General features: G+C 41.3%; 5 protein-coding genes across 28 annotated transcripts; 4 read left to right on the forward strand and 1 right to left on the reverse strand.

The window, feature by feature from the left end:
* Positions 55,586 to 476,635, forward strand: CACNB2 (calcium voltage-gated channel auxiliary subunit beta 2). Of its 7 annotated transcripts, none has more exons than XM_018057157.1 (14): positions 55,586 to 55,926; positions 68,952 to 69,044; positions 341,447 to 341,566; positions 425,466 to 425,588; positions 427,971 to 428,107; positions 431,087 to 431,163; positions 437,515 to 437,648; positions 441,348 to 441,428; positions 441,890 to 441,948; positions 451,437 to 451,546; positions 469,110 to 469,261; positions 471,016 to 471,111; positions 472,137 to 472,322; positions 473,245 to 476,635. In XM_018057157.1, exons 1-14 carry the CDS (start codon positions 55,807 to 55,809, stop codon positions 473,728 to 473,730), a joined length of 1,974 nt encoding a protein of 657 aa, XP_017912646.1. In that variant the 5' UTR covers positions 55,586 to 55,806; the 3' UTR covers positions 473,731 to 476,635. The 7 variants fall into 7 exon arrangements, with proteins under 7 accessions (XP_017912646.1, XP_017912648.1, XP_017912647.1 ...); XM_018057159.1 differs by lacking the exon at positions 437,515 to 437,648 and adding an exon at positions 437,794 to 437,813; XM_018057158.1 differs by having other exon boundaries at positions 55,833 to 56,330.
* NSUN6 (NOP2/Sun RNA methyltransferase family member 6) lies at positions 478,170 to 556,168 on the reverse strand. Of its 4 annotated transcripts, none has more exons than XM_005687985.3 (11): positions 555,685 to 556,168; positions 552,511 to 552,666; positions 547,132 to 547,211; positions 533,146 to 533,255; positions 532,114 to 532,267; positions 513,327 to 513,408; positions 507,906 to 508,025; positions 503,734 to 503,878; positions 487,909 to 488,057; positions 481,373 to 481,498; positions 478,170 to 479,593 (listed from the first exon to the last, which is right to left on the reverse strand). In XM_005687985.3, the coding sequence occupies exons 1-11, from the start codon at positions 555,757 to 555,759 to the stop codon at positions 479,378 to 479,380; spliced, it is 1,413 nt and encodes a 470-aa protein (XP_005688042.1). In that variant the 5' UTR covers positions 555,760 to 556,168; the 3' UTR covers positions 478,170 to 479,377. The 4 variants fall into 4 exon arrangements, with proteins under 4 accessions (XP_005688042.1, XP_017912650.1, XP_013823912.1 ...); XM_018057161.1 differs by having other exon boundaries at positions 479,161 to 479,593; positions 547,132 to 547,208; XM_013968458.2 differs by lacking the exon at positions 547,132 to 547,211 and having other exon boundaries at positions 479,161 to 479,593.
* EPC1 (enhancer of polycomb homolog 1) lies at positions 607,844 to 704,720 on the forward strand. 7 transcript variants are annotated; one of them, XM_018057165.1, is made up of 15 exons: positions 607,844 to 608,182; positions 677,221 to 677,380; positions 685,662 to 685,885; positions 686,298 to 686,504; positions 686,861 to 687,009; positions 688,131 to 688,290; positions 689,265 to 689,441; positions 689,522 to 689,611; positions 689,698 to 689,846; positions 691,746 to 692,098; positions 699,481 to 699,599; positions 699,679 to 699,765; positions 700,745 to 700,886; positions 700,992 to 701,355; positions 703,323 to 704,720. In XM_018057165.1, exons 1-15 carry the CDS (start codon positions 608,180 to 608,182, stop codon positions 703,393 to 703,395), a joined length of 2,457 nt encoding a protein of 818 aa, XP_017912654.1. In that variant the 5' UTR covers positions 607,844 to 608,179; the 3' UTR covers positions 703,396 to 704,720. The 7 variants fall into 7 exon arrangements, with proteins under 7 accessions (XP_017912654.1, XP_017912656.1, XP_017912658.1 ...); XM_018057167.1 differs by having other exon boundaries at positions 607,846 to 608,182; positions 685,740 to 685,885; XM_005687991.3 differs by lacking the exon at positions 607,844 to 608,182 and adding an exon at positions 637,554 to 638,008 and having other exon boundaries at positions 685,740 to 685,885.
* Positions 805,863 to 853,122, forward strand: KIF5B (kinesin family member 5B). Of its 3 annotated transcripts, none has more exons than XM_005687994.3 (26): positions 805,863 to 806,436; positions 813,441 to 813,528; positions 820,889 to 820,962; positions 821,954 to 822,058; positions 822,539 to 822,587; positions 823,094 to 823,149; positions 823,235 to 823,322; positions 823,462 to 823,586; positions 824,894 to 824,998; positions 825,243 to 825,388; positions 826,022 to 826,170; positions 826,591 to 826,784; positions 827,634 to 827,702; positions 831,607 to 831,813; positions 833,681 to 833,824; positions 840,571 to 840,759; positions 841,419 to 841,536; positions 842,260 to 842,321; positions 842,418 to 842,527; positions 843,547 to 843,648; positions 844,411 to 844,471; positions 844,581 to 844,652; positions 845,013 to 845,117; positions 846,179 to 846,395; positions 846,905 to 847,031; positions 850,636 to 853,122. In XM_005687994.3, the coding sequence occupies exons 1-26, from the start codon at positions 806,311 to 806,313 to the stop codon at positions 850,640 to 850,642; spliced, it is 2,895 nt and encodes a 964-aa protein (XP_005688051.1). In that variant the 5' UTR covers positions 805,863 to 806,310; the 3' UTR covers positions 850,643 to 853,122. The 3 variants fall into 3 exon arrangements, with proteins under 3 accessions (XP_005688051.1, XP_017912660.1, XP_017912659.1); XM_018057171.1 differs by having other exon boundaries at positions 840,574 to 840,759; XM_018057170.1 differs by having other exon boundaries at positions 805,885 to 806,436; positions 846,905 to 847,055.
* On the forward strand, positions 907,142 to 1,024,591 carry ARHGAP12 (Rho GTPase activating protein 12). 7 transcript variants are annotated; one of them, XM_018057173.1, is made up of 18 exons: positions 907,142 to 907,306; positions 925,616 to 926,387; positions 966,701 to 966,964; positions 973,963 to 974,103; positions 975,282 to 975,362; positions 983,550 to 983,675; positions 986,590 to 986,664; positions 994,471 to 994,532; positions 1,003,490 to 1,003,571; positions 1,009,172 to 1,009,273; positions 1,011,830 to 1,011,928; positions 1,014,892 to 1,014,994; positions 1,016,428 to 1,016,544; positions 1,018,597 to 1,018,695; positions 1,020,777 to 1,020,854; positions 1,020,957 to 1,021,091; positions 1,021,334 to 1,021,436; positions 1,022,200 to 1,024,591. In XM_018057173.1, exons 2-18 carry the CDS (start codon positions 925,701 to 925,703, stop codon positions 1,022,372 to 1,022,374), a joined length of 2,529 nt encoding a protein of 842 aa, XP_017912662.1. In that variant the 5' UTR covers positions 907,142 to 907,306; positions 925,616 to 925,700; the 3' UTR covers positions 1,022,375 to 1,024,591. The 7 variants fall into 7 exon arrangements, with proteins under 7 accessions (XP_017912662.1, XP_017912661.1, XP_017912664.1 ...); XM_018057172.1 differs by having other exon boundaries at positions 907,142 to 907,301; XM_018057175.1 differs by lacking the exon at positions 1,018,597 to 1,018,695 and having other exon boundaries at positions 907,142 to 907,301.

Raw genomic sequence — 1,153,433 nt, forward strand, 5'->3', positions numbered from 1 at the left:
TCCTGCTCTTAGTAGAAATATTTATTTATAAATGTGCTAAAATGAAAGAATGCATATACTAGTTCATATGCTTCTACTGATGAATAAGGAAATTGAGTCTAGATTATTATCCAGGTTTATCTAGTGACAAACCAAGTTTCATATCCCCAATACCTTATTTAGCCAATTGATAGAAGCATAGATATTCAAATAAAATATATAACATGATTTGTACTTAGTTTGGGTGCTTTTGAGATATACATTCTTGGAGTAGCTAAAGAGTAACATCTTGCATGGATACAATGAGCTGATTCAGGATTTAATAAAGTTAAAGCAATTCCTCCCAAGTTCTTAAAGAAAGACGGTCATCAATACATCAGCCAGAACCTCTTGAAGTCCATGTCAGAGCAGGACGCTCATGCCCCTGCTCAAAACCCTCCAATGCTTCCTGTCTCACTCAGAATAAACACCCATACCCTGACTGTCACATCCAGGGCTCTTCAAGGTCAGACCTTCCTTCTCCAACCCGATCTCTGCACTGTCCATCTGTCTGAAGACGCCAGGCTTGTTCTCTCCAGGAATGATAAACAGTTGGGCAGATGAACTTATGAATATAAGTTTACCCTATTTCCACAATGACCGACACAAAGCAGGGCTTAGTTGGAGATGAACATTGAGTTGCTTTAATAAAACCTGACTTGCCTATAAAGCTCATCCCCCAGGCAACCATGTGGCATACTCCTTCAATCTGCTTTCCTCCAAAGTAACCTTCTCAATGAAATTTACAAAGCTCCAGATCAGTCACTGGAACTTAAAGAATAATTTCTCTGCTTACAGAAAGCTATTGGGAGGCCATCTTCCTGGGGTGTTAAGAGAGAAGATAGTGGCCACCAGGGATAGGAAGATACCAAGGAAGACAGGCTTTGCCTTGAAAGAGCTCCACCTCCCTTTTCTGTCTCCTCATGCCTTGACTCTCCTTCTAGAAGCTGCTTGTGAGAAAGAATGTACCGGTTCCATTGCACCAGCCAGAGGCTCAGGGGTCAGCCCCCTCCGAGACATTATGTCAAGAGTCCTTCCCGTCATCACTTCCTTTTCCTCAGGGTAACTGAATTTGCTGGGTGTGTTAGCTCTGTAGACATTAGATGTGAAAACTCTGCTGTGTTTATTCCCCCCACATGTTGTTTGCAGCTTAAAAGATTAGCTTATTGATCTAAACAAACATGGAGTCAGTAGAGGGTCCAGGGAAGCTATTTTTGACTCAGGAAAATCTCTTGGGTAGCCTGGCCTCCCTTGGGACAAAATAAAAGCAGAAAGTAGATGCTTACCTTTTTTTTAATAAAATGTATTTACTGAGGTCTAGTTGCTTTACAACATTGTGCTAGTTTTTGCTGTATAGCAAAGCAGATCAGCCAGATGCATACACATACCCCTCTCTCCTGATTTCCCTCCTGGTTAGGCCGCCACAGAGCAGTGAGCACAGTTCCCTGTGCTGAACAGCGGCTCTCGCTAGCTGCCCGTCCCATGCATAGCAGTGTATACAGGTCGTTCCCAGTCTCCCAATCCACCCCATCCCCGCACATCCCCCTCGGTGTCTGCATGTCCATTCTTGGTCTATGTCTCCGTCTCTGCTTTGCAAATAGATTCATCTGCACCATTTTTCTAGATTCCACATATACATATTAATATATGACATTTGCTTTTCTCTTCTGACTTACTTCACTCGGTAGGACCCTCTCTAGGTCTATCCACATCTCTGCAAATGGCACATTTTGTTCCTTTTATGGCTGAGTGACATTCCATTGTGTGTTTGTAACACATCTTCTTTATCCATTTATCTGTCTATGGATATTTAGGGTGTTTCCATGCCCTGGCTGTTGTAAATAGTGCTGCAGCCATACCTTATTTTTGCAAGTTGGTCAAATCCTAACATGTGAGGAATTGTTAAAAAAAAAAAAAAAAGTGCCATGAAAGGCAAGTCGTGATAGATTAAGATTTTAATAGCAATATGTTTCAAATAGTATTATTCAGTTTCACATTGTATATTTTAAAAATTGTATTGACATATAGTTGACTTACATTGTGTTTAATTTCCCCTTAGAGGAAAGTGATTGACTTGTATGTATATACATACACATTCTTTTTCATATTTTCTATTATGGTTTATCATAGTATATTGAATATAGTTCCCTGTATTATATAGCAGGACTTGTTGTTTATTCTTTTTAGAACAATTGTTATTGATATATTTTTTTCAAGTGTCAGTTTTCATCAAGCCAGTACCAGGAGTGGGGGCCCTAGTCCCACCTTATTTTGGTGGGATAAGCTTTGTTTATTAGTTTCAGAGGGTAGCATTTGCTGATCATGGCCTGAAGGATACGTTCTGTTTTTAAAGGAAATGTTTCACCAAAGAGCAGGACAACTTATCACAGGCACTTAATTTAATGTGGAAACCCAGCTGTTACTTTCTCTGGAACTTTCAGTAACTATAAAGGAAGGTAGAGTGCCAGCCTTGGAACCTGAGCTCTGATTCGTGGGCCAAAACTTTTCTCAGAAAAAAGACTTCCAATTGGCTAGAAAGAGAGCTCAACTCACAATGGACAACCCAGGACTCAGAGCCAGGATTCACAGAGCACTTCAAACAAACACAGCCCAACCTCATCCTTGAGCTGTCGCTCGCTGGCCCAAGGCCGAGGAAGATATTTGGAACTCCTGGGAAGCGTGCCCAAGGCAAGAGTTCAAAGCTCCCTTTTTGAGCAGATTGCAAGAACCAGGAGATAAAGAGCCATCATTACAGAAAAAACTGGGGATGCTTTGTTTAGTGGCCTGATCCCCAAATGTTTGGGAAGATGCTGGTCTCCGTGTCTCTTTCCTTTAATCAACAGCTGTACCCAGCCTGTATTTTGGGAGTGGGCTTAGAAAAATATAATATAGCTTCAGAAATTATGGAGTCACCAAAACAAAGGTTTTAGGTAGAAAGGAGCAGTTGTATATAAACTTTCATAATGGAATTTTCCCCTAAATGATAGGATTGTAACTTGGCATGTGTGCAGATTTCAGAGTGGATGACTGGTTGGAAAATGTATGAAGTTGGGAGAAGAGCAAAGAAAAATGTATTCATTTGAATTTAACTTGATACTTTGAGAGATTTCCCCTAACTTGTCCTTAAACCTTCCTTTAGAAGTGCATAAAATATAATCATTACCTACTATAGCTCAGTGGTTTTTTTTTTAATATATACTTTATTTTACTTTACAATACTGTATTGGTTTTGCCATACATTGACATGAATCCACCACGGGTGTACATGCGTTCCCAAACATGAACCCCCCTCCCACCTCCCTCCCCACAACATCCCTCTGGGTCATCCCCATGCACCAGCCCCAAGCATGCTGTATCCTGCATCGGACATAGATTGGCAATTCGATTCTTACATGATAGTATACATGTTTCAATGCCATTCTCCCAAATCATCCCACCCTCTCCCTCTCCCTCTGAGTCCAAAAGTCCGCTATACGCATCTGTGTCTTTTTTGCTGTCTCGCATACAGGGTCATCATTGCCATCTTTCTAAATTCCATATATATGTGTTAGTATACTGTATTGGTGTTTTTCTTTCTGGCTTACTTCACTCTGTATAATCGGCTCCAGTTTCATCCATCTCATCAGAACTGATTCAAATGTATTCTTTTTAATGGCTGAGTAATACTCCATTGTGTATATGTACCACAGCTTTCTTATCCATTCATCTGCTGATGGACATCTAGGTTGTTTCCATGTCCTGGCTATTATAAACAGTGCTGCGATGAACATTGGGGTACATGTGTCTCTTTCAATTCTGGTTTCCTCGGTGTGTATGCCCAGCAGTGGGATTGCTGGGTCATATGGCAGTTCTATTTCCAGTTTTTTAAGGAATCTCCACACTGATCTCCATAGTGGTTGTACTAGTTTGCATTCCCACCAACAGTGTAGGAGGGTTCCCTTTTCTCCACACCCTCTCCAGCATTTATTGCTTGCAGATTTTTGGATCGCAGACATTCTGACTGGTGTGAAGTGGTACCTCATTGAGCAATATTAGAGTAATGTGTGAGGGAATCAGAGCAATTCTTTGTGTATCAATGAGGAATCAGAAATACAGGAAGACAGTTGAGAGCTTTGTCCTCCAATAGGTATTATGGAAGCTGTTTGAGGGAAATGACTTTGTGTTAATAAACACTTTTCCCAGCATCTAGCACAGAACCTGACAGGCTGTAAGTGCTCAGTATGTGTTTGTTGAATTAATGAATGAACAAAAAAATTTTTATTGATATATTTTTTCAAGTGTCAGTTTTCATCAAGCCCATGGGGGGTTGCCCTAGGGATTCACAGAGGGGATTCACATTTTAGAAGGCACAATCTTTTGGGGTCTGTAAGAGGAAATCCTTAGGCTATTTTCAGACAGTATTGGAAAGACTGTATATTTGGAAAGTTCAGTATGTCATGGAGAAATTGTCTGGTTATTCTGTGAGCAGTCACAACTGGTTGTGGGTTGAGGAGAGACAGGATGGAGAGCAAAAAATAGTTTGAGTCGAAGCCCATTAAGGCCAGAAACAGGAAGTTGGATGGTCTGGGAGGGTCACGTGGCATCTTCTGCAAGTTGGGGCAATACTGAGAGCTTCTAAGTAAAGATAAGAGGAACTAGGTGACTATAATTTCATGGACTGCCCCCTGGCAAATATGCAGAAGAATGCACATTACAGGTCAGGTCACCATCTCTCTGAGTTCAAGGCCCGACTCCGGGTTTGACCAGAATCCCTGCAAGAAGACCTTGCCCTGCCCCCTGTCCTGTTTCCACCATGCATTCTCATCTACTCTTTTCTTACCGTGACTATTTGAACTGGCAACACCAACTTGTTGGAGCTGTTCTGAGAAGACCTCCATCCGGGCAGCCTGGCGTGGGCCTCCATTCAGCTGATGCTCAGGCTAGGTGTTCCCTAAATATCCCATCTGCCATTTTGGGTGAGTCTCCTCATGGAGCCAATGAGGAACAAGTTAAGGTCAGCTCAATTCATGTATCACCATTGTTGACCACCTTGTGACTGTCTCATCTCTACCACCAGCCAGGCTTAGTGAGTTGGTGATTCTTGAGAGTCACCTCATACTTGTTAGACCTGAGCTCCATACTTCCAAGGAGGACATGGACCTGAAAAGTCGTGCCTGGCCAAGACCAACTAATGGCAGAGGGAATGTGGGCAGGGGACTGGGAGGGTACAAAGTAACTCTGAAGAGCCTCTGACTATATGTTTTGAGTTTTGAGAAGTCTTATAAAGAGAAATTGATGAGCATGTTTTGTCCTGATAGCCATAAGATGACAATCAGTGGTCCCCAAATCATTTTCATATATTGCTGCATTCAACCAACTTTAGGGACATCTTTTAAATGTCCATTTCTGTTTCTTCCCATTGATGCATAATGCGTTTTTCACTTTTCAAAAACACTTTTCAAAATATTTATTTATTTACTTGGCTGCATCTGGTCTTAGTTACAGCACATGGAATCTTTGTCGTGCCATGCAGGATCTTTTGTTGTGGTGTCTGGAATCTCTAGTTGTGGCACAGGGACTCTGGAGTGCATGGACTTCAGAAATTGTGTCACGCAGGCTTAGTTGCTCCATGGCAAGTGGGATCTTCGTTTCTCAATGAGGGATCGAACCTGAGTCCCCTTCATCACAAGTGGATTCTTAACCACTGGACCACCAGGCAAGTTCCTCAAAAACATTTTATCCTTGGATAACATTCAAACTTCCTTCGATGACTCCATCAGCATGTACTGATCACTTTCTCTGAGCTCAGCACAGGGCTGGATACCATACAGAACAGACCACAGCACATGCCAACTCATGAGACTCAGTCCCTTCAAAGAGATCATCGTCTAACTAGGGAAAAGAACCCAAGGTACTTGAAGAAATTCAGAGAAGAGGAGTGTCTGAGAGGGATGGGCCAGTCTAGGAAGGCTTCATGTGGAGCTGAAGCCTGGGCATGGAAGGATGAGAAGGCACTGGAGTGAGGCTGAAGCTGGTGCCTTGGGAGAGCAGCCCAGTAATCTGAGTCTGGTGGTGTGTGTTGGTGGGACAAGAAGGGTTGGCCTGGGTTGAGTCTCAGAGTCCAGGGAGAAGTTACTTTAGCAATTCAGGCATCTGGTGAGCAGGGCCTGGGCTAGGATGACAATGGGAGTAGGGATTTAGGTCAGGTCATTGAAATGTGTGAAAGGAAACTAAATAGAAGACCCTTTTCATTGACTGGATTTAAGAATCATGAATGATGACACCACCCTACGTTGTTATGGTCTACAGACCCTAAAACATAAGGTCTTTAGACCCTGTAATGTAATGTTTTCTGAATTTCTGAGCACTTTTCAGATTCTATCTTTTTAGATCTAAAGGTCATTGAAATGTGTGAAAGGAAACTAAATAGAAGACCCTTTTCATTGACTGGATTTAAGAATCATGAATGATGACACCACCCTACATTGTGATGGTCTACAGACTCTATAACATAAGGTCTTTAGACCCTGTAATGTAATGTTTTCTGAATTTCTGAGCACTTTTCAGATTCTGTCTTTTTAGATCTATCTACCAGAAGCAGCGTATTATAGAAAATAAAATGTAAATATATGGTTTAGAGTCATAGGAATCTGTATTCCAGAACCTGGGACCTTTGTAGAGTGATTTTGGGCAAACCCGTTAACTTTTTTGATTTAACTTTCTATTATCTGCAAATTTAAGATAAGAATGCTCCCTGAGATAATTGTGAGGATCAAATATAAGTAGGATTCCTAGACTTTCAGGCCTCTTAACCTTTTCTTCCTTCAAGAAGGTCATGAAACCCTGCAGAATCCCTGGCATGTTTAGTCCCATGTCATAGACCATGTCGACAGTTGCCAAGTAGGAGCCATTTTAAGGAGGCATTTGGCTTTCAAAATTACAATGCCTTGGGACTTCCCTGTCATTCCAATGGTTGGCCCTTGGCACTTCCACTGCGGGGGGCACCAGTTCCATCCCTGGTCAAGGAACTAAGATCTCACATGCTGTACCATGCAGCCAAGAAAAAATTACAATACCTTCATCCCAGGACTTATACCATCTGTAAAAATACATTTCCCCAGTCCCCCTTTACACACTTAATTTTCTGTCTGCCTTTCTCACCCCTAGATATTATAGTTTGTCACACACACAGAAAACTAAAAAAAGAAGAAAAAGAAGGTACGCACCTCTGTATCCTGACTCTCAGCGCCTCTTCTTATCAGACCTTCATTTGGCCACCTTATCAAGGATGTCTCTGTATTTGCTGCAGTTATCTTATAAGAAAACTCATCTTTTCCTAAGTGGGATTTTTCTTTCTTTACAAAAATAGAAAGCCTAGCTTCTGCAATAACAAGATTGAGTGTTTCTCATGTCACGTTCTGGAAAGAATCCAAAAGCAGTTTGATTGAAAAAATAAGACACGCTGTATTTGAGTTATTTCTTACTCTTCTGATTGTCTTTATTTCAAATTACCAGCCAGGTTTCCTGTCTAAACCTTACCCACCTGCAGGCTAGGAGAGGAAGGCGGACTCTTGAAAGGGTACTTGAGTTGGAGAAGAGGTTGTTTCCACATCCACTGAGAGTAAAGTTCTCCTCAGTGTGAACAGTGCATCCTCAGACTTAGAAAGGGCTGTGAACAAGATCAGATCTTGATGTGGGAAGCCAAGGGCCTAGGTTATAAGGAAGGATGTTTTCTGTGTTCAAATTGAACTTCTTTGATTTTGTTTACTGAAGTTATGAAATAACAGGATCTTACCGATGACTTATGTTTGCAAAGTGTTGGAAATTTCAAAAATATTCTCAAAGAGCTTAAATGTTGGAGTGAGCAGAGGGAAAATCTTCTTATTGTCAAAGCTGACAGACTTCTGGACAAACTGCCTTGGAGGGACGGAATATTGCTTTTGTAGAAAAATGGTCTTTATATGGGAAAGCACCTAACAGACGTTTAGATGCTATGAGCAAGTTTCAGAGCCAGTCTGGATGAAGGAGGAAGAGGGATGAGCTTCCCAGAAGAAAAAGGAGGCATAATGTCTCGATGGAGAGAAGAGTTGAGATTGGTGAGGAGAGTCTTTCTCTGAGGAAGGAGATGGCCATTGAGAAATCTCTTTGCTACAGACGACTTGGGATTCAAAGTCAGGTGATCCGCAGTATTCAATTCCTGGTTCTCTCCTGCTTAATTTTTCCCTGCATTGGCAGGTGTGGGTTCTTTAGCACTCAGCCACCAGGGAAGCCCATTGTCTCAATTTTCAATATTCCTCAATTCAACTCAAATTCAATTTTGTCGCTCAGTCATGTCCGACTCTCTGCGACCCCATGAACTGCAGCATGCCAGGCCTCCCTGTCCATCACCAACTCCTGGAGTTCACTCAGACTTACGTCCATCGAGTCCGTGATGCCATCCAGCCACCTCATCCTCTGTCGTCCCCTTCTCCTCCTGCCCCCAACCCCTCCCAGCATCAGAGTCTTTTCCAATGAGTCAACTCTTCACATGAGGTGGCCAAAGTACTGGAGTTTCAGCTTTAGTGTCATTCCCTCCAAAGAAATCCCAGGGCTGATCTCCTTCAGAATGGACTGGTTGGATCTCCTTGCAGTCCAAGGGACCCTCAGGAGTCTTCTCCAACACCACAGTTCAAAAGCATCAATTCTTTGATGCTCAGCCTTCTTCACAGTCCAACTCTCACATCCATACATGATCACAGGAAAAACCATAGCCTTGACTAGACGGACCTTAGTCGGCAAAGTAATGTCTCTGCTTTTGAATATACTATCTAGGTTGGTCATAACTTTCCTTCCAAGAAGTAAGCGTCTTTTAATTTCATGGCTGCAATCACCATCTGCAGTGATTTTGGAGCCCAGAAAAATAAAGTCTGACACTGTTTCCCCATCTATTTCCCATGAAGTGATGGGACCGGATGCCATGATCTTCATTTTCTGAATGTTGAGCTTTAAGCCAACTTTTTCACTCTCATCGTTCACTTTCATCAAGAGGCTTTTCAGTTCCTCTTCACTTTCTGCCATAAGGGTGGTGTCGTCTGCATATCTGAGGTTATTGATATTTCTCCGGGCAATCTTGTTTCCAGCTTGTGTTTCTTCCAGTCCAGCGTTTCTCATGATGTACTCTGCATATAAGTTAAATAAGCAGGGTGATAGTATACAGCTTTGACGTACTCCTTTTCCTATTTGGAAGCAGTCTGTTGTTCCATGTCCAGTTCTAACTGTTGCTTCCTGACCTGCATACAGATTTCTCAAGAGGCAGATCAGGTGGTCTGGTATTCCCATCTCTTGAAGAATTTTCCACAGTTTATTGTGATCCACACAGTCAAAGGCTTTGGCATAGTCAATAAAGCAGAAATAGATGTTTTTTCTGGAACTCTCTTGCTTTTTCCATGATCCAGCGGATGTTGGCAATTTGATCTCTGGTTCCTCTGCCTTTTCTAAAACCAGCTTGAACATCAGGAAGTTCACGGTTCACGTATTACTGAAGCCTGGCTTGGAGAATTTTGACTATTACTTTACTAGCATGTGAGACGAGTGCAATTGTGCGGTAGTTTGAGCACTCTTTGGCATTGCCTTTCTTTGGGATTGGAATGAAAACTGACCTTTTCCAGTCCTGTGGCCACTGCTGAGTTTTCCAAATTTGCTGGCATATTGACTGCAGCACTTTCACAGCACCATCTTTCAGGATTTGAAACAGCTCAACTGGAATTCCATCACCTCCACTAGCTTTGTTCGTAGTGATGCTTTCTAAGGCCCACTTGACTTCACATTCCAGGATGTCTGGCTCTAGATGAGTGATCACACCATCGTGATTATCTGGGTCGTGAAGATCTTTTTCGTACAGTTCTTCTGTGTATTCTTGCCACCTCTTCTTAATTGCTTCTGTTGGGTCCATACCATTTCTGTCCTTTATCGAGCCCATCTTTGCATGAAATGTTCCCTTGGTATCTCTAATTTTCTTGAAGAGATCTCTAGTCTTTCCCATTCTGTTCTTTTCCTCTATTTCTTTGCATTGATCACTGAAGAAGGCTTTCTTATCTCTTCTTGCTATTCTCTGGAACTCTGCATTCAGATGCTTATATCTTTTCTTTTCTCCTTTGCTTTTCGCTTCTCTTCTTGTCACAGCTATTTGTAAGGCCTCCCCAGACAGCCATTTTGCTTTTTTGCATTTCTTTTCCATAGGGCTGGTCTTGATCCCTATCTCCTGTACATTGCCACGAACCTCATTCCATAGTTCATCAGGCACTCTATCTGTCAGATTTAGGCCCTTAAATCTATTTCTCACTTCCACTGTATAATCATAAGGGATTTGATTTAGGTCATACCTGAATGGTCTAGCGGTTTTCCCTACTTTCTTCAATTTGAGTCTGAATTTGGTAATAAGGTGTTCATATCTGAGCCACAGTCAGCTCCTGGTCTTGTTTTTGTTGACTGTGTAGAGCTTCTCCATCTTTGGCTGCAAAGAATATAATCAATCTGATCTTGGTGTTGACCATCTGATGATGTCCATGTATAGAGCCGTCTCTTGTGTTGTTGGAAGAGGGTGTTTGCTATGACCAGTGCATTCTCTTGGCAAAACTCTATTAGTCTTTGCCCTGCTTCATTCCGCATTCCCAGGCCAAATTTGCAACTTCAATAAAATATAGTAGAGATAACAACTTCCTTTAGAGAATGAAGAAGGAAGAGATATCCTTCAAAATGAAAGGATAACTATAAAATGAAAAATTTTGTGGTGGGAGAAAAGATGACTGTTTCCCGAGCATCATCTCCGTCATCACCAGCTTCCGTTGTCTTAGAGCAATTTGACAACCCTGCCAGGTAGATGGTGGCAGCAATGCAAATGATTCTTATTCACAAACGTGCAAATTGTGGGAAGATACAGTTGATTATTGCCATGTGGTACTGACCATTTTTGCTTTGATCTGTTAAAAAAAAATTAGCATATATCCATGTACTTTCAAAAATGCTTAGTTAAAGCAGTGATACCAGCTTATGGGTTCCCTCAACAATTAATAAGTAAAATCTTTGGCAGACGTTCATTTTATGGTTATATGACCATCACAGTTTAAGTTTTTAAAATTACCCATACACAAAGGAGAAGGAAGAGGAGGAGTAGCAACATGGGAAGATGGGGCCCGTTTCCCCACTTTGTAATCTCTGTGTAGACTGTGAGCTAAAAAAGGTAAGTAGTGAGAATAGATCAGGAATTAGACTTGATAAGAAGAGATGGCCATGAAGACAATCACCCTTCACTTGGATTCCCCACAGAATGCTTGGGAGTATGTGCTCAAGCTTTCACAAAGAGATTGTCTTAGATATTTTACTTGAGGGCTTCCCCAGTGGCTCAGTGGTAAAGAATCCGCCTACCAATGCAGGAGATGTGAGTTCCATCCCTGGGTCTGGAAGATCCCCTGGAGAAGGACATGGCAACCCTCTCCAGTATGCTGGCCTGGGAAATTGCTGGACAGAGGATCCTGGTGAGCTACAGTCCAGGGGGTTGCAAAAGAGTCAGCCACAACTTAGTGACTAAACAACAACAATTTTACTTGAATGTTAAAAGAAAGAGTAATCCCAGAAAAGGGAGGATCTGGGTACTAACAGGTAACACAGGTTAACAGATAACTATAACACGGTGTGATAATAGTCAGATTGGAGATCTTTACAAGTTTGATGAAGTCATAGGAAGGACCCCCTAAATCTGCTGATTATATCAGCCAAGTTTTAATTTAAATTTGCATTAGCATTTGAAAGTTAAATCAAGTTCTCAGGACTTACAAACTTACAGAATGACCTTATAGTTCCTAGAGGAAAGAATGTGGGGAAGGGATAGTTAGGTAGTCTGGGATGGACATGTACACACCACTATATTTCAAATGGATAACCAACAAGGACCTACTGTATAGCAGGGAACTCTGCTCAATGTTATATGGCAGCCCAGGTGGGAGGGAGCTTGGGGGAGAATGGATACACACATATGTATGGCTGAGTCCCTTTGCTGTCCACCTGAAACTATCACAGCGTTGTTAATCAGGTATGCCCCACTACAAAATAAAAAAGCAAGTTCTCAGGATTAGCATATAAATATTTATATCCATCTACATCCATAGTTATTTATCTGACATATTCATCCATCTACCCACCCAACATTCTATCTGATATATTCATATATCTATCAATCATCTATTTACCTGTCATCTACCAACCTACCTACCTGCCTGCCTGCCTATCTACCTATCTACCTGCCTTCCTATCCAGCCATCTATCCACCTATCTATTATCTGTCTACCTATCATCTATTACCTATCTGTCTATCATCTATCTATTAGAACTTTTCTCCTCAGAATAAATCCTTCCATAGACTGATGGACAAGACCATTAATTGCTTTACAGGCACAGTCCAACAGTATTAGAGTAACGGAGAATTCTTTACTTGCCCAATATAAAAATACTCTTTTTGAAATAAAATAACAGTATCATTTCTATAATGTAGAAAAGATGCCCCCCCCAATCTCCAGGTTGACTGAAGTGACATTTGTGAAAATAGAGACAAAGATGATTTGATTCATCAAGGGGTCTCAGTGAGGGTGATGGTCGAGGAGCAGGGGTCAGCGTATTGCACAGGAAAATCTTTCTTCAAACTCTGAGAAAAGACTCTGTCCTTTCCTTTGTGCAAACTTCATTCAGTCCTCACTGAGAATTACCTCCCCAAATTGGCTTCACCCTACAGGCAAATTTATGGAACGCCTTACCAGAAAGATACCACCCATAGTTCCCAAAGTCAGACATGCACTTCTGGTCAGGCGAAAATGACAAGAAATGTCAGGTCAAACAGATGTGTCTTTTCATCCCAGCTCATGTTTACTGACCATTCAAAATATGGTCAATTCTTAAGTTCCCTAGTGATATCTTATACATGAGCTAAGTATAAGACAGATACATGGAGATGGCATGAGTTAGCATGCTAAACTTGGAGGCTGGTAAATAAGTAAGTAGGTAGGTAGGTAGGTAGGTAGGTAGGTAGATAGAGAAAAAGATAGATGAGAGAGAGAGAAAGAAAGATAATTCACAGAACTTGGCAGATGGTGGATGCTCAGTGTGACTTCCACTGCCCCCTCTAATGGCCAACTCAAGATCAAGAACTAGAGATCAGAGCCTACAGATGAATTTTAGAAAAAAGAAATCTACAATTTTCAAACAGTAGCTTTTTTTTAGGGGCAGAACAAAAAAAGAAAGGATATGGGGCTTGGGCTCTCCCATCTTTCTGTAATTAGGTTTGTATCTTTCCAGGGAAAGATGTGTGGTCCCCAGTAGCCATGGACTTGGTTTCCTCTTTTCAAACCTCCTTTGACACAGTTCCATAAAATCATCCTGACTGATCCACAGTCTGCGCCCACTGGTCTCTGACCACCCCTCTGGAGTGGGAGTTCTAAATTTTGAGCATCTGTGTCGAAGAATCAGAAGGAAGAATGGTCAGTGCTATCCTCTGTACTCACGCTTCAAAGCCAACACATTCTGAATTTGTTGGTGGCAGGTAGACTCAGCCTCAAGCCTCTGTCACCCCCACGAGTAGTCACAGATTTGACCCCTACCCACAAAACTGCCTTTTGCTGAGAATACATGCCTCCCCCTGCATCAGCACAGATAACTCAGGGTGAGTTTTCTGTTCCGATTATTTTCCTGGGACGTTGACTTACATAGCATAATGCCACTGCCCCTCTCACAGGCCTTTTCTCTTCCTGGGACTCTCTGTAAACATTGCTATTTCAGGGAGTGGCATCAAAGCCAAGACTAGGAAAAGAATTTCCAGAATGTCCGTGAGAAGGTCACGTTTTAAAAGCATTTTCAAGCACAACCAAGAGCACTCTATTTCAGTATCATTCATCCATCACGTCAACACTTCTCTCAAGACCACTAAGCCCCCATTACTTCAGAGAGGTCAGAAGAGGCTTAGCTGACGATGCTGTGGGGTCACCTGTTTGTATGAGGTTTTAAATATCCTAAAATAGCAGTATGATTTGACTTTGTTTTCTCTTCCTTCATCTGTTAGAAAACTGAGTGATCTGTGATCATGGGAAGATGCTGAATGGGATTGTTTGAAAAGAAGAAAAAGGAAAGGAAAGTGAGATTTCTGTGAGAATAGGTCTTTCACAAACAAGGTGAGGCCGAACCCTAGACTGGATGCTTCCTTGCACTGAAAGAAAGGCCACAAAAGTTGCCCTGACCTTGTTTAAAGATGTGACCATCCCTTGCTTGAGCTGGTGAATATTTTCAGTCACTGAGATTTGAATAGTTGCTATAGGCAACATATTTCTCAAACTGTTCAACTCAGGAGGGAGGTAAAGATTGCTCTTCTTTGCAAAATAGGAGTCTTGTCTTCATATTTGTCTTGCAGGAATCTTAAAAGCTTTTTCCCCCCTCTAAAATATTTTGAGTTCTTCAGAGAGGGAAGCTTGGGAAATACCAGGAGATTTGTTTTTTTTTTTTTAACATATTAGTAGAAAACTCTTGTCCCAGTAAAGCATATTTGTACATGTAGATTTTCTCACGTTTCAAGAGCTTATTCTCCTGCTTCTGACTATTTCCTTTAAGTGACTTTTCAGGCTTATGGTAGTTTGTGAAAATCAAGGACAGCAAAAAAGGCTGCTTTTTCACTTCTGCTAACAGATTGAAATAGGAATGGTAACTGTGTCCACTAGAAAATACCCCCCCTGAGCTCATGGGAGTCACCTGCATTTCTTGCATGTTTATCAACTTAGAATTTCTTGAGAACCACCGGCACCTTTCTCTGTTATAAATCAAAGTGAATGCTCAGGATGCAAAACAAATATGAGCACATTCAGTTGCATAGTGTATTATTTTGTAAGCAGGATTTCCACTTCAAAGTACTCAAGATCCTCTAGAGAAGAGGGCGAACATGATCTCATATTTCACTGATGCATCGGAAGTGTTACAATTAACCCTTGTCTTTCAGAGACAACTCAACTTTTTACCTTCATCCTGGAGTACTTAGAGTTGATAGGAATATTTCCTTTGCCAGATATGGATTCTTTATTGTATTTTTCTCAGTGCTAATTGTTAAAACTTATAGGTTAGTGTGATAAATTGTTATAGTAATTACAATAATATCCTAGACTCCACTACACATCCACTCAGTCATGTCTCACTCTTGCAACCCCATAGACTATAGCCTGTCAGGCTCCTCTGTCCATGGGATTCTCCAGGCAAAAATACTGAAGTAGGTTGCCATTTCCTTCTCCAGGTGACCTTCCCGACCCAGGAATCAAACCTGGGTCTCCTACACTGCAGGCAGATTCTTTACTGACTGAGCTACGAGGCATCACAATTACAGTAATAGTCATCATTTATTGAGAACTCAACAGGGCAATGGAAAACATCTTACCATATTATCTCATTTAACCCTGATGATTACCTGGGAAGCAACTATTACCCCCATTTTATGGATGAGGAAACAAAGACTTAGAGAAAGTAGCTTGCCTTGGACACATTTCAAGAAAGTGGCAGGGACTTCTCTGGCGGTCCAAAGGTTAAGACTCTGTGCGTCTAGTACAGGGGCGTGGGTTCCATCCCTGTAGGGGAACCAAGATCCTACACACCACTTGGCATGGCCAAAAACAAACAGTGAGAGAAATGGAGAGTATTTATACAAATTATTAGGTGTTGGTTTTTTTTTTTAATTTTACATAAAAAGAACAGAGTAAAATGTCTGTACATTTTCTGCCTATGGGAATCTGTTTCTGATCAGCTATAGAACCACCAATCAAGTCAAAAACATTGACAAGCATTTGTGTCTGAGCTATTCCTTTGCCCTATTGATGCATTAAGATCTAGTTGACCTGGTGACAGTCTGATTAGTTCATTCATTTACAGCTGTTTCTTGTCTGAGTCTTTGATTTTATTTATCCTTAAGCCCCTGCTCAATTTCACTTCCTCCACAAGGTTTCCTCCATATATGTTTATCTGCTTTTCTTTACATCCCCTTGTTATTTCTTTATTCCTAGGGTGTGATATGTGGTAACACATTAAATCTGTGACTCATACATATTATTGCTTATGCCAAGTCGTGTCTGACTCTTTGCAACCCCATGGACTGTAGACTACCAGGCTTCTCTGTCCATGGGATTTTCCAGGCAAGAATACTGAAGTGGGTTGCCATTTCCTTCTCCAGGGGATTGTCCCAACTCAGGGATCGAACCTGGGTCTCCCATATTGCAGGCATGACACTTTACCACTTATGCCAAAGCTAAATTCATTTGTCAATTAAAAATACTAAATAAGAGACAGTAGAGGATATGGTAACTAACTCCAGGAGACAGTGAAGGACAGGGAAGCCTGGCATGCTGCAGTCCACGGGGTCACCAAGAGTCAGACACGACTTAGTAACTGAACAACGTGAACAGCAAAGAAGTGAAAATATGATATGTGACTTCCTAAGTTAAGGAGAGGTTGGGGAATGCCATATCCAGTGACACACTTATTACGTTTTATAATGTTGTCTAATTGTTACTATGTGTAAGTTTTATTTTGTAGACATCATTGTCATCATTAACACTTACTGAATATTTAGCACATGTCCATTTGTATACTAAACACATAGATACATGGTCTCAATTCTTTCTCATAACAGCTGCGCTGCTGCTGCTGCCGCTAACTCTCTTCAGTCGTGTCCGACTCTGTGCGACCCCATAGATGGCAGCCCACCAGGCTCCCCCGTCCCTTGGATTCTCCAGGCAAGAGCACTGGAGTGGGTTGCAATTTCCTTCTCCAATGTGTGAAAGTGAAAAGTGAAAGTGAAGTTGCTCAGTCGTGTCTGACTCATAGCCACCCCATGGACTGCAGCCTACCAGGCTCCTCCATCCATGGAATTTTCTAGGCCAGAGTGCTGGAGTGGCTTGCCATTGTCTTGAGGTAGGTACTATAATATACCCACTTTCTGCAAGAGGAAACCGAAGGTTAGGTTAGGCAGCCTACTCAAGTGTACACAGTTAGACAGTAGACTCAGGATTAAAATCCAAGTCTGTCTAATACCAGACTCATCAATACTTACACCTCCTCCTTCACATACAGATTATTCCTCAAGATTAGAGATTGTTGGCAGGTAATATGATGTTCAAAATTATTGCTGGGGTATCTTGGCCTTTCAATAAAGAAAGCTAGAACTTCTCAGAAACCAGGATGAATTTTGTAAAAAGAAAAATATTTTTCTCTTTTAGAACATAAAATATTATCGAGAACGAGGAGAATATTACAGTCTTTCCAGTAAGAAGCTGAGTATGTGGAAATATTCTTTGTATATTCAGTTATTATTTAGACACTACTGATTGGATGAAAAACAACCTTCCAACTCTCTCTGTCTCTCTCACTCACTTACACACACACACATACCATCAGTCTTTCGTTTAGCGGTTAAGACAAAATTCTGTTTCAGACAAGCTGATCTGGGAGCCTGTTTTTGAGTGTGTGCTGTGCTGTGCTTAGTTGCTCAGTCGTGTCCAACTCTTTGTGACCCCTATTGTCTTTGGGGGACATAGACAATCTGGGGAACATTAGCTGATTTTGTGAACTGCCAACTTTTTCATTTCATTCCTCGAACTATCAATCCTCTGTACACTAAACAAATAGATAAGAACATCAATCTATTAAAATCTGTGTGGGTTCAAAAACCAAAATGGAATAAACCTCACAAAGCCAGATTGACTTCATTTTAAATGCTTTTAGTTTTCAGTAGAGGAAAATCTCCTTAATCTTTTATTGATGAATTCTGGAGATTGATTTGGGTTTTTGGTACATGGTATTCTTAATTATTAAAGTAGATTCATTATGGTGATTATGGGAAGAAAACGCCATCCTATTTGCCCCAAGTCATTGCCTTTCTCAATTTCAATATGAAACAAGAATTCTGAATTTCTCTTAGATAGGCAGTGAAGAACCTAATTACTCCAGTTTGGGCCTTAGTATATGTATTAGTCAATGTTCACCAAAGAAATAGAACCAGTAAAATGGATGCTTACAGCTGACACTCAAACTACTCATGTTGTTAAGCTTAGAAGTGCTACCCTCTGCACAGTTGAAAACCCATATATAAGTTATTGTTGACCCTGTGAATCTGCAGTACCATATAAATTCAGCCAGCTGTGGATGGTGTAATGCTATAGTACTTAGGTATTGGAAAAATTTGCTTATTAAGTAGACCCACACAGTTCAAGTCTGCATTGCCCAAAGGTCAAATCTATATAGGTGTATGTGTGTATATATATATATATATATATACACACATACACTTTTATGCATTGGAGAAGGAAATGGCAACCCACTTCAGTGTTCTTGCCTGGAGAATCCCAGGGACGGAGGAGCCTGGAGGGCTGCCGTCTCTGGGGTCACACAGAGTCGGACACGACTGAAGTGACTTAGCAGCAGCAACACACATACACACACATAGAGAGAAGCGAAAGAGGTGGATAAATCTGGAGACCCCAGAGAAGCAGTGGTATGATGCTAGTCCAAAGGCTGACAGACTTAAGACTCACAAAGAGCCAATATTTCTATTTGAGTCTGAAGGCAAGAAACAAAAACAAACAAACAAAAAAACCCAATGTCCCTTCTCAAAGGCAGGAGTTCCCTCTTCTTCATGGAATGGTCCACCCTTTTCTTCTAGTCAAGCCTTAGATAAGGCCCACCCACATTAGAGAGGGCAATCTGCTTTGCTCAGTCTACTGATTCCATCTCATCCAAAAACAACCTTACAGACACACCCAAAATGATGTTTGATAAAATAGCTGGGTACCCTGTGGCCTAGTCAAATTGACATACAAAATTAACCATCACAGTATAATCTCCAAGTTGCAGTGAGGCAAATATAGACTCCATTATCTGCTAATTCTTTGCCCCCATTTGCAGAATTTCTCTAAGGCTGAATAAGTCCTAAAGTCCTTTTATGCCCTTCTCAGTAGTAAGAAACCAATAAACATTGCAGAAATTAATTTTATTAATTTTATTTCATTACTTTTGTCATCCCTGTCTAGTTCCTGGGACAATAATGGACTCCATCAGCTAAACTTCTATTTTTTAATACACTCATTCTAGGTGTTAAGAAATAAGACAGAGTACCTCAAAGACAGGAATAAATGAAACTAGCAGAGTGTGTAACACATTGTAGGTAAGAAATAAATGTTTATTGTGTTGATGGTACTAAGGAATGCTCTAAAAGGTACGTTGCCTTCAACATGTCAGATTTTTAAACATTTCCATAATTATTAAAATGAGGTGGTAAAAAAATTTTAAAGTCTAACCGGTAGAAGTTATTAGAAATTAATAATAATACTGTCAGGTATATATTTGCTTTCAGAATGACCTTTGGTACTTTGTCCCAAAAAGGATGACCAAAATGCTTCACAATGTTCTAGAAAATGAATGGTCACATAGTGTTTTGAGAATGAACTCCAGCAATGATTTGCATTTTCTTCCCCATTGCCAAAATTAATGTTAATACCTTCTGGGGTTCATGGCAGGGAGAATAAATGCCCTCTATCTTTCCCCTTGTCAGAAACACACTAAATCATTCAGGAGTGTTTGAAGTAACTTCTTCTATTTTTGGTCCTGTTTTTATGACCATGGAATCTCTCTTTGGAACCTGGGGAGTGCTTTCAATTAAAGACGCATACTCCAATATGGTAATTTGTAATATTCATTCGTATCTGCCTCCCATGACCCTAAAGGGCCCAACTCACTTTGGGAAAGTGATGTCTTCCCCTTGAATTGACATTCAGCCAGAAACAGGGGGTCCCCTCTCTTGAACATCCTACTGAATATACAAAAGCACACTGGTACCATGATTTTTAAGGAAAAAGATTGAACACTATGGATTCTGCAATAGACAAATGACAACAACCTGGAGTCTCATATACCAGCAAACTCTTGCTAGCCTTGTGTCCTTTATGAAAGTCCTCCAAGAAATGTTCTGTAATCTGTCATACTGCCCTCTGCTGGCCTGGCCCATACTTGCTGATAGAAAAAAATGAAAAATTCCTGAAGATGTTATGAAGGGAAATTTTAGATTCCTCCTCTGGATTTGACCATCGATTACAGCTCTCCCAGTGGAATCCACAAGTAAATGCACAAAACACCATTCATTCAACACTGTTGGAGCATTTACTCTGCTAGGCAATGCAATCACTAAGAATGTAACAGTGAACAAATCACTGCTCCAGAGAAGTTTCCAGTCTAGCAAGGAGGATGGGCTAGTAAACTAGTGACTAAAGAAGAGATGAAAATGTGCACTGGTTTTCTTTTTTTTTTTTTTTTTTTTTGGCTGTGCTGGGTCTTCACTGTGGTGCACAGGCTTCTCTACTTGTGATGCTTGGGCTTAGTTGCCCTGCAGTATGTGGGATCTTAGATCCCCAGCCAGGGATGGAACCTCTATTGGAAGGTGGATTCTTTACCACTAGACTGCCAAGAAGTGAAAAGTGAAAGTGTTAGTTGCTCAGTCGTGTCCAACTGTTTGCAACCCCATTGACTATAGCCCTCCAGACTCCTCTCTCCATGGCATTCTCCAGGCAAGAACACTGGAGTGGGTAGCCATTCCTTTCTCCAGGGGATATTCCTGACTCAGGGATTGGACCCAGGTCCCTTGCACTTCAGGCAGATTCTTTACTGTCTGAGCCACCAGGGAAGCCAGAAAGTCCCTAAAAATCCCGCATTTGAGCAACAACAGTGCTGGTGGTCTTCCTGATTGTGACTGTGGGTCCTATTCTTTTTCTTGCTAAAAGACCCTATCCTGGCACTGATGCACTTAGTCCAAGTATTTGCCATCGTAGAAGTGTGACGCTCCACATTTCCTTTGAGCATGGGCCTGTCCCGTTGTTTGTCTAGAAGATGACCGCTTAAAGATGCCTGTTCCTCAAGCTGGGCACGTAGATAAAATGCGGTGAATGGTTAGCTAGTGTTTTAACATGTGGTTATTGAGACATTCTCAATCATTAAGATGTGTCTAGAACAGCGATCCAGTTTCTAATACACTTGATATTTGTACCTTCTCACCAAGATTCCTTGCCTGAACAAACCATGTTGGCAATATAATTTGGTGCGTTAAAACGTAAAGAATAACAGGTTAATCATTTGCATCAAAAGTATGGCCAAAATTTAACCCAAATGTCCCAGGTAAATCTAGGAATGCATGTGGACGAAGGTCAGAGTAAAGATTGAGACCAACAAGGTAAGCTAAGGTCTGAGACGGTAGATGAGACTGGAACTCTTATTTTGAACTCTACATGGCAGACTTGCAGCTGCAACATCAGAATCCCAGGAGGGGCTGTTGTTTCCTCCTGATTATTTTGGTTTTTTTATGTTAGAGCAATTGCCTTTCAGGAGATCTTGGCCCAAAGGCCTTGGTTTACTGAATCAAGGAATTTCAGTTTTCCAACTGACTGTGTTTGTTCTATCATAACAGGATTCAATTTTTTTTTAATTCATTTAAGAAACCATAATATATTTATAAAATTTAGCAAGACTAAAGGAATATGGTTGCTTAGGTATCTTTTCTCACTAATAACATGTATTAATAATTGCTTAGTTCAACCTGGTTTTTTCTCTTATACTGAGTGGAATATATGTTTCTGACTCACTGATTTTTTTTTTGTTTTCCTTGTGTTTTTGTGTTTTGTTTCCTTTTAACATGTCCGTGACTACAAGTTATGTATAGCTATTCTTCAAAAAAGAAGTTCACTTTGAAATTTTCCCCTTCATTCTGGATTTTTTTCTTTTTCTCTGCTATTTAAAAAATTTATGTATGTATTTATTATTGAAGTATAATTGATTTACAATATTATATTACATTCAGGTGTATATCATAGTGATTTGCTATTTTTATAGACTGTGCTTCATTTAAAGCTATTATAAAATAATGGCTATATTTTTCCTGTGCTGAACAATATTCTTGTTGCTTATTTGTTTTATACACAGTAGTTTGTATCTCTTAATCCTCTACCCCTACCTTGCCCCTCCCCTCTCCCTCTCTCCGCTGGTAACTACTAGTCCGTTCTCTATGTATGTGAGTCTGTTTCTTTTTTGTTATATTCACTAGTTTGTTGTACTTTTTAGATTTTATATATTAGTGATAACAGAGTATTTGTCTTTCTCTGCTGACACATTTTACTAAGCATAATACCCTCTTGGTCCATCCATATTGTTACAAATGACAGAATTTTATTCTTTTCTTATGACTAATACTCCATTGTGTATATATACCACATAGTCTTAGTTCATTTGTCTATTGATGGACACTGGTTGCTTCTGTATCTTGGCAATAGTAAATAATGCTCCTGTTAACACTGGGGTGCATGTATCTTTTTGAATTAGTGTTTTTGTTTTCTTCAGATATACACCCAGGAGTGGAATTGCTGGATATGACAGTAGTCCTATTTTGAGCTGTTTGAGGAAGCTCCATGTTGTTTTCCATAGTGGCTGCACAAATTACTTTCCCACTAATAGCATGCAAGGGTTCCCGTTTATCCACATTCTTGCCAACACTTGTTATTTTTAGACATTTTGATGATAGCCATTCTGACAGGTGTGAGGTTTTACCTTGTTGTGGCTTTGATTGGAATTTTTCTGATGATTAGTGATGATGAACATCTTTTTATGTGCCTGGTGGCATCTCTCTTTCTTGTTTGAAAAAAAATGTCTCTTCAGGTCTTGTGCCCATTTTTAATCACCTTGTTTATTTTTTTGATAATTGAGTTGTATGAGTTGTTCATGTACTTTGGATATTAACCTCTTATTGGTCATATCATTTACAAATATTTACTCCCGTTCAGCAGATTGTCTTTTCATTGTGTTGATGGTTTCCCTCTCTGTACAAAAGCTTTTAAGTTTGATGAGGTCCCATCTGTTTATTTCTGCTTTTGTTTCTTTCACCTTAAGAGTCAATCCCCCAAAAATATTGCTATGATTTATGTCAAAGACTGTCCTGCCTGGTTCTGGATTTATCATAAGTAAAAAACTCAATAACTTCCAGTTTAACAAGAGAATTTATAACAAGTGCCTGCTTAAGTCTTAATTAGTTCTCTGAGTTCTAAACTGTTCTTTTTCTTATGACATGCATTTTTGTCTTCCTTACTGTAATGAGTAAATAAAAGTATGAAGAAAAGACAAACTTTGAAAAAATACGCTCACCTTAATTTTTAAATATTTGCAACTGAATTTTTGTGAGTTTTTTTTCACGTGGACTATTTTTAAAGTCTTAATTGAATTTGTTACAATATTGTTTCCATTTTGTGTTTTGGTTTTTTGGCCATGAGGCATGTAGGATCTCATTTCCCCAAGCAGGGATTAAACCAGGACCCACTGTATTGGAAGGTGAGGTCTTAACCTCTAGACTGGCAGGAAAGTCTTCATTTGATCATTTACTTTTATTATTAAAGAAAGGTTTATACTGGGACATACTAATACCCCACTGGCTATGTCTCACCAATAGAGCTTGGATATCTGCCATTTAGACAGAAATAAGACAATGGAGAAGTCATGCTTGGATATAGACCTACCAACCACCAACCAAAGCTTATCACCAACTTCTAGCAGATAGTTAGTATACAGCAGGTGATGAAATGTTTGTTGAATGAATAGTTGAAGGGATGAGTAAATCTGTTTCAGCACCTTGTATAACCAATGGCTATTACTTGACCAGAGTCACACAATTACTTATGGAACAATTCCAGAAATGAAGCCCAGTTTCTTCGCTTCCAGCAAATGTGCCCCCTCTGTTCTACCACCTCATTGGACCAGAACCAAATGTCACTCAGCCTCTTCTTATCTGCTCTTACAGTCAGATTTGAGTGACAGAGTGCAAGGCCGAATAACTGGCATCTTTTGTTTCTATTTTGGGGATGGATTTTTGTTTGTTTTTATTTTAATCGGAGGCTAATTACTTTACAATATTGCATTGGTTTTGCCATACATCAACATGAATCTGCCACGGGTATACACGTGTTCCCCATCCTGAACCCCCCTCCCACGTCCCTCCCCATACCATCCCTCTTTTTAAAGTGAGTTTTATCTGTTATGGTTTAGTTAGAAAGTGGGAAAGGTGGAAATTAAGAAAGTGATGTGAGGTGTGAGAGTTGAGCCATAAAGAAGGCTAAGCACCAAAGAATTGATTCTTTTGAATTGTGGTCCTGGAGAAGACTTGAGAGTCCCTTGTACAGCAAGGAGATCAAACCAATCAATCCTGACCGAAATTAATCCTAAATATTCATTGGAAGGACTGATGCTGAAGCTGAAGCTCTAATAATTTGGCCACCTGATGCAAAGAGCCAACTCATTGGAAAAGACCCTGATGCCAGGAAAGATTGAAGGCAAAAGGAGAAGGGGTGGCAGAGGATGAGGTGGTTAGACAGCAACACGGACTCAATGAACATAGATCTGAGCAAACTCCGGGCAATAGTGAAGAACGAGGTCACCTGGCATGCTGCAGTCCATGGGATCACAAAGAGCTGGGCTTGACTTAGCGACTGGACAACAACAACAAGAGTAAAGGATTTAAAAATTAGATAAACTCTATAAATCTATTTCTTAGATGGGTTTATATTTGACAGGCATTGCAATATAGCTTACCCTATTTTCTACACCATAAAAAGTAGTTATTTTTAGACATCTTGTGATCCAGAAAATGGAGGGTTCTATAATGACTGGTCTTCCCACCAGTTTGTTTCACCCTGTTAAAGGGATGATGTGGTGTGTGCTGTGTTAAGTCACTTCAGTCAAGTCCTATTCAGTAACAAATTTAGTATATTTAAGATTGCCTATAAACCCACAACTCAATTTAGTCTTGAGAGGCAAAATCTTATAAATAGAGTGCAGTTTGAGTCCTGGAAAAAAAAAATCTCTGAATCTTTAATAACAGATGAAGTTAAATTGCTCTTAATTTATTTAAACTGAAAAATGTCCTTCTAAAAACAGACTTGGATCATGAGACCAGTCGAGAACATATCTGAAGATTCCACTATCAGAAATAGCCAGCATAACACAGGAAATGTGATCCTTTTTTGGAAATGTAGCAAGGGCTTAAGTGCAGGTACTTGGACGTTCTCTGATAAAGTGAAAAACTCTAAACATTTATCTGCATTAGGAGTTTAACAAGGGAAGAGAAAAAGTGGTGGTTAGAAATGATCTGCAGGATAGGAATGAAGACCAGCTTTCTGTTTTGAGTGCTTTGCAAATGTGTATTTCTGTGTGTCTAATACAATAAATAAATACTCTCCAGCACTTCAGATTATTTATATTACTCTGGCCTTTCCATAATCTACTTGTGTTTTAAAATCTCTTTTATCACATTCAGGTTTATTGATTACCAGCATTGCCTTCTATCACTGTGAATTTTAAATTTTTTTTAGATCTTCCAACTTTCTTACCACAAAAATATATATTAAGATTCTTAATCTGCCTTATCAGGAAACAAGAAACACAGTATATTGTGGTAACATCTTGTGGTAGAAGGCAAAGCAAGGACCAACGAACTGTTTAGATTTAAATCCCAGCTTGGCCACTGCCTCAGATCTTTGACCACTGATATCAAAGTGTTTGAGCCTAATTTTTTTGAATATTCAATAGAAATTGTAAAACTCACATAGAGTTGTTATGAGTTTGAGATGAGATAACCTGTGTAAAATCTTAGCTCAATAACTGGCCCTTACTGAAGGTCAGTTCTTATTGTTATTATTATCACCTCATCTTGATTAGAATCTGTCACTCTAAGGAACTTCCCTGGTCGTGTCCAGTGGTTAAGACTTTGCCTTCCAACACAGGGGGTGCAAGTTCCATCTCTGGTCAGGGAGTTAAGATCCACATGCCTCGAGGTCAAAAAACCAAAGCATAAAACAGAAGCAATGTTGTAACAGACTCAACAGAGACTTGTAAAAATGGTCCACATCAAAAACAAACAAAAACAAAACTTAAAACAATCTGGCACTCTGGAGTTAGCTAAAATGTTAAGGTCCTGGCTGAATAGGCAAAGTGGGGAATGTTGTCTTACAGTCTTTAGTGCTTGAACTCTGGACCTCATTTGATCATAAAAGGAGGAGAGAGAGAGTGTGTGTGTGTGTGTGTATGAGAGAGAGAGAGAGAGAGAGAGAGAGAGAGACCAAGTCAGAGACACCCATCATTGCAGACTTGATGCAGCCTCTGGGTATCTTTTAGTCTTTACCCTCCTCTCTTCCTTCCCGCTGGCACACCTCTTCAACTTGTCCTTCATCCCTTGTCTCCTTCTCCACACTGCCCCTAGATCACCTCCATTCATGTCCATGATTTCAACACCCACATATCTGCTGATGGCACCAAAATCTCTAATTAATATTTACAGCTCTCCTGAGCTTCAGATTTGTACCCCAGTGGATCTTTGGGCGTCTTCCTCAAGTGTCCCTTAGTCTTTTCAAACTCAGCATTTAAAAATCTGGGCACATTATGTTTAAGCCCCTCTCTTAGCTGCTAACCTGATTCTCTTGATTTCCTCTCATTGGCTGGTAAGGTCACCATCTACCCAAAACCGTTGGTTAATAATCTCAGAGTCATTCTGAACCCGATCTAAGTTAACTCACCTGTCAACACTACTTCTAAATCAACTCTCATTTCTTTGCCACCAGTAAGTTACAAGGAAATCCCAAAGGTTGTCCCAGAAGTCAAGTGAGGTGATTGACTATGTAAAAGACAGAGGAGTGGAGCCCAGGAGCAGCTTCTGTAGCAGCTGGTTCAGGGAAAGACCTGATGAAAATGGTCTCCAGAGACCAGGAGAGGAGAGGAACTGATAACTCTGAGTATCAGCAGAGCTTTTAAGGAAGTTTGCTAAAATGTGCAGAGAAATTGGTTGGAAACTGGCATCGGAGGAAGTGGGTTGAGGGGAATTTGTTGGTTTGTCTGTTTCCTTGTTTAAGCTTTTGTGCTGGTGGTGATAGTCCAGAAGAAGGGGTGGAGATAGATAAAGTAGGAGAGAGGTGGGGACATTTGGGGTTCCATATATTTGAGAAGGTGAGAAGATGTCAGCTCTAACTCTTGAGCCCTGGCTTTATTGGTTCGTCTTGACTGTCTTTGTTTTTCCGAATGAGCGCAACCCTTTGTTCATGGTCAGTGTTCAGTGAATCTGTATGTAATTGTTCTTTTGTTAATGTAGAAAAGAAAAAAGAATGCATACTCTTTTAGAAAAAAATTTAATTGCACTGGGTCTTCATTGTGGCTCATGGACTTCTCTAGTTTTGGCGCACAGGCTGCAGGGTGCAGGGGCTTAGAAGCTGCGGCATGCTGGCTTAGTTGCCCCACAGCTTGCAGGATCTTAGATCCCTGACCAGGGGTCGAACCTGAGTCCCCTGCATTGAAAGGTGGATTCTTAACCCCTGGACTACCAGAGAAGTTCAAAAATGCACACTCTTTAACTTTTCTTCTTCCCTCTCCCATATTGTACCATGTTGTTCTCTACTTCATTCCCTTAGTTCACTCAACGTTATTTTCATAAGGAGGAGAGAGAGAAGGCAGTAGTCGGGGAGAGAGAGACAAAGAGAGAGGTGGGAGGGGAATCTATGAAACTTCATGGAAGTTTATTGTTCAGTTTTGGAACAAATAAAAGCCTGGCAGTGATGGAAATGCTGTTTTATCTGTCCCTGCCTCACGTGGAGAGCCCCCATCATCTTCAGGGTACTCTAGCTGTCAATCAACCAAAGTCCTTCGTCACTGGGGCTTTGTTGCCGATGGACAGAGGGGCTGTTCTCCCACCCACTTTCCCTCCCCCTCTTCTGATGCCACAGTGTTTTCCTCTCTGGCTCCATCCCTGTGTTCCCAACTGTCTCCCCACCCACACACGCACAGGGACTGATTTCCTCTGTGGGGCAAACTTTTTATTTTCCTTGTAAAACTTGAGTGTATTTTGTGTGGCTGAGTTCTCTTTCTGTTCTGTGTCTAGAGAGCCTGTTCGAAACCCTGGTGAGGACTGTATAGAGACATTCTAATCTTCTCTTTCTCACATTTTCTAGCAATTAAATATCTTTGTTATCAAAAAAAAGTTTGGTCTGAATCTTTAATGATGAAGCAAATCAGACCACCACTGAAGTACCTTAAAGATAATTGAGTAGTCATGGATACGTCTCACCTGTTATCCATGTGTTTGGTTTTGGATGACTCTGGGCCCGGGAATGAATGGCACACCCTGCAAATTTTCCTGCTCTGGGGAAAACTATCATCTCCCTGATCCTTCCAGGTCAGAATCGCAGGGAGAGCCATGGATTCCACAGAAGAGCTGATGTGGGGCTATTTTAAGATTTCCCTAATTCAGGGATTTGGAGACCAGCAATTGGCTCAGGCAATACAAACTGAGGCCAAACTTCTGTGGATTTGAAGCTTTCTCTTACATACGTAAATGCTGCAGATTCTCACCGCATCCTTACCTAATTCATGCAGTCAGCCTTGCACAGCCTGTATTTCAGTCTCTCAACTTTCACACCAAAGCTAAGATTCCCTGTTGCCTCAGCTTCTGATGCCCTATGTGTGTGCGTGTGTGTGTGTGTGTGTGTGTGTGTGTGTGTGTGTGTGTGCCCCTATGGAAGAAGAAGGCAGTAGGACCTTCCTGTGTTTAGACTAGAAGCCTGACACAGGCCAATTGTTTCTTAGGTTGATTGGTGATTTGTGATGGGGTCCAGTACAAAAGGAGAATCTGGACCAATCCCTGTCCTTCTCTTGTGTTGTAACTAGGCAATATGGAAATAATTAGGTACTTACTAATGAGAGAGAATCTAAAGTTGCAAAGAAAACAAGCGTGGCCAGGGAAGCCATCATGGGCTTGAGTGCTGAGTTCCTGATGAAGGTGATCGTAAGATACCAACTGATGGAAAGAAGACCTTCACCCACATAAGAGAAGCTTCACCCACTAGGAAATGAGGTTAATTGGTATTTGAGGCCTAAAAGTTACACAATTCTAAAGGTCCTGTATAAGAAAAAGAATATAAAATGACAAATATAAAGTCACTAGAGTCTCACCCAGATTCTTGGTAAAGACCCAAGCCAGTCATAGACCTTAAAGTTTAAACTTTGTTGAGTTCACACAAAATTCTGCTAATCACTACAGGGGCTTGATTTTTAATGATGTTCAGAGCTTTCTTCAAGTTAGTAAGCATCCTAAAAATAAACCCCACTTAATTTGTGTGAGAATTATTGTGTAATTTGCTACAATTTTCATTGTAGCAAAAGCCTGATTAAAGTATGACGTGTACATCAAATATATTGACAGCAGGCTAGCAAATTAGTAGATATATTTGTTTATCTGATCACATTGGCAACAGGAAAAGCATTGAGTCCACCAATAAAGAAAACTACCTAGATTTCTAGGGTTTCTTTTTCATTAGCAAGGTATAAAAAGTCTCCACTATTGTAATGCCCTGCCTTCCAGGCTATTGGGGTTACATTCTGAAGTTATAAGCTGCTTCTTATACTTGCTCTTTTTCTTCAAACCTAAGCCTCTTATAGTATTTGAAAGGGTCCTGGAGAGAAAAATACAGGAAAAAGAATTTCAGTAAGTATATAGTTTCTTTAAACCTGATGCCTATATAAGACTCAATATGATAATTTAATGTATCTCAGATTTATCAATTTTTCCTTTATGATTAATGTATGGTAATCCTTTTCAAAGGGATCTTTTTCTAAATCTTGGCCTGTCTCAAAGTCACAAAGATATTCTATGTTTCTTCTAAAAGTTTCATTGTTTTACCTTTCATATTTATACCTATAGTTCATTTAAGATTGATTTTTACGTTATGGTGTGAGGGAGGGATCAAGATTCAGTTTTTCCCGCCATATTATCAGTGAAGTACAAATGAAAACCCTAATGTACTTATACTATTATTGAGAGATTATTCTCCATGGGCCTCTTGTATGTATGTCTTTTTTTGGGGGGGCGGGGCGGGTGGGTTGGGAAATGCCACACAGCATGCAGGGTCTTAGTTTCCAAACCAGGGACTGAACCCATGACCCCTGAAGCCCAGAGTCCTAACCACGGGACTGCCAGGGAAGTCCCTGTTCAAGTCCGCTTTGAGAGCTTGCCTTGTCCCTAATTACCTTTTCAGAGATGTTTGTAAAGTTTACAGCCTCGGAAGATAAAGATAGTATCTCCTTCTGGAGTTAGGCAGGCCCGCTCACTGTCCACTTTAAATGAGTCAGTTCCCCTAAGCACAGGATTGCTCTCCTGTGATGCGCCTCACTGCTCACACATGTGCCATCTGGCTTAACTTGCATTACTCTGTGTGAACTGTGGGGCTTCCCAGGTGGCACAGTGGTAAAGAATCTGTGTGCCAGTGCGGCAGGTGCAAGAGATGTGGGTTGGACCCCTGGGTTGGGAAGATGTCCTGGAATAGGAAATGGCAACCCAATCCAATATTCTTGCCTGGAGAAATCCCATGGAAAGAGGAGACTAGTGGGCTACAATCCATGAAACCACAAAAAGTTGGACATGACTGAGCGCGCACACACACGCACAGAGGAACTGAGGCTTAGTGTATACGTCCAGACTAGTTAATAGTCTAGTTACTGTAATTGATGTGAAGTAATTAAATGTCCTTCTTCTCTGACCCAGGAATATTGAATCTTCTTCTAAGGCTCATGACACTGGAGTAAGGAACTAACTTGAGTATAGAATAAAATCCTAGTCCTTTATAGCTCTTGATACTTTGCATCCTCTAGAAGCACTGTAAATAAAAAGATGATTGATACAAATTATTGGAAATGACTGAAGCAGAACTCTCCCTATTGGGAATGTAAGTTGTGACATCCATTTTGGGGAACTGTTTGATAGTATCTACTAATGCTAAACAATTTATGCCATGACTCAGTAAGTTCCTTTCCTGGGTTTCTATAGAACCCAATACATTTCTATTCCTGATAGAAATGTATCTATGTGTTTACCAAAAGCCATGCACAAGAATGACCCTAGACACACTCTTTAGAATTGCCTCCAATAGAAAACAACCCAAATGTCCATCAGCAGTAGAATGGACAGATACATTGCTGTAGACAGATTTCATTGCTTCATACCATGAAATACTACAAAGAAATGAGCATAAAAAAAAACTACAGTTACAGCAATGTGGAGGAGCTTTGCAACATAACATTGAGTGGAAAAGCAACATACAAATCAGTACGTATACCAGTGGTATATTCCAGAACACGAAAGCTAATACATAGTGTTAAACATCATGATGATAGTTTTCTTTGTTGGTGGTTAGTGAAAGGCATAGGGCACTGAGGGATTCTCCAATGGTGCTAATTATGTTCTCTTTCTTAAACTGAATATTGGCTATGCAAGTGTGTGTCTGTTATGTGAAAGTGCATTAAGTTGTAAACACATGACTTGTGGACTTTCCTATATGTATACTATGTTCCACTAAAAAGACAGAAATAACAACTCTGAGGCCTTTTACTTAGCAGACTAAGTTAGCTCAAATAATAATTCTGTCTAATGTTACCTCATTCAAGATTAAGCAGAGCATAATTTTGAGCTCCATTGGGCTTGGAGGGCAGAGTTCAGAAACTCCATAAAGAAAACAATAGTCATAGTGCTAAAATTGCTTTAAAAATGAAGTTATTTAATATTTATATGTCTTCATGCATACTCGGTAATTTTTCTTATTTTTTGAAAAGTTGAAATATGTTACAGGGTGAATCATACAAATTCAGAGTGTATTTGTTAAGATAAAAATTAAGAAATTTACTTAATTCAAGATTGTCTTTGTAAACTGGTACAGCTACTGTGGAGAACAGTATGGAGGTGCCTCTAAAAACTAAAAATAGAGCTATATGATCCAGCAATCCCACTCCTGGGCATATATCCAGAGAAAACTGTAATTTGAAAAGATACATGCATCCCAGTGTTCATTTCAACACTATTTACAATAACTAGGACATGGAAGCAAACTAAATATCCATCCACAGAGGAGTGGATAAAGAAGAGGTGGTATACATACACAGTGGAATATTACTCAGCTGGGGAAGGGCATGGCAAACCACTCCAGTGTTCTTGCCTGGAGAATCCCATGGACAGAGGAACCTGGTGGGCTGCAGTCCGTGGGCTCACAAAGAGTCAGACACGACTGAGCAACGAAGCATAGCACATTACTCAACTAAAAAAATAAAGAATGAAATAATGCCTTTCAGAGCAATATGAATGGACCTAGAGATTGTCACACTAGTGAAATAAGTCAGGCAGAAAAAGACAAATATACGATATTGCTTATATGTGGAATCTTAAAAAATGATAAAAATGAACTTATTTGCAAAACAGAAACAGAGTCACAGATGTAGAAAACAATCTTATGGTGTGAACTGTGGGGCTTCCCAGGTGGCACAGTGGTAAAGAATCCGTGTGCCAGTGCGGCAGATGCAAGAGGTGTGGGTTGGACCCCTGGCTCACGAAGATGCCCTGGAGTAGGAAATGGCAACCCAATTCAGTATTCTTGCCTGGAGAAATCCCATGGAAAGAGGAGATTAGTGGGCTACAATCCATGAAACCACAAAAGGCTGGACATGACTGAGTGCGTGCACACACACACACATAGGAACTGAGGCTTAGTGTATACGTCCAGGCTAGTTAATAGTCTCCTTACTGTAATTGAGGTGAAGTAATTAAATGTTCTTCTTCTCTGACCCAGGAATATTGAACCTTCTTCTAAGGCTCATGACACTGGAGTAAATAACTAACTTGAGTATAGAATAAAATCCATGCAGGATTTTCACAAGAGGGTGACGGTATTGATAAGTTGGAAGATTGGGATTGATATAGACACGCTACTATATATAAGATGTTCAAAGCAATCTTAGTCATTGATGAGTATGATTCCATTTAATCTACTCACAAGCCGTTGAACTCTACACAACCCCAAACTCACCATCATATTGGACTAGTTCATGACTTTGCTTTTGGCTGCCTTGGGCCTTTGCGGCATGTGAGGATCTTTCACTGTGGCACCCGGACTCCCTAGCTGTGGCGTGGGCCTCGGAGTTGCAGTGCCTAGCCTCTCTAGCTTGGCACATGGGCTTAGCTGCTCCACACTGGCATGTGGGACCTTAGTTCTCCTGCCAGGAATTGAACCCCCATCCCCTGCATTGCAGGGCAGATTCTTCACCGCTGGATCACCAGGGAAGCCCCAGTTCATGACTTTAAAGAGTGTTACAGTTTACGTTACCATTCTTATAGTGACATAGACCTAGTGAATATAATTTGTGAAATGACAGCTCGTAACAGGAAGAATCTGAAGAATAATTTTAAAGTGAGCAGTGAATGGAAATAACCACCGTTCCCTCAAAACCTGCTCTGCAAAACTTAAGAAATGATGAATTACTCATAACACTTGCTCATTTGTGTTCTGACTCATTCGCCTTTTAACATTATGTTAAAGGAAGTTAACAACACAGAAAGTTAACCCAAGCTTATCAGAGTGTGCAGGACAGAATTATCTGTAACAAATTTTAAAGAAGCTTATGTTAATTGGCTCTATTTAAAAATCCTTTTTTTTTTCTGTTGAGGCTAGAATTTATTATTACAGCAGAATACCAAAGAAACAGGAATAATTATGTTTCCTATAACACTGTTTTTGGTGTGCTAATTGAAAGCTCTCTGCTTTGGGTCTTTAGTGGGGGCAGGACAGGAGAGATTCTTCATATAAAGTTCTAATTCTTCTGAAAAAGGCTTAGGAACCACTTCTGAGAAGATATTACAATGTAAATGAAAGAATTTTGACCATTTAAATGTGCGAATGATCATGTAAAAACAGTAGTCTTGAGAGAATTTTTTTACTAAGTTGCATGTTAAGTCAAGAGGCGTACAATCCACCTGCAGTGGTAAAATCTATTTTTTATAGTTTGCTTTGGAACTGGTATGAGACACCAAAAATAAACCTATCCAGGATTAACTAACCTTTAAAAATTGCCCTTGGAAAATCAGTGTTCCATATGCTATAGTAATGCAAGCATTACCTGTTAAAGGCTTCAACAATTAACCAAACATCCCATGGCAGGAACAAGACAGATTTTTTAAATTGTTTGAGATCCCATCAAACATCTGCCATAAGATTCTATTCTTTTTTTGAAAAAGTTTTGGTTCCCTTGTTTATTTTGGTTTCACTGTCACAAAGATTCATGAATAATAATGAATACTTCTAAAGTTCTATACAAATTATATGCATCTGTATTTATAAGCTGTCTCTTGATTTCCTTTAAAAGAGAACATGGCTTGTTAAGGCAATAAAATAGTGTACTAGCCAAAACATAAGTAAGTTGTTCTATTATTGTCTCCCAGATTCACATTTATGAAGTTAAAGCAAAGACACATGGACCTGTGAGGTAACCACATGTGAAATCTGCTTTGAGAAAAAGTTCGAAGACTTCTTCTCTATTTGCATGGTCTGAGGGATGCACCAGTTCACTCATTGACAAACTAAGGTATGTATATATGCGGACTGCATTGTAGACACAACATGAGAAATAAAGCAGCGGGGAGAGGGGCGGTGGGAGTAAAGATTTCAAGACTCAAGGACAGAAGAATCTGGGGGAAAAGAGTGAGGATGGGAAAGACCAGCAGAGGCTGACACAGCTGTGAAGACCCCAGCAGAAATAACCTGATAGAACGTGTTAGAACTACCATACGACCCTGCAATCCCATTCCTGGGCATATACCCATCAGTTCAGTTCAGTTCAATTGCTCATTCATGTCCAACTCTTTGCAACCCCATGAATTGCAGCACACCAGGCCTCCCTGTCCATCACCAACTCCCGGAGTTCACCCAAACTCATGTGCATCAAGTTGGTGATGCCATCCAGCCATCTCATCCTCTGTCGTCTCCTTCTCCTCCTGCTTCCAATCCCTCCCAGCATCAAAGTCTTTTCCAATGAGTCAACTCTTCTCATGAGGTGGCCAAAGTATTAGAGTTTCAGCCTCAGCATCAGTCCTTCCAGTGAATACCCAGGACTAATCTCCTTCAGAATAGACTGGTTGGATCTCCCTGCAGTCCAAGGGACTCGCAACAGTCTTCTCCAACACCACAGTTCAAAAGCATCAATTCTTCGGTGCTCAGCTTTCTTCACAGTCCAACTCTCACATCCATACATGACTACTGGAAAACCATAGCCTTGACTAGACGGACCTTTGTTGACAAAGTAGTATCTCTGCTTTTGAATATGCTGTCTAGGTTGGTCATAACTTTCCTTCCAAGGAGTAAGCATCTTTTTTAATTTCATGGCTGCAGTCACCATCTGCAGTGATTTTGGACCCCCCAAAAATAAAATCTGACACCGTTTCCACTGTTTCCTCATCTATTTCCCATGAAGTGATGGCACCCATAGAAAACCATAATTACAAAGTATACATGCACCCCAGTGTTCATTGCAGCACTATTTACAGTAGCCAAGATATGGAAGCAACCTAAATGTCCATTAACAAAGGACCAGATAAAGAAGATGTGGTACCTATATACAATGGAATATTACTCAGCCACGAAAAAGAACAAAATTGTGCCATTTGCAGATATATTAGTGGACCCAGAGATTGTCATACTGATTGAAGTAAGTCAGAAAGCGAAAAATATCATATATTAATGCAGATATGTGGAATCTAGAAAAATGGAACAGTTGAACCTATTTGCAAAATAGAAATAAAGACACAGACCTAGAGGACAAACATATGGACACCTAAAGGGGGAAGCAGAGGAGGGATGAACTGAGACATTGGGATTTACACATATACACCACTATGTATAAAATAGGTAAATATTGAGAACCTACTGTATAACACAGGGAACTCCATTCAGTGCTCTGTGATGACCTAAATGGGGACGAAATCCAAAAGAAGGAGAGTATATGTATGTGTATAGCTGATTTACTTTGCTGTATACCTGAAACTAACACAACACTGTAAAGCAAATAAACTCCAATTTAAAATAAATCAGTTGTGAAACACTTAAGAAAAAAATAAATGAACAAGAATTACAGCTTATTAAATTTTTTTTTTTAAAGAAGGACTTGGTGCCAGCAGTATTTTGTTTTCTTTGTTAGGTGCGTCTGTCGGCAGTGCTCAGATGTGAATGGTGAGGGGGAGGGGCCTGTGGATCAGCCCTCTGTGGTTTCCAAATTGAAAGCGAGACATCCTGATTCAGTACTGTTGACTGATGACAGTGAGAAGAAGGAGACAATTACTGTGAAAGCTGTTTGTTAAGGAAGAATTAATGTCATTTCCTATCTGATCAGATGGAGAGATGGAAGAGAAGAAAGGTAATGTGTAGAGTTCTGGCTGAGGCAGTTAGACTAATATCTCCACTGTGGAAAAGGAAATCTAAAGACTTGATAACAAGCTTTTATTTTAGATATAGTCAGATTTCTTGGTTTTACTTTATTTATTTTTTTTAATCAAAGTATAGCTGCTGTATAATATGTAAGCTGTTGTTCAGTCTCTAAGTCGTGTTTAACTCTTTGCAACCCCATGGACTCCAGCACGCCAGGCTCCTCTGTCCTCCACTGTCTCCCAAACTTTGTTCCAGTTCATGTCCATTGAGTCTGTGATGCTATCTAACCATCTCATCCTCTGCCACCTGCTTCTCCTTTTACCTTCAGTCTTTCCCAGCATCAGGGTCTTTTTCAAAAAGTCTGCTCTTCGCATCAAGTGGACAAAATATTGGAGCTTCAGCTTAAGAAACAGTCCTTCTAATGAATATCCAGGCCATTTCCTTCTCCAGGGGATCTTCCCAGGTCAGAGATGGAACCCGCATCTCCTGCATTGGCAGGCAGATTCTTGGCCACTGAGCCACCACCAAGAAAGCCCCATTATATAAGTGACGGTGTACACTGTAGTGATTCACAGTTTTAAAGGTTATACTCCACCTGTAGTTATTATAAAATAGTGACTCTATTCCCGTGTTGTCCAGTATATCCTTGTAGTTTACTTGATCCCAAACAGTTTATACCTCTTATTCCCCTACCCCTACAATACCCCTCCTCCACTTCCCTCTCCCACTGGTAATCATTAATTTGTTCTCTATACTTGTGAGTCTGCTTCTTTTTTGTTATATTCACTAGTTTGTTGTATTTTTTTAGATTTCATGTAAGTGATATAATTCAGTATTTTTCTTTCTCTGACTTATTTCACTTAGCATAATACCCTCCAAGTCCATCCATGTTGCTACAAATGGCATTATTTATTCTTTTTTATGGCTGAGTCATATTCCATTGTACATATGTGCTACATCTTCTTTTTTACTCTTTTTTAAAAATTAATTTTGACTGGAGTATAGTTGCTTTATAATGTTTTGTTTCTGCTGTACGGCAAAGTGAATCCCTAACATTTATCCTCATTTATCTTTTGAAACAATATTTACTTATTTATCAATTTGGGTCTTAGTTACAGTGTCCAGTATCTTTTGTCATGGCACATGGACTCTCTAGTGGCGCTCTGGGTCCATAGTTATGGCATGTGAACATAGTTACTCTGTAGAATGTGGGATCTTATTTCCCCAAACAAGGATTGAACCAAAGTCACCTACCTTGCATGGTGAATTCTTAACCACTGGATCACCAGAGAAGTCCCTATCCCCTTTTTTAGACTTCCTTCCCATTTAGGTCACTACAGATCATTGAGTAGAATTCCTTGTGCTATACAGTAGATTCTCATTCATTATCTATTTTACGCATAGTCATGTATATATGTCAGTCCCTATCTCCCAGTTCATCCCACCACCCCCTTCTGCCCTTGGGAACTGTAAGTTTGTTCTGTACATCTGTTACTCTATTTCTGCTTTGCAAATATGTTAACCTGATATCCCACCTCTTCTTTATCCATTCATCTGTTGCTGGACACGTGGGTTGCTTCCATATCTTGACAACTGTAAACAATGCTACTGTGAACATTGAGGTGCATTTATCTTTTTGACTGTGTTCATTTTTTGGATATATGCCCAGCAGTGGGATTACTCGATCATATGGTAACTCTATTTTTAGGTTTTTGAGAAACCTCCACACTATTTTTCACCATAGCTGCACCAATTTACATTCTCATTAGAGTTCAATTTGTTTATCAGCAGAGAAGATGAAGATATGATATTTTGTGTTCTGAATCTAGAGCTCCAGTGATAATGTATTTTAATTAAAATGAATGTTATCTCTTTACAATTACTTGGTGTCTGGCTTAGTGTTACAGTTTCAGAGTGGGAGAGACATTAATGTATCAATTCTCTACTTTTTTAAAAACTGGGACATGGGCTTTTTTTACAATGTTGTGTTCGTTTCTGCTGTGAATCAGCTATGTGTATACATATATCCCCTCCCTCTTGGGCCTTGGTCCCAACCCCACATCCCCTATCTCTATCAGCATGGTCAGCTCTCTACTTTTTATGAATGTCTTTGTTTCCTCTTGTTTCTTCTGGAGAGAGAGAGACAAGGAAAGAGAGAGAAAGAGAGAGAGAAGGAAAGAGAGAGAAAGAGAGAGAGAGAGTATGTGTGTGTGTGTGTGGGTAATAGAGATATTTGGGCAACCATATTCGTCACTGGTCACAAAGAGGCAGTGATCATAACCTGCAAACAATTGGCAAATAAAACTCAGAATCACTGCATAAAGGACTCAGCATTTGAAGGAGTCACAAGCTGCCAGCTAATGCTTTCAGAAAAGACATTGAAGGAACTAATCATAACAGAATTACTAATAAGAGCTTTCAGCTAAGAATTTCTTTCATACCTACTGCCCCTCTACTGTGGAGAAGGCAATGGCACCCCACTCCAGTACTCTTGCCTGGAAAATTCCATGGAATGAGGAGCCTGGTAGGCTGCAGTCCATGGGGTTGCTAAGAGTCGGACACAACTGAGCGACTTCACTTTCACTTTTCACTTGCATGCATTGGAGAAGGAAATGGCAACCCACTCCAGTGTTCTTGCCTGGAGAATCCCAGAGACGGGGGAGCCTGGTGGGCTGCTGTCTATGGGGTCGCACAGAGTTGGACACGACTGAAGCAGCAGCAGCACCTTTACTGTTGCTGTGCATAAGTGAAAGTTAATCAAGCCTTGGGGAATTCCACTCATTCTCTCTCAGCCAATAGGAAAGCATAAGAGAAGAAGGATTACTATTTATGAACTGGTTATCATGTGTTAAATTCTATGCTTATTAGTACATTGAGTCCCCACAACTTCAGGAAGCAGAGATTATTTTTCACTAATTTCTGGCAAGAAGCTTAATCTGCAGAGAGAGCAAAGGGTTTCTCCAAGGCCACTCAGAGCAGAATGGTATTTGTGGGTATTCAAACCAGGGCCAGTGTAGTGCTTCAGCCAGTGTCCTAAAGCATTAAGCATTTTGAAAATTATAGAGATTGATTCAGAGCAGAGAACTTGGACTACGTGGCCTGTTTAGAGCCAGACTTATTTCATAGTGAAGTCTGTTAAATAACTGTCTTACTCCAATAAGATTTCAGCAGAGCATTCTCCCTGTCCTCCTCCTTTCTTTCCTTCCTTCCTTGTGAATCATTGCCTTTGTTTCACAGGTTAATATATATGTACCCTGCTGGATGGTGGCAAAATTTCACCATGAATTACTATTTGTTTATCCATTTTACAATTAGACGATTCCAAGACAAATCTCTAATACCAATAGTAGAAATGATTATATTCTGACCAGTATGCATACATACATACACATATAGGCATACTATACACACACACACACACACACACACACACACACACACACACGCACACGTATATTGCTTCAGACAGTAAAGAATCTGCCTGCAATGTGGAGACCTGGGTTCTATCCCTGGGTCGGGAAGATCCCCTGGAGAAGGAAATGGAAACTCACTCCAGTATTCTTGCCTGGAGAATTCCATGAACAGAGGAGCCTGTCGGGCTACAGTCCATGGGGTCCCAAAGAGTCAGACATGACTGAGTGATTAACACTTTCACTTTTCATATATACATAGTGTATATATATATATACATACACACACATATATATATATACACGGAGAGAGAGAGAGAGGGAGGGAGGGAGGAGAGAGAGAGTCCTTATTTGCCACCATTATCTTCTTAGCCTTGGGTGAGATTTTTCATCTTCCTAAAAGTTTCTTCTTCTTTATAAAATGGAACACACCTCATAGAATTGTTGCATAGACTTGTTGTAAGGACTTCATTAAATAATGTGTGAAGCTTTTGCATGGTTGCTGGTACATAGTAAGCTCGTTTTAGTCGCTAAGTAGTATCCAACTCTTTGTGACCCCATGGACTGTAGCCTGCCAGGCTCCTCTGTCCATGGGATTTCCCAGGCAAGAACACTGGAGTGGGTTGCTGTTACTTTCTCCAGGGAATCTTCTCAAAACAGGGATCTAACCTGTGTCTCCTGCATTAATAGATGGATTCTTTACCACTGAGCCACCAGGGTAGCCCAGTAAGCTTGTAGTATAATGAAAAAGTTCAAGTTGTGCATACGTTTCATTGAAATGTTGTATATCTGTTGCTTAGGATTTAACTTGCCTACTTCCCTTTGTACAAGATTATCTCCTAGTAATCTACACCTAGCCTGCCCTTCCTGTTGATGGGGTACCTATGACTGGAGTCAAGTCGACAATGCTTTCTGAATTGTTATCCAGGATTAATGTGTGTAATCAAAGGCACACTCTGTCCTCTCTACATAGGGCTGTACTTAAGCCTATTCATTTACATTTATGAAGCCCTTTGAGATCCTTTAGAATGAAATAATGTCATTTTCTATATTATTGCCATGTGGCATTCTGTGTCTGTTTCATGTCAATGATTTATGTGATGAAAGTATGTCATTCCTCTGCAAATCCTTTATATGCAAAATCATTCATCCCCAAATCCTTAATATGTAACTTCTTGGCCAAAATAGTTTCAGGCTACAATTATTTATAAAGTTCTTTGGAGGTCTTGGATGTAGTGTACTATCTCGGTTTTAAAATGATATTATTAGTACTCTAATTTTAAAGCCCTTTTAGGTGTTTCTTCAAGTATGAGTGAGATATTTTCCTTAAATATGTGATTCAGAGAGCTTCTTGTTAAATTACAAATGTGGGCCATAAAAACAAAGGCCACATACATTTGGTATCTTAGATAAGATACCCAAAGCGTAAGCAACTAACCTAAAATAGATAATTTGGACTTGACCAAAATGAACAACATTTGTGTATTAGAGGACATTATCAAGAAAATGGAAAAACCTACTGAATGGGAGAAAATATTTAGTATCCAAAATATGTAAAGGACTCTTACAGATCATCAACAAAAAAAAGACAACTTAATTATAAGTGACCAGAGAGAACCAGCTAGACAGTTCTCCAATGAGGATAAATGGTCAGATAGATGCAAGAAAAATGTTAGACATCACTAGCCATGAGGGAAATGGACATGAAAATCACAGTGAGTGTATACCACACAGAACTCCATTTAATACTTTGTAATGACCTATGTTGACAAAAGAGTCCAAATGACCTATATGACAAGAGAGTCCAAAATGCAGTACTTGGATGCAATCTCAAAAAGGACAGAATGATCTCTGTTCATTTCCAAGACAAACCATTCAATATCACGGTAACCCAAGTCTATGCCCTGACCAGTAATGCTGAAGAAGCTAAAGTTAAACGGTTCTACGAAGACCTACAAGATCTTTTAGAACTAACACCCCCAAAAGATGTCCCTTTCATTATAGGGGACTGGAATGCAAAAGTAGGAAGTCAAGAAACACCTGGAGTAACAGGCAAATTTGGCCCTGGAGTACAGAATGAAGCAGGGCAAAGGCTCATAGTGTTTTGCCAAGAGAATGCACTGGTCATAGCAAATACCCTCTTCCAACAACGCAAGAGAAGTCTACACATGGATATCACCAGATGGCTGACACTGAAGTCAAATTGATTATATTCTTTGCAGCCAAAGATGGAAAAGCTCTATACAGTCAGCAAGGACAAGATCGGGAGCTGACTGTGGCTCAGCTTATGAACTCCTTATTGCCAAATTCAGACTTCAATTGAAGAAAGTAGGGAAAACCACTAGATCCTTCAGGTATGACCTAAATCAGTATCCTTATGATTATACAGTGGAAGTGAGAAATAGATTTAAGGGACTAGATCTGATAGACAGAGTGCCTGATGAACTATGGACAGAGGTTCATGACATTGTACAGGAGACATGGATCAAGACCATCCCCAAGAAAAAGAAGGGCAAAAAAGCAAAATGGCTGTCTGAGGAGGCCTTACAAATAGCTGAGAAAGAAGAGAAGTGAAAAGCAAAGGGGAAAAGGAAAGCCATACCCATTTGAATGCAGAGTTCCAAAGAATAGCAAGGAGAGATAAGAAAGCCATCCTCAGTAATCATTGCAAAGAAACAGAGGAAAACAACAGAATTAGGGGACTGGAATGCAAAAGTAGGAAGTCAAGAAACAGCTGGAGTAACAGGCAAATTTGGCCTTGGAGTACAGAATGAAGCAGAGCACAGGCTCATAGGGAAAGACTAGAGATCTCTTCAAGTAAATTAGAGATACCAAGGGAACATTTCATGCAAAGATGCGCTGGATAAAGGACAGAAATGGTATGGACCTAACAGAAGCAGAAGATATTAAGAAGAAGTGGCAAGAATACACAGAAGAACTGTACAAAAAAATCTTCACAACCCAGATAATCATGATGGTGTGATCACTCACCTAGAGCCAGACATCCTGGAATTTGAAGTCAAATGGGCCTTAGGAAGTATCACTAAGAAAAAAGCTAGTGGAGGTGATGGAATTCCAGTTGAGCTATTTCAAAGATGCTGTGAAAGTGCTGCACTCAATATGCCAGCAAATTTGGAAAACTCAGCAGTGGCCATAGGACTGGAAAAGGTCCATTTTCATTCCAATCCCAAAGAAAGGCAGTGCCAAAGAATGCGCAAATTACCGCACAATTGCACTTATCTCACACGCTAGTAAAGTAATGCTCAAAATTCTCCAAGCCAGGCTTTAGCAATACATGAATCGTGAACTTCCAGATGTTCAAGCTGGTGTTAGAAAAGGCAGAGGAACCAGAGATCAAATTGCCAACATCCACTGGATCATGGAAAAAGCAAGAGAGTTCCAGAAAAACATCTATTTCTGCTTTATTGACTATGCCAAAGCCTTTGACTGTGTGGATCACAATCAACTATGGAAAATTCTGAAAGAGATGGGAATACCAGACGACTTGACCTGACTCTTGAGAAACCTGTATGCAGGTCAGGAAGCAACAGTTAGAACTGGACATGGAACAACAGACTGATTCCAAATAGGAAAAAGAGTACATCAAAGCTGTATATTGTCACCCTGCTTATTTAACTTATATACAGAATACATCATGAGAAACGCTGGGCTGGATGAAGCACAAGATGGAATCTGGATTGCCAGGAGAAATATCAATAACCTCAGATATGCAGATGACACCACCCTAACAGCAGAAAGCAAAGAAGAACTAAAGAACCTCTTGATAAAAGTGAAAGATGAGAGTAAAAAAGTTGGCTTAAAGCTCAACATTCAGAAAACGAAGATCATGGCATCTGGTCCCATCACTTCATGGCAAATAGATGGGAAAACAGTGGAAACAGTGGCTGACTTTATTTTTTTGGGCTCCAGAATCACTGCAGATGGTGACTGCAGCCAGGAAATTAAAAGACGCTTACTCCTTGGAAGGAAAGTTATAACCAACCTGGACCACATATTATAAAGCAGAAACATTACTTTGCCAACAAAGGTCTATCTCGTCAAGGCTATGGTTTTTCCAGTAGTCATGTATGGATGTGAGAATTGGGTAATAAGGAAAGCTGAGCACCGAAGAATTGATGCTTTTTAACTATGGTGTTGGAGAAGATTCTTGAGAGTCCCTTGGACTGTAAGGAGTTCCAGCCAGTCCATCCTAAAGGAGGTCAGTCCTGAGTGTTCATTGGAAAGACTGATGTTGAAGCTGAAACTTCAATACGTTGGCCACCTGATGCGAAGAGCTGACACATTTGAAAAGACCTTGATGCTGGGAGGGATTGAAGGCAGGAGGAGAAGGGGATGGCAGAGGATGAGATGGTTGGATGGCATCACTGACTCAATGGACATGAGTTTAAGTAAACTCCAGGAGTTGGTGATGGGCAGGGAGGCCTGGCGTGCTGCGGTCCATGGGGTCACAAAGACCGGACATAACTGAGTGACTGAGCTGAATGACCTAGATGGGAAAAGAATCTACAAAAACGTGGACACATGTATAACTGATTCAGTTTGCTGTGTACATCTGAAACTAACACAACATTATAAATCAACTAGACTCCAACAAATTAAAAGAAATCAGAAAAATGGAAAATAGCAAATGTTGGTGAGAAAGTGGAGAAATTTGAACGCTTGTATGTTGCTGTTTGAAATATAAAACAGTACAGCAACTGTAATAAAGATTTTGTGGTACCTCAAAATGTTAAACCTAGAATCACCATTTGACTCAAAAACCCACTCCAAAGTATGTACCCAAAAGAACTGAAAAGAGGTAGCTCAGATGGTAAAGAATTTGCTTGCGATGTGAGAGACCTGGGTTCAATCCCTGGCTTGGGAAGATCCCCTGGAGAAGGGAATGGCAACCGACTCCAGTATTCTTGCCTGGAGAATCCCATGAACAGAGGAGCCTGGCAGGCCTCAATCCATGGGTCACAAAGAGTTGAACACTACTGAGCAACTAAGCACACAGCATTCAAACAAAAACTTGTACATGAGTGTTATAGCAGCACTATTCACAACAGTCAAAAAGTGGGGGAAAAAAAGAATGTTAATAATGGATAAATGGATAAACAAATGTGACTTAGCCATGCAGTAGACTATTATTCAACCTTAAAAAGGAATGAAGTTCTAAAGCATGTTGCAACATGGATGAACCTTGAAAATATTATGGTGAGTGAAGACACAAAGGGATGGATATTGTACGATTCTACTAAAAGAAATGTCTAAGATAGGCAGCTTCACGGAGATAGAAAGATTACAGGCTTCCAGGTTCTGGGAGGAAAGACAAAGCAGAAGTTATTATTTAATGGTACAGTTTCCATTTGGAGAAATGAAAATGTTTTACAAGTAGGTAGAGGTGACAGTCACACAATATTATGAATGTACTAAATGCCACTGAATTGGATGCTTTCAAATGGTTAATTTTATCTTACTGGAATTTTATCTTAATAAAAAAGAGATTGCTAAAGTACCAAATGATGTGCTAGCTTAAAATAAAACATGAAGGCTCACAAATATGTCACTAAATATCGTAGTAATTGCTGGAAAGTTTTTGTTCTAAATATGTGTTAGTGACTTAGAAAATAGTGTTTATTTCCATATCCTTTTATAAAGACAACAACCTGAAGCTAAGTGAAGACTCATCAACCAAAAGCATTAGAATGGCTGTAATCAAAAGTACAGACATAAGAGAAAAATTAAGACTCTGACAGCTCAAGTGGCATTTTACTGCAGATCTACTTGCCAATAGAAATGTGGGAACAGTTAAAAATAGACAGGATGAACAAATCATAACAAATGGTAGGGACTCGTCTGTAATAAGGTTGAGGTTGAATTCTTCATTGTTTTCACTCGTATTTCTTCCTGTCCTATTGCAATCGAGATACATATTTTGCTACATTTTACTGGTTATGAAATAAATATCTGAGCCCAGAATTGGAAGTGTGTATTGAGCTGAGATTCTGTATCACTTTTCTGAATCTTGGTTTTCTCAACTGTGAGATGGAAATAACATAGACTTCCCTGGGAGTCCAGTGGTTAAGACTTCACCTTCCAATCCTGGGGTTGCAGGTTTGATCCCTAGTTGAGGAGCTAGGATTCCACATGCCTCGTGACCAAAAAAACAAAACATGAAACATTAACAATATTGAAACAAATTAAAGACTCAAAAATGGTCCACAGAAAAAAATTAAAAGATGAAAATAACAATATCCTCTTCCATGCCAGTAAGAAGCATCACAATAGATCATTTACGTAAGGCAGACTGCCTGGCATAGAGTCAACAACTATTAAACATTGAAAAGAAGACCCTTTCTATCCTAGAGCCATCTCCTTGAGATTTCTGCTTGATAGATATTTGCTCCATATTTTAGGTCTCTTCCAGGGAGCAATAGGAGGAGGAGTTACCTCAGTTTTGAAAATGGGAGTTTTTTAAGGAAAAGTACCATGGAGTTTGGCACTTCCCTGGGGGCTCAGCAATGAAGAATCTGCTGGCAGGAGCCGCAGAAGACATGGGTTCAGTTCCTGGGTTGGGAAGATCCCCTGGAAGAGGGCATGGCAACCCACTCCAGTATTCTTGCACGGGGAATCCCATGGACAGAGGAGCCTGGTGGGCTACATCCATAGTGTCACAAAAGAGTCAGACATGACAGCTTAACAATTTAGCACACATGCACATACCTTGGAGCTCTGAAACTAAACATGAGCCTTTTCTGTGGTTTAAGGGCTACTCCATATAAAGTTCGTGATACACTTAGAGATTCTTATCAAGGGGCATCTCTGAATAAGCACATTCCTATTGCTGTTTCTTGGAGAAGGCAATGGCACCCCACTCCAGTACTCTTGCCTGGGAAGTCCCATGGATGGAGGAGCCTGGTAGGCTGTGGTCCATGGGGTCGCAAAGAGTCTGACTCACCTGAGTGACTTCGCTTTCACTTTTCACTTTCACGCATTGGAGAAGGAAATGGCAACCCACTCCAGTGTTCTTGCCTGGAGAATCCCAGGGATGGGGGAGCCTGGTGGGCTGCCGTCTATGGGGTCGCACAGAGTCGGACACAACTGGAACAACTTAGGAGCAGCAGCAGCATTGCTGTTTCTGTGAATATGACTTTCACTTAAAATTTATTTATTTATTTATTTGACTGCACCAGGCCTTAGCTGCAGCACATGGGACCTTCCATCTTTGCTGTGGCATGCAGGATCTTTAGCTGTGGTGTGAGGAATCTAGTTCCCTGACCAGCGATCAAACCCAGAACCCCTGCATGGCGGGTGCAAGTATTAGCCACTGGACCACCAGGGAAGTCTCATGATTTTCTAAATGTTTAATCATCTGGAAATATACATTGAGAATCCAAAAGCTGAACTCTTACCTCATGCCCTATACAAAATTAACTCAGAATGAATCAAAGACCTAAAGGTATGGCCTAAAACTGTAAAACTCTTTGAGGAAAACAGAAGGGAAACATTTTATGCCATTCGATTTGGCAATAGGCAATTGAAAAAAAAGATAAATTGGACTTCAAAATCACACACTTTTGTGCATCAACGGATACTGTCAACAGAGTGAAAAGGCAACCCATGGGATGGGGGGAAATAATTGCACATCATACATCTAGTAAGGGATTAAGATCTTATAGCACAGGAGTTCCTTATATGTATGTATTCTAGATCGGACACAGCTGATGTGACTTAGCAGCAGCATAGCTCACAAGAAAGAAACAAAAACCCATTGAAAAATAGGCAAAGGACTTGAATAAACATTTCTCCACAGAAGATGAGACAAATGACCAGCAAGCATATGAAAAGATGCTCAGCATTACTAATCATTAGGGAAATACAAGTGAAAACCACAATGAGATATCACTTCATACCCACTGGGATGGTACTAAAAAAGAAAGAAAAATAACAAGTGCTTGTGAGCATGTGGAAAAGCTGAAGCTTCGTATACTGTTGATGAGTATGTAAAATGGTGCAGCCACTATGGAAACCAGTATGGAAGCTCCCCAAATAGTTAAAAATACAAATACTGTTTGATCCAGCAATTCCACGTCTAGGTACACACACAAAAGGACTAAAAGCAGGGATTCAAAGAGATATCTATATATTGATGTTCATAGCATTATTCATAACAGTACAAGGGAAAAGCAAGTGAAGTGTCCAGTGATGGATAGATGGATACACATAGTAGATATGAACAATGGAATATTATTCAACCTTAAAAAGGAAGGAAATTCTGACACATGCAGTGACCTGGATAAGCCTTAAAAGTATTATGCTAAGTGACACAAGCCAGTCTCCAAAGGACAAATACTGTAATATTCCACTAGTCAATTCATAGAGACAGCAAGTAGAAAGGTGGCTGCCAAGGAGTGGAGGAGGGGAGGACAGGGAGTTTAATGAGGATGGTGTTTCCATCTAGGAAGATGAAAAATGCTCTGGAGATGGATAATGTTGATGGTTACATAACAGTATGAATGTACTTAATGCCACAGAATTATACACTTAAAAATGATAAATTATTTGCTGTATGTTTTATCACAGTAAAAAATAAAAAAAGAAACACTGAATGTGTATGAGAAGAGTTTCATCCCAATTAAAAAAAATAATAGCAGTAACTTGGACTATAACTTAGAGTTCAAGAATGTTTGGTTTTCTTAGGAAATTCAAACAGGCACTCAGTCCTCTCAGACAGCACTGTTCAACGGAAATACAGTGCAAGCTATGTGTCTAATGACAGAAGCAATTCAAATTTTTTAGTAATTGTATTGGGCTTCCCTGGTGGCTCAGAAGAATCTGCCTGAAATGTGGGAGAAATGGGTTCAATCCCTGGGTTGGGAAGATCCCCTGGAGAAGGAAACGGCTACCTACTCCAGTATTCCGGCCTGAAGAATTCCATTGACTGTATAGTCCATGAAGTCACAAAGAGTTGGACAGGACTGAGCAATTTTCACTTTCACTTTATTCAAAGAGAAATAGGTGAAATTGATTTTAATAATTAATGGATGTATTTTAATACCATAACATCTATTTATTTAACATAATATACTCAAAATAGATCATTTCAACATAGAGTCAGTGTAAAACTGTCTATGAGATATTTTAGTCTTTTGGGTGGGATACGTGTAGGGTGCCTCACTTTGGTTTGAAAGTGAAAGTTTCACTTTGGTTTAAAAATGTTTAAAGGTGGAACTAGTTAAATTTCAAGTACTCCCTAGACTAGGGGCTGCTAAATTGGCTAGAACAACTCGGCAGCATTTCTCTTTTCTTTGTTTAGTGTTTATTCATTTTTGGTTGCATTGGGTCTTAGTGGCAGCACGTGGGATCTTGGCTGGTACCTATGGGCTCTTCGTTGCCTTGCTCAAGCTTCTCTCCAGTCATGGAGGGAGTGAAGCTGCGGCACCCCCAGTAGTTGTGGCTCACAGGAGCATAGTTGCCTCCAGGCATGGGGGAATCTTAGTTCTAAGACCAGGAATCCAACCCACATCCCCCGCATTGGAAGGCGGATTCTTAACCACTGGACCACCAGGGCAGCATATTTTCCCCTGGAGAAATTAGTCTCTGAAACTGAGACGAAACACCTCACAAGGTAGTCACATCTTAAATGATGCTAATGAACAACTGTGGAGGGAACTACTCAAAAGACCTGCCTCAGCTTGACAGTATGACAAGTTAGGAGTGTTAAAACGAGCTACTTAAATGCAGAAGTCTGGACAGTACCTGTTCCTGGACCTAAAAGAGAACGAGAGGAAGGAAAGCTTGGTTTGCTCTCAGATGTGTTTATTTCTGACTGGGGAGGCCAAGAGTGAGCCAGGAAAGGGTGGAAGGAGGAGAGGAACACTGGAGCAGTGACGGTGGGTGGGGGTGGGGTGTGAAAGAGCAGTGAACAAAGGCGCATCTGTGTTTGGGAGAAAAATATGATTTTATCTCAGAACTTTCTTTTTTTTTATCCTTACATCACTGTATCCCAAGGCCAAAGGAATTTTTTTAGAGGTTGAAGATTATATTCCCCAAGTGCAAAAGAGTCCTTCTTCCTGTTCCCTGGTTTATGGAGCAAACCCCTAAAGACTGAATCATGTGTTATATGCTGAAAGCAAGGAATCAGAATCAAATACTGACTTCACTTACAGACATATTAATAGGAGGGTTGATCAATCTGAAATGATGTGTGTTTAGCTGCTTCTGAACAGTTGTGTTCACATAAATTTGCCTTTAAAAATGGTTTATTAAACTCTGATATTTATTTTTTTGGCCACACCATGCAGCATGTAGGATCTTAGTTCCCTGACCAGGGATCGAACCCACCCCCAACCCCTTGCACTGGAAGCACAGAGTCTTAACCACTGGACTGCCAAGGAAGTCCCTAAGTTTGTGCTAATCTTTAGTGAGTGTGGGACAAGGGATCTAGGAGTATAAAGATGAACACGGCATACAGGGACCTACTGTAGAGCACAGGGAATGCTGCTCAATATTCTGTAATAACCTAAATAGGAAAAAAAATTGAAAAAGAATAGATATTTGTATATGTATAACTGAATCACTTTGCTGTACACCTGAAACACAACACTGTTAATCAACTATATTCCAGTATAAAATGAAAATTTAAAAAAATGAACAGAAGCATCTAGTTTTGTGCAGAAGAGAGACATGGTCATTTTCTTTCAAGCTGGTAAGTTCAAAACAAAACAAAACACTTTTTTCTTTTTAAAGCGAGGAAAGGAATTTCATCCCACACCAGAGCAATAAGGGTAAGCTTCCTGGAACAGAATTTTAAAAGCAACTGGTATTGCTGCTAGTGAAATAGGATGTCCTTCCAGGCAGAGGGCAGAATGATCAAGCATGAAACAGTGAGTTGTGGGTAACTGTCCAGCAAAGAGAAATAACTTCAACTGTTCCATCTTGTGCATTTAAAGCATTGCTCACTTATAACCTGTGTTGCCTAGTCTACTGTGTATTCAGGAAGTGTAGGAGTCGTACTTCATTCAGTGCCAATATCTCTGTTGCCCTGGATTATAGCAGATACACGTGTATACAATGGCATGGATGAATAACATTTCTGCTATTCACAGCAGGCTTATCTCTAGCAAGTACATGAATGCAGTCATCACATGCAGCAATAGAAATATGAAAATTTGTTTCTCCAGCCAGAAATGCAGTCTTAACCTGGGTGGCAGAGTAATTGAAGTCCACCAGGCAACTGAAAACAGGTCATAGAGTTGGGGTTTAAAAAACTCATGTGTAATTCCTGCCACTTGTCAGCTATTCAGGCTTGGTGACATCAGTCTTTGCTAGTTCTTCATCAAAATTCACTCTCCTAACTGGACCATGGTTCACAGCTTGACTTGTAGGTTTTTCATGGGATAGAGTTTTAGCCAATAAAATGTAAGTAGGAGAGATCCAGACCACTTCCAAGGTTGGCCAATAAAAATTTGCAAGCTCCACCTGTCTACCATGTATGTTCCATGGCCCCATTTTTCAAAAATTTGGTCCTAAATGTGAGCATGAAGCAGAGCCCCTTCTGATGGTGAACCACTTACCCCAGCATCAAAGGAATGCATTTCTTGTTCCTTAATCCACTAAATACTTAGAGCTTATTTGTTATAGAAATTTGATCTATGCTAACTTAGGGAACAGTAATACCTACTTCACAGATGAGATGACATATATAAATCCTTAGCACAGGGCCTGGCAACTTGTATGTAAGCCAAAGTACCAGTTGTTATAGTTATAATTTGGATGAGAATCAAATCATAAATTATAAATCAATGTGAAACTAAAAACTAGAAAGTTATACAATATTGGATATTCCAGACCTCTGTCTCTTGGGTAGTTTTAAGAAACTCATGAAATCTTATTACTTCTAATGAAGCCTTTACTTTGGAAGTGAAATTAAGCTTTCCCCAACCACTTACACATCTCAGTTGTAACCTTTCACTATACGCACACATAACACACACACACAGACGCACACACATGTATAACTCTCTTATATGGCATATATTTGCATCTTTATATGCTTTTAAATAATAATTAATGATTCAGGGCATTCATTTTATACTTTTCAAAAAGCAAGTGTGTAATTTAGTGGAATGTATCATAACAGTTCATATACCAGTGACTGATACAGGTATACCCTTATGAAAATGCCATTAATAATGTCTGAAATCTAGAACCATAAACGAGATGGAAAATGATTTACTAAGTAAGAGGGGAAATCACATTGGTGCATATCTGTTCTAAAGAACTCTTACTCCAAGGTCTTAAATACAACCACAAATCTACAGGCAAGAGAGAAGTAAGGTAATTATAATGACTGGTTCTTCCATTTACAAGGGGGGGAAACCCAACTCTTATAAAACTTCTGGCTTCCTTGGCCAGTGTTTCTTTTTAGCCTCTGTTCTCATCTCAGAGTGTTAATAATGCCCAGAATATGCCTGTCCATTACAACAACTAATGAGCATACCGGAGTTCACATACAGCTTGAACAAATTAGTCATCTGAGTTTAAATGACTCGGCTGATGATTGTACCTCCATTATTACTGGGGTGCATCTGCATACCTTTTAACACTGAAAAGAATTGGGCTTTCCATATCAAATTATAGGTTTCATCTGTGGCTTTTAAGTACTGCACAAGTAAAGTTAAAAACAAAACTGACCATAATTTAGAAAACATCCATGTTAAATTTCCCAAGAATTTACCCCCCACCCCCATCTATTCTGGCATTATTCCCTTTTTTAGGTAGGTGCAATGTGGTGTTACTTTTTATTTGAAAACTATGACAAGCCAGGCTACAGCCTGAATGGGTACAAAGTTTAATGTTACTATTCAATATAAGCTAATTAAATTACACAGGTTATAAGGAAAGAATTAATATAATCCTTTCATAAAAGTTGTGATGGGTAAATGTCTTTGTATCTTAAAATTTGCAAAGTTATATGCTATCTTTTAAAACATATGAAAACAGATCATTCATTCATCCATTTATGCAACAGGAGTTTTCAGGTTCCAACTAAGTGTGAGACACCATGCTGGATGCAGGAGACGCTAAAATGAGTAAGACCCAATTGGCTGCCCCCAAGGAACTCTGTCTAGTGGCAGAGACAAACAGAAAACACCGTTCTGTATCATAAATTAATGGAATGAATAAAATATACTCTATCATTTAAACATTTAATTCAAACTTGACTTGCCCTTTGGCTATAAGCATTATTTTAAATGATTTGCAAGGTGGTTTTTCTATTTTGTGGTCTCTTTAAAAATCTGATTAAAGATAAAATTCTACTTCCCAAATGTTCATAATTAAAAGCAAATGCACAGATAATTAAGTATACTATAAGAAATCCAACAGCTGTCATGGGAAAACAAGTTTCATCAGACCTGACATTTTAAAAACAATATTAGAATGCATCTGTCATTCATTCCTTCAAGTATGCATTAACTGGTTTCTAAGTGCTTACTAAGTAGACTGTAAACTACAAAATTCCTGATCTTCATTGTCCATGCTTCTAATCAAGATTCCGAGTGTGCTCAAGTGAATAAGCGTGGCTCCCACCCACACAGAATTTATACTCTAATCTAAAACCAGATTTAATGTTATCTGTTCTTTAATGTTCTTAAGAGGGATTAAAACATTCTCTTAAGGAAATAACAGCAGATCATGAAGCTCAAAGAGATTATAACTCCAAAGTCTTTAAATACCTAGTCTTTTCCACTTTCTTATTTACATACATGCATACATATACACACGCACACAGGCAAAACTGCTGCTGATTGTTATAAATGAAACTTTAAAAAAAAATCTTAGCCAAAGTTTTCAGAAGGCTGTTAGCCATGGCTGCAAAGCAGAGAGTGAGTGCCACCTCCCTCACTAGCTGGATACCCACCCATATCCTAACCAAGAGCTCCCTAACTCCCACTCTGTTGCTTTACAAAATGTGATTTTACTATTATTGTGAAATGTTGTTAACCAGTTTTTCACTGCTTCTGTTTAACCTTGTCATGTCTCTTCCCTATTTTGGAAATATTTATTTTTCTTCCAGTTTTATAGAGATGTAATTGAATTACAACACTGCATAAGTTTAAGGTGCACAGCATAATGATGTGACTTACATTATGAAATGATTGTCATAATAAGTTTAGTGAAAACCATCATCATATAAATAAAAAAATTTTTTAAATAGAAAGAAAAAATTTTCCTTGTGATGAGAACTCTTAGGATTTACTCTGTTAACAGCTTTCACATGTAACATAGAGCAGTGCTCATTATATTTCTCATCTTGTACATTACATCCCTAGTGCTTACATACCTGATAACTGGGAGTTTGCACCTTTCATTGCCTTCAGCTAATACCCCTCCCACCTCTGGGAACCACATATCTAACCTCTTATTCTACAAATTTGTTTTTGAACACCCAGTAACATTTAAATTACAATGACAGTATAAACACCAAAGATTAGAAAAATCAGCAATAACATTTTGAATATGCCCAAATCTTTAACCATACCAACACTAGTTCTTTAAGCCTGATTGAAACAGTGTATGATGGAGATGGATACGTTTATCTTTGCGAAAAAGGACTGTATCCCAGAATAATTTAATGCGTGCTCAGTGGCTCAGTCGTGGGGACTCTTTGAGACCCTGTGGGCTGTAGCCCGCCAGGCTCCTCTGTCCATGGGATTTCCCAGGCAAGAATACTGCAGTGGGTTGCCATTTCCTCCCCCAGGGGACCTTCCCAACTCAGGGTGGGAACTAGTGCCTCCTGCATTGCAGGCAGATTCCTTTATCTCATGGTTTAAGGGGAAAAACAAAAAAAAGGCAGCTGAATGAAGCCTATTGTAGTAAATTTCCATATGTATATTTCAGCAATCAATGTATACTTTCTATTGTTACAAAACAACACTGATGCTGGAAAAACTTGTACTATAGAGTTCCGCCGTAGTAAAAGTTGTTGAAATAAGAGCTACCCTATTTGTGTGTGTGTCTGTTTGTGTATACATATATATATATATATATATATATATATATATATATACACATACACACATACTCTTACTGGGAAGAGCTGAAAGTTCTGTCGTGAAGGAAACATTCTTACTATGGCTGCTACTCTCTGATCAAGATTCAGAACCCTAAGGAAATGCTTGTTATCCCCAAAATGTGACAGGAAGACTTCTCAACTCTACCGAAAAGCCAAGAAGCGGTTTGCAAAGGTGAAGACAAGCCGGAGTCGTAAAGGAAAAACCTTCGGACGTGGAAGTGGTCTATTTGGACCCGGCAGCCCAGGCCAGCTGCAGATTCGGGTGGGGGACCGCCGTCCTCAGTTCGCACCCATCAGCCCCACGTCTGGTCCGGCTCCTCACTCCTGCCGTCGTCCAGTGATTTCCACGGCCGGTGGGATGGGAGGTCCTTGGGAGGCACTTGCTCCGCGGGGCTGCTCGAGGCCTCGAGAGATTTCAGGAGCGCAGGGTTGGCGCGGAGCCTCGCGGGTACCCCGCAGCAGCGACCTGTTCCCGCCCGCGGGGAGCGGAGGGAGTGGAACTGGGCAGCCGGGGGAAGGAAGCCCCCGGGCGCGAGGCCTCGCTTTCGCGGCTTTGAAAACTTTCCAGCGCGCGTGCCACGGCGACGCGCGGCGGCTGCGCCCGGGGCCCCGGCGGCCCGCGCCTCCCGCGGGGAACTTTTGGGTGTTTCGGTGGCCTGTCACTCTCGCCGGCCGACGCGCCTCCCCCTGGGCTCGCGCGGCCGGAGCGCCCTCCCTCTCGGCGAGGACCTGCCCAGGCGCCGGCGGCTCCCGTGCCCGCTCGGCGCTCGCCCTGCCAGCGTCCCCGCCGCCCGGCTCCCCCGCGCCTTGCGTTTCAACCTGGCCCGGCCGCGCCCCACACCCTGAGCGCCTCGAGCCCCCGGGCGGCCCCCGGAGCGGGCAGGAGGGGGAAGGAGGAGGGGACCCACCGCCGGGGGGTGTGGGGCGGGGGCGCCTGGCTGCTGGCTGCTGGCTCCCTGCCGACTTTTCGCCAATGGTCCAGAGCGACATGTCCAAGTCGCCTCCCACAGCGGCGGCGGTGGTGGCGCAGGAGATCCAGATGGAACTGCTGGAGAACGCGGCTCCCGCGGGGGCGCTCGGAGCGGCCGCACAGGTAGCGAGAGCGCCGCGCCCTCCCCTTCCTTTGTGAGCCGCCCGGGCGCCGGGGCTCCATCCCGCCCGCCGCCTGCTCTGCTAGGATCCCTCGCCCGGCCGTCCGCTCCGGCCTGGGTCTTCCCCGCCGCCTCCGCCTCCTTCTCTCGCGCTTTGCCACCCACTTCTCCCTCTCCGGGCGCCGGCGCCCCCAGCTCCTCTCCGCCTTCCCGCTCTCCCCCCGCCAACCCCGGCTCTTCTCCGGCTTCCATTTTCCTCTGCTTCCCCAAAGCCAGTGGGAAGGGGGCGGGGGAGACCTCCAGGTCCTCAGACGCTGCCCCCCGAGGCCAGCCCTCCTCGCCCCTTCCCGGGAGAGGCGCATGGACAGCCATGAATCAGGCGGGCGGACTGGACCTGCTCAAGATCGTGAGTCGGGGGTGGGGGGTGCCGGGGGGGTTCTACAACTCTGCTCCGACGCCGACCCTTTTAGACCAGCTCCGAGCCGGGGTGGTAGTAGGGGGCGTGTGATGGGGTGGGAGCGGGCAGGGGGGCTTGGGAGGGGGCGCTCTGCCCCTGCCTCCCGACAAGCAGCTGCGACCCCTCTGGGCACCCGGGCGTTACACCGCTGGGACAGCTCGGCTCCCCTCCTGGCACTGGCCAGGTTTGCCTGGACCCCTCGCTCGCTGCAGAAGAGAGCGAGTTGGGGACGCGAAAGTTTTTATTTTTCCCTTGGTCTTGAAATGTTAGCCATCTCAGAGAGCTCTGAGGCCACCTTCTGATGAGTATTAGCGGTTTCTGGGGAAATTCCGGGTTGCTGCTCGTTGTGAAATAGGAGATGTCAGTTGTAGGCACTGGGCAGTGATAAGGTGGCTTTTACGTAAGGCTTTGGCAGGTACAGTTTGGATTACAGACACCTCCAGTTCTCAGCGGTAAGGAGTCTCTCAACTTTTAGCAGGGAAATATTTTAAGACTCCTAACTGGGCTGCTTGGCAAAGAGGTTAGGGTTTCGTTTCAAGCATCACTTTGGAGAATGTCTCAGCTTAGTGATGCTGGCTTGTTTCAAACCTCTGCTTGCTAGATTGTAAATTGTGGGAAGATTCTATAGTTTTATACTTATGTCAAATTTCCAAGTACATAATTTTTGTACTTTATATTTGTATATGCTGGAGAGAATGCCTTAGTCTTATTTACTGTAGTAAAGTCGGCAGGAGTGGGCCACAGTAATAAAATGTTTGGCTGCTTAATTGTTGTCATAGGTGATAGAAACTGAGTGCTTTAGCTATTTTAATACTGTTAATAATGGTAGTTCCAGTGGCATGGTCATGGAGCTTTGTTGAACTTTATCACTGGGAATTAAAAGTGCAGATTAAAACACCATTCATTTTGATTTGAAATGCAGGAAAAAAATGTAGAAACCAATCATTTGTTTAATCAGAAATCCACATCTTTTGTAGAGGAATTCATTCTCTCCTAGAGGTAAAACAGCTAGATTTTAGTCAGCCTTGGGCTGTTAGACTGCCAGAACCCAGTGGGGACATGTAACTAACAACCTATATTTCCATCTGGCCTCTGCCAATGGGCCTGAATTCTTACCAACACCTGTCACGTTTGTTCTAGGCTCCTGATTTTATCTAGATACTCACTAGGTTAGATGAGAGCAAGAAATGTACTCAGGGACTTGCTTTTTTTTTTTTTTTTTAGGATGAAGGTCTTAAATATTGATGGAGAAAAGGACTTTTAGATCCTCTTTTCTCTTTGATCTTCCTTCAGGGTTTTTGGTTTTTTTTTTTTTTTTTTCTCTCTCCAGTTTTTATTCTTACGATAAAAATAGAGTTCCTGAATTCCTGGAGATCAAAGTTAGGGCAAAATAGAAAGCATGACTGCATGCAGATAAGAGACACTAATTTACTTAGTGATTTATGTAGTTAAACGTAAGGCAACAAGTATTTGTGATGTTGCTGCAAACATGGAAATGATTCAGAAAGGAGAAGACGTACTTTCTACCTTCATAGAATGTACATTCCAGTAGCTGCAAGGGTGATGAATGGATGACTATTGTATGGCATGGGGCTCTAAGAGAAATACTGAATCTTAGATGGTTGCTAAGGAAAAGATCACAGATACTCTATTTGGAGTAATCTGTAAGGACTTCATGGAAGAGGTAGTATTCGAGAAGGGATTTGAAGTCTGGGTCAGATTTCCGCAGACTATCAGAGAGATGCTCCAGAGCTCTTCAGGGAGCTATTCTGACTGCCAAGTAACAGCAGTTACAAGTCTGATACATATATAATCCCTAGTTTGAAAAGCGTGGACAGGTACAGATTAGAGCTTAGTCAAGCAGAAGTCTGACAAGGCAATTGAGGCCGCATCTTGAAGGCTTTGGAACCTGAAATGTAATGAACAACAAAAAGCCTTGGAAGAGGTTGAGGGAAGGAGCAGAGTAACAGCTCATGGAGAAGATTCGCCTGGGAGCATTCTGTATGGGAGCTGGGAGTCTCCGGAGTCCAGAGGCAGAGCTGCTGGAGGGGAGACTGATGTAACGGTTTGGACAAGGAGTAATGAGGTCTAAACTGAAAATAGAGAAAAGATAATAGATAGGACAGGACTACGGATGGACACAGTCCAGAGACCCAGTCCATAGGAATTACACGTGATTGAATGAGAGAGGCAGGGAGGAATGGATAACAAAGGCAGGTAAGAGGCGTAAACATTCAGCTGCATCAGCATCCTTCTCCTTGTTCTCCCTTCCAAAAATGAAAGCATTTTCCCCTAAATTGTGTTCATATCTCAGCCATTATCTGAGGGAAACATTGCCTTGTTTATTTGATATCTAATAAATCATGTCATCGCAGGGCTGTGAAAACTTGGGAAGGCATCTCTTCCATGTCTCCGGGCAGGCTAGGCCAGCAATAAACCACCTGGGGAAAAAAGACTGTCTCTGGAGCATCCCTCTGTTTTGCAACACTGAGTCACTGTAATTCCCCCAAGAAACGGAGTTTTCGTTTGTGAAATCTCTCTCTCAGCAGTCATTGGTCTGAGGAATCCTTTCTCTTTCACCTCTGGGTTATACTGCACGTTCTATATGAACAAAGCAAAAGATCTTTTTTCCTGTCAGAAATCCTGCCAAGGGAGGGAGCACCCTCCTACTCTCTATTCCTAGGAGGTAGTCATAAACAAAATAGATCTATTTCTTACATGAGAAGCAAGTGACAATCTAACTGCAAATGCTTGAGAGTGTAGATTTAAGCACATCACATCCCTTTTAAGGTAACCTGTTGAACAGTCTCAGTGCAAACTTGGACACAGTCTGCCTCCAAAGTCAAGTTGCTGACCGAACGCTGTCCTTCCAAAACTCCAAATCTGTGCCGTCCACCGCAGTAGCCACTAGTCACATGTGACTTCTGAGCATTTGAGATGTGACTGGTTTGAACTGAGATGTGCTGTACGTGTAAAATACACATTTTAAAAGACATCAAAATATAGATTAAATAAGTAGGCAGGTACAAACCAAGTAAAAATGCAGATAACTTAAAAATACAAAATACACGTGACATATATATATGTAGATATATATATTTAGGTATACTTAGAGGAGGAGGGCAGGAGAAGGCAATGGCACCCCACTCCAGTACTCTTGCCTGGAAAATCCCCTGGACGGAGGAGCCTGGTGGGCTATAGTCCATGGGGTCACTAAGAGTCGATACGACTGAGTGACTTCACTTTCACTTTTCACTTTCATGCATTGGAGAAGGAAATGGCAGCGCACTCCAGTGTTCTTGCCTGGAGAATCCCAGGGATAGGGGAGCCCGGTGGGCTGCCGTCTATGGGGTCGCACAGAGTCGGACACGACTGAAGCGACTTAGCAGCAGCAGAGGAGGAGGGCATGGCAACTCACTCCAGTATTCTTGCCTGGGAAATCTCATGGACAGAGGGGCCTGGCCTGCTACACTGCCTAGTGTCACAAAGAATAAGACACAACTGAAGCAACTTAGCATGCACACACATATATACTTATGGCTGATTCACATTGTATGGCAAAACCAGCACAACGTTGTAAAGCAATTATCCTCCAATTGTGTGTGTACTCAGTCAATTAGTTATGTCAGACTCTTTTGTGACTCCATGGACTGCAGCCTGCCAAGCTCCTCTGTCCGTGGAATTTTCCAGGTGGGAATACTGGAGCAAGTTGCCCTTTCTTTCTCCAGGGGATCGTCCAGACCCAGGGATGGAACCCATGTCTTCTGCATTGCAGGTGGATTCTTTACCTCTGTGCCATTGGGGAAGCCATCTTCCAATTAAAAATGAATAAAAAATAAAAATATATAGAGAGATGAAGAAATATCAAGGATATTATCTTAATGAAAGTCAATTTCTTTCAGAGGTTCAGAGGAGACCTGTATTTTGCAGGAGACCCCTGTTTGATTCTGGGTCTGGAATATCCTCTGGAGAAGGAATAGGCTACCCATTCCAGTGTTCTTGGGCTTCCCTGATGGGTCAGCTGGTAAAGAATCCACCCGCAGTGCGGGAGACCTGAGTTTGATAGTGGGGTTGGGAAGATCCCCTGGAGAAGGGAACAGCTACCCACTCCAGTATTCTGGCCTGGAGAATTCCATGGACTTTACAGTCCACGGGGTCACAAAGAGTTGGACACTATTGAGTGACTAAGCACAGCACAGCACAATGTATCAAAAGTGCGATCACAGGGACACGAAAGTGAAAGTCGCTCAGTCGTGTCTGACTCCTTGCGACTCCATGGACTGCAGCCCACCAGGCTCCTCTGTCCATGGGGATTCTCCAGGCAAGAGTGCTGGAGTGGGTTGCATTTCCTCTTCCAGGGGATCTTTTGAACCCAAGTCTCCCAGCAGGCGAATTCTTTACCATCTTGACCACTGGATGCCCTTTGATACATTTAGCCAGATACATTATTACAATTCACTTGCTCTATTGCCTTTTACCATTTTAATAGAGCTACTAGAAAATTCCTATTACGTAGGTTACTTTTATTTCTATTAGACAGCATTAGTCTAAAAGCACAGCACTGGGAATTCTCCAGGGAGTTAAACAGATCTGGATGGAGGCTGGGTAGATGCACACTCAGGGTGAAAGGAACTGAGACCAGGATGCAGCAGAGGAGGAAACGGGTGAAGCAAGAGCAGGATCTCAGCACTTAGACCTCAAAGAGCTGGTAACCAGGACCTCCAATTGCACCTGGAGATGAACCCACAGTAGGCAGAGGGCCTGTTTGTTTTGCTCCTGGCAACGAAACCCGGCTGGCTCCACCCCATCCGAGTTTGCCAGATGCTTCTCAAGCACATTGTCTAATACAGCCTGGTCAGGGCAACATCCTGAATCCTGCAGCAAGGTGCTTTATGTAAAAAGAGCAGCAGCTCTTCCCCCAGGTCAGTACCACTTTCCACAGACTTTTTGGGGTCCGAGGTTCAGTTCAGCCTTTGCAGCCTCTTCGCATAATGGACTTGGGTCCTGGGCTTCCATGTCTTGCCCCTCTAACCTTGCTTGTCTAACCTTTGCCCCCAGCCTCTGTCACTTGCCTCTCTGATGGGATTTTGTTCTGGCATTGCCTGGGCGAAATTTACAAACCTGCTCATCAGGATTTCTGAGTGCATTTTACACCTCAAAACATAATATCTGTCTATCTGAGTGACTGGAGATTTAGTTGGTTTTGTGGTTTTATGTTCCTATTCTATTTTCCTTTTATGTAAAGAATTAGTTTACCTGTTGCTCTATTTGGTTGCATTGAATTATATAGTCTGTTGCCTTGGTCCTTTTAAGAAAAGCTGAGTATGGGATGAATTGGGAGATTGGAATTGACATCTACACACTATTGATACTATGCATAAAATAGATAATTAATGAGAACCTACTGTATAGCACAGTAGGTTCAGTGCTCTGTGGTGACCTAAATGGGAAGGAAATCCAAAAATGAGTGAATGAAAGTGTACATATAGCTGATTTATTTTGCTGTACAGTAGAAACTAACACAACACTGTAAAGCAATTATACTCAAATAAAAAGAGAGAGAAGCTGAGCAAAATATGTTAATCCTGTGTGTGTAAAGAATTCGCCCTCCTAGATTTTGTGACTGTGGGGACTTGTCTTGGTCCTGCCAAGAGTTTATGGCACAACATGGACTTTCACAATGACAGGGAATTCAGATTAATTATGACACCACTTAAGTGACTGGGACTGTCTTAATAGTTCTTTCCAAACATGGCTGGAGGTAAACTGTGAAGAAGGTAAGCTTGGCCCTTGACCATCTCCCGCCCTGGCCTTGTCTCCTCTCCCTTCTCTACCTGAAGAGCTCTATTTATTCTGTTTCTTGATTCCTTTCTGCTTTTGTGTAAACCAATGCATATGGAGAACTTGCTCTCTTCCCTTTTCTAGGGAGGAGATATCTCACTGCCTTCTCTCCTAGTAAAGGACCTGATAGCCTCGTTCACCCAAAACTGATGGTAAATGAGGATATTAACTGTCTGAGTCCTCTCCATGGAGTTTTGGTTGCCTTTGCTTCAGACCCTAAGATGAGGAAAGTCCGCATTTGGAAGGGACCACATTTGGAAGGGATAAATAGCAGTGAATGCTGATCAAGAGGGCTGGAAACTAATTTCAGGTTATCAGCATTATGCTCACAGGGAGCAGTTCATAGGGAGGAGAACTGTTACCTTATTCATCAACCAGAGAAGCTGACATCTTCAAAACTATTCCCAGGGGCCACCAAGCCAACTTTGTGTGCAAAACTGGGCTAAAGTCTCTAGTTAACTGGTGTCTGCTGTAATTAACTACTGTCTGCTTCCAATCATACAGAGATTAGGTTTCAGTGATCTGTGGACATGTGACCATTTGCTGAGTTTAAGATTGCAATCCAACTTTAAAAGTTATTTAGTATCAAAGAAAACATTCTTTCAGATGAAGATGATCTTAACATAATCCTGGTGAATGGTGGATATCTTTTTAATGTCATTCATATATTTGTGGTAATTTCTTAAATTTTTTCTGGTTTCTGAAATGTTACTTGTCTACTGTTTTAGGAGAGGTAATTTATTTTTTATATTTGTGTTGGGGGTATAGTTGCTTTACAATATTGTGTTAGTTTCTACTGAAGAGCAAAGTGAATCAGCTATATATATACGTAGATCACTTCCCACCTCCCCCTATTCCACCCCTCTAGGTTGTCACAGAGCACCGAGCTGAGCTTCTTGTGTTATACAGCAACTTCCCACTAGCAATCTATTTTACACAGAGTATATATGGGGGTTTCCCAGGTGGCTCAGTGGTCAAGAATCACTTGCCAAGCAGGAGATGCGGGTTCCAGCTCTGGGTTGGGAAGATCCCTTGGAGAAGGAAATGGCAACCCACTCCAGTGTTCTTGCCTGGGAAATCCCATGGACAGATGAGGCTGGCAGGCTACAGTACAGAGGGTTGCAAAAGAGTCGGACACAATTTAGTGGCTAAAACAACAACAGTGTACATATATCAATCCCAATCTCCCAGTTCATCCCTCCTTTGTCCCCCACTGCCATGTCTCTGTTCCTGCCTGCAAATAGATTCATGTGTACCATTTTCTAGATTCTCTCTATACGTTTAATATATGGTATTTGGTTTTGTCTTTCTAACTTATATCACTGTGTATGACAGACTCTTGACCCACCCACATGCCTACAATTGACCCAGTTTCATTCCTTTTTATGTCTGAATAGTCGTCCCTGGTAGATATGTGCCATATCTTCTTCTTTACCCATTGACCTGCCCATGGACATTTAGGTTGCTTCCATGTTCTGGCTGTTGTAAATTGTGCTGCAATGCACATTGAGGTGCATGTGTCTTTTTTAATAATGGGTCTTTTTCAGGGTATGTTCCTAGTAATGGGACTGCTGGGTCACATGGTAGTTCTATTTTTAATTTTTTAAAGAACCTGCATACTGTTCTCCATAGTGGCTGCATCAACGTACATTCCCACCAACAGTGTTGGAGGGTCCCCTTTGCGCCACACCCTCTCCGTTTATTGTTCGTGGATTTTCCGTTGATGGCCATTCTGACCAGTGTGAGGGGATACACTATTGTACTTTTGATCTGCATTTCTGTAATAATGAGTGATGTTGTACACAGTTTTCTTTTTTTCCTATGTGCTGTGGTTGACGTCGCTGGTTTTATTAAGCTACGTGCGTGCTCTGTGGTGTCCGACTCTTTGTGACCCCATGGACTGTAGCCCGCCAGGCTCCTCTGTCCATGGGATTTCCCAGGCAAGAATACTGAAGTGGGTTGCCATTTCCTTCTCCTTATTAAGCTAATATAACTATTAATAAGAGGCAGTGAGTGGACATTAGTGACTTTTAGACTGTAGGGATGTATCCTAGAGAGTATTATGGGTTACACTTGGCACTCTTGACAGCCCGGCCGTGTTCTCTTCCTTTACATCCTGAAAATCTATTAATCATTTCATATATTCAATAGCAGATGTTTAGATACTTAGTGTTGCTAAAAAAAATTTAGAAACCCCATTGCTCATAAAAGTAGCTGCATTTGAAGTAGCCAGTTAAGAAAACTATACTTCTTTTCCAAGTTTAGGCAGCTACATATTTGAATACTTATTCTTTCCTGTCTTTTACCATTTGGGTGAGGGTTGGCCTTCAGTTTTTTTTTTTTTTTTTTAATTCCTTCATCTGAAACAGTCTGATCCTCATTTTCCAGAATTTTGAATAACTTATATAGATGACATTTTAGTAAGTTAGACTCAATTTTAAATGTGTATGGAACTTAATGTAGCTTCATTTGGGAATGGTAGTATTAATTTTCACTAACCTTTTTAAAAGCATGTAAAGATGGACTATTAGCTTTGCAAAAGTTGCTTTAATTATTTTCTTCTTCATCCTGGATATTGTTATAGGAAACAACTCATTATTGAAGCATCACTCAACAGTTGCATTTTTTTAAAAAGGAGATTATAAGAGAGAAAGTACTGCTGAAATTAGTAAATAAAAGTGTAATTAAGCATATCTATTTTGACTTTTAGTAAACATATATAATGAATAAGAACTTGCTTTAACACTGTTAAGCAGAAACACTTTGAATAAATCATCCCTCATACATTTAAGTGATTGAAGGAAAAGATTTTTTCTCAATACTATCACCAGGGGACTTTCCTGATGGTCCGGTGGTTAAGACTCCACACTTCTAGTGCAGAGGACGTGGGTTTGATTCCTAGCCAGGGAACTAACGTCTCACATGTCGTATGGCCAAAAAAATAAAAATAAATTATCACCAGTTTGTGTGCAATTCAGTATGCCATCTTTTTTTAAGTGTATCAGCTGTATCTTAGTACAGTTGAAACCTATAATAATCCAACTTGGACACATGGCATTTGTAGCTAAGTACACCTGAAATAATGTTTATGAACAGTGTCCCCAGGGGCCAGGAAAAATTAAAATGACTTTTTAAACGTGTTTCATTTTTTGCAGAGAACAGCAGCCTCCCCTGGGAGTGGCTGTCTTAAATATTGTGTGGTTCTCACAGTGCCTGCTGGGCAGTGTGAGCAGCCATGAAAAAAGCTTATACTCCAAAGCAGCTGAATAGTAAAAACATATTTATCATTAAAAATCCAAAATAAATGATAACGGTATGACTTCAAAGCAGCTTTTTCCACCCATGTCCAAACGATGCTGTTGGGACACGAACAGCATTTGGGATGATAGAATATTTTGTTTTTATTCTCAAAGATAATTTATACTCCAAATGAAGCTACATAGTAAATTTAACATAGACCTGCCCTCACCTTTCCTCAAGGAAATATGTTAGGCTTTAAAACTGCTTTCAAGGTAATAAGTATTTTACCACATGGAATAATATAAAAAAATTATTTTTTAATTTTAAGGAGACTTTCAAACTTTCACATTGCTAGGCCTTGGAAGACACTTCTGTGCGGACCTTTCCGTAATAGTTGGAAAAGGAAGAACATTGTTGAAAGAATGTTATTTTTCAACAGTTTACTGCATAATGTTTACAAAAGTAAGAAGAATATGCTGTTACGTGAAGAGAACCTTGTATTATGAAAGCCCAGCCTAGATTGTCTTTCCTTTTATGAAGTCGAGAGTTAATTAAATGCCATGGAAACACATTTGTATTATATAAATCCCTTCAGTACTTGGAAGAGAACAAACATATTTAAGGCAAATTTTTGCTTTAAAATTATACCACCCCTCTCACTGATTGCAAATTCATCTAAATTACTCATAACACAAATGTTTGTAAGAGATTTCAGCTTGCCTAAGTGCTATGTATATTATGGTTTATATTTCTATTTTAATGAAAACCATATGAATGTGTAAAATATAACAAAAGTAGCATTTTCAAAACCCGAACATGGTGATTTTAAAAAAGCAAATTTTGTTAATTCTGATCATCCAATGAAGTCTCTGTGGGCCTTCTAAACACATAATACATTTTAGCCCAATTTTTCTCCACCCTTGTCACCCTAATGTGGGTGTCACATTTTATAATATTATTTTGAGCCCTTATCATGTGCTAGGTCTTACAGTAAATGTTATAAATACATTGCTTCATTTAATACCTAAAACCACCTAGAAGGTAAGTCTTACTATTTTAAGGATGAGAAGACTGAGGTTTAGAGAGGTTAAGAAACTTGCTCAAGGTCTTCAGGATCCCTGCCTGTGTATATTTACCTGTAAAGCTTAGTGCTGAGATATTTTTTACTTATATTTTAATCTGTGATTTTCTCAGTACCTTTATTCCTGTCTAGAATTAACCATAGATGAATGTATAGTTTATTTTTAGTGCTCTGAAAGTAAGCTGTAGATATAGTTTAAAAAAAAAAAAAAGTTCATTTGTAGGTTTGTGCTTGGCTTTATCCTACTACTGAGACAAACTGTCTTACCTTTAACATCCTGTTCTTAAATGCTTACTACTGCTACTTATTATTACAATTCCATAAAATTTATTTTTCTTGCCTTCCCAGCAGAATAATTGAGTGATTAAAAAGCAGGCTTTTGAGATGAACAAGATCCTGCTGTATAGCACAGGGAACCATCTTCAATATACTGTGATAAACCATCATAGAAAAGAATATAAAAAATAATATATATATATGTGTGTGTGTATATATATATATACACACATATATAACTGAGTCACTTTGCTGTACAGCAGAAAGTAACACAGCATTGTAAATCAACTATATTTCAATAAAATTAAAAAAAAAATAAACTGGTGAAAACCATGCTTTTCCAGAACAGTTCCTCAGAGCTGTCTGAGAAGCTGTCTTTCAGGCTATAGTTCTCAGCGGCTCAAATAAAACTCTTTTCTATTCCTATTAACAAAAGAACAAGCTTTTCACATCATATTCAAACATTACAACAATGGGCCAGAAAAATTGTACAAAATGTTTTAATTTCATGTAATTCCCTACCACTTCCATAGCTCTTTCGACATCTCCCCAAACCAATCTCTAAATCCATACAATATGAAGAATTGACACTGGGCTTCATTCATATTTCATCTAGATTGATCAACCTATACTAATCTATCTATATGTAAAGGTAGTCAGAATTTATATTGTAAAGGTTCCTGAACCATCATGTGTAAGGACCACACCAATATAGGAATACCTGTGGAATTACAAATTAAAACATGAAAGGAACCAAAAAGGGGCTGTTCAGCACTGCTGGGAAACAGTATTTCATTATGCTTTCGAACCAAGGTGCTGGAGAAGACTCTTGAGAGTCCCTTGGACAGCAAGGAGATCAAACCAGTCAATCCTAATGGAAATCAACCCTGAATATTCATTGGAAGGACTGATCCCGAAGCTGAAGCTCCAATAATTTGGCCACCTGATGTGAAGAGCTGACTCACTGGAAAAGACCCCGATGCTGGGAAAGATTGAGGATAGGAGAAGGGGGCGACAAAGGACGAGTTGGTTGGATGGCATCATCGACTCTATGAACATAAGTTTGAGCAAACTCCGGGAGATAGTGGAGGACAGAGGAGCCTGGCATGCTGCAGTCCGTGGGGTCACAAACAGTCAGACGTAACTGAGTGACTGACCAGCAACAGCTGCATTCATCTCTCTGAAGGGTTTTGACAAGTTGCTTTCCTCTCACAGTAATTTTGCCCCAGTCCCTCCTACACGTAAATGTTTATTTTTTAAAATGTATTATCTTTAGTGGCCTCTGCCTCTTGACCAGAGATATGCTAACAGAGCTTAAATTATTTTAATTCGACAGTTGTTGTAGTTGTTTAGTCACTAAGTCATGACCAACCCTTTTGTGACGCCATGGACTTGCAGCCGGCCAGGCTCCTCTGTCCGTGGGCTTTCTCGGGGAAGAATACTGGAGTGGGCTGCCATTTCTTTCTCTAGACTATCTTGCCAACCCAGGGACTGAACTTGCATCTCCTGCATTGGCAGGCAGATTCTTTACCACTGAGCCATCAGGGAAGCCCAATTCACCACTATGAAATGCTTTCTCTAGAACCCTCTCCTCCCTATAAAGTCACTGATTTGAAATAAATATTTGTGATTCCACCAATCACTTTTAAAAAAACGTTATTTTATTGAACTATAGTTGACTTACAATGTTGTGTTAATTTCTGCTATACAGCAAAGTGATTTAGTTATGTACATATATACATTCTTTTTCATCTTTTCTATTATGTTGAATACAGGATGTTGAATATAGTTCCCTGTGCTGTGCAGTAGGACCTTGTCATTTATTCATCCTGTATATGAGTTTGCATCTGCTAACCCCAGATTCTCACTCCATTTTCTCCCCAACCTGCCTCCCTGGGCAACCGCAAGTCTGTTCTCTCTGTGAGTCTGTTTCATAGACATGTTCATTTGTGTCATATTTTAGATTCCACATATAAGTGGAATATGTTTGGTCTCCAATAACTTTTTAATCATGCTCATGTGATGGCAATTTATCCCTTGTCTTGATCTAGAACATTTTCTGGACATAGGTCTAGATTCCTGTGTGAGGGTCTAATAATAATCTCATTTGTCTTTGGTTTTCTTTTTTGTAGTCATATGGAAAAGGAGCCAGAAGGAAAAACAGATTTAAAGGATCCGATGGGAGCACTTCTTCTGACACTACCTCAAATAGCTTCGTTCGTCAGGTAAAGGAGCTTTTTAATTCACAGTTTGAAGAAGTCTATGAAAATGAATTCAGTTTTGTTTTTTTAAGAGGTGGTTTTAACAGTGTCATCCCTGTGATTTATATAGTCTTATTGTACTTACTTTTAATTGAAGTGATATTGTTCCATTGAATGTCACAGTCATTTGTTGTTCAGTCACTAAGTCACATCTGACTCTTTGTGACCCCACGAACTGCACCACACCAGGCTTCCTTGTCCTTCATAATCTCTCAGAGTTGGCTCAAACTCATATCCATTGAGTCTGTGATGCTATCTAACCATCTCATCCTTTGTCGCCCCCTTCTCCTCTTGCCTTCAGTCTTTCCCAGCTTCAGGGTCTTTTCCAGTGAGTCAGTGCTTCACATCAGGTGGCCAAAATATTGGCGCTTCTTAATTGATATATTTAAATTTTAAGTGAGACTGTACGTCGTAATTACATTCTTTCCCAGCACGTTGGAGAAAGAGAAATGCAAACTTCATTACAAAGGATTTCTTCATAACAGAGTGAACTCCTATAGAAATGATTCCAGGTTTGGGGGTTCATTGGGGAAGTGAAAGTGGTGGTAGGGGTTGGGGGTGGCAGGCATCCATACCGCCTGCTCTGAGTTGAGATAAGGGTGTTCCTCCAGCTGGAGATTTTTTCTTCCCATCTGGGGCTTGGCTTGGAAAAGAGATTAGCCCTGCTCTTGAAAAGGCCGAGGGTACTGAGGTCAAATAGAGCACAGGGTATCCTGGAGTCGTAATTGAAACTGCCTTTGGAGACAAAGCCTTTGTCTCAGTTCACGTGGATTCTTGCTCAGGAGTTTGGGACTGCCCCCTAAGCAGTGTCAGGATCCCTAACATCAAAACACTCTTGTCCTCGGTTACAGAAAGAACTTTCATTCCCAGAGAAAGAGCAGAGGCAACCAGATCTCTGAGGACAATAGGTTACAGGTGAGGCTAAAGTCTCATCAGATATAGGTGCAGGAGCATCTTAAGCTGATGCTTGTCAGTGGCAGGGGAAATGTGGGAGGAGCTTGCTAGGGTGACTCTGCTCTCCCGGCACAAGGACCGCCCTTTTAGTTAGGCTCATAAATCATCTCTTGTCTGTGAGATCTCACTCCTGGAGATGACTGGCCGCCACGAGCGCTGCACCATCTCTGCTGGAAAGGAAACCATCTCCTCACCACTTTTCGGGTCCTTTCCCCTTGTCTTTCCCCCAAGTTAGTTAGCACCTGTTCAGCCCAAACATGTTGACCTGTTGCGTTCATGGGGACTTTGTTTTTGGCTGGTCGCTGCCTCCTTCCACTTTTCCGACACAGATAAAGGATGACCCGAGTTCAGCCATCCACTCCCTGCATCAAAGGCACCAACGGTAAGTCTGAGTAACCTCAGTAACTTTCCAGGCAACTGGAAAAACTTTGGTTCTGGTCTCTGCAACCTGGGATATATTTTGGTTGCAGGAAGTTAGAAAAAGAGAGCTGTTTAAGAAGGAGTGGAACTTTTGTGGCTCAGAGACATTGAGAAAGGAAGATGAAGCTACGTGAGGGGCCACATTCTGATGGTGGCAGAGTTGCTGGGCAGGGTGTGATGGGCACTAAGGGGGTGTGTGTTGGCTTGATGTTGTCGTGGGCAGAATTCAGGTGTTCTGGGTCTGAGTGGAGAGCCTCAATCTTGGCTTAGGTGAGCCCCTTAAAGGAAAATCACCCAAGGCCTTTCCCATTTCAAGCCTCCATATTTATTCTGCCTTTGGGACTGGGAGATTGACCCTGGAGGGCTAGAATCCACACTCTGAGTAATCATCTCAAGACTGAAGACTGAAGGATCTGAAGCAGAAAGAAATAAGCTTCTTAGGAAACAGAGGCTGCAGCAAAGCCCTGCGGAGTGACAGGTAGCTGGTCAAAATTGCACGGAAAGAAAAACTGCAGTGTTTCTAGTGAGCAAAGATACTGTGATAGAAATAAATTGGGACTCATTGAACTCTAAAAATGTCTTTTTAAGACAGTTGTTGGGCACCATTTTCCATTTGTCCCTTTGACTCTGAATTCTCCTTTCATGAAGTTTTGGTAACTTAATCCATAGGGATTGCTACACTGCATATAGTAACTGGACTTTGTTTTTCCTTCCGATAACTTCCTTTTGCATTGTGTTCTTGGTGATATATGAGATTGTGTGCATGAAACAGTTATAAATGGTAAAGAGAGCTACCGAGTGACTTAGTATTAATTTAAATATATATTGCCAAAGCACCGCATGTAAGCAGATTGGAAAAAAGACTATCCTAAAAGTTTGTCTCCTTGAAATAAAGGTTTAGCTCTTTGAATCTCAGTGTAATGAGGTGCTTGCTGTGACCTAGATTTGGGGTATAATTATATAGGCATCATGAACCCCAAGGTGCCCCGTTGATCCTGTCACAGAAGGATAACCAGGATCTTTGGCAAGAATGCTGAGTCAGGCACTATATTTTTCCTTGGATAATTTATTCTCTATTCCATTAGAATCACGTTCATATTTTGCGACAATTTGAAAATAAGCATAAGTCACCCTGGCATTACTAAATATTTAATAGATTAAAGTTTCACTGGAGGATTTGCAGAAATGCGGGGTAGGTGGTAACAATAAGTATGTGTTATGTTAAATCATTTGAAAGTACTCCTTTTCAATGTTTCCTTCTTATCATGTGTAGTTGTTCTGTTAAACAGGTGACCCGTATCTATATTCATTACTTGTCTGTGGCAAGAGTTCGTGTATAATCGGTATTGGAATGGTGTATTGTCAATAAAACCAGGTTCTATTTAAAAATATAATTAGGTTTTTTCCCTGTCCTTGAATTAAAAATAATTTCCATGTAATTTTGAGAACCTTGGATTTAAACATTTTCACAAACTGTATATGATGAAGACTTTAAAGTACTTGGGAAACACCTGGTACTTTGAGGTGGTCTTAAAGATAATGAGATTTAAATATTTTAGAGGTTGAAAATGTGAACATTTTTCATAAAGAAAAGGATTCTTTTTTTTTTTTTAATTGAGAGTGTCAGAGAGTTTATTATAGATTGAATTGGGAACCCTCCCAGAGTTCATAGGTTGAAGCCCTAATTGCCGATGTGACTGTACTTGGCAGTTAAGGTAGTAAAGAGGTAATTAAGGAAGGCAATGGCACCCACTCCAGTACTCTTGCCTGCAAAATCCCATGGACGGAGGAGCCTGGTAGGCTGCAGTCCATGGGATCGCTATGAGTTGGACACGACTGAGCGACTTCACTTTCACTTTTCACTTTCATGTATTAGAGAAGGAAATGGCAACCCACTGCAGTGTTCTTGCCTGGAGAATCCCAGGGACGGGGGAGCCTGGTGGGGTGCCATCTATGGGGTCGCACAGAGTTGGACACGACTGAAGCGACTTAGCAGCAGCAGCAGCAGCAGAGGTCATAAGAGTGGGGACCTAATCTGATGCCCCTGTAAAGAAGATGCCCCAAGAATGTGCGTGCACAAGAAATAGGCCATTGAGAGGACAGTGGGGAGAAGGTAGGTGTCCCTGAGCCAAAAAGAGAGATCTCAGCAGCCAACAACCCTGCCAGAACCATGACCTTGAACTTCCAGCCTCCAGACTGTGAGAAAATACATTTCTGTTGTTCTGTTATGGCAGCCCTAGTAAATTAATACAATTATCTACATATGTAGACAGTTGGGCTTGAAAATAGATCTATTTTTTTCTTTAAAAAATATTATTTTTAATTTTAATTAATTTTAAAAGGTTTTTAAAAATAACTGTAAAAGGCTTATTTTTAACTTTAAAAATTTTAATGTTTAAACATTCTTGGGAATTCCCTGGCAGTCCATGGTTAGTACTCAGCATTTTCATTGCTGAGGAACTAGGTTCAATCCCTGGTTCAAGAACAAAGATCCCACAAGCTGAATGGTGCAGCCAAAACAAAAATTTAAATTAAAAAGATAATAAGCATTCTTATTGATATGTAACATATATACTGAAAAATACACAAATTGTAAGTGTTCAGTCTGAGATCTCACAAAGTGAACCAGCTGCCAGGTCAAGAAATAGGTATCAGTATTACTAGCATCCAAGATGCCCCCTTTGACCTCTATGAGTAATTCTTCCTTCATGCTAAAGGTAAGCAAACATTGTCCCTCCTTCTGAGACCATAATTCACTTGGCCTCTTTGTGGATTTTGTATAAATGGAGTTATTTTCTGACTAAATTCTTTCATTCGACCTTAGCATTGTTATATTCATCTATGTTGTATGTTTCAATAACTGGCTCATTTTCCTTGCTGTATAGTATTTCATTGTGTGAACATGCCACAATTGGTTTATCTCCCCTGCTGTTGCTGGACTTCGAGTGATTTCCAGTTGGGGTTATTGAGAGCCATGCTGTGACATGCATTCCTGTATCTTCCTGTGATCTTATATGTGAATACATTGTTGTTCATTGAATAGACTGCTGGGTTATATGTGCAGCTCGAGTAAATACTGCAGGACGTTTATCCAAAGGGATGAACCAGTTTGCACTCGCTCAAGCAGTGGAGGACAGTATTTGTTGTTTCATAGTTTCACCCACACTTGGTATTGTCAATGATTTTTCATTTCAGTCATTCTTACAACAGACAGAGCAGTCGTAGCTCATTGTGGTATTAATATCCATGTCCTTGGTAACAAAGCCACAGCTTACCTGGGGCTGGATCTGGGGTGAATTGTGTGATATAAATATGTGTCATTGTGTGGCATATGCTTGTAAATGTATGAAGAAGTGAAGTCGCTCAGTCCTGTCTGACTCTTTGCAACCCCATGGACTATAGTCTACCAGGCTCCTCTGTCCATGGAATTTTCCAGGCAAGAATACTGGAGTGGGTTGCCATTTCCTTCTCCAGGGGCTCTTCCCAACCCAGGAATCGAACCCAGGTCTCCTGCATTGTAGGCAGACACTTTTACCATCTGAGCCACTAGGGAAGTCTGTAATTTATAATACATATTACATATATAAATGTATATGTAATATGTATTATAAAATATATAAATATATATATATATAAATTTAGAATCTGAACAATCATATGAGAGTATTTTGTTACTCTCTATGGTAAATGGCCCATTAGTCATTGTAATCAGGCCTATTTGTTGGAAAATTAAAAATAGCTATTTGTTGGAAAATTAGAACTATTGGTTGGAATATGTTGGAACATATTGAAATATGTTAGAAGATGAGAAGGAAAGAAGGCTACAAGTAGAAAGGTAAAAGCATGGTTTCTTTTCCCAAACTTTAAGTTGTATATTTCTGACCATCATGTGTTTGTGTTGCTCTAAGTAATTCTTTCAGCTTCCCTCATAGCTCGGTTGGTAAAGAATCTGCCTGCAATGCAGGAGGCCCGGGTTCGATTCCTGGGTTAGAAAGATGCCCTGGAGAAGGAACTGGCAACCTACTCAAGTATTCTTGCCTAGAGAGTCCCTAAGGACAGAAGAGGCTGGCAGGCTACAGTCCGCAAGAGTCGGACACGACTTAGTGACTAAACCACCACCAAATAATTCTTTGAGAAGGTTCATTAGTCTTAAGGAGCGATTGCTTATAGGTATGTTTCTACTTTAGGTCCACAAACAGGATAGCAGCTACTGTAAAAGAACTTTTCTTTTCTAGATCAGAACACCATTGTGTTGGTTGACCAGTTCACCCTAAGCTAACCAAATAACGCAGCTTCTGGTTCTTCAAAATCATCGACCTATTTAAAGTCCATGATATTCCAAAGATGGGGATGAGAGGCTCTTTCCCTCATGAACTTAGTTCATTTCTCCCAGGACATGGTTTCCATGCTGAAGCTCAGGGAAGGGTCTGAGTTCTGATCAGTGAGTATCACTGTTCACTGAGGTTCACATCACAGTCGTGGTCCACACAGATTGTTGGCTGTGTGTGAGACTGATATCAGTGGGGCTTCCCATGGGCTGTGTAAGGTTCTACTCAGTGTAAGGTTGTTGCGAAGTAGCAGCCTAGATGACCTTGGATATCGTATATTTCAAAGATTGAACTCCTTTTCGGAAACTGCAAGGAGGAACATCAATTAGAAGGAAAGTTAGCTGTGGTTGATCTGTTTGCTTTTTCAGTCTCATTCCTGTGTATTGTACTTAAAATGTTACCGAGATGCAAGATAGTTTCACTACGCACTGAACTTAGAATTTCCATAGTTCTATGTTATATAAATTATGATGGTAGCAAATTTATATCAAAGGTTTTTCTTCAAGAAGAAGATTCATTTTTATTGTCAGTTTGACTTTCTTTGTAAATAGGTATGGGCATGGGAGATAGGCTAAACATTTATAGAAAATGCCAGCGAAGGTATTTTTGACTAGTTAGAATTCACCCCTAGATATGATTAGCTTACTTCTTGGGAACTTTAACACATGTAAAAAAGTATGATGGTAACTAGGTGAAATGAGGCAGGAAGAGAAGTTTTTTAAAATGGAGGAGCTTAGATGCTCAGATGTGGGTCTGCCATTTCAGAGGTCATTTGTGTTAGTATGTGGTGCATAATTAATGCTCTGTGTCAAAGTACCTGCTGTTTATAGCCTACTTTTGGAAAAAGTACTTTCTGTAATTTACAGGGAAGGTATTTTGTATCTTCCTTCTACAACGGATGGTGCATCTGCAGTCTAGTTTCATCTTCCCACTGACTAGAACCCATGTTTGCGTGGCAGATTTTCCAAGTTTGTATGGAAAGATGTTTAGTGTTATAGGATACAGATGTTCTTGCTTCACAAGTGCCATACCAGCCTTTTAAAAAGTGAGTTTATACCAACCTGGACATTTGTTTCAATAAATTTTTGATATTCATTTTAAAAAAGAGAGAAGCAGGATGGTGATAAGAGCCTGGGCTCTGAAGCCAGTCTGAGTCTGGATTCTGCCTCTGTTACTTACTAGCTGGCCCTTGGACTAGTGGCTTCATTTCTGGGTACTCAGCATCCTCATCTGGGAAATAGTGGCCGCATCAAAAGCTGGTTGCAAGGATCACATGAGTGAAAACTGGTAAATTGCTTAGAACGGTACCTGCTGTCTAGTTAATACTGTTTGGTTGTTGTTCAGTCACTAAGTCATGACTGTTTGTGACTCCATGGACTGCAGCACACCAGGCTCCTCTGTCCTCCACTGTTGCCCAGGATTTGTTCAAATTCACGTCCATAGAGTCAGTGATGCTATCTAACCATCTTGTCCTCTGCCACCCTTTTCTCCTTTTGCCTTCAATCTTTCTCAGCATCAGGGTCTTTTCCAGTGAGTTGGCTCTTTGCTCAGTGAGGTGGCCAAAGGATTGGAGTTTCAGCTTCAGCATCAGTCCTTCCAGTGAATGTTCAGGGTTGATTTCCATTAGGATTGATTGGTTTGATCTCCTTGCTGTCCAAGGGACTCTCAAGAGTCTTCTCCAGCACCATACTTCGAAAGCATCAATTCTTTGGTGCTCGGCCTTCTTTATGAAATACTATTTAAGAGTTTATTGTTCTTACTTATAAACACTATTCCATATTTAGAACATTAGTTAAAAACCTGAGTAAGAAATAGACCGTGGCAGAGGAAATGATAATGGTTGTTGACTGTTATGGTTATTTACCATATATTCTATCTATAGCTCCATTTTACAAATGAGACAAATAAGACCCAGAGAGGTAACTCATCCACAGTCACATGACAAGTAAGATTGGAATCCAGGGGGCTGATTCTGCATCTGTGCTGTCACTGATGATGCTACACTCCTTTGTAACAAAGGTCAAAATGAAAATCAGTTGCAAGTGCTTCCTTCTTTCAACCAAAGACGTGGAGAAAGATTCCTACCAGTTTTTTTAGGATGAATCCAAAGGTATTCTCTTAACTTCCTTCCTTATAGGAAGGTGAGGATGTCACTAGCATTGTCAGTTTTCCCTAGCATCATGATTTTAAAAAGAAGACAGTAAGTGTTATTTACCTCTTCTTTCCTCAAAAGTTGCTCAGATTCCCAGTTGGTGTCACCATTTTTGCAGACTGTCACTCTTACTGATCCCTGAGAAGTATGATTGGAAGAGTGGCTATTTTTTCCTTCCTACTACGAAAGTCACAGAAACAGGCACTTTTTGGAATTGTGAAAGTCCATTTTTTTCCCTCAGTTTTTGAAAAGATAAATTTGAAAATGAACTCAACTCTGAATCACCTGCCATTGGTTTTGAGGTTTAACTGAGGCTGATGTTAGCCCATAAATCATTCTTACTGTGAATCTGGGTAAAGTTAGACACGTATACAGCACCTGGGTTTAACATCAGACTCTTAAAAAAAATTTTTTTTTGGTTCATTAGGGCCTGTGCTTTGTGAATAGGCACTTTAATTTTAATTTACTAAGGGGTGAAAAGTGTTAAACATGACTTAAAGGCACCATAATTAGAATTAATGAAGATTCTTGCTCAGAGTGTTCATGTCCTAAAAGTTATTTAATATATTAAGCTGTGGTTATCTTGGATTTATTATTAAGATAATTAAGTTATCCAGGCTGTCTTTGATTATAGTATAAACTCTTTGTACTCTTTGGCTGTGTGCTGTGAACAGATCCATCAATAAGAGAACTTCATTTCTCATAATAATAAACCTGGAAAAGCTACAGTTGTTAAAATCCTTTGCATTTTGTGCCCAGCATAAATTTATAGTTGATGATGATAATTAAGTTTTCATAAAAATTGGCTGTTTCCTCCCAACTTAATCTAAAGAAAGGAAAAAAAAATCTGAGTTCTGTTGTCAGAGATGGAGAGGGAGAGAGAAGAGTAGAGCTGGTCATTTATTTTTACATCAGTACCTAAGCAAGTAAATTAATTTACTGGAAGAAAAATAGGAGGGTAGAAGCAGCAAGGCCTGCTGGCATTGAAGGATAGAACATTTGTGCTGTTCTTTTTAGGAGATTGTGCAAGAATGGCTAACTGTATAAATTATTGGATTCTGCCAAGGTCAGGAGGAACTATGTACATCTGCAAGGAAGTGCTAGTCATCAAAGTGAAAAGCAGCTTGTGAGGGGTGGAACTGCTTCTTCAGTCCCATTACTTCTCTCTTCTATCCTCTTCTCTTCTTCCTCTCTTGATAATTCTTCATTTTCTTAAAGACATGTTCTCCCTGGCTATGTTTATGTACCTGGCAGTATTCCTAGGATGAACACCAAATGATAAGGGGATAACTGCCAGCTAGCTTTATTTTAATGATCCCTCAGCCTGGCAGCTTTCATTCGGGGCTCAGGGTACCCCATCCTCCGAACTATCGGCTGTACTCTGCCAAATGTATCCAGGACTCACCAGCTCTTCCCATCTAATTTTGATAGGCCACCCTAGAATACCAACTGGGCTTCCCTGGTGGCTGAGATGGTAAAGAATCTGCCTGCAACGCAGGAGACCTGGGTTCAATCCCTGGGTTGGGAAGATCCCTTGGAAAAGGGAATGGCTACCCACTCCAGTATTCTTGCCTGGAGACTTCCATGGGTAGAGGAACCGGGTGGGCTATAGTCCATAGGGTCACAAAGAGTTGAACACAACTGAGTGACTAACGCACACAAGAGTACCAACTAGAGTCCTTTGTGCAGAAAGTTGAACCTTAGAAATCAACAAGTATCCTTGCACTTCGTAAGAAGCATCATTATTTGGAGGGAGTGGGTAGGAGGAGGTTCAAGGGGAAGAACTTTGCAACTAATCTTGGATTTTGCTCATTAACCTGTGTATGCTGCAACTGTCAGGAAGTAATCCTGTCTCGTATAAGGGCTTCCAGGATACAAATCAGGATGACAAAATGGAATGAACCACACATTTAACAGAAGGTTGCATGACGCTTTTCGGAACACGGTATTCTAAACACATTCCATTGCTTTCCAGTACCATGTTCTTGGAGCTGCTATTTTAGACCTTTTCTTCGTTCCGATTGGCTTTAAATATGAATGATTAATCACAGAGACACACAGTCTATTTTTTAGTTTTGTTTTGCAGAAGACAGATTAAACTGTGATAATGATTACAGACTCCAGGCCTGTGTGGACTGATATGTTTAAGGTTGGGTAAATCTCTCAGCCCTGAAATACTGGCTTGTTGCCGTGTTAGGCTGTATTCATCACAAACAAAACTATAAATAATAATGCAGTAGATTTATTGCCACTGTGATTTCCTGTAAATGTCTTTATATCTTATTAAGCATTCATTTAGATTTTGTGAATGGCAGAATTGGTTCTAAGTTCTCTTAAGAACTCTTCATAAATACGGCAGTATAAAAATATTGAGCCTTAAAAAATGTTCGCTGTCCTTTCCATGGTATATGCCTTTAGGTTACTGAGAATGCTGTACATTTTTCTTTGAGTTGACATAAGTAATTTAGAAAGTATTTTTTAAAGTTTGATTTTGCACTTCAGCAAATCACTAGCCTTAACGTGTCTTTTTAAAAATTTTATTTTGAATTAGAGGATGATTGATGTACAATATGGTATTGGTTTCTGCCATACATCAGCATGAATCAGCCACAGGTATACATATGTTCCCTCCCTCTTGAACCTCCCTCCCATCTGCACCCATCCCACTCCTCTAGGTAGTCACAAAGCACCAGATTGAGCTCCCTGCGTCATACAGCAAATTCCCACTGGCTGTTTTACATATGGTAATGTATACGTTTCCATGCTACTCTCTCATTCATCCCACCATCTCCTTCCCCCGCTGTGTCCACAGTTCTGTTCTCTGTCTGCATCTCCATTGCTTCCTTGCGAACTGGCTCATCAGTCTTTTTGAAGATACTTTTTGTAGGGGAACAAGGGCATGGTTCTATACCAGTCTTCCTCATTTTCAGTTTGTTTTCATGTATTTGGAACACTTACCCTGTAAACTAGGTATGATTAAGGTTCCTCATTATTAAAATAATTTTGTGGATTGACACAGTTTTTTATCTTTGCCTATCTTTTCCCCACAGAGTTAAAAATATCAGTTTACAACCCAGAATCATTTCTGCAGGTGTTCTGAGACTTTAGACTGAGATACATTTCAAATTATAATATACTTTCCTTTTATGCCCCGTTTTCTTCCATTATTCATCTTCTGCTTGACCAGTCCATGCAAAGTCCTAGCTAAAGTAGCCCCCTAAATTAATTGAGAACATACAAGTGATCTAATATGGAGTAATTAGAATGACTAAGAAAATAGGTTTTCATTAAACAGTGAATTTCCAAGAAGTGTGTGTTTCTGCTGAACCCTGAACTTAAGGAATCATGCTGAAATGGTTAGTTACTTCCCTCCAAGTTAATGATTCACATGTCTCAGGTCTTCACAGGCATCATACCCAAGTCCGGTCCAACCAAGAAATAGTTCTCTTTTCCCTGTTGTGTCTTTCATAGATGTACATATCATCAGCATCTTTGTTCTCTATTGACATGTTTTGAAATCTTCATACCTGATGATTATCAGATGCTAAGTAAATCCTCTTTGAGAGTTTGACTGATGTCTTGAAAATATTTGCAATAGTTTAACAATTACATATTCCCATCTTATCATTTTTCCACATTCGTGACCAAGTGTGTGTCTTTATTGCAAAGACCTGAGATGGAGAAAAGGAACTGACTGCCCCAGCCCTGCCCCAGAGCTTATCACAATGCTTCCTTTCACCCTCTGCTTATTTTAAAGTTTGAGAATAAAGGAGGGGGGGAAAAACAGGAAAATGATTCACTGGGGGAGGGGAGAACTTTTATAGAGTCTTCTATTGACTCGTAATTGTGAGAAAATAGAAAGTTCTTCAGGAGGTCCCTTGCTACTATTTCATCATCTGTGTCATCCCTGTAAGCTAGTCCTGAATTTTAGAGGGTTATTTGACTTAGGGCTTTACATCTCCCTTCATATTTCGTTATGTCTTTGATACACATAGAAAAGAACTAACTTCCGTACCTTCTTATACTTGACATCTGGTGACAGAAGAGTTCAGGAGACAGCCTGACTCTGGACTTCTGACAAGGACACTTGAGCTAGACTGTTTTTCCTCTCCATCCTGAGTGTCTGGGCATTGTGACCTCACCAGTTCCTCTTTCCTGGAAAGTGCTACTTTCTCTGACTCAGGGGTCTTTTTCATGTAGCTGTAACCTTGAGGTTTACTCCCATGGGAAGATTTGTTAATTTCTTTGGCCCAGGTGCTATTTTCTCAAAATCGAAAAATGGCCAACCACTTTTTTTTTAAAGCAACCCTCTCCACCCAAAACAAGCAAGCAAACTTTTCATTTTAAAGAAAAATAACGTGGATAATGTATTCCTTTGCTAGAGCTCTCGTAACAAAGTATTGCACACTGGGTGGCTTAAACAACAGAAATTTGTTGTCTCACAGTTCTGGAGGCTAAGAATCTGAGATCAAGGTGTTGGCAAGGAAGGAAGAAGTTGTTCCAGGCCTCTTTCCTTGGCTTGTAGGTGGCTATCTTCATGTTCACATGGTGTTCTCTCTGTTGTGTGTCTGTCTACAATTCCCGTTTTTATAAGGACATCAATCATACTGGATCAGGGCCCATCCTAACGACCTCATTTTAATTTAATTACCTCTCTAAAGACCCTGTCTCTGAATAAAGTCATATTCTGAGGTGTTGAGGGGCAGGACTTCAACATATGAATTTGGTAGGGACATAATCCAACTTGTAACAGATAGAAACACTTATATAATTAGCTTCATATATAATTTGTTTCCTTATAGCTCGAGTTTTTCACATAATAATAGACTTACACTAAAAAGCACTGACGCCAAAACTGACAGAAAAACATTTTTTTGCTAGAATATTAAAGGAATAAAGAGATGCATTTCCCTCTTTACGTCAATGATTGATGTAGAAATGGAACAACCATGTAGTTTTGCAATCAACCTAATAAAGTAACATCTTAATTATGAACCCACTTTAATTTTCTGTATCATTTCATGAACTTATATTTAGATGATTCAGTTTCTTCAGAGTATAAGATCTCTTCCTAAGACTTTGATCCCTTATCGCCAAGGACATGGCCAATATCTGTAAAATGATAAAAGGCCTGAGGCTTTTAAAGAGTCAGCTTCTCGGTATAACCCAGAATCCAGTGCTCACTTTAGCATACGGGTAGAATGTGTACAAACTGTGGCACATCCACAGTAGATGTTTTCTTTGCACTTAGCTTCATGACAGCCACGAGTACACAGACATAGACATTTATAGATACATGTGTGAGTGTGTGTTCTGTGACCTAAGTTTTCCTTTTACCCTTTGCCTCTCATTTAAAAGCAGCTATATTTTAAAATATAATCTTACACCTAAATCATACGTGTCAAGATTGGAGCTACTATTTTAAAATAATTTCTGTACTTGCATTTCTCACAGTGAATTATTGTTCACTGCATTCTTGCAGTTATGACTTCAAGCTTATAGATGTTTAATACCAAGAAAAATGAGGAATTAACGTCCTCATGTAATCTTTCTCTCTGGCAATTCTAGGGAGAGCTGCAGCAGGGAGAAAAGCCACATGGTGGGCCAGAATGCCCTGTTACGTGTTAGTGACTCGTGGGGAAAAAAAATCAAAGCTCATAGGTCTTCTCTTGCTGATTTATTTGAGGATGCTTACTGGCTTGCCAAGGTGAGGCTTATACAGAAGAACATTATTTACTTTCTTCTAAGTCTGATTTCAAGTGGTGTTCCTTGACTAAGCAGGATGTGTTTAAGGAGTCCAGATGAAATCCCTACGAACGATTTCACAGTCAAGTGTGTTGTTAGGATCGAAGCTGGACGTGAGCATTTTTATTTTTAAATTTATTTGTCTGTGCTGGGTCTTTGTGGCACTCGGGATCTTGCTGCTTCATGTGGGACCTGTCGTCATGGTGCACAGACTCTCTAGTGTGGCACGTGGGATCCAGAGTGCGTGGTCTCAGTTGGGGCCCTCAGGCTTGACTTGTTCCTCGGTGTGTGGGATCCTAGTTCCCCAGCCGGGGACTGAACCCACGTTCCCTGCATTGCAAGGCAAATTTTTAACCACTGGACTGCCAGGGAAGTCCTAGGACATGTGCCTTTTGGAAATGGTTCACAAGGGGTTCTGATGTTCTCTCATGATCAAGTACTATTACCTGAAAGGAATCAAGGGGTCAGAATGGATCATGAAGGAAAAAATTAGGTTGACAGTGACTACTAGGAAAGTGGTAAACCAAGGCATGACTTACTGACAAAGAAATGACCATTCCTGAACTTGTGGTATGTACTATGGTAGAAGAACAGAAGAAGATCCTGTGTGAGCCCTGAATAAGTGATCTTTTATTCTGAATAGTAAGGAGAGAGTGCATCTGAGCATGTATCACCCAAATAGTTTTCAATTTAAAATTTCAATTTCAATTTAACAACAATTTCAAATTGAAATTTTAAGTTAATAATTTGAAATTTCAAAGGTAAGTGTGCAGTGTGTTTCTGAGATGGTAATTACCTTATGTGTGTGGAACCTGGGTGTATGGAGAGACGGATGCAAGGTGAAGTTGGAAGTGAAGGCGTGATCTCGGGGGATCATGGGGTGCAATGGCTTGAAGCAGGCCCTTGTCTTCTTTGAAGAAAGAATTCAGCAAAGAGAGATTGTGAAGCAGGTAGAGCATTTATTAGAACCAAAGTATGTGTGGAAGAACACCCAGGTAGACTCAGTGAGTTATGCACTATAGGAGTGGCTTAAATCACTTATATGGTGGCAGTTTTCTGGGTTCCTTCTGGCCAATTAACTTGCTCCTGCCCATGTTTGATCTGACTCAGGGCCCTCTCCTGTGTCCACGCACATCTTTCAGCCAAGCTGGATTCCAGTGCAAGGGTTTCTGGAAGCTTGGCAGGACACATTATGGGCTGTCACCCCCTTCTCTTCTCTGACCCGTGAGGATCTGTTCTGTGGGCTGTGTGGTCTGGGCGGTCTCCTTGACCTCAAGAGTGAGAAAAATGTGGTTGCCTTATCTTTTTACTCAAGCAGGGCTCTGCTCCTGTTGTATCTTTATCAAGAAGTGCCTGGGACCCAGCTAACTCCTGCCTCAGGAGGGCACCAGACCCCCGTGGCCTCTCTGTCGTGATGGATTTCAGTGTGTTGTCCTGAGGTGTGGAAAGGTTTGCAAGAATTCACTGATGATTTGGCTAATTGGAAAAGCAATCAGTGTCAAAGAAACTATTTGAATAAAGATGGTAGTGATCATTAACGTTTATTGAATGTGACAATGTGCCAGCCACTCTGATAGGCACTTTATTTCATCATTAACACAGCTCACTGAGGTGGGCACCATTAGTACCCCCATTTAAGAGAGGATGAGTTGAGGTTTAGATAGAATAGTAATTTGCTCAAGTTCATACACTTAAAAGTACATGGTATTTATTAAGTCAAATTGGTGTCCTCTTGGAAATGTTTAGGTGTTTGTTGGGCAATGAGAAACTTTAGACAATAGTGATGATGCTCAAAGTCTGGAAGAAAGTGGCATGGCTGTCCTGGGTCATTGGGCTGAAAACAGCAACTATGACTATTGACTAAGGGTGTAAGGCAAGGGGTCCAGTCTCCCGAGCCAGGACTCTGCCAACACTGGACATAGCCTTGGGTCCCAAGGGCTGAGGTGGCCTCAGGGTCCAGCACAATCAAAGACTCAGGAGGGTCATTTGTTTTGTATTGAATGTATATGGAGAGAGAGAAAGGTGTTCACAGTTAGGAAATCTGAGTGGAGGTTATATAGGTATTACTTTAAAAATTTTATTGAAATATAGTTGATTTGTGGTGTTGTGTTTAACTTCTGTACAGTAAAGTGTCTCAGGTATACGTACATACATTCTTTTTCTTTTTTCCATTATGTTTTATCACAGGATGTTAAATATTGTTCTCTGTGCTATACTTCAGGACCTTGTTCCTTGTTGTTTGTTTATTCTCTATATAACTGTTTGCATCTGCTAATCCCAAACTCCCGCTCCATCTCTCCTCCAGCCCCTCCCTCTTGGCAGCCACATGTGTGTTGTCTATGTCTGTGAATCTGTTTCTGTCTCATAAATCAGTTAATTTGTGTCACATTTTAGGTTCTACACGTAAGTGATATCACATGGTATTTGTCTTTCTCTGTTTGACATAACTTCACTTAGTAAGAATCTTCAGGTCCATCCATGTTGTTGCAGTTGGCATTATTTCATTCGTTTTTGTGGCTGAGTAATACTCGTGTGTGTGTGTGTGTGTGTGTGTGTGTGTGTGTGTGTGTGTGTGTGTATACCACATCTTTACTCATTTGTTGATGGACGTTTAGATTGTTTCCATGTCTTGGCTATTGTAAATGATGCTGCTATGAACATTGGGGTGCATTTATCTTCTTGAATTTCACTTTTGTATGGATATATGGCCAGGATTGGGATTGCTGGATCATACGGTAATTTTATTTCAAGGTGTTTTTTTTGAGGAACCTCTATACTGTACTCCATAGTGGTTGTATCAGTTTACATTCCCACCAGTAGTGTTGGAGGATTCCCTTTTTGCCACACCCTTTCCAGCATTTGTTGTTTGTAGGCTTTTTAATGATGGCCATTCTCACCAGTATGAAGTGGGACCTCCTTATGGTTTTGATTTATGCAGGTATTATTAATTGTGTCTTTTACTTTTTTTAGCTAGGGGCAAGAGGAAGACTTAAGGTGGGAGGATCTAGGCAGGGTGTGAGGTGGGATAAAGGGCCAAAGCTCTTGTGAGAGAAAACAGGACCCCAGGACCGCGGTCAGAGTGGCTGCTGGTGAAGGCCTGCCCCACTAGGAGCGCAGAGAACAAGAAGTGTCACCCCTCAGGGAGTGCATAGCCATGACCTGCCTGCCACCTCCTCAGAGATGTTTCTCTACTGAATGATCCGACAAAGCAGAGCTGGCAGACAGAGGTTGATTCTTTCTACTGGCAACTTGATTAAAAGTTTCACATTTTTAAAATCCTTTAAAAAAATGATTTACAGTGTTGTATTAATTTCTGCTGTACAACAAGGTGAATCAGCTATCAGGTCAGTTCAGTTCAGTCGCTCAGACGTATCCGACTCTTTGCGACCCCATGAATCACATCACACCAGGCCTCCCTGTCCATCACTAACTCCCAGAGTTTACTCAAACTCATGTCCATAGAGTCCGTGATGCCATCCAGCCATCTCATCCTCTGTCGTCCCCTTCTCCTCCTGCCCCCAATCCCTCGCAGCATCAGAGTCTTTTCCAATGAGTCAACTCTTCACATGAGGTGGCCAAAGTACTGGAGTTTCAGCTTTAGCATCATTCCTTCCAAAGAAATCCCAGGGCTGATCTCCTTCAGAATGGACTGGTTGGATCTCCTTGCAGTCCATGGAACTCTCAAGAGTCTTCTCCAATTCCATGGTTCAAAAGCATCAATTCTTCAGTGCCCAGCTTTCTTCACAGTCCAACTCTCACATCCATACATGACCACAGGAAAAACCATAGCCTTGTCTAGACAGACCTTTGTTGGCAAAGTAATGTCTCTGCTTTTCAATATGCTATCTAGTTTGGTCATAACTTTCCTTCCAAGGAGTAAGTGTCTTTTAATTTCATGGCTGCAGTCACCATCTGCAGTGATTTTGGAGCCCAAAAACATAAAGTCTTTCACTGTTTCCCCATCTATTTCCCATGAAGTGATGGGACCAGATGCCATGATCTTCATTGTCTGACTGTTGAGCTTTAAGCCAACTTTTTCACTCTCCTCTTACATATCCCATCCATCTTGGACCTCTCTTCCACCCCACCCCTCAATCCCACCCCTCTGGGTCATCACAGAGCACCAAGCTTAGTTTTCCAACAGATAAAATAAAACCACATGCCAACACAATACAAATAGATTTTCCTCATTGTCATCAGGTTGAAGGATAGAGGGTTTATAGCCCCTAAACAGCTGCTTCTCTGAATGTCATGTTGTGGCTTTTTCAGTGAATTTGTGCAAACCCTTTAAACAGGTTCTCTAACAGCGGTTTCCCCTGGAGTAGGAGGAGTCCTTAGCAGTCTTAAGTGTTGAGAACCAGCCATTCTGTTGCTGCCTCAGGCCATATCTTTGTGGGAGAGCAGTTGTTTGAGAAAATGAGGTTATTTGGTTACCAAGAGACACTGCCCTTGACCCTATCTAATTACCCTCTTTTGGAAGAATTGCTTAGTATCTGTTAGACAACTCTGCATGCTAATGGTCTTTGGGGAGCTGTTCACAATATTCCCATAAAACAGTTCAAAACAACTTCACTAGCATTTTCCACAGTTGCTCTCAATTGCAGTTAGTGTCAGCTGCAGGAAGCATCAGCATCCTGAAGTTGTGGCATGTCCTATGAATATAATATGCTATTTTAATGATTAAGAAATGATTTTACATAGCCAGATTTTTTAAGTTCTTATTTATTTACTGGCTGCACTGGGTCTTTGTTGCTGCATGCAGACTTCCTCTAGTTGCAGTATGTAGGGATTACTCTCTAGTTGTGGTGTACACGCTTTTCATTGTGATGCCCCTATTGTTGCGGAGCTCGGGCTCTAGGCACGTCGGCTTCATTGTTCTGTGAAATCTTCACAGACCATGAATTGAACCCATGTTCCTGCATCAGCAGGTCAGTTCTTAAACACTGTACCACCAGGGAAGTCCAGCATGTAACCTGAATTTCAAACACGATCATTTCAGTACCGCACACCGGTGTTTAGTCTTTTTTATCAAAAAAAAAAAAAAAAAAAAGAGAGAGAGAGAGAGAGAGAGAAAGCAACTTTGGGTTCAGGGTTGTAGATATTGATACTTTCTTATGAAATGATGTCTCTGGTCATTTTTTGGTTGTTTATGAAAATGACATGAGAAACAGACCAAGTATATCTGTACTTCTTGACTCAGACTTTCTTTGTACTAAGTTTACTGGGCCTCAGTTGCTCAAAGCTGCTTGTTCATTCATTGATTCATTTATTCACCAACAGGCACCATGTCTTTGCCAGGAATAGGGCCAGACAGAGAATAAAATAGCAGGGTTCTTTCCAGTTATAAGATAAACAAGTCCTAGGTAAGTGCTGCATGTAATGGACAGCATAGTGACTTGAGTTAACAATACCGTTATCTGTGTTTGAAAGTTGCTAAGAGAGTTAAGTCAACAGTCTCATCACAAGAAAACAAAAATTGTAACTTTACATGGTGGTAGATATTAACTGTGTTCTTGCCTGGAGAATCCCAGGGATGGGGGAGCCTGGTGGGCTGCCGTCTATGGGGTCGCACAGAGTTGGACACGACTGGAGTGACTTAGCAGCAGCAGCAGCAGCAGATATTAACTAGATCTATTGTGGTAATCATGGTGATCATTTCACAGTATACACATACATCAGATCATTATGTTGTACCCCTAAAACAAATCCAATGAGATGTGTCAGTTATATCTCAGTGAAATATTAATAACAAGGCGCCTAGATTAAAGTATTAACTGCATTAAATATATTAGTGCTTTAAAGCCCATCGTTAGGAGTTCTGTAATAGAGGTGTGTGCACAGTGCGTGGGATACACAGGGAAGGGACTGAATTCTGTCATGGGAAAAGGAGACTGTCACCAAGAAGGTCTGGATTGAGGTGGGTATTGAAAGATGGGGAGAAACGTTCTAGGGCTGGGGTCCCCAACCTCTGAGATCTAATGCCTGATGATCTGAGTTGCAGCTGATGTAATAAAAGAAGACAGTAAATGTAATGTGCTTGAGTCTTCCCCGAACTATCCCCACCACACCCATGGAAAAACTGTCTTCCATGAAACCGGTCCCTGATGCCAGAAAGGTTGGGGAGTGGCTGTGTAAGGTGGAGAAATAGGGAAGGATGGACCAGGCTAAAAAGCTTGCCCTGTGTCAAAGCAAAGGTAGAAAAATGGCACATTCCATCTCCTGTGGCTGGTGGGTGGGTGGGTAGAAGATGAGGCCAACCGGGTTATGGAGGAACAGCACCCCTGCCCCTGTGCGCCCCCTAGAGTACACTCGTGGTGTCACGTGCCTTTTCTTGCCAGAACTGCCTCTGTACCAGAGGAAATATTTCCATATCCTTCCAATACTTACTCACATCCATCAGTTCAGAATAAACTGTTCAGAACCTACTCCATCTCAACAAACACCAAATAAGGGTTTTCTCTCATAGCTCTCTCTGTAAGCGTGGGGCATTTTAAAGGGCAGGATGGATATTAACAGATGCCATATGCCTTCTTACTTCCCTTCAAGCTGATGGTAGGTTGACCGTGGCTGTTTACATTTCTGTGTTTGAAGAGTTGTAGGTTTCTGGGTCACAAATGTGTTTTATTTTAGATTTCATGTCAAAAGCATCTATTGAGAAAGCTAGGCTCTACATAGAACTTGATCTTACATCTATAATATGTATGTGACTAGATATGTACATACATATGTATAAATGTGTACATATTTCCAGCGATGTATGACTTTAGAGATAATAGACGTAATCTAACATTGTTATTAAGGTCATAAGTATTTCTGTTATACGTTAGCAGTGATTAATCTTAAAAAATCAAGGCAGTTCAAATCTGAATTAATGGATGAGCACTTCTATTTGAGTTCCTTTATTTTAATCTCCAGACATAACTCTTCCTGTATATGTCTTTAAGAGATTATGTATACTTTCCTCCTTTGAGGGTAGTTACTGGGCACCAACTCTTTTGCCTTATGAGGTATAGTCCCTGGTAGGAAAGAGGAGGGGAAAAGTGTTGAGGGTCCCCAGGCCCCTCCAGAGTGAGGGAGAGAAGGAAAGGAATGAACAGAGCCGAGAAGTCCTTTGAGGTCTCTTCTAGATCCCACTGGTTTCCCATATCCCTTCCCAATTATCGAAACTAGAACTAGAAAGTTTCTAGAGTCCTGAGGCTAGCCTTACCCCATCCCCTGTTATCCACCCCCACCCTGTTCTTAAAGGGAAAGTTGCTCAGTGGCTTAGTGGCTAAAGAATCTGCCTGCAGTACAAGAGACAAAGGAAACCTGGGTTCGATCCCTGGGTTGGGAAGATTCCTTGGAGAAGGGAATGGCAACCCACTCCAATATTCCTGCCTGAAAAATCCCGTGGAGAGAGGAGTCTGGCGGCTACAGTCCATGCAGTCGCAAAGGGTCAATAGGACTGAGCCCTGCTATAGTACTGCAGTATAACACACACCTAGAATCATTCTTTTGTTGTTGTTTTTCATTCGCTAGTTGTGTCTGACTCTTTGCAACCCATGGACTGCAGCACGCCAGGCTTCCCTGTCCTTCACCATCATCGTGAGCTTGCTCAAATTCATGTGCATTGAGTCGGTGATGCCATTCAGCCATTTCATCCTTTGTCATCCCCTTCTCCTCCTGCCTTCAGTCTTTCCCAGCATCAGGGTCCTTTCTAAGAAGTCAGCTCTTCTCATCAGGTGGCCAAAAGTATCGCAGCTTCAGCATCCGTCTTTCCAATGAATACTTAGGGTTGATTTCCTTTAGTATTGACTGGTTTGATCTCCTTGCTATCCAAGGGACTCTTCAGAGTCTTCTCCAACACCACAGTTCAAAAGCATCAGTTCTTCAGCACTCAGCCTTCTTTATTGTCCAACTCTCAAATCCATATATGACTACTGGAAAAACCATAGCTTTGACTAGATGGACCTTTGTTGGCAAAGTAATGTCTCTGCTTTTTAATATGCTGTCTAGGTTGGTCATAACTTTTCTTCCAAGGAGTAAGCGTCTTTTAATTTCATGGCTGCAGTCACCATCTGCAGTGATTTTGGAGCTCAAGAAAATAAAGCCTGTCACTGTTTCCATTGTTTCCCCATCTATTTGCCATGAAGTGATAGGACTGGATGCCATGATCTGCATTTTTTTGAATGTTGAGTTTTAAGCCAGTGTTTTCACTCTCCTCTTTCACATTCATGGGTGTACCTATGGCTGATTCATGTTGATGTTTGGCAGAAAACAACAAAATTCTATAAAGCAATTATCCTTCAATTAAAAATAAGTAAATTTTTAAAAAAGAGGCTCTTCAGTTCTTTACTTTCTGCCATAAGGGTGATGTCATCTGCATATCTGAGGTTATTAATATTTCTTTTGTCAATCTTGATTCCAGCTTATGCTTTATCCAGCCCAGTAGTTCACATGATGTACTCTGCATAGAAGTTAAATAATCAAGGTAACAATATACAGCCTTGACATACTCCTTTCCTGATTTGGAACCAGTCAGTTGTTTCATGTCTGGTTCTGTTACTTCTTGTCCTGCATGCAGGTTTCTCAGAAGGCAGGTCAGGTTGTCTGGTGTTCTCATCTCTTGAAGAATTTTCCACAGTTTGTTGTGATCCACACTGTCAAAGGCTTTAGCGTAGTCAATGAAGCAAAAATAGATGTTTTTCTGGAACTCTCCAGCGGATGTTGGCAATTTGATCTCTGGTTCCTCCGCCTTTTCTAAATCCAGCTTGAACATCTGAAAGTTCTCGGTTCACATACTGTTGAAGCCTAGCTTGGAAAAATTTGAGGGTTACTTTGCTAGCGTGTGAGATAAATGCCGTTGTGCAGTAGTTTGAGCATTCTTTGGCATTGCCTTTCTTTGGGATTGGAATGAAAACTGACCTTTTCCAGTCCTGTGGCCACTGCTGAGTTTTCCAAATTTGCTGGCCTTTTGAGTGTAGCACTTTCACAGCATTATCTTTGAGGATTTGAAATAGCTCCACTGGAATTCAGTCACCTCCATTACCTTTGCTCATAGTGATTCTTCCTAAGGAAGAATGCTTGACTTAGCATTCCAGGATGTCTGGCTCTAGGTGAATGATCACACCATCATGGTTATCTGAGTCATTAAGAATCATTCTTAGGTTCTATTTTTTTGTTGTTGTTCAGTCCCTAAGTTGCGTCCAACTCATTATGACGCCACGGACTGCAACATACCAGGCTTCACTGTCCTTTAGCATCTTCCAGAGTTATGCTTGCTTTACAGTGTTGGGTTGGTTTCTGCTATACAACAGTGTAAATCAACTATATGTGTACATATATCCCCTCCCTCCCTGCCCATTCCCAGGTCATTACAGGGCACTGAGCTGAGCTCCCTGTGTTATACAGCAGGTTTTCACTAGCTATCTATTTTACATGTGGTAGTGTGGGCTTTCCAGTTGGCACTAGTAGTAAAGAACCTGCCTGCCAATGCAGGAGACACAAGAGACGTGGATTTGACTCCTGCGTCAGGAAGACCCTCTAGAGAAGGGCATGGCAACCCACTCCAGTATTCTTGCCTGGAGAATCCCATGGACAGAGAAGCCTCGTGGGCCACAGTCCATTGGACTGTGAAGAGTTGGACACGACTGAAGCACATTAGCGTTCACAGTGTATATGCCAGAGCTATTGTTTCAATTCGTCTCACCCTCTGCATCCCCCTCTGTGTCCACAAGTCCATTATTGCATTTCTATTCCTACCCTGTAAACAGGAAAACAACGGTATAGATTGGGGATTGGGGGAGGGGAGAGTGCAAGGGGGTGGGAGGCCACCCAGCGTTTTCTCTCTCATTGGGCTACTCAACCCTATAGCTTGTCTCAGAAATCCTTAGGTTGACTGTGGGCAATTGTATTTATCCTCTTTGAGGCTCTGCTCTTCAGTACCTATGTGACCTGGTAAAGTTACTAGAACTCTCAGGTGCTCTGGGAAGAAGGATCGTAATTCAAAAAGGAGCCAGGTGGCTGGTAGGAAAGTCGTTCAGCTTGCTTCTAATATCCATCAGCACGAACACAGCTATAAGGGAAAATGGAACATTCACTAGGTGATTGCAACTTTAAGCCAAGTGTCATATCCAAGCACCTGAGTGCAGACTACCTGCTTACCAAACCACTGAGGCTTCTCAACAAATTCCCCCAGCCCTGACCTGTTCCAAGTAGTGTTTACCTCTAAGCCCCTTTGGTGTGGAAATTCTGGGAGAACCATTTGTGATGGTTCATGCAAACATTCCACATTCCCATGCACTTGAATTTTTTTTTTTAATTGTTGATGGTCTGATTTTGACTTCCTTTGCCAAAGAAAGCTCAGGAGGCTGGTCATCAGGTTGAAGGCACTGCTGCTGAATAAACCAGCTACTAGGATAATTTTTAATCAACACATAATGTGATTTCTCCTCCCCCAGAAATGAGTTCTGAGCAAAGGGTTTCATATCAAAGGACCTTCATTAAGCAAAAATGGGATTTCAGGATGGTCTCTTAGTGTAGATTTGAAATCCACCCCCAGTCTTTTTTCTTCTGAAGTTATATTTCGAATACACCAATTACTTCTCAATGCCATTTTGTTCATTCTCTGACTTCAGCAGCTAAAAAAATCCATTTTTTAAAATTAGAGGATTGTTTTACAATGTTGTGTTTGTTTGTGCTGTACAACATCATGAATCAGCTATATGTATTCATGTATCTCCTCCCTCTTGAGCTGCCCTCCTACTGCCTGCCCCCCTCCCACCCCTGTAGGTCATCATAGAGCACCCAGCTGAGCTCACTGTGCTATACAGCAGGTCACCACTAATGAGTGAGGAAATGAAAGTTGCTCAGTCGTGTCCAATTCTTCGCAACCCCATGGACTGTAGCCCGCCATGCTCCTCTGTCCATGGAATTCTCCAGACAAGAGTACTGGAGCAGGTTGCCGTTTCCTTCTCCAGAGGAACCACTCAAATTGAACCCAGGTCTCTTGTTTTACACGTGGTGTATACAAGTTAGCGCTACCCTCTCAATTCATCCTACCTTCTCCTTCATAAAATACCCATTTTGTCCATTCAGCTTTTCACATTCTACTCAAACATTGAATATAAGCTCCCAGTTCTTTTTATTGACATGCTTTCTTCTTTGACTGTGTCTTTTTTTAATACCATGAGAGACTGACTTGGGTGATTTAATTGAAGATTAGTTGGACTATAGACATCCATTTTGAAAAGCAAGTGTATTATTTTCCCCCACATGTAAGACCTGGGGAGTGATTTTTACTTGTGGCTCCTTTAGATAGGCCAGTGGTGATAATTTGACCAGTGCTCGTGTTTCCTTGCAAAGACCTTCTAAAACCTGCTTAATCTGGAGACTTTATTTTTTTCTACAGTCTGTTCATAGGCAAGAGATTTTTAAAAAGCAACTCTTTCCTTCTGTTCAGTTCATTCAGAATCCCCATCTTAAGTGTACATCATAAATGTATTATACCAGTAATAACTGCAATAGCATAGAGCTTCAAGGAAATTCAGGAGTGATAATATTAGGTTATTGGTAGTAATTTTTTAAAAAACAAATTGTTTGTTTGATAAATGTGACATGGGTTAGAAAAAATATGTCCTGTTGCAGATGAGAACATCTGCATGTTTACAAGGCGATTCCACCTGAAACATTGGCTACCATCATTGTTTTATGTTTCAAATAAATAATAAAATACAAATATAATACTTATAATAAGCTATAATTTTCTTTTTTACATTACACAATTGTATATAAATCCTAAAGTATTTTACACATGAAATGAAATCCTTTTACTCTCTCTGAAGATAAAAACTATTTTTCATGTAAATTATTAAAATTACATCAAAATCTTTATTACACCAGACTGCATATTTAGTCAGTTGAGATGTTGCAGCCAGAAGCATGTCATCATCTAGAGAATTTATTTGATTTGAATATACTATACTTTATAAGTATACTTTATAAATAATATTCATGTACTATATTGTATTAAAAATACAATTGACCAATACAATCTACATATAAGTTGTAATAGTGTACTATATATTAAATAAAATATAAATATAAAGTAATAAATATTTTTGAAAACTTGCTGAAAATATATACTAGTATCATTCTGATTTTATGATTAAAAATAGGAGTTTTTTCTGAATATAAAATTAATATATGCTCACTTAAAAATAATTCAGAAAATAAAGATTGCACATGATTCCATGACCCAGACCTGTTCATATTTTAAAATAACATGTGAAAGGTTCATATGAGGAATGGTGACAATATTGCCCTTTGAATAAAGTTCTCTGATTGAACTCATTGGAGGACTTTGTTCAATCGATTTTAGACTTTTGTCCAAATGATTGTATTTTACAAGGTGGATATTTTATACAAGGTGGTGAAGACTGACTCCTTTATTAAAAAAATTTACTTCTCAGGTCACAGTGTTTGTTTCCGTGCTGTTTGGGGTTTCCCTGTTGGCTCAGTTGGTAAAGGATCTGCCTGCAATGCCTAAGACGTGATTTTGATCCCTGGGTTGGGAAGATCACCTGGAGAAGGCAGTGACTACCCGCTCTAGTATTTTTGCCTGGAGAATTCCAAAATGCCTGGTGGGCTACAGTCCATGGGGTCGCAAAGAGTCAGACAGGACTGAGCAACTAACACTTTCACTTTCTTCATTAATGTTTATGGACCCATTCTTCCCCCTGTTCACATCTTCCCTCTAATTTCCCTGTGCTGATCTTCAGAAAGATCCTTCTTTCTGGAAGAGACATGGGTTAGAATCCTCTGTGGCAGGAGGCTGCACCTACAACCAGGCTGGCTTAAGCTGAAAGTAGATTGGTTGGGGCGGGGGGCTCATTGAACTTTCATGCCCAGGAGTCAGGGACAGGAAGGGCGCCTCTGTCCTTGGGGGCTTGGTCTCTCTGCGTCTCTCAGCTCTGCTCTCTCCATGGGTGCGACATCCTCAGTTGAGGTACTGGCAGGATGGTTCCCAGCAGCATCAGATCTCTGTCCTTCCACGTTCACGTTTCCTTGCGCATCGTAGACTCCGACTGAATCATTGCACAGCCATGGATGAAGTGCTCAGGCTGTGGTTTCTGATTCACCGATGGCCCAGACCCAAGCCCTGTGCTCACTCGGCGGGGAAGGAAGGAGGAGCAAATTCAGTTCCATCTAAGGCACGACATGGACCAAGTGGGAGAGAAGTGGTGACTTCCCAGGGGAAATACGCAAGGTCTGTTATTGGGGGAAGGGTGAACAGGGGTAGAATGGTGGCAGAAAGAACTGAGGTCCACTTTAGAGGGTGAATGAAGCCTTTTTTTTTTTTTGTAGTTAAAAAATATTTATTAGAGTTTTGCTTATAAATGAAGCCTTTTGCCCTGTGAGCTCCTAAGCGTCCTGTTCTTAGATTCCTAGGGGTGGATCAGGAATGAGTGAACCTCAGAAAATACAGCTCCCTGGGAACATACATGTACATTTATCTATCTAGGAATATGTGTTCATGACCATGTGTGGCGCCCCTGTAGTTTTTGAAATATCAAATCTTAGTCTTTGTTGTAAAACCACTCCAATTACCAGTATAAAATTTGAATGTTTTAGTGTTGTGTGTGTGTGTTTTATATGTGTGTTGAAAAAGCCCTTATGGAGTCCAGAGGACTGGCTAAGTCTAATTATTATGGTCTTAGTAACATTTGAATGACAGTGATGGACTCAAGGTAGAAGGGAGAGTTTGGCTCATTGTAGAAACCAGCAAGTTGTGTTCTTGTTGATTTTTTTTTTTTTTAGCTTTGAATATGGTGTTTTCAGGTTTTATCACAAGACTAGACATCTTGAGATATTTAATGAGATGTTTGAGAATCTTAGTAATTGGGGGAAATGAACATATTGAGATTGTGCTTTTTAAAGAGCAATGATACCTTTTGCTGAATCTTAATTTAGTGGAAAGGAAGATTTCATTTGCTAGTTTGTGAGGTGTTAAGCACTATGTGTGTTACCACTGGCTTTGTCATGAAAGCCATCCAGAGAAAAATACTGTGTTTGTTTTCAGATATTTGAAGTAAGGATTTGGGGGGTTGTGAATGTCATTATCCCATCTCCAACTCACAGAAACAAAAGGGAATGTGTTGCCACTCATAACTGTCAAAGGCGTGGATATTATCAGAAATAAGATGCTGGTAGGACTGTGTCTCCCTCTTTAAGTACCGGAGTCTCTCCTCCCACAGACAAGATATCATCATGTAGGCAGGGACATAACAATTGGAAGCTCTAGGCTCCCTTCCTGCCATCTTTCATAACCGAATAAAAGGCTGTTTCTCCCTGTTTCCCCTTTGTAATTCCAATTCAGAGAATCACCAAGAGGGACTCTTCACTGACCTGCTGTAGTTCATGCACCACCTTTGGGACCTGTCTCTGCAGACAAGGGTGAAGTACTATGGTGGACCAGTTTGGTTCAGATGTGTGTGTCAGGGGTGGGCAGGTAGTATGGTTAGAGTGGGGGAAGAGCAGACTAAGGAAGGAGGGTGGGAGGATCTTTATCAGAAGTCAAAAAGGAAGGCAAAGCAAGTCAATTATGAGTGGAAAGAGTTAACTTCGCTTACCCACAATACTTGTATGAGCATTGCTTTGTCCCCAACCCAATGTAGAGAGGAAAGCAGCCATCTCAGAAACATGGGTCCTTATCACTCCCTCTGTCTTCCTTATGAAGGGACAGACCTTGCTTGAGGCACAGATCAGATGAAGGGTCAAGCAAGGGGAAATGTTAAAAGATCTACTCTCTACAGGAATTACATAACCAACATTCTTCAAGGTGTGAAATGCCAGCCCTTCTGTCTGACTAGCTGATTGAAAATGCTTTTCTCTTAGTTTGGATTTCACTTTTTCCTTCATTCGAATGTGTTAGATTCCATTCATGTTGTACTTTCTTGTCTCCCATGTATGTTTTCATACATCATTTCTTTTCTTTTTCATACATCATTTCCTTCCAGCTATACATTCTCTTCTGAAGGTATGGCAATAAAAGTTCAAAGAAATTCAGCCCAAAGTCCCAGAGCTAGGAAAGAGCAGAGGCAAGATTTAAAAAAAAAGAAAAAAAAAATTTTTTTTTTAAATTTATTTGGCTGCCTCAGGTCTTAGTTGCAGCATGTGAGATCTTAGTTCCCTGACCAGGGATTGAACTCATGTCCCCTGCATTGCAAGGAGAACTCTTAACCACTGGACCACCAAGAAAGTCCCCAGAGGCAGGATTTAACCCTAGTGTCCTATGCCCATCATACCACCCCAGGCTGTCTTGGTTGTCAAGTTTCTATTCTTATCTTAGGATCACAAGCATTCACTGCTAAAAGCTGATACCTATTTTATTTTACCTTCAACAGTATCTGTCTTAATTGACAAGTGCTAAGACTAGTGTGTTTATATTAGTCACTTAGCAGCAAGATCACCTAGCCATTTTGAGCACAGACTCTGGAATCAGACTGCCTGGAGTCAATTTCAAACTTTCAAGTTCTCTGACTTCAGGCAAGTTACTTACCCTTTGTGAGTTTCAGCTTCTCTTCAAATGGGAAAAGTTATAAGGCCTTTCTTAGTAAGCTTTTTCAAGAAATGAAAATGTTGATGTAGATGAAGGAAAGATAATTCATCAAATACTCTGCTTTATAACAGCACCTGGCCTGGTACCAGGTAAATATATAAATATTGGCTTGAAAGGTGCTAATAACAGATTCAGGTCAACGGCTTGTTTTAGGTCAGTGTATATATCTTTAGAAGGGGAAAACGTGGAAGCAGGGGCAGATTTTCTTTTCTTAGGCTCCAAAATCACTGCGGATGGTGACTGCAGCCACGAAATTAAAAGATGCTTGCTCCTTGGAAGGAAAGCTATGACAAACCTAGACAGCATATTAAAAAGCAGAGACATCACTTTGCTGACAAAGGTCCGTACAGTCAAAGCTATGGTTTTTCCAGTAGTCATGTACGGATGTGAGAGTTGGACCATAAAAAAGGCTGAGCACTGAAGAATTGATGCTTTCGAATTTCAGTGTTAAAGACGACTCTTGAGAGTCACTTGGCCAGCAAGGAGATCAAACCAGTCAATCCTAAAGAAATCAACCCTGAATATTCATTGGAAGGACTGATGCTGAAACTCCAGTCCTTTGGCCACCTGATGTGAAGAGCTGACTCATTGGAAAAGACCCTGATGCCAGGAAAGATTAAGGGCAGGAGAAGAAAGGAGTGACAGATGGTTGGATGGCATCACTGTTCAATGGACATGAGTTTGAGTAAACTTAGGGAGATAGTGAAGGACAAGGAAGCCTGGTGTGCTGTAATCCATGGGGTTTCACAGAGTCTGACACGACTCAGTGAACAACAACAAATATATCTTTACCAGATGCCCACAGGTGAGAGATGTATTTGAATGGAAAGATTCTAGAATATGTTAAGAAAGGTTCCTGAGAGCTGTAGGCCATAGGAAATTTAATTTTGACTTTGGGAGGTAGGTTAGGAGTCCTTAAAAAAATCAAGTTTGTGGTTTAACATTTTCTACCCTTGAATTTAGAGGTAGATGATGAGTCACTGAAGTTTCTGAATATGGAGAGAGATGTTTCCTATTATCGAATATAACATGTTTTCTTAACACAAAAAGTAAGAACATGGTGTGTTTTGTTGATATTCAGATGTTTGTATCCCGTGGTTGGGCTGTGTCTTGTTACATTTTTGTAGGATTTTAAAATGCTTGGCAATTCACTAAGACTTTCAAATGTTTGGATTTAACATTTCCATGAAGCACCACAAGCATCCTTGCAGATACTAAGCTCGGGGTAGTTTTTCAGCAGCAAGTTGAAGCTGCTAGTCTGAAATGCCCTGTATTAAATGAGTAAATGTATACTGAGTTTGATTAGAAGTTTAGTGTTAGACACTTATAGAAAGTGAAAGAGATTGTTCTATAATAGCCACTGAATAAAGTTTCTGTTCTATAAGTTACCTTTTAACTGCTTTGAAAATATACCTTGCTGCTGCTGCTACTGCTAAGTCGCTTCAGTCGTGTCTGACTCTGTGACCCCACAGACAGCAGCCCACCAGGCGCCCCTGTCCCTGGGATTCTCCAGGCAAGAACACTGGAGTGGGTTGCCATTTTCTTCTCCAATGTGTGAAGGTGAAAAGTGAAAGTGAAGTCGCTCAGTTGTGTCCGACTAGTAGCGACCCCATGGACTGCAGCCTACCAAGCTCCTCAGTCCATGAGATTTTCTAGGCAAGAGTACTGGAGCGGCTATACCTTACCTTTGTTTAATTTGACCATTATTTTAGAGAATAAAAATTTAGCACCTTTGAACATGGGGAGGTTGAAAGACTTATTTCTGATTTCGGATTTGCTTTATTGTTTTCCTCAAGTATATGAACCAGATAGCTGTTCTTTCTAACATTACTCCAAATTTAAATAGAATTTCGACTCGTAGAGCATGGCCTTTAGATTTTTTCACTGGACTAATGAAAATGTTTAAAAAAAACCAAATTCATCTTAAAGAATCGAAACTTTTAACTTTTGTTTCAAGACTTAAATTTAGGAACAGAAGTCAAAATGAAGACTGTTAGAACATTGATGTCATACAATTATTTGGTACATTTGTAGCAACATGGATGGACCTAGAGATTGTCATACTCAGTGAAATAAGTCAAAGACAAATATATGACATCACTTACATGTGGGATCTAAAACAATGATACAAATCAACTTAATTACAAAATAGAATTACAAACGTAGAAAACAAACTTATGGTTACCAAAGGGGAAGGAAGGAAGAAGGATAAATTAGGAGTTTGGGATTGACATATATACATTATGATATATAAAATAGATAACAAGGGAACTCCACTCAGTATCTTGTATTGATAATGACCTAAAGTGGAAGAGAATGTAAAAAAGAATGTATATATAGCTTACCTTCTACCAGTTGACTTAGTTGCATATTAGATGAGCAAGTTGGATGCAAGTCAAAGGACTGGGTCAGAATAAAGCTATTATTAATTCAAAGATTCTATAGATTTACATAATAGGATTTAAGAACAAGACCCTATTGGGAGGGAAATGCTGACTAGCCAAATTTCTAAAATTTTTAAATGAAATATAGTTGGTATACAATGTTGTGTCAGCTTCAAGTATGCAGCAAAGTGATTCAGTTTTATATATATATATATATTCTTTTTTATGGTCTCTTCCATTATAGGTTATTATCAACACAAGATATTGAGTAGAGTTCCCTGTTCTATACAGTAAGTCCTTGTTTGTTATCTATTTTGTATGTAGTAGTGTGTATATGTTAATCCCAAATTCCTAATTTATCCCTCTTCCTCCTTCCCTTTTGAAGAAATAATGAGAATGATTGAAATGTCAAATCAGCATTTAGGACCAGATGTTTTAGGAGGAGTGGTCATTTTGTTAAAGTTAAGGTTCCTGTTTGCTAAGCCTTTGGGAATCTTGCCACACACACAGACACACACATCAGTACATGTACAGAGTCATTGCCAGGAGACTAGGAGCTGCAGTCTTCTTGATTTTAAATTCAGAGCCATCTGCCCTTGCTCTGCCCTCAACTGTGTGCTGTCCAGTAGAAAACAAACACATTTTGTGCTTTTGCAGGAGAAACCTAGAGGGAGGAGCAAGTTCTTGCTGTTCTACTTGCAGCAGACACTTTAGCATTGAGACTGGATTGAGTTCTGAATTCAACACATTAGAGATGACGCCTTTTATGTCTTCGTCAGTCATTCCTTGTATGCCAAGGAAAACTGCACATTGATTCATGACCACATAGTGTTCACTCAGCTTATTATTTAAGAGTAATTATTGTGAGTGTCCTCGTATTTGGTTTCATAGCATAAGGTGAGGAAAGAGAAAGCCTTAGTGATTGTGAGGGGAAGTGGCAATGACCTGCCACCCGATACCCACCAGAGGACACTGCTCGATTTGGTCTCTGATCCCTGGAAGCTTACAGATTTCCAGAGGAGCTAAAATCTGCACACTGTGTTCAGTAGAAGAGAGTGGGCATGTCTTAAAGAGGGAAATAAAGTGCTTCAGGAGCTGAGTATTGGAAGACTGTGTTCTTTTGGGGGAGGAAGATTATGTTCTTACTAGGGAATCACGAAAGGATTGCAGAAGAAATTCGATGTGATCCACCGACGGTGGGAAAGGAAGGGCATTCTAGGAGCAGTGACGAGGAGATGCAGACATGGCAGAGGGAGAAGCTTGGTTTCTGTAGAATCGGGAGGAATCTTTTACCTGGCCTTCAGGGGGCACTAAAAATCCATGACAGGCAAGTGTGGAAAGGTGGGTTGAAGGAATGGGTAAACAGATAGATCACCAGATAAAGGAGTTCGTGTTTAGAGGTTGGAGACAGATGGTCAAGAACTACCTTCTCCATTTGAGGGGGCTGTGGTAGAGAGGGTCCCCTAGGAGTAGCTGTAACTCAGAGAAGCCTGGGTCCATTTCAGCTTCACAGGAGAGGGATATGGGCAGTCTGTCTACTTCAGCCTAGAGTTTCAGGGGACAGAGGGGCAGAGCAAGGGGGAAATAAGAGACAACATGGAGGGGATGAGTGCAGCTTAGCAGAGATATCACTTTGCTGACAAAGGTCCGTCTAGTCAAAGCTGTGGTTTTTCTAGTACTCATGTATGGATGTGAGAGTTGGACCGTAAAGAAGGCCGAGCAGCAAAGAATTGATGCTTTTGAACTGTGGTGCTGGAGAAGACTCTTGAGAGTCCCTTGGACAGTAAGGAGATCAAACCAGTCAGTCCTAAAGGAAATCAGCCTTGAATATTCATTGGAAGGACTGATGCTGAATCTCCAATCCTTTCGCCACCTGATGCAAAGAGCCAACTTATTGGAAAAGACCCTGATGCTGGGAAAGATTGAGGGGAAGAGGAGAGGGGGTGACAGAGGATGAGATGGTTGGATGACATCACCGACTCAACAAACATGAGTTTGAGCAAACTTAGATAGCGAAGACAGAGAAGTCTGGTGTGCTGCAGTTCACGGGGTTGCAAAGAGTCAGACACGACTTAGCGACTGAACAACAACAAAGAATCCCAGAATTTGATGACAATGACAGTGAGAAGGGTGTAGAGGTGGGTGAGGGAGATACCCTCCATTTTAGACAGCGACGGGGGAAAAGCATTTCACTCACATTGTGGTCTCCTTGTACCTGGGATTTAGGTTGTAAAGACATTTAGTGAAGAAAAAAATACAGAAGCAGAAGTACCCTTTCAGTTCACTCAGTTAGTTCAGTCACTCAGTCATGTCTGATTCTTTGCGACCCCATGAATTGCAGCACTCCAGGCTTCCCTGTCCATTGCCAACTCCCGGAGTTCACCCAAACTCACGTCCATCAAGTCAGTGATGCCATCCAGCCATCTCGTCCTCTGTTGTCCCCTTCTCCTCCTGCCCCCAGTCCCTCCCAGCATCAGAGTCTTTTCCAATGAGTCAGCTCTTCACATGAGGTGGCCAAAGTACTGGATTTTCAGCTTTAGCATCATTCCTTCCAAAGAACACCCAGGACTGATCTCCTTTAGGATGGACTGGCTGGATCTCCTTGCAGTCCAAGGGACTCTCAAGAGTCTTCTCCAACACCACAGTTCAAAAGCATCAATTCTTCAGTGCTCAGCTTTCTTCACAGTCCAACTCTCACATCCATACATGACCACTGGAAAAACCATAGCCTTGGCTGGACGGACCTTTGTTGGCAAAGCAACGTCTCTGCTTTTCAGTATGCTATCTAGGTTGGTCATAACCCTCCTTCCAAGGAGTAAGTGTCTTTTAATTTCGTTGCTGCAATCACCATCTGGCATGATTTTGGAGCCCCCAAAAATAAAGTCTGACACTGTTTCCACTGTTTCCCTATCTATTTCCCGTGAAACCCTTTAGAGTTCTACAGATCCCCTCTAAAATACAGAATGTATTGTGTTGGCCCAAAAAGTTCATTCGGGTTTTTCCATATGGACAAACCCAAATGAACTTTTTGGTTAACTCAAGATATACAATTCAATACAGCGTTGAATTCATCTGATATTCAGAAAGTAGCTGGCTTGTACTTTGGAGGCATATTGTGTGTGTTTTTGAAGCTAAACGCCCATCTAACAGAGCAGGGTAACCATCCTGGGAGGACAAGATACCTGAGTGATGGTAAGATGTAGTACCCCATCCCTCATCTCAGATTCCCAGGGGACACATGCTCATTCTCGTCCCTCTCCATTGTTTAGTGATTCTTATTGAGGTTGCAGAGTTGAATTGGGATACTGTGGGGATGCTGTGTGTGTTTTCTAGGGATTGAGGTCTTGATCTTTGTCACAAAGTCAGGGCACATTTATTGAGGGCCTACTCTGCATTGGGCACTATTTCAAACACTGATGAAGGAATCAGTCCCTCCACAAGCAATTCCTACTGATTTTTAAATCATTTCACATGGTTCTTTAAGCATTAAGCATACCTTATTAGTCTTTTTTAAAAGCTTAAGTGATAATGAAACTTCTGAGATTTATTCTTATTTAGGAAACTTTTATTAAATATCTTTTTAGTGCCTGCTTATCATCATTTAAATACATGCCAGACACTGAAAATCAGAGGAATTAATCAGAGGTTACGTTCTCAAGGATCTGACTGACCAACAGAATCTCTTCTTTTTCAATGCATTTTATTTTTATTTCATCAGGGTAAGATAAGGTCCCCAAAAAGATATTGATGGGGGTAGAGGGATCTTTCCCCTTTTATTGTTTCATTTAGCATGACTGATAGAAACAACTTGGGCTAAAGGTGAGAATATTGGGGGTGAGAGTGCATAGATCCTTCAGGTGGAAGGCTAGCAGAAATTCAGATGAGAAATCTGAATCAGCCTTTCTGCTTGTATTGCCTTCTGCTTCTGAAGTTGATAAGGACTGGCCTCGGTGTTGCCATGGGGATGGGGACTTAGAAGGAGCCACCATTAGCAAGTCTATTTGAAACTCTGAGAACCTTTGAGCCACAGGGAAGTGGTGCCGAGTAGGGCTGGTAATGGATCCCTGGCGGACTGCTTGGGTTTTTCAAGGACCAAACCCTGTGGGGAAGGAGGCAAGGGAGTGACCAAATTACAGAGTAGCATCAGACTCATCACTCTATAGAGAGAGAGAGACAGTGACCTTCTGGCATCTCTGTGTTCTAGAGAGACATGCACAGGAACAAATCGTTGATTTCTAGGCTTTACTTTCAAATGGGTTCCTACTGATGGAATAACTGCCAGCATTTCCATTGCAATGTAATTACCAGGAAATAAACTACCAGGGACTTTAATTTTTCACTTCACCTCCTTTTAGCAGAATGTCAGAAAATATGATAGCATTGTGAGGTCTGGAGTGAGAAAGCTTGTAAAGAGCTTGGACAGTAGCCTTTGCTATCTTGTAAATTGTTGTGGAAAATTGATATTTATCCGACAACCATTAAGGAGTGTCCTCTGTGCCTCTGGATCACAGCGGGGTGATCGGATCAGCGCATCCACAGTGAACTGGCATCACCCGTCTTTCTTTTCACAGTCCTTTCCCTACACTGCCACCTCCTTTCCACTTGGTCTCTAACATGAGTGCTCATTCCTGCTGAATGAAACCTTGATGTTTTGGCTCAGATATACCTTTTTTGATATCAAAACATTCCATAATGAGCCATGCATATTTACCTCCTTTCTTTCAAATGGTTTGACATCTTTGAACAAAGTGAAACTCATATCAGTGAATTTTTAAAGACAGAACTCAGTTTCTTCCAAGGACTTGAGCTGAACCATTTATGTTTGAGTTTGGGCCTTACATGTTTGCCTGATGGCTTCTTGGCTATTGGTTATTTTCTTTTGCTTATTAATAAACATGTGTGTGCTTATGTTTAAGAGGTACTTTACTAGGAAAGAAGGACTTTAAAACTCTTTGCATTCAGATGAGTCATCCAAGCTGCATTTCCCCTCCAGGGGTCTTAAAGCACACACACACCCACCTTTGGCTCATCATTAGCAAATGATGCTCTCCATGGTATACTCCTTGGGTAGAGATGAGGCTCTAAGAAAAGACGCATCCTGAGGATTCCATCCCTATGCTTGTATGTACAAGTTGGCATGACTACGGGGTCGGCTTCCTCTACTGGCTGGAACCAGGGCTATTTATAGTGTCTTTTCTTGGCTTCTGAGTTAGCGTATCAGTGTGTATTTATGCAAGGGAGAGCTCCGAGGCCATATAAGACTGTAGTTGGGAAACCTAGTAGCCTCATTTGCCTTCTTCCTTCTGCAGGGAGAAGAGTGATAGTACATTTTGCCAACACAGAAATGTAACGGGGATGCAGTGACAAGACACATTACTCCAGCTTCACTGAAACCACAGGTGGTGTAGACAAGGCATGAGGCAGAGTCCACACAGGGATAAGAGTCGTCCATGAGTGACAGAGGCCTCATCCCAGATAACAGTACTGCTGTCAGTGGCCCTACATGGTCATTTGTTCCTTTTGGAAGTGGACAGTACCACAAATTCCCTCTCATTACCAGAGGCCTGGATGTTTTCACCGAGGCCAGTGATTGCCCAGAATGATGCCAGGGCAGGCAGGGTGATGTCATGGAAAGATCACAGGCCAGATAAGACTAGCCTTTCATCTTGGGTCCTATAGTCACGAAGCTGGTGATGTTGTAAAGGTCACCCTCCCCAGTCTCCACTTTAGCCTTCTGCAAAATGGGAAAATTATATCGACGCCTCACAGGGCAGTTACGAGGGGCAGGGGTAATATAAACTATAAGTCTGGCACAGAGCAGGTGCTAATCAAATCCTGAAAACTGAGAGAAATAAAAGAAAATGGAGCCAAGGCACTCTTTTCCTTAAGAATCCATATTAAGGGTTTTAGCCAAGTTGAAAAAAGAGACCAAATGTATCTTTGGGGTCCATTTCCCTTTTCTTCTGCCTCTGTGCCTGGCATCCCAGGGTCATCTTGTCCTTTAAATTCTCCATCTTAGTAAGCACCAGGTTTGACCTCATCTCAATCTCCTCTTGTCTCCCACAAAGCTTCCCTCCTATTAGAGACTATAAGGGATTCTCACAGTCAGTAAACATAATCCTAATAGTGAGTATATATAAGCCCAGAACTTTGGTTTTAAACCTTTTTTCCTTTGTGGCACTGGGTAATTTTGCTGACAGTACTTACACTCGGCTAAGTTTTAGGCTTTAGAGAAAATAACCGATTTTCAACGCTCTTTTGTCATAAGGCCACAAGTCAAAGTTTAGAAATGTGAGGTTAACTTTAAGAGCAGCGAAGTGAATCCTAAGAAAACCTAGTGACCTCTGTGGGCATTCTTACAGCACACTGCTTGCCTTTTTTCATACAGGCTGATTTTACTTTTTCCCTTTTTTAAAATTTAAGTATAGTTAATTTACAATGGTGTTAGTTTCAGGTGTACAGCAAACAGATTCAGATATGTCCTTTTTCAGATTCTTTTCCCTTATACTTTATTATAAGATACCAAATGTACTTCCCTGTGCTATATAGTAGGTCCTCGTTTATTTATAGTAGTGTATATCTGTTAATCTCAAATTTCCAATTTTTCCCTCCCCACTTTTCCCTTTGATAAACATAAGTTTGAGTCTATTTGGTAAGTAAATTCATTTGTGTCATTTTCTTTTAGATTCCCCATATAAATGATACCATATATTTGTCTTTCTGTGACTTACTTCATTTAGTATGATAATCTCTAGGTCCATCCATGTTGCCGCAAATGGCATTGTGTTTTATGGCTGAGTAATACTCCATTGTATATATCACCACATCTTCCTTATCTCTTTATCTGTTGATGGACATTCAGGTTGTTTCCATGTCTTGGCTGTTGTGAATAGTGCTGCTATGAACATTAGGGTGCAATTATCTTTTTGAATTAGAGTTTGCATCTTTTCTGGATATATGCCTTGTTGGATCATATGGTAGCTCTATTTTTATTTTTTTAAGGAACCTCCATACTGTTGTCATAGTGATTACACCACTTTACAGGCTGATTTTAGTATCACAGAATAGATCTATGGGTGAGTGGCAGATAGTAGGAAGCTAGTAGGGGTCCACTGGGTGACTGGGGGAGCAGCCTACCCTGAGTAGACCATGGGCTGCCTTCTCTTTGACCCACTTGGTCTGGAGTGCTTGTTTACTGGTTTTGAAACTCAGGTAGAATAGGTAGACATATTAAGAAGTCAAGAGTCAGATTTCCCCACCTGTCCAGTGGTTCAGACTCTGCGCTTCAACTGCAGGGGTGCAGATTCAGTCCCTGGTCAGGGCTTCCCTGATAGCTCAGTTGGTAAAGAGTTAACCTGCAATGCAGGAGACCCTGGGTCAATTCCTGGGTCAGGAAGATCTGCTGGAGAAAGAACGGGCTACCCATTTTAGTATTCTTGGGCTTCTCTGGTGGCTCAGCTGGTAAAGAATCTGCCTGCAATGCGGGAGACCTGGGTTCGACCCCTGGGTTGGGAAGACCCCCTGGAGAAGGGAAAGGCTACCCACTCCAGTATTCTGGCCTGGAGAATCGTATGGACTGTATAGTCCATGGGGTCACACAGGGTCAGACATGACTGAGTGACTTTCACAGGGAACAAAGATCCCACTTGCCACATAGCCAAAAAGTAAAATAAAAATAAATAAAATGGGCCAAGATATAAAAAATGCTATTACAGAGAGAATCAGATAATATTTTGTAGCAAACTTTTCAAACTTTGGAAACAAACTTTCCAAACACTGTCATAATTTGCTATATTGCTTTTTTTCCTAAGCATCCATGTAATACACCCTCATAATAGAAAATGTGAGAAAAGTCTAAAAAGGTTTCAGGAAGAAAAAAAAAATTATTCATCATTCCCTCCACTTAGAGTTGTAACCATTACTGATATCTTGGAATCTTTCTGTCCAAATCCCTTTGTCTTATCTCTTACTCACATACGTTCAAAGACATATGATTGTAATACGTGTATATAGGAGTTGAGAAAACAGTGCACAAACAGAATTGCAGTATCGTTTCCTTTTTTTCACTAATAAGAGACAGGGGAGCAAGGTAGATGAGAGTCTGTGTGTCTGGACAGACCTATGTTTGAATCCAGCAAAATGTTATCTGATGGTGGAGAGAATTTTTGAGTGTCTCTTCTCTCCTCTGTAAACTGTAGATACCAGCACCTCCACACATACCACGGAGTTGTAAGGGCTTGGCGAGAGGTTCTCTGTAAAGTGTTCTGGGCCCTGCCTGCATTAAGTCCTGGTTCCCTGGCTGGCAGCCGAACAAGCAGCCACTAGCAGGCTTTCCTGTCCCCTCTCTGTATCCTGTCCTTCTAAGCATTTAAGGAAATCCTACTGGACATTTAAAGTCCACTTGACTCCTGTGTTCATAGCAGTACTATTTACAACTGCTAAGACATGGAAACAATGCAAGGGTCCACTGACAGATGAATGGATAAAGAAGATGTAGTGCATATATACCATGGAACGCTGCTCAGTCATAAAAAGAACAAAATAATGCCATTTGTGGCAGCATGGATGCAATTAGAGATTGTCATGCTAATAATATATTAGATATATGGTATTTGTCTTTCAGACAGATATGATATAACTTATGCAGATGATATAACTTATATGCAGAATCTATTACCAAATAAGCCTGTCTACGAAACAGAAACAGGCTCACAGACATAGAGAATGGATGTGTGATTGCCAAGGGTTGGGGTGGAGGGTTGGCCTGGGAGTTTTGGTTAGCATATGCAAACTATTACATTTAGGATGGATAAACAACAAGGTCCTACTGTATAGCACAGGGAACTATATTCAGTATCCTGGAATGAATCATAGTGGAAAAGAATAAGAAAAAGAACATATATATATGTAAAAAGAATATATATATATGAGTCACTTTGCTTTACAGCGGAAATCAATACAACATTGTATGTCAACTACACTTCAAAACAAATTTCACTTGAAATGCTATCCCATCAGTGGAAACATTCCACATGTGGGGGATTTTCCTAGACATGGCCCTCCAGTTGCCTCTAGAAGGCTGTGTGGTACAGGGATTAGGAGTTCAGACACCTTCCCAAACTCCCCACATTAAAGACTTGCTCTGTCATTCACTAGGTCTGGACCCTGGGGAGACTTACTTAACTCCTCTAGGGCACTCAGTGCTCGTCTGTGGGGGTGATACAGTTACAGTACCTGCTTCATAGGGCTGTCAAGACACTGAAGAAAGCTCGTCCATGAAAAATGCTTGAAATAATGCTCAGCCAGTGTTAGCCATTATTTCACACAACATGCTTCCTTAGGGGTTGGTTATTTGGGTGTTGCACTCATTTTTGAGGAAAGCATGGATTTTATCTTAACCATCTTAATTGTCACTGCCAACCTATCCCCATGCCAGGCCTGGGGCAGGTGTTCAGTTTATAGGTGTTGAGGTTAATTGCATTCTGTTGAAAGCTGCAGGAGAAAGGCAAGTTTCCTGAAATGATGGCAAACCTAGATTTTACTGCTGAGGCTTCAGGGTTTGGGGAAGAATTAAGCACCTAGGTCACAACACTGAAGGAAACTAAAAGGTTTTGTTCACTTTTTGTTTTAAGATAGTTTTAGATTTACAGAATTGCTGTGAATGCGGTATGCAGAGTTCTCACGTGACCACCACCACGTCACGTGGGTACTCAGATCTTGTGAGCTAAGTCACTTCAGTTGTGTCCAACTCTGTGTAACTCCATGGACTGTAGCCTGCCAGGCTCCTCTGTCCATGGAATTCTCTAGGCAAGAAGAGTGGAGTGGATTGCCATGCCCTCCTGCAGGGGATCTTGCCAACTCAGGGATCGAAACCGCATCTCTCACATCTAACCTGCATTGGCAGGTGGGTTCTTTACCACTGGTGCTACCTGGGAAACCCCACTGAGATTTTAGGTCAGGATGATATGCTCACTACCATATTAGTGAACCAGTACAGATACATCATCACCAGCTAGAGTCCATCTTTTATTCAGATTGCCTCAGTGTTCTTTCTCTTCCAGGATCCCATCCAGAACACTACATTCTGTTCAGTCGTTATCTTGCCTTAGGCGCATCGTCGCTGTGACAGTCTCTCAGACTTGACCTTGTTTCTGATGACTTTGACAGTTCTGAGGAGTACCGTTGATGTAGTTTGTGGAATGGTCCTCAAGTGGAATTTTTTTTTTTTAATGGAGATTTCATTGACATGCTCTTAAGAAGTCACCCTTTTCAAGGTTACAGCCAACTAACTTTAAGAGAGTCCCTGGGTAGCTTGATTTTGTTCAACTTAAACTTTATTCACCAAACCAGTTCCCTTAAATTGTATTCAAAGTACTTGCAGATGGGAAACATGTTATTTAAATTACATGTATATGGTGAGCTCAGCTGCTTGTGGTGAGTGTTGATTTGAGCTGGGCTATAGTGCATTTTGGCAAAAGGTACCCAGAAGGTCATCTTGGGTTTGCTGTTGCCCTGGAAATGTTGAAAGGAATGAATTTGTTCTGGCATCTCGGGCTGTTTTGGACACAGTTTCTAGCAGGGTACTTGTTTTTATATACTAACTGAAATAGTACTGATGTCAGAGTAGCTTGCATTTGGAAAACAGAAAGGAAAGTGGAAATACATCTTTTACCTTGACGGAAGGCTGGCAACAGATGGGCAGAGATGATCAGAAAGCAGAAATGAGGATGTGTGAGTGGTACCCTGATGGGTACATCTTTCCTTGCATACTCAGCTCATTCATTCATTCAGCAGATCTGTATTCAGTGCCTACTGCACTCTAGACACTCTTCTTGGTGCTCAGGACACAGCAGACAGCAATGAGAAAAAAACAGATTCCCGTGGTGCTGACATACTGGTGGTGGTGTTCGGTCGCTAAGTCATGTCTAACTCTGATCCCATGGACAGCAGTACAGGAGGCTCCTCTGTCCTCCAGGGTCTCGCAGAGTGTGCTCAAATTCACGTCCATTGAGTCAGTGATGCTGTCTAACCCTCTCATCCTCTGCTGCCCTCTTCTCTTTTTGCCTTCAGTCTTTCCCAGCATCAGGGTCTTTTTCAGTGAGTCCACTCCTTGCACCAGGTAGCCAAAGTATTAGAGCTTCAGCAATAGTCCTTCCAATGAATAGTCAGGGTTTATTTCCTTTAGGGTTGACTGGTTTGATCTCTTTGCATTTCAAGGGACTCCCAAGAGTCTTCTCCAGCACAGACAGTAAACAGATCAATGTGTGTCAGGGGTGATAAGTGGTTTTAAAAAGCATAAATTGGAGTCAGGTGATCCATAGTGGTACATGAGAGGTGTCCTAGAAAGACCTCTTTGAGTGGGCCTCTCAACAGAGACACAGATAAGTATCTGATTGAAGTTACGTCTACACCATGGGATTTCCCTTGGGAATAAAGTTCATTCAATCAAAATCATTCCAAAAATGAATGGAGTAGTATCTATATAGCTGTCCCTGTGCTGTGGCACTGGGGACTTAATGGTCAGTCGGGCACACTGTCCTGACTTCCGAGGAACTTCCTGCCTTGAGTGGGGACAAGGTGGCAATTAATCAACAAACTGTGAGAAGTGCTGGGAAGGAGGGCACAGGTTGCTGTGAGCCATAAGAGGAGAGAAGAGGAAGTCAGTCAAGCTGGGTAGTCACAGAAGGCTTCTTTGAAGAAGGGACACAAACTGAGAGGCAACAGCAGGGGTGGAATGGGCAGAAGTGAATAGGGCTTTGGAGGAAGACCAGGGATCATGGATACCAGGAGCCAGGGAGAATTGTGAGGAAAAGCCTGCAGTGGCAGAAGCAGCTAGAGCATCAGTTACACATGAGTAACAGGAAGTTCTCCATCACTTGCTGCAATCGCATTCTGGAAAACGGCCGTTCTGATCTTTATGAGGCTTCCCTGGTGGCTCAGTGACAAAGAATCCACGTGCCAATGCTGGAGACATAGGCTTGATCCGTGGGTCAGAAATATCCCCTGGAGGAGGAAATGACAACCCACTCCAATATTCTTGCCATGGACCGAGGAGCCTACAGTCCATGGGGTCCCAAAGAATCAGATGGGTCTTAGTGACTAAAACAGCAACAACAGTAATCACATTGTAAAGTAAAATAAAGTAAAAATAAAAATTTAAATTAAAAAAATAAATACCCAGTAAATGATAGCACATGAAAGTAAGTTCATCTGAAAAAGACCATCCAGTTGACTTGCTTGGACATTTTTGTAATTTAGTGTGTACCTTCAGTTTTGTAAAGATAACTGAAATATCCTGTTACGTATCAACTTTTGATCCTTGGTTTGAATAGCGAAAAATGGTTACTTTAATAAGGAAAAGAAGGGATTCTTTTTAGGAAGATTGTCCATAACTTAGCACATAAAGGGTTCTTTTTTTTTTTTTTTTTTCTTTCCTTTTTTAAAAAAAGAGTGTTAAGGGAAATTTTAAAGGAGCTGTTGAGTTATACAATATGGGCAAAGTAGCCCTCGGGGGATGTTTTTTCATCTAATAAAATGAATTATCTTTGTTTAAAGCTTTTCCTCTAGTACATTCAGTAACTTAATGATGTGCATCAACTTTTAAGACTGTTTTGATTCAGCACGCTCGAAGTCCAATGACTTTATAAAGACCGAACAATGCTTTTGCTAAGGATGCAAAAATGCCTAATCTCTGGCTTTTAAAATGTTTCTGCCTTTTTAGGAAAATCAAGATGTGATTGTGGAGTCATTAAATGAAGGGCTCATCCCAGTGGTGGTGGTGAACGATGCCAGGGGCTGGGGGTAGTGTGAGTTTCCTGGACTGCCCTTATCGTGTTTGGATAATGACGCTTCCTTGCAGGTAGACAGACCTTGTCTAGTGACATTTGCATACTGTACTCAGTTTCAGGTTTTCATTAGCTAAAACAACAACAAACACACCCCTCAATGTTCCAATTGCTGTTTAAAGTTTTCTTTCCAAAGCTTCACATTTTCAATCAGCTTAGGGCCATTTTCTTTGTATATTTCTAATCACATTTTTTATTATAAAAGTAACATACATTTAATTTGGAAAATTTGGGGACTATAGGAAAATAAAAAGATACCTAATTTCAGCTTTTACTAAAAAGTTAAAGATATCTGCCTATAACATATGAAAAGGATATTTTATTAATCTTAAAAAAATTTTTTTGGCCATTCCATGTGGCATATGGGGCCTTAGTTTCCTGACCAGGGACTAAACCTGTACCCCCCAACAGTGGAAGCATGGAGTCCCAACCACTGGACCACTGTGGAAGTCCCTGAAAAGAATATTTTAAGTGAAAATAGTTTTTTTTTTAATTATAAAAATAATTTATAGAGGTTGGGGTTAACATATACACACAACTATATATAAAATGGATAGTCAACAAGGACATACTGTATATAGCACAGGGAACTCTACTCGTATTTTGTGATAACCTATAAAGGAAAAGAATCTGAAAAGGAGTAGATATATGGATAAATGAATCATTTTGCTGGACACCTGAAACTTACACAACATTGTAAAGCAACTATAAAATTAAAAAATTTTAAATAATATATAGTTAGTATAGAAAAGAAAGCTAATATGTAATGCTGCTAAGTCACTTCAGTCATGTCCAACTCTGTGCGACCCCATAGACAGCAGCCCACCAGGCTCCACCATCCCTGGGATTCTCCAGGCAAGAACACTGCAGTGGGTTGCCATTTCCTTCTCCAATGCATGAAAGTGAAAAGTGAAAGTGAAGTCGCTCAGTCGTGTCTGACTCTTGGCGACCCCATGGACTGCAGCCCACCAGGCTCCTCCATCCATGGGATTTTCCAGGCAAGAGTACTGGAGTGGGGTGCCATTGCCTTCTCCAAATATGTAATGAGATACCCACTATTAAGATATGGTTTTTTTTCTGGTGTGTGTATGAGTTTCGTATTATAAAACTTGAACTCAGATCAGTAGTTCTGAGTTCTGGGAAGAGTTAAGAAATAAACTTTAGAGGATTGTCTAGCAGAAAAACAAACAAACAAAACAAAACAGTTCTTTCAAAGTATCTGCATCTTGAAAATCTTGGACTTTCCTGTTTTGATAACATTCTGATATTTTCAGAATGCCTAGTTTCATAGTTTGAGTTGTGACATTGAGGGCTTTATTTTGAAAGAGAACTTAATGCTTACAAATAGTCCATTAAAAGTGAAATTATTTAACCAATAATTCTTATTAATGAGGAATTTAAAAAAGAACAATAAGGAGGTAAACATAATTGCATATCTCCTACAATACTGCATTTTTATGTCCTTTTTGGATGCACATATTTGAGAGTATGTGTGTATTTTTAAGGGCTTTTCTGGTGGCCTGGAAAATCCTATGGACAGAGGAGCCTGGTAGGCTGCAGTGCATGGAGCCTGGTAGGCTGCAGTCCATGGGACACGACTGAGCGACTTCACTTTCACTTTTCACTTTCATGCATTGGAAAGGAGAATGGCAACCCACTCCAGTATTCTTGCCTGGAAAATCCCAGGGACGAGGGAGCCTGGTGGGCTGCCGTCTCTGGGGTCGCACAGAGTCGGACACGACTGAAGCAACTTAGCAGCAGCTGATGGCACAGAGGTTAAAGCGTCTGCCTGCAATGCAGGAGACCTGGGTTCGATCCCTGGGTATTTTTAAACAAAATTATTTCATATTATTTGCATAATCCTATCACTTAGTTTCCTCCATTAAGTTGACTATTGGGTCCTTTTTCCATTTTGCTTAGCAAGATGTTCTATTAGGGTTTTCAGTGGCTCTGTAGTATTTGACTTTCTAATAGTAGTAGTTGAAGCAATTTTTATTATAAAACATTTTGGGTTGTCTTCATTTTTTCCCCATTATTATAAGAAGAATAATGGTGAACATTGGTATCAGATTATTGCCTGGAGATAGATTTCTGGTAGTTGAATTGCTTAGCGTATGAGCACAAATATTTTTAAAGCTCATATTTTATTGCCAATTTATTCTCCCAGAACAGTAGATACACTGCCCCCACATTTTCTATCACGTCTTCATCAACATTGGATGTTACCATTCTTTTCAATTCTAGCCTACCTGTTAGGCAAGAAAACATCTGTTGGTTTTGGTTTTCCTTTATCTGGGTCATTTTGATACCATATTTTTTACACAATCCATTTGACAAGTGTTTATGGAAGACCTGTGAGCACATTCTGTTGAACCTCAGCGCTTGGCTGATAACCTCAAACACATGCTGCAAGCAAGATGGTGGTGACTTCAGACTCTGATAGGAGAGACTGGGAAAGGCAGCCCTGGGAACTCGGAACCTGTTCATATTTCCTTCAGCATCATGATGGGTGTACATGCCGCTCAACTGGAAACTTACTCTTTCTGGGGGTGTAATCTTTAACGAGATATCTTTAACAATCAAGTAGTAATTATTGTAATTTGGGGAGATTATGTGATTTGCCGTAAAATGATTTAAGTTAAATTTTATGAAAAATGTTTTCAATCTCAAAATTTCCATTTTTTGCTAATATTTAAGGGCTATAGAATCCTATAACTAGGGGAGCTTTGGGACAACTTGAATATTGGTATTCAAGTGTTTGGAACCTATGACAGGGAAAGGCAAATGTGCTTGCATCAAGTCAGAGGTGATCGCAGCTCTCCAAGAAAAGTATGTGTGTTGGTCTAGCGGAGCTTGTCAACCTGCAAGGGAGGAAATCAGCTTCTCCCCTTCCACCATACAAATACACCCAAGATATGGACATTCTTTAGGTCAAAACAGTTGAACAAGCTGAAAATCCCCTTTGGTGAAGGTGATATTGTGGATTGGGGTATGGGATATGAAGGATGACTGTCCACTCCAGTATTCTTGCCTGGAGAATTCCATGGACAGAAGATCCTGGCAGGCTACAGTCCATTGGATTGCAAAGAGTTGAACGCAATTGTTGGCACTTGTGGAAATATTCTTTAATTGATATCACCTTTTAAATATTTCTCTCTTCCTAGGGTTTCTTCTTCCCTCCCACTTAGTTCTTGAAAGAATTACATTTTTATATGTGTGTAATTCTCTGCCACTTTGCTTTCCTGTGGCTGTGAAGATGATAATCCTGATCCATGCCTACAAGAGATATGGATCTCCCTGCAGGAGAAGATGGTTTGAGGGAGCCATTATTCTGTGGAAAGTGTTTGTTCTGTGTTCCTTGAATAAGGCTTTCTTTTACTATGAAATGAATGAGTCACATGGGTTTTAAACCTATGAGCTTATTCTATAGGGTCGTGTTCTTTTCCCAGCTGATGAGTTGATGAAATGGGACCACAGTCAATGTCACACATTGGGTTCTTTGAGAGGCAGACTCTGAGGCCGAGTTAAATAGCTTTATTAGGTTTATTATATTTTTTTAGTGGTATAACTTTAGTTCAACACTGTTGGAAAGATGTGGTGGGAAAGGAAGCAGGCTCTACGAAGATGCAATAAACATCAGTGATCAAGTTTCCTTGTTTCTTATACAAAGAAAGGACACTTGGCCCTGAGGATGGAGATAATGATTTTTATCTTATTGATTTAACTCCAAGGATTGGCATTTGTTCAACAGGGGCGGAATACATCCCTAATGCAAACAAAACAAATAAAAAGAGATAGAATCAGTTGCAGCTTTTGTGTGGAGTCCAAGTCTCCATTTTTAACACTTCTATAATGGGAGGTGGTTTCCTATAGGAGTCAATGATACTTTATCCCCTGTTGGTGGGAAGACTAACTCTCCAGGTCCTTCTTTCCTTCCGACTGTAAGTTGGAAACCTTGAGCACCACACATATTCCTCTTCATGTGGGATTGTGGGTCAGTGGTCACAGATGAAAAAGGGATGTGTGGAGGGACGGATACATTGAGAGACTGAGATTGACATGTACACACTGCTACTGTATATAAAATAGATAACTAATAAAGACCTGTATAGTCAGGGAACCCTACTCAGTACTCTGTGTGAATTGTGAAAGTCACTCAGTTGTGTCCAGCTCTTTGCAACCCCATGGACTATACAGTCCATGAAATTATCCAGGCCAGAATACTGGAGTGAGTAGCCTTTCCCTTCTCCAGGGGATCTTCCCAACCCAGGGATTCAACCCAGTTCTCCTGCATTGCAGGCAGATTCGTTACCAGCTGAGCCACAAGGAAAGCCCAATACTCTGTAATGACCTATAAAGGAAAAGAATCTGAAAAGAGTGGATATATCTATACATATAGCTGATTCACTTTGCTGTACACCTGAAACTAACATAACACGGTAAATCAACTATATACTCCAATAAATTTTTTCTTTAATTTTTAAAAAAATAGAAAAAGGGATGTGGGTCAGAGACAGGTCTCAGCTCCATGTGGTTGTGCTGGTCATGCTTGTTGGTTCCTCTGCAAGAGGGGGACCTGCTAAGCTCCCCCAAGTGGGGGTTGAAATTGACCTGTCTCTCTGGCTGGTCTAAAGGAAGGGTTGCTTCTTTCTAATGACTCTCTCTGGAGGAGGTCAACTTTGCTGATTGAAACAAAGCCACTGTACATGCTGGTAATAGTTCTGCTCAGACACCCTGGTTGAAGACCATTTTAACTGTGTGTCTGTGTTAAGGCTCCAGTAAAGCTCAGATGAGCAATAGAGTTGTGATAACATCACAGAGAAGCCTTTGGATGATCTTGCCCCCTGAGCCCCTTCATTATTAGGGCTCCATGAGGCCCCAGGATGTTTAACTCACATTAGTATCCTCTGCACTTTTTAGAATAGCAGACTTTCAACAAATGCTAATCAGAAAGGGACTCTCACACTAGCTTTGTTCCCATGACCCAGAGGCACGACGATCTGTGTAATGAAAAAGACATAGTCGCATGGGTTTTTCCAGATATGTAGGGTCCAGGAATATGATGGTGTAGGAGTAGCTTCAAACCCCTCAAGGATACTTCAGCTACTCTTTCAATAGGAGAAGACCCAACCAGCCAGCCACCCACCTGCCATTTTTCTCTATCTGCTCCTGAGATCTCACCCATCTGAGTGACCCCCCCCCCGACCCAGGATTAAGTGTGGGAGACTTGGTGGGGGAGAGGAATGTTATGGAAGATTTTCTGAAAGAGGCAATGTCTTATTGAAATCTTATGATAGATTTTGATAGAATGTATCCAGGCCAAGGATTGGGGAAGGTGGCAGTGGTGGGAGCCAGGGGGATGTGGGTTTGAGGGAAGTGGAGAGATGGGGAAACTCAGGCAGCATAGTGTGGTCCAGAAACTGAATGTTACCCGTGAATGAGAGACGAGCAGGAGAGAAAAGATGGGGATGTATCATAAAAGGTCTTAAAGCCAGTTAAGGTCTTAGAGCTTAACGCCAGTTAAGGTCTTAGAGCCATTGTGCCGAGGGCAATGGAAAACTTTTGTAGGGTGGTAAGCAGAGTGTGGCATCCTTAGATCCGGTTTTGAAAGAGCATCTGGTGGCAGAGCAGAGAATGCACAGGAACAGTGCACCGTGACAACAGCAGGGGCCCTCCCTGGGTATTTAAGGTCAGCCTGCTGTGGGACGATAAGTGTAGCCAACTATGCTGTGATGATGGTTTCAGGCGCACAGCAGAGGACTCAGCCATACATACACATGAATGCACTCTCCCCCCAAACTCCCTTCCCATCCAGGCTGCCACACAGCGTTGAGCAGGGCTCCCTGTGCTATACGGCAGGCCCCTGTTGGTTCTCCATTGTAAGTGTAGCCGTGTACCACATCTTCTTTATCCGCTCATCTGTTGGTGAACTCTCAACCGTCTTTTCACGCTCGTCTCTCTGCCACCTTGCTCAGCACACATGCGAGTCTTTCTAGTTATGACGGCTGATTAGTGATGAGGAAGTCTAGCTACCTGAGGGCCTTGAGCAGCTCTGGGTCCCTGAGATGCGGGAAGCCAGGTGAACAAAAGCTTCTCAGTTTAACTGAGATAGAAACGCAAAGTTGTAAAGAACTGTAGGCCATCACTAGATTGTTAGGGATTTTTTTTTCCTTCACTCTGTCCTCCGGAAGGAACTCCTCGATGATTTTGGACATATTTACAGTTGAGAACTCAATCCTGTGTAATTCTCAGACACCCTCTGTGCTTCTGGATTGTGCCCCAAGGGCCCCCAACAAAGGCTTGAAGGTGGTGGGTTTCTCTCTGCAGTTTCCTCCTTAGATGAAACTGTTCGTTTGGAGACAGGAGCCCATAGTGAGGCTCGGGGAGAACAGCCCATAGCAAGGCATGGGGAATATGGCCGAGATAGGTTGTAATCTCCTTGTCATCAGGAGATTTGCCCTTGAAAGAGGACTCTGAGGCCATATCCAGATTTGACTTCATCTTCACAGACCTTTCACCATTCTATACAGAAGTTTATGTTTTAGGAAACAAACATTCCTTTAATTATGCTTTTAGCAGCCCCTATCATGGTAGGCAGGGGAACACAGCATAGATTTCATGATATGGCTTGGCTTTACAGTGATGGCTGATCTCGAGTTGGTCAGAAGATGGTTCATTTCAGAAATGAAGTGTGCTTTCCGTTTAAACTTGTAGCTTGACATTCAGCATTTAGAGAACTGCATGTCATCTGATGATCTGTAAGTTTATAGTCTCTAAATTTGAATTTTTTTAATATAAAAATACATGGCTCAGAATAATGAAGATAAGATGTTGCTTTAAATATCATTTCTTTAAATATCCTGCGATTGCGAAGGAAGAGTTCAAGATCTTCTCCAGAATACTTTTCCAGAATGTAATGGGGTTTGCTCTTTTTCACTTTGGTTATTTTAGGCAGTCATTAAACAATTGTTAGCCAGTTTAGTCAGTTTACATAAAACTACATATTTGGAGGCTTTAAATGCCACAGGAGAAGTTCCAGTGTAAACAGAGGAGAACAAAATCAGCGCTTAAAACGGAAGCAGCCTGCACGGGCCCTCATTCCAGGGCAGGAGACGCTCACACGGACAAGGCTGTGAACACAAGCCGACTCACCCCAGCAGTTAAAGAGGGCCTGGGGTGGTGCATGTCTTCAGGTTAGCAGGAGGGGTCCAGAGGCCAGGGCTGGCTTCTAGGTCCCCGGGAGTCAGCTCAGTCTACTCTGTTCTGCGGTCACTGATGATGTCTCAGACCCTGGTCAATGTCTCATAAAAGCATTCCACTCATCAAGAGAGTGTGGATTATGAGCTGCTGGCTCGTGGCCAGCGGGACACTCCACAGCCCTTGGGCAGGCATGCCAAGAATGTCCTCTGTTGAGACGGTCATTGCCTAACGCAGTGGAGACGGCTCTTGATCAGAGTGACACCTGACTTTGGTGGCGAGCTTGGCAGCCCACTGCGCCTTACAACTGGCTCTGGCCATGGTCGGTTTCTCTGAGGGTTGCTGCTGTTAAAGGAAGACAGAGTAAAAGCTGCTGTTGCACCCTGTGTAATATCCATGAACTTGACCTGACTGTGAGAGTCTCTCCTCTGTGACAGAGCAGCCTGTTACTTGTTCATTAGCTGTAGTGCATTGGTACTCTTTTTCTATCAATTTTAATGGAAGTATAGTTGCTTTACATTGTTGCGTAAGTTCTTTCTGTACAGCAAGTTCAGTTCAGTTGCTCAGTCATGTCCAGCTCTTTGTGATCCCATGGACTGCAGCACGCCAGGCTTCCCTGTCCACCACCAACTCCCGGAGCTTACTCAAACTCATGCCCTTTGAGTCGGTGATACCATCCAACCATCTCATCCTCTGTCGTCCCCTTCTCCTGCCTTCAATCTTTCCCAGCATCAGGGTCTTTTCTAAGGAGTTAGCTCTTCACATCAGGTGGCCAAAGTATTGGAGCTTCAGCATCAGTCCTTCCAATGAATATTCAGGGTTGATTTCCTTTAGGATTGACTGGTCTGATCTCCTTGTAGTCCACGAGTCTCTCAAGAGTCTTCTCCAGCACCACAGTTCAAAAGCATCAACTCTTCAGGGCTCAGCTTTCTTTATGGTCCAACTCTCACATTCATACATGACTACTGGAAAAACCATAGCTTTGACTATATGGATCTTTGTCAGCAAAGTGATGTCTCTGCTTTTTAATATGCTGTCTAGGTTGGTCATAGCTTTTCTTCTAAGGATCAAGCATCTTTTAATTTCATGGCTGCAGACACCATCTGCAGTGATTTTGGAGCCCCCAAAATAAAGTCTGACACTGTTTCCATTGTTTCCCCATCTGTTTGCCATGAAGTGATGGGACCAGATGCCATGATCTTAGTTCTCTGAATGCTGAGCTTTAAGCCAACTTTTTCACTCTCCTCTTTCACTTTCATCAAGAGGCTTTTTAGTTCCTCTTCACTTTCTGCCATAAGGGTGGTATCATCTGTGTATGAGGTTATTGGTATTTCTCCCGGCAATCTTGATTCCAGCTTGTGCTTCATCCAGCCTGGCATTTTGCATGATGTACTCTGCATAGAAGTTAAATAAGCAGGGTGACAATATGCCATCTTCTTGTACTCCTTTCCCAATTTGGAACCAGTCCATTGTTCCGTGTCTGGCTGTAATTGTTGCTTCTTGTCCTGCATACAGATTTCTCAGGAGACAAGTAAGGTGGTCTGGTATTCCTATCTTTTTAAGAATTTTTCGGTTTATTGTGACCTACACAAAGGCTTTAGTGCAGTCGGTGAAGCAGAAGTAGATTTTTTTCTGCAATTCTCTTACTTTTTTCTATGATCCAATGGATGTTGGCAATTTGATCTCTGGTTCCTTTGCCTTTTCTAAATCTAGCTTGAACATCTGGAAGTTCTCGGTTCACATACTGTTGAAGCCTAGGGTAAAGAATTTTGAGCTTTACTTTGCTAGCATGTGAAATGAGTACAATTGTGCAGTAGTTTGAACATTCTTTCACATTGTACAGCAAAGTGAACCAATTTTACATATATATATATATATATATATCCCTTCTTTTTTAGATTTCTTTGCCATTTAGGTCACCACAGAGCATGGAGTAGAGCTCCCTGTCCTATGCAGTAGGTTCTAGTTAGTTATCTCTTTTATACATAGCAGTTTATATATATGTGTCAATCCCAATCTCCCAATTCATCCCACCCAGTGTTCCTCCTTGGTGTCCATAAATTTGTTCCCTACATCTGTGTCTCTGTTTCTGCTTTGCAAATAGATTCATCTGTGCCATTTTTCTAGATTCTGCATATAAGGGTTAATGTACAATATTTGTTTTTCTCTTTCTGACTTACTTCACTCTGTGTAACAGTCTCTAGGTCCATCCACATCTCTGCAAATGACGCTGTTTCATTCCTTTTTATGGCTGAGTAATATTTCATTGTATATATGTACCAGGTTGCTTCCATGTCCTAGGTATTATAAGTAGCACTGCAGTGAACGTTGAGGCGCATGTCTCATTTTGAATTACGGTTTCTCCAGATGTAAAGTACATCGGTGCTCTTGAAAACCAGATTTCATCTGTGGTCTCTGCTGTGCCTTTTTCAAATTCTGAATTTCTAGTTCCTCCTGCCCACAGCATGACGCGTATTAAGAGTAACACTAGTAACAGGTGACACTTACTAAGCACTTCCTATGTTCCAGACTTGGTTTTGCAGGTTTTATATATATTAGCTCACTTGATCCTCAAAGTGAACCTGTCCAAAGGAAGCTGTGGTTAGTATGACCATCCATATGTTACAGGGTTTTCCCCAATAGCTCAGCAGATGAAGAATCCACCTGCAATGCAGGAGTGCAGGTTTGCTTCCTGGGTTGGGAAGATTGCTGGAGGAGGAAATGGCAACCCATTCCTGTGTTTTTGCCTGGAAAATCCCAGGACAGAGAAGCCTGGTGGACTGCAGTCCATGGGGTTGCAAAGAGTCAGACACAACGGAGCAACTGAGCACAGTTGACCACACATAAGAATTCAGGCCTTATTTACAGATGTGTATACAGAGATTCCATTGCTTTCAACTCCCACAGTTTGATATAAAATTGCACCCACCATGTGAAGCTGTTCAAGCGCACAGTGCAGACACGGTGACAAGAACGCATTTTTGAGTGTGGCCTTGATGCTGATCCATTGGTAAAGCAAGACTTGACTTTTTTGCTGTCCTCTCATCTCATGGGTTTCTAAACTCATCTTCCTAACAATGGGCTACTCTATCTTAAAAAATTTTTCCTTTTAACTATGTGCTTTTATTTTTGGTTGCTCTGGGTCTTCATTGCGGTGTGGGCTTTTTCTGCTTGTGGTGGGCAGGTGTTCCTCTGTGTTGCACAGGCTTCTCATTGCAGTGGCTTCTCCTGTTGTGGAGCACAGGCTATAAGCTACATGGGCTTTAATAGTTGAGGCATGTGGGCTCAGTAGTTGTGGTTCATGGGCACTAGAGCACAAGTTCAGTAGCTGTGGTGTATGGGCCTGTAGGATCTTCCCTGACCAGGGATTGAACCCATGTCCCCTGCATGGGCAGGCATATTTTTATCTACTGGACCACCAGGGAAGTCCCTATCTCTTCTTTTATGCCCCCACTATGAATGAAATGCCTCTGTCCATGTGGCCCACTTTGTTTAAAATTGAGGAAGGCGTTAGAACAGTTGTCTTCCAGGCAACAAATCTTCAAGGACCAGGGAGGTTCTCTATGTTCCTGGTTTTTCCAGTAAAGAGGCTTAAAAAAACTTTTTTTAATTGAAGGATAATTGCTTTGCAATATTTTGTTGGTTTCTGCCATGCATGAACATAAATCAGCCATAGGAATACATGTGTCCCCGCCCCAGTACAGAGGCTTTTGATTCCATCCTATTGAGTCCTCCTTGCTCTTCCTGAATTCAGGATGTTCCATTTGGATTCCCTCCCTCCCCTTTCCTCTCCTTTCATTCTTTATGTGGCACCCACTTTTTTACCTGTGCATTGCTTTCCAGTAATGATCATTACATTGGTCAACAATTTTCAAAGTTCTCTGATGGCCGGGGCTGTGTGTTATTCATCATCTTTGTTCACTGAGCACCTAGCATGTGGGCCTGGCACATAGGGACGCTCTGTAGATGTTTACTGAATGAGCAGATCCCTTCCTTCCTCTTCCTTCTCTCCTTCTGCCAATAACCTACTCCAGACACTCATTATAGTTTCATGCCAAAGGTATATACGTTTCGCTGTTGCTGCCTGTAAGTAACAGCAAAGACAGCTCAACCTGGCTCGGGCAGGCAGGAATTTTATTGGCTGACAGAACTCGAAGTCCAGAGACAAAGCAGGCCCCATGATGGACTTCGTCCAAGCCTTGCAGTGTTTCTTTCTGAATCTCTCGGTCCTGCCCTCACTTCAGCCATCAGCAGGATGGTTATGAGAGTTCATATCCCCTTCCTCCAATTAAAAATAAATTAAAAAATAAGTTCAAATCTGTAAACCCTACCATAGCAACATCCAAACTTCACTTTTCCTGGAAATGTCTAGGAAATAGCACTTGGCATTTCATCACTTGGAATCAGGTCACAGCTCTGCCCATGAACCAGCTCCAGAGGCCAGAGGATAGCTGAATTCTGATTCATTTGTGAACCAGGCAATGGCCTGGAGGATGGGATTCCTTTGAGATAAAAATGCAGTTGTATCAGCTTCTCCTGAAGTTGGCCTCTTATGGAGGGTAGAGGGGCTTCCCTGATGTCTCAGTGGGTAAAGACTCCATTTCCAATACAGGAGACACAGGAGATGCGGGTTCAATCCCGGGGTGGGGAAGATCCCCTGGAGAAGGAAATGGCAACCCATTCCAGTATTCTTAAGCTGAGTAAACTTGGTGGGGAGTGTTGAAGGGGGATGAATTGGGGGGTGGCGGCATGTCATAGTCAATAATGTTAAGTGCACAGGGGGCTTGGCAAAGCTTCCTAATTGGTGTCCCTCCCTCTGGATCCTCCCTCCTTTTCATCCTTTCCATGTCAAGCCATTCAATTAATCTCTCCAAAACATGACATTCATGATAAATACCTATGAAGACATTAAATAATCCCCCAAGGCTGCCTAGAAAATATTCTGACGTTCAAGCCTCTGACTAAGACAATCCCATTTTATTCTTACAGATCAATCACCCAGTTCTCTTGCATCTAAGGCTGGTGCTATAAACTGAATGTGTGTGTCCCCTTCAGATTCATACATTAAAATCCTAACCCCCAATATGATGGCAGTCAGAGGTGGGACCTTTAGTCGTTAATTAGATCAGGAAGGTGGAACCCTCATGAATGGGGTTAGCGCCCTTACAGCAGAGGCCCCAGGGAGAGTTCTAGTCTCCTTTCTGCAGTGTGAGGGGGCAATGAGGAGAAGGCTTTCTGCAATGGAAGGAGAGTCCTCACCAGAACTCAACCTTGCTGGCACCCAGTCTCAGACTTTTAGCCACCAGAACTGTGAGGAACACATTTCTGTTGTTTATAGGTCACCTCATCTGTGACATTTTGTTAAGTAGCCTGAACTGATAAAACAACTGGAATCTAGCCAAATGGATTTACTAATTACTCTCTGATAATGTTGTTCATACCGTTGCTCTTGTACTTTCATTTTCTCCACAGGGAAGAATTGCTTTCCTTCTCTGTGCCTATCAGAGCCCTAACCTTGCTTTCAAGATCCATCATTAATTATTCTCTCTGGAGTATTTTATGACCACTTGGCTTTGAATCAGTCTGCCTCACTTCTCAAATCTATAGCATTTATGAAGATAGCTTGGCACTCAACATGTGTTGCTTTGTAGCATTGGATAATTTTTTTTTTTAATTTTTTCTAGTCTATCTAAAGATAAAGATATAGATGCACTGGGACTTCCCCGGTAGCTAAGTGGAAAAGAACATGCCTGCAGTGCAGGAGATGCAGGAGATGTGGTTTGATCCCTGGGTCAGGAAGATCCCATGGAGAAAGAAATGGCACCCCACTCCAGCATTCTTGCCTAGAAAATCCCATGGGCAGAGAAGCCTATTTGGCCACAGTCCATAGGGTCACAAAGAGCTGGACATGACTGAAGCAACTGAGCACAGATTCTAGAGCTAAGTTACTGTCTTGCAACTAGTTAGTGCTCACTGAATACTTTATATGTGCCCACTGAGAAAAGTGGTCACAAAGAACCATGGTAAAGGCATTGAAAACAGGAAGGTTCGATCCAGCAATTTGAAAATCAAATATTAACTGATATTAACTAATAACCTATTATGTTTCAATCACTGTTCACAGTTCTGAAACTTACAGCAATGAATCACCCAATGTCCATTCCTTCAGTAAGCTTGCATTTTTAGTAGAGAAACAAGCCAGTTAATATACAGAAAGTCCCCTGCATCCGAACAGATTCTATTCCAAGAGGACGTTTGTAAGTCCAATTTATTTGTAAGTTCAACAAAGTTAGGCTAGGTACCCAACTAACACAATCGACTGTAGAGTGCTGTATTAGGTTTATGATACTTTTCACACAAATGATAAAAGACGTAAACAAACACAAAGAAGGAAACATTTTTAATCTTACAGTACAGTACCTTGAAAATTGCAGTAGGAAAACACTCCAGCTGGCACACAGGGACACTGTCCCATCTTTGAAAGTTTGCAACCTAAAGTTCACATGCAGGGGATTTAATGTTTAGTGAAATGTCAGATATGCCAACCTCAGGGAAGAAAAGCAAAGGAGGATCAGAGGACAACAGTGGGCTGATATTTTGCAGGTGGAATTAGCAGGGAAGCCTTCTGATCACAGTCTTGAATGGTACCCCAGGGGACAATATGAGACAGAAGGAAGGCCCAGGGCAGAAGCGCTGGGGAGAAACCTTGCTTGGTGTGCTTGAGAGCAAGCAAGAAGGCTAGCGTGGCTGGAGCGCACTGATGGAGGGATGATGGGAGGTGAAAATACCCGGGGAGCCAGACTCTGGATAACATAGGACCTTGTGAGCCAGACCTGAAGTTCAATTTTCACTGACACAGGAGGGCCTTTGCAAGACTTTGATCGGGGCAGTGGCCTGACCTGATTTACATTTTGAGAGAATCACTTTAAGAGTCTTTTGGAAAGCCAGACTGAGGAGAAGAAGACCAGAGAGGAGGCTATCGTAGCAGAACTGGGAAGAATGAGGGTAGGCTGGGGTAGAATGTTGTTGGTGAGGATGGGGTGAAGTGGTTGGATTCTTTATGTTCTTGAAGGTAGAGATGGCAGGATTGCTGATGGATTAGATGTGAGGGTGGCTAAGATGGTAAGGCATCTGCCTGCAATGCGGGAGACCGGGGTTCAATCCTTGGGTCGGGAAGATCTCCTGGAGAAGGAAATGGCAGCCCATTCCAGTCTTCTTGCCTGGGAAATCCCATAGGCGGAGGAGCCTGGTAGGCTGCAGTCTATGGGGTTGCAAGGAGTCAGGGGTGTGTGTGTGTGTGTGTGTGATTACCAACAAAGATAAAAAAGAGACTCGAAGATAAGTGAGATAATAGTGGCTTTTCAAATAGAATAGTTGTAAAAATTTTTACTGAAGTATGGTTGATTTACAGTGCTGTGTTAATTTCTGCAGATAGCAAAGTGAGTCAGTTATACACATATATATTCCTTTTCATATTCTTTTCCATTGTGGTTTATCACAGGATATTGAGTATAGTTCCCTGTGTCATACAGTAGGACCTTATTGTTTACCCATCCTGTATGTACTAGTTTACATCTGCTTATCCTAAACTCCCCGTCCTCCCCTCTCCCATTCTCCTCCCCCTTGCAACCACAAGACTGTTCTCTTCAAATAGAACACTTAATTTAGTTTATGTTTTTTAAAAAATCAAATAAACATTTCTAAACAGTGGACATTTTAAACGACGGTTATGAAAATGTGTCCAAACGTTCCAAGATTATTTTAAAATGCTGAATAAATTCAAAATAAAATCAAAGCAGACTTAGAATGACCATTTGCATTGGTGACACTTTGCCATTCTGAAATCTCTATATTTCAATCATCTTTTTTGTTACATTGCCTTCATTATACTTTAAAATTTTTGCTGTGTCAAAAATCTTCATTGTAAGGAGTCACGAGTAAATTGAAAGTATTTTGATTAATAGACTCCATATATTGTACTGACTTTTAAAATTAATCCTGCTTGGTATATAATCTTTGGTATGTCATTGGGCTTGCCTGAAATTTGAATATGCCTCATTTCTGTTAATAAGAGAAAGGGGAAATTTGATTGAATGAGTACACAAGAATGAACATAAATACTTCAAACTATTAAAATCTAAAACTCTTATAAAAATGATCCTTTGTTTTTATAACTCATAGGCATGTTTTCATGTAGAATTTGATTATTCATCATTATCCCTATTTAAATGAATTGGTCCATTTTTTGCCCCTGATAAAACTCCTTACAAATTGAGACATTTAGTATTTTTATACCAGATTTTTCTAAGAAATTCAGAACTTAATTTCCTTTTTTAACAATAGTCTTATAATTGCCAGGCAGCAATTGTTTGTTATTCCCATTTCTTAAGTGGGGACAGTTTAAGAGATGGCAAGATGAGTAATTGCCATTGAGAAATTGCTTTCTCATGCCTCCATGCCCAAGGTTAACCTCCAGCTAGAACACCTTGCTTTTAGAAACAGCAGATTTTGGCACTTCACTTACGCTTTGCACTGAAATTCACCTCCATGACATTCATGCTTACTCTACACAATGAGGTAAGAATTTGATTTCAATAGAATTGTAAGGCTAGTTGGTCGTTGGCTTCAGTTTATGGCCAAATTCAATCTTTTGGATGAGAATTTTTTGATGTCCCTTCAGGGGGTTTATTTTTTGTTTGCTTATCTCTTATTAACTTGTTAGAGCCATTCAGTGCTGTATCACTCCTTTTTCATTCACTATCTTTTGCTAGCAACTGTGTTTGCTTGTTCATTAGAACTTTCAAAATAGTTGGCCCATTAGATTTCTCACCTACTGCCTCTGACAGACTCCAGTATCATTTTTAAACCTCTCATACCATCTGAGGACCAGGTAGAACAGGTGGAATTTCAAACCTCCCTGCTCTGTGTCTGTTCATCTGCTTTGATTCTCAGATTTTCTTTGACAAGTGACCACATATTTCATTACATCACTAAATAGAGAACAATTAGAGTACTGATCTGTGTTGAAGGGCTCCTTCACGGAAATTTCACTAACTCTGTTCAGAGATGCTTCCCCAGTTTGGTAGTGATACTTGCTGCTTGGGTTTCCTGAAGGTAGAACTAACTTTATTGGGTGAAGGAAGTTGATTAAAACGTTATGTGTTAAGACAAAAAAAAAAAAGAAAGAAAGATGATAGATGACTTCCCAGCATTGCCAGGATAACTCTACTGATTCCCTTGGTTGGGATGGACAGAACTGTGAAGGCCATCTTGCATGGTTTGGAAGACAAGTGACCTCAGGGTGAACAGATCTAATTTCCAGTTCCTTTTCTGGTAATGATTGGGAAGACTATCTTCCCTATGCCCCAGTTTCCCCACTTCTCAAATGAGGTATCTGCTGGAGTCTGAATGTGTCCCCTCAAATTTCATATGTTGAAATCCTAACACCCAAAGATGATTGTATTAAGTATTGGGCTGGCCGAGAAGATCATTCGAGTTGTCTGGTAACATCTTATGCAAAAACCTCAATGATGTTTTTAACCAACCCAGTGCATGTGGTCTTTGGGAAGTTATTAGGTCATGAGGGTGCAGGATTAGTGCCCTTATAAAGGGGATCCCACAGGACTCCCTGGCTCCTTCTACCGTGTTGGGACACAGCAAAAAGGCAGTCTCTTAACCAGGACTGGACCATGCTGGCACCTTGATATGGACTTCCCAACCTGCTGAACTGGGGAAAAGATAAGCTACCCTGTCCCTGGTATTTTATTATAGAGGCCCCCAAACAGACAAAAGCAGCACCAAATGTTATAAATGTTGACAGTCTCTTTAGAGTCAGAGAGACCTATATCCAAAAATCAGCCCTTCTGTTTACTGCAGGTTATTTCTGAACTCCTCAAAACCTTCCTTTCCTCATCTGTAAAGTGAAGATAACAATACACAATTGCTAAGAATTTACAAATATAGAGATGATATGGTTATGAATTTAGCATAGTGCCTGGAACAGAGACTGGCTAAATAAATGGCAGCCAGACAGCATGAACTGAGAAGTCTGGACCCGAGTCCACAGATCCAGACTCTCATTCAGGTGCTCTCTGGGGATGTTGATCCATCCTATGTGATGCCTGTGTGGTGTAACCTCCTCCTGAAATATATCTTCTAGAAACATCATGTTCTTTGCCCCTGTTGACTTTGTTTCAAGAGACATTCACTTTGTAACCTCTGATATTTTTACACTGAAACATTGTCTCGACATATGCACTAACATTGTATGATCAGATCAGGGTCTGATTGTCTCTGTTATTAAATAAGAGGAGGCTTCTGTGGATTAGAAACCTCAGTTAACAGAGTTCTCATTAACAGAGCCATCGCTGAACACTGTCTCCATTATGTATTTAAGCTTCCATCACTCACTCTTTGAAAATATCATACCATGTAGCTCAGGGGCAGGCCTTGGCAATATTCTGCAGTGTCTCCTGACTACACAGGAAGCACCAGGAAATAAGCACGTGCTCTCTGGCCAGAAATCCAGATCTGATTGGCTCCTTCTATATTTCGCTCAACTGCAGGGACATAGACATAATCAGGCTGACTTGAGGGAGAGGGATTGTGCCGGAGTGGGATCACAGTGGGCAGGCTGTGAGCAGCGGCACACCCTCTTCACAAGCCAGCCAACTGGTATGGATAGTGTGAAGCATGAGCTCCTGACTGAAACACAGTTTTGCACCTGGGCTGGTAACTAGCCATTTTTCCTTTTTTAAATGGAGATGTGATTGACATGGAATTTATATTTGACCCATGTATATTGCAATATGATTGCCATTGTAACGTTGTCTGACACACCTCTTGAGTCAAATAATTATGTTTCTTCTACTGGTGGAAACAATTAAGATCTAGTCCTTCAGCAAGTTTGATGTTTATCATACAATTTTGTTGTCTCTAATCCCTGCACTGTGTGTTAGATCTCCAGGATTATTTTTCTACTGGTTGCACATTTGTGCCCTTAAAAAATATCTCTCCTGTTCTTTGCACTCCACCTCCAGCTCCTGGTAGCTACCATTCCTCTCTTCTGTTTTTTCAAGTTTGGTTTCTCATGTAATTTTATCTATTTAAACTGAAAGCAAGCTTATTTAGAGAGATACAGTTCCACGGGCAGAAAGCGGTCTGTCTTGGAAGGCAACAGCTCCAAGTTTGGTTTTTTAGGTTCCATATATAAGAGATATTGTACAGTATGTGTGTCTTTCTCTGTCTGACTTATCTCACTTAGCATAATGTCCTCAGGGTCCACCCATGTGATTGATATAGCCATTTTCCCTTGTTTGATGGCTTTCTCCTGTGTACATTCTTTGGGTGACACACCGTGAATGAGGGCAGAAAAGCTTTCATTACAAAGGTAGTGGGTACAAAGGTAGTGGGTTGGTTTTTGTTTTTTGTTTTCCCCCAGATGGAAATATTTTATTATTTTCCTTAAGACCTCAACTAGTTTCTTCCTAAAAGAAAGGTGACTTAATAAGGGAGATAGTATAACTAAGTAAGTAAAGACCCATACATATGTACATATGTGTGTGGACCTATAGAGAGAGAAACTTAAAAGTAACATATGAGTGAGCATTGATTATTTCAGCAGAGGCTGAAGAGTGAGCAGTACAATTACATATAAGGTAATGAAGAAGGCACAGTAATTATGTTGTAATTTCCCTACTCTGTTTTTTTATTTTTATTTTTATTTTGTGTATGGCAGCTATTGCAAAAAGCCAGTTGTTGGAATACGAAACACTAAATAAACAAAGACATGTCTTTTTATTATAGCATTTTATAGATTGTCTTTGGAAACATAAAACATTATCACACTGTGTGTTTCTCTGCTTCTGCCAATTATCCATTGTATTTGTGCTTATTCTTTTATGCATGGAAGTTTAGCAGGAAAATACAGTCATTTTTGAAAGGCTCAATAAAAACAGGCTCATTCAAACAAAAAACAATCAGATTGCAAAACAGCAAATACAGGAGGAGCTTTTCCTTATAGGAGAAAAAATATTAAAATTTAACCTTATGTTGAAATAGACAAAGGGACCTACTGTGGATGTCCCAAGTGCTCATTTCGCTTTCACTGCTCTGGGTCGGCTTACAGATGGTCCATGCGATAGTTGCTATAGAAACCAAACCTTTTTCATCAATCTCTCTTTGTTGCTGTGGTGTGTTTGCGGTTGCTGCACGTAAACTTTTGTACTGAGTGTCATTTGTTTTTCGTGACTGGCCTTATAATGAAACCTATCGATTTCACGTTAACCAACAATGTAACATGAAATGATGCATGACCAGTAACATCAGTTACTAAGTAGAGTAGGTGGACCTAAAATCATTTGTAGATATCACTGTGCGTTTGTTAACCAAGCTAGAAACTTTAATATGATTAGGAAAATAAGCTTGAATTCAGAGGTGGAATTTTTTTTCTTAAGTGATATTTTTTTTTTGTCTTGTTAGGGCATGAGATCTCCTGAAAGTTAAAGCTGTAACAGGATTTGGCATTCCTGCATGGTAATTTTTGCTCTGACATTTGATGTGTGACCTCAGGCGGATCATAGCCTCTGGATTTAATAAAATAAGAAAACTGTGACATAATAGATGTATATATGGTGAGTTCCAGGAGGGCAGGTATCAACCTGTTTTGATTATCCTTGCACATTCAGAGCCCAATTACAGTACCTAGGAAAAAGAGGTTGGAACGTAAAACACTCAAAAGTACTTGTTGTGTGAATGAATAGATATGTTGTGGTTTCTAATCACCTGGGCATCTCCTACTATAGTTTCTATGTTAATAGCAATGTCAAGAATAGACATTTATTTCATCTTAATTCAACATATACTTATTGAATTCCTACTAGTGGTAAATGCTTCACTTCCAGCTGGGCTCCATACACTGTACATAGATTTGGCTGGTAGACTCGGGATTCTATGATTCTGTATTCTGAATTCTCTGATCTTACTAATCTGTAGATCTCAAGTGATTTTTGCTTTGGTTTCCATATTGTGTATATTTGAATATAAATTTCCTGATTTTTCCTTTCAAGTTACATTATTAACAAGACAGTTGTCTATCCAGGGCTTAGAAGCATGAATCTTTGAATCAGACAGACTCTCATGTAAACATACTATCTCTGCACCATTGATAAGGTTAATTCTCATTGCTCACCCTCAGGTTTCTCATCTGTTTAGTGGGGATAACCATACCTGCCTCATATAGTCATGGTAAGAATTAAATGAGATAAAGATACAGCGCTTCATAAAGTACTAAGCACAGCATTAAGTGAAAGAAATCTCCATAAATAGTACTTGTTAATCTCTGTGTATGCAGAAAGGACGTGCTTGCATCTCATTTGTGGAAAAATCTGTGGGTTTTATCATTTTATCTTTCTCTTTAATGCTTCTAACTGTGCTATGCCAGCTGTTACTTCTCCGTGGGGAAAAATGTCTTGATAACCTTTGGCAGATAACTTATCAGTCATTTCAGGCCATTTTTAAAAAAGTCTGATGCAATTTAAAATCCCACATAGGCTTCAGTCTAGTCTCTACGACCTCCAGTCCAGATTTCTGAGTCTTGGGATTGGCTGGGGCTTGGTCTGTTTGTCAACTCTTCCTTCTATGCCGGCTCCCTCGAGTTGGAAGGAGAGGGTGGTATTTAACTCTCTCCTATTCCTCATCAAGCCAGACTCCTGTAGTTTGGATGAGAACTCAGGGCAGTGAAGATTTTATACCATCTTGAGACATGGGAGAATGTCCTTGGTCTTGCTCTGGTCTGTTTTGATTCTATCCATGGAGGCTGAGGGCTGTGGTCAGCTCCCAAAGAGAGAGTAGGTGTGGTTTTCAGTTTCCATTGATGGTGAAAGTGAAAGTCACTCAGTCCTGTCCAACTCTTTGTGACCCCATAGACTGTACAGTCCATGGAATTCTTGAGTCCAGAATACTGGAGTGGGTAGCCTTTCTCTTCTCCAGGGGATCTTCCCAACCCAGGGATCGAACCCAGGTCTCCCACATTACAGGCAGATTCTTTACCAGCTGAGCCACAAGGGAAAGCCAAGAATACTGGAGTGGGTAGCCTATCCCTTCTCCAAGGGATCTTCCTGACCCAGGAATCAAACTAGGGTCTCCTGCATTGCAGGTGGATTCTTTACCAACGGAGCTATCAGGGCAGCCCTTTTGCATTTATTTCTGCCCTAATTTTTAAGACTTCTTTCCTTCTACTAACCCTGGGGTTCTCCATTTCGTCCTTTAAAGGAGTTTTAAAAAGACAGCTCTCTCCTTTTGACTCTGGCAAGCAATCCTCTTCTCCAGCTTTCTCCTCGAGTGGAAATCCTCTTCCCTGGGCTTCTGCTAAGACGTCCCTCCAGCTGCTGCCAACATGGAACCAAGGAGCTGCCCTGCCCTGCAGTCCTGCTCCCCCTCTCCTCTGGTCCCCCTTCTCTGCCATGTTCCCTTTTTTCCCTGATGGCTACAGCTGCTCAGCATGCCTTCCTCTTCCTTTAAGACACATCCAAGAAAATATACAAGATGTCGACTTAGTGTGTCCATGCATTTGCCCCAAACCCCACACTCTCCCATAACCCCCCCAACATGCTCTGCCCCCTCTCTCAAGGGACTGCTTGGACAGGGGGCAAGGGTGCTTCCTGCTGGCACTGTGACTGAGTGGGCAAGACCTCAGGATGGAGTTGCCAGTCTCCTGTCAAGTAAGACATGCTCCCATATACGTATCAGTAAAATTTTAAAATCCATTCTGCACAGGGACTGGTGTGTCTTAGTTATTAATAATAAACATTTTATCCTAGAACGTTGCAATACGTATGGTGGTGGTGGTTGTTCAGTCGCTCAGTCATGTCCTACTCTTTGTGATCCCATGGACTGCAGCACATCAGGCTTCCCTGTCCTTCGCCATCTCCCGGAACTTGCTCAAACTCATGTCCATTGAGTCGGTGATGCCATCCAACCATCTCATCCTCTGTCATCCCCTTCTCCTGCCTTCAATCTTTCCCAGTATCAGGGTCTTTTCCAATGAGTTGGTTCTTCACACATATGGTTATCCCTTACCAGAAATTAAGGTTTAGAACATATGGAAGGCATATGGTGCACCAAGCTCTAATGTGAACACCTGCAGTCCTGGAAGGCTTAGAAAATCATTTGTACACATTTATTTACCTTTTGATTCTTCATTCATTGTTCTATCTTTTGAAATCTTTTGAACATGTACCTTCTAATCTACATGATGTATTATGTTGCATAGCATATAGAAGAAGCTTAAGCTTCATTTGTTACTTAAGATTGATTACTATGAAACAAAGTTATCATTGTACCAACAGGGAGGAAAAAGCAAATTACTAATTGCTTTGATGTCAAATTCTGCATAGCAAGTTGATGTGTACATATTTTGTATTGCTGCTTTTTTTTTTTTTTAAAAAAAGGTTCTTTTTAAAGTCCTGCATTTTTAAAAGATGCAAATATTAGATGCATTTTAAAGTCAGAAGGACACTAAAAGAACAGTTGAACACAAATACTAAGACCCAGACTTATAAATGTGTAAATAAGCTTTTTTTCTTAGGCATTTATGGGCACTTCAAAAAGACTATTTTATTGGCAGTTCTTTTCAATGAATCTGGCCTGGAGAATTCCATGGACTGTATAGTCCATGGGGTTGCAGAGTCGGACATGACTGAGTGACTTTTCTACATACATATTGCTAATCTTCATTCTTTATTTTTTGATCACCTTGTTAAGTTTTAGTCAGCAAATAGAAGAGTCCAGCATGAGGGAAGTCTGAAGGCCTTTTATATAGTCATCTTAGCTCTTAAAAGGCAGCTATCAAATTTACTATTTTAGAAGTCTAAGCTGCAGAAGGTACCATGTTTAGGGAGAGAAAGGCACTTAACACAGACAAGTTCTCAAGAATTCTGAGGAATTGGTAAATGGACCTTTGCATATTAACCCAGGGTGCTTCTTCTCTGTGAGATTCCATGGTGTATGCTCATTGTCTTGTTTGTTGATAATGAAATTGCTTGATGTCAACTGGAGAATGAATGCCCATATTTAAACAGAAGCTGAAATATACCACGCAAAACCAATAGACTCTCTTCCAGATTAGCTGTCTTTTATGATCTACACAATACGTCCTTTGCCTGCGTGGGTCATGGGCTTGACTTCATGTGGAAAATAATGTAAATGTTATGACCTATTCGTGTGTCCAGGGAGATCTACCTTAACAATCACTTTTCATTACACTCACAAAAATGTGGCTTAACTTTTTCTTAATCACGTACCTTCAGTAAGAAACAGTTGAACGGCAAGATCAACTTTACAGAGTCCTAAAAATTTTCTTTGGTGGACGGATATGTTTCTCAAGGGACTTTCTGCTTTACCTGACAAATTATTAAATTTTCAAGGAAGACCTTGTTTTAATGGTCAGATTTACCTGTTTTTGACTTTTACAGCAGGAATTGAAGTAATGATGTGGTTTTCCAGATGTTTCCATCTTTTCATGGACTGAGTAATTTTATAATCTCATACCTAATTTTTAACTGAATTACACTGACATTGAGAGGATCTATCTATAGATTTATAAAAATATGGCAATCTTTTCACCTATTTATGCTTTATTGAGTTGGGAGGAAGTTATATATATTAGTTATTGATACATAGCATATTCAAACTTGATATTTTGAACATTACAGTGTTTTAATTAGTGCCAATAAATTTGTCTGAAGGGCAACATGATAGAGGTTTTTTCCTTTAAACTTAGAAACTAGTATTTCCAAAACCATTAATTTTCTTGAGCAGTTTATGTGCTGAATATCACTTTGGACACATTTAACAGGAAAAATCAAACATAATCTGGAAAAAAAATCAAGACTTTTATTTTTTGTGAAGATAAAAATATTAAAATAGTTTGGATCTGCAAAGTAGAAAATAGTGTTTTGTCACTGACAGCTGGCAAAAGCTATTTATAAATGTTTGAGTTTTGAAATGGATAGAGGGGGACAAAGGATGTCTTTTTTTTTTTTAAATACCATGAGGCACTTAAGCTTTGCTAAAGTTGATGGAAAAAAAATCCCATCTGAGTTTACAGAAGGAGAGAAAGTTATACCCCTCTGTTTGAAAGTGAACTGTTCTCAGACACGTTTCTGGGGGCTCCATTTGGGAGCATGGCAGGGTTGGGGCATGCCAGGCGAGTACTCGGATTTTTAGACTGTATTGAAATATACTCAAGTTGGTGACTATAATTAATTTTATGCCAGTGTAAGGATGTGAAGGAGATAATGTAGCTCTCTCTATTTCTGTAGGAAAGTATAAGCAGTCACATGTTTACATGCATATGTACGCATATAAACTCCAGGAGATGGTGAAGGACTGGGAGACCTGGCGTGCTGTAGTTCATGCGGTCGTAAAGAGTCAGACACGACTTAGTGACTGAACAACAGCAACAACAGTTTTATAATGGTTGTCAATACTGTGCTAATTAAGCTTAGTTACTGTACACCACTCTTAATTTGGTCCTCTTTGGACAAAGGTGAAGAATTTTTTACCAATAGACTTTGAGAGTTGGTGGCAACTGGGGTGGAATGTCAATCTGTAGAGGCAATAAACGGAGTGTAGTGGTGGCTAAGAACCTGGGCTTTTGGGTTGTACAGAAGAGCTGGATTTAAGCACTGGCTCTGCTGTTCATCAGCTGTAACTCTAAGTTATAATTACTTTTTCTAAACCTTGGTTTCCTTGTCAGAAATCAATTATAGTAAAGGACTGTACTTCCTCCATCTGTTGCTCACATCCCATATACTATGACTATATTATTGTTAGAAAGCCACAATTTAAAAGTCAATTAAGTTTTCCTCTCAAACTATGTCATCTTAATTGAGCTCAGGGAACTTAATTTTTTTTTTAATCAATATGAAATATTTAGAAGATGTTGCATGTGGGAATTCCCTGGTGGTCAGTGGTTAAGACTTTGGCTTTCACTGCCATGGACCCAGGTTTGATCCCTGGTTGGGGAACTAAGATCCCACATGCTATGTGGTGTGGCGAAAAATGAAAAAAAAAAAAGTTTTAATAGAATATGTTGCATGCATATGAGGGAAAGTGGAATAACAGAGATGATAAGAATATGGCTTTAAGACTCAGTATATGGGTCTGGATCATGGGTCCTCCCTTTTCCTGTGCCTTTGGACAAGTTTCTCAACCTTCATAACTTCCTCTTTCTTCAACTGTCAGAGGACATCACTGTAACCACCTTGCGGAATTTGTGTGGAAATAAATAAGGTGAGATCCAAACTACCGAGAATGAGGCTTGGCTCACGGTAAGAGCTCCCTCAGTGTCAGCTGTTGTAACTGTCGTTGGTGTATAAAGAGACTGGGGGAAGATACACTAAATTGGCTTTCAGGTGAGCAAGGGTAAGAGACACAGAAGAGGGGAGGAGGAGGAGAATGGGAAACAATGGCAGCCAGAAAGGAAAACGGAAGGCAGGAGCCTCGGCTGGTGCTGAAGTGTGACAGTAGATACACGTGTGACTTTCTGCTTAGGCATTGGCATCATCTCTGGAGCATTAGTCTTTGAAATGCATAATTCTCCATTCCTTAGATAAGCAGTTATTAGGAAATGACTGGTTTCTTTTTTTAAAAAAAATCTTATCATGCAGTTTAACAGACATACAAAAAGGCATAAATGATGATAAAATGAAGTATAGTACACCCATCACCATCACCCAGCTTCATAAAGTGGATTCATTTTTTTATTGCTAACATGCTTGATTCTGTGTAGCGCACCCCCAGCCACTGGCAGAAATCACAGCCCTCAATTTCTTAAATCAGTTTCATGAACTTTTCATATTTTTAGCATGTATGTATCTATTTTTAAGCAGCAGACACCACTGAGTAGTCTTATACAACTTCCTGTAAGGTGTTTGTACATGTTTCAGTTTTATATAAAGAGTGGAATACTACAGTATGTGTCTAACACATTTTTTTCCTGCTAAGCAGTATGGCTCTGATTCACCCATAATGTTACACATAAGAATGGTTCACCCATTTGCATGCAGTGGAGTATTATATTGTGTGAATTTAGCACGATGCATTCACTCCTCCTTCTGTAGATGGGCGTTTCGTTTCCCTCTGTTTTCCTTTTGGCTGTGACCAGTGATGATTCTATGAATACCAAGGGGCGTGGATATGGGTAAAAATGTGCAGGAGTTTCTCTAGGGAAGTCTTTCCCGACCTTCTCTGAGTTATGGCTTGTGTAGGAAGTGATTGGGGGGCTCTGCTGGGTCTTTGTCGCTGCACAGGCTTTCCTCTAGCTGCAGCAAGCAGTGGCTACTCTGTAGCTGTGGCGTGAGGGCGTCTCACCGCGGCGGTGGCTTCTCTTGTTTCGGAGCACCAGCCCTAGGGTGCATGGGCTTCAGCAGTTGTGGCATGTGGCCTTTGTCATTGCCACTCCCGGCTCTAGAGCCCAGGCTCAATAGTTGTGGCTCACTGGCTTAGCTGCTCCATGGCACGTAGAAGCTTCCCGGACTAGGGATCAAGCCCGTGTCTCCTGCATTGGCAGGCAGATTCTTTACCAGTGAGCCACCAGGGAAACCCAGAAACTAATATTTTTGCAAGCTGTTCACAGCTTCAGGAACTGGCCCAAGCTTCCAGACCTCAGCTGCCCCTAAAGCAGAGTGGATTGATATATTAGTTACTCCTGGAACTCATTTAGCTGCAGTAGATTAATTGAGAAGCTCTGCTCAAGGTGTGCCTTGGAGTAGAATGGCCGAGCTCTAAGGTATGCATATTTTAACTTTACTAGATGTTCTCAAATTGTTCTCAAAATAGCTGTGCCATTTCCACATCCCAGACAGCAGCGTATAACGGTTTTTACTCCCGCATGTCCTTATCAACACTTGGAAATGTTGGACTGTTCATATTTTTGTCCATTTGATCCACTTTTGCTTTTATATTTCAAATGTATATCTTTTTCCATATATCTATCATTTTGTATTGACAGATGCAATCTGTTTGCATTTTGTATTGAGTCATGCTGAGTTTTATTTTTAACTGGAGTATAGTTGATTTGCAATATTGTGTTTCAGGTGTACAACAGAGTGATTCAGTTTTTTTCATATTATATTCCATTATAAGTTACAACAAGGTATTGAAGGTAATTCCATGTGCTATACGGTAAATCCTTGTTGCTTATCTCTGTTTTGAAAATTTTTATTGGAGTAGAGTTGCTTTACAATGTGTTATTTCCTGCTGTACAGCAAAGTGAATCAGCTATATGTGTACATATATCCCCTCTTTTTAAAAAATTCCTGTCCATTTAGGTCACCACAGAGCATTAAATAGAGTTCCCTGCGCTCTTCAGGAGGCTCTCATTAGTTACCCATTTTATACAGAGTGTGTATATGTCAATCCCAGCCTCCTTTTATGGATCATATTGTGTATCTGTTAATCCCATCCTCCTAATTTATCTCTCAATTTTCCCCTTTCCCCTTTGGCAACATAAGTTTGTTTTCTGTATCTTAGTCTGTTTTTTATATAGATTCATATTGAGTTATATATTCCCTGTAGTAACCTTTTCTCAGTTCCAAGTGTTGCAAATATCTACTCTCAGTCTATAAGTTGTTTTCCACTCTTTTGAATACATACAAATTTTAAATTGTGAAATTCTCAATTTTAACAATTTTTTCCCTTTATGTTTTCCATTTCTCATCTTGTAAGAAATGCTTCCCTAATAGTAGAAGGGCACAAAAATATTCTTACAGGTAAACATAGAATTTTTATTTTTTTTCTTAATTTTATTTATTTTTTTATTTTTTAAATTTTAAAATCTTTAATTCTTACATGCGTTCCCAAACATGAACCCCCCTCCCACCTCCTTCCCCATAACATCTCTCTGGGCCATCCCCATGCACCAGCTCCAAGCATGCTGTATCCTGCATCAGACATAGACTGGCGATTCAATTCTTACATGATGGTATACATGTTAGAATGTCATTCTCCCAAATCATCCCACCCTCTCCCTCCGTCTGAGTCCAAAAGTCCATTATACACATCTGTGTCTCTTTCCCTGTCTTGCATACAGGGTCGTCATTGCCATCTTTCTAAATTCCATATATATGTGTTAGTATACTGTATTGGTGTTTTTCTTTCTGGCTTACTTCACTCTGTATAATTGGCTCCAGTTTCATCCATCTCATCAGAACTGATTCAAATGAATTCTTTTTTACGGCTGAGTAATACTCCATTGTGTATATGTACCACCGCTTTCTTATCCATTCATCTGCTGATGGACATCTAGGTTGTTTCCATGTCCTAGCTATTATAAACAGTGCTGCGATGAACATTGGGGTACATGTGTCTCTTTCAATTCTGGTTTCCTCGGTGTGTATGCCCAGAAGTGGGATTGCTGGGTCATAAGGTAGTTCTATTTGCAATTTCTTAAGGAATCTCCAGACTGTTCTCCATAGTGGCTGTACTAGTTTGCATACCCACCAACAGTGTAGGAGGGTTCCCTTTTCTCCACACCCTCTCCAGCATTTATTGCTTGCAGATTTTTGGATCACAGCCATTCTGACTGGTGTGAAGTGGTACCTCATTGTGGTTTTGATTTGCATTTCTCTAATAATGAGTGATGTTGAGCATCTTTTCATGTGTTTGTTAGCCATCCGTATGTCTTCTTTGGAGAAATGTCTATTTAGTTCTTTGGCCCATTTTTTGATTGGGTCGTTTATTTTTCTGGAATTGAGCTGCAGAAGTTGTTTGTATATTTTTGAGATTAGTTGTTTGTCAGTTGCTTCATTTGCTATTATTTTCTCCCATTCAGAAGGCTGTCTTTTCACATTGCTTATATTTTCCTTTGTTGTGCAGAAGCTTTTAACTGGCTCTACTACAAAGCCACAGTCATCAAGACAGTATGGTACTGGCACAAAGACAGACATATAGATCAATGGAACAAAATAGAAAGCCCAGAGATAAATCCACACACATATGGACACCTTATCTTTGACAAAGGAGGCAAGAATATACAATGGAGTAAAGACAATCTCTTTAACAAGTGGTGCTGGGAAAACTGGTCAACCACTTGTAAAAGAATGAAACTAGATCACTTTCTAACACCCCACACAAAAATAAACTCAAAATGGATTAAAGATCTAAATGTAAGACCAGAAACTATAAAACTCCTAGAGGAGAACATAGGCAAAACACTCTCAGACATAAATCACAGCAGGATCCTCTATGATCCACCTCCCAGAATTCTGGAAATAAAAACATAGAATTTTTAAAAATTTTCTTCTTTGTGTTTATGATATGAGGTAGGAATCTAATTTTCTGTTTTCTGTTTGGATAATGAATTGTCCCAGGGCTACTTTTCAAGTGGTCGTTTTCCCCCCAAAGATCAGCAAAGGACAGCTCTGTAACAAGCACTGACTCTGATTTTATCTTTAAGTTTGCTAAATTTTGATTTTTGAAATAGAACTAAAGAAAAAAAAAAAAAGCCTGTAATTCTTCTTGAAATGAAAATCACTGGGTTGAAAGTAGGAAGACTTTGAGTTCTGAACCAGATTGAGAGCAAGCACTCCAGTCCTGACCAAAAGTAAACACAGTATATGTGATCTGGGTCAAAAGTGTTAGACGTTTTGGGTTTGAGTCCAAGTTCAGATTCCTCCACTTTGGGAGTTTGTGGAAAAGCCCATGCGCTAGAAAGGGCAGAGAAAACACTGCCTGTGTCACCTCATACAACTAGAGGGTCACTTGTGGGAGCAGTGTGGTCAGAATTCATTTCCGGCTTGTTCATCGGTGGTTCTTGGTAGATGCTCACATGATTCAAAGCCTGGATACCAAGGAGTCCCCTGGGGCAGATCAAGGGGACTGAGTCGTGGTAGACCCTTCGGGTGACAGGGACTCAGCTAAGTAGAGTGAGTCCTTAACCCCTTTGACCTTGGTTTCCCCATCAATTAAGCAGCACTTTCTCATGCCTTTGGTCTCTGAGAAGAGTGTGGTGTGCAGTTGTATATAATATCAGTCACCGTAAAACCAGAAAGCTGATCCTATGTCTTCCAGAATCTGTTGTTTTTGCTCTTTCAAAAATTGGTGCTGTTTCATTTTATAATGCTTGAGAGCCATGTTTGAAATAAATGTGAATTTTAAAAAATATTTATTTAGCTTCACCAGGGCTTAGCTGTGGCACGTGGTATCTTTAGTAGTGGAATGAAATACTTAGTTGTGGCAAAAGATACTTAGTTGTAGCATACAGAGTCTAGTTCCCTGACCAGGGATCGAACCAAGGCCCACTGCACTGGGAGTGTGGAGTTTTACCTGCTAGATGACCAAGGAAGTCCCATAAATGTTAATTTTAGAAGACTCATAAATTCTACTTTTTGAATAATTTATCCACTTCGTTTCACAATGGAGATTATCTTACAAACAGAAGTTCAGTTCAGTTCAGTCACTCAGTCATGTCCAGCTCTTTGAGACCCCATGGACTGTAGCACACCAGGCTTCCCTGCCCATCACCAACTCCTGGAGCTTACTCAAACTCATGTCCATCAAGTCAGTGATGCCATCCAACCTTTTTATCCTCTGGCATCCCCTTCTCCTCCTGCCTTCAATCTTTCCCAGCATCAGGGCCTTTTCCAGTGAGTCAGTCCCTCACATCAGGTGGCCAGAATATTGGAGTTTCAGCTTCAACATCAGTCCTCCCAGTGAATATTCAGGACTGATTTCCTTTACGATTGACTAGTTGGATCTCCTTGCAGTCCAAGGGACTCCCAAGAGTCTTCTCCAACACCACAGTTCAAAAGCATCAATTCTTCGGTGCTCAGCTTTCTTTATAGTCCAACTCTCACAGCCATACATGACCACTGGAAAAATCATAACTTTGACTAGACAGACCTTTGTTGGCAAAGTAACGTCTCTGCTTTGTAATATGCTGTCTAGGTTGGTCATAGCTTTTCTTCCAAGGAGTAAGCATCTTTTAATTTCATGGCTGCAGTCACCATCTGCAGTGATTTTGGAGCCCAAAAAAATAGTCTCTCACTATTTCCGTTGTTTCCCCATCTATTTGCCATTGGACAGGATGCCATGATCTTAGTTTTCTGAATGTTGAGCTTTAAGCCAACTTTTTCGCTCTCCTCTTTCACTTTCATCAAGAGGCTCTTTAGTTCTTCGCTTTCTACCATAAGGCAGATATATCTGAGGTTATTGATATTTCTCCTGGCAGTCTTGATTCCAGCTTCTGCTTCATCCAGCCTGGCATTTCGCATGATGTACTCTGCATATAGGTTAAATAAGCAGGGTGACAATATACAGCCTTTACATACTCCTTTCCCAATTTGGAACCCGTCTATTGTTCCTTGTCTGGTTCTGTTGCTTCTTGACCTGCATACAAATTTCTCAGGAGGCAGGTAAGGTCATCTGTTATTTCCATCTCTTGAAGAATTTTCCAGTTTGTTGTGATCCACACTGTCAAAGGCTTTGGTGTAGACATTAAAGCAGAAGTAGATTTTTTTTTTGGAACTCTCTTGCTTTTCCTGTGGTCCAACAGATGTTGGCAATTTGATCTCTGGTTCCTTTGCCTTTTCTAAAACCAGCTTGAACATCTGGAAGTTCACGGTTCATGTACTGTTGAAGCCTGACTCGGAGAATTTTAAACATTACTTTTCTAGCTTGTGAGATGAGTGCAATTGTGCAGTACTTTGAACATTCTTTGGCATTGCCTTTCTTTGGGATTGGAATGAAAACGGACCTTTTCCAGTCCTGTGGCTACTGCTAAGTTTTCCAAATTTGCTGGCATATTGAGAGCAGCCTTTTCATAGCATCATCTTTTAGGATTTGAAATAGCTCAACTGGAATTCCATCACCTCCACTAGCTTTGTTTGTAGTGATGCTTCCTAAGGCCCACTTGACTTCGCATTCCAGGATGTCTGACTCTAGGTGAATGATCACACCATCGTGGTTATCTGGGTCATGAAGATCTTTTTTGTATAGTTCTTCTGTGTATTCTTGCCACCTCTCCTACAAACAGATCATGGGTGAAATCCTCTACTGGTAGAAATGTGTTCAGCTTTATGGATATATTTTCAGTGACACACATCATATTTTGTGACTTGCTGTGTGACACTGCTGTAGAGGTTGGAGTGGGAAATTATTTCTTGATCTGTAACACTGTGGTCTTAACATACCCCAAAATATCTCTTTTAGACTACTTCTAAAGAAATATAGCCTAATGGCCAAGAGAACCATCTGGACTCAGATCAGAGTTTCACTGGTCATAAACTTGGAGGATGACCTTGTGGAATTAAATGACTTTCTTCTTTCAGTGCTCTTTTTCCTATGAAATGGAGATAATAAGAGTAATTCATCCGCCTGGTTCTGATTTTTTAATAAGATAACGTATGTAAAATACTAAGTTGTTTGATCACATGCTTTAGCTCCTTGTGTTATTTGATGTATTTCCATGATTCTTGACTTATTCTTATTGAATTAAATCAGCTAATTCACTCTGAACTCTTTACCCATGACTGTGGGTATTTCCCATTTTACTTCCCAATACTCTTAAATTTCTTTACACAGAGTTAATATTATTGGCTTCTATACTTACTTGGATCAGATTTTATCTTTAAAAAGAGATTCCTCTTTTTATTATTTATAGGTGGTGAAAAACTGTGAAGATAGAAAAGTTTATAAAAAATACTCTTAGAGTATTTACCTACTTTTGTGCATAATATAATCTCCAAATTCTTTGGAACATCAGATTTCCAAAAGACACATATTAATGTGTGTGTGTGATAATGCAGGTTCCATCTCTTATAGGCTAAATTATTTCAGAATTATTTATTATATTGCTTTTCCCAGCTCTGTCTCCTTCCCCAGTTAACAGGATAGACAGGCAAGAATCTTCAGAGGCACGTGTAGGGTGAGGCTGCTGTGCCAAGTGGAGGGTTGTTCTAGTGACTGTAGGAGAAAAGAAAGTAATTGTCACTCAGTTTATGCAGCCTCAAATAAAACAAAAAGCCAAGAGTTCAGACCAAGAAAGAAATATGTTACGTGAGACTTCTTGGTTTTCTTCGTACAGAGTAGAATTACTCCTAAGAGGTCAGCTCTGCCTTATTTGCACGTGACATTTTGACTGTTAAAATTGCATGTTTTATTTAACACAGTATATCTTGTTTTTCTTTTAATTTAAAGACAAACTTTTATGAGATTTGTCTAGCAAGTGAATATAGATTCCTTGCCCTGAAACTTGCATGATATTTTCCATGTGATCATTCTTGTCCTAAGTTCTTTTTTTAATATTCCATTTTATATGAATTTTTCCTAGTAGTACTGACTAAAATACTTAAGAGACTTAAGCGTATGAAATAAATATAAGTAAAAGATTGAGTCTTGATAACTTTCTCAGGTTATCCTAAATGTTGTTCTCTGAACAAGAAGTATTCCTTTAAAGTTCTATTAGTAAAAATCTAATTCCTACAAATCCAGTATAAACCCATGCTCATCCATTACTCATGTCCTGTTGTTCTCTGATTAGAGGTTAGCAACCAGGGAACACAGAAGAATTAGTTAATGATAAGGTAGGTTGTTCAAACTTCACATCAGACTTCAAAATATATGAAACAGCCCTAGTACTTTTATCTATAAATGTCCTTAAAAATACTTGACTGCCTAGATTTTTTAATTCAAAGAACTTTAAAATGAATGAACCAGAGAAATGAATTATTATAGGACTACAACCAAGATCAAGAAGTTATTATCTCTCTGCCATTTTTTCTTCTACACACAAACCCACAGGAAGTCACATAAATGGATTTCTAGAATTTTTGCTTCCATTGCCTATTCCTGGTAAGGTACCGTTGATCTTTATACTGCTATTTGTCTACTTCAACTTTTATTTCACACCTGTATCTTTTGATTGAATATTTCTGAGGAAGCAGTCACCTTTCTCCAGAAATGCACATACATCTCACTTCCCATTACTTTATTTCATTTTTTTTTTTTTAACTACCGAGGATCCTATGACTAACTTGGAAACAAGTGATTCTGCCTGGATTGGATTAAAAACAGAGAAACTGAACTTTTGCAGCCATCTTTACCTTACACAGAGCTGCGCTGAAAAATATTTACCAGCTGCTCAGGGAAGTCGCCCACCATGCCCTTGCTGTGACAGCTTGTAGCTCAGCTGTTGGATAGGAGGAATGTGGGGACAGCCGAAGTGACAGGAGACTGAGGGAGGCTTGGGATGATAACTGTGAACCAGTAAGGATTTTTTTTTTGGAATGTAGTTGCTTTTCAATGTTGTGTTAGTTTCTGCTGTACAAAGAAATGCATCAGCTATGGGAATACTTATATCCCCTCCCTCTTGAGGCCTCCCGTCCTCCCACCCCCGCCCGCAGGTCATCACAGAGCACGGAGCTGAGCTCCCTTGCTGTACCGCAGGTTCCCACTGGCTGTTTCACACATGGTAATGAGTATATGGCAGTGCTACTCTCCCGGGCCCACGCATCTGCTCCCTGCTTCTGCATCTCTGTCCTGCCCTGCAGATAGGTTCATCTTTTCCAGTTTTCTAGATTCCTCATATATACATTGATATACGATGTTTTTTCTCTTTCTGACTCCCTTCGCTCTGTGTGACAGACTCTAGGTCTTGAGTTTTTCAGAAAAAAAAAAAAAAACTTGCGGCAGATCCTTGGACCTTCTTGGCTGTGCAGTGCTAACTCTGCAGAGCCCAAATCATGATAATGGGACTCAAAGGGCTATTGAACCTCTCACATTACTAGCAGGTTCCCGACGTTTCATGGGAGCAGTGACATCTAGTGTCTCCTCTCAAGACAGCAGTGACTCCGAACTAAGTGTGTTTATTTCAGAAATAGCCTAGGTGCACCTAGAGATGATCGTACCAAGGAATTCAGAAAGAAACCAGTCGTTGTATGATATCACTTATATGTGGAATCTGTAATACAGTGTACAAGAACCTATCTATGGAACAGAAAGAAACTTGCAGACACGGAGACCAGTCTGGTGGTTGCCAGTGGGGAGGGGGTTGGGGCAAGGGTGGAATGGAAGGTTGGAGTTAGCAGATGCAAGCTGTTAGAAACAGGATGGATAAACAACAAAATCCTCCTGCATAGCACAGGAAACGATATTCAATATCCTATGACAAACCATAATGTTAAAAAATATATAAAATACAATGTATATATATGTATAAATGAGTTACTTTTCTGTGCAGCAAAAATTAACACAATATTGTATATCAACTATACTTCAATAAAAAAATAAAAACAGCAGATACTTTATAATGCAGCTACGTGAATAAAAAGTTTATAACTCTGGAGAAAAAAAAAATCAGGTGGACCTGGATTGAATCATGTTTCCAGCACTAAGATGAGAACTCCTCTCATATTCAGTTTCCTTACTATAAAATAGAGATATCACCAGGTACTTATAAAGATTAAATCAGACAATGTATGGCAGCTCCTTAAAGTGGCTTGTGTATATGCTATATTTAAAATGGATAAGCAATCTACTATATTGCACAGGGAACTCTACTCAGTGGTATGTGGTAGCCTGGATAGCAGTGGAGTTTGGGGGAGAATGGATACGTGTATTTATTTGCATGACTGAGTCCCTTTGCTGTGCACCTGAAACTATCCTTTCATTATTAATCGGCTATACTCCAATATAAAATAAAAAGTTAATGTTTTTTAAAAGTGGTTTGTGCCTAATAGAGTCTCTGTCTCTGTCTCTGTCTCTGTCTCTCTCTCTCTCTCTATATATATATATATAAAAGTTGCCCCGAAAAAGAAAGTAGCCTGCACACAAGATGATTCACCCAGAGCCTGACTTTCATCATGATCCCATGAATCTAAGTCAGGGGCCTGGTCTGTTCCAGATTTTCGAGACCACTGGGGCAAGTTGGCCTGGGAGGCCAGACATTTTCTTGTATTTTGGCCACATGCCACACAGCACTCAGCCCAGAGGTTCCCTGGGAATAATGCACTGCTGGGACCAATCTGAGGATTTGCAGAGCCTAACAAGTGAGCCCAAAATTTATTTTAATAAAAAGGCGGGGGAGTAGGGTAGAGGCTTAAGCCAGGCCCTTTCTGCTAATGCATTTTGACAAAAATGGTCATTTTGAATTAGATGGGATTGGAAAGCTCTTAAGGAATAAAAATGAAAATCACCAAAATCTTTTATGCTTGTACGTGTTCTGAAGTTTGCTTCTCATTATCAGAATTTTTTTTATGCCTAGGATTTCATGAATATATATTTTATTTGTACTTTTTGGTGAACACAGCACAGATCAAGTGAGTGAGTTTGAGAGAGAAGCAGCTTTCTAAAAACAGTTGCTACAGGGACTTCCCTGGCAGTCCAGCGGGTAAGACTCTCCTCTCCCGGTGCAAGGGGCACGGGTTCGATCCCTAGTCTAGGAACTAGAATCCCACATGCCGCATGGCACAGCCATATATAAAAGGTTGCTGCAAATCCTGTCCACCCTTCACTTCTGTGCCCTGCCACCCCACCCCATCATCCACCTCTGAGATCATGTTGATATTTAAGAATGGCCTGTATTCGATGGTTTCTATTTCTAGCTTTAGTCTAATGTTAATGGCAAGGAGATGCTGCTTTTTTCTCAATTATTTCTTACTTAGAAACATTCCTGCTGGTCTGTGCACAGCTGAGCTTGCAATACTATGGATCTTTGAAATTTCCAAAGATCTCGTTCTTGAATTCTCATTTGATCTCCTTCTAGAATTCTTTTTATTTTAACTTAAAATTAGTCTTAGGGGAATTCTCCGGCAATTCCCCCAGTGGTTAGGCCTCCATGCTTTCATTGCAATGGCTCGAGTTCAGTCCCTGATTAGGGAACTAAGACCATGCACTCCATGCAGGCCTGATGAATTAATTAATAAATAAAATAAATCTTGGGGATAACATTGTCTCTTGCAGAGTCTGTCAGAAGAGCTTTTTCATATATCTCTTCCCTGGTGGCTCAGATGGTAAAGAATCTGCCTGAAGTGCAGGAGACCCAGGTTCAATACCTGGGCTGGGAAGATCCCCTGCAGGAGGGAATGGCAACCCACTCCAGTATTCTTTCCTGGAGAATCCTAGGGACAGAGAAGCCTAGCAGGCTACACAGTCCATGGGGTCACAGAGAGTCAGACATGACTGAGTGAATAACACTTTCGCTTACTCTTTAGCCCCTTTAGTTTTAAGCGAAAATGAAAAATACATAGTTATTTCATCAGTAGTAAGCATGTTTTTGGATTAGAACTTTTTGTGCCATTATTGGTACCTGACTTGGTTAGTGATGTCAAAAACGGAGTGCTAGAATGCCTGTCTCAGTGGTTTTAAGACATTTAGTTGTGGACACACACACATATGTGTGTATGTGTATATATGTGTGTGTGTATGTATTTTGAAAGCTTGTGCAGAGTGACATAAATGCTTATCTTCTGTAGGTTGGGTTTGGGGGAAGCAGGCTGAAGCGCCATCTGCTGGTTCCTTTCCTTTTTCACAAAACCCTTCTTGTTTTTTTTTTTTTTCTTTTTAATACATTACAGTAAATCCCCTACATAGGAACCTTCAAGTTGTGAACTTTCAAAAGGAGAGCATGCGTTCACATGGCCAATCACATTAAGTCAGTTCATGAGTCTGATGTACATTGACATGTGTGTGCACCCTCTACAAGTGTTAATACTTTTGTGTATTTTATTGTACAGCACTGCCCAGAGTACAGTAGTGTGGTATCTTTATTTCAAGCCCATGATGTCTGGAAGCAAGCATAGAAGCAGTGGTGACGTATCTGGTACTGCTGTACTTTTCAAGGTCCTATATTGTGAGATTAAAAATGTTTTCCCTATTTTTTGTGTTTGCTTTTTATGTATTATTTGTGTGAACAGTAATATAAACCTATCACAGTATAGTACTATATAGCCGATTGTGTTAGTTGGGTACCTAGGCTAACTTTGTTGGACTCAGGAACAGAGTGGAGTTACAGACGTGCTTTCCAAAGGGAACTCATTCATATGTAAGGGACTCACTGTATTGGAAATTCAGCAATGCCTCTTCAGATTCCAAAACAAAGGTCTTGTGAAAAGCTTCCTAAAAAGTCGCATAAGTCCATATATTGTTTTTTAGATTTCCTTCTGGGCTATGCGAGCAGTGATCGCATAACCCAGTCAGGATGGAGGTGCATTTCTTTAACAAGTCAGTTTGTTTGGACCAAGTTCATCAATGCCTAGAAATAACCCAGAGATCATTCCTGGGCTGTGAATAGATCCTTTATCTTCATTCACTTCTTCATATATTCATTGAGCAAATATTTACTTAACATGTGCTGTGAGGCAGGCGAGTGGGATGCATCAGTGGACAAGTATATATCTCCTTATCCTGGATCCACTCCAGGAAATTCTTGGCCCACGTGGGTTTACATTCTAATGGGAGATATAGTAATAAACCACCAATCTCGTAAATAAGTCTATTATTTAGTATGGCAAAAGCCTGGAAATACTGCAGGAACAAGTGGAAATGAGCATAAGGGAGATGCATGGGGAGTGTGCATTTCAGGTTTAAGTGGGAAGGTTGGGATAGTCCTGGTTGAGAGATGGTCATTTCAGCAAAGGTAGATATGAGGAGTAAGTCACGTATGCTTCTAGGCAGAGGGAATAGCCACTGCAAAGACCTAAGGATGAAGTTTACCTGGTGGGTCCAGAAGCACCTAGAAGACCACGTGGCTGGGGCAGAGAGAATGAGGGGGCCAAGGCATCATAGGAGATGAGGTGAGCAAGGAACCAGACCAGCACATAGGCTAAAACATTTCTTGTCACCCTGTCTCCACCCCAGGAAATGCCTGCCCCAAATCATCTTTAATGGTCTTTCCTTGCTTCAGATGGTTGAGCATATTCTGGTTTTCAGTAGGAGTTACACACTATTATGAAGAACCCTTTGTATCTTTGATATCATTCTGTGTCATGACTGTCTTGGCCACTCAGCTGTGTCTGACTGTTTGCGACCCCATGGACTATTGCCCGTCTCTGTCTGTTGGGATTTCCCAGGCAAGAATTCTGGGGTGGGTAGCCATTTCCTTCTCCAGGGGATCTTCCTGACCCAGGAATCAAACCCAGGTCTCCTGCATTGCAGGCAGAGTCTTTACCGTTGAGCCACCAGGGAGTCACAATTGATGTGCCTTTTTATCCCCTGGGTTACATTTTGTGGGACCCTCTAAAGGTTTGGGGGAAGGCTGAATTGTAAGAGATCCTCCCCTCTGGGGCTGGGATGACAAAAGCCTAGCATTAGCAATTTAATAGAAATATGTCTTGCTTGACTAACTGTAACAAATTTACATTCTTTTGTTAGAGCTTGTCTTACTAAACCCTGAAACTGATTCTTTGCCATTAATAGGATGGCCATCTATCATTTTTGCTAATCAATTCAAGTAAATGACCTATTGATTAAGTCAAATAGACAAAGTGATTTGTTTTCCTGCTATATTGATCCTCATTGAACCTCCTTCAATTCAATTAATTTGAAATTGTCAAAGTATAGATGCCGTGGGGTGTGAAATATTCTCCGTTGTAACCATTTTATTCCATAGCTGAGAGTTTTTTTCCTTTTCTTACTCCTTTTAAAAAAAACTTATTTATTTATTGGCTGCATTGGATCTTAGATGTGGCATGCAGGATTTTTCCTGCAGTATGTGGACTTCTCAGAGTTTTTTCTGATATACAGCACAGCCATTCAATCAGCTCTGTGTGTGTGTGTGCGTGTGTGTGTGTGTGTGTGAGAGAGAGAGAGAAATTTGACTCTTACTTTAAATTCTACCTCTAGAATTCAGCATTTTACTTTTCCACTCATGTTCTTACAAAAAGACAAGTGAATTTCAGAGATGTGTTGTTTACATAAACTTTTCTTTTTTGCCTTAAATATAAAATGACTCAGCAGTCACTACTCTTGCAGTAGGGGTGCAGGGAATACGTGATTTGAGCTGGTGGTGAAAAACTGGTGGAAATCAGATGACCTGATCTTTAGTTTCCAGGTGCTGTTAGGAAAGACATTTGACATTCTCAGAAAGGTCAGACTCTTAAGGACCAGATATTGTCAATTAAAAAAAAATATTGAAGTATAGTTGCTGTACAATGTTGTTAGTTTCTACTGTACAGCAAAGTGAATCAGCTATCCGTAAACATATATCCCCTCTTCTTTGGATTTCCTTCCCATTTAGATCACCACAGAACATTGAGTAGAGTTCCCCGGGCTATATAGTAAATCCTATTTAGTTATCTATTATATACATAGTATCAATAGTGTATATATGTCAACCTCAATCTCCCAGTTCATCCCATCACCCCATCCTGCCTTGGTATCCATATGCTTGTTCTCTATATCTCTGTCTCTATTTCTGCTTTGCAAATAGGTTCGTCGGTACCGTTTTTCTGGATCCCACATATACGTGTTAATACACAGTATTTGTTTTTCTTTCCAACTTCCCTCTGTATGAGAGTCTCTGGGTCCATCGACATCTTTGCAAGTGGTATGATTTTATTCCTTTCTATGGCTGAGTAATACCCCACTGTATATATGTGCCGGACATTCTGTATCCATTCCTCTGTTGACGAGCGTTATAGTTCCTAGAAAAGCACTTCCTGATCCTCTGCCATGCCCTCCAGATGTTTGCAACCCTGAAACAAAACAAATTGTCAGATAGGCATGAACTAGCACAGAAGACCTATTAGAAATTCTGTGTGGCTGTATCTTAAACAGACAGTTGGGGCCTCTTTTTTAGAGTATAAAACCTTGGGGGGGAATTCAGGTATTATAGCCTTATCTTCTTGTTCCTTTTTTTTTTTTTTTTTTTTACATCTGCAGTTCCCTGAAGTTCAATAGCTTCTATTATTTACCTTCTCTCAGCACTTTTACTTTCCATCTTAACTTCTCTTCTTAACTGACTCCTTATTGGATATCATTATCTGTTATTTTTAGAGCCTAGAGGACTCAAAAAGATGAAGTTTGAATTTTTCCCTCTTATAGGAAAATATACTCTCCCTTGTGTGTGATACAGAGAAATTAGCTTGAATGGGGCACAGGGCAACTCTGGCTGGCTGGTTGCTTTGCTCTAGTTAGAAAGACTCTCAGCTGAGAGAGGAAATACTGAATCCCAGGCAACCTGCTGGTCTCTTGCAGAGGTTCCCAAAGGTCTTCATCCTTCTTCCTTAAGTCTTTAGAATTTTCAGAACTTCATACCTGTTTCTTTTACAAGCAAATATAAAATTCATTCCATGGACAATGAATATTGTAATATTGACTGTGGCACAGAGCCATGTGGAAATGAAGAATTTAGTGCTACTCATGGCTCACTGCCATTTTCTAATTCCTGGAACTATTGTTTTCTTCCATTAGAATTCATTAGATATGTCACAAGTTTCAATTAAGGAGCTTTTTGCTTGTGAGCACTTAAAAACATTTTAGAAGACCTTTACAAATCCGTTAAAAAGAGGTAAAATGTTTGAAGAGGTTTTCTCTTTCTCCCCTCATAGTTTTCCTTTTCTTCATTGAAGCCAACCCAGAATCTTGGACTGCATTTCATGTCCTGTCTTTATCCAAAACTGCAATGTTTGCTTTCTAAAAATAGCATGGACCATGTCGTCTTTGAGGCAGAGTTGCTCTGTATTAGAGTGTTGCAGCTAATAAATGAAGATGGGATCAAAGACTGTGAATTTCATCATTCTTCATTCCTGATGACTGATGACTGGCTGCAAGTGGAGATAGTAGTAGTTGCTACCTTGACAAAGATAGGGAGAGCCTGGATAACGTTCCTCCTGATAGGAGTACAGAACATGAGTATGAAGAGTCCTTGCCAAAGCCAAACAGGAACCGGATCAAGCCTCTAGACCTTGCTAACCATCTACACTGAAATATGTAAAATGAAAATCTGGATTCCAACTCCAGAATGTGTAAGACTTTCCAGGACAAATGGCCAGGTTTCTTCATAACCAAATTGCCAGGGAGATGATGAAAAGAGATGGTAGGAAATCTGAAGATTAAAAGAGATGTGAGAGCCAGGAGCCAGTTGGAGTGTCTCATCCTCGTTTAGATCCTGATGTCAACAAAAGGTTAAAAAAAATTGTGTGAGATGATAGTGAAGTATGAACACAGCTTGGACATTTGCTAACATTAAAGAATCAGTATTAACTTTAGTGCCTCATAGTGATTCTGTTATTAGGTTCTTTCTGAGTGAGTGAGTGAATGAAGTTGCTCAGGCGTCTGTCCACGGGATTTTCCAGGCAAGGGTACTAGAGTGGGTTGCCATTTCCTTCTCCAGAGGATCTTCCCGACCCAGGGATTGAACCCGGGTCTCCCACATTGCAGGCAAACACTTTACCGTCTGAGTCACCAGGGAAGCCTTAGGTTCTTTTTAAGTAGTTCCAATCTTTTGGAGATCCATGCTGAGAAATTTATGAATTAATTGAAAGCAAGTTGTACTGAAATCAGAAAGGACATAGAATACAAAGTACGTGAACCCTGTCTTAAAATTCTATTTCCCACTATTAAATTGTTCTGTTTGAGTGTTCTGTGTGTTGCTTATCTGATTAATAAATCAACATCTAATGCAACTTGAGAGTCTTGATTTTTAAAAAACTTTTATTGAGGTCTAGTTGATCTACAGTGTTGTGTTTAATTTCTGCTGTACAGCGCAGTGACTTGGTTACACACAGATGTGTTCCTCTTCATATTCTTTTCTGATACGGTTTATCACAGGATACTGAATATAATTCCCTGTGCTACACAGCAGGACCTTGTTGTTTATCCATCCTGTATATACCAGTTTGCATCTGCTAGTCCTAAACTCCCAATCCTTCCCTCCCCCCCCACCCTCCCCCTTGACAACCACAAGTCTAGAGAACACTTGATATTTTGTTCTCAGTCACATGTGTCTATCACAGGCATTGAATACAGACAGATGGAGCCACTCAAGTAGAATCCTGAGAATTACTAATTTTGCTTCACAAGTAATTATTTTATTTTGGTATTTTTTTCTTAATTTTCACATCTTCAGTCTTCAACTATGAATGATAGTTTAGACATATACTCAACACTACTACTTATATAACACTGAATATTGATAATTGATATAAATAACCACTACACACACCTCCATAGGTATCATATCCTTCAAGATGATAGCCAGCAATAAGCATACAGCCATGTTAAAGCATACAGTGTATGTTAAATGAAAAAATGAAAAAATACTAAAAAAAAATTTTTAGTATTGGGTTGGCCCAAAAATTCGTTTGGGTTTCCGTAAAAGCCAGAATGAACTTTTGGGCCAACCCAATATTATTTTAAACTTGTTGTGAAAGCCAAAGAATTTTATGCTCTTAATATATTCTTCTTGTTCAGTAATTACTGATTAACAAATTCTACAAAGTTTTTAAGAGTAATCATTACAATTAAAAAGCACCTTTTAATACTTCTACAGAAAAAGCAAAAACAATGTTCCTTATTCCTTTGTTTTACATTAAGAAACTTTTTCTTTAAAAAAAATCTTACGTAATCACTAGTGAAAAAAATCAAAAGTACCAAAGAAGCCTTTATTCTGTCACCAGACACAACCACTATTAACATTTTAATTTCTTTCTTGTTTTTGTAAAAACAAAGTTACACTCACATTAAGAAGCATTCCTGTCTTCTATTTTAGAGACAGAATCCCATCGTATCAATGTTTTTCTTTGAAATTTCCACTTGGTATTGTTTTTTCTTTAATAAGACAGAAACTTTGAAACTTTTTAGAAAATGGGAACTCTTCTATCCAGTGAAATGTGTGCAAAAAACATAGACCATAAACACAGTCACCACCTTCTGGCAGTATATGACTACACCTGAAAAAGAAGAGGACTGTGTAATTTTTAAAGTTTGTTTATATTCATTGTTTTGCCCTGAGAACTGTGGGCCTATTTTAATTTCTAGTAATAGGTTTAGCTTGTTAAGTCATCCTTTTAGATGGACCTAGGTGGGCTACTGCCTATGGGGTCGCACAGAGTTGGACACGACTGATGCAACTTAGCAGCAGCAGCAGAGGTTAGTGTATAGGAACAGATTGTACCAAGATATGAAATATTCCTCCTTTGCAATGCTTTCCCTCCCCAAAACTATGCTCAGTTAATGCTACTGTTAAATTTTGTCTTCTTTGACAAAGAGTAGCTACAAAATCTGGAGCAAGCCATAATATGTGTTTTTTCCCTATTTATCTGCTCGTTTTATTGGAATATAATTGCTTTGCAATATTGTGCTGGTTTCTGCTCTACAATGAAATGAATCAGCTATATGTACGCGCATATCCCCTCTCTCCTGGACTTCCCTCCCAGTCTCCACCCCATCCCGCCCCTCTAGGTCACCCCAGAGCACCCAGCTGAGCCCCCTGTGCTCTACAGCAGCTTCTCATCTACATTACACACCGTCGTGTGGATGTGTCAGTCCTCATCTCCCAGTTCATCCCACCACCCCCCACTCCTGTTTTCACTTGTCCCTTCTCTATGTCTGCATCTCTGTTCCTACCCTGCAAGTAGGTTCATCTGTACCATTTTTCTGGATTCTACATATATGTGTTAATATATGATGTTTGTTTTTCTCTTTCTGACTTACTTCCCTCTATATGACAGTCTCTAGGTCCATCCTTGTCTCTGCAGCATGGCACAGTTTCATTCCTTTTTATGGCTAATTTGACTCTGATGCTGGGAGGGATTGGGGGCAGGAGGAGAAGGGGACGACCGAGGATGAGATGGCTGGATGGCATCACGGACTTGCTGGACGTGAGTCTGGATGAACTCCGGGAGTTGGTGATGGACAGGGAGGCCTGGCGTGCTGCGATTCATGGGGTCGTGAAGACTTGGACATGAGACTGAGCGACTGAACTGAACTGAACTTCCATTGTATATATATGCCATATCTTCTTCATCCATTCCTCTGTTGATGGACATATACGTTGCTTCCACGTCCTGGCTAGTGTAAATAGTATTGTGGTGAACATTCTGGTACATGAGATCTTTTGGAATTATGGTTTTCTCCAGGTGTATCCCCAGGAGTGGGATTGCTGGGGCCGGGGTGGGGGGAAGCAGTACATTATATTCCTCCATGTTGGGAGAAGCCAGGGGGATTTTTTATTATTATTAATTTTTATATTTTACACATTTTTTTCTTGACTGTATAGAGCTTCTCCATCTTTGGCTGCAAAGAATATAATCAATGTGATTTTGCTGTTGACCATCTGGTGGTGTCCATGTGTAAAGTTTTCTCCTGTGTTGTTGGAAGAGGGTGTTTGCTATGACCAGTGCATTTTCTTGGCAAAACTCTATTAGTCTTTGCCCTGCTTCATTCCATATTCCAAGGCCAAATTTGCCTGTTACTCCAGCCACAGACCTGATTATGGCTCAGATCATGAACTCCCTATTGCCAAATTCAGACTTAAATTGAAGAAAGTAGGGAAAACCACTAGACCATTCAGGTATGACCTAAATCAAATCCCTTATGATTATACAGTGGAAGTGAGAAATAGATTTAAGGGACTAGATCTGATAGAGTACCTGATGAACTATGGACTGAGGTTCGTGACATTGTACAGGAGATAGGGATCAAGACTATCACCATGGAAAAGAAATGCAAAAAAGCAAAATGGCTGTCTGGGGAGGCCTTACAAATAGCTGTGAAAAGAAGAGGAGCAAAAAGCAAAGGAGAAAAGGAAAGATATAAGCATCTGAATGCAGAGTTCCAAAGAATAGCAAGAAGAGATGAGAAAGCCTTCCTCAGTGATGAATGCAAAGAAATAGAGGAAAACAACAGAATGAGAAAGACTAGAGATCTCTTCTAGAAAATTAGAGATACCAAGGAAACATTTCACGCGAAGATGGGCTTGATAAAGGACAGAAATGGTATGGACCTAACAGAAGCAGAAGATACTAAGAAGAGATGGCAAGAATACACAGAAGAACTGTACAAAAAAGATCTCTAAGACCAAGATAATCACGATGGTGTGATCACTCACCTAGAGCCAGACATCCTGGAATGTGAAGTCAAGTTGGCCTTAGAAAGCATCACTACGAACAAAGCTAGTGGAGGTGATGGAATTCCAGTTGAACTCTTTGAAATCCTGAAAGATGATGCTGTGATAGTGCTGCACTCAATATGCCAGCAAATTTGGAAAACTCAACAGTGGCCACAGGACTGGAAAAGGTCAGTTTTCATTCCAATCCCAAAGAAAGGCAATCCCAAAGAATGCTCAAACTACCACACAATTGCACTCATCTCACATGCTAGTAAAGTAGTGCTCAAAATTCTCCAAGCCAGGCTTCAGCAATACATGAACTGTGAACTTCCAGATGTTCAAGCTGGTTTTAGAAAAGGCAGAGGAACCAGAGATCAAATTGCCAACATCCGTTGGATCATGGAAAAAGCAAGAGAGTTCCAGAAAAACATCTATTTCTGCATTATTGACTATGCCAAAGCCTTTGACTGTGTGGATCACAATACACTGTGGAAAATCCTTCAAGAGATGGGAATACCAGACCACCTGACCTGCCTCTTGAGAAACCTATATGCAGGTCAGGAAGCAACAGTTAGAACTGGACATGGAACAACAGACTAGTTCCAAATAGGAAAAGGAGTACATCAAGGCTGTATATTGTCACCCTGCTTATTTAACTTATATGCAGAGTACGTCATGAGAAACGCTGGACTGGAAGAAGCACAAGCTGGAATTAAGATTGCCGGGAGAAATATCAATAACCTCAGATATGCAGATGACACCACCCTTATGGCAGAAAGTGAAGAGGAACTGAAAAGCCTCTTGATGAAAGTGAAAGAGGAAAGTGAAAAAGTTGGCTTAAAGCTCAACATTCAGAAAACGAAGATCATGGCATCTGGTCCCATCACTTCATGGGAAATAGATGGGGAAACAGTGTCAGACTTTATGTTTTTGGGCTCCAAAATCACTGCAGATGGTGACTGCAGCCATGAAATTAAAAGACGCTTACTCCTTGGAAGAAAAGTTATGACCAACCTAGATAGCATATTGAAAAACAGAGATGTTACTTTGCTAACAAAGGTCTGTCTAGTCAAGGCTATGGTTTTTCCAGTGGTCATGTATGGATGTGAGAGTTGGACTGTGAAGAAGGCTGAGTGCCGAAGAATTGATGCTTTTAAACTGTGGTGTTGGAGAAGACTCTTGAGAGTCCCTTGGACTGCAAGGAGATCCAACCAGTCCATTCTGAAGGAGATCAGCCCTGGGATTTTTTTGGAAGGACTGATGCTAAAGCTGAAACTCAGTACTTTGGCCACCTCATGAGAAGAGTTGACTCATTGGAAAAGACTCTGATGCTGGGAGGGATTGGGGGCAAGAGGAGAAGGGGACAACAGAGGATGAGATGGCTGGATGGCATCACTGACTCGATGGACGTGAGTCTGAGTGAACTCAGGGAGATGGTGATGGACAGGGAGGCCTGGCGTGCTGCGATTCATGGGGTCGCAAAGAGTCGGACACAACTGAGCGACTGAACTGACACAATTTTTAAAGGTTGCTTCCATTTACTTTTTTTAAACAAGATATTGGCTTTGTTCCTCATGCTGTGCAACACACCCTTGAGCTGACCTTACCCCCAGTGCTGTGTGCCTTCCCCTGCTCCACCCCTATAGTGCACCCTCCCCACTGGGAGCCACTAGTTTGTTCCTCTGTGAGTCTGCTGCCTTTTTTTTTTTTTTTTTTTAATATTTGCTAGTTTGTTGTTCTTTAGATTGCACACATCAGTGACATCATATAGTATTTGACTGTCTCTGTCTAACTTCCTTAGCATAATACCTTCCAGGTCCATCCATGTTGCTACAAATGACAAATTTTCATTTCTAGGCTGAGTAATATTTCATTGTATATATGCATCATATCTTCTTAATCCATTCATCTGTTGGTGGATGTTTTGGTTGTTTCCCTATCTTGGTATTGTAAATAATGAGCACTGGGGTGCATGTATCTTTTTGAATTAATGTTTTATTTTTTCAGATATATACCAAGGAGAGGAATTGCTTATCGTTCTATTTCACTTTTCTGAAACCTCCATACTGTTCTCCATAGTGGCTGTACCAGTTCCATTTCCATTTCCAGTTGCATTTCCCTTTTATCCACATCCTCAGCAACATTCGTCATTCGTGTTCATTTTGATGATGGGCATTCTGACAGGTGTGAGGTGCTAGCTCACTACGGTTTTGCTTTACATTTCAATGGGACCTTTTTAATATTGGATATTACACAACCCGTGGTCAAATGATATGCGGGTGAAGAGAGTAGAAATATGGCTAAGTGGCTTAAAAATTACCTCCATTTTATCAAATCCTGGTGCAAATATCCTATATGGCATTTCAACATATTACAACAGTCTGTCACAATAAACACTCTGTTCCCCATTTATCACAACTGGAAGCTGAGGTTCTGGAAGTATGATCTGAATCAGGATGGACTCAGGTTTTGTGGCAATGATCCTCCTCCAAACAATACTCAGGTATTTCACACATTTTTGTAGTGGGGAGCAGGCTGATGAGGAATGCTTTTCTGTCTTTATTCACCATTTCAGCAGGAGTTGGGCTCATTTTGTCAGCTTTCTAAGAGTGAACGATCTGAGCTCTTTTGCCAAATTATTTTAACCCTGTTTTAACACCTTTTGTAGACGAGATCTCTGCTTCCTGCTCCTTAATTTGCTCTGACCCTTCCTAGCTGGTTTGTGATGGAAGTAGAGTGTAAAATATGATCTTCCTGAGACTTCCCTGGTGATCCAGTGGTTAAGACTCTCCCTTCCAATGCAGAGAGCGTGAGTTCAATCCCTGGCCAAGGTACTGAGATCCCACATGTCACAGGGCATGGCCAAATACAAAACCATGATCTTTCATCTGCCAGTATTTCTTAAGATTTGTGAACCTGTGGTCTGTCAATTGATCACTAGTAAACTAACCCCTTAAACATCGATTGAGTGGCTACGCTCTGTCTTGTATTTGCATATTGTTTTATGGTTTACAAAGAGCTTCCACAGCTATCAACTCATTTAAATCCAACCCAGAAACACAGGGATGTCACAATCAACCCCTCTTCACACGAAGAACAGATGTTCTTGTAGGGTCAGGACACTCCTGTCTTTTGACTGCAAATACTATGGTATTATTAACATATAGCTCCTGGGTTCCTGGGTTCCTGGGTTCTTTCTGATGATGCTACTGTCCAGCCTAGGAATAAGGGACAGAAAGGGAGAGGGAAGGAAGGTTACTTAGTAGCTGTGATTTTGAAAACAAAAGACTGGCCACTTGAGTGTCACTGTTACTTCACTCAGAGCTCCAAGGATGGCATTTTAATAGCCACATTAGGTGCAGAAAAGGAAACCTTCCTTTTGAAAAGACTATGATGATAACAAACTTTAAGTATGAGTTTTATGTTGTATGATATATTGGGGTCAGTAACACTTCACAGAGGAACTGGGTCTTCCTGAGGGAGTCAAGATTTATCCCAAGCGAAAGGGGGATAAGTGGCAAGACTCTCCTTCCTGAGTAGGGAAGAGGAGACACACTCTGAGGGTGTTAGAGAGGGGAGGAGTATGGGGCAGGAGGAAAGGTGTAGGTGGGGGAGTGTCTGAAGCTTCTAGAAGCTCCTGTGCCAGAGGTTGCTTGGTCAAAGGATGGATGAGAATCATGACCCAGAGGGGAGGGTGGGCTGCTAGAGGAAGAAAACCCCAAAATAGGATGCGAACATTCCCTCAATTCCGTACTTAATTCCATCATAACAAACTTAAGATGTTTATTCCGTCAAAAAGGAGAGAGAGTTGCTTCAAGTCTTCAAAAAAATTTTTTTTTCTTGGAAGGCCATGCGTCGCCTTCATCTGTTGTATCTCAAGTCACTGTACATGTTCTTTTGTGGAAAGCACTGCCTGCTTTTCTTTTACAAAAATACCTAAAAATCATTTCAGGAATGTAGAGAAATATCCAACTTAAATAGTGGAAAAGTGTGCCGTAATTACTGCCGCACTGCAGTCATTTCTGCATTTCCCATGTTTTTTAAGTAACTGTCTTGTCTGATTATACACAGTGTAGAGGTACCTGCTTTATATCATACCTAATTTAAAGGGCCTTCTCTGGTGGCTCAGACGGTAAGGAATCTGCCTGCAATGCGAGAGACCTGGGTTCCATCCCTGGGTTGGGAAGATCTCCTGGAGAAGGGAATGGCTACCCACTCCAGTATTCTGGCCTGGAGAGTCCATGGGGTTGCAGAGTTGGACACGATTGAGTAACTTTCACTTTCAAAGGTACCTGCTACTTCAAGGTACCTCCTAAAAAAGAGGAAATGTCGGCCATCAACACCTTTATATCCTTTCAAAAGAGAAGGCAGCCTTTGGTGGTTTAGTTGCCAAGTCGTGTCCCACTGTTTTGCGTCCCCATGGACTATAGCCTGCAAGGCTCCTCTGTCCATGGCGTTTCCCAGACAAGAATACTGGGGTGGGTTGCCATTCCCTTCTCCAGGGGATCTTCCCAACTCAGAGATCTATCGAACGCTTGTGTCCTGCACTGCAGGAAGATTCTTTATCACTGAACCACCAGGGAAGCCCTATTGTGTTGTACATAAATGCAAACCTTAAAATTAAAAGGTTGGATTATTTGATGGTATCTTTTAGACTCAGGGGGAAAGCATCCTGTTTATCCTTCAAGGCAGCGTAGAGGAGCAGTGAAGGGTAGGACCTCAAGAGACAAAATTCCTAGATTGAAATCACAGCTCTGCTCTGTCCTTGCAATGTGACCTTGGGTACGTAACACAGTGTGGTCACAACACTTGGAAATGCGCTTGTTGGGGGGGGGGGGGTCGAGCCAGGATGGTTCTATGGTTTATAGTTCAATCCCATGCCTGTTGTGCTTTAAGCAAAACCTAATTTTCACCCCTTTCTTGTTTTCGTTCTTCATTTAATTAATTTCTTTGTATTTTTAAAAAGCATCCTTACAGTGGGAAAAAAATACCTATGTGTAAGATAAAATATCCCAGTTGTGTTTCTTACATAATTGTGTGAATAATGTTGGTATAATTAGTAGGATACATTAGTTTTTCGTTAGTATGGATAATATTGGTGTGTTAATAAAGGAAAAAAGACCAGAATGTTGCCAATCCAAAGACTAAATCCACAACTGTAGTGACATGATTTTATTTATTTATTCTTAGAAAACAAGAATGATTATTCCCATATTCAGGGGTTGAGGCAGAAGTTCAAAACTTTAGTTGTATTTCTGCTTGGGAAAATAGCAGAGATCTAAAATTAGTCTTAGAAGACCACAGATATGTACCCAGCCAAATTTAATATGGGATTTTAAAGTTCATGGAGTTAAATAGTTTAAGGCAGCACTGTACAAAGCAAATAGAAAGAGCACTTTTAAAAATTTGGTGGGGGGGGAGTTTTATTTGGTACGGTATCAAAATCATTTAAGGAATGTATTTCCATTTTTATGATAATGATACTTAAAATACTTGGCATCACAAAAATTGTGTTAACTATGATATTAACATAATAAGAGGTTTTTCTTTTAAGGAATTTCTTTGGTAGATGTCATATTAGCTACATCAAAAGAAAACACTCCTTTGTGGTAAAAGTTTCTAATTCTAAGCTATGGATTTCTACACTTACACTTAAGTTGCTAGTTATGTGTGGTGATGACTAGTGTTAAAATTGTGATGTTATATCTATAAAACAGAAACAGACTCTCACACACAGAGAACAGACTTGCAGTTGCCAAGGGGAGGGAAGGATTGGGAGTTCGGGATTAGCAGATGCAAACTAGTATATATAGGATGGATAAACAACAAGGGCCTACTGTATAGCACAGGGAATTACAGTCAGTATCCTGTGATAAATCATAATGGAGAAGAATATGAAAAAGAATATTTTTCATCTGTAAGTCAGCCTCAAATCAGTTAATCCTCTGTAAGTCAACCTCAAATCTGAGGGTGTGTGAATTCAGGTGAGAGCAGTCATTTTTAATCTGAATCACTCAAGGACCAATTCTTAGTTCATCGGTCATGTTCTAAGACTAGCCACTCCCAATTCCTAACAGAGAAAATTGCTGGCATCACATTCTACATAGAAGGTTCAAAAGGGCTAATTTATATATTGTTGGAGGGAAGGTGGGAGGAGATCACAGCATCCTGAACCGTCTAATTCTCCAGCACAGGCAGTGCCATCCTCAATGGAATACACAGGGGGACATGATAAAACTTGCAAAAGCATCTGAAATCAACAGCATACATGTCTACAGTAATGTACAACTTCCTTGAAGTTAGAAAAGCAAAGCAAAACAAATGAGCTCCATCTTGTGAGAAGACCATCCTCTATCACATGTATCTGTTACCTATGATTCTTAAGCAAATGAACATAATATGAGTAAAAGTATATCACCTGTGGTATGATTAGAACGATTTCCAATAAATAAGAACATTCGACAGCATTAGTGTGCATGCTCATTTTTTGAAATTTAAAAATATTTTCAGGATATATGATACTAAATAGTAATAAGAGAGAGAAATCATGAGAAAAAGCTAGTTTGTTCTTGGAAAAAAATGAAAGACTCTTAAAGAATCATAGACATTTAGATCTATAATAGAAGAAATGAAAGTGAAAGTCACTCAGTTATGTCCAACCTCATGGACTATATATACTACAGTCCATGGAATTCTCCAGGCCAGAATACTGGAGTGGGTAGCCTTTCCCTTCTCCAGAGGATCTTCCCAACCCAGGGATCGAACCCAGGTCTCCCGCATTGCAGGCAGATTTTTTACCAACTAAGCCACCAGGGAAGGCCAATAGAAAGAATATTGGACATCATTTTAGTCAAATCTCCTCATCTGACTAGATGGGATGATAGCCTTTATTTCCTTTAAAATTGTAAATTATCACTTACAGTCCCATGAAAACTAGAACTCAACCAGGAGAAGGAGATCCAGTGTTGGGGCAAGTTGCGTTGTTTTTGAAACTTGTAGTCAACAGTTGTATGCATGAAGGGTTTAAAATAAGCTGGAAGTTCCTCAAGGGGGAAAAAATAAAAGAAGGAAATTGTCCAATATGCCTCATATGCAGCCTAGGTCAGTGAGGGAATTAACAGGAAAGGTTAGTTGGCTGGAGTGAAAGAACCAAAGAGATTCTGGTTTTGTTTTAATACTCTAACAACAGGTATAGAAATAGCTCTGGCTGGCAATAGTATAAACGCAAACTGGAAGATACTGGCCCAAATCCTAGGTGTCTGGTGATGCACGATTCATGATGTTGTAGTGGGCTGTTTTACCTTGCATGTGTTTGAGATCTCTCTCCTCAGCTAGACTGTCATCTCATTTCGGACCTGTGTTGTAGATTACAGTCTGTTTCCTGTCCACCACAGCTTACCTGGCAGCTTAGGTGGTACTTCTTTATTTTTTAACTTTTATATAAATTGAAGTATAATTGATTAACAATGTTGTTTCAGGTGTACAGCACAGGGATTCCATTATACATACAGAGGTATCTACTCTTTTTCAAATTCCTTCCCCATGTAGGTTATTATGGACTGTTGAGCAGACTTCCCTATGCTACAGGGCTTCCCTGGTGGCTCAGAGGTTAAAGCATCTGCCTGGAATGCAGGAGACCCGGGTTCAATCACTGGGTCGGGAAGATCCCTATGCTATACAGTAGGTCCTTGTTGGTTATCTATTATATATATATATAAATAATAGTATGACTTCTTAAAAACTTGATTATCTATTAACTGTTGATTAATAACTGCACTTTATGTTCCTTAGCTATGTGATTTAAAGGTAAAGAATGATGAAGACATACCTTTCCAAGTCAGATTGTCTCTCTGACTCTCTCTCTCCGGGAGTTCTGATTCCTTTCTGTGTCCTTTGTTCAAGACTTAAACTAGGAGTGACAGCCCTCAGTACTCCACTAGCTAAAAGCTCTTTGTAAGCAGCAAAAAAATCATTTCCTTTGTAAAAGTCTTAGCCATAATAGTGATACTATCTGCAAAACTACATATTTGGAATATTGCAAACCCCTATGTAAAATATACTAATGCCTTAGTTTGGAAGTTTTCCTCTACTGGTTTTATTTTATTTTTCTTCCCCAAGTACATAAAAATGACCACAGAGGTATTTCTGCAAAATAGTTCAAGCTCTCTTTTGAAGATAACATAATATTTTATGGATTTTTTTTCCTTTTTGGCAGTTAATCACTGAAGGAAATTTTTTAAAGCATAGTAAGAAGAATTAACCTGAAGGGCAGAGGAGGGAGCAATGCCAGTATTACTGACCATGGCACTTTATATGTAATCACTTACCTAATTCTCATGACCTCCCTACCCAGAAGGTGTTGTGATAGTTCTGGCTTCACAGAAAAGGGAATTTAGAAACAGCAAGAGTTAAGTAACTTGTCCACAGTTACTCAGCCAAGAACTGGATTCCAGCCCTGGCTCCAGAGGCCGTGTGCTTGATCAGTGTACTTACAGTCCTTGAATGTACAAAACGTATAGGAAAAGGGTCATTTCAATCTCCGATTCATGGCTTGCAGTGTTTACTTTAGGGAGGATAAAAAGTGTATTGAGTTATCTGTAAATCTTTTTTTTTTTTTAATGCTTTTTGTGTGTTTGTATGGGATGGGGGAGTATCACAATTATACTTGAACTGTTGACCTCAGAGTGAGTTCATGTCAACCTGGTGGTTTAGCTGAATTCTCTAAAGTCATCTTCTTTTCCTATCGGAATTTTGGGAAAGTTAAAAAAAAAAAAATCCTTTCGTGTATTCACTAATAATCTAAGGCCGAGTTTCCCAGTATCTTTTAAATAGTTTGTACAGCTTGGGAAAACACAAAGATACGTTACCCACACGTGTTTTTGACATGAAATTGGCCAGAGTCCCGCACAGCAGCCACGCCCCCCAATCGGACATGCCCCCGCATCACTGTAGCCTGACTTCAGCAAGACACTGAAGTCCCACAGGCGGCTTCCCGCACCGCAGTGAAGGATGGAGCCCTTGGGTAGGGCTCTCAATTTATTAGCAATGCTGCCTCGCTGATGTGTTTAGTGACCTTCACTTGTAATTTTTGTGTGCTGTTTTAAAAACTTTCGTAAGCACTTGAGACTCGGGAACTAGTCTCTAGTGGAAACATCTGTTTCTTTCTATGACTGTGTCTAGCTAGGTTTCTTTGTGTTAGGTTAAAAAAAGGGATCGTGGCCTAAAACCAGGAAAGTGCGTGGGGGAGGGGCACTGCACTGGGAGTTGAGGGCTTGATCCCAGCCTCTGCCAAAACTGTTGCCCTAAGGAAGAAGGGTCAGCTCTTGGAGGGTCCCTGTTGAAAGAGCCAGGCCATTACTGAGTGTTAGCTGGTAGGTGTTGTGCCATGTTCTTGCTTATTGCCTTTTTATCCCACTCTTTTTTATTAAAAAAAATTTTTTTTAATTTGGCTGTACTGGGTCTTAGTTGCAGCGTGCAAACTCTTAGTCACAACTTGCTGGATCTAGTTCCTTGACCAGGGATGGAACCTGGGGGGCCCCTGCATTGGGAGTGTGGAGTTTTAGCCACTGGGACACAAGGGACGTTCCCCCACTCTTTTCTAGATTCTATCCCTATATAAGTCATTACAGGGTATTGAGTAGAATTCCCTGTGCTACACATGTAGATCCTTATTAGTTATCTATTTTATATATAGTAGTATGTATATGTCAATTCCAGTCTCCCAATTTATGCATCCCCCACCCTCACTTTTTCCCTGGTAACCACCAGTTTCTTTTCTGCATCTGTGACTCAACTTGTTTTTAAAGTAGATTCATTTGTACCATTTCTTTGGATTCCACATATAAGCAATATCATATTTGTCTTTCTGTGTTGGTGAGAATGTAAGTTGGTACCGCCGCTATAGAGAACAGTGTGGAGATTCCTTAAAAGCTTATTGCCTTTTATCATCGGGCTTCTTTGAGCTCCAGCTACACGTAAAAGAAGTATTGGATTAGCCAAAACATTCATTTGAGTTTTTTCATAAGATGTTGTCCTCTCCCAGGTTCTGTGGGGGCTTGAAAGAGCATAAAAGAAGGTGCCTTTTCTCAGAGCTTATCCATCAACACACGGGCTACCTATGTTACAACAAATCTTATTTGAAAATTCATTTCAGTAGTAACTTGGAGTTAAGATTTTTCCCCATGTCCCTTCTTCTGTCTCCTCACCTGTAATAAACAGGACCAGCAATAAGCTTAGGAGAATTGGTCAGTGTCCATGTCTTGGGCCAAGAGGGCTGCTGCCACTAGGTACCCTTCAAACCAACCAAACTCCCCCAAGTCTCCAGTGTGTTCCTACTCAGAGCTTTGGAGGCCCGGGCTACTGTAAGCACAGGACTGCAGACCAAAGGGCAAGAATACACATTCCTGTTCACTGGCACTGAGACAGGCAGGGCTTAGCTATGAGGCTCAGGCTGTGCCATTAGCCTCTAGCCATAGAGGTTATCTTGTTTAATATCTATAACTTACCCTAGTTATCTGGGAGAGACACATGTTCTTTTTCCTTGACCTGAGGTTGTCAGGTGATGTGATTGGGGTCTTGTTTTCCGATGGGCTTTGTACTCAGTGAGGGTGTATGGATCACTTTTTTATCTTCAGTGTATCTCAAATGAGGATAAAGAATGCAGCCTTGGTGGGACTTTAAATGGTGCAGCCACTATAGAAAACAGTATGGTGGTTCCTCAGAAAATTAAACATAGAATTACCATATAATTCAACAATTTCACTCTGGGTGTACATTCAAAAGAATGATGGGGAACTCAGAGAGAGCTTGGAACACCCAGGTTCAGGGTAGCATGATTCTCAATAGCCGAAACCTGAAAGCATCCCAAGTGTCAATTAGTGGATGAGTAGATAAACCAAATGTGGTCTGTCCATACAATGGAATAGTATTCAGCCTTGAAAAAAAGAAGGGAATGCAGACACAGGCTACAGCACAGATGAGTCTTGAAGACATTAGGCTCAGTGCAATAAACCAATTTCAAAAGGATAAATTCTCTGTGATTCTCTTAGGCATCTACAGCACCAAGATTCACAAAGAAAGGAAACAGAATGCTGAATGTCAAGAAAGAAAGCAACTTCCTTTTCCAGGAGAAAGGAGGGGTCTGTTTGGTTAAACTGTGAAGACTTAATACAAGATGGGTGAGATTGGAGGTTGCTTCAGGCTGGGGGATGTTGCTGCTCTGTGCCTGTCAACAGCTGAAGGCAAGGCAGCTGGTCCCCACTGGCCCAGCCTCAGACATCAGGCTGCGTTGTTGTGATTGATTCAGTCAGCAAGAGGAGGATGGGATGCTGGCTGGTTAGCAGTGCCCTGGTCAGGGCTTCTGAGCCTTGGGCTCCAGGTGGATTGCATCCTGATCTGCATTGTAATCCTGGTCTATACCATCACATCATTCAGCCTGATACAAGCCTGGTTGCTACAGCAACACCTAGATCCCTAGAATGAGGGGGGATGACTGTGAGCATAGGTATAAACGTTTTTGTATGGCCAGTGGGTGGTTTAGTTATTGCCTGGATTTCCCAGGCAAGAATACTGGAGTTGATTGCCATGTCCTTCTCCAGAGGACCTCCCCAACTCTGGGATCAAATCCAAGCCTGGTGCATTGGCAGACGAGTTCTTTACCACTGAGCCACCAGACATTGCAAATCCATAAGGAGCCGAGGAAGTAGAGGAAAGAGAAGAGGGCTCTGCTGTAGAGCCTCTCACTCTCCCTGACAGTCATTCATCTTATCCTTCGGTCCAGAGCCATCGAAGTAGGTCTCCCTAAGAGCACAGGGCCACCTTCTTCAGAAGGTCTAGTGTTGGTATTAGTTAACATGGATAAAGGGAATGAAATGTACTAGTTTAGCATGAAGCTGTTGCAGAAAAGACACATTCTCTTAGAAGACATGTATTTGTGTCACCAAAAAAGCCAGTAGTACCAAATCAACTATACTCCAGTATAAGATAAAATTTAGAAAAAGCCTGCACTCCCAAAAGAGTAGACACATTGAGCACCTCCTAACCTACTCACTGTCCAGCATCCTTGCTGTTCCCTGAGGCCATCAGCATCCTTGGAGGTGTGGTCTTCAGTGATCCAGACACCCATCTCCCTACCCCTTCCCTTTCTTACCCAGAACTTTGCAGCCTGAGCCCATCCTTCAGCTAAGCTCACCTTTTGGAGAATGTTTCATTCTGACATGGTAGCTTATCAAATAGTGAATGTGCCACGGAACTGGATATACTCCAGAGCCCAGCCACAGAGAATTATGCTCTTTCATAGGCCCAGGATACTGTGCATCAACCACAGTGCCAAGCAAGGCAGACACAAAAATGGAAAATGGGAAAGAGAGAGAGGCCCTGCTGACCTGGGGATGTCACAGGCTAAGGGATACGGGCACCTCCAGTATGGTTACATATGCTATAGATACAGGAAGAATGGTCAAGAGCAAAAAAAAAAAAAAAAAGTAGCGACTCACTATTGAGGAGAGAGATGGGGAAAGACACTGTGAATTGTGTTGCCCCCAAAAGATGTGTCAAAGTCCCAATCCCCAGGACCTGGGAATGTGACCTTATTTGGAAAGAGTCTCTGCAGCTGTAATTAAATTAAGATGAGGTCATACTCTGTTTGCCGGGGTGGGGTGGGGGCTCATCAGACATGATCGACATCCTTACAGGAAGAGAAAACTGAGATGCAGACACATCCACAGGAGATAGCCTTGTGGAGATGGAGGCAGAAATGTACAAGCTGAGGCAAGTCAAGGACCACGGGCCACTCCAGAAGCTAAGAAAAGGGCGTGGGACAGATTCTCTCCTAGAACCTTCGGAGAGAAAATGGTTCTGCTGACAGATAAGCAAACACAGAAAGTGGAGGCAGAGGACAAAATGAACTGCTCACAGAGGGGTGCCTGACCAGGTACTGGGACCCACTGGTGTGCCCCCAGATTCCCAGGGCAGAGTGGAGCTGTAAGTAGGAGAGGTGGTGGAAAGACAGGCAGGAATCTGCCCAGACAGGGTGTGTGTGCCATGCTAAGACGTCTGGACTTGATTCACTGAGGATTTCGTGGCTGAATGTTGGTGAAAAGGCACTCGCAGCCTCTCACGCTCCGGGTGCCGCTCGTGCCGTAACTTAGAGCATATCCTAGTTTGGACCTGATGTTGCCTTGTCCCCTGGAGTTCTTCCAGACGGAAGGCTTGGCCAGATGCAGGCTGACTCTCAGACTGGAAATATGGAGACTATTTTCTGAAACATCTCTGCTCCTTGCATTTGGCATCTGGTTTTCTATAGCAACTCGCATCTGCCCCAGACGCAACCTTCTGATTGGCATAGGGTATGCTCAGATTCAAACCGTGATTAAAATCTGTTTTGTTTCTCAAATTCTTGGCACCGTTTCTGCTTCCAATTCCAATCCAGTCCTCACTTAACAAAACCAAAACATTTGATAGCTAGTCTTCCAAGACTGGCTTTCCACGGTGCATTTATTCTGCACCGTGGAAAGCCAGGGTTTTGAGGACTGGTTCAGTTTTTCAATTCTTATTTTCTTATCACAAACCCACTTTAGTCTTTTTGTGTTTCTCATTATTTGATTAAGGATATTTCCAAATCTTTTCTGACTAATATGTTTTCTACCTAATGTGAACCTGGAAAAAAAAATCTAAGGGTAATCTAAGGATCTATTTGCTAAAATTTCTGAAAGGACCATTTCTAAGTGGTTTTAAATAGTGTAGCCTGAATGAGTCGACTGCCAAGGGGTGTGGCTGGGGAGTGATTCGAAATTCCTTCATGATCTCCTTGAAGAATGACGTCACATTTGCCTAGAATAGCTTCATTCAGATAATAGTAACTGTTACAGTGTTATTATTTTTAAAACAGTGTGGAGAAAAGTACGAAAGGAAGATGGCAGAGGCCTGAGTCTGAGCCTCATCAGCTAAGCTAACAGCAAACCATTCAACTATTTTTGGCCTCAGTTTTCCAGAAAATGAAGGAAGGTCTGATTAGATTATTTCCAAAGTCTACAGTTGTGCAATCCTGAGCTTCTTTTTTAATTACAGAAGCAGTGTATACTCTGAGGAAATACTTTACCATTTGATGGCAGCTATAACCCAAATGCTTTTCTTAGTAAGTTTTGAACCTGGTGGGGAAAAAAAAAAAAAATCTTCAGGGATGGCCGTATTTTTTGGCAAAGTCTGCCACCTAGTGGTGGCAAAGATGGACACAGTCTACAGTTAGCCCGAGTTGACCATTGAATACAATTATTATACTCACTTTTTAAACCTTGAGTCTTTTTAAAAGTAGGAAACTGTTATAAATGAATATGGATCCTTATTTTTTTCAGATCCTATTTTTAGTTTCTAGACAACCCCCTTTCCACCCACCATGCCACCACCCACCATGCCACCTCCCCCCCAACTTTCCAATCTTACAAAGCACTAATGCTTTTTGTCTCATAGAAGGACCTGTGGGTCTTAGGCCCCGAGTCTACACCGTCGGGGCATGTGTGCCTTATATTTGTTCTGTGTATCCCTTTAGAATCTGGCATAGACAGCTACCTCTTCTGTGCGGCAACCTTACATGACCCTTGAGTAGCCTCATTCTAAAAAGTATTTGAAAATCTTAAGCATGAGTATTATCTTCATAAAAATATTGAATGACTGGAATCATAAGAATAGGTCACGCTCTGAATACTCATCCCAGAAAGTATGAGTATTCTATTGACATTAGAGAAATGCCGAAAACCATATTCTAGTTGACATTTTGCTGGGTTCCACTTGGACCCTCTCTTGGACAACATTAGTTGGCAGTCCAAAAAAACATGTTGCAAAAGATTTGCAGTGACTCAAATAGCTAAGCATCTTTTCTTACAGTTATAAAACAACCCAAAAGATGATTAAAGTCTTTGAAGAAAATTGTTTCCTACTCAAAAGAATCATTGCCCTCCTCTGCATTTTGGGAATTTGCCTGCAGTGACATGATGAGAAAGTGCAGGCCATAACCAGGTAACTCATTATTCATCTTTCCCACCCACCCTGCCCCAGGGAATAATTCCAACTGCTTTCTGAACACCTCCTCTTGATTTTTCTCAGAGATGCCTCAGACTCAATGATGTCCAAAACTGAACTTCCTTTCATTTCAGTTCAATTCAGTCTGTCAGTCATGTCTGACTCTTTGTGACCCCATGGACTGCAGCACGCCAAGCCTCGCTGTCCATCACCAAGTCTCAGAGTTTACTCAAACTCATGTCCATTGAGCCAGTGATGCCATGCAACCATTTCATCCTATGTTGTCCCCTTCTCCTCCCGCCTTGAACTTTCTCTAAATCTGGCTCATTTCCGATCTTTTCTCCCTTAGAAAATGACACTTCTCACTAACCTGATAGACAGTTAAATGCACATCAGGAATGCAAGAGTCATAACCTTGATTTTTCTTGAAAGCATTTATGTGTTTATTATCAAAGAGTTGGGGGGGGGGAGAACCAAGCTGTCATCACAAGCATTTTTATGTTTAAACACTTATATTTAAGTTGTTTTAGCCGCCATTTTCTGAAATGAGACGGCTAAGGAACAGAGTGGTGAAGAGACATGTCCAAGGTCACAGAACTTGTAAGTGATAGACCAAGGATGTGAACCCAGTCACTGGGATTTAGAATCTGTACTCTCATGCAAGAGGCACTCTCTTTAAATCTAGGAAAAACTTAAAGCTCAATGGCGGGGGGGTGGGGCGCTCTGCAGAAAGAGAGAGGCAGTGGAACTTCCCTCAGCAAAGCCGAGGGGTCCCGAGGAGAGGTGAGCCTGCTGTCCGCCAACCCAGCCCCTCGGTGAGCGAGAGACAATCAGAGGCGACAGGGGTTCTGTCTGAGCAGTTCCGCTTTATTGCCGCAAGCTCCAGGCTTATAAAGGCAAGGGGGGGGGGGGGCGTGCACGGAAATCAAGAGAGCCAATCAAAAACTTCAACATAGACCACGCCCCTCTCTCTTCCGCCAGGCGCCATCTTAGTTTCCAACTGCAAAGCTAACCCATCTTTTTTAAGGTTTCCCATTTAGGGCCCCACAGCTCAAAATCGTCATTATGTTTAATACTGATTCTGCAATTTCAGACAATGCAACATGACGTGAATTATAAATAAAAATGAATATTGAAAAAATATGGATAATCCCGTTTAAAAATTAATAAATCTATCAAGTGAAAGGCATTTTAGAATAAAAATGTTTCAACAGAGGTTGATACCAAAAAAAAAAATACATGAGACACTACTACAAGAGAGTCTTCAAAATTCCTTGAAGAGACTAGAACCAGAAAATGTTCGCTTTGCTTATGTGTGCTGTCCTATGTTCCATTAAATATACAGGTGACCTATAAAGGTACTTGGAAAACAGAAATTTAAAGTTAATTAACAACAGGCATTAAAGTGAGGCAAGGGAAAATAAATGTGAAAACTAAGGTGTATTAGGAATTTCCAAGGATAAACTTAAAAGAGAAGTATATATGACATAATTATGCTACAAAATAAGCATCTTCATTGAGGCCCCCTCTCTAGGGTAAATATGAATGAATATAAGACTTGGAGGGGGATGGGAACATTGGCCAAATGGATAGATTGGCTAAATGGACCTCATTGGACAGTGAAGGATCAACTGTCATAGGCTGCTTCCAAATGGGTAGATTGCATTGGAGACTTGGATAAATTGAAGTGTTATAAATGCAATTAAGGAAAAATAGCTAAATTTTTGAAATATGGAAAAAATATCAGACTTTGTATATTGATATACAGACTAATATTTTTTTAGTTTATAAACTATCATTTTAACATTTTTAATAAAACTGAAGCAGGTTTAGCAAACATTCTGCTAGATGTGAGAAGAATTTGTTATAGGACTTGCAAGAATGAAAATAAATTCCCTCAATTTCATAAGCAATCTAGACTGGCTCTCATATTAAAAATGACAAAGGATAAACACAAAGTTCCTGGTAAGACACTTATTTAAGTTTTAAAAAATGGAAATTCATTAGACCCCTAGATAGCAGTGTGGTAGGAAATTTTGTGTTTAACAGTAAGACCAGGGACTTCCTTGATGGTCCAGAGGTTACGAATGAGTTTGATCCTTGATCTGGGAAGATCCCACGGGCATCGGGGCAACTAAGCCCATGAGCCACGATGCCCTAGAGCCTGTGTTCTACAACAAGAGAAGCCACCTCAGTGAGAATCCCAGGCAGAGAGTAGCCACCACTTGCTGTGACCAGAGAAAGCCTGAGAGCCAGCAACCAAGACCCACCACAGCCAAAAGTAAATACATAAAATTTTAAAATGCATTCCTTAATTATAATAAAAAGGAAACATGAAGAAACAATACGGCCAGACTGCCTCCTTACTGGTACCACACTGGAGAATGGGAAAACAGGAAGAAAAAGGAAAGCACCCACACCCCCAAGACAACCTGGTAGAGTTTAAAGAGCAAGGGTTTTGATGTCCAGGGGGCTTTGAGCTGGAATCCTAGCTCTGGCCCTCACCATCAGTGTGTCCTTGGACCTGTCACTTTGCCCGGGAATCCTGTTTCCTCCACTGTGAAACTAGTTAGTATACCAGCAGAGCTGTGTTTGGGGAGAGATAGGATGCAAGGTGGAAGATGCTGGCTTTTGTCATTGACTGTTTTAATGTGCTAATTAGGAAGAGCCACCTGGCTTCTCCATCCTACAGTGTCCTTGCTATCTGCTGCAATGACCTTGGCTGCAAGCCTATTACAAAATCAGAAGGGATTTTAAGAATTTAAAAAAAAAAAAAAACATTCCAAAAAAAGTTCCTTTAGGGACTTTCCTGGTAGTTCTCTAGCTAGACTTCACCTTCCAGTGCAGGGAGTGTGGGTGCCATCTCTGGCCAGGGAGCTGAGACACCTCATGCCTCGTGGCCAAAAAACCAAAACGTAAAACAGAAGCAATATTGTGGCAAATTCAATAAGGTCTTTAAAATGGTTCACATCCAAAAAATATTTTAAAAAAGAAATAAAAAATGGAGTTCCTTTAGGACCGCAGATATCTGATTTCTTTGCTGAGATCCATATAGAATTCAGCAATGGAATTTCAAATATTAGAATTTTACTTTTGAACAAAAATCATTTGAAAACTCACATTAAAATTGTGAGACCATTTCCCAACTTCCATTGTCAGTGACAATGGGGGACCCTGAAGAATGTGAGTTTTCCTAATATGCCAAGTAATCTGTCTTTTTCAGAAAATCACCAGATGTCTGCAGGTGAAACATGATACTAATTCATGCTCATAGCAGAGACCTCCATTAAGTGCACCTCAGCAGTTTTATCTGGGGGTTTTGATTTCATTAGCAAAGGTCACATTTCTGCACAGCCTCCCCGATCCTTTTGTCAACCTTATCTAGGTTAGAGAAGCATCCTTGGAAGAAGAAGGACTTGCTGCCCAGCACACACAAGCCCAGTGGCTGACAAATGTCCCCTTAACGAAGTCCACATCTGAAGCCCTCAAACCTGTGAAGATGTTACCTGATGTGGCCAAAGGGACTTTGCAGATCTTGTTAAGGATCTGGAACTGGGAAGATTATCCCGGATTATCCCAGCAGGTGTAATGTAATCACAAGGATGACAGGAGACACAGAATCAGAGAAGGAGATGATGACAATAGAAGCAGAGGTCAGAGGGATGCGATCACTTACTTTGAAGTTGGCAAGGGGCCAGGAGCCAAAGAACAAGAACCCAGCCGCCTCTCAAAGCTGGGAAAGGCAGGAAAACAAGTTTTCCCCTCAAGACTCCAGAAGGAACACAGCCCTGCTGACACTTTGATTTTTTTTCCCCAATGAGACTCATTTTAGACTCCTGATCTCCAGAACTGTTAGGTAATAAATCTGTGTAGCTTTGAGCCAATGCATTTGTGGTCATTTGTTACAGCAGCTTGTTGCTGTTCAGTCGCTAAGTCGTGTCTGTCTCTTTAAGACCCCATGGACTGTAGCACACCAGGCTCCACTGTCTTCTACTATCTCCTGGAGCTTTCTCAAATTCATGTCCATTGAGTCAATGATGCTATCTCACCATCTCATCCTCTGTCACCCCTTTTCCTTTTGCCTTCAGTCTTTCCCAGCAGCAGGGTCTTTTCCAATGAGTCGACTCTTCACATCAAGTGGTCAGAGTAGTGGAGCTTCAGCTTAAGCATCAGTCCTTCCAATGAATATTCAGAGTTGATTTCATTTAGGATGGACTGCTTTGATCTTGTTGTCCAAGGGACTCTCAGCAGTCTTCTTTAACACCACAGTTCGGAAGGATCAGTTCTTTGGTGCCCAGCCTTCTTTATGGACCAGCTCTCACATCCATACATGACTACTGGAAAAACCATAGCTTTGACTGTATGGACCTTTGTCAGTGGGAAACTAATGTAGGCACACAGTATGCAAAACTACCCACTGTGTGTCTATTGTATGTTTCTAGGTGAACCAGGCTGAAACTGCTAGAAGTAAACCTACAGTGTTGTTACCTGTGTTCCTTTTTTTTTTTTTTTTGCCAACCGAGTACAGAATACGTTTAGTCTTTGAAGTTAGCCATGTGGTTACCTCTCCTCCACCAAGAATCAAGAAAGTTGGCTCCAGCCAGGCATTATCCACTCGTGCAAGGTATATTCTAGGGCAGAGTATAGGGTTTTAACTTAAAAGAGGTTCAGAATCCTGGAGAGACTTCCCTGGCAGCCCAGTGGTTAAGACTCTGTGCTTCCATTGCAGGGGGCACTGGTTCGATCCCTGGTGAGGGAACTAAGATCTCTCATGCCACACAGCAGCCAAAAAGTAAACAAATAAAAATAAATTTAAAATCCTGGGGAGGTCAAGGCATAGGGTTAGAAGTGTTCCTACTTCAAGAATTTGCATTTATTTTTATTTGGGCTGTGCTTTCAAATATGCATTGTTCTTATATTAATCAGGAGTTGGGAAGCAATCTGAGGGCATCCCTGGTGGCAGTGGGGTGGGGGCTGGTGGAAAAGATGTGAAGCGTGAGCATTCACTGTGACCCAAGGAGGAAATGTTCAGAAAGGATGCTTCGTTGGCTGTTCAACTCCAGGAATCCAGAGAATGGCTCTAAGCAGAAAATTCCAGTGCCCCCTGGCTCCCCAAGGGAAAAAGCCTTCAGTGATTGGCTGGATCATTATTGGTTAACACTAGCTCTCCATTCAGACTTCTCAGCATTGAAGCCCCACTCCACTTCCCCTTGCTGTGTGAGCTTAAGCCAGTTAAGTAACCACTCTGTGCTCAGTTTCTCTGTGTGGTGGTGACCGTTGTTTAGTCGCCAAGTCGTGCTCGACTCCGTGCCACCCATGGACTGTAGCCTGCCAGGCTCCTCTGTCCATGGGATTTCCTAGGCAAGAATACTGGAATGGGTTGCCATTTCCTTCTCCAGGAGATCTTCCCAACCCAGGGACTGAACCTGCATCTCCTGCACTGGCGAGTGGATTCTTTACCACTGAGCCACCTGGGAAGCCCTTCCCATGTGGTGCGTGCATATACATATGTGTTGCTTCAGTCACGTCTGACTCTGTGCAACCCGATGGACTCTAGCCTGCCAGGCTCCCCTGTCCATGAGATTCTCTGGCCAAGAATACTGGAGTGGGTTGCCATGCCCTCCTCCAGGGAATCTTCCCGACCCAGAGATCGAACCCCTGTCTCTTGCATCTCCTGCATTGGCAGGTGGGTTCTTTACCACAAGAGAACTGGGAAGCTCTCCTATGTGGTAAATTAGTACAAAAATATAGCTTGAACAATTGGTGTGGAAGTTACAAGGAAAAAAAAAAAAAGTAAAGTGCTTCACATATAGGAAGCACTCCATAAACGTTAAACCATTGCTATAATGCTGACAACCTTGAAGAACGTCAGAATTTTGAAAAGGGGAAACCAATAAGCTCCTAGTTCTCTATTTTTCTAAAAAAATTTTTTTGCAATATTTTCCCTACTTCCTCTGTCACATAAATAAGCCAAAGATGCCCCCTGTGTATTGACCCCTATGTTGTTTATTTCCTCACTGAGAGCTGAAATCTGTTAGCACAAAAGCAGGCTGGTGCCAAATTCAGATTTGTATATATCCAGTTGTTTTAAACATAGCCCAAATGAGCAGATGTTGACCCTTTTGTGCCTCCTTGATTTGCATAACCCACGAAATCTCACCTCACATCTGCCAGCCATAGATGAGTTAGAGCCCTGTGGTTACGAGGCTCCACGAGGTTACAGCTCTTTGAGGTCTCTGACCCAGAGACTCCTCGCCACGTTCTGGGAGACATCACGCAGATACTGTAAGCCTCGCTTCCACCCCTTCTCCCTGGAGAATTCTCTGGTCATCCTCCCCTTCTGAGTAGCAATCCCTGTGTGCCATAGGCTCTGGACCAACATCCGCTGGAAGGGACATCCCCCAGATACAAATCTGTCAGTTGCCTAACAAAGCTTGGGTGACCTTGGGTCACATCTTTTCCTTTGATCAGCCCCCAAATCCCTCAGACCCCCTGCATCCTCTTTTCCCACTAATACCAATTCCCGAAGAACATTCAAGCATATTTTTGCTTCTGCTTCTTGTAAGAAGCCCAAGGGAACCAATGGACAGAGAAGCACATGTTTTACTTGCTTTAGAGTTGCCCCCATTTGGGATTTGAAGTGTTGGATATGGAAAGATTGTTAGGAATGCCCAATGGCTCAAATGATTCTATTCATTCTGTCCCACGTTTTTTTTTAAAAATCATACACTGTGATCGTAGGTGTATCTGTTGGTACTTTCCAAAATAAAGCTACTGAATGAGAAAAAATGAAAACAATATCTATATACTTAAGCTTAGAAAGTCAGTAGACAGGGGACACTGCTCAATATTCTGTAATAACCTAAATGGGAAGAGATTTTTGAGAAAGAATAGATACTGAATCACTTTGCTGTACACCTGAGCCTAACATAACAATTGTTATACAGCTATGCTCCAATATAAAATAAAAATTTTAAAAAGAAAGTCAGTAGAAAGCCTTACTTCTGCAGAGCCAATTAAGTTGATGTTAGGACCCAAATGAAACAGGAAAAATGTTTATGTCAAACATAATGAGTTGGTTCTTTCTAAAAAGGAAACTTCATAGTTCAGTTATTTTGCTTTTGGAACTATCTGGCTCATAAATGAGAACAATAAAATACTACTGTGGTCTGATAGTAAAAAAACAATAATAATAATAATTGGGCAAATACATGACTTTTTTGGAAGTACTTTATTACTAACCAGATGACGCTCCCCAAGTTCCACTCTCTCTGATCTTAAAATTGAAAGACCATTTTCTGTTACATCCAGCATTCTTGTAGGCTCCTCAACTAATTAAATCAGACAGGGGAAGGGAGAAAATGAGATTGTCTCATCCAGTTCTTTGCTTCTATGTCGCCCCATTGTTAGTGCAGTGTTATTAAAAGATGAACTTCTTTTGAAGGCATCTGAGAAAGGACTGTTTATGACCTCATTTGACATATCTGAAGTTCTTCCTGTTAATCTGTTCTGTAATTTTGTATCTTTATAACCAACATCTTTTCATAGTCCATCACCCCTCCCATTGTCCTCACTTTCCTCCTGACTCTGTGCAGGTACCGTGATCCATGCAGACATTTTCCGCTCTCTCTCTCCCCCTCCCCTCTCATTCTCTCTGTGTCTTATTCTAGCTCTCTCCCTTTGTCCAGTACTGCTGGGAAACCCAAGCCAGGCTAAACATGGTTCTTATGGACTCTTTGCTTGAAGTTGAGTCGATGAACATGGTAGAAGGAAAAAGCCACACTGTGAGGACTGTTTCCCTAAGTTTAGGGCCACAAATCTCAACTTGCTCTCAGTGCCACTCATCAGCCCCGGTTCCCTGGCCCTTCCACTTGGCCACTCCTAAGATGCCTCTTGCACATCCTCCCCTTTGTCCTCCATCTTCAATACTTTCTCATCTTCTCACTCTGTTAATCACCTTTCTTCTGATTTCATCTGAGAAAACAAGAACTCTCCCCAAAGCCCTTCCTCCCACTCCCTCTATTAAACCTGGTGGTACCCAAGCACCTCTGCCCTCCTTCCTGTGCATGGGTCCCATCCCCTCTGGTCCACCCAAGGACTTTGCTCCTACAACAGTCTCTCCTGAAGCATCCCTCTCCCTCATCTCTTTCCTGTAATAGCTCCATTCAAAGGAAAACATTCCTTATTCCCATATTCTATTGAAGCCATGTTTTCATTTTTTTTTCGCTAAAGAATATCTCCTTGAAAACAGCTCTCTCTACTCACTGTAGCAAGTTGCTTTCCCTCCTTCTTAATGGAACTTATTTCAGTCAGTCTTTGATGAAGCCCCTTCATTGACTGCAGTCTCTCATGATCATCAGGAGCCTCTACAACTGTCAGATCTCAGTCTAGTCTACATCAAACTTGACTTTGGTTGGTGTTGAGCAAAGCCAGTTACTCCCCTCCATGCAGAGCATCACTCTCCAGTTTTCTCTCCCCTTCCCTCACTGCTCACTTCTTTGTTGGGTTCTCCTTTTCTTCTCACCTCTCAGTGGTGCCATGCCCCAGGAATCAGTTCCAAGACCCCTTCTCTGTCCATATTTCTCTAGGGAATTTCGCTAAAGGTCATGGTCCTAAAGATCATATATGCTGACTTCCAAGTTTATAGCTCAGCCCAAGCCTCTTTCATTTATACTAGGTTGCCTACTTGACATCTCCACATTGGTATCCTTCAGGTCTCCCCAAATCCGTATCCCCCTCGAAACTGCTTTTTGTTTGTTTGTTTTCTCCTCCCAAGTCTGCTCTTGCCTAAGTATTCCTCTTCCTAGTGAATGGAACTACCACTCACATAGTTGTCTAACTCTCATCTGTCCCCCTTCCCAAATTAGGTTATTCTTGACTCCTCTTCTTTCCCTCTCCAACATGAAATTCTGGGTCCATTCTGTCACCTAACCTTTATTTTTTAATTTTTAGTTTATATTAAAGTATAGTTGAGTAACCGTGTATTAGTTTCAGGTGCACAGAAAAGTGATTCAGGTGTGTGTGTGTATGTCTTCTTTTCCAAATTCTTTTCCCATTTGGGTGATTATGGTGTATTGAGTAGAGTTCTGTGTACTGTACATTAGGTTCCTGTGGGTTATCTGTTTCAAATATAGCAGTGTGTACATGTCAGTTCACCTCCACCTTTCCCCTTTGGTAACCATAAGTTTATTTCCTAAGTCTGTGAGTCTGTTTCTGTTTTATAAGTAAGTTTATTTATATCATTTTTTAAAGATTCTGCATATAAACAATATCATGTGTTGTCTTTCTCTGACTTCCTTCACTTAGTATGATAATTTCCAAGTCCATCCATGTTGCTGTAAATGGCATTATTTCATTATTTTTTATGGGTAGTATCCCATTGTGTGTACACACACACACACCCCACATCTTCTTTATCCATTCATCTGTCAATGAACATTTAAGTTGTTTCTGTATCTTGGCAATTGTAAATAGTGCTGCTATGAACATTGGAGTACATGTACCCTTTTGAACTTACACTGTTGGTGGGAAATGTAAATTGGTACAGCCACTATGGAGAACAGAATGGAGGTTCCTTAAGAAACTAAAATAGAGCTACCATATGATCCGCAATCCCTCTTCTGGGCATATATCCAGAGAAAAACATGATTGTCACCTTACCTCTAAAATATATCCAAAATCCTGCTGCTGTTACTGCTAAGTCACTTCAGTCATGTCCGACTCTGTGTGACCCCATAGACAGCAGCCTACCAGGCTCCTCTGTCCCTGGCATTCTCCAGGCAAGAGTACTGGAGTGGGGTGCGATTTCCTTCTCCAATGGGTGAAAGTGAAAAGTGAAAGTGAAGTCGTGTCCGATTCTTTGCGACCCCATGGACTACAGCCTATCAGTCTCCTCTGTCCATGAGATTTTCCAGGCAAGAGTACTGGAGTGGGGTGCCAGTGCCTTCTCTGATCCAAAATCCTACCACTTTTCAATGTTTTCCCCCCAAAAGACTTTAAGACCAAGCCCCTGTTTCTCACCTGAACTATTGCAATAGTTTCAAAAATGCTACTTAGCTCCTGGGCGTCTTCATACAGCAGACAGAATGCCACTTGTAAGATGTAAATCAAATCGTATGTCCTCTTCAGAGCTCACCAATGGCTTCTATTTGCAACTGGAATAAAATCCAGTCCTTACACTGACCTGAAGATCCTAAATGATCAAGCCTCTGGGTATTCGCAGGGCTCCAACCACAGGTACCATCTTGCTCTTCCTCCTGTAGGTCCAGGACACTCCCTCTCCAGACATTTGCCTGGATTTTTTCCCCCAGGTGGTCACATGTCTCACTCTTCTGCTCAAAGTTCATCTTTCTAAAAGGGTTTCCCTGACCAGCTTATACATAATAGAAACTTACACCTCTGCTATTCTTTATCCCTCTTCACACAATTCAGAAAAAAATGCATATTGACTCTTAACATTTTTTTTTTCATTTCCATTGCCTGCCTGAATCCATGAAAGTTGAAGTTTTGAGTTGTTCACTGGTATATCTCCACTGTCTGAAATGGGGCTTGATTCACAGAAGATGCTTAGAGATATTTTTTGAGTGAATGGAAGAGTCCAACAAATTCTTATTATTTGCCCAGCAAATAAATGGAAACAGCAATTAAGTCTTAGCTTAGGCTGGTAACCCCAATTAATTTTGTCTTTCCCTAAGGCCTTATTCTTCAACATCAGCTTTGCATTTCTTCCCTAATCTTTCTCTTTGAATATTTTTTACTTACGTTGGGAAACTTAGCCCTGGTCTGTTGTCTCGCCAATTGTCTTAATGGATTTAATTTTTCCTCTATTTTTTCATGAATGTGTCAAATTTTCTGTTTTTTAAAATTTCCCATTATGAGTTCATTTCTTCCTATCTTCTATATTTTAATATAAATAATTATCTTTTTGCATTTATTTTCTCTGAAGGGATTTTTTCTCACTAAATTTGTTTTGTATATTATTCTCAGTCCTTTGACTTTAGCCTGGTGTTTTCAGTGTCAAGGAATATTTCAGGGTATTTATTCATTCACTTATCTAACCAAAAAAACAATTATTAAAACCCTATTACATACTCATAGCATAATTTGAAAAGGACCCAACAATAGTAAAAATATCAGTTTATTTTCACAGATGAGCTTAGTAGAAAACAGAAAGTTTGGCAATCTGGGAGAATATTTCTGTGAAATTCTCAGCAAACTCTTAACAGAGTCTGCACACAATTTGACTCTAAGTGTTATTTTCTTTACTTTGTAAATGGAAAAATTTGGATTTTGTGAAGCTATCCAAAGTCTTGTTTAGTGACTATCTACAGAATCTTGGCTGCCCCTTGGACCAGTTAGCACTTCTTCTTAGCTCACACACCCAGGAGGTACCCAGTAATCTTCCTGAACTGAATGGGGCCTCCCAGAGCAATCCTTTCATCTTCCAAAGTAATTAAATTAATCTGGAAGCACTCAGTTTCATATTAGGGTAGAAAAGAATACTACTACATGCTTTCCTTTGAAAAGCATATTAAACCTTAAAAAAAATGCACATTAAAACTATAAAATACAGACTTCCCTGGTGGTCCAGTGGTTAAGACTCCACATTTGCAATGCAGGGGGTATGGGTTTGATCCCTGATTGGGGAACCAAGATCCCACATGGTGCACCTCTTAGCCAAAAAAAAAAAAAACTAAACTAAAAAAAAAGAAAAGGAAGCCTATAAAATAGAAAATGAACCCAAGGTGATATTAATGCCTAATATAGTAGTCTGTTTTTTAGAGAACTTGCTAAGTGATTTTGGGCATTTATTATCATATAGACTTGTTAGTAATTTCAAATGTAGTTCATTTCTCCTAAAATGCGGACAGCCAAATACTCTGCTGTGCCTTTTCTAGCTTCTGTCTAATCCTCCAAAACCAGTCTTAAAGAAATGTGAAAATTGGCCAATTTAATGGCATGCTGCAAGGCTGTTAACTGTTTGAGTGTTAACACATCTTTTTTGAATTAGTCCTTCGGGCCTGTCTGCCCTCGGTTTTAGCTCATCATTTTTGAAGTTGTCTGGTCTAAATGTAGAAAGGCTTCAGCAACCTAAGCCTTACTTTTGGACAAACTAAAGATTAAATATATCCAGATGGTTGTGAGCATCATATAGCCACACTGTAGTTGAGTGTAGAATGAAAAACACAGCAAATTCCTTTTGAACTTGGGCTTCTTCTGTTACCATCTCCCCATCTCTGCTCTCTGAAGCCCTCATCGAAAGACCCAACATCATGCAGGCATAAGCTCCAACTCCCTCCGAGGTCTGTTCTTATTCTCCAAGTGTACATCTGCTGAAACTACTTTCTTTTTCCTGTTATCTGAAATGTTTCTATGAAAATGAAGGGGTTGAGAAGAAAAGCCATTTGCTTTAACTGCAACTGCAAATGGAGATGGGGTAGGCTTGTCTTTTTTTTTTTTTTTTGGTGGCTGCAGGATCTTAGTTCTCCAGGGATCAAACTTGTGCCCCCTGCACTGGACCACAGTCTTAACCACTGGGTCACTAGGGAAGTCCTGGGGTGACCTTGTCTTAAGTGTTGTCCTCTTTCGTTATACTGAATACACCCAGCTTGACTACTCAATCTGTGTTGAACAAGCTTCTTAAAATCAGTCTTAAGATCATCATCATTTAATTTTTATCAGAAGGTCACCAGTCAATGAGAAATAGTATTCAGTGGATTTGTTTGAAGGATAGAGTCCGTCACTGTCAGGAACTCTGGAGGCCTAGTGTTTGGGATCAAGAGCTTTGGAGTTCAGCAGATCTGGGTTCAAATTTTTACTGCTTATGTGTTGTAGGGCCTAATCTCTGAAGTCTGTTTCCTCATTTTTAATCTAGGGATAAATAATAATGATACCTTCTTCAAGTTGATATGAGGAGTAAAGGAATAATGCGTCCTAACGTCCACATCAGTAGATGTTAAGTCTTTTGGTTATTGCTCTTGATGATGCTCAGGGATCAAGCCATATCTGTACAGAGTTAGGTGTCTTGGCCAGCTCATTCTCCCCTGACTCCCCCAGAGTATTTTATTGAATTTCCTGTGGTGTGGGACTTAGTTTCCAGCCCAGGTCAGTCTAAGAAGCAGCTCTTTACCACCCATAGTGGCATTTCCCCTTAAGGGTGCCCCCAGGAGTGCTGTTTATCACTTTCCACAATTCTCCTTTTCATGGGGACCTCCAGGAGAACTCAGGGTCCCATGTCAGTGCCAAGCAGAGACATCCTTCTGAGCATTTGGCTTACTTTAGGCTCATGGACAGTAAATTACATAACTGACCGAGTTTCCCTTCTTGAGTTGGCTGCTGGAAAGCTTAGACCCAAATGGATGGCTCATTTGTTGGCAGTGCATTGGTTATTATGGGATGCATTTTGTGTCCTTTGCTTTATTGTCTTACTTTTTTTTTATTCTCTCTTCTCTTTCAAGCAAATTAAATGTTATTTTACAATTTATTCTTATAAGTTGCCTAAACTAACCGCTGAAGCAAGGTGAGGCATACATAGATAGAAAAATAAAGAAAGAAAGTGAAGTCACTCAGTTATGTCCCGCTCTTTGCGACCCCATGGACTGCATGTAACCTACCAGGCTCCTAGAGTGGGTTGCCATTTCCTTTTCCAAGACAGGAAAAATAGATACAGATATGTAAAGTAAGGCTTCTAGTAAGCTAGCCTGTATAAATGGCTTAGAGCTTGTCTATCTAGCAGATGTTTAATTTTTGTCAGAAGATACTTGTTCTAGCAAATGAATTTTCCAGTGGGTAAAATTTCAGACTTTGCATGAAAGAGAAAGGAACAAGTTCAAAGATGGGAAAGTTTTGCATGAAGGTAAGTTTGATTTGGGAAGCCAGTAGGGGAACCACTGAGCTCTTGATGGATAAATGTCTTGTATGATTGGATTAGTTAATTAGCTTATTCATTGTGTACAGCCCCAGGGTCAGCTTATAAAGTGAAGTTTTAACCTTTCATAGAGAGTATAAGACCATGAGCTCAGGAGCCAAACTCCTGATAGAAGTCCTGGCTCTGCCATTTCCTTGCGTAATTAACTTCATTGTGCCTCAATTTCTTTGTTTACAAGTAAGGTATTTTAAAAAATTTTTACACATGGATTATATATCTGTCCAAGAATTCTCAAATCTATGAGTGTTTCATGGCAACTTCAGAGAAAATGTGTGTTTTCTTTCTTGGTCTTTCCAAACAAACAGAAAAGCAAAATAGTTTCTGTGAAATATTTTATTGTGTTAGCATCATAGATTTGTTTGTGAAATGTGACACCATAAATAGTGTGTCTTGCCTTTTTCCACCCAAAATATTAGTGTTAGTCACTCAGTGATGTCCGACTCTTTGCAACCCCACGGACTGTAGCCTGCCAGGCTCCTCTGTCTGAAATCTTCCAGGCAAGAACACTGGAGGTAGCCATTTGCTTCTCCAGGGAATCTTCCTGACCCAGGGATTGAACCTGGATCTCCCACATTGCAGGCAAGTTCTTCAATATCTGAGCCATCAGGGAAGCCCCTTTCCACCCAAAGGTCAGTGGTTTCTTTCTCACATACGTATTGTATTTCCTTAGAGCTATAATGAGTGAAAGGAATGGATGCAATGTATTCTCTGCAAAAATAGTGTCATATGGAAAAATTTTAACACACAAACATTCTTGGCTGTTCCCCCTCTTCTTCCTCGATGCCTCTACCTCTTATACTAAAGAGAATATATCTTGCCTATTCAGCATTGAAAGAAAGTGAAGAGCTACAGAAATTAAGCAAATCTACCAAATATGAGGCTGGGGCAGGCAGGTTGAGGGAGAAAGAATCTGGAAACTGGCGGCTGGAAAGGGGGTTTATTTGGTGTGTCTATTTGTGTCCAGAATTGAAGGCAGCCTCATCAGGGGCTTTAGGGGAGAAGGGAATTAGGGAGGGAAGGAAAAGGATTTTTTGAGAAATGTTGCAGGAGGGTATAGGATTCTCTCTAATGTTCACTCTGAGCTATGCAATGAAAAATTGACTTTTGATGTTCAATTGATTTTTGTTGTTGGATTGTACTTCTTTCAATAGGATTGAACTACAAGAGATCTGAGTTTTATTAGGGTTACATAGTTTTCTCACAGTCTTGAATTGCACCCTGCGTATTCTAACTTTGTAACACAAACTATGTTTTTAATTTGTCATTTAAGTTTGTTGCACATTTCATGTTTATTCATTTTAAAAGTATGACTTCATCTCCTCCAATTACTTTGCATGGAGTTACTTTATTTACTTCCGCCCTTCTCTGTAAAACGAGTAGAATAAGCAAATGATGATGCTGTCTTTACTGGGAAGAAATGCCTTGTTGTTGGTCTGAAAAACCACAACAACAAACACTCAGAAAGAACAGCACATAAAAAGAGAACCCAGACACCTTGGTGAGAAATAGAAAGAAATAAGTTTCAGTCTGTAGAAATTGGAATAAATTACAGGGGTGCGTCTTGGTGGCTAAGAGAGTCAAGTCCAGTGTAAATGCAAAGGACTAGCTAGAGACTCTGCTCAGGATGCTAAAGAGAGAAATGAGGATTGGCCAAGAAAAGGAGCAAGCTGGGACTGACCTGAAAATAAAGATGGATCATGGATTGCCCTAGCAGAAGCTGCGCTTCACAATGGATGGTAGTATCCAGAATGGAAAGAATTGGGCCACAAGTGTCTTTTCCATTGGGCTTCTTTTTTCCATTTTCTGTACCTGTCTGTTTTTGTTGCCCGAATATCTCGTAGATTCCTCCTCTTACCTTACCTACCACCTCCACCACCATGGACAAGGCGTTGTTATCTTTCACATGCATAATTACAGCAGCTTCTTAATTGGTCTCCCTGTTTCTTTTCTGGACATCTTTCCATCTAGTTTCAGCTCCATTACCAATGTGTGTTTTGTTTTAATTTTTATTTATCTGTATATTTATTTTGGCTCTGCTGGATCTTTGCTGCTGCGAGCGGGCTTTCTCTAGGTGCAGCAAACGGAAGCGACTCTCTAGCTGGTGGTTCACGGGCTTCTCATTGCAGAGCAAGGGCTCTGGGCTGTAGGGGCTTCAGTAACTGCAGCGCATGCGCTCAGTAGATGTGGCGCACAGGCTCCAGGGTGCAAGGGCTTTAGCAGCTGTAGTGCACAGGCTTAGTTGCCCCACAGCATGTGAAATCTTCCCGGACCAGCGATGGGGCCTATGTCCCCTGCATTGGCGGGTTGATTCTCAACCACTGGACCACCAGGGAAGTCCACCAAGGTGTGTTTAAATGATACTCATGCCTGTCGACTGTATGAATAGAATCCCACTGCTCTTAATGTAAAGGTGAAAATCCTCAGCTCACGTCTCCTGATCTGGCCATCATCTACCTCTTCATCCTCATTTTGTCCCACTCTCCCTCTTAGTTTGTTCTCCCGCTGTTTACAGGTAGCATCTCCCTTCTGACACAAAGACCTTTGTCAGTAACGTTCCTTCTGCTGGACAGGGCTACTCTGTCCCCGTCCCCTGCCTCAGCCCTGCTCCATTTGGTTAATTCCTTTCTAGCTTCAGACCGCTGCGTCATAGCTCTTCTTCAGGGAAGTTTCCTGCCTCGTTTGATTCTAGAGGGTATCTGCTTGCTCTACATTTTCATAGTATGCTGTACTTTCAGAGAACTTACTGGTGCCTAATTATGTTTGCCTGATTATGGACTCAACTTGTCTTTCTCCCTCCCTGCAGTCCAAGACCACAATTACTTCACTGGTCCTTTTATCCACTAAGACCAAAGCGGACACTCACACATGGCGAATAGCACTCCTTTGGTGGTGTTGACTGAATGGATGAATGTGGATGTTGGGCTTCATTTTTTGTTTCCGTTTTTAACTGAAATTAGTGGTTAACCTGGATGGGAAAAAAAAAGTCTGAGAAAGTAATATATATAACCGAATCACTTTGTTGTGCATCTGAAACTAACACAATATTAACACAAATATTGTGTAAACTAACATAATACACTTCAATTAAAAAAATATTAAAAATTTTTTTGTTAAAAAATAGTGGAGAAGTTTTTGGTGCCCTTATGAACCTCCAGTCTCTGGGGGACTTCACCTTCCAATGCATGAGGTATGGGTTTGATCCCAGATTGGGGAGCCAAGATCCCACATGCCTCATGTCTGAAAAAACAGAAGATAAAACAGAAGCAGTATTAAAATGGATTCGGTAAAAACTTTAAAAATGGTCCACATTAAAAAAAAATAAAACATGCTAGACTCTGAGTGGTTGCAGTTATGACAACAACATAGTCTGAAGGAAGAGTTCAGTGGGTACGTATATGGGCTGCAGTCTCTGGTGAGAGGAGGGCCATTCATTTCCTGAAACCAGAGCCACAGAAGAGTCATAAGCACTCAGGCAGCATCAGCCCCAACAAGTAAGCTTCAGCTCCTCTCTGAAAGCTTCTCCAGATACAGTTTCATTCGTTGTCATCAAAGAGTTTCTCCAAAGCATCACTTTATCCTACTGGACACCCTCTGTGTACTTTATCCCTTGTAACCACTAGTAATGGAGAAAGTGACCAGTAAATAAACTTGAATCCTCATCCTTTATAAAGACTGCCCAGAAATAAATCTCTTGGGACTTTTCCAATTCCTGACCTTGAGATCCTAGGCATTCCTTTGCAGTTCTATTGAATGAGTTGCGGTGTCATTCTACCTCTTGTTGTCACTTTTTAATATTTTACTTTTAATATATCTCACGTTTAACAACCGAGCAAATTTAACAGTTCATTAGTTTTGTGATTTGGCTACATGAACCCAATAGCAGTTTTATTGACCTGATTTGATTTAATTATTTAGTAGACAGACATTTATGGCAGACCACCACAGTAGTTCAATAACTTCAAATTTCTCACTAATAGAGTGATTGACTAGTTTTTACAGCCAAACAGGATGGAGCTTTTTTTTCTTTCCTGTTTCTTAATAGAACCACGGAAAATTTCATATTGAAAGGCTTTGATGGTTCTGTGCGTCCTACAGGATAAAGTGTAAACTCTTTGCTATGATGTTCAAAGACTTCCATGGTCTCATCCCAGCTCAATCTCCTGTTCCAATCTCCTGATGAGACTGGCTTCTTGTCACTTGTTCCCACTCCCATTCCCTCACCTCCTCCACAATCTGTGGATTAAGCATTTATTCCAGAAACTCTTTGAGGTACTAGTTGGCCAAAAAGTTCGTTAGAATTTTCCTATAATATCTTACGGAAAAACCTGAAGGAACTTCTTGTCCAATCCAATACTTTTAAAATACAGGTTTAGCATCTATGGCTGGGGTCTTAAACAGTATAAGCAGATCTGACTGTATTGTGCTTCACAGATACGGCATTTTTTATAAATGGAAGGTTTGTGGCAAGCCTGCAGGTCTTTTGGTGCCATTTTTCCAACAGCATTTACTTTGTGTCTTGTGGTCACATCTGGGTAATTCTCACATTATTGCAGACTTTTTCTTTATTTTTCTATCTGGGGTGATCTGTTCTCAACACTCCTTGATGTTGCGACTGACTCAATGAAGGCTCAGATGAAAGTTAGCTTTCTTTAGCAGTAAAGTATTTTAAGGTATGTACATTGTTTTATTAAACATCATGCTATTCACACTTAATAGACTACAGTATAGTGTAAGCATACCTTTATATGCACTAGGAAACCAACAAACCCCTGGGACTCACTTTGCTACCTTAGCCATTTTATTGCAGTGATCTGGAAGTGAACTCTCTGTATCGCTGAGGTCAGCCTGCATAGGGTTTGTTTCTTTTATGCGTTGTATAGCCCAAGAAACTTATGGGAAAAGAATCTGAAAGAGAATAGGCACCTGTATATGTATAACTGAATCACTTTGCTGTGTATCTGAAACTCACACAACATTGTAAATCACTTATACTCCTCTATAAAATAAAAATATGTACCAAATGAACCTATGAAACAGACAGAATCACGAGCATGGACAACAGACTGGTGGTTGCCAAGGAAGAGAGGATTATAGGAGGGATGGACTGGGAGGTTGGGGTTAGCAGATGTAAGCTTTTGTATGTAGGGTGGATAAACAAGGTCTGACTGCGTAGCATAGGGACTCTATTCAATATCCTATGATAAAACCTATTCAAAACCCTATGAAAATAATATAAAAAAGAATGTGTGTGTGTACATATATATATCTGAATCACTTTGCTGTACATTAGAAATTAGCACAACACTGTACATGAACTGTAAGTGTCAGTCACTCACTTGTGTCTAATTCTTTGTGACCCCATGAACTGTAGCCCACCAGGTTCCTCTGTCCATGGAATTCTCCAGGCAAGAATATTGGAGTGGATTGCCATTCCCTTCTCCAGGGGATCTTCCCAACCCAGGGATCAAACCTGGGTCACCTGTATTGTGGGCCGATTCTTTACCATCTGAGCCACCAGGGAAGTCCAAGAATACTGGAGTGGGTTGCCATGCCCTTCTCTAAGGGGACCTTCCCAACCCAAGGATTGAACCCAGGTCTCCTGCATCGCAGGCGGATTCTTTACCATCTGAGCCACCAGAGAAGCTAAATGAACTACAATTTAAAATTTTGATTAAAAGGTAATAATGGAATGATAAAAACACTAAAGAGTCTAAATGTAAGCAACATACGGATGGTTTGCCAGCTTCATTGCACTAGGGACACAGGCTTTCTGACGTGTTGCTCTTTTCTTCTAAATATGAAGTATCCTTTAATGTAGGCAGATGTCCCAGCTCCCATCAGTTTACTTCCATTCAAGACAGCAAGAAAGGAAGAATGAGAAAAGGGAAGGCATTAAGTTTTGGCACATGTTATTTCCACTCCTACCCCACTGAACACAATCTGGTTACCTGGTTGGCCTTACCAAATTGTGAAAACAATTTCTCTGGCATAGCCCAGGAGCCTCAAGTCCATTTCTATTGCCCAGGATGAAGTAAAGAATTCATGATGAGTGGACTCCAAATATCCATCATACCTAATATGTCTGTGTTACCACACTAAGTGTTAGGGATGGAGAGATGAATAAGGAGTGAGCTTAGGAGAGAACCCAGTACAGTTGGAGAGATTTGGGGTCTCTGTTGTCTGAATGTATCATAAATATTGAATCTGTATATATTCTTCTTTACATCCTATACAAACAAGATTTATTCTGTATATATTCTGTATATAATCTGTGGTTTTGCATTTTCTGCCCCCTTGCCTGAATTCTTTCAACCCCCATTTTCCACTGGATGCAGTTTTACCCACTCTGCACAGAGTAGCCCGTGGGACTTCCCTGGATGTCCAGAGGTTATGACTTCACCCTCCAATGCAGGGGGTGCAGGTTCAGTCCCTGGTTGGGGAGCTAAGATTCCACGTGTCTCCTGGCCGTAAAACCAAAACATGAAATAGAAGCAATATTGTAACAAGTTCAATAAAGACTTAAAAAAATGGTACACATCCAAAAAAATCTTAAAAAAGAGAAAAAAGAATAGCCCACCTTTGCTAATAAGCTTTCAGTGTTCCTTCCGGGGATAAGTAAGGGTTGTGTTGTTGGTATTTCTGTAGCGCTCAGAGGCTATGTTCTCTTTTCCTGTCTTTGTTATTAATGGGCAGTATTTTGTTTATTTTCTACCTGTGCCACCTAGGACAGTGCCAAGCAAATATTAGCAGAGGTGCTCTATCAGTGTTTCCCAAGTCAGATTAGGGTTTGGCCTCCTCTTGTGGATTCTAGAATGGCAAAATGAGTGGGATCTCTAATGAACTATGGATCTCTCTCATATTGTGTATAATAATATCATAGTGGATAGGAAGTTAAGTGAATCCCAAATTAGATTCATGGAAGAAATCAAGTTTCCAATGTTTTCCTCTTATTCTAACTTTGAGTTTGTTTTTTATTTTTATTCATTTATTCTAGTAAATGTGTACTGGTTGAGGATGATATAGGGTCCTTAGAAAAAGCTGAAATTCAAATGATACATTCTGTTATATTACTTGGTATATTTCTCACTAAAGTTGATTTCAAAAACCAGAGTGATATCCTACCTTCTGTAAATCTGTCTTATGAGTTCCAGAAAATGTTGCATTTTTTCTCCAGGACTTACTTCAAAATGCAATGTGCAACATGACTCAAAAATTTTATTTTACTTTAGGCTCCTGATATATTCACAAAAGGAACTTTATTGTCTGTCTGTAGTGTACTGATGTATTCCCGAAAGGAGCTTCATTGTCTGTAGTCCATCCATGATTCCCTTTTGAATCTTCAGCTATATGGAGGATTAATCAGTATAGGATAAAACCACAGAATTTTTGCAAACTTTTTCAATTGTATAAATTACTAGCTATTTAAAATATGATTGCTTATGCTACTTATAAACAAGAGGCTTCCCTGGTGGCTCAGATGGTAAAGCGTCTGCCTGCAATGCGGGAGACCTGGGTTCGATCCCTGGGTTGGGAAGATCCCCTGGAGAAGGAAATGGCAACCCCACTCCAGTACCCTTGCCTGGAAAATTCCATAGATAGAGGAGCTTGGTAGGCTACAGTCCGTGGGTTCGCAAACAGTTGGACAGGACTGAGCAACTTCACTTTCACTTTCATTTATAAACAAAACACTTGACCATTTGGAGCCTCAGGTCTTCATTAGTCAAATAAAAACATTGAACTAAGGCAGGTTTTTTCAACTCAAGGGTACAAATAATAATATAGAGTTGTCACTTTATATCTTCTTCTTCATCATCATAGCGTAGACTACCAGTAATAATAGAATTGTTACTTTCAATCATAGGTTTTCAGGAAAGGACCATAAAATGTTGAGAATTAATAGACTTGCACATTCCATCTGCCTGAAAAGCTTAATGGTGAGGCATCTCAATTTGTGACATGAAATAGTTAAAATATCTTCTCAAGTGGCAACAGTATATGAAGTGACATGGGTGTGGGAGTGAATGTGGATCCATAGCTGTGGCTACATGAATCGTTGCTTATCAGAATGGTTGATATCATATAAATTTATAGTTTAATCCCCAAATGCCGTAATCATTCATCTTTTCAGGTGTGACATGTACAAGGACTTTTAGAAAGAATGTTGCGATTGACTCCTTGTCAGCAAACTGTGTCTTTAGGAAAAAGATGTAAATTACAGTTTAGGAGGAATATTCATTTGTGAGATCACGGGCTTGGAAGGCAGGCTTGTTGGGTTTCTCGTATCTAAATCATAGGTGATATATTAGCTAATTAATTAATTAGCTCTGACTCAGATCAGTTTTGCTTGCCAGAGTTACATTTATTTAATGGGCTTTCATGTAGAAAATGAGCATTTTGGCAGTTAGAAAAAAAAAAGCACAAAAATCTGTGTAGCTGTAGTGGTTGACTGTGTTGGGTCCTGAAGTCACTCCTTCCTACGGTTCATGTGAAGCACGTACTGCAAGACGAAGCATCTGACAATTTGGAGGGTGGTTGTGTAGTCCTGGGAATCCGGAGTGAATTAAAGTCTAGACTCTGTAATTTTTCAGGGGAAAGGGAGGAGGGAGAAGTCGCAGATCAGATATGCCCAAAGTGATACGGAGGCAACACTGAAGCAGGGATCCTGCTGCCAATCTGCGCACGGGGAGGAAGGCAATAATGGCAGAGCAGCCGCGGGAGCAGCCGCGTTCTCTGAGGCAGTCACATAAACACCATCAGGAGTAGGCCTCCTCTTGCAAAAAAAGCAGGAGCCTGCAGACTTGTGAGATGCAAAGGTTCTCTGCTGTTTGAAAAGCTTCCCAGTTGAGAATGGCTACTGTCAAAACGTTGCCAAGAAACTCTGATGATCCGGACAGTCACAAGTGTGAGTTAGCAAGAGTCATTTCAGGAAAATAAATGATGCTTGGGGTAGATTTCTGGTCAGTTTCTTCCCTGAAGAAGAAGAGATCAGATTCCCCGAAAAAAGAAAAAAAAATTAGGGATAAACAAAGTTTGGGCATGCTTGCAGGAACAGTGGTGTCTTTAGAAACTACCTAGGAGGCAGAAGCTAAGTGTTGATTTGCCTATGCTTCTTACCTGGGAGTGGAAGGTGGGGAGAAATGGACAGTGGCTCTGATGAGAAGCGGAGGCACAGTGCAGCTCGGTGAAACCACACGCTGACTGCGTTCTGCACGGCTCTTCATGCAGTGCTGTGGGCTGGTGCATCGGAGGCGAGCACGGGTGTCCTATGTAAGTTTCTGTTGCTGTAAATTGCAGCTAGGGGCTGAAAATACTATCCGTGTCTGTCTGGTGCATGTTGCCTCTTTCAGATGTTTTTAATCCCTGTGCTGAGGATCAGCCAGAGAATCAATCATTTGTACAATGAGTTTTCCAGCCACCTGAGGTCTATGAGATTCTGAGATTCTTTCCGGAGATTTTTTTTTTTTTTAATGTATCTTTCATGCCGGGTTACTTTGATAAGGTCGGAAATAGCTTGCACTGGGATTGCTTGGGAAGTATATTTTCTCAGAGGTCTGTATCAGTTCAAACCAGTTGATATTCTCTTTTACATAGAGTAGTGCTGTTTTCATTTTTGAATGATGGCATGAAAAAAATATTTTTAGGGAGAAATACCACGGAGTTTTTCAAATTAAAGATAGCCAAAGAAGCTCCTTTTAAATCCTATTTTGAACAGCTTTAGTAAAAGAGTAGATGATAATTATTTGATGCATGACACAGCTGTTGCAGTTACGCTAGCATTTACAGCAGCTTCATCATTCTGTGACTCTTTCACTGAAATAGCCCTTATTTCATGGACCTGCTGTGTTTTGCAAAATGGCTGTCTGAGTATTAAATTCTACAAGGCAGGCTTACACAAACAGTGAAGTATCACTACTTAAAATGATTGGATGCTAATTGAAAGATGCAGTGCAGTATGCTAGCCGACAAGCTCGGAGGAAGTGCTGGCTTTATTTCCAGCCTCCTTTTGCATTGCATGTGGCTACTTGATTTTCGGGGAGTGTTGTGAAAGGCAACAAGAGGTTTATGCAGGCTGGACAAACTGCGGTGCTGAATCGCTTAACACTGATCTGAGATTCCTGGCTGCAAAACGAATAGGAAATCGACAAAGAGCTCATCAATACGTAAGGGCAGAGTGTAAAGAAATCTGTGACCTTGGAAAATTGGCCACTATAAGAGATATATGTGACACGTCCAGGACAGACAAGGTCAAAATCTGATACGATCAACCTAATAAAGTTATTAGAGACCAGGGCTGTGGAAGGGTGTGAAAGGAATAGTTGTATTCCTATCAGATCCTAAGAGAATATTCAATTTTATTCAATAGTAAAAGCTTACGAAGTCTCTTTAACTTAAAGGTTTTTGTAACAGTTATCTATTCAGGGTCATTTGTCATTTGGACTCAACAGTTGACATGTAAGGAATAAATGTAGTAGTGCCAGCAAGGATTTTTAAAGACGACATCTGCAAGAATGACTTTTTTCCAACAGCAAGATTAATTGCTTTTAAATAGGATTTGGAAATAAGTATTAGAAAGTTTTTAAGGTATAAAATTATCCACATAAAGAAAATCTTGAAATTAAAGATAGAAATCATTTGAAATTTAAAATCTGTATTTTTATAGACTTATGAAGATTGACAATTCCTTAGTTTCATGTATTTCTGTTTGTTCTTATATAATGAATGAGAAGAAATCTGTGAATATGTAGCCTTCTCACTAGAGGAATTCTGAAAGAATCTGAAAACCTCAAACAAAATAGTCATCATTTTACCCAGCTTATTTTTGTCCTTTTTCTGACATCATGTAAATAAATAGAAGAGACAGCATAAACCGTATCTTCTGGGGTCTCTACTGAAAGGTTAGAGATTTGGTTCATCTGCTAATTTTCAAACTTTTTTTACCCTATGTTTTGGCAAAGGAGCCAAAAATATACAGCACAAATTTACCTTGAAGATTAAAGAAATTCATATGCCTTGGTCACTAGAAACAAGCTTTCCTTTATTTTAGACCATTTCTGTCTCGGGAACTCTAACCTGTAACCCACTTGCTGCTCTTCTGGCCTCTTTTCTCTGGCAGTTTAATGTATGGATTGCCTTTTTCTTTATAGATGGTCAACCCAGCGCTGTAGGATGTTAAATCTGAAACATATTTCATTTTCCTTGGAGGAAAAGAACTCTTCATGTATATATCTGATCGTGAGAGTTCTCACTTGCCTGCCAAGCAGACAACATGTGGAGTCGAGGAGCCGCTCATTGAATAAACAGGTGGAGAGCAGGGCAAAGGACACACAAACCCATAGGCAGCAGGAGTGATGAGGCCTCATCCATTAAGGGCACTGTCCTGGTGGCCTTTCTCTAATTGATTATCAATTTAGTGGGATGATGACACTGTCCTGGTGGCCTTTCTCTAATTTATTATCAGTTTAGTAGGATGATGACTTAGACCATGCCAGTATTAAATTCCAACTAAAGCTTTGGCATTAAGTATGTGTATATGTAAAAATACACATATTAGGTATAATGGATAATTCAGTCGTTTGTATAATTCAGTTATTAGTATAATGAGTTTGTGTGTGTATCTCAGTCCTCCACTACTTCTTATACCTTATTTTAGTATGACAGTTTCCTCAAGGCCTCCTCCTAGTCTCACATCATCTCAGAAAGAATATGAAAGTTCTGTGGGTTTTGAATAAAGTTACATACATTTGCAGTATTCTTGCCTGGAGAATCCCAGGGACGGCAGAGCCTGGTGGGCTGCCGTCTATGGGGTCACACAGTGTCGGACACGACTGAAGTGACTTAGCAGCAGCAGCAGCAGCACATACAGGTGCTATAGTCCTTTGTTTCTCGGTTTTTCCCTCCCACAGCTGCCACCTTTATTAGACGCCCTCTCCTAACTTGTGTAATGTTGTCTTCATATTCACAGATTGTCCACTGACTGCCCTATAGTCTGTGGCCCCTCTCCATCTCTGTAAGACTTGATGCATAAGCCTCTTTTTGGCATTATTGAGTATCTGAAATTACAATCAAGTCTTCAAGATTTTATTTGTACTGAACAATCATTCTCTTAGAACCCAGCTCCTACTTTTATCTCAACTGTCCTTCTATTGTTATTTTATTAAATGACAGCAAAATCTGTCAGCTGAATAAATACTCTTAAACATAAAAAGATATAGAAGCCTCGTAAGTTGAGTGTGCATCTTGTACAACACTTCTAAAATATGGACATTTGCATGCTTTGGGGGAGAAGAGATTGATACTGACTCTTTTGGGGTAGACTCTATTGAAGTGGAGCTTCCATGCAGAAAAGTGCAGAAATCTTAAGTGTCAAATCTGGTGAAAGTTCCCAAAGTGAACGACTTTGCGTAACAATGGCAAAATCAAGAATCCAAGTAATGTCAGAACCCTTATCCAATCCCCCCCCTCACCAGTCAGCTCCCCATTCCTCCAGTTCAGTTCAGTTCAGTCACTCAGTCATGTCCGACTCTTTGCGACCCCATGAATCGCAGCATGCCAGGCCTCCCTGTCCATCACCAACTCCCGGTGTTCACCCAGACCCACATCCATCGAGTCAGTGATGCCATCCAGCCATCTCACCATCTGTCGTTCCCTTCTCCTCCTGCCCCCAATCCCTCCCAGCATCAGAGTCTTTTCCAATGAGTCAACTCTTCGCATGAGGTGGCCAAAGTACTGGAGTTTCAGCTTTAGCATCATTCCCTCCAAAGAAATCCCAGGGCTGATCTCCTTCAGAATGGACTAGCTGGATCTCCTTGCAGTCCAAGGGACTCTCAAGAGTCTTTTCCAACACTGCAGTTCAAAAGCATCAATTCTTCGGTGCTCAGCTTTCTTCACAGTCCAACTCTCACATCCATACATGACCACAGGAAAAACCATAGCCTTGACTAGACGGACCTTTGTTGGCAAAGTATTGTCTCTGCTTTTGAATGTGCTATCTAGGTTGGTCATAACTTTTCTTCCAAGGAGTAAGTGTCTTTTAATTTCATGGCTGCAGTCACCATCTGCAGTGATTTTGGAGCCCCCCAAAATAAAGTCTGACACTGTTTCCACTGTTTCCCCATCTATTTCCCATGAAGTGATGGGACCAGATCCCATGATCTTGGTTTTCTGAATGTTGAGCTAATAAGCCAACTTTTTCACTTTCCTCTTTCACTTTCATCAAGAGGCTTTTCAGTTCCTCTTCACTTTCTGGCATAATGGCAGTGTCATCTGCATATCTGAGGTTATTGATATTTCTCCCGGCAATCTTGATTCTAGCTTGTGCTTTTTCCAGCCCAGCATTTCTCATGATGTACTCTGCATACAGGTTAAATAAGCAGGGTGACAATATACAGCCTTGACATACTCCTTTTCCTATTTGGAACCAGTCTGTTGTTCCATGTCCAGTTCTAACTGTTGCTTCCTGACCTGCATATAGGTTTCTCAAGAGGCAGGTCAGGTGGTCTGGTATTCCCATCTCTTGAAGGATTTTCCACAGTGTATTGTGATCCACACAGTCAAAGGCTTTGGCATAGTCAATAATGCAGAAATAGATGTTTTTCTGGAACTCTCTTGCTTTTTCCATGATCCAACAGATGTTGGCAATTTGATCTCTGGTTCCTCTGCCTTTTCTAAAACCAGCTTGAACATCTGGAAGTTCACAGTTCACGTATTGCTGAAGCCTGGCTTGGAGAATTCTGAGCATTACTTTACTAGCGTGTGAGATGAGTGCAATTGTGTGGTAGTTTGAGCATTCTTTTGCATTGCCTTTCTTTGGGATTGGAATGAAAACTGACCTTTTCCAGTCCTGTGGCCACTGCTGAGTTTTCCACATTTGCTGGCATATTGAGTGCAGCACTTTCACAGCATCATCTTCCAGGATTTGTAATAGCTCAACTGGAATTCCATCACCTCCACTAGCTTTGTTCGTAGTGATGCTTTCTAAGGCCCACTTGACTTCACATTCCAGGATGTCTGGCTCTAGGTGAGTGATCACAGCATCGTGATTATCTTGGTCATGAAGATCTTTTTTGTATAGTTCTTCTGTGTATTCTTGCCATCTCTTCTTAGTATCTTCTGCTTCTGTTAGGTCCATACCATTCCTCCACAGTACCCTCTAATCTGGCTGCCAGCATCATGGAAGCTGTTTTCCTGTTTCCAAATTTTATATAAATGGACTCATTTCATCTCTACTCCTGTTTTGTTTGGTTAATGTCATTCATCATTCTCTTGGGAGATTAACCCATATGGTTGCACATAGTTACATCTGTTGCCTGCTACTTCTGCTGGCTATATAGTATTCCATTATGTGACTAGACCATAATACAATGACCCATAACTGCTTTTGAGAGGCATTCAGGTATTTTACAGTTTGGGGCTATTGTAAATACTGCTGTTATAAATATTTGTGACATATTCTTTTACTGATGCTTACATATGCACTTCTGTCAAGTATAAATCTAGGAATAAAATTGCCAAGTTATAGGGCATATACATTTATTCAGCTTAAGTCAGTACTGGGGAAGAGCTTTCCAAAGTGGTTCAGTCCATTTACACTCTTAGCACCGGTGCCTCACCCAAACGTAAAGTTGTCTTTTAGTCAACAAGTGCCCCCATACATGGCTTGACTTGGTATTTCTCTGATGACTATTGAAATCAAGCACCTTCTTGTATATTTATTGACCAGGGGAATAGCTTCTTTTGTAAAGTACCTGTTTGAGTCTCTTGATTCTTTTTCTATTAAGTTCTCTGTCTTTTGAGGCTTGTTTGTTTGAAAAAGAACTGACAAAAGGAAAAGGAACTGATGGTTAGCATAATACAATGATTAGTGACAGCGTGGCATATTCAGGCAGAATTAAAGTGTGGAATCAAATCGACCTGGGTTTGATTATTAATGTCATCGTTTATTTACTGTGTAATAGTGGGGAGGTGTTTTTTTTTCTTTCTTTCTGAGTTTTAGCTTTCTCATCTGTCTATTTGGGAAAATAGGGCAAGCTTGGAGGTTCTTTTCATTTTAGAGTTAAAGTGAAATGCTGTTTGTCAGCTCCTAGCATATTGTCCGCTCCACAGTTGTTTTTCAGACTCTGCAAGCCACAGTGAAATGAGATCATGAGTTGGATGGACTATAGGAAGAGAGCAGGAGGAGATGGTAGGGAGGAAAATGGCAAATAATCGCTCATTTTAAAATTGAAGTGCAGTTGATTTACAATATTATGTTAGTTTCAGACATACAACATAGTGATTCAGTTTTTTATAGATTATACTTCATTTAGTTATTATAAAATATGGTCTGTATCCCCTGTGCTGTATAATATATCCTTGTAGCTTATTGATATGTAGTCATTTGTACCTCCTTAATCCCTACTCTTATTTCCCCTCCCCACTTCCCTCTCCCCACTGGTAACCACTAGTTTGTTCTCATACCTGTAAGTTCCTTTCTGCTTGGTTATATTCACTTATTTCATTTTTTTAGATTCCATATGTAAGTGATAACATACAGTCTTTGTCTTCCTCTGTTTGACGTTTCACTGAGCATAACACCTTCCAAGTTCATCCATGTTGTAGCAAACGGGAGACTTCATGTCTTAGTAATATTCCACTGTGTGTGTGTATCTTTATCTAACAAAATACATGGAGCCCTATCATTTCATTCGACGTTAAAATGAGCTTTAAGAGTACAAAAAAACAAGGCAAGTGATAACACCATTTTATAGATGGGAAAACTTCCAATGAGAGAAGAAACTTCATTGCCACAGGCCATGGAATCTGGTAGGGGCCAAGCTGAGATTCAAACGGAAATTGATTTCTCTTCCATATACCACATTTTGTGCATCTCGTTTGGAGTGTGGTTGTAACTTAAACATAATGGGATTATAATTCTATTTAATTAACACTAAATTTTATAGTGCTTTTGAGTATAAAACCCAGTTATCACTGAACTTGAGAAGTACCAAAGTTGAAGAAATAAAGATTTCTGCTTAGCAGAATTGTAGGTAATGTATTTTTTAATATAGTTTTTCTCACCATTCATACTTTTTCCAAATTATCCTAATTGTCTTATTAGGGAAAATAAATTTAAGCTAAAAACTTATTATGTATGTTCTGGAAATGTGTTTTTATGGCAGAAAGACTTTGTAAAGAGTTTCAAGAGGCATCAGTTTTTTTCTCCAACAGATAAAGGAATAAAGTTCATATGCATAAAAGTTTTAATAGAGATGTATATATCTACATCAGTTCAGTTCAGTTCAGTCTCTCAGTCGTGCCTGACTCTTTGCAACCCCATGAATCACAGCACGCCAGGCCTCCCTGTCCATCACCGACTCCTGGAGTTCACTCAAACTCATGTCCATCGAGTCGGTGATGCCATCTACATATGTATATATTATATGCATATTTATATATTGTATATCTTAAAAAATGTAGTCCTTTTCCAGCTCTGTTTTAAGATGTCCTTGAAGGGTACTTCTTGACTTTTAAGACCTGCGTCTTTAAAAGTTAAATTTATGCATATTTTGCCTGACCTACTCTTAAAGGTATTTTCTCAAGATTTCTCAAGATTTGGGACTGCATGTGTTTTTAATAGTTTTTGATTTGGGCCATATTAAAATCCTTAATTCGATCCCTCAAATTTGTCAAGTGCCGTTAATCCTAAAAATATTTTTAATTCATGCTCATTTTTCTGGAATGTGAAAATATTCTTAAGATGATGGATGCTTATATCAGAGCAGTAGACCTCAGCTTCAGAAATGACAACCATGAGTATTTAAAATATTTCACAGTTAAAATGCTATTTGACGACTTCAGTTTTTCAGAGCTTTAAATTTTGCTTTAATTATAAGCTTTGGTATGTGGGGACATTTTATTAATAGAAAATGAGAAAGATGAGCAGGCCTATAAATGTTAAGGAGCACAGAGGGGGAAGATGAAATTAAGTTAGCAGTTTGCAACCTCTGGGCGTGTACTGAAAATAAGCTTGTTGATGAAGTTTCAGAGACCGTGGGATCCTCTAAGTTGCTTTCGAGTCTTCTCAGCTCATCTCGTTATCACTCACTGCTTTTCTTCCCACTGGAGAGACAGTTTTGATTGTGAACTTATTTTTAGGAAGATAGCATTTAAATTTTTTCAGTTATTTTGAGGTATATATTTGACAAATAAAATTATGAGATATTTTAAAGAGTACCTTGTGATGATTTGATAAATGAATAAATCATAAAAGGATTCCACCCATTTAGTTAATGAACACACCATCCATCACATACTTATCTTTATTCTTTCTTTCTTTTTGATGGGAATATTCAAGTTCCACTCTTGTGGCAGATTTCAGTTCTACAAGATAGTGTTGTCAACTCAAGACACTATGTCATTTATTAGATCCACAGACTTTATTCATCTTAGAGCTGAAAATTTGTACCTTTTTACCAATCTTTCCCTATTTTCCCCAACCTCCAGACCCTGGCAACCACTTTACTATTTCTCTGTTCCTGTGAGTCTTTTACTTCTTTTTTCAACTCCACATGTAAGTGACACCTTGTAGTATTTGTCTTCCTGACTTATTTCAGTTAACGTAATGCCCTCAAGATCCAACTGTGTTGTCACAAATGACAAGATATCCTTCTTTTTCATGGCTAAATAATACTTTATTGTGTATATGTTTGTATGTGAAGTGAAATCACTCAGTCGTGTCTGACTCTTTGCAACCTCATGAACTATACATTCCATGGAATTCTCCAAGCCAGAATACTGGAGTGGGTAGCCTTTCCCTTCTTCAAGGATCTTCCCGACCCAGGAATCAAACTGGGGTCTCCTGCATTGCAGGCGGATTCTTTACCAACTGAGCCATCAGGGAAGCCCTGTGTGTACGTATACCAATTCTTAATTATCCAGTGGGGGGTGTGTGTAGACACACTCACATACACATACACATTTATCAGTTCAGTTCAGTTGCTCAGTCATGTCCGACTCTTTTGAGACCCCATGGACTGCAGAATGCCAGGCTTCTCTGTCCATCACCAACTCCCGGAGTTTACTCAAACTCATGTCCATTGAGTCGGTGATGCCATCCAACCGTCTCATCCTCTGTCATCCCCTTCTCCTGCCTTCAGTCTTTCCCAGCATCAGGGTCTTTTCCAGTGAGTCATTTGTTCGCATCAGGTGGCCAAAGTATTGGAGTTTCAGCTTCAGCATCCTTCTGATGAATATTCAGGACTGATTTCCTTGAGGATTGACTGGTTTGATCTCCTTGCAGTCCAAGGGACTCTCAAGAGTCTTCTCCAACACCACAGTTCAAAAGCATCAGTTCTTCGGTGTTTAGCTTTCTTTATAATCCAACTATCATATCCATACATGACTACTGGGGAAAAAAATATCTTTGACTAGATGGACCAGATACACACACACAGACACACACAGACACACACACACACACACACACACACACACACACACACACCCCACATCTTGATCTATTCATCCGTTGATGGACACTTAGGCTGTTTCCTATCTTCCCTCCTGTGAATAATGCAGGAAACATGGGAGCAGGAAGATGTGCTTTAACATATGTGTGACAGACTGGAGCATGGGCACAGAGTCTGTACATTGTAGGCCTTTGGGCAAGTCACTCCATCATCCTGGGCCTCTGTTTCCCTTTCTGTTAATGAGTTACTGCAGAACCTTACCCATAGGTTGGCCGTAAACATTACACGAGTTAGACAGTGAAAATACTTACGGAATAAGTGCTTAATTGTGAACTGTTTTAGTTATTGTCGTGCCCCCTCCCCCTACATCTGAGCACTACTCCTGGGGTAAGAAAGTTGCTGAGAAAGAGCCATCACTTTTGGAAGGATGAATTCATTGTTTTAAAGAAGCCTCTGTAAAGTTTATCTAATGACCAGGAGCTGTGGTCATCATTGTCCACCCATTCATTCTTGAAGCAGTTATTCAGTGCTTGCTCTTTGCTGAGGACTATCCTGAAAGCTCAAAATACAAAAGAGGAATTGAACCCCTAATCCCCACCTTCAGGAAGGCCTAGCCTAATGCTGGAGTTAAAGGAGTATATGAGAACACTACAAATGTGTTTGACCTAACAAGAATATCCAACAGTAGGAAAACAAATAACTTACTATGTGTACAGGGAATAATACCAGCATTAAAGAGAAAGTTGGATCTGTATAGACCAATAGAGAAGGAGGTCTACATTCTGAGAACATGTTATGTTCAAATTAAGTTGCAGAGCATTGTACATAGTATAATCATGTGCTTTATACATGTGTTTATGTCTATATGGGTATTTGAGTTTATGTCTTTATAAGTATTTGTGTTTATGTCTATCTGAGCACTGAATAATTGATACTTTCAAATTGTGGTGCTGGAGAAGATTCTTGAGAGTCCCTTGGACTGCAAGGAGATCACACCAGTCAATCCTAAAGGAAATCAACCCTGAATATTCATTGAAAGGAATGATGCTGAAGCTGAAGCTCCAATACTTTGGCCACCTGATGTGAAGAGCCGACTCATTGGAAAAGGTCCTGATGCTGGGAAAGATTGAAGGCAACAGGAGAAGAGGGCAGCAGAGGATGAAATGGTTAGATAGCATCATTGACTCAATGGACATGAGTTTGAACAAACTCTGGGAGATAGTGAAGGACAGAGGAGCCTGGCATGCTGCAGTTCATGGCATTGCAAAGAGCTGGACATGACAGCCACTGAACAACAACAACTATGTGGGTTTTTGTTTCTGTTTGTTTGGTATTTGTGTTTATGTTTATATCAGTGTTTGTGTTTATGTCTATTTGGGTGTTTGTATTTATGTCTATATGATATTTGTGTTTATGACTATATGGGTATTTGTGTTTATGTCTCTCTGGGTGTTTGTGTTTATGCCTATATAGTATTTAAGAAGAGGCCAAGAAGGCTATACCAATGTGTGGGTGGCTTACAGAAGTGGGCTTATCAAGGACCAGGTGGGATTTTACTGTTTATGTTGCTAGACTTTAACAATAAGTACTTTTATTTTTGTAATAAACATTGAATGTGGTAAATGCCTATATCCCTTACCTCGCTCCAGAAAGGCTTATCAGATATAAAATAATGTATATAACGCCTATCCTAGCCCATTAAAAAACAGTCTGCTTGAAATGCATGGAGTGAAAATAATCCAAAAGTGGAAGAATCTGTTAGCTGAGAAATTTCCATAAGCACTCCAAGTACTTTGACACAAGAAAGGTAGGTTGTGGCTGATTCTTTAGGCCTGTCTTTTGAGGGGGTACTTGATGTGCTCAAAAATGGGAGAGGGCTCAAATACTTTGCATTGCAGGCTAAGAACTGTTTCTCAAAGAATGGTCAAGTCCTTTTGAATTCATACGCACTCTGAATTGCCTTGATTGTCAGAGTATTTCCTAGGTAAAGGAAGGTCTGAAGGGATATACAAGGTCTGAGCAGAGTAACATAAATCATCTGAGGAGATATTTCCATTAATTTATGCTGGCCTAGTGAATCATCTTCTTCCAGTCAAAATGGGCCAAAGAGTTAGATCCATTGGTTTTGGCCCCATCTGACTCTCTTGAACCATCTCTCTCTTCACTTCTGAGATGCCTCGTTTGCCTGTTTCCATAGATCTCCTCCTATTTCTTCTTCCACACAGAATAGATTTTCATTTTCTTTTTATACTGTTATTTCTTTTCATGGTCATACCTCTGTATTCAATTCTTAGAGAAACTGATGAATACCAACATACATGTGAGGAATGGTTAAAAGAAGGAAAAGCTAAAGAAAAGTGCCTTAGTAGAGATGGCAAAAATGATAGCTGGGACTATTCTGTGTCTTTGCTGGTGGCCACTAAATCAGTATGTCCAGCTTAGATCTTTCCTCCAAGCTTCAGACCCATAGAACCATCCAAAGTCTCCCCCTTTCTTTATCTGGAAACAGCACAGACACTGCAGGCACAGCCAAGGAAGATGGAATTCAGTCACCTTTGTCCTGGTCTTCCTCATCTCTGCTGCTCCCTTCCCTCTCCCACCAAACTCATCTCTGATTCCACCATACAGATCAGATTAAAAGGTGCTCCCAGTGGTGCAAACCAGAAGTGAGCCATTGTCCTTTCTCTCGTCTCTGAGATCCAGTCATCCCTTTCAATCACTTCTGCCTCAAGAGCTCTGGAATCTATTCTCTTCTTTCCTCCAGCTACACCCTAGTCTAGGCTCCAGTTATTTCCCCCCACATTGCTGTGGGAGCTTCCTGACTAATCTCCCTGTCTTAGCCTTCATTCTTCAACTTTCCTTTCTCCACCTTGCAGTCACTGTTGTGATTTTTCTCAAAAGTAAGCATGTTATTTCCTTGCTTAAAATCCTCAGTGGATTTCCATTCTCTGGGAATAACAGGACAATCCAATCAACATGTTATATAATACAAGGCCCTTCTTTTTTTAATTAATTTTTATTGGAGTATGGTTGCTATGGTTTTTCCAGTGGTCATGTATGGTTGTGAGAGTTGGACTGTGAAGAAAGCTGAGTGCCGAAGAATTGATGCTTTTGAACTGTGGTGTTGGAGAAGACTCTTGAGAGTCCCTTGGACTGCAAGGAGATCCAACCAGTCCATCCTAAAGGAGACCAGCCCTGGGATTTCTTTGGAAGGACTGATGCTAAAGCTGAAACTCCAGTACTTTGGCCACCTCATGCGAAAAGTTGACTCATTGGAAAAATCTCTGATGCTGGGAGGGACTGGGGGCAGGAGGAGAAGCGGATGACAGAGGATGAGATGGCTGGAAGGCATGACCGACTCGATGGACGTGAGTCTGAGTGACCTCCGGGAGTTGGTGATGGACAGGGAGGCCTGGCATGCTGCGATTCATGGGGTCACAGAGAGTTGGACACGACTGAGCGACTGAACTGAGCTGATGGTTGCTTTACAGTGTTGTGTTAGTTTTTGCTGTACAGCAAAGTGGATCAGCCATATGTTTAGTATCTCCCCCTTTTTTGTATTGCCTTCCCATTTAGGTCACCACAGAGCATGGAGTAGAGTTCCCTGTGCTATATAATGGGTTCTCGTTAATTATCTATTTTATACATAGTATCAAGTGTATTTATGTCTGTCCCAGTCTCCCAATTCATCCTACCCCTCCTTCCCTGCTTGATATTCATACATTTGTTTTCTATATCTGTGTATCTGTTTCTGTTTTGCAGATAAGTTCATCTGTACCATTTTTCTAGATTCCACATATATGTTAATATGCAATACTTGTTTTTTCCCTTCTGACTTTCTTTACTCTGACAGTTTCTAGGTTGATGCACATCTCTACACATGACCCAGTTTTGTTCCTTTTTGGTGGCTGACTAGTGTTCCCTTGCATATATGTACCACATCTTCTTTATCCATTTATTTGTTGATGAGCATCTAGCTTTCTTCCATGTCCTAGCTATTGTAAATAGTGGGCTGCAGTGAACACTGGGTTGCACGTATCTTTCTGAATTATGGTTTTCTCTGGTATATGCTCAGGAGTAGGATTGCTTGGTCGTATGGTAGCTCTATTACAAGACCCTCCTTGATCAAGCCTTTGTTTGTATCCTAGGCCTTAACCCTTAGCATCTTCACACTCTAATGTCCCAGTAGCATTAATGTCATTCACTTCCCACCGTCTTTGGCCTCTGCTTCTCATAGAGTCTGCTCCCAAGTCTAGGGCAGGCATCCTTGCTCTTTTTCAATAGCAGCGCTTCCTCTATCTGATCGTAATCACTCCTTTGTGTGTCTGACACCCACCTCTGACGTTCAGCTTCTGTTTGTTCCCTTTGCAGTGTCATATCCCTATTGTCCAGCAAGAATGCCTGGCCTTTGCCCAACGTTCAAGACATTTTTATTAATAAATAAATCATGCTAGAGAAATATTATCAAATTCTTTTCCGTGACCACCCTTCTCTTTCTGATGGTCATTATAATAATGTAATTTTAATTCTATATTTACATAAAGTGCATTATATACATGTGTATATGTGTATAAATAGATGTACACATGTATACACACAGTTTTCTGATCATGTATAAAGTTAGGTTCTTGGTCTCTTTTTTATCTATAAACCAGAAGATTAATTTTGTTGCAAGAGTTTGAAACTATGTAATCATTTACTCTTTGGGTCTCTTTTCATTGAATAGGGTAGATTCTGGTTATTTCTTTAAATGATCACAAGGAAGAATCAGCTTGTTTACCCACGGCAAGGACCTGCTTGAGTGTAGGAGAGAGCCGAGTTTGATTTCAGTGATGTTGTTGTTGTTCAGTTGCTAAGTTGTGTCTGACTCTTTGCTACCCCATGGACTTTAGCACGCCAGGCTTCCCTATCCCTCGCCATCTGCCTGAGTTGCTCAAACTCATGACCATTCGGTCTGTGATTAACCCAAATGTTACAAACTAGCTTCATTTTAAAACAGTGATTATTAGGACTCCATGCTTCCACAGAGGGCACAGGTTTGACCCCTGGTCACGGAGCTAACATCCTGCAAGCTCTGCGACCAGGGGAAAAAAAAAACAAAAACACATCTTTCACCAAATAGGTAAATATGTTTTAAAAATGTTTTGTAAAATATTTGCTCAAGAGGGAAGAGATATATATATATATACTTATAGCTGATTCACATTGTATGGCAGAATCCAACACTACATTGTTAAGCAATTATCCTCCAATTAAAAATTTTTAAAAATTTGAAAGTGTCTTTAAACACAGCCATTGAAAAATTAAAAACCCACCATATTGTTTTTTGAAGCCTTGAATTAAAGGTTCTATGTGTTACCTAACATCTTTGCTATATATAACTTGGGGACATCTATTTTAGGAAATGCCTCCATCCTCCTTTCCCCACTGAAGCCCAGGCAGGTAGCAGTGCTCTGATGCAGCCTTTTGTGTTGTTGGTTCAGAGGCCTTCTATTGCCAGAAGACCTTTCTGCTCAATATATCTGCTTCCCATTGAGCTAGGCTCCTCTATTTGTTCTTTCTTGGTATTACCTTGACACAACAGCCAATTCTCTTCTGTTTGAATCAGAAGCAGCTTCATTTTTTTGTTTACTGTGTTTTTTCCTCTTGTACTTTTGTCATGAGGCATTCACCATTCTCCTCTCCATCACCAAGAGAATAAATAATTTATATAATCCACTCTGATTTCCAAACAACAACGCAGAATGGACTCTGAGCAAAGCCTCAGAGTTTCTAAGGCCCTGAGTATGTTACAGTTTCTCTTTCTCACTTTGTGTGTGTGTGTGTTGGGGGGTGAAGGGCGGAGGTTGATGGTCTTTGATTATTTGAAGCTTCCCCAAATGAATCAGTGAGTCCTCATTGGTCATTTCATTATCAGAAAAATCAGATTGTTCTTTTGAGCAGATACAAGACTATGAAATAAAGTGATAGTCATTCAAAGGGAGCAGATCGAAACCTTTTTTCTACAAAGATTAATAGGACACACTGTCATCAGGAACAGAAGCTTCTTCATGATTTTCAAGGGTTCCAATTGAAAGGGGTGAGAGCAGGATGGCAGGAGAGGGGAAATTTAAAAAAAGAATCAATCAAAAGATCAAGAATTTCTCTTCTCTCTCAAGGTAACACACTTTTATGTATTAATCATCACTTTCCAAAGCTTTATAAAGAGAACTTAAGATAATTTAGGTCTTTCCTGGTGGCTCAGATGATAAAGAAGTCACCTGCAATTCAGGAGACCTGGGTTCAATCCCTGGGTTGGGAAGATCCCCTGGAAAAGGGAATGGCTACCCACTCCAGTATTCTGGCCTGGAGAATTCCATGGACAGAGGAGCCTGGAAGTCAGAATTCCCTGGTGGCTCAGATGGTAAAGAATCTGCCTGCAATGTGGGAGACCTGGGTTTGATTTTTGGGTTGGGAAGATCCCCTGGAGGAGGGCATGGCAACCCACTTCAGTATCCTTTCTTGGAAAATCCCCATGGATGGAGGAGCCTGGCAGGCTTGCAATTCATGGGTTGACAAAGAGTCAGACATAACTGAGCAACTAAGCACAGCACAAGGTAATTTAGTGATACAGGACAGAAATCACCTCTTTTTCATTTAAGCATAGAATTCATTGGCAATTTACAGTGATGTTTTTGAGTGTGTTCTCTGATCACTGGCCTAAGAATTCTTGGAGTTGTTTGTCCAAGAAATGTAGATCCTTGGAACCATCCCATACCCTTAGAATCTGTATCCCATCTTCATTTAATTTTTGATCTTCTCTCAATATGATTTCTGTACATAGAATTGTTTGAGGAGAGCTCGGAGAATCAAAGAACATTTGAAAATCAGGATAGAAGTGTCGGAAATCATGGCTGGACCCTTCTTCTGAGATGAGTGTAAAACTCATCTCAAGTTGGCTTGTGTCAAGGTTCGCATTCCTGGGGGACAGGACCACAGAGGATCTTTTCAGGCCAGAATAGGGGAAAACTTGACAGACTCCTGTCAAGCCAGCATATGATAGAGGAAGAGAATTTCCAAAGGAAACTCTATATCTTGTCTCTGGAAAAGAGAATACATCCAAGATGGCAGAAACCACAGATGATCTTTACACATACAAAGAACACGATCATATGGTTTTCTTAATGATCCGCACTTTCCTGTGGTTAAATCTTAGAAAGTAAAGCTTGAACATCTTCAAGCTTAGCAGTGATAATGTTTCTCAGTTATATAAACAGGGATTATGGACCAGGAAGTTAATGGCAGCTGGAGTTTGTAGGAAAAATCCAGAATTGCCTTTCCAGTAGAATTAGTGCTTGATAAAAACTTGTCAAGAGTAAAGGCCTGTAATTGTCTATTTCTGTATATCTCTGGTTTTGTTATTAAACTCATTACTAACTTAAAAGAGTAAAGACCAATATTTGAATTGATCTAAGTAACTAATAATGACAGTTAAGATTTTATTCAGACATTCTGTAAATATTGACAACTTACTGAATTATAATATTGAATTACCACTGAAGTTTAAAGAATCAGTTAACACTGAAGAGTCTATCAATAAAAGAGCTAACGTAAAATAACATATTATCTCCTCCTAAGGTACAGCTTTTATTGCTTGATTGGTTCATGCCATTAGTTTCTCCTTGTGTATCACTGACCTTACTGGAACTGTTGGATCCGAGCAGACACAGTTCTGGTAAATGTCTACCATGAGAGATATAATGTGGATGTCGTACTTCTAGAAAGTTCTTTTGGGGATTTTCACTGACCTCTCATTGTGAAATCATTGTAGATGCCACAGAAAGAAATAGGATATCCTGTGGGCAACAGTGTGTGGTGGGTCACACTGACAGCTTTCCTTAAAAAGGAAATTGCTGAAGTAAATTGACCTGTCCATTTATTTTGATGAAGATAAATTTCAGCTCTAAAAAAATAGAGAAGGGAGAGAGGCGCCCTAAAGTGTAGAGGAATAAGAAAGATTAATGCATAAATGTGGAAACTTGGAAAATGGTACAGATGAACCTATTTGCAGGGCAGTAATAGAGACGCAGACTTAGAGACTGGACGTGTGGACACAGGGCGGGCAAGGGAAAGATGGGATAAGTTGGGAGGTTAGGATTGATACATACACCCTACCATGTGTAAAACTGGTAGCTAGTGGGAAGCTGCTGCAAAGCACAGGGAGCTCAGCTCGGGGCACTGTGATGACCTAGATGGGAGTAATGTTGGGGAGGAAGTTCCAAGAGGGAGGGGATATATGTATACATATAGCCAATTAACTTCGTTGTACAGCAGAAACCAACACAAAAAAGTTTCTACTCTGCAGATTTGAATAAGACAGCAATACAAGCAGACCCTAGAACTTGTGATCTTGTATTTGAGCACTCTCAGCAAAGTTTGCCTAATTTTTGTCTGATTGAAGGTGGGTGTGGAGGTCAAAGCTTCCACTGGTCATGACCTCTCTTCCTTTGGGATCACAAAACATTCTAAAAGAGAAATCTGTGTACTTTTTATCTTATAGGGCAGATCTCCACTTCAGTGAAATTCTCCTGATTTAAAAATGTATTCTTTTAAGGCACTCTGATCAATCCCTCGTGATACAACCAATTTCATAGAACTTTCATTTCTGACCTATGATTATAATGTACTCATTACCTTTTAAAAATAATAGGATTATTATTTCTACAGACCAAGAAGCACTAAAAATTTTGAAATGAATCTCTATTTCAAAGGGAAAAGCCATCACTGCTGGAGGATACTTCTCTGATTTTTCTTGTCTGCTCCTTTATTGCACTATTTTTTTTCCATTGAACTTGACTCTTGAGCCATGATTGGCAGGATAATCAGATTAAAAAATACTCTTAAAAGACCCTGATTTGGGTTCTGTTTATCTTAGAGCTTCATGAAAAATGAGATAACAATTTGACTTTTTTTCTGAGTTGATTGGATATTTTATATTTACTCTACCTGTTTAAGTCCTTGATGAGACTGGCACTTCTCCATGGCATTTTACGTACTCATTAAGTCACTGAGGATTTCTTCCTGTCATCTCTGCTCCATTACTACCTACAGAAAATGGCATTCATTTAGAACTGGTACAGTTTCATCTGTGGTTAGATTTCAGGGTACAGGTCATAGTTAACTGCTAGAGCTCTGAAGGGTCAGATGTAAGTACTGATGTGCCTGTTAATGCTAGTACTTCTTCATGAAGGGGAGAGATTAGCCTCAATCAGGCAATAGATATGACACGTGTTTTTGAAGATCAGCTCCTAGGAACTGATGGAAGGGCATGCAGAGAGAAGATTTCTCATAGTAAATGAATTGCTGCGTGAGGAAAATAAAGTCTATTCATTTTCTCCCACGCAAGAATGGTTTTTCAGTGTTATTTATTTTAAATAATGGCTCTGCTTTTTGTAAAACCTAGACTAACATAATAAGTGTTTTTATTAATGGCGTCTAAAAATTGCTGTGCAGCCCAAGTAAACTCAAGATTTTAAATTTCTGAGTAAAGCTTCCCCATCAGCTTTTATTAGTAGTAATATGAACTGATTTCTCTGATTTCAAAGTATGGAACCTAATTGCAACCAGAGTATGAGACTTTGTTCAGATTAAGTCAAGAATGTATGATTCAACTTTTCTTCATTCCTGGCCAATCCTCCATAAATGTCATTAAGTCAAAGTTTTAAAATATATTTCATAGTCATTCCAAATAATAACTAATCATAAATACAGAACATTAGTGTTCCATGCATTGCTTTCAGGTTCATATAAAATATTCGAATGGTTGCATACTTAGGGCAAAAACACAATGAACTCAGATAATTTCATAATAACTTAATCTTAGAAGCAAAGAGTGAAACGGATATAAACAATATAAAGTGAAAGAAAGTGAAAGTGAAGTTGCTCAGTCATGTCCAACTCTTTGCAACTCCATGGTCTCTAGCCTACTAGGCTCCTCTGTCCGTGGGATTTTCCAGGCAAGAATGCCGGAGTGGGTTGCCATTTCCTTCTCCAGGGGATCTTCTTGACTCAGGGATCGAACGTAGGTCTCCCGCATTGTAGGCAGATGCTTTACCACCTGAACCACCAGGCAAGTCACAAACAGTATAAAGAAGTGAATAATTATGTCAGCTTATTAGAAATGTCAATCACGTCCTTGCCAGCCTGTAGCCTTTGATGTTGTGAAATTGCTGAACTCATTGTTCCTGCCACAGGGCAGCCCTCTGTGACCCACATGAACTATACTCTCTCCCACCCCACCCCAATGGGCAGCCAAAATGTGTTGGATCAAGATAAAAGTTTGGCTTAGAAATTTGAGTGGGGAAGACACAGATTCAGTTAGCATTGGAAGCAAGAGCTGAAAAATTGTTGTGCATGAGAGTCATAGTCATTTGGACTCAGGGCCAAGCCAACATTTTGAGTGTAAGTATTCGGTTGGCCAAAAAGTTCATTCGAGTTTTTCCATAACATGAACAACTCAAACATTTTGGTAAACCCAGTACTATAAGGAGACAGAAGCTATGTGATGAAGAGTGTATATGTGTGTATATGTGTGTGTATAAATATCTATATCTCTCTCTATATATATATATATAGAGAGAGAGAGAGAGATGAAAAGGAGAGAATTGTCAGCGTCCCAGGGTACAGAAAACAGATTTCTGGAGGCATGAGTTTGAAGATATGAAATGGCTCCTAGCCTTCCTGAAAGTCTGCTTGTTCAGCTTTTCTGAGTTCCTACAAATATGTATCCTTTAATCAAGACCCCGCCTCTTGGGGGCACGGCAGGGGCTCTGTCCTTTTCAACCAAACAAAACAAGGAAAAAACATAATCAGCCGAGGAGAGTGAATGCCAAATCTTTGCATAAACTTACATAAGGATGCATTATATAAGGGAGAGATGAAATGTATATATAGCAGTTCATAAAACAGGTGATAATTAAAGTGTAATATCTCATGCACTATAAAATTAAACATTTAATTTTTAGCTTTATGTTTAGGTTTATTCATTTGTTCAATATTTATCTAGTGCCTAGCACATACCAGATTCTGTTATTTGGGGGGCATATAAAGATAAGTCAAATAATCCCTTTCCTCAAGGAATTTATATTAATAGTATTTATAGTAATTAATAGTGTACATATATAATGATAGTACTCATAATTTGCATAGTATTATATAATTATAGTGATTAATAGTGTATAACACTAATAGTATATAACATAGACTAAAACAGCATCTCTTTTTAAAAAAATCTTACTGTTTTTGAATCCCCAAACTGTTATCCTCATTTAGACAGATCTTCTGTGGGAATTTGTCTGGGAACCAGTTTCCTATAACCAGTTATAATGTGGCTATTTATGCATAAGTTTTGGCTCAAATCCTGGATCTAAGTGTGTAGCCTGAGTCCTGTTCAGAAATAGATATTTTCTGGCAAATGTAAAGATTTGTGTATCCACATATCTAATTAGAAGGAAATGATTGTTCTTAATATGACAGTCACTGCTTAGAGTAATTGCAGGCCTAATCATAGAACTGCTACACATGCAACCCAAGAGATGCAGGATTTGGATTAAGACTTGATGTGGGAAGAAATAAGAAGCTATCTTATTCATTGTAAATTTACCCTGATGTGAACAGAGGCACTCAAGCTTGAAGACACTTTCGGCAGCTTAGACAGTTGGATTCAGATGGGGAAAGGAGGACCCCATTCAGGAGGACCACACTCTCAGATATTCTCAAGATGACGCAGTAAGAGGATAAAAGTCTGAGCAATGGTGGCTGTTGACAGAAGGGAGGAAAGAAATACAAAGACGGTGATCCTAGTTTCTCTTATTTTTACTCATAAAACATGGTTTATTTATTTTTAAGATTTTTTAATGTGGACCATTTTAAAAGTCTTTATTGAATTTGTTACAATATTGTTTGCTTTTTTAAAAAAATACTTTGGTTTTTTTTTTTGGCTGCGAGGCATGTGGGATCTTAACGCCCTGACCAGGGATCAAATTCACATCGACCCTGCAGAGGAAGGTGTAATCTTAACCACTGGACCACCAGGGAAGTCCTCAGTCATGGTTTACTTAAATGAAATTGCGTTTATAATAAAGGAAATAGAAAATGGTTAAGGTAGCCAAAGATAGTCACTCTGCTTTTCACAACATATTTTGAGTTAATTGCTTCTGGAAATTCTTAATTAAAAAATTTTTTGTTTAATTTGGGTTAAAATGGAGGATGCTTGCAAAGCTCATGAATCCTCACTGTAGCCATTCCTTCACCGTTTTTCTTATCGAGGACGTTTTAACTGAGTTGATTGGCCAAATTAATGAAATCTGAATGGCCTTAGCTGTGTTTTTGAAAGCTGTCCCAGGGCTGGTACAAACAAATAGTTCTGTTCTTCCTGGAAGAAGTTCAGACAGCCCCTCCCTAACTCTTCCTCATTGCCACTTCTTCCCTTCTCTCCAGTGTTCAGTCAGAAAGAGCAAGAAAATGGCTTTGCAACTATTGCTCAATGACACATCATTATTGATGAGGCCCTCCAAGGGGGCAGGAAGCTGTGGTTAGCCCCTTGCTTGAAAAGTCATTGTCTTATGACACTTGTCATTTCCTTGCCCTCTCTGCGGCATGCTCTGCGGGGATGTGTCTTTGAAGTTCACTTGGCAGACACTTGTATTATCATTTCAGGCAACATTTTTTTGTATATAATATGTCATAGTAGTATATATTAAAATGATGAATATGGTTCTTGCCCTTGAAGAATTTGTCATCCACAAAAGGTCAGCATTTAGTGGATAAGTCATCACTGGATGACCAATTTTCATAAGAAGTCTCATGACCTATTGACAGAATTTTAGGCAACTTACCAGTAATATTCAGATTGGAAAGACATGGCCAATGGCACAAAAATATGCTTAATACATGCTGGGATAAATAAATGAATGGTAAAAATAGCTTAATTCTGGTTGGCTTTTGTTCCCTTTCCAAATGATTTTTTCCCCAGATATACAAAATATGAATGCAACTGAGATTCTTATGCAATAGTTGGGTATCTATTTGTAAGTGACAAAATTTCCTATTTAAATAAAAAAGTAAACATTGGGAAAAACACTCAGATTGATCTAAACTAAATACAGATCTCTTCAAAGTCCTTGGTGTTATACTAAAAGCCCTGACTTGAGCTAAACAAAACAATTCTGACAGCTGTTTCAAATCATCAGAGCCAAGTTTTTATAACCTGTATGTTTCAGTAGTCCATAAATTTATTCATTATAGTATTCAACATAATTAAAAATAAGTGTTTATATTGCTAAGTTTATGTTGAATGATTGAGTCAGTCATTAATTTTGAAGGGCCTTTGTGCAGTGCACAGACTGTACTGCTGTGCATGGCAGCGTCACCCGCACTTCTTCCATTGCCTATCATCACTTTTGCAAATCTCAAGTAACTTTCACATGCATGATTTTATCTGATGTTGGCTTCAGCCACATTAGGTAGATTTGAAAATTATTAATATTAGCCTTCCCTTACAAAAAAGAAATCTAAGACTCAAACAGGTTTATATATTGATCACACAATAAATACATCATGAAAACCAAGCAAGAACCCTGGAGCAGGTAGATCTCAGGCACTGAACCATCGTGTACTTTACTATTCAACATGCTTTACATATAATTTCGTAAAACGTGCACAAAAACTGTGGCGTTGGTATAACTGGAGTCTTTGTGGGTAAGGACACAGGTCCAATATAGTTAATTACCTTGTGCTAGTTTCAATATTTTGTAAATGCAGGTGTCAGAATTCAACCCTGGTCTGACTCCAAATCTTTGCTCTTTCTGCCATGCTTGAGTCTGATTGTTAGATGTAGATGTGTCCTTATGAAGTAATACTCATCAGTGTTGGATAGCTGGAGTTTAGGAAAAAGCACTGCTTAGTAAGAGAAAACTGCCTATGGAGGATATGCTATGGAAGATACTGCTCGCATTTTTAATAGAATAGGACATAAAGTGGTAATACTTTCAAGAAGGAGAACCACTTACTTGTCAGCCTGTACTAATTGAGCATCTATTAAATGCCAGGCAGCCATTGGGGAACAATGTGAGAAATGACTCTGAAAGTCAAAGCATTTACTCTCAAGGGGACCACTATCTAATAAGGTTACTAAAGGGCCTGTATGTGAAAGCTGCAGCTACTCAGTAATCTCCAAAAATCTCTTTCACGAGGGGCTCACTTAGTGAATTTGCTGAAGAAACACTCACAGATTTGGAACGTCTGTTCCATTCTCTCCACTGATTCGAGTGGATACATATAATAACATACCTGTTTCCCCAAAGCAGAGTCTGAGACAAGGATTCAGTGTATGCAATCTATTGGGCTTGTGGTCCCTGGGAGATAAGGAATGAGGAAAACCAATATTAAAGATCATTATCAAACTTCCCTGGTGATCCAATGGTCGATAATCTACCTGCTAATGAAGGGAACACAGGTTCCATCACTGGTCTGGGAAGATCCCACATGCTGTGGAGCAACTAAGCCCACACTCAGCAACTACTGAAGCCTGCATGCAGCAGTGAAGACCCAGTGCAGCCAAAAATAAATTTAAAAACATTTTTACAGATCATTATCAAGGTTGTGGGCAAAGGGGACTAGATTCCACCACCTTCCCTGAGAACTGTACCAAAACCTCCCCTTAAATTGTCCACTGTCAGGATGATGGCAGTCAGGAACATGTGTTCACCAGCTCCTGCCCTCTGTTCATTCAGTTGACTCTAGAGGCAGTGAATCCCACTGTGCCCCACCCCACCCCCCCACCAACTTCTGGGAAGGCTGGTGGACTGAGCAGATGTTGGTAGAACTGATGCATTGAATAGAGTGGGAAGTTGCCTGGCTTGGGCTTGAAGTAGGACTCAGAGTAAATGGCAGCCATGGCTGAATCAGAGGTGAGTTAAGAGAATGGGATGCAACAAATCTGTCTCAGGTCTCACAATGGGTGGCAGTACTGGTCAGCTGTTCTTATTATAACTGAAAGATGGACCAACCAACCAAGCAGACAGATGTTGGCATCAGACTATAAGGGTCAGATCCGGGTGCTCCAGTGGTCATTTGCAATTTTCTGTAAATGAAAAGGGTAACAGTCCCTGTCATATAGGTTATTAAGAAGACTCATTAACTCAATGAGAATATGTTTTATAGAATTCTTAGCAGGAATCTTTGGGGAAATACAGACCCTGAAAGACCTATATTAACTGGACCAGGCATTTATTTTTAAGCATTTTTTTTCTTTATAGTCTAACTTGTTAACACGCAAGTCTAACTTGTTAAACACAGTTTATCTGTTTCTGCTCATTAAAATTCTACTAAAAGGTCAGTTAAGAGATTCATCTGCTGGAGTATCTTTCATCTATGGGATATACCTGGTTGGGCACAATAGAACTCATATCCTTTATTGCAAACATATGTCCGAAAGGAAAATGCTAAGCCATGACAAGAAATAAAAACTTCTCCCATTCTCTCCCTAGAAATTAATCCAGGAGAGTTGGCATGGGAATTGAGATGGGTTATGAGTTCATATTGATAATTACTTCTATTGTATTCCTCCAAAGCTTCCAAAGGCCACGAGACCTTTGCACATCTTAATTTACTGATGATGAAAATTGCTTGATCATTTTGAGGGCACTTCTGTGTTCTTGGCAGTATGCTTGATCTTTGAAATGGAAAGGGTACGAAGACTGAAAAAAAAAAAAAAACCCCACTAATCTTGTTTTCAAGAAAGATCTCTCTTACTGAAGGAATTAAATGAGAATGATTGAATTTTAGAGATAATGGAGAACTAGGGAGTACTAAATCACATATTTGGCCCCATTTTCACCACCCAGGGCCAAAATAAGAAATTCACCAGGAAAGGAATTCATTTGGGACTCTTTGAGAAATAATTAGCTAGATAATTAGCTATGTTGGAGACACGGGTAAGCATGACTAGCAGAAATCCCATCAAACCCAGGTTTACATGCCCAGTTCCTCACCCAGCTGTGTGTGGTGGTTTGGGATGTGTTGTAGCTGGTGTCTACAGGTGCCCCTCTGCCCTCAGCAAGAGCCACGTGGCCAGTACTCATGCCCTTGTACTGTCCCTTCCCTCTGAATCTGGACTGGAAATGTGACTCAGTCCTGACAAGTAAACTATGGTTTAAATAATGCTGTGTGATTTTTGAGGTCAAGAAAGAACCTTTGCCTCTCTCCCTGGGGTATCTTGGAATGCTTTCTCATGGGACACTGTCTCTTGGAACCTACATGGCATGCCATGAGACACTGCAGCCACATGGAGAGGTTGCATGTTTTGCTGTGGTCACCAGCCCCAGCTGAGGTCCCAACAGATGGCCAATGTCATCTGCTAGGCATATGAGTGAGCCATGTGGGATGTCCACCCCAGTCAAGCCTTCAGATGACTCAGCCTCAGCAACCATCCAACCACAACCGCATTGGAGTCCCCAAATGGTAACCCCTCAGCTGAGCCCAGTGACCCCACAGAACCTTGAGAGATAATATTAATTAGTTGTTACTTAAGCCATTAAGTTTTGGAATATTGTATGTAACATCAGTAGTTACCTATCACAGATTATAAATCAATTATTTATCAGATATCAGAATTTTATTTGAGCACATGGTCATTATAAGACAGTTTAAAGATATGCTTTCTTTTTTCCTTTGTGGAGTAATGTTGTTTATCAGTTTCCTCTTGATACTTTTACAGATGAAATTCTTTTTTCATTGAAATGTAGTTGATTTGCAGCATTGTGTTTAATTTCTGCTATATAGCAAATTGACTCAGTTATACATATAATTTTTTCGTACTCTTTTCCATTATGGATGGAAAAGAGTGGAGCTCCACTCCACAGCATATTGAGTATAACTCCCTGTGGTGTATAGCAGACCTTGTTTATCTGTTCTGTATATTAGTTTGCATCTGCTAATCCCAAACTCCCAGTTCGCCCCTCCCCCACCTCACCTCCCCCTCGGCACTCCCCAGTCTGTTCTCTACGTCTGCGAGTCCGTTTCGTAGATGTGTGCGCTTGTGTCCTGTTTTAGATTCTGCAGGTGAGCAATGTCGTGTGGCATTTGTCCTTCTCTTTCTGACTTACTTGATAGGAAAATCTCTAGGTTTGTTAATGTCACTGAAAATGGCATTGTTTCATTCTTTTTTTATGGCTGGGTAGTAAGGCAATGGCACCCCACTCCAGCACTCTTGCCTGGAAAATCCCATGGACGGAGGAGCCTGGTAGGCTGCAGTCCATGGGGTCGCTAAGAGTCGGACACGACTGAGCGACTTCCCTTTCAATTTTCACTTTAATGCATTGGGGAAGGAAATGGCAACCCACTCCAGTGTTCTTGCCTGGAGAATCCCAGGGACGGGGGAGCCTGGTGGGCTGCCATCTGTGGGGTTGCACAGAGTCGGAAACGACTGAAGTGACTTAGCAGCAGCAGCAGTATTCCACTGTGTACATGAACCACATCTTTTCCCATTCATCTGTCAGTGGATGTTAAGTTGTTTCCATTTCTTGGCTATTGTAAATAGTGAACATAGGGGGACATGTGTCTTTTGAACTGTAGTTTTGTCTGGATATATACCCAGGAATGGGATTGCTGGATCATATGGCAACTTTACTTCTAGATTTTTGAGGAATTTCCATGTTGTTTTCCATAGTGGAGGCACCAATTACATTCCCATCAACAATGTAAGAGTGTTTTCTTTTCTCCACACCCTTTCCAGTATTTATTATTTACAGATTTTTAAATGATGGTCATTCTGACTGGTGTGAGGTGATACCTCGTTGTTGTCTTCTTTTAATTTCTATTTTAAATTGGAGTGTAGTTGATTAATAATGTTGGGTAAGATTCAAGTGTACAGCAAAGAGATTCAATTATGCATATACCTGTATCCCTTTTCAAATTCTTTTCCTATTTTGGTTGTTACAGTATCCTGAGCAGAGTTCCCTGTGCTATACAGTAGGGCCTCACTGGTTATCTATTTTAAATATGAGAGTATGAATCTGTTAATCCCAATTCCCAGTTTATGCCTCCCCCCATCTTTCCGTTTTGGTAACCATGAGTTTGTTTAAGTCTGTGAATCTGTTTTGGGAAAAAGTTCAGCTGTATCATTTTTTTTAAGATTTCACATAGAAGTGATATCATATGGTATTTGTCTTTGTCTGACTTTCACTTAATGTGATAATCTTCAGGTCCATCCATGTTGCTGCATTGGCATTATTTGATTCTTTTAAATGGCTGCATAATACTCCATTGTGGGTGTATCACGTCGTCTCTATCCATTCATCTGTCAGTGGACATTTAAGTTGCTTCCATGTCTTGGCCATTGTGCATAGTGCTACAGTGAGCACTGGGGTGCATCTATCTATTTTGAATTATAGTTTTATCTGGATATATGCCCAGGAGTAGGATTTCTGGATCATATGGTAAGTTCTATTTGTAATTTTGATTTGCATTTTTCGGATAATTAGGGTGGTCTAAGTGATGACAAGCACCTTCACATAGCCTATTGGCTAAATAGATGAAATCCTTAAATTTAGTGTGCCTTGGACCCTTTTGTTGTCTGGTAAATCCCTAGGAATTATTTCTTATAACAGTACTTTCAAGTGTATAATATGAGATTTATAGAATTACAAGGGAGGCTAATCATATAATGATATACTTTTCAAAATATATTAAAAACCAAATCTTTGATATGGTAATATGTACTTATTTTTACATATTAAATAATAACAGTGATGATTCTACTGAGAATACTCATGTACTCTCTCTAGATTCTCACTGTAACATTTAATATACTTGTTTTATCACATATCTATCTAACCAGCCAGCCAGCCTTGCATCATCAAAACATCCTAACGTTTTTATGCATGTCAGTGTAAATTGCAAAGCAAATTGCAGGTTTCCCCTAAATAACTCAGCATGTATATTATAAACTAGAAGACAGACATACTTCCAGATATCTGGAGTAATTATAATCTGATATGAAAATATCTGTGATTTCTATTGCTGGCCTCAGAGGTACTGCCAACACTATTATGGCTTTTTGCTGACATGCATAATTGAAAGAAATGCCAAAATTTTGTCTGAAGTTTATTATTGAAAATAAGATGTTAATTTTTCCTTTCAAGGTGTTGAACTTCCTAAATTCTACTCATAGACTCCTTGGGATCTAAGGACCGTAGGTTAAGGAGACTTACTATGTGAAATGTGTAGATAATCCACAAATTAAGTGAAAATTGAAGTCAGCTATGTAAAATAATACAGGTATACTCTAAAACTCAAGTTTTAAAAATTCTGACATTCTTACCTTTAGGATTTTGTAGGGAAATTAATAGATGAAGCTTGGAACACTCCAGAAAGTCACTGAAAAGAAAAAGAAAGGAAAAATTATTGAATGGACATCATTACTTTGCTAGGCCTTCTGTAAGTGCCAAAACCTGGGCAGTTTAAAACAGTAAGAAATATATGGACTCATAGTTCTAGAACCTAGAAGTTTGAGATGCGCCTATCTGCAGGGCCATGCTCTCTCTGATGGTTCTGAAGAAGACTCTCTTGCATCTTCTAGCGTTTGGCGTTTGCTAGCGTTTTTGGCATTTTTCGGCTTGGAGATGCTTTGCTCCAGTCACATGACTATCTTCTTCCTGCACGTCATCCACCATCTTCCCTCCATGCATGTCTGCCTCTATGTTCAAATTCCCCTTTTCTGTAAGGACAGCAGTCATTTTGGATTAGGGCCTATGCTAATAACCGCGTTTTAACTTGATTACCTCTGTAAAGACCTTATTTTCACATAAGGTCATACCGTGAAGTACGGGGGGGTAGAACCTAACCATATCTTTTTAGGGAAATATAATTCAACCCATAACAACATCAGACCGTGACGATACAAAAGAACAAAAGGTTAGTTGTAGTTTGAAATCAAATATTTCTAGTCAGATCTAAAATTAAATGTCTGGAGTTAAATGGTCTGGTCTTACTTTTCTACAACTTCCTTCTCCAACACTCAACTTGTGCTGAACATCCCTTCATGAGTTTTAGGAAATATAAACTATAAAAACACACATCTAAATAAGGAATCCCTAGCATTTATGTTTTAGTCAAAACACTAAGTTTCACATTGCTTTATCTCTTTCTTGATAGTATTATATAGTAAAAAAAAAATTATAACAGAACATTATATTCAAAGGACCATTTTAAAATTCATAATGGAACAGCAACTAATTAGTCAACAACAGCTATTGAGCAACCATGAATACTGTTTCCCTGAAGAGAAAAAATATAGTAGACATAGACCAAGTCCTTAAGGAGTTCTAGCATCATAAGACAAATGAGATTTACACACACACAGAGACTTACAGGGAAAATTTTCATCTAAAAAATCCTTTCATCTCTACTCCTGTGTCTGTTTTAATTTTTCTTCAGATTTTAAATGGGGAAAGTTTTTAGCTCATATCTATCATTTTAATTGGATATCAGAGTTTTAAAAAATTTGCTATTGATTTATACTAACTCAACCAAAATCATTTGAAATCCACTTCATAAGGTAGTTGTTTTGAGTAAGATCAAAAAGATAACACACTTACCACGTTTTCAATAAATGTCAGCAATCATTATTGACATACCTATTGAAGGTCTAGCAGAGTCACAATCAGGTTCTTGGCTTGCTGCATTGATATTTCTATGGGTAACTGTATAGCCCCATTTGAGCTATTTTGTACTTTACAAAAATTTGACCCAAAGTATTTCTTATGAGGAGCCCTATAGCATCATTATTTTCAAGATGAGTAAGAACCATAATTCCAGAGAATTCTTAGACACTTAAGAGCAACATATGGTCTTTAAAATACACATGCACACACAGAGTTTACTTTTGGTTTTGTTTCCCTTGAGTTTTCTTTACAAGGAAAAACTTTTTTTCTATTTCTTTAATTTTGTATCTATGTGAGATGATAGGTGTTCACTAAAGTCACTGTGGTCATCATTTCATGGTATATGTAAGTTAAATCACTATGCTATACGCCTTAAAACTTCTTCAGTGTTGTATGCCAATTATATCTCAATAAAACTGGGAGGAGGCAATATTTTAATTCTAAAATTACAGAATAATATACTGGAAAAGATCCAAAGGAAAAAATCCAGATGCCATTTGATTTCACAGAGAGAGGAATCTAAACAGTGTTGCTTTGGCTCAACATATCTTTGTGGAAAGGGATTTAACATCTCTAAATCTTAATTTCTTCCTCTTTAAAGTGATATACTTATTTCCAGGATTATTTGGCATGAGACTATATAAATTCCCTCGTGCCATTCCTGCATATAATAGATGCTTAAGAAAAGTGACTTCCAGCGAAGCCCCTTCCATGGACTCCCATGACCTCCATCTCTCTGTCCAAGTAGTTACCCTGCCAGGAATAAAGTGTTTTTTTCTAAATATATATATTTTATTGAGGTATGCTTAAAACATTTCAGGTGCACAGCAAGGTGATTCAGTTATACATATACACATATATTGCTTTTGAAATTATTTTCCATTATAGATTATTACAATATATTGACTATAGTTTCCTGTGCTATAGAGTAAACCTTTGTAGTTTAACTATTTAAAAAAAATTAGAAATCTAGCATCAGGAATAAAATTTTTGATGAAATGGAAAAATGCTATGCATTATTTTTTTCTTCCTGTACTAATTTAACTTTCCATCAAAGAGAACATTAGAATTTGGAAGAAAACCAAAGTACAGAGTGAAATGGCTGGTTTTACCCTGCTCTGTTTGTATCTGAGCCGCTTCAGGTAGCCAACTTTTCTCCTGTGAGCTAGTTCCCCTGGCAGAACCTTCCAGAATGCTCCAGTCCGGTGAGGAGGACAGCAGCTTTCCAGTCATTTGATGTGGCTTGCCTGGGGAGAAGGCAGAGGCCTGCCTGTATAATCCGATTTCGTCAACTCAAACTAATCACTACTGGTAGTAGCAAAATTTAGCCTCGATCTGCTTAGTTAATCTAGATTGACAGGAGGTAAAAAGAAACGGGACACAAGGACACAGAAGCAAGGGGAGGGGACCAGCACTGATTTCCAGCCTTGCTCTTCCATCTGGGGCCTCTCATTTGCTCCCCTCTTGGGGCTTCTCTTTTTCTCTTATAAACAAACGCTCCTGGTTGTTAGGAGACCAGCCTTGCACGGAGCAGCCTCACCAACAACAGGTGCACAGGGAGGCTCCGGGCTGCGCAGAGCGATCTCTCCTGGCTGAGGCTGAGCAGAAGGTCCCACCAGGCACAGACTGTACCTGAGACTATGTATTATTTATTGAAACTGAGCTCCGCTTTCTCTTTATCCTCCCGGGCAGCCCTGGAGTCAGGCGCCTCTTAAAATGGATGCCGCCAGCAGCTAACCTACAAAGTCTCCTAAATTCAACTTGCTTTCCCTCTTTTTCTTGCTAAGTAACTGTCAGTCAGCGCGGCCAACCTTTTGTTTACTCTTGGGGAGTCCTTGGGAGTTGCAGTTTAGCAGCGGAGGGAAGAATTCCTCTGTGCCTTTGGACATTTCCACCTGGAATCAAGTTGTATATTTTAAGGGGATACTGCACTCTGGATTTTGTCCATTTTGTGGACATAGAGAAGACCCTTATGCAGCAGCTCCCGCCTCCATAGACTGGGTAATTACAGCGGTGATCTGTGATGTGCGTGTTTACATGCTTAGCCCTGAGAAGAAAAATGGGCTCTCTGAAGGTGATCTTTATTTTTACTTATGATATCTGTGTCTGGCAAACCAGGGAACTTTTTGCATTTGGGTAACAGAGACTTTTGAAATCTACTTCCCTGGATTGTCCATGTTGGTGAGATTGCTGTTGGCCACCTCAGCCCTGCATGCTGCCATGCTAAAGACACCTAAGGGTAAAAATGTCTCTTGGGTAAGTAGACAGTGATTTCCTCTCTCTTCGAGATAGATCTAAAACAGAAATGCTTTGAGAACTTAAAGACATAGAGGGGTTTCATGTTTGGGAGAAAGTATTTGCCTTAGAAAATCACAGAAAGATCTTTCTACATGTTAGACATCCTTTGGCAAAAGCTTGATGGTGTACTTGCTAAAATATAAACTATAGGACATGAACTCTTTTCTTGTTTTGGCATTTTTAAGTTGCCTCATAGTCGCATCTACACCCAGAACTTAAAATTTATGAATCCAAAGTTATGATTTTAAGATGTTTTTAATCCCAGAATTCTTTAGGTTCGATAAAGAGAGTGTCAATATTTTGGAGGGGCATTAAGTCAAATTTTAAAGGCAGCACATGTAGAGTTTACAGTATTGGGGGAAATTGTTCCTTTTGTGTTAGAAACAAGATAGAAATAGGTATTTCTCAACTTCATTCGATTAATTTCTGTTAATCCATAATAGACATGTATAGTGAAAGTTTAACATTCCAGGAATAACAGTATGTTAATCCTAATCAAATTTGCCTCCTTAATGTTGTTTCAAATCAGTTTCCTACGAAAAATATAAACTAGACTGAGCTCAAAATAATGAGAATAGTCTGAAAACTTCTAAAAAAGAATGGCTGTAGTTCCCTGGCTGTCTGATTTCCTGAGCTTGCTGCATTAAAATTAACAGACAAACGGATTCCCCTCTACTCTCCCTTCTACTCTGCTTCACAAGTTCTCACAGATGAACTGTGTCTCTTACACCGGTGTTTAAGCCGCTGCTCACACCTACAACCCAACCACACTTGTCACAGAATTTGACGTGTCTGACTATGATTACAGTTTTCTTAACTGAGAAAAAGAAAGGAATTCCATCTCTTTGGTTAAGAAATCATTTTTAACTACCTTAACTTGAAATTCACTAATTGGGTTTTTTTTTTTTTTTTTTACAGTTTATGACATAGTACAATTGGTCTGAAAACAGTTATTATGATTTTTTTCTATTATGAATATTCTTTAGAGTATTTAACAAAGACATGTGTCTTAGTTTAAAACACAGCTCCCAAAAGTATCTCCAAAAGTTTACAAACTTCTCCAGGTTATTCATTATTAAAAATTAGCATACGTATAGTGGATTCACTCATTGTACACTAGAAATTAACACACTGTTGTAAAGCAACTGTAATATCCCAATTAAAAAATGAGTATTTCTTATCTTGATATTAACTGCTTTTGTGGCTTTTTTATCCTCCTCCTTGTCCCCCTTCACAGTATAATCAAGAGAGAAAACTCAAGGACCAGGGAGTTTTCATTCCCTCTCTGTTCAGATGGCTCCAACGGCTAATTTCAGGGTCCGCAGGGGTGTCTGCCACTTTCTCCTGGTACATAAACACCGAAGAAAGGAGTAATTTCAAAAGTATATCCCCTCCTTCATCTGCTTAATCCTCCTAAAAGATTAATTCTCCCAAAGCAGTGCCTGCTTAACAGAGTGTTTCTGCCAGGAGGGCAAAACTTGAAACATTTTAAAAGCTTAGACCGCTGTTGGGTTAGGTTCCCTTCAGACTCATTTATGCTAATATTTTTTTAAAAATTCAAGTCAGTGGCTAGAAATTTAGAAGCAGGTCTTCTCATAGAGTCAGAATAATTGAATTTTCTTAGGTTAGAATAGAATGTTCCTGGTTTGTTGTATTTGCTGACACAATTCTCTGTAGCAGAGTTTGTCGAAAGCAAAGTTTACAAATTTCATGAGTATGACATTATAGAGAATACTGTCATTTGGGAGGTGTGTGTTTTCTGTTCAAGGAATGAATAATCAATGTTTCTGAATATTATAGAATGCCTTTATTTGGAATAGAGGGTGTAGAGAGACACTTTCAAGTGTTGGCCATCACCTCTGTTTCAATCAGTTGTGGTTGTTTTAGGTGGTGAATGACATTTCTCTGAGTCCTTTGACTATTAGGTGCAGTGAAATGTACCCGATATACCTGCCTTTGCCATCGCCAGTTTTCATTTGAACATTTGTTTAGACTCGAGTTCAAGAGGAGAATAAAATAATTCATCATGTCTCAGACTACATCGTGAACTTTGCGATGGTGAGAATAGGTCCATCCCTGGTTCCTTTAGACCAGGGGTCCCCAACATTTAGGATCTGAGGCCTGATGATCTGAGGTGGAACTGATGTAATAATAATAGAAATAAAGTGCACAATAAATGTAATGTGCTTGAATCTTCCCCAAACCACCCATCCCTGGCCCATGGAAAATTTTCTTCCATGAAACAGCTTGCTGGTGCCAGAAAGCTTGGGGACTGTTGCTCTAGAGTATTCCTTAGACATACTTGGCTCAAAGTGATAAATGCAAATACATATTGCTGAAAATCACAAGCTCAGGGTGAAAATGAAAGTCATTCAGTTGTGTCCGACTCTTTGTGACCCCATGGACTGACTACACAGTTCATGGAATTCTCCAGGTCAGAATACTGGAGTGGGTAGCCTTTCCCTTCTCCATCCAGGATCTTCACCTGGGGATCTTCTCAACCCAGGGACAAACCCAGGTCTCCTGCATTGCAGGTGGATTCTTTATCAGCTGAGCCATAAGGGAAGCCCAAGCTCAGGGTGAACCACTTTTCTTTTCCAGTATCGTGGTATCTGGTCTGGGTGTCTGTTTAAACATCCCTGAGAGGTTTCCTGGCTGTAAGGTGAACAAGAAGGTGTGTGCTCCATCACTGAATCATGTCCAACTCTTCTGCTACCCCATGGACTGCAGTCCGCCAGATTTATCTGTCCATGGCATTTCCCAGGCAAGAGTACTGAAGTGGGTTGCCATTTCCTTCTCCAGTGGATCTTCCCAACCCAGGGACTGAACCTGTGTTTCCTGCTTTGTCAGGCAAATTCTTTACCACTGAACCACCAGGGAAGCCCTAAACAAGTGCGTAGTAACTACCTATTATTTCTCTGAGATGCAGTGAAAATTAGCAAGTCCTCTTTGTATAAGAGTTCAGCAGTCATTCAATAGATGTTTATCAGTTGCTTCTTTTATGATAGTCTCAGCACTGAGTCAACAGCGATGAGTAAGGTACTTGAAAATCTGTGTCCTCAAAGAGCTGAAATTCTAGTAAAGGGAAACAGGAGATATATGAGTAGTGTGTGAGATAGAATAAGGTCAAGCAAGAGACATGGACTTATCTACGAAAGAGAAACAGACTCACAGATGTACAGAATAGATTTCTGGTTTCCAAGGGAGATGGGGGATGGGAAGGAATGGATAGGGAGTTTGAGGTTAGCAGATGCAAATTAGGATGGCTAAACAACAAGGTCCTACTGTGTAGCACAGGGAACTATTGAACTGGGATAAACCATAAAGGAAAAAAGTATACAAAGAATCACTAAATATGAATATAAATCACTTGGCTGCACAGCAGAAATTAACATTATATACTTCAGTAAAAAAGTCAAGCAAGAAATGGGTTAGACATTGCTGGTCATTGGAAGAGGGTGTTGCATGTTGGTTGGTCCAGCTATTTAAGCAAGGGCTTCCCTGGTAGCTCAGCTGGTAAAGAATCCGCCTGCAATGTGGAGACCCTGGTTCGATTCCTGGGTTGGGAAGATCCCCTGGAGAAGGGAATGGCTACCCACTGAAGAAGGTGGTAGAGTCAGTCACAGGGGAAACATAGTAATTGAGCATCTCTGGCAAAGATGTCAGGTGCAAGGTCCAAAGACTGGAGCATGTGAGGAGTGACAAGACAGCCAGTGTGGCTGGACTATGGTCACCTTCTTGAAATTTCCCTGGGTCTCTGTATGCATTTGTCTATCTTTGTAATTGTTTCCCTATGGATTCCAAGGCACGCTGACATCCCTCCCTTCCAGTCCCTGGAGAGATGGTAGGTAAAGGCTTCACAGGACGGTACACCTGGGCACCTGTACAGTCAGCAAGGTGATAGCAGGAAGGACAGAGGATGGGTCATCATGACACACTCATGCTCTACCCGTGACCCTTAAGAATCGAGAACTTATTTTTAAAGTAATTGAGACAGTCCCACCGATGAGTGTAATGTAACTTTGACATAACAGAAATGAGAATAAATTTTAAAGTAATGTTAAATTACTTTAAATGTTACCTAATGTTACCGTTAGGATTGAGCCAGAGAATTTAGGAGTAAGAGTCCAGATTTAAGGAACACAGCTTTTCCAAGAGCAATTTTTACTTTTTGGTATGCAATCCAAAACTTTATCGTGGAATCTCTGTGGATTCTTGGACCATAAAAAACTCTTCCAAAAATCTGTTTGGCAGAGTGGGGGACAGGACATGGTCTTGTGGACATTTGTTCCTAAAAGCTGTAGGAATGCCTTAAGGTTATATATCTGACTTTATGTCAGATTGACCTACTTTGTTGAAAAGTTATCTCACCCTCAAAATATAAAAATAACAGATCCCACTCTGTGTCCTGTCACTGTGCAGACTGCCTTGCTATACTTTTAATCCTCAAGATCTGAAATCACTCATACTGAGCCGTTTGTTATTCCAAATCTGTGGTCTTATATAAAATAATTGCTCTCTGCATATAGTGTATTTTATTAGTTGTTTTTCCAGTTTTGATTATGTGCCATAAGAAACTAATAAAATTCATTTAAAAAAATAAAGAGAGAAAATAAAGAATATAAAGAAATTGCTGTCATTTAACCAAGTGCTTGAGATTAAATAAGAACTCAGAACGTTAGGTCTGCTTTCTAAAGATACTTCTAGCAAATGCATTATTATGTGTGCGTTATTCTATTATAAAATTAGTGTTATTAGAAATTGTCTAAAAGACTAACATGAAAACTCAATACACTCCACACACTTGCTCATTTCTGAAGTGGAAGAGGTGTCCTCCAGGGAAGGAACCCATCACCTTTCTTTGGTTATTGGCTCCATAGATGTTTCATCTTATTTTCAGGTAGATGTCACTCTCATATTGTCAAGATCCACTGTTCCTCTCATTTTTTAACCTCCCTGATCACTGTAGATATCTGCAGGTCACTGTAGATATCTTGATGACTCCAAAGCTGACTGACTTTTCCTTGATTGGGCTTCATTTGATTTATACATTTCACTGCAGCATCCAAATTATTGGTTTCAGACAATAACAGTTTCTGAAAATATCTAATTTTATCTGTTCCTGCTCTGAACATATACAGGGTCATCAGAAATACTGTTTCCCTCTTATTTGCTCTCCTCTCTTTCCTTGTTGAGGTATGTTGGAGGATTTACTAAACTTGTTTCTAATACTTGCAAAGATTTTAATTTTTTCAACTTCACTCACAATTGATAGGAAATCAGGGTGTCTGGTGACAGGGTGTCTGGTCAGATACATTGTTTGCTTTTGCTCACAGCTGTTAAGATTCTTCCAGAAATTCGTATGTGAAGACAGCTGTTTCTTCTTCCAATGAGTATTTGTGTTTTTTGTTTTTTTTTTTAACTCAATAAAAGGACTCTTTCTGGGCTTGGTAAATACTGATGTACGTTACTTTATAGAGTGAGTCATGGGGCACTAAAAGGTATGTATCTTATGAAGCCTGCTACTGTTAATCATGTTTTTAACATTAAAAATAATCATATTTTAAAGATAACCATAGTTCTCTAACTTAGAAAGCTCTCATATGTTTAAAGGGAGCAAATTGTCATTTACTGTCTTGAAACTAAGCCTTTCCCCTGCTTTCCTGATTCATATTTTTTTAATATAATTGATTCATAATGCTGTGTTACTTTCTGCTATTTAGCAAGATGACTCAGTTACACATATGTATTCTTTTCCGATTCTTTTCCCATTATGGTTTGTCTCGGGATATTGAATGTAGTTCCCTGTAGTTTGCATCTGCTAATCCCAAACTCTCCATCTTTCCATCCCCTGCCCCTCCCTCTTGGCAACCACAAGTCTTTCTCTATGTCTGTGAGTCTGTTTTTCTTTTGTTCAGTTCAGTCACTCGGTCATATCTGACTCTTTGCAACTCCATGGACTGCAGCACTCCAGGCTTCCCTGTCCTTCACTATCTCCTGGAGCTTGTTCAAACTTATGTCCATTGAGTCGGTGATGCCATCCGACCATCTCATCCTCTGTCACCCTCTTCTCCTCCTGCCATCAATCTGTCCCAGCATGAAGGTCTTTCCAATGAGTTGACTCTTCATATCACCAGGAACAGAAGTGAGAAATACACACACACACACACACACACACACACTAGAATGTTACTCAGACATGAAAAAGAATGAAATATTTGCAGCAACATTGTTGGACCTAGAGATTCTAATACTAAGTGAAGTAAGCCAGACAAAGACAGATATCATATTATTTAGACATATAATTTCTCTCATATTATTTAGACATAATATATAATTTATATATAATTTAGATATGATTATATCTTTTATAGTTATAATTATACATACTATTTAGATATAATTTCTATCATATATCATATAATTTCTATCATATATTATTTAGACAATAATCATATTATTTAGACATATATGTGTAAAATGCAACAAATGAGCAAATGAACCAATCTACAAAGAAAATCCTTCATTGGAAGGACTGATGCTGAAGCTGAAATTCTAATACTTTCTCTGGCTTACTTTGCTTAATATGATAATCTCTAGGTCCAACCATGTTGCTGCAAATAATTACTTCATTCTGTTTCATGGCTGAGCAACATTCTATGGTGTGTGTGTGTATATTTCTGATGACATCATATTCTCTCATGCACCAACATCTGAAGCCTTGTTGACAGTATACCAAAAATGGAGAAAATACAGACTTCAGAGACATTCTGAGTTTGAATCTAGTTCTCACACTAACTGTGAGATCTTGGACAAGTTATAACCACCGAGGTTTAGTGTATTCATCTCTGAAATGGGGATAATAAAGCTTTTTCCATAGGACTATTTTTAAAATAATGTGTATAAGTGCTAATCATAGTGCTAACTCTTACAAATAATGTGTTCAATTCCAGTGTGCTTCTTTCCTCTGTCCCTTCCTTGCCAGTCCCACTGGTACAGCACTAATTCAGGGATTTCTTTTTTAGTATTTATTTATTTGGCTGCACCAGCTCCTAGTTGTGGCATGCAGGATCTTTAGTTACCACATGTGAACTCTTAGTTGTAGTATATTGGATCTATTAATAGTTCCCTGATCAGGAATTGAACCTGGGCCCCCTGCACTGGGAGCACAGAGTCTTAGCCACTGGACCACCAGAGAAGCTCCAGGGATTTCTTGTCTTGTCTCTGCTAGACCCTTACCTGTAGCAGTCTTCATATTGAGGGCTAACTTCCAAAGTTTCCCTTCTCTAATCCATTCCAAACACTTCTCCTAGTCAACAAGTGCCCCTAAACCCAGATCTTCATCAGTTCTCTGTCAGATCAAATCCTTTACAGATTCCTCACCATCCACAGCTAGAGTTAAACATTTCTGAACTCAACTGACTCCTTTCACAAAGAAGACAACTGAGAAGTCTGGAATCAGGGGTTGGATGAGCCAAAGATGCTCCTGCTTGTTCCTCTGGCTTCTTTCCCTGTGGGTATAGACACTACCCCAAGAGTTGACTCATTGGAAAAGACTCTGATGCTGGGATGGATTGGGGGCAGGAGGAGAAGGGGACGACCAAGGATGAGATGGCTGGATGGCATCACAGACTCAATGGACGTGAGTCCGAGTGAACTCCAGGAGATGGTGATGGACAGGGAGGCCTGGCGTGCTGCGAATCATGGGGTCGCAAAGAGTTGGACATGACTGAGCGACTGAACTGAACTGAACTGATTGAGCCTTAGGTATAGACAAAGTGAACTTCCAACTGGTGAAACTTTCTCTTCGCATTTGCTGGGAGGACATCCCCGGTCCTTCTGGAGACGGTCTGGGAGTGAGGGAAAGGTTCAGCTCCACTTCTAGTTCAGTGCACCATCCTCGCATGCAGAGGTTCTCCCTGGCTCCAAACATGTTTCCCCTTGGGGTAGCATCTCTGCCTGAGTATTCCTGAGTCTGAAGATCATGACTGAAGGCCAACAGAACGTGGATCAGGAAGGATGAGGAAAATCAAATAATTATCCACAAGTCACTAAGTATTTTTGCTGAAATCGTCCCTCTTTTTCTTTTTAAAGTGGGCCATTTTTAAAGTCTTTATTAAATTTGTTACAATATTGCTTCTGTTTTATGTTTTGGTTTTTTGGCCAAGAGGCATGTGGGATCTTAGCTCCCCAACCAGGCATTGAACCCAGGCCCCCTATGTTAGAAGGCAAAGTCTTAACCACGGGACCACGAGGGAAGTCCCTTCCCCTTTTTCTATTTGGGTGAAGGTTAAAAAACATAGAGAGTGTACACAATCACCTACATGAAAGATATAATGCAAAATCTAAATGAGAATGCTACATCCAGACTGAATAAGAAGTGTGACATTTCAGGGAGAAGTCAGTCTGTATCCTCATTCACCTTCAGTGGCTTTGAGGGCCTAAGAATGAGATGACCAATGGGGAATGGTTCCCTAAAATCAAGAGGTGACATAATTTGCAGTGAGTTACCAAAGCCCAATCTGTTCACAGGGATCTGAGTTGGTGCCCCGTAGGGAGATTTTGTTCTGAGTGTCTTGACCTTTGTGCAAGCTGGCTAGGAATAACAGCCTCTGCGAGCAGTAGCCGCCTTGATCAGCAAGCATTTCAGGGAAAACATTCCCTTGCAGTCCCACTGTTTTGTGGGACTCCTCCTTATATATAGATAGAAGGTACATGGACATGATGAGGATGGAGTGGTTACTTCTGCCCTGAGGAAACTGCTGTGTGGGGTTTGGAGGACCTTTGGAGAAATTCGATGGAGACAAGTTAAGGATGCTACTCTTAGAGAAAAAGCTGGAGAGATCCCAGTGTGAGTGATTTCAAATTAAGTTACTAAATAAATGCTAATCCTGTTTCAAGGATTCATTCACCCTAGGGTGACCGGAAGTCCCATATTAGACCTGTTGGCCCACAATTATTAATAGTGTCTTCTTTCATCCTCAGAAGTGTTCTGGTTTGGCCAACGAATTACATGACCACTCTCATTGTTACAACAGAGTATGAATGAATGATTAAGGTGGAGGTGGGTAGGGAGAAGGACCGGGAAAGTGCAAGCTTGAAGGTCAATGTGAGTAGGGAAATGCAGATAGACAGACTAAGATGATGTCAGATAGGAAGGGCTTCAGCCCTGTGTCTTTAGGCAGGTGAATTAACTTCTTCAGGAATCACTTTCTTTACTTGCAAAATGAGGATCTGTATACTTACTTCATGTGGTGTGAGGATCACTCTTAAGAATGCAAGGAATATACATGGAGGAAATGGGTCGTGTCATAAGAAAGAGCAGTTAGGCAAGGGTTTTACTTGGCTGTGCTACATGAAATTACCTCAGGTGCCAATCTAGACTTCTTAGCCTGACCTTGGAGAATGTCAAGTCTAGTTCAATCTCCATGTAAATTTCTAGCCTGGTTCCCTGCCACTGCTGCTTCTTCTTCCTCAACTTTTCTGAGCACACTTGAAGTATTCACACCCGTGTGCCTCTGAGTTGACTCCCAAACCCCTGAAATCTCATTGCTGCTACTTCTGAGCCAAGTTCCAAACCAAGTCTTTTTGGCAAAGGTCATGCAAAGTAAAAGAGATCATTAGAATTACCCTCACTCTTGTGTAAGGGAAGTTTGCATTTATGTCATTCATACTGGCAGAACATACTATAATAAAGTTCAAAATCTAGGTGTTCATTATGGCATTAATAATTGACATGTTTGAAATGCAGGTGAAATTTCTACGTTTTTATCATCAGCAATGATATGAGGACTTCTGGAAAAAAATTAAGAGGTTATTCAGAAAGAAATTTCTTCCCTTCTTTCTGGGGAGGAAAGAAGAAAGGGACTTCACCTAAGGACTAAGGCTAATCCAAGAAAATGAGATGAAAAGTTGAGGAAATAGCACTATTTCAGTTTCATCCTACCAAAAAAAAATCAAAAGTTAGATAGAGACTCTCAACATGCAGGGGAAGGTCCCATGCCTTTCATAAAAGGAGGCTCATGAGTTCAGGAGTGCAAACATATCAGTATTCACCTCACCAGGGAGGTTTGGTATTTTTATCTCGGCACAGTTTGCTCGTTTTTAGCTCTTACATAGATGATCTTTATGAACTTCCCAAGTCACATCAGGAGACTGAAATGAGCTGGCTTCCTCTACTCCTGTGAAGGGAAGCAGCCAAAGGTGGGCGACAAACTTTGTCCTTCTCTTCCTCTGGTGAATCAAGCTCCGCACTGTGGATTTACTGAGCCTTGGTCTATTGCTGAGAAAAGATGTGAATATCTTGCCCTTCCCCAGGCCCAAGAAAAGAACCCAAATTATGCTCTATTTAAGAGAATGTGGCCACAAAAACAGACTGGGAATAAAAATACTCCTAACCTATCAAAGCAGAGGGAAGAGATCGCCTTGACATAGATCCCCCCAAATCACCAGTATCAGGCATCCCCACTTGACACAAGAGGAATCAGAATGGAGTTAGAGGTCTGAGATATTGTCACAGTGATCCCTGGAACTTACGTAATTGGTCTGAGCAGTTTGCTGGGGCTTTTGTTACCACAGTGATCTTCCTAGCTGCTTGCTCCACGTAACCAGAAGCAGCCGCAATGAAAGCACACATTTTGATTTATTTTTTTAAATTGAAGTATAGTTGATTTACAATGTTGTGTTAATTTCTGCTGTGCAGCAAATTCATTGTTATTTTTAGAATATTCTTTTCTGTTATGGTTTATCACAGGATATTGAATGTAGTCCTCTGTGCTATACAGTAGGACTTCACTGTAGTCAACATCTGCTCACCCCAAACTCCCAGTTCTTCTCTCCTCTGATCCCCTCCCCCTTGGCAACCATGAGCCAGTCCTTTATGTCTGTGAGTCTGTTTCTGTTTCATAGACAAGTTCCTTTGCGACATTTTAGATTCCACATGTAAGTGATGTCATATGGTGTTTGTTCTTTTTGACTTACTTTACTTAGTATAATAATCATTAGTTCCATCATGTTGCTGCACATGGCATGATTTTGTTCTTTGTGGCTGAGTAGTATTCCGTTGTGTATACGTACCGCATCTTCTTGTTTATCCATACATCTGTTGATGGACAGTTAAATTATTTCCATTTCCTGGCTATTGTAAGAAGTGATGCTGTGAACATAGGGCTTTATCTTTTTGAATTTTAGTTAAGCATCACTACAAACAAAGCTAGTGGAGGTGATGGAATTCCAGTTGAGCTCTTTGAAATCCTGAAAGATGATGCTGTGAAAGTGCTGCACTGAATATGCCAGCAAATGTGGAAAACTCAGCAGTGGCCACAGGACTGGGAAAGGTCAGTTTTCATTCTGATCCCCAAAAAAGGCAATGCCAAAGAATGCTCAAACTACCACACAATTGCACTCATTTCACATGCTAGCAAAGTAATGCTCAAAATTCTGCAAGCCAGGCTTCAGCAATACGTGAACTGTGAACTTCCAGATATTCAAGCTGGTTTTAGAAAAGGCAGAGGAACCAGAGATCAAATTGCCAACATCTGTTGGATCATGGAAAAAGCAAGAGAGTTCCAGAAAAACATCTATTTCTGCTTTCTTGACTATGCCAAAGCCTTTGAGTGTGTGGATCACAATACACTGTGGAAAATCCTTCAAGAGATGGGAATACCAGACCACCTGACCTGCCTCTTGAGAAACCTATATGCAGGTCGGGAAGCAACAGTTAGAACTGGACATGGAACAATAGACTGGTTCCAAATAGGAAAAGGAGTACGTCAAGGCTGTATATTGTCACCCTGCTTATTTAACCTATATGCAGAGTACATCATGAGAAACGCTGGGCTGGAAGAAGCACAAGCTGGAATCAAGATTGCCAGGAGATATATCGATAACCTCAGATATGCAGATGACACCACCCTTATGGCAGAAAGTGAAGAGGAACTGGAAAGCCTCTTGATGAAAGTGAAAGAGGAGAGTGAAAAAGTTGGCTTAAAGCTCAACATTCAGAAAATGAAGATCATGGCATCCGGTCCCATCACTTCATGGGAAATAGATGGGGAAACAGTGTCAGACTTTATTTTTTGGGGCTCCAAAATCACTGCAGATGGTGATTGCAGCCATGAAATTAAAAGATACTTAACTCCTTGGAAGGAAAGTTATGACCAACCTAGATAGCATATTGAAAAACAGAGATGTTACTTTGCTAACAAAGGTCCGTCTAGTCAAGAGAATGGTTTTTCCAGTGGTCATGTATGGATGTGAGAGTTGGACTGTGAAGAAGGCTGAGCACCAAAGAACTGATGCTTTTGAACTGTGGTGTTGGAGAAGACTCTTGGGAGAGTCTGCCAGGAGATCCAACCAATCCACTCTAGAGGAGATCAGCCCTGGGATTTCTTTGGAAGGAATGATGCTAAAGCTGAAACACTTTGGCCACCTCATGTGAAGAGTTGACTCATTGGAAAAGACTCTGATGCTGGGAGGGATTGGGGGCAGGAGGAGAAGGGGGCGACAGAGGATGAGATGGCTGGATGGCATCACGGACTCGATGGACGTGAGTCTGAGTGAACTCCGGGAGTTGGTGATGGACAGGGAGGCCTGGTGTGCTGCGATTCATGGGGTCGCAAAAAGCCGGACACAACTGAGCGGCTGAACTGAACTGATGCCCCAGGAGTAGGATTATTGGGTCATACAGTAATTTTATTTTTAGTTTTTTGAGGAACCTCCATTCTATTTTCCATAGTGGAAAGCACAGAAAGCACATATTTTTCAAATGCAAGCAATATTTTAAATGTGAACCAGGTGTGCGCAGGCTTTTTAGACTGGCAGGTGGATTGCAGCCTCCTGCAGTCTGGCCTCACAGATGCAGTCTGCTCTCTGCATCAGCTGTGTTATAGGTCCACACCTGTGAACAGGCGTCCTTCAAACTTTGAAACTTCACAGGGTCCCTCTCGCACCCTTGGTCCCATGGCAGAGTCATAGTAAAGGAAATCAGCTTAGCATCTCACTGGCTACTGCTGCCACTTCCAGAGATGAGGGAACAGAGCTTATTTTTGTTTTTCCCTAAAGGCTGTGAGGGAGGACAGGCAGAAAATACAAGGATGTGAAAATATTTGAGAGAAGGAGGGAAAAAAAATCAAGAACAAACACACTTCAGTGCCACCTGTCTCAGATGACACACTTGCCTGTCTCCCTAAGAGCCAGACCTGAAGCCTCAGAAACTGTTGACAGTTCACACAAGTGTCTTCATTTTCTGCCACTTTCTCAATCATCCTGTAAAAATACTGTAGAGAGCTGTGTCAGAGGACTGCTTCTTGAGACAGGCTCAACATCTGGGTGCCATTCCAGCTCTGCCCTTGACCTCGGGGGCACTAGTCATTTATCTTCATGAAGACAGTGTTTCTAGTCTGATCCACAGGGGAGAGGTCTCTATCCTGTTTGCCTCAGATGGTTCCAGATATCTCTGAGAGAGAGAGTCTTGACACTATAAAACGTCACAAACATGTTCCTATTTTATGAAAATGAGACTGTAATCCATTCACTTTTGAGAAAAACCACCAGTGTTTTAAAACACAGTTTCAAGTCATGATGGCAGTGAACCAGGGAATTAGAGTCTGTCATACAGAGTGAAGTGAGTCAGAAAGGGAAAAGTAAATATCATATATTAATGTATATGTGTGGAAACTAGAAAAATGGTACAGATGAACCTATTTGCAGGGCAGGAGTAGAGACACAGACATAAAGAAACAGACGTGGGCATGCAGGGACGGTAAGGTGAACTGGGGGTTAGGACTGATATATATATATATATATATATATATATACATACACATATATATGTATATATACACATATACACATATATATACATACATATATATATATATACACTACCATGTGTAAAGTAGTCAGTGGGAAGCCACTGTATATCACAGGAAGCTCAGCTTGGTGCTCTGTGGTGATGTAGAGGGCTGGGATGGGGGTGCTGGTGGGAGGGAGGGGATATATGTATACTATAGCTGAGTCACGTTTCTGTACAGCAGAAACCAACATAACACTGTAAAGCAGTCATACTTCAATGGAAAAAATATTCTGTAGTAACCTTAAAAAATAAAAAACAAAAAAAATAGACAGTAGGCAAAAATGCATTCCCTCCAATGAGGATGAACTCCCCTGACCATCTCAGAGAATGGAGTGTAACCAAAGATAATACATACATTCATTTCAAATATTGAGTTGAAAAGATGGCTTTTTCCCCAAATTTCCAGGTGAAGGATAAGTCTGTGCTCATTTTCACTCCATGTTTTTCAGTGTAACCTAAACCTGTTAATATCTATATTCAGCAAAGCTGCCATGGTTGCCTGGCAACCAGGCTTAGTGGGCTAGCAAAGCACCAAAGGAAGAAATCAAATGCAGCTCACAAAACCTTGATTTATGCTTCCGTTGGACAGAAAATTCATCCTCCATGTGTGCTGTGTGGATTGTTATTTTCCAAACATAAGTACATCTTTCAGGATGAAAGCTCAATGCTATTAGGAGTTCTAAAATCATGGTCTATTAGTTAACGTTTGATACGTACAAAGGAGAAATCTGTCTCTGCTATTCCTTCTTTAAAACGGAGGTAGTTTTTTTCCTTGTAGGTCAGATTGTACTTTTCACTCTCACTTTTTATTCCCTCTGCATAGAAATATATACATTATTCTTGGAATCAGATGTAATGGAAATTGAAGCATCAACATCAGGAAATAGAGGTTTAGGATTAATTATGGCCAAAGGTTTATTTTTTAATCTAATATAAGGGAGTAAAAGAGAATAATTCAGATGACTTTTCTTATGGAAATTTTTATACCTTTCCATCTTTATCTACTTTCTTCTTATATTTTCCCCCCATGGAGACTTTATCACCTCTAAAACTAAGACTTTATCATCTCTAAGATTGAGAATAAAGAATGGTGTTTGGGTTGTATATCATCTACTTTATGGACTGAATAGATTGTGTGGCTGGGAAAGAATTAGGAGTTTGAAACTCGTATTATTGGGACTTCCGTGGTTGTCTAGTAGTTAAGACTTCACCTTTCAGTGCAGGGAACCAAGGTTCGATCCCTCATTGGGGAACTAAGATTGCACATGTCTTGTGGGCAAAAAGAAAAAAACAAAACCAAACAGAAAGAGTGTTGTAACAAATTCAATAAAGCCTTTAAAAATGGAAAAAGTAAAATTCATAATATCTATTGTTTTATTATCTCTTTTATTTCATAGCTCAGATTTTCAAAATTCAATATTCTGAGGAAAAGTAAATGAAAGGATTCTGAATCAAACCCTTTTTGAAAAAAGATTGGAGAATACAATAAAGCAAATAACTGTGATGACTGAAGTGAAGATGTGAAAAAGTCTGACACTGATAGAATGAACTTATAATATGGGTAGGAATCAGCATAAATCCTCAACACCTTCAGTCAACCTACCTTTTGGTTCCCATGTAATAGGGGAAGCAGGACTTTCGTTCTTACTTAGCAGTCAAGTAGTCTTTTATATCTACTTGACATTCTTTCTTGTATCATTATTTCATGGTTGTTATGAATTATGATTTGTCAAGACAAACTGAAATTCCAGGTTTTATGTAACATCTCCTAATGTGAACGTGTTGACATCGCTAAAAACTAACAACCCCAACGTGTCAAGCCAGAATATGCTCATGTTTGCCATTTGTGATGCCCAGTGCAAGGAGAGAAGAGGGTTGGTGGGGGATTCCTAGGGCATTCTTACATGTTAAGAGGCTGCAAATAAACATGAGGTGCTCTCTGGGAGGTAAGACAAGAAACAGCATCTTCTTTGACACCATACTGTCTAAGGATGGAGAGTTTTCAGGGGGAAGAAGAGAGGTGTACACTGGGATCAAAATGACTTTAGTCTCAAGGGCATTGGTGGGGCTTCCCTGGTGGGCCGGAGGTTAAGACTCTGCACTTCCAATGCAGGAGGCTCAAGTTCAATCCCTGGTTGGGATCGAAGATCCCACATGCCACGCAGCGAAGAAAAAAAAATGGTGTTGCTGATCATTGGTGACCTTTGAAGAGGAACTTCAAAGGAGTTAGTGACAGTCCAGAAAAAAAGCAATGATTTACAAAGAAAGTGTGGGTGATAAAGGCTAGAAACAAGCAAAATACACCCCACATTGTCCGGAAGGAGGAAGTAAACCACAGTCATTGGAAAGGAAGTAAACTGAGGGAAATGTGGGTGTATCTGTAGCCAGAGAACATGTTTCTGGAGCAAGTGGAAGACAATGAAACCAAATACAGAGGTCTGGGGTTAACCTTTGAAAGAATTAAGACTATAAAGAGACGCAGAACATGTACATTTGTCTTAATTGCAGTTGTGTTTGAGCTGTTTGTTTTTGATATCCCTCCTCTCTTAAACTGGAGACAAAGATTATATTTCATTTATTTGTTTCACCGCTTGAATATAATACTAGTTCCTACCTAGGACAGCAGTGCTTCCCAACAGACATGACCAGTAAGTAGATGTTACACAAATTAAAAGGCAGCAACAGAGGTGGAAAAGGGGGATCACATAATTTGATGTTGTGCATTTAAAAAGATGTAAGGTCACTAAGGAGTGGGCAGTGTTGGGGAAGTGGCAATAAAGCACCGATTTCTTGATAAAAACATAAAAGATAAAAATGTCCAAATCAGTTATAATAAAAGAAATATGACTAATTCAAACATTAGCTCCCCGGAAAATATTTGCCATACCGCAACATTTTAGATTTTCACATTCCTTGCAGGATCATTATGAAATGGGAAATGCATTTTAAAATTGCAACTCTGTAGAGGCAGCCACAGGAATTCCTTGGGTAACCGTTGAGTTTTGTCCCAAGGTCACTTTCAACAGCTCATGGGATCTGTTTGTTGGGGTCATAATGCACATGAGTTGGATACATACCAGCCTCCCCAAAACAAACCCAAACGTGCCAAGTACAAGAGCCAGTGAAGTTACAGAAGGCAGACAGTATGTTGGACACCTCTGGCTCTTGGCAAAATGAGCCATGGGTATGACTTGACAGCTTTTTTGGTGAACAAGTTGTCCCTTTTGTATGAAATGTCATCAACTCACAGATGTGTTTGCTCATGTCAGCCAGAAAATGAACCACTTTCCAAAATGTCATTTTAACACAAGAGTAATATTTGAACATGAGCTTACTCCAATTCTGATTTGGTTTGGAAGTATCACAGAACTACCTTTCTTTAGTTTTAAAGTTGATACCCTGTAAGTGATAGGGTTGTATTTTCCCTCTCATTGTCAACCACTTTTTTTCCCACTAAAACTAGCATTTTCAGGATTAAAGGAAAACTCTTGTCTGACATGGTCCCCAAATTTTGTAATATTAGACGGTAACTTTCTGGACTATAAGTCTTCTATACTTTTTACAAATAAAAGGGAGAAATGAGAGTGATTCCTGGATTTTCTAAAAAGAGGGAAAATAGAGGAATATTCAGAAACAGAAAATGTCAAAACATCCCCAGCAGTTACATTAATACCAGCTGCCAAGAATTTTAACATTGAAGATAGAAGGTGACTAAGAAGTTGTTTTCCCCTAGAATTGGAAGATTGGTGGTTCTGGATCAGAACCACGTGGGTTTCTCTTCACTCATCCAAGGCCTTGAACATGGTAGATCCTTAAGAAGCCGTTGGTTTTATTTGATGCAGGAATTTCTATTTGTTTCAGAATGGATGTCCTGAGAGTCTACTGAGAATGAAGCAGGCATCTGTTTTTAATCATGCATGTAACAAATGGATTATTGATTAGACAATTAGAATCCAGCTAGAGAAGTAATCTAAAATGAACATGCCATTTGCCAGTTTGAGATAAACAAAACAGAACAGTATCTCTGAGATCAGTTGTTATATGAAGAAATAGTGGGTTAGCCAGAAAGTTTGTTCAGGTTTTTCTGTAATATGCAATGGAAAAATCCAAACGAAGGTTTTGGCCAACCCAGTATTGTAAGAATATTTATTCTCTTCATCTACCTAATGACTATTGAGTACCTGCAATGGATCCTGGGGAATATGTGACCAAGTCGTGGCTCTCAAGGAGCTTACATTCTTCTGGGGGCTGGGAAAGGCATGAGAGAAACACACAAATAAATATGCAGGTGGTAAAGACAGAAGAAACAGGGTAAGAAGATTAAAGATGATGACAGGGGGTCTAGGATGGATTTCTCCTAAGCGTAGTCAGAGAAGGCCTGTCTTGATAAGGTACCATTTGATCACACACATGAACATTTGCTCCAGGAAGCTAGAATTTGATGCATGATTCTGTTAATATTCCAAAATGAGGGCAGTGTGACTCACCCAAGCCTATTTGTAGAATACTAAGTTATAAGTTTCTAGTATCTGCTTTATTGTCAGACAGTTTCTTCTAAACTTGGAGTAGTACAGCTCTTTTTCTCTGTTGGATTTTCAGAAATACGTTTTAAAGCTCAGTCTTGGAAATTCTAGAATTTGCCAGTTATGGTTGGATTTTATAGTTCCTAAACATTTTTATACCCTCTCTCAAATGAAGTCAACTTTCATGGTAATGATTAGGTTTTTACTCTGTGAGCCAAGAAAAACATGCCATAGAACACTTTTCTTAAAGGTTAGCTATATAAAATATGTAGGTTATTTTTCCAGTGATCTTTTTCTGAAAGTTTTTCCCTCAACTTTTTATGTTCTTGCACTATATATATTTTTTCTTACCTCTTTTTTTTTTTTATTCTGGCCACAGTGAATGCTGTGGAGGGGAATGTCAAAATAAAACAAAATGATATGAATTGAAAAGTAAATGTCTCCCTTCACCCTACAATTCCTCCCTCAATTTTACTCCTCAGGGAAAACCACTGTTAAGGGTGTTTATAAATTTTAATTCATATAGTAAATACTAGTATAGATTTATTTTTTATAAGCTTATGTTTTATTTTTTTTACTAGATTTAAATGTTAAAATTTCTCCCTCATCTAGTAATTTACCAACTCCAGACACTTTGAAAGAAGAGGGATTTGAAACATATGACCTCTTACTTATCATAACTTCCAGGTTTTGATAGTTATTTTATTGAATTACACTCTGTTTTGTAACAGGAATTAAGCCTTTAGCGCCATTCAATAATATGATTTTTTTAATTGAAAACTAATAGTACTTACAAGATCATGATTATGAGAATATCATTTACATATGGGATCCATGGAGAAGGAAATTTAATCTAATGTTGGTAAAAGCTGCCTTATCTTCCAGCCATTCTCTTATTTTCTTTCAGGTTTCCTCTACTTAGTTCCATTCAGCTGATCATGTGGTTAATGTCAGAGGAGATCCCTGTTCTTGGACTTTTTTGTGTTGTTTTGCTGGAAAACCTTTGAAAACTAGAAGTTTGTTTATATTCATATATAAATGTATATTTATATATGCACATTAATTACATATACTTATAGTGTATATGTGTACTTTCAAATTTTCTTCCTTTTGATCTTATACTTGATTAATCATTTATCTTGATATGAAATTCTGATTTCAAAATGTATTTTCCCCTCAGAACATTTTTTCACTGTTTGTCTTCAGGGAAGCAGGGTTGCTGATAAGAAACCTATAGTAACCTGATTCTTTTTTTTCCCCTCTCTTGGAGCGTTTCATATTTTACCTTTATTCTTGACTTTCAAGTTATCATCAGGACAAGTCTAGGCTTGAATCTTTTTCACAATCATCCTGTTGAGCACTGGGTGGAGATTTCAATCTAAATACATCTATGTTTCTTATATTTTCTTCATTCTCTTAAAAGATAAACGTTGAAACACCAGAATCGACCCATATTAACCTCTTCCGTATTTTCTATCACTTTTTATGGTTGTTTATATACCTCCACTTGGGTCTTCAAACACATCCATTTTATTAATTATCCTCACCATTGAATTTTTGTATGCTGGCAAGTATATTTTAATTTCCAAGGATATTCTTATTGCCTCATTGACACTTTTTAATAGTTTGTTGTTCTTATAAATGCAATCATCTCTTGACTCTGAAGATAACTAATTTGGAATTTCTGTTTTATTTAAATCTGTTTGTTCTTTGCTTATGTTTCTTCAAGACTCAGTTTTTCTCTTTATTTTGCATCTTGTCTTTTAGCCTGTATTTTTCCTTATATTTCACATCTGGTTTTCCTTATTCATTCATTCATATTTATGAGTGGTTGCTTCCACTGGTTCATATAGGCAGGTGGCATGACCTTACCTACAGGCAGACCTCATTTTATTGCATCTCACTATATTGTGGTTCTCAGATGCCATGTTTTTGTCTTTATTTTTTTACCGAGTTGAAGATATCTGGCAACTCCGCATCCAGAAAATATATCGGTGCCATTTTCCCAACCCCATTTGTTCATGTCATGTCTCTGTGTCCCATTTTGGTAATTCTTGCAGTACTTGCAAATTTTTCATTTTTATTGTATGTGCTTTGTTGTTCTGTGGATCAGTGATCTTTAGTGTTACTATGGCAACTGATTTTTTGTTTCGTATTTTTAAATTTTGTACATTGATTTTTTTTTTCAGACATCATGCTGTTTCCCAGTTAATAGACTATAGTAGAGTGTAAACATAACTTTTATGTGCACTGGGAAGCCAATTCGTGTGACTTGCTTTATTGTGATATTTGCTTTATTGCAGTGGTCTGGAACCAAACCTGTAATATCTCCAAGGTCTGTCTGTAATTTTTCAGTTTTGTTTCTCCAGTAGGCCCATCATCTCTGAATTGCAGGGCCAGCTGGGGTTCTGCAAAGATGGGTAGGTCTCGGTGGCAGTCAAGCTTCCCCGTAGGGTATGTAATCAGGGAACCACTAGAGAGGAACCCCACAGTCGCCCAAGTTAGGAAGACTTTAACTCTTGAGGATGGAGCACTTAGCGTAGTTCACTCCTGGGAAGACCTGTTTTTTCTTCCCTCATAGTAGAGCCTTTCCATGCTTTTGAGGATGTCAGTATTTCCCTTAAAGTGCTTCAATCTCAACACCTTTTAAAATGCATTTATATATGTAATACCCCTTGTCTTTTTAAAGCATGTAAATTGTCTGCTGCCGGGGTCCAGCCCCGGTGGATCCAGGGTAATTCGAAGGTGGGGACAGAATCGGCGTCCTGGAAAAAACTTATTTAATTACAGATATAGAGGGAGATTAGAAACAGATAGTGTAGTAGGAAAGTTAATGGAGAAAAAGAGGCTGAATAACTGGTTTACGTGGAATACTAATCACCACCTACGTAGGCCATAGGCGTCTTTCCGTTCTCCCGAAGGAGAGGAGGCACTGAGGCCTCCCTGGTCCGATCTTAAAAGCCCCGGCAAAGTTAGTAGGCTTGGTGCGTACCCTCGTACCAGATGGGAATTCAGCCAAGAAAATGGGGAGCGAGAAAGAAACGACACAGGGGAATCAGTCTTTCCAGAAACTGATCCGATTTCTTTATTTTTCAGGTTTGTTTATATACCTTTTTGTTATACATAGGGATGAATACAGAGTCATGCGGGGGTCAGCGGACCTGACCCTTGTCACAATCAGGTGCATCATATAAAATTACACAAAGATCTTATGGGTTTTTACATCATCTTCTAGCCATGAGGTCTGCTGACATTTTATGGCCCTTTCTGATACTGGTCAGTTAACCAGAAAACTTATTTTTCCAGGGGTGATTTTTTTCTTAAATCAGGCACCACCCTCCAAATAAAGTTGCATTCCTATAGGGTGAGGGTGTAGTGAGTTACAATCAAGAAAGGAATTTACTTAACCTAAGGTTTAACATGGTTAAGGTTAATACTTATTTCTCCTATATGCTAGTTATATTCATTATAAGGGCAGGAATATGAAGATTTAGCAGCAAATATTGGCTCAACAAATATAAACCCTTCACCAATGTTCCCCTTAAGATCTATTTTGTCTTAAGATAGTGATAAAGTTACATTTTTCTATAGCATAGTGATTTATAGTGATTTATAACAAAGTACAGTGATCTATAACAAAAGAGAAAATTCATTGACTCAAAAAGTCTAGTATTGCTAACATCAAAAAACTACTATATTTCCTTTTCTATATTCCAAATACATTGATTAATATATTCCCAGGTGCCTAAGGATATGGAGGCCTGATGGCAATCATTGACTTATCAATGAAAAAAGCCCTACGCTAATACTCCAAACTCTCTTTGCTGTTTATGGTTGAGAGGTTGTCATACGAGCTAGTCTGTCAGCAGAGAGGTTTGACCTGAGACATCCTTGTCACACCCAGGGCAGGGAATTAGCAGTAATTATTGGCACGACAAATGAAAAAACCCTTTACCAATATAATTTCTAATCAACCCACTAATACTATACTAATGATCTTCTAACTTCTCAAAAGAGTCTGTATTTAGAAAGTTTTAAAACATCCAGTGCCTCTCATGGTTGGGAGGCTGTAAACAATCACATGTGGCCGGATGAGCCTGATCATGCAGGCCACAGAACCTTCAGAGTTCGTAAATTGAAACACTCTTGTCACGCCCAGGAATTTTTATTAACTGGAGCTGCAAGTTAACTCCTTCTCTGAGAGAAATGGTTATGGGGGAGAGCTCCCCGTAAAGTACTCTGGTTTTGGGGGTAGATGCTCGGGAACAGGGGGTTTCCTGAGGCTTGATCACACCTTTGAGTATGCCAAGCTTCCTTCCTCATGACCTTTGCCATGGGCGGAGTTCCTCACGCTGGCTCCCAACAGTCTAAACTTTCTAAGAAAATCTCATGAAATAAATTAAAATTATAAATATGGCGCAATTTAAAATCTCTTAAATGTTCAGTACATTCATAAAAATGAATAAATTTTCAACTCAGAATCCCATGTCTAAATCGATTATAGTCGTATATTTTAATTTGGAATGGAAAGGCTCATCTCTTTGCACTGAGCCAAATTGTCTTAAACTTTAAAAATATATACAATATGAAAGATGCACAACCTCCTTTGCAACAAAATAGTAATTATATCTGTTCAGCCAGTGAAATGATTCCCATCTTAAGTTTTCCTAGACTTACCTACCAAGAAAATGATTTATGTCATCCCATTTCAACCAGTTAAGATTATATAATGACCAGAAATATTGGCCCAGACTCTAAATGGATCCTTCTCAACAATTACAATGAAATACATGTAACTTTCTCAAGGTCGCTTTCTCAGTGTCCTTTAAATGTGTGTGTGTGGCAGGATGAGCTTGTGGGTTAGGACAGGAAAGTGTTCTCTTCTTTTTTTTAAGTATTATTGAAGTATAGTTGATTTACAGTGTTGTGTTATGTCTGTTGTACAGCAAAGTGATTCAGTTATACGTATACATATATCTTACTCTTTTTCAGATTCCTTCCTATCTGGGTTATTACAGAGTATTGAGTAGAGTTCCCTGTGCTGTGCAGTTGCAGTTGTTTCTTTAGTCAGCAAGTCGTGTCCAACTCTTTGCAACCCATGGTCTGTAACCTGCCAGGCTCCTCTGTCCATGGGATTTTTCCAGGCAAGAATACCGGAGTGGGTTGCCAGTTCCTTCTCCAGGGATCTTCCCCATCCAGGGATCACATTTCCTGCATTGAAATACCTGCATTTCCTGCATAGCAGGCAAATTCTTTACCACTAAACTACCTGGGAAATAAACTACCTGTTTATACAGTAAACAGGTAAACTACCTACTACACTAAACTACCTCTTCTATACAGTAGGTCCTTTTTATCTGTTTTATATAAAGTAGTGTGTATATTTCAATCCCAATCTCCCAAATTTATTCCTTCCTCACCTCTTTTTCCCCTTAATAACCATGTTTGTTTTCTACATCAGTGACTATTTCTGTTTTGTAAATAACTTCATTTGTGCCATTTTTTTTTTTTTAGATTCTACATATAAGCGATATCATAGGGTATTTGCCTTTCTCTGTCTGACTTAAAGGAAGTGCTCTTAGAATTCATGTGATCCATAGTCCTTCATCTGTCCCTTGGTCTCTCTCCTGTGTGCACGGGGTTGGATTTCTGCCTCTCGCTCCATAGCTTTTAAGATCTGTGTTTGCCTTTCCACTAACTCTAAATACCTTTGCTAAAACCTTCCTTCTTTTCATGTACTTTGAAATCCTTAAGAACACACAGCTCTTGGAGGGTGTTCAAATGATATCCAGCTGAGCTCCAGAGAGCTCTCATAACACTACTCTCTGTCACAATGTCCAAGGTCACACTGCTGACAATTACTGATAGAAACAAAACAAGTGACTGCTGACCTCTAGAGGATACTTAATGCAATAAATAGTATTTTTCTGTACTAATAACAGCACTGATGTCACAGGGCTTTCATGAATTGGAGTCGAGATAATGCAAGTCAAGTGCGTGGCACAGTGTTCCATACTCAGGACCACCAGGTGATAATGACTGGTATTTATTCTGGCTGCATTAGGTAAAATGCTGTCAATAACATATTTAGATGAGAGAGAACCTTTTAAGTGTATGCTTAGATGGTCGGTGTTTTCTGTCTCCCTTATTTTCCCCTTTGTTTTGAGTAATATTTTATTAGCTTAGTATGATTACAATAATAATTTAGCTTTCTAGCAGAGTTTCTCAGCCTTAGCACTTCTAGCATGGGGGCTGGATAGTTCTTCATGTGGAGGGCTGTTCCTTCCTCTGTAGAGGGTTAGCAGCGTGCCTGGTCCCTACTGACTAGACATCAGTAGCAGACCCTCTCCAGCTGTGACAACCCAACATATCTCCAGACCTTGCCTGTTGCTTTCTGGGGAGGGCAAAATCACCCCTGTTTGGGAACCACTGTTTTGTAGTGATACCCATTTGTGCAGTTTTTTGTTTGTTTGTTTTTAATGTATTTTCCTGTTTGCTTCTCTGAACTTGGTCTCCTTTTTGGAGAATTCTTTCTTTTGCCCTAAAAGCCTCATGGAACATGTCATTACTTCTATTTTCTCCCAAGCTCAGGGTCTAAAGATGAGCATGTAACTGAGATTCATTTCAAAACTTTATTAAGTTAAGAATCAATCCACTGGGGGGAAATGTTTCCCATAACCCATCAGATTCTTGTGAGTCTGACTTTGCTTCTTAAGTTCGTTGTTGGTTAAGAGAATTTTGGATGTATTCCACTGAGGGAAGTTGTACACACTACTGCAAAACTTGTATTTTTCTAGTTAATCATTTTCAAAGAACTGTTCTGTCAGTGGTTAAAACAGAAATAATGGCTTCAGGTCATCCATTTATGATAAAGTTAATTCCTCTTCATTGAAATATTTAAGGTTTTGACAAAAGAAATCAATTAACTAGGGATTCTGGACAACCAATAAATACTTTAATTTGAAGTGTAAAATGCTGTATGATTACACAGTAACCTTAGAGTGCTATTAGCTTTTTATAATCAGTAAATATTGAACATTGAATGAATGGATGAATGAACATAAGTATATATTGGATTTTGTCACATAGAAACTCTATACATTTATTTATCACGAAACAGTCCCACTGGTGTAGTTAATTCCTTTTAGAAAAAGGAGTTGTTATAAAAGCTTTGTATACCACTGTTAAAAGTTGAAATGTGGGGAAAGGGAACAATTTAATTGGTCAACCCATCATAAAATTATCCTATTAGTGAGTTTGAATGTTAAATTGTTTATTTTTTATAAAGTAAACAATTCAGCTAACATTAAATCGTTAGTTAAAGTGAAAGTCACTCAGTCGTGTCTGACTCTTTGCGACCCCATGAACTTTAGCCTGCCAGGCTTCTCTGTCCATGGAATTCTCCAGGCCAGAACACTGGAGTGGGTTCCCTTCCCTGGGGAATCTTCCCAACTCAGGGATTGAACCCAGGTCTCCTGCTTTGCAGGTGGATTCTTTACCATCTGAATCATTTATTCAGGAAATTGTTATATCAATGAAAATCAGGTTTTTAGGGGTTTTTTTTTTCCTGTTTTTCCTCCTTGTTCAAGTCTGAAAATTGCTTGCCAAGAGGTGAAAACGTATTTAGACAATTAAAATTCCACAGTTCATCTTCCCACATTCATGGGAAAAAAATTGTGAACTGCTAAACACTCATCCAAAATTACCAAGCCAATCAGTTACCATTACTCTCAGTTACCTTTCAAGTACTTTTATTATAGAGTAACATGTTTGTCAATATACGAACACTACTGTACCTATTACAACAAAGAAATTACTATAATACAAAGGTTTTTCTGTATAGGAACAGTGGTGTGCCAGTAAATGTTTAATATGAAGCTGTCAAAAAAAGTTATGATCTGTAGCATTTGCCAAATTTCTGTCTTGTAAATACTCCTGCTGTGGCCACTTTCCAGCTATAATTGTGACTTCTCTGAATTGGAACTGAAAAGAGTTACTCACTAGCACACCTTACATCTATTAATATGAATATTATGGTATTTCCGTCATACAGGCACAACAGACATAAATAACCTTGAGAGTATAGATAGTAGCAAAAGTGAAGTCGCTCAGTCGAGTCCGACTCTTTGCGACCCCGTGGACTGCAGCCCACCAGGCTGCTCCGTCCGTGGGGTTCTCCAGGCAAGAATACTGGAGTGGGTTGCCATTTCCTTCTCCAGGGGATCTTCCCAACCCAGAGATCGAACCCAGGTCTCCCATATTGCAGGCAGACGCTTTAACCTCTGAGCCACTAGGATTACCAGATTTTGATTTTCAAGTATAATCTTTGTTTTTATTCATTTTCCTTAGTTGTACATTTTATGATTGACTGTTTAGTAATCCTGTATTTGAAATTGGCCTCTCAAACTTTGTGAAATTTTAACAATCAGTGAGGCCAACTCCAGGAACACACCACTAAGATTTTTTCAGTTGTATCGAATTGACCAAAAAGTTCATTTATCTTACAAAAAGAGTTAGGAATGTGTTATGGAAAAGCCCAAATCTTTTTGGCTAAACCAATATATACTTTTTCTAAAAGGTGACTAGGTACTTAAAACACCTATTTCCCAAGTACTTTAAAGTAATTTCTTTGCACTGTTAGTGTACATCTCTTCACTTCTGTAGGTCTAGTGCCTAAAATAGGAGCTGACATGTTCTAAGTTCTCAGTAAATGGTGGGTAACTGACTGATCTTAAAAATATAAACAATAGACCTCGTAGACCAAAAGAAAGTTCAGTTTGCCCCTGCTGATATTACCTCAAATTATCTCTGAATTTAAAATCCCTATTATTATCACTTTCCTGTGTACCTGAAACTTTCACAACACTGTGAATCAACTATACTTCAATAAAAATTTTAACAAATGTTTTGAAGTCCCTATCTGTGAATAGACAAGGTCTTAGTCAACATATAAATCCCATGAGAATAAATAAACGGCTCCTCCCTGGATTATCTTCAGGTTTCCTTGCTAGCATCATGCAAAATCTTTATAAAGGGACCCTTGGTCCCAACAGACCCTTCCAACTTCATTCTCAGGTGTTATTTTTGATAATTACCTACCCCAAGGGAGACTACATTTCTTAGGAGAATGAAGATGAGCAAAGGTGAGCTCCCTTTCCAGGAACAAATGCTCCTTCTTACTTCTGCCACCTCCTCAACTGAATAAGAGTCAAAGGAAACATCCTTCTCCCCCGTGCTCTTGAACATAGCAGTGTGCTTATTGTTCCCAGTTTACCCTACGACCCATTTTACCAAAGCTGTCTTCACAGAGGTCTCCAAGCCCTTCTACTGGCTTAATCTAATGACCTCTTTTCAGCCTCTGTCCTACCAGATTTCCTCCTAGAGTTTGACCCTGATGGACGCTCATTCTTTCTTGACAGTTTCCTACTTTTAATCATTTGCTAATTCACCAAATGCTTACTGCGTTCTCCTCAGAGCCAGATACCACTCTGGACAATGGAAAATCAGTCACAAATAAGATAGACAAGTCTTTGTCTTTTAAAGTTTCTGTTTTAACTGAGAAAGACAGCAAATAATGAAAACAATTAAATCAACAAATTATGTAATAAACTGAAGCCTTCTCCTTAGAGGTGACCTTTGAACTAAGACATGAAAGGCAAGGAAAAGCCACTCACAGATGTACTGGGAGGAATGTTGGAGGTGGAAGCAAGTGCAAAGGCCATGAGCAGGGCTGAACCTTGTGTAATTAAGAAACAGAAAGGCCAGGGTAGCTGGAGTAGATGGCCAGGAGTGGGGATATCAGCATATGAGGTCAGATAGGCAGGCAGTGGTTATATTCATGGTTCTGCTTCTCTAGCTTTGTTCTCTAGTCTCCTCCAAGGGCATAGTCTGCTAAACGTCATTTCCCTCCTGTCAGCCCCTGGTCCTTTTTATCGTCTTTCCCTCAAGACTGTCAGTTCCTCTGCAAAGTGACTGCTCATTATTAGAATGAATTTCCTCCTCTTTGGTTCTTCCATAAAACTGTTTGGAACTGTTTTTGGTGGTGTTTTGGGGGACTCTAGAGAGCTCTGATCCCTTATGTCTCAGCACAGAAAGAATTCAACAAGAGGCAAAGTGATAAGTGACTTATTAGAATAAGATATTTGTGAGGCTTATAAGCAAGCAGGCAATGGGGTGTCACCTGTGCCAAGAACTTCATGGGTTACGGTTTTATAATCAAAGGAAAAGTGGGGAAGGAGAAAAAAACTACTTTCTTTCCTCATTCTTGAGTAGATGTCATGCTTCCATCTTCAGCTCCTCCTCCAGGTTGGACAGGGGAATTTTCTTATGCCTACATGATCAAGTCAGGACCATCATGCCACTATGGAAAAATTATTTCAGGTCTCAGTATGATGAGGGTCTTTTACTTTGAAATGCCGCCTTTCCATAAATTATTATTTTTTAGGTGTGCAGAGATCGTGTCTAGGAATCATTAACTTACTGAGCTCACTGGGCAGAATGTTGGTCTCATGCCACTGTTGTTTTATTGTTTGGGGGCATGTCTCTTCTGCTGCATGGGTTTTGTTGCTAAGCAAGTCTGCTTAATTTTCTGGTTAAGCAAAACTGCTTTCTTGAGCAATTATTAATTTACTGTGGTTGTGGTCTCCCAAAGCCCCCTAAAGTTCCCTTTCTATCTACAGTCCTCTAATGGGGTTTCTGAATTATTTGATTATCTTATTCTGTCCCTCTCATGTTGACCCTTTTATACCCAGACCTTATGTACACTTCAATTTTTCAATCATCCCAGAAGCTTGTTGAGTACAGGGAGTTCATCTTATTTATTCTTCAGCAAGGGCAAGGGCTTTCTTGTTTTTGGTTGGGTTTTGGTGCTTTGATATATAACTACAAAATAATTATTTGTTTAATTGAACAAGTGAGTATTTCATTAAAATATATTGCCCTACCAAAATATGAAAAAACTAGTGCTTTCAACATAGCTTATAAAATTAGGCCCTTGCACAAAAAATGACATCTGATGAGAAAAAGCAGAATATAATGTTTGAGAGCAAAAGTCTGGACCTAGACTTCTGGAACAAAATCTTATCATTGCTACTTATTAACCATGACCTTGGGCAAGTTTCTCAACCTCTCTCGCCTTTGTTTGAATCTCTCATCTGTAAAATGGGGATAGTTTTATGCATCCCATAGAGTTATTTTTTAAGGTGGAATGAATTAATACATATAAAGTCCTAGAAAAAACCTAAAACTCCAAAGCTACTGGCTCTTCTTTATTAATGGGCTAAAAAACTTTATACTGTACTTTGGTAGTTTATAAATGGAGTGTGCTTGATTTTCACTTATGTGTCAAGCTATCCTTGTTTGGTTTTTTTCACCAAGTTTTGGAGTGCTCCCAAAAGTCATTTCATTGCAAGTAGAATCACCAAAGCCAAGAAACTAAGGGTTTGACTAAAAGAATCATCGCCTTACTCAATTTGCTTGATTTGTGGTTAAAACTACTGTTGACAGCAGGAAAGAGCAACAGAAAGCTCACATTTTTTCCTTCTAAGGAGACTGTTAGTAAACTCTTCACTCCACATGCCACAAACTGCAGTAATTCCTAAAGAGGAACCAGGAGGAAAATTTGTGCCTTAGAAACAGAGGGAACCAGAAAGGCAAGAACTCTGGTTTTTAATTTCAAGCTGTGAAATTTGGGTGCATCTATGCAGCTCTTGAGATGTTTTCTCAGGTGAGCAAGAAAGTGATCTTGAATCTTTCAACCACCGCCCCCTCACATTCATTATTAGATCAACTTGCACTTTAAACGCAGTGATATAAGCAGACTTTGGGAGGTTGTCTTAGTATGTTTTTTCTGGCTCTTCACATCCCTTCAGGAATGCCATGGTACCTCGGGAATTTAACTTCTTCCACTAGTTGCCAGGAATATGATAAATGAGTGACTGAGAAGGCAATTGTTTATCTGTGTTTCACTCACTTTAATAGTCCAGATATATGCCAACCGTGGGGACCATGACCTCTTACGAGTTTTGGCTTATTAACAAAGTGCTTTTTGCTTTCTGTCCTTTTATTTTAAATTTCTTTGGAAAGTTTGGGTTTATCAATAGGGAGAGACCTTTCTAGAACACAAAAGTCCCTTAAGAGTATTTAACTCTGATTTCCAAGAGAACAAAGCTAATGGTTCAGTTCAGTTCAGTTCAGTCGCTCAGTCGTGTCCGACTCTTTGCAACCCCATGAATCACAGCACGCCAGGCCTCCCTGTTCATCACATCTCCTGGAGTTCACTCAGACTCATGTCCATCGAGTCCGTGATGCCATCCAGCCATCTCATCCTCGGTCGTCCCTTTCTCCTACTGCCCCCAATCCCTCCCAACATCAGAGTCTTTTCCAATGATTCAACTATTCGCGTGAGGTGGCCAAAGTACTGGAGTTTCAGCTTCAGCATCATTCCCTCCAAAGAAATCCCAGGGTTGATCTCCTTGCAGTCCAAGGGACTCTCAAGAGTCTTCTCCAACACCACAGTTCAAAAGCAGCTGAATAACACCCAGATGAAAAGTGACTTATCTTTTCATGGATGAAACCTCATGATTTATAATAAGCAGACAGTAGGCAGATATTTTGTGGTTTGTAGTTGTTAATTATTAAGATTCTTTGCTGTTCACTGACTCAGTGTTTTGTTTGTTAGTTTGTTTTTTGTATCAATTCTTTTGTCTTATGAAATATCCTACATTTCTCTAATTTTACAAAATGACCTTGGATGAGATGGAGTAAGCAGATTAGAAACAATGAGTTGAGGGCTATGAAATATCTCTAACTACTCCATGATTTTATTTCTTCTAAAGAAAGTTGAATGGTATTTTATATTAGGTACAGTAATCTATGATTTAAAACATGAATCAACATGAAAGAAATAATGACTGTATTTGTGAGCTTACAGCCGAAGTAAATGACACATTGTCAAAATATGACATTAAAGGAATAAATTCTTTCAGTGTCTTATTTTTGCACTAGCGACCACAGCTGGCTAAGTCATTTAGGTTAATGCACTTTAATGTTTTGTATATGCAGCAGTCATAAATTTATAAAATATAATTCCCATGTAACTTCCCCCTTAAAAAGTCTAAAAAATAAAACATTTCCCAACAACCCTTGGAAATTACCCTCCACCTCCTAATCATCACTACAAGGTGGGACCAGTTTCCAGGACTCGTCTATGATATTGGTTTACAATATATTTCATTGTAGAATCTATATCACAATTTATATATCCACTTCTGCTGATGAACATTTGAGCTGTTTCTAGTTTCTAAGCACTAATAGAATCATAGTGTAATACAGCACAGCACAGCACCTTGAAAATTACAGTAGTACAGCACAACAGCTGGGCACGTTTGCATCTCTGAAAGTTTGTAACTTGAAGGATTGTATGTAGGAGACTTACTGTAGTGAGTCTCTTTCAGGCATGTTTTTTGGGATTTGCAATACAATCGCAGTTTCTTTAAAACACATCCCTGGGTTGGGAGGATCCCCTGTATGAGGGCATGGCAGTCCACTCCTGTAATCTTGCCTGGAGGATCCCATGGGCAGAGGAGCGTGGCGGGCTACAATCCATAGGGTTGCAAAGAGTCGAACACGACTGAAGCAACTTAGCACACATGCAAATGGGAAAGCATCAGTCCAGTTATTGCAATCTTAGAGACAGATTGCATGCCATCAATAACCTGTTAATAGACAATAGATAGAACACTTTGCACAATGGTATGATGTAGGGAAATATACAAGATGTCATATACAAAGGAAATACTAGTTTAAACATGTAACTGAACATATGAGTGAAGGTAATAGCAAAGGAGGTAAACAAAATCTTGATTAATATTCTAGTTTACAAAGAATCAATAGGCCATTCATTGTCTACTTATTAGGCACCATCTGTGTTAGACACCAGTGATACTATTAATAATATGAGTGAACAGAGTTTCTCCTCGTGACATGCTACAGACCAGTGGGGAAAGGGAGCATATCAGGTAACTATTTGCTTATACAGAGTGATTGGTGCCATAACAGAGAATTATGCCAAAGATGACAAAAAGGTCTTTCTCTGAGAAGATCCAAGATCTTCTAAAAGAAAGAGAAGCTTGAATTGGGTCTGAAAATATGGGTTGACCTCCGCCCAGGGAATCCAAGGGGTAGGTCCATCCCACAGTGCAACTGTGTTGCTGTCATTGTCATCACTAATACTTATTGGGTGAATAGAGGATAAAGGAATATTTAAGGAGAAATGAGTAAGACAATTAGAAAAAAGAATAAACAACAATAGAAATATTTTTAAATTTTTTAAAAAAATTATTGTACTATGGTTGCTTTCCAGTGTTGTGCTCATTTCTGCTGTTCAGCAAAGTGAATCAGCTCTGTGTATGTGCATATCCCCTCTTTTTTGGATTTTCTTCCCATTTAGGTCACCAGAGAGCACTGAGTAGAGTTCCCTGAGCTATGCTGTAGGTTGTCAGTAGTTATCTATTTTATACATAGTAGTACATGTACATAGTACATGTCAGTCTCATATTTTTAAATAATGTTGATTGGGAACTTATGGGTGCCAGACACGTGTTTGGCATTTTATGTATGTCACTAATGTATTCCTCATGCTAGAGCCATGAAAACTGTATGGTTAGTGCCTACAGGCATGTGACCTATGCTGTTTAGAAAGGTCCTGCCTTGGGGTTGATACTCTGTTAGTGCTTGCTGGAAATTCTTGATAATTTTGAGCAAAGGGCATCACATTTCCATTTTGCACTGTGCACTGCAAATTATGTGGCCACCCCAGAGTGTCTCCACTGTTTAGCTGAAGAAACTGGGTCCTGTCAACAACAGTCACTAGTCTCCCCGGGCCACACAGCTGTTCAGCAGAAGAGTCAAGACTCAGCCTAGTTCCTTGTGATGTTGACTCTCACTGGCTTCACTCCTGTGTTCATCTTTTTTGCTTTCCATTGAAATTAGCGGTAGAAGACAAGGGAAACTATCGTTAATTCAAGTAGGATGCTGAAATGGAAAGAAAAGAAACTCACTTGTGGAAAGGGAAAAATAAATTGAGAAGTCAGTTGAGGATGAGTGAAACATGGTTCTCATCAGCACTACCTTGAATTAAATGTGGAAATCCAAAATAAATAGTTGATGTAAAGCCTTTCTCTGGAGCAAATGGAGCTTTGAAATCAAAATCACATTCCAGCATGTCTTTGCTCAGTCTGGGTTACCCAAAGTGCAATCTGGTGTTGACCCAGCTCTGTTCTTTCTTGGTCATTTATGCAAGAAGAGCCACAAACAGAAGACGCATGGTATTACCATCAGGGAAAACAGCAGGTGGGACTGCATCAGGACTGTTGAACCATCTAACGGCATTATATTACACACTGCAAGTCAGTCAGATCCCATGTAATGTTTAATAACACAGCTCACTTGAAGAAGTTCTGCCTTAAAAGATCCCCATCTTTCTGTGGAATATGGAGCTTTACTCCTCAAACCATGGGATGCACTTCAGTTTTCAACTTATACTTCTTCAAGTTAATTCAGTGAGTAGGAAGTAATGATTTTTAAAAGCACTTTCCTAGGCCACCCTCCCCTGAAGACAAAAGAGTCAATTTTCCATGATATTAAATACTGATATTCGAGAACATTCCTGATTTGTTCATTCCATTGGAGATCAGGCCTGGAAATGTATTCTTATGGTATTCCAAAGCACCTGCAGATTTCAGAGTCCAAGTGAAATGACCACAAAAGAGCATGACTGTTATATAAAGAACATGTTTTCTTGTAAGTATATCCATTACGTGTTCATAATAAAAACAGCATAATTCTCTTTCAGTTCATTTCTTTAGTCTCCAGAGTATCAGATGTACTTTACTGCTATCTTGTGGAAATACGCACATCTGGAAATACTTACTTGCTCCCCCAGTGTTTTTTTTAATGACCACATTCGTGTCTGTAGTCGACGAGGGCAGAAGTTTAAGACAATATCTGACCAACTTCCAGGGTTCAGCAGGCTGGGGCCTTTGGAATCAGGATGGAGTGGGAACCTGCAGGGCTGGTTTGAGATTTGGGGCCAGTGGGAACTTGTGTCAAAGACACAAGTGAAGGCAGAGTGGAAATTGAGGATAGATAAGAAGTGCCAGAGGCTGGAAACATGATAGTAGGAATAGATACAAAAGAGAACTTCCCGTGGGGAGCTGATGAGACTTCATAGCCAGTTCTGAAAAGAGAACCTGAAAAGATCCAAGGCACCTGGAAACAGGCTGTGTCATGGCAATCTCTATACAGCCATCTAAGGATATTAAAAGGCATCATGCGCTAGGTTTCATGGTATAAATTCAAGAGCAAAGAGAATTCAAGGTTGAAAGACTGAACAAGGAATGATGAAAGTAGCCGAGAAAACAGGAGAAAATACCTGGCCCTGAAGCACTGGTTTCCTACCTTGGCTGCGTGTTAGAATCACCTGGGGAACTTTGAAATCTCTACCTACCCATGTTGCATCCCAGATCAATTAAGTCAGACTCTCAGGGGGGTGGGATGGAGGCACCAGTACAACTTAAAGCTCCCCAGAGATTCCACTTTGTAACACGGCCGAGAAACAGTGGGAGTGTGTACCTGGTCCTTTTGGCTTGGATTATCCACTTACATATCATACACAATGTAATTGACAGGCTAACCACTATTATACTTGAAAATACTTAAGTCATACTTACGTGGTTGGTCTACACATAATGCTTAAAGAGTTCTGCTAACTAGGTCTCAAAACATATCAAAGACTGGGACTTTTTTTAAGAAACAGCTCATTCTGCCACCCTAATTTAAAAGGAGTGTATATCCTGGGGAAAAAAACACTCTAATTTGAAAAGATATTTGCACCCCAATGTTCACTGCAACATTATTTACAATAGCTAAGACATGGAAACAATTCAAGTGCCCATCAACAGATGAATGGCTTATGAAGATTTGGTGTGTGTGTGGGTGTATGTATTGTTCTTTAGTCACTCAGTCATGTCTAACACTTTTGTGACCCTGTGGACTGTAACCTGCCAGGCTCTTCCATCCATGGGATTTTCCAGGCAGGAACACTGCAGTGGGCTCCATTTCCTTCTCCAGGGGATCTTCCCAGCCAAGGGATTGAACCCATGTCTCCTGCATTGCAGACTGCTTCTTTATCACTGAGTCACTGGGGAGGTCATATAAATACATATTACTTATAAATATATAAATCATAAGAAAAAATGAAATAATGCCATTAGTAGCAACATGGGTGGACCTAGAGAATATTATACTTAGTGAAGTAAGTCAGATAAAGTTAGATGAACACAATATTTTATCGCTTATATGTGGAATTTAAAAAATAATACAGATGAATCTATAGTCAAAACAGAAACAGACTCACAAACATAGAAAACAAACTTATGGTTACCAAAATGGGGGAAGGAGGGACAAATTAAGAGTATGCGATTAACAGATATAAACTGCTATACATAAAGTTGGAGAAGGCAATGGCACCCCACTCCAGTACTCTTGCCTGGAAAATCCCATGGATGGAGGAGCCTGGTAGGCTGCAGTCCAAGAAGTCGCTAAGAGTCGGGCACGACTGAGCAACTTCATTTTCACTTTTCATTTTCATACATTGGAGAAGGAAATGGCAACCCACTCCAGTATTCTTGGCCTGGAGAATCCCAGGGTCGGGGAGCCTGGTGGGCTGCCATCTATGGGGTCGCACAGAGTCGGACACGACTGAAATGACTTAGCAGCAGCAGCAGCAGCATACATAAAATAGATAAGCAACAAGGCTTTACTGTAGAACACAGGGAATTATATTCAGTACATTGTAATAATCTATGATGGAATATAATCAGAAAAATTAACTGAATCACTATGTTGTATACCTGAAACTAACACAGTATTGTCAATCAACTATAATTTAAAAAAAAAAAAAGGCCAGTCTGTATTAGTATTTCACACTAAGACATTTATCCTGAAGAGACTCCTTACACTGATGTAGACCTAGATCTGGGGTACAATGAAACGAATTCTCTGTTATTTGGAGTTAGGCAAGCTGCAGGGCTCCTGACCTACATGTACAAACCAGACCCTAGGTTGGAGATTTGTGGTATATGATCTCATTTGATCTTTAGAGTAAAGAAATGTAAAATTCTTCACATCTCCCCAATGCTTATTTTTACAGCATGTCTAGTTTTTCATGTGGTTCTCAGGGGACAGGTTTGACCTCACAGACTTTCTGAGATGGAGTCTCAGGGTCCTCAGATGCTGCTTGGAGAACCACTGACTGGAAGAATGTGCATGTTGAAAGCAGTCAGGACTCCTAATCCACACATAGAAATAGTTTCCAGTTTTCACTCCTGGTAGATCTCTGTGCTCTTTCCTTCACTTGCAAGGATTTTATTTTTGTTTTTGATTGCCTTTCTGATCTTTTCTTCACTCAGCTGTGGTCCAGGATACGTTCACGTTAAATGTGTGTATTCTGAGCCATTTAGAAATAAATACTGTTGATGTGGATACACAACCGTGTTACTAAAGAGAATGATAAACACTCAGGAGGAAGAAAAGTTTGCCCAAATTAAGTCCAAAGCAGTTGTTCATCACATTTTGAAACATGAAGGGTTCTGCTTGTAATACATCCCAGAGTTCCACAAACAAAACAAATAGTCTCAAGTTTTTCTTTTCAAAAAAGCAAATAATTAATCTTGCCTATCGTGTTTTTAAAACGTGATTGGAATATATTCTTCTCTTGGAGATGGTTTTCCTAAGTCATCTCTTACTATAAAAATAATGGAGTGGGGGAAATATAAGTTTAAAAAATAGATGTTTGTAGTCAAAATCAGGAAGTAAACAATTACATTATTGTGATTCACGTGAATTTACGTCTGGAAAGTAGGATTAGTTTCTCTACTTCACTGGAGAATTAGTAAAATGAAATCACATGGTAAGAACTATTCATTTAAGCTCTTAATCTTATTTTTAGCAGTCTTATAATTCATTTTAGTTGTATTCATTTAAGTGTAGTTGATTTATAGTGTTGTGTTAATTTCTGCTGTACATCAAAGTGACTCAGTTCTACACATATATACATACTTTTTCCTACATATTTTTGTAGTACCTTTATCCTGAATTCATTGTTTACTCCAGGTCTGTTTTGTTTATTTTATTGTGTTGAATTCATAAATTTGTGCTTTTAAAATGTAGAGGTTCATAGAGAGTAGAATGGTAGTTGCCAGGGACTGAGGGACGGGATAATAGGATGAAAGGGTACAAATTTTCAGCTCTATGATGAATAAGGTCTAGATTCTAATGTAATCATGGTGACTATAGTTGAAAACACTGTATTGTATAATTGAAATTTCTTCAGTGAGTAGAACATAAATGTTCTCATGCCCCTCCAAAAAAAAAAGAGGTAAATATGAGAGATAATAATTAATTAACTTGGAGGAAATCCTTTCATAATGTATTCAGTGGTGTATATCTTGGCTCTAATGAATAGTGCTGCATTGAACACTGATGTGCAGCCTAAGTCTCCATCCATAGATGAATGGATCAAGAAGATATGGGTGTATGTACAATGGAATATTGCTCTGCCATAAAAAATAAAATCTTGCCATATGTGACATGATGGCTGGATAAATTAGAAGATATTACACTAAGTGAAATAAGTCAGGCAGAGGAAAATAAATACTGTATGATGGCATTGCTATGTGAGATCTGAAAAACAAAAGAAAAACAGACTAAATACAGAGAGCAAACCAGTGGTTATCAGGGGATGGGAATAGGGGCTGGGGAAATAGATGAAGGGAATTAAGAAGTACAAATCTCCAGTTATAAAATAAGTAGGCCACAAGGATGTAAAATACGGCATAAGGAATATGGCCAATAAGATCATAATAACTTTATATGGGGACAGATAGTTACTAGACTTATTGTGGTAGTCACCATTTCATAATATATAAATGTCAAATCACTATATAGAATACCTGAAAATAACATAATATTGCATGTTGACTACATTTCAATTAAAAAGTATGTGTATGTCAAATCACCAAGATATACAATTTCAATATCTTACAATTTTACACATCAATTATATGTAGTAAAACTGGAATTTTAAAAGAATTCCAGGTTCTTCTTAATGATAACATAAATAACTCATTAAAATAACATTCACTATTTAATACTTAAAATGTTTGACAGGCTCCATATAGGTATATATTATATAATCGAATGCAAATGTAATTAGATATCAAGTATACTCCTTTCTGGAGAAGGCAATGGCACCCCACTCCAGTATTGTTGCCTGGAAAATCCCATGGACGGAGGAGCCTGGTAGGCTGCAGTCCATGGGGTCGCTAAGAGTCAGATGACTGAGCGACTTCCCTTTCACTTTTCACTTTCATGCATTGGAGAAGGAAATGGCAACCCACTCTAGTGTTCTTGCCTGGAGAATCACGGGGACGGGGGAGCCTGATGGGCTGCCATCTCTGGGGTTGCACAGAGTCGGACACGACTGAAGCGACTTAGCAGCAGCAGCATACTCCTTTCAGAATTCACTATGGCAACAGCTTTGTTGTTGTTCAGTCAGTCAGCATTGTCCGACTCTTTGCAACCCCATGGACTGCAGCACACCAGGCTTCCTTGTCATTTACCCATCTCCCGGAGCTTGCTCAAACTCCTGTCCATTGAGTCAGTGATGCCATCCAACCATCTCGTCCTCTGTCGTCCCTTTCTCCTGCCTTCAATCTTTCCCAGCGACAGGGTCTTTTCTAATGAGTCAGCTCATCGCATCAGGTGGCCAAATTATTGGAGCTTCAGCATCAGTTCTTCCCATGAATATTCAGGGTTGATTTCCTTTAGGATTGACTGGTTTCATCTCCTTGCAGACCAAGGGACTCTCAAGAATCTTCACCAACACCACAGTTGAAAAGCATCAATTCTTTGACGCTCAGCCTTCTTTAGGGTGCAACTGTCACATCCATACATGACTACTGAAAATGGCAACAGCGTTAGTTTCAATAAAAACTAGATGAAAATTAACCAATCAAATATTAGTTATTTCCAACTAATTTTTTTATCCTATTGTGAATGCCCTAGAGATTATCATTAGCAGCTCTGAGAATATTACATAAAGACTTTTTCATTGAACATGTTTACTAAAATAATAGTTTTAGAATTGTTAACAGTGGGACAAAGTGATTAACCTCTAATTTGAGTGACCAGTTGAACAAGCTCTTTTTGCATTGAGAGACTCTGACTTCTTGCTCAAGTCACCTAACCAGTCAGTTCATGGCAGCAGAGTGGAAACTCAGTTCTCCTGGCTCTGAGTCTAGTGTACTCTTCATTGTCCTGACTGTAAATCCAGGTTTTACTGGACTGTGGACCGGGTGGTGACTCTAACAACAATGAGAGAGTGTGTTCATGGTGGGGACATTAAAGCTGAAACTAGCGTGGTTGATGAGCTATAAATTCTACCCTTATCCCAGTGCAAAGGCCAACATGGTGTAAAAATCATTGTATAAGATGCCCTCAACTATTGCAGTTGCTCTAAAGAAAATCAAATAGGGTAAAGTGAGAGTTAGCAGTTGCACCTCAGTCTCGGAGATTGGGGGCTTCTTCAAAGAGATGAGTTTTGAAGTGAGACTTGAGTGATGTAAGATGGAGGCAGCCAGGCTCACGTCAACAGGGAAAGCTTTCCGAGTAGCTGCAGAGCAAGTACAGAGCCCTGACACAGGCACGTGCTTGGCGTGGTCTGTGGACAGAAGGAAGGCCAGGGTGGCAGCCGCGTGGCAGGGAAAGGGCAGAGTGAGGGGCCCTGAGGACAGGGATGTGGCCAGAAGCCCGTTCTCACCAAGCCATGAACACTATGGCTTTATCAGTTGAGATGAGAAGCTACTAGGAGATTTTTAAGCAGCAGAGTGAGAGAAGCAAATCCATGCTTTAAAAAAAGAGACCATTTGGCTTCTCTCTCGGGATCAGACAGCAACCCTGCCATGAATCAGGGATTCTCTCTAAGGAAGTCAAGAGACAGGTAATGAAGATTGGCCACCAGGGTTGACAGGACTCGCTGATGAGTTTTTGGTCTGGATCACAGGAGGGGCTCCGGGTTCTTTTCATCCTAATGTGCGAGACTGCCCATGTAGGGGAAGAATTAGTAGTTCTTTTAGAAGTACGTAAGACTCTTGAAAAGATTCATCAACATGGGAAGGTGTCTAGTTGGCATGAATCCAAGAGCCTGGAACTCAGAGGCTTGAATATTTTGGACTACACCTCACAGAAACTGAAAGAAGGGGTTCCAGGAGTGGGAAGTAATCATTCCTTTAACACAGGTGAGAAGTGGAAATTTCAGGGGGAAAATCCATAAGATAGCAAGACAGAGAAGGGCTGGGGAAAGAGGATTGGGAAATGAGACCAGAGTGGGTATCTCAAAACAGTAGGGAAGAAAACCAACATGTAACGTAACCTTCCTAATCCCCCAGGACACACCTCACAGCAAATAATACAAAGACAGTTGTATTGAGGGGAAATACTGAAACATTAAATATAATACATTGACTTACATAGATCCATTCAACTACTATAGTCATTTTTCTTTTTCCCTGTTTAATTTCTTTTAATTTTTATACATTTTTAAAGGCTAATTTCCATTTGCAATTGTTATAAAATATTGGCTGTATTCCTCATGTTGTACAATACATCTTTGAGTCTGTCTTACACCCAGTAGTCTATACCTCCAGCTCCCTCACCCCTGTAATGCCCCACCACTGGTAACTACTTTTTTTTTTTTTTTTTTTCTGTATCTCTCAGTCTGCTTCTTTTGTGTTGTATCACTAATCCTTTTTTATTTTTTGTATTCCACATATAAGTGAGATCATATAATATTTGTCTTTTGCTGTCTCACTTCACTGAGCATAACACCCTCCAAGTCCATCAGTGTTGCTGCACGTGGCATTATTTCATCCTTTTTAATAGCTGAGTAATATTCCATTTTATATACATATCACATCTTCTTTATCCATTCTCCTGTTGATAGGCATTTATGTTGCTGCCATGTCTTGGCTATTGTAAATAATGCCAGCCGCTTTTCTTTCATCTCTAACCATGGAAAGACATTTAATGAAATGAAAAGAGAGTTTTACAATATTAAATGCAGATTGCAAGTACCGAAAAATTACAAACTATACCTTTTCAAGGTCAAATTTACAATGGAACAGAACCATGAAGGTATAAAGAGGTCAGAGGGCCCTCAAAATACCCTCTTCCCTTCCATTATTCCTAGAATTGTTCAAAGTGGCAGCTTTGACTTAAAGTTACTGGGGCTTCTCATTAATAACAATACTCAAGGATATTTTCAAGTATATCTTATCTAGTCACAAGGCAAACAGGAAGATGGATGCTGCAGGAGAGAGTCCCTTTCAGTTTTTGTAGTCAGTTGGTTGTCATATGTTTGAAATTAACACATCTCTAAAAGGAAGGAGAAGGATGAGATGGCTGGATGGCATCACTGACTCGATGGACGTGAGTCTGAGTGAACTCCGGGAGTTGGTGATGGACAGGGAGGCCTGGTGTGCTGTGATTCATGGGATCGCAAAGAGTCGGACCCGACTGAGCGACTGAGCTGAACTGAACTGAAAAGGAAGTTGTTTAGCCAGTGTAAATTCTTAACTAGTGATAAAGTCTATGATATGGAAAAAAGACAGCTATTTTATCAAAGAGGAAAAAGGGGTAAGAAACCAGGTGAGTTCTCACTGCTAAATTTTTTTTTTCCCACTGCTGAATTTTTTACGAAATAAAAAGAGAGGGCCTTTATGTGAGTGGCTCTGATTTAAATGAAGATTTTCCTTTCATTGGCATTTATATGAATTGGGATTTAGAAGAATAAAATCTGAAAAAGGAAATTGAGTAGTACCACTATTCGGGTTAAATAGTATAGTTTTGGAACAAAATTGCTTTGCTCTTGCTTACCTCTTCTCTATCAGTAACCAGTAGCTCTGTTAGAATTGTCCCATGAAGTAAAAAAGTAAAATAAAATTTATTAGTAATACAACTATATTCCAATAAATATTTTTAAAAATGTATTAGTAGCAACTTAGATGGAAGGAAAACTCAGTTGTGGATGTGACTTTTCTTGTTTTTGTTTTTCAGTCTTTGTTTACTATGACATTTGGAATTGTTTCTTATTTTTACTTCTTAAGAAAACCATGTGTTTGGCTGTTATTTACAAAAAACACATGTGAGGTTTAGAGTATCCACACATGCTAGAGATTTGTTTTGCTGTTATGATTCACTGTCTGGTTAATGCATACCATAATTATCCATATTTGTGCACATATCATGGCCATTTGTAATCAAAGACAATGCTATTGAAGGCATAAACTCTAAACTGGGGTGTGATCAAGGGAATTTTTTTTTTTTTTTTTTTCACAATCCTTGCTGGTTAGGTAAACAGTCTGGACTTTGAAGTCTGGAGTGGCCATTTGAAATATGTGACCTCTAGAATTCTGTTTTTTTTTTTTTTGTCTCCTGGCAACAAAACATATTTATCCTTTGGCCACTACCTCCTCATCCAGAAAGGTCTGCTGCTGTTTTAAAATTTAAAACAACACATGGGAAAGTTGTCTCAGAATGAGGATTTGGTGCAACCGAAGCCATCCTCCAAGACTTTTCTGTTTACGTAGACAGGCAGTAACAATTGGGAATACAAATACAGCAATAAAAAGAACCCTTCTCTTGGCAGATGAGCAAGCGTGCCTCTTTAGTTATAAAAATAGCACTCAAGGAGTTCTCTGGTTAAAATGTCATTTTCATTAAGCTTTTTTCACAGTGTAGCAAAGACTTGGAGGTCAAGTTGAGGGTGCGGTGGAAGGAGACTGGAAGGCACAGTATTAGGGATGTGCCTGCCAGTAAGGACTGCAGAAACTTCAGGGCCTTCCATCTGAAATCTGACACCAAGCAACTTCAGTCATCTCTGGGGGCTCCTCTCATAGAGAACCATAGAATAACCGGGCACTTGGCTGAGCTCCCAGGAGCTGTTCTGGAGCTACCGCGCGCACAGCGGTCTCTTCTCCTGCCTCTCCCTGCAGCACCCCCCGCCCACCTGCCCCTGGCATTTAGGCAACCTGACAATACGAATGGAATCTCACATCATGTCTTGGGTTATAACTTAAAGTCCTTCCTATCCATGGCATTGATGCAGAGGGCACCTTCAAGTTACTCAAACTCAGCACGATTGCCGCATTTAGCTGGATAAATCTTTGTTGAAGGGGGTGACCCGGGCATTGTCACATTCTTGGCTTCCATCCACACCACCCCCCATGTGGCAATGTTTCTTAGTCATTGCTAAATGTCCCCTGGGGAGTGAAATCACTCCCAGTTGAGAACCATTGAATTATAGGAAGAAAAACGAATATTTATTTTGCATTTCTGATTATGTCAGATACAGACTCAATGTTTTATGTAATCCTGAACATTATCTTTTGAAGTCTAACCTCCTTTTCAAAGATTGGGAACCTGAGGGGTGGCAAGGATGGTGTGGTGGTGGTGTTTTTATTTTTTTTTAATTTTTGGTTCTTTTTTTATTTTCCAGCACCCAACAATGAAAATGCATTATAACCAAAGAAATTCTCAGTGACTCCTGTTAATTTTTGCCTTAATTATCCCCAGGCCTGTTTTTCCATTCTCAATAGTCTGTCATTGATGCTTAAACTTCTTCCCTAATATCTCTTCCTCAGCTTCTCTCTTCTTCTTCTTCCCAGAGATTACAAGAAAATACCCCTCAATCCCATTTTGAAAGCAAGAAAGAGAAATCCAAGTTAGTGTGTGAAAAGAATGCTATAAGAAAATACTGCTGCTTAGTATTAGAAAGTTTATCAGTGCTTAGAAAGGGTTTGAAATCCTTGTATGCCTCATTCAGAATTTCCATACCTTCAGTCCAGTTCAGTTCAGTCGCTCAGTCATGTCCGACTCTTTGCGACCCCATGAATCACAGCACACCAGGCCTCCCTGTCCATCACCAACTCCCGGAGTTCACTCAGACTCACGTCCATCGAGTCAGAGATGCCATCCAGCCATCTCATCCTCTGTCATCCCCTTCTCCTCCTGCACCCAATCCCTCCCAGCATCAAAGTCTTTTCCAATGAGTCAACTCATACCTTACCTTCCTCTTATTCAAACGCCACTTGTCTTTTGCTTGCCTGGCATCAATATTCAGTAAATATTTTTCCATTGTGGTGGCATTTTAGCAGCACGATATACTAATGTGGGGCCAGATGTGGAAAGCAAGCCATCATGTTTGCCACTGTCAGAAAATAAACTGTTTCAAGTTGAAAACTGGTGTCCAAGTATAATTTCCAAAAAATTTTAGATTGTTTCTCTCAAACAAATAGAGAGTGAATATGAGATGACGGTGTTTTTGACATTCATTGAGGAAACCAGCAGGACGGTAAAGTCCATTTAAAGGATTATGGGAGAGACAGGGTACTTATAGCTATTGAAAGAAAAAATACTGGGCTAAGATTATTAAATTAGATACAAAACTGGTTAATGCTGTGCAGGGCAAAGAAATGAAAATTCGAGGTGTTTATCTTTTATGCAGAAATCATTAGCAGTAGACAAATTCACTGCTGGACAAGTTATTTGCATTTCTGTCGGTTTCCTACGTGTTAATATCTGCCCTCACAGAGACACAAAATATCCCAATCCATAGTAACTACTCAAGTTTCTAATTTCCCTAGAAAGTTAGATAATCCTTGGTTGCCTGTTAAATACTTAAAACTTTTTTTTTAAGGTTGGAAAAGTAATAAAAACCTATTGTAGAAAGTTTTAAAACTACTAATTTTTTAAAGAGGAGAGAAAATAACCATGCTCAAAACCACTACCCAGATGCAGCCACTATGAATAGAATTCATATGTTCCCTTACAACTTTTTTTTTTAATTTTGGCTGCTCTGAGTCTTCATTGCCGTGGGTGAGTTCTCTAGTTGTGCATTCCAGCTTGGTTGCCCCATAGCATATGGGATTTTAGTTCTCCGACCAGGAATAGAACCCGAGTCCCCTGCATTGGAAGAAGGATTCTTAACCACTGGACCAATGGGGAAGTCCCCTCCTTTCAACATTTTTCCTAAATATTTTTAACAGTGGAGTAATTAATGTGAAAAAAAAATCAGGCTATTTTTTATCTTTTCCTTACTAACAAAGATCATGTCCTATCCTATCTATGATTTTAACGTCTCTATAATAATCTGGCCTTTGTTGTATCATGATCCTTTTCACTTTTTCCTAATTCATTTCTTTATTATGAACTTTTTCAGAATATAAAATAATGCAGACAGCAATATAATGACCAGTGGTACAGATCCAAACTAGTTTAAGAGAGAAAATATCACTCAGAGAGCTGCCCCTGCCCCCATCAGCCCTCCAAATGTCCTCCTGTCCAGATGGAACCACTCTTCTGGGTTTGGTACTTATTTTCATATTTATCTTTATATTTGTAGCTCATCCATAAAGTATTAGGTTGGCCAAAAAGTTCACTTGGGTTTTTTGGTAGCATCTTATAGAAAAACCTAAGTGAGTTTTTTGCCCAACCCAATTAATGGTATTTTTGCATATTTTCAAACCCTGTTCAAATCACATCACAGGTTCTTAAGGTATTAAGGTCCTGAAACTTGGTCTTTTCTCTCCACCTTATGTTTGTGGAGAGTGATCTGTGTACTTAGAATTCAGTCACTTTTAGTGCTGAATACCGTCTACAACTGTGTTAACCCCCTTTCCTCTTGAGACACAGTGAGGTTGGTTTCCATTTTTTATTGTAACCCCTGTGTTGCTAGGGACATTCTGCACCTGCACCTCCCTGTGTACCTGTGTGAGCGCTTCTCTGGGTGCGTATTGAGCAATGGAGTGCCTATTAGTGGGCGTGCACATCTGCCTCCTATGACATTCTACTAAGTGTTTTACATGACTGCACCAACTTATACTCCCACCAACAATGCATAAAAGTCTGGTGGCTCTGCATCAGGGATTGGCCAAACTCTGTGAAGGACTGAATAGGAAAGCTTTTTTTTAAATTAATGTATTTGGTTGTGCCAGTCTTAGTTGCAACGTGCGAGTTCTTAGTGGCAGCATATGGGATCTAGTTCCCTAACCAGGGATCAAACCCATACGCTCTGCATTGGGAGCGTGGAGTCTTAGCCACTGGACCATCAGGGAAGTCCCCTTAGTAGGGGAGTTTTAAGCCGTGATGAGCGACATGTTCTCTGTCACAGCTATTCAACTCTGCTGTTGTCAGACAAAATCAGCCACGGACAGTTCATAAGTGAATGAGCCTGACGATATTCTAATAAACTTTACCCAAGGACACTGGAATTTGAACTTCGTATCATTTTCATGTGTTCCCAAATACAATTCTTCTTTTGATTTTCTTGAACCATTTAAAAGTATAAAACACAGTCTTAGCATGTGGGTTATGCAAACAAACAGCTGAATAGATTTGGAACCCGGTCATAATTTGCCAATCACTGCTTGACATCCTGTCCAAGATCTGGCATTTTAAGATATGTTAAATGTTTCCACTCTACTGAGTATGAAATGATAAATTGTGAATTTAATTTGTACTCCTGATTAGTAGTGAAGTCAAGCATTTTATCGTGTTTATTAGCCATTAGGATTTTCTCTCAATGATTTATCTCTTCATGGGTTTTTTTTTCCCCATATTTTTTAAGATTGTGGGTATTTTATTTATTGACTTACAGGAGTTCTTTCTATTTTCTGGCTGGTAATCCTTTGTTGCATGCTTTGTAAATGTTCTCAGTGTATTGTGGTTACGATTTCACTTTTGAAGGAAATCTTTTGATGAAAAGTTTTCAAATTAAAACTGAATGTATCCAAGTGATACTTACTTGACTGTGAAAAAAAATTATATTTTTCATACACATTGAGAATGTGAAAGGTAACCACAAAAGGAAGATACCAGGACTTCCCTGGTGGTCCAGTAGTTAAGACTTTGTCTTCCAATGCAGGAGATGAGGGTTTGACCCCTGGTCTGGGAACTAAGATCCCACATGCCTCATAGCCAAAAAACCAGAAGATAAACAACAGAAGCAGTGGTGTAACAAATTCAATAGACTTTAAAAATGGTCTGTATTAAAAAAAAAAAATCAAAAGGAAGATACCACTTTCTGAGGTGGGAAGAGAGGAAATATTTCTTCACTGAGCGGAAGTAGAATGCGCCTCACTATTACTCCAGACTGTCTTCAGTTCCACTCATTTCCTTGAAGGGAAACAGTTTTGCAACCTGAAGTTCTCTAGTGAAGACAGTGTCTAAGTGCCGATTCGAACCGGGCTGCCCGAAGGCATACATCTGATCTTCATGAAACGTGACTTGGCTTTCACAAGTTTGCAGGCTTCTCAATTCCAAGCCAGCTGACGTCTTTCAGAGGAGAAAAAGGCCCTCCCCCTTGCGTTAGTTAATTGACTCTGATGGGCTCCTCTGGCCGCCTAAGTGGTTCTGGAACAGAGAGCACTGTTGTAATCTGAGGAACTTTCGAAAGTCACCCGGCCAAGACAGCACACCCCCCAAGCCAGCGAGGAAAAAGGAAAGCTGTTGCAATGCTGGTCAGCAAAACAAGACTTGGCTGCCCGGAGCTTTGTTACTGAGTTCTTGCTCCTGTGAAGGCCTCTGGAGAGCTGGGCCCACTTGGAGCTGGGCTGCTATGTTTGACAGACGCCTCATGTCTCCTCAAACTAAGTGCCTTCTTCCTGGGGTAAGCTTGTGGGCAGGGAGGCAGGCCAGAGGCACGGTGTGGTTGCAGGAAAACAGGGATGTACCGCCTTGTAAAGGAACTCAAGCAAAATATCACTCGGTGGCTTCCCTTTTTCAAAGCTTTTCTTATCTAGCCAGAAATGTTGGCATTCACGGTGAGACTACATCAGTGTCCATGGAGTGGAAGCCAGTAAGACTGGAATTTGGTTGTAAAAAGTGTATCTTAGTGAGATCGATTTAGTAGCTGGGGAGAGAGAGAGAGGGAGGCGGAGAAATTTGCTGGAAAATGAAAATGCTTTTTCCAGCTGTAGGCAGTCACTTGTCGCTTCAGGGACAGCCCAGCCACTGAGCTGTTTCTGAGGCTTTTCTATGTAAATCAGAATAATGTGACATCCTATGTGCTTGCAATTTAAGATTTGATTGCCATTTGTCACATTAAAAGTTTTTATTTTTATTTAATGAAGTTCAAAAATGAGAGTCTAATGTTTAAAATATTTAAGCAGAAAGCTTTACCTCGCAAGGATGTGATGTTTGGGCCTTTGGATTTAGTTTAGAACCTTTAAAGTAAAGAGCATATTATTACTAGTCCCCTTCCTGGGAAGGCTTTGGGGAAAAAAAGTAAATAATTCTGGAACCCAAATGTGAATTGTATCATGTAAAATTCATAAGGTTACAGATATCTGTGCAATAGGTTACGAAAATATCATTATAGAATCAATGAAGTACAGCTTGTCGAAAAATTCTTTCTAGGTTACTGCTTTTGTTTCTAATTGTGCCAACCTGTGCTATATTTAATTTCACAGAGGGGGAAAAAATACTTGCAAAGAAATACCTGTAGTTTTTAAATCATTTGTTTTGGGTTGGAGCATACAGAAGCGTGGCACAGGCAGTAAGATGCTTTGCTTAACCTACTGGATTTCCATGATCTTTTATTATGCTTCATTTTATTTTTTTAAATTGATTTTAGTGACATACAGCTGATTTGCAGTGTTGTGTTAATTTCTGCTTTAGAGCCAAGCCAGTTTTATATATATATATATATATATATACACACACATATATATATACACACACACATATATATATACACACACACAGAGTTTTATGTATATATACACACACAGACACATTCTTTTCATATGCTTTTCCATTATGGTTTATCACAGGATGCTGAATATAGTACCCTCTGCTCTACAGTAGGACCTTGTTGTTTATCCATTATATACATATATGTATATATAAAATGTATTTCACTTGAAATTTTCCAGAGATGCAGTTTTCCTTGCTTGTGTTGACTCTCATTACACTTTGTGCACGTCGGTTATATTTCTTAGGCTCTGGCGTGGCTGGCAATGTGTACACTAATCATAAAGGATTTCTAGGTGTTGGATACTTCACATGTTTTTTAGTTTTTCAAGTACCACCCATGTTTAGTTCAGATTGTTCAATACCTGTTTGTTTTAAAAGACATCTGGAATCATCATTTTCCATAAACTTGCCTGCTTTTTAAGAACATTGTCAGACACTCAAAGCTGCTAAAGTAGTAGTTTCTGCTGAGGAATTCTGTTATAAATTCAAAAATTATAATCTATAACCCAAACTGCCAAGCATCAAAACTGCCAGATCTATTCCACTGATCATTTTCAATGTTTTCATCCATGAAATTGGGTGCAAAAAAATATATCGTTTTTAAAATTGGAATGTCAGTCTGTGTGATGCTAGAATAATTACTTGAATAATTTATCTGTTAATCTCATCTCTATCTTGAAGTCTTATGGAGAATCTGCACAAGCATGTTTACCCTTTTAAGATGCTTCCTCTCTCCCAATCCTAGAGTTTTATTTCCTAATGCCTAGTCACTCCTCATTTTAACTAACACTTATGTTTGAATAGGGCTGATAAATACATGGATTTTTGTTTTAATGGTTAAAGATTTAAAATAAATCTTTACAAAGATTTTAGAGGATTAAGAGGTATTAACTTCCAATTACAAAATAAATAAGTCACAGGGATATGATAGCACAGGGAATTTAGTCAATATTTTATAATAACTTTGTATGATGTGTAATATATAAATATATTGAATCACTGTGTTGTGCAGTTGAAATTAGTATAGTATTTTAAGTTAACTATATTTGAATAAGATCTTCCCAGGTGGCTCAGCGATAAAGACTCTGCCTACCAAAGCAGGGGGCACGGGTTTGATCCCTGGGTCAGTAGAATCCCCTGAGGAGGAAATGGCAACCCACTCCAGTATTCTTGCCTCGGAAATCCCATGGACAGAGGAGCCTGGTGGGCTACAGTCCATGGGGCGCCAAGAGTTGGACATAACTTAGTGACTAAACAAAACTTGAATAAATAAAGACTTTATTCTGTTCCCATTTAACACTTTCATCTAGTCATTCCCAAAGTTCCCCAATGACAGTAACTTTTCTTTCAATTCATACAATAAAATAAATGGGAGAGGACTAAATATATGTATATGATATGTATTATAGAATAATTTTTTAGGATGTTGAATAATTTTTTAGAATGTTCCAAAAGCACATTTGGAAATTATACGTTTTATACTCACCTTGCATTAAAATAAAATGAGTAAACCAGTGCAGTTTGGTAGAGGTAATTACTTTTTCATTGCCAAGGGCAAAAAAATATGCCTCTGACTAGTATTAAGTATACTTTTTATCTCTATGAATTCTGCTATTATTGCATTGTCAGTTTCTTTAACATAATATCCTTTATGACAGCAACATGTGCCATTATTTTTAGACCAAGATAGTCACTCCCTCTGTCTCCTTTCCTTCCTCCAAATAAAAATGATCTCTCAGATTTGTATAGGTCTTTCCATTTATTCAGTTCTGTTACCCGTGATTTCAGCTTTATCTGACTATGATGAAGAGCAAGTGTTTAGAACTCTGCTCAATACTCTGTAATGACATACATGAGAAAAGAATCTAAAAAAGATATATATATATGTATAAATTATTCACTTTACTGTACACCTGAAACTAATATAACATTGTTCATCAACTCAGCTCCATTGTAACATGAAAATAAATTGGAAGGATTAAAATGAAAAAGAGCAAATGTTTGTATACAGTGAGACCTGATTTTGGATACTACAGTATCCCCTTAATAACTCTGTGATGTGGCAAGTTTTTTTAATCTTCTCTAAGCCTTGGTTTCATTATCTGTAAAAAAAAAAAAAATAGGTATAATAATATCTGTGTTTCTAGATATTTGTAAGATCTTTTTTTTAATCCCAGTACATATAGACTGTTTAGCATAGCACCTACCCTTATTAAGGAAATGCACATACTCACCTACATTTTCTTCAGTGGCTAATAATAAAAGAATTTAGCTCTGAGATCCTAAAATATGGTATCAGGAGAGTCAGCAAGGGAAAGTTATGAGTTGTTTCTTGTTTGCATGTTAGAAGAAAGATAGAAAGATTAAAGTAAATAACAACACTGTGAAATGAGACTCCTAAGTGGATCCAGTACCAGGGGGCAAAGAGGCTAAGTATAAAGCCTCCCAAACTATATGCATATATTTGAGTCCATGTATAATATATGTCAACATCTCCTAGCATTGGAAGATTCTCCAAGTGATGTTCAACTTCCTAATGGTTCAATAACCAGAGCTCCTGAATGGAAATAAGCCCATGAGAATAAAAAAATATATTGGAGAATAAATATTCCAAGAAGTCTCATAATTTTTGAACTTTTACTTTATCTTTTTATTTACCGTTTTACTGTTAAGCACTTTTGACGGGGGAAAGGAGCTCTTGTATTCCCATATATTATAAAACTAACAGTGATCTAAGGGTACAGATTTCTGCACCATTTTTCAGGTATAATTTGTATTTAAATGAATGTATAATGTCAGAAAGTCATGGAGGCTAGTATTTGTAAGGATTCTTTAAAGCAGCAGTCCTCAGGGACTGCTGAAGGAAACGAGGGACTGGTTTCATGGAAGAGAATTTTTCCATGGACTTTGAGGGAAGAGGATGTGATGGTTTGGGATTGATTCTCATAAGGAGCATGCAACCTAGCTCCATCACATGCACCGTTCGCAGTAGAATTTGAGCTCCTAGGAGAATCTATTTTTCTTGAAGCGCTCTCTAGTCTTTCCCATTCTCTTGTTTTCCTCTATTTCTTTGCATTGCACTGATTCGTTGCACTGATCTGATAGAAGGCAGAGCTCAGGAGGTAATGTGAGCGATGGAGAGCAGCTGTAAATACAGAGGAGTTTCACTCACTTGCCTGCTTCTCATCTCCTGCTGTGTAGCCTGGTTCCTAACAGGCAAGTACCAATCCCTGATCTGGGGTCAGGAAACGCCCCCACCCCCGGTTTTAAGGATGAACACAAGAATATATGGTTTGTCACCTAGATATGCTAGGATGTTTGATCGCATCTTACCCCCATAAAATAATATGTGAAAATAAAAATTTTCTGCAATCCTAAAGAGATTTGCCACGTTACTTTTATTGTTAAAACTGAAAACCCTTAAAAGAGAGCTTTCCATGTCAAAGTAATTAGAAGTTATTAGAATTAAAAATAGAAGAAATATTAAAGGAAATGTGCATAGGAACATGCCAGAATCTCACTGCTTTGGGTCAAATATTTTTCTTCTGGCAAATCACATCCCATTCCTTTTCCACAAGCATACATACTTTTTTAGTTGGAGGTACGGTACAGACTGCAGGATTCTGCCTTTTGCCTTCAGCTGTACTTTCTAATCATTTTTGGGATGGGAAGCACTGCACTAGGTCCCTTGAGTTTTGTCTAGTCGGAACGCGTGTGTCTGTCTAGTTGCAGTGTGTAGCCTAGGGGCTTGTGGGGTCTTAGCTCTCCAACCAGGGGTTGAACCCATGTCCCCTACATTGGAAGGTGGATTCTCAGCCACTGGACCACCAGGGAAGTCCCTGTAATCACTTTTTAATCACATAGTGATACAGCATTGTGTGGACTTATTAATGCCTTAACTCTTGCAAATAGAGTGGTCAATGATTGTTAGTTAATTTTAGTTAATTCCATAATTTCTCTTTTATAGATAAACAAATCTGTCACACCAATTTTGAGCATATGGTTTTCAGCAAATAACTTCTCTGAGATAAATTCTCAGATGTGGCATTATTTGCACAGTGAGTGGGTTTGAATGTTCTTATGTCTCTGGCTATAATCATTCTTTTCAAAATGATTATATCAGTCGACGGTGAAAGCATAATATTATTAATATGCTAATTTTGCTACCGTACACCCCACATTAGGTGTTAATAATTGCCCTCAAATGTAAATAATTGTATAGCATATCACTTTAATTTCTGTTTAGGAGACTAACTAGCAAAGGTATATATTAATCAGAAATTTGTATATTCTTTGCATCTCTGTGTAAATTATTTTATTAGATTTCCTGTGTTTAGATTGCAGTATCAATTTTATTTGTTTCATAGTAAGAGTAGCTCTGTAAAGAATAAACTGTTGGTTTTTCCCTATCCAGTCTCACCAATCAAAATATTTCCTCTCATAAAAGCTAATCGGATATTTATATTGTGAGACCCTCCTCATATCACTGAAGGATAGATTAGTGCCAGGCAATAGGGTATTAATTTCATTAGAAATTGGCACTAGGCCAGTCAAAGGATTAAAACTTCATTTTGGAAAGTAGAATACAAAGCTTTTGACTTTATTCAGATACCTTATTTTGTGCAGCAGTCAAAAGCTAGTGGACAAATAAGAAAATGACAACATCTGACTCAAGTTGCAGTTCATATGAAAAGTGTATTCTGTCTCACCTTGAGGGTCATAGATTTTGCATGTAGGACAGCAAGTCCAATAGATTGTCAAGTTGTTGATTTTGTTGACTTAGAGGAAAATGCACAACATAAGAGATGAGAGTTCAGGTTTTATTTGGGGACCTTACTGAGAACTGTAGCCTGGGAGACAGCTTCTCAGTAGCTCTGAGGAAACTACTCTGAAGAGATACGGGAGAAGCTGGTTTCTATATGATTTTTGGCTTGAGGATACAGGCAGTTAAGAATACTTCTTGCTGAAAGATTACTTCTGGTCACAAAGAACGGGGATCACCAGATAATGACTTTAGCACTTTACTCTGTATGGGAAGATGCAAGAGTCTGGGTTCAATAAAATTCTTCCCGAAATATGTGTGTGTTAGTTGATCAGTCGTGTCCAACTCTTTGCGACCCCATGGACTGTAGCCCACCAGACTCCTCTGTTCGTGGGGTTTCTCAGGCAAGGATACTGGAGTGGTTTACCATTTCCTCCTCCAGGGGAACTTGCCAACCCAGAGATGGAACCTCTGTTCCTGGGATTTCCTAGGCAAGAGTACTGGAGTGCATTGCCATTTCCTCCTGCAGGGGATCTTCCTGATCCAAGGATCTAACCTGGTCTCGTGCATTCAGGCAGATTCTTTACCATCTGAGCCACCAGGGAATCCCCATGCATCTAACTATCCAAGGGGCTTGTTTCTCCGAAGCACCTGGGGCCTCGTCCTGTTTCTCAGCAGGAGCTCTTCTCCGGGCGCACCATCAGGCAGCAGCTGCAGCAGCGAATGTCTTGCCAGAACTGGGTGGTAGGCAGAGCCCTTTGTCTTCTGTTTGCACGTCGGAGCTGTCGTGGCTCTAGACCGTGCACCCTTACAGTTTCTGCTTGGCTCCCCCTGCCAGGGGTCATTCAGGGCCTGTATTTCCCTCCCCCCTAGGGTTGGAGAACTGGAATTCTCTGTACGCTTTCCTGGTAAGGGACATGCCATCATCTCAACCTTAATATTATCTGATGTTCTTTGTGAACCTCACAAACATTACTTACATGTCTTTATCTTTTTCTTGAGGTATAGTTGATTTATAATGTTGTATTAATTTCTGCCCTACAACAAAGTGATTCAGCTATACACATGTATACATTGTTTTTTATATTCTTTTCCATTATGGTTTATCCCAGGATATTGAATACAGTTTTATACGTAGTTCCCTGTGCTATGCAGTCGGGCCTTGTTGTTTATCCATTCTATGCGTAAAAGCTTGTGTCTGCTAACCCCAATCTCCCACTCCATCTTGACAACCTACTTTCAGCAACCCCGTCTGTTCTCTGTGTCTGTGAGTCTGTGTGTGTTGCATACCTAAGTTCATTTGTGTCATATTTTAAATTTGTGTTATATTTTAAACATATAAGTGATATCATATGGTATTTCTACCTGACTTATTTCACTTAGTATGATAATCTCTAGTTGTATCCTTTGCTGCAAATGGCATTATTTCATCATTTTTATGGCTGAGTAGTCTATGGGGTCACACAGAGTCAGACACAATTGAAGCGACTTAGCAGCAACAGCAGCAGTATTCCTTTATATATATATATGATATCATATCTTTATTCATTCATCTGTTGATGGACATTTAGGTTGCTTCCATTACGTGGCTATTGTAAATAGTGCTGCTATGAACATAGGGGTGCGTGGATCTTTTTGAATTATAGTTTTGTCAGTTGCTCAGCCATGTTGTACTACTTTGACTCCATGGACTGTAGCCTGCCAGGCTACTTAAATGCCTTTAAATCTCGGTTCAATTATGTAGCAATTTTGTTACCTGTTAGTGGCATTTGAGACATCAGAAAAGAGAAAAATCTGATCCCTTTAATCATATCTAAGATCCTTATTGTGCAAGCATTATGCAAAATAGGTCCACAGTCCAGAAGGTTCCCCACGCTCTGATACCAGTGCCTCCTTTACAAAGTTAGTGTTGTACTATCCTGGGTCTCCTAATCTTCTTAGTTACTCAAAAACAGAAAATGGCTTTGATTTGAGAGTGCAATGGGAAGCTCAATGCACTGAAATGAGAAGAACAAGATTGTTCTTGATGGTAACTCTGGTTTCTTGGTTTGGGAGGAGTTGATTTACATCTCTAGGCTCACTTTATCACCTATAAAATTAAAGTCATCATTCTTATCTCTCCATCTGCTCAACATGAGAGCCTCTGACAGCCCATCAGCAGTGATGCAAAATTCTTAAAGCGTCTCAGAACAGCTGTTTATTTGTTTTGTCTTTCTTTTGAAGGCCTAGCCATTGTTTTTAAAGAATGTGCTTTCAATATCAGTATGTATTCAGTCAAGTATTTTAACCTCGGGTCTCTTTATTTATTTTTTATTTTTTGGCGGGGGGGGGGGGGCGCGGGGGGGCAGTGCCTTTTTGGGTCTCTTCTGTCTTGGTACTAACACAGGTGTTTCCACAGCTTGAAACCTGATGAGCCCAAGATCCTTCCTGGGCTTGAGTCCAGGTTTATGACCGTCTTCATTACTTAGGTTAATAAGCTTTTATTTGGTTGCTAAGTCGTGTCCGACTCTTTTGCGACCCCATAAACTGTAGCCTGCCAGGTTCCTCTGTCCATGGGATTTCCCAATCAGGAATACTGGAATGGATTGCCATTTCCTTTGCCAGGGGATCTTCCTGACCCAGGGATCAAACCTGCCTCTCCTGAATTGGCAGGTGAATTCTTTACCACTGAGCCACCAAGGAAACCCTAATAATAAGCTTCAGTGCTCACTAAAAATGTATACGTGAGTAGAACTTTTCAAGACCCAGGTTCCACATGAGCAAGTTCTGTGCATCCTTCACCACTCTACTTCCAAGGAGTTTACGATAGGGTCCATGGTAGGCTGTGAATAATTAATGCTAATTTGATGTTTGGGGATTTTTTAAAAGAGGTTTCCATGTGCACTCAAATATAGCTGTAAGAAAAAGAAGTAACTTCATGATAGTGACAGAAGTATCAATCACATACAAGTGATGTGTGTTGTGTATGACCCGGGTAAACTTAAACGTGATCTCTATTGTTGGAGAAATTAATATTTATTCAGATAATATAACAAGAGAAAAAATATGTATGCCACGTGCAAATACTGAAGAATAAAGAAATATAGATCTCTAGACTTCACTTTCACTTTTCACTTTCATTCATTGGAGAAGGAAATAGCAACCCACTTCAGTGTTCTTGCCTGGAGAATCCCAGGGACGGGGGAGCCTGGTGGGCTGCCGTCTATGGGGTCGCAGAGTCGGACACGACTGAAGCGACTTAGCAGCAGCAGCAGCAGAATATAAGTAACACAGATGTTTAGAGAATTCTCAGGGTAAAAGATTGGTTGAAAATTCAGAAGTTATCAAATTCAGTACAGCATGACCACCATGGAACAATAAGCTTGTCATCCATCTCTTTAATACAATTTAGCTAAATTATGTGTGTTTTTCACTGTAAGCTAGAATATGAAGATCTGAGATGATTACGTAGCTGAAACTGAGCTCAGTAAAAGTTTCTGTTTTAAAGAGATTTCCAACCTGTTCTGTCTGTTTTGTCTTTCATAGGAAGAGTGGGAATTTACAGGCCATTGTGGAAAGTGTGACAGGATTCAGAGCTCCCTTGAGAGCCATCACTTGACTGCTTCTACATGACTTTTTAAGAGATGTGATACCATAGCTGGAATGGCTCATTGGTGGAAACACTGAGGGTTGTTTGTTTAAAGAGGCCCAGAAAGGACAGTTGTCAGGGAACTCGGTGTTCATAAGAGATACTAAGAAATAATTTGTGTGAATGATAAATGTTCCCCATTCCTGATGCACTGTCTGCTCTTGGGTTGAGAAAGTACATATTTTATGTATGTATTTTGTTTGGGGTTTGTGTTCGTCACTGCACGCAGGCTTTTTCTAATTGCCGTGAGCGGGACTGCTTTCCACCTGCGGTGAGAGGGCTTCTTGCTGCAGTGTCTTCTCTGGTTGTCGAGCACGGGCTTTCGGGCGCAGGCTCAGGAGTTGTGGCGCGTGGGCTCTGTTGCTCTGCGGCATGTGGACTCTTCCCAGACCAGAAATCAAACCTGTGTCCCCTGCATTGGCAGGCAGATTCCTATCCACTGCTCCACCAGGGGCGGAAAATATGTATTTGTTTAATTTCTACAGCCAAATGAGAGTACCTGCCTTCCTGGGACTGTTTTTCATTCTAGCAGCATCCTCTTAGCACTCATATTGCCATTAAAGTAAAAACCATGCTGTAGAAAAGCAGTCAGTCACAAAAGGGCAGATAACTGTATGCTTTCATTTATACGAGGTTCCTGAAATAGATTCATAGAGATACAGAGTGCAAACGGTGGTTGCCAGGAGTTGTGGGAAGTAGAAGATGGGGGGCTGGTGTTTAAGGGGGACAGAGGTTCCATTTGAGATGATGAAAACAGTTCCATAGATGGATGGTTGTGACAGTTGCCTAACACTGTGAATAGACGTAATGCCACTGAATTGTACATTGAAAAATAGCTAAAATGGCAAATTGTATGTTGTGTCTGTTTTAGTACAATTTTTAAAATGCAATTTAGGGACTTCCCTAGTGGTCCAGTGGTTAAGACTTCACCTTCCAACGCAGTGGGAGTGGGTTCTATCCCTGGGTGGGGAGCTAAGATCCCACATGCCCCTGGGCCAAAAAAACAAAACATAAAGCAGAAGCAATATTATGAACAAATTCAATAAAGATTTTTAAAATGGTCCACATCAAAAAACGATCTTTAAAAAAATTTTAAAAACAAAATGTGATTTTTAAAGAAATTTGTTAGTGTGCGTGTATGTTGCATGAAGCCAAATACTTTCTAGGTATTATCTTATTTAGTCTTCATAGCAGCTCAGTGAAGGAGGCACATTGTCATCTCCACAGATGAAGAGTCTTAGCACAGCCAGCAATGTCTCAAGTCTAGGGCCATGCAGAGGATAGTGATGTAAACAGAGATCATAGCCCAGTGGTTAGCCTGCTGCACATGTGCACACGTGCACACCCACGCACATGCACGCTATGCACAGCTTCCTTTTTTTTCCTCCCCCAGATAATTGCACTCTAAGTGCTCAAGCAGTCAACTACTGTTGCCTTCATTTAGGAATAAGGATCCAAGTTCATGGGCTTCTCCTTGACATTTGAGCCTTGAAAGTCCTGTAGCAGGTAAGGCTGCCACCCTCCCCAACCCTCCAGGAGTCAACCAGGCCCTAACAGCCTTTCCAGCAACAAAACCCAAGGCCAGTTGCATCCTGGCTTATTGGGCAGAATCCATGAAAATTACCTAACCAGCTTACTATAAAGATCATCTCAAAATTCACTTGTGTTTCAAAAAACCCTCTCTAAACAAGCCATTTTTTAAAACTTTTTATTTTGTGTTGGAGTGTAGCCAATTAACAATGTTGCAATAGTTTCAGGTGAACAGAGAAAGGGCTCAGCCATACATATATATGTATCCATTCTCCCCCAAACTCCCCTCTCATCCAGGTTGCCACAGAACATTGAGCAGAGTTCCATGTGCTATACCATAGGTCTTTATTTGTTGTCTATTTTAAACAGAGCAGTGTGTACATGTCCATCCCAAACTCCCTAACTATCCCTTCCCCCTGGCAACCTTATATTCGTTTTCTAGTTCTGTGAGTCTTTCTGTTTTGTAAGTTCATTCGTATAATTTCTTTTTAGATTCCAGATATGAAGGATACCATACAATATTTCTCCTTCTCTGTCTGACTTACTTCACTCAGAACGATACTCTCTAGATCCATCCTTGTTGCTGCAAGTGGCATTATTTTGTTCTTTTTAATGGCTGAGTAATGTTCCTCTGGCATATGCACCACGTCTTCTTTATCCATTCCTCTGTCAATGGACATTTAGGTTACTTCCATGTCCTTAAACAAGCCACTTTTAATAACATATTTTTTTTCCTATCTTCTAGACTGGTCTATTGAACATGTTAAAAAAAATTAGCTGTTTTTTCCTCATCTTAATGTCCCAGCTACTTTTCAGGGGAAGAAAAAAGAAAAAAAAAACAGGCACCCAGGCTCATTCCTATAAAGGAATAGATGTAAAAGCCAAATAAGGATATTTTCATACAGAATGCATGTATACCTTTGTTTCTCTTCTTTTTTTCATTGCTAAAATCTGTATTTCTAACCAGATTTCATTTAAGGTGTTTTTTTGGTTCATTTTTGTTTTGACTTGTTTCTTTTGCAATTACTGACTTTGAATCAGGTATATTCTATACCCCATCATTCTGTTGAATTACAGAGTAGAAGACAATTCAGTGATAAAAATTAGTTTTATAAAATTAAGAATAAGATGCTTAGATGAACTGAACAGAGTTAGAGATCTTTGCTGATTCTGCTAAGTATGCTAAGTTGCTTCAGTCGTGTCCGACTCTGTGTAACCCCATAGACGGCAGCCCACCAGGCTCCCCCGTCCATGGGATTCTCCAGGCAAGAACACTGGAGTGGGTTGCTATTTCCTTCTCCAATGCATGAAAGTGAAAAGTGAAAGTGAAGTCGCTCAGTCATGTCCAACTCTTAGTGACCCCATGGACTGCAGCCTCCTCCATCCATGGGATTCTCCAGGCAAGAGTACTGGAGTGGGGTGCCATTGCCTTCTCCTGCTACCTACTAATTGTTGCCTCTTAACATTTCTTTTTTCTTTTTGGCCACAGTGTGGGATGAGGAATCTTAGTTCCCCAACCAGGGATCAAACCTGTGCCCCCTGCAGTGGGAGCATGGATTGTTAAGCACTGAACTGCCAAGGAAGTCCCATCTACCAGTATTTTTTTTTTTTTTTTACTAACTGAAAAACAACAAAGTATAATTTGTGACCCCATGGTGGACTGTACCCTGCACCAGGCTTCCTGTCTATGGGATTTTCTAGGCAAGAGTACTGGAGTGGGTTGCCATTTCCTTCTCCATACCAGTATTTTTTAACTGGGCAAGATGATGAAATTGAAGGCTACATTCAAAGATTTCAGTGTCTTTCAAAATCTTGCTGGGAACACAGGCTATTTCATTGTTCCCATTTTCTACCTTTTTCTTTCTACCATGGAAAACCAGATGGTCCATAGCAGCTGAGAGAAATCATTGCCAACCCAGCATATTTGCATAATTTTCTCTCTGCCCTTAATCTGGAACAAAGGAAACAAAATAACAGGCCACGATAATGAAGTAAATCAAGTTCTTAATTACAGAATTAGGAAACTTTTAACAGTATTTAAGATTCCCTACTCATGTTCCTTTCAAAGTCCTCGAGTCCCTTGTAAAATATGATTTCCATTTCAAGGTTTTTCCTGGTGAGTTCATCAATTCAGCAAGGCAGAATGCTGACAGTTTTTCACAAACCTGAGAAAAATAATTATGACATTTAAGATACAGAAATAGACACGCAAAAGTTCAGATCCTCACCCTTCTTGATGCTTTCTCAAGGCCAGTTCAGTTTCTCCTAATAAGGCGTTTGACCTGCTTGCCAAGCTCTGACAGATGATATTTTTTTACAGGTCTGTTCTTTCAGTGTGTTCAGTACAAGGCCTGAGCTGAACAGGCTAGATGAGCCTTATTCACTGAAGGGGAATTCAGCCTAAAAGGACATTTTAGCACCCAAGTCAACCGCATTCGATTTCATTCTTACTCTTCGGAAAGATAATGCCTCTTTATTTGGAATGCATGTGTTCCTTCCAGTGGCAAGAAGTGAGGTGACTTTTATACATCATGTCCCATTACAGGGCTCCTCTGTAGGGAAGCAGGGAAAACATGGCATCTAGGGCTGTTAATTCTTAACAACACCAGTAGGATGTAATTGCTTTATCACAGGGGACCATGAAGATAGCACATGTCAACACCATACGAATGCTCTTAGATTATGGAATCTGGTCAGTGACTCACATTATCATGGACACGTACTGAAATAGACAACAGTCGGATTGATAAATTGTGAAAGAGAAGCCAGTAACAGTCAGCAAATGATAAGCAAGTACATGACTTGAAAACATTCCTGGCGTTTCATTTATCAGAGCTCTTACTTGGGTATGCTCCCTGCTTGTTGCTTTGGAAGAGTTTCTCTTAATTATACTCATCATTATTTTCTAAGTGAAAGTCACTCAGTCGCGTCCGACTCTTTGCAACCCATGGACTATACAATCCATGGGATTCTCCAGGCCAGAATGCTGGAGTAGGTAGCCTTTCCCTTCTCCAGGGGATCTTCCCAACCCAGGGATTGAACCGGGGTCTCCTGCATTGCAGGCAGATTCTTTACCAACTGAGCTATCAGGGAAGCCCAAGTATGTATTTAATCGACATATGAATGACAAGGGAAACCAAGGCTTAGTCACAGACCTGTGTTTCACATCAGAAAGGAACCATTTCTTCATATCATTTCATAGCTATTTTTTAAGGGAGGGTGTTTACATGTAAGATTTAACAGCATTTGAAGTGATTGGCTAGTATATTGGATTTTCTCATCTTCTGAGCAAAGAGAGGAACGTGTCCATTTGTATCAGTAAAATCTGTGAATGGAATATGAGAATGGGGGTATATTGTTTTCTTTTTTAAATTTTGTAATTTTAAAAATTTTATTGTTTGTTTATTTGGCTGCATTGGGTCTTTAGTTGCATCATGCAGAAATCTTTCATTGGGCACAAGGACTGTCTAGTTTCAGCATGTGGGCTTATTTGCCCTGTGGCATGTGGTATATTAGTTCCCTGACCAATAATCAAACCCATGTCCCCTGCATTGCAAGGTGCATTCTTAACCACTGAACCACCAGAGAAGTCCGCCTGAGGGCGTATTTTGAATCTATCAAATGTAGGATGTCATCTCTAGTAAAGCTGTAAATTATAGTAATATATTTTAAAAAGGTTATTTTTCTTATTCGTGAAATGTTTTAAGACGTTCTGTAGCAGAAAAATGTGATCTGTTCAGTAAGAAAAAAATAAAGGGAAAAATCTTCTTGTAATTTTTTTAGAGAAATATGATTCCTCAACAGTAATATGGCTGACACTTTGATTCTGGATGATCTTACATTTTAAAAATAGCATTGGACTTCAAAAATTTTATGATTCTGTAGGAAATCTCTATTTTTATGTACTTAAAAAAATCTTTTGTTAAGGGCATGACGCTTCTCGGCTGTTTTTCACTCAATAATTTTATGCTATGAACTGTGCAAGCATTTCTTTTCTTGACAGTTGACTGCTCTGTGTTGATTCAGTACCAGGTCCACATCAAAGTGAAATGAACCGCAAAGACATCGAGAACTAATTGAAGGGAAAAGAAAGCAAATGCTTCATGAGAGAGCATGTACTATTCCAGGGATTATGAACTATTGACATTTGTTTTTGAGAGTATGAATTTAGATTTCCAGTCTAGTCTTTAAAAAAATTCCCTTGTACTGCTCTGTGGGAGTTGATGGTTTTATGTTAATCATATCTATCTTAGACTGTCTGTTTAGTCTATTCACTCTGACAACAACCATTATCTATTTCTTTGCCCAAAGGCATGATCATGAAATATTACGAGCAAAGTTTTATTCCTACAGTAAACAATAAATCTTCCCAGTCATTGGTCAAACTGTCAGTATTCCAGTTAATATTTTGAAAGCTTTTGATATTTATTAATACCAGCAAGTGGTTGGTAGCTTGATGAGAACTTCATTAAGATTAAGGTAGAATTTATGTTTCTTTAGCCTTAATTAGATGAGTGACGTTGAACACATTCCCCACTGTCTCTGACAGTCAGTTGCCTCCTCTTTGCAACAAGAAATAATACGAGCCTTCTTGACCTCAAGAATCAAATATATGTGAACACATTCCCCACTGTCTCTGACAGTCAGTTGCCTCCTCTTTACAACAAGAAATAATACGAGCCTTCTTGACCTCAAGAATCAAATATATATGAAAATCTTGAATATCAGTTCAGTTCAGTCGCTCAGTCGTGTCCGACTCTTTGCGAATATTGTAAAGCACAAACTTCCTGCCAGGAAATTTGACCTCTCTTGGGAACAGTTCCTTTGATAAAGTCCCATGAGAACTTCCACTGTGCCTGGTCCCAACCCACAGCTCACCCTCCGCCCCTTCTGCCCTCCACCACTTAAAAAAAAAAATTTTATTTATTTTTGGCTGCGCTGGATTTTTGTAGCTTTGCGCGGGCTTTCTCTAGTTGCAGGGAATAGAAGCGACTCTCTAGTTGTGATGGTGCAGGCTTCTCATTACAGTGGCTTCTCTTGTGAAGCACAAGCTCTAGAGCACATGGGCTTTGCAGCGCACATGCTCAATAGTTGCAGCTCCCGGACTCCAGAGCAGACTCGGCATTTGTGGCTCTTGGGCCTAGTTACTCCAAGGCATGTGGAACCATGTCTGACCAGGGATTGAACTCTTGTCCCCTGCATTGGCAGGCTGATTTTTATCCTCTGTGCCACCAGGAAGGTCCTCCCTCCACCACTTTACTATGCCCTTGAAGAGGCCAAAAAGCTGTTGAAAGAGTCCTAAGGAGATGAAAATGGCAATGCCGCCAAGACGGTTATAATGGGGCCTGAAGGGAGCAGAAGAGTATAAGTGAGCAGGCAGTTGTGTTGGGTGCTGTGCTTAGTTGCCCAGTCGTGTCCACTGTCGGCAATATTTGTATATTGCTGACACTGTTCATGTTTACTTGTTTGTTTTGCAATTAGGACACTGGAGAAGAGGAGGCCATCTTTAGAACTGTCTCAGGACACAGTGGGGCCAAAGGCCCAAGAGCAAAAGAATGAATGGGGTACTTAGGAGAAGTAAGTGGACGCAAACAAGAGGAGAGCGCTTCTCTCATTCTGAACCTAAGTTGACTCTGTACATATTCTATGGTGGATTTGCAGGGGTTCAGAGAATGAAACCATAACACAACCCATTAGAACCCCGTGTGCTTTCTTTCTTCAGAAGTCACTTCTGAAGGGAAGATGTTACCATGTGTCATGGTGCTTGACATGAGACTTCCAGCACCTCATGGGAGTTTCCCGATTTTTGGGTTCTAGACAAAGGAATTCCCTTTTGTAAATCTTACTTGCAGCTTTTCATTTCTAGGCATGAGTCTCCTTAGAAAAGTCAGGAGTCGTGTCCTCTTCAGTCATGTCTGACTCTTAGAGATGCTGTGTGCTGTGTAGCCTACCAGGCTCCTCTGGCCATGGGTTTCTTCAGGCAAGCGTACTAGAGTGGATTGCTGCTTCCTTCTCCAGAGGATCTTCCTGACCCAGGGATTGTACCCACATCTCGTATGTCTCCTGCATTGGCAGATGGGTTCTTTACCACTAGTGCCACCTGGGAAACTTAGAAAAGTCATTAGATTTTATTTTAAGTTTTTAAAAACCAGAGTTTCCATATGTCACTCACCATTGGGTGTTAATTTTACATATAATTTGTTCTCGGGATAAGTGGTATCACACGAATGATTGAAAAAATCCAGGTGACATTTATTCAACTGTGATTTAATTTCTTTTTACACTATGGCAGAGGCTCCGCTCAAGCCAAGCACTCTAGTTATAATCAGAGTATCTGGTGTGAACCCCACTGATGAGGCTCCCTGAGTTTGATCTGATTTTTTTCTTTTTCCTGAAAAGAAATATTTAGGGGGGGTTCTTAATAACTCATTAAACCTCTGGCCACCTTTTCCTTTTTTTCACTTGTAGATTGTTTGGAGAGCTATTTTGCAGGCACCACCTATGACAAAAATTGCCAGTCCCCTTTAAGAAGCCACCTCCCCTGACCCCCAAAAGTAGATGTCAGTTTCAAATGATGTTTGGACATGATTACAACTCATGGTCTTCCTTTTTTTTTTAATTTTTTTTTTAATTGAAGGATAATAGCTTTACAATGTTGTGTTGGTTTTTGCCATACAACAATGTGAATCAGCCATGCGTATACTTGTATCCCCTCCCTCTTGACTCTCTCCCACCCTCTACCATCTCTCTCCCACCCTCTACCATCCCACCTCATCACAGAGCACTGAGCTGAGCTCCCTGTGCTTTAGGTTTCAATGCTACTTCATATTCTTAAACTGGCGTGTGTTTTGGCCAAAACTCTTAAATTTTAAATATTATTCTCTGAATTCTTTTGATGTGAAGATTGACTTTTATGCTTTCTGCCATTGTGAGTGGCACTTAAGAGCCCAGGGTTGTAAATTTGAGTCTCCAGCACAAAAGGCAAACTAAACTCTTCGGTATTCAAAGTGAGCCATCAGCTCTGGAACAGGGTCTAATGCTGGGAGTAACAGCATCCCAGGAGTGTGAAGTAGCACAATGTTATTGCAGGATAGGCACTCAGGATAGATGTATTACTTAATAAATTGATAGTGAGTCAACACTGGAAGAATAAGGGAAAGAAAATTGAAATGTCTCTGACATCAGCTCTTCAAACAACCTCAGAAATAGGTGATTTTTTTTTTCCCTCTGTTGTATCGAGAAGGAAACTAAAGCTCAAAGACTTCGGTTTTTTAAACAAATATTTACTGTGTATTTATGATTAGTTATTTATCCCTAAGAGAGTCATTGGAAATGGGTCTGTATTTCCACTTTACAGATAGGGAAACTGAGGTGCAGAAGTTTTAAGTGATAGCTTTGGTATGGAGCTAAGATATGAAGGGGCAGGGCAGGGCTCAAGGAAGCCAACTTCAGAGATCATCCCCTTGAACTACAAGGCATTTCAGGCATCAGGTTAGGGCCCTGCTGGGTACAGAGCTAGCACATAACAAAACAAAGTTGTCAGATTTCAAAACCCACCTTGTTTCCACTTTCCTTGTTGAAAACCCAGTGAATTCTCTACTGTTTGTAATAAGGAGCCATGAATGGCTTCTAAGCATCAAAGCCAACGGCTGTTGTCCACCATCCTCACACCTCTTAATCTTCCTTTTCAGCCTCAAGCTCATTCTCTTTCATCAGGTTCTGTTTTTTTTGCCTTCTCCTTCTCTGAGAATGACTTCTCTCTCTTGGCTGGCTTTTCCCCTGTGGACATAAAAAGTATTCACAACCGAAAAGCTGAGAGTTATGTTTCACTCGGTGGTAATTTTTAGAAATTCAAGCCCGGGAGACAACATTTTAAGTAACCCTGAGAGAACTACTCCCAGGAAGTAAGGGGAAGGAACCACGTAAGTTTTGCAACAAAGCGCAGATAGTTGGAACATCAAAAAAACATCAAAAGAACATCAAAAGATTATTGTTACTTAAAGAAAACCACATATCCTAAGTTAAGGAATTTAGCACATTTCTGTGCCTGGGAAATGAAATTAAAAGATGCTTCCTCCTTGAAAGAAAAGCTATGATGAACCTAGACAGCATATCAAAAAGCAGAGACATCACTTTGCCAACAAAGATCCATATAGTCAAAGCTATGGTTTTTCCAGTAGTCATGGATGTGAAAGTTGGACAATCAAGAAGGCTGAACATCGAAGAATTCACATAGTTTTCAAACTGCAGTGTTGGAGAAGACTCTTGAGAGTCCGTTAGACAGCAGGGAGATCAAACCAGTCAGTTTTAAAGGAAATCAACCCTGAATAGGAAGGACTGATGCTGAAGCTCCAATACTTTGGCCACCTGATGCAAAGAGACAACTCATTGGAAAAGACCCTGATGCTGGGAAAGATTAAAGGCTGGAGGAGGGGACGACAGAGGATGAGATGGTTGGATGGCATCACCGTCTCAATAGACATGAGTTGGAGCAAACTCTGAGAGATAGTGAAGTACAGGGAAGCCTGGCGTGCTGCAGTCCATGGGGTCACAGAGAGTCGTATACGACTGCAACAAGGATTGGGAAAATGCAGGAGTCTAGGCTGGCTGAAATCATTCCTTTGATGTGCACCTCAGCTGTCTGGGGCCAGTATCTTGTGTTTTTACATCCTGAGTTCCCTCAGGACTCACTGTAGGGAGTGGCTGCAGTCTGATGGCGGCTAGATGGCTGGTATTCTTTTCCTTCCTGAGTTTCCTGAGGTTTACCGGCTCTCCTTGGAGGGCTATAATTCCTGATATCTATGACGTTTACTGATAAATGGCAGGAAATACTCCATTTCTCACCCCACATCTACTAAAAGTGAGTGCTGTCTGTCTCTTGTACTCCCTGGACTCAACCATCACCTTTACATAGCCAACCTTGAATAAAATTAAAAAAAAAAAAATCCAGTCATATAAGTGCATTGGCTTGTTCCGCATCTCTCCATGGTTGCTACACCACTGCTAGCATGCTTGAAGTGAAATTCTTAATTGTTCTTTTCCAATAACCTCCCCTGTGTGCAAGAAGCATAAGCTTAGGAACCATCCCAAACCAATGCAATTTCTAACATCTGTATTATTGTTATCGCATATTTATACAAGTCTAGGTCAGCTTCATAAATAGTGAATGCTCAGTCTGTCTGATTGATGGCTGTTCACCTAGTGATTTAAGTCTCTTTTAAGTGTTGCTTTCAATATCCATCCAGTTATCCTTTTCTTTTTAGCCATCTTTTTTACTTGGAAGGACTTAAAGATGTTTGTTTAAAAAAAAAAATTTCAGCTCAATTTGTATTTCAGAATAGTAATGATCCATTTAACACTGTGGGTATTTTTGTCTTGAACAACTACTTAAAAGATGTTTATCTGAAGACCTTTTCTTCCAAATGTTCTGTTTGTAGTAATAAATACTTGTAAAATTCTTTAAACTTTGACTAGTTTTATCTAATTATTCCTTTATATTGTGTAACGACTGTTTCCTCCTGGTTTCTTTTCCTATAAGTGATTATATGAAGGTTCACTTTAGATCCTTAACACAGAAGTACCCTTAGGGGAATTGATTTTAAATTCTTTTTTAATTTTTTAAATTAATTTTTATTGAATTATAGTTGCTTTTCAGTGTTCTGTTGTACTGCAAAGTATATTGGCTATACGTTTATTTATATGGACTCTCTTTTGGATTTCCTTCCCAGTTAGGTCGCCACAGAGTGCTGAGTAGAGTTCCTTGTGCTATACAGTAGGTTCTCATTAGTTATTTATTTTATACATAGTATCAAGAGTGTATATATATCAATCCTAATCTCCCAATTCATCCCCCCCCACCTTCCTCCCCTTGGCATCCATACATTTTTGATACAGGCACTGTGGAGAACAGTGTGGAAGTTCCTTAGAAGACTAAAAATAGAACTATCATATGACCCAGCAGTCCTACTCCTGGGCGTATACCCAGAGGAAACCATGATTCAAAAAGATACATGCACCCCAGTGTTCACTGCAGCACTATTTATAATAGACAAGACATGGAAGAAGCCAAAATCCTTTTTTTAAATTGAGATATAGTTGACATATAACTTGACATTAGTTTCAAGTATACAGCATAACAATTACATACAAATATATTATGAAATTTGGAAAACTCAGCAGTGGCCACAGGACTGGAAAAGGTTAGTTTTCATTCCAATCCCAAAGAAAGGCAATGCCAAAGGATGCTCAAACTACTGCACAGTTGCCCTCATCTCACACACTAGTAAAGTAATGCTCAAACTTCTCCAAGCCAGGCTTCAGCAATACATCAACTGTGAACTTCCAGATGTTCAAGCTGGTTTTAGAAAAGGCAGAAGAACCAGAGATCAAATTGCCAACATCTGCTGGATCATTGAAAAAGCAAGAGAGTTCCAGAAAAAAACATCTATTTCTGCTTTATTGACTATGCCAAAGCCTTTGACTGTGTGGATCACAAGAATCTGTGGAAAATTCTGAAAGAGATGGGAATACCAGACCACCTGACCTGCCTCTTGAGAAACCTGTATGCAGGTCAGGAAGCAACAGTCAGAAATGGATATGGAACAACAGACTGGTTCCAAATAGGAAAAGGAGTATGTCAAGGCTATATATTGTCACCCTGCTTATTTAGCTTATATGCAGAGTACGTCATGAGAAACGCTGGGCTGGATGAAGCACAACCTGGAATCAAGATTGCCAGGAGAAATATCAATAATCTCAGATATGCAGATGACACCACCCTCATGGCAGAAAGTGAAGAGGAGCTAAAGAGCTTCTTGATGAAAGTGAAAGAGGAGAGCGAAAAAGTTGGCTTAAAGCTCAACATTTAGAAAAGGAAGATCACGGCTTCTGGTCCCATCACTTCATGGGAAATAGATGGGGAAACAGTGGAAACAGTGTCAGACTTTATTTTTCTGGGCTCCAAAATCACTGCAGATGGTGACTGCAGCCATGAAATTAAAAGACGCTTACTCCTTGGAAGAAAAGTTATGACCAACCTAGATAGCATATTGAAAAGCAGAGACATTACTTTGCTAACAAAGGTCCATCTAGTCAAGGCTATGGTTTTTCCAGTGGTCTTGTATGGGTGTGAGTGTTGAACTGTGAAGAAAGCTGAGTGCCAAAGAATTGATGCTTTTGAACTGTGATGTGGGAGAAGACTATTGAGAGTCCCTTGGACTGCAAGGAGATCCAACCAGTCCACTCTAAAGGAGAAAAGTCCTGGGATTTCTTTGGAAGGACTGATGCTAAAGCTGGAACTCCAGTACTTTGGCCACCTCATGCGAAGAGTTGACTCACTGGAAAAGACTCTGATGCTGGGACGGATTGAGGGCAGGAGGAGAAGGGGACGACAGAGGATGAGATGGCTGGATGGCATCACTGACTCGATGAACGTGAGTTTGAGTGAACTCTGGGAGTTGTTGATGGACACGGAGGCCTGGCATGCTGCAGTTAATGGGGTCCCAAAGAGTCAGACACGACTGAGCGACTGAACTGAAGTGATATTATGAAATGACTACCAAGATAAGTCTAGTTAACATCCATCACCACACATAGTAACAGTTTTTTTCCTTGTGATGAGAATTTTTAAGATCTACTTTTGAGAACTTTTAAGATCAATAGGTGAAGACATGGGTGAAGGTGATCAAAACTTCGACTTATAACATATCTAAATCCTAGGGATGTAATGTACATCGTGGTAACTAGAGTTTATCACACTGTATTGTATATTTGAAAATTGCTAAGCAAATAGATCTTAAAATCCTTTAAATGGAATAAACAAAAATAATAACCTGTGAGATAATAGATTTTAAAGTCCATAAAAATAATCCACAAAAATATTGCTATAGTGTGTAGCATTGTTAAATGTTGCTAAAATACAGCTAATAAGAGCGAAATCCTCAGCAAACTCTTCATAAGTGAATTCATAAATTAGGTGCTGATTGGTTTTGCCAGTGAAGAAAAGGCTGCTGGTCTGAGTTGACCACTTATCCCGTTTCTTGTTCACATTCACATAGCGCTCCTCTCCTCCATCTGGTTGATTGATTGACTGAGTGATTGGTTACTACCTAGCAAGTCTACTCACTTGAGAATATCTTGTACCTAGTTCTGTTGATCAGCCAAGCTTGGACTCTCCACCTGCGGGCAGGCTGGCCCCTTGATCACAGCCCCGCTAAGGGGAGCTGGGCTGTTGCATCAGCCAGGCATTTTGCTTCTCGGAAGGAAATCAGCAGTGTGGACATCACCCAGTGCCCCCTGCTGCTGATTGCAGCTAAGGATAAAGAATTTATTTATGTTACAAATTTTACCTAGATGTTGATTCTATGAGAGGTCAGTGCTAGGCTTCGTTCAGTGTTCCAAGGCTTTCTGGCTCTTGGTGCGATATTAAAGGAAGGAAAATTCCAATACAAATTTCCAGTTAAAAAAAGGCAAGATATATATGTGTGTGTATATATATATATATATATATATATATGATGCCAATAACCCTAGCTCTCTTCTTAGGCCTGGCTCAAATCCTTTCCTTCTTGAGATCTTCTCTGTTCCCCATGAAGGCCCATCTTCTGATGCTGAGTTCTGCCTGTCCGGCTAGTCATTTGCTGACATGTTTCCATCTCAGATTGTCAGTAGTGTGTTGTCTCTGAAGCCTGTATATGAGCCTGAGTACCACTAGTACTACCAATAGTAAGTACTAGTCAGACAGTGTTTAAGAGCATCCTTTTTTAAAAGGTATAACTAAACAGGCAGCATGATATGGTAGCTCAAATACCTGAACTAGAAAGTCTGAATTCATATCCTTGTTTTATATACTCCTACTACCTATGCGACTTTGGCTATGCTACCTAAAACTCCTGAATATCAGTTCCTTTTTTTTTTTTTTTTTTTTTGCTGGAATAATAAGCATAATAATACCAACAAAAACATTTGGTTTAAGAGCAAGGAAACAGTTTTGGGGACACACATTCTATATCATAACCTGCTGTAAAATATTAATTAATAAAAACATTTGTTAATGCTGTTTGAAATAAAGTGGCCTTCAATGCAGTTAATTCTGCTTTCTCCTGTCTTTCTTTCAACATCCTCAGCCTAATTTTTCCTCTCCTACTGCTCTACATACTGTTACCTGTGACCCACATCTTTTTCCCGGGTGTCTGCCTGTTTTTATTGCTTCCTCTCTCTCTCCCTTCTTTTCCAGTTTGCCTCTTCCTGTCAAATCCCGTTTCTCATGCAGCTTTCTTCTTCCTTTGCCTCCTCCTCCATGTCTTCTGCTTCCTCCTGCCCTCTCCTTCCTCTCCCTCCCTTCCTCCTCCCTCTCCCCCATCCTCCTCCCTTCTCCCTCTCCTTCTTCTTCCTCCTCTTCTTTTTCAGCTTTCTTTCTTGTTCTTCTGTCTAATAAGGTTTAAAATTGACCAGAGATAAAAGGATTTGAGTAAATTCCAGTTCAAATCAGTTCAGTCGCTCAGTCGTGTCCGACTCTTTGTAACCCCATGGACTGCAGCACGCCAGGCTTCCCTGTCCATTACCAACTCCTAGAGTTTGCTCAAACTCATGTTCATCAAGTCAGTGATGCCATCCAACCATCTCACCCTCTGTTGTCCCCTTCTCTTCCTGCCTTCAATCTTTCCCAGCATCAGGGTCTTTTCTAATGAATCAGTTCTTCACATCAGGTGGCCAAAGTATCAGAGCTTCAACTTCAGCAGAAATCCAGAAGTCTATACAATTTGTGTTGTTTTTTATGATAGCATTTTAGGCAAGTGCTATTTTATTGGTATGCACAGAATCTTGGAAGGTTAGATGTGACAGGAGGGAGATAACTTCAAATCCAATCTGCTTGGTGGTTTAAAAATGAAAGCAAATGTCCAGCGAGTTAAGTGACTTGACCTGGATCCCAAAGTCAATTACCGACTGTGTTGATAGTTAAGACTGTTTCGGGTGTTAGAGGACTCTTGTTTCTTTTCACTTCTGCTAGCCACTGTATTGTGTTTCCCTTTTTAGAGTTTAGTTAAGGACATTATCTAGGGGTTTGTTTGTTCCCAGCAAGCAATCTAGCTGATTGACTTTGAGGAAGTTACTTAACCTTTCTGGCCTTCAGATTCTCATCAGAGAATGAGAGGACCAACTACTCTTCCAGCATCTTTATAACTCTCGAGTTTCCTCCGTCATATTTAAGAGCTTTGTGGTGGCCAGTTGTTTACTAGTACAAGGTGAGTTGGATTCTTGTATGCAATATGCCGTCGTGTTTCTTTCCCGGTGCCACACAAGGTGGAACTTCTTTTGCAGCATTACTGTATTTCAGTCTGTACAACCAGTTACCCTTGTCCAGTATTTGGCTAAATTATTTCTAATTAAAACAGGACAGTTTCCTTGGCGGAAATCCTGTCCTTGTACTACAAGGATGCTTGGCAAGATGTTTGTTATCATTTTTCAAAAAACTGTAGGAAAGTGAAATATTTTTTTTGGATCACAATGTGGCAACAGAACAATGTGACATTTGTTATTACCTCTGAAAATGGACAGAGGAGCCACATTTTTCTTCATTTAAGGACCAGTGTAGTATTAATCATTCATGGGTTTCTTTGTAAACCTTCCCACACAAATTATTCATAATTTGAAGTAAATGCAGATGGAGAAAGAAAAGAAATGTAAAGAAGTATCTTTGTTGAGATAAGAATGATAAGAATATGTTAGGTAATTTGTGCAGGATATAAAATTCAGTAAGTTACCAAGTCCTTTAGTTTTACCCAAACTAACACTCAAATTTCCTTTAAATTCCTAGGAAATCTTTCTGTTTCTTTAAATAACTGGGAAATTCATCTTTCTTAGTACATTCTTACTATAATTTTTTAAGATTTATTATTTATTTGTTTTCAGCTGTGCTGGGTCTTCGTTGCTGCGCATGGGCTTTCTCTAATTGCAGTGGGCAGGCGCTACTCTTCCTTGCAGTGCATGGGGTTCTCATACTCTTGTTGTGGGGCACAGGCTCTACGCTGTAAGGGCTTCAGTAGTTGCAGCACGTGGGCTCAGTAGTTGGGGCACAGGGTCTTAGTTGCACCATGGCACGTGGAATCCTCCCAGACCAGGGATTTAACCCATGTCCCCTGCATTGGCAGGTGAATTCTTAACCACTAGACTACCAGGGAAGCCCTATAATGTTTTATAATTATTATAATCCTTCCTAGGCCTCCATGAAGTGGCTGGGGCGTGTAATCAAACCACTTAACAGAAATATAAATGAGTGTCACCTGGCCCAGCATTCGCTTTCATCTCTTTGCTTTTAGGAATCAGTGGCTATAGGACATCAAAAGCTGATTTTGTTTAGTTGTGGAATTTTCACTCAATTTTCCAGACCATCATTTCCTGAAAAGTGAAAGTCACTCAGTCATGTCTGACTCTTTGTGACCCCATGGACTATACAGTCCATGAAATTGTCCAGGCCAGAATACTGGAGTGGGTAGCCTTTCCCTTCTCCAGGAGATCTTCTCAACCCAGGGATCGAATCCAGGTCTCTCGCATTGCAGGTGGATTCTTTACCAGCTAAGCCACCAGGGAAGCCCCATCATTTTCTGAAGTGCTTGCAAATAGTCCGTTTTTTGGCTTTTGGTGTCTGAGAGCCTATTTTAAGAGCACTGCCAAGCACAGTTAACTAATAGCACTGTATTCCAGCTGTGGAAACAGTATCACTGTAGTAATGTACCCTAGCTTCCTGGAAAAGGGCTTCTTTGTGGCCATGGTGTGTATGAAACATGTACCATGATGGCAGTGAACATTCTCATGTGGTAAGAAAATGTTTTTCATCTCATTGACATCTAGCATTTTTCATCAGTTTGGTTTTATTTTTTTCAATCATTTCAGAATTTGTTTTTAACCTTTTCTCCCAAGTGCTTGATGTCATTACAGTAATACAAAACAAATAGCCTGTATCCAAGGGACTAGCACAAATGTTGAAACAGTTCAGAACAAAGTTTGAAATTAACAAATGTAATTTCTAATTTTAGTATCCAATGTACTTGAGATTATTTTTGTACTTGAACTTGGATTTGAAATGCTTATCAATATCGTACCATGTCTTTTAAAAAAGTCTTAAAAAGTCCTTGTAAGGCAATTTAGATTCTTTAAAAAAAAAAAAAATCTCGATTCCCTGGTAAAAATATATGTTAAATATAATTGAAAGTAATTGAATTGAGAGATTTATATGTAATAAAACTTCCTTTGGATAATTTTTTTAATTGTTTCGTATTGGTGTATAGTTCACAGCAAAGTGATTCAGTTATACACATATCCATGTTGTGTGTACTCAGTCATTCGGTCGTATCTGACTCTTTGTGACCCCATGAACTGCAGCCCTCCAGGCCACTCTGTCATGGAATTTTCCAGGCAAGAATACTAGAGTGGGTTTCCATTTCCTTCTCTAGGGGATTTTCCTGACCCGAGGATCCAACCCATGTCTCCTGCATTGGCAGGCAAATTCTTTACCACTGACATATAGCTATATATCTATTGTTTTGCAGATTCTCTTCCACTACAGGTTATTACCAGGTATTGGGTGGAGTTCCCTGTGCTGTACTATAGGTCCTTATTGGTTGTGTGTTTTAATTTATCCCTCCCCCACCACCCTAGGGTAGGTAATCATAAGTTTGTTTTCTAAGTCTGTGAGTCTGTTACTGTTTTGAAATTAGTCCATTTATAACATTTTTTTTAGATTTCTTTGGATCATTAATAAGTATTAGTAAAATCTCACCCTAAGAAATGCTTTTTTTAAAACATTAAAAATATGTATTTAAGAATACGTATGCACACACATATATGCATATTATGATATCACATGTTCTCAACCATAAAATATGTAAAAGTTCACATTAATCTATACATAGTGAATATAAGAAAAGTGAATGTTTCTTATATGCAAATAAAACTGAAGCTAAACTTTGAGTTATAGACACATTTTTGAAATTGTAGAAAGGTATTTTAAACCATATATTACTTTGAAATATTTTATCGTTCAAATTCCATAATTACATCTCTAGTTCCTTAATATCTTGATGGATTGAGATGATAATTGAATCTAATTTTAGACAAATGTATAAGTTTGACAGTTTAACTGTCAAGAAATAGCCCTGTATGAAAGAATGACTTTCGGCTTTCTGGTTATAGTCTACTGAAAACCAAATTCCCTTGTAGATTTGTGTAGGAGCACAATAGAGGGAGGTAATTTCAATTCTTGTCAGATAGCAAAAATCTCCTGCAAAGCAACTTAATTCTAAACAGAGTAAGTTGAAATCACACAGTTTTCTATTTCATGTGATTTCCTCATTCTGTCCCTCAGAATGGTATTCTTACACTGTTTCAAAATGAGAGTTGAAGATTTTCATTAGAAATTTCAAAATGATCTTCTCTGGAATGGCCATTATTTTAACAGTAAAAATTATGTATATTACAAATTACAATAAATAGGAAGTTATAATAAATAATAAAAGTTATTTTGTCTCTTGTTCCTTGCTGTCAGGTCACCATCATAATAAGCAAACATTTTTTTTGAAAGACTGGTCTGTGACTCCATTAGAATATTTCCAGGAATTTAAAGTGGTTGTGGGGTTAAAAGTTTTCAGAATGACACATATAAAACTCCTACTAAATAAATAATACAGAATTGCATCCAGTATTGAAATCTTACTTTCTGTTGTCATTATCTCCATTGCATGTGGCTGAGGCAGAATTTTCAAACTATCTAAGAGTTACACATAACCATGTGCTGTCAAACAGGAAAATGGATTGACCAGAAATTTTGTTCAGATTTTTCGGTACGATGCTGCAGAAAAACCTGAACAAACTTTTTGGCCAACCCAGTATCTTGAGGAATGATGTTAACATTTTAAACAAAGCATTCCTGATAATGAGTTCCAGGTTTTCATTATTTTTCTGATAAAGAATATAAACCAATGCGGGAATTACTTCCTAGAATATACCCCAAAAAGTATTTTAGGAATACAAACATCGATGAATTACCCCCATAAAATACACACCTGTTGTATATGATTATGCACAGAAGCCAGTTTTTTCATGAATAATTTGCATCATTTTACATAATTTTTGCATAATTTAAGAAACCATATGCTCTATAATGAAGAAGAAAGTATTTAAAGTCTGCAATCGTGTTAAACAGTTACAGTATGAGTCACTATATATTTTTTTTAAGTGCTGCTCTAAGTGTGACAACAGAAACTTAAGGGATGTGATGCTCAATTGAAGTATGCTATTAATTTAAAGCCGTAAATTCTTTAACTTAGGCCATTTTGGTGATTGTGACCAAATTTGGAACATTTTTTGTGTGAAGTATTGAAATGTTTTTAAGAACCTGAAAACTGTCTCAGGATATTAATTGACATCTGGGAATTCAGTGTGTTTGTTCTATAAGGTTAGATCTACATAACTTGTTTCAAAAATTGACCCTGATAATTTTTCTAGGTTTTATAACTTGCCAGAACTGGTTAATTTTACTAAACTTCGTAAGGAACAGTTATATACATGTTTTAAAAGAATTTTTTTCAATTCCAAAGTCCATCTTCTGCTTTTCTCTCTTGAGTCAAATATTCTATCTGTGCCACTATTTTTTGAAGATTAGTCATTATGATTGAAGATGTTTTGTACTTTACTGTGCACAGGAAGCAATAGTCTAAACTTTGATGTTTTTAGTGTATCCATACCAGAATTTTTATTTTTGTGAGGAAGTGATATTGCCATTTTCCTTCAAGATTATTGATATAGTTTTATTTTTTAATATTTGTTTTATATTGGAGTATAGTTGATTTACAATATTGTGTTAGTTTCAGTTATCCACCAAAGTGATCCAGTTATACATACACTGTATTTATTCTTTTTTAAATTATTTTCTCATGTAGGTTGTTACAGAATACTTAGTTTTCTATACTATAAAGTAGGTCCTTGTTGATTATCGATTTTACATATAGTAGTTTGTATAATTAATTCCAGATTCCCAAATGTTATTTTATTTTTAATAAGAGCCCTATGCTAATGAGAAATATATTTAAAATGCTGCATTTGAGAAGACTACCTGATTTAAGAAGGTATATTTCCTTGTTGTCTTGAAAGAGGTTGGAACTGGGGCCAATAGTGGAAGTTGGAAGAAGGGAGAAAGTGTGTTGCTTTTCAGGTTAAAAAATAGTAAGTGAACCCACTAAGAAATAAGCCACCAACTTCGCATCTCTAGAAGTATTGTATCCTGCTTTGGTCACTCCCTAGCCAGTGCTGTTCAGTAAAACTTTTCCTCACAGTGAAAATTTTCTATGTTGTTGCTGTCCAATATGGCATCCTGGACATGACTTTGAGCAGACTCCGGCAGATGGAGAACAGAGGAGGCTGGCATGCTGCAGTCCATGGGGTCGCAAAAAGTCAGACACGACTTAGCAACTGAGCAATAACAATATGGCAGCTACTAACCATGAGTGACTGTTGAGTACTTGAAATGTGGTGACTGAAAAATTGAATTTGTGATTAAATCTGAATGCTTCTACTAGGACATCCTTGGCAATCCAGTTAGGACTGCATGCTCCCAATGCAGAATGCCTAGGTTGAATTCCTGGTCAAAGAACTAGATCCTGCATGCCCCAACTCGAGATACTTCATACTGCCACTAAGACCCAGCATAGCCAGATAGACAGACAGACAGACAGATGACTCCTTTCTACTCACACTGTGCTCCACAGACCAGGAGTTCCAGCATCGCATCCAAGCTTGTTAGGAACGCAGAATCCCAGGTCCCACCCTAAACCTACTGAAACAGAATCCACATTCTAGTGAGATTTCTCGGGTGATTCTTCAGGTCATTATCATTTTGCAGAGCTGGTCTGAAAGGCATTCTTACATAGACTCAGTGGTTAGATGAGATGAGTGTTCCATTTCACTCAAGTCTGCAGTTCTTTCCTTTCAGAGAAGTTAATTTTTGAGATTGGAAGAGAGGTTAAGAGCATAGACTTTGAGGTTAGACGAGGAGTTGAAACTCAGCTATTCTACTCATTGGCTTTGAGTGATTTTGGATAAATCAACCTGTGGAAGCCTCAGCTCCCCTTCTGTCAGATGGGGGTGCTCATGAAATGGTACCTGTCCAGCTACCGTGAAGGTGAACTGACAATGTTAGTAAAGTGTTTACAGGGTAAACCATCAATAAAGGATTTTTTTCCTTTTATCTTATTTATTTTTGGCTGTGCTTGGTCTTTGTTGCTATGCGCAGGCTTTCTCTACTTGCGGTGAGCAGGGTCTGCTCTTTGATGCCCTGCGTGGGCTTCTCATTGTGCTGGCTTCTCTAGTAAAGCACAGGCCCTAGCGTGTGTGGGCACAGTAGTTGTGGCACTCAGGCTTAGTTGCTCCATGGCATGTGGGATCTTCCAGGACTGGGATCGAACCTGTGTCCCCTGCACTGGCACTCTGATTCTCAACCACTGTACCACCAGAAAAGCCCGAAAGGTTGGTTTTAACCCCTATTATTGTTAATGCATATTACATAACCCCTATTATTGTTAATGCATATTACATGCCTTTCAAAGTAAGATAAGCAAACTAAACTTAGCAGGCCTAGATGATTGGATATATCTTTCTTCCAAATCACAATTAGCTTTGCAAAGTCTCAAACGATGGTTACCTGTCTTAAAGAAAAGATCTGAAGTCTTCTGGTGTGATTTTTTTCACATATTTTATATTTAGAATTAAAGTGAGAAATAGTGACCCAGCCTCTTTGAACCATCAAAGGGTCCTTAAACTGGCGATCAGAGAGCAAAGCAATCACTTCTTCGTTCCTTTAAGATTCCTCTTTGCCTTCCTATGGTAGAGATTATGGAATCCCTCCCCCCAAAAAATGTCTTAAAAGTTCTGCCCCTCTCTATTACTCATGGCTGGGGCCACAGCAAAGTAAATTCTGCCATCCTGGTTGCACAGTGTGGAGGGATATGTCTGGCAGGCCTCCTTGGGAGTACAGCCAGAATTTCCTTTTCAGCAAATTCTGTTTCAAAAAGAATGAACCCAGGGTGAGCTCAAGCTATTAGTCACAAGTTTTCATCTTTATTAAATGGAGCTTCATCAGGGAGCTAGCCTGAGTGGGGGTGGGAACAGTCTGCTAGTTAAAAATAAAAGCTCATACTTATTTAAAATTCCCATCATTCTTTTGGCACTAAAAAAGTCATCCATGCTTATAGAATATAATTTCCAAAGTACTTTCTGTGATTTAACCATTCTGTCATTGTTGGACATTTAGATTGTTTTGCACATGCATACATGTATGTGTGTATATTACATACATGTGTGTGTGTGATCCCATGGTGAACATTTTTCGTACATAAATTTTTTCTGCACCTTTGTTTCCTTCACATAGACTCTGAAAAATAGAATTACTGAATATGTACTTTTAGAAGAGAAATATGTCTTGACAAATGGCTGTTCAGAAACATTGCATTAATTTAGATGTCTTCCACCAGCAGTGTTTGAGTTCATTTCACTATAATATTGATTGTCACTTTTAAAAAGGTTAATTTGATGCAATGAAATACTATTCATACATTAAAAAGTAGGAAATCCTGCCATTGGTGGCAACATGGATAAATCTTGGGGGCACTGCAGTAAGTGAAATAAGTCAGACAGAGAAAGACAGATACTGTATGATCTCACTTAGATGCGGAGTCTTAAAAAAGAAAACAACTCAGAACAGATTGGTAGTTGGCTGAAGTGGGGGGTGATGGGGTGTGAAATGAGTGAAGGTGGTACAAACTTCCAGTTATAAAATAAATCCTGGGAATATAATGTACAACATGGAGACTCTAGTTAGCAATATTTTATTGTCCGTTTGAAATTTTCTAAGAGAGTAGATCTGAAAAGTTCTCATCATAAGAAGAAAATTATACAAATGTGTGCTGATGGATGTTAATTAAACTCAAAATAGGTACATATAGCAAATCATTATGTTGTACATTTACAGTGAATACAGTCATATATCAAGTTACGTCTTAATTTTTTAAAGAGATCAATATAAACATGGTGGTTGAAGTAGTCTCTGGAGTCACCTGCCCTGAGTTCAGGCCTTGGCCCTGTCACTTACTTGCTGTGTGACATTTCAGGCACACTCACTTAACTTGTAAAACAGGGAAGGTAGTTTCACGTACTGCATAGGTTGCTGTGAGGATTAAGGTAGTTACTCACACATGCTGAGTCACTTCAGTAGTGTCTGATTTTCTTTTTCGACTCCATGGACTGTATCCTGCCAGGCTCATGTGTCCATGGGATTCTCCAGGCAGGAATACTGGATGGGTTGCCATACCCTTCTCCAGGGGATCTTTTTGACCCGGGATCTAACTCACATCTGTTACATCTCCTGCATTGGCAGGCAGGTTCTTTACCACTAGCATCACCTGGGAAGACCCACCACTCAGTTCAGTTCAGTCCAGTTGGTCAATCGTGTCTGTCTCTTTGCAACCTCATGAAGCGCAGCACACCAGGCCTCCCTATCCATCACCAGCTCCTGGAGTCCACCCAAACCCATTGTGTCGATGATGCCATCCAGCCATCGTATCCTCTGTCGTCCCCTTCTCCTCCTGCCCTCAATCTTTCCCAACATCAGAGTCTTTTCCAATGAGTCAGCTCTTCGCATCAGGTGGCTAAAGTATTGGAGTTTCAGCTTCAACATCAGTCCTTCCAAAGAACACCCAGGACTGATCTCCTTTAGGATGGACTGGTTGGACTTCCTTGCAGTCCAAGGGACTCTCAAGAGTCTTCTCCAACACCACAGTTCAAAAGCATCAATTCTTCGGTGCTCAGCTTTCTGTATAGTCCAACTCTCACATCCATACATGACCACTGGAAAAACCATAGCCTTGACTAGATGGACCTTTGTTGGCAAAATAATGTCTCTGCTTTTTAATATGCTGCCTAGGTTGGTCATAACTTTCCTTCCAAGGAGTAAGCGTCTTTTAATTTCATTGCTGCAATCGCCATCTACAGTGATTTTGGAGCCTGGGAAAATAAAGTCAGCCACTGTTTCCACTGTTTCCCCATCTATTTCCCATGAAGTGATGGGACCAGATGCCATGATCTTCGTTTTCTGAATGTTGAACTTGAAGCCAACTTTTTCACTCTCCTCTTTCACTTTCAAGAGGCTCTTTACTTCTTATTCACTTTCTGCCATAAGGTGGTGTCATCTGCATATCTGAGGTTATTGATATTTCTCCCGACAATCTTGATTCCAGCTTGTGCTTCCTCCAGCCCAGCGTTTCTCATGATATACTCTGCATATAAGTTAAATAATGATCAGTGGAGAAATAACTCCAGAAAGAATGAAGGGATGGAGCCAAAGCAAAAACAACACCCCATTGTGAATGGGACTGGTGAAAGAAGCAAGATTAGATGCTGTAAAGAGCAATATTGCATAGGAACCTGGAGTGTTAGGTCCATGAATCAAGGCAAATTGGAAGTGGTCAACCAGGATATGACAAGAGTGAACATTGACATTCTAGGAATCAGTGAAATAAGAAGGACTGGAATGGGTGAATTTAATTCAGATGACCATTATATCTACTACTGTGGGCAGGAATCCCTTAGAAGAAATGGAGTAGCTATTATGGTCAACAAGAGAGTCCGAAATGCAATACTCAGATGCAATCTCAAAAATGACAGAATGATCTCTGTTCATTTCCAAGGCAAACCATTCAATATCACAGTAATTCAAGTCTATGCCCCAACCAGTAATGCCAAAGAAGATGAAGTTGAACAGTTCTATGAAGACCTACAAGATCTTTTAGAACCAACACCCAAAAATATGTCCTTATCATTATAGGGAACTTGAATGCACACGTAGGAAGTCAAGAAACACCTGGAGTAACAGGCAAATTTGGCCTTGGAATACAGAATGAAGCAGGGCAAAGGCTAATAGAGTTCTGCCAAGAGAACACACTGGTCATAGCAAACACCCTCTTCCAACAACACAAGAGAAGACTCTGCACATGGACATCACCAGATGGTCGACACCGAAATCAGATTGATTATATTCTTTGCAGCCAAAGATGGAGAAGCTCTATACAGTCAGCAAAAAGAAGACCGGGTGCTGACTATGGCTCGGATCATGAACTCCTTATTGCCAAATTCAGACTGAAATTGAAGAAAGTGGAGAAAACCACTAGACCATTCAGGTATGCCGCTGCTACTGCTGTTAAGTCACGTCAGTCATGTCCAACTCTGTGCGACCCCATAGACGGCAGCCCACCAGGCTCCTCCATCCCTGGGATTCTCCAGGCAAGAACACTGGAGTGGGTTGCCATTGCCTTCTCCAATGCATGAAAGTGAAAAGTGAAAGTGAAGTCGCTCAGTCGTGTCCAACTCGTAGCGACCCCATGGACTGCAGCCTATCAGGCTCCTCCACCCATGGGATTTTCCAGGCAAGAGTACTGGAGTGGGTTGCCATTGCCTTCTCTGATTCAGGTATTACCTAAATCAAATCCCTTATGACTATGCAATGGAAGTGAGAAATAGATTTAAGGGACTAGATCTGATAGATAGAGTGCCTGATGAACTATGGACGGAAGTTCATGACATTGTACAGAATCAAGACCATCCCCGGGACCCACGACTAGAGCCATCTATATGTAAATCATCTAGGACAGTAATTTTGCACACAGCAAAAGTTATGTGCCATCTGTTAGGATCATTGTTAGGGGGTGTGTATGGCCAAGAGGCCTACCTGACATTTTAGGAGTGTTGCCTTTTTTTTTTTTTTAATTTTTACTTTATTTTGAACTATAGTTGCTTTGCAATGTTGTGTTAGTTTCTGCTCTACAGCAAAGTGACTCAGTTATACATATTCATGTCTCTATTTTTTTTCAGAATTGTTTCCCACATAGTTTATTACAGAGTATTCAGCAGAGTTCTCTGTGCTATACAAATACAGTAGGTCCTTGTTGATTATTTTATTTTAAATGTTTATATTTATTTTTGGCTGTGCTAGGTCTTCACGGGGGCATGAAGTCTTTCTCTAGTTGCGGCGCACGGACTGAGTTGTGGCACGCAGGCTCAGTAGTTGCAGCCCTCGGGCTTAATGGCTCTGCTTCCTGTGGGATCTTAGTTCCCCAGCCATGGATCAAACCCATGTCCCCTGCACTGGAAGCAGATTCTTAACCAGTGGACCACCAGGGAAGGGAAGTCCCTAATTATCTGTTTTAAATATAGTAGTGTATATATGTCAATTACCAAATCCCAATTTGACGCTCTGCCCAAGGTGTGTTGTCTATTTGATGACTGTGCGCCATGAAGGGGGAAGTCTCTTAATGGACTGAGAACTTTTGCTATTACTCACCTTTATGAACCAAAAAGGAATTTCATTCAATGAAAAATTTTCCTGTTTTGATTTGGTTCTGCACAACTGCAGTCAGAAATTCTGAGTCCCTTGATGCTCCCCAAAGACCATGCTTTGTGGTTATAATTCCCAAGTGAAGGAGCTCACCAGTTTGGCCACCAGCGTCTTCTACTACAACCCTCTCTGTCTTGAGAGCCACTGAGTGCCTGCCCAACAGGCTACTGGCAGTCCAAACTGTGTGCAGCTCTCCCTGGGGGTTTTCACTGTGGATGGTTGAAGGAAGCACCCTAGAGCCTCTTATTTAGAGGGATGTGGGGTGGGGAAGCAAAAGAGAACAAAACTTTGTGATGAAATGCAAAATCATTGACCGAAGGAAGATCACATTTTCCTACAGACCAGGCAACTTCAGCGCAGCCCACACTATTCAGAGGTGTCCAACTCTGCGATCCCATGAATCGCAGCACGCCAGGCCTCCCTGTCCATCGCCAACTCCTGGAGTTCACTCAAACTCATGTCCATCAAGTTGGTGATGCCATCCAGCCATCTCATCCTCTGTCGTCCCCTTCTCCTGCCACCAATCCCTCCCAGCATCTGAGTCTTTTCCAGTGAGTCAATTCTTTGCATGGTGTGGCCAAAGTACTGGAATTTCAGCTTTAGCATCATTCCTTCCAAAGAACACCCAGGACCGATCTCCTTTAGAATGGACTGGTTGGATCTCCTTGCAGTCCAACAGACTGTCAGGAGTCTTCTCCAACAGCGCAGTTCAAAAGCATCAATTCTTTGCCAGTCAGCTTTCTTTACAGTCCAACTCTCACATCCATACATGACCACCGGAAAAAACATAGCCTTGACTAGACGGACCTTTGTTGACAAAGTAATGTCTCTGCTTTTGAATATGCTATCTACTTGGTCACAGCTTTGCTTTATCCCATGGGTTCCTGGAAAATCCAGGTGTCATTGGTACACATTCATATTGGTATTCTCTCCAAGAAGATACTGATATTCAACCCTGAAAGGAATAGAAATGACTGTAAAAAGTAATAATAACCTTCTTCCTTCCCTAACCCCATTTGCACCTGAATGCCTGCATTGATTTAGAGAATAAATAATTACAGGTACATCAGGGTGAGTTAGTGACTCAGGATAGTCAGAATGACAGACGAAATAGAAACCGTAAAGATACAAAACATACAGTCATGTTTTGAAGGACATTGAAAGGGCTGCTTGGATCACCTTGAAAGCCATACTAAGCATGACAGCTGATGAAGGAGAAAAACGTGAATACAAGATGTCATTTGAGGTTTCTAGAAGGTAGGGAAGGCTTAGTGGAAGGATAATGGCTGAGAGGTGCCAGGTAGAACTGAGGGGACAGGTGCGGGGGGCAGATGGAATTATAAGATCTCCTTGATGGGTTAATCCTGAGTTAATAAGGAAGGGAGGAGGTAGCTCTTTGATTTAGAGTGAAGGAGAAAGGGTAGCTTAAGAGATAAAGATGCGAGGGCTTCTCTGGTGCCTCAGACAGTAATGTGGGAGACTGTGGGGTCAATCCCTGGGTTGGGAAGATTCCCCTGGAGAAGGGAACGGCTACCCACTCCAGTATTCTGGGCTGGAGAATTCCATGGACTCTGTTGTCCACGGGGTCACAAAGAGTTGGACATGACTGAGCCACTTTCACTAATAAAATTAGTCAAAGCTCATGAATTGCTGAGTCCTGTTTCAAAGAACATCTCTTGTCACCAGGGGGATTTTCCTTATTCTATAAAATACTTTGCCCTCTCAGTGACATACTTAGCCCCTCCTGTCGTGTATAACAGAACAGAGAAGCCCTACCTGGTGCTCATTGCTGGGCACCTCTGTACCCGCACTATCCTTTTCAAGTATTATTTAACATCACAACAACTCCATACAGGGGATGCTGTCTCCTCATTTTCCAGGCACAGAAACTCAGCCTTAAAGATGTTCTGTAACATGTCCAGTGTCACCCAACAGAGTGCTAAGTTTAACATTTGTTACACTGCCCCCTAAAGAAAAGTCCCTTTGAGATGAGTGGGGGAGCTTTTCATCTCATTTATCTAGAGTGAATGCACATATATACAGTGGAATATTATTCAGCCATCAAAAGGAATGAACTAAAGCCATTTGCAGCAACATGGATGGACCTAGAGATGATCGTGCTAAATAAGGGAAGTCAGAAAGAGAAAGGTAAATATCACATGATATAACGCAGAAGTGGAGTCTAAAATACGACACAAATAAACTCAGCTACAAAACAGACTCACAGACATAGACAACAGGCTTGTGGTTGCCAAGCGGGTAGAGAAGTGGAGGTAGAGACGGAGTGGGAGTTTGGGATTAGCAGATGCAAACTAATTTATAGAGGATGGATAAACAGCAAGATTCTGCTGTATAGCACAAATAACTATATTCAATATCCTGTAATCAACCATAATGGGAAGGAATATTAAAATATATATATACCTGAGTCACTTTGCTATACAGCAGAAATTAATACAACATTGTAAATCAACTATACTTCAATAAAATTTTTTAAGTTATTTAGTAAAGACAGAAGGCTGTGTTTCAGAGGAAACCTGAGGCGCAGTTCCTACTTTTTGTGATGTTAGAGACTGAAAATGGCAGAGAGATGAGTGTTTTGTTGCATGCTATTCTTTTTTATTTTTTGTCCTGTAATTTCACCACCCTCCCCACTTTGTATATGAATGCTGGAAAGGAGAAAGGTGCATGTATCTCTATTACTGTAAAGATAATCTCAACGTGCTAATAGGGATAAAGTTCATCATTAATCATTTTCCAAATTCTCTGAGAGATATTATTTACTCTTGGCATTCTGTTTTTAGAGCTGTGCATTAGGAAAATATCTGGCATTGAAATTAGAAAAAGCAGCTTTTAATTGGAGAAGACTCTTGAGAGTCCCTTGGACTGCAAAGAGATCCAACCAGTCCATCCTAAAGGAGATCAGTCCTGGGTGTTTATTGGAGGTACTGATGTTGAAGCTGAAACTCCAATACTTTGGTGGCCACCTGATGCGGAGAGATGACTCATTTGAAAAGACCCTGATACTGGGAAAGATTAGGGCAGGAGGAGAAGGGAACAACAGAAGATGAGATGGTTGAATGGCATCACCAACTCAATGGACATGAGTTTGGGTGGACTCTGGGAGCTGGTGATGGACAGGGACGTGCAGTGGTTCATGGGGTCGCAAAGAGTCGGACACGACTGAGCAACTGAACTGAATTGATGAAGACCTAAAACAAAAGTTTTTGCTAAGTAATTTAGTTCCTTGAAACTGAGAAATAGAAGGCAGTATTTGTCACAAAATAGCGCTAATGAGAAGTGAAAATTCAGTTCTTGTTGAGCTTTATATGAGATGCATGGGGTTTTGGTCTCTGAGCCATGATCTTGATGTTCAAAGGCCTGGACTTGATAATCAGTTGTTCAGTCACTAAGTTGTGTCCAACTCCTTGAAACCCCATGGACTACAGCATGCCAGGCTTCCCTGTCCTTCACTGTCTATCGCCTGGAGTTTGTTTAGATTCATGTTCACTGATTCAGTGATGCCATCCAACCATCTCATCCTCTCTCGTCCCCTTCTCCTCCTGCCCTCAATCTTTCCTAGCATCAGGGTCTTTTCCAGTGACTTGTCTCTTCACATCAAGTGGCCAAAGTATTGGAGGTTCAACTTCAACATCAGTCCTTCCAGTGAATATTAGATGTGATTATCAGTAGATGCGGACAGTGAATGACTGGATGAATGGTGTTGTCTGTGTCTCTATTTGAAGGATGGTTTAATTTTCCTGGTTTAAGAATGTGTTGAAAACTCCATGAAGCTGCCCCCACATGCCTTGTACATGGATTTGGAGAAGACAACTCCTTTCTCATTAATTGAGGCAGTCACTGGTTTGAAAACCATCTATACTAAGATATTAATTTAAGTATAAATAATTTCTAATAGGGAATATTTCTAAAAGGGAGGAAATTTTTCTTGTGACACAGAATTGTCCTCCAAATATATACCCTTTTTGCTCTTGTAAAAACAAAAAAAAAAGGAATTGGAGTACAGAATAATTTGATTAAGTATTAGTACTATGTGAGCTGTATAATTTCAAGCCTGGCATATCCCGTAATACAGAAGTTGACAAACTTCCTGTCAAGGCCAAATAGGAAATATTATGGGCTTTCAGGCCATACATTCTCTCTTATCCATTCAGCTTTGTTTTGTAACACAAAAGCAGCCACAGGAAATGTCGAATTGACTGAGTGTGATTGTGTGCCAATAAAGCTTTATTTATGGACACACAAATGGGAATTTCATGTAATTTTCATGTCATGTGATATTGTTCTCTTGATTGTTTTGAGCTACTTAAGAACATTATTCTTAGTTCCCAAGGCATACAAAAAGAGGCAGCGGGCTGGCAGGTCCCTGCTAGAATCTGTGTGGTTAGAGCCCTGAGGATATTTTTATACCAGGAAATGTGTAATGCTGTCTCCCTGAGCCTGGTATAAAATCTGGGAGTGTACTATAGATGTCCTTGAGCTATTTTTTTAAGGTTTCTGAAAATTATGTTTGCCAGCACAAATGACCTTTGCTCCTAATTCAGATGTCATGTCTAAATTTCTACCTGGATCTGGAATTGAATGAAAATGATGATTATGAAATACACAGGGTCCTTGAACTCTTCCTTTTGGCTGTTTGGATGGGTCATTGTCTTTATGTTAATTAGAATCCAAGAACACGATATTTCCACTGCTTGTGAAAGATATTAGAGGAAAGATCTAGCCATAGCTTGTGTGTGTGTGTGTGTGTGTGTGTGTGTGTGTGTGTGTGTGTGTGTGTGTGTGTGTGTTGCAGGGCAGAGCAGGGAAGGGGTGGTATGAAGGAGCAGAAACCTGGGAAGATTAAATTACAAGGACCATTGACAAAGAAAACTCAAGACAGCATAGTTGGTGATATGGCAACATTTTAATTCTGAATGAGTGTTAATTGGGTATCTTAGTGCTGAAATTATTTGTTACCTAAAACACTGACACAATCTGAAGGTTTCTGATTTTTATAATTATATAGCACACACAGAATTTCTTTCTCTAGATGTGATTGCTTTATGCAGAATGTATTTGAGGCACTCATGTAGATCAATTAATAATTCAGAACTGTAATTATTAGACTCCACAGTGACTTGTAGTAAAAAAAAAAAATCTTCCAGAGTCAGCCTACGAACAGTTTGAGGCTGGTTGAAATTTCAAACTTCAACTTAAGAAATGAAAAAAATATCTCCCCTTCCTCCCTTCCCTATAAGCCCCCAGGATCAAAAAAAAAGGCAGGAGCAGGCCTTGCTTCCTAGAGCTGACTTTCTATCATATTTGTTAACTTAAGTTTGAAAGCTTTTGAGACTTTCTCTGTCCAAAACCATGTTGAGGTTTCTTGTAATATTTTTTAATTGTGATAAAATATATGTAGCAAAACTTACCATTTTAACCATTTTTGAAATTTGTTAATTGAAGGATAATTGCTGAACAATATTGTGTTGGTTTCTCCATATATTAACATGCATCTGCCACAGATATACATATGTTGCCTCCCTCTTGAACCTCCTTCCCACCTCCCATCCCATCCCACCCCTGAGGTTGTCACAGAGACCCGTACTGACTTTCCTGAGTCCTATAGGAAATGCCCACTTGCTGTTTTACATATGGTACTGTATACGTATCCATGCTAGTCTCTCCATTTGCCCCACCCTCTTCTTCCCCCAGTGTGTTGACAAGTCTGTTCTCTTATCTCTGCATCTCCACTGCTGCCCTGAAGATAGATTCATCAGTACCATCTGTCTAGGTTCCATATATATGCATTAACATATGATATTTGTTTTCCTGTTTCTGACTTACTTCACTCTGTATAGTAGGCTCTAGGTTTATCAGCCTCTTTAGAACTGACTCACATGTGTTCCTTTTTATGACTGAGTAATATTCCAGTGTATATATGTACCACTGTTTTAACCATTTTTAAGTATACAGTTCTGTGGCATCACGTACATCCATTACTCATGAATTCCCTGCCCTTTCATGCCCCCAGCCCTTGGGACCCACAATCTACTTTCTGTCCCCGTGCATGTGACCTTTGCTGGTACTTCCTGGAAGTAGAAGCATATAGTATTAGTCCTTTTGTGATTGGCTTCCATCCTCAGCATAATACCTTCAAGACTTTTTTTAATAAAAGCTATTTTTAAAATTTTAAATGAAAACAGGTAGTTTTAAGCTTTTATCTTAAGAACAAGTGTTCCTAATTCCTTTAAAATATATATATACACATATATATATTTAACTTTTAGGTAGATTTTATAATTTATTTACTTGTTCCTCATTGTGTTGCATCTTCATTACTGTGCACAGGCTTTCCCTAGTTGCAGCGAGTGGGAGTTACTCTGCCTGGGATTCTTATTACAGTGGCTTCTCTAGTTGCAGAGCACAGGCTCTAGGGTGTGCGGCCTTCAGCAGTTGTAAAGCACAGGCTTAGTTGCTACACAGCATGTGGGATCTTCCTGGGCCAGGGATCGAACCTGTGTCCTCTGCATCGGCAGGTAGCTTCTTAACCACTGGTGTGTTAAGTCGCTTCATTCATGTCTGACTCTTTGCAACCCCATGGACTGTAGCCTGCGAGGCTCATTGTTTATGGGATCCTCCAGGCAAGAATACTAGAGTAGGTTGCCATTTTCTTCTCTAGGGGATCTTCCTGATTCGGGGATCGGACCCACATCTCCTGTGTCTCCTGCATTGCAGATGGATTCTTTACCACTGAGATACTAGGGAAGCCCCACTGGGCCACCAGGGAAATCCTAAAATATATACATATATATTATATACATATATATTTTATATGTTAGTGTTAACTGGATCACCAAGCCACATTTTCATTTTGGCTTTGGTTTAGTCAAACAATAAAAGGTTTTATTAGTTGAAAGTCCTGGAGTCTTACTGTCTAACTATGAAAACCATGCACTCTTTGCATGGGGGTCAAGAACTATTTTTAAGGAAGGTCCTGCTTAAAATTCTTTTTCAAAGTAAGTGAGAAATGATTCATTCGAGAAACTGATTTTTGCAGGTTATTTTTAGAGGAAGGCGCATCAGGCTATTCTGAATTTTTTATATCACTAAAGACAAGACGAATGGGAAAGCAAAGAAATAATATCCCAACTGGGGGAATCCCCCTTTTAGAAACTATGTGGACTTTTCTCCATGCAGTCCCCACGTAATCCAGATTTTATATTAATCCACACGTTTCCCTCTCATCATGGGGGACAGTGCTTATAAGCACTCCCCATGAGAGCAGTGGATTCTCTTAAAGTAGAAAGGAAAAGGATCAGCAGAGTGGTTCACTGAGGAGACCATGTCTTCAGAGGCAGTGCCCGCTGGGGAAACTGCACTGCTGGCTCTTGTCCTTTTCTTGTGTTGTCAGGAAGGACAGATAGGAGTCCCTGCCCCTCCTCCCTAATACGAGCTTGGTTTCACTGTGACTAAATTGCCTCCAGAGGTTGGAGTATAGAGGGCCAAAATCATAGTAGTGAGCCTGGCCTTCATTAAATGCATGGTTTACATGGACAGCCACGCATTCGTCATGTAGCTCACCCAGCACTCTGAAATCCTGCCGGCTTCAGGCGAGAAAGGCTGCCTATTCCAGGCATCTGTCTGGACACTGTGTGGAAACATTCTTAGGGCTTCATGGATATCACAGGATGGTAACTTGAAAATGATGGAACTTCCATTACAGAGATGTTCAAGTATTTTTAACATTATTGTTTTTGTTAAGTCGCTGAGTCATGTCCAACTCTTCACGACCTCATTGACTGTAGCATGCCAGGCTGCTCTGTCCTCCACTGTCTCCCAGAGTTTGCCCAGATTCGTGTCCGTTGAGTCAGTGATACTATCTAACCATCTCAGCCTCTGCCACCTACTTCTCTTTTTGCCTTCAATCTTTCCCAGCATCAGAGTCTTTTCCAGCAAGTCAGCTCTTCACATCAGATGGCCAACGTATTGGAGCTTCAGCTTCAGCATCAGTCCTTCCAATGAATATTCAGGATTGATTTCCTTTATGATTGACTGGTTTGATCTCCTTGCTATCCAAGGGACTCTCAAGAGTCTTATCCATCACAATTTGAAAGCATCAGTTCTTCAGCACTCAACCTTCTTTATGGTCCAGCACTCACCCTTCTTTATGGTCCAGCACTCACATCCATATATGACTATTGGAAAAAACATAGCTTTGACTATATGGACCTTTGTAGGCAAAGTGATGTCTCTGCTTTTGAATACATTATCTAGGTTTGTCATACCTTTCCTTCCAAGGAATAAGCATCTTTTAATTTCATGGCTGCAGTCACTGTCCAAAGTGAGTTTGGAGCCCACAGAAATAAAAGCTGTCACAAGGAGGCAAGAATATACAATGGGGCAAAGACAGCCTCTTCAGTAAGTGGTGCTGGAAAAACTGGACAGCTACATGCAAAAGAATGAAATTAGATTATTACCTAATGCCATACACAAAGATAAACTCAAAATGGATTAAAGATCTAAAATGTAAGACCAGAAACTATTAAACTCTTAGAGGAGAACATAGGCAGAACACTCAGTGACATAAAGCAAGGTCTTCTTTGACCCACCTCCTAAAGTAATGGAAATAAAAACAAAAATAAGCAAGTGGGACCTAATTAAACTTAAAAGCTTTTGCACTGCAAAGGAAACTATAAATAAGGTAAAAAGACAACCCTCAGAATGGGAGAAAACAATAACAAGAAAACAACTGATAAAGAACTAGTTTCCAAAATATACAAGCAGCTCATTCAACTCAATACCAGAAAAACAAACAACCAAATTAAAAAGTGGGAAAGGGACCTGAAGAGATATTTCTCCAAAGAAGACATACAGATGGCTAACAAGCACGTGAAAAGATGCTCAGCATCACTCATTATTAGAGAAATGCACGTCGAAACTACAGTGAGATACCACCTCATACCAGTCAGAATGGCATCATCAAAAAGTCTACAAACAATAATGCTGGAGAGGGTGTGGAGAAAAAGGAACACTCTTGCACTGCTAGTGGGAATGTAAACTGATGGAGCTACTATGGAAGATGGTATGAAGACTCCTTAAAAAGCTAGGAATAAAACCACCATATGACCCAGTAAACCCACTGCTAGGTATATACCCTGAGGAAATGAAAACTGAAAAAGACACATGTACCCCAATTTTCATTGTAGCACTTTTTACAATAGCTAGAACATGCAAGCAACCTCAATGTCCATCGACAGATGAATGGATAAAGAAGCTGTGGTACATATATACAATGGAATACTGCTCAGCCATAAAAAGGAACGCATTTAAATCTGTTTCAGTGAGGTGGACCAAGCTAGAGCCTATTATACAGAGTGAAGTAAGCCAGAAAGAGATATGCTGATATAAAGAATATCTAAACATCATATTACAATAGTACAATATACTATCATAATATACTGTATCTAAAGTATATATAAATATCATATGCTGCTGCTGCTGCTAACTAAGTCACTTCAGTCGTGTCCGACTCCGTGTGACCCCATAGATGGCAGCCCACCAGGCTCCTCTGTCCCTGGGATTCTCCAGGCAAGAATACTGGAGTGGGTTGCCATTTCCGTCTCCAATACATACATGCATGCTAAGTCACTTCAGCCATGTCCGACTCTGTGCGACACCATGACCAACAGCCCACCAGGCTCCTCTGTCCACAGGATTCTCCAGGCAAGAATACTGGAGTGGGTTTCCATTTCCTTCTCCAAAATATCTTATACTGACACATATAAATAGAATCTGAAGAGATGGCGTTGATGAATTTATTTTCAAGGCCGCAATGGAGAAACAGACATAGAGAACAGACCTATGGATATGGTGAGAGGAGAGGAGGGAGAAGGGAAGATATATGGAAAGAGTAACAGAGACATTTACAAAGCCATCTGTAAAATAGATAGCCAATGGGATTTAGCTGTATGACTCAGGGGACTCAAACAGGGGCTCTGCGACAGGCTAAAGGGTGGGATGAGGAGGGACGTCCAGGAGGGAGGGAACACGCGTGTACCCATGGCTGATTCTTGTTGATGTATGACCGAAAACCACAAAATTCTGTAAAGCAATTATCCTTCAATTCAAAACTTTTAAAAAGAAGAAAGAAAAGCTGTCACTATTTCCACTTTTTCCCCTTCCATTTGCCATGAAGTGATGAGACCAGATGCCATGATCTTAGATTTTTAGTGATGTTTCAAGCTTCTTTTTCACTCTCCTCTTTCACCCTCATCAAGAAGTTCTTTAGTTCTTCTTCGCTTTCTGCCGTTAGAGTGGTATCATCTGCATATCTGAAGTTGTTGATATTTCTCCCAGCAAACTTGATTCCAACTTACGATTCACCCAGTCCAGCATTTTGCATGATGTACTCTGCATATAAGTTAAATTGTACCCCCCCAAAATTTATATTTATAAACAATACCCAAAATAACTTATCAAGTGTCTGATAAGTACCAAGGTGGGTGCCAGCTCATCAGTCAGGAGCAGAAGCTCCAAATATTAACACAGAAAGTCCCTGGCCTTGTGGTAAGACCCTTCTCCACTGGGGAAAGGAGGACCTCGCCAGAAGGAGGACCTTCTGTTGGCAGAAGATCAATGGCAGACCAGTGGAGTGCATACCTTTACAATGACTGGGAAGGCAGATCTGACTTTAATTGTCCTCAGCTCTCCACACGGGAGCATGGCAGGGAATAGAGAGCTGGCACACAGCCCCCAGGTCCCATTAGGCTTTATGAAGGTGTGTGGTGTGAGTCAACAGCCAAGCCTATACATTCAAGCCCCTGTTCATCACTCCCCACTCAGCAGACCTGGGTCTAAGAGTCTGCACACAGGTGGAGAGATGTATTCTGGGAAGGAGAAATATGAAAAGAGGCTCACGCAGTCCTGAGAAACAGGCTCATGACCATTTGGCCAGAGAATTCCAGGGTCTCTGGCACCGAGACGATGTAGAGCAACCTTATATGATATGGTAGTCATAAAATAACTGCTTATTATTCGCCTCTGTCATATCTGGCTCCCTCACTAGAATGTCAAGAGCCCCCACCCCTGCCTCCGCCAGTGTTCTCCGCAGATGTGCATATTACCAGCCACGGTTCTTGGCCTCCTTAATCAATAGAGATTGATAAGAGGCCAGACAGGAAATTTAGGCAAGACTTTCTTGGGGCCTCCTGCTGCACCAGAGGGGAACAAGAACAACAGGTTCCCTTGACCACTGTCCTCGAGGCAGAAGTGAGCTGGTTCCTTATATGGCCTGAGGGTAGGGGTGTGTCCAGGAGTCGGGCTGGAGGGGTAGCTTAGGTAGTTTGCTCACCCCTTAGGTGGTGGAGTATGCAGGGGGCATGTGCAGTAGCCTGCTTTTTTTTTTTTTCCGAGCGCTCTGCTTTTGCTCCCAGCTCTTCAGAAATGGCAGTTGGATTTTTGGTCTTTTTGTATCTTCTTGTGCATAATTTTGTCCTAACTGCAAAAGCACATGGTTATTTGTAGTCCCTTACAGCTTCCCTGGTGGCTCAGATGGTAAAGCGTCTGCCTACAATGAGGGAGACCCGGGTTCAATCCCTAGGTCGGGAAGATCTCCTGGAGAAGGAAATGGCAACCCACTCCAGTATTCTTGCCTGGAAAGTATTCTTGCCATGGATGGAGGAACCTGGTAGGCTACAGTCCATGGGGTTGCAAAGAGTCGGACAGGGCTGAGCGACTTCACTCACTTCACAGTTTCTTTGGGCTTTCTAGGTGGCACTAGTGGTAAAGAATCCACCTGCCAATGCTGGAGATGCAAGAGACGTGGGTTCAATCCTTGAGTCAGGAAGACCCCTTAGAGTAGGAAATGGCAACCCACTTCAGTATCATTGCCTAGAAAATCCCATGGATAGAGGAGCCTGGCAGGCTACAGTCCATGGAGTTGCAAAAGAGTCAGACACAACTCAGAATGCACACGCTATAGTTTCTTTGTATTTTGTGGCTCAAGGAGACATTTGTCCAGGTAAAAGTACTGCAGTAAAGGGTCTCAGGTTCCAGTCTGTCTCATATACACTGCTGTTGAGGATACACAGGTGAAAAAAACAATCCCTGCCCTTCTCTTGGACATTAGATTCTAACGTATGTGGATGCTGTGGGAAGGGAGATAATATTTAGTTTTCTGCAATATTATATTAAATGATTATCATTTAAATGAAGTAGAAGACATAGGTGTATCTTTGGTTTGGAGTGCTCGAGGTTGGTGTCTGTTTTCACAGTGGAAGCCTCTAGCATATAACATAAGCATACTGTAGCATCTGTGTAACAGTATCACCAGGCCAAAGGGCAAAGGTCAGCAGACATGGCCAGCAGTCACCAAGTCTTCCCTAATCTTTACCAAACTGTCTTCCTACCAAACTGTCAAGCCGTGTTTTCCCCTGCCTGATGGAAGTTTTATTATCATTTAAGTTCATTATACTTTTGGACTTAAAGCAAAGCATATATTTTCATGTGTTTTGGTCCATTCAGGCTGCTATTTCAAAATATGAGAGACTGAGTGGCTTATAAACAACAGAAATATCTAACAGTTCTGGGGACTGGAAGCATGAGATCAAGGCGCTGGCAGAGTCTAGTTCCTAGTTCATAAAAGGCCGTCTTGTCACCAAGTCCTCACTTGGTAGGGGGGACAAGGGAGGTTTCTGGGGTCTTTTTACAAGGGCACTAATCCCATCATGAGGGCTCCTGGTTATGATCTATTTACCATCCCAAAGCCCTACCTCCTAATACAATCACCTTGGGGATCCAGTGTCAACGTATGAATTTGGGGGGGATGCAAGCATTCAGCCTATGGCACCATGTATTAAATATTTGCAGTTTAAAAATGCTTTCTTATTTGTGAAAAATGAAATACATAAATTGCCTTTTTTAAAAAGTTTGGTTCTGCTGGTCTTCAGTGCTGTGCCCGGGATTCCTCTAGTTGCAGTGAGTGAGACTGCTCTTTGTTGCAGGCGCGGGCTTCTCACTGCACTGGCTTCTCTCGTTGCAGAGCACAGGCTCTGGGCGGTCTGGTTTCAGTAGTTGTGGTACGTGCATTTAGTTGCTCTGAGGCATGTGGGATTTCCCCAGACCAGGGACTGAACCCCTGTCCCCAATATTGGTAGATGGATTCTTAACCACTGGACCACCAGGGAAATCCCATGAATTGCATTTTACCAGCAGTCTATGTCCAGTGTTTTCTGAAATATTCTTAATAGAGTCTGGATTTTCTAACATTAATAATAATTAATAGAACCAATGGCATATTTCCAGCTAATCAATCTGAAATTTGCAGCGTATTTTTAAACATGGATTTGTGTGAACCATGTTCACACATGGTTCTTAAATCACTTCCTGAAGGTAGGTTAGCTGCTTAAAGGAGGCAGTAACTGTTTTGGATCAGTAGGGTACTTTATTTCTAAGTACTACATACCAGGTCCTTTTTCAACCAACTCCCTGATCGTGTAGCCTGTTTTTAATATTAAATCTCTTTGAACCAAAGTCGTATCTTTCTGGAAGTTTAGGCTTTGAGAGCAGTATATTAATAATGAATTACCAAATTACTGAGTCATTTGGCCTGCTTCAGTATCTCACCTAGTACCACAGAATTATTTAAGCAGTCATATGAGACAAGCCCAGTGTTTCGGTGGAAACTTCAAATAATTACTTTAACACATTGTCTACAGAGAAATGTGATACTCTAAAATGTTAACATTTCATGCCAAAGTACTTTTCTTTTCATTTTTCTTACCTGATATAATTCCCACATCAGCATTTACTCTATTTCTTTTCTTGAAATGTGCATCAAGAGTTTTTCAGAAGATCTCAAGTGTTCTTCCCTTCCCCACATGCAAAAAACTTTCAAGGTTAAATCAACAAATTAGGGACATTGTATATCTGCAAACTCTCTTTTTGCAACACCAAAAAGATTTTCAGAGTGTTTTGTTGCACAATTCATTTGCAACAAGAATGAGGTTTTTACTTCTAGTCAGAAAAATGGCAATGTTACAGAAAAAAAATTTAAATTAACCCCCAAATTGAAAGCATAATAGTCTACTCCTATATCTTCTGTTATTTTTGTGTACTCCCAGCATTTTTACATACATGAGTGTATATGATTATGGAAATGATTCAGGTTTTCAAATTTTCTTTACTTTTTTTTAACCAAATATTATCACCATAAACATTTGCCTATAATGCCGTTTAGCCTTTGTAACCATTATTAAGGTTGTGTCATTAATGTACATGTATGAACCATAGTTTAAGAAATTTTCTTCTTTTTTATTAATTGATTATTTTAGTTATTTTTGGCTGCACTGGGTCTTCGTTGCTGTGTTCAGGCTTTTCTCGAGTTGCAGCAAGCTGGGGCTATTCTCCAGTTGTGGTACGAGGGCTTCTCATTGCGGTGGCTTCTCTCGTTGCAGAGCATGGGCTCCAGGGCACAGGGGCTTCAGCAGTTGTGGCGTACGGGCTTATTTGCCCCGTGGCACGTGGGATTCTCCCAGACCAGGGATCGAACCTATGTCCCCTGCATAGGCAAGCAGATCCTTAACCACTGGACCACCGGAAAAGTCCAAGAATTTTTAAAGAACAATCACTAGTCTGGATACCTATTAGTCAAGATACGTATCTAGATACAAACCAAAAGAACGTGATTTTCCCAAAGGGCTGTACTAAAGTAAAACAGACTGTCAACAGGATGTGAAAGTGTTGGTTGTAGTGTCTCCCCATAACACTATGAACTGGTATTTTGGCAACAGTACACATTTAATAACGAAATGCATCTTAATTTAGTGATGCTGAACCCTTTTTGCAGATGCTTATGACTAGCTGATGTTTTGGTGAATCTTGTATCCATATCCCTTGTCTGCTTGTCTATTGTTCTCTTGCTGTGTTTTGTACCAGTAAGAATAACTGCTGTATGCACAGAAAATTTTAGAGGGTAAAATCTTTCAGGACGGAAGCCCTGTCCCTTTCACAGCTCTGGGATTCCCTGGAGGATGCGTGTGCTGACTGTCCTTGAATGTCTATGGACTGATGGTTCATTGTCACCTCAGCAAATTTTCCCTGGAAGGTAGGAACCAAGATTCATTGTCTGATGGTTCTGCCACTCAAGAAAAGGCTCACAGCTGGATATGCCATCTTTTGATGTGACCTTTATTTAGTAGTAGAGAGCCTGTGAAGATGTTCCAGAGTTGTTTATTTGTCCAGCTATTACTTGAATTCCTTTTAAATATATGTTGTAAAATTGCTTGAAGAAATATCTTTTTCCTGTGCTGGCTTGATTTTTTAAAAACATCCCATCTTACTAGAAGTTATATGTATAGTCACGCTTTTTTCTGCTGTGAATTTAAACTCTATCCTCCTAGGACTGGCAGGGGTAGTGTATGAGAAGTAACAGTCTGTAAACAGTCATAGAATATGTCATATTTACAATGTATATTCAACCATCTGTAAGAAAATTCTCAAGAATATTCTTTCTAGTAGCTTTGACTTACTGTACTCAGAATGCATGGGGGCAATGAATCTGAGCAGTATTTACATAACTTGCCTGTGGCTACACAATGAGTCATTAGCAGTTTTAGGACGGGAAATATAAGTCCCTGGACTGAGGGAGAAAAATTAATGGAAAAAGAAGCTTCATAGAAAGTCAGTGTTAATCACATTTTCAGAATGTAAAGTCTCTCTTACATTCCTTGAAGAAGGATGCTATATAAATTTTAAGTATAATGTCTTCTCTTTTTAGTAGTTTGCTTGTTATGGAACATGTTTATTTAATCTACTGACTTAGAGTTGACATTTACACTAAGTTAATGAACTTGGTATTTATTGAGGTTTATGATAAAATACCAAGTATATCTTCAGGCTGAAGTTTTTGTTTTATTCTTCTGCTCATCATAGCAAATATTTATTGCCATTAACTATGAGTCAGTAAGATTGCTGTGGGTGTGGGTTTTTTTGCGGGGAGGAGGGTTGGCCAAAAAGTTTGTTCTTATGGGAAAAACTCGAACAGATTTTTTGACCAACCCAATAGTAAGGAAAAGACATGAGAATATTTAGGAATGTTTTAAGAGTATTTGGAAACGTTTAGGAATGCTAAGGAGGACCTCATACAGCAGAAGAGTTCAAGCTCTAGGATGTGAGAAAGAAAAGGCTCTGTTTCTCTGGTAACCCTAGTCATTCATTTAACACATGTTTATAGAGCATCTGTTTTGTGCCAGGCACTGTTCTAAGCACTTGGGATAAATGAGTAAATTAAACAGGAGAAAAGATCTATGCCTTCATGGATGTTATATTCTAGTGGAGGGAGAGAGACACTAACCAATAAACATAATTAAACTATATTGTATGTTAGAAGGTGACAGCTCCATTTTAAAAAAGTAGAACAGGCTAAAGGAGATTAGAGATGCTGGAGGGCTTTGGGAATTGCAATTTTAAATAGGATGGTTAGGAAAGTCGTCATTGAAAAGGCACCGAGACTTCCCTGTTGGTCCAGTGGTTAAGAATCTGCCTTGCAATGCAGAGGACATGGGTTCAGTCCCTGGTCAGGGCACTAAGATCCCCCATGCCTCGAACAACTAAGCCGGCACACCACAACTAGAGAGCCCGTGTGCCACAACTTCTGAAGCCCGCACACGCTGGAGCCTGCAGCCACAACTTCAGAGTCTGTGTGCTTAAAGGAAGGATCCCATGTGCCACAACTAAGACCCTTGGTGGCCTCATTTTAAAAAAAGAAAAGAAAGGGTGCCAGCTGAGAAAAGACTTAGAGGTGACTGTACTGTGAAGATCTAAGGAGAAAGCTTTCCTGGTGCCTATGAGGAGCTTCAGTGAGGTTGAAGCAAAAAGGAGGTTGTGGGAGAGGTGATCCAACCAAGGAGACTCAGAAGGAACAGACAGTAGGTAAGAGAAAGACGACGAGAGAGTGGTTTGGGAAAGCAACTTTGAGAAAGTGAATGATAGGATGGGTGCTGTGCTAAGTTGCTTCAGTCATGTCCTATGTGTCCCTATGAACCGTGGCCCACCAGGCTCCTCTGTCCATAGGATTCTCCAGGCAAGAATACCGGAGTGGGTTGCCATTTCCTTCTCCAGGGAATCTTCCCAGCCCAGGGATTGAACCCGAGTCTCCTGCATTGGCCGGCAGATTCTTTACCACTAGTGCCACCTGGGAGTCCTGAGAGGATAGGGTAGTGGTGGTGGTTTAGTTGCTAAGTCATGTTGACTCTTGCAACCCCATGGACTATAGCCCGCCAAGCTTCTCGGTCCATGGGATTGTCCAGGCATGAATACAGGAGTGGGTTGCCATTTCCTTTTCCAGGGGATCTTCCCAACCCAGGAATCGAACCCGGGTCTGCTGCATTATAGGCAGATTCTTTACCAGCTGAGCTTCAAGGGAAGCCCTGAAAGGATGGGGAGTTATATTAACCTACCAAGTAAGATGAGCACTGAGAATTGACCATTGGATTTAACCATTTACTGCTGATGACCCTGAGCAGTTTTGAGGGCAGTGGTGGGAGAGAGTAACTTTAAAAAAGACCCATAAAGAAGAATTGAAGTGAGCCTGAGCTTTTTTTTTTTTTCCCCCTACAAAGGAGAGCGAAAAAAAAAAAATGAGGTAGAAACTGGCAGAGAAAATGGAGTTCAGAGGAGGTCTTCTTAGGCAGAGGAAATAATAGTATCATGTCCTCTGCATATGATGACAGATTTTCCTCTTCCCTTCCAGTTTACACACTTTTATTTCATTTTCTTATCAGATTGCTGTGGCTAGGACTGTCAATACTATGTGGAAAAGAAGTAGTGAGAGTGGGCATCCTTGTCTTTTCCCAGATTTTAGCAGGAAGGCTTTCAGCTTTTTATCACTGTGTATTAGATTGGTTTCGGGTTTGCCATTAATAGCTTTTATTATGTTGAGATATGTTCCCTCTATACCCACTTTATTTGGTAAGAGTTTTTAATCATGATTAGATGTTGTCTTTTATCAAGTGCTTTTTTTTTGCTTCTATTGAGATAATCATGTGAAGTGAAGTCGCTCAGTCCTGTCCAGCTCCTTGCTGACCCCATGGACTGTAGCCAACAAGGCTCCTCTGTCCATGGAATTTTCCAGGCAAGAGTACTGGAGTGGGTTGCCATTTCCTTCTCCAAATCATGTGGTTTTTGTCTTTTCTTTTGTCAATGTGGTGTATCATATTGATTACACAAAGGGAAATAATAGTATGTGTGTATGCTGAGCAGACTCAGTAGGAAGACTAAAGGTAGTGATGTTCACGCAGAGTTTAAGGCTGTATGAACACCTGTCATGAATTCCTATACTCCAAACTTCCTACAAGTGCTTCATTCACTCCTTTTTCCTCATTCAGTTTTTTTCAGCAATATTTTGAGAAAGTCCAACTCTCCCAAGCCACTATTTTTCTGCTTCTTGCCTATTCATTTCCTTCCTCATGAATGAAAAATGAATTTTTAAAGAAGTTATATTAGCATGGAAAACTTTTGCTATCTATTACTATCAATAAATATAAGAAGCCTAAAAAACTACCCCAGCGCACACACACGAATATTGCTGTAATTATGAAGAGAAATCACTTATCCTATGCTTGAAATCTAAAACTCAAAATAATATGAGAATTCCCATCTAATGTTAGCTGTCTCAAAATGGTTCTTTGTGAAAGTGTCAAATTTTACAAATATTGGACAGAAGCTCTTCTACAAAACATAAATAGCCATCATACCCTTGGTTCGAAGAACAATTGAGTGGTAAGTGTTTTAATGTATTGTAATGTAATGTACTCTGAAAAATACGTAAGTCACATCACTGATCCTTGGACCTACCGTTTATACTTTTTAATAATTTTCGTTTCAGTGCCACTAGAATGGTTCCTATTGAACTGAAAGATTACTCAGGAGACACTTGAATTGCAGCCAGCTTCAGACAAGAGTAGCTGCCAGAGAGGCTACTGAAGACCAGCTTGCCAAACTTATGTTCATTTTCAGGGAAAAAGGGAAGTTTTCAATAGCCAGTTTCTTGACTTCCATTGTTTCCCTATTCTAGTTATCTACTTTCCATTGTAGATAAGTAACAAAAAGAATGCTTTCCAGTTGGGATGCTCTGAAGTGAAGAAAATTTCAGGGTAGCAGGCACATTGTCACAAAACTGTGTTACACTGATGAATGAGAAATTATCTGTTTCATTGCACCTTCATTGTGCCTTTGGGAAGACAAAATTGGAGAATCTGTGAAGGTGTGTGTATGGAGTGGTTGGAGGGGGAGAGTGTGTCAGAAGGGAGGGAAGAAGGGAAGGGGAGAAAGGGAGGGGGAGAGTGCCAGGTTCAGCAAAGATAGAGCTAAGAACTTGAAAGTCATCATGACAAATTATGACCTTTAAAAATGGCTATGTGTGTGCCTGGCAGACAGAAACATGTTTTCTATAGCACAGGAAACTATATTCAATATCTTATAATAACCTATATCAGAAAAGAATCTGAAAAAGAATATATATGCACACACACACACACACACACACACCCCATATGTGTGCTCAGTCATGTCTGACTCTTTGCGCCCCATGGACTGTAGCCCACCAGGCTCCTCTGTCCATAGGATTTTACAGGCGAGAATACTGAAGTGGATTGCCATTCCCTTCTCCAGGGGATCTTCCTGACCCAGGGATGGAACCCGCATCTCTTGTCTCCTGCACTGGCAGGGGGATTCTTTACCATAGTGCCACCGGAGAAGCCCATATGTATATATACATGTATATAGATATATAATAATATATATAAGTGCATCACTTTACTACATACTTGAAACTAACACAGCATTGTAAATCAACTATACTTCAACTTTTTGAAGAATTTTTAAAAATGTGTTTTTGATTAACAGAAAGATAAGTTGCATGTAAGGATCTGTTCTGGCTTTTAATTTTCTAAACTGATTGCATGTATGGAACTTCAATTTAGATTGCTAAGATTGACCCCTATCTCCATCAGTTTTTAGCTTTGTAACCTCGCTCAGGTAACTTCTCTATGCTAAAGTTTTTTCATCAGTGAAAAATGGAGAAAAATTAGTGATTAAATTATGTAATATTGGTGAATCCACACAGTGCCTAGTACAGTAAAGGCATTTATTCAAGATTAGCAGTGATGTGACTTCCCTGATGGCCCATTGGTTAAGACCCCTGCAGGGAGGATGGGTTCAGTCCCTGATTGGGGAACTAAGATCTCACATGCCCCATGGTGAGGCCAAAAGATTTTTTTTTTTAATAGCAATTGTTATTATCACTTGTCTACATTGTCTAACCTTAATAAATTGACTGCTTGAATTCACATAATATAGAAGAGTCTCAAAAACCTCCTGACATTAGCCTTTATGAGGTAGTCCTTAATTTAGAAGGAAGAAAATCAGAGAACTCCCTTTAAAACTTGTAAGACTTTATTTTCCCCATAATGTGGAATTTACTGACAACTTAAATGCCACTTCTAATTCAGAAAATCAAACTTTTGTAAGAAGTTTTTCTGCGAGGTCATGTCACATAAATGAAGAGATTCCTAGAATACGTATTCCACACGTATTACCTACAGAGGGAGAAAGAGGAGGAAGCTTAAATAAATACACCAGCAGAATAGCACATTAGCATCCCTGATCGTGCTTCATTCCTTGTCCTCAGGGCCTTAGCATATGCCATTCCCTCTCCTATATTGCTTTTCCCAGCACATCCCAAGGCTGACTTGTTTTTTCTTTATCTTTTGGGGTATTTCATTTTAAATATCATCTTTTATGATTATCTCATCTTCCCAATTAAAGTGGTATCTTCCCACCATCATTCTTTCATCTCAGCCTGTTCACTGTTTTTTCACTGTAATTATTTTCTGGTAATTATTTTAATTGACCTTCTTCACTAGAATGTCAGGCTCCATGATGGGAACAAAGTCATATTCCTAGCATTTAACTTACAGTTATAGCACTTATGATCCCAAAGTATTAAGTAATGAATAAATGCTTGTGGTGGGTGTTTAGGTGTTTTGTTTTGTTTGGGGGCAAACTATAGTATCTTCACCAGTACTTATGAAACTTATACAGAGTTTACAAATTTTCCTGTGCTCCTGAGAAAATTGAAGCTAATATTTTAGCTGATACTCAATCATAACAGATTGAACTTGCATAGATTTATTACCATCACCTCTGACACTATTTTCAAGTTTATCCAAATGGCAGGCCAGTCACATCTGAGACATTCATGACTGACTGGGTTTGAATAGTAATTTTGTGACATTGGCAAACCGAAGTAAACAATATTAATGAAAATGGGCTTCATCTCAATAACGTGTCATTTTGAACTGTGAGTCAAGAACTCTCATTATCAGTAGGCAATTTATGGTTTTGTTCCTAAAGAAACCAACATTTTCTTAGAGACATTCAGATGACTTTACAGGGAAAAAGTTAGTTTTTCTAAAACTATGAAAAGAGATGACAATATGAGAAATGAAAGAATCATCTCCCCCAGCCAAGACAAGCATATGATACAAGACAGAACCCTTTTCGTCTTAGTCTTTGTCCTTGGAAGTCTATCCCATTCTGCTTTTTTTCCTTAAAAGTTGGCCTGGAAATGGCTTGTCTATGCCATAGAACAGGGGTTCCCAGCTTCCAGGATCTAATGCCTGATGATCTGAGGTGAAGCTGATATAATAATAATAGGAATAAAGTGCGCAATAAAGATAATGCAATTGAAAGTGAAAGTGTTAATCATTCAGTTATGTCTGACTGTTTGCAACTCCATGGATTGTAGCCCGCAAGGCTCCTCTGTCCATGGAATTCTCCAGGCAAGAATAATGGAGTGGATAGCCATTCTCTTTTCCAGGGGATCTTCCCGACCCAGGGATCAAACCCAGTTCTCCTGCATTATAGGCAGATTCTTTACCACCTGAGCCACCAGGAAAGCCCTTGAATCATCCCCAAACCATCCTGCCCTCAGTCCATGGAGAACTTGCCTTCCGCGAAACCAGTCCCTAGTACCAAAAAGTACTGCTGCCATAGAAGATCAGGTCAGTTCAGTTCAGTTCAGTTGCTCAATCGTGTCCGACTCTTTGCGACCCCATGAATCGCAGCACGCCAGGCCTCCCTGTCCATCACCAACTCCCAGAGTTCACTCAGACTCGCATCCATTGAGTCAGTGATGCCATCCAGCCATCTCATCCTTGGTCGTCCCCTTCTCCTCCTGCCCCCAATCCCTCCCAGCATCAGAGTCTTTTCCAATGAGTCAACTCTTCGCATCAGGTGGCCAAAGTACTGGAGTTTCAGCTTTAGCATCATTCCTTCCAAAGAAATCCCAGGGTTGATCTCCTTCAGAATGGATTGGTTGGATCTCCTTGCAGTCCAAGGGACTCTCAAGAGTCTTCTCCAACACCACAGTTCAAGTCCACTGTGCCACTGACTTAGCATTGTTCTGTATGTGAGTCCTTTACATTTGAAATCTTGAGTGTCTGAGATGGGATGCACTTTGGTCTACAATTGAGGTAACCTCGGGATACTATATGGAATTTGATTTTGTCCAAGAGCATTGCTTTAGGCTTCATATGAAGATTTCTTACAGGATTAGATGACCCACTTGGGATCCAAGAAGCCATTCCTCAATAAACTGATGACTCTTACCCTTTTGGTTTTAAAAGAGGAAGTACAAGAGCACTCAAGAAAAATGTGAAAATAGACATGGAAATAGACATATGATCAAAACAGTACAGCATGAAAAAAACCAACTTTATAAATCCAAAAAAATGTGTTAAAAAGGCCATGCTTTTTGTGTAAATATTTGACATAAATTGGAAAACAACAGAAACTTAATAAATAGAAGCATCAATTAATACAATTAACTAACGTTTCCTGTAAGTAAAGAATGCACATTTAGAGTAAAGGTCCTGAGCAGATAAGTAAGTGATCCCAGATGAGCTATTGTTAGACATTAGGTGCAGGTTGCATTTTGGAACTATATGATGAAAAGTGAGAATATTAAGATGTAGAAAAGGAAATCTGAGATTTCCTGCCAGGGCAAATATTACAAAAGTTCAACTAATCGTACTGAAGGAACCCCAGAGATCGGGGTACAGCTTGTGATGAACCTCATTTGGATTTACGAAAATGACCGCCAGCTCTTCCTGACAGAAGGCAGAATGACCCAGAAAGTCCTTATGGTCCCAAAGGCAAAAGCTTAATTAGATACACCACTTCTAACTGCATAAATCAACACTTTCTAAAGGAAGGAGATTAATTGTAAGGCACATGTTGGGAGGGTAACTTTTGAAAACGCAAGAACTCTGGAGGCTAAATTACGCTACCATTTAATAGTGAGGCTTTTTGGGTGGGCAAATTTCAGGCAGAGGTTATTTGTGTGTCTCTTCATTCTACAATGGATACATGTATCTTCTATAATTAAAAATATTTTGAAAGTGTATACTTCACAGATCCAAAGAATGAAATCCATGAGGACATCAGTTCAAGTCACAGCTCACATTGTAAAGTGGTCAGAGGTTAATATATTGTTGCAGATATTCAAAAGATCCTTGCCAAAACTCAATGCAGAGGGTATTTTATGCTGCTTACTTATTTCAACCTGGTAACAGGTCTCAAAATGACTATGTAATTAAAAGCGTCATCTAATTATAATCAAAGGATTTTTAAATCTTTGTTTATAGTGGAACAAGATCACACACAATTATGTGTGTGTGTGTTACACTCTTCCTCTTATTATGGGCTTCTTAATAGGAGAAATTTTGTATCTTCCCTGAGGTGTGACCTGACCGTGTGGGGGCCCTAATGTCCTTTATGGGATATAATTGTGCTTCCTGGTAATTTTCTACTATGCTAGTCCTGCTGTGGGCATTCCTGATGGCTCCATGGTTTAAAAAAAAAAAAAGACCCTGCAATGCAGGAGACACAGCTTCGATCTCTGCGTCAGGGAGATCCCCTGGAGAAGGAAATGGCAACCCACTCCAGTATTCTGGCGTGGGAAATCCCATGGACAGAGGAGCCCGGTGGGCTACAGTCCATATAGTCACAAAAGAGTCAGACACAACTGAGGGACTAAAGAATTCCTGCTATAGGAACCCCTCTGAGAAAATTAGGATTACCCTAGCATGTGTGCTGGTGTAGAAAAGCTCCTATCACCCGTGTGAATTTTAGAAGAACCAAAAAATTGCAATGCATTTTCTGTGTCCCATGAATTTCATATTCACTTGATAAAAATATAAGTAATCTATTAATTTATGTTATGATACCACAGTGAACATGCATTTGATCTACAGTGTTTATTCTAAAGCCTCTCCTGTATTTTCTATTTAAGTCATGAAGATTGGTCTTAACCTAGAAATGAAAGGAATAGGGATGGGGAGGGTTGGGGAAAATGGGGAGAGGGTGGTAGGATGGAGGGAGGGAGGGGAAAAGTAAGGAAGATTTTCTTAAGAATGCTTTCTTTCATTTGCATGAAACTTTACAAAATAATTACTCCCCCCTCAAACAAAACATAGTTTAGAATGCAGTGATAGAATTTTATGTTTACTTTAGGAAACCTGGAAGTGTGTATTTCTTCATAAACTTTCAAAAAAGTAATCCCATTAATACTGGAAATGAATAAGTATGATTCTTCCCCAAGCCTCAGTCACTTTATTTATAAGAAGAGTTTGGACTAAATGGTTCTATGAATATTAACTCCAGCTAATAAATCAACCAAGCTTTTACATTTGTTCCTAATTGCTGTGATAGCAATTCACATGGTTATTTATCCCAGTGACTTTATTTGGAAAGGTAGTTGCTCAGCTGGAGAAGCGGTTCAAAGTCATTTTGAGCTCCGGTAAATTCATTGCTTAGCGCTGTGGTTACTTTCAAGTCCTATTTCAGTGAGCAAATCTCTCTCTTGCATTTTGTTTAGGAAATGGAACCATCAAGAGCGGCTTTATATTAGAATGGATAAGCAAGATTTGATTTCGATTGCCGAACAGTATCATATATCATATTTATTATCTATGAATTGCCCTATGGCATAGGATATACTTTCCGCAGCAGATTAATGGAAAGAGATCGTTAAGAGGAAAATAAAAAGGGAGAGAGTACAGGTTTCATCTTTGAGACGTTTCATCTGAAATAGAAGCATGTCAAACATCCCAGGTGCCTGTTACTATAGAATCAAAAAGCCCTTTCCAGCTGTTTACACTTCAGATGCAAAATGGCAATTTGACAGACTAACCGGGTGATGTGAGCGTCTGCGTAAAAAGGCTACAGACGGAGCATGCCCAGTGCGGTGAGCGCGTCCTCCGCCCTCCCCCTCCAGATCTCTGAAGATAAGCCTTGAACTTTGCACTTGCAAATGTCACTGCATACGTTTTGCACTAGGTTGGTTTTTTTTTTTTTTTTTCCCCCTTAAGGTTCTCTCACAACTAATGTCTTTGAACAATCCAAGAGCAGGGAAGATGAGAGGGTCATAAGATGGGTGAAGTTTAGGACGAGTTGATGCCTGTCTTTGGATGCGCTTGAAGTGTTATCTTTAAAGCAATCGAAAGCATCCTAGTGTTTGTTTCCCCTTCCCACTGGGATGGGAAAATAAGAATCTCTTTGGATTGGAGTCCTCCGGGGTAAGAAGTGAAAGCCCCGGAGGCAGAAAGGGACGGAGAAGCGGGGGTTTGCCCATAGCATGGATGGGAAGCGAGCAGGGGTTCTGCGGGGCTCAGCGCGCACTGAGGATCGGTGCCCGGGGCTGCAGCTGCGGACGGGAAAGGCGCTGTCTGGCTGATGAAGGCCACCTGGATCAGGCTTCTGAAACGCGCCAAGGGAGGAAGGCTGAAGAATTCGGATATCTGTGTAAGCTTCAGGGCTTTCGTACAGGGGAGACGTTATTTTGTCGTTTCTGTCGCTGGTACAAGTGAGGGCTGTCTGGGGCTCCTGTGATTAGTAATATGATGCTGATTGCGAGAGCGGGAGCGGAAGAGAGTCCTCTAATCCTCTAGCTCCTTTTCCTCTGCGGTGGTTTATCGCCCTAGGAGCTCCCCCTGGGCAGGTGTTTTCCCCGTAGACAGCTTTGACGAAATATCTACTTAAAGGGATTGAAAAAGATATGTTGCTTAAAGATTGAGGGAAGCTGGCAGCTGTTGCCTTACAGTTTTGTCAGAGGAGGCATTGGGTGAATCAGAGGTACCAAAGGATGCTTAAGATCAAAGAGGGGGTCATCTATGGCAGTGGCGTGTCAGAGAGTTCAAGTTAATAACTCCCTTGACTTTATGTTTGCTGTTGGTTTTTTTAAAGCGTATCTTCTTCCTAATTGTAAATTCTCACTGTAGCTGTGGACTGTTCTTGAAGCTCTCCTTGAAAACGGTGTGTGTGTCCTTCACTGCACTGCACCACAGAGTCGGTTTAATGATAAGAGAACTTGTTCCGGCTTCCAGAAAGGCTCCTAATTGGACCATAAGATTTAGGAAGGAAAGGTATCAATAATTTGGACGGCGTAACTCTCCTAGTGAGTGGTCTGCAAACCAAAGCTGGATGTAGGTAGCTGGTTTGCCACCAAGAGGGATTATTTTTATTCCTCTTTTCAGGAATGGACAGCACAATCTAGGAAGCTAACTGCCGTGTCAGTGAGACTTTTCTGTGGCCAGCATCCTAGACGGAATCTCTTTTAATGTCCGTTTTCCTCTCCAGGGTTCGGCAGACTCCTACACCAGCCGTCCATCCGATTCAGATGTTTCTTTGGAGGAAGATCGGGAGGCAGTGCGCAGAGAAGCAGAGCGACAGGCCCAGGCCCAGTTGGAAAAAGCAAAGGTAAAACCCTTCCTTCTCTGCCAAGCACTTTATGCATTGTGCTGAATCCACGGTGGGCCACCTGCGGAAGTTCCTTCTGAAATGTATATCTGGTCTGTTACCGTGTTTCCTTGATTGGCTGTAAAGAGGTACAGGATGTGGAATGTATTGTCTTCCCTTGGTAGAAAAGGGCAGTGTAAAACATGAGTGGTCTTGCCTTTTATGTTGTTTTATAATCCATGGGTGGATGGTTTATTTAGATGCAGAAAAATGATCCCTGAATATACAAAGAGGAAAAACTGCTTCTACTAGGAAAAGGATTTACTTTGTTTTGTTTTGTTTTCAGGAAACCATTTCTCTGCTTAGAAAAACAAACTTTCTTCAAGCTGATGTTTATTCTCTTAGACTTGAATAACCTTTCCCCTCACTTTTACTCCTTAGGTGTTTTATAATGGTATTTTTCTTCTATTAAAAAAATGGATTGTATTATGGTTTTCAAAAAGAAAGCAAGAAAGGATTTTATTAATTAAAGATGTCCCTCCCTTTGGAGCTCTTCTTTCTCTATCCTGTAATAATTAAGTGGAAGGGGGACTGGAAACCAGATATGAAACATAGAAGTACAGAATTTAGCGGAGACTGTTTCATTTCACACATTGCCATGATTTGGATTCTTTCTCCCCTGCAGTGGTTCAAATAGCAGCTATTTCTAAAGCATAGACTGCTGTTGTTCAAGTTCAAAGGGCCTTGGTGTGTGTGATACTTGGTAATTTTTAAATGAACCTATTTTAACGAGGTCATTGGTTTTCCTTTGAAAAACAATCACTGCTTTGAAAAAAGAGTAAGTGTTGATTTTGCTAAAAAAAAAAAAAAAAAAAAAATCCAGGGTAACATTAGAATACTTCTGCTGGCTGCTTCGTCTCTAAGATGAGTAAAATCTCTGTGTGTTGCTATGGGAATCATGGCTTGGAGATGCTGGTTTGAATACATGGACTGCCCTTATGTAATATTCATGACCTCTAGCCCAGCTGCCATAGTAGTTTGCAGAGGAGCTGCCAGGAGACCTTGACTTAAAAAAAAAAAGTACTTCTGGACATCAAAACAATGTTCTCACCTCAGCGGGCAGGGAAGTCATCTCCAGGTGTGACAGACTTGACTGCAAGAGGACTCAAAAAGGGCAGAAGCAGAAAACTGATAAAGCAAGGTGTGGCCCCATTGCCACAAACAAATCTGCTCTGCTGAAGTTAACCATTTAAAAATTATGATGTGACATATGGGTGAGAGTGGTGGACATATGCTAAGTGAAACCAGCTGATCACAGAAGGACAGACGCTTTATGATTCCACTGATAGGAGGTATCTAAAGTAGTCAAGGAGGAAGGCTCAAAAGGGAGGGGATATGTGTGTGTATATATATATATGTAGTTATGTCTGATTCCCATTGTTGTACGGCAGAAACCAACACATTGTAAAGCAACTATCCTCCAATTAAAAAAAAATTTAAATTAAAGAATAATAAAGTAGTCAAACTCCTAGAAGCAGAGGGCAGAATGGTGGTTTCCAGGGACTGAAGGAGGAGGAAATGGGGAGATTCCACAGATAGAAAGTTTCAGTTATATAAGATGAATAAGTCCTAGAGATCTCCTGTACACCATTGTGTCTATAATATAGTACAGTTAACAGTTCTGCTCTTCATTTAAAAATTTTTAAAAGGGTAGGTTTCTTGGTAAATGTTCTACTGCAATAGAAAAATTATCAAGTTGAAATTAATGAATGTACAACCAATGAAGTTAATTGCCCCAAATTTGTCTTGTAGCTAATATATGCTGCAACTTAGAATCTTAATTCTGCCTTTTATATTTTGCACCAGGGTGCCAAAGGAAAAAAAAAAAAATAAAGTCAAGGAAAAAAACTAAATAACAGTTTGTATTCCCGAAATAAGAATGTTCTATTTGCACTTATTTATTCATGTGATTTTTCACATGCTAAAATTAAACATTTTCTCCGGCTCATATCACATCATCATACAATCCAGTGTCTTGCAGGTTTGCTTTTCATTAACCACAAAGTCTTTAGTTATCTGTGGATGTATTTTTGTCTCTCACTGCTGTAAGTCCTGAGTTCAGTGACACAGCTGCATAGAACTTTTTTTTTTGGTCTTAATTGGAAAATAATTGCTTTACAATGTTGTGTTTGTTTCAACAACTCAAATCAGCTGTAAGTATATTCCCACCCTCTTGAGCCTCCCACCCACTCCCCTCATCCCACCTCTCTAGGTAATCACAGAGGCGGGTTGGGCTACCTGTGTTATATGGCAGAACTTTTTAGTATCTTTGAACCCAGTATGGATCATAATGTTTTCTTTAATCAAGCCAGATTTGTGTTACTTGTCATACAGACCAAAACATTTATAGTTACAAGAAAAGTAGAAGATGAAAGAAAATGAAAAGAATTTAAAACAAAAGCCTAATAATTGAAGGGCTATATCCTATGTTTAATGAAAACAACTTACATTCATTTTTCTTCTCTAAAATTAGGCCAATTATCTTAAACCTCTGGATTCAAATATATGAGTTACACTAAAGTGAATGAGAATTTGAATATGTTCTGAAAGAAGATACAAAGAGTAGGATTTAAGTGTACTTTTGGTTAAAATCATGGTTTGGTAGGTCTGATTTCTTAATTCTGATATCTTTGAAGAAGGTATACAAAAAAAAGGATCATACATGGGTCATTCATGGGGCTATTTTTAATCTATTTTCCTCCTCCAATATATCATCGTGCCTTTGTGGGATCTATTTCAAAATGAAACCTTAAAGTTCAAAAATATATGAAATCATTGTTGATAGTTTTAAGCACTTTTCCCAAGCATTTTGAAAGATGCAAATGTTCTTTACATTTTTTTGCACCTATTATAACATCCTTCAAGTAGAAAGCCTTCATAGCTTGGTGCTTTTAACTCACCTACCCTGCAGATCACTTGCCTTAAGTGTGTGCAATATCAAAAATACTGATCTTTCAACCAGAAACAATCATGGAATCATAATAAAGACAAATGAACTTAAAAAAAAAAAAAAAAAGCCTGTGCAAGAGCCTGAAATAAACCTCAGTGGTGTTTTCAGACCCTGGCACTCTGTAAATATGTAATATATTATCCATTAATTGCCTTAAGAATACGCCCATGAAATAAGGTGATTGACAAGTAATGAAACTAGAGAAAATAGCTTTTGAAATTAACTGACCTACATAAGATTATATAACCTGGCCCTCTGTGCTTTCCATAAAGCCCAGTACTTTCCACTACTGCATTGTTATGGCTTCTCTTACACTAGTAAACTCTACAGTGAACAGATTTAATATTTATTTTGAGGCAAATAACTCACATGACCTTGTTTTTTAACTTGATGTTTTCTGATCCCACATGCACTTTTTGATCTTGTTCAGGTTCTCTGTACTTTGAAGAGCCTGCCCTATTAAATCTGGCGCTCTTTGATATTGCCTTAAAGGCAAATAATATAGGAATTTCATTTATTCCCACATTGATCTTTTTAGTAGAACAGCTTTACTGAGATAAAATTCACTCATTTAAAGTGTAACGTTTTGGAGACTTCACTGGTGGTCCAGTGATTGACTTCACCTTTCAGTGCAGAGGGTACAGCTTCAATCCCTGGCAAAGAGCTAAGACTCCACATGCCTTGTGGCCAAAAAAAACTAAATATAAAACAGAAACAGTATTGTAGCCAAGTCAGTAGAGACTTTAAAAATGGTCCACATCAAAAAAAATCTTTAAAATAGTAAATAAAAAAGTAAAGTGTACAATTCCATGGATTTTAGAATATTTAGTATTGCAGCCATTACTGTAGTCAACTTTAGAACATTTTCATTGTCCCCCTAAGAAATCTCATGTTCTAAATTAGCAGTCACATGCTGTTCTTCCCACCCGCCTCAGCCCTAGGCAACCACTCTTCAACTTCCTGTCTCCATAGATTTGTTAGTTCTGGTTATTGCATATAAATGAAATCATCCAATAGGAGGTCTGTCGTGATTGGCTACTTTCATTTAAGTAACATTTTCAGCATTTATTCCTGTTTCCACATGTATCAGCACTCTATTCTTTTTCCTTGACAAGTAATATTCCATTGTATGCATTTATCACATTTTATTTACTCATTTATCATCAGTTGGTAGACATTTGGGTTGTTTCCATCTTTAAGCTAGGACTGGAAAAGGTCAGTTTTCATTCCAATCCCAAAGAAAGGCAATCCCAAAGAATGCTCAAACTACCACACAATTGACTCATCTCACATGCTAGTAAAGTAATGCTCAAAATTCTCCAAGCCAGGCTTCAGCAATACGTGAACCATGAACTTCCAGATGTTCAAGCTGGTTTTAGAAAAGGCAGAGGAACCAGAGATCAAATTGCCAACATCCGCTGGATCATGGAAAAAGCAAGAGAGTTCCAGAAAAACATCTATTTCTGCTTTCTTGACTATGCCAAAGCCTTTGAGTGTGTGGATCACAATCAACTGTGGAAAATTCTGAAAGAGATGGGAATCCCAGACCACCTGACCTGCCTCTTGAGAAACCTGTATGCAGGTCAGGAAGCAACAGTTAGAACTGGACATGGAACAACAGACTGGTTCCAAATAGGAAAAGGAGTACGTCAAGGCTGTATATTGTCACCCTGCTTGTTTAACTTATATACAGAGTACATCATGAGAAAAGCTGGGCTGGAGGAAGCACAAGCTGAAATCAAGATTGCTGGGAAAAATATCAATAACCTCAGATATGCAGATGATACCACCCTTATGGCAGAAAGTGAAGAAGAAGTAAAGAGCTTCTTGATGAAAGTGAAAGCGGAGAGTGAAAAAGGTGGCTTAAAGCTCAACATTCAGAAAACGAAGATCATGGCATCCGGTCCCATCACTTCATGGGAAATAGATGGGGAAACAGTGGCTGACTTTATTTTTGTGGGCTCCAGTATCACTGTAGATGGTGACTGCAGCCATGAAATGAGTTATGACCAACCTAGACAGCATATTCAAAAGCAGAGACATTACTTTGCCAACAAAGTCCTGTCTAGTCAAGGCTATGGTTTTTCCAGTGGTCATGTATGGATGTGAGAGTTGGACTATAAAGAAAGCTGAGCGCCGAAGAATTGATGCTTTTGAACTGTGGTGTTGGAGAAGACTCTTGAGAGTCCCTTGGACTGCAAAGAGATCCAACCAACCCATCCTAAAGGAGATCAGTCCTGAGTGTTCATTGGAGGGACTAATGTTGAAGCTGAAGCTCCAATACTTTGACCACCTGATGCAAAGAACTGACTCATTGGAAAAGACCCTGATGCTGGGAAAGATTGAAGGTGGGAGGAGAAGGGGACGACAGAGGATGAGATAGTTGGATGGCATCACTGACTCAATGGACATGAGTTTAACTAAACTGGGAGTTGGCGATGGACAGAGAGACCTGGCATGCTGCAATCCATGGGGTCGCAGAGTTGGACATGACTGAGTGACTGAACTGAACTGAACAATGCCGTTATGAACATGCATGTAAAAATTTTGCATGGACATTGCTGGGTTCTAAAATCATTTTTTTATTGAAAGACTTTTTTTTTTCTTTTTCCTTTCACTTCCCTCGAAATGATCTTTCCTGTGTGCAGAGATTCTGAGTTGAGAAATCTGGGTGTGGAAGGAATTGGGGCAGAAATGAAATAGGTTTGGTGTGGTATTCTTAGAAAAATGAATTAATGTGAAATTCTAAGTCAATTGTTCTCTTACCAGTAAATGTCTATTGTATTGAACTGTATTAGTCACAGTTGATGGGTAGAGGAGGCATTGAAAGGCCAGAACCGTAAGAAGAAAACAGACAGATAAGCAAAATATCTCTGCAGAAGGCTTCTAGTATTTGTTCAGGGAGAAAAGTTGTGGCCTTAAATCACGCTAGTCAGAAGCAGACTAGAAGTATTTTAGTCTCCAGACAGACTGCCCCCAGCTGGCAGAACAGAAAATTCTTCTTGCAGGTGGTGATGGCTTCAAACTATACCTTCCAATACAGATAGATGCAGTTTAGGTTGTAAAGTAGAAACTGGGGAGTGGAGAAGAAGGAAAACTTGGTAAGCAATGTGAGGAATGGCCAACATTAGGAAAGGCTTGGCAGTCAGAAAACATGGAACCTTCTAGAGGAAGGATTACTTTTCTGAGATCTTGTCAACTTGAAGATGTCTTTGTTCTAGTCTCGTATTTAATTACTGCTTTGGCTGGGCATAATATTCATATACGAAAAGCATTTTCGCCCAGAATTTTCAAGACATTGTTTTGTTTTCCTCTGGCATCCAGCACTGCTGTTGTGATTGCCAGTCTCATTCTGTCTCTGAGTGCAATTTCTACATGATTTTCTCTAATACTTTGAGAGCTGTTTGAAATTTGAGCTCGATGTGAAGCTTGTTATTTCTGGTGAGCAGCATTTCATATGAATATTCATTGTGAAGGGCCAGTCTCTTCCCTTCTGGAAAGAGTGTGTTTATCTATTTATTTGCTTTTGATCATTTCTTTCTCTGCTTTCCTTTTTCTAGTTCTCTCATTTATCAGATGTCTGCTTTGGGTTTTCTTCTCTACTCGTTTTTTTCTTACTATCCTTTTTGTCCTTTTGTTCTGAGGTTTTCTCCACCTTTAACATACTTACTGAAATTTTTGTTTTTGAAAATTTCTAATTCCCAGCAGCTTTCCTGTCATTTCTCCTTTTATAGCTTCTTGTCTTCATTCCATGGCTATAATATTTTCTCTTATTTCTCTTAAGATTTCTTTTAGGTTTTATGTAATGTGTTTTTTTTTAACTTTTAATTGGATTTTATTTATGTGTCTGGAGATTTCCTTCAAAATTTGATTTCGGGTTATCCATTCATAGTTAAGGATTTCCCAGGTGGCACAGTGGTAAAGAATCTGCCTGTCAATGCAGGAGACCCAAGAGATGCAGGTTTGATCTGTGGGTTGAGAAGATCCCTTGGAGGAGGAAATGGTAATCTGCTCCAGTACTCTTGCCTGGAAAATTCCATGGGCAGAGGAGCCTGGTAGGCTGCAGTCCATGGGGTCGTAGAGTCAGACACTACTGAGCAACTGAGTATTCAAAGCACATTCATAGTTAAGAGCAAGATATAAGGCTGAGTGGAAGCTTTCAGACTGATGGTAAAGCTTCTTGACGGCTAGTTTTTATAGGGTAGTGGTGGGATGGAGTTTCTCTTCATCTGGTCAGCGTCCCCAAAGGAGTCCCTGGTCTCTTTACTTTAATTCTCACTCTTTCTACTTTGCTAGTTGCCACTGCCTCTTGTTTTCTATATTCTAAGTTTTTGTCTACTTCCATCTCATTTGCTGTCCTAAAGCTATGGGTTTAGACTTTTTTCACACACAGGAAAAAAAAAATAGTTTCAGGAGGAAGCATTTGTTCAATTGACCAGGTTTTTAATCTTAGTTTTTATCAATAAGCATACTATAACAGAAGAAAAATGTTTCTCATATTACTTTAGTTTATAAATGCCTTAGACGGTGGGAGAATCCTATCCAGTTGGAAATATCTCCTACCTGGCCTTTTCAGAAGATGAATAAACAGGAATGTTTTCATTCACCTTCAACCCGAAGATGAATTTTTATTTCAAAAAACATTAGACATGTTTCTAAAAATGTATCTTAGTGAGCAAAGCATGTGGGAGGTAGGAGAGATGTGTGTATGCCTAGATCACATAGTTTCTTAAACCCACAAGATAGACTATTGGACAGAATTCAGAGAACATGTGGCAGGTATTAGAGTAGATGGCTCCACATGGGGGGAAAAACGCATTTAATTGGTACAAAATAAAATCCAGCAGAGAGGTCTCATCATCAAAAACATAAAGTATGGGAGACATTCTTTGGAAAATATTTTAGACTCAGATTATTTTCCCACTGCTCATTTTAGTACTGTCTCTTAATTTTTGCATTGAAAAACTGTCAGCCCTCTTTTACTCATAGCAATTACCTTCCAAATAGTGCTAGAAAATTGGCAAAATATGTCTAATTTCCAACATCGTGAGTTATTTTGTTGTTCAAATATATATTAGGTTAGACTGTAAGAAAAAAAAGTGTGTGAAAGCCCCATGGACCTGAAAGGCTTCTGCATAGCTCATAAATATGAGTAGGTAGGTACAGTCATATATGTTGGTGCTGTAATTCCACTCATCTCAAATGTTAGTTGACAATAATAGTAATAACGCAGTAATAATGACACTTATTGAGTGATTAATGTTCATTGTAAGCAATTTGAAAGCTAGAAAAGCAAAAGGCAAAGCTCTTCATCCTAGAGCATTTTGAAATCCTCTAGAGCAGTTATCTAGATAAAAGTAAATCCCTGATGCTGGGCAAGGTGGAAGGCAGGAGGAGAAGGGGACAACAAGATGAGGTGATTGGATGGCACCACTAACTCAATGGACATGAGTTTGAGCAGGCTTCAGGAGTTGGTGATGGACAGGGAAGCCTCGCATGTTGCAGTCCATGGGGTCGCCAAGAGTCAGACATGACTGAGTGACTGAACAGAGCAGTTACGATCATGTAACACAGACAGTATCAATTCCTTTACTGTCTTTCACATCAGGACAAACTACTCTCCATTCAGTGGCTTAGGTCACAGTGATCTTCTGTGCATTACTGGCCGGCTGGCAGGTGAGCCGGTGACCGGCTGATCTGGGATGGCCTCTTGCCTGTGTCTGTAGGTTGGCAGCTGTCAGGCTGGGCTGCTCCTCCTCCTCTGGGTGATCTCCCATCGCCAGCAGGCTGGCTGGCTCCTCCTCCCAGTGTTCTCAGGGTTACAAGCATGGAAAGAGAGAACAGGTCCCAGAGGGCAATATTCAAGTGTCTTCTTGTTTCCTGTGTGCTAATACCCTGTGGCTCAAACTCTCAGCCTGTAGTGGGTGTGGGAGGGAATGCCCAGGGCCACAGATTCCGGTGGGTAATTGTTAAAGCCAATTTCAGCAAACCATCTGCTGCACCCATCTTCTTTTTTTTCTCCCTTCCCTCTGGAAGAACAAATGTCTCCCTACCTTTTGACAACCCTGACTTCCTCCCATCCCCATCTCTCCCTTCCTGTTAGTGCCAACCTGAATTATACCAGCGTTAGCTCTCACTTCCTCTTCTGTCATTTCTTCCCCACTTCCTTGAAACCAATTTCTGTCTCTCTTTATTGATGGTCTCTAGCGATGTTCACTGACCTCTTATCAACTGGTCCCTGGACTTCTTTGTAAGCTTTGCCTTTTTTTTTTTTTTTTCCATCTCTACTAAGTCTATTTGACATGACAGGTCCTGGCTACAACACAAGCCTATTTCTACTACCTCTCTTCCTTTTCAATCTCTTTCACCATTTCCCTCCACTGAAGTATGGAAGTTTATTCCACCAAATGCAACAACCTTGACCTTCTGACTTTCTAAAAATTCTTTTTTTATTTGATGTGTAACTGACTTACAATGTTAAGTTCCACTGCACAGTAAAGTGACTCAGTTATACATAAATATATATTATATAGCTATATGTATATATATATATATACACACACACACATTGTTTTTCATATTCTTTTCCATTATGATTTAGCACAGTATATTGAATATAGTTCACTATGCTATACAGTAGAACCTGTTGTTTATCCAGTCTATATATACTAGTTTGCATATGCTAACTCCAAACTCTCACTCCTACCCTCTCCCTCCCCCACCTTGGCAACCACCAGTTTATTCCCTATGGCCCTGATTTTGTTTCTGTTTCCTAAATAGGTTCATTTGTGTTGTAGTTTAGACTCCACATATAAGTGATACCATATAGTATTTGTCATTCTCTTTCTAACTTGCTTCACTTAGTATGGTCATCTCTAGCTTCATCCTTGTTGCAGCAAATGGCGTCACTTCATTTTTTAATAGCTGAGTAGTATTCCATTGACCTACTGGCTTTTATCTTTGGAGGCATGACTTTGGCTTTCAAACCAAATGCTATTCCTCAGGAGCCACTGCAGAGGCAGAGGGCTGCCAGCAGCTTGTGCTCTGGTGCACTCCTCCTGGATTCAGCTGAAGCAGCTCTGTTCTTCATATTTTTTTGGACATATTGGGACTGCTGTGTAATTTCTCCTTTCAATATAGAATTTCATCACTGTAACAAGCTTTACATCACTTCCATCTTTCCTTTTACCATTTCATCCTTCACACTGGTTCATCATCACTTTAATTCTGCACCTCTCCCTGTGACCTCTCTCCCTAGTGTTAGTATCTCACATCTGCCTTTTTGGGGATCTCTATCAATTCAGCTATTTACAATGGAGCTCCCCAATTCTTTCTTTCAAACCTTTTCTTTTCTGCATTTTTTAAAATTTCTGTCAGTGTTAATGTCATCCTCCCAAACCCATAGACTTAGTCCAGGCATCAGCAGGGTTTTTTTCTGTAAAGGGTTAGATAGGAGATATTTTAGTTGCTGTGGGTCATGTGGTCTCTCACAATTACTCAACTCAAGGAAACCTGGGATTGGATTCCATCTCTGCGTAGACTGCTTGACCTTTGATAAGTTATGTGTGGTGCTCTTGGTTTCAGTGATAACTGCATGAGCTGGTGCCTGTCCAGCTCTGAGTTCCCAGGCAAGGGACTGGGATAGGCACAGGCAGCCCTTCCTCCTGCCTTCGACGTCAGTGTCTAATGGGGTATCTGTATTAGAAGTGATGGAGCTCGTCATTTCACTCCCCTTTCAGTTGTGCAAGGTCACCAGATGCCTTTATATATGGATGTTCCCAAACTCAGATTTGGCTGCTCGTCACTCAAGAATCCACTAAGAGACAACTGTTGGGTTAAAGGAAAGATAGCTTTACTGAGGAAGTTAGCAATCCTGGGAAGAAAGTGGATTCACGTCTTAAAAAACAAACTCTTCCTTGCTGATCAGGAGACAGGGGCTGTTAAAGGAGAGTTTCAGGGCTGCGCATAAGCAGAGGAAGGGAGCTACATGCAGAACAGCAGAGTCAACTCTGACAGTCATCTTGAAATTGGTCATATAGTGGTCTGATCAGTGTCATCTTGATTGTTTTAAGTAAAGTTAATCTTCAGTTCCAGAGTGGTTCTGTTCCCATTTCCTTGAGGTCAGTTCTCAGAATTGTGCAAGACGGAGTAGTTCATATCTTGGCTGTAGTCTGGTCATCATGTAGTTAACTTCTTCCACCTGGTGGGCGTTTCATTCTCTGCCAAACAGCTCAAAGGACAAGGCTCAGAATATTATCCATAGCTCCTGACGAGGAACTAAAGGTCTTTGTCTTTGTTTAATGATGAAACTATTTATTATTTTGTCTTTTTGACCATTTCCCTTTGTATCTACGTTTTCTCATGTCTCTGATTAGACTTAGTCTCTGGCTCAAGTTTTTCTACAGACAAGAGGCAGGCGGAGGATATGGGGTGGAGAATCTGTCCTGGAAAGGCCCTGTAGGGCCCTGCTCTGTTGCTTGGTCGCTACCATATTGGAGTTGCTCCTGGCTCGGTACTGGGTCCTGGGTAACACATCTGTACTGGCTGCTGCCCTGTGTAACCTTTGCACTATCACATGATCTTCACAGCTCATCCATGAGGTCCACTTGAGCCCCTGTCCATCCCCAGGACTGAGGCGGTGTCCTGTCCCCAGCACTTGACTGTAAGCCCCTTGAAAGTAAAGGCAAAGGCTCTATGTTTCTTAAAGGGGCTTCCCTGGTGGCTCAGATGGTAAGAGTCTGCCTGCAGTGTGGGAGACCAGACTTCAGTCCCTGGGTCAGGAAGATCCTCTGGAGAAGGGAATGACTACCCACTCCAGTATTCTTGCCTAGAGAATTCCATGGACAGAGAAGGCTGGCAGGTTACAGTCCATGGGGTCACAAAGGGTTGGACACAACTGAGTAGCTTGGGCCTCCCTGATGCCTCAGTGGTAAAGAATCCGTCTGCCAGTGCAGGATATGCAGGTTTGATCCCTGGGTCAGGAAGATCCCCTGGGAGAAGAAATAGCAACCCCCTCCAGTATTCTTGCTGGGAAAATCCCATGGGCAGAGAGGAGCCTGATGGGCTACAGTCCTTGGGGTCACACAGAGTCAGACATGACTGAGCAACTAAACACGTGTTCATGCTGTGTAAGGATACTGTAAGGACAAGCTTCTTCATCTCATGGTTGCAGACTCCTGCCTCTGTTATCAAGAGCAAGTTAACAAACGATGCTCTCTTGCTCTTCTCATGGGCTCTTTCCTGAGTAACACTTGAGTATTTTAGGAATAAAATTACATGCCGTTCCCTCCTTCTTTATGGTTATATTTATCTTGGCAGTCTACCCAGGAGTGAGTTTTAAGTTTCTTATGGATAAGAGTTACATGTTTAAAAGAGAACCTGATACTCGAATTCAACACTCTCTTCCAGTGGATTTATGGTTTTTATTAATGGAAGTTCTAGGAATCTGAGGTTTGCCCACATTCAAACTGCACTCTGGTGTAAGAACCATTGTAAAGACTGTTAACATAATACAGACTTGTGGCAGTTTCAAAACCATAAATGGATTGGGGAAGGATTATTATAAACTTTGCTGCTCAAGCATTCTTTTTTGTCAAGAGCTGTAACTGAACATCTTTGTGATATCTTTATAAACATAGCTATAAATACATGATTCTTCTCTTTTTCTCTCTATCATATATGAACGGGGATCAACACAAAGACTTTTAAGCACTTCAAATAGACAACCTCTCTCTGCTCTTGAGCTTTTGCCCTACCGAGAGCTAAGTGAAAGAGGTTGAAAACTGTGAAAGAGCAGAATTTGTTGAATTAGCAAACATTTGATGGGTGGTTTTGTGCTTTTGAGCTAGGAGCTGGAAGAAGGGATGTCAGGGATCTGCTCGATGTGGTTTCTCCCCCAAGAATCTCATGGGCTGATTAACGATGATGCCTAAATGCTTGTCACTGTGAGAGCTTCCCAGGTGGTTCAGTGGTAAAGATTGCACCTGCCAAGCAGGAGACACAGGTTCAATCCTGGGTCAGGAAGATCCCCTGGAAAAGGAAATGGCAACCCACTTCAGTATTCTGGCCTGGAAAATCCCATGGACAGAGGAGCGTGATGGGCTGTAGTCCCTGGGGTTCCCAAGAGTCAGACATAGCTGAGCAAACCACAGCACCAACAGTGAGCCAGACCCTGTAGGGATGGGGAGCAGGTGGTGGAAATAAGGCTGGGGTGGAGGAGGGCTGGACAGCAGAAACAGGGGTTACTGGTGCCCCCATGGTGCAGTGGATGTCTCTTCAGGGATAGACCTCTGCTAACCAGTGATGTGCTTTTTCTAAGGTTATCAAGATTGACTGCTAACTGAAGATCTCAACAAAGGCTGTTATTTGGCTTAATTTTGCTTAAATACCATCTAATTCCCATTTACGTTTTACGATCAATGCACTGAAGTGTTTTTTTTTAATTCTCTTTACCTTTTTGAAGTGTATGTACTGCTCAGTCCTGTTGACCATATTCATGTTATGTAGTATCTCTAGAACTTTCACATCTTACACACCTGAAACTCTCTACCTGTTGACCAACACCTCTTTCTTTCTACCGCCCTACAGCCCCCAAACTACCTTTCTTTCTTTATCTAATTTGGCTGCACCGGGTCTCAGTTGTGGCTTGCAGGGTCTTCAGTGTTCATTGCAGCACATGGGATCTTTAGGTCCCTGACCAGGTATCCAACTCGGCATTGGGAGCTTGGAGTCTTGGCCACTGGATCACCAGAGAAGTCCTGGAAACCATCATTCTATTTTCTCTTTCCTTGATTGTGACTACCTGAGGTATCTCGTGTAAATGGGATCAAACAGTATTGGTCCTTTTAAAAAAAAAAACCAGTTATTATTTATTTGGCTTTGTTGGATCTCAGTAGCCCTATGGCCTGTGGGATCTTAGTTCCCTGACCAGGGATTGAACCCACATCCCCTGTATTGGGAAGTAGATTCTTAACCAATGGACCACCAGAGAAGTCCCACAATATTTATCCTTTTCTGACTGGTTTCTTTTACTCAGCATCATGTCCTCAAGGCTTATCCATGTTGTAACATGTGACACAACTTCCTTCTTTTTTAAGACCAAATAATACTCCATTATGTTAACAGACCACATTTTCTTCATCCATTTATATGCTGAGGGATCTGTTGTAGGCTGCTTTTTCCTCTTGTCTACTGTGAATAATGCTGTAAAGAATTTTTTGTGTGTCTTGGAATTTTTTTAATGATGCTGTTAAGCTTTTCCATCAGCCAACAGTACCTTATGTTTATATGATGTCTTAGTGTTGAAATCTCCAATATCCCAAAGTATTACTTTGCTTGGTCTTTGCAACTACTCAGTGGGGAGGGCAGAGTTCCCCATTTTAAGAATGAGGAAATTGAGGCAGTGTCTCTTCAAGACATTGAAGAGTCTTGCCTAAGCTCATTGAGCTGTTAGTGGTGGAATTAGTACAAGGACCCAAGATTGTCTCCTTGCTATACATGATTTTTATTTATTTATTTTGGGCTGTGCTGGGTGTTTGCTGCCATGTAGGCATTTCTCCACTTGGGGCGAACGGGAGCTGCTCTAGTAGCAGTGTGTGGGTTTCGTATTGCGGTGGATTCTTTTTGCTGAGGATCAGGGGCTCTGGGGCGCAGACTTCAGTAGTTGCGGCACATGCAGCTTCCGGGCCCTAGAGCAAGGCTCAGTTGTTGCGGCTCCCGGGCATATTTGCTCCACTGCATGTGCGATCTTCCCGGAGCAGGGGTGAAACCCATGTCTCCAGCACTGGCTGGGGGATTCTTCGCCAGTAAGCCACCAGGGAAGGCCCCAGGCTTCTCTCTTGCAAGATTCTGTCCTATGTTCTTTCACCTAATCAGTGAGCCCTTCTTAGAAAGATATAAACCGAGAATGCACTAACGTTGCCTCTTTGTTTCATGCTCTGGAGGAGCTAAAGGGATAAACTTGTTTCCTTAAATAACAAAAGCAAGAATAAAAGCATGGCAACTGTTAAAACAAGTTTAAAAGTAAAAACACCACCTCTGCTATTTTTTTTCCTTTGCTATTGTATCTAGGTAAGTACAATTAGAGTTGACAAGCAAAATATCTTTTTTCCCCCGCATTTTAAGTTTAGTTTATGATATTTATGCCACTGATTTGGAATGGGTGCTTTTTTACCTTTTTAATATCCTTTAAACAAAAATTTTGAGCTAAAATGTCTTGAATCTAACCAAAGAAGTAGCATTCAGGATATGTTGTATACTGTATTCTTGGTTAAATGGAGATCCAAATGGAATGTACCTAAAAAATTTTGACTAGGATCTTCCTATAGAGAAATGGAAAACTAAGGACTTCCCAGGTGGTACTAGTGGTAAAGAACCTGCCTGCCAATGCAGGAGGCATAAGAGACACAGGTTCAATCCCTGGGTCCACAGGATCCCCTGGAGGAGGGCATGACAACTAACTCCAGTATACTTGCCTGGAGAATCCCATGGACAGAGGAGCCTGGCAGGCTACAGACTTAGGGTCACACAGAGTTGGACACGACTGAAATGACTGAGCACACACATTCAAATATCTAGGAAACAGGTTGGGTAGAGAATGCTAAAGAAACATTTTAAGTAGGGCAAGGGAGAGAAGATTGAAATTACAATGAAACTATTTGAAAAGAGATTTCGTAAGTGTTGTTTCCTGCTAAGATTAAAAAAATGGTGAAAGAATGGTCTAAAAATTATAGCATCCAAAAATGTGACGTTAGATGTTATAATTGACTCAAGAGAGATGAGAATGTGTTGTAGGAAACTGCCTTAGTGATGGTTTTGAGGAAACTTTTGTGGCTTGAGAAAGTGTTAGTTTATTTTAACTAAACCCTGTCTTGAAAAAGATGGAAGATACCAGTAGCTGTAAAAGTTATTTTAGTTCTAGTGATTCCCTACTAATAGTTCTTTCTACTGATATTTGCAAGATTAACACTTGTTGCTTTAAAAAAAAAAGTTCTTAAAGACTGAAACTAATACTCTGCTTACCCTACCCTCCCAAAATGGGACCAGAAAGTGTGTTTGGCAGGAGGGAAGCAAAAATATCAGTTGTCAGTCATCAGTCAAGTGGTCCAATCTTTCTGCTTTCCAGATCCATTCCCTGAATTTTAAACACTTTAACTCTTCCTTTTATCTTCTTAGAGGAACCATGGTCATCTTTGAATTAAGTACTTGTTGGATCCACTGTAACCTTATGTTTGAGTCAACCTATGTTCCTTGCATATGAAAGCCAAGTGACAAGTTGATTTACAAGGCAACTTGATGTCACACACATCCATGGAGAATTATAGCAGATCATTGGCATCTGTGAGATTAAGTAGTCTGACTTGTGTGATAGTCCTCTAATGGATATACACAGTGAAGTAGAAAAAATCCTTTAAATAGACAGAAATCTCCAGATGCAAAGTGAATGCATTATTCATTTGACACACTAGTATTCAGTTACCTCCCTTGTAATATGGGTGATGCTCAGTTCAGTTCAGTTCAGTTCAGTCGCTCAGTCATGTCCGACTCTGCGACCCCATGAATCGCAGCACACCAGGCCTCCCTGTCCATCACCATCTCCCGGAGTTCACTCAGACTCATGTCCATCGAGTCTGTGATGCCATCCAGCCATCTCATCCTCAGTCGTCCCCTTCTCCTCCTGCCCCCAATCCCTCCCAGCATCAAAGTCTTTTCCAATGAGTCAACTCTTCCCATCAGGTGGCCAAAGTACTGGAGTTTCAGCTTCAGCATCATTCCTTCCAAAGAAATCCCAGGGCTGATCTCCTTCAGAATGGACTGGTTGGATCTCCTTGCAGTCCAAGGGACTCTCAAGAGTCTTCTCCAACACCACAGTTCAAAAGCATCAATTCTTTGGCGCTCAGCCTTCTTCACAGTCCAACTCTCACATCCATACATGACCACTGGAAAAACCATAGCCTTGACTAGACGGACCTTAGTCAGCAAAGTAATGTCTCTGCTTTTGAATATGCTGTCTAGGTTGGTCATAACTTTTCTTCCAAGGAGTAAGCATCTTTTAATTTCATGGGTGATGCTAGAGGATATAAAGTGATTAAGCCTTGGTCCCTGATTAGGAGTTCATTTAAGAGGACATTTAACTAGTAACCCCATGGGAACATACAGTATAATCTTGTTCACCTCCTCACTTGAAAATGAAAGAGACACGTTGATCCCCTGGAGCCCAGCTTCCACAGCTTCTCAGAACTGTATGCTAAGGTTTATGAACTGCCTGTGGACAGTTCTGTGTGGGGGAGGGGGGTGGGAAGATGGGGAGGGTATAGTTGCTTTACAACATTGTATTAGTACAACAAAGTGAATCAGTCCTAAGTATACATATAGCCCTTCTCTTGAGCCTCCCTCTCACCCCCTATTCCCACACCTCTGGGTCATCACAGAGCACCAAGCTGAGCTCCCTGTGTTCACCCGAAAGATTTTTTTCTTTAATTTTTTAAAGAAAATAAAATCATTGATATTAATAAAGGTCAGTCACTCTTTGAGAAAAACTATCCATTTGAGTTAGAAAAACAAGGTACCTTATAATCTTAGGTCTTGAAGTAATTTCTTTTATTTCCCTGAAATATATATGGTATTTCCTTAGCTAAAAAAAAATGTTTATTGTAACATCATCAATATGGAAACTTTTTCAGGATTTTTATTGTTTCCTTAATATTTTAATTTTCTTGGAGTTCAGTCAGTCTCTTGATAATGTTGTTTCTCGTGTACAGCAAAGTGATTCAGTTATATGTGTACATATATTCTTTCTTCCTTAGATTATTTTCTCATATAGATTTTCACAGAATATTGAGTAGGGTTCCTTGTGTTGTACAGTAGATCAAGGATTTTTAGAAAACAGTTTTTTTATCTTTTCTGGATTGTGAATGCCTTTGAATATATGATGAAATCTTTGAGGCTTTTCCAGAGAAACAGTCAGCTTACATACCATCAGCAAGTAGCGGCTTATGTTTATTCAGTGTCTCAGTGTTGAAATCCCCAGTGTGTTACTTTGCTTGGTCCTTGCAACTACACCGTGAGAAAGGGATGACAGAGGCTGAGCCCATTTATGAATGAGGACGTTGACAGTGGCCTTCACAGACCCCTGAAACAAATCCATGTATCCTACGAGTTTACGAAGTACAAGAAGAACCTTTGTTGAGAATCCTAGTCTTCTTCCAGTTAGAATGGCTGATGCCTTAAAAACCATGAGTGGATGGTGGGCGGTGAGGGGCACTGTACTCAGTCGTGTCCAGCTCTTTCGCTATCCCATGGATGGTAGCCCGCCAGGCTGCCCTGTCCATGGGACTTCCCAGGCAAGAATACTGGAGTGAGTGGCCATTTCCTCCTCCAGGGGATCTCCCCCACCCAGAGATCGGACTGGTGTCTCTTCCGAGCCTTGGTCATTGGCAGGCAGATTCTTTACCAATTCGCCACCTGGACAACCCTATAAACCATGGGCATAGTAGTAGCGTTAGTCACTCAGTTGTGTCCGACTCTTTGCAACCCCATGGACTGTTGCCCGCGGGACTCCTCTGTCCATGGGATTTCCCAGGCAAGAATACTGGAGTGGGTTGCCATGCCCTACCCATCTTCCTGACCCAAGGATTGAACCCTGGTCTCCTGCACTGCAGACCAACTCTCTATGGTCTGAGCTAACAGGGAAGTCCCCAAAACCGTGGGATATGGTCCTAATTCTGGGAAGTATTTTCCTTTGCTCCCAGATACTTGAGGCAATGACCACATACATTCTTCTCGGAATTCTCATTTCAGCTATAGTGTTTAGTCTAGTGTGGAAGCAGAGGTTGGGCAGATATACAATACTCTAAATACTTTATGTGCTGTATAGCTGTAAAGGATGTTCTGGTTTAAACAGTTGTCAATGATGAGCGATTTCAATGCTGCTTTGTTTTCATATTTTCCAATAACCTATAGGAAGGGGCACAAAACTGAAAGATCCTTTCAAGTTTCACAGGAAGATAGTGAATCCTCCTGGGTTGGTTTACTGATCTGTGAATTTCTGACTTGCTTTATCTTGTGTTAGCTTCCAGAAAATATCTTCATATTTGTTCCTGTTTATTCTTGCTTAGGGCTTCCCCGGTGGCTCAGCAATAAAGAATCTGACTGCAGTGCAGGAGACAGGGGTTCAGTCCATGGGTCAGGAAGATCTCCTCGAGAAGGAAATGGCAACCCACTCCAGTATTCCTGCCTGGGAAATCCCATGGTCAGAGGAGCCTGGTGGGCTAGTCTGTGGGGTTGCAAAGGTCAGATACACCTTAGCAACTAAAACCACCACCAACCCATTCTTTGCTTAGGCTATCTGTTGGGTTGGGATAACCAGGACACTGACTAGCTAGGTGGAAGGGACCCTACCTGCAGGTTACAGAACATTAGGCTCTGGCTCTCTATTGCCTAATTGTTCTTTTTTTCTTTGATTAGACGGAAATCTCCTGTCATCTTTCTGGCTTCTTGGAAAAGTAAATGACATATTAAATGTTCCCAGGAGGAGACGTTTTCCTGTCAAAGATTTAGGATTCCATTGAGAGGTTCCCTTTCTTTCGGCAGCCATGTGCTCTGGTCTGGCGTAGCCTGCTGATCTGTGCCGCCAGCCCTCCCTGCGTCCTCATCCTTACGTCTCTATCCTGAGCTCCTGAAGAATTCTACTAACTTTATTTCTAACGTTTAAAAACTTTTGTCTTGGCATATTTAATTGCTGTAGTTCTCTGAAGTTAATTGTTGTATATAACATGAGATAGGGACTTTATTTCATTTAAGGCATCTGTTCATTCCAGAGCTGTCTATTGAATAGCATGATCTCTCTCTCTGCTGGTCTGAAATGCCTGCTCAGTCACAAGTCAATTTTCAGTATATGAGTAGGTCTGTTTCTGGACTCTTTTTCCCGTGTCAGTGCAATACTACTTAATTACTGTACTGTTAAATATTGGAAACGTCAGCCCACTGTATTCTTCAGGACAGAGGTGGATATTCTTGGACTTTTCTATATAAATTTTAGATTACATGTATGAAATTCAATTGAAAAACAAATAAAAAAATACAAACCTAACTGAGATTTAGAATTTCATTTAAGTGTGTGGTTTAACTTAGGGTAAAATGCCTTTATTACAATATTGAGTCATCTTATCCATGCATATGAAATATCTCTCCGTTAATTCAGTTCTTGAATGTTTTATTATTTTGTCCGTAAAGGTTATGTTTACCCTTTTTGTATTTGTTCCTAAGTATCTTTTTTTTTTTAGTCACTATTAAAGTCCCTTTGTCTCACTTTTTCCCTTCCTCTCTCTCTCAAGTTATAGTTTTTGTTTGCTAATGTATAGAAATGTAGTTGATTTTTTTTGAAAAATCTTTACATTCATCAGTCTAAGCAATTGATAACTGCTAATAAATTTTCTGTAGATTCTTGAGTTTTCTGTCAGACGTAGATAGAGCAGTCTTACCACATGAATAAAGAAAATTCTGTTTCTTTTTCCCCGATCCTTTTAACTTTTCGATTTTTTTTTCACGTTATTGTACTGACTAGTCCATCCACTGCAGTGTTGGTTGCCCATGGTAATAGTAGGCATACAGGTTGGAGTTTTTAAAGAGAATGCTTTTAATTTACTCTTAGGCAAAATATTTGATGTGGGTTTTCTATAGATGACTTTAACAGGAAGTTTTCTTCTGGTTCTAATTTGTTGGGTTAAAAAAAATCATGAACTGATACTGAATTTTTTCAAATGCCCCTTTTTGCATCTTTTAAGGTAATCATCATATGATTTTTACTTTAAATTTCTCACTGTAGTTAATTATGTGAATAGATTTTCTATGTTAAACTGACTTTACATATTGGGATAAACAACCTGTTTTGATATTTTGCTGAATTTAACTTTGTAAGATGTGTGTGTCGGGGGGGAAGGGGCGGGGGGGCGGTGTGGGTCAGGGGGTGGGTGTTGTATGTGTGGTTGCAGGGGAGATAGCCCTATTTTGTACTGTTACCATGATTTGAAATTAAAGTTTGTTACTCTTGTAAAATTGGTTTGTTAGGTTTTTTTTTTTTAAATTCTCTTCCCTGGGAGCATTTATACTGTTTCAACATTTCTTCCTTGAATATTTTCTAGAACTCATTAGGAAAATTCCTATACATGCTGTGGTTTTTGTTTTTTGATGGGAAGCTTTTTTAACAATTGATTCCAATTCTTTAGAATATCTTTCTAGTTAAAAGTAATCTATCTTTTCTTAAAAAAGAAAACTTTTAAATTCTGTTTCCACTTCATCTGTTTTAAGACTTTTTAGTCATAAACTTAGTCATAGTATTCTCTTTATCTTATTTAATCTCAGTAGTATGAGGGATTGGGGGCAGGAGGAAAAGGGGACGACAGAGGATGAGATGGCTGGATGGCATCACTGACTCGACGGACACGAGTCGGTGAACTCCGGGGATTGGTGCTGGATGGACAGGGAGGCCTGGCGTGCTGCGATTCATGGGGTCGCAAAGAGTTGGACGCAACTGGACTGACTGACTGAGTATCTATATTACATTTCTTTTTCCCTTTCAGTTTTTTCCCTGATTACTTTCACTAATATTTATCTATTTAATTAATAATTCCCAAGAATAAAATTTAGTTTTTAGTTCTGTTTTCTGTTTTATTAATTCCTCCCTATTAAAAAATTTCCTTCTGATTTCTTTTTTTCATTCAAGTCAGACACGTGGGCCACTATTTCTCATCCTCTCCTCTGTTAATCACATATGCCTTTTACATTTCTATTGAAGAGCCATATTTCCTTTAGTCTATAAATTTTGACATGTAGGATTTCATTATTGTTCAGTTTTAAGTGTTTTCAGTTTGATTCCTTATTTCAGCTGTGAATTATCAGGAAATGTGCTAATTCCCAAATGTGTGTAGGTTATCTTACTGTTGACCTTTCTCTGTTCTTTGATTTCAGGTGTGTTTCAAATGAGTCATGGCTCAATTCTATTTATTTTGTTCAATATGACAGTTTTTTTCTTTTTAAAATATAGCAATTCGTCACCTTCCTTTGGTTAAGATCATACATACTTGTACTTATTTTGCACCACAGTCTTACTTTGTGCATCGCATCTGTTGTTGTTGCTTACTCTCTAAGTCACGTCTGGATTCTTTGCGACCCCATGGACTGTAGCCGGCTCCTCTGTCCTCGGGATTCTCCATACCAGAAAAACTGGAGTGAGTTGCCATTTCCTTCTCCAGGGGATCTTCCTGACCCAGGGATCAAGTGCCCATCTCCTACACTGGCAAACGGATTCTTTAACACTGAGCCATCTGGGAAGCCCTTGTGCCCCTACCATGTTACAGATTTCTGTTTTATTTCCCATCTCAATATGAGATGATTGAATTAAATCTGTTTTTACTCTTTACTAACTTGGAGGTTATACATTATACTTCTGTTTTTTAGTGGCACCTTGGAAATTTCAGCATGAATTCTTATAATAATCTGAAGTTAATCAGTAATTTAGCCTTCCTTTTGGACAGTATAGGGACTTTAGAACTTCTAGGGCTTCCTTTGTGGCTCAGCTGGTAAAGAATCCAGATGCAGTGCGGGAGACATGGGTTCAATCCCTGGGTTGGGAAGATCCCCTGGAGAAGGGAAAGGCTACCCACTACAGTATTCTGGCCTGGAGAATTCCATGGACCGTATAGTCCATGGGGTCGCAAAGAGTTGGACATGACTGAGTGACTTTGACTTTCACTTTTGAACTTTTAAGCCTGATAACTCCTTTCTGACATATTTCTGCTAATAATTTCACCTTATCTGCTTTTTTTAATCCTACATGGTAGATAGTATTATTATTATTACTACTTTTAAAATCAATTCTGTATTTGTTTTGATTTATCCATTTCATAATTCTTGCCTTTGTTCACCATTTCCTTCAAGTATTAAGGATTCTTTCTGATACCATTGTTAGTTTCTTCCATGAGAACATTCTTGGTGAGAAAGTCTCTTTTTTCTGACAAAAAAAGAAAACTCATTTATGAGAGATAGTTTTGCTTAAAAACAATTTAGGTTGATATTTTTTCCGAGCACTGGGATGGTGAATTTTACCATTTTGTGGCTTCTGGCTGTTGAGAAGTCAGTTCTCAGCGTGACTGTATACACTTTTTCTCCAAGCTGCTCCGAGATTTTCTCTCTGGTGTTCTGCAATGTTAGTATACTTTGTCAAGATGCAGATTTTTTTTTTTTAATTCTGTTTAGGATTCCTCATATCTCTTAAAATCAGATTTGAGTATTTTACCTACCCCAGAAAATTCTCAACCATGATCTCTGAAAGGTTCAAAAACAATAATTAATTTAACATTGTTAGCTATTCTGTAGAGAAATGGCTGTCCAAAATGTCAAGTTTGCCTTCTTGTCAGACTTGGGAGAAAAGCTACATTACTGCATTTGGATTTTGGTAAAATCCTCTACTCACTTTATAAGTATTTACCTACCAAGTTAGACAGAAAATTGAGATGTTTTAAAAAGGGCCATAGTACCCAAAATAAATATAAATAAATATATTTTTATATATATTATTTATTATTATTATTATTATTATTTATTTCCCTAAATAAATATAGGGAAAAAGAAACTGTTTCTTAGGTAGGCCAAGATTAATATGAGCTCCTCTAAAATGATACGACTGGGACTTCCCTGGTGGCCCATTAGTTTAAAAATCCACCTGCCAATGCAGGGAACACAGGTTCAATCACTGGTTGGGGAACTAAGATCCCATATGCCTCAAGGCCAAGAAGCCAAAACATAAAACAGAAACAATATTGTAACAAATTTAATATAGACTTTCAAAAAATGGTCCCCATAAAAATCTTTTAAAAAATACTAGATAAAATGATAAAATTGAGTCAGACATCCATATAAACATGCCTTAGAGCTTCATAGTAACACAGAGCATTTACATGTAAGGAATTTTTTAAGTGATTGCTGGACATGTTCACTCATGTCCAACTCTTTGCGACCCCATGGACTATAGCCCACCAGGCTCCTCTGTCCATGGGATTTTCCAGGCAAGAATACTGGAGTGGGTTGCCATTTCCTTCTCCAGAGGATCTTCCCCACCCAGGGACTAAACCCAAGTCTCCCTCACTGCAGGCAGACTTTTAATCGTCTGAGCCACTGGAGAAGTCCAGTGATTGCTGGTCACCTTCTGAAAGTATTTTATTAGAGTTCAGTGTCTCAGCTGGGACTGGGCAGTGTGAAGTGTTGGGACTGTACTGTGAGTTGAGACATGTTTTCAAAAGGAAATGAGCAAAAAGAGTAGATAGGATTCTGGTCCATAAATGAGCTAGGAGAAGTGTGATAAGTACATATGTATTCAATTCTTCTTTATCAGGAAAAGCATTTATAAATTTATATTTCACATGTTAACCAAATGGAGGATTGACGTAGATAATCTCTTAATAATTTATATCTGGGTTTAGTCAGATGCTTGTGTAGTTCTATTTATATGCAGATGTGTCCTTTTCTGAGACTTTATATGCTTTTAACAGCTTACAATCAATATCTTGTTTGCCTTCCCCATCCATTTACATTTGTCTGTGGAAAGAGAATGAATCTGCTTCTCTCCTGATGGCTAGAGTATGCCCTGAATTCTTTATCAATTTCCCATCACTACCTAAAAAACTAATTTGGCCTTTTACTATGGTTATTCCTTCTAAGAGGAAATATATTCTATTTAAATCAGGAAAACCCTTCAGTGCAGTTAGTGAAAATATCAATTTAAACACAGGCTTTCCTTCTGATAACCCATAATATGATAAGTACAGAGCTAACCATGTTTTTCCCTTTGCTTAAAAGCTTGACATATAAATAGCAATATTCTGCTCCTTGAAAGGGCCAAAAAAATCAAGGAAATTAACCAAGGCAAAACTACCGTTCATGCTTCTGATAAAAGTCAAGAAACAAAATGGATAAGCTCCAAGGATATTTTTGTTAACCCCTTTCGTGTCCTTTCTATGAACATATATCTGATACAAGATCATTATTATCTTTTTAAGGAAGAAAAGATTCATTTTGGGCTTCCCTTGTGGCTCAGTCAGTAAGGAGACCACCTGCAATGCAAGAGACCTGGATTTGATCCCTGGGTCAGGAAGATCCCCTGGAGAAGGAAATGGCAACCCACTCCAGTATTCTTGTCTGAGAAATCCCATGGACAGAGAAGCTTGGTGGGCTATAGTCCATGGGGTTGCAAGAGTTGCACTTAACGACTAAACCACCCGCCCCAGATTCATTTTAGAAATTGTAATGTGATTCTAAGCCTTGTGGAAAAAAGAAGAAATGAAAACTCGTTTTAATCTTCCAAAATGTCAAGCTACTCACTAAGACTTTCCCTTGACTCTGAAACTAGACACAGATTGAACAAAAATGCCACATATATTCTATTTGAAATAAGATTTAAAATTTTAAATATGGCACTAATCATATTTGTCACCCCTAGAAGTTTCCTCTTGCTCCTTTGTTATCCTTTCTTCTCATCCCTCCTGATACCCTGAGACATGTTTTGATTGATTGTGGTAGTTCCATATAGTTACAAAAGTTGTTAGTTAATTAATTAATTACAAAAGTTAAGTTACCAAACTGTACTCTGTGTGTTTGCACATATGCACTACTTATGCTTCAATACAACTGATAAAAATAAAAATACAAAAATAAGTTTTCAAGAACTTATTGGAAACAGAAACTCATTTGGTGTTATATTTCAAAGCAATAGGTAATCCAACCAAAATAAATGTTTTAACACCATTGAAACAAAGATGACTTGTGTCAGCCCCTTCCTACTGCTGCTTCTGCTAAGTCGCTTCAGTTGTGTCCAATTCTGTGCGACCCCATAGACGGCAGCCCACCAGGCTCTGCCGTCCCTGGGATTCTCCAGGCAAGAACACTGGAGTGGGTTGCCATTTCCTTCTCCAATGCATGAAAGTGAAAAGTGAAAGTGAAGTCGCTCAGTCGTGTCCAACTCTCAGCGACCTCATGGACTGCAGCCCACCAGGCTCCTCCTAATCCTATCTATAAGCATATCTTCCTTTTAGGCTACATGATGCTGTGCTTGTTTGTTTGTTTGTTTGTTAATCTCATTAGAGTGTAACATTTTAGGTAATACTATTTATTTATTAAAATATGTATGTATACAAACACATACACATATATGTATTTATGTATTTATTTGAGAAGCTATTTGTTAGTAGGCAGTGTGCAATTCTAAAGATACATAAAGAGATGATCTAGATAATATATTTTATGCAAGGGGGTCATCATGCTCCCAAAGACAGAAGAGAGGAATATTTGTTGCAAGAACAGAAAATAGTTTAATATAACTGGATGTTTTTGTTCAGTCATTCAGTTGTGTCCGACCCTTTATGACCCCGTGAACTGCAGCACGCCAGGCTTCCCTGTCTTTCACTGTCTCCCGGAGTTTGCTAAAATTCATGTCCATTGAGTTGATGATGCCATCCAGTGATCTCATCCTCCACTGCCCCCTTCTCCTCCTGCCCTCAATCTTTCCCAGCATCAGGGTCTTTTCCAATGAGTCAGTTCTTTCCATCAGGTGGCTAAATTATTGGAGCTTCATCATCATTCCTTCCAGTGAGTATTCAGGGTTGATATCCTTTAGGATTGACTGGTTTGATCTCCCCGGTATCCAAGGGACTCTCAAGAGTCTTCCCCAGCACCACAGTTCAAAAGCATCAATTCTTCAGCACTCAGCCTTCCTTATGGTCCAACTCTCACATCCATACATGACTACTGGAAAAACCATAGCTTTGACAGTACAGACCTTTGTTGGCAAAGTGATGTTTCTGCTTTTTAATATGCTGTCTAGGTTTGTCATAGCTTTTCTTCTAAGGAGCAAGTGTCTTTTAATTTCATGGCTGTAGTCACCATCTGCAGTGATTTTGGAGCGCAAGAAAATAGTCTGTCACAGTTTCCATTTTTTTCCCATCTATTTGCCATGAGGGGATGGGACCAGATGTGATTTGCATTCTCTTCTCCAGTGGACCACGTTTTATTGGAATTCTCCACCATGACCCGTCCGTCTTGGGTGGCCCTACATGGCATGGCTCATAGTTTCATTAAGCTACGCAAAGCTGTGATCCATGTGATCATTTTGATTAGTTTTCTGTGGTTGTGGTTTTCATTTTGTCTGCCCTCTGATGGATGAGGATAAGAGGCTTGTGCAAGCTTCCTGATGGGAGGGACTGGCTGTGGGGAAAACTGGGTCTTGCTCTAGTGGGCAAGACCATGCTCAGTAAATCTTTTATTCAATTTGGGGCTGTGTTCCCTTCCTGTAATAACTGGATAAGAGACCCCAATAACTAGTTTCTATTTTTTTAAGTTTTTTAAACTTTAAACCCGGCATTTCTTGTAATTCAGTTTTGATGGCAACCATGTGATGAATGAGGCATCAAGGTCTACATTGTGCAGATTCCTCTTGATAGTATTGTTGCGGTTATCAAGACCAACTCCCCCCTCCCCCAAATAGCTGTTGTTTTCACAGCTCAACAGCTTTGCTTGAACTTGGGTTGGTTTATCAGAAAATGGGTCAAGAGTGGTAAGAATGTCTAAGAATCTGTATATGCTGAGGCTGACTGGTATTGATAAGCCAAGGAAAACCCTTCCTTGTGCAAATGACAGGTGTAATCAGATGACGATCTGCGTGATATTTGGAGATGAACTTTTAGACTTATATAAATATCCCCTGGGAAGAATAAATATGTTATGGTGAATTTGGCACTTTCTAGCCTTAGGTTTTTTCCTCCACAATTAAAACTATTGTCTTTAATCAGATGGAGTTTTTTTTTTTTTTTTTTTTTTTTTTTTAAGTAGCATAGAACAATTCAGAATGTAAGTATTGGGGTAGAACAAAGTGTGTTACAGTATTCATGTCCATTTCAACAAGAACTCTGGTAGAGTTGCCTGCCTATAAAGCTTTTCAGTTAATTTTGAGCTTTCTCTGAAAGGCACGTAGCATGTTGAATATAGAATAGGCATTTTAAAATAGAACAAACTGAGCATTTTGACCATCAGTTTTAATAGGAAATGTTTTGAGAGGAGATTCTTCTAATTCATAGTGGGAGTAGAGATGGAGGTGGAGAAAAGATTTCCTACTTGATATGATTTTTAAAGATTTATTAAAAATAAATCCATTGTGTCATATATTGAACATCATCAGTTCAATCCTATTATGGTTTGGTCAAGAAAACAAAAACCACTTTAAATATTTCATAGAGGGAGGAATCTAGTACAGGGAATTAGAAATTTACAAAATGTAAAGGAACTAAAGAAATGGGAGGGGGGTGCATGTTTGGGAACACATGTAAGAACACATGTAAGATTTTAAAATTAAAAAAACAAAAAACTAAAAAAAATAAAAATAAAAAAATAAAGAAATGAAGTCAGAGAAAACTACCAGTTTTCAGGTTTGCTAGTAGCTTTAGGGGAATTAAGAAGTTGCTCGTTGTGGTTATAAAAATACTTTCAACATGTGGACCCCCAAGTAAATCTCAGCGACTTTTAGCGTTTCTTGAGCCACACTTTGAGAACTGCTGGCCTATTTTACTGGAAAACCTCTTGATGGCTGATGGTAGAGCAATATTATGGCTTCTCTCCTGCTTTATGCATCTCACACAAGTGCCTTTCTTTGGGGAAATCCAGCTGGGTTCCTTACTGGCAGAAGTTCTATAAACGTAATTCCCAGGCATCCATGCCCTTTGATGTATGGGAGAGTATGGGGAATGGCATAGAACTAAACAGGCAACAGATAATCCAACACAACATTTTGTTGCAGGAAGGGGGACCCCTTTCAGGGCCTGAGAGTTGGCTCCTGTCTAACAGTCTGAAATGAATTGTTCAAGGAGGCACATATGCTGACAAAGCAAGGGACTTTTTGGAAAGGGGTGCCCAGGTGGAGAACAGGAGGGTCAGGAAACCCAGGGGAACTGCTCTGCCATGTGGCTCCCAGTCTCAGTTCTTATGGTGGTGGGATTAGTTTCTGAGTTGTCTCTGGCTAGTTATTCTGACTCAGGGTCCTTCCAGATGGCGCATGCATGGCTCAACCAAGATAGATTCCAGTGAGGAGGATTCTGGGAGGTTGGTGGGACAGGTGGGCTGAAGTCTCTTTTTGATTTTTCCAAATTCATCTAGTTGATTGTGGCTTGTTAGTTCCATGTTCCTTACCAGGAACTCTTGTCATAAAATAACTCATGCAAATGGTTATTGTTGTCCCTAGTCAGAGTGGGTGGTTTCAGTCAGTATTTCCCCTAAGGATTTTATTTAAAAGCCATGAAAATCTACCCAGTGTGACACTAGAGCATCTGCATGAAGGGTCATTTCTATGAGGGTAGGGGCCCTGCTGTTTCATGAATTTCCCAAAGCTCTACCCAGTTATACCTTTTGTCTCAGTCTTTGACAGATATACAGCTATGAAATAATGACCTAATAAATCTTTGACTATTTTCACCAAAAATTGTCAATAGATTTCTCTCTCCTGAAATGCTGTTTTTCTGTGTACATATCTGGGTATATGCTGCAGACATACCTCAAAAGCACTGAGATCTACTTAGAGCCCCACAAATTCTGATCCTGTTTGGAGAACCATAGCATCAGTGAGCCCAGAATATTAGCCATTGTCCTATAAGCCTTGATTGTAGAATAACCTTTTAAGCATCATAAAAATCTAGCGTGTTCTTAGATCATTTTTAGTGAATCAATAAGGTTAACAGAATATTTCAGAATGAAAATGAATATTATACCTTCTATGAAGAATGTTCCAAAGGATAAGAGTTAGATACTACCTTGAAAATTTTTAAGCGAGTTATAGTAAAAGAAGAGTAGAAAACACTTGATGAATTAGTTTACATTGTCTGTTCATTAATAGTTAGTTTACTAATTAAGTTTTCCCTTCTTTGGTAGATAGGTTGAGAAATGTCAGCTTAATTTCAAATTTGAACAAGATCTTAGAAACCATTTCAAGCATGCTTTGCTAAGCCAGCAATTTTAGTAGGAACGTATAAATGTGAACCTTCAGCAATAATTTATTCATGGTGAACAAAGCAGAGTCTTGCTAATAAATAAAACCTAATCAGTCAGCCAGAACAGTGCTGTTTCATTTCTGTTAATCATTGCCTGCCCTCTACCAGTAAAGAAAAATTAGACTGAGATTTGCGGATAATAGTTGGCCCTTGAAAGGGCTACTTAGACCATATACATGTGTGGGTTAGTTCTCTCTAACATGTATGGCTTTATAATCAGAAGTACTGTTGCTTGCAGAGCATACTTGGTATTTTCTCAACACAAAGGCACCTGACAAAATCATCGGAGATTCTTATACATATAAGATGTTACTAGGTTCCCACTCCATGTAGATGCCAAGAACCAAATGAACTTATACAACCAAACAAGAATAAATTGTGTTTATTTTTTCCATATGCACTTAGACAAATTGCAAAAATAAATGTTCAGAAATATAAATTTGCCAAAGATTGACCCATATACCTTGGATATAAAATGAAGCTTTTTCTCCAAAAATCCCTCAGAAAAGAGAGTGTCACCTTATATTTGAACCCTCACTGACACTTCTGTTACGGGAGTACTTTTTAAAACATTTCTTTAGTTTTTGGCCATGCTGAATCTTCACTGCTGCTCAGGCTTTTTCTCTGGTTGCAGTGCTCAGGCTTCTCGTTGCCATGGCTTCTCTTGTTGCAGAGCATGGACACTGGGTGTGCAGACCTCAGTAGTCGTGGTGCATGGGGCTTAGTTGCTCTGCAGCATACGGGATCTTCCCAAACCAGGGATTGAGCCTATGTCTTCTGCATTGGCAGGTAAATTCTTTACCACTGAGCCACCAGAGAAACACAAGCACATCCTGAATTACTGTATTTTGAGTAACAAGACATTGTTTGCTGAAGGTGCATTGGCCTGAATCAGTCTTATTGGGGGGTGTTTATATAAGTCACCTGATAAATTGGACTTAAAATTTTAAAGAGAAATTTAATATTTATTTCTGGGAATATGACCTCACAATGATAAATATGGACTATGGTGAACCTAAAGATTCCAAAAAGTACTGTTTCCAAACACTTGGAAAGGAGTAAGAAGAGTCTGTGTTTCCACTGATAATCATGAGACGTGTGTAAACCTTATAGAAGGTTGATTTATGAAATCTGAACAAGGGTTTGGAAAGAGGAATACTTGTTTTCGTATTAGTTTATATATGATATGATATTTAAATAGTGTTGTGTAAAACTAAAATTTCCATAGACAATTCCAGGGGGACAAGTAATGCTACCTGCTCCAACAAATTAGCATAGAGATCTCATTGGTCTAACAGGGTAAAGGTTAATTTCTCATGTTTGTCACAATCCAACATCCGCTGAGTGGCTCTCCTCTGAGCATTGACATGGAGGTGCAGATTCTGTTTTGCAATCCTGTCGTCATTTTTTTATTTTTTATTGAAGTATAATTGTTGTGTTAATTTCTGCTGTACAGCAAAGTGATTCCGTTTTATATATATATATATATATATATATATACACACACACACACACACACATATTCTTTTTTAATATATTCTTTTCCATTATGGTTTATCACAGGATATTGAATATAGTCCCCGGTGCTTGTTGGACCTTGTGGGACCTTTTTCTTTATCCATTCTGTGTACAAGAGCTTACATCTGCGAACTCCAACTTCCCACTCATTTCTGCCCCAATCCCCTCCCTCTTGGCAACCACAAGTCTGTTTTCTGTGTTTGTAAGTCTGCTTCTAGATAAGTTCATTTGTGTCATAGTTTAGGTTCCACATGTAAATATCATATGATATTTGTCTTTCTCTTATTTACTTCACTTAGTGTAATAATCACTAGTTGCATCATGTTGCTGCAAATGGCATTAGTTTGTTCTTTTTATGGCTGAGTAGTGTTCCATTGTATCTGTTAACCACATCTTCTTTATTTTTCATCTGTTGATGGACATTTAGGTTGCTTCCATGTCTTGGCTATTGTAAAGTGTTGATGGGAACATAGGGATACATGTATCTTTTTTAATTATTTTGTCTGGTTATATTCCCAGGAGTGGGACTGCTGGATCATATGGTAATGATATCTTTAGTTTTCTGAGAAGCCTCCATACTATTTTCCATAATGGCTGCACCAACTTACATTCCCACGAACAGTGTAGGAAGGTTTCTTTTTATCCACACTCTCTCCAACATTTGTTATTTGGACACTTTTTAATGATGACCATTCTGACCAGTGTAGGTAGTACCTTATTGTGGTTTGGGTTTGCATTTCTCTAATAATTAGCAGGATAGAGCATCTTTTCATGTGTCTGTTGGGCATCTGTATTTCTTCTGTGGAGATATCTCTAGGTCTTCTGCCTATTTTCCACTTGGGTTGTTTATTGCTTTATTGTTGAGTTGTATGAGCTGTTGAGGAACTGAGTTTGCTAGCCACTGAAACAGAGCTTCCATATGATCCAGCAGTCCCACTCCAAGGCATGTATCTGGATAAAAACATGATTTGAAAGGATACATGCACCCCAAAGTAGCCAAGCCATAGAAGCAATCTAAATGTCCATCGATAGATGAACAGATAAAGCAGATGTGGTGCATACATACAGTGGAATATTACTCAGCCATAAAAGAGAGTCGAATAATGCCATATGCAGCAACGCGGATGGACTCAGAGAGTGTTAAGTGAAGTAAGTCAGACAGAGAAAGGCAAATATCATCTGATATCGCTCACTTGTGGAATCTAATTTTAAACATGATGTAAATGAACTGATTTACAAAACAGAAACAGGCTCACAGACTTAGAGAATAAATTTAAGATTATGAGGGAAGAGAGGGAGGAATATGTTGGGAGTTTGGGATTGGCATGTATATATTGCTATATTTAAAATAGATAACTGTTTGAGAAAGAATGGATACATGTATACTTGTATATGTATAGCTGAGTCCCTTCACTATTCACCTGAAATTATCACCATATTGTTAAGCAAGTCTACCTCAATACAAAAAAAAAGTTAAAAAAAATGTTTTTAAAGGAAATAGATAACCAACAAGGACCTGCCATATCACGCAGGGAATTCTGCTCAATATTCTGTCATAACCTAAATGGAAAAAGGATAGATACATGTATATGTAAAAACAAATAAAACATAATAAACTACAAAGGCCCCCCAAAATAAATACTTATATTTTTAAAAATAAAGTAAGTGTCAGTAGTTTACAAAAAGTATCCACCTTGCTTTAGTGACGAGGCACCTGATGCCAGATTGGTGGTGGGAATGGGGCTTAGTGGAGACCTCGCCTTTCCAGACCACCTGTGAGCTGCTTGTGTTTACACTGTCCACCCTCAGTAGTGATCCAGGTCAGTTATCCATCTGCTGTCCTGCCCTACCTCTTTCCAAAAGGCTGTGTCTTCTCCTCTTGGCCCAGGAGCTGGTGTCCAATGCCAACAGCTCTGTTGGAAAGCCCTGGTTTATGTACAGTGCAGTCTCTCTTGCTTTAACATTAACTCTTTGGTGCCAGTGCTTTCTTCCATGGGCCTGTGAAGTATATGATCACCTTCTCCTTAAGACCTATTATCGTCTGGGCTAAAGACCCCTAAGTCCTCATACGATACGTTTTCGTGCCCTTCTGCTGATTGTTCCTATCTGAACGTGCTATAAATACAGCTCTTCCAAAGTAGAGCACATGTTGAATTAAATACTTTCATTGTGATCTAGTCAAGCACTAAATCAATTGGACTCAGAAGGCACGAGGAATGGTGACAAAGTGAAGGTTGTTGGGGAGGAAAAGCTTTTCCTGTTCCCTCTTAGAGTTTTCCTCTGGGGACCTGCAAATTAAACTGGCATCAGACAGACTAACAGGAGAAAAGGCATCCAGTTTTATTAATGTCACATGCATGAGAGTTCACAGAAAAGAGGTGAAACTCAAAGAACTGATTAGACCCAGGGGCTTGTGTACCATTTTCAACAAAGGAAAGGAAGTTCAGGCTCCAAACAAAATAGAAAATGACTCGGAAATAAATAGGGAACATCAGTGGAAGATAAGGGCTATTTTAGTTAGGTTTGTTTGTATAGACTCAGCTTGGGGCCAAGTGCCCACCTCTGGGAATGAGTTTCCCTCCTGTTCCTCGTTTGGGAGAGGAAGACACCTTCATGAGGAAAAAGTACACCCTGAACTTGGGCAGATAAGGGGAGAGCAGAAAACCAAACCTTACTGCTTCTACTGATGCTGAATTGCCTTCATCTCAAAGTAATCCTGGCAAAGAGGCTTATTTTGGAGCAGCATACTCTGACCCCCTTCTAGGTATAATCTGATGCCTCCCCCGCTGCCCCCAGCCTCCCAACTCCAGTTATTCTATACTGCTTTCCTCTGGGGGCATAAGTCCTCAGCCTCTCATAACCACCTTCAAAATCGTGCTCCAAATCTCTCTTCAGATGACCACATCATGAACTAGGATTCTTGAGGCTCTCTTGTTTTGTGGGATGTTTTTTATTTTTGGTCACGCCTTGCAGCATGTGGAATCTTAATTCCCTGACCCAGGGATTGAACCCATGCGCACTGCCTTGGAAACTTGGAGTCCTAACAACTGGACTACCAGGAAAGTCCCAAGGTTCTCTTGCTTTGCACTTACAAATCGACTTGATTATTCAGTCATTCAGCTTCTGTCAGTGTCTCCACAAGGGTAAGAGGTCTCATCTGACCTTTAACTGAAACGCAGACTCATTCTTCATTCATTCTTTCAGCTTTGTATATGCCAAGGATTGTCCCAGTCACTAGGAATAGCCATAAACTAAACAAAGCCCATGCCCTCCAGGGGATTATGGTTTAGTTGAGGCAAGCAGGCCACACCCAAACATATAAATATATGCTGTGACATAGTTGCTGCTGCTGCTGCTAAGTCACTTCAGTCGTGTCCGACTCTGTGCGACCCCATAGACGGCAGCCCACCAGGCCCCCCCGTCCCTGGGATTCTCCAGGCAAGAACACTGGAATAGGTTGCCATTTCCTTCTCCAATGCTTGAGTGAAAGTGAAGTCGCTCAGTCGTGTCCAACTCTTCGCAACCCCATGGACTGCAGCCTACCAGGCTCCTCCATCCATGGGATTTTCCAGGCAAGAGTCCTGGAGTGGGGTGCCATTGCCTTCTCTGTGTGACATAGTAGAACATGCTAGAAATCAAATTTTAAAAAGCAGGAGGATGCAGAGTTTGGGGAATGATCAAAAATGGCTTCTTTGAATGGGTGGCACTTGAACAGGGACGCGGATGGGGTTAGAGTGTGCACATGCAGGTGTCGGGAGGGTAGAGTTCTGGGCAGAGGGGATGACAAAGGCACCAGTTCAGAATTACCTCCTGGGTTCAGCTGGAAACCAGCGCATCTGAGCTCAGAGAAGGGAAGGCAGGTCACAGGTCACATGGGGACTCACAGACCACGGGGAAGAGTTTGGACTTTGCTGTGAGTATTGAGGGCCCAGTGGAAGGTGTTGGGCAAGAAGCGGACATAATTTGATTTAAATTGTACATTGGAAGGAAGGATGTGAGGAAGGGAGGGAGAAGGGGAGAGAGGAAAACAGAAGAGCAAAGTGAAGCACTGGCTGTTTTGTGGAAGGCCTGTGGAACTGGGAAAATGTGAAAGCAGGGAACAGTCAAGCAGCTAATTCATTGTCCAGACAGCCATGTTTACCGTGTTTCTTGACCTACCGGTTGAGTAACCGTTCAAAAAGAGACTACGACTTGCTTAATGAGGCTTGTTGTTCATCAGCATTTGCTGACTCCTAGCAATTGTGACTTTATTTTCTAAGTACCTTCAAGCTAGGCTCCTCCCAATTCCTTCTAGAACATTCCATGATTGGAAAACCGGTCCTCTGAGTGAGATGAGTGGACAGACCCAATGTGAGGGGGCAGAAGGGCCTGCCCTTGGTGCAGACACTCCTGGTTTGAATGTGGCTCCTCCTTTTATCTCAGTGAGGTAATGTGAGACTCAGTTTTCTCATGCCTGGGATGAAGGTGGCAGTACTAAAAAGCTTAAGTATATTCAGTTCGTGCAACTTCAGGGAGATATACATATAACTGAATCACTTTGCTATACATCTGAAACTAATACAACATTGTAAATCTACTATACTTCAATAAAAAAGTAAAATTTAAATGCCATTTGCAGCAACATGGATGCAAGTAGAGATTATCATACTAAGTAAGATAAGTCAGAAAGAGACAAATACTATATAATATCTCACTTATATGTGGACTCTAAATTATAATACAAATCTAAAATATGAACCTATCTGTAAAACAGAAACAGGCTCAGCGACATAGAGAACAAACTGGTGGTTGCCAAGGGGAGGTGGTTGGGAAAAAATGGAGTGGGAGTTTGGGATTAACAGATATGCCCACCAGGCTCCCCTGTCCCTGGGATTCTCCTGGCAAGAACACTGGAGTGGGTTGCCATTTCCCTCTCCAATGCATGAAAGTGAAAGTGAAGTCGCTCAGTCGTATCCGACTCTTCGCAACCCCATGGACTGCAGCCCACCAGGCTCCTCCGTCCATGGGATTTTCCAGGCAAGAGTACTGGAGTGGGGTGCCATTGCCTTCTCTGATATAATATCTTATATATCTGCTAAGATATTATATACAGGATGGATAAACTACGAGGTCCTACTGTATAGCACAAGGAACTATATTCAATATCCTGTGATAAATCATAATGGAAAAGAGGATGTTAAAAAATAGGTGTGTGTATGTGTGTGTATATATATATCTGAGTCACTTTTCTGTACAGTGGAAATTAACAGAGCATTGTAAATGACAATACTTCAATTAAATATTTTTAAAATTTTAATAAAGAAGTAAAACCCCATGTAAAATTTACCTTTACTTCAAAATGTGATCTAAGAGGAATATTTTAGATACTTAGCAGTTAAAGTAGATAACATTTGCCCACAACTCTTTCAGTAAAATGGACAGTGGTGGACAATGACTCATGTTTCTCTCTTCGAGTCTTTGGGCACCCACAGCCTGCGTTCTAGACTGAATGGTACACCCCCTACACCCAAATTCCTATGTAGATGCTCTGACATCAATATATGTCTGAGTGTGACAGTGTTTGTAGATGGGGCCTTTAGAAAAATAAGTTAAACCTAGGCCCTAAGTCCTAATTCAGTATGACTGGTGTCCTTATAAGCAGAGATGTCTAGGGTGGCCGAATCAGGGGCAGAAGCTGGGGGGGGTTCCTGCAGATGACTGGGAGGAAGGGGTCTGTTCCAGACCTCTCTCTTTTCCTTGTAGATAGATAAGTCTTCCTTCTGTTTCTCTACACGTCATCTTCTCTCTTTGTGGGTCTGTGTGTTTAAATTTCCCCCTTTTTATAAGGACACCAGTCGTATTGAATCAGTGCCCACAATAATGACCTCATTTTAACTGGATTCCCTTTGTAAAGACTCTGCCTCCAAATCGGGTCATGTTCTGAGGGAAAGGCTGCACCGTGAATCTTGAGAGACATAGTTCAACTCATAACAGGTCACTGCACGGAGGATGGTGACTAGAGTCTTGTGTTTTTCCCTCGGTTAATTTATACACGGTACTTTCTCAAGAGGACAGTGGCGTGAAAAGAGTCAGAAAGACCTGGGTTAAAATTCAGACTTTCCCACTTACTCAGCTGTGAGTTCTCAACCAAGTTCCTGCGTCAGTTGTGTTTTCTGTGCAACAAATATTTATATAAAGATCTTAACAAGTGCCGAGTATTGTTCTAAGTCCTTTAAAGATATTACCTTATTTAATCCTTGCTGTAACTCCAGGAAATTGGTACAATTGGTATCCTTGTTTTCTTAAGGGAGACCATTAAGTAACTTGCTCAAAATCATACAGCTAGTAACTAAGCAGAACTTAAATCCACCTGATTATTCTCAGGGTTAATGTATTTAACCCACCCTGCTGTGCTGCTGTGGATTTCTGGACTCTGTACAATAATAACTTGACAACAGTTGTGAGAATTCAGTAAATGTTAGTCTCCTGTTCTCTTATTTCATCAATTCATATACAGATAGATACAGATACATACATGTAAAATATATATCATATGTCCATCTTATATAACAGATATATTTGTAAATATGCATATATTTAGAGGATTAGGTAACATGTAAATATTAAGTAAATATATATTTAGAGGATAAAATGACAAATAAACTGGCTGAAGTTTGGTGAAAACTCACTGCAGTTGGAATCATAAATTGAGAGAACAAGTGTAAACAATGATGTGGTGAGAAACAGACCAAAAGAAACAGGCTTTTTTTGGACTTTTGTCTAACCCTTTGACTAAGTTTCCCTAGTTTGACCTTTATATTTTGGAAAGATTCAAAACCGTTGTTGAACTAGTCATTCAGAGTTTGGGGTTTCGTTTTTACCCTAGTACCTGTAGTTTGTTGGTTATATAACATTGAGTTGATCCTGGTTTCTCCTTAATAGAAATGTCTTGTGTAATGAGGATAAGGGCTTCCCAGGTGGCTCAGTGGTTTAAAAAAAACACAAATCCACCTGCCAATACAGGAGATGCAGGTTTGATCCCTGGGCCCAGAAGACCCTCTGGAGAAGGGCATGGCAACCCACTTGAGTATTCTTCCCTGGGCAATCCCACAGACAGAGGAGCCTGGCGGGCTGTAGTCCATGGGGTTGCAGAGAGTCAGACATGACTTAGTGACTAAACAACAAGTCCTTTAATGTTATTCTCTTTTTCTCAGTTCCATATCAAGTTTCACTGGGAAACTGACCCCATCTGATCTCCCTCAGGGACAGGAGAGGACATTGTCTAGCAGCTGGCACTCTGAGAACTGGTGCAAATTGCTGTGTCTGATAGTTTATCTTGAACTAGGGTATTTACAGCTAGCCACAGAGCCTCAATTTAACAAAATTGCAGCACTTAGTATTTAAAAGAGGCTTGCACTTGAGGGAAGAACAGAGAGTTTTCTTTTCCATCACCCATGTTCTTTTGGTAAAAGAGTTTCCAGTATCATTGGTTTCAAATTTAAGAGCATTCCTTTCCTTTTCTGTGTACAGATCAATGTGTTTTGATCCTTATTCAGTTATTTCTAGAGCTCTCTGATTAATACACTGGAGAGATGAATACACATGAGAAAGGGTTGAGATGTCCTTACCATGTCTTATTCTGAAGACGATAGACCAGATACAGCAAGTGAGGTGAGCACAGCACTATGGGATTCTAGGAGTGGTAACAATTGATAACTAGGACATCAGGAACCTTCCTGGAATTGGTGGTGGTGTTGCTGAACTGGGGAGAAGTCATATTTGAGAAGCCACGATGTTTTGGGAGAACTTCTCATGAAACAGCAGGAGAAGAGTGTGTTCCAGAGCATAGATGTGAGGAAAGTTGAAGGTCAGTGTCCATATGAGATTAAATACAGGGAACTGAAGGATGGAGGGAGAGAAAGGGATGGCAAACAGAAGTTATCCTGGGTTAGAGATGACCTTAAATATTACTTTCTTTATGATGATGATTGTTCTTTAGAGAAGATATTGAACCAAGGAGCAAAATGACCTAAGCTTTACTTGAAGCCAAGTAATCTGACCTCAAAAAATTAGGCTGCATGAAATGTTCAAGAGGACTGGGAACTTCCCTAGTGATCCAGGGAATGGCCAGGGTGACCCCTGGTACCTCCTTTCATCTTCCAGTGCAGGAGATACAAGTTCAGTCTTTGGTTGGGAAACTAAGATCCCACATGCCTCTCAGCCAAAACCAAAACATAAAACAGAAGCAATATTGAAACAAATTCAATAAAGACTTTAAAAATGTTCATGTTAAAAAGCAATTAAAGAAAAGTTCAAGAGGATGAAAGTGAGATGAAAGCATTGGAATGATTGGGCAAGAAGTTGCAGGGACCTTGTGTGGAGAGGTGACTGTAGGACTGGGAATGAGATCTCTGCAAGGAAAGACCAACCAGCCTGGACTAATAATCAGATGTAAGGGGCAGAGATGAGCCAGAATAAAGATAGCGCTCCTAAATGTGTATTGGTAGATGTTCTCCATGACATTACTTAGCATCACCAAAGAAATTATGATCTTGCCCAAATCACATTGCAACTCTCTGTGGTGTTTTCTTCTGTATTTATACATTTCTCAAAAACCTCTAATTGTCTGATATACAGTGTGACTCTCCTTAAAGAAGATGGCCTCTTCCCAGTCCCTAAACTTATTTGTCCACAGAAACATCTTTTTAAAAAATGAATTTCTAAAAAATACTGCATTTCCAAAACATTATTTGAGGACATATTTTACTATGCTTGAAATATACCCCAAAATAATAATGTTTCTGAAAATGCAAAACTTTTTAGAAATTCTTTTTTCATTTTCTTAATAAATAGGCCTGGGTTCCATCCCTGGGTTGGGAAGATCCCCTGGAGAAGGCAATAGGAACCCACTCCAGTATTCTTGCCTGGAGAATTCCATGGACAGAGGAGCCTGGCAGGCTACAGTCCATGGAGTGGCAAAGAGTCAGACATGACTGAGGGACTAACACACACACTGCTATGTTTGGAGAATGATGACGTGATTAATAAAAACTTGGAAATTGAAGTGAGAATTTGATTGGATTAAAAGGATAACATTGACATGCTAAGCTGGTAAGTCACTTCAGTCGTGTCCGATTCTCTGTGACCCCATAGACGGCAGCCCACCAGGCTCCTCTGTTCCTGGGATTCTCCAGGCAAGAACACTGGAGTGGATTGCCATTTCCTTCTGGAGATGTTAAATTTGAGATGCCAGAGCCCATGTAAGTTGGAAACATCTAGAATCATGTGTATTTCCTGGAACTTCAGCTAAAAGGAGAGGTTTGGGTAGAAAGAGGAATTTGGAGTTATCATCTAGAGATGATCATTGAATCCACCAAGGTAAGATTAGTTCAGAAGAGAAAACTTTCTGGGATATCTGTGAGATAAAAGAGAGAGAAATGGCAACAGAGACCGAGAAAGGGTTGGTCAGAAGGAGAACTGGGATCCTTCTCTTTTAGGAAATAAGGTTGGAACTTTCAAGATTTGGAAGATAAGTTACTGACCTTGGAAAGAATAGTTTGAATAAAATGTGAAAGAGATGAAAGCCCTGTTTAGGAGATCTTGGAGCGACTTAAAGAGAAAGCATGACGGCAAAGTATATTTTATTCCTTGTATAGAGAAAGTTATCAATGAAATAAATATTGAATGTAAGTTTTAGGAAAAGTAGGACTCAGACTTTTCTTTAAGGATTAAGCAAAAGATGAAGTAGAAGAAAAGAGGGATCAATGGGGGAGAGGGAAATATTTGCTTTACCACTAAATTCCTGGATCACTAGTTCTTAAATTTTGGCCTGCATCAGAACTCTAGATATCTTGTTAAAACACAGACTGCCCCAGGACTTCCTTGGCAGTCCAAAGCTTGAGACTTCACCTTCTAGTGTAGTGGATGTAGGTTCAGTCCCTAGTTGGGAGCTAAGATCCCACTTGCCTTGTGGCCAAAAAAAAAAAAAAAACAACCATAAAACAGAAACAGTGTTGCAACAGATTCACTAAAGACTTTAAAGTGTAGTCCATGTTAAAAAAAAAAAAAAGTCTTTAACAAAATACAGACCACTCCACCCTATGCCTAGAGTTTTGGGTTCAGTAGGTCTGGGAACCCAGTGACATATCGGAACCCACTGACATCCAACAAGTTCCCATGTGCTCCTGATGCTGTCAGTCTGGGGACCACAATCTGAGAGCCTCTAGAGAAGGGAGAATGCAGAACCCTGGCTGCAGATGGAAGGTGAGCTTTGAGAGAGAAAAGACACCTGTTTATGAGAAAATGACCAGAAGTAAAAGAAGAAACGGTGGATAAAGGCACATAAAATTTTGAAACAGGGATAGAACAGTGATGGCAATTTCTGGAATTGAAGAATACGAAGTAGAAGCCAGCAAGTTGTGACTGGGGATACTGAAGTTTTGACGGTTGTTTTGCCACAAGTTTTAATTTTTATCTCAGGTTCAAAGGATTTGTTAACAGAAGAAACCACTTGTTATGCACAAATAAATGATTTAAATACTTAATAGAGAATTATCTAACTTACTTTTGATATACAATCATTAGAAGAAAAGAGAAAGAGAAGCATTAGAGAAGAGTAACAGCACATACCTCACTGAACTGGGCCAACTAACATCCAGATTCAAACGGTGCTGGGAAGTCCCAGTTGGGAAAAGGTCCTGGGCAGTGCATCTATCCGACAGGCTAGACGTTAAATTGCAGTTTGGGGGGTTCCTGCTTATAATCCTAATCTGCAGACTGATACTATCATCAGTTTGTGAGCAAAAACGCAGCTCTAGTTTCACTTTAACCGTTTTACAATGCTGTTTGTTTTATCTTGGGAGTCACAGGATTTTTGTTAAATCCCAAGCATGGTTGGCCAGACCTCCAGGGGCTCAAGAATTCCAAGACCCACTCTCTATCTTTTCTATAGTGCCACTCAGCTTACTGGTAACAACTGGTCCACTGGCGAGCAGACACATCATTGCGGCAGTGTCCAGGCAGGTCAGAAGCAAGGTCAGAGGCCTGCCTGCTTTCTTGTCTCTGAAGCCTGAACAAGAGTTTCTCCATTTTAATTTCCCTAACAACAGTGAAGATGGACAGAATAGGGGCTTTTCTGGAAGTTCAATGATTGGAACTTCGCCTCCCAGTGGGATTCAATCCCTGGTTGGGGAGTTAGGATCCCACGTGCCTTGTGATCAAAAAATCAAAACAAGGGGAAAAAAGGAAGGAATATTGTAACAAATTCAATAAAGACCTTAAAAATAGACCACATCAAAAAAAAAAAAAAAAAAAAAGGACAAGACTGAAGAAAATGCTCTGAATCCAGTGCTAAAACCATCAAGGAAGGAAAATTCTTTGTAGGGGAGGGAAATTCTCATTCCTTCTACCCTCCTAGGTTCTCCCACTTGGGCCCTATAGCGTTAGGTTGACAAAAGACAAAATCACAAGAGAAGAACAGTTGATTAACGTGGGCAGCACACATCACACGGGAGAAACCTCAGTGAAGAGTGACTTCAAGGGATGCTTAGAACTCGGGCTTCAGTAGCATCTTAAAAGGACAGTAGATGTTCAGGGAAAGGACAAGACCGAAGAAAAGGAGTTTGGGTTTCTAGGATGAATTTATTCCCAAGTTGTGGGAAGGTGAATAGATGGGGGGAAAACAATGAAGTAAGGTTTGTTGGGAAAAGTCCTTTTGATACCAACTTTCCATCATCTTCCTGGCCATAAAGCCTCCCTAGGAGAAGTGACTTATGACAGTCCCTATTTTTCCAGTTTCTACCTTTAATCACTTAAAGGAAGCTACAAGAAAGTTTCTTTCTGCATCTCTTCATTCTCATATGCCTCCAGCTCTAAAAGAGTCCTTATGCCAGTGTGGCATATTTGGGGTGGCGTATTCTGGTCTCTACAATGGCCAAGTGCGAAAGGGATGTCTCTTATACTAGACAGGCCATGACTGTGGGGTCCTGTGGTCTAGAAATTGTATCAGGGGCGGCAAAGAACATCTGCGCTCATTTTTATTTTATTATTGGAATACAATTGCTTTGCAATGTTGTGTTACTTTTCTGCTGTCCAACAAGGTGAATTAGCCATATGTGTGTATACACACACACACCCTGTCTCTTAGACCTCCCTCCTACCCACCGCCTCATCCCACCCCTCTAGGTCGTCACTGAGCTGCCTGTGCTATACAGTAGCTTCGCCCTGTCTGTCTATTTCACACATGTGCTGTGCTGTGCCCAGTCGTTCAGTCGTGTCTGGTTCTTAGGATCCCACGAACTGTAGCCCGCCAGGCTCCTCTGTCCATGGGGATTCTCCAGGCAAGAATACTGGAGTGGGTTCCATGCCCTCCTCCAGGGATTTCACACGTGGTAGTGTATATATGTCAGTCCTACTCTTATAATTCATCCCACTCTCCCCTTACCCTCTACTGTGCCCACCAAGTTCATTTACTTTAAAAGAGTAAGAGAACACACAGCCTTTATTACAGAAAGTCATGAGGGAATTGATGTAATCAAGCTGAGTTAGTGTTTCAGCTAAGGCAGAGTCAGAGGGAATCTAAGGAGACTAGCAAGCCCTGCGCCAGCCCTTGGCATGTACCAACTCCTTTCATCCTCACAGGGACCCTGTGACGTTGGTACTGTTACCCCATTTTACAGTTAAAGAAATGAGGTCATGAGAAAGGAAGGAGTTTGCCAAGTTCACACAACTAGTAAATGATGAAGCCAGGAAAGGAATCCAGGCACAGTCTCTGGGGAGCTTGACAGGCTCTCACCAAGCTGACCTGGCATTTTGATTTTCCATCACCCTTCTGCCAGGCCCTTTCCCCAGGAGCCAGTGCCCAGTGAGGAGACTGTCCTCCCAGGGACTGGCCTTGGAGTGCATCCTAGGGGCTGTGCTCCATCTTACTGCATTATCCCAGAGCTGCAGTTCCTTGAACACGATTGAAGTACATACGCCATCAGAGTAGAAAAGAGGCCCCTCGTGGTGTTGCACTCTGCCAGGTTTTGCAGCAGGAGGCAGGATGAGACGGAATGGCTCATAGTACAGACTCAGAGCCCTCAAAAGACCCCCTTCCCACCAGAATAGAAGGGCAGGGTGGGGGCATTAGGCAGAAAGCATTTCATCTACTCGGTGACTTTGTTTCTCTTCAGTATAAAAGGATTTGTTGTTTTCTCTGTTCCTGGGTCTATGTCCTCAAGTTAAGTCTGTAAACTTCAGAACTGGACTGTTAACACACAACTCCAGCAATCCTAAGGAATGATTGATTTACAACAAACACATGTGCTACATTTCTCTTTATATCTCTTCTTTAAAAGATAAAAGTCCAGGGACTTCCCTAGTGGTCCAGTGGCTAAAACTCCACACTCCCAATGCAGGGGGGAGTGGGTTCAATCCCTGGTCAAGGAACTAGATCCTGCGTGTTGCTACTAAAGAAAAAAAAAAAGTCCACGCTCTGCAACTAAGACCGAGTGCAGCCAAATAAATAAAAATAAGTCTTTTAATTAATTTTAGAAAGTCCAGCAATACTGAATCACGTGGTTTGAATGAAGAAAATGCTCTTCGTACCCTGGGCCAGCACCATGTTCAGCAGGACTGAGAACATCCTTTCACCATCTCAGTTCTCTGGTGTTTTTTTTGTTGGATTTCTTTTAATATTTATTTAGCTGCATCTGGTCTTAGCTGCAGCACACAGGATCTTTGCTGCATCATGCAGGATCTTTCATTGCAGTTCACAGATTCTCTAGTTCAGTGGTTGTGGCGTAGACTTAGTTGCCCTGCAGCATGTGGAATCTTAGTTCCCTGACCAGGGATCGAACCCACATCCCCTGCATTACAAGGCAGATTCTTAACCACTGGACCACCAGGGAAGTTCCCTCTTGTTGGATTTTTTTTTTTTTGATACATTTTACCTCCTCACCTTAAAACTAGTGCTTTTAGTGATTATTGGGAAAGAATCTTGTGATGAGTCATATGATGAGGTAGCTCACCCAGGGTTGCAGCTGGAGATAGAGTGTGGGTGGCAAGGGAACCCCAAGATCTAGGTGCTCCTCCTCACTTCCTGTCATGAGAGCATTTCAGCATAAGCAGGAGGGAGCCAAATAGTGCAAGAATGACCCTTACCTGATCCTTTTTAGCATTTGTATAAATTCAGGTCACCAGGGTAAAAAAGGTGGTCCAAACTCACATCTGGCTTTACCGCCGCTTCCCATCACCACTCCCTCCACATAAACATCTTTCACTAATGCTCCCATGCTAGCCCCTGTATCTTTGTCTCTTTGGGCTCCTGTAACAGTACTGACTGGAGAAGGCAATGGCACCCCACTCCAGTACTCTTGCCTGGAAAACCCCATGGATGGACGAGCCTGGTAGGCTGCAGTCCATGGAGTCACTAAGAGTCGGGCACGACTTGAGCGACTTCACTTTCACTTTTCACTTTCATGCATTGGAGAAGGAAATGGCAACCCACTCCAGTATTCTTGCCTGGAGAATCCCAGGGACAGAGGAGCCTAGTGGGCTGCCGTCTATGGGGTTGCACAGAGTCGGACGCTGAAGCGACTTAGCAGCAGCAGCAACAGCAACAGTACTGACTCATTTGAAAAGACCCTGATGCTGGGAAAGATTGAAGGCAGAAGGAGAAGGGAGTGACAGAGGATGAGGTGATTGGATGGCATCACCGACTCAATGGACATGAGTTTGAGTAAACTCCGGGAGTTGGCAAGGGACAGGGAGGCCTGGTGTGCTACAGCCCATGGGGTCGCAAAGAGTCAGACACAACTGAACTGAACTGAATAGTACCATAGAGGTGTCCCTGGGGGGCTAAGCGGTAAAGAATCTGCAGGCCAGTGCATGAGGTGTGGGTTCGATCCTTGGGTCTGGAAGATACCCTGGAGAAAGGAATGGCAACCTGCTCCAGTATTCTTGCCTGGGAAGTCCCGCGGACAGAGGAGCCTAGTAGACTACAGTCCATGGGGCTGCACAGTCAGACACAGGTTAGTGACTAGACAGCAACAACAAGAGAATACCATAGTCCGGGTGACTTATAAACAACAGACGTTTTTCTCACAGCTCTGGAGAAACATCAATGGCTCGGCCTAAATTCTGCCAGGACTTTTCACTGCTCAAAGATAGCCCCTCACCATGGTTTCCAAGGCTTCCATTGGCCTGACTGCCCAATACCCATTCCTCTCACTTCCCCACACCACCATCCCCATGAGCGGTCTCCCTTCACTGCCTCCGCAGTCTGCTCCCCAAACTCTGTCCCTCAGGCTTGGAATCCTCTCCATCACACAGCTGACTCTCTCGCATCCTCCATTCTGAGGATCGCATGAGTCAGATACGCTATCATCCATATCTTACAGGTGAGGAAACAGGAACAGAGCGGTAAAGTAACTTGCCCAGAGTCACTGCCAGTGAGTCAGCAGTCAAAGACGGTGTGATGCCAGAGTCCATGGTCTTAGCCATCCTGCTGTGTTTCCGCTCTAATCCTGTTTCTTCGTCTCTAGAGCAGGACTAATACATGGGCCATATCTCACAGGGTCACGTGGGACTCCTGGCACACAGTAAGGCAAATGTCTGCTACTTTTAGTTGGGGTAGTAATTGCCAACATTTTATTCTCTGCCTTTGCCTTCGGTCCAACAAAAGTCCAACCAAGACCTTAGGTCTTGGGCCCAAAGTACTTGAGCTGAGGAAGACCTCCAAGGTCCTCTGCAGTGGAATACATTACAGTATTCTGTAATGTATTTCATCTCCATCACTGTCATCCCGCTCTGCTTGTTTCCTCCGCAGAACTGTAACAAAATAGCTCATAGATCTTGTCATGAGTGTTTCTCTCTTGTCTGTCTTGGTAGGATGTGAGTGCCAGGAGGCCAGTGTTCTAAAGTCACTTGTTTGCTACTGTTCTTCCAGGGCTGAGCCCAGTCCCTTTCTTTCAGTAGACTGTCTTCAGTCCCCCTTCTCTTGAAGTAAACAGGGTTGAGGGGATGGTCTAGTGGGCGATGATAATACAGCACAATGGTGGGATGATGTGGGAAGGATTCTACATCCTAGGAATATCTGGAGAAATAGTACCACATACTTAGGAATGCGAGGAAGTTTCTGAGAGGAAATGTCTAGAAGTTTCAAAGATCTAAAACTAGATTAAATAATTAGATTGGAGGTGACAGTATTACCATTTAATTTCTCATCATCTTTACATCAAAACCATGTTTTTCAACCTTTTTTTTTTAAATTATTACCCCCTTAGGGGAAATGTTTTCTAGACAGTATTTTCCTAACCACCATCTCCTCTTCCAAATGTTCATACCACAAATATACTGTGTATCTGTTTATGTATTCTATGTAGACCTATGCTTTTTACATAAAAAGAGTAACCTTTGTTATCTTCTAAGAGCAAATTCTTACCCACTTGGGGATGGGGATGAAATTTCTCCCATTGAAAATGCATGTATTAAACCATTTAATATAGATTAGAAGTCCAAGTTTTGATGAAGAATGCAGTTGATATGTCTTTGTAGTACTTGCTCTTTAAATGTCAAATGGACTGGGTACTGTGGGTTTTTTTAGTGTTTTTTTTTTTTCCAATTGGAGGAAAAAGTGATGAAAATTTTTTAAATGCGATATATGTGCTCATTGAGTGAAAAGTCACCATTAAAATCACAGCAAGAGTTTACGTAATAATATCCACCGATGTATGGTCGAGAGCATTAAAGAATGCAGCAGAGGAACTTGTATTTTTAGGGGAAAATGTGACGGACAAATGCACAGTAATCATCGCACAGTTTGGAAAAGAACATGTGGGGGCTGGTTGATTCTGAGTCCTTGGTGATATATTGGGAAGATGATTTAGGTGGTGTCTAAGAAATGGTTTAGAAATGGTAATTAAATGATGAGGTAAATGAGTGCTGCTCAGATTTCCTGGGAGAATTATGGGTAGGAGAGCTGTGTGTGGAAAGTTCATGGAGATTAGAAAACATGTCCAGAAAAAGAATGAGTAATCTGGCTTATACCCTACCGCTGCTATGGTTGGAGATGAATTCTGTTTGCAACAGTTCTATTCATTAAAACAGGTAAATACCAGGTGGCTGTTCCTTGGAGAGTAAAGAGTGTATAGAAGTGATGTGGAGAAAGCTGGGGGAGGAGTTTTTATCATGGAAATTAGCCCAAGGGCAAATTATATCTCACTCAACACTTTCCACTAGCTTATCTATCAGGAATTTTAAGAAGGTTAATGCATTAAGGTTGGTTAGATGGTTTAATCGTGTATTCCAGCTGTTACTTTGGAGAAGTACTTTTGGATTTTGCTTCAATATCATAATAAGAAAGGCATAACCCTAAAAGAGGCAGGCTTCTAATTCTGTCCTTTTAGCAGGATTTCTTTTCATTAGCCAAGTGGAATGGAGCTTTCCTGATGTGCAGTGAAATGAGGCGTGACTTAGCCTGATGGTCCATGAAGGATGCTCCGCAAGGGTGACATTTAGTTCCTTTAAAGTTGATGTTCCTATTTATACCAAGGAGTGTTTTTGCAGCTATACAAGAGACAGGATATTTCCTAGTTTTACGTATGTATACATCCTTAGCTTGTTTTTGCCTTTATCTTTTACTGAAGTATAGCTGTGTTATTTATTACTGAAGTAACATGTTGATTTCTGCTGTACAGCAGTGTGACTCAGTTATACGTGTATATATTCTTTTCCATTATGGTTTATCCCAGGATATTGAATAGAGGTCCCTGTGCTATACAGTAGAGCCTTGTTCATCCATTCTATATATAATAGTTGGTATCTGCTAACCAGACTTCCAATCCATCCCTCCCCCAACTTCCCCTCCTCCTTGGCAAACATAAGTCTGTTCTCTATGTCTGTGAATGTTTTTGTTTCAGAGATAGGTTGGTTCATTTGTGCCATATTTTAGATTCCACATGTAAGTGATATGTGGTGTGTGATTTCTCCTTCTGACTGACTTCACTTAGTATGATAATCTCTAGTTGCACCCATGTTGCTGCAAATCGCGTTGTTTTGTCCTTTTTCGGGGCTGAGTAGTATTCCATCATGTATATGCACTGCATCTCCTTTATTCATTTATCTGTTGATGGGTATTGAGGTTGCTTCCATGTCTTGGCTACTGTGAATAGTGCTGCTATGAACCTAAGGATGCGTGTATGTTTTTGAATTATTTTATCTGGATATATGCCCAGTAGTGGGATTGCTGGATCATATGGTAATTCTGTTTTTAGTTTTCTGAGAAACCTTCATACAGTTCTCCATAGTGTGGCTGCACCAACTTAGGTTCCCATCCACAGTGTAGGAGGGTTCCTATATCCTTGACTTTTATTCCGTATCCCACTTCCTCAGCTTCCTTCTTGCCAGTTCTTCTTCCTCAGCTATTTAGTGCCATCTTCACTTTCCTCTGTCCATGGGATTCTCCAGGCAAGCATACAGGAGTGGGTTGCCTTTTCCTTCTCCAGGGGATCTTGCCAACTCAGGGATCAAACCTAGGCCTTCCAAATTGCAGGCAGATTCTTTATGGTTTGAGCTACCCAGGAAGCCCATTTTCTTGACAGATTAATGTAAATCATCCCTTGGATGATGCATCACCCTTAAGGAACTTCCTGCCAATCTGTAATATTCCCTGCAGACTGCTAAACTCATTAAGTGGCTGACCCATGTCACTGTACACTGAAGCTTTTCTTTTTCATCATTCTTTTCAAGTGCAAACTCTAAGATCTAATCTGTTCCTTTTTCTCTACAACTCCCCTTTCACAGGCTTACAGGCTTCCTACTGTTTTCTTCTAGTGCCCCAACCTCTGCCTTCTATTATTAGGCATATTCTGTGTACAGATCTGGGCTGAAATATATAATAAATCCTGTCATACTAACTTCAAAACAAGGTGACCACCCCTTACTCTGAGTCCTAGCAGGGCTTGAATTTGTGGTTGTCACCCTATTTTAGCCCTCCTTAGGTATTGTATCAAGTTACCTCCTGAGTTCATTCAAGATTTAACTTGTTATTATACAACCAGTGTTCCGGTCCTTGAGATGGCTTACCACTGTTTGCGTGGACACGCTAGACACATGTCATCTTGACTGCATCAAACAAATGGACGTTATGTAAATTTCACTTGTTACTTGAGCACTTAACTAACAAATGAGAAACAATATTGGATGAAAGTTGTTTGTATGAACTATAGACACTTTGTCCCTTAGGAAAATCTTCCCCCTGCTTGCACATTAACAGATTATTAACATGATGACTCACCTCTAAGGAGTTTTGTTTATTTATTTATTTTTTTGAGGTGGGGGAGCATAGGGTAGTGGGGAGGGGGCGAGATTCCCTGGTTATCCAGTGGTTAGGGCTTCATGCTTTCACTGTAGGGGGCACAAATTCAATCCCTGGTTAGGGAACTAAGATCCCACAAGTTATGTGGCATGGCCCCAAAAAAGAAGTTTCTTTTTTTTCATTTTTGTATAATGTTGGAGGGGGCGCAGTTTTTTATTGTGGTAAAGTATATAAATATGTGTAACAAAATTAATGTTTTTAACCATTTTAAGTATACTGTTTAGTGTTGTTGAATATATTCGCATGGTTATACAACCATCTCCACCATCCATCTCCAGAACTTTCTTTCTCATGTTCTCCAGCTAAAACCCTGTACCCAGTAAACGCTGACTCTCCACACTCCTCCTCCCCTCTCCCCCCGCCACAATCACCATTCTCTTTTCTGTTTCTATACATTTGGGTGTTCTTGGTACCTCATGTAAGTGGAATTATACAGTGTTTACTCTTTTGTGACCAGCACACTTCACTTAACATAATGTCTTCAAGACTCATCCATGTTGGATCATGTGTCAGAATTTCTTTCTCTTTTTTTTTTTTGGCAAAGTCACAAGGTATGTGGAGTCTCAGTTCCCAACCAGGGCTTGAACCCATGCCCCCCAGCAGTGGAAGCACAGAGTCTTAACCATTGATCACCTGCAAAGTCATTGCTTCCTTTTTAAAGCTGAATAATATTCCATTGTATGTATCTACCACATTTTGTTTATCCTTTCATCTGTCAGTGGACAGTTGGGTTATTTCTGTATATTTTCAGGCTATTGTAAATAACGCTGCTATGAACATAGATGTACAATATACTTCCAGGAACTTTTAAAGGAAACACTATTAATTATATTCAGAAAACTTAGGCTATTACCTTATACCATATGGCATAAATTGACATCCTCCTACACAATATAATACTTCATTTGAAACTGCTGCTAGGTAATAGTACTTTTTAATTTAAATTTAAATATATACCTTGGCAGAATAATGTTCTTTTTCAGTAGCTTCTTTATAGAGTAGAAGAAGATTAGGGGGAAATGTTTGGAGAACTAAAAATAAAAATCAGCTTAATTTTAGTTGATTATATTGTTCTCAACATGGCTAACTGGTTTAGATAATCACCATTCTTAGACTACAAATGCATTTCACTTAAGTCAGCAAACTATTTTTGAAATATTTTAATGATGCCAAAGGGAACCATTTTACCAATTCTGTAACTTTCTTGCCTTTTATGAAATATTCCCTTTAAATGTATATAAGCATTTGAAGCTGTGCAAACATTTAAGTTTAAGAAGTCCTTTAAAGTGTTCAGTTGCAAGCAAATTCATATCCTCCTAGACAGTAGCAATTCAAGATAAAATATTGAGCTCCTATTGGGAAAATATATTTAACAAAACAAATACTGTGTCAGTCTAGAAAACATGTGGAAACTATCCTGATTCACTTTCATGTTCCACAATTGATTGAAATGTAGTGAATTTCGCCTTGTATTGATTCCAGTGTATAAACTCCACAAAGTGGGAATCTTGGCTGTTTTGTTTATTGTATACAGACAACACTTATTGGATAAAACAAATATTTATCCCAACAGTGTCATTTGGAAGCTCTTCAGTAGACTTCTTTTGTTCCTTAAAGTAAAATTAATAAACAGAATTTTAAGAAATGTCCTATAGAAGACCAAAAAATAATAAAGGACATAAGTAATAATATCTATAAAATCGAGATTTTTCTTTTTTATTGTCATCCTAACTTTGATCACCAACTAATTCACGGTCTACTCATGGTAGTATGAAGCAAATTAAGAAGGCAAACTTCTAGTAAGCTCTTTAAAATATTTTGCTCTTGATAGTAGTTACTCAGCATTGAGGACTGATTCTCTTTATGAATTTTTATGACTGTTTTATTAAAAAAATCTATAGTTCTTGGCTTTTGTAAAAAAGCCAAAGAAAAAAAGAGGGCTAATTGCCCTGAAATTTACAACTGTGCCTGTGGATATAAAAATGTCACATGCATTGATAACATTAGGAATTTGAGATGAATTGTCATTTGCCCCTCCCAGCTGACTAACCTTAACCCTAACCGCAACCCCCCACCCTAACTGATGGGCTCTTCCTTCTGCAGAAATGTCACCATCATCTGGAACAGTTCTTAGAGGAAAGAGGTGGCCCAAATCATGCACTTTGACATGTTTTTTCCTGGACTCTGACTATTTTACTTGAACGAGGGTGGCCCCAGCTGACAGATCACCTCTGTAAAACACCAAATCCTTCAGGTTTTGAAGGGCCACGCAGTGATGCTGCCAGTCAGGAGCCAAAAACTCTTCACCTGGGCAGTGTTTCATGATGTAATCAATGCTGAAGTTCACCAACATAGCCAGTAATCTTTTTTCCACTTAATTTTGTTATCCATTTATTCCTTAAAATATCCAGGTACTTCCCTGTTGGTCCAGCAGTTAAGATTTAACCCTCCAATGCAGAAGGGCGTGGGTTCAGACCCTGGTCAGAGAGCTAAGATCCTGCATGCCTCATGGCCAAAAAACCAAAACATGAAACAGACGCAGTGTTGTAATGAATTTAATAGAGACACTAAAAAAATTGATGTCCCTGGCCTGGAGAAAATAGATTAGATTAATTTTCTTAATATCCATAATATTCTAGACAGTTTGCATGATAAAACTGGGCAGTTCTTACTTTCCAGCATTTTGTAAAAGCAGAGTACTAAGATATTCAGGGACTCTCTTAAGAAGATCACATTTTATCATGTCTGTGTGTGTGTGTGTGTGTGTGTGTGTGTGTGTGTGTGTGTGTGTGTTTGTATACAGCAGCTTCCCACTAGCTATTTGTTTTATACATGGTAGTGTATATATGTCACTGCTACTGTCTTAGTTCATCCCACTGGAGTCTTATGTTAATTCGTGTTTTATTTCTCTGTTTGTGGCTCTCAAAATATTAACATAAAGCAGATTGGGAAGAACTGAGATCTACTTTAGCTTAATGGACTGGACTCTGCTTCCACATTTTCAGTCTTCATCTTAGTGATGACTTCTCAGAGGTTGGGTAGAAATTAGTTCTGATGGAAGGCTTTCCCATCTTCATTGCTGTATAGGATTTATACAGTCACAGCTCTGATGTTTAAATAGGACTTATTTTTTTTTAATAGCTGTAGGAATATTTCAAATTATTCATCTTTTTTTCCCCTGTGGGAGTTCTGATGTACACTTGTGTGGGGTTGAGTTGTATGGAGGTTGAGCTATCATTTGGAGTAAAATTCTGTTTTCAGCAGAGGACCGTGTGTTGAAACCCTCTCCTGAGATGGGATCCCTGTGGTTGTTATTTCTCAACCTAGTGTCCCTTCTTCAGTGACCCTCATTTCTGCAAACCGCAGTCCTTGGGGCAGTAGTGATGGTACAGCCATGTCTTCTGACCTTTGTCCAGAATGATTTTGTGTCTATGGACATATTCCTGCCTGGATTGACTCCTTTTTAATTTTACTTGTTGTTTGAGATCATTTCCCCTGTCTAGTTCCCTTTGAATTCAGTATCCATGTTTTTCCCCTTTAATTCTATTTAGATAAATTTAGATCTTCAGACTGTATGTCCTTTGTTTTCAGCATATTGATAAAGGTCTTTATCTGGGGGCCATTATACTTCTGGCCACCTGATGCGAACAGCCAACTCATTGGAAAAGACCCTGATGCTAGGAAATATTGAAGGCAGAAGGAGAAGAGGGTGACAGAGGATGAACCGGTTGGATGGCATCACCAATTCATTGGACATGAACTTGGGGAAACTTCAGGAGATGGTGAGGGACAAGGAAGCCTGGCTTGCTGCAGTCCATGGGGTCACAGAATCAGACACGACTTGGCAGCTGAACAACATACATCTACCAAAGGCTGGAACTCCTCAGATAGTATGGGTAGGGAAAAACCAATGGCCTCAGTCTAGCCAGTGTCACCCCAGGAGGGAGTGTAGGCATAGCTGTCTCAGAGCACTGAAATCTTCCTGGAGCCCTGGACTTAAGGCTCAGGTTTCTTTTTTTTTCTTTTTTCCATCTGGGATGTTTACTTATTCCAGAAATACCCCTCCACCCTCATGGTCCAGAACTCATCCAGTTCTGGGAAATTAATACTCCATCTTGGCCATTTCTCTTGAGCAGAAACCAGTAGTGTGAGATTCCCAGCTCCTCTTAATGGCAAGTTTTTCCAGAACTTGCAGGATGTCTAAGGATCCTGGGACAGAAGAGTCTCAATGGAAAACTATGAGGACATATGAAAGTAGAAATAGTTCTCTTTGCTGCTCGTAAGACAACAAATGAGACGGTTGGTTTGTTTGTTTTGGCAGTGCTGAGTCTTTGTTGCTTTGCAGGTGTCAGGAGCCACTCTCTAGCTGCAGTGCACAGGATTCTCATCATGTTTGCTTCGATTGTGTAGCACAGGCTCCAGCAGTTGCAACACACCGGCTCAGTAGTTGTGGCTCCCAGGCTCTAGAGCGCAGGCTCAATAGTTGTGGTACACAGGCTTGGTTGTTCCATGCAATGTGTGATCTCCTGGACTGGGGATCAAACCCTTGTCTCCTGCATTGGCAGGAGGATTCTCTGCCACTGAGCCACCAGGGAGGCCCCACAAGCTATTTATTCATTTAAGCAAGATAGTTCATTTTCATTTAATCCAAGATAATTTTCCCTCCTTTCCTCTCTCCTCAGTCTTCTTATCCTCCTTCACTTTTAGTTATTTTTTTAATACTTTTCACTGATTCAGTTCATCACCCCTTGCTGCACACCCCACTGAGAAAACACAAGTTTGCGGATGGTGCCACAATCATCCTACCACCACCAGTCTTCATCTGTATCCGTGTTTTCTTCCTCCCTTCATGTGAGAATAGAAGAGGCATGTCTCCTGCTGTGGGAACCCTCTTGTTTAGCTTCTCCCCTTCTAAGAACTTCCTGCCTCCGGTCATCATCTCTTTCCTACAGCATCCAGTCTTTCCTCTCTACTGGACCATTCACATATGACATAGTATGGAGGAAAAAGGAGTCCATCCTAAAAGCTCCCAAACCCTGGGTTGCATGTCCTCCAGGTACAGGTTCATATCTCCACCCTGCTTCCCAGCAGACTTTCTCCAAGTCTACACGAATCATTTGCACGTAACCCCTCCCCTTCCCACCCCTCACTGGTCCAGACTTTACCCCTCAGAATCTCAGCAACCCCAACAAATGGCTCCAAGCCCAGTCAACAATCTCTGTTTTGTCAAAGAAGTCATAAGCTTTGTGCTACCATTTTCAGGCTGTCAGCAGCATTCCACGTGGTTGATCACCCTCCAGCTTGAAATGTCTGCTCTGGGCTTCTGTGACACCATGTGTTTCTGGCCACACCTTGACAGTATTTTTGGTGGGTGGGGGGAGAGTTAGCATGGGCTCCGACCTCTCTTCCGAGCCTCCCAGAGTTGGAATTCTACAGCACCCAGAACTTGGCTGTTTCTTTTCACCCCACTCTGAATTCCAGTTGATATTTCCAACTTACTCTAGAGCTTTTCCACTTACCTGTCCACACAGATGTCAAAGTCAACTTGATTGCCTACCACTGTGGCCCAGTGTATTCCTTTCTCAGGTTCTCCATCTCGGGAATGGTCTCAGCCACCAATAAGTCTTCTTATTTCCACCTCCAAAAAGTACCCAGCTTTACCACTGCCACACAGATCCAAACCACTGTCATCTCTCATCTGGGTTCTGTCCTACTCTTGCTCCTTTTCAGCTTGTTAAAGAAGTAAAATTCTTTACTTTTTTATTTTTTATTTAATTTTTTTAAAAATTCTTTACTTAACCACTGGTAGTCCAGTGGTTAAGACTTGGGCTTCTAAGGCAAGGGATAAAGGTTCTATCCTTGGTCGAGGAGGTAAGATCCCACTTGCCTTGTGGACCAAATAGAGAAAAAAAAAATTTTTTTAACAGAAGCAACATTGTAACAAATTCAGTAAAGACTTTAAAAATGGTCCATGGTCAATAGTCTCTTTTAAAAAGATTTTTAAAAATCTTTAAAAAAAGAAAAATTAGAGAAAATTGGCGAAATCTGTATTTCAGCAGGGATACTGAAATAGGAGAGGAGTTGGTGTTCAGTCGCTCAGTCGTGTCCAACTCTTTGCAACCCCATGAACTGCAGCACACCAGGCTTCCCTGTCCTCCACCATCTCCCGAAGCTTGCCCAAACTCATGTCCATTGAGTTGGTGATGTCATCCAACCCTCTCATCCTCTGTCGTCCCCAGGAATACATTACATATATATATTTATATATATTTAACAGGTCGGACAGTCACACTACAGTAAGCCAGTAGGAGAGAACTAAGAGGAAGCAATCTAAGAAAGAAAATGGGGAAGTTCTGAAGGTTTTGACTCGATGACTTGATTCTTGGACCCGTTGAACTGTGGATAAGCTGATGAATATTCTTGAAGCAATTGGATATAGACAAGTAAAACCAAGCTTTCAGGATTGAATATATAGATATAAAAATCAACATTACAGTTTATACCTGAAGCCATGGAAGTGGATGAAATCCCCTGGGGAAAATGTATAGATGAGAAAGTAACCATGTCAGTCCTGCTTCTGAGCCTCTGGTTGACTCCTTGTATCTCCCCTCTGTTTCTTCCTTCAGATCTAAGTCTGCATGTCTCGTCCCCTTCCAGCTGCCCGGCCCCTCCATTTACCCCTGGCTGTCTCCTCCCCAGGATACATGCATACACCGTGTCCCCTGTACCTTTTCAGCCTTGTTATTCACAAAGATAAGCACATAGGTCCTCTTTCTTTATAAGGGTTTTGCTGCTGAACATTTTGGCACTCAACAATCTTCAATTATCTAGACCTTGGAGGAGAGTGACAACACTTGACAAACAAATACAGTTACACCTCCTGTCCCGGGGGATGGCTTATCTGACATTCCAGTTTTGGTGCACAAAGCCAAGAATCTCAGAGTAGCACACAAAACCTCTTGGCCGTCAGAGTGATTGTAACATCTACGCACTAAAAGTGGGGTCTGTTTTCATCTCTTTTACCTAGAAGGGCTTTCCTGGTGGCTCAGATGGTAAAGAATCTGCCTGCAATGCAGGAGACAGGAAGATCCCCTGGAGGAGGGCATGGCAACCCACTCCAGTATTCTTGCCTGGAGAATTCTGTGGACAGAGGAGCCCGGTGAGCTATAGTCCATGGGTTGCAAAGATCAAACAGGACTGAGAGACTAACAATTTTACCTGTATTCCCAATGGGCTTGTTTTTATGAATATGGCTGTTAATTTTTGAATTGTATGAAAGTCCCACATGGCAGGTTCTATCTCGAAATTTTGACAGAAGGAAGAAAATCAGATTCTTTGTAGCCGCTTAATTTGATCATCTATCATGCTACTGCTAAGTCGCTTCAGTTGTGTCTGACTCTGTGTGACCCCGTAGACGGCAGCCTACCAGGCTCCTCCATCCATGGGATTTTCCAGGCAAAAGTACTGGAGTGGGGTGCCATTGCCTTCTCCAATCATCTATCATGGGTGTCAGCAATTGTTGAAGGAATAAGAGACTCTCACTTTAATGGACCTCTTTAATGTGACAATCTTCCCTGGGTTTCCCTGGTGGCTCATCTGGTAAAGAATCTGCCTGCAATGGGGGAAACCTGGGTTTGATCCCTGGGTTCGGAAGATCCCCTGGTGGAGGACATGGCAACCCACTCCAGTATTCTTGCCTGGAGAATCCCTGTGGACAGAGGAGCCTGGTGGGCTACAGTCCATGGGGTCGCAAAGAGTCTGACATAACTGAGCAACTAAGCCCAGCACAATCTTTATCTAAAAAGTCTGGTTCACTGGTGGTAGGACAACTTCTAGACCAACTATTAGAAACACGCATTCATAAACTGGACCACAGGTTTTATTGTTGTTAAGTCGCTATGTCCGACTCTTCTTGACACCATGGACTACATAGCTCAGCAGGCTCCTCTGTCCATGGGATTTCCCAGGCAAGAATACTAGAGTGGGCTGCCATTTCCTGTTCAAGGAGATCTTCCCGAACCCAGGGATCAAACTCACATCCCCTGCGTTGGTAGGAGGATTCTTTACTGCTGAGCCACCAGGGAAGGCTGACCAAGGAAGCACCACAGGCTTAAATAAATCTAAACAAAATGTGAAATTCATGTAATGTCCAAATAATTCTGACTTAATGTTTCTTTTTAAGGCATAGAGCGTGATGATTTCATTGATACATGTTGTGAAATCATTACCACATAAGTTCAGCTAACGTCCATTTTCTCATACAGAAACAATAAAAAGAAAAGAAAAGAAGAAAGGGAAAAATAAACTGTTCTCTTTGTGAAGAGAACTCCTAGAATCTACTCTCTTAACAACTTACCTGTATATCATACAGCAGTGTTAGCAATAGTCCTCATGGTGTACGTTACATCCCTTGTAGTTATTTATTTTATAAGCAGAAGTTTGTGCCTTTTGACCACCTTCCTACAGTTCCCCTTCCCCACCCCCCACCTCTGATAACCACAAGTCTAATCTGTTTTTCTATGAGTTTGTTTTTGGGGGGCAGTTCTTTGTTTAGATTCCACATATAAGTAATAGCAGTAATAAACAGTATTTATCTTTTTCTGACTTATTTCATTTCGCATAATGCCTTTAAGGTCCATTCATGTTGTTGCAAATGTTAATGTTTTAAGTGAGATGGTAGAAAAAGTCATCATTTTTTTGAGAGTCCCAAATCAGCCATCCTAAAGCCATTCTATTGAAATGACAAATTCACATTGCCGTCTCCTTGTGTCACAGACATAAAATCTTTACCGATGACGGTCAGCCCTCGTATTTAAACTTCAGCGTTAGATAATTTAGACTTCCCTGGTGCCTCAGAGGGTAAAGAATCTGCCAGCAATGCGGGAGACCTGGGTTCAACACCTATGTCAGGAAGATCCCCTTGAAGACCATCTGTGTTCTCTGGAAGCATAAAATCTAACCTTGAGGTCAAGAAATATTCACTGAGTGCCCAGCCTATGGCAGGCATTGGAAACACAATGATATAAGAGGTGGTTTCTACCTCTACAACTTTACTGTTTGGTGTGTAAGATAAGACCTGCATAGAAGATACAGAGCATTATGAAAAGGTCAGTGTCAACTCCTTATGAAGTGACATACATAGTAAATGCTACAGGGTTTCTCAGGGGAGAATCTGGTGAGCTTCGTAAGAGTGGGTGGGGAATCATTCATTCCATCCAGCAGCAGCAACCAGGAACCTGAAGGTGTGCTTATTTGGCTTCTCACCCCATTCAGGTGGCTTCACCTAATGGAGCTTTTCTATCAGCCTACACGCCTCGCCAGGCAGTTGATCAGTCCCTCCTTGGCAACCCTGACACTTCTGTTCTTTCTCTTTTCCTCTGCTGAAGTACCTGGGGTGCAGTGCAGTTGTTGGCATGTCTGTCTCTCCTTGGAGGTTCTGACTCATGGAAACAATAGGTTTTGTCTTGTTTATCTTTGAATCCCTCCTGCCCCATATAGTACCTAGAATGTTGTGAGTGTCCCCCCCCGACCCCACCCCCCGAAAAGTGTTCACTGCATGAGTGAATAGAGGAATGAATGAATTTTCCAGGCACAAGTTGATCCCTTAAGAGAGGTTACAACATTGCATCTTTTAAAATATTTATTTGGCTGTGTCAGGTCTTAGTTGTGGCACATGGAATCCTTAGGATCTTGTTTATTTGCAGTGTGTGGGAGCTCTAACTGTGGCAAGCAGCACCTGGGACCTAGATCCTTGACCAGGGATTGAACCCAGGTCCTCTGCATTAGGGGTATGGAGTCTCAGCCACTGGACCACCAAGGAAGTCCCTTGCATTTTTAAATAACCCAGAGACCTCTATCAGCATGTAGTCATCAAAAATAAAGAAAATTAAGTAGCCCTAGAATAGGAATTCTGTTTGCTTTAGGAGAGGAAGTTATTTTCTGGGTACCTCCAGTCTTTATTAAACTGTCCTTAGTTTAAACCTCTGGATTTTCCACTTCCTCTGGAGCACTAGTTAGCAGAAATTATGGTGCAGTGCAGTTGGAATTATGGGTTAGACTCCAGTCTTTGCCACATAGAGTCATGCGATTTGAGGCCTGCCCTCTGATTTTCTTCATATGCGAAGTAGAAGTAATTATACTTCATTTACACACCAAAAGCTGTTGACATTCTGACTCAGAAGGGATCTTGAAATCTGTAATTCACTGGAGGCACAGAAGAAATGGCTGGGGGAAGAGGTGTGTGTGGTAAAAGAGAAACTTGGAAAGATGTCTTAGGCATGGCAATTCCTCTGCAGACCTCGTGCCCCAGCCATCAGCATCATGACGCACTACACATTTGCTTTCTGCTTAACTGCCTTTGGAGTACCTCCACCACTGCTTTGTGTAAAGTAGAAATTTGCACCCCCACCGCAGATGTGTTAAACCCAGAATCTCCCTGTTTAGCTACAGTCTTGTCTCTGTGTGGCTCCTTCACACCCATCAGCTACATCAGCTTTTTTTTTTCCCCTTTGGCAACACCATTTGGCATGAGGGATCTTGGTCGCCTGACCAGGGATCAAACCGTGCCCCCTGAAGTGGAAGCATGGAGTCTTAACCACTGGACTGCTAGGGAGTTCCCTCCATCAGCTCTTTGATCTCAGATATACTTTTTTCCTTTTTACTTCTTTTGTATTTTTTAATTTTTATTTTATATTGTAGTATAGTTGATTTACAATGTTGTGTTAATTTCAAATATACAGCAAAGTGATTCAGTTATACATACACAGATATCTATTCTTTTTCAGATGCACTTTAGAAGTCTAGGTTCCTAAATTTCTTTGGTGGAACATGCCTTCCTTCATTTCCCTTTCTATCTTCTTAAACCCCATGATTGGCCATCGGAGTCATTTCTGAATAGGGAATTTCAGTTTTGATGACACTTGAGCCATCCTTCCATTCCACCTGCCCTCCCTGCTTGCTTCCGTGCTGTCAGCCACTTCCCTAACCTCATGGTAACAGTGGGAAGGTGTAGGGAGTTGATATAAGAGCTTTAGTGCCTTGGTGTCAATTAGGTCTGGTTTCAAATTGTGTCTGACAGTTACATCTTCGTAATAACTTCTCGGTTTACTATTTTCAGCTCAATTTTTAGAAACCATGTGGCCTTTTAGAAAATCTTCCAGAAGGTTTTAATTCTTCAACTCTGTATTTCTGAGTATTCTGTGTAGCTTTGTTAAAAATGCGTGGGGTGGGGGGTGTTTTTTGGCCATACCACACACCATGCAGAACTTCCCTGGCCAGGGAGCGAACCCGTGCGTCCTGCAGTGGAAGCACTGAGTCTTAACCACCAGACAACCAGGGAAGTCCTAAATAAAAATGCAGCAGTTTAGATTGGGATCAGACTGGCCATTTGTGTTATTACTAAGCCCCACCCCCAGCAACTGAATCTGATGCAAAACAACATTTGAGCATCACCGCCGTAGAATACACTCTCTTCAAGTGGAGAGTCCCATTCCTGAGTATGAGGAGTTGTTAATGAGATAAAGGAAAATTTGCATTGTGTTCTAAGGATCAGTGATTCTTAATCGAAGATGTGTGTCAATCATGGTGATTTAAAAAAAAAAAAAAAATCTGTGGTTTGGCTCCACCTGCTGGCATTTCAGTGCAATACTTTTCAGGTGGGGCCCAGAACCCTTTTTTTAAAAAAAAGTATCACAAACAGGCCATTCTCTTTGGTATACTATGGTCTGATACATCTGCAGTGGAAATAAATGCATGCTGGGGATAGCAGTATTCCAGTTTAAGTTAGTAATGTATTAAATATAAGGGCAATATTGGAGTTGTTTAAAGAATTTATAGGTGTAACATTCCTGTTCAGAGTATGGATTTTAGAGGACTATTAAGGGGTGTCTTCTGGATAATGTTTTGTGCAATCTTTGTTGCATGCTTTTTACATCTTACAGGAGTGTTTATAATAGTGAACAATGAAAACAACTGAAATGGTTAAGTAAGTGGTTATATTAATGATGCATCCATGTTGTTAAATATTATGTAGTGATTGAATATTAAGCTTGTTACATGCATAGCTGGGGAAACCACTCATAAGTGAAAGCAGCATATAAAATTTGACTTAGGATATTGCAACTGTGTAATTCATACAGAATAGAGATTAAACTTCAGTTCAATTCACCCAAATAAAATTGTAATTGAGATCTCTGGGAAAAAGTGAATTTATAGATGTAAAATCTCGTAAGTCTACAGATTTGCTACCAGTTCTTTTTTTTGAAGATATTGCTACGACCAAACCCTGAAAATAATATGATGCTGTTTCTTCCCTCAATGAAATCACATTTAAATTCAGAGTCACCAGTGCTAGTTTACATTCAGCTCAAGACAGCAAGCCTTAAAATAGCCTTAATGACGCATGCAAAGCATTTTCCTAGGAACAGACTCTGGGCTTAATAGTGTCTGAAGCCATCCATCAACACTCATCTGGTGCACGGGCGTGTTAGGAAGTGGTGCCAGCAGTGTGTGCTTCTTGCTGTCAGGTACACAGCCACACAGAGAATTAATGCCGCCTGCTTTAATTAGCCAAAGTGAGGAAGGAGATTGACTTTTCAGTTGTTCCTGCTTCTTCAAAATACTTGTCTTTTGCTGACCATACAATAGCAATGGCAAATTAAAAATCACCTTCTAAGGTTTCTCCTGTGTTTTTAATGTGTCATAGCCTGAGCCAGGGTGTCACTGGACAAGGGGCTCGGACCCTCAGATGCTGCTTCCTGCCACGCGACTGTCCATGACCTTGAATGAGACCCCGAGTTGCTGGGCTTCATCTTTTTCATTTTGAAAATGAGAGGCATGGAAATGAGGCTCATGAAAGGCTGTTTTAGCTCTCAACGTCAAGATGATGAAATGTTATGTTTCAGCATATTTCACTGAAATTTCTCACCTAGAAAAACGGCCTCTGGAAAATATATAATGAGACTTTAGGGAAAGGAATGGGCTGTCACAGTGAGGGAGGGGAACCTTGTGAGTCTAGACCTGGCCACAGCTTGAAGGATCAGCTCGTGTTAGAATTCAGAGGCACCCACAAATCTGTTACCTCACATACAAGAGCGCGAGGGATAGAGAGGCAGGGTGACATCCAGGAACTGGGGACTCTGTTCTGTCATAGGTTCCTGGAACCAGGCCAGGGACTTAGTCAGGTTCATGAACTGAGGCGGCGTGATCAAGCTGTACGAAAGTGAAGATGCCAGCTCACCCCCTTCGTGCCCTGTTACTCAGGGACTGTCCCACTTTCCCGAGAGAGGAGGCCTGGCTGGGGGGAGGGGGGCGGTGCAGGGATGAGCTTGTAGCTGCGAAGCAACAGGGAAACCTCCAGTTTGCGCTTTGAAAGATCAGACTCACTGTTGCTCAGTGTTGTGGCGCCTGCTCAGCCCTGAACCTCATTCTAGGAGTAGGGGTGTAATTTTTATGTGTTTATTTTATGTTGGAGTTTAGTTGATTTACAATGTTAGTTTCAGGTGAATAGCAAAGTAATTCAGTTATACATACACATATATCGACTCTTTGTCAGATTCTTTCCCCATATAGGTTATTACAGAGTATTGAGTAGAGTTCCCTGTGGTATACAGTAGGTGCTTGTTGATTAATTAAACCAGTAATTACTGATTTTTGGCTCAAGAAGCACTTCACTGGTATTTCCCCTGACCCTGCCTCCCAGCTCCCAGATAAGCCAGTCTTGCTGTTTTAAGATGTGGGGGTTAGGTTTAGAAAAGTTGATGGGCACTGGGTCACACAGACTGTTCATGGCCAAGGATGGACTGTCCAGGCTTTCCCTGTAATATAATGACTATGTCTTCATTCCCACAGAATCACTGGGAAGAGCCCTGACCTGTAATGAACCATAGCTCAGTATTCTTAGGAATTTTGTGATCTCAATATTCCTTTTCAAATGGTTTCCAATTCTAATGTTCTCTAGAACTTGTTGAAGATATTTTTTGTTTTAATTTACTTTTTATTTTATATTGGAGTATAGTTAATTTACAATGTTGTGTTAGTTTCAAGTGTTGGTTACAAGTCTAGGCTTAGCTGATACATATCTGCCCAGGATGACAACTTCTGTTTGTCTGTAAGGCCCCTTAATACAATAGCAGCCTGTCTGCAATTGTCTGAAGTTCACAGTAAATATTCACTTTGGCAAATTTATGCAAAAAGTTGTTTTTTGCATAAAAAACAGCCATCAACTTTTCTAAACCTAACCCCCATGTCTTAATCAGTAAACTGATTCAGTTAGAAAGGTCCATCTAGTCAAGGCTATGGTTTTTCCAGTAGTCATGTGTGGATGTGAGAGTTGGACTATAAAGAAAGCTGAGTGCTGAAGAATTGATGTTTTTGAACTGTGGTGTTGGACCTTTCTAACTGAATCAGTTTACTGATTAAGATGTGGGGGTTAGGTTTAGAAAAGTTGATGGCTGTTTTTTATGCAAAAAAAACAACTTTTTGCATAAATTTGCCAAAGTGTATATTTATTAAAAGCAGAGACATTACTTTGCCAACAAAGGTCCATCTAGTCAAGGATATGGTTTCTCCAGTGGTCATGTATGGATGTGAGAGTTGGACTGTGAAGAAAGCTGAGCGCCGAAGAATTGATGTTCTTGAATTGTGGTGTTGGAGAAGACTCTTGAGAGTCCCTTGGACTGCAAGGAGATCCAACCAGTCCATTCTGAAGGAGATCAGCCCTGGGATTTCTCTGGAGGGAATAATACTGAAGCTGAAACTCCAGTACTTTGGCCACCTCATGCAAAGAGTTGACTCATTGGAAAAGACTCTGATGCTGGGAGGGATTGGGGGCGGGAGGGGAAGGGGATGACAGAGAATGAGATGGCTGGATGGCATCACTGACTCGATGGACGTGAGTCTGAGTGAACTCCGGGAGTTGGTGATGGACAGGGAGGCCTGGCGTGGTGCGATTCATGGGGTCGCGAAGAGTCAGACACAACTGAGAGGCTGAACTGAACTGAGCTGGATATATGATAATCCCAAACTCCTAATTTATCCCTCCCCGCAACCTTTCCCCTTTGGTAACCATAAATTTGTTTTCAAAGTCTGTGAGTCTGTTCCTGTTTTGTAAATAAGTTCATTTATATCATTTTTTTTTAGACTCCTCATATAAGTGATATCATATGGTATTTGTCTCTGACTTATGTCACTTAGTGTGATAATCTCTAGGTTCATCCATGTTGCCACAAATGGCATTATTTCATTCTTTTTACTGGTTGAATGATATTCTGTTTTACACACACACACACACACACACACCACATCTTTACACATCTGTCAATGGACGTTTTGGTGCTTCCATGTCTTGGCTGTTGTAAATAGTGCTGTTATGAACATAGGGTTGCATGAATCTTTTCAAATTACTGTTTTCTCTGGATGCATGCCCATGAGTGAGATTGTTGGATGTATTTTAATGTGTCCACTAAGATATTTGAAATGTATACAGTGAAAAATAGGTAGCCCATTAGCACAGCCACTTGATTTAGATCATGAAATTCATGAGTAGTAGATTTTCTTTTTGCTCTTATAAGGGTAGGCTGTTAGGAGGGAGCCCAGTGTTGGCGGCCTCCATATTAATCCATGTGTGACCCACTTGGGAAGCTCGTCTTTCACCAAGGACAGAATGTGGATACAAACCAGGTTATTTTTAAAATTCATTATTTTTAATAGTTGTTTTACAGTATTGTGTTGGTTTCTACCAAAACATCAATATGACAAACCAGGCTATTTTTAAGCTTGAGGCAGACCTCAATATGGAAAGAGCACAGAGAAAAAGAAGCAATAAGGACCACACAGTAGAAAAGAAAAACGATCTCCGGTTTCCGAATAATTGGCGTAGTGTTGTATTGTATTTTAAGAGAGAACCTTAGAAAAAAAACAAATTTTTGGATAAACTTTCTTAAGTGTATATTTATAGCAAACTTCAGACAATTGCAGACAGGCTGCTATTGTATTAAGGGGCCTTAGAGACAAACAGAAGCTGCCATCCTGGGCAGAGATATATCAGTTTAGCCTAGACTTGTGAGAAAAGGAGGTGTTATGTTATATTGTATAGCAGATTTCTGAGCCACTCACCCATAGAAAGAATAAGTGGCATTAATATAAAACCCTGAAATGCACCATTTATAATTTGTTGTTGTTCAGTTGCTCAGTTGTGTCTGACTCTTTGCAACTCCATGGACAACACACGCCAGTCTTCCCTGTCCTTCACTATCTTCCCAGAATTTGCTCAAACTCATGTCCCTTGAGTCGGTGATGCCATCCAACCATCTCATCCTCTGTTGTCCCCTTCTCCTCCTGCCCTCAGTCTTTCCCAGCATTCGGGTTTTATCTAGTGAGTCAGCTCTTTGTACCAGGTGGCCAAAGTATTGAAGCTTCAGCATCAGTCCTTCCAATGAATAGGGCTGATTTCCTTTAGGATTGATAGATTTGATCTCCTTGCAGTCCAAGGGGCTTTCCAGAGTCTTTTCCAGCACCTCAATTCAAAAGTATCAATTCTTCAGTGCTAAGCCTTCTTTATGGTCCAGCTCTCACATCCATACATGACTACTGGAAAAACCATAGCTTTAACTATATGGACCCATGTCAGCAAAGTGATGGCTTTGCTTTTTAATATGTTCTCTAACTTTTCTTCCAAGGTGCAAACTTCTTTTAATTTCGTGGCTACAGTCACCATCCACAACAATTTTGGAGTGATTTGTAATTTTCTTACATATAATCATGCTTCTGTTGCAACAAGATATGTTGGGCATAGTTTTCATTCCATAATGGAGGTTCCATTTTTCTTAATTCTTCTGTTGTCTATAAAAAGATCTAGATTGAAAGTTCTCTCTAGGACTATCCTCGTGGCTCAGCTGGTAAAGAATCCACCTGCAATGCGGGAGACCTGGGTTCAGTCCCTGGATTGGGAAGATCCCCTGGAGAAGGGAAAGGCTACCCACTCCAATATTCTGGCCTGGAGAATTTCATGGACTGTATAGTCCATGGGATTGCAAAGAGTCAGACATGACTGAGCGACTTTCACACACACAGGACTATCCGTAGCTATTGTTGATAAAGCTGGAATTTTCATTTAAGGAGGTACTTAGAAAAGAAAACTCTCTTCAAATTCTCTTGGCTTTGAATGACTCTGGGCTATTCTAGATAAACTAACTTGTCCTCAAAGGAAAATGAATTATCAATATTTAAGGTACAACATGCTGTATGTCTCTATTTTGTTGACACTTTCAGAAATTGAATTTTAAATAATTTCACACGTGAAAGGAACCCCGGAATAAATATACTTTGTTTCCAAGAATACCCTCTCGAAGGTGTTACAACTAACTTGGATAAATTTATATATACTTGATTAGAGGGAAAAAAAAGTACTCAGATCATTTGAGGATCACAGTTCATTTTTTAGCTTGTATTTTAAATATTAGAGGTATGGGATTGAAGATGTGGAATCTGCTCCCTCCATGGGTGCACTGCAAATTACTCATAGCCTGAACAATTATGCGAAACCCAGCACACCTGAATTTTAATAAAATGACTAAGATACACAGGAGAAAGTATGTACATTGTAATTTGTTTCTTCCAAATTCTTCTATTACAGGTGGGAAGGGGGAAAGATCCTATAAATCTAGGGCTACTTGGATGCTTAAAATGTTTTAATTTTTAGCATTTCTTTTTGAAAGTAAAAAGATTTAATTTTGTTGGATGGATAGATAATGGTATAGATATAGCTGGAGATCTCTCTATATATTTATCTATTCCTGAAACCCTTTACCTGATTTTTTTTCTGCCAGGAATAAACACAAAGAACCACAGAGTCTGTGATGCCGTGTGTGAGAAATTTCTATAGGCATACCTGAAATTCTTAATAAAAATTCCAAGGAGACAACTTTTGAGAACCATAAATAATTAAGAAAACTTCAGGGACCCATGGTAGGGACTGACTCTCTCAACAGGCATTGACAAATTATTTAGGACTGTCTTTCAAGGCAACACTGGAAATACGTGAAGAAGACAGCTCATCACTTCTAGAGCCGAACAATGTTTTTAATTTTAAAAGTTTATCTCCCAGGTTGATCATGATTCATTAAACTTGGCTTTGAATGACTCTGGGCTATTCCAGATAAGCTAACTTGTCCTCAAATGCAAATGACTTATCAATATTTAGAGCATTCAGAATAGTACACATTTGACTTTGTTGATGCTTTCAAAAATTGAATTTTAAATAATTTCAAACAGTGGAAGAAACCCTGGAATAAACATGCATTTTATTTTCCAAGAATACCTTCTTGAAGGTGTCACAACTAACTTGCATAAGTTTGTATGTGCTTTGTTAGGGAAAAAAATCACTCCAGTTATTTGACCATCACAGTTCATTTTTTAATTTGCATTTTTAAAAGATTTTTTGATGTGGACCATTTTTAAAGTCTTTATTGAATTTGTTACAGTATTGTTTCTGTTTTATGTTCTGGTTTATTTGACAAGCTCCTAGCTCCCCAACCGGGGATCTTAGCTCCCCAACCAGGGATTGAACCCACACCCCACGCCTTGGAACTTGAAGTATTAGGACCACCAGTGAGGTTCCCTTTAATTTGTATTTTAAGTATTAGAGGTATGAGATTTTTTTTTTCTCTTTTTGTTACCAATCTGATTACTGAAAGGCTGATTCTCCTGGACTCTCTAGAATAAGTCCTTCTGTTTAAACACTGACTACAGTATGTACCATCACATATAATGCAACTCCTTTCTAGAACATATCACAAGTGCCATGAATACTATTATTGCTTCACTATTGCTCTCCTGCTAGGGTATCAGCTTCATAGAGCAAACACTTTCTCTTGAGCTCCCATAAAGAGGACATACTGCATTCAGAAGAACTCAATAACTACACAATCAATTAAAGAGGAAATGATTTGATTAGTGAGCTAATTCTACCAAATGTAAGTAGCTGACTGTTTGCGACTCCATGGATTATACAGTCTGTGGAATTCTCCAGGCCAGAATACTGGAGGGGGTAGCTGCTCCCTTCTCCAGGTTATCTTCCCGACCCAGGGATCGAACCCAAGTCTCCCACATTGCAGGCAGATTCTTTACTAGCTGAGCCACCAGGGAAACTCAAGAATACTGGAATGGGTAGCCTATCCCTTCTCCAGTGGATCTTCCTGACCCAGGAGTCGAACTGGGGTCTCCTGCATTGCGTGTGGATTCTTTACCAGCCAAGCTACCAGGGAAGCCCAGCTCAGCTGCAGATAACAGAATTCAGAATTTTTATACCACTAGCATATCATCTAGAGGGCTCTCCCAGTGGCTCAGCAGTAAAGAATCTGCCTGCAATGCAGGAGACAAGTTCAATCCCTGGATCAGGAAGATCCCCTGGAGGAGGGCATGGCAACCCATTCCAGTATTCTTGCCTGGGAAATTCCATGGACAGAGGAGTCTGGTGGGCTACAGTCCTTGGGGTCACAAAGAGTCAGACACAGCTGAAGTAATGGAGCACTATCATCTAGATTCCTAGAGCTTAAGATCTATGGTCAGGGTAAAGAGACAGTGAGTAATCATACCGTTTGTGGACAAGAGAATTAGCACATCGTTCTGGAGGAAATTTTGTTAATATGTATCAAATCTTTGCAGATATAAATGCCCTTTGATCTAAAAAATGTATGGAAGGAAATGATTAAGGATAGAATATTTTTTACTTGTTTATTTTTAAATTTTTTTTAACTTTTTATTTTATATTGGAGTATAGCTGATTAGCAATGTTGTGATAGTTTTAGGTGGACAGCAAAGGGACCCAGGCATATTTATATTCATTCTCCCCAAACTCTCCTCCCAGGATGGAATACTTTCATGTCATCATATGAAAGTCGCTCAGTTGTGCCTGACTCCTTGTGACCCCCATGGACTATACAGTCCATGGAATTCTCCAGGCCAGAATATTGGAGTGGGTAGCCTTTCCCTTCTCCAGGGGATCTTCCCAAGCCAGGGATCGAACCCAGGTCTCCCACATTGCAGGCAGATTCTTTACCAGCTGAGCCACAAAGGAAGCCCAGTACTTCAGATGTGTGCAATAGACTGTTTTTGTCCTCTGACCCCAAATTCATATGTTGAAATCCTAGCCCCGCTGAGTGAAGTTATTAAGAGGCAGGCCTTTGGGAGGTGATGAGGTCATGAGGGTGGAGCGTTCCTGAATGGGAATAGTGCCCGAATCAAAGGGACTACTGGAGACGTACTAGTATTTTTGTTTTCTAAAAAGCCTGTGTATCATCTCTAAAATGTTAAGCGATTGAATTATAGATGACCTTTTCTTTCTCTGATTCACTATTTTGCAGTAAAATTTTTTAAAGGGACAATTCAGTTGGGTATATTTGGTGGGGGATAAGAATTTCAATGAAAAACTATAAACAAGTATAAAAGCTATTATGAAGGAACACTGAATTTAAATTATTTAAAAAGTTAGTGCAAATATGAATAAGTGAAACTTCATGAGAAGTTATGAAATAAGTCAGCTGTACAGTATTGTCATGGGATATTATGACATGTAATAGGAATTGTGCGAAAATTTAAGAATGAGTACAAATAACTGAAAATGAAAGTGTTACAGAAGAGGCTGTAGTCTGTCTTGATAACAATACAGTGTCCATAAGAACATGTGCTTTTATAGCCCCCAAATACCTTGATTTGAATCCTGATTCTTACTGATTAGACTCACGAGTATAAGATTTTTATGGAGATTAAAATGCTTTTAAACTCGATTGTTTCTGAGTAGTAAGTACAAGAACTAAGAAATGCTTAATTCATTGTGGTCTAATAATATTTGAGAAAATAAGTCTGTTTACCAAGCTAAGCCATATCTTTCTATTGCCATGGATATGCTCAAGTAAGTCACAGTTAATACATTATTTGTACTCAGTAACTATCTGCTTTCTCTGAAACCTTGACTCACAAAGTCATGGGGAAGTTGGATATATCCCCAACTTGACTGAAGATGTCTTGAGCAGACCTTTGAGATGCCTTTACCAACAATCTTTAGAGTAACTACAAGTGTTAAAGTAATTAAACCAGGAGGCCATTAGGTGGGTGTCTCTAATGACTTGATAACCTCAGTAAGCACACAAGCCCCTTGTACTTCTAAGTGCATGCTCACCCAGAAAATAAAATTTAAGTACGATCAATCACAAACAGCCAACCAGATTTTCCCAAACAAGACGACCACTAAAGCTGTAGCCAATCACATGATTTCCTTGCTTTGCTACTGTATTTTCTCTATGAACGCCTGGCTCCTGTTGGTTGGAATGCCCCTCAACACTTTTGGTTTGGTGCTACCTGATTTGTTTCGATGTTTGCTCGAATAAAGCCTTGAGGAATTTCCCTGGTGATCTGGTGGTTAAGACTCTGCATTTCCACTGCAGGGGATGCGGATTCAATTCCTGATCGGCAAAACTAAGATCCCACCTGGTACACAGCGAGGCAAAAATAAATAAATAATTTTAAAACCTTGGAAATTTTTATATGCCTCAGTTTATCCTGTAACATAGATATTGTCAGAGTTTAATGGTAGGTGTTCAAATGATAACTTTGCATCTAAAAATACAACCCAGTTAATATTCAGCATTTGTCATGATTAGAAGAATATTCATCCTTTAAGCTGATTTCTGCCTTCTTTCAGTTTGGATCCCTTCAGGATGCTGTTCTGCCCTCTCCAGCACAGCGCTAGTTAGTCACAAAGCTTGGGAAAATCTTACACCAATAAGTACGTGTAGCAACATACATTTTTAAAGTGTCCAGAGAGTGACCAGACACGGTCTCACGTTCAGAACTTGCCACCCACAGCTCTCTGCACTGATTCATTCCCTGCCAAAACATTTGGTTTTGGTCCTAGAGATACTCTGCTCTGGTTTTTTGAAGGTTGTTTTCTTTTTTTTTTTCTATTGAAGAAAAACAGAACACTCAGTGTGAAATAAACAATAACAAAGTCAGTACACAACAGACTTGCCTAAGTTTGGATCCCTAGAACTGTGTGGCCTTAACTGAAATCACAGCTGTTGGAGGGAAGAAGAAAGTGAAGATCACAGAATTAAAACAAAATATCATGTGTCTCTCCCTATTTGTCAGCCTATACTTTGTAAAGGCTTCCCTTGCGCTTGTTTAGAATGCTCCCTGGGGTATTCTTTGTAGTGTATAATTTTCTAAATCAGTACAGAATAGACATTTTTATAACCGTTTTAAATGCAAAGCAGTAGTTTGGAAGGGATACCCCTGTTGATTCCTCTTAATTCTTTCAGTCCTTTCCTTGTCTTAGAATAAAAATAGTAAGGAGAACCAGGGTGGCGACACATTAAAAAAAAAAAAAAAAAACACTTGGAGTTAGAGATTCTGGATGATTCTGAGCTGCCCATTGTGGACTGAGGTGTTTCATAGAGCATTGTGCCTGGTCCCTGTCGAGATGGTCTTCCACCACCACACTTTTTGTTTTTTAAGTTTTTACTCTTCCAGAAAAATAGAAATAGTATGACTTAGGGAAAACCAACTAAAAAATGGGACAGCCACATGGGTGAAATTTTAACAGGTAAGCAAAGAGAATGAATGGAAATGTCAGGTTGTTATTCGGGAGTTGGAGGTAGCAGCTATACCAAAAATGTAGCCAACCAAGAGCTAAAGAGAGTGAGGAGGTATGTTTGAACCCAGCCTCTTATCAGCTACCTTAGCTGAAGCTGCTGGGTCTGCTGTAGACACAAGTTTCCTGGCTAGGATCTCGATGGGCTTAAGGAAGGAACCCTGTATCCTGTAGCATCCTGCCCTGTGAAGTTTGCAGTGTTGGATTTTAAACGAGATAGATGCTAAGATTTGATAGGAAAAAAGGAGTGAATTTTTTTTTTTAGTATTTATCTGTTTGGCTGGTCTGGGTCTTAGTGGCAGCACCTGGAATCTTCGTGGCATCCTGCAGGATCCTTCCTTGCAGTGCACAGACGCTCAGGTTGTGACACACAGACTCAGTAGTTGTGGTGCACGGGCTTACTTGCTCCATGGCATGTGGGATCTTCGTTCCCCGACCAGGGATTGAACCCACGTACCCTGTGTTGCAAGGGAGAGATTCTTCACTGGACCACCACGGAAGTCCCAAGGAGTGAATTTTGATTGACTTGACATTTTCCTAGTTTTCTCTGAAAAGTATATAGGAATTTTGGATAATGAAGTAATCTTTGGTTGCAAATGACTTTGATATCAAAATAATGTAGATTAAACTTGTGTTTTTCATTAGCAATATAGACCCCCCTCCATATTGATTTGCTTAAGGCAGCTGTTTAGTCTTCTTGGGCTCCCATAACAAAATGGCATCGTCTGCATGGCTTCAGCAGCAGAAATGGGTATTCTCAGAGTTCTGATCACACTGTTTCTGGTGAGGCCTCTCTCTTTGGCTTGTAGGCAGCCTCCTTCTCCCTGTGTCTTCACATGGCCTTTCCTCTGAGCCTCTGGGGTGTCCTCTTTCTCCTCTAAGGATAGCAGTCCCATCGGATTAGGGCCACACCCTTATGACCATCTCTAAGCAAACACGAGTCCGAACAACTGAAGAGAAAACAAATTTAGGCATTTTAGTTTTTTCTTCTTTTTTTTTTTTTCTGTACAACACGCCTAAAATAAAACTTGCTTGCTCCTGAATTTATACCATGAGATTCTAAATAACTTAAGAACTATAGTTCTCCTGCTTGGTAAGACTAATCAATAGTAAAATTGAATATAGACAGTTCTGTTCTTCTTAAGAGGCTGGCTTAATTGAAAACAACTTCACCTTCCTTCTCAGGCCGGGAGACAGCTATTTTATAATCCAGAATAAAGTGCAGCACTTTTTCGCCATATTGGTGTCTTCCCCGGTGACCTGGAGGAGCTGCACTGCCTTTTGAAGATGCCGTTCTCGGGAGAGACAGCTCCACGGGGGAAATGAAGCCAGTACACTTTTATTGAAAGTGGAGTTTTATCTTTATGGCTGCGCTGGTCTTCATTTCTGCACGCAGGTTTTTCTCTAGTGGGGCAGGCGGGAGCTACCCTCTAGTTGTGGTGCCTGGGCTTCTCATTGTTGTAGCTTGTCTTTTTACAGATCACAGACTACAGGGCGTGCGAGCTTCAGTAGTTGTGGTGGAGGGGCTCAGTAGCTCTGGCTCCCCAGCTCTAGAGCACGGGCCCAGTAGCTGTGGCATGAGACTTAGCTGCCCCGTGGCATATGGAATCATCCCGGACCGGGGATGGAACCCGTGTCTTCTGCATTGGCAGGTGGATTCTTACCTACTGCTCTACCAGGGAGGTCCAGAGGAGGCTTTACTAATACTGAATGATGGCAGACTGCACCAAAATTGTAGATATTGTCTCTCTTCTTTGTATAGAATTTCTCCTTTGATGACTTCCCTGGGGGCTCAGATGGTAAAGCGTCTGCCTACAATGCAGGAGACCTGGGTTCGATCCCTGGGTTGAGAAGATCCCCTGGAGAAGGCAATGGCAACCCACTCCAGTACTCTTGCCTGGAAAATCCCATGGATGGAGGAGCGTGGTAGGCTACAGTCCATGGGGTCACAGAGAGTCGGACACGACTGAGCAACTTCACTTTCACTTTTTCCTTTGGTAAGTTTATCTATTGGATGGTTGCTTTTCCTGGTGACTGGTAATTAATCTTTTATATGACCTCAGATCCAAAGTGATGAGCTCTCTGATAAACAAATGGGAAAGGTGCTATACATCTTCCTACCTAGAAAAATAGATCTATGTATCATTATTATTCTGATCTTCACCACATACATTGATTTTGTAACTTTGAGTACTGCCTGATGTCAGCATTCAGAAATAATGTATTTCAATTCAGTTTTTTAAGGTGAATATAATATTTTAAGGATTACCATTATTCACTCCCCAAAACACTTTTGCAAGAGCTTATCTACTTTTTAATCAACTATGAAAAAGGGAAAAATCAGATATTCCTTATCTTTTTCTTTATAAATAAATTTAACATATCAGGATTGTAACTCATTTCAGTGGTGTTAAGGAGATACAATTTCAAATTTTGTTTTAAGTATTTGCTTCTTTGCTTGATTCTTAGTTAAGATAGCTATTTTCAATTTCATAAATATATATGTACACTTGCACTTATATATATGCATATTAATCATATAAAACAAAATCCTAATGAGACCAGCCTTAGTTCCATAATGATTCATCCGTTCGATTTTTGTGGGCCCTGGAACCATGGTAACAGAACTCTGCCTGGAGTAGGTGCTGGATAAGCTCCTGATGATTGATTCCTCTAACAGAAAGGAATCAATCCTTGAGTTCAGTCCTTTAACCATTATTAATGCGTACCTAGCACTTTGGTAAAGGCTTGGAGGCTGGCATAAAAAATAAATAGGAATATAAATCATTTACCTGAAGAGGGTTATAACCTAGTTGAAAGATCATCTCGGGAAAGTAGGTTAAAATGTTCCCAAATATATAAACTTTATTTGTATATATACTGTAATAGACACATCTATGAAATTGCTGTAGAACATTCAAAACAAGATGGAGAATGGTAGTTTTAAGGCCATTATCTTTTTTTAACTTTTTATTTTATATTGGAATATAGCCAGTTAACAGTGTTGTGATAGTTTCAGGGGGACAGTACAGGGACTCAGCCATACATATACATTGTGTCTAGCCATGTATGGATGTGAGAGTTGGACTGTGAAGAAGGCTGAGCGCCGAAGAATTGATGCTTTTGAACTGTGGTGTTGGAGAAGACTCTTGAGAGTCCCTTGGACTGCAAGGAGATCCAACCAGTCCATTCTGAAGGAGATCAACCCTGGGATTTCTTTGGAAAGAATGATGCTAAAGCTGAAACTCCAGTACTTTCGCCACCTCATGTGAAGAGTTGACTCATTGGAAAAGACTCTGATGCTGGGAGGGATTGGAGGCAGGAGAAGAAGGGGACGACAGAGGATGAGATGGCTGAATGGCATCACTGACTCGATGGACGCTAGTCTGAGTGAACTCCGGGAGTTGGTGATGGACGGGGAGGCCTGGAATGCTGCGATTCATGGGGTCACAGAGAGTCGGACACGACTGAGCGACTGAACTGAACTGAACTGAGTCTCCCCTAAACTCCCCTCCTATCCAGGCTGTCACATAACATAGAGCAGAGTTCCCTGTGCTATGCAGTAGGTCATTAAGGCCATGATCTTTTAAAGCTGAGGGACAGTGGTTTTAAATCTGTTACCTCTGTGACGGTGCTCGTGACATTCCCACATGGCATGGCTAGCTTCCTATAAATCCATGACCTTGACTCTCAAGTGGGCTTTAGTCCTGCTTGGCGGTCCCACCATAGTTACTTCCCTTGTTCATTTAGTCTTCCACACTCTGGATTACTTCACTGAGTTTTTTCCAATACCTTCTGCCCTGTCTTTACTCCCACCTTCCTGTTCCACTGGGAAAGGAAAACAATTAGAGGAGGACATCGCATCACCTCTGTGGCCAGAATTTGCCCTTGATCATGCCTCTGTCGGGGGCCCGTCCTCCACTTACAGACTGGATCTCACTGCCTCCTCTGCCAAAGCGAAAACAGTGTTCTAGCACTTCTGTCCTCTGGTTCATAGATCATCACATTTTTTTTCTCCCTCTCTACTGACTCATTCCCATCAGTATTGATTTTTGTTATTTCTCCTACTTTAAATGAAAAAAAAAAATCTTGACTCACTTTTCCTACGAGTCACCCCATTTATTTCTTCCCTTTGTTGAAAAATTCCTTAAAAGAATTGTCTATACTTACTGTATCCAGTTCCTCTCCTTTTAATCTCTTTTAACTCCAATATGACTTCATGTCCAGCAAGCAGCCGAGTGGGCTCTTGTCAACAACGACCTCCAGGTTGTGAATCCATGTGGCAGGTGCCGGCATTCAGTATTTGACTGATGAGCAGCATCTGACCCAGTTGACCACTTCCCGCTCCTCGAGACACTCACCTCCTGGAAACCAGGAGTCATTCTCCACTTTGCAGTTGTTTGCCACTCTTTGGAAGCTGAGGCACTCTTGTAGTTGGAGTGCCCTCACGTATGTTGATTTCCTTGGCAGTACCATCCAGACTTACCAACTTATATCTATTTTATTTTTTGACCGTGCTACAAGACATGGAGGATCTTAGTTCCCTGAGCAGGGCTTGAACTCACGCTCCTTTTAGTGGAAACACAGAGTCTTAACGATTGGACTGACGGAGAAGTCCCTGCCACCTTGTATCTTTAGCCCAGATCTTTCTGTCAAACTTTCAGACCTTGAGCCCTCTTCCAAATTCTACTTGAATGTTTCATATCAGCTCAAGCTTTACACATTCAAAACATGTAAAAGTTTGGTATAATCTATAAAAACATTGAATCACTAATTGCACGCTTGGAACTGATATAATGTTGTAAGTCAACTATACTTCGATTTAAAGGAAATGTAAAATTTTTTATTTTCACCTCCTGTGCACTTAGCCTCCCCTGTGTATCACCTGATGAGTACATTATCCTTCTCATAGCTCAGACCCAAAGCCTTTGGCATCATTGTCAGCTCTCTTTCACACCCTTATCAACTCTATCAACAGATAGATAGATTTAGTTGATTCTACTTTGAAAACATATGCAGAATTGGACCTTTTTTTTTTTAATCACTTCCATTGCTGCTGCTCTGATTTAACCACCTTCATCTCTCCACATGAGTTACTGTGAGCATCTCCAACTTATTTCCCCTGTTTTTACTTCAAAGTCCCCAAATCTTCTTTTCAGTTCAATAGCCATCACAGTCCTTTTAACTTGTCAGACCACATCACTCCTCTGCTGACAACCCTCCAGTGATTTTCATCTCACTTAGAATAAAAGCCACGCATCTTGACTCTGAGCTACACCGTCAGGTATCACCTGAGAGCTCTGACCTCATCTTTGGCTAGCTTCCCTGGCCCCCTCCACTCAGCCACTCTGAGCCCCTTGTCCTGTCCGAGCTCCTCTGAGCTGCTCCCATGTTAGGGCCTCTGCCTGGCTCTTCCCTCTGCCTGGAGTTCAGGCACCTGGATTCTCTCACCTCTTCATGCTTTTCTCCAAATGTTACCTCCTCAAGGCAGGCTACGTATACTACCATGGAAAATTGTCCCTGCCCCGTCACCTGGCACCCTGGCTTTCCCTACCATGTTTTCCACAGAATTTGTCTCTAACATGTTCTATACTTTATTTGATTATTATGTCTATTATTTATAGTCTGTCTCTCCCCCTCTAGAACGTAAGCCCTTAGAGGGCCAGGAATCTTAGTTTCTGTTGGTCATTGATATAATCCAACTGTCCAAAATAGTGCCTGGCACATAAATAATGGATAGATGGGTGGGTAGTGGGTGGGTGGGTAGATAAAGAGATAACTGAAAACTCAAAAGAGGCTTTCCCTAAACACCTCATTTCACACTGCCAGTCCATCTTCTGCTCGTGGCCACTCTATTCATATAACTTTGTTTTACTCTATCCCTTATTTGAAATCATCAACTATCTTACTTATGATATCTCCTCTACCAGAATATAGGTTAATCTTTGTGAGGGTAAGAACCTGAGATAGTAAGCATGTACTTAATAAATATTCATTAAATTAATCCATTTTAGACAGGAAACTTGAATTTCTCAAATCAGTTAACTACATATGTAAATTTTATTTTATGACAAATCTGTGATTATTTGCTTATTCAGTCTGATTCAGTGTTCAGTTATCAGGATACATAAATGGTTGTTACATTCTTTTTATCACTGTGGTTTGCTTTGGTTTGCTATTAAAGAATTCTCAGACTACCTTTGATACTTTATAATAAATTACCAAAGATTTTTTGAAAGGTCAATGGTAGGCAAGTATTAATAAAGCAGATAGCTCTGATCTTATTTCTAAAAGTACCTCACCATATCTTTGTCTGAGTAATTCCATTGTAAGACTCAATGGTTACAGTCCTACCTGAGTCATTTAAAATCATAGAAAAGCATAGCAAGTTTTATAGGAAATTATTATGTACAAGAAAATGGATCAGAAACTCATTAAAATTTTAAGCTCTTTTTTCTGCAGTCTCTTATAATAGACATCTGGGTCATTTAAACTCTTTACACTTTTCAGTTTCTTTAAAAAATGCTTCAAGTTGGAAGTCCTTACTATTTAAGAAAAATCCACTGTAGACTTGAAAACAAACTATGGATTACCCTTATATGTTATTAACTATTAATGGTCTCTGAATGAAAATGGAAAAACACAGTTTGCTATTTACATTAATAAAATGCATTAAGAAATTATTAAGAAATGAAGAAATTGATGCCTGAAAATTCAAGTTACAATTAATCATTATCAGAATTCTATTTTTATTCTTATTTGAGTGAATTTCATTTTGCTTTTTAACAGTAGATATTCCATCATTAGCACATTTTTAATTAACTGTATGCAAACATTGTTGTAGCCATTAAAATGATTAGCTTTACTCTTAACTCATTAAGTTATTGTTTGGGAGGCAAGCTCAAAAGAAAGCCATAAAGCTGTGATAATTTGTTTTATCCTCCTTCATGACCAGAGATTGGGGGGTTTTGTTTTGTCTTAGAGCTTCCACGTGTAAGTGAGAGCAGACAGTCTTTCTCTATCTCACTTAGCCTAGTGCCCTCCATAGAGAAGGAGATGGCACCCCACTCCAGTGTTCTTGCCTGGAGAATCCCAGGGACGGGGGAGCCTGGCGGGCTGCCGTCAATGGGGTTGCACAGAGTCAGATACGACTGAAGCGACTTAGCCTAATGCCCTCCATGGAGAAGGAGATGGCAACCCACTCCAGTGTTCTTGCCTGGAGAATCCCAGGGACGGGGGAGGGGGAGCCTGGCGGGCTGCCGTCTATGGGGTTGCACAGAGTCGGACACGACTGAAGCGACTTAGCCTGATGCCCTCCAAGTCCATCCATGTTGTTGCAAAAGGCAGGATCTCCTTCTTTCTCATGGCTGAATAGTATTCCTGCGTGTGTGCATGCGTATCTCACATCTTTATCATCCATTCATCTGTTGGTGGACACTTAGGATGGTTCCATGTCCTGACTATTGTGAATGATGCTGCTGTGAACATAAGAGTCTAGATATCTCTTTGACGTAGTTGTTTTGTTTTCTTTGGATATATGCCCAGAAGTGGAATTGCTGGATCCAAAGAGATTTTTTAGGTAATGATCTCCTACTTAACAATAATTATTTTCTGACAGCCTTAGGTCTAGCGACTCTAGAAGACTATGAAAAAATAATAATTGCTCCTGCTGTAAACTTAAAACACATCTCTGACCGGCGCTTAGGGGCTTCCATGGGCCAGGCTTCCGAGGTGCCAATGGAGCTTCTTTAGGTTGTGGGAAAAATCAAGTCCTGTGGCCTCAGAACTGCCCACAATCCATCCCCCTGAACCTGCCAGCTGGGCTCCTATACGGCTTGCTGTGTAAAGCTCCTTATCTAAAGGAAGCATGGTTGGTCGTAGGAGGAGACCCAGATAGGGGCGTCACACTCTGAACTGTAATCTTAATCTAAGAACATAAAATCATCATCTGTTGCCCTGATGATTATAGGCTAGCCTTCACCACCTCTTTATTTTTCTTTTCTCAGTGTTCCTTCTTTCTACCACTCCAGTGTCTGAAAAGTTGGTCATTGGGAAAAAGAGAAGAAATTTTCATGGGATCCTTTATAGAGTTGTACATTTAAAATTTAGGTCTTCCAGTGGTTTAAATATATGTGTGTATGTGCTTGCATGCGCTACACTTAAATTCTGTATCCTCCAAGGAATTTTTAAGAAGTCCCTGAGAGAGATGAGAGATGGTGTCATTAAAAAAAAAAATCTTGGATTTATATTTTAGAGATCAGAAACTCTCTCCAATAGTGGATTGATTATACTCAAGAAAATCCTATTTCTAGTAGTAAAACTGAGTCTAATTAAAACTGCATCTTAGAGAAAAGGGCACCAACATATACTGCTGGCTGCAGATTAAGGGCCCATTTGGACAGTAGTTTGGAAGAGAATTTTAAAAGGTCTTGATAACTCATGGCTTACTCATGCTACCTCTGGGAATCCATCCCAAGGAGAGAATCCTAAATAGAAAGAGGCATTCTGTACAAAGATTTTTCAAAGCAGAATATTTATCATAATGAAAAAAAACCTCTAAACCTGTATGTCGAAAAAGGGGTTGAATTATCGAGGTAATTTTTTAAATGGTAGAGTAAAAAGAAGTGTATGACATGAAAAACTGCTATGTTAACTTTAAGAATTGGATATGGATTAGGTATGAATTGGATATGAATTATGGTTATAGCTATGGGAAACAAATTTGTATATTATTTAAAATTATATTTCCATTTTCCCCCTGAAATACCGTTCACATTGTCACACATTGACATATATAGACTACCACGTGTAAGATAGCTAGCTAGTGAGAAGCTGCTGTTTAGCATAGGGAGCTCAGCTCAGTGCTCTGCGATGACCTAGAGGGGTGGGTGGGGAGAGAGGGAGGCTCAAGAGGGAGGGGACATATGTATAGCTATGGCTGTTTCCAGTTGTTGTACAGCAGAAACCAACACAACATTGTAAAGCAGTTATCCTCCAGGTAAAACTAAATAACTTTTTTAAAAAACAGGATTGTGTTTCAGTGGTAGAACTATTAGGCAACTTTTACTGTTCTTCTTTAAAGTTCATATTTCCGTACGAGGAACAGCCCTCTTCTATTATTAAAATTCGTAATGGATGTCACGAATTGGATTTTACGTCTTTCAGTCCCCTTCCTGTCTACTGTGCCTTTATCTAGAACCTGGACCTCCTTTCTGCATATTGTGGATGAATCTACGTAACCATGGCTCTTCTAAACTCAGTCCTCACCCAGACAGTAGTCAGCTAGAACAGATTAACTATGGAAAATTCAGAAGTGAAGATGGTTCTTTCTATTGCAGTTCCCCCTCATCCTTCATGAGCAGTCCTGATGAAGAGCTCTTTGAATAGGGAGAAACAGCTCAGAAGAAATCCACTTACCCACATTGTGAAAGAAACCCAGTGCTAGTTAGAGCAATACCTCTTTTCACTATTTCTGAGTTTACCTGTTTTTTTTTTAACCTTGTGATTAAGCAGGTATTGCTTGATAGAGGACAAAATGTATCTGTAAATTTGTGAAGCATCAAATAATGAAAAATAACGTACTGAATGTTATCATCTTTAGTGACTGAGAAAACTCAAGGAGGACACATACTAAAATAGAAAGTCATTGCTTTCATGATACCCAACAGCCATGAATATAGTTTTTAATAGTCATAAGATCTAGTCCTTGGTTCTTTCTTCATGTAAAACATAGTATGTTTTGGAATTATGTCGTAAAATTTTTTTTTTTAAATTTCTGGCTGCATTGGGTCTTAGTTGTGGCGTGAGGGCTTAGTTGCCCTATGGCATGTCGGATCTTAGTTCCCCAACCAGGGATCAAACCAGAGTCCCCTGCATTGGAAGATGGATTCTTAACCACTGGGCCACTAGGGAAGTTCCATCTTCTATTATTAATTAATGTAGATTTGGGGGTGGATATGGCAGTGGCCAAGTCTTTTTCACTGAAACACAAGAACTTGGCATTTCAACCCTGTGTATGTTTCCTGATTTCCATTTGTTACAAGTTTTTATGTTGTAAACACATATTTCAGTAGTTCATCTTTACTTTCATTGCTTGGAGTGCTTTCATAAAGCACAATGGCCTTTTTCTAGTTCAGAAATGGGTGTATGTGGCTGAGCGCCCAAAGGTTTCCCATGTTACAAATACTAAGATGGTGTTTTGTGATAAAGAACTAAATCGAGGAAAAACAACAACTGTGACATCCGTTATTCTGTGTATGTTTGTATTTTGAGGGGAAAAGAGAAGGAACACTTGTTTCTTTTTTTTATTTTCTCCCCCTTTTCCATTTTAGACAAAGCCCGTTGCATTTGCAGTTCGGACAAATGTCAGCTACAGTGCAGCCCACGAAGATGATGTTCCTGTGCCAGGCATGGCCATCTCATTCGAAGCAAAAGATTTTCTGCATGTTAAGGAAGTAAGGAGAGTAACTGCAATTTCTAGCTGCATGATTTTTTTTTTTACCTTGAAGCATTATTTCTTACTTCTCATTGCTACGAAATAGCACGTGTATAGCCGTGATTATATAACATACACATGAAATCAGTGCCTCTCAACCTTTTCCAAAATAAATATAGTCTTTTTAAAGAAGAAAAGAGTCACAGGCTTCTTGGAATAACCTCAAGGCTCCCCCGGGCTCTGTGACCCAGAAATCAAGAACCACTGGAGTAGATGGGCCTTTTTTTATACTTAACCTGTACTTTTTCTTTTAATGTTTAACCTTGACCATGTGTCATTTGTCTCTCATGTCCCAAGTTTAAGCATCTGGGGAGAGTTTAATAATAGTATCTAGAATTCACGGTCTCTCCTCTCTGCTAACAAGGTCTAAACTCAGAGCGCTGGTGCACTTTCTCCTTCTTTGGTGGTGAATTGCTGTAGGGGAAGGAGACATGGATGGAATTAGAGCCAATGAGACAAGAAATAGATATCAGGAACATCCCTTTTCCTCCATGCCAAAGCCTCCACTTTCTGTTAACAATGACTCAATCTGTAAATTGGAAAAAATTCACTCTTAATTAAGGTTTATTTTGAGTCAACATTTATCAAAGCCAGCTCTGCCAGAGATTTCCCCTCCATGATGTTCTCAGGCTGTAAGTGTGAGACTCTTGAACCTGTAGGAATTTTACCATTGGAATACTTCCATCTAGGGAACAGCGTGTCCTAGGGAGCATATGTCAATGTAACTGCTCAGGCACTAAAGGCTATGAGCAAAAGAGGTGATGACTGCCATTGAAAGAGCCTAGAGAATATAGAGCCTACCATTTCTTTAACTTTTCAAAAGAGCTGTTATTTCTATTCAGCTTGGAAAAATTGAAAGTTAAAGTGTCAGTCGCTCAGTCGTATCCAACTTTTTGTGACCCCATTGGACTGTAGCCCACCAGGCTCTTCTGTTCATGGGATTCTCCAGGCAGGAATACTGGAGTGGGTAGCCATTCCCTTCTCCAGGGGATCTTCCCAACCCAGAGATTGAACCTGGGTCTCCTGCATTGCAGGCAGATTCTTTACCATGTGAGCCACCAGGGAAGGAAGTCCCTTGGCTAGGAAGGAAAAACAGAAAAAATTCTCAGAAGTACAATAAGCCTTAACTTTCACTTTACAACAGAAAGTTAGGTGAATCCAGGCTCCCATCCCAAGGGCTGATACTTAGAGAAAGAAAAGAAAAACAGAATGGATTTTCTTCTTTGAAATGCTGACTTTAAAAAAGAAAAAAAAAAAAAGCACAACATAAGAGTTCCGAATTAAGTTTTGTTTGGGCCAAAATGAGGCCTATAGCCCAGGAGACAGCACCTTGGATAGCTCTGAGAAACTGCTCCAAAGAGGCAGGGGAGAAGGCCAGCATCTATGTGATTTTGGTGAAGGAGGAGTACTTGCAATCAAGCACATATTTTTGCAGAAGGTTTCTGCTAGTCATGAGGAGCAGTCATCGTCATGCAGAACTTTAGTGCTTTTCTAGATATGAGAAGATGTAAGAATTAGGCTCATAAAATCAGCTCCTGAAAACATCTATCTGAAGACCTGTTCTGCCAGTTTTTTCAAAGCACAGAGTGCCTCATTTCTGTTCTCCACCCTGAACGCCTTTCAGGGAGTGTTGAAGGTCAGTGGCTGCAACAGCACACGATTTAGTCCTTGCGGAGGTAGATGACAAGTGCCAGTTTGTAGTTGACAGAAATGCTCAAGAACAGGCTTGAAAAATACTATTCATTTGAGAGACATCAAACCAGATCCTAAAGGTATAGGATAAATATTCCAGGCACAAGAGAGAAATTACCAACATTCACATAAGTCGAGAAATCATTTGTGAACACCAGATTGTGGTCATTATAAACCTGTTTGCAACAAAGATACATTTTGCTCTGACATCAGGTATTTCAGGTGAATGTCAGTATTTTTCACTCATAATACTTCTAACTACTCTGATTATACAAGAGGAAGACTTTCTGTAACATTCCCTAGTTCCTAGTGGTCTCTTGTCAGGAAGAGCTGTTAATCTTTGAATAGGAAGAGTTACCCTCCTCATGGTGCCAGCAGCTGCAATGAATTCAGGAAAATCTCACAGTCAGGAAAGTGAAGGCAGAGTCAAGCCAGAGATGGCTTGTTGAGCATCCTGAAAATACTTCATTTTTCGCATACTCAACACGTGAACCTACAGGTTTCTTGACTTGTGATATTTGAGGCAGAGTTCTCTGTAATGGCCATAATATTTCTCTCCATTGAAAAAAGTTAACCAAGAAGATAAAGGATGTGAAGATTCATTTAACTTCTGTGCACTGATCTGAACAACTTTGGTTTTTTTGTTTAGAAATTTAACAATGACTGGTGGATAGGGCGATTGGTTAAAGAAGGCTGTGAAATCGGATTCATTCCAAGCCCAGTCAAGCTAGAAAACATGAGGCTACAGCATGAACAGAGAGCCAAGCAAGGGAAATTCTACTCCAGGTAGGAGAAAAACATCAAGTTTTTGTGTCAGAGTTCAGACTGTACTATCATTCATGAACCGTTGGTTACTGTAATCTCCAATCTTTATTTTATGTTAGAAAACTTACATTGTATTCGTTTCTATAATGATGCAAAAGCCATTGTCAATGACCATATTTTAGTGTCAGCAAGAATTTCTTTTGAGTGCCCACAAACAAGTCAAATAGAAGGTGCTTTGTGGTTTGGAACATCCGTCTCCATTCACTAGTATTTTATAACTCTCGGGCTGTTTTAGTTCAGACTAGTGATACGGTTTACTGAGAGCATTACAAATCCTGTGTTTTAAAAACATCACCCAGCCTCTCATTTTCATCCTCTACGAGAGAGAATCAAATGAAGTGTTACCATGAAGGAAAGAAAAGAGCTAGGGTCATAGCGTATTAAATTCAGGCTTTAGTGCAGGGGAGATTCTGAAGTCCTAATCTTGCTGAAAATACTCTGGCATCAAGCAGTCATGGTAACTAATCCCAGTATCCGGAGCTGCCTGGCATGGTAGGAAGATGTTTTAGAAATGACAGTCTCAGAGACCAGCAAGGAGCAGCTCTTGTGGTCTCTGAGTTTCACTTTCACTTAAGAAACTCAATTTTCAGTTCTACCCACTGCTTAACACTTAAAGAGAAACTCGGTAAGAAAGCAGTTAAAACTGTCCTTGCAGATGGCAATTAGATGAGTTATGTAATAAGCTGGGTCCAAATGATCTTTTTTCCTAGGAGTCTTAAGGCTGTTTGCCCTTCACTAGAATCATTAGAAGGGCTCCTCGAATATGGAGTAAATGTGAAAATGACCCCCTTGCAGACAAGTACAGGAACACGATTTGCTTCTTCCAGTGAAAGGATATGATATACACAAGTCTTTTCTTAAATGCAAATTGCTAAGCTTTTGTTTCCTGAAGTTTATGTTTTATCTGTTTCTATGAGGACAAAAAATCCTTTGTCAAAAACCATATTTTAGTGTCAGCAAGAATTTTTTTTCAGTGCCCACACACAGGTCAAATATAAGATGCTTTGTGGTCTAGAACATCCATCTTCATTCACTAGTATTTTTTTTTCTTTTTTTGCCTAAGTAGGTAAAAATATTGTTTTCTTGTTTTCTTATTCAGAGGTTTTTACATTTGTCTCCAAACATTTTAAATATACTTTTGTTTTGAGGGCATAGCTAGAATTCAGCAGTATTATAAAACTCAGATTTGTAAGTGATTAAAGAAAAATCCACAGAAATCAAAAGCAGTAGAATTGGAGCCTGGCTCAAGAACATGACATTTTTATGGAATTAAACATGAAGGGCAAATTTGCATTCTGAACATTTTGGCTCTTTGCACTGTTTGCCACAGTTTTACACAACTCAAATAATACTTTGATTGTTATGAAAATTCAAAGACTTAATAGTTTAGGGGAAAAAAACTTCTGGAAGAAAATGTTTTGGTCTTGCTAATGGGTATTTTTAAATAACTGCCAGAAATGGCTTCTTTAAATACCACTTTTTTACTACTTTTACAAGGTGTCTGGTGTCCTTGTTAAACATGCTAGGGTATCTTTTAAGAACCTTAAAAAGCCACAGAGGCCTTCTGGTGGTTGCTTAAAGCTTTGATGTTTATCTTTTTTACACGTTAAAATGCCAGGATGGTAGCAACAAAATTCAGCCTGTCACTGGTATTTTAGTGGAATTTATATTTTCTTATGAATATTCATAAAATATTAAACATATGTAAATATTTACAAAATCTCACTCTTGGATACACAGACACTGTGGCAGATTATGTCCACTAGACCTGGGCTTGGCAATGATAATAAACATTTGGCCATAAGATTGTCTCGCTGAAATTCCATGTCACTCTTTTAAAATATTCCTTTCCCTCCACCTCTGTGAGGGGGTCATGTAGTGTATCATTTTGCATGCAAGTCACTGGCAAAAACATCAATGCCACTGATCTTATATTAACTCCAGAGTTTCTAAGACACTAAAGCATGTCTCGATCAAACTTTAGAATTTGGTAGTTCTGAAGTTCAGATCATTCCTAAATGAGCCAAGTTGAACCCTCCATGTTAGCCATGTTTGAGAAATATTCAAGGTATACTCTGAGAGTTAAGTCATAGAACACTGTCATGCTCTCTCAAGTGTCTTTTAGAGAAGGGATCCCCAACCCTCAGGCCATGAACCAGTACCCCCGGCCCGTCAGGAACCAGGTCCCATAGCAGAAGGTGAGCTGCACACAAGTGAAGTTTCATCTATATTTACAGCCACTCCCCATCACTTGAATTACCTCCTGAGCTCCATCTCCTGCTCAAAGAGCTCAGTAAATGTAACACACTTGAATTATCCAAAACCAATCCACACCCTCTGTTCCTTGGAAAAATTGTCTTCCACAAAACTGGTCCCTGATGCCAAAAAGGTTAAGGACCCCTGTTTTAGAGGTTGGCAAATTTTATTATTGCTGTGTTGTTGGGTTGTTTTTTTTTTAATAGATTGCTCATGAATACTTGAATACTGTACATCTTGGTACACAAAAAAGAAGCAAGCTGCTTCTGGTGTACAAGAAAAAGGAGTAGGAACCCAGTGAAAAAGAAACAAGTTTGGGTGTTAGCCTGTGGGTTCTATGCATTGCTTCCAAGAGTCTTGAAAATGAGAAACAGGAAATCTATGCTCTTAATCCATTTGCGATCCTGGCAGAGGGTTTGTTGGGTGCAGCAGGTACCCTAGTTTTCCTCAGTCTCTCGGGGCCTTTTCAAATTAAGCCTTGAATCTGAAACAGAGACCTTGACACAGATGTTTCAAGCACTTCAGGAGCCCACTGGGAAATTACTCTTTGCCTCCTTGGAGGCAAGGCAGATTTAAAGTTCAATAAAAAACATAATGAGTAATCATCATGTTTATTGAGCAGTACAAATGTCTTCATCTCTGAAATAAGTGTCAGTTGTAATATAAACTTTTGCTTTACTCCAGTAAATCAGGAGGAAATTCATCATCCAGTTTGGGTGACATAGTACCTAGTTCCAGAAAATCTACACCTCCATCATCTGGTAAGTAGGTAGCAAGTGCTGAACAGTACCTACTGCATTTCATGCTTTTCTCCGTCTTACCTAGTTGTGTGAGTTTCCATAAACCGAGTCACTAGTTAACCCTCAAGATGTTCAGAGGGAGCAGAAATGAGAATGGTGTTAGGAATAATATGGGCAACTTTCTTTCTGCCTTTGAAAAAAAACCCAGAAATGGTGTCAGTGTGTTCACGGTTTAGAAGATCAAGATGATGAGCAGATTTAACTTTCTAGTCCCCCTCTACATGGTGGTCCCTGGCACATTGTCATGGTCTGTAAATGAATGAACATTCACCATCAATCAGAGTGCCATGGGAGATAAAAGAGAAGGATAAAAAAAAGTTTAGAAAAGTGAAGAAAGAAGGATAAAGTGATGATGGACTGATGGGTCTGACATGAACTCTACCCAGGAAGCTCCATGGAACATGGTAGAAGACGTACAGAAACACTGAACAAAAGATGGAAACACTTCCAGGAAGAGTAATGACTCTTTTTTCCCCAGAGCCCTGAAGAAGAATGTGAATTTCTGATTATTTTAGAAATAAGTATTTTAGAAATAATTTATAGGTCAGTATTGTTCAAGACATACTTGAAAAATGATTCCTTGTCTATCTGCAATTCATTAACTGAATTTGTATTTGCTCAGCCTGGCAACTCTACCATTCTGTGTTGAACTTGGAGTTCTGTATTAACAGGAGACAAATTGGTTGAATGGGGGTGAAAATTTATGATTGGAGTCTTAGTTTGCTAAGAGATGCAATTGAAAGTCAGAGGAAGATGGTAAGGATGGGCCAGTGGAGCATTTGGGTGATTTCTAGGGAGCTAGAAGTGGGAAGAGGTCAAAGACAGAGAATTCTGCCCCTGTGGAGAAATGAAGGAACAGTATAATTGCACCATGACTGCCTGGTCTTAAGGGTCCCCCTTGTTACTGATGATTGTACCTTGTTCCAAGATGTTAGCAGCTTTCATAGACCCATCCTAGCTTCTTAGTTAAAACTGGAGGATTTGTTAAGTGAGCAAAGTCTGAGCACAATAAGAAATCAACTGTTTTAGAATGTATATTGATTTCCAAAGTTGAGTACTTACAACTAGCTATAATTCTAAGTTAAGTAAAATAGTATGTTTGAAATGAAACATCAGAGCCGTTTAGGGATGATGTGAGGTTGTCTTCCCCTGATTGGTGGTGATTAGATATTCCCTGAGTGCCCAATGGAAAGGAGGCTTCTCTCTACCCCTCAAATGGGTGGAGTTGCAGCGATTATAGTGCAAACCTTATTCTCTTCCTCTGTGTCTTCAAAACTGTCTCAGAGACTCCTGAGGACTGTCACTAGCTCCTGAAATAGGAAAATGCCAGTTCCTTGTGTTAAACAGCATCCTTGCCCTCAGATTGCCAGCCCCACTTCTGTCAACCCAGAAGTTTTCTGTTTCCTTTAATTGAAATGTAGCCTTCTCATCATCTTGGCGATATAATGAGAGCTAACAACATGCATTTTGAAGAACAAGTGAGTGTGTTTGGAAAGTAACATTTCATTTCTGTAGCGGATGTTATGTGCATATGTGTTAAGTTGCTTCAGTCATGTCCAACTCTGTAATCCTATGAACTCTGTCCATGAGATTCTTCAGGGAGGAAAACTGGAGAATACTGCCATGCTCATTAGTCATTCCTGAACATCAAGTTCAATTAAGAGTTTCATATAATAAAGATGATTTTTTTATTCAATATCCTGTGATAACCCATAATGGAATCACTTTGCTGTATGGGAAAAATTAACATGATATGTTAAATCAACTATACTTCAATTTTAAAAAGGGAAAAGTACAAATTATATTCTTTAAAACATAGATAATTTTTGAAAAACAATCTCTTCATCATCATCACCTTACAATGTGCAAGTGCTGACATTTTCATCTGGTTAAAAAACTGTCTAAAGAAAACAAAGAGATTTTTAACTTCACCCAAGTTTTATACAGAGACAGTTTTATAATTTGGAATTACTTTTCTGAATACCAAGTGCAAACCACCCTGTGAGTAAGTGAACTAGAAATATTAACCACCTACAAAATATGTGACAGATGCATTGTAGGCATGTGACTGCTCAGTCTCTCGAGTCGTGTCTGACTCTTTGCGACCCCATGGAATGTAACCTTCCAGGCTTCTCTGTCCATGGGATTTCCCAGGCAAGAATACTGGAGCAGGTTGCCATTTCCTTCTCAGGTGGATCTTCCCGACCCAGAGATTGAACCCATGTCTCCCGCATCTCCTCCGTTGGCAGGTGGATTCTTTACCCATGAAACACCAGTGAAGCCCTAGTAAGTATGTTAGGCTCCTGCTATGCTTTTGTATCAACACTACAATTTACCTAATAGAAAACCTAAGAAAATTCTACAGAGAGGTTCCCCCAATCTTCTCAGACAGGTTCCACGGAAACCTGTTGAACCTATCAAATGTGGATTGGCCTCCAATGATTAATCATCATCTTTTGTTTCCCAAGGCCCTATCTACAAGTAAGCTCACCCATTATAAGACCAAAGAGTAGCAGCACTTGCCCCAAGTAAATATAATTGGAGGGTCTCCAGGATTTGGGAAAGGAAAAATTTCCACCTCGGACGTCCATGGTGGTCCGGTGGTTAAGAATCCACCTGCCAATGCAGGGGACGTGGGTTTGATCCCTGGTCTGGGAAGATCCCACTTGTTGCGGGCCTACTAAGCACACGCACCACAACCACTGAGCCTGCAGGCCACAAGTACGGAAGCCGATGTACCAAGAGCCCGTGCTCCACAGCCAGGGAAGCCACCACAGCAAGAGGCCCGCACACCCCATCTGGAGAGGAGCCCCTGCTCTCACAGCTAGAGGAAGCCCATGCCGCCGCAGCAAAGATCCAGCACAGCCGAAACCAAATGACTGTAAAAAGAAAAAGAGAGACAGTCCCACCTCACCCCTGGGGAATGAGGCAGTAGCTGGTTGCACAAAGCATACTGTACACCTACACGGGTGTGTCCACACGCTCAACCCTAGAACATCACTCAACTCGACCCAACTGTCTAAGATTACGCTTAAATTTAGAGTTCAAAAAACATTTCCAAGGCTCTCTGCCAAAAACAAATAATTTTTAAAACCAAAGCATGCTCATGAAGAGGACAAAAATAAACTATTTTTAAAGGAGACAGTTTTCCCAAGTAAATACTAACGTTTGCCAAGGTATGCTGATGCAAGCATGAAATTTAAAAGGAGCATCTCACACCTCTCAGAATAAGAACCATCTGAGCCTATTAAAGTATATAGAATCATTTAAAGAGTCAAACATGCTTCTCAACTTTTAGTAAATTTCTTGAATGTGTTTGGAAAGTAGCCAAATGATTTAGATGCTTTTAGATCTAAGTTAACCAAAGTCAAGACTAGAAAACTGTGAAGTCTTCAGTTTGAGATTTTGAGCCCTTATGTCCAAATGCAGGTAAATTGCAAACCTGACTCAGGCTGTGTATGTGTGTGTGTGTGTGTGTGTGTGTGTGTGTGTGTGTGTAGCCAAACATCTGGGCTATGGCTCAGCTCAACTTTTTATGCATTGTCACTCTTCCTTTAAATAAAAAACCCAATGGACCAATCATAACATTCAGTTCCTGAACTTTACCATCCCAAGGTCCTGTCAGCTCTGAAAGACCACTGAGTATCCTCAATTTCAGAGAGGCTGTCAAGGGTACTATCCCTTGAATGTAGCCTTTATAAGTCCAATAACAGATTAGAAAGGTAGAGCATATTAGAATTGACCACCAAAAGGGAAACTGATTGGGATGGTGGTTGTTTAGTTGCTAAATCGTGTCAGACTCTCTTGTGACCCCATGGACTGTACCCCATCAGACTTCTCCATCCATGGGATTTCCCAGGCAAGAACACCAGAGCAGGTTGCCATTTCCTTCTCTGGGGGATCTTCCCAACCGAGGGATGGAACCCGTGTCTCCTGCATTGGCAGGTGGATTCTTTACCACTGAGCCACCTGGGAAGTCCTTGACTTGGATTAAGACGTACTATAGCAGGGATTCCTAGTCAGTTAGGAACTGGGCTGTCCTGTGGGAGGTGAGCGGCAGGCTAGCCAGCGAAGCTCCATTTGTATTTACAGCTACTTCCTATCACTCGCATTACAACCTGAGCTCCGCCTCCTGTTAGATTAGCAGCGGCGTTAGATTCTCATGGGAGTGTGAACCCTAACCCCTAAAGTCAAGGCATAATATCTTGAGATTGCCACAAAATAGAAATAAAGTGCACGAGAAATGCAACGCCCTTGAATTATCCCCAGACCATGTTCCCCACCAGGTCCATGGAAAAATTGTCTTCCACAATACTGGTTCCTGGTCCCCAAATGCTGGGAGACCACTGTACTGTGGGACTAATGAAAACCTGACCCACACCCTCTCCATCTTATGCAGGAAGACACAAACAACATGTTCCCTAAACTGAGATTCAAGGAAGAGCCTCATTGGGTGGTATACACGTCAGCATTAGTTCAAACACTGGGCACATTTCATAATGTTTCTATTGTACAACACATGCTGATCCTAGAGCTTATCCAAAGGCACAGATGGGATAAAGAGAAAGACATATTTACTGGGCATATCTAACTACCTACCAGGAATTAATTCAGACCATTATGACTCATGGAGAAAGAGCATCCGACCTCAGCTTTATGCACGCAAGAGCTGATATTTGCAACACTGTGCTAACAATGCCAGGTGTTTGCTCCATCCCAGTATTTCGACCTAATCAAATAAAGAGGAACAATTCAACAAGACAGCTCATTTTCGAAAGGCTGAGTGAATCATCTAACATCCATAATAACTTCAACATTGAAAAATAACGTGACGCCTGTTGGATGATCTCTGGTCATTTGGAAAGGTTCACGGCGCCTGTCACAAGCCAGGGCAGCCAGCGTTTCAGAGGGCATGGAAGCTAAGGTGTTGAAACACCAAGCTGTCTGTCCTTTCACAAGAGTAATTTGGTCCTTAAATCTGAATGGACTGTGGTTTATGTTAAGAGAATGACATGAAAAAAGAGAGAGAGTGACATATGTAATATGAGGTTTTCCTGGGACAAGTTGATTTCTTCTTTTCTTCTTCTACTTGATCCCATCTAAAGGACAGAATAATTTTCTAGTGGGCTCAACTCCATAATATCTTCCTGAATCCTGACTCTTGATGACATGACCCTACTCAGGAAGCTTAGGGAATTGGATGAGAGCACCAGGATTGTTGCAGGACCTCAGCTGGAGAGGCAGCCTGGTGGAGGGATGGGATATAGCACCACAGAGGCAGAAGTAGATACTGAGCTTTTGCCAAGAACAAGTCCCTTCAACTCTGAGAATTTATCTTTTCAGTCTTGAAAAATAAGAGAGTTGCCATTGATTATGCAAATACTTTCCAGCTCTGGTTTCTGCCGTGGATCAAATTCTGTAGTGATTGCATGTGGATACACTGTATAAACCTCATAAGGAGATGATAAATATTTTTCATTGAAGATTTTAATTTTTCAGTGCTGTTTTCAGAGCCAATGAGTTTAAAAGGTGAAAGCATGTCAAACCACAGACCTAAACCCCTCATTCTTCAGATGAGGAGATCAGTGGTATAATCCCTTGGGTTTTACTGCCCTTCTGCCGCTGCCTCTCATGTAAATCCAGCGAATTTATATAAAATCATCAGGAGGCTACTTAGGCTGTTGTATAAGATTCATTTTGAGGTCATCGCATCCAATAGCTTCTAATTAGTTTTCCATCAGACCTGCCTCAAGAGTGCCCAGATCATGGTGAAATCATTTCCATCTGGTCCATCCTGGGACCCTCTGGAGTCATTTGTCTTGTGTATAACTTCTTTATGTCACTGGATTTAGGATTTTCTGTTCTCTCTGTCCCTCTCATGCCTTTTATAATTTCAGTGAACCATTTCACACTGCCCTTATGTTCATCCAAGCTCAATAAGAAATTGGAGGCATAAAGTGATCAAGGTTGCTGATTATCTGAAAGCTGGTTTAAGCTATGGGAAGAATCAAAGGTTTTCTGTCCTGACAGCTGATTTGGAAAATATCAATATTATATTTGAAACTACAAATTTAAAAACTTGTTCCTCTAAAAACAAAATCTTATTCAACAGATTGAGAGGATTTTTGTTTAATTTGATGACAGTCTTTATGTGTTTTACCTTGAAACTTGACTTTGTTGACTGTGCTTAGCACTCTGTGATAGATCTTTGACTATGATTAGCTTTGTTTGCTTTTCATCTTATTTTTTTGATAACCAATTTTTTCCTCTCCCATCTACCTGATGATTTTTGAATTGTTTGTCTGTATATAGCTATAGACATAGATGCTACTGGCTTAGATGCAGAAGACAATGATATTCCAGCAAACCACCGCTCCCCTAAACCCAGTGCAAACAGTGTAACGTCACCCCACTCCAAAGAGAAAAGAATGCCCTTCTTTAAGAAGGTAACATGAACTTCCAAGCTTGCGTCTGTCCACGCGCTCAACTGCACTGCGTCACATTTCTAGTCCTGTGGACTGTCTGCGTCCTTGATAAAGCCAATAACATGCATGCTTTGTTATTCTTTGTTTCTTTTCCATGCTGCTGTAGCTAAGCAGAAGCAGAAATCGGTAAGTTCACATTGACATAAGCTGTGTTTATCCTGCCCCTGGCATCATTAGCATTCAGTCCCACAGTTAATATTCAACACGATCATTTCTGTCCTAAGAAAAGAATGTATCAAGCAGCTAACTGAGTCCATTCAGACCAGCTAAATTCAGTGAGTGACCTGCGGAAGCACCATTACAGTACTTAGCCTTTTTGATGGAATAACAGCTACCACCCAGGGCATTCGTTCCAACATTCTAGGAACGTCCAATGCTGAAGACTCCATTTGTAATGCACCTCTCTCGGGCATGCTTCTGTCTCTATCACTTTCTTTCCTCCGGAAATTTAACTGATAATCAAGCATATGAAAAGCCATTATTAGATTCTGATTTATGATATCCAGATACATAGCTTGTACTAAAAAAAAAATTTTTTTTTCAATTCTTCAATTTTTAATTTAGTCAGTTATTTAAACTTCTAATCCACTAGGTGCAAAATCTGCAGATGAACAAGACCAGTGGAAAACTGCAGGCTTGTTTTGGCGGTTTACTGTGAGTTTTTCCTATTGTCATATATAAATCCTCTCCCCATGTTCTTGCCTCCTCCGTCACTCAGATCTCAGCATCCCACCCGTCGGATGGTGACACAGTGGCTGTGCGTAGAGCCTTTGCCACTGGCCAACCAAGATGCTACCCAGTGATCCTCTTGGTTCCCTGACTGGAAACTAGGGTACTGCTGAGCTCTCTTGACTCCAAAATCTGTTTCTTCCACGCACATTTTGTAGCTCTGAAGCATTATTTTTTAAGGATAATCTCCCCGTCCACAATCCCCCTTTCTTTCTTTTATATACCACTGTCCACCGCCTGTTGCACTGTGCTGTCTTTAGAGTCATTCTTTCTAATGTCAGCAAGTCCAGCACAACCTCTCACGACATACGTGGGCATGGAGTAGAATCTCCTCTGCCTCCAACTCTCCACACCCTGAGCCCTTCTCTTCTGTACAGTAGGATTCTGCCCTGTGGAGGAACTCTGAGTCATCAATGAGGTGTCAGATGCTGAACTATGTTTTGTTTTGTTTTTAAAAATAAATTGTGTTTGCTTTCATTGCGGAAGACTGAGATACTCCAAGCAAAAATTAAAACCCCTGGATTTTTGTGTGAACACCAAAAGCCACAGCCAACTATCCATCCACGACAGTGGGTCCATTTCTCTGGTCCTTTCTTCTTGTCACCACTAAAACTTATAGCCAGGTGACTTAACAGGATTCAGAGCAGCAGAAACCTAAAAATTGAGCATTGCTCAGCTGCTCTGAGCTTTACCCAACGGGAACATGAATGAAAACTGTGTTCATTGATAGGTTTTTCTGAAGTTTGCTGACTCCTAAATTCCAAAACATGAAAAATGTTTATTGTAATTCTTCCACTAAATAATTTGAACAAATTACACTTAGCAGGAGAGGATAGATTAAAAAGGATGGTGTACTGATCTATAGGGTATAAAGTTCCAATATTCCATCAAATAAGGTAATTTCTGTAGCTACCCTACTGATTGAAGAAGCTGATTGATTAGCAGCATTGCTATTAATAGTTGGCAGTCACAAATCAAAGGAACCCAAGACCCATCTAATACTGGGCCACTGACTATTTAAAGACTTGAAATAAAATTTCTTGGGAGCTAAAATGCATGCAACTGATATTACTAATTATAATGATGCAAAAGGTATTCTTAGACCACATAATTATAAGGACTTCTAAATATTTTCAATCTGATCCCAGGTGGTATAAATGCAATAACTGAATAATTTTGCTGAATTAATTTCATGTCATAATCTCATGAATATGCTTATGATGCCTTCGGCACTGGTATTCATTCTTCTTATGTTATTAATGATGTGGTCAGCTTCAATATAGACTTTTCAAAAACCAAAAAAAAAAAAAAAACAACAACAACCTGAGATGCAATGATAAGATTGTTTTCCATGTTCTAGGTTGCTTTTAGAGTGATGCTTGTGTGGCATTTGTGCTGTCACTGTGCTCTGTTTGTCTTGGGTTTGTTGGTTTGTTCGTTTGTTTTTTCTGTTTAAAAATGTATTCTACCTTGATTGTATCTATTAAAATTCATTTTGAGCACTAGATAAAGCTTTCAGCAGTAAAATTTGAGACAGCACAGTCACAGTCATAGCTTCTCCCCTCCGATTCTATTGTCCATGACTATGGGCAAAACTCCAATGGAAACTTTTGAATTTGAAATGCTTTTTCGTCCCCTTGCCATGCCCCAAGCAAAGTAAATTGGATCCAAGTCAGAAAGTTGGTAAAGGGCCATCTTCAGCAACAGTAATGTGTTCTTGAACGGCAGCCTGATGCAAAAATGGCATTCACATCTGCAATAAGTTGACTAAATTCTTCCAGCGGTTCAGAGATTTTTCTTTTGGTCGGTGTGATTCTTAACATATATGTATTGTTCAGACACTCCTCAATGCAGGAAGACTCCTGCCAGCATGATTTGTTTATCTCAGTGTCTCAGGCCATAGTTCTGTCTTCCACATTAAAGAAGTCATTTTTTTTCCCAGTCACTCTAACATTTTCTTCTATTAAAATAGCCAATTTTAAGATCCTTAAACAAATAAGTTATCTAATTTGGGGGGAAATCTTTCTTGTCATTATTATATTAGAAGCAGAAGAGCTGAAAATTGTTGCAAGTTTTAGAAATGGCTACAAAGTTAGGTCCTCCCCCTGCTCTTCTAAAAAAGAAATACAGTCTTGTGGGAGGGAATCAGTTAGTTATGTAAGAGAAACACCTCCTAACCAGTTCTTGAGAAGCACATGAGAACTGCAGGATGACAGTGAAGCTTGTGAGGCCGTGGAGGCCTGCTCGGATATTTAATGCATGAGAACCATCTTCCCTCCAAGACCCATAAACCTGACATTGTAAGTGTTTTAAGTTCCAAAGGACAGAAACCAAAAATCTAAACATATAGATCCATCGGCTGTGAAGAGTGATCATGATTCCATTTACTGAAACAAGCATGCAGGCTCCTCCAAACTCTCACAGCAAAATAGAAACTGTCAAGTATTTGGTCACAAAAGACCAAGGTTTTCTCCAGGTAAGACCAACATCTAAAACCCAAAGACCTTTCTTTTCTTTGTCATTAACCACATGGAGTCTGATCATTCAACTCTTGAGAAAACTCAAATGGATCTGAAAAGCAGTATTAACCTCCGGTCAAGCTTTTTAAAAGCACCTCTCCTGCATGAGGCATGTATTTGTCTGTTCTAACTAGTTTTTTGTTCAAAAGCAGCCCCTCCTGCATTAGGAACATCAGGAGCATTTGAGGAGAGCCAGAAAACTAGACAACTCAGTCACTTTGAAACATGAGGGAAATAAAACCATCCAGTCTTGGGTTGGGTTTATTTGGAAAAAGAAGCCGGTGCAAAAAGAATGGCAGTGTCTGGGAAGTTAGTGCCTGGTATCACAGAGTTGAGAAAGAACAGTGTGTGCATTGCATATTTGAGTTCCCTCTGCCTTTTAACCATCTGAAGGCGTCTCCTCTCTCTGCAGACAGAGCATACCCCTCCGTATGATGTGGTCCCTTCCATGCGACCTGTGGTCCTGGTGGGCCCCTCTCTGAAGGGGTATGAGGTAGGTAGCTGCCCTCTGGCACATCCTTGACCTTGCATGCTGACTTGACCTTGCACACCTCCCTCTCCTGACTCTTGAACTTGGAAAAAAGCTGGTGGCAGCAAAGCATGTTGTTTTCAAGCCACGGGGTACATTGCTACAGTTCTGTTCTATTTTGTTTCCTTGGCTGTTGCCTTGGAGATGTATACATGCCACAGTTGACTCAGTCTGGGGAGACAGTGTCAAATGGAGATTGATGGAGGCCCCTTGCAGTGTTGTTAACAGTCCCTCCAAGAGTGAGTTTGGGAAACTTTGTCTTTTTTCATTGTAATGTATCAAAGCTCAGCCACAGAAAAAGGGAGCGACCCTCACATGCTACTTTTTCCCAATGGGAAGCCTTGATTTTTAACATTAAGAGGCATAAGACTGTTTTATCATAATTAGTAATGTTTTTTCATGTCTTATTGTGTGCTCAATTGCAGGTCACAGATATGATGCAAAAAGCACTGTTCGATTTTTTAAAACACAGATTCGAAGGGCGGTAAGTATTTCAGAATTCTGGGTTTTGTGGATCTTTTCCTTAAAGATGAAACTGAAACCTGGGTGGGGCAGGTGGATGGATCCTAAGAGAACACTGGCTTCTCAAACCTCTGTGGTGACAGGATGTAAGTTCCATTCAGTTCGATCTGATTCAGTACGTATTTATCATACTTACTCCACACAACCTCAGCTCTCCGTTCCTACACTGCATCTGTAGCTGAATTTGGTCAAACCCCTGCTGATGAGTCTCACCCTAAATTCACGACGAGCTAGCCCTCAGTGCTGCCCAGGAATCATATTCTATGTGCCTCTTCCATCCATTTTTCTACTCCTCTGAAAGGCTTTCACAGCATTTACTTGCTCATCGAGCCCTTCTCCTCTTGAGCTTCCTGGTGAACTTGCTTCCTGTTGCTTTGAGCAAACAGAAGCAAGCAGAGGAGACCATCCAAGTGTTTCCGACAGCCGCACACCCATCCCCCTTACTTATTTGCCTGAATGTTCTGCCTTTTCTCCTGTTACTGTGAGCGATGGCAAACCCCCTACCTGGTGCTGGATCCCATTCTTCATCTCCACCCACACTGCTATCGCAGGCCTTCCCCTTCTCTGCTGAGCCAGGCATTGTGAGGAGCAAAATCAGACAAGGGCCTTGGCTTCACAGAGTTTACTGGGGGTGTATTGAATGGCAGCCTTGAATCAAATAACCAGTAGGCACCATAGTAACATTTCAGCCAACTCCTGAAGCATCAAAGATAGGATTGGAGTCTAAACTGGAAGCTTTTAAATGTAAACTAAGCATAGGTTATTGGGAACCTGGGAGCAGACAGAGCTAGGGTGTATTTCTGTATTTTTAATGAGACACACTGGGTGCCTCTCTTCTCCACATTTCTTTCCTTTTCCTGTCTGGCAAAACAAGTGCAGTAAATGGAATCTGTAGATTTCGCTATTCTTTTAGATCTCTCGCTTTCTTCCTTGAACACACCAGCTTTCATGACTGTTTCTTGTTTATATTGACTTTGGTCATGAGGTAGGAGTTAGATAGGCCCCAGGCTGAACACCTGCAGCTGGCTTCCTGCTGCCCTTTGAAAGACCAGAGATGGGCACAAGTGAGATGATTAGCCAGAGACAACCTGGAAAACTGCCCCAATAAGCAACCTTCTGTTGTGCAAGCTTACTCCAGGTCCCCCCATGTGCTTTCCATGCATACTGTGCTTCTAATAAATTTTGTCTCTTTGTTGAACTCTTTCTTCAAAGACAAGGACCAAGATCTGTTCCATAGCCAGAATCAGTAGGGGAGGCAGGGCAAAGAGGGGAGCTTTTATAGTAGGATATTGTTAGTTCAGTTCAGTTGCTAAGCCTTTTCTGACCCTTATGACCCCATGGACTGCAGCACACCAGGCTTCCCTGTCCTTCATCAACTACCAGAGTTTGCTCAAACTCATGTCCATTGAGTCAGTGATGCCATCCAATCATCTCATCCTCTGCTGCTCCCTTCTCCTCCTGCCCTCAGTCTTTCCCAGCATCAGGGTCTTTTCCAGTGAGTCAGTTTTTGCATTAGGTGGCCAAAGTATTGAAGCTTCAGCTTTAGCATCAGTCCTTCCAAAGAATATCCTGGATTGATTTCCTTTAGGATTGACTGGTTTGATTCCCCTTGCTGCTTGAGGAATTCTCGAGAGTCTTCTCCTGCACCACAGTTCAAAAGCATCAGTTCTTCAGAGCTCAGCCTTCTTTATGGTCCAACTCTCATCCATACATGACTACTGGAATAGTCATAGAACTGAAAGCAAAGGACTGAAAGAGACAGAAAATGGAAACTAGAATCTGTGTTTCAAAAAAGCCTTCACGAGACTTCCCTGGTGGTTCAGTGGTTAAGAATCATCCTTCTAATGCAAGGGACACAGGTTCAATCCCTGGTCAGGGAACTAAGATCCTACACACCACAAGGCAACTAAGCCTGCATGCCACACTCAAAAAAAAAAAAAAAAAAAAAGCCTGTGCCCACAATGAAGACCCAGCACAGCCAAAACTAAAAAAACAAAGACTTTAGAATCAGAGTCTTCCTAATCAGATGTTCCTCATTAAATAGTTTTGCTTTGCATGACTTTATAAAATATAATTTATTTCATGCTGGGAATCACAGCTTGATCTTTGGGCCTTCAGCTTGGTCTAGACTCTGGCCCAACCTCTAATTGGGCCCATGTAGCTTTCACTTCTGTGTTCTTGACTTTGTCATTTATCACCATTTGGAATTGTCTACATGAACCTACTTACCCAGAAAATTCTGCTAGACCAGGCACTTCACTCTCTATGACTGAGTTAACCCACTACTCTTCTCTAAATGCCAAAGATGGGGGAATGAGATGGGTTCCCTGACCTCTATTTCAACCTGAGTTAAGCTCTGAACTTGGAAGATAGACTCCAGCTACAGGGTGCATCATGGACCCATGTTCTACCGTATTAGCCATCCAGATCGATTTCATTTAAGAAACAAAGACAGTATTTTCAATGTTGTATCAGTCTTCTGTTTCTGGCCCAAAGTAGTTTCCATGTGGCTTTATGAATGGACCTGCCATGGTTCCTCTGAACTGTTAAAACTGGAATTCACCACTGTAGGCCTGTGATCACCAATTAAAAATCCTCAGAGGAAGGAAGGGGCTTCCCTGTTAGCTCAGTTGGTAAAGAATCCACCTGCAATGCAGCAGACCCTGGTTCAATTCCTGGGTCAGGAAGATACACTGGAGAAGCGATAGGCTACCCACTCCAGTATTCTTGGGCTTCCTTTGTGGCACAGCTGGTAAAGAATCTGCCTACAATGTGGGAGACCTGGGTTTGATCCCTGGGTTGGGAAGATCCCCTGGAAAAGGGAACAGCTACCCACTCCAGTATTCTGGCCCAGAGAATTCCATGGACTATACAGTCCATGGGGTCGCAAAGAGTCAGACACAACTGAGCGACTTTCACTTTCAGAGGAAGGAATAGGGTCTGTAAAGCAGAATTTCAAAAAAGTCATGCAAAATGTTAACTCTTTCACTCAAGGCAAGACATCCAGAGTTAGTAAATCACACGCTGTCTGCTTCTGGTCGGCCAGACACCCATAGAGGGTGGAAACTCATAACAAGTATGAGTGTGGCTAATTCTAAATAGACATGCAGTTATAGGAGGGGACGATGGATCACTCCTGTGTTATCTATTAAGCAAAATACTTTTTTTGGCCATGCCACACATGTGGGATCCCAGTTCCCTGATAAGGGATTGGACCCACATCCCCTGCATTGGAACTGTGAAGCCTTAACCACTGGATCACCAGGGAAAACTCAACAAAGTATATTTTTTAAAAAAAATGTAAAGCCCAAGAGGGAAAAAATATGAAAGGAAGGATTGAGGATAAAAAGATTCTTGAGAGGAATTATTTTCTGTTCTAAAACCCAGTTAGGTTCTTGTGTTGATGCCCTGGAGAGCTGTCAGAATCAAGACCCTTATTGCTAAAATAGCCTTAAGTGTGTCATGTCAGAGAGATGATGAGTTATTGTCCTTTCTGTTACATGCACTAGACAAGCCCATTTCAGTCAGATCCACCCTAAACAATCGTGTCACCCCGCGAACAAAGCAATCTTCCTGTTCACTTAGTAGGACAATGACAGGTAAATTAACAAGGAAATTGGGGGCAAGAAAGAAAAGCCACCATCAGTGATTAATTCGATTGTCCTCTCCAGTGATTCTGAAAATGTCAGGTCTTGTCACAGAAGCATTTGGCATGTGTGCTGAATTCTGTAGGGAGGGGTCCATGGTAAACCCTGTGCTAAGGAGTCTTACTGGCAATCAGTGCTGGGAAACATTACATCACTTTGTCATGTGGAAAATGTACTTAGATGTGAGGCAGGTTCTTCTGAACCTGTGGCTGTCTACCCTGACTGCCAATTTAAAACCAGCAGAGGTTTTAAAATGTAGCAGACTTAGGAGATGTCCTGGCAGTTCCCTAGTGGCTCAGACAGTAAAGAATCCACCTGCAATGCAGGAGACCCAGGTTCAGTCCCTGGGTAGGGAAGATCTCCTGGAGAAGGGAACGGCTACCCACTCCAGCATTCTTGCCTGGAGAATTCCATGGACAGAGGAGCCTGCGGGCTACAGTCCATGGGATCACAATGCTTTCACACTTTCACTTTCTGGTGGTTCAGTGCTAGAACTCTGCACTTCCACTGCAGGGCGCAAGGATTCCATCTCTGGTCAGGGAGCTGCTGCTACTGCCAAGTCGCTTCAGTTGTGTCCGACTCTGTGCGACCCCATAGACGGCAGCCCACCAGGCTCCCCCGTCCCTGGGATTTTCCAGGCAAGAACACTGGAGTGGATTGCCATTTCCTTCTCCAATGCATGAAAGTGAAAAGTGAAAGTGAAGTCACTCAGTCGTGTCTGACTCTTATTGACCTCATGGACTGCAGCCTACCAGGCTCCTCCATCCATGGGATTTTCCAGGCAAGAGTACTGGAGTGAGATGCCATTGCCTTCTCCGGGAGAAGGAGCTAGGATCAGGGAGCTAAGATCCTGCAAGCCATGTGGCATGGCCAAAAAAAATTTTTTAATTAAATGTCATAGACTTGTATCCCACCTGTGATTAAGTGAAGCCCAATGTCTAGGATGGGACTTTATCTAACTGTAAAGTCTTCTCAGGCAGCTTTGATACACTGCAAGTGTTGAGGACCACTCCTCTACACTGAATTGTCCCCAGACTTTTGCCTTTAGGATTTTCAGGGTCTGTCTTTTGGTGGAACCTCAAGCAGTGACAGTCCAGAAGCATCACGTAAGGAGCTGCAGCAGGACGGTGGCTCTCCTCCTGCAGCCTATAGAGCAAACCACACAAGCAGGGCAGTGGAAGCCCCGCCAAGTGGGGATAAAACAAAGCCTGTGCTGAAAGGCAGAAAGGAAGTTGGATCATTAAAGAAAACCCTGTCCCCTGGCTGAATCCCCCCAGGCTGACTGTGAGAGGCTTCCAGCCTGGTTTTGTATGTCTTGTCACCACTGTATCCCCAGGGTGTCTCCCTCAGGGGGCAGCCTGTCTCCCAGTGAGTGTCCAGGGCTCTTTAGATCCTGGTCCTCAGCAGGCCTTTGGTCCCACTCAGTGGGCCTGATTTAATGCCCAGCACTTCAGGTCCTGACTCCTCCTCTGCATACAAAACCCAACCCACAGTATCCACGTGGCTCGTCCAAAGGTCACCTTTCCAGAAAAGTCTTCCCTGAACATGAAAATATGCCATCCTCAGAACCCGTTCTATGTCCTTATTGTCATGCATAATTTTTTTATTGGAGGATACTTGCTTTACACTGTTCTGTTAGTTTCTGCTGTGCGACAGCATGAATCAGCTGTGTGTGTGGGTCCCCTCCCTTTTGAGCCTCCCCGCCACCCCACCCCTCCAGGTCACCACAGAGCACTGAGCTGAGCTCCTTGTGGTACACCAGCTTCCCACTAGCTCTCTCTTTTCCACATGGTGTATCTATGTCAAACCTAATCTCCCAGTTCATCCCGCCCTCCCATTCCCCGTGTCCACACATCCGTTCTGTACGTTTGTGTCTCTGTTCCTGCCCTGGAACTAGGTTCATCTGTACTTTTTTTCTATATTCCACATACATGCTTTAATATACAATATTTGTTTTTCTCTTTCTGACTTTCTTCACTTTGTATGACAGACTCTATCTAGGTCCATCAACATCTCTACAAATGACCCAACTTCATTCCTTTGTCCTGCACTGTTTTTTTGATGGCATTTAATGCCACCTGACATCAGACATCTCTTTGTCTATATCCCTGCCTCCCTCCACCCCACAAGAATTTGAGTTCCATAATAGTGCTCTGAATGAAGATTTGCACCTAGTAGGCACTTCATAAGTCTGCATGGAATGACCGATACCCTCCAATGCCATGTAGGTGCTCAACATGAAAGGAATATTGTTACATCACTCCACTCTACCACCCCCACCCCCAAATAAATAAAGACATTTTTAAATAATTGCTGAACACCTGTCATCTGAACTCAAACTTGTGAATGCCTTGGGAAGTCAAAATGAAACTGTGTTTAAGTGGCTGGGTTTAATATTGCTTTTCTGGTTATCGCTTTTTCCATGTAAAGCAAAATTGTCCTCATAGTACAAAAAACTTAGTCAAATACACTTGATTTTTGTAAATAGGTGTCCTACTCCACAGTAAAAAGGAGTGAACTATTGATACAACATCATGAGTGAATCTCAGATCCCTTATGCAGAGTGAAAGAAGCTCAGCTTAAGAGGCTACAGTGATGTTCTGGAAAAGGCAAAACCATAGGGATAGAAAACAGCCCATGATTGACAGGGGTGGGGTTGGGAAGCTAATGGAACTGTCCCACGTCATGAATGTGACAGGACTTTATGAATTGGTCCAAATTCAGGAAACTGTATACAGTAAAGGTTACAGTATGTAAATCAACAGATTTTTAATTTTGTTTTGCAAAAGCCAGTAATTCCCTTTCCACACTTTACCAAATGTCCTGCTCTCCAGAGGCAACCACTTAACTCCTTCAGTTTTTACTCCTTGCCTCTAAATCCCATGCTTCATTCACGGTTAGGCATTCTCTCTGGACTTCCTACGATGAAGACTATTTAGCTGCCTCATGCATAATTCCTCCTGTTTGTGTCTCTCACATCTACACACCTGCATCCATCTCATCCTTCACTCTCCCAACAGTTACATCATAATTTTGGCTGGTTCTATATTTCGGATGCATTATGACCGTGTAAATAAGATTTCAATGAGCCATGTCATATATTCGCATTACTTTTTCTGATGTGTTTTCTTTGTGGCATCTATGAGATTAATAATTTTGCTTTCTACACATGCTTAATTTTCTATATAGTTGGTGCCAGTCCAGCCACACACTCTTCCCCTGGTTGTTTCAAGTTCCTCACAATAGATTCACACACATCCAGGTGTCCCTCAGCTGTGTCTTCCTGAACCTCTCTCCAGGAATGTCCTGTCCTGCCCTGGCCTGGATGGTTTGTCTCTGTGTTGAGTGCATAGATGTCACTATGAGACAGCTCTCTTCATTATGCCTATCACCACCTTTTTGGGGTGTGAACCCCTTTTCCCTAGATCAACTGATCTCTGTCAAGATTTACCTCCATCTTTTTTGTCAACAATATCCTCTGACAGTTTCTTTAGAGAGTGGACATTAAAACTTTTTGAGACCCTGAATGTCTTTTAAAATGCCTTTAATCAGCCCTCCTATTTAACTGAGAAATGGTTACAATGCTTATGGAATTCTGATTGGAATAATTCCCTGCCCCCCCCCCCCGAATTTGTAAGGATTTTTGCTCAATTGCCTTCTGTCTCCATTGTTATGTGTTTTGAGGGGGTTTTTTTGGAGGGGGGGTTCCAATCTTAATATTTTTTATTGAAGTGTAGTTGATTTACAGTGTTGTGTCAACTGTTGTTGCTGTTGAGAAGAACAAGCATTTCCATTCCTGACCCTTTGTATGGGACCCGCCTTTTCCTCTGGAAGCTTTTAGGCTTTTCTTTGTCCCCAGCGTCATGACACTTAAAAGAATATGTCTTGATGTGGAAGATTCAAGCTTTCTGCTGGGCTCCCCCTTTCCATTTGGAAAATCAGACTCTTAATTCTAATTTTTTTTTTACCTTCGTGTCTTGCGTTTTCCTTGTTCTCTTTTTCCTGGAGCTCTTATTATTGGAAGTTTAACTTCCTGGGTAATTCTCTAGTTTTTATGCCTTTATTCTCCTATTTTCTATCTCTGTCTTTGCAGGTTTACTCTTTAGAAGATCTCGTTAACTTGGGCTTCCAGCCCCTCTTTTGAATTTTCATTTCTCCTGTTATATTTTTAATTTCCAGAAACTCTTTCTTAGTCTGAGTCTTCAAATAGAATTTTGTTCTAGTTTCATAGGTATAATCATCTCTTAGCATTCAGCTTTGGGCATTAGTCATAGGTGGTTTTTCTGTTTGTCTTGGTCACTCATGTGAGGAGTTCTCCTGAGATGCCCAGGGACGACTGGTGTGCTCAAGTATAATAATAGAACATCAAATAATCAACTGGAGATTCTGTGCTCCTAAGACACAATGTTTCCTGTAGGACAGCCCCACTGGGCAGTCTCCATGGGAAACCCCCAATGCCTATTCTTTGGGTCTTTTCTATTTGTTGGTCAGATTCCCCCAGAGAAGAATCTTCCATTCTGACACCTAGGGCATATACCCTTGGCTACCAAAATTCTAGGATGCAGAAGAGGACTGGGGGTTCAGCGTTTCAAATCCTTTTCTTCTCTCTGTCCCTGCTCTGTGTAGCAGATGCCCTATTTTACTTCCTGGAGAGACTAGACCAGTCAGTGGTCTTACACCACACAGGAAAAGGACGGCCACCTCATGGCTTGATGTAATAAAGGGGAGGTGGAGGGGTCTAACTGTGGAACAGACTTTTAACCAAATCTCTTACTTCTGGTGCCCCCTTCACCTTCTTCTTCAGAGGTCTGATGAGCCATTTTACTCCACATTTTCCCTGCTGCTGGCTTGTTCGTTCAGCCCAGTCTCCAACCTAAGTCATTTACTCTGCCCAGCTCCCAAATTTTGCTGTGCCCATGTCTACCCTATTTGAAATGACCCCCTCTCCTCGACTCATGATTGTCTGCCACAACACCCTCTGGGTCTTCTTCAGAACACTCCTCCTAACCTGTAATACTTTATTAATTTCTTATTTATGACCCATCTCTGCTGCTCAGCTCTCTTAGAGAGGATCTTGTTTGTCTTGTTCTTATTTATTCCTCATGCTGATCACAGCACCATACTTACAGGAGGGATTACCACACAGGGGCTAAGAATATAGACTCTCGGGAGTTCTGGGTTCAAATTGCAGCTTCATCACTTTTAGGAACAATATAGCCTTAGATAAACAATCTACCCATGATTCTTTTTTTTTTTTTTTTTTTCCGCATCAACAAAAGTGGGAGAATATCCTCTCCACTGAAGTTTTTAGAATGATTTAATGAGTTAATCCGGGTAATGAGATGATGCTAAGGGCATGCCTGGCACTTGGTAAGCAACCGATACATGCTAAGTTAGGTAGGTGCAGAATTAAAATGAATGATCAGCTACACCCCAATAGAAAATAAATAAAAAGTTCAAAGAGAAAAATGAATGATTAAGTGCCCTAACATTTCTTGATTAAAAATATGGTCTATATTGTGGCTCAGCTGGCAAAAGAATCCACCCGCAATGTGGGAGACCTGGGTTCGATCCCTGGGTTGGGAAGATCCCCTGGAGAATGGAAAGGCTACCCAGTCCAGTATTCTGGCTTGGATGATTCCATGGACTGTATAGTCCATGAGGTTGCAAAGAGTCGGACACACACGACTGAGTAACTTTCACACTTCAGTTCACGTATCATACTTGGATGAGTTTGGGGTATGCATTTCTCTCCCCTTTTATTCAGTGAATAACCTCAGATCTGTTGCTTTTTTGCCAACAGGATTTCCATCACAAGAGTCACTGCCGACATCTCACTGGCCAAACGCTCTGTCTTAAACAATCCCAGTAAGCATGCAATAATAGAAAGATCCAACACGAGGTCAAGCTTAGGTAAGTGTGTCCATCGCCAATGAGCTGAAGCCATTTAAACCTTTTTTGCTGAGGCTACCAGTGAGCAGATCTGACTAGATGATAATTCCATGTGTCAGAGTGCATAGGCAAAACAGACAGGTGTCAGCAGTAGCCACTGCTACTGTCTTAGTGATTTAACGGTATGGAAGGATTTGTTTTGAAAGTTTTTGAGTTAAAAATTCCACAGGCTGTCAGCATGAATGTTTTGGATGCTGTCTGTTATCACTAACATGAGCTTTGGTGTCTATAGACTCTAAATAAACTCGCTTTGACAACAGTGTTGTCGCAAGCAAAGTCATTAATATCTTTAAGGCTCAGTTTCTGTTACTGAATCAAACTTGGCTCTGCTCACCTGCAGGCAGTGAAGCCAGGCTACTGATGCAAGGTTGTGGTGAAGGAAAGGGCATTTCTTGCCGGTGCCAAACAAGGAGAACAGGCAGCTCATGTTCAAATGCTCTGAACTCCCTGATGGCTTCAGGGAAGGGGCTTTAAAGGCAGTGTGAGCGAGGGGGCTGCAGGGGAGAAGATCAGCTCGTGCACAGTTCTAGGATTGGTTGGCATCAAGATGAAGTCTCAAGCGTCATCAACCTTCTGGTTTCAATCAGTCTAGCTTCTCTGTTCTTACGATCAGCAGTTTTCATCTGGTGGGGGTCTGCTTCCTGTAAAAACAATTTAAGAATGTGTATCTGGCCTTTGTATCTTTCAAGAACTGGGAGTTTGTTGTTTCTGCTATGTGGCTGCTTTATAGTCTAAATCGTTACTAGTTTCCCAGCCCAACAGCTATTCTTTGCGTCTACATTTTCACATTTCTCAATCATTAACTTTTTTTAAAAACAATGTTGTGATAGTTTCAGGTGGAAAGCAAAGGAACTCAGCGGTAAATATACACGTATCCATTCTTTCCCAAACTCCCTCCCATCTAGGCTGCCGCATTACACTGAACAGAGTTCCCCATGCTATGTAGTAGGACCTTGTTGTTCTTCCATTTTAAATATAGCAGTGTGTACATGTCAATCCCAAACTCCCTAACTGTCCTTTCTCCCGATCCTTCCCACTGGCACCCATAAATTTGTTCTCTAAGTCTGTGAGTCTCTTTTGTAAATAAGTTTGTATGTATCATTTAAGATTCCACGTATACGGGATGTCATACAGTATTTCTCCTTCTCTGACTTACCTCACTCAGTATGACAATCCTCTAGGTCTATCCATGTTGCTACAGACAACATTATTTCATTCTTTTTTATGGCTGAGTAATATTCCATTGTATATATGTACCACATTTTCTTTATCCATTCCTCTGTGGATGGACATTTAGGTTGCTTCCATGTCTTGGTTGTTGTAAGCAGTGCTGCAGTGAATATTGAGGTGCATGTATTCTTTTGTACCATGTTTATCTCCACATATGTGTCCAGGAACGGGATTGCAGGGTCATATGGTAGCTCTGTTATGAGTTTTTAAAGGAACCTCCTTGCTGTTCTCCATAGTGGCTGCACCAATTTACATTCCCACCAACAGTGTAGGAGGGTTCCCTTCTCTCCACACCCTCTACAGCATTTATTGTTTGTGGGTTTTTTGATGATAGCCATTTTGACTGGTGTGAATTGATACTTCATTTTAGTTTTGATTTGCATTACTCTCATAATGACTAATTGCCGGGGTCCAGCCCCGGTGGATCCAGGGTGATTCGAAGCAGGGACGGCATAGGCGAGGAAAAAATTTATTTATTTATAAATATAAGATTAGATTAGGAAGAAATAGTGTAGTAGGAAAATTAAGTGGAGAAAAGAGGCTGAATAACTTGGTTTACGTGGAAAGCCAATAAGGTTCCAGATAAGGAACCTGCACCATCTACATTAGGCCGCCAGCGTCCTCTTGAATAGCGGGGGGTGCCCCACCTTGGGCTCCCTCTCGCGTGGATCTTAGAAGCCGGGGCAAGTAAGTAGACATGGCAAGCCTCCACGCCCCAGATGGGAATTCAGCCAGAAATTAGAGTAAAGAGAAGACACGGGGGAAACCAGTCCTTCCAATGACTGGCCCCCCCTCTATTGTCCTTCAAGGCCTTTTATACTTTTGATTATACATAGAGATCAATGGGTAATACAAAGTTATGTAGCGTTAGCAGCCTAGACTCTTATCAAAACCAGGCTTTTCTCTCTGCATACCTGTCTTAGGTAATTTACATCATCTTCCGGCCAAAAGGGCCAATTAACATTTTACAGCCTTTTTTCTGATAAGGGTTTGTCAACCAGAAGACTTATCTGTGTTGTTCTTCCCAAAGTCTGGTGCCACTCTCAGCACTAAAGTTACATTCTTACATAGCAAAGATACAGCAATTTATAACAAGTAAAAGGAGTACAGTGATTTATAACAAAAGTAATTAACTCAAAAGTCTAGTGTTGCTAACATCAAAACTATTATTTATCTTTTTCCATATCCCATTTACATTGATTAACATCCTCCCAGGTGCCTAAAAGATAAAGAATATGGAGGCTTGGCAGCAATTATTGAGTCAACAGTGAAATCCGTCACCAATATGATTTTTAGCTCTTTAAAAAAGGCTCTGTATCTTTAAGATGTTTTAAGCTTTGTGCCTCTTGTGGTTGGGGTTTTGTAAGCAATTCGCTAGCTGTAAGAGGTCCAGGGGAACCTGTTAGGCAAGCTAGAGAGTTATCAGAGGGGGTTTGAACTGAAACATCCCTTTTAAATGCAGATGACTAAAGCCCTGAGTTAACTTTTTCCAGAGAGTGTCAGAAGAGTGGAAAAGTACAATACAATAAGGCAGGCATATTCTTATTTTGGGGGGTACATGCTCAGGAAATATCAGGGGGAAAACCTGAGGCCTGACTTGCCTTGCCCATCAGGCCTCTGCTGCATGACCTTGTGGGATTCCTCACGCTGGCTCCCGGCAACTAATGTTGAGCATCTTTTCATGTGCCTCTTGGCCATCTTTATGTCTTCCTTGGAGAAATGTCTATTTAGGGCTTCTGCCCATTTTTTTCCCAAATCATTAACTCTTAAGTCAGCTTTTTGAGACTTAGGAAGGTCTGGGAGACTAAAGCAAAAAAGTATTTTATTTCAAAGGACAAGGACTCAGGGACTTGGATATGGTGTCATTTCATCTAAACCCAAAGAGAGAGAGAGGAAGAGATGATACTAGCTACCTTGTGGAATTACTGCAAAGAGTAAACATAGTACAACTTCCATAAATGATGGCTATAACCCCAAATCCCTTCATACTCAGGTTACATCAGTAATTATATCACTATCAGCATTTTTGTTTCATTTGTAAAAACAATTTGGAGATTTTAGTTAACACATCTGCAGGTTTGTGTTCGAATCCTGTTTATTATCAAGTACTAATTTGATCAAATGAAATGGCTTTGGCAACTATTCCATCTATTTGGCATTAATGGCTGCTACACATGTAACTTACTATTAGGGTTTTTTTTTTTATATTTATTTACTTGGTTGCACTGGGTCTTAGTTATGGCATGTGGAATCTTCAGTCTTCATTTTGGCATGCAAAATCTTTTAGCTGCAGCATGGAAATTCTTAGTATAGCAGGCGGGATCTTGTTCTTGGACCAGGGATCAAACCTGGGCCCCCTGTGTTGAGGGCTTCTGTCTGTATCTTCCCCGTGAAACGAGTGGGGTGAGCATGAGGAGACAGATGTGAAGGACAGCACATCTTCCCGCTCATGTTTCACAGGGAAGATATGGACAGAAGCTACTAGATGTGGCTGCAGACAGTTAACACTTGTGTCAGTGGTTGATGAGTCCTGGAAAAAGACACAGGCCAACAGGTGGAGAGTAGGCCGAGGACAAGGGTATGATTTTATGTGAGGAAGTCAGGAGAGGCCTCTCCTAGGAGGTGACCTTTTAGCAGAATCATTTGTGTTACGAATTCTTTATCCTGGCAGCTACCCGAGAGAAGAGAGAAGTTCTGGGCAGAGCAGGGGAGTAGGTGCAAAGGTCCTGAGGCAGAAGTATGTCCAGTGGGCTGAAGAGGGAGCAGGACAGCCGGTATGACTGGAGTGGAATGATGAGGGTGTGAGATCAGAGAGGTGGTGGAGGGCCTGACTGGGTCGCACTCTCAGGCCTTTAACTGCAGATGTGATAGGAAGAGGCATGGAAGCAGAGGGGCGGCACAAGGTGACTAACATTCCAGGAGGATCTCTGATGGCAAATGTGGAGAAGGGAAAAGCAACAGACAGGAGAGAGGTGAGAGGGAAATTAGGATTCTGTTGTTCTGCCGAAGCAGCTTCAGAGAGAAATAGTACATTCTGTAGATGAGTAGGTACGTACTGAAACCGGCGCCTCTACAAGCTGATGGGATACAGAGAACAGACTAGTTACCAGTGGGAAGAGGGCAGAGGGTGGAGGCAAGATAAGGGGAGGAGATTGAGGTGCAAACTATTATAAAATAAGCTACAAGGATGTATTGTACAACATGGGAAACAGAGCTAACATTCAAATATTCATTTACTGGGCTGCACTGGGTCTTAGCTGTGGCACACTGGATATTCAGTCTTGGTTACGGCATGCAGGATCCTTACTTGTAACATGTGGGATCTGATTCCCTGACCAGGGATCAAACCCAGGCCCCCTGCATTGGGAGCATGGAGTCTTAGTCACTAGACTTCCAGGCAAGTCCTTAGAGCCAGTATTTTATAACTACAAATGGAATATAATCTTGAATCACCCTGTTGTACATCCGTGCACCTTATATAATGCGGAAATTGTCCTAGAGTTTTCTCCTTCACGTTCCCCATCTCTTTGCAACCCCACGGTAAAGAATCTGCCTGCAATGCAGGAGACCCAGGTTCGATCCCTGGGTCAGGAAGATGCCCTGGAGAAGGGAATGGCTACCCATTCCAGTATTCTGGCCTGGAGAATCCCACGGACAGGAGAGCCTGGCAGGCTACAGTCCATGGGGTCGCCAAGAGTCAGACACGACTAAGCAACTGACACTTCCACTTCACTTTCACTTTTCACAGCAACTATACTGCGATTTTTTTTAAGTGGTGCCTTTAGAAGTATCCCTTCAGCAGAGTTGGGTTGTGGCAAAGACTTGGACAGGAGGTCACCTAGGGGACTTGTCATCATTCAGGTTAGAGAATGAGAGAGGCTGTAAATTAGTGACAGAGGGAAGGAGAAGACTGGCAGGAATCCAGAGGTGAGAGTCAGGATTTCTCTACTGGATGGAGAACATGAAGGAGAAAACCCCAGGATGATTTCTGTGTATTTGCTTTGAGGAAGATGGTATCATTCTGGGGATAAGGGGCTCAGGATGAGGAAGTCAAAGAGGGCAGGGATCTGGGGAGGGGGTGAAAAAGATGACAGCTCCATTTGTGCACATGTTGGATTTGTAATACTGTGGAACATCCAGATATCCAGCAGGAAGCTGTGCACATGAAGCTGGGACTTCCAGAGAGGGCAGGGCTTAACACACAGTGGACTCTCAGCATTCACAGGTGTCATAGTCTATGAAGTCACGGCAAATACTGAATTCGTGAATTCAGGGGAAATGCAGGGTTAGGTTCCTGCAAGCCCCTGGTCACCACATTTTCATCCACTGACCTGCACATCACCTGGTTGCATCATTTTTCTATTTAAAGACTCCTTACTGGATAACCCTGGGTTCGATCCCTGGGTTAGGAAGATCCTGTGGAGAAGGGAATGGCAACCCACTCCTGTACTCTTGCCTAGAAAATTCCACGGACAGAGGAGCCTTGTAGGCTACAGTCCATGGGGTCGCAAAGAGTCGGACACAACTTAGTGACTTCACTTCACTTCACTTTTACTGGATAATCCTGAGTTCGATCCCTGGGTTGGGAAGATCCTCTGGAGAGGGAATGGCAACCCACTCCAGTATTCTTGACTGGAGAATTCCATGGACAGAGGAGCCTGGTGGGCTACAGTCCATGGGGTTGCAAAGAGTCAGACACAACTGAGCAACTAACACAGACACACATTATTTGATAGATACTGTTGATCCCCTAAACATGTAACTCACAACTACCAGCTCTACAAATCATGCCTGGATTAAGCTTATCAAAGATTTTTCTCTGTAAGAAATACTTTAGCCTTCTTGCCTTTAGAAACACTAGACAGTACTTCAACCCTACACGTGGAGGCTGTTTTAAAAGGCACAAAAACGAGAAGGATGCGGTAGATCACAAGAGGAACACATATTTACAGCACGAGAGGTGAACCCGGAGGGCACGGCTTCAGCTCGTGTGACTGCAGCTGAGGATGTGGCTGTTGGGGGCTACAGTGTCCTGAGCGCCTGCAAAGCCTCTCTTTAAAAAATGTTTTTAATATTTATTTACTTATGTGGCTGCATCGAGTCTTAGTTGTGACATGGGATCTCTGGTTGCAACATGTGGGATCTAGTTCCCTGACCAGGGGTCAAACCCGGGCCCGCACCTGCATGGGGAGCACAGAGGGACAGGAAACCATGGGAAAGATGGATCCCACTGAGGAGTGAAAAGGGTTCATGTCCCACATGCTACAGAAAGGTCAGAAAAGACGAGGTTGGCCAAATGCATTGACCTTGCTGACCGGGAATGTCCATCCTTAGACAGGTTTGTTTCTGCTCAAACAAAGCAGGGGGATTCAGAGGGCAGAGTCCTTAGACCACGTGGAAGATGGCCTGGGGCCAGAGCCCACCCTGAGGATGGGTGGGAGTCCACCCAGGCACACAGGTCATCTGGTCACCTAGGAAACGCAACGTGCACGTGCGCTGTCTGTAGTTTTGAAAGAAGGGGAGTATGTTATGTGTGTTTTGCCTTTAATTCTTTATAAGTACAAGGATTTTTAGTTTTTCCTAGGGTAGAGCAAGGAATAGGTGATTTTACAGAGAAAAAATTTAGTGGTAGGAGAATGATCAGAGGATTTCCCCCTCCCCCCACCAATAAAACATGTTGAATAATACGTTATGGGTTTGATGTGGAGCCTATAGGAAAGATTCTTATTTTGTACAAAACTGGCCCTTTAGTACTCCAGGTATGTAACCATATATACATGTGTAGACACTCGTGAAGACTGTGCCTAGTTCTAAATGCTACCATTTCTTCTGATTTGTAAATGTCGCCGTCTTTATTTAATTCTTCTTGCTTTTCTTAGATCTTTCCGATTCTTCTTACTGGTTTTAACCTGGCAATTATTTAGTCTTTGTATCCATTTCCCATCTCTAAAATGGTGATACTACCAAGATACCTACTAGGATTATTGTGAGAAGCACATGAAGTAATTTGTGGCTTGTAGTAGATCAGTTAATGGTGGCTGCTGTTATTAGTAGTTTTCTTTCTAATTTTTCAAACAGTGCGTAGTTTATATAATTCTCTTACTCATTAAAGTATATAAGATATTAATTTAGATCTGATAGAAGAAATGTATCCTAGAACTGAAAATTTCAGTAAGTAGTAAGTACATAGCCAGCATGTGCCCAGTCATATCTGAGTCCCTGCGACCCCATGGAATGTAGCCCTGGCCAGGCTCCTCTGTCCATAAATTTTCCAGGCAAGAATACTGGAGTGGTTGCCATCTCCTACTCCAGGGATCGAACCCACATCTCGCGCTTCTCCTGCGCTGGCAGGCAGATTCTTTACCAACTGCGCCACCTGGGAAGCCCAGCAAGTAAACAGACAAATTGAAAAACAAACCAATTTCTATGTAGCACATTCTTCTCAGTCTGCACAATGGGTTCTCTGTAATGTTGCTTTTTTTTTTTTTTAAAGAATATTAGCATTTCAAAGATCTAGGTCAAATTAAACCAGTGCCAGTGTTGTAGTGCTTGTGAAACAGCTGGAGACTGTATGCTAGAGGAAAGTCTGGGGCCAGAGAGGACGCCTAAGAATTTTTTTTCAAGCATTATTTATTATCCTGGAAGTGCTTTGAGCCCAAGGGCAGGTAGGGCTGAATGCAGGGGGTGGGGGTAGTTTATATTAAAAGCATCTCTTTCTTGTATACACTTAGTAAAAACTAAATTTGAGAAAACTGACCTCAAACTTAATAGATGAGATCAACTGCAGCAATTATTTAAGAAAGGATGAACAATCCAGTACATTGAAGATACGATGTAATAGGTAAAAATTTACTTTATACTTGAGCTTTTTGAAAACCTTCATTACATAAACAAAAGTATAGTATGTTGCATTTGGAATCGATTTTATTAATATGCCACCGTATGGCATGAAGGAAAAAAACCATAAAAATTTTGCAGCTTTATGTACATCATCAGATTTTCAGAGTGGTATAGGGCTTCTTTGCATGTATGGATGTCTTTATATGGGCTCATAAAAGTTCTCACTTTTTTTCTCAGTAGTAATATTGGTCAGGCATCATAAGTTAAAATATGTGTATTAGCTGTGCACACAAATATGCACTTCTGTACATTATAGAAGTAAAAACACCATTTGAATTAAAATAGTAAAGGATCCTGTAATACAGTTATTTGCCAATTCCAAATCCAAACTTTTAAAAATAATAAACTTAGATAATTAACTATTGCTTTATAAAATAATTCACCTTAGTGTCTTTAACCTGCCCAACTTTATACTATCTGTAACTGTGGTTTGGTTTTATCCCAAGTAGTTTTCTAGGAACAAGTCAACTTAGGAGAATATGCTACATCTTTGCACACATTTATACACAACTGTGCTTCACTGTCACACAAGAGCAAACACTGTACTGAAAGTAGGAAAATACAAGCAAATAAGAGAGTAAAGGAAGTGAAGCTAGATGTAGTTCGGTTCAGTTGAGTCGCTCAGTCGTGTCCGACTCTGCGACCCCATGAACCGCAGCACGCCAGGCACCCCTGTCCATCACCAGCTCCCGGAGTCCACCCAAACTCATGTCCATTGAGTCAGTGATGCCATCCAACCATCTTATCCTCTGTCACCCGCTTCTCCGCCTGCCCTCAATCTTTCCCAGCATCAGGGTCTTTTCAAATGAGTCAGCTCTTTGCATCAGGTGGCCATAAGTATTGGAGTTTCAGCTTCAACATCAGTCCCTCCAATAAACACCCAGGACTGATCTCCTTTAGAATGGACTGGTTGGATCTCCTTGCAGTCCAGGGGACTCTCAAGAGTCTTCTCCAACACCACAGTTCAAAAGCATCAATTCTTTGGTGCTCAGCTTTCTTTATAGTTCAACTCTCACATCCATACATGACCACTGGAAAAACAATAGCCTTGACTAGGCGGACCTTTGTTGACGAAGTAATGTCTCAGCTTTTTAATATGCTGTCTAGGTTGGTCATAACTTTCCTTCCAAGGAGTAAGTGTCTTTTAATTTCATGGCTGCAGTCACCATCTGCAGTGATTTTGTAGCCCAGAAAAATAGTCAGCCGCTGTTGCCACTGTTTCCCCATCAATTTGCCATGAAGTGATGGGACCAGATGCCATGATCTTCATTTTCTGAATGTTGAGCTTTAAGCCAACTTTTTCACTCTCCTCTTTCACTTTCATCAAGAGGCTCTTTAGTTCTTCTTCACTTTCTGCCATAAGAGTGGTGTCATCTGCATATCTGAGGTTATTGACACTTCTCCCGGCAATCTTGATTCCAGCTTGTGCTTCCTCCAGCCCAGCGTTTCTCATGATGTCCTCTGCATATAAGTTAAATAAGCAGGGTGACAATATACAGTCTTGATGCACTCCTTTTCCTATTTGGAACCAGTCTGTTGTTCCATGTCCAGTTCTAATTGTTGCTTCCTGACCTGCATAGAGGTTTCTCAAGAGGCAGGTCAGGTGGTCTGGTATTCCCATCTCTTTCAGAATTTTCCACAGTTTATTGTGATCCACACAGTCAAAGGCTTTGGCGTAGTCAATAAAGCAGAAATAGACATTTTTCTAGATGTAGTTGGCATTTGGTTGTAGTTGGGAGGAGAGGAATTCATTCACTTTGTATATTAGCAACCAGGTGGTCAAATAAAAATGTTTACAGCTTGGTAGATGTTTTTTAGCCCAGTGGAACAGTCAGCTGAGATAACTTGTTAATAGTTGGTCTCTTCCTCCTTATCCTGGTGGACCTGTTGTGTCTCTGGACTAGGGTGATAGATACAGGAAACCACACGTGATAAAACTAAATAGAACTCAGTACACATACACACACACAGATGAGTACATAAAACTCAGGCAATCTGAGTAAGACGGATAGGTTGTATTAATGCTGATATCCTGGTTGTGATGTTGCACTACAGTTTTCCAGGATGTTCCCATTGAGCAATACTAGGTAATAAAGTGTGCTGGGAGCTGTCGTTTCTTACAGCTGCTGTGAATGTACAGTTGTCTCAGGAGAAGCATCAATTAAAGAGTCCCTTACCAGGGACTGTGGAACTGGGGTGACACACCTGAGAGAGCGTCTCGCTCACTGGTTCTCAGGTGTGGTCTCCACAACAGCATCACTACTGCGAGCATTAGTTTGGAATGAGCCTTCGCAGGCTCCACCTGGACCTGTTAAATCAGCAACTCTGGAGGCGGGGCCCTGCAGTCTGTTTCAACAAGCCTGCCAGGTGACTCTGCTGTGCGTGCCAGGGTTTGGGAACTACCGATCTTGTCATCACTGTGCACTGAAGGATCTAAGGACCGCAGGAAGGGAAGGGATCCGTGTGGTGTAGGTAAGGCACTAAGGAATAAAGCTAAGGCTAGACCCTGGGCATCCAGACTACTAGTCCAGGATTCCCTCCACTGAGCAGTGCGTGATGTGATTACATTTACTTGACCATCTGCCTTCTCTTAGGAAAAAAATTTATGGGCCTATTGATCTGAATCTCACTTCCTCCCTCCTCCTGACCTAATTAATCATTACAGGCATAGCCATGTCTATCTTAAGAGATTAACACTTTTTAAATTCCACAACATTGCTCTGCGGGCCCAGCTACACATCTCTCCACCCAAAGGGAGTACTTCACCTGTATATAGTTTGGCTGCCAAGTTCACGATTAATGTTTTTGAAGATTAAATGAATTTTTTCTACAACAGCAGCTTCTGTCTAATGTATGTATAGTCAACTAAAAAGGCAAATATAAAAGAGAAAACACATTGTATATTGTCAGATATACAGACTCTAGAAAAATGGTAGTGATGAACCTATTATTGGCAGGGCAGGAATAGAGCCACAGACGTAGAGGCTTGTGGACACAGTGGGTGAAGGAGCGGGTGGGACAGATTGAGAGAACAGCGCTGACATGCATACACTGCCATGCGTAAAACAGCCAGCAGGAAGTTGCTGCACGGCACAGGGAACTCAGCGCGGTGCACTGTGATGGCCGAGAGGGGTGGGATGGTGGGGCTCCAAGAGCAAGGGGTGGGAGTATACGTATAACTGATGCACACTGTCGTATAGCAGAAACCAACACAACGTTGTAAACCAATCATCCTCTAATTGAAAATAATTTTTTAAAAGGCAAATATTTGTTACATTATACATATACACAATGATTATATTTTTTCTTTGCCTTTTTAACTCATTCTTTCGACATAATTTTTGAGTGCCAGGTACGTCCTAAGCACTGTCCTGAGGGAAGGAATGAAAGTAATTACGTATTATTGCCAGTCTCCCTATCAGTTCACTGCCTGTTGGAAAAGTTTTCAGTCATATCATCAAAACGCAATGTGATACATGTTAGCAGGTTGGCACAAAGCAATACTTGACCTTTATTAAGCATTTCCTATAGGCAGGCACCAAAATAAATATTTTGCACACTGATACACTTAGTCCTCATTTCCATTTTCCGGAAAAGAATACTTAGGGGCTCCGAGACATTAAGCCTTGTTACCCAAGGATCACACAGCTGGATTAAGAAGCCATGTTGGTGCCTGGGAAGTGGGTGCCCTGAGGCAAACCTTCCTGGGTCTGGGGAAAGGAGAGGGGGCTGAAGAGGGCTTTAACAGGTTTCCTTTCTTAGGCTAAGTAAAGAAGTTGTCAAAATGAGAAATCTGTGCTTAGCGATTACGAAATGACATTGGAACTGCCACCACATCACTGACAATCTGCCCTGAATCCATTTCTGTTTCACAGACAAGTTCGTGTCACGTTTTAGACTCCGCGTGTAAGGGGTGTCACAGGGTATTTGTCTCTTTCTGACTTACTTCCCTTCGCATGATACTCTCTGGGTCCATCCGTGTTGCTGCAAATGGCGTTATTCTCTTTCTGTGGCTGAGCAAGTACTCCATTGTGTATATGCACATCTTCTTTATCCGCTCACCTGTTGACAGACATTTAGGTTGTTTCCATGTGTTGGCTATTGTGAATAGTGCTGATGTGAATATAAGGGTGCATGTATCTTTTTGAATTACAGTTTTGTGTGAATATATGCCCAGGGATGGGATTGCTGGATCATATGGCAACTCTTTTTGGAAGAACCTCTATGCTGTTTTTCATAGTATCAGCAGCAAGTTTAAATTCAGTAGGTGTAAGAGATTGGGATCTGGACAGATAAACAAGGCTTTTCAGTTTCAGAAATGAACATCAGCAGCATTGACATTTTTCGAAATAAATTCTCAGCATGATGTACTCCGTCAAAGAAAAACCACTAGTATGGGCACATTTCTTTTGAAAGCAACATTTTGTACTTGGAAGTTAAAAGCATTTTCTTCAGAATTTATTGGTCATCTTCTTATAAGGTTTATTTACAAATATGTTGCATTGGGTTTCTAAAAAAATCTTTTAAAGTTTTTAAAGAATATCTCATTTTCCACCTTAATTTAAAAAGTGTAAGGTATCTGTGTATCTGAGAATACTAGAATATATGCATATATACACACATGTCCATGATACATATATTAAGCTATTGACATAAATAGATATGATTTTTGGATATAATATAATCCAAATTATAATTATAATATAATGGATTATTTTATGTTTATCTGTTACCCAGATTTAACAAGTATTACATTTATATTCTTTTTTTTTTTTTACTTTACTTTACAATACTGTATTGGTTTTGCCATACATTGACATGAATCCATCACAGGTGTATACAAGCTCCCAATCCTGAATCCCCTTCCCACCTCCCACCCCATATCATCTCTCTAGATCATTCCCATGCACCAGCACCAAGCATCCTGTATCCTGTATCGAACATAGACTGGTGATTCGTTTCTTACATGATAGTATACATGTTTCAATGCCATTCTCCCAAATCATCCCACCCTCTCCCTCTCCCTCAGAGTCCAAAAGTCCGTTCTATACATCTGTGTCTCTTTTGCTGTCTCGCATACAGGGTCATCATTACCATCTTTCTAAATTCCGTATATATGTGTCAGTATTCTGTACTGGTTTTTTTCTTTCTGGCTTACTTCACTCTGTATAATCAGCTCCAGTTTCATCCATCTCATTAGAACTGATTCAAATGTATTCTTTTTAATGGCTGAGTAATACTCCATTGTGTATATGTACCACAGCTTTCTTATCCATTCATCTGCTGCTGGACATCTAGGTTGTTTCCATGTCCTGGCTATTATAAACAGTGCTGCGATGAACATTGGGGTACATGTGTCTCTTTCAATTCTGGTTTCCTCGGTGTGTATGCCCAGCAGTGGGATTGCTGGGTCATAAGGCAGCTCTATTTGCAGTTTTTTAAGGAATCTCCACACTGTTTTCCATAGTGGCTGTACTAGTTTGCATTCCCACCAACAGTGTAAGAGGGTTCCCTTTTCTCCACACCCTCTCCAGCATTTATTGCTTGTAGACTTTTGGATCGCAGCCATTCTGACTGGTGTGAAATGGTACCTCACTGTGGTCTTGATTTGCGTTTCTCTGATAATGAGTGATGTTGAGCATCTTTTCATGTGTTTGTTGGCCATCCGTATGTCTTCTTTGGAGAAATGCCTATTTAGCTCTTTGGGCCATTTTTTGATTGGGTCATTTATTTTTCTGGAGTTGAGCTGCATAAGTTGCTTGTATATTTTTGAGATTAGTTGTTTGTCAGTTGCTTCATTTGCTATTGTTTTCTCCCATTCAGAAGGCTGTCTTTTCACCTTACTTATAGTTTCCTTTGTTGTGCAGAAGCTTTTAATTTTAATTAGATCCCATTTGTTTATCTTTGCTTTTATTGCCAGAATTCTGGGAGGTGGATCATAGAGGATCCTGCTGTGATTAATGTCGGAGAGTGTTTTGCCTATGTTCTCCTCTAGGAGTTTTATAGTTTCCGGTCTTACGTTTAGATCTTTAATCCATTTTGAGTTTATTTTTGTGTGTGGTGTTAGAAAGTGATCTAGTTTCATTCTTTTACAAGTGGTTGACCAGTTTTCCCAGCACCACTTGTTAAAGAGATTGTCTTCACTCCATTGTATATTCTTGCCTCCTTTGTCGAAGATAAGGTGTCCATAGGTCCATAGGTGAGTGGATTTATCTCTGGGCTTTCTATTTTGTTCCATTGAAAAAATATGGAACGCTTCATGAATTTGCATGTCATCCTTGTGCAGGGGCCTTGCTAATCTTCTCTGTATCATTCCAATTTTAGTATATGTGCTGCCTAAGCGAGCACTTACATTTATATTCTTGCCTGGGAAAGCCCATGGACAGAGGAGCCTGGCCGGCTACAGTCCATGGGGTTGCAGAGTTGGACATGACTTGGCGACTAAACAACAACAAATTACATTCATAATCATTTTTTTAATAGTGCTCAAACCTCTAAAAAACAAGTTATTTTTAAGGCATGGGACTCTTGTGACTGTGTGAATAGCTGTCATTAACTGATACACAGATGAAAATCTTTGTGATCAAATTTTTTTTTACGAAACTTAACTGACAGGTAATACAACATGATTTGACACATGGATATACTGTGTAATGATCACAGAAAGATTACTTACAAGTTTACGTGGTTACAAATTTTCTTCTTGTGAGGAAAACTCTTAAGATCCACTCTCTTAGCAACTTTCAAATAGACAGTATCACTAACTCCAATTACATCCTTGGGACTTAACTGTACTTTTGATCACCCTCTACCACCCCCTGTTATCTGTATCTATGAACTTGTTGCTTTTTTTTTCAGTTCCCCATTTCAGTAAGATTATATATTTGTCTCTTATTTCACTTGGCATAAAGCTAGTAAGGTCCATTAGTCTTGTTGCAAATGGCAGGATTGTATGTGTGTGTGTGTGAGAGAGAGAGACTCATCTTATTCCACTGAGCGGTACTGCATACTAATTTTATATCCTGCAATTTAATTTATTTATGAGTTCTGACAGTCTTTTGGTGGAGTCTTTAGAGTTATATATATATATCTCTCTCATCATGTCAACTACAAGAGAGTTTTACTTCCTTTCCAATTTGTATGCCTTGGTTTTGTTTCCTGCCTACTTGCTCTGGTTACGTCTTTCAATACTATGTGGAAAGAAGTGGCGGGAGTGCGCATCCTTGTGTGGTTCCTAATCTCAGAGGAAAAGCTTCTAGCATTTCCACTGAGTATGATATCAGCTGTAAACTAATCAGATTTCTTCATGGTTGTAGACTGAACTTTACTGCTGGTGATCAGTGGCTTGTGAAAACACAGGGCACAGAGAAGCAAGGTTATAATTGGAATAAAAAATCTAAGAAGCAAGAGGAGAGAGCAAATAACAGTATTAGTAATGTTTTAGAACACAGTTAGAAAAGGAATGATTGAAGGAAATATATATGAACAGTATGCTGTAAGAAAGCCCACGTACTTGTTACCTAGTTTCAACCATTTACTTTGAAGTTAATCCAAGATACTTATATTATCTGTAAATATTTCAGTATGTATTTCTAAACAGTGGAGACTCCTTTTATTTAAACCATGCCATTATCATACCTCTTTTTTTTTTAATATTATTTATTTGGCTGCACCAGGTTTTAGTTGCCACACTCAAGGTCTAGTTCCCTGACCAGGGATCAAACCTGGACCCCTGCACTGGCAGCATGGAGTTTTAATCACTGGACCACCTGGGAAGTCCCTATTGTACCTTAATAATAACCCCCTGGTATCATCAGGTTGCCACTCAGCCATGTATCATTTCCCAGCTGTCATATACTAGATAGATACAAACATACATTTTATACACACACACACACACACATATATATATACACAAACATTTTATTCACTTCTGCATCATAAAATATATAAATTACTATTTGTTTAAATCAGGATCCAAATAAACTTCACACATTGTGATTGGTTCTTAGGTCCTTGAATCTCTTAATCCTGTTTTCCATACATCTTTTATCTCCTTGTAATTTTTTAAAGAAACTAGGTCAGTTACCCTACTTATCCTGCAGGGTATTCAGAGACTGAATTTTGCTAACTAAATTACACTGGTGTAGTTTACACAAATGTCTGTTCTCTGTATTTCTTATAAACTGGTCTGTTGAGAAGCTTAATAGGTTTTTTTCTTTTCGCAAAACGGTGTCATGAGTGGTAACATGACCAAATATTATTTTAAAGCTCGTGTCACTAGTGGTTTGGGGCATTTTAAAGACATCCAGGTAAACAAAAGGACTCTTAGTGGTAAGAGGCAGATGACTAGTGGCTTGCCTTTTCTGGAATAATACACAAGTTAAAACTGTCTCCAGGAGTCTTCTATGTGGATGCAAATGCACCAGAGGAACTAAATGGTGTCCTGTAGGTCCAGGCATCTCGTGGGAGTGGCCCTTCATGACTGCAGTGGTCACTGCAAACTACATATTATCCTTTACAGAGCTGTGATATTTAGAAACATAGTTCCTGGCTATCTAACTTTTATCTGAATCTCAATTTTAGTTATTCACATTAATTACATTTCAGGTATTCCATAGCAGTGATACAGTATATATCCATCATCAGAGAAAATATTCTAGACCAGCCCTTTTAACACTCGAGAGAGACAATGGAGAAATAGATGAACTGAATGAAAACACTTTGGCACTCAAGTAAATTTTGTTTATGTTTTTCTGTAAGTCTGACAGATTATATATCTGAGGTGCTGCCTCCAATACATAACTGCCCTTTTAAAGCATGAATGTTACAGGACCGTCTTGTTGTTGGTGGAAAATACAAGAAGTGTGTTTCTGGCTAGGTTTGTCATAGACATTCTGAAAATCTGTTTCCTGCTATAGTTCAGCTTGCTCATAAACATCTCTAGACTCCATACCAAGAGCTGGCATGTAAACGCGGATAAGCCCGTGCAGTGACAGGAAGGCTGCTGATGGGTGCTAGGCTTGAGTGGTCAGAAACACACACAAGGACGAGCTCTCTCCATGTTTCTATTTGACAACATTTTAATAAAATGACTCCACGGAGTGAAGTTTTATAGCCCCCAAAACAAATGAGCACAGAGAGCCAAAAAGTTTGACTCTCATAGACATCGTGGTAAACTGGAAATAAATTTCATAACTGGTTGAGAGAGGAATTCCTAAATTCTCGAGGTGTTGTGAAGGAATGGCTCTTTGCAAACGATGCCTGTTATCAGCTCTCTTACCTGCAGACATCAGCCACAGCTCACCCGCCTGAGTAACCATTTTACTTTCTCTCAATCTGGTCTGGAAATGCTGAACTTTTAAGTAATCAAGTTCTGCTTCACCTTTTACAGCGGAAGTTCAGAGTGAAATCGAAAGGATTTTTGAACTTGCAAGAACACTGCAACTGGTGGTCCTTGATGCGGACACTATCAATCACCCAGCCCAGCTCAGTAAAACCTCTCTGGCCCCTATCATAGTGTATGTCAAGATTTCCTCTCCTAAGGTAAGCAGGGCTGTGACCGTTTGTTCCGCAGTGAAACTCTTCTAAAATGTGTCCTCATAGTCTGCTTTCAGTTACAGACGGGCTGCTGCTTTACCCATCACTAAGGATTTGAAGAGAGATGTGGTAGGTGAGAAGGGTTAAGATTCACAGAAGCAGAGAGTGATGATAAGTTTCATGGCTGAGAACAGTGATTTCCAAAGTGTGGCCTGTGGATTCCTGGTGGGGGAGGCTTGGAGATACTTTCAGAGGGCCTAGAAGGCCATTTCCCTGATAATCCTCAGACATTCTCCTCCTCTTCCACTGGCCTGACCTTTGTACAGATGGTGCAAAAGAAGTGGTGGGAAATGTCTAAGCAGGAAGCAAGACCACAACAGCAGTAGCAGCTGCTGCGTTCTTCCTCACCATGCACTTCCGGGTTATAAAGTTTCACTTAGTGTCCTAATGAAAATCCCATCTAGTGCCACTTTCTCAGTGGAGTTTGAAAACATTGGATACATTAGTTCTGGGTATATATTTTGATAGGAGATCCTTGCTCTTGTCTAGAGGCATTACTAAAATATAAATCTATGTCCCAGACTAGGTCAGAATAAGGTGCAGGTTTTTTTACTGGCAACCTTCAAGTTAGAAGAGAAGATGCCTCTTTCGCCTATGATTTTAGATGGATTCTTGTGAAATGTCTGAGTATTAATAAGTTAATTGTGCTAGGAATTAAGATTTTACGATCATTAATTATTTCACAATTTCTGGTGTCCACACTAAAAATACAAAAACTGGTGATATTAGTTTTAAGAATGTATTTTATCTAAGCCAAAAATATCCTATTTGTTATTTTAATATTTAGTCAATAAAATGTTATTGTGGTACTTTAAAAAAAAGTTCTGATGAAGTAGCAAAATTGTTTATTAAATTTTGACTCTTCAAAAAGGTGCTACAAGTCTTCTTAATATTCTACATAACAAAATGGGAGGTACACGTCAAGTTCTTCAGCTGCATACTCAAAGTCAGTTATTTGAGGACAAGTATGGTGTGATTATTGGAGTCATCCTTTATTGGAAAGAACATAACATGCCATTCAAATTTCAGGACAAATCAATGGAATTTAATAGAGTAGGGTTTCAGATGTCACATGGCAGCTAATCTTTAAAAAGCTACCACTTGTTTACTGTAGTATCCAAGAAAAATATCCACAGTTATCTGAAAAGGTTACTAAAATACTCCTCCTCTTCTGAACTATGTATCTGGAAGAGGCTGGATTTTCTTCACGTATTTCAAAGTAATGTAATGTGGCAGATTAAATGTAGAAAGAGGAAACACTGGTTATCTTCTGTGAAGTCAGGCTGTAGAGAAATTTGCAAACAATTTAGCTATTTTTATTGAAATAAGTGATATATGTTAACATGCAACAGGTTTATTGGTCATTCGTAAATGAATTTCACAGTTTTAATGTCTAAATATTCTAGTTCACATAAAAAGCTCTTAGGATTTCTCAACAGTTTTTAAAAACATAAATCATGAGTGAAAAAGTTTGAGAAGTGCTAGCCTTAAAAAAAGGTTCAGAATAATCCCCATGCTGGTGGTTTTTGAAGCTTGCAACCAAGATGTATCAATTTTCCAGATCATCTTAAATATTCTATTTTCTTGCCCAGTAAATCATGAGTGCTGTATGAAAAAGGTCCCAGAGAAAAGAGTGAATAATGAACCTTGTTGTCTACCTGAGTACAGACACTCCTGCTTAAAAACCTCATCTTTTGCAGGTTTTACAGAGGTTAATAAAGTCTCGAGGGAAATCTCAAGCGAAGCACCTCAATGTCCAGATGGTGGCGGCAGATAAGCTAGCTCAGTGTCCTCCAGTAAGTCTCTCTGTTCAGTATAATCCACTTGAAGTCATCAGCCCCGCTTTCTGTTAACAAAAACCAGACACTAGGTAAACACTTGTCCAGAAGAGAACCCTCTCCATTAGCAGTGGGCTTCTTCCCAAAGTGGAGAACGGTCCACCTCTTGCCATGAGCACGTGTCTAGGTCATGGTCGTGGCTTGCACGGCTACAGTGTGTTCCATGGGGATGTTGCTTTGTTAACATTTCCATAGTATCGTAAATGAAACACGACTGTTGTTTCAGAACTTTGGTTGGAAAGATTGATCTATTTGCGGTTGGTTTATTATTCACTTCTAATCTGGGAGCAAGCTGCTGGCTCTTTATCACCATCTATGAAACTGATCTGAAACCATGTAGACACCAATTTCCAAACCAGTCAGTAAGCAGATTCTGACACCTGAACCCATTCCTACCTTGAATCCATGTTGTGCATACCATGCTTTGGGACACTATGCTTCTGGGTTTTGTTTTGGCTTCTTTTTTTAATGAGAGGATAATTACAATGTTGTGTTAGTTTCCACTGTACAGCAAAGTAAACCAGCTATACGTACGCATATGTTGCCTACCTGCTAGGTTGTTTTGGCTTCCTCATGTCCTTCCCTTGCCGCAGCTATTTCCAAGATTCAGCTTTTCACAGTCTCTATGTCGAAAACAGACTTCGTCCTATACTGTTTGGCTTATAGTCTTATTATTTTCTTTTTTACATCTCTCTTCTAATGTAGGGTCAATTCCTTTTTTTCACTATTAGCAAATTTTCTATCATGCCCTTAACAACTTAGTACACCTGTCCACTTCCTAGTCATTGATACCAGTGATACACGTGTGTCAGTCAACACTGACCCGAGGAGGACCGATGCTTGTAAGCTAACTCTAGAGGACAGTGTGTGGAGGAGTCAGGCAGCAAGAGCAGAGACCCGGGGGCTCCCTGCTTTCTCCTCTAAGGTGGCGGGGAGGTTGGGGGCTGGTGTCAGGGTGCCATCTGTAATGTCTGCCCCTGCAGGAGCTGTTTGATGTGATCCTGGATGAGAACCAGCTCGAGGATGCCTGTGAACACCTGGCCGACTACCTGGAGGCCTACTGGAAGGCCACCCACCCTCCCAGCAGCAGTCTCCCCAACCCCCTTCTCAGCCGCACTTTAGCCACCTCCACCCTGCCCGTCAGCCCCACGCTAGCCTCCAACTCACAGGTAAGCGGAGCCCTCATCCATGCCCAGGGTGCCAGCGCAGCATTTGTTCCCATCGGGCAGCTCTCTCCAGAGTGAGCTGGGTGCCTGTAAGAAAAGCAGTGTTAACAGCATCCTGTGAATGTAGATCCCCTCTCCCCATATTCTTTTTTAACTGGTGTAGAGTTGCTTTACAGGGTTGTATGGGTTTCTTCCTACAAGGAAGTGGAACAGCTATATGTCTCAGCTCTATCCCCTTCCTCTTGGACTGCCCTCCCACCATCCCCCTGTCTAGGTTACCACAGACCACTAACTCTATTAAGACAGGAAAAGAGGAGAAACTTTCTACAGGCTGGCAGCACAGACTGTGGACTCAAGACTGCCTGGGTTCAAATCCCTCCCGGGCCCTGTGCCTCAGGCATCTAATGGCCCCAACCTCATGGGGCTCTCCTAAGGGTTGCATCTCATGACCCTTCATAGATGAGCATGGAGGGTTGTATTAATTATTTGATATATGTGACTATCTTATGCTAGTGCTGGTCTCATGAAGTGCCATTTAAGCATCTGACTTTTTATCATTTCTTTTTTTCCTTAAGGCCAACATTCCCAGAATTTATCTTCCCACCTATATCTGAGCAGAGGTGTGGCTCAGTATATACCCATGTGTAGACAGATCTCAGGAATTTGTATCTGTATTTGAACCACAAGAGAACATATGAAAGAAATCCCTCCTTCCGTCATCTAAAAGAAAAAAATAAAAGTTACTCTGTTCAAAGTCTCTAAAAGGCTGAAATGAAATCTAACCCAGCTTGCTTGCTTAATTCTTTTGGTAACATCCAGTAGCATTTACATTACATTGGACGTGATGTTAATTTGTAAGGGACTGGACTTAAAAGGACTTCCCTTTGTGACGAGGGTTCTACTGCATTTGCTCCTCTGTCTCCAGGGTTCTCAAGGGGATCAGAGGATGGATCGCGGGGCTCCGGCCCGCTCTGCTTCCCAAGCTGAAGAAGAACCTTGCCCGGAACCGGTCAAGAAAGCCCAGCATCGTTCCTCCACCCAGCACCACAACCATCGCAGTGGCACCAGCCGAGGCCTCTCCAGGCAAGAGACCCTGGACTCGGAGACGCAGGAGAGTCGCGACTCCGCCTACGTGGAGCCCAAGGAAGAGTATTCGCACGAACACGCGGACCAGTACGCCCCCCACCGTGACCACAACCACCGAGAGGAACCCCATGGGGGTGGTGAGCACAGACACAGGGAGACGCGGCACCGCTCCAGGGACCCGGACCGAGAGCAGGACCACGAGTGCCACAGGCAGCGGAGCCGCCACAAATCCAAGGATCGCTACTGTGACAAGGATGGGGAAGGGGCGTCCCGCAGACGGAATGAGGCTGTGGACTGGAACAGGGATGTTTACATCCGCCAATGACTTTTCTGCCCTTTTGTGTTTTTTTTTTTTTAAGTCTTGTATACCCACCACCCGCCCAAATCGATCTTGGGGGGAAGGGGGTCTACATTGCAATCATATGTGATTTGTCTTGTATATTTTGTACTGCTGTTGCTTGGATAGCAACAGCATGAAATAGAGTATTAATACCCTTTTTTTTTTCTTTTGTAAGTGCTCTCTCAATTGGCCTGGAAAGGCTGCAGGCCTCTGGTTGTCTACGGAACCTTGAACCCCATCTGGGGTAGCTGCCACTCGAACAAATCTGTTGCCATCTGAGTGGCATTGGTATTTTAAGAGCATCGCTGATGTTTTCGAAAATGTGGTTGATGTATCCAGTGGGCCAGAACTGGCCCAGATAAAAAGTGGAGTTTCCTGATTCTTGCCGATTTTTTAATATGTAGGCACTTGATTTGCATATTCATCCATGGACCACTGTTTCTTGCTTGTACCTCCGGCTGACTAAATTTGGGGACAGATTCAGTCTTGCCTTACACAAAGGGGATCATAAAGTCAGAATCTATTTTCTATGTACTAGTATTGTGTACTGTATAGACAGTTTGTAAATGTTATTTCTGCAAACACCTTCTTACGATAATTATATATATTATATATAATATATATATATATCAGTTTGATCACACTATTTTAGAGTCTTAATGCCAAGTCAGCAGACCTGCTTTATGAATTACAGGGACTAGAAAAGCCCACCTTCAGGAAATTTGTAATAGCATCAACTCAACGCCCATCCCCGTTCACTAGAGTCTGTACATACTGTAAATATGTGTGGCTGCTTGACTTGAAAAGGTTTGATTTCTGAATGTTTCACCATCCTTGTAAGTTTATCATTTCTGACCATAAATTATGGGAAATATATAACCAAACTCCAAGGGTTGTTCTACTCCGTGCAGTTCACACTGATTGTGACGACCACGTCCTACGTAGCTAGTGTCTGAGGTCACAGCACTGGAGTCTAGGAGCTAGAACCCGTGTGCATGTGGGTCTGGGGGTGAACATGTGCAAACAAGTGGAGGGTGTGAGTGTGGAAGACGCAAGAAGCATCCAGCCTGGGCCACCGGCGCACACCCACCTGGCTCCGCCGTTCACTCTGCTGCTGCAGGAGCCGCCAGGGCGTAGCGGGGAGCTCGCTGCCAAAGGGGACTCGCTCAGAGAGCTCCCACCTGCTGGCTCCTTGGTCGTGCCCCTGGAGAGGAAAAATACGGGCCACTTTTAACTGTGAGTGTTCCACTGGAAATGTCTGCTCTCTCGTGTGTTCGAGTGTCTGTTGTAGGGAGAAACGTTTACACAGCTTGTAGAATAATTTCAAGGGAAAATCAGAGACCCTGATTCCTCCCGCCCTGCTGGCTGTTCCCCTCTTATCTCCTCCATCCATCGCCTCCCATTCCATCCCCACCTCCCCCACCCACTCCAACACTTTCACTGTCCGTCAAAACCTAGAAGTGCTTCTTATAACCAAAGTTTCTGCTCTTCAGAAGAAATCAGGGCAAAATGAGGTGACTTGAAGTGAACAAAGATGCTGAGGTTTTCCTGCGTGGGACACCTGCCCTGAAGGGGAAGCCAGAAGATGCTGAGCCTGGTGTCAGGGACATGCTGGCGGCAGCCCGCGAGGTGGCTGTCACGCTGAGGCTGAAACCTGCTGTCTCTCTACGTGTCCATCTGTCCAGTAATGGACAGGTAAGACAGTATTAGGTGTGCACGGACCTGGCACTTGAAGTCTGTTCCTGGAAAACTCCTATGATTGCCTACCTTCAGACCTGGACATTAAAAATTCTTATTTTGTTAGATAAGTTAGGCTATTTTTATTTCGCTTCTTTGGTTATTCCAGGTTCTTGCCAAATATCCTTGGACCTTTACAAGTAAAACTGTTTCATGTTTAATTCCTTATTTTCCTCCCCCAAAGAAAACTCAAGAGTTATAAAAATGAATTATAGTGTTTTATCAGATAATAGAGGAACCATTTCCCTCAATCTGTTAATTAGCTCTGTACTCATACCTTTATTGAATATAAGAACACTAGTCATATCAATTTTCAAGGTAAATTAGTCACATCATTGGGAAACCATGTTCTAATTAAAGTTACTTTTATAAAATACTTCCGGTCAGGTTTCCATCACGGTAAGATGTCCACTAATCATCGGCCCCCAACCTTTCCTATTCAAAGTTACATCCCAGTTCATGACTTTGGAATATTTAAATTCTTGAGGTATAACTGATATGTATCTTTTTTGCTGCTACCATTAATCCCTTTCAAAGAACTACATTAAAGAATTCCATTTTTAAAAATTTTTTACCTGGACCCTTCGTTTCTCACTTTACTGTGAAACACATTAGTCCAAGTCAGAGTGTTCCTCAGAAACCTCTACTGTAGGATTGACATAAGCGCATCTGTCTGTGAAGACTGTGTAGTGGGTGTATGTGTGAACAGTGTGTACGAAAAATGTAAATGAAGAAACAATCCCAAGGACAGTGGGATATTTACTGACTTGTAGAATGTAAAATTCTAAGTCTTTTCACACAGCAAAGGTTTCAGCTTAACCAACTCGGTTGTAGAATCATGATTTTTGTAGTTAACCTAGAAAATGCTGGAAATGTTCTGAATAGTTCTGTGGTTTTTTTTTTTTTTTCTTTGTCAAACCCATTTTGGTTCTTCCTCTGCTCTCTCCTGCTCATTTAAGTTACTGTTACAAAAAGGTGCTGCTAAATGTAGGCCATCTTAGTTATCCTGTACTTTGGGACAATGCCACATTTGAACATGGTCTGCTCTGCATTCATGTTAAACCTTCACTGTCAGCTACACCAAACTGTTCAACAAGCCTGGTTTAAAGTCATTCGTATCAAACAAATAAAGAGCTGGCTTCTGCACTGTTTACTATTAGTAGTATTAATTGCCATTTCAGGAGTGATTCTTGCAGTTGAAAATATGCTAAACACTTCCCTGCACTTCCCTCATGTGGCTCATCTTCCAGGGGTGGGGAGGTCATAGGATGCAGTCCCCTCCCCATGACAGCTGACAAGAGCCAGCTTCCAGCAGGTCAAATGTCTCCGGGGGTCTGAGCACAGCAACGTCAACTTCCTCTCACCTTCATCCTTACATGTTCAGCAATTCTTGCCTCTGATGTTGAATTTTATTTTGTCCCTTTTAAATGGATCCATCATCAGATCTTCATTTCAATTCCTCGCCCTTGGCTCAATGACATGATGCTGCTGGTCCAATCTTGTTAACAGGTCAAGAGTCACTCTGGTGGAGACAACAGGTAATTAGATGTCTCTGGGTCAGTGGCTGAATTGTGGCTAAGTTACGTTTTTAAGTATTTGTACTTTACTACTTAAAATGTGATACACGATTTTGAAGTAAAATGTACTCACTGTGGAATTAAAATGCTTCTGTTTCCAAAATAACTATGACAACATTAAATATGTTTAAAAAAGGTATTCGTTCTCCTCCGCACTCCCCTTTCTTCCGTCTATCATGTTTTTTCTTAAATGTCTGCATTCCTAAAGATTTAATGTGCTTTGTGTTCCAATTTGGTTTTCTTTTTTCTTTTTAAAGAAACCCCTGGAAAATGTCTGTTAAAGGAACAAACGTTAATCCTATTTCTTATCTGTCATTACTATTTTCAATATGCAAATATTTTTCTTCTGTTTTGCCTGTACTGCTTATACTTTGGTGTTTGCTGGTATTAATCAAAACTTAGCATGTTTGCTACGAGGCTCCTTCCCGACCATTTCCATCCCAGCCTAGCACCTAAGGTTCTGCAGAGAGCAAGAGAAGGGATGGACTTTCTGTGTTTTAAAATCACGTTGACAGTTCCAGGGGCATGCCGAGCCCTGGAAACAGAAGTACACAGGTCAGCAGTGTTTCCCTTTAGACATGACATCTGCTGGGTATGAGGCAGAATGAGGGATGGAAAGAAGTCAGTTACATAGTGAATCTTAGGGCACTTGGTGTGGTTTTTTCCCTCCTTCAGTAAGGGTGTAACGGTGATCTGCTCGGAAGCTGTACAGAAAGGGCAAGGTTCCTGCCTACCTGGGGGCAGGGGTCAAGGACATGCCTCATTTCCTAGGGTGATTTGTCAAGTGCTGTGACAGGAGGAGTCAGAGGTCCAATGGGTGCAGACAGCCCAGCTGCAGGGAAGAGTGTGAAGAGAGGCTTGCTCAGAGCAGAGGCCTCTGAAGATCTCACCTGATCCGAGACCTTGCATTCTTCACTACACAAGAAGAGTTTCGAGAAATTCCTAATGTAGACCCTTTGTTGTTGTTTAGTTGCTAAGTCATGTCCAACTCTGTTGCAACCCCATGGACTGTAGCCTGCCAGGCTCCTCTGTCCATGGGATCTCCCAGGCAAGAATACTGGAGTGGGTTGCCTGATTTCCTTCTCGGTGAGATCTTCCCAACCCAGGGATCAAACCTGCATCTCCTGCATTGGCAGGCAGATTCTTAACCACTGAGCCACCAGCAAAGCCCAGTGGAGACCTGTGAAGGGGCAGAGGGAAAAAAAACTATTAGGTAATTGTTTCCAACTATCCACTTAGAATGCCCAAAGGCTCAGGAATTTTGAGGTGATTCGAATTAACAAAACAGATACATTTAACATGACATGAGACAACTTTTAACCAATAGTGGGTATTTTAATAGATCTTATCTAAAAAGCATGCGGGATGAAGCGAGCGCACAGTTACAGTCGTCTTACAAAGGCAGTCCACATATACTGGCCACTATGGGAGATGTCTGGTCACCTCTGTGGTTTGGGTGATTTCAGATTTGATGGTGAAATGGTCTTGTTTTATCCTGATCTATCCTAGTCACAGCTGCATGGTCTGGGGTTGGTGTTCTAAGGAGTTGGCAGGAAAATACTGGCCGCTTCCCAGCTCTCACAAGACGGTTTTCTCTTTCTCACCAATCATACCTCTAATAATTTGTATATTCCATTAGATGATAAAAGGTACCCAAATTCTATAATAGTCTCATTTCTAATCTACAGAGTTAAAATTCATTTTAGTTTTTAGTTTAAAACATGAAGGAAAAAGAAAATACAGTGAAGGGTGACTGTCATTTGGGAGTGATCCAGAACTCATCTGAAAGAGGGGTTGATAAATAGCAAACAGAAGAACAAGTAAAATCCTCAGCTCAGTTCCTGGCACATGATAAGTAAGTTACGGACTACACACCCTGAATTCTGAAGGAACTCATCCTTAGGAGCTCAGTAACAGAAAACATGTTTCATAACCAAATTAAATACTGCTAATTTTATTCCTTTTGTGAAATCCACTTATTTTACCATTAAAAATGACTTGCATTCTTTACAAATTAAAACAAAGACCCCAAATGAAAATACATTCCAGACACCTCCTTTTGTTTATACTCTGCTAAATCCATAAAGGAAAAATTTTCTTAAAAACGCAAAGTATAATCTCAACACACACCCTAATCCCATCCCAACCCTCCAGTTTCTTTCTCTGTGAAGCAGAGTCTCTTGAACTGGTAGAAGAGCTGGCAGCCTTTTCTGTTTCTCCACCAACCACAACATCAATCACATGGTTTGATGAGAGTTTGGTTTAAAAAATAATAATAACCACATGGCACACATTTGGAATCATTTCTAAAGATCCTCCTACTGTGCACTTTTGCATTTTACAAATTTTGCTATGAAAAAACCTATACAATCCTTATTTGCCAGCCAAACCAGGTCTTCTATGCTGGCGTCTCTCAGAGATCCAATGTCGCGGTCCAGTGACCGCATTGCAGAGGGATCGAATCGCTGCAGCCGTTTCAACTGTTCAGGTGACAGGCCAGCTCCCAGCATCCCTTCTCCTCCCACCTGTGGGTCCTGCTCAGAAGAACAATAAACACAGATGAACATCCTTGTGTTAGTAAGAGTACCTGTGCACCATTCATATTAAAAGAGAAACTAGCCCACCACCAATTCCAGAAACTGAAAAGTCAATACCTGTGTGTGTGTGAGAGAGAGAGAGAGAGAGAAGTGGACATGCTGCTTTTCTGTGTAATAAAGCAGGATAGTGGTAAGAGCAGTCACTTGATAACTGAACTCCTAGGGTGGGCTTTATGCTCATCAAGGACCACAACATGCAGAAGGCCTGAGCACTAGTCAGCAACACATGGATTCCAGGTGCAGCTCTGCCACCTCTCAGCTGTGTGACTTTAGAACAGGAACTTGCCTGTTTCCTCATCTACCAAACAGATAAAATACTCAGTTCTGAGGCTTAAATAAATAAGGTGATATCATGCCTGACATACAGTGGGCACTCAGTAAGTGAAACATCATTATCAGTAACATCACGAGATGAAAATTCAGCTTTATTTGTCAGACCCTCTCAAAGCTGACAGGAGGCATCTGACAGGAGGCCTCTCTCTGGCCCATACCAATTGGATGATAAAAATTTCTCTTTTGGTGTTGTTTTTCAAATGTACTAGAGTATTTAAAGAGATGAGAAAACGAAGGCTGCACTGATTAGGAGAATAAGGAATCATAAGGAACTGAGTGATCTGTGCAAACCGCTACTCCAAAAATTGCACAAGCCTAACTTAGGGCACCGTTTCACAGATAAATGTTTATGTTACTGAAGATACATTTTCTTAGGCTTATATCAGAAAACCTACTGTCTACTAACTCATGGTGGGGTTCCATCTCTTGGATTATACACTGAATATATATGCATACACACACACAAAATTGGAGTGAATTCTCAAATCTTCTTTTCATCTACAATGTAATTATCTTAATTTTTGAGTCTAGAAAGCATCTCCAGATTGCTTTCTAGTTATGTATCCAATTACTTACTAGAATTCTGTCCTGGAAAGTCTGAAGTTAAACGTACAATGTATCTGAATTAATGTGAGCATTACTACAGATTTAAACCTAGTCTCAAACATCATGGGCTGAAGAATCTAGTCATCAATATATTTTAATAAAAACCAGAACTAAAAGGCAGTGCTAAGTAAAAGAAAGTACAAGGGAGTTTTAAAAATATTCTATATCTTATCTAAGAAACCAAAGGAAGAGATAAACCTGCACTATCTTCCCCCGCTTGGCTAGTCTTTTGAATCCCAGTTATTAAAGCCTGTTTGGGCTTTGATATGTCATGAGAAAAAGTGCTCACCATTTCCCCTACCAGAAAAATACAGGACTGAGAGAGGGGAAAAGGGTTTTAGAAACAAAATTCCAAATAACATGAACAAGAGCCACAAGTCAAACACATATCAAAAATCCACCTGAGTCCTATGGTCATTTAAACACATTACTGACTGGGGGATTTTTGCAGAAATTAACACCTGTGGCTGGCAATTCGTTATTTAAGTGAGCGCTGATACGTCTCCAGTCAATAACATTTGGATAACAAAATACATATTAACATATCTCTGGTCAGTAAGAGTGAAGGCCTGGAAATCCTGGATCAGGATGTGAAAATTCCAGTTGTTCCAGGACTATCTGGAATGGCTTTCATCGGAGAAACCGCCCTGAGCTCCACAAGATTTGTTTCAGGAGTTTTACATGACGTATCCCTTCATGTAACTCTCTGGGTTTATCACTACACTTACGTTTCCGTGACCTACTGGATCACCCCGAGAGAGCTGCCACGGTCCTCACCTGGTGCTGAAGCTGAAGGCCGGGAAACGTCTCGAGGGCCCAGGCAACCTGTTCCTCATTTTCTGCCAGGGTGACAGTGCACGTGCTGTACACCAGCACACCCCCTGGCTTGAGCAGCTCTACCGCCTGAAGACAACACATTTGAAATGCATATAAATGCATATGCAAAATCTCATCCAGAAGTGGAATAATCTGCAGAGGACATCTACTGAACGCTGGCAGAAGACCCCTGCCTTCTGAAGGGACAAGACAACCTCCACATAACCAGGCAGAAGAAAAAGGCCAGAGAATGGAATCAGGATGGGCCCTGCACCCTAGGGAGAGAGCTGTGAATGGAGGAGGAGAGATTCCTGCACCCTGGCAAGTCCCCTCACTGGCGGTGGAAGAGCCCATCCAGTCTGCAGCACCCAGAGGAGTGGCCCGCTCAGAAGGCCGTCACCTCCACCCCGTGCTCCTCAGTCTGAGATGTCCGTCTGCCAGTACAGGTGGAGACTGGGTGTGGAAGCTCGGGCTTTGGAGACAGTCCCAAGGAGAGGCCTGGGGTTGGCTGCATGGGGACAGCTTGATGAGGCGGCACTGCGGCAAGTGAGGCTGCACGCAGCAGCAGCCAGGGCCTGACAGAGAGGTAAGGCCCCATCGTCGGGCGGGGGGGCGGGGGGGCACCCAAGGAGAGGGGCAGAGAAACCATAAGAGCTGCCTTCCCCACGCCTGTTCCCAGGACGATGGTCACACGCTCTGGGGCTGGGCGCGTGCCACCAACAGCACTGAGGGCATCACAGGCAGGCCCAGGCCACTGCCACCGCTGAAAGGCAGGCAAGCGGGCACTGTCACTCCCCTGCTATCCCGGGAACAAGCAACGGCCACCACACCTGCACATCCGCAACGAGGGAACAAGGGCCAGCAAGCATCCACCCCCTCGATTCCAGACAACACAGAGGCGTAGAAGGACCTGACCTCTCTTCTCACAAAAACACCAAAACCACAACAAACTGCCCAACCACTGCCAACATGCAAGGGCTGGAACCTACCAGTAAAGAGAGTCTGCTTCCAAAGGCAAGGAGGAGGCCACAGCGAGACGGCAGGAGGGGCGCTTCTGCAACATAAATCCCATACCCACCGGTGGGAGACCCACTAACTAGAAAATAATTATATCGCAGAGGTTTTCCCACAGAGTGAAAGTTTTGAGCATCACGTCAGGCTCCCCAGCCTGAGGGTCTGGCATCAAGAGGAGCAGCCCCCCGGACATCTGCTTTGAAGACCAGCAGGGCTTGAAAGCAGGACCTCCACGGATGGGGGAAAACAGAGACTTCAGTTCGGGAGGGCACACGCAGATTTCAGGTGCACTGGGACCCAGCGCAAACCAGTGCCTCCACAGGAGCCTCGGCCGGACCTACCCGTGGGTTGTGGAGGGTCTCCTGGGGAGGCGGGGGTTGGCTGCGACTCCCTGTGGGAGCAAGGTCACTGGTGGCAGAGACCCCAGGGAATACCGATTGGCGTAAGCTCTCCAGGAGGTCTTTTAGCACCAAGACCTGGCCCGGCCCAACAGTCTACAGTGTTGGAACATCTCCGGCCAAACAACCAGCAAGACAGGAACACACAGACTCACCACCCATCAGCAGACAGGACGCCTGAAGCTATACTGAGCTCACCCACAATACTAAATGAAATAAGCCCGACAGAGAAAGACAAATATCGTATGACATCAGTTATGTGTAGAATCAAAAAAAATGATACAAAGGAATTTACGTAGAAACAGAAACAGACTCACAGACTACAAAACCAAATCTCTGATTACCAAAGGGGAAAGGCAGCAGGGAGGGATATACTAGGAGGTGGAGTTAACATATACTTAGATACATAATCAGCCAGGAACTACCATATAGCACAGGAACCCTAGCAATATTCTGCAATAACTTACATGGGAAAAGAATATGAAAAACAGTAGATACACGTATAACTGATTCACTTTTCTGTACACCTGAAACACAACACTGTAAATCAACTGTGCTCCAACATAAAATAAAAAAGGGCACGTGCACTCCCGTGTTCATAGCAGCGCTATTTGCAATAGACAAGGCACAGAGGCAGCATCCGCAGATGGATAAGCTGTGGCACGTATACACACCTCAGGTTTCAGAAACAGACAGCCACCAGAGAGGGAAGGCGGGAGGGAGGGGTAAATTAGGACTCTGGGGTTAACACCTTGGAAAAGACCCTGATGCTGGGAAAGGCTGAAGGTAGGAGGAGAAGGGGACGACAGAGGATGAGACGGTTGGAGGGCATCACCAACCTGATGGACCTAAGTTTGAGCAAGCTCCAGGAGTTAGTGAAGGAAAGGGTAGCCTGGTGTGCTGCAGTCCATGGGGTCGCAAAGCATAAGACACAACTGAGCGACTGAACTGACTGACTGACCGGGATTAATATTCACACACTACTATACATAAGATGGGCGTCCCAGGTAGCACAGTGGTAAAGAATCCACCTGCCCAGGCAGAAGGCACGGATTAGATCCCTGGGTCAGGAAGATCCCCTGGAGAAGGAAATGGCAACCGGCCCCAGTATTCTCACCTGAGAAATCCCATGGACAGGGGAGCCTGGCAGTCCGTGGGGTCATTAAAGAGTTGGACATGACTGAGCAACTAAACAACTATATATATGAGTAATCAACAAAGACCTACTGTACAGCTCAGGGAACTCTGCTCAATGTTATATGGCAGCCAGGACGGGACAGGAGTCTAGGGGAGAATGGATACATGTGTATGTATGGCTGAGTCCCTTTGCTGCGCACCTGACACTATCACAACATTGTTAACTGGCTATACCCCAATACAAAATAAAAAGTATACAAAGAAAAATATGCTTATTGAAAAAAAACAATGTTCCAGACCAGATGCATTTCATTAGTCAGAGCTGTTTCAGCCCATCTGGACCAAGACTATTCCCAAATATCAGCATTCAGTTTCATGGGTTTAGATACCATTTTTATGCTGAAAATTCACCATTTTTAGGTGAGACTCCTTTTTGATTTCTGTTCCCATATACTCAACTGCTTTCTCCATATTTTTCCCATCCCACACTGAATGCCTACCTTCCTCTGAAGCCTCCCAGAGGAGGATCCCCCCATCCTTCCTGGGGTACAGGCCCCAACTCTGGATCATCTTTTACGCCTCTTTCCGTCACGTTCCTGTCTGTCAAGTAAATCCTCTTGCCTCTACCTTCAGAACAGACCCAGGAGTCTCACGACTCCCACTGCTGCCATTCTGCTCCTAGTTTCATGATTTTTTTTTCACCTGGATTATTCCAACTGTTTCCCACCTGCTTCATTTCCTGCCCTCCTCCCATCTATTCTCAACACAGCAACCCAAGTGGTGCTTTTAAAACCGCCTCTTCTCAGCTCAAAACCCTTCCCTGGGGAGTTCCCTGGTGGCCAAGGACTCTGCACTTTCACAGGTGGGGTCCGGGTTCAATCCCTGGTCAGGAACTGAAACCATGCATGCCTCAAGGGATGGCCAACAGAACAAAAAACCCTTCCGATATTCCTTGTCATCACTTGGAGTCAAAGCTCACGGCCTCAGAGTGGCCCTCCCAACGTATGTACAGCAGCCCCTTGCTGCCTTCCCCTCTGTGTGCCTGGCTTGTCCTGCCTGAGCCCCACCAGCCTCTGCGGTCTGGCAGGTGTGGCACCCCTGACTCAGGACCTCTGCAGCAGCCCGGACAGCCTGCTGCTTCCCTGCAGGGCTTGCTCCCTGCACAGCATCCGTGTCTCTCTGCTTCCACTTTGGGTGCCCCCACTCCTAGCTCCTCTCTTCAGTTTGCTCCACAGGGTCACTCCTTGGATACACAAAATCACTTACACATCTCTGTCTGTATTCCTCCCCAGTTAGAAATGCAGGTCGCACTAGTGGTAAAGAACCCGCCCGCCAACACAGGAGATGGAAGACGCAGAGTCAATGCCTGGGTCAGAAGATCCCCTGGAGGAGGGCATGGCAACCCACGCCAGTATTCTTGCCTGGAGAATCCCATGGACAGAGAAGCCTGGCAGGCTCGACTCCATGGTGTTGCCAAGAGTCGGACTCAACTGAAGTGACCTGCACAGCACAGTACCAGTTAGAACAGAAACCCCACGTAAGCTGTAACAGACCAGTACCAATGCGCTCTTGCGATTGCTTCAGTCCAAGAAAACTGTGCACTGTGTTAAAAATTGTGAAAATTACTGTGATGATTCATTTAGCAAACAGAGGTGGACAGAAGGGTTTTTTACATATCAAAACTTGTCTATAATTATGTCATCTATGGACCAAAAGAATAAATAAATTACTTTAGTTGGAAAAAAATAAAAGAAACCTCATGTAAAAGGGCAAGGGTTAACTATCATATCATCAGCACCTAGCACTGTAGCATACAGGAGCTGCCCAGTAAGTATTTGTTCAAGAAATAAAGTGTAATATGAAAATGAACCTGTCCCAAATAATTAAAGCTTCTTTTTTCAAATCCCTAAATTTTTAAAAAATGTTACTGAAAATCTTAAAAAAAAAAAAAGCGTATACTAATATCTCTTAACCATAGTAGGCTGATCAAAATTTAAACTTTGCCAGCTGCTGTTTGAGCCTATTACATAGCTTTTCTCAACAAATCTTATCACTGCCAGAAGAATGGTTACTGTCTCCAGTGAGGTAACCCCATCAGGTGGACTCATCCTCCCCATTTCTCAGTCATGAAACCCAAGTATCCAGAGTAACTGATGCAGAGACACGTATCCACAGTCTCAACTCCCACCCTCACCCAAAGGCTCATGTGCTGGATTTTACTCTCTTTTGCACACGGTCAGCCTCTCCTTGTCACTAAGACCAACACATCTCCTCCCAAACGGCCTCTTAAAATGCCTAAATGAGCTGAAACAAACAAAAAGCCAAGCCTCTTAAAACAGGGTCCTAATTTTTTATCCTCGGCCTTCCCTGGTGGCTCAGCAGTCAAGAATCTGCTTGCCAACGCAGGAGACGCAGATCTGATCACTGGGTCAAGAAGATCCCCTGGGGAAGGAAACAGCTACCCACTCCAGTATTCTTGCCCGGGAAATGCCATGGACAGAGGAGTCTGGCAGGCTATAGTCCATAGGGTCCCAAAGAGTCATACATGACTTAGCGACTAAACAACAGGAGCAACAAAATTTTACCCAACCATCAAAGTGGGTTGTAGCTATAAGCAAAGCTGCTTCTTCTGCTTGCTGTCTCAACTTCCAGGATGCGTTCTCTCAAGACCGTATAGAAGGAAAAGCTGAAACGGTCCACTCCCGGCGCCACTTTCAGGTAGGAAAGGAGACACCAGGAGTGCTGAAGAGAAAGGCACTCCAAGACAGCTTCAGAGAGGGAATCATCGGAGCATATCCACTGTTGCTATAGCCTGTATGTTTACAGTTAGAGAGCTGAGAGGAAACGGCGGGACCATCTTCGATCCAATGCTGCCTGCATCCTGGGAAATCCATGAAATCATGTTTGCAAGGCTGAGAGAAATTCTCACGTGTTTTATCAGGGCCTCCTGTGAAACATCCCGGAGACCAGTCTGACTTGCTAAGTTTGCCTGGTCCTTCTACATCCTACACTGGATGCTGTCACGTCCCAGTTTCATGAATGAGTTCACCTCTGTTGGATCTCCCACCTTTAATTCACTAAGATGATTAGGAAGTCTATTAAAACGCTATTTATTTATCTATTTGTCTAATTATTTTTGCCATGCCACATGACATCAGGAATCGTAATTCCCCATTCAGAGATTGAACCTGTGCCCCCCTTCAGTGCAAGCACAGTCTTAACCACTGGACTACCAGGGATATCCAAATGTTTTACATCAGTTAGTAACTCTATGTTGACAACCGTCTACTTTTAAGATAAAGCAGCATGTTTCAAATTCATTCAATGTCTCAGAGAAGAAATTCTACCACTGCCTGCGATGACAGAATGGATCAGCATGAAGGAAGACGAGGTTTCTGGTGCTCTCTGTGCGTGGTATACATAAAACTTACCACTTCAACCGTTTTTAAGTGTAAAATTCAATGGCATTAAGCATTAATTAATATATTCACACTGCTGTACAACCATCACCGTTATCCATCGCCTGAACTCTTCCAACTGAAACTCTGAACCATGAAACATTAACTCCTGATTCACCCTCCTGCTCCTTCAGCCTCCAGTAACCTATATTCTACTTTCTGTCTCTCTGAATTTGCCTTTTCTAGACACTATATAAATGAATCACATACACCATTTGGTCCTTTTGTGTCTGGCTTATATAACTCAGCATAATATGTTCAAAATTCATCCATGTTGTAGCACGCATCAGAATTTCATTCCTTTCCAAGGCTGGCTAAAATTTCATTGTTTGTACAAACCACATTTTATTTATCCATTCATCTACTGATGGACACATGGGTTTTTCCCACATTTTAATTACTGTGAATAATGCTGCTATGAAAACTGCTCTCATTCTTTAAAATATCAAACTAGGTCACCTTTCTTCCACAACAAAGTAGCATCACATACCACAGTGAAGAGTTTTCGCTGTAACGGTTGGTAGGACATCACTTCTTTCAACGTCCAAGTACATGCCATGTTTGGCCTCTGTCCCATCCCACTGCAGGGAGCATCGAGAAGAATTCGGTCAAATGATTCTGGTAAGAATGGAGGTTCTCCTGTAAAGAAAATTATAAACATATTTGTGGAAGGGCACAGACAGCTCCAGCACTCTAGGAATTCCACCAGAGGGCTCCAGGATCTTTCCACGCTGTCCTGGGGGTGAGGGGTGGCACAGAGAGCTTCTGCAACTAGGAAACCCATCAGTGGGTGCCAGAACTCACCCTTCTGTCCTATGAGGGCGCAAATACCACCCCCTTACACACACACACACTGGGAAACCTATCAGCAGGTGCTAGGACCTGCCCACGGCGTCCCAGGAGGGCACGAATAGCTCCCCTAAGACATTTGCCCAGAAGATGGGCTGAAACCACAGCTGAACCTCAGAGGCTATGTGAGTAAGAAGGAAGAGCTGAAATCCCTCCTCACAGCTGCTCAAACTGCAAAGCCACATCTCTGTTGACAGCTTCCTAAACTCAGCACCTACAAAACATCCGAAACTGCTCCTGCAGCTGCAGCAGGAGGGACGGGTCTGGCTCTAGCAGCCATGGGTCCAAGACTGAACCAGGAAGAGGCAGAAAATAAGAACAGACCAATCGCAAGTAATTAAATTGAAAGTATAATTAAAAATCTTCCAACAAACAAAAAAGACCAGAACCAGATGGCTTCATAGGTGAATTCTATTAAATATTTAGAGAAGAGCTGACATCGCTCCTTCTCAAAATTTTGCAAAAAACTGCAGAGGAAGGAACACTTTCTAAGCTCAGTCTATGAGGCCACCATTAGACAAGCGTTAAGCCACTCAGTTGTGTCCGACTCTTTGTGACCTCATGGACTGTAGTCCACCAGGCTCCTCTGCCCATGGGGCAGGGAAGAATACTGGAGTGGGCAGCCACTCCCTTCTCCAGGGGATCTTCTCGATCCAGGGATGGAACCTGGGTCTCCTGCATTGGCAGGTGGATTCTTTATCATCTGAGCCACCTGAAAGCAAAATGTCTGTGAAAGTCGCTCAGTTGTGTCTGACTCTTTGCAACCTAGCTGGCTAGGCTTCTCTGTCCATGGGATTTTCCAGGCAAGAACACTAGAGTGGGTTGCCATTTCCTTCTCCCCTTCAGACAAAGATACCATGAAAAGAGACAATTACAGGCCAATATCACTGATGAATACAGATGCAAAAATCCTCAATAAAATATTAGCGAACCAAATCCAACAACATGGTAAAAGGATCATACACCATGATCATGTGGGATTTATCCCAGGGAAATAAAGATTTGTCAATATCCACAGATCAGTGTGATATAGAACATTAAAAAATTAAAGAATAAAACCATATGATCATCTCTACAGATACAGAAAAAGCTATCAACAAAATTCACCACTCATTTATGAGAAAAACTCTCCAGAAAGTGGGCACAGAGGGAACATATCTCAACATGAGACAGGTCATATATGACAAACCCACAACAAACATCATACTCAACGGTGAAAAACTGAAAGCATTTCCACTAAGATCAGGATCAAAACAAAGATGTCCACCCTCGCCACTATTATTCAACACAGTTTTGGAAGTCCTAGCCATTGCAAGCAGAGAGGAAAAAATAAATAAATAAAAGAATCCAAATTGGAAAAGAAGTATGACTGACACTGTTTGCAGATGACATGATACTATACATAAAAAAATTCTAAAGATCCCACCAGAAAGCTACTAGAGCTCATCAATGAATTCAGTAAAGCTGCAGGATACCAAAGTAATACACAGAAATCTCTTGTATTCTTGGACTTTCTTTGCGGCACAGTGGATAAGAATCCGCCTGCTAATGCAGGGCACATGGGTTTGATCCCTGGTCTGGGAAGACTCCACATGCTACAGAGCAACTAAGCCCGTCCGCCACAACTACTGAAGACTCCATGCTCTAGGGCCAGCAAGCTGCAACTGCTTGAGTCTGCATGCTGCAACTACTGAAGCCCACATGCCTAGAGCCTGTGCTCCACGAGAGAAGCCACCACAATGAGTCGCCTGTGCACTGCAGCTAGAGAGTAGTCCCTGCTCTCGGCAATTACACAGAGCCCATGTGCAGCAAGGAAGACCCAGTGCAGCCAAAAATAAATAAATACAGCAGCGTGTACGTCTCACACACACAAAAGAAATCGCTTCCATTCTTATACACTAACAATGAAAGATCAGAAATAGACATTAAGGACACAATCTCATTTACCAGCACATCAAAAAGAGTAAAATACCTAGGAATACATCTACCTAACAAAGCAGAAGACCTGTACTCAGAAACTGTAAGATACTGATGAACAAAATCAGAGATGACACAAACACATGAAAACATACACCATGTTCTTGGATTGGAAGAATCAATACTGTGAAAATGACTATACTACCTAGAGCAACCCCCAGACTTAATGCAATTCCTATCAAATTACCAATGACATTTTTCACAGAACTGGAACAAAAAATTTTACAATCTGTATAAAAACAAAAAAGACCCTGAATAGCCAAAGCAATCTTCAGAAAGAAAAACAGCAGGAAGGCCCTGGCTTCAGACTATACTACAAAGATACAGTCATCAAAACAGTATGACACTGGAACAAAAACCTGAAATATAAATCAATGGAACAAGATAGAAAGTCCAGAGATAAACCCACACACCTATGGTCACCTAATCTGTAACAAAAGAGGCAAGAGTATACAATGAAGAAAAGACAGCCCCTTCAATTAGTGGTGCTGGGAAACTAGCCACTTAAATGTAAATGAAGTTAGAACACTCCCTAACATCAGACACAAAAATAAACTCAAAATGGAATTAAGACCTAAATGTAAGGCCAGGCACTATAAAACTCACAGAGGAAAACATAGGCAGAACACTCTTTGACATAAATTATAGCAAGATCTTTTTCAATCCACCTCCTAGAGTAATGAAAATAAAAACAAAAATAAACAAGAGACCTAAATAAACTTAAAAGCTTTTGCATACCAAAGAAAACCAAAAAAAAAAAAAAAAAAAACACAGCCCTCATAACGGGAGACAATATTCGCAAACGAAGCAACTGACAAGGGATTAACTGCAAAAATATACAAACAGCTCATGTAGCTCAATATTAAAAAAAAAAAACCAACTAAAATATGAGCAAAAGACCTAAAAAGACATTTCTCCAAAGAAGACATACAATGGCCAAAAAGATGGTCAACATGGCTCACTCATTATTCAGTTCAGTTTCAGTTCAGTCGCTCAGTCATGCCTGACTCTTTGCGACCCCATGAATCACAGCACACCAGGCCTCGCTGTCCATCACCAACTCCCGGAGTTCAATCAAACTCATGTCCATTGAGTCGGTGATGCCATCCAGCCATCTCATCCTCTGTCGTCCCCTTCTCCTCCTGCCCTCATTCCCTCCCAGCATCAGGGTCTTTTCCAATGAGTCAACACTTCCCATGAGGTGGCCAAAGTACTGGAGTTTCAGCTTCAGCATCAGTCCTTCCAATGAACACCCAGGACGGATCTCCTTTAGAATGGACTGGTTGGATCTCCTTGCAATCCAGGGGACTCTCAAGAGTCTTCTCCAACACCACAGTTCAAAAGCATCAATTCTTCGGTGCTCAGCTTTCTTCACAGTCCAACTCTGACATCCATACATGACTACTACAAAAACCATAGCCTTGACTAGATGGACCTTTGTTGGCAGTGTAATATCTCTGCTTTTCAATATGCTATCTAGGTTGGTCATAACTTTCCTTCCAAGGAGTAAGCGTCTTTTAATTTCATGGCTGAAGTCACCATCTGCAGTGATTTTGGAGCCCCCAAAAATAAAGTCTGACACTGTTTCCACTGTTTCCCCACCTATTTCCCATGAAGTGATGGGACCAGATGCCATGATCTTAGTTTTCTGAATGTTGAGCTTTACGCCAACTTTTTCACTCTCCTCTTTCACTTTCATCAGGAGGCTTTTCAGTTCCTCTTCACTTTCTGCCATAAGGGTGGTGTCATCTGCATCTCTGAGGTTATTGATATTTCTCCTGGCAATCTTATTTCCAGCTTGTGCTTCTTCCAGCCCCATGTTTCTCATGATGTACTCTGCATAGAAGTTAAATAAGCAGGGTGACAATATACAACCTTGACATTCTTCTTTTCCTATTTGGAACCAGTCTGTTGTTCCATGTCCAGTTCTAACTGTTGCTTCCTGACCTGCATATAGGTTTCTCAAGAGGCACGTCAGGTGGTCTGGTATTCCCATCTCTTTCAGAATTTTCCACAGTTTATTGTGATCCACACAGTCAGAGGCTTTGGCATAGTCAATAAAGCAGAAATAGATGTTTTTCTGGAACTCTCTTGCTTTTTCGATGATCCAGTGGATGTTGGCAATTTGATCTCTGGTTCCTCTGCCTTTTCTAAAACCAGCCTGAACATCTGGAAGTTCATGATTCACATATTGCTGAAGCCTGGCTTGGAGAATTTTGAGCATTACTTTGCTAGCGTGTGAGATGAGTGCAATTGTGCAGTAGTTTGAGCATTCTTTTGCATTGCCTTTCTTTGGGATTGGAATGAAAACTGACCTTTTCCAGTCCTGTGGCCACTGCTGAGTTTTCCAGATTTGCTGGCATATTGAGTACAGCACTTTCACAGCATCATGGATTTGAAAGAGCTCAACTGGAATTCCATCGCCTCCACTAGCTTTGTTCGTAGTGATGCTTTCTAAGGCCCACTTGACTTCACATTCCAGGATGTCTGGCTCTAGAAGAGTGATCACACCATCGTGATTATCTGGGTTGTGAAGCTCTTTTTTGTAGAGTTCTTCTGTTTATTCTCGCCAACTCTTAATATCTTCTGCTTCTGTTAGGTCCATACCATTCCTGTCCTTTATCAAGCCCATCTTTACATGAAATGTTCCCTTGGTATCTCTAATTTTCTTGAAGATATCTCTAGTCCTTCCCATTCTGTTGTTTTCCTCTATTTCTTTGCATTGATCGCTGAGGAAGGCTTTCTTATCTCTCCTTGCTATTAGAAACACAGATCAAAACTGCAGTGAGGTATTACCTCAAACCAGTCTGAATGCCCATCATAAAAAAATCTACAAACAATAAATGCTGGAGAAGGCATGGAAAAAAAGGGACACCCCCTTCTCTGTTGGTGGGAATGTAAATTGGTACAGCCAAAACTGAGAACAGTACAGAGGTTCCTTAAAAGACTAAAACTGGAACCGCCATATGACCCAGCAATCCCACTAATCGGCATATACCCACAGAAAACCATAATTCCAAAAGGTACATGCACCACCTCAATGTTCATCACAGCACTCTTTACAATAGCCAAGACATGGAAGCAGCCTAAATGTTCATCAACAGAGGAGTGGATAAAGAAGATGTGGTGCCTATATGCAATGGAATATTACTCAGCCATAAAAAGAACAAAATTATGCCATTTACATGAATGGGCCTAGAGATTGTCATAGTGAGTGAAGTAACAAGACAGACCCAGAAAGACAAATATGATATTGCTTACATGTGGGATCTAAAAAAAAGCATATTAATGAACTTAGTTACAAAACACAAGTAGTGTTACAGATGCGAAAGAAAATAAACTCACGGTTACTAGGGGATAAGGTAGGAAGGATAAATTGGGAGAATCGTATTGACATATATATACTACTATTTATATCACTAACTAACAAGGTGCTATTGTGTAGCAGAGGGAACTCAGTACTCTGTAATGCCCTATATGGGAAAAAAAAAAATCTTTAAAAAGGTTGGGTATATGTATCTGTATAACTGAATCACGCTGCTGTACACCTAAAACTAATGCAACTTTGTAAAGGAACTATGTGTGCTGTGCTTAGTCGCTCAGTGGTATCCAACTCTTTGCAACTCCATGGACTGTAGCCCTTCAGGCTCCTCTGTTCATGGGGACTCTCTGGTTAAAAATACTAGAGTGGGTTGCCATGCCCTTCTCCAGGGGATCTTTCTGACCCAGGAGTCAAACCCAGGTCTCCCACATTGCAGGTGGATTTTTTACCATCTGAGCCAACAGAGAAGCCCAAGAATACTAGAGTGGGTACCTATCCCTTCTCCATGGGATATTCCCAATCCAGGAATCGAATCGGGATCTCCTGCATTAAAGGCAAATTCTTTACCAGCCAAGCTACTGTGGAAGTCCTCCCGTAAAAGTTGTTTTTTTTTTTAAACTTATCTGCTCTCTACCCTATTAACACAGAAAACTCCTGAGGCAGATGCAATCATCAGGAATTCAAGATCATAATCTAGAATAGAAAGTAATAAGAAACAATTTCTCCATTCAACCAAGTAGCTGGTTAAGCTGACTGATTTACATGTAAAAAAAGGTTAAAGACATCATTATTATTGAATAAACTGATATAGCACAAGCCAAAGTTTAATCCAGTGAGACTTAGCACCCTCAATGTCAGAAGCCACACTTCATCAGAGCTAGGACCTGAAATTAATTCTAGTCATTCTAAGGGCTGATATTTTCTTAGGAAATCTTACTGCAGACAGCCCCAGAAAGAGAGGGTACCTTTCAGGTTCTAGTCAAACATGTCAGTTGTACAATTCCTCGGTCTCCTCACTACTGTAGCGATGAGCAAGGCTGTGCTCTAGAATGAGTCTGAAGTGAAGTGAAGTCGCTCAGTCGTGTCTGACTCTTTGCGACCCCACGGACTGTAGCCTACCAGGCTCCTCAGTCCATGGGATCTTCCAGGCAAGAGTACTGCAGTGGGTTGCCATTTCCTTCTCCACGGGATCTTCCCGACCCAGGGATTGAACCTGGGTCTCCCACATTGGAGGCAGACGCTTTACTGTCTGAGCTACCAGGGAAGTCTACATATCCCCAAATCCGATCTGCCATGGGTTTCCCTTTGCATTCACTTACATAACTTTCTCCACTCCAACTTCTCATCTGTTTAGTGTTACTGGAAAAAGTCATGAAACCAAATGGGTCTGCTTATGCTCCCTAACTGTAAGATATTACTGCTAACTGATTTTACACTAAGTTAGCTGATTTCCTACAGCACCCACTGCAATGTTTCAAGTCACATCCCAAGAGAACCTTCTGCTTTTCTCTGATTGCAAAACTATTAGACACAAGCTCTTATCAACTTAACTTTTCTCTATCTACAATCATCCTTGCTTTCTTATCAACTGCCTTCAAAGAAATATCTTACCAAGGTAAGCAATTATTTTTAAAATTCTTAACTTATTGACCAAAGACTTATTAATACATCTTTTGTTACCTGAATGTTATTGACCAGAAACTTAACAAATTGCTGGCCACAGGCATTAGTTTCTACAAAAATTCCCTGGTCAATAATGTGTTAGTACATACTGATAAAATCCTCTTGAAAAATACGCCAATTTACACTACCAGCAGCATGAGTGTAATTATATCATGGACCTTTTTTGTTCCTTCATTATATGGTCACACTGTCTTTGTTTCCTTTCCACTGGAAGTTACCATTTTCTCATTGACTTGTTCAGAAGAGCTCTTTGTACATCAAGGATATTAATCTCGTCTTTCTTAAATATTTTACAAATATTCCCCACAATTTGCCATCTGCCATAGGTTTAACATACATAAATGTTTGGTATTAAATTTATCTTTCTCTTTGCTGAGTTCTACATTTGCTTTCATGCTTCACAATCTTCCCCCTTGTGAAATCAAATCAACGTTCATCTATATCTGCTTCTTGTTACCATCCCAGCTTAATTCCTGACAGTAAGCTTTAATCCATGTTGAACTTACTTTTGTGTATAATCCTTTCCCTGCACTGTGCAAAAAAAAAAAAAAAAATCATCTCAGAACTATTTATTGACAAATTTACTCTTCCCTGTAGGTTTGTAATGCTAATTTTATCATATGCTAAATTTGTATAGACATTTGAACCTATTTCAAGTTCTGCTCCAAATATGCTAGTAATTAAGCTCTATTTTCTTGAGCTCCAAGTTAACCCATTTCTACTCTGCTGTGTGATGCTGAGGTGGGAACTCTGAAACTACGATACTTCTTTGCCTGCTGATTTCAAGATTCACCAACAGGAGGCAGAGAAGCAATGAAGGTGGATAGAGGATGGACAATAAGAAGGGTAGAGGACAGGAGATGATCCTTCCTGAAGGCTTGTTGTTTCTGTCTAAACAACCCCAGGCACAGCCCTTTGCCTCAGTAGCTACAGTTTCCAGCTTTTTCCCTTAAGTATCACAAAGCGGATAGAGCCCCCTACCTCCAGTGGCAAGTTCCAGCTACCTGAGATCACCTGCTCTGAATCCTGAGTAGCAGCTAGGTAACACCCCTTTCCTTGGAGTTTTGAATCCTGGCTCCAAGGAGCCTCTCCCCTAAACTTTGTGGAGAATCCAGAAATAAACCCGTGCACTTACAATCAATGAACTTATGGCGAAGAAGGCTAAAATATACAGAGGAAGAAAAAGAAAGTTTTCAATAAGTGATTTTGGGAAAACTGGACAACAACATGCAAAAGAATGAAGTTAGAACGTTTTCTCACACTGTATATTTTTTTAAAAACTCAAAACGGATAAAAGTCCTAAATGTATGACCAGAAACCACAAAACTCCTCTTAGAGAACACAGGTAGTACACTCTTTTATAGAAATCTTAGCAGTTTTGTTTCACCTCAGCCAAGGAAAACAAAAGCAACAATAAACAAATGGGACCTAATCAAACCTAAAAGCTACTGGCACAGAAAAAACTACCAACAAAATGAAAAGACAACCCACTGGAGTAAACGAGCTGACTCATAAGGGTTAAAATCCAAAGTACACAATGAACTCATAAAACTCAGTATCAAAAAACCAAAAGCCACTCAATTAAAAAATTGAGCAGAGGACTTCCCTGGTGATCTGATGGTTAAGAACCCACCTGCCAATGCAGGGGACACCGATTTGAACCCTGATCCAGGAGGATCCCACACGCTGCAGAGCAACTGAGCCCGGGCACCGCAGCCGCTGAGCCAGCGCTCTAGAGCCCGTGAGCCACAGCTACTGAAGGCACAGGCCCTAGACTGCGCTCTGCAGCAAGCGAAGCCACCACAGCGAGAAGCCTGCACACCACAACTCAAGCAGCCCCCACTCCCCAGCTGAAGAAGCCTGCATGCAGTGATGAAGACCCAGCGTGGCCAGAAATAAATACATAGATCCTTTTCTTTTATAAATGAGTAGAGAACCTGAGCAGGCATTTTTCCAAAGACAAACAGATGGCTAACAGACACATGAAGAGATGCTCAACATCACAAATCAGGCAAATGCAAATAAAACCTACAATGAGATATCATCTCACATCTATCAGAATGCATGCACACTCAGCTGCTTCAGTCATGTCCAGCTCTTTGCAACCCACCACACTCCTCTGTCCATGGGATTCTCCAGGCAAGAATATTGGAGTGAGTTGTCCTTCCTTTCTAGAGGGAATCTTCCCAACCCAGGGATTGAACTTAAGTCTCCAGTATTCCAGGTGGATTCTTTACTACTGAGCCACCAGGGAAGAATGGCTATAGTTAAAAAGACAACAAATAACAAATGTTGGCAAGGATGTAGAGAAAAGGGAACCCTCCTACACTGTTGGTGGGAATGTAAACTCATGCAACCGTGACAGGAAACAGTATAAAGGTTCCTCAAAAAAAAAATTAAAAACAGAACCACTACTAATGAAAAGAACAAAGAAGCAGAAGACCAAAAAGGAGAGAGAACACTGTCAACATTATAAACCAACTAGACCCACCAGATAGGTTTTCCCACAGAAAACCCTATGTAACAGTAGAATACGTACTCCTCCCCAGTGCACAGGGATCATTTTCTAGGACAAACCATAGGCAAGGCCATACTACAAAGCTCAACAAATTTAACAAAGGTTAAACTCATACAGTATTTGTTTTCCCACTGAAAGGAAATGAAAATAAAAGTTATTAATAGAATGAAATTTAGGAAATTCCAAGTATGTGAAAATTTTAAAACATGCTCCTAAATAACCATAAGTCAAAGAAATAGACAGGTATATATCATAAAAAGCTCTGATGTGAATGAAAACACAACGTACTAAATCTTACAGGAAGTAGTGAAATACTGTTCAGAGGGACATTTATAAATACCTACATCAAAAAATCTCAAACCAACAATTCAGTCCGTGCATTCTTAAGACACTGAAGAAAGATGAACAAAGTAAAAATAAAGCAGGAAGAAAAAAGAAAACAACAAAAATTAGAGTAGAAATTAATGTAACAGAGAAAAGAAACCAGAGAGATTCAACAAAACTGAAAGATGGCTCTTTGAAAAACATCAACAATATTGACAAAACTTTAGCTAGATGGACCAAGAAAGAAGATTCAAAATACTAAAATCGGTAACTAAAGGGGGGACACTGCTCCTGGCCTTAAAGAAGTAAAATTGATTATAAAGGAGTACTATAAACTGTACTGTTGTATAGTTGCTCAGTTGTGTCTGACTCTTTGTGGCCCCATGGACTGCAGCCTGCCAGGTTCCTCTTGTCTATGGAATTTCAGAATACTGGAGTGGGTTGCCATTTCCTTCTCCAATAAACTATATAAATAACTTAAATGGGCAAATTACTAAAAAGATACACAGACTACTGAAATTTATACAAGAAAGAGAAAATGTGAATAAATCTATAATAAGCAGAGACTGAAACATTTTTTAAAAATCCCACAAAGAAAAGCCCGGGCCCAGACAACTTCACTGATGAATCCACCAAACTTAAATAACACCAAGTCTTCAAAAATTCTTTCAAAAACATAAGAGAAAGGCATAATTTCCAACTCATTCTATGAGACCAGAGACATCAAAACCTGACAAAGATATCCCAAGAAAGAAAATCACAGACCAGTATCTCTTACAAACACGGACACAGATATTCTCAATGAAATACAAGCAAACTCAATCCAACGATATATGAAAATGATTATACACTATGCCCAAGTGAGATTTATCTCAGGAATGAAAGGCTAATTCAAAAATCTGAAAAGTAATAGAACAAAGGTCAAAAACCACATGATCATCTGAGTAAGATACAGAAAAAGCACCTGACAAAATCCAACACCATTGCATGATTTGAAATATCCAACAAACCAGAAATAGTAGTAAATTTCTCAACCTGATAAAGGCTATCTATGAGAAACCTACAGTTTTAAGCCACCTGAGAAAAGACTAATCGGGAACCAGATATGGAGGATCCCTGTCACCACTTCTATTCAGCATTGTACTAAGGTTCTAGAATGGGCAATGAGGCAATGAAATGGAACAAAAGGCACCCAGATTAGCAAAGAAGAAACTGCAGATGAACTAACTTGAAAGACTCATAATTCCCAATTTCAAAATTTCCAACATGGGCTTTCCTGGTGGTCTAGTGGTTAAGAATCCACCTGCGAAGGCAGGGGACACAGGTTCACTCCTGGTCCAGGAAGAGTCCACATGCCAGGGGCCAACTAACTCCATGCACCGTAACTACTGAGCCAATGCCCAGCCTCTGCCACAGAGAACCCACCTTCAGGAGAGTTACTGCACTGCAGTGAAGAGCAGCCCGCACTCCCTGCAACTAGAGAAAAGACGACACAAACAGATGCAAAGATATACCGTGTTCTCCAACTGGAAGATCAACAGTGTCAAAATGACTACACTACCCAAAGCAATATGTAGATTTAATGCAAATTACCAATGGTATTTTCTAAGGAACTAGAGGAAAAAAATCTTAAAATTTGTATGCAAACACAAAAGGCCCCAAACAGCCAAAGCAATCTTGAGAAAGAAAAACAGAGCTCGAGGAATCAGGCTCCCTGACTTCAGACTATACTACAAAGCTACAGTGATCAGAATAGTATGGAAGTAGCATTTAAAAAAGAAATACAGATCAATGGAACAGGCAGAAAGCCAAGAAATAAACCTATGCATCTATGGGCAATTAATCTACAACAAGACAAAAACATGGGCAGAACACTATCTGATATAAATTACAGCAATATCTTTTTCAATCCATCTCCTAGAGTAATGGAAGCAAAAAGAAAACAAACAAATGGGACGTAGTTAAACTCAGAAGATTCTGCATAGCAAAGCAAACCATAAACAAAAGGCAACCCACAGAATGGGAGAAAATGTTTGCAAATCATGTAACCAACAAGGGATTAATCTCCAAAATTTACAAACAGACCATATGACTCAATATCAAAAAAAAAAAAAAACTTAATCAAAAAATGAGAAAAAAAAAAAAATCTTAAAAAAACATTTCTCCAAGGAGACAGACAGATGGCCAAGAGGCAGAGGAAAAGATGCTCAATATAACTAATTATTAGAGAAATGCAAATCAAAACTACAATAAGATATCACCTCATGCCAGTCAGAATGGCCATCATCAATAAATGGCCAACAATATACAGTGAACAGGGTGCAGAGAAAAAGGAACCCTCCTACACTGTTGGTGGGAATGTATTGGTACAGCCACTATGGAGAACAGTATGGAGGTTCCTTAAAAAACTAAAAACAGAGGTACCATATAATCCAGCAACCCTACTTCTGGGCCTATATCCAGAGAAAAACATGGTTCAAAAGGATACATGCACGCAATGTTCAGCACCATTTACAACAGCAAATACATGGAACCAATCTAAATGTTCACTGACGAATGGATAAAGAAGATGTGGTATACATATACAATGGAGTATTTGCTCAGCCATTAAAAAGAACTAAATTATGCCATTTGTGGTAACATGAATGGACCTGGAGATTACCATGCTAAATGAAGTCAAGTCAGACAAAGATAAATACCTTATGACATTACTTATATGCAGAATCCAAAACAATGATACAAATGAACTCATTTACAAAACAGAAACAGACTCACAGACTTAGAGAACAAATTTATGATTGCTAAAAGGGAAAGCGTGTGGCGGAGGGATTGACTGGGAGTTTGGGACTGACATATACACAATGCTATATTCAACTCAGATAACGAACAAGGGCCTACTGTATAGCGCAAGGAGCCCTGCTCAATACTCTGTAATAACCTAAATTGGAAAAGAACAGATACATGTATACATATATCTGATGCTGAAGCTGAAACTCCAATACTCTGGCCACCTGATGGGAAGAACTGATTCATTTGAAAAGACCCTGATGCTGGGAAAGATTGAAGGCAGGAGGAGAAGGGGATGACAGAGGAAGAGATGGTTGGATGGCATCACCAACTCAATGGAGATGAGTTTGACTAAACTCTGGGAGTTGGTGATGGACAGGGAGGCCTGGTGTGCTGCAGTCCATGGGGTTGCAAGGAGTTGAACACGACTGAACAACTGAACTGAAATGATATATATAACAACCACTTTGCTGTATACCTGAAACTAACAATGTTGTTAATCACCTATACTCCAATATAAAATGAAAATTTTTAAGTCACATGAATCAAGCAAGAATATACAATGGAGAAAAGACAGTCTCTTCAATAAGAGGTGCTTGGAAAACTGGACAGCTACAGGGCTTCCCTGGTGGCTCAGAGGTTAAAGCGTCTGCCTGGAATGTGGGAGACCCGGGTTCTATCCCTGGGTCAGGAAGATCCCCTGGAGAAGGAAATGGCAATCCACTCCAGTACTCTTGCCTGGAGAATCCCATGGAGGGAGGAGCCTGGTAGGCTACAGTCCATGGGGTCACAAAGAGTCAGACACGACTGAGTGACTTTACTTTCACTTATCACATGTAAAAGAATAAAACCAGAACACAAAAATAACACCAGACACAAAAATATACTCAAAATGGATTAAAGACGTAAAATAAGACCCACAACCTATAGTAAGATATGACACTATAAAGCTCTTAGAGGAAAACAGGAGGAACATTCTTTGACATAATGGGGCTGGTGCATGGTGATGACCCAGAGAGATGTTATGGGGAGGGAGGTGGGAGGGGGGTTCATGTTTGGGAACACATGTAAGAATTAAAGATTTTAAAATTTAAAAAATAAAAAACTAAAAAAAAAAAAAAAAGAGCGAAAGTGAAAAGAAAAAAAAAAAATAAATGACATCAAGATCCTCTCTGACCCACCTCCTAGGGTAACTGAAATAAAAATAAACAAATGGGACCAAAACTTAAAAGCCCCTGCACAGAAAAGGAAACCATAAACTGGACATAAAGACAACCCTCAGATTGTGCGAAAATAATTGCAAACGAAGCAAGAGACAAAGGATTAATCTCCAAAACATACAAGCAGTTCATGAAGCTCGATATCAAAATAACAAACAATCAAAAATGGGTGGAAGACCAAAACAGATATTTCTCCAAAGAAGATGTATAGATGGTCAACACACACATAAAAAGATGCTCAACATCGCTCCTTATTAAAGAAATGCAAATCAAACTACAAGGAGTTATCTCCGCACACCAGTCAGAATGGCCATCATCAAACAATCTACAAATAATAAATACTGGAGAGGGTGTGGATAAAAGGGAACCCTCTTTTACTGTTGGTGGGAATGTAAACTGATATAACCACCACAGAGAGCAGTATGAAGGTTCTGTAAAAAACTCAAAATAGAACTACCATGTGCCCTAGCAATCCCACTACTGGGCACATGCCCTGAGAAAACTGTAATTCCAAAAGACCCATGTGCCCCAACACTCACTACAGCACTGTTTACAGTAGCCAGGACACGGAAGCAACCTGGACGTCTACAGACATATGGACACATGAAGAAGATGTGACACATCTATCGACGGAATATTACTCAGCCATAAAAAGTGACCAAACGGGGCCATCTGCAGTGATGCGGATGAACCTAGAGTCTGTCACACAGAGTGAAGTAAGTGAGAAAAACAAATATCATACATTAACACATACATATGGAAACTAGATAAATGGTACTGACGACCCTATTTGCAGCAGAGAAAGAGACACAGACGTAGAGAGCACACTTGTGCACACAGCAGGGGAAGGAGAGAATGGAACAAACTGAGAAAATAGTATTGACATATATACACTACCATGTGTAAAACAGCTAGCACAAGTTTCTGTATAACACTGGGAGCCTGGTGCTCTGTCGTGACCTAGAGGCGTGGGATGTGGGGGTGGGAGGGAGGCTCACAAGGGAGGGGATATGTGTATATGTACAGCTGATTCACAGTGTTGTACAGCAGAAACACCCAATTGTAAACAATTATCCTCCAATTAAAAAATTGCTTTTTACAAATCACATGAATTGAACAGCATCTAATCAATAAACATTCTGGGAAAACAATGCCCATAATTGATTAAAATATGCAAGTTCCTTGAGTAATTTATGAAATAAAGTCTAAATAGAAACAAAGATAGAGAAACAGAGTGATTTAACCAACGCAATATTTTATTCCAGAACAAGAATCATTGCAGTTTTTCCTTTCTAGTTCTATATATCATCAGTTCCTCAAGAAAAATGAAACACGAAGAATCATAAAGCTGAAAGGCTTATATAGCATCTCAACTTCCTGAGCTGTAATATGAAACTAAAACAAACACGCTAAGAATAAAGAGTTTGACCAAGTCTTGGAGGTTTGATTCTATAGTTAAAACCAGATATTCAAAGATGAGATGAAAAGCAAAAAACACATCTATTATGCCAAAATATCTTAGACCCACGACTGAGTTTCAAGGCCCTATGGATATTTAGGGGCTGGCACAAAGGCAGCAAAATCTGACTGTAAATGCCAATTACAGAAGCCTTTGAAAGATAAAATTTAACTCACCGTCTGTGTCCTTAATCATATCAAGTTTAAGGGCCTTTGTTCCATCAAAGCAAAATGCCCGGATGGAATTTAATCCTAACAATAATGCATTCTGCTTTATTTTTTCTACTTTTTTGGATATTTTATCCAGTGCTATCACTTCTCCCTAAAAAAAAAAAAAGAAACATAAAAAAGTGCAAATACAAAGGAATCATGAAAATGATCAAAGAAAAAATCTCATGATTATGTTCTTCCCCACTTTCCTGTTTCCCCCAGTTTTAAAGGTGAATTCATCATCCAAATGTATACTAACTTTACATCGACTACCTATTAAGCATTTCCTTTTAAAGAACACAATCTTGCCAGATAATTTTCTTACAATGCCCATCTACTTTTACTCCACAGAACTCAAAACTGAACAGCTGTGTTAGCAATCTTCTCCCACGTGGTGCTAGTGGTAAAGAACCTGCCTGCCAACGCAGGAGATAGATGTAGGAGACATGGGTTCAATCCCTGAGTCTGGAAGATCGCCTGGAAGAGAACATGGCAACCCACTACAGTGTTCTTGCCTGAGGAGCCTGGTGGGCTACAGCCCATGGGGTCACAGACTCAGACACAACTGAAGCAACTTATCACACAAAGAAACTTTAAAATATCCATTTGAGATAAATATTAATATATCACCAATTTGATGTGCCCTGCTCACCTCTGGAAGAGCATGTTTTCCTGAGACATTTGCCTTCTAGAGCTCTGAGATGCAAACGAATGTTACTTGTAAAAAAAATCAGCCTTCATCCCAGTACTTTCTGAGCTATGCACACGTAACAAAATTCATGTGAACTCTGACAACTAAAGACAGAAAAATATAAGCCTGTATCACAGCAAAATGTTCTGAACTATAAAAAATAGATAAAAAATAATTTTACATGGAAACACTTTAAGTCAAAGTCAAAAGGGACTTCCCTGGCAGTCCAGTGGTTAAGACATCATGTTCCAAGGCAGGGGGGGTGGGTTTGATCCCCACCTGGGGAGCTAAGATCACACATGCAGCGGCACAGTCAAAAAAAGAAAACATGAAAAACAGAAATAATACTGCAACAAATTTAATACTTTAAAAATGGTCCATATAAAAAAAAAAAAACTAAAAAAAAATGTCATTAAAGAGAAGAGGCTACAGTTTTCTGAACAGGCTGTGATACTCATAGTCAAAGCTATGATTTTTCCAGAAGTCATGTATGTGATGAGTTGGACCACAAAGAAGGCCGAGCACTGAAGAATTGATGCTTTTGACCTGTGGTGTTGGAGAAGACTCTTGAGAGTCCCTTGGCCTGCAAGGAGATGCAACGGTCCCAAATATTCATTGGAAGGACTGATGCTGAAACTGAAGCTCCAATACTTTGGCCACCTGATGCCAAGAACTGGCTTATTTGAAAAGACCCTGATGCTGGGAAAGATTGAAGGCAGGAGGAGAGGATGACAGAGGATGAGATGGTTGGATGGCGTCGCTGACTCAATGGACATGGGTTTGAGCAAGCTCTGGGAGTTGGTGATGGACAGGGAAGCCTGGCGAGCTGTGGTCCATGAGGTCGCAAAGAGTCGGACATGACTGAGCAACTGAACTGAACTGTGATATTCACGTGGTATTTTAAAACGCTCTGTGAAATGATTCTGCAGAGATAGTGACACAAACTCTTCGATGTATTTTGCTTTTTTTCCCTTCTTGCGTGATGTATGCACTGACTGCATAGACTACAGAGTACTGAAGATTTGCTCATCATGCTCCTGGAGGTGACACCAGGCTGAGCAGTTGGCACAGTTCCAGTTAATACCATGATGGAAAGGAAAACCATTTCAAGTAAGTGGAACTGGAAAAGTAGGCCAAAACCACCAGAATAAGGTTCCAGTAACTACAGTGAAGGAGAAAGTGCACTGGCTGAAGGGTGCTTTTAGAGAAGTACAAGACAGGAGGCTACACTTACACAAAGTCTGGTTAACTATGTTAAACAAATCAACAATGACAACAAATCAAAAGCAGTAATGAAATCTGGGATTCAGTTCCGACTCAGTTATTTCTATTCAGGTTCCTGGGATGTTGCCTAAACAGCCCCAATTTTTCAAGTCTTCACATATTCTCACCCTCTGCTGTTGACCTTGCAACACTCAGCTGGTCCCAGCTGGTCTCAGCCACGTGGTTTCCACTGGCCAATAGGACGACAGCAGAGGTGATGTAGGCAGAGATGCGAAAAGCGCTCCAGCAGCATCCTTGTTCTGCGTTGTCCTCTGCCACTGCTGACCATCACTACTGCCCTCTGCTGGGCGAGCACCCTGGCCCCACGGGAAGCTGAGAGACGCAGGGGCCAGAAGCAAGACACTCCAGTGGCCTCAGCTGAGCCAATGCCATCCAACCCAAGTAAGCGAGCCCATCAAGGCCATCAGAACCTCTGGCTAACCCATCACTGACCCAGTGCTAGAGCCAGGCAGGCTGGGATCGACTGAATTACAAAGACTCCAGAATGGACTCAGGAGTAAGCCATAAGCCACCCAGGCTGTGTGGCTGCTTTTAAACAATGCTGATGCTGAAGCTGAAGGCCACCTGATATGAAGAGCCAATTCACTGGGAAAGACCCTGATGCTGGGAAAGACTGAAGGCAGGAGGAGAAGGGGGCGACAGAAGATGAGATGATTGCATGGCATCACTAACTGAATTTGAGCAAACTCCAGGAGACAGTGAAGGACAGGGAAGCCTGGTGTGCTGCAGTCCATGGGGTCGCAAAGAGGTGGACACGACTGAGTGACTGAACAACAACGTGGCTGATTTTTCCCTGCCAAATGCACTCCTCTCAGAGTCCTCCCAATCCAGCAGCTCTGCCTCTCGAGGTTCTCTGGCCAAAACCCTAAGGAGTCACCCTCAGTCACTCTCTCATTTCACAACCCACGTCCAACCCATCAACAACTCCTAACAGCTCCAGCTTGAAAACATAGCCATAATCTGCCCAACTTCTCACCCCCTCTGTGACGTCCCCTGACTTACTGTCTCCTAAATGGTCTCTCTGCATCTATTCCGCCCTCTTACAGCTTGTCTGAGGCCTCGGCCAACGTAAGAAGCAATCTCCCATCTCTGGAGCAGGTGTGAAGTCCCCTCAGACCCTCGCAAAGCTCCTCCGCCAAAATGCCTCGGGCCTGACCCCAGCTCTCTGATTCTCTCCCTCGTCACTTAGTCCACACAGCAAAACTACTTAAGGTTCCCCCCAGAAGTCAAGACAGTCTCCAGCCTCAGCGCATTCACCCTTATCATTTCCTCTCACTGGAACGTCCTTCCCTCCTGTAGATCTTTCCCAAATACCACCTTCCCAGGGCGGCTCTCCCTTGCTACCCACGTGAAACTGCAAACTCACTCTCCCTTCTTGCCATATTCCCAAGCCCCAGAAGCCTCCCTTCGTGTTTCACCACAGCCCTTACCACAGTTACATATGCCTTATCTTCTACTCATTTGTTATCTGTGTCCCTTTACTGGAATGTAAGCTCCATGAAGAAGGACATTTTGGTCACTGTGCTTTATTGGTGTACCCCAGTACTCATCGTAAGGATAAGTATTTTTTAAAATCAGTCCAGCAATCAATTAAAATCTGACTCTTGATCAAGAAAGCTGTAATTTCATTGCCTCATTTTATTTTTTTTTAATGTTCTTAAAGCTTCAGCTTATTTACCTATTTATTTTTACTTTACAATATTGTATTGGTTTTGCTATACATCAACATGAATCCGCCATGGGTATACATGTGTTCCCCATCCTGAACCCCCCTCCCACCTCCCTCCTCGTACCATTGCCTCATTTTAGATTCCTTTGCTATCCACCTAAAACTATCACAACATTATTAATCAGCTGTACTCCAATATAAAATAAATTTTTAAAGAAACAGAGCTATTGTAACTGAAGCTACTAGCATGTGTATTTTAGGAACCATCTGGTTTTATGGATTTTGAAACAAACAGAAAAGGTAACGTCAACTTGCATACATTTCTTGAGCTGAAGAATCTCAGCTGAAGCACAGAGTGGTTACAAAGCCACACGGTAAATACGCATGTGAAGGGAACAGTAGTAAAGTCTGAGCTACAGCTACCGAGGACAGACCTTCTTTTGTGACAACGCCTCAGGTGACACCACGAGCAGCTCTGCACGCAGAAGGCCTCACCTGATCGCGCATCAGTGTTGCAATGTGTGTTGTTTTGCCTCCGGGTGCGGCACACAAATCTAGAACCTTCTCTCCAGGCTGAGGATCCAGAACATGACTTACTACAGCAGATGGCAAATTCTATAAGGGAAAAAATAAAATGATCAGCTGCCAGTGACTCTAGATCACTTTAAATTTCAGAAACAGAGAAAGTAGAGATTCCTGGAGGGACTTCCGTGGTGGTCTCGTGCGTAAGGATCCGCCTGCCAATGCTGAGGACATAGGTTCGATCCCTGGTCCAGGCAGATCCCAGTTGCCGTAAAGCAACTAAACCCGCACACCACAACCAGAGAGTAGCCTCCACACCACAATGAGATAAAGCTCGTGCTCAGTAACAAAGAGCCAGAGCAGCCATGGAAAAATAAATAATTTTTCAGAAGACACTACCGGAGGTAACCCAGTACAACATCCTCGGCCAAGAGTATGTTTTTTGTAAATATACCAGTGTCAGAAAATTCTTAATTTCCCAGAGTATCTTGTGTTCTCACAAGGCATCCATACACATACACACACACACACACACACACACACACACACACACACATGCATGACGCATTTCTGCAACCAATTCACCAAAAAATGCACACTGTCCTTTTTCAATTCAGTGGTTCTCAACATTTTGGAGGCAAGAGATGTCTTTTAAGTGTGAAAAAGCTTTGTATCTTTTTACCCAGAAAATGTACAAAACCTTGCCACATGAGGTGCTTTGCTAATTCCGACCTAAGAATCTTCGTTTTATGCCACTGATGTCTCTTACAGGCATATCTGGGTTCCTGTCTCCCCACCACGACCACACTTCAGCAACAGAAAGTGAAAACATTTTAGCTATTTCTGGTTAGCACTCAGAAATATATTATGAAAGATTACACAAGCCAAAAGTATCTCCATCTATAGGTATAAATTTTTATTAAATTATTAACACATTATTAGTATTCATTATATAAAGACTGGAGGATAACAGGTCAGCCTTCAGTATGATAGAATAACATTACATAATCATTTATTTTAAAAATTGCTTGGCAGGAAAAAAAATAAGAGGTTAAGAAGCATAGGGCTATTTTTTATTTATTCAATTTTTTAGTGTTTTAGGCCACACCATGAGGCATCCAGGGATTGGACCTGTACCGTCTACACTGTGAGCACGAAGTCATAACCACTGGACCACCAGGGAAATCCAGCATGGGTGCTACGTTTTTAAGTTCAAAGGTTTCCATTCATTCTCACGCTGAAACGCATCAATTCATAGGTACTCAGAAACTTGAGAGAGTTACACTGCTCAAGTGAATCCAAGATCACCCCTTCAAAAGAGAAAACCAAGGTGAAGAAGGAGACACAGACAAGCAAGCTCCCCTTCTCTCTGTGCACAGATGGGCGTATACCGAGCACTAAGTCCAGCGCACGTCAGTGCTTTGCAGCCTCAGTGCGTGCGGCTGACGACAGGACTTACCAAACGTATTTTAACTGCTGTTTCCCCAGCCACTGAAATTCAGAGCCTTTTTGCTTATTACAGTGCCACCTGCAACAAGGAAACAGACCAGCTCAGCAAAGCTGACAGAGAGCTCATCACTTGGGTGATCAGCCTAGCCAACGGGTACACACAGCGTGGTCGTCCACAGTGCCCAGTAAAGGGTCTTCTCGAAGAATCCAGTGCTCTCTAACCAGGTCTGCATTAACTAGAGAAAGTCTGACCTCCTTGCCCAGGAAAAGGCAATGCTGGGATGGGTGCTCGCTATTTCCCAAGCTGATGACATAAGAGATGACCATTTCAAAAAGCTCCAGGTGCACAGCCTCAACCAAGAAGATACCTGGGATATAGCTGCAATTTCAGTTTTTTATGCCATGTCCAATCACCTTGCTCATTTTGTCAATCTTGTTCCCAACAAAGAATTCTATTGGATGGGCTGAAGCAATGATGTCAAAGACACCAGGAGTGAACCTGCTGCTCACAAAATATAAAGACCTGAACAGAAAGATCAGTGTTTACATTTCAAGCATGTTACTTCACAGGACACCACTTGGGAAGTAATTTTTTTTTTTAATATTGAATCAATGGATAGGAAAGAAACCAAATAAATTTGTCCGCTGCCTGTTTGATGAGATAGATCCCAAGGAACATTTGACATCTGGGTCTAGGGAAACCTTTTATGTTTTACTTTTGTCGTGATCTGAAAGAAACATCAGGAGCAAAGGAGTTCGGACGATGCTTAAGGCATTTCTGATGAACGGACTGACATCTGTGACTTTCAGCAATACCTGAACATTTTTTAGCTTTTAAAAAATAGAGCTACATAGAAACTGGTCTATACAGACTGTGGTTTGAAATAAATTCCTTGTTAACACGATGGTATTTAAAGGCTCTGAGGACTTCCCTGGTGGCACAGTGGATAGGAATCCACTGCCTATCCAGGGGACACGGGTTCACTCCCTGGTCTGGGAAGATTCCATGTTTCCACAGACACTAAGCCCATGTGCAAGAACTCGTGAAGCCTGGGCGCCTGGAGCCTGTGCCCCACAACAAGAGACGCCACCACAATGAGAAGCCCGCACACCACAACCAGAGAGTAGCCCTCACTCACCACAACCAGAGAAAAGCCCACACAGCAAAGAAAACCCAACACAGCCAAAAATAAAAATAATTTAATTGTTAAAAGAAAAAATACAGTAAAGGCGCTGGAAGGCAGTGGGAAGATAAAAGCAGGCACGAAGTTATTCTTTCTTTACTGCCTTCTCCATTTAACCTCCAGCAATTTTTGCTTTTTCACTGAAAGGTCTTAAAATCGTGGTCATCTCAATAGCATTTTAGGCCTTGTGTAGTTTCTTCTTATTTTAGGTTTTAGTAAAAATTATTTCAAACAAGAGAGCACTCACATTTTAAGTACAAGTGTAAGAAAAAAGCCAAAATCTGACACACTACTAAATGACTTGTTCTATGTGTTACAAATACCACTGCCTTAAGTTTGTGGCCATCTTAAACTTTCCAGGAATCATTTTCATTTATCTAACTGACAGAGATACATGCAAATCCATAAAATGTTTCTGTTTCTACTGACTTCTTTCAGCTCAGTTCAGTAGTTCAGTCGTCCGACTCTTTGCAACACCATGGACTGCAGCACACCAGGCCTCCCTGTTCATCACCAACCCCCGGAGTTTACCCAAACTCATGTCCATTGCGTCAGTGATGCCATCCAACCATCTCATCCTCTGTTGTCCCCTTCTCCTCCTGCCCTCAATCTTTCCCAACATCAGGGTCTTTTAAAATGAGTCAGCTCTTCGCATCAGGTGGCCAAAGGACTGGAGTTTCAGCTTCCACATCAGTCCTTCCAGTGAACACCCAGGACTGATCTCCTTTAGGATGGACTGGTTGGATCTCCTTGCAGTCCAAGGGACTCTCAAGAGTCTTCTCCAACACCACAGTTCAAAAGCATCAGTTCTTCAGTGCTCAGTCTTCTTTAGATTCCAACTCTCACACCCATAAATGACTACTGGAAAAACCAAAGTTTTCATTAGATGGACCTCAGTTGGCAAAGTAACGTCTCTGCTTTTTAATATGCTGTCTAGGTTGGTCATAACTTTTCTTCCAAGGAGTAAGCGTCTTTTAATTTCATGGCTGAAGTCACCATCTGGAGTGATTTCGGAGCCCAGAAAAATAAAGTGTGTCACTGTTTCCACTGTTTCCCCATCTATTTGCCATGAAGTGATGGGACCAGATGCCATGATCTTCGTTTTCTGAATGTTGAGTTTTAAACCAACTTTTTCACTCTCCTCTTTCACTTTCATCAACAGGCTCTTTGGTTCTTCTTCACTTTCTGTCATAAGGGTGGTGTCATCTGCATATCTGAGGTTATTGATACTTCTCTCAGCAGTCTTAATTCCAGCTTGTGCTTCATCCAGCCCAGCATTTCTCATGATGTACTCAGCACATAAGTTAAATAAGCAGGGTGACAACATACATCCTTGATGTGCTCCTTTCCCTTTTTGGAACCAGTCTGTTGTTCCATGTCCAGTTCTAACTGTTGCTTCCTGACCTGCATATAGGTTTCTCAAGAGGCACGTCAGGTGGTCTGGTATTCGCATCTCTTTAAGAATTATCCACAGTTTATTGTGATCCACACATTCAAAGGCTTTGGCATAGTCAAGAAAGCAGAAATAGATGTTTTTCTGGAACTCTCTTGCTTTTTCAATGATCCAGTAGATGTTGGCAATTTGATCTCTGGTTCTTCTGCCTCTTCTAAAACCAGCTTGAACATCAGGGAGTTCACAGTTCATGTACTGTTGAAGCCTGCCTTGGAGAATTTTGAGCATTACTTTACTAGCATGTGAGATGAATACAATTGTGCGGTAGATTGAACATTCTTTGGGATTGCCTTTCTTTGGGATTGGAATGAAAACTGACCTTTTCCAGTCCTGTGGCCACTGCTGAGTTTTCCAAATTTGCTGGCATATTGAGTGCAGCACTTTCACAGCATCATCTTTCAGGATTTGAAACAGCTCAACTGGAATTCCATCACCTCCACTAGCTTTGTTTGTAGTGATGCTTTCTAAGGCCCACTTGACTTCACATTCCAAGATGTCTGGCTCTAGATGAGTGATCACACCATGATTAACCGGGTCATGAAGATCTTTTTTGTACAGTTCTTCTGTGTATTCTTGCCACCTCTTCTTAATATCTTCTGCTTCTGTTAGGTCGATGCCATTTCTGTCCTTTATTGTGCCTATCTTTGCATGAAATGTCCCCTTGGTATCTCTCACTTTCTTGAAGAAATCTCTAGTCTTTCCCATTCTATTGTTTTCCTCTATTTCTTTGCACTGATCACAGAGGAAGGCTTTCTTATCTCTCCTTGCTATTCTTTGGAACTCTGCATTCATATTGTTGTATCTTTCCTTCTCTCCACCTTATATTGGAAATAATAATAACACTAATGATAAATGCTGCCACCTAACCAGTAGATTGTGACAAATCATATCAGTTACTGTATATGAAAGTACATCATAAACTGGATAAGGCAAAACAAATTGTTATATCACAGCAATTGATAAGCATCTGACCAAAATCTGCTAATAGTAAGCCATTTGAATCTCACTCACAGCCACACGTGGAACATTAATATGTACAGCAAATGCATGCACCATTTAAGGATTAATATGCTGAGATGGAAAGCAATCATTACAATAAGCTATTAAAACAATGTTAGGCAAAGGAAGGGAGAAAACGTAGTTGAAAATCTCAGCTTTTTCTTGCTACCAAAGGTAGATCAGAAAATATACGAATACACTGCAAAAAAAAAAAAACAGTTAACAGAAACAAAACAAATCCTTAGATTTAAAATAATTCACTGAAGGATATTTCAACGTCACTAAATATTTGTTGTTACAAACACTTACCTGTAAAAATAAGTAGTTGGGCAGTACATTATCAAATGAAGGGCTGAGATACACCGGCTCTGTCATTCTTACGCCTACGCCTCTGAAAAATGGAAATCTAATATTACTCAGTGTAAATTAAACAGTCTATACAAATGGCATCGCCAGCTCAATGGACATGGGTCTGGGCAAGCTCCAGGAGACGGTGAAGTACAGGGAAACCCGGCATGCTGCAGTCCTTGGGGTCGCAAAGAGTCAGACATGACTGAGCAACTGAACAACACAAAGTCCACTTCTAGGGACACCCTCAACTGGTATCTCAAATAGAAGATGTTCCGCCTGTTAAAAACCTTTTTCTATTCAACCCAAGATACTTAAAAGAGTATTCCTGTGGATTATTTCTGGATTTTTACCCACAATAGAGAAGGCCACTGGGAGCACTAAAAAGGATAAAGACACATTAGGTGCCACTGCATTCAGAGATGTGAATAGACTAAAAAGCAAAGACCCTCTGAGTCTTTTCTCACTGATGCATTCTCATCTTTGGTAATAGATTTATGACCACTGTTTATTACCCTTTCGATTCAATAAACACTTTGTGAAAGCTTCATTTTGCCAGCCACTATGCTCAGTATTTGTATGAAAAATAAAAATCTATGTAAGAATCATGCTGGTGGTAAGCCATTACAAACGTGCCTCCCTGCTTCCTTCTCAACTCTTTAGAGAGTAACTGCCCAGTGCTGACACAATCCATGGGCTGACCTTTACCACCTCTGTCCCTACTGTGAGTGGCAGTGGAAATGACCACAGAAGGAATGGCCAGGAACCAGGACAGCACAGGGGAAAGTGATCCACCAAAACAGACACCACAGTCAGAAAGACTCAGAGTCTCTCCAGAGCACACGAGTACACGTTTGTGAAAAGCCAAGCATGGCCAGGTCCACAGGCCACACCAGAGGGAGAGAGAACAAGAGGGAATCGACGTGCTGTTCCAAGGAGTAGAGGCCACAGAAGGAAGCACAGTCTGTTCATAAAGACAAAGACAAGAATCAGGACATGGGGGTTCTCCAGTGGCTCAGTGGTAAAGAATCTGCCTGCCAATGCAGGGGACCCGGGTTCAATCCCTGATCCAGAAAGATCCCACATGCCGTGGGACAACTGAGCCCACATGCCACAACTCCTTAGCCCTCATGCCCTGGAGCCTGTGCTCCACAGCAAGAGAAGACACTGCAATGAGAAGCCTGCATACTGCAACTAGCGAGTAGCCCGTGCTCGCTGCAACTAGAGAAAAGCCCATCCAGCAAAAACAGAGAGCCAGCACAGCCAAAACTAAAAAAAAAAATTTAAAAAGAATCAGGATTTGAATGAGTTCAAGGGTACAAGCAGAGAAGAGAGTCCAGGGGGGAGAATAAGACAGAGCCTATAGACACAGCAGGTAGACGAGCTCAGAGCTTAGGAACTGGTCTGGGCAGAGAAGCACCTACACAGACGGTGTGGACACTGCTTGCTATAGGCAGGTGGGCTAATTCTACTCACAACACTTCTGACCACAAATGTGTGGGGTTCTTTCTCACACCCAGCAACTCTCAATCTCTCTGGACACCAAGTGGATAACCTACAATTCAGTTCCCTTCTGACAGACTGCCCAGGGTCATTGTCAGAATCCACAGGTTCAGTCCAACAAGACTGGACCCGAGCCGGGTGCCAACTGCACTGCCCAGGCTGCCATCTGGCTGTGAACGGGGAGGTCACCAGACTCTCACCTTGGCGTCGACAGCTCACCAGAAGGACTCACAGAACTCGGGAGAACAGTGTATTTATGATCACCAGTTGATTACGAAGGATACAACCAAACAAAAGGGATGCAGGGCAAGTTACAGGAGGGGGCATGGAGGCACCACCACCCTCTCAGCACCTGGATGTGTTCAGCAACCTGGAAACTGTCCAAGCGCTGTCATTCACGGCTTTTTCGGGAGATTTCATTACACTGCTGTTGTGTAGTTGCTCAGTTGGCCCAACTCTTTTGCAGCCCCATGTATTGCAGCCCACCAGGCTCCTCTGTCCATGGGATTTCCCAGGCCAGAAAACTGGAGTGAGTTGCCCTTTCCCTCTCCAGGGGATCTTCCCAACCCAGGGATCGAACCCACGTCTCCAGCATTGGCAGGTGATTCTTTACCACTGGGCAACTTGGGAAGCCCAGTTTCATTACATACGCTAGACCAATTAAACCACTGGTCACTGGTGCCTAGTTCAATCTCCAGCCCCTTTTTCTTCCCCAGAGATACTCCAAAGGCGCTGTAAGTGCCAGCCTTCTAATCACACACTTAGCTGCTTTGGCAAACAGCCCCCATTCTGTATGGGGACACAGCTGTCTGGAAGGGATACAAAAACACTCTTATCACTGCTGAGATTCCACAGGTTTTAGGAGCAAGTTGTCAGGAACCTGGGACAAAGATCAAATTTTTATGGACTTTTTTTTTTTTTTGGCAACCTCCAGTGGCACATGAACAACTAGCCAATCTGATCACACGAACCACAGCCTTCTTTCTCTAACTCAATGAAACTGAGCCATGCCGTGTGGGGCCACCCAAGACAGACAGCTCATGGTGGAGAGGTGTGAGAGAATGTGGTCTACGGAAAATGAAATGGCAAACCACTTCAGTATTCTTGCCTCGAGAACCCCATGAACAGTATGAAAAGGCAAAAAGAGAGGACATTAAAAGATGAACTCCCCAGGTCAGTAGGCGCCCAATATGCTACTGGAGATCAGTGGAGAAATAACTCTAGAAAGAATGACGGGATGGAGCCAAAGCAAAAACACCACCCAGTTGTGGATGGGACTGGTGATACAAGCAAGATTTGATGCTGTAAAGAGCAATATTGCATAGGAACCTGAAATGTTAGGTCCATGAATCAAGGAAAATTGGAAGTGGTCAAACAGATGGCAAGAGTGAACATCAACATTCTAGGAATCAGCGAACTAAGATGGACTGGAATGGGTGAATTTACCTAGATGACCATTACATCTACTACTGTGGGCAGGAATCCCTTTGATGAAATGGAGTAGCCATCATGGTCAACAAAAGAGTCCGAAATGCAGTACTTGGATGCAATCTCAAAAACGACAGAATGATCTCTGTTCGTCTCCAAGGTAAACCATTCAATATCACGGTAATCCAAGTCTATGCCCCAACCAGTAACAATGAAGAAGCTGAAGCTGAATTGTTCTATGAAGACCTACAAGACCTTTTAGAACTGACACCGAAAAAAGATGTCCTTTTCATTATAGGGGACTGGAAGGCAAAAGGAGGAAGTCAATAAATACCTGGAGTAACTGGCAAATTTGGCCTTGGAATACAGAATGAAGCAGGGCAAAGGCTAGCAGAGTTCTGTGAAGAGAACACACTGGTCATAGCAAACACCCTCTTCCAACAACACAAGAGAAGACTCTACACATGGACATCACCAGATGGTCAACAATGAAATCAGATTGATTATATCCTTTGCAGCCAAAGATGGAGAAGCTCTATACAGTCAGCAAAAACAAGACCGGGAGCTGACTGTGGCTCAGATCATGAACTCCTTATTGCCAAATTCAGACTTAAATTGAAGAAAGTGGGGAAAACCACTAGACCATTAAGGTATGACCTAAATCAAATCCCTTATGACTATACAGTGGAAGTGAGAAATAGATTTAAGGGACTAGATCTGATAGACTGCCTCATGAACTATGGATGAAGGTTTGTGACATTGTACAGGAGTCAGAGATAAAGACTATCCCCAAGAAAAACAAATGCAAAAGTGTAAAATGGCTCCCTGAGGAGGCCCTTACAAAAAGCTATAAAAAGAGAGAAGTGAAAATCAAACTAGAAAAGGAAAGCTATAACCATTTGAATTCAGAGTTCCAAAGAATAGCAAGGAGAGATAAGAAAGCCTTCCTCAGCAATCAGTGCAAAGAAATAGAGGAAAACAATAGAATGGGAAAGAATAGAGATCTCTTCAAGAAAATAAGAGATACCAAGGGAGCATTTCATGCAAAGATGGGCTTGATAAAGGACAGAAATGGTATAGACTTAACAGAAGCAGAAGATATTAAGAAGAGGTGGCAAGAATACACAGAAGAACTGTACAAAAAAGATCTTCATGACCCAGATAATCACGAAGGTGTGATCACTCACACTCAGCTAGGGCCAGACATCCTGGAATGTGAAGTCAAGTAGGCCTTAGGAAGCATCACTACAAACAAAGCTAGTGGAGGTGATGGAATTCCAGTTGAGCTGTTTCAAATCCTGAAAGATGATGCTGTGAAAGTGCTGCACTCAATATGCCAGCAAATCTGGAAAACTCAGCAGTGGCCACAGGACTGGAAAAGGTCAGTTTTCATTCCAATCCCAAAGAAAGGCAATGCCAAAGAATGCTCAAATTACCAGACAATTGTACTCATCTAACACACTAGTAAAGTAATGCTCAAAATTCTCCAAGCCAGGCTTCAGCAATACGTGAACCGTGAACTCCCTGATGTTCAAGCTGGTTTTAGAAAAGTCAGAGGAACCAGAGATCAAATTGCCAACATCTACTGGATCATGGAAAAAGCAAGAGAGTTCCAGAAAAACATCTATTTCTGCTTTCTTGACTATGCCAAAGCCTCTGACTGTGTGCATCACAATAAACTGTGGAAAATTCTTCAAGAGATGGGACCACCTGACCTACCTCTTGAGAAACCTGTATACAGGTCAGGAAACAACAGTTAGAACTGGACATGGAACAACAGACTGGTTCCAAATAGGAAAAGGAGTATGTCAAGGCTGTATATTGTCACCCTGCTTATTTAACTTATATGCAGAGTACATCATGAGAAACGTGGGGCTGGAGGAAGCACAAGCTGGAATCAAGATTGCTGGGAGAAATATTAATAACCTCAGATATGCAGATGACACCACCCTTATGGCAGAAAGTGAAGAAGAACTAAAGAGCCTCTTGACGAAAATGAAAGAGGAGAATGAAAATGTTGTTTAAAGCTCAACATTCAGAAAACTAAGATCATGATATCTGGTCCCATCACTTCATGGGAAATAGATGGGGAAACAGTGGAAACAGTGGCAGACTTTATTTTTCTGGGCTCCAAAAATCACTGCAGATGGTGACTGCAGTGATTGCATGAAATTAAAAGATGCTTGCTTCTTGGAAGGAAAGTTATGACCAACCTAGACAGCACATTAAAAAGCAGAGACATTACTTTGTCAACAAAGGTCCATCTAGTAAAGGCTATAGTTTTTCCAGTGGTCATGTATGGATGTAAGAGTTGGACTATAAAGAAAGCTGAGCGCCGAAGAATTGATGCTTCTGAACTGTGGTGTTGGAGAAGACTCTTGAGAGTCCCTTGGACTGCAAGGAGATCCAAACCAGTCCATCCTAAAGGAGATAATCCTGGGTGTTCATTGAAGGGACTGATGTTGAAGCTGAAACTCCAATACTTTGGCCACCTGATCCAAAGAGCTGACTCATTTGAAAAGACCCTGATGCTGGGAAAGATTGAGGGCAGGAGGAGAAGGGGACAACAGAGGATAAGATGGTTGGATGGCATCACCGACTCAATGGACATAGGTTTGGGTGGACTCTGGGAGTTGGTGATGGAGGCCTGGCCTGCTGCGGTTCATGGGGTCACAAAGCGTTGGACACGACTGAGCGACTGAACTGAGTGGCACGTGGGATCTTAATTCCTGGACAAGGGAGCAAACCCAGGTCTCTGCAATGGAAGCATGGAATCCAAACCACTGGACTGCCAGGTAATTCCCTATGTATTTCTTCTTATGCCACAGCAGAGTAAGTTTATGCTGCCCTGTAAGAGTGACATTATTTCGGAGATATTTATGACTGTCACTGCAGTGGGTGTGACAACACAGGTTAACTCCTCTTCTTCTTCATCCTGTGCCTTTTACCCTCACTAGTCTGTTTAACACTCGGTTTCTCCAAATCTGCACCTTCACTCGGAGTTAAGACTCTCGTCCTTGCTCCAATCAGGATTAAATCAAACGACTTTTAAATTAAATGGTTCTTTCCCCTTGGGGCTTCCCTGGTGGCTCAGAGGTTGAAGCATCTGCCTGCAATGCTGGAGACCTGGGTTCAATCCCTGGGTCGGGAAGATCCCCTGGAGAAGGAAATGGCAACCCACTCCAGTATTCTTGTCTGGAGATCCCATAGACAGAGGAGCTTGGTGGGGTACAGTCCATGGGGTCGCAAAGAGTGGGACACGACTGAGCGACTTCACTTTCACTTCCCCTTAGCAGAAAATACAAAAACCTGAAACGTCACTGCCTCATATTCAAAAGTCAGTTCTTCATTGAGACAACTGGGCACTTACCTTGATCAACACCTTGCCCCAACCCCCCGAGTCGGGACCAGTACTGAATGCTCTGAATGATCACTCCTCTGTAATTCAAATGACTCTGACCTGTAGGACTCCAGTCCTCTGGAAAATACTGAAATTAACATACACTTGCCACCCTATATCAGGTCCCACCTGTACTTCAGGATCTGGGTCCCCTTTGACTATCTCCTCCTGACCACACCTACCATCAAAAAAGTATCCATCTGTGCAGTATTTAATTGAAAATAACATGACAAAGAATAATTTTAGCCAGTTACTGCTCATATATGACTTTAGTCTTTCCCTCTAAAACTATTTCTGTACAATGTAACTCCATATAATAATGCAAAATATAAGACCTCATAGAATAAACAATCTGTTGGTATATTAATCAATCTGAGCCTGTGAATGATTTGACCCAACTGGCATTCAAGAAACCAACGGGGAAAAATTCACTAACTGAATGTTCAAATATACTATTAGTGAAGTTGGTTCTAAAGTTTAAAAAGAATATAAGCAGTATATAAATGCAGAACTTCTTTGTTGTAGAAGCATGCTTTTTTTCACATAAGCAGACAAAGAAATCCTAACAGAAAGCCAAGTTTAAAAATCAACACCTTCTTGATTTCCTGACAGGATGGTGGAACAGAAGGACCTGCGCTCACCTCCTCCCACGAAAACATCAAAATCACAACTGAATACTGAACAACCATCAACAAACAAGAACCAGGACCCACCAATAAAGATATTCAGCTTTCAAAGACAAAGAAGAGGCCACAACAAGATTGCAGAAGGGATGCATTCATAATGTAATCAAACCCTGTACCTGCCAGGTGGATGACCCAGAAATTGGAAAATAATCGTATCACAGAGGTTCTCCCACAGGAGTGAGAGTTCTGAGCCCATGTCAGGCTCCTCAGTCTGGGGGTCTGGCATCAGGGGGATGAGACCCCAGAGCATTTGGCTTTGAAGGCCAGCAGGGCTTGATCACAGGAAAGTCATAGGCCTAGGGGAAACAAATGCCATTCTCAGAGGACACACAGGTCTCATGTGCCCTGGGACCCAGCTGGAAAAGGAGTGACCTCATAGGAGCCTGGGACAGACCTACCTGCTGGTCTTGGAGGGTCTCCTGGGAGGTGAGGGGCACCTGTAGCTCACTGTGGGGACAAGGACACTGGTGGCAAGGGTGCTGGGGAGTATTTGCTGGCACCAAGGCCCGGCCCCACCCAATATATCCCTTAGGATCTAGTGTTGGGAAGCCTCGGGCCAAACAACCAACAGGGCAAAAACACAGTCCCACTCATCACCACACTGCAAAGTCTTCCTGAACACATACCCCTTGAAAAGCCCTGCCCACCAGAGGAACAAGACCCAGTTCCACCCAGCAGTGGGCAGGCACCAGTCCCTCCCACCAGGAAGTCTACACAAGCCCCTTAGACCAGCCGCACCCACCTAAGGGCAGACACCAGAAGAAACAGGAATTACAATCCTGCAGTCTGTGAAACAGAAAACAAAAAGTTAGATAAAATGATACAACAGACAAATATGTTCCAGACGAAGGAATGAGATAAAACACTGGGAAAACAGCTAAGTGAAGAGGAGACAGAAAAAGAATTCATAGAAATGACAGTAAAGATGATCCAAGATCTGAAAAAGCATGGAGGCACAGAGCAAAAAGACACATGAAATGTTTAATAAACACCTGGAAGACTTGAACAACAAACAGCACTGGAAATACAATACCTGAAATGAAGAATACACTAGAAGGAATCAACAGCAGAATAAAAGAGGAAGAAGAACAGATAAATGAGCTGGAAGACAGAATGCTGGGAAGCACTGCTGTGGAACAGAATATAGAGAAAAGATTGAAAAGAAATGTGGGCAGTCTAGAGACTTCTGGGACAACATTAAAAAGTACCAACATTCACATTACAGGGGTCTCAGAAAGAAAAGAGAGAAAGGGCCTGAGAAAATATTTGAAGAGATAAAAACTGAAAATTCCCTAACATGGGAAAGGAAACAGTTTACCTAAGTCCAGGAAGTGCAGAGTCCCACACTGGATAAATCCAAGGAGGAAAAGCCAAGATGTGTATTAATCAAACTGACAAAAATTAAAAACAAAGAAAATACTAAAATCAACAAGGGAAAAGCAACAAATAAAAAATAAGGGTTTTCCCATAAGATTGTCAGATTATTCAGCAGAAACTCTGCAGGTCAAAAGGCTTCTGCACGATACATTTAAAGCAATGAAAGGAAAATCTTACTACAGGAATACTCTACTCAGCAAGGCTCTCATTCAGATTTGACAGAGAAATCAAAAGCTTCACAGATGAGCAAAAGCTAAGAGAATTTAGCACCACCAAACCAGCTTTACAACAAATGCCAAAGGAACTTCTCTGGAGGGAAAAGATAAGGCCACCCTAGAAACAAGAAAATCCTGAATGGGAAACCTCACCAGTAAAGGCAAATATACAGGAAAGGTAGGAAATAATCCATATACAAATATAATGTCAAAACCAGCAACTGTGAGAAGAGTAAAATGCAGGATAGTGACAATCCACTGGAGATTAGGAGACCAGCAACTTAAAACAATCTTGTAAACATATATAAACTGCTGTATCGAAACCTCATGGGAACCACAAACCAAAAATTTTCTATTGCAGATACACACACACAAAAAGAAAAAGCAATCAAAACACACACTAAAGACTTGGTCATCAAATCACAACAGAAGAGAACAAAAGAAGGGAAAGAAAAAGACCTACAAAAACAAATCCAAAACAATTAGCAGAATGGTAGTAAAAATATATACATATCAATTTATTATCTTAAATGTAACTGGATTAAATGTTCCAACCAAAATACACAGACTGGGTGAATGGATACAAAAACAAAATTTATATATACGCAGTCTACAAGAAAACCACTTCAGATTTAGGGACTCATACAGACTGAAAGTGAGGGGATGGAAAAAAAAGTATTCCACAAAACTGGAAATCAAAAGAAAGCTGGAGTAGCAACACTAATGTCAGACAAAATAGACTTTAAAATAAAAATTATTACAAGTAACAAGGGATCAAGGGATCAATCCTAGAAGATGTAACAATTGTAAATATACACGCATCCAACATAGGAGCACCTCAACATTTAAGGCAAATGCTAATAGCCATAAAAGAAGAAACTGACAATAACACAACAATACTGGTAGACTTTAACACAGATTTCATCAATAGATAGATCATCCACACAGAAAACAAGAAAAAACAGGCCTTAATCAACACATTAGACCAGATGGACTTATTTATGTTCATAGCAAATTCTATCTGAAACTAGCAGAATACACCTTCTTTTCAAGTGCACATGAACATTCTCCAAGATGTATCACATCTTGGGCCACATATCAAGCCTGGGAAAATGTAAGAAAATTCAAATCATATCAAGCATCTTTTCCAACCATAACACTATGAGATTAGAAATAAATTACAAGAAAAAAAAAACTGTAAAAAAAAAAAAAAACCACACAAACACATGACAGCTAAACAATATGTTACTAAACCACCAGTGGATCACTGAAGAAATCAAAGAGAAAATCATAAAGATCAGAGCAGAAATATATGAAATGGAAATGAAGAAAACAGCAGAAAAGATCAATGAAGCTAAAAGATAAACTTATGTTTGAAAAGACAAAAAAAACTGAAAAACCTTTAGCCAGATTTATCAAGAAACCGAGGAAGAAAGCTCAGATCAATAAAATTAGAAATGAAAAAGGGGAAGTTGCAATGGACACCACCAGAATACAAAGTATCACAAGAGACTACTACAAACAGCTATATGCCAATAAAATGGACAACCTGGAAGAAATGAACAAATTCTTAGAAATGAACAATCGCCCAAAACTCAACCAGGAAACAGAAAATATGAAGAGACCAGCCACAAGTAACAAAACTGAAACGCTGATTAAAACACTCCCAGCGGGACTTCCCTACTGGCACGATGGATGAGAATCCGCCCGCCAATGCAGAGGACACTGGTTCAATCCCTGATCTGCCAAGGAGCAGCTAAACCCATCTGCCACAAATACTGAGTCCATGCTCAAGAGCGTGCAAGCCACAGCAACTAAAGCCCTCATGATGCTCTAGGGCCCGCAGGCCACAACCACTGAAGCCCACACACCCTAGGGCCAGCAAGCCCAAACTGCTGAAGAAAGAGCGCCCAGAGCCTGTGTCCCACGACGAGAGAAGCCACTGTACCAGGAAACCTGAGCGCTGCACCTAGAGAGAAACCCCACTCTTTGCAACAAGAGGAAACCCACACACAGCAGTGAAGACCCAGCACAGGCGAAAATTTAAAAAAGAAACACTTCCAAAAAACAAAGTCCAGGACCAAAAGGTTACATAGGTGAATCTTATCAAACGTTTACAAGAGTTAACACCTATCCTTATGAAATTATTGCAAAAAATTACAGAGGAAGGCACCCTCCCAAACTTCTTCTCTGAGGCCACTGTCACCCTGATACCAAATCCAAAGATTCCACACAAAAAAGGAAAATTACAGCCATCACTGATAAACATAGCTAAAAAAAATCCTGAACAAAATACTAGCAAACCAAATGCAACAATATATTAAAAGGATCGTACATCATGATCAAGTGGGATTTATCCCAGGGATGCAAATATGTTTCAATATCTGTAAATCAATAACTGTGACACAACATTAACAAACTGAATAAAAACCATGATTGTCTCTGTAGACACAGAAAAAGTTTTTGACAAAATTCAACACCCATTTATGATGAAAACTCTTCAGAAAGTAGGCATAGAGGAAACATATTTCAACATACCAAAGGCCACACGTGACAAACCTACAGCTAACATCATTCTCAATGATGAAAAGCTGAAAGCATTTCCTCTAAGATTAGGAACAAGACAAGGATGTCCACACTCATCATTTTTATTCAACACAGTTTTCGAAGTCCTAGTCATGGCAATCAGAGAACAAAAAGAAATAAAAGGAATCCAGATTGGAAAACTATTACTGCAGATGACATAATAATATACATAGAAAATCATAAAGATGCTACCAGAAAACTATTAGAGCTTATCAGTGAATTCACTAAGGTTACAGGGTACCAAATAAATATACAGAAATCTCTTACATTCCTATACACTAACAAAAGATCATAAAGAGAAGGAAATGATCACATTTACCACTGCATCAAAAAGAATAAACTACCTAGGAATAAACTTACCTAAGGAGGCAAAGAAGAGAGGTGAAAAGCAAAGGAGAAAAGGAAAGATATAAGCATCTGAATGCAGAGTTCCAAAGAATAGCAAGAAGAGATAAGAAAGCCTTCTTCAGCAATCTATGCCAAGAAATAGAGGAAAACAATAGAATGGGAAAGACTAGAGCTCTTTTCAAGAAAACTAGAGATGCCAAGGGAACATTTCATGCAAAGATGGGCTTGATAAAGGACAGAAATGGCCTGGACCTAACAGAAGCAGAAGATATTAAGAAGAGGTGGCAAGAATACACAGAAGAACTGTACAAAAAAGATCTTCACAACCCAGATACTCATGATGATGTGATCACTAATCTAGAGCCAGACATCCTGGAATGTGAAGTCAAGTGGGCCTTAGAAATCATCACTACGAACAAAGCTAGTGGAGGTGATGGAATTCCAGTTGAGCTGTTTCAAATCCTGAAAGATGATGCTATGAAAATGCTGCACTCAATATGCCAGCAAATTTGGAAAACTCGGCAGTGGCCACAGGACTGGAAAAGGTCAGTTTTCATTCCAATCCCAAAGAAAGGCAATGCAAAAGAATGCTCAAACTACCGCACAATTGCACTCATCTCACATGCTAGTAAAGTAATGCTCAAAATTCTCCAAGCCAGGCTTCAGCAATACGTGAACCGTGAACTCCCTGATGTTCAAGCTGGTTTTAGAAAAGGCAGAGGAACCAGAGATCAAATTGCCAACATCCGCTGGATCATCGAAAAAGCAAGAGAGTTCCAGAAAAACATCTATTTCTGCTTTATTGACTATGCCAAAGCCTTTGACTGTGTGGATCACAATAAACTGTGGAAAATTCTGAAAGAGATGGGAATACCAGACCACCTGACCTGCCTCTTGAGAAATCTGTATGCAGGTCAGGAAGCAACAGTTAGAACTGGACATGGAACAACAGACTTGTTCCAAATAGGAAAAGGGGTATGTCAAGGCTGTATATTGTCACCCGGCTTATTTAACTTATATGCAGAGTACATCATGAGAAACGCAGGGCTGGAGGAAGCACAAGCTGGAATCAAGACTGCCAGGAGAAATATCAATAACCTCAGAGATGCAGATGACACCACCCTTATGGCAGAAAGTGAAGAGGAACTGAAAAGCCTCCTGATGAAAGTGAAAGAGGAGAGTGAAAAAGTTGGCTTAAAGCTCAACATTCAGAAAACAAAGGTCATGGGATCCGGTCCCATCACTTCATGGGAAATAGATGGGGAAACAGTAGAAACAGTGTCAGACTTTATTTTGGGGGGCTCCGAAATCACTGCAGATGGTGACTTCAGCCATGAAATTAAAAGACACTTACTCCTTGGAAGAAAAGTTATGACCAACCTAGAGAGTATATTCAAAAGCAGAGACATTACTTTGCCAACTAAGGTCCATCTAGTCAAGGCTATGGTTTTTCCTGTGGTCATGTATGGATGTGAGATTTGGACTGTAAAGAAGGCTGAGTGCCGAAGAATTGATGCTTTTAAACTGTGGTGTTGGAGAAGACTCTTGAGAGTCCCTTGGACTGCAAGGAGATCCAACCAGTCCATTCTGAAGGAGATCAACCCTGGGATTTCTTTGGCAGAAATGATGCTAAAGCTGAAACTCCAGTACTTTGGCCACCTCATGCGAAGAGTTGACTCATTGGAAAAGACTCTGATGCTAGGAGGGATTGGGGGCAGGAAGAGAAGGGGACGACCGAGGATGAGATGGTTGGATGGCATCACGGACTCGATGGCTGTGAATCTGAGTGAACTCTGGGAGATGGTGCTGGACAGGGAGGCCTGGCGTGCTGCGATTCATGGGGTCACAGAGAGTCGGACACAACTGAGCGACTGAACTGAACTGAACTGAACTGAAGGAGGCAAAAGACCTATACTCTGAAACCTACAAGACACTGATGAAAGAAATCGAAGATGACGAACAGATGGAAAGATATACCATGTTCTTGGGTTGGAAATATTTTCAACACTATATTACCAAAGGCAATCTACAGATTCAATGCAATTCCTGTCAAATTACCAATGGCTATTTTCAAAGAACTAGAACGATACATTTTTTAAATTTGTATGCAGGGACTTCCCTGATGGTCCAGTGGCTAAGACTCCATGCTCCCAGTGTAGGGGGCCCAGGTTCAATTCCTTGTCAGGGAACTAGAATCCGAATGCCACAACTAAGACCAATGAGCCAAATAAATATGTAAGTAAATAAATATATATATATTTTAAAATCTGTGCAGAAAACACAAAAGACCCTAAATAGCCAAAGCAATCTTGAGAAAGAAAAACAGAACCAGAGGAATCAGACACCTTGGCTTCTTGGCTTCAAGCTATACTACAAAGCTAAGTCATCAAAACAGTCTAGTACCAGCACAAAGACAGACTTACAGATCAATGGAATAGGGCATAAAGCCCAGAAATAAATCCAAACACCTATGGCCAATTAATCTATGACAAAGGAGGCAAGACTATATATAATGGAGAAAAGACAGTCTTTTCAATAAGTGGTTCTGAGAAAACTGGACAGCAACATGTAAAAGAATGAAATTAGAATATATTTAACACTATATACAAAAATAAACTCAAAACAGATTAAAGACCTAAAGGTAAGGCTGGATACTCCAAAACTCTATGGAGAAAAACGTAGGCAGAATACTGTTTTACATAAATCACAGCAATAGTTTTTTGAATCCACCATCTAGAATAATGAAAATAAAACAAAAAAAAATAAATGGGGCCTAAATAAACTCAAAAGTTTTTGCACAGCAAAGGAAACCATGAACAAAACAAAAAGGCAATCAACAAAATAGGAGAAAAAGATGCAACTCATCTCCAAAGTATACAAATATCTCCTGCAGTTCTATATCAAAAAATCAAACAACCCAATCAAAAAATGGGAAGATCTAAACAGACACTTCTCCAAAGACATACAGATGGCCAAACAGCTCATGAGAAGACGTACAACATCACTAATTATTTGAGAACTGCAAATCAAAACTACAATGAGTTATCACCTCACACAGGTCAGAATGTTCATTTGTAAAAAGTCTACAAACAATAAATGCTGTAGAGGGTGCAGAAAAAAGGGAACCCTCCTACCTACACTGTTGGTGGGAATGTAAGTTGGTGCAATTTGGAGAACAGTATGGAGGTTCCTTAAAAAACTAAAAATAGAGCCACCACATAAAGCGATCCCAGTCCTGAGCATATATCCAAAGAAAATCATATTTCAAAAAGATACATATCAATAATGTTCACTGCAGCACTGTTTACAATAACCAAGACGTGGAAGCAACCTAAATGTCCATCAACAGATAAACTGATAAAGAAAATGTGTTACATATATACCATGGAATGTTACTCAGCCATTAAAAAGAATGAAATAAAGCCATTTGCAGCAACATGGATGGACCTAGAGAGTGTCATACAGAGTGAATAAGTCGGACAGAGAAGAAGAATTACCATATGCATGTCTTTTATGTAGAATCTTAAAAAAATGATACAAACGAACTTACAAAACTGAAAGAGACTCACAGACTTAGAAAATGAACTTATGGTTGCTGGGGCGGGGAGGGATAGTTAGGGAGATTGGTGGTCATGTACGTATTTAAAATGGATAACCACAAGGACATTCTGAGTATCACGCGGAACTCTGCTCAGTGTTAAGTGGCAGCCTGAATGGGAGGCGGGGTCTGGGGGAGAATGGGTACATGTGTATGTATGGCTGAGTCCCTCTGTTGTTCACCTGAAACCATCACAACGTTGTTAATGAGCTACACCCCAAAACAAAATAAAAACTCTTGAAAAAACAAACTAAAAATAGAGCCACCATGTGATCCAGCAATCCCACTCCTGGGCATAAAATCTGAAGAAAATCATATTTCGAAAAGATACATGCACCCCCAGTGTCTATTGCAGCACAGTTCAGAACAGTCAAGACATGGAAGCACCTAAATGTCCATCAACAGAGAAATGGATGAAGAAGATGTGGTGTGAGTGTGTGTGTGTGTGTGTGTGTGTGTGTGTGTGTGTGTGTATAATGGAATATTACTAAAAAGGAATGAAATAATGCTACTCGCAAGAACATGAATGAACCTAGAAATTATCATACTAAGCAAGTCAGACAAAAGACAAATATCATATGGTATCACTTACATGCAGAATCTAAAAAAAAATGATACAAATGAACATATTTACAAAACAGAAACAGACTTACAGACTTAGAGAACAAAAATGGTTACCAGGGGGAAGGACAACAGGGAGGGACAGTTTGGAGGCTGGAATTAACAAGTTGGAATCCAGATTGCCGGGACAAACAGCAATAACCTCAGAGATGCAGATGACACCACCCTTATGGCAGGAAGTGAAGAGGAACTAAAAAGCCTCTTGGTGAAAGTGAAAGAGGAGAGTGAAAAAGTTGGCTTAAAGCTCAACATTCAGAAAACTAAGATCATGGCATCCAGACCCATCATTTCACAGCAGATAGATGGGGAAACAGTGGCTGACTTTATTTCGGGGGGCTGCAAAATCACTGCAGATGGTGATTGCAGCCATGAAATTAAAAGACTCTTACTTCTTGGAAGGAATGTTATGACCAACCTAGACAGCATATTAAAAAGCAGAGACATTACTTTGTCAACAAAGGTCCATCTAGTCAAGGCTATCGTTTTTCCAGTGGTCATGTATGGATGTGAGAGTTGGACTATAAAGAAAGCTGAGTGCTGAATAATTGAAGCTTCTGAACTGTGGTGTTGGAGAAGACTCTTGAGAGTCCCTTGGACTACAAGGAGATCCAACCAGTCCATCTTAAAGATCAGTCCTGGGTGTTCATTGGAAGGATTGATGCTGAAGCTGAAACTCCAATACTTTGGCCACTTGATGTGAAGTGCTGACTCATTTGAAAAGACCCTGATGCTGGGAAAGATTGAGGGCAGGAGGAGAAGGGGATGACAGAGGATGAGATGGTTAGATGGCATCACTGACTCAATGGACACGGGTTTGGGTGGACTCCGGGAGTTGGTGTTGGACAGGGAGGTCTGGCATGCTGCGGTTCATGGGGTCACAAAGAGTCGGACATGACTGAGCAACTGAACTGAACTGAACTATATATAAAACAGATAATCAACAAGAACCTACTATAGAGTACAAGGAACTCTACTGAATACTCTGCAATAATCTATATGGGAAAATAATCCAAAGAATAGATATATGAACTAAAGCACATTTCTGTACATTTATAACTAATGCAACATTGTAAATATTCTTATACTCCAAAAAAAATTAAAATTTTTTTCTAAAAATCAACATTTTCTTGAAAGATGGCTACATTCTACTCCTACCAACAAAGAGAACAGTACTCAGAAGTCTGTGGACCCAGTTACTGGAACCACCACATCAAATAAGATGAAATGTGTACCAGCTATAGCAAAATAAAGGAAGCAGTCAAACTATCATCTCCCTATTACAGACCCAAAGATTAACACACAGATATATGCATAATCTTCATATTCAGAAGCACTTCCAGGATGAAGAATGTACTTGTTCTTGGTCATCTGGAAAGTACTGCCACCTCTAGATGGAGGGAACAGCCTATGTCTTTAGAAGGATTAATATCAACTATAAATTCAAACTGCTGAAGTATGAAAAACTGTCCCAGGAATCAGGTAAGTGGCTCTCTTCTAGGTGAATAAATTCACAGCTTTCAGCGTGTCTCCATTAGCTGTCAACTCTGTAGTAACAGAGCTGTCTACAGAATTTCTGAAACAGCCTGAAAACACTAAGCAAAAATAAAGACACAAATGAACCTACCTACAAAACAGAAACAGACTCACAGACTTGCGGTTTCCAAGAGGGAGTTGGGGGAAGAGGTGGACTGGGAGTTTAGGATTAAGAGATACAAGTTTTATATACAGGATGGATAAACAGCAAGGTCCTTCTGTATAGCACAGGGAACTACATTCAATATCCTGTAATAAACATAACGGAAAAGAATATAAAAAAGAATATGTACATATGTATATCTGAGTCACTTTGCTGTATAGTAGAAATGAACACAAGACTGTAAATCAACTATATTTCGATTTTAAAAATTGTAAGAAACTGGATTATACACAGATTTAATTTGCTTAGCGCCTGCTGGTAAAGAATCCACCTGCAGTGCAGGAGACCTCGGTTCGATTTCTGGGTCAGGAAGATCCGCTGGCAGGGATAGGCTACCCACTCCAGTATTCTTGGGCTTCCCTGGTGGCTCAGCTAGGAAAGAATCCAACTGTAATGCGGGAGACATGGGTTTGATCCCTGGGTTGGGAAGATCCCCTGGAGAAGGGAAAGGCTACCCACTCCAGTATTCTGGCCTGGAGAATTCCATGGACTATAGAGTCCATGGGGTCACAAAGTTGGACATGACTGAGCGACTTTCACTTTCACTTTAGCAACCAGAGATGATTTTACACTAACTTGTTCTAATTCAGGCGAGTAGGATTTCCCTAGTGGCCCAGGGCATAGGACACCACCTGCCAATGCCAGGGACACAGATTCGATCCCTGATCTGAGAAGATCCCACATGCCGCAGAGCAGCCAAGCCCGAGCGCCACCACTACTGAGCCTGTGCTGAGCCCTGCGCCGAGAGCCGGCACTCCTCAGCAAGAGAAGCCACCGCAGCAAGAAGTCCAGGCACAGCGAAGACCCAGTGTGGGAATAAATACATGCACTTTTTAATTAAAAAATAATAAAAGTTAGGTGTGAGTAAATCCAAACATTAATTTTTAACCACAAATATTCACATCAGTACTGGCTTTCTGGTAAATTTTTTAGTTAAAACTTTTTTTCTTTTTAATATTAAAACTATAAGCTTTTCTCACACAGACTGTTAAAAAAGATCTGGAGAGGCCATCTAATTCATCCTTTATCAAGATAAATAATGTTATCAAAGATGCAAAACTTTTCAACTTAAGAGACTCCTTAATCTGAGCATTTATGCTTTTAACTAAAAGCATATTTCCCCCCACCCAAAAAATGGCAGTATGTGCTAAACATGTATTTTCCAATTGAACTTATAACAAAAAAAATTAGTCATATAATGCAATTACACATATTTTTACATTATTTTACATTTTCTTTAAACCACAAAAAGCACGCTTATTTTCCCCAAAACAATGGTTGCTGACATACTTCAGTTCAGGCAGCCCACTGAAGATCTCTTTGCGGCTTAGGTCAGAAATCCCGTTTCCAAGAAATATTTTTGTTCCATCAAATTCTTTGGCTCCTTTCTTACATTTGCCTTTAATATCAGAGTATACAGAAACATGATCTCCACCTTTCATAACTAGAGGAAAGAAGAAAGCCATATTACACTGACATACCTATTCTTCGGCAGAACCATGAAAACTCTTCAAGCTTTAAGATTGGGGAGGCCTAGGGGCATCAGTAGTGGACATGAAGCAGCCTAACCTGGCTCATGGTCTCACTATAACTTCTGACAGAAAATACAACTGTTTACTTTCAAATGTTTGACAACAATAAATCTATTTTTTCTCCCTAGGAAAACAAAGATGCAGGATAGTCTTCGAAACATCCAACCTCAGGGACCTCCCTGGCTGTCCAGTGGTTACAACTCTTAATACCCGGGACACCTGTTCAACCCCCAATCTGGGAACTAATATCCCACATGCCTTGCGAGGGTCAAAAAAAACCACAGCAAACATCCAACCTCAGTTGGAAGCCTTTAGCTGACAAACTAAAGGTATCTTCTATTTCAATTATTTTCCCCATATCTAACATTCCTTAAAAGAATAAATTAAGAATACTGAGTTTCATCCCAATATTAAGATCCCAGACTTGGAATGTTTCCCCTGCAAATGACAGTTCAGCAGCCTGAGGTTTCAGCACAATTGAGTAAAGAATGGAAAACAAAATTTCACTGACATCTTCCACTCTTTTCATCAGTCATGATCCTCTAACATCATTACAAATGTCCTCAAAGGGAATAAGAGAAATGGGCAGAAAATCCACATCAGATGCCTGATTCATTAGTCCTTCTCAGATACACACCTCAACAGGCTATACTAAATGCACAACTTGGCAAAGATCTTTGTTAAAGCAAATTTGAAATGTATCTAAGTGAGGATTTAATGAATTTTCAATTTGATGATACACATAAATGTTAGCAGCTGTTTTACAGAGAAACCTAAACGTTATACTCACATTTTGAGGCTGATACGATTCCAGGGACAAACACATGGGCTCCTCGTAACACAGCATTGCCACACTGGGCTCCAACAATGACTTCACAAGGCTGTTGTTTTATATTCTTCCTAGAGAAGAGGAGTGAAAGTGTAAAGAGTGATGCACCTCCAACGTCAACCAACCTTTTCAGGGTTTCAGACTAACCCTAAATAAATAAACTCTTTAGTCTTCATTATTCCAAATGAACAAATGAGAAAAAGTTGGAAGAAAGATAAATACACAAGAAATAATTTCTTAAAAACTACAAAGGCATTCCCTGGTGGTCCAGTGGTTGAGAATCCACCTGCCAACACAGGGAGCATGGGTTCAACCCCTGATCCGGGAAGATTCCACATGCCATGGGACAACTTAAGCCCTTGTGCCACAACTACCAAACCCACGTGTCCTAGAGCACGTGCTCTGCAACAAGAGAAGCCACCACAATGGGAAGCACACACAGAACCAGAGAGGAGCCCCTGCTGGCCGCAACCAGGGAAAGCCCACAGGCAGCACCGAAGGAGCCCCTGCTGGCCGCAACCAGGGAAAGCCCACAGGCAGCACTGAAGACACGGCACAGCCAAAAATTAATAAATAAAGTCTGGGTTTTTTTTTAATTACAAAGAGGATGGGCACTTGAGAAGAAAATCTTGGTGCAAGGTAGTAAGTGGCATCAAAAATTGCTTCATCAAATACAACTGATGAATAAAAGAAAGAAGCCGACTTACAGATACGGGGAACAAACTAGTAGGGACAGGGAGACGGGGAGGGGCAAGACAGGAGTCGGGGATTAAGAGGTACACACTGTTACGTTCAAAATAACCCACAAGAGTCTATGATACAGGGAATATAGCCAATATTCTTTTCTATACTGAAGTACAGTTGATTTACAATGCTGAGTAAGCTTCAAGTATATAGCAAAGTGATTCATATATATGTGTATATATATATATGAATATATATTCATATATATGTGTGTATACATACATATATATATACACACATACACACACACTCTTTTCCATATTCTTTTCCCTTATAGGTTATTCCTATATATTGAATATAGTTCCCTATGCTATACAACAGAACCTGGTTGCTTATCTACTTCAAATATAGTAATGTCTGCTCAATCCATATTGCTAATTTATCCCACATCCTCACCTGTCCCCTTTGGTAACTACAAATTTATTTTTTATGTCTGAGTCTACTTTCCTTCTGTAAACAAATCCATTTGTATCTTTTTTTTCTGGATTCCATGTACAAGTGGTTTCACGTGGTACTCATCTTTCTCTGACTGACTTCACTTAGTTTGATCATCTCTAGGTCCATCCATGTTGCTGCAAATGGTATTACTTCACTCTTTTTTATGGTATAGCCAATATTTTATAACTATAAATGGAGCATAACCTTTAAAAATTGTGAATCACTATACTGCATACCTATAATTTATATCAACTATACCTCAATTAAAAAAAAAAATCTAAGGCAGGACTAAGGTCATAGGAAATGACACACAGGGTAAAACAGGCCAAGGCAGCCCTTGGGTCCCAGCCTGGTGTCTGTTATCAATAGCTCTGATGCCTACTGTGTTAGAAGGGACATGATCAAGCGTTTATACTCTAATCCAATGAAGCTCTCTGGAGATTAAAACCACAACCCCAAAGGAAAAAAAAAATGTTTCATCATTTAACCAGCAGTGCTGTTTCATAATAGCATTAGGAGAGAAGAGCAATAATGTTTGTCTTCAAAGACTAAAACAGACATGTAAGCAATGCAAAAACATTTCTGAAGTGGTAGACTGGCACACAGTAAATTATTAATGCTTTAAACAAGACAAAGATAAGTTCTTTCCTCCTCTGCTATCCAACTTTCTTCAGTGTTCTCCAGTTTCTCACCTCCCATCCATCCCTTGAAACTGAAGCCTGGTATCACTTCTAACACTCAGAGCAGACTTTCTCAAAGGTCAGGGGTACCTATGTGATGAGCCCCAAATAAACATCTCAAGTACTGCACTTCTGATGGGGTTCCCTGGTTGGCAACATGTCATATGTATGGTCCTAACTCCTTGCAGTTTTAAGTGCATTTTAAGTAAATTCAAGAAATTAAGTGTATTTTCTTGTCAAGATCTCCAACTGATCATATCTCAGTAAGCTTCTCAGATTTATCCTCCTCCTTCCAGGTCCCACACTCACTGCTCACTCTCCAGCTATTTCTGGACGAGGTTCATTTCTCCAGGTTCTCAAACATGCCATCATCTCTTCTCGCTTTGTATCCCAAACCTTGGCAATCTCGTGGTTTCGGTGACCACTTACAAAGATAACCTATATATTCTTTATTTTACTGAAGTATAGTTGTTTATAATGTTGTGTTCATCTCTGCTGTACCACAATGTGAACCAGCTGTTCTTTTTCATATTCTTTTCCATTATAGTTTATCACTGGATACTGACTATACCTCCCTGTGCTATTCAGCTGGACCTTACTGTGAACCCACATATTCTAATGATCAGCCTTTCTAGACTGATTATCTGCAGACAGCTGTGCACAGATGTCCTACAGCTACTTCCCACTCATGATTCCCTGATCCACTCCTCAAATCCTTGGAAACAGCCCAAAGCTTCATCCTCCTGTGTTTCCAGTCAAAATGACGTTATCTACCTGAGCAGCCAGAACACAAATCCTGGCATCATCTTGAATCGCCTCCTAAAACTTCTAACTCAACATTCACTGAGTTACCAAACAACGTCTAATTCTCTGACACGTCTCCCAGGCCCTTCCACCCCCAACATCAGACTTACATCATCTGATCACCGGATATTGTTTAATCCAGTGATCCAACTTCTGTGTTTTATCTTTGGTTGCTTTCAGACCCTCCTGATGTCTCTGGTGTTCTTCAGTTTCATTCTGAGGCACCTAGTCATGTATTTATCTTTACTTTTGCCTTCAGATACTGTATTTCTTAAATCTGACTTTCATCAATTCTGGAAAATTCTTCATTATATTTTTGAATACTGTCTCTCCCACATTATTTCTCATCTCTACATCTGGGATTCATTAGGAACACGTAGTACCTTTTCATTCTTGTTCTCATGACTCAGTTTCGTATTTCCTATTGCTTTAGACCTCCTTTACCTGCTGTATTCTAGGTGATGGGCCATAAGCCATCTTCTAGTTCATTAATTCTCTCATCTGTTGAGTCTAGAGTTTAACTCACTGAATGACTTTTTAATTTTAATGAAATTTTAATGTCTAGAAATTCTTTTTCAATTCTTTTTTTCCCTCTTAGGGTCTTTTATGTTTTAGATTCTCCCTTTTGCTTTTAATCATTTTCAAGGAGACTAATTTTGTAGTGCCTACCAATTAGCTCTCTTTGCTACATTCTGGGCTTCCCAGGTGAACAGCTGGTAAAGAATCCACCTGCCAATGCAAATGCAAGAGATGTGGGTTCAATCCCTGGAGTAGGAAATGGCAACCCACTCCAGTATCCCTGCATGGAAAATTCCATGGACAGAGGAGCGTGGTGGGGGCTACATTCCATGAAGTTGCAGAGAGTCAGACATGATTGAGTACACACTGGCTGGCTTCAGTTCTGGGGGAATCTAATCCCTCAATCTGTTGTACGTTATGCATGTCATAGGTTTTTTCCCCCCAACCCAGGCTCCATGGCAAGAGAGCTACAACTCCTAATTACTGCCCTGCACTGACTTTTGGATGGTTCTCACGTCTTAGCACTAACAGCCTGTCGTTAAAACCAACGCCCCTAAGTTCAGGGGACCAAGCACCTTCTCCCTCAAACCCTTCAACCCTTAATCTTAGCTCACGCACTTACTGCTCAATTTTCAGTTACCCTTCATTCTAACCCCTGAGTATCTCACTAAGGTTCTTAATCATTCTGTTGTCCATGTTATGACCTATTTTTTGTTCAGTGTTCCTAGGCCTAAGTAGCAGAAACATTCTCAAGTTATCTAGTTCACCATACTGCTGGAGATAAAAGACTAAAATAGCTCCCTAACTCGGCTCCAGGCTTGCAATTCATCTTTTGAAAAAAGTGTTTTCAGGCTTTTTTGGCTGCAATCCAATGTGAGAAATGCACTTGAACGGCATCCCAGTACACATGTGTGCCTATCCACACTTACATTTATAGCAAATGTTTCACGAAACACCTTCCCATGTACACTCCAGGATATTATATAATAAAATCCCTATTCCTTAAAAAAAAAAAAAAAACTATAAACAACCAGTTAAACTGATTTCACAACCTACTAATAAGTCAACATCTACATGTAGTTTGGGGAAAAAAAAGCTTTATGCTACTACCAGTATTATATTTCTAAAATCATGACTGTAATAAAAGTTATTTGGCTCCTATATTCCATGTGAAAAAATAAAACATTTCTTAGTTTCAAAAAATAACCCTTCAAAAAGACTCATGTACCCCAATGTTCACTGTAGCACTATTTACAACAGCCGGGACATGAAAACAACCTAAATGTCCATCAACAGAGAAATGAATAAAGATGTGGCACAAATATAAATAAAATTATTACTCAGCCACAGAACAGAATGAGACTGGGGCATCTGCAGAGATGTAGATGGACTAGAGACTGTCATACAGAGTGAAGTCAGTCAGAAAGAGGAAAACAAATGTATATGAACACACAGACGTAGAATCTAGAAAAATGGTGTAGATGATCTTATTGGCAATACATATCATACAGATATATGATATGTATAAAAATGTGGCTGATTCACTCTCCTGCACAACAGAAACTATTAATAGCACAGCATTGTAAAGCTATACTCCAATAAAAATTAATCAAAATTAAAATGAATCCTCCACATTTCACTCTAGCTCTTCTAACTTCAACATCTTTCACCAACCTCTCTGAAAACTGATAGATTCCCTGTCACTTTCGTCACAAACCACCATGTACTTTCATACCTCTGTACCTTTGCATGTACTTTCTCTCTACCTTGTGAACCCTTGCCTACTTTATCTCATCTATCTCCTTCTTACTCACCTACAAGGCTCAACTGAAATACCATGTCTTTAGAGAAAATCTTTACCTACTTCTTTGCATTCAGCTCTTCCTCTTCTCTGCTTGGATGGTACTTAATTCATATCCCTCCCCAGGAATCTACTGCAGTTTGACTTGTACCAATATTCACCTGCTTTTAGACTAAACTATGTTTCACCCATCTGTATATCTTGGGTCCTCACACACAGTTCAGTTCAGTTGCGCAGTCGTGTCCAACTCTTTGCGACCCCATGAACCACAGCACACCAGGCCTCCCTGTCCAACACCAACTCCCAGAGTCCACCCAAACCCATGTCCACTGAGTCGGTGATGCCATGCAACCATCTCATCCTCTGTCATCCCCTTCTCCTCCTGCCCTCAATCTTCAAAAAACATTTTGTGAAATGGAACTCTGTAATGTTAATCAGAAAGTTTTTATGAGAACACCATTTCATTGAAAGGAGAGAATGGGAGACTATGGGGAAGAGCACTGACATAGTGGGCCAGGGACGTTCCTGGTGCTCCAGTAGTTAAGAATCCACTTGAGTTCAATCCCTGGTCAGGGAACTAAGATCCCACATGTTGCAGGGCAACTAAGCCCACATGCCTCAATTAGAGACCCACCACATCCAAAAATAAAAACAAACAAAAAACCACCTTTCTTTGGAAGGCCTAGTGATGAGGCTGATCCTTGGCTAGCAAACTGGAACTCAGAATCAGAGGATTTCCCACTCTTAACTGACTCAGTTCAGTTCAGTTCATTTGCTCAGTCATGTCCGACATTTTGCAACCCCATGGACTGCAGCACGCCAGGCCTCCATCACCAAGGGTAGCTCAATGTGCCTACATTATCTGTAACAATTTGTAAACAAATAATATGGTTTATGGTGGACACTGACTTCCCTTCTGGGAGGATAGAATGTGTATACCTACCAGGCACGAGCTGCCCACAAAACCAGCCCTAAATGAAAACCCTGGATGCCTGTCTCTAAGGAGCTTTCCTGGATGGTGACATCTCACAAATGCATGGTCATCCTTGTTGCTGGGGGAGTTAACTGCACACTGCATGACTCCACTGGAAAAAGACTCTGCAGTTTACAAATGGGTTTTCCTAGACTTCATCCCAGGCAGCTTTTATTTTGTTGATTTTGCTTCAGATTCTTTCACTGTAATAAACTATGGTCACAAGTACAACTACAGGTGGAATCCTCCGAGTCCTCCAAGAGAATGACTGAGCTGGGGACTGGTCTTCGGGAATCTTTCAACACAAGTAGTAACTGTATAAAAACATAAGATCGTATATATATGCAAGTGTCAAGGTGCAAGTCAGCACTGCTGAAGTTTTAGTGAAGAAATATAAAAGTCAATGTAGGGCCATAAAAAAAATACTAAAAGCTTGATTTTTATTAAAATGTTTTTAAACAAAAGAGTGAAGCAATAGCATTAAAGAAACGTGATGTTCCAAGAATACAGTAATAAAGACTGGAGAAAAATAGTAAGAAGGTGCTTAGGATAAGAGAAAACTAATTAAAACAGCTAAAAATGAGGTGCCTATGAATTAAAGACCCACTAAAGAGAGGCTCGAGATTATGAGAATGCATATAAAAAATACACTTACCTACTTAGCATGTATTTAACTGCATATATTAGCAACCCTTCAGTAAAAGGAAGATAATATAATTTTGAGATATCACACAATCATGATATCTCACTTGCACACATATTATCTGATATCTTATAACCCCGCATCAGAGGTAAGGAGCAGCGGCTGTGCTTTGCTGAAGCAGCCGTGAAGAAAGACCCCGCATCCAAGGTAAGAGAAACCCAAGTAAGACGGTAGGTGCTGAGAGAGGGCATCAGAAGACAGACAGATGGAAACCACAATCACAGACAACTAGCCAATCTGATCACACGGACCACAGCCTTGTCTAACTCAGTGAAACTAAGCCATGCCGACAGCCGGGTCATGGTGGAAAGGTCTGACAGAATATGGTCCACTGGAGAAGGGAATGGCAAACCACTTCAGTATTCTTACCTTGAGAACCTCATGAACAGTATGAAAAGGCAAAAACATAAGACATTGAAAGATGCACTCCCCAGGTTGGTAGGTGCCCAATATGCTACTAGAGATCAGTGGAGAAATAACTCCAGAAAGAATGAAGGGATGGAGCCAAAGCAAAAACAACACCCAGTTGTGAATGGGACTGGTGATGGAAGCAGGGTTCGATGCTGTAAAGAGCAATATTGCATAGGAACATGGAATGTTAGGTCCATGAATCAAGGAAAATTGGAAGTGGTCAAACAGGAGATGACAAGAGTAAACATCAACATTCTAAGAATCAGTGAACTAAGATGGACTGGAATGGGTGAATTTACCTCAGATGACCATTATATCTACTACTGTGAGCAGGAATCCCTTAGAAGAAATGGAGTAGCCATCATAGTCAACAAAAGAGTCCGAAATGCAGTACTTGGGTGCAATCTCAAAAACGACAGAATGATCTCTGTTTGTTTCCAAGGCAAACCATTCAATATTAAGGTAATCCAAGTCTATGCCCCAACCAGTAACAATGAAGAAGGTGAACAGTTCTATGAAGACCTAAAAGACCTCCTAGCTAACACCCAAAAAAGATGTCCTTTTCATTATAGGGGACTGGAAGGCAAAAGGAGGAAGTCAAGAAACACCTGGAGTAACTGGCAAATTTGGCCTTGGAGTACAGAATGAAGCAGGGCAAAGGATAACAGAGTTGTGCCAAGAAAACACACTGGTCACAGCAAACACCCTCTTCCAACAGCACAAGAGAAGACTAAACAGGGACATCACCAGATGGCCAACACTGAAATCAGACTGATCATATTCTTTGCAGCCAAAGACAGAGAAGCTCTACACAGTCAGCAAAAGAAGACCAGGAGCTGACTGTGGCTCGGATCATGAACTCCTATTGCCAAATTCAGACTGAAATTGAAGAATGTGGGGAAAACCACTAGACCATTAAGGTATGACCTAAATCAAATCCCTTATGACTACACAGTGGAAGTGAGAAATAGATTTAAGGGACTAGATCTGATAGAGTGCCTGATGAACTATGGAATGAGGTTCGTGACATTGTACAGGAGACAGGGATCAAGACAATCTCCAAGAAAAACAAATCCAAAAAAGCAAAATGGCTGTCTGAGGAGGCCTTACAAATAGCTATAAAAAAAAGGGAAGCGAAAAGGAAAGGAGAAAAGGAAAGATACACCCATTTGAATGCAAAGTTGCAAAGAATAGCAAGGAGAGATAAGAAAACCTTCCCCAGCGATCAATGCATAGAAATAGAGGGAAACAACAGAATGGGAAAGACTAGAGCTCTCTTCAAGAAAATTAGAGATACCAAGGGAACATTTCACGCGAAGATGGGCTCAATAAAGGACAGAAATGGCCTGGACCTAACAGAAGCAGAAGATATTAAGAAGAGGTGTCAAGAATACACAGCAGAACTGTACAAAAAAGATCTTCACGACCCAGATAATCACAACGGTGTGATCGCACACCTAGAGCCAGACATCCTGGAATGTGAAGTCAAGTGGGCCTTAGGAAGCATCACTACAAACAAAGCTAGTGGAGGTGACGGAATTCCAGTTGAGCTATTTCAAATCCTGAAAGATGACGCGAATTTGGAATATGCCAGCAAATTTGGAAAACTCAGCAGTGGCCACAGGACTGGAAAAGGTCAGTTTTCATTCCAATCCCAAAGAAAGGCAATGCAAAAGAATGCTCAACCTACCGCACAATTGCACTCATCTCACACGCTAGTAAATTAATGCTCAAAATTCTCCAAGCCAGGCTTCAGCAATATGTGAACCGTGAACTTCCTGATGTTCAAGCTGGTTTTAGAAAAGGCAGAGGAACCAGAGATCAAATTGCCAACATCCGCTGGATCATGGAAAAAGCAAGAGAGTCCCAGAAAAGTTATCTATTTCTCCTTTATTGACTATGCCAAAGCCTTTGACTGTGTGGATCACAATAAACTGTGGAAAATTCTGAAAGAGATGGGAATACCAGACCACCTGACCTGCCTCTTGAGAAACCTGTATGCAGGTCGGAAAGCAACAGTTAGAACAGGACATGGAACAACAGACTGGTTCCTAATAGGAAAAGGAGTATGTCAAGGTTGTATATTGTCACCCTGCTTATTTAACTTATATGCAGAGTACATCATGAGAAATGCTGGGCTGGAAGAAGCACAAGCTGGAATCAAGACTGCCAGGAGAAATATTAATAACCTCAGATATGTAGATGACACCACCCTTACGGCAGAAAGTGAAGAAGAACTAAAGAGCCTGTTGATGAAAGTGAAAGAGGAGAGTGAAAAAGTTGGCTTAAAGTTCAACATTCAGAAAACTAAGATCATGGCATCTGGTCCCATCACTTCATGGCAAATAGATGGGGAAACAGTGGCTGACTTTATTTTTCTGGGCTCCAAACTTACTGCAGATGGTGATTGCAGCCATGAAATTAAAAGACATTTACTCCTTGGAAGAAAAGTTATGACCAACCTAGACAGCATATTAAAAAGCAGAGACATTACTTTGCCAACAAAGGTCCATCTAGTCAAGGCTATGGTTTTCCAGTGGTCATGTATGGATATGAGAGTTGGACTGTGAAGAAAGCTGAGCGCCGAAGAATTGATGCTTTTGAACTGTGGTACTGGAGAAGACTCTTGAGAGTCCCTTGGACTGCAAGGAAATCCAACCAGTCCATCCTAAAGGAGATCAGTCCTGTGTGTTCATTGGAAACACTGATGTTGAAGCTGAAACTCCAATACTTTGGCCACTTGATGCGAAGAGCTGACTCTTTTGAAAAGACCCTGATGCTGGGAAAGATTGAGGGCAGAAGGAGAAGGGGACGACAGAGGATGGGATGGTTGGATGGCATCACCGACTCGATGGACATGGGTTTGGGTGGACTCCAGGAGTTGGTGATGGACAGGGAGGCCTGGCGTGCTGTGGTTCATGGGGTCGCAGAGAGTCGGACACAGCTGAGCGACTGAACTGAACTGAATCTGGTATCTCATTTGCATAATATAATTTTGATATCACATGATCATGCTATCTCATTTGCATGTCAATCAAATGTTTCTTTTCAGCAGGATTGCTATTTGTATTGAACCAGCAATCTTTGAGCAATTACTTGAATATTCCATTGTATTCACCCTATTATTTCATACATACAAACTGTAATTGAAAACCAAAGTGCTAATGCTAGTGGCAAGGCAACTATGAGAAATGGAAATGGAACGGCTGGAAGAGAAGGGCAAACTCAACCTCATTTGTATCTCAAGATATTTCTGGTACTGAATTATACTTAATTATTAGGGAAAGTTAATTTTCTGACCTGCTAGAAATAGATTTTTATCAAAAAGGAAAGAATACCAACAGACAATATACAGAGACTCTTAAAAATTACAAATTGAATATTGGCCTAAAAAATTCTATTGATTTAAATGCAGTCTTTAAAAAATGATGGTTGCAGTACGGTGTTTAAAATACTCTTGTATGGATGCAGAAAACAAACTTATGGCTACCGCAGGAGAGGGATAAATCAGGAGAGTGGGACCGTCCTATATACATTATTACAAGTTAAAGAGATAACTATTACTAATAAGGACCTACTCTGTAGCACAGAGAACTCTACCCAATACTCTGTAACCACCTAAATGGGAAAAGAATCCAAAAAAAGAATGAATATATGTGTATGTATAACTGACTCACTTTCCAGTACAGCAGAAACTAACACCACATTGTAAATCAACTATACAACAAAAAACATTTTAAAAAGATACTCTTATACGGGGGCATAAATTAGGAGTTGGGATTAACATACACACATTAATACATATAATATAGATAATCAACAAGGACCTGTTGTATAGCACAGGGAACTAAACCAAATATTTTGTAAAAACCTTTAAGGGAAAAGAATCTGAAAAGGAATATATAATTAAAGCACTCTGCTGTACACCTGAAACTAACATCACACCATAAGTCAACTATATTTCAATTAAAAAAATGAAAAATACTTTGAAGCAAGAGAAGACTGGCTTTCAATTTTCTCTTTTAAGTTTTTCAATAAAGTTGACATTGATACCATCAACTTCAGCAGTACCACCTTACTTTAATCTAATTACCATTGGTAAAACCTTCCTAACATTAAAATATATTTGATCAAGACTTTCCTGGCAGTCCAGTGCTTAGGACTTCGCCTTCCAATGCAGGGGGTGCAAGTCTGATCCCTGGTTGGAAAGCTAAGATCCCACATGCCTTGGGGCTGAAAAATCAAAACATAAAAAAAAAAAAAAAAAACCAGAAGCAATACTGAAATAAATTTTAAAACTTAAAAAAATTGTTAAATATATACATATATTTGCTAAGTAAATTAAATATCATGTTAAATAAAATGAAGGAACCTGAATTTTATGTTGAGATTTACTTTTTGAATTATTTTCTCTCTTTAAATTGTTTAACCTATATTTTGATATCCTAAATCGTTGTGAAATGTTGAGCTTCTAGTAAAAAAGATTTGTCAACAAGTAAAAGTACACATATATTCCATTTTCTAAAGCCCACAGAAATGGGGGAAGAAAAATTTGAAAGAAAATTCAATTTTCAAGAAATCTAAGCAGCAGCTAAGTGAGATGACTGGATGGCATCACCGACTCAATGGACGTGAGTTTGAGTAAACTCCAGGAGATGGTGATGGACAGGGAGGCCTGGCATGCTGCGATTCATGGGGTTGCAAAAAGTCGGACACAACTGAGCGACTGAAATGAACTGAACTGAAGATGCAAGTGATGAAGAGTAATTAGCTGACACAGTGAAATCTGGATCAAATCCAATTCCTCAAAAGGGTATGACTGTTTCTGAAAAGGAAAGGCTCTTGGACACCCAAACAATTATTCATTCCTCAGCACCAAAGGGTCAGGCAGAAAGAAGGAAGGTCTGGGTATGTCATGTCAGTCCCACTCCTTATGGATAAAGCCAAAAGAAGAATTGGACTGGTAGAAGTGGTTTGTGCAAGTCTTAGGGCAGCTATAAGAAGTTCTTCATTTTTCATAGTGGAAAGTCAAAAGATACCTAATAAAACTGGTGATGAGTTTAAAAGACAAAACAGAGCTGACATGCTCCTTTCAGAAATGAAAGGTAGGTGTATGAATCCACAATCCTAAAAGATTTCCTGTTAACTCATTGTCGGTGTTACACAGTTCACTAACGTTTTAATGAGTAGCTTGCTTACTACAAAGAATAGGACGAAAGCATTATTATGAAGCCAGTAAGAAGAATGAAAGAGTTACATAGATTATGGAAAACTATGGGCATCGTGGAATAATGTCCAGTGTATTCTAAAATGAATCTCAGATCTCAGAAGACCTGTGACTGATCAACTATAGTAATTAGTTGGTTTTAAACTAAATAGGAATGAGAGAAATCAGAACAGTGGTTTCCTAGTATGGAGGGCAGAATGCAGAGAATTTTCTGGTGATGGAAATGGTGTATGTCTTGATGGGGGTGAGTCCTGACTATATAGTTGTATGAATTGAGCAAAACTCGGCACACTTAAGTAAGACTCCTCCATTCACTAATGCGATGTTCCTCTTAACAAAAATATACAATAAGGAGTTTATAGACTCTATTTTAATTGCAAAAGTAATACGTGTTTACAGTAAAAAAAATAAATAAACCAGAAATGTTACAATTAGAGCCTCTTCTTACCTAGTTTCTCCCAACCTCCTCAGAGTTAAGCACTCAGAATTAATCCCTGTTAATAGTTGGGTATATTATACCCTCCAGAATTTTTTCTGTGTATAAATAAATATACATAAATCTGTAGTATTTAATTGCAAAAGAAATGTGGTTATCCTACACAGAGCATCATGCTTTACGTGTTTAATTGTAAATATCATCATTTATTTGTACATATAATTCTCCCACATTAAAGGCTGTATTTGACCACTAAATTATCAATACTTAAAAGCTTTAACAAAATGATTTTTATGTTTATTACTACTCTTAGGGGTATTAAAAAAAATTTTATCACAATTAGGGATTTAAAAATGCTCTTTGGGAACAGAATTCCCATTATAATATGAAAGCCTTTTTTTTTTTTTCCCTTTTTTAAATACATGCCTTCCAAACACAGTAAATCTTCTATTTAGCTGTGCTTAGTTGCTCAGTAGTGTCCAGCTCTTTGCAACCCCATGGACTGTAGCCCACCAGGCTTCTATGTCCATAGAGATTCTCCAGGCAAGAATACTGGAGTGGGTTGCCATTCCCTTCTCCAGGGGATCTTCCCAACCCAGGGATCAAACCCAGGTCTCCCAGATTGCAGGCCGATTCTTCACTGTCTGAGCCACCAGGGAAGCCCAAGAATACTGGAGTAGGTAGCCTATTCCTTCCCCAGGGGATCTTCTCAACCCAGGGATGGAACTGGGGTCTACTGCATTGCAGGAAGATTCTTTACCAGCTGAGCTACCGTGGTAGCCCGTTCTACTCAGAGAATACAGTAATTTAACATCACTGTGAATTAATAAAATTTTACAAATATATCAATTATGAAAATAGGAAACACTGTTGCTTTGTATTTCTGTTGTAGCTCCAAAAAAGTTTTAATTTAGCAGTGGAATCTCTTAAGATATACAAGTAAACAAATGTCTTAGGGAATGAAAAAAAATCAATCACCACTAAATGGAACTAATATGCATTCCTCTCAAGATAGCTGAGTCTATTCCCAGTGTTCTTTTGTAGTATTTTCCACGACAGACAATGTAGTCAACGTTTATCAAGTTTGTGAATTCCTGTCTAAATAAAGTTGCTAACAGAGAAACTTAGTACTATCACCAAACAGTAAAAAAAAGAACCTGTGAAAATTTTTATTTATAAGAATACAATTTGAAAATGAAATAGTTACAAACCTAGGTCCAATAACAGGAATAAGTAAGACATCCTGAAGGTCTGGATGCTGAAGAATAGGAAAACTTAATCCATTAAACTGCTGTTGAAAATAAACACAGAGGATTACAAAGCAATCAACACACTGGGTAAATTTCAAATTACAGAGCTTTTTAGTGTCATTACCTAACAGAGCATAAAGTTTGATTTAGGATTATTTTCATTTTTTTCCATGGGATACTCCAAAAAACAAAATCAAAGACTTCAAAACAACATTTTCTCTATAATTTGATTCTCAAGTTTCTTGACTTCTTTACAAGTAAAAAGCTCAATTTTGTTAAGTGTGACTTTGTAAACACAAACCATGTTAACCTTAAGTGACCTACTTTGAAAACACATATCCAATATAGAATTGCATGAATAGGACATTAAAGACTGAAATTTTTAAATGCTGTGTGTTATATATTATCAACACTGAATGCCATGTCAGTTTTTTGCTTGCCTGTTTGTTTTTGGTAGCACCGTGGTATATGAGATTTTAGTTCCCCTGCCAGGGATTGAACCCGTGCCCCCCACAGTGGAAGTGCAGAGTCTTAACCAATGGACCACTAGGGAAGTCCTGCCACGTAAGTTTTGATGATGCTTCCTGGCAAAGGCTGAGGATATTCAGTATCCTCCATCATACTTGGCCTTCAGACTAGAAACAGGTGCAGGGCCAGCAGCATAGGTGCCAAGGCTAACTCCCAGTCTCATGGGTATGAAGAAGGAAATGGCAACCCATGCCAGTACTCTTGCCTGGAGAATCCCAGGGACAGAGGAGCCTGGTGGGCTGCTGTCCATAGGGTTGCACAGAGTCGGACACAACTAAAGTGACTTAGCATGCATGCGTGGGAGAAGAAAATGGCAACCCACTCCAGTATTCTTGCCTGGAGAATCCCAGGGACAGAGGAACCTGGTGGGCTGCCGTCTACAGGGTCAAAGAGTCAGACATGACTGAAGCGACTTAGCAGCAGCAGCAGCAGTCTCATGGGAGCTAACTGCGCTGGCAGCTTGAAACTGACCAGAGTGGGAGCATTTACACCACAAAAAACAGCACACACTACAAACCACCATTATTTTTCCTAGAAAGGGGGTTGTTCGGTATGTACCAGCACACCATGGCTGCAGACAGAAGACAACCGGGCACTCCCCGTGAACAAGGGGAATGGAGAGCAAGGACTCTGTCTATCAGAGGGCCACACACACATACTGGAAAACAAGTCTCTGCTGTGTATGCTACTGATTACATCTTCACATACTGCACCAAAGCAGTAACAATAATAGATACTTGTGCTGCACTGTAGTATCAATACACTAGCTAGCGAAAGCCCCAAATCAACCTATTTCTAAGTTGAAAAGGAAAGAGAACAAAAATTCTTCGGATTTTGGAAATCAGACTATATTTCTACCAAGTCAACAGCTCTTCTGAGTTCTGCTTCCTCTGACCAAAGGGAATTTTGAACTAACCATACCCAACAGCATAGTAAGACATCTTGAGGGTGGACTCCTCATTCAAACAAACCTCTCTGTTTTTTCCCCTCTCTTCCTCATGTTCTCTCATTGTCTGATACCCTAGCAGGAGTCCCCAGCCTCTGGGATGATCTGAGGTGGAGCTGATGAAATAATAATAGAAATAAAGTGCATAATAAATGTAATGCACTTGAATCATTCCAAAACCATCCCCCTCCCTTGGTCCATGGGAAAACTGTCTTCAACTGGGAGAATGGAAAAACCAGACCCTGGTGCCAAAAAGCTTGGGGACCGCTGCCTGACAGTATCTAGACTATGATCCTTCCAAGGAGAAGATAATGAATTCTGTCATTTGTTTTTGTTTTGCTTCGGAAGCATTACACTTTCTCCACACTACAGAGATATTCTACACAGAGATCAACCTGCTCGGGCCAAGATTTTCCTTCTCTCCTTTTCTATCAGATATTAAAACAATACAGAAATAAAACTTTCATAAAACCACGTGTGCCTAACTTTCATAAAAATATCACACACTTTTTTAACCAAACATACCACGGGCTTCTTCTTCTGTTTGTTTCTACCCTGTGCCCTTTTTAAAACAGCCTTATTGAGGTTTACTTTACATACCATAAAATATATCCATATGGAATGCAAAATTCAATGATTTTTATTTTTTTTAGTAAATTTACAGAACTGTGCACCCCTCACTAGAATTCAGTTTTAGGTCTTATCCATCACCACACAAAGATTCTTCACACCTATCTGCAGTCAATCCCTGTTCCAGCCACAACCCCCAGCAACCACTAACCTACCTCTTTCTCTAGAAGCTGCCTTTTCTGCACATTTCATACAAATAGGATCACATACTACACAGGGTCTTGTGCCTGGCTTCTTGCACTCACTGTGGTGTTTTTGAGGTTCACCCACATGGTAGCATGTATTAGTTCACCACTTTCATTGCTGAGTTCCATTTCATGGTGTGAACTCAACCACAGTTTGTTTTTCTATTCACCAGTCAATGAACATTTGGACAGTCTCCCCCTTTTGGTTATTACAAACAATGCTGTTAATAATATTCATGTCCAAGTCTCTGCACGGACATGTTTCCACTTCTCTTGGATAGATATAGGAGTGGAATTGCTGGGTTGTACAGTAAGTTTATGTTTAGCTTTTTAAGAGACCACAAACTTTTCCAGAGATGCCAGACCACTTGACTTTCCCACCAGTGGAGACAGGTTCCAGCTTCTCCACATCCTCGCTAGTCAAATGAAATTTTAAAAGATGAAATTTCAATATGTGACCCAGAGAAATCTGGAGACAAAGCACCCGCTTGTATACCATTCAGGATATGCCTTTGGGATACATGTGAGCTTTGGGACATAGAAAACGAATATTTGTGATCTAAAACCTCCTTTGAGTCCCCTTTCCTGGTAGCAAGAAGCAAGACTCAAACCACCAGGTTCTTACTTACTGCCCACAGCCCCACTTTCTCAGTCTCATCTCAACCTTTACAGAAAGGGACTCAAAGCCCAGAATGAGTTCATCTGCCTTGTTTTAGACACAACACCTAAGATTTCTTTCTATAAGACTGGGATCCTAGGTTACCTAAGCTCTAGGACTAATTTTCTAGAAAAGAAAACCACCTGGATCTGCCTGAGTTCTGCACAGAACAGCTTCCTTTATTCAAGCTGAAAATCTATACACATGGCTATATAAAAGTAATACTCTCAGCTGCTTAGAAAACTGTTCACACTGTATGCCTCATACAGTCAATAAAATTATCACTCATTGAAATTCACAGTAACCTTTCTCCAAGTTTTACATAATTATTATACTAAGTTCTGGTCTCATACAGACAGAAACTGTGGCTAATTCTTCTTACATCATGGTCATCTCCTCACAACTTGAAGTTTACAGAACTGTTCCTAAAGACAGTATGATAAACATTTCACTGATGTGGTGATATTAAAAACAAAAAAACAAACGAATCAAAACAATAAGGTCCTAATGTATAGCACAGGGAACTATATTCAACATCCTGTGATAAACTGTAACAAAAGGATGTGAAAAAGATTACGCATGTGTGTGTATATATATAACTGAGTCACTTTGCTGCACAGCACAAACAACACTGAAAATCAACTATACTTCAATAAAATAAAAAGAATCAGTACCAGTGAAGATGCTCTGAAAATTTTGGAACGTTCTATCCAGAGTAAACTGACAACACAGCCTATGATATACAAATGGGAGTCTTTTAACTATGCTTATCTCTTTCCTTCTCATTTAGGTACTTAGGGAGAAATAGGCCTGCTGACACCCATCTGTGATTATTTGTTAGAAGAGATGTAATAATAACTGCAAAATGGAATAACTAGAACTATCCCGTGTCAGGCACCTTGTTTTCCTCCATCTTACATTTCCTGGGGGGCAAACCTCAGTGCACGGTGTATGAAACACGAAATGCACAGCTTTGGGGTTTTCTTTCTGGTATTTTTTTTTTAATAATTTTCAAAGGTTATTTTTCACTTACACTTACTGTTAAATATTAATTATACTCTGTGTTATACCATACATCCTTGAGTGTATCTTACACCAAACACCTAACTTACCTCTCCCACCCCTACAGAGCTGGCCTCCGCTGGTGACCACTAGTTTGTTCTCTCTGTGACTCTGTTTCTTTTCTGTTATATTCACTGATTTGTTGTATTTTTTCAGACTCCACACAAGTGATATCATGTAGTATTTGTCTTTCTCTGACTTACTGCACTTACAAAATATACAGATTTTGAAAGCAATTAAGACAATATAAACAAGAAAATTCTAATATTATCTTTCTATTTGAAACGTTAACAATTTGGGTTAGAATAGACCTCTTATGCATTTTACAATCCATTGTCACTTAGAGAAAATGAGTATTATATGAAAACTATTTTATTAGTTGAACCAAAAAAATATGCATCATCTTATTTTTAAATACATTCTTTATGCTATTTAATTTCCTTTTATTAAATTATATTTAATTAGCAAAGAAACTATCATTTGCAGAGATGTGGATGGACCTAGAGACCATCATACAGAGTGAAATAAGTCAGAAGCAGGAAAATACCATGTAATTACACATAAATGTGGAATCCAGAAAAATGGTACAGATGAAACTATTTGCAAACCAGAAACAGAGACACAGACGTAGAGAACCAATGTATGGACACCAAGGGGGAAAGTGGGAGGAGCTGGGAGGCCGGGATAGACATATATACATTACTGATATGATGTATAAAATAGATAGCGAGTGAGAACCTACTGTACAGCACAAGGAACTCTACCCAGTGCTCTTTGATGACCCAAACAGGAAGGAAACCCAAGGAAGAGGGGATATATGTATATGCATGGCAGATTCATTTCGCCGTACAGAAAAAACAAACACAACACTGTAAAGCAACTGTACCCCAATAAAAATAAATTATATTAAGTTATTATATTAAAATTAAAAATACAATCCTACAGGTAATCAGTAGGCACCTCCTGACCTCTGGGCTCACTTCAGCTATATGATCTGCCCTCGTGATCGTTATAAGCTGCTTACAACAACAGCACAAACTTTTTGGGTTAGAACAGACCTCTTAAGCATTTTAAGGATGAAGATGACGAAACAACAGAGGCCCGGAGGGGTTGAGTAACCTATCCAGTTATACTAAATAAATTCAGAATCAGAAGTATTATGTTCAAGTTCTAGCATTAGCATGCACTCTATAACCTTAAACAACATTCGTGATCCTCAATTTCCTTATTTGTAAACTCGTAACAGTATATCGTCCACATGATGTTAGAAGCAACATGGCATAAGCTGGAGAAATCTCCTTCTGTACATAATGACAAAAATTTGCACCAACCTTCTGAAGCTCATCAAATAATAGATTTTTGACATGCTGTACTGAGGCTAGATGTGTATTCACTCTGACCGTGGTGAATGACGGAGGATGAGACAAGTTATGTAACAGCGTTTCAAACCTCCTTTCTGCTTCTTGTTTACCTAAAGCAGACAGAATCTGAAAAGAAGAAAAGAACAAGTTACTGTTTCAATTTCATAATACAAATTAAAAATATTAAGATATATGCATATACATTTGTGCCAACTGATGAAACATCATTCCACAATCATGCTCCATTTCACTTTTCTGTTTACATGTTGATAACACTAAGGTTATGGTGATTTTTCACAGGGTTATGCTAATAAACACCTAATGAAACACCTGATGAAAAGGGATTAGAAAATCACTACCTCAACTTCAAACCATTATTAACATTCTGAACATATCTGCTACATTTATTCACACAAATTCAGGATTTCATTCTACTTATTTATAAAAATATTAACTGTTACATCACTTCTGTAAAACTAGTTCCCTGCTAACCTCATACCCCAGAGCAAATTGGCTAGTAACCTTTTAAAACACCAGTATTTGAAGAAAACGTAACACCTGATACTGTCACCCAACAATCTCCCACAACATCAGTTTTTTTAATACGGTAATACTACATGTTAGGCTTCCCAGGTGGCGTAGTGGTAAAGAATCTGCCTCCCAGTGCAATAGACACAGGAGATGCAGGTTGGACCCCTGGGTTGGGAAGATCCCCTGCAGAAGGAAATGGTAACCCACTCCAGTATTCTTGCCTGGAGAATCCCATGGACAGAGGAGCCTGGCGGGCTACAGTCCATGGGGTCACAAAATGTCAAGACATGACTGAGCAAACATGCACATTATTATTAAAAGTAACAAGCAGATACTGTCCAAAAAAAAACCAGCAAGATACCTGTCAGAAATAAGAGTTATGAAGACTCAAATGACCAAGCTTCCTTGTAACTAACTGAAGCCTTCAAGACATGTATTTCACCATTTTTTGTCATCTTTGACCATCCCCTGCCTCACAGAATCTTCATAAACCACTTGCCAGCCTAATAATCTACTAGCCTAGAAATATTAGCACTTTCTCAGTGTTTATGTTTTTTAACCGAATATTTTACTACTTTCGATACTTTTTACATAGGTATAGTTTTTCTTTTTGTAAAATCCTGTTGCTGCTGCTGCTGCTAAGTCACTTCAGTCATGTCCGACTCTGTGTGACCCCATAGACAGCAGCCCACCGGGCTCCCCTGTCCCTGGGATTCTCCAGGCAAGAACACTGGAGTGGGTTGCCATTTCCTTCTCCAATGCATGAAAGTGAAAAGTGAAAGGGAAGTCGCTCACTCGTGTCTGACTCTTCGCAACCCCATGGACCGCAGCCTACCAGGCTCCTCTGTCCATGGGACCCTCCAGGCAAGAGTACTGGAGTGGGGTGCCATCGCCTTCTCGGAAAATCCTGTTAGTATGTTTGAAAAAGAACTGGTGTCAAAGACATTTGAATCTTTTATAAAACAATGTTAATCATTTCAAAAATTCTGGGGGAAGAAAACTGCCTCTATTTCTCTTAACACCCTCCCTAAAGTTCTTTGAAATCAAGAAGCTATTTCCTCGGGGACTTCACTGGTGGTCCAACAGGTAAGAGTTTGAGCTCCCAATGCGGGGGGCCTGGTTTCAATACCTAGTCTGGAAACTGGATTCCGCATACTGCAACTAAAGACCCAAATGCTGCAGCTAAGACCCAAAGCAGCCAAAAAAATTAATAAAATATTTAGGGAAAAAGGAGAATATTTTATCTTTCCATACTGTGATGCTCTTTAACATAATCTTTGGGAATAAAAACACAGAAATCTAAACCTAGAAGTCATGGCTTCACTAACATCTTTGAAAATGATTAACATTTGTGCGGCTTTACTTTGAACACCAAAAATTCGAAAAATAAAGTTGCCTACAACCAGGATGGTAGGCAGAGAGCACGAGCCTGGCAATCAATCAACATTCACTGAGGACTTCTGTGCTCAAGGCTGCCAGCAGCGCACAGAAGGAACACTTGTTGAGGACCTACAATGCCAGGTGCTCACCCTATGACTAATAGCTTAACCCTGAAAATTTAGTGCTGTTAAATGTCCTCCAACTTCACAGATGAGGAAAGCAAGTTTCAGACATGTAAAAACGCACTAAGATGCAAACCAGGGGGTTTGGGGTTCCAAATCGATTCCTTTTCCCACTGTACTAACACCTAAGTTCTTTCCCTTCAGATTTCAACATTAGGACCATGACAACAATGTAGATTCAGGAAGATAACTCTTTGGACCCTCAGCTCTCTCACCTGTAAAAATGGGGATGAAATATCTACCAAAAAAAGATCACTAAGATTAAGATGTGGAGTTTCCCAGGTTTGGACCCTCAGCTCTCTCACCTGTAAAAATGGGGATGAAAAGATCGCTAAGATTAAGATGTGGAGTTTCCCAGGTGGCTCAGTGGTAAAGAATCCACCTGCCAACGCAAAGAGATGCAGAAGATGTGGGTTCAACCCCTGGGTTGGGAAGATCCTCTGGAGGAGGAAACGGCAGTCCATTTCAGTATTTTTGCCTGGAGAATCCTATGGACAGAGGAGACCGGTGGGCTGCAGTCAGTGAGGTTCCAAAGAGCTGGACACGACTGAGCACAGACACAAGATTAAGAAGTTCAAGGTCTGCAAACCACCTAGCACAATCAGTGGCATTTAACAAGCACTCGCTGAATAACAGCATACCTTCCACCTGAGTACGGAGCAGGCGTTGTAAGAACACATGTGTTTCTTCCCTACAGGACGTATAATTCTCAGAGGACACGGATCTTTGCTTGCTCACCCCTGTAACCCCTTCAGTGCCCGACACCTGTCGCCAGGCACACAACAGCTTTTTTCCTCTTCCCTCCTTTCCCATTCGGAAACGTTAAAAACACACACACACACACACACTCCACACATCTCTTAGCTCAGGAAGGATTCATTACATACCTGCAGAGAGACATGAGCATATTATATTAATGCATTGGGAAGAGCTAGTAATAAGAAACAACAGCTATAAACATTTAATTGCCTTTTAGGTTTTTTTTCCCTATCCCTCGTGTGTAAATATTTGAATGTCTGCAAACAGCATCTAATATATTTATCTGACCTACCTCCTTATTCATAAAGCCCGCTTTAAGATAGTTTTCAACTTCAAGTTTCAAAGATATCTTAGGGAAAACAGACATTTTCCTACTGCTTGAGTTCTCCTCTTCTAGGAAAAATGACAGAAAACGGTGATTTTTCTCTGTCCAAGTTGCAATGAACGTCTGGGCAATGAACACCACCCACGACGTGCCAGGACCATCCGATGCCAAAGAAAAGAGAGAGGCTCACGCCCAGTTAAAATAAGAAACGCGGAGGAACTTCCACGCCTTCTAGAGCTGGACCGGCTTGGAGCGGCTTCACCTCCACCGAACCTGTCCCGGGACTTCTTCAGCGACGCTCACGGACACCACTGAGAGGCAATGCCACTCACGTGGCGGGGGGTGAGGGGGGAATCGTGAAGAGTGAATCCGCTGTCAACTGCACAGAGATGTGCAAAACCACCCAGGCATCAATTTCAAAACGCGCAACCCAGATTGCTCTGCAGAGAGCGGGTTCCGGAATGCGTCAGTTCCGGCGACGTGGCCCGCCCCTCCTTCCCCCGCCCACCAATCCGCAGCCGTGAATGGCCGCTACGTCACGCCTCCAGAGTGTCCCAGCTCCACCAGCGATGCATCCAGTTGCCGCTGGCCTGGGCTGGCATCCCTTAAGAGGTTGGAGGAGGAGCTGCCTCCGGCCCGCAAACTGGTGGAGCGCTGTGTAGACCTGGCAGGACAGGGCTGGGTGCCAGTTGGGAAGGGTTGAGTCGTACTGACCTGATTAAAAAGGGCGGGGGGTGGTGGGGTGGGGTTGGGGGGTGGGGTGGGGTGGGGTTGGGGGGCGGGGGGGGGGCGGCATGCAGGTACACCTGGGTTGAATCCCGGGTGGTAAGATTCCCTGGAGAAGGAAATGGCAACCGCTCCAGTATTCTTGCCTGGAGATTCCATGGACCGAGGAGCCTGGTGGGGTACGGTCCATGGAGTCCCAAAGAGTCCGACACGACTGAGCGCCTAACACTTTCACTTTTTCAATCAGTTCACGGCTAGCTAAAGGAGTACGTCAAGGCTGTATATTGTCACCCTGCTTATTTAACTTATATGCAGAGTACATCATGAGAAACGCTGGGCTGGAGGAAGCACAAGCTGGAATCAAGATTGCCAGGAGAAATATTAATAACCTCAGATATGTGGATGACACCACCCTTATGGCAGAAAGTGAAGAAGAACTAAAGAGCCTCTTGATGAAAGTGAAAGAGGAGAGTGAAAAAGTTGGCTTCAAGCTCAACATTCAGAAAACTAAGATCATGGCATCTGGTCCCATCACTTTATGGCAAATAGATGGGGAAACAGTGTCAGACTTTATTTTTCTGGGCTCCAAAATCACTGCAGATGGTGATTGCAGCCATGAAATTAGAAAATGCTTACTCCTTGGAAGAAGAGTTATGACCAACCTAGACAGCATATTAAAAACCAGAGACATTACTTTGTCAACAAAGGTCCGTCTAGTCAAGGCTATGGGTTTTCCAGTGGTCATGTATGGATGTGAGAGTTGGACTATAAAGAAAGCTGAGCGCCAAAGAATTGATGCTTTTGAACTGTGGTGCTGGAGAAGACTCTTGAGAGTCCCTTGGACTGCAAGGAGATCCAACCAGTCCATCCTAAAGGAGATCAGTCCTGGGTGTTCATTGGAAGGACTGATGTTGAAGCTGAAACTCCAATACTTTGGCCACCTGATGCGAAGAGGTGACTCATTTGAAAAGACCCTGAAGCTGGGAAAGATGGAGGGCAAGAGGAGAAGAGGACCACAGAGGATAAGATGGTTGGATGGCATCACCAACTCAATGGACATGGGTTTGGGTGGACTCCGGGAGTTGGTGATGGACAGGGGTGCCTGGCGTGCTGCGGTTCATGGGGTTGCAAAGAGTCAGACATGACTGAGTGACTGAACTAATACTGAACCTCCAAAGAAAGAATTAAACCAGAGTTTGCTTGAACCCTTCAGGCACCCTTTGAGTTTTATGAAATGTCCTTCCCTCTGTTAGGATTGCTGGCCTAATCTCAGTTGCAGATAAACAACATTATTCAATCTTTTTTAAAGCTGGGTTCATGGTGTTTTAATATCTTTATATCCTCAGGTGAAACTTCAAAAAACTTCACAGGTAGTTTTTACAGTTAGTTGAATCAGTAAGGCTAACAGTTCCCGGTATGGGAGTTGATTTTCCTTTAAAGCCCATGAGACCTTTGGTGTAATCTTGGTGTTAAAGGTGAAAAAATTCAAAGGGAGGAGGGACCTAATGAAAAACATAGTTTCCTATCCTTAAATAGGAAACTAGAAATAATTCTTCTGTCTGGAGACAGTTTTCTTTGAAACACACCCAGTGGTCATTAACACCAAACTGTAAGGAAAGTTTTTCCTAAATCTTTTTCTCTTGAAATCTTAGAGATGTTTTTAGAAGTATAATGCATGCTCTAACAATGATTGAGAACATCAGGATAAAGACCATCACCACCTGGCTTCTAAAGCCAATACCTATTCTTTCCACCCTGGCATATTTCTTCCATAAATTTATGGACTTCTTCTGTGGCTAAATCATCTAAAGTGATCAGGAAAATGTCTAGACCAGGCCTTTCCAAAAGAATTTTTGCAGCCTCAGATGGTGACCGCAGCACCAGTTACCTTTGGTATCAGTATCTAAGAGATAAGAAAAAGGAAGGAACAAGTTAAACTAGATTGTAAACTCTGAGAAGGTGGAGACTTTTGCCGCACTGCTGCATACTGAGTGCCTAACACATAAGAAACACTCAAATATGGAAGGAGTAGATGAATAAATGGATGAGTAGCTCTGTAAACTAGAGAAAGAAAGAGCTTATCAGCATATATTTGCTGGATATTAGTTCACTAGTTCAGCACACATCAACAGTGCTGAGGACATTTAGACAGTCCTTGGCTGGACATTATTTTTTATAGTTTACTACAAAAAATTGAATATAGTTCTCTGTGTTATGCAGTGAATACTTCCTGTGTATTTTATATATGGTAGTGTGCATCCCATACTCCAAATGTATCCCTCCCCCATTCCACTGGTGGCTCAGATGATAAAGAATCTGCCTGCAATTCAGGAGACCCAGATTCGATCCCTGGGTGAGGAAGATCCCCTGGAGAAGGGCATGGCAACCCACTCCAGGATTTTTGCCTGGAGAATTCCATGGACAGAGGAGGCTGGCAGGCTACAGTCCATGGGGTCGCAAAGAGTCTGACACGACTGAGCGACCAACACATTTCCATTTTGGTAACCATAAGTTTGTCTGTGAATCTGCTTCTTTTTTGTAAATAAGTTCATTTGTGCTATTTTTTTAGATTTCACATGTGATATATTTGTCTTTCTGTAAGCTAGACATTATTGAAGTGACAGTTATGTTGATGAAGAGGTCTCTTGGTGCTCTAAAACTGGTCCATATTACAAATCTCGAGTTGAAATAATAAATACATATTGTCTAAGCAAAAGAAGACCCCTATAGGAATATACCCATAAAAGGGTCATTTGGGCTCTGTGTTCTATGGGGTGATATGGCCCTTACTGTGGGGAGAGCAGAAAAAAAATGTCTTAGATATAGCCTTATGATCTTAATCTCGGTTTGCGATGCTCTGAGGCTTGCCTTTAATTACCCCCCCAAAAAATTCATAAAAACCCTATTTCCCAATATTTAATTTATTAAATAAGGCATGAGAGGATTAGGGGGGGAAAGGTCTAGAGAAGGCTGGAAATCTATCAGTCTCAACTTATCTGGGTCTCTTGCATTGCAGCCAGATTCTTTACCAGTTGAGCTACCAGGGAAGACCTATCAGGGGACTAACCTCTATAAACACATATTAAAATGGATCCTAGACCACCCTACATGTAGAATCTGAATTCATCAAGTTTCTACTACAAAGGCTTCCCAGGTGGCCCTAAGGGTAAATAACCCTCCTGCCAGTGCAGGAGATGCAGGAGACTTGGGTCTGATCCTTGGGTCAGGAAGATTCCTTGGAGAAGGAAATGGCAACCCACTCCAGTATTCTTGTCTGAAAAATTCCACAGAGGAGCCTGGCAGGCCATGGGGTTGCAAAAAGTCAGACATGTTTGAGCACGCACTCACACACAGAACAAAACATAGAAATAACCAGAGTCACCTTGTAGCCAACAAGGTCAAAGTGGTACTCAAGAGACCTTGACCCGCAGGAACAGGATTCAGACCAGGCAAGGGAGGCCCCTAGTGTGCATGCCTTCGGGAGGCCCTCCATCTCAGGTATGAGTCCTGAGAGCACTTCCTTAGATTTGTGATGGTCCCCCTGGCTTTGGCATCATTGATAATTCCAAGACAATAAAGTCTGACAGTATTGCCCAAGCAGCAGTACAGCTTACCTCAATCACAGCCTGCATGTACTGAACAACTTAGTGGACAGAATGATTCAGCCCACTGACGTTAGCCAAACTTTGTCTTCAGCCACCCTAGACCTGGAAGTATGATAATAATAATAATAATATTTGGGGGCACGTGAGAGAAGTGGTCACAGTGGCAGACATAGAGGCACTTAAATAACTACCCAAAATGCAAGTTGAACTATGATGAATACTGACGTCAAGTTCCACGTCAGTTTTACCTTTGTAGCCCCATCCTTAAGGCAGTGCCTAGCACATATTAGGCCCTATGAATGCATGTGCGCTAAGTCGCTTCAGTCATGTCCAACTCTGCAGTCCCATGGACTGTACCCGCCAGGCTCCTCTGTCCATGGGATTCTCTGGGCACGAATACTATAGTGGGTGCCATGCCCTCCTCCAGGGGATCTTCCCGACCCAGGGATCAAACCCCGAGTCTCTTATGTATCCTGCATTGGCAAGAGGATTCTTTACAAACTAGTGCCAGATGGGAATCCCATTAGGCCCTAAATTGATAGGTAAATAATTGGATGACTAAGTATAAATAGTTCATATCCAGCAAATATTTATTTAGCAACATATAAAACAAATAAATATAAATATAAGCAATAAATCTTGCACTAGGTATGTAGGTATAGCAGCTAAAGAATAGATAGTCAAACCCTCCCCTCCTGCCATAATGTTCAGTCCATTTTGGAAGTAGAGAAAATTAATAAAGTTACAAATATGATGAATGTTAAAACTAGGGAAACATGGGATGCATGGAAGAGGAAATGGCAATAAAATCTCATTTATATGTGTTAGTATACTGTATTGGTGTTTTTCTTTCTGGCTTACTTCACTCTGTATAATAGGCTTACGGCGAGGGAGGAGGGAGGGGGGTTCAGGATGGGGAACACGTTTATACCTGTGGCAGATTCATGTTGGTGTATGGCAAAACCAATACAATATTGTAAAGTAATTAGCCTCAAATTAAAATAAATAAATTTATATTAAAAAAAATAAAATTTAAAAATCTAATTTAATCCAATCTAAAATGGAATCAAAGAACATAAAAGCCTTTCAGAAAAGAGAAGTGGGCTCCTAGAAGAGACGGTTACATTAAAAGAAGGTTGACTTGGAGTTAGCCAGGCAGAAGAGGTGGGGAGCACTGGGGAAGGAGAGGAAAAAGAACCAAAATCAGAATGTTCCAGCCAGAAGGAACTGTCTTATGCAGAATGGTATGTAGTATATGAGGGGTTGAGTGGCAAGAGTATAGTTATTTCTGGTTTTGCTTTTTTTTGGGGGGGGAGGGATAGTCACACCCTGTGACATTGGGATCTTCGTTCCACAACCAGGAATCAAACTCACACCCCCTGCACTGGAAGGGCAGAATGTTAACCACTGGACCATTAGGAAAGTCCTGCAAGAGTATAGTTTGGAGAGAGGGTCCAGACCCTGCTTTTGAAGATTCCTATTAGCTCTGATAAGCAAGGAAAAACTTTATCCTAGGGCCAATGGCACGTTGTTAAAGAGATTCAAAGCAGGAGAGTAACAGGCTCAGATACCTATCACATCATTAAAAGATCATGTCAGATGATTGTGGAAAAAGGACTAAAACTGGCACAAGAATGGAGGCAGAAAAATCTATCCGAATGCAGTTCCAATAATCCAGGGAATGAGGTCAGAGAGAGCTGGGTAGATGTGAAAGATATTCAGACGTGGAATTTAGCAGGACCTAGTGACTAGGCAGATGTGTGAGGGCAGGGAGAAGAATCAAGAATAAATTCCAACTTCCTATGGACCTACCAGTCTCAGCACCCATATTTCTGCCTCTCTACCTATTAACTTACATAAATCATAGACACAATTCATTACTATTTGAATTTGGCTCTTTTCTAGAGTTGTCAGGAACTACTTCCTTCCTTGGGGAGCGTTATGCATTAATTGTTATCTTCCAAAAGTTTATACTTGTGGTGCATGTTTGTTCTGAAAATGCAGTTCTATCCTCTGTGTGTGGTAGTCGTCCAACTCTTTGCAACCCCATGGACTGTAGATAGCCAGGCTCCTCTGTCCATGTGATTTCCCAGGCAAGAATACTGGAGTGGGTTGCCATTCCCTTCTTCAGGGGATCTTCCCAACCCAGGAGTTGAACCCGGGTCTCCTGCATTGCAGGTATATCTTTACCATCTGAGCCACCAGGAAATGGTGAGATGATATGGTAGATTGAATAATAGCCCCCTCTCCCCCTCACAAAGATGTCCATGTCCTCATCTCTGGAACCTGTGAATGGCAAAGGGATTTTTCAGGTGAGGTTAAGTTAAGGACCCTTAAAACGGGGAGATTTTCCTGGATTAAGAGGAGGCCCCCAGTGTAATCAAAAGGGTATGCTGTATGGTCAGAATCAGACAAGGTGATATGATGATGGAAGCAGAGGTCAGAGTGATGTGGCCACAAACCAAGGGGTGCAGGTGGCCTCCAGAAGCCGGAAAAGACAATGAATAGATTCTCCCCTGAGCCCCCAGAAGGAACACAGTTCTGCAAACCCATTTCAGACTTCTGACCCGCAGACCACAAAATAAATCTGTGTTGTCTTAAGCCACTATATTTGTGGCAATTCATTATGGCAGCAACAAGAACCTAATCCAGGTGCTCTTAAAAGCAACAGGTCATCAACCTAGATTCTTCTATGTACAACAGGTAATTTTGCCTCTAACCTATTGCTAAAACAGAGGTAATTAATCATGTTTCTTGAATCAAGAATACCTATACACCTAAAAGCTTTATTTGTGCATACCTGTAACCTCCTTTTCATCAAACTAAGAACTTATGCTGTCCGAAACTTTATTCTCTTCCCCTGTCTCTGTTTTCTAACATCTCATTTCCACCTGGATCTGACTTCATCAAAGATCTCTTGCTCACTCACTCACTCGCTCTTTCTTCCTCCCTGCCTCTCTCTTCCTCCTGTATCTTCACACTCTGTCTCTCAAGAGGTTCTACCCATCAGTCTATAAACAGGTTCAGATAATAGTCACAGCAACATTTATTGAGTCTTTTCTGTGTACCAAGCATTAGACTATGATCTGCTTCATTATAGCCTTTAATCTTCTGAGATTAACCTTTATTAACAGTGGCATCTTTACTGTAAGGCTAATTAACCTTAATCTTCAAAGCATTCAATTGTACAAGTCATACAAAGCATTATCTAATCTTTTATTTTGTATACGTTTTCTTTAAAAGACCCTCCTAAATTGTATGAACTTCAAGGTTTCACAAAACCAGGATCTATGCCTGTCTATTATTATTGTTAACCCCATATTACAAATAAAGAAACTGTGAAATCGTGATAACTTGCTGATTTATAATTTGCTCAGCATTATATAAACAGTAAATGACAGAGGAATATTTCAACATAATTATTTCTGACTCTGGAGGCTAAAGATTGATAATTTACCATTCTTTCTCTTCAGGAAATTTCTCAACTTAGCACACCCATTCCTTCCCAACTTCAGTTTTCCTCCGGTTCATACTTCACCTACCTTTTTTATTTTATAACCCAAAGAATAATCTATATTTACCATCTTGATTTCCTTCCCTGACATTTACTTTCAACTCACTATAATCTAGTTTCTGTCCCCACAATGCCACTACAACTCTTACCAGACTCTTCAATAACCTCCAGCTCAGAAAATGAACATTTTTTATTCATCATACTTGAGCTAACTGAACCATACTTAAATCATTCCCTCTCTGCTAAAGCTTTCTTTCTTTAGTTACTAAAATATGCTTTGTCTCCTCTGTCTTCTCCTTCCTCTAAGACTGCTTCTTCTTTTATTTGTATTTCTTTTTTTTTATTTTTCCCACTTCCTCATCCAACTTTTTAAATACCAAAAAAATGTCTAGGATTCTTTATTCTCCCTCCTCTCACTCAACTCACTTCCTTAGAGTTATTTCATTCTCAGATTTCCTACAACTTTACATAGACCCTAACAGTCACAAGTTTATACTTCTATCTTGGCCATGTGGGAATCCCAGATATCTCAGTGGTAAAGAATCCACCTGCCAATGCAGGAGATGCCAGAAACGCCAGCTCAGTCCCTGAGTTGGGAAGATCCTCTGGAGGAGGGCATGGCAACCCACTCCAGTATTCTTGCCTGGACAATCCCATGGACAGAGGAGCCGGGAGGGCTACAGTCCATGGGGTCACAAAGAGTCAGACACAACTGAGATACTGAGCACATCTTAGCCATGTATCATGAATTACAAACCTTTTCACTCAGTCATAAAAAGGAATGAAATTGTGTTATTTGCAGAGACGTGGATGAACCTAGAGGCTGTCATAAGAATGAAGTAAGTCAGAAAGAGAAAAACAAATACCATACATTAACGCATATATGTAGAATCTATTCAGTACAGATGAACCTATTTACAAAGCAGAAATAGAGACACACACATAGAGAATAAACATATGGACACCAAGGTAGGGAAGGGAGGTGGGATGGATTGGGAGATTGGAATCGACATATATACACTCTTGATGCTACGTATAAAATAGAAAACTAAAGATAATCTAGTGTATAGCATAGGGAACTCTACTCAATGCTCTCTGGTGACCTAAATGGGAAGGATATACAAATAAGAGGGGATATGTGTACTCATATAACTGATTCACTTTGTTGTACAGCAGAAACTAACACAACCTTCTAAAGAAACTATACTCCAATTAAAAAATTTTTTAATTACTAGCACTAAATATGGCTATATTTGTTTATACAGATCTACCACGTAATACAAAAATGATTGTAAGACATAAGAAAGCCTATAAATACACTTACCTACTGGACATCTTCATCTAGATGCCCTACTTCCAATTTTGCAGTTCTAATTCTAAATTTAACTCTAAATCTGCTCTTGCTTCTAATCTATCTAGGCAAACAAGTCAAAGTGCAGGAATGATACTTAAATCTTCCCATTTTCTCGTATCCTACATCTGATCTTTACCAAGATCTTCTCAGTCTACATTTTATTCCCTCTTCTTTAACCCCACTGGGATTGCTAATTTAGCTCAGACAAGCATCTGTCTGACATCTGTTACCTTAAAAATCCTTCTAACTTGTCTCTACACACATACTCTCCATCCATCCTAAACCCTTACTTCCTTCGGGGTACTTTTTCTAAAATTCAAATAAAATCATATTACTTTCCCTATTTAGAAACATTCTCTAGGACTTCCTTGGTGGTCCAGTGGCTAAGACCCTACACTCCCAAAGCAGGGGGCCCGGGTTTCAATCCCTGCTCAGGGAACTAGATCCCACACGCCACAGCCAAGAGTTCACATACTATAACTAAAGATCCCACAAGCCACAACTTGGACCTGGTGCAGCCAAATAAGTAAAAATAAAATATAAAATCATTCTTACCCGATAGGTTCTGGGGAGTGGAGCTGTGGGGCCAGATTCCCAAATCTAGCTTCAGCCTGCTGATGGGTGGGGCTAGTTCCTGACACAGCTCACTGAGAGTTCTGGGGTGTCTCAAAGCTGGTGAATGGGGCTGTATCCTGAGGTGACTGGCTGAGGGGTCCAAGATGTCTCAGTCATGGTGTTGGCCTACTGGTGGGCAGGGCTGAGGGGTCTCAGGGGCTAGTCCTGCTCACTGGTGGGAAAGTGAAGTCACTCAGTCATGTCCGACTCTTTGTGACCCCATGGACTGTAGCCCACCAGGCTTCTCCATCCATGGGATCTTCCAGGCATGAGTACTGGGAGTGGGTTGCCATTTCCTTCTCCAGAGGATCTTCCCGACCCAGGGATTGAACCCAGGTCTCTCGCATTGCAGGCAGATGCTTTACCATCTGAGCCACCAAGATGTTCACTAAATTGAGCCACCAGTGTTCACTAAGCTGATTGGGGTAATCATTTCATGATGTATATAAACCAAACCATTATCTTGTACACTTTAAACTTATCTAGTGCTGTGAGTCAATTATATCCCAATAAAACTGGAGGGAAAAAAATTCAGAAAATAAAAACATGTGGATCTCAAAACACAAATATAAATTTTAATCAGCAAACTCTAGTTGGGTGTCCCTTAATTTTCCTTGCTTAAATATTTTGAAGTAATCACATACTTTCATCATGTCTGCCAAGAAAAGAAGTTATATGTTAATACCTTTAACATTTATTTATATATAGACATTCAGATATGAATATGTTCAAATGCAGTACATGATAATTTGTTTTTAAACAGTGTAAGTGAAACTACAAATGGGAAAATGGAAATATTGTATCTATATATCTATAGCAACATCTTTTCTGAGATGATATTGTGTAAAAATAAATTCAGAATATGTTACCCAATAGAGTTCAAAATATCTATGTGGTCATTTCAAAACATTAAAACGTCAACTTATGGAGAAGCAAATTAAGCCAGAGACATTACAAATTCTTAAGAATGTTACTCTAAAATGGCACATTCTCAATTAAAGTAAAAGGTTTAGTCTGGGGAAAAATAAACATTAAAAAAATTTTCTCTTCCTATTACAGGAACATGTGTATGTGTGTGTGTGTCTGTGTCTGTGTGTCTGTGTGAGTGTGTTGGTCATGTCTGACTCTTTGTGACCCCATGGACTGTAGCCCACCAGGCTCATCTGTCCATGGAATTTTTCAAGCAAGAATACTGGAGTGGGTTGCCATTTCCTCCTCCAGGGAATCTTCCTGACCCACAGATCAAATCTTTGTCTCCTGTGTCTCTTGAATTGGCAGGTGATTCTTTACCACCGAGCCACCTGGGAAGCCCCACTTTGATCCATACCCCCACCATATAAAATTAAAATGGGTCATAGAGCTAAATGGAACCTAAATATATAAAATTTCTAAAACAAAATATGGAAGAAAAATCTATGTAAGCTTGGGTTAAACAAAGATTTCTCAGACACTGCCTTAAAAGCATAACCATAAAACAAAAAAATTAGTAAATTGAACTTCATCAAAATTTAGATCTTCTGCTCCTGAAAAACAGTCAAGAAAAATGAGAAGATAAGCCACAGAGCAAGAAAATATACATGCCTGATAAGGAACCTGTATCCAGAATATATAAAAACTCTCATAGCTTGATAATAAACACACAATCCATTTAAAAAAAAAAACAGCAAAAGATTTGAATAGACACTTCACCAAAGATACATGGATGGCTGCCAAGCACTTGAAGTTATCAGTCATGTAAGTCAAGGGACGTCCTGGTGATCCAATGGCTAAGACCCCAAGTTCCCAATGCAGGAGGCCTGAATTTGATCCTCGGTCAGGGAACTAGATCCCACATACTGCAACTAAGACCTGGTGGAACCAAATAAATAAATATTTAAAAATAAAAAGGAACAGAAAAGGATTTGAATTTTTAAAAAAAACAAATGCAAATCAAGACCCATGCATTTAAAATATCTAAAACTAAAAAGATTGCCAATACCAAGTGTGAGTATGGATGTAGAATAACAAATATTCATATGATGCCCATAGGGAAGTAGACCCAGCTTCTGACAGTTTCTTAAAAAATTAAACATATGTACCGTGTAACCCGGCCATTCTACATGTCGGTATACACTTAAGAGAAATGAAAGTTTGTACATGAATATTTATAGTAACTTTACTTCTTTTTTTGGGGGGAGGGTAACTTTACTTCTGAATGCTGTGTGGGGAAAAAAAGCTAGACAAAAATGTCACATACTGTGTGATCCATTTATAGAAAATTCTAGAAAACTCTGCAGTTTCAGAAGACAGAAGTACTTCCCTGGGGGTGGGGTAAAGGGCAAGAAGGAGAGGACAGGGCTATTCAAAAAAGGCACAGGGGACTTCTCTGGTGGTCCAATGGCTAAGACTGCACTTTCAGTGCAGGGGGCGAAGGTTTGATTCTTGGCCAGGTCAGAGAACTAGATCCTGCAAGCAGCAACTAAGACCTGGTGCAGTCAAATATATATTTATATTTTGATAAAAGTGATTCCAATAAAGTTAATTTTTAAAAATCAAAGAGGCACAGAAAACTTTTTGAGTAATGCTTATATTGCTTAACTGTGATGTAATTGATAAGTGTGTATATATACGTGTGTATGAAAACATTAAAGTATATACTTTATAGCAACTTACTCTATGTCAATTATATTTCAATAAAGATGCTTCAAAAACAAGTAGAAAATAAGTCTCTGGTCCCCAATCATAATTAGAAATCCAAATTAAAATCAATTGTCAACAATAAATTTATGGAATTAGCTGTCCGCTGTAGCCTGAGCAGTATGCCATCTGCTTCTGAGGAACACAAAAAGGTAGCAGAGGGATTTCCTCAGTGGTCCAGTGGTTAGGAATCCACCTTCCAATGCAGGGAACTCGGGTTCAATCCCTGGTTCAAGAACTATCAATAAGATCCTACAGGCTGCAGGGCAACCAAGCCCTTGTGCCACAACTAGAGAGCCAGGGTGGCTGCAGCTAAGACCCAACGCAGACAAATAAATACATATTTTTTTAAAAAGTAGTAGAGTCCTTGCACTTAACTACCCATCACAACCAAAATAGTCACAAGGCAGGTAGTCTATCTCAAGAGCATTACATATAAGGTTGGATGGCATCACTGACTCAATGAACATGAGCTTGAGCAAATTCCAGGAGATAGCGAAGGACAGGGAAGCCTGGCATGCTGCAGTCCATGGGGTTGCGAAGAGTTGGAATTGACTGAGCAACTAAGCACAGACACATGTAATTAACTTCAGGCTTCCCTGGTGGCTCAGTAGTAAAGAGTCTACCAGAGCAGGAGATGCAAAAGACATGGATTCAATCCCTGGGTGAGGAAGATCTCCTGGAGTACTATAATGGCAGCACACTCCAGTATTCTTGCCTGTTAAATCCCATGGACAGAGGAGCCTTCTGTCCATAGGGTCACAAAGAGTCAGACACAACTGAACACACATGCGCGTGCATAATTACCTTCAAGACTATATGTGCATACAAACACTTGTATTTAATGTATATATGCACATACATATATATACATTCTTACACAACAGAGAAATTGAAAGGTATTTATTTTCATTGCAGAGTAATATACTAGAGTTCTTGTAAGCACAGAACTGGCCTGTGCATTAAAATACTGTATCTATAAAGAAAGTAATTTGCAAGTGTCTCAGGAATCATTCTCTTGTATAAACTGTAATGTACCTCCTTGTAAATAGATTACTATAGGGAGCAGTACCTTTTAATCAGGGAAAGATCCTTGAAGTAGATGAGTTTTAGATGAATTTTAACAGACGTGAAAGCTATAGAATGGAACTTGGGTAAATATTTCTGGAGGAGGAAAATACCTTCTGTGGTATGCCTAAAAGTAAACAAAAAGTGGGGATATAGTACAGAGCCAGGGTTGAAGGTCACTAACATGAAATGTTTTTTATAAATAAATGAAATTTTAAAACTGGCAAATGTTTCAAAGAAAAGCTATGATAAGAGATATTAGGTATATTTCAACAAGCAATGTTGGCCCCACTTGGAAAATTCTCTACAGCTGGATCATCATTCCCCCTAAATTCAAAATGGATGAAAGACTTAAATGTAAGACCTGAAACCATGGAACCCCTGTGACATCTGTCTTGGTGATGGTTTTGAATATGACACCAAAAGCAAAGGCAACAAAAATGAAAATAAAAAAGTAGGAGGACTTCCCTGGCAGTCCAGTGGTTGAGACTTCACCTTCCAGTGCAAGGGGTTTGGGTTCAATCTCTGGTTGGGGAGCTAAGATCCCACATGCCTCACAGCCAAAAAGCCAAAACATAAAACAGAAATGCTGTTGTAACAAATTCAGTAAAGACTTTTGAAAAAAGGTCCATGTGAAAAATTTTTTTTTTAAAAAGTGGGATTATAGCAAACAATCAACAAAATGAAAAGATATAAAAGGAGAAAATATTTGCAAATTATATATCTGATGAGTTAATATCCAAATATATATAAGGAACTCATACAACTCCAACATACAAGAAGAGCAATCTGATCAAAAACCTAATAGACATTTTTCCAACAAAGATATACAAATGGCCAAAAGCTACAAGAAAATGCTCAGCATGACTAACAATCAGGAAACAAAAATCAATGAGATATGGCCTTACAGCTGTTAGAACAATTGTCATCAAAAAGATAAATGATAACAAGTATTGGTAAGGATGTGGAGAAAAGGAAAATATGTGTGTTACTGGCGGGAATGTAAACTGATATAGTCACTGTGGAAGACAGCTTGAAGGTTCCTGAAAAAGTTAAAAATAGAAATACCATATGATCCAGCAATCCTACTTCTAGGTATATGTCTTAAGGAAACGAAATCACTATCTCGAAGAGATATTATATATGCACCCCTATGTTCATAGCAGCACTGTTCACAACAGCCAAGACATTGGAAACACCAAAGTGTCCATCAGCAGATGAATAATAAGCAAAATTCTTTTTCAGCTATTTAAAAAAAAAAAGAGAAATCCTGCCATTTGTGACAACATTAACAAATCTTAAGGGCATTCAGTTCAGTTCAGTCGCTCAGTCATATCCAACCCTTTGCGACTCCATGGACTGCAGCACGCCAGGCTTCCCTGTCCATCAGCAACTCCTGGAGCTTACTCAAACTCATGTCCATTGAGTTGGTGATGCCACCCAACCATCTCATCCTCTGTCAGCCACTTCTCCTCCCACCTTCAACCTTTTTCAGCATCAGAGTCTTTTCCAATGAGTTAGTTCTTCCCATCAGTTGTCCAAAAGTATTGGAGTTTCAGCTTCAGCATCAGTCCTTCCAATGAATATTCAGGACTGGTTTTCTTTAGGATGGACTGATTGGATATCCTTGCTGTCCAAGGGACTCTCAAGAGTCTTTTCCAACACCCCAGTTCAAAAGCATCAATTCTTCAGCGTCAGTTTCCAACTCTCATATCCATACATGACTACTGGAAAAACCAAAACTTTGACTAGACGGACCTTAAAATGAGTTCAGTTCACTTCATTTCAGTCGTTCAGTCATGTCTGACTCTTTGCAACCCCATGGACCGCAGCATGCCAGGCCTCCCTGTCCATCACCAACTCCCAGAGTCCACCCAAACTCATGTCTATTGCATCGGTGATGTCATCCAACCATCTCATCCTCTGTCATCCCCTTCTCCTCCTGCCCTCAAACTTTCCCAGCATCAGGGTCTTCTCAAATGAGTCAGTTCTTCGCATCAGGTGGCCACAGTATTGGAGTTTCAGCTTCAACATCAGTCCTTCCAATGAACACCCAGGACTGATCTCCTTTAGGATGGACTGGTTGGATCTCCTTGTAGTCCAAGGGACTCTCAAGAGTCTTCTCCAACACCACAATTCAAAAGCATCAATTCTTTGGTGCTCAGCTTTCTGTATAGTCCAACTCTCACATCCATACATGACTACTGGAAAAACCATGGATTTGACTAGACGGACCTCTGTTGGCAAAGTAATGTCTCTGCTTATTAATATGCTGTCTAGGGTGGTCATAACTTTTCTTCCAAGGAGTATGCATCTTTTAATTTCATGGCTCCAGTCACCATCTGCAGTGATTTTGGAGGATGGAGAAAGACAAATACTGTACAATCTCATCTATATGTAGAACCTTAAAAAGCCCAGCTCGTAGAAACAGGTGGTTTAGAGGCAAGAGGTGGAGGTGGGGCATAGGAGAAGGTGGTCAAATGGTACAAACTTCTAGCCATAAGATACGTTCTGGGAATGTAATGTACAACATGGTGACTAAAGGTAATGACACTGTTTTATATATGAAAATTGCTAAGAGAGTAAATCCTAAAAGTTCTCATCCTAAAAGGGGAAAAACTGTGATCGTGTGAGGTGATGGATGCTAACTAAATTTACTGTGGTAATCATTTCACTATATGTATATATTTCAAATCATTATGTTCAACATCCTAAACTAATACAAGGTTATATTCAATGAATATATCCCAGTAAAACTGGGAGAGGGGGCCAATGTTGACCCTATTTGGGGTGTTCTTCATAGCTGGGTTATCCCCCTCCTCCACACCCCATCTCCACTACCTCATGGAACAGAGGGAGAAAAGAAATCATTCCAACAGCCAAAAGATTGAATAATAGTTGCTGTCGGTTGACTCAGAGAATATTTTCTGCTAACCACCAAGCCTGCCTCGTGCCTGATTCCCAGGAGCAGGCTCTGGGGCAGTGAGCAGTGGCATCCACATTCAGCAAAGAGCTTAGAGGAGACCCTAATCACTACGTTCAGAAGAGTTCCAGGAACTCTGGGAAGCTGTGCATTCCAAACAGGAAGAAAGAACATGGAAAGCCAGGCTTGAAGTGGAGCCTGGAAAGGAATCTAGTCACAGGAGGAATGGGTGTGGAAAAGGCACATTTTAAATTAAATTGCTCAGAAATTCCAGAATCAATGGAGGGCCTACATGGTTAAGGTGTGAAGTATACTTTTGTACAGCATTCCTTTTTGCTCATTAAAGTTCATAACACAATTCTGAACAAGGGGGCTGACAGAGGAGAGAATGTTGGCTGATTCAGGGTAATAAATATCCCCATGTGGACATTGATCAAACAAAGGGGGATATTCCTAAGGAGAATACTAGTTACTAGGAGATGCTTTCTAAGAATAGATTACAACTTTCGCAGTTTCACCATGGTAATATGTAGTGCTGGGGCAACTTTGATACATAGAGAAATGTAACATTAAATGACACCCAGGGATTTTGGTATTTATTAGAAAATTCATTTTTAAGCGGAAGCTCACCAAAGGAAACTCCAACACATGCTACAACATGGATGAGACTTGAGGACATTATTGTAAGTGAAATAAGCCAGAGGAAGAAAAATAAAAACTCCATGATTTCACTTATCTAAGATATCTAGAATAGTCACATTTACAGAAACAGAAAGTAGAGTGTAAATATCACAGGATATTGCTTGTATGTAGAATCAAAAAAAAAAAAAGATACAAATGAATTTATTTACAAAATAGAAATAGACCCACAGACATAGAAAACAAACGTGGACTTCCCTGGAAGTCCAGTGGTCAAGACTCCATGCTTCCACTTTAGGGGGTATGGGTTCGATTCCTGGTCCAGGAACTAAGATTTCACGTGTTGTGAGGTGTGGACAATTTTTTTTTTAATTTTTAAAAATTAAAAAAAGAAAACAAACTTATGGTTACCAAAGGAACCATATGTGTGCGTGTGTGTATGTATGTACAAAGATATATATGTTATATACTATAACTGAATCACTATGCTGTACACCTGAAACTAATACAACATTCTAAATCAACTATAGTTCAATTGAAAAAAAAAAAAAAACTCTGATGAGAAAACAAAAACAAACAAACTATGACTTGGCAGGAGGGAAGTATAGTCATAGTTGCCAGGAGCTGGGGAAGAAGCATATGGGCAATTGCCATTTAATTGGTATAGAATTTCAGACTTGCGAGATGAAATGGTTCTGGAGTTTGGTTTTAAAACAATGTGAATATACTTTAGAGTACTGAACCTCTTTTCTTAAAAATGTTTAAGAGGGTAACTGTTAACTCGTATTTTTTCCACAATTAAAAAAATTTTTTAAGTAAAAATTTAAGAAAAAAGAAAAGGAAGTTCACCAAGTACCCAGACTTCCTGAAAACCAATTGCAGAAGGACTGAGTGAACCTGAAAAGCACGTGGAATGGATTTGGAAGAAAATATGCAGTTGGAAGAAAAAGTATTTGGACATTTCTTGGGTCCCAACACAGGCTCATTACTGCTAAATCCTTCTGCATCCATTGTATTAAATTCACACAGTAAACCTGAAAATAGATACTCTAAAGTCCTGTCTTGGACATACTGTCCTGAAAAAATTGGGGTATAGAAAAAACCAATGTGCTCCCTGAGTTCTCACAGCTGATCAGCAGCCTAGGAGAACAGGATTGCCTACTACTGGGGGGAAAAGTCATTACAATGAAACTAATTCTCTTAGAGAGTTAAGAGAAGAATTATTCCCCCCTTTCCACTCTCTTTTCACTTCTCTTTCTCATGTACCTAATCCTGAGAAGAAATTGAAAAGTCAAGTTAGTCTAGCATTTATGGAGGGAATTACAAGGGAAAATCTACGATTTTCTTAATTAGCATAAAACTTTGAAGCTGGGAGTAAAAATCAAGGTGCCTGACAGAAAAGAGTGCCCTGGAAATGAGCCTAAGCAAGTACAAAATGAGTCTCCAGGGGAAAATAAAATAAGGCTGAGAACCCACGCACAGTTCTCGCATAGGTAGGCTTCAGTTTTCTTTTTGGTACAAAGCATGTCAGTCAGAATGCCAAATTAAACTGAACTTCTGCCACTTAGTAAATACTTTTTATAAAATTTAACCAAGGAATGTGTATCGTCCGGATCACAGCAGGAAACAGATGGCACACTCAGACGGAGCTGTTTGACGGAAGTTGAAGAAGGGGCTATTTGCGGAGGTGAGGCAGGCTACAAGGAAACCACAGGGACAGTGCTAGTGACCAGAGTCTCACCACCCGAAGGCCCGCATGGACAAAAGGAGCAACCTATGACTGAGATGCAGACAGACAGGGCAGCCTGGATGAGGCTATGACCTTTGACCACTGGACGCAGCCAGTCTGCAGTGACCCAACAGGGAGGACGTTCAGGAATTGAATATTTCCACTCCCACTCTGTTCCTTCTGCACCCCCCTCTTTTTTTTTTTTTTTTCTTGATGTGGACCATTTTTAAAGTCTTTATTGAATTTATTACACTATCCCTTCTTTTCTTTATTTTTTTATTTTTTTTAATGTTTTGGTTTTTTTCGTCCACGAGGCATGTGGGATCTTAGCTCCCAGACGAGGGTTTGAACCCACACCCCCTGCATTGGAAGGTGAACTCTTAATTCCTTAACCACCAGGGAAGCCCCTCCTTCTGCTCTTCTGTCAGAGTTCCCCGTTGGCCAAACCTGACCTTAAGCCTCTAAAAGCACAGAGCCTTTAAGGGTGGGAGAGAACAGAGCGTGCTTTTGGAGGGGCCAACAGTATCCAGCATGAAGACTGACTAATATTTTATAGGTCATGTGTGATTAAAGAAGAACTAACAAAGGGAACAAGTCCTCTGGGGTTTTTTTGTTGTTTGGTTGGTTGGTTTTCTTTTTTGTTTTTAGTAAAAATAGAAAAGATACTCTGGGGACTTCCCTGGTGATCCAGTGGTTAAGAATCCACCTGCCAGTGCAGGGGACACAGATTTGACCCCTGGTCTGGGAAGATACCACGTGCCGCAAGGCAACTAGGCAGGTGCAGCCCAGCTCCTGAGCCCACAGGCCCCACAGCCCATGCTTTGCAATGAGAGGTCACTGCAATGAGAAGCCCAAGTACAGCAATTCGAGAGCAGCCCCTGCCAGCTGCAACTAGAGAAAGCCTGCATGCAGCAACGAAGACCCAGCACAGCCAAAACTAAAAAGAAAGAAAGAAAAGATACTGTTAAGTTTGGGGAAATGTATTCCTCAAGTTTTGCTGTGATAACGCTGCATCACAAACAAGCCCCAAGTCTCAGTGGCTTACAATCACACACACTCATTTCTTACTCTCAGGTCCACAAGTCAGCTCTGGTTCAGACACATTTGACCAAGTTATCCAGACTTAGCTCCAGGCTGAAGGTTGGGATCAGCTGTGCCTCTCTTATTCTAGAACTCAGGCTAGATTACCAATGATTACCTAGAGCGTGACAGATGGTAGGAGACCAAATGTAAGAACAGTAACCATAGCATTTCTTAACTTGTACTCGGAACTGGCAGGCTATGACCTTCACCGTATTGAATCAGCCAGTGGAAGACTTTTGACCAAGTCCAATGGCAAGAGAGTAAAGTCAATGGATGGAGAGGGGTAGAGTAAATATTTTATGAATAATAATTAATCTATAATACTTTGTAAAACTGGCTCTGAAAATATGCTTTACATAGAAGACTTCCAGGCAGTATAACTACAAAGAGATTTTACTCCATTAACTGTTTAACTTTAATTTAATTTTATTTTGGCCACTGCAGCATGCAGGATCTTAGTTCCCTGACCAGGGATTGAACCCTCAACCCTTGCATTAGGAAGGAGGAGTCTTAACCACTGGATTGCCAGGGAAGTCCTCCGTTAACTGTTTTTTTTTTTTTTTTTATAATTTATTTTAATTGGAGGCTATTTACTTTACAATATTGTATTGGTTTTGCCATACATTGACATGAATCCACCATGGGTGTACATGTGTTCTCATCTTGAACCCCCCTCTCACCTCCTTCCCCATCCCCTCCCTCTGGGTCATCCCAGTGCACCAGCCCCGAGCACCCTGTGTCATGCATTGAACCTGGACTGGCGATTCGTTTCACATATATTATGCATGTTTCAATGCCATTCTCCCAAACCATCCCACCCTCGCCCTCTCCCACAGAGTCCAAAAGACTGTTCTATACAACTGTTTCTATGTGTATATATTTTTCTTATTTAAAGTATCCTCTGGCTGTGATTATACTTTCCCTGCCAATCACATTTACCTTCTACATTACTAAAAAGAACTATAAACACTATTAACTGAAATACCAGCCTGAAAGCATATTACATGTCCCTTCTCATATAAGTATCAGTCTCTGCCAAAAGCATCTAGTGAACATGAAAGCAGTGAAAGTTCATACATTACAGCCTAGGAACTTATTCATTTTTTCAAAGCCATCGCATAACCTTTCCTAAATCATCAGCAGAATAGATGCATTTTTAAAATATATTGATGATAGTTTTTATAGATTTTTATGTTTAATGTTTCCTCGCTGCACAGCAACAGTTACAGTATTTTTTCCCAGCTTTCTTCAGATATAATTGACATATAACACTGTGTAACCTTAAGATGCACAATCTATTGAATTGATACCCTTATACCCTCCACTATAATTACCAGCATAGCTTTAGCTAACATGTCCATCAGGTCACATAATTACCCTTTCTTTTTTGTGGTAAAAACATTTAAGATTATTCTGTTAGAAAACTTCAAGCATATAATACAGTCTTATTAACTACAGTGCTGTGCTGTGCTTAGTTGCTCAGTCATGTCCAATTCTTTGCGATCCCATGGACTGTAGCCTGCCAGGCTCCTTTGTTCATGGGATTTTTCCAGGCAAGAATACTAGAGGGGGTTGCCATTTCCTTCTCCAAGGGATCTTCCCAACCCAGGGATTGAACCCGTGTCTCCTGTGTCTCCTGCATTGCAGGCGGGTTCTTTACCTGCTGAGCCATCGAGGAGCTTAAACTCCTTTTGATCAGACTGAATCTCTTGGCAAGCATCCTTTGCAACCTTAAAAAAAATCGCAGGGTTACTTTCCAGAAGTCTTGTTTTGAAAATAGAGTAATGGTTCGGGTAACCAAAATCTTATCTCTGATGCCATCTTTGTCACTGTCCAACCCCAGAACACAGCCAAGTAAGTCACCGTTTCTCCAGGGGGCAGAGCAGACTGGAAAAGCTTGGCATTTGGAGCTAAACCACCAACAATGTGGGACAGTGTAAGAACAGACTCCTACTTGGGTCTAGAAAATTTGGTCAAAACTGAATTTACTGAAAATCTATCATTCCCAGGCATTGTGCTAAGCCTAGACACAGAGTCGTAAACAAGACAGTCATTGCTTTCGTAGAGCTCAAGGAAAAGATGCACATTGAACAATTGAAGGTGTGACCAGCACCGTAAGAGGTGCAGGGTCCCACGTGAGCTCACAGTCTGGCAGGCGAGTATCTCCGTGCCATGGTCACGGTCAATCGAACGAGCACAGTCTGTTGAGATGGATGGTGGCCCTTGGCAACAAAGAAGACAGTGCAAATATTATTCAAAAACACACAGAGGCATGCAGTAACTCTTTATTCTGGAAGTCCTGGCCAGCAGGAAGTTCCAAGGAGAGAATTTTAGATACTAAGAAGGGTAAGACAAGAATGCTAACTTCTGAAGAAGGTGATGATGATATGTCATATTCTTTTTTCATTACTTTAGGAGGCTGATCAAGAGATCTAGCTGCCGTTTATGTCAAAGAATGTTCTGCCTTTGTTTTCCTGTAAGAGTTTCATAGTGTCTGGCCTTACATTTAGGTCTTTATCCATTTTGAGCTTATTTTTGTGTATGATGTTAGGGAGTATTCTGATCTCATTCTATTACATATGACTGTCCAGTTTTCCCAGCAACACTTATTGAAGAGGCCGTCTTTTCTCCACTGTGTATTCTTGCCTTCTCTGTCATAGATTAGGTGACTATAGGTATATAGGTTTATCTCTGGGCTTCCTATCCTGTTCCATTGATCTGTATTTTGGTTTTTGTGCCAGTACCATACTGTCTTGATTACTGTAACTTTGTAGGATAGTCTGAAATCAGGGAGCCTGATTCCTCCAGTCATATTCTAGAATGCAAGTCATCCAGGGCAGCTGGCACCTAACATGGAGAGAGTGGGGCTGGGGCGATAAACAGGGACGAGAGTTTGCCTGCATTTACACCCCAGGCAGTGGACCTCTGCCTGACAGTGCGCAGTCTACAGGCATTGGGCCACCACCAGCTTGAAGTTCACGCTTGTCTTCCTCTTTCCAGCAACTCATAGCACCAAACTGAGCCTCCCGCCAATGGTGAGACAGAAGGCTTCTTCTGGCTACCACTTTAACCCCAGTGGTCAAACCCATACTCAGAAGGACTTGTAACTAATACAGACTTCATATTTATACCTCAGGGCACAAACAAGAAATAGGTTTCCCCTCTCCTCTCTCTGTCTTTCTGTCTCTTTCTCTCTGTTCTGCTTTTTTCAGCTTGGAGCCCAACAACTTCTCCTTTTCTAAGAAATAAGTAGCTCAATGTTTATTTTGCCTTTTCCTTCATTTGTCTAAAGGAAATGATAATATGGCCCTTCCCAGAGGCTCAATGGTAAAAATTCTGCCTGTCAGTACAGGAGATGCAGGTTCGATCCCTGGTTCGGGACGATCTCCCAGAGAAGGAAATGGCAACCCACTCCAGTACTCTTGCCTGGGAAATCCCATGGACAGAGGAGCCAGGTGGGGTTACAGTTCATGGGGGTCCAAAGAGTGAGACACAACTTAGCAACTAAACAACACCAACCAAAAAAAAAATTTTTTTTTCTTGCTATGAGTGATGTTTGCTGAAAGCAGGCTACCAGCATTCGTTGCAGGGCTGCATGGGAAGAGACTCTTGTGGGACCTCTCAATCCAAAGGGAATAAAGACCCCCCCACTTCTGAAAAAGTAAATTATGCCCCTTTATCTCATCCAGGAGTTACTTTTCTGCGACTGTGTTTCTTGGAATCCTACTGATGCTCACTTTGTTGTCTTTGTTAAACGGTACAGTTTTGGAACTCTGTGTTAGAAACCCTGTTTGCTTTGAGTGCATAGTTACTTTTTTGGAAATAATTTCAGATTTATAGAAAATTTAACATTCTACTGTAAGGAAAAGCTTTCCCTTCTCCCTGTATACTTATTCACCTGTCTATGGACAAGTGATTCCTTTCTTTTTTATTTTAATTTCTTTGGCTGTGCTGAGTCTTGGCTGCAGCACATGGGATCTTTGTTACTGGGCACAGGATCTTTAGTTGGGGCATGTGGGATCTAGTTCCCTGACCAGGGATTGAACCCAGGTCCCCTGCATTGGGAGCATGGAGTCTTAGACTGGACCACCAGGAAGTCCTGTGAATTCCTATTTTATTTAATGTTTTGTCATCTATTACTGGGCTTCCCTGGTGGCTCAGCAGTAATGAATCTGCCTGTCAATGCAGAAGACACAAGAGATGAGGGTTCAAGCCCTGGGTTGGGAAGATGCCTTGGAGAAGGAAATGGCAACCCACTCCAGTATTATTGCCTGGGAAATCCCATGGACAGAGGAGACTGGCGAGCTAGAGTCCACGGGGTTGTAAAGAGTGGGATATGACTCAGTGACTAAACAACAAACATCAACAATGTGTTACTATCACTACTTCCTTTGATTCTTAAAATTATCCAGATTCGGCCCGTAGAGACCCCCTTCAAGCTAGCTTCTCTGTCCTTTGACAACCGTCCACAATTCCTTGTGTATTTCCTCACTTTCTCGAGCAACCGGTGACCACTATCATCTTGTACTTCCTCTACTTCAACCCTGGAGCCAGCCGTTTACAACAAGTTCTGGTTCCTTTCAGTGGATGTTGATATTCGGAAACCAAGATCTGGGCACTCAGAACATTTATTTCCACTGGGCTATTGTTTCTACGGCAGAGACTCAAACTACGAAATAAATGCATGTGTACCCACAGACACACGAACATATAGACTCCACAAACAACTGTATTTCTCTACCTCTCAGGGTATCTATTTTTTGAACTTATTATTTCAAACAAGCAATACTTCCAGTTCCGATCCAGTGCCTTGGGGTTCTCTTCAGCCTCTCTCCTTCCGTACTTGTAAATCCCTTCTCCAACAGTAAGAAATTGTATGTATTTGTTGGCTCGATGTCCCTGTGTGTAATTGATCTGTCTGCCATACCAGCTGCCTCCTGGCCCTCCAGGGACTCCATCAGGGAGAAGAATGGGTAGAAAGGGTGATCTAATCGGCGGGAAGGGAGGAAGGGAGGAAAGGAAGCGCTAATTCTATCTAAAGTCGCCTCACTTACAGATTGTCCCAAAAAAATAAATAAAAACCAAAGGCTTACTTAAAGGGAAGTGTTCAGTACTGTTTCCCAGTGCCTAATAGGGAGAGAAATGAAGTCTGATGAGTAGTCAACTGTCTGTGCTTCTCGCAGCCACACAGAGCTTCTGTTCACTAACCATGTCAAGGGGAACTACGGAGGCTTTTCTGTAAACACTGATATTATGGTTGGGGGTGTTAACTGGGCTTCCCTGGTGGCTCAGCCTAATGAATCCTCCACAGTTGCATTTCTCCTAATTCAGACTCACGTGCTCATCCATGATCAACCACCCTGTCACTAGAGCTGTGTTTTTACTTTGTTTTATGGCTGTGTTGGGGCTTCACTGCTGCATGGGCTTTGCTCTGGTTGTGGCAAGCGGGGGGTACTGTTGGCTGCAGGGCCCGTGTTTCTCACTGCAGTGGCTTCTTCTCCTGCAGAGCACAGGCCCTAGGGCACGCAGGCTTCAGTAGCTGCGGCTCCCAGATATACAGCACAGGTTCAGAGGTTGTGGCGCAGAGGCTTAGCTGCTCCTCAGCATGTGGGATCTTCCCAGACCAGGCATCGAACTTGTGTCTCCTGCATTGGCAGGCAGATTTTTTTTTTTTTTTTTTAACCACTGAACCACCAGGGAAGCCCCATAGCTGTTTTAAAAGAAGCCTATACATGATGCCGGAGACCATCCTTCCCTAATGAAAGCTTTTATAATGAAAGTCCAGGCTTTTGGAGACTAAATATAAAGACAACAATACCTTTATAAAGAGTTATCAGGGCTTAGAACCAAGGTAAATACAGTTGCTATAAGCACTGAAAAAAACATTAAAAAATAAAGATGCAGAGGAGATTAGCATGGAGCAAAATTTCAGACTCAAACTTAATCAAAGTATCAGAGCCATGTATGGAAAACAGAACTTGGAAATTTAAATTTCAAAACTAGAAACCCAGGTAGAATAAAAGGAAGGCAAAATGGTAGAAAATCACTCAACATCTTGAGTTTATACCGTGAGAGAAAGTGGGTCAACAGTGTAACCAAATAAGAAAAATACATTGATTTATTTAGTTTTTCTGCAAAAGAATGATAAGAGTTGGACCTTTCACAGGGAAAGAAATGATGATGAGATTAGTTATCAAAAGAGTATAACCTTTAAAAATTGTGAATCACTATATCATATACCTGTAACATATAATACTGCACATCAACCATACTTCAATAAAAATAAATAAATAATAAATAATTTTAAAAGTGAAAAAAAAAGGTATCAGGCCTTTATCCTCCCTAGAAGAGATCTTGATATTCTTTTTAGACATAAATAGTGATGGTTTCTGGCTTTTTCAGGGTAATGATGATTGATAACAGACTCTGCAATTTACAGAATTCTAAAACTTGCATAATTTCTTTTGAGGAAAGATAGGAAATTACCTTATAAACTTGTGTGAGCGTGAATATTTGATTATGCTTGGAAGACCTCAATTCCAATATATGAATAATACTCCTCACTTCTTAAAGAAGACCTAGCAAACCCTGATGATAATCTGGATCCATCGTTAGCTAACAACTTATCTTTCATCTAAGCCAACAACTTATCTTTATCTTTCATCTAAGACAACTTTGGAAATGTTTCCTCTAAGTCCAGAAGTCAAATTTCTGGGCCAAGTCTGTTCAGCAAGTGATCAAAATGGGGTCCATCTGTCCTCCAACAGTAGAACTAATAAATGAATTGTGATCTATTCCTGAATGGAATATTATTCAGCAATGAGTAATATGCAACAACATGAATGAATCTCACAACATAATTGAACATGAAAGTATATATTGTATAATTTGGTTTACATAAAGTTTCAAACATAGGCAAAACCAGTCTTTATCCTTATCCAGAAATAAGGATAGTTGTTACTTGTTGGGGAGTAACTGAAAGTGGGCATAATGGGAATTTCTAAAATTCTAACAGTATCCTGTTTCTTGATCTGGGTCCTATTCATTTTGTAAAATTTCATCAAGATATATATACTCTGAAATTTGTATGCTTTTTAGAATATATGCCAAATTCAATAAAATAAGTATGACCCAAAAGTCTCCTTGAGTGAAACACCAATGATCCTTAAGGGTATCCACAAGTTTTTAGAGACAAAAGGCCATTCATAGGTCACTTGCTAACATATCCAGGAAAAGTCAGAATTTTTTATGACCATGGCTATGGTAGAAGTCTTCTCATCTGTCCTGATGCCAGTTTGCTTTGACAAGACTTAGCTTTATATATTTGACTTAGATATCTCTAACACCAAGTGCCTACGATTCTATATTAGAGAACTTTTGGAAGTGAGGAGCCTCCAAGCTTATACCCATATTTCTGAGAAAACTTTCCCTAGTCAAAACTGCTAATACGTGATGGAGAACCTACTCAACATCAAGGCTACCCATCCTGAGGAGGTGGTGACAACCAATCCCGACAGGTGGACACCTCCAAGAAGGCAGGAAAAGTCAACTATCACCTTGAAAATGTTGAATTTAAGACTAAACTCAATCATACTGAGATCCTGAGCTCATATTCCATCTTTTAGTCTGAAGAGGCAGATGTTTTTGAAAGCCCCCACATTCCCCAAGAGATTCTTTGCCCCTTCAAAATGATGTGAGTCTGTGATCACATTTATAGCTATGGGATGTAAATTGATGGGGAAACATTGGATTTTTCTTGCTCTGGAGAGAAGAAAAAAGAGAAATGGGGACTTCCCTGGTGGTCCAGTGTAGAATCCGCCTGCCAATGCAGGGCACATCCCAATCCCTGATCTGGGAAAATTCCACTTGCTGCAGGCAACTAAGCACAGCAGCCATGACTACTGAGCCCACATGCCCTAGAGCTTATGCTCTGCAACAAAAGAAGCCACTGCAATGAGAAGCCCACCCCCCACAACTAGAGAGTAGCCCTCACTCGCTGCAGCTAGAGAAAGCATGTGGACAGTAGTGAAGGCCCAGAACGGCCACGAAGACCTAGCACAGCCAAAAATAAGATGAAATAAAATAAAAGAGAGAAATAAGATTTATTTCTTCATCTCTTTCTTTGCCGCAGGATTCAAAAAACGCTAATCACAGAAAAGTTTTTGAATTGTCATTTGGCTTTCTAGGAAGCAATTTAATCTTAAGGTAACATGTACTTAACTGTTCCCAAGATCCACACTTAATGGAGGCATGCAGCTGCTGAAATACTCACAGCAGCACTGCTCTGTAATAAAGTACTCAAGGGTGATAGCTTATTCCACGTATTCTCAACATTATTATCATCACACCCAAATCTTGCTCAACTGGTTAAACGTTTTTCTAATGCTTTCCGTCGCTGTTGTGTCATCTTTGCAGCTTTTTCTCTTTTACAATAATTTGTAAATATTCTTTATTCTCAACCCAGTTCATAGAATTGTTATAATATCTAACTAGCTGCTGCTGCTGCTGCTGCTAAGTCGCTTCAGTCGTGCCCGACTCTGTGAGACCCCATAGACGGCAGCCCACCAGGCTCCGCCATCCCTGGGATTCTCCAGGCAAGAGTGGGTTGCCATTTCCTTCTCCAATGCATTAAAGTGAAAAGTAAAAGTGAAGTCACTCAGTCGCGCCCGAGTCTTAGCGACCCCATGGACTGCAGCCTACCAGGCTCCTTCGTCCACGGGATTCTCCAGGCAAGAGTACTGGAGTGGGTTGCCATTGCCTTCTCCGATCTAACTAGCAGTTTTCATTTTTTCTCCATATATTTCTTCCAAAATCAATCACAGCTTTCCTCTTCCATGGCAAGTTATCCAAGGTTTAACCGAGTTATGTGCTTTCATTCTTGGCAGCTGAATCATTGAATGAATATGTCTGAAACTCATCCCCAGTGGCATTTTAATCAGGGCTCTCATAAAATAATCCCTATATTTGGGCAATAGATGATTTATTTGAATTTTATTGAAGAACAAATTATATTTAGAATATGATCTACATACATTTCCTGAGAGACTTCTAGGCCTTTCTTTGCTTATCCAGTGACAAATAACATCCACAAGTGTAGCTACCACCTAAGTAACTCATGTAGTATTTTGTAAGTCCATAAAAATGTAAAGAAACCTTTCAGGATATGTATATATTTCCAAAATCAAGAGATTAATCTGGAATGATCATTGGAAGCAAAATTTTGCTTAGGAATCAGGGCTTTTCATGTTTACCCCTGAGAACATTTATCATCTTTTCTTCTTCCATCTTAAATTTCTCTACTGCTGTGACACTTCTCCTTTGAACAGCTACTAAGCCCTTTGTTCTAAACTGACACTGTTTTTGCTTTTCTTTACGGGTCCTACTACACAAAATCTGCAAGTGGGGTTCACTTGTTACCCTCTTGTCTCAGCACTGTGTCAGCTACTGATTCCTTCCTTGTAGTTTCAAACCTCTATTAGTCCCTTCCCTCCACAGCCTAATGCCCTACAGTCTCCAGTTACATCTTGCAATTGGCAAAGGGAACTCTCTGCTTTTCCTCACAGATAATGGCTTATGATGAAAAAGGTAAATGGCTTTGAAGCTTTTTCAAATGGGGAAAGGGATGGCACAAGAAGTTAGAGTTCTTGCATGCTGTTCAATAGTGTACATAGTAGTTTATGTGACTGCTAGAAATAAATGACAGCAGAAGCTAGCACAACATTTTAAAGCAACTATACTCCAATAAAAAATAAACACAAAAGCAAAAGAGAATAATTTTTAAAAAAATAAATGACAGACCTCCTAATTCTCAATCCCTGTGTCTGCAAAGAATTTGATAGTATAGTCTAGTTGTCATTGTATTAGCTCTAAGATGATCTTCTATTATAGTAAGTGAAACTGTTCTCTCATTAATGGCAGCAACTAAAAGTTTCTTTTTAAAATAATGTATTTAAGTAAAACTGTCATTGACGAACACTGAAATAAATTACAGTAAAGATATATATCCCTGGTGGCTCAGACAGTAAAGAGTCCACCTGCAATTCAGGAGACTTGGGTTCAATCCCTGGGTTGGAAAGATACTCTGGAGAAAGGAATGGCAACCCACTCCAGTATTCCTGTCTGGAGAATTCCATGGACAGTGGAGCTTGGTGGGCTACAGTCTATGGGATCACAAAAATCTGGGCACAGCTGAGTGATGTGTGTGAAGTGAAGTGAAGTGAAAGTCGCTCAGTCGTGTCCGACTCTGCAACCCCACGGACTGTACAGTCCATGGGATTCTCCAGGCCAGAATACTGGAGTGGGTGGCCTATTCCTTCTCCACGGGATCTTCCCGACCCAGGAATCGAATCAGTGTCTCCTGCATTGCAGGCGGATTCTTTAACAGCTGAGTAATAAAGATGGGGCTTCCCTGGTAGCTCAGCTGGTAAATAATCTGCGTGCAGTACAGGAGGCCCCTGTGTGATTCCTGGGTCAGGAAGTTCCCCTGGAGAAGGGATAGGCTACCCACTCCTGTATTCTTGGGTTTCCCAGTGGCTCAGACAGTAAAGAATCCACCTGCAATGCAGGAGACCTGGGTTCGATCCCTGGGTTGGGAAGATCCCCTGGAGAAGGAAATGGCAACCCACTCCAGTATTCGTGCCTGGAATCCCCATGGACAGAGGAGTCTGGCGGGTTACAGTCCATGAGGTCGCAAAGAGTCGGACATGACTGAGCGACTAAGCACAGCACAGCATACAAAGTAAAGATGACATGAGGGAGAAAATTGCGATAATCAAATGACTGAAGTCTGTGAAACCCCACTCTCTGGGAAACACCATACAGACTGGTGTATAATTTTGCCTGAGATACTGAGATTCTACTGTCGTTCACTCTAGTCTCTGGACGACCGACACCTAATGATGCTTCCAGCACTTCCTGTGACATAGATCTAGGTCACAATGGCAAGAAGCTTTCTGTTCAGCCGTAATCCCGTCAACATAGGACTTCACCACACTTGCTGCTGGCTGGTGATTAAGAAAAGCAGTTTCGAATCGCCAGGGAATATATTGACAGGAGCCAGTCTGCGTGATAGTCTTCAAGCCCTGCTTCCCTCGTAGCTCAGCTGGTAAAGAATCTGCCTGCAGTGCAGGAGACCCGGCTTTGATCCCTGGGTTGGAAAGATCCCCTGGAGAAGGAAATGGCAACCCACTCCAGTATCCTTGCTGGAAAATCTCAGAGGAGCCTGGTGGGCTGCAGTCCATGGGGTCGCAGAGTCAGGCATGACTGAGCGACTAACACTAACTAAAGAAATAGGAAGATCTTCCCTGGTGGTCCAGTGGTTAAGAATCCACCTACTGATGCAGGGGACATGGGTTCAATGCTTGGTCCAGAGAGATCCTACATGCCTCAGAGCACCACAGCTACTGAGCCCGAATGCCTTAGAGACCAAGCTCCGCAAGAGAAGTCACCACAATGGGAAGCCTACGCACCGGAAGGAAGAGCAGCCCCCAGTCACTGCAACTAGAGAAAGTCTGAGCACAGCTACAAAGACCCACCAGAGCCAATACATAAATCTTAAAGGGAAAAAAAGAAACAGGCAAGTTGGCCAGGATCAGGAAGCAGGCATAGATTTGCATGCCAGCTCACCCTTGGAACACCAGTCTCTGAGTTTCCCCTTATTCCGTCTCTTTCTAGAAGGCGTCCTGGGCAAGTATACAACAATGGCACAAAGAACAGCGCTCTGGGAAACCCTGAAAGTCTACTAAGGATACTGTAAGCTGGGGACCATCTTTGCCGAATATTTGTGTTCCTGCTGTAATATTAAGTATTATTTTAACTAAAAAATGATAAATAGCTTAAGTGGCAGATAGTTGGAATGGCAATTTTGTTCTTGGCAAAGCCATAATAGGAAAAGCCACATGGTGGTGGCGGGGAAAGGGCAAGGGTGCTGTAGGGGAGAGGAAGAAGTGGGGAGATGGATACAAAGATCTGGCTTTAGAAGAGGAAGTACATGCTTTTGTTTAAATTGTTAACAATTTACAAAATCAGAAATTAGAACATTTATTAACCTTGGGAAAGTCTTAATACTTTTATAAGCTTCAGTATCTTCCTCTGAAAAATAAAGACAGCAGCAACGGAGCTACTTCACACCAGCTAATGCGGGGACTGCATACAATTATGTATTTAAAGTACCAGGACATACTAGATGCTAAATAAATGTGACTTCCCACAAAGTCAAAAGAGCACACGTCAAGATCTAAATGTTACTAGTCATGCAATCACGAATCAATTTATTTGTTTATGGCGCAAAGTTTTCCAAAATGTATATGAGTCAGAATAGACAGAATTCCAAATAATAAAATGAGGCATACATTTTCAGAATCAGAGAGAATGCAAATTAGAATAGAAAAATCAAGAAAAGGACAGAAAATCTAACATAGCTGTCCAGACCCATAAGTACTATACAAGAACTAACATGTATGAGCTACAAAATTAGCTCTGGGCCTCCTAGCAACCCAAAAGAAAACGGGAAAAATGTTCAGTTATAAAATATTCCTTTATTCACCATAAGGGGAAAAAATATCAAATGCTCATAGCAAGCATGTTTTTCAGGGTATATCACTTCAACTGTCCAAGCTTTAATTTCCTCGTCTTTATAATAACAGCAACAAAATATCTAGTTTCCAGGGTAGATGTTGAAGCTTAAGTAGAATGCGCATGCGGGTTCAGTCGTGTCCTACTCTACGACCTCATGGCCTGAAGCCTGCCAGCCTCCTCTGTGCCTGGGATTTCCCAGGCAAGAATACTGGAGTAGGCCACCATTGCCTTCTCTAGGGAATCCTCTCAACACAGGATTTGAAAAAGTGTTTTCTTACAAACATGATAAACTATGTAAATGTTACTTATTATTTTATATACCTTAATTTATCCAACCGAGGAGATTTCTCACACAGTTATATCTTTACTTATTTCTGAGCTAAATCATTTTTTAATATATTTTGCTGAAATATATTTGATAGTCAATGTTGTCTTAATTTTGGCTATACAGCAAAGTGATTCAGTTACATATACATTTTTTAAAATATTCTTTCCGTTATGATTTATCACAAGACACTGAATATAGTTCCCTGTGCTATACAGTAGGACCTTGTTGTTTATGCATCCTATATATAACACCTTGCATCTGCTAATCCCAAACTCCCAATCCATTCCCCCTCCGCCCCTCCCCCTTGGCAACCACAAGTCTGTTCTTTATGTCTGTTTCTGTTTCATAGACAAGTTCATATTTTAGACTCCACATATGAGTGATATCATCTGGTATTTGTCTTTCTCTTTCTGACCTACATTACTTACTATGCTAATTTAGCTAATGAGCTAAATTACTTTACCACAGGAATACCTAGCAGGCCCAGGCACTATACTAATAATTTACATGTATTCAATTACTCCTCAAGATAATAGTAGATATTATCATTATGCCCATTCAGATGAAGAAAGTGAAAGAAAGTGAAGTCACTCAGTCAAGTCCAACTCTTTGCAACCCCATGAACTATATACCAGCTTCCTCCATCCATGGGATTTTCCAGGCAAGAGTACTGGAGATGAAACTGGGGCACAAAAATGAGGAACATTTCCAAGGTTACTCAGAGCTATAACTGATATCTGGAAATTTGGTCCCCAAGTTCATGCTCTTTAAAGATCCTGGTCCTCTAATTAAAATTAAAAGCTTCTGCACAACAAAGGAAATTACAAGCAAGGTGAAAAGATAGCCTTCAGAATGGGATAAAATAATAGCAAATGAAGCAACTGACAAAGAATTTATCTCAAAAATATACAAGTAACTCCTGCAGCTCAACTCCAGAAAAATAAACGACCCAGTCAAAAAATGGGCTGAAGAACTAAATAGACATTTCTCCAAAGAAGACATACAGATGGCTAACAAACACATGAAAAGATGCTCAACATCACTCATTGTCAGAGAAATGCAAATCAAAACCACAATGAGGTACCATTTCACGCCAGTCAGAATGGCTGCGATCCAAAAGTCTACAAGCAATAAATACTGGAGAGGGTGTGGAGAAAAGGGAACCCTCTTACACTGTTGGTGGGAATGCAAACTAGTACAGCCACTATGGAGAACAGTGTGGTGATTCCTTAAAAAACTGGAAATAGCACTACCATATGACCCAGCAATCCCACTGCTGGGCATACACACTGAGGAAACCAGAATTGAAAGAGATACGTGTACGCCAATGTTCATTGCAGCGCTGTTTATAATAGTCAGGACATGGAAGCAACCTAGATGTCCATCAGCAGACGAATGGATAAGAAAGCTATGGTACATATACACAATGGAGTATTACTCAGCCATTAAAAAGAGTACATTTGAATCAGTTCTAATGGGTGGATGAAACTGGAGCCTATTATACAGAGTGAAGTAAGCCAGAAAGAAAAACACCAATACAGTATACTAACACATATATATGGAATTTAGAAAGATGGTAATGATAACCCTGTTAGTGAGACAGCAAAAGAGACACAGATGTATAGAACAGTCTTTTGGACTCTGTGGGAGAGGGAGAGGGTGGGATGATTTGGGAGAATGGCATTGAAACATGTATAATATCATATGTGAAATGAATCGACAGTCCAGGTTCAATGCAGGATACAGGATGCTCGGAGGTGGTGCACTGGGATGACCCAGAGGGATGGTATGGGGAGGGAGGTGGGAGGGGGGTTCAGGATGGGGAACACATGTACACCCGTGGCAGATTCATGTCGATGTATGGCAAAACCAATACAATATTGTAAACTAATTAGCCTCCAATTAAAATAAATTCATTTATATTAAAAAAATAAAGATCCTGGTCCTCACATGCAACTAGATAGCAACTCCTACTTACAGAGCTGCTGCTAAGTCGCTTTAGTCGTGTCCGACTCTGTGCGACCCCATAGATGGCAGCCCACCAGGGTCCCCCCGTCCCTGGAATTCTCCAGGAAAGAATACTGGAGTGGGTTGCCATTTCCTTCCCAATGCATGAAAGTGAAAAGTGAAAGTGAAGTGAAGTCACTCAGTCGTGTCCAACTCTTAGCGACTCCATGGACTGCGGCCTACCAGGCTCCTCCATCCATGGGATTTTCCAGGCAAGAGTACTGGAGTGGGGTGCCATTGCCTTCTCTGACTTACAGAGCTATGTGGCTGCAAAAGATACCAACTCATAAAGTGAATATAAGCCAAGAAATAAAACCAGGAAGTTTTAAAATGAAAGTTTAGGGGGATTTCCCTGGTGGTCCAGGCATTAAGAATCCACCTTCCAAAGTAGGGGGTTCAATCCCTGGTCGGGGAACTAAGATCCCCCACATGGAGCAACTTTGCTCCTGCCACAAACTACAGAGCCCACGCACTCTGGAGCCCATACACCACAATGAAAGAACCCACATGCCACAACCAAGACCCACCACATCCAAAAATAAATAAATAATCATTTTTAAAATGTGAAAGTAAATAAAATAAAAGTTTAATTTCATGTGACAGAGGTTACTATTACAGTCATCACTGGTTGTAACTTGAATGACAGGTGACAGCCAGGTACTGAGATGACAATTCCCCATCATTTTTCTTTTTCATTCAAATCACTGTAAACCACTTGTTCCTACAGCCTGTTGTGATATTATGTGGTCTTCGCTTGGCATAAATGCATCGTTTGCATATTAAGTCAGCTTTGGTTCTTTCTCATTAGCTCCTTGATTAGAACAGAACTGCTGTTGCAGGGTGGTGGTTTAGTCACTAAGTCATGTCCAACTCTTGCTACCCCCATGGATTGTAGTCCTCCAGGCTTGGATACAGAGAAATTGTTTAGATGATCCAATATGTGCTTATATTATCTTTTAAATTATTATTGAAATGAAAGTGCAAAATTTAGAAATCCTCACAGAGAGCTCACAGACATCAGAATCTCTACTCCAAGAAATTGCACTTTGGAATATTCTTTACAAAGCAGATGAGCAGATGACTTCTCTGTAATCTGAGGTTCAATCCTATCTCAGTCTGTTGCCAGACACACAGTACCGGAGCATCCCTCCTGCGACTCAGAGTGGGAAGTCTCCCAGTACCATCCACACTTCTTCAGGGTTCCAACCCTTTCTCCCACGGCTCTTAGGGGCATCTAGAGTAGCAAGTCCAGCTAGACTGAGTCCTATTTTTTTTAAATATTTTTAAATTAAATTAAATTTACTTACCAGGCTGCACTGGGTCTCAATTGTGGCATGCAGGATCTTTAGTTGCACATTTGAACTCTTAGTTACAGCATGTGGAGTCTAGTTCCCTGACCAGGGATGGAACCCGGGCCCCCTGCATTGGGAGTGTGGAGTCTTAGCCACTGGACCACCAGGGAAGTCCCAAGTGAGCCCTATTTTGATACCACTGGGGAAAGAGAAGAACAGCAGGAAGAGATATGATTACCAAAAAATCTCTTCTAATGATACCAACTGGGGCTTCCCTTGTGGCTCGCTGGTAAAGAATCCACCTGCAATGCAGGAGACCCAGGTTGAATCCCTGGGTCAGGAAGATCTCCTGGAGAAGGGAATAGCAACCCACTCTAATATTCTCACCTGGAGAATCCCAGGGACAAAGGAGCCTGGTGGGCTACAGTCCATGGGGTCTCAAAGAGCCAGACACAGCTAAGTGACTAGGAGCACATGCACAATAGTACTGAATGCTGCATGGTGGCCCAAGGGGCACCGAGTGACCTAGGGCTCTTGGGGTTCTTTTGGCAACAGCAAATTGCCAGCATCATACTCTGCTCAGAGTACCAAGCCTGAAGGATTGCAGCTCTCAATGAGACATCCTACCACAGAGTGTTCCTAAAAAGGCAAGTGACCTGAGGACCTCTCTTTAAAGGTTGAAATTCTATTCCTGTTAAAGTGCAAGTAAAGTGTAAGTCGCTCAGTCATGTCCGACTCTTTGTGACCCCATGGACTATACAGTCCATGCAATTCTCCAGGCCATAATACTGGAAAGTGTAGCCTTTCCATTCTCCAGGGATCTTCCCAACTGAGGGATCGAACCCAGGTCTCCCGCATTGCAGGTGGATTCTTTACCAGCTGAGCCACAAAGGTTCAGCCCTTATTACTCACCTTCCCAGGGTGAAAACTGGTCCAGAAGCACTGCTTCAGGGCTGGTTCAAAATAGAAATGAATTTAGTTTTATTTCCTGGTGTGTGTATCCCTTAAGTTAACAGTTTGTAGACTGAGGTTTGATGGATTGGTTTCCAAACGTGGACAATGAACCCAGCAAATTGATTTGAAAATACAAGCAGCTTAAGATAACTTTCAGTGGACCTTACATTTTTTTTTTAGCTTTTATTCTTTTTTTTTAATTTTTATTTTTACTTTGTTTTACTTTACAATACTGTATTGGTTTTGCCATACATTGACATGAATCCACCACGGGTGCACATGCGTTCCCAAACATGAATCCCCCTCCCACCTCCCTCCCCATAACGTCTCTCTGGTGGACCTTACATTTTAAGACTTGTGGCATGACACTGAATATAATGCAAAAGTCACTACAGACAGGACAAGACGGAATCCACCACGCTAGCTTCCAGCTTAGAATTAGTGAAGTGAAGTGAAGTTGCTCAGTCGTGTCTGACTCTTTGCGACCCCATGGACTGTAGCCTACCAGGCTCCTGCATCCATGGGATTTTCCACGCAATAGTACTGGAGTGGGTTGCCACTTCCTTCTCCAAGCTTAGAATTGCCATAAAACAAAGAACCAATAGCATAGATCTTCACTAGCAGTTCTGAGAGTGAAGCCTGGATCCTAAAAGAGAGTGACTTTAACTCACTCTTATGACGACGGAAACCTGGTCTTGGGTTCAGCAACCTTTCGCACTGACTCCTAGGTACTCAATCTCTTTAAAGAACCCTCAGTGAGGATCCAGCTGGCCTTTCCTTTGCTTGTGAAAACAGAAAAGGGATCAAAAATTTAAGGATAGTAATATCAAACTTGTCGTGTATTTGGTAAAAAGCAAGCTGTTGGCTGCCAACAGGGCTGTAGGTTTGTTTCTTTTTTTTTTTTTCTTTAAGTTTACATTAAATGACCATATTTCCTTGTTTATCCTGTATAATTCAACCTGTTGCTGCTGCAGCAGCTGCTGCTGCTGCCGCTAAGTCGCTTCAGTCGTGTCCATCTCTGTGCGACCCCAGAGACGGCAGCCCACCAGGCTCCCCCGTCCCTGGGATTCTCCAGGCAAGAACACTGGAGTGGGTTGCCATTTCCTTCTCCAATGCATGAAAGTGAAAAGTGAAAGTGAAGTTGCTCAGTCATGTCTGACTCTTCACAACTCCATGGACTGCAGCCTATCAGGCTCCTCCACCCATGGGATTTTCCAGGGAAGAGTACTGGAGTGGATTGCCATTGCCTTCCCTGAATCCAATCTGTTGTTCCAGTGCAATTAACAGTGACATTTTCACTCTTGAAAATGTTCTGGGTTTTAATCTAAATTATCTGATCACCCTATCTGGCACCATCCCATATTATTTTACGCTCCAGTTCCCTCTCCTGACATTTCTTCTCCCTTATCCCCTTGAAGCATCCCATTGCCATTTTTGCCCATTGGCTATTTTCCCATTTTCCAAGTCTTTCATGCCCCAAAGTTACCACTCTGTTCAGTATTCATTCCCATGTAACCCCATTCATTCAGCTCAGATAATCTAAGAAATGATTAGGGAGCAAAAAAGCAAGCTGATGATTTCATTTAAAGTAGTCTGTACTTGTGATTTGACAAATGATTTAGAACTATAGAAGGGACAGTCTTCCGAAGCCTCTTGCAAAATCTCTGCCCTTTATCAAAGGAGGGTGCGATTGTGTTAATTATGTAATCATTTCCATCTGAGTTATTTTTGTGACTGCTATTATATAGACTTGTTCAGTTACATAATAGGGATTTCTGACTTGGCACTCTTGATTCTGAAAGTTTGCCAACACAAAATGAAGTACAAGGAAAGACATTGGAAAGAGTTCCAAAGAAGTGGGACTACAGTGGTTAGTGTGATCTTCATGACAAATTTCCCTCTTTTCCAAATGGCTGGTATTGAGTTTATGTTGCTTTTACCATCCACACTCCTTCAGGGTGCCTTAAGAAAATAAATATAATATTAATAGAAGAGAATAATATGCAGGAGTAAAGGTCACTTAGAAAATTATTTTTATCAATCAGAAAATCTGAAAGCTAGATTTGACATTGGATAATGGTGTGTAGAGTATAAATGTATATACATATATATATATTTATCACACATATATGTTAAATAATAATTCTTTTAATGGTCAAAAGGTAGAAATCAATTATCACACTAGCAATCCAGCTTTGCAAGGACTGTTTCTCTTTTGCTACTTACACTTACTGAGCAAAATCAAGGCCCCCTGCTTCCCAGGGTGAAGGCCCTGAAGATGGTAACCCAACCGGACAGCAATAAGCCTTATAAAACACATTTTCTGTAAGAGGTACTGCTTCTCTTCACCACCTACACTGAGCACCAGAATTTTGAATGCAATTGTCATTTGAGAGCTCTTCAGTCCCCAAATCTAAATTACAACAATTCCTATCATGTTCTTTTAATGCAATACAAATAGACAATAGAATTCATTAAGCACAACTGGCTAAATATTAAAATACAATAAATCACCTGTGTAGACTCTGTCATTAACATTAACCCAACTCCCTCCACACTAAGGAATTATAAGAATTCTTAGCTAGATGTAGCTAGGGAAATAATTTATAATTTGATCCTATTAAATTCCTGTTCCTTTGTCATCCTAGGCCTGAATTATTTGCTGACTCTCTTTTAATTTAAATAATAATTCATGTTCCATAACAGTACATGGTCTTCCTTGTATGGAAACTTGTAATGATCTCTTTCACAGAAAATTCTGGTCTCTCTTTGTATGAGTGTTCAGGTTCATAATTTAATCAAGTCTTTATCAATTGTGTCTCTATCCCCATAGCTGTTCCAGTTCCTTTTCGACTTCGCGAATCTATATGACGCAGAAATTCTTGCCAGTTCAGTTCAGTTCGGTCGCTCAGTCGTGTCTGACTCTTTGCGACCCCATGGACTGCAGCACACAGGCTTCCCCGTCCATCACCAGCTCCTAGAGATTACCCAAACTCACGTCCACTGAGTCAGTGATGCCATACAACCATTTCATCCTCTGTCGTCCCCTTCTCCTCCTGCCCTCAATCTTTCCCAGCATCAGGCTCTTTTCCAGTGAGTCAGTTCTTTGCATCAGGTGGCCAAAGTATTGGAGTTTCAGCTTCAGCATCAGTCCTTCCAATAAATATTCAGGACTGATTTCCTTTAGGATGGACTGGTTGGATCTCCTTGCAGTCTAAGGGACTCTCAAGAGTCTTCTCCAACACCACAGTTCAAAAGCATCAATTCTTTGGAGGTCAGCTTTCTTTATAGTCCAACTGTCACATCCATACATGACCACTGGAAAAACCATAGCTTTGACTAGACGGACCTTTGTTGGCAAAGTAATGTCTCTGCTTTTTAATATGTTGTTTAGGTTGATCATAGCTTTTCTTCCAAGGAACAAGCATCTTTTAATTTCATGGCTGCAGCCACCATCTGCAGTTATTTTGGAGCCCCAAAAGATAAAGTCTCTCACTGTTTCCATTGTTTCCCCATCTATTGGCCATGAAGTGATGGGACCGGATGCCATGATCTTAATTTTCTGAATGTTGAGTTTAAGCCAACTTTTTCACTTTCCTCTCTTTTCATCAAGGGGCTCTTTCGTTGTTCTTCACTTTCTGCCATAAGGGTGGTGTCATCTGCCTATCTGAGGCTGTTGATATTTCTCCCGGCAATCTTGATTCCAGCTTGTGCTCCATCCAGCCTGGCATTTTACATGATGTACTCTGCCTAGAAGTTCAATAAGCAGGGTGACAATATGTAGCATTGATGTACTCTTTTCCCTGTTTGGAACCAGTCTGTTGTTCCATGTCCAGTTCTAACTGTTGGTTCTTGACCGCGCATAAATATTTCACAGGAGGCAGTTCAGGTGGTCTGGTATGCCCATCTCTTTAAGAAGTTACTGCAGCTTGTTGTGATCCACACAGTCAGAGGCTTTGGTGTAATCAATAAAGCAGAAGTATGTTTTTTTCTGGAACGCTCTTGCTTTTTGGAAATACTTCTAGTAAGACTCATTTTTTTAAACTATAGTTGACTTACAATATTATTTTAGTTTCAGGTGTACAACATGGTGATTCAAAAGTTTTATAGATTACACTCAATTTAAAGTTATTAAAAAATAATGGCTGTATTTCCCTGTGCTGTACAACATGCCCTTGTTGCTTATCTAATTTATACATAGCAGTTTGTGTCTCCTAATCCCTTACCTCTATCTTACCCCTTCCCCTTCCCTCTCTCCACAATAACCATTAGTGTGTTCTCTCTATCTGTGAGTCCATTTCTGTTTAGTTATATTCATTCATAAAAAAAATTTTTAGATTCCACATATAAGTGATCTCATACATTCTGTCTGACTTATTTCATTAAGCATTATAGTCTCTAGCTCCATCCATGTTGCTGCAAATGACAGAATTTCCTTTTTTATAGCTGAGTAATATTCCACTACTCAAGGCTATGGTTTTTCCAGTGGTCAAGTATGGATGTGAGAGTTGGACTGTGAAGAAAGCTGACCGCCAAAGAATTGATGCTTTTGAACTGTGGTGTTGGAGAAGACTCTTGAGAGTCCCTTGGACTGCAAGGAGATCCAACCAGTCCATTCTAAAGGAGATTGGTCCTGGGTGTTCTTTGGAAGGACTGATGCTAAAGCTGAAACTCCGATACTTTGGCCACCTCATGCGAAGAGATGACTCATTGGAAAAGACTCTGATGCTGGGAGGGATTGGGGGCAGGAGGAGAAGGGGACGACAGAGGATGAGATGGCTTGATGGCATCACCGACTTGACGCACATGAGTTTGGGTGAACTCTGGGAGTTGGTGATGGACATGGAGGCCTGGCATGCTGCAATTCATGGGGTCACAAAGAGTTGGACACGACTGAGTGACTGAACTGAACTGAATATTCCACTCTGGGCTTCCCAGGTGGTTCATTACTAAAGAAATTGCCTCCTAATGTAGAGACGCATAGACTTGGGTTCAATCCCTCAGTCAGGAAGATCCCCTAGAGGAGGAAATGGCAACCCACTCTAGTACTCTTGCCTGAAAAATCCATGGACAGAGGAGCATGGTGGGCTATAGGCCACGGGGTCGCAAAGAATCAGACATGACTGAGTGACTGAGCAGTGCACAGCAATATTCTATTTTATGTACGTCACGTCTTCTTTATCCATTCACTGTCCATGAACACAGGTTGTTTCTGTATCCTGACTACTGTAAGTTCTGCTATGAACATCGGGGTGCATGTTTATTTTTGAAGTAGTGTTTTCATTTTGGGGGGATATATAATTAGGAGTGGAATTGCTGGGTATATATGGTATATACCCATATATACTATTCATACGGTAATTCTATTTTAAAATATTTGAAGAAACCTCCATGCTGTTCTCCATGGTGTCTGCACCAATTTACATTCCCACCAACAGTATACAAAGGTTCCCTTTTCTCCACATTCTCGCCAACATCTGTCATTCGTAGATTATTTGATGATAAGTCTGACGAATGTGAAGTGATATTTCATTGTGTTTTTGATTTGCATTTCTCTGATGATAAGCAATGCTAAGATTTTAAGCAGTATGGTCTGTGTCAGTGTGTAAGTTTTTCCATCACTACCCTGCAGTCTGAGGTTGGTGAGGTGGCCTTGGAAGGGAAGGAGTTCTATATAGTCCAACTTTTTAATAGCACAAAGAATAACTTTCATATTGAATACTAGATGAAAATTCCTTTGTTGTATTTTTACTGACACTTCCAATATCATACTACAAAAAAATCTCCAACCTAAGGTTTTGCTGTTTAATCATTTCACTAGGTTCACAACAGGTCAGAATTCTGATAAGTCATATAGAAACAAGAAACTTGAGTGAGCCAAGACTAAGGGTTCATAAAATGAAGATGGCTGCTGCTGATGGAGGCATACATATTGCTCTCAAACAGAATATTCAGAGAGTGAATAGTGATGGTATATGTGGTTCTAGAACACTGTGTCAGCAACCTGATTATGGGGAAACATGTAGAAACATTAAGAGAACCATTTTTAAATGAGAGAAATGAGTAGTTGTCTTAGGATATAGATCAAGATTATTGAATATTTTTTAAAAGAATTATATCTGTGCAACTCTTTAACATTGCCTATATTCAGATGATCTGATCCCATTGAGACAGAAGGGAAGAGGGCATGGTACAACCCTTAAAGAATGACACAGCCATTGAGAAAAGCTGGATACAACAAAACCGGACTAGAATTGATTAGGCCCAGAAGGGCGGAATGTTCAACTTCCAGTGGAACTTGAGCCTCCTGATAACACTTACTGTACTACATCTGTTGCTATTCAGTAGCTCAGTCATGTCTGACTCTTTGCGGCCCCATGGACTGCAGCACATCAGGCTTCCCTGTCCTTCACCATCTCCTGGAATTTGCTCAAACTCATGTTCATTGAGTCAGTGATGCCATCTAACCATCTTCTCCTGCCCTCAATCTTTCCCAGCATCAGGTTCTTTTCTAATGAGTCAGTTCTTCACATCAGGAGGCCAAAGTTTTCAGCTTCAGCACCAGTGAATATTCAGGGTTGATTTTCTTTAGGATTGACTGGTTTGATCTCTTTGTTCTCCAAGGGATTGTCAAGAGTCTTCTCCAACACCACAGTTCAAAAGCATCAATTCTTCGGTGCTCAGCTTTCTTTATGGTTCAACTCTTACATCTGTACATGACTACTGGGAAAACCATAGCTTTAACTAGATGGACCTTTGTCAGCAAAGTAATGTCTATGCTGTTTAGGTTTGTCATAGTTTTTCTTCCAAGGAGCAAGCATCTTTTAATTTCATGGCTGCAGTAACTGCTGTCAGTGATTTTGTAGTCCAAGAAAATTAAGTCTGTCACTGTTTCCATTGTTTCCCTACCTATTTGCCATGAAGTGATGGGACTGCATGCCATGGTCTTAGTTTTCTGAATGTCGAGCTTTAAGCCAGCTTTTTCACTCTCCTCTTTCACCTTTATCGAGAGGCTCTTTAGTTCCTCTTCACTTTCTGCCATAAGGATGGTATCATCTGCATATCTGAGGTTATTGATATTTTTCCTGGCAATCTTGATTCCATCTTGTGCTCCATCCATTTTGCATGATGTACTCTGCCTAGAAGTTAAATAAGCAGGATGACAATATACAGCCTTGACATATTCCTTTCCCAATTTTGTCTTTTTTGTTTTTTTTTTTTTGTTTTTTCCTTTCCCAATTTTGAACCAGTCAGTTGTTTCATGTCCAGTTCATGCTGCTTCTTGACCTGTATACAGGTTTCTCAGGAAGACGGTAAGGTGGTCTGGTATTTCTATCACCTTAAGAATTTTCCACAGTTTGTTGTGATCCACACAGTCAAAGGCTTTAGTATCATCAATGAAGCAGAAGTAGATGTTTCTTCTGGAATTCCCTTGCTTTTTCTATGATCCAATGGATACCGGCAATTTGATCTCTGGTTCTTCTGCCTTTTCTAAATCCAGCTTAAACATGTGGAAGTTCTCAGTTCATGTAATGTTGAAGCGAGGCTTGAAGGATTTTGAGCATTATCTTGCTAGCATGTGAGATGACTGCAGTTGTGCAGCAGTTTCAACATTCTTTGGCATTGCCCTTCTTGCGATTGGAAAGAAAACTGAAGTTTTCCAGTCCTGTGGCCACTGCTGAGTTTTCCAAATTGACTAGCATATTGGATGCAGCACTTCAACAGCATCATCTTTTAGGATTTGAAATAGCTCAGCTGGAATTACACCACCTTCACTACCTTTGTGGACATACCTAAATTCATATCTCATATCTATGTAATCACAGCCTGCTGGTGCCGCCGCTAAGTCACTTCAGTCATGTCCAACTCTGTGTGACCCCATAGATGGCAGCCCACCAGGCTCCCCCATCCCTGGGATTCTCCAGGCAAGAACATTGGAGTGGGTTGCCATTTCCTTCTCCAATGTATGAAAGTGAAAAGTGAAAGTGAAGTTGCTCAGTCGTGTCTGACTCTTTGCAACTCCATGGACTGCAGCCTACCAGGCTCCTCCATCCATGGGATTTTCCAGGCAAGAGTACTAGAGTGGGGTGCCATTGCCTTCTCCGGTAGTCACAGCTTAGACTAAGTCAAATTTCTTGCCTTCCATAAAGCCCCTCATTCCTCTTCTCAGCCTAGTATTACAAAGCAATTAAAAAGTAGATAGGACTTCCCTGGTGGACCAGCGGTTAAGAATCCACCTGCCAATGCAGGAGATAAGCATTCGATCCCTGGTTTGGGAAAATTCCACGTCCCATGGAGCAGCTAACCCTGGGAGCCACAACTACTGGAGCTCCGCACCCTGCACCCAGCCCCCCACCCCAAGAAGTCACTACAATGAGAAGTCACTGCAATGAGAAACTCGAGCGCCACATTGGAGAATAGCACTTGCTCGCCATACCTAGAAAAAACTTGTGAGCAGCAACGAAGATCCAGGACAGTTCAGTTCAGTTCAGTTCAGTCGCTCAGTCGTGTCCGACTCTGCGACCCCATGGACTGCAGCACACCAGGCCTCCCTGTCCATCACCAACTCCTGGAGTTTACTCAAACTCACGTCCATCGAGTCAGTGATGCCATCCAACCATCTCATCCTCTGTTGTCCCCTTCTCAACCCACCTTCAATCTTTCCCAGCATCAGGGTCTTTTCCAGTGAGTCAGTTCTTCGCATCATGTGGCCAAAGTATTGGAGTTTCAGCTTCAGCATCAGTCCTTCCAATAAATATTCAGGACTGATTCCCTTTTAACTACTGATTCCCTTTTACAACCAGGATGGACTACTTGAATCTCCTTGCAGTCTAAGGGACTCTCAAGAGTCTTCTCCAACACCACAGTTCAAAAGCATCAATTCTTTGGAGGTCAGCTTTCTTTATAGTCCAACCCTCACATCTATACATGACTACTGGAAAAACCATAACTTTGACTAGACAGACCTTTGTTGGCAGGACCCAGGATAGCCCCAAATAAATAAATATCATTTTTCTAAAAAGTAAATTTAGAGACTTCTCTGGTGGTTCAGTAGTTAAAACTCCACACTTCCTCTGCTTGGGCATGGGTATCAAGCCTCGTTGGGGAAATAAGAGTCCACATGCTGGAAGGCCAAAAAAAAAAAAAAAAGCTGAATTTAACAGAGAAAATGAAGATTACTCTTGTACTAGGAACTGCATTTAGTTATGAGGAAGAGACCCCACAAAACAGTGCTTCAAAACAAATTAGTGGTTTTCTAATTTCTTTTCTCTTATGTAAAAAAAGATCCACATGGTAGGGTGGCTCCACAGAGCCTAGCTTTCTTCTTTCTGTTCAGCTATTCATGGCCTTGAGCTCTCCTCCCTGTTGTCAAAACAGAGCTCCTGACTCCACCCAGGTGTGGCGACCACACTCCCAGCAAAAGAGGACGAAGGTGAGGAGCAAAAGGCACCTCCCGTTGAGTCAGCCCCCTTCATAAGCTTCCTCGACCAACGGACCTCTGATTAAACCTCGTTGTTTAAACCTATGTGGGAAACTTAGATCATCTAGAGGGCAAATCCAATATAAAATCCAATTTTATTAGGAACTACCAACTACAAATTGGCATTTGCCGTGGGCACTTGCCATCTACCTCTACAAGGATTAAATCATGTGCAGCTGCAGTTGCTGACCTTCAACACCTCCTGAAAGGAGTTCGGGGCAAAGATCAGAAATGAGGCGCTCTGTGCTTGAGGGGGTAGGGGGAGGAAGGGAGGGAGGGGAGGAACTGGCAGGACAGGTCTTCAGATAGTTAGATATTTTCAGGAGCTGATTTTATGAGCCCAATTCCTATATCTCCTCATATCTAGAAAACCACTAAAAATCCTTCATGGTGATGACTATTCCTCATGACTAGCAGAAAACTTCATGATACTAGCAGAAACCTTCTGCAAAAATATGTACTTGATTATAAGTATTCCCCCCTCACCAAAATCACCTTTATAATGACTCTCCCCCTCCTGCCTCTTTGGAACAGTTTCTCAGAGCCGTCTTAGGTGCTGTCTCCCAGGCTACAGTCCTCATTTTGCCCCAAATAAAACTTAACTCACAACTCTCAAGTTGTGCCTTTTTTTTTAAAAGTAGACTAAGGAAAGATGGATACTAGTTAGTCAGCAAGAAGTCTCAGCCACATTGAAGGTCACAAACTGCTCCTGGGAATGACCCTTCTTGAAAATGCCACTTGGCTTGGAGCGGATGAAAGTAATCTAAAGACATCCCAGAACGGGCAAAGAGATCTGAAGTAAACACTCTTAGCATTTTTTCCAAATAGTAAAGCATTTGGGAAAGAAAAAAATCTGGTGAGTTGGTGCTTGAAAATATTTTGCCAAAAAAAATGTAATTAATGGTAAACTTCACTATTCTTAAGAAAAATATGGGGAAAGTCGTAAGGGTAAAATTTAAAGGGTTTGTCCAAGACCACACAAATAACTAAAAAAATTTGTTAGTACCATGTATATTCATTTATTAGGGCCCACACATGGAAATCTGGCCATTTTCAAACTGTAACTTTGTTTATTCCTTTATTTTTATTGAATATAGTTTCATGTGCTATACAGTAGGACTTTATTGTCTTGTAACTCTGTTTATAGTCATTAGGATTATAAGCTTTGTTTTAAGCTAAGAATATATTTTTAAGAAACAACTGGAGGACTATCCTAGTGGTCCAGTAGCTAAGAATTCGCCTGCCAATGTAGGGGACACAAGTTCAAGCCCTGGTCCAGGAATATTACACAGCTAAGCCCATGCACTGCAACTACTGAAGACTGCCCTCCAGAGTCCATGCTCTGCAACGAGGAGCCACTGCAATGAGAAGCCCGAGTACCGCCACCAGGGAGTAAGCCTCCACGCACTGTAACGAGGAGGATTGAGAGCCTGGAGGGTTCAGTGATGGTAAGGTCCAGAGAAGCTGTGGTGAAGTGGAGAAAAAACTCTACGCTAATTTTGAATTTACATAGCTGGAAAAACAAACAAACAACAGCAAAACAGAACAGGGGATTCCCCGGTAATCCAGCAGTTAGGACTCCACACTTTCCCTGCAAGAGCCCTGAGTTAAACAAATAAATAGATAGATTTAAGAAATGAAAGAACTGAAATGGGATTAAAGTCCATGGTTGCACAATCCCTCATTCACAATTATGAATTCTCCAAATCTTTGAAAACTGAAGGCTTCCTCAAAAGTTGCAGTCAGTTTGGTGACAAAAGCTGACCCAAAATGATATGGGGATACTTACGGTCTGTCTTTACTCCATTTAGTATAACTGATCGGGTATTTCAGTACAATGTATTATTATACTTGATTATGGGGTGATTATGAGAAAGCATCATATTATTATTTTTAAATTATTGTAGAAACTCTGAATTCCAAAACATATTTTTCTTCCCCTTACAGTTCTGAGTGGTAAAGATCTTAAAATTTGCATTACCTAATTGGTTCACAGTTTGATTTGTTTAGAGTTTCCCAAACTATGGAAGCTCATTTAAAACATTACATATCATTGATTTGACTTGCTTTTACAATTTCTAAGTCTTAGAATCTAAGAAATTGAACATACTATTTCTGCTCATGTGTACACAGGATTTGGTTTGCTAACAATCAGTAAATTAAAAAAAAACACTATTTATATTCTAGTTATATGATTTAAATTCTAGCTTGAATAATGCTTTGCCTCATTTGTTTTTTTTAAAAAAGTGTTAATTGAGCTTTGTTCAACTGATATGAAGTTCTTTGAATAAAAAATACCACAATTGACACTACTGAAGAGAAGCACAAAACTAAAACAAACAGTTGCCTGAATTCTTCCTTTTGATTTTATTAATAGTGTGTATGGTCTTAGATATTTGTTTCTCACTCATATTTATGTATGCACTGAGCCATAATCAATGCTGTCCCAATGCAGATAAAATACAATTTTTAAACTACAATACCGAAACACTGTGATGCAGCTACAGTTTTGGGGGATTTTTTTTTTTTTTTGGCCAGGTCACATGTCTTATGGAATCTTAGTTCCCCAACCAGGGATCGAATCCAGGTCCCCTGCAGTGGAAGTGTGGAGTTCTAACCACTGAACCACCAGGGAATTCTGTTTTGTTGTTGCTTGTTCTTTTGGTTTTTGCAGCTATGTAAGTTCAAAATTATTACTAGCATGGAGTTTTTCTCCACTTCACCACAACATCTTTGAATTTTACCATCACTGAAACCTCCAAACTCAAATTCCAGCATTTCACTCTCTGAATAAAATTCACTCCTGTAACTTTCAAACTTCGGTAGCATATCACTACATTTCTGGCTTTTGATGTCATTTTCCCTTTCTCTCAATATGCTGCAGGGCTATTGGCTTCATTTTACTTCCTAGAATACTCCAAGTCCCATTCTGCCTCAGGGCCTTCGCACTTGCTACAACCACTTCCTGCTGCAGCTACTGCTGCTGCTAAGTCACGTCAGTCGTGTCCTACTCTGTGGGACCCCATAGACTCTTTCTCTCCTATTTTTCAACTTTGGCCCCTTCTCATCCTTCAAGTCTAGCACTAATGCCATGTGCTTAGAAATAACTTTTCTTACCCCCTTCTCTATGCCTTTCCCTCCCTGTTATTCTGGAAGACTGCACTTTATTTCTTGGTGGCAATTATAATTTCCAATTATAGGTTTTAAGATTATTTTTAAAAATTATAAAAAAAATTATTTTTCTATAATTTGCAATTACTTGCTGTTTCTCTGTCTTCCCACAAGACTGTAAGCTTCATGAAGGAGAGAAACTTCCTGCTTGTCCATTAATGTGTATGTAGCAAGGAGCATCATGCCTAGTACACCCTAAGATCTCAAGTGAAAGTGAAGTCACTCAGTTGTGTCCGACTCTTTGTGACCCCATGGATTATAGCCCACCAGGTTCCTCTCTCCATGAGATTTCCCAAGTAAGAATTCTGGAATGGGTTGCCATTTCCTTCCAGGGGATTTTTCCGATCCAGGGATCGGACCGGGGCTCCGGCATTGCAGGCAGACACTTTATCGTCTGAGCCACCAGGGAATCCCAAGATCTCAAGAGCTATTTGAATAAACAATGTGAGAATTATTTACCCAATGTCTTTCAGTGATACTTTTTCCAAACATCTCACTCTACATTTTACCTTAACCAAAACAAAAGATGTTCAAATCATGTATATCATGAATATGGTCTCAAAAATTCTGAAGAAAATTCTGTGGTAGGGAAGTATATAACTTAAAATATGCATATTATGGAAAATGCACAGAATATTCTAATCTATAGATAATAAAAGTATATATGTATATGGCCATCCATATATGCATATATGGATGCATAACTATATGCATTTATACATAATGAATCTTCGTGTATATATAAGGGTCGGGGAAGGGTTGGGAGAGAAAAACTCAGGGCTGGGGAGGTGGTAAGATAAGACAGTAGATAATGAAAATGACCCCTAGCAATTTTTTTCTGTTGGAAAGAAAACTGCTTGAAAATGTATCAAGAATTTTAGTCTACTCTCTTCATTAGATGACTTCTTAAGGATGTTTTCCTAATTATAATCACACGTCATTGAAATGTGCTCTCATCAGGTAACTACTGATGAGATTACAAAATAAAACATTCACTCTCAAAAAATGTCCCGATTTAAACAATAAATTATATGGTCACCCTAGCTATAGCCCTCTTCTGAGAATGTTACCTATAAAACGCCAAACGCGAAGAAATACCAGACCGTGGGGAGAGGCGGGGGGTGGGGCGAAGGGCGGCTGTCGGGGAGGGTTTGTAGGACACAGGCTTGCTCACTGCTTTCTTCACTCGATTCCTTTAAACCCTGTACTACCCTTGGCTCACCAGAAATTTCTCTGGCAAAGAATTTTATACTGAATGTGTTCAATTAACACATGTATGCGGTATTTGACATATTTCCATATTTGCTGACATTTGTGGCTTTACATTTGCAATCAATCATACTGGAGCGTTCATTTAACGTTCATCGTTTTTTTTTTTTTTTTTAAGTTTTCGACTTCGTTTTTATTTAAAAGCCCAGTTGCAACCACCAAATACCTGACTCAGCTCACAACTAGACACGGAGCATCAAATTTCCCAGCCCACTTAATTTGAAAGCCTGCCAAGATAGGTGAAAGACCTTATAAATATGTAAAACAGGAAGTTCAAATTACAGTCAAGTAAATCTCTAGTGATTGATGTTCTTTTCAAAACAATTTTTTAAAAAACTAATAAAAAGCAGCACATTTTTGAGACATCCCCCCATCCAAGGCTTCACCCGAGTTCAGCCTGGACAATGTACTTTTAGTACTGTATTTATTTTGGATTTTTACCACTTCCTGGAGGCCTGGAGGAGCCACAGTGGGAGGATCCAAAAAAACTCAGTACCACAGCCATTTTGTTTGTAAGGCAGGCTGGTAGGATTCTATCAGTCAGCAAAGGTTTCTGAAACAATTTTTTAAGAAGGAGAAAAAAGTACGCATGTCTATTGTTTGTAACGTAGCCGCTAAAATAATTATTTAATTTGTGTTTTCTGCGCAAGAGGAAGTAGTAGTGCTAACCCATTCTAATTTTTTTTTCAAGGAGTGAAAACTCCCTGACCTGGAGACGACGTGAATTCGGTGCAAGGCTTCTCTGGGTACCTTTGGGATGTTCAATTTTAAAAAAAAAATGTTTTGATGGGGACCATTTTTCACTGGCCACACTGGTATCCAAAGGAGACCACGACGTTGGTGAATGACAAGCTGCTTAAGAAAAGCGTGCTCGTCCTTAAAAAAGAAAAAAACACACACACATTGCAAGAAATAGTGTGGCTGGAGACATCAGAAGGGGCATTTTCCCGAGCTCGCGGGCAGTCGTGGGCTCTATTGTTTTGCAGTGTCACTTGGTAGCGAGCTTCAGACTTTGTCGTTTGGGTGGCTGTGTTTTTAAAAGCCCAGTGTAAAATGGCACTCACACTGCATTTTTTTCCGAGCTGCAGGAGGCGGGGGGAGTGGGGGATAGTGCAGACTGTAGGGACGCTGGCCGCCCAGCCAATCAGAGCCCGCCTGCTTGCCATCGCAAAGTTGTTAACCCCAGAGTCTTCTGGCTGCCGCTGCCTCCTCTGCTTTTAATCTTCGTGGATATTTCTCCGATTTTTTTCCCAAACGCCCACAGATCCTGGGGAAGCCACCCCATGCAGCCACCGATAATGGAAGAAAGTCTGACTTTTTCTCTACCAGGTATTTTAAAGATGTTGGAAGACCCATACGCTGCCTGGAGGCTGTTGTTTCTAGGGACACAAGTATCCAGCTTATATTGTTACAATTCTTTTTCCAGAACTGGCTTCTTCTTTGCCTCCACTAATGGTAAGTTTGTCATTTTACAACATTTATGCCATTACATCTTTGACTGAGCCGCCAGCTAAAAAAGGATTTTCATTGTGTTTCTTCTCACAAAACCAATCTTGGTGTTTTTCTTTAGCTTTGATCTCTGCACATTTCCACCTAATCTTATCTGGTTAATTTTTACCAAAAGAAAAAAAAAAATTTTAACCTCATGATTAAAGCAAAATATTTATAAATTATACTATAATTACAATGAGCTAAAGGGAACTCAGCTATCTCAAGATGGACTTGTTTTGTGCCAGCAATGTTGGTAATGCCAAATATGTGCATATCCTCTTTATAAAAATTATGTATTACCTAATTTGTCCAGGACTAAATGATTAGCAGGCAAACTATAGATGTAGTTTGGTTTGGTGTGAAATGGGCCTGTTGTAGTTTTCTTGATGGATTGCTTAGATACAAACTACAGAAAAGCTGCCCTTGGTAGAATGAAGGTGGAGATTGACATAACCGGGTTTATATTAAGTTATGGCTGTTACTAAATAGTGGATCTTTTATTTGCTGATCAGATCTAAACTTGTATTCCATGTTAGTAGTTCTCTGAGGCTCCTCATTAGATAATCTTTGCAGATCTTGCTTGTTTTTCTCCAAAAAGGTACATTTGGGAGACATTTTGTAATTTTTGGCATTTTTCTAATTTTTTTTTTTTCTATTTGCACACGGTGGGAGATCTTTTTTGTTTTGCATTGATCTGTGTTGGTGGCGCTGTAGCTCTCCTCAACAATTTATGTCAGTTTCACTAAAAGAAAAAAGGAGGAAAAAAAAAAAAGAGGTGGGGCCACATTTGATCTATTATCTTCTCTCTTTATTTCCTTAAAGAAAGTTTGATTTGGTCAAAGGAAATTATTCAGTTGTATTGTTTTAATGTTTTCTGTGAACTGTGAACTATGGGTGAGAAGAGACACGTCGTCATAACCCGTCCAGGGAGCAGCAGGCCAAGCTTGCAGTTTGCAGTTGTGTTTTATCTGATCTGATCTGATCATCTCGAGATCACAATTTTTTTCAATAATAAGCTGTCTGTTTACCCTTTCTTTCCTCAGTAACATTTTGTATTTTTCTTCTATTACAGTATCATCCATCCAACGTCTTTTATTTAACAAAATGTTTTGAGTTTTAGTTCACTGACTGTTGTAAAAGTTGAATTTCATTTTGAACCTAGGGATTTCTTAAATGACTATTCTAAGTTTCTCCTGGGGATTTTCTAGGAGTTTGACATATAACAATGCTTACATTGTTGTCTGTTTTATTTTGAAGTGATACTTCAGTTGAATTTATGTATATCCTTGAGCAAATATTTTAGATTGAGATAATTTTTTAAGAATATGGATACAACTGCTTTTAACTTTTAAAATATTGGTATTCATGTATCTAAGTGCAGGTTAAATCTTTTCCATCTTTGTTCTTGTTAAGAGTTATCTGATTAGAGAATATAGGATTTTAGGCCCAAAGCCTCCTAAGAACAAAAATGTGTATTACGATATGACATAGTTTTTACTGGTCTCTGTGAAAATTTTAGATATTTATGAAGATAGTAAGTATGTCCTTAGTTGAAAAAGAACATAGGGAAAAAATCAACAATTGTACCGTAAAACAAATTATTTTGCTAAGTAAAACAAAAACAACTGAGATAGTATCCTAGACCACCTTTTCATATGATTGAATAGATGATTTCTTTAGAGAGTAAACATTTTTGGAGTTATAAAGTATCTTTTTTTTCACTTTGAAATATGTAAGTGCTCATTTCACTAATCGTTAAAATTTTCAAGTAAAAGAATGTGTGAGAATGACTAGGAATAGTATTTCTGATTTTTGTGTCTCATATTTACTTATCAGTGTTGAATCCTTTCCTTGAACTTAAAAAATAATTATAAATGATGCCTATATTTTGTTTATACTCTGCTATAAAAATTTGAAAATATTCACTATAACATTTTATCTCATCGTAAAATTTTAATCTTCCCATCAAGATTGGTTTTGACATTATAGATTATTTATAGTGAAATACTGCAGGTGTAAATATATTCTGTAACCCTCTGATTGTGCTGGAGAGTTTAGTTCTCTGAAGTTAATCTACTGAATAAAATATGCTTCCCAATATGTTTATTGCTAAAATATTCTGTGATTCAGCTGGTGACTTTGTGCATTGAAGTTGTGAAAACTAAAAATATTTATCTAATGAAGCCCCCCTTTTAAAAACAAGCTGACTCTGTGGAGCCCATAATATGCAATGCTCTTTGTTCTCTTATAGCATCGACTATTACATCATTGATTATGAGTAACCATTATAGTTGCGTCTTCACTTTTTAAAATCTTCCATAGATAATTTATGGCAAAGATATTCTTCTATCTGTGACTCTTACATCACTAAATAAGGAGGTTTAAATCTGCGAGGCAAAAGCAGTTCATTGTTTTATATTATTCTCCATTTTTAAATCCACCTTGTGCTTCATTTTCACTCTTGATTCTTCAGACATTTCTTTATTGACAACATTTTGTAGGCATTTAGTTTATGGGTTTAGTGAGATTATGATTAGAATGATTATAATAAACTATGTTTTATCCTGAAAAATCTTATTTATTAAATGTAGTATGTAGGGAACTAACTCAGTTTTTCATAGTAACAGTTGCTAGATCATGAACAATAAAGAATTTTTTTTGATCTTGAAATGTTATTTCAGTCAACAATTACACACTTATTTTTTTCTGGCACACCTTTTTATCAGAGACAGTAGTAAGTAGCAACATTGACTATGTTAAAATATAGTTACCATTTTTTCTCACCCTGCTTCATCCCTCTGATGGAGGGGAGGGGTCAATGAGTAGTGAAATGGCCAAAAACCAGTTTGCAGAAAGAAGAAATAAATGATGCCAAAGAAACAGAAGATCTGTAAATCAAATTCTAAACAATAAACCTCCTAAATATGAACTTGAAATTATGAGTTTGGTCAATAATGGAAATAAACTGAACATTTTATTAAGACTTAATGTAGTAAACCCACATAATTTCCTAATTTATTCATTTGTATTCATTAGTATTGTTAAAGATTGGGAAAATTTTCAGGTCAGCAAACCTATTAGGAAAAATGCAGTAACAAAGAGAAGAAACATTTACAGTGATATAAAGATGACATCATAAAATGCTGAAAACATTAGCCAGAACCAATCTAATATAACGTGGAATAAACTTTTTTAGGAGAAGGAAAATTAGCTAAAAATTTTGCTCTCTGAAAACCAAGTGGAAGACAGACTTGAAATTATATCTATTTCTAATTCCACCCTCTTTTTGTGTGTGCTTACCTCTTCTTTTTCTCAGACATATCATTACATGTTTTGCAAAGGAAAAGACAGGGAAAGACAAGAGATCATATGGATGTTTGTGTTATGACTTTGTTTTTTACCTTTCTGAAACAATTCTCAAATGGAACTCTAAAGGGAAGGAAAACAAAGATAATGATTTCTTTAAGAAAAAGATGAAAGCAATGGCCTTTATACTTGATTTATTCAACATTTATTTCTACTTAGGGGTTTGTTTTACATTTTCCTCCTGTTATATGCTGCTATGCTAAAATGCTGGGATACAGTATTAAGACAAAAAGGCAAGGATTCCTGCCCTCAGGGAGTTTACAGTCCAATATGGTTCAACATTTTAAAAATTCTTAAATCTAAGATCTTAGATGTGGGAGGTGCCCATCTGAGAATAAGGGCGAAATAATATTTCTGGGGTAAAGCTTTTAAAAAAAAAAAAAACTATATAGGGTTTAACAAGTGTCCTGTTCTTCTATTGAAGGACCATTATTTGGGACACATTGAAGGGAAAATAGCCTTCAGATTTTAGATATAGCCCTAATAGATGCTGTATAAGTAGATGGTTAGCTAATGCAAATTACTACTGCAAAGTGAAAACTAAAACATTAACTTATTTGCTTGAGAAGAGGAGAGGATCATTCTGGTAGTAGGAATTTTGGGTGTGTCCTTGTGAGGTCCATTTAATGGAAACTTTTTTTTTCTTTAATGTGTAAAGCCTCGTTTTGTACATTTTGCTCTCATTCTCATGAAATAAATGTCAGTGTTTATAACAATTGTGAAATGAAGCAGGGAAATACAATTTCCGTGTTAAAAAGGATTACATTAGAATGAAAACTTTTTTTTAATTGTCTGAAATAATTCCAAGGATATTTACATGACAAACATTTTTATAATAATCATTTGTATTTTAATTTATGAAGGTAATATAATTAAACATATAGTTAATGGTTAATTAGTGAAGCACATCAGATATGGAGCCAGGAAAGTAAGATTGCTGTTATATACAGATGAATTGAAAGGGAAGGAGCTGTTCATTAAGGATTCTCTGTGTGTGGTTTAAGATGACCTCCAGAAATGAAGTCAGCAAATTATTTTATCATACAGCCAATTAAAATACCATCTAAATGTATTATATCATATAGTTTGCTTTTGTACTAATATAGGATCCTGTGTAAAAAAAAAAATGAGGACACTTTATTTCAACTAAATTAATAATGGAGAGTCAAGCCATTTCTAGTCTGGTTCAATAGCTCAACAATATTATCAAGTTCCTTGGTAGTTTCCATTCTTTTACATTGCCATATTGTCAGCAATGCCTTTCCTCATAGTCCCAAGATGGCTGCGGTATCTCCAAGCATCATATCCTGATACTACAATTTCCAGAGTTTCTCTTAAGCATCTTCTTGGAAAGGAAAAAATTCTTTCCCAGAGGCCCACAGCAAACTTCTTCTTACAGTTCTTTGACCAGGTTTGTAGGAAATGCTCATACCTAAACCCTGTCTCTAGGAGATTGAAGTTACCCTAATTGGTTTAGCTAGGGAGGAGCTCCTAAAGAGGTGAATACCTGCCTAGTTTCCAGTGCTCAGTGTGGCTAGCTCCCATTTGCTTTGTGTAAACTTTAACTGCTTTGTAAAAACATTCTTCAATGATAAAACCTGTTTTCATAGAAACCAGACTGGTCATGGATGCTGCTAATTTAGAAAAATAAGCATTTAATGAGAGCTTTCTATGTTCTAGCCTTTAGGATAAATGCTGCCTGTATTAAATAGCTCCTTAAATCCTCAAACAAACTTTGGAGGTAGAATAATTATTATACCCATTTTATAAATGAGCAAACTAAGCTTAGAGAGGTTTGGCCCAGGTTACAGTAAATGAAAAAGCCAGAGTTTGAACCTGGGAAGTCTGAAATCAGAACCTGGACTTCTAACTGTCAACATTGGATATTTCTAAATTTATCTTCTGTAGATTGGCATATAGTAAATATTTATTTATTTATTTATCTGTTTGTGCAAGGTCCTAATTGTGGCATATAAGATTTAACTCCCTGACCAGGGATTCACTGGACCTCCTGCATTGGGAGCACAGAGTTTCAGCCAGTGGACCAGCAGGGAAGTCCCCAGATTGGCATATTTTAAATAAACTGTATGATATTCCTATTTAAATGAGTCCTCTAGTGAATAATTTATAAATCTAATAATCTTTTCTTGACATGAGCAGTGCTTACCTACTTTATCAGTTGTACACATCTGAATTTTTGTATGTCAGATTTGCTGAAGATACATGCACCATATATCATCTCTTCAGGAGCAGCTCAGAAATTCTTTTAGAAGTTGCATTTCTAAAATAAAAAAAAAAGAAGTTGCAATTCTATCAGGAAAAGAAAAAAAAAAGATGAGAGGGAAGAGATGCAGGAAAGCTTTGCTGAACTGAGTAAATTCATGATTCATAACACTAGGTCAAAAGAGAATATTGGCTTCTATTTCATAACTTACAAGGTACATTTATGTACAAGATGTTTCCACCTTTTCCATCCTTGGGATATAGGGAAGTTTACCCCTCTGGGACATTTTTGGGGGATTCAATGTAGCCTAGATCAGTGGACCTCAGACTTGAGTGTGTACCACCTAACATACAGATACCTGGGTCCACACCTCGAGTTCCTGGATCAGTGGGTCTGGGGTGGGCCCTAAGAAGTTGAAGCCTCCAGATGCTGCTGATGCTGCTGGTTGAAGGATCACACTTTGAGACTTTGCTTTAGAGAATCAGAGGGTACCTGCCATGGAAAATATTTTGGCTTTGAAATATGCCGAACTTTAAAGGATATAATTTAATAATTGGCAAATATATGAGTAAATACATGTGCAGGATTGAATAGGTGGTCAGGATAGCCTCCTTGAGAGTAGAGCAATGACTTGAAGGAGGAATCATCTTATGTTTCAGCATGAGCATCACATTTGAGATTATTTTTCCAGCAACTCAAATTTGTGTGTATTTTTAGCTTTTTTTTTTTTTTGAAAAAATAGTAATCCATAATTTACAAATTATTTTTAAAAGCAAGTAAAAATAGAACTGAGTTGTGCTCAGTAACAAGTTACATATGAAAAAGACTTCTGTATCTCATCATTTTGCTGGGTCTTCTCAAGATTTTATCCCGCCACCCACTAACGCCCCACGTTCATTAAAAGGACATGGTTTTGATGAGACTGGGAAAAAGAGGCCATCATGCCAGTGACCTATATTTAGCTCTGAAACTCAGGCTACTGCCCCAATCCACTGGAAACTCTCCATCCTCCTAAGACAGAGGTCACAACCTCCAGCTGAAAAACACTCTCAAGTACCAAGGAGCCAAGAGTTTAATTGCTTCACTGCTTTGAGACTTAAAAAATTTAATTCTGAAAGCTTTTGCTCATTTTTCACTAAAGTATAAAGTCCAAGAAACAAACCTCCAACATAAATCAGTTAAAAAAAAATCAGTGAATTCAATGTCCTTAGCATTCTCAGAAGCCTGAATAAACATTGAGTTATCCTTTCATCCTGTGGAGACCCCATCAAGAAGCTGGAATGAAGTACTCGAAGAGGCAGGTCTGGGCTGTTTTCATCCATGTCATAAAACATCACTCAGCACCTAGGTAGTAATAGACTTAGGTCATTTAAAATGGTCTAAATCTGCCAGAATTGTGCTGTCCAGGATGGCAGTCACTAGCCATTTGTGGCTATGTAAATTTAAATTTGAATTAATTAAAATGAAACATTCAGTAGCTACACCTGGCTGTTGGTTACCATATTGGACAACTAATTTGTGGAACGCTTCTTAGTTGTTCAGGTTGCTGTAACAGAATACCATAAACTGGGTGGCTTACACACCACAGAAATTTATTTCTCACAGTTCTAGAAGCTAGGAAATCTAAGATCAAGTGAAAGTAAAAAGTGTTAGTAGCTCAGTCGTGTCTGACTCTTTGCAACCCCATGGACTGCAGCCCACCAGGTTCCTCTGTCCATGGAATTCTCCGGGCAAAAATACTGGAGTGTGTAGCCATTCCCTTCTCCGGGGGATCTTCCTGATTCAGGGATCAAACACAGGTCTCCGGCATTGTAGGTGGATTCTTTACCAAGATCAGGGTACCAGCAAATTCTGTGTCTAGTGCAGGCCCACTTCCTGGTTTGTAGCTGTGTCCCACACGTGGATGGGGTAAGGGAGCTCTCTAGGATCTCTTTTACAAGGGTGCTAATCCCTTTCATGAGGGCTCTACCCTCATGACCCCCTCAAAACCCCACCTCCAAATACCATCACATCTGGGGCTAGGATTTCAGTGTATGGATTTGGAGGCTGGGGGATATAAACATTCAGTCTATAGCAGTGTCGATAATCGCAGAAAATTCTCTTGGAACTTCAGACCACAGTAGGCTCACACTGTGGACCAGTGCTTCTTAACTCTGTCTGCACTTCAGTTCAGTTCAGTTCAGTCACTCAGTCGTGTCTGACTCTTTGCGACCCCATGAATTGCAGCTACTTAGCAGCAGCAGCAGGCCTCCCTGTCCATCACCAACTCCTGGAGTTCACCCAAACTCATGTGCATCGAGTCGGTGATGCCATCCAGCCATCTCATCCTCTGTCGTCCCCTTCTCCTCCTGCCCTCAATCCCTTCCAACATCAAGGTTTTTTCCAGTGAGTCAACTCTTCGCATGAGGTGGCCAAAGTATTGGAGTTTCAGCCTCAGCATTAGTCCTTCCAATGAACACCCAGGACTGGTCTCCTTTAGGATGGACTGGTTGGATCTCCTTGCAGTCCAAGGGACTCTCAAGAGTCTTCTCCAACACCCCAGTTCAAAAGCATCAATTCTTCGGCGCTCAGCTTTCCTCACAGTCCAACTCTCACATCCATACATAACCATTGGGAAAACCATAGCCTTGACTAGACGGACCTTTGTTGGCAAAGTAATATCTCTTTTTTAATATGCTATCTAAGTTGGTTATAACTTTCCTTCCGAGGAGTAAGCGTCTTTTAATTTCATGGCTGCAATCACCATCTGCAGCGATTTTGGAGCCCAGAAAAATAAAGTCTGACACTGTTTCCACTGTTTCCCCATCTATTTCCCATGAAGTGATGGGACCAGATGCCATGATCTTCGTTTTCTGAATGTTGAGCTTTAAGCCAACTTTTTCACTCTCCTCTTTCAGTTTCATCAAGAGGCTGCACTTAGAATCACCCAAAAACTTATAAATTAAATGCCTGTGCCCTATCCTCAGAGGTTCTAGCTGATTTCGGTGGAATCTGAGCATAAGTATTTTCTAAAAACTCTCCATGGGGTTCTAACATGCTGCTGGAGTTGAGGATTGCTGAGTGACCCTATGGAACAAAGCCACCACACCAGATACTGGGGCTACCAGTAGATAGTGTTGCTACTTCTCATCTCCGTCTTTCAAAAGCTACAGTCATTTAGGAAGGGAGGAAGGTTCAGACTGAAAGCATAATTGGACAGTTAAACCAGTTCTGTCCACATGTGCTGACTGCCTAATGAATACCAGCTTCAGTTGGAAGACAAGCAGTCCAGCTGCCACTCTTCAATTATAAGTTACCTGATGCCCTCAAGAATAAGTCTTGTATATTGAAAGACTATTCTGAAATCAAGTTATTTAAAAATAATATGAAATGTATTGAAGTTACATACCCAAAGGTAGTTCTTCCTTATGTTTTTAAATTTACCTTACAAATCTTGCAAATTTTAGATATCATGGTCCTTTAAAACTTGGTCTCATTTATGGCATTATTTAATTAAAAACCTCCCAACTTTTTATATACATTTTACCTTTACTGAATCTGATTGCTTGCTTTGGTACTTTAGCAGGCATTTTCAAGAAGTTAAGAAGGTCTTATCCATCTCATAAATTTAACTTTTAAGTTTATTTTTAAAATTTTGGCTACACTGTGTCTTGGTTACAGCACATGGGCTTAGTTGCCTGTGGCATGTGGGATCCTAGTTCCCCAACCAGGCATCAAACCCAAGTCCCCTGCATTGGAAGGCAGATTCTCAACTGCTGGATCACTAGGGGAGCCCCTCATACATTTAACTTTTAAATATGGTGATTCTTAAGTTCTCTTTAATGTCTCAATGCTGCATATAAGAAGGAATTCTATTTAAAAGTGTACTAAGCTGACCTCTTACTCCAAATGTTGTGAAACAACAATTACATAGATTTAAAAACATCTCTGTACTTATTCTAACTCTTTATGAAGTTAAAAGATTCTTACCTACTAAGAAAAGAGTTATATCCTACCAAAAAATTAGAGTGTTGCCTTCTCCAGTTTATTTTTTTTGTCTACTGAAGTTTCTTGATGAGCACAGGTTTTGATTACAACACAATTAGATCCCTGTCTGAGACACTGTGACATAATGAACCTATTTATGTTCACTGTATCCAAAAAAAAAAAAAAAAAAAAAGTTTTCTCAAAGCCTATTTTCCTGAGATATTATCATATCTTTACCTTTTTTTCAGTCAAGTTAGAATTGTTGGTCCCCACACACGTGGCCACATCAATTGACAAGTATTTGGATTCTGCATTTCTTAATCTTTTAGAATATATATAACTGTCCTTGAGAGACCTTTGAACTTGGCAGAGTACTACAGTCCTTCACATTATGCCTTGTAAGACAAATCAGCTCTTGCAGATATTAACAGATAATTAATTGACACTGAATCTCTCTCTTGGCTTTTGTCTATGTGGTCCCAATTTCTAAGGCAATTCTTTTAACAGGTTTTTTTTTTTTTTTTAACTTCCAGATAGCTCACTGGAAGCCTCTCCATACACATTTCTGTTGGAGACATCACAGGAACATTTTAAATACACATTTCTTATGTTTTCATTGGGCCTGCGGGATCTTAGTTCCCCAATTTGGGATTGAACCTGTGCGCCCTGCCGTGGGAGCACAGAGTCTTAACCACTGGACGCCACTTCCCTACTGGGGAAGTCCCTAAATACCCAGCTTTGACAGATCTGAATTCCTCAATCAGCTCTTTGTTATGCCTATAACCTTCGGCCAATTACTTAATTGTCCAGACATCCAGTTTCCTCTTCTGTGAATCAAAGTGATATTACCTACCCACCTGACTGCTATGAGATTTGCATTTAAAGCACCTAGAATAATGCCTGACACGACAAAGGCACTCAGTTCTTTTTTTCACAGATACCTCTGGTTTCAAGGATCAAAACTGGCCTTACATTCTGTGATGGAAATTAAAACATTCACCTCACCCTGGTGTATAAAGTTGTTGCAGTATTAGAGAGGCTGTCATCATCCTCCCCATGTCCTTTATGAAGTCTATAAGTCAGTTAGTTGCTCCAAGAATTAAGGTTCCTCTGTTAACTGCTCTTCACTCGTTAAATAAATCCTTATCGAGCTCCTACTACATTAAAACAACAACTATATTGGACAGAGCCTGAAAGGATTAAAGAGAGAACGGAAGTGAAGCATTTGGCAATTGGAGGAAACTTCATGAAGCAAGTATTTTTGACCAGAGCTTGGAAGGTGGGCTTTCAACAGGTAGAAATTGAGAGGAGACATTCAAGTAAAGAAAGTAGTGAGAACACGGGCAAAGAGGAGAGAAAACGCCGGTGGCACTGGAGTACCAGCTGGAAGTCCAGTGTGGGCAGAGAGTAAGCTGTGATGTGCGGGGGCCAGAGGCTGGGGGGTGGGGGAAGGGACCTCTGATGGTACCTTGGAACCAGCGCAGGGAGGACTTGGAATCCCAGGCTTGGGAATCAGGATGTTGGTCATTACCCATCAGACATCAGTTCAAAAACTTATAAGTGGCCTGGAAGTGGTGATGGGATAAATAGGAAGGAACTACATCTGTGTTAATAGACATCTGTTTACCCATTAGCCTGGTAGAGGAAAACTCTAGTGGTATAGATCTCTAACCAGATTAAGTTTTGTTGGGAATAGTGAAAAAGGTTGAAAGTTTGGGACAGTTTTGAGTGCAGTGTGGATGCTGGGCGGCAGGGGGCAGCATAAGGGCACTGAAGAGCTGAAAGAGTGCATAAGGAATTTATTTGCTTGTTTACTATTTCTTGACAACTGTGAGTTTATAAGGCTACTTCTATTGATAATAACTTAGTGTTCTTTTCCCCCAAATGAATAGAAATTTAAAGAGAAAAGAAGAAAAATAACAGGCCGGCTAATGGCAGAATGACATTGCTGTTCATTTGAGAGCATAAACATAGACAGTTGTCTATATATTATTTGGGCTTCCTTTGTAGTTCAGCTGGTACAGAATCGCTGTATTATTTCCTTTCAAATGCAGAAGAACTCAGAACTTTGTATAAAATGTAAAAGTATACATTTCGGGACTTCCCTGCTGGTCCAGCGGCATTGATTCTGTGCTCCCAATGCAGGAGGCCTGGGTTTGAAGAATCCCTGGTCAGGGAACTAGGTCCCACATGCTGCAAGTAAGACATGGTACAGCCCAATATATAATTTTTTTAAGTATACATTTCAATTGGAAACACGCCTTTATAAGACTCTTTAAGACTTTGCATTTTCTTGGAGGCACACTTGTTCAGCTATACTACATTAAAGGAACTAGTGAAACAGTGGGGAAAATCTGGAGAATAAAATTTGAGTTAAATAAGGAATAGAAATTTAAATGTACATTCTATTTTACATGCCAAATATGTGGAATTTCAAATTTTGGATTTTCATGATTATACAAATTTTATTTTAAAAACTATTTTTTTTCTATTATATCTTAAATTCAAGAATAACCACACTAAACTTCATAAGATTTACCTGGCATAATTCACCTCATACTAACCTTTCTTAAAATTCTGATGGTTGGTGATATTAAGAATGGAAAATTGGAAGGACTTCCCCAGTGGGCCAGTGATTAAAATTCCGTGCTACCAGTGCAAGGGGCTTGGATTCCATCCCTGGTCAGGGAACGATGATCCCACATGCCATGTGGCATGGCCTCCCCTAAAATGGAAAATTGGAATTTCCAGGTAGATTCTTTTTCAGCTCTGGAATTTATCATTGCAAATGCTCCATTGCACTCAACAGAGAATCCCTCTCTCTCCCCAGTGTGTGAGGAAGATGGTATCACACTGCTTCACACACTGCGGGAGGAACATTCCCTCTCTGTTCCTTCATGATCCTCTCATCGTCCATCGTACGCGTTTAGGAGGTTGTGATCCCTGGGTAGGTCCTTCATGGCTGCTCTTCGCTCCCTCAGCTCACCTTGTCATGTATGCTGCTTTCCATGTACAGCCATAACACCTTTTATTTGTCACCTTAATAGCCACAGAAATTACTTAACAAAATTTTTTATTGGAGTACAATATAGTTGATTTACAATGTTGTGTTAATTTCTGTTGTAAAGCAAAGTGATTCCATTTTCATATATATATATATACATTATTTTTCAAATATTCTTTTCCATTATGGTTTTTCATTGGATATTGAATATAGTTCTCTGTTTTACAGTGTATGTTGTTATGTATCCATTCTAAATACAATAGTTTACATCTGCTAAACCCAAACTCTCATTTCATCCTTCTGCCAGTCCACTCCCCCTTGGCAAGCACAAGTTTGTTCTCTATGTTTCTATTGCAAAAATAGGTTCATTTGTTGTATTTTAGATTCCACGTGTAAGTGATAGCATATGGTATTTGTCTTTCTGACTTACTTAGTATGAGAATCTCTAGTTGCATCTATGTCATTGCAAATGGCATTTCGTTCTTTTTTACGGCTGAGTAATACTCCATTGTATACACACACACCACATCTTCTTTATCCATTCACCTGCTGATGGACATTTAGGTTGCTTCCACATCCTGGCTATTGCAAATAGTGTTGCTATGAACATAGGGTTACATGTGTTCTCTTGAATGAGACTTTTGTCCGGATATATGCCCAGGAATGGGATTTGGATCATATGGTAATACTATTTTTAGGTGTTTGAGAAACCTCCATACTGTTCTCAAACAGTGGCTACACCAATGTACATTCCCACCAACAGTGTAGGAGGGTTCCCCTTTCTCTACATCCTCTTCAGCATGTGTGAGTTTTTAAATGAATAGCCACATAAATTGATGGCTGACTATTCCAGGATTGTTAAATACTGATTTCCAACTTTATTATGGAAAATCTGAAATGGTGAATAAACTTTTGGTTTAAGATAGTTAACCTGAAAATTAGTCCTTAAGTATCATGAAAAGAGATGAAAAGAAACTACTTTGTGAAGTCAATTTATGACACATTTCCTGTATATTTTATTAAAATCATTTGTAAATCTGAAAATAAAATGATATAAAATTATTTTAAATGTTCCTTTCAAAACAGGACATTCCAGAATACACACACAAGACATACCACCCTATTTGCTTTTATAGGAATTAAGTTCATTAAGGGCAATAGCATTCTTTTCTTTTGTATCTCCCATGGTTCATAATACAATGCTTGCACAGAGATGGGGTCCAATAAATGAAACAATGTCAGAAAAACTTATACTATGTAAAGCCTATTTTTTTTTCATTTTGATTATAGTTGCTTTACAATGTTGCATTAGTTTCTGCTGTACAGCAAAGTGAGTCACTTATACATACACATGTTGTTGTTCAGTCACCCAGTCGTGTCCCATTCTTTGTGACTCCACGGACGCCAGATTCCCTCTCCCTCACCATCTCCCGGAGTTTGCCCACGTTCATGTTCATTGCATCAGTGATGCCATCCAGCCATCTCATCCACTGATGCCCTCTTCTCCTTCTGCCCCTCTTTTTTTTTTTTTTAATCCCTCTTTTTAGGATTGCCTTCCCATTTAGGTCACGACAGAGCACTGAGTAGAGGTCCCTGTGATATACAGCATGTTCTCATTAGTTATCCGTTTTATACATAGTGTGATATGTCAATTCCAATTTCCCAATTCATCCCACACATAACCTTTCTTTTTAATCTTTTAAAAAATTATTTATTTATTTCTTTGGCTACCCTGGGTCTTTAGCTGCAGCATATGGGATCTAGTTCCCTGACCAGGGATTGAAAACCAGGACCCCTGCATTGGGAGAGTAGAGTCTTAGTCAAGGAACCAGCAGGGAAGTCCTCACACATAACCTCGTTTTTTGATGTGAAATTTAAAGGAACTGTTGGTACTTTCATCATACTTTTCAAATTGTTAAATTGGTTAAATTGTTACTATTACTGTTCTTCTTGTTGCTATGTGGTATTTTCTCTCAATGCTTGGATAATAATACTGTGTTATTTTCTTAGTTTATTACATAGAAATTGTCTGCATTTTTCCAGTGAGAATATTAGACTAGTTGCAGATTTTTTATTTTGTTGTTCAGTCGCTCTGTGGTGTCTCTTTGCGACCTCTTGGACTGCAGGACACCAGGCTTCCCTGTCCTTCACTTTTTCCTTAAGTTTGCTGGAATTCAGGTCTATTGAGTTGGTGATGCCATCCAACCATCTCATACTCTGTTGCCCCCTTCTCCTCCAGCCCTCAATCTTTCCTAGCATCAGGGTCTTTGCCAATGAGTCAGCTCTTCGCATCAGGTGGCCAAAGTATTGGAGTTTCAGCTGCAGCATCAGTCTTTCCAGTGAACAGTCAGGGTTGATTTCATTTAGGATTGAACTGGTTTGACCTTGGTGTCCAAGGGACTCAATATTCTTCTCCAGCACCACAGTTCAAAAACATCAATTCTTTTGCACTCAGCCTTTTTTATGGTCCAACTCTCACATCATGGTCCAACTCTCACATCTGTACATGACTACTGGAAAAACTATAGCTTTCACTATATGGATCTTTGTAGGCAAAGTGATGTCTCTGCTTTTTAATATCCTGTCTAGATTGGACATAGTTCTTCCAAGGAGCAAGTGTCTTAATTTCATGGCTGCAGTCACTGTCGGCAGTGATTTTGGAGCTCAAGAAAATAAAGTCTATCACTTTTTCCATTCCCCCCCCCATCTATTTGCCATGAAGTGATGGGACTGGATACCATGATCTTACTTTTATGAATGTTCCATTTTAAGTCAGCTTTTTCACCCTCTTCTTTCACCTTCATCAAGAGGCTCTTTAGTTCCTATTTACTTTCTGCCGTTAGAATGGTGTCATCTGCATATCTGAGGTTATTGATATTTCTCCCTGCAATCTTGATTCCAGCTTGAGCTTCATCCAGCCCAGCATTTCGAATGATGTATTCTGCATAGAAGTTAAATAAGCAGGGTGATAATTTCCAGTCTCGACTTACTCCTTTCCTGATTTGGAACCAGTCTGTCGTTCCATGTCCTGTTCTAACTGTTGCTTCTTGACCTACATACAGGTTTCTGAGAAGCAGGTCAGGTGGTCTGGTATTCCCATCTCTTTAAGAAGTTTGTTGTGATCCACACAGTCTTTGATTACCAGACTTAATTATTTTGACCATTTCTGCTTTAGCTTTTGTTTCAGTTTGTATCTTTTTTTATATTAATTATGAATCTTTATTTTTTGGTTTTAATGGTTTTTATATTTCAGTTTTTATATTTGTATGCTATGTGGATTTCTCAGCTCACATTTGAATATACAATGCAAGACTAGGGCTTCCCAGGTGGCTCATTGCTAAAGAACCTGCCTGCCAATGTAGAAGATGTGGGTTTGATTCCTGGGTTGGGAGATCCCCTGGAAAAGGAAATAGCAACCCACTCCAGTATTCTTGCCTGGAAAATCCCATGGACAGAGGAGTCTGGCAGGCTACAGTCCACGGGGTGGCAAAGAGTCGGTTACAACTTAGCAACTATACTAAAAACAATGGCAAGACTACTTACACTGCTAAGTCGCTTCAGTCGTGTCCGACTCTGTGCAGCCCCATAGACAGCAGCCCACCAGGCTCCCCTGTCCCTAGGGTTCTCCAGGCAAGGACACTGGAGTGGATTGCCATTTCCTTCTCCAATGCATGAAAGGGAAGAGTGAAAGTGAAATCGCTCAGTCGTGTTCGACTGTCAGCGACCCCATGGACTACAGCCCACCAGGCTCCTGCATCCATGGGATTTTCCAGGCAAGAGTACTGGAGTGGGGTGCCATTGCCTCCTCCGACTACTTATACTAAGCATCCTTTTTGCTTAATCATCAATTATCACTAATTACAGTATAACATAATATAACTGGGTCTTAGTTGTGGCACACGGGATCTTGAGTTAGCATACAAACTCTTTTCTATGGCACGTGGGATCTAGTTCCCCAACTAGGAATTGAACCCAGGCACCCTGCATTGGGAATGTGGAGTCTTAGCCACTGGACCACCAGGGAAATCCCACAGTATAACATCTTGACCCACTCACTGAAATTATTCCCCGTAAGGCATATCTTCTAGGACTTTATTTGCTCTCAGTCTTCTCAAGGGCCTTCTATACTATGTAAATATATAGTCAGGAAACACTGAAGACATCGTTTCCTAAAAATCTCGTATCTCTAATTTTCTTTTGTTAGTTTTTTCAATTTAGAAAATTTCATGTATCCTCAATTTTTTCCTACCAGCTATAGAAATGGGGAGATAATCATCAGATTTGAGAGTTGGACGTGTTGGAAGGGATCATTAAGTCTTAGTCCTTTTCAAAGTTGAAAATACTGAGGTCCAGGGAGATTAAAATCAAGATCACACAGCTAGTTGGTGGCAAAGCCAGGATTAGAACCTCCAGCTTCTAAATTAAAATGCTCATAAGTAACTATGTAATACACATGAGATAGCTTAGCATAAATTATTTTTGTAATTCATTGATGATGATTATAAAAGTGTAACATAGCTTAAAAACTTCTTTGCTTTTATAAGTAACCTTAAAAACTCACATAATAGATGCAATATTATCATAAAATTAGACTGTTTTCTCTATATTTACAATTGTTTTGTTATTCCCATGAAGAGTTAAGAAAGACCACTATACAGAATTAAAAAAAATAATGCTGAGGAACCATTGTTTTTCAAGGACAACATGAAAGTTTAGTTATTTGAAGCGGGGGCAAGGGTGAGCACAGATTATGAAACAACCCAAGAAAATAAAGGCAAAGAGAATTCTGTAAAGATGGAAGAAGGGTAGGCAGATGCTGGAGAAACACGCAAAAGTGTCCCTAAAAGCCTGATGTGAAGAAGCATGTGAGAAAAAATATTCAAGAGGGAGCACTCTTTTATTCAGATAGTATTTCTGTCTTTTTAAGATTTGGGTTTTGTATGTTTTTGTTCAACAGAAAGGAGGACTGAACAGATAGTGTTTAGGTTAAAATGAAGGTAATCAGGACCTCCGTCACCCTACTTGGGCAACCAATTTTCCACCCTCACCTGGCAACTGTTTCTTAATCTTTAAGAAGAATACTCAGACTTTTTGATGAAATAATAACCAACACTTTTTGAAATCTCACCATAAGGAGAGGCATTGGAGCCGTCTTGTAAGATTTTATAGGGATTCAGTGAGATCATGCTTCCCTGGTGGCTCAGTGATAAAGAATCTGCCTGTCAAGCAGGAGATAGGGGTTTGATCCCTGGGTCAGGAAGATCCCCTGGAGATCCTGACTGGGAAGTTCCATGGACAGAGTGGTCTGGTGGGCTATAGTACATGGGGTCGTGAAAGAGTGGAGCATGAACAGGGCCTAACAACAAGAACAAGGGAGAGCATACAGGTAAAGCACCCTGGCCAAGGTAAGAAGTCTGTAACTGTGGTAGTGTGGCTTATTTATCTATTCACAACAATACCTGGAGGTATGTATTATCTCAGTATTAGAGGTAGAAGTTAAAATTTTATTCAGTTCACAGAGCTAGGAAAGAGCAGAATTGAGATTCAAACCCAAATCATGTCTGACTCTGGAGCCAGCACTTTTAACCACTCTATTACATTCTTTTAACAATTTTTCTTAAAGTTCCTGCTTATCTCAAAATAATTCAAACTTACCATACATTTCCTAAAATTTTATATTGTGCTAGACACACTCTCTAAATAATTGAAGAAATATGGCAAGATAAATTAAAAGGGGTGAAAGAAAAAGACTACTGAAAATAGGTAAAATGGGTGAATTTTGGTGTTGCCTTAAATATTTCCTTTTTAAGGAAGTGCTTAAAGGGCCTTAGACTAGGAATGAAATCTTCTGTGATCAACTGCATGATTTGAACAGCTGAGGGATCTTCTGTATCAGTGGGAGCAAATATATGTATGCCCTTCCTGACCACTAGGGTTAAGTTGAAATAATATAGTCTTCCCTTGTATATTTGTGTGGGAAATTAAAAAAATATACTTTGCAACTATCAGTTTGTTTTTTTTTTAAACCATACTATGTTTGTTCTTCATATTGGCCTAGAGGGAGGAGAAAAAGTGTTCTTTAGACCAAGCATGTCATATCACTCAGTCATGTCTGACTGTGGCTCTGTCCATTAATTCTCCAGGTGAGAATACTGGAGTGGGTTGCCATTTCCTCCTCCAGGAAATCTTCCCCATCCACAGATCGAACCCAAGTCTCTTTCGTCTCCTGCTCTGGCAGGTGGATTCTTTACTACTGTGCCACCTGGGAAGCCAGACTAAGCATAAGAGATGCTTAAGGCCCCATGATGAAATCATTTCTGTAAATTTATGTCATTTCTGTAAATTTATGCTGCTGGTAAAAGGTAGGCCTGATATTAGCATCTGGATCTCTCGACCTGGAAGCCAGTGTTCCCTCCAGTGGTTAATGCTGTATCTCACTATGCTCTGTTGCTACTTTGAATGCAAAATGTTATTTATCACTGGACTCTCTTTTTACACAAAGCACTCACCCTGAGAGAAACAGTAGCAACCTGTACAGAGAGGCCCTGACCCCCTGGAGCGCTTGCCTGACCAGATTTGGAGATTAAGCCATCACTGGGCAACAGCCTGGTGAATCAGTTGTCAGTGGGGGGTGGGGTAGGGGGGTGTTGGGGGTGGGGGAGGGGTGAGTACTGTAGAGCTCCTTGTAGATTTCAACATAAGAAACAAAACTCCTACACAGAAACAAAACAGAAAGATTCTAGAAGATGGGTATAATAGTTTACATAGATTATTATATATATATATCTTGGTCTCTGGTTTCATTTGAGGATTTCTTAGTTTTGTTTTGTTTCTTTAGCCAAGAGTGTTGAAACCTTTACAATCAGTGTTACGTTTTATACTGTGTACAAAAATAAAGCTCAGAAAAGTAAAATGATCTATTAACAGGAAGAGAATAAAAAATATCCTTTAAAAAAAAATAGCTCATGTGTAATGAGCATGACTTTTGTGTCAGGTCCATGCTAAATTCTTTGCTAATGATTTCATTGAATCAATGTAACAACCTAGGTGATACATTGTGTTAGGAGTCCCATTTTATGGATGAAGAAACTGCAGTTCCAAGAGCTTAAGTTAGAGTAAAAAAAAATCTCTGAAGGTCATGGACAGGGAGGCCTGGCGTGCTTCGATTCATGGGGTGGCAAAGAGTCAGACAGGACTGAGCGACTGGACTGAACTGAACTGAACTGAATCAAAGTTCCATATGTCCTTTTTAGTAGAGAAACTTTTAGAAAGAAATGTAGCTAAGCATTTCAGTTAATTTAGTATTAAACACCAAATACATTGCCAAAGTATAGCAACCTGCACAATTCTAGTGCCTGTCTTACTTGCACTGTTTTTAGCAGGATAAAAATCTTAAGAAGTGGTAATACAGATACATTTTTACATTTATAAGAACTTTATGCTTTTGCAAAGTTCATGTCAGACTTCCTAAGTAATTAATTAAATAACTTGATCAGAAAAAAACCTTCTATTTCCTTGAATTGCCTAGATTAGAATTTCCCAAGGTGTGCGTTTTCTTTTAATGCTGTTTTCAAAGTTTTATTTTATTTTTGGCTGCGCTGAGTCTTTGTTACTGCACACGGGTTTTCTCCAGTTGCATCGAGCAGGGGCTACTCTATTTGTACACCGGCTTCTCATGGTGGCGGCTTCTCTTGCGGAGTGTGGGCTCTGGGGTGCATGGGCTCTGAGTGTGGTGTGCAGGCCTAGTTGCTCCGTGGTATGTAGGATCTTCCCAGACCAGGGATCACACCCATGTCCTCTTCATTGGCAGGTGGATTCTTATCAGTTGAGCCACCGGGAAGTCCCAAGGTGTACTTCTATAAAACGAAAGGTAGTAATTGATAGTACTTGGTAAAGGGTTGCAAGGTGAGAAAACTTTGGAAAATACTGTTCTAAGCATCAGTATTTCTGCAAGACTTCTTTGAGCCTGTACATTGTGAGCCTCTATGTATTTTAAAGAGGCAGTTATTTCCCTGACTTACTGGTTTTATATGGAACTCTTTATGGAACTCTCATCTCAGAACATAACTTCTCAGATTAGTGCTTTAAGGAACATACTTCTGAAAAACACTAAGCTAACATCTGGGAAGAATATTGACTGAAGTGGGACTATCTCAAATTATATTGAGAAGTGAGGATTACAAGATAATGGACAATATTATCCCAATGTTATAAAACAAGAAAGTGAAAGACAAAGCCATGAAAGACTGGAAGGAATAAAAACGCCAAAAAAGTTAACAGGCTCTATTAATAAATCTATTAAAGTCAAAATATGTGTCCAAATATATGTGCTACCACAGTGTCCTTGAGTTGTTTATGGCTGATGAGTCTAGTGTTGCTGCTGCTGCTGCTAAGTCACTTCAGTCGTGTCCGACTCTGTGCGACCCCATAGACAGCAGCCCACCAGGCTCCCCCATCCCTGGGATTCTCCAGACAAAAGGAGTGGGTTGCCATTTCCTTCTCCAATGCACAAAAGTGAAAAGTTAAAGTGAAGTCGCTCAGTCGTGTCCGACCCTCAGCGACCCCATGGACTGCAGCCTACCAGGCTTCTCCATCCATGGGATTTTCCAGACAAGAGTCCTGGAGTGGGGTGCCATTGCCTTCTCCGAGTCTAGTGTTAGGCAAGCCTAATTCGGAATAAATTTTAAGATCTAGATGTGGTATATATACCTTGGTCAGTAACTCACTTAAGTCCAGTTGGTCTTTTGTTTATTAGTTTCTGCAATTTTAAAGATGGGAGAAACCAGGATTTTGTGAAGACTGGAGACATAATGCAATTAATTTTCTGCTAATGTATAACATGGGAGGTGCTGATGATGTGTCCCAGAACCTGATTTTTTTATTGCCCTCCAGGCGCTCTCTCTCCTGTGAGCAAGTACGTAGAAAAGTCTCACAAGAAGGCACTTCAAAACTTGACCTGGCTTGACTTGCCTGGTGAATGATTAACATGTTTCAGGCACCGCTCAGCCTGTGACTCCTACAGTTGTCTCGGCTCACCAGAGTGAATTTCCTGCCCACGCTGTCTGATAGAAATCAGGGTTGCTCTGTCTCCAAGGACCTCCTCATCCTTTTGGTTTCTCCTCACTGATCCCCGTCCTTGAATGGTCACCTGGCTTCTTCCCACCTCCTGTGGTCTCCTTCCTCCACTGTCTCTCGGTCGTCGGTGTTCCCTGGGGCTCCCGTCCGCAGCCCCTTCTCCTTGCTCCATGAATCATTCTTCACACCTGTCACCTCACTCCTCAGCTTTGAAATCACTCACTTTCCCTTCCTTTCTCTGGATGCGCCAGGGTGCTTGTCGAAGCAATTGACACAATGTCACTCAATGTATGGTAAGGAAGAATGCGTCCAGTGAAAGTAAAATGTTTATTTCACTAATGTTTCAGGGGACTATATTAATAGAAGTAATTTCCTTTCTTGGATCATGGGAGCAATGAGAATTCACACAGTATCTCTCTTGAATGTCCTCGTCCCTGGCCATCCTTCTTTGTCTACTACCCACTGGTAACTTTCACTTAATGTTTCAGCACAAATTTCTACTTCATGAGCAGTTTTTTCTCGTTTCTCTAAGTTTCATCCCTTCACCCCTCATGTACCATTTATATTCTTACTGATCACACTCAACTAGTATGTTTTATGGGCTCAAGACTGTAAGGCACAGAGGTTCCTGTGTTTCCCTGTCCCCTCCCTCTCATTTTTATCCTTCTGCCCTTTACAAACTTGGACCCACACCCAGGCTACAGACAGTGTCTGTCAGTAAGTGCCAGTCACTGGATTCAATAACATAACAATAAATTATCAAAATCTAGTTTAGAGAAATACTACCAAAATTTTTTAGTATATGTGGTTTAATTTTTTCAAATTTCCTAATTTTCTAAGATGGACTTCTATTCTTCTAGAAAATTAATATATATGACATTCTTAAGTACTAAATTACTATTTAAGTTCCAGATGATTTCCTATTTATGCCTCCTGCCACTGATGGCTCAGACAGTAAAGAATCTGCCTACAATGCAGGAATCCAGGTTCAATCCCTGGACTGGGAAATTTCCCTGGAGAAGAAAATGGCAACCCACTCCAGTATTCTTGCCTGGAGAATTCCATGGACATAGGAGTCCGGCAGGCTACAGTCCATGGGTCGCAAAGAGCTGGACACGACTAGGCAACTAACACACACAATGGCCGCCTCCCCAGCTTCATCTAGTGGTGTCCTCGTTAAAATGCTGCCATAGAGGACTCCTCAGCTGCGCACCTAGGATGGTGAAGAAAAGATTGGACTTAGGGGACCTGGGATGGTGGTCTAAATTTTGGCAAAATCCTTGCTATGCTAGGAATAGTTTTTCTATAAATTTAGGATTTTATGTTACACAATAAGATGTATCATATTTCATTGTCTTCTTTTTTTTTTTTTTCCTAACCCCAGTAGAAATGCTGAAACCATTCTGTGGATTTTGTAAAATTCTAATTCATTCTCAGACAGACTTGTTTGGTTTTATCCATGTATATTGGAGACACAGTTAAACTGAAATAATTTTGAGTCTGTCCTGCTGTAGTTTGCTAGGGTTAATAATTTGCCTTTTATTCTTTTAAAACATAGGCAGACTGTTTCTGGATGTATTCTGAACTATCCTATTTTCTACAAGACATTGTTCTTAAATATTATATAGAGAATTTCATGCATAAATCAATTCTGTAGAGAAATCAGCCATTCAGATATTGTTCCTGTGACAACCTATTAAAAATGCTGCTGTTTAATTGCAACATTTGCTTTCCAACATACAGCACATCATAAAAGGCTTCTCTTTTTTATTTTCCTAAATGTTATGTTGGAAGAATTACTTGATGCCATTTCTTTATATAGCTTATTATGAAATAAAAAGAAAGGGAAGGAAAATGATTATTGCAGGTGAAAATGTTTTTAGTCCTTTGGCACAGTGCTCTCAATTAAAGCACTGTATCATTTTTAATGTTGAGAGCATTGTGCATTACACATCTTAAAGAAATTAATTTCATATTTCCCAAAGTAAATACACAGTATCTTACGTTATTCTTAGCTCTCAGCTCTGTCTAGCTCTCAGTAAACATCCAGAAAAGATTTGTTGAATGCTTGAAAGGAAGAAGAATCTGGACTCCAGCTTGCAAACTGAAATCACGATTTTTTTTTTAATCTTACTGTCCCATCAATGAGAATTTAACCTCATTGGATTACTATCCATTCTTGCCTTCCTTCCCTCCTGTCTCAGAGGAAGACCATGCTAAAGTTAATCTATTTACATGATTCTTTGCTGTCAACAAACAAACATACCCACATCTTTCTCATCTTCAAGAACAACAAAAGTGATGACCTGAAAAGCCACACACACACACACACACACACACACACACACACACACACACATCCTTTCTTTCTCTCTGCTGACCCAAGCTCACTCTTCAGTTAATCTGGTTTCTGAGGCTCCAGTGTGGAATCAGAACCCAGAGATTCTGGACTCAGCATTACCTCTCACCAGCTTTGTAACCATAGCCAGGACATGCAAACTTTCTAACAGGATGCACTTCATAGATACTGAGAATTAAGGGAGATGACGTATTTAAAATGTACTTTTGCACGGCCTGACACATAGTAAATGTTCAATAAATGGTAGTTACTGTTCTTACTGATTGAACGATATAAGTTCAGAGATGAGAAAGATTGACATAGACTTAAGAATGATTTTGAATTAACTACTTACTCATTCTTCAGATTAGGAAATTAGAACCTAAAAAAGTGATGTTGTCAAAGTGTCGTGAAGGAGGTGATCTCTGAGTCGGATTTTGAAGGATGATAACATCTATTGAATGTTTACTGTGGGCCAGAGACCATATAAATGTTTGACATGGGTTGTTTTATTTAATCTTCAAAACATTCCTGTGAAGTAGCGTTTCAGTAGCTAGAAGCAGATGGTCTGAAGCTGGACGGGGAGAAGAGAGAGAAAGGAATAAAGAAAAATCTGGAGGCAGGAAAGACTTGGCTGATTTCTAAAGATGGTGATGAGACGAACCAGCCAGAGTGAAGAGCTTGTTTGTCTAAGCGTTAAGGAGAAATAATGTTGGAGAGTGAGGCAAAATTATGAGGCCTCAGCAACCATGCCCCCCCACCAAATGGCTTTGTCTAATGAGCAAGATGAATAAATGACTTGGAGAAGGGAGGACACAGGCGGAAGTGGGGTTTTAACCACCCTGATTTGGGGGCATGCAGGGCACTTCAAGGGCTTCCCAGGTAGCTCAGTGAGTAAAGAACCTGCCTACAATGCAGAAGAAGGGAGAATGCATTCTACAATGCCGAAGACGCAGGAGATATGGGTTCAGTTCCTGGGTAGGGAAGATCCCCTGGAGGAGGGCACAGCAACCCACTCCAGTATTCTTGCCTGGAGAATCCCATGGACAGAGGAGCCTGGCAGGCTACAGTCCATAGGTTGCAAAGAGTTGGACGACAGAGCACGCATGCATGCAGGGTACTGCGAATCCCTGAAGGGAGGTCTGTAGTGTGCACAGCTGTGTGCTGTGTATTGTATCTACACAGCCCCAGGGACCAAGGCCTCCACCAGCCACTGCTGATCCCCACCAGGGAATGGTCGGAGAGTACAGCGCAGATTCCTATGAAGTAGAAGCTTCACCAAGGCTTACTGAAGGAATGAGTGACTGAGGGAGAAGTTGGACTGAAGGTTGTTTCTAGGTGGGAAGTGATGAGAGCTGAGATGATGGTGAAAACAATGGGAATGGAAATGAGGGTGCAAATCCTAGATGCAGTTTCAAAGAAATACTAAGACTTGGGCTCATATTGGGTGTAAAGTAATAAAAGGAGCTGTATTTCAGGTTTCTTGTATACAGCAAAGTACAGCGTCAGTATAGCACTTGACACATTCTCGATTGTTGTTTAAGCAGGTGTTCTGTATTTGTTTTGTGTTTTTTTAAAAATACTTTCATTTATTTACTTGGCTGCTCTGGGTCTTAGTTACGGTGCACAGGACCTTTAGTTGCAACATGTGGGATCTAGTTCCCCAACCAGGGATCAAACGCAGGGCCCCTGCTTTGGGAGCATGGAGTCTTAGCCACTGGATCACCAGGGAAGTCCCAGACGTTCTATGCTTCTAAACCAATCGAAATGAATCAAGTTTCAAGGTGATGATAGTATGTGATTATTATTGCCATTAAAATACGTCCCTGTCCTTTCTACTCCTACTCCTTCTGCCCAAGTTCTTGACAGTTTTATCTCACATCTGGGTTGTTGTCATCTCCTCCTGAACCCTGGCCAAGTCAACCTTCTCATCTTCACACATGCCTGCTGGTTGCCTCCTCCCCATTTTCTGTCCATAGAGTTGCCCTCTTCTATGAAGACCTTTTCTTCTACCATTTCATTCCCATTACCAGTTGGAATAGTAGTCATCCTTCAGAACCAAATAATGTGCTGTTTTTCCCATAATGTCTGATCAACACACCTAGACTGCTTTCCTTCTGAACTCCCAGAGCACTACATGTCACTATCAGCCTGGTCCTGATCATTTTGTTAAGTGGACATCGCTTTATCAGTATTGTATTTATAGCCTCTGCAATGATGGTACTGTGTGTTGCCTAGTTGTGTAATAAATATTTGTGGCATCAATCCAAAACTGTATTAAATACTGCAAATTCCTTCCCAGCGCAAAGTTTCCCTGTGGGTAAAGGTTCATATATATAGCTTCATGTTAGCAGTATGTATCTTTTGGAAGATGGAGAATTTCGTATCACTGTCATTGGAGATACTTAAGGGAAAAAAGGAAATTTTAGCTGGGAATAGAAAAAGTGAAAGGCCGGGCAGGATTAGTCATTCTTGCAGGTGACTTTTTGGTTGGATAAAGGATGCTGAGGAAAATTAAACTGGAGCCTTTACTGCCACACTCCCTGCTCCATAGGAGGGAGGGTGGTGAACTGAATTTAAGAGGTTTGGGACTGCAATCTATGGGTCTTTGGGAACCAAGTAAGATCTGCAAGTCAGAAATCCAGGGCATTGAGCTGAATGGGGAACAGTGGCAGAAAGAAAATGTCTCCCGGCAGGCAGACCACCTGCAAAAGGCAAGCTTAATTTTTAAGGATCTCTCTGGACCCTCCATGAAGTGTGAGTCTAGAATTTCTATTGAACAAGGAACTTAGTTGTATAGTGCCCATTATTGTTTGTGTTGTTGTTTAGTTGCTAAGTCGTGTCCAACTCTTTGTGACCCTATATAGCCTGTCAGGCTCTTCTGTTCACAAATTTCCCAGGCAAAAATACTGGAGTGAGTTGCCATTTCCTTCTCCAGGGGATCTATTGCAGGATATAGAAAATGTTATCTATAGGCTGTGATTGTTTTTAATATCTATCTATTTATTTGGCTCTACTGGGCCATAGTTATGGCACACGGGATCTTTAGTTGCAGCCTGCAGACTCTTAGTAGCAGCATTCAGGATCTAGTTCCCTGATCAGGGATCGAACCCTGGCCCCCTGCATTGGGAGCATGGAGTCTTAGCCTCTGGACCACCAGGGAGTCCCTATAGACTTGTTTTAGTGAAGGTCATATATATATATGTATTATATATATTCATTTTCTTGGTGCTTCAGTCATGACTTAAGACTATTTTAGTTCTAGGTTCCTAAATCAACTGAATTCTGCAAGGATTTTCAGAAATACAATATGTAGCCTGGCGAGACCTACCATACAGATATTCAGCCAGTATTTTCAGAATTGTTAAACGTGGCTAAGTAGCTGTCATGGTCCATGGTGTGGTGAGGATCCCTGAGTGTGACACACCCTCCCAGGGCTCTGGGTCTTCCCATGAACTGTTCACCTGGCCCAAGATACCTTTCTTCTCTTCTTTTTTGCAACCCTTGACCCATACTTAACCTACATAGTTTTCACCCTGATATTACCTCCTCCAAAAATCCTTCCCAAATGTTTTCATTAGAGCCGCTCCCCATGGATTGGGTGCCACTGCTGCCTGGTCCCAAATAGCCTGAGCTTTCATCCTCACACTTACTTCAGGTGTGGCAGTTTCCGTCTACGAGTCCTGCTCCAACCACGTAAGCTCCTCTGGGAGTCCGGTGGGTACTGAGTAACTGTCTGTTGTTGTTGTTTCGTCACTAAGTCTTGTCCATTTTTTTTGAGACCCCAGTGGACTGTAGCCTGCCAGGCTCCTCTGTCCATGGTTTTTCTGAGGCAAGAATACTGGAATGGGTTGACTTTTCCTTCTTGGGGGGATCTTCCCCACCCAGGGATCCAACCCAAGTCCCGTGCATTGGCACCTTGGTTCTTTACCACTGAGCCATCAGGGAAGCCCCTGAATAATTAGCAGGTACTCAGAGGGCCCCTGAGGTCTCAAAAAAACGTTTGCTGGTTGAGTCAGTCAATGCATCCTCTTAGTACAGGACTTGTAGGTGAATGTCTGCTACACAGAAGTGAGCTGTCAGTATTTGAGTTTGATGATAATTTTGGAGAACTGCAATCCCGTTTTCTCCTTTCCTTCTCCCCACCCCATCTGGGTGGTAGCTAAACCAGACTGAAAGATAACACCTTGCTTCTGTGCCTTAAGCTAATAACAGTTCCCATCCAACCCATTATTTAAGAAGTGATTATTTTTATTATGTGTCCCCTGGGGAGAAAAGCGGAGGTACAGAGCATTTTTGGATCTCGGTGAATATTTGAAATTTTGCTGCCAAACCTATTAAATCCACCGCAACAGTCTTTCGGGTTTTTAAAATATTCTGCTGGAGAGGGCTCTCTGGATACTCATTTTCGTGTGTAATATAAACCACATGGTAGCCATCATATCCATCTAAATACTCATCTAATAGTTTTTCTTTCTAAAAAACCATTTGGGGGGGGCGGTTGGCAGGAGTGCTATAAGTCTTCAAATAATTGTAAAAAGTTTTTTAGAGGACAAGTGTCAACCCATGGTTAAATAAGGGAAAGGTAAAAATAAGTGTCAACCCATGGTTACGCTGAAGCAACATTTTCTTCCAGTGCAGAAAAATCATCCGGCTCTCAAAATGTGAACTAGGTCTTGCTTTTATATTTTTTCCGTAAAGGGTTACGGTGCCCGATAATTATTATTCCCTTTGCTTCGATGACAATAAACTTGACTGTGGGTCGATAAAAATGCAGGATGAAAAAATAAATAAAACCACCAAAACCTAGTTGGAGCAAACGTAGGACGCCTCTTGTTTACACTGAGCGCAATGATGGGAACTGACCCAGGATCCAAGCGGAGACGAGCAAATACCGTCCAGAGTTTCCTTACACGTAAAGATAATGGCCGGTTAAAAAGTTCACTCAAAGTAGCATCCCGACCCGAATGGCGTCTGTAGTTTCGTTATAAAACTTGAGACGCCGCGCCGGCCGGGGCTGGGGGCGCCCGCTCCCTCACCCAGGGCCCGGCCGCCAGCGCTGACAGGTGCCCGGGGCCGCCGCCGCGCCGAGGGGGTGCTGTAGCTTCGCTGCACCCTCGCCTGTCAGCCAACGGCGCCGGCGGGAGCGAGCGCGGGACGGCGGGCGCGCAGGGCGGGAGGCCGGCCGTGGTCCCCGGCGTCCGAGTGCCCCGCGCGCCGCCCAGACCCGGCCGGTCCGCCCGCGACCGCGGGGGCGGGGGCCGAGCCGCCGGGCGTGGGGGAGCGGGGCCGGGCGCCGGGGGTTGGCGGGACGCGCGCTCCGTGCCGGCGCCCGGCCTCGAGCCCGCGGCCCCCCCCCCCCGCGTGCCCGCGCCGCTGCGCGATGCAGTGTGGGGAATGGCTGGGGTTGGCTGAAGAGCGCACAGTGGAGTTTTAATGTCCGCCATGTTGGCCATGGCGTATTGAGGAGAGCGAGCGAGAGAGGAGCGGAGCGTCTCGGCCTCCCACCTCCAGGCGGCTCTGAGTGCCCGGACGGCGGGCTCCGCGCTCCGCCCCTCCAGTCCCCGGCAGCGGTGGGCGAGTGGGGACCGAACCCCCGGTTCTCCATGATCCCGCTGGCCGGGGCCGTTTCCCCAGAGCGGAGAGGTATCTGCTGCGCCTGAGATGAGTAAACTGTCGTTTCGGGCGCGGGCGCTAGACGCCTCGAAGCCGCTGCCGGTTTTCCGCTGTGAGGATCTGCCCGACCTGCACGAATACGCCTCGATAAACCGGGCCGTGCCGCAGATGCCCACCGGAATGGAGAAGGAAGAGGAGTCGGTACGTGTTAACTCCCCTGTCCGACCCGCCGCCGGGCCCCGCTCCCTCCGCTGCCTGCGGCGGCGGCGGAGCGCAGACCCACACAAAATGGCCGCCATCTTCTCTCCGCCGCCGACTCCCGTCGCCGGCCGGGCCTTTACCCTGGGGCCCCCGGCCTCGCCCCCCGGCCGCCGCGGCCCGGCGAGGCCTCCTCTCGGGCCACCCGCCGACCCTGGCCCCTCGGACGCGGGGCCCGCGGAGTTCGGGCGCCCGAAAGGCACAAAGGGGTCACGTGACGAGGCTGCCGGCAGCCATTTTGTGGTCGGAGCGCTTGGGCTGGGCCTTGTGCATCCGGAGAGGGAGCGGGCGGGCGGCGGGGGGTGCGGCGGCCGGGCCGCGGAGGCCCTGCCTGCAGGCCTCTCGGCGGGCCGCTGGGTGGCGCTCTGGGGCCGGCTCGGCCTTCGCGCGCCGCCGGCGCCGGGAGCGCAGGTTCCGGGCGCTCGGGTGGCGGTGCTCTCTCGGCGGCCCCCAGGCTGGCGGGGCTGCGCGGCCCACGTGGACCCGCCGAGAGGCCGGGCGGGGTGGCGGGCGTCCTGCAGCGGAAGGTCGAGGCCGGCGAGCAGCCCAGAGCCGACCTGCGTCCTACGTCCTCTTTCTGGGACTTTTGCATCCATTCCTCCGAGTCCTACTTAATCGGAGGGTTGTCAACTCCTGCTCCTCCTGACTTTTTCTTTGATCCTTGAGAACATGTTGCAGATTTTGAAGGGAACTCCGTGGCTCTTCTAAAGCCTGTGTAACTTTATTATTTCTTTTCCTAATAAAAATCTAAGTTCGCCTGATTGCTGGTTTCTCAACCTACGGGAGACAAGACCCAGTCTAAGTAGATGTTAACAGATCTCCGTTTAGAAAAAGGGTTCGTTCTTATCCATCACCGAACTCAAGTGGAGTGAACTCTTAACCAGGAGATGTTTTCCTTGGGGGGGCTTCAGTGTTTAAATGTTGACAGCTTACAGACACTGTGTCGTAGCTGTGGCTGTCCTTGGTCGTGGAAGTTGGGCTCAGACACAAGACTTCGTCTCGTTTCCCCCAGATCCTTGTCGGTGTCATTCGATGCCGTCTAAGGAATTGCATACCTTGGTTTTCAGGTACAGCCACTTAAACAGGGCGCAGTGTGTTGACAGTTCAAGAAGTCGAGGAGTCGCTGGATTGGTACTACAATTTTGTGGTGGAAAACTATACTGTAATACCTCTATTTGGTACTGTACGGAATTTTTTTAATGTAGAAATTTTGCTCTGTACTGTTGATTTTGAAAATAAAGCTGTTGAAACTGTTTGGGTTGTTCAACCTTTTAAAGTCAAAAAGTTGTGACAGTTGACTCTTCCTTCGGAGAGTAGTGTCTTTAGCGTGTGTAGTAGTTGAGATTGTCTAGTCCTGACTCCGAGCACGTTACCTATGAGACAGAATCTCCTAATTTCTTTTACTTGTTACCAACTTTGAGAGTAGAATGGTGCCGTTTGTTTATTTTTAAATAAGTGATTTGTTTTTAAAAATTAAAGTACTTGTGACTGCAGAATCTTGTCTTTTGGTTTTATTTTTGTTTCTTAAGTTTTACAAATAATGCTTTCAAGATGGGGGTGTCAGTGTTAAGACTGACCTGGAAATTAAGTTGTGGCTATTGTTTTGCCCCCAAGGAGCTGCAGAGCTTTGATAAAAACAGCACTACACAGTACACCTTAGAAACATACTGAAGTCTGGCTCCTTTGAACACTTCGGGCTGTCTCAGGAGCCACAGCCTAAGATCAGAGCTGAACCCAGCTGGAGTACCAAGGCTTACTACATTTTTACAGATAATTTTCATTCACTGAAAGAATTTTGACGTTTGTTATTTTCTAACATGTAGAGTCCCTATTTTTCAGGGGATTTTTTTCCCCCTCAGACTACCTTCTCCTATCATCCGTTTAGAATTTGTTTCACTTCACATCCAACCAAAACTATGACCAGTGAAACGGAGACCTCAGGAATAAATACTGAAGAGAGGAATGTAAACAGTCCCAGGTGGAACAGCTGCTCTCCAGTCCTGTGGTTCATACTGGCCAGAGGAGGCTGTGCAGCTCAAATCACAGTATTAAAAGTAGCATGTTGATGTTGAGAACGTATACTAAGCACAAATAAAGGTAACTGAATATTGAGTTAGCCTTAGAAAAACAGTCCTTTTGATAATTCGCTAAAGAAGGATATGCTTCTTATAAAGACGAAAGTTTAAAACAAACGTCTGCTTCTGCTTGACACGTTAGTTAGGGTCAGGAGTTGATCACGAAAGATGGGACAGGATTAGATGACAATAGTTTCGTGTGTGTGTGTCACCTTATGAAAATTGTGTGGACCATACCTGGTAATTGTTAGCGTATTTTGTTTCTGTGGTAAATGTGACGGAAATGCTAGGTCTAAACAGAAAATAACACTTTCATTTAATTTTTATATTATAAGCTGAATGCACTGCCTTAATTAGGCATATCTCTTAGTTTTTAAAAAACAACTTTTAAGTAGAAGGTCCCATCCAAACATGAATTTTGCTCAACTTTAGAACTTAGTTAAGTCCTTTTTTTTTTATGAAGATTGAGAAATAATTACAGATTGTAGTGAATTAATGGAGTAGACTGAATCATAGATGCTAGAGATTTATTGTCTGAACTGGTATAATGTGATACCTTGTAACTTGCTACATCAAAAAGTAACAGTTGAGAAGGGCTTTGGTTTAATGAATAACAAGTAATTTTCAAACAATAGGAAATCAATAGACTGTCAGCTCTAAATATGAAATAAGTCTCTTTGCGGTTAAAAGGGACAAAAATTTAAATAGCAGGGCCAGAGGTTGCACCACTGTAATTTTTTTAGCATTTTAAGTTTATCATCTTCTAAGTAAGAAATGTTGTATACTACTTAGTGCTATGGCTTTACCTTTAAATAAAAGGATAGTTTTTCCAAGGTATCAGTACTATCGAACGTTTTCATTAAAAGCTGACTTATTTTGGTTCAAACTGGAGCTTTCCATTGCTAAAATTCTCCTTTATCGGTCCTGCTCGTTTCGGAAAGGACATTCTGAAAAGGAGGCTTAGAGTGGTGCTCAGCACAGTGGGGCTGCTTGGCTCCTCTAGGGGTTTTGCTTTTTTCCCCATTGGGATGCCAGACTCGGCTCTTACTGTAAGGGTGGAGGCTTAAACTCTCTTCTGTCACCAAGACTGGTTCTGGTGAGGTGTGTGATGTAGTTAAGATGTTAACAGTGATCTCGCCTTGTTACTGTCCTACACAACCACCTTTGGGACTGTTAGAAGTAGGATCCAGCCGTCACAGGCCAACACTTAGTTTTAGTAAGGTTCTCACCAGACAAAATAGTCTCAGACACCTATCTTTTCTTTCTTCAAACTGTTCTTACTGGCCCAGTATACAATGTTATTAAAACCAAGTTTATGAAGTAGCCAGGTAGGTATTTTTTTGTTTTTAATTAGGGGTTAAATTGGGCATAGGTACATATCCTTCTTAAGAGGAAAAGTAGTCAAGCACTACATTTTCAAAACTTTATTAAAAAATCTATAGTTTTTCTGTTTTATGAAAACAAACTTAAATCACTGTGATAAGTTTAAAAATTTGATTCCTCATTTTTTAAAATAAACTAAGAATCCTATTTTCCTTTAAAATTTTGAAAACCAAAATTTCTTAGTCCTGAGTCTAGATTCCTTTATTCTGTGCACTGCATTGGAAGTGAAAAGAAATATGTGAAATCTCAATTGCACTAGAAGCAAAGCTTAATATTTACAGCTAGTTTGAATTAGAAAGGAATTGAGAATATTTGGGGTTTTTCTATTAAATAGCAAATAATCAGTTAAAATCAAAGATAACTGAGAAGCAGTAATAAAGTCTAGTTTCAGCTTTCTGTCCTGCCCAAGGTAGTTTTGAATCAGCAACATAGGAGGATTGAGGACTCTTACCTTCAAAAGGAGCCTCTTGAAAACTGTCAGGCCTGGTGCCTAAAGTGTTAATATTAGCTCTTGTTTTCAGTGTGCAGTTTGATATTTAGGATTTTGGATTAGTATCATTTGTAATCAGACTTCATTTTCTCACAAAACAAGACTGAAAACTAATGGGCTTATGCGTCTAATGGTGTTTGGTGGGTGCTTGTGACCTGTAGTGAAGTTTATACAGAACTATTACCTTTTCTGTTAATCAACAGCAATTAAAAGTACCAGCTAACTAAAGGAGAGCTTAAATCTTGTAAATAAGGAATAACAATCAGGTTCATAAATTTGTGGCCAAGATTAAATATTAAACTAGCCATTTCTAATATTTTATCTAAAACAAATTAGGTTTTACTACATCACAGTCTGTAGTAGTAGTAAGGGTAAGGTATTAGAGGGTGTATATGTATGTAATGGCAAGAGTTCTATTTGATATATATGAAGGTGTGGATTCTTGGCTTTGTGATTCAGTTTTTCTGAAAAGGGTATTCGTTACCAGCAGTTGGTTAAAACATAATTTTAAAGCAGAGGATAATGTTTTATATCATGGAATGGTAGTGTGGTTTGTGATTCTGTTTCTTAAAAGAAGACAACCCACAAGGAAATGAGAATTTCGTGTTGTAACTTACGAATGAAATGAATTCTGAGTCTCTAAGTGCAGTATTGAAAGGATGAAATATGCAGGCTGAACTAGATTGTGTCTTTTAAAGTAAGCTTTTGAACCCCTAAGATGTGACTTATATTAATATATTGCAACAACTGGATAAATCAATTTAGGGGGACATCATCAGGAAAACAAGTGATTCAGATGCTTTAGACAACTTATTTGAACTACTTTCAGTGATTTACTTGGAGTTATCTTGATCAAGTTTATTAAGGACTGTGACTGTAGGTAATGATTTTGAGAAATTGCAGCATTTTAAACAGAGCAGATACCCAACTTTGCACCTTTAAATATATGAATTGTATTTCATCCACCAGCCTCACTGTAGGTAGATGAAAACCAAAAACAAATTCATAGTTAATAAATCTACTGTGACCCATAATCTCAGATTTCTCTTTAATTAATAGAGATATAATCAGTTCTTTAAAAGATAAAGCCCTTCATTTATGTGTTGTTATAGAGGTTATCGTTAAACAGTTGATTCAGCTTTGGATATGCATGGTGAGAGTTTGGGAATTTTGCAACAGATTATTAAAGCAAATCATTTTGGTTGAATTTCCTTCAGTATAGCAAGTACTGGCTTAAGAAATAACGATGCAGGCTTAAGAATAAGTCCAGGGGAAAGATAAGCTGAGGTTGAAAGTGTTCTTTGGATGATTTAATATAGGTTCAGATCTTTTTCTATACTGGGATGAATTGTTTTGATTATCATAGAATCACAAGTACCAGTTGTATATCCTCTGAGAAAGATGCACTTTGACATTTGTGGCCTTTGACAAGTCGCTTAACCTTACAGGATGAATTTCAGTCTCTTCATGTGCCAGCCTCTCCTGACCTACTTATGAGGGAGGTGGCTCTCAGGAGTGTCCGATGGTGTATGTGAGGATGCTATAAACACACACTGCATTGTTACCAAATACTGATTGAACACTCAGGGTGGCCTTGCTTTCTGTTGCTGTTCAAAACCACTTACATTTGTACAGTCCTTTGTTTTTAGAATTGTCTAGTGTAGATGTGAGAGTTGTATGATGTAGGTGTAGAAAGCTGTGTCTTTAAGTTTAGGTAATTATTAATTGGAGAAAGCATCAGACTGGGAGTTATTAGACCTAAGCCCTCACCCCACTTCCAGCTGTGTGCCCGTGTGTGTATACGTACACTTGAGTTTGTGTGCTCTCGTGCACCTGGGTTTTCTTAACTGCAGGATGAAGTAGGGTTCTGATAATTTTCTGTGATAATGGGTATATTATATTATCCCTGCACTAGATCCGTTTCCATATGTATTTTATAATAATCATTAATTTTTTAAATTAGTTGATGGCTTCATTTGCACACATAAACAGTTTACACAGAAGTAAAAGTAGTCTGGGTACATGGGTAATTAGTTCCAGTTTAGAAAGCTTGTGTTTTAAAGGACTTTAAAAATATAAGTGAGTGTAGAACATTTTTACTGTTATGAGAATTTGAAATTAGAGGCATAATTTTGTATTGAGGGTTTCAAATTCATGCTTTTACTGTAAAAGTAATTACTATAGAGTAATAGAGTCTGAAAGGGAAAGACTTAAGAAAATACAGATAAGTCCATTTTCATTTACTTTTCAGAGTGCGAATATTTATTGTGCACTGCAGTGAGCCCAGGACTGTTACAGGTCCTGTGGATCCGACAGTGAACAAACAGTTCTCTTTCTCATGGATCTTGTGTTCTAGCATGCAGGCTCTGTGAGGGTGGGACTTTGTGTCTGCTTTATTCATAGGTGTATTTTCAGCACCTGAAATCGTGCCTGGCACATAGTAAGTGTCCGGTCTTTGTTTAATTGAATGATTGAATTCTAATGGGAAGACACAGACAAAGAGCAAATGAATACACGTGGCAGTGGATCAAGACAGCACAGAGTTTCTGGTGGAAGGAGGAGAATTCTGTGTGTGAGAGGGTCAAAGAATGGGCCCTGAAACTTGATGAGGGAGGAGCCAGCCCTCTGAAGATCTGAAGGAGAACATTCCAGGCAGACCTGAGGCACAGGGCGCACACGGCCAGTGTGGCCGGGGCAATGTGGAGAGGATCGAGGAGTGTGAGCGAAGGGCCCAGAGGCAGTCGGGCCCATTTCTGGTGAGTTGTTACAGGCGACTGTACTTCCCTGGTGGCTCAGACGGTAAAGCATCTGCCTACATGCAGGAGACCTGGGTTCAATCCCTGGGTGGGGAAGATCCTCTGGAGAAGGCAATGGCAACCCACTCCAGTACTCTTGCCTGGAAAATCACATGGACGGAGGAGCTTGGTAGGCTACAGTCCATGGGGTCGCTAAGAGTCGGACACGACTGAGCGACTTCACTTCACTTCCCACGGAGTTTGGATTGTTTTGAAATGAAGTAATAAGCCTGGAGTTTCAGACAAGAGAGGACATGATCTGAATTCTGTTTTTCAAGGTTATTGTCACTGTGGTGTGCAGAATGAGTCGTACTGGGCAGGAGTGGCTCTGACCTAGGTGGTGGTAGGGAAGAGGAGGCGTGGGTGGACTAGAGGCACATTTTGAAGGTAGAACCAGCAGCTCTTGGCTGACAGATCAGAACATACTAGAGGGAGAAAGAGAATCAAGGATTCAGTTCAGTTCAGTCACTCAGTCGTGTCCACTCTTTGCAGCCCCATGGACTGCAGCACGCCAGGCCTCCCTGTCCATCGCCAACTCCCGGAGTTTACTCAGACTCTTGTCCATTGAGTCGGTGATGCCATCCAACCCTCTCATTCTCTGTCGTAATCGCTGATTTTTACCTTGAGCAGCTGGGTGGATGGGTGATTAGGTGGCTTACTGACGGAGGGAAAAATGCAAGAGGGAGGGTTTGTGAAGGATGGAGTTACTCAGTTTGCAGTGCCTCTTCTTTGTATTTAGTTGCCTGTGCAAGAATGTAATGCTTTAGAACAGTCTGCACTGCAGGTGCGATTCAGACATCATGGGCTGTACTATCAGTCTGAAAGCCTTTGGGATGTGGGTGTGTCTTAAAACTGCATCGAGCCTCAGACAGAGGAGAAGCTCTTAGAGGATTAGGAGGAAAGTGAGTCTAGAGCTGTCTCAAGAGGGCAGGGCATGTGGCAGCTGTGGCCCCTGGGCAGATGAGTGAGGGAAGGTGGCCGTCCAACCTGATGCGTGCCGTTGGCCTATCTTGATAGTGTGGTGGGAAGGAAATCGTGATTGGGACAGAAGAAATACTGTAAGATAAAGGGTCGGTGCAAGTTTGGATGACTCCTTGGAATAGTTCTGCTATGAGAGGAGCTGAAGAAATGGCTGGGGAGAGCATAGGGAAATCAACAAATGATTTTTTTTTTTAATGCGTTCCAAAGTTACAGTGGACAGAAACCAGGGAAGCAAAGCTGAGTCCTCCATTGCACCGGCCACTCCCTCAAGAGTTCCCAGGCCACAGGAAGAGGTCTACAGAGAGGTCCCTGGGCTCTCCAGCTGAAAAGTGATCTGAGCCTGTCTTCGGGGAAACAGCTGGAAGGGAGGAGGGACGTTCCCGGGACCTCACATTGGGCAGGAAGTTGGGTCCTCGCCGACCAGAGTGGAAAGATCTAATGCAGAGGGCATCCGATACAAGTTCCCAGAGGGCTATTCTAGAGTAAACTGTTCTGGGCTCACCCTAATAAAGACCAAACACTGTCCTCAAAAAGAGCCAACTAATTTCAGATAGCTGTGTCCCAGAAGAAAGCCCCACAGTGCTTAAAGGGATACTAGAAGGTCCTACAGCATAAAACTAATGTTTGGTGTCCATTAAAAAGAAAATCAGAGATGCAGAGAAGCTGGAAAAGCTAGCTAACAACTAAGGAAGCGTTATCAACAAAAAGAGACGTAGAAATAACCCAGGTAATAGAATTAGTAAACAAAAATGTTAAAACAGCTATTATAAATAAGTTATTAGAACTAATATACTAGTTGGACTGATGTCTTTGAAAAGAATAAGATAATCCTATTTCCTCTTCTCCTCAAGGGCTTTATTCATAAAAACTGGTTGCTATCTTTCCCTGGATTAATTTCTTGGAGGGATTGGTCACTGATTAGAGCAGAAGTATTTTCCTTTTTAGAAGTAAGAAAGGATACGGTACGCAGGTTTGAGCACTGACAGGGGGAGGATGGGGGTGTGTTTCCTCTGGTTCTTTTTTCTTTATGATGTATGAGGTGAGGTCATCACCTCAGAGTGTGGGAGCCTGCGAGACAAAGGTGAGTGTGAGATGCTCACTTACTAGAGAAATGTAACAAGATGTGATGAATCAGCTGGGGCTCAGTATTTGTGATCATTTAAATTGAGACCAGTCCACTCACTTGGGCATATGAATTCAGATATTCAACTCGAGTTCAAGACTAAAGTAGGTGTGTAATAAGGTTCTTGTGCAGTTGAGGTTTGCCCACCAAGTACAAAGGAGGGGAAAAGGGGGATGAGGAGATTAACTTAACCTATGTGAGATAGATGAGCACGATAGACCTGTGGTCTGAACTGGGTAATGAGGGAAGAAGACTTCAGGGAGCTGGTGCAGGCTAGGGGAAGCGCAGGCTGCCCTGCAACAGCGTTGTTGGGAGGAGGCGTTCTGGAATGAGTGAGGCTTAAGTCAGCAGGGTGGCAGTTAGAGTGAAATGCTTGAACTTAGATTTTAGAGGTATCCCAGTTACTGGTTAAGGCAGGTGTAGAGGTAACCACGGGAGCGGGGACTGAGAGGGCATAGAGGAAAAGTAAGTCAGTGCGAGTGAGAGGGTCATGATAGGAGGTGTATCATCCATCACTAAGGATGATGCCCGAGGTGGGGTGGTTGAGAGGAAGACCATGAGCTCTGTGACAGCAACAGGGTGGGTGCGGCCACTCTGGGAAGAAGGAGTGATGGTGTGAACATCTGAGGGGTTACGGTTTCTGGAAGGACAGCCAAGAGGCAATGGGAAGCAAGGAGGACCTTTACCTGTCTATGCGTGTGTGGGACATGGGGAGATAAGCAGCTTCTTGGAAGGGCTCCAGCCTCAAAATAGGGTGAGAAGAGGAGGGAAAGTTGAAAGAACCTGAAACTGTGAAGCGTTTACCTACCGATAAATCTTAATTCTAGAGAACAGCAGAAGAGTTTGGGAGTGTGGGGAAGATTGAGTTAGATTAGGGGACATTAGCTGAAAATGGTGGTAAGAGCTAGTGATGCTGTTAAGTCTTGAACTCGGTTGGTAATGGATGTGAGCAATGATGGGCTTTATCCAGCCAACATCAGGTGCACAAAATGCCTTCCTGCAGGGACTTCCCTGGTGGTCCAGTGGCTAAGACTGCACTCCCAAAGCAGGGGGCCCAGGTGCCAGCCTAGTCAGGGAAGTATGGATAGATCCTGCGTGCCACAGCCAACAGTCTCATGTGCTGCAACTAAGACCCAGTACCGTCAATAAATATTGTTTTAAAAATACCCTGCAGCTAGAGATGGAGTTAGAGCCCAAAGGAGGGGGTTGTCCCTCTAGGTAGACGCCGGTGGCTTGATGAACTTCGAGGCCTGTCACTCTTGCTGCACGGTTGTGTAAAAATATCTGAAAAACAGTTCTTTTGTTCAGCACACTTGTCTCACAGTGCAGGAGATGGGCCTTAACTGGTGTTACTAAATGTCTGAGAACGCTCCCTCCTCTGCAGTGCTTCTCAACACTGCCATTTGCTCACCCTCAGAACATTCTGGAAAGTCATGGAGATGCTTGTGGTTCTTTTTTGAAAATGTTTTGACATTTTATTTTTTATCAGTTCTTTATTGAAGCATCATTGATTTACAGTGTTGTGTTCATTTCTGCTGTACAGCAAAGTGACTCAGTTTTGTATGTATATACACACACATTCTGTTTTTAATATATTCTTTTCCATCATGGTTTGTCATAGGATACTGTGTGTAGTTGTCTGTGCTCCACAGATTTTTCAGTTCTTGAGGCTCCTTTACGTACATCCATGCGTTTGAATCTAAGAAAATCTGTTAAAAGATTAGGATGTCTTTTGATTCTGAAGGTTTGTAATTGCTCTTTAACTGGTCTCCCTACTCTAGTTTTCAAATTTACACCCCCTGAAAGTTGTCAAGGTGGTGTTTTTAAATGTGAGTCTGGTTGTCATTTCACTGTCTAAAATTCTTAAATTGCTCCTTTTTCTGATAGAATAAGATGCAGAAACCTCTTAGTGGAGTTCCCTGGGCCCTGCGTGTTCTGACCACTGTCTACATTTCCAGTCCTTTCCCCTCCTTCAGCCCTGAAGTAGTTAGTTATTGCTGCGTAACAGATTACTTCCAGACTGTTTAACAGCGTCTGCGGACTGGGAATCTTAGGAGCAGCTCATGTAGGTGCTGGCCTTTCATAGAGTCCCAGTAAAGCTGTTGATCAGGGCTGTAGCAGGCTTCCCACGGAGAGAGGGGACCCGAGAGAGAGCACAGTCTTCTGTGACTTAGCTTTGGAAGTTACACACCTTCACTCGTGTCTCATGCTGTTGGTCACAGAACCAAGCCTGGAAAGTGTAGGCGGGGGCCCTTGGAGGCTGGCTGCCACACTGACCACATGCAGAAAGTTACTGCTCCCAGCGCCCCCGAAGTCTCGTCCCATTACAGCAGAGGGGTCTCACCCAGATTGGCTCCAGGTGCCGCTGAGCTTCCCACATGTAATACTGTCAGTGTCTCGAGTACAGATCCCTCTCAACCTGTGCTGCTGACGAGGTATCTGCTCCCCGCCCTCTGCCACCACCAATATACAGTATTGGGTCAGACTTGGGGTACAAAATGTCCCTATTCAAGGGGAGGCAGAGGGCGGGGCTGGTAGGCACCAGGAGGCTCTGATCCTCAGCATTGTTAAAATCCAGTCAGGCAAATGATGGTAATTCCTTGATGATTCATGCTCTCAGTTTTGCCCTTGGGGCATTTGGTTCACCCTTTGTTTATCCTGAAGGTAAAACATGTTTGTTTGCTACTGAGTTTTCTTAACTTGCTGCCTGCCAAAATTTTAGGACTCTTAATGACCTTTTTTCATTTTGTATTGTCTCGTTTCCATTAAGTCAACTGGTAATGTTTCTGTGTTTATAATTATTTTAAAAACTTTTGTGGATCTTATATGAATTTCACTGGAGCCTGTTCCATTGACTGAAAGCCGCACCCATGAACTTCTCTGTGATAAGCCTTTTTCTGCCTTGAGCTCCTGCTGCGAGAAAACATCCTTAAGCTTCCTAAAAGCCTTGTTCGATTGAGGAGGAATCTTTGAAGCTCACAGTTCTGTTTAGCAGTGTTTTGTCTGGCCCAAATGGTACTCTAAGACACCATCTTTGATCTTTCTGAGGTCTTAACAAAATATTTTATAGTCGCTCCCTCATTGTAGTTTTTAGAGCATATTTTTCTGTCAGTGCCTGGCATTTGATCTTGACTCAGGATCCATTTCTGAGTAGGAGCACTGTTTGCAGTCTGAAACCGTCAACTCCTGGCTCGCTCTTAACTGTTCTTCATTTAGTCTCTCTCTCCTCTCTCTCTTTTCCCAGCTGTACGTAGCAGGAGGACAAGGCAGCACTCTGAGCTCTCTGGTGGAAACCTCCTAGCCAAGTCACCTGGTTTCTAGGGACGTTCACCTCACCTTGTGGAACCCCGTGAGCCTTTTATTAGCAGCTTCTTCACTAACACTGTCCTCGAAGACCATGGTCTGATGCCAGACCATTTCAACGATGGAGATTTGTGTTACTCAGTGAGGACACTCAGTACCAACACGTGTTCGCTGTCTATTGCTGCATAACTGCTGATCCGGTATTTAGCCGCTTACAACAGCAAACACTGATCTTGGTTTCTGAGGGTCTGGAATCTAGGAGCAACTTTACCAAGTGGCTCTGGCTCATACTCTGCAGAACCTATTAGAGGTTGAGTCATCACCCAGGCCCCGACACCTGGCTCCTCCAGAGCCGATGATCCAAAAGAAAGTGTGCCAAGGTGGGTAGGAGAGCCCCAGAAAGAAGCTGCCATCTTATCGCCTTGTCCTGGAGGTGACTGCCCTCAGTGTGCCTCACGCTGTGGGTCACAGACCAGCGCTGGCCCAGTGTGGGGTCAGGGGGATGTGTATCAGGGCAGCGTGGAGATTGCTGCTCAGGACGCTGTGCTCCACGTTCTCTGAGGTCCGCACGCCTGCGTTTGCTCACACTGCGCCTTGACCCCCACATACCTTTCCTGGCCCCATGTTTATTCAACTTTATGAAGCCCTTCTTGACTCACCCTTCCTAGGTGATGTCACCTGGAGTTTTAGAAAGCAAATTCACTTACATGTTTCTTTCATTGCACTTGAAGCCCCTAGAAAGAAGAAACAATATTGTATTTTAAAAACTTAATATCCTCTGGCACAAATATTTCTTTAATTTATATTTATATAGTTCTGGAAAAATCCAGGTACTTTATGATTATTTGCATGCTAAAATGATAGTCAGATACCCACCTTAACTGCCTTTGAGCTTTTGGAGTAGGCTGATAAAAGTAGGGTTTAAGTTATAGTTTTGGTGTTTTTCTCTTAAGATCAGGAGGACATGAGACATTCTGCTGCTGCTAAGTCACTACGGTCGTGTCCGACTCTGTGCGACCCCTTAGATGGCAGCCCACCAGGCTCCTCCATCCCTGGGATTCTCCAGGCAAGAACACTGGAGTGGGTTGCCAGTTCCTTCACCAGTGCATACACGCATGCTAAGTTGCTGCAGTCATGTCCGCCTCTGCGACAGCAGCCCACCAGGCTCCTCTGTCTATGGGATTCTCTAGGCAAGAATACTGGAGTGGGTTGCCACTTCCTTCTCCCATGAGACATTCTAATGATCCAAAATTTTAAGCCAGAGAAATTGTCTTGGCCTTTCCAAAAGTAAGTTTTGTGAAATATCTGCTAAAAGCACTTGTTTTATATTGTGTTGATGTATCAAATATTTGTAAACTTACGCTTATGAAGTATGCTAAATATGGGGTCCACAGACATGTCTTTTTGTTTAAGGAAATTATGGTTCATATGGTAAATAAACCATAATCTGAAGCAATCTTTTTAAGTCTGTGTATCTATTTTTACTTTGGATATTTTGTGTGTTATCACTCAGAGTCTAATAAAACCATGTGAGCCAACTTCTAACATTGAGTTCCTGAAAAGTCATCTTTTTTCCTTCCCTCTATCTGAAGTAAAGATAGGTAGAATCATGCAAAAATCAAAGTTATTTTACTCTAAAGTTTTTACATTAAAATTCTTTCTCTCTGATCTGAAAGTGTCTTGAGAACCGAAATTTTGGTAGCAGTTATCTTATTACCATCTCTGAATTTCCCTTGTATCTATCATAGTGATATCTTGTCATTAGATGTGAAAATTCTGTATGAATCTTTTTGCCTCGGTGAGTTTTTCCTTTGTAATGCAATTCCAAGAAAATAGAAAAGCCTTTTCTGTATACCAGGAAATATCATAGAATCAATTCCATAAAAATATATTCCTTGATTCCTTTGTGTTTTTCTGTACATCATTTTAAAACATCTGTGAGTTCTACGTTATTGTCTGAACTTGTATACTGTGATTTTGTGGACTGTGCTTCAGAAATTCCTGCTGCCTTTCTGCAGTGATGAAGCGTTCTTGCTGAGTTGTCTGTCTGCTTGTCTTGGCTGCGTGGGGCCTTGGTCGCCGCGTGTGCGCCTGCCCGGCTGCGGTGGGCAGAGGCTGCTCTCCGGTTGTGCTGCCTGCGCGCCTCGCCGCAGTGGCTTCTCGTCGCGGAGCGCGGGCTCAGGCCTGTGGGTCAGCAGTCCAGCACAGGCGCCCCTTCACCGTGCTTGCAGGCCCTAGGGCCTCAGGCTTCAGTGGCTGCCGTGGGCGCTGGAGCACAGGCTCAGGAGTGGTGGTGCGCGGCTTCGTTGCTGTGTCGTGTGGGGTCTTCCTGGACCAGGGGTCACACGTGCATCCCCCGCGTTGGCAGGTGGCTCCTGTCCACTGCGCTACCGGGGAAGTCTCCTGTTCTGTGTTTCTTTAAGACGAGCAGAGTATAGGATTATTGTCTGAATGATAGGGTTAATATTTTTTCCCTAATCTTACTATTTTTAGGACTAGGTTTTTTCCCCTATAAAATTTTTCAGTTGAACCTTATTAATTCTTACTCATATCTAAAACTCTTAATTCTCGAGGATGCCTTATACATTTTATCACTAGCAAGAAGCCAATTTTAGAACTATAATGTCCCTTTTTCTGCACCCAGCCATTTAAAATCTTTCCTGGATTAAATCTTACATTTGAATTTTTAAAATCTGTGACTTCTAAGATTCTAGTCTAGAAAGTTTTCACTAATTAGCCTGCCTTATTTGGGAAATAATGGAATATGTGTATCTTTTAAAAGTGTTTCTGGGGCCTGTTGGTGATATGTTATGCTAACCTTATCATATTGGTGTTATTTGACTAAGTTTAATGGGTTTGAATTTATTGTGAATCAGAGTGGAGAAATTAGAGAACTAGGATGAAAGGTCAGATAGGTTAGCAAGAGTTTAAATTATCTTGAATAAAAATTCCGGTTGTAGTAGTGGTGTTTAATTTCCCAAATAGCTGATGTTATCACTGTCAGTGTGAAGTGAGTGAAAGTCACTCAGTCGTGTCCGACTCTGCGACCCCATGGACTGTATAGTCTGTGGAATTCTCCAGGCCGGAATACTGGAGTGGGTAGCTGTTCCCATTCTCCAGGGGATTTTCTCAACCCAGGGATCGAACCCAGGTCTCCCTTATTGCAGGTGGATTCGTTACCAGCTGAGCTCAAGGGAAGCCCAAGAATACCGGAGTGGGTGGTCTATCCCTTCTCTAGGGGATCTTCCCAACCCAGGAATCGAACTAGGGTCTCCTGCATTGCAGGCGGATTCTTTACCAGCTGAGCCGCCAGAAAAGCCCATCATCTTCAGTGCTGCTTTCTAGTTCAGGGTGCTAACATCTCTTGCCTAGAGTTTAGTAACTCCCTAAAAAGTTTTCCCACGATCACAGTTCTGCCTTCCCAATATTCTTAACTGAGCCAGTGGTCCTTTGTAAACTGGAATCTAACTGTGTCACTTTCTGCTAACCCCCTGTAAGGGGTTTTCATTGCTCTGAAAGTGGCTTATCTTTGAGGCCTTGTGAAATGTGGTCCTTGCCTCCGTTTTGTCCTTCTAGAGCCTTTAAGTTCACTCCAGCCACAGGATCACTCTCATTTATTCCCAGGTACTGAAACATTATTCCTTTATGATGGGTTTAGTAATCCCACTGATCCCTCAGATCTAAATTCAAGGTCACTTCCTTAGCTATCTACCCATTAGGGTAGTTCTGTTACATGCTACATGTTATGTGTTACATAGTATCATTCTCAGCAGTTTCCTTTTGTAAACTTCTAGGCCACTTATGGAGATCCTTGATTAGTCTTTAGCTCCTGACTCTGCGGAGAGTTGACTCATGGAAAAGACTCTGATGCTGGGAGGGATTGCAGGCAGGAGGAAAAGGGAACGACAGAGGATGAGATCGCTGGATGGTATCACCGACTCGATGGACGCGAGTTTGAGTGAACTCCGGGAGTTGGTGATGGACAGGGAGGCCTGGCGTGCTGCGATTCATGGGGTCGCAAAGAGTCAGACACGACTTAGCGACTGAACTGAACTGAACTCAGGATACCTTCAGTGTTGGAGCTTAATACCACCATTATTTGTTGAGTGAATGAATAGATTGGCATATTGCTAACTTATTCATATGTGTCTAGTTGAGTCTATCCAGAGCTGTGTTTAGAGATTAGGAATATAACTCACATGGTAATTTAGAATTACTTGAGGATAGTGATGGTTCTGGCTTCCCTGGTGGCTCAGTGGTAAAGAATCTACCTGCAATGCAGGAGACATTGGTTTGATCCCTGGGTCAGGAATTGGCAACCCACTCCAGTATTTCTGCCTAGGAAATCCCATGGACAAAGGAGCCTGGAGGGCTACAGTCCATGGGGTCACGAAAGGTTTGGATACAACTTAGTGACTGAACAACAATAAATAATGGTTCTATCAAATTCTTCTGCCGTGTAATTACTGTGTGACCAGGCAAGGCACTTAAAATCTGTGACTTAACTGTAGATCCCCTGTTTATCATTTGTAGAAGGAACTTGAACTAGTTGATCAGTGAGCTTGCCTCTGACTCATGTTCAGTGGTGGTAGGGGTTGCCTCCATTTATCGGACAGAATATGTAAGGTTGTGCTATAAACACAGCGCTGTGAAGTCTCAGTGCCATTATTACAGAGATTGACTGCTAACTATGCACTGTCTCCTGGGTTGATTTAGGGGTCCTGTTCTGGGCCCTCTTTCCAGGATCCAGATGACAAGACAGCCTCCATTCTCAATATTGCTGGACACCATGCTGGAGGAAAGAGCTCTGGGAGGTCTCGTATCTTGTATCAGTTATTCACAAGCTCTGGTCAGAAGCCAGACATGAGGTTCTGCGTCACCTCAACTCACAACTCGTTGACCAGAACAAGTTACCTGGCTCCTTCTAACCGTATGGGTGGCCAGGAAATGCAGTCCTACCATATGACCAGATGGCAAAGAACAGAAAGACTTGGCGAGCAACAGTCCTGGCAGATCTGCCCTTCTGGCCAGCCAGAGATGTGGATCACTCTCCTTCCCACAGGCAAGATACACTCATCTCTTCCTCCGTGAGCCTGGCTGGAAAGTCCCGGCTAGCCAGCAAAAAAGCTCAGAGTAGGATTTCCAGGTGGCCTGCAGTTCTGTAGATCAGGCTTGGATGTTCTTCCCCTCGGCCTGGAGGTCTGTGAGTGAAAAGACTGTCTGCACCCCCTCCCCCTGCCGCACACACACACATGCAGAGTACGTGGGAATAACAGACACGTGATCCCCACAGTAACGCTCCCCTTTGGATAATGGAAAGACAGCAGTTCCCGATCCCTGGAGTCCCACTGAGCTGGCTTTAGAAGCTTTTCTTCCTCTGTATGTGGGGAATGTGCTTGTTTAGGTGCCAAGTGCAGGCTCCTAGAGGGGCTCCCAGTCCGCTGGCTTGTGTGGCTCTTGGCATTGGCATCTGGGGAGACTTCCTTTCTTTCTGTCATCTTCCCTGAAGTAGATCTGCTTCAGCCTCCTCTGAAGTAGATACTGGAAGGCAAGCCCTTTGGGGGCCAAAGTTCTTCAAAGCCTGCTTCCTGCCCATGGACCATAGGAGGCCGATTGTACTTGTGAATCGTTCTGATTTTTAATCTGGGCTCTTGATTTTTGCTTGCTTGTTGGCAGCGCAGCTTGTAGGCTTGTAATGTTTCGTTTAGCTCGGTGTGCAAGATGGCCCATCCTCTCAGTTCTTTACAGGTGTCTCGTCTCCTAAGTGTTAATCCCAGAAACCTTTTGCTTTTGCTGGAAGAGCCACGTCCTTAGTGTCTGTCTCTGTCTTTCTCCTCTGAGCATTTTGTTCAGCTGAAAGCATTGCCTGTGTGTCCAGTTTTACCTAGGTCTCTGCTCTGAGGCTCTAATCCATTCGTGTTTTAACTGGCGATCTAGAGAATACCCTGGTCAGAGGAGTCTGGCAGGCTATAGTCCGTGGGGTTGCAAACAGCTGGACACCGCTGAGCGACTAACACTTTGTCACTTTTTCACACATCAGGGCCCTACCTTGCTTTGAACCTTACCCTCTTTTTGTTAATCAAGGGCCTTGATTTTTTGATTTACTGTTTGAGTTGAGAAGCACTCTTCAAACACTGCAATTTCTTAAAATTTTGGCCTCTTCTCTTTCATTCCTGTTTACAAACTGGTCAGGTTTTTAAATTTATTTGTTTTGTGTAATACCAAACCCAGAGCAGCGAACTCACCATTTTAACGTCCAGGTTTTTTAACCTCTTTCCTTAGAGTTGTTGTTTAACTGCTAAGTCAAATCCAACTCTTTTGTCGCCCACCAGGTGGATTGTGGCCCACCAGGCTCTTCGGTCCATGGGATTTCCCAGGCAGGAATACTGAAGTGGATTGCCATTTCCTTCTCCAGGGGATCTTCCTAGCCCAGGGGAAAAAAAAAACCCATTTCCTGCATTGGCAGGCAGATTCATAACCACTGAGCCATCAGGAAAGCCTAGAACAGGCTTATTAACTAAATGATCTGCTTTGCAAGCTATGGTATCTTGACTTTAACCAAATATTTGTACTGTTTACTAAGGAGCACCCCCCTTTCAGCCTCTGAGAAGTGTCCCTGCTTCCAGCCTCCCAAGCTAACAGCACATATTTTAGTCTTTATGTTATAACAGTACCCCACTTTTGGAACCAGTTTACATCAGTCTGGATAGCCTGGTTATGATGTGTATACAAACAGCTTCAAAGTGTAGTTCTTTTTTGTGTCCTATTTTATGATGGGTCAGTTGGGGAACCAGGCTGATGCAGACATCTCAAACATGGCGACAAGTGGGAGGAGTGCTGTGAAAAATTTGCATCTTCCACCAGGAGTTAAATCCTCTGGACCAGAAGTAGAGTAAGTCACTTTGACTCACAACTCAATAGCCAGAATTAGTCACCCAGCCCCAGCATCTGCAGGAGGGCCAGAAAGCATGATCATACTGTGTGCCTCAGGAGGCAGCCAGAAACGACTTGATGTCCAAAACTAAAGGCTGTTACACGTTCAGTAGTCATCTTTGAAAATGAAAGGATATGTATTATAGATTACATCATATAACTCCCTGCATTTTTGGCAGTGTGCTGGCTCCATGTTTAGAAGACATTTGTTTAGAAGATGTAACTCCAGCTGGCCCTGTTGTATCTTTTCCGAGCTTAAGGTCTAGTCTGTCCTTTACTCTATTAAAAAGGAAGTTTTGCATTTTGACCATATTCGTCAAATTATAATACAAATATCTCACTAGAAAGCATAGTTTGCTTGTCATGCTCTGATTGAAATAAACAGATTCCTAATTAATTTCAGGTGCACACCGGTCCTCTGGTGCCATTTACTACTGGCAAGTTAATTTGCTTTTTTTCAGTTCAGTTGCTCAGTCATGTCCAACTCTTTGGACTGCAGCACACCAGGCTTCCTTCTCCATCACCAACTCCTGGAGTCTACTCGAACTCATGTCCATCGCATGGGTGATACTATCCAACCATCTCATCTTCTGTCATCCCTTTCTCCTCCCACCTTCAATCTTTCCCAGCATCAGGGTCTTTTCCAATCAGTTGGTTCTTTGCATCAGGTGGCCAAAGTATTGGCGTTTCAGCTTCAGCATCAGTCCTTCCAATGAATATTCAGGACTGATTTCCTTTAGGATTGACTGGTTTGATCTCCTTGCAGTCCAAGGGACTCTCAAGAGTCTTCTCCAACACCACAGTTCAGAAGCTTCAATTATTCAGCACTCAGCTTTCTTTACAGTCCAGCTCTCACATCCATACATGACCACTGGACAAACCATAGCTTTGACTAGACGGACCTTTGTTGGCAAAGTTATGTCTCTGCTTTTTAATGTGCTGTCTAGGTTTGTCATAGCTTTTCTTCCAAGGAGCAAGTGTCTTTTAATTTCATGGCTGCAGTCACCATCTACAGTGATTTTGGAGCCCCCCAAAATAGTTTTTCACTGTTTCCCCATCTGTTTACCATGAAGTGATGGGACCAGATGCCATGATCCTAGTTTTCTGAGTGTTGAGTTTTAAGCCAACTTTTTTGCCTTTTATAGAGTTAAAAAAATTGACTACCTATGTCTGCCACAGTTTGCTTCTTTGAAGTTGAGGTCATGAAAGTACACTGCTTATTCTTGATAATGTGTAGAGGAATCAACCTTTCATTCTGACCAATTTTAACATAACTCCTGAAGTGATACAAACTTTTTTTAGCATGGTTTACTTATTTTTGTAGGAATTTGTCTTAAATATTATCTGGAAGCTTTATTTAGTTAGTTTATTTCTTTCTGCTATGAAATAATGAGAATTTGTGTAATACATAAGTACTAAAGACCTCTGCCAAGAAGGAATATAATTTCCTTTCTCTTACCAGCGAAAGCGATAATAATTGTTAAGATTAGACCTGAAAGTGCTGTTAAGTATATTCAAGATTTGCAACCATGTATCCTTCCTCCTTGAATAAAAGTGGTTAAGTATTTTTCTTTCATTTCAGTAGGAAAAAGAAAGCCAGATTTGTTTCAGGTAGCATTAAAAGATTTTAAATGTCCAGGGAGTTTATCTCATATCCATTCTGGGACAAAGTGGGTAGTATAGGTCATCTTTGAAATGAATTACATTGATTTTACTTGTGAGAATGAGGCTTCCTTATAGACTACAATGTATTTTGTTGTTTTGTGTGTGGCGAGACCTCATTGTGTTGTAAAAGCTGAAAAAGTCACTGACTGGTTGCTGTAGTGTGGCATCTGAATTTGTTGTGTAAAGTCCTTAAGTCCTCAGGTGAGATTTGATTATCTTCAGAGGTTAGGATTGTTTTGTCAACAGTGATAGTCTACCAGGAAAAATTACTTGGGTGGGACTTCCCTGGTGGTCCAGTGGTTAAAATTCCAAGCTTCCACAGCAGGGGACCTGGGTTCCATCCATGGTCAGGGAACTAAATATCCCACAAACCTTGTGGTGTGGCCCTCCCCCCCCAAAAAATTAACTGGAGGTTTGAAATGTCTTTTTTTGTAGTATTAGTGGGAGATAGGATTTCTTTTAAGAAAACACAGAGTAAATTTTTGAATTAGTCCTATTAAGTTACTGATTCATGTATATAGCTACAGTAAACAATTTCTGTTAATAAATTCAGTTCAGTTCAGTTGTTCAGTCGTATCCAACTCTTGCAACCCCATGGACTGCAGCACTCCAGGCCTCCCTGTCCATCACCAACTCCCAGAGTTTACCCAAACTCATGTCCATTGAGTCCGTGATGCCGTCCAACCACCTCATCCTCTGTTGTCCCCTTCTCCTCCTGCCTTCAATCTTTCCCAGCATCAGGGTCTTTTCCAATGAGTCAGTTCTTCACATCAGGTAGCCAGAGTATTGGAGTTTCAGCTTTAGCATCAGTCCTTCCAATAAATATTCAGGACTGATTTCCTTTAGGATGGACTGGTTGGATCTCCTTGCTGTCCAAGGGACTCTCAAGAGTCTTCTCCAACTGCAGCTGGAGTTCAAAAGCTTCAGTTCTTTGACCCTCAGCTTTCTTTATAGTCCAACTCTCACATCCATACATGACTACTGGAAAAACCATAGCCTTGACTAGACGGACCTTTGTTAGCAAAGTAATGTCTCTGCTTTTTAATATGCTGTCTAGGTTGGTTATAACTTTCCTGTGAAGGAAATTTAGTAAATTATTATAATTAGCCTGATACAGTAATAATGCCCCAGAGCTTTATGGTTATAACTTCATTTAATCCTCAGTGCAATCTGGTAAATTAGGTAGCTTCTTCTGCCCTTCATTAATAGGAAAAAGGTTTATATTTGTTTCATTATTTATATTACAGTGAGCTAATATAGTAAGTGTGTATTGTACTAAGAGATTTTGTACTAAGTATTGTACAAAGAGGTATTGTACTAAGAGGTTTACCTGCATTTCTTATTTTATGCTTGTAATGGCAATTACCTCATTTCACTAGTAAGGAAATTAGGATTTAGAGATGTTAAGCCACAAGCAGGTCAAACCAATCCATCCGAAAGAAAATCAGTCCTGAATATTCATTGGAACATCTGATGCTGAAACTGCAGTATTTTGGCCACCTGATGTGAAGAACTGACTCATTGGAAAAGACCCTGATGCTGGGAAAGATTGAAGGCAGGAGGAGAAGGGGACGACAGAGGAAGAGATGGTTGGATGGCATCACCGACTCAATGGACATGAGTTTGAGCAAGCTCTGGGAGTTGGTGATGGACAGGGAAGCTTGGCATGCTGTATTTGTCCACGGGGTCGCAAAGAGTGGGACACGACTGAGCATCTGAACTGAACTGAGAATTGGAATCCTAATCCAGTTTCTGGCATATAAAAATGTGTGCTCTTAAATAGTATGTCTTTTTATTTGACGGGGTATCTTTCTCTTTTTGGCTGCGCTGCATGGCTTGTAGGATCCCAGTTCCCTGACCAGGGGCTGAGCTAGAGTGCCACCCCACCCCACCCCACCCCACCTCCCCGCGCCAGGCAGTGAAAGCACTGAGTCCAGGGAACTGGACTGCCAGGGGATCCCAACAGGCTATTCTAATAAAGTCAGAATTTATTTTTCTGTACACTATGTTTTATGTAAGAAAATATCGGTAGTTTATCAGTGTGTTTGTTTCTTAAAGAGTGAGTGTAAGTGAGGGAAATAATGTTTTTTTTTTAAACAAACATAAATAACATTTTAAGATTATCAGAGACCCTTCTTTTTTTAGCCACTCCAGAAGGTATAACTGCAGAAATTACATGGGAATTTTATGGCTTTAGTAAAACCAAGAGACTTGATTTTATTTAAGAAAAGGAAAAAATTTTTTAAGATTATTTTTAGGTTTGGTCATAAGTGAATAAGTACAATCTATGAACTATCACTTCTTCCCAAACTAACCATGTTATAGTATTTTCCTGTTATCTTAAAAATGAGCTATCTTAGCATTCATACAAGCCCTAAAGTTTTATATATATATATTTTTAACCATTTTTAAAAATTTGAAATATAGTTAGTTTACATTTATATTAGTTTCAGGTATATCGCAAACTGATTGTTTATATATATATATATTCATTCTTTTTCAGGTTCTTCTCCATTACAGATTATGTAAGATATTGTATATAATTCCCTGTTGTATACAGTAGGACCTTACTGTGTATACATAGTCATGTGTATATGTTAATCCCAAAGTCCTAATTTGCCTCTCCCCTCCCCACTGTCCCATTTGGTAACCATAAGTTTGTCTTCTATGTCTGAGGCTATTTAAAATTTTACATTTTTGATAGGATAAAAGTATTAATAAAAGCAATGTATCAACAGCCAAGTCTTGGTTGCAACATTTACTGGTAAGAAAGTACAATAGATAAACCTGTTATTTTTGATAGAACAGGGGATGGTCAAATGTAATCTGAGTTTGTGGCTCTGTTTCAGCCTTATTGGTTTATCACACAGAGTCCTTAGTCCCCTTGGAGTGGTAAGTCATTTGGTATCTGTTCTCTGACTACTTTATAGTAGATTATATGATAGTACCTAAATGCAGTACTTCTAAAGCCAAATGGGTTCCTTTATAATTTGCTTTTAATTGAAAGTCGATTCCCTTCTTTGAGGGAAACTCATAATACTAATTATTTCTATAAGAAGATTATTTTGGCTCCACATTTGGTAAATGGAGTGTCAGAGATAAAATAAACAAAGTGTTGAAAGTCCAGGGAAAGAAGTAACAGACTTTAATGTTTTTCTATTGTCCATTCAACACGATAAAGCAGTATTTCTTGGAGAAGAATATGCTTTACCCTTTACTGTGAACCTCTGAACATGCGTGTGATGAAGAGTAGTGAGCTACACAAGGAAGCATAGGTAAATATCTGGTCTAGGCTCCATCCTGCATATTCAGGTGCCTGGGTGCTGTCAGTAGTTAAGGCACTAGATGAGCTTTCCTCTAGCAAAGTACTTGGAAGAGTAAGAGAAGTGAGGAAATGTACCCTTCCTTCCTTGATTTATCCAGTTGTAGCTTCCGAATAATCCTAGTCCCCACGATGCTGTCACTCATTTCTTCAGCTGATTAAAGTGCTTTCTGCTTCTCTGTTAGTATTCTGAGTCCTCCCCTGAATACCAGCCAGAACTCAGTCATTCATGGGAAGGGCAAGACAACAAGGAGGAATTGAACTACAGGGGAAGGACCATGGGTTCTGGAGTCAGACCTCAGTCCAAATCCTGCTTCCACCCTTTTGAGCAAGCGATTCACCTCACTGAGCCTCACTTTCCCTGTAAAATAGGTGTTAATTGATACAATAATATGCCTTCATTAGTCAGAAAGAGAAGAACAAGTATTGTGTATTAACACATTATACGAAATCTGGGGAAATGGTGCGGATGAGCCTGTGTACAGGGCAGGAGTAGAAGCAGAGAGGATGTGTGGGCGTGGGGGGTAGCGGCGAGGGTGAGGGGTCGGGGTGGATCGAGAGTAGCGTTAGCATGCATTTCACCACGCGTGAAACAGACAGGGCCAGTGGGGGTGCTGCTGCGCAGCACACGGAGCTCGGCCCAGCCCCCTGTGGAGACCTGGAGGGCTGAGATGGGAAGGTGGGGGGGATATATGTATACTTAGAGCACGTTGTAGTCCAGCAGAAACTGACACAACACTGTACAGCAACTATATAGAAAAGGAAAATGATACGCTCTCAGAAGGAAGATGAGTATCTGATTGCAGGGTCTGGTATAGTGGTCAATTCTTAGTGAGCTTCCCTCTTCTGTCATTTTCACCATGTAAACGGTAGAGTAAGCTTTGTGTGTGCCAGTGATCCACCAGACTGCTGAATCTCAAAAAGTAAACAGAACACAGATCAAGAATCTGCAAACTGTCCATAACCAGGCAGATAGTAAATATTTTAGGCTTCTCAGAGAGGCCTTACAGTCTCTGTCACACCCACTCTGCTGTTGTTGAACAAAAGCAGCCATGGGCGATATGTAAATGACCCAGTGTTCTAATAATGACTGTGTTCTAATAAACCATTTACAAAAACAGGTGATGAGCCAGATTTGCCCCTCAGGGAACTATGTGCCAAGCCCTCATCTGTATTAATGTCTGTAAAAGGGAGCCCTGTTGCCAGAGATTTCGTAGTCTTAACACAGCTCTCCTTTTCAAAAATAAACTTAGTGAAAAACCAACTGACTATGAGTTGAACACTGGAACCAGGAGGCTATATTTCCCCGAACTGATGAAATCCATTATTGTAGAAGACATTGTTTTTTGTATACCCCAGTTTAACCTCATAACTTTATTTTAATATTTACCTTTTTATTACTGAAAAGTAAAAACTTGGTCCCACCAAACATTTATATAAATCACATTAACAACAGTCAGTGCGTAGTTAGGAAATGTTGACTGTTGTATTTATTCATTTGGAAAATCATGGTGCATTTTGGCAAATGTGAAACCACCAAGAATGCTTCTCGGATTCTTCTCTAACAGTAAAGAAACTGTTAGCCTTGTCGATTACTGTCTATTACCAAATTGTTTAATCATGTAACACCTAGTTATGTCCTTAGAACCATTATTCAGAAGATCGTACTTTGAGGCTTGTCCCGTTGTCACTGACTTAGGAGTTCATGCAGTTACTTGGCAGCAATTCTGGAAGAAGTTAAACATCTCTTACTCTTGCTTATAGAGTCTGCTTCCCACCCCCCACCCAATTTCCTTTTGCTCTTAGCTTAAAGGAAACAGTTATTACAGTTGACCCGTGAACAGCTTAGGTTTGAACTGTATGAGTCTACTCATATGTGAATTTTTTTCTATAAATATGACACCACTGTAGATCTGTGGTTAGTTGGATCCATGGATGCAGAACCCTGGATGCAGGGGGCACAATGTAAAGTTATTTTCTAATTTTTTTTTTAATTAAAAAAATTTTTTTTCCAATGATTATTTTTTTTTCCTCAAAGTTGTATGTGGATTTTCATTTGATGGGGAATTGGATTGATTCTCCTAACCCCCAAATTGTTCAGGGATCAGCTGTATTTGGAAAGGAGTTCAAAGTTAGAGCAAAGTTGCAAGAAAAAGAGGAGTACATCCATGTACACTTACTATTAACACTGTGTCTCATTTGCTTTGTTTTTCCGCACACCCTTTATGTCCTACACACACACACACAGACACACAAAATTTTTCTTTTTTCCCCAAACATACACACGCAGATTTTTTTCCAAACCATTTGAGGTTAGTTGCTTATATCATGGCTCTTTACCCTTAAATATTTTAGCAAGTGTTTCACCTTTTGTGATGTAGACATTTTGAAGATTAGAGTCCCTTTGACCTTTTTTTTTTGAATAGGGTGATCCCATTTTGGGTTTGTCTGAAATTTTCTCCATTAGATTCAGGTGTTGCTAGCGCATTGTATGCTGCTGTGCGACCCCAGAGATGGCAGCCCACCAGGCTCCCCATCCCTGGGATTCTCTAGGCAAGAACACTGGAGTGGGTTGCCATTTCCTTCTCCAGTGCATGAAAGTGAAAAGTGAAAGTGAAGTTGCTCAGTCATGTCCGACTCATAGCGACCCCGTTGACTGCACCTACCAGGCTCCTCCGTCCGTGGATTTTCCAGGCAAGAGTACTGGAGTGAGGGGCCAGTGCCTTCTCCAGCACATTGTATAGGGAATGCTGTATTCTCATGGTATCACCTCTGGAAGCATGTAATATTGTTTGCCTCTCTTTGGTGCTGTTAATTGTGATCGTCCAGTCAGGGTGTGGCCTGGTTTCTCCACTGTATAGTTGCTACTTTTCCCTTACAGCTAATAAGCAATTTTGGGGAGCCTACGTCCTTTTGAGAGTGGAGTGTCTTCTTACTGACCTTATTCTTGGTCTTGGTGTGTTTTCCTGCCTGCTGTGCCCTTTCTTTCTGGTATATCTGAGGCAAGTAGTGACTCATAGAGGCAAGTCCATAACTCCTAAACTCCTGTCAGGAAATTTTTTTCTGGATTCGAGTTTCCAATAAACATCTTAATTGAATAGATATTTAGAAAATCACCTGTACCTCTTTTGTATGTTACCGTCGTGATAGTGTCATACACCTGTTTTCAAAGACTCTGAGAGATATCCTAGTAGAATTATGAAGAAATGATAGATTTGGGTAGACTTAAAGACAGGGGTAGTGATGGACAGGGAAGCCCAGTGTGCTGCAGTCCATGGGGTCGCAGAGTCAGACACAACTGAGCGACTGAACTGAACTGAAAGATGGGGTGCAGGGTGTCACATATAGGTGTAATTGGAAAGTTCTGTTAGACACTCCCTGTGGGTGGAATGTGGACATTCAGGGTAGAGTGTGGTAAGGTGTTAGACTGGCAAAATTAGCTAGAGCTCAGTCGTAAAGGACTGCATTTGCCTTGCCAAGATCGTAAAGGCAACAGAAAGCCAATGATTAAGTGTGAGAGTGTGGACAACCAGGGAAGCCCTCTTCCTCTTTTAGAAAAACCACTGGCAATAGCCGCAGAGGGAAGTGGACAGTAGTGTGATGCTGGAGGTAAGAAGGCTGACTGCAGCCTGGCTATGACAGTGGGATGAGAAAGCACTAAAAAACTTCTAGACATAAGATGAAGAAGAAATTGATAGGATCTGGTGCCTGATTTGAAAACAGGGACATAGGTAGCAAAAGGGAGCTGGAAAAATAAAGACTTCCTGGGTGACTGGACGTATGATGATGTGATTCACAGATATTGATAGTACACGAGGAGGGACAGATTTGGAGAGTTGGCAGGTGGGGAGTTGATGTTACATGGGATATGTCAGTGAACATGTAATAAGAGGTCTTTATACATGTGCCTAATGTTCAGCAGAAATATGGGCTGAAGAGGAAGATTCTGAATTTGTCATCAGCATAGAAATGGTAGTTAAAGCCGTGATTGTGGGGTAAGTTGCAGGAGTGAGTATGTAAAGGTCTAAGGACCAAGCCTTGGTATGGCGTCTGCTTGTATTAGGTTATATAAGCATGTTTAGTTTTAGATCAATTTGAACTGGATGTTCAGTTTATTCAGTACTGTTGTTTTAGGATGCTGCTGCTAAGTCACTTCAGTCGTGTCCGACTCTGTGCAACCCCATAGATGGCAGCCCACCAGGCTCCCCCGTCCCTGGGATTCTCCAGGCAAGAGTACTGGAGTGGGTTGCCATTGCCTTCTCCAATGCATGAAAGTGAAAAGTGAAAGTGAAGTTGTTCAGTCGTGTCCGACCCTCAGCGACCCCATAGACTGCAGCCTTCCAGGCTCCTCCATCCATGAGATTTTCCAGGCAAGAGTCCTGGAGTGGGGTGCCATTGCCTTCTCCGTTTAGGGTGCTAATCTTTGTATTTTATTTGAATGTGTGCATAAAAAGGTATTAAATAACAGCAGATTACTGGTTCTCTGGGGGTGCATTGGAGGTATAGAAATTCTCAGCATAAAGTTTGACACAAAACCCAGAGCCTTTTGAGCTTTTTAAATTTTAATATTAGGGGTACATTCTGATGAGATTGTAACCTTTATGAGAGTAGAAAGAGCCTAATTTCAGTCCCTTCCGTTTCACGTGACCAAACACCGCATCAGGCAGGCCTGCTTGTAACAAGGACGCTACTGACAGCCTGCGTCCATAAAGGGTTATCAGGGGCACAAATAAGGGATAAGGGAAGTACTAAATTGACAGATATTTCATACTGAAGGGAAATAACAAGACTGGAGTGTTTCACCTGTACCTCAGCAAAGGTCTTCCTTTATTGTTTCATTATGTAGAAGTAAAACTAATTTCAGAGTACAGTAGCTGGGAGAAGCGGAGAGTAATATAGACTGAGAATCTTTTGTCATTCATTTCTTGTAGAAAATGTAAGTATCGAACTGCTCTTTTTCTTGCCAAATAGTCTGATCTGTCTTCAGCTATTTTAACTCTTTATCCTGAGTATTCTAAGTACAAAACAAAGTGCATTTGTCTTTATGTTTTTGCTTTTATGAAATTTAATTTTTTTTTTTTAATGAAATACCTGTCTCAAACCAGAACAGTTTGTGGACATTAAATAACTGGTGTAATTTCACTGGCTCATTTATTCAACAGATATTTACTGTTTTCTTGTATGTGTTAGGCACAATTCTGAATTTTGGGTAAACAAAGCAAAAAACTCCTACCTTTGTGGGTCTTATATTCTGGGAAGAAGAGACAGATAATGAATAAAACAATAAGTAAATTCAGTAGTCTATGAGGAAGCAGGTGCTATCCAGGAAAATAAAGCAGAGCCGGGGAATACAGTAGGATTGAGGGGAGAGGGAAGAGATTCCATACTTTTTGCAACATTTTATTATAAAAAATTTCAAACATACAGTGAGGTTTCAAGAATTTTATAGTGACCACCCATATTCCCAGTAGCTGGATTCCACCATTAACATTTTACTCTACTTGCTATCTCTCTGTCTGTCGGTCCTTCTTATCTTTTAAGGCATTTTGAAGTCAATTACAGGCATAAGTGCACGTGTCCCTAAATATTTCAGCATACATATCATTCATTAGAGTTCAGTATTTATTGACTTTTTTTCTTTTGAGGTAAAATTTACATGAAAAGAAATTCACAAATACTTAAGTGCATGTTAGCTGGATTTTAACAAATTCTCATGGTTGTATAATCCAACCCATGAAGACATGGAGCGTTACCATCATCCCAGAAAGCTCTTTCATTCCCTTCCCCATTCAGTCCTTGCCTCCACACGTCAGAAGCAGCTACTAGGTTTTTTGTTTTTGTTTGCTTCGTACCAAAGATTAATTTTGCTTGTTTTTAAACATCACATAAATGGACTAAGAGTATGGACTCTTGTGCAAAGCTATTTCCCTTCACCCTAGTGTTTTTGAAACTTACTCGAGTTGTGGGTATGTGGTTTATTCCTCTCTGTTGCTGGGTGGTCCTCTGTTGTGTTACTAAACCACAGTTTGTGCACCAGTCCTCCTGAGGATGGACGCTTGGGCTGTTTCCGTTTTGAGGCTATTGTGAATAAAACCATATGAAATTCTGATTCAGGTTTTTGTGGTCTTGTTTTCATTTCTCCTGGGTGAATACCTTGGAGTGGGATGGCTGAGCCATGTGGAATGTGTGTGTTTTGTTTCATGAGATCTGGCGCCCCTTTTTCTCACTGGTGATGTGTGCAGTTGAAGTTGTTCCTCATCCTTACGATTGTACGATGTTGTCACCCTTTTCAGTTATAGCCATTCTGGAGGGTGCAGAGTGGGAGAGCTGGTAAAGAATTGTCTGCAAAGGGGATTTTTGAATCAGGAGTTGAAATTGAGGAAACAAGCAAATTTCTTACAAGTTTGACAAAGAGTAAGGAATCCAGTTTGACGAGAGCAGTGAGTAAAGAGGAGCATGGTGCCCAAGAGCAGCAAGGAAAGGGGAATGCCAGTCCTACTGGACCTTGTAAGCAGTTTTAAGAACTTTGGCTCTTTTTCTGAGTGAGGGTGGGGAATAATTGGAATATTTTGATGGAAGTATGGCATGGCCTGACTTACCTATTTTTAACAGATTATTTTGTGTATTCCCATGAAGACAGACGAAAGTAGAAATCAGTCAGGAGGCTGTAATGAGCCAGGCAGGAACTGGGTGTTTGGATGCAGGACCTGGAAGCCCTTGCTGGAGCCCTAGACATTTCTGGCTGGTTCTTCAAGATGTCGCTAGGAGACAGGAGAGAAAGTGATTCAGCTCTCCGGTAGCAAAAAGGCCTGGCTCTCCATGCATAAATAATCAGGGGTTTAAACTTCTTAAGTGGCTTCTTACAAATGAGTCATCACTTATTTCCCCATAAGGAGTCTTGCACAATATTGTTGCTTTTAATAAGCTGTTTGTTTTTAATTCAGTAACCTAAAAGGTGTAAATGTGGTCTTAATTGTTGTTATGGCTAACTGTTAAAGCCATTATTTGCTTAAATAAATAATGAATATAATTAAATCTTTGTGTAGGAATTTGCACATATAACCTTGAATAATTGTTTCTGGCTTGGCAATATTTATTAGAACTTCCTATAGAGCAGATAGAAATACCTTTTTCCAATTTAGACTTATTTTCAGTTTTCTATAGTGATATTTTATAAAATTTTGAGTGCCTGCAGTAAAGCAAAATACAGTTCTAGATGCTAAGTAGATTACAAACGTAATTTAGTTCTCATTCTTTAAAGAATTGAGGCCCCCAGTACTACAAGAGAATACATCTTTTAAAGGAAAAAATTTGGAAAAAATATAAAAGTTAGACTAGCATCTATCTTAAGGAGCTCACACTTTGATCACTGTGTAAATGAATAAATGATTACAGCACAATTTCTTAAGTAGAGAATGTAGTACTACAGGAAGCAGAAGAAAGGTCCTTTTAAACCACGTTTTGAAGAACAAGAGGAAATCTGAGGGGCTTGGGGTGAATGGTGGTCCATCCCAGTGAACAAAGGCACAGAACGGATGTTGAAGACACACTTACAGTGCTTCCCTTCAGGTGGATCTTATCTACAGATAGCAGCTGTCACTCTTAACTGACTCAGTGAAAATGATACTTTCTGATTCCTCAGATCTGTGATATGCCTGTACTGCCAGTGCATTTATCAAAAAGATTATTAAAAGCCGCCTGAAAAAGCAAAAATTTTCTAGGTGGTAAGCAAAAATAACAAAGAAGGGAAGTAAAAGAAAAAAAACATTAATTGTTAGAGAGGAAAGATGGATAAGAAAAATATATATATATATTACATATTACAAATTAAAAAAAATAAAAAATAAGTAGCAGAGTGACCTTGCTGGACTTGGGAGGAAGTCCCACACTCTTCCAATGCCCTCAGTGAGCAGAAGTAACAAAAGTGGATATTTGGAGCCCATGATTGCAGGGTTCATGGAGACACAAAGATTATTGTTCAGTCTTTTCTTATCCTTTTCATTGTTCACATTGCTATAGATAGAAAACGTTATCTGTAATTACTTGCAGTGTGAGAAACTTTTAAAGTAGCTTGTTAAATCATAAGTTACAATTCATCTGATTCCATTTTATATAAGATTGAATATTATAAAGTTCTTTAGGTTATTTAATTGTATTTACTTTTTTCCCTGTAAGATCAGATTTGAGAGGTGTGCCTCTGTTATTTCATGAAAAATTGCACTTGTTCTTGGTGCTTTGGTGATTAACTCTGAAACTGAGCCTAATATTAAAAATATTCTTTAAAGAAACTTCATATTAAAGTTTCTGGCACCTCCTACGGTGCCAGACTAGTAAAAACACAGCTATTTCCTTTTCTTAAAATGATCTCTTAACTCCTGTTCTTACAGATTTTGGCTTACATGTCACTTTTCACTAGTGAAAATGATACTCTCCTTGAAATCCCTTTCTTATTTATAAATATTTCCCATAACTCAATTGTTCTTTTCCTTCATAGCACTTGTCACACTTTGCAATTTTTCCTAGGACTGTTTTATTAGTATCTGTCATCCCTACTACAATGTCAGGAACCACGTCTGTTTTATTTACCATTGTGTTCTCAGGCCATGCACACAGTTGGCACTTAGTAAATACAGACTAAATTAATGAGCAGGCTCTAGCCTCACTGTTCTGCTCTGTATTTCTAGTTGTTGTTCTGAACCAGCATTTCCACACTGTATTACTGAAGCTCTTCATGAGCTATTAATAGATTCTGGAAAAAACGATTCTGTGGTCGTAAATTTGGTATGCCTGAACCCTCCCTCATGAGCAACTAGTTTACATTAGCATGTTTAAAACTCTCATTCCTAGAGTTTAAAAATCCAGTGTTCTCTCTTTTTATTTTAAACTGTCAGACTCTTTATTAGACTACCTGTTGATAATCTGAAATTAAGTATTCCAGTGAACACAGTTGGGACAGGCTGGCTTACTCAGTGCTGCAGGTAGATGTATTTAAAAGTTTCATTTGATAGATACTATCTTCTGGGAACATCTGACTTTTTATATAATTGTAATTTAGGATAGGATCATCTTAGATATTTTGTCAGAGCATTCAGTTTGTAATTATTGGATTCACAGCTCATCTTATTCTAATTTATCTCATGTGCTACTTGGCTTCACTATTTTACTATAATACATCTTCCTACTCAAAGCAAAAATTTCATTTTCACTTAACATTGAAGTGTTACTTTAATATAATTTAATGTTTTTTTTCCCTTAGAAATGAGTGTGTGTAGTTTGGGGTTTTAAGAATAACTTTCTTGCAAAGTGTGAGTTGAGAGAGTTATTTTTAGAGTTATTTTTAGTTTTTTAAAATAGTTAATATTTCTGATCTTCTTAAACCAAAATCCTATCTTTGGATGGCTTTCTCCTCCAGTGCCTTGATAAAGGACCCGTCCTGTTTTATATCTGCTTTCAGTCAATAATCCCAAAGCTCTCAAGCATATTTTGCTTCCTCTATCAAAATTGATTGGTTTTGTTTTATAAATTATTATCCAAAGCTGGGCCAAGTGAAAAGAACTAATCCAGAAGATAATTTTTGAGAAGATATTAATGGAAAGTACTAAATTAAAATGTAACAACTTAAAAAAAAAAAAAAGAATAACTTTCTTTGCCTGCAAGTATAATTTTCACTCTTGAACTAAACTTAAATGGGAAGGGTTTTGCTGAACTAAATAAATTATGTCTTTTAGAAATTACCATTGTTTTAGAAAATCATGTAGTGAGATGTACCCAATTTTTTTGTGTGTGTCAAAAAGAACTAAAAAAGAATTTTAGAAAATAAGGAAAATAAAATTATAGAAGTGTTTCAAAATTGTATCACCTGGAGGTGGTCTGTTAATTGGTGTACACACTTTGAAATTTGATGGGAATGTGTGCATGCTTGCACCTTTGTGCTCTTTGTGTTTATATATATTCACAGATACCTACATACATATTCATTTCTTCAGTACATATTTAAGCACCATGCATTGTGCCTGACACTATTTGGGGTTGGCTGTTTAGCAGTAAACAAAACAGACAAAAATCCCTGCCCTCATGATGCTTAGTTTGGGATGGGAAGGAAGTGGTGATGCCAGCAAACAAGCCAAATACATTGCATGTCAGAGTGCAGTAACAGCCGTGGGAATACAGCAGGCAGGTGGGCAAAAGAGCGCAGAGAGGATTGTGCTCAGCTACTTGTAGACTGTCTGCTATAGTTGTGTACGTTCAATTATGGCTTTTTCTTTTAAAAAAGATTAAAGACAAATATCCTGAACGTACAATTTCAGATCTCTTTTTACTTAATAAGTTGATGGATTTTTCCATCTCGTTAAATATTACTCTCAAAGCTATTGGAGGTGAAGGAATTCCAGTTGAGCTCTTTAAAATCCTAAAAGATGATGCTGTGAAAGTGCTGCACTCAATGTGCCAGCAAATTTGGGAAACTCAGCAATGGCCACAGGACTGGAAAAGGTCAGTTTTCATTCCAATCCCAAAGAAAGGCAGTGCCAAAGAATGCTCAAACTACCGCACAGTTGTACTCATCTCACACGTTAGTACAGTAATGCTCAAAATTCTCCAAACCAGGCTTCAACAGTACATGAACCCTGAACTTCCAGCTGGATTTAGAAAAGGCAGAAGAACCAGAGATCAAATCTGCTGGATCATCAAAAAAGCAAGAGAGTTCCAGAAAAAAAATCTATTTCTGCTTTATTGACTATGCCAAAGCCTTTGACTGTGTGGACCCAAACAAACTCTAGAAAATATTTAAAGAGATGGGAATACCAGACCACCTGACCTGCCTCTTGAGAAATCTGTACGCAGGTCAGGAAGCAACAGTTAGAACTGGACATGGAACAACAGACTGGTTCCAGATAGGAAAAGGAGTACATCAAGGCTGTATATTGTCACCCTGCTTATTTAACTTACATGCAGAGTACATCATGAGACACGCTGAGCTTAATGAAGCACAAGCTGGAATCAAGATTGCCGGAAGAAATATCAGTAACCTCAGATACACACATGACACCATCCTTGTGGCTGAAAGCTAAGAAGTAAAGAGCCTCTTGATGAAAATAAAGAGGAGAGTGGAAAAGTTGGCTTAAAACTCAACGTTCAGAAAACTAAGATCATGGTATGCAGTCCCATGACTTCATGGCAAATAGATGGGGAAACAGTGGAAACAGTGACAGACTTTATTTTTGGGGGATCCAAAATCACTGCAGATGGTGGCTGCAGCCATGAAATTAAAAGACACTTGCTCCTTGGAAGAAAAGTTATGACCAACCTAGACAGCACATTAAAAAGCAGAGACATTACTTTGCCAACAAAGGTCTGTCTAGTCAAGGCTATGGTTTTTCCAGTGGTCATGTATGGATGTGAGAGCTGGACTATAGAGAAAGCTGAGTGCCGAAGAATTGAAGCTTTTGAACTGTGGTGTTGGAGAAGACTCTTGAGAGTCCCTTGGACTGCAAGGAGATCCAACCAGTCCATTCTAAAGGAGGTCAGTCCTGAGTGTTCATTGGAAGGACTGATGCTGAAGCTGAAACTACAATACTTTGGCCACCTGATGCAAAGACCTGCCCTCATGGGAAAAGAGCCTGATGCTGGGAAAGATTGAAGGTGGGAGGAGAAGGGGACAACAGAGGATGAGATGGTTGAATGGTATCACTGACTCAATGGACATGAGTTTGAGTAAACTGGAGTTGGTGATGGACAGGGAGGCCTGATCTGCTACAGTTCATGGGGTTGCAAAGAGTCAGCCACGACTGAGCAACTGAACTGAAATATTACTCTAAACCACTTAAAGGCTGCACATATTCTGCTTTATAGAAATTGATCAATTTTTTTAGATAAGAACTAGAACCCTTCAGACACTAATGCTCTTAGTACAAGGATGAATTCTTAACATGCCCATGACTCTCTGCATGATTTGATGCTGACCGTCCTGTGCGCCCCTCACCACACTCTGGCCACACTGACACCTGTGTGTGGCCCCCTTCAATCCTCAAGTCCTTGTACATACACAGGGTGACAGTAAATAGGAAAGTTTAAAGTTATAGTTACACCCCAGTTATTGAGGTTTTTCAGGCTTAGAAAACCATAACCTATTTGTTGTATAATATACATACCTTGAGTCCTTATGAAGTTCCTTATGAGGAAGATCTCCAGGGGATCTTCCCATCCCAGGGATCAGACCCAGGTCTTCCGCATTGCAGGCAGATTCTTTACCACTTGAACCACCAGGGAAGCATGAGGAAATTGTGTCAAATATTTTATAAAACGAAAACCATGTGTGAGTTTTTTTAAAAGCAGTATTTGCTATAATATTGAGAAACAAAAATTTGATTTCACAATTATAGAAAAATGGATATGAACATCAGGAAAAGTCTTTCTACAGAAAGCTGTTAACACTAGGGAGAATATAAATATTAACAAGCATATGGAAAACTCTTCAACTTCTCTAGTAGTGAAAGGTACATTAATATGTCTCAAGCATTTTATCTTCACCACAGTCCCCTATGATAGATACACAGTGTACGCTTAGGGGTAATAAAACTTGCTGGTATAACTATCTTGTCCCAAGCCCCAAAGTCCTAGAACTGGTAGACCGTGGAGCCGACATACATGTCCAGAGCACTCCTGATGCAAATCCTGTTCTTCACCACCACACTGCAAAACATCTAAAGGCCTTAGTGGTCCCATTTCACGCTGAGAAAGTAAATTTCATTGTGGTTCATCTAGAAAAATAAATGAAATAGCCCAAAATTTTTGAAGAAGAATTGCAAGGAATGAATTTAGCATCTAAAAAGCACTATTTAATAAAGTGTAGTCTGAGGCTGCGCATTTGAAAACACGTTAAATAGTGACATAGGAGGCATTTGAATAGAATAAGGAGGCAGAGCTTGGAAATACTCTCAAATGCAAGAGGAAGTTACAAAGGGACATTTTTAGTCATTAAGGGAAATAGATGATTTTATGCTAGACATTAGGATAGTGGCTTGCTCTCTCTCCTTACACACAAAAAATCGGTCCGCTATCTCTCACATGTTCACCAACACAGAGACATGCTAACTGATAAAGAACAAAATGCAAATTAAGAATAATGCGCCTTGCTCCCTCACTCCCTCCTTGAGTTTGGTGTAAGTAGGGGGGCATAGGTCACAAAGCTGTCCTTGCGTATGAGGGTGTCTGAGAGGAGAAGGGCACGCCTGTGGCCAGCTCCCCACCTGGGGCCCAGGCTTCCAGGACCAGAGCACTGTGGCCAGGCCTGTTTCCGGTCCCCCCTCTTGCCCCCTCCACACTGCTTCCACCAGCTCCCAGGAGCCACGAGGTAGTATGAATCAGAGATCAAATGCATTATAAAAAGGAGCGGTTTTGTCTACATACCAGAGTTTGCAACTGTACAATTTATACCTGTTATTAAGGATAACAGTCATCAAGGAAAAGGTTAATAAATTTGACTAGTGAAACTTTCCTACAAGGAAAAAAATTAAAATGACCAAATTCCAGGTAAATATTTGTCAATTTTATTACGCAGGGGCTAATTTCCTTAATATTGAAATGGAAAATAATCCACCTATTTAAACATCAGTGAGAAAAGGGAAAGCAGGCCTTTTGAAAGTGAGCAAATGGCAACACTTAAGGGAAGAAAAACTCACTGTAAAGAAATTAACCTAAAATAACAAGATGGGTGATTTTAAAATTGAAGAGAGATGTTAAGGATTCCTACACAGAGTGGTCAGAATAGGTGGTGTCACCTCATGTACCCTGTGAGCACTTGCATCTCTCCTTGTCCTACAGAGGCTCTCGTGGGCCCACATAGGTATCTCCTATGTATCATAGTACAGGGTTGGGTTTTGCAGCATTTAGGGAGAAGGATAGGTATTTAGGTTGTTTCCAGGGGTTTTTTTTTTCTCTATCAGTTAGTGTCTGGTTAAGTAAGTAATGGAATGTATATTCCACATCCACAGAGTGAAATGCAATTCTGCTGTTGCACAAATTGTAGTAAAAGTATCAGTATGGAAAAATTCCTAGGATATGTCAAGGGGATATGTCAGGGGATGTCAAGTTGCTCAGAAGACTCCTATCTGTGAATTGAAATCTACATATACATAAAGTTACCAGAGGCTACTGATGAAGACTGAAATTTTTTGTCTTCATACTTACTGTTGGAACGTTTTTCATCCCTGAACTTGTGTGTAAATATTTTAAAAACTAGTATTTCAAAACTAGTTTTAATTTAATGAAATGTTTACCAAAATTCAGTGATGATAGGGGTGGGTGAGAACAGGCGCTTTTATGGCAGCTGGTAAAAAAATCTTTCTGTGTGGCAACTCAACCAAAGCTCATTTTGAGCACCTGTTACATGCCAGGCATTATACTAAACATCTAATGCACATTTATATTACTTAAATCTTTCCAACAACCCTGTAAGATTCATTTTTTCTTTTACTGGAGGAAACAGATTTAGAGGAATGAAGTGTCTTGCCACGAGTCACAAACCCTGCAGCCTGTGCTTTCAGTCCCTATACTTTACTACTGTTCAAAAAGGGCTCTGGAAATTCATAAGAAAGGTTATTACTTGGGACAAAAACCAGGTTTGTATCTGTGTCAGTTTCATCAACTAAAAATGGAGAAAATAATCTGTGTCCTCCTTCTTAAGCACTGTATGAATAAATTATTATAATCCATAAAATATTTTTTATACAGAGCCTGCTTTCTTCATACAATAAGTTCAAATGTTTTACTCCTTTTTTAAAAAAAAAAATTCATCTGCAAAATGCAAACTGTAACAGCTTTGGTCAGCTTTTTTTTTAATCTTATATAATTTAATCCTCAGTTTCAGTGTAGTGTCGTTTCTTAAATTGAAATACACAGTGTATCTAACCAGATCTTGTTTATACTCAAAATCTTTTCACTACAACTATATTGTTAGCATCCTTACAAGACTACTAAAAATCCCTCTACTTTAAAAATAAATGAACAAGAAACTTCTTCATAAGGCTGTATGTTCTGATTGCTCATTTTTTAATGTGTAAATGTACCTGTTTCTCCCTCTTTCTAGGAACACCATCTTCAGCGGGCTATTTCAGCACAGCAGGTGTATGGCGAGAAGAGGGATAACATGGTTATACCAGTCCCAGAAGCAGAAAGTAACATCGCTTACTATGAGTCTATATATCCTGGGGAATTCAAGATGCCAAAGCAGCTCATTCACATACAGCGTAAGTGATTAGTCTCTTGATGACTGTATCTTGTACTGTGTACTTACGTAACTCAACAGATTTTTATGTTTATCTGTTTGGGGCCCTTTGATTGACCAGCATCAGCTTGAGAGTTATCAGAGCCATTTTCACCTTTTACACTTGTGCTTGAGATTCCCGCCTGACAAGAAAGAACACGTTTTCAGCCTAGATTTTTATTTTAGCTTCATCTCAACATGGCATCTTCTGCTACTGTAGATGAGTAGGATAAAGAATATGCCTTTAGATGTAGAAATCATTTTCTTACTGTTCAGAAATAGTAATACTAATTGCCTTAAAGAATTTCTCAGTAGAAGTCAGAAGTCAACAAATCTTTTCTGTAAAGAGTCAGATTGTGTTTTAAACTTTTTGTGGATCATTCAGTCTCTGTCAGAACTGTTTTACTCCGCTGTTACAGACAAAATCAACAATAGATAGTACATAAACAAATGGGCATGGCTGTGTTCCAGTAAAACTGTCTTGACAAAAACATGTGTCGATCCAGTATTGGCCCACAGGCCATAGTTTTCCAGCCCCATCTGTGTTTCTGTTTTTTTCTTTCTTGGCCAAGCCCCACAAGTTCATGAGATCTTAGTTCCCTGACCAGGGATCAAACCTGGGCCCTTGGCAATGAGAGCATGGAGTCCACTGGGCCCCCAGGGAATTCTCATGATTTTTTTTTTTTTTTTTAATTTAGTGTTTTAATTGGTAACTTGTGTCACTTGGTACTGATAGAGGTCTTCATTGGAAATGACCCTTTGATAGCTTAAATCACATTTGATGATGAACTGCTGAGAGCTTGTAAACTTAGGTGAATGTGTTTCATTCGTTTGGTCCCCATGTAGCGGACCACTAAACATGTAATTGCAGGGCTGCTAAGGAAAAGGTGTTACGGCTTTCATTGTTGTCTTGTTGGCCTTTATGATCAAGCTCTTTCCAGGGGCCTGTCTAAACTTTTTCAGAACAGTATAAACCTGTTTTGTTTTTATTGTTCTCTCTGTGGACATAGAGCAACTAACTTTACCTAGTTTCTTGCTTATTAACTACTTTTCTAACTCATTTAACCTTTTCTCCATATGGTCTAATCTTTGTCCTGGATTCTAAGCATTTTTTTAAAACTATTTCTTAAATATGAAAACCACAAGTAAACATGCCCATATTGACTCTTACCAGTTCTGTGTTAGCATTTGATGTTTTTAACTCGTGATGTTTTTTCACCTTTACCTCCAGTTTGCACCCATTAGGAAAAAATATTTTCCTTTAGAAAAGAAAATTTTTCCAGTTTATTAAAGGTTACTTTGAAGTAAACCAAACATATGGCATGTGTTTTTTCTTGCCTACTCGTGTTTAATTACATATAAAACACAGACATTCTAAACAAAATTTACCAATAATAGGACCTAAAACTTTAGTTCTCTGGAAAATCATGTCAGTGTGAAATTCCAGAATGGATCCTTGCTGTATATGTTAACCAGGACCACATTGCATTCCACAGCCACTAGCTGTATTATTTCATGAATATATGCTATCAGGTTAAAGCAGGATGGAGCAAGATAAAATTACATTACTCAATTTACATTATCATTACTATCAGAAAAAAAGCTTTGAATGCTTGTTTTACAAATAGGTGCTCTTCTGTTGATGACCAGAATTCACAAATTCCATTTTATTGGTAGCTTGTGGGTTAAATTGTGGGCAGAAAAGTCAAGGTACTATATTTAAAAAGGCATTGACTCTGCTGACATTGTAATCAAATAACAGTAATAAAATGGAAGCAGAATTGTAAATTATTTAGAAAAAGTTTTTCATCAGTACAAATTTAGAAAGACATATTACATTGGAAAGTTTATAAACACTGTCAGTCAAATGAGTGTTAGCTGACTTTGAGTTTCTTTTAACATTGTCTTGCATGATTATAGATTCACAGAATATGTGAAGCCATGTATATTCACCACCACAATTAAGATGCTCAGTTATACCATCGCCACAAGACTCTACCTTATTGCTCCTTTAAATGCACTCCTAGCCTCTGGCAACCACCGGTCTGTTCTCCATCTTTGTAATTCTGTTTGTTGATAAAGGTAACGTGAATGGAATTATGAATGTATATCCTTTTGAGACTGACTCTTTCCTCTGAGCATAGCCTCCTTGACGTTCATTCAAGCTGTTGCATGTAGCAGTAGTCCCTTCCTTTCTCTCCCTGAGCAGTCTTCCACACCATGCGCTGCAGCAGGCTGCACTGCTCACTCGCTGAGACACTGGGCCGTTGCCAGATGTTGGCTATTTCAAATAACGCTGCTGTGAACGTTCATGTACAGATATTTGAGTGAACGTAAATCTTTACTTATCGGGGTTAAATACCTATAAGTGTAGTTGCTGGCTCGTCCAGTTTTAGTTTGACAAGAATGTCTACTCTGTAGCTCAGAAGACTATACTTGTTTCAGTATCATCAGCTGTGAATGTGGGATCCAGTTTCTCCTTTATCCTTGTCAGCATTTGAGGTTATCACTTTTTAATTTTAGCCGTTCTAGTAGGTATGCAGTGATGTCTCACTGTACTTTAAATTTGTTTTCCTCTAAATGACTAATATGTTAAACATCTTTTCATGTGTTTTTTGCCATCTAGATATTCTTTTTGGTAAAGATTGTGCGTGTCTTACTTATTTTCTAATTAAATTATTTTAATGTTAAGTTTTGAGGATTTTGTCTTGTGTATATATTGTAAACACAAGTCTTTGTCATATGTGATTTGGAAATATTTTTTCCCGTTATATAATTTGTCTTTTCATTCTCTTAACAGTTTTCCACGAGTAGAAGTTTTTAATTTTGATGAGATCCACTTAATATCAACTCTAAGAATAGTCTCTGTTTTGCCCAGGGTCCAAAGATGATTTCCTATGACTTGTTGTAGAAGTTTCATCGTTTTGCATTTAAGTGTGTGATCAATTTTGACTGTGAGGTTTAGGTCACAGTGTGTACCCCCACTCCCCACTCTGGGCATCTAATTGCTCCAACACTGTTTATTGAAAAAGTGATCCCTCCTCTATTGATTGTTTTTGTTTCTTCGACAAAAATCAATTATGCATATTGATGTGGCTCTATTTGTGGGTTCTGTATTTTACTCCACTGATCCCTGTGTTTATCCCAGGATAGTACCACTGTCTCAATTATTGCAGCTATATGATAACCCTTGGCTTCCCTGGTGGCTCAGAGGTTAAAGCGTCTGCCTGCAATGCGGGAGATGTGGGTTCGATCCCTGGGTCGGGAAGATCCCCTGGAGAAGGAAATGGCACCCCACTCCAGTATTCTTGCCTGGAGAATCCCATGGACGGAGTAGACTACACAGTCCACGGGGTCGCAAAGAGTCGGACACGACTGAGCGACTTGACTAACTAATGATAATCCTTAACATTGGGGAAATGCTTCCTCCTTTTTTTTTCCAAGATTGTGTTGAGTATTCTAGGGCTTTTCCCTGTAAATATTTCCCTAAAAATGCCATTAGAATAAGTTTGTGTCTGCGAAGAAACTTGCTGTGATTTTGATAGGAATTGCATTTAAATCTGTAGATCATTGTAGGGAGAATTGACATCTTTTCTGTGTTGAGTCTTCTAGTCCATGACCACAATATGACTCTCCAGGTATTTAGGTCTTTGATTTCTTTAGTTGACACTTTATAATTTTCATTATGAAGATCCATGGTGTTTTAGTGCTTTTTTTTTTTTTTTTTTAGATTTATACCTGTTTTCTTTGACACAACTGAAAATGGTATTGCACTTTTGATTTTTGTTTCCACCTGTTTATTGTCAGTATGCAGAAATGCAGTTCAGTTGTATGCTGAGCATGTGTCCTGTGGCCTTAACTGAAATTGCATGTTAGTTCTAGAAGATGTTTGCAGGTTCTTTGGGATTTTCTAAATGGAGAAAAATCATGTCGTAGTCTGCAAATAGAAATGGTTTTGCTTTCCCTTTCCAACCTGTGTTATTAATTTCTCTTTCTTGCCTTAGTATAATGGTTAGAACTTGAATACAGTGTTAAAGTAAGAGTGGTGAGAGCAGACATCCTTGCCTCGTTCCTGATCTTAAGGGAAAAAAGCTAGTCTTTCACCGTTAAGCATTATGTCACCTGAAGGGGTTTTTTTGTAGTTGCTTGTAAGAGTTTGAGAAAGTTCTCTGTTTCTAGTGTATTGGGAGTTTTTATCCTGACTATTGAATTTGTCAGTTGCTTTTTCTGCATCAGTTAATAAGGTCATGTGATTTTTTTCCTCCCTTCTTTATCCTCTGATGTGATGGGTTTCCTTGGTTGATTGTCAAATATTGAACCAACCTTGCATACCTAGAATAAATCACATTTGGGTGTGGGGGGTGTGTGTGTGTGTTTTCCATACATTGTTGGGTGGGATTTTATTGAGAAGTTTTCCATCTAAATTCGTGAAAGATACTGTTAATCTTTTTGTGAATGTGTGCTCTATCTTGTCAGGTTTTGGTATCAGAGTAATATTGGCCTCTTAAAATAAGTTAGGTAGTGTTTCCTCTTATTTTCTGGAAGAGATTGTGTAAAAGTGATGTTAATTTTTAAAAATTGGTATTGACTTTTATATTACAATACACAAGAAAAGGCTAGTTATATTATAAATTTCTGCAAAGTTGCGATTGAACATTGAATGCCAGGTAGTCTAAAACATTGCTTATGAAGGGTACATTGTATCAAATTATGTATATAGACTGGTTCATTTCAATTCTTATAATTTCTATTTTATAAAACTCTTAAGCTAATGTTTACACAGACTATTCCTTGGAGTTTTCAAGATGAAAAAAAAGTATTGCCTTAAAAAGTAGTGATTAGAAACATTTGAGAATGATTGCATGTTTTATTTCCCTCTCTACCCCAGAGTTACAATACATATTACTCTGTTTGTAGGCTCTGGGAACCTTGCAGTTAAAAAGGAAAGTTTATTTTAACTCAGCATTTTTCAGATGTATTTTTTACATGTTATCTGTTAACATTTCATTGAACATTTATTTGGAAAATCGCAATGTTATTCTTGTCTTTAATAGGTTTAGGAAAGAGATCATACTTTTCTCCCTTTATCCTATCAGAGCAGTGAAGGAAGAAACCTGTTTTAAAACCATTATCCCCTGCTTTAGTTCCAAACTGTTAATACTTCCTCAGCTGTTTGAGAGTGTTGTTCAACATCTCCTGGTCCAAAGGGTCTTAATGTTGTTTCTCTTGATTGGTGATCTGGAAGCTTCTAGATGTCTAAAATCACTGCAGATGGTGATTGCAGCCATGAAATGAAAAAGATGCTTATTCCTTGGAAGGAAAGTTATGACCAACCTAGACAGCATATTAAAAAGCAGAGACATTACTTTGCCAACAGAGGTCCATTTAGTCAAGGCTATGGTTTTTCCAGTAGTCGTGTATGGATGTGAGAGTTGCACTGTAAAAAAAGCTGAGTGCCAAAGAATTGATGCTTTGAACTGCGGTGTTAGAGAAGACTCTTGAGAGTCCCTTGGCCTGCAAGGAGATCCAACCACTCCATCCTAAAGGAGATAGTCCTAGGTGTTCATTGGAAGGACTGATGTTGAAGCTGAAACTCCAATACTTTGGCCACCTGATGTGAAGAGCTGACTCATTTGAAAAGACCCTGATGCTGGGAAAGATTGAGGGTGGGAGGAGAAGGGGGGACGACAGAGGATGAGATGGTTGGGTGGCATCACTGACTCAGAGGACATGAGTTTGGGTGAACTCCGGGAGTTGGTAATAGAGAGGGAGGCCTGACATGCTGCAGTCCATGGGGTCCCAAAGAGTCGGACACAACTGAGTGACTGACCTGAACTGAACTGAGATTGTACAACTAGGACTTCTCCTTTCCTAGTCATACTGTAAGAAAGGACAAAACAGTTCTGACCAGAATAGGCAGGAACAAATCTCTCCTCCCTTCCCCTCAGATTTGAGTCTCAAGATTCTCTTGCTAATCCTCAAAGGAAATCTCTTTTAAAAGGCAGTCTTGTGTGTTTGATATGTGTGTGTGTGTGTGTAAAAATAGAGATCTGTGCATTTCTGGTTCTGTCCACCGGTAAAGCCAAGAAGCAGAAATATTCAGTAGCAATAAGCACATCTAACACCTAGTCCCTGGTCCATAAATAGGACCAAGAATATGTGGAAAGATGGCTGATCCCAGGGCTGGGGGAGGGTAAGTCAAGATAAACCTGAACATCTTGTTATGCCAGAAATTAAGAACTCACAAAAATGGCAGAGACATATTACAGGAGGACATTGGAGTTTCCGCTGGCTAGTTTGGGGATGTTTTATGCAGTGGAATAGTTGAGTACAGTAATGAATTGTGAACCATTGTAAAGGCAAAAATTTCTGAGTTCCATACTGGTAATAAACAGAGTGCTAAGTGGTGGAGAAGACTAGTCTCACGGTTTTACAGTAGAGTGGTGCTGTGGCGAGGAGAATGATGGAGTAAAGGATGTTAGGAAGTTTGGGATGGACATGTACACTGCTGTATTTAAAATGGATAACCAACAAGATCCTGCTGTATAGCACAAAGAGCTCTGCTCAGTGTTTTATGGTGGCCTGGATGGGAGGGGAGTTTGGGGGAGAATGGATACATGTAAATGTGTGGCTGAGTCCCTTCGCTGTCCACTTGAAACTATCACAACATTGGCTATATACCCCAATACAAAATAAGTGTTTGTTTTTTTTTTTTAATAAAAATTCAAAGAAACCCAGAAAATCATTTTTGCAATTACATGATCAAGACTGACTCACATAAGAATCACCAATGTGTGTACCTAAGAGGAGATTTTGATGAGGAGCAGGGTATTTGCATGGTCTTTAAGCTCTCCCCACAAACTGCTTATTAGTTACGAGATGGTGGAGGGGGGACATGAGCCGGAGATACACAGTAGAATATTGGGCAGTTTCTTGACTGGTGATCAAAATTATCACCACTTATGAGAAACAGATGAACATCGTGTGCCTCTAGATGTGAGACCCTGGTAAGGACTGAGGAGTTGAGTGTTCAGTGTTACAGAAATAAATGAGATACAATCCCTCCACTTAAGAAAATGAACATATTCGAATGTTTAGCAAATAAGATTGTTAAGTATGTATAGCAGTAGTACAAAAGAAGGGGAGTGATCTAGGACAGGAATTTTTTACCCTTAGTGCCACAAGCTGTTTTAAGGACATTTGAATATTCTGCTTATAACTTACGTAAAATAGTATATGTTTACACCATGTTTTTCTGGAGAGAGAGGGTTCATAACTTCTAAAACAGATAAAATAGGAACCACTTACTGGGTGGGGAGCCAGTCCGGAAAGGATTCCACAGGAGTTGATGTCAGGCTGGGCTTTGTAAAGATGAGTGGTTTGCCTGGAGGACCAGGCAGGAAAGAGCTAATGTAAAGGCCTGAAAACAGGGAAAGAGGAGCCTGCTGTGGGAAGCAAATGGAATTTGATGTTGCTGGTCATAATGTGCAGATGAAACTAGCAAGGCCGTCAGAAAGGGCCTCATACAACTGCACGGTTGTGGGTTTGAAGGCGGTGGGAACTTAGGAGGAACTGTTGAAGAAAGGAAAAGGTACGAGACAGATTTTGGTATCAAGCTTCTTATATTTTACTTACATTATTATCAAACTAGTTTAATTTTGCAAAATAATTGAACAACATTTGACAGTATAGTATAAAGCAATGGTTCTTGCCTTTTTTTTTTTTTTCAAATCCTGACAAATTTTGAAAGGGAAATTTTCCTTGAAAGGAAAACTTCCCATTTCTTTCACTATGACAATGATTCTCATGAGGCAACAAACCTCGGCAGGAATGAGCTCACTGAGTGACAGCTGTTACCCTTATTGGCAGTGGCTAACACTTCAGCTTTAAATACCACCCCTGAGCTGTCAGTGAAGCGGTTCGATAATTTACAAAATAGGACTTAAGCATTCTAGAAACAATCTTACTTAAAAACCTTATCCTTCTATTGTGGTATCAAATCCCATGAAATTGCTGATATTTTATCATTTTTGAGCTACAGAATTTTTGTTCAGTTCAACCCAGCACATTTAACAATCTCTTTCTGTTTTTACTAGTGGGCTTCTAGCTTGCTTTGTGTGGGACGGGGTCACAGGTCACATCCAGTCTTTTATCACTTGTAGCAGTAAAGATGGTCTTCTTTCTTAAACTTTCAATGCAGGAAGCTTAGATTGTATTCAAGTCTGAAAACAAAATCTGTTTTAAAATCTTCCCTGTTTCCCTAGAGATAGCCCAGATATCAGTGAGAGGTTTCTATCCACGTTTCCACGCGATAAATGATCGCGTGTGGTTTCTTCTGTCAGCTTTTAGTTTGGATGCTGAGCAGCCCGATTATGATTTGGATTCTGAAGATGAAGTATTTGTGAATAAACTGAAGAAGAAAATGGACATCTGCCCATTGCAGTTTGAGGAGATGATTGACCGTCTAGAAAAAGGCAGTGGTCAGCAGGTACAGCTTCACTGTATATGTAATGAACCTGTGTATATAGTATATATATATAAGTATCTCTTTGTGTGAAAACAGTGTAAAGTTAGAAAGAGGGCAAGTGAGCAGGCTCTGGACAAGCTTGAATTCATATCTCTGTCCATTTCTAGCCTATATAACCTTCAGCAGAAGGTTTAAATTTCTATGTGTGTCTGTTTCCCAATGTGTAAAATAGAGATGACAAACATTACAAGATTGTTGTGAAAATTAAATACAATAATTTACATAAAGCATCTAGCTCCTTATCTGACATGTACAAGGTACTCAGCATATTTGCTATTAATACTGTTACTCTGGTTATTGTCATTTAAATTAGAAGTACTTTTGAACCTTTTCTTTGTATTATATAAAAATGACATAATGATTTTACATTTAGCCAGTCAGTCTGCAGGAAGCCAAACTACTGCTAAAAGAAGACGATGAATTAATTAGAGAAGTTTATGAATACTGGATTAAAAAGAGAAAAAACTGTCGAGGTCCATCTCTCATCCCATCAGTAAAACAAGAGAAGCGAGATGGTTCGAGCACAAATGATCCTTACGTGGCTTTTAGAAGACGAACTGAAAAAATGCAGACGCGGAAAGTAAGGAAACCTGGGGAGAGTTTTTTGTAATTTTTTTGATGTAAGAAAATATATTTATAGTTATAAATGCTTCATCATCAGAAACCTGTTTTGTGTTTAGAAAGACTTTCTACATTTTATAATGAAAAATGTTAATTTTAAATGAATCTGCCTTTAAATTCATTACTGAGTTATTAATGATATATTTTTTATGTTGTTTCATTAAAAACCATATTCAAAATTGATTTCCCGGTGATCCATGTTCCCTTTCAGTGTCTTTAAATTCTAATTTCACCTTTCAAATATATATATACATATGTCACCAGCTATACTCAGAAATGCTTACTGACATTAAACAAGCAAATTCATACTTGCAGAATCGCAAAAATGATGAAGCCTCTTATGAAAAAATGCTTAAGCTGCGTCGAGACCTAAGCCGGGCTGTTACTATTTTAGAGATGATAAAAAGAAGAGAAAAGAGTAAAAGAGAGCTATTGCACTTAACACTGGAAATTATGGAAAAGAGGTAAAGTATGTTTTAATAGCATGAGAAGCACAGCACCCTTAGAATTTTGTGTAGAGGTCATTTATTTCCTAAGCAGTTTTCTGTAACTCCAGAGACACATTCCTTTAATAATAGTTAGAGACTGTTGAAATATGTGGTGTTGATGTACTTTGTGTAATTTTACATGCCTTCCTGTCTCTAGTTTCACTTTTAAAGTGACTGGATTCAGTAAAATTGTCATGCAGGATACTTCCATTTCAAAATCATTTTCCTTTAGACTTAACTTGAGTTAGTGCAGATCTGTGAGGGAGAGAACATTTGTCACTTCTAAAGTTTTTATTTTGTTTACTAAAGATACTGAATTTTTTCTTAACACTTGCTGAGATTTTTTAACAGAAAGGTATAAAACAGGGATGGGGGAAAGGCCTGTATTCTTAATACCTAGATAACCCTTCAGTGTGGCTTCCCTGGTGGCTCAGCAGTAAAGAATCCACCTGCAGCGCAGGAGATGTGGGTTCGATCCCTGGGTTGGGAAGATCGCCTGAAGGAGGGCATGGCATTCTACTCCAGTATTGTTGCCTGAAAAATCCCATGGACAGAGGAGCCTGGCAGGCTACAGTTCATGGTGTTGCAAAAGAGTTGGACACGACTGAGCGACTAAATACACACACACAATCCTTCAGCAGAAACACGGTGAAAACTTCAGGCTACACTCCCCTGTTTCCAGGTCCCTATTCCCAAAGGAAACCACTATTCAATTTCTTATGATTCATTTCAGAAAAATTAGTTTTATGGCACAGGCAACTCAAATTAACAGAAAGTTCCTCAGTACCATTTCAGGCATGAATTTCAGCATCTCCACCAAATCTGTCACCAAAATTGCTATGTTAAAATTAAATCCCCCTCTCCCCCACCATGGTTATCTGTTAATGGTTGCATGATAAAGCCATAAGCCAGAAAGTAAAAGAAGCAATAGGAATTATGTAATCTTTACTTTTAATAAGCATTCATCAGGTAGTTTACCTGTAATCTTACCTTAAGTTTCATCAGGGTTTATAGTTAATAACTGTGTTAGTTATTAGTCATCATGATGATAAGTGCTTATAAGAACTAACTCTGTAAACCTTTTCATAACATTTCAGGTATAATCTGGGTGACTACAGTGGGGAGATCATGTCTGAGGTCATGGCTCAGAGGCAGCCCGTGAAGCCCACGTACAGCATCCCCCTCGTCCCCATCGCCAACAGCAGTCAGTTCAAGCACCAGGAGGCGATGGACGTGAAGGAGTTTAAAGTTAATAAGGTGATCAGAATGCTTGTGGTTTTTATCATTAGAATCGGAGTAAAAAGCAGAAATCTGTTTATAAACCCTACCATGAAAGCCAGCTTTTGATTTAAGACTGGCCTATAGATATAGCAGTAGAAACTGCAAAGAGAGATACCTAATAGTTTCATTAACTTTTCTTTAAAAACCATAATGCCATAAACTTCATAAACCTTGATATAAATACTTAATATATTTACACAAACATGATACTTGCCATGATCTGTTTCTTCCTACCAAATACCAGTTTTGCCTCTGATCTTCCCTGCCTGTTGCCTCCGCCTCAAATTCATCTCTCCTCACCTCTGCCCTCACCTGCCATGTGTATTTCTAATGTGCAACTGTATTCATCACTCTTGCCTATTATTTTATCCCTGAGTTGTTTCCTGCTTTAGTGCTTTCATATCTTTATCCTCTAAAACTGCTCCCCATTTGCTTTCATTGTAGAGCTAGCAAGTCTTTACTGCTCTTTATTTTTTTTAATACCTCAGTACTATGGATTTGTTTTCACCATGTTTACAGTTATCTGAAGTTTGCCTTGTGTATATGTTTTCATCATTACTTTCCCAGTATTGATTTGTTACTTCTTTAGGATGAAGACTAACTAAAAGTTCCTTTTAAAAAATTATCTCCTAGAATTTTTGTAGAAAGTTGAGAAAAATATATAGAAGCCAGCAGTAAATACTAATTGTAGTTAAAGGATTTCAGGAGAACTTCTCTTCTTTTACTTTAATTGAAACAAAGTATTTTATGACCCTGTTTAAGTTGTAGGAACATATTCATGTTTTCACAGAGAACAACCTCTAAGACTTTTACATTAGAAAATGACAAAACGTAAGAGTCTTGTATCTCCTATGAGTTCATGTTAGCAGTAAACTTTTTTTTAAAACTTCCCCCAAACTTTGAGTTTGTTGACCATGATTTCTGGTGTTTAATTCATGACTGTATTGCAGCAAGATAAGGCTGATCTTATCCGACCTAAACGTAAATATGAAAAGAAGCCCAAAGTCTTACCTTCGTCTGCTGCTGCTGCTCCTCAACAGGCCAGCCCCACCACGCTGCCGGTCTTTAACGCTAAAGACCTGAACCAGTATGACTTCCCCAGCTCGGACGAAGAGCCTCTCTCCCAGGTGAGTGCAAGGATTTTCTGTGAACGCAGATGAGGAACATAGGAAGGCACACAATCTGATGCGCTGCCTTTTATTTAAAGGTTCTGTCTGGCTCTTCAGAAGCTGAGGAAGAGAATGATCCCGATGGCCCTTTTGCTTTCCGAAGGAAGGCAGGCTGTCAGTACTACGCTGTAAGTGTGGATTGTCTTTGTAAGTAACAAACAGTTTACCTTTAGTTGACAAAAAATAAATAACAATTCGGATTTTTCTTTTTAAGCCTCACTTAGACCAAACTGGCAACTGGCCTTGGACTAGTCCTAGCGACGGAGGAATAGGGGATGTGCGATACCGATACTGCCTGACCACCCTGACCGTGCCCCAGCGGTGCATCGGATTTGCACGAAGACGGGTTGGGCGCGGTGGAAGGTGAGGCATCTCTGCTCCTAGCAGAGGGATGTCTTAGATGTGGGTGATGGAGGCAGGCTAAAGTTTAAAATGAGGTGATCCTTCCAAAGAGCTCATTTGTTCCCACCTCCTTTTCTTAACTGGTTTGTGTGTTTTTTTGACTAAGATACTTTGCCACTTTGTTACCTGTTACACAACAGTAGCTTTTAATGCATAACTAGTGGTTCCCTAATGGATCTGCTCTTCTTCTCAAAATTGAAAACCTCAGATATCTGTCCTCAGAGATAGATGAAAGCAAGTGTATATCATGATTACATAAATTGTATGACATTAAAAAAGTCGTGTCTGACCCTTTGTGACCCCATGGACTATACAGGCCATGAAATTCTCCAGGCCAGAAAAACTGGAGTGGGTAACCTTTCCCTTCTATGGGGGATCTTTCCAACCCAGGGATCAAACCCTGGTCTCCCACATTGCAGGCGGATTCTTTACCAGCTGAGCCACCAGGGAAGCCCAAGAATAGTGGAGTGGGTAGCCTATCCTTTCTCCAGCAGATCTTCCCAACCCAGGAATTAAACCAGGGTCTCCTGCATTGCAGGTGGATTCTTTACCAACTGAGCTATCAGGGAATCCCATATGACATTAAAGAAATTACCCAAAATTATTTTAGGTGTTTTGGGAGATACTGAGAAATAGGATTAAATAGGCTAAGAAATGTCGTATAACTAGGACACTGAGTTAACTCATCAGAGGAAAGGCTCTTGGCTCCATGCGGGACCTGATCTTGACCTCAGCTTGTCAGGACACCTGCCTTTGTCTAGACCTGATGGAGTCTTGATGCTCTGGAGGTCTTTAGGTGAGAAGTTGTGTGGGGAAGGGAGGGATTGCCAAACACATGAAAGCGAAGGAAAAGAAAGACTCATGTATGGTATTAGTGAAAAAAAATTAAAAGGCAAAACAGATCAAGGTGCCTTCAGGAAGAAACCTAAGGGTATAATTTACAGTAAATTAATGACTTATACACGTTTCTTTCATTTTTGATCTTAATTGCAGTTGTTATCACTTCATGTCAGTTTAGAATTATACAGTTAAGACACATTTTATTGAGTGCTTTTTCAACCTCATCATTAGTAGTGAAAGTTCTCTATGTTGACTATATTTTATTCTATACTAGCATTAGTTAGCATTTTAAGATGGATTCATTTATAAAGTTTATATAAATAAAGTAAAAATAAATCCTCTCGAGTGGTGACTTCAAATATTTTGTCTGTAAGAAATTTTAATAATGTAAAATATCCAAAGATCACATACTTTTATTGTTTTTATCCTACCTTAGTTAAGTTAAGTCACTTGCTCAGTCACGTCTGACTCTTTGCGACCCCATGGACTGTGGCAAGAATACTGGAGTGGGTTGCCATTTCCTTTTTTAGGGGATCTCCCCGAGCCAGGGATCGAACCCAGGTCTCCCACATTGCAGGCAGACGCTTTAACCTCTGAGCCACCAGGGAAGCTACCTACTCCGTCAAAAAAAAAAAACAAAACTTTTTGCTTAAGGAACAGATACGTTAGCAATGCTTCATAAATGTTTTGGTGCTTTGTAATGGAAGTGAAAGATCAAATTCTCTTGTATGGTGACAGTAACATATGGTTAGAAGGCTTTCTGTTGTAAGGTGGACAGCATACTTTATTCTTCAAGGTGGAGTACTTTCTTCTCTAATCGAACCATTAAAAAGTGCAAGAACCTTAACAGAAATTGAGAGTTTAGCCTTACAGAGCCAAATACTGAAATGAGCAAATTTATAGCTTTTAAATATTTGGTATGAGATGGCTTTGGGGGACTTGGGGAGGCGAGAGAAAAAAAACTCTTGTGTAATTTCTGAATAGCTGTTTTACATACATTTTCTGACTGGTTTTTATCAGGGTCTTACTGGACAGAGCGCACTCAGACTACGACGGCGTGTTTCGCCATCTGGATCTGGACATGCTTTCCTCACCACAACATTCTCCAGTCAATCAGCCTGCCAATACCTCAGAAACAAATACCTCGGACAAATCTTTGTCTAAAGACCTCAGTCAGATACTCGTCAATATCAAATCATGTCGATGGCGGCATTTTAGGCCTCGGACACCATCCCTACATGAGAGTGACAATGACGAACTCTCCTGTCGAAAATTGTACAGGAGTACAAATCGAGCAGGCACAGCACAACCCGGGACCCAGACATGCGGTACCTCTACGCAGAGCAAAAGCAGCAGTGGGTCAGCACACTTCGGTACGTTCATTCGTTTTGATGTGCGTTTCTGTAGAAGCCTCGGGTTCCTCAGTTTGGGGAATATGTGGTCTGTTATTCTTTCAGCGAAAAGTCCCCTTCTCTTAAAATAGTATTTTTTTTAAATCTAGGTTTAAGTATTTATTTGAATCCCGATTGTCCATGTGTCTTCATTTAAACATTTCTGCAGACCCAAGAATTTTAGTGCTGTTTATAATGTTTGGCATTTGTTTCCTGCTGCACTTCATGAACCACCAGGATTCAGCTATTTGTTTTCAAATAATATGGAAAGAAAATGGACCGTAAATTGATGGTGGATACTTTTCTGGGCTTTTACTAGACTGCTTTAAAGTAAGCCAGCAACTTGATAGATAGCCATGCTTTTTCTGCTGACATAGTAATTCAGAATAATTTATAAGAGGGCCACTAACTTTTCAAAGAACATCTAAGTTTAAGGATTATTCTAATAATTTGGAAACATTTCAGGTAATATGTACTTTAGCATTATGCCTACACTGTGAAATGGGTCTCATATAAATGCCATCTACTTAAAATATTCCCCAAATTTTAGTTTTCTATTTTAAAGCAAATGCCAGTTGTTTGAGGCATGTAGATTATAGAAATTCACTGTTAAAGTTGTTACTGCAGATATTTATAAAGATAATTTAAATACAGATTTTGAAAGGGCTATAAAGATAATTTAATCTGTCCCCCTAATTATCTGGTAAGGCTACAGTTAAACCTAATAAATATGAAAATGTGCCTCATTACCTTCAGAAAAGTTTCCATAAATTAATATTCTTTGTGATTAGAAATAAAGTACTTCCATGAAAGGGAAGTCTTTCAGCTCATAAGAAATATAAACCCATTGGAGAAATCAAGTAGAAGATAATTAAAGTATTCTGAGGCCTACCTAACAGATAACTTATAATCCCATTAATTTTGGAGTCTATATCATGAAGATTCAGTTTCTCTCTGCTTTTATAGTCTTAAAAGTCAAAAGGATTTTTCAGCATGAAGGTCTTATATGGTGTGAGTGTAGAGATTTTAATAGTATAAACTTATGTTTCCCTGATAAAGATTAAGTTGTTTAAAATTCTTTGGGACTAGATGTAGAAAACTGGCTTGTTAGACCAATTTCTTATCTTCTCCATTTCTTCAAGTTGTATAACTATCTTAAGGATCTTATATGATCTTTTTCACATAAATTGTTTTGCTATACTACTTAAGTGAGTGTTGATAGTGTAACACTGACTTGATTTATGTTTGCCAATGAATGTTAAAAGATGAACATGGAACAATAGTATTACCGAAAATTTAGCTGAAAAAATCTTTAATAACTGTGTAATTTTCTTTTCCATTATTTCCTTCCCCCATATATGTAATCAGATTAAATGGGTGGGTTTATCATTTGTTTTCTCTTGCACTTAATTCTCAATTTTCCCGTAAATTTCCTAGGTCTTTCTGTATACTTACAGAATTGCTTTAGGGTAACACTTTATTCTTTCATGTTTGTGAATATCCCAGAAACCTAAAGCTTTTCGCTGTAAAGTATATAACAGGGAACTCATGTCATGTGTACCTCTAACTTCATTGAATTCCCCTGGAGGAAAGGAAAACTTGAGCAGTTCAGCTGTTACAGAGGATTCCAGGCACAGTTGAACTAGAAGCGTGAGCCACTCTGGGGATGAGGGGAGTGAGGCTGTTGCGGCTCCTTCTGCAGCGTCAGTGCTTGCGTTGCTGCCTTACCCTCTGTTAAGATCTCATCTTGTTTGATGTAGTTTTTTAAAGAAGTTGTTTTTTTTTTTTAAATTTGTCATAGCCCCTAAATGCAAATGAAACTACTCTGTCTGGAATTCAGCCACAAAAACTCTGATCTAGTCTGATGCCAGAGGAAAATCTGGCTGTGTTGGACTTAACTGAAAGAAGGAGATGGACTCATCATGGTACTTGCTAAAGGAATTTTTTTAGGCTTAATACTTACCACACTGACTTTAGACCTTAACCAGTCATTATGTGACATACGAGTCAGCTGATACACTTGCCTGCTGTTTTAAGCCAAATACGTGGGTGTCAATTTAGCCACTTTTTATTATTCTATCATTGTTTTAAATATTAATATGTGTGCTGTGACAGAGTAATGCCCTCTGGACTGATCATCCCTTTTCTGGGTAATCCTCTAGAAGTGCCTCTTCTCACTTCCAAATAGGAAGCCTCATGATGGCGCCTGAAGCCAGTCGTTGCCAGCACAGGGCGTGTGCCCTAGCGCAGAGCTTCCGTAGGCAAGTGTCAGTGTCTTTTGCTTGCTTCCCGGCCTTCACCACTTTGCATAGCTGTGCAGCCAGATGGGTCGTCAGGTGCTAGAGTGCTTGGTATTCTGAATACGGTACAGCAGAGTGACATGATGTTAGAGCTTCTAGAACTAGATTTTAGTACTTAACGATAAGTCATGTATTTTAAATAGTCTTTAGTAAAAATGTGATTTAGACAATTTTCAAGAATATTTTTCTCATACTTTTATCTACAAGAATGTCTTAGAGGAATTCGCTGGCAGTCCAGTGATTAGGACTTCACACTTTCTCACTGCTCAGGCTCAGTCCCTGGCCAGAGCACTAAGATCCCACAAGCCGTGAGGTGCAGACAAAAGAAAAAGGAAAAAATAAACAATCTTTGAAAACTTACTGTTGGTTGCATGACTGTTCATTTGCATGTGTTTGAAAGGATAACAGATTCAGAATTAATACCTTTTTTCATAATTAGGAAGGACTCTAATTCAGAAAGACTGAAAACAGAAAAGTGATTTTTAAACCACCATTATATATTCAAGATTTGAATTCCTGTTTCTCAGTGAAATTTTATCAGCATTTTAAGTCATTTTCCTAAACTTCCGTATCTGCAGGGTAGATTTATTTTTGTAAGTCAATGGGAAATTTGTAGCTAGATTGATAGTTTCTAAGTCTCCTTATCTGTAGCTTACTCAGTAGCACAGTTTACTTCTATTTGTAGCATTAAAAATTTTTTTTAGATTTCCATTGGAGTATAGTTGATTTGCAATGTTGTCTTAGTTTCTGCGGTACAGCAAACTGAATGTTATACATGTATTAATACATTTATCCACTCTTTTTTTAGATTCTTTTCCCATATAGGTCATTATGGAGTGTTGAGGAGCGTTTTCTGTGCTGTATAGTAGTAGGCCCTTATTAGTTGGCATAAAATTTTAATCTTATTGTAGGACAGTAACTAGATTTGAACACTAAATGTTTTCATTACTAGATTTTTTTCATTTGTAGGACCTTATCCTTATCCAAATATGTTTCAAAACTCCGAATTACTTGCTCAGCAGAGTCTGGGGTGGTCCCCATAGTAAAATACATTAATAGTCCTATGGTTGTGTAGTGAAGTGCGAGAATAGTCACACTCAGTGGCAGGTTTGACCACAAGGAATCTCGTGTTCAAGACGTTTGCAGCCAGATGAATTCAGATTTGGTTGTAGTTTGTTATCAAATGAATTACAACAAATTTTTGTTTTCAGATTGGGTATTTTAGATAACTGATAAGTGCTTGTGACCTCCATACTATCAATTCAAGCTTACTGATTAAGGGGTCATACGGTAATACTGTGTGGAGTCATTTCAGATATGTTTATTTCTTTAAAGTGACCTCTCTTTCTTGCAATAAAATAATTTTCTGCTTTATACTGCTCAAAGAAATTTCTAATTGATGAGTATCTTTTAAAATAGACGTTTGGGTTTGTTTGTTTATAAAACATAGTGTATATTCTGATAACCTAGAATCTATCACCTCAGACTGAATTTTCAAATTTTGAAATTGTTTTCTTTTTGAAATTATCTGTCACTCTCCCCATACCTCCCCCAATTATTCCACTGATCTGCACCAGCTATAGGAATGTGACTTAAAGGCCAGCAGTCTGAACACCAGACTGTTCCAGGGCTGGTGTACCCGGCACATGATAGTTCCTTGCATAAGAAGTAGATTCATGAAGTTTTAGATTATTTCATCTAAATTCCTACCCTGAGAGAATTGTTAGAAGCTACCCAAACAGCAGTGGTTTCTGGGCTCTACAAGCATGAGGCACACTGTTGCTACATAAAACGTCGGATTTTTTTTTGTAAATGATATTAAATCTAAAACAAACTTTTGTCTATTTCTTTCTGTATTTAAAATCTCATTGGTTTCAGGGTAGTTTAGCAGTTTCCACTACTAAAATCCTTGTGATCTCAAATGAAAGTTTCTTCATCTGTATTATGAGGTTATAGAGGAAATCACCAAGAAACTCTCCTGATCTAACATTCTTTGGTTCTGTGAAACGATTCAGATCCTAGGTTTGGTGATCTGTTCACCAGACCAGCTTGTCCCTCTTCATGTGAATTGTAAACTTGACTACCACACCATATCTAAAGGTAGACATACAACCTAAAACCTTTTGATAGAGATTTAGGGAAATGTGGTCATTTTGGTTTATTTCCACTTAGAATTTGGTTAGGCTTTGAATTATATGGCATTCAAGGTCATCTTAATTTCCTGTGTAAGGAACAATGTGAAACCCAGTTCAGCTTTTATTTGCCCAGATTTATTACCTGACGTTTGTCCAAGCTTTCCTTTACTCATCCATACAGCCTTTTGGATTGGAATTGTTATTTTTCAGAAGAAATCTAAAACCCTTTAGCATGTTATGTCTTGAAAAGGACTTTAATGATCACCTGATTTAGTACTTGTATATTTTAGATATATACTGAGGTCCAGAAGATTAAGTAATTTCCTTAGGTATACTCAGCTAATTATGATAAAGCTGAGAATGAAAGGAAAATCAGTATCTCTTGGCCCCTAGACCCATGTTTTTTACTACCATCACTTCTGGCATATATGATACTGTGCATTTCTTCTAGAACATTTATCAGAAATGTCCAGGGAAATTTTTATAACTAGACTCTAGAGTATAGAGATATGTAAGAAATAGGCTTAACATAGGGATCTAAAATCACAGTGAGTGTTAGTGATCTAAAGTGTTGGTCGCATTTTTTTTAATTTCTAGATCTGCATTAGGAAGTTAACAGTTGTTTAAAAAATGAAATTCACAAAACCCTCCGAGACTGAGGACTGAAATGTTGACTTAAATAGGGTAAAATATTTGTAACCTTTATTGAAATCGATTTATAACTTAATATTGCTAATTTTAAGTCACAAACACCAGCAAAGTTCTGCAAAAGAATATTTTCATTCATATAAATGGAGTTCTGAACACAGATCTATTCTAGTGAATGCTAAATTATTGTTTTTTAGGTATGTAATGATGTAACCTTCCAGTAATGGGGTTTTTTGTTGTTGTTGTTGTTTTTTCAAGTTTATTAAGCATCTCCTACCAGGAAATTCAAGATTTAGGCAACTCACTCAAGCTTAGGAAATTAAAGTAGATGATGCAAAAACATATTAGCAATACTTAAATTGTCTTTTTGGCATTAAGCAGTTTCTTTTTATGAAATTTTTTAAGCATAAAGATAAATATTATGTTAATTGTAATCTGTTTCAAGACAGCCTTATTTAAAAAAAATTTTTTTTAAGTTCTGATTTAACTTATTTCTGTTATATAGAAATGGTCATTTTGACAGAAACTTGCTTTTATGAAACTATTTATGGATTATCCTTTTATCAAGAGAAAAATGTATTTATCAATAAAGAATTTTTCCTGCAGAGTTCAGAGCTGAGGATTACCAACATAGTAGGAAAAAAACAGGGCTTCCCTAGTGGCTCAGTTGTGAAGAATCCACCTGCCAATCAGGCGATAATGGGTTCAGTCTCTGGGCCAGGAAGATCCCCTGAAGAAGGAAATGGCAACCCATTCCAGTATTCTTGCCTGGGAAGTCCTGTGGACACAGGAGCCTGGGGACATAGTCCATGGGGTCGCAAAAGAATCGAGCATGACTGACTAAATAAAAAGAAGAATCTCATCACAGGACATATATCAACTAAACAGATGTGTAACACCAAAAATAGGAAAATAAATGGTAGAGTTTTTCCAACAAATGATTTTTTGCCTTTGTAACCCAGGAAATTAGTTCAGCTCAAGTATGAAAGTCTGTGTAAGTACTGCAACTTCAGAGGTTTTCTGAAATATTATGTCACAGTTTTCTGACTTGTTTAAAATATGGTAGAATTTCTACCTAACTTCTAGCTAAGTATTTTCTAGTTGTCCTAGGCAGAAACTCTGCCCCAGAAGATAAAGATTCTCATGAGTTATAAGGGAAAATTGCAAAACTTGATGATGTAATATTCTAAATAAATTATCAAAACATCTTTGAAGATGACAGATTAGTTGACAGTATTTTGAAGACATTAAACCTTAGATTGAGGGAATATGCATGGTTTATAGTTTCCCTAGTGACTGAGGATGCATGCTAACCCTTTTTTTCTGTTCTGAAATAATTCTCGCCCAAACACCACAGGCTTCTTAAAGAAGCCTTAAAGTCAGATGTTGGGATTGTATGTACGTTTTTTTCTTTTTTTTTTTTAAATTGGCAAAAAAAAAAAAGAAAAAGGTTTTCCTTTTTAAAAACTGCACACACTTTTTGGGGGGGTAATAAATGAACATTTTTTTGTTTGTTTTTTTTAGAACTGAGCTCTCCATAGACAAACATAAGTAGCATAACACAGTGTCTTTCCTCAGACATCATTCTGTACAGTAAGCCAACATAAACAACTCCGTTCTTATTGACTGGATTTTTTCCAGGTGGGTTAATTGGGTGGGGAAAATTAATTAACCTTTGGAGCCTCTTTTCTTCCTGTTAAACTTAAAGGATGGGTTCTTTTTTTTTTTAAAAAAAAAAAAGGTAATAAACCAACAACCTTATATTTCATATGGAGGAAATATTTGTAATGACTAAAATTCAGAACTATGTAAAACAGCTAGTATTTCTGCACAGAACTGCTGGAGATCATCTGAATGGATTAGGACAGTAGTATGAATAAATAAAGACACCAGATGGTAATTATTGTATCTCTTCTTAAGCTCAGTGCAAAGCTGAATTTCCAACATGCGGTTGAAAAAAGCTGGTATTACCTTTTACACTGTCTAGCACAAGTGTCACAGCTTACCAAAAAAATAATGGTTTCAAAGCTTGGGAAGTGAGCACTTCTCTTTGGTATGTGCAACTCAAAGTTTCACTTTATTTCTCTTTAAACTCAAGCCACTCTTGTCAAGCGTGGTTATAAAAATGCTGAAATTCTCATTCAGAAGTGATCTTTAACAGGATGCTCAAATGCTTTCATTTTGCGCAATTTTTTTAAATGCTTAAATTTGTTTTCATGTATTGTAAGTTGCATGTGATAGCTGTGCGTTTCTATAAAGTGTTCTCTCGTTTTATGTTCAGCATTTACAGCCGAACAATACCAGCAACATCAACAGCAGCTGGCACTCATGCAGAAACAGCAGCTTGCACAAATTCAGCAACAGCAAGCAAGTAGTAATTCCGCCACCACCATGCCACAGGTGAGGGATTTGTCTGTCTTATGATTATCCCTCATGTTTCCCACCAGAGTTCATCTCTAATTACCAACTGTTGTCATAGAGCCTTGCATCTAACCAGCAGAAAAGTGGCTTTCGCCTGAATCTACATCATAGCCATTCTATACAGGGTTTAGAAAGAACATTACAGGTGAGTATAGAAGCTGTCACCCTCTGCTTCCTATTGTAAAAAAGTAAAACCTAAAAGCGCAAATGAGATGGAGACCCTGTCCTCAAGCCTGATCTTGTAGTCTGTGAATGTACCTCTTTAACTTACAGCCCCACCCAGCTCATTATCTGGAGAACTTTTTAATTCTTCTTAAAATGTATTAAAAATTATGCTAAAATAACTTCTTTTACTATTAAAAGAAATCACTTTTGAACCTAAAGCATGATAAATATTGGCCATTTAAGCACATTTATAGAACTTAACGGAAGGCTGAGATTTGTGTCTCTAGACATCTGAGAGGAAAATATCATTTAAAAAATTCAAGGGGCCTCTTAATCTCCAGGCTGAGTTAGGATGCGATTGATGTTTTGTTCCTCTGTTCTAAAGGGGTAGTTACCTTACTGTCCCTTGGCTGCCTTAGGTTGTGTATGTATGTGTGTAAGTTTGGTGAAGGGAGTTTTGCCTACTCACTCATTCATTATATGAATTTATTCATGCATTGATTCATTGCAAATCACTGAAATGTTTTACTAGCATGTTTCTTGTTTAACACTTTGTGTTGGAGGTTTACCATTTCCACATTTTAAAGGTTTATTTTGGTAATTTCATATTATATATTGTCACATAAGATCAAAATCCATAATCCTTGGGACTTCCCTGACGGTCCAGTGGTTAAGACTCCACCTTCCAATGCAGGGAGTGTTGGTTCAATCCCTGGGAAATAAGGTCCAAAATCCGATGTACAGCAAAAAAGAATTTATTTTTTAACGTTATAATCCTCGGGTTACAAGATGACCTGAATATTAATCAGATTTATGACTGTCAAGAAGAAATGAAGATACTTCAGTGGTTTGCCACTGTGGTTTGCATGCGGACTGATCTTGGCATACAGCTGTGTAGCTTAATAGTCGTTGGGAACTGAGTGGTGCTGATTGGCTCTGCTCTGTGTTTTCCTTTGTAGGGTTTTGTGTCCAAGACTTTGGATTCTGCTAGTGCTCAATTTGCTGCTTCTGCTTTGGTGACATCGGAACAACTGATGGGATTCAAGATGAAGGAGGATGTGGTGCTTGGAATTGGGGTGAACGGCGTCCTTCCAGCCTCAGGTAGGGAGAGAGACGTGTCAGCACGTGATTGTTTTTGTGACCTACGTCAGTGATAAACCCAAAGCAGAGTTGCAGTTGTTGAGCTGCGTCTTTCCTTTTCCCTAGGAGTATACAAGGGCTTACACCTCAGTAGTACTGCACCCACAGCACTTGTCCACACGAGTCCGTCGACGGCAGGGCCGGCTTTGCTGCAGCCTGCAAGTGTGACCCAGACTGCGGGTTCCCACAGTGCGCCGGGTCACCCGGCGACCGCTGCCAACTCCGCCACAACTCAGGTTCTGATTGGGAACAACATTCGATTGACTGTACCTTCATCAGTTGCCACTGTAAACTCTATCACCCCTATAAATGCACGACACATACCTAGGACTTTAAGTGCTGTCCCGTCGTCTGCCTTAAAGCTGGCTGCTGCAGCAAACTGTCAAGTTTCCAAGGTCCCGTCGTCATCCTCTGTGGATGCCGTCCCTCGGTGAGTAGTTACCGAAGCTCGGAGTGTTGAAAATGAGAGATCTAGCTTAAGTTCTCTGGCACTGCTCTCTACTTATTTATTTGTGTTTTGTTTCTCCTTTCTGGTTTTCTGGGGGGTTTTTCATTTGTTCTTGGCCATGCCTTGTGACTTGTGAGATCTTAGTTCCCCGACCAGGAATTGAACCTGAGTCACAGCAGTGAACCACTGGACTGCCAGAGAATTCCCTATGTTTTTTGCTCTTTTCCTTATATACGTTAAAAATGTATACATGAGAATTCCTTATTTTTGTAAGAACTGAACAGGTAAATGTTGTAATTACATACTGCTGAGAATTTGAACTAAATGGCATATAGTGAACATAGCATCTATAATTGGGACATCATTTTCTTTGTATAATAAGAGCTTATAGTACTTTCACCTTTTATTCCACCTTTGGATGGAAGGAGTTCTCTGTAGAATGTTTCTTTTGCTCATAATTTCTTCCACAGCTTTTCAAGTGGACAGAATTGATAGAACCCACCATGGCTAGTCACTAAGCTGCTCTGAATACTGTAAGCAATATAAAGGGTTACAGTATTCATGCCAGGTTAACTTCTAATCATCATTATTTTATACTGTGCCAACTTGTTTTCTTAGGTTTCAGTAGATGGTTTAGAATGTTTGCCCAGGCTCTATTCTGTTTTAAATATTGACAGTAATTAAAATCTTGCTGTCTACAAAGTACTTTGCTGAAAAAATAAGAGAAAGACAAGGAGTTTTCAGTTTAGTTAGAGGACAAGCATAAAAGTGTGAAAAGTTAAATAATAGAATTGTAGGTAATAGGTAAAAATTGTTCTGGCAGTGTCACAAAGCATTATATGCTTGTCATTAATTGTATAGATTGTGGCTATAATTTTAATATGTATTTTTACACCCAGGGTATTCTGGGAATGTTCTAGAAAATGAGATTTCATCTTGGTTGGGCAAAGAGGAAAAGGAGAAAGGGAGGGAAATACAGATGTGACCGGAGGTTAACAGGTAACTAGTCTGTCTAGAGATTGGAAAGGTTAGTGGTAGGAGGAGGCTGGACTTTGTCTTGAATGCCAGGCTGATCCATAGATGTTCTCAGCTGGGAGTGGCCCCAGGCAGGGGGGCAAGCTTTGTAGCAGCAGACTATAGCTATTAGTTTCTAACCCAAGCATCCTTTCTCCTTTTGAACTTTTAAGTGTGTGCCCAGTTGCTTCAGTCATGTCTGCCTCTTTGCAGCCCCATGGACAGTAGCCCGCCAGCTCCTCTGTCTGTGGGATTTCCCAGACAAGAATACTGGAGAGGGTTGTCATCCCCTTTTCCAGGGGATCTTCCCTACCCAGGGAGCAAACCTGCATCTCCTGCATTGCAGGTGGATTCTTTACCACTGAACCACTGGGAATGCCCCTGAGCTTAAGAAGTGGTCGTCATCTGCTGGAGACTCATCCCATTTTCGTTAGTATTCTGGGTGTAGTTAAAGCTAGTCAATAAATGATTGCTTTTACTTAAGAACAGTGGAAGGGCTGGAGCGGCTAAGACCCTGGTCTTCTGATTGCCCAGCTCCACGTGGGGAAAGAACCAGACTTGAAGGCCTGATGTGAATGACCCTCATTCACTTCGCTCCTCTTTAAAATTCTTAGCAAAAGCCTAATCAAGGAGGAAATTGAAACTCTAAAAGTGTGGCTATTCTTTATGTGTTTCCCATCTAGCTTGCTTGGGTGCTGCTCCAGTCTTACTGGTAATGTAGTTGCTTACGGAATGTGCAGCACAAGCCTAACTTCTGGTCTTGTGTCCCTGATAATAAAGCATCAGGGTTTATAGCCCTCTGCTTGCCGTCCTGTCCCAAAAGAGTCAGATTTCTTTCGGTTATTAAAAACATCTAGACCTTTCATTGGGAAGATCATCTCGATTGGTTAAGTTGACTGCAGAGAAGTAATCTATTGCCCTCTTTTCTTCAACAGGGAAAATCATGACTCAGAAAAGCCAGCACTAAACAACATAGCAGACAACACAGTGGCCATGGAGGTGACGTAGCTCCTCAGGAGCGGAGCCGCAGCCTGGGGACTTGACTAGGTGCTATGCATCGGGAGCGTTTCAAATGCAAGGGATGGTGGAATGCAGCACATGCGTTTCTGTGGCAGCTGTGGGGACTCGACAGCAGTGCTCATCTCTCATGCTTCAACTTTTCTTTTCTTACTGTTAATAGGAAAAAAAATCAACATCTGTAAATTAAGAATACAGCAATTATCTGTACAGTACTGCATATTTGTAATACCCTTGTATATACGTTACTTGAATACAGAAATGTTCATTTGTGATGCTTTGCACTTGGGGGCGGGGGGGTGGGAGGGAAATAAATTGCAACAAAGAGTGTGAGATGTGAGATTGTATCGAGATGAAGTGTCATCACATCATGTGCATGGTGCGGAACCTGCTGTTTTCTCTATTTATTGTGCCGTGTTTACAGTTTTTTGTACACTGTACCTTCATTGGTTCCTGTGCTGTAGTAAATGTGTTAGGTAGCCGTGGACTCCCTGGTATTTTGTAAATGGTATAACATAACTTGGTTCCCCTCTGGGTCCCTGAGTTTTCTGTGTATCATGTGAAAAAAAAAAAAAAAAATGGTGACATACATACAGAATTTTACAAAAAAAAAAAAAAAGGCATCAGTTTAAAAAAAAATGGGGAATGTACTGTTCAATGGGGATCTTCCTGGTCTACTCTCATTAGGACAAGTAACAAGCTAAAAATGAAGTCTCTTGAACCCTCCCCCTCCCCGCCTGCCCGCAGAGCTGCGGGGGTTCTGGTACTTAAAGCACTAATGTTATGTTGCTGCTCTGCACATGGCCCAGTAGTCCCATTTCCTTCCACACCAAAAAAGTGTTAAATCAAGTATGCAAACGGAGTCCTTACAACTGGAGTTTATGTTGTCTTGCCCTTTTTTTAGCACAAGAAGAAAAAAAATGTACTTTTTTATTGTCGAATTGTTGAAAAGACTTCATTCTTTACTTGTTCTTACAAAAAAAAGGATATAAGGGAGAAGAATGCAGTAATTGCTGTACGTGTATCATCATTCCAGTTTCTAAAAACAGCCAGCCAGCTTTTTTCCTTTTAAGATTCTCCAGAAGGCTGCAAGGCCAGAACCACAAATATCGGGTGCCTTCCTTTGGAAATATTTGACCTCTCTTCTGTGAAGAGAATGGTACTTAACAGACTACTACTAGTGCTTTGTCAGTACCGAAGTCTGAATGCCCAGTCCAATGGCATACATTATCCTTAAGGTTTTTAATCCCACCTGGAAAAAATTGTGATAGAATTCTCACAAAATAAACCCAGGGCATTACATGTTGACAAACTAATGTGTAGTGGTCTTTGATTTTATTTGCAACCCAAGAACTCTTGTGTGACTTTAAACCATTCAATAAAGGCGTAGGGGATGGTGGTGTGGGAATGGGAGCAATGACTTAAGTTCACTTTTTCAAGTTATTTATTGAACGACTACTTACTGTGCTTGGGACTATTTTAGGTCCTACACTGGTGAAAAAATTACTGCCCTTGTGAAATTTATCTCACTGGATGATAAAAGCAGAATGAATCAGTAAAATGTAAATTGTGTTACGGTGAGTATTAGAGAAACACAAAGCAGCGAAGGGGAGAAGCAGTGCCAGGAGGAGGTGGAGGTTGTAGTTTCAAGTCAGGCGGGGAGGGAAGGGCTCACAGAGATGAAGGAGGGGCAACAGAGTGGGTGCGTATGAGGTGGGGCTGCCTGGTTCACTGAAGGAACAGCAGTGCGGCTGGTGCTCAGGCGAAGAAGGGAGGAGCAGGGGGGTTGGCAGGTACCGGGGAGCCTGCTCGTGGGGCGCGGTCTGATAGGCGACTTCAAAGGCTTTGGCTTCTTCCCTGCTGGAGAGAGGGTTTTGGAGCAGAGGAGCGATGTGACGGCAACAGGTTCACTCTGGCCTCGGCTCTCAGGCCAGACTAAAGGGGGAGCCCATTTAGGAAGCACATTGCAGTAATCCAAGTGAGCGACAGTAGGGACACAGGTGGTGGTGAGTCATCAGATTCTGGTGCGCTCACTGAGTAGACCGAGGTACCTGAGAGAAGGGATTGAGGGATGACCCCATGGTATCTGGTTTGAATAGCTGGCCACAGTTGGAGAGCACTGTGGAAGGAGTGGGCGTGGGAAAAGCCCAGTTTTAGACAGTGTGGGATACTCACTGGACATCCACGTAGGGGCATCCAGTAGGCAGTGGGAGACGCCTGGTCTGGAGATCGGAACTCGATGGAGTTAAAGCTGTGAATGAGGGTGAAACCACCAGGACAGTGGGATTAACCCTTGATATAATAAATACAGCTACCACTGATTGGTTGGTGGAGAGTTGATTCTTACCTTTAAGAGAACCCCCTGTCTCAAAGGGACAGATTTCCAATTTGGATAACTACTGTTTGTTCTGTTCATTCTGTAAGAAGAAAAAAACAAACAAAAAGCTGCCTTTGCAGTTAAAACCCTGGCTGATCAATGTGACTATAAAAATTAAGATTGCTGGGTTCAGGGGTTAAGAATCCACCTGCCAATGTAGCGCACACAGGTTCCATCCCTGTTCCTGGAGGATTCCACGTGCCTTGGGGCAACTAAGCCCATGGTCTGCAATCGCTAAACCGGCGTGCCTAGAGCCCTTGCTCTGCAACATGACAAGCCTACACACTGCAACAGAAGCCCCCACTCGCCAAAACTGGAAAAAGCCCAAGCGCAGCAATAAAGACCCTGCACAGCCAAAAATAATCAAAATTCAAACTGCTGGTTTAAATGTATGCAAGAAGAATTCAGATTAGGATTAAAATTTCTACATGAAACGTAGCACAAGGCCTGGGCCCACAGTCTGCTTCATGAGTGCCTACTGTCCGCAGGTTTACAAATGGATTGGAGAGCAAGAAATTGAGTCCTTATTGAGCCCATCCTGTTTGAAATATGAGATGAGCAGACAGTGATGGTCAGATCCATGGAGCACTTAACTTTCCTACTTGACTGTAACTAAGGTGAGATGCAGAGAACATCCCAGTTGGTATCATTGACACTTCAAGGCAATTTACTCAAAACTGAGTCTTTGGCCTCTACATTTCTTGCCATCTTTCCATGTACGCCACTACCAGTGTTAACAGTAGCTGAAATGCAGGACTTAAAAGAGCAATTGAAATACGAAGATCTTAGGAGAAGGAGAACCAGGTCATCAAGGGAATGCTGGCGTGTAGCTACTAACCACCACTCCTGAGTACTTACAGTAACAACTGTGCATTCTCACAGTAATCGCTTAAAAGTAGATAACTGGAATTACCACTGTACTACAGGTGAGATTCACCCGCAGTTCTACAGTGATTCGCAGTCCAGGATTGAACTCATCTGCCAGAGTCCAAAGCTCCTGCTATTTGCCTGCCCATGTTTATTGGATAAACCTGGAAGCAAGTTTCTAACCTAACTTCATAACCAACTTATTTAAATAATGACCGAAATTTCTCCAAATGTGATGGTCAATCCATAGACCTAAGGAAATCAACAAACCACAAGCAAAAGAAAATTTGTTAAAGCATACGATCAAACTGCTAAACATCAACTTGACAGATTTCAAAAAGGACACATGTACAGAGAAAAACTAGAATGGCAGCGGGTGTTTGTTTTAAGTAAGCTAAAAGTGGAGCAATATCCTTACTGAACAAAAAGGAAAAAGAAAGCTTTCAACTTAGAATTCTAAACCGAGCTACATTATTTTCCAAAAATGAAAGTGAAATATTTCTTGAGACATAGAAAAGCTGAAAGAATTCATCACAAGCAGATGTCCAATACCAGAAAGGGAAGTCCTTGGAGCAGATGAAAATAGTATTAGAAGTCTGGATGTATACACACAAAGAACATCAAAAATGGTAAATATGTATGTACATATAAAAACTTGATTCCCATGTTTTTCAGTCTTCTTAAAAGCCAATGTTGGCTTTTTGAAGCAAAAATAATGAGGGTATATGGCATAACACAAGGAGAAGAACAAGGATGAGAACAGTAGCACAAAGTTTGGGAGAAAGAGGGCCCAAAGGCTGGATCCTGTTTTCAAAATGGTATCATACCCCTTGAAGGCAATATATACTGTTAGGTCCTAAAGCAACCACTAAAATAACAGAGATACAGCTAATAAGCAGGAAAGAAAATAGGGTCATAAACTGTATTCTACTGACCCAAAAGAAAATGGAAAAAGGAAACAGGACAGATAGATTAAATAGAAAAACAAACATGAACATGGTCCATTTAAACCCAACCACATAAATGCTAATGGTCTAAACAACCCATGTGAAAGGCAAAGATTATCAGATGGCATAAAATAAGAAAAACCTGTCTATATAATGCCTTCAAGGAGCCCACTGCAAACCTAAAGACACAAATAGGACAAATGTAAACGGGCAGAGAAGAATATACCATGTTAATACTCATCAGAAGAAATCTAGAGTAGCTGTCTTAATATCAGACAGTACATTTCAGAACAAAGAGTATAACCAGGAATTCATTAAAGGTCACTTCACAATGATAAGAGGCTTACTTTATCAAGAATTCATACATTCAGGGACTTTTCTGGTAGTCTAGTGGTTAAGAATTTGCCTTGCAATGCAGGGGACATGGGTGCCATACCTGCTTGGGGCACTAAGATCTCACATGCCATGGAGCAGCTAAGCCCAGTGCTCTGGAGCCCTAATGCCGCAACTGCTGAGCCTGAATGCCACAGCTGGAGAGAGAGATCCTGCATGACGCAGCAAAGACACTGCATGCTGCAACTAAGACCCGACACAGCCAAATAAAACTTAAAAAATTAAAAAAAAAAAAAAAGGCATACATTTTAAACATTTGTGCGTCTAATTTTAGAACTTCAAAATTATATAAAAGTGATGGAATTAAAAGACAGCCAACGTACATTAAATTAAATTCAGTATCCCCTTTCCAATACTTGATGGAACAAGTAGACAGAAAATCAGTGGGGACTGGAACATTATCAACCAAGTTGCCCTAGTTGACATTTTTAGAACACTATCCAACAAATGCAGACTACAAACATTTGCTTCAAACGTACATGAGATCTTTAGCAAGGTATACCTGTACTGTGGGCCGTAAAGCAAACCTCAATAAAGTTCAGCTCAGCTCAGTTCAGTTCAGTCACTCAGTCGTGTCCGACTCTTTGCGACCCCATGAATCGCAGCACGCCAGGCCTCCCTGTCCATCACCAACTCCCGGAGTTCACTCAGACTCACATCCATCAAGTCAGTGATGCCATCCAGCTATCTCATCCTCTGTCGTCCCCTTCTCCTCCTGCCCCCAATCCCTCCCAGCATCAGAGTCTTTTCCAATGAGTCAACTCTTCGCATGAGGTGGCCAAAGTACTGGAGTTTCAGCTTTAGCATTCCTTCCAAAGAACACCCAGGGCTGATCTCCTTTAAAATGGACTGGTTGGAGGGATTTAAATGATGCAAAATATTTGCCCTAACTACAATAGAATTATATTAGTATTATTAACAGAAAGGCATCTAGAAAACCCTTAAGTGTTTGGAATCTAATAAACTTTTCATGTTGGTCAAAGCAGAAATCAAAAGGGGCATTAGAACATGTTTTGAAATATAGACACTGGAAAACCATGGATAATGGAAGCACACATATCAAAAGTTGTGAGATATAGCTAAATCAGTGCTAAGAGGAATATTTATACCAAAAATTAAGAACTAAATCAATAACCTAAACTTCTACCACCTAAGAAAGCTAGAATAAGTTGAAAGTAAACCTAAAGCAGACAAGAAATGATGAAGATCAGAATGGAAGGAAAATTTAAAAGTGAAGCAACAGAGAAAACCAATGAAGCCAAATGGTGCTTCCCCTGGGTGGATCAATAAGATTGACAAATCTCTAGCCAGATTAATTAGGATAAAAAGTATATGAGAGAACACTACTACAGATTCCACTGAAATTAAATTATATATTAAAATATATATTAAAAACCATATGCCAATAAATTTGACAACTTAGGTAAAATGGAAAAATCTTTTAAATGACACAAATTACCAAAGCTCTCTTCAGAACCGTTGTTCAATCACTCAGTCGTATCCAACTCTTTGTGACCCTATGGACTGCAGCATGCCAGGCTTCCCTGTCCTTCACCATCTCCCAGAGTTTGCTCAAACTCAGGTCCTTTGAATCAGTGATGCCATCCAACCATCTCATCCTCTGTTGTCCCCTTCTCCTGCCCTCAATCTTTTTCAGCATCAGGGTCTTTTCTAATGAGTCAGCTCTTCACATCAGGTGGCCAAAGTACTGGAGTTTCAGCTTCAGCATCAGTCCTTCCAAAGAATATTCAGGGTTGATTTCCTTTAGGATTGACTGGTTTGATCTTCTTGCTGTCCACAATAAACAGATTTTTAAAATATATATAGGTTAATATACCTCATGAACATTGATACAAAAAAATGTTTATTCCAATAATATACACTTTGGCCACCTGATGTGAAGAGCTGACTCTTTGTAAAAGACCCTGATGCTGGGAAAGATTGAAGACAGCAGGAGAAGGGAGTGGCGGAGGATGAGATCATTAGATAGAATCCCTGACTCAACAGACATGAATTTGAGCAGACTTCCGGAGATGGTTGGAGAACAGAGGACCTTGGTGTGTCCCTAGGATTGCAAAGTCGGACACAACTTAGCAACTTAACAACCACAAATACAAAGGGTACAGGATTATGATCAGTAAGAATCACTCCAAAAATCTGTGGCATATGTAGGCGACTAATGCCTGAGATACTTACATAGTTTCCCATCGTCTAGGAGTGGCATTGTAAAGTGGCTGAAATTTACCCCATCCTTCTAAGGGGGTATAGATAGAGCTGAGATGGTCTGGTTAGGAGCTAGATTCCACAGGCCACAACGAAGACATGGCACAGCCAAATAAATTTATTTTTAGTCATTAAGATGGTAAATTTTATATCATGTGCTTTTTAATATTTATTTGGCTGTGCTGGATCTTAGTTTTGACACTTGGACTCTTTAGTTGCGGTATGTGGGATCTGTTCCCTAATAAGGGACTGAACCCAGGGCCCCTGCATTGGGAGCACAGAGTCTTAACCACTGGACCACCAGGGGAGTCCCTCATGTGTTTTTTTTTTTTATTTAAATTTATTTTTAATTGGAGGATAATTGCTTCACAATATTGTGTTAGTTTCTGCCATACATCAACATGAATCAGCCATAGGTATACCGTGTGTTTTATCACAAAATTTTTTAAACAAACATAATAAATACTCAGACCTCATCCTTTCCTAGTCACTTTGCTCTGTTTCTATCGTGTTTACGAGGTAGACATACATGTACAGCTGGGCTTCCGCACCTCACTTCCCAACTCGGCATTCAGTAATATCACGTTCAGTTCAGTTCAGTCAGTTCAGTCGCTAGGTCGTGTCCGACTCTTTGCAACCCTATGAATCGCAGCATGCCAGGCCTCCCTGTCCATCACCAACTCCTGGAGTTCACTCAAACTCATGTCCATCGACTTGGTGATGCCATCCAGCTATCTCATCCTCTATTGTCCCCTTCTCCTCCTGCCCCCAGTCCCTCCCAGCATCAGAGTCTTTTCCAATGAGTCAGCTCTTCCCATGAAGTGGCCAAAGTACTGGAGTTTCAGCTTTAGCGTCATTCCTTCCAAAGAACACCCAGGACTGATCTCCTTTAGAATGGACTGGTTGGATCTCCTTGCAGTCCAAGGGACTCTCAAGAGTCTTCTCCAACACCACAGTTCAAAAGCATCAATTCTTCGGCACTCAGCTTTCTTCACCGGAGAAGGCAATGGCACCCCACTCCAGTACTCTTGCCTGGAAAATCCCATGGATGGAGGAGCCTGGTGGGCTGCAGTCCATGGGGTTGCTAAGAGTCGGACACAACTGAGTGACTTCACTTTCACTTTTCACTTTCATGCACTGGAGAAGGAAATGGCAACCCACTCCATTGTTCTTGCCTGGAGAATCCCAGGGACGGGGGAGCCTGGCGGGTTGCCGTCTATGGGGTCGCACAGAGTCAGACACGACTGAAGTGACTTAGCAGCAGCAGCAGCTTTCTTCACAGTCCAATTCTTACAAACATACATGACTACTGGAAAAACCATAGCCTTGACTAGACGGACCTTTGTTGGCAAAGTAATGTCTCTGCTTTTGAATATGCTATCTAGGTTGGTCATAACTTTTCTTCTAAGGAGTAAGCATCTTAATTTCATGGCTGCAGTCACCATCTGCAGTGATTTTGGAGCCCAAAAAAATAAAGTCTGACACTGTTTCCACTGTTTCCCCATCTATTTCCCATGAAGTGATGGGACCAGATGCCATGATCTTCATTTTCTGAATGTTGAGATTTAAGCCAAGTTTTTCACTCTCCTCTTTCACTTTCATCAAGAGGTTTTTTAGTTCCTCTTCACTTTCTGCCATAAGGGTGGTGTCATCTGCCTATCTGAGGTGATTGATATTTCTCCTGGCAATCTTAATTCCAGCTTGTGCTTCTTCCAGCCCGGCGTTTCTCATGATGTACTCTGCATATAAGTTAAATAAGCAGGGTGACACTATACAGCCTTGACGTACTCCTTTTCCTATTTGGAAGCAGTCTGTTGTTCCATGTCAGGTTCTAACTGTTGCTTCCTGACCTGCATACAGATTTCTCAAGAGCCAGGTCAGGTGGTCTGGTATTCCCATCTCTTTCAGAATTTTCCACAGTTTATTAATAGCTTGAAATTGGCCATGATGGGAATATTTGGCATCAAAGAAATTGGTAAACACTACAATTTTGTTTTCTGTTGTTTTTGTTTGTAGTGCTGGTTGCTGAACATTTACCAGCCCTCCACTATGGTCAGCACAGTCATAACTCTGGGTCTTGCCTGCCACTGAACAATAAACTCACCACGGGCACGGTGCTAGGGGATGTTAAGGGTGGGCACTGAGTCATGTCAAGAGTGTTAGTTCTGTTCACTGGTCCTAGGGGAGATGGATGCAAAAAAAGATCATCAGGAGCTGATGTGGACAGTGTGTCAAGTCTGCCGTTCTGTTCCAGCGTCTACCCGACTGCTGCATTATTCTGTGTCCTTGCTGCCTAGGACAGCCCAGACCAAATCCCTGCAAACCCAACCAAGCCTGCACACCACCCAACTCTATGCAAATAAATCTAATTATTAATGGAGAGGTGGCCCAAAGCAAGGAATGGTTCTGGAGTCATCCTAATGCCATCAAAGGAAAAAGATCCAAATAGTTAAGGCCTTGAAGTGATTGATAAGACTACCTAGGACTCTTTCTTCAAACACCTGCTAATTGTTTACTAATCTGGCAACTTCGAGGAGCACTCTTAGCATGGGGGGGCTTCCCTGATAGCTCAGTTGGTAGAGAATTGGCCTGCAATGCAGGACACCCTGATTCCATTCCTGGGTCGGGAAGATCCGCTGGAGAAGGGATACCCACTCCAGTATTCTTGGGCTTCCTTGATGGCTCAGCTGGGAAAGGATCTGTCTGCAGTGTGGGAGACCTGGGTTTGATCCCTGGGTTGGGAAGATCCCCTGGAGAAGGGAAAGGCTACCCACTCCAGTGTTCTGGCCTGGAGAATTCCATGGACTGTATAGTCCATGGAGTCGCAAGGAGCAAGAGTGGGACAGGACTGAGTGACTTTCACTTCACTTAGCACTAGGAGGAAATCACCGGTGCCCCCTTGTGGCAAGTTTTGAGGAAGCGTGAACCCAGAACTAGAACTGCCCAGAAATGGTGGAAAAGGAGAGGCAGCCAGGTGAAGCACAGAGCAGGGCGAGCTGCTGTGCCCGCACTTGTGTTATGAAGGGGGTGAGGGTGGGAAGCAGGTCTACACTGTTTCTAGAAATGTGCCAAGTCAGTGTAACGTTTCAGAAAATGTTTTTAAGAAATAGAGGCAGCTTGTTCTTGTGGAAGGAAAGATGGCACAGCAAGCGTTACCTGCAGCCGTGTCAGCCTCACCCGGTTCTCCATCTGACAGCTTGCATCAGAGTCCCCTTGCACGTTGATAAAAACGCACATTCCCAAACATCACCCAAACCCTACAGATTCAGTTTCTCTTGGAGCAAATGTGCAAAACAAGCTCCCCCCATGGGTCTTACGAACACTGATGTCTGAGAACCACATGAATTCAAGGATGAGCCAGAAATTCAAGTGGTTTGGCTCTGTCCCTGATCAAAGGAGGTCGAAGGGGCAGGACGATTAAGTACGATATGTGATCCTGGATGGATCCTGGTCCAGGAAAAGGATATTCGTGAGGCAACTGATGACATTTGAAAAATGTCTGAGGATTAGTTAATAGTATTTCCATGTCAGTTCTGGAATACGGTCCATAATATGAGAATAACTGTGTGGGCACAGATGGTCACTAGGCTTACCATGGTGATCATTCCATAACGTATGTAAATGTCAAATCACAAATGTTGTACCCCTGAAACTAACATAATATGGTACATCAACTATATTTCAAGGTCCTTGCCTGTAATTGCCTGGAGATCCAGTGGTTGGTTAGGACTCTAAGCTTTCACTGCCAAGAACTTGGGTTCTATCCCTCACCAGGGAACTAAGATCATACAAGCTGTGGGGCACAGCACCAAAAGAAAAAGTCCTTGTTTTGATAACTGTACTATGATTGTTCAGTCACCTCAGTGTGCAACCCTCTGGACTGTAGCCTGCCAGGCTTCTCTGTCCACGGATTCTGCTAGGCAAGAATACTGGAGTGGGCTGCCATGCCCCCCAGCCGAACTTCCCAACCCAGGGATCGAAACCACAGCATCTTCTGCGTCTTCTGCATCAAAGGTGGATTCTTTACCACTGAGCTACTGGGGAAGGGGAAGCTCCTGCTATGATTGCTGCTGCTGCTGCTGCTAAGTCGCTTCAGTCGTGTCCAACTCTGTGTGACCCCAGAGATGGCAGCCCACCAGGCTCCCCCATCCCTGGGATTCTCCAGGCAAGAACACTGGAATAAGTGGCCATTCCCTTCTCCAATGCATGAAAGTGAAAAGTGAAAGTGAAGTCACTCAGTCGTGTCCGACTCTTAGCGACCCCAAGGACTGCAGTGCACCAGGCTCCTCCTGGGATTTTCCAGGTAAGAGTGCTCGAGTGAGGTGCCATTGCTTTCTCCTGCTATGATTAAATATACTTAAATATATATTTAAATTTGGGAAAGCTGAGTAGGGAGTCTCTAGGAATTCCTTGCACAATTTTTTGTTGTTGTTCAGCCAGTCAGTCAGTCGTGTCCCACTGTCTGGGACCCCATGAACTGCAGCACTCCAGGCTTCCCTGTCCTTCACTATCTCCCAGAGCTTGCTCAAACTCATGTTCATTGAGCCAGTGATGCCATCCAACCATCTCATCCTCTGTCATCCCCTTCACCTCCTGCCTTCAATCTTTCCCAGCATCAGGATCTTTTCTAAGGAATCTGCTCTTCATATCAGGTGGCCCTAGTATTGGAGCTTCAGCTTCAGCATCAGTCCTTGCAAACACAAAATTATTTCAAACTTTTAAGTTACAAGTTTTAAAAAAAAATTAAGCCTCCCATTTGATAAGCACATGTTACATCCTTGTTACTTGAAGTGTGGTCCACAGACCAGGAGCATCAGCTACACCTGGGAGCGAGCAAAGAGACGCACATTCCAGACCGCTAGGTGGCAGGAAGCAGGTGCAACAATGCAGGCAACTTACACGGTGGCTTCTCTTGGGTGCCAGGGCTTCCCCGGTGGCTTAGATGGTAAGGAATCCGCCTGCAGCATTGGAGAACTGGGTTTGATCCCTGTGTCGGGAAGATCCCTGGAGGAGGGCATGGCATCCCACTCTAATACTCTTGCCTGGAGAATCGCCATGGACAGAGGAACCTGGCAGGCTACAGTCCATGGGGTCTCAAAGTTGGACACAACTGAGCAGCTAAGCACAGCACAGCTTGGGCGGCAAGTACAAAAAGCAGATCTCCACGCCCACCCACCAGAATCTGAAGTTAATTCCCAGGCTTTAATGGGCTCAACACAACCTTACTCTCGCGAGACTGCCTCTCTCCAAGTCAACGGCTGCTCACGCGGGAAGAGCCGGCGGAACACACAGTCCACAGACGGCGGAGGCGTGAGGTGCAGCCGACTGGCCAGTCCTCTTGCAGGTCACCTGTCAGTCACGCCCTCTCTGTGACCTCCTCTCATGCACTTGGACAGCGCCCTGGGTTCGCGGAGGCTGTCCGGGGCTCTGACGCGTGGAGATCTTCGGATCCTCATGGAGACCCCAGCACCCCAGACAGGACAGGACACTGCCGTCTGTTCCAGCCCTAGCCTTCCCTTCAGGTCTCTCTGGTCACCCTCATCCAGGCCCTGCAGCAGCTTGGGGTGGTGGCGTGAAAGACGGTCTCCAAAAGGGGCTTTCATTCAGGCTCACCAAAGCTGGTCTAGAGTCCATCAGGTAAACGCCATCTCTGCTCATGTTCTTTCACCTTAGCTGCATGCCCTCCCGGTAGCCCAGGCTGCAGGCCTTTCTCTCGAGCCAGTAGAATCAACCGCACTGTCAGATAAGGGCCCAGAGGGACCTGAGTAACCAGCCCACTTGGCAACCTCAGTGCAGCTGCCTGTGGCAGTGGCGGCCCCAGGACCTTGGCAACATGCTCAAGTGCAGAGGAGGGACGAGGGGCACCTCGGGTGAGGGCCAGCCATCGGAAGGCCCTCCAGTCCTCTTAGGTCTCACCACACATTTGTCTTTACTCAGGGCCGATGTCAGGGGGCTCCCCAGGTGGCTCGGTGGTAAAGAATCCGCCAACCTGTGCAGGAGAGGCGGTCCGATCCCTGGGTGGGGAAGATCCCCTAGAGGAGGAAATGGCAACCCAGCCTAGTATGCTTGCGTGGAAAACCATGGATTCTTGCCATGGACAGAGGAGGCTGGCGGGCTTCAGCCTGTGGGGCTGAAAAACACAGCTGAGCGGCTGAGCACACAGGCAAGGCCAGCCTCGGAGGAACAGCATGACTGCAGACCAGGAACGCCATCACTGCAGAAAGTGGGGAGGAGGCTGCGCTTACAGCCGCACCCAGTCCCGGGGACCATCGGGAGCGCCTGGAGATGAGCCCCTGGAAGATCTGAGCCTCATGACGGTTAATCTTCAAAGACTGGCCTGCAAGGTCTCCCGGGACTCCTTTATCTCAGCCCCCGCTGTGAGTGAGTGAGAGTGTGTGCCCGCGCACATGCCTGAGAACGGGACCTTGAGATTGCTGCTGCTGCTAAGTCGCGTCAGTCGTGTCCGACTCTGTGCGACCCCATAGACGGCAGCCCAGCAGGCTCCTCCGTCCCTGAGATTCTCCAGGCAAGAACACTGGAGTGGGTTGCCATTTCCTTCTCCAGTTGAGATTGAGAATGACATAAAGATAGAAACGTCCTTAAAAATCCATCCAAACCTGCTGTGTGAAGTCAGAGCCACCTGACTCCACTGGCACAGAGGCTTTCGCTTCTGTCTCCCTCGCCTCCCCTCCCCAGCTTGGTTCTCGGGAAACATCATCTTCTAGAAAGGAGGTTCCTAAAGGAGAGGGCTGGGCCTGGGGTGGGGTTGGGGGGCGGGAGTGGGGAGTCCGAATTGTCAGAGAGGTTTAAAAAAAAACAAATTTATGTATTTATTTTTGGCTGCTCTGGGTCTTTGTTGCTGCCTGCAGGCTGTCTTTAGTTGCAGTGAGCAGTGGCTACTCTATAGTCGTGGTGCACCGGCTTCTTGGTGCTGCCCAGCATGGGCTCTGGTGGGGGTGGGGAGCGTTCAGTTCCTGTAGCTAAGCTACCCCAAGGCATGTGAAATCTTTCTGGAGCAGGGATCCAACCCGTGTCCCCAGCATTGGCAGGCAGAGTCTTAACCACCAGACTGCCAGGGAGATCCTCAGAGAGGGTTTTAAAGCTACTTTTGGAGAAGAACTACAGCTACAGTTCTCACGCTCCTTCAGCTAAGAATCAGAGTGGGTAATTCTCACAGGTCTTGGGCAGGACACAGGAAGATGCATTTTTAAAAAAGTTTTTATTGAGGACTTCCCTGGGGTCCAGTGGTTAATATTCCATGCTTCCAATGCAGCGGGCACAAATCGCTAGTCGGGGAACTAAGATCCCACAAGCCAGTAGGGGCCTGGCCAGAATTGCAGTATAATTGATTTACAATGTATTACATTTCTGCTGTACAACAAACTGATTCAGTTACACATACAGATTTTTTTCGTATTCTCTTCCATTACAGTTTATCACAGGATATTGAATATAGTTCCCTTTGCTATATAGTAGGACCTTGTTTACTCATCCTATATGATACAGCTTACATCAGCTAATCCCAAACTCCTAGTTCTTCCCTCCCCCAGCCCACCTCAGCCTTGGCAACCACAAGTCTGGTCTCTGTGAGTCTATTTCTGTTTTATAAATAAGTTCACTTGTATCGTATTTTAGATTCCACATATAAGTGATATCATATGATACTTCTCTTCTCTATCTACTTCACTTAAATTATGAAAATCTCCTGTTGCTGCAAATGGCCTTGCTCCATTCTTTTTCCATGGCTGAATAGTATCCCATTGTCTACATGTACCACGTCTTCCTTATCCATTCATCAGTTGATGGACACTTCCATGTGTCCTGGCTATCGTAAATAGTGCTGCAATGGACATTGGGGTGCAGGTATCTTTTCGAATTAGAGTTTTGTCCAGATATATGGAAGATGCATTTTTAGTAAATATTCCTAGGCAGTTCAGATGAGGGAGGTCTAAAGAGAAGGGCTCTGTAGCAATGCTTCTCTTACATGCATTTCTAGAAAATTAGTTCATATGCATGTTCTGATTCAGAGGGTCTGGGTGGAAGATGCATTTCCACAAAATCTCTGAGGATATGCAAATATTCCCAGCCTCCAGGCCCACTCGGGGTAGCAGGGCTGCACGGTTTGCGGTCTTGGTCAGTTGTACCCCTGACTCCTATGTTCTCTGTTACAATGTGCTTTGCTCTGTTCTAAGCTTTCTGAGTTTTCAGAACTACAGCCGGATCTAGGAAAGCTACAGTAGTAATTTTGTGTAGTCTTCTCCCTGTTAAAAAATAAATAAAATGTGTGATTGCTTGAGCTTAGATAAAATTGTGTTAGACACCAAACAGAATGCAGTCTTGCCAGTCAGCTCAGAATGAGTCTATTTTGGAAAGGCACATAAAATTCAATAGAAAGTCTGCTGGGACCAGGTGTCTTCCGGTCTTTGGAGACGAAACTGCTAATTCAGGCTCCAGCTGCGAACATTTTTTTTTTTTTCCTCAATTTTTCTTTCCCTCATAGGAAAAAGACTTTTTGGATCAATGACAGCAGAGCTCCACAGCCCATTCAGAAAGAACTTCAAGCATTCTCCAGTGTATTATCTGCTGAACCATGTGCCTCCCAAAGGCTCTGGCAGGGCGGGGAGGGGGGTACACCTGCACTGTGTCCATGGTCATGGGACAGACGATACTGTGGCCTTGGATGATCATGCAGAATCAGACTCTCAGAAAGGCCGCAAGAGGCCCCTGAGATTCTTTAGTTGTTAAGGTGGTTGGAGATGTTCCTCCTATTTAAAAATTTTTTAAATTGTGGGGAACATATACATAACAAAATTTACCAGCTTACTTTTAAAAATTAGTTATTTATTTTTGGCCATGCTGGGCTTTTGCTGCTGCTTAGACTTTTCTCCAGTTGCGGTGCATGGGCTTCTCATTGCAGTGGCTTCTCTTGTTGCGGATCGCCGGCCCTAGGGTGGCCCTAGGGGTAGCTGTGGCGCACGGGCTTAGTTGCTCCACGGATGTAGGATCTTCCCAGATCAGGGATCAAACCCGTGTGTCCTGCACTGGCAAGCAGATTCTTTACCACTGAGCCACCAGGGAAGCCCCAGATTAACTATATTTTAAGCAGGTCATTCAGTATTATGAAGTACATTCACATTATTACATAATCATCACCACTCTCCAGCTCCAGAACTTATTCATCACCTTAAACTGAAGCTCTGTGCCAATCAAACAAGAACTCCCTTCCCCTCCCTTTAGCCCTTGCTAACCACTGTGCTACTCTCCATCTCTGAATTTCACTACCTAGATACCTCCTAGGTCCCTGTCAGCGCAGGCTGTCATAAAAACTGACCGCAGACTGGATGGCTTATACGACAGACATTGGTTTTCTCATGGCTCTGGAGGCTGGAAGTCTGAGATCAGGGTGTCAGGATGGTTCTAGTGAGGGCTCTCTTCCTGGCATGTGGACGGCCACCTTCTCACTCTATCCACACCTGGCAGGAGAGTTGGAGAAGAAAGAGAAAGAGAGAGAAGGGGGCCTTCCCTGGTGGTCCAGTGGCTAAGACTCCCTTGCGTCCAATTCAGGGGGCCCAGGTTTGATCCCTGGTCAGGGAACTAGATCCCACATGTGGCAGCTAAGAGTTGGCATGCCACAGCTACAAGATCCTGCATGCTCCAACGCCCGCTCTGTTGTTCGAGCTGAGCATAAACCATAATGCTGGGTCACAGGTTTGCTTGATGCTGAAGACTTCCCCGTGACTTCTGCAGATTCAGGGGAGAGTGTGTTTTATGGTCACCCAGGCCCACAGAATTGTCCACCTCACCTGTATCTCATTTTCTCTGCCATATACTATGTCATTAAGCATTTGACTTAGCAAAAAGAAATTGTCCGGAAAGAAATTGTGACACTTATCTAGATGTGAAAGAGAATTCCTTTCTGTCTGATTCACTAACTATTAAATAAATGTTTATTCTTTACCTATATTCCTCCTAACAGGGGGCCAGCAAGCAATAAACATTTCTCAGCTCCTTATTACACCCCCGTGAGAAAAAGTCACACATTCTGGAGATCCACACCATATGACTGTGTTGCCCCAGAGACCCACATTATCTGACTATACTGCCCCAACTTCCTTCCCCCATTCATAGACCCCTGATCTCCTTTACCCCTACTCTAGACAGTGTCCTGGGAGATTTCATGTAACTATCCCTTCTAACAGGCTAGCCTCAGGGCTTCAACCATTTCTGAAGCTGAGGCTCAGTTTCATGTTCTAAAGCCTTGATGACACTCATCAAGGCAGTATGAGAAGGCTCAAAAGAGAACTAAGTAAATCCTTAGCAATTTCAAGGCCATCATGAGAACTGTACATCGAAGTCTCATCATATCTGTAAAATATCCAAGTCATCACACACCTCAGAAATATGAGGTTGCGTAGAACTGTTTCCTGTCCTGACTGATGGAAACACATTGCTCATGTTTGGTTTCCAACCTCAGCTGTATCCTCAGCACAGCTCAGCATCCTGCTTCCTGTTCCGCTCAGCTCCCTCCTCCTCCAGCTTCTTGACTCTCCACAAGGCTCGTAACCCTCTCTCCATCTGCTTTCTCAGCTAGAACTTTGTTCTCATTCACAGAGAAAATGAAGTCTCCAACTTCAGTCCATCCCTCTAAAGCTATTACATCCGCTGAAACTGGCTGATTTCCTATTAAATTAAGTCAGAGGAATAGGGGGGTGGATGTCGGGAGGGGCACTCTGCCTGATTACAATGTGCCTTAATTACTTTATCTTGGAATTAGTGTGGTGATAATTAGGAGTCAAACAGGGCTTCCCAGGTGGCACTAGTGATAAAGAACCTGCCTGCCAACACGGGAGATGTGGGTTCAGTCCCTGGGTCTGAAAAATCACCTGGAGGAGGAAATGGCAACCCACTCCAGTATTCTTGCCTGGGAAATCCCACGGACAGAGGAGCCTGGGGGCTACAGTCCATGGGGCTGCAGAGAGTCGGACACAACTGAGCTGCTAAGCACGCAGGAATCAAACATTCTTAGCGTCAAGTCTCATAGACCCACACGGAGCTGCGTCTCTTTGGTTCTTCTTTTGCTGTCGCATCTCTGTCTCTCTGACCACAGCCAGGAGAGAGTCTTACCTTTTAAGGGCTCATGGGATTAGATTGAGTTCACTGAGATAATCCAATTTAGTCTCCCTAAGGTCCTTAACCTTAATCACATCAGCAAAATCTCTTTATCCGTATTGACTTTGTTCAGTTGCTCAGCCTTGTCTCTTTGCAACCCCATGGACTACAGCATGCCAGGCTTCCCTGTCCTTTACTATCTCCCGGAGTTTGCTCAAACTCATGTCCATTGAATCAGTGATGCCATCCAACCATCTCGTCTTCTATCATCCCCTTCTCCTCCTGCCCTCAGTCTTTCCCAGCGTCAGGGTCTTTTCTAGTGAGTCAGGTCTTTGCATCAGGTGGCCAAAGTATTGGAGCTTCAGCTTCAGCATCAGTCCTTCCAGTAAATATTCAGGGTTGACTTCCTTGCTGTCCAAGGGATTCTCAAGAGTCTTCTCCAGTACCATCATCTGAAAGCATCAGTTCTTCAGGGCTCAGCCTTCTTTCGGAGAAGGCAATGGCACCCCACTCCAGTACTCTTGCCTGGAAAATCCCATGGATGGAGGAGCCTGGTGGGCTGCAGTCCATAGGGTAGCTAAGAGTCAGACACGACTGAGCGACTTCACTTTCACTTTTCCCTTTCATGCATTGGAGAAGGAAATGGCAACCCACTCCAGTGTTCTTGCCTGGAGAATCCCAGGAATGGTGAAGCCTGATGGGCTGCCATCTATGGGGTCGCACAGAGTCGGACACGACTGAAGCGACTTAGCAGCAGCAGCAGCCTTCTTTATGGTCCAGCTGTCACATCCATACATGACTATTGGAAAAACCTTAGCTTGGCCTATGTGGACCTTTGTTGGCAAAGTAATGTCTCTGCGTTTTAATATGCTGTCTAGGTTTGTCATAGCTTTTCTTCCAAGAAGCAAGCATCTTTTAATTTCATGGCTGCAGTCATAGTCCGCAGTATTTTGGATCCCAGGAAAATAAAGTCTGTCACTGTTTCCATTTTTTCCCTGTCCATTTTTATCCATATAAGGAAACATATTTACAGGCTCTGGGGATTAGTACCAGGACATCTTTGAAGGGTCATGATTCTGCCTATCATGCATGATGTATTTTAAATGTTCAATAACTGACTTTCTTATCATAATTCTTTATAAGTGTGAGAGTATAACACAGTGGGTCCAGTTCACTAGTGTGAACTGTTATGTCAGTGACCACTTGTTAAACCCAGATAGAGCTAAAGCCAAGAGGACTTGCTCCATCTATTCAAGCTGTCCTTCCAGAAGTAAAATCTAAAAACCTATGCACTGTAAAAAACACAGAGAAGCCCTCAAATGTCTGGAGATAAAGAAAAGTACTTAGGCATTTAATCAAGATGTTTAAATGGTTAAATTTGTCCATTTTAACTGAATGGTCAACTCTTTTTTTAGCTCTGTGTAGAGATGGGCGAGGGCTTCAGTGGTAAAGAATCTGCCTGCCAATACAGGAAACATGGGTTTGATCCCTGCGTCGGAAAGATCCCCTGGAGAAGAAAATAGCAACCTACTCCAGTATTCTTCCCTGGGAAATCCCATGGACAGAGGAACCTGGCGGGGTACAGTCTGTGGAGTGGCAAAGAGGAAGATATAACTTAGGGACTAAACAACGACAACAGAGATGGGCAGTGACTTTAAATGAATACAGTTTCACATTGAAGCTATTGGTTTTCCCCAGTGTCCTTCCAAATCAAAAGGAGAAAGTCATTCTGAAAGACACCTTTTTTCTCAGACTTAGTATGCGTGATTGGACAACTTTGGAAATCAGCATAACCTGCATAACATCTGCTCATCTGAAGAACTTGAAGTGATTCCTACAAAGCAGTAGTCCCCAGGCAAGGCAGAGCGTACACAGTGGTCCTAAAACTGGACCCAGGGAGGCACGCTTCGCTTACTGTGTGCGATTCCTTTCGTTAGTTGATCACATTGGTTTTGAACTAAGCCCTAGCTCAAACCTCAGATCTTTTTTTTTTTGGTGCTGCAGTGGGTCTTTGTTGCAGCACTTGGGATCTTCGAACTTTGTTGTGGCACGTAAGATCTAGTCCCTGACCAGAGACTGAACCGACCCCCCTCTATTAGAAGTGTGGGGTCTCAGCCACCACACCACAGAGGAGTCCCCAAATCCTGCTGAGAAAATTTTGAGCTAAGGAGACTCAAACCACTTAATAAAAAAAAGTCTCATAACTGTTTTTCCAACTCTATTGGCAGCCTCCAGTGACTAAGGAATGTGTTTTCCATCACTTTGGGTTTCATCACCAAATAACTCTACGTGAGGACAAATTTTGACAGTCTCTTCAGATGGTGTCTTTTGACTAAGATTTGTTGAACAAAAATCACTTTCATCACTTCTGTTAGGAACTGTCAAAAGAGTAAATTCTATGTAATCGCTTCTCAAACGAATGCACGTGAATTAGAAGTCTTGGTGCAAGTTTACATCAGAATGGAAACATTCTCATGACTGTAGATCCTCATATTTTTTTCTTAAGCTATGCAAAATTGAGCTGAATATCTTTATTTCTTCACTGATCTTAAACACTTTCTTCTCATTGGAGAACATTTTGACAAATGGATTAAGTATATTTCTCCTTACATTACATGGCTTATTTATTTTTCTTTATGGCAAGTGATGCTAGTTTTTTACTCGTATGTGGTAGTCACATACAATTTCGTTTTAAAATGCATTTACATTAGTAGACATTAGTCAAAGAAAATATGTACATTGAAATTTAGGAAACACTGACAAAATAAAAGATGTTTACCCAAGTGCCTGCAAATAATAAACACACAATAAAAGGTAGCTACTATTTTTTAAGCATTTTGACTTATTTTTTAGTTAAATTATTGTGAAATTATATGGTTACATTATTTCATTGACAATTTAAAATCAACTCAACAAATAGATGCTGCCAGCCCATACATGCCAGGCCATGCGAATTCAAAGATGAAAATGAAGGAAGTAGTGCCTGCTTTCAAGAGGCTGTCATTTTAGTGGAAAGAGAGATACTAAGCAACCAGTAATGGCACAATGTTTTATTTCTGGGACTTCCCCAGTGACCCAGTGGTTAAGATTCTGCCTTTCAAAGGGGGTGCGGGTTCAGTCCTTGGTCAGAGAACTAAGATTCCACTTGCCTTGCTGTGCAGGCGGAAAAAAAAAAAAAAAAGAGACCCTTCAAAAAATAAAAAGGACCAATGCTCTATTTCTTATTACAGACCTATGTACTGTGAAAGGAAAGTGCAAAAGGAGTCAGTAGTGGCAAGAGAACTCTCTAAATCAGAGCCAGGAGGCCATCGAGATAATGTGACTTACGCACGTCTCAACATGGATGGACCGAATGAAATCATCCAGAACATCTGCTAGAAACTTCTCAGTCTTTCAACTTATCAGACACTCACCCTAAAAAAATAGCTTGTGACAGTCTATCCACTTATCAGCCCCCTGAACCCTAAAACAATCTGTGGTTCCTTAAGGACAATATATTTTCTGACTAACATCAGAGCTGATCACAATTATTGTCAGGCAACTTTGAACAACTCTGTGGCTTTTGTCTTTATAAGCCTTTGACCTCTTCTATTCTCCAGAACATTCTTTTGGGGGTTACCCAAATCTGTTCTGAATTGCAATTCTTAAATCCCAAATAAACTCTTATTTGCCGCCTCTTGCATTATGTTTTTGGTTGACATTACAAAGTGCTATGGGACTTGCCTGGAAAAGGTGATGGCACCCAACTCCAGTACTCTCGCCTGGAAAATCCCATGGACGGAGGAGCCTGGTGGGCTGCAGTCCATGCGGCCTCGAAGAGTCGGACACGACTGAGTGACTACACTTTCACTTTTCACTTTCATGCATTGGAGAAGGAAATGCCAACCCACTCCAGTGTTCTTGCCTGGAGAATCCCGGGGACAGAGGAGCCTGGTGGGCTGCTGTCTATGGGGTTTCACAGAGTCAGACACGACTGAAGCGACTTAGCAGCAGCAGCAGCATGGGGCTTCCCTGGTTGCTCAGACTGTAAAGAATCTACCTGACATGCAGGAGACTTGGGGATCCCTGGGTCGGGGAGATCCCCTGGAGAAGAGGGAATGGCAACCCACTCCAGTATTCTTGCCTGGAGAATTCTATGGGCAGAGGAGCCTGACAGGCTATATTAGTCTATGGGGCCCCAAAGAGTCAGACTCAACTGAGCGAGTAACACTTTCACTTTCACAAAGTGCTATTGAAAGGGACTTCTCTGATGGTCCAGGGGTTAAAACTACTCCTTTCTAGTGCAGGGCATGCGGGTTCATCCCTGGTCAGGGAACTAAGAATCCACATGTCATGTGCCACGGGTCAATTAAAAAAAAAAAAAAGGACGATAACAAGTGTTGTAAGACAGCCTATGGAATGGAGAAAAATACTGCAAACTATATATCTGATTGGCATAGATGGTAAAGCGTCTGTCTACAATGCGAGAGACCCGGGTTCGATCCCTGGGTTGGGAAGATTCCCCTGGAGAAGGAAATGGCAATCCACTCCAGGACTATTGTCTGGAAAATCCCATGGACAGAGGAGCCTGGTAGGCTACAGTCCATGGGGTTGCAAAGAGTCGGACATGACTGAGCGACTTCACTATTTTCACTATATTAACAATATATAAGGAATTCAATAGCAAAAAATTAAAAGAAAGTGCTGTAAGAGCACAGGGGAAGTGGGTCAGGAACTTTTTAAGGAGGAAAGCAATTGAGCAGAAATGTGAATGGTGAGTAGAGGGAGTGATGTTATGAACAGGAACAGAGGGAGAGGAGGCTTTGTAGGAAGGAACCCTGAGGACCTAGGGTGCTAAGTTTCGATTGCCTCACTGTGGCTGGTGAGGAGCCACTGAGTGATTTTGCTCTGGGAAGAGGAGTCAGATCTGCAGGTTAGAAAATTCACTCAGGCAGGAGCCATGTGGAGAGACCACTGGAGGGAAACAGGCTAGTGACAGGTAGCCCATGGGAGAACAGAAACGCCAAATCAGAGCAGGGCAAGGAAAGAATGGGCCCCTGGCCCAGTGGAAGAGCTGGCCTCGGTGAGGATGGGAGGTGCAGGGTGAGGGGAGGCCCTCTCCAGCCCTCCCCCCAAACCTTCCAGCTTTCTAGAGAATCCTGCAGTCAGTGCTGCTTTCTCTTAGTCAAACCAGAGCTGCATTCTTTGCAGCCACAAGACGACACTGTCATGTAAAATAACAGGAACTGTTTGGTTTCCAAATCAAGCAACTGTTGATTGCCTTGTCTTTGGAAATCAGTATTCCATTCACCATACTGCAAATGCGTGCTAATGAATGTGACTGGAACAGATGTTAAAATAATGTTTTGGGCAACTAGGGTGCTCTGTGAACAAGGTTAGAATCTTCCCATTACAATTTTCCAACACCACACACCTGGCATCTTTGCTAATTGAAACTGCTGGATATCATTCGCCATAAATTCTCCTCACAGGGCTAATGGAGCAGGAAATTATGCCAACTGAAGCAAAACAGGGCACATAATAAACACTGGCAAAAACCAGCGACTGTGATAGCAGCTTTGCAAATGGAGAATAAAATCAAGTTTTTTTCTTGGAACATGCCTTTTTTTTTCCTTTAAGTGGGATCCATAAAACAAAATAAGAAATGTTTACTACATTTTCTTTGTAAGGTAAAAATTCACTGGTTATGGAAACAGCAATAAAGATCATATAAAGGATCCTACTGAAGATTTTCTCTGGTTTCTGGGAGGTGATTTTGACAACCTGATACAGATCTTCCACATCAAATACCCAAGACAAATCTGGCTGTTTGGAGCCAATCACTAAAGACATACAACTCTCCCACCCACTGCAGTGCTTCTCTCTTTCTTTGTGCTCACTTAACTGGAGTGAAGTCGCTCAGCCGTGTCCGACTCTTTGCAACCCCATGGACTGTAGCCTACCAGGTTCCACCATCTGTGGGATTTTCCAGGCAAGAATACTGGAGTGGGTTGCCATTTCCTTCTCCAGGGGATATTCTGGACTCAGGGATTGAACCCAGGTCTCCCACATGGTAGGCATTGTAGGCAGACACTTTACCGTGTGAACCACCAGGGAAGATCTGTTAGGTAAAATCTGTTAATTGGGTTAGGTAAACTTTAATAGAGTTTCCCTGGTAGCTCAGCTGGTAAAGAATCCTCCTGCAATGCAGGAGATCCCAGTTTGATTCCTGGGTTGGGAAGATCCCTTGGAGGATGGCACGTCAACCCACTCCAGTATTCTTGCCTGGAGTATCCCCATGGACAGAGGATCCTGGTGGACTGCAGTCTGTGAGGTTGCAAAGAGTCAGACATGACTGACTGACTAAGCACACAAACCTTAGTAATAATAGTAGCAGTAATAATATTGGGACTTCCCTCATGGTCCGGTGGTTGAGAGTCCACCTGCCAATGCAGGGGCCATGGGCTTGATCCCTGGTCTGGGAAGATCCCACATGCCTTGGAGCATCTAAGCCTGTGTGCCACAACTACTGCGCCTGCAAGATGCAATTACTGAAGCCATACACTAGAGCTCATGCTTTGCAATAAGAGAAGCCACTGCAATGACAAGCCCAAGCACCACAGCTAGATAGTAGCTCCCACTCGCTGCACCTAGAGAAAGCCCATGCACAGCAACGAAGACCCAGTGCAGCCAATAATAATAATAGTAACAGCCACAAGAACTAAATATTTATTGAATGCTTATTATGAGCCAGATACGGGCTAAAAGCTATACATGTATTGTCTCAATTACTCCTCTTGATAATCCTATGAGGCAAGTACTATTATTACTCACGCTTTTTAGCTGAGGATGCCAAGGCACAGAGAAATTTACCAATTATTGATTTGCTGAAAGTCAGACAGGAAGTGGCAGATTCAGGACTCAGTCTTGGGGACCCCTGACTGCTTTCTCTACTGTCTCTAATCCAGAGGAGGAGTTTGGTGACCAAGCAGCCTGGAGTCATAACTTAGGTTTATACCTTAAGGAGAGTCTCCTGCCTGTACAACTAGATAACCTATCACATTCTTTGTATTAATGAAACACAGCTTTAAAACATAACTTAAAAGCTAATATTTCATTCACAGTGATGACCTGACCACCACTGAAAAAAAAAAAGATAAAAATACTTAGCCGTTAATTTCACTTAGGAACCACGAGGGCTAATCAATGAAAACTACAGAATCCAAGCGGGGACTACTTAACCTGAATTCATGTTTATTAAAGTGTATAGGAATATTTAATATTCTTTCTTTTTTTGTGGTAAACTTTATCAAGAATTTATAAAGGTCTACAAAATGTTCTTTGAGAATTTAAATTAAATTTAATACTTCTGGATTTTCCTGGTGGTAGAGTGGAGGGGGCATGGGTTCAGTCCCCAGCCTAGGAAGATCCCACAGGCCCCGGAGCAATAAGCCCACGTGCCTCAGCTCCTGAAGCCCTGGCGCTTAGAGCCTGTGCTCTGCAGCAAGAGAAGCCGCTGCAGTGAGGAGCCTGGCCGCTGCAGCAGGAGGAGGCCCTGCCCCGTAGCTAGAGGAGGCCCGCGCACAGCAAGACAGAGTAACCAAAAAGAAGTAAGTAAGTAAACAAAACCGTAAACATCAAGGACAATAAATCCAAGCTGATGAAAATAAGAACTTAAAAAAAAACCTAAAAGAGAAAATTACAGTCCTCCCTTGGTATCCTGCGGGGGTTGTTCCAGGACCCCTTGGAGATACCCAAATCAATGGATGCTCAAGTTGTTTATATAAAATGGTATGTTGCATCCCAGTATGGTGCACTGGGATCACCCAGAGGGATGGGATGGGGAGGGAGGTGGGAGGGGGGTTCAGGATGGGGAACACCCACGGCAGATTCATGTTGATATGTGGCAAAATCAATACAATATTGTAAAGTAATTAGTCTCCAATTAAAATAAATAAATTTAAATTAAAAAAATAAATAAAATAGTGTATATTTGCATATAATCTATAAACAAGCTTCCTTACACTTTAAATCCCCTCTCGGACACGACTGAAGTGACTTAGCAGCAGCGGAGTACTTATAATACCTTATAATGTAAATATTATGTAAATAGCACAGAGAATTGAACTTTCAATCCACAGTTGGTTGATCCAGATGTGGAACCTGAAGCTATGGAGGGCTGACTGTATTTTAAAAATCACAAGTGCCCTTGTCCCAGCAGCAGGCCATTGCTGGCGCACACAGGAGACCCTCCAGCATGAGCAGCACAGATGTTAGAAGCTGTCCTATGAAGATGCCCACATGAGAGAGAACTGAGGAAATTCCCACGGCAACAGAGAGAAACTCAATTCTGAGTCCACACTGAAGCCAGAGGTCCATCAGCAGATGAACGGATAAAGAAAATGTGGTATGTATATACAGTGGAATATTACTCAGCCATAAAAAGGAACAAAACTGGGTCACTGGTAGTGGTGTGGATGAACCTAGAGTCTGTCATACAGAATGAGGTTGAAGATGCAGTGGAGAATCTTATGGCGGAAATTGGTGGCTCTTTTCTAGGAACTAAAATGGGTAAGATCGTTGTGGCATAGAATAGAGGCAGGTTTTTTTATTTTTTTAATGAAAAAAAAATAAGGTTCTTCAGAAACTGACTTCAACTGGGGAATTATAAACCAGGAGTATGACAGCAGTTGGGAAAAGGAAACTCATAAATGCTGTTGGAACAAGTCTACAGCTGGTGGACAAATCTATTTGAGTCCCCAAACTGCAATCTATTACAAGTGGGTTAAAAAATTGAAACATATAAAATCTCTAAAGCACTAGCTCAACCAGCTGGGAAAGAGAAACAAACTTGTGAATGAAGAAATCAAAGATATTATCAGTTCTAAGATGTTGGGATATTAAAAAAAATTAAAACAAGGAGGACGGACCACCCTTTGTACTTAAACAATTTTTGACATTTCCCACATGACCCTTGGACATCACAAAGATGTAATCTTTTCTATAAAAAGAGAGAGACTAGAAATAATTGAGGCTTTCCTGGTAGCTCAGCTGGTGAAGAATCTGCCTGCAATGCAGGACACCTGATTCATTCCCTGGGTTGGGACGATCCCCTGGAGAAGGGATAGGCTACCCACTCCAGTATTGTTGGGCTTTCCTGGTGGCTCAGATGGTAAAGAATTCACCTGCAATGTGGGAGACCTGGGTTGGGAAGGTCCCCTGGAGAAGGGCATGGCAACCCACTCCAGTATTCTTGTCTGGAGAATCCCCATGGACAGAGAAGCCTGGTGGTCTACAGTCCATGGGGTTGCAAGGAGTCGGAAACAACTCAGTGACTAAGCAAAGAAATAATTGAGTTTGTTTGCTATGCTCTATGTTTTTTAATTAAAAAAATTCTATGCTGTCATGTAGTTGATTTACAATGTTGTGTTAATTTCTGATGTACAGCAAAGTGATTCATATATATATATATAAACGTTTTTAAAATAGTCTTTTCCGTTATGGTCTATCATGGGATATTGAATATAGTTCCTTGTGCTTTCCAGAGTGTGTGTGCTAAGTCACTTCAGTCATGTCCGACTCTTTGCAGTCCTATAGACTGTAGCCCACCAGGTTCCTCAGTCTGTGGGATTTTCCAGCCCTGAGTATTGGAAAGGGTTTCCTACTCCATGCCCTTATCCAGGAGATCTCCCCTAACCTAGGGATTGAACCCTTGTCTCTTATGTCTCCTGCATTGGCAGGTAGGTTCTTTACCACTAGCACCACTTGGGAAGCTCTGTGCTATACAGTAGGACCTTGTTATTTATCCTTCCTGTATATAATAGTTTGCATCTGCTAATCCCAAACTCCCACTCCATCCCTCCTCTCCATGTTGCTTTATTAGTTTAACACCATTGTAATAACTTCATGGAATAAACTGTCAAATCAAAAAAGACACTCAGTCTTCCCTAAGTTAGGTTTGTATTGTAATTTTCAGTCGCTAAGTTGTATCTGACTCTTTGCAACCCCATGAACTGCAGCATCCTAGGCTACCCTGTCCTTCACTATCTCCCTGAGTTTGCTCAAACTCATGTCCCTTGAGTCAGTGATGCCATCCAACCACCTCATCTTCTGTCCCCCCTTCTCCTTTTGCACTCAGTCTTTCCCCACATCAGGGTCTTTTCCAATGAGTCTGCTCTTCGCATCAAGTGGGCAAAGTATTGGAGCTTCAACTTCAGCATCAGTCCTTCCAATGAATATTTAGGACTGATTTCCTTTAGGATGGACTTGTTCAATCTCTTTGCTATCTAAGGGACTCTCAAGAGCCTTCCCCAGCACCACAGTTTGAAAGCATCAATTCTTTGGTACTCAGCCTTCTTTATGGTCCAGCTCTCACATCCATACATGACTACTGGAAAAATCATAGCTTTGACTATATGGACATTTGTTGGCAAAGTGATGTCTTTGCATTTTAAAATGCTGTCTAGGTTTGTCATAGCTTTTCTTCCAAGGAGCAAGCATGTCTTAATGTTGTGGGTGCAGTCACCGTCCTATTTGATTTTGGAGTGCAAGAAAATGAAATCTGACAGTGTTCCTACTTTTTCCCCCATCTATTTTCCATGAAGTGATAGGACTGGATGACATTTACTTCGTTTTTTGAATGTTGAGTTTGTATTGTATTGGTAAAACAATGTTAATATCAATATTCCAAACTTGTATATTTTATGGGAAGATCTTGGAGATTTATAAATGCCTTCGCTCTCTCTCTTGTATTCTTACTTTCAGGGGAAACACCATTCCTTCTTTATGAAATAGTAAGACACTGACCCTCAGAGAAGGCAATGGCACCCCACTCCAGTACTCTTGCCTGGAAAATCCCATGGACGAAGAAGCCTGGTAGGCTGCAGTCCATGGGGTCGCTAAGAGTCGGGGACAACTGAGCGACTTCACTTTCATTTTTCACTCTCATACATTGGAGAAGGAAATGGCAACCCACTCCAGTGTTCTTGCCTGGAGAATCCCAGGGACAGAGGAGCCTAGTGGGCTGCCGTCTATGGGGTCACACAGAGTCGGACACGACTGAATTGACTTAGCAGCAGCAGCTGCAGCAAGACACTGACCCCACAGAGAGCTTGACTTTCCTCCATCCTGATGCTGAGTTTACTGTAATCTATTAACATTAACCACAGCTCTTCAGTCTCATGGGTTTCCTTGGCCACTCAGTGGTAAAGAATCCATGTGCCAAGCAGGAGACATGGGTTCAATCCCTAGGTTGGAAAGATCCCCTGGAGGAAAAAACCACAACCCACTCCAGTGTTCTTGCCTAGGAAATCACATAGACTGAGGAGCCTGGCAGGCTACATGTAGTCCATGTGGTTGCCAGAGTGGGACACAACTTAGCAATTAAACAGCAATAACATTCAGTCTCTTGGTCATACCTGTGTGTTCTTCCCTTGTCTGAAGGCTCAGAGATAAGATAGGATTTGTTCTTCAGGAAATGGCGGTTGCAGAACACTGCGGAAAAGACTGTAACAGGGCTTATACATTACTGATACATCAAAGAGTAGACACCCAGGTACAGGCTTGTGAGCTGATGTTGCCAAGAGAATAATGAGGATATTCAGTGAGCTGAGCAGGGATTCCAGCACTCTTTTTAATCCAGATGCAGACACACTTCAGGAAAGCAAGCTGCCGACCCAAGATCCAGCCACATAAGAATCAATTCCATAGGACTGAACTGAGAGAAATTTCACTGCAGTATTTTGTTTAAAATATTGCTGCCATTAGTTTTAAGACTTGAATTCCCATGCAAATAGTAGGAGGCCTTTTCTCTGTCTTTTTTTAAAATTAATTTCTATTGATGTGTAGTTGCTATACAATGCTGGGTTAGTTTATGTTGTACAGCAAAGTGAATCAGCTCTATGTATACACATATTCCCTCTCTTTTGGATTTCCTTCCCATTTAGGTCACCACAAAGCACTGAATAGAGTTCCCTGTGCTATACAGTAGGTTCTCATGAGTTATCTATTTTATACATTGTATCAATGGTATATATGTGCTGATCCCAACCTCCCCGTTCCTCCCTTTCCTCCTCGGTGTCCGTAAGTTTGTTCTCTACGTTTATATCTCTGTTTCTGCTTTGCAAATAAGATCATCTATACTATTTTTCTAGAGTCCGTATATGTGTTAATCTTTCTCTGTTTTTTTAAGCTGTAGTTCTCAATTTAGTATCCCATGCTTTCATAAACTGAAACATTTGAACATTTTTAATGGACAAGCTTTTTCAAACTTTTGTCCATTTTAGTGGTATCTGATTTCACTGACCCCTCAGAATTCAGAAAGCAAACACTTTTACTGAATCACTTCAGTTTTCATACTATCATTATTTGTATAGGTTTAATAATAATTCATCCTCCCATTACCAGAAAGTAATGGGAAAATCACTAGCGCAATTAGGATCCTGTCCTATTTGAGAATGATTCTTATTTAGTTAGGTGTGGTAAATAGAGTGTCTTAGACTTGGTTGTTGCCAAATTGTGTACGGTTCTAGGTTTGCAGAGTAAACTCAAGTTGGCCTAATGGGTAATTAATTTTCTTGCTACACTCATGTTAATAATTAAGCCAACCAAATCCAATGAGACCAGTCTTCTTGTATCAGAAATAATCTTTGGTGATTATTTCTGATTGCACATGAGGGAAACTGTCAGAATAATTATGCAAAACTTGGAAACAGACAAAAGAGATTTCTGGCTGTTCTTTCAGTTCAGTGCTAAATTTGCCCTTCGATTTTCTTTCTATCGATTGGATTGTTTTACAGCTCTTTAAGTGATAGTGATACAGATAATCTCTCTGGTGGAAAAAATAACCACAAAAGTTCCTGTCTATCGCCCTGTAAGATATTGTACAGGTTTTAATCTAACCCACCATTTTTATCCTAAAAATCCTTTATTAAATTGCCTGTAAGTGCTCCACTCTGCAAAAGTTCCTGGAGCTGTTTATAACATCTTTCTGGATTCCTCGTTCATTAGTGAGTTGGATAAAATCTTTGAAATGTGTTTTTATATATTTGCATTAAGGTTATACTTTTACCTATTTTAGCAGAGGTTAAAAATATTTGTTAAATAAATGCAGAACCCCACAGATGCAGATGCAGACCGTGCACTTTTAAAATATATTTATTTATTTATTTGGCTATACCAGGTCTCATTTGCAGCATGTGGGATCTTTAGCTGCACCATGCAAACTCTTAGTTGTGACATGTTGGATTTAGTTCCCTCACCAGGGATCGAATCCAGGTACCCAGTGTTGGGAACATGAAGCTGTAGCCACTGGACCACCAGGGAAGTCTGCAGACTGTGCACTTTGAAGATGGGAGAAGGGGGCTGAAATTTAGCCCAGGCTACCACCACTAATCCTCTTCCTGCCATGAGGCTGCATCCATTCAGAGGAAGGGCATCTTTTTCTTACACAAAGATGTGCCTCTGGGGATTAACAGATATGCACTATTATATATAAAACAGATCAACAGCAAGGACCTACTTTATAGCACAGGGAATTACATTCAATATTTTTTTAATAACCTAAAATGGAAAAAAATCTGAAAAAGTGTATACATGTACACTTGAAACTAACACAACATTGTATATCAACTATGTGCGTGCGTGCTTGGTCGTTTCAATGTGGTTGGTCGTTCAGACGTGTCTGACTCTTTGCAACCCCACGGGCCACAGGAGCCTGCCAGGTAACCCTGGAGTGGGTTGCCAGTTCCTCCTCCAGGGGATCTTCTTGACCAAGGGATAGAACCCATGTCTCTTGTGACTCCTGCACTGGCAGGCGAATTCTTTACCACTGCCCCGCCTGGGAATGGTGGATTCCATTCCACAGTGGGATCTTACTCAGCCATTAAAAATAATGAGATAGTGCCATTCGCGGCAGCACGGATGCTCCCAGAGATTATCATACTATCTGAAATCAGACAAAGACAAATATCATATGGTATCACATGTGGAATCTTAAAAAAAATGATACAAATGAACTTATTTATAGGAACAGACTCACAGACATAGAAAACAAACTTAACAATTATCAAAGGGGATAACAGGAGGAGGAGAGATATAAGTTATGGGTTTGGAATTAACATATACACACCACAAAATAGTAAACAACAAGGACCTACTGTATAGCATTGTAAACAACTGTGGGTAGCTCAAATGGTATGAATCTGCTTGCAGTGTGGGAGACCTGGGTTCGGTCCGTGGGTCAGGAAGACCCCCTGGAGAAGGGCTTGGCAACCCACTCCAGGATTCTTGCCTGGAGAATCCCACGGACAGATGAACCTGGTGGGCTACAGCCCACGGGGCTGCAAAAGCTCAGACACGACTGAGCAACTGACGCACACTGAGGAGCACAGGGAGCTGTATTCAAGGTGTCTTGTCAGTTCAGTTCAGTCGCTCAGTCGTGTCCGACTCTGCGACCCCATGGACTGCAGCACGCCAGGCTTCCCTGTCCATCAGCAACTCCCGGAGCTTGAAGGTGTCCCGTAATAATCTATAATGGAAAAGAAAAATGTACATATGTAGATATATCTGAATCACTTTGCTGTTTACTTGAAACTAACACATCATAAGTTAACTATACTTCAATTAAAAACAACTAAAAAAGATGTGTGTACATAACAGCACACTAATAACACCACATTTCAAACACTATACAGAGTTACACGATGCACTGTGTCAGTACCTAGAGTGTTTCTATAAACCAACAGTACATGAAAGAGAGCAGAATTTTTTAAAAAATGGAAACCACTTGATGGTAGGATCATGCAGCCGTGGCCCCACAACCCCGGTGATAATAGAATAAAGTTGTATAGCATGTATGCACTTAAGAGAGGATGGCAGCGTTGTAATTGAGTGTGTAACAGTCCAACTCCATTGCAACTGGAGAGGATTAGAGCCGTGCTGTGGAGGCTCTAACTTGATGCTGTGTCTAAGGAGCACTGCAGAGTGTTTCTCAAGAAGCAACTTGATGACAGCAGTATTATGGGAAGTCTCGATGATCATTTGGATAAAGATGAATGTGGCATAGAGATGGCTCCAGCATCCCCAGACCTGGAAACTGGCAGGAGATTGAGAGTAAAAGATTCTCCATTTATACAGTAACAGTCTGAAATGTGTATTAATAAATAGTATCAAGCTTGACATTAATTCTGTTTCTGAAAATTGAGTAAACTTCTACTTTGGTATTCATCTTTTTATGTATTTTTATTGAAAAGTACAGTTGAATTACAATGTTGTGTTAACGTCTGCTATACAGTAAAGTGATTCAGTTACACATATATATTTTTTCATGTTCTTTTCCATTATGGTTTATCACAGGATATTGAATATTGTTCTCTGGGCCATGCCAGTAGGACCTTGCTTTATTATTATTTTTTTTTATATTTATTTATCTGTCTGGCTGTGTTGGGTCTTAGTTGTGGCATGCAAGATCTTCATTGCATCGTGTGAGATCTTTCCTTGTGGTGCATGAACTCTAGTTGTGAACTCTCGTACTCCAGAGCTCATGGGCTTAGTTGACCTATAGCATGTGGGATCTTAGTTCCCTGACCAGGGATCAAACCTGTGTCTGCACTGGGTGGCAGATTTTTAACCACTGGACCACCAGGGAAGTACAGAATCTTGTTTTAACAATCTTTCTGTTCAAGTGAAAATATCTTGGCTTTGCCTGGGATTATCACTAGAGGGCAACCTCATCCCACGCAGTGGACATCTTTGGCGCCTGCCTGGTCTAGTGCAGCCCTGGGTCCAGCAACATCAGCCTCACCAGGGTGCTTATTAGAAATACAAGTTCTGGGCCTCCCTTGAGGCCCACAGAATCAGAACCTGTTCCTTGACAAGCTCTCCAGTGACTGAAATGCACATCGGACCATGAGAAGTGCTGCCCGGGGCACACAGACCTCGCCCTCCTTTTTTGTGAATGACATGGCAGCCTTGGTCCCTTGTTTGCTTTATCTTGCTCATCCCCACCCTGCTCCTCCGTGTTTCCCTGCGGCCTCTATCCACTTTCGCTCTTAACCCACAGTGGCATGCCTGCATGCCCGAGTGCTCACTCCCTTCAGTCACGGCTGACTCTTTGCGACCCTGTGGACTGCAGCCCACCAGGCTCCTCTGTCCATGGGGTTCTCCAGGCAAGAATACTGGAGTGGGTTGCTGTACCCTCCTCCAGGGGATCTTCCCGACTCAGGAATCGAACCCAGGGCCTCCTGCATCTTCTGCATCACAGGCAGATTCTTTAGTGCTGAGCCACTGGGGAAGCCCCAAACAGTGGCATATGTCCATGGAAAGCAGGACAGGAGGAGGTTTAGGAGCTGATCCAGTGGAGCCCTCCCCCACCCCTGCCAGCTGCTCAGCCCTTTCCGAGGACCAGGGCTTTTTAAGGCCAACACAGAACAGCTGTCTCCACCTTCTTGCATTTCTGCAGGATGAGAAGATCCATTCTGTTTTTTATTTACCAAAACAGAAATAGACGACAGCTGCCTTTTAAAGTGTGTTGACCACGGAGGTTACATTTTAAAGTCGGATTTAGCTCTTGAAACCAGGCTGCCCAGAAAACCAAACAGCATCAACAGCCACCTCCCCGCCCCATTCTAAGTAAAGGGCAGGAAGGGAAGAAGGGAAGGGGTCTTTGGACTGGGTGGGACTGGATCTTGGGGAGCAGGAGCCTCTTCTTCATCTCCACCAGGTACTGCCGGGTTTGGGGCAATATGGTAACTCTTGGCTCCATTTCTGCCTGTTATGCTAATGGCATCCTATCAGCCCACATCCATATTCCCTGACATCTTACTGCTCTGAAAGAGGCAGCCTCAGCTTACCCTTAACACAGGGAGAAGGGCTTGCAGTGAGGAGTGGACACAGCAGACTCTAGAGTCTTATCCCCTTCCCTCTATTAACAGTTCAGCTCCATTCTAAGAACCTAGTACAGCAATTCTCAAACTTTCTAGGGCACCAGAGTCCCCTAGAGGGCCTGTGAAAACACAGATTACTGGGCCCCACCTACAAAGTGATTTAGTGGAACCTGAGAAGGTGCATTTCTACCACGTTTCCTGGAGGCCATGGGAAGACAAATGTAGACAGCATATTAAAAAGCAGAGACATCACTTTGCTGACAAAGGTCCATATAGTCAAAGCTATGATTTTTCCAGTAGTCATGTATGGATGTGAGAGTTGGACCATAAAGAAGGCTGAGCATGAAGAATCAATGCTTTTGAACTGTGGTGCTTGAGAAGACTCTTGAGAGTCCCTGGGACTGCAAGGAGATCAAACCAGTCAGTCCTACTGGAAATCAACCATGAATATTCATTGGAAGGACTGATGCTGCAGCTGAAGCTCCAATACTTTGGCCGCTTGATAGAGCTGACTCATTGAAAAAGACCCTGATGCTGTGAAAGATTGAAGGCAGGAGGAGAAGGGGGCGACAGAAGGTGAAATGCTTGGATGGCATCACTGACTCCATGGACATGAGTTTGAGCAAACTCTGGGAGATGGTAAAGGACAGGGAAGCCTGGCTTGCTGCAGCCATGGGGTCACAAAGAGCTGGACGCCACTTATGACTGAATTACAACAACCACGTTTCTAGATGATGTTGTTGCTGATTGGTGATCACGTATTGAACAGCATGAAGACGCTCTAAAGCATCATTTGTAAAAATATGTATTTATTTGGCTGCAATGGGTCTTAGCTGCAGAACAAGGATCTTTGATCTTCATTGCAGGCTGCGGGATCTAGTTCCCTGACCAGGGATTGAACCTGAGGCCCCTGGACTGGGAGCACAGAGTCTTAGCCACTGGACCACCAGGGAAGTGCCTCTAAAGCACCTTAATGCACTACACCATGTTCCTGCAAAGAGTTGTGGCAGGCCTGGGGAACTCAAGTAGACATTAGCCAGCAATTCTGGCTTTTGCTCCTCATTGAGAAGTCCATTTTAAACTGTGTCTGGAACTGAATACAGACTACCTGATTTAGCCCAACTCCACCAAAATATGACCTGATTTAGCCCAGCTCCATCAAAGGGCTGAATTAGTCTCTGGATTTTGGTCTCATTTCACAGGCAAACAGGCCTCCTGCTACAGAACCCACCTCTTATCTCTCCCTCCAGAACTCACAAGGTGGGACTACTGGGCTGCCACAAAGAATGCTGGGAAAATCCCCATGAGGTGAGGACATCAGTCATGGTCCTAAGGATACCAGAGACATCTTAACTTCAGCTTACAAATGTGAATGTTTCAGGTTACCCATAACCAGTAGCACCGTGTGACCCCAAGAACTCCTGATGGAAAGGTAACCAAGTGATCTGTGGCTCGCAACCCCCTGCAACATGATTATTTCACAGGATATATTCCTGCAAATGCGGTTAGCTCCTAAACATGACGTAAGCACTGTCGCCAGGTGATACTGAGGACACTGGGAGGTAAATAAACATTTAACTTTCAATAAGCAGTGATTACTCCTCCGACACAGAGTTACTTGCCAAGTACTGGCCAGGACACTGCTTTAGACAGTTTTCCTGCCTAACAGCTCATTGCTGCCCACATATTTACGTTTGCCATTATTCAGGACCCAAACAAATAGATTTATATTACTTTGACACATTAAGAGCCACCATGTCATACAGGTAGGGAGAACTCTAGAAATCTTTTAAGGTGTGAGTTTATCAGAGTAGTTTTTGAACCAAAAGTCTGCCATCTGGTGGAAGGAAGGATTAGTGCAGTCAATTGGGTTGCAAAGAAAAAAGTAATGAGAAGGGTTTTAAGGGCCTAGGGTGTGCCAAGCATTGCAATTAGCAGTTTATTTCTTTGCACCATTCAGTCTTCTCCACTCTTCTTTGTTATGAATATGTTACTGCTATAACTCATTTTCATGAGCAGAGGATGAAAAGCAAAAGAGAAACTTCTCCTAAATTGTATATGTAGATAAAAGAAAAAGCAGAGAAAGACAGAATTAGGGAGTTCAAAGACTCGCAGATGTGAGCACCTTTTTCCTTGACCATGTAAATTAAATAAAGTAACAGATATAAACAGGGATGTCCCTGGTGGTCCAGTGAGTGATTTAGACCATGTGGGTTTGATCCCTGGTTGGTGAACTAAGATCCCACATGCCATGCAGCACAGCCAAAACAAAAAGAAAACAGCAACAAAAGGCAGATATAAACATTGTCTGGAACGTAAGCATTTCCCACAGGGCAGCTACAATGATGATGTTGATGATTCTATAATCAGCTTCTTTAGGCAAAGACCACATTATATATGACTGTATCTCTACCTTCCTCACTTTAGTCTGAGCAAGACAGGTGTGTGTGTTCCCCTTGAGAACCCTCTGGCTGAAAGTTAGTCCTTCCCTGGGCTTCCTGGGTAGCTCAGTGGCAAAGAATCCATCTGCCAGTGCAAGAGCCGCAGGACATGTGGGTTTGATCCCTGGGTTGGGAAGATCCCCTGGAGAAGGAAATGACAACCCACTCTAGTGTTCTTGCCTGGGAAATCCTTGTGGACCGAGGAGCCTGGCAGGCTACAGCTCATTGTGTCACAAAGAGTCAGACACGACTGAGCATACACACAATCCTTCCCTGACCACTTTCATTTTCAGCAGATGTTCAAAGGAAGGGTCTTTCCTCAAAGAGAAGTGCCCTTATTTTTCAGAAGAGATTTTTTGGAATCTTTTCCCCTAAACTCACTATTGCTATAGCTTCTCCTTCCAAATCAAAAACAGAAATTACATTACAATCTACCTCCCAATTATATATTTAGCTACTTTAGATGTGTAGATATTTGAGATGATCTCACCCATTTTCCTCGTTTTAAAAGTGGAGAGTGAGACCCGAGGCCATCTCTAAGGTCCCACAATTTATCAGTGGTCCCTGCCTCTGGGCCTCCAGCTTCATGCCCCGCCCTGTGCTCCACACAGCCTCTCCCGGATTCTAAGGTCTGTGATGGAGCTGCTGTCCCTGGCTTCTCACCCTGGTACGATCCTAGGGTTCTGCTGCATCTTGATTTTTTATTGATGGGTTTAAAATCTCTAGGGGTAAAATTATAATGGACCTGGCAAATGCCCATCCTGGAAGCGAGGATCATAAATCCCTTTGACTAAATTTTTTTGGAACAGAGATTTTTTTTTTTTTAAGGTATTTGGGAAGGGCAAATTAAAGGAAAGAAGGAAGGAAAAATCCGAAGTCAGTTCGTTTACCTCAAGAGCTGGGAAAATAAGATATTGATTCTATAGTCACCTTGATAGAACAGCATGAAATGAAGAAGGCAGCATGTTCCCTCTTAGACAATGTATCACGTTAAATTAACCAGATGTTGTTGATAAGATTACAAAGGTACTACATAGAATCGCGTGTTAGATATTGTACATCTGTACATGGTGGATTTCAGAGAAGTGGAGACAATTCTCATTGCATGTCGCGTGGATTTCGGCAGTTGCCTCAACTCAGACCTAGATGGGAACTGCTTGTAAATAGATCATCCTATGGCAGCCCACTCCAGTATTCTTGTCTGGAAAATCCCATGGACCACGGAGCCTGGTAGGTTACCATCCATGGGGTCGCACAGAGTCGGACATGACTGAGCGACTTCACTTCACTAAGCACAAACCAGGAAGCCACTCACCTCAGGGTTAGGTTAGTAAGTGACTGGCAGCAAGGAGGCCAGCTCCTTTCTGAGCTGGGCCCCCTTACACCATGTCTGTGGTCTCATGGACACAATGGGAGAAGTCACACCTCTGTACCCCTGCCCCCCATCCTACAGGGACTGCCTGAGCAATGGCTGAGTGAAGTGTTCAGCTGGCATCTTGTTACCCCCAAGGGCTTGTCTTCTAGCAACCGTCTGGGCTCCTCCTCCTGCAGATCCCTGACGCGCTGGTGAGTGATCCCATGTTGGGAAGGTGTTCTATGTATGTATATACATATATATATATTGGTTGCACTATGTCTCCATTACTGTGCACAGTCTTTCTCTAGTTGCCAAGAGCAGGAGCTACTCGTTGCAGTGGCTTCTTCTGTTGCAGAGCATAAGCTCTGGGGAACACCAGCTTCAGTAGTTGTAGCACATGGACTCAGTTGTCCTGAGACATGTGGGACTAGGGATCGAACCCCTGTCCCTTGCCTTGGAAGCGGATTCTTAATCACTGGACCACCAGGGAAGCCTGGGAAAGGTTTTCCAGCTGCAGGGAGCATTGTTGGAACCTCTGCCATTCTCCAGCTGCATTCCGCAGCCTGTCCCTGGCCCTCCTTCCTTGTCTCCTGTGTATGGTTCCCTCTGCAGGCTCTTCCTTCCAACTTCGGAGGGTACTTTCATCTTTTAAGGGGCGCTTTCATCTTTCAAGGGGCCCTTCCCAATTCGGTGAGGCTCTTTTGCCAGGCTGTCTCTCTGGAGTCCCATCCCTGTGTATCCATCTCCTTGCAGGGAGTGTGTCCCCCTGTGTGTTGTGGGACCTCCCCTGACCCCAGAGTGCTGCGGGAGCAGTAGCCATAGGCATGAGCTGGGACTGTGATCTGACCACCCTCCAACCCTCTGTGCTGGGTGGGCAGGCGGATGTCTCTGCTAAGGGGCCGTGATTTCGCCCCTTGAGGCTGAGGGTTTGGGGACTGATGCTGGTTATAGTTTCAACTCTGTTGGAATTGGAGCTACATTTTTCTAGAAGAAACATTTTTGGGCATTCGCTGGCAGTCCAGTGGTTAGGGGGCTTTCCAGGTAGTGCTAGTGGTAAAGAACCTGCCTACCAGGGCAGAGGATTTAAGAGATGTGAGTTTGATCCCTGGGTGGGGAAGATCCCCTGGAGATGGGAATGGCAACCCACTCCAGTGTTCTTGCCTGGAGAATCTCGTGGACAGAGGAGCCTGGAGGGCTAAAGTCCATGGGGTCGCAAAGAGTCAGACATGGCTGAAGCAGCTTAGCACACACGCCAGTATTAGGACTCTGCGCTTTCACTGTCAAGGGCCTGGGTTCAGCCTGATCAGGTAACTAAGATCCCATAAGCTACACAGCCAAAAAAGAGAAAGAAAGAAAAAAACCAAACATGTTTGAGGTTGTTTATGTTATGACCTACCTGAGACAAGTTGGCAGTTCACAACTATCAGGCCCTGGTAAGGATTTGTGGCTGTGGGTCACCACACAAATATAGAGGTAGGTGAGTTTGTTCTGTGAAACCACTCTTTATCAGGCAGATGGTTACAATGAAAGCAAATCTCAAAGAACTGTCACACCTACAAATATTTACTAGCGAGCTGGCAGAGCCTGGGTGTGGAGCTTGTTCTGTAAGTTTCCTGAAGCGGCAGCTCTGCTGTTCTGTACCTTGCATGAAAGGTTTGGCTAAGTCAGGCCCCATGGTATCCTAGCAGAAGGATTGGGCAGACGCAGTCAAGACCAGTTGAGAGATGTCTCCAGAAGCCTGGACACAGGACTGTGTCTGGAACCTTGGGCTCCATTCCAGTGTATACAGCAGTGGGCTTATAGGGGCAGGAGGACCCCAGCCAGGCAGTGATGTTGGAAGCCAGCTCACAGGGCTTCATCCCACTCATTTCACCTAAATCAAGTCAGTTAATAAAGCTCATCACTCCAGTGATCACATCCCTGCAATGATCAGAGAGAGAGAAAGCTAACCGAAGGGCCTAGAGTTTTTCACTCTGGAGTGTGCATTTCTGATTAGCCTCTCATTCTAAGTAAGCACTCTCAATCGAAGCCTCATTCAAGAATGGTGAAGAGCAAAATTTACACACATACCACCCACCTTTGCTGAAGTGCACGCATGCTCAGTCGCCCAGTCATGTCCGATTCTTTTCTGACCCATGGACTGTAGCCCACCAGGCTCCTCTGTCCATGGAATCTTCCAGATAAGAATACTGGAGTGGGTTGCCATTTCCTCCTCCAGAGGAACTTCCTAAACCTGTGGCTCCTGCAGAAGTACTTAAAAGTAAACTATGGACATATAACAGCTGACAGCCTTTCAAATGCCTTTTTAAATGTATTTTTATTGAAGTATAGTTGAATTACAATGTTGTGTTAATTACTGCTGTACAGCAGAAGCAACTTAGTTATACAGATACATTCTTTTTCATATTAATTGCTATTATGGTTTATCACAGGTTGCTGAATATAGTTCCCCGTGCTTGACAGTAGGACCTCGTTGTTTATCCCAAATGCCTTTCTGGACATCCAAATCAGAATTTTTTAAAAAAGCCTTGTACACTTCATTCATATTGGTTAAATCTTGACATCAGTAGACTGTGATAAGTCATGCATGTAACAGGTTAGCACAGAGAGATATCCGTGGATGATCGAGTCCAATCATTGGCCCTCCATATTTGGGGTTCCACATCTGATTCACCTAACTGTGAATAGAGTAGCACTGCACTTACTATTGAAGAAAACCTGTGTGTAAGTGGGCCCATGCAGTTCAAGGGTCAACTGTATTTCAACAGAAGAAGTTTTTTCCCAAAGTGAACATAGGACACCATGATGACATGCGTGGAAGGCTACTAGGAATGTCTACTAGACATTCTTAAAAATGAGGGTATATCTTAATCAGGACTTTCTTGGCTGCAAGTGACAGAAATCTGAATTCAGCCAGTTTACACAAACGAGAAATATATTAGCTCACATAGCTTCATCACTTAGTTTTGCTTCTCTCTGTGAGGTGGTCTCATTTTATCCTAGAGTAGCCAGGCTTCCCTCTAAGATGGGGTAAAGAGCAACCATCTTAGAGCCCTAGATCCAAGGGGACAAGGGAGTCTGCCTGTCTCTCTATCTATCTAAATACAACACCCCAGAAAAGGACCCTGATTTGCCTGGCCTCTCACGAGCCCATCCTGGGCCCATCACTGTTTTTGGGAGGTGGGCTAGAGTGACTGACAGCCTGCTTCACCCCCTTTCCACCCACAAAATGGGAGGGAAATGCTCTTAGCAGAAGGGAGAAATGCTCAGTGTGCAAATACACATTAGCTGTCCACTGCAGAGTGTCCACTTGCCCTATAGGGATTATAAAAGTGAAGTGGATGATGTGGTTTTTAAAGGAGAGTGAGAGGGTCCCTAGACCTAATTCCATCCCACACCAGCAAGCAATTTGTGGATGCCAGCAGTGTGTCTGAGAATTCAGCTTAATTCTGACATCGTCTACCTGGATATAGACGTCACAGGTAAAGGGCTCAGTCCCACAAAACTGCCCCTCACTACAGATGCTGTTGCAATCCTGTATTTCATATCCGCTTGTTATAAATAAGAGGTTCCCCACCCCCTGCCCTTTGGGTTCAATTAAATTGCTAGAATGGCTCATGAAACTCAGGAAAACCCACTTACTCCCTAGATTACTGACTTATTGTAAAAGGATAGTGGGGCTTCCCTGGTGGTCCAGTGGTTAAGACTTTCTGCTCCAAATGCAGGGAGCGTGGGTTCTTTTCTAGTTGGGGAACTAAAATCCTGCATGCCACACAGGACAGCCAAAAATAAAATAAAAAATAAAAGTTTATTGAAGAATACTAGTCAACAGCCAGATGAAGAGATGCATAGGGTGAAGTCCTGAACAAAAGAACCCCTGTCCTTGTGAAGCATGGGGCCAGCATGGTGGCACGTGGACGCATTCTGACTCCCACATGTTTAAGCTCTCCCAGAAAAAAGGGTTGGAAAACGCTTTAGGTTTTGTTTTGTTTTTAATGGAGACATCATTATGTAGCCATGATTGACTAAACCCATTGGCCAATGGTGATGGATTCAACCTTCAGCCCCTCTCCACTTCCTGGAAATCAAGGAAAATGCCAACCTATAACTATAGGGTTGTGGTTCTCCTGGCAACAAGCCCCCATCCTTAGGTGCTTCCAAAAATCACCACATTCACATATAACCCCTCGATTACTCTCAACACTTAGGAAATTCCAAGAGTTTGAGGGGCTGTAGACAAAGACAAAACATAGATGAGAAATATATTTTTGTCATCTGAATGACCAAATATCTATATCTATATATAATTTTTCCAAATTTGCTGGCATATTGAGTGCAGCACCTTCACAGCATCATCTCTCAGGATTTGAAACAGCTCAACTGGAATTCCATCACCTCCACTAGCTTTGTTTGTAGTGATGCTTTCTAAGGCCCACTTGACTTCACATTCCAAATTGTCTGGTTCTAGATTAGTGATCACATCATCATGACTATCTGGGTCGTGAAGATCTTTTTTGTACAATTCTTCCATGGTATTCTTGCCACCTCTTCTTAATATCTTCTGCTTCTGTTAGGTCCGTACCATTTCTGTCCTTTATCGAGCCCATCTTTGCATGAAATATTCCCTTGGTATCTCTAATTTTCTTGAAGTGATCTCTAGTCTTTCCCAATCTGTTGTTTTCCTCTATTTCTTTGCATTGATCGCTGAAGAAGGCTTTCTTATCTCTTCTTGCTATTCTTTGGAACTCTGCATTTAGATGCCTATATCTTTCCTTTTCTCCTTTGCTTTTTGCCTCTCTTCTCTTCACAGCTATTTGTAAGGCCTCCCCAGACAGCCATTTTGCTTTTTTGCATTTCTTTTCCATGGGGATGGTCTTGATCCAAATTTGGGAAACTCAGCAGTGGCCACAGGACTGGAAAAGGGCAGTTTTCATTCCAATTCCAAAGAAAGGCAATGCCAAAGAATGTTCAAACTACCACACAACTGCACTCATCTCACATGCTAGTAAAGTAATGCTCAAAATTCTCCAAGCCAGGCTTCAGCAATATGTGAACCATGAACTCCCTGACGTTCAAGCTGGTTTTAGAAAAGGCAGAGGAACCAGAGATCAAATTGCCAACATCCGCTGGATCATGGAAAAAGCAAGAGAGTTCTAGAAAAACATCTATTTCTGCTTTATTGACTATGCCAAAGCCTTTGAGTGTGTGGATCACAATAAACTGTGGAAAATTCTGAAAGAGATGGGAATACCAGACCACCTGACCTGCCTCTTGAGAAATCTGCATGCAGGTCAGGAAGCAACAGTTAGAACTGGACATGGAACAACAGACTGGTTCCAAATAGGAAAAGGAGTACGTCAAGGCTGTATATTGTCACCCTGCTTATTTAACTTCTGTGCAGAGTACATCATGAGAAACGCTGGACTGGAAGAAACACAAGCTGGAATCAAGACTGCTGGGAGAAATATCAATAACCTCAGATATGTAGATGACACCACCCTTATGGCAGAAATTGAAGAGGAGCTAAAAAGCCTCTTGATGAAAGTGAAAGAGGAGAGCGAAAAAGCTGGCTTAAAGCTCAACATTCAGAAAACGAAGATCATGGCATCTGGTCCCTTCACTTCATGGGAAACAGATGGGGAAACAGTGGAAACAGTGTCAGACTTTATTTTTTGGGCTCCAAAATCACTACAGATGGTGACTGCAGCCATGAAATTAAAAGACGCTTACTCCTTGGAAGAAAAGTTATGACCAACCTAGATAGCATATTCAAAAGCAGAGACATTACTTTGCCGACTAAGGTCCGTCTAGTCAAGGCTATGGTTTTTCCTGTGGTCATGTATGGATGTGAGAGTTGGACTGTGAAGAAGGCTGAGCGCCAAAGAATTGATGCTTTTGAACTGTGGTGTTGGAGAAGACTCTTGAGAGTCCCTTGGACTGCAAGGAGATCCAACCAGTCCATTCTGAAGGAGATCAACCCTGGGATTTCTCTGGAAGGAATGATGCTAAAGCTGAAGCTCCAGTACTTTGGCCACCTCATGAGAAGAGTTGACTCATTGGAAAAGAGTCTGATGCTGGGAGCGTTTGGGGGCAGAAGGAGAAGGGGACGACCAAGGATGAGATGGCTGGATGGCATCACGGACTTGATGGACGTGAGTCTGAGTGAACTCCATGAGATGGTGATGAACAGGGAGGCCTGGCGTGCTGCAATTCATGGGGTCGCAAAGAGTTGGACACGACTGAGCGACTGAACTGAACTGAACTGATATATAATTTTTTTTAATAAATCAAAATTGTGCAGAGAGAAAGACCACAGAAGACATGAGACAGTGCATAAAAGAGGCAGGAGGGTAAATATCAGAAACAGAGGAAGCAGCAGGCCTGGCTCCTTCAGGCCCAGGAAGGGAGCCTGTCCAGCTTTCAGGGAGATATTTCAGATAAGAGCCCAAAGAGCTTCTTGGAATTCTAAAGAGCTGTTACAAATTCCCTTTTTGGAATTCAGAAACCCTAGCAAGTTGCAGGCAGAAGATAAATGGGAATGATTTAATTTATAGTTAGGGGAAAGACAAAGTGAAAAACCATAGGAAACTGTTTTCAGTGGGTGGACCAGTCTGCAGATAACACAGAGGTAAGTGCGAGCCACATCAGATGGATTAACAGGCAGAGAAACAGCAACAGCAAAAAGAATCGGATGGGAGGGGGTGGCACGAAGCAGACCTGTGTCATCAGAGGACACACGGCGAAGGCCATCGGGTGTGAGTTCAAATTTAATTCTTGAATCTCACCCGTTAATTGTGTCAGAGAAAGAAGATGTCCTGGACTATGGACCCCACAGCCTGTGAGAGAAGGCTAGGTTCAACAACACTCCTGTTAGATGACTTGGTTGGAGGGTTCGACATACTTCCTGGAAACTCCCAGGTGTGCAGGGCTTCACTGTGAAGAGGTAGCTATAAACCCCCCGACCTGCCTGAAACTATAACCAGGAGGATCAACGACTTCCTCTTCATTTTTGCTTTTCTTTCTTTCTTTCTTTTTTTTTTTTACTGTGAACAACATGGAGTTTTTTGTTTTGTTTTGCTTTTTGTAAGGCTGAAGTTTACTTGTAAAAGAATGGACAACTAATAAGAGTATAAATTAAGGCACAAAAGTATTCATCCAGAATGAGAAAATAAATCACAATTGACAATTTTTTTTTAATTTTTTGAAGCTACCAAATATCATTCACATTGAAAAATTCAGAAAAATAAAATGTTTGCATTAGCTTACTGCCTGACTTACCGCTCTGATTTATCTACATGTTTGATTGTGTCACCTTTGCTTCTACATACGACAATTTTTTGTTAATTTTTTCTGATTGCGGTAAAACTCACATAATATAAAACATTATTTTAACCATATTTAACTGTACATTTCAGTGGCACCAAGTACATTCACATTGTTGTGCATACGTGCTCAGTCTTGTCCAACTCTTTGAGATCCCACCAGGCTCCTCTGTCCATGGGATTTCCCAGGCAAGAATACTGGAGTGGGTTGCCATTTCCTTCTCCAGGAGATCTTCCTGGCCAGGGATTGAACCCTTCTCCTGCATTGGCAGGCGGATTCTTTACCGCTGAGACACCAGAGAAGCTTTGTTGTGCATATGTGTTTACAAATACAAGCATAAATAACAATCCCCTGCCTTTGCTGTGTACCTGTGGGGCCAGGACTTTTCATCTCACTGAATCACTCGGGCAGCCCTCCGAAGGGGTCCTATTATTGTTGCCTACAGAGGAGGGCACTAGGGTAGAGAGCCAATATTCAAACATGGATGCCAGAGGCTGCATTCTCAGCTTCTTCCCCAAGGCTTTCTTCTGAAAGAAATGCTAGCTATTTTCCCCCAGTGCATGTGAGTCTGCTTTTTCACCTGTACACAACTGACACTTTTAAAAAAAAAGACATTTTATTATTTTATTTTTTTGTCTGTGCCACATAGCATGTGGGATCTTAGTTTCCCAACCAGGGATGGAACCCACACCCCGTGCCGTGGAAGTCCAGAGTCTTCGCTACTGGACCACCAGGGCAGTCCCCACAATTGACAGTTTCTTGAGGCAGGGGGTAAATTAGGGAGAACTTAGCAACGCACTGGGATATTTCTGCACCAAGTAGAAACTAAAGTCCCAACAATTCACTGCTGGTTATCAAAACAGAGATGAACAGTCTGAGTCATGCAGTCATTTATTTCCATTTTGGCTTCAGCATGCATTGCTCAGTAATTTCAAAAGCGGGCCAGAGGCGTGGGAATGGCTTGAGTGATGTCATGATTAGGCAACACAATTCCCACCCTGGGAGGCTGAGGCCTGGATTCCAACCATTGGGCTCACCTCTTGCCACCCCTCCCCCCAGACACACCCATCCATCCAAGTTCAGATTAAGCAAGTTGCTCCCGGTTTTGTGGTTTTTATCTCCTAGTTGTGCAGCTGCCTGACATTATCTCTTTCAGGCCGAGTTGCCAATTTTCCACTCCTAACTCCAGAATTAAGACAAAGAATTAAAGAGTGGGTTGCCATTTCCTTCTCCAGGGGATCTTCCCGACCCAGGGATCCAACCGGGGTCTCCCATATTGCAGGCAGGCGCTTTACTGCCTGAGCTACCAGGGAGTGTACTTAACAGGTTTGCGGGGAGAATTAATGAGAGAAGGGGCGTGCCTCAGAGACCCTGCCCACAGGAAGCAGTAGAGGAGGCAGTTCTTGGTGGGGACGTTGGTCCCAATTACCTGCGTCAGAAATCCGTTACTATCGGTTTACTTGCCCCGGTGAATGTAGGAACTGATTTGACCTTTCCGTGCCTGCATGCCCTTATCCAAAATGGAGTGGAAATGATAGTAATAGTAACTCTTCCTAAGGCTGTTGTAGGTATACAACGTGTGAAGCATCTAGAATAATCCTGAGCACATAGTATGTCCTTTATAAGTGTTTTCTACCTTTCTTTTAATAAGTGTCCAATAGATGGTTTGTAAGGATGTATTATTAGGGGAGATTGATTCCTTTTATGTAATTCTGCATGTTGTCTTTAACCCTACAGGTTAGCATTTTAGCCTACAGATGGCCTCAGATAGGCATGGTCATCTTTGCTGGTACATAGAATCAGTATATGGCTACTGGGTCTGAGTTCAGGGGGGAAAAAGATAAATAATATTTGGTGGTGGTTTACTCATTAAGTCATGTTCAACTCTTGCAACTGTAGCCCACCAGGTTCACCTGTTCATGGAATCTAGCAGGCAGTACTGGAGTGGGTTGCCATTTCCTTCTCAAGACAGAAGGCAGAAAAAAGACATGAACTTTTAGCGTCAGATCAGTCTTCAGATCCTGTCCTTGTCCTTTTCCTGCTTTGTGATTTGGAGTCAATGATTTCTCAGCATTTATTCTCATCTACAGTACATTACAGTACAGAATTTAGCAACTGAACAACAATAGTACATGTACCTTCAGGGTTATCATGAGGCTTGATTGAGCCTATACACATGAAGTATCTGGCACATGGTAGTTCCTCAGTAAAGCACTCCTGCCTTGGAAAGGACCTCAGACTGAAGATCTATCTCCCCCTGCTCAGTGATGCCTAACCTCACTTTTAACAGGAGGCAAGGTCTTTCACTCCACATGAGACCATTAAAGAGGCAGACACCCCTTGCTGACAAGAATTCCCACTAAAGTGTGAACATCCGATGCAAGATCCTTTCCTGCTGTCAGATTTGACTGTAGCAGGAACAAAAGGACACTGATCTCAGGAAAGGGACGCAGGATCGAGTTTACGTCACGACTCAGTGCTTTCCTGCTCAGTGTTACTTGCTCTAAAACACTATGATTTTTAATGTCTGCTGCTTGTGGAGTTGGCAAACTTTAAATCATCTATCTATTCTTTCTAAGTGTATGTCCCATGCAATATTTATAGCATACTAAGCTGGGAAGGATTTGGGGCAGGAGGAGACGGGGACGACAGAGGATGAGATGGCTGGAGGGCATCACCGACTCGATGGACATAAGTTTGAGTGAACTCCAGGAGTTGGTGATGGACAGGGAGGCCTGGCGTGCTGCGACTCATGGGGTCGCAAAGAGTCAGACATGACTGAGCGATTGAACTGAACTGAACTGAAAAAGTTTTTTTTTTTAATTTGAAATTTCAGTTTAACAGGGTATCTTGTATTTTACCTGGCAACCCTATTTCCTTGACCTGAAAGCTTTCCGCTGGGATATCACCCAGACAGAAGGGCTAAAGACACCATCATGAAGCGTCCTGAGTTGGAGAAACAGTCCCAGAGCCTTCCTAGCCCGCAAGCTTAAAGTGAACTTTGAGTTACACTACACTCAGGAGCATGTGGGCTGGGCCTGGCAACAGCCTGTGCCCATCTCCAGACCTGCTGCCCAAGGGAGTGGTTACCAGATGGAGTGAAGGGAGGAAGAGGAGGAAGGGGCAAGATGGGTCCTCACTCTGCTTTTTAAAATTTTTACCGGAGTATAGTTGCTATATAGTTACAATATTATGTTAGTTTCTGTGCTGTGCTTAGTCGTCAAGTCCTGTCCGACTCTTTGTGATCCCATGGACTGTAGCCGACCATGCTCTTCTGTCCATGGGGATTCTCCAGACAAGAATAGTGGAGTGGGTTGCCATGCCCTCCTCCAGGGGATCTTCCTAACCCAGTGATCTAACCCAGGTCTCCCGCACTGCAGGCAGATTCTTTGCCATCTGAGCCACCAGGGAAGCCCGTGAATACAGTACTGCAGTGGGTAGCCTATCCCTTCTCCGAGGAATCTTCTGACCCAGGAATCAAACTGGGGTCTCCTGCATTGCAAGCAGATTCTTTACCAGCTGAGCTACCAGGGAAGCCCACGTTCGTTTCCGCTGTACAGCAAAAGTGAATCAATTATACATATGCATGTATCTACTCTCTTTTAGATTCTTTTCCCATAGAGGTCATTACACAGTACTTTAATAGAGTTCCCTGTGTTATACAGTAAGTCCTTATTAGTTATGTATTAAGCTCTCACGTTAGTTTTCTATTGCTACAAATTATGACAAACACTACCCACTTATTATCACAATTTCTTTAAGTCACCTCTCCAGGTAGGCTTTACCAGATTCTCTGCTTAGGGTCTCAAGAATCTGAAATCAAAGAGTCAGCCAGCCTGGGCTCTTATCTGGAGGCCCTGTGTCTTGTTCACCTGTCAGCCAGGGGCTATTCCCACTTTCTGGAGGCTCCCCCCACCCCCACCCCACTTCGCCAGCTCACCACCCTCTCCGAATCAAAGCCAGCACCAGTGCATCAAAGCCTCGTCAAGCTTCCAACCAGTCTAGCTTCTGCTGCATTTTTCTGAGTTTCTGCTTTCCTCTCATGCTAAAACTCATGGAATTACATTGGGCCCATCTAGGTAATTCAGGATAATCTCCTCATTTTAAGGTTGACTGATTAATAATATTGATTACATCTGCAAAGTCCCTCTTGCTGTATAATGTAGTGCACAGGCATAACCCTGGGGACAAAGGTAATGGGGCCAAAATTCTGCCTTCACCAACAGACTTTGAAAGTCGACGGCTCATTCTGGTTAGGGTTGGATGACCTCCCAAAGCTGAAGCAACTTCCTCGACATCAGGGGCGACAAGTGCTCACTTACCCACTTCTGGTCCAGTGCAAAATAATCAAGGTAGAACCGAAAGAATTCTGTTCTGATCCCAGCTCTGCACCTACCAGACAAAGTCAACTTAGACAAGGCGGCTGACGCCCTGCATCTACTGCAGCTTTCTCTGTCTGATGTAACAAACTAGAGGAAGAGTCTAGCTCTTGGCCAAGCACCCACATGTGGTTTTTAGGCCTGACCCTAGGCTCTACCTTCCAGGCCTCATGCATTGCCGCCTCCAAGGGAGCTGCAGTCAAGGACTTGCATGCCCCAGCCAGTCTTGCACTTACACTTGTCTGCATTCCCACCCCTATCTAGAGGCATCTTTATTGAAGAGCTTCAGCAGATGTCTTCTTCAGGAGACAGCTAAGCCCTCTTAATGGAGGAATCTTGAACACAGCTTTACTCTGTGCTGACTTAGTATTCAGAACTCTTCCACACCTCCTCTCCTCTGTCTGCCTGCCCCCATCCCAGTCCTGGGTCCATAAAGCTGCAGGCACCTTTTTCTCAGGGCTTCCCCAGTAGAGAGGAAGAGCTGCCACTCCTGACCCTTGCTTGGTGCTATTCAAGGGAAAAATGGGATAGCAGGAATTCCCTGATGGTCCAGTGGTTAAGAATCCACCTGCCAGTGCAAGGGAACCAGTTCCGTCCTTGGTCCAATTCCGCAGGGCAACTAAGCTCATGCGCCGCAATTACTGAGCCAGTGCTCTGCAACAAGAGAAGCCACTGCAATGAGAAGCCTATGCACCCCAATAAAGAGTAGCCCCCAGCTCGCTGCAACTAGAAAAAGCCTGAACATAGCAGTGAAGACCCAGTGAAGCCAGAAACAAAGAAACAGATAAAAAGTTTAAAAAGAAAAGCAAATGGAACTGGAGGCACCAGCTTGCACCCCAGCTCAGTCTCTTGCTTCTACAATGGCAATAAATGGTCAGAGCCTGCACTCTGAAGGTCACTGTCATTGTCTTAATGGGTTGCTCCAACACCTCGAAGTTCAGCTGTCCAGCCCAGCCGAGCTCTTGATGACACAGGTCAGCCCAGTGGCTCTAGGAGCAATGTGAGCTTCCTGGCTCACTCATTCACTTATTCAGTTACATTTATTTGGGGCCGTAATGGGTGGGGCCTTGGCGGGGTGCCAGGTATGCAGAGTCGAGTGAGATCCACTCCTTCTCTGGCAGGAAGGTTACACTGCCCTTGAGGCACGTGACCCATGAATGATGACACAGTGTAGTTAATTCTCCCATCAAGGATTTTATTGAAAGCCTCACTTCTCCTTTGAGATCTCACATAATCCTCAGAAAGACTCTTTTCAAAAGGTGTTTATGTATTTGTTTTTGGCTGCACGGGGTCTTCATCGCTGCACGTGGGCTTTTCCCTAGTTGCGCCAAGTGGGGGTTGCTCTCTAGTTGCACTGTGCCGGCTTCTCGCTGCAGAGGTGTCTCTGTCGCGGAGCATGGGCTCCAGGCACCCAGGCTTCAGTAGTTGTGGTTCCCAGGCTCTAGAGCTGTGACTCACGGGCTTAATTGCTCCTTGGCATGTGGGATCTTCCCTGACCAGGGATCCAAGCCCATGTCCCCTTCACTGGTAGATGGATTCTTCACCGCTGGACCACCAGAGAAGTCCAGAATAACTCTTTGAGATCAGTTCTATCATTATCTTTACCAATAAGTAAACCAAGGTTCAGACCATGAAATGTTTTGTTTGGGGTCTCACAGTCAGGCAGTGAGAGATCAGGCTTCAAGCTCAGGACCTCATTTAACCTGAGTGCCCTCTTTGCTTCATCCCAGCTGGATGTAAGTTCTACTGGGACACAGAGAGGGGACCGATTCTTCGTGGGGTTAAAGAAGGAGAGGAATGCTGTAATTCCTCAGTACTTTGGAAAAGTAGAGTGTTGTATGCGACGGTTGCTGCTGTATCATCGCAGTTTATGCTCAGTATCAATACTTTTTAAAAAATTTGAAGTATAGTTGATTTATGACGTGCTAGCCTCAGGTGTACAGCTACACATGCACATGTATTCTTTTTAGATCCTTCTCCACTGTGGGTTATCACAAGATATTGAATATAGTTCCCTGCGCTATACAGTGGGTCCTTGTTGTTTATTTATTTCACATATAGCAGTGTGTATCTCTAACCCCTGATTTATCCCTCCCCCACAGCCGTCTTCTTTGGTAACCAACATTTTGTTTTCTATGTCTGTGAGTCTATTTTTTTTAATAAATAAGTTCATTTGTAATTTTTTATATTCTGAATATAAGATATCATATATTTGACTTTCTCTACCTTACTTCTAGGTGAGTGATCATACCATCGTGATTATCTGGGTTGTGAAGATCTTTTTTGTATAGTTCTTCTGTGTATTCTTGACACCTCTTCCTAATATCTTCTGCTTCTATTAGGTCCATACCATTTCTGTCATTTATTGTGCCCATCTTTGGATGAAATACAAAGGTACCTTCCCTTGGTATTTCTAATTTTCTTGAAGAGATCTCTAGTCTTTCCCATTCTGTTGTTTTCCTCTATTTCTTTGCACTGATCACTGAGGAAGGCTTTCTTATCTCTCCTTGCTGTTCTTTGGAACTCTGCATTAAAATGGGTATATCTTTCCTTTTCTCCTTTGCTTTTCATTTCTCTTCCTTTCACAGCTATTTCTAAAGACTCCTCAAAGAGCCATTTTGCTTTTTTAAAATTTCTTTTTCTTGGGGACGGTCTTGATCCCTGTCTCCTATACAATGTCATGAACCTCCATCCATAGTTCTTCAGGCACTCTATCAGATCTAATCCCTTGAATCTATTTGTCACTTCCACTGTATAATCATAAGGGATTTGATTTACATTATACCTGAATGGTATAGTGGTTTTCCCTACTGTCTTCAATTTAAGTCTGAATTTGGTAATAAGGAGTTCATGATCTGAGCCACAGTCAGCTCCCGGTCTTGTTTTTGCTGACTATATAGAGCTTCTCCATCTTTGGCTGCAAAGAATATAATCAGTCTGATTTCGGTACTGACCATCTGGTGATGTCCATGTGTAGAGTCTTCTCTTGTGTTGTTGGAAGAGAGTGTTTGCTATGACCAGTGCATTCTCTTGGCAAAACTCTATCAGCCTTTACCCTGCTTCATTCTGTACTCCAAGGCCAAATTTGCCTGTTACTTTAGGTGTTTCTTGACTTCCTCCTTTTGTCTTCCAGTTCCCTATGATGAAAAGGATATCTTTTCTGGATGTTAGTTCTAAGAAGGTCTTGCAGGTCTTCATAGAACCATTCAACTTCAGCTTCTTCAGCATTACTGCTTGGGGCATAGACTTGGATTACTGTTATATTGAATGCTTGGCCCTGGAAATGAACACAGATAATCTAAGTGGTATGATTACTCACCCAGAGTCAGACATTCTGGGATGCGAAGTCAAGTGGGCCTTAGGAAGCATCACTATGAACAAAGCTAATGGAGGTGATGGAATTCCAGTTGAGCTGTTTCAAATCCTGAAGGATGACGCTGTGAAAGTGCTGCAGTCAATATGTCAGCAAATTTGGAAAACTCAGCAGTGGTCACAGGACTGGAAAAGATCAGTTTTCATTCCAATCCCAAAGAAAGGCAACACCAAGGAATGTTCAAACTATCACACAACTGCACTCATGTTACACACTAGTACAGTAATGCTCAAAATTCTCCAAGCCAGGCCTCAACAGTATGTGAACTGTGAACTTCCAGATGTTCAACCTGGATTTAGAAAAGGCAGAGGTACCAGAGATCAAATTTCCAACATCTGCTGGATCATCGAAAAAGCAAGCGAGTTCCAGAAAAACATCTATTTCTGCTTTATTGACTATGCCAAAGCCTTTCACTGTGTGGATCACAATAAACTGTGGAAAATTCTGAAAGAGATGGGAATACCAGACCACCTGACCTGCCTCTTGAGAAATCTGCATGCAGGTCAGGAAGCAACAGTTAGAACTGGACATGGAACAACAGACTGGTTCCAAATAGGAAAAGGAGTATGTCAAGACTGGAAATTATCACCCTGCTTATTTAACTTCTATGCAGAGTACATCATGAGAAACACTGGGCTGGATGAAGCACAAGCTGAAATCAAGATTGCTAGGAGAAATATCAATAACCTCAGAGATGCAGATGACACCACTCTTATGGCAGAAAGTGAAGAAGAACTAAAGAGCTTCTTGATGAAAGTGAAAGAGGAGAGTGAAAAAGTTGGCTTAAAACTCAACATTCAGAAAATTAAGATCATGGCACCTGGTCCCATCACTTCATGGCAAATAGATGGGGAAATAGTGGAAACAGTGTCAGACTTTATTTTTGGGGGCTCCAAAATCACTGCAGATGGTGACTGCAGCCATGAAATTAAAAGACGCTTGCTTCTTGGAAGAAAAGTTATCACCAACCTAGACAGTATATTAAAAAGCAGAGACATTACTTTACCACCAAAGGTCCATCTAGTCAAAGCTATGGTTTTTCCAGTAGTCGTGTATGGATGTGAGAGTTGGGCTATTTAGAAAGCTGAGTGTCGAAGAATTGATGCTTTTGAACTGTGGTGCTGGAGAAGACTCTTGAGAATCCCTTGGACTATAAGGAGATCAAACCAGTCCATCCTAAAGGAAGTTGAGTTCAGTTCAGTCGCTCAGTCATGTCCAACTCTTTGCGACCCCAAGAATCGCAGCACACCAGGCCTACCTGTCTAGCACCATCTCCCGGAGTTTACTCAGACTCACGTCCATCGAGTCCATGATGCCATCCAGCCATCTCATCCTGGGTCATCCCCTTCTCCTCCTGCCCCCAATCCCTTCCAGCATCAGAGTCTTTTCCAATGAGTCAACTCTTCTCATGAGGTGGCCCAAGTACTGGAGCTTCAGCTTTAGCATCATTCCTTCCAGAGAAATCCCAGGGTTGATCTCCTTCAGAATGGACTGGTTGGATCTCCTTGCAGTCCAAGGGACTCTCAAGAGTCTTCTCCAACACCACAGTTCAAAAGCATCAATTCTTCGGTGCTCAGCTTTCTTCACAGTCCAACTCTCACATCGATACATGACCACAGGAAAAACCATAGCCTTGACTAGACGGACCTTAGTCAGCAAAGTAATGTCTCTGCTTTTGAATATGCTATCTAGGTTGGTCATAACTTTTCTTCCAAGGAGTAAGCGTCTTTTAATTTCATGGCTGCTGTCACCATCTGCAGTGATTTTGGAGCCCCAGATAATAAAGTCTGACACTGTTTCCACTGTTTCCCCATTTATTTCCCATGAAGTGAAGGGACCGGAAGCCATGATCTTCGTTTTCTGAATGGTGAGCTTTAAGCCAACTTTTTCACTCTCCTCTTTCACTTTCATCAAGAGGCTTTTTAGTTCCTCTTCACTTTCTGCCATAAGGGTGGTGTCATGTACATATCTGAGGTTATTGATATTTCTCCCAGCAATCTTGATTTCAGCTTGTGTTTCTTCCAGCCCAGTGTTTCTCATGATGTACTCTGCATAGAAGTTAAATAAGCAGGGTGATAATTTCCAGTCTTGACGTACTCCTTTTCCTATTTGGAACCAGTCTGTTGTTCCATGTCCAGTTCTAACTGTTGCTTCCTGACCTGCATGCAGATTTCTCAAGAGGCAGGTCAGGTGGTCTGGTATTCCCATCTCTCTCAGAATTTTCCACAGTTTATTGTGATCCACACAGTGAAAGGCTTTGGCATAGTCAATAAAGCAGAAATAGATGTTTTTCTGGAACTTGCTTGCTTTTTCGATGATCCAGTGGATGTTGGCAATTTGATCTCTGGTTCCTCTACCTTTTCTAAAACCAGCTTGAACATCAGGGAGTTCACAGTTCACGTATTGCTGAAGCCTGGCTTGGAGAATTTTGAGCATTACTTTACTAGCGTGTGAGATGAGTGCAATTGTGCGGTAGTTTGAGCATTCTTTGGCATTGCCTTTCTTTGGAATTGGAATGAAAACTGATCTTTCCCAGTCCTGTGGCCACTGCTGAGTTTTCCAAATTTGCTGGCATATTGAGTGCAGCACTTTCACAGCATCATCCTTCAGGATTTGAAACAGCTCAACTGGAATTCCATCACCTCCACTAGCTTTGTTCGTAGTGATGATTTCTAAGGCCCACTTGACTTCACATTCCAAGATGTCTGGCTCTAGATTAGTGATCACATCATCATGATTATCTGGGTCGTGAAGATCTTTTTTGTACAGTTCTTCCGTGTATTCTTGCCACCTCTTCTTAATATCTTCTGCTTCTGTTAGGTCCATACCATTTCTGTCCTTTATCAAGCCCATCTTTGCATGAAATGTTCCCTTGGTATCTCTAATTTTCTTGAAGAGATCTCTAGTCTTTCCCATTCTGTTCTTTTCCTCTATTTCTTTGCATTGTTCGCTGAAGAAGGCTTTCTTATCTCTTCATGCTATTATTTGGAACTCTGCATTCAGATGCTTATATCTTTCCTTTTCTCCTTTGCTTTTTGCCTCTCTTCTTTTCACAGCTATTTGTAAGGCCTCCCCAGACAGCCATTTTGCTTTTTTGCATTTCTTTTCCATGGGGATGGTCTTGATCCCTGTCTCCTGTACAATGTCACGAACCTCCGTCCATAGTTCATCAGGCACTCTATCTATCAGATCCAGGCCCTTAAATCTATTTCTCACTTCCACTGTATAATCATAAGGGATTTGCTTTAGGTCATACCTGAATGGTCTAGCAGTTTTCCCTATTTTCTTCAATTTAAGTCTGAATTTGGCAATAAGGAGTTCATGATCTGAGCCACAGTCAGCTCCTAGTCTTGTTTTTGTTGACTGTATAGAGCCTCTCTATCTTTGGCTGCAAAGAATATAATCAGTCTGATTTCGGTGTTGACCATCTGACGATGTCCATGTGTAGAGTCTTCTCTTGTGTTGTTGGAAGAGGGTGTTTGCTATGACCAGTGCATTTTCTTGGCAAAACTCTATTAGTCTTTGCCCTGCTTCATTCTGCATTCCAAGGCCAAATTTGCCTGTTCCTCCAGGTGTTTCTTGACTTCCTCCTTTTGTCTTCCAGTCCCCTATAATGAAAAGGACATCTTTTTTGGGTGTTAGTTCTAAAAGGTCTGTAGGTCTTCATAAAACCGTTCAACTTCAGCTTCTTCAGCGTTACTGGTTGGGGCATAGACTTGGATAACTGTGATATTGAATGGTTTGCCTTGGAGATGAACAGAGATCATTCTGTCGTTTTTGAGACTGCATCCAAGTACTGCAGTTCGGACTCTTTTGTTGACCATGATGGCTACTCCATTTCTTCCTAGGGATTCCTGCCCGCAGTAGTAGATATAATGGTCATCTGAGTTAAATTCACCCATTCCAGTCCATTTTAGTTCGCTGATTCCTAGAATGTCGATGTTCACCCTTGCCATCTCTTGTTTGACCACTTCCAATTTGCCTTGATTCATGGACCTGACATGCCAGGTTCCTATGCAATATTGCTCTTAACAGCATTGGACCTTGCTTCTATCACCAGTCACATCCACAGCTGGATATTGTTTTTGCTTTGGCTCCATCCCTTCATTCTTTCTGGAGTTATTTCTCCACTGATCTCCAGTAGCATATTGGGCACCTAATGACCTGGGGAGTTCCTCTTTTGGTATCCTATCATTTTGCCTTTTTATACTGTTCATGGGGTTCTCAAGGCAAGAATACTGAAGTGGCTTGCCATTCCCTTCTCCAATGGACCACATTCTGTCAGGCCTCTTCACCATGACCCACCCGTCTTGGGTTGCCCTACAGGCATGGCTTGGTTTCATTGAGTTAGACAAGGCTATGGTCCTAGTGTGATTAGATTGACTAGTTTTCTGAGTATGGTTTCAGTGTGTCTGCCCTCTGATGCCCTCTTGCAACACCTACCATCTTACCTGGGTTTCTCTTACCCTGGGCGTGGGGTATCTCTTCACGGCTGCTCCAGCAAGGCACAGCTGCTGCTCCTTACCTTGGAGAAGGTTATCTCCTTACTGCCGCTGTTCCTGACCTTCAATGGGGATAGCTCCTCTAGGCCCTCCTGTGCCTGCGCAGCCACCCCTCCTCGGGTTGCTCCTCCAGGCCGCCACCCCTGACCTCGGATGTGGGGTGTCTCCTCCCGGCCGCCACTGACCTCGGACGCAGGGTAGCTCCTCTCCGCCGCGCTTAAGTGAGCTGGCTCGCAGCCGCAGTCCTGAATATTCATTGGAAGGACTGATGCTGAAGCTGAAACTGCAATACTTTGGCCACCTGATGCCAAGAACTGACTCATTTGAAAAGATCCTGATGCTGGGAAAGATTGAAGGCAGGAGGAAAAGGGGGCGACAGAGGATTAGATGGTTGGATGGCCTCATCAAAGCAATGGACATAGTTTGAGTAAACTCCAGGAGTTCGCAATGGACCAGGAGGCCCGGCATGCTGCAGTCCACGGGGTCACAAAAAGTCGGACTTGACTGAGTAACTGAACTGAACTGAACCTTACTTCACTTAGTGTGATAACCTGTAGGTCCATCCTTGTTGCTCAAATGGCATTATTTCATCCTTTTTTTTTTATGGCTAAGGAATGTTCCATTGTATATTTGTACCACATCTTTATTCGTTCCCCTCCTTCCTCTGTTGATGGATACTCTCATGTCTTGGCTGTGTAAATAGTATTGCTATGAACATTGGAGTGCATGTATCTTTTTGTATTAGGGTTTTTGTCTCTTCCAGATATATGCCAAGTACTGGGATTGCAGGATCATATAGGAGCTCTATTTTTAGTTTTTTAAAGGAACCTCCCATGCTGTTCTCCAGGGCTTCTCTCGTGGCTCGGTGGTAAAGAATCTTCCTGCAATGCAGGAGATGGGGGTTTGATCCCTTGGTTAAGAAGATCCCATGGAGGAAATACCTGGAAGGAAATGGCAACCCACTCCAGTATTCTTGCCTGGAAAATTTCATGGACAGAGGAGCCTGGCAGGCTATAGTCCATAGGTTAGCAAAGAGTCAGACTCGACTGAGTGACTGAGCGTGCATGCATACTGTTCTCCACAGTGACTACACCAGCTCCCATTCCTACCAACACTGTGGGAGGATTCATTGTTCTTCATACCCTGTCTAGCATGTGTTATCTGTGGAATTTTGATGATGGCCATTCTGACCAATGTGAGCACCTCATTGTAATTTTATTTGTATTTCTCCACTAATTAGTGAAGCTACTCTTAGTAGTTTTAATAAATAAGGTGAAATAAAAGGTCCAAGTCATCTCTAAGCCATCATGCGAAGACGCGCCTCCTCTCTGCAATGGAAAGTCCCCTGTGGTCTCTGTCACCAACCTCATCCTCAGTCACTTCTTTGGAGCCTGTGCCAATGACACCAATATTCAAAACAGTGGTGCAGGAATTCCCTGGTGGCCCAGTGGTTAAGACTCTGCACTTCCAATGCAGGGGGCGTGGGTTTGATCCCTGGTCAGGCATGCTGCAGTCCACGAGATGGTAAAGAGTCTCACACAACTTAGTGACTGAACAACAACAGGGAACTAAGATCCTGCATGCCCTATAGTGGCCCCACCCCCTAAAAAAGGCAGTGCTGCACATGGCCTTCTCCAGGAGGGATTTTGGAAAGTCTGTTTATACATAAAAACCCATTAAACACAATGACTTTCAAAAACGCTGCCCCTTCAATGAGGTCCTTTAAGGATCAGATGCCTCTCTGCACATAAAGCAATCCATTTATTTCATCTCACCCATTTGAAGGGAAATCGAAATGTGGGTGTTCGCAGAATTCAGGGTGACAATACAGGGCGCAGCCCTCAGAGTCAGGAGGAGGGCGGAAGCCAGCATGATGTAATCGTCTCCTCCCTAGAATATTTCCTCTCAGTTTCCAGTGCGGGTGAAGTTGTTGGCAAAAATTTCAGATAAGTGCTCTCCTTAGGATCCACTCACTGGTGCTGGAGAACGTGTTCGGGCAGAGACGGACGCCATGGGGCCCAGCCCTGGCATGTACCCTCAAAGGTGGCATCTTAGTCTCCTTTGTTTACCCCACCCAACTTCCCACCCTTCTTCCTTTCCAGACTGAAAAAGGCACAGTCCACACGGACTCCGGAGGCCCTGCCCCTTGGCTTTGCATCTGCCTGCAGAAACAGTCTGCAGCCACAGAGCAAATGCAATGTTCTTTTTTTTAATTTTTACTGGACTACAGTTGATTTATAATGTTGTGTTAGTTGCAAGTGTACAACAAAGTGAATCAGCCATGTTTATACATATGCCCACTCTTATTTTAGACTCTTTTCCCATATAAGTCATCACAGGATATTGAGTAGAGTTCCCTGTGCTGTACAGGAGGTCCTTATACAGTAATGTATAAGCCCTGTTACAGTCCTTTCCACAGTGTTCTGCAACCGCCATTTCCTGAAGAATAAATCCTGTCTTATCTCTGAGCCTTCAGACAAGTATCTGAGGGAAGAACACACAGGTATGACCAAGAAACTAAATGTTATTGCTGTTTAATTGCTAAGTCGTGTCCCACTCTGGCAACCACATGGACTGTAGCTTGCCAGGCTCCTCTGTCCATGGGATTTCCCAGGCAAGAATACTGGAGTGGTTGCCATTTCCTTCTCCAGGGTCTTCTTCCCTATCCAGAGATTGAATTCAAGTCTCCTGCAGCGCAGGAGGATTCTTCACCGCTGAGCCACCAGAGAAGCCCTGTAGTAGTGTGTATACGTTAATTCCAACCTCCCAATTTAAACCATAAGTTTGTTTCCTGCATCTGTGGCTTGATTTCTGTTTTGTAGATAAGTTTATTTGTACTGTCCCTTTTTTTGGAAAAAAAAAAAAAAGCAATTCCAATGTTCTTGTCTCAGGTCAGCTCAGATGGACCTAAAACAGCTGTCCCCAATGACCGCTTATGATATGCTTTTCCCTCTTAGATCTCTGTTCCTCCTGGACTGTAGAGCTTCAAAGTACAAACAAAAAAGACCGAATTTTAGTCTGCCAGGTTTGATGGTAGTCACACCATAACTTCACTCAACATCCACCTTCCTCGTTATCAGATCAGACTAGTACGTGCAATTTTTAAAAATAATTGTATTTATTATTTACTTTTGGTTGTGCTGGGTCTTTGTTAACTGTGAGTGAGCTTTCTGTAGTCACAACACTCAGGCCTTCTCATTGCAGTGCCTTCTCTTGTTGCAGAGCCTGTGGGATCCTCCCAGATCAAGGGTCGAACCCGTGTCCCCCGCGTTGGCAGGCAGATTCTTAACCTCTGGGCCACCAGTGAAGCCGGCACGTGCATTTGCTATCTGGAACTTTATACAGTATTACAAGTTTCCTGCAGAGGGGTTTGTTGCAGAGTGTGGTGCTGCTCTTGTTCGCTATTGAGTAGAAACAGCAATCATTGGAAACCCCGTTTATTTGCACTCCTTCTCTTAATAAGCATCTATTGAGCACCCACTGCATGCAGGGCCCTCTGCTGGACACCCCTGGGGCACAGAGACACAGCCTCCATCTTTCCAGGACTTGGCATTTCCTACTGAGAGCAAGCAAAGCAGAGTACAGGAAGGAACCTGGGGTCCTGAGTGATGTGTCCTATTGGTTCCGCAGAACTTAACACTGAACCACCAAACAAGGCTGATGCTGACACAGGTACCTCTTTAACCATTCTAGGGGCCAGGCCCTGGAAAGCCCCAGGGCTTTAGAGCTCGCAGGGGTTGGTCCTCTGGTGTCTGCCAAAGGCCAACATAGTACGTTTCAGGCTTATGGGCTCTTTGGGCCTTTGAGCCCTAATGCAGTCATTTTAAATTCATGAGATGCAAAGGAGAAACAGCTGGTTTTCCAGCCTCATCAGGCCAGCCTGAGCATTTGGGAAGAGATGGGAGGAGTCACGCCTCAGTGGGGCTGAGAAAGTGATGATTCACCCTGAGCCATTAGGTAGGGCAGGAAACAGATGATTCCGGGCGGGGCCTGCCTCCCCTGGTGGACAGGTTGCCTTAGGAACTTGGCAAGAGTTTAACTGCAGCTCTCTCTCCTTCTTGGGTTCTTCCTGGGAATTTGGAGAATGAGAGTTGAGCAATAGGATGAGGTAAGCTAGATAAACAGGAAGAAACTGTGGGCTCAGCCATCCCCTCTAAGTGACAGCAAATTGGAACTGTGGAGCCTCTCAGGGAGGTGAGAGGAGAGGAGAGGGAACACAAGAGAGGAGGAACACAGGACACACAACCAGTCCTTTCTGCCCCGTTGGCTTGGGAGCTCAGAGCACCTGGTGAGAGCCCCGAAGTTGTTTTCCAGGAACCGCTGGCAGCCTGGAGAGACCCCCTTGTGTGAGCTCTGCTGGCTGGAACCTCGGCTTGGCCATGGTGACCTTAGCTGACTTCCATTCTCTGCATCTCAAACATCCTCATTTGTAAAATAAGGTTAGTAATATAAGCCAGGATTTCCCCGGTTGCTCAAGTGGTAAAAAATCCACCTGCCAATGCAGGAGACATAGTTTTCATCCGTGGTCCAGGAAGCTCCCACATGCCATGGAGCAACTAAGCCCACGTGCCCCAATTACTGAGTCTGTGCTCTAGGGCCCAGGAGCCGCACTGCTGAGCCCACGTGCCACAACCGCTGAAGTCGCGCACCTAGAGTCTGCGCTCTGCAACAAGAGAAGCCTCTGCAATGAGAAGCCTGCACTCCGAAACTAGAGAAAAAAACCTACACAGCAACAAAGACCCGGCACAGCCAAAAATAAATAAATTTTTAAAAATGGAACGTTGAGTGAACTTAAATAGGTGAAAAGATCTTTCTCTGACTATATTGAAAAATAATGATTTAAGAACTTGTTATGTTTGATGAAGAGGAAGTTTTCTCAGGTTAAAAATCACATCCATGTCTTTAGCTTTCTTCCAGGGTGTTCCAAACAATCTTTGATTTCTGCCAGCACTTTCTTGGATGTGGTTCACTTGTGAAACATCCTGGGTGAATAGTGATGAGCCTTTCACCCATATCAGTGACAAAAACTGACTCTCATCCAGAGCACGGAGCTGGATTCTAGACAGGGGCTTTAAAATTGACATGAAGAGAAAGTCAGTCCTCCGTGTCAACGCACTTTAGTGAGAAATGAGTCAATGCTCTTAACTGCCATTTTAAAACCTTTTATCAGAATATAGTTGATTTACAATGTTGTGTTAGTTTCACATGTATAGCAGATAAATCAGTTATACATAAATCCATCCTTTTTCAGATTCTGTTCCTATGCAGGTTGTTACAGAATATTGGGTAGATTTCTCTTCCCTGCCTTTGATGTTACATGTAACAGATCAATTTCAATGGTCCCCGAGTTACTGTAGTGACTTTAGAAAGGACATGGCGTGTTTGTTGACACTTTGCATTTTTAACATGTAAATACTTGGAACTATTGGCAACACTATTGGTAAAGAGCTTTTGTATTAGCTCTAGTTTTATGTTTTATATATATAACTACAGTTATGAGAAATCCCTACTTCAAAACAGAATATCAACTTGAATTTATTAAACAATATGTTCTTAATGCTTCCCTTTTATGTGAGTAGCAAGTACTTTCTATATCTGCATTGCTTTTATTCACCATATTATAGGAATGAGATATATTGAGAGACTACCCAATATATACCCTTACACTATGCTACCAAGATATGTGTGTTGAAACGAACATGTATTGAATAAGAACGATTCCAATGAATGCAGGTAGTCCTAACCACTGAGCCGCCACGGAATTCCGTCCACCCCCAACACACTTTTATTTTTAGAATGATTCAATTCTTTCAGTTCAGTTCAGTCGCTCAGTCGTGTCCGACTCTTTGTGACCCCATGAATCACAGCACGCCAGGCCTCCCTGTCCATCACCATCTCCCAGAGTTCACTCAGACTCACGTCCATCGAGTCCATGATGCCATCCAGCCATCTCATCCTGGGTCGTCCCCTTCTCCTGCCCCCAATCCCTCCCAGCATCAGAGTTGTTTCCAATGAGTCAACTCTTCTCATGAGGTGGCCAGAGTACTGGAGCTTCAGCTTTAGCATCATTCCTTCCAAAGAAATCCCAGGGTTGATCTCCTTCAGAATGGACTGGTTGGATCTCCTTGCAGTCTAAGGGACCCTCAAGAGTCTTCTCCAACACCACAGTTCAAACGCATCAATTCTTCGGCACTCAGCCTTCTTCACAGTCCAACTCTCACATCCATACATGACCACTGGAAAAACCATAGCCTTGACTAGATGGACCTTTGTTGGCAAAGTAATGTCTCTGCTTTTCAATATGCTATCTAGTTTAGTCATTACTTTCCTTCCAAGGAGTAAGCGTCTTTTAGTTTCATGGCTGCAGTTCTTATCCAAGGACAAAACTGAGTTTCCTGCTATAGTGAGTAGTGAAAGCGGGCCTTTACAATCAACAGTCACATAGAAATTAAAGTGGGATTAAACGTTAAATGCCTTAGACAACAGACTATAAAATATAGGAATCTTGGACATCTTATTTATTATAACACAGGACTTACTAGATTAATTCTCAGATGAGGAAGGGTTCTAGTGGGCCAAGGAATAAAGGTGTATTTGGCAACCCACCCTAGTATTCTTGCCTGGGAAATCCCATGCACAGAGGAGCCTGGTGGGTTACAGTCCATGAGGTGGCAAGAGTCAGAGATGACTTAGAGACTACACCACCACTACCCTTTAATTGCCCTTTCTGGCTATCTCTGTACTCCAGCTGTTAGAAAAGTTTTCTTTATTTCTTTGTATATCCCCTGTTTTCTTCCACTGGAAAAATATCTCCCTTTAACTGGTCATCAGAGGTACCCATGCAGGATGTGATGGAGACACCAAGCAACACACACAGAGTTCCTTCCCACAGGCGACTTAGGCTGTAGCTGGGGAGACAGTCCCACACGGATAAAGCGACGAGCAGAACGAAAGTGACTGAAAGCCACTCACCAGGCACCCAAAAAAAGCTAGTGTTTGACTTCAAGAAGGAAAGGGGAATAAAAAAATCTCAGTGAGGATTTGTTGCAGGAAGAGGGACTCCTTCTGGGACCCGAGAGTGGGTTCTTGTCTGATACTCGGAGATGAATATTACAAGGAGACACACATCCTGACAAAGCAAAAGACTTTATTGGGAAGGGGCATCTGGGGCAGAGCAACAGAGTGAGAGAACCCAAGAGGACTGCTCTGCCACATGGCTTGAAGTCTCAGCTTTTATGGTCACGGGGTTAGTTTCTAGGTGGTCTCTTGGCCAATCAGCTTGCTTGGCCCCTATCTGGTGACTTGGGGTCCTTCCTGGTGGTACCTGTGTCTCTCAGCCAAGATGGATTCCAGCGGGAGGGTTTCTGGGAGGTTAGGGCAGGACACATTGTCTCCTCCCTTGTCCTTTTGCCCGCTCCCAAATTCTCCCAGTTAGTTTTCGGTGGCAGCACCACGTTCTTTATCAGGACTTCCTGATGTGAGACAACTCTTGCAAACGATTATCATCATGCCTGGCCAAGGCGGGCAGTTTCAGTCAACAGTTCTCTCACAGATTCACGATGTAAGACTAAAGGCTGGAAAATAACTGTGGAAAACCAGGCCAACATACTGAGCATCCTGGGAGAGTTCATTTGGCAATAATAGCTCATTTAGGCAAAAGCAGTCTGGTACACAGGCCACAAATGTGAGTGCTCCTGAAATGCCCTTGACAAAGCTCGTTATTGTACACATACTGGACAGGCTAGTGGCTCTTCAGTGGTACTAGGACCTACACATGGCAACCTGGATATGTTCTGGCTAGAAGAGACAGAGGAGTGTATATAGGGATCACCAACTCTGGAGTAACACAAGAATCTGAGGTCCGGTGCTTGGACCTGAATCAGATGGAGCTGGGTCATCAGGAGCTCATCCAAGCTCTTCTGTGGCCTTTGAAGCTGTGTCCTTTCATTTCATTAATTGCCTCTCAGAGAAAGCAGTGGGTAATGTTCGGTCAGGTCCAAGTAAGGACACTTCTTTGACCGTCAGCCTTGAGGGAAAAGTTGGATTAAACCTATGGTGGTTTTATATAGTACTTTTTGGGAGTTATATCTTGGCATTGTGAGTTGCATTCTTGATAAAGCCTGTTCTCAAAAGCATGTTGCTGAGGTTGAGACGAAAGCAAGAAATAAAAGCCAAGGAACAGTTACGTTCTTAGGAAATGCCACCAGAGCTGAAGAATAAGAAACAAGAGTATGGCCTTGAGGACTTCCCTGGGAGTCCAGGAGTTAGCATTTCACCTTCCTGTTTAGGGGGTGCAGTTCCTCCCCAGGTCGGAGCTATGATCCCACATGCCAAAAGCCAAAGCATAAGACCAGAAACAACATTGTAACAAATTCAATAAAGATCCACATTTAAAAAAAAAAAGTGTGGCCTTGACAGATAGTTAAACCTTAGAGAATAAACAAGATGAAAATACTAAGTACACTGAAGAATTTTTTTCTAAATTCATGGCTATATGTTAATGAGATCAAATAGAAAATGACTCATGGTAAGATCTACAATAGCAGAGATAAGATACAAAAACATGTTCTTCAATTCTTCAAGTCTGAGAACTAAGGGGAGATTGTGTCTGCATGGCCACACAAACAGATTTGAAAGGTTAAAAATTCACACAAACAATTACTTTCTTTACTTATGCAAAGGCCCAGATTGCTGCCTTTCCCACTAAATTGGTGAATAGGAGCTTTGTCTCAAGGATCCTTGAGATTCAGCCTTTGTTGAGAATCCCTGGGGGATGGGGAGGAGCAAGTAGGGGCAAGAGAGGAAGTATAAGGTGGTTTAGAATACAAGATAATTTTTTTAAATGAAACAGAATTTATTTTTCTCTTCTTCTTTAAGGTTTCTAATCAGTTGACTTTATTCTTTCCATTACATTTTTAAAACTTTTATGTTGAAGTACAGTTGATGTACAATGTTGTGTTAGTTTCAGATGTACAGCAAAGTGATTCAGTTATACACATACATGTATCCTTTTTCAGATTCTTTTCCCATATAGGTTATTACAGAGTATTGAGTAGAATTCTCTGTTATACAATAGGTCCTTGTCGATTATTTCTTTTATGTATAATCAATTTTGGGGGGGAGCACGCCACACCACTTTTGGAATCTTAGTTCCTGGACCAGGGATAGAACTTAAGCCCTTGGCAGTGAAATCGAGAAGTCCTCATCACTGGACCACCAGAAAATTCCCCGAAAGACAAGATAATTCTTAATGCAACTAAGTACTTTTTCTTAGAGTCCCAGGATACGTCCTGAATTGTGGAGGCCTACCAAAGCACACTTTTCAGAAAGCATTGCTGGCTCTGTGTGACCCCTAAGCTGAGAGCTCTCTGTGCACTGCCCACCCTTCCTGTATTGGGGCTACTTGTCACTCTGCAGTCCAGGGTCCAAGGCCTTGAGTGATCATTGTGATCCTCTAGCCAGCTAAACATACCTGAAATGTGATTAAAAAGAAAAAAAGAAATAAAAAGACATCAGGATTTGGATTTCATTGTTGATTACTGAGAGAAAACAATGGTACTGGATTGGTTAGGAGTATGAGATCCCCAACTCAAACTAGCTAAAGCAACGTGATAAAATTATTTCAGGATCTGTCATTTTTTTTTTTAGTCACTGAGTTGTGGCTAACTCTTTTACAACCCCATGGACTGTAGCACACCAGGCTCCTCTGTCCATGGGGTTTCCCAGGCAAGAATTCTGGAGTGGGTAGCCATTTCCTTCTCCAGCAGGTCTTCCCAACCCAGGGATCAAACCCACATCTCCCTCTTGGCAGGCAGATTCTTTACCACTGAGCCACCAAGGAAGCCCCTAGTTTGTCTTGGTGTCTAACAATTATAGTTAAATTGTGTTTTATCCCTAGAACCACACTTTCAATATCACGGTGCTTTGCAGAGAGAAAGTAAGCACTGTATAAACAAAACTGCAGTCAAAGGGACATTTATGTTTTAATTTGGTGGGGTTGGGTTTTTTTTGTTACTTTGGTTGAATTACAGTCCTCCACTATTTAGAAAAGAACAAAAAGGAGCAGCTTCCTGATCCACCTGATAAAAAGCTTTTGGGCGTAGACTCTCTTTCATCGTCCATGGTATTGACTCTAAGAGTCAAAACATCAGGTTTAAATAGAGAAGAATGTGTTGCAAAAAGGCAAACAAGGTTCTAATTTTTAAAAAATGAAACCTGAAAGCAGGACTTGAAAGAGAGTCTGAGTATAAAATTCTGTGTGTAAAGCATGTTTATTGAATTTGTACTCTTTATTTTATGTCTGGGCAAGAAGCAATCCAGACTTCTCTTCAGAATATGAGCTGTGACATCATCATTATAGGTGGACTTTGCATTCTCTTCCCCCATTAACAAGCAGTCTTGTTTTCTGAATGGTTATGACTTATTTACATAGAGAAGAAGTTTTGCATAAATTTTCGCTTACCAAGATGGGCTTCTCAGGTGGCACAGTAGTAATGAATCTAAAGAATCCTCCTGCCAAGCAGGAGACGTAGATTCGATCCCTGGGGCAGGAAGATTCCTTGAGGGAGGAAATGGCTACCCACCCCAGTATTCTTGCCTGGAAACTTCCGTGGACTTCCAGAGGAGCCTGGTAGGCCACAGTCCATGGGGTCAAAGAGAGTCGGACACAGCTGAGCAACTGAGTGTGCATGTGTAGCTGCTTACCAAGCAGAGCTCAAGGTACTTCACACTGTATTTGTGGAATTCTCTTTTTTTTTTTTTTGGCTGCTCCATGTGCCCCTACAGTGGAAACATGGAAACTGAAATTTTGAAAGATGAACAGGAGTAGACAGAGTAGAGTAGTAGTCTTAAAAGCAGGTCTGCTCAGGCTGCCGTAACAGAATACCTCAGACTTGGCGGCCCCAACAGAAGAAACTCGCCTTCTCACAGTCTCAGAGGCTGGAAATCCACGGTCAAGGTGCTGGGGGGTTTGTTCCCGTGGGGCCTCTCTCCCTGGCTTGCAGATGGCCTCCCTTCTCACTGTGTCCTCACGTGGCCTTCCTGCTGCTCTTCCTCATTTCTGGTGTCTACTCCTCTCATAAGGACACTAGTCCTTCTAATGGGACCCCACCCTTATGACCCCATCTGATCTTAATTACCTCCTTTAAGTCTCTATCTCCAAATATTGGGTTGGCCAAAATGTTTGAGTTTTCCCGTAACATCGTATGAAAAAACCCAAGGAACACTGTGGCTAACCCAGTACATTCTTGTGGAGTTAGGGCTTCAAAACAGGGTTTTTTTGGGGGGGGAGGGGGAGACACAACTCAGTCCAAAATACAATGATTTTTTTAAAAATATTTATTTATTTGGCTGTGCTGGGTCTTGGTTACAACACGAGGGATCCAGTTCCCAGACCAGGGATCGACCTGGTCCCCTGCATCAGGAGCGCTGAGTCTTAGCCACTGGACTGCCAGAGAAGTCCCTACAATGATTTTTTAATGTAAACACATTACCACCGTTACACCTGAAAGTAGTAACAGTAGAAGTTATGTATTTTATACTGTGTATAAAGCTACAGGCTATACAGGGAATATACCTAATATTTAATAATAACTATAAATGGAATCGGAGAACACAATGGCACCCTACTCCAGTACTCTTGCCTGGAAAATCCATGGACAGAGAAGCCTGATAGGCTACAGTCCATGGGGTCGCTAAGAGTCAGACACGACTGAGCAACTTCACTTTCACTTTTCTCTTTCATGCATTGGAGAAGGAAATGGCAACCCACTCCAGTGTTCTTGCCTGGAGAATCCCAGGGACAGCGGAGCCTGGTGGGCTGCCGTCTATGGGGTTTCACAGAGTCGGACACGACTGAAGCGACTTAGCGGCATAAATGGAATATCTGGAGATGGAGATGGCAACTACTCCAGTATTCTTGCCTGGAGAATCCCATCGACAGAGGAGCCTGGCAGGCTACTGTCCATAGGGTCACAAAGAGTCAGACACAACTTAGCGACTAAACCAAACCCTAAATGGAATATAACCTTTAAAAATTGTGACTCACTATGCATGGGGTAACAAAGAATTGGACATGACTAAGCAGCTAAACAACATGTTGTATACCTGAAACATATTATGTATCAACCATACCTCAATTTTTAAAAAAAGAAAAAAAATAGTAACAATAATCTCAATATCAAATATTTAGTCAAATTTCAACTTTTCCCAGTTATCTTATGAATATTTTTTAAAATAGCCTCAGAGTTTTAGCTCATGGATAGCCTATGAGAACATCTTTTTTTAAATCTTTAAAAATCCATCAAAAAGTACGCATTTATTGAAACCTTGCTGTGTACTCAGCATTGTTCTAAGCACAGCAAGGAGCTAACTGCCCGTGTCAGGAAATGGTTAGGAATGAGGTCAAGGATGCAGGTTGGGGCCAGGTCATGGGAGATATTAAAACTCATAGCAGGGGAGTTTAAACTTTATTTGCTTGGAAATGGAGAGCCTTTGAAGATTTCTGAATTTTGAGATAGCAAAATGAACTTCAGCTTCTCCAGCAAATTAACACAGGATGGTGGCAATTTCACTCACCTCTCTTAACACCTAACTCCTAGGATGGTAGAGAGATGAAGTCAATGAGTGAGCATTCTATACAGACCTCAACTGTGATGAGAAAAGTATAAAGATTAGTTTATAGGAACTTGCTTTTAAGAGTCAGCTGATGATAATACACATATTCTGCAAAGCAAGGGATATATATGGGGTTGACCAGAAAGTTCATTTGGTTTTTCTGTAAGATTTATGGAAAAATTCAAATGAATTTTCTGGCCAACCCAATACATATAACTATATTTCAACACTCAATAAGAGATTTTAACTAAAGGCTTTAAAATCATAAAGTAGATCAATAAGAGCATCTCTGATGGCCAGGAGAGATGGAGTGAAAGAAATTAACTAAGAAGACTTAGACATTAGACATTTCCTAAATATACTTTGGTGAAGGACAGGGAAGCCTGATGTGCTGCAGTCCATGGGTTCACAAGGAGCCAGTCATGACTGAGTGACGGAACTGAACTGAAATATACCTTTAAGTTTTTTAATTATATAAGTCTTCACCAATATTTTAAGATGATGAAGGACAGGGAAGCCTGGCATGCTGCAGTCCACGGGGTGGCAAAGAATCAGACATGATCAAGCGACTGAACAACAATAACCGATCCTGTAAAAGCCAAGTATATCAACAAACACTATATAAGGGAAATTTATCTCTTGTTATTTTAAACTAAAGGGATTACAAAATAAACCTAAGGCCTCATTAGAGGTCAAGTTTTCACAAAGATAGACACATTGAGCTGTGGTTGGCAGGGATGCATGTGACAGAATTTTGAAACACTTGTAATCTATGAGTCAGTACTTCTGGAATGTTGGAGAAGAAAGAATGGTGGTAATCAATCCAAGAGGACAAAAAGGCATGTGCTCTGAGAGCCGTTCCAAGTCTATTTTAGCAAGTGCACATGTCTTCAAAATGAAAGATACTCTCCAAATGGTCTAATGGCATCTGGATCATATAGGGTTCTTTTAAAACACTTAAAAAAAAAAAAAAAAGAACCCTATATGATCCAGATGCAAAGATACTGCAATATCTTTATTGCAGTAAAACACATGACTCTAAATCACTGAAAAGGCAGAAGATAGCTCACAAACTATTTTTTAAAATGTTATTGAACATCTTTTCATGTGTTTGTTAGCCATCCGTATGTCTTCTTTGGAGAAATGTCTACTTAGTTCTTTGGCCCATTTTTTGATTGGGTCGTTTATTTTTCTGGAATTGAGCTGCAGAAGTTGCTTGTATATTTTTGAGATTAGTTGTTTGTCAGTTGTTTCAGTTGCTATTATTTTCTCCCATTCAGAAGGCTGTCTTTTCACCTTGCTTATATTTTCCTTTGTTGTACAGAAGCTTTTAATTTTAATTAGATCCCATTTGTTTATTTTTGCTTTTATTTCCAGAATTCTGGGAGGTGGATCATAGAGGATCCTGCTGTGATTTATGTCTGAGAGTGTTTTGCCTATGTTCTCCTCTAGGAGTTTTATAGTTTCTGATCTTACATTTAGATCTTTAATCCATTTTGAGTTTATTTTTGTGTACGGTGATAGAAAGTGATCTAGTTTCATTCTTTTACAAGTGGCTAACAAACACATGAAAAGATGCTCAACATCACTCATTATTAGAGAAATGCAAATCAAAACCACAATGAGGTACCACTTCACACCAGTCAGAATGGCTGCGATCCAAAAATCTGCAAGCAATAAATGCTGGAGAGGGTGTGGAGAAAAGGGAACCCTCCTACACTGTTGGTGGGAATGCAAACTAGTACAGCCACTATGGAGAACAGTCTGGAGATTCCTTAAAAAATTGCAAATAGAACTAACTTATGACCCAGCAATCCCACTTCTGGGCATACACACCGAGGAAACCAGAATTGAAAGAGACACATGTACCCCAATGTTCATCGCAGCACTGTTTACAATAGCCAGGACATGGAAACAACCTAGATGTCCATCAGCAGATGAATGGATAAGAAAGCTGTGGTACATATACACAATGGAGTATTACTCAGCCATTAAAAAGAATTCATTTGAATCAGTTCTGATGAGATGGGTGAAACTGGAGCCAATTATACAGAGTGAAGTAAGCCAGAAAGAAAAACACCAATACAGTATACTAACACATATATATGGAATTTAGGAAGATGGCAATGACGACCCTGTATGCAAGACAGGAAAAAAGACACAGATGTGTATACCAGACTTTTGGACTCAGAGGGAGAGGGAGAGGGTGGGATGATTTGGGAGAATGGGAATTATAACATGTATACTGTCATGTAAGAATTGAATCGCCAGTCCATGTCTGACGTAGGGTGCAGCTTGCTTGGGGCTGGTGCATGGGGATGACCCAGAGAGATGTTGTGGGGAGGGAGGTGGGAGGGGGGTTCATGTTTGGGAACGCATGTAAGAATTAAAGATTTTAAAATTTAAAAAAAAATAAAAAATTAAAAAAAAATGTTATTGAAGTATTGTTGATTTACAACATTTTGTTATTTTCTGCTGCATAGCAAAGTAACTCAGTTAAGCATATATATATATATATATATATACACGCATATATATTCTTTTTCATATTATTTTCCTTGATGAACTATCATGAGATACTAAATATAGTTCCCTGTGCTATACAGTAAGACCTTGTTGTTTATCCGTATATATGACTAATATATGCATATACTAGTTTGCATCTGCTAATCCAAACTTCCAGTCCATCCCTCTCCCACTCCCCCTCCTCTTGGCAACCATGTCTGTTCTCTATGTCTGTAACTCATAGGTGTATTCATTTGTGTCACTGTTCAGATTCCACATATACATAATATCATATGGTATTTCTCTTTTTCAGATTTCCTTTGCTTAGCATGATAATCTCTAGGTCCATCCATGTTGCTGCCAATGGCATTGCTCTATTCGTTTTAATGGCTGAGTAGTAGTCCATTGTATATATGTACCACTCCTTCTTCATCCATTCATCTGTCATTGGACATTTAGGTTCTTTCCATGTCTTGGATACTGTAAACAGTGCTGCTATGAACATAAGGGTGCATGTATCTTTTTGAGTTAAAGTTTTGTTCATATATGTGCCCAGGAGTGGGATTGCTAGATCATATGGTAGCTCTATTTTTAGTTTCTTAAGAAACCTCCATACTGTTTATCACATTGGTGCACCAACATACATTCCCACTAACAGTGTAGGAGGGTTCCCTTTTCTCCACATCCTCTCCAGCGTTTATTATTTGTAGACTTTTTAATGATGGCCATTCTGACTCGTGTGAGGTAATACCTCATTTTGGTTTTGATTTGCATTTCTCTAATAATTAGCCATGTTGAGCATCTTTTCATGGAACACAAACTATTTTTGAAGTTAGTAGAAGACTGTGTTTTGTTTGGTGGCTCACCAGAAGGATTCTTAAGACTCAGTGGCAGGTCACACTGGTGACTAAAATTTGCTACAGCAAAGGATGCTGAGCCAAAGCAGGAGGAAACAGGTGTGCATCCGTGTGTCCTGAGAGGTTCAGCACAAGCTTCTGATGTCATTCCTCGAAGGTCACACAGCATCACGTACAACCCGACAAGCCAGTCAGTAGAGCACAATCCATTTTTCCAAGTACCTGTAACTAAATTACCTACAGCTAACAGAAAGAAGATTCCAGGGGCCACATTCTGCCATGCTGGTCAAAGGTCAATCATGGCTCCTTTGGAGACATGGAGAGAGTAACTGTACAGGCCTGCTGTGAGAACTCTTCCATCAGTGATGTTTTGAAAAGAACCAAAGGGAGGAAGCCTGCAAAAAATGTCTTACTCCTGAAAACATGCCTTATTCATCCACCACTCTGCCTTTCTCAAAGCTCCTCCCCCAGCAAGACTGTCCTCCACTTTCTCTCCTGTCCGTATTTCTAAATCCCACATATGTGCTCTTAAACTCCCAAGGCATTGGTTGATGACCCAGAGACCCAGTCCAGCTGGTCATTTGTGCACTCAGGACCAGCAACATAATTTTTATGTTGTTCAAAAGTTGTTAAGAATTTCAATATAGTGACAGGAACTTCCCTGGTGGTCCAGTGGCTAAGACTCTGAGCTTCCAATACAAGGGAGCGTGGGTTTGATCCCTGGTCAGGGAACTAGATCCCTTGTGCCACAACTAAGAGTTCCAATGCTACAACAAAGATCCCACATTCTGCAACTCAGACCCAGTGCAATAAAAAAATATTAAAGAAGAAAAAAGGCAATGCCAGAAAAGCATTAAACCAAGTGGCTTTTCCTAGCACGGAGCTACACTAGTTGCACACCCATGAAGCTCGTCCTAAGTGCAATCATTATCTCCTGGAGGTTGACCTCTTCCAAGAGACCAAGTTACTGATCAAAAGGTATAGGGACTTCCCTGGTGGTCCAGTGGTTAAAACTCTGCGTTTCCACTGCAGCGGATGTGGGTTCAAGCCCTGTTTGGGGAACTAAGGTCCACATACCATGCAGCCCCTCAAAACAAAAAAGACTTGGTGAGCCTAGAGTCAGGTAGGAAATGGGGCATTGCCTGGAAGCTCTGCATGATGCATTAACTTAGGGCGGTGGGGGCTTTTGGTACATGTTAAGACAGCTAAGGGGTGGTGGAGAATAGGCTTGCCGAGAAGTCAGAGTACCCGTAATTCTGTTCTTCCCAAGAAGTGTGACCTTAGAAAGTCACTTAAGTTTCCCAGCCTCCACTTCCTCCTCAATAAAACAGACTTGATAATGGCATTGACTTTATGGAGGCAATTGTGAATGTTGAAAGAGATAATGTACACAAAGGCATTTTGTAAACTAAAGTACTGTGCAAATGTTATTAGCCTTCTCTCTGGAGCTATTTCCATCTAGATAACGAATATTGGTGTACGATTTCCTCTTCCTTGGACAGTACTGGAGACATGCTGGCAAATAGTTTTCTTTTTTTTTCCTCTCTCACTCTCTCATTTTTTATTGCGTGTAATTGATTTACAATGTTATGTTAGCTTCAGGTGTATAGCAAAGTAACTCAATTTTACATATACATATATCTGTTCTTTTTCAGATTCTTTTCCCGTATAGATCATTACAGAATATTCAGTAGAGTTACCTGCACCATACAGTAGGTCCTTATTAGTTATCTATTTTATATATAGTGGTATGTATATGTCAATCCCAAACTCCCAATTTATCCCTCCCCCACTTCCGTCTCTGGTAACCGTATGATTGTTTTCTACATCTGTGACTCTATTTCTGTTTTGTAATTAAGTTCATTTGTACCATTTGCAAATACTTTTTTCCAACTATTTTTCCCCAGATAATAATGCTTCTGTCATTACAGCATTACAACACAACCTTGTATTCTGTTTCCCCAAGTCACAAAATCAAGCTACAGTTATGGTGGATATTTCAGGGGAGACTGATACGTTCATATCATCCAGATTGAGTAACTCCTATTGATGGCTAGTCTTACAGACTTTTTTGTTCAAATGGACTTCCAATTCAGAGAATGTCATTGTGAGAACTCATCCCTAAATCATGGGTTTTTCACAGTCTACAATACCTGTCGCTGCTGCTGCTGCTGCTAAGTCGCTTCAGTCGTGTCCGACTCTGTGCGACCCCATAGATGGCAGCCCAGCAGGCTCCACCGTCCCTGGGATTCTCCAGGCAAGAACACTGGAGTGGGTTGCCATTTCCTTCTCCAACGCATGAAAGTGAAGTTGCTCAATCGCGACCCCATGGACTGCAGCCCACCAGGCTCCTCCGTCCATGGGATTTTCCGGGCAAGAGTACTGGAGTGGGGTGCCATTGCCTTCTCCCTATGTACAAAATACATTTTGTCCTTATTAATCCTTTAGCTTCTTAACTACTGCTCTGTACACATGAAGATCTTGATAAATTTTTGCTAAGTCAATGAATTAGTGAAGGAATAAATCCAAGAAAGAGATCACTATCTGGAGATACCAAAGGATTCAGTGCTGAAACTTGTTTCTGAAACAAACATGATTTCTTTGATGTCTGAGATACTAGTTCTTCTGCACATGTTCATGCTCAGTCGTGTCTTTCTCTTTGCGACCCCATGGACTGTAGCCTGCCAGCCTCCTCTATCCACAGAGTTCTCTAGGCAAGAATCTGGAGTGGGTTACCATTTCCTTCTCCAAGGGGTTTTCCTGATTCAGGGATTGAACCTGTGTCTCCTACGTGTCTCCGGCATTCCAGGCAATTTTTTTTCTTCCCACCACTGAGCCACCTGGGAATCCCACTAGTTCTACGTGTTCCCTGAAGACTTGGAGTGAATGGAAATACACCCCAGGCAGATGGGGTATTGATCCCAGGAAAGATGCGGCACTAGTGAAAGCAGCTGCCTGAACTCCTGCTTTCCCCTGATGGGAAAATAGCTCCCACCTTGGGGTCCTGAGTCTGTTTCAGGGTGGCCTAAGGGGTCCTCCCCAGGCCAGATGTGGGTGCTGATCCCTCTAGGAAGGGCCTGTCTGGCTGTCTGTGGTCCTCTCACTTCCTGACTTTGCTTTTCATTTTCCATCTCCCCTTTCTTTTTCCTCCCACTATATAACAAACACACAATCAGGGCCACTGCTGATGGATCTGAGGCCAGATTCAAACAGTGAGTCATTGCGAGGGCTGACCCTGTTCTCACGGAACAACTGATGAGCTGAACTGGTCCTCATAGAAATACCGCACTGCAGCCTTGGCTCTGAAAGACTAGGCTAGCTTTTGGAGGTGGCCTAGAGGAAAGAAACAAATGGTTCTCCTCTCCAAACCTCTATTTCCTATACCTATTCGGGCCAGGAGTATCATAAAGACTTAATAAATGTGTTGACAAGCTGAGTAGCACTTTCTTCTCTGGGCAACTCACAGAAATGGAACTCATAGTTGAGAATGTGGCTGTGCTCTCAGTTAAGTCGCTTGGCCTGGATGTTGGGAAACTACCCAAGAAATGCCAATAGAAGTAAATTGCCTGCTCTGAAAATGGAAGCGTTCAGTTTATAATGTTATGAAAGAGACATGTGAATGATTCAGAGCACTCAGCCTTTGGATGATTTCAGTTCAGTTCAGTTCAGTCGCTCAGTCGTGTCTGACTCTTTGCGACCCCATGAATCACAGCACGCCAGGCCTCCCTGTCCATCACCAACTCTCGGAGTTCACTCATGTGCATCGAGTCGGTGATGCCTCTCACCCTCTGTCGTCCCCTTCTCCTGCCCCCAATCCCTCCCAGCATCAGGGTCTTTTCCAATGAGTCAACTCTTCACATGAGGTGGCCAAAGTATTGGAGTTTCAGCCTCAGCATCAGTCCTTCCAATGAACATCCAGGACTGATCTCCTTTAGGATGGACTGGTTGGATCTCCTTGCAGTCCATGGGACTCTCAAGAGTCTTCTCCAACACCACAGTTCAAAAGCATCAATTCTTTGGCACTCAGCCTTCTTCACAGTCCAACTCTCACATCCATACATGACCACAGGAAAAACCATAGCCTTGACTAGACAGACCTTTGTTGGCAAAGTAGTATCTCTGCTTTTGAATATGCTATCTAGGTTGTCATAACTTTCTTTCCAAGGAGTAAGCATCTTTTAATTTCATGGCTGCAGTCACCATCTGCAATGATTTTGGAGCCCAAAAAAATAAAGTCTGACACTGTTTCCACTGTTTCCCCATCTATTTCCCATGGATGATTTAAGAAACCCCAGATGATGATGACACAAAGCCCTTGAATGAGAATTGGGAGTCATCTGCAAAACCTTCGGGCAAGCTAAAATTTTCATGACTTGTGCTCCCAAGGTTCCTGGAAAACAAAGTAAAAATCATTTAAGCTTGGGTATTGTAACTCTGACAGCACTCATGATTTTGGAAATGATCTATAGCCCTAGAAAGTTCAGAATGCTTCAGTTATAGTACTAATAATTAGAGTAATAAGTCAAAACAGATGATTCTGGAAGAGCTAATGGTCCCTGGGAGTGGTTTGGGTGAATTGAATTTCAGCAGTTAGAATGAGATTGTCCCTGTTGCAAAGGAGTGGCCTTTCTTAGCTATGAAAAGATGAAACTCCCTGTTGATAAGAAAAAGAGATTATAGTAACATATATTGAGATGGAAAAATCAGCATGAACCCTGGCTTTAAAAAGGCATATATTGTCACTAGAGAAGCCCCCATGTGCTGCAACGAAGACCTAGAACAGCCAAAACAATAACAAAAAATACATACATTTTCTAGTTCTTTCACAATTAAATTTGCCCCCACAACAATGGCATCATATTTATTTTCTTATTACAACTGTTGGTACCTAATATTATTCTCTACTATTAGAAGAAAAGAATCCTGGAGATACCTGATTCCATGTCTTGGGACAAGAAAAATCAGGATGGGTTTGGAACATCATGTTTTGTCAGAAAGTAAGAATGCTTTCAAGGAAGCTAGAAACAGAGCTAAAGGGCAAAGCAACTTGCTTTAAACAGTCTCCCACTGTGAAAAGAGCGTCTGGAACAACACATGTTATTGTTAAGGCAGTTAGGACAAGCTGAATCAAGAAAGACCATCCAGTTTAGGACACCCCCAAAGAAACAGCAACATAAACTATACAAAAGGTCATTGTAGTGCACTTTCAAAGGAATAGGTGGTTGCTTTTTATGGCTTGGCAAACAAGAAGAAAGGCAATTCTATGTTCAGAAGTACCTCCTTCACTCAGAGATAAATAAAGCTGTTTCTTAGCAGCTCTAAGTGACACCTCACTCTGACTGGTGGTGGCAATAGGGCAGAAGTGACCTGTTTCTCCTCTAGGTCAACTTGACGGGTCTTTAAGATAGTGGGAAAGCGCCAACCTTGGTGCAACTTGAAGGTGGATGCTGGAGAAAGAGGTGAGGCACATGCGGCTGGCACAAGATATGGAGCGAAAGATCAGACCATCAGGGAATGTTGTAGGTGGAATCATGTCCCTCTCAAATCCATATATGAGCCCTAATCCCCAGGACATCACAATGTGACCGTATTTGGAGGTGATTAAGTTAAAATGCAGCCGTGAAAGTGGGCCCATATCAAATCTGGCTGGAGTTCTTATAAGAGGAAACGAGGACACACAGAGGGGCCCTGGGGGTGTGTGTACACAGAGGAAAAGCTATGTGAAGACGCATTGAGAAGGCGGCTGTCTGCAAGCCAAGAAGAGGGGCCCCAGAAGAAGCCAACCCGCTGAAACCTTGGTCTTAAACTTTGAGTCTCCAGAACTGTGAGAAATAAGTCTCTGTTGTTTAAGCCTCCAGTCTGTGGTATTTTATTATTGTGGGAAACTAATACATGTAGGATTAGCTAACAGAGGGCTTCGAAGACCACAACATAGTTAAAAATGAAGATGTATCATTTCATTGATGATACCACTTTAAAAATAAAATTAAAAAGGAGAAATCTAGAAAAATGGCATAGATAATATTATTTGCAAAATAGAAATAGAGACAGAGACACAGAGAACAAACCTATGGACACCAAGGTGTGAAGGGCTGGGTGGGTGGGATGAATCGGGAGACTGGGATTGACACATATGCACTACGGATACTATGTATAAAATAGATAACTAATGAGAACCTACTGTATAGTATAGTACACAGAACTCTATTCAATGCTCTCTGGTGACCTAGATGGGAAGGAAGTTCAAAAGGGAGGGGATAGGTGTATATTGGGTTTCCCTGGTGGCTCAGACGGTAAAGAATCTGCCTGCAGTGTAGGAGACCTGGGTTCAGTCCCTGCATTAGGAAGATCTCCTGCAGGAGGAAATGGAAATCCACTCCAATACTCTTGCCAGGGAAATCCCATAGACAGAGGAACCTGGCAGGCTGCAGTCCATGGTGCCGTGAAGACTCAGACATGACTGAAGCCACTTAGCACAAATACACCTGCATAAAGGAAGATGTCTGCAAGGAAGCGGTTGCAGGAATCCAGGCAGGAACATGTGGGAATCAGAATGAAGAGCTGAGAGTTGAAACGGGTGACTTCGAATTGCACCAGAGAAAGAGGATGGCGATTTAAATAGTTCTCATTCTCTAAGAGCACACATCCATTGTCTCTTTTAAACTTCCTAATCCCTGAGGAAGAGAGGGTGTCATCACTGCTTTCCAGAGAATCCACTCCAAGAAGTTAGGAAAACCCTAGGAGCCTGGAGAGAGGTCTCAGATGGGCTGCTGTCAGGTATCAGGGCTTGTTTCCTGTTAGAATCCTTTCCATTGATTTTCCTGTCATATGATCTTCCTTGGTTATACTATTTTATATTGTAGAATGAGCTTTTGTATAAAATATAACAGGATTAGCTATCAGGCTAACTCTTCCATTTTAAAACTTATAGACTGTAAATATCAGAGATGAACAGCAAACTGTTCATCAATCTCCAGACCTAGACAATACACCTCACAATCACATGAAGGGAAAAGAAACCCCAAACATTCCCAAGTCAGACGTTTGTAATGCCTTATTTTATTATTAATATTTTGCTTGCTGTGCAGCATGTGGGATCTTAGTTCCCTGACCAGGGATCAAACCCAGGTCCCCTGCATTGAAAGTTCAGAGTCTTAACCCCTGGACCTCCAGGGAAGTCCTCATAATGGTTTATTTTTTTAAATACCTGATTACTGAAGGCCATAGGTTTCATGCTTCTCTGTATCCCCCATGGTGTCCAGCACCAGGCATTTTTCTTACCTGAAGTACAATTATTTCTTAGTTGATTGACCTTGACTGAAGTCTTTATATTTATTTGATTTGGAAAAACATAAAGGCATTTCTCAAATTGGAGCAGACTTTAATAGTACCACAGAAGTAATTTTATTTGTAGATGCCACTGTAAGAAAGCTATGACAAACCTAGACAGCTTATTAAAACACAGAGACATTACTTTGCCAACAAACGGCCATCTAGTCCAAGTTATGCTTTTTCCAGTAGTTGTGTATGGATGTGAGTTGGATTGTAAAGAAGGCTGAGTGCCTAAAATTCATGCTTTCAAACTTCGATGTTAGAGAAGACTTTTGAGAGTCCCTTGGACTGCAAGGAAATCAAGCCAGTCAATCCTAAAGGGAATCAACCCTGACTATTCATTGGAAGGACTGATGCTGAGGCTGAAGCTCCAGTACTTTGTCCACCTGATGGGAAGAGTAGACTCATTGGAAAAGACCCTGATGCTGGGAAAGATAGAAGGCAGGAGGATAAGGGGACGACAGGAGATGAGATGGTTGGATGACATCACCTGCACAATGGACATGAGTTTGAGCAAACTCTGGCAGATAGTGAAGGACAGGGAAGCCTGATATGCTGCAGTCCACAGGGTCACAAAGAGCTGGACACAACTGAGCAAATGAACAACTGTAAGAATGAACCATCTCATGGGAAATTCAGCTTATTCCTGTTCACATGTAACTGTACACACAAGACTGAAGGGATGACTTCTTACATGAATGTAGAATGGCACCAACTGGATGCCTATTTATGCAAGCATTTATTATAAAGCCTGCTTTCCTTAATAGATGGGAGAGTGTCCCTTATTTATGGTGTTCCTGACACATTTAAATCAATAACCAGCTGTTGACAGAACGTGCTTGCTGCTACCTGATGACATGGGCATTTTGTATGTGATTCTGTTGAATTTTCTCAATAGCTCCAGTGGTACAAATCATTCTCATTGGGCAGATGAGTAAACGCAAGAGCTGACTTATTAGAGATCATAAAGAAAGTAATTAACTTCATCCAATAGGAGTTTGAAACCAGGGCTAGGGACTCTCCTGGTGGCCCGGTGGTTAAGAATCCACCTTCCAATGCAGAGAACTTGGGTTCAATTCCTGGGCAACTAAGTCTTCATGCTGCAGCTAGAGAAACCCAAGCCATAACTTCTGAGCCCTCACATTCCAGAGCCCCACACCACAGCTAGAAAGAATCCCTTGTGCCCCAGTGAGCCAGCACAACCGAAAAAAAGAGAGAGAGAGAAAGCCTGGGCTCTCTCCATTGACTAAAAATCAGGGGACCTCCCAGGAACCACTTATGGACCTGGAGACATTATTAAATCCTCCGCTCCTCCTCCCCTTCCCCTTGACCCCCTAGAAAAAGACCCACATACATACTGTTTTCAGTGTCCCACTCACTGGATGATAACTGTAATTTCATATTTAGATTTTCTTTTTTGTTGTTTTTTTAAATTAATTTTTATTGGAGTACAGTGATTCACAATGTTGTGTTAGCTTCTGCTGTACAGCAAAGTGAATCAGCTATACATATACACGGATCCACTCTTTTTTTAGATTCTTTTCCCATATAGGTCACCACAGAGCACTGAGTTCCCTGTGCTATACAGTAGGTTCTCATTAGTTATCTATTTTATATATAGTAGTGTGTATATATGTCAATCCAACTTTATTCTCCCCACATCCCACATTTAGATTTTCTCTAAGTCATGAGTTAAAAACCAGCAGGCAACAGACGGAATCTGATCGAGTAACATATCTTGTTTAGCATGGTGATTTTTTAAAACTCGAGTTTGAATTTTTATACAACTGCCACTGGACCCTGTGGTCTCGGACTAGGCTGTTTTGCTCATCTGTGTTACATGTTAGAGGCAGCCCTATAGAATTTAAATTAAAACCGAGTCCCAGTTAAAGTGAAAATATGTCTGGGGTAGGCTAATACTTCGAACTGTTATTAATTCGTACCTTGTTGTGACTAAGTTTAAAATCCTCTACTAAGGAGAGGTTTTGAAGGGAGAAGTGAGGATGGCAGGGTGGGAAACCTCAGTTCTTCTGTACGTTTTTTTTTTTTTTCTGTCTCTCCATCCTCTCTACATCTCAAAGTTCTCCTTTGTTTCTCTAAGTCTCAAGCACAAATTCCCAGTCAATAGTTTCCCATTAGGTAGCATTCATTTCTCTGAAAAATTAACCACAATAACTAGACAATAAGTGAATAGTATTCTGTAATAATCTGTGACTCAGCTACGCCCAGTGCCTCAACCTTTAATGTTCACTTCCTTTACACCAAGATAGGAATAGTCTGAGCCTCCAGCAGAAGTCCAGTATTCTTACTATTAATAATAATTAACTTTTATTAAGGACTTATTACGTACCGGGTACTTTCATACTAGTTTAAACAAGAACTCACGGACACACATACACATCTGCATGAATAGTCAATCATTTTCAAGGACAGAAAAGAGCAAAAGCACATTTAAGTAAGAAACTGAAAATGGATCAAGGCCACCTTCTTTTCAATGCAGTCAGGAAGCCCTGAAGGGGGCACTCTCACCCACCACAGCTTACAGACCCCAGCCTTCTGACCCAGCTGCTCACCACCTGCAGCCAATGAAGAACCACTCAGCACACCCCAACTTCCTCCTTCCCCAATAAGAGCAAGTCCCTCTCCAGTGTTTCCCCACTTGCCTGTGGTTCACCATTACTTTCCATTACTTTGCTGGTCCCAAATTGTGATTCTCTGTTATTCTTGAATAAACTCATTTTGCTGGTTATTTTACCAGCATGGCTCTTTTGCCCAACATTACATGATCTTAGGCCTTACAAGATCTCTTAATTTAGAAAAGAAGAGAAGCTAAAGGCAAAGCAGAAAAGGAAAGATATACCCATTTGAATGCAGAATTCTAAAGAATAGCAAGGAGAGATAAGAAAGCCTTCCTCAGTGATCAAAGCAAAGAAATAGAGAAAAACAATACAATGGGAAAGACTAGAGATCTCTTCAAGAAAATTAGAGACACCAAGGGAACATTTCATGCAAAGATGGGCACAATAAAGGGCAGAAATGGTAAGGACCTAAGAGAAGCAGAAGATATTAAGAAGAGGTGGCAAAAATAAACAGAACTATACAAATAAGATCTCCATGACCCAGATAACCATGATGGTCTGATCACTCACCTAGAGCCAGACTTCCTCGAATGCGAAGTCAAGTGGGTCTTAGGAAGCATCACTACAAACAAAGCTAGTGGAGGTGATGGAATTCCAATTGAGCTATTTCAAATCCTAAAAGATGATGCTGTGGAAGTGCTGCACTCAATATACCAGCAAATTTGGAAAACTCAGCAGTGGCATAGGACTGGAAAAGGTCAGTTTTCATTCCAATCCCAAAGAAAGGCAATGCCAAAGAATGCTCAAACTACTGCACAATTGCCTTCATCTCACATGCTAGCAAAGTAATGCTCAAAATTCTCCAAACCAGGCTTCAACAGTACGTGAACCATGAACTTCCAGATGTTCAAGCTGGATTTAGGAAAGGCTGAGGAACTGTTGGATCATTGAAAGAGCAAGAGAGTTCCAGAAAAACATCTATTTCTGCTTTATTGACTATGCCAAAGCCTTTGACTATGTGGATCACAACAAACTGTGGAAAATTCTTCAAGAGATGTGAATATCAGACCACCTTACCTGCCTCCTGAGAAATCGTGTGCAGGTCAAGAAGCAACAGTTAGAACCAGACATGAAACAACAGACTGGTTCCAAATTGGGAAAGGAGTACATCAAGGCTGTATATTGTCACCCTGCTTATTTAACTTTTATGCAGATTACATCATGAGAGACGCTGGGTTGGAAGAAGCATAGCTGGAATCAAGATTGCTGGGAGAAATATCAATAACTTCAGATACACAGATGACACCACCCTTGTGGCAGAAAATGAAGAGGAACTAAAGAGCCTCTCAATGAAAGTGAAAGAGGAGAGTGAAAAAGCTGGCCTAAAACACAACATTCAAAAAACTAAGATCATGGCATCCAGTCCCATCTCTCCATGGCAAATAGATGGGGAAACAGTGGAAACAGTGGCAGACTTTATTTTAGGGGCTCCAAAATCACTGCAGATGGTGACTGCAGCCATGAATTTAAAAGACACTTGGTCCTTGGAAGAAAAGGTATGACCAACCTAGACAGCATATTAAAAAGCAGAGACATTACTTTGCTGACAAAGGTCCATCTAGTCAAAGCTATGGTTTTTCCAGTAGTCGTGTATGAATGTGAGAGTTGGACTATAAACACAGCTGAGTACCGAAGAATTGATGCGTTTGAACTGTGGTGTTGGAGAAGACTCTTGAGAGTCCCTTGGACTGCAAGGAGATCCAACCAGTCCATCCTAAAGGAAATCAGTCCTGAATATTCATTGGAAGGACTGATGCTGAAACTCCAATACTTTGGCCACCTGATGTGAAGACCTGCCCTCATGGGAAAAGACCCTGATGCTGGGAAAGATTGAAGGCAGGAGGAGAAGGGGATGACAGAGGATGAGATGGTTGGATGGCATCACTGACTCGATGGCCATGAGTTTGAGCAAGCTCCATGATTTGGTGATGGACAGGAACGCCTGGCACGCTGCAGTCCATGGGGTCACAAAGAGTTGGACACAACTGAGCGACTGAACTGAACATGATCTTAAAGAAATCATATTTCTTTATAGAAAATAATGGAAGAGGACTTCCCTGGTGATTGAGTGATTAAGACTCCATGCTTCCAATGCAGGGGGCATGGGTTCCTTCCCTGGTGGGGGAACTAACATTCCACATGGCCCAGTCAAAAATTTTTTTGTAAAAAAGAAAAGAATGGAAGGACTCAGATTTGCAGGGATGTAATGCCCAGATGTTGGAAATACTACTCAGAACAGTGTAGTTCCTCATTATCTTGGATCTGTTTATTACAGAATAGGATCTTTCTTTACCAAAAAGTCCGTTCACATGTTTTTCTAAGAATAGAGGAACAAGAGAATAGTCTGCCCTCAGAGATAAGTTCACGCCTCCTCCTCTGGCAACATGAAACTGAATATTTGAAACTACAAATATCTCAGTTGTAAAGATCCCAGGGACTCAGATAGTCAGAGTAAAGTTATCTGAACTCCTCTCCTTCCAGTTGATCTAGAATCAAGAGCCTGGGTTTGGGAGGAGCATAAGCTCTATTTACCTTGATCCAGCAAGACTTCAAGTTTCCAACTATTTGATTTTTCAGTCTTAATAGGAAATTACTTTAAATATCAAAATTTCTTAGACACATAATTGAACATTTCAGTTGTGATAACTGCAAAACTATAACCTTACTATATAAAATTATAATAATTTTAAAAGTGTAGTGTTGTATTTAGGGAATAGTGTATTGATGCCTGCAATTTATTTTGAAATACACCAAAGAAAAGATGGATCAATGGATAGTTGGATAGAGTAATGGACAGCTGGATGGATACATGATAAAGTATAGCAAAGCATCAGTGAATGTAGAATCTCCATGATAGCTATGCCCTTGTTCATTATACAGTTCTTTTGACTTTGCTGTAAGTTTAAAATTTTATTTCCATTTTTTAGAATTTGCTTTAAATTTAAAAAATTAAAACTGAAGGAATACACAAATAGATCAACAGAATGCTTAATCATAGAGAGCCCAGAAATATACCCAAGAGCATACAGGATCTTGGTATATGACAGTAGCAATATGCAGCAGTGGGGAATAATTAACTATTTAATAAATGGTCCTGTGAAAGGCAGTTGTCCATAAAAAAATGGATCCCTACCTTGATTATCCCCATGGTCTAGTATTTTGCACTGAACTGCTTCAGGTCTTTTTTTTTTTTTTTCCTCTCTCTGTTGTAACTCCAGGGCCTGGTATCTACTAGGTGGAGAGTAAATCTTTGTTGAATGAAGACCTTGGTCCTGGGAGACATGCTGGAGGTTGGAGGATGTCTGTAATCCATTCTGTGCCCAAGGGTTGGAGCCAGGAAACTCAGGCTTGAGTCCACCCTCTTTTCTGTTCCCCATCAGCTGCGCTAAAGCAACTGTCACGTTGAGTCCAGATTGCAAATAAACACACAGCAATGAGTGATGCAAGGTTGCCCTGACTTCATTCAGTGACTGAAAGAGCTTCCTTGAAGATTTGCAGTGACAGACTGTTACTGGCTGTTTGCTCTTGCAGAGATTACTAAAGGCGTTTCCCTGGTGGCTCAGTGGTAAAGAATCCTCCTGCCACTGCAGGAGATGCAGGTTCGATCCCAGGGTGGGGAAGGTCCCCTGGAGAAGGAAATGGCAACCCTGTCCAGGATTCTTTTTAAAAAATTTTATTTGTTTATTATTTTTGGTTGCGCTGGGTCTTCGTTGCTGTGCAGGCTTTTTCTAGTTGCGGTGAGCAGGGGCTACTCTAGTTGAGATGCGCAGGCTTCTCCTGTTGTAGAGCATAGGATCTAGGTGCGCGCGCTTCAACAGCTGCGGCTGCTGGACTTGGTTGCTCTGAGGCATGCGGAATTTTCCCGGACCAGGGATTGAACCCGTGTTCCCTGCACTGGCAGGCAGATTCTTATCCACTGTACCACCAGGAAAGCCCCCCACTCCAGCATTCTTGCCTGGGAAATCCCATGGGCAGAGGAGCCTGGTGGGCTACAGTCCATGGAGCCACAAAAGAGTTGGACATGACTTAGCAACTAAAGAACAACAGCAAGGTTATTAAAAGAGGAGACAGGGGACTAGGATTTGGGGTGGGAGTAAGGAGGCAATAATAATGTAGAAATATACGATGGACCTCAAGTTACAGATTATATGTACATACAATATATATCACAAATACATGTATCATAGATGTATGTATATATGTTCACGTTACATACGTATGTGAGTGTGAGAGCATGTACGGTAGTGGGATTTCCCTGATGGTCCAGCAGCTGGGACTCTGCACTTCCACTGCAGGCGCAGCAGTTAGATCCCTGGCTGGGGAACAAAGACCTCGCCATGCAGTTCAGCCAAAAGATAATTTAAAAAAATTTTTTTAAAGAGAGAGATAGCAGAGAGTTCTATATGAGCTTGGCTAGATCTTGCACACCTTTTCCTTATAGGCCTAAAGTAGCAGAGCAAGTTATTTTACAGTGAGTCCAGTTTGGCAGAAAATACTTTGAGCTACTTTCATCTATTGATTTGAAGATTCTGTAGTCAGGACACATGTTGTACTCTGATGCCAATAAGTCATGCGCTTGTTCTCAGCCCGCCAATGGTAAAATGGAAAAGCTGCGTGTGTAGTGTTTCTCTGCCTTTTCATTATATTTTTTTAAACTTATTGTGTTTGAGGTCTCCTTTTCCCAGGCTTCAAGGAAAGTTGAATTCTTTCCTTGAAGAAGGTTGAATTCGCTCTTCCTTTCGGTTTCTGCCCTCCTAAGGTTGGTCCAGTAGTTTGTGTAAGCTTTGTATAGGGTGAGATTTGTGTTGAGTTTTTCTTTGTTCGTTTGTTTTTCCTCTGATGGGCAAGGCTGTGTGAGGTGGTAATCCTGTCTGCTGATTATTTGGTTTGTATTTTTGTTTTGTTTGTTGTTTAGATGAGGCATCCTGCACAGAGTGCTACTGGTGGTTGGATGATGCCGGGTCTTGTATTCAAGGAAACTTGTATTCAAGTTTCCTTTGTGTGAGTTCTCACTATTTTATACTCCCTAGGGTCAGTTCTCTGGTAGTCTAGAGTCTTGATTTCTCCCTAGGATGTCCTCCAACACTGTGCTGATCTCTAGACCTGCTGTGGGGGCAGCTCAGATTCTAATCTGGTCCTACTCCTGTGTGTTCTTGCCTCCAACGTCCACAGCTATCAGAACTAATCGTTTTCTTTTGTGGGAGCTCTCAATGCCCTTTTATATATTCCATAGACACAGAGTCTGCCTAGCTGGTCATGTGGATTTAACCTGCACTTTACAGCTGGTGGGAAGGTTTGGGTCTTCTTCCTTAGCCACACTGTCCTTGGGTTTCAATTGTGGCTCTGTTTCCACCTCTACATGTGGGTCATCCACTGGGGTTTAGCTTGTGAGGCTGCCCTCGAGGACTTCGGTTTGCCGCTATGAGGGCCAGGTGTGGAGGTGGTGCAGCTGCTTGGGTCACAGGGGTTCCGGCAGCACCAGGTATTCAGGGGGGTTGGTAGCTAGGGCAGCAGGAAATACAGTGCTCTAGGACGGTATGGCAACCAGTATTGGCCAATACGCTCCAGTGTTCTTGCCTGGAGAACCCCCACACCCCGACAGAGAAGCCGGGCAGGCCACAGTCTATGAGGTTGCAAAGAGTCGGATATGACTGAAGTGACCCTGCATGCATAGACGCAAGACTTTTTTTGCCCGTGGCAGCTCTGCCACTGTATGTGAATTATTAGATACCCTATTACGCTTTCCATTCTGACCTGCTAATTCAGTCAAAGTGTGTTTTGTTCCATTTTATGGTAAATGTTAGTATTTACATTTTGGTGTCATCTAACATTTTTACAAGTCTTCTAAATTTTTAGAGAATAACTCAAATAAAAGTGCTTTGTAGACCTTTGATTTTCCTTAGGTATAACATAAGTTCACATGGAAACTTGGCAACTGTTCTCCATATTTGAGTATTCTATAGACTGTGTATTACACTGACAACTAATATATGAAAAATGGATGCTTCCATAAAAAGAATAGAGCCGATTTTGTCTTTGCTTAAGTCAACCAAATATATCAGCACGGTTACTCTTCCCTTTATTTTAATACATACATCCAAATAACCTTTAGAGTAAAGCTAAGAAGATGAAGAGTTGCCAACAAAAAAAATGCTTAATGCCAGATTCCTCCTACCCAAAAAGCTTTGTTTTTACTATTGATTTGAATGAAACACCCCATTTTCCTTCTAGTGGTTTCCTCATTCATCAATAGCTCTTTATCCTTGTGAGCGTGAGAACCACCAACTGCAAATGGGCTGAGTACAAACCACCTTTAGAAACTGTGAACAATCACGTCCATTTTAATGTTGAATTAAAAGTTTGAAACCTAATAGGTTCATCTAGCCAGCAAGCCATTATACACTATTTTACTGCCAGTTTTCTTTAATTACCACCCATACATGATATATTTACAGTTCTGGGAAATTACACCCATACATGGTATATTTACAGTTCCAGGATCTTGAAAAAGACCACAACTCGTATAAAGATTGTGTTTATACAGCTTTGCCATTGTAAGTTACTTGATCACTTTGCGTATTTGTACAGCTGAACCCCAAAGGTAGGACACTCCTGCAAAAAGGTTTAACTGGAATGGACATGTTATACCATGGTTAGGATTAGGGTGAGAGATATGTCATTTTCTTGACTTAAAGATGTTCCTACATTACGCCTGTCTATACTGCTCTCCACCCGGGTGCCCTTTCCCAATAAAATCTCTTGCGTTCTCAGCACATGCGTCTCCTTGGACAATTCATTTCCGAGTGTTAGACAAGAGTCCAGTTTTGGGCCCTGGAAGGGGTCTGCCTTCCTGCAACACATGGCGACTCTGGTGGGATTCTTCTTTGCTGAGACTGACATCCCGACCACTCGGGGTACTCAGGGGCCAGCTTGCCTGCCAATGGACCAGACCCAGAGGCCGCAACTGGGACCCTTTTTTCCCTGGTCTCCTGACATGGACAACTGGCCAGAGTGTCCCGACCGGTAAGGAACAAGAGACCTTATTGACCTCTCTCCCCTCCCCTCTTTTTCCTCTCCTTAACCCTTCCTATCCTTCCCTGTTTTTCTAGTCCCCCACTTCTGGATGCAGGAATCTGGTCGAAGGGCCCTCAGCCTGAGCTGAGGATTGGAGATTACCTCCTATTGGCAGAGAACTCGAATTCTGTTTCTGGTCTGATTTCTGGTAGGGCCGAGTTCCAGTCCTCCCTTCTCTGGAGGCCCAGGGAAAAGTCCCATAACGCCTGGGCATCTGAAGGTGGCAGGGGACATCTGTAAGTCCACCCCTTTCGCCCCCCTCTCCCGCCTCCTCCCCCTTCTTCTTTCAACCTGGCTTCCTTTCCTCCCTTGAAATCTTTGATGTTAGTACTTGGATCTGAAGTTCTGTGTCTCTATAGGAGGTTTTCTGAGAGACTGTACTCTTGTATTTAGGGCTTCCCTGGTGGTGCAGAGGTTAAAGCGTCTGCCTGCAATGTGGGAGACCTGGGTTCGATCCCTGGGTCAGGAAGATCCCCTGGAGAAGGAAATGGCAACCCACTCCAGTATTCTTGCCTGGAGAATCCCATGGACAGAGGAGCTTGGTAGGCTACAGTCCACAGGTTGCAAAGAGTCGGACACGACTGAGCGACTTCACTTTCACTTTCATGATAAACTATCAGATCCTTTGCATGGTAATTATCATACTTCAGGGCCTCCAAAATAAGAGAGAAAATTGCATTACCTTTCCAGATAGGCTCTGTCCTGACTTCTAGCCTTCTGGGGTGACAGTAAAGGACAGAACTGAAAGGCAGGTGGGCAGAAAGTGTCTGAACTCCATGAAGGTATTCACTGAGAATGGATTTCGAGTTGTCTACCTTGCAGTTCTGCTATTCAGAGATTGGCTTCCTAAGTGCCTTACAACATTGGTTTAGTGGATACTGTGATGCACCATTCAAGCTCCCAAGTTCCCCATTTTTGCCTGAGGCTGATGGCAGCTCACCATGTCTGTGGGAACTGCCCTGCACAGGGCAAGCTGCTTCATCTAAGATTAGGTTCCCTCTCCAGGGGCAGCCAGTACCCAGTGATTGGCCCTCTATCTCAACTAGAACAACTCCCATGGATGGCTCTAGAGACTGTCATACAAGGTTCAGAAAAACAAACATCATACATTAATGCACACATGCGGAATCTAGGAAAATGGTACATATGAACTTATTTGCAAGGCAGAAACAGAGACACAGATGTGGAGAACAAATGTATGGACGCCAAGGGGGGAGGGGAGGGGGAGGTAGGGTGGATTGGAGATGGGGATTTATACGCTACCGATACTATGTACAATAAAATAGGTAACTAATGAGAACCTACAGTAGAGCTCAGCAAACTCTACTCAGTGCTCTGTGGTGACTTAAACGGGAAAGAAATCTAAGGAAGAGGGGATATATGTATGGTTGATTTACTTTGCTGTACAGCAGAAAATAACACAACATTGTAAAGCAACTATACTCCACTAATAAATAAATGTGTATGTGTGTGTTAGTTGCTCAGTCATATCCGACTCTTTGTGACCTACCAGGCTTCTCTGTCCATGGAATTCTGCAGGCAAGAATATTGGAGTGAATAGCCATTCCCTTCTCCAGCAGATCTTCCCGCCCAGGGATCGAACCCTCATCTCCTGCATTGCAGGCAGATTCTATACTGTTTGAGCTACAGGAAAGTCCTAATAAATAAATCAATAATTTTTTTAAAAAACCAACTCTGACAGGCCATCCCTACTCCAGAGCTTTCCCATAAAATTACTTGAGGCCTCTTTTGAGCCAGCATCACAGGTCAACTCTGCTTAACCATTCTGTAAGCAGTGCTGTCAAGAGTACTCCCTGCAAACAAATTTCGGCCTCAGAGACCTCCCCCCTCAAACCCGACCTAAGACATAAAGCAAAATTCTTTGGCAGAATTAAAGATGACCATTTTTTATGTCATGGTAGATTATTGCTCAATTAACCTGGCTTGAGTGAATGAACTGGCCACAGTTAAATTCCTGCTGGCTTTCCTGTGGATCAGTGTGTGGATCCTTTGGGGGTACAGACTTGGTTGTGTATATGTCCCTTTGAAAAGGAGTAAAAATATTTAAGCATTGTAGACTATATACAAGTCTGATATTTAAAAAGTAATGTTTTTCAAATCATAGTAAATATATGAATGAATAGGAGAGACTCTTTAGTTTTTACTTTAGTTTCTACTTTCTCAATTATGTATATTTTCCTTGTAACACATTACATTGTTGATATTGAGTGACTCTCTGAATAAGAATGAAACTTTGGGCATTGAAGACATGACCAAGACATACCTGGTCCTGTAGCGATGTAGATGAACCTAGAATCAGTCATACAGAGTGAAGTAAGTCAGAAAGAGAAAAATAAATATTGTATATTAACACATATATATGGAATCTAGAATAATTTTACAGGTGAACCTATCTGCAGGGCAGGAATAGAGATGCTGACATAGAGAATGGACTTTTGGACACAGCAGGGGAAGGAGCTGCTGCTGCTGCTGCTAAGTCGCTTCAGTCGTGTCTGACTCTGTGCGACCCCGTAGACGCCAGCCCACCAAGGCTCCCCCGTCCCTGGGAGAGGGTGGGATAAATTGAGAGAGTAGTATTGACATATATACACTGCTGCTGCTGCTGCTGCTGCTAAGTCGCTTCAGTCATGTGCGACCCCATAGCTGGCAGCCCACCAGGCTCCGCCGTCCCTGGGATTCTCCAGGCAAGAACTCTGGAGTGGGTTGCCATTTCCTTCTCCAATGCATGAAAGTGAAAAGTGAAAGTGAAGTCGCTCAGTCGTATCCGACTCTTCGAGACCCCATGGACTGCAGCCTACCAGGCTCCTCCACCCATGGGAGTTTCTAGGCAAGAGTACTGGAGTGGGGTGCCATTGCCTTCTCCCATATATACATTACTGTGCATAAAATAGAGAGCTAGTGGGAAGCTGCCATATAGCACAGGGAGCTCCGCTCAGTGCCGTGATGACCCAGAGGAGTGAGCTGGAGAGAGTAGGAGGAAGACTCAAGAGTCAGGGGACGTATATATACTTACAGCTGATTAACGCTGTCATACAGCAGAAACTAATACAACATTGTAAAGCAACTATGTGCTCAGTTGCTCAGTCATGGACTGTAGCCTGCCAGGCTCCTCAGTCGGTGGAATTTGCCAGGCAAGAATACTGGAGCAAGTTGCCATTTCCTCCTCTAGGGGATCTTCCCAACCCAGGGACTGAACCCTCATCTCCTGTGTCTCCTGCATTGGCAGGCGGATTCTTTATCACTGTGCCACCTGGGAAGCCCAAAGCAATTACACTCCAGTTAAAAAAAAAAAAAGATAGACCTGGTCAAACCATGGTTTATCCAGCCCAAAATTCTGGAAGATTCTGTGAAAGATCTTGACAGTCATTCCTGACACTGATTTCAAAGTGTCAGGAAGTTTACCCCAAATATGTATCCTTTGTGCTGTCATGGCCCTGCTTTTACATAACCTATTTCTGTGATATATACTTATTCTAAATCCCCCACTAGACTAGGACTTCCTCAGTGGGAAATTATTTACATCTGTATCCCTCCCCTCTTAAGCACAGTGATTAACAGGCCCCTATTGAATTCCAGTTTCAATCAGCACAGGATTTATTAGCACTTATGAGATCCTGGGCACCAAGCTAAACATTGAGAAAATGAGTCACAGTTAACTACCACCCAGGAACTTATTAAATACCTGGGGTTATAACACACTTAAACAGCTGGAGACCATTTGTTGTTGTTGTTGTTTAGTCACTAAGTTGTGTTTGACTCTTTTTCAACCCCAGGGACTGTAGCCCACCAGGCTCCTCTGTCCATGGAATTACCAAGGCAAGCATACTGGAGTGAGTTGTTATTTCCTTCCCCAGGGAATGTTCCTGACCCAGGGATCAAACACTTGTCTCCTGATTGGCAGGCGAATTCTTTACCACTGAGCCACTTGGAAGCACTAGAGTCCATTTAATGGCGGCCAATCAAATATGGTAGGTGAAATATTCACAGTAATCTTTGATTTCTCCTGATGCTCCAGTCAAGTAACAGTACAGAAATGCAAAAACCCTAAAGCCACAAATGTAGAGAAAACTTGAGAAAAGATCATCAGCAAACAGGATTTCAGTGAAACGTTGGAAGTGTGTAACTGCCTAAAAAGCTGGAAGATGGCTAAAACCTAAGCTATCAGGGCAGAAAGCCAAGAAGTCAGTCATTTTCCATACAGAATACTACCGGACACAAGGAGGGACGGCTGTAGGGTAAAGCTGAAAACAGGAAAATTTATTTGGCAGTTTATATAGGGATCTGTTAAAATGCAACTCCCCCAACCAAAAGGCCAGAAGATTGCAGCCTTCCCAACACAACAGAGGGAAGGAAGCTCACTGTGGAGAAGTTGAACCAGGAAATCCACGGATTCGGGGACACCAGACTCAACTGAAAAGAAGGGTGAGTCTGACTGAAAACAGGGAAACAAAATAAAGTCTACAAACTGAATGTTGACATCCCTCAGACTTACTCACCCTGATGAAAAGTGGCCACCAGACTCACGTTGACCTCATAAGAAACTGGAGAATTCCTCTCTTAGGAAACCAGTCCAAAAGAAATGTCTACATTGGACTTCCCTAGCGCAGTGGATAAGAATCCGCCTGCCAATGTAGGGAACACGGGTTTGATCCCTGGCCAGGGAAGATTCCACACGCCACAGAGCAACTAAAGGCCTGCACCACAACTGCTGAAGCCCATGCACCCCAACTAGAGAGCAGCCCCTTCTCTCTGAACTAGAGAAAGACCCAGCAAAGCCACCCCCACCCCCAACAGAAAAGAAATGTGTACGTAAAGTCACAACTTAAGAGTTTTCCTGATGAAATAGGGCCTTCCCAGTCCCACAGTGGTGAAAGCCATCAATCTCCAAACTCTGCTCACGTGTACAGAGCTTCTGATTGTTTCTCACTCAACATATTAGGACACCAAGGGCTACCACATGTTTGAGAAAATCCTCTAACATGACTGACAGGGACCAAAACAAATCACAGAGAATATTTAGAAAACCAAAAATAAAACAGAGTTTCAGAATAAGAGAAGATACTGTTCTATCAAGCAAGAACTGATTTCACTAAAAAATCCATTTGCAGAATAAAAATTCAGAAAATTATGTCTATATATATATATAACCAACAGAACAGTTGAAAGTAAAGTTGAGAGAATCTCTCAAAAAGGAGAACAAAAACCAAGGAAATGGAAAATAGGAAAGAAAAGAAAAGTATAGATGAAATGATACTAAAAACATGCCTGGAAGAAAATGCAGATCCTGCGCAAATGATCAGGCTCAGGAAGAATCAGACTTCTCCACCACAACAGGAGCCAGCAGACAGTGGACAAATGCCTTCAAACTGTCAAGAGTAGCTTTTTTCTTCCAATGAAGATTTGGAATGCATCATCAGCAAACAACTGGGGAAAAATAAGGCAATTATTAACTCCAGGAACAACAAAAAGTTGTACAAGACAGGAAATGTAATGATGGTATACTACATGGCTAAGCTGTGAATAATGATTACTTCGAATGTAAACGTGGCCTACTAATTTTAAAATGGTGACAAATACATTGGAAAGATGAAAAGGAAGAAAATGTGTGTGTTGATTCTGATGAAGGGCAGTGTAAAGGAGTTAGGACTTCATTTAATAATAAAAAATAATAAACCAATAAACAACAGTAAAAGAATGTTATTTAGAAATATGAAGGGATTATCATACAAAGTAAGCCAAAGACAAATATCGTATGATATCACTTATATGTGGAGTCTTAAAAGATACGAATGAACTTACTTACAAAACAGAAAGAGACTCACAGATATAGAAAACAAACTTAAAGTTACCAAAGGGGAAAGGGAGGGAGGAAGGTTAAACTAGGAGTTTGGAATTAACATATACACACAGTTCAGTTCAGTTCAGTTCAGTTGCTCAGTCGTGTCTGACTCTTTGCGACCCCATGAATTGCAGCACGCCAGGCCTCTCTGTCCATCACCAACTCCCGGAGTTCACTCAAACTTAACGTCCATCGACTTGGTGATGCCATCCAGCCATCTCATCCTCTGTCGTCCCCTTTTCCTCCTGCCCCCAGTCCCTCCCAGCATCAGAGTCTTTTCCAATGAGTCAACTGTTCGCATCAGGTGGCCAAAGTACTGGAGTTTCAGCTTTAGCATCATTCCTTCCAAAGAACACCCAGGGCTGATCTCCTTTAGAATGGACTGGTTGGATCTCCTTGCAGTCCAAGGGACTCTCAAGAGTCTTCTCCAACACCACAGTTCAAAAGCATCAATTCTTCGGTGCTCAGCTTTCTTCACAGTCCAACTCTCACATCCATACATGACCACTGGAAAAACCATAGCCTTGACTAGACAGACCTATATATATAAAATAGATAACCAATAACCAACAAGCATCTACTGTAAACACAGGGTATTATTGAGTACAAAATACTCAATATTTAGTAATACTGTATAAGGAGAAAGAATCTAGTTCCCTGATCAGGGACTGAACCCAGGCCCATGCATTGGGAGCATGGAGCCTTAGCCACTAGACCACCAGGGAAATCCCAGGAATAGGTATGTATTTGTTTGTTTCATTAAATATGAGACAAATTTTCCAACTGTTCAGTCACTAACTTGTGTCTGACTCTGACACCCCATGGACTGCAGCACACCAGCCTTCCCTGTCCTTCACTATCTCCCAGAATTTGCTCAAGCTCATGTCCATTGATTCAGTGATGCCATCCAACCATCTCATCCTCTGTCCCACCCATCTCCTCCTGCCCTCACTCTTTCCCAGCATCAAGGTCTTTTCCAGTTAATAAGTTCTTTGCATCAGATGGCCAAAGTATTGGAGTTCCAGCTTCAACATCAGTCCTTTCAATGAATATTCAGGACTGATTTCCTTTAGGATTGACTGGTTTGATCTCCTTGCTGTCCAAGGGACCCTCAAGAGTCTTCTCCAGCATGTCATAAACAGTGGTTATATTCTCAGACCCCCTCCAACTATTTAAAATTAATCTACAATGTAATCCAACCTAAATGCATTTATTATACATAAGCAATATTTTATAGGACTATTTCCAGGAGATAAATTTTAGGTTCCAAGCTGTAGGTAAATACTCCAGTAATTTTTTGCTATATAACAAGTTTTTGAAACTAAGTAGTTTAGGGACTTCCCTGGTAGCCCAGTGATTAAGAATCTGCCTTCCGGTGTGGGAGACATAGGTTTGATCCCTGTTTAGGGAGCTAAGATCTCACATACAGTGGGGCAACTGAGCCCATGTACCGCAAGTACTGAGTCTGAAGGCCTCAAAGAAACATCCCACATGATGCAACGAACATCCAGTACAGCAAAAAAAAAAAAAAAAAATTTTTAAAAAAGAAATCGAGTAGCTTAAACAATAACCATTTTATTACATCTCATGATTTCATGGGTCAGGAATTTGGGCAGGCCTCAGCTGGGTGATTCTTCTGCTCCAAGGGTGCCAACTGGGATTACTCACTGGTACTCAACTGTCGAGTGTGCTGGTCTGGACAGTTTAAGGTTCCTCCCTTGTCTGATGCCTGGGTGGGGATGGCTGGAAGGTTGGGATAAGCTGGGTCTATTGACTCTGACATGGTACTCTCTTTGTAATTGGTCTTCTCACGTGACATGTTAAAATTCCTCAAAAGAGTGTTTCAAGAGACCTAAGCGGAAGCTACAAGACTTCTCACCTAGTTTCAGATAGCATGCAGTATCATACTTCTACCACCTTGTACTGGTTCCAAGTGAGTTAAAAGAACTACCAAGATTCAAGAAGAGAGTGGGGACTTCCCTAGTGGTCCAAGGGTTAAGAATCTGCCTTGTAATGCAGGAGACTTGTATTCAATCCCTGGTCCGGGAACTAAGATCCTGCCTGCTGCAGGGCAACTAAGCCCACATGCCACAACTAGAGAGTCTGTTCGCCACAACGAAAGATCCCCATGATGCAACAGAGATCCTGAGTGCTGCAACTGTAGGCCTGAGACCCCTTGGAGGAGCGCATGGCAACCCAGTGTTCTTGCCTGGAGAACCCCATGGACAGGGGAGCCTGGTGGGCTACAGTCTATAGGATTACACAGAGTGAGACATGGCTGAACAACTTAGCACACATGCACAGCCAAATAAATAAGTGAATAGATAAAAAAAGATTCAAGGAAAATGGCTGCACAACAATGAGATACAAGTAGGCATGGGTCACTAGAGCACCATCTTTGGAGGCTACCTCCACAATGGAGATTTAATGTTCTAAATCTGTATAGGTGAAATACCACTCACATTTTCATAAGGAAAAAAATTATGTTAGTCAGTCTCAAACTGTAGTCTTAAGGAAACCTACTGTCTCACTGTTCATGTTGAATAATGTTGATCTTTCATATATTTGGAATAAAAACTGAGATGAATCATTTTTTAAAAATCAATCTTTTGTTTCCCTATGAAAATATTACTTAAACCCTATTGTTTGATATTCCTCACTTGTGTGATGGAACAATTTTTTGAAATATTTTGTTTTTGGGAATTCCTTGGTGGTCCAGTGATTAAAACAGTGTGTTTACTGCCAGGACCCAGGTTCAGGCCCCTTGAGGAACTATTAATAAGACCCTGCAAGCCACTTTGTGTGGCCAAAAAACAAGAAAAAGAAACATTTTGTTTTTCACATAGCCTTTTTTCCTTCCTGGTTCTGTGTGGAGTCAGGCTCTTTGCGTTCACTCGCCTAGAAGTGGGGTGTGTGTCAGATTCCAAAGCAGAAAGCTCTCGTAGATACTTCCCTTTCTGGATTTTGTTTTCGTAAAGCCTGAGCTTCCAGAATCTGTCATGCACAAAGAGGAAAGAGGTGAGAGTTGAAAGGCAACTAAAGGACGCTGAACAGCAGAGCTTCCCAGAGCTTCACAGCTTAGCCCTTCCATCCACCTCGTTTCTCTCACCAGACCTGTGAAACCACCTGAGTCACTTCTTTGTATCCTCTACTCCATGGAGCAGTCTGAAAATCACAGCTCTAGAACAATCATTGCTCAGATCTGAGTTGGGGAACAACTGGGAATGGTGGAATGGAAGTTGAGGAACTTCAGGTACACAGACGCCCATGTTTCTCTTCTGTAGATTTTTTAAAAATTATTTAATTGGAGGATAATTACAATATTGTAGTGGTTTTTGCCATACATTGACATGAATCAGCCATGGGTGTACATATGTCCCCCATCCTGAACCCCCCTCCCACCTCTGAGATGAAGAAAACAGTGGAGTTACAGGTGACTGGAACTGTTTAAGCCTGGAAGTATGGAAGAGTGTTGATGCTGATCATCAAAAACGGAGAGCTGAGTAGTTGCACTCGCTATTAGCAGGGAGTAATTTCATCTTTGGAATACTAATAAATCTGAGGTTAAGGGAAAGCATCCTAAACAAGGTGGCCTGCACACAGCTGGAGAGATGGGAACGTCACTCAGGTGAAAAGCTCAGGGCTATAGAGAAGAGACCCCAGCAGTTGTTGAAGTGAGCTCCAACAGCAAAGAGTAGAAGACTGAGGACAGAACCTTAATGAGATCCTGCTACAAAGGTTGAAAACAGGTGACCCGCGGGCTACAACAACCTTCTTCTTTGACTACTGCTTACTGAAAATGTTGTTTTCTAATATCATAGACTGTCAGAAACTGCCACCCAGAGTTACACCAGTAAGAAGAGAACATTCCATTCTTACCTAAGAGTCTAGGACACAGAGAGGTAGCCTCAACTGATTCTCAAGCCAGGTGCAGAGCTGTGGAAAAGGGGTTTCTGGAGACAATACTCCACACCTATCTTAACTTTGTAGTTAAAAGGAAACAAGACTTTTTGGGTCCACTTGTAGTCCAGATCTGGTATCACACAGCACCGCTTTGCTGGAACCAATCAAAATACAGATTCATTTAAATTTACCTAAATGCCACAATTTCCCCAAAGCTCTGTAACAACTCCATCCTTTTCTGTGTTTGGTGAGATGTCCCAAGATGCCTAAGGTGTGAACTCTTCCCCCTTTGCTGTGGATCAATAAACCTGAATCTTAGACTCTGGACTCATTTCTGCAGGCATTAGCATGATCAGGGGAGGACAGAGAACAACTGGAGGCTCTCATAGTACACTCCTTTAGGATTGATTGGTTTGATCTCCTTGCTGTCCATCAGACTCTCAAGAGTCTTCTCCAGTCAATCCTAAAGGAAATCAACCCTGAATATTCATTGGAAGGACTAAAGCTGAAACTCTAATATTTTGGCCACTTGATCCGACGAGCTGACTCATTGGAAAAGACCCTGATGCTGGGAAAGATTGAGGGCAGAAGGAGAAGGTAGCGACAGAGGATGAGATGGTTGGACAGCATTACTGATTCATTGGACATCAGTTTGAGCAAACTCTAGGAGATATTGAAGGACAGGGAAGGCTGGTGTGCTTCAGACTGTGGGGCTGCAGAGTCCCACACGACTTAGCGACTAAACAATAGCACACGCCTCTATTTTTTTTTAATTGGTTTTTTTTTTTTTTTTTTTTTTGGCCACACTGCAGCAGCATGTTGGGTGGGATCTTAGTTTCTCCACGTGGGATGGAACCCCTGCCCCCTGCATTGCAAGACGGATTCTTAACTACTGGAGCACTAGGTAAGTCCTACACTCTTCCATTTTACGAACAAAAATCGGGGACTAGGATTAGCGGTCCTAGTTGTCTTTGCAGTTTTTCTGTCTTCACACTCCAGATGTGGAGACTGATGAGTTCCATAGGATTATTACGGAGTCATTGGGACCGCCAGTTCCCCGGGGGTCTTCTCCCACCTTACCCTACTGTTGCACTTTTCTTCAGCACCTTCTAGTCCTCAGACGAAACTTCCTTTTTCTTATTCCTGTCCCCCAACCCCCTCTCTTAGGAATGAGCAACCGCTTGAACCATAAGCCACGTCCCGCCCTTCATTCAAATCTTCCTTTTTCTGGCAAAGCGCTCTAAAAAGGTGGGCTAGAAATCAATGTATCTCCAGACAAAACAGAAAGCGAACACGTCCTAACAGGAATATAGTTTTTCACTTAAACTACAACGTCAAGCACTTTTAACAAGGTCCCTTGTCCTCTACAGAAAAAAACGTTAGGACACCGCTTAACTCCGTGGAATGTTCTGCGGGGTCGATAGCTCACTCTGCGCTTGCGCGCCCGGTAACTTGGCCCTGCAACCCCGGCGTGGAGCAGCGGCGCGGCCACGGATTGGTCGCCGGGGCGCCGGTCCGCCGCGCGTGCGCAGTTCTCCGTCCGCGCCGCCCAACCCGCCGCCAGTCCGCGGCCTCTGGAGTGGTCAGGCTGTAGCCGGCGAGCCGGCGAGCCGACAGCCGGGCAGGCTGAAGGTGGGCTCGGCCTGCTGTCTCCCAGGAAGACAAGGGGGCTCGCGCTCCCGGTCTCCGGGATCTCTCAGCCCAGCAACCTGCCCCGCCAGTCAAGGGAGAAGCTGAGGAGGCCCCGCCGCCGCCATGGCTGCCATGATGGGTCGGAAGTGAGTCTGTGGGTGACCGTGCCGGCCCGGGCGCTGCCGCCCAGGTCCCGGCCGCCCCGCCAGTGAAGCGCGACGCCGCGGACCGCGGGCCCTCGGCCTTCGCCACGCTAGCCCCCTCGGCTCGGCCTACTTTCTCCAAGACTGAGCGGCGGGGAGTGGCTCCCGGCCTCCGGCCCCGGCAGCCGGGAAGATGGCGGACCCGGCCGAGTGCAACATCAAAGTGATGTGTCGCTTCAGACCGCTCAACGAGTCGGAGGTGAACCGCGGCGATAAGTACATCGCCAAGTTTCAGGGAGAAGACACGGTCATGATCGCGGTGAGTGCCCCTGCCCCCACCCAGGCTCCCTCCTTCTGGCCCGGCCGCCCCGGGAGCTGAGAGAAGTGGGGAGTGAGCGGAGAGCGAGCTTTGGGGCGCCCCAGCCTCCCCAGTGGGGTCCGACGGCCCAGGGGAGGGGCTCGGCGCCTCGTCGGGTGCTCCGGGGTCGCCCCACCCCGGTCTGCAGCGCCGGGGACGGGAGGCACCCGCCCTGGGTCCCGGGCACTCCCCTACCTGGGGCGCGGGTGGAGCTGTCGGGGAACCAGTTGAGTGCTCGTTCGCCGGCTTTCTGTGCGCCTGCAGGTTCTGATGTAGATGTAGTCGGTGTGTCGACCCCCTTCCCCTCAGATTTATCATTCATAAAATAAATCAGAGTTCGGCCTAGAACGTTGGGATCTGCCTTACCGAACTTTAAATAGTAATGATATTTAGTCTTAAAAGAAATCTTTAATGTGCGTTAGGCCGTCTTGTTTCCTCCGTGGAGAAGGAAAACCATAACTAACAGTCGCAGTTATGCTGGTACCTTCAATGTTCACCCAACCCGCTTTTTGAGTTTACAGTCACAAATGGCTAATACAGGGCTTGTAGAAAGTAATTTTCTTTTGAAATCGAAGCGCTCGATTTTGTCTCATCCACCAACGGATCTCGCCGATCAACGTTGGGTTAAATAAGTAACCAAGAGACTCACTGGGTTTTATGGGGTAGCACTCCGGGAAAGAGTGTTAACTTTTCGTGTGTATATCAAAATATTATAAAAGCAAACTTTAAAATATATATATATATATATATAAAATTTGATCAGTAAACTAGATTTCTTGTTAGTATCAGATTCCTACTTCTACAATTAAGATCTGCCTTGAAGAAAAATGACTTCGATAATCACAAAGATGGTGAGATAATGTCTTTTGTAACGTAAAACATAACGTGAAAGGTCTTGAAAATAATTCCCAATTCAAGGAGATTAAAATGTAGAGTAAGATAACTGCCTACAGAACAGTGAACTCTGACAAAAAATTAAATTCCTCTTTCTTGCTAATGCCATCTTTCTACATTGCTATCACCCCCCCCAATTTTAGTGTTAACTTTTTCACCTTACCATTTAGCATAAGTTTAAATATCTTAATGTAGAAATGGGACAGAAATATCACAGGAGATGGAACATTGAAGGTTAGAAGCATTGACATGTAAGACAGAACTCAAGTTCCTTGAATTTTTATGTGAAAGTTTCCAAGTTCCGCTCTAGAAGATTAATGTCCTAGCTCCACATTGCTTGGGAGGGTTTTGGCAAACAAGTCATTAGGTTCCTAATAACTGCCAGCTCTTACTGTGTGAAGACTGTCAGGCTGGTTCTTTGTTAACAAGTCCACAGAAAAACCCTTGCTATACATGACATCATGGAGAGGCCAAGAAGTTATGCACAAAACTAATCATCCTTTTCCTTCAGGATGAGATATTTCACATGATTTTAGAGGATGCTCACTAGGCCTGGATTGTTAGTTGGCCAACACTAGTAGGCTGTTAGTTTCTCATAGGATTTTTGTGATTGCTCAGCCTCTACAGTGGTTGACATAACCAAGCTATTTTCCTTTCAGATTTGTGTTAAGGCTGTTTTATTTCTTCAGATTTTTTTGTGTGTGTGGGTATTTACACAAACCTATAGTATTATGAAAATTTATTTGTTGTAATGGTAAGATTTAGGATTCACAAAATGTTTTATGGTTTGGTTAGAAGATAGCCTTCTATTGCAGGCCAAATATGACATAAGATAGGAGGAAAGAGTTAAAAGAAAATAAACAATTACCACAGGAAGCACACATTTATTTTAGGTTGTTTTCCTTTGGATAAAGTTATTTTAAGTTCCTTACTTAGGTTTCCTTAGTACTTAAGTCAATTCAAGTGGTGATATTAAACACCATGGACAGGTAATTTAGTCATAAATCAGTAATGTACAGTTGACTTTTACATAAACTGGTAAGCATTTTAGTCGTTTCGGGTTTTTATTTTTTTGTTTTTAAGTATAAGCAGAAGTATATGACAACTGAGTGTGATACAGCTTTAGAAAATGTAAGGCAACATGTTTAGTTCATTACTTTCAGAAACCAGTCTTTTGCATGTAGAAGTCATTAATTACTCTGAGATCTCTTTAAAAAAATTTTTTTAAGTGCATTCTTTAATGTTTTCTTTTAAAGTTATCTGAGAATTTGTAACGGCAGCTAGAAGTGGAAATAGAAACCTCTAGGTAAAGTCATCTCTTGTTTTTTCTTCATTTTACTGGATACTCACCCTGATTCAAAGTAAATAGATTAAGAAGGAACTGCTGCGGTGCAGCATTTAAAATTAAATTGTCTGAAATAATTTAAAAACATTTTGTACACAGCCTTCTGGTTAAATCAAAATTTAAAAAATAAGTATTTTAGGGTGTTACCGAATTGTAAGTGTAATCAGTGCTCACAAGGAAGGTAATTTTTTAGGATTCTGATGTTCATCTAAGTTTAGTTTCCAATATATTGTCCGAACTTTTTTCCTGTTACTCACGTAGTCAGTGATTTTAATGTGATGTGACCCCATAGCTGTGTAATCTTGCAGTGTTTTTCTGTGCTTTGCAGCCTTTGTACAGATATATATATATATATATATATATTTTTTTTTTTGGTAGTTAAATGCTCAGTGAAGTGCTATACATATCACATATTGAATGAAATAGAAATGTGTTATTTTTTGAAGATCTTTGACAGTGATATGGTAGAACTCATTGCTTTAGATAAGCAAACTTGTGATCCACAAAAACTGGGGCACAGGGGAAACGCCTTCTGGAGTTCAAAGGAGCCAGCTGAAAACACTGAATAAAAGAAATCAATAAGAAAAGTTATTCCTTCATCTGTTTATGCATCATAAAAGTGGAACATGCATACATGCATCACGTATCTTTACTATCTATCATTCCTTAAATGGTATACTGTAGAGGCCGTCAGAATCCAAACGGACTGTTGTGGTTCATTGAAATTAGACCTAGTTCTTACCTCCAGCACAGCACAGTTTCCCTTTCAAATGAATGATAATTTGATGTTCGATCCTGATTACCTTATATATGAAAATTGAAAAAAGGAGCCATCAAATAATATACCTTTACAGCTGCAGAATGTTAGCCCATAATCAGTGTCTAACTAAGGAAAATCTAATATGATGTAATCCCATGTGATCTGAAAATCACTATTCAGAATTCCAGAGAAAGACATATTCCTGCCAGAAGTGTGTCCTTTGTAACCAAATTTGGTGTTCAGCCTGGTCTGTGCAGATTCAGATAGGAACCACTCAACTTAAGAAATCTAAGGTAAATAAACATTCCTGTTTGGTTTTGTCTCCTTGAAGCCTAAGTTAGATGTGAATACATCTTGTGTGTTGGAGTATTTTTGAAGATACACATTTTTAAAGGCTGCATAATGTATATTTCAAGACCAAGGGCCAAATTTTTAAAGATATGGATATCCAGATCATGCGTGTTTAATTTATTTGAAAGATTATTAGTTATGGGATGTACCTTTGTTATAGACCATTAGAAATAGTTTTTATGTTTCACAAGTCTCATTTTTCATCCAGGAAGCCAGGATCACATTTGCTTTATTTAAGGAAATTATAATTCAGTTTTGGAATTAAAGTAAGGCTATTTTGTCAACTTAATACTAAACACTGAAGATAGTTTTTTATTTAACAGTGGTATAACTTCAGACACAACTTAGCCACTAAACCACCAACAACAACTTTAAAAAGTCACTCAATCCGAGCTTTATTATCTTTATATCTGCATGTTCATATTCTTATTCTAATACAGTGGTAGTTTGCATATTTGGTATGAGGTGATGCCTGAATAAACAGCTGCATAAAGTATCAGCTTTTGAGGCAGACTTTATATTACCTGTTATTTTTGGCATATCTTTTTTTAAATGTTTGTGAGCAGTTTAGTCGATGTAAAACTGAAGATAGGACTTCAGTGGTGTTTGTTCTTTTTATCGTTTAAATGTTTATTTTAATAAAATAATCATTTGCCTTATTTTGGAAGGATGCAGTTGTCATACTGTTACCTGACTTCTACTGATTAACTTGTTTCTTCAAGCAAAATTAGAATTATTCGTGAATTCACTAATGGTGGAGGCTGTCTCTGTTTCAATTCAGTTAACATTACTGATCACTTATATTCAGTTCTCCTATATAAGTGCTTAGCTTACTGTTTGAGAATTTATCCAGCCTTCTCCTCTGTTGTTCTTTGTGCCCTATTCTCATACTAATTAAATGTCATTTCTAAAATTGTGTTACTCGCTTACAATATCTCATACCATGTCGTCATTTGGTCACTAAGTCATGTCTGATTCTTTGCAACCCCATGGACTCCAGCATGCCAGGATTCCCTGTCCTTCATGATCTACTGGAATTTGCTCAAACTCTTTTCCACTGAATCGGTGATGCCATCCATCTCATCCTCTGTTTTCTTCTGCTCCTGCCTTCAATCTTTCCCAACATCAGGGTCTTTTCCAATGAGTCGCTCTTTGTATCAGGTGGCCAGAGTATTGGAGCTTCAGCATTAGTTCTCATACCTTATAGATTCTAAATAAATGTTTGCTGAGTAAATGAAGAGAGAAAAATACTTTTTTTTTTGATAGAACAAAATATAAGTATAGTTTATTTCTGTTATTTTGTACTTGTGTTTTCAGAATTATCATGAATACATCTTGTGCCATCAGTGAAATAGTAGATTGTCTTTTATTAGCCACACCTGTAGATTTGAATGTCAGTGTCTCAGAATCTTAGCAGAAGGACACTTTATGTGTGTTGTAGCCAAAGAATAATCAGACGTTGAGAAGCCTACATTTAATTGATGCCAAAGGGAGGTCATCTGAGTATATCCTTCAGGAATGCTTTCAGCTGCAGAGAGAAAACAAACAAACAGATGGTGGTTTAAATAAATAAGAGGTTATTTTTCTTACATAGGAAGTCTGGAGATGGACCTTTGCTTCTTGCTGACTCAGTTACCCTCTGTCATCCTTAGTTATTAACTTGTCATCATCATATCTGTCTTGTTTGCAAGATGGATGCTCCAGTTCCAGACATTCATCCCAGAAAGGAGAAAGGGCAGGTTTGGCTGAAGTGATTCTCGGACACCTCCCAGCAGACTGTCACTTCATAGTGTCTAGAGCTGGGTCATGTGGCCAGTAGTTACAAGGAGACTCAGGTAGCAAGTGGTTAGTTTCCAGCCTGTCTGGTGGGAGGCCAGAAGGGGAATTGGGAATGGCTTTGGCCTTTAGGGGCTGTTTGTGTCATTGTTAGTGTTATTCCAAGCTTTGGGGAGGGGAATTGTGGGGTATAGTTTCTAAAAACTATGATCTTTTTTAGCTAAGACCCTAGGCAGTATTCTACAAGGTGAAGGATTTTTTCTGGGGTCATGATTGTTTATTTTGGGGCCCAGCTCCCTTCTTTTACTTTAGAAGAGACTAGAGAGCTGGCACGGAGAAGGCAATGGCACCCCACTCCAGTACTCTTGCCTGGAGAATCCCAGGGAGCCTGGTGGGCTGCTGTCTGTGGGGTCGCACAGAGTCGGACATGACTGAAGAGACTTAGCAGCAGCAGCAGAGAGCTGGCACACACTTACTTTCAGTTCTGAGAACCTTCGTGCTTCCTCACTCATCTTTAGATGCTTACTTTCTCTCTCAGATTACTAATTGTTCCTGCCATCTTTTAAACTTGCTAGGATCTTGCCCATCATAAAACATAGCTTTCTTTGAGCCACAGCTAGATTTCTGTTCAGTTACCTCCTGTTCTTTTTTCACCTCTTTCCAATCTGATCTTTGTCATTGGAGTCTTCAATTTTGCCTTGACCTCTCCACTATGTATGAGATAGTCACTTCCTCGAAAATTCTTCCTTAACTTGCATGGATAGTATATGCTCTGATTTTCATTTCATGCCTCTGGCTCCTTCCCAATTATCAGCTGTGCTCAAATTGTGTTCTCTAGGCCCTTTAAGGGACTCACAAAATCAAAACTATTAAAAATAATGTTAAAATGTGTTACTTGCCTTTTTAACCATGTTGACATTTGATTTGCGCATCCTTGCACTTGAGATTGAAAAACATCCTTTGGTTTCTTGACTCTCCAAGTTCTTTGAACCTCGGGATCCGTAAGCATCTTGTTCCCAGTGCCTGGAGTGCTTCCCCACACTCACTCTCTCTTGTGAGTAGCATTGACGAGACTGACAGTTGGTGTGCTCTTTATTCTTTGGTTTACTAACATCCCTTCTCCAGAGTGATTCTCTGCTGTTCTTCTGCCTTCCCCAGTCTTAGGTTCTCCCCTAAGTGCTGTCATAGCCCTTCTGAAGTACCCTGTTGTGCAGGATGGAATTCTAGTCACTTAATTATTTGTCTGATATCTGCCCCACTGTTATTTCCACTAAAGCAGAGAGTGAATCTGTCATGGTCATCCTTGTAGTGTGGTGTCCAGCATAACTGGCATTCCATAAATACTTCAATGGATGAACGGTTGAAATGCTGTTGCACTGCACTGAAAAGCTGAATAGGATAATGGAAGGAAACCTGAACTGAAAGGAGACTTGAGATTGAATTTTAATTTTATCGTTTACATATTTGGACCTTTCACGATTCTAATTCCTTATCTGCAGGATGAGTTAGTGTTGAAAATGGAGTCTCTGTCTGCCAGAAAAGAGACTCATTAAGTAAAAACCACTCAACAGTATGAGTGCCCACCATAGTAACACTTAATTTCTGTGCTGGGCCTTGGAAATACAACAAAGATTAAGACAGACATACTTGGTTTTGTGGAGTTTATTTAGTGGGTTTGTTCCTGGGCCCTAAGTAAGGACTTTTCCAGAAAGGTTCTAAGTGATGCATCATAGGTATCCTATTTTGAAGGTTAAATATATGGTGATGTCTTTAAAGGAGCTTAGAAATGTCTGTTCACATTTAATTTGTGTAGTTGAAACTTTTGTTTCTGTTTTTCAGTCCAAGCCTTATGCATTTGACCGAGTGTTCCAGTCAAACACATCGCAAGAGCAAGTGTATAATGACTGTGCAAAGAAGATTGTTAAAGGTAAATATATTATACCTTCTAAGTCATCCCAGCAGTAAGTCCAGTTTTGTTTGTGATCTCTTCAGTTTACCCAGCTTTCTTTTTTTTTCATTTTACCTTCCCTTTCTTTTTAGATAGTTGCAGAAGTTCAAATAATAAAAAGGTCAAATATAGTTAAACCATATTGCTCAAATTTCATGAAATAATTTATGTAATGTTGTACACATATCCTTGGAATATGTACTTCTATTAAATATTCCCAAGAGAGTTTCTAAGGTAGTTGTTCTATAAATATAGCAGCATGAGAATGAAGGCAAAATTACTAGACAAGTTTCTATAAAGTAATAGGAAATGGCAGCCTGTCATTCTCCTGTTCCAGTGTTATTCCTTCCCCAGGGACTTGCCCTGTAGTCAAATGAGAGACCCTTGAGGAATTCACCAGAGGTGCCAGAGATGAGAAAAGTGTGTACATTGCTATTAATACCATTAACCTATGCTAAGATATTTTGTAAAAACAGAATCTTAGAGCTGAGAGGGCGTTGTGATTATCTGGATTTACTAATAAACTTTATAAAAATAAGTGCAGAAATATATCAAAAGGATCTGATGATTAAATAACTATTGCTTTGTGAAATGATTTCTTTCACTCTTTGACAGCTCTAATTGTTAAAAAATACTTCTCAGATTGAGGCAGCATCTGTCGTCTTGTATTGTTCACTGAGCTAGTGGGATTGGCATTCAGTATCAGGTGGTTAGGTTAGGATTAAGTAGGAACACAGACATTTCATCCAGTAACAGGAGGAAACAGAGTTTATGGGTAGAAGTAGGTCCATGCCTGTGATGGAAGGAAAATGTTCATTTCATATTAACTTCATTTTGTCTCTGATACAGGGAACAGAGTTGTTAACAGAGAGGGGGGGTGGGGGAGGAAGTGTGAGGAAAAGGTATGAAGTCATCTAGCAGTGTGGAAGTGAATGGATTAGGGAGATGTGGCAAGATTGCCAGGTAGCATTTAGAACGCACTTGAGGTTAGCTGCCAGAGAGTTGAGTTTACCCAGTTGTGGGTTTACCCAGTCCCTGTGAGTTTGCCAGGAAGTACACAAGAAGGAGAGGAGGGCAGGAGATGTAGTCAGGAGAGTGATGCTAATGGTGAACTGTGGAATCTAAGCTGGCTGAGGGGGAGAAGGATGCAGGTTGCTAGGGAAGGGGGTGATTTACTATGGGACAGTGAAAAAGGTGGTAAAATTACAGTCTCAGTGGAGTGAAAGGTTTGCTGAAATCAGGGCAATAGAAGGAGTAAAAGGAAGTGAATACTTGATGCTCGGAAGGCAGTGCACTTGATGCTCGGAAGGCAGTGCAGTTGGTAGTGAAAGGAGTGTGACCATGGACTTGGTATCTAAAGGAGAAAAGGATAAGACCGTGGAGAAAATGAGGGTAAGGATCTGAGAGGCCAGGATGTCATCTAGTACACAGACATCTAGTAATGGGATCACTCACTACTTAGACGTGAAACCACCAAGGGTTATAGCAGGAAATGGGATCGGTGTGAGAAGGTGGACAAGAGGGAGAATTAACTGGGATTCTGTAAACAATTGCGAGAAAGAGGAATAGACAGCATTATCTTTTGTTGTAAGCGTCAAATAGTTTTCCAGACGGATCTCTCTGTCAGGGACGCAGTTATGCTACATTCTTTGATTTTGGTGTAGGTTTGTCATCAGTATAGCATAAGATTACTTTAGTTTTTTTAATAATATAAAGTTATTGATTCATGAATTCACGGGCAGTTTAAATGTATGAATCATTTTCATATCCGATCCAGCCAGCATTAGACCCAGTCTGCACTTGAGTATTGTAGATTTTAAAATCTGCATGCAAGCCTTTAAAGTGCAGATTCTATTCTGTTGTTTTAGCTCATAATCCTATTTTGAGTTTTGTTCTTACAGTTGTATTACTAGGGATCTAAATTGGCTATCAGCCTGTTTTGATAAGTCTGTTACAGTGTCAAGGATATTGAAGGCATTTTTTTTTTTAAGGTCATTAAGCACACTGGAGTTTGGAAAGTATTACTATGAATCATTTAAAAGTGCTTAATGGACCATGGTCCTTAGCCTAATCTTCTAGAAATGGAATATGGCTGTTGGCGGTTATTTAATCACACTGGATATTTAACTAACTTAAACTTCTCTTACCTGTACATTTGTCTAATTCTTAGCTTGGCAACATATTCTCAAGAATATGATGGAAAGCTTGCAGCCTTTTGTGAAATCATGGTGCATGACTGGTTTTTCCTCACATACTAGTTGAGTGACCAGTAAATGAGATTAGTTCAGCCCTAGTTTTTCCTTAGTGAAATTTTGGTGTACTTGTCTGCTGTTCCCAGAATCTATCGTTTTTCACTTTTTGAAAATGAGTGTAGTATTTGCAAGTTAGTCATCTTCTTTTACCTCTGTTTTCTGTGACTTTTGTGAAATGTTTGTCCTTGGGATGTAATTCTCTTAAAACTAGATACTTGAGCTCATTTAAAACCATTCTTTGACCATCCTACCCACCTTAATCCCAGACTCCCTCTTAGCAGTGTTTTTTCTGTTCATTTTGCAGATGATGTTGTAGAAAATGGTAATACGTCATTTACTGACATAGGCATCTCTTTTAGGCATTGCAGGTCTACTCATTCGTTATTCTTCTTCTGAACATTTTAAAAGCTCTCTTTAGGGCGTTAGTTTTTGTTTTTGTAAAATTCGTTTATCCCGGGCTTAACCTTTCTCACATTGTTCTAGTGATTTTATCTCTTTTGTACATTTCTCAGTGATACAGTCTCGTTAACAAGAGGCTCATACCTGCTTTCTCAGAACTCTGTGGTCTGTTGTCCTGACGTCTAGAGTACTTGTTTCTACTACCTTATATTCTGTTTCATTACTATTTACAACTCTTAAGATGACTTCATTCTTTTTTTTTTTTAATCTCTGTCCTTTTCCTCAACATTTTGATCCCTTTTACTTTTTACCTTTTACAGAAGATTTCGGCTTTACTGTTTGGAACCGAGTTCTGAGTGGCAGTTCCCTTCTTAGCAATGTGATTAAGAGCACAGGCTTTGGAATCAGACAAACGGGGTTGAAGTCTAGGCTTTGCCACTATTTAGCTTTGTGACTTGTGGCAAGTCCCTCAAGCTTTCCAAATCTTTGTTTCCTCTGTAATAAGCGTAGTGTAAGGATTTAAAAAGATAAAGGTCTTCACTCAGGACCTGGTATGAAGTAAACAATATAACAGATAGCAACTGCTGTTCATTTCCTTTATCCTCTAAGAAAAGAAATTACTTTCTTAGTTCACTCTGAACTAAGGATAATTACTTAGCCACAACTGAACTTGGGATAATTCATAACCTGTATAGATACTTTCACTCTATAAAATTAGATTTCAAACAAGTTACAATGGAATGTTTCTGTCTCTGTCTCTGTCTCCCTGTGCCAGCTTTGTAATTTATAGAAAGATATCATGGGGCTATGACATTTTCCTTTTATTTTCACCCAGAAACTCTCTACCACTTTGGAGGAGCCTGGTTGTAGTAGCTGATAGAACTTGTCCTGGACAAGATACAAGTGAGGTGGAGTTTCTAATAAATACATAGATTTAAGGAGAGTGACACGGTGGGGGAGAATGATGAGGTGTGAGGACAGAAAAATCAGTTAAATCATGGCAGGTTGGACTTGGGACACTCATTGGCACACAGATCAAGTAGAGGGACGTGGTTAGAAACTGGTAGGCAGGGATCAAAACAGTGTTGGGTGAGCTGGTGTTTCTCCTGAGATGTGGACTCGAGGAGCAAGCTGCCAGGTGTGAGGTGAGAGCAGCTAGTGTTCTCTGGGTCCCTCAGCATCCACCAGGGTTGCGTTGTTTCATAAATTTATGTACAAGTATTTAGCTTATGTGTAGGGCTATAACCTTTTCCTTTTTGTAGATTCATTAGATAAATTTTTTTGTTGTTTTGAACATGGTTTATCCACTTGCATTCTCTTGAGTTCTGAACCTGAGTGATGTCTACCAGTTGGTTTCCCTGGTGTAAAGTAGTAGTCATTTATTTAGCATTTGCTGTTTGCCAGGCATCTTACCAGGCCTCCTCCTATTCCCTAGTTTCCCACCATAGCTTCCTTCCCTGGACTGTCTGCCACTGTATCCATTTTAATTTTTCCAGATGTAGCCTGCCATGTGTTTATTTTGGTTCCTCTGTTCCTTGAGAGTGTAGTGTGGTAGCTAAGAACATGTCTTTGGAGCCAAGACTGGCTGGAATGCCTCCCAGCTCTACCTTACTAGCTGTGGAACTGTAGGCCACAGTTTCTCAGTTTTCTCATCTGTAAAATGGGAATAAAATAGTGCCTTGCGTAGAGTTTTGTGAGGATTAAATACATTAATACATGAAAGATTATTAGAGCCTCAGGGCTTCCCTGGTGGCTCAGTGGTAAAGAATCCACCTGCCAATGCAGCAGTTGCAGATTCTATCCCTGGGGCTGGAAGATGCCCTGGAAGAAGGAAATGGCATCCCTCTCCAATATTCTTAGCTGGGAAATCCCACAGACAGAGGAGCATGGTGGACTACAGTCCATGTGTGGCAAAGAGTTAGACATGATTTAACGACTGAACAGCATAGAACCTGACATATAATGCCTTCAAATGTTAGCAGTAATAATTTTATATGACTTCTAATGTTCACAGCCTTACCCTGAGCAGACATTTTTGCTGATGAGAAAGCTGAAGTTCAGAGAGAATAAGTGACTTTTATGAGGTTGTAAGCTATTGCCTGACTTGCTAAGTATGTTTCTCTTGTTTACAAAGTATGAAAGTATTATTTGTCCATAGTTCCACCTCCATCTGTTTCTCACAAGAAAGGCAAAAGTATAGAGGGGCGGGACTCTTCAGAAAGGTGAGGGAGATTCTCTGTTTTAGTGTTAATAATAGTCATTCAACAAGTATTTGACTTCATCCTAAGTGCCAGGCACTGTGCTAGGAGTTAAACACAGCCCTGGCCTCAAGGATTTTATAGGCTCATGAGGAAGACAGTGGTCAGTATTATGATAAAATGTAGGTGCTACAAGAACACATAGGGTGGGACTCTTACCCAGATTAAAGCCTAAGCTAGTCTCAAGGGTGCACAGGAATAGGAAGGAGAGTGAGGTGTGCCCTCCAGACAGATGCCTGTGGGCTAAGACTGTCCACATGTGGAAAGGATCGCCCGTGTTGAGGGAAGACATACATTGTGGTATGACTGTGATGTTGAACCATCTGAAATGGTCAGATTCAGCCATTTTTTTTTAAGCAATAAAAACAGTGTGAGGGGAAGGATAATGGGAGATAGAGTTGAAAAGGCAAACAAGAGCCAGTTCCAAAGGTGCCTAATTTTATTGTTTATAGATGCATACTCTGGGGTTTTCAAAGAGAAGAATATTTTATTTGTGTTTGTTTGTTAAAGGTCTATACTTTTAAAATATTCATTGTATGTAAATTTTACCTCTGAAGAACAAAACTGCGAAACGTTGAGTTCTAGCCAGTGCTGTATGCATGCTGGAGTATTTAGATGGAAATGTACTAAAATCTCTGAAATACATTGAATAAATAAAATGGGTGGATGGATACATGATTAAAGCAAACAGTAAAACAATAAAATGTTACTGATAGAATCTTAGTACTGATTATAGGGTTGTTTACTGTAAAATTCATTGTTTTTCTGTATGTTTACACTTTTTTATAAAAAACATTGACAGATTACTCTAGAAAGCAAAAGTCAGGAATGGATTTGGAGGTAGGCAGGAAGGGATTATTTTTCTAATTGATAACACTGTTATTACTTTAATGATAGCCTGGTGCCTCTATAAATCAGCTAATCCTGGTTCTATCCCTTGCTCCCAGGACAGAGAGCCTAGATTATAGTTTTCAGTAAACATTTAAAGATTGACTATTCCATAATCTCTGTTATCATATAAAAGATTTAAGCTTTGCTTAAAGTCCCAAATACAAACATATATTTTTATCCTACAAGCCCTCATGTAATGTGTTTCACCTAACACATATATTTTTAATATCATATAGACATACACTATTTATATGATCTTAGGAAAGTCATTTATTCATTCATCTACCAGTATTTATTAAGTAGTTATTGTGGTGCTAGGTAATTGGATCATAGCATGGATGAACATTCATGTGTAGATCTACCAAAGTTTTGGAGTTTATCCTTAGATTTTGTGTGATCGATTAAAAGATCTTTTGCAGAGGGTGTGACATTGATATACAGAGATCAGTTATATATATAAGAAGTAGATTGGAAAGGGTCTAGTGCTTCTTTTTTAGCCCAGACGATTTTGTCTTCAGAATTATTAACAGAAATACTGCAATCTTAATCTGTTTTAACTGTAATTCCTGAAATTATTTTGCTTCTCTTCATGAAACTGGAAAGATATTGAATGAAAGTTTCAAATGTTTGAGATCTCTTAAAATCTTCCCAGAGAAGTAAGTACTAATACCTTCTTTTTCTTATAAATCAATATTTCTATAGCAAATCTAATATCTAGTTAGTCGTGACCAATGTTGGGACCTTTTTTTTCTTTTTCTTTTTTCTTTTTATGAATAGTCAACTTAAAAAAAGACAAGGATTTGCTTGCTTATTACAAATTTATTTTCCACTGTTACCATCTGCTGTTTCCAGCAGAGGCCTCAGTTTGTACTTTGGCTTCCTCTAAAATAGTATATGATTTTATAGTACCTTTCTTTTTACGAAAACAAGGGAAAACAATTTTAAAAGTCCCCAACAAACTGAATCCCCAAAACTGGAAACCAGAAGTCACCTTGCTCACTCGCATTCCACCACTACTCCTTAGCCTAGTAAAAGAAGCTGCTTAAATGTTAATGGTAGGTCTTGGGGTACACAAAGGGCTAGAAAAAAAAATTGTGTGGTGTTTTTTTTTTTTTTTAATTCCATAGAAACTCCCTGATAATTGATTTTGAGATGGGACTGGGCTTGTTATACTTTGTATAATGAGGAATATTGTGGATTTTAACCACCTGTAGGCAACCAGTCTTCCTTCTAAAAGCTAGTTCATATCTGTACATAAACTGGCAGAGCATTTTTTTTTCCTTTTAGGTCATGCAAAGCTGTAGAATACTGTTGCATTGACATCTAAGATGTACATTGACAGGAGAGATGATTATAAGCAATGGAATTTAAAATTTGTTTCTTAATGACAATAGACAGTAATTTGGGCTAAAGAGAAGGGAATTCCTTAGGTGAATCTTCAGTAAGAAAATTACTATTGTATATTCTTACTAATTTCCCTTAATGGTCTTGCTTAAGGAAAAAATCCCCCTATGTATTAAATCTCTTATTTTCTCATAGACGTACTTGAAGGCTACAATGGAACCATATTTGCATATGGACAAACATCCTCTGGGAAGACACACACAATGGAGGTAATGTTTTTTAATCAGTATTTGGATGTAGTTTGCAGCACATACCATGTATTCATTCATTATTTGTGACATTTTATCATGCTTAAACAGCTTTATTTACTCTTTACTGCTTTGTCTCATACAAATTATATACGAGTAACATGGTTAGAATCTAATTAGTTCCTGAGTTTGAATAGAAATTGTATATATGAAATCATATTGAGCTTTGTTTTATCTACATAACCACAAAATTGTGCATGTCTTAGAATTAAATAAGAATTCTCTGTCACCTTATAATGGGGAATTTTGAAATTTTTAATGTTTATGTGTTTTCAGTTCTATTTGGAGCACTTAGGTTTTTCTTTCTTTCCTTGGTCGTGTCTCTGCATCTGTCTCATTTCCCAACCTCTAGCCAGGTACTTGTCCCTCTTTGATAATAAGGGCTCCAAAATTATCAGCGCTGCTATTAATAATGAATGTAAACCTGCTCGAGCTTTGCTTCTAGAAAACATCCTATAACTTGCCTCTGCTACAGAGTGTCTGCTTTTATCATTTATCTGAGCATTCTACATATGTAAAGTAAATGATTGCTTATTTTGGAGTCACTCATTTATTTTTATCATGTTAAAGTCAGGTAACAGACATTCTTAGCACTTGGATGAATTTGACTTGAGGTAGATAGAATGATGCAGATTTAAATGGTGAGCAACTCACAAACATTTTCCTGGAATGTGTTTATTCACAAATTGCATCATCTGAATCTAATGATTAAAGAAAAGGCTAAGATCAATTGGTAACCTGATTAGCATACATTATTTATATGTAACTTACCAAAATATCTAACAGTTGAATTGTTTTTTTTTAGGTATTTGTACAGCCACATTTTTTCACCAAAAAAATAGCAGCAATTAGAATTCCTATCCTCTCTTGACTATGAATTGTAAATTAAGTTTTGATTTTTAATTTGTATGTTACAGTTTATTTAGGAACTCTAGTTTTGTTTTCTGTTTAGGGTAAACTTCATGATCCAGAAGGCATGGGAATTATTCCAAGAATAGTGCAAGATATTTTTAATTATATTTACTCCATGGATGAAAATTTGGAATTTCATATTAAGGTAAAATATTGGGGAAAGGTGGTCTTTTATTTTATATCTAGAATAATTCTGTTCAATATTTTTTCTTTAAAAAATGTTTTAGAAATTATGGGCAGGTGTAGTTGAAAGATTATTAGAATTAGTAAACTGAGACCCTTCCTCTAACATAGTAAAGGAGTAAGCCAAGTCTTTCTTGCCTTAGCTGCCTCCTCTTTAAGATAAAGGAGTTTGTTTTGGTACAAAGCTCAAAAGTTCTGACTAATTAGACCTAATGAGTCTAATTTTAGATGAAGATACCTAGTGGAAAATGCACTTTAGTTACATAAAAGAGCTGAGTGATTTTAAGGCTTCACATCAGAATATGAGCTGTAGCTGAGTTGTCCCTGGCACTGGTACTTGGCACTCAGGCTGGAATAAATATTTGATGAATAAGTAAATAAATTACTTTGTAATTTTAAGTGGTTGATTTTTTTCCCCCCCTTTGTTTCCTCTGCCCTTTAGGTTTCATATTTTGAGATTTATTTGGATAAGATAAGGGACCTATTAGATGGTAAGTTAAATTCTTGCTCTTCGAGTTACTGTTTTTAGTTGTAAATGTGAGACCATTTCTCAATAACCTATATGAAACTGATTTGAATTACAGGAAACATTGAAAAATGTTTCTTTCAAAGTTTTAATTGAATCAATTTTAACTTATTTAAAGCATATATTTGTGGGTGCTTCATAGGTAGTAATTAGACAATTGGACTGGAGTTCCAGAGCCTGGGTCCTATGCTCTTTTCTCACCTGTCAGACATTGTCCTTGGCAAACCACAGAACCAGTCTGACTTAGTGTTCTTATCTTCAGAATATGAGTGGCAGAGGTTGGCCTGGACCTAAACTTCTCTAAGTCTTGGTTCTATAGACTCTTGCTTTTGCAGTGATATTTTCATGTTTTTTTAAGTTCATTGTTATTAGGCTGCATGGGGAGAGAAACAAGAAACAATTGAATTAACTATTTCACAGCCATTGTTAGCAGTTAGGAAAATGTTAATATTATTTATTTTTCTTTTTCAGTTTCAAAGACCAATCTTTCAGTTCATGAAGATAAAAATCGAGTTCCCTATGTAAAAGTAGGTATAATTCAGAATGTTTAGAAAAGCCCTATAATAACATTTTTTAAAGGGTGATGACATACTTTAAAAATTTATTTTACAGGGATGTACAGAGCGTTTTGTATGTAGTCCAGATGAAGTTATGGACACCATAGATGAAGGAAAATCTAACAGACATGTAGCAGTTACAAGTAAGTGGCATATTTAGTAATACTAGTTAAGGCATAGACTGCTTTAAAGTTGATTTTTCTTAGGTGAAATAATGCTTTAGAAATTATTAGTAAGGGAAAGCCTTGTTTGTTGATATTTGGTTGTGTGATTTCTTTGTAGATATGAATGAACATAGCTCTAGGAGTCACAGTATATTTCTTATTAATGTAAAACAAGAGAACACGCAAACGGAACAAAAGCTGAGTGGAAAACTTTATCTGGTGGATTTAGCTGGTAGTGAAAAGGTAAAATCTTTATATTCCGATGGAAGCATTTTTAATGAACTTCAGCTCAGATTTGGGCTTATGTATTTTTCATTGTTAAATCTTGAAAATGTGTGTCAAACTGGGTTTGGTAGTATTTTTGAGAGTTATAAGCATTTATGTCAGTGTCTCGTCATTGCAAATTACTGTCATTTAGGCCATAATCCAATTCTGCCAATAAGTGTTATCTTGACGTAGGTGTATGCTTTATTGATAATGTGTTGAATGTATGTCATTAAGAATTTTACTAGGTATCCTTTTCCTAATTTTTGGTGTCTATTTTATTCACACTGACAATGGCCTCCCTCTAAAAACTGCCCATTAATTAATCCTTTTGGATTTCACCATACTCCTTTTGGAGGATTATTTAAGTATTATATTGTAGTCCTATACAATCTGATTCTGATTTATGTCAAAATCAAAATAAGTTCAAATGTCTTAATACTGACCTATGTGACCTTTTTTTGTTGTTTGTTCTGCTAATTTGTTTTTTCTTCTGATTAACATACCTGCTCCCTTCTACACAAAAATCTTACACACATCCTTCAAAGTCTATCTCTAATTTTGCAAATACTGAGAAGTTGCTTCTTCAGGCATCATTGCTGACATATTATTCTGTTATCTTTATGTATTTTACATTTTTTTAATAGAAGCAAGTTTGCTTATATAAAATTGATATATATAAATTCAGTCTCTGTCTAACCATCACAACATCAACATTGTGCTTTAGTAAATTTTTTAGTTTCGTTTTCCCAGTGCATCGAAGGGGGTTAACAAATTAGTAAGCTGTCAATACAAACCTACATGTAAGTAGGTTAATTTCATGAGCACACCTAAAAATAAAATTTGGTATCTCCTTAATCCCATTTTTGTCATGCAAAAAAACCCAAGGTCTCAGAAAAGTCATACTTGATAAATACTGATAGCTTAGAGTAAATACTGGGGCTTCCCTGGTGTCTCAGCTGGTAAAGAATCTGCCTGCAATGCGGGAGATATGGGTTCGATCCTTGGGTGGGGAAGATTTCCCTGGAGAAGGAAAAGACTACCCACTTCACTATTCTGGCCTGGAGGATTCCATGGACTGTATAGCCCATGGGGGTCGCAAAAAGAGTTGGACACAACTGAGTGACTTTCACTACTCCTACTAGAGTAAATACTTGGCAAACAAAGTCTTGAAGCTTTCCCTTTTCTTTTTTACTAGTTATTGATGACCTCTGAACGTTTTAGAAAATTAGAATCACTGAAACATAATTTTGTTTTATTCTTTTGCAATCTTATGTATTGTATAGGTTAGTAAAACTGGTGCTGAAGGTGCTGTGCTGGATGAAGCCAAGAACATCAACAAGTCCCTTTCTGCTCTTGGAAATGTCATTTCTGCTTTGGCTGAGGGTAGTGTGAGTACACTTGTTTTCTGTTTCCCTGTTATCTAATGGGAAGTTAAACATAGATAACGTACATACCTGTGGATGTGAGTGAGAGGGATTCACTGGATGAATAGGTATGAATAAGTTGTCTTTTAGGGATTTATTTTATAGTATTAGTGTGTATATCCTAATTCCCATTTTAATAACTACAACATATTTTATTACTGAGAAACCCATTCGTCTTCTTTGGTTTTTTGTTTGTTTTTATATGTAGACATATGTTCCATATCGCGATAGTAAAATGACGAGAATCCTTCAAGATTCCTTAGGTGGGAACTGTAGAACCACTATTGTAATTTGCTGCTCTCCATCATCGTACAATGAATCTGAAACAAAATCTACACTCCTGTTTGGTCAGAGGTTTGTTTTTGTTCAGAAAATATAAAGTCTAAATGTAGATAGGCATTTCATTTATTAAATCTAGGTAAGTTTCAGGATAGATATATTCAAATCAGTATGTATTATTAGTGTGCTAGAAAAGATTCAAGTGTTAACTCGAGTCAGATTTATGTGAGAAGCTTCAGTTCAGTATTAAAACAAACATTTGAATCAGATAATAAAGCAAAAACCTGAGGGATATAATTGTATGTTAAGCCTATTGACATATGTGACCTGTTCAAATAATGGGATAACTATATGAGATGGTTAGCCGAGGAAAATCAATAATGATGACTTTGACTGTCATTGATAATTGCTTTTCTTAATTCTGCCTTACAAGTGAGTTGGAAAAATAATGGGCCCATTTTTTTTTTTCTTATCAGGTTGCTGATTTTTTTTTTTTTTAAGCTATTCAGAGGTGTTGCAACTGACCCAAATCTAATGGGTTGTGAATAAACACTATACTAAGTACACCTCCTAGAATTTAGTCAGAGATAACTAGACAAGAATAGTTAAAATTACCTAGCCACATATGCTTATATTACAGAGATACAGATATCGATTGAAAATAATTAAGTCACATTCTTCCCCTCTCCCCCCAACTACTTGTCTTAGGGCCAAAACAATTAAGAACACAGTTTGTGTCAATGTAGAGTTAACTGCAGAACAGTGGAAAAAGAAGTATGAAAGAGAAAAAGAAAAAAATAAAACCCTCCGGAACACCATTCAGTGGCTTGAAAATGAACTCAACCGATGGCGTAATGGTAATAACTGAATTTGTTGTTTAGAGTTTGTGGAATAGAGATTCAGAGTTATTTTATAAATTTGAGACTCTGATATAAATGAAAATAACAACATATTAGGGATCACCAAATAAAAATGAATAAAATGTTTTACTTTAAATTCTGATTTTTACCTGGAAAAATAAATAGAGGCATAGAGGCCAGCTAACTGGCTGTTGAAGTCTCAAGATGGCAAGATGTTTAGCTTAGGATGAAATCAATTAAAAATACAAGATTTGATGACTGGCTTTAGAAGATAAAGGGGACAGTCAAAGATAATTCCAACTTTTCAGATCTCAGGGACTGAGCAGATAAAATTTATAAGAGCTGCTGAAATTAAATAAAATTAAAATTAATTTTCAACAGGTGGGTTTTATTAACCATTCTGTTGTCTTATTTTAGGAGAGACAGTGCCTGTTGATGAACAGTTTGACAAAGAGAAAGCCAACTTGGAAGCTTTTGCAGTGGATAAGGATATTACTATTACCAATGATAAACCAGCAGCCACAATTGGAGTTACTGGAAACTTTACTGATGCTGAAAGAAGAAAGTGTGAAGAAGAAATTGCTAAACTGTACAAACAGCTTGATGACAAGGTAAGTATTATTTGTGTTCTAATTTGTTTTAGAACATTATTAACATTTTTATTTTCTAATTTCAATATTAATGGGTCATCATGACCTATGTACATATTCCTAGGTTTGTTAACTTTCTCAACATCATTATATTAACAAAAAATATAAAATGACAGTTTCTGTTTCTATGCAGAAACTATCTATAAGGCATACCTTTCTTCCCCTTCTCTTTCAGCTAATAGAACTTTCAAAAGGAAATTTGACGCAGTCCTTGGAGAGTCTTAATGAAATGACCTTTTAGAATCAGCCCTCTGTGGCGCTAATGATAAAAATGATGCAAAAGATTAGACTGAGGGAACAGAATCAAGTGGAAATACTGTCTTCTACTTTGATGATATCAGTAGTATGAAAAATAGTTATGAAGCAAATAAAAAGGATGGGAAAAACAATAGTAAAAAGACTAGAAAAAATTGTTCTGATGTTGCCTTTGATTTTTTTTCTTAGTAGGTGATGTTTTTAATGTATTTTAAACAGGGATGGTAGGTAGGTTTGAAGTGGCTCCATGGCATTATTTTCAGTAATAGCTTTAAACATGTTTATTATTTTTAGCATTTAAAGTATTTTGTGAATAACTTTCATAAACATAAGCCTTTTTTCTTATTGCATGATAAGGACGTTACAGTTACTGATAATTGAAGGAAGCTCCATTTGTTTCAACATCTTTCTAAGATAAGAGATTAGAATAAGCTATGTCCAATTTGGGGAAAACAACTCTGAAATACTGGGGAGTGGGTAGTAATCTTATAGTTTGTGTTAGGAAACAGAACCAGGTTGTGAGCTATTCTGTTAACTTGTAACTGAAAATTCTAGGATGAAGAAATTAATCAACAGAGCCAATTGGTAGAAAAACTGAAGACACAAATGCTGGATCAGGAAGAGGTAAATTAAATACTGCTTCCAGAAAAGCTGTATAGTTTATCATTGTCACTTAAAAGATGAAGGCATCTACAGAGCTCAGAACACACTCCAGTACATTTAAAATTTTTTTGAGTATGTCCATGCTTCACCGTGGATATCCTATGGGAGCAGTACATCATACAGACAGAAGCAAAGATTGACTTTTTCAGGCTTTTTGGGGTTGGGTTTTTTGGGTTTTTTAAGTTTGAGTTAAGTCTAACTGGAGGGCAGAGGGTGATTTTCTTTTTTTGCATTTATTCTTTAATATACGTCTCCTGGGGTTTTCAACTCTGTCTTTTGCTTTCCTTGTACAGTGCTACTTTGTCTTATTCTCCCCCAAACACTTCTTATTGATTCTTGGACTGGAGTAACCTTAGGTTCCCCCTCCCTTTATGAAAAGTATTTCCACATGGAAATGATGAAGGAAGGAGTATAAAAAACACTTTAGCCCCGATATATGTCCAAAGGGATTGTTAAAGAAAAGACTTATTTCTGAATCACTTTGGCTTTGTTTTTAGGAATTCATACTTTAGGGTATGATTTTTATCATAGAAATGAGAATGTCAGTGAATAAGATTATTTTTTACTCTACCATTTCTACCCTCCCCTGACCTGTTTCTCATTTCTGTGATCTTCACTTTCATCTTGTTACTTTCAAGTTCCTTCTCTCTAGTTTGTCACTTTGGACCCTTATTTTACCTTACTTGGCAGTCAATTCAGTCTCTCAGTCATGTCTGACTTTTTGCCACCCCATAATCCGCAGCACTCCAGGCCTCCCTGTCCATCACCAACTCCTGAAGTCTACCCAAACCCATGTCCATTGAGTCAGTGATGCCATCCAACCATCTCATCTTCTGTCGTCCCCTTTTCCTCCTGTCCTCAATCTTTCCCAGCATCAGGGTCTTTCCAGATGAGTCAGCTCTTCGCATGAGGTGGCCAAAGTATTGGAGTTTCAGCTTCCACATCAGTCTCCAATGAACACCCAGGACTGATCTCCTTTAGGATGGACTGGTTGGATCTCCTTGCAGTCCAAGGGACTCTCAAGAGTCTTCTCCAACACCACAGTTCAAAAGCATCAATTCCTCGGCACTCAGCTTTCTCTATAGTCCCAACTCTCACATCCATCCATGACTACTGGAAAAACCATAGCCTTGACTAGACGGACTTTCGTTGAGAAAGTAATGTCTCTGCTTTTTAAATATGCTGTCTAGGTTGGTCATAACTTTCCTTCCAAGGAGTAAGCATTTTTTAATTTCATGGCTGCAGTCACTATCTGCAGTGATCTTGCAGCCCCCCAAAAATAAAGTCAGACACTGTTTCCCCATCTATTTGCCATGAAGTGATGGGACTGGATACCATGATCTTCGTTTTCTGAATGTTGAGCTTTAAGCCAGGTTTTTCACTCTCCTCTTTCACTTTTATCAAGAGGCTCTTTTAGTTCTTCATTTTCTGCCATAAGGGTGGTATCATCTGCATATCTGAGGTTATTGATGTTTCTCCCGGTAATCTTGATTCCAGCTTGTGCTTCAGCCTAGCGTTTCTCATGATGTACTCTGCATATACGTTAAATAAGCAGGGTGACAATATACGGCCTTGACGTACTCTTTTTCCTATTTGGAACCAGTCTGTTGTTCGATGTCCAGTTCTAACTGTTGATTCCTGACCTGCATACAGGTTTCTCAAGAGGCAGGTCAAGTGGTCTGGTATTCCCTTCTCTTTCAGAATTGTCCACAGTTTATTGTGATCCACACAGTCAAAGGCTTTGGCATAGTCAATAAAGCAGAAATAGATGTTTTTCTAGAACTCTCTTGCTTTTTTGATGATCCAGTAGATGTTGGCAATTTGACCTCTAGTTCCTCTGCCTTTTCTAAAACCAGCTTGAACATCTGGAAGTTCACGGTTCACATATTGCTAAAGCCTGGCTTGGAGAATTTTGAGCATTACTTTACTAGCATGTGAGATGAGTGCAGTTGTGTGGTAGTTTGAGCATTCTTTGGCATTGGCTTTCGTTGGGATTGGAATGAAAATGAACCTTTTCCAGTCCTATGACCACTGCTGAGTTTTCCAAATTTGCTGGTGTATTGAGTGCAGCACTTTCACAGCATCATCTTTTAGGATTTGAAATAGCTGAAATGGAATTCTATCACCTCCACTAGCTTTGTTTGTAGTGATGCTTCCTAAGGCCTACTTGACTTCACATTCCAGGATGTCTGCCTCTAGGTGAGTGTAAGTGATCACACCATTGTGATTATCTGGGTCGTGAAGATCTTTTTTGTACAGATCTATGTATTCTTGCCACTTCTTCTCAATATCTTCTTCTGCTAAGTCCATACCATTTCTGTCCTTTATCGCGCCCATCTTTACATGAAATGTTCCCTTGGTATCTCTAATTTTCTTGAAGAGATCTCTAGTCTTTCCCATTCTATTGTTTTCTTCTTATTTCTTTGCATTGATCGCTGAGGAAGGCTTTCTTATCTCTGCTTGCTATTCTCTGGAACTCTGTATTCAAATGGGAATATCTTTCCTTTTCTCCTTTGCTTTTCATTTCACTTCTTTTCACAGCTATTTGTAAGGCCTCCCCAGAGAGCCATTTTGCTTTTTTGCATTTCTTTTTCTTGGAAATGGTCTTGATTCCAGGCTCCTGTAAAATGTCATGAACCTCTGTCCATAGTTCATCAGGCACTGTCTATCAGATCTAGTCCCTTAAGTCTATTTCTCACTTCATAAGGGATTTGATTTAGATCATACATGAATGGTCTAGTGGTTTTCCCCAATTTCTTTAATTTAAGAATGGGGGATAATTGAAAAGTGGTCCTTTGTTTGAGGTTCGTTCTGGGGGTTGGAGCAAAGACATAATTTCAGTAAGAGGTGTCTGAAAAGTGAAAGTGAAAGTCACTCAGTAGTGTCCAACTGTTTGCGACCCCATAGACTATACAGTCCATGGAATTCTTGAGGCCTGAATACTGGGGTAGGTAGCCTCTCTCTTCACCAGGGGATCTTCCCAACCCAAGGATTGAGCCCAAGTCTCCTGAATTGCAGGCGGATTCTTTACCAGCTGAGTTACAAGGAAAGCCCAGGAGATGTCTACCATCAGTCAAATTAATCCTGGTTGAATCATCTTATTTTTTTCTACTCTAGTAGCATTGTTTCTCCAAGGGGCACTGGTATCATTTGCATAATTCTTCATTGATATTGTTTTGTCCGCTTTACAGGACAGTTGGCATCTCTGGCTCCCACTTCTAAGTGGCATTAGCACTCTGCCCCTTTAGAAAACTACAAATTTCAGATGCCCCTACTTCAACTGACCAACATGATCTCAGTATCCTCTTAAGAGTCTCTTGGCTTCTTCCAGTTTAGATTTTATTTGCTGATACCATGTTTTCTTCAGACATAGCTCAGATGCCCCCCACTGTTGCCCAAAGAAAACCTAAACTTTTAAAGCATCTACTCATTTCTTTTTTTCTGTGCATGGTTAGGAGCCTTGTGTGTCTTTTTCTGTTAAAGTGCACCTGACAATAATTTTCCTATTCTAGCCTCCTTCTCCGTGAATACTCATCCAGAAATATCCCCTTTCCTTACACTGCCAAGCACTTTGTCATGTCCTGTCTCCATTATTGCTTTAACATTTCATTTCGTATTGCATTTGTTTGTGTATCTGTCTTCCACTAGATTTTTCCATCTCCCACAATGTTGAGCACAGAATGTGCACACAGTAGGTATTCAGTAAATCTGTTGAATAAATAAATGTTACCATGTATAGTAATGTCCACATTTCATTCCTTTTTTGGTGAGCAAGTGATAAAAAGTTTTCTTTTTAACTTGTGTATGTTTTAAAAACCAGTTACTCAGTGTTCTTTGGATAAAATAGATATTTCTATTCCTACAGCTTCTGGCATCTACCAGAAGAGATCAAGATAATATGCAGACTGAACTGAATCGCCTTCAGGCAGAAAATGATGCCTCTAAGGAAGAAGTAAAGGAAGTTTTACAAGCCTTGGAAGAACTTGCTGTCAACTATGATCAGAAGTCTCAGGAAGTTGAAGACAAAACTAAGGAATATGAATTACTTAGTGATGAGCTGAATCAGAAATCGGTAGGATACAGCTTTTTTTCTTAATACTTTGGTAAAGTATTCTTAATTGAAAAGTTACCTGAGTAACTTATTTCTGTAAAAGCTTAAGACTGATAGCATCAATTCTTCAAGAACTCAAGTGTCAACTTTATTTTCTCCTATATATGAAGCTTTAAGGTGGAGGAAGAGGGTTATTTTTTTAGTTTCTAAAGGTCTATTAATATGTAATTAAAGTGGTATTTTAATTGGCTACATATTGGCTACTCCAGATATTCTACTGTTCAAAGAAAAAAAAGTTGACTACTAGTTGCCCAGTAAAATTATTAGCCAACTGTTCAAACTATGATTTTTAAAATGTGCACAAAAGGCAAACTAGCAGGATATATGACTTCACGTAACTTATATTTTGTTCACTGTTAAATTTCTAATACCTGGGCCAGTGTCTTCTGGGACAGTGTGATAGCTTCATCATGGTTCCCCAGGAAATGAAGATTTTTGTTTTCATCACTGTAAGGCAAGAATCCCTGCCCTCTGGCAGTGATGCCAGAAATAGTATACAACTGTGACTGCTTCTGTGATATTTTGAGCATCACCATGGATGAGCTCTCTTTTTCTTAAAGTTTTGTTGTTAATGCTGGCTTCTTGTTTAGAAATCATATTTAAAGTTGGACATAGGATCAGTGCTCACTAGTTGTTTCCTTGTCACATCAAGTGTTTAAAGGAAAGCAATCAGCGCTATGAAATGACAAAGCCTTTCTGCTCCTGGAGAAGTTCCTTTTCCCTTTTTGATCTCCCAAGTTACATTTAGCTTGAAGTTATAATTAATACCATGGAAATACCTTTGTAACTCTTAACTGAGTTGCATTATTAGCAAACCTAATTTCTGTTTGGACAAATGATAGGAGTTTCTTAAAACTCTGTAAACTGTAAGTTGGTTCTTAGCCACTGATTTCAGCCTTTATGACTATTCTGTTTGTGTCCCAGTTTTAATATGACCATTGTATTGGTAAGGAGTTAGAAACCCCTGAAGTGGTCTGCATCTTTTTATATACTTGAGTATTGCTGTTCGGTTGTTACAGATATTGTCTGGTAATTTGGACTTGGTAGTATATTGTAGATCAAACTGAGTGAACTCACAATCTGCTGGTTTTCAGACACTTAAGGAAATGACCAGAAGAAATGAGCAGCTGAAACAATGGTATCTTTACTAAAAGATTCTGATTAAAAGTCAGTAACTTGCATTTAAAATACAGTATATGATCTGTGACACAACTAACAGTTTTAAAGCAGCCAGATTCAGTTGAATTTTCAAAATTGTGGTGACTTTGTTGCTGGTAAGCCAGCTACTATTTTAAATTTATGATTATAGTAATTAAATTCATATAGTAATGCTACTTCACTGTCTCCTGGATAATTGCATGTATCATAGTACAGAAGTAGTAGTAATTATCAGGTGAATTCTTCTCAGAAACTAAATACTATATAAAAAGCAGATAAAACTTATCAGCCATCTAGAAGACTTAGCAATTCCCTACTAACATATATTTTCTCAGACTGTTTCCAAAGGTAATAAATGAAAATCAAATCTAGTTAATTTGAAAGTTTTCCATTTCTAGGTAGAAAACATCCAATCTCAAAAATTTAGTGAAGTAATACAAACTGTCTGCTCTTGATGGAGCTACAATATGGCTACTTTCCATGCTCCTCTTAGACCTAAAATACATTTTAAATTTGAGCTGAGAGCTAGCCCAGAACTCAGTAGAGAATTCAAGAAAATGAAAGCAGAAAATAATGGTTTTGTGAGTACTGAATGAAAATACCTGTCAAAATTTGAGTTGATCTTTCATTTAATAGATTTCATTGTACTTTTTGTATTTTATTCTATTAGGCAAGTTTAGCAAGTATAGATGCTGAGCTTCAGAAACTTAAGGAAATGACCAACCACCAGAAAAAAAGAGCAGCAGAGATGATGGCATCTTTACTAAAAGACCTGGCAGAAATAGGAATTGCTGTGGGAAACAACGACGTAAAGGTAATTGTAACTACCTGAGAGTAAGCATGATTATCTATATAGAACTCACACTTTCATTTTTCACAAAGTTCTTTTCATATCCATCATCTCCTCCTCCAAGACCCATCTGTAGTAGAGGGTATTGGCTTCATTTTAAATAGATGAGGAAGAGGGAGAGGATAAAGGGTCCTCAAGGAGACATATGCTCAGTCAGTAGTGTTTATCTGGACTACGTGTTTGGTTTTCTTCTCTATGTAAAGATTTTTGCACTTAGAAATTATTGTTAATAAATTACGAAAGTATGTAATTGAAACAATAGCTCCAGAAGTAAACTGTAAGTAAATTAGCTTCTGGTTGCTGTAAGTGTTTAAAAAGGTAAAAGGTGAGCACTGCTAATTAATTCTTTATATTTGGAAATTTTTTAAACATACAGTAGTAAACAGGACAATATTGTGAACCTTAGAGTTAATCAGTTATCAAAATTTTGTTACATTTTTTCTTTTCTAATAATCTTTCAGGGTGCGGATACTTAGTTATATTGGCACTAGTGTGTAGTTAAAAAAAAAATTGCAACCTGGTAGATTTTAAAACTTAAATCAGAAATACAAACTAGATTCTTAGAAAAAATGTGCACATAACATGAAAGGTTTATATGTTGCAGTAGGTATTTGTATGGACTTCCTTTTTTTAAAATTAAAATCTAATTATAGTGACAAGGAGAGCAAATTTATACTTGAGTTTGTAGTGAAAGTCAGCTAAGCCAGCCCTGTTTAACAAGAGTTGGAAATGAAATAAAAGCTTTCACTGTGGAGCACACTTTCCTTCTGTTGTTATTCCAAACTATTGTTTGTTGATGGAGGCAAGGATTCATTCTCATAATTGTGTCGTTTCTTAATGCTGGCTCACCTGATCAGAACAGAAAAGCGTTATTAAACATTGAATGATGTGACTTGCTCTTTCTTCACTGTCAGTCTGAACATCCTGCCCTGTTGTGTTTGTCGTGAAGTATGTGAGATTGATTATGTTCTGTTGGAATCTTCTGGGATAAAAAAAAGTAGATTTCCTTCGTATTTTGAACACTGGAAACATGTTCAAATTTTTCTTTGTAAATTTGTGGCTTGTTTTTAGAAAAATCCATCCATTTCATTGGAGAAGAAAATGACAACCCACTCCAGTATTCTTGCCTGGAGAATTCCATGGACAGAGGAGCCTGGCAGGCTATAGTCCATGGCGTCACAAAGAGTGGGACATGACTGAGCAACTAACACTTTTTACTTTTTCCATCCATTTCATGTTCAAATAATTTAGTATGTGAAAAAGTGGTAAAGGTAGAGAAAATAAAGAGTAAGACTGGCTTATGTCTTATGGCACAGCCAGTGATAACCAGACATCTAAACCGCTTTTGTCACTGAACCATTGTAGTATTTGAAAACAAGTCAGACTTGCAAATAGGTAAAGAAAAAATGGACCCTCAGTATTCTTGGGTTTTGCAGGTTATTCTCTTCCTGTTAAACACATCAGTAAGCGCTGCTTGAGTTCTCCATGTTTTGCATGTTTTGCATTATGTTTCACTGTTTGTGTTATACTAGTCTCTGGATTTTGATGAACGCATAATATAGATCCACCATTGCAGTATCAGAATCATTTCACTGTTCTAACAAGTTGCTTGTGCTTCATCTGCTCATCCCTCTCCGCTGAATCACTAGCAAACATTGATCTTTTAACTGTCTCTAGTTGTGCCATTTGCAGAATGTCATATAAATGGAGTCATACAGTATTAGCTGTTTCAGACTGGCTTCTTTTACTTCAGTTCAGTTCAGTAGCTCAGCTGTGTCTGAATGTTTGCAACCCCATGAATTGCAGCACACCAGGCCTCCCTGTCCATCACCAACTCTCAGATTCACTCAAACTCACGTCCATCGAGTCGGTGATGCCATCCAGCCATCTCACCCTCTTTCGTCCCCTTCTTCTCCTGTCCCCAATCCCTCCCAGCATCAGAGTCTTTTCCAGTGAGTCAACTCTTCACATGAGGTGGCCAAAGTACTAGAGTTTCAGCTTTAGCATCATTCCTTCCAAAGAACACCCAGGACCAATCTCCTTTAGAATGGACTGGTTGGATCTCCTTGCAGTCCAAGGGACCCTCAAGAGTCTTCAACACCACAGTTCAAAACGATCAATTATTCAGCACTCAGCTTTCTTCACAGTCCAACTCTCACATCCATATGTGACCACTGGAAAAACCATAGCCTTGACTAGATGGACCTTTGTTGGCAAAGTAATGTTTCTGCTTTTGAATATGCTGTCTAGGTTGGTCATAACTTCCCTTTCAAGGAGTAAGCGTCTTTTAATTTCGTGGCTGCAGTCACCATCTGCAGTGATTTTGGAGCCCCAAAAAGTCTGACACCGTTTCCACTGTTTCCCCATCTATTTCCCATGAAGTGATGGGACCAGATGCCATGATCTTCGTTTTCTGACTGTTGAGCTTTAAGCCAACTTTTTCACTCTCCTCTTTGACTTTCATCAAGAGGCTTTTTAGTTCCTCTTCACTTTCTGCCATAAGGGTGGTGTCATCTGCATATCTGAGGTTACTGATATTTCTCCCGGCAATCTTGATTCCAGCTTGTGCTTCTTGCAGCCCAGCATTTCTCATGATGTACTCTGCATAGAAGTTAAATAAGCAGGGTGACAATATACAGCCTTGACATACTCCTTTTCCTATTTGGAACTAGTCTGTTGTTCCATGTCCAGTTCTAACTGTTGCTTCCTGACCTGCATATAGGTTTTTCAAGAGGCAGGTCACATGGTCTGGTATTTACATCTCTTTCAGAATTTTCCACAGTTTATTGTGATGCACATTTAAGGTTTTTCCATGTCGTCTTTTAGCTTGATAGCTCATTTCATTTTTGTGTGTAAAAGAAAGTGAAAGTATTAGTTGCTCAGTCGAGTCTGACTCTTTCCAACCCCATGGACTGTAGCCCGCCAGGCTCTGTCCACAGGATTCTCCAGGCAAGAATACTGGAGTGGGTTGTCATTCTCTTCTCCCGGGGATCTTCCAGACCCAGGGATTGAACCTGGTGTCCTGCATTGCAGGCAGATTCTTTACCATTTGAGCCACCAGGGAAGCCCTTTTGTATGTAGGTCCACTTTGGTTACCTCCAGTTTAAGTCTGCTGTAAACAGACACTCATGTGCAAGTTTTTCTGAGTACATAAGTTTTTGATTCGATGGGTTAAAATAACTAAGAGCATGATTGCTAGATCATAGGTTAAGACTATATTAACTTAGTAAGAAACTCCCAAACTGTGTTTGAAATTGGCTTGTAGCATTTTTTGCTCCCACCAACAATAAAATGAAAGTTCTATTAATTCACATCCTCACCAGTATTTGATGTCATCAATTTTTTGGTTAGAGCCTTTTTAAGATATGTGACATTGTCACACAGTTTTGGTTTTTTTGTTTTTAATTGAAGGATAATTGCTTTACAATATTGTGTTGGTGTCTGCTATACATGAACATGAATCAGTCATAGCACACTATTGTTTAATTTGTGTTTTGGACTCTTATTTTCTTACCTTGAATTTTAAGAGTTCTGTTTGTGTGTTTTGAATAATAGTCCTTCATTAGGTTTGTGTTTTGCAGATATTTCTCCCAGTCTGGCTTATCTTTTTAATGAAGTCTAGTTTGCCATTCTCTTTCTTCATGGATTGTGGTTTTGGTGTTACACTTTAAAACCTCATCTCCAAACCCATGGTCACCTAGATTTTCTCATTTATTATCTTCTAGAAGTTTTTTGGTTTTGCATTTACATTTAGGTGTATGATCCATTGGGGGTTCATTTTTTTCTATGAGTATTTACATGTGGATGACTAGTTTTTCCAGCAGTTTAATGAAAAGACTGTCTATTTTCTATTGAATTCCCTTTGTCCTCTGTCAGATAAATTGACTGTACTTGTGTATGCTATTCCTGGGCTTTCGATTCTTTTCTAATAACCTATTTGTTCTTTTGTCAGTACCATGTCATCGTGATAACTGTAGCTTTAGTAAGTCTTGAAGTTGGGTAGTGTCAGTCCTCCAACTTTGTTGTTCTTCAGTATTATGTTGGCTGTTTCTTTTAAGTGATAATACGAATGACATCAGAAAGAGAGGTTTTTTGTTTCAGATTCCCTTGTTTCTTTGTTTTGCTAGTATATTGGAAAGTGATTGACTTTTTTGTAAATTAATCTTGTATCCTGTAATGTTGCTATAAGGTCTTGTTAGTTCCAGAAGTTTTTCCTTAAACAATCATGTCATCTGCACACAAAGACAGATTTATTTCTTTCTTCTCAAGCTCCTTATTTTTAAGTTGAAGTATAGTTGATTTACAGTATTAATTTCTCCTGTAAACCAGGGTGATTGGTTTATACATAGATACACATTCTTTTTCATATACTTTTTCCATTATGATTTAGCACAGAATATTTAAGATATATCCCTGTGCTATACAGTAGGACCTTGTTGTTTATCCAGTCAATATATACTAGTTTACATCTGCAAATCCCAACCTCCCACTCCCTCCCCCCAACCCCGCTGCCCCTTGGCAAAAACTAGATGATGCCCAGAAGTGGGACTGACTGCTGGATCATATGGTGATTCTATTTTTAGTTTATTTTGAGAAACCTCCATAGTGTTCTCCATAGTGGCTGCACCAGTATACATTCTCACCAGCAGTGTAAGAGGGTTCCCTTTTCTCCACACCCTCTCCAGCATTTGTTATTTGTAGACTTTTTAATGTAGACCGTTCTGACCAATATTAGGTGGTACCGCATTGTATTTTTGATTTGCATTTCTCTAATAATTAGTGGTATTAAGCATCTTTTCATGTGCCTTTTGGCCATCTGTATTTCCTCTTTGGAGAGATGTCTGTTTAAGTCTTCTGCCTCTTAATGGGGGGTGAGGTGTTTGTTTTGTTGTTGAGTTGTATGAGCTGTTTGTATATTTTGGAAATTAAGCCCTTGATGGTCTCATCATTTGCAAATATTTTCTGCCATTCTGTAGATTGTCTTTTTGTTTTGATTATGGTTTCCTTTTTGCGAAAGCTTGTAAGTTTGATTAGGTCCCATTTGTTTGCATTTGCTTTTATTTCTGCTGCCTTGGGATACTGAACTTAAGAAAACATTGCTATGATTTGTCAGAATATTTTGCCTATAATCTCTTCTAGTTTTATGGTGTCATGTCTAATGTTTAAGTCTTTAAGCCCTTTTGAGTTTATTTTTGTGCATAGTATGAAGGAGTGTCTTAACTTCATTGATTCATCTAGCTGTCCAACTTTCTCAACACCATTTGCTAAAAGACTTTTTCCCGTTGTATGTTCTTGTCATCTTTGTTAGAGGTTAATTGTCCATAGATGTGGGTTTATTTCTGGGTTCTCTGTGCCACTATCATCCTTTTTTGCTGACTGTAGCTTTGTAGTATTATCTGAAGTCTGGGAGGGTTATACCTCCTGCTTTTTCCTTAGGATTGCTTTGGCAATTCTAGATCTTATGGTTCCATATAAATTTTAGGATTATTTAGTTCTGTGATGAATGTCATGGGTAATTTGATAGTAATCCCAGTAAATCTATAGCTTACTCTGGGTAATAGGGCCATTTTAACAATATTAATTCTTTCAGTTCAAGAACATGGAATATCTTTCCATTTCTTTGAATAGACATCAGTTTCCTTTATTAATGTTTTGTAGTTTTCAGCATGTAAGTCTTCTGCCTCCATGGTTCAGGCTATTCCTGTTTTATATGTTTATTGATATGATTTTAAAGGATACTGGGGTTTTTTACATTGCCTTTCTGATATTTTATTATTAATGTAAAGAAATGCAACCAGTTTCTATATATTAATTTATATCCTGCTACCTTGCTGAATTCATTTTATCAATTCTAGTTTTTGTGTGGATTCTTTAAGGTTTTCTATATATAGTATATTATCTACATATGATAGTTTTACCTGTTTCCTCTCAGTTTGGATATCTTTTGTTTCTTGTCTGATTGATGTGGTTAGAACTTCCAGTGCTATATTGAATAGAACTGGTGAGGATAGGCATTCTTGTCTTGTTCCAGATGTTAGTGGGAGGGTCAGGCTCTTTTTTTTTGTTTATTATTTTTGTGTTTTTGGGTTTGGGGAATTTCTTTGGTCATACATGTGGCTTGTAGGATCTTAGTTCCCCAACCAGGGATTGAACCCGGGCTCCAGCAGTGAAAGTGAGTCCTAAGCTCTCAGCCACTGGGGAATTGACCTGCGCTCCTTATTTTTTGACACTGAATATTGTACTGGAATTTTGTAATGAAACTCAGGAAAGTTCCTAAGGAATGTGCACTGACCACAGTTCCTCCTTAGTGAACTTAAAAGTCATTCTTTGCCAGCCACCTAAACCTCATTATTTGTTAGTTTTGAACTGGACTTACACATAAACAGTAAATTTACTGAGCGCCTTTGAGGAAGAAATCCACAAATTGAAAGAGACAGAGTTCATTAGTTTTGTTTGTTTATATGTTATATTTTTTTCCCTGTAGGCGTGTGTTAACATTAAGTTTAGAAGGTAAGGAAGGCAAAAATTAAGCTCTCCTTTACTTACCCTTTGGTAAAAACAATATTTAATAAAAAAGTTCCAAACTTCCTACAAATGTTGAGGAATATTAAAAGTATTTAGTTTTGTTTAAGATTTTAGAACCTAATTGGGTAATCACACACAAAAAAGACTTTTTTCATCTTTCATTTCTATTTTTCCTTTTCTCACAGCAGCCTGAGGGAACTGGCATGATAGATGAAGAATTCACTGTTGCAAGGCTCTACATTAGCAAAATGAAGTCAGAAGTAAAAACCATGGTAAAACGGTGCAAACAGTTAGAAAGCACACAAACTGAGAGCAACAAAAAAATGGAAGAAAATGAAAAGGAGTTAGCAGCATGCCAGCTTCGTATCTCTCAAGTATGTGTTACAGAACAAACCTTCCTCATTTTTTTGAACAGCCACATATAAATTTTATTTATTGTTAAAGTTCTAAGAAAAATGACCTTTTGTAAGTTATTTTGAGTAACAACATAAAGCAGTTAATTCAGTTACTTTTTCCTACTCTAGCTGCAGTGTGTTAACATGAATGATTTAACTGGGTTATATTTGGTGACATGTATATGTTAAGTATAGGAATTTACTAGAAAGCTATGATTGATGACTATTGAATCTGGAATAATGCTAGCATAAGCAAAACTGCAGGGCCAGTTATATGGCTTTGGCAACTAAATGGATGAGACCATTCAGCAGGATAGGAATTGGAGGAGAAAGGTAGAGGTTAATGTTAGTTGGAGATAACAGTAAGAATATTACTTCATAAATCAGCCTTTAAAGTGCCTTATTTTGTAAGTGTTAGAAACTGCACAGATGACCATTTCATGGATTAAATTCTTTATCATTATAAAAACTTGCCCCTGAACATTTTGGCCTTAAGTATCTTGTTCTGTAAGTTTATTTTATGTTTAATATATTGATAAATCTTGCTTACTCTCAAATATTCTGAACAACTGAGTGTGTATGAGAGGTTTGCCTCCATTCGTTGGCTCCACTTCATAACAGTTTATTTTCCTCAAAAGCATGAAGCCAAAATCAAATCATTGACTGAGTATCTTCAAAATGTGGAGCAAAAGAAAAGACAGCTGGAGGAGTCTGTTGATTCCCTCAGTGAAGAGCTAGTCCAGCTTCGAGCACAAGGTACTCTGTTCCAGTTATTCATGAGTTATATCTATGTTATGAACTGTTACTGACTTCAGTATGATTGTAGTAAACATATGCACACTGATGGAGAATACATTAGTAGGAATACAGACCAATTGGAATAGTAAATATTACATTTTAGTGTGGCTTTGAAACATATTTTTGAAATTGTTTTTGAATATGGAAATAATCTAGGAATTTCTAAGTTGTGTGTGTGCGTGCACACGCGTGTGTACGTGTGCCATGTGCATGTGTCCTGACACAGGGGACTTAGAAAGCTCTTGTTTCCCTACACATGGTAGCCCATCTACTCCAGAATTTGGCAAAAAGAAATGAAACCGTAATATCAATACAGAGAATATAACTACGGTTACTAATCAGTATGTCCTGAGTGAAATTTACTATGTGGCATTTGGGTAATTTAAAGTCAAGTACTATTAAGGAAAGTTGTTTAGTCAGTCAGTCGTGTCTGACTATAGCTTGCCAGTTTCCACTGTCCATGGGATTTTCCAGGCAAGAATACTAGAGTGGTTTGCCATTTCCTTCTCCAAGGGACCTTGCCCACCCAGGGATTGAACCCATGTCTCCTGCTTTGGCAGGAGGATTCTTTACCACTGAGCCACCAGAGAAAGCCCATTAAGGAACCTAGCCTCATAAAACCCATTTGCCCCTTGGTTTGTATCAAGAACTCTCTTCTGTTTTCTCTTCCCACCCAAACAGAGAAAGTGCATGAAATGGAAAAGGAGCACTTGAATAAGGTTCAGACGGCAAATGAAGTTAAGGTAAGTTTGGTGTAACATTGGACTCTAATGGTTTTAATTCATCATTATTAATCATGATTAATCTGACTTAAAAACCTTTTCCCCCGATTATTTTAGCAAGCTGTTGAACAGCAGATCCAAAGCCATAGAGAAACTCATCAAAAACAAATTAGTAGTTTGAGAGATGAAGTCGAGGCAAAAGAAAAACTTATTACTGATCTTCAAGAGTAAGTGTGCTTTCCTTTCTTCTGAGGTAGTAGAAACTAACTTGGAAAGACTTAACTGTTTAGACAGGAAGACATAAAAGGTCACTGGTGGGTAATGTTTCTAACCTGCATTTTTCTTTGAAACAATTTTTGACTTGAAAATAAAGAATCTTCATTTGTGAGTGGAACTTCTAGTTCCAGTGGAAGTTTTTGAAAATTTTTCTTAGGTCTTTTGATGTAATAGTCAATAAAAAAACTATTCCCCAACTTTAACCATTATTTCAGATACACATCACTATCTTCTCCAGATCCTTTCCTTAACGTTTTTAAAAAATAATTATTTATTTTAGGCTGCATTGGCTCCTGTTCGGGGCATGCAGCCCTCTCTAACTGTGGTGCATGGCTGTAGGGAGTCTGGGCTCTGTAGTTTGTAGCACTCGGGCTCTCTGGTTGAGGCATGAGAGCTCAGTTGCCCCACGGCATATGGGGTCTTAGTTCCCCAACCAAGGATTGAACCCGAGTTCCTCCACTGCAAGGTGGATTCTTAATCACTGGACCACCAGGGAATTCCTGAGAAAAACTTTATGAAAATTGTGGTTTTAAAAATGTTTCTTTTAATAGTAGTGGTTGTCTTAGTTTTTCTAGAACATATTTTTCTTACTTCCACAGCCATACACATATAGCATAGACTTGATAGAAATTTGAGGTCTTTGACCAAATCATGATTTGAGTAGGAGGCAAAGGAGAGTAACAAAAAATGATGACAAAGCTTGGGGCATCGAATTTTCTGTTAATGAATTTAGGGAAATAATTCAGGAGAATGAAACATACGAAATCAAGATGTTTCAGACCAAACTGAAAAATATCATATGGCTGAATGTGGCCATATCCTCTTTCTGCCTCTGTGGACAGCAGCCTAAAAGAGGAGGCCTGGTGTATGTGAATGGTGGGACTACAGAATTTAAGACTTTGAAAATTTTCAATTACAGCATTCAGAAAATGATGATTTTGATCTTGTGAGGTGTTTTTTATTTTGTCAGCCAAAACCAGAAAATGATGTTAGAGCAAGAACGCCTAAGAGTAGAACATGAAAAGTTGAAAGCTACAGATCAGGAAAAGAGCAGAAAACTACATGAACTTACGTGAGTAGATGTTTTGATTCAAGTTTAAAAATAAAAAACTAAGTTAGAGAATTGCAGGCATTGCTCTGTTATATTCAGTGGATTAATGTTTCACTTTGTGTAGGCGAGGTGTTTTTCTTAAACCTTCTGAGTTGGTTTGTTTTATACTTAAAAACATACAGTGCATTCTTGTACTTTAGTGAAACCAAGGTCTTATATTTCACTGATAATTAAGATTCAGATTACTTCAAGATCCATCATAAAAACAAACTTAGAGCATGACATTTAGAAATTTAGGTTTCTACAAAAATTTAGATTTCTACAAAATTTAGATTTCTGCCATAAAAACTGTTTTTGTCAGATTTGATCTTGCATAAAAACACATTCTTTTTTGTCTTCAATAATTTATAATCTGTAATTTTCCTTTAGTCAGAATTGTTTCTGATATGCTATATGATAATACATATTCTAAAATTCAGAAAGAACCACTCCTTATTCCTTACATTCTGCCACATATTCTTTCATCTCTCCCATTGCTATATTATGGCAGTTCTTTCCTGATAACCTATAGATTTTAGAAGATTATAAGGCATATAGAAATTTCTTTGAAAGGCTAAACATTGGTAAATTTTTTCAAAATAAGATCTTTTTCATATATGAATTTAAGCATTGATCCTGTCAGATAAAAATATTTGATTGAATACTTGTACTAAATAAAACTAGAACTTATGGACTCAAAGTTGAGCCCATATTTATTGTATTTGTATATTCTCCTACTGTCAGGGTTATGCAAGATAGACGAGAACAAGCAAGACAAGACTTGAAAGGTTTGGAAGAGACAGTGGTAAGAAAAACTTGGAAATAAATAGGATTGGGGAATATTAATGGATTCTTCCCCTGGTTTTAGTAAATTTGAAGACCAGCTTCTAAAACTACTGCTTTCTTAATTCAAGGCAAAGGAACTTCAGACTTTACACAACCTGCGGAAGCTCTTTGTTCAGGACTTGGCCACCAGGGTTAAAAAGGTAATAAAATAATGCCAGGGTGGATATTGATGTAGTGGTGCTTGTTGTTTTTGTTGTTCATCGCTAAGCCATGTCTGACTCTTTGCAACACCATGGACTGCAGCACACCTTGCTCCTCTGACCTCCTCTGTCTCCCAGAGTTTGCTTAAATTCATGTCCATTGAGCCAATGATCCTATCTAACCATCACATCCTCTGCCACCCCCTTCTCCTTTTGCCTTACAGTAGTGCTTTCTGTGTCTCATTGTATTCACAAGGGAAATAACTTTACATTGTCGTAACAGTTTTGGTAGTAGTTAAACTTAGACCTTTTATTTGATCCGGTAATATTTCTTCATAGCATTGATTGATCTTTTTCTAGAGTGCCGAGATTGATTCAGATGACACAGGAGGCAGTGCTGCTCAGAAGCAGAAAATCTCCTTTCTTGAAAATAATCTGGAACAACTCACCAAAGTCCACAAACAGGTAGTAAAGAGTCTATTCCAGTGTCGCTGCAATAAAAACTGAGGAGTGACAAGCATTTGAATCTTAAGAGTCCTAAGGATTTTCATACCCTGAGCCATTCTGTTATTGTCATGCAATTATATAAATAAACCACTAGCAATTTTTACATTAGTTACTATTTTTAACAGCTTTTTATCAAGAGGCCAGGAAAAGATGGGTTGTTATTTTCTTTGTAGGGCTTCAGATCTGTCAGTTTCCTTAATTTATTCATGGTCATTTTAAAATCTCTGGGAGACAAGTCTTTAAGTTAAAATACCGTTTGTTTGTTTGTTTGTTTTGGTCTTCATACAATTAATACCTCAGAGTGTGAAATATATAAAATAACAAGGCAATTCACTTTTTTTTGTAAAGTAGGGACTTCCCTAGCAGTCCAGTGGTTAGAACTCTACATGTCTGTTATGGGGGTCCAGATTCGATCCCTGGTCAGGGAACCTAAGATCCCGCAAGCTGTGCAGGGTGGCCCAAAAAGCGGAATACTTACTGTGGGGTTTGTTTGGTTTACTTTTTTCTTTTATTAAGGCTTGATAACATGATTGAGTTACTTATTTTTTAAGCTCCGTGGCATACTTAATTGTTGTATGCCTTTGTTACTATAAACCTGGTGTTTGCACTAGAGTGAGATTCAGGAAATTTCAGCCTTTCTTTCAGCACTTATTAAGGACTTGTTAAGTTTACGTTTAGTTGTGGATCTTACTGTATCTAAAAGGATTTTCATGTCCACTAGATGAGTCTCTTAATGAAGAGACCTAATGCTGTGTTATAACATATTGTCATGGGGGAAAGAACAGTCACCAGCCCCTCAGTATTGAATGAAATTATATTTCGGGGGAGACATGTGAGTATATTTATAGATATATGTATTATCTGGATGTTGCTGCCTAAATTAAACTAGCTGTGGGAAAACCTTAACATAAAATGTAGTGGTTTTTTTTTTTTTTTTTTCCAAGAGAAGTTTCTAAATGTTTATATTTTTGCAAATCATCAGTAAAGCCAGAATCCTTGTTTTCTGTGCCTTCCTTTAGCTGGTACGTGATAATGCAGATCTTCGCTGTGAGCTCCCTAAGCTGGAAAAGCGACTCAGAGCTACAGCTGAGAGGGTGAAAGCTTTGGAGTCTGCGCTGAAAGAAGCCAAAGAAAATGCATCTCGCGATCGCAAACGTTATCAGCAGGAAGTAGATCGTATAAAGGAAGCAGTCAGGTCAAAGAATATGGCCAGAAGAGGACATTCTGCACAGATTGGTTAGTAGGACGTGATAAACCCATGAAACTTTGGTTTGAATATTTTTATTTACTTGAGAATGTAATCTGATCTGTCATATGGTATTTGTTAACGTTTTCTAGTTTACTAGAGGGTGGCACTGTTGGGAGTGAAGAGCATTGAGGCATAGCCACCTTAGCAGGGGAAGGAGCTAAGTCAGAACTAGGTGAGCAAGACTGGTCAGGTTTAGAGAAACTAAGAAGAGTACTGTTATTAAAGCAAGAAGAGACTTGCAAGAAAATGTCACCCAGTATCTCGTGCTTTAATTGTAAAGCAGTGATACAGGAATAAGGTTTTTAAGAGGTTATTAAATTTAACCTTTCAACAAGATTTTTAAGGATTGTGTAGGTCCTCGACAAAAGGATGTAACTGAAAAGAAAAAGAGAGATGGAAGGATTTGCTGAGAAACAAAAAGCCAAAGAAAAAACCTTTGGGAATTTGTTGTAAATAAAGAGAAGAGACTAAAGTAAGCATTTGTTTTTCATACTAGCTAAACCTATTCGTCCTGGGCAACATCCAGCAGCTTCTCCAACTCATCCAAGTGCGATTCGTGGAGGAGGTGCATTTGTTCAGAACAGCCAGCCGGTGGCTGTGCGAGGTGGAGGAGGCAAGCAGGTGTAAGCTCCCCACGACACCCGCGGGTTTGTGAGCTCTCTCTGGCTTTTGAATCACAGCTATCCATGGGAGGTGTTCAGCCACTGGTGGTTAAATACTTTTTGGATTCTAACAATAGTAGCATGTTTTCTTTTTATATATGGAATTCTGAAAGTAACTTACCATGGTTTCCTTTAGAGTTTTTTCATAATTGAGATCATAGTATCTGCATATTCAAATTTGTGTTCTTAATGTTTTTAACCTAATATTGGGTCATTTTTTAAAAACTGTTACTTAACTGTTATCTAGTATAAATACCATGGTTTTATGGCTATTTTACTGGATATTTAATATGTTAATTTTTTCATACTTGGAATTTTCCAGTGTTGAAATTTTCATGTATGAAATTTGAAGTAATGAAACATCTTTTTATACCTCCTTACTTTCAGATTATTTCCAGAAGATTCCCATAAGTGGAATCACAAGAAAGTGAACATTTGTAAGATTCTTGACACATATTAACACACTGCTATTCCATGACTATGCTAAATTATATCATAGCCAAGGACACTGTCTATTTTGTTGCATCTTTGCTGGTATTAATAGTTTTTAAATGTCCAGTTTAATAGGCTGGAATAAGCATCTCGTTGATTTGTGAATGAAATGTTTATTGCCCCATTTATATAATTTTTTTTCTGGGTCCTTTGCCGTTTTACTATTGTGAGTGGTTTTTCTGACTGATTTATGAGTTCTTACTTGTTTCTTTCTAAATACAAGTAATAGCTGCACCCAGTCGAAGGATAGACAATTATCACAAACCAAGAAAATAGATTTGGAAATACCACCCAATATATATATCCTTCTGGAACTTTCTTTAAATATAACTTTTAAATTAGGAAGGTTAAAATATAAATAACTGTAACATACTACCAATATACTATGCTATTCTGAATATGCTGATAGCCTGATTTTTTAACTTGGCAATATATTGTGAACATTTTCTTAGTATGACGTGACTAATTATAGCTGCCTATTATTTTATCAGATTTAATTCTTAGCAAGTCCCAAGTGTGTAGGTGGTTTGGAAACGAAGGAAACTAAAAAATACAGTATAATTATGAGATACTTTACTGGCTTTGTTTCTGACAAACACTAAAGTTGTTTTATTTTAATCTCCCTTGTTTTTACTTTGTCATTTTTGCATAACATTGGCTTGCAATTTGAGTAGAATATTAAGCAGCATTCTGGAGAATTCACATTTCCATAAATTTAATACAAGTTTTTGTCCACATAATAGAAGTTTCAAGAGAGTCACACAATGAAAGAGTTAATGGATATTGGAGTCCACCTAAGTTTGAATTCTGATTTTTTTACTTTTAAGAACTTGAGCAAGTTACTTTTTTAACAGTTGATTGCTTGTTTTCACTCCTTTTTATAAAAACTGTTAGGCATAAAAGTAAATTATGAAGTTTATGACCCATTTAATGTATCTCTGAAATAAAACATTTTTCTATATACCTCAACATTATCACAACTGACAAAATATTTTAATAGTATATCAATCCATATTTGCAGAGAAGGCAATGGCAACCCACTCCAGTACTCTTGCCTGGAAAATCCCATGGATGAAAGAGTCTGGTAGGCTGCTGTCCATGGGGTCACTAAGAGTCAGACATGACTGAGCAACTTCATTTTCACTTTTCATTGTCATGTATTGGAGAAGGAAATGGCAACCCACTCCAGTGTTCTGGCCTGGAGAATCCCAGGGACGAGGGAGCCTGGTGGGCTGCCGTCTATGGGGTCGCACAGAGTCGGACATGACTGAAGCGACTTAGCAGCAGCAGCAGCAGCAGCAATCCATATTTGGAACTTTCTGATTACTTACTGATTTTTAAATCTTTTACAGCTGGTTTGTCTAAACCTGGGAATAATCCAGAACTGATGTTTACATTAGGTTATTTACCTTAAGTCTCTCTTAATGCTAGAATAACACCCCACCCTCTTTTTTTTTGTTTGTTTAATGACATTGACTTACTAAATAGAAAAGGCCAATTTTCTGGAGCATATGCCACCTCTGGTGTTGGCTTGTTTCTAGATGCAGCTGCTGTGTTCCTCTGTTTCCTGTTTATTAAAAGCATTTATTGAATTCTTGTGCATTTTTTTACAGGATTACATTGTAGGTGGTATGTGTTTAATATTGTGTCATATCAGCAAACATTACAGTGGTTGTCCTGCCTCTCTTTTTCCCCCTTTGGATTAATAACTTGTTGAGCCTCTTTATTAATAAAATGAAAGTCATTCCTGAGAATTATACAAGTTAAGGCATCACTACCTAGTACAGAGCAGATGCTGAGGAAATGCAAGCTGCCTTTTCTGAAATTGAAGGTGGGCAAAAGAATTTTCAAAGGATACATATAAATAAATACAGGTAAAAGTTTATCTGTTTTGAATATTGTCCTCACATTAAAATTCACATGAACTTTGAACTCCTGTCTCATTTGCAGATAGCATAGTCCATGACCTTTGTTAAGTAAAGCTAGGTTTTCGCAGCAGATTGCTGATCCAGTGTAATGACAGTGCTTAAGCACTTGAGGGAGTTGGCTAACCTAGCTAACACAGGTTTTCAAGACTTGAAGTAACTATAAAAGTATGATTACGTACAGGTTTGTTTCATTGCTGGTCCAAAGGATAATGGTTATTATTTTTAAAAATCTTGGAGTGATCAATCTTAAGCCCAGATTGAGGAGTATGTGATAACTACTTTGTAGAGATTTTTTAATTATTAAGAAAAGCATTTCAAAACACTGGATTTATTTTGGGGAGAGATGGCAATGTATGAATGACAGTGATACTCGTAGTACCAGTTTTACGTGGCTGGTTGGTTCTTCTAGCTGCATGATGCTTTGGACAGGTTGAGGTTTTCTAATAAACACAGAGGTAAATAGGCAGTGGATTACAAGGATGCCTTCAGGTAACTCCTACTGGGATTGTTTACTTTTATTTTATTTTACTTTCTTTCTTTTTTTTTTTTTTTCTTTTGGCCACACCTCACGGCTTTTGGGATTTTTAGTTCCCTGACCAGCTACTGAACTTTGGGCCACAGCAGTGAAAGTGCCCAGTCCTAACTCTGGACCACAGGGGAAGTCTCTGGGGTTGTTTATTTCATTGTTGCCTTCCGTAGCACATGTACTTTGTGCTTATTGGTACACCCCACCTCTTTTTGTTTTTCACAGCTACCATGTATGTAACATTGCTAGTTAATTAGTGGTCCTTGACTTAATGTCACTGACACTGTCTACTGACTGGCATTTTATTGACCATCTTTTTCTTTAAAAAAAAAAACAAAACTAATTTATATATCAGCTTACTCATAGGTCTTGGCGTAAGTAAAAGCAAATGCAGGGTTGACTTCCTTTCAATACTGTACTGTCCCTAGACAGCTCTGCTTAGGAGACAAATAAAAGGAAAAGAAATAAAATCATTCATTGTTGCAATCTTTTTAGTTTTGGGGGAAGTGGTCAAAGCTGTTGGTTAACTGTTTTTAAACTAATTGGTGTATTTCGTTTCATTCTTTTCAAACACAGGTTTTGTATAAATAATATTTCCTCTGCTTTTTTCCATCTTCAGGTGTTAAAAGTAATTGAAGTATGAAGAGGACATAATTCAATGACTGTAGCCTGTATCCCTTGGGAACTCTAGAATTATAACGTTTTTTAGTGTATAAATTGTACCTGGCCTGTACAGCTGTTTCCTACCCACTCTTGTAAACTCTGCTGCTTCCCAACACAACTAGAGTGCAATTCTGGCGTCTTAGGAGGGAAAAACGACAGTTTATAACTGTGGCCCTATTTATTACACAGTTTGTCTTTCATGTCTTAAATTTAGTCTTCACTGTGCCAAGCTAACTGTATCATATAGGACTGTGCTTTTTGTACTTGTTCGTGTTTATTTTTTAATCTTAGTTTAAGTTACCTAGCTGCTACTGCTTGTTTTTCTTTTCTTATAAAATAATACCTTATTTTAGGGGAAATGGAACTTTTAGATTAAATGTCTTAAATTTTACCACTTACAACACTACATGCCCACGAATTATATCAGGTCAGTACTGTACTTAAAAATCCTTTGAAATGACTTCAGAGTTAAAATTACGTGCATCATCTCTGAAGTTTGCTTCTGAAAACTACTCTCTGAGCACTGAAACCTTTAAAACTGCCTAACTAGACACTTGAGACTGGGCAAGGCTACTTAATTATCTTGTGAAAAGCCTACTGCTAAATTATCTTGAATAGAAATATTTCACACTATCAAAAGCAAATCTTTTGCTTTTGTTTAAGAAAAACAGTTTGGAAAAGAAATTCATTTCTCTTCTTCCCAATGCTGTATACACATAGCTTGATGGAATGGAAACACCTTGCTTTGTGAGCCTGTTAGTTAATATATATTAAGAATTGGGTGGATAATCTGTCAACTTAATATAATGAAATGAACTAAGATATGGATATTATAGGATTAAACATAATTTTATATTAGTACTGTATTGGTTGATCTAAATTTATAGCATTTGGAAGTTGAGAAAACATGTGGAAGGATGGGACAAATGGCGAATTTATAAATATATAGGTAAATTGTGGTCTGAAAATCCCTGAGGTGTCTTTAACCTGCTACACTAAATCATACACTATAACATACTTCTTATTTAGTCTAGGAGTAGTAAATTATTTGCAAGTCACTAATAATCCTCAAATTATTTTGTTGGCGGTAGCTGGTAATTTTATAATTATGTGTATCTGTTTTTGCCACTTCTTCCCCAGATGATTAAACTAAGTCAACAGTTTATTTTAGAAACTATAAAAGTAATAGGGAAAGAGATTTCAATATTTGCTTCACCACTTGGGAGTGGGTAACTGCAACTGTGTTAGCAGAAATTTGCAAAGACTGGGGATGTAAAGTTACTCAGAGGAGAAAGCTGGAAAGTTCTGTGTTAGGATCTGGGTGGCAGAATTAACTTTTTGAAAAAGTTTTATATACACATATTTGTATTAAATTTGGAGCCATAGTCAGAAGACTCAGATCATAATTGGCTTATTTTTCTATTTCCTTAACTATTGTAATTTCCACTTTTATAATAATTTTGATTTAAAAGATAAATTTATTTATTTTTTTAACAGTCAAAAATCCTTGCTGTTCTGATCTGCAGCAACCTTTAAAATGATTGTATTGTTTTTAGGCTTGATCAAAAGAAACACTCCAAAAATTGAGATGAAAACTTGTAGAGCGGCAAGACTGAAGCAATGCAGTTAACTATACCCGTGCTTCCGCCTGTTGGTGGTGATAGTTTTCTAAATGAAGAAATGTTTGGCTGCATTCACACAGACATTTGTATTTTGTTTCCAAATGAGAGCTTGCTTTTTGGGGCAGTATTCTTAAATGAAGCAGAATTTTTTTTCTCTCTTTTGTCTGAATATAGGAGTTTCTTTCTTGTAAGATGTATCACAGGTATTGGTGCTGTGTAACAAACAATGAATTGTAACTAGTGTGTGGTTCAGAATACACAATGTTAGGGTTTTTAAAATATCTCAATGGGTTTTTCTATTTATAATTTCAGACTTTCACAAAATGTACAGAGAATTTCATAAATTTGTTTTAATTGAACTGCTTTTGCTATGGTAGGTCATTAAACACAGCCTTTACTCTTATAAGTGAAAATTTCTGATCACCTGGAACATTGATACTTATATCAATTTACAGTGTCTTTTTTTTTTTTTTTGACTAAATTAATGTTCGTCTGAATGGCATTGATAAATGGTTCAGAAAAGAAACTCAGTGAAATGAAAGTAATATTTATTCATGGTGATCAGTTAAATTATTTGCCTAATTTAAGAAAACTACTGTGTGTAACTCAATTTGGCAGGAGATGATAGAAGAGTCTGAGTCTGCCTGTGGAGTACGTTGGTTTCTTTTCAGTGCTTGAAGATACATGCAGAGATAATTGGTTTGGGAAGACGCCATATAATTTTAAGTTGACCTGCATGCTGTAAATGTCTTTTATGTTTAAATAAAAAGGAAAAAATTTTTTGAAATGCAGTGACTTTCTTAAAATGTGATTCAGTGATATATCAGGTTGATTTTACATGACCAAGTGGCCTTTTTTCTTGACAGAATAGTCACTAGTGTGTCATTATGTTTAGTATATTTTGTTTCCTAATGAATTGCATGTGCTTTGGATATCAAGTATTAAATAGGCTAAAGAATTAAGAGCTAGAGATGAATCATCAATCTGTTATTTTACTGAACTGTGATAAGGACATGTCACTCTGTTATTCTTCCCCCAAAACCATAACCCTTGTCTGATCATGAGAAAAATACCACACAATCCAAATAGAGGGACATTCTAGCAAATACCTGGCCAGGACTCTTCCAAAGTGTCAAGATCATGGAAAACCAGGAGAGACATATCTGAGGGGACTCTGGAGACTTGACAACTAGATGCAGTGATGTGGTATGGTGGCCTGGGTTGAGCCCTGGAACAGTAAAAAGACATCAGTTGGGGCTTCCCTTTTGGCTCTGGTAAAAAAAAAAATTCACCTGCCAATGCAGGGGAGGGGTTCAATTCCTGGCCTGGGAATATCCCACATGCCGCAGAGCAACTAAGCCTGAGCACCACATCCATTGATCCTGTGCTCCACATGAAAAGAAGCCACCACAGTGAGAAGCCTGTGCACCAAAACTAGAGAGTACCCCCCATTCTCCGCAACTGGAGAAAAGCCTGCACAGCAGGGAAGACCCAGTACAGCCAAAATTAAAGACATCAGTGGGGAAACTGGTGAAGTCTGTTCGCAGTGGTGTGCTGGCTGACTTCTTGTGATCAAGGTGCAGTGGTGATGGAAGATAGCACTGTTAGGAGGAAGAGTTTGAGGGGATTCTCCGTATTACCTTTGCTTCCCTGCTTTAAGTTAAAATTACTCTTAAAGGTACGTTTACTGATTTATAAAGCCTCAAAGAACAGGAGACAACAAACTAACATTTGGGGCAGGAAAGCAACCTCAGCAGACCCCAGAAACCTGACTGGACAAGCAGTGGGGAATGCCAAGAAGCAACTTAGTATTCCCCTTGCCTCCAAAAGACCCCCCAAATGGTCATGAACATGACCTTTGGTAGGTCTGGAAGTAGCGATAAAAGTATCCTGAAATGGGACTAATTGAAAGTCTGTCTAAACCGAAAACAGTTTGACCCCTGATGCTGGCTTCATTGCTGCACAGCTTGGCGACTGCCTCTCCAACACGCTAGCATGGTCCTGTTGTTATCTAGAGAGGGTAAAGGAGAGGGTGTCTGGATAGAAGAGCCAGGAATACTTGAGTGTGCCAGTTAGTGATGTATGATGCTTCTCCTCTCCAAATCTACCTTTATTATAGAGGACGTTTGACATGCACAGAGGGGAGGAAAAGGGAGAAGATGGCCATCTGCAAGCCAAGGAGAGGCCTGAAGAGCCCTCACAAGGAGCCAGCCCTGCCCACACCCTGGATTGCAGCTTGCAGCCTCCAGAACTGAAGCCATCCATCTCTAATTACCTCACCTTGTCTGTGGTGCTTGGTTTCCCCAGCCCCAGTAGACTGATAGGATGGCCAACACGGGCAGTGAGCTGGACCCTCGGCATTTCGTTTCTCCTTTCTCAGCTCTGGCATGCTTTGGTTTCCTCTTGGGTTTGGTTTTGTTTTAATATTTGTTAGTCTTAGCTGCGTTGGGTCTTAGTTGCGGCACACAGGCTTCTAACTGTGGCATGGGCTTAGTTCCCCCAAGGCATATGGGATCTTAGTTCCCCCACCAGGGATTGAACTTGTTTCCCCTGCCTGCATTGGAAGGTGGGTTCTTAACCACTGAACCACCAGGGAAGTCCCGGGTTTGCCTCTTGTTTAATACCATCCTGTTATCAGTGACATGGGGGTTTTGGGCGGCACCCAGGGTGCACAGTCCCTTAGCTTGTGGCGCTGGTCATGTGCCCACCTTTCTGGCAGCAGGCTGGGTCTCCTGTGTGTTTACTCTTCAGCAAACACAGGCATATCCTGTCCACCTGATCAATGGTCAGGGGTGGGAGGTGGGTGGCCTTGGACCACCTAGATCCCAGCGAAGGTGTTTCCTTCTGCCTGGTCCCAGCCAGCATCTTGACTTGGCCTGACCACCCTGCTTGCCTAGTGACTGTGGACCAGCTGTAGCCTGGGAAACCTAGCAAGCCTCTTCACCATCCCGTGGGCAGCAGCTACACTTTTACAATGAGATCTGAACCCCAAACACGGGTGAGGGGGGTGGAATTCAAGTCTGTTTCTTCCCTAGGTACTCTCCTTTAGCCCTAGAGTATTCTTGAAAATTCTCTGTACCCATTTATAGTTAATCCCCATGGACCTGGACTGATAATGGAGGGTGATATGAACGTTTGTGCTAAGAATATTTAGAACCTCAACCTTTTCGCCTTGCTTGGTTACCTGAGATTAAATTACTTGCAGATTAGAGATTCTGTGAAAAATTTGACAGCCATACAGGGAGTACCCAAAGAATTGTGGTTTCAGAAATGCCACAGTCAACATATGAACCAGTTGCTTCAGGTCAGCTTCATCATGTCTTTAGAATGAGAGAATCAAACAAGGAAAAAAATAATATGGAAGAAAGTGGGACTAGGAAAGGGGGAGAAGACATTTTTAAAAACTAACACTAATCGCTTCTCGGCCTTTTGGCTAAGATCAAGTGTAGTATCTGTTCTTATCAGTTTAATATCTGATACGTCCTCTATCCGAGGACAATATATTAATGAATCAGTTCTGATGAGATGGATGAAACTGGAGCCGATTATACAGAGTGAAGTAAGCCAGAGAGAAAAACACCAATACAGTATACTAACACATATATATGGAATTTAGAAAGATGGCAATGACGACCCTGTATGCAAGACAGCAAAAAAGACACAGATGTGTATAACGGACTTTTGGACTCAGAGGGAGAGGGAGAGGGTGGGATGATTTGGGAGAATGGCATTCTAACATGTATACTATCATGTAAGAATCGAATCGCCAGTCTATGTCTGACGCAGGATACAGCATGCTTGGGGCTGGTGCATGGGGATGACCCAGAGAGATGTTATGGGGAGGGAGGTGGGAGGGGGGTTCATGTTTGGGAACGCATGTAAGAATTAAAGATTTTAAAAATTAAAAAAAACCTAACACTAAGGGCTTCTCTGGTGGTCCAGTGGTTAGGAATCTGCCTGCCAATGCTGGAGACACAGGTTTGATCTCCTGATTCAAGAAAATTCCATGTACCACAGAGCAAGTAAGCCTGCACTCAATAGAATCCATGGACCACAACTACAGGGAATCCAAGTGCAGCAATGAAGACCCAGCGCAGCCAAAAAAAAACTTTGGGGTGAGCTATTCCTCAACCAAGTGAGGAAAGAGAAAGATGTGGGACGTGCAAAAGAAGGGATTACAAAGGTGAGAGCATCAAGAGCAACTGGTCCAGATGAGAGCACCCCAGTCAGAAGACTGCCAGAGTTATGTTTCCAAGACAGACATGGATGTGTTTGAAGATTTTGAGGGAAAAGAAGGTTTATAGCTGAAGATGAGTTTGGGGTTAAGTGATTGGCACATAGAACACTAAGGGAAAAAGAATTACTGATTCAAAGAAAGATCTTAAGTATAAACCCACCCCCCCAAAAAAAAGTAGACTCACAGGTATAGAGAACACACAAGTGATTACCAGTAGGGGGTGTGTGGGAGGCACAAACTATTGGGTATAGATTGGCTCAAGGATGAGTTGTGCAACATGAGAAATGGAGTCAATTCTTGTACATGGAAACTAACTTTAAAAAACTTTTTAAAAAGTGCCAAAAAAAGAATCCTGATATGCAAGAAATGAAAAGTCACCATAGTGTATTACATAACTCAGCTGTAATTGGCACCTTGCATCATAGTAATGGAAGCATGGATTGATAAGGGAATGTACAACACGACCTTATTGAGAAGAGGGGTTGTGTATACATGTTGATCATGGTGAAAGAGGGTTCAAGTTTCATCTTCCACAGGATGAGACAACTGGTATCACTCAACTATGAGTAATCAATAAGCAGAAATTTGGAGACAAAATGAAAAGTGCCTGTGTCTGCCTTATTTTTGACAAAGGAGGCAAGAATATACAATGGAGAAAAGAAAATCTCTTTAACAAGTGGTGCTGGGAAAACTGGTCAATCACCTGTAAAAGAATGAAACTAGAGCCCTTTCTAACACCATACACAAAAATAAACTCAAAATGGATTAAAGATGTAAGACCAGAAACTATAAAACTCCTAGAGGAAAACAGACAAAACACTGACATAAATCACAGCAGGATCCTCTATTACCCACCTCCCAGAGTAATGGAAATAAAATTAGAAATAAACAAATGGGACCTAATTAAAAAGCTTTTGCACAATGAAGGAAACTATAAGCAAGGTGAAAAGATGGCCTTCAGAATGGGAGGAAAATAACAGCAAATGAGGCAACTGTTGACAATCTCAAAAACATACAAGCAGCTCATGCAGCTCAAAACCAGAAAAATAAATGACCCAATCAAAAAGTGGGGCAAAGAACTAAACAGACATTTCTCCAAAGAAGACATACAGTTGGCTAACAAACACAAGAAAAGATGCTCAACATCACACATTATCAGAAATTCAAGTCAAAACCACAATGAGGAACCATCTCACGCTGGTCAGAATGGCTGCTATCAAAGAGTCTACGAATAAATGCTGGAGAGGATGCGGAGAAAAGGAAACCCTCTTACACTATTGGTGGGAATGAAACTAGTACAGCCACTATGGAGATCCATTTAAAAACTTGAAATAGAACTGCCCCGTGACCCAGGAATCCCACTGTTGGGCATACAGACCAAGGAAACCAGAATTGAAAGAGACACACGTACCCCAATGTTCATCGCAGCACTGTTTACAATAGCTAGGGTGTGGAAGCGACTAAACTGAACTGAACTGAAGGACACGGAAACAACCTAGATGTCCATTGGCAGATGAATGGATAAAGTTTTGGTATATATACATGATGGAAGATTACTCAACTATTAAAAAGAACACATTTGAATCAGTTCTAATGAGGTGGATGAAACTAGAGCCTATCATACAGAGTGAAGTAAGCTAGAAAGAAAAACACCAATACAGTATATTAATGCATATATATGGAATTTAGAAAGATGGTAACGATGACCCTATATGCAAGATAGCAAGAGATACAGATAAAAGAACAGACTGTGGGACTCTGTGGGAGAAGGCGAGGGTGGGATGATTTGAGAGAATAGCATTGAAGCATGTATATTACCATATGTGAAATAGATCCCCAGTCCAAGTTCGATGCGTGAGACAGGGCACCCAAAGCCAGTGCACTGCCACAGCCCAGAGGGACGGGATGGGGAGGGGGTTGCGGGGGGATTCAGGATGCGGGACACATGTACACCCATGGCTGGTTCATGTCGCTGTATGGCAAAGACCACTACAATATTGTAAAGTAGCCTCCAGTTAAAATTAAATTTAAAAAATAAAATGAAAAAAGTGGAGATAACTTTAGAAAAAATTATGTTTCATTAAATATTAAATTCTAATTTTGTCAATTTAAAAAAAGTGGCTGTGTCTGGAGAGTGAGGAAGAGGTGAGGTGGGGCATGGGACCCCTGTTACATTTCCTTTGGGCTGTGGGAATCACTGTTTTTGTATAAAGTTTTTTAGGCATGTTTGACTTTTTAGGGTTCTACTTGTATTCCATCGTCAGGTGGTTCTCCTCTGAGGATGGCTTCAGAAGCTAGTCCCAGATTCTTGACCCAACCTAGAATTCAACTTGCTCATTTGTAGAAAAACACTTGAAAACCTCGAGGTGATTGTTAGGCCCCTTGCTCTGTGTTTCTGTGATGCCAAGTCATCTTGTCTAGAGTTATAACATCTGGTGTTTACTTCAGCAGGACATATGCTAAAAATTAGAACAAGACAGAGAAGATTAACTAACATGGCTCCTGCACAAGGATGACACACAAATTCATGAAGTGTTACATATTTTTGAGTAAAATGTTTCTCTGAGTTCAAAAAATATATATAGAGAGAGAGATTACATCTGAAGGGCTCACTTAAATTAAGCCTTCATAATCACTGACTTTATGTGAAAAGAAATCCACAGGCTCTCAAACTGAAATCAGCAATTCTTAAAAGTACTTCTTTCTTCAGTAAATGCATGCTTCCAAATTTTGAAGATTTGGAAGAGAGGTGGGTTTGGTTTTAATTGTGGTAAAATAAACATAAAATGTATCACCTTAATCATTTTTAAATGTACAGTTCAATAGTGTTGGAAGAGTCATTTTTTTATATTTGTGTGTGTGTATGTGCACAGAAATTAGCTCAGACTTGTAAATATTTGAGTCATGATCTACATCAAATATGTATTGTTCTTCAGTTCATATTAGTTTGACAGAATGATGTTAGTAACATTATAAACTTTCAAATATTTCCAGTGGAGGTAAAATTGGAACCAATGAAAACTGTTTAAAATATTCAAGAAGTTAACTCATTTTTTTTCACCAGCTTAGCAGCCAAGAACCATGGGAAATGAAAACTCAAAGTACTGCAACTAAATCTGAGAAATCCCAAATAATTGTCCATTGTTTCTTGAGAGACAGACAAGACATCACCAGTGTAAACGCCAGGAAACACCCACGTTACCATGTTGGATATAGTCTTTTCTCACTGGATAAAAAGTTAGGCACCCAGCTTTTATATACAATAACTGGAATTGTGCACAGGCCCCCTCCACACTGCTCTGAAAATGAACTTTTGTTTTATGCAAATGTAGGCGAACGAGAATGAACAAAAGGCGCACATTTTAAGGCTGAGAGCATTCATCTGAAAATGAAAAGTGGATTTTTCTTCTTCTAGGAGACCAGCCATGTTTTGCAGTGGGCCGGCTGGGGGCAGACCTGAGGCCTCAGGAGTCCCCTCTTTGCAAGCGACTGTCCACTGGCAAGGACTTTCTAAATGCCTATGTCGAAGGTCCCGATGTGGCCCTCCTGCAGGAATAAACAGGAAAAAGCCGAGCTGTCTCTGGTTCCTCCAGCCCCATGCGGGTGGTGAGGGCCAGCTCCTCCCCACAAGACTTTTTTTTTTTTTTTTTTTTAATATTTATGTCTTTATTCTGGCTGCACCGCATCTTCTAGTTTCAGCATGTAGGATTCAGCTCCCTAGCCACAGATCGATCCTGGGCCCATTGCACTGGGATCTCGGAGTCCTACCCACCAGACCACCAAGAAAGTCCCTGCAGATCCTTCATTTTGTTATATAAAAAAATTTCTTTTTGGCTTCATTGAGAGGCATGTGGAATCAGTTCCCTGACCAGGGATTGAACTCGTACCCCTGCATTGCAGCAGAGTCTTAACTGCTGGATTGCCAGGGAAGTCCTGAATCCTTTATTTTTTTTTAATGTATTTTATTTACCGTTGACTTACAATGTTGTGTTATTTTCTGTTGTACAGCAAAGTGACTCAGTTATACATACTATATATTCTTTTTCATATTCTTTTCCATTATGGTTTATCACAGGATATTGAATGTAATTCCCTGTTCTACACAGAGGGACCTTGTTTATCCACCCTGTATATAATAGTTTGAATAGTTTGCATACGTCAGTTCTAAACTCCCACTCAGTCCCTCCCCACTCACCCTTGGCAAATACAAGTTTGTTCTCTGTGTCTGTGAGTCTGTTTGTTTCATAAATAAGTTCATTTATGTCATTTTTAGATTCCACATATAAGTGACATCACACAATAGTTGTCTTTCTGATTTACTTCACTTAGTATGATCATCTCTAAGTCTGTCCAGGTTGCTGCTGCAGACTCTTTAACTGAACTTTCACAGAAGAAGGAGGGCTAGAGACCCCTGCTTAGGAGGCCTGATGAAAAGATGCTTGGTTATTTAGGAATGCTGGGGTCTTGATTCCTGAGTCTGGACACAGAGGCAACCATCAAAGAGCCTTCCTACTCCACCCCCCCACAACACACACACACACATTCTAACTTCACTCCGATATCCAACAATCACTCCATTGAGAACTCTGCAGCCGGCAGCTCCAGCACCGCGTCTTCATGGCCCCAGCCCAGAGCGATGGCACCTCCGCCCTGTCCAGTTCATCCTTGCTTCTCCACTCTTCACTCTGTCCATTTCCCCCAAGGGACTCTTGCATCCATCCCTTGAACTTGGATGTTCCCATTGTTCTCCCAGCAAAACATGCTTTCTGACATGTACCCTCATGATTTTAATGCAACTATTGATACACCCAAAATCTGCTTTTTCAACCCCACCTCTCCCATAAATTTCTAACTCATATATCCAACTGCTTGCAGGCCATTTACACTTGAAGACCCCATAGGCAACTGCAATTCAACACATCCAAAAGTGAACTGAAAAAAGCCCCAGTGATTAAGTCCACAATAGCTTACTTGAAGTCCTTGGGGACCAATGTTTTACGGAATTTTGAGTTTTTCAGAATTTAGAAAAGATAATACGCAGTATTCAAGAAACAGCACCAGTGAGGTCTGTGCCACGACCTTGTGATCAAACATGGTTTTTCTCTTCCGTAAAATGTACCACGATTCACTTTCAGTAGAATATACAAAGGCTGAAAAAATTCTTATGTCAGTTGAGTATCTCCAGCACTTCCAGTTCTAAGAACTGATTCTACTAAAATACACCCATGTGCAAAAATGTATTTTGTAGAAAGATGCTCACAGCATGAGGGAGGAGAATCCTTGGCATGTTTGAAAACCAGAAAGGTTCTGTTATCAAAAGAGCTGCACCAAACTTACAAAAAAAAAAAAAAAAAACTTTTAGAACTTTAAAAATATTTTTATTTATTTGTTTGTTTTTAGTTGCAGCATGTGGGATCTAGTTCCTGACGAGGGATTCAACTCAGGCGCCCTGCACTGGAACCATGGAGTCTTAACCACTGGACCTCCAGGGAAGTCCCTAAAGTTTTTTATACAGTAGAGTTGTAAATAAGTGATTATTAAGTTTTGTCACCTATGACATTAAAGGGCTAATATCCCTAATACACATGGAGCTCTTTAAAATTAACAAGAAGAAAAAAGATGAAAATAGAAAATAGACCGAGCATAGGAATAGACTATTCAAACATAACTCTTTTAAATGTTCATCCATACTATTTGCAAATTGCAAAGCAATGCAACTTGCAATAGTAAGACTTTCTGTTTATCAGATGAGCAAAAAATGAAAAGTTAACAAAGGTATAGAGAAATAGACACATATATTAGTGAGTTAATATTTGGAAAAACCTTAGGACACTTACCTAACTAGCATGCTGCTGCTGCTGCTGCTGCTAAGTCGCTTCAGTCGTGTCCGACTCTGCGACCCCATAGACGGCAGCCCACCAGGCTCCCCCGTCCCTGGGATTCTCCAGGTAAGAACACTGGAGTGGGTTGCCATTTCCTTCTCCAATGCATGAAAGTGAAGTTGCTCAGTCGTGTCCGACTAGTAGCTACCCCATGGACTGCAGCCTACCAGGCTCCTCTGTCCATGGGATTTTCCAGGCAAGAGTACTGGAGTGGGGTGCCATCGCCTTCTCTGAATTAGCATGCAGGAAACTTTATATAAGTGCTTGTTATATAGATAAAGCTGTAAATTGTTTTTATTTATTTTTGGCTGTGCTGGGTCTTCATTCCTGCCTGTGGGCTTTCTCTAGCTGCAGCAAACAGGTGTGACTCTGTAGTTGTGGTGTGAGGGCTTCTCTTGTTGCAGAGTGTGGGCTCAGTAGTTGGGGCTCATGGACTTAGTTGCCCCCAGACATGTGGGATCTTCCCGGGCCAGGGATTGAACCTGTGTCCCCTGCTTTGGCAGGCAGATTCTTAACCACTGGACTACCAGGGAAGCCCTGGAAGTATTTATTGGCATAAACTTTTTCAAAAACAACTTAGTAAAAAATCAACATCTACTAAAATTTTAAATATATATGTCCTATTCTCCAGTACTTCCAGTTCTAAGAACTGATTCTACTAAAATACATCCATGTGCAAAAATGTATTTTGTAGGAAGATGTTCACAGCATGAGGGAGGAGAATCCTTGGCATGTTTGAAAAGCAGAAGGGTTCTGTGCTGGACGGTAATGAGCCAGAGAGGAGAGACTGGAGATGAGGGAAGGGCCCGACCCCACATGTCGTGAAGTTGTGCTGTGTGTTTAGTCATCCAGTCGTGTCTGACTCTTACCACGCATAGGCTGTAGCCCACCAGGCTCCTCTGAGGATGGGATTCTCCAGGCAAGAGTACTAGAGTGGGTTGCCGTTGCCTTCTCCAGGCGATGTTCCCGACCCAGGGATCACAGCCAGGTCTCCTGCACTGCAGTCAGACTCTACCGACTGTGCTAAGAGGGAGAAGTTGACCTCCTGTTAACCTCCCATCAAGTGATGTGGGTAATGTCTCTTGCCCTTGCTGCTGCTGTTCCTGCTGCTAAGTCGCTTCAGTCGTGTCCGACTCTGTGCGATCCCATAGACGGCAGCCCACCAGGCTCCTCCGTCCCTGGATTCTCCAGGCCAGAACACTGGAGTGGGTTGCCATTTCCTTCTCCAATGCATGAAAGTGAAAAGTGAAAGTGAAGTCGCTCAGTTGTGTCCGACTCTTAGCGACCCCACAGACTGCGGCCCACCAGGTTCCTCTGTCCATGGGATTTTCCAGGCAAGAGTACTGGAGCGGGGTGCCATTGCCTTCTCCGCTCTTGCCCTTAAACCTGGGAAAATCATTAGGACAATCCCCACCAACAGAGTCTGGCAGAAGTGACGCTCTGTAACTTCTGAGGCTGGGCCATGCACTTCTGCCTTGTCTCATTGGGACACTTGGTATTAATAAAAGCCAGCCACCAGATGTAAGGAGGCCAAGACTCCAAATGGAAGGGAGATGTGTGGGTTTCTGGTCAAGCGCCCAAGCTAGGATATCAGGCAACAGCCAGCATCAACCACCAGACTGAGTGTAAGTCTTCAAGTGATTTCAGCTCCCACTCCAGTGTCCAACTTTCCCATATAAGCAAGCGTGGGAGCGAGCTATCCCCACCCAAAGTGCAGTTTGTGAGCAAAATAAATGATTGCTCATCTAATGGCTATTGTAGGCCTCTGTGTTTGAGACGATCTGCTGCCCAGAAACAAATAACCAGAATACCCACTGAATCGGGTGTTTTTTTTTTAACAAAGATCCTTCAATGATCCATATGCACATCTCAATGTGAGAAGTGTTGGTTTATGTAAAATTGTGTGACATGACCCAGGGAACCCTTCTCAGTGTGGCAGCCTGGATGGGAGGGGCGACTGGGGGAGAATGGATCCGTGTATATGTATGGCTGAGTCCCTTTGCTGTCCACCTGAAACTATTACGATGACACTGTTAATTGGCCATACTCCAATATAACATAAAAAGTTCAAAAAAAATTTTTAAATTGTGTAACAGAAATTTTTCTACTGCCCTCAACAGCACTGATTGCAAATTATGAAAAATTGCATAATGAGTGAAAATGCTATTTAGAGTAATTCTTCCAGAAAGCTGGATAACAGTTTTCTGTGAAACCTGCTGTGTTCTCTAGGTATGAGAACTTGTCCAAAGCTTGGGTCAGACTTACAGTTGGCAGGTAGTGGGTTGCCATGAGAGAGAAAAAATTGGCAAAATAATTGAGGCAAGTCAAGAGATTTTAGGGGCCAAGCATCCTGAAATGTTGTAGAGATGAGCGATGAGGGTGTATGACTAATATCTAGTAAATTCACTGTATTTCAGAACACTAATCATCTTAATAGCAGATGGCTTTGAAATCTTTCAAAAACAAATGGTGTCATGCTACCAGATTAAGTGCAGATGAATACATGCAGGTGTTTGCTATTATTAAAGCATCACCACAAAGCTGTCATTCAGATCCTCCTCCTGGGGTGAAGTTTGAAAGCATGTTAGCTCCAGGTCTATGGTTTCATTTCGCAGTATACAGGGGAAGCTTTCCTAACTACTAGTAAATCTGGTTGGAGAAGGCAATGGCACCCCACTCCAGTACTCTTGCCTGGAAAATCCCATGGATGGAGGAGCCTGGTAGGCTGCAGTCCATGGGATCACGAAGAGTCGGACACGACTGAGTGACTTCATTTTCACTTTTTCATGCGTTGGAGAAGGAAATGGCAACCCATTCAAGCGTTCTTGCCTGGAGAATCCCAGGGACTGGGGAGCCTGGTGGGCTGCTGTCTGTCTATGGGGTTGCATAGCATCGAACACGACTGAAGCGATTTAGCAGCAGCAGCAGTAAATGTGGTTAATCCGTATCATGCTTCAGGTCTTCGTTCACTTTAGTTTAGTTAACTGTTCTAAATTCTAAATCTACCCAGATTACAAAGATTGATGAATATCATCAGCCTCCACACCATCTCAAACAACTGGATATTTGAGAGCATCTGAATTTTTCCATGAATTTTCATCTCCAGAATTCAAGACATTTGGCAGTCAGTGGGCACAGCCAGGTCATGTAGCATTTCCTTTTTACTCTCTCAGCCCTAACCTGCCTGCGTGCAAGAGACTATTCCTGCAAAGTATGGTCCTGCAGCTGTAGTTATATGAAGTGCAGCTTGCCTACTTCATTTTCCAGTTATTAAAAATAACTTACTAATAACAGTTCTTAGTAACAACAACAATCAACAGAAATAAATTATGGCTAATTTAGGCAGAAAAGAATTTATTGGAAGGCTAAGAGGGGCTCCTGAACACAGTAGGAGGAGGAAACCTGGGCTGGAGAAAGGGCAGGGATGAAGCTAATCCCAGCCCCACCCACTTCCCCACCCACAGTACCATCACCTCACTAAAACCATCTTCCCAAAGACCCACCCTTTCTGTAGCACCACCTCCAGAGCCAAAGCCCTCTTAACTTCCATATGTGAAAGTAGATATGGGAGCCACAAACTGCCCTCCTCCTTCTCCCACAGCAAAAAAGATTATTCCCCATAAGAATACTGGGAAATTATAAGGAATTGGGGTGATGCTGGACATCCAAGAGCCTACATATGTCTGCTATAAATAATATGCAGGGTTTATTTCAATTATAAAATAATTCATGTTCATTGTGGAAAATGCATAGTATTGTCTTTCTTTTCTTTTTTTTCCCCTAAAATTGGAATTCTGTTGAATGTACTATTTATAATCAACTGTTTTTCACCTAACAATGCACTGTGATCATTTTCCATGCCACTGACTGTTCATCTGCAACGTGATTTTCAATGTTGGGATGGTCTTTCTTCTCTAATATTAATTTTAAATCCCTTAGGCAATTTCTCTCTCTCTCTTTGTTTTCACCAGTGTAAAAATGACACTAGACTGAGCATATACTCCTGTTTTTCCTTCTTTAGTTTATGTATATTGAAGCCTCCCCATGTTCCAGGCACTGTGCTAAGTGCTTCTGTGTATTTTCTCATTTACTCTTCACAGCGTCCCATGCGGCGAATCCTATTATCACCATTTTACCGTGAGGAACATGCTTCCTGGAGGCTATGTCACTTGCCTAAGTTCAACCAGTCTCTGACAGCCACCACTTAGCTTGCAGATCACACACATGGCAGGTGCAGAACCTGCCTGGCAGCCCCAGCTTGTCCGAGCCCCAGCTCAGGCTTGAACCACCTACCTTCCTTCTTATATAGATATCTTTGCATAATCCATGAATATTTCCTTAGGATAATAAATCAGAAAAAAAAAAAAAAAGGGACTTTCCTGGTGGGTAGGGCTTCTCAGTTCCACTGCAGAGGGGGAGATTTCGATCCTTGGTCAGGGAACTAAGATCCCACATATCGCATGTGGTGTGGCCAAAATAAATAAATAAAAATAAATCAGGAGGTGTGGCACTGGGGGAGTAAAGACTTGATACATACAGTCAGTTGCTGTCCTGAAAGTTTATACCAACTCATGCTGCCCCTCCCCAGCTCCTGGAACTAGATTAAGCTGCTTATTTTTCCACGCCAGGTTGGCCCAAACCTGGTGAGTATCATGTTTACCAGAGAACTTTGGCCAATCTAGCTGGTGAATAAAACAGATGTCTTGGTTTTTGTTTGTTTTTTATTGACATATAGTTGCTGTGTAACATTATATGTTATAGGTGTATGATGTAGTCATTCACAATTTTTAAAGGTTATACCCCATTTATAGTTATTCTAAAATATTTGCTATATTCCTTGTGTTGTACAATATATCCCTCTAGCTTATTTTGTACATAGTAGTTAAATCCCCTACCCTCATATTGCCTCTTCCCCCTCCCCTCTACCCACTGGTAACTACTACTTTGTTTTCTGTATCTGGGCATCTTGTCAATTGTTTGTTGGACTTTTAATTAATTTATTTATTTTTGGTTGTGCTGGATCGTTATTGCTACTTGCTGGCTTTCTCTAGCTGCAGTGAGCAGGGGCTACTCTTCACTGAGGAGCATGGGCTTCTCATTGTGGTGGCTTCTCTTGTGGAGCACAGGCTCTAGGCATGTGGGCCTTAGTAGCTGTGGCTCACACGCTTATTTGCTCCATGACATGCAGAATCTTCCCAGACCAGGGACCAAACCCGTGTCCCCTGAGTTGGCAGGCAGACTCTTATCCACTGTACCACCAGAGAAGTATGGTTGTATTTTTTAGGTCCCATGTATAAGCGATATCACACAGTATTTGTTTTCCTCTGTCTTATTTATTGCACTTAGAATAATGCCCTCCAAGTCCATCCATGTTGCTGCAAATGGCAAATTTTCATTCTTTTTATGGCTGAATAGTATTGCATAGTATATATAGACCACATCTTCTTTATCTGTCCCTCTGTCAGTGGACATTTAGGTTGCTGTCATATCTTGGCTATTGTGAACAGTGCTGCTATGAACATTAGGGTTCATTTGTCTTTTCCAATTTGTGTTTTCGTTTTCTCTTGATGTATACCCAGGAATGGGATTGCTGGATCATATGGTATTAACAGTTCTCTCCTTAGTTTTTTGAGGAACCTCCATACTGTTTTCCATAGTGGCTGCATCCATTTACATCCCCACCAGCAATGTAGGGAGGGTTCCTATTTTGGTTTTTAAATTGTGCATCTTTTGTATTTTGGTCCAACACCAGCTACGTTTTATGGTTTCTTGCTACGTGTCAGGAGAACGTAAGTGGCGGAGGGTCTCTGTTTTGTCCACTGTTGGTGTCCATTTTGTTCACTGTTGTATCCTTAGCACCTAGCAGAGTGCCTGGTATACAGCAGTCACTCAATAAAGATTTGCTGAGTAAACAAATGAACAAGGCAGTGTGCGAGGCACTGAGGGCAGCCCTCCCCCTGGTTCATCTCATCCGGTTCTGACAAATCTCTCTGTTTATCTGCTGTGAATACTCATAGGCGGTGTGCCCAGCAGGGACCCCAAGAGCCTCACTCTGAACTTCAGGTTCTGCTGCCATAAGGAGGACTTCCCACCTCCCTTGGTTTTCCCAGATTCCCCCGGGAAGGATTCCTAGTATAACACTTAGGCTATATTTAAAGTCACACTGGGGAGTTCCCTGGCAGTTCAGTGATTAGGATTCCTCACTTTCACTGCCAAGAGCTAGGGGTCAATCTCTGGTTGGGGAACTAAGATTCCACATGCCATGCAGCCAAAAAAATAAAAAAGAATAAAAAAAATTAAAATCACACTGCCAGGGCCGGCGGCCAGGAGGAGCAACCCGAGGAGTGGTGGCTTCGCAGGCACAGGAGGGCCTAGAGGAGCTACCCCACATTGAAGGTCAGGAACGGTGGCTGTAAGGAGATACCCCTTGTCCAAGGTAAGGAGCAGCGGCTGTGCTTTGCTGGAGCAGCCGTGAAGAGATACCCCACGCCCAAGGTAAGAGAAACCCAAGTAAGATGGTAGGTGTTGCAAGAGGGCATCAGAGGGCAGACACACTGAAACCATACTCACAGAAAACTAGTCAATCTAATCACACTAGGACCACAGCCTTGTCTGACTCAATGAAACCAAGCCATGCCTGTGGGGCAATCCAAGGCGGGCGGGTCATGGTGGAGAGGCCTGACAGAATGTGGTCCACTGGAGAAGGGAATGGCAAGCCACTTCAGTATTCTTGCCTTGAGAACCCCATGAACAGTAGGAAAAGGCAAAATGATAGGATACCAAAAGAGGAACTCCCCAGATCATTAGGTGCCCAATATGCTACTGGAGATCAGTGGAGAAATAACTCCAGAAAGAATGAAGGCATGGAGCCAAAGCAAAAACAATACCCAGTTGTGGATGTGACTGGTGATAGAAGCAAGATCCAATGCTGTAAAGAGCAATATTGCATAGGAACCTGGAATGTCAGGTCCATGAATCAAGGCAAATTGGAACTGGTCAAACAAGAGATGGCAAGGGTGAACGTCGACATTCTAGGAATCAGTGAACTTAAATGGACTGGAATGGGTGAATTTAACTCAGATGACCATTACATCTACTACTGCGGGCAGGAATCCCTCAGAAGAAATGGAGTAGCCATCATGGTCAACAAAAGAGTCCAAACTGCAGTACTTGGATGCAATCTCAGAAACGACAGAATGATCTCTGTTCGTCTCCAAGGCAAACCATTCAATATCACAGTTATCCAAGTCTATGCCCCAACCAGTAACGCTGAAGAAACTGAAGTTGAACAGTTTTATGAAGACCTATAAGATCTTTTAGAACTAACACCCAAAAAAGATGTCCTTTTCATTATAGGGGACTGGAATGCAAAAGTAGGAAGTCAAGAAACACCTGGAGTAACAGGCAAATTTGGCCTTGGAATGCTGAATGAAGCAGGGCAAAGACTAACAGAGTTTTGCCAAGAGAGCACACTGGTCATAGAAAACACCCTCTTCCAACAACACAAGAGAAGACTCTACACATGGACATCATCAGATGGTCAACAATGAAATCAGATTGATTATATCTTTTGCAGCCAAAGATGGAGAAGCTCTATACAGTCAGCAAAAACAAGACTGGGAGCTAACTGTGGCTCAGATCATGAACTCCTTATTGCCAAATTCAGACTTAAATTGAAGAAAATAGGGAAAACCGGTAGACCATTCAGGTATGACCTAAATCAAATCCCTTATGATTATACAGTGGAAGTGAGTAATAGATTTAAGGGCCTAGATCTGATAGATAGAGTGCCTGATGAACTATGGACAGAGGTTCGTGACATTGTACAGGAGACAGGGATCAAGACCATCCCCATGGAAAAGAAATGCAAAAAAGCAAAATGGCTGTCTGGGGAGGCCTTACAAATTGCTGTGAAAAGAAGAGAGGCAAAAAGCAAAGGAGAAAAGGAAAGATATAAGCATCTGAATGCAGAGTTCCAAAGAATAGCAAGAAGAGATAAGAAAGCCTTCTTTAGCAATCAGTGCAAAGAAATAGAGGAAAAGAACAGAATGGGAAAGACTAGAGATCTCTTCAAGAAAATTAGAGATACCAAGGGAACATTTCATGCAAAGATGGCCTCGATAAAGGACAGAAATGGTCTGGACCTAACAGAAGCAGAAGATATTAAGAAGAGGTGGCAAGAATACACGGAAAAACTGTACAAAAAAGATCTTCACGACCCAGATAATCATGATGATGTGATCACTAATCTAGAGCCAGACATCTTGGAATGTGAAGTCAAGTGGGCCTTAGAAAGCATCACTACAAACAAAGCTAGTGGAGGTGATGGAATTCCAGTTGAGCTGTTTCAAATCCTGAAAGATGATGCTGTGAAAGTGCTGCACTCAATATGCCAGCAAGTTTGGAAAACTCAGCAGTGGCCACAGGACTGGAAAAGGTCAGTTTTCATTCCAATTCCAAAGAAAGGCAATGCCAAAGAATGCTCAAACTACCGCACAACTGCACTCATCTCACATGCTAGTAAACTAATGCTCAAAATTCTCCAAACCAGATTTCAGCAATACGTGAACTGTGAACTCCCTGATGTTCAAGCTGGTTTTAGAAAAGGCAGAGGAACCAGAGATCAAATTTCCAACATCCACTGGATCATGGAAAAAGCAAGAGAGTTCCAGAAAAACATCTATTTCTGCTTTCTTGACTATGCCAAAGCCTTTGACTATGTGGATCACAATAAACTGTGGAAAATTCTGAAAGAGATGGGAATACCAGACCACCTGACCTGCCTCTTGAGAAATCTGTATGCAGGTCAGGAAGCAACAGTTAGAACTGGACATGGAACAACAGACTGGTTCCAAATAGGAAAAGGCGTACATCAAGGCTGTATATTGTCACCCTGCTTATTTAACTTCTATGCAGAGTACATCATGAGAAACGCTGGACTGCAAGAAGCACAAGCTGGAATCAAGATTGCCGGGAGAAATATCAATAACCTCAGATATGCAGATGACACCACCCTTATGGCAAAAAGTGAAGAGGAACTAAAAAGCCTCTTGATGAAAGTCAAAGAGGAGAGTGAAAAAGTTGGCTTAAAGCTCAACATTCAGAAAACGAAGATCATGGCATCTGGTCCCATCACTTCATGGGAAATAGATTGGGAAACAGTGGAAACAGTGTCAGATTTTAATTTTGGGGGCTCCAAAATCGCTGCAGATGGTGACTGCAGCCATGAAATTAAAAGACGCTTACTCCTTGGAAGAAAAGTTATGACCAACATAGATAGTATATTCAAAAGCAGAGATATTACTTTGCCGACTAAGGTCCGTCTAGTCAAGGCTATGGTTTTTCCTGTGGTCACGTATGGATGTGAGAGTTGGACTGTGAAGAAGGCTGAGCCCCGAAGAATTGATGCGTTTGAACTGTGGTGTTGGAGAAGACTCTTGAGAGTCCTTTGGACTGCAAGGAGATCCAACCAGTCCATTCTGAAGATCAACCCTGGGTGTTCTTTGGAAGGAATGATGCTAAAGCTGAAGCTCCAGTACTTTGGCCACCTCATGCGAAGAGTTGACTCACTGGAAAAGACTCTGATGCTGGGAGGGATTGGGGGCAGGAGGAGAAGGGGACGACCGAGGATGAGATGGCTGGATGGCATCACGGAGTCGATGGACGTGAGTCTGAGTGAACTCTGGGAGATGGTGATGGACAGGGAGGCCTGGCGTGCTGTGATTCATGGGGTCGCAAAGAGTCGGACACGACTGAGCGACTGAACTGAACTGAACTGCCCCTAAAATATCCCCAGATTTGGTGAAAATGTGCCCATTCACTTTCCCATGACTTAATTTTTTTATGAGCCTTTTGATTTTTTAAACAATTATTCAAAAAAGTCCATTTTTTGGTACTGATGAACCTATTTGCAGGACAGGAAAAGAGATGCAGACGCAGAGAACGACCTGTGGACAAAAGAGGGGAAGGAGAAAATGGGACCAATGGACAGAGTAGCACTGACTTGTATATCCTTTACATGTGTAAAATAGAGAGCTGGTGAGAAGCTGCACAGGGAGCTCAACCTGGTGCTCTGTGATGGCCTTTAGGGGTGGGAGGGAGGCTCTAGAGGGAGGGGCCATATGTACAGGTATAGCTGATTCACTTTGTCAGAAACCAACACAACATTATAAAGCAATGATCCTCCAATTTAAATAAATTTTTAAAAAATTACACAACTTTACAGAAAAAAAAAAGCTCCATTTTTAAATTTAGCTTTTGGTGACAATCCACAATGAAAAAAAATATGAAAAAGAACATCTATGTATACATATATATTAATATATATATCTGAGTCACTTTGCTGTGCAGGAGAAATTAACACAACATTGTAAATCAACTATACTCCAATAAAATCTAAAAAAAAAATAAGACATTTAAATTTAGCTTCCTGAGTCTATGCTTATACCCTCAACACTTTCCTAATGTTTTTCTGCTCCTCAGTAAGAAGAGGACACTTGATCCTGTCACGGACACACTTAACAACTGTGGAGGCGTCAAGGGCCCAGATGACATGGATTTTTGTTTTCAGATCTCAGTGGGATGCTCAGTCTCACGGCATGAATCCCTAGGACTTGACCTGGGCACAGGCCACATGTAGACCTTGGTGTCGCCCCTCTTTTCTTGGTATAAAAGTAAACAATTCTAATACCAGGGGTCAGGGCAGACTGGTTTGATTAGAGGCTGTGTCTTAAGTCAGCCTACGATGGTACGCCAAATGTAACCATTTTCACTGCCTCTATCCCTAGAAGAGGAAAAGAAATAGAAAATTTTATTTATGGAGATTAGAAAGAATTCTCTATGTATTAAAAATATTAGCCCCAATCCTCTGCCATATATATTGCAGATACCGCCCATTATTTTCAGGTGCCTGTTTGCATTATTTGTGGTATTTTTTTTAAACTTGAAAATGTTTTTTCCCTTTTTTATAGCAAAATCTAGCAAACTTCCCCATTGTTTTTTTTTCCCCCTTCGGAATTATATATAGAAGTCTCTTCTGCTCTAAGTAGGCTAATAATCATACATAATAACCATTTCTCTTAGGAATTCCCTGGCAGGCCAGGGGTTAGGACTCTGCACTTTTATTGCCAAGGGCCTCAATTCAGTCCCTGTTCAGGGAACTAAGATCTTACAAGGTGCATGGCAAAAAAAAAAAAAAAAAGCAATAAAGCCATAATCATCTCTCTGTGGAATTACCTTGAATTGGGATTAAAAAAAAGAAAACTTAGCTTTTCAATGTAAAATCAAGGTGGTACATAGAATCCCTCCATAATAGTGCTACAAGGGCGCCAACTTAGCTTGGCCATGATTCCAGGGCAAACAAACCACTCCCAGACTGGGGTGTCAAGGTTCTTGACTCTGGGAGGGAAGATAGAACTATCACCTCTGTTTCTTCTCCAGATCGTACAGACAGCAAAACATCCAACCTTGCAGATACTGTAATAAAATGTGGGGCCCAACTGCTCTCTGCTCAAAAGCCAATGAAGAGGCAAGGCTGATGGAAAGGAAAGCTTGCTATATTTTGGATGCTGGCAACCTGATGAGGCAGGGGGACTTGCCAAAGGCTGACTCCCACCACCTGACAGCCAGTGGGCAAGAGCTTTTATAGGTGGAGGGAGGGCGCTCCATGTAGAAACGACACAGTCAGTGGTGATGATCATCTTGAAATTGGTCATCAGTGGTCTGACCAGTTTCTTCTTGATCATTTTAAGTACAGCAAATCTTTAGTTCCTGGGTCGGATTGTTCCCATTTCTTCGAGGCCAATTCTCAGAACTGTTGCAGCTTATGTCATGGCTACAGTCTGATCATAGTCTAGTTAACTTCTTCCACCTGGTGGAGGTTTCAGTGTCTATAAGACAGCTCACAGGATATGGCTCAGAATATTATCTTTAAGGAGGAAAGAAAGGCCCTTGACTTTGCTTACTGGTCAAAGTATTATTGTTTGTCCTATTCAACTGCTTTTCTTTGTTTTTGTGTTTTCTCACTTTTCTGATTAAACTTATTCTATGGCTAAAGTTTTTCCGCAGACAAAAGGCAGCCTGAAACATGGAGGGCAAGCACTACAGGGTTCCGCTCCGTTTCAATACTACTTCAGTTCCTTGGGGTCAATAACCTTGACTATATCCTGGCATTATTGTAGGCAATAAGGAGGTATCTTTGTATCAACGTGTATATTCAGAGAATTTTTCTCATTAAAATTTCTAAGAACTGAAAAATAACAACAAAAATTAAATAGCTTCAGGACTTCCCTGGTGGTCCAGGGAAATTAAGAATTTGCCTTGCAATGCAGGGGACACAGGCTCAATCCCTGATTGGGGAACTGAGATCCCATGTGTGGCAGAGCAACAAAGATCCCAAGAGCCTAAACTAAGACCTGACAGAGTCAAATAAATAGATAAATAATTTTTAAAAATTAAAAAAAATTAAATAGCTGTAAAGCAGCCCTCAACGTTAGCAGAAAATTAGCTAAGGAAAAAAACCACAAAACACAACTCACCCAAATGAAATATATGTTAAAACATGGAATTGTCTATACATATGAATGAGAATTGTTTAGGATGACAGGATTTGCATTATAAAATTAGTTTACCAGTAACTTGTAATAAATTCTAAGTATTCATTGAATGCCTATGAATTCCAAGTAAAGGGTCCTGCCTCCAATTTCTTGGAAGAAAACCTGGATCCCATAAGAAGTTGGGGGGCATATTAGAGGCTTATTTTGAGCCACTGGTCTCCCAAAGTACACAAGCAAATCAAATTTGGTTTTTGGGTTTTTTTAATTATTTATTTTGGTTAGCTAGGTCTTTGTTGCTTCACATGGGCTTTCTATGTTGTGGCAAGGGGGGCTACCCTCTAGTTGTGGAGCGTGGGCTTCTCGTTGCAGTGGCTTCTCTTGTTGCAGACCACCAGCTCCAGGGTGTTGGCTCAGTAGTTGTGGTACACGGGCTTAGTTACCCTGAGACATGTGGAATCTTCCCAGACCAGGGATTGAACTCGTAGCCTCTCCACTGGCAGGTGGGTTCTTAACTACTAGACCCCTAGGGAATTCCAAATCAACTTTGTTTTGATTCTATATTGAGCACGCTAATTATCTGGATACAGCTACATCTTATAGAAATCACAGCAAATGCAATTTGTCCCCTGCAGAACTTGCTGGAACCTCCCTCTGTTGTGGAGATTCCTTGGTGGCTCAGATAGTAAAGAATCCACCTGCCAAGCAGGAGAGCCAGGTTTGAGCCCTGGATTGGGAAGATCCCCTGGAGAAGGAAATGGCAACCCACTCTAATATTCTTGCCTGGGAAATCCCATGGACAGAGGAGCCTGGCAGGCGACAGTCCATGGGGTCACAGAAGAATTGGACACAACTTAGGGACAGACTTTCTCTCTGTTGTATTTGAAAAAATAAAGTTACAGCAGCAGTTGGGGTTATGTGGTGACAGGAGGCATGGTAATCAGCTGCTAATTAGAATTCAGTGAAATATTAGGGCAATCATAGCAGGAAACTCCCACTCAACACTATACATAAGTTAAAAATGCCCAAGGGTAGCAATTAACTTCTGGAAATAGTAGTAGGTATGCGTACTTGAATTCAAGTTAATCAACGCATCTCTATTACCTACACAGTTTACAGAGGCTACAGCTTGATATTTTAATGGAGCAATATTGGTCTGGTGTTTATACCCAGAAGTGTGGATTTATACATTTAAAAATATCTTTTATTTTGATTGTAAAACTGCTACTAAAGAAAATTGGCTTCCACAAGACATTCTTTTGATATTGGACTCTCCTCTTTCTTTTTTCCTTGGAGATTATTTAGGCTTTCCTTCAGGGAGAAGTACTTAGGTAACCTGCAAACACAAGGCATAAACAGATCTCAAAGTAGTATTGACCTTATAGGGACCTTCACTTTGTGGAGACTTGTGTCAGATCTTTTAAACGAGTCAAAGGAAACTTGGAAAAATGATTCTTTTCTGCCTTAAATTGCAATTGAAAACCTTATTTGAACCATGGAAAAATTAGAGAAACAGTCCAGAACATGGCCAAATAGCATAGTCTAGACTTTACCTCAGAGAAGGCAATGGCAACCCAGTCCACTGTTCTTGCCTGGAAAATCCCATGGACAGAGGAGCCTGGTGGGCTGCCCTCTATGGGGTCGCACAGAGTTGGACACGACTGAGGCGACTTAGCAGCAGCAGCAGCAGCAGACTTTACTTGCCTACAGGATGCTGTAATTGCTGGATCTTGATGTAAAATTTGCATTTAAAAAGATGCAAGACAACAACTACACAGTCTATTTATAGATAAAAAAATAATACCCAGTCATTTCATCTAGTGGAGAAAAGTTCGGTTTCTTCACATTCAACCCAGAAGATATTCAAACATATGGCAGAAATCACATATGATATTTCAACAGATTTATTTGCCTGATCCTGTATGTATTTATCTATTTTGGGGCATTTGTACATGAGAACATAAATATTACTTTATTGCACCAACCCCAGAGTATTAGTTACTTATTGCTGTTTAATAAATTGCCTACATAGTGGCTTGTATAAATAAAAATGCTGCTTCTTTCAGTATTTGTGGAGCAGGAATCTGGGCACAGTTGAGCTGAGCTGCATGAAGCTGCAGGTGAGCAGTCAGCTAGGTCTGGGTTCTCATCTAAAGACTAGACCTGGAGGGTAGAAGCCGCTTCTAAGCTCACACACCTGGTTATTATCAGTCTCAGGAAATCAACTTTCAGTCTTACTCACCTGAGCCTCTCCATAGGGGCTGACTGACAACATGGTCGCCAGCTTCCGCAAGGGAACCAGGCAAGAGACAGGCAGCAAAAGTTGGGGCCACCAAGATGGAATCTGCAGTCTTTCATCACCCAGTCTCATAATCGACACCATCGCCTCCACCAGATTGTCTTCTCCAGAAGTGAGTCACTCAGTCCAGCCCACGTGGAAGGGAGGGCATCATAGAACAACGTAATACCAGGAGGCAGGGATCAGAGGGGGAGGATTTCAGAGGCTCTTTCCATGATCAGAATCAGTCCATGAGGATCTTATGGAGAGGAAGCAGCTGAATATGCTCTAATTTCTGTCTGCCTTCCATCTGTTTGGGAAGTGACTCCTTGCTCCTTCTCAGTCTCTGTGGCTCTGGAGACTGAAAGCTCACCTCACCCTGGCTCTTGGGGTTGGGCAGCCACGGTGTCCCCAGCCTGGCCGGTAACAATGCTGCATGTCTGTGGCCAGAATGACTGGTTTGGGGATGAGACACACAGAGTCCTTTTTCAGGAACTGACACAGGTGCTGGCAGAAAGCAGGCCTCCTAGGATCACAGGTGCTGTGAAACGTGGGAAACTGGAATTCTTCTGCCTCTTGTGTCTATATATAGGACTCCTTTGCTCCATGTGAAAAAATTCTTAGAATAAAACAAAGCCGAGAGGGGCAGAGTGAGTTAAACACACCAAATCCTCGTATATCTCCTACCCCTCTGAGCCCAGCTCTGCCTAAAGTCAGGCTTGCCTTTCCTTTTGCTGTTTTATCTGGCTGCAGTGCATCATGTGGGCTCCTAATTGTGGCACGTTTTCTGAGCAGTGATCAAACGTGGACCCCCTGCATTGGGAGCACAAAGCCTTAACCACGGGACCACCAGGAAGCCTTTTCTTAGTTAGCTTTGAATCTGGTTTTTAATCACTTTCATCACAACAACAACAACAAAATGGTTCTAATATATCCAGATGTTATGGATGTGGTCGCAAATACACTAACTTCCCTTAATAAAACCATCATAGCAATGGCTTTCATAAAGTTGTCTAAATGCATTTAGTATATTTAAATTTTTTAACCTTATCAGCATAATGCTTAGAAAACCAAGCTCCATGTGTTTCCTATTGTTTGAACTACTTCCTTTATTCACCTTAAATTTACTTTTCTCAAGATTCAGGAAACGTCTTCTTGTTCCATTTAAGTTCCCTAAGAACAGGGACAAACGCTTTCCTAATTATTATTTCCTGCCTAACGTGCAGCACAGTAACTGGCCACGCAATAGATCCTCAGGAATTGTTAAGTGAATCTTTTAAGTATCCTTTCGATTATTGTTACATAAGGTCAAGACTTGAGTTGGGGACCTCCCTGGCAGTCCAGTGGTTAAGACTCTGTGCTCCCAATGCACGGGCATGAGTTTGATCCCTGGGAACTAAGATCCCACTTGCTGAATGGCCTGGCCAGATAAATAAATAAATACATAAACAGAATAAAAAACAAGACTTTATTTTTGCCCGTATGAAAACCAGTTCAGTATTTTCATGTTAACTTCAGGTTATTCCTATATACTTGGGCTTTTCATAATCACTGCTGTAAACAATTCACAAAATCATTAAGTGAGACTAATCACAGAGGAATGCCAATGTTTATACTTCTTCCCCCGAGAAGTGCTCCTGAATCCTAAACCATTGTTTCTCGTCTCTAAGCAACTTCCCTCTGCTTCACCCCTAGTCTCCATCACACCATGGTGACTCAATTTCTAAAATAGCCTTTTGTGTGAAACTTTGTGAAAGGCTTTTTGAAAATCTTAATGGACGCCATTCATGAGCTTTTGTACATAGGCGTATGTGCCTCCTACAAGGGATTTATTAGCTCCATGAGGCTGGTTTCCTCTCAGAAGACCATAGAGGCCCCTCCAGCTCCTTCCTTGTCTCCCCAGGTGCATAGGTGTGCGTGCACTTGTCTTTTGGGGAGAAGGGCTTAGCTCTTCTCTATGGATCTGTTTTGATGGGTTTTCAATATGTGGCAGATATTGTAGAATAATGTAGAGTGGAGACTGTCAAAGTCAAACTCTCCTGAAAGAGATGAGTAACTTTGGTTCAGTTAGCATGCTGAGGTCAAAAACAGGGAAATAGGGGCTCTGGTATGGTTAATATGGGCTGAAAACAGGAAGTTAGGTTAGAAACACAGGAAGTTGTGATTGTCAGCCAAGGGTCAGGAATGTCACAGGTCCTTTAGGAATTTGACAGTGTCATTGGTTTCCTCTTTCTTCAGATTCCCTCCTCTCTTGATCTCTGCACATCATGTTTCCATCCTGCCTTGGAAAATACTCCTTCTCAGTCTTTCCTGGAGGCTCTTTTGTCTCTTTAACGTGATTGTTTTCCATCTTTGGTCTTATTATGTCTCCGTCTGCATGTTGCCATTGTCAACTTCACATCCTCCCTTCGATTTAGGGAGTCTGTTTTATAGGCTGATAGAAATGTAAGTCATAGTAATTATAAATGTGTAAATTTGGGTCACATAGTTCTTCTCTGAGCTCCAGATGAGTCTCTTCACCTCCCTAGAGGACACATCCATGTCAATAGCCCACAGATGTTCCAAACCTGTGTCAGAAATCAAAGAACATCTGAACATGTTCAAGATCATATGAAGGTCTGTACATAATTTAAGGCCGTTTTTCTCCTTTGGCAATGCTTTGGGATCTTAATTCCCCTACCAGAGATTGAACCCATGTGCAATGGCATCCCACTCCAGTACTCTTGCCAGGAAGATCCCATGGACGGAGGAGCCTGGTAGGCTGCAGTCCATGGGGTCGTGAAGAGTCAAACATGACTGAGTGACTTCACTTTCACTTTTCACTTTCATGTACTGGAGAAGGAAATGGCAACCCACTCCAGTGTTCTTGCCTGGAGAATCCCAGGGACGGGGGAGCCTGGTGGGCTGCCCTCTATGGGGTCGCACAGAGTCGGACACGACTGAAACGACTTAGCAGCAGCAGCAGCAGCCATGAAGTAGAAAGACAAAGTCCTAACTACTGGACTGCAGGAGAATTTCCAAGGCCTGTTTCACTATAGATGACCAAAAATAAACAAAAAACCCCTTCTATATTTCACAGAATCTAAGGAGAATCTGGACAGGTTGGGGTACAACTAGGTTCAGAAAGACCTGGAACCAGAACCTAAAATCCTGGTGATTTCTCTCCAAATTATACCTCTATACCTCCCACCCCCCCACCACACCCCCAGTTATCCATTTCATATCCATTTCATATCTCCTTTTGATCCCCCACCACACCCCCAGTTATCCGTTTCATATCTCCTTTTGACCCCCCACCACACCCCCAGTTATCCCTTTCATATCTCCTTCTGATCCCCCACCACACCCCCAGTTATCCCTTTCATATCTCCTTCTGATCCCCCACCACACCCCCAGTTATCCCTTTCATATCTCCTTCTGATCCCCCACCACACCCCCAGTTATCTGTTTCATATCTCCTTTTGATGTGGACTAAATTCTTCTGCTTCTCAGTTTACCTGGTGGGAAACAATAAAGATTTCCATTTTCCCTGCTTTAGGCATACAGAGACTGACCTGATTCTTTCTGGGTTTTCAATTCAAAACCCTAAAGAAGAAAGTCATTGACTCAGCCATGGTCAAAGTGCCCACCCATCAGCTGATCAACTTTGGCCTCACATGTATGTGTATGTAATTCAAAGTTGTCCTGTAGTTCACTGATGCTCTGGTCATTCTGCTTTCAACCTTTTTTCTCTGTGTGTTTCATTTTGGAAAGTTTCTATTAGTATTCATTATACTCTTTATTCATTTGGCTACACTGGGTCTTAGTTGTGGCCTGTGGGACCTTTATTTTAGTTGCACACGCAGGCTCTTAGCTGTGGCATGTGGGATCTAGTTCCACCACCAGCGACTGACCCTAGGCCCCCTGCATTGGGAGCTTGGAGTCTCAGGCACTGGACCACCAGGGAAATCTCTGCATTACTACTCTTTTCTTTAGTTGTATCTTTGCTGCTGCTAATCACATCCAGTATGTTTTTCACTGTAGACATTATATTTTTTGTACCTGTGATTTTTTTTAAATTTTATTCCATTTTGTTACTTAAAGTGCTTACTCTTTTGTTTAGATTCTTAAACAGATGGAATATATAACCACATATAATTATTAACATAACAACTGTTGTGATGTCTTTGCCACTAATTTTATCTTTGTCTAATGTCCATGTCATTTCTGGGTCTGTTTCTACGGATTGCTTTTTCTCCTCACGATTCATGGTATTTTTCTGCTTGTTTGCAGGCCTGGTCATTTTTCACTGGATGCCAGACATTGTGAATTTTACCTTCTTAGGTGCTGGATATTTTTCTATTCCTATGAAAGTTTTCTTGAGCTTTGTTCTGAGAAGCAGTTAAATTACTTGGAAACAGTTCAGTCCTTTCCACGGTTCTGCTAAGCTTTGCCAGGCAGGATAAGAACAGCCTTCATTCTGGAGCGCATCTTGCCACTCCTCTGAGGTAGTGCTCTTTCGCATGCTCTACCTGATGCCCTGGGAATTGTAAGGTTCTTCATTTCAGGATGAGTCCCTCTGGTCCTACCCTTGAGTAGTTTCCCCACACTCAGGGGCTGACCAGTCCTCAACCAAAGGCTCTTGGGGACCCTCTGCTGGTCTCTGGAGCTCTTTCCCTGGGTGGCACTCCCATCACTGCCACTGGACCACTCAAGGACACAATGCCACAGCCTCCCTGGACACCTGAGGTCCACCGGGGTCCCCACTCTCTGAGCTGCCCCCGCAAAACTCTCCAGGAAGTAGGCTGAGACAGCCGCAGTGCTCACCTCGCTTGTCTCCACTCTCTCAGGAATTGTTGTCCTGGGTGCAGTGTCTGAAAACACTCATTTCCCGTATTTTCCTGTCTTTCAAAATTGTTTCAGAAAGGAGAAAGGTAAATCCAGTTGTTGCTGTCATGCCATCTGGGCCGGAAGTAGAAGTCCAATCTTTTGAAACTAATTGCAGGTTTTTTTGTTTTTTTTTTTTTTAACTTTAATCTCATGAGATTTCCCTGGCAGTGCAGTGGTTAAGACTCCTGGCTTCCAGGGCAGGTGGCACAGGTTTGATTCTTGGTGGCGAGGGGCCTAAGATCCCACATGCTGTGCGTTGGAGCCGAAAAAATTAATAAAATAGGGACTTCCGTGGTGGTCCAGTGGTTAAGAATCCCTGTTGCACTGCCACCTTACAATGCAGGAAATGCAGGTTCAATCCCTGGTTGGGAAAAAAAGCTCCCACATGCCACAGAGCAACAAAGCCCGTGTGCTGCTACTACTGAGCCCTTTCTCCACAGCTAGAGAGTCCACACGCTGCAGCTAAGACCCAAATGCAGCCAAATACATAAATATTTTTTAAGTGAAAAAAAAATTAAAAGGTGAAACTCTAGGCCCTTGAACATCTGTGTACTTTTGGGTCCATTTGAAACGTCCTTTCTTTCTACCCCATCTGCCTGGCAGGACTCAGCTGTGGCATCAGCTCCTCCCAAACCTTCCCAGCACCGCCACACCCACACCAACCACCCTTCCTCTGTGCTCCATGGCATCATTCACACACAGTACAAGCTGGGCTCCCACAGTGAACCCCATACCCTGTGTGCACAGATCAGAGCGTCTTCATCTTTGCATCTTGGAATTTAACATAGCAAGCGCTCAACATATGTTTAGTGAAAGGAATTGAAAACTGTATATAATTACACCCAAACAGAGACCAGTCTTCACTGCTTATTCCACAGCGTTTTTAAAGCTGTTACCTGCAAACGTGGGCTATAATTTAAACATTCCTATATTCTGGACTTGACGACATGTGTTTAAATCAAGTGTATCATTAGCAAAATTCTCAGCCATCAAACTAAGGCGATTCTCAACAAAAGTGGTTTAGTTAGAAGTGTATTTCTGAAGCCCTCCTACTGATGAGGGTGGCAGACGGTTGGCATATGTCTTCCGTGCATTTGGTTTACTGCTTATGTTGAATATGAGATCTTCTGAGTGTGTCACAGATTTTGAAAAAGGGCTTGTGTATTTACAGCTCATGCTGAGCAGAGTGCAACTGCAAATTCCAAGCAAACAACCTCATCATTTGCTTCCTTGTGTAGTAAAACCCTTCCCTGACCGAAAAGGAAGTCAGACCACAATCTCCAACAGTGCATTTGACCCTGTGGAGGTGCAATGGTTGCTCAGCAGTAACAGATGCTAAAGTTTGATATTAGGTTTTTCAAGAGTCAGACCTTTGAGATTCTGTCATAGGTCCGTCCTGGACTACACATTTTCTCAAATGATAGAAGTCCATCCACAGCCCCTTCCCAAACCTCTGGGACACTTTGTGTAGTTTGAGCTTAAACCTACTTGAGGCCTCAGTGCTTTCTTTTCTGATCTAAATAAAAAATATCCCGAGAAATAAGTGACAATGAATTCCCTAAGTCCAGTGCTTAGGGCTCCGTAATTCCACTGCAAGGGGCATGGGTTCTATCCCTGATCTAGGAACTAAGATTCTACACGCCATGTGATGCGGCCAAAATATTAATTAATCAATTTAAAAAAACCTCTCATATGCAGTAATGCAGATGGACTTAGAGATTATCATACACATCAGACAGAAAGAGGAATACCATATGATATCTCTTCTATGTGGAATCTAAAAATAGGATACAAATGAACTTATTTACAAAATGGAAAACAGACCCACAGACATAGAAAACAAACTTATGGTTCCCAAAGGGGAAAGGTGGGGGAGATGGATAAATTAAGAATTCATGATTAGCACATACGCACTGTGTGTGTGCTCAGTTGCTCGGTCAGGTCTGACTCTGTGGTCTCACGGACTGTAGCCCACACGGCTTCACTGTCCACGGGATTTTCCAGGCAAGAGTACTGGAGTGGGTTGCCACTTCCTACTCCAGGGAATATTCCCGACCCAGGGATCGAACCCACATCTCTTGCATCTCCTGCACTGGCAGGTGGATTGTTTACCACTAGTGCCACCTGGGAAGCCGTACACATACACTACTATCTATGAGATAGAAAATCAACAGTAACCTACTGAATAACTGCTCAATACTCTGTAATAACCTAAATGGGAAAATAATTTGAAAAAGAATAGATATATGTATATGTATAATTGAATCATTTTGCTGTACACCTGAAACTAATACAACATTGTAAATAAACTATATTCCAATTAAAAAAAAAAACTTGAAGACAAAATGCCCAACCCAAAGGAACACTCTCAAGTGCTAGAGTTCCAGGCATAATGGGGATAAATATTTTGAGTACTTTGAAGTTGCTCATTTCACCCATACATAAGGCTAGCCCTGCCAGAGTATGGATGACAATAGCTCTATCACTAAATAGGAACAGGGGTACTAGAAGAGACCATTTAAAAAATTCCAGATGTACTATTCCACTGCATCCTAAGAGACAGCTGCTTTTACTAACAGCAATGATATAAGTGAAACCTTATTCCCTAGAGGAAAAGTGGTTTGCTACGTTCAGCCTTTTCCAGCAACCTACTCAAGCCAACAATGACCAGTTCCATTGATTTTGTTTATTTTAATCTAATTAAATTACCCAACAGCCACTTTCCTTCCCTTTTATTATTTTGGGAAAATATCATGCTTTGAAGTAGTCTAATCAAGGCTGATAAAAACAATCAATGTTCAGATTTCTTTAGGAAGATATACTAAATTCCATGATGACAGAAATGATGTTTACCTTTATTCTGTCCATTGATTCCTGTGTCTCATTTTGTGCCAATGCCATGTTTTGATTACTGCAGCTCTGTATATTGTCTGAAGTCTGGGAGGCTTATGCTGCCTGCCTTGTTCTTTTTCTTCAGTACTGCTTTGTCACTGCTGGGTATTTTATGATTTCATATACATTTTAGGATTATTTGTTCTAGTTCTGTGAAAAATGTCATGGGTGATTTGATAGTGTTAGTTCCCCAGTTGTGTCTGACTCTTTGTGACCCCATGGACTGTAGCTCACCAGACTCCTCTGTCCATGGAATTCTCCAGGCAAGAATACTGGAGTGAGTATCCATTCCCTTCTCCAGGGGATTTTCCTGACCCAAGGATCAAACCTGGCTCTCCTACATTGCAGGTATCTAAGCCACCAGGGAAGCACATTAAATTTATAGATTTCTTTGGGTGGTATGGTCATCTTAGCAATATTAATTCTTCCAGTCCAAGAGCATGGGATATCTTTCCATTTCTTTGAATCCTCTTCAGTTGCCTTTATTAATGCTTTGTAGTTCTCAGCATATAAGTCTTTCACTCCTTGGTAAGGTTTATTCCTCCTAAGTGTTTTATTTTTTTGATAGAATTTTTAAAGGGATTGTTGGTACTTCCAAGGTGGTTCAGTGGCTAAGACTCTGAACGCCTAATGCTGGCAGCTTGGGTTTGATCCCTGGTCAGGGAGCTAAATCCCACATGCCACAACTAAGAGTTTGCATACCACAACTAAAGATCTTGCATGCTGCAACTGAGACCTGGCACAGTCAAGTAAATAAGTAAATATTTTAGAACATAAAAAATAAAATGGATTGTTTACATTCCCTTTCTGGTATTTCATTGTTAGTGTAAAGAAATGCAACCAATTTCCGTGTATTTATCTTGTATCCTGCTAACTTGCCAAATTCTTTTATCAGTTCGAATAGTTTTTGTGTGGAGTCTTTAAGAGTTTTTTACATATCAAGTTCACTAATCTTTTCCTCTGTATTGTCTGATCTGCTGTTAATCCCATCTACTGTATTTTTTGTGTGTTTTCCATATTTAAAAGTTCAGTGTGGAAATGTGGGTTACATCTTTTCTTTTTCTTTTGGCCACGCTGCATAGCTTGTGGGACTTTACTTCCCAACCAAGGATCAAATCTGTATCCCCTGCAATGGAAGTGTGGAGTCCTAACCATTGGACTGCTGGGTAATTCCCAGATTACATCTCCAAGTATCCCTTTATCACGCTTCTTTAACACACGGAGTATAACAACTGTTTCAATGTTCCCATCCACCAATTCTATCAAAAGTTCCATATGGTCTATTTCTATTTATTGATTTTTTTTCTCACTGCGGGTTGTGTTTTCCTGCTTCTTTTTGTTCTGTCATTTTGTGCAGACACTAGACTGAATTTTACATTGTTGGATGTGGGATTATTATTATATTCCTATAAGTATCTTTTGAGCTTTATCCTGATTTACAGTTAAACAACTTGAAAACCATTTGATCTTTTCAAGGTTCATTTTTACATTTTGTGAGGTGGAGCCCAAGCAGCCTTCAGTCTACAGCTAATCTGGCCCCTCTCCTGAGGAAATAGTCTTCTTAGTATTTGACTTAATGTGCAGTAGTGAAGAGGTTTTTGTTCTGGCGGAGGTTTGACCTGTGAGGAGTGTTCAGCCTCCTCCTTACAGGTAGTAGTACTTTTTCTAGCCTTGGGCTCTTTCCTCGCAGGAATGTTCTGATCACAGCTCAGCTGAATACTTGAGGAGTCCTCTGAAGTTCTCTAAAGCTCTCTTTCAGAGGGTTCTTTGCTCTCCTGTACTCTCCCTGCAAATTATAACCACTTTCACTTCAATCCTGTCATTTTCACGTTTCTTCAGAGATTCCCTTGGGCTCCATTTGAGTTTCTCCCTCCTGGAGCCAGAGAAGACTCTTGAGAGTCCCTTGGACTGCAAGGAGATCCAACCAGTCAACCCCAAGGAAATCAATCCTGAATATTCAGTGGAAGGACTGATGCTGAAGCTGAAGCTCCAATACTTTGGCCACCTGATGCGAAGAGCTGACTCATTGGAAAAGACCCTAATGTTAGGAAAGACTGAAGGCAAGAGGAGAAGGGGGCGACAGAGGATGAGATGGTTGGATGGCATCACCGACTCCATGGACATGAGTTTGAGCAAACTTTGGGAGATAGTGAAGGACAGGGAAGACTGGTGTGCTGCAGTTCATGGGGTCGCAAACAGCTGGACATGACTGAGTGAATGAACAAGTACAACTCCTTAAGCTACAGCCTGGAAAGTGTGGATGGGGAGCTGGGACCCCTCAGGTGTTTCCTGTCTGAGGGAACACTGTCTTCTTTGGCTATGCCATGTGGCTTGTGGGATCTTAGTTTCCCAACCAGAGATTGAGACCAGGCCTTTAGCAGTGAAAGCACCGAGTTCTAACCACTGAAAAGTGAAAGTGAAAGTTGCTCAGTCGTGTCCAGCTCTTTGCAACCCTATGGACCATAGAGTTCACGGAATTCTCCAGGCCAGAATATTGAAGTGGGTAGCCTTTCCCTTCTCTAGGGGATCTTCCCAACCCAGGGATCAAACCCAGGTCTCCTGCATTGCAGGTAGATTCTTCTACCAGCTGAGCCACAAGAGAAGCCCCCTAACCACTGAACCACCAGGAAATTCCCAGGAACACTGTCTTAAGCTTTTTGTGGGTCCATATCTGTGAGCCAGTGTTTTGTATTTCCAATTTCTTAATTAAGGTAAGAGGGTAAATCCAATTCCTACTACATCATGGCTGGAAGCATAACCCACCTGATGTTTTTGATCCCACTAAGTGACCTTATTCATGGTATTACATCTGGTAACAAGACTAACAGGCCCAAGGAACTGCTAGGCGGAACAGTGGTTAGGACTTGGTACTTTGCCCTTGGTACTTTGCCCTTGGTACTAGGCCGTTGCTGAGGGCCTGGGTTCAATCCCTGGTTGGGGACTAAGATCCCATAAGCCACATGACACAGTGAAACAAAACAAAGCAAAAAATAAGACAGACAGGCCTGTAACTGGAAGGACACACTCCAGCGAGGGATACACTCACTCAGTTATCTACTGTGCGTCAATGACATCTGTGTCACAGGCTGACAAAGAAGCTCTCTTTAAAGTTTGTTAAAGACCAGTTTATTTTTTGGTCCCACTTTTTCTGGCCGCATGGCATGTGCATCTCAGTTCCCTGACCAGGGACTGAACCCCACTGCCTGCAGTGAAGCTTGGAGCCTTAGCAATTAGACTGCCACTGAAGTCCCCCAACTTTTCATTTAAAAAAATTGAAGCCTATGGCAACTTGAAAAAATTAAACAATGGACATCCATAAGCCTTTCTGCTAGATTCACAAATTATTATTTTGCTGCATATACTTCATTTCTCTATATATACTTTTCAACCAATTAAAAAGTAAGTTTTACACCTAAGTATTTATTCTGCATTTTCCAAGAAAAAGACATTCTCTTACATAACAAGAGCATTCTCTTCTCTAAGAAATTTAACACTCTTACAATATATTTGCTATTATATAGCCTGTATTCAAATTTCCTCTAGTTGTATTTTGCTCTTTCCAGAATCACAGTCCAATCAAGAATCACTCACTGTCTTTGGTACTTATGTCTCATAAAGCTCTTTTTCTCTGCCATCTTTGTCTTTTATAATGTTGACAGTATTGAGGTGCTCAGATCTGATATCTTGTTGAATTTAGATTTTTATAAACTGTAATAGTGTTAGTAAATTTTATGACAACTTGGGAAAAAGAAACGCCTCATTATTTTGGAATCATATTCATCCTGTCACTTTGAATACTATTAAATTTTGACTATGAATGAATCTTATGTTAAGAACTAATATATCTGAAAATTGCTCAGTGACTCAACTGTGCTATTACAAAACTTAGAAGTAGAAGCAATCTAATACTGTATTTCTCCCTGGTGAAAGGAAAGGCAATTGAGACACTTTAGCTGTTTTGTTTTGTCATTTTTCTGTCTTAAGATCATAGGGTTGCTTAAAAACATAGTGAAACTTCTTTGCAAGCACAGTTCTTATAATCAAAATAGAAAGTCAACACTTTCATGTTGACTCTTAAGCAGCTGAACTTGCATACCCCTCCCTCCTCCAAGTGAAATGGAACAGAAAAATACTTATTCTATTTTTTTTTAACTTTTTATTTTTATTGGAATATGGGTTCAATCCCTGGGTTGGGAAGATCCCCTGGAGAAGGAAATGGCAACCTATTCCACTATTCTTGCCTGGGAAATCCCAGGGACAGAGGAGCTTGGTGGGCTACAGTCCATGGGGTCACAAAGAGCTGGACACAACTTAGTGACTAAATAACAACAGGTGATTTACAGTGTTGTGCTAGTTTCAGTTGTACAGCAAAGTGAGTCAGTTATACATACCCGTGTATCTATTCTTTTTTCAAATTCTTTTCCCATGGCCACCTCATGCGAAGAGCTGACCCATTGGAAAAGACTCTGATGCTGGGAGGGATTGGGGGCAGGAGGAGAAGGGGACGACAGAGGATGAGATGGCTGGATGGCATCACGGACTCGATGGACATGAGTCTGAGTGAACTTGGGAGTTGGTGATGGACAGGGAGGCTTGGTATGCTGCGATTCATGGGGTCGCAAAGAGTCGGACACGACTGAGCGACTGAACTGAGCAGAGTTTCCTCTGCTACATGGTAGGCACTTGTTGGTTATCCATGTTAAATACAGCAGCGTGTACATGTCCGCTACTTGTCGTTTTCAGATTCCCAGGAATATGCATGAGAGAAAGAAATGCATTTTTCTTCTGATGAAAACGACTTCATTTTACTTCCAGAAGTTTCAAAACTACCACCTGGTAGTCAACTGTGTTTTTCCACCAGATGGCAATAATCCATAATGGCTGAGCACAATGAATGGAACGTACACAAGGGTGTGAGCATTAAAAGGGCTGTGAGTGCTCAACATGTAATGTAGGAAAAATGATAAGTCCCAGGAGAAGAGGATAAACAGTGGGTTGCTAAGCCTGACCCTCTGGAGGCCAACAACGACCGTCATAAAAGGGATCACGTCACTCATCTTTATTATTGTGGAATTACAGAAGGGAACAATCTGCACCATTTCTTTCCTTTTCTTTTTTTTTGTTTCCCGAATCATAGTAAAAAAAAAAAAAACAAAAAAAAAACCAGAAGATAAGGTGGAGACGGTGTTGATATGTAAGTATCAACCACATTTTTTGGTCACATTCACGGCCAAAACGATGTTGCATGGTTCCTAACAGGAGTCACAAATTCAGGAAGGGTATTTTAAGAAAAAGGAGGAAGAAAGAAGTTGCAGAAACTGCTGATGAAATCTGAAGTTTGTTTCTCTGTCTTGCTGACACCAATTTGCTGGTCTTTCAAAATCTGTTAGTGTATCTACTTGGTTTTGATTTTAGATGGCATCACAAATATCCAAGCCAACAGTGTACCATCTGGCCCAAATGATTCATGGTGCGCCATAGTCCAAACTCAAGGTGCAGGTGTACTCCTCAACAGGCCTTAGGTGACAGGACTTCCGCCTCCCACTGAATAGTTGCCATTTTCTCCTCCTCTGGGTTCTTTGTTTCTGAGTACTGGATATTTCTCTGATAAAGGCCAGGCTGTTCTTTTTGAAGACTAAATAATACCAACTTTTATCATTGTTTGTAGCATTTTTCCTTTTGAAAAATAACAATAGAGTCACAAAGAAATTTTAAAAAGTTCTGGCTTGTGAGTGAGATGAGAATTCTAGAGTTCACAGTGAACTGGAGAGAATGGAAACAAAGTTGTGTTTTAGGGCACATTCATACAAAATTTCCAAGGAAACTGTTAGGAACATTTCTTTTGGTTTTAATTAATATAGGTGAGGATAGTACAGAAATCAAAAAGAAAAAATAATAGTTATGAGAGATGTGATCCAGGGAATTCAGTTTTTCCTTCAGACAACATTTTTAAAGGAGATGGTCACGTTTAGTCGCTAAGTCATGTCCGACTCTTACGATCCCATGTACTGTCACCCGCCAGGCTCCTCTGTTCATGGGATTCTCCAGGCGAGAATACTGGAGTAGATTGCCATTTCCTTCTCCAGAGGATCTTCCCAATCCAGGAACTGAACCTGGGTCTCCTGTATTGAAAGCAAATTCTTTACCAACTAAGCTATGAAGGAAGCCCCTTTTAAAGGAGGCTATAATGAAAAATGTTAAGCTTTTATCTTTTTAATTTATTTTTCAGTCATGTTGTGTAGTATTCAGAGTCTTAGTTCCCTAACCAGGGGTCAAAGCCATGCCCCCTACATTGGGAGCTCGGAGTCTTAACCACTGAATGTGCCAGGAAAGTCCAAGCTTTTATCTTTTTCAAAAAATATTTTTATCACTATACTACTACTACTAAGTCGCTGCAGTCGTGTCCGACTCTGTGCGACCCCATAGACGGCAGCCCACCAGGATCCCCCATCCCTGGGATTCTCCAGGCAAGAACACTGGAGTGGGTTGCCATTTCCTTCTCCAATGCATGAAAGTGAAAAGTGAAAGTGAAGTCGCTCAGTCATGGTCCAGTGGTTAAGAATCCACCTTGCAATGCAAGGAACAGTGGTTTGATCCCTGGTCTGGGAAGATCTCTCATGCCTCAGAACAACTAAGCCCCACAACTGTGCTGTAACTACTGAGCCCACATGCTGCAAGTACTGAAACCTGCATGCCTAGAGCCCATTCTCTGCAGCAAGAGAAACCAGTGCACCAAGAAGCCGGCGCTCTCCGCCGAAGAGAAGCCACCACGTACGGGAACCAGGGCTTCCCTGGTGGCTCAGTTGGTAAAGAATCTGCCTGCAACGGGGGAGACCCTGGTTCAATCCCTGGGTTTGGGAAGATCCTCTGGAGAAGGGAAAGGCTGCCCACTCCAGTATTCTGGCCTGAAAAATTCCATGGACAGTCCATGGGGTTGCAAAGAGTTGGACGTGGCTGAGCAACTTTCACTTCACTTTCACTTTCACAGAAACTAGAAAAAGCAGAGTGTATCAAGACCCACCACAGGCAAATTTTTTTTAATGAAAACATAAATACATCTTTAACATGAAAAAAGCATGAAATATTTTAATGCTTTAGTTTTGATTTTTATCATTGCCAATTTTCTTTTTTGCAGAGCTGCTGGTTTCCCCTAGCAATGGACAAGAAAGCAGCTTTCACACTGATGCCAATATTATCAATAACAACAAACAACAAACCACTTCCCTAAATGGTGTCTCATTAGTATTTTAATTTGCATGTCTTTGATTATGAGTGAGGTGGAACCTTTTACCACTGTTTGTCAAAGAACTGAATTTCCTCTTTTGTGAATTGTTTGCTTATGTCCTTTGTCTGTTCATCTCTTGGGGTCTTTGTTATTCTTACTTACAAAGAGGACTAACAAGCACTGTCCAGAGAAAGGCCTTCTGTCTGCAACGCTGTGAATTCCTCCTCTTTATGTCATTTCAGACTCAGCATCCAAACAGCAGAGTCAAGGGGAAACTGGGAAGAATAGGAAAGATAAGTGATACATTTCTCTCTGTTGTAGAAGGGAAATGAAAGGTCATGTTACCGAGATAAAAGGCTCTGTTCCTTCACTAAACCCTGTTCTCATTTTAATACTGCTTTCTATACATTTTCAAATATCACATTATGTATATTACGTATCTTGAGGCATATATCTCAGCATGAGCCTCTGGGAAGCCATGGTGGCTTCACAAAGTGTCCATTCCAGGGAGATTTGTCAATGACATAATTAGATTTAATTTGGAGTGACATCCTTAATTTTGTAACCACTTCCTGAAAGGCTGGCACTTCCACGTATTTTTCTTCCCTGGATGCAATAAGAGCACGTACAAGACAAGATGGGGATATAAATACAGACTCCCCAGCTTTGCAGTGATGAGTCAGGAGCTAAATAAACTATTTGTTTTCACCTTGAGCTGGTGACTATGGAGAAAGTGAAAGTCGCCCAGTCGTGTCCAACTCTTTGTGACCCCATCGACTATACAGTCCATGGAATTCTCCAGGCCAGAATACTGGAGTGGGTAGCCTTACCCTTCTCCACGGGATCTTCCCAATCCAGGGATCGAATCCAGGTATCCCACATTGCAGGTGAGCCACAAGGGAAGCCCTGTGACTATGGAGAACTAGCCTCAAAAAAGGGCAGAGCTTGAGACCAGTAATGGGAACTCAAATGCTAATAATGACTGCAGCTGCTTAGTCGCTCAGTTGTGTCTGACTCTTTGTGACCCCATGGACTGCAGCCCACCAGGCTCCTCTGTCCATGGAAATTCTCCAGGCAAGAATACTGGAGTGGGTTGCCATGCCCTCCTCCAGGGGATCTTCCCAACCCAGGGATCGAACCCAGGAATTCTGCATTGCAGGTGGATTCTTTACCATCTGAGCCACCAGGGAAGTCCAATAATGACTTTGAACTCCCCAAATTTCTGCATCTGGAAAATGGGCATAATAGTTCCTCATCTTACCCAAGGAGTATTTGAAAGATTACATTATACAAGAAAAATATATTGTGGCTGAAAGGAAGAGCATTAAGTGTGATTACACTGCAGTGTTAGTTTTAAAAGTTAAGTTAAAGGGACTTCTCCGGTGGCACGGTGATAACGAATCCGCCCTGCAATGCAGGTGACGCGGGTTCACTCCCTGGTCCCCACATGGGTAACATCCAGCACGACACAACAAAGCTCCTGTGTGCCGCAGCTAAGACCCGATGCAGTTCAATAAATAAATAAATAAGTTTTTAAAAAATTAAGACCCCAGAACGATTTCCTTTGTCAAATATCTTGAGGTGATACAGAGAATCAAGGAACATTGGGGATGAATAGGATCTCATCCCAGCCAGCTCTCTCGGTTCACTGGGGGAGGAACTGAAGTTGTGAGAGGAAGTACCCAAGATGATACTTGTTTAAAATGACACTGCTAATTAATAACAGAAATGGACTGTTAATCTAGGAGTCTGAATTCCCTCCAGAAGTCTTTCTACTGCCTTCCTCTCTCCCCACACGGTCCAGTGAGTTGAAAGTTACTAAGCACCATCAAGTTAAAGAACTCAATTTGACTTTCTTACAATCTTTTCTTTTTTTAGCGGGGGGCGGTGGCATGCAGAACTTCCCTGACCAGGGATCAAACTGGTGCCCCTGCATGAAAGCCCAGGGTCTTAACCTCTGAACTGCCAGTGAAGTCCATTTTCCTTATCATCTTTGACAGAAACTGTTTCCAGCCCCCTTTTTATTCTATGAAAGCTAAAAAGTTTTTGTATCTATCTATTTATTTGGTTGCACTGGGTCCCAGTTATGGCATGTGGGATCTAGCTTCCCGACTAGGGATTGAGCCTGGGCCCCCTGTATTGGGAGCATGGAGTCCCAGCCACTGGACCACCAGGAAAGTCTCTAAATTTTTGTTCCTAGTAAAAATAATTACTTCACATAGGCTAAACTATGGGTGTAAAAATGTCCGACAAAAGAATGTGAATTTATGTAAATGTAAAACGCTGTACGTCTAAATGCTTAAGAAACAAGCGTCAAAGAGCAGACTTGAATCAGACGGACTCCTCCGGGACTCTCGCGTGCTAGGCACTAGCTCACTCTCTCTGTCAGCCTAAGCAGGACTGTAAACACCCAGGAGAATGAAGGTCACCAAAATGAAGCAGAACCAGTTTGGCAGTGGGTGTGCAATCTCACTTCATTAGATGGACTAGGACGAAAAGAAATAAATCTGCGAGCCACTCACAAACAGGGCTCTGCAATCTTTTTCTTAAAAAAAAAAAAAAAATTATTCATTTGACTGTGCCGAGTCTTGGCTGGGGCACGCATGTTCAATCTTCACTGTTGCACGTGGGATCTTTAGCGGTGGCATGTGAGATCTAGTTCCCTGACCAGGGATTGAACCTGGGGACCCTGCATTGAGAGTGTGGCATCTCAGCCACTGGACTACCAGGGAAGTCCTGGCTCTGGAATCTTTATGATTTAAGAAAATATCTCTTTCTTTTCAGTGCATTGTTTAAGGAAAAGTGTGTGAACTTCAGCAATGATGTGGACTGCCTTAAGAGAAGGGAATGTCGGTACACGGGAGAATCTTCTTTATCAGAGCCTGAGTGAACAAGCAACATGTTGGCTTATTTGCTGAAGCTATGGGAAGCTGTATTAGTAGATACAGTCAAATGGTCAAGAGTTCAAACACGTGAATTACAAGTCGGGCCAGAGAAGCCACATGCTCAGATGGAGAGCTGAGATCATCTGTCAAACCAAGGGAGAGAGTTTTTTCTTTTTCCTCCCCATTTCTTTAACTATTAAAGAACTATTAAATCTTATTTTTATTTTTTGTTGTAGTTGATTTACAATGTTGTATTAACTTCTGCTGTACAGCCAAGTGATTCAGTTATACATGTATACATATATTCTTTTTTATATTCTTTTCCATTATGGTTTCTCCCAGGAGGTTGGATATACAGTAGGACCTTGTTGTTTATCTGTTCTAAATTTAATAGTCTGGGGGCTTCCCTGGTGGGCTAGTGGTTAGGACTCCACGCTTTCACTGCAGAGGGAACAGGTTCAATCCCTGGTAGGGGAGCTAAGATCCCTCATGCTGCCTGCCCCTCAAAGGTAATAGTCTGCATCTGCTAACCCCAACTGCCAGTCCATCCTTCCCCGCCCCTGCCCTGCCTCCTCCCTGGCAACCACTTGTCTGTTCTCTGCGCCTGTGCGTCTGTTTCTGTTTTGTAGACGAGCTCACGTGTGCCATGTTTTAGACGCCACATGTAAGTGACATGATATGATATTTGTCTCTCTGACTTCCTTTACTTAGCATGGTCACCTCTAGGTCTCTCCAACTACTAAAGAACTTTCATTTTCTATCACATGCTTTCTCCATCCTAGTTAGGATTTAATATCTTCTTGGATATACAAAATCCTCTCCTCCCTGGCTCTGTGCAGGCCCATGCACATGTGCAAAGAGCACGACCATGTCAATCAAACTGAAAAACAATGGTAAGAAAGTCCTGTGTGGCAAGAACTTTGCTGGTGATTTTTCAAAGTAGCCATATTATTTGCCTAGTTTTATTCTGTCTATTAAACGGAATCTTTTCAATTTTGTACACTGTGCAAAAGCCTCAGTGTTTCAGATCCATTAGATGGCTCACTCAGACCTCACAGACCTTTCAGAATTCTATACAAAGCACAGAGGCTTTACCACAACCCTGGATTTGAGTTTGATAGCTCGGACCATTTTAGATTCTGCAGCTGTTATACCATGGAATGAAGATTAAAAAAATACCTCATTTTAGCCATGAGTTTCAATCTTATCTTTTACTTTCAAACCAAACTGGTAAGCCAGCAAAAACAACTGTTTTACTCTCCCGATGACCTTGCACCCAAAAGATGACAGTGAAGAATAAGTTGCAAATATGATAATATGTTGTTTTTTTTTAAAAGGGGGCAGAGGAAGGAATTTCCTGGCAGTCCAGTGGTTAGGACCCGGTGTTTTCACTGCTGAGGCCTGGGTTCAATCCATGGCTGGGAAACTAAGATCCTGCAAGCCAAGAGGTGTGGCCAGAAACAAACAAATAACCACAGAAAACATACCGGCAGCATGTTACTTAAAATACATACTAATATATATGTTTGCCTAAAAGACAAAAAGGAAAGTAAAACCTGCCCATAGCACAAAGTAAAAGTTGGTCTCAGAATCAATGAAAATAGATTTTACAGGACTGTGTAATGAAGCCCCTGAGGCCCGTGTCACAGATCACAGAGTGGCTGCATTTTATGTCTCATATAAGGTACCCTGACAACACCGAGTGGGAGCTTTGGTATTTTCCTGACTCACAAGGAAGGGAGCGTGCCATCGGCTGAATCACCCTCCTCGCTTCCTGGGGTGCCTGGCTGTTCCAAGACACTAATGGAGGATTAAATTCTGGTTACCATGACAGCTACATAAATGCTGTCATGCTCTTATCAACAGATGTCGTACAGTGTTCCCTGGAAGTTGAATTCTTTTCCCTGTCAAAAGCTCAATTTCAACATAAATTCTTCAATAACTAGGCATAGTGGATCTAAAGAATTGGGGATATCCTTCCTTTTCTTAACTAGCTGTATTAAGATACAACTCATCTTTTACTTAAAATGTATTCCTTCTAGTGAATGGTTTGTCTTCTGATGTTGCTTATTGTGTTTTTAGAAATTAAAATGAATAGTATGAATGTAAATAAAAATGAAAAGCATAATCAATTCTCTTAGACTTATAGAAACTCAAATTTGAGAAAACAAATCTGAATACCTACAGCATTAGCTGGCATCTAGAGGCAATGGGTTGGTTTCACCTGTAACAGCGCTGATGTAAACTGATGGTGGAGACCGTGTTTTTGGTAGATGTTCTGTCCCTCTCCTTTCTCCATTCCAATGGTTAGAGTCATCCCTGAGAAGCAGAGAAGCAGCCGTAGAGGTTCCTGAAAGTATTAGTTGCTCAGTCGTGTCCGACTCTCTGTGACCCCATGGACTGTAGCCCACCAGTCTCCTCTGTTCAAAGAATTCTCCAGGCCTAGTGAAACCTGTATTTTTATTTTAAAAACTTTCCTTTGGAGAGGTTTACAGGTGCTTCCCAGGTGGCTCAGTGGTAAAGAACCCGCTTGCCAATGCAGGAGATGTGGGTTCGATCCCTGGGTTGGGAAGATCCCCTGGAGAGGGAAGTGGCAACCCACTCCAGTATTCTTGCCTGGGAAATCCCCTTGACAGAGGAGCCTGGCGGGGACAGAGGAGTCCATAGGTTGCAGAAAGCTGGACTCAACTGAGCGACTAAACAACAGCTTTAGGATGATTGCCGCCAAGCTTCAAGGACTAGGAGCACTTAAAAGTCTTCCGAATCAACATCATAAAAAAAGGTCAATGACCTCCAGAGTTCTTGAAAAGCCTTTACTAAATGTGTTCAAGACAGCTCTGAGCACTAGTTGCTTTTTTTCTTTTCCCTGCTTTTTATATAGTATTTTCTCATTTCACTTGCCTTCAGATGTTGGTCATTATTATTTTTGCTGAAGTATTCCTTGGAATCCTTCTAATTTCAGTGGCACAAAAAAATTGCCAAGGGCCTGTTATATTTCTTTGTTTTTTGGTCTGCTTTACATGGCTTGAGGATCCCAGTTCCCCGACTAGGGCTTGAGCCCTGGAGTGAAAGCGCAGAATCCTAACTACCAGGCCACCAGGGATCTCCCAGGCCTGTTATATTTCTAATCTGTTCCTGGTTAGGAAATCAGTTAACCAAATGTGTCAGCCAGGGTCCCATCAGGAAAAGGTCCAGCTAAGTGAATTTAATGAAGGCGCTGGAACTATTCTCAGAAGTGGGGATGGGGAAAAGGAACAGATAAAGGAGTGAGGTTTGCAGCCAGAAGCCATCCTCAGGCCTGGCCTCTGAGTAGAGGAGGAAAGACCAGGGTCCCAGAGCCTGGAGAGAGCGCAAAGCATGCAGAAGGGTTTCCTCGGGGAACTGCATTTGGGGCGGTGAACAGCTCCCTTTCCACCAGAACTTTCAAGGCAGAGAATGGAGAGAAGTGGACACCCTGGCCTTTCTCTGTCCACCCTCTAACCTCTGTCAGCGCCTTCCAACCAAGAGCCACAGGGCAAGGGAGCCTGGCTGTGATGCAGTCGCAAGGGGTTAGCCTCCAGGGCGTGAAGCAGGGCAGAGAAGGCTGGAGAAGGCATCTGGGCATAGAGGTTGGGGTGGAGAATAACCAGCCTGATGAATTCAGAATTTTGGATCCAGTAAAAGTTCTGTGCATGAACTCTGTTCCGCTTCAGGGCCGACATGCCTTGCCCTTTTTTTCTTTTTTCTTATTTTTTGGTTCTCAGCTATTTGGATCGTCTATATCGCCAAGATATCTGATTTATAGTTGATCTGACTTAGAGTTTTGTAGTATCATCACATTTGGATTTATGCTGGGAATTGATATGGTTATACTTCAGTGTAGCAATAAAGAGGACAATGTGCATTTTAACATTCTAATATTTTAAATATAATTTGGATTGTACAATAACATGTTTCTTTTTTGAAATTTATTAAAATTTTTATTTTATGTTGGAGTATAGTTGATTTACAATGTTGTGTTATTTTCTGTTGTATAGCAAAATGACTTGGTTATTCATACACCTATATTTATTCTTTATCAGATTCTTCCCTCATGGATTATTAAAGAGTTTTGAGTAGAGTTCCCTATGTTATACAGTAGGTCCTTGTTGATTATCTATTTTATGTATAATAGCGTGTATATGTTAATCCCAACCTCCTAATTTACTCCTTCCCCAAAATGTGACTTTTGAAGTGTGGAACTGAGACAATTCTCCAGGACTGATTCCTCAATCAAATGTTAGTCATGATTATTAGGGTGAATTGAAAGTACAAAGGCTACAAACAATGTAAGTTTTACAGGCTCAAGTAAAAGTGGCCTAGGCTCCTGCTGTTGTGGAGCTGGAGGACTCATGGAGCATATTTGGGAAAATGCGTTTGTGCTGGCCAGCTCCATCTGCACGTATGTTTTGAAAATCCCACGAAATAAAGTTTGTATTTGAGCTTAGAGCCGCTCAGTTGTATTTGAAAATAAAAGAGAGGTTATTATTTCTTGGCTCTCAGAATCTCCATAGTGGGATTAACCTCCAAGTGCCTGCAGGCTGGATTCAGCACCCTGGATGGACTGCCTTCTTCCCCATCTCACTTCAGTTCAGTTCAGTTCAGTTCAGTTCAGTCGCTCAGTCGTGTCCGACTCTTTGAGATCCCATGAATTGCAGCACGCCAGGCCTCCGTGTCCATCACCATCTCCCAGAGTTCACTCAAACTCACGTCCATTGAATTGGTGATGCCATTCAGCCATCTCATCCTCGGTCGTCCCCTTCTCCTCCTGCCCCGAATCCCTCCCAGCATCAGAGTCTTTTCCAATGAGTCAACTCTTTGCATGAGGTGGCCAAAGTACTGGAGCTTCAGCTTTAGCATCATTCCTTCCAAAGAAATCCCAGGGCTGATCTCCTTTAGAATGGACTGGTTGGATCTCCTTACAGTCCAAGGGACTCTCAAGAGTCTTCTCCAACACTACAGTTCAAAAGCATGAATTCTTTGGCGCTCAGCTTTCTTTACAGTCCAACTCTCACATCCATACACGACTACTGGAAAAACCATAGCCTTCACTAGACGGACCTTTGTTGGCAGAGTAATGTCTCTGCTTTTGAATATGCTATCTAGGTTGGTCATAACTTTTCTTCCAAGGAGTAAGCATCTTTTAATTTCATGGCTGCAGTCACCATCTGCAGTGATTTTGGAGCCCAAAAAGATAAAGTCTGACACTGTTTCCACTGTTTCCCCATCTATTTCCCATGAAGTGATGGGACCAGATGCCATGATCTTCGTTTTCTGAATGTTGAGCTTTAAGCCAACTTTTTCACTCTCCTCTTTCACTTTCATAAGAGGCTTTTTAGTTCCTCTTCACTTTCTGCCATAAGGGTGGTGTCATCTGCATATCTGAGGTTATTGATATTTCTCCCAGCAATCTTGATTCCAGCTTGTGCTTCTTTCAGCCCAGCGTTTCTCATGATGTACTCTGCATATACGTTAAATAAGCAGGGTGACAATATACAGCCTTGACATACTCCTTTTCCTATTTGGAACCAGTCTGTTGTTCCATGTCCAGTTCTAACTGTTGCTTCCTGACCTGCATATAGATTTCTCAAGAGGCAGGTCAGGTGGTCTGGTATTCCCATCTCTTTCAGAATTTTCCACAGTTTATTGTGATCCACATAGTCAAAGGCTTTGGCATACTCACTTCCTCACCCCTAACACTGGTCCTTCCATCACCTTAAATCTTCTTGTACTTTAATCCTTGCCTCAGGTCAGTTACTGGAGGAACCCAACCGAAGAAAGAGGTATACTTTCATCTTCTACCTGTGTAAATCTGTAAACTTTATAACAATTTTCTAACAAATTACTCTTTTGCTAAGAGTTGAAAAAAACTCTACAGAACTTCAATTTTATCAATTACTGACCATCTGCCCAATGTTGATCATTTAGTCCCAAAGTTGTATCTGACTCTTGAGACCCCATGGACCATAGCCCACCAGGCTCCTCTGTCCATGGGATTTCCCAGGCAAGAATACTGGAGTGGGTTGCCATTTCCTTCTCCTGGGGATCTTCCCAATGTTAGGTGGCAGGAAAAGGGGCTAGATGCTTTTATCTCATTTAATCCTCCAACCCAGCCTGATACAACTGTCATATGAATTTTATTAACATGATTTGTTTGGATGCTTGGTAGCTCAGCTGGTAAAGAATCCACCTGCAGTGCAGGAGACCCTGGTTTGATTCCTGGGCAGGGACGATCCCCTGGAGAAGGGAACAGCTACCCACTCCAGTATTCTGGCCTGGAGAATTCTGGGACTGTATAGTCCATGGGGTCTCAAAGAGTCAGACACGACTGAGCAACTTTCACTTTCATCAACGATACCAAATTACATACCTTTACATAAAGTGTTATCTGCACATTACTTATCACCAGTTACTTGCTAAGAAGCACTGGTACAGTAATGACTAGAAGTGGTGAAAGCAGATATCCTTGCCTTGTTTCTAGTTAGGGGAGTAGCTGTATTTTTAAATCAAGAAATAGTATTTCTACCTTAACTATGTTTCACACTGAAACACTGCACTGCTGTCTAGTTTTGGTAAACATTAAACTATGTTGTTCTTCATGCAGTGTAAAAGGCTTAAGTAATGTATTATGGACGATGGATTTTTATTTTAGGGTAATTTCCTTACTGCCTTTTTAAAATGTTAAATACAAAAGCGAAATGAATGCATGTTTTATTTGGAGGCTATAGGCAGAAAAAATTATCAATACAAATATATTTGATTGGCTGATAACAGTCTAAACTTTACTCATTTTCAGCATTGGTCAGTTTTCATTCCAATCCCAAAGAAAGGCAATGTCATAGAATGTTCATATTATTATACAATTGCACTCATTTCACATGATAGCAAGATTATGCTCAAAATCCTTCAAGCTAGGCTTCAGCAGTAAATGAACAGAGAACTTCCAGATGTACAGGCTGGATTTAGAAAATGCAGAAGAATCAGAGATCAAACTACCAACATGCACTGGATCATAGAAAAAGCAAAGGAATTCCAAAAAACATCCACTTCTGCTTCATTGACTATGGCAAAGCCCTTTGACTGTGTGGATCACAACTATCTGTGGAATGTTCTTAAAGAGATAGGAATACCAGACCACATTATCTGCCTCCTGAGAAACTTGTATGCAGGACAAGAAGCAACAATTAGAACCGGACATGGAACAATGGACTAGTTTAAAATTGGGAAAGGAGTATGTCAAGGCTTATTTAATTTATATGAAGAATACATCATACAAAATGCTGCACTGGATGACTCACAAGCTGGAATCAAGATTTCTGCGAGAAATAACCTCAGATATGCACATGATACCACTTTAATGGCAGAAAGTGAAGAGGAACCTCTTGTTGAAGGTGAAAGAGGAGAGTGAAAAAGCTGGCTTAAAAGTCAACATTCACAAAGCGAAGATCATGGCATCCAGTCTTACCACTTCATCACAAATAGATGGAGAAAAAGTAGAAACAGTGACAGATTTCATCTTCTTGGGCTCCAAAATCAACGTGGACTGTGACTGCAGCCATGAAATTAAAAGACACTTGCTCCTTGGAAGAAAAGCTATGACAACCTGCTGCTGCTGCTGCTGCTAAGTCGCTTCAGTTGTGTCCGACTCTGTGCGACACAGCATATTAAAAAGCAGAGACAAAAAAATAAAAAAATAAAAAGCAGAGACATCTCTTTGCTGACAAAGGTCCATATAGTCAAAGCTATGGTTTTGCAGGTAGTCGTGTACAGGTGTGAGAGTGGACCATAAAGAAGGCTAAGCACTGAAGAACTGGTGCTTTCGAACTGTGGTGTTGGAGAAGACTCGTAAGAGTCACTTGGACTGCAAGGAGATCAAACCAGTCAATCCTAAAGGATATCAACCCTGAATATTCATTGGAAGGACTGGTGCTGAAGCTGAAGCTTCAATACTTCAGACCTGATGCGAAGAGCTGACTCATTGGAAGATCCTGATTCTGGGAAAGATTGAAGGCAAGAGTAGAAGGGGATGACAGAGGATGAGATGGCTGGATGGCAACATTGTCTCAATGGACATGAGTTTGAGCAAACTCAGGGAGATAGTGAAGGACAGGGAAGTCTGGCATGCTGCAGTTCATAGTGTCGCAAAGAGTTGGACATGACTTAGCAACTGAACAACAGCTAATTTTCTTGTTCGAGAAAGCCCTACCTATGTAATTCCACCCCCCCACCCCAAACTTGTTGGCTGGACTGTACCACCTGTGGGATCTTAGTTCCTGGACCAGGGATCGAACTGGAGCCTCCTACAGTGGAAGCTCGGAGCCTTAATTGCTGGACTGCTGAGGAAGTCCTATCTGCCTTTATCATCTTGAAAAGAAGTTCCAGGTGGCAATTCTCCCTAAGTAGTAATTATTCATGCCTGCACTTGTTTTTAATGGGTGTAAAAAAACTGATTATGTAAATTTATATGGTGAAAATGGTGAGATTTTACAAGACAATATTAACAAAGTTTTTAAAATCCTTAAAGAGATGGTGTTATGTAAATTGGAATGCCATGCCTATAATTATAATTCCCTTTGATATTTCTGGAAATTAAGTCCACAAATAAACACAATCAAATACTGAAACATATTAGGCAAAATAATTTCTAGAGCATCTGTGTAACCTGTGGAAACAGGAGGCAGTTGGCATTACCAAGTGGGCCAGTGAACAGATACATACAGAAACACACGCCTTCAGTGTTTTTTCTCAACCTTAATTAGGAGATGAACAAATGGTCCATAAAATTTTTATTTTAGTATCTAAAATAGAGGATCCAATTCACTAAAACTTAAGTCTCTACATAAAGAAAAATAAAGCACTCTTGAAAATGTACCTACTTTTGGTATGATTTATACTAAGCCCCAAACTAAATATCATAACTCTTAGATTGTTAAAGATAGTTGAACTTAATGAAAATAACTGAATTTTTAAACCTGATAATGTGTACTAATATACCTGATATTCTCATTCTAACCAAGTGAACTTTGATAAAATAGATGAAACCTGAATGTCTTAGTAACAAAATAAAGATACTAGAAAATTTTAAATATTTTTTTATTTGGATAAATCCTTTTCATGGTTTGAATATCAAAGTTTAAATAGGAATACAGTGTAAAGTCCTTTCTATATCTTCCATCCACAGATTTCTTATAACTCAACAGTTACTTTGTCCTAGTTTAATACATATACATGTTAGTACATTATTCTGTTCCATTTTTCTGCTTTTTTCATTGAACAAAAAATCTTGGAAATCTTAATTTTAAAAAAAATGTATTTATTTTTTGGCTGTGTTGGGTCTCCATTCCTGTGTGGGCTTTTCTCTAGTTGCAGCAAGCAGGGGTTACTCCCTAGTTGTGGGGTGCAGGCTTCCCACTGCAGTAGCTTCTCTTGTTGCAGAGTATGGGCCCTAAGTCATGGGGGCTTCAGAAGTTGTGGTTCCTGGGTTCTGGAATACAGGCTCAGTTGCTTCACAGCATGTAGGATCTTCCCAGAACAGGGATCGAACCTGTGTCTCCTGCATTGGCAGGCAGATTCTTTACCATTCAGCCACCAAGGAAGCCCCAGAAATCTCAATATGAAAACACGAACTTTTTGTTGTTGTTGTTGTTAACAGCTACATAGTGGTCAAAAGTATGGTTATATCATAATTTAGTGTCTTGTTGATGGATATATTTAAGCTGTTTCAAGGATAAGAAATACCTTGTCCTTTCTCATGTGTGGAACTACATATGCGGGCTAGATCCCTAGAGGTGAAATTGGAGGTTCAGAGTATGCATACATTTGTAATTTTGATAGACACTGCCAAATTCTTATTTCTATATATTTCAGCCAAAGCAGTGGGGCCAGATATAATTTTATGCCTTTTTCATTTCATTCAGAAATGCACAAAGTGGGTTACCTATTAAAGAATAAGGAAGAAAGGACTAATTTATTTGGCAACTTAGAGAATGTTTTCATTCAAAAATACATTCAATAGAAATTTACTGTGAATCTACTGCATGCCAAGTGCTTTTAGGCTTTTGGAACTACCTGCCTACACAAATCAGACTCAAATCTCTGCCCCTGTGAAGCGTACATTTTGGAACTCTGTGCTACTTCTTAAGACACAAGTTAAATGTCAATATCCTGAAAATGATCTGTTGTGATCCTGGGCACAGGCACCAGACGTATGCTACCAGTGTTATTTAAAACTGAGTAGAGGCAATGTTGCATATGATTTCATAGCTTTCCATCAGGTCCTTTTAAACAACACACTTGGGCGAGAGCTCTTTTTATCTGACTCCATCTGCTGTTGGTAGTGATCAGCATACTGTGGGCATTGTGTTAGCATCTGAGACTAGGTTGTGAAATAGGAAGTGGAGTTATGTGCAGATCAGCAAGTGTGTGCAAACTGTTTAGTTCTATCCGAAGCTGAAACCACGGGTGTCCAACTCAGGCTTGGGAAACACGGAAGATAAGGTTATCAGCACATGCCCATCAGGGCACAGTTTCCCTTTTGCTGTCTGTCCCTGTTTTGGTTCTATAAAGAGATCCCAGGGGTTTTATGGAAAACAGTGTCAGAAGCATACACCAGCAGTACTCTTGTCTGCTGAACAAGGGCATGCAAAATGTTACTTGTTAGAAAGTGAGGGAGACAGAAAGGCCAAGTGATGCCAAGGAAAGTGGGTGTATTGTCCAGTGGATGGTCAGAGAAAGTATGGCCTCAGGCTTGTGCATGTTTTCTTTCTTTTTCCTTTCTTGGCTGTGCTGCAGGCATGTGGGATCTTAGTTCCCCGATCAGGGATTCCTGAGTCTTAACCACTGGACCTCCAGGAAATCCTTTTCTTCCTAAAAGAAGATCTTAAAACTTTAGCTCCCCCATTAGGATTTAATTTTATAATAAGTCAGTAACCTACAATTGTTAAAGTCTTGCCAATATCCCATTGGGTTCTTTGCAGTCACTACAGGATAACCGGGAGTTCAGCTTGTGACGGGGAAGTCAGACACAACAGCATCTTCAAGCATGATGTGAAGAACACAAAAGAGCCAGTTTCAGAGACTGGCTCTTGAATCATACCCTGACCTTTTTTCTTTTGCTTGTTTTATTGAAATTTCATCTCTGCGCCGTAATAGACACAATCAACAATTGGTTAGTAACGAACGTTTTCTGCAGTCCGAATACATAGCAGTGATTTTTCTGTCCTTGAATCATAGAAAGAGGCTTTGGACTCGTCAACATGCTCTTTTCACAGTTGAGGTCGAGAAGGGCGAAGTGACAATGGCAGAAGCCAGGTCTCTCTCCCGATTCCCAGTTCAGCAGAACTCCCGCCACAGGCTCCCCAGGGAAACCTGTTATGCCTCCGACTTCTGGATTCCGTGCTGTCATCCTGCAAGCTGGGGTGACTTTGGGCAATGACATCGTGGCCCCCACGGGGCTTGCACGTGGCAGAAGCCGCCCTGGAGCCGCCCGCCCGCCCGCGGAGTGTGCGCGCTGTTTTCGCACTCTGCGGGGTGGTCCCGGCGAAGGTCCGGGACCGGGTTGTGGACCAGGGTCTCCAGAGTTCCCTTCCGTCAGGTGAGGTCGCGAGGGGACTTTCTCCGATTTCTGGGTCCGGAAAGGCTGACCCTCGCCCGGCTGCGCTCCTACCCGGACGAGAAAGGGGACAGGCGGGCCCACGCCCCCTTCTCCCCTGGGCCCCACTCCTGCCACCCCAGGACTCGGGCCGTTTTCCTTCCGCCCTTCCCTCGTTTTCCCCACCGGCCTCTCAACTTTTCCCACTTGGCGTTTAAAAGCGCCACCGCCCCCCTCCCTCGGCGAGCAGCTCGCGCGCCCAGGCGATCCTCGGCCCCTCCCCCCGCCTCTCCCCTCCCCCTCCCGGATCCACGCCGCCCGCTCCCCCGGCGCCCGCCCGGCGGTCACGTGCGCCGCGCCCCGCCCCGTCACGTGGCCCCGCCCCGCCCCGCCCCCGCGCCGGCGCGCTCCGACGTGCCCTGGAACTCACCCGCCCCGGGAGAGCCGCCTGCGGGGACGCGCCGGCCGCGGCCGCCGCTGAGTGAGCGCCCTTCAGGTTCGTCTGGGCGCCCCGCCGCCGCCGAGCCGGGCCAGAAGGGAGCCGCCCCGCCCCGCGAAGCCGCCGGGCCCTCGGTGAGGTTGGTGGGGAGAGGGAGCCCGGGCGGAGGGCAGGTCGGGGCGGCGCTGCACAAAGGCGCCCGGGGCCGGGGCTGCGGGGCCGGAGGAGGCGTGTGCGGGCGCGCGGCGACGCCGGGGTGCGCGAGGTGCGGCCGGGGGCGCGGCCGGCGGGGTCTGGTCGCCGGGCCGCTGCCGGCCGCTCGGCCGACGTGGGCGACGGGGTTTTAAATGGCTGGAAGTTGCGGCTCCTCTGCCCCCCGGGTTTCCTGACTTCCTGTGAGAGGGCAGTGCCCGCCGCCCCGCCCCCAGGAAGGAGGGTGGCGGGCTGTGCGTGTGTGTGTGTGTGTGCGTGTGTGTGTGTGTGTGTGTAAAAGGCTGGCGGTGCCGCCCTCCTTTCTGGCCTCCCGCCGGCGGCGAGCCCGCTCCTCAACTGCTGCGGGGGGTGCAACCCCTGCCCGCCCAGCAGCCCCAGGAGCCGACTTGGGGCTGCTCGAAGGCTATTGATCCCCTAGACTGGGCATGGGGGCTTCTGCAGCTTCTAGAGGTGCCCCGCCCCTGCTCAGTGGGCATCTGCTTCTTTCCAGCCCTTCTGCGAGAATTCTCCTCCACCGTTTTTAATTTCAGAAAACCCTCTGCGCTCTTCTCGGGAGAGTGTGTGTGTGTATTGTCTTCTAAGGATGACTGTCCTTGACGTGTGGCGTCTGAAGTTACCGCAGACCCTTTGACACGAAAAGGCCACAGGGTCATTCTCGAGGCGTGGTAATGTTTTCCTCCTGACGGCAGCCGCCGTTTTCCAGGCACTTGCGAAGGCGAGCATGTTCAAAGCGTGGCTGTATGAAAGTTCTGATGTGTCTCTAAGTGAAGTATTTGTTGTCGGGACAGGCTGTTAACATTCGTGTTGCTTTATGGTTAATTAAGACATGGGAGGTAATTAAAAAAAAGATTTGTTTACGTTATTTTGAGCAGTGCTGGGTCTTCATTTGCTGTGCGCAGGCGTTCTCTAGTTGCGGGAAGCAGGGGCAACCGTTCGTTGTGGTGAGTGGTCTTCTCATTGCTGTGGCTTCTCTTGTGTCCTCTGGGCTCTAGAGTGCGGGCTTCAGTAGTTGGGGCAGGTAGTTGTGTCTCAAGGGCTTAGCTGCTCCGCGGCCTGTAGGATCTTCTGGGACCAGGGATCGAACCCGTGTCACCTGCATTGCAAGGCGGATTCTTAGCCACCAGACCGCCAGAGAAGCCCCAGTGGTAGACTTTTTTGAACATTTAGGCATGTGTTCCTAACGGGAGGTGAATACGGGGAGGAAGGAGGGAACTTTGAATGAAGAGTCCACCCGGATTCTGATTAAGATTCTGCCTCTCAGCTTCTGAAGGTGAGACCTTGGAAGACTCTGAATGTTACAGTGAAGGGTGGCTCACAAACGTCCAGCTCCTGGCCGCGCCTCTTTCATACCCAGATGCTGGGAAACGGTGACCTGGAGGTGAATCTATAGCCAGTGTTCCTTACCTGATCCGCAGGAGGGAGCCTGACAGGGCAGGATGTCTTTTGTGTTATCTTTTGGTCGGAGTAGATGGTCTGGCTGCTGGGGCCAGTGTTTCTCTCTTTCCCTCTGTTTTAAAAAATGCCTTGGAAATGTTTCTGAGCAGAGTTTGGCTTGAACCAGCCTCTAAAGACTTGACCCTGAGTGGGGCAACTGGAAGAACCTGAGGAGCTGGGCATGTCGGTGTGACCCCTGGTTTCAGGAAGCTCTGCTGGTCTGGAAAGGGACTCTTTTGGGGAAAAATGAGTTGAATGAAGCCTAATGTACCATATTGCATGTGCATGCCCCAGTATGGGGTGATAGGCTTCTGTTCCTACTTTATGGAGGACAGAAGTTGGAGAAGATTGCTAACGCACTGATTCTTAATGTGATGCCATCTGTATGGAGGGGTTGTCCACATACAGTCAATATTTTATGTATCTTTATTTTTTTCTTTTTTCGCATACTACACTAGTTGTGAGGCACAAGTGAGAATATATAAATACTGCAGAAAAACAGTGTATTATTTGTAGTCAATCATTTGGCGGTTCTTTCATTAATAAGAAAGTATCTGCTGAGTGCTTTTTTTTATTAGGTTGACAGAAAATGTGTTTTACAAATGTAAAGTACTTCAAATGATGCAGTTGACAATTCTGAGAATAAAACGGGTAACAAACAGTATAAGTTAATTAAGACAGTGACTATGATGCTGTGTAAAATTACTAAATGGTAGCTTCCTTGATGGCACCCCACTCCAGCACTCTTGCCTGGAAAATCCCATGGATGGAGGAGCCTGGTGGGCTGCAGTCCAGGGGTCGCTAAGAGTCGGACAGGACTGAGCGACTTCACTTTCACTTTTCACTTTGCTGCACTGGAGAAGGAAATGGCAACCCACTCCAGTATTCTTGCCTAGAGAATCCCAGGGATGGGGAGCCTGGTGGGCTGCCGTCTATAGGGTCGCACAGAGTCGGACACGACTGAAGCGACTTAGCAGCAGCAGCTTTTTTGATGGCTCAGCTAGTAAAGAGTCCGCCTGCAATGTGGGAGACCTGGGTTTGATCCCTGGGTTGGGAAGATCCCCTGGAGAAGGGAACGGCTACCCACTCCAGTATTCTGGCCTGGAGAATTCCATGGACTGTATATAGACCAAAGGGTTGCAAAGAGTCAGACACGACTGATCGACTTTCACACTCACACACTCATTTTTGCTTATATGAGAAAACTGGTGCTAGGAAAAAGCAGTTTAAGGTAAATCTGCCTAAAGTGGGCATTACAGTTTTACAGTAGTGAGAAAGAAGAGTGAAATTAAACTTTTATATAGAATAGTTTTAGTTGTACTTGCAAATATGCATTGTTTCGTTGAATGAATCAAAAGTGAAAAGGCAGGATGGTACCACACAGCATCATTGTGCTTCAGAATCATGCTCTTTTGAGGAACCAGTTGGGCCGCTACCTTTGTGGTTTCTTTAATTGCTAACTGTTCTAATTGTGCCACATCCTCATTTTTGGATGGCTTTGCAGTGATTCAGCCATTTCCCTGTTTTATTGACTTAATATTTTGCAGTTTCAGTGTACAGTTGACCAGTTTTTTAATTGATCTGAACTATCAGATCATGACCTCTCTAAGCACCCCTTGCCTTGATAGTCTAGTGCTTCTCAAATTTTAGTGTACATGGAAATCACCTGAACTTCTTAAACCCCATGTAATAGCAGTGCTGCCAGGACCTCAGACTACTGCTGTCGTGTGGAAATGTGATGCCCGTCACCTTTGTGATTCTCAAGTAATTTTTAGTACTCACATGATAACTAAGAAAGAGTCAAAGAAGCCATGAGGTAAATCTTATTATCATTTTGTCTGTATGACAGCTTCAGACTCCCATGTGTGTTTTACACTTATAGCACACCTCAGTTTAGGTTAGCCACAAGTTACATGCTCAGTAGGCGCATTTCTTAGCAGTGGCTGCTGTGTTGAACAGTGGTGGTTCTGGAGTCTGCAGTCTAAATCACTGCTGTTCTTAGTGAGCTTTCAGATTGGCTGCATCAGCAACCCTTGGGGACTTGTTAGAAATGCACATTTTTGGGCCCCACCTCAAACCTACTCTCATTGGAATATCTGGGATTTCATTAATCTACAGCATATGACTACAGAATGCGTATGTGGTGTTTTGGATATGATCATAGAACAGGAAAAGTTCATTAGGGGAAAATTAGGGAATATGGTCATTATTGTCAGTATTGGTTCATGGAGTGTGATGAATATACTGTACTAACGTAAGATGTTTGTAGTCAGGGGAACAGTGTACAGGGTATATGGGAACTCTGTACTATCTTTGCAGTAAATCTGTGAATCTGAAACTCGTCTAAAAGAACGTGTTTTTATTTTTATTTTTTGCCACACTGTGTGGCATGTGGGATCTTAGTTCCCAGACCTGGTGTTGAACCAGTGTCCCCTGCAGTGGATGCTCAGAGTCTTAACCACTGGACCATCAGGGAAGTCCCAAGAATGTTTTTTTAAAGCGGCTCTCCAGGTGATGCCGTCTTTCACTAAAAGTGAGACGCAGTGATCTGGGATCACTAATATGACCTGCACTACTGCAGCTTGGGTGGGCAGGATGGAGGCTACTCTTAGGTCTCCTAGGGTAATAATAGTATTTTTGTATTAAGAACTAAAACTTACAAAGTACTTAACATGTGCTAGGAATTATACCAAGTGCTTTATGCTTATTTACTTAACTCTCCCAACATGTGATATATACTATTAATCAGCTCCCTTTCACAAATGGAAAAAATACTGAGGCTCAGAGAGGTTGGTTGCCTTGTCTGAGGTTACATAGCTAGCAGGAGGCAGAAACAGGGACATTTGACAAGGGGCTCATTTTAAAAGCAATCAGTTCAGTTGTGAGTGTTCTCTTTGAGTAAGTGCTAATTAATGTGAATGTTTTGTATCATGCATCTCAGTTTACAAAGTACTTTTTCTCTTTCCATTTTCATAAGGATCTTTTGAGGTGTGTATTTCTTTTGTTTTTTAGATAGTTCAGGTGCTGAGGGCCTGTGAGCTGCTAAATCAAGCCCTGATTTAAATTTCAGTCCTTCATCCCTGAGTCCTGTGCTCCTTCACCACTGGAGAATTCAAACTATTAATACATTTTGAAGTTAGAGCAGTATCTTTAAAAGTTAAGCTGAAAATTGCCTGTATGTTGCTGTATATTACTGGTTTGTTTTGGAAAATAGTTTTATTGCATTACAATATACATAAACTAAAATAAAAGTCAACAATAAAATGGCGTGAGCAGCGACATTGCTTAGCATTGTTCTAAGCAAAACAAGCCAGACATTGAAGGTTATATACTCTATATAGTTGGTGCTTTTCTGTCTCCATTTGGTTTCCTTGAGGAAGCTGTGATTAATGCGATGCTTTTTTATCATGCTTTATAGTTTACTAAGTACTTTTTCATGTTTTCTCTACTCATTCTCACAGGGATCTACTGAAGTTTGTGTTGTTTTTACAGAGGGTTGTACCACAGTTGGTCTAGGCATTCACCAGTTGATAGGCCTCTGGGTCATTTCCAGTTTCTGGCTGTTATGAATGTTCATGTAAGGCCTTTGCAAGGACTTATGCTTTCAATTTTCTTGGATAAATACCTAGAAGAGGAATTGCTAGATCATAAATGTATGTTTAAGAAATTGCCAAAGGCTTTCCGTGGTAGCGCTACTGCTCTGCATTACCACCAGCAGTGAATGAGAGTTCCCAGTTGCTGGTATCCTTGCCCTGCAAAATATCCTTAATATGTATCTAAAGCCATTCTGGTAGGGGTGTAGTGATACCTGGTGTTTTTTTTTTTTCCCTAATATTTATTTGTTTTTGGCTGTCTTAGGGTTAGTTGTGGCAGGCATGGTTTTCCTTGCGTTGCGCGGGCGCCACAGCCCTGGTCTCAGCAGTTGCCGTGCGCTGGTTCTCCAGTTGAGGCTCTCGGGCTGAGTTGTCTGGTGGTATGTGGTATCTTAGTTTCTCCACCAGGGATTGAACCCAAGTCCCCTGCATTGGAAGGCAGATTCTTAACTACTTGACCTCCAGGGAAGTCCTTGATATCTGGCCGTTTTAATTTGCCTTATTAGAGTTTTGTTTAACAGCTTTATTGAGGTGTAATTGCTGTAAAATAAACTGGACATATTTAGAGTGTGCATTTTGATGAGTTTTGACATAGGAGTAGGCCTGTAGAATCATCACCATTTTCAGGATAGCAAACATACCCATCTTTCACCTCCTAATTTCCTAAAGCCCAAAGGTAATTCATTGCTCTTGTTCCCTGGTAACTATTTCTGTGTATTTCTGATCTGCTTTCTGTCACTATTTATTACTTTGCATTTTCTAGACTGTTATGTAGATATAGAGTATGTGCTCTTTCTTGTCTGGATTATTTTCACTGAACCAAATTATCTTGAGATTCATCCAGTTTGTTGTGTATATCAGTAGTTTGTTCCTTTTTATTAGTGATTGATATCCCATCGTGTGGATATTACACAATTACTTTATGTGGTCACCTGTTGGTGGTCATTGGGTTGCTTCCAGTTAGGCGCTGTTACAAATAAAGCCACTGTATACATTCATGGACAGGTCTTTGTATGGACATGTGTTTTCATCTTTGGTAAATACCATGGAGTAGAATCCCTGGGTCATATGGTTGATGTATATTTCAAGGTTTTAAGAATCTGCCCAACTTTTCCCAAAGTAGTTGTACTGTTCTACATCCCCACCAGCAGTATGTCAGAATTCTGGTTGCTCCACATTCTCAGAAATACTGGTATGGTCAGCCTTTTAATTTTAGTCATTCCAGTAGGTGTGTGATGTTATTTGTGTTTTTAATTTACATTTTCCTAAGGACTAAAGATTTTGGGCATCTTTTCATGAACTTCTTTACCATCTATAAATCCTCCTCCTTGGATATGAATACTTGTCCATTCCTATCTTTTGCCCCCTTTTTATTGGCTATTTGTCTTCTTATTGACTTTTGCAGTTTTTGTGTATTCTATAAGTATGAGTTCTTTGTTGGAGATAAGTTTGTGTCTGAGATATTTGTGACTCTGTTCATAAGGGATATTGGTCTGTAGTTTTTCTCTTTTATAACTTCTTTTTCTGGTTTTGGCATGAAGACACACTGACTTCATAGAATGAGTTGGGATGGGTTTTCCCTCTGTTTCAATTTTCTGTAAGAGGTTTGTTTACAGCTGGTATTGTTTTCCTTACACTTTGGTAAAATTCACCAGTGGAGCCATCTTGGCCAGGAGTTTTCTTTGTGGGAAGATTTTTATAGACAGATTTAACTTATTTAATAAACATAGAATGATTTAGGTTATCTGTTTCTTAAGCAAGCTTTAGTAATTTGCCAAAGAAATGTATCTGGTTCATTTAAATTGATGAATTTATCAGCTTAAAGCTGTTCATAATGTTCTCTTATTTTCCTTTTAATGTCTTTAAGATCTAGAGTTACATCCCTTGTTTCATTCTTAATGCTGGTTATTTGTGTTTTTTGTCTTTAGTCCTTGATCAGTTTGGCTAGAGGATTGTCAGTATTACTGATCTTTTTGAAGAACCAGCTTCTGGTTTTCATTGATTTTCTCTAACATTTTTCTGTTTTCTCGTTTACTGATTTCTGCTCTGATCGCTATCATGTCCTTTCTTCTGCTTGCTTTGGGTTTAATTTGCTCTTCTTTAGTTTCTTAGAGTGCAATCTTACATCAGTGATCTGAGACCTTTTTCTTTTCTGATTGTTGGCATTTGTATATAAATTTTCTCTGAGCACTGCTATAGCTGCATCCCACAAACTCTGAGATGTCACCTTTTCATTTTCATCCAATTCATATCTCTTATTTGATTTCTTATTCAACCTGTGGTTTATTTAGAAGTATGTTGTGGAGTTGTCAGAGTACGTTATTTATGTTAATCCGGTCCTTACAGATTTATTAAGATTTGTTTCATGGACTAGAATATAGTCAACAGAAATGTATGTTTATAAGAAACTACTGAACTAGCTGTACCATTTAGCATTCCCACTAGTACTGAATGTGTGTCCAGTTGTTGGTATCTTTGTCAGCCCTTGATATTGTCTTTGTTTTTAAAAACTAACTTTATTCTAATTGGTGGGTAGTAATACCTTGTTTCGGTTTTAGTTTCCATAATTGGTTTTCTAATGTTTTGTATAACAATTTAAATTTCAATGAGAAGAGTCATGTTTTTTATTTTTCTTTCCAATAGAGGACAGGAACCGGTAAGACAGCAGTCCCTAAGTTTTTGGGCACCAGGGGTTGGTTTCGTGGAAGACAGCTTTTCCACAGACCCGAGCAGGGTGGTGGGGGCGGTGGGGTTGGGGCGGCAACGAGAGAGATGGGGAGCGGCTGGGCTCCTAACAGGCTGCACCCCGGCTCCCGTCTGCAGCCTGGGTGGGCGTTGGCAGTAGCAGCAGTTCATCACTGTGTGTGTTACAGAAGTGCTACTTGTCAGTCTTCCAAAAGGCTGAATGTTTATTTGCCTTTCAGTATTTACTTTTTAAGAGGATCTGTGAAAGCTGTGTGAGGATTGAAGTGATTTTTATAGTTTTGGGGTAGACTTGTATAAACTGATTTGAATTATATTCTCCATTTTACATTCCCACCAGCAGTGCTCATGAATTCCAGTTTCTCCACCTCCTCACCAACACTTGTTATTTCTGTTGTTATTTTTACAGTAGCCACTCTCATGGATGTGGCGTGGTGTCTCATTGTGATTTTGATTTGCATTTGATTTGCTTATTGGCCATGTGTGTATCTTCCTTGGAAAAATGTCTATTCAGGTCCTTTGCCTATCTGACTCTGCTCATTGCAATTTATTTTGAAGTAGATTGGCATAATTTAAGCTTTATAATGAGTACTTTTTTCTTTTTTTTTTAAGTAGGTTATTCATGTCTGACTAGACCTTTGCAATGACCCCACCATAATAATCACTATATTTGTGTTTTTGTTTTGTGAGCTATATGTTTTTGTTTTTTAAGCATGGAATCAGGTTGAATGTAAATAGTCATTTCAGAGATTAGGAGGGTAATGTGTATAGTTGCAGAGGAATATCTGAGTTGGTCAGGGCAGGGTGGCAGTTAATGCTTGGGTAACCAGTGGAGCCCTGAAGTGAATGGAGGCTTTCTTCTAAAGTGAATTATTAGAGGAGTAGAGGTCTTATAAAACTTAGTAAAGACCAAGTTTATGATTTTCTCTTTAATATGTAACAATGATTAGTGATGTGAACTGAGACCCTGGGCAGTGGGTGCTTCCCCAGAGGGAAATCAAGGTGTTACAACAAGCACAGTGGGTGGGATGCCACAGAGGCAAGATGAAAATTGTGTGAAGTGTAAAAATGATAATTTCTTCTTTTTTTTTTTAAGCTGGTTAGTTAATTTGGCTATGTGGTGAATCTCAGTTTCCTGACCAGGGATTGAGCCCCGGGCCATGGCAGCGAAATCCTGGGATTGTAACCACTAGGCCACTGGGGAACTCCGTTAGCTGATTATTTTAGGAAGTTCTTAGTGAAAAATTAAATTGTGGGACTCAGGTGTTCAGGATCTAGGAGGAAGAATCCATAGACTGGAGTGCATGTAAAAGAGAGTGAGAGCTGAAAAATGCGGAAGCCGAATGTTGATCATAGTTGAGTTCAGTCGCTCAGTCATGTCCGACTCTGCGACCCCATGAACTGCAGCACTCCAGGCCTCCCTGTCCATCACCAACTCCTGGAGATAACCCAAACTCATGTCCATTGAGTCGGTGATGCCATCCAACCATCTCATCCTCTGTCGTCCCCTTCTCCTGCCCTCAATCTTTCCCAGCGTCAGGGTCTTTTCAAAAGAGTCAGCTCTTCACATCAGGTGGCCAAAATATTGGAGTTTCAGCTTCAACATCAGTCCTTCCAAAGAACACCCAGGACTGATCTCCTTTAGAATGGACTAGTTGAATCTCCTTGCAGTCCAAGGAACTCTCAAGAGTCTTCTCCAACACCACAGCTCAAAAGCATCAATTCTTCCATGCTCAGCTTTCTTTGTAGTCCAACTCTCACATCCATACATGACCACTGGAAAAACCGTAGCCTTGACTAGATGGACCTTTGTTGGTAAAGTAATACCTCTGCTTTTTAATACGCTGTCTAGGCTGGTCATAGAGGAGTGGTTTTAAAGGTCCATGGGAAGCTGCTCTTGTATAGTTAGCGTTTGGTGACATAGACTATGAAGGAAGAGGAAGTTTAACCTGTTGCATCAAGCAAATATTCTTTTTGTTTCTTAGTCTTTTTAATAACTGAGTTTTTTACCTTTAGACTATCCTTCGTGGTAGCCTATGTCATCCCATTAAAATTCTTTGTGTGTGAGTGAATCCGAAATGATTAAAAGCCAGTTTAATGGTTTTTAATATGAAAGGGCTTGAACAGGACTGTTTAGTACAGTACTGAATTTACGAATATTTTGGGAAGACAGTAGGCTCCTTATTTTCTGCTCTGTCATTTGGGTCAGTATTTATATTTCCATGTATAAGATGAGGTCACTTTAGTATGGACCCAGAGCTGTAACAACCACTGATAATGGAGAACTCCTAGTACTGCTTAAATGTAATTTGTGTTTTGACGAGAAAAGCATTGTATGAAAGTAAACAGCAGATGGAATGCAAGTTGATTTAAAGTGGGACAGCATAATGTAAGATATGTTCATAGGAATGTCAAGTACGCATGATACCACTTTTAGTTGAGTTACAGTTTAAGAAGATGGTTCTCTAATGATAGGAAGCATTGAAATCAAGCACATAAAAGCCAGGTTGGGAGAATGTGTCATTACAGGCTCCAAGCTCATCTTGTATATTTCCAGCCCCAGCCCTTGAATCAGTTATTTCTCCAAAAAACCTTGGTCCTTTTATTTGAAGAATGGTATTAGAGACCAAATCTGAGTGCTGTGTGTGCTTGTTGCTGCTTAGGTGTCGTTTCTACTGACAGCAGGATTTATGTGTGGTGTACGAAGCATATAGACATATATCTCCCTTGTGTGTCTATAAATTCATATTCCAACATTGGGAAACTTGGCTCCCACCTTCTACGTTCTATAATACTTAATTATATTCAGTTCCAGTGTATGTATGCGCATAGCAGTATCACAATTTTTAATTCATACTCTCACAGGAAATGTTGTTTATGTGTTAGTTATATGCATTTCCTTTGTGTTCTGATAAACTTGACTTCTTTCCACAGTAAGTGATGTCAGCCTCTGCCTCCATTCCTGCTCTGTTCGGTGAGGTGAGGTCATTCCGTACATGTGTAATACTGTTCGACCATCGAGTCACATCTGCTTCCCTGCTGGGATCCCCTTGACCTCCTAAAGGATTGTTTAGAATTTGAAAACATTGGAGTACATGCTTGTGTTGTAAAGATGAATGGGTTTTGACAAGTGCATAACGTATTGTGTACACCATTACAACATCATACAAAATAGTTTATTGACCTGAAAGAATCTGCAATGCTTCACCTGTGGAAGCCCCCCTCCCTGCCTCCCACCCCTAGCAATCACCGTCTCTGTGGTTTTGACTTTTCCAGACTGCCACACGATAGAATCATTCTATATGTTGCCTCTTCTGTCTGTTTTTCTTTCACTTAGCAAAATAAATCTAAGACTCACTTCTGTCTTCATAGCTCAAAGCTTTTTCTTTTTATTACTTAATAGTAATGAAAGGTCCATCTAGTCAAGGCTATGGTTTTTCCAGTGGTCATGTATGGATGTGAAAGTTGGACTATAAAGAAAGCTGAGCACCGAAGAATTGATGCTTTTGAACTGTGGTGTCGGAGAAGACACTTGAGAGTCCCTTGGCCTGCGAGGAGATCCAACCAGTCCATTCTAAAGGAGATCAGTCGTGGGTGTTCTTTGGAAGGACTGATGTTGAAGCTGAAACTCCAATATTTTGGCCACCTGATGCAAAGAACTGACTCTTTTGAAAAGACCCTGATGTTGGGAAAGATTGAGGGCAGGAGGAGAAGGGGACGACAGAGGAGGAGATGGTTGGATGGCATCACTGACTCAATGGACATGAGTTTGGTGATGGACAGGGAGGCCTGGCGTGCCATGGTTCATGGGTCGAAAAGAGTCAGACACGACTGAGCGACTGAACTGACTGACTGAATAGTATTGTTTGTCTGGCTGCCTCAGTTTATCCTTTCACCTTTTGAAAGACATCTTGATCGCTTCCAGTTTGGGGCAGCTGCTCTGAACATTTGCATGCAGGACTTTTTGTAGAAATAAGATTTAAAATCATCAACCTTGTTGCTAGATTGTGTGGTAAGACGACATTCACTTGTGTAGAAACTGTTAAATGACTTCCAAACTGGCTCCACCATTTTGCGTCCCCACTAGCAGTGAGTGAAAGCTCCCATTGCTCTGCGTCCTTATCAGCATTTGGTGGTGTCAGGTTTTTGGATTTTAGCCACTCTAATAGTGGTACAATGATATCTCATTTTTTCAGTTTGCTATTCCCGAATGACACAAAGTTGGGTATTTTTTCATGTGCTTATGTTCTTTCATGATGTGTCTTTTCAGATTGTTTTCCATTTAAAAAGTTGGTTCTTTTGTTGAGTTTTAAGAGTTTTGTGTATGTTCTGGATAAAAGCCCTTCATCAGACATCTGTTTTATTTTCTCCTTGTCTCTGGTTCATGTTTTCATTTTCTGTACCTTTCACAGAGCAGAAATTTGTAATTTTAAGAAGGTCCTTTTTAATTTTCTCTTTCATGAATTATGCATTTGGAGGTACATTTCAAAATTCATCATCAAACCCAAGGTCATATTACTTCTTTTAAAAATTGGAATATTTCTGGGACTTCCCTCCTCTTCCAGTGGTTAAGAATCTGCCTTGCAATGCAGGGGTCAGGGGCTCAATTCCTGGTTGGGAAGCTGAGATCCCCCTTACCACAGAGCAGCTAAACCTGAGCCCTGCAACTTAGGGAGTCCATGCCCAGCAACAGCAAGGTCCTCCATGATGCGTCAAAGATCTGTGCTGCAAGTAAGACCCAAGTCAGACAAATAAATAAATATTTGAAGAATAAATTGGAATATTTTCCCACTCTTGTAACAATCCAAGAAAAATTCTTAGGTCCCCCTCATTTCTGACTAAGGAAGACTTCCTGGCATAGATCTTTCTGAAATACTACATGCAAGTATCACTTTTATTAAAAGCTTGCTCTCTGAAATACTTCTTTTGTTGTTTCCTCATTTTTGTTTTGTATTTAAATCTGGTTTTGAATTTCCTTTATCAGTTTATGCTTGACTGTGTTTTCTACTGCTTTCCAGTTAACTGATTATTTCCTGTATCCTTCCTATTTTTACTGTTTCTTTATGACCAGAATAGTTCATGACAGCAATCAGTATATTTTGCTTGTCTTCTTTAGGCCTAAAGAAATACCTTATATTCTCTATATTTTTATTCTTAGAAAACAGGGATCACGCATTCAGAAGAAACCTTAGGGTCCCTGTCATGGCCTATGGTTTCTTGTTAAGTGAATGATCTAGAGAACTATTTGGTGAGATACTTTCTTATTCTGAAACTTATGCTGGAGTTGTTTTTAACTTTTTTGTTGTGCTCTTTAAGGTTTATTTGATTTCTTTAGTAGAGGCCTATTCAGGGAGTGTTAAACAAGTACTTGTAAAGCTGCTGGAGGACTTCATGTCAAGAATTGGTGCTTAAATTGTGGTATTTTTAAGTGGATCGATAGATATGTGAGGCTGTATTAGCATTTTGTTGTTCATGGTATTAAAATTGTTAAGTATGTAGTACATATATGTACAAACTTAAATTTGGATATTTGGTCTTAAATTTGGTCATCAATTATGGATGCATTTATCGCAGTCCTCTTGAGACTTTGTTTACTTGTTTACTTCCTGTTGTACCAGGTAATGATCTCATTCTGTGAGATGCAGTTGATTAAAGCAGATGTCCTGGGGCAGGAAGATAGCATTTGCTGAGCTGTGTAATTTGTGCTTGGAAAGAAATGAGAAAAATTGTAGACAGAAAGGAGGAGGCCATTAAGAGTTTAAGATAGCATGGTAGAAATGTGTCTGATTTGGTGGGGAGAGAAGTAAAAGCCCTAAACGGTTGTGTGTGTGTTCTTATTGAAATACCAGAACCCATGGGTAAGAAGTGCTTCATGCCGCAAAGAAAGGCAGTGGTTGTTACTGGGCAGTAGACGTGCAGAGCTCTATCCTAGTGGTTGGCTTCTTAGTAGCCGTGTGTGTGTGTGTTTGTGATGAAAAAGGGTGAAGGAGTGTGGTAATGGGTGTTGAGCATATTTCAGTAAGTGGAGTGTTGTGTTCAGAGGGTGGTGGTGTTGAATGAGTAAGGATGCTAACCAAAATATTTGAGAGGTTAAGATAGCAGGATACACAGTAGTGTGTAATAGGGCTTCCCTGGTGGCTCAGTGGAAAAGAATCTGCCTGCGGTGCAGGAGAGGAGTTCAGTCCCTGGATCGGGAAGATCCCCTGGAGGAGGAAATGGCAGCTCACTCCAGTATTCTTGCCTGGCAGACCCATGGACAGAGGAGCTTGGCGGCCTGCAGTCCGTGGGTTGCAAAGAGTTGGACCCAACTTAGGGACTAAACAACAGCAACAAATAACCTAAAGGGAAAAGAATTTGGAAAAGTGTGTGTGTGTGTGTGTGTACACTAAACAACAGCAACAAATAACCTAAAGGGAAAAGACTTTGGAAAAGAGTGTGTGTGTGTGTGTGTGTGTGTGTGTGTGTGTACACTAAACAACAGCAACAAATAACATAAAGGGAAAAGAATTTGGAAAAGAGTGTGTGTGTGTGTGTGTAAGTAAGTAACTGAATCTCTGTGCTGTACACCTGAAACTTGCACTATATTGTAAATCAGCTATGATTCAATAAAAAATAAATAAAAAAGAAGAATCCACAGTTTGGGGAATAGGGAAAGAAGCAAACCAAAATTAAAACCGTAAACATTTGTTTTAATACAGCTTACGTTTTTAAATGAAAATAGGAGCAACAGTTATCCGCGTAATTGCAGATCAGTCTCCCTTAGGTCTCAGTTTTTAGAGTGTGTGTGTGCTGTGTGCTGCCATACTCTTGTTTAGTGGCAGAGTTGTGTCTGACTCTGTGACTCCATGAACTGTGGCCTGCTAGGTCCCTCTGTCCGTGGGATTTCCCAGGCAAGAATACTGGAGTGGGTTGCCATTTCCTGTTCCAGGGGAAGTATTTTAGAGCCATCCCATAATTTTATTTGTACATATAGTTTTTAATAGGGCTTTTCTCTTCATATTCGTTATGTCCAACTTTTCTTAGACCTTGGATTGTAGTATATAATTCCTGCAATGTGACTTTCTAAAAGTTTATTATTTTAATCGTCTCAGGGGCTTCCCACTTCACCCCTCACCCCCATTCCCTTGTAGCTCAGTTGGTAAAAAAAATCTGCCTGCAGTGCAGGAGACCCGGGTTCAATCCCTGGGTTGGGAAGATCCCCTGGAGGAGGAGATGACAACCCACTCCATTATCCTTGCCTGGAAAATCTCATGGACAGAGGAGCCTGGTGGACTGCAGTCCATGGGGTCGCAAAGAGTCAGGCATGACTGAGCAACTAACGCTTACTTACTTACTTACTTACTGTCTCAGTTCCTGTTATTCCCCTCCTCTCGAGTGCGCCTCCCGCCCCGTGCCCTCTCTGGCTCCTGTCACCTGCCTTGTATCTAACTACCTGTTCTGTCTGCAGTCTTTGAACTGCTTCTCCATCTTTCTCCACCCTGCAGTTCTCATTTCCTTTACAGTAATGAAAACTTGAGTCTGGGCGTCTCTTGCTGAGTGTAGTGAAACTGCCTTATCATTCTCCCTGCCTCCTCCTCCTCCTTATCTGTGTGCAGCCAGTGGGGCAGGTGTGGTGGCTGGGACGCCTCTCACCGCCCCTCGCCCCTCCCCTTGCAGTTTACTCCTTATTCTTGTTACTTTCTTTGCTCCTTTCCTGCGGATCAGTGTCTGACCACCTCTGGTTCACCTGGGCGCCCCTAGCCTTCTGTGTATTCCCTTATTTGTTCAGTATCTTCAAAGGTGTTTCTTAAGTTGTTACTTCCTGGAAAGTAACAAATTGCCTGAGGATAAGTATTTCAGTGTGGAATTTTGAAAAGCTGTAGTGAAAAACTTTTCTGTAGGTAAAAGGATTAACGCTCCTAGTGACTAATGTTCTGGTAATGCGTGAAAGTAAAGGCTGAATGATTGGAAGCTTAGAATTTCTATTTACCGTGTCAGGAAGGACTGGGTGGATTTGGCAAGGTAGTTTCTGGCGGGGTAGATTCTGGATGTGGTGAAGTTTTAGGTGCCTGTTGGAACACCCCAGTGGATCTGGCAGTTGTATCCTAGTTGTCTTTAATCTAGAAGACTCCCTCATTTCATGAAACTGATTGTTTAAGGCATTCAGGTGTGTTTCTCATAGAATGTCTCACATCCTGGATTTATTCAGTTTTCATAAAAGTTGTTTCATGTTATTAAAAATTTTAAAAAGTCATTTCTGTCAGGATAACAAAGGTGGAAATGAAGTTGAAGCAAAGTGGAAATGAAGTAGGAGGGGCGGTGGTGAAGTATACTTTGTGTTTTTATGTGTTCGGAGGGTGTTGCTGAACACAGCCCTGATATGCAAAATTGTTGGTGTTCCTTATAGCTGTTGTAAAAAAAGTCATGCACTGCTAGTAACATTGCCTTCCTTAGTCTTCTTGCAGCAATCCTGGTTAAAGTTAATGAAATTTATTTTTTTAAATAGGTTTAAATGTAATCCTGGGTGTTTAGTTCTTCTAAGGTATGTTTCTTATTTTTACTATTTTTTGAAACAATATTACTATATTAAATTCATTATCCAACTAGTTTGTTTCTACAGAGTAAATTTGAGTTGCAGAAACTGTGTGACTAGTTATCACCTGGGCTTTGTTTTGGAGGATGTCGTCCTCAAGGTGTGGTGGTTGTGGCACATACAGCGTCAGTAATGCCGTGCCCAGTACTTGGGTGCTGAGGAAAATTGGTAGGCTGTTGTGGAACATTGTGTAAACATCTCTGGTATAGTCAAGAGTTACTCAGGTTTGCCTGAGAATTCTCGAGTATTGGGCTGAGTGTGTTTTCCTGGGGCTGCTGTATCAAAGTGCTGCAAACCGCGGACTTAAAACTGCAGAAACTTGGGTCATTTCCTGGGGGTCCACTGGTGAGGGGTCCGCGCTCCCACTGCAGGGCGTGCGGGCTCAGTCCCTGGTGGAGGAACTGAGATCCTGCATGCTGGGTGGCGTGGTCAAAAACACCACCAAAAAACCGGAAACGTGTTCACTTGTTGCGGAGCCACAGGACTGAGTACTCCCTTCCTCGCCTGTCCAGCCTCTGGCGCCTGCTGGTGGCCTTGGTGTTCCTTAACTTGTAGCTGCTTCACCCCCAAGTTCTGCCTCTGTCTACACGCGGTCATCTTCCCTTGTGTGTCTCCTCTCCTTGTCTCCTGTCTTCCCTCCTTAGAAATGCATTGGATCTTAGGAAAAAAGAGAAAGTGAAGTTGCTCAGTTGTGTCCAACTCTTTGTGACCCCGTGGACCGTACGTAGCCTACTGGGCTCCCCTGTCCATGGAATTTTCCAGGCAAGAGTACTGGAGTGGGTTGCTGTTTCCTTCTCCAGGGGATCTTCCCCACCCAGGGATCGAACCCTGGTCTCCTGCGTTGCAGGCAGCCTCTTTACCATCTGAGCCACCAGGGAAGCCCATTGGATTTTGGGCCCACCCTAATCAGCACAACTCGCCTGAGATTGACTGCATCTGCCAAGACCCTGTGTCCAAGTACAGTCGCATTCACACGTCCTGTGTTAGGACTTAAGACATACCCTCTGGGGGAACTGCCTTCATCTCACAGTGGTTGGGGCCTGACTTGAATTGAGCAAAATCGATCTCCTGTGATCATTTTGAAGTTTAAATGCTGTATTTTACGAGGTACTAAAATATTTGGAATTGGTATAGAAATAAAAGTGAATCCTAGATTTCTTAAGCTAGTTTAGGGCTGTTTCTAGTAGATTTTGAGTGGTGTATATATAATTTATTTTTGACATTTACCACTAAAAAGATTGGATATTTGTTGGAGTTTGTGGAATTCAGCTTAATGAGGATTGTGGTCCTCCTGGGGTGGTTGTAAGAGGAAACACAAGTAAATCAGCAGTTTATTTTCTCTGTTTGTGTGTGTATTTTGCCTAAAAATAACTATTGTTTTTTTCCCATTAATACTAGGAAATTAAACTTACATATTTGGATCACTTTTTTCTTAAATGCTCACTCATGCCCTTGATCATTTTAGACAATAGAGAATTTTCTAAAATTCATTGAATGACATTCAGGATCATTGAAATTCTAGCTTCAGCTTCAAAGAGGGTTTTAGGTGAGACACACAGTGACCCTGACTTAATGCCTGGCCCTTGGTCAGTGCCTAACATGTATTATTGTTAGTGAGCCTTTCTAAGAGAGAGAAGGAGGTGTGAGCAGTCAGCAAGGGAAGATGACTTCTCACCTCTTATTTTTGATAGTCATACGTCTGACTGGTTAGCGTATTTGCCATTTCAGTCATTGGTTTGGCTTTGGTCATAAATGACTGAAAAATGTAGAATTCCTTTAGAATGAGAGCATTTTTAATGCAGGGTGGTAAACACAGTATTAGGCACAGGTTTACTTTTTAGATTTGAAGGTATTGTTCTTTATTATGTGATGCTTGTGAATGAATATTAAAAATCCAGACCAGGTTAACTTTTTTCTTTATTCTCTTCCCCAGTTAAATAAAAATAGCTGCATTGATCCACAAAGCCACAAAGCCACAATGTGGCAAAGTGTCCTTTCTGAGAGGTGAATATTGCTGAATGAAGATGGCTGACAGAGGCGGGAAGATTCTTCCAGGGCCAGTGTACATCGAGGTGGAGTATGATTACGAGTACGAAGCGAAGGACAGAAAGGTTGTGATAAAGCAAGGGGAGCGGTACCTCTTGGTGAAGAAGACCAATGCCGACTGGTGGCAGGTCAAGCCAGACGAGAGCTCCAAAGCGTTCTACGTGCCGGCCCAGTACGTGAAGGAGGTGGGCCGCCGAGCCCTGATGCCGCCAGTGAAGCCGGCCACGGGGCTGCCGAACCACTCTGTGAAGACAGTGCAGAGTCTCCACCTCCAGAGGTCTTCGGAGAATGTGAACAGGTTGCCTGAGCTGTCAAGCTTTGGGAAGACATCCTCGTCTTCTGTTCAAGGAACAGGTCTTGTTCGTGATGCCAATCAGAATTTTGGGCCCAGTTACATTCCAGGTCAGACCGTCAACCTCAGCCTGGACCTGACCCACAATAATGGAAAACTCAACAGTGACTCACATTCTCCCAAGGTTCCTGGCCAGAATAGGACACGCTTATTTGGTCACTTTCCCGGTCCGGAGTTCTTGGAGGTAGAGAAAGCTGGCTTCCCCCAGGAACAGTCTTGTGATTCAGCGGGAGAAGGCTCGGAACGGATCCAGCAGGATTCGGAGTCTGGCGATGAGCTGAGCAGCAGCTCCACTGAGCAGATAAGGGTAAGACCGACCGACAGGCGGTGATGGAACGCTTGTGCCACCTGCAGAACCGTTTGATTATAGGTGTTATTATCTTATTTTAAAAAATTTACTTTATCACAGTATGGTTGTGTTAATTTCTGCTATACAGCCGAGTAGCTCATGTATCCATGTATTTTTTTTTTCATATTTTTTCCATATCGTTTACTACAGGATATTGAATATAGCTTCCAGTGCTATACAGTAGTACCTTGTTTTTTACACATTCTTTTGTATAGGTGTTATTTTAATTAAAATCTTTGTAAGACTTAAGAATTGTCTTGGTTTATGTTTATTTTCAGAGTACATAGGTTTGTTTTTTTAACTTTATTTTCAGAGTACTTTATATTTTTTATTTCAGAGTATTTTTTTTAAACTTTATTTTTAATTTTTACTTTATTTTCAGAGTACATAGGTTTATCCAGAGTGAGAGAGAGAGAGAGAACATGGGAAATAACTTTTTGGCTGATGGAGGTTCACTTTAAGGTTTCCCTAAGTATTCCTGTTCCTCTGTAGGACTAGAACTGCCCCAAGTTTGGACATTTTTCTTTTACTAGAAAATTTTTGTTTTCTGACTGCACTTACTCTGGCTTGTTTTTACTAAGTCTTCAAGTAATAATGAAAGTAAGGGAAAATGTCATACAAATACTAACTCTTCCTGTTTGAAACTTGTTTATTAACTTTGAATATTCAAAAAATACATATATATATATTTAGAGAGAGCGCGAGCGAGCTTACACACGTTTATCTGTTCAAGCACTTTTGTGTCTTAAGTGTCTTGGAAAAAATTTTGTATCTGTGGTTTGATTCCCCACCCGCCCCTCCCGCCCCCGCCCTGCCCTCTTGTGTGTTTATTTTGAGATTAGTTTGTGCCAGTTTGTCAAGTAAAGTGAAGTAATTTTAAAAACATGCATGAAATTGAAACTTGAAAGTATTTAGAAAAGTTTATTACTATTAAGTGAATTTGATAAGTTTTGGGCCTAAAGCTCTGTTGTAAGATCTCATCAAATTAAGTCAGTGAATAATTGTGAGGCTGCTCTTTGGTGTGGTCTGATTGTAATGAAACTAGTATGTTCTTTTTCTTTTATAGGCTTTAATTTTTCTCCTGACTATTTGAATGGAGATAGGAAAAAGGGAAGGTTCTCTAGAAAATCTTGCGACACTTGAGGTCAAGGCAGTTACGTGGAGAGTGCTGTCAGCTTACCATCCTTCGTCTTAGTCTTTTCTTCAGTCCTTTTGTGATACTTTGATGTAGAATATACAGCGTGTTCTGGAATTTTTCTGTACGTGACTCCTTATTGTGCCAGTTGCACTTAGGAAAGGCATGTGTTATTTTTTCCATCTGGCCATCACCACTGTTTCACACTTGAACTTACGCTTTCTTTGTGTGTGGGCACACTAGAAGCCCTCTGTTCTATTCACTGTGCTCATCTTAAATTCACTGCGTAGAAGGTCGTGCCTCCCGATGTCTCATGGACTGTTTGGAAATCCTGTTAGATTTCTCTAGACAGACCCTGTCCTAACTCTTCATGGCAGTTGTTTCAAACCTTTTCTGTTTTATTCAGTTCTCTGATTCACCTGCTTTTCCCTGCTCTCTTACCAGGAGAGTCTTTCCTCCTATGTCACAGCAGAAATGTAAGCCTTGGAATGGGAACTGCTTCTGTTTGGGAATGCATGCCCAGCAGTTAATCGAGCTGACTTTAGATTTGAATCTGGGTACATATCTCTATCTCTCTGTTTTTTTTTAAACTTTACAGTATTGTATTGGTTTTGCCATACATCAACATGAATCCGCCACAGGTGTGCACGGGTTCCCCATCCTGAACCCCCTCCCACCTTCCTCCCCATACCATCCCTCTGGGTCATCCCAGTGCATCAGCCCCAAGCATCCTGTATCATGCATCGAACCTGGACTGGCGATTCATTTCACATATGATATTATACATATTTCAATGCCATTCTCCCAAATCATCCCACCCTTGCCCTCTCCCACAGAGTCCAAAAGACTTTTATACATCTGTGTCTCTTTTGCTGTCTCGCATACAGGGTTATCGTTACCATCTTTCTAAATTCCATATATATGCGTTAGTATACTGTATTGGTGTTTTTCTTTCTGGCTTATTTCACTCTGCATATCTCTTACCAGCTGAGTGATGATTGCGGCAAATTGCTTAACTTCTGTGTATCTGTTTCCTCCTCTTGATGTGGGGATCACAGGTGAGTTACTTTGTACCTCACATGCTTAGAACTGTGCCTGGCCTGTAAGTAAGTAGGTAGGTCTCTACTGCTGCTTGGTAACTTACTCCCAGATCTCCTGGCTTAACACAGTAAACATTTATTATCTCACAGTTTCTGTGGGTCAGTCATTTAGAAGCAGCGTATTCGGTGGTTTTAAAGGCTTAGGGTCTCTCAGGAGGTTGCTGTCTCATGAAGGCTTGGCCAGGCTAGGGCAGCTGCCTCTAGGATGGTCACTCACACAGGGCTGTTTGGGCCTCTCTGCAGATACTTGGATATTGCATCTCGCTTTCCCCTCAGGAGGAGCTGTGTTGTCTTCCTATGGTCTGATGTTGGAAGTTGCACGCTGTCACATCTGACCGCACACGCTGTTCTTTGTGGAGGAGACCACGCAGGGTGTGAGTGTCAGATGCTGGGCCTTGGGGGCCGGCTGTCCCGTGTGCATTCGGTGTCAGCGCTGTCCTCCCTGTGGTCGTGGCTGCTCTGACTGTTATTCCCAGCATGAAACCTGCGTGCGCATCTGTGTCAGCAGTCGTCTCTCCCGGCGCACACAGCGCAGGTGTGGCCTCTCCTGTCAGAGGGTGGCCTCTTCATATTTGTTCCCTCTTTTTCAGAACCCTCTTGTCAAACATTGTGTAGTGGTGTGCTCATGTGGCTTTAAAGTCATCATTTACCAAGTTTGTCCCTTCAGCATGTAAATTTGCTCATTTTTTTCTGTTTTAATAAAGCTTTTCAGTAATACCTTCCCCTCCGAGGATCACCGTCTCCTCTTTACTGGCAGCGTCTGGGAAGAGGTGCATGTGTTTACTTCTCTGCATCTGCTCATTCCCTGCTTCTTCCTTAATCTGTTGTTGTATGGCTTCAGCACCCCATGTAAACAGCTTCTGCTGAAAGCTGCTCATGGTCTCATTGTTGACCAGTTTACAGACACTTCTATTTTTATATATAATCAGTACCATGCTTACAGTGAACAATATGAATAAGCAAAAGGCAGTGTGAAGCACCTTTTCATCGAGGCATATCGCATAATCCGTTGTCTGCATTGTACTGATCTTGATGGCTCTGTGCTTCTGCACAGCCGTGAGCCCCTCCAGTCGGTAGCCACACGCCCACCCTCCATTTTTCTGCTAGGAGATTTCCGTTTTTCTGACATATTACCATTGATCAGTCTCCTTTAATTAAACTTTGCATTCTGAGAAGATTGTAGCTTCTTAAGCAATTGTAGGAAGTCATATGGAGGGATTGCCCGTGGCTGCTGTCCAGTACCTGCAGTGGTGACATCTTGGATAACACCACAGTTGAAGTATCGACGTGGGTGCAGTCAGATGCTGACCATTTCCATCAACAAGAGGACCCTTATCACCACACCCACTACCCTCCACCCCCAATGCTACTTAACCAGTGATCTGTCCTTCATTTTTATAACATGGTCATTTCAGGAGTAGTATATAAATGGACTTAAAGCCTATTTAACCCTTTGGGATTGACTTTCATTCGGCATAATTCTTGAGAGATTGATGCAGGTTGTTGCTGTATCAGTGTTCTTTTTGTTGATGACGAGTATTCTGTGGTATGGATGTACCGTGCTTCACCTCACCTGTTGAAGAGCATCCGAGTTTCCAGTTTCTGGCTATTGCCAACAAAGCTGCTACATGTAAACATTCCTGCACAGATTTTTCTGTGAATTTACCTTTTTATTTCTCTGCCATAAATGCCCACGAGTATAACTGCTGTATGCATGTTTGATTTTTCAAGAAACTGCCAAACTGTTTTCCAGAGTAGCCATACATTCTACATTCATACCATTAAGAGCAGTGCTTATGATCCAGGTTCTCTGCATGCTCAGCAGCATTTGGTGTTGTCACTTTTTTTCTCTCTCTTTTGGCTCCACTGGGGTTTTTTTGTGGCACATGGACTTCTCTCTAGTTGTGGGTGGGCTTAGTTGCCCTGGGGTGTGAGGGATCTTCAGTTCCCCCAAACAGGGACGAAACCTGTAACCCCTGAATTGGAAGGTGGCTCCTTAACCACTGGCCCACCCGGGAAGCCCCTGTGTCACTTTATTGTAGCCATTCTGTTAGGTATGTAGTAATCGCTTGTGACTTTAATTTGCATTTCCCTATCACTGAACCTCTTTCATGTGCTTATTTGCCATCAGAAGATCCTTTTCATTCCGTGTTTCTTCATGGTTTTTGCCTTTTTTTTTTTTTTTTAATGTGATGGTATGGCTTTGTGTGTGTTCTTTGGTATTTAGATATTTGTGTGGGACATGACCGAGCAACTGACACTTTCACTTTCACTTTGGTATTTATCGTGTTTTCAGTTTGGGAAATTTCTGTCGACATATCTTCACGCTCACTGATTCTTTTCCCATCCATGTCCAGTCTACTGATCATCACTTCACAGGCATTCTCTCTGTTTCAGTGCTTTAGTTGGTAGCATTTGTTTTTTATTCTGTCTGAGATTTTCCACTCCTCTGCTTGAATTACTCATTTCTTCTAGCAGTTTGTTTACTTCTTCTTTTACAGCTCTTAAGATATTAAAAGTAGTTATTTTGAATTCCCTGTCTGATAGCTCCAGCATCTGTGCCATGCCTGAGTTTGGCGCTACAGTGTGGATGGTGTTCTCAGTGCCTTTGGCTGTGCTTGTAGTTTTTGCTGAGAGCCAGATGTGTGTTGTTGGGCGATAGGAACGAAAGTAAATAGGCCTCTAGTGTGCAGTGTTAGGTTGCTGCTGCTGCTAAGTCGCTTCAGTCATGTCCGACTTTGTGCGACCCCATAGACGGCAGCCCGCTCTCTCATCCCTGGGAGTCTTCAGGCAAGAACACTGGAGTGGGTTGCCATTTCCTTCTCCAATGCATGAAAGTGAAAAGTGAAAGTGAAGTCGCTCAGTCGTGTCTGACCCTCAGCGACCCCATGGACTGCAGCCTTCCAGGCTCCTCCATCCATGGGATTTTCCAGGCAGGAGTACTGGAGTGGGTGCCATTGCCTTCTCCATTGTTAGGTTAACCTGGCTAAAAATTGTTGCTGTTGTTTAGTTGCTAAGTTGTGTTCGACTCTTGCGACTCCATGGGCTGTAGCCCGCCAGGCTCTTCTGTTCATGGGATTTCTCCAGGCAAGAATACTGGAGCGGGTTGCCATTTCCTTCTCCAGGGGACCTTCCCTACTCAAGGATGGAACCCACATCTCCTACATTGGGAAGCAGATTCTTCTTTACCACTGAGTCACCTGGGAAGCCTGGCTTAAAATTGGACTGTTTTTAATGTTTGATGTGGGTATCAGAGGCTTTAACTTCTTCAGGTCCCCATGTTTTTGGCCTTCTCATTAGTGAGTTCCTCATTAGTGTCTGGTTCCCCAGTAAATCTCTCTGCTGCCTTCCTGGCTGGGGGTGCTGAAATGCCTCATTACTTGCCCCACATGACCCCACTGACCTCTTGCTCAGGAAGGGCTCCTTGCCACTCGGCGGTGGTGGAAGCTCTGATTCCTCACTCAGCCTCCTCTGTGTGCATGTGCATGTGTGTGTGTGGTGGGGGTGGGGGGCTGAAGGGAGGTCTTGTGACCATCCTGCAGTGACCGCCCTGGTTACTTCCCCTGCCTTCTCTGACACCACCTTGGTGGGGCTTTGGGGTGTTGTCACCACTGGTGGTCTGTGGGTGGAATCGTTGGTTTGTTCTGTGGCATTTGGCCGGACTATAGTGGTAATATCCAAAGCTTTCGGTCTTGCTGGTCTTCCCCTTTCCTGGATCTCTTGCTCCATCTGGAGCAGGGATTTGTTGGGGCTTTTTTTGGTCAGCGCCTGTTGGTGTTTCTGGATTTGCTGACTTCCCTCTTCAAACTTGGATGGATGAAGCTACAAGTAAGCTCAGGGAGCTCATCAGCATGTGGTTCCTTGGGTCCTGAGGTCATAGGAGGTTTATCTTTTCTCTGCCTTTGAGTCGTCTTCTGTTTGTTTTATATGTTTTTATTTATACCTAAGTGAGGAATAGGACAAGGTACCTTTCTTTCTTTCCCCCAGAACTGGAAGTGATTGGAAAGTTTTTAATGGTAGTTTTAAAGTGTTTTAAGTGTTCGTTATCTTGACCTCCTGACAGTCTTGGTTAGAGGTTGGCCTCTCTGCACTCAGCAGTGGCGGGGGAGGGTTCTCTCATCATAAGCTTCCACTGTACTTTGGTGTGCTCACCACACTTCTGCTTGTTCTCTTTCTTCTCATGAGTCAGTCTATATGGAGTCTCCAAGGCCAAGCTGCCTACTGTGTCTTGTTCATTTCTGTATTTCCGGTGCCTAGGATAGTACCCGGCTACCCTGAAGAGGGAAATGGCAGCCCACTCTAGTGTAAGAATACTGTGGACAGTATGGATGCCTGGGAAATCCTATGGCCAGAGGAGCCTGGTGGGCTACAAAAGGCTTGGACACAACTCGGAGACTGAACAACAGCAATGACGCATATAGATGTGCCAGATGTGACGATGATCAGTGCTCAGCTACAGATACACGGCGGGAGACCTGGATTAATACCCCATCGAAGATGCACGTTTCTGTTGGAAGTCATTTTCTGTTTGAAAGTCATCCAAAAGTGCTGTGTGACCTGTGACACAGCATAGGGTTTATGAAGAATGTTATTAGAGAGGTGAAGTTGGAGGTAAAGAGCTGTGATGCAATATAGAGATTCCAAAATTTGAGTCAAAGAAAATTATAAAATTCAGTTCACCTCCCTGCCCCACCCCCCATTAAAATAGACACATCATACGCAGTGTCTTCATCAGAGCACCATTTTTTTTCTGTCATGCCATGTGGCATGTGAGATCTCAGTTCCCCAGCCAGGGATGGAACCCGTGCCCCCTGCAGTGGAAACGCAGAGTCCTAACCACTGGACTGCCGGGAAAGTCCCCAGAGCAATAAGTTTTTAGGTCATTTCAGAGTTTATACTAACGGTTGATCTGAAGATGAAACTGAAAAGTCAGTGTTAGTTCAGTGCTCCAAGCCTTACAACAGCTTAAAAAGAGTGCACTTTGCTCCTAATGTCCTGTTTTTCTCTCATGATCTCATTAATATTCCTTTAATATGTGTCTTACCAGCCTTGAGTGTCAGGTTTCCTGATTCCCTGTAGTTCGAAAATGAGGCCTAAAGCTGGGGAGTCGAGATGGTAGACTTTCATCTGTGAGGCTAATGGGATGCCAGAGGGAGAATGATGACTTCAGGAAGGCGGCCAGAATGCTGTCAAGCTTAGAGTCATGTTATTTTTAAAACACAATATGAATATTTATGATGACTGTAAATCTAGTAATGTTTAAATTATGTTTATAATAGCTTCTTATGTTGGCAGATATACTTATAGAAAGAATTTCTTCATTGACAGTGCCAACTCAATGTATTTCTGCCCTTTGAAGTCTAATATTAAATTAATCTGGAAAATTTTATATACGGAGCAGTTCATCAACATTTCAAGATGTTATCATTGTGTACTGGGCTCATAAAATCACCTCTCTAATTTGTTACAGATTTAAGCTTCGTGTCTAATTGAAAAATATTTAAATATTTCCTTTTAGTCTTCCTTCCCAAATTATGTGGACTGTTTAAATAGATGTTTATTGTATTAAAAAATACAAGATTTTAATTACACATGTGTATGTACAGCTGTATATTTACAAAGTAAGAATCATACTGTGTGTGCAGTTGCACTCTAGGGAATATTTAAAAGATATCTATTATACAAACAGAATGTTTATTAAACAAAGAAGAATGCTGAGAGATGTAATTTTTCAGGCTAATTGGATTTTTTGGTTGATTCAGGATTAGCTATATAAAAGGTTTCAGTGTTTGTTAGAGATTTTCCTAAATCTGTTTCCACAAAGATGGTGCTGAATCTAAAAACAGATATAAATTAGCTTTGTATAGCACCAGCTAATAATGTCCCCTTTCATCCAAATCCTCGTTTTCCATTGGTGGATCTTTCTGTTAAGTCCTTCCCCTGCCATGGTGCTGGAACCAGGACTTAGCTGTCTTAAAATTTGCTGAAATGCTGCTTTGTCACCTGCTCAGACTCACCACAAACTTCCTGTTTAATTCATTGCTTTACAGCAGTTTGGAAATTAGAAATTTTAGGAGATTTGTGGACTGATGACTTCTGCTAGAGAATGGCTTGACTATGTTTTGGTGAATTTGTCTGAAAACCTAATCTTCAGTATTTATATCATAATTATCTTTGGTCAAGTGTGAATGAAGTTCAGTGTCTTACTTAGAAAGCAGTTGGAATTGTCCCTTGAGTACTGTTGTTATTATTTTAAAATATTTTCTTGGCCGCACTTGAGGGCAAGTGGGCTGTTAGTTCCCTGGCCAGGGACTGAACCCATGCCCCTGCATTGGAAACTTGGAGTCCCAACTACTGGTTTGCCAGGAAAGTCCTCCCCCCTCTCTTGTTTTAGGTGTTGTTTATTTTAGTTTTTAAATTTAGGGCAGTGTAGTGTCTGAACTTAGAATGGATGTGGCTTTTGAGATTTGAAACCTGCTGCTGTGTAGTTGTATGTCCACGGGCAAGTTCTGAACCTCAGTTTTCTCATCTCTCAGAATGGAGCTGAGACTTGGGCTCCAGCAGTTGCAGCCCGCAGGCCCTAGTTCACAGACTCAGGAGCTGTGGCGCATGGGTTCAGGTGCTTCATGGCGTGTGGGCTCTTCCCAGACCAGGGGTTGTCCCCTGCATTGGCAGGTGGATTCTTAACCACTGGACCACCAGGAAGCTCCCCTCATTAATTTTCTTATCCTGTTAACTTATCGTAGCAAGTAGTACTATGGTTTGATTGACATTTCAGTTTCATTCCGTTTCTTTGACTGTCCCTTGCTTTGAGCATATAAAGTAATAATGGGTGGTAAGAAGTAAAGGAAAAGGATTCTAATAATCTTCAAAAATGATCACCACCTCCACACAATGGAGAGTTGTTTGTATTAAAATGGAATCATATTTCAGTAATATCTTAATTAGTGACATTCCTGAGAGTGACAGGATCAGCAGTGTTTCTTTTGGGTGGTATTGTTAATGTGACTTTTTCCTCTGTAATCAGCCTGATCACAACTGTAAATAAAGAGAGCCACGTTTAGGCAAAATTGTGAGGTTTTCCACTGCAGCATCCTTTTGGCTTTCTTTTCTTTATATTTTCCTTCTCTGAGTAGTGTTTGGGAAACACCATCTTCCGTTTCTGCTCTCTGGGATGATCATCTGTCAAACTTTTCTACTAAATAAAAACAGGAAAGAATAAAAGTTTTTTTGTTTGGTTTTATGTACTTGACTACATACACGTTCATACACAGTCCCAGGAGTCTTATTAGAATTTGATGGAAAGTGAAAACTCCTTTCTCAAGAAATGCACACACATTTACACTAAATTTTGCCCTAATTTCATGGTACCCAGAAACCCAGATTATTAAAGTGAAGATTTTGGACAATGTAATTATGGAGCGAAAATTGATGAATCTTCTTTAAGGAAGTTTAGGCATAAGTGTCTAATTACGTGGAAATTTGGGAGCGAAACTAGATCTGTTTGAAGTTACCCATGGGTCAAACCTGAAGGCAAAATTAATTGAGATCTCTTAGGATGACTGCTCTCATTCTCCTTGGCATGCCTTCTATGCTCCAGGAGAAGAGCACCTGCTTCTAACTGTTGGGGGTCTTCGCTCAGAAACTGCTGGTATTAGAAAGTAAATGCTTTATTATCTGTCGTTGGCTTCCTTCTGGAACAGAGTCTGCTTAATTTAGCATTGATCTGTTTACCAGGCCCCTTTCTCCTGTTTGGTTGCATCCTTTCTGAGCATCTAGTGAAAACCATAGGCCATCTTTCCAGTAAAACGCCTGCATGTATATCCATGCATGCCCCTGGGCTTACAGTCCACATAGAACTTCTTACATTCTCCTCCCTTTCATGTCTTTCCTGACCTTTTTTTTTTTGTTTGTTTAACCTTTTCCTTTTCTAAGACAAGTAGGTCTCTTCTTTCAGTTCAGTTGAGCTTAGTCTCTCAGTCGTGTCGAACTCTTTGCAACCCCAAGGACTGCGGCATGCCAGGCTTCCCTGGTCTCTTGTTTACCTTTCTTCTAACCGTTACTTGTCCTTCTGCTTCATGATTCCTAGATGCATTTTATGTTTTTTCTGGTTTAGTTCTTGTCTGCTAGTCAGAGCTTAGGGGTAGAAACCCAACTGTGTCCTGTTTAAGCAAAACTGAGTTTATTGACTCACATAATGAAATTGCAGGAAGGATTTATTTGTATAGGTGTTAAGAATGATTGGAACTAGGGCCTTTTCACCGTCAGGATTCTTTCTTCTTTTTAATTTTCGGCTGTGCTGGGTCTTTGTTACTATGTACAGGCTTTCTCTAATTGTGGTGAGTAGGGATCTTCATTGCAGTGCACGGGCTTCTCATTGTGGTGGCTTCTCGTCGCGGAGCGTGGACTCCAGGCAAACGGACTCAGTAGTTTTGGCGCATGGGCTCAGTTGCTCCATGTCACGTGGGGTCTGCCTGGACTAGGGATCGAACCTGTGTCCGGGAAGGCCTGTGAGGATTCCCTTTATCCTTTCTTGCTCTCATCTCTGATTCCCTCTCCACGATGCCGTCATTCTTCCACACAGACGTCTTCCACATGGCTGTAGACAAGTTGCTGCTGGGCACGAGGGTCACATCCTTAGTTTTTCTATCAGAGCATCTGTTTCTCCTCCCGTAATTCCAGTTCAGAAAATCTTGGAGAAGGAATTGACTTGGCTTGGGATATGCTTATGCTTATGACCTGGGCATGGTTGGACCCTACCCAAACTGCATAGATGAAATCTGAGGAAAAGCACTTCCCCTAAAGTGGCAGACGTGCTGTTCCCAGAATAAGGGAGAGTGCCAGGCAAGCAGATAATAGTGGGTGACCACATCCTCTTCTGAGGTTGAGTCTTGGGTCTTCCTCCTTCATGCTCATTCTGTGCCAGCTCAGTCACCAAGTGCTGTGAAGGCCAGGGGAAGAGCTGGCCATGACGCCATTACCAGGCTGATTCTAGTCTGGCACAGGACAAGCAACGTAATATTCCCTGCGTATGTGTCCTACTCTTCAGATTGTCATCTTTAAAGCCAGAGATTGTATCCTGCCTATTTCTGCCAGCAAACTTCTGACAAGATACAATACAGTAAATAATCTGTGTGGTGAAGGCAATATTGAGGTTTTTTTTTTAATTGAAAGAACTTTAAAAAATGTTTTGGCCATGCTGCGTGGCATGTGAGATCTTAATTCCCTGACCAGAAATCCAACCCACGCTTGCTGCAGTAGAAGCACAGAATCTTAACCACTGGATTGCCAGGAAAGTCCCAAGGCAATACTGATTTTTTTTTTTTAATAGCAATTTAGGGGAATTCCCTGGTGGTCCAGTGGTTAAGAGTCTGTGCTTTCACTCCCAAGGGCATAGACTCAATCCCTGGTCTGGAAACTAAGACCGTCAAACTGTGCCATGCAGCCAAAAAAAAAGGTGGGGGGAGCAACTTAAAATGCTTAATATGATATGTCTGTAATTGGCAATAGATGCACTTGTGATGGTTAAATTTTGTGTCAGTTTGGCTGGACCATGCTGCCGAGATATTTGGTCAAACATTATTCTGGATGTTTCTGTGAAGGTATCTTTTGGGATGAGATTAACGTGTAAATTGGGAGACTCTGAGTAAAGCAGATTGTCCTGCATTTTGTGGGTGGGCCTCCTCCAATCAGTTGAAGGTTTTAATAGCAGAGAACAGAACCTCCCCTTGGTAGGAATGAATTCTACCGGCAGACTGCCTTTGAACTCAGCTGCTGCTCTTGCCTTGGTCTCCCAGCCTGCCTTACAGGTTTTGGACTTGCTGAACCTTCGAAACTTCATGAGCCAGTTCCTGAAAGTGAATCTCTGTGTCTACCTACCTACCTATATCCATCCATCCATCCATCCATCCACTATCTGTCTGTCTGTCTTACATCTTGTAATTATTTTTGTGGAGAACTCTAATACACAGGCTGTAGCCATTGAGTACTCCAGGCATACATCATCACAGTTAGATCCAGAAGAAAGGCCTGAACTTAATATGTGAAATGCTTTGCAGGGACGTCCCCCCTTAGCTTAATTACTCTTATACTCATCTATGAACCAATTGCTCTGGTAGGTGGGTTGAGCACTCTTATGCCTCAGCCCCTTCACAAAGAAGGTTTGAGGTGTGCAGGTGGTGTAATTGGTATTTCCATCAGAATCTCATCTTTTGGTGGAGAGCAGATAAAGAAAGGATGGTGCTGGTGCCTAGGTCCTAGAGGCTTAATCGGTAGTCAGAAGCAATAAATGTTCATATGGTACAATTATTTGCTGTACATTGGAATATATCTATCTTTTGGAATGTGGGATGATTGCATTCTTTATGTTTTAGAATTCCTGGATACTGTGTAAGATCGATTGGATATAAATTTCTTCACATCTGTAGACTGGTTCTGATAGTCTTTAATGCATGAATTTTCCAATCTATGATTTTAAAAAGTCTTAGACATTGTTTAAAGATTAAAATCACAGTATCAGTTGACTTGAGATTTTAGAAATTTCTCTGTCTCTTTAGATATATGTATGTGTACACACACAGACATAATTTTAGTATGATAGTAGTGAAGCAGTAGAAAAAGATGGTTGAAAAGTTGATATAATTTTAATAGTCATTAAAAAAATGTGTATATTAAAAATGTTCTATGTTTTTACCCTGTTTTCTTTCTTGGAAAGAATTTGTTAATCTAGGTGACATAGCAACAAAAACAACAGATGTGGAAACATTTTTGCTTTTTTGTTGAGAAAAATCTCATCTGTATGCATAGAGTATATTTAGCAATTGCTTTAGTAAATGCCAGACAGATGGTGTAAACTCAGAATGACTCCTCAAACAATTTTATCACAACAGTTATTTTGAAGCATATTCTAACAACACTGGAGCTCAGATTTCTGGGAAATCATGAATGTAGCTAGGTACATAAAGAGGGGAAGGACTAGGCTTCTAAACCAGAGAAATTTGTGTCTATGAGATGCTTAATTTCTGAAGCCCTCTTTTCATAACCTATGGTTGAATACTATCTGTTTTTCTGTCTCATGGAGTGGAATTCAGTAACTTAAAAGTGGTTGAAGTAGATGAGTGACAGGTTGGCCTTTAAAGAGAAATAGAAAAATAAAGAGCTAGAGGGAATTCATTGATACCAATATTACAGTGAAAGGGAACGATGGAAGGAGCCCAGTCATTGTTAGCTGGCCATCTTTGCTGTGTTGTGTGCTGGAATAGATGGTTACATGTGTGGTTGCTTCACAGCTCTCTTTTTACATTGAAGAAACAGTTGCATATTTTCAGTTTATGAAGTCACGGGAGTATTTATACCCTTAAAATACTTTAAAATAATTATATCAAAATCCTGACTTGGAGCTGTGTGAGTTTAACCAGTCAGCTTTTTCATGGAACGCCAATTTTACTTGAAAGAATGGCTGACAAACTGCTTATTCACAGAAGGGCGTTTGTTAGACATTTTCTCAAAAATGAACAAAGTAAGGCTGTCTCTTAGGGAAAAAAAAACAGGTTTTTGTTGCAAATGATAAAAACCAAGATTTCAAGTGAAAATTAGAATCTTGAAAACTTGCATCTGCTACCATGAACTTACAGTTTTTCAATTTTAAGACTTACCTGATGAAAGTGATGATATTAAGGATTTTGTGTTTTGTTTTTGTTTTTGATATCAGGTAATCAAATGTTTCAGCATTTGGAAAATAAGATAAGCCTAACTCAATGAATTAAAAATTTTCACATGACCAATACATGATGGATACAGGAATCTTTCAAGGACAAGGTAGACCAGTGGGTTTTAATGTGACAAAGTACTAATAGTTAATTGGTGAGATTTTATTTAGTTATTAAAAAATTTTTAATGTCTCTTTTGGCTGCACGGGGGTTCTCTAGTTGTGGCAAGTTGGGGCTATTCTCTAGTTTGTAGTATACGACCTTCTCATTGTGGTGATGTCTCTTGCTGAGCACAGACGTGGGCTTCAGTAATTGTGGTGCTCAGGCTTAGCTGCTCTGTGGCATTTTGGCTTTTCCTGTACCAGGGATCACACTCATGTTCCTGGCGTTTGGCGAGTGTATTCTTTACCATTGGACCACCAGAGAAGTCCAAATTGATGTGATTTTAGATTCCACATTGCAACGAACCTTTAAGAAACTACTACTCATTGAGTTTTGGAGGAATGTCAGAGAATGTCCACAATTACCTGGAAAGCCTGTTAAAATATTTATCCTTTTATTATCTGCATAAGACCATTTTTTTATTTGTGTACTTCAGCTGGAACAACACATTGCAAAGATTTAATGTGGAAGCATATTTGAGAATCCAGATAATGAAGAGATATGTAAATATTAAATGATGCTGTTTTCCTCACTAGCAGTTTTTGGGAGACCATCGTTATTTTTCTAAATATGTATTCATACTAGCATGTGGCAGGTTTATTATTTTGAAATAAATTTAACAACTAATTTAAAAATTTGCTTTTAGTTTTTACTTAAAATACTATACATCAGTAGATATAACCTGTGTGAGCAAAAGCTCTTCTGTATCCCAAATAATTTTTAAGAGTGTAAAGGGGCTCTCAGACCAAAATGTTTGAGAATGCTATTTTGGTGAAAGGGTGTGCACATAGCTCAGAGAAAGCAGTATTTGATGGAGGCCTTGCGGGATTCTTCTCAGAATCAAATGCCTTTATGTACAGTTCAGGGTATATGTTAGTGGTTCCGGGCTTGATGATGATAAGATTTTTTGGTAAAATGTTTAACAGTTAGGCTAGAGACATGTTGGCTAAACTGTATCTCAGTTAGACAGATGAATTATTTGTTAAAATCTATTATCAGTAAGTTTGGTAAGCCAGATAGTCAGTGATCTTTTAATCATACATAGAATTAAATTTAACTTTTTGTTGTAAATGTATATGGAGTATTATGAATTATAGTAACATTAAAATGCTGGAAATTTTTTTGCGTTAGAAATGGTTTATACTTAAGTAAAAAATTACTTACAGTGTACATAAAGAAAGTCCCGTCTCCCCAAGGAGGGCACAGTATGAAAATTATCAGTTTCAAGATTGGAAAACCTTGAATATGTAAAAATAGAAGTGAGAAGAAGTGAAAGACTTGTGTCTCTCTACGGATGGAAAAGAGGAAGGAATGATTTCCCGTAGTCAGACTGCTGGAAGTTTTTTTTCTGTGTGTGCTGAAGTTAGAAACTGGAAAGGTTGCCGGACGGGCAGGGGGAGGGGGAGTCTGCCTGTGTGTCAGTTAGGCGTGATGCACTGAGCAGGGATGCCTGCATCAGTGGTGGGACTGTTTTCCTGTACTTGCCTACAAGATGAACTCAACATTTCTCTTCTTTTATCTGTTTAGCTTGTTGAATTAACATTTGAAGCAAGTTTGGGCAAGGAGATAATTAACATGAGTCTTAGGGAGTAAATAAATATGTATTTCTCATTGCAGTGAAACCTCAATCAGTTTTTCTGAGGAACAGAAATTTTTGCCTAATTGAATAGCCAGCATCCATGTTTCATTCATCACTGATTAAAGGCTTTCTACGTGCTGAAATAGATGCCATGTCTAGTCTGGCTTCTGCTTTTAAGGAGCTCATAGTTTAGCATATTTCAGCTCACTCTCCAACAGAAGTAAAAGCATATGAAAGGTTACCAGCCTTTCTTTAAAGAATCAGACTTTTGTAGGCATCATCATTATTACGATTCATTGCCTTTATAGTAGTAAATTTATTAGTTTGTAGTGTCTCCAGGACATATGCAGTGTTACCTTTGAAGAAAAAAAAAGTAATCATAGTATCAGGTGTCGTTTGTATAATTCTGCTAAAGTGGAAATGTTCAGAAATTCCAGGTAACAGTTTTGATTAGATAGGCTCTGATTACTATAATTTTTAAGTGTAAATGTTTACTTTTCTATATGTCTGACTAAAAAAAATACTTCTAAACCAAAAAACTTGTTTCTCCTACTCTGTGATCTGTTTATTTCTGTGTTCACTGTTCTGATATTCACTTAAAATCCTACAGATGTGGACTTATTCTGATGACTCTACCTTTTGAATTTTACTTGTTGGCCTCTTAATGAGAGCCCACAGCGTACGTCTGACCTTATTTATCTTTCTGCCTACTAACTTTCCCACAGATGAAGACCACAGTCGTGTTAGTTGTAATCGCATAAGGACCCAAGTGCATCATCTAGCGGAAGGTCCTGAGAGGAGACTGCTCGGCCTCCCTGTCTCTTTGAGAAACTAGTGGAGTGGGAGGCTGTCCCGTCCCTGGCTTGGGAGAGCAGACAGGTGTAGCTCTGTAGACAGAAGAGTATGTGAAGCTCATTTTTTTTTTACAAAACCTACTTATTTGTTTTTGACCACAACTTGAGTGGGTCTGCATTGCCGTGTGGGCTTTTCTCGAGTTGCAGTGAGCAGGGGCTACTTTCTAGCTGCAGTGTGTGGATTTCTCATTGCAGTGACTTCTCTTGCTGCAGAGCATGGGCTCTAGGCAAGCGGGCTTCAGTAGTTGTGGCTCCCAGGCTCTAGAGCACAGGCTTAATAGTTGTGGTGCACGGGCCTAGTTGCTCCGAGGCATGTGGGAATCTTCCCAGATTAGGGATCGAACTCATGTCTCCTGCACTGGCAGGTGAATTCTTTACCACCCAGCCAGGGAAGCCTGTGAAGCTCATATTTGAGAGAAATGGGAAGGTGTGTCTTGGGAGTTACTTTATAGTTTCCAAGTGATTGTGATTTTTTTGTTTGTTGGTTACTTCAAAATACTGAAGAACCTTGAAAATGAATCTTGAGAATTCTTTTTTTGCTTAAAACTATCTGCTACTGCTAAGGCACATCAGTCGTGCCTGCCTCTGTGCGACCCCATAGACGGCAGCCCACCAGGCTCCCCCTTCCCTGGGATTCTCCAGGCAAGAACACTGGAGTGTTCTTGCCTTCTCCAGTGCATGAAAGTGAAAGGTGAAATTGAAGTCGCTAAGTTGTGTCCGACTCCTAGCGACCCCATGGACTGCAGCCTACCAGGCTCCTCTGTCCATGGGATTTGCCAGGCAAGAGTACTGGAGTGGGGTGCCATCGCCTTCTCTGTAAAACTATCTAGTGCCCCATATTTGTAGATGCTCAGGTATTGAATTATGTAATCCTAGTGGAACATACTTTCGCACTGTTAATTGTCCTGCTTTTATTTTGCATCACAAAACTTAGCTGGAGAGTTACCGACATTCGGAACTTGGATTTTTCGTAGTGCCATGGTGCAGCACCCATGGTGACGCATTTGTTCTGACGAGGATAAGTGAGAATGTATCGATGCTTCTGGGGATGAGTGGGAGGTAATAGTTGAAATCTGAACTGAGTTGAATGGTTGCCATGCTCACAGAGATGAAACGTATTATTTAATTAGTTAAAATATTTATTGATTATTTTTGCTGTGTTCAGTTCAGTTCAGTCGCTCAGTCGTGTCTGACTCTTTGCGACTCTATGAACTGCAGCCGCTAGGCCTCCCTGTCCATCACCAACTCCTGGAGCCTACCCATACCCATGCCCATTGAGTCGGTGATGCCATCCAACCATCTCATCCTGTATTGTCCCCTTTTCCTCCTGCCCTCAATCTTTACTGTGTTAGGTTAAGATTTACAAAAAGTGTAAAACAGTATTCTCAAATCTTTTACTAAAAGATAGGCAAAATGAAATTAAAGTGAAGTAACTTAGCACTTTATATTTCTTAGTGTTTTTCTGTTTGTAACTTTAGGGAGAGAGAATGTGCCAGTTATTAAATTTCAAAATATTTTACGCCATAGTAACAAAAGTATTCATTAAACACAGCTCTAAGAAGTTGGTTGGGACAGTATAGGTAGTGAGTGATAGCCTGGACTTTGAAATCAAACAGACCTAGTTTTAAATTGTAGTTCAGCAACTTCCTCATGAGGAGCAATTATGAAACTCGTGGGTGCTGAGAACAATAATGAGATGAGTAAGTCAAGTGCCTCAAACAGAGTATATGCTTAGTAAATATTCATGTCTATGTATTTTTGTTGTCGTTATTGTGAAAGGAAAGTTTTATTGAAAAAAAAGACAGTTCAAAACTCTGGATTTCTATTTGATAATCTTCAAGAAAGATTTTCTAACTTCTAAGGAGGCATGCCAGTTTTTTAAAAAAACACGTGGTTGGCACATTGGTTTAGAATCTCTTTGGAATGTGCTTTGTGTATTTTGTATACTGTATTGGGCCTCTTACATGTATCTGTGGGCCCAGGACATCTGTTCCTGTGAGGGATAATGTGATTGTCTTAGGCACATTTTTATTTTATTGTTTTCCCAAGGAACTCTTCTCTGTCCTGTCAGTCAGGATGTATTGAACGTTTCTTGAATGAATAAGCAAATGAAGGAGAGCACGAAAGACCAGTTAGATCAAAAGACATTCCCTGGTGGCTCAGATGGTAAAGAATCCGCCTGCAGTGCAGGAGACCTGGGTTTGATCCCTGGGTAGCAAAGATCCCCTGGAGAAGGGAATGGCTACCCACACCATTGTTCTTGCCTGGAGAATTCCACGGACAGAGGAGCCTGGCAGGCTACAGTCCATAGAATGGCAAAGAGTCAGACACGACTGAGCGACTAACACTAAGTCAGTGAAGGAGAGCCTGAAAGACTAGTTAAATCAAAAGATATTAAAAAGTATTACTTCTCAGTTCTGTTTCATAATTAACATCAGTGCAGTTCAGTCGCTCAGTCGTGTCTGATTCTTTGCGGCTCCATGAATTGCAGCACACCAGGCCTCCCTGTCCATCACCAACTCCCGGAGTTCACTCAGACTGATGGCCATCGAGTCAGTGATGCCATCCAGCCATCTCACCCTCTGTCGTCCCCAATCCCTCCTGCCCCCAATCTCTCCCAGCATCAGAGTCTTTTCCAATGAATCAACTCTTTGCATGAGGTGGCCAAAGTACTGGAGTTTCAGCTTTAGCATCATTCCTTCCAAAGAAATCCCAGGGCTGATCTCCTTCAGAATGGACTGGTTGGATCTCCTTGCAGTCCAAGGGACTCTCAAGAGTCTTCAAAAGCATCAATTCTTTGGCGCTCAGCCTTCTTCACAGTCCAATTCTCACATCCATACATGTGTTGTCAAACAGAAATCTTCTTCACGGGCCAAAGTCTTATTCTTGTTTTTCCAATTTTAGCCTATAATATACTTCCAAAGACTAGTTTTTGTGTGCTTATAGTACAGAAGTTTTTTATAGCTTGTAACTGTTAACCTTTTCTGAAAATTCAGTATTATATTTATAATTTTAATAAAATGTTTACCCATTAATGAAGGATAGAGGTAGTATAGGATAAGACAGGCAAAGAGCCAGATTGCCCGCTTTTAGTGTTCAGGTGGATCACGTTTTGGTTGTCTAAACCTGGACAAGTAGTTGAGTTTTTCTGGAAGTATTTCCCCCTCTGTAAAATGGGACTTATCATAATACCTCTGTCATGGGGTTTTTATGAAGATTAGTTGAATTTATATAAGTTCTTAGAGTACTGCCTGGTCCACAAACTATGTAAATCCTTTCTTAGGTGTACTCTTAGTACTGCTGCTGCTGCGGCTAAGTCGCTTCGGTTGTGTCCAACTCTGTGCGACCCCATAGACGGAAGCCCACCAGGCTCCCCCGTCTTTGGGATTCTCCAGGCAAGAGCGCTGGAGTGGGTTGCCATTTCCTTCTCCAATGCATGAAAGGGAAGTCATTCAGTCATCTCCGACTGTTAGCGACCCCATGGACTACAGCCTGCCAGGCTCCTTCGTCCATGGGATTTTCCAGGCAAGAGTACTGGAGTGGGGTGCCATTGCCTTCTTCACTCTTAGTACTAGATAGAGCTATATATTTTTGACTTTTTAATTAAAAATAGAAAAATAACAAAAGCCTAGTTTTATCATGCAAGATATAAAATTTATTTAGCAAGTGAATGGATGAATACAAATCATAGAAATATAATTATCTGATCAAAATATTAAAGGTGGAACTTAATTACTGGGGTAATTTGATGTAGATACTTACATGTGTATGTCTATATTTGATTATTTTCTATGAAGTGATGTAAGGCTATGTTTTGTAGATAAGTATTTTTCTAAAACCATAAGGCAGAATATTGAAAACAGAATCTGCAGTGTCTTCCCTGTAAGAGAAGTTTGGACACATCAAATTAAGCAATAATTTTTTTCTTTTCCAATTGTATCAAGATATATTTGACATATAGTACTGTGTAAGTTTGATGAAATATAGCATGATGAAATGATTACATACATAATGAAATGAGTGATCACAATAAATTTAGTGAACATTCATCATCTTATGTAGATACGAGGTTAAAGAAAAAAAATGAGTTTGATGAGAACTTTCAGGATTTACTCAACATTCATATATAACATACAGCAGCATTAATTATATTAATTAATCATGTTGTACATTACATTCCTACTGCTTATTTGTCTTGTAACTGTAAGTTTGTACCTTTTGACCACCTTTTCCAGTTCATCTTTCCCCCAGCATTCCCCTTCTGCCTTTGGTAACCACAAACCTGACCTCTTTTCCCATGAGTTTGTGTTTTGAAGTATGATTGACCTACAATACTATGTTAGTTCCTTGTGTACAGCATAGAGATACTTTCAGAAATCACCACTAAACAATAGTTTTTTGATACCATCTGAGAACAGTTGACTTTTTTTTCATACATATTTGTTAAATATTTTAATCATTTTTTTAATTTGGAAAGGAAAACACTGATGGAAAAGAATAAAACAGGAATCATGGCCTTAGATTTACTGAAATAATACAGTCACGCGTGCATTCCTTAAATATTTGTTGAGCACCAGCTGTGTATCTTGTGTTGTACAAGGTTGTGGGTATTTGATGGTGAGAACAGAGCGTCTCTCTTAATAGAGCTCTACTTTTGAATGAATGCTGGAAACCTGTGTGGTATCCTCTCTATTGCTCCCCTCTTCCCTCCCGGAAGAAAGTTTTGATTGGACGTTCCCTGACCTCCAGGCATTGCTAAAGGAGAGACCTGCCGGAAACCTTGCAGCAGTGTGCGGGAGCCATGGAGGAGATGGTGGCGTGACTCTGGTAGTGATTTTAGTTGAAATGATTTGATACAAAAACTGCCAGCCTCCTGTCAGTCTGTCAGTCTCTGCTGACTTTTGTTTAAGCTGGCGCTAAATGTAAGCATGTTAGGTGATTGTGGGGATGCTAGTAGGATAAGGCACCGAACTGGGCAATACAAGATAGAAGGTGAAAGGAAAAGCTTACAGGGAAGGATAAGTTAGACAAGTGAAACAATAAATGAGAAAGCGAGAGATTCTGCACTTAATTTTTGTGACTATTTGACTTAGGCTAGATTCTAATAAATGTTTTAAATAAGATTTTCCTTTCTTTAAAGGAAACCACTGAAGTTCTTTGTGATAACTGTCTATTTTCATAGTTAAGCAAGGGAAATTTTCTTGTCTTTGAAATAGGTGTTAAACTACCGTATAAATTAAAAAAAAAAAATGAGTTGACGCTCACTGTTAACAGGAAGGTGACACATAGCTGAAGATTGCATTTTCTCTTCATCCTTTCTGAGGTCTTTATGGAAGGAGAATGTCAACCTTGAAGATCAATTTCATAGTTATTTGAAGTAATTACGTGGGAATAATGCAGTATAGTGCATATTCATCTAAGTTTTGTGTACTTGGTTTTAATAAAATCTAGCTTACAGTGGGGGAGGGTGTTGACACAGGAGTTGGCAGACTTTCTCTGAAGAGCCAGATAGCAAATATTTTGGGTTTTGTGAGCTGTATGGCCTTAGTCACAAGCATTCAACTCTACTGTTGTGAAATAAAGCAGCCAGAGACAGTGGGGACAAAGGAGCATGGCTGTGCTTCAGTCAGGCTTCATTTACAAAAACAAGCAGCAGACTGGATTTGTTCCATAGTTAGCCTGTCCCCGTACCATAAAGAAATACGGAAAAGCTGTGGTATTTTTTTTTCATTTTTCATATTTCATTTTAAAAGGTATAAAATACAATAAAATATTAAAATACAAAACTGCAGAAACATTGTTATACAGATAACATTTGAGACTTCTGAGACAGAATTGTTTAATTTCTCAAAAAATTCATCAGCTGGTATAAGACAGTTGAGATTTTTATGTATTAAAGGAAACAGGATTTTCATTTTGAAATTATGGAAGTGCAGGATGTTTAAAAATTAAACATTTTAAGCAAAAGTTCACAGCATGCACCTATTATAGTTACAGCTTCATTGGGAACATCAGTTGGTTATACTTGAAGAATCAATTTTTTGGAGATTTTTCTTTTTAATTATTTTCTCCATTTTCCAGTTTTTTTTAAAAAAGGGAGGTAGATTTCTTTATAATTAAAATCTAACATTTTGTGCAGCTTATTAATATGTTACTTTTCTGGCCAGCAAAGTGTGGTTTTAAAGTTTTATCAGGTACAGGACTTCTCTGACAGTCCAGTGGTTAAGACTCTGTGCTTCCACTGTCGGGAGCATGGGTTCCATTCCTGGTTGGGAATGAGATCTTGCATGTGTGTGGTGTGGCCGTAAATAAATAAGTATATATAGTTATCAGTTATCTGCTAAATATCTCCCTTGAGTATGTCGATTTTCTTTTATCTTGTTTCTATGTCATGTGGATGTTATTGCTAAATACTCAAGTAATGTAACATATGTAGAGATAAAAACATCTCTTCCATGTTTCAGTTAAAGTAATTTTTCTCACTGACAATTTTGTTACTGTAATTTAAATGAGATATGGAGAAAAATGATGTTTTTTCATCAATTACAGTAACTTTTAATGTGTGTCTACTCAGTCATGTCCTGACTTTTTGAGACCCCATTGACTGTAGCCCACAAGACTTCTCTGTCCATGGAATTTTCCAGGCAAGAATACTAGAATGGGTTTCCATTACTTCTCCAGTGGATTTTCCTGACCCAGGAATCAGTCCCAAGTCTGTTGCAGCTCCTGCATTGGCAGGAGACAATACCACCTGTGAAGCCCACGATAACTTAACAGCCAGCTGTTAAAGAACTCTTGATATAATCAAGTGGGGAGGAATGTGGTCTTTTTATCTTTTGAGCTACAGCTTTAAAGACTCAAGTAGGAATTAATAAATCTCAGTGTTCCCCTAAAAACAAAAGGTACTGTAATAAGAAAAATGGTATCAGTTCACTTCAGTCGCTCAGTCGTGTCCAACTGTTTGTGACCCCATGAACCGCAGCACGCCAGGCCTCCCTGTCCACCAATTCCCGGAGTCTACCCAAACCCATGCCCATTGAGTTGGTGATGCCATCCAACCATCTCATCCTCTGTCGTCCCCTTCTCCTCCTGCCCTCAATCTTTCCCAACATCAGGGTCTTTTCAAATGAGTCAGCTCTTTGCATCAGGTGGCCAGAGTATTGGAGTTTGAGCTTCAACATCAGTCCTTCCAATGAACACCCAGGACTGATCTCCTTTAGGATGGACTGGTTGGATCTCCTTGCAGTCCAAGGGACTCTCAAGAGTCTTTTTCAGCACCATGGTTCAAAAGTATCAATTCTTCTGTGCTCAGCTTTCTTTATAGTCCAGCTCTCACATCCATACATGACCACTGGAAAAACCATAGCCTTGACAAGATGGACCTTTTTTGACAAAGTAATGCCTCTGCTTTTTAATATACTGTCTAAGCTGGTCATAACTTTCCTTCCAAGGAGTAAGCATCTTTCAATTTCATGGCTGTAGTCACCATCTGCAGTGATCTTTGAGCCCCCAAAATAAAGTCAGCCACTGTTTCCACTGTTTCCCCATCTATTTCCCATGAAGTGTTGGGACCGGATTCCATGATTTTAAGTTTTCTGAATGTTGAGCTTTAAGTCAACTGTTTTACTCTTCTCTTCACTTTCTTCAAGAGGCTCTTTAGTTCTTCACTTTCTGCCATACTCTTTAATATAGTTACTTGCTCTGATAACATACGTGCCATAGATTTTATGTTAGTGCATTCACCAAAATAGAATATGGAGCCTGAGAAGACTGTTCATTCCTATGACTAACTTTTTCTTCTATTAAAAGGAACCAGGCATTTTGATGCCACTTTCAATATGTCTCATTCTGAAGAGCCGGCAGTGCCCCAAAATGACAAACTAGGCAAGACGTTGGTAAATTTTAGCTGAATGTAGGTCTCTGCTGCAGATCTTATTTGTCTGCTTTTATATGGAGAGACTTCCGAATCCTGAATGAAAACCTTTGTATTTGTCCTGTGAATGTTCAGATACCTAATATAAAGGAACAGACACATAGGGAGGCGCCGTGTCTCAAATGAGCCTTCAAACAGAGCAATAGTGTGTCTTTAGATGATGATTGGGGTTAATTTGACTTAAGGGAAATATGTCTTGTATTTAGGAGTCTTTTCTGAAAATTCTGAACTGAGAGCCATTTTTAATGATGAGAGGTCAGCAGGCCCCTAAAAGGATACAAAGGATCTTGGAAAACAAGCTGCAGCTTTGAGTAGCATTAACTCTCTGTAGACCTGGAGTACATTTGTTAGGTAGATATTGTTTTCTGTACTTTGACATATAAGTAGAATGGCTTATGTTTTTCTCCCAGGGAATGCAACTGTATGAGGTGGTCGAGAGGAGCAAAAAGAAATTGCTTTTAAACTTAGCTGCTGACTGATTTTCCCTTTCTTTTGGATCAGTGTTCTTAGCTTGTGTGTAAGATGTTGGGAAGCGGAAAACACGTGAAGTATCAGTCTTATTTTTTCATAAATGCCCTCTGAAAGTAGCATTGAGTCCAAAGGAGTTTCAAGAGAAAAGGGCTCTGAGTATAAATCTCTACCAGTCAGGGTTCTCCCAAGAGACAAAACCCACAGGGTATATATAGATACATATCAGAGCAGGTGTTTTATAGCAGTCGGCTCATGCTGTTCTAGAGACTGAGAAGTCCTGCAGTCTGATCTGCTGTCTGTAGACTGGAGATCCCGGAAAGCCAGTGCGTGATTCAGTCTGAGTCAGATACGCTGAGACCTGGGTGGAGGGTGGAGGGTGGAGGGGGTGGTCCAAGGCCCAAGAACCAGGGGGGCCAGAGTCCTTCGAGCAGGAGATGTGGGCGTCTCAGCTCAAGCTGGGAGTAGATTTGCTCTCCCTCTGCCTTTCGGTTCAGCTGAGAGCCTGAACTACTCAGGATCCTGAACAAGATCCTGGGGTGATGCTTGACCCCACTGGTGAGGGCAGTCTTCTTGACGCAGTCTGCTGATGCAACCCTAATCTCTTCTGAAGATGTCCTTACAGACACACACGCAAAAGTAACGTTTTACTGTCCATCGGAGCATCTCCTTAGCCCAGTCAAATGAACTGGGCTAGTCATCACAGGACCCAAAGGAATTGAAAGCAAGGGCTACAACAGATATTTGTGTGTCCATATTCATAGCATTATTCATGATAGCCAAGAGAATGAAGCACCCTAAGTTCCATCCACAGATGCATACATAAGCAAAATGTTGGATGTGCATACATAGAATGGGATGTTACTCAGCTTAAAAAGAAGTAAATTTTGACATATGCTAGAGCATGGGTGGAACTTGAGGATGTTATGAAATAGGCCAGTTACAGAAAGATAAGTATTGTATGATTCCACTTATCTGAAGAGTAGTCAACTTCATAGAGACAGAAAGTGGAATGTTGGTTGCCTGGGGCTGGGGTAGAGGGGGCTGGAGGGTATGGTGTAATGGGTATAGAGTTTCAGTTTTGCAGGGTGAAAAGTTCTGGAGATGAATGGTGGTGATGGTTCCTAAGAAAGAAGGACTCAGAATGATTACCTAATGTCTAGACATGCCTCAACTTGTGAAACTAGGATGAATGGCTCAGAGAAGTGCTAGGCTTTTGACCACTGTCATTACAGAACAGTCCCATTCCACCTGCCCTGCTTTATGCATTAGCTACTTGCAGAACTTGCTAAAGGGAGCTGTATTCAGGATCATAATTCTAAGTTCAGTGACTACACTTGTGGTCTAGAACGAACCCAGAATACCTATAATCATGATGAAGTACTTCCTTCCTTGCCTGCTCTAGATTTTCTGGGTAAACTTGAAGTTTTGACTATTGACCTTCATGGATAGCATAAATGTTCCTACCTTTATAGCTTAGGCTACAGAACTTCTTAAGCGTCATTCCAGAATGGTTTTGTGGGTTTAAAACTAATGGCCCTTTTTTCCCCACAGATTTTTAATCTTCAAAATAAAGGTGCGCTTTGAAGAATAAATTAGAAAACATAGATAAACAAAAACAAAACCAGCCATAATTCCATGAAATAAATTGCAAAAGCTTACATGATCTTTTGAACATCTTCTTTTGTACATGTATATACGTGTGTGAGAGTATACATATTTTTATGTTTATAGAGTCATACTACTATGTATTTAAATACCTATTTTGAGTATTTATAAAGGAATTTAGGGCTTTAGTATTTCTTGCTAGGCAATCAAAATGGTGGAAAACCATTATTTTTTTTTTCACTTTGGATACTTAAAAGGTTTTCAATATAACTTTAAGGAAGTAATGCTTCAAAACTTAAAACTAACACTCAGTTTGAAATTAATATAATAATAGATTATCTAAGGAGCTGTATTATACTGTTCTCAGGCAGACTTGTTAATGAATTAGGACATGTGGTAAGTTAGAAACACATTTATTTAGTTATATTTATTCAGAATATCAGTTTATAAATTCTTTTCCTTGGCTAATGAACAATTTTCAAACTGTTTTATTTCTGGAATCTTTATTTTTTGAAAACCCATCAAAGAACAGTTTGATGGGAATGTAAGTTGCTAACAGCCACTGTGAAGAACAGTACGGAGGTTCTTTGGAAAAGTAGGAATGAAACTACCATACAGCTCGGTAATCCCACTGCTGGACATATGCCCTGAGAAGAGTAATGGGAAAGACACATGTACCCCAGTGTTCACTGCAGCACTGCTCACAGTAGCCAGGACATGAAAGCAGCCTAGATGTCCATCAGTAGATGAGTGGATAGAGAAAATGCGGTACATATATACAAAGGAATATTACTCAGCCATAAAAAAGAATGGATTTGAGTCAGTTCTAGTGAGGTGAATGAACCTAGTACCTATTATACAGAGTGAAGTAAATCAGGAAGAGAAAAACAGTGATCATATATTAAGGCATATATATGGAATCTAGAAAAATGGTACTGATGAACCTATTTGCAGGGAAGGAATGGAGACACAGATACAGAGAACAGACTTTTGGACACAGTCGGGGGAGGAGAGAGTGGGACGAATGGAGAGGGTAGCGTAGACATGTGTAAAATGCTAGCTGGCAGGACGTTGCTATGCAACACAGGGAGCCCAGCCTGGCGTTCTGTTGAGGATCTAGAGGGCCAGGATGGGGGAGGGGAGGGAGGCTCAAGAGGGACATTGTAAAGCAATTTTCCACCAATTAAATTAGAAGAAAAAAGCATTTTTCAGAAAGTGAGAGAAAAGATAGTATGTCACTTCTTTAAATGTGTCCCATATTACTATGGATTAATTTTGTATCCTTTTGAAATTATTTTATTTTTTGTTCTTGCTGGAAACCTCAGCATCTAAGATTACATTTGTACCTGTGGTGCATACTTTCAATAATTAAACAGAGCATTTTTTTCCCCTTTGTAATTGTACCCTAAACTTTTACCCTCTGGAAATTTCAGCAACAGAGTATTCTTTGGTCATCCCCTGGGTGCTGAGTGTAGAGTTACCATTCATGTCCCCAGGGAGAGAGATTTGTGGTATGAATGGCAGCAGACCAGGCAGTTGGCACCGTGGCTTCATCAGCATAAAATAGTAACTAAGTCTCGTTATTTCAGCAGAATGTCCTTCTGAGGAATTTTGTTTGCTTAACCCACCAAGGGCAAGCATCTCTGGCTGAATACTTTCAACACTGATTAATAATGAGGTTTCATCAATAAATATTAGTTTCTAGTGGCTTTCTCCTTTACCTTTCTACCTTAAACAATCTGTGGACTGGGAAAACAGAAATCATTAGACTATTGAGTCAGAACTTCAGGGATCATCAGTTCTAGACTTTGAAAGCCTGTGATAATTAAGACGTGGTCTTGCTCTGAACTCTTCAGGGGCTTACAGTTGACTAGGAGGCAGAATGACAACTAATTACTCTGTGATATGCTGGGGACAGTTAGTACATTTGAGTATGAAGTGCTGCAGCCCGGCAGCCACTGGCCAAGTATGGTTGTTAACCACTTCGAATGTGGCCAGTAAGACCGAGGAACTGAACTTATTTTAGTTACTCCAAGTTAAAATTTTAAAACTGATACTTGATTCATGTATTGGAAAAGTGTTTAAGATGGTTTAGAATAATTTGAATCTGTGAATCTACTTTTCAACTGTAAATTTTATGAAATCCAAATACATATGCAGTATTTTTGATGAAAGTTTTAAGATCTGAACTGAAAAGTGCTGTAGAATACACTTTGGTTTTGAAGACTTAATTAAAAAAAAAAAGTTCAATTTTGACATTGATGATACAGTAGAATACTAATGTTTTACATACTGGCTTAAACATATGTTATTAGAATTCAGTTCACCTCTTTACTTTTACCTTTTTAATGTGGCCATTGGGAAATTTTAAATCATCTGGCTCACATGGTATTTGCGTTAGTGCTGCTCTAGATGCACAGGAAATCTGCAAATTCTGCCCCTGATGAACAGAGGAGCATCTCAAAGAGAAAATGCCCTTTGAACCAGCTCTTTGTGGTTTGTATGTGGTTCCTGGATTGGGGACAGTTTATCATAGATAGAGGGATAGTGTTTTAAAATTTTTAGGAGCCTTAAATTCTCTGCTGTGAAATTTGAACTTCTACAATCATTGAAATGTTTGTTAATTATATATACATATATACATATATATGTATAAACTTTTTTATTGCTGGGCTGGGTCCTCGTTGCTGCATGGGCTTTTCTCTAGTTGTGGCTAGCAGGGGCTACTCCCTCGGTGCGGTGCACAGGCTTCTGTTAGCAGTGGCTTTTCGTTGCAGAGCCCGGGCTCGGGTGTGCGGGCTTCAGTGGTTGTGGCGGGTGGGCTCTGTGGTTGCAGCCCCCAGGCTCTAGAGCACAGGCTCAGTAGTTGTGGTGCACAGGTTAGTTGCTCCTTGGCGTGTAGGATCTTCCTGAATCAGGGATCAAAGCCATGTCCCCTGCATCGACAGGTGGATTCTTTACCCCCAAGCCACCAGGGAAGCTCTTTTATGATGTTTTTAAAGTAGGTGAGTGATAAGATCAGATTTGTTTTCGGAGAAGGACTCGTGGGACTGGAGGACCATTTGGAAGAAGATGAGGAAATGGGACTTGTACTCATTCAGCCAAATGATGGAGAGAACCCAGACTGACGTGGTTATCTCAGGATAAGAGGGGAAGGAATTCAAGTTAGAGTAGGAGAAAGAGTTGGTGGAAGCTCCTGGAGGTAGAGAGAAGAGACGGGGTGACTCTGAGATCTCCCTGTGAGGAGCTCACGATGGTGTCGGGTGAACTTGTGAAGATAGGAGGACAGTGTATCATGGGCGGAGGTTGTGGCCGAGGAGGTGATGAGTGTGGGCGTCTGTGGAGGAGCCATGCTGGTCTTAGACACCACGTCTGCCATCCAGGGGAAGGAGGTGGGTGTTTGAGACAGAGTTTGGTTTTACTGAAGCAGTGCTGTCAGTTAAGATGTCCCAGGGAGACTGTAAACACAGGAGTCGGAAATTAGCTTCAGTGCATGGATTTCATGACATCTTCTTTAGTTCTGTCAAAAGGATTTTCCTTCAGAAGCATCCTGAGGGCTTGCCACATGCGGGTGCTGTGCTAGGCACTGAAGATGAAGAGAGAAACTGGGCAGACATTTGTGCCTGGAAGGTGATCCAGCTCCAGAGAGAAAGGCACATCTACCCCTGGGATGACAATGCAGTGTTGTGAGTTCCGCAACAAGCTGCTGAGCAGTAAGGCCCAGGGAGGACGCATGTGAGGGCAGCAGGAGCTGATGCTGGAGAGAGTGGGCTTGATCTCCAAGGGGGAATTTGCCATTTATTCCTTTTGGGCAAATCCCTTACATATGATAAACCCCGCGACTGTGTATGTGTGGTCTTCGGGACCCCAGGCTCTTCACTGTGGTATCTGTCAGATCCTGTCCACCCCCCGGTAGGTCCAGAGTTGTGAGTCACAATGATTTTTGTTGTTCGCGGTTTCTGCAGGTTTGGTGGCAGAGGAGTGACTCCATCAGTGTGTTTGTGTGGTCCCCAGAAACCAGCATCCGTCAGGCCTCCCCGCTTTCCTGCTCGGGACCTACCTTGTTTATGTCTGTCAGGGAGGAGGCGGAGATGACAGACCTGTGATATGTGAAAGGGGTTTCAGGGTGTTGGCACAGTGACTGGAATGGGGGAGGACAGAAGCCAGGTGAAAGTGGGAGCCTTCAGTAGACGAGTGTCAGGCAGCAAGTCCTAGAGAAGTTGAGCGGCCTTGAGTTGGAATACCTGGAGAACCAGTAAGAAAAAAAAATTATCTACCATGAAAATAACATCTGCAAAAGCTTTCCACAGCACTGAACGCACTTAGCTCCCAGTTATTGGAAGATTGCATTTCGTTTCCTTGGGTTATATCAGTTTAAAAACATAAGACCGTGTGTACTTGGAAGGTCCCTCCCCACTTCATGGAGTCCCTAGCTTCCTTCTGCTTTCCGGAAGGATGCAGTTAACATCTGCTGGGAGTCTTTTCCTGACCATGTCTTATCCTCTTCTCTCTGTTCAGTGCTGCGCTCACCTCCTGCCACTGGAGGCCTTTCCTGCCCATCTCTCCTCCTCACTCAGCTGCTGGCCCTGAAAGGCTGCCTCACGTTCACCTCCTGCCTGGCTCATGTTGTTGCTGTTTAGTCGCTAAGTCGTGCCCGACTCTTTGCGACCCCGTGGACTGTGACCCGCCAGGCTCCCTAGTCCATGGAATTTTCCAAGGGAGAATACTGGAGTGGGTTGCCATTTCCTTCTCCAGGGGATCTTCCTGACCCAGAGATTGAACCTGCATCTCCTGTGTCTCCTGCATTGCCAGATAGATTCCCGTCTGGCTCATTATTCATTTTTAAGTGATAGTTAAATAAGTGAGTCGCAGAAAATATCAGTATACTGTTGAGAGCCTGAGATGTCAGTGCTGACATGCTTTTGTCTCTTCAACTTGCAAGTTTTTGTGTTAAAAAATTATTAAAGGGTAATATATTGCTCCCCCTCAGTTTGACTTTTAACTGAGAAGATTGTCTGTTGAAGAGTCAGATTTTTCAATTTAAAATTGATGTGAAGTTTTCAGTTGTGAAACTAAAATTTCACTCCTATTTTAACTGAATATTGGCTTGTTGACAGTTTTTTTTTTTTTTTTTTTTCTTTTTGTCCTCATTCTGCTAACTGGCCCTAATGGTATTATAATTAGCAATTATGGTAAAGCAGAGTTTAAACAGGTAAATTACCAAAGGCAGTAAATGTCTTTTTCCACATGAATTAAATAGAATTTTAAAAGTAATTAAAATTCTGTTTTGGAGTCTGATGCTTTGATAAATGTATTTTTCCTCCCATAAATCTAAAGGTATGATTATAGGTTTCAGGGACTTATACTGATTATTCAGTAATATAATTCAGCATTTATGGTAAGGTAAATATAATACTTAATACTGAAGTATTAGTACAGAGTAGCATAGCACTTGCTAGTTAAGAAACAAGAGGTATAGCTAATATGTATTCTGTTGTTCTCTAAAATTTATTTTAGAAGCAGTTATTGAATTAATGTCAAAGAGGACAACTGTCAGTATTTTTGGTATTAAATTAAGGATTCAGGCACAATTGAAGTTTAAAGTTACCTTCTTTGTATGTGGTTCCCCAATTTTTCCTTTCTGTGGATAGTAGGAAGACTGTTTTCATCTGTGTATGGATAAAAGTGGAACAGGCCAGATCTTTTTTTAAATACCAAATTGGGTCATGTGCAGAGGTACTGGTCCCAGTTCAGTTGTTAATTAATGACAGGTATGACCCATAAAAGTAACTTTGTTTCTTTGTTCTCTTTTTGAAGTTTTTTTTTTTTTTAATATGAGAAATCCACTTATTTTTGTTGGTGGCAATTCATGAACAGTTCAGGTTTGTTCAGTTTAAGCACATAATGTATATATTTGAAAACGGATTTTTCATTCATATATTGGAAGTACTTCTTATTGCTTATTCTTTTCCTTCGAATTATATGCTGAGTAAGAAGTGATTGGTGGTATAGACTTTAAGAATTGTCTTTTAAGTTTATATATATACACACATATATATATATATATTGATGGCCCAGACAGTAAAGAATCTGCCTGCAATGCAGGAGACCCAAGTTTGATCCCTGGGCTGGGAAGATCCCCTGGAGAAGGGAATGGCAATCCACTTCAGTATTCTTACCCAGAGAATTCCATGGACAGAGGATCCAGGTGGGCTACATACAGTCCTTGGGGTCCCAGAGAGTTGGACACAATTGAGTGACTAACACTTTCACTTTTTTCATAGTGCAAGCATATTGGACCAGGGAACTGGTTTGCCATAAGTACATTTAGAAAGATTCAGTATCTTCTGAATAATAGTACACATAAAAATCACAAAGGGTACTTAAAAATACAGATTCTTCCCGCACCACCCCCCCCAAACACTTTTTTTCTTTCCTTTCCTTCTTAGTTTTTTTCCTTTTCTTGTCACTACTATGTGTTTGGAGCTGATGAGATGACTCTGTGTATAAACTCACTATAACTTTTTTTTTGGCCCTGCTTTGCAGCATGTGGGATCTTAGTTCCCTGACCAGAGATAGAACCCATGCCCCTGTATTGGAAGCATGGAGTCTTACCCCTGGACTACCAGGGAATTCCCAAGAAAACAGATTTTTAAAAATTGTGATTTTTAAATTTTTTCCTCTGATTTTATTGAGATATTGTTGACATATGGTACTGTACATGTTTAAGGGTATGCATTATAATGATTTGGTTTACATACATCATGAGGTGATTATCACAGTAAGTTTAGTGAACATCTTCTCATTCAGATACAAAATTAAAAAGAAAGAACCTTTTTTTTGTGATGAGATCTTAGGATTTACTCTCTTTCATGTATAACATGTGGCACTATTAGTTACATTTATCGTGTTGTACATTGCATTCCTAGTACTTCTTTAGCTTTTAGCTTTTGACCACCTCCATCCAATTTCCTCTGCCTCTGGCAGCTACAAATCTGATCTCTTTCAGTGAGTTTGTTTGAAGTGTAATTGACCTACAACAGTTCATTGGGTCCTGTTACACAATATACTGACTTAGTATTTCTGTCTTTTCTTTCCTTGCGACTTCATGACTGTCTTTATTGCCGTGTTTGAATTCTTTTCTCTTTTCTGTGTGTACTATTGTAGATTTTTGGTTTTGTGGTTACCATGAAGTTTATATCTGTCTATCTGTCTGTAAATGATTATTTCAAGTTGCTGATCTCTAAACGCATTTTAACAACCCTGCATTTTTACTCCCTTCTCCCATGTTTACTGTTTTTAAAATCATATTTTACACCTTTTCCTGTTTTGTATCACTTACTGTGAATATAGATGATTTTACTACTTTTGTCTTTTAACTTTACTATGAGGTTGATTTACTTCCTTTCCTGTATATTTGGCTTTACCTTTTATAATTTCCATGTTTCTAGTTGTGACCTTTTTTGCTTAAGAGAAGTCCCTTTAACATGTCTTGTAAAGCTGATTTGGTACTGAACTCTTACCTTTTGCTTGTCTGTAAAACTTTCGATCTCTCCGTTAGATCTGAGTGAAAGCCTTGTCAGGGACCCATGATGTTTATGAGCTTTTTTTCCTTCATACTTTAAAATTTTAAGTTGGAAGTGAAATGCACTTTTCTATTTTGCTTTTCTCATTAACCTCATAAAATTTTTTTTGTCGTGTTCAGAAACTGTTAACATTTCATTGCATTTACGGTATTGCCTTATATATTAGATCATTATTTACTTAACTATTCTTCTATTGTTGGACATTTAGATTGTGTCTCATTTATTTCTGATAAATAACATTGGAATGAATATCTTTGCAGGAATTCTTTTCTATGTATAGATTTTTTGTCTCCCTTTTTCCTGAAAATATTTTTAAAAGCTTTTGAAACATACTGTCAAAGTGTTTTCCAAAAGGGTTCAGCTGGCTAAAATCACCAGCAGTAAACTGGAGTTAACATTCATCTTCACCAGCGTTATGTTCATTAAAAAACCCGTAGTTTTGGTTCACCAGGAAAAAAATGGTATGTAATTATGGAACCATCCCTTGTTGTAGTCAGTACATGTTTTGTGTACGTATAAGCATAAATTTGGTACTTCATTCTAAGTGTTTTTTCTACCAAGAATTTAAATTTTCAAGAGTTCTTGAGGAAGCAACTTAGTGATCAATGAGTGGTAGTTCCCTTGAATTGTTCTGTCATTTAAACAGTTGGTAATAAACAGGGACAGTGTCTTTTTGCCACGATCGGAATATTAAAAATGCTGAGCCCTCTTCTGTTCTCTTTCTATACGTTTTGGAAATTGAAGGTTTGAGTTGATCTTAAGTTTGTACTCAATCATTCAGTTGTGTCCAACTCTTTGAGACCTTGTGGGCTGTAGCCCACCAGGCTCCTCTGTCAGTGGGATTTGCAGGCAAGAGTACTGGAGTGGGTTGCCATTTCCTTCTTCAGATCTAAGTTTGGAGTTAGTTTGTTAGAAAAACAAAGTTCTTATTTCTGCTGAAACTATTTGTAACAGCAAATGAACAACATTTCAAATGAACATCTGTCCAAACATTTAGTGGTAAATTAGAGTGTGAAATATTGAAGTTTTACCATTTGTCCATTGTCAGTAAACCTCTTCTAATTGTATGATCTACTTAAGATTGCTGTTACGTCTCTTGATTTCAGACGTAACTCTTGTCTCTGTTTCTTGGTTTATCAGTTTTGAAGATTCTCTGATTTAAAAAAAATTAGGGTCTATTCTTTGTCTCCTTTTCCTTTCTCCTCAGTGTTTGATATTTACGTATTTTCTTTATTTTTTTAAAAATATTTGTTTTTGTTTAATTATTATTTATTTGGCTGTGCCGGGTCTTAATTTTGGCATGTGGGGTCTTTTACTTGTGGCATGTGGCACCTAGTTCCATGACCAGGATTTGAATCCAGACACCCTGCATTGGAGTACAGAGTCTTAGCCACTGAACTACCAGGGAACCCCAATTTATATGTTTTCATTTCTTGTATTATTTCATTTGTTACCTTAAGTGGTAATTGTGAGCCTGTATCTCTGTTGTGTTACTAAGATTCCTAGACTCTGGGTTTCCCCTTGAGTTCTGGAAACTGCCTCCAAGTGGGAGTGCTGGGGGGCGGTTGGTGCTTGTCCTTCGTTTCTCCTCTTGGGGATCGTAGTTCTGAGCTGCTTGTTTTGTGGTATAAGGCCTGAAAATATTTGTTTCCTGTATTTTATTTACTTTTCTAGTTGTTCATGCCAGGAACGTGATTTTGGATCCTCCTGGCTGGAAACTGGAGTCTTTTAATGGCTTCTTAACTCCTGAATCTAGTGATTGCTTCATGGCCCTTGTATTGAAGTCTTCAGAGGGAAGCTAGTTCCTTTTCTTTTTAAATACCATCTTTTCCTGTGAGGCTGCCTACTTCTGACTTTCTGTCTCCTTTACTGGATCCTCCTACTTTGCCTGGTACCTTACTAATTGCATCAGTAATTGTAATATTACCACCGAAAGTCACCCTTGCCAGACCCCATGCTAACTTGATACCTGTGTTCTCATTTTAATTCATAAAGCAACTGCTTAGTATTCCCTAGGGGTCTGTGTTACCCCCTACTTTCCTTCTGTGTATTCTCAAGTTTAGGGCCCCATCTGTTTGCTGATGACTTTTATATTTTTAGCATTGATTTCTATACTGAGCTCTCAATCTGTCTACCTGATAGTCTGAGCATTTCCACCCAGACTTTTAAAAGGAATACTGACCTACTTCAGTGTAAGTGGAAGTCCTCTGTCTTTCTGTGTCCTATTCTTCATCTCAGTGTTATTTAACCCATGGTTAAACACATAGCAAAAAGCAAGCTTCCCACAGACAGACACACTCTGCACGTTAATTTAACTTTCTACTCTCTTCTTGCACCTAGCCCTGCTTCCCCATTCCTGCTCTCCTTGTCTAGTTGCACTTCTCATCTTTGGTCTGTTACTGACCTCCTTCCTAACTGATCGCTGCTTCTAGTTGTGTTCATCTAAAATCTGCAGTATTCTTACATTTTAAATCAGAATATGCTTCCTCGCTTAACTTGTCCAGTGACCCCTTAGATGCTGCTGGGCAACATCTGCTTTTGAACACGACACACAAATCTCCTTGTTCAGGCATTCGCTTCTCTTTACATCTTTCTTGTGTTGCTCCTATCACCTGCCCTCTCAGTCGGCATCCTCCCCGACCACACCATGCTTTTTTAAAATGTTTGTTTTTGTGGCTTCCTGCATCCACAGCTTTGACTTGACTAATACTTTCGTGTTCATTTTTGAGGCTTATTCCCTTGTTTCCAGGCCTCTTCATTTTTTGCTCCCACACTCTCCCATGTGTAGCTCTAACAGTATGTCTATTATGCATTTAAAGGATCTTTGTTTCACTTTCTTTTACTGTATTAGAGGTCCTAGAAGACAAGACATTTTAAAACTCATATTTGTAACCTTTGCACTGCGGAGTGCTTAACTGTCAGTCCACTTTTAGGTAGTACCTGTCTTAAATGACGACATGATTGTCCATCCTTGTTCCCAAATAGAAATGTGGATGTTTTCCTGGTCACCTGTCTTTATCACGTGTAACCAGTTCCGAGTTTTTCAGTTCTGCTTTTACTGGGGTATATGTGTTTGCATTCTTTTGTTCACTTGTTTGTTTGCTTGTTCATTCAATAAATTTCCCTCAGGGCTGCTGCCTCTAAGACTGTGAACTAACTAAATTGCATGCCAAACATTGCATTGAATTTGTAGAATTTATAGATTAATTTTTGGAGGAGTACCATGTAAGTATTAATATAATTTTTGGTCCTTAAGGAAAGTTGTATAAGTATTCCTTTTTTTTTTTTTTAAAGCGTACTTGTGTTTTAACAGTTCTCTTAGTGTAGATGAGATTTTAAAAATTCTGTTATATTTTCTAATTTGTCATTGCTCATCTGTTGGGAACTGACCAAATGATCATCTTATCTGGCCAACTTACTAAACTTCTTAGTACTTTTCATAGGCTTAGGTTTTCAAATATTGGTTACATCAGTGACAAATATCAGGGTTGTTTTCCTTCGAGTACTTAGGAATTCACTTATTTTTTTGGGTCTTAGTACATTTCCTATCTTAGTACATTTGTTGAATAAAAACAGTGATATTTGGCATCCTGGAATTATTCTGGACTTTAATGAAAATGCTACTTTCTTAGCGGTACTTTGCTGAGTATGATGTTTATTTTGAATAATTTGTAAAGTTATTTTAAGGAGGCATCACCTATTCACTTGCTAAGAGTTTTATCCTTAATCCATGTTGAATTTTATCAGTAACTTGGTTGGCATCAGTGATGATCAAGTTAATATATTAATGCAAAGAATTACAGTAATAGATTTTCTGAAGACAGATCCTCAACATTTCTCCTTTTTCCTGATTTATTTAATGCAGTGCTAGATTTGAGTGCTAATGGTTTATTGAGTATATTTTCATTTCCATTTTTAAGTAAAATTGGTTTATACTTTTATTTCACTTAGTTCTCTGCTTTTGTTTCAGAATTATGCTAGCATTATAAACTTGTTAAAGCATTTCACTTTTTATTTAAATTGGAAAAACTGAGTTGTCTTAACAGAAATTAGTTAATTAGTTATTTCTTAAAGCTCTAGTAGCATGTGTCATAAAATTATTTAGAAAATGGCTATTTCTTGGCATCTTTATTTCCCCAAGTCTAGTAAAGTACCAGGGGCAAAGAGCTTCAACTGTTGTTGAATTCTCTAGATAAGTTTCTAGAAAGTGATTTACTATGTAGAATTGTTTGTTATATTAACAGAGTTTGTTTTAGTCAGAGAAGCATTGTTACCCTGGCTAATTCAACAGGATATGGAATTAGTCTGGAAATGAAATACATGGAAATCTGTCTTCATGGATAGATTTTCTTCATAGAAAGATGCTGTTTGGTGATAGTCTGAATTCTAAGCTGACCTTTATAGGAAAATGGTCTCATTAGTATCACTCAATAGAGTATTTGCATAATTACCATGTGTAAAAAGACCAAAGGTAACCATTTTGTAAATGTATTCATGTCTTGGGTTATTTTTACTATTTTCTTTTTTTTAAAGCTTATTCTGTGATTTAGAGTCATTATAATTAATTTATAAGTAAATGATATTTTAGAAGTTAAAGAGCTTTAATTTCAATCAAATTGATTCAGTATATACATTCATATTTCCCCCTTTTAAAAAATTCACTGTTTTCAGATATTCATAAAACTCTGGTATATTGTAGAAGTAATGGGACATCTGAGTGGTTCTCAGATTAATATGGCAAAGCAGTGGTTCTCATCCAGGGGCAGTGATGTCCCCACAGAACATTTGGCTGCATCTGGAGACTCTTTAATTGTCACAGTGGGAGGAAACCACTATCATTGAGTAGGTGGAGGCCGGAGGTGCTAGTGGACATAATGTACTGCACAGGATAGCCTCCTATAAAAAAGGATCTGTCCCCAAATGTTAGTGATGCCAAGGCTGAGAAACTCTGTTGTAAAAGGAAAGCTAATATACACAAACACCCAACGTAAAAATGTGTTCTTAGATGTGTGCTTATTCTTTCAGCAGCTGTAACTCTAACTTAGTACAGTTTACAAGGTCCTTATGCAAAGTGTGTGAAGAGTATTCTGCTCTTGACTGACATCTAGTGAGACATTTACAAATAAATGTAAAACTGAAAGTTGAAATTAAATAAGCATGTAAATCAGAGTTACAGCTAGTTTTTTTCTGCTCTTAGGAATTTCACATATAAATAAACTAAGAAGAGAGTAAAGATTTGTTTAGGGCTGCTGAGAAACAGGCTTCCCAGGTGGCTCAGTGGTAAAGAATCCACCTGCCAATGCAGGAGACACAAGAGATGCAGGTTGGATCCCTGAGTTGGGAACATTCGTTGGAAAAAGGAAATAGCAGCCCAGTCCAATATTCTTGCCTGAAAAATCCCATGGACAGAGGAGCCTGGCAAGCTACAATCCATAAGGTCAAAAAGAGCTGGGCACAACTGAGCAGCTGAGCACACACGTGCGCACGCATATGCACTGAGAAATTATATCTGAGGAGGAGGAGTATGTGGTAAATTCTTGGCTGAAGTACTACTATATCTCCTTTATCTTTTTCTTATATTCTTGATTTAATATTAGAGCTTAGGATATAAAATTTTTTCATAGTTTTCTGAGTAAGTGCTGACTTCTGTGTAAGACTTTTTGTATTTTAAAAATTGCTTAAAAATCATTTAGTTTTAGAGCCAGTGGAGACCTAAGTGGTTTAATCCAATTTCTTCACTTACAGAGATTAAACAGTTCTGTTTCATAGAGATGAAGCGATCTGATCTGTGGTTTTGCAGCTTGTCAGGCCAGATCTTAAACTGGAGCCCACCGCTCCTGACTTCTAGTTGAGTGTGCTCTCAGGGTGAGGGGAAGTGATTAAGTGCACTCTGGGTTCTTCTGAAAGCTTTTATGTTTGTTTTTCAAACTATGAATATTAAAACTGTTAAATTCTTATTTTTTCAAACTATGAACATTAAAACTTAAATTCTCATTTCCTTTAAAGGAATATATATATACCCCTCCATATATGTTTTAAAATGAATTTGTATTTATGTTTATAAATCTCATGTTTTATTTAATTTTTATTTATCAGCATTATATATGTGTAAACATGGATATTTCAAATCTTTCATAGGCAACGACACCTCCAAATCAAGGGCGACCTGATTCTCCCGTCTACGCTAACCTGCAGGAACTGAAGATATCCCAGTCGGCTCTTCCCCCGGTCCCCGGAAGCCCAGCAATTCAGATTAATGGAGAATGGGAAACTCATAAAGATAGTTCAGGGCGTTGTTATTACTATAACAGAGGTACACAGGAAAGAACTTGGAAACCCCCTCGTTGGACTCGAGATACGAACACAAGCAAAGGAGATTCCCAGAGTCCAGGGGATCAAGAGGTATGAGGAGCTAGGGGGTCAACCAGTGAGTTACGGAGCTTCTTCTCTTTTCGTTCCTCAGAGAAGTAAATAGGTTTGCTTCTAACCTTTGAAATCTCTAAAATACTAAATCTTCTTTCCAAGTTTTATCTTATTACTTCTTGTTGCTTCCTAGTGTGTAGACAGACAGTAGCTAGCCCTGTGGCATGCTTACTTGTCTAGAGTTTACTGGGTTAATGCTGCCTATTGCCCTTGATTTCCCTCACATGCTAGAGGATACTAATCCAGTCATCGTTGTTGCCAAAGCAGTTACGATTTTTTAGAAAAAGAAGGGGAGAAAATATGTGATGTGATTTAGCCAAACAAAAACCCAGTTATTTGATGCTTTTCTTTATGATTTGATGGGACTGGCAAGATACTTCTCAGTTTTTGTTAGAGGTACAAGATCACTTTTTATGACTGTGTACGGGAGATAAGTATAATATAAGTCCTTTGCTACAGGCTGAACGTCCTCTAAGTCTGACAGTTCACTCTAAAAACATTATTTCTTGATTGGCTGGTTGTTTTCTGTTTTTTTTTGGCCATGCCATGTAGCTTGTGGGTCCTTAGTTCCCCTACCAGGGATCGAATCTGTGTAGCTGCAGTAGAAGTGTGAATCTTAACCACTGAACTACCAGGGAAGTCCCTAAAATCATTATTTTCTCTGACAAGTGTCCATACCATTTCCCCAACCTTGGTTTCATAGACACACACACAGAGACACATACTCAGTGCAGCACACACACACACCCACACACACCCACACACACCCATCCACACACACGCCCACCCCACCCCCATCCACACACACAAACACACACACCCTTACCCCTACCCCTCCATACACACACACACACACACACCCTTACCCCCATCCACACACACACACACCCACACACCCACCCTTACCCCCCATCCACACACACCCACACCCACCCCTACCCCCCATCCACACCCACACACACACACCCCTACCCCCATCCACACACACACACACACACACACCCTTAGCCCCCCATCCACACACACACACACACCCCTACCCCCATCCACACACACACACACACCCCCTTACTCCCCCATCCACACACACACACCCCTACCCCCCCATCCACACACACACACACACACACACACCCCTACCCCCCATCCACACACACACACACCCCTCCTCCCCCACACCCCTCCCCCCATCCACACCCACACACACCCTTACCCCCCCCATCCACACACACACACACACACACACACACACCTCTACCCCCCCATCCACACACACCCCCCTACCTCCCCCATCTACACATACACACACACACCCCTCTACCCCCCGGTCCCCTCGGAGGGCAGTGCAGTGAATTGGCCAGAGATTCCCTGGGACTGTGCAGATCTGCAGAGAAGCCTGGGTGGGAGGGATGGAAAGGAGTTAGCATCCTGCTGGTTGGTAGACGGCAGCCCCTGCACACACCCAGGACACCTGTTCTTAGAGCAGCTGACTTGTACAGCAGAAACAGAACTCGGCTAGGTGGGAGCTGGAGAAATCAGGTAACACATCCTGTGTGTAGCAGAGTCTAAGAGCTTTGTATAGTTAATAACCCCTCCTCTTGTCCTGTTTTTCAGTTGGTTATTTATAGCTATGCTTTGGTGGTAGCTTGTATTAAACTTTCAGAGTTGAGGAATGAGGTGGAGGGTTAGTGAGAAATTGTTCACATGTTACTATAATAAGAGAAGTGTTAGGGAAGTGATTTGAATTTGTGTGTCTAGAAAGATTTGAAAGTAAGTTGTCCTGTGTGTCCATAATAAAGTAAAAGTCTTATCAATTGGAAGAATTAGGGAAATGGCTAAATTATAGAAGAAAAGGATTTAAAGTACGCACGGAAACTGGAATAGCCTTTCTTAGGTTTCTGTTACACTTCAGAGACTAGATGGGAGTGATCTCTAAATCGCAGTCTGAGCGAGCTCACTCCTCTACTCTCTGCACATATTGTGTAAAAATAGGTGTTTCCAGACTGGCCGGGGCACACCTTCCAGTAACTTTTTGAGAAAGGTTGTGTATGGAGGTAAAATTGAGACCATGTGTGTGAAAATGTTGACACTGTACTCTCACATTTAATTGAGAGTTTGCCTGAGTGCAGAATTCTAGGTTGGAGATAATTTTTTCTCACAATTGCGAGGCATTTTGAATTTGACTTTATGGTGATCTTGGTCAGCTGCATGTTGGATGTCTCCAGTGTTGGAACCGTGAGGTCTTCTCTTTCAGACTGATCAGTCTCTGCAGAAGTCGGATCACTGGCCAGTAAGAGCTGCTCAGGGTGTTGGCTGCAGCATTTATTTCACACACAGCCCCTTAGTCTCCCCTCTTTCTGTCTGGTACCCATGTTCCAGTTGTGCCTGTTGTTCCCCAGCTCAGAATTCCTCTTGAGAGGGAATCAGTCCCTGTGCTTCTGCTGCAGGAAGGGAGGGGGCACACCTGGTGGCCAGGCGTGAGAAGGGGATCCTGGCTATCTCAGTCCTCAGTTTAGTGCCTTGGTTCCAGGAGGAACCCGAGCCATTTGAAGACGTTGCTGTGTAAACTTGGATTACATCTTTCCTCCTCAGTGCCGCCCCAGCCCCCACCCGTTTAGATTCTGCTTGCTTTGTGGATAATTTAGGTTTTTGTTCATCTGCTTCTCAGCTTCCAGAGTTCTGCGGCTCTTGTGTCTTTCTGTGTTCTCCTGTTCTTGGGGGTTCAGATCTTTTTGAGCTTATTTCAATACTGTTATCTTATTGGGGTTCAAATGGGAGCAAACCTCTCTTTCATTCTAACTCAGAAGCTTGTTATTTTAGTGGTTGCCCTAGAACAGTGGTTCTCACCTAGGGCGGTTTTTTCTGCAGGGAACATTAGGCAGTGTCTGGGGATGTTTTGAGTTGTTACAGCTCAGGAAGGGTTACCAGTGTCTCGTGGGTAGAGGCCAGAGAAACTATCATGCATCCTGTGATTCACACAACAGCTCCCACCACTAGGAATAATCTGACCCTAACTGTCCGTGCTGCTGCTGCTAAGAAATGCTACCTTAGAACCTGTAACTGGCGTATGTGTCAACATCTACAATTAATCAGCATCTGCTTGCTCCTTGAAACCCTGTCCCCTGTCTTCGAGTGCTGTGGGGCTTTTTGTTGTTGTTTATTTCCATTTTCTAGTCCCCTTTGCCCCCCACAACTGTTGTACATTTGTTGTTTAGTGACTAATTCACGTCCAGCTCTTTTGTGATCCCATGGACACTAGCCCACTAAGCTCCTCTGTCCATGGGTTTTCTCTCGGCGAGGATACTGAAGTGGGTTGCCATTTCCTTCTCCAGGGATCTTCCCAGCCCAGGGATTGAACCCGTGCTGCCTGCTTGGCAGGTGGGTTCTTTACCACTGAGCCACCAGGGAAGCCTCACTGTTGTACATGGTGACTCTTAAAATTAATCCTCATATTTACCACTTTCTTTTTCAGATTTCTTAGGCAGAATACATTATCTTGAATAATTTTTTTACTGCCTTAAGTACATACCCATACCTTTAAATTTCCTTGGTGAGCCTCCATTAGTGATAGAGTCTTGGTTTTCATTTACCTGGAAATTTATTTTTCATTATTTTTCAAGACTGCCTTTACCTGGTACACAATTAAAAGGTGATTGTTTGCTTTTTGTTTTTTCCTAGTTCCTTGAGACTTACTCTCATGTTTTCAGGCTTCTGTTATTAATATGCACGATTTAGTCTGTAGGTCTCTTCTTGCAGGAGGCTTTGAGGACCTTGTGCCTGTAATTTCACTGTGATGTGATTAGGTGAAGTTATCTTTTTTTATTTCCTGCCCAGGCTTTGTTGGGAATCCGAAATTTGTGGAGTTTCTGCCTTTGATTAACTGTGGGAAGTTCCTATATATCTATATGCATTATCTATATACAGCTCCTGTCTCATTTTCTCTTTCCTCTCATTTTGGGACTTTGATTAGATAAGTGTTTAATGTGCTTACTCCATTAGTCATGTTTCTTGATTTCCGTTATACTTAACATTTTATTGCTGTCCCTCTCCGTGTTTTGTCTTCAGTCATTTCAAGTTAGGCTCCTGTTTGCTGTTTGTCTCTTCATCATGTGTGTTTGTTTGATATTAAACCAACCCTTGAACTTAAAAAATGTGTCATTTTTAATTTGTTTGGTGGAACTACCCATGTTACTAGTTTGAAAAGTGTGAAACATACAGAAAAGTGGAAAGAATAGCACATTGAGCTCCTATATGCTAGGGACCCTTCATCTGGATGTGCAGGTTGTCCACTTCACCGCATTTGCCTCGTTTCTTTCTTTCTTCTTTGACTGGACTGGGTCTTTCTTGCTTCACGCCAGCTTTTCTAGTTGCGGTGAGCAGGGGCTACTCTAGTTGCGGTGAGCAGGGGCTGCTCTAGTTGCAGTGTGCAGGCTTCTCTGCGGAGCTTGGACCCTAGGGTGCATGGACTTCGAAAGTTGCACACATTTCTTTCTACCTCCTTTCACCCTTCTATCTCCACTATTTTATTCTGAATCATTTGTCCAGGCAATGTAATGTTTTATTCTCTAAGTATAAGGACTTTTTCCAGTAAAACAAATTGAAAACATATTGAAAAATGCATTTATCACATCCAAGAAATTTAATATCTGAGTATTATTTAATGCAAAGTTAACATTCGGTGTTTCTCACTGGTTAGTTCATATCCTTTATGGTTTTTGTTCCTGCAGTAAAGGGTCCACCGAATGATCATATGTTGCATTTATTTGTCATGTTTTTCTTGGCTCTTATTTTCTACTTTATTTTTGATAATTTCAGTATATAAAGTCTTTAAGGAGTCTGAATATGCTGTTTTTCTGCTGAGTCTCACTCATGCTGTTTGTTTCATATCATGTGTGTATGTTTTAATGTGAGATGATAGTTGTTGGAAATCATAGATAACAAATCTTTACTGCTAATGTTGAAAGTTTCTTCCTTCTGAGAGGCTTTCCTTGTGTTTCTCTCAGGTGCCTGGGGAAACTAGTATCCTATGAACATTTGAAACTAAATTTTCAGTTTTAGTTTCCCTAGGCCACCTAGGTAGTAGTAATTTGAATGCATAAAGACTGGCTTGTTGGGTTCTCCCCTGATTTCCCCCAGTTATTCCTGTGATTTTTCTAGTGTGCAGTAGAGGGACAAGATTTGTTTCTGGTTTACCCTGTAATCTACAGGTAGAATTCTTTGGGGTCCCCTGTTTATTGGGGGACTCCCTGCCTTACCTACGTTGTCCCAAGTCCTGTTTCCCAGTACGTATGCATGGTCTTGAAAACTAATGTTTTCAAGGTTTGGCAAATGCCTTCTTGGAGAATGCTGCCTTTTTATTCTCTTTACCGATCTGGATTCTTGCTTCCAGTTAGTTTTGTTCCTGAGTATTTCTTAACCTCTTGCTCCTTGATGGTTTTGGAAAAAATTGTGATGTAATATGATGTGACGTTTGTATATATTGCCAAAATGATCACAATGAACCCAGTTAACATCTGTCCCCATACATAGTTTAGGATTTCTTTTTCTGGGAATGAGAACTTTTAAAATCTACTCTTTTAGCAGATTTCAAATGTGCAGTGTTGTATTATTAACTCTGTAACCGTGCTGTAGATTCCATCCTCGGGACTTAATTTGTCTTGTCACTAGGAGTCTGCGCCTTCTGACCCTCTTCACCCCCACGTCTCTGTCAACCACTAGTCTGTTCTCTGTGCTTATGAGCTTGTTTGTTTGGTTTGTTTTCACATTCCACATGTGAGTGAGATCACTGGGTATTTGTCTTTCTTCTGCAGGTTATTTCATTTAACATACTGGCATCAAAATCTATCCATGGTGTCACAAATGACTAAATTTCTTTTTTTTTTTTTAATGGCTGAATAATATTCTCCGTACAGATTGCCTTTTATTTTGTTTCTAAAAGATTCTTATTGTACCACTCTGATGGTAGCTTATGTTTTAAGTGATCTCAATTAGATTAAAATAATCCTGATTTTTCAGTTAGGTTTTCCATTTTTTTAAACCATTGCTATTATAAAACATGAACAGCTCACTCCATTCAAGACTTCAAGTTGTCTTTGTCAGTTTTTATGGACATGTTACTGACATAGGATGTTTGTTATTTGTATAACATTGAGAATCTACACATCTGAGTGTTTCAGACCAAATATGGTGGTAGAAAATTTGATCTAATGAGTAGATGTAATTGTAGACACTGTTTTACCTGAATGTGACCCTGGAAGGGTCACTTGCAGAATTAGCCCAGTAAATATTACACTGAATTTCTTAATCTTTCGGTATTATGCTCGAAGTCATTCAATTCTTTTTTTTCTTTTAAAGTATAGTTTTGAATAGTTTTTAACAAGCATTTGTGTTGAGTGAGTCAGGAAAACTTTATGACCAATTACAAAATAAAATATAGTGTTACAGAGCTAGTGTCTTTCCCTCCCCTCTCCCATCCCACATACTTTAAAAGAATTAGCTCAAGATAATATTCATTAAGCACTTTTTGCTGGGTGTTTGGCTAGGAACTTGTGATTAATAGGTGAAATTTTCAAGTATCTCAGTCTAATGAAGAGCCCTCACCTCCTACTTTGCTTACGCATAGATGTGCGTACATACGTTTGCTCTATCCCCATCATTTTTTAACCTGATTTCAGTTGAAAGTAGCACAACATAGAAGGTAGCACTTTTATCTCCCAGTCTGAAAACACTGTTTCCAGTTTCATTATAGTGAACATTTATAGGCTTGCATTAATGCAATATAATAACTTATTAATTTCCCCACACCACTTACAATGTACCATTAAAAAGACTTAACAATTTGTTTTGAGAATTAAATATTTGGATATATTCAAGATCTTTTAGTATGTATAGCCAAATAAAGTCAATTGCTTAGATTTTCAACTGCTGTATATGTGTATTCAAAGAAGAACAATCCTTATGTTTCTGACTATTTGTAGCTTCTTTCATCAGAAGAAAACTACCACAGCATTTGTCTCAGCCAGTCAGATAGTCAGTGTGGTTCTCCTCCAAGGGGTTGGTCAGAAGAGTTGGATGAACGTGGGCATACCTTATATACCAGTGACTATACTAATGAAAAGGTACATTCTTTTTTTCTCATCTAGTTTTCTTGGCAGATTCCTCTCATAAAATCATTGTGTACTGAAGCTCTAGTAGTATTTTAAAAACTCATGAAAATATTTTCTTGCAATTCTGTAGCCCTGTCAGCTGACAGTCTGAAAACTCAATGTAACTACTGATTCATGGTTTTAAACTGCTTCCAGTTATCATAATTTTTGTGGTGTCAACCTGTTTAAGACAGAACCTTTTTAAGAGTAGACCTGTTGAGTGTCATTCCAGTTATGCCTCTTCAGTAAACATATTTCTTTGTGTTTTTCTTGGCAAATAGTTTTTTGGGAATAGTTTTCTCAACATGTCATAATAATCCCCCTCACTTCCTACATTGCTTTATCTTTTATAACCAAGTTATGTAAAACAAGAGCCATGGATCTAGTGCTTTATGATTAATTAATTAGTGTGAGAATACTTGTTGTAATTTTATGTGTTTATCATCAGAGAGGGTAATGGTTGTTTGTGTTAGTTTAAAGAATAAAAGCCTTGGGAATAAATGGAGATAGGTTTTTTCACTCCACATTGTTTCTTTAATTATTTAACACTGGAACACATGAAAACAATAATTTTCATTTATTTCACAATCAAGATCATATGTTTTAGTCTTTACTCCTTCATATTTCCAGTATTACATGAAGTTTTGTTGTTGGTGTTACTTAAATTGTATGAATAAGCTGTGTTGGCTACTGCAGGTAATTAATTCCTAAGGGTTTCTATGAAGTTTGGATTAAATCGTCTATTAGTTTCATCCTTAAAGATTGAAGAAAAATTCCCTTTTGTTAATTTCTCAACCCTGATTTCAGGGTTGTGTGTCCTTGTGACCACATACCTACATATATATGTTGTCCACATATGTATCTTTGTATCTTTATGTTATCCATTTCTTGTTGTGTTGCTAAGTGGTGTTTGGATCACTAGCTTGACACTGGATGAAAGAGAGAAAATAAATTTGCATTTAATATTTAGTTCCTTATTTTTATTGACTTAAAATGCAAGTCTGTTAGTATAAGTTTGTTATATTTCTTTTGGAATGTTTTTGAGCAAATAGAATAAAATTCATAAGAATATCATCTGATACCTATGATTTTATAAGCTTCAGCTCAACTCTATTTGTGTTTAAAATATAACACCTGTTTTGTTTTTATAGTGGCTCAAGCATGTTGACGATCAAGGCAGACAGTATTACTACAGTGCGGATGGATCTCGGTCAGAATGGGAGTTGCCAAAGGTAATAAACCTTAGCACTGAGTTTCTGTGTAAAAATAGTGGATGAAGTAATACCTGAAAATGGTTACAACAGGTTTATTTTAAAATTTTTATTCAGCTCTTGAAAAGCAGCAAGACTAGTTTTTCCATAATTCGTTGAGAATCTTTTGCTTAAATTACTCTGTGACATACATTTATCTTATAACTATATAATATTGATAATCCCTATTTAAAAGTTCTTTGATTCAGTTTTTTATTGTTCTGGATCCAAGATCCCCTTTAAGTGGCAGTAACGTAAAGAGTTCTCTTAAATTTGTTGAGTTTTCTGCATGAAGTTGGTGTTAAACTTACTTAAAAGAGAAGCAACTCAGTATTCAAGTTTATTCTTGTATGTAGAAGTATATTATAGTTGAATCAGTCATTAGCAGCATGTAGTAATGAGACCTTCCAGGGTCTAAAGATAAATGTACCAGGGCTGAGTTTATTTAAAGCAGTAGGTTTCAAAATGGTTGTGTATTTAACCACTGTTAGTATTAAGATAAAAATATATGTAAATATTAATGATATCTGAGCAAACATTTACATTTTAATTGGTACCTTATTTTAACATTTTAGAAAACACCTATGAGTAGCAGATGTATCTGTAGTGTCAATTATCAGATAGACATTAGTTTCTAAATAAATTTTTCTTTTTCCCAAAGTAAGTCAGTTTAAAGAAAAATATTAGTAGTTTAGAGATACATGGATATAGAAAAGATCATTAAAAAATATAGTGCAATGGATAGAATAAACTATATTCAGAGGGACAGGAAGATAACAAATATTAAAACATGGTTAAAGGAGATGGAAGGGGTGGAAAGTTTCCTGTATGTACAAATGAGGAATTCTCAAAGAAGAAAATGGAAGAAGTGGTAGAGAAATAGTATTTTGGAAATATAATTTCTTGGAATTTTCTGAAACTAAAGGAAGGCATGAGTCTTCAACTGGAGCCTTCAATACTGACCAGAACACAGAAAACTAAATACACATATTGACCAATTTTGCTGAATCTGTGGAACTTCAGTAGAGGGAGACAATCTTAAAAGCCATCAAAAGGTAAAAGGCAAGGTTACCTGTGGTGGCAGTCTGCGTCATTTGATCCATTCCTCACCCACTCCCATAGCGGTGCTTTTTGCTGTGTACCTCCGTAGTGACCTCTTGCTGTGAATGGGGGCATATTGTTCTGCTGTTACCATGACTGAATATAGTCTAGACATGTGACTTGCTTCCACTGATGGGATGTGAGCAAAGGTGTCCTGAACATGGTATTGAAAAGGGCTTGTACACACAGGGCTTGCTTTCCCACCTCTGCCTCTGCTGTGAGAGGAATCTATGGTCCTAGGTAGAGAAAATAAATACATTTTAAGAAGATGAACAGAGTCTCAGAGATCTGTGGGACCATACAGAAGACCTAACATTCATGAGAATTCCAGAAGGAGTGAAGAAAGAGTGAGAGGCTGAAAAATATTTTCAGAAACAATGTTTGAAAACATCTCAGATTTGATAAAAGACAAACCACCAGATTCACGAAGCTGAGTAAATACCAAACAGTATGGACTCGAAGAAATCCATATCCAGACACACTGTAATCAAATTTCTGAAAACTAAAGACTTCACCTCCCCCCTCCCCCTACCCTGCCCCTGCAAGAAATATCATGAAGGCAACTCAGTGAAACAACACAGAACTTTGTGGGATAATAATGATTTGAATAGCAGAGGATGTCTTATTAGAAACCATGAAGCCAGAAGGAAGTGGTGCAACATTTTACAGATGCGGAAAGAAAAAACTCATGATTGTACATCTAGCAAAAATATCCTTCAGGCATAAAAGTAAAATAAAGACATTTTCAGATTAAAATAAACCCAGAGATTTATTACCAACAGTCTTATTCTCAAAAGAATTGCTATAAGAAATCCTTAAAACGGAAGAGAAATGATAAATGAAGAAAACTTGGAACATTAAAAATGAACAGAGTATAATGGGAAGGGTGAATATCTGAAGATATTCTGTGCAAATGGAAATCAAAAGAAACCTGCAATGGCAGTATTCATATCAGATGAAATAGGCTTTAAAATAAAGACAGTTACAAGAGACAAAGGACACTACATAAAGATCAAAGGCTCAATCCAAGAAAAAGATATAGCAATTGTAAATATGTACATACCCAACATAGGAATATCTCCATATATAAGGTAAATGCAAACAGCCATAAAAGGAGGAATCAACAGTAACATAACAGTAGTGGGGGACTTTAACACTCCACTTTGGTCAGTGGATAGATCGTCCAGACAGAAAATTAATAAGAAAACATAGGCTTTAAATGACACCCAAGGCTAGATGGACTTAATTGATATTTAAAGAGCATTCCATCCAAAAGTGGCAGAGTACACATTCTCAAGCGCACATAGAACACTCTCCAGGACTGATCACAGGCTAGGCCACAAGGTGTGCCTCAGTAAATTCATGTCAGGCATCTTTTCCAGTCACAGTGCTTTGAGATTAGGAATCTAACTGCAAGGAAAACACAAACACATGGAGACTAGACTATATGCTACTAGACAACCAATTGATCACTGAGGAAATCAAAGAGGAAATCAAAAAAATTATATCTGACCTTTAAAAAAACTAGAACATTTCTAAGGTGGAGATGTTATCTAGGACAACTGTATTGTGAAGAGGGGAGAGTAGTGTGATAATTGTTGGTAAGTTTTCTACATTTCACTTGAAATAGTAAAATTCTGATATTGGTAGACTGGGAGGAATTAAATACATAATTTGTAATAGCTAGAGTAAGCACTAAAAACTGTAAAGCAAAATAGACTCAGAGCTATAGAAAACTACATTAGTAAACACTCAGGATAGTCCATAGGAAGGCAGGAAAGGAGAAACAGGCATGATAAACAGAATATAAAACAAAGCAACAGACTTAAATCCTAACATTTAAATAAATTACATTAAATGTAAATGGTTTAAACAGAGCTATTGAATATTTTTGGAAATGATAAAAACCATGACCCAATTATATGTTTCTACAAAAAGATCACTTCAAATGTAATGATACATTACATCATGCTGAAGATTACTTGTCATATAGTTTATAGTAAATCTCATACTTCATGGTGCCATTGCAGAAGCTTTGCCATTAGAATTAGGTCTTAGACTATAACTTTCCTGTCAGTGCTTCTATTCAACAATTAAAGAAAAGAAAAGAGACGCAATTGTTCTTTTATTATTAGAAAATCAGGAGATTTGGCAAACTCAGAACTGTTACTAGTTCAGCAAGTTTGCTGGACATAAAATCAACCTAAAAACTATTCAATTCTCTAGTAAAAAGTTAATTTGAAAATATGATAGGAATAAAGTTCTTTTTTATATTAGCAGCAGCAACAATGCCAAGAAGAATCCTAAGATTATACCTACAGAAAGTTTGTAAGATCTTAAGAAAATTTCAGAGCAGAATTGAGGGACATAAAAGATGATCTGAAGTGATGCGATGTACCATTATGATCTTGGGTTGGGATGCTTAACATGGTAACAGTGTCCCCATTGATCTGTAAATTCACTGCATTTCCATTTACTGTTCCTGTCTCCACCTTTTTTGTTTTTTTGAATTGATGCTAAATTTTACTTGCAAGCAAAAGTCTGTGAAGAACCAAAATATTCCTGAGTAGGGAGAATGTCTACTTAAGAATAGGAGAGGGGTGGGGTCCCTGCTCTAGTGATTAAGTTGTGGGCACATGTGCAGAGAAATAGACCAGCAGAACAGAATAGGAACCTCAGATGTAGCATCACAAATCCCTGGGTAAAGCATGGACTGTACAATAAATATTTAGAAGATTATTGGTTATTTCCAGGGGAGGAAAATGAAATAGACATAGATCTTGACTTCTCACCTAATGATTAATTCCAGGTAGACGACAGTCATAAATGTAATAAGCAAAACGTTAAAGGCTGTAGAATGCTGGATCAGAGAATGTCTTTGACTTCAGAGTAGGAAGCATTTCTTCAAAAAGACTGTTTAAGGAAAAACTATAAAGGAAAAGATGGACAGACGTGACTACATACAATCCAGCAGAACACCTTTTAACATTAACGATACCATACACAAAGGGGACAACATGAGCTTTGGGCTCAGAAAAGGTACATTGAATTTGTAAAGCTTACAAAGGCTTAGAAACCAGAATGTGTAAAGAACTTGCTGGTTCTTTATCTACACACTAGTGAGAGAGAGAACCTAATTGAAAATAGGCAAAATATATGACTGTCAGGGGAGTGTGTAATTTCCTTGGTTCTGTCTCATCACAACAAAAATTTGAAGTGACGGACTTTGAAGCCCTAGGTGTGTCACAGCTCTCAGACAGTGTTACAGCTCTGTGTTACAGCTCAGTTTTATTTAGAAAGTAAAGGAAAATATATCATCTAGGCATGAGGGCATGCTGACCCAAAAGTGGAGGGGGAGAGAGAGAGAAAGAGAGAGAGTGCACGTGGGAGAGAGAGACCCCGGGCCCTGTGGCTCCTCTTTCTATATGTTTTCCCTCCCCCTGGGCCTGCCCTGTGTAAATTGGGCTAGCCAGGAGTGCTCTTTGTTCTACCTGAGGTCCTCACTCTGGTCCTCAGACCTTCCTTTGTTCTATTTTCACGGGCTTTTCCCTTCTTGTCTTTTAGCCACCACCATTTTGGACTCCTTTTTCCTATTCTAACTACCTAATATGACTAAGCCATACGGAGGAAAGGAAATTCATGAAATAAGTAATTGGAAAGAATTTCCAAGTCACCAGGAGAATGAAAGCAATGAAGTAACATCATACATAGTATATACATTTATTTTCTATACACAAATGCGTATAAATTCAACAGTACCAAGTAAGGCAGTGGAGAGTATTATATTCTGCTGGTTGGAGTGCTGTTAGTTCCCCACCGTTGAGAAGGTTAAATTGTGCTGTCTGTGAAACTGTTAGGTGGCATTTCTCTGGGCTCCAGAGAACTCTGGTCCTTTGTATCTCAGCACAAAAAGAATTCAGCAAGAGGCAAAGTAATAGATAAGATGTGACTATTAGAATAGGACACTTGTGGGGCTTACAAGTGGGTGGGTGAGAGAGTGACAAGTGCTGAGAACTTACTGGGTTGCAGGTTTATAATCAAAGGAAAATAGGGAAGGGCAAAAGACCATCTGTCTCATTCTTGGGTAGACATCATGCTTTCACCATCAGCTCCTCCTCCAGATTGGGCAGGGGAGTTTTCTTGTCCCTGCCTGGTCAAGCCAGGGCTGTCATGCCACTATGGAAAACTTGCTTCAGGTCTCAGTACAGTGAGGGTCTTTCACTTTGAAGTGTCACCTTTCCATAAATTACTGTCTTCTTTATGCCGACAGAGAGCATGTCCTAGGTATCATTAACTTACTGAGCGCACTGGGCAGGATGTGGGCCTCATGCCACCACTGTTTTATTGTTTGGGGGCATGTCTCCTGCTTCAGTTGCATGGTTTTGCCGCTAAGCAAGCGCGCTTGGTTTTGTGGTTAAGTAAGCCTGCCTTCTTCAGTGGTCATTAACGTATTGTGGTCTCCCAGAGCCCCCTAAAGTTCCTCTCTATCTACAGTCCTCAAATGGTATTTCTGAGCTATTTGATTACCCTACTCTACCCCTGTCATCCACATATAAGGTAGTGTTATGAGGAAGTGAAGTATAAATGAGTTCGAGCTGCAAACTCACCAACATGGATTTAGTTTTTTCTTTTTAATCGTTTTTTTTTTAATAAAAACATTATTGAGTGAAAAACCAAATTGAAGATTGATATGTGTGATATAATTCCACTTATATAAAATTTAAAAGCCCACAGGTAATACGTAGTTATAGGTACAGGTATATGTACTAAAGTGTAAAGTTCCTGAGAATGGTGAAGACTGAGTTATATGGTACTGCCAGTCAGGGGTTAATGTGTGTGTTAGTTGCTCAGTTGTGTCCAATACTTTGCCACCTTATGGACTGTAGCCTGTCAGGCTCCTCTATTCGTGGAATTCTCCAGGCAAAAATGCTGGAGTGGGTTGCCATTTCCTTCTGTAGGGGATCTTCCAGACCCCGGCATAGATCCAAGGTGTCCAGCATTGCAAGGCAGATTCTTTACTGTCTGAGCCACCAGGGAAGCCGTTGCTGGGGAGGGGAGGAGGAACGGAATCTAAAAAATGTGCTCAGAGAACCCTCATATTTCACTTCTTTAGAAATTAGAAAGTTACCTGTCTTAGTTATATTGGAGCTCAGTGGTGGGTTTTTACTATAGTTGCTATTCTCTTGTATGTTTGAAATTATTCGAATAAAAATGCAATTAAAATTCTTAAAAGAGGTTTTTTAAGAAGATTTTTTAAACGTTTTAGTCATCTTGTTCAACTAGATGTGTTTGTGTGTTTTAACTGGTGTCTTATTTTTCTTTTCTATAATTATGTGACACTTTATTTTTGTCTTCTGTCTACACTAGATTTTATATCACATTTTATTTATGCTTTATTTGCTTTTATGAACATACTGTTGCCAAGTAAAACTGTCAACACCTTTAAAATGGTGATTATTACCCAGTTTAATTTTACATTATTTTTGTTGCCCTGCGGAAAGGATTTCTAAACAGTTGTGGTAATTATAAAGTTCAAAAGCTAGGGTAGATGTCCATTAAAGTTCATAGACAAGCTTATACACAACTGCATATTTTAATTGTTCCTAACAATGATTGTATTGAAGTGATAATACAACTCTACCTAATGACTGGGTTTCTGCACTTACAAAATTTATTTCACAGAGTTTTGGGGGGGGAAGCCTTAATCCTCATCTTTGTTCCTTCTATAAGTGATCCTTCTGTGAACTTGTGTGACAGATTTTAAGATTGCTGTTCGTTAGGCAACAGTGAGTGAAAGACATGCACCCATGTGACTACCTGGCTTTGGCAAATTCTGTTGTGAAAAATGAAGTAACAGCTTTGGGAAACAGTTTACAGGGCCTGTATGGACTCATTTTGGAAAGTGAAGAAATGACATACTGTGGAGAAAGATGTTGGAAGGTTTTTTAAAATAATAAAAACAGTATAAATTATGTATTATTGAAATTTAATAATAAGATAAAACAATTTAATTTCACTGAAATTACAATGAGTCATTAAAATTTAAGATTTACTGGGGTTTTTTTGAGAAGTAGGTATTAGGAATACTTTGGTTTCAGGAGAAGAATGTATCCCTTAAAAATAGATGAATTTTCTTTTGTCATTTTATTATAATTTATTATTTATAATATATTAAAACTTCCTATATGAAACAGCATAACTCTTAAACTTCACATTTCTCAGATGTTTATGCCTGGTGGTCTACCTGACATTTCAAACATTGTAAGACTTAGAAGCTTATTAATAATGTGTTCTTAATTTTATATGTGATCTTTGTTTGGCAGTTACTACTTAGCCTTTGTGAGGAGGGCATGACGACCCACTGCAGCAGAGAATCCCCATGGGCAGAGGAGCCTGGTGGGCTACAGTCCATGGGGTTGCAAAGTGTGGGACGCACCTGAGCAACTAAGCACAGCACTTATCCTTTGTACACAACTGATATATTCACGATTGGTGTCTGGCACTAGTATGGTCACTACTGTTTGACTTGGTTACATTTTACCACTTCAGAGAAATAAATAGTAGTGTGCTTGGCCTATAAATAGAAAGTAAAAGTAAAAACAAAAAGCCCTTTAAATGTGAATATACTGTTGTGTATGAAAGCGTCATTTTAAAAACATAAGACAATAACTGAATTCATGTGGATTTTCAAAGTAGAAGGAACTTTAAAAAATTAATTAGTCTGATGACCTCATTTTACAAATCATCATAACTAATATTTATTGAGACCCTATCAGGGCAACATTTGGCACTTTTCGTATGCTATTTAACCCTCTACTTCTGTTGTATCTGTTTACAGTGAATGCAGTTTAGACTTGGGGATGTTAAGTGTTTTGCCAAAACTAACATGAACTGGGTCTCTCCAACACCCAGGTGTGTGAACTTGTGCCAAGTGCTGGTCAGAGATGAGGGAACTCCTGTTAGTGTCACATGGTGAGCTTTGCCTGACGCCACGTGTCACTCAGAGCCAGCATGTGTAGATCCCACTTTTGTTTCTATTATTTATGAGGTGTAATTTGTTTTCTTTAGTACAATGCTTCATCTCAGCAGCAAAGAGAAATTATTAAAAGTAGGAGTCTGGACAGGCGGCTGCAAGAACCAATAGTATTGTCAAAGTGGAGACATAGCACCATTGTGCTGGACGCCAATGACAAGGTAGGACATTCTGAGAAGATAAATCTGTTGAGAACTCGGGCAGATTCTTTATGCTTTATTTTTTTCTTTGTTGAGTCTCATACCTTGGTGGTGACTGTTTTATTGCATGCCATACCTGTTTGTTCCAGAGTGGGGATTGGTTTTGAAGTTTTCTGGTTTTTGACCTATGCCATAATGATGTATGTATACATGATACATTTGGGCCTGGTGGGTGATAGGTTTTTTTCATAATCTCCTTTCAAAGTCACACATCATTATTGTTTGTCTTCAGTTTCTAAGAGATTTAATGGTAAAGACATTTAATTAACTTTCCCAGCCCAGGGAAGATTGAAAGCCTGCTCCTCCTGTTTCGCTAACAGCTCTCTACTCAAAGTGCTTCTGAGAAGTCATGTTCTCTGTTTGAAATAGGGAGTGGATTTTGATGCAAACATGAGATTGGAAAAGCGGTAGAATTTTTAACTTCCTTGTGAGTTACATCTTTACCTTGTGACCTCAAGTCCGGTGATAGAATAGGAAATTACTACAAATTTGTAGACATCAGGCATACTGATGTTAAAGTGGTGGTAATGATGTGAGTGGCAGTAACACCCTAAAATTGAAATATTTGGCACTGGGGACTCTTATTTTGCCAACAAGATTCTCTTTCGGCATAGTTAATAGGTTTCCTGCATTTGCAGACATGTTAGTGAAAGCAAGAGGCCCTCTCCTGAGGCATATTTCTCTGTGTTTGGATACTTTCAGTCCTAAATTCATTTTTAAATGATCTCTATCAGTCTGTCAAATAAGTACTTCTAATTTCTGTTTGTAAGGATATTAGGTGGTGGAGTGTAGAGGGCATATTAAAGGAATGAAATTCTGGAGTTTGTCCTATTGAAGACTTGGAAATATATCAGCATTGAAGTTAACGTATGTAGGTAATAGTCCTAGAGATTTTTATTAATAATAAACAAATTCATTTAACTATAAGAACCAGATTACACTTCAGTGTATACCAAAAACTCCTGTACTGTATGTGATGAATGCTCTAGTGCCCAAGCTATGGTTGAACCAGCTCTATTGCATCATCCAGTGGACTCTAGAATAAAAAGGATGCTTGTTTCGCTGATGCAGACTTAAAATTTCTTACCTCTTTGTAATCTTTCTTGAGATTCATTTTCAGTATATTATTAGAATAACATGTGGAGTTCTTATTTCATATCCTTTTTCATCTAATTGTTTCAGAATATGATAATGTGATTTTCTTGAGACTAGACTTACTTCTGTAGAAATGGCTTCCCCCCCCACCTTTATAAATAGGAATCATAGATAATTATTTCATCAGATAAACTGTTACTTATCATCATCTTCTAGTATATATGTTTTTAAGATTTCAGATTATAAAAGAGGGACTATACCAGAACAAGCTGGTGGACTAATACAAGTGGTAAAATCTGTATAACTTGAAAAGTAATCATAGAAACCTAATACTGTGTGGCAAATGTTGTTACAATGCTGTAGGTCCTAATTCAGTTGCCAGACAACCTTGAAGGAGGTAGGTGAGGGTATGTAGTTACCACTCATTATTCAAATACTTATTTTCTAGTTTATGGGTCATCAAATCTTTCTTCTTTTTCTCACACTGTTTTAATATTAGGCACTCTTTGAGAAGTCAAGAAATGGAAAAGCAAAACTTCTGAAGCTGTTGGAAAAAATAGTTAAATGAGGCTAAACTGACATGTGGACATTAAATGTAATTTCTTTTTATAAAGAAATATTTGACATGATTTTAATGTTTTCTCTATTTGTATGTAGGCCTTGGATGTTTGCTTTTAAGGTTGTCCCTTCAAGAATTTTCCCTGTAACATTTCACTGCTGCCTAGTTTCCGTATTTACAAATTGTATAGTTATGAACCTGAAGACTTTTTTCCAAGTAAATGGATGTTGAATTAACGGTTTTGTATTGTGATTTAATAAAAATTCCCAGGCTCGTCACCAGTATTTTATCCACTTTCATAAGTATAGAAAAGTAGATGATACAGATGTGAAGATGAATGTCCAGAGAAATTATCTGGCTTTATAGGAAAGTTAATAATAGATGTTGGCATGTGATTTTCCTAATTCTCTTTTCCTGAAATTATTCAGAGCTTCTAGGAGAACAGAGAACATTTAAATGGAACTTGGCTGTTGGTACCAATAAAATGTTTCTTTGGTCTTATCCTCCATGAATAGTGTTACAAATACCTGAGGTAGAAATCACATACCATGCTAATATTGACAAAGCAGAATTTCTTTGAAAATGCACATTATTGGCTTGCTTCTATTATATTCTTGTAGGCTTAGACTTTAAAATGTTCTTTTTTTTTCTGATGAGTTATTAATCTGTAAATCTGAGGTTTCTTCTTTGCATACTAAAAAAAATCTTTGTTTATTTCTAATAACTGAGGTTAGCTATAAATTATATTAAATATTAATAGCAATTTAATTAAATATAGGTTCTCATTCTGGCAGTTGCCAAGTAGTTCCTGTGAGTGTTCTGTGCCAAATCCTTCCAGGATTCACACCAAGAGCAAATTAATATGTTGACTGTTAACATTTTTATCCACAAGTGTGCAGATTGTACTTATTTTAAATATGGTTAATTTAAGCCGATGTAGCATCATGATTTTAAGGCAGCATGCCTCATTTCTTTTGAGTAATCCTGTATATGATATTTAAGTTTATAGTAATTGGTACAAAATATGCCATATTTTATAAACTTTATGACATCTGTAGTTTTCACATCTGTACCATATTAGTTTCATAGCTAAATATAGAAGGGAAGTAACTAGGAAAAAATTTTTCTCAGCCTCCCTTATTAAGCTCTCCCTCTATGAGTAGAGGGAGAAATATAATTATATGAAATAGAGTAACATTTTTCATTACTTATTTTTTGTAGGAATCTCCATCTGCCTCAAAACCCTGCTATCCTGAACATGAGTCTTCTCCCTCTTCACCAAAGCACCAAGATACAGTTAGTATGATAGCAGCAAGTAGAAAATATAGTCCAATTATTTCAATCAATTTCAGCAAATTAATTTTCTCTTAAGTGTAATGTTTAAATATCTCTTGGGCTTCTATAAAATTTCATTGGTCTCTCAAAAAATAACCACATAATAGGTTTAAATTAAAAATCAGATTTTATTGATTTAAAAATTCCCTGCTTTGTGCAAAATATGGTACCGTCGTGATCAACTTGTATACCATATTTATAAGGGATGAATTTATGTTTGGCTTTTGAACATAAATGTTAAAGTCCCTGGAGAATACTATCAAGTTTACACAATACCCTTTCTTCCTCAGGCCAACAGTCCAAAGGTAAGAAGCACCCTCCTCCTCATTAACGAGCTTAGATGCCCTTTTCCCCTCTAAACCGTCAGATGCATCACCCAGCCTATGCCAGGTAATATTGGCAGAACCTAACTCAACCTGAGGTTTCTCCTAAGCTTGGAAAACTGCCGGTGGCTTCTCTTCAGTCTTAACGTTGGAGAAATTCTGCTTGACCTCAGCGTTTGCAGGACACCCCTCCCCAAGTCTCCCTATAATTTGCTGCTCCTCCTCTTCCCCTCCAGTGGCCCCATTTCCTTTCAGAAAGGGGAACTAAACTTCGTGTTGAGGTCTGCGATACTGTGCCTGTCCTGGGTCCTCAGCCCCGCTGTCTTGCTGCCCTCTGGCTCTTCAGCTCCAGGGCCTTCATGTACTGAAACCCATGTCCCTCACATCTTTGTCCAGTCAACTTCTAGGTCATTCCTTAGAGCTCAGTTCAGACTTAGAATTTTATTCTAATCCTCTAGATTTGGTCAGATTTCCTTGTAGTGGATTTCCCTGGTGGCTCAGTAAAGAGTCTGCCTGTAATCCAGGAGACCTGGGTTCAGTCCCTGGGTCAGGAAGATCTCCTAGAGAAGGGAATGGCTACCCATTCCAGTATTCTTGCCTGGGAAATTCCATGGACAGAGGAGCCTGGCGGGCAACAGTCCATGGGGTCGCAAAAAGTTGGACAGGACTGAGCGACTATCATTTTCACCTTCATACTTTCCCTGTAGTCCTCTTCGTAGCATTTAAGTATATGTTATTTGATTCTGTAAAATAGAGCAACTCTTTTCATTTCTTATTTCTTGTAGGAGCTTCCAGCCCTTAGTTAATATCTTCCCCACTAGACAAAGGAAAACTTCCTTAGAGCAGAACCAGAGCACTCAGTGTGGCAGAGTTTTGGTGTTCCAGGGAGTTTTGCTGAATGAAGAAATGAAATTTGTAAAGGTTTTTTAAAAATAAACTTTTATTGTTATTTCCTTAATTTTAAGGAATAAACTCATTAGGATACTTCTGATTTCCTAGGGGCACAGATTCTCACAGATGGTACTTTCCTTTTACAGGCTCTTCCTCCCTTCCCTGAGCAAGTCTGGTCTTTTGATTCATCTAACGTGTTGTCCATCTGTCCTTCTGATGTTGCTCAGAAGGTTTCACTGCCTACTCTGCTCCTTGGCTTCTCTGTACCTACAGTTAATCCTGAGCTGACTTGTAGGAGGACTCTGTAGGTCCTGCCCCGACTAACCTCAGCATAACCACATCTCTTTTTCTCTGAGCTCGTCTCTTAGACGGCATCGATGGAGTGAAAGTTACCTTGTGTTCCCCCATCTCCCTGCTGAGAGTTTAAACTCCAAAGGGACTCATAGGGATAGATAGGGGCTGCTTTCTCCTTTTTTATTTTACATTGTTTAACACAGTCCTGGGTACATAAACATCAAATAAAGGTAAAAGTGAATGTGATTTTAGTGCTTTTGTTAAGAATTATCATATGAACCTAAGGTACTGTTACTACAGTATGCTTGATTTATCTATCTGTCTAGAAAAAGGAAAAAACCTTTTTAAACTTAAGTATGGGTACTGTATAACTTCTAAGAAGACCTTTTATAAATTATTTATATTTTGGTAAAAGGGAATTTCTAGGTAATCCTAGAAACATGAGTTTATAAATGTCACATGTAGGTTACAAAGGACTGTTTGCAGATTATTCCCCCAGGCAGTTATCCTGTCTCAAGGGTTTGCCAAGCACCCTGACTGTCCTGGACTAAGGGTCCCCTCTGATGGCTGTGGCAGGGAACTACCTCACCAGGATTCTGTTTCATTCTTTATTTTCTTGCACATGGAAAAAAAATGAAACAACTCTGTTAATTCTGCCTGAGGCTGTTCTGTTTTCTCATAAGTGTAGAGTGTCCTTCCCTCCATCCCCCAGTTCAGCACCCTCCAACCCCACCCCCCGCTCCCACCCCACCCCCTGGCCAGAGGCTTCTGTCCCCTGAATATCTTCCTCAGCCTCTGCTCCCTGTCCTCCACTTGCCTTGTTTGAACTGAGTCTTTTACCTGTCTTTCCCACTCTTACCCAATTAATATGAGCAAATATTTTCTTAGTTCTTTGAGTTAAAATCTGGTTGGGATAAAGCCTTACTGGTAAGAAAAAAGAAGCTACAAATGTAGAAATGAAACTGACACTGTAATCAGTGTTAGTTACTCGGTGTCATCTTTAAATCTCTGCTAATTGCCCAGCTACCTCTCATATCTCTCTCTTTTTTTAAATTAAAACTGTATTGAAATAATAGAACTAACACACTGTACTGTTCACCCATTTAAACTGTACAGTTTGGTAGTTGTTAGTGTTAATATATTCAGATACATGCAACTATTGTTACACTCATTTTAGAATATCTTCATCACCTCAAAAAGAAGTACTCATCTGTCATGACCCCCTCTACCGCCACACCCCATCAAGCCCCAAGCAGCCAGTAGTTACTTTCTATCTCACTAGATTTGCCTGTTCTGGTCCTTTCATATGAGTAGAATCATATGATACGTGGTCTTTTTTTACAAGCTTTGTTCACTTGCATTTGATGTCTTCAGTCTCTTCTAATCAAAGCAGATTAAAATTTCATCCTTTAATACAGATTTTAAACATGTTCATTTTTTTCTTGTTTTCTTTCCAGTTTTCAAATACATTATTTTTCATAGTCACCTGAAGTCCTTTTTAGAAATAGGTAGTGTATACATCTTTTAAAAAATTGATAATGTTTCTCTACAGTGTGACTAGAGCATGGATTCAGTAGGATTTTGTAGGCTGATCTAAAGACCTAATCTCTATTTATCCCAATGTGCCTATGAGAATATGCATTTTAAAGTTTTCAGTTACTGAATAGTGAATACAGTTTTGAATATATAATTTGGAAACAAGCTTTGACCTTAGGTTTTCAGACAATGGTATTAAAGTGCTTTACCCAGTTTGGACGCAAAGGACGTTTCAACACGTTCTTTAAGAAGAGTGTTTAGTGGACAAATTGTCGTAATTTTTTTCCACTGAACGTGATTTAGACATTAATTTTTTAAAAATAAAACTGGTTCTTTAAACATTTTTGGAATCTAGGTGAAACTCACTTAACATAAAATTAGTCATTAACTATTTTAAGGGCTTCCCTGGTGGCTCAGAGAGTAAAGCGTCTGCCTGCAGTGTGGGAGACCCGGGTTCAATCCCTGTGTCGGGAAGATCCCCTGGAGAAGGAAATGGCAACCCACTCCAGTACTCTTGCCTGGAAAATTCCATGGACAGAGGAGCCTGGTAGGATATAGTCCATGGGGTCGCGAAGAGTCGGACACGACTGAGCGACTTCACTTTCACTTAACTATTTTAAAGTTTGTAATTCAGTAGCTTTAGTGTATTTACAACATGTGCCTAGTTTTAGGACGCTTTCATCAGGAGACCCCTACCCATCAAGCAGGCACTGTACATTTCCCCGCCCCTTCTCCCCTCCCCCCAGTAAGCTCTAGTTTGAAGATCTGTATGGATTTACCTGTCCTGGAAGTTTCATCACTGTGGTTCTTTTTCGACATTATATTCTTCCTCTTGTGTAGAAAGAATCTTTTTATTACAGTATTGATAGTAACAGTTATTACCGCAAATTGGGAAATGCTTACTTTACTAAATGAATGCAAAATCAGTTACAAATTCTGGAGCCTGCAAAGTGGTTATGAACCTGTGGAAGTTTTCCCAGATTACTCAATGGAACAAATATTTTATTGTTTTCTTGCCTTATTAGGATAAGACAATCTTATTACAGTCTTTTTGGTTCAACCTTAACCAATTTTGCTAGTTCTTATTAAAACATTCCTGCTTATTTTCAACTTGAAGTTTCCTTTGGAGTATCAGCATATTCAGACTAAGAAATATTCGTGTGTGAGTATGGACATTTTTTAGAAGACTAAGAAATATTTGTGTGAGTACGGACAGATTTTAGAGGACTTAACAAAGTTTTTATGAAGTTATTTTAGTAAGCTACACAAACACATTGATGGACTTTGATCCTAAGTGGAGAAAAGCACACCAAATAGTATGAAATAAAAATCTGTCTAAATTCCTTCCTCCAAAGCTCACAGCTGAATAGTCAAACCTGTATCCTCCTGCTCATCGCTTTTATGTCAGATGCAGAACTTCAGTGTTTAAGAGCTAAAGCTTTATTTTCTCCATAACTGACCTCTTACATTTCTTTTTTAAATGCCGTCTTTTATTTATTTAATTTTATTTTTTGGCTGTGCCACACAGCATGCAGGATCTTAACTTCCTGACCAGGGATCAAACCCACACGCCCTGCAGTGGAAGAGAGGAATTATCCGTGTGTTTGGTTTTGCCTGCTCTGGGTCTTTGTTGCTCTGCACGGGCTTCTCTAGTTGCAGCGAGCGGGAGCCTCTCGAGTTGTTGCGCCGGCCTCCCACTGTGGCGGCCTCTCTGGCTCCGGGCACAGGCTCTGGGTGCACTGGCTCCTGCCATTGCGGCCTCCGGGGTCTTTCATTGTTGCTCTGTGGCACGTGGGCATCTTCCTGGACCAGGAATGTAACCCGTGTGCCCTGCGTTGGCAGGTGAATTCTTAACCACTGGACTCAGGGAAGTCCCTCTCTCACATTTCTTAGTAATGTGATAGCACAGCTAGTTTGTTGGTTAATTTCTGACCTTTCCATCACTGACCTCCTCTTATATTTCTTTTCTTACTGCCCTCTTTTATTTAATTTTATTTTTTGGCCGCACCACACAGCTACTTTGTGGGTTAATTACTTCAGTAAATATATATTGAGCCCCAGGTTGCTGCTAACCACTGTGCTGGGCGCTGTCATACAGCGATGAGCACAGCAGATCTCGTTCCAGCATACAGCCTGATGGAGGGTGAGTAAATTATATGTAATAGTGCTTTGCATTAAGTGCAACACAGTAGGCGAACTAGGGGCCGTAGTCATAGGTGGAGGAGCTCCTACTTGAGGGGTCGGGAAAGCTCCTCTAGAGAATGCCTGGTGGTCCAGTGGTTAAGACCCCATGCATCCAATGTAGGAGGGACAGATTCAGTCCCTGGTCGGGGAATTAAAATCCCACATGCCGCTTGTCGCTGCGAAAAAGTGGGGAAAAAACCCCCCCAAAACAAAGAGTGTTCTTGCCACTGAGGGGTCCCCCTCTACCCAGCTGCTCAAGCTTGGGAGATTCCCAGCTCTTCCCATCCCTGTCAGTGCTGTCTTCTGAATCACTCTCACATTTGGCTCCTCTTCACTCCTTCACTGGAGAAGGGAATGGCAACCCACTCCAGTATTCTTGCCTGGAGAATTCCATGGACAGAGGAGTCTGATGGGCTACAGTCCACAGGGTCGCAAAGAGTCGGACACGACTGAGCGACTAACACTTTCACTCGCTCACAGCCACTGCCCTGGTCCAGGCCTGAGTGTCTCTTGTGGTAGTAACTAGGAATGTTCCACTTGAGTCCATTCACCTGCGTCTGCTTCATTCTCTCCGCTGCCTCTGGTTCTCACTACTTCTCCACCTCAGTACGTGGAGAGAACTTAAGGCTCTTGCAGCTGATTCTCCTTCGGCCTCTGTGGCCTCACCGGTCTGTTATCTCCACCCGCTGTGTTTCCGTCTAACTCCTCAGTCTCTAGGAAGCTGCTCTGATTCCCTTCCTTCCTCACAGGGGGAGTTAGGTGTGCCTTTCTCACTGCACCTCTCGTTGGTGTGGTCATTGCTTTGTACCTGTACGCTTTGTGGCAGATTTTGTTCTTATGTTCCCGTTGGAGTGCTTGCTCCTTAGAGCGCTAGTGTTCGGTCTTGGTCCCTGTGAGAACTTCCTGGGTACTCTGGGCCCTGCCCTTAAACGATGCCTGTACAAGCACAGTTCTGTGCAGTATCGGTCCTTTCATAGCTCAGGTAAGAATCCCTGATCCAGAGTGTCTTTTCCTCCCTCAGACTCTGGCCATCTGTCACTGCTGCTCTCCCTTCCGTTTCTCTTCCTGTTTTGATGCTGGCATTTCCGTCATGTCTCTGCTTTTTCACCCACACGGTTCCAGCTTTGGCGTTTTTAGTAGGCTTGCTCCTGCCCCTGTGCTTACACAACCAGGGCCCATCCTTTCAGATTAATGTTACTTAGTTTCTGGATCATTGAAAGTATTTTTCCCTCCCCTTCTCTGCTTTTGATAGTAAATCGGGAATGTTCTTAACGTCCTGTGTGTGTTTTTAACTGTGGAATTGATGTTTTTATTGAGAGGCAATAGAGAGTTCTTACAAAAAGAATCAGACTTGACCTATCTAAGGAGAGCCAACCTTATGCTTTGTGAAAAAATTGCAGTAGTATGGATATTTCCCAAGTTCCCAGTGTACCAAAAGTGAATAATAGTACAGTTTGTCAGCTTTGTCTATAGATGTGATTTTTTCTTATCAGACCAGGCAAGCATTATCTTTTAGACATTAGTGAGAAAATACTCAATATTTATCTCCCGTACAAGAAAAATTTGGTTGTTTTTCCTAATTAAAGTACATTGAAAACACAGCTGAGGTATGAGTCAAATAGTTAGAAACAAATTCTGAATTGGGAGTCTTTTTCCCTGTGTGTGGATATTGTGTGTGTGTTTTAGTTGAAATAAAATTGACTGCTTTGTCCTGTGTGTGCAGTGCTCACTCATGCTGGTGATTGCTGTAGGCATTAACTCATTTTGATTAAATTGATGGAGGCTAGAGCAGCGAGAAGCGCTTCTTTAGTCCCACCTGGAAGGATGTTAAGATGATATTTAACTTGAGCACAGCGGCTTTTGCCTTCCTAGGGCGTGATGGTAAAGACGCGTAACTGGTTTTTGCGTCCACTGACTAATAGATGTAGTTAGTCTAGAGTCCAGTTCACCATGTGATCATATGTTTAATGGAGCATGTAGTGAATTCTTTATGCCACATTAAGGCCAATTCTATGCAGAGTACCAGTTACTTTAATTTATTTAATACAGTCACTGCATTTGTTCCACCTGGTTATTTTTACATCCTGACGAAGTGGGTATCTTAAATAATTTTCAGACTATACTGTTGTACAGTGACAACAAAATAAATAATTCCTTTTCTGTGATATTTATCCTTATAGCATTGTATCCCTTGCTTTGAACAGAAAGTCATAAATCACTTTTCCAGTGCTGACTTGTAGCGTTCATATGGAAGTCTAGTTTGACTTTACCTTATGGCTGCTGTTACTTGAGAAGACCAAGTGCTTAATTATAAAATAACTGAAAATAACTTTTTTTAACTGAAAATAACTTTACAGAAGTATTAGAAAATTGTATTTTTAACCTGTTACACAACTAAACATATTACTACTGACTAATCTTTTCTTTTAAGCTAATATTAGAGTACCAGATCATTTTGATTCAGTTGTGTGTAAGAATTTAGACCTCATTGCCTATATGAATGATGTGTAAACAGTAATACCTCTGTTCCATACCATAGGGTCAAGAGAAATATGGATTATTAAATGTAACAAAAATTACTGAAAATGGAAAAAAGGTTCGGTAAGTACACAAATCATTAATGATATTTTTTATCTGATTGATACAAATAAAAACTATATAAATTATATTCTAGTAGAAGTGATTAATAGTTTCAAAGCATTTCAAATGTATTTTCTTATATTATATATATATATATAAAAGATTGTTAGGGAGTGTAGCAAAAATTTTCTTTATCTTGACAACGTTTCTTAGGGTAAGGTTAAATTCAAAAATGATAAGGCAGGCAATTCTGAGCAACTATTAGCTTTATTAAAATTCTTTTTCAATAAGTAATAAATGCACATGGCAAAACACAAAGGTACATAGAATAGTCATATCCAGTCACCAGCCATCAGGTCCCTCCCCAGAGGCAACCAGTTAGGTCTAGTGAGATGTACTGTTTTCCTCCAGAGATAGAAAAAAAAAAAAATATATATATATATATATGCATAGGTTACTTTTAACAATCTTTTAACAGCTTATCTTGGAGATGGTTCTGTTTCATTCCATGTACAGTTGGCACATTGTTTTTAACTTCTGCATGTTGATGGTGTTCTCAGTCGTGTCTGACTCTTTTGTGACCCTATGGACTGTAGCCTGCCAGGCCCCTCTGTCCATGGATTTGTCAGGCAAGAATACTGAATTGGGTTGCCATTTCCTTCTCCAGGGGCTCTTCCCACCCCATGGATGGAACTCTTGCATTGGCAGGCAGATTCTTTGTTTCCCCAGAGCCACCTGGGAAGCCCATAGTTATATGGTTGTATCATAGTTTATTTAATTGTTCTTTGCAAGTATATGCCTGTCTATTGGTAGACATTTAGGACTTTTATATCTTTTGCTATTACGAACAGTATTACACTCAGTGTCTTGCACAGCTCATTTTGTGAGTATGTAGATATGCCTGTAGAATAAATTTTATAGAAGTGGAGTTGCTAAGCCATATGCAGTGGTCCCATTGATACAATTCCAGATTATGCCTCAAGGTCCTCAGTCAGTCCCATTTCCAGGAGCCTGGGTTTTCTCTGCACCTTTGCCAGTTCATTATGTTGTCAGACTCTTTGATCTTTGCTACTGGAGGTTAGAGAGAAATTGTATTTTTATTTGCATTTCTTTTAGTGGGGTAGAGTGTCACAAACCATATGTATTTCTTTGTTATTGAATTATCAGTTTATACTCTGACTCTCTTTCTCTTGGGTTGTTGGTATTTTTTTTTTTTAATTAATTAGTTAATTTTGGCTGCACTGGGTCTTTGTTGCTGTGTAGGCTTTCTCTAGCTGCAGCAAGAGGGAACTACTCTGGTTGCAGTGAACGAGCTTCTAATGGGAATGGCTTCTCTTACTGTGGAGCGCAGGCTCAGTAGTTGCGGCACGTGAGCTTAGTTGCTCCACTGCTGTGGAATCTCCCCAGGCCAGGGATTGAACCTGTGTCCTCTGCATTGGCAGGCAGATTTTTATCCATTGCGCCACAGGGAAAGTCCAGGTGGTTGGCTTTTTGGGTAATGAATTTAGGAAATTAACTCTTTTTAAGTTACACTTTCTCTGATTAAAAAAAAAACTATTGAAATGCTGTGGTTTTATAGCCAAAGTGTCAGTTTGTGTAAGAAAGAGTTTAAAATTTACATGCAGTCGAGGTTTTTAGATTTGCTTTAATTGAACTGTCTTTGTCATATTTTTGTACTTAGAAGTTTGTCTCTTAAGTACTCTGAAATAACTTTTACAAGTACTGCAGTTGTCTACTTCTAAAGCTGTTCCTTGGAGAAGTTGGTGAATTGGATCTTTCTTTTGGGAATAAGTAGTGCAAGTAGGTCTTTGGCCACTTTTGTCTGTTTTTGTTGTCGTTTTTCTCATGATAGTCTTTTGGATTTTCTACTTTTAGAATCCTTTTCCTAAGAGTACATCTATTTCATTATATTCAAATTTATTCATATTTTGTTGTTCAGTCACTCAGTTTTATCTTGACTCTTTGCGACCCCATGGACTGCAGCATACCCTGTCCATCACCAACTCCCAGAGCTTGCTCAAACTCATGTCCATTGAGTCAGTGATGCCATCCAACCGTCTCATTCTCTGTCGTCCCCTTCTCCTACCTTCAGTCTTTGCCAGCATCAGGGTCTTTTCCAAGCAGTTAGTTCTTTGCATCAGGTGGTCAAAGTATGAGTTTCAGCTTTAGCGTCAGTCCTTCCAGTGAATATTCAGGACTGATTTCCTTTAGGACTGACTGGTTGGATCTCCTTGTAGTCCAAGGGACTCTCAAGAGTCTTCTCCAACACCACAGTTCAAAAGCATCAGTTCTTGCGTGATCAGCCTTCTTTATAGTCCAATTCTCACATCCATACATGACTACTGGAAAAACCATAGCTTTGACTAGACGGATCTTTGTCAGCAAAGTAATTAATGTCTCTGCTCTTTAATATGTTGTCTAGGTTCAGTCAGTTCAGTTCAGTTCAGTCGCTAGGTCCTGTCCGACTCTTTGCGACCCCGTGAATTGCAGCACGCCAGGCCTCCCTGTTCATCACCATCTCATGGAGTTCACTCAAACTCACGTCCATCGAGTCCGTGATGCCATCCAGCCATCTCATCCTCGGTCGTCCCCTTCTCCTCCTGCCCCCAATCCCTCCCAGCATCAGAGTCTTTTCCAATGAGTCAACTCTTCTCATGAGGTGGCCGAAGTACTGGAGCTTCAGCTTTAGCATCATTCCTTCCAAAGAAATCCCAGGGTTGATCTCCTTCAGAATGGAGCGGTTGGATCTCCTTGCAACCAAGGGACTCTCAAGAGTCTTCTCCAACACCACAGTTCAAAAGCATCAATTCTTCGGCGCTCAGCCTTCTTCACAGTCCAACTCTCACATCCATACATGATCACAGGAAAAACCATAGCCTTGACTAGGCAAACCTTAGTCGGCAAAGTAATGTCTCTGCTTTTGAATATACTGTCTAGGTTGGTCATAACTTTTCTTCCAAGGAGTAAGCATCTTTTAATTTCATGGCTGCAGTCACCATCTGCAGTGATTTTGGAGCCCGAAAAAATAAAGTCTGACACTGTTTCCCCATCTATTTCCCATGAAGTGATGGGACCAGATGCCATGATCTTTGTTTTCTGAATGTTGAGCTTTAAGCCAACATTTTCACTCTCCTCTTGCACTTTCATCAAGAGGCTTTTTAGCTCCTCTTCACTTTCTGCCATAAGGGTGGTGTCATCTGCATATCTGAGGTTATTGATATTTCTCCCGGCAATCTTGATTCCAGCTTGTGTTTCTTCCAGTCCAGCGTTTCTCCTTTTCCTATTTGGAACAGTCTGTTGTTCCATGTCCAGTTCTAACTGTTGCTTCCTGACCTGCATACAGATTTCTCAAGAGGCAGGTCAGGTTGTCTGGTATTCCCATCTCTTTCAGAATTTTCCACAGTTTATTGTGATCCACACAGTCAACGGCTTTGACATAGTTAACAAAGCAGAAATAGATTTTTTCTGGAACTCTCTTGCTTTTTCCATGATCCAGCACATGTTGGCAATTTGATCTCTGGTTCCTCTGCCTTTTCTAAAACCAGTTTGAACATCAGGGAGTTCACGGTTCACATATTGCTGAAGCCTGGCTTGGAGAATTTTGAAAATTACTTTACTAGCATGTGAGATGAGTGCAATTGTGCAGTAGTTTGAGCACTCTTTTGCATTGCCTTTCTTTGGAATTGGAATGAAAACTGATCTTTTCCAGTCCTGTGGCCACTGCTGAGTTTTCCAAGTTTGCTGGCATATTGAGTGCAGCACTTTCACAGCATCATCTTTCAGGATTTGAAACCGCTCAACTGGAATTCCATCACCTCTACTAGCTTTGTTCGTAGTGATTATTTCTAAGGCCCACTTGACTTCACATTCCAAGATGTCTGGCTCTAGATTAGTGATCACATCATCATGATTATCTGTGTCGTGAAGATCTTTTTTGTACAGTTCTTCCGTGTATTCTTGCCACCTCTTCTTAATATCTTCTGCTTCTGTTAGGTCCAGACCATTTCTGTCCTTTATCGAGCCCATCTTTGCACGAAATGTTCCCTTGGTATCTCTAATTCTCTTGAAGAGACCTCTAGTCTTTCCCATTCTGTTGTTTTCCTCTATTTCTTTGCATTGATCGCTGAAGAATGCTTTCTTATCTCTTCTTGCTATTCTTTGGAACTCTGCATTCAGATGCTTATATCTTTCCTTTTCTCCTTTGCTTTTCGCTTCTCTTCTTTTCAGAGCTATTTGTAAGGCCTCCCCAGACAGCCATTTTGCTTTTTTGCATTTCTTTTCCATGGGGATGTTCTTGATCCCTGTCTCCTGTACAATGTAACGAACCTCATTCCATAGTTCATCAGGCACTCTATCTGTCAGATCTAGGCCCTTAAATCTATTTCTCACTTCCGCTGTATAATCGTACGGGATTTGATTTAGGTCATACCTGAATGGTCTAGCGGTTTTCTCTACTTTCTTCATTTTGAGTCTGAATTTGGTAATAAGGAGTTCATGATCTGAGCCACAGTCAGCTCCTGGTCTTGTTTTTGTTGACTGTATAGAGCTTCTCCATCTTTGGCTGCATAGCTTTTCTTCCAAGGAGCAGGCGTCTTTTAATTTCATGGCTGCAGTCACCATCTGCAGTGCTTTTGGAGTCCCCAAAATTAAAGTCTCTCACTGTTTTCATTGTTTCTCCATGTAATTGCCATGAAGTGATGGGATTGGATGCCATGATCTTTGTTTTCTGAATGTTGAGTTTTAAGCCAGCTTTTTCACTCCTCTTTGACTTTCATGAAGAGGTTCTTTAGTTCTTTGCTTTGTGCCACAAGGGTGGTGTCATCTGCATATCTGAGGTTATTGATATTTCTCCCAGTAATCTTGATTCCATCTTGTGCTTCATCCAGCCCGGCATCTGCCGTGATGTACTGTGTATAGAAGTTAAATAAGCAGGGTGGCACTATACAGCCTTGACGTACTCCTTTCCCAATTTGGATCCAGTCTGTTGTTCCGTGTCTGGTTCTAACCATTGCTTCGTGACCTGCATACAGATTTCTCAGGAAGCAGGCAAGGTGGTCTGGTATTCCCATCTCTTGAAGAATTTTCCACAATTTGGTGTGATCTACAGAGCCAAAGGCTTTGGCATAATAAATAAAACAGAAATAGATTTTTTTTGGACGTCTCTTGCTTTTTCTATGATCCAACGGATGTTGGCAATTTGATCTCTGGTTCCTCTGCTTTTTCTAAATCCAGCTTGAACCTCTGGAAGTTCATGGTTCATGTACTGTTGAAGCCTGCCTTGGAGAATTTCTAGCATTACTTTGCTAGCATATAAGATGAGTGCAACTGTGTGGTAGTTTGACGATTCTTTGGCATTGCCTTTCTTTGGGATTGAAATGAAAACTGACCTTTTCCAGTCCTGTGGCCACTGCTGAGTTTTCCAAATTCGTTGGCATACTGAGTGCAGCACTTTCACAGCATACTGTTTCTGTCCTTTATTGTTCCCATCTTTGCATGAAATGTTCACTTGGTATCTCTGATTTTCTTGAAGAGATCTCTAGTCTTTCCCATTCTGTTGTTTTCCTCTAGTTTTTTGCATTGATCACTGAAGAGGGCTTTCTTATCTTTCTCTGCTATTCTTTGGAACTCTGCATTCAAGTGGTATGTCTTTCCTTTTATCCTTTGCCTTTGACTTCCCTTCTTTTCCCAGCTATTTGTAAGGCCTCCTCAGACAACCATTTTGCCTTTTTGCATTTTTTTTTCTTGGAGATGGTCTTGATCCCTGCCTCCTGTACATTGTCACAAACCTCCGTCCATAGTTCTTCAGGCACTCTGTCTATCAGATCTAATCCCTTGAATCTATTTGTCACTTCCACTGTATAATCATAAGGGATTTGATTTAGGCCATATCTGAATGATTTAGTGGTTTTCCCTACTTCAGTTTAAGTCTGAATTTGACAATAAGCAGTTCATGATCTGAGCCACAGTTCCCAGTCTTTTGTTTTTTTGCTGACTGTATAGAGCTGCTCCATCTTTGGCTGCACAGAATATAGTCAATCTGATTTCAGTATTGACCATCTGATGATGTCCATGTGTAGAGTCTTCTCTTGTGTTGTTGGAGGAGGGTGTTTGCTATGACCAGTGCGTTCTCTTGGCAAAACTGTCAGCCTTTGCCCTGCTTCATTTTGTACTCCAAGGCCAAATTTACCTGTTACTCCAGGTATCTCTTGACTTCCCACTTTTGCATTCCAGTCCCCTATGATGAAAAGAACATCTTTTTTGGGTGTTAGTTCTAGACAGTCTTGTAGGTCCTCATAGAACCATTCAGCTTCTTCGGCGTTACTGTTTGGGGCATAGACTTGGATTACTGTGATATTGAATTGTTTGCCTTGGAAATGAACAGAGATCATTCTGTCGTTCTTGAGATTGCACCCTGGTACTGCATTTTGGACTCTTGTTGACTTTGATGGGCTACTCCATTTCTTCTAAGGAATATAATGGTCATCTGAATTAAATTTGCCCATTCCAACCCATTTTAGTTCACTGATTCCTAAAATGTCGATGTTCACTCTTGCCATCTCCTGTGTGACCGCTTCTAATTTACCTCGATTCATGACCTAACATTCCAGTTCCTATGCAGTATTGTTCTTTACAGCTTCAGACTTAACTTCCATCACCAGTCACACCCACAACTGGGCGCTGTTTTTGCTTTGGCTCCATCTCTTATTCTTTCTGGAGTTATTTCTCCGGTCTTCTCCAGTAGCATATTGGGCACCTACCAACCTGGGGAGTTCATCTTTCAGTGTCGTATCTTTTTTGCCTTTTCATACTGTTCATCAGGTTCTCAAGGCAAGAATACTGAAGTGGTTTGCCATTCCCTTCTCCAGTGGGCCATGTTTTGTCAGAACTCTCCACCATGACCCTTCCGTCTTGGGTGGCCCTACAGAGCATGGCTCATAGTTTCATTGAGTTAGGCAAGGCTGTGGTCCATGTGATCAGTTTGGTTAGTTTTCTGTGACTGTGGTTTTCATTCTTTCTGCTCTCTGATGGATAAGGATCAGAGGCTTAAATGGAAGCTTCCTTTTGGGAGAGACTGACTTTTTCATACTCCGTTACGTTAAAATTCATGGGTCTGTGTTGCATTTTGCATGAATCTTTTACCTGTGCATATTTTGTAGCGTCTTGTAGGTCATTTGGAAAATACCAGTTTATGAAGTTTGCTGAGTTTTCAAATGTTGGCACATTTTATTTTATGATATCAAAGAATCACAAATCAATATTATCATTGTCAAAATCACTAAGTTTTGGAATATTGTCAGCCTTACCGTGGCATAAGTGCTGAATTTTCCAAAATTCTGCTTTCTGTTTGACAGCTTTAATATGTTATTGTCAACATATACTATCATTTATTTTCCTTGAAATGACAGGCTCTCCTCATCCGTTTTTGAGATAATGTCTACCTGCCAAAAGTCAAGTTTAAATAATCACAGTGTATCACAGCCAGTTGTTTTTTTTTTTAGGGAAAAAAAATTGGTTCCATGAAAAAAATGTGACTAATTTCTGCCTGCAACTCAGTCACACAGACCTCAAGGGAACTATCATTCACTCAGTATTCAAATATCCATTATTTATCCTGAGGTATACATTCCACAGTTTTTCTGATTTTGAAAATTAAACTCAAAAAGCTTATTTAAAGTGGAAGTATATTTGAAGTGGAAATATATTTTAGCATTTTTCAGAGAGGTTAGTAGATACTATCTAAATAAATATAAGATTGAGTATAAAATAAATTTAGAAATGAAAATAAATCCTTCCAAAATATGTTGCTCATTGAAAGAAAAACGTGCTCAGAGTGAAGCACAAAGCAAAATCCGGGTCAGTCTTAAAAGAGAGCTCTGAAAAACGATTTAGAAAAATTAAACACAAAGGCATATCAAAGGAATATGAGAATGTCCATTTCCATAGAGAAAGTAGATAATTTCAACTAAGGGGGATCACTAACATCTTTAAAATGATAAAGCCCTATACATCAACTCAGTGAAAACCTAATCATTAGAAATAGTTCAGGTAAGTAGCATAATGACTATTAGCAAAACAGGAAATAAAAGGAAGAATAGAGACTCCATGGGAGTAAACTTTATTTTACTTTTCAAGGTCAGGTAGATGTAAAAAGTTGTAAAATAACAAAGTAGGTGTAATTGATAGATACTGAATTCTACATTCTGCAAATGGAGAATAAACCTTCTTAGGAGTGTCTATAAAGTTTTCACAAAACATGCCATATGTTTGGCTGTAAGGTAAGCCTTAAATTCCTGTGGAAGATATATTTGATGTTCATTTTAGCCTGCCAGCAATTACATCGCCTAAAAGGTAAACATTTTTACCTCTAGATTAGGGATTGAAAGAGAAATAAGGCCTTTCCTTTACACATTTCTGTGCCCAGAATTTTGATAGAGTATGTGTGTTGATTTTATAATTTAGAAAAGTTTTTGAATGCCTCACTTTAGTAACCTTAGTGATGATCATTCAGCATGGAATTTAGAATGTACCTACTGCCTAGTCCTTACCTAGTGCAGCCTCATTAGGGGAAGGGTGGTAACTAAGACATAGAAAACAATCTACAGTGAATTAGGTAAGATAATCCTGTTTGTCTACTTTTTGAGTGTGAATAAGAATTCTTGCCAAATGTAGCGTTCCATTCATATGATTTTGAATTAGTGTCCTTGGTCACAGATGTGCTTGGTAGATTACTCCCATGTGAACATGATTAGATGGGTAGTTATTCTGATAATCTGTATCTCTAATTTACTTCATTTGCTTTGGGGATATAAAATGGTTGTAGTTTCCATTTGAATTATATCCCCAGTAAAAACAATAAGAATGTCAGTAATGAGTATAAATTGTGGACCACATTGATATCAGTGAAGTAGATTTTAATTTTTTAAGTTTGGTTGGAAAAATAGGATATGGAGTTCTCATTGGCCATCTTTTCATTACAGAAAGAATTGGTTGTCTTCTTGGGCCGTTTTACAGGGTTCATCTTTACTCTTCACCAAAACCCAAGGAAGTAGCACAAGTTGGGTAAGTATTTTTTTTCTTTGGAGGCTTTACACATTTGAATTATGTGGACAGTATTGCACTTGAATTTCATAAGGTAGTCCAGAGTCCTTAACTACCACTCATGTGCAAATAAATGAGGCTTTCTTAGTTAAAGACGCATTTTGACTCATAAGAGAAACAAAAGGGCCACTTAGAAAAGTTGACTTGTATTGTTAAAATCCCGACTTTGCTCTTTTAGGTATTTAGTTAGAAAATAAGCTGTCATGTGGCAAGCCCCACCTTGATATGTGACCTGACACTTGGATACTAGTCAGGTTTCCATGTCTATATATGATATCAGCCCCACTTTCAGAAGAAAATAAAATGTTACTATTACTTGTGGAACTTTGAAGTTGTTTGTATATTTGAGTGTTTACTACTGTTAATTCTTGGTTATTTATAATACAAATACCAAAAATTATAATTTGTGACATACCGTAATAGGTTAACATTTTTTGAATCCTGAAAATGTATGAGATACTGTTCTAAGTATAGAGGATGGAAAAAAAAAAAGTATAGAGGATGGTGTGTGTGTGTGTGTGTGTGTATATGTATATATCTGTATTATTCTCTTAACTTTGGGGGAATACTGTTTGTCATCCCCCTCCCTCTGTTGGAGATGAGAAAATGAGGTGTGAAACAGTTCAGTGACTCGCTCAAAGTTTTAGAGCTACGTAAGTGACAGATCTGGGTACCATTTTGGCTCCATAGTCCATGCTCTGGATATGTCCAAAAAGATTTAAGAATGAAATTAAGCTAATATCTTTCATCTGCTTTATATCCTACCTTAATGAATATTTCTTAAAATTACTCAGTTACTTTAAAATGACTAGGATCTGTTGGCCTTATCTTTGATAAAAGAGAAATCCATTTGTAAAATCAAAGCAAATCTTAGTCACATACCTTTACAGTCATGTAACATTGTTCAGAGCATGCTAGTCCTCAAGTACCATGATGTAGTAACCTCCAAAACTGTTGGGTTGAGTGCAGATAGGAACTTTCTGGAATATTTCTTCTCTTTTGCTTCTCTGAGGCTTTGATTTGCGCTCTGGTCCGCCAGTACAGTGAAACTGACCTGTGATACGCTTATTCACATTAAACAATTGAAATTTTTATTTGACTTGTCTTAAAGTAAATTGATAATTATTTTTCCTTTGTCACCTGAGGTGAAGCGTATGGTACTTTTTCGTTATATTAACGCATTTCTAGAAGACGATGCATTTATTTATTCTTCCTACTTGTGGCTCAACTTTTATTTAAAATTGAGTGAAGAAAGTGAATGAAAGCAATGGAGAAGCAATTAGAGATTAATAAAAAATTCCTGAAGAAAGTTGGATAATGATCATTTATTTGATAATTACCAATCCCTAAAGATTGCAAGCTGTAGTATATACAGATAAAACAAGTACATAGATCACTGTGGTAAGTGAGGCATCATTGAGGTAGGCAGATATGTCCGTGCTGCTAATTTGCTTCAGTCTTATCTGACTCTTTGCAGCCCTGTGGACTGTAGCCCGCCAAACTCCTCTGTCCATGGGATTTTCTAGGTGAGACTACTGGAGTGGGTAGCTGTTTTCCTTTTTTGAGGGATCTTCCCCACACCAGGATCGAACCTGTGTCTCTTATGTCTCCTGCTTTGGCAGGCAGGTTCTTCACCCCTGGCGCCACTGTGACTTAAAGAAAATGATTTTTTTTTTTTCTAATTAGGGGATGTTAAGTGAATACCCCAGCACAGAACCATTAGTATAGACTAATGGTTGCATTTTAAGAAGGGCTCTTGAAGACTTTACATAAATCAGAACTCATAATTAAAACTAATGCCAGCGGAGGGCATAGGGTATTTCTGTTCATCATCTCAAGTTGGGTTACTGCATTACCATGTGATAATAGCAGAAACATAGTTTAAAATTCACTGAGCTCACCAATTTTGAAATTGTGAAATTCTTAATAGCGTTTTAACTTTAGAGATTCAGTATTTGAGTTTTTGCCTTTAAATGAAATTTTATTAATATATTGTCAGTAATACATTACGATAATCATTTCAGATTGATATAATTCAATAAAACATAGTCACACTGTGTTTTATAGTCTTAAAAACTAAACAGATGTGGGATATGATAAAATGCTTGATTATGCAGTCAATTCTTAATTTTTATTAAATGGCTAACAAGTCTCAAACCACCTTGCTTTTTCTTCCCATATGTAACACATAATAAGGAAATTGAAACTAATTTAAGTGGCCTAAGTAAAAGCAAATAAAATTATTCAAATTAAAAAATGTGTAAGTATATGTAATATATTTTGGTGTATATAGCACTCATAAATATTAAAAATTGAGGAAATATGCAAGATGCTTTTTAATTAACTCTGTAATTAGGATTGTTCACAAAGGATTTGAAAGACTCCTAGCTTTGGTTTCTGTACTCAGTCACCAGCTAGATCTATCACAAGTAAAATGTGTCCTGTTTATATAGTGAAATCACGTCTTACCTGAGGCTGGCATGTAAGCCAAAAAGACAAGAATCACCTCCAGTGAAAATTTCCATTGAGTGTAACCTAGGAAGATGCTGTCTGGGGTCAGTCTCTGGTAGAGTCAGTTTTTCCCTTTGCTGTTGGAAGACATTATGTTTCCTTCAGTTGGGCTCAGATGGTTTGTTCCAGGGCCGTGTTGGAGATGTATGATTCCTTACAGATTAGTTTCATACTAAGTGCAAAAACCTCTGCTGATATCCCCTGGAAGAAATAGCCAATTCAGATCTTACACTCACTCCTGGGCATATACGCATTGATGGGATGCTGAGCAAAACCATCCATACTATTTGAGCCTCTCTTTTTAGAAAACCGTTCACGCTTTGTATTTATTTTTGATTTCATGGGTAGTTAAGATGGAGCAAATGGAATGTGCACACGCTGCCCGTAAGATAACATTACACCAGTGCACATCATCCAGAATCCAGCCAGCCTCTCCTTCTCCTTTGGGGTGGGGAGACATCACTTGTTTCCTGGAAAGTATTAGTTGTCCCATGGGTTGTTAGATCAGTAACTTAAATTATACTTGTCTTTTTCTTACCTCCTTTCACCTTATTTGTTCAGCGGGTCATAGCAACACCCCCACCTCCAGCTCGTCTCCAGACCTCGCCAGGTGTTCCTGGGTGACAGCCTTGCCTCTGGTAGAGAGCCACAGTCCCTGAGTAAGGGGAAAGCGAGCTGGATGGTAGGGCCTCTCCTCAGAGAGATCTTAGACAGGAAGCAGAGTACGTGGTCCTGCCAGCCACAGGGAGGAGGCTCAAGGCTTTGTGAGGAGGGGCTGTACGGCTCATCTCTGTTACCCCCCAAGTCTTCCCTTGGTGGGTTAACAAGTCTGTTAAGGGAGGACAGATTTGTTCAAAGTGAGTTGTAAAAAGCATTCATCTCAAAGATAAGCGTGAATTGATAGAATGACAAAGTCAGAAAATGCCCTGAGGTAAATTCTTCGGCTTTTGGAGAATATTTTGGAGACGTAGCCTTGCCTGTGTTGTGTCTGCTTGCAGAGTTGTATTTTTGTCCCGCCTGGTTCCATTGTGGTTTTCTCTTGTATGTCATTTTGCCATTGTGCACTGTAATGACATCGTCATTTTCTTCCCTCTTCCCATCAAGTCATTCTGCCAGCAGGGCTCAGTCTCTGAGCTCCTGCTCTCGCTGCTTTCTTCCTGGAAACTCTCTGTCCGCCGCCGGCCTGCTGTCGCATATGTAAAATCTGATCCTGTTTCTGCTGCCACTGTATGTGTTCTTGTTGCATGTCCCTTGCCACAGCTGTTCTGTTTTCTTTTCCATGAATGCATTGGGGCGATGATTACAGTAGAGAAAAGCAGGACTGGGTTTTGAGGAATAACGGATAGCAAACATGAAATTTTGCTGACCACAGTAGAGCATTTTTATAGCATTCCTTGTCATGTCATTGTATTTGGTTACTGTAACTTATTTGGTTGGTTATTTATATCTTAGCTTATAACTATCTACCAAGCATGTCATGATGACAAGTTAAACTGTATTAAATTTTTATCATTTTGTTAAATGTATCCATTTAAGTTTTATAACTTTGGAAATACATCAGATTTGCTCAGAAAGTTATCTGTGCCCATCATAGCTTTGTGATTTAATTACAGTGATTTTTAAATTACAATGTGAATTAATTTTAATGTTTTTTTGAATGACAAAAGGTATAAGAAGGCAGAGGCTCTGTGGAATTTTAAAAATTTGTTTTGTGATTTTTTTAATTGTTCTACTAGTTCCATGAAATAGTCTGAATTTTGTTTTGATTCCACTAATAAATCCCATATAATACCTTGAATTTTGTTTAGTTATGTCACCTATAGTATTTAAGACCAACTGAAAAGATGTAGTAAAAGGGAACAGATGAGTTGAAGCATTTATTAAAAGTGAAATTACAAATGTTGTCACTGATGCTATGAATAGTGAATAAGTTATCACAAGGTTGGTGGGTAAGATTCATTTCTGATGACAAATAGAATTTGAAAATATTTTAGCAAGTGAGATTTTCTATAACAAATCTTTATGAACTTGAAGACTACAATTCATCAGCCTGTACGGACTTTTTAAACCCCCAAATCCTACAGTAACATAGGAATGCTCTTTTCTATTCTCAGTTAATAGATGAAACAGAAATTTAAGTTAATGATGGCAATATATAGAGTAGGTCTGTATTTAACATACATTTTTCTGCTGCTTACTAACCTTTTCCTTATCTGGTTAACAAAATATAGTAGCCAACTAAGTGCTGCTTCTTCTCAAACCACCCGTGTTCACTGTCTTCCTGATCTGTTCACCTTTCCTCTTTCAATTGCTGAGGCTTCAGAGAATCCGGCTCCAGCTTTTATTTCCAGTAAAGGCTGAATAAAAGAACATGGGGTTCAGGATTTTGTTTTTACAAGTTATTGTTAGTTGTTGACAACATAAAGAGTCAATAAGGAAATAACCTTTGAAAGTACAGAATCAGATTTAGAGAATGTTTATTCGGTAGAAAAGAACTTGGTTATCTGCCAGATGTTATTTATATGTATATAAGAATATGACCTTTTGAACATGTCATTTTACATAATTATGGATAGTTTAGAATAAATTCAAAAAAATAGAATTGCTCAGCCACAGTGTATATGTGTTTATAAATTTGAAAATATAGTATTAACAATTTTTCCTCTCCAGGAATTCTGGTTTATAGCCCACTTGAAAATGAGGGCCTATTACTCTCTAGCCTCACCAATGTAATTTTTCATCAAACTTTTTGTTGTTGTTTTTTACTAATGGGTGAAAAAAGATTTTAGCGTGGCTTTACTTTGTATTTTTCTTATAATGATGGAGGTTGAGCCATTTTGTTTCCTTTTAAATGAACTGTATGTAATCATGTCTTACAAACATTTTTCAATTTCAAGTAGGAATTGTTACTTTATGATATAAAAAGAGAAGAATTTGAGGTAACCCTCCGTTTCATTTATTGTTAATAATACAAAATTGGTCTTAATTCTTCTTGGATACATGTATGTACATGAGTATAAGAAAGGTTTTTCCTTTTTTCCGAAACGAAGTTTGGGAGTAATCAGTCCAAACCAGAGTTCACGGTGGACCTTAAGGGAGCGACCATCGAGATGGCTTCAAAGGATAAATCCAGCAAAAAGAATGTATTTGAGGTAATAAATTATTGTCTAAGTATAGTCCTTATTCTTAACCATAGTAATTTTAGGTTCTGAGTTATTGGGGAAGTTGTCTTTCAGTGTGATTAGTTAAGGCAGAGTTAGTCATTAAGTCAGTTTGTATTTGACTTAACTTTTAAGTCAAAAAGCTGGTGTAAAGATCTAGCTTTATTTGCGTAAGTGATTAGATCTCAGACTTTATATTACAAGCCTTTGTTCCAAGTCTTCAATTTCCCTAGCAACAGTAAAAGGTGTGGTTCCCTTTACCCACAAAATCCAATATTAAAAAGTAAGTTAAAGCCTTCCCAGTGTCATAAAAAGCTCCCCACAATAACACATACTTATTGCTGCCTAAGAGACCACCCCAAACTCAGTAGCCCAAGAAAAGACGCACGTTGTTTGCTCAGTTTGGCCTGCCCGGAGCGGAGTGGTGGTTCTGACCTCACCCAGGTCTGGTCACCAGGCTTCAGTCATCCAGCAGCTTGAGTAGGGCTGAACAGTCTAGTTGCTCTCTCTGGGCTCAGTGCTCACTGCTGGCTGGGCTCCTTCTCACTGACTCTTTCCTTGTTCAGTGGAGCGACTCTAGGCTTCTTCACATTCAGGGTCAGAGTGGGAGCCTCGGGGCTTCTTGAGATCTGGACGAAGAGTCAAACACCAGTGTGCTCTGCGTCTTAAAGCAAGTCAGGTGGCCAGCCGAAAATTCAGGGTCCCCCTGCTGGTGGAGGAGCCGCGGTCACACTGTGTGTGGAGAGCAGAGGGGTGTTCATACCAGCTTTGCAGATGGCCTTCCTTTAGTCTCCTGTCTCAGGCCTTTTCTCCTGTTGTCCAGGGGGTTAGAAGAGTTGACGCTTCCCTAGTGGAACCTAAGTGTTTCTGTCCTGTGGATTTTTACTCCTGATGAATCTACCTTCAGTACCAAGGGCTGCTAGTCTCTGCTTGTCGAATGTTTCCTCTCTTCCAAGACTCACAATAGAGATGTTGCAAATTTATGCATTTAAAATAGCACCTGTTTCATGTAGCTGGAGTTAATATCATCTGTAAATTATTTCCCCCTAGATTATCCAAAAAGAAGGAAAAAATTTCAAGCAGAGACTGCATTTTTTGCTTATTTTTATTTTTTTAGCATGTATCAAAAACTTTAATTTCATTCATTTTAAAAAATTAAATTATTTATTTTATTTGGAGGCTAATTACTTTACAATATTGTAGTGGTTTTTGCCATACAGTCACATGAATCAGCCATGGGTGTACATGTGTCCCCCATCCTGAACCCCCCTCCCACCTCCCTCCCCATCCCATCCCTCAGGGTTGTCCCAGTGCACCTGCCCTGAGTGTCCTGTCTCAGGCATTGAACCTGGACTGGCGATCTATTTCACACGTTTCAATGCTATTCTTAAGTGAGAACCTCTAACAGAACAGAGTATCTTACGTGCAGTGAATATTCACTATTGATTGATTGCTTGGCCTGCTCTCTAAGAAGAAATTCAGGGAAGGAAGTCACTGTTTCCTGAGGTAGCCTTGTTTCATTCCATAATGAAGAGGGTCCGTCCCATGGCCAAATAAATTGGGGAAATAGTGTGTATTTTATTCCTCTGTTAGAAAACCACAGCTCACCCTGGAGGAACAAAACTCCAAGAAGTCTGAAAGGATAGAGTCTTGTTCAGATCTCCTCAATCCAGTATTTTCTAAATTAACATCACACAATGAATCCTTTGTTTATTTTTTGAGGGATATCTTTTAAAACATTATTACAGGAGTTGTTTGAGGAATATATCTCAGAATGTTGTTTGAGAAGCATTGCCATATATTCCTCTGGGAAAAGGGAAATCAAACATTCACCAGCCAAAAATAGAAGGAATGCTCTCTATGGCTAACTCAAAACCCTTCTTCAGTTGAACCAAGGATGTCATATGTAAATTTGTTATCACATTCACATAGAATCATACATAGTGTCCTTACTTTAGTTCGTTCATGGTTTGATAGCTCAGTAATGTTTCTGCCTAAAGGGGATGTGAAAATTATTGTCTGTGCCCTCTCTTTGTACTAAGTCATTATATTTTCATACTAAGTAGGAAATACTGAAAGTCCAACCCTTCTATATTCCCTGTCTACATTTATTTTTTTTAGCCAGAGAGAAAAAATTTCTCAAGTTTATGTAGAACTATCATAGGTTTTATTTCTTTACAAATTATATTTCAATTCTCATTTAAAATGCATAGCCTAGATATTTGAACTTGTTTTTAATGATGACATATATAAGATTTCAGCAAGTTTTGTGGTGTTTGTGTGATAGTTTGGTATCCTAAATTATTAGCTTTTCATTGAGAATGTATTGTGAGAAAAACATCATGTTTTATAAAATAATTCAGCTGGTATTATTTTATACTGAAATAAAGGATAATGGCATCACTGTGGAATCTGTAACCTTGCATCACCATTAATAAAATATATGGCATCTCATCTTCTGCTGGTGGTTTAGTAGACTTTGAATTAAATCCATTTACTTGATTGAAAGTACTAACCACATATATATATATATTTTTCCCTTTAAAGCTGAAAACCCGTCAAGGAACGGAATTGCTGATTCAGTCTGATAATGACACTGTTATCAATGATTGGTTTAAAGTTCTCAGTAGTACTATCAGTAATCAGGTATGTGTTTGACTTAGGGTTTATTTATTTATTTATTTATTTATTTATTTGACCTTAGAGCTGTTTAATCTTTCTTCCTTTTTTTTTTTTTTTTGGCTATTTATTGTATGTCTAATTTCCAATTTATGTGTGGAAAAAATACTTTTTAAAAATGCATATTTGACAGTGATCAGTTTAGCAATTCCTGGGCCTGATGGGGCTTTCCCGTTGGCTCAGCGGTAAAGAATCCGTTCGCAATGCAGGAGACATAAGACATGCGGGTTTGATTGCTGGGTCAGGAAGCTCCCCTGGAGGAGGGCATGGCAAACCTGCTCCAGTGTTGTTGGCAGGAAATCCTGTGAACAGAGGAGCCTGACGGGTGACAGTCGATGGGGTCTCAAAGAGTTGGACATGACTCAGCCAGGAGCACAAGAGAGGCTGATGAGTGATTTAGCATGCACATTTATAGGATGCTTGCCACCAGTAGATTTCACATAACTGTCACATGAGGCGTTGGTTCAAAAGCAGTTAGCTCCAGAGGCAGGGCCAGCCGCTATGCCCAGTCTGCTCTATTGTCATCTTGTCATCAACTGGATGTGCTGGAAATCATACCGTTTGGGGGAAACTGGTACTGAGCAAAATGGTGAGATGAATGAAGTCGTCTGGTCATTCGCACTTTCTCCTTCCTAGTACCTTTTCTACTTACAGTACCCTTGTGTTCGTGGTAAATTTCTTCTCATATGTATTATGCCTAAAAGCACTTCCTATTTATATTCTGAAGCTGAGTTAGTAAGAGCAGTAATAAACAACTTGAAGCTGCACTTTCTTAGACTGTATTCCTGCCCCCTCAGCATATGGGGACATGGCTCCTGATTAAGGATCATGTGTCAGTGACAGAAGTGAAAGGAAAGCGGATACTTAGAAGTATAATGATTTTAAACTAAATGGAGACAGAAGAAAGTTGGGAAATCACTGGTTTTAGTAGAGATTGAGATGCGTCTCAGAGACTTTGTTGGTAATGCTTCATTATGAACAAGGTTTGTGATCATATCCAAGTGTTGTCTTTCTGTGGGTCTCAGTTTTTCTACTTAAAAAAATTGGACTGGATTATCTCCAAGTATCCTTTTATGCTCCCAAATTTTGTGATTCACCCAATTTAGAACACTCAGATTTGAAATCTGAATTTTTTTTTAACTCTTCCACCTCCAGCTTTTACTCTTCTAGTAAATTATTCACCAGTCTAGATGTGAATTCTTCCTTTGCAGTCTGTAATACTGTATGAAATTTCTGAACCTTGTCTCTTTTATTTCTGAAACCACAGACAGGTCTTGAAATGTTTATGCTAAGAGTAACCCCCGAACAGTTTTCATTATTTCATCTCACACCATCCCACACCAATCCATTCTTAATGCCACTACAGTATGAAACTTCCTAAGTCACTTTTATAATCCTCTCCTGCTTGGAAACCTGATATGATTCGTATTAAAGTTCAACAGCCTGAGCCCAGTCTGTCTATCCAGATGTACCTTTTCCTCTACCCAGAATGGGCTTTCCGCTCTAGTCACAGTAATCCATTCACTATCCTTTGAAAGCAAGGAATGCTGCTGTTCATTTACCAAACGTGTGAGTGCCTTACGCACCGGGATGTAGCAGCACGCAGCCAGATGCACAGAGCTTACAGTCAAAGGCAGAAGATTACTGAAGACAGACAGCCGAGCTGTTACTATAATGAACGTGTAAAGACTCTGATTAGGTAGAAGCTAATGCTAGTGGAGGGATCAAGGGAGGCCTTGCGGAGAAAGTGGTTTTTTAAATTAAGGCCTCCAGGTTCAGGGAGTAAGCCAACTGAAAAGGGAGGACTATATTATTGATTATAAAAATTTTATATGTATACTGTTTGCAGAGTAGCAAAAGATACTGAAGGCAAGAGATGGGCAAAACTTCTTCAGGGAAAAATACAAAACTTCATTGAGAGACATTGCCAAATCTTAATTAAATGAGAAGTATATTATGTTCATGGATTAAAAGATTCAGTTATATAAAGATACAATATTCTTCCAAATGATTTATACATTTTTAGGTTTGAGGTATTTGGATCTCCTTCAGAATCCCAGTAGGTTTTCTGATAGAACTTGACAAGCTTTTTCTAAAATTCATTTAGAAATGCAAAGGGCTAAGGATATGCAAGACCCCCTTGCAGAAGACTTGCACTTTAGTATGTCAGGCCCTGATAAAGCTACCTATCCATAATGGGAGAGATACACAGACCTGTGGAACAGAATAAAGAAGCTGGAGACAGACCCACATACCTTTCAGTGTGCCAGGACAGGGCATGTGCTGGTCAGCTGGAGGCCCAAGGAGAAGCCGGAGTTTTTCCTTACACTGTGCACAGAAATGGATTCTTGGTGGAGTAAGGATCTCAGTGAAAGGCAGAGCAGTGTTTTCAGTTTTGAGAATTCAGTCTTCTTTTTAACTTGGAAAAGTAAACTTAGTTAGGCTTAAATGAGTTCTAGGGTCTGGGAGTAATGGTGAACTGTTGACGCAACGTGCAGTTTTAAAAGACTGTTGCTGTGGAACAGTTAAGGTGCCACTGCAGGTAAGCTTTGTCTGTCCTGTTATCACCAGTGTAGCCTCATCCTGATCTGTCACTGCAGGTTGTAGCCTGACCTTCTAGTGGTTATTACTGCCACTTGATCAAACGATTATTACTGTCACTTGAGGCAAGGTAGTGTCACTATTAGTACAAACCCATTATCCTTGAGAATTATCAGTAATTTTTTTCTTTATTGAAATTCAGAATTAATGCCGTCAATTGGGGGATAAAAAGTATTTTTTATAATATTTATCAAATATCTAAGTCATGGATTCTGTATACTAAATCGTTCCTTAAAGTCATTTGGAAGAGTTGATCACTGATCATTCTGAGAATTGCATCTAAAGTAATCGTAAAAGTAATATGTGTTTGGAAAATCTCTACCTAACAGACAGTAGAACCCGATGAAGCAATTGAAGAGGAGATACCAGATTCACCAGGAATAGAAAAGCATGATAAAGAAAAGGACCAGAAGGAGCCGAAGAAATTGCGTTGTAAGTTTTTCTTTCCCAGTTTTGCTAGTGGTTTGAGTGAGCTTATTATTCTCTTAGCTCTTCAAAGTTTTAAAGTAAATATGTAAATGCTGGGTGGAATCACCGTGTTACAAGAGTTGTAAGAGTCAGTAGTTGCAGCCTCAGTGTTTCAGTGTTCCCTGTCTTCATTTACTCACTGTAATTTTTCACCCTAATCATATGTACCCCGATGGCAGCATATATTGCATTACCTTTTCAAGAGAAAAAAAAATGCACACAGCAGAATGCACTTATGTTGAGGTCTCTAGGAAGCTGAATTTTGTGGACTGAAAAATATGTAATTACTGTTTAAGATCCTTACACGTTAAGAAGTCAAAAGTTAGGGGATATGTACCATAGATCCAACACCAGGCAGCCGCCTCTGACTCATAGGTGTCTGTGCAGGTAGGTGCGTGAATTTAACCTCCAGACAACAGAGTGAGCCAGCAGTTTCAGGGATTGCATTTTCTAAAGCAGGCCTCTTGTAAATTACATAGTTTAAACAGGCCATTAGCCATGACTCTGAACTTTGTTAAATCTATTTGAACAAATCCACATTTAACTCAGAACTTTTGGTCTTCACAGTAACTGAAGGAGTAGAAAAATCAATTCTTTTGTTCTTTTACATTCTAATTGTTCAGGCCTATTACTGACACTGTCACCGTATAACAGTGTAAACACATGAAAATTTTGTTTTAATCCTTTCCTCACATATTGTTTATGCTCTCAGCTTTCTTCACATATAGTTATTTTCAAGAAATTTACTTTTCAAATTTGTGTTATGGTAATCAAAAAAGAAATCAGGACTACAAGAAATGTAGAACATTTTCCAGGTGATCCCATCCTTAGCTCAGGGTAGGGATACTTACGATGAGTCTGAGTTCAGCTTGAAGCACAAATAATGGTGATGGATATGTATATGCATACATGTGTGTACATATGAGTACATCTTAATATATATGTATACATACACAACCCCCAGCTCCCCATTCAGTAAGGATAGGGAAGGTTAGAGGCTTTGTTTATGTTTTATAGGATGGTTTCTTTACTTTTTGCTCTTCATTTTATGCTCTAAAACTGGGGGATAGTCTAAGACTATACATAGTATCATTTATTAGATAATGAGTATATATTAGAATAACTTACAGATGTCTTGGCACACGTACCAAAGAAGGCACTGTTTGTGGCCAGTGTTTAGTGATAGAAATGGAATGTTTTGTGTGGTGTATTACTTTGAAATTGGGTCTGTGTTAATTTAATTCTTCATGAGTTACTCTTAAACCATATTAAATTTAGAATAGTTGATTTACTGTGATTTTTATATATGAGATTAATATATTTTGAATGCTAGGTGGAAAAATTTTTGTCAAAAAAGCCTTTTTCTTATGAAATGCTTAATATCTATCTGTCTTAAGCCACAAAAGTATCTAGCATAGATTCTTCAGAACAGAAAAAAACCAAGAAAAACTTGAAGAAGTTTCTTACACGACGCCCCACTTTGCAAGCTGTTCGTGAAAAAGGTTATATTAAAGGTAGGTAGAAGTGACGTTTATAGCAATGAACTTTGGCCAGAATCAGAAATAAGACATTTTACATTGATAGCTGAGTAATTTCGAAACAGTAAAAATGTTTTCATTCGTTATTCATTAAGTTATCAGTTCAGTGATTGCAATACATTTGAATAATTAAAATTGATTTTTAAATGCATGTGAGTTTAAAGCATTGAACAGATATAAATACCAAATTCAGTTTTTAGAAACCCTGCACCAGAGGAACTACGCAGATGTGACGGGTTGGGTGGCAAACTTTCAAAGTGACAATTAAGATTTTTAGTTTTGAGATACACAGATCAGAAGAAATATTGAATAGTCACAGTAGAAAAAAAGAAAGATAATGAACAATTTTATTCTTGATTGTTTGCCTTCAGTTCTCATTTAAGGTAGTTACAAAATTAGTATAAAGTGTTTTTTCCTAACTAATTTTTATATTTTCTTCAAGTGTAAGAGTCACAATTCACTAATAAGATCTTTTAATATTCTTTAAAATAACGTGCTGTGTATACCTTTAATTCTTAAAAGTGTGTTTAATTTCAAAGGTAGAATTTTCTAATACCTAACTCAAAAAACATTTGTTCATCAGTAAAAAAATATAATAAAAGGTAGCATAATATGTATATTATGCCTCTCTTTTATGAAGATTCTAACAGAGACTATTGTTGGGACATCTGTTTGCAAAGCATCTAAACTAAAATATACAAATAAGTTTCAGTAAACATTACTTTGTGTAAAATGGATAACTAAAGAGAACCTACTGTAGAGCACAGGGGAACTCTACTTGATGCTCTGTAGTGGCCGATAGGGGAAAGAATCTAAAAAGAGTGAATATATGTATGTGTGACTGCGCCATTTTGCTGTATACCTGAAATTAACACAACCTTGTAAATCAGCCACAGTCCAATGAAAATGTTTAAAAGCAAAGCATTTGCTGGGGGAAAAAGAAACTTCTATAAAGATGAGATACAGGCAAGATAACTTAAAATAATGATGAGTTCCACAAAGAACTGAACACAGTGATAAAATAGAGTGACTAGAATTGGGTTACCTTAGGTAGCATAGTCCGGAGAAGGCAATGGCACCCCACTCCAGTACTCTTGCCTGGAAAATCCTATGAACGAAGGAGCCTGGTAGGCGGCAGTCCATGGGGTCGCTAAGAGTTGGATACGACTGAGCGACTTCCCTTTTGCTTTTCACTTTCATGCATTGGAGAAGGAAATGGCAACCCACTCCAGTGTTCTTGCCTGGAGAATCCCAGAGACGGGGGAGCCTGGTGGGCTGCCGTCTCTGGGGTCACACAGAGTCGGACACGACTGAAGTGGCTTAGCAGTAGCAGTAGCAGTAGGTAGCGTAGTCAGAGGGTTGTTTTTTTTTTCCCCAATATTTATTTGGCTGCTCTGGGACTTTGTTGTGGCACACGGGATCTTCAGTTGCAACATGTGAACTCTTAGCTGCAGCTTGGGAAGTCTTAGTTGCAGCATGTGAGCTCTAGTTCCCCAGCCATGGATTGAACCTGGGGCCCCTCGTTGGAAGCATGGAGTCTTAGCCACTGGATCACCAGGAAAGTCCCAAAGAAGGTTCCTCTCAGGAGGTGACATATTAGCTGAGACCAGGAGTGATGAGAAGGAGCTCCATTTGGGGGGAAGATTGATCCTGTCCTCTGCACAGGATGAGAAAGTAAGAAGGGAGTCAGGGACTTCCCTGATGGTCCAGTTCTTAGGACTTTGTGCTTTTAATTGCCAAGTGCAATTGAAAAGGTTCAGTCCCTGGTCAGGGAACTGAGATCCTGAAAGCCGCGAGGTGTGGCCACCAAAAACAAGAGCAGAGGAGCCAGGCAGGAGTGAGGGAAGGTGTTCCTGGAGCTGCATGAAGAAGGAAAACCGTGTGGCGAAGTACAGTTGGAAGCAGTCAGCAAAGTGCAGATGAGACAGGCGTGTGTCGTGGTGAGGGCACCTTTGCAAGGACACCTTCTGTTGCGCTCCCAGTGGTTTAGCCACTGTATGACCTATTATTTTTTAAAATCTCTTCCAGATCAGGTATTTGGAGCCAATCTTTCTAATCTGTGTCAGAGAGAGAATAGCACAGTGCCAAAATTTGTGAAATTATGCATTGAACATGTCGAGCAATATGGTAAGAAAAAAATTTTTTTAACTGTTAAGCATACCAGCCCACTGTTTTGCCATTCAAACCCCTAGGCTTTTTTATTTTAAGTGTTGGAACCAGAAGTTCTTTTTAGTTGTAAGTTGTCAAGAAAAGCATGTTTTGCAAAAAAAAAGAAAAACTTACTCTTTTGTACTATTTCAAACTAAGAACTTTGCAGTCATCTGTTGAATGTTCAGTACTTAGGGCTGATTAAGGATATGGTATTCCTTGAAGCCATTTGGAGTTGACATTTGCTTAAAATGAAAGTGGTGATTGTGAAACAGTGTTTATTAAGAAATGATTGGACAGTATTGGAGATGGTGTTTACTTACCAAGAGAAAGTTTTTTCTGTTTATAATAAAAATGAGATGACCTTCCAAAACTGCTAAGTCAACTATAAAGTGTCCAAATAGACAAATCCTCTTTATATCATTTCTTGTAAAAGAAGACTTAATTTCTGTTTTGGTTAATTTTAGCATGTTATTTATTAGTGTTATTTATACTAGCTTTTAAAATAACAGTATCTTGACTGCAGTCACATTAACTTCCATCAGTATGTCATCAAAAAAATCTTGTGTAATAAAAATGTTTGCATAAAATGTAATTACTGCTGCTTACAGATCTCTTGTCTGATCTTTATCAGCCTGACAATAGAGAAGCCATGGTCCTTGCCTTTACTGGAAGTTAAATGAATAATAAGCACATTAGATAATGTTAATATGTGCATCATCACTTATTGAATATTTGAACTTCGGGGGATTTCATTGTGTGAATTTCCAGTGATTCTGTTTTACATAATAAATAACAGTTCTTCTTATAGAACCATCATTTTAGTTGCTGGCTTGTATTAAGTTTATTGGGCTTCTCTGGTGGTTCAGATGGTAAAGAATCTGCCTGCAGTGTAGGAGACCCAGGTTTGATTCCTGGGTTGGGAAGATCCTCTGGAGAAGGGAATGGCTACCCACTCCAGTATTCTTGCCTGGAGAATTCCATGGACAGAGGAGCCTCGTGGGTTACAGTCAATCTGTGGGGGTCCCAAACAGTAGGACATGACTGAGCGAGTAACACTTCACTTCATATTGTTTATTATAAACCCTGACTCTTGAGTCCTTTGGACTGCAAGGAGATCAAGCCAGTCGGTCCTAAAGGAAATCAACCCTAAATATTCATTGGAGGGACTAATGTTGAAGCTCCAATACTTTGGCCACCTGATGCGAAGAGCTACTTGTTGGAAAAGACTGTAATTGCTGGGAAGGGTTGAGGGCAGCAGTAGAAGAGGAAGGCAGCAGAAGATGAGGTGGTTAGGTAGCGTCACTGACTCAATGGCAACCCATTCCAGTACTTCTGCCTGGAAAATCCCATGGACGGAGGAGCCTGGTGGGCTGCAGTCCATGGGGTCGCTAAGAGTCGGACATGACTGAGCGACTTCACTTTCACGCATTGGAGAAGGAAATGGCAACTCACTCCAGTGTTCTTGCCTGGAGAATCCCAGGGACGGGGGAGCCTGGTGGGCTGCTGGCTGTGGGGTCATACAGAGTCGGACATGACTGAAGCGACTTAGCAGCAGCAGCAGCAGTGAAGGACAGGGAAGGCTGGTGTGTTGTTGCAGTCCATGGGGTCATAAAGAGTTGGATTTGACTTAGCGACTGAACAACAGCAATAATTTGACAAACATTTTTTAGAGGGTGCCTTAATACGTACATTTATACTATCAAATGATATACAAAGAAATGGGTAGGCTGGTTTTATCTACCAGCTTTCTTTACTGTTTGATTTATCCTCAAGTGTTTGCTGAAGTTTATCATAAATTGTTAGTATTTCAAGGTTGAGATGACTTCTGTGAGGTCCACAGTCTGCATGATAAGGTAGATTTGTTGCTGTTTACCAAACAATTCAGAGTGAATCGTCACCCCTCTTTCCCTGCCAAGTAGCTATAAAAAGCCATTGAGAGGAAAAGAGAAATTTTATTTGAGGCTAAATGTTAATAAATAAGAATTCTAAGATGTGAAAGCATCTGTAGAGGAGGCCAACAAGAACTTCAATCTGAATTATTGTCATTTGTCTCTTAGGGCTGGATGTTGATGGGATTTACAGAGTTAGTGGCAACCTAGCAGTGATCCAGAAGCTGAGGTTTGCAGTCAATCACGGTGAGGTCATATTCCCTGTTGTTATATACAGAAGAATCACTCATACTGTTAGAATTGGTTTAAAATAATTTCCAAGAATTTCTTATTCCTTCTGTTTTACAGATGAGAAATTGGACTTGAAGGATAGTAAATGGGAAGATATTCATGTCATCACTGGAGCCCTCAAAATGTTTTTTCGAGAATTACCGGAACCTCTCTTTACGTTTAATCATTTTAATGATTTTGTTAATGCAATTAGTAAGTACTTAGTTGCACTCAGTTTTCCCCACAGATGTTGAAAACCCTCTGTACATACAGATTAAGCTACTGCAATTCCTTTTGGTCTTACTTGAAACAAATTTTTTTCAGAATCGCTTCACTCCAGAAATTTTAAATATGACCACCAGGTGTCACTGCGTAACACCAAATACCAGGTTCCAAAACCCTGTCACCGCTTTCAGTTTCTTGCAGACTCTCCATTCGTTGTCTTTTTTTTTCAGAACAAGAACCACGACAGCGTGTCTCTGCTGTGAAGGACCTGATCAAACAGTTGCCAAAGCCAAATCAGGACACAATGCAGATTCTGTTCAGACATCTCAAAAGGTAAGAGTCTCACGGCAGGAGAGAAGGAGTAATTGGGGAAAAAGAAGGTCAGAGAAGTGCACAGGTATGATATGTGGTGTGGGACCCCCGGGGCCAGGCGACCAGACCCAGGTTCAGAGCCCAGCTGTGCTGTTCTGCTGTTTTTGTAACATAAGAAAGATAATGTCTCTGAACCCCAGTTCCTTGTAGGTAACATGGTTTGGTATAAAGAATACATTAAAGTTAATTTTATATGTGAAACTTTTATTAATATATAATGCCTAGCATATTGTAAGTGTTCAGAAATAGTTGCTCAAGTTAATTATTATGGAGATGAGATTGGTTATTAAGTGAGGAATATTCAGTTACCTTAAAGTCGGGGTAATTAGGTCTAAATTACCATATTGTTACTTTAAAACTTCTGATGGGAAGAAGACCAGTTTACTAAAGTAAGTGATCACAGCGTGAGATTTTTTTTTTAATAGCAAAAATGAGTAAAATTCAAAGTTTATTCTCTGTGCTCTAATGAGATTTCCCCGTCACTTCAGTGGGGGAATCATTGTTACCTGAATTGTAGCAGGTGTTCAATTATACCTGTCACCTAAGTTTATCCAAAAGAAAACTTTCCATATTATTCAGACTGAATTCTGTTTGGTTAAATAGTTTATATGTACCTTAGGGAAATGAGCATTATTTCTCTTTGCTCAATGTAAACTGTTTATAACACTGAAGAGTTTCCCCAATTTTTAAATTTTCTCTTTTAACAATTTTATTTTCCTCTTAGAGTTATAGAAAATGGAGAAAAAAACCGAATGACCTATCAGAGCATAGCGATTGTTTTTGGTCCCACTCTGCTCAAGCCAGAGAAGGAGACTGGTAACATAGCGGTCCATACTGTCTACCAGAATCAGATCGTAGAATTAATTCTTCTCGAGATAAATTCCATCTTTGGACGCTGACACTTACTGAAGACAACCTGTGGAATAGAAGCTGGATTTCATCAGATTCCAGATCCTTGTACCTGACGTATCTTATGTTTGGACCAAGCAGTGACTCTTTGATTTTGCACTTTTCTGAGGGATCAGAAGGGAACGGAAGAGTCCAGAGGTGTGTTAGGCCCTCATATTTGCTGCTTTGTTGCAAGTTGATAAACCTGTGTGTACCTTTGAATTAATTTTATCCTGAATGTTTGCATTTCACACTCTGAATTTCAGTTAAAAAAAAAAATCAAAACTTGTGATTCTAACCAGTCATATACACTGGATAATTTGGTAAGAATACATTTTTTTTTCTCCTTAAACTGGATAATGTAGAATTTCTTCTCATGATTTGATAGGTTCATTACTTGATAGAACAACGCTTACAATCAGTTATTTTGAAAACGCTCCTGGGCATTTAAAACAAAGTGAAGTATGTCTGTTTCGAAACCTGTGTATTTCTTTTCCAGGGTTTCTGCAGGCAGTGGCAGTCTGAGTGCTAGGACTCATTACAACCCAGACACCATCCCTTGATGAAGGCTGGGTGTCTTCACTGTGTAACACAGCAGCACACTAATAGTACTTAAAACACTGTGATATACTAGAGTTGAATTTAGCATAAGCCAGTTCAGGGTATTTTGGGGCTGTCTATACTACACTGACTTGTAGCTAACAATCCTAATTCTCTCTAGTGCCATATTGAGTTCTTGGTATGACCCTGTGGAGAAACCAACTTTCTTTGATGTAAGTTCAGGCTGAAGACTGTCCTTTAGCTTATGTATATAATTGTGTTGTATAGTCTCAGAGTACATTCTAACCCTTTGTTTCTAATCACAATACTGGTAATTCTTCTCCATGAATATTAGGTTTCCTCCAGAAACAGGCCGTTATTTGAGGAGGTTAACTGTGTGCACTTTTAGATTTTAATTACATTTACAGCAAATCACTGTAATGCAAATGGTACTGGAAAAATGCTGAATAGACTTGCTAAATGGTAAATGCACTACAAGAGGAACCTTTTAGATTATTTAATATGTACAGAATACATTAGAAAAAATTTATTACAGAATTCTAACTCTGCAGTATGAATAGTGGAAACCCATATGTAAATTAGATAGAAGTCAGATCGAAAACGACATTGCTAAATCTGCGAATTTCTTTTTACATTACTAATGACTAATGTAGATCAGTTTGTATAATAAAACAGGGTTTGGAAGGTTTTGTTACAGAGAGCATGGTCTGCTGAAGATTTTTTTAAAATGTATTTTTCTAGATTAACTGCTGTAAATGAAATGTCTAATCCGAATAAAGAAAACTATAAGAGGTTTAGAGATTTTTTCCATTGGAAATGTGCATTTTGGTTTTTAATTTCGTTTTGTTTTTGCATTTACTGGCACACTTTTTATAATACCTCATTTAAAAAAAAATCAAGTGAATCTGACATTTCCTGTGGCAAATACGTCTCCCTCATGTCACGCCTTTTCTGCTCCCCACCTCACTAGTGCCCTCTCCATCCCCCCGTGCCCCCACCCCCTCCACTCTGTTTCTTCATCAGTATCTGAAAGTGAATGATTAGTAACCAAGACTCTTTTTCTTAGGATCACATTTACAATTTGCAGATTCGCTTTCTTGGGAACAAATATTTTTTGTATGACCTAAAAACCTCTCGCCTGAGTTTTGTGGTAAAAGTATTGTTTGTGGTTGTGATCTTATTAAATTGATAACAAACTAAGCTATTTGACAGCAGTGGGAAAGCAGATTGTTTGGGCAGGGAGAAAAATCCCCTAGATAAGAATGTTTATATTTGCCTAAAGATGTCCATAACCATATACACTATGCCCTAGGCCTGGCCTGTGTAGTGATTGTATGCCAGGAAAACAATTAGATGCAAATCAGTGATGTTCTTTCTCTTGGTAGTTACAACATATCAAAGAATAAAATTGTCCTGTGTTTCTTGTTTCAAAGTACACGTGTGTATGTGAAGTCTTAAATGTTTTAATAGTCCAAGGCTAATCAGCTTATTGTAATATTGTATGTACAATGAGATCAATGTCTTGTGTTTTCATCCTCTGTGAATTAAAAGTTCTCACTTGTTTTGTCATAACAAAACCAGTAATTTTTCCTGTCTTGATAGCTTGATTTTTAGTAGAAAATATATTAAAGGCTGAAATAAATTGTCAGTGAAATTTCATTTACTAATAAGACTTTCCTTCAGAGTGTCATTTAAAAAACAATAGTTGGAAATGGAAAGAAAAAAGTATATTTAGGTATGTTGTTCTATTTCAATACAACAAAATACTATTTAAATTTTATTATAAGAAATTTTGCCTTTTACTTTAGAAAAAGTTAATTAAGAAAAAAAGCAGTGTTACCTTTTAGGTAGAGGCAAACCTATAGATTTTTTTTTTCTTATGTGAAAAGCACAAATGGAATAATTCGGCCACTTTGGGCATAGACAGTTGTGTTAATATATGCATACACACGTATATGTGTGTGTATATTGTTCAGTTGCTAAGTCCTGTCCAGTGTTTTGCCACCCAGTGGACTGCATCACGCCAGGCTCCTCTGTTCATGGGGTTTCCCGGGCAAGAATACTGGAGTGGGTTGCCATTTCCTTCTGCTGGGATCTTCCTGACCCAGGAATCAAACCCGTGTGTCATACATTGGCAGATGGATTCTTTGCCATTGAGCCACCAGGGAAGCCCGAATGTGTCATTGCTTACATACAAATGAAAACTCATCATTAATAATAGTGGTAGATACCTGGAGACCTTTGTACTATTTTAATTTTATCCCATGGTTCTTTATAAACCTGTAATATTAAATATTAAGATAGCAGTGAGAGGGAAAAAAGGTTATTCTATAATTGTGCCCCGAGATTTCTTTCTCAGTTCATGAGAGAGGCTTCTGATTAAATGTTTACACATGCCGTTTTTCACAACACTGATCTCTCCAGCATCTTTGAGCATTTAGAAGAAATACATAGAGGAACCTACAACATGCCTATTTAGTGAAAAAGAAATCAGAATAGTCAGATGATGGGTATCATCTTCTCATTGGTCTTATAAAAGTCAACTACTCCAATATTGCATCCATAATGGGTAGAAAATAAGATTTTATTAAGTTTCCTGGTCTCTCAACTCCAGCCGTCTGCACTAACGATCCTCTTTTATAGAAAACATGGCCTAGTTTGAGACTGAGGTGTTTTAATTAGTGAGTTCAGCATGTTTGTTACAGTCCCTGAGGTGGGGCATCATTTCTGTTTTTGTTTTTAAACGGTATTCCAGTATAACTAATACAATCATGTTACCTGCAACTTCAGTTTGAAACCAAAAAAGAAAAAAAAGGCAAAGGGGCTGCAAAACAAGATCAGTAGCCTTACAATGATGGTGATTAGAATCTCTTGAAAATTCACAAGCCGGGAGCCCAGGCACTGCGAAGTCAGCCCTAGGCCTTGGCAGAGAACAGGACGTCCAGAATGCTAATAAGACCTTCTGTAGCTACGGAAGGCAGGGAGTTCTCCTGAAGAATCTCAATTAGGCTTCTCAACTGAAATTTTGTGGACCAGGGGTGGCTGTAAGTGTATTCAGCTGGATTGAGCTTTTTTCAGATTAGCCTTATGTGACTGTGGCACTTAAATGAATTCTTTCATTTCCTTCATTGCTTCCCTTCTCCTGCAGGGAAAAAAAAAAAAACCAAAATGCAAAAAAGCACTTTCATGATACTCATAAACAGAGCACATCGAGAACAAGGTAACTGTTTAATGCACCACCACAATATGAGTCCAGAAAAGTTTGGTTTCTTAATTTTTCTCATCAACCCGCTCTTCCTTTCGTTTTACTTCCTCTCCCAATGTTTTCAGAAGAACAGCCTTTGGTAAAGATTTTAACCGGGAGCCAGATCTTCTAGGTAGTTTTTTGTTTTGTTTTGTTTGCTTGCTTGTTTTTGCTTTTAATATTTTAAAAAATTTGTTTGGCTCTGCAGGGGTCTTAGTTGCTGCATGTGGGAACTTTTAATTGAGGCATGTGGAATCTTAGTTCCCTAGCCAGGGATCGAATCCATGCTCCATGCAGTGGAAGTATGGATCTCAGCCTCTGGACCGCCAGGGAATTCCCTAGGTAGTTCTAATTGTTGTGGCTCACAGGGCAAGTATTAGTGAAACCTGCAAGTTGTGAACCCTGTGATGTTGATGAAACCTGTGCTGACATCAGAAGGAGATGTGGCGCTGTGGGAACTATCAACAAGGCCTATGCGTAAGTAGAAGTCAGAACAGCTGTCAGGTCAGGGTCATGACTAGTAGAGACTCAGCCTGGTGTTCAGGGCCTCCTGCTGGACATTCTGAGAGGTTGTTTATATATTTGGTTAAGAGAAATGGGTATCTTAACACTTAAGTAAAACTGGTCGATGGATCAAGCAGGACAGACCTACTGGGACCTCACAGTCACAGTTTTAGGTTATGGAGGCCCAGAAGGATGAGCCTAAGGGAAGAAACATTTTAATTAGTTACGTTATTTCTGTTTAAACTTTGTGATGCATTTAGGTAAAGCATATTCTGGCATGTTCACATATTGTTTGATGAAGCAGCAGCTTGTCTACCTGTTGTGGGCATCTGTTTTCAAGGTAAGTTCATCTTTATTTATGGGACATATTGAAACTTCTCTTTTATGTGTTACGTGCATTCTGGTGACTGCACGCGGCCTGTCTCAGCAGTTGCTGTTTGCCTTGGACTGTCAGATGAATGGCTGCTCACACAGGCTGTACTGGGGCTTCCTGAGGCCCTTGTGTCCACAGCATCCAGATTTCCTGGAGCAGGTAGACTTGAATCAAGGGCCTCTGTGGAAGCCAGCACAACTGTGTGGTCCCCCCCTTTATAGATGGCGGGGTCCCAGTATTTTTTGTTCTATGTTTCCCTCAATTCAACACTCATGTTGGAAACCGGATCAGATGTGTCATTCCTGACACCTGGCTGCACCTTTCGACGCCCTCTGATTATGGCTCTGCCTCCTGACCTGTTACATCAGCCAAATTGATTCTGAGCATGGCCAGTACCAACAGCTGAACCTTCTTACCCGTCTAACCACTCTTGGAAGCAGCTGGAGCATATTCAGTTGGCGTCAGTGTTCCACAAAGCCAGCGTCAGACGATACGAAATCATTTTTTCAGATAACAGGCAGCTCTGAAACATCTCCCACTGCATAGGAGGTTGGGAAGACACTTTAAACAGTCTCTAAGATCCCATTTATTCATTCAACAAATTCATTGACTTTGTTTAATAAATATGAATGTGTTTTGTTAACACAGAGCTTTAACCTTTGGGGATATGATGGTGAACGAAACAGAGTCCCTGCTTTTGTGTTTATGTTTTTGAGATTGGTATTATGACAACTGGTGTATATTTAGTTCTGACGTAAAACCCTTACTGAGTAGGTGAACTGAAATGGTTAGTCTCAGTAGTTTTATTATAAATTATGAATATGCCTTCCAGTCAGCTGCTAGTGTTGTGGTCAGGCCAGCTTGCTGAGATTGAGCTGAGATTTATTGCTATGGGATTGGGTAGATTGAGTTGAGAATGACATATATAATTTGAGTACTTGTTGAGTTGAAGTTAGGCAAGTTTGTCAGATAAATACAGGAAATATTGATGGCTTTGATGAAGCATCGTTTCAGTGGATGAGGCCTGGTTTTAAACAGCAGATGGATCATCATGGGGAAGCAATAAAATGTGGAGTGGAACATTAGCTAAAGTTTCAGAAAAATCGTGGATTGAACAACGTTGTTAGCAGTCACATGAGTAATCCGTGTCATACCTCCTGTGTGAAGAAGACACATGGAAAGGATTCTGGGAAGATGCTGGTTACAGCATAGTTTTTCAGTTCTCACAATAAAACAGCATAATGACGACAGCAAAACTAGGTAACATACCCTCACAACCCCCAAAAGACAAGCGACTGTGGATAAAGCTCCACCAGCTCCAGGATCTGTAAGGATACGGTGTCTGTGAGAGGAGCAGGAAAGAGACCATAGGGTAGCATCTGACAGACCCGAGGACAGGAGGACTGCAGTATAACCACCAGGACTGGAGGGGCTGAGTCACTCTCTGCTAGGAATTCTCAAAACTAACTTGTTAGAGGTCCCTTTCAGGGCAAGGCCTCTCACTGAAGAAGGGTTGCTGGGAGTGGAATCAAAATTGGGCAGGATAGGGACAGTGGATCAACAAGATTGTCTACATCAGGGTGCACAGGGGAGATGGAGCCAAGAAGTCCCAGAAATCAAACTGCCGTGGTTTTTTTTTTTTTCCTTTAGTGAATAACTTTATTATCTAGGGTCAAAGGTGAGGTACAGGCTCAGCACTCTTCAGGACATGGGTTGGTGGAGGGGGTCTGCAGCTTTTTCCTCTCTGACTCAGCCTCTGTGAGTTTGACGGTGGAGGAGGGAGACAGGACCATCCTGAGCTCAGCGGCTGCTGGTGTTGAACTGCAGGTAACATTGAGCTATACGTTGATTGGTGTAGATTACTGAATTCAGATAATTCTGCTGAGCTTTTTGCTCCTCAGCCAGCTGCTGGTTGAAGGAGCCTGCTGCTGCTGCTAAGTCTCTTCAGTCCGACTCTGTGCGACCCTATAGACGGCAGCCCACCAGGCTAGCCCCCTCCAAAATTCAGCATGCAGCTCCTTCCCCTGCTCTTCCATAATGTTTAACACAATTCAGAAACAACACCAGAATGAATCTGATAAGGTAATGAACCTTTCTTGAATCCTTAGTCCAAAAGTTCAGGAAGATTACTTTTACCTTAAAATGAGCAAAATAATAGCATCAAAGCCAACTCTCATATGAAATTATGAGGAGAAAAAGAATTAGTATAGTAGCATCCCTATGGAAACGGAAGCATTCCAGAAACACATGCCCATAAAGAAAACTAATCTTTTATTTCAAAATGAACTCAAGGTTTTTAAGGAATAGTATTAGACATGAAAGAACAACATCAAATCAGAATTACAGGAACTAAGATGACAGAACTCAGGACAGAATTAAAATGTTTTGGAATTGTAAATAGAAACAACAGCAGATGAATAAAACATAATGCTTTAAAAGATGTGAAAAAAATTTTAAAAGTGACAATGGAGATAAGGTCAAATACAGAATCAATAGGAGTTCATACGAAAACCAAGGGCAAGTAAAAGACAATATTTCAGGAGTACTTTTCTTAAGTTAAAAAAAATTAGAACACACCAAATAACATTAATATAGCTAACATAAAACTAATATCAGTATAATAATATAACCATCAAGACATTTAATGGAATTACTGGACTGTAAGGAAAAGCAAATCTTTGGGGCATCTGTTTGAAATGACATGTGACTTGTAAAGGAAATTGTTAGATTATCAGAATTTTCAACTAACACATTATACCAGATGCAAATAGAAGCAATGTGTTTAAGATTCTCAAGAAAAGAGTTAGTCAAGGGATTTTTCTATCCAACTTTGAAGTAGAAAAGGCAGACATTGTCATCTGCATTTAAGAATTCAAGACTCTTCTCATGATCCCATCTTTAGGATCAATTACAGAAGTTTAGATTAGTTTCAGGCTACCAAAATGTCTCAGAAACATCAGCATAAGGACTAGTTGTGTATTAAACATTTAACTGCTCATAGAAATAAGACTCAGCAAGGACCAACAGGAGGGTATATAGTCCTTAATGACTACATACACCCTGCAAGTGAAAATTTAATGCCACTGTTAGAGAGAATGAGAAGAAAGTATGCCAAAGTTGTTAATGTTTTCAGTTATCGTGTTGGTGAAATAATCAGCTTTTTTCGTAACATCTGATCTCTTGTCCTCAGTTCCTAAAAATTCTTCACAGCCATAAACACGGGATGGTGTTTCTTCCCCTCCTTTTGTCTTGTCTCTAGTAGTTTTCAATATTTCACTTCTCTTACTATAGCTATTAGCTGTATATTCTTTTACTATTCTTTCATGATTACCAGAATCTGTTACAGATGAAGGGCTAATCTCCCTAATATTTAAAGATCTGTTAGAAGGTAAGAAGGAAAAGACCAATAATCCAGGAGAAAAATGAATAAAGGAGTAAAGACGAGCAACGATGAAGTGATGTGTTTCATGGATGCTGAACCAGCAAGTGGAAGGTGAACGAGAAACGACACGTTCCTCCCTTTTGTTTCATTCGTCCCCACACTGCAGGTGCTGTGTTTTCAAATACACTGAAGCCCTTGCTACAGCTTTATTATTATTATTATTCCTCCCTCCCTTCTCATATCAGCCCTCAGCATATCTGTGGTAAACAGAGCTAGGATGGACCTTATTAAGCCTTAGAAACTGCCTTTTCCCTCTTTTGGCATTGCTCTTGAAATTATTATCTTTCTGCTTCTAAGAAGACATTATCTTGAAACTTTTCTTGGATCCTCAGCTACTTTGTTTGGTAGCTGGTCATAAGGGCCACAAATGGTAAAATTAGGAACATTGAAATTACATTTGAAGAGCAAGGAATCTAAACTTGTTTTCAAAGTTGTATTCCATCTCATTGTGTTTTCAGAACAGAGCATTGGGAAGAATAATTTCTCCTTACGACAGGGATGTTTGTGTGTGAAGCTCATCTCAAACAATTCAACAACTTTTGAAAACTCAATTTCTGAAAAGTCTGATAGGCAGGGGGAACCTGCCATCATTTCTGGAGGAGTTTATACCTGGGCTTAGGGCACCAGCGTAAGTGTGACATTTATTTATGTCACATATTGATGTAAGGTTTTTAACAACTTTGTCCTCTGTTGCTTTGGGATGTGATAACCTGCACAGAACTGTCAACTCGTTTAAAAATGACGACATTCTGCATGACATTCAAAAGGGAAAGAGAGAAGCAGCTCTCATTTAGTGGGTATGGAAGTTATTTGTGTGGAGAATGTCCTGCTTCCCTTCATTTCACCTAAACAGAGTGATAAATCTGCATGGTTTTCCAGCTGTCACCACGGTCATCAATAAAAGGCACACGGACTCCTTCTCCAAGTAGCTGAGTCTGCCTGAAATTGTCATAGTACTATTTTATTAGCCAAACTGCTTAAAGTTTTTCTCTTAGAGAATGATTATATTTTACTGAGAATAATTGTGCTGCCAGGTAATGGAAAATAAACATTAAACACTGATACTATCGGCCTCTTGACTTGTCTAATTTTCCTGGTTCATAATGCATTGTGGCTAGACTGATGAAATCAAACAGTTAATGGTAAATTACCTGTCAGCTTGATTTGTCTACTCTGTTCATTATCTTTGGTGAAAATACGGATGAGACGAATGTCTGTGTGTGTGGTGTTTTAATTTCCTTGAGCTTCGAGTAGGAGTTGGAAATGTCTCTTTGCAGAAAGTAAACCGTATTTAAAATAGCTACCCACTCACAACCTGGTTAGACATTCAAAACATAATTATCAAGCTCTTACTATTTTGACTTTTTGGGGGGTATATTTTGTTTAGAGTAATTAGTCTTAGGGTCCTAGAAAACAAGAGTGGAACCTCTTCTGGTTGTCACTTCAAAAAATTTGTTTTCCAGTTTTATTTTTTTCTGGTTGTCAATATTTTTCAATTAATATTTATTTTTGGTTGCAAGTGGGCTTTCTCTATTTGTGGTGAGCCAGGGCTACTCGTCATTGTGGTGCAAATTATATGCAAAGAACATCATGCAAAATGCCAGGCTGGGTAAAGCCCAAGCTGGAATCAAGATTGCCGGGAGAAATATCAGTAACCTCAGATGTGCAGATGACATCACCGTTATTGCAGAAAGCAAAGGGGAACTAAAGAACCTCTTGATGAAAGTAAAAGAGGAGAGTGAAAAAGCTGGCTTAAAACTCAGCATTCAAAAAACGAAGATCATGGCATCCAGTCCCATCAGTTCAGGTCAAATAGATGTGGAAACAGTGACAGACCTTCTTGGACTCCAAAATCACCTGGACAGTGACTGCAGCCGTGAAATTAAAAGACACTTGCTCCTTGGAAGAAAAGTTATGACAAACCTAGACAGCATATTAAAAAGCAGAGACATCACTTTGCCAACAAAGGTCTGTACAGTCAAAGCTGTGGGTTTTCCTGTAGTCATGTATGGATCTGAGAGTTGGACCATAAAGCTGAGCACCAAAGAATTGTTTTGAACTGTGGTATTGGAGAAGACTCTTAGATCAGTCAGTCTTAAAGGAAACCAACCCTGAATATTCATTGGAAGGACTGGTACTGAAGCTGAAACTCCAATACTTTGGCCACCTGATGTGAAAAACTGACTCATTGGAAAAGGCCCTGATGCTGGGAAAGATTGAGGGCAGGAGAAGGGGATGACAGAGGATGAGATAGTTGGATAGCATCATCAACTCAATGGACCTGAGTTTGAGCAAGCTCTAGGAGATGGTGAAGGACAGGGAAGCCTGGCATGCTGCAGTCCATGGGGCGGCAGGGAGTCTGACACGACTGAGTGAACAACAGCAAAGGGCTGCTTTATTGCGGTGGTTTCTCTTGTTGTTCGGCTTCAGGAGTTGTGGCACACAGGCTCAGTGGTTGCAGCTCACAGGCCTTGAGCACCGGTTCACAAGTTGTGGTACGTGGGTGTAGTTGCTCCGAGGCATGTGGGTTCTTCCTGGACCAGGGATTGAACCTGTGTCTCCTGCATTGGCAGGTAGATCTTCATCCACTGAGCCACCAGGAAGCCGCTTGCTGTCCCTCTTCATCGCTACTCCCGAGAGGTATTTTAAGGACATACCTGCACACACCACCAGACAGAGCACTGAACACAGAGGGTTTTTCTGCTCCTTCTGTGACTGACATTGAAAACAACTTGCCATAAACACAGGAAGGCCTTCCAAAGAGCAGAATGGAAACTGTACATCTATTCCAAAGTGGACTAAGTGTGGTTCTATTCAAACACTTAGGAAACAGTGCTTTTGGATCTGGAGACAGTAGCAAAAATTTAAAGCTGGATTTTGTCTTAGGTTGAAAGATCACTTTTAAAAACACGTTTCTAAATTGAAAGAGAGCTTCCTTTAGTGTTTCTCACTGCGTGATCTTATAGACACTTCAGGGCTGTTTGAACCTCACACCAGGGAGTGGAGGGCAGGGTAAGGAACATGAACTGAAGCAGATTTTGGTGACATGAGGCAAGTGGCCCCTTCACTGGAGTCAGGGAGGTGCTGGCACAGTGGCGGAATTGGGATGCTCTGCAGAACTGGGTTTCCCCAGGAGATCCGGGTCCTTGCTCAGCTGCCCTTATACTAGGGTATGCGGTACTCTGCATTCCAAACTTCTAGTGAGTTTGGGAAGGACATGGAAAGCAGTGACCCTCGACATTCCCTCCTGGATTCTAGACGGCCAGCAGCTGGTCGGTTCCAGGGTAGTGCTGGGTGAGGTGCACCCTGGGAAGATCTGGAGTCTTGGGGTCAGGAGAATATGGGCACTGGGGTCAGAGAGACCTGAGTTCCAATCTCGTATTTCTCAGCTGGAGTTGAAGCAAATTTCTTGAACTTTTAGGGCCTTCAATTTCTTTAAATGTAAAATTCAGACAATTATACCTTCAGTTCTAGGACAAGGATTAAATGAGAGAATGTCTTGGAAGCACCTTGCGTAGTACCTGGTTTATAGTAAGTACCTAATCATTTGTGTGTGTGTGTATGTGCGTGTGTATGTGCATGCACTTCAGTTGTGTCCAACTCTGCAACTCTATGGACTATAACCCGCCAGGCTCCTCTGTCCATGGGATTCTCCAGGCAAGAATACTGGAGGGGGTTGCCATGCTCTCCTCCAGGGGATCTATCTATGTATCTATCTATCTATTTGGTTATACCTCATGGCACACAGGATCTTAGTTCCCCCACCATCTATGGAACCCGTGTCCCCTGCAGTGGAAGTATAGAGTCCTCACCACTGGACTGTCAGAAGTACCATACATTGATTTTATTTGGTCCTTTTAAGAGCCCTGGGAATTGTGATGTTTAACAGACATTTTTGCAGTTTCAGATGGCACTTTTAAAATAAAACTCTCCTAATGATAGCTCGAGCCCAGCCACTCGATGGGAGAAGCAGCAGGACCTGTAGGATCTTATTTGCAATTGACACTCTCTATTGTAATTTTGTTCTTGGTTATTTTTCAATTTTCGTTTTGTTTCACTGGAAAGGAAAGATGCTACTCAGTTTTAAATGTTAAAAGGGTACAAGTTGCTTTGTTACAAAAACTAAATTTCAGCAAGATCAGTGGCTGACAAAGGGCACAGAATAAGAGGCAAAATTGAGACAAACCCCAAGTCTTCTAAGCTGTTCGTTCAAAAACAATTTCGGGTCCTTCCAATGTATGAGATGCTGGGATTATGATGAATGTTACCAGATATGTTTCCTGCTGTCCGGGTGTTTATTGTCTAGTGAGGGATAGAGATGTTATTCAAATCATCCTACTAATAAATGTATAATTCAAAACCGGCAATTTAAGTGCTCTGAAAGCCAGGAACCGGGTTTATAAAAGGGTGATTACAGAAGGGCCTGGGTTAGATTTGGGGTCAGAGCAAGCTTCCCTGAGGAAATGCCTCTGGGGCTGAGGTCAAAAGGATGAGAAGGTTTAGCTGGTCGCACAGAGGATGTCCAGCCCATGCCGGGCTGGGACAGGAGAGAGGAGGTGGGGGGCTCCCAGGAAATGGCAAGAAAGCAGAGCTGTGGACAGAAGAGGGACAGGAGGCAGGGGGTGGAGGAGGTGATGGGGAGGGGGTCACAGTAGTGAGTGGCTGCCAGCATCCGTTAGCCTGTGCCGAGCGGCAGGTGGGCGCGTCTGGGACCACCTGGCACCGCAGGCTTGGCTCGAGTTTCCCTGGGAATCTAGGCTGCAAGGCCTTCCTGCGTTTATGTGCAAGTCTAGCTGCAAGCTGCGCGCTTGCCTTGCCTTGTCAGCTGCCAAGGTCATTGTCACAGGTGCTGCTGTGCTGTGTATGCTTCTGGGCAGAGACGAAGTGTAGCCCCAAGGGCGGGCATCCCTGCAGGCAGGGCCTCCTGTTGGGCGCCTATCACAGTGATGGTTGTGGGGGCAGGCCTTTGTTCCTGTTTCTTTGCCCAAAGAGGCTGTTAAAGCTAAAACCCATCAGTCTGCCCATTTTGACGACGGTTGAGCAGCTGAGATGCTCAAATGTTCTGTTACCTCTCTCGCTGGTCAGCTTCATGGTGTTTCTGTTGTCTCCAGGATTTAATTGTTTCTTCAGTGGACAATGTGATCTGGAAATCTGGCGTGCTCCTACAGGAATCAGAAGTTCACCCAACACTCTTGCTTGCCGCTTCTCCCAGCCTTTGGAGGCCTGAAGCAAACCTGGGAGTGAAGTGGGTTTTTCTGCTGAGGAATTAAGTAACTGAAGAATTGCTTTTAATGGTAGTAAAACATACATACATGAAATTGATGATTTTAAGTATACAATTCAGTGGCACTAAGTATATTCATTCAGAAATCTAAAATCATAGCATCCAGTCCCATCACTTCATGGCAAATAGATGGGGAAACAGTGGAAACAGTGGCTGACTTTATTTTTGGGGGCTCCAAAATCACTGCAGATGGTGATTGCAGCCGTGAAGTTAAAAGACGCTTACTCCTTGGAGGGAAAGTTATGACCAACCTTGACAGCATGTTAAAAAGCAGAGACATTACTTTGTCAACAAAGGTCCATCTAGTCAAGGCTATGGTTTTTCCAGTAGTCATGTATGGATGTGAGAGTTGGACCATAAAGAAAGCTGAGCTTTGAATGATTGATGCTTTTAAACTGTGGTGTTGGAGAAGACTCTTGAGAGTCCCTTGGACTGCAAGGAGATTGAACAAGCCCATCCTAAAGGAGGTCAGTCCTGGGTGTTCATTGGAAGGACTGATGTTGAAGCTGAAACTCCAATACTTTGGTCACCTGATGCAAAGAGCTGACTCACTGGAAAAGACCCTGATGCTAGGAAAGATTGAGGGCAGGAGGAGAAGGGGATGACAGAGGATGAGATGGTTGGATGGCATCACCGACTAAATGGACTTGAGTTTGAGTGAACTCTGGGAGTTGGTGATGGACAGGGAGGCCTGATGTGCTGCGGTTGGGGTCGCAGAGTCGGACACGACTGAACGTCTGAAATGAACTGAAGTATATTCACAAGGTTGTGCAACCATCACCACTATTCATTTCCGAAGTTTTTCATCATCCCGAATAGAAACTCTGTCCCCATGAAACACTGACTCCCTGTTCCCCCTTCCCCAGTCCCTAGTAACCCCTCATCTCCTTCCTGCCTCTGTGAATGTCATTGCTCTCAGCGCCGCATGTGAATGGAATCATACGATGTTTGTCCTTTTGTGAATGGCTTATTTCATTTAGCATAACATTCTCAAGATTCATCTGTGTTGTGGGATGTGTCAGAATTTACTTCCCTTTTACAGCTGAAGTATTCCATTGGATATACACCATCTGTTGTTTATTCCCTCACCCACTGATGGACACTTGGATTGTGTCCTCCCTTTGGCTATTGTGAATAATGCTGCTGTGAACATGAGGGCACAGTATCTGTTTGAGTCCTTGCCTTCAATTTTGGGCACATGCTTAGGAGTGGAATTCCTGGGTCATAAAGTAATTCTATGTTAACTTTTTGAGGAACTGATTAAAAAATTGAAGTATAGTTGATTTATAATACTGTGTTAATTCCAGCTGTACAGCAGAATGATTTGGTTACACACACATATATATTTAATACATGTCTATATCTATAGTCTTTTAAACAATTCTTAGATTAAATATTAATACAAGATATTGAATATAGTTCCTTGTGCTATACAGTAGGCCCTTATTAGTTATCTATTTTATATACGGTAGTGTGCATATTAACCCCAAGCTCCCAATTTATCATTCCCTTCTCCCCTTTGGTAACCATAAGTGTGTTTTCTGTATCTGTGAGTCTATCTCTGGTTTGTAAATAGGCTCAGTTGTGCTGTTCTTTCAGATTTCCACATGTGAGTGATATCGCGTGATATTTGTGTTTCTCCGTCTGACTGACTGCTCTTAGTATGATCGTCTCTAGGTCCATCCATGATGCTGCAGATGGCATCATTCCATTCTTTTGTGTGGCTGAGTAGTATTCCATTGTTTCTATGTACCATGTCTTCTTTATTCACTCATGTGTTGATGGCCATTTTGGTTGTGTCCAGGTCTTTTTTGTTTATTGTAGATCTAATCATGTATTTCTTTTTTTCTTCTTCTTTTGGCTGCACTGCATGGCTTGTGGGATCTTACGTCCCTAACTGTGGATTGAACCCAGGCTTGGCAGTGAAGGCATGGAGTCCTAACCACTGAAGCGCCAGGGAATTCGGAGCATGTATTTCTTGAAGTCAGTTTTTGTGACATGAACTTTATGCCCTAGGCCCCTCCCGGCACAAGTCCTCAAATGTGACCCTCTCTATGACAGTGTCCTGCCTGTGTGCTCCTGCAACCCCGACCCTGGCACTGTGACCACACAGACAAGACTTAGCTGCATCTCCTGGGGGTTCTGGCAGGGCAAGGTCTGTGTCTACCAGATACGGGTTCTGGCTAGCTGAATCAATTCTCTTTGATGGTTGTTTCCCTTTCAGTGACTGTGGCCTTGGAACATGGCTTCTGAGAACTGTTTCCCTATTAATTAGACTTATTGCAGGTATAGCCTGATCTGAATGCTCTGAGCTCAGCCCTGCCCTGACTCTGGCCTGGGAGACACAGCAGCCTTGGATCTGCCCTAGCTCCTAAGGGTGCAGGTAGAGGGTTCAGCAGGGTGCCTGTGCCAGGCACCACTTGTTGGCTGGGGCTGGGAGCTTGCCTGGGCCAGCCCTCTGGGCTCAGTGCTGTTCCAGGCTCCTGGGAGCACAAGGGCTTGTGCCATCTCTCTAGAGGCCAGATCTTAAAACATGGACCAGTCTTTTCTTTATTCCCATTAGGAGATTTCCCCATTTAGAAAATGATGTTAAAATACACATAACATACAATCTACCATTTTAACCCTTTGTATTAAATAAATGTCAGTTCAGTGGTAGCACACTCTTAGTGTTGTGCAACTTTCCCATCCATTTTAGAAAGATCTGTATTTGTGTTCAAAAGAGGGTTTGCTTTTCTAAAAGCAAAGGGTTTTACCTGAGGGAGGTGGGTGCCTCCCAGCATGTGTGGTTCTGAATTCGCACAGAGTTACAATCAAGTCCACACAGCCAGGCTGGCCCTGGGCTGGTGAAGAGACCACGTGGACCAAGAACAGGGCCTCTCCCCGGGCTCCTGTCACCCCATCCTGCCTCTCCTTCTCCTCCACCCCCCGCTTTGTTTGCACAGTATTGGAAGTCGATGTTCACCCCCTCCCAAGGCTTCAACATCTTTGAGAGGCTACACGAACACTGCTGCTCGTGAACAGCAGTGGTTAATTCCCGCCTTTGCAGGAGGTGATGGGGTGGGGGGTGGGGACAACACTAAAGAGCTGGAGCAGAAGGCTTTCTTATTTTTACCAATCACTAATTAAAGCTAGAAGCCTGTTAGCTTTTGTTTCAGCATCACTGTTTCCGAGCACAAGTGCCATTTCAGAAACCAAGCAGCCCCAAAGCAGAGCCTTGTTGCCTCAGGCTACTGAGGAGCCTGGGTCCTGCTCTCAGCTTCACCCTTAACCTTGGACATGTCTGTGATATCTCTGCAGCTCAGGTCTCCTCATCCACAAAGTGCAGGAGGTGGGCTCCATGCCTGCTGGGATCTCTATCCCCGCTCGAAGGTGCTAGGACCATCTTCCTTCCAGCCTTCAGCGGGAGTTTCTGCCCAGTCAGGATAGGAGGAGCTGGAAGGATCAGAAGGAACTAACTCTGCACCGACTTTGCAGAAGAGATCATTGTGGTTCTCGGGGAGAGCACCTTGGAGCTGCGTAGACGCAGGAGCGGAAGCAAATCCTGCCAAGGGACCAGCATCTCCTCAGCGACTACAGGATTGTCTGCTGTGGACTGGGCAGTACTGACCCATGTCGGCCACCCTAGGGGTTCTGTTACCGAACCAAACGTAAGTTCACTTGCCCTCAGAGCAGCAAAGCCAGCTTACTGACACCGAGCTGCGATGGAGGAAGTTACAGCATTTATGGCAGACGCCAAACAAGGAGCAACTCATGATTAAAAGACCTAAATCCCCTGATGATTTTCAGGGGAGCGTTTTTATAGGCCACATTTGTGGGGAGGGCTGAAGGATGCATGACTTTCTTCTGATTGGTTGATGGTGCAGGGTGATGTTGCAGGAATCTCAATTGTCAACTTCTGGTTCCAACCAGTCTGGGGTCTAGTGCTTGTGGTCAGCATGTGGTCAGCATTCTCCACCTGGGGGGCAGGGTGTCCTTGGTTCCTAAAGAAAAAGTCAGAGATACCCACTAGATCGCTCTGCCTATCCCTGAAGGAGGAACTAGGACACTGTTTTATTTTTGGCCACACCACACATGGCATGAAGTATCTTAGTTTCCCAACCAGGGATCAGATCTGAGCCCCCTGCAGTGGAGTGTTAATCACTGGACTACCAGGGAATTCTGAACTAGGACGGTTTTATTCCTGAACCAGTGTCATTATTCTTTCTTAACTGCATTTTCTTTGTTTTTCTGTGTTCCCTAGCTTCCCTAATTAGCAACTGCTTAAGTCTGGTCTGGTGGCATAGTGGTAAAGAATCTGCCTGCCAATGCACAAGAGACGCAGGTTCGATCCCTGAGTCAGGAAGATCCCCTGGAGAAGGAAATGGCAACCACTGCAGTATTCTTGCTGGGAAAATCCCATGGACAGAGGAGCCTGGGGGCAAGAGTCAGATGCGCGCGTGTGAGCATGTGCACACGCACACACACGCACACACACACGCACGCACACACACACACACACACACACACACACAGTTTGCTCTTTGGAATTCAGGCAGGACCTAGGAGACTAAAGCCTTTTTCTACAAACAAGAAACGGGCTTTTGTGCCAGGAGGGCCACACAGGGCCCTTCTTGGTTTCAGTCCCCTCTTTCCTTTGACACACTTCCATCTTGAGAAGGGGTAGAGGGCAGGAAAGGGAATAAAGTTTTGGATAGAGTAATCACAAACTCGGCAGAGGAACTGGGTTTAAGGGAACCTGGTTTTGGTTCAGAGCCCTGGGATTCTCCTGGGGGAATTAGGGAGTTTAGGGATTCCTGAGGTTCTTTCCCTAACTCTGCCCTCAGGGCCCTGTTCTCAGTCATGGAGGACAGCCACTGACCCCTTCTTTGTTTTTTTTCTCCTCTTTTCCCAGGCAGGAGGCTTGCAGGAGCCTTCCTGAGATGTGGGCCCACTGTTTATTTATGAGAACGGCCACCCTGTGTGTACCAGGTGGCATACCTTAGCGGGATCTGTCACCTTCTGTAGTTGGCCACGTGGCTGGGGCCAGGCAGCGGGCAAGAGTGGCTGCCTCCTGGCCTCTGTGCTCTCACCCACCCAGAAGCAGGGGCCCCTCTCCTCCGGGATGAGGGCTGATGGCCCTGCCCCCCAAGTGCTCGCCCTGCACACAGTTTATGAGAGTGACAGTGAGCAAAGGTCCTTCATAAACACAGAGATGTGGGTGGTAGCATTAGCTCTTAAACATCGTAATCGGCTCTGCTGGTGGCCTCTTCAGCTTGCCTGGGGCGTTCCTTCCCCCCTATAAAATAGGAGGTCAGAGCTGGTGAGAGAGGAGCACATGTGGGCTCTGGCACCTCAAACTAAAGTACCTCCCCAACCCTGGCTGGTGAGAATCTGTGTCCTCTTCAACACACGCCTGGACATGTGCTCACACACACAGACACACACTCACATGCACACTCATGCACACACACTGAACATGCACTCACACTCACACGTGGACATGAACTGATCACACATGCATGAGCACACACACTGGGCATGTGCACACACACAAGCACGCACACACTCACACAAGCACACACACACTCACACAAGCACGCACACACTCACACAAGCACACACGCCCTCACATGCATCTCAGTGGGCTGAGCTGGGGGCCCAGGAAGCTGGATAATCTGCAACACGGGCTCACTGCAGACTCAGCTATATTCCATCCAGATTTTGGCCGCCCCCCATCCCAGCCGCCCTCCTGTTGAATCTCAGTTCTGTCCCCTCTGCTCTGTCCTCCACCATCTCAGAGAAGAGCTGGTACAGTTTGGGAAAGCCTGGTCCAGGGACGTTTGCGGGGCTGGGGAGTGAAGTACTAATGAGTGGGAGGGACTGTGTCTGGGAGCCTGTGCCCACTGCTGCCCCGGGGGCCACATGCCAGCCAGCTGGTCTGCCCTGTTCTAGGTGGGTACCATAGTGCACCTTGGGACAGAGTTCACGAGAGGGCTCTGAGGGACCTGCTGACTGGTCAGACTGCTCAGTGCTGTCTCCAGGACAGACTGAAGGGTCCCCAGACACACTCCCGGGCTCACAGGTCTGGCTTCCCGCTTTCAGTCTGCGAGATGTCGGTCAATTTATTTATTCAACTTCTCTGAGCCTGTTTCCTCATCTGTAAGACTGAAGATGAAAGAGCCAACCATCCCAGGGCTGTTGATGGGATTAAAGACAGCACGTGTGCAAACGGTCCCGTGGTCTGGGGTTCGGTACACGGCAGGTGCAAGAAATCACATTTTCAACTTCTTCTCTCTCTGGCCTGAGGCTTAGATCCAGGTACAGGATGCACCTGTTGGCCCCACACGCCGCCGCGCCCAGCACTGGTTGAGCAGCCAAGCTGGTGGGAACCTCATCTTTCAGATGAGCGTCTGCGAGGGAGGAAGCCCAGGCCCTGTGGGGTGAAGCTGACTCAGGACCCCCGGCTCATCCCCTCCGGCCAGGGACAGGCAGTCAGTCCCAGGTCACCCCAGGGATCTGTGCTGGGCTCCTGCCGGGCCTGGGCGGCCTCCCAAAGTAGAAGTCAGAACGAAGGCTGGGTGCCCCCATTAGCTGTTCCAGATCAGCCTGGGCCTGAGGCCAAAGGAACCCCCATGTTGCTGGGCAGGGTGGGGGAGGGAAGGGGGGCGTGTGTGGGGGCGGGGAGAGATGTGCGTTGGGGGCCGGGAGAGGCGTATGTGGGGGACCTGGGGGACGAGGCCCGTGTCAAATGGAGGCCGCGGTACCCGGACGGAAGGCTGAGCAGGCCCGGGGCAGCAGGGAGTGCGGTCCGCAGCCTTGGACCACCGGCTTCCTGTTTCTGATGCCTCACCTCTGCGTCACTTGGGAAGACTACTCTCTTCGGACCCAGGACCCAAACATTGTTGGACACGTGAGCCCAGGACGTGAAGTCTGGTAAGGATCCTTTGGAAAAACAACGTTAGAATAACACCGGTCATTGCTGAGACCAAGCTGACAGGCAGTCTTCTGCCAGGATCAGGGCTGGAAACTGGGAAATGGTCCCCCGGCCCCAGCATCTGGGACCCGACAGCTTTGGGCATCTTCTGGCTCACCCTCCACCCCCATCCTGCATCAATGCCCCAAGCACAGAAGTTCAGCTCTGCTGCTGTGTTCACTCTCTCCTTTCCAGGAGGACGTGTGCACCCCACACCCACTTAGCCCAAAGGGTGCTGGTCCGCACGGTTTATGACAGCATGAAGCTTTTGCCCCTGCCGTTTATGTAATAAATGTCATGTGCATGTATACACCTTTTTCTTTTTGAATTTATTTTATTGAAGTATGGTTGATTTACAATGTTGTGTTTGTTTCTGGTGTACAGCAAAATGACTTAGTTATATATTAGATTCTTTTTTAGAGTCGTTTCCATTATAGTTTATTACAGATAGAAAATAGAAGGCCTGCTTTAACCAGAAGATTCTTGAAATTCAGTAGATAGACATAGACACGTAGATACTGGTCTACCCAGTGGGGAGTATAGTTCCCTGTGCTATAGGGTTAGACCTTGTTGTTTATCCCTTCCGTATATAATGGTTTGCATTTGCTAACCCCAAACTCCCACTCTGTCCTTCTATCCCCCCCCACGCCCCCTCGCCCCCACCCCCGGCAACCACAAGTGTGTTCTCTGTGTGAATCTCTTTCATAGATAATTTCATTGTGCCAGATTTTAGATTCCACATGTAAGTGTTTTCATATGGTATTTGACTTCCTCTTTCTGACTTCACTTAGTATGATAATCTCTAGGTTCATCATGTTGATGCAAATGGTGTTACTTTATTCTTTTTAATTGCTTTGTAGTATTCCATTGTATATATCACCACGTCTTTATCCATTCCTCTCTGGATGGACATTCAGGTTGTTTCCATGTCTCGGCTATTGTAAACAGTGCTGCTATGAACATTGGGGTGCATGTATCGTTCCAAATTAGAGTTTTCACCTTTTCTGGATATATGCCTAGGAGTGAGATTGCTGGATCATATAGTAGCTCTGTTTTTATGTTTTTAACGAACTTCCATACTATTTTTCAGTGCTTGTACCAGTTTACATTCCCACCAACAGTGTAGGAGGATTCCCTTTTCTCAACACCCTCTCTGGCATTTATTGTTTGTAGATGTATACTTTTTGCGGATGACCGTTCTGACCAGTGTGAGGTGGTGCCTCACTGTGACTTTGATTTGCATTTCTCTGATGGTTAGAAATGCTGAGCATCTTTTCACGGGTCTTTGGCCATCTCTGTGTCTTCTTGGGAGAAGTGTCTTTTCCCGGTTCTTTTGAGTGGATTGTTTGTTTTCTTGTTTTTGAGTTGTATGAACTATTTGTGTATTTTGAAAGCTAAACCTTTGTTGGTTGTACCATTTGTAAGTGTTTTCTCCCACTCAGTAGGTTGTCTTTTTGCTTTGTTTATGGTTTCCTTTGATGTGCAAAAGCTTATAAGTTTGATTGGGTCTCATTTGTTTATTTTTGCATTTATTTCTGTTTCCTTGGCAGACTGATCTAAGAAAACATTGGTATGATATTATGTCATCGGTGTGATGTAAATAATCTACTTTATTTTTGGCTGTCCCGGGTCTTCATTGCTGCACACGGGCTTTTCTCTGGTTGTGGCAAGCAGGGGCTACTCTTTAGCTGCAGTGTGCAGGCTTTTCAGTGCTGTGGCTTCTCTTGTTGTGCAGCACAGGCTCTAGGGCATGGGGGCTTCGGAAGGTGCAGCACGTGGGCCCAATAGTTGTGGTGCACAGGTTTAGTTGCCCTGGCAATGTAGGATCTGGGATCCAACCCTTGTCTCCTGCATTGGCAGGTAGATTCTTTACCACTGACCACCTGGTTACAGCATTTGGTGAGTTCTGTTTCAAAAACAAAACACATGAATTATGTTTTTGAAAGTCACTTCAGGAAGGATAATTGAAGGGTGTATATTCTCAGCATTAAATAATGCTTTCAATAATGGTTAAAAATAGCAATCACAAGATGTAGGTAGAAGAGCAGATAGAAAATTCTTGAACTTCAGCAGATAGACATAAACACATAGATAGTGGTCTACCCAGTGGGGAAGAACATTATCCTTGCAACTGGACCATCATGGTTCAAATTCCAGTGCTTCTGTGTGACTTGAGCAAGTTACTTGACCTCTCTGGGCCTCAAGTTCCTCACCTGTAAAATGAGGATAATAATTATATCTGCATGAGACATACTTGCAAAAGTTAAATGAGCTAATGTATGTAAAGTGCTTAAACTATGCCTGACCCCTAGTAAGTGTTCCACAAATAGCTGATAATTTTTGCCTTGCTCGAAATTTATTTATGAACAAATTACTATAGCAAGGAATTTGAAACTGGAGTGCAAAGTTCTACACTGAATATCAGGGACGTGGCTCCACTTATATGGACTTCCCTGATGGCTCAGTGGGTGAAGAATCTGCCTGCAATGCAGTATACATAGGAGATGTGGGTTTGATCTCTGGTTGGGGAAGATCTCCTGGAGCAGGAAATGGCAACCCACTCCAGTATTCTTGCCTGGTTCCATTTATAAAACAAAGCTTTAAATATATAGCAAAATCTTTATGATAATTTTTAAGGACATAGGGAATGACCAAAAAAAACCTTTTATGTACACAGGGTTGGATGTGTATCATGCACCAAATTACTTTAAAAAGCTGATAAATATAGGAATTTGGTGGCTTCTCATACTGTGTCACTTAACTTTCAAAACAAACACACGGGATCTTCCCTTCAGGTTTTGGTGACATTTTAACAATGAAAAGTAGTGCTTTTTGAGTGAAGTAGTGAGAACATTTTGATTTCCAATGTTATGCTATTTTGTTGCTTGGAAAAGTGCAGTTATTTATACACACTCTCATATTTACTCACTCAAAAATGTGGAAAAGAATTTTCTAACTTGTTTAAAGATCTTCCTATGAAACTGTTAGTGTTTTGGTTTCATTCATTAAAAATATTTAAAAATGTAGACTGGATTAATTGACATCATAGAAATGGGAAATTTACTTAGCTCAATTCCAGTACAAATCTCATATACTAAGCATGAAAAATTAATTGATTTATTATGTGCCCAGGTATGGCTTTCTCCTATTTGTATCTGCCTTCACAAAAGATTGTTTTAGATTATGGCAGCTTTCTAACCAAGCAGAGAAATATATTGAAGTTTCAACAGTTGTATCACAAAGTGGTACCACTAAGGATTTTAAGAAATAATTTTTGTTGTTCAGTCGCTCAGTCATGTTTGACTTTTTGCAGCTCCATGGACTGCAGCATGTCAGGCTTCCCTGTCCTTCACTATCTACTGGAGTTTGCTCAGATTCATGTCCATCGAGTTGGTGATGCCATTCAACCATCTCATCCTCTGTCATCCCCTTCTCTTCCTGCCTTCAGTCTTTCCCAGAATCAGGGTCTTTTCCAGGGAGTCAGCTCTTTACATCAGATGGCTAAAGTATTGGAGCTTCAGCTTCAGCATCAATCCTTCCAATAGATATTCAGGGTTATTTTCCTTTAGGAGAACCCCATGAACAGTATGAAAATGCAAAAAGAAATAACCGAGCATGTCCAAAAAATCACATTACTCTCTTGAAGCCTAAATGTTGCTGTGCTGTTAGTTAATAAAATAAAAATTTAAAAATTTAAATACTGCTTAAAATGCCCATATTATGTGTTTCAAATGCACATAACATGTTTAGTGCTATAGTACCTGTACACAACTTATTATAAATAAATACTCATTTATCAGGATGTGTACTCAAATGTTGCATTTGCTAGGAGTCTGTAACTGTTGTCTCAAAGTACAAGACACCATTCAGTCCCCCGTGATTAGGCAGTTGGGTTGTTTCCCGTTTTTTCCTGTTTGCCATGTTCCTGGCTTAGCTTTAGGGGTTGGATTGTTAAGGGAGTGTGTTACAACTATTGTGCTTACCAGCGTCCTTCAGAGTGCTCTCCCCCAGCCCTGGGTCTGTCTTCATGTGAATTCATCTGCCTGCTGGAGGAGAGGACCGTGGTCTGTCTGGGGCATTTGTGGAGCCCAGGGGCCCCAGGGAGGGGTTCTGGGCAGGAAGCCTGAGTGACCTCAGACGGTGGCCCCCATTGGCATCCTTTGCCGCAGGCCCCTCCTGTTCTGCCAGGATGAGTGTCCTGGCCCCCGGTGGTTTCGGGGGGCAGGATGACATGGGGACACAGTCACCTCCCTTAGAGGGGGGTGTGGAGCCAGCCAGGCAGGTCCTGTTGCTGGTAACTGTCTATGGCATGATAACTGTTCACATGCCGCAGTGTCCAGGGATCAAGCGATCAAGCGCTGGGGCAGAGAAACCTCCTGTACTTAGACCCTGGGGAAAGCATTTCCTTCCCTCTGGACCCCTCGCAGGAAGACAAAAGCAGACCTTGCTGAGTACTTTGGCCCCAGCGTTCTCCCTGGCTCCCTCCCTCCTTCTCTGTCTCTTTGCTAACAAAAGTGGGGCTCCCCCTCAGAATCTGGAAAGCCAGGCTTCCCAAGTGTGGTGGCCTCGCACTAAGGTGGTGGCATTTTCTTCTGCGTCTCTTGGTCCCCTAAGCCGGCACATGGAGCTTGTCTCTCTGTCTGGAGGCTCCGGCTCCGGCTCCTTCCCCAGGAAGAGGGTGGGTGATCTGACACAGAAATCAGACCAAAGCGTTGAAAGCGGCTTCTGGGGGAGGCGGCAGCCTCACACACGGCAGGCGTGGGTGGCCTGGGTTCCCTGGGTGGTGGGGGACAGTGGCGTGGTCAGCAAGCTTTGGCACCGCCTGGCACCGCGATGGCACCCACCAGCGTGCAGGGAGCGGTCGTTGTTCATCACTCAGTTGTGTCTGACTCTGTGACCCCATGGACTGCCGGACGGAGGGGCCTTGGGAATCCAAGGACCAGCCTTGTGGTTTGGGTAGGGGTGGATTCTAGGGAGGTGGAAATCCTGTGGCCCAGAGCGGGGGACGCAATCGTGGGGTCTGAAGAGAAGGGGATTTATTTGCCCTCAAGGAGAAAGCACTTGAGGAGATTTATGACGCTTGCTTCAGGCCATTTTCTAGGTCTCCAGGCAGCTAAGGAGCTGGGAAGGTGGACTGAGGGCTGAACCAGAGTAAGCAGGTGGCCGCTTAAGAGGTGAGATCAGCGTCTCCACTGCTGCCCTTGATCATCTCTTCTCCCCTTGGACCTTTCCCTGGCTCTTTCCAACGTGCGCACACGTTACTTCCATCCCACTAGCCAGCCAGCCAGCCATCTACTTGGTATTTCGTTGGTTCATTCAGCAAACACGACAGTGGTTTAAAGCAGAGGGCGAGGGACTTGCTTGGTGGTCCAGTGGTTGAAACTTGGAGCTCCTGATGCAGGGGCCTGGTCCTTGGTCAGGGGACTAGATCCTTCATGCCACAACTAAGGATCCCACGTGCAGCAGCTAAGACACAGTGCAGCCAAATAAATCAATATTAAAAAAGAAAAAAAGGCAGAGGATTGTAGGCAAGAGACCCTTGCAGGAAAGACTTTGGACAAAATCTAGTTCATAACTTTGCATAAGAGAATGTTTTACGAACCTGGAGGTCCCTAATCAGTGATGCCCCAAGCCAGACTGGGTGGAATGAACAATCCCCTCCTGGAGCAGATTTAGGTGCAGAAGAGGATGTCTAGTCACAATGGCTGCGTGGATTTATTCTCAAGCCAAGAAGACTCCTCTCTGGATAATGCTGCATGAGCCCCACAGCAGCCAGACTGAATTTACAAACGTGAATCAGATCATGCAGCTCTGCTGCTTAAACCCTGCAGAAACTTTTCATTGTACTTAAGATACAGATAAAATTCTAACTCTTGACGCTGAGTATGATGCTCTGGGAGATCCACCCTGCCCCTCAACCTCGTCCCCTCTGAGAACTTGGCTCCAGTCACGTCTCCCTCCTCTCATTCTTGCACTGTCCAACCTGAACCCTTCATGCTGTTTCTGAGCTGGGGGCCCAAGCCTGTGGGCTCTGAGGGGCCTGGACTTGCCTGGCTCATTTGCTAGTGTACCCCCAGGGCCGGCACAGAGGAGGTGCTCCAAGTGTTGGTTACATGAATGAGTGATGCAGTTAGTGATGGCTAGGCTCTACTATGAACCTGGTGATAAAAGATTTTGGGCTTTGTTCTATAGGGTAAAAAGGGATCCATTTGTATTTTATTTTATATTGGAGTGTAGTTGATTTACAATGTTGTGTTAGTTTCAGGTGTACAGCAAAGTGGCTCAGTTATACATATACCCATCCTTTTTCAGATTCTTTTTGAAGGGGATATATTTCAGCCCTTTGCCTTCTGTTTTTTCTTCTTCTGTTTCTTCTCCTCCTCTTCCCCTCCTCCTTCTTGGTGACATCACCTTCCAGTTTCTGCAGTTGGTGAACCAGTTTGGCTGATTGCTCTTTGGCTGTCTCAGAGCAGCACTGGACAAACTTTGGAGGCAACGGAGAAGTTGGATTTTGGGAATTAGCTAGAAAACTAGGAGAAAACCATGGGAAGCCTGAAAAGTGTTTTGAATTGGCATGTGTGATGGGAAAGCAGGAAGCCACAGCCCTGGGTGGAAGGTGGGCAGAGGCAACAGGGAGAAAATAGACCAGAGAGAGGCTTCTGAGATTACCTCTTGTCTCATATGTGCTGAGACTATATAGGAGTTCAGGAACACATGATGCTGGGTAAAGGAGGTTATCCAAGATGACAGGCAATGAGGTGGGTTTGGTAAAATGGAGGAACTGATTCTGGGATGACAGCTGTAAGGCTTTGCAGGTGACAAATCCAGTGGATTCTGTTCTGTGGATTTGGGAGAATCGGGAAATAGAGGATCTGCTGTCTTTCTGACCCCCATCACTCTCCTCTTTAAGGCTTTGAAAATTTGTGAAACCAGCTGCAAGTCCTGTAAAGCAGAAGCCTTTGTGTTGCAGAAACACTAGCATTTTCAGAACTTCAGATTGTGGCCAAGTTAAAGGCAGCCCATTCTTCCTTTTTAAAAGGAATGCGCCAGTCGCTCAGCTTGGTCCTGGCCTCTGAAGTTCCATGGTTGGATTGTATGTTTCCAGGTATTAGTGGGCAATGTGAGAGGAAGAAGAGGGGGCGGCACAGAAAAAGGGGGTCCCTACATTAAGCAAGTGGCCAAAGCTGTCCACAGTGGTGTGTGGCAGCAAGGGCATTGATTTGTTCCTGGCCCTGACAGCTGGGCAGCCTTGCACAAGTCTTCTAGCGTTTCTGGGCCCCAGACTCCTCATCTGTAAAGCCGGTGGGGGTGGTGCTGGGGGTAGTGTTCTATGGGATTGTTTACCGGCGCTGTCAGCTCTGGTATCTGACACTTCTATCAATCCTCAGCCCAGAGCAGTCCGGTATCTCCTTGACTTGGAAGGGAAATTCATCTCCCTTGCAGATTAAACACCTATTGATTTTTTTCCTCTGGCAAAGGGGAATGAGACAGCTCTTTCTTCTTCTGCAGACATAGGCGAAGGGGAAAAAAAGCGAAGTTAAATCAGCGTCCCACTCAATGCTTTCCCGTTCAAGTCTGAACGATGAACAGCGTTGGGTCCCGTGCAGTAACTTAGACTCGGCAGCTCAGAGAAATCTGGAGTTGGAAGGGTTCTGACAGACTATCCAGGCCTTCTCTCTAAACTGAGGACACCGAGGCCCCCCGGATGAGAAGTGACACTGAATCAGGAAGTGATGGAGCCTGAACTCCAGTCTAGACGGATAGACATCCAGGAGTAGCTCAACCTGATGACTCTTTGCGCAGACACGGTCCAGAGCCAGTCATTAGGAGCTGCTTTTGCTCTGGGATTGCTCCTTTATATATACGCGATTAGATCGTCCTGCTTGCTTTTTGCTGCTTCGATTGGAGTTCACGTTAACCTAAATTAAGCCATCAACCTAGCTTTCATCTGAGGGCAGCTTCTGGCCAGAGGCGTCTCTCCACCCTTTGTAAGGAGATGTGGCCGGTGATTGGTGGCTTCGGGGAGCGCTGGAACGTGTGGCCAATGGGGAGCAGGGAGGCGGGGCTTGCAGGGGCGGGGCAGGGCGGGGCGGGGCGGGGCGGGGCGGGCGCTGTGGTTACCCCTGCGCTGTAGACTGAGGTTAAACCTAGAGTCAGTTCGCATGCCGGAGGCTGAGAACTTCTTAGCCCTGCCGGTACTTTGCTGTGGTTCACGGCTCCTGACTTCGAGTCTGTCGGAGCACATCTACGTCACGTGCAAGGCTTCCTGACGGGACGTCGAGGGCTGTTGCTCGAAAGAAGACTGCTTTCTCCATCACAGCAAAGCCTCCTGCACAGACCTGGTGGGCGAGGCCTGGTCCCTGATGGAGCAGAAACACCGCTTCCTGTGCGAGGGCCGTGGTTGCCCACCTGGACGCCCGGTAGGGATGCAGGGTCAGGGCTCAGGTAGAGCCCGACTCCTCTCACAGGGGCAGGTGGGCGCTCACCACCCTCTCCCCTCTCCACTGCCCCACCCACCCCACCTGTGCGTGGGCTCTGAAGGGCCTTGCACCCAGCAGTGAACACCCATCTACTGTCTTCCCAGTCCCGGGACTCCGGCAGGCTTGTTGCTAAGTATTTGGTGAAATGAGTTGGTCTGCAATCTTTGTATTCAGGGTTTGTTTTCCCTCCGAGTTTTAGAGAATTCCGTTTTTTCCACTAGCGCCCGTGACACAGTCTGACTGATGAATTGCCCCAAGGATAAAGTGGACCCGTTCGAAATACATCAGTTTTGTAAATTTCAATTTCACTGGGGCTGGAAGGCCAAAAATTAGGTGTATGAGCCTTTCAGGGCCCTGAACATCAGCTCGTTCACCCCCTGAGAAAAAAAATGTTCTTCCATCATTACTCTGTGCAGAACACCTAAGCTGATACCTGGTTTTGCCCTCAAGTACTAAAAACACAAACTCCTACCTTTATCACCTGAGGCCTGGAACTACTGCTCTAGTTAAACCAGACGGGCTGTGTTGTCCCCACTTCTGGGCTCAGTTATGCTGGAATCCCTTTCTCTTCTCCTCTGACTCCTTCCCACCCTCCGCGTTCCCCTTCTCCATCCACATCCGGTCAGCCCCACAGTCCAGCCCGTAAGGGCATTCATCTCCTTAAGTACTAGCAGAAAAGGCCTTTCAAATGGGAGGGTTAGTCCAGTCCTGGGTGAGGGGCCATCTCTACCCTCCATGTGGTCCTGGGTTTATGGAGCAGTGTAGAATTCACTTGTCATCAGCAAGCATGAGTGAAGATGAGATGGGGAAGTTGAGAGGTGGTAGCATCCTTGACAGCTGAGACCCGTTTGGAGTTTGTCCCAAGCGCCATAATAACCCCAGGTTTGAACCAAGTCTGGGAGATGGTGAGGGACAGGGAAGCATTCTGCAGTTCATGGGGTTGCAAAGAGTTGGACACCACTTAGCGACTGAATGGCAACAACCACATAACCCCAGACAAGACAGCAGAATAATTTGGAGAGCTATTTTTCCCTGTCACCTTATGACTGGCTGCGTCTGGCTGAGAAAAAGGAGTTGGAGGAAGCAGGCCAGGAGCGATTTGCCAAAAGGCGCTGTGACTGAGTCTGAAACCCAGGCTGGCCAGAAATTGCAATTAATGTGGAAATGAAGATCTTTTCAGAAAAGAAAACAGCCCCAGTGCTGGTTCCCTATTGTATATCCCCTCCCCTGGCGCCCACCCAGACAGCCCTGAGACAGCGCCTGGGCTCACAGACCTGCTGCCAGGACAAGGGGGAGCGTCTCCTACCCTTACCTGCTCCTGGAGCTGCTGTGGGCCTGGTGGCAGGTCCCCCTCAGCAGGAGGAGGAGGGCCTGCTCCCCTGGGGTCCTGAACGTCAGCTTTTGGGCAGTGTTTGTAGTTGGCCTTCCAAGGAAACCCTGTAGTCAAACTGTGCAGCACTTAAAAGAGTGTCCAGAGATTAGCAGGTGCACTTCATGAGAAGACTGGGATGCTACCCTAAAGTCAGAGGACACAAAATTGTTCATGGTTTTTGGCGATGAAGAGGATTGGGTGTTTTTGCATTTCCATCTTCCTTTTAAAACGTTTTTTTGATGTTATTTTTGTCTGCTCTGGGCTTTTGTTGCTGCGTTTCTCTAGCTGCAGTGAGCAGGGGCGGCCCTGTGTTGTGGCACACGGGCTCCTCATTGCAGTGGCTTCTGTTGTGGAGCACGAGCTCTGGAGCACAGGCTCAGTAGCTGTGGTTCTTGGGAGCACTGCCCCACAGTATGCGCAATCTTTCTGGATAAGGGATTGAACCTGTGTCCCCTGCATTGGCAGGTGGACTCTTAACCATTGGGCCACAGGGAAGTCCTCATCCTTATTATGCCTCCTGTGAGTGGAAGGGGCCTCATGATGTCCCTTGTGATGATGCTGGCCATCACTTGATGGCTTGCCCCTGGGATACATGCCTTCCATGCCTCCCACTCCTCCCACTCCTTCTCCTTCATTAAGTACTGGGGTCGCAAGTCATTACTTTATATATGATAGTGCGTATATTTCAATCCCAAACCCCTAATTTATCCCTCTTTCCTTCCCCTTTGGTAACCATAAGCTTGTTTTTCATATCTGTGAGCCTGTTTCTGTTTTTGTAAATAAGTTCATTTGTATCATTTTTTAGATTCCACATGTAAGTGATATCATATGATATTTGTTATTTGTCTTTCTCTGATTTACTTAGTGTAGATTTACTTATCTCTAGGTCCATCCATGTTGCTGCAAATGGCATTATTTCATTTTTTTTTTATGACTGAGTAAATGCAGCATTCAAAAAACGAAGATCATGGCATCCAGTCCCATCACTTCATGGCAAATAGATGGGGAAGCAATGGAAACAGTGACAGACTTTATTTTCTTGGGCTCCAAAATCAGTGCAGATGGTGGCTGCAGCCATGAAATTAAAAGATGCTTGCTCCTTGGAAGAAAAGCTATGACCAACTTTAGCACATTAAAAAACTAAGATATTACTTTGCTGACAAAGGTCTGTCTAGTCAAAGCAATGGTTTTTCCAGTAGTCATGTATGGATGTGAGAACTGGACTATAAAGAAAGCTGACTGCTGAAGAATTGATGCTTTTCAACTGTGGTGTTGGAGAAGACTCTAGAGAGTCCCTTGGACTGCAAGGAGATCCAACCAGTCCATCCCAAAGGAGATCAGTCCTGAATATTCATTGGAAGGACTGATGCTGAAGCTCCAATACTTTGGCCAGCTGATGCAAAGAGTCAGCTCATTAGAAAAGACCCTGATGCTAGACCCTGACTGAGGGCAAGAGGAGAAGGGGACGACAGAGGATGAGATGGTTGGATAGCATCACCGACTCAATGCGCATGAGTTTGAGCAAGCTCCGGGAGTTGGTGATGGACAGGGAAGCCTGGCGTGCTGCAGTCCATAGGTCACAAAGAGTCACACACCTGAGTCCCTGAACTGACCTGAATATTCCATTGCATATATGTGTTACATCTTTCTCCATCCCTCTGTTGATGGGCATTTGGGTCGTGTCCATGTCTTGGCTATGGTAAATGATGCCACTGTGAACATTGGGGTGCGTGTGCCTTTTGAAATTATGGTTTTCTCCAGGTATATCACCAGGGGTTGGATTACACTCAGGTGGTAGCATTTTTTTTAGGAGTCTATGTTTTGATCAGTGTCCCCAGATGATCCTGACAGCTACATGAGGACTCACATTTGAGACCCCCTTCTGCACCTTGCCTGAGATACACAGGACACACTCTCCCGGATGTCTTAGCAGTGGGGCAGAAATCACCCCTGCAGTGGGGGTCTTTCACTGAGAGTGTCCTGGCCTGACCGATGGGAGCACCCCCTGACCAGGCATTGTGCACGCTCAGCAGAGTCAGCAGTTCTGTGGGACAGCACCTGGGGCCAGAAGGTCAGGTCTATATCTGTTCCCCAGGGCGACTGTTACAAAGTGTCAGACAGGGAGCTTAAACAACAGAAATACATCCCCTCACAGGTCTGGAGGCTGGAAGGCAGGGGTGGAGGTGCGAGCAGGTTGGTTTTTCCTGAGGCCTCCCTCCTTGGCTGCTTCTGAGCCTTTCACAGGTCCTCCCTCTGTGAGCATCTGTGGCCTAGTCTCCTCTGCTCGTCAGGACACTGGAATATTGGGTTGGGGCCCGCCCCCAGGACCCTGTTTGCACTTGACTGCTTCTTTAAAGACCTCAGCCACATTCTGAGGTGCTGGGGGTTAGGACGTCAACCTCTGATCTTTACGGGGGGGCACTTCAGCCTGTGGCAGGAGCAGCCTGGGGAAAGGGGGGAGGGGGAGGGGGAGGTGGGCCCACCCTCCTCCTCGGGGCCCTCCTAGCCTTTCCTGTGCCCTGGCCTCCGAGGGCTCACCTTTCCATGGAAGGGAGCATTGGGCTTGCCTGACCCTCTCCTGGTTCTGATCCCATTTGTCCTTCACACCATCCAGTGAGGCAGGCAGGACGTGTTTATTTTGTAGGGAAACAATTTCAGAGAAGTTAAATGGTGGATCCAAGGGTGCCATGATGGGCACTCAGAGCACTGTTCTTTCCTTGGGTGCCCTGGGCCCCTGTCGTGCCTTCTACATCCTTATTCCGGGCTCCCAGGGGCTCAGGTGCAGAGTCTGAGGACAGCTGAGAGCTGCATGGGGCGATGCAGGACAGGTTCCCTGTCTCTTTTGTTTTGATTGCCTCTCACACTCTTGTCTCTGGAAGAACTCCTGGGAGAGTAAAGCCCATTCCGTGTCTGTGGCTAAGTGTTTCCCCCCTTTTGCCCTATTAAAAGCATGGGGCTTGTCTCATTCATTAAAAATACATGTTCCATTTGCTATGGTGTGGGTGCTGAGACAGCTGAAGTGTCAAGGAGACCAGGCTGGCTCGCATTGGGCCGGGCCCTTGGGGCAAGGCCTGGGGGATGGCTGGCCTTGGTGAGCCATCTGGAGGATTCTGTTCAGGTCAAGCGTACCCCATCCGCGACCACAAACAAGTGCTGCCGCTGCTGTCCCTCCTCAGAACTAGAGAGGCAAAGAGTCGCATCAGCGGACGCCGTCAGTGTCGTGGCAGCATAGTGAGCAGAGTAATGAGATGTGAGCTTCAAGGCCCTCAGTGATGGCGTGCAGACGGGGCAGCGGGTGGGGAGGAAGGGGGAGAGGAGGGATAAAGGAGCTAGGCAGGGAGTGATGCTTACCCCAGTGTGTGTGTGTGTGTGTGTGTGTGTGCATGTGCACACACAGGCTCTTGTGATGTGCTGTGATACACACACACACACACATGCATTATGGTGGACACACACACACACACGCTCCTGTGATGTGCTGTGATACACACACACACACACATGCATTATGATGTACACACACGTGCGCTCCTGTGATGTGCTGTGATACACACACACGTTCCTGTGATGTGCTGTGATACACACACGCATGCATGCATTATGGTGGACACACACACACGCGCTCCTGTGATGTGCTGTGATACACACACACACACATGCATTATGATGTACACACACACACGCTCCTGTGATGTGCTGTGATACACACACACACATGCATTATGGTGGACACACACACGCTTCTGTGATGTGCTGTGAGACACACACACACACGCACACGCACACACTCTCACTCTCTCTCTCTCTCTCTCCTGTAATGCACTGTGATGTCCTGGTCTGCTCGAGGACCATCCATGCCCAAGCCATGCAGGGGGAAGCTCTGAGTGATTCTCACGACTCCCCAGGCCTCCCTCCCACTCTCTGCCAGGGCTGGAGCTTCTCAGAACCCAGCTGAGGGTGCCCAGCTGGGCAGCGGGGAAGTGACCGGAATGAAGTGTCACGGGACTCCCTGCCTGACGCTCCCCTAGTACATGAGCTCCTCTGCCTAGGAGTTGTTCTGATGCATCTGAGTCACCAGGGGTGGGAAGGAAGGTAGAAGCGTGATTTGCAAAAACCAGAAACATCTGGGCAGATGTGATTCCAGCCTCCACAGTGACAGGGCCTGGAGGTCACACCATCGCCACCTGCCGCTGAGTTCACGGCTTCCTATTCTGGGCGCTGCTAGCAGTTGCCTGGAGAGAAGTCATTCTTGGGCCACAGAACAGTCTAGGCCCCGCAGTCACTTTATAAACTGCTCTCTCTGGCGAGGCCAGGGGCAGAATACTGCTTGCATGTTGTTTTTTACATCCTTATGCTAATGAGGGGATGACGACAGACAGGCTTTTTACTTGCTTCCAGCCAGGCTCATAGAAGTGGGTTGGGGTCCTTGATGTTGGTTTTCACCCCTAAACTAATTCCCCCCGCTCCCAGGCCTGTGTCCACAGCCCCCTGCTTCCCCGTTCAGTCGGGAGCTCTGGCCAAGGGCGAGAGAAGACCTGATTGGAGTTGGGGGCTGCTGCTTCGCCTGACGCCAGGGAGGCTCCAGGCTGGTGATGGAGTGACAGGGGCCTCCCGCTCATCTGTCACTTGTGGTCCCAGCCCCACACCGCCCTCCCCCCCCCCCGCCCCCGCACGCCCATATTTGCGTCAGACCACGCTGGGCAGTACCCTGGCCTGGCCTGGCTGGGGCCCAGAGCTGTGCTCAAGGAGAGGCCTGAGGTAGGGGGTGCAGGGCCCCCGGGGCCGCCTGGACAGCCGCCAGCAGACGGCTTTGTTTGTGACACTTCTCTTCCCGAGACGCCAGCTGACGGGGGTTGGGGGGGAGAGGAGCAGGCATGAAAGGCGTGGGGTGGGGACCCGCTTGGCACAGCTGCAGTGAAGGGACTGCCCCCTCCCAGCTCCTGCATCCGCCCCTCAGATCTCGGGGCCAGGGGAGCAGATGTCTTGCCAGAGAGGCTCCCCATCCAGAGCCCCCCTCCTCCCTGGGGCCCAGCGGGGCAGGCGCCAGGCTGAGGGATGGCCTGCCAGCTGTTGGCTCCCTCGGGCGTTGGCCTGGCTGGGCTTTGTGTGTGCCAGGCGGCAGGTGCCATGCAGAGGGTGGGGGCTGGAGTGTGCAGGGGTCTCTGAGGTCGGGGTGGGGGGTCGGGGATCTGGGGCTGCTCAAGGGGCAGCAGGTTGTTGAGATGAAGGGGCAGCTGGCTCTTCGGGATTCCAGCCCCCCACCAGCATCAGCTCCAAAGTGGACTCAGTGCCAGGTGGACGAGGGGATCAAGTCTTGGCCTCAACCAAAGAGACCACGTCTTTCCCTTTTCACATGAAAAAATGCTTTCCAACCACGTTCTCTCCTCTAGGCCTCAGACTTTCCCAGGACGTCGAGACAGCGGCGAGAGCATGTGGGTGCCCGGGGGCCTTTTTCAGGCTGGCCTGGCAGCGTGTGCTCTGAAGCAGCCCCTGGATTCTGCTGGGAGCCACGGGAGAGGCTGCGCAAGAGACCAGGGTTTCCTGAGGCTTCAGGCCTCTGTGGGGCCTGCCCTGGCCCGACTTGCCGCAGAAGTAAGCCCTTCAGACACCTTCCCAAGGGTGGGGACCGTAGCAGCTGCCGGTTGAGAGGTCACCATGGTGATGGGCGACAGCCGGCAGCCCCTGCCTGCTTCTCCCCCCACCTCCAGCCTGGCAGGCCTGCCCCAGCTCCCAGCCCCAGGGACCAGCAGGGCTGCAGGGCCTGCCTACCGGCTGCCCTGGGGCCGCTTCTCAGCCTCTGCTTTTCCTCTGACAGCCCGGATTCAAAAGCAGATTCTAAGTTGAGTCAAATGCACGTAAAAGCATCTCTTGAGAACTCCAAGGCTTACAAGTGTAAGCTATTGTCCCTGTTATAAATAAAATTGAACTCATTACTCAGGAGATAATAAAAATTACAATGTCAGTAAGAAGCTTGCCTGGTCAGAGTGGCCCAATTTTTCCTCCTGAGGGTCCTCGGGGCCTGGTGATGCATTCTTCTGTTTTCTGGGGTCCTGCTGAAATCTGTGCTTTAAGATGGTTTACTTCCATTTTGTCTGAGGTGAGGAGTAACTGATCAACTCCCTTCTCAAAATTCTTCAGCTCTTTTAGGGCCAGTGAAATCTCTTACTCAAGTTAAGCCACCCCAATTATTCTGACTCTTGCTTTTAACAACTGAACGTCTTTTTTTCTTTCAGGATGACATTGACATACCTGCTCAATAAATTAGCACCAGCTGACTTATTTGGCTTGGCCAGGTCCTCCAGCCCATAGGAAAAAGAGAGGGGACCAGAGGATTAGAGGAAAGGGCTGGGGAGTCATCTCAGCACTTATCAAGGTTAGAGGACCAGCACCCATTTTTTAATAAAAATGCATTAATTGTAACCTTTTTGGGGGGTCCGTTTCTCATGTCTTTAATCATCTCTGTTGCTCTTCTCTGAGTCCCTTAAAGTTCTCAATATTCTTTTGAAAGGATGTTCATAAAAATTCCCCATCATTCTGATCAGGGCTCAGGGAGCTACGTGAAATCACAGAAGAATCACTTTTGAATCTCTGTAAGTCATACAAGCACCCATTATTATAGCCCAGCTGTCAGGCTGGCTTGCTTTCTCTGCATCTAGTAACATAACTTGTCACTTCGCAGTCAGAGCTTCTGGTCAGCTGGGGTCCCTGAAGTTTTGTCTTTGTCTTCTGTCTGCCAGACCCAGTGCCTGACTAGCAAGGACTTTGTGTTTGTACAGTGTATCTCTCTGCCATTTTATTTAAAATATTTTCACTGAAGCAGAATACCCAAACACAAAAGTGCTCGTGTAAGAATACAACTCGATACATTTTCACAAACAGAAAGAGCCCATGTAACCAACATTTAGATTGAGGGACATTACATCGTCAACAGCCCAGAAGCCCTTCCTGTGGCCTTTCCCCACCTTCCTCCCACTGCCCCCCACCCCCATCTGCCCGTGTTAACCACTGTCCTGATTTCTAAGGTCGTAGATTAATTTAGCCTGTTTTTATTCTTTGTAAAATGCAGTCCGAATGTGCACTCTTTTGTGTCTGGTTCATTCACATTACTCCTGCTCTCTTTTGTTAAGCTCACCCTATTTATTTGGATTCCTAGAAGGATCCAGAGACCTGAGGACCCAGACATTTCAACCTCGGATGTGGCAGTGTCAGCTGTGGCTAACTAACCTAGTCCCCGTGACACACCAGGGTTCTAGGTAGAATTTTTCTTTACCATTTACTGGTTATTTTGTCCCTCTTTTTCCTCAAAACCCATCGTCTCCTCCCAGGTTGATTCATACTGGTACCTCAGGGTCCTCTCAGAAGACATTGCGTGTGTGTGTGTTGCCATATAAAAAACCCAGAAGGAGGGTTTTAACCCTGTGGGGAGTTATTCTTGTTATTTTGAGGGAGATGATTATGAGAGGCGAGGCTGTGTTTAGGGAGATTACATTTGGCGATCAGTCCCTGGTTGTGGTTTGTCTGCTCTGCTGTAGGCCTGGCAGGTGTTGAGGCAGGGAAATGAGGGCCTCTAAGATGTTAGGGCAGAGCTTCCAGCCTTTCCCACCACATAGCACCCAAGAAAATAGCACTATTTACATGGCAAACTGCGGTGCATGGAGGAGATATTTCTGTAGTAGTAAGTGATAGAATGTAAAAATACAATGTTTTACACCATTCACATACTTAGCGCTGTTGCAGTTATGTATATATTTATATGTAAACAAATAGAATACATTTAAATATATTTAGTAAATATGTGTAATATATGTATTTCTCTTTTTATATGGATGTGTATTTAAGGAATCTTAACAGGTCCTTCTTCGTGCCGTGTATAATGGTGACTTGTGTGTCAGGGATGATGTGACTGGGATTTTGAGTCCAAATTAGTTTTCTGTTGTTTGGTTGCCCAGTTGTGTCCTACTCTTTGGGACCCCATGGACCACAGCACGCCAGGCCTCTCTGTCCTTCACCATCTCCTGAGGTTTGCCCAAGTTTATATCCATTGCACTGGTGATGCCATCCAGCCATCTCATCCTCTGACGTCCCCTTCCCCTTCTGCCTTCAGTCTTTCCCAGCATCAGGGACTTTTCCAATGAGTTGTCTGTTTGCATCAGATGACCGAAATCCTGGACTTTCAGCTTCAGCATCAATCCTTCCATTGAATATTCAGGGTTGATTTCCCTTAAGATTGACTGGTTTGATCTAAATTAAACTAGTTCAGTTCCCATCAACTCTTTTTAATAAAGCAGTTCTTACTGGCAGAGTGAACATGCCTTTTTAGAGTGATGCTTCCTCAGTTAGCTTAGATGGCTCAAAGGCCTGTCACTCAAAATCACAATGAAAGTGTCCAGTGTAAGTGAAGCTGAGGTTGAGCTGACCCTGCCCAGAGCCCCTCCCCACCCCCACGGGCCTTCTCTGGGCACACAGAACACAAAGTCCTCCAGCAGCGCATGGGCCCCTCGTTCATGGGCAGCAGCTGCAGACTCTGTGGCTGGCTGCCCAAGCCCAGGGCCAGGTGGCGGGGCCGCAGGTGTGGGGCGCTGTTTTCCTGTGTGCCTTCAGGACCTTGAGCATGCCATCGGACCCCGCGCCCCTGGCTGCTGGCCCGGGAGCCTTCAGTGAGGTGGCACAGCTGCTCAGGACCTGCCCAGCTGCAGGGGAATGGGGTCCCCTCCCATGGCCTTCCTGGAGCTTGTTTGCAGCACTCCAGTTGGCCCAACATTTGGGACATTCTTCCTAAGTTTTTGCCATGAGTCCAGTGCTCCAGAACCCTTGCCTCAGGCTGTTCAGACTGGTTAACAAAGTGCTATGGACTTGGGTAACTTTATTTCTCATTGTTCTGGAGGCTGGAAGTCCAAGATCAAGGTGCCAGCACGGTCAGGCTCTGGTGAGGGCCTCTTCCAGGTTCCTGACTCCTAACTTCTTGACGTCACCTCACGTGGTAGGAAGAGAGGATGGAACTCGTGGGGGTCTTTTGATAAGGACATTAATCCCATTCATGAGGGCTTCACCCTCATGACCTCATCACCTCCCAAAGGCCCCACCTGAAACATACCATAGAGGTTAGGGTTTTGAGATGTGGATTTGGGGAAAACAGATTCAGTCCATGACACCCCTCCAGCAAGCAAGCTAGTGTTTGAACCAGTTGAGACCACAGTAGAGCCTTGTTGGGCAACTTCTTGACTGTCTATTCAGAGGCTGGTGAAAAGATGTCTGAACATGTGTGGGGCTGAAGACCTTTATATAGGATGCACACAGGTGAGCCATGGACTGGTGTTATTGGAATAAACCCTCTGGTGCATTTTCTTTGCACATAAAGAGCATTTTTTCCTGGTCTTAGGCAACATGTGATCTATGGTGAATAATTCCATATAGAGGGAATAATGGTGCTGGCAGAGTGTTACGGTCATGGAAAGCAAACACTTATGTAGGCTGTTGCATCTGTTCCTACAAGGCGAATTGCGGCCCCACCATGGTGGAAGGGATTCAGAGTCATCAACCTGTCCCCAGGTGACTGATGATTCAGCTCAGGGAACAGTGCTGTATGGAGAGCGTATCTGCATACCTCTTCCAAGCCCACCTCATCACCAGTCTTCCAATCTCGTTCTGTTTAAGTTCTCGACTAGTTGGCCAACCCATTAGTCTCTGCTCATGAATCTTTGTAGATCCATGCTTCAGTCATTTCCCTTGTAATGGATCAGAGCAGCATACCCAAGTGTGGTGTGTGTTAAACCCCCAAACCCACAGGTCTACCAAATATGGTATCTCTTTCTTTGTATTAGGAAGTGCACTTTGTCACTCACTCCTGACATTTTTTGGACCCCTCGGTTAGTTCAGTTGCTCAGTTGTGTCCGACTCTTTGTGACCCCATGGACTGCAGCATGCCAGGCTTCCGTGTCCATCACCAACTCCCGGAGCTTGCTCAAACTCATGTCCATCGCATCGGTGATGCCATCCAACCGTCCCATCCTCTGTCATCCCCTTCTCCTCCTGCCTTCAGTGTTTTCCAGCATCAGGGTCTTTTCCAATGACTCAGTTCTTCAGGTGACCAAAGTATTGGAGTTTCAGTTTCAGCATCAGTCCTTCCAATGAATATTCAGGACTGATTTCCTTTAGGATGGACTGGTTGGCTCTCCTTGCAGTCTAAGGGACTCTCAAGAGTCTTCTCCAACACCACAGTTCAAAAGCATCAATTCTTCAGCGCTCAGCTTTTTTTATGGTCCAACTCTCACATCCATACATGACTACTGGAAAAATCATAGCTTTGACTAGACGGACCTTTGACAGCAAAGTAATGTCTCTGCTTTTTAATATGCTGTCTAGGTTGATCATAGCTTTTCTTCTAAGAAGCAGGTGTCTTTTAATTTCATGGCTGCAGTCACCATCTGCAGTGATTTTGGAGCCCCCAGAAATAAAGTCTCTCACTGTTTCCATTGTTTCCCCATCTATTTGCCATGAAGTGTTGGGACTGGATGCCATGATGTTACTTTTATAAATGTTGAGTTTTAAGCCAGTTTTTTCACTCTTCTTTCACTTTCATCAAGAGGCTCTTCACTTTCTGCCATAAGGTGTCATCTGCATATCTGAGGTTATTGATATTTCTCCCGGCAATCTTGATTCCAGCTTGTGCTTCATCCAGCCTGGCGTTTCCCATAATGTACTCTACATGTAAGTTAAATAAGCAGGGTGACAATATACAGCCTTGACATACTCCTTTCCTGATTTGGAACCAGTCTGTTGTTTCATATCCAGTTCTAACTGTTGCTTTTGGACCTGCATGCAGATTTCTCAGGAGGCAGATAAGGTAGTCTGGTGTTCCCATCTCTTTTAAGAATTTCCCACAGTTTGTTGTGATTTACACAATCAAAGGCTTTGGTGTGGTCAATAAAGAAGAAGTAGATGTTTCCTGCAACCCTTTTTTTGGACCCCTGGGTCCCTAGAAAATTCATAGTATGAAACACCTCCAGACTTTCATGGGGTTTATCTCCAGTCCCCTGAAATGCATGTGACTTACTAAGGCACCTAAAATATTTTCTACTTCCTGCTCACCAGATCCAATTTGCACAGTGACACCAATGAAATGCAGTGATGTTCTCCGAGCATCTGGATGATCAAGTTCTTGTGGACTGTGGTACAACAGAGCACAAGTTGATACGGCCCTGACATAAAGCCTCAGGTGGAGTATACAGGCGTCCCCGCCATGTGAAGGCAATCAGCTTAGCTACTTGGAATCAAAGACATAGGACTGTAGCTTCATATCAGGTGCCAAGTGTGTCTTTGCCTTGTTCTAGTACAGATGCCCATCTGGAACTGCGTTTGCACTTGGCATCACCATATGACCACTCTCTATAATCTGGAGTTATTCTGTATGATCTGTTTGGTTCCTGCACCAGTCAAAAGTGAGTTAAATGTTAATGTGGTCAGGATCTCCGCTCCTGCGTCTTTAAGTATCTGATGGTTGCACTAAGCTGTGCAGTTCTCTAAGGGGTTTTGATATTTCTTTGGGTTCACTATCTTGGTAGCAGGGGTTGCGGGGAGGTTCCACTTGAAAGGAGATAGTTTCCTGTCGGTCTTTACTACCATAATGGGCTTCATTCCATGAGTCAGCGAGCCACTGTGAGATTCAGGGAATGATAGTAACTTATCTATTACTAGGATACATTCTGGAAAAATGACAACAGGATAGACCCTCAGGGACCCACTGTAAGGCCTGATCTCCATGAGTTCACACTCTGACTGTGGGACTGTTGTGGAAATTTGAGTCTCCTGTGGTTAGCATGAGATGAGAAATATTAATAGTACCTAATAGTCCCTAGAAAGTCTGGATAGTTCCCTTTCCCTCTTCTGTTCAGTGGCACCAGGTCTCTTTTGGGGAGGATTGGGGGGAGGTTCACAATAGACCTGTGGCTGCATTGTACGTGCTTCCTCACAGAGATCCCTGCCCCCACCCCCAAGTCAAGGGATCCTGGGCCTTTGCGTCCAAACACAGGGTAAGTTTTGTTTCTCCACTGTGATTTTGCCCACTAGACCAGGATTTCTCTGCTTGTATATGTCAAGCAGCACCTTTTCTTTCTTCGGTGTTCATTTATTCGGCTGCTTCGGGTCGCAGGTGCAGCATGTGGCGTCTCTAGTTGAGGCCCGTAGGCTTAGTAGCTGCAGTGCCTGGGCTTTTGCTGCCCTGTGGCATGTGGGATCTTAGTTCCAGCAGTCGTACCCACATCGCCTGCATTGGAAGGCAGATTCTTAACCACTGGGCCACCAGGGAAGTGCCATCAAGCAGCATCTTAATAGCCCGCACACGTCCTGCAGGCCAGGGACCCCATGATCCGTGAGCCAGGGCCAGAGGTCCCTGGAGGCCCCAATGTTCCCGTGGCCACTCCAGCCCCAGTTCTTATGACTGTGTGCATTGTGTCTTTGACACCCCCCCGACCCCTCCTCTGCTGGAATCTCACTTCTTTGCCATTAACATCAGGGAGCCTAATTCCACTACAGCCTCTCCCAGTGTCATTTCCTGCTTCCAGGAAACAGCCAAGAAGAACTTCTCAGGCAGGCCTGTGAACACTTGACAATGGAATTCTCTGGCCCTGTGGAGGGAGCTACGGTCTGGGCCTCCCGGGGAGGGGGTAGGTGTGGCTATGATGTTGTGCAGAAGAGGTCCCGCCAACATTCCTCATGTCCTGAGCCTACATTTTCCTTTCCTTCAGAGCGCTGGAGAAGTCCTCCTTCTCTGCCAGCCACTGTTGAGTCCAGCGTAGCTCAGATTCCCCTCCCAGGGGCTGACACCAGCACATGGAATTCTGACTCTTCAGTGAGCATGACTTTCATTAAATTCTCTCTGGTCCAGTTTTATGTTTTATTCATCTCCACTCAGTGCCCTTAGAACTTCCTTTGAAAGATACTGCATGGATTCCTGCTGGTTCCCTATGAACCTTTTCCCCTACAGGCCCTCTCCTCCTGTTCCAGGCTGTGTCCATCTCCATCTGATCATGGGCTTGGATGAAGGCCACACGAAGGGTGTGGGATGGTCCTGAGGTGACGTGGCAGCCACGTCTGTCTGCTCAAATGTCCCAGCCTGTGAGTTGGGATCCCACCTTTTGCAACCAGTGGGAAGGATAAGAAATCTGGTGGAGTTGAAAATGTAATTGCACGTCTGTCACCTGGTTCCCCTTATAATCAGTCCCTGGGAAGATCTGCCCAACAGGACATCAGTGACTCCCTCAAGACTACCCCGAAGGACTTGGGGATCTCTACCCAGGTTCTGAGTTGGTCATTCAGGACCTTCAGTTTGTCCCTTCTCTGTGTATGGTCTCCGGGGCTGTCAGAGAAGACCTCCTACCCCACAGACCTGTAATCACCACTGTCAGCACAGCCAAGCCACTCCGTCTGCCAACGTCTTGCCTTCCACCTGCATTTCTCCAGTGCCACTGCTGGGGATAATTTGAGCAAGTATGATGCTACTGTATTTTAAAGGTGACCAGCACGTTCTTTCTCTCTGGTGAAGGGTTCATCCTGGTACCTCTCCAGGATGTGAGCAGCCCCATCCTTGAATTTCACATGAGTTATGTTCCTCTGGGTCCATCCTTGATACCAGTGACTTAATCAGTCAGGGTCTCAATGGGAAAGAGAAGGTGCCAGGAAGTGGGGTAATTGAAGAGGGTTTTACAAAGAGATATTTACAAAGTTGTGAGCAGGGTGAAAGGAAAGCAACAGGTACAGCACCTTCGGGCTGGGAGGAACTGGGATCCCCTGTCTTATCTGGGTCTGAGTGGTTCCCAGAACCTGGAGAGAGAGCTGTAGGTGTAGGAAGAGGAGCTCTCATTTTGGGAAGAGGAATGCTGTTCTGGCAATCTTCTGAAAGGGCCAGAGAATGTGGGAGGAGGGCAGCGATGTTGGCAGGTGGGTGCTGGAGAGGGAGAGGGGCAGCCTTTCAACCCAGTGCTCCTCTGGGCACAGAAGACCTTCTGTCAGCATGCCAGCCTGGAAATCCTCAACCTCTGTCTAGACTGGCCACCTCAAAAGTGGTAGTGACGCGTCCTGATTTACGGCTGAAGTCATGCTTCTCCATTAGAATGTCTTTAGAAGATAGTTTGTGAAGTGTGATGAACTCTTGTGGGTAGTAGGGAAATAGCTTTCATTTTCAGATGCAGTTTTTAAAACGTCACACTGTCTGTATCATACTTTAAGACGGTTCAGGCAAAAAGGAAACTATGTGGCTGTAAATACAGATGCAGCCACGCTAGCAGTTCTTTAGTCTGGGTGGTGGGTCTGTGGGTGGTCATCCATGTAGTCTTTCTCCGTATGTTTGAAATTTTTCAAAATAAAAAGTCAGCAACACGGTAGGGCGTCTGTGGCTTCCCGTACACTCACAGAAGTGGGAGCAGACGGATGCGTGTGACAGCTCACAGCTGTCTGGCCACACAGGCGGGGCAGCATTTCTCACCTTGGGGTCACTCCACCAGCCTGTATGCAAATACCGAGGGAGCTGGATGAAACGCAGGTTCCTGGGCACCGCCTGCCTGAATCGGCGGTCATGTGGGAGGTGGGGGGCAGTGGCATCTGCCTACAGAAAGGACTCCCTAGATGAGAAGCCTGACTGTGGTCAACTACCCACCCAACTAAGGGTCAGGAGAGGAGTGAAACAGTTTGATTCTGTTTCCCACTGACCTTGGGCAGTTGACGTTGGGCAATTGGCCTAACTTTCCAGAGCCCCGTGGTGTCATATGCAAAGTCATGACCTGACATGAAAACCAGCTTCCCTGCCTCAATGGTGAGTTTAACTCCGTGTTGTGTTTTCCTTAATGCTTTCTGAGGTGCTTTCCAGGTGGAGGTGACAAGCTGGGCAGTGAGGAAGAAGAATCATTGTTTCCTGAACTATCATCATTCATTTTTCTAAACGTGGCAGTTACAACATTGGGCCGATGCCTCCCTTTCCAGAGGAGGAAATGTGCTTGTCCAGGTTTGTGTCGGCTTTCCTGCTGCTGCTGCAATGAGTGACCACAAATGTAGTGGCTTAAAACTACACAAATCTGGGACTTGCCTGGAGGTCCAGTGGTTAAGATTCTGCTCTCCGGATGCAGGGGGCACAGGTTCAATCCCTGGTTGGGGAGCTAAGATCCCACACGCCACACAACTTGGCCAAAAAAAAAAGAAAAGAAAACTACAGATTTACAGTTTTGGAGGTCAGATGTCCTAAAATCAAATTCAGCAGGGCTGTGTCCCTTCTGGAGGCCCTGGGTGGGGGGGGGGACTTACCTCCTTCCCTTGTCCAGCTTCTAGAGATAGCCGACATCCTCGGTGGGGGCCGCTACTTGCATCCTCACCCTGGGAGTGTGGCACCTTCCAATCACTCTCTCTGACCTTCCCTTCTATTGTCACATCTCCTCCTCTGACTGTGACCCTGCTTCCCCCGTAACAGGAAGACCCTGAGGAATACACTACTGCGAGCGTGCACGTGTGCTAAGTCGCTTCAGCTGTGTCCCACTCTCTGTGACCCCAGGGACTGTAGCCTGCCAGGCTCCTGTGTCCATGGGATTTCCCAGGGAAGAATACTGGGGTGGGTTGCCATGCCCTTCTCCAGGGGAACTTCCTGACCCAGGAATCGAACCCAGGTCTCCCACACCGCAGGCAGACGCTTTACCATCTGAGCCACCAGGGAGGCCCCAGTGATTATGTTCTGCCCTCTCCCGAATAACCCAGGATCATCTCGCCACCTCAAAATCCTTCATCACGACTGCGGGGTCCCTTTTGCTGGGTAAGTAGCATCATATCATAGACTTATGTTTAAAATAAAAATGTAAAGCAAAAATCGAGTACAGGTGAAACTAATCTTGAAGAAAACTCTTACACTTCATTAAGGCCACTGGAAACTCAAAGCTAAGAATTAACCATTTGTAGGTCTCTCTCTTTTTAATCTGTGGCTTCTTTCCCTAGGGCAGCAGGGGAAATGTGGCTGACTAAGAAGGATTGATAGAGTAAATGAAGGCATTTTTCCTCTTTCTGTTCCTTTCTGTTCTACCTCCTCTCCTTCCCTCTCTCAGTTAAGCACACATCCGCTTCATCCCCTAGATGGATGCTCTGAGGGGTAACGCCCAGACAGTGCATGTGCTGGGGCGTCCGTGGGCACACGTGAGCCTCTTCCCCTTCCTCTGATGAACGCCAGCTGGTGCAGGTGCATCCTGTCAGTGCCTCCCCTTGGCCTCTAGATCTCTGTCCTGGGGCTCTCCTAAGCCTTGGCGTGGGCAGTGCCTGCAGGCTGTTCACACCCCCAGGTGTGCCATCCGGAAGCATCAGTGCCTCAGAAGCTTCTTAGACCTGTGGCCACCGGAGCGACTGTGGGACAGCTTCCCCTTCACACTCAGGTGGGCACTGATAAAACTGGGTCCCAGTGTCCACCTAAAGTGACTTGCTGACACCCTCCCCTGTTTCCCACCCTTTTTCTGCACTGCTCCTTCCTGGGGTCACTCCAAGCCCATTTCTTGGGTAAATTAGGATGAGACCTGGGACCCAGGACCCTCTGCTTCAGTGCTTACAGCTGAACAGACATCTCCTCCAGCAGAGAAATTATACGGGACTAAAAATAACTACACTCAGGCACAGTCAGGGCATTTATGAACAATAAGATATAGAAAGGCCGCAAACTAACTGCCACTTTGGAGGGGCTGGGAGCAAAAGCAGGGGGTACTGTGCAATGACCCCTACACAAAGCACCATCAAGCAGGTGGGCAGCCACCTAAGCCACGCCTCCACTGGGACCCACAATCCACGCCCGCCATCACCTTATTTAAGGAGCCAGCGCGCCCTCCTCCCAGGGGAGCAAGGGCACCCGCCACTTGTTCTGCTCCTCCCTGCTGCTGCGTGGGTCCCATGCTCGATACAATCTTAGTCTTCTTAAATGTATTAAGACTTGCTTTGCGGCCTAACATACAATTTTTTCCTGGAATATGTTCCATGTGCCCTTGAGAATAATGCATACTCTGCTGCCTTTGAATGGAAAGTTCTGTGAATGTCTGCTAAATCCATCTGGTCTAATGTGCAGTTTAAGTCCGTGTTTCCAGACTGACATCTGTCCATTGTTGGAAAGCAGGGTATTTAAAATTTTTTAAGTCTATTTTTGGCTATGCTGAGTCTCCTTTGCTGCTCATGGGCTTTCTCTGGTTGTGGCCAGTAGGGGCTACACCCTAGTTGTGGTGCATGGGCCTTTCACTGTGGTGCCTTCTCTTGTTGCAGGGCTCTAGGCACACATGCTTCAGTAGTTGCAGCACAGGGGCTCATCAGCTGTGGCTCGTGGGCCCTGGGGCGTGCTGGCTTCAGTAGCTGCAGCTCGCAGGCTCTGTGAACTACTGGACCTGTGCTGTGCTGTGCAGGTTCAGTTGTTGTGCCACATGTGAAATCTTCCCGGACCAGGGATCAAACTCACGTCCCTTGTATTGGCAGGCAGATTCTTATCCATTGTGCCACCAGGGAAGTCCAGGACTGTCTTGATTACAACTGGTTCCCCAGCCTGATCCAGCGGCTGGCAACCATGGGGGCTGCAGAAGTGTTTGTTGCATATCAGACAGGTGCTTGGAGTGGAGACTGGGAAGGGTGAGTTCATGTGGGATGTTAAGGAATTGGACAAAAAAAGGGAGAAAGAAGAGAAGAGGGCATGGTTGTATGAGAAGGATGTTGGGTTGGGAAGAACAGGGGGAACTAAGTAGTTTGCTGAGAGGAGAAGGCTGTGTCAGTAGCAGAACTGGGAGATGAGTGCGGGAAAGAAAGCCTGGCGTGAGAGTGGAAGAGGCCCTTGTTCCAAGGTCCAGCTCCTCCAGGAATCAAGGTTTAGAAGGGGTCCCTGTGGGGTGGGAGTGTGGGTTTTCCGAGACTGCAATGACTTGAACTTTACTCTGGGTTCTACGATCATTAAGTGTGAAATCAACAGAGGACAACAGGGCATCCCATGATTTGTGGAAGCTATTATCTCTTGGAGATCCCCAAATAAGAGAGCTGCTCTGTTGTAGACAAAAAGCCCACTCAAGGCTGCACCAGAATTCTTCTTAGGGAGAGAATTGTCTTTGTTTGGGAAAATATCTTGACTAAACTTCTTTGGGACACAAAATGACACTATGAAAGGCATGGTTTTGCGAGAGACCCAAGCAATGAAAGATCTTTTTAAACTAGACTTCAGAAGAAAATGAGAACTTGATCTCAGAGGCGAAGGGAGAGGACCTGTGAGTTGGTGAAAGGCCGTGTGGCCACAGGAAGCAGGAGGTTTCTTAAAGTGGCTGGAACATGGGAGAGGAAACAGTCTCCCATGAGAAGGGGTCTGAGGTCAGTGGTTCCGGAGGACCCAGCTCTTCCCCGCTGTCCTCAGCCTGGGGACCCTCCCTTCTGGTGGTGTGACATCTGTCCAGCTCTGGGCAGACAGTCCTCTTGCCACTGCATTTGAAGGCAGGGCAGAAGGGGATCAGGAGAGAGTGTTTCCTTTTGTATCTTATAATTTTTACCAAGAAGGAACTTGTTTTCCAGAAGCTTCTAGGAGGCTACCCCTGGCTAGCTCTGATTTCCCTGTTTGCATGTGTCCATACTTTACCTGTCCCTGACCAACGTCAGTGGGATTGTCAGGATCAGTCAGGCTCATTGTGGTTCATCCACTGGTCCTGTGGGAGGGCTCACCTTTGGAGAGCATAGCCCCCAAACTTGAATAAAAATGAGGTTTCGTTACCTGGAGAAAGGCAGGAGGCAGCTGTTAGGGAGACATCTCATGGTGTCTGATGTGAGTGAAAAGCACGAGAGGTGGGGGCCCTGATGAGGGTGTCACCACAGTAACTTTTTGAGTAAGAATGATGATCTAAGATTGCTTGGTATACAAATGACCTCTCCTCTCAGCTTTCAACAATTTGTAAAGTGTGTGTGCACCTGTGGGAACTCTCTGCCTTGCTTGCTTGCTTTTGTTCATCTGGTGGCCATGGTGGGGTCGCCCCAGTGCTTACGCCCTGACGGGCAGGTACGTCTAGTGCCATCCTGAGTGTGCATAAGTCAAGGATGGTGTGATCGTCACGTCTTGGTCAGGAGGCTGTGAGTCCAAGATTTCAAGGGGAGTGGCAGAAATGACGTGACAGCTGAAGCCCCTAAGCGAGTGTGTGACATCTCTGAATGCCCGGGGGTCACGGGAGAAGAAGTGGAGCCAACCTTATATAGATTCTAAGTGGACTGAAGATTTAGCTGACTTGCAGGTCCCCACTGCATGGTACAACCAACTCACCATTGATGGGGAAGTACAGGCTCAGGGCACTTTTCAGAGAAGACTCGGAAGGGTCTTTAGAGTACATCTTCATCCTCTCTCTTTACTTGCCCTGGATTCTTCTTGCTCCTTCTCCCCAGAGTTCATCAAGACCTCGCTGGGGGAGGTCTGTGCAGCTGTAGCCCCTTGCTTCCTCCCCAGACCTGCCAGTCATCTTAAAGAGGAGTGGAGTCCCATTTCTCTCTCTCAGCTCTGGAAAGAACAGTAGGAACTTCCACCTGGATGGACCACCTGAGGGCAGGGAGGCAGGAATCGGGTCCAAAGCTGGGAGGATGCTCCTGAGGGTGTCAGGTCGGGTCCCTACACCAGTGAACGGGGCTCCTTATCTAAAAGGGATTCTCAGGCATGTTCATCCTACATGGATTACTCACACGTGGCCTCCTGAGACATAGCTGCTTTTGATTCTCTTGCATGTAGAGCCAAGGAGGTGTTTGGCAGCAATTGTGAGGAGCTCTGAATAAGACCTGCAAAGACAGTTATTAAACTAATCCAGGATAAAGGCAGGAAGGGGTGTTAATTGTACCCAGCTTGACACCAACCTAATTTCTCTGGCATCTTTCTACAAGCTGAAAGTGGGTAGGAGGTCTAGCTGATGCAAAGAAGAATGGCATCTGGTTATGCAGAGCAGGTGACAGCTGATTTGCAACTTTAGGAGGTGAGCATCTCAGGCAGTGCTTGATAGGGGGAAACTTGGCAAAGAGGAACCCAGATACCTTTCCCATCAGGCAGGAGACAGAGCCTCCTCTGAGGAGGCCAGTGCTGTGCCTCCACCTTCCAGCCTCTTCTCCTCTTTGCTGGCCCCAGATTCACCCAACCTTTGGGGAAATTGTGCTCACCCTAAGGTCAGCCGGCCCCCTGGGCTCATATATCTTACTGCTCTGTTGTGCCGTGCTCTGTTTGACAAGTTTACCTCGTGCCTGTGATGGCTGCTTCAGCTCTAGCACTTGTCTCTGCATTTCAGCCAGCAAGAAGGAGGAAAGGGGAAGATGTGGGCTCATCTCCTCCTTTCATGACACCTAGAAATTGCACACACCATTTCTGTTAATGTCCAATTGGCTGGAACCCACATGCAGTTGTGAAGGAGGCCAGTTTGCCAAATGAGGCAGAGAGACATCTGAGTCTCTTTGCTGGAGCCTGTTATACAGAGTGAAGTAAATCAGAAAGAAAAACACCAATACAGTATATTAATGCATATATATGGAATTTAGAAAGGTGGTAATGATGACCCTACATGCGAGACAGCAAAAGAGACACAGATGTAAAGAACAGACTTTTGGACTCTGTGGGAGAAGGTGAGAGTGGGATGATTTGAGAGAATAGCATTGAAACGTGTAAATTACCATATGTGAAATAGATCGTCAGTCCACGTTCAATGCATGAGACAGGGCGCTCAGGGCTGGTGCACTGGGATAACCCTGAGGGATGGGATGGGGAGGGAAGTGGGAAGAGGGTTCAGGATGGGGGACACATGTACACCCATGGCTGATTCATGTCTGCTTCTGCTGCTGCTAAGTTGCTTCAGTCGTGTCCGACTCTGTGTGACCCCATAGACGGCAGCCCACCAGGCTCCCCCGTCCCTGGGATCCTCCAGGCAAGAATATTGGAGTGGGTTGCCATTTCCTTCTCCAATGCATGAAAGTGAGAAGTCAAAGTGAAGTCGCTCAGTGGTGTCCAACTCTTAGCGACCTCATGGACTACAGCCTACCAGGCTCCTCTGTCCATGGGATTTTCCAGGCAGGAGTACTGGAGTGGGGTGCCATTGCCTTCTCCACTGATTCACGTCAATGTATGGCAAAACCACTATAATATTGTAAGTAATTAGCCTCCAATTAAAATAAATAAATTAATTTTAAAAATAAAAATTACTAAAAATTATAATGTGACAAAGGAGTCGGGAGCAGTGGGACAGAATAAGCACAGCACCTGAGGGAAGAAGGCAGCAGGGGCTCTGGGCTTAACACTAGGCTTTCCTTGGCCCATCCAGACCTGGCCCTAGGCTTTCTACAGGTCTGGGAAGCAGAAACTGAGGCATGGAAGGTATTCCCTGCCAGAGATGGATAAGGTAGGTTGGCAACACCTCTTTCTGCAGATTTCATGATTAGAACCTTTGCGGTAATAGCATATAATAAGGATAATCATATAAAGACTATTTTGTTCTGATAGTATTTCATCATAAATGATCACGTTACTGAGTCCAAGCTCAAACTGCTCACCACATAAGTCAATAAATGGAGAGACAACTTGTTGGGAGAAGGAATTGTGAATTTATTCAGAAAACCAGCAGACAGAGAAGATGGTGGTCAGTGTCCCAAAGAACCATCTTACCCGAGTTAAGATTCAGGCTTTTTTCATACTAAAAAGGGAGAGGGTTGTGGCTCATTGTTGAAGACTTCCTGGTTGTGGGAATCCTCTGTTCTTGCAGCTGTTCCCATAGGTCTGGTCACAATGTTCCTATAAACCTCCAACCATAGGCATCTGGTCCCATCACTTCATGGGAAATAGATGGGGAAACAGTGGAAACAGTGTCAGACTATATTTTTTTGGGCTCCAAAATCACTGCAGATGGTGATTGCAGCCATGAAATTAAAAGACGCTTACTCCTTGGAAGTAAAGTTATGACCAACCTAGATAGCATATTCAAAAGCAGAGATACTACTTTGCCAGCAAAGGTCCATCTAATCAAGGCTATGGTTTTTCCAGTAGTCATGTATGGATGTGAGAGTTGGACTGTGAAGAAAGCTGAGCACCGAAGAATTGATGCTTTTGAACTGTGGTGTTGGAGAAGACTCTTGAGAGTCCCTTGGACTGCAAGGAGATCCAACTAGTCCATTCTAAAGGAGATCAGTCCTGGGTGTTCTTTGGAAGGAATGATGCCAAAGCTGAAACTCCAGTACTTTGCCCACCTCATGTGACAAGTTGACTCATTGGAAAAGACTCTGATGCTGGGAGGGATTGGGGGCAGGAGGAGAAGGGGACGACAAAGGATGAGATGGCTGGATGGCGTCACGGACTTGATGGACGTTAGTTTGAGTGAACTCTGGGAGTTGGTGATGGACAGGGAGGCCTGGAGTGCTGCGATTCATGGGGTCACAAAGAGTCGGACGTGACTGAGTGAGTGGACTGAACTGAACTGAACTGAATACAAGTGTTATTCTCTGTTCTGCAACTTTTTATCTCTATGAATGGGAAAATGTTATGCCTTTAAAGGTCAGGGCCTTGAGAATGGACTCTCCTGTATATTTCAGGCAATAGAAAAAGCACAGACTACAAAGGTTAAAGTAAAGGAAACATCTAGTATGGAGTCAGATTTGTTCTTCTCTGTTACAATAATGCTATTGACAACCCAGTTATACCCTTCATTGTGCCTCACACTCAGGAGGCAGGAACATAAAGCATTGTGACCAGAAGTGTTTACAAAGTTTCTGTTTCTGCTGCTTCTTGCAAACTCTGCTCTTAGCCTTAGTCCGTCTGTGTGTGTGGTGGGGGTGTGCTAGCTGGAAGGATCTCACTTCCTTAAAAGCTTCACATCTACTCTTGGCATTATCTCCACATGATGCTTTAATAGTGTTGCATTTGTTTATATTTTTATAAGTCTTTAAAGTGTTTGTCAAATGTTATTAGAGTTGAAACCTTGTTTTGGCATTTCTTAATTTCTTTCTGTGTGGAGAGGTTCAGAAATGGAAGTGACTCACGTCTTCCTGTGTCCACCCTGTGGGTGTATCTTGGCACTTCCTCTCCCTGCCTAGCACCATTGATCAGTGATCTGCGTGGAGCCCTGCTCCCCCTGCGCCAAAGATTTTCTGCCTTCCGCTTGCCTGTTTTCTTTTCACCTTCATTAGATTTTGGTGTCATGTTTATGTGATTTATTAAGTAAGTTAAATAACTTTCCTTCCCCTTTTTTTGTACTTTCTGAAAAAGTTTATATAACATAGGGGTTAATCACGCATTGACAATTTAAAGAAATCTGCCAGGAAATCCACCAGAGTTCCAGGTCTGCTTTGATGGTGGTTCTCACATAACTTTCTCAGATCTTGTTCTTTTCAAGCCTTCTAAATCTAATTGCATTGATTCGCACGGCAAAAGCACTGATTATTTATATTTACTATGAGAAGCATTTTTTGGGGGTCATTTCCAAGTTTATTACCGTAAAATTGTGAATAGTTTTAATCACCTTTGTACCTTTATCTCCGATGTTTATCACTTCCTCATATCCAATTTATTAATATTTTTGTTAAAGCTGTTTTCTTTATCATATTTGCCAAATGTTCTTCAATTTTGTTTCTTGTCAAAGAACCAGGTTTTTTATTAATTCATTTTTTTACTAACTTATTTTTTCTGTTTCTATATTCATTTTAAGATAATTTTCTTTGTTAAATGTTTTATATAAAAAGAATATTTATGGTTATGATGAGCCTCCCTGGTGACTCTGTTGGTAAAGAATCCGCCTGCAATGGAGGAGACCCGGGTTTGATCCCTGGGTCAGGAAGATCCCCTGGAGAAGGAAATGGCTACCCACTCCAGTATTCTGGCCTGGGAAATGCCATGGACAGAGGAGCCTGGTGGGCTGCCGCCCATGGGTAGCAAAAGGTCAGACACAACCTAGTGACTAAAGCAGTGCAAGGCTATGATGTTTCCTCCGAGTTTAACTGTTTTTTTGTTTTTTAAAGCAGACTTTATATTTTAGAGCAGTTTTATGTTCACAGTAAAATTGATTGGAAGGTATCGAGATGTCCCATAAACTCCCCTCCCCCCACATACGTTGCTCCCCCATTATCAACATCCCCCACCAGAGTGGTATGTTTGCTACAGTTGTCAAGCCTGCACTGACACATCACAATTACCCGAAGGCCAGTTTACATTAGGCTTCACTTTTAGTGTCAAACATTCTATATATAGAATGGGTTTGGACAAATGCAAAATGACGTGCATCCATCCTTATAGTGTCATAGAGTATTTTCACTGCCCTGAAATCCTCTGTGCTCCAGCAAAACAAACTGTAAGCAAGGTGAAAAGACAACCCTCAGAATGGGCGAAAATAATAGCAAATGAAACAACTGACAGAGGGTTAATTTCCAAAATATACAAGCAGCTCATACAACTCAACACCAGAAAAACAAACAACCCAATCAAAAAGTGGGGAAAAGACCTAAACAGACATTTTTGCAAAGAAGACATACAGAGGGCTAACAAACACATGAAAAGGTGCTCAACATTGCTCATTATTAGAGAAATGCAAATCAAAACTACAATGAGATATCACCTCACACTGGTCAGAATGGCCCTCATCAAAAAGTCCACAAACAATAAATGCTGGAAAGGGTGTGGAGAAAAGGGAATGCTCTTACACGGTTGGTGGGAATGTAAATTGATATAGCCACTATGGAAGACAATATGGAGATTCCTTAAAAAACTGGGAATAAAACCACCATATGACCCAGCGATCCCACTGCTAGGCATATACCCTGAAAAAACCAAAATTAAAAAAGACACATGTATCCCATTGTTCATTGCAGCACTATTTACAGTAGCTAGAACATGGAAGCAACCTAGATGTCCATTGACAGATGAATGGATAAAGAAGCCGTGGTACCTGTACACAATGGAGTATTAGTCAGCCATAGAAAGGAACACATTTGAGTCAGTTCTGATGAGGTGGATGAACCTAGCGAGTGAAGTGAGTCAGAAAGAGAAAGATAAATATAGTATTTTAATGCATATATATATATGGAATCTAGAAAAATGGTACTGAAGAATTAATTTGCAGGGCAGCAGTGGAGAAACAGACATAGAGAATAGTCTTATGGACATGGGGAGAGGGGAGGAGAGGGTGAGATGTATGGAGAGAATAACATGGAAACTTACATTACCATATGTAACATAGATAGCCAACAGGGATTTGCTGTATGGCTTAGGAAACTCAAACAGGGGCTCTGTATCAACCGAGAGGGGTGGGATGGGGAGGGAGATGGGAGGGAGGTTCAAAAGGGAGGGGATATATGTGTATCTATGACTGATTCATGTTGAGGTTTGACAGAAAACAACAAAATTCTGTAAAGCAATTACCCTTCAATAAAAAATAAATTAAAAATCCTCTGTGCTCTACTTGTTCATCGCTTCTCCTATTTTATCTCGTCTTTGAGCAGTTGGTTTCAAAAGTGATCTCATTATTATTTTTCTCAAAATAGCCTGCCATTATATTCTTAAATTTCTTCTTAAACCATTGCTACTTTAAAGGGTATTTTTTAAAATATCCAGCTGATTAGGGTTTTTAAAATCATTGTTTTAGTATAAAACTTGGATTTTATCATTTGAGATCACAGAAGATGGATTGAAAATTTTTCTGAGCAAAATTTTATTAGGCATGTCCGACTCTTTGCGACCCCATGGACTGTAGCCAGTCAGGTTCCTCTGTCCATGGAATTTTTCAAGCAAGAATACTGCAGTGGGCTGCCGTTTCCTACTCCAGGGGACCTTCTGACCCGGGGATAGAATTCACATCTCCTGTAGCCTCTGCTTTGTCAGACGGATTCTTTACCACCAAGCCAACTGGGAAGTTCTTGACATCATAAATCATCTGCAAATGCAAAGATTATGTAATCTTTGGAAATACATTCATTGAAATGAAAATAAAATTTATTAGGCAATTTGTTTTTGTTACTTAGCATTTTATCAGTTTTATAACTTTCACATAAACTCCAAAAGAATATGCTTTGTGTGTTTCTTAAGAGCCATCAAATAAGTCAACAGAACAGTTAAGGTTAGAAAATACACTGTGTAATATTTCTTCTTTTTAGTTAATTTTTATTGGGGTATAGTTCATTTACAGTGTTGTGTTGGTGTCTTCTGTATAGTAAAGTGAATCAGCCATACAGATGGACTGGCTCTGCTGGGTCTTCGCTGCCGCAGGCGGGCTTTCTCTAGTTGCGGCAAGTGGGGGCGACTCTCCAGCTGCGCTGCTTCGTGTTCCCATTGCAGCGGCCTCTTTGTTGCAGAGTGTGGGCTCTAGGTGAATGGGCTCCAGTAGCTGTAGCTCTCCGGCTCGAGAGTGCAGGCTTAGTAGTTGTGAGGAACAGGTTTAGTTGCTCCAAGCCATGTAGAATCTTTCCAGACCAGGAATCGAATCTGTGTGCCCTGCATTAGCAGACAGATTCTTGATCACTGTGCCACCAGAGAAGTCCCCGCTGTGTGCTGTTTCAATCCTTTGATATTCATGGAGACTTACTGCCCAATTTATGGCCTACTTGGTGTCCTAAAAAGGTTAATTCAGTTCAGTTCAGTCACTCAGTCGTGTCCGACTCTTTGTGACCCCATGAGGGGTCTCAGGCACGTCAGGCCTCCCTGTCCATCACCAACTCCCGGAGTTTACCAAACTCATGTCCATCGAGTTGGTGATGCCATCAAGCCATCTCATCCTCTATCATCCCCTTCTCCTCTGCCCCCAATCCCTCCCAGAATCAGGGTCTTTTCCAGTGAGTTAGCTCTTCGCATGAGGTGGCCAAAGTACTGGAGTTTCAGCCTCAGCATCAGTCCTTCCAATGAACACCCAGGACTGGTCTCCTTTAGGATGGACTGGTTGGATCTCCTTGCAGTCCAAGGGACTCTCAAGAGTCTTCTCCAACACCACAGTTCAAAAGCATCAATTCTTCTGCGCTCAGCTTTCTTTATAGTCCAACTCTCACATCCATACCCAACTACTGGAAAAACCATAGCCTTGACTAGATGGACCTTTGTTGGCAAAGTAGTATCTCTGCTTTTGAATATGCTATCTAGGTTGGTCGTAACTTTCCTTCCAAGGAGTAAGCGTCTTTTAATTTCATGGCTGCAATCACCATCTGCAGTGATTTTTGAGCTCCCCAAAATAAAGTCTGACACTGTTTCCACTGTTTCCCCATCTATTTGTCAGGAAGTGATGGCACCAGATGCCATGATCTTCATTTTCTGAATGTTGAGCTTTAAGCCAACTTTTCACTCTCCTCTTTCACTTTCATCAAGAGGCTTTTTAGTTCCTCTTCACTTTCTGGCATAAGGGTGGCAGGCACCATCTGCATATCTGAGGTTAATTAGGTAAAGCTAATTGATCATATTGTTTTAATCATCTGTATTATTATTGGTATTTTTTTCCTGTCAGTTATTGAAAGAAGGATGTTAAAAAATCTTCCACTATCTCTATGGCTTTGCCTATCCTCCCTTTAGTTTCTTTGATGAAAAAGTATTTTTTTATTTGGCTGAGCTGAGTCTTAGTTGCAGCCTGCAGAATCTGTAGTTGCTACATGTGGGATCTAGTTCCCTGACCTGGCCCAGGAATAGAACCTGGGCCCCTTGCATTGAGAGTGGGGTATCTTAGCCACTGGGCCACCAGGGAAGTCCCTGGTTTCTTTGATTAAAAAAAAAAGTGTTTTGAAGACCACTTACGAGTTGCATGCATTTGCTTTCTTGACGGATTAATCCTTTTATTATTAGGAAGGGATCCTCTTTAGTAATGCTCTTTGACCCAAAGAGTCAATATTCTTTGTCTTAATACTCTAATAATACTCTTTTACTTAAAAGCTACTTTGATAGGTATATAGCCATACCAACCTTGGTGGCTCAGACAGTAAAGAATTTGCCTGCTATGCAGGAGACTCAGGTTTGACCCCTGAGTCAGGAAGATCTCCTGGAGAAGGGAATGGCAACCCACTCCAGTATTCTTGTCTGGAGAATGCTATGGACAGAGGAGCCTGGCGGGCGACAGTCCTTGGGGTCACAAAGAGTTGGATACAACTGAGCGACTAACACACAATTCTGTCATGATTTAAATTTGCATGGTATGTTCCACTCTTTTGCTTTCAACCTGTGTCTTTATATTTAACTATATATTTCATCTTGCTTCTATATTCAGTCTGTCTAATTGACCCTTAATTGTTATATTTAATCCATGTTCATTCATTGTCATTATTATATGATTGGATTTATGTCTCCCAATTGAATTGGTTATTATCCATCTCATTAATTCTTTATTCTTTCGATTTTTTTGTCCCTAACTTAAACACTTTATTGAAATTTGACATACAAAAAAACTGTCTATATTTAATGTACACATTGCAAGAATTTGGAGATAAGTGCACATCTATAAAATCACCACCATAATCAGTGCCTTAATCCTATCCGTCACCTCCAAAGACTTCCTCCTACTTTCTCTTTGCTTTTTTTTTAAATGTGTACTTCTGTGTTTTTATTGCTTTTATCTTTTTTTAAAATAAGAACACTCAAGATCTGTACTCTTAGTAAATTTTGAAGAATGCAATAGAGTATTATCAACTGTAGACTATGCTATACATAGCTCAGTTGGTAAAGAATCTGCCTGCAATGCAGGAGACCGGAGTTCGATTCCTGGGTTGGGAAGCCCCTGGAGAAGGAACTGGCAACCCACTCCAGTATTCTTGCCTAGAGAATCCCCATGGACAGAGGAGGCTGGCAGGCTACAGTCCATGGGGTCGCAAGGGTCAGACACGACTTAGCGACTAAACCCCCACCACGCAGTTGATCTTCAGGGCTTCCCTAGCGGCTCAGATGGTAAAGCGTCTGTCTACAATGCGGGAGACCTGGGTTCGAGCCCTGGTTTGGGAAGATCCCCTGGAGGAGGAAATGGCAATCCATTCCAGTACTGTTGCCTGGAAAATCCCATGGACAGAGGAGCCTGGTACTCTACGGTTGATCTTTAGGACTTATTTATCTTAGTTGAAACTTTGTACTGTTTGACTGATACCCCTGTCTCCCCTCCCTCCATTTTCTGCCCATTTTGGGGGTGTGAGAACTGTGTAATAACATTGAATATTCTGTTTTATTTCTTATATTGACTTTTTATATCTTTGTTGTATTTCTTGTAGTGGTTGCTCATGCCGTCTAATAATACATCCTTCATGAGCTATGTAAGAATTTCATTTGTTCCAGCCCATATTTTGTGTTCTCATTGTCTTATGTTATAATACCCACAATGCATATTATTATTTTTGGTTTAAATGACCAGTATGGTTAAAAATTGTTTTAGAATATTATATACATGCATGCACGCACATATACACATTACTAGGAAGATGAAGTCTTTTATATTAACTATTTACACTGATATTTACCCTTCTTGTTGGTCTTCATTCCTTCCTGCAAATCTGGGGTTCAATCTGGTATGTTGTTTCCCTTCAGAAAGATATAACTCTTTAAGTTTGGAAAGTCTTCTTAGCATTTCTTGTAGTGCAAGTGTACTGGAGACAAGTTTTTAAAGTTCTTATGTGTCTGGAAATACCATCATTTTGACTTCAGTTTTGAAGCAACTTGGTATTGATTGGGTATACTATTTCACATTAACAGTTTTCTTTCTTTCAGTGTTAAAAGAGATATTCCATTACCTTTTGCCCTACATTGTTTCTGGTGAAAAATAATATGTCCTTTTTCGCTGGTTACTCTTAAGATTTGCTCTTTATTTTTGATTTTCAGTAGTTTGATCATGATGTGCTGAGGTGTGGTTTTCTTTTAATCTGTCTTGCTTGAGATTTGCTGGGTTTCTTGGATTTGTGAATTTGGAAGTTCACTGACCATTATCTGCCTGAATAATTTTCTGCTTTTTCCTTTTTTTCACTCTCCTTCTGGGACTCCAATTACACATATATTAAGATACTAGATATTTGATATTGCCTCACAGATGGATCTCAAATTCTTTTTATTGTTCTTTTCGCTCATTTTTCCTTTGGTTTCCTTCCATCTGAAAATTTCTATTGCCCTGTCTGTAAGTTTGCTGATTTTTTTTCTTTGGTGAGTCCAGCCTGCCATTAAGGCCATCTGTTGAGTCTTTTATTTTTAATGTGGTTTTTAATTTCCAACATTTCCATTTGATTCTGTTACAATTTCTATGTCTCTGGAAATTACTCATCTCATTATGTTTTCCAGCTTCTTACTAGGTCCTTTGGGTTTCCCTTGTGGCTCAGCTGGTAAAGAATCCGCCTGCAATGTGGGAGACCTGGGTTCAATCCCTGGATTGGGAAGATCCCCTGGAGAAGGAAAATGTTACCCACTCCAGTATTTTGGCCTACAGAATTCTATGGGGTTGCAAAGAGTCGGACACAGCTGAGTGACTTGCAGTTTCACTTCACTTCACTAGTCCTTTAGCATTACTTTCATAGTTATTCTAAAATCATTGCCTGAAAAATTTAAAATTTGGATCAGAGCTTACTGTTTGCTTCTATTGATTATTTCTTCTTTTGATCATAAATTATATTTTTCTGATTATTCAGATGTTTTGTGATTTTGTATAAAATAAAGAGAGTGAAGTAAAGAATATTTACCTCCAGGTGGGGACATTAAAATTGAGGAGCTGAGTTAAAGTTTGTGAAATTGGGGCTAAGTTTTATTTCATCTTTCTTTGAGTGACAAATAGATGAAACTGTTTTGAGAGTATAATCAGGACTTTCCCTTCTCTAGGCCTTGGGGATCTGAGTACCGCTATGATTCTGGAGAATTCCTTGTTCTTTTCAGCTGGGTGACCAGTTTTCTGAACCATAGGTGGTCTCTCCTATTGCATTACAGGTTATCAGGATTCTGAGTTATGAGGCATTTTCTTTGCTCTCTGCTTTTGCTCCAGGCGTATTATACCTGTATAGAAAGGTATTCCTAGAACAGTTTCTCTCAGCCACCCTTCCCTGCCTCCATCTCTTGGAAGCTGGCAATCCGGTGCACCTTGTATTGATTTTTCTCAGCTTTCCTACTCTGCTCTCACTCTGCCTTCACAGATTGGCTGCCTTGAACTTGGTGGGGCCCCACATACTTCAGGTGATGTCTCTCTCAGATCTCCTGTTTGGCATCTCATCCTTTGGCATATGACTCTGAAAACTCAGTGAAGTCTGTGGGGAAGCAGTGTTGGGAATAGACTGAATTTGATGCTGTGAAAGTGCTGCACTCAATATGCCAGCAAATTTGGAAAACTCAGCAGTGGCCACAGGACTGGAAAAGGTCAGTTTTCATTCCAATCCCAAAGAAAGGCAATGCCAAAGAATGCTCAAACTACTGCACAATTGCACTCATCTCACATGCTAGTAAAGTAATGCTCAAAATTCTCCAAGCCAGGCTTCAGCAATACGTGAACCGTGAACTCCCTGATGTTCAAGCTCGTTTTAGAAAAGGTGCAGGAACCAGAGATCAAATTGCCAATATCTGCTGGATCATGGAAGAAGCAAGAGAGTTCCAGAAAAACATCTATTTCTGCTTTATTGACTATGCCAAAGCCTTTGAGTGTGTGGATCACAATAAACTGTGGAAAATTCTGAAGGAGATGGGCATACCAGGCCACCTGATGTGCCTCCTGAGAAACCTGTATGCAGGTCAGGAAGCAACAGTTAGAACTGGACATGGAACAACAGACTGGTTCCAAATAGGAAAAGGAGTATGTCAAGGCTGTATATTGTCACCCTGCTTATTTAACTTCTATGCAGAGTACATCATGAGAAACGCTGGACTGGAAGAAACACAAGCTGGAATCAAGATTGCCGAGAGAAATATCAATAACCTCAGATATGTAGATGACACCACCCTTATGGCAGAAAGTGAAGAGGAACTAAAAAGCCTCTTGATGAAAGTGAAAGAGGAGAGCGAAAAAGTTGGTTTAAAGCTCAACATTCAGAAAACGAAGATCATGGCATCTGGTCCCATCACTTCATGACAAATAGATGGGGAAACAGTGGAAACAGTGTCAGACTTTATTTTTTTGGGCTCCAAAATCACTACAGATGGTGACTGCAGCCATGAAATTAAAAGATGCTTACTCCTTGGAAGAAAAGTTATGACCAACCTAGATAGTATATTCAAAAGCAGAGACATTACTTTGCCGACTAAGGTCCATCTAGTCAAGGCTATGGTTTTTCTGGTGGTCATGTATGGATGTGAGAGTTGGACTGTGAAGAAGGCTGAACGCCAAAGAATTGATGCTTTTGAACTGTGGTGTTGGAGAAGACTTTTGAGAGTCCCTTGGACTACAAGGATATCCAACCAGTCCATTCTGAAGGAGATCAGTCTTGGGATTTCTTTGGAAGGAATGATGCTAAAGCTGAAGCTCCAGTACTTTGACCACCTCATGCAAAGAGTTGACTCATTGGAAAAGACTCTGATGCTGGGAGGGATTGAGGGCAGGAGGAGAAGGGGACGACCCAGGATGAGATGGCTGGATGGCATCACGAACTCGATGGACGTGAGTTTGAGTGAACTCCGGGAGTTGGTGATGGACAGAGAGGCCTGGTGTACTGCGATTCATGGGGTCGCAAAGAGTCGGACATGACTGAGCGACTGAAATGAACTGAACTGGACTGAACTGAGGCTGGAACTCCTTGGAATTCCAGTGATTCCAGTCCACACACGGTTGTTAAAAGGGCTTTTACAGTTTCAGCTGGTTTCTCTTTATCCACAACTATGGAGGATTCTTCCTCCTCCTGACACTACCAGAAGTGAGAGAAGCTGTAGGTATCTTATCTATCTCAAATAGCTTGTCCTGTCTGATGGCTGAGCTTACTTTGCATCCAGTGTTCCCTGACAGGCTCAAAAAAACTATGGTTTTGTAGTTTATCCAGATTGTTTTAGTTGTTAGGGGGAGAGTGAGAAGCTCTTGCAACTTTCTATGTCCTACCCAGAAGCAGACTCAAGACAAGATGTTACCATTATTGTTTAAAACTGTTTTTAAATTTACTTTGTCTAGTATTGGTGCATCATGGATCTATTGATATATCCCCTGGCAATTGTGTTTCTGTCAATATGTGTATATAAATAGTTTTTTTTTTTACATTATGTAATTTGTTGTCATAGTTGGCAAATGTATATTCAGACTGTTTTTCTCAGAAAGCGTTGGATTGAATAAATAAATCCTAGAATGATTCTTTAGCATACCCCTCAACAAATAAATGAAACCCATAAAAATAAATAATTCTGTGGCAAATTCAGTTGCTTTTATCTGTGATAATATAAAATTATTTGATTTAATGATCTGTCTTAAATTCTACTTCTATATCAATGTTGTTGATTCTGTTTTCTCTGTGCTCATGTTTCTTTTTACATTTCATTCAGTTCAGTTCAGTTCAGTCGCTCAGTCATGTCCGACTCTTTGCGACCGCATGAATCGCAGCACACCAGGCCTCCCTGTCCATTACCAGCTCCTGGAGTTCACTCAAACTCATATCCATCGAGTCAGTGATGCCATCCAGCCATCTCATCCTGGGTCGTCCCCTTCTCCTGCCCCCAATCCCTCCCAGCATCAGAGTCTTTTCCAATGAGTCAACTCTTCGCATGAGGTGGCCAAAACACTGGAGCTTCAGCTTTAGCATCATTCCTTCCAAAGACCACTCAGGACTGATCTCCTTTAGAATGGACTGGTTGGATCTCCTTGCAGTGCAAGGGACTCTTAAGAATCTTCTCCAACACCACAGTTCAAAAGCATCAATTCTTCGGCGTTCAGCTTTCTTCACAGCCCAACTCTCACATCCATATACGACCACTGGAAAAACCATAGCCTTGACTAGACGGACCTTTGTTGGCAAAGTAAAGTCTCTTCTTTTGAATATGCTACCTAGGTTGGTCATAACTTTCCTTCCAAGAAGTAAGCGTCTTTTAATTTCATGGCTACAGTCACCATCTGCAGTGATTTTGGAGCCCAAAAATAAAGTCTGACACTGTTTCCACTGTTTCCCCATCTATTTCCCATGAAGTGATGGGACCAGATGCCATGATCTTCGCTTTCTGAATGTTGAGCTTTAAACCAACTTTTTCGCTCTCCTCTTTCACTTTCATCAAGAGGCTTTTTAGTTCCTCTTCACTTTCTGCCATAAGGGTGGTGTCATCTGCATATCTGAGGTTATTGATATTTCTCTCGAAAATCTTGATTCCAGCTTGTGTTTCTTCCAGCCCAGCGTTTCTCATAATGTACTCTGCATAGAAGTTAAATAAGCAGGGTGACAATATACAGCCTTGACGTACTCCTTTTCCTATTTGGAACCAGTCTGTTGTTCCATGTCCAGTTCTAACGGTTGCTTCCTGACCTGCATACAGGTTTCTCAGGAGGCACGTCAGGTGGTCTGGTATGCCCATCTCCTTCAGAATTTTCCACAGTTTATTGTGATCCACACACTCAAAGGCTTTGGCATAGTCAAGAAAGCAGAAATAGATGTTTTTCTGGAACTCTCTTGCTTTTTCCATGATCCAGCAGATGTTGGCAATTTGATCTCTGGTTCCTCTGCCTTTTCTAAAACGAGCTTGAACATCTGGAAGTTCACGGTTCACGTATTGCTGAAGCCTGACTTGGAAAATTTTGAGCATTACTTTCGTAACGTGTGAGATGAGTGCAATTGTGTAGTAGTTTGAGCATTCTTTGGCATTGCCTTTCTTTGGGATTGGAATGAAAACTGACCTTTTCCAGTCCTGTGGCCACTGCTGAGTTTTCCAAATTTGCTGGCATATTAAGTGCAGCACTTTCACAGCATCATCTTTCAGAATTTGAAATAGCTCAACTGGAATTCCATCACCTCCACTAGCTTTGTTCGTAGTGATGCTTTCTAAGGCCCACTTGACTTCACATTCCAGGATGTCTGGCTCTAGAATCTTTTTTGTCCAGTTCTGTGTATTCTGCCACCTCTTTTTAATATCTTCCGCTTCTGTTAGGTCCATACCATTTCTATCGTTTATCAAGCCCATCTTTGCATGAAATGTTCCCTTGGTATCTCTCTTTTTCTTGAAGAGATCTCTAGTCTTTCCCATTCTGTTGTTTTCCTCTATTTCTTTGCATTAATTGCTGAAGAAGGCTTTCTTATCTCTCCTTGCTATTCTTTGGAACTTTGGGTTCAGTTGCTTGTATCTTTCCTTTTCTCCTTTGCTTTTCGCCTCTCTTCTTTTCACAGCTATTTGTAAGGCCTCTGTAGACAGCCATTTTGCTTTTTTGCATTTCTTTTCCATGGGGATGGTCTTGATCCCTGTCTCCTGTACATTGTCATGAACCTCTGTCCATAGTTCATCAGGCACTCTGTCTATCAGATCTAGTCCCTTAAATCTATTTCTCACTTCTACTGTACAATCATAAGGGATTTGATTTAGGTCATACCTGAATGATCTAGTGGTTTTCCCTACTTTCTTCAATTTAAGTCTGAATTTGGCAATAAGGAGTTCATGATCTGAGCCAGAGTCAGCTCCCAGTCTTGTTTCTGCTGACTGTATAGAGCTTCTACATCTTTCACTGCAAAGAATATAATCAATCTGATTTTGATGTTGACCATCTGGTGATGTCCATGTGTAGAGTCTTCTCTTGTGTTGTTGGAAGAGGGTGTTTGCTATGACCAGTGCGTTCTCTTGGCAAAACTCCATTAGCCTTTGCCCTGCTTCTTTCCGTATTCAAAGGCCAAATTTACCTGTTACTGTTATGCCCAGTGTCCGAGTCCCCAAAACTGAGAGAATAAGACGTCCACAGCAATGCAAAAGCATAAAGGGGTTTACTGCTAGCTCGAGCCAGGGCTCCTGTCACATCCAACACAGTGGAGGAGAGCAAGAGCCCCGAGCCCAGATTTACAGCAGTATTTGTAAGTTTAGAACAAAGACAGGGAGTTGGCAAGGGTTGATTGGCTGCAGGGGTTTCCTGGTATTTACTGATTGGTCAGTTATCATCCCTCTGATTGGCCAGAGTTGTCATCCCCGGAAGCCCCAGAAGCATGACTCAGGGATTATTTTTGGCCTAGTGTACCTCTCTGAGCCTGTCATGGCTCTGGTGAGGTTGTAACAGTTACCCCAGCTGTTTCTTGAGTTCCTACTTTTGCATTCCAGTCCCCTATAATGAAAAGGACATCTTTTTTGGGTGTTGATTCTAAAAGGTCTTGTAGGTCTTCATAGAACCATTCAACTTCAGCTTCTTCAGCGTTACTGGTTGGGGCATAGACTTGGATTACCGTGATATTGAATGGCTTGCCTTGGAAATGAACAGAGATCATTCTGTCGTTTTTGAGATGGCATCCAAGTATTGCATTTCAGACTCTTTTGTTGACCATGATGGCTACTCCATTTCTTCTAAGGGATTCCTGCCCACAGCAATAAATATAATGGTCATCTGAGTTAAATTCACCCATTCCAGTCCATTTTAGTTTGCTGATTCCCAGAATGTTGACGTTCACTCTTGTTGTCTCTTGTTTGACCACTTCCAATTTGCCTTGATTCATGGACCTAACGTTCCAGGTTCCTATGCAATATTGCTCTTTACACCATTGGACCTTGCTTCTATCACCAGTCACATCCACAACTGGGTATTGTTTTTGCTTTGGCTCCATCCCTTCATTCTTTCTGGAGTTATTTCTCCACTGATCTCCAGTAGCGTATTGGGCACCTACTGATCTGGAGAGTTCCTCTTTCAGTATCCTATCATTTTGCCTTTTCATACTGTTCATGGGGTTCTCAAGGCAAGAATACTGAAGTGGTTTGCCATTCCCTTCTCCAGTGGACCACATTCTGTCAGACCTCTCCACCATAACCCGCCCGTCTTGGGCAGCCCCACACGGCATGGCTTGGTTTCATTGAGTTAGACAAGGCTGTGGCCCTAGTGTGATTAGATTGACTAGTTTTCTGTGATTACCACAATCCTATTGTAGGTAGCATTTGGGGGCCATGCATTTTATATTTGAGACATAACTCTCAAATATTTTTGTCTGTCTGTCTGGCTGCGCCAGGCCTCAGTTTCGGCACATAGGATCTTCGGGTTTCGTTGCAGCGTGCAGGATCTGTGGCTGTGGCATGTGAACTCTTAGCTGTGAAACACAGGCTTTTAATTGCATGTGAACGCTGTAGCTGTGGCCAGTGGACTCTAGTTTCCTGACCAGAGGCTAAACCCTTGACCCCTGTATTGGGAGTGTGGAATCTTAATCACTAGACTACCAGGGAAGTCTCTAGATATAACTCTTAAAAGCAAAAAAGTTTAAGATTTTGTTTTTCAATTTAATCTGAGGCTTTGAAGAAATTTTAGCCATTTATGTTTATTGTCATAATTTGATACTTAGACTTTACATATTTATCATATATTTATTGAACACCTTTCTGGAAATAAATATAAGAACAAAGCAGAATCTTTGCATTTTGGGAGATCACACAGTCTAGTAAAAGACTGAATATCACCACCAACAGTAACTGTAACCAGGGAAAATGAAATACTGTTATGAGGACTGACTCTAGAGAAAAACTGATTTAAATTCTAATCTGTTATTCAGTCCAACTGATATGAGGATACTAAAACTATGCTTATTCCTTGTTTTTTTTTATGGTTACACAGAAGACGTTTTTCCCTATCAAGTAACGTGTTGTAAAAATAAAAGAGTTTTCTTGGATCCTATACTCAGTGTATTATGTTTCTGGAAAAATAATTGTATCTTTGTAACCATTGGATCATTTCAGTGTTATTTCAATGTAATTTTTGCCTAGAAGTTGAGGATCAGGTATGTAATAGAATACCATTTTGTAGGCCTGTGGATTGTTTCTACCCTAAAAAAGAATACCTTTTTCAAATAAATGAGCAAGTTTCCATCAAACAGTTAAGACTTTTTTGATTTTGGTGGAAGTGGGGAGCAGATCTGAGGAGAGAAAAGTTAAAATGTAACTACTTCAGATAATTTGCCTCTGAAGACAGAGGAAGTTGTCTTTATAATACTGCTGGCCTGGTCGGTTGATGGGAGGCCTGGAAGGATTTCCGGTCTGGTCCTCTAGCCTTGCTCAGGACAAGGAACATCTAGATCAGTGGATCTGTCACTGTGTCTGTTAGAGGACAATGGAGAACACCTTCACCCTGGATCTTTGGACCAGAAGCCAAGGATGAGTGAGTGTATCTATCTGCCTTGATAGCTACCACAGAGGCTGGCTTGCAATTCCAACCTCAGGACTCAGGACTCTGCTGTTCTTTGCAGCTGGAGAGGATGCTGGCAGAACTCAATTACTTTGCTAAGAGCAGCTGGCAGCTCATGCAAAAAAAGTGACCTGGTTTTCTCCAGTCCGTAGTAGAGCCCGCCTTTCCAGGATGAAAAAATCCCCTAACTCCTTATTCCTGACTCTCGCATGGCTGTTAGTCTGGCGTGCTGGCTGACCCCTGCCTTCCTTGCCCTCTTTAACCCCTCCACCCATCAGACTTAGGGTCACTTGGGTGTCATATTAAAAAGAAACCGAATGGATGACCAACATTGGAGCCAGCACCAGTTTAGAGCTCCCAGTTCACAGGGTGACTATACGTTCCAGGTTGCCTGGGACAGTCACCCTCTACACTTGGTGTTTTGGCATAATTATGAATAGCTTTCCTTTTCACTATCAACAGTGTCCAGATTTAGACAAGAAATGGTATGGTTACTCTGACTTTTCCTCTGTGACAAGATCCATTCTTTGGCTTATACTGACACCTGTAGGCTTGCAAAATGGCTTTGAAGAAAATGACAAAGTGCCAGGTTTTCCCCTAACCTCAGCCTCCAGGATTTCAGCCCACCTCCTGAGGATCTGAGAGCCCTAACTGTGGGGCGTACTCAGAAGGGGGCCAAGGTGGGGAAAGACTTCACCGGAAAACGCTGCTCACTCTGCTGCCGTGAGGGTCTGGGGTTGGACTGACACTTGGAGTGACTTTTTTTTTGTTTGTTTCAAATTCTTTATTACGCATTATGGTTGCACAATTTCAGGCTGTGGAGCGACGTTTTGATTACTCCTGTTGGCAACAGGAATCACTCTCAGTTTCAGGTGAAAACGAGAGCCCAAACAGCTCTTTGAGCTGTGACGATGGTGCCTGGGTTGGGAGGTGTGGTGCTCTGGGCTGGGGAATCTCGAGGCTGTGGGTTTTCACGGCTGGGGAGCCTTGGAAAGAGAATGTAGGCAGGTCAGTTTCAAGGTCCCCCAGCTCATCTGTTGGAAATTAGATGACCCTGGGTTTCCTTGGACCAAGAAGATGCGGACAGTGGAGGGCGGATGTGAGCTGCAGTACCCTGGGCTCTCACGCTCTCATCTCCCTCAGGCGCCGTCTTGACACCTGGATTCCAGTTTGAACATTGAAAGCAACACAGTGCACTTAAAAAAAAATGAAATTCAGAGGCCAGGACAGCTTCAGGCAGGACTAGTCAGCGTGCTGGGGTGTCACAGCGATGGATGTGAGACACATTAAACCGTGGGCTCCCGAGCCTAACAGCCCCGAGGGCACCCCCTCTGCCTGCGTGAGGCTGCCTTTGAGGGGGGCCCTGTCCCCCCCAGAGGCCACTCCCTCCCCCTGCCTCACATCCCCGAGCAGTGAAAATAGACCGTTGCCAAGATAAGAAAGGAAGGCTGGAAAGGGTGCTGCCTCCTTGGAGTAGATCAGGCTGGGGAAGGGAAGCACAGGATGCCTGGCTTCCGGCTATTCTTGTAGGGTTTTACTGGCGCTCTTGTTTTTGTCGTCGTCTTCTTTTTTTTTTTAAGACACTAATGTTGTAAAGTCCCTGGCAAGATAGAAACCTTGGCATTCACCAGTTCCCTTGGAAAGGGCTTGCACTGGGCCCTTCCAGACTGTGAGAAGACCCTGGCCGTGCCCCCTGACCTGCATCTCAGGGAAAGGGGGGTGACGAGCGGGCTGCCTTCTGGCTGTCGCTCGCTGAATGAACAGACCATAATGAGTCAATTCTCTGCCGTCTGCTATTTAAAACAACGGGTTCCTTCCTGTTTCCTACGCGCTGACTGAGGCTTCTTCTGTGTTAGGGGAAAAAAAAGGAATTCAGGGATAAAGTGGGCCCTCTGAGCCTGAATGAGCCATACATCTCGGCCCACAGTGGCACAAAAGCTCCTAACTGTTTTATCTGTACAGATGGCTCTAATTTGGTGTTGGTGGCATGACTCTGTGAGCTAATTTTCCAAATACTTGGTTCATTAAAGTGGAAGGAAAAAAAAAAAAAAAACCCAACCCTGTAAGCCAAGTGAGACTCCTCAAAAAAATAGAAGTCCTGAATGTTTCACTGCAGTGTTGCTTCCGACAGGGCAGGAGGTGGGGGATGAGAGCCTCCAGGCCACAACTGAAGAGGCTCTGGATGCTGGCTCCTTTGTCCCCCACCCCAGGGAAGTCCAGGCACCCCCTGGGAGTAAACCCCTCACCTCTTGCCCATGACCTGGTCCTGGGGGGAGCTGGACGGAAGGGACGAGTGAGGCCTCAGATGATGGGCTGGGGTCTCAGTGATGCCACATCAGGGGCTGACTGGGGCTTTTTCTGTTTCCCCAGCCAAGTGTAAGGGTTGTTAGGAGGGGTGTGACTGTGGTGAGTTTCAGCAGCAGCCGTAGGAGGCAGGGCAGCCCTTCCCCCTACCCCACCACCCACCTCCGGGACACTGCCTTGCTTCTGCTGGGGCCTGAGACTGCATCATCCCCTGGTGTTCACAACCCTGTGGCTCTGGGGCTGGGGCTTCCTGGGGGTGACAGAGAAGCTTCGAGAGCACTTGGAACACTGCAGGGACATCTGCTCGCTCGCTTCTGTAGCAAGCATGCTGAGCCCTGGTACTGGTCTTGGGACACATAAGATTAGTGACTCCTGTCCCCTCCAGAAGGGGTCGTCATCTCCACCCCCCTGCCTTTCCCTCAAGGCAGACACATAAGAGATGCAGAAGGTCTTCACTCTGCCCAGCAAGCAGGCGTGGTGCCACGCGGGGGGCGCTGTGGAGCCTAGTCACAGCGGGTGGAGAGGGACAAGCACAGAAAACCTGTGTGCGATGTGCTTAAGGAGTGGTGACAGGTGTCGTCTCCCAAGTGCAAAGGCTTGTCAACTCTAAATAATCACACATATGAAGGAACAGATGGGTATAGTCTACACATGCATGTGCACATGTGGGTACATGGGTGTTCATGTGGGGGTGTGGGAGGAGGAAGGTGGGGTGCATGGCTTTGCCAGGTGGGCTGGGACAAGACTGAGAAAAGCCTGTGGGCAAAGAGGAGCCTAGAAAAGTTTTCAGAGCCTCAAAACAGGTAAGAGTTGGTTGGAATGAAATAATCAGACAGGTATTCCCAAAGTTCCTTGTAGATACCATTGGGGAAGTGCTGGAGGGACGCTGGCTGGTGAGGAAGTGGCTGCAGGGGCAGAGGGAGGGACTTGGGGCTGCGGAGACATAGCCAGAGGCCAGGCCAGAGCTGGAGCAGTAGGGGTGGCGGGGAGGGCAGGGGTCGATGGCCCACAGACCACCCACTGGGTGCTGACCATGGGGAGCAGCAGAGTCGGAAAGAAGGTGAGTTCCATGTTGTTGAACTGTGGTTCTGAGGGGGCAGCAGGACCAAGCCCATCCCACGGTCACCAGGCCTTGTAAATGGAGGGGAGGGACAGGCAGGGCCTCGGAGGCAAGACAGCAGGAGCTGATGGAGGAGACAGATGCTGGGCAGGGAGGGGTGGGCATGGAGCCCCCCTGCAGTGGGCGTGGGAGCAGATGGCTTGGGGTCAGAGGTAGGGGGCACAGGACTTCCTGCCACAAACGTGAGTCCTTCCTGCTCTGGCCCCGGTTTGGAGATCTGGACTCAGGGGACTTTGCATGTTAGTTGTTCAGTCATGTCTGACTCTTTGCATCCCCACAGACTGTAGCCCGCCAGGCTTCTCTGCCATGGAATTCTCCAAGCGAGAATACTGGAGTGGGCTGCTATTCCCTTCTCCAGAGGATCTTCCTGACCCAGGAATTGAACCCTGGTCTCCTGCATTGCAGGCATATTCTTTACTGTTTGAGCTACAGGGAAGTCAGGGGGCTTGTGGGGGCCAGATGAGGGGGGAGAGCACAGGTGTGGGGCCAGGTGGGGCCATGGGGAGGGACGTGTGTCCCCCTAACATACCCACCCACAGTCAGACCCCACGGCCAACTCCACATCCTGGACTTGAGCCCTGATTTCTTGTTTCAGGAGGGTCCTCCTGGAGTGGGTGGGAATGAGGGTTGGTTGGTGGCTCCTCTTTCCAGGGAAGGGTGGAGAATTTTCTTGGTACCAGTGGTATAAGAATGGGGCACCTTCTACCATGAGCTTCTCAGGGTACAAGGCTCCCCTTTTTCTCAGAGGCATGTAGTATGGGGGTAGGGATTCTTACAAGAGAGGAAAAGGAAGAAGACTGTAGTTTGGACCAAGAAGAATGGCCCAAACCAATGGGAGCCTGGAGTCAACAGTTGTGAGTGGAAAAGCACCCTTCCTCTAGTTCTACTGAAGGGCCTTTGGCCTTTACCAGAAAGGGGGACCTGGGAGAAGACTTCAGAGAAGAAAGAAGGATAAATGGCCCAGGTGGGGTCTCTGCTTCTTCCCTTCAAACATCCGGATGAGTCACTGTGTCTGGATGAGGCAAGACCACCTACTGTAGCACAGGGGTGTCTTGGAGGCGGTCCAGGTGTGATGGGAACCAGTACTGGAAGGTAAGGTCTGAACCTCCCTGAAGGAGCCGCGGGCAACTAAAAACGAAGTCAGGGATGGGTCGGTGGGGAAGCAGTCAGGAAGGTCTGAGGTATGGGCCAACGCCCGAGTGTTGTGTACCCAGGGATGGGAGTGAGAAGCTAGTCCCGTAGCAGAGCACACTGGAGACTCTTGCCTTCATTATGCTTGGAGAGAAGAGAGCGAGGAGCTCGAGCTTGGTCTGGGGGGTGCATATGGGTGGAGTTAGAATGAACTTGGAGTCATGAAAACCCGTCATGCCTTTAGACTGGTGTGTGTAGGCCACCCTGGTCCCCACACTCTGAAAAAGTAGCTTTGTCCCCTAAACCAGTGATCCCCAACCTTTTTGGCATCAGGGCCTAGTTTTGGTGAAGACAGTTTTTCCAAGGACGGGGTGTGGAGGGATGGTTCTCAGGTGGTGATGTGAGTGATGACAGACGCAGCTGCCATCCACTCGCCCACCTCTCACCTCCTATTGTGTGGCCTAGTTCCTAACAGGCCATGGCCCAGGGTTTGGGACCCCGGCCCAAATGGCTTGCTGGGAGTATGCTCCATAAGTAACTCCTGCAGACCTGGGGGAGCCTCTGGCCAGGCTTGTGATCTGAAGCAGTTGTTTCAGGGAGTCTGAGGGAGCTTCCCACCCCAGTAAGAAGCCCACACCCACACGGCCTGTGGGGTCACTTGAAGGTCACATGTTCCAATGGGACAGCTACAGTGCACGGGGCCACCCAGCCTGCCTTGTACGTCTAGGAGTGAAAGAGACACCCGCATTTCAGGGTCTCTTGTTTGTGTTTTGTGTGTGTCTTTGTGGGTACCGTGGACCACTGTGTTAATTTGGTGAAGCCTGTAGATTTCTCCCCAGAAATGTGTGTGTTTTTAATCAAAAAGCATTTTTTGGGGGGTTATCTGAAAGTGGGTAAAATAGAGTACTAGATTAAAATTCATAGTCAAATACAGTTAGTAAAATATGAAAATCGTGATAATTTAATATGTACACTTCTTTATTAGTCCATTATAAAATAAGATACAGGGGGAAATTTCATAACTAGAATCCTTTTGAAGTAGTGATATGTATAAGGGTATTTTGATATAGACAAAGTAACTTGTAACTTGATGTGAAAATGCCTAATTTCTATTACAAATACTACCAATACTAATGTGACTTATTGACTACATTTATTATTGAAGAAAGTGCTAAGTTTAGAGAAAATAAAGATGTAGTTTTTTCTTCCATCTGGGTTCACAGCTCCCCTGAATTCTGTCTAAGATTCCTTTGGGGATGCTGGGCCTAGATTAGGGGACTTCTGTGGTGGTCCAGTGGTTAAAACGTCATGCTTCTGATGCAGAGGGCATGAGTTCAATCTCTGGTTGGGGAACTAAGATCACACATGCTGCACAGCATGGCCATAAAACCCATAAAAATAAAACAAGAGCCCCTGTTATTGTATAAAGCCATGGAGGTTTGGGGGTCCTTGTGTCCCAACAGCAGCTATTATATTAATTATCCTAATACATTTGGTGGTCTTATTTGGCCTTGACCTCCATGTCATCTTATTGTGAAGGCCGAATAACGCCCCTTCGCCCTCTGGACACATCCATGTCCTCATGTCCAGGATTGTGAGGATGTGACCTTATGTGACAAGAGAGACTTGGCAGCTGTGATTAAATTAAGGACTTTTAAGGTGAAGAGATTATTGTGGATTATCCAGATGGGCCCAGAGTTACTGCAAGGATCCTTACAAGAAGGAAACCAGGGAGTTCCCTGTGGTCCAGTGGTTAGGACTCAGCACCTTCGCTGCAGTGGCCCAGGTTCGTAGTCCCTGATCCCGGGACTGAGGATCACTCTGCAGGCTGCGGGGGCATGGCCAAAAAAGCAAAGAAGGAAACCTGGCAACAGTGGCAGTGTGACGACAGAAGCGAGAGGCTCCGGTGATTTGAGACAGGGCCACGGGGCGAGGGACGCAGGTGGCTTCTATAGGCTGTCTAGGCAAGAAGAGGCTCCTCCTCAAAGCCTCGAGAAGGAACTCAGGCCTGATGATGCTTTGACGGTTCGTTTGTGACCTCCAGTGCAATCGTACATTTCAGCTGTCTTAAGCCACTGCCTCTGTGATAATTTGTCACAGCAGCAACAGGAAGCAAATGTTGTTGTTCAGTCACTCAGTCATGTCCGACTCTTTGCGACCCCACGGGCTGCAGCACGCCAGGCTTCCCTGTCCTTCACCATCTCCCGGAGTTTGCTCAAACTCATATGTCCTTTGAGTCGGTGATGCCATCCAACCATCTCATCCTCTGTCGTCCCCTTCTCCTCCTGCCTTCAATCTTTTCCAGCATCAGGGTCTTTTCTAATGAGCTCTTTGCATCAGGTGGCCAAAGGTGGAGCTTCAGCTTTCAGCATCAGTCCTTCCAATGAATATTCAGGATGATTTCCTTTAGGATTGACTGGTTTGATCTCCTTGCAGTCCAAGGGACTCTCAAGATTCTTCCCCAATACCACGGTTCAAAAGCATCCATTTTTTGTTGCTCAGCCTTCTTTATGGTCCAGCTCTCACATCCTTACATAACTACTGGAAAAAATCATAGCTTTGACTATACAGACCTCTGTTGGCAAAGTAACATCTCTGCTTTTTCATATGCTGTCTAGGTTAAGGAAGCAAATATGCTCATGTAGGACACAGCATCCTGCTCTAAGATGTTCTGTGGAGGTGCCTGCCTGCCTGCATGCAGTGCAGTGGTCTCACACACACAAGTCACTGTTTAACCTTTATACTCCGTGTAGCCGCCCCCAGACCAAGGCATGGGGCATCCCAGCTCCCAGGCAGTAGCCCGTGGGACCCCCTTCCCAGCTCAATCCCCACGGATCAGGTGTCACTGTCTTCGGGTGAGTGAGCGCCCCTGCCACTGTCTGCCCGCGCCACGCAGCGTCATGTCTGCGCGCTGCAGCCGCGCTGCTGCCACTCACTGTCCATGCTCCATTTGGTCCGTTCATCTGCTTGGTGTGGTCCCTGGTGACCCAGATGGTAAAGAGTTATCTGCAGTTCAGGAATCCCAGGTTTGATCCCTGGGTTGGGAAAATCCTTGGAAAAGGAAACGGCAACCTACTCCAGAATTCTTACCTGGGAAATCCCATGAGCAGAGGAGACTGGTGGGCTACAGTCCATGGGGTTGCAGAGTTGGACACGACTTAGCCACTAAACCACAACCAACCACAGATATACCTGTTCTTTTTCAGAGTCCTCTCCATAGGTTGTTACAAGATAGTGAATGTGTTTCCCTTTGCTATACAGTAGCTTGTTGTTTATCTATTTTATATATAGTAGTGTATATCTGTTAACCCCAAACTCCTAAGAGAAATCCAGTTTTAAGGCTGTGGCCATAGAGGATTTTACATTATTTCTAGTGTTTCCTTAAGCACTGGTTTGTTGTTTTTTGTTTTTTTTTTTTTTGGCCAGCATTGACAAGATTTAATTTTTTTTTTATTTGTAGGTGGGGTTTGCAGCATGCAGCTTACAGGATCTCATTTCCCCAAACAGGGGCTGAGCCTGGGCCTTGGCAGTGAAAGCCCGGAATCCTAACCACTAGCCCACCAGAGGACTCCTATTTTTCATTTTTTAAAAACAATTTTAAAATTTTTGTACAGTTTTTAAAGATGTCTTTCCATTTACAGCGATTACAAAATGTTGGCTGTCTTCCCTGTATTGTACAAGACATCCGTGAGCCCGTCTTAAACCCAGCAGTTTTATACCTCCTGTTCCCACACCCCTAAATTCTCCTCCCCTCCTCCCCGCTGTAACCACTAGTTTTTTCTCTAGCTCTGCCTCACTCCCCTTTTTCATTAAACTGACTCCTTCAAACTTCCAACCCGCCTGTGTGAGAACGAACTATAGCCTGTGATTTGAAAATAAGGGCAGCCAACACGAAGTGGGGGCTAGAGTCAGGGGGCGTTTATGAGTTTTATGTAGGGGATGCTGGGGGTGGAACAGAGGGAAGGGAGGAATTCTGCCCCCTGGGCACTTTTCCCCTCCCTCTAGGAAAATCCCCCCCAACACCAGGACTGCAGACAAACCCCTTTAAGACAGCCTGCTGAGTTTTGTTTAGAAAGCTGCTCCTCATTCCCTCCAGGAAGTTCAGGTGCCTCAGCCTCACCAGGGTTTTAAATAAGAAGGATTTGTTGTCCTACCCTTTTGAGTTCTTTCTTTCTTTCTTTCTTTTTTTTTTTTTTTTTAAGAAAAATGAGCTCAAGAAAAAGAAGTCTGCACATGAAAACATCTCTAGGCTGAGCCGGAGGGGCAAGAAAGGAGAGGTACCTACGATTCAACCTTGTAAACATCATAATCCTTGTAACACGGATTTCAACAGACGGCTATAAATAACGTCTGATGTTTGCACTCAAGAGTTTCAGGCTCTCAGGTGATGGCCTGGACAAGTGGCCGCCAGCCCTGCCCTACTGGCTTGCCGCCCAGTCACCTAAGCCTCCCTGTTTTCAGAGGTAGTTTCTGCATCTCACTCGCCAGACCCTCCCTTGCTGGACCCCGGGCCTCCCCGCCCCAGGCGATCCGGGGGACCTGCCCCTTGGTGGGAGGACATGTAGTGGAGAGGCCGCTGGGCTGCCGGTTTCCTTCCTCAGCGACTCTCAGGCCAGCGGCCTCGCACATGCGCTCTCTGGGTTTGTTTTGATAGCTTGTTTGAAAAACAGTTCCCATCCACCAACTGCTCAGATAATAATCTTCCAAGTGGCAAGCAACTGGGATTGTTTCGGTTGCTGTTTACCCTTGGCAGCCTGGCTCAGCTGGAAGATACGGGACTGGGGGAGGCCCCTTTCTGGCTCTGGTAGTTGTCGCCCACATCGGCCATAAGGAAGTCTCTGTTCCAGCTTTCCTCCATTGGGAGCCCCGTGTTCCAGGGGAGAAGAGGAGGGACAGGAACCTGGTGGAAGCTTCGGGAATGTGGGTGTTGTAATCGGTTACCCTCACCCAAAGGCAGACCATCTCACCACCAGCATCAGGGGCTTTTGTATCCACTCATGTTGGATGGGGGGAAGGCCCTGCTCGAGAGTTGATCTGGTTCTTTGAACTTTCCCTCCAACGCCCAAAACCTTCCAGCCTAAAAATCAAACATCCCACATGTCCACAGAGCCCCAGCACCCCTGCCTTCTTCCCTAAGTGTGCAGGAGGCACCCACTGCTCCCCAGGCACCCAGACCAGGCCTGCTAATCCCTGTGACCTGTCCCTTGGCCTCCAAAGTCAGGGGTTTGCCAAGTCTGGCTGAGTCTCCTGGGAGAATTGTTTTTTTTTAATCTCTCACCTCTATTTTGCCTTCCCCATCCTCACTGTCTCCACCCACAGGTGCCCCATCAGCGGTCCCTTCCACTGTGGCAGGAACTTTCCATCCCAGTTCCAGTGTCTTTCTCCTCTTCCACCACACCCTCCCACCCTTGCTGGGCTTGGCTTCCTAAAGCCACCCTCTGGTGTCACTTATCTGCCCAAAGCCCCTTGGCCCCTGCCCACTCTTCACAGTGTGGAGTGACAGCACCTTGTCTGGTGTCTCAGGCCCTCTGCACTCCGGTTGCAGCCTCACCCTGGCATCTGATCTCCCTCTGGTGCTCTACCCAGCTCCCTCGCTGTGTCTGGTGAGCTATTTGCTGATCACGTCTGAGCTTTCCAGCAGGGCAGATTCCAGGGGACAGGCTTGACAGACTCCATGAATGCGTTACCTGGAGCTGTCAGCCTGTATGACCAGAGGGCCTCGGGCCTTTGTGCCTGCTGCTTCCTTGTTCTAGAGGGCCATCCTCTCCCAGCCACCTGTGAAAACCAAACTCTTCTTCAAATGTCACTTCTTCCAGGAAGTCCTTCGGGATCACCACTGCTTGAAAGGGTAGCTCATGTAAATGGATCTCTGAAAAAATAAATTGTACCTTCCATTTATGATTTTTTTGGTATTTATGTTAATTTTGTTTAGAACATAAACCTCGACATGGATAAAGACTGAATTTCTTTTCTGTTTATCATTTGCTGTGCCTCGTACTGGGGCTGGCACACAGTAAGTGCTTAGCATGTTTTTGTTGACTAATGAAAGAATGAATGATTTCTGGTGGGCTTGGCTCTACCGCATTCCACTGTGAACCTCTGGTCCAATTTTAATTCAGGTCCACAACCTCTTCTCATCCTTATTTTCTACTGGAAGCAGAAAAGGAGTGAGTCGAACCCTCAGGATGTTCCCTCCACTATGCAGACTCACATGATGGTGAATCAGGGGTTCTCAGGTATGTGAGCCCATAGAGTACTATTAATACCTGTCCATTGCTCAGGGTCCCAGGATATGTCTCTGGGTAAATGAGCATTGAGCCCCAGCCCCTACCTCAACCAACTCAACTCTGCTTATATCTGTCTCACACCTTGAGGTCTGGTAGACACTGTATTCAACCAGAGGCCAAAACATGTTTTAACGGAAAACCAGAAATTGCAAAAAAAAACCACATACATATATATATATAGTTCAACTGGACTTCCCAGGCTGGCACTAGGGGCAAATAACCCAGCTACCAGTTCAGGAGACATAAGAGATGTGGGTTTGGTCCCTAGTTGGGAAGATCTCCTGGAGAAGGATATGGCAACCCACTCCAGGATCCTTGCCTGGAGAATCCCATGGTCAGAGGAGGCTGGTGGGATATATAGTCTGTGTGGTCGCAAGGAGCCAGACACGACTGAAGTGACTTAGCATGCAGCACGTATAATTCAACTGGGTAGACATTCAAAATTCTTAGGAGAAACGCCTGTCTAAACATATTTGTAAGGATCTTAAAACACAGTGTCCAGTCCAGAGCCGTCACCTGCTCGGTCAAGGGACAGCCCCCCCACAAAGAGGTGCTGGGTCCAAGTGGCCACTTTGTCCAGGGACAAGCAGGAGGATGGGAATCGGTGCCAGGGTTTAGCCCGGTTCTGCCCGGAACCAATTGTGTAACTCACACCAGGTCTTTTTCCTCCCTCAATGCTGTAGTTCATTTACCAGTGCAAGAGCAGGGCGTGCCCCCCACCATGGGAAGGCAGGGGGCACAGTGGTTAGGGACACCCAGGTGTCACCTGATAGGGGCAGGGACTTTGGGGAGAGGGTACCAGGGCGGGAGTGCTGAGTGCTGGGCGCCCCGGTCTCTGCCGAGCCTGTTGATCTGGGCGGCCCGGTCCAGCTCCGTCACTCGGAGCCTGACTCAGCCAGCAGCCATGGGGCCTGGGTTGCTGGGGGAAATGCTGTTGGCACATTTATTCTGGGTTTGGATATTTAAAGAGCTGGGTGTGTTGCACGACATTTCGGAAGTGCTTGGGGAAAGAGAGGGTTGCAGCCCAGGCATCTTTTTTTTTTTCTTTAAACCATTATAGATATCCTGTCCTGATCTCTCGGTCCACAAAGAGTGAGTTTCTTCCCCTAAGAGTCTGACGTGGGGCCTGCCCATTGTGTCTGCCTGGCTCTGCAGCCCGGCAGGAAGCAGGTGGCCCAAGGTGGGACCTGTGCCCAGCCCTGACCCTGGCCTGCCCAGGTCCCCATTCAAGTGCACGCTGCTCCCTGGACTAGGAGCCTGGGAGCCTCCCTCCCCAGGCGCCGGCTGTGGGGGCAGACAGAGCCATGGTCTGGGTCCCCAAGGGCACCTGAGGCAGGTGCTCCCCCACCTGGGGTGACAGGATGGAGACCTCTGGCCTTAGAGACCTCAGCGTGGGTGGCAGCGCAGGGCCCGGGGCGGGGGGCGGGGGGAGCGGTTCTGGGGGCACCAGCTTCCTCTTCCTTGCTGGCTGCACTCACCGGCTCAGGAAACGCTGGCTGAAAGCTGGGACTTTGTTTTCAAACCCCTGCGTCAGTTTTACTATCTGAGTGGCCACTTAGGGCTTTTAGGAATGTGGTTCTTTTATCACTTCTCACTCAGGATGTTGTTGCCAAGAGACTTCCTCACAGACACTGCATGCTGCCTTTGTTTTCCTTTCCAAATGCATATGGAGGAATCTTCCAGAACTGAGGCCCCAACAGTGAATGGCACCTGCAGTGCGGTGAGTGGGCGTGGGGTAGTTTTTCTCTCATGACATTTATTGTTTTCATTTCTGCTCACAGAGGTCATTTTGTCCACACACTCATGATGGCAGATTTGAGAAACAGGAAATAAACACAGGTGATCTTGGAGGAAAATTAGTATCACCCATGGTTCTGCCTGAGCCAGAGATCCACACTTAGCAACCTGGTGTTGTCCTTGTTTGTTTGTTTGTTTCAATTGGGCTCATCCTGCAGACATTGTAAAGGAATCAGCTTTTCACACCCAGCACCATAGCATCACCGATGGCCCCACCCTTGAAGTCTCATGGACGCCGTTTTCAAGTGTCATTAGCTCTCCTTTGGTTCTGTCCCCAGCAAAGTGACGTTCAGGACGTTGGCCCGAGTTAAGGAAGCTGATGTCAGATGGGACAGGGAGACTGCACAGCAGAATCCGAGTCTACGTGTGGAGTGCAGGCGGGTGGGACTGTGAGTGACTTTTATTTAGTCATCATCTCCTCTCTCTTCTAGGTCCTGCACATTTTTCTGTAACTAGCCTGGGAATGGAGGCAGGTGATGTGATCTGAGGTGCAGCCTCCAGTTGCAGGCGGGCTGTGGTCAGTCCTGCCTTCCAGCCAGGTGAGTTGCTTGGCCATTCTGGGCCTCATGTCCTCATGTCTAAAGCGTGGATGGTGGTGCTGCCTGTCTCACAGGTGTGTTTTGCAGATCAGGTGCATGAGAAAGCCCAGGGAACACCTGTGAATGGGACTCACTGTGGCTTTATAGGATAAGCATACAGATTCTAAGAGTTACAGCCCAGGGGGCTGATTTACATCCCCCAAACACTCATTGACATCCTAACCCCCAGGACCTCAGGAGAGTGAAAGTATTTGGAGATGAGGTTCTTTATAAGGGTGATTCCATTAAAATGAGGTCCCTGGGATGGACCCTAATCCCATGTGATTGGTGTCCTTAAAAGAAGAGTTGATTGGGACACAGACACGCACAGAAGGGAGACCACGTGAGGATACAGGGAGGAGCCGGCGTCTCCCAGCCAGAGAGAGGCCCGGGAGGAGACCTTCCCTGCCGATGCTCTGATCCTGGGCTTCCAGCCTCCACATTGCTTAAGCCTCCAGCCTGTGGCCCTCTGTTAGGACCACCTGCATGAACTGACACGTGTGCTCAGTAGGAATGTCTGTGTCATCGTTGTTCATGGTCTCTCTCTCCAGCCCGAGTTCCTTACGATCTAAGAGCCGTGCTGAGAGTTCTCCTTCAGGCAGACACAGCCCGTCCTGCTCCCGGCCCCTGGAGCCCCTCCTCTTCCTGGGCGCCCAGGGTCCTGGGCATGTCCCTGGGCGCCCCATCCTCCTGTTACTTCCCGCCTTCCAGGACTGTTTCTCCCCAGATGATGGCTCCGGACTCCCCTGGAGGGAAGAGGGAACGTGAGTCTCTATCCTTCCAGAGCCTCATTCAGCCGTTTTCTTGTTCAAGATACTCCCTCCTGAAGGTGCCTCCGCCCTTCAGTGAGGTGGTTTAAAACTCTCCGGACACCAGCAGGAGAATGTGTTCATTTAGGCTCCAGTGGGATCACCAACACCATGGTCTCTTGTGGTGGGTAATTTTTTTTTTTAATGTTTAACTTTATTATGAACTTTTAAGAATGTTGGTGTGTTAATAACACTTAACTTGAGATCCATCCACTTAACAAAATTTTGGTTTTGTTTTTCTGGCTTGTAGGATTTTAGTTCCCTGACCAGGGGTTGCACTCAGGCCCCAGCAATGAAAGTGCTGAGTCCTAATTTCTGGACCACCAGGGACTTTTGAAAAATTTTATTTAAATTTACTATCATTTTTATTGATATATAGATGGCTTATAATCTGTGTTAGTTTCTTCTGTATAGTCCAGGGCTTCAGGTTTCCAGAGGGCTTGTTACAGGATATTGGTTACAGCTCCCTGCGCTATACAGTAGATCCTTGTTGTTTATCTATTTTATGTATAGTACTTTCTATCTGTTAATCCCCAACTCCTAATTTGTCACTTCCCCACTCCCTTGACAACCACAAATCTGTTCTCTATGTCTGTTTCTGTGTTTCGTAATTAAGTTCATTGGTGTCGCTACATGCCACGTATCCTGTAAGTGACATCAGATGATTATAATCCATGACTGTTGACTGTTGTACAGCAAACCCTAGAGTTTGTTCGTCTCACTTGATTGAAACTTCCTGCCTGTCCATCAGTGACTTCCCTTTCCCCCCTGTTTCCAGTCTCTGGTAACCAGCGTTCTGCTCTTTGATACCATAGGAATTTGACTTTTTCATTTCAGATACCTCATATAAGTGGAACCAAGGTGTTTTTCTGATTGACTTATTCACTGAGCACAGCGTCCTCAAGCCTCACTTGTGCTGTCCCATTTTACAGAATTTCTCTTTTGAGTCTGAATGGTGTTCCTTTGCATGTCCCTGTCGCATCTTCATCTGTTCATCTGTTGTTGGACATTTAGGTCATTCCACATCCTGACTGTCATGAGTGATGCCGTAATGAACACTGGAGTGCTAAGACCTCTTTGAGATTCTGATTTCAATTCTTTTGGACAAAAACCCATTAGTGGGCTTGCAGAGTAGAATTCTGAACATGGAGAGGAGCCCACTGGGGCATGTGTGTGCAGCGCTCCCTCCGATTCTAAAAGCACTGCCGGCCCTGTACTGGGGGCATAGGAAAGTGGTTGTCAGGTGGGGATATTCTTGTATTTGCAAACTGGAGGTCAGCTCTGTCTCCTGGGCCAGGGAGTTAGCCACTGCACCTCGTCTGCTAAGTCATCCCCTCTTCTCAGGAGACAGTCTTATAAATCTGGCTAATAACTCCCATTTCATTTCCCCAAACTCCATTAGAGGGAAATTATAATGAAGCTCAAATACTCGCCAGGTTATTCATGGGAAAGACCTTTGGCTCTTAAAAAATACATTTTAGATGACTGGATTAATCTAGTGGCACATTATAATACGGCCCTGCTGAAGTTTGCAGGAGACTCCTGGCACCAGGCATTGTGCCTTCCACAGTGCTGCCAAGGAGCATGAATTATCTTTACAGGAAGAGGCAGGAATTAATATGTCAGATGCAAAAGACCCAGGGGCAGCACCCTATGGAAGCCTAGGACCCTTATTCCTTGTCAAGGTTCTGCAAGGTTGGAGTCATAATCACATGATTCTAGAGCAAGCTCCCTTAGCCAAACCTCCCTGAGAAGGGCACTTGACTAGGGGCTTAATTTATGACAAGCACGTTGGAAAAAACATGCTGATTTCATTCCTTTTATTACCTCCCTGGCACAGCAAGTTAATTAAAAAAAAGTATGATGACTGCTTTGTGCTCACATAAGAGGTTGATTTGTAATGTAAATATATTCATGTGTATGGTACATACATTAATATAGAAGTAATAACAGTGGGTTTGGACCCTGGCAAAGGCATTATGCACAGATTATTTATAACTCTACCAAGCTGACATTATTCAGTTCATTTTGTTGATGGGGAAACTGAGGCTCAGAGTGGTTAAGGAGCTTGCCCAAGGACATATGGCTGATGTGTGATGGGATTCAATCTAAGTTATAAGATAGTGTTTATGGCAGGGTGAACTAAAGCTCCTCTTTGTATGCTCTGCCTCAGCCTTACCGTTTGCCTCCATTTAATCCCCATCAAGGTCAAGGAGAAAATTGAGCATGAGTGTGAAGGAAGATTGATGGGCCCTGTTCATTGTTGTGTATGTGAAGAAGCTGAGGACTCTAACCAGGAGAAGGTTGTATCCTCCAAGAAAGGCAAAGTTATTAAGACACAAGTAGGTTAAGAGTGAAAGGAATGAAAAAAGATACGCTAGCTCCTAATTGAAAGAAAGCTGGAGAGAGAGTATTAGTATCAGACAAAGCAGATTATAGAACAAATAACATCAGGGATTGAAAAGTGTCATTTCATAATGACTAAGGTATCCATTAATCAGGGTGAATAGCAATTCTAAATGTTTATGCACTGAATAACAAAGCTTCAAATGGATGAAACAGAAACTAACAGACTTGCAAGAGGAAACAGAGAAGCCCACAATTACAGTCAGATTTCAGCACCATGCTGTCACCAATCAGTAGAGCAAGTGGACAGAAGATCAGCAAAGACGCAGACAACTTGGATGACACCCTCCACCAACTCAGCCCGATTGACGTTTACAGATCACATCACCCAGCAACAGCGGAACACACTTTCCTTGCTAGTGCACGTGGAGATTTACCAAGATGGGTCACACTCCAGTCTGAGACTAAAAAAAGTCTACGCACATCTATCAAGATTCAAGTCCTACAAAGTGTGTTCTCTGACCATGGTGGAATTAAATCACAAATCAGTGACAGATACTTGGAAAATCTCCAAATAATTATACATGGAATGATACTTTTATAACTAACCAGCGAGTCAAAGAAGAAATTATATAATTATCTCAGTAGCCATAGAAAAAACATTTAACAAAGCCCAACATTTGTTTCTGATTAAAAAAAAAAAAACTCCGGTAGTAGAAGGGAACTTTCTCAGTGGAATAAGGGGCAGCTATGAAACAAATGTATAACTAACATAATTAATGGTGAAAGGCGAAATCCTTTCCTTTTCTAAAGATCAGAAAGAAGACAAAGATTCCTGTTCTCACAACTTCTATTTGACATTTGTAGTAGAGAAATAAAGGACATTCAGATTGGAAAGTGAAAGTCACTCAGTAATGTCGGACCCTTTGCGACCCCATGGACTATACAGTCCATGGAATTCTCCAGGCCAGAATACTGGAGTGGGTAGCCGTTCCCTTCTCCAGGGGATCTTCCCAACCCAAGGATCGAACCCAGGTCTCCTGCATTGCAGGTGGATTCTTTACCAGCTGAGCCACAAGGGAATCCCAAGAATACTGGAATGGGCAGCTTATCCCTTCTCCAGCAGATCTTCCCAACCCAGGAATTGAACCAGGGTCTCCTGCATTGCACGTGGATTCTTTACCCACTGAGCTACCAGGGAAGCCCTCAGACTGGAAAGGGGGAAGCAAAAGGTATCTTTCTCTGCAGACAGTATGACCATCTGTGGTCAATATGATCAACTAATAAGTAAATATTGCACCCCTGTAGGATACAATATCAATATACAGAAATAAAATTTATTTATATATACCAGCAATAAGCTATCCAGAATTGTAATTAAAAAAATATCATATATTGCATGCTAAGTCACCTCAGTCATGTCCAATTCTGTGACCCTGTGCACTGTAGCCTGCCAGGCTCCTCCATCCATGGGATTCTCCGGGCAAGAATATTGGAGTGGGTGGCCCGGCCTTCCTCCAGGGGATCTTCCTGACCCAGGAATTGAACCCAAGCCTCTTATGTCTCCTGCACTAGCAGGCAGGTTCTTTACCCTTAGCGCCACCTGGGAAGCCCAAGTACAAAAGTAATTGCAGTTTTGCATTGTTGAACTTTGCTGTTTGATAATGTATTACATTCTTAAATAAATGTGGTTATGTTATACGTGATTTTAATGCACATTTCTCACTTTATCTTTGTTAATGATTTATTACTTGCTGTGTATTTTATATTTATTTTAGACTATGGAAATGATAGACAAAAAGCAAATTAGAGTGATTTTCTTATTCAAGTTCAAAATAAGTCATAAAGCAGTGGAGACAACTCGCAACATCAATAACACATTTGGCCCAGGAACTGCTGATGAATGTACAGTGCAGTGGTGGTTCAAGAAGTTTTTTAAAGGAGATGAGAGCCTTGAAAATGAGGAGTGCAGAGGCTGGCCATTGGAAGTTGACAGCAACCAACTGAGCGCATCACTGAAGCTGATCCTCTTACAACTACATGAGAAGTTGCCAAAGAAATCAGCATCGACCATTCTACAGTCATTGGACATTTGAAGCAAATTGGAAAGGTGAAATATCTTGATAAGCGGATACCTCATTAGCTGACCAAAAGTTTTTAAAAATCATCATTTTGAAGTGTCTTCTCTTACTCTACGCAACAGCAATGAATCATTTCTCTATTGAATTGTGACGTGCAATGAAAAATGGATGTTATATGACAACCAGAGACAACCAGCTCAATGGCTGAACTGGATCGAAGCTCCAAACCACTTCCCAAAGCCAAACTTGCACCAACAAAAGGCAATGGCTTTGTTTGGTGGCCTGCTGCCTGTCTGATCCACTATAGCTTTCTGAATCCCGGTGAAACCATTACATCTGAGAAGTATGCTCAGCAGATCAATGAAATGCACCAAAAACTGGAACACCTGCAGCCAGCACTGGTCAACAGAGAGGGCCCAGTTCTTCTCCACGACAGCACCCAACTGCGTGTCACACAGCCAATGCTGCAAAAGTTGAATGAATTGGGCTACACAGTTTTGCTTCATCTGCCATATTCACCTGACCTGTTGGCAACCGACTACCACATCTTCAAGCAGCTCGACAACTTTTTGCAGGCAAAATGCTTCCACAACCATCAGGAGGCAGAAAATGCTTTCAAGAGTTTGTCGAATTTTGAACCTCAGCTTATTAAGCTACAGTAATAAACTTATTTCTTGTTGGCAAAATATGTTGATTGTAATGGTTCCTATTTTGATTAATAAAGATGTGTTTGAGCCTAGTTACAGTGATTTAAAAATTCACGGTCCGAAATTGCGATTGCATTTGCACCAACCTAATACAATAGCATCAAACATATGAAATTAGGAATAAATTTGACAAAAGATAATATGTAAGATCTGTATACTACAAGCTGCAGAACTTTGTTGAAAGAAATTTAACAAGACCTAAATAAATTGAGAAATGTATTTACCCAGTTATGGGGTCAGTAGACTCAATATAAATTTTAAAATGTCTGTAGATTTAAGGCAATATCTACCAAAATTCCAGTAGTTTTTATGTAGAAACCGTCCACTGATTCTTAAATTCATATGGAAATGCAATGGACCTAGAATAACCAAACAACTTTGAAAAAGAAAAACATTACCTGAAATGGAGACTTTAAGCTCTTTCTTGCATCTCTTTTTAAGAGCAAAACCTGTTCATGACTTCACAGAAGTCTTCTCATTGATCCAAGGATGATGATTGAGGTTGTGGGGAGAGTGGGTCCCCAAGGAAAATCTGGGGGCTGTTCTAGAGAAGGGGGAATGGATATGTATAGGACAGGCAGAAACAACAGATTTTTTAATATTTATTTGTTTTTAATTGATTGATGATTGCTTTACAATATTGGTTTGCTTTCTGTCATACATCAACATAAATAACCCATAGGGGTACATATGTCCCCTCCTTCTTGAATCTGCTTCCTACCTCCCATCTTTTCGCACCCCTCTAGGTTATTACAGAACCCCAGTTTGAGTTCCCTGAGTCATATAGCAAATTCCCATTGGCTGTCTATTTTAGATATGGTAGTGTATATGCTTCCATGTTACTCTATCCACTCATCTCACCCTCTCCTTCCTCTGCAGCCTGTGTCTGTAAGTCTGTTCTGTATGTCTGCATCTGTATTGCTGCCCTGCAGATTCAGGTTCATCAGTACCATCTTTATAGATTCCATATATATGTGTTAATACATGATATTTGTTTTTCTCTTTCTGACTTATTTCACTCTGTATAATAGGCTCTGGGTTCATCCACCTCATTAGAACTGACTCAAATGCATTCCTTTTTATGGCTGAGTAGGCTGCAGTCCATGGGATCGCTAATAGTCGGACACGACTGAGTGACTTCCCTTTCACTTTTCACTTTCTTGCACTGGAGAAGGAAATGGCCACCCACTCCAGTGTTCTTGCCTGGAGAATCCCAGGGACGGGGGAATCTGGTGGGCTTCCATCTATGGGGTCGCACAGAGTTGGACACGACTGAAGCGACTTAGCAGCAGCAGCAGTATTCCATTGTATATATGTACCATAGCTTCTTTATCCATCCATCTCTTGATGGACGTCTGTGTTGCTTCCATGTCCTAGCTGTTATGAATAGTGCTGCAATGAACATTGGGCTACACGTGTCTTTTTCAGGTTTGGTTTCCTCAGGGTATATGCCTAAAAGTGGTATTGCTGTATCATATGGTGGTTTTATTCCTAGTTTTTAAAGGAATCTTCACGTTGCCTTCCATAATGGTGGCATCAATTTACATTCCCACCAATAGTACACACCCTCTCCAGCGCTTGTTGTTTGAGGACTTTCTGTTGATGGTCATTCTGACTGGTATGAGGTGATTCCTTATTGCAGTTGTGATTTGCATTTCTCTAATAATGAATGATGGTGAGCATCTTTTCATGTATTTGTTGGGGAGCCTGGTGGGCTGCCATCTGTGGGGTCGCACAGAGTCGGACAGGACTGAAGTGACTTAGCAGCAGCAGCAACAACAGATACTTTGTTGCCCTGAGCCCACTGGAATAAATACAGTTCAGTCTGAGCCACTGTTTTTTTTCCCTCTGGCAATTCCCAGTAAAACATACTGCTTCAGGGGCTGTGTCTGTGCTGGTCAGGCTCCAAAGCTCAGGGCCCCAGAGCTTGGGAGTCAGTGGAGGGGGTACTCAGGAGAGAAGCCTTGATAAAGAACTTGACTCGTTTCCCCTCGTCAGGCACACACAGTCCAAGTGAGCAAACCTTCTGCCTCTGTCCCTCCTCCAGGGACGTTACCTGTGGAATTGTCCCTACCACCCAGTGAGGAATTTCTCACATGAACTACAGCCTGGGGCCCTGTCCTGGCAAAGGTGAGCAGGGCCGTGCGGCTGATGGAAGCTAGAGGGACTTACCTCTCCCTCCTGGTGGAGGGCGATGGGAAAGGTGGGGATCACAGAAAGGCCAGGAACTCAGGGCTGCCAGAGAAGGTTTGAGGGAGAGAGAGAGTAAGACCCAGTCCTCAGATGATGCTGTGCAATAGAACAGCCAAGGGCTGTGGCCTGAGCACACACGGAAGAGAAAGGGAGTCTCAGCTGCTCTCAGGATTAGCTGCTCTGAGGCCACAGACCCAAACCTGACCCAGGGCCCCTTTTCCTTACCCTAGCTTACCTGCTGGATCCACGGAGCTGGGGAGTATGTGCCCCCACTATCGGAAGCCTCCAGGTGGCCGTCTCCTTGCCGCAGGGTCCAGGGAAGCAGACAGGAGGCTCACAGAGAAGACAGTACTCCCCGCCCCCCCCCCCCCCCCACTCCAAGCTCAGTTCTTGGCCCCAAACCATCTTCTCAGGCGACACAGAAATACGTGCATCCTTGGGCCTTTGGGAGACTTCCCCAGGACACTGGGAGGAGGATAAAATTGCAGAGCTTACTTAGCTCCTCTAAGTCCTGGATGCCCAGAGCCTTCCGAGGCAGTTACTGTCACTGTGCCCACTGAACAGTTGCAGAGAAGGGTGTGGGCATGTTAGTGACTGAGCCGTGACTCCACAGTGCGTGGGGGCAGAGGCTGACCTCTGAGTCCAGGCGGATTGGCTGCTGAGCCCACCGTGATCCCATAGAACGTATGGTTGGGACATTCTAGAATCTTCTGTCATAAACAGCATAATGTGTGAGATGGCAAGCCTGACTCGGCACTCCTGCCCTGTCTCTTTTCCCGGGCCAGGGAGAAGCAGGTGACCCCGCGGACAGGAGCACGCCAGGCTTCCCTGACCTTCACCATCTCCCAGAGTTTGCTCAGACCCATGTCCATTAAATCAGTGATGCCATCCAACCATCTCATCCTTTGCTGTCCCCTTCTCCTCCTGCCTTTAATCTGTCCCAGCATCAGGGTCTTTTCCAGTGAGTCGGCTTTTGCAATAGGTGGCCGAAGTATTGGAACTTATGCCATGTAGTATACACCCCCCCAAAACGAGACAATTCTCCACAGAAAACAACCACGCCATGCTGTGAACACACACTTCATGTTACTAAGAGAAGTGCTAACTTCCATGTCTTTTCCAAATTACATTTGGTTTCCTCAGCTGGTTCTTAACTTTACTGTCTTTGGCCTAAAGCAGTCATTTTTTTTCCCCCCAGGAAAAGGAGCATTTTGTCCTAAGAGACCTTCATATCTCCTTGGAAGACCAAAGCTGCAAGAACTTTGAAAATGATAGTTTTCTAACTGCCAGGTGGGCCAGGGTGTTGGGGGTGTGGGGGGAGCGAAAGAGCGGGAGCCTGGAACTTCACTACAGTTCCCACCCCAGAGGATATCAGACCTGATGTCAGAATCCAGACAGCTCTTTTCAGCCATCATCCCTTCTCTTCCGAAGTAACTGTAGGTTCCCTGGAAGCTGTGAAGATGGTGGAGAGAGGCCTTGGGAACCACTTATCCTGTTCCATGCAAAGGTAACATCTTACGCAACAATGGAACCGTGTGGAAATCAGGACTTTGACACGGATACAGCTGTGTTGTACATAAGTGCCATCTTATCACGTGTGCATTTGTGTAACCTTCCCTGCAGCCAATATCCAGAACCTTCCACTCACCATAAAGGTCTCCCTGTTCCCCCTCATCATTCCTATCCCTTGATGAGCTCTTTCATTTTATCATTTAGAAAATGTGATGTAAGTAGAATCATCCTGGCAGCTCCACTGGTAAAGAATCCGCCTGCAATGCAGGAGAGTGAAAGTGAAAGTCACTCAGTCGTGTCCGACTCTTTGCAACCCCGTGGACTATATACAGTCCATGAAATTCTCCAGGCCGAATACTGGAGTGGGTAGCCTTTCCCTTCTCCAGGGGATCTTTCCAACCCAGGGATTGAACCTAGGTCTTCCACCTTGCAGGTGAATTCTTTACTGTCTCAGCCACCAGAGAAGCCCGAGAATGCTGGAGTGGGTAGCTTCTCCCTTCTCCAGTGGGTCTTCCCGGCCCAGGAATTGAACCGGGGGCTTCCCTGATAGCTCAGTTGGTAAAGAATCTGCCTGCAGTGCAGGAGTCTTTGGTTTGATTCCTGGGTCAGGAAGATCCCCTGGAGAAGGGATAGGTTACCCACTCCAGTATTCTTGGGCTTCCCTTGTGGCTCAGCTGGTAAAGAATCCACCTGCGATGTGGAAGACCTGGGTTCAATCGCTGGGTTGGGAAGATCCCCTGGAGAAGGGAAAGGCTACCCACTCTAGAATTCTGACCTGGAGAATTCCATGGACTGTCTAGTCCATGGAGTCCCAAAAAGTCAGACACGACTGAGCAACTTTCACTTAACTTACTTATTTGCTGCCGACTGTTTACTTTCACGTAATTTTCAGTGTGTGAAGGGCCTAAGTCTGCCCTTTCATTTTTTGTTTTCTGTTCTTTGCTTTTATTTTCCCATCTTACTTTTGGTTACTTGAACATCTGTTTTAGAGTCATGTTTCAATTTTTCTATAGTGTTTCTGAGTATATCTCTTTGTATAGCTGTTTCAGCTGTTGCTCTGGATATTATATTATGCATACATGATTTATAGCAGTCGACTGCTGTTGACATTTTACCAGTTTGAGTAAAGTGCCCAAACTTTACCTCCCACTAAGTTCTTTTTCACTCACCCTTGTTTAAAATATAATTGTTTTAAGTATTTCTTCTCTATATATTTAGAACCTCATTGAACAATGTTAGTATTTTTGCTTCGACCAAACAAAATTTACAAAACTCAAGAAAAGAAATCTACTGTATTTATCTTATTTATATGGTCTTTCTTCCTTCTAGGTGGCCTAACAGTACATATGTAAATATAGAATTCATTTATTTTATAAATATTTAAATGTTAATTTGGCAAATGTATGTTAAATATTTTAATATATTTATTATTAAATGTAAATGTATAAATAGAAGTACATGTTAATTCCAGGGTTTCTAGTTGTACTTTATAGGAAGAATAAAGAGAGGTGTATCTACTCCATCTTGGTCTGGAGACCTAATCTTTTAAGAAAAGAAAGTCTGAGGGGCTTCCCTGGTAGTCCAGTGGTTAAGACTCTGTACTCCCAACACAGGGGGCCTGGGTTCAATCCCTGATCAAGGGACAGAGATCCTGCATGCTGCAGAGTGTGGCCAAAATAAATAAAATAAAAAGACACCAACTAAGAAACCCTGAGAAGGGACAAACAGAAAGTCTTAGCACTCCTCTGCCCTGCTACAGCTTCGAGACAGCGTGGATATCAGCCTGGGAAACCATTTCTGCAGCATTCCACTTGGTCCTCAAGCATCTTTTGGGGAAGACTATGGGCATCCTGGAAATACAGAGCAGGACTGAAAAAATGCAGAAGGAAGTGGGATGCGGGGGTACCTGAGTTACCTTGTCTCCCTCCTGAGATATGGTCAACCACACACAAGAAATGTTCTGCACTTGTCTCTTTAAACTCTGCCAGTGACAAACCAGGAAGTTACGGGCATCTAAAAACACTGGGTTTTGACTCAGAATCCAACAGCCTTTCCTTTGTCCACCAAAAGCCCTTGCTGAGGCTTGTCAAGAGACATTGCCACACTCTGCTTCCTCAAAATAACCCCCTCCCCCACCGCCGGAGTCTGGGCATCATCCCTACCTCTGTGTCCCTTATCCCCCCAAGGAGCCATCCACACCAAAGTATTAATACCAGGTGGAGGATTATGCTGACCACTGCCAAGGACCCTGCAGTAGCAGCTCAGTGGACAGACCACCAGGATCGGAGCAGGAACTGTGCAAAGCAGTGACCACCCAACCTTCAACTGTGAACACACGCTTGACCCATTCAGTAGGTTACAAATCCTCTCAGCTAGTTTACTTCCTAGATTTTTGCTTTAAGAAACTTTGGGTCATTTGAAAAAATAAGCCCACTTTTCAAAAGTGAAAATTTGCTGTTGTGGGTTGCTATTTCCTTCTCCAGGGGATCTTCCTGACCCAGGGATCAAACCCAGGTCTCCTGCATTGCAGGCAGACGCTTTATCTTCTGAGCCACCAGGGAAGCCCCACAATAAAAAAACTTGCCGACCATGAAGATGTTTTTAGGAATATTGCTGAAATGCACACTGGCCTCCAAGGGAGCTTGTTTATTTGGAATATCACTTCTGAAGGGATTGTTTGTCAAACAAAACCAAACAAAAATAAGTCAACTTCCTTTAGACATAATCAGTCCCATCTACCTTCAGTGGCTCACGGGGACTCCTGGGGGCTTCTGTATTCTTACAACTTCCTGGAGAAAGGCTAGACTCTGGCCTCAAATAAATCCACAGTAATGTGCTGCGTGCCTGGCATGGTGGTGCTAATGAAAGCAAAGGACTGGCTCTATTCCTGGAGGTGTTTAAAGACTCAATGACCAATTTCTCCTGCAAATAAGTTCCCATCTCTTGTGGCTCAGACGAATCTGCCTGCAATGCGGGAGACCTGGGGTCGATCCCTGGGTCAGGAAGATCCACTGGAGAAGAGAATGGCAACCCACTCCCGTATTCTTGCCTGGAGAATTCCATGGACAGAGGAGCCTGGCGAGCTACAGTCTATGGGATCGCAGAGCTGGACATGACTAACTACAGGCCAAGCTTCACAAGAAGCCCCACATTTCTACCAACTTTCCCCACCCTGAAACCTTCCTTCATTTACTCATTCAGTAAGTATATACTGAGCATTTATTTTGTACCAGGTACTCGACTAGGTGATGGAGAGTACATTGAAGAAAACACCCGAAATCTTGCCTTTATGGGAACTTACTTTCTCATGGGAGAAACAGATGATAAGCCTAATACAAATAAAGTAAATGGTATGTTATCAGTAGAAGGTATTAAGTGCTCTCTAGACAGTGAGGCAGGGGTGCAATTTACAATGAGGGAAAGCCTCGTTGAGAAGGTGATGTGCAAACAAGGACTTGAAGGAGGTGGGGAGTGAGACCTGGGGGTCCCAGGGCAGGACACACCAGGCAGTGGTAACAGTCCTGAGCTGAGAGGGCTTCTGGTCTTGTCAGGAACAGCGAGGAGGCAAAGGAAAAGACTGTTTTGCACTGAATGAACTTCTAGTCAGGTCAAATACAGACCAGTCTTTTTTTTGTGTGTGTGTAGCTTATTGCTACTTAGAATTTATTTGGCTTTGTTTCTTTTAAAAAAAAATTTAATTGAAGTATAGTTGCTTTCCAATGTTGTGTTAGTTTCTGCTGTCTAGTGAGGTGAACCAGCTCTATGTATACATATGTCCCCTCTGTTTTGAATTTCCTTCCTGTTGAGGTCACCAAGAGCATTGAGTGGAGTTTCCTGTGCTCCCCAGTCCTCATTAGTTCTCTGTTGTATACATAGTGTCAGTAGTGTATATATGTCAATCCCAACCTGCCGTTTCCTCCCACCGTCTCCCCCTTTCCTCCTGCTATCCGTACCTTTGTTCTCTACATCTATGTCTCTATTTTATAGGATCGCCCATACCAATTTTTTCAGATTCCACATATGTGCATTAATACATACTTGTTTTTCTGACTTACTTCCCTCTGTATGACAGTCTCTAGGTCCATCCATGTTTCTACAGATGACCCAATGTCATCCCTTTTTATGGCTGAGTAATATTCCAAAATAAAGTCAAGTCTGGCAAGCAGGATCTTCCAGGGAACCACCAGACAGGTATGAGAACAGGGTTTTGACCCCCTTCTGCCAGTTCACTTCAGTCGCTCAATTGTTTCTGACTCTGCGACCCCATGGACTGCAGCACGCCAGGCTTCCCTGTCCATCACCAACTCCCGGAGCTTGCTCAAACTCATGTCCATCGCGTCAGTGATGCCATCCAACCATCTCATCCTCTGTTGTCCCCTTCTCCTCCTGCCTTCAATCTTTCCCAGCATCAGGGTCTTTTCCAATGACTCAGTTCTTCCCATCAGGTGGCCCAAGTATTGGAGCTTCAGCTTCAGCATCAGTCCTTCCAATGAATATTCAGGACTGATCTCCTTTAGGATGGACTGGTTGGATCTCCTTGCAGTCCAAGGGACTCAAGAGTTTTCTTGGGGACTGAAGTTTGTTGGTTTTCAAGCGTACTGGGGAGAGAGGGATGAGAGTAAGGAAGTTCCAACACCATAAAGCTCACCATTCTTTCTGAGATCCTGCCTTTCTCCACTAGCAAACACTCCTTGACTGCTGCAAGCCTTTCGTTAATTTTCTGAATTCTGCAAAAGATGATTTTTGCACAGCAGTCCTCAGGATGTTCAGGAGCCTTCACCATCCTTCCTGCTGACACTACTCTTGAAGGAACACTTGGGGGCTGGAAATTGACATAAACTGGACTGAGTGGATGTGTGATTATGAGAAGGGAGCAAGATTTGGCTGGATTGGGGGCCCCAGGCAGCAGGGTGGTGGGAATCAAGGCAGGATGGGGAGCTGGGAGCCCTGTGCAAACTGGTGTCTGAAGCTTTCAAGGAGAAAAGTGAACATGGATCTTTTACGAAGGTTAAGCTGGCAGGGGGCCAGGAGATGAGCTGGAACAGAGGGAAGAAGACCAATGACTTTAGTCAGACAGGATACTGTGTGCCTGGGAGAAGCACCAGTAAATAGGCTGGATGGGAGAGCAATACTCAGGAGGCTTCCGTTGGTGATGGGTCACTGGGGAGGCTGGGTAAGTCCTGTTGCTGTCTGGAGACACCCTGTCACCCTTCAAGTTTTCTTCTTGCCAGCCCAAAAGTTATGTCGGTCCCAATGGGGTCCTTTTGGCCTCACCTTTATACTGTTTGCCCCCTGTGAAGGACCCTGACGTCTTGAATACCTCGAGTATCTTGAAGTTCGTGACCAGTGATGCCCCCTCCCGGGTGGGGAAGCAGAGCTAGGTTCAAAGAGCTGGGCTCTGCCATAAACACAGGAGGTTCTTGAATCCTATGGGGCCCCTCCTTTAAGGAATCAATACCTTTGTCATCCATCTGCTGGTGGCGGGGGGCACTGTGCAGAGAAAAAGAGAGGGCTTGGCACCTTGCTTCTAGGGGATCACTGATGACCAAACCCTCTCTGGTAGGTCCCATTGCCTGAGGGTAACGGTCGGGGGAGGAGAACACACAGCTGGTGCCCAGAGTGCCCTGGGCTGCCACGTCTCCAGGTGGTAGGCCCAAATCCTTCTTCAGGACATTTGGATCTTTTCAGACAACCTGAGAAATAGCTCAGGTTCCAGTCCAGTTCAGGCCAACAGTAACCTTAAAAGTGGAAAGTAGAAGAAATAACTTGGTCAGACACTGCTCTCAGGAGGGCATGGAGAAGACCTCAAGCTGGACCCCCAACCCCAGCCTGTCTGCACCAGAGCCTCCCGCAGCCAGGCCCCTGGAGCCACCCAGTCACCCCGGCCATCTCCAGCCAGCGTCTGGTTCACACTGCTTCCTGATTTGTGTTATTCGGTTCTGTCTGAGGAGACTTTCCTCTGCTGAAGCTGCTGCTGGGCCAGGCCTGGGGACAATGCAGGCCTCAACCTCCTCCACCTCCAGCGAGGCCCGGGGCTCAGCTCACAGAGGTAGCTTCCATTTGTTCTGGAAAGAATTCTCCCCTTGGCCACCCAGACCTGCCTGGAAAGCCAAAGCTTTGGTTTCCAGCAAGTCCAGCTGGGGCCTGTCACAAAGTTCTGCTTGGTCACTGCTCCACTCCAGGGAGGCATGTGGATGCCAGCTTTGTGTGTCTAGTGGAAGCAACGGAAGGCCTGTGTGGGGTCACCCAGCCAGAACAGACCGTTTCATCCGGTCTTTCCTGGAGGATTAGGCCAGGCAGGCCCAAGCCCTGGGTCTCTCAGCACATCCTGTGTCTGGTGACCACACAGAGGTTTTAGCCAGGCGGCCACTGAGGCTGAATTTGAGAAGCTTGGGCAGAACTGTGGTTCTGCAGGTATAGGAGCACACAGCACGCACGCACGCCAGTACTGCCAGCTGCCTCGGTTCACCGCCTACAGGGAGCCACGCCCATCCACACCAGGTGCTGCGAGTTACGCCGGATTTCAGATAGCCCGCCTCCTGCCCTCACGGCCCACACACTGACACGCACTTACCAAGCAAAACTTCAGGTCTTATTCAAGGTAAGTCACCAAACTAGCTTGTAGTAGTTATGAATGTCTAAACCACAGAACACGTGTTAAACAGTGCTGCCATTTTTATTAGCTCTTGTTTTGTCGCTTCGTCATGTCCAACTCTTCTGCAACCCCATGGACACCCGTCAGGCTCCTCTGTCCATGGGATTTCCCAGGAAAGAATAGTAGAGTGGGTTGCCATCTCCTCTAGGGCATTTTTCCGACGCAGGAATCAAACCCATGTCTCCTGCATTGGCGGGCAGATTCTTTACCGCTGAGCCACCTGGGAAGCCCTTACTAGCTTTTGGGTGCCCCCAACCCCAGCTTCGCTACAAGAGCAGGATTTTTAGGAACACCTTTGTTGGATCATAGCAGAATCAACTGTACTGCCATATCCACTTTAAAGATGAGAAAAGTTGAGATTTAGAAGATGTTGTTCCCTCCTGGTAAGTGTAGGACCCTGACTCAAATTCCTGGCTGAGAAGCTAGACTGACTGGCCCTGTGCCCACCCCTTGCGCCCAGGTGCAGAGCCTCAGCTCCGCCTCCTCGTAATAGGAAAGGTCACGTGGAGGAGGCCCTCTTGTGAAGGTTTCCTCATTGGTCTTTGCTCCCAGCCCCGCCCCCCTGGCACAGTGATCCCGCCCACCTGGCTGTGGTGGCCTGCGCGAGCTAGAAGGTTTGGCTACCTCTCCCTACTGTCCTGGTCCTAGGTGTGCTGGGCAGGGCCTGGCCCCTGACTAGACCTCAGAGATGTTTCTGGAGCCATACTGACCTGAAGACGAGGCTTGGCTGCAGAGAGCTGGCAGAAGGTACTGGAGCCAGGTTCCTGGGCAGCCTGGGGCAAAGCAGCAGGGCCAGTGGCTGCCCTACGAAACCCCAAGTACAGTCTGAACCCGCCCCACTAAGAACGGAAGCCAGGAAGACAGTGCCCTGCGCCTCAGGACGTGGTAAACTCCCCTTTACATTGGAAGACTTTACCTTCCAATGCAGGGGTAAGGATACCTGGTGGGAAGGTAAGATCCCACCTGGCTCCTGGCCAGAAAATCAAGAAGTAAAATAGAAGCAATATTGTAACCAATTCAACTTTAAAAAATGGTCCACATCAGAAAAGAACCCCACTGGCATTTCATAGCTGACCCCACACTTCCTGGGTGTCCAGGGAAACCCCCATCCCCCACCACCTGCACTAGCGTCGCTCTGTCCCCTCAGTGCCCTGTGATTCTTCGGTGCCCTGTGGTTTCTGTGCTCCTTCCGTCATGAGTCATGTCATTTGGTGATGCCCCAGCTTCTCATATACAGGCAGAGCCCAACTTAGGGATTTCTGTTCTCAGGCGAATTGTAAGTGGACCATCAGAGAGAACTTGTGTTCTGTACAAGCTGTGAGGATGCAGGGTGGGCCCCCAGATGAACTTAAAAAGGCCTAACAACCCACAATGTGGTTGATTTGGGCCATAGCAGGGTTCTGAGTACTGGGGTGGTCGGGGAGGCATGCAGGAGAAGGTGGGCAGAAAAGAGTTGCTGCTGCTTGAGCTTGAGAGCAGCTGTGGGGAAAAAACCAAACAAACCCCAAACACTGGAACAGTTGGATGTAAGTGCCTCCATCTCACCTGGATTGTTCTTCCATATGCTGTCACCCTCTCTTCGGCACTCAGCTTTCTTCACAGTCCAACTCTCACATCATACATGACCACTGGAAAAACCATAGCCTTGACTAGGCGGACCTTAGTTGGCAAAGTAATGTCTCTGCATTTTTAATATGCTGTCTAGGTTGGTCATAACTTTCCTTCCAAGGAGCAAGCGTCTTTTAATTTCACGGCGGCAATCACCATCTGCAGTGATTTTGGAGCCCCCAAAAATAAAGTCTGACACTGTTTCCACTGTTTCCCCATCTACTTGCCATGAAGTGATGAGACCAGAATTGATGGCTGAAGAATTGATGCTTTTGAACTGTGGTGTTGGAGAAGACTCTTGAGAGTCCCTTGGGCTGCAAGGAGACCCAACCAGTCCATTCTAAAGGAGATCATTCCTGATTATTCATTGGAAGGACTGATGTTGACGCTGAAACCCCAATACTTTGGCCACCTGTTGTGAAGAACTGACTCATTTGAAAAGACTCTGATGCTGGGAAAGATTGAAGGCAGGAGGAGAAGGGGACGACAGAGGATGAGATGGTTGGATGGCATCACAGACTCAGTGGGAATGAGTTTGAGTGAACTCCGGGAGTTGGTGATGGACAGGGAGGCCTGCAGTCCAAGGGGTCGCAAAGAGTCGGACACGACTGAGTAACTGAACTGAACTGATGAGACCAGAAGCCATGATCTTACCTTTCTGAGTGTTGAGCATTAAGCCAACGTCTTCATTCTCCTCTTTCACTTTCATCAAGAGGCTCTTTAGTTCTTCCCTTTCTATCATAAGGGTGGTATCATCTGCATATCTGAGGTTATTGGTATTTCTCCCAGCAATCTTGATTCTAGCTTGTGCTTCATCCAGCCCAGTGTTTCTCACGATGTGCTCTGACTTACTTGTCTGACTTACTTCACTTATTATGATATTTTCTAGGTCCATTCCATGTTGCTGCAAATGGGATTCTTTCTTTTTTTTTTTAATGGTGAAGTAGTGGCACCCCACTCCTGTACTCTTGCCTGGAAACTCCCATGGACGGAGGAGCCTGGTGGGCTGCAGTGCATGGGGTCGCTAGGAGGCAGACATGACTGAGTGACTTCACTTTCACTTTTCACTTACATACATTGGAGAAGGAAATGGCAACCCACTCCAGTGTTCTTGCCTGGAGAATCCCAGGGATGGGGGAGCCTGGTGGCCTGCCGTCTATGGGGTCGCACAGAGTTGGACACGACTGAAGCGATTTAGCAGCAGCAGCAGAGGTGACTGCAGCCATGAAATTAAAAGACGCTTACTCCTTGGAAGAAAAGTTATGACCAACCTAGATAGCATATTGAAAAGCAGAGACATTACTTTCCCAGCAAAGGTCTGTCTAGTCAAGGCTACGGTTTTTCCTGTGGTCATGTATGGATGTGAGAGTTGGACTGTGAAGAAAGCTGAGCGCCGAAGAATTGATGCTTTTGAAGAATTGATGCTTCAGTCCATTCTGAAGGAGATCGACTCTGGGATTTCTTTGGAAGGAATGATGCTAAAGCTGAAACTCCAGTACTTTGGCCACCTCATGCGAAGAGTTGACTCATTGGAAAAGACTCTGATGCTGGGAGGGATTGGGGGCAGGAGGAGAAGGGGACGACCCAGGATGAGATGGCTGGATGGCATCACTGACTCGATGGACGTGAGTCTGAGTGAACTCTGGGAGTTGGTGATGGACAGGGAGGCCTGGCGTGCTGCGATTCATGGGGTCACAAAGAGTCAGACATGACTGAGCGACTGAACTGAACTGAATATTCTACGGTAAAAACGTACCACACCTTCTTAAACCGATCATCTGATTATGGACACTAAGGACACTCCCTTGTCTTGGGTATTGTAAATAGTGCTGCTATGAACAGTAGGGTGCATGTATCTTTCCAAATTAAGAGTTTTCAGCTTTTCTGGATGTATGCCCAGAACTGGGATTGCTGGATCATATGGTAGCTCTATGTTTAGGTTTTTAAGGAACATGTATACTGGTTTCCATAGTGCTTGCACCAGTTTACATTCCCACCAACAGTAGAGGAGGGTTTCCTTTTCGCCACACCCTCTCTGGCTTTTATTGTTTGTAGACTTTTTATTGATGTCCATTCTGAGCAGTGTGAGGTGTAAGATACCTCATTGTGGTTTAGATTTGGATTTCTTTTATAATAAGAGACGTTGACCATCTTTTTATGTGGTTGTTGGCCATCTGTATGTCTTTGAAGAAATGTCTATTTAGATCTTCTGCCTATTTTTCAATTGTTTTTTTTGTTTTTTAATTGAGTTGTATGAGATGTTTGTATGTTTGGGAAATTAATCCCTTGTCATTATATCACTTAAAATATTTTCACCCATTCTGTAGGTTGTCTTTTTGTTTTATTTATGGTTTCCTTTGCTGTGCAAAAACTTTTAAAGTTTGTTTATGTTTCATTTATGTATTTTTGCTTTTATCTCTATTGCCTGAGGAAACTGAGCTGAGAAAATATTGCTACAGTTTATGTCAGAGAATGTTTTGCCTGTGTTCTTGGAGTTTTATGGTGTCGTATATATTTAGGTCTTTCAATCATGTTGAAGTCATTATTGTGTATGGTGTGAGGGAGTGTTCCAACTTCACTGATTTACATGTGGCTGTATCACTTGCTGAAGAGACTGTCTTTTATATATTCACCTCCTTTGTTGAAGGTTAAGTGATTGTTTGGGTTTATTTATGGGCTCTCTTCTATTCCACTGATCTATATGTCTGTTTCTGTGCCAGTACCACACTGTTTTGATTACTATAGCATTGTAGTATTGTCTGAAGTCTGGGAGTGTTATGCCTCCAACTTTGGTTTTTTTTTTCCCCTGAGGATTGCTTTGGCAATCATGAGTCTTTTGCAGTTCCATATAAAATTTAGGTTTATTTATTCTAGTTCTGTGAAAAGTATCACGGGCATTTCGATAAGGATTGCATTAAATCTGTAGTTTGCTTTAGGGTTGCATGGCCATTTTAACAATATTAATTCTAAATATATGAACGAATTTTAAATTATTTTTGGAAACAGGTTGGGCTTCCTTCAAAGATGGCCATGTGCTCCTCATTGCTGTGGTTCAGGAAGCATTAAAAGGTGAGGGCCGTCAGTTGGTCAGAAGATGGAAGAGTGAGGGAATGTTTCAGTTGACTCACATGGGTAAAAAGTTTGAGCCAACATTAGAATTTGGGAGATTTTACATACAATATCAAGTTTCTGACCTCTGCTGAGAAAATTGGAGGCTCTGTCAGCATGAGCCCCTCTTTCCTGCATGTTGATCACAATCAGCCAGAGCTAGCTGTCTCCTTCTCTTGGCCCTAGGCTGTGTTCTCCAGTTCCTCAAAGTGTTCCCCATCATTCAGTGCATCCTCCCGACCAGGTCAGTTTAGCTCATTTCTATCACCTGCCCCGTGAGTTGTAGGCCCTGGAATTGACGCCTCTGTAGTAGAGGAAACTCAACTGATAGATGTGGGCATAGCACTCCCTCAGCCTTACCCTGCTTTCTAATGGGGGCTCCCCACCCAGAGCCCCTGCAACCAAACAGCTGTGTTTTGTGTTACGTTCCTCCATTTTTAACTGAGCAGTTGAGGCTGATGCCTGATACTGGGGCTGTCAATTCACTGGCTGATGGTGACACATGCTTTCTTGGGCCTGGAGGGGGAAAATGTGCTGAGCCAATCAAACTTTCGCTCTTGGCTGTAAAAACTGAGAAGTACAGTGTGAACCAGCAAGTTGGCAATGGTTCTGTGCCAGGGAGAGGCCAGAGGAGTCACAGAGGGCCCCGAGCAAGCTGAAACTGGGAGGCACTTGGAAGAAGTTCATTTTGGGAGGGGTGGGAGGGAGCGTGTGGACTGAGAGAGGCAGTGATCCCTTAGGGAAGAGAGAGCGCGCCTGTGGCCAGAGAGGGAGAAATCTAGTTCTGGTCCCAGAGCTGTCTTGGTTCCTTAGAGTTTTTCAGCTTCATTGCCAGTTCATGTGTTTTTCTATAATAAACTCTCAGTTCCTTGAGTGAAGTAAAGTGTTCTCTTGTCCCTGCATTCAAGAAAAGCTGATCAGGCACTCTTCAGGCCTCTGCTAACTGGAGAGTCTGTGGTTTTGCCAGTTGAGTTAAGGGTTTACCTCTATGGTATGCCCCCACCCCCTACTGTTGGCAGATAACACATGGTGGACAGAAAGCAGATGCATTAGGAATCAAACTTGACTACTTCCTCTTCTTTTTTTTTTTTAAGTTGATTTAAAAAAAAATCAAAATATAGTTGATTTACAATGTCACATTAATTTCTGCTGTACAGCAGTGATTCAGTTATACATATATATGCATTCTTTTTCATATTGTTTTCATCAGGGTTGATCACAGGATATTGAGTATACTTCCCTGTGGAGTAGGACCTTGTGGTTATCCATCCTGTATATTCTAGTTTGCATCTGCTAACCCGGAACTCTCAATCCATTCCCCTCTGCAACACATTGGCAACCATTAGTCTGTTCTCTATGTCTGTGAGTTTCTGTTTCTTAGATAAGTTCATTTGTTTGTCACATTTTAGATTCCACATATAAGTGATATCCTATGGTATTTGCCTACTTCCTCTCCTTTTGCTTCTGCAACAAAGAAAGGTATGCCTGCTATTCTCAAGGCACAAACATGCAGGCATCTTAAGATCTAATTTTATTACATTATCATATTCCCAACAAGAAAAAAAAAAGTGTAGGTAAAGCTGCTTATTTTCTTATATACATCTGTCAGCCCTAATCAGACAAACCCCACTTGGGTGACAGAAAACTATTCAGGGGTTGTCATCCTTCTTGTGAACCTGAAGAATATTTAACTTGTTGATTAAGCACTTAACATTACAAATGAATGCAAAACCGTCTGTCAGTTCTGGTGTGATTATTTTGGAAATGGTGTAAGTGTTTAGGTTGCCGTGACAATGAATGACCTTTGGTATAATTAAGGCTGCCATGTTGCATCAGCTTTTCTGTGGAGTTGCCGTGCGTGTTCCAAGGAGAAGAAAAGAATGATGCGTATTGTAGCTCATCATAAAGTCACTGATTTGTGTTTTAAGCAACCGCTGCCTAGATGAGATGACAAAGAACTTGAGGCTATAGCTGCCCCAGTGAAGGGAGTTGAGGAAGGGTAAAAAAAATTGTGTCATTGGGGAAAGCTGCCAACTATGATGGTGTCTCCGTGGCACCAGCCAAACAGTCTGAAACCTGAACAGCCACATAGATGCGGGGGATGCACAGAGATGAAACAGCTGGGGATTGACCGAAGTTTCCACTTTGTAGCCAAGTCTTGGCGTCATGGAGATTAAGACTAGACTGATCTCACCGGAAAATTGTTCAAACCTTTGCTGTGCTCTTTTTACATAGATCCTCATTTTGCATTCCTAGGGAAAAAAACAATACTCACCTGCTTAATCATTTCAAACACAATAGAGTGCATTTGTTACAAATTAGTTAGAAAAAATCGTTTCTCCTCTCTTCATTTTTACTAGGATTTCAGAGATTTCATTTGTCAGAAAAAAACGGCTTGGCAGTTTCTAATAATAAAGACAAATTAACAAGAAAGACTGTCAGGGAGAACAGGTTTTATTCTCTGGTTAAATTTATTTTTAATTTATGTAAAGTACAAAACAGTAAAATATGTCCTTTGTGGTGTACAGTCCTGTGGGTTTTGACAACTGCATATTTCTAAGAATTGTATATCCAAGAGTGTAATTAACTGTATAGGAAAAGTTCCAACCCCCCAAATTCCCTTTGGAGTCAGCCCTTCCCTCCATCCCCAGTTCTGCCAACACTGGTCTGTCCTTTGCCTTGACAGTTTTGCCTTTTCTGGAATGTTATATAAATGGAATCATACAGCATATAGTTTTTTTGTTTATTATTAATTTATTAACTTAAAAAATATTTATTTGGCTTTGCTGCATGTTAGGTACAGCACACAGGATCTTTAGTTGTGACATTCAGGTTCTTTAGCTGTGATATGTGGGATCTAGTTTCCCGGCCCCAGATCAAACCTGGGCCCGCGGCACTGAGAGAGCAGTGTCTTAGCCACTGGACCACCAGGGAAGTCCCTATTAACCTTTGCTGAAGTTTTCTCCATTTAATGTTCTGTGTAGAGAGAAGAAAAGAGGGGAAAATATTTGAGGCTGGGTGAATCTTGGAAGACAAGGTTGAGGAAGTGGGGACATGACCAGCCTCATCTTCAGAATTATCTTCATTTGTGCAAAGAATATATCTTCAAGGCAGTGAGAAGTCAGTGCAAGGGTTTGGACACCTGACTTAGCCTCTACACACACAGGGTTCAAAGGAAGCACCATGGGCGTGGCCTTTGGCTGTCTGTCACCAGCACTGGGATCTGACCCAGGGCTGGGTAATTAACATGCATAATTAGCTCCTGTTTAGTTTTGAGGGCAGCAGCGGTGCAGGCAGCATCAGGCTCGCGGAGAAAAGCACAAATTAACTCTGCCTTTGTGCTCTGGAGCGGCCACCCTTATTATGCTTTATCAACACAGCAGCTGGATTAGCCCTGTATTCAGTTTGCTTTGCCTCATTACAATAATTGCCTGGTGAACAATGGCATGAGTCAGCGTGATCCTCCTTACTAGGGGGACAGGTTTGTTTGTACAAGTGAAACTGCAGGCGGGAGGGGCGGCTGGCTGGGCTAATATTTGGGTCTTGAGGTTGATATTAAGGGTTTTTTTTTTTTAATTTTAGAAACCATTTGAATTCAGAATTGAATCTGGGGACATGAGTTTATATCAGAACTATACCCAGCCGTCCAGTCATGCAATACAGACACCGGTTGAATTCCTGTTGGAAATAATGTGGTCAGTTACATGGTGCCTGGAGTTGGGGTTAGGTTTCACCTCCCCTGTGCATGTGCTAGATGGCTTTAATCCCTCTGCTCTGCAGTCCTGAATGTTTATTTATTTAAAAATTATTTTATTGAGGTATAATTTACAGTGTTAATTTCAAGTGTACAGCAAAGTGATTCAGTTATACATACATATATAAATATTTGCTTCCCTGGTGGCTCAGACGGTAAAGAATACACCTGTAATTCGGGAGACCTGATTTCGATCTCTGGGTTGGGAAGATCCTCTGGAGGAGGGCATGGCAACCCACTCTAGCATTCTTGCCTTGAGAATCCCCACAGACAAAGGAGCGGGCTATGGTCCATGGGGACCCAAAGAGACACAACTGAGCGACTAGGCACACAGATATAAATATATATTAATTTATTCTTTTTTTACATTCTCTTCTATTATAGGTTATTATAAGATATTGAGTAGAGTTCCCTGTGCTATACAGTCGGTTCTTATTTTACATATAGTAGTGTGTATGTGTTAATCCTGAACCACTACTTTATCTTGCTTCTTCCCCCTCCCCTGTATCCCCTTTGGTAACTTAAGTTTTCTATGTCAATGAGTCTATTTCTGTTTTGTAAACAAGTTCATTTGTGACACTAAGTTTTGAAAACCAAGTTAGATCTGCTCTACAAGAGAATCTTAGAAGGCTTGCTCTACATCAGGCGCTGTGCTGGGTGTATCCACACACTTGTTTATGATTAGCCCTGTTTTTCAGATGAAGAAATCTGTGTCCCAAGAATTCCCTCCAGCTTCTCTGCCCTCTAGGTTTCCCTCGTGTCTATGGGCTCTGGATGGTTTTGTCCTTGTGGGAGCTTTGAGGACACCCTACAGGATGGTCACCATGGTGACCAGCTTCCACTCAGAGGTGACGATGCCTTCATAGGAGTCACACACTATGTTTTGTCAAAATCCATCCGTGCAGGAAACCTCCTGCTGCTGCTGCTGCTGCTGCTGCTAAGTCACTTCAGTCGTGTCTGACTCTGTGCGACCCCATAGACGGCAGCCCACCAGGCTCCCCCGTCCCTGGGATTCTCCAGGCAGGAGTACTGGAGTGGGGTGCCATCACCTTCTCCGCAGGAAACCTCCTGAGAGCTTCACAACCACCCTGTGAAGCAGACTGAGGGCAGGGAAGCCCCTTGAACTCCTGGGATCCTCTGTAGAATGGCTGCCACCACACCCTCTCCATGGGCTCCTCCAGCTGTAGCTGGCAAGGAGCTGAGCCCTACATCATCCCAACAAACTCGGGGGGTGGCCCCAACTCAGACTCTCTGAGGGGGACCTTGATCCTCAGAGCAGTGAGTTAGCCCCTGCCTGGCCACTGCTGGGCACTGCGCCACTGCTGGGTGGGGGGGCTGTGCTGTGGCCCCTGCAGTGTCTGAAGCCCCCTTTAGTCTCTTTGCAAGTGGTTATTTCATAAAGACTGTGTGTGCGTGCGTGTGCATGCGTGTACATGCTCACATATGCAAATTGGGAGGGAAGGAAGATACAAGAAAATGGGAAAGACAGTCTAGTCTGTTCTTGGGAAGTTTGTTGGGAAACAAAACCATCTCAGATGACATGGTGACACCCATCCTTAAGACAGACACATCCCCAGGGCCAGATCCTGGTAGGAGAGGTGGGACTAGCCTGGCAGGGGATGAGAAGCTTAGGCTGTGGGGTCAGCGAATTGTAGCCTCATTTTCTACCTTGCGCTTACCCTCTGTGGGACCCTGAGCAAGTTTCCGAGAGCCTCAGCTTTCCCATCTATAAAATGCAACATGGTATGAATACCTTTGTAGGGTTAGTGTGATAGATAAAATCACACCCCCAAAGCAAATTATCATTTGACTCCAAAATCCACGCTCTTAGGCACTAGACACATACGTACAGTTTTGTGTATGTGTGTTATGTGGATAACCCTGTGTGCGTGTGGGTTTCCATGACAGCTTCATTGAGAAAGAAACCCACTGAAGTGTCTTCAATTCTGAGGGTCCCAGGAAAAAGCCAGGAGGCTGCACGTGGATGTGTAAGGCCTGTTAAGAACTGCTAATAAGTATTTTGAGTATAAGACGGCATCTTGGCCTCTTCCATGACTCTACCTACTAGCGCTGAGAGAGGGGTGGTCTGTTGGAGCTTTGTGATTAAGTGGTTTCTACCCAGCCTCGGGCAGCAAGCAGTGAGCATGTCGTGATCTGGATGGAGTATAAAAGCCTGATTGTGGAGGGATTATGTGCCCTGGTTCCAGCCAGCTATTATCTAGTGGTTTTATTTATGGTTAGTCAAGTGAGAATGACAACACAGAGAGCCACCCTGGGTATGATTTTTTGTGGGCAGTGTGGTGTGTCGGACACCGCGTGGGCCCCTCGCCCCGCGGCTACACCGCGGAAAAACAGCATGGCCACAAGCAGCACACACATCCACTCCTGCAAACCGCGCCCTCCGCGCCTGCCAGGGAAATCCCTAAACTGTGGGTTATCAGTGCTTGTTTATAAGACACCTGCCAGGTGTGCTTTCAAAAAAAGAGTATAAAAAAATGATCCATTATGTGTTTATGGTAGAAAAATGGGAAAATAGTCAAGAATAGGAAATAAAGTAATAGTCACCGACAGGCCCCTCTCCCTCCTGCAAGGTAACCACAGCTAACGTTTTGGCGTGTGTCACCTCATGCTCTTCTAAATGTATGTACACGTGTACACAACACAGGTAGAGTTGTGTGCGTATGTGTATTTATAGGAATGGGATTGGTCCACACACAGTTTATAAGCTGAATTCTTCACATACTATCTCATGACTATCTCCCAACTTAGGAAGGCTTTGAGGCTCCATGTCTCTTTATAAGGGGCGCTCCCTACAACATTAGGGATCATGTCCCTGCAGAGTGGTCCAAAGAGGCCTGGCCCCGGCATCTACCCTTTGGGTGGAGTGTGAATTCAGGGAGCTTCTGTGGGCTATGGGAGTGCCACGCCACCCCTGCTAGAAATCAACTTCTGCAGACATCGAATGAGAACCAGGGTTCTGGTGGCCGCTTCCTAAAAGTGGACTGGAATAGTGATTGCAGCCCAACACCTCAGCCTGCAGGCACCCAGGGGCCGCCTATGCACATATGCAACCCAAATAAGGCATCCAGCCCTGAGCAGAGGATGGACCACAAGGCCTGCGAGGCTGGGAAATGCTTCCTTGTCACTTCTTTGGCAAGGGACCCGGTCTTCTTACCTCTGACCTACCACGAACCCGCAGCTCATTCCCTCTGCGGAAACCACCTCCAGCCTCTGGACCTAAGACCTGAGCTCAGCTTACCAGCAAGCTCTGTATTCCTTTGCTCTTTTTTTTTTTTTTTAATTGAAGTATAGTTGATTTACAATATTACGTTTCAGATGTACAGCATAGTCAGTATCTTTGCAGATTATACTCTATTATGGATTACTGCAAGATGATAATGAGTTTCTCTGTGCTTTAAATATATCCCTGTAATTCTCAGCAGCCCGTGCCTTCTAATCTCCTGCCCCACTCTGCGCCTCCCGCTTTCCCTCTCCCGAAACCTGTGTAGCCACAGGTTTGTTTTCTAGACCTGCCACATTGTTTCTGTTCAGCATATACATTCATGGGTATTATTTTTAGATTCCATATATAGTGACGTCATACAGTATTTGTCTTCCTCTGTCTGACTTATTTCACTAAGCATAATATGCTTTAGCTCCGTCTCATTGCCGTACATGGCAGAATTTTATTCTTCTCAAAGCTGAGTAATAGTCCATCGTATGTATATGTCGCGTCTTCTTATCCATTCTTCTGTTGGTGGACATTTAAGTTGCTTCCATGTCTTGGCTGTTGCAAGCAGTGCTGCTGTGAACACTAAGTTGCATGTATCTTTATGAATTTGAGTTTTCATCTTTTCCAGATATATGCCCAGGAGTGGGATTGCTGGATCACATGGTAACTCCGTTTTTAGTTTTTTAAGGAACCTTCATACTGTCCTCCATGATGACCATACCAAATTACATTCTCACCAGTAGTATAGGAAGGTTCCTGTTTCTCCACATCCTTGCCAGCACTTGTTATCTGTAGAGTTCTTGACGTGAATTCCTCAGAGAGAGCTTTTGTGTTGTGTCAGACCAGTGAGTCTTGGTGTCTTGCTTCTGACATGAGCTAATCCTTGAGGTTGGGGAGAAAAGGGGTCTGGATGTCATTTCAAAGTGAAATTAATGTAATTAACCGTAACTATGAACCAGCTCTAACTAAAGATTTCGAAAGTTGTCCCTAACAGGTAGACAGGTAAGGGTGGGTTAGTTCTGAGATGTGGGGTGTTTCTGTGATTCCTGGCAGAGGTTCCTCTAGCCTCCTGGGGGCTGGGCGGAGCACTGCCTCTCAACCCACAGCTCAGCCCCACAGTGGGTGATTGTGTTCCCTGGGGCCACCTCACTCTTGGTGACAAGTGATGCTCTGCAGAACCCACTGAGGCCTGAGGAAAGAATACATTGAGGGGACTTCCCTGATGGTCCAGTGGTTCAGACCTTGCCTTCCAGTGCAGGTTTGATCCCTGGTCGGGGAGCCAAGATCCCACATGCCTCTCGGCCAAAAAACCAAACTATAAAACAGAAGCAGTATTTAGCAAATTTCAGAAAGACTTTAAAAATGGTCCACGTCTAAAAAGTCTTAAAGAAGGACAGTGGTGCTTGTGGGCCCCAGTGGCCTTGCGGCCATGAATTGTGCCCACTGCCTGCCTCCCTGCCACCCAAAGGCCCATTTCATTCTCTGCACAGGAGCGTCTCTGTAGCTTCTGCCAGCAGGGGCCTCAGGGCTGGAGTGTGTGTCCAGCTGGCCTGGTTGGGGTCCCATGTCCGTGGTGGGTGGGCATGGGTACCATGACTGCAACCCCTCTACAGCCTTGTGGTTGGAATGCAGGGGAGGGTCATCTAAAGATGATGGCCCTTCCTCAGAAGTGGACAGATGAAAAAGGAGAGAGACTCAAGCCCTCCCATGCAGTTTTATTTTTCAGCTCTGAGACAAAAGCTATCCGCACATCGATCTCTCCTGGGTCCCCTTCATCCTCTGACCACCTCTGCTTACTTGCTCTTGTCTATACCAGTCTCCAGGCCCAAAGCTTCCTGCCTCCCTGTCTACCCAGATCCTGCCTGGTGGGTATCTGAGGGCTCATCTCGTCAGGCAGCTCTCCCCAGCTCCTCCAGCCTCTGCCTGCGTCTCTGCCCCCCACACCACCTTGCGTTCTGCTCCCTCTGGTGCTCCTCTTGAGTCTGTCTTCTCTCCACGGCCCTTCCAGGGAGCGTGGACCCTGTTCTAGCTCCGCCTCTTCATTTCCATCGGCAGCTTTAACCCATCTCACTCTGGGGACTCTTCTGGCATCCACCTTCCCCAACGGCCACCTCTTAGTGTTTATCTCACTTGACCTTTCAGAAGTTAAAGTTTTCAATGAAAAGTTGACCCCCCATTTCTGCCTTAAAACTCTCACTTCTCTGGGTTTTTATGACGCCAAGCTCTCCTGTTTCTCTCCACTTTAGATATTCCTAACTTAGTCTTTTTAATTTGTTAAAAATTTTGTTGGAGTATAGTTGATTTACAATAAATTAGTTTCTACTGTACAGCAATGATTCATTTATACACACACACACACACACACACACACATATATATTTGCTCTTTTTGAGAGTCTTGTCTCATACAAGTTTATCCCAGAATATTGGGTAGACTTCCCTGTGCTATATAGTAGGTCCTTCTTGGTTACCTGTCTTATATTTAGTAGTGAGTATATAGTCATCCCACGCTCCTCATTTAGCCCTCTCCACCAGAATGTTCCCCCTTTGGTATCTGTTAAGTTTGTGTTTGATATCTGTAAGTCTGCTTCTGTTTTGTAAATAAGTTCATTCATATTATTAAGAAAAGCTAGATGCCACTTATGAGTGATCTCATATGCCTCAGTCTTCTTTAAAAAAAAAAAAACACTCCTTCTCTGACCGCTTTCCTGCTATCTGTCTCTCACCATATCATCGTTCACCATTTTCATGATTTGAGAAACCAGTTACAATGCCCTAGACCCCCACACTTACACCTCACCTGCCTCTGAGCTTCAGACATACGCATCCTGCTATCCATGTGATGGCTCTGCTTGTGTGTCTCATGACAGGTTAGTGTAATAAGATAGAGCCGCTAAAGGTAACCAGCTGATTCACATGCTAGTCTCAGAATTAAGATGGCCCCCAATGAGCAAATTTCCCCCAGGAATTTGGCTCTTTTCCAGGCTTCCCTGTCTGAGGAATGGTGTTTGCATGTCCGTAGCTGCGCAACCGGAAACTGCGCTTGTCGCCGCCCTCTCCACGCTCCCCAGGTCCGTCCCCACATCCCAGCTCTGCCCTGTATCATCTCTTTCCCTCTGTCGCCACCGTCACTTCTCATTTGTCATCACCATCCTCTTGCTAAGCTTTAACTCACCTGCTTCCTTCTGAGTCTCCCTTCCCACCCAGCAACCAGCGTCATCCCTCTGCTCCAGGACTTTGCCAGGGAAGTTACTGCTCTCAGAATAAAATCCCCAAATCCAAACCCTGTCCTGTTCAGACCTGAGGAGATGCCAACCTCCTTTTCCAGCTTGGTTTCCACACCAGCTCCTGCCGACAACTCCCGGTCTCCCTGCCAATCTCTGTGTTCCCTCAGCCTCCGAGCTCCTGTGGCCCTAGCCCCTCCCACGGCCCCTCCTGTGGCTCCTCAGTCTGGAACTTTCTTTCCTCACTCTCCGCCTGCCTCTCTTGGGTCACCATTTAGGTCACTGCTAAGACAGGCCCTCCCTTTCCCCAAACTAAACTGAGACCATGTATGATCTCTGTCACAGTACTCCTTTCCTACACAACACTTTATGATGGTTTTTATTCTGTTTTTCTATTATTCTTTTATTATGTATTACTTGTGTGTCCCACTAAATGGTCCACTTCAGGAAGGTAGGGAACCAGTCTTGTTCATCACCATTTGCCCAGGAACACAGTGTCTGTGCCACAAAAAAGTATTGAATGAAAGAACAAATAAATAAATACAGGTAGATTTTAATATCCCCCAGGAGCAGAGTGGGGGGATATTCTTTTCACCCTCCACCAAACATTTAATAGATACTTATTGACCTCAATACTGTATTATGGGGGGAAAAAAAGAACAACAGTAACAACAACAAGGAAAAGAATGACAGCATTAGAAGTCAGTGTGATTGAAGGAAAGTCACGGGCTGTAATATAACCAGTCTCAGCAAATGAGGGACAGGATTATAGCCACAGGATCTCTGAGTTTGTGAAATAGCCATGTGCTTAATAATGTAAGTTTGTTTTGCTTGGAAATAGCAGATGAATTGGATGCACATCTGGATATTTGGCATCGTGCAGACGAAAACATCTGGATGATTGGCCGAATACTTCAACTAAACTAATGTGTTTCAGAGCTGTGTAAACAGTCAGAGAATGACTCTGAAATTATGTTTTTTGGGAGGCGGCCACGTGAATAAGTGGAGGAGGAGAGTTCTTGTTCCAGAAAGACGATGGACTCAGAGACTTGAAATCCCTCCTATCCCAAACACACAGTGAACTCAGGATGCATGTGACCCTTGGAAGCTCCACAGCCAAGGCCATGAGTCTTTGAAATGAGGAGGAGACTGAAAATCAGAGCCATGTGAGCCCATGAACTGACCTAGGAGTCTGTTTTTGCTCCCAGTAAACCTTGGGGGCTTGGGCTTGAAACCCAGTTGAGGACAGGAGACAAGGTCTTAGAATCCTGAGAAGTCTTAAGTCAGGACATCTGAAGAGCTGAACTCTCAGTGGAAAGGGGGATTAGAAGAAATCTGGCTCTTGGCACAAGGAGGAGACGAGGAAGCTGGCTTAGCTCGAGTGGAAGGAAACAGTCTCCCTAGAGAAAAATGAAGCCCTGGGCTTGCCCTTGGGCTTTGGGTCCAAAACATGTCTTTACTCCACTCAGAAAGCATGCAAATATCTCTGCAAGGCTCAGGAAAACTCCAAGCAGAGAAATAAACATAACAATCTGTCCCAGAGTGAACACCCCTGGAATGTCTGCCCTCCTGAATCACCCAGCAGTGATTCTCCAACAACACTGGCCTCACTGTGCCTTCTCAGTAAATGAGCCTCATTAAAGATGAGCTCATGAGTTTAAAAAATTAGGAAACATACAATGAAATAATTCGCTGTGAGCAAGAGTCAGCAGACACAACAAACAGCAAGATTCCAGTCCCTTGAAGTTGAGCTAATAAAGGCACAATCAGAGAGAGGGGGAAAAGTATGCTAAAAATGCTTAAAATCATGATAGAAGGAATCAAGTCCTGGAGGGAAGATCAAGACACTGTAAATAAAGATGGAAAGTTTGCAAAATAATGAATAGGCCTTCTAGAAATGTGAAATATATTGTTTTGTTTTTTTAAAGAAAGGTTTATTTGGCTGCATCAGGTCTTAGTTACGTAGGATCTTCAGTCTCCATTGCAGCATGCAGACTCTTGGTTGCGGCTTGTGAGATCTAGTTCCCTGACCAGGGATCAAACCCCAGTCCCCTGCATTGGGAGCATGAGTCTTAGCCACCGGACCACCAGGCAAGTCCCTGACGTATACTCACTGAACAAAAATCTCAGTGATTATACTGAATTAGCTTACTGGAGGAGAGAATTGTTGAACAAAAGAAACAGCACAGAGAGAGAAAATGGAAAACATGAAAGGGAATTTAAATAATGAAAACGTCCAATACAAAGCTAATAAAAGTTCCAGAGGGAGCTAAGAGAGAAAGAATTAGAGGAAATATTTGAGGGGAAAATAGATGATAATTCTGAGCTGATGAAAGCTGTGAACCCTCAATGGAAGAATTCCAGGAAACCCCAAGCTGGCTAACCCCACACCTAGATACTTGTATGAACATTAAAATACTAAATAAAGGGAGAAAACCTGCAAAACAAAGAGCGAGAAGAGATCACATCCAAAGTAACAGTGGTTAGAATGACAGCAGATTTTTCGGTACCAACGACAGAGATCAGAAGAGAATAGAATGGTATCTTAGAGTTATAATCAGGAGTGAGGGAAGGGGACCACCCTGGTGGTCCAGGGTTAAGACTCCATGACCCCCGTGCAGGGGGCCTGAGTTCAATCAGGGAACTAGGTCTCACGTGCTGCGACTAGAAGCTTGCATGTCACAGCCAAAGATTCCATGTGCTGCAACCAAGACCCAGTGCAGTCAAATAAATAAATACATATTTTCTAAAGTGAGGGAAGAAATGACTGTTTTAGCTAAAAGCAGTGTAAAGAATGATCAGAAAATGTGTCTATGAAGGAAATACGTGGAAGGAGGGACACGCGTTAGCTGTGTAAAAGAACAGTACTGAAGATTCACATGTTCCAGCGACTAGAATGGACATCTTTGGAAGCCACTAGTCTGCCTACCATAGTGTGCTTGGCACTTTTACTTTCAGCCATCCTAGAAGGCATGTCACTGGTGGTATCTTCTTGCGGTTTTAATTTGCTTTTCCTTAGTGACTAATAATGTTGAACATATTTTCATTTATTTTCCATTTACATATTTCTTTTGTAAACAGTCTGGTCAGATTTTCTTATTTTTATTGGTTTATTTTTATTAGTGAGTTTTAAGTGTTTTTTTTGAACTTAAGTTCAGAATAATATATGTTTTATAAATGTTTTTCCCAGTCTGTGGCTTGGTTTTAAATTTTTGAACACTGTCTTTGAAAGACAAAAGTTTTAAGTTTTGATGAAGTCCAGTTTTTCAAGTATTTCTTTAATGGTTCTGCTTAATTTAGCCTACCTAAAAGGTCTTAGTTTAACTCAAAGTCATGAGCATTTTGCCTTATGTTTTCTTCCAGAAGTTTTGTAGTTTTGAGTCTACATTTAGGTCTGTGATCCATTTGAAGTTAATTTTTGTATGAGGCATAAGATAAGAGTTGACTTTCATGTTCTTGCATATGCATATCCAGTTATTATAGCACAATTTGCTAAAAAGACTGTCTTTTCCCATTGAATTATCTTCCTACTTTTGTCTTACTTGACCATATGTGTGGAATCTGTTTTTGGAGTCCCTATTCACTTCATTGTCAATATCACACTATCTTATTTACTAGATTTTATTAGTAAGTCTCTAAATCAGATGATATAATTCCTCCAACTTGTCCTTTATCAAAATTATCATGGCTACTTCAGATCCTTTGCATGTCCACATAAATATTCAAATCAGCTTATAAATTTCTACCGAAAATGTCTTCTGAAATTTTATTGGCATTTCCTTTAAATCACAGATTAAGTCCAAGAGAACTGACAGCTTAACAACATTGAGTCTTCTGATCCATGAACATGATATATCTCTCCATTTTCTTAGGTCATCTTTCATTTCTCGTGGCAGTATTTTGTTAATTTTAGGTGCATTGGTCTTGAATTTTTTTTTTTCACTGTTAAATATCCCCATAATAATTAATACATTTGATGCCATTAAAAATGGTATTGTTTTTCAGTTTCAGTTTCCAACTGTTTCAGTATTTTATGTTGAACTTTATTTCTAGCAGCTTTTTTGTATATTCTTTGTTTTTCTCCAGAGATGATCATATTGTCTCTGTGCATTTTATTTCTTTTTGTTGCTTAATATCTTTGCCTAGGTATTCCAATATAATATTGAATAGAAATAGTAAAAATGAACATTATTGTCTTCTTCTCAGTCTTAGGGATAAAACACTCAGTCTTTCACCATTAAAGGCAATACTAGCTGTTTTCATATGTGTCCTTTATCAGGTAGAAAAAATTCGTATAAAATGGGTATTACTTATTCCTTTAAAATGTGGTACATGTAGCAGAGTTCACTACATGGAATTTTATTTGTGAGAAGAATTACAACTACAAGTTTATTTAAAAACTAACAAATGTTGGGCTATTCTGGTTATCTTAGTTTTTTAGTGGGCTTTGGAATTTATATATTCCCAGGAATTTGTCTATTTAAGTTGTCTAATATATTGACATAGAGTTGTTCATAATATTTTTTTTATTAAAATGACCATCTTTTGACTTTATTGATATTAATTGTTTTAAAAATTTTACTTTTATTTCTTCTGTTTCATTGATGTCTGCTCTTTTGCTGTTTCTTTGCTTTTGCTTTCATTGGGTTTAATTTGCTCTTGTTTTTGCTTTCTTAAGGTAGATGCTTAGTTAATTGATTTGAAACTTTTCTTTCCTAAAGTAAGCATTTAATACTACAAATTTCCTCTAATCGCTGCTTTGACTGTATCTCATAAGTTTTGTTATGGTGTGTTTTCATTTTCATTCAATTAAAAATACTTTTTTTTTGACTTATGTTCTTCAGAAGCAAGTTTTTAAAATTTAGAGTATTTGATAACTTTCTAAATATATTTCTATAATTGATTTTTAGTTGTGTGAATTGCATTACCTTCAGATAAAGTACTTTGCATGATTCCAGTCCTTCTAAATTTATTGAGGCTTATGTTATGGCTCAGACTTTGGTTTGTCTTGGAAAATGTTCTGTGTACCTTTTAAAATGATGTGTAATCTTACTATTGTTGAGTGAAGTAACAGATCAGTTAGGTCCAGTTGGTCAATAGTGTCATCAAGTATTCTAGATAATTACTGATTTTCTGTTTGTTCTAATGATTACTGAGAAAGGAGTGTTGAAATCTCCAAGTATAATTGTGTACTTACCTCTTTTTCCTTTCACTTCTACTAATTTTTGCTTTATATAAAGAGGTCATGGTGAATTGACCTCTTTATTATTATGAGATGTCCTTCTTTAATCTCATGTAATCTCTGATAACAGGGCAAAATGAAGCAGGACAAAGACTAACTGAATTCTGCCAAGAGAATGCACTAGTCATAGCAAATACCCTTTTTCAATAACACAAGAGACAACTTTACACATGGAGATCACCACATGGTCAATACTGAAATCAAATTGATTACATTCTTTGTAGCTGAAGATGGAGAAACTGTATACAGTCAGCAAAAACAAGACCTGGAGCTGACTGTGGCTCGGATCATCAGCTTCTAATAGCAAAATTCAGGCTTAAACTAAAGAAAACTGGGAAAAACAACAGGCCAGCCAAGTATGATTTAAATCCCATTTGAATTCACAGTAGAGGTAACGAATAGATTCAAAGGACTAGATCTCGTTAACAGTGTGCCTGAAGATCTATGGACTATGATCAGAGGTCTGTAATATTGTACAGGAGGTGGTGAACAAAACCATCCCAAAGAAAAAGAAAAGCAAGAAGGCAAAGTGGTTAGCTGAGGGGCTTTACAAACAGGAGAAGAACAAAGAGAAGTACAAAGCAAGAGAGAGAGGGAAAGATACATCCAGTTAAACGCAGAGTTCCAAAGAATAGCTAGGAGAGACAAGAAGACCTTCTTCAATTTGTTTGCTTAATAATAGAAGCAAACAAAAGAGGAAAGAGTAGAGATCTCTTAAGGAAAATTGGAAGCATCAAGGGAGCATTCTGCCCAAAGATGGGCACAATAGAGGATAAAAATGGTAGAGACCTGGTAGACACTGAAGAGATCAAGATGAGATAGAATATATGGAAGAACTGTATAAGAAAGATACTAATGAACCAGATTACTATGATGGTGTGGTTAGTCACCCAGAGCCAGACATTCTGGAATGCAAAGTCAGGTGGGCCTTAAGAAGCACTGCTGTTAAAGTTAGTGGATGCGATGAAATTCTAGAAGAACCATTCAGATCTCTAAAGGATGATGCCATCAAGGTTTTGCATTCATTACATCAGCAAATCTGGAAGACCCCGTAGTGACCACAGGACTGGTAAAGGTCAGTTCTTTACCCCAATTCCCAAGAAGGGTAGTACCAAAGAATGTGCTAACCATCAGAGAGTCTCACTCATCTTCCATGCTAGTAAGGTCATGCTTAAAATCTTGCATGCTAGTCTTCAGCATTATGCAAACCAAGAGCTTCCAGATGTCCAAGTTGGGTTTAGAATAGAAAGAGGAACTAGAAATCAAATTGCCAGCATTTGCTGGATTATAGAGAAAGCAAGGGAATTTCAGAAAAACATTATCTCTGTTTCATCGACTCCATTAAAGCCTTTGATTGTGTGGATCATGACAAACTGTGGAAAGCTCTTAGGTGGGAATACCAGACCATCTTACCTGTCTCCTGAGAAACCTGTTTGCAGATCAAGAAGCAACAGTTAGAACCTTGTGTGGAACAACTGATTGGTTTAAGATCAAGAAAGGAGTAAGACAGGGCTGTCTGCTGAAACCCTGTTTGTTTAACTTATATGCTGAGCACATCATGAGGAATGCCAGGCTGGATGAGTTACAAGCTAGAATCAGGATAGGCGGGAGAAACATCAACAACCTCAGATATGTGGATAATACCACTCTGATGGCAGAAAGTGAAGAGGAGCTAAAGAACCTCTTGATGAGGGTGAAGGAGGAGAGTGAAAGAGCCAGCTTAAGACTAAATATTAAAAAAAAAAAATGAATATATGGCATCCAGCCCCATTACTGCATGGCAAAAAGGGGAAAAGGCAGAAATAGTGACAAATTTCCTTTTCTTGGGCTCCAGAATCACTGTGGACAGTGACTGCAACCATGAAATCAGAAGACAATTGCTTCTTAGCAGGAAAGTGACTGACAAACCTAGACAGTGTGTTGAAAAGCAGAGACATTACTCTGCTGACAAAGGTCCATATAGTCAAAGCTATGGTCTTTCCAGTGGTCATGTGTGGTTGTGAGAACTGGACCATAAAGAAGGCAGAATGCCACAGAATTGATGCCTTCAAACTGTGGTGCTAGAGGATTCTAGCAGGGAATCCTGGACAGCAGGGAGATCAAACCAGTCAATTCTATGGGAGATCAATCCTGAATATTCATTGGAAGGACTGATGCTGAAGCTCCAATATTTTGGTCATCTGATATGAACAGACAACTCATCAGAAAAATCCCTAATGCTGGGAAAGATGGAGGGAAGAAGGAGAAGAGGGTGTCAGAGGATGAGATGGCTGGAGGGCATCACTGATGCAATGGACATGAACTTGGGCAAACTCTGGGAGATGGTGAGGGACAGGGAGACCTGGCATGCTGCAGTCCATGGGGTTGCAAAGAGTTGGATGTGACTGAGTGACTGAAGAACAGTAACAATCTCTGATAATATTTCTTTTTTCTGAAATCTACTGTTTTATAATAGTATAGCTACTCCAGCTTACTTTTGATTACTGTTTGCATGGAGTATGTTTTCCATCCTTTTAATCTATCTGTGTACTTAAACATAAGTGGGTTTCTTATAGACAACATGTAGTAGTTGGGTACTTGCCCTTGTCCCAGTATGACAGTCTCTGCCTTTTAATTGTGGTGTTGGAACATATACACTTAATATATTTTATTATGTCACTGGATTTATTTATTTTTTATTTTATTTTATTTTATTTTATTTTATTTTATTTTTTTGTGTGTGTGTGTCACTGGATTTAGATCTGTCATCTTACTGCCTCTTTTCTGTTCATTTCATCTTTTCTGTGTTTCTTTTTTCGCCTTATCTGCCTTCTTTTGGATTAGGCATTTAAATGCTTGCATTTTTCTCCACTCTTGGCTTGTTATACATGCCTCTTTATTTGTGTGGTTGATCTAGGGTTTAAAATGTACATTGTTAACTTATAACTGTCTATGTTCAAATAATACTAAATCACTTCATTTCTGGTGTAGGACATTTACAACAATAGTGAGGTGTCCCTTGTTCTCCTTTATGCTATTGTTGTTCTTAATTGTCCTACATGTGTCATAAACCAAATACCATACTATACTGTTATGCTACTGTGGGCGCAAATCCCTTGGAGGAAATGGAGTAGCCATCATAGTCGACAAAAGAGTCCGAAATGCAGTACTTGGGTGCAATCTCAAAAATGACAGAATGATCTCTGTTCATTTCCAAGGCAAACCATTCAGTATCACAGTAATCCAAGTCTATGCCCTGCCTAGTAATACTGAAGAAGCTGTGGTTGAACAATTCTGTGAAGACCTACAAGGCCTTCTAGAACTAATACCCCCAAAAGACGTCCTTTTCATTAGAGGATTGGAATGCAAAAGTAGGAAGTCAAGAAATACTTGGAGAAACAGGCAAATTTGGCCTTGGAGTACAGAAAGAAGCAGGGCAAAAGCTGATAGAGTTTTGCCAAGAGAACGCACTGGTCATAGCAATACCCTCTTCCAATAAAATAAGAGATGACTCTACACATGGACATCACCAGATGGTCAATACCAAAATCAGATTGATTATATTCTTTGCAGCCAAAGATGGAGAGGTTCTATACAGTCAGCAAAAACAAGACCGGGAGCTGACTGTGGCTCAGACCATGAATTCCTTATTGCCAAATTCAGACTTAAATTGAAGAAAGTAGGTAAAACAACTAAACCATTCAGCTATGACCTAAATCAAATCCCATACAGTTATACAGTAGAAGTGATGAATAGATTCAAGGAGTTATCTCTGATAGACAGAGTGCCTGAAGAACTATGGATGGAGGTTTGTGACATTGTATAGGAGACAGGGATCAAGACTATTGCCAAGAAAAAGAAATACAAAAAGGCAAAATGGTTGTCTGAGGACGCCTTACAAATAGCTGTGGATAGAAGAGAAGCAAAAGGCAAAGGAGAAAAGGAAAGGTATACTCATTTGAATGCAGAGTTCCATAAAATAGCAAGGAGAGAAAAGAAAGCCTTCCTCAGCGATCAATGCAAAGAAATAGAGGAAAACAATAGAATGGGAAAGTGTAGAGATCTCTTCAAGAAAATTAGAGATACCTAAGAGAATATTTCATGCAGAGATGGGCACAATAAAGGACAGAAATGGTATGGACCTAACAGAAGCAGAAGATATTAGGAAGAGGTGGCAAGAACACAGAAGAACTATACAAAAAAGATCTTGACAACCCAGATAATCACGATGGTATGATCACTCACCTAGAGCCAGACATCCTGGAATGCGAAGTCAAGTGGACCTGAGGAAACATTGCTACGAACAAACCTAGTGGAGGTGATGAAATTCCAGTTGAGCTATTTCAAATCCTAAAAGATGATGCTGTGAAAGTGCTGCACTCAATATGACAGCAAATTTGGAAAACACAGCAGTGGCCACAGGACTGGAAAAGGTCAGTTTTCATTCCAATCCCAAAGAAAGGCAATGCCAAAGAATGCTCAAACTACTGCACAATTGCATTCATCTCACATTCTAGTAAAGTAAAGCTCAAAATTCTCCAAAGCAGGCTTCAATAGTACGTGAACTGTGAACTTCCAGATGTTCAAACTGGATTTAGAGAAGGCAGAGGAACCAGAGATCAAATTGCCAACATCTGCTGGATCATCAAAAAAGCAAGAGAGTTCCAGAAAAACATCTATTTCTGCTTTATTGACTATGCCAAAGCCTTTGACTGTGTGGGCCACAACAAACCTAGAAAATTCTTAAAGAGATGGGAATACCACACCAACTGACTTGCCTCTTGAGAAATCTGTATGTAGTTCAAGAAGCAACAGTTAGAACTGGACATAAAACAACAGTCTGGTTCCAAATCAGAAAAGGAGCATGTCAAGGCCATATATTGTCACCCTGCTTATTTAACTTATATGCAGAGTACATCATGAGAAATGCTGGGCTGGATGAAGCACAAACTGGAATTGAGATTGCCGGGAGAAATATCAGTAACCTCAGATATGCAGATGACACCACCCTTATGGCAGAAAGGGAAGAACTAAAGAGCCTCTTGATGAAAGTGAAAGAGGAGAATGAAAAAGTTGGCTTAAAGCTCAACATTTAGAAAACTAAGATCATGGCATCTGGTCCCATCACTTCATGGCAAATAGATTGGGAAACAGTGAAAACAGTGACAGTCTTTTTTGCAGGGGGCTCCAAAATAAGTGCAGATGGTGACCGCAGCCATGAAATTATAAAACGCTTGCTCCTGAGAAGATAAGTTATGACCAACCTAGACAGCATGTTAAAAAGCAGAGACATTACCTTGCCAACAAAGATCTGTCTAGTCAAAGCTGATTTTTCCAGTACTCATGTATGGATGTGAGAGTAGGACTATAAAGAAAGCTGAGCACCAAAGAATTGATGCTTTTGAACTGTGGTGTTGGAGAAGACTCTTGAGAGTCCTTTGGACTGCAGGTAGATCAAACCAGTCCATCCTAATGGAGATCAGTCCTGAATATTCATCAGAAAGACTGATGCTGAAGCTGAAACTCCAATACTTTGGCCACCTGATGCGAAGAACTGACTCATCTGAAAAGACCCTGATGCTGAGGAGGATTGAAGGTAGGAGGAGGAGACGACAGAGAATGAGATGGTTGGATGGCGTCACCGACTCAGTGGACATGAGTTTGATTGAACTCCAGGAGTTGACAATGGACAGGGAGGCCTGTCGTGCTGCAGTCCATGGGGTCGCAAAGTGTTGGACATGACTGAGCGACTGAACTGAACTGACTGATACTGTTATTTCTTTTTTAATTTGGCTTTATTGACTATGCCAAAGCCTTTGACTGTGTGGATCACAACAAACTGTGGAAAATTCTGAAAGAGATGGGAATACCAGACTACCTGACCTGCCTCCTGAGAAACCTGTATGCTGATCAGGAAGCAACAGTTAGAACTGGGCATGGAACAACAGGACTGGTTCCAAATAGGAAAAGGAGTACGTCAAGGCTGTATATTGTCACCCTGCTTATTTAACTTCTATGCAGAGTACATCATGAGAAACGCTGGACTGGAAGAAACACAAGCTGGAATCAAGATTGCCGGGAGAAATATCAATAACCTCAGATATGCAGATGACACCACCCTTATGGCAGAAAGTGAAGAGGAGCTAAAAAGCCTCTTGATGAAAGTGAAAGTGGAGAGTGAAAAGTTGGCTTAAAGCTCAACACTCAGAAGACGAAGATCATGGCATCTGGTCCCATCACTTCATGGCAAACAGATGGGGAAACAGTGGAAACAGTGTCAGACTTTTATTTTTGGGCTCCAGAATCACTGCAGATGATGACTGCAGATGATGACTGCAGCTGTGAAATTAAAAGACGCTTACTCCTTGGAAGGAAAGTTATGACCAAGCTAGATAGCATATTCAAAAGCAGAGACATTACTTTGCCAACAAAGGTCCGTCTAGTCAAGGCTATGGTTTTTCCAGTGGTCATGTATGGATGTGAGAGTTGGACTGTGAAGAAGGCTGAGTGCTGAAGAATTGATGCTTTTGAACTGTGGTGTTGGAGAAGACTCTTGAGAGTCCCTTGGACTACAAGGAGATCCAACCAGTCCATTCTGAAGGAGATCCGCCCTGGGATTTCTTTGGAAGGAATGATGCTAAAGCTGAAACTCCAGTACTTTGGCCACCTCATGTGAAGAATTGACTCATTGGAAAAGATTGATGCTGGGAGGGATTAGGGGCAGGAGGAGAAGGGAATGGCCGAGGATGAGATGGCTGGATGGTATCACTGACTCAATGGCCGTGAGTCTGAGTGAACTCCTGGAGTTGGTGATGGACAGGGAGGCCTGGCGTGCTGTGATTCTTGGGGTCGCAGAGTGGGACACAACTGAGTGACTGAACTGAACTGAAATGCAATTATAGACAGCATTTTTTATAGCAACAAAAATAGCAGTAGGATATACTAGAAAATAATGTCTTTATTAAAAAATTACAGTGCGTATCAAAAGACATCAAAATAAGTGAAGAGATATCATCATGATGGAAAGGGTTAATGTTGTAAAGTTCATATTTCTTCTATGTTAATTTATAAATGCAATGCAGTTCTACTCCTGACTGATAAATGTCTAAGTTGATTCTAAAATAATTACGGTAGAGTAGAAAAGGCCATCGGAGAAGGCAACAGCACCCCACTCCAGTGTTCTTGCCTGGAGAATCCCAGGGACGGGAGAGCCTGGTGGGCTGCCGTCTCTGGGGTCGCACAGAGTCGGACACGAGGCAACTTAGCAGCAGCAGTAGCAGCAGCAGAAAAGGCCATGAATAGTAAAGGTAGGTATGTGGAAGACTAATGGCTGGGCGGGGTGGGGGACTGTTGTAGATACCAAGGTTATTATGAAGCTGTGATAAAGACAGTAGAATTGATGAAGGTTGGATGAACAGACCAGTGGGACAGATTATCAGTTCAGAAAAAGACTCTGTGTTTGGTAACTTGGCGTTTGACAGGGGTCTCATCACACATTCACAGAGAAGACATGGACTATTCAATAAACAGTGATGGGACAATTGGCTCTCTCTAGCTAGGAGTCGGGCACGACTGAGCGACTTCCCTTTCACTTTTCACTTTCATGCATTGGAGAAGGAAATGGCACCCCACTCCAGTGTTCTTGCCTGGAGAATCCCAGGGACGGGGGAGCCTGGTGGGCTGCAGTCCATGGGGTCGCAAAGAGTCGGACACGACTGAGCAACTTCACTTTCGCTTTTCACTTTCATGCATTGGAGAAGGAAATGGCACCCCACTCCAGTGTTCTTGCCTGGAGAATCCCAGGGACGGGGGAGTCTGGTGGGCTGCCGTCTATGGGGTCGCACAGAGTCGGACACAGCTAAAGTGACTTAGCTGTAGCAGTAGAGAAAAAGAAAAGTATGTTTTTATATTACTTCAGTTACAAGTTATAGACTCATGTTATGAAAAACTGTAAAACTTTAAGAAGGAAACATACCAGCATACTTTTATGACGTCAGGGTAGGGGAATCATTCTTAGGGTAACAAAAAACACAAATGACAAAGGACAAGCTTGGTCATTTGACTAGATTAGTGTTAATCATGCATCATAAATGAGACCATAGAAAAAAGGCAAGCCACAGAGACAGATAACATATCTGCAATCTCTGTAAGTGACAAAGGATGAACCCATCCTGTATAAAGAAATCATGTAAATGAGTACAGTTATTCATTTACAGAAAAATGAGCAAAAGATATGAACAGATCATTCCAGAAAGGGTTCTAAAGTGGTCAGTGTGGAGATCTCAGCCATACTAGTAATCCAGGAAAAATTTTAAAATGGCAACAAATTATCAGAAAGGCAAAGATTAGAAGTCTGATAAGAACTGGCAAGGATGTGGGGGATGTGGGGAAATGGGAACCCCAGTAGCTTGCTGGTGGGAGTATACATTGATACAGTCCCAATAGAAAGTGGGGACTCTGTGTGCTTGAAGATGTGCACATGCTTTAACTTGGCAGTTCTTTTTTTTCTGGATGCACTGTGCAGCATGTAGGATCTTAGTTCCCCAACAAGGGATTCAACCTGTGCCCCCTGCATTGGGAGGACAATCTTAACCACTGGACATCCAGGAAAGTTCCGTATTGGTTGTTCTTAAAGGAGCCATGTGCAAGGCTATGTGTGGCAGTCAGCTCTCTGTGTAGCAGAGTCATTTCACCAGGGATAATACCATGCTGTGTTTAACATGAAACATGTGATCTAAATTACCAACCGTGCCCTCTATCCCCAGATACACACTTCTTATCCCCTTGTTTTCCTTAAACGATCTCTTTAGCATTTACCACTGCCTTAGTGTATTTTCATATATGCAATATTTCATATAGATCAGCATGTGTATTTTACTTATCTTTTTAATTGTTCATCTCATGAGAATAGGGGTTTTATCTTTGTCCTCTTTTTTCAATTCTGCTACCCCAGTACCCCAAAACTTGCCTGGTTTGTTGTAGACACCCTATAACTATTTATAGCAAAAATAAGTGAAATCACAAAAACATAATACTAAGTGAAAAAAGAAAGATGCAAAAGGGTGTGGATACCATGCATGTAAATTTGAAATAATAGTGCAAAGTTTATGGCTACCTAATGGGTATGCCATTATATGCGTCTTCACTTCAAGATCATGTCAGGGGAAGTTTTGGGGTGGGATTTTAGTCCTATCTATAACATTGTGTTTCTTAGAGAATTCAGTTGATCTGATATAAATTTGGCAAAATGTTAATTTAACATTTGTCATCTCTGGCGTTTGAAACATTTTGTAATTTGTTTAAAGTAAAAAGTGAAAGTGTTAGTCACTCAGTTGTGTCCTACTCTTTGTGACCCCCATGGACTATAGCCCACCAGGCACCTCTGTCCATGGGGATTCTCCAGGCAAGAATACTGCAGTGGGTTACCATGCCCTTCCCCAGAGGATCTTCCCAACCCAGGGATCAAACCTGGGTCTCCTACATTGCAGGCAGATTCTTTATCGTCTGAGCCACCAGTAAAGCCAGTTTGTTAAATTTGCAGGTAAATAAAGAAGAGAAAGCCTGTCAGGTTGTCCTTATATTAGGTCTGTTCCTGGAGTTCTGATGCCAAGGCCTCTGTAGGTAGATGGAATCCTTCACGTTAATCTCACTCTCATGAAGGTCACTGTTGCCGCCCTAGGCCATCAAGCACAGGTGTTCCTGGTTCTCTTCATGTTGTAAGATCTAATTCCACCATGTCTTATTTAATCAGGGCTCTCTTTTCCTGGGAGGAGAGGGCATCAAGTGCCAGAAATGAGCCCTTGCCTGCATTCAGCCCCGGCAACCTGTCCCCTCCCTGGGGGGAGGAGCAGATACAGTCTCCTCGTTGATCAGATAATGGGTGTCTGCCAGTGAAACCAACTCCAAGGCTGGAGCAGACACAGACGTTTATTAACACAGATAAATTTTTATTGTGTTAGGAGCAAGCACTTAGAAGGCAGACTCTAGAGAGTAAAGGGATTAAGTCATCTTGAAACATTGTTCTGTCATGGGGGCTAGTGAATATCATCTCGGTCATCTGATTCTGATCCACTCAGGTTGGTGGCATGGCAGTCAATGGAGGTGACGGAAAGTGCTCATGGGCAGTTTCCAAGGAAAGGCACCCTTGGTGGGCATCAGAAATCACCTCCCTACAGGACAGTTCAGTGACCAGAATGTCCACTACTCTGATTCCAGAGGAGGGTGACTTGTGAGGTACCATAATATTTTTTTTAACTATTAAAAATACAAATGTTGATATACTTTCCTTCCTTGATCAGTTTCTATCAATAAGGGTCAACTACCTTACATGGGGTGTCTACCATCTTCAGTGGTGGTTATAATCCTCACTAAACAGAAAGGCATGAAGCTCCAGGGAGGTTAAATAATGCTGGTCATGGGGCTTCCCTGGTAGTTCAGCTGGTAAAGAATCCACCTGTAATGCAGGAGACTCTGGTTTGATTCCTGGGTCAGGAAGATACACTGGAGAAGGGATAGGCTACCCACTCCAGTATTCTTGGGCTTTCCTGGTGGTTCAGATGGTAAAGAATCCACCTGCAATGCTGGAGACCTGGGTTTAATCCCTGGGTTGGGAAGATCTTCTGGAGGAGGGCATGACAACCCACCCCAGTATTCTTGGCTGGAGAATCCTCTGTTCATGGAGTCTCAAAGAGAAGGACATGGCTGAGCGAGTAAGCACAGTACAGGGGCGGGGACGGTACTCCAGGTGCCAGAACTTCTCTCTCTTCCCACTACTTCTGCCCCTCCCCCCCTCCCTTCCCCTCCCATCTCTTTCCTCCCCTTTTCCTCCTTCCCTCCCTCCCCCCTACTCTCTCTGTCTCTCTCACACACGCACATTCTCGACTCTGATGACCAAGCGTCTTTGGCTCACATCCTGAATATGAAATTGTGTGTGAGGGGTGGTTGCGCATGTACTGAACTGAACTAATACTGTGTAACCCTGGCATTCCCGCGATCATTCCTATTTCCCAAGATTCCTAATCGGTGCTTTTTCCTGTCCATCTTTTCTTGTCTCACTGCTTCCTAGTTTAGTTTCAGAAAGTCTTGTTAATATTCCTGCCTGGTGGTCTTTCGTGTCTTCAGGAGCCAAGCGTGCTCATTGTAAATCCCTCCTGAGATTGCTTCTGTTGCACGCATTTCCAGAGAGGCGGTTTCTCTGTTGATTGTTGTGTGTGGGAGCCCTTTCTTGGGGCTGTGTTTCCAGCATCCTTTAGACCTTTTGTTTGCAGGGTTGCCTGGACTGGGAATTGTTTCTGATTTCTTGATTTTTCTCCCTGCAGTCACCTCTACCTGCCCACCCCTCAATCCCCCGAGAGGGCCAGTGTCCCTGGCTCAGGTTTCTGGGTCCTCAGTGGTAGGAACCCAGGTGAGGCCCTCTCTGATCCTAACTCAGCTATGAGGATGCTTTCTTTTTGGTACTAGCCACTCTCTCCATTTCTGGCTCACTCCCAGGAGCTGGCTCTGGTTTTTTTCCAGGAAAGGGAAGCTTTCAACCCACTTCTCTCCAGGATTGAGCTTGACTTCCTCTACTTGCAGCCCCCCAGGCCTGTGACATCAGCATGGCCTACTGTGTGTCTGTTCAATTTCTTGTCCTTGGATATGTTTCTTCTGGTTCTAAATGCGACCCTATCTCTTTTATGTAAAGAAAAGTTCATCTCTGAGTGCCCCACTTGAAGAACAGAGGACTCAAAGGGTAAACCCACACTATCGCTTTGACCTGCAGCCCCCAAGCTGCTATTAATTTCTTTTTTATTCTTTGAACAGGCACGGATGTTTTGTTTAACTGTTTTTCTTTTCTCCTCTTATTTTTATTTCACCTAAAAGAAGAATGCAGAACATTCTCCACTCCCTGTGGAAAGACTCAGTTTCTGAGGGTATTGCAGGACGGTCTGGATATTTTTTTTCAGATTTTTATGGTCGCACATTCAGCTGTAATGGGTGGAGCCTGTCCCATTCCTGTATTAAGAGGACTAAAAATTGGAGGAAGGGAGGGAGGGGATGAAAGCTGCATTCCACGCCTTATCTTTAGCATTTACAAGAACTCTATAAATGTATTCAAAACCCCTCAAGCAGGAAGAGAGTAGTAAAACCCATGTGTTCATAGGAAATTCCGGGGCTATTTGTCCTCAGTGGGTTTTGGAAAGAACCAAGAGGTAAATAACCAGCAGGGAGGTGGCCTGGGGGCCCAGAGAGGCCCATTGCAGCTTTCCCCCTCCCCGGAGCCACCATGCCAGCCCCCCACCCCCACCCCTGCTCCAGCTTCTCCTGGGTCCCTGTGGATATACAGTGACATTGGGGAGCCAGGATGGGTTGGTGGCTGGCTCCAGGCCTGACACCTGCATCCATGTGTCTGGGTTTTAAAAGGTCTCAGGATTGAAAAGTTGGAGAGGCTGTCTTCCTGCTTGACTGCCCTCCACTTTCCGCAATCAGACAAGAGATCAGAGTCTGCTGTCCAGGGTAGCAAGCAGCATGGCGTTAGAGATCAAGAGCACAGACCTAGGAATCAGGTTAGCATCGCAGTGCAGTCACTCACTGAGCTGTGACACAGGCTCCTCGGTCTCCCTGGACCTCAGGCCCCTTAGCTGATGGTAAAATGGGACCAAGTACCTGGCTCCTGTGAAGGCTTTTGTGAAGATTAAAGAGGGGAATGCATAGTAAGCACTTAGCACAAGGTAAATGACTCTGATTTGCATTATTTTATCATCTGGGCTCATAAAGGCATGGCAGGCAAATCAGAAAGCCAACATTTTTGTTCTGGGGCCAAGTTCCAAGCACTAAGCTCTTCCTCCTGCGATCCCCACCCCAGCCCCAACCAGGACGCCCTTTCAAATTAATCTTGTAATTCTAATCACGTGTCTATGTCTCTTAAGGTTTGTTGGGTCTTGATTTCTGCTCCCAGTCTATCTGAAACTCTGCTGTTTCTGTAAAAGTCAGTTAAAGAGCACATCTCCTCAGGGATTCAAAT

This window comes from Capra hircus, chromosome 13 (genome assembly GCF_001704415.2).
Source record: "Capra hircus breed San Clemente chromosome 13, ASM170441v1, whole genome shotgun sequence".
Taxonomy (NCBI): domain Eukaryota; kingdom Metazoa; phylum Chordata; class Mammalia; order Artiodactyla; family Bovidae; genus Capra; species Capra hircus.

What these genes read in the sequence shown, in the direction of transcription:
- CACNB2 (XM_018057157.1), top strand. Translation starts at nt 55,807, where the DNA reads ATGGTCCAGAGCGACATGTCCAAGTCGCCTCCCACAGCGGCGGCGGTG. An exon ending in CAAATAGCTTCGTTCGTCAG is followed by an intron (nt 69,045 to 341,446) that starts GTAAAGGAGCTT and finishes TTTCCTCTCCAG; the next exon opens with GGTTCGGCAGACTCCTACAC. An exon ending in AGCTAGCTCAGTGTCCTCCA is followed by an intron (nt 471,112 to 472,136) that starts GTAAGTCTCTCT and finishes CTGCCCCTGCAG; the next exon opens with GAGCTGTTTGATGTGATCCT.
- NSUN6 (XM_005687985.3), bottom strand. Translation starts at nt 555,759, where the DNA reads ATGTCTGTTTTCCCTAAGATATCTTTGAAACTTGAAGTTGAAAACTAT. An exon ending in CGGGCTTTATGAATAAGGAG is followed by an intron (nt 552,667 to 555,684) that starts GTAGGTCAGATA and finishes TCTTCTTTTCAG; the next exon opens with ATTCTGTCTGCTTTAGGTAA. An exon ending in ATTCCTGTTATTGGACCTAG is followed by an intron (nt 533,256 to 547,131) that starts GTTTGTAACTAT and finishes CCTCTTCTCTAG; the next exon opens with GAAGAATATAAAACAACAGC.
- EPC1 (XM_018057162.1), top strand. Translation starts at nt 637,856, where the DNA reads ATGAGTAAACTGTCGTTTCGGGCGCGGGCGCTAGACGCCTCGAAGCCG. An exon ending in AAAAAATGCAGACGCGGAAA is followed by an intron (nt 686,505 to 686,860) that starts GTAAGGAAACCT and finishes TCATACTTGCAG; the next exon opens with AATCGCAAAAATGATGAAGC. An exon ending in CGGCGTCCTTCCAGCCTCAG is followed by an intron (nt 700,887 to 700,991) that starts GTAGGGAGAGAG and finishes CCTTTTCCCTAG; the next exon opens with GAGTATACAAGGGCTTACAC.
- KIF5B (XM_005687994.3), top strand. Translation starts at nt 806,311, where the DNA reads ATGGCGGACCCGGCCGAGTGCAACATCAAAGTGATGTGTCGCTTCAGA. An exon ending in AGAAAACTACATGAACTTAC is followed by an intron (nt 843,649 to 844,410) that starts GTGAGTAGATGT and finishes TCCTACTGTCAG; the next exon opens with GGTTATGCAAGATAGACGAG. An exon ending in AGGACATTCTGCACAGATTG is followed by an intron (nt 846,396 to 846,904) that starts GTTAGTAGGACG and finishes TTTTCATACTAG; the next exon opens with CTAAACCTATTCGTCCTGGG.
- ARHGAP12 (XM_018057173.1), top strand. Translation starts at nt 925,701, where the DNA reads ATGAAGATGGCTGACAGAGGCGGGAAGATTCTTCCAGGGCCAGTGTAC. An exon ending in GCTCCACTGAGCAGATAAGG is followed by an intron (nt 926,388 to 966,700) that starts GTAAGACCGACC and finishes AATCTTTCATAG; the next exon opens with GCAACGACACCTCCAAATCA. An exon ending in TGATTTTGTTAATGCAATTA is followed by an intron (nt 1,021,092 to 1,021,333) that starts GTAAGTACTTAG and finishes TTTTTTTTTCAG; the next exon opens with AACAAGAACCACGACAGCGT.